Source organism: Lissotriton helveticus, chromosome 2_1, assembly GCF_964261635.1.
Source record: "Lissotriton helveticus chromosome 2_1, aLisHel1.1, whole genome shotgun sequence".
NCBI classification, from domain to species: Eukaryota; Metazoa; Chordata; class Amphibia; order Caudata; family Salamandridae; genus Lissotriton; species Lissotriton helveticus.
The window spans coordinates 1,274,637,539-1,275,790,971 of NC_136059.1; the positions used below are offsets into that span (position 1 = coordinate 1,274,637,539).

Sequence of the window (1,153,433 nt, forward strand, 5' to 3'; positions counted from 1 at the left end):
TTCACACGTGCAATCTTTCTTAGCCACAACTGGTGGTGATAATCGGCGCATCCTCTCTCGACCTGTCCCAGATCCTTTTGCCTGGTGAGTTAAGAAGACCTCTCCTTCACAAACTGTGAGGGGGGTGCACTTGGGTGGGAGCTGCTGATTCCATTCTTTCAGTGCCCATTTGTGATGGGCATGGCGGATGCTTGTGCCAATTAAGCTCATTGGGGGTGAGAATGAGCTAGTCTGGTACAAAGTGAGATTATCCACTTGATGATGTGTCTGACAGCCTCGCAAACTAGCTTTAGGTCCCAACTTTGTTTCAAACATCCTTTCATTGTAGTGCCAAGTGTACCCTGAAGAGGTTTTGGCTTGAATTTGTAACAGAATGAGGAAAGGGTGCGCTTATTAAAAGTGTCCCTCTACAAATGGCACACTGTTTGCTAAAATATGTGAAAGTGACTTACATGCCATGCAACTACCCCTGATCTCTTTCAAAGTAGAGCCTTTGTTTGTGGTTTCTTTTTCTCTACATGTTCGTGATGTCATAGGCAGAAAATGCAGCATGCGCAGTGTTTGTCTATGATGTCACAAACTGTCAAAGAAATGTAAACAAACTAGCTCACTCTTATGCCAAAAGTGAGAGCGGGTATTACTATATTTGGAAGAAGCGCGTTAAAGAGAACTGCATGTTAATATTTGGCGCAGCCAACTGCCACCGCCAAGTGCAAACGAAGCCATTCCTGAAGGAGCAATTCTCCCCCAAAGCAGATTCATGTCACTCTAGCCACATATACATTCCCATTCTTGTAAGTGTGCTGTTGTGGGAGGCTATGCTGAGGTCAGAGAGAAAATTGCTCCAGTTATGTGAGCACTTAATGCAAGCTTCAGGTTTTTTTGTATTAAGTGACCTGCTAACCACCTCCACTTCTTTTAGTCTATGTCAGAGGACAGCATGCTCCTGTTGCAAGGAACCAACTAAACAAACCACGTGCTAAATGCCTGACTGGTCAGGGGAGGATGGCCGGCTGGCAATTGGCACAATCGGTCTTGGACTCCGCTGGCGCCACAAAGTCAACCACCGTGCATAGACATAGCCGAAAAGCCGGCAAGAATTTAAAGTCAGCCACAAAGTGCCTTTTAGGCGTTGCCCTTTCAAACATGCCTCCGGAACGTACCAAGATGCGCATTATTTCCCACTTTATTGGATTTGTCCTTTTATATATGTACGCTAGTGGTACAGTTCCTTTTCTCTGCCTGGTTGGATGGGAAATTCTGCCTAGGAAAGTCTATATTAATATTAGGATTTCTTTTTATATAGAACTGTCTCCTTCATGTTGTGTCACCATCTACTCTGGGTGTCTTATGCATCTCAGGGGACAGGTGTAAATGTATATTTAGGAATATTTTCTTTATTTATTTTTAAAATCACACACCCACCGAGGTTGGCTCTCAGCCTCTTCTCACTCTGTTGACCATGCTTGGTGAATACATTCTAATTCCTGCTAAGCATTCCACCCTGCTACGCTGTATTTTTTTTAATGCTATGTCTGCAGAATTATATGTTGCCAACAGTATGATTTGTCTGTGTGGTTTTGCATACGCCTTTGTCCTATACAGCTGATATTTGCTTATATATTGTTTCTGTTAAAAATAATGTATTTATTAACTTTTATGCTTGATATGGAATGCTGTATACTTCTCATCATGACAGGGAGGGAAACAGCGAATTATGGACAGTTGAAAGCAAAGGCCATGTGGATTGTTGAGAGAATTTCACATGAAAGAAAGGGGTGTTGTATTTTAACCACAGATTGGAAATAGTGTCCGGTTCAACAATATTTTTTGAGGGTGCAGTTGTGAATTACAAGCAGTTATGAAAAGTATGCTGTTTCACATAGTACTATGTAGTTGACTTTTCGCTAAATGTCAAAATGAAATGTAAGCTTGTGCATAGGCCAGCAATTTCAAGCAGAGGGCAGCACTTTAAAATGTTCGAAGAATGGAAAATATATAACCTATGCCCCCACAATACCCTCCTCAGCCATCATTGGCTCGCCCACTTCCGGTTCACCAACATTTAGGGACACTTAGACCCGGATTGCAGTTCAGGAATGAATTCTGATCGGAATTACGAGTTGTATGATCATTATTAAACTCACACAATTTGCCCAAATTTTTTAAATCACCGGCAGGTCAAACATGTTGAAATTTATCGGGAGAAAGGCCTGTAAAAAACTTGCAAAGTCTGCGCGTTAAATGCGGATTCTGCATGTTACGCCTCATTTGGAAGTCAAAAAGTTGGAATAGAAAGGGGCTTATTTACATGCCCCATGCACCGCCAGAACAGCCCGTTCTCCCATATTAAAAGTGACGCACCAGCGGCTCAAGCGACATGTGGATACCTCACTTTAGGGTAATGCACCTCAAACCATGATGTTTGCAAAAACATCTCACTGTGAGTCTCATTTACTTTCCAAAGTTCTTAACTATTGATTACTAAGGCCACTGGAATTGTGCAATTCTGCAGCCACTGACATTTCCTGCATAGTTATGGATTTTCCACACTTACCACGTAATCCACCATTTTTTGTGTAATTTGCAGACTTCAACAAAAACATTGTTTCTAGCTAAAAAGGGATCAAAAGTAAAAAAATAAAAAAAATGTCACTCACAGGTCCGTCCCGTGGCAGATCACTTGCAAAGGTGAACTGGCCATCATTGAGTTGCAGCTTTCTGTATTAAGTGGTTAAGCTGTTACCAATTAGGTGACACTTTTACTAATACTTATAATATTAACAGTTTTTGCCCCGACAGTCTTAATGTGTGTTAATTGGAAAAAACAGAGAAATAATACTGCCACAGAAAGTGGTGCATTACAGCCCATAATTTGTCTTTTCTTGGCACAACATTTTGTCAACCCTGCACATATTTTGGTCCTCCTTTGCTTCATAATTCCAGTGGCTTGACTAGAACATATGTCTAAAATAGTTTGACACCTTTCTTTTGAAATGAGTGTGTATAGGCACACAAGTGTCTTTTCAAATGTTCATCCTAGCCTACTTGATAAACGGATTCATATGCAGTTGGAAAGATTGATGGCATATAGTGAAAAGCATGCATTTCAGTTCCTATAAAAAACATGACTTTCCATTTTAGCCAACTTCTTGGTTGGGGTAGATTGTCTTTTCAAATACTCAAAGGTAGTGAAAAACTAAGATCTTGAATGGTTATGCTATGCTCAGTTCGGTTTACTTTCTGCTGCTCACCCACCTGAGCAATCAATTTGTATTGTATGTCAGTTTGTTTAGGAATTCAGCCCCAACTTTCATGGCGTTCCCATTTTCAGTTGGCTAAATGGAAACAGAACCGGAATGTCAGCTGCGTGACCATGCGGGGGCTCTTTCCCCTGGCCCCCACATCTTTAAGACCCTAAGTTCCTGTTACAAAGTTAATTTATATAATAAAAATAATAAATAAAAAAGTAGGCTTGGCTAGCTCATTCGTTATGAGACAGTTAAGCCACTTCACCACTAGGTGGCAACAAATACTATATTTTACTTTTTCCAAAGAACTTTGGTTTCTTTTTACAAGGTAAAAGTCAGGGTAGAACCCCGCAGCACATTTTTCACCCTAGCAACGCAAAGGCTTCCGACAGGACTCTTCAGTTTATGAGGACTGATTTCCACGCAAATTCACCCACGATTAAGAGGGACCACGTTTCTGGTTTTCGGAGAAAGCCCTTGCCTGGTAGCACAGTGCTCGACTATTAACCAACAACCATTTTCTAGGCCCGAAACCTGGTATTTCAAAATAGCCCAGTGTTATGATGAGGGTGGCCATGGGCAGTTTCGTTTTCATGGCGGTAATGGAGGCTTAAAATAGCCATATTCCTTCGTCCCGACACTAGGCCTTGAAATTGTAAAAACGTGGAAGAGAACGTGATCCAGCCTTTCCTGGACACAAATCGATTTCTTTTTGCACACTGCCATCTAGTGCCAACTGAAGGGAATTGCCCCAAACTCCGTCTACTGGAAAGAAGGCACAATCCCAGAGACCTTAGCTTTGACCACCAAGCAAAGCAGTTGTGTAAATTGCAGCTTATGATGTTGTGCCTTTTCTTACAGGTACGAGATGACGTAATTCCGGTTAAACCCGTAGAGCGACGGAAGTCTGTATGGAAGTTTCTTGATTAGCAGGAAATGTCTTATCCAGTCGTTTGATCTGGCTTTCGTACTTTGCTGCTGTAGCTCCTTTGCTCGAAAGACCTTTCTTTTTATACGGGACCATAGACATTTCTGTATGTGTATATATTTTATATAAATACAGTATCTGAGAAATAATCTCTGCGTTCAAATGTCAAAGTATTTACAAAGTATTCAGCTTTCCTTTTAATTTATCGTGTTTGATAATTTGTGAAGGCTACCTGTATACATCTAGGAGATACGTTTTGATCTTTTCAATGTTTTTTAACAGTGAATACGCTGAACAATCACTGTTGCAAGACCAGATATTTTTGTTGTGTTTTTTGTGCAATCAATTTGTAGGCCATGGCCTGGTTTTACTCATTCTTGTGCACTTTTTTTACAGGACCCGTGGGTCTTTTTAATGGTAAGTAAATTGACTCAATGCTTTGCATCGTGTGGCGCCACACGATTGCCCATGCAAAATATTAGTAAATGAACTCGTCGGGTTCTGCATATACATGCATTTGATGGAAGAAGGCACAGTGATTGCAATCACGGCAAGGGGTGATGTTGCCACATATAGCCTGGAAAAGAAAAACGGCCGTATTATTGCTCAGCTGCATAGTCCATGATCAAGTTCTGCTCCCTAAGTAGGGGGACCAATGTGCAATTCTGCTAACCCCTCCCATCACTGCTGTGTTCTAAACATTGGCCTTGGTGCTCCTCAATTGAGGGAGCAAGCCATTTAGCCGTTTCGCTGCGGCCGGAATTCTCCCGCTGTGCGGGAGAATTCCACACCTGCTCGGTTCGGACGGCCCCCAGCCATCCTCCGCACACTCCCACCATGACGTCAGACGGCCAGGGACTGTTCGACACACCGAAGCGGATAAATAGAACTCAGAAACAATTTCATTTCAGCAGATCTGGAGTGGGGGTAATGGCTATACTTAGCCATATGCAAATCAGTCTTTGTCCTGCTCCAATAGGAACAGTCTGACCTGAATTACCAAGCCTGGTCCTCTCAGAACTGGAACACAAGCAACCCAGGACTTGTTTCGCCGTGATGGGGGCTTGTCACTCGGTTGGCTGGGTCTAATCTGAGGTGGCATGGCAGGAAACAGGACAATGGGTTGGAATGCTACCCGAGCCAGTTAGACAAATTGTGAGCATTCGTTCCATCCCATTTTTGTATGTTTAATTTCAAAGAAACACTGTCAGTAAGAGTCAAACTTGAAACAATACTACCAGTAGGAATTAATTATGATAAAGTAATAGCTCTAGAAAACTGCAGCAATTTGTTGCTTTTCATGACATTTCTCTGCCCAGCTGATGATTACTTTCCAATTTGCTGTCAGTAATGTGACTGTGGGTGCTGAGCAGGATTAGAAGGCTGATTTAAAAAAAAATAGGACTTCATAACATCATCGAAATGCTAGCCTACACACCTGTGTGGAGATGCGGACTGATTGAAACTGGAAAACTAGCCAGAGAATGTAAGGTTAAGCAGTGGCTTCACTACAGCTGTAGTTGCAGCATCCAGATTGAGGAAGATACATTTTTACAGTAGCAATAAGGCCTCTGAATCCACCAGCTGTATCTGATGACACCCTCTTGTAATTAAAAGCTGAACCACACGCGGGGCTATAAAATGACCAGCATGTTCTTTAGCAAGGAAATAAGAAGTACAACAAGTGGAAATGAATTGAAACATAACATGTAAATCATTTCTTGAGATTTTGCATGGCACGATGTTAGAATGCATTTATTTTTTTCATTGTTGGCGACAACTTTAAATTTACTGGCATAACATTTAGATGAGCTCTTCTCCAGTGGGCAGGTTCTCATATGCCTGGTGTTTGTGTCACTTAGGCACAGCTCAAACAAATATTTTTACTTGGGTTTTGGCAATTCAGATGTAGAAAACAATGGTTTTTACTTTTTATTTTCCTATCGCTGTATCTACTATGCAATTCCTTTTCTAAAGAAGTACCAATTGAGCCGTGTTAGCCGTTGCATTATTTGTATTCTTGTACAGTGGCAATGTGGTCTCATGTTCTGGCTACGCCTTTTCTTCTTTGCCTCCGTTCTCGTTTGTAAATGCCTGCATCAATTCAGTCACCCCAAACATGTACAAATTGTAATAAAGAATTTTTAAACAGGTAATAAATTATATTTATAAGCAACTGGATCCAATCTGTGTCTGATTGTTCTTGTTCTTAAGTGGATTCTGATTAGAGCTTCCCATTTCCTGTTAAATTAAATGTGCCATCTCTCCCAGGTGCAGACGTCACACCCCTTCTGAACACAAATCAAACTTGAAGGGGTAGCAGAAATGAACCCCCAGGCTAGCAGACACCTCAACCCATAAAAAATATTTTGAATTTGCCCGTTTAGGGGCATCTGGATGAAGCCCATTTCCCGTTCGCAAAAGAGGCCGATTCCCAGAATTGTCCCGTTTGCGAACAGGAAAAAGCCATTTGGGACGTATCATCCCAAAAGGCTCTCCAAAATAGGGAATCGCAAAATTTGTAATTCCTTATTTTGCGAAAGCATTTAAGAAATTGCAAATTGCGATTCCTTAAATGCGATGTTAAAAACACCCACGTTGTGAGATTTCTCCTTAAGAAATCGCAAATTATTACCAACATCAAGTTGGTAGTAATTTACACTTTCTTTGAAGAATGCACTTTTTTAGATTTTTCAAAGTGCCATGTGGCACACATACATGCCCTTAGGGCATGTATGTGTGCCACATGTGCACACATGCACATTTCAGGGGTGCAACAAGGTGTCCTTTTGACACCCTGGCACCCATGAAATTGCATTCTCTTTTTGTGATTCTCTAAACGAGAATCACAAATTGAGAATGTCTTCCCATTCATTCCTATGGGAATGAATGGGGAGGTATTCCTTAATTGCGAATCGCAATTTGTGATTCGCAATTAAGGAATGTGTAGGATTCGCAAAATTATTTGCGAATCCTACATACATAGCATTTTGCGATTCTCAAATAGCGATTTTCAAAAAATCGCTATTTGAGAATTGCAAATGTATCCTTTAATACATATGCCCCTTATTTTCCACAGCTAAGCATTACCTCAAACTCTGGCCAGTTTCTTTGTGTAGTTCAAGCTTCAAGTAGCCGTCTGAGGTATACCTGATAAAGCATCATCAAAGTCACTCATGTTGCTATTGAAGTTATTCCCCCCCTTATAATGATCTGCATATTCTCCTACCTTCAAAAAGGCCCCCAAGCACACCAGAATCTCAGTGTCAGGTTGGCCTAAAGTGCAACCAGGAAGTGCCCGATGGCCTGGTCCTCTGAGATCAATGTGTGGACTGGTTTTTAGCAGTTGTGGTTCTGTTTTATGGTTAAATGGGCAGGTTTTACTGTTGATTTCCCTTAACACAAACATTGCCTGCAGCAAACACAAATGCATGCAGGCTCACATACCTTGTAAAATACCCGTACATTGTGTCTTTACAAGTTCAAAACTGGCCTGATTTGCAAATATGGGCCACTTTTTAAAGTATCTGGTTCACTTATGAAAGCTACTTTTATTTTGGTTCACTGGCCGTATTTATGTCTCAGTCCGACCCTTCAGAATCTTCCCTCCTGCTGTGCTGTACCAAAGAGGATTTGCAAAAACACGGAGTTTGGTCCTGGGACAGGGGGTCAACTGGACCGTAATATAATAAAACAAAAACAATGTTGTCCCCCAGGATAATTTTCTCTCACAACTTTGAGACTACAAACAAGGGAAAAAAACCTATTGTTTGTATGGGTTATTTTATTCAAACCCTTTTAGAAATTTTTATTAAATCATTTTGAAAGGCATTTTTACGGTTGAGAAAAACACTACTTACAAACATTTACACTATTTACAACTATCATACAAACAATTCTAAACACAAAACAATAACTATGTACAAATGAATCCACAGTTATAAACAAGCTTCTTTTACAATAAGAAAAACAACAATTCTGTTCGCACAAATAATCAATCTTTGTGAAAAATACAACTTGTTAGAAAGCCCAACCAGGGTCAAAACAACAGGAAGAGGCAACAGAAAAATCACTTTGTACTCAACAATCAGTTACAGTTGACAAATGACTGTTAACTTTGCTCAATCAAAAGTGCCTATTCGCCGTTATGCCGACGCGTTTCAAATCTGGATGAAATCACAGATTCTCTTCAGGGCTCTGTCAGTGTGGTATTCTATAAAGATAAAGGAAGCTTGATTTAGCCACTATTTACAGAGATTGAGGACCTCCCCCTAGAACACAGGGACAGAAGTCGCAGGTTTTTTACCTTTTCATATGGATAACGCGATCCCGCGGTCCAATCATTCAGATAGAGAGGGGCCTTTTATTATGCAGAGGTTCTGTTAAAAAGATTATGAGAAAGGGATTTAATACCAAGCCTCTCAGAGACGTGCAGGTAGATGGTCCCACAATTTCAAAGCACACATTCCGTACCTTAAATTTGTTTAAAACGGGGGCACCACTAGTTATTTTCTCCAAACATGGTTCTTCCGCTGTGTACTCATTAACGCTGCCGCCTGAAAAGCAACAGACAGGATCCCAGTTCGAATGGGATGACGGCACCTCAGGAATCCTGCATTTCCCACTGCGCTGGTGCTAAATTTAGCTGCTAGCACCAACACAGACAACCTTACACCATAGTGCAAGGGTGCCTGCGTTGTGGGGAATGATTGTTTATGTGCAGGAAGGTGTCCCTTCCTGCACATGAACAATCTTAAATGGCGATTTGTAACTTCTATATGTGCTGCTTTGTGCAGCACACATAGAAGTTGCAACTCAACATTTTTAAAATTATTGTTTATGTGCAGGAAGGGACACCTTCCTGCACTTAAACAATCATGCATGGCGTTTTTGCTGTTTTTATAAGTGCTGCACAATATAGCACACATAAAAACAGAAAAAAGAATGCATTACTCCTCATTGTGACCTGTTTAGACCAGGTTTTCCCTGGTCTTAATTTTGGCGCTGCCCCATATGTAAGCCACCCTTGTAAATATGGGGCAGCGCCAAAATCAAGGGGTGTTGCAGCAGAACACCCCCGCAACACCCATTGCCCACCCTTTTCACGCTAAGTACAGCGTGAAAGAGGGCCTTATTGACAAGGCAGCGTTAAGCCACGTTAAGTGGCTTAACTCTGCTTTGTAAATAAGGTGAAGTACATATCGCCACAGGAGCTTAACTAGAAGCCACGTTAAGTGGCTTAACTCTGCTTTGTAAATAAGGTGAAGTACATATCGCCACAGGAGCTTAACTAAAAGTGACATTCCTGTGGCGATTGGGGCTTGTAAATATGCCCTAAGGTTGTGTGCGTTTGGATCCATAACACTAAAAGCAGTCAATTTAATACCATTATTAGCCTAATAAGTTGAAGGCAAATGGAATTAACTAAAATATTTCATCCAATACCTTCAAGGAACAACCACTGGCAAAACCAATAGGTCAGGAGTTGTCTGACAGGCTTTTGTTTTTGTCATTCTTGTTTTGTTTTTTCATAGTTTTTATTACATTTTTTGTTGACAGAGTTGCCAGGTCCTGTCTAATATACTAAAGAACAAAACATTGACTAGAAGCAAAAATATGTTTTGTTCTAAAAAAGCATCCATTTCCAGAGCTGTCCCTGTCACTGAATGGAACTGCTCTGTGTGGGGATGTGTTCCTTGTGAAATAGTATTATGCCATCACTCACGGTAATGTTATTCAGTTTCAGGAGTGGGCTAGTACTCCATGCTGCAAGCTGTAAGGGGTGGAAATAAAATGTGAATGACGTAAAAGTAAACCAATGGATGAAGAGAGCTTGGCTGAAAGCCCCTACATGTAAGTACATGCTAGTAAAATCAAAAGGTATTGGGTAACGCCAGACCTAAAAAGTGAAAGTAGGCAATAAAATTAATCTAAAGCAAACAAATTATACTTTAAATTGCTAGAAAGAACTGTTGGGCATAGAAGACAGCCAGAAGATAAATGGTCACAGGCTTCAATATGCACAGACAAATGACTACAGGCTTCAATGTGCATAGATATGTACTGGTAAAAATATCAGACCTGAGGTACAAGCCCATGTTTTCATCATGGCATTTGTTGGAACATCCATATTTAAGTAACTGCAATGCAAAATATAAAAAAATAAAGCGACAAAGGTGCTCCAAGGGCTTCCTGCTCAAAATTCTTCTAATTGTAATCAAATGGAGTTGCAAATACCAAAAATATGCTTTTTGCACTTATCCGTACCACAAATTTGGGCCTTCAGCTGCAACAGAGTTCACAGTAGGACAGATGGTCTCATAATGGCTAATCTGGGGGTGACTATAGCTCTCATTTCAAGCGGCCTTGTTTCATTGTGATTTGTGCTGTAGCTGAAATCACCACACATTTTGCAATTATGAGTTTTGTGATCAATATAAGCAGATGAAAACTACTGATATTTACTGTGGATAAAAATGCTCAGAATTTATCAAAACTTGTTGATTTTGGTGCAGAAAGCATCACACTGAATTGAAAGGTATTTATTGCAACCAATAAATTCAGACTGAGCGGAGTCGGAGTTTATCATGTGCAATAAATATCACAACAATTACCTGGCAACTCGCAATGAGGGCCTACGTGGTGGTGCCAGGTATGGCTCAATCACATCCAGTGCTTAACTTGTAAAAGAATGTGTGCCGAAACCCAGTGCTCTGCTCAGACGCCGGTGGCTAGTGCAATGAAATGTCTTGCCTGAACACCAAGGTTGTGTAGTCCAAACTCCACCTCATGCCTCTTTAATCCATTTCCAGACACTCCCAGCCCGTTTATCCCACCTGTTTACTGTAATAACCAAAAAGAGTCCATCTGTGCTTTTTGAACTATCTTTCCACTCTATTAAGGAAAACAAAAAGTTTTCTTAAAATAACCCTCACCCACCAAGATTTCCCTCGGTGGGATGCTTCATCATCGGGTTCTTCCCATCCCGCTGTGGAACGGGCGTGCTGCAACCAACAGAGACGCGGGAGCACTTTTAGTCAATACTATGAAGAGTTTAATGTTATTTTTGCCAACAATTTGCAGCTTTTTGGTGGGGGTATGCAGTGAGCTTCTCTCCAGCGGTTTCATAAAATGGAGTTGCCGTCGTGCTAGTGTCACAATGGGACACTATAAACACTTGAAAATGTTTAAAAAAGGTGAGAAAGGACTGGGATTATGCCTAAAAAAGTCATTGTTTCATCATCATAAACCATGGGCCAAGAAATGTCTTATCCCTACTCGTTGGTAATATGGTGTCAAAAGATTTTTGTCAAAAAATTTATAAAGAACAAACACATGCTTATATCCATAGGGCCGGTCAGCCAGTGAAAAGGTTTGTTTGATCACGGATTAATTTCAGACGATCCAGAAATATTCTTAAGGAGAGATGGCTCCAGGGTATGTTGTTGTTCAAACCATTGGTTGAACAACAATATATGACATCTATATAACAAGCATTTGCAATGCAATAGGTCTCGCATTATAAAAGTTTGAGTTGTTGGCATTGCTAATAATAATGCAACACTAGCAGCTCAAAGATTCAGTAATGTGAGACCTATTGCATTGCAATTGTTTGTTTGTTTTGGTTTTTAATATAGCACGAACTACATACACAACCACACACAGAATCACACCAATCATTGGCATAGCCAATAGTTCTCGCTTTTGGGACCTTCTAAGTATTCATGTATACAGCATATTATCCTTTGTGCAACCACATCAACTGTTGCATGGCTAAACACTTATAAGGTCCCAAAGGCGAGACCTATTGGGCATGCCAATGCTTGTTGTGGTTGTGTGTGTGGTTGTGTGTGGTTGTTGTGTGTGTGGGTGTGGTTGTGTGTGGTTGTAGTGTGTGTGGCTCTGTGTGGTGGGTGTGGTTGTGTGTGTGGTGTGTGTGTGGTGTATGTGTGGTTGTGTGTGTGGTTCTGTGTTGTTGTGTGTGGGTAAAATGTATATATTTTTTGTCTAATAAATAACTTGTTTAGAAATACCGCTTCAGAATGCATTTGTGTCGTTTGTACATGCTATAGAAATCCAGTATTACTATTAAATGATGTCATAGTATTCAGTTTATCCACCTTTAAAGTCTGACAGGCTGTCAGCATAGCAGAAATTCAAACCCTTGATCTGCACATCACAGCATATCACATCTCTAGTCCATTTCACTGATGTACACGTAGTACGAAGGTGCTGCTGTAACAATCATTTCCATCCTGCAGCACTTGTGCTGACCTCCAAGTTAGGGTCTTATAGATTGCGGTGAATCTGCATCATTAGTTCTCCTCATGCCACCAAATGGCCAACTCATTTAAAATGAAGCATAGCGAACCCCAGCGCTTAATGTGCCTATATTGTGTATAAGGGAGATTAGTGAAAAGACTATTTTGTGACACAAACAAAAATCACCCACTGGTATAGAAAAAAGATATACAAAGCAAGTAGAGGTAAGGACACATAATGACACAGCCTGTGCTCATCGTTTGTGTGACCTCATGTACAACTGCCACAGCAGCCACGTATGACAGGACTCTTAAGACTTCAGTATGAGGCACCTTGCGGTTTTACACTGAGATTAAATTATTGCCCGATTCAGAATTTTCGAGGTCAAAATGAGAGATATTTTGCCGAATCCAAGTGGAGTTGGAGGGTGGAGTTGGATATGAGGGTGGAGGGTGGAGTTGGATTTGAGGGTGGAGTTGGATTGGATGGTGGAGTTGGAGGGTGGAGTTGGAGGGTGGAGTTGGAGGGTGGAGTTGGAGTTGGAGGGTGGAGTTGGATTGGAGGGTGGAGTTGGAGTTGGAGGGTGGAGTTGGAGGGTGGAGTTGGAGGGTGGAGTTGGAGTTGGAGGGTGGAGTTGGATTGGAGGGTGGAGTTGGAGTTGGAGGGTGGAGTTGGAGGGTGGAGTTGGAGGGTGGAGTTGGATTGGAGGGTGGAGTTGGGTTGGAGGGTGGAGTTGGAGGGTGGAGTTTGAGTTGGAGGTTGGAGTTGGAGGGTGGAGTTGGAGGATGGAGTTGGAGTTGGAGGGAGGAGTTGGAGTTGGAGGGTGGAGTTGGATTGGAGGGTGGAGTTGGAGTTGGAGGGTGGAGTTGGAGGGTGGAGTTGGAGGGTGGAGTTGGAGGGTGGAGTTGGATTGGAGGGTGGAGTTGGGTTGGAGGGTGGAGTTGGGGGGTGGAGTTGGAGGGTGGAGTTGGAGTTGGAGGGTGGAGTTGGAGTTGGAGGGTGGAGTTGGAGGGTGGAGTTGGAGTTGGAGGGTGGAGTTGGAGGGTGGAGTTGGAGGGTGGAGTTGGAGTTGGAGGGTGGAGTTGGAGGGTGGAGTTGGAGTTGGAGGGTGGAGTTGGATTGGAGGGTGGAGTTGGATTGGAGGGTGGAGTTGGAGTTGGAGGGTGGAGTTGGAGTTGGATGGTGGAGTTGGAGTTGGAGGGTGGAGTTGGAGTTGGAGGGTGGAGCATCTTGGGAGAAAGATGTGTTGGATTTACAGAATCCAGATTGGAGAGGTGGGTGGCGAGCTAGCTGATGCAGTCTTATATTTAAGCCACAGCGAGGAAAAGCCTGGCTTTAATCCAGAATTTCATTGTTTTCTAATATGTGCAGCATGAGAGATGACTTGTTTACAAGCAGGGCCAGGCATTGTGCTGCTGGTTCTCTATACACGGGGCTGCTGTCAAAGTACAGTGCCCTGGGGTTGGCTTTCTCCATATCAATTTGCCGCTTGGTCTCCCATCTACTAAATAATTAGCACATTTGAACTGAAAACTGTTTGCATTGAAAATAGTCATAATTTAATAAAATCGCTGCACCCGGAGTGCTTTTGCAGAAGTTAAGTGGCCGCCATTGTGTTGTTGAAGGCTGTGTGTAAGCATTTCCAAGAACTGACTGACAGTTTTGCTTAGATAGTGTAACAGTCTTACTTGATTCACTGGGGAGGGCTCCTGCCTGCATCCAGATTAAAAAAACACAAACTCATGGAATGTGATCTAAATAGTGTAGAATAAAGAGTCTTTTGTATCATGACATGGCTTTCTTAGCGTGCGAGGTTTGTGTTTCTACTCTGTTTATTCCAAAAATAAATCAGCAAATGAAGAGTTGAAGGAGAGGCAGGTTCCAACCCTGAGAGGCAGGTGGGGCTCATCCTGATATTACGGGGTGCTCTTGTTGGGGCTGGCCAATGTCACACTGGGTGCTGTGCGTGGGGCAGGTGCCTTTGATGCTCCCAAGGGGCTTTGCTGTGGGTGAATCCCTTCTGGTTTTTGCTGGGGTCAGATCTCAGTGGTGTGCCTCGTGCCGGGTGTTTCTGTTGCCGTAATTGTAAGCTCAGGGTGTTGAATTGTGGTGGGTGAAAGTGGATTTCAAACATTGGGGTGCAGAATCAAGCGTAAAGCCACGAATCTGCACCTGTAAAAAGTTTAAGGACCGTTTGTGAATAGCCATTGCAAAGAACACATTCACCTGAAGCAGCCAGGGCCATTTTGCTGTGCCAGTGCTTCTTTTGGCACCAGGTGCCTCTGGATTTATTACTGTGGAGCTTCTGCTGCATCAGAATAAGAGGGCAGGGCACGTCTGTGATTATGGTACATGTTTGAGAGATGCTTTACTTCTCTGGAAGTTAGGCCTGTAGCGATAGCATGTGTGGATTCTGGTTTTGACCTTTGCTGCTATGGGGAACATTGAAGCTCAAAGGGCAGTATCCCCAGTGACGCCCACACGCCTCCTTGCGCCGTGATTCTGGGGACACATCATGCTAGAATACTTGGACAGTCAACGGAAGTGTGATTCTTTAGAAGTTAAGTGTAAACAAAAGGAAATGCTAAGTTGCTGTTACAGAATATATTAATGAGGAGCGCAAGGTCTTGGGGGCTGGTTGGAAAAGTGACTGCCTGAAGACGCAGCAGTCTGAAACAAGAAAACAAGGTTGTTAGTAGACAGAGAATAAATAAACTATCCCCTAAGGTACATTACATTTATATTGCATGTCATCTTGGAATTCCATTATTAAATCAATTAACTCCATTGTGAGCTGCCAGCCCTTATAATGAGACTCCTTACAAAAACAACCTTAGCTCAAAACGTGTTGCAGATACATTCTTGCCTTCTTGTAATGACCTCCAGCGCTGGTGCCCTCGGATGCCCTGGCTGTGCATCAGGATGATCTGCAGCATGTGGGGGGAAATTTAAGAGGCTAAGGAACGTGAATCGGACCTCCGCCTTGCACATCTGTGACTGATTGCCATGAGCTGGCACCGGCCCGCCGCTCTCTGCTGTCGAGAACCGTCGAGAGGATGTGAGAAGGTACATCGTGTTCTCTCTCCGGTGTCGGAGCGCGCAGTGTGCCACGGCACGGATGGGGGGCTTCGGGGGGTGGAGTTGAGGACCAAACGAAAAGGAATCACATGAGGGACATGGATACGAAACATATTAGAGAAAAAAAAACGGGGGGAGCACTGAAAGCGCAAGGGGGAAAGGAAAAGTGGGAATAGGAGAGTAAAAGAAGAGAGCCAAGGGAGAGTCGGATCAAGTGGAAACGGGAGAGTAGGGTGGAAGTAGGTGCGTGTATGCGGGGAAATGAGAAAGATAATGGGGAAAGAAGGGAGAAGTGAGTGATTGAAAAAGAGACTGGGACGAGAGGAATGTGGGACGAAATACAAGAGAAAAAGGCAGAGGAAACTGACGACATAGTTGTGAAGAAATATGGCAAGTAGAAATGGAGATGAGGTTTGAAGCTTAAGAAGGGAGTGAGAATTGAAAACAGACGAGAGATATAGGACAAAGACAGAGACAGTGTGAGCGGTACCAGCAAATGGAAGCTGGGACAGGTAGCGTAGTGTGAGTTGAGAAGGTGAATGTAAAAACAAGCGGCTCAGGGAAAGAAAGTGATTGACTGCAGCCTCGATTTTATGGCGCAAGTTCTATGAAGGACACAGACGAGAAAAGCGGCCGCAAAATGAAATTAAAAGCGGCCGCGAAATGAAACCTGGAACATTGGAAATAGTAGAGAGCTGGGCAAAGCTGCAATTGTTTTTTTTTACTAAAAGGTGGGGGTTGAATGCTGGTTGCGGGGAAGCGGAGTGCTGAAAGCATTGGCGGCCCCTTTGAAGTGAAGCTCACGGCCTCGCGGCCGTGAAAGTGAAAGCGGGATGTAATTAGGGGGGAGGAGAAGTGAGGCCGAGCGCGCACTGCACACGCTGGGGAGCAACAGATGCCTGTGGGAGGGAGGCTGATGGCTTTGATGTGGACGCCCTTTCCGCACGAGTGCACCACACGAACTGTCCGAAATCCGTGATGGTTTCAGACCTTGGTTTGCCCACTATACTCTCGTCTATTATCCCTTGCGGGATTAATAGGCGAGACCTAAAAAGGCACTCGCACAGCAACAAATGGGGCAAATATAGCATACTCAAATGCATAATGTAAAATGATGAAGACTCTCTGAAGTATAAGCAGGACCCCAAGAGATTCACACCACTTACTATATTGCTGCCACATCATAAGCATGTAACACACACCCACAAATTACACCCAGAGAAGTGTTATTGTGCTCCCCAACATATAGTTTGTTAATTGTAAGATAAAGAAAATAATTTGGAAAGGAAGTCAAGTCAAAGGAGATCATTGCATTGCAAAAGATAATTAAATCCCCTGCGATATTAAAGCAAGGTTACTAAAAATCCAGTAAGTAAAGCCGGCAACTACCAATTTGCAATTCCACACTCTTAAAAATATAGCTATTCATGACGAGTTTAAATTATTATTTCTTTTCAACATGCAAGAGTTTAATACAAAGCTTCGGGGATACCATTTTGTAGGCATAGATCAAACACATCCTTAGAGGTACGCATCCAGGGGCATATTTCTTAAATAGTGGTGCAGTGCAGTGCAGCAAATCACCCCGCAGCACTGCGTCAATGGGCTAGGGTAGGAATGAACTGCATTTAAGGCAAACATTGCAATCTAGCACCATTGCAGGCTACCTTGTACCATAGTCCAAGGGTGAATGTGTTGCATGCAGGATTGTTTTTGTGCAGGAAGGGGCACCTTTCTCGTACAAAAATAATCGGGAGAGGCATATCCTCTTTCTGTGTGTGCTGCAGAATGCAGCACACATAAAAAGAGGAAATAACGAGGAGAAATAAAAATATTTGTCCTTGTTACGCCTCTCCTGGGGAGGCATATCTATTTGGCGCATTCTTAGGCTTACAAGGTCTTGTAAATCTGTGAATGCATCGAAAACCTGGGAGTTGCGCGGAAACACCCATTAACACCCATGGAACTCCCTCCGAGTACAGAGTAACGTAACGCAGCAATTTGCGCTGCATTATGTTACTCCAGGTTTTTGGAGCCATTCAAAGCCACTCCTTTGCGTGGCTTCAAAAATCGGACTTAAGATTTGCGCCGCTCTTGCACCACATTGCGTGGTGCAAGAGAGACACAAATCTGGTCATAAATATGGACCCTAATATTTGCAAAGTTCCTTTCCTAGCCGGTACATTCTATCGGTTATAATGTTTTGCAAGTAGATATGGAATGTGATTAAGAGATCCCAACTTGTATGGAAACATTGGATCCGTAAAATTGTTTGACACCTATTACGACATTAAGACCACTTTAGATTAGACAGAGGTTGCTAGACCTCAGCCTTAATAAAAAATAATTACATTTAAAGCGCAGTAGGCCAATGAAATAGGTCAAAACTTAATTAAAGGAGAAATTAGGGCCAACACGTCCTATCTTCTGTGCGGTGTTGCACATAGGATTTTCACCCAAGAGATACTCTCTAATACAGTTCCTAAGCAGTCATAAATAGACAAGTCTTGTTAGTAGTTTATTTAAATGTGAACCACACGTGTAGCCCATAGGTGTCCTACACGAGTAACGGCTTACCCCCTCGTTTTCACCAGGTGTCACTTGGTGTTAGGTTTTGGTGCAAAGCCATATCATGCTATCTTAGTTGATCGAGCTTTGAGTCAAAACCATGGACTGTTTGTTGTTTTCCTCGCCAAACATGTCCCTATACTTAAATTACATTTTGGCCTAGGTGATGCAAAACTGTATTGGCATTTTAAAAGGGTCAACTATCTGCGCTAAAAACCTTTAGTGAAGGAATGTTGATTGTTGCTATTGTTTCAGCCAAATTGCTCTCCTTAGCCTCATGCCAGCCAAGGTGCTATTTGATAGTAAATATGTGCATGGAGTGACGAAAAGTAGGCCCAGGTACACCAAAAAAAGTTGCCCACATTTGCAAATTGCAACTTGGGCTAAGTTTTTGTGAGGTAAATTAAACTTTTTAATGTGTGTAAGGCCAATAACATTGGTCAAGACTGGAAACACTAGTGACTTGCCCTGAATTTCCCATGGTTATTTTTTATTTTTGACCACAACACACATGATAATATATACAATGAGGGCCTGAATGGCAATACATTGACAACTAGGGGCATATTTATCAAGGTTTTGTGTCGCCCTTGTGCCACGCAAGGTAACGCAAGGGCAACACAAAACCTAGATGAGAATTATCAAGCCACACAATACCACCTTGCGTGGCATGCGTGGCAGTGCCGTTTTTGATACAACACACGTAAAGCAAGGCAGCGCAAGCCGCAGGGAGGCATTCCATGGGTGGAGCATGGGTGTTCCCACATGTCCACGCCTGAATTTTGGTGCATTCCCAGATTTAACTTGAATGGTAGCCCTGAGAATACATGAAAATGCTATGCCTTCCCAGGGGAGGCATAATAACGAGAAATATCCTTATGTTCGAGGCATGTGAGCTGTAGATCACATGCTTTGCATAGCCCGCCATCTAGTGTTGGGTCCGGGTGTTTGCACTTTGTTTTTGTTGAAAGAAGTCTTTTCCAGTCACGAGGTAGGTGACTCCTTTTGGTGATAGTGCGCATGGGTATCGGCTCCATTGTTAGATTGTTTTTTTCTGCCATGGGGTTCGGATGTGAATTGCTGCCCTCCGGTTCGGCGTCGTTTCTCGGTTTCCCTTCAACCCGCAATCCACTACTCTCGACGGTATCGCTTCTCGATCGCGTTTCCCATTCTCCGTGTACCGGTTTGACTCAAAGATCTTAGATCGGAAAACTCGTGGAGGGCCGTTGGGCCTAACCGCACCGGACTCGCTTGTAGTCAATGAAACGGGCACCATTCAAGCTCTGTTCCGGGTGTCGCGCTAAGTTTCCGTGCACCAACCTGCATGAAGTGTGCAAAATCTATTTGTCCCCGGGACACGAACAGAAAGACTATGATGCGTGCCGATCGCTTTGATCGAAGAAGACGCTTTGTGACCGTCAGGCTCGACGTCACAAGATGCAACACCAAGACAGCTCCCTATCAAACATTTTCGGCGAAGATTCCCACCGAGAAAATACACAAGCTCAAGGAGCCGAGGAAGAAGAATACATCTCTGTGTCCGAGGCCGACCCCAACATGGAAGAAGAGGAGCAAGTTACACTTGTTCAGCATATCATGAGTACAGAAACCCCATTGCCCAACAACACAAGACAAAAAAGGCTCCGGTTCTTCCTGTGCTTACGGGCCAAGGTCGGCACCGAGAAAAAGTTTTGAGCACCCCGCCCGCGGGGTGCACAACTCTTTACAACTCTATTCATCCTCTCAGTGAGACCATTCGCTTCTGGAGAATAAAGAGCTGTTTTCTGGGGAATAATTCCAAGACCTCTAAGAAAGCTATCCATCTCATTGGAGGTGAATTGCACTCCATTATCAGTGAGCAAGTACTTAGGCACTCCTTCTGACACAAACACATCACTTAAGAACTCAATCACAGTTCTAGAATTCACAACACCCATACATTTCGAAACCACCCATTTAGAGGTGTAATCCACCAACAATACATCGAATCTCTCATGTGAGGGCATAAGCTCAAAAGGACCTGCAATATCCAACCCCAACTTAGTCCACACTGCAACAGGAACCTCAACAGGAGAAAGTGGAGACTGACTAGTGGTGTGTGATTTGTCGTTGACCGCACACAGATGACAATCTTTCACAACTGCTCTCACCATACGATCCATTCCAGGCCACCAATATCTTTCTCTAATCCGAGCCTTCGTGAGATTTCTTCCCAAATGCCCTTCATGAGCCAGGTTAATGACTCTCTCCCTTAAATCACCCGGAGGCACAACTCTGTCACCTCTCATCAAATTATCTTGGAAAAAAGTTAAATCATCCCTCACCGTCCACTAAGGCTTCAATTCACTCTCAAGTACATCATAATTTGGCCACCCATTTCTAACGACATTCCCTAACAATTGAAAAGTGACTTCATCCTTAACACACTGCAACCATTCTTCCTTGGATATGGTAGACTCCAATACCCAATTTATACATGCTCCAACTCCATCTGCAACACAATCTCTTTCGATTGGAAGACGTGATAAACAATCAGCAGGCTTATTGTTCTGTCCTGGAATATATTGTACTAGAAAGTTAAATTCTTGCAACCCTTCACTCTACCTTTTCAACCATGGCGTCATATGGTCACTCTGATGGCACGAGAAAATTTGAACAAGAGGGCGATGGTCAGATTTAACAACAAACGGAATGCCCCACAAATAAAATTTGAAGTGATGTACAGACCAAAATACTGCCAACGCCTCTCTTTCAATACAAGAATAATTCAACTCTGCTTCTTACAAAGCCCTTGAAACGAATGATACAACAACTTCTTCCCCATTCACAATTTGAGAAAGCACAGCACCAAGTCCCTTAAGACTGGCATCAGTTGTCAGAATGGTCTTAAGTTTGGAATCAAAATGACCCAAGGTTGGCATCTTACCAATCTCCGTCTTAACCGATTCAAAAGCTTTCTCACAATTATCAGACCAAGTAAACCGTACACCCTTTTTTAAAAGAGACCTTATGGGTTCAACAAGACTGGCAAAACCCTTGACAAACTTGGAATAAAATTCCGCCATTCCCAAAAATGACTTGACTTGGTCTTTATCTACTGGAGTCGGTGCCTTTACAATGCTCTCAGCCAATTCCAATTTGGGTTGTATTCCATTCCCAGAAATAACATGTCCTAAGTATGTGACAGACTCCAACCCAATCCGACGTTTCTCCTTTTTAACCGTGAGTCCACCTTCATTTAACTTGTCCAGAACTGATCTCAGCACCTTGTCGTGCTCACAAACATTCACACCATGAACTAAAATATCTTCCTGAAAAAACATCACATTGTGAAGACTGCCAAGGACCATTTTCATCACCCTTTGAAAACACGCAGCAGCCGAAGCCAGCCCAAATGGCATTCTTAGAAACTGATAAGCACCTAAAGGTGTAACGAAAGATGTTAAATGTTTGGAATCCTTATGTAACACAATTTGGTGATAAGCTGAAGAAAGATCGAGCACACTGAAAATTTTGGCTCCTTTCAAAATACTAATACTCTCAGCTATATTGGGCAATGGCTGTCGATCAACCCAGATCCATTCATTCAATCCGCGCAAATCCACACACATCCTAATCGATTTGCCACCATCCTTGGGTGCTAAAACCACTGGGCTCAACCATTCTGAAGATTCAATCTCTTCAATCACACCTAAATTCAATAACCTCTCAATATCATGTCTCAGTGGCTCAAGCATCATATTGGGCACTTTCCTGACTTTGTGCACACATGGTTTGGCAGATTTTTTAAGAATAATTCTGTGTTCAAATCCCTTTAAGCACCCCAAGGTATCAGAAAACACATTCGGATAATCTGCAAAATATTTGTCAGAACCACACACAAAATCAACCTTAACTGGAAGGAAACTGGACAGAAAATCCTCCATCAACATGACTTGGTTCTTAGGATTGTGGAAAAGTAAATTTTGCCATGTTCTGTGTCCCTACGTGTCCCCCATCTTATGTTATGTGTGCATGATTAATATGCATATGTATTCCCCATGATCGATTAAAGACGCAATTACAGTTGTGTCCATCCCTAGAATGCTAGTTTCCAGTTCTCGTGAATACTACGAATATCAGGCCTATGTAAAGTTACGTTGCCACGTTTCCCAGTGTGCACGTTATTTAATTGAAAAGTCCCCGTTTCTAGGCCTCAAAAGGGCCCGGACACCAGATTCAGCTCCTGTCTCCTGAACCCTCGCTGAGGAGCGATACAGCCCCCACCTGTATCCTTGACCCTTCACTTACTTCCTGCCTCACAGTGCCCGGCTCGGCCTGGCTCTGCCTGCTAGTCTGCCAAGAGTATGTTATGATTCTAGTTATCAGTTCAGCCCTCCTTCTCTGCATTCCTAAGCTACTGAATCGCATCAATAGTTTCTGTCATTGTCTAGCCTTTACGTCTCCATGTAAGGGAAATACTGTATTTAATGGTCATTTAATATTCCTCAGCACGCACTACATGTAGAATAATGCATACACCAGTCTTAGAGTCTGTTAGCCTCTCCCCTCCTGACTCTTAGTTTATATCAACATGTCCTCTAAACATTAGATACTAGATAGGGTTTAGGTACATGTCGCCCTGACTCTCCAGACTTCAGTCTCTACTCCTAGCACAGAGTTCATAGCCCCCAGCTTCTCCTAGTAACACGTCATTGTCAGTTTGCGCGCACCATTAGGTTAGAGGTCCCGGCTCCTTAGGTAGCCCCCTCCATGTTTCCGCCCTATTTATGACATATTCTGTTACGTTTACATCACATGTCTATGTATACGCCTCCTGTTACACCTACTTTCACCCTTATCTTTCGCGACTGCTATTGACCACACCCACTGCTCCGCCTATCGTATGTATTGTAATGCAACTGTTTTAGTATATATGCTTGTGTACTGTTATTAAAGTTAGCGCGCTCATTCCCTGTCCCCCCTGCAGGGCTCTGCCATCCTATTCCTGTGCAGGTTGTCTTGTTCCTGTCCTTTATGCTGAATTAAACCTGCAAACTCCTACTACCTCGAATCTTGACTCTTATTTATTGAGCTATCTGTTATTACTATGTCCAGTAAAACCTAGATCCGGTATTATTTATTTATATACCACATAATGGCGCCCGAACAGGCACTTGCCCTTTCCCCACGCGCCGGTGAAGCCACGCCGGCCCCCTGACCCTCTGCAGCCGTGACGGAACCATACCGTGCACGTGCAGATATTTCTGCTTCAAGTATCCCTCAGGCCCACGGAGGAGACGGAGGTGGCGGTCCAGCATCCAGACGAGGCGGTGGAGGAACGCGGCGAGTCCCGACCAGAGCCCAAGCAGAGAGTCCAAGGTCCGAGGTATCCGGAGGCCCACCCGTAACTGAAGTCCGAAGTTCGTCCGTCCGGCGTCGAAGCAGTCCCGTCCAGTCCGAGGCCTTCCGTTCTTGCTGCCCGGTGAGTACCGTTGCTGGGGAGTATCTAGACAGGGTCAATCTAATTGTCTCTGGTCCGTGGGGTTTGGTGGTACACAGATCCCAAAACGAAGTGTCCACTCCGGTGGATGCGGGTCCTGACGTGTCTCTTTATGAGACCGGTAAGTTTCGTACTGTTTCAGCAGTGCATCTAGTCTCTGTTCTAGTCAGTTCAGTTCTCAAGAAGATTCATGTATTCTGTTTTCCGTATTCCAGGTAGTATTCTGTCCGAACTGTTATTTTAAATGTTCTTCATGTATTTTAATGTCGTGGTATGAGAGCGGTGTAATTATCGTGTTTATTGTGTATTGTATTGTGTCCAGATTACAGTTCAGTCATGCCGTTATTTTCCAGACTACGTCAGTTAAGAACTAGAAAAGGTTTGTTAGAAGAAGCAGTTCCTGTCCCGCCTAGGGACAGTCCAGGTCATTTTATGTATCAGAAGCATGGCATAAGTGCCATATTATATCTAGATTTATGGGTAGAGTACACCAAAGAGTTAGAAGAAAAGTATAGATGGCCCGTATCGGGTACATGGGATGCCGAGTGCATCATGCGAGTAGAAGAAGCATTATGGAAAAAGAAAGCCAGACAGTCACAGAAGGATGCCATCGAGTTATGGCGCAAAGAATCTCATAAAAGAACCGAAAAAGAAATCAGAAGGTCAGAATTAAGTAGAGAATCCTTAGAACGAGCCCAAGAAAGGGAATTAATCGAGATAGGTGAACGAGTTAAAACCGAACAGTCAGATAGACAGAGGCATGCCCTCATTAAGGGTATGTATCCTCTTCTTGCCGAGGGCTTGCCAAAAGCAACCCCGGAGGCATCCAGTAATTTTCCGCCACCATTAGTTCTGACCAAGCCACGTCACAAACCGACCGCAGCTGATATTTTTATTTCGTCCTATTTGGACGACACGGTTCCAGAATATACAAATCCTGTTCCGCCAGCTCCTGTAAATAATGTAAATCCTGCTCCTCCAGTCACCGGAGTACCTGTTACGGTACCCCCGGTCCAGCCTACATTACAATTTCCCACTCTGCCAGCACGAAGAGTATCAGTCGACGATTCTAGTTTAGGGGCCGCAGGAGGAGGTCCTCCTGGTACCCCGCCACCACACCAACGTTTAACGTTAGTCGAGTTACATGAATGTGCGTTACAGCGTACGCCCAAATATAAGTCCGTTGCAGATATCCGACGAGCCCTTACTGAATGCCGCTATGATCCAGTTGCAGGTGATGATAGTACAGTTATATATTCCATCCGTGTAAGACGGGTGACCGGGTATTTGGATACCCTGCCGAATATGAAAGAAGATCTAGACAGAATATATCGTTTCATCCGTACAGGGGATGATCCAGAAAGTATTGGTGAAGCCATGTCTCAAAGGAAAGCTGAGATCCAGCTCATGCTATTAAAGTTTCTGATTAATTGTTTAATAAGAGAACAAGATTATCCGACCAAAGATCCGGCCGAAATGAGAATCCTGACAAGGTGGAGTGATAATATAGCCGAGGGTAAGCACAGAACCATCAGTAGTATAGAGAGTATGTACAAGAGAATCCGTAAAGAAATAATAAAGTTACATGAACAACGTAAAGCAGCACAAGTAAGCGAGAAAGAGAATGACTCTTCTACTGAAGAGGTAGACGACGAGAATCCCGCCAGAATAGCGTATGTAGGAAAATCTAGATTTCCAGACCGCCATTTATGCCTAGAACGCAAGAAAACTGTTCCTCATCCAGCACCAGAACAAGGTTCTCTAGAACAAGTATTTCAAGCTACCGATCACATTCTGAAATCACGAATCGGTTATAGTGAGTTAAGTACTATGCATGAACAAGAACTAGTCCGATCAGCAGTCCGATGGATTACTGATTCTACCACTTTTCCAGATGAAATAGTGGCACAAATGTTTCTGAAATTGCCCCCAGCCGAGCAGCGACTGGTGGGTATGTATATGATCCAGCACCTCATTACTCTGTATGAGGGTCAACATTCTGATCCAGGTCCGTTACACGATGTCCTGAACGAGTTACTCCAGTATAGATGGAAAGGTTTAGGTACCGATTTAATTAGTATCATTCTAGAACAGCGCCACAAATATAGAACGTTCCTGAACCCGCATTTTGTTCATGTCTCACCCCCAGAAAGTAAACCGTTTTACATAGACAGACAGAACCCGTTACGAGAAGTACACCCAGTCAGGACAACAGATGGTGAAATGCAACGAGTGTTTGTTTACACTCCGATTACAAAGATGGAACTCTTAGAGATGAAGAAATTAATTCCCTGTCACGACAAAGATCCAGCAGGGTTCCACCGATAATTAAAGGACATGCTCCGTATGGGAGAATACACGTATCCAGATATTATTAAAATGCTAAAAGTCCTATTGCCCGCAGGCATATATGAAAAACTCAAGGAAAAAGAATGGGAGGTGGGAGAGAAAAAGATCGATTGGGCAGTTCTAGAAGCTGAAGATAAGATACGAGTACCAGGTACCGGTCTTGGAGAGAAATGTAAAGAATTACCAGAACTGTTAATACAAGTTTTGCCCAGATTATTAGCCACTAAAAAGGAAGACTGGGATGCAATCTCAGCCTGTAAACAGAAACAAGATGAAGACACTAGTGATTTTTATTCTAGATTTGAGAAATGTTTTATTATAAACAGTGGCTTGAAGACGAGTAGCGAGTCATACCCTCATCTTTTTGTTACTAAATTAGTCGAGAATTCTAGTCCACAAGTTAAGAATCGAGTTTTGAAAGTCGAAAGTACCTGGCAAGCTAATACCCCGTCCCAGATGTTACAGATGCTCCAGTATCATCAGAATAGAATCAGAGAAGAGCAAGATCACGAGAGAAAACGTATGAAAGACACGAAAATGAAAGTACTAGTTGCACAATCTGTTCCTCAAGACAGTCAGAAGAGGGGTACGAATCAAGCCAGTCATCCTACAGTTCCCGTTAAAGGGAAATGCAATTATTGTAAACAGCCAGGTCATTTTATAAACGAGTGTGCAGTTCTGAAACATAATATAGCCACTGGTAAAACTAAAGAAAGACCACGTCCGCCTAGACAAGAACAAGTTTCATAGACTTCTCAGCCACAGAATGCACAACAGACAGTTCCAGCACCGCAGCCTATTGCTGCAACACAGCATGTTACACAGCAGATGTACCAGTATGCACAGTCTGAGTATCCAGAGTATCAGCCATATTCATGAAACAGCCTAGAGAGGGAGGTAGGCTTGCCTCTCATCGAGATTCCTGTAGATCAAGAAGGTCCCTATGTTCATAGTCAAGTACTAGGGAAAGACAGAAAGTTTCTGATTGATACAGGGGCAAGTAGGACCACCATTAGTCACGCCGAAGTTCCAGGGGCTCCGCTCTCAGGCTCTAGAAATGTTTCCCTTGGATTTTCAGGAAAGCCTATTGTAAACGAGATATCTAAGCCAGTTACTCTAGAAGTAGGTCCATTGTCCCGAACTACTGATCTGTTACTTACGAAGTCATGTCCAGAAAATCTGTTAGGTATTAAAACACTGAAAGAATTAGGTGCAGTTATTTGCTGCTCCCCAGAGGGAATACGCCTGTTTCTACGTGACTTCAAGGGTCACTATGTATTACGAGATTTTGATCCGAGATTGTCTAATGTTCCGCAGCATCTATGGGCGCAAGGTCCAACTGATGTAGGTTATATGCAAATCACACCCCATCGTGTGACTCTCAAGCCAGGTGTAGTGTTACCACGAATCAGACAGTACAGATTGCCACCTGAGGCTGTAGCAGCCTTATCCAAAATTATTGACGAGCTCATGGCTCAAGGAGTAGTTGTAGAAACTGACTCCAATGTATGTAATTCTCCGATCATTCCAGTCATGAAACGTACTGATCCAAATGCACCCCCAGTATATCGATTAGTGATTGACCTACGAGAACTTAATAAATGTATTATTCCCCAGTATCCAGTTGTTCCAGATATCTCTTCCCTATTGACAGCCATTGATTCCGAAGCCTCATTTTTTACAGTCATAGACCTCAAGAACGCGTTTTTCAGTGTCCCCATTCATCCAGACAGCCAGTTTCTTTTCGGATTTTGTTTAAATGGAAGGAGCTATATGTTCACACGAGCTCCTCAAGGTTTCACAGAAAGTCCTAGTATTTACAGTCAAGCACTTAAGAGACAACTAGACAATATTCACATGCCAACTGACACTGCCCTGCTCCAGTATGTCGATGATCTACTGATCACAGCCCGTTCTGAACGTGCTTGCGAGCGAGCATCACTTACAGTTTTGTATTTCCTTGCCGAGATGGGGCACAAGGTGTCCCCTTCGAAGCTTCAATTCTGTGTCCAGCAAGTGATCTATTTAGGCCACTTACTGTCCAAGTGGGGTAGGCAGTTGACACCAGACCGTATCCAGTTAATAGCGAGTCTTCCTCAGCCCAAGACACAGAAGGAGGTACGTGCTTTTATCGGCCTTACTTCTTATTGCAGACAAAGTGATTCCATAGTATTAGGACATTCCCTGACAGTACAAGTTCCACACTCCGTGGAAGTTCTTTTAAACCGTACACAGACTCAGCACTTGACAATTGCACGTTTAACAGGTTATGAATTGACACTGTTCCAGCCACACATAGAAATCAGACGCTGCAACGTTTTAAATCCTGCTACACTGTTACCGTCAGTTAATTCGAATCCTGCCACACACGACTGTGTGGAAGTAGTTAATACTATGACTAAGCCAAGACAAGATCTGACAGATATCCCATTACCAGATCCCGACCTGACACTTTATGTGGATGGTTCATGTATGAGAACAAGTACAGGAGAACTAGTAGCCGCGTATGCAGTGACTACTGACACTGAAGTTATAGAAACACACCGTATTGACACTCTGTCCGCTCAAGCAGCAGAGCTAGTTGCTCTGACACAAGCCTGCATACACGCCAAGAACCTGAAAGTCAATGTTTACACAGATTCACGTTACGCATTCGGAGTTGTACACGACTTCGGAGTGCTCTGGCAGGAGAGAGGTTTCATGACTTCTCATGGAACCAAGATTCAGCATGGTCTCCTTATTCAAGCTCTGTTAGATGCCATACATTTACCGACATCTATTGCTATCATGAAGTGCAAAGCACATACGAAAGTTACTGACATTATTTCTCAAGGTAATGATCTAGCAGATCGCACAGCCAAGCTTACAGCACAGACTCCAGACATTCCAGTTAATCCGACACAGACACATACTCCAGCTCCGACTACCTGTATGACAGTTAAGGACCCTACTCAAGATGTCATAGATATCCAGTTACATGCTACTCCCGATGAAATCAAGAAATGGTCCGAACAAGGAGGGGTCCAGACAGATCAGGGATGGGTAACGAAGGGTAGAGCCACATGGTTTCTCCCCGACTCTATGGTTCAAGTCATTATCAATACCGCACATAGTCCAGCACATTTAGGAGAAAAAGCTATGTTAGACAGTATCCAGAACATTTGGTTCAACAAGCATTTACGGGCTGCAGCCAAGCAGAAAGTCCGTACCTGTATGATATGTTGCCAGTTCAATCCAGGTAAAAGTGTCCCGGTGGAACAAGGTGGATTCCAGCCCCCTGACCACCCTTTTGAAGTCCTCCAGATGGATTATATTCAGATGGAGCGATGTCGAGGTTTCAAGTATGTCCTTGTAGTTGTATGCGCTTTGTCCAGGTGGACAGAAGCATATCCGGTCCCAGATTACACTGCCGCGACCACTGCCAAGCAGTTGGTTCGTGAATTCTTCCCCCGTTATGGACTCCCTAGGGTCGTATATTCTGACAACGGCCAGCCATTCTCATCTGAGCTTATGAAACATGTTTCCCTGTTGTTAGGGTACCAGTGGAAGTTCCATTGTGTACGCCATCCAGAAGCAGCCGGTCTCGTAGAGAGACATAACCAGACCCTGAAAATCCGCATTGCCAAAATATGTAAAGAGAAAGGTGTGGACTGGCTAGTAGCTCTGCCAGTCGCTTTGTTTTATATGCGCATGGTCGCACATTCCAGATCAGGTCTGTCCCCGTACGAGGTCGTATTCGGCCGCCCCCCTAATATGTGGGGTACACCTAGACCCCGAAGTATTACAGATGTTTCAAGTAATATGCTGACAGATTACCTAGCTTCCTTGATGTCTGCCCTACACTCTTGTCGTTCACAGGTTGCCACCGCATTTCCAGACAATACAGAGGTGGCACCGCATGAAATCGTTCCCGGATGTTTGGTTCTTGTCAGGAACTTTGATCGTTCAAGTCCGCTGGAGCCTCGCTGGAAGGAACCCCGACAGGTCCTCCTGGCCACCCGTACTGCCGTCAAGCTGGAAGGCAGGAAGGGCTGGGTCCACCTGTCACATGTGAAGAAATTTTATGGATTGAAGCCTGTTTCAAAGAACATTTCCCAGGATTTGAAAGACTGCCAAAGTATTATTCTTAAGGACTGTCCCGCAAAAGACAATGATACTGAACCCTCCCTGTTAGAGAAAACTCCGCAACAGGAGTATAAGAAGAAATTAAGGTCTAGTAAAATAAGTCAGCCAGTTTGATTGTCTAAGTCCTCCCCTAGGTGAAACGGTTAGACCGGTTTCTGACATGTATAAAATAGACCCCCATAGTGAGAGAGTTAGTCAAAACTCAATCCGATGTATCGTTTTTCTAAGTTTCATATTGTTTTTCAGCCTCATGATTACCTGCACAGGTTATGCATTTTATTTGTATTTTCCAGTTTCTCATGTAAATAAGTCTTCTATTGCTACAGTAGAGCACACGTTTAGTGATCTGCCTCCTCATGAACTCTCATATCGTCTTGCTATGCGTAATAATTCCTTTATCCGCATGTTACATTATTCACACCAGACCAGCAATGCCACTAATTGTTGGGTGTGTGGTCGACTCCCCCCTTTCCAGACACTGAAGGGAGTTCTGCCACTCTTTCCTTATCCATTTTCACATAATGGTTCGTGTGGAGCATGGTCCACGTTAACGTCATCCTCAACAGATATGTCTTTTCTTAACAGTACATGTTTTCCAGACAAGCAAGGTCTTCCCCACAGAACAGGGTTAGATCTAGAAAATGAAGTTTATAATTTAGGTAATTATTCTTCGAATTTCATGGTCCTGAATGTTCAGTCTGATACTACTCCAGACTTACCTGCTATGTCAGTACTACCAGTTAAAGGTGAATTATGTGTCAGAAAGAATGGTTCCGTACATGTAGGACATAGTGATTGTACTACTATTGTCAAGTATAGTGACAGTGGGAAATCTATTTTCAAAGCTTCACGTCATTCTTATTTTGTTTGTGGTCAGACCGCATATGTTCGTCTGCCCCTCGATTGGGAGGGAACCTGTTACATTGCCTTCCTACTGCCACCAGTTTTTCTAGCCCCACCTGACTATCATAGGAATTCCCACCTAGTACATACTAGACACAAAAGAGACCTCCCGATTGTCGATTATACTGAAACTGCTCTAGAACAATATATAGATATCAATAAAGGTGTCTTCCCCTATTTAGGTACTGTTGTGAATAGTAAACTGATACGTAGATTAACCAGAACCCTTGAAGCAGTAGTGATTGAGACTACCTCTGCTCTAGGTAACTTGACCGAAGAGCAATCCTTTATGAGAATTGTCGTGCTCCAGAATCGTCTCGTCCTTGACGTCATACTGGCCGATAGGGGCGGGGCATGTAGAGTCATCGGATCTAGTTGCTGCATTTTCATTCCAAATAACGCGCCGTCTGTTTATTCAGCTATAACCAGACTCCATAAAATTGCCCATATGTTACACCAAGATCCAGGCACCTGGACATGGTCCGGTTGGTTCTGGAATATAATTTCCGCCTGGGGATGGAAAGTATTGTCTTTTCTAGGTATTGCAGTAGCGATCATATTCAGTTGCTGCCTATGTATACAATGTGGCCCTGCGATTTGTGGCATTTGGGCTACCTCTTGTATTCCTAGTCCCAAGTCCCGTTCTAAATCCCGTTCCAAGAAAATTCGAGACGAACAAATGATACTGTATGAAATGATAGATGGTATCATGAATATTGATGTTTCCTGATGGAAACGTAGTGACAAGGAGGGAATGTGGAAAAGTAAATTTTGCCATGTTCTGTGTCCCTACGTGTCCCCCATCTTATGTTATGTGTGCATGATTAATATGCATATGTATTCCCCATGATCGATTAAAGACGCAATTACAGTTGTGTCCATCCCTAGTATGCTAGTTTCCAGTTCTCGTGAATACTACGAATATCAGGCCTATGTAAAGTTACGTTGCCACGTTTCCCAGTGTGCACGTTATTTCATTGAAAAGTCCCCGTTTCTAGGCCTCAAAAGGGCCCGGACACCAGATTCAGCTCCTGTCTCCTGAACCCTCGCTGAGGAGCGATACAGCCCCCACCTGTATCCTTGACCCTTCACTTACTTCCTGCCTCACAGTGCCCGGCTCGGCCTGGCTCTGCCTGCTAGTCTGCCAAGAGTATGTTATGATTCTAGTTATCAGTTCAGCCCTCCTTCTCTGCATTCCTAAGCTACTGAATCGCATCAATAGTTTCTGTCATTGTCTAGCCTTTACGTCTCCATGTAAGGGAAATACTGTATTTAATGGTCATTTAATATTCCTCAGCACGCACTACATGTAGAATAATGCATACACCAGTCTTAGAGTCTGTTAGCCTCTCCCCTCCTGACTCTTAGTTTATATCAACATGTCCTCTAAACATTAGATACTAGATAGGGTTTAGGTACATGTCGCCCTGACTCTCCAGACTTCAGTCTCTACTCCTAGCACAGAGTTCATAGCCCCCAGCTTCTCCTAGTAACACGTCATTGTCAGTTTGCGCGCACCATTAGGTTAGAGGTCCCGGCTCCTTAGGTAGCCCCCTCCATGTTTCCGCCCTATTTATGACATATTCTGTTACGTTTACATCACATGTCTATGTATACGCCTCCTGTTACACCTACTTTCACCCTTATCTTTCGCGACTGCTATTGACCACACCCACTGCTCCGCCTATCGTATGTATTGTAATGCAACTGTTTTAGTATATATGCTTGTGTACTGTTATTAAAGTTAGCGCGCTCATTCCCTGTCCCCCCTGCAGGGCTCTGCCATCCTATTCCTGTGCAGGTTGTCTTGTTCCTGTCCTTTATGCTGAATTAAACCTGCAAACTCCTACTACCTCGAATCTTGACTCTTATTTATTGAGCTATCTGTTATTACTATGTCCAGTAAAACCTAGATCCGGTATTATTTATTTATATACCACAGGATCTTTGGCCCCAGGATTAAGGATTATACCCAAATCATGCTGACGTCGCCATCCAAGAAGGTTGTGTCCTCTGACAGCAACATAAACCTTGCCAAAAATGTTCTTGCTCCTGAAAGTGATATTGGCCACTGTGTACCCCAGAATGTCTATTTTTGACCCAGCATAACTCACCGGAGCAATGTCAGGGGGTAAGAGTTGAACATTTTCTAGACCCACAACTTCATCCCAAATCTTGTTCCCAATTAAAGTGAAGGGAGACCCTGAGTCTGCCATGAGCTTAAATACAAATTTGTCAATTCCTATATCACAAAATGGCATAAAAATGTGTTCTGCATCAACCATTTCATCACTTTTAACATTGGATACAACAACCGTACGTACAATGTCAGAAGCAGATTCATTTCCTTCTCTTTTCTTACCAGACAAATGCTGTCTCTTGCAAAACAATTTGGTAAATTATAAGTGTGAGAGAAACTTCCACACCTAAAACAACGTATTCTCTGATTGCTAAATGGACGTTGTTGGCGAAAATCACGTTCTTTAGACAAAAGGGACTCTTTACTAAAAGAAGGACGACTTTCAAGAGTGCTCTTCTGAGAAGATGAGGTCTTTTGTATAGATTTGTTCTTTGAACCCACACCCACTTTAGCAACCTCTTCGTGACACTCTCCAACAAGATCATCTTCTTCCAACATGTGCACTGTGTCAAGAGTTTTCTTTTTATTATCACTTATGGTGCGACTTTCATCCTCTTGATTTTTCCTTATTTCTTTAACCCATGTAGAGGTATTCTCCATGCCCTCTACAATGGCTACAGCCTCCTTTAATGTAGGGTTCTTTGATAACAACTTCTCCTGAACCCTAGAACTATTTGTACATCGAACAAGTTAATCGCTCACAAGTGATTCAGATAACTCTCCAAAATCGCAAGTACGTGAAAGAGTTTTTAAAGCGGCAACATATGGTCCAACTCGTTCAACTGGACCTTGTACACGAGTGAAAAATCTATGGGGTAGATTTATGATGACTGGCGCATCCCCAGGGATGCGCCAGTCATCCTGCGCCGCTGCTCCGCCACCCATGGTGCGCCGCATTTATAATGCGGCGCACCATGGGGCAAAAACGGCACAGATGCGTGACGCATCTGTGCCGTAAAGGTGGCGCATTGCTGGAGCTGCATCGCAAGCGCGACGCAGCTCCAGCAAGGCTCGAGGGTGCCCCATCTCCACAATGCTGCGTCAAGACCTACGCCTGCTTCAAGCAGGCGCAGGGTTTTGACGCAGCATTGTCCTGAAAGTGACTGAGTGAAATCTCATAGATTTTACTCAGCCACTTTTAGGAGGCGTTCCTGCGCAGGAACGCCTCCTTATGGCGCAGGGCTTCACAACGTGACGCATCTCCTAGATGCGTCACGTTGTAAATAGGGCGCATTGTTTGCGCCGCCATTGCGTCAAATAAAGTGACGCACCGGCGGCGCAAGGCCTTCATAAATCTGCCCCTATGTCGTTCTAAAACAACATTAATTCTTGGGCCAAAATAACGTTCTAGCATAGTCATAGACAGTTCGAAAATGTCTGCAGGTTCACCATCAGCCCCACCAACAGGTATAGTGTCCATACTGTCATATGTATGTCTGCCCTCAACCCCTAAATTATGTAGTAAAATAGCTTGTTTCCTAAAAGCTGAAAACTTCTCTACTCCTATTGCTACTAAGTAAGAATCAAACAAATTCCTCCATCTCTTCCAAGGGAGTATAGGTTCACCCTCCTCTGAAAGAAATGGTGGTGGTTGTGACATGCTAGATGTGGTAGCCATATTGAAATAATAAATAAATAAATAAATACCAAAATCCAAACGTGTTTCTAGCTAACACGTAAAAATGAGACAATAAAATGTTAAAAATATATGTCTTCCCTTGAAAAGGTACTCAAAACACAGGTCAGAATAAATGTGCTGTCGTGCACATCAATGAGTGCTGATATCGCAAATCCGCTTTAAAATACCCAAATCCTCCAATGCACTGCCGTGCGCATCGGCGTTGAAGATAGCGATGAGTGTTACTATCACGAACAAACTTCTAAATAACAAAATTCACCGATGCACTGCCGTGCGCATCAGCGCTGAAACCGTTGTCATGGAAATACCAAAATGGCCGATTACGCGATGACGCGGGACGTTGCGTGGTGACGTGGACGTCAGGTCAGAGTTCTCAGTGTCGGACAGCGAAGAATGAAGTCACCGAATAAAGATCCCGGGCATGCAGGTTACACGCGATGTTCCACGCGAGGCAAATTCAAATCCAAACAAGGTCAGTAACAACTGCACACATCGGTGAATCCACCTCGAGATGAATCTAAAGTTAGGAAATTAAAACATACGATTTTCCTGATTTTCTACACACAGGCAGAAATTACTGGAACTTCTTCCAAAGTAAAAACGATATAATGATAGCAGGCAAATTCCAAAGCCATCGAAAAATGTAACAGCCATCAAAATTATGAAGTTCCAGAGGCTTCAAATTCAGGAAAACGTAGAAATATATCCAATAGAAATTGCCAGGGTAACTGTACAGTATCCAAGTACAGTAGTAAATCCAAAACGAGTAGTCCAAAACTGTCCAAAGTGAATAGTCCAAAACTGTTCAAAACAAATCCAATTCAGAATTCCAAATGTAGGGGAATTGATGGTTGTAAGTGCTTGTCCCCAATCAAGCCTTTACCCTCGTCGCCAGTGATAAAAGCACTCAATCAAGTAGATGTTGAAGAGCTCGCTTTAATGTACAACCATCAACAGCAAAAGATACAGCAACTGAACTCACAGCAATTGGAATGTAATCATTCCATTAATGATGTAATCAACAATGTGACTCTTAAAGTGACAGTAAACATAACAGTTTCATAGGATCTTTCTCAATATGTGTCATCACATTTACTCACAGAAAATGGATACAAACCCTTAATACATCAGCCCCCAGTTTCTAGTGAGTCAGTATTGATAGTAGGTGAATTGCCCACACCTCAGGCTTTAAACATTCAATACAAGGCTTAGTGACAAGTATATGTGAAAAGAGTGCTGTCACCAAGCATATGGGATAGTGGTTGTTAGATCGGGGGGTCTCTAGTTGGCAATGGTATTCACCTTTGTCCAAATAGGGACCCTTACTTCTAAGTCAAGATAAGGGGATTATACTCCTTAATAACCCCTGCTCACCCCCTTGGTAGCTTGGCACGAGCAGACAGGCTTATCTCAGAGGCAGTGTGTTAAGCATTTGTGAATATACACAGTAATACAGTGAAAGCACTACAGATGGACACAACACAGGTTTTATAAAAATAAGTATTCTTTATATAGACTTAATACAAGACCACAAACGACAAAAATCCACAATACGACACTTAGTCAAGTGGTTGGTAAATGCGACAAAGTTCTCAACAAAGTACCTGGATGCGTAATGCAAAGTGAACAAAAGGCTTGCAAAAGGACATATGCGTCGGTTCTGTGATCCGGGGGAATGGTTGGGTCCTGCCTCAATGCGTGCGCAGAGTAGGGGACTCGCTGTGAGCCTTACCGGAGCGAAGGTGATGTGTAGATTCTCGGCCTGCGGGCCCGTTGCGGTGCACAAGATGGCGCCTTGATGCGATGATCCGGTTGCGATGTGAGAAGATGGCGCCCTTGATGCGGCGATATGATGACGATGCGATGACGCCCTGGCAGCCTTGCGACGACTCTGTACTTTGGAGGCGCGACAGTCCCTGTGACGTGATTTTACGGTGATGCGATGGCGACTCTCTCAATGGCGTCACGTTTCTCCGGCGATTCGACGGCAGGCAGCTTCAATGAACACACGCTTCCAGGGAGATGAGGCGAAGGCTCGTTTCTTCGGCGTTGCAATGATTTCAGCTGCGGCGGCGATACGCTTCCTCTCAATGCGTTGTGCTTCCAGCTCCCAGCGGCACGCAAGTGACTGGAGTCGGAAATCCCAGCAAGGAAATTCAGGAGGGAGCTGGAGGTGAAGTCTTTTGTCCCTGAGACTTCTGCAGGGGGCAAGCACAGTTCAAGCCCTTGGAGAATATTCTGTAGATGAAAGTCCTTACAAAGTTCTTTCCCCTTTCCCTTGGCAATGAAGCAACCACTGCAGGCCAACCCAGCAAACAGCACACTGGCAGAGGGGCAGTACAATTCCTGCAGCTTCTTTGGTTCTTCTCCTTGGCAGAAAGGTTTCTTGTCCAGAAGTGATCTAATTTCTTGGGATCAAGGTCCCAATATTTATACCCCAAAATCCTTTGTTCTCTGAAGACAGAGAGGCCTCTGCCTAGTCCAAACCAGTTCCTGAGCACTTTGTTTTCATGACTCTTTTCTTCCTTTCACGGTGCAGGGCAGAGACATCAGCCGCAACACAGGAGGTGGAGCCAGCACAGGGTAGGGAAGATACAGCTCTGGAGCACTCTGTTGACATGATTCCTCCTCTCCTTTCACAGTGCAGGGCAGAGACATAAGACAAGCCAGGGGTGGAGCCAGCATTGTAGAGGGAAGGCCCAGCCCTATTCAGGTCCCAGGTGCCACTCCTCCCTCCCATCTAGATGCCGATCTCGCTATTCACCACCGGGCTGCCCCAGCCTGTCTCCTGGAATCCCCCAGCCCTGTCACTCACAAATTCAGACAAGGAATACACAACCCAGCAGAGGCAGCCTCATATGGTTAGGCAAGCAAATACCGGCTTTCTAAAAGTGGTATTTGCAAACACAGAATATTAAAATAAACTTTACTAAAAGGTGTATTTTATTATTCTGAGTTCAAGCATACTAAATTCGAATTTCTACCATGTTCCCTGAGTCAGTTAGAATTATAAGAATGTAATAATCTAACTGCCCATTCTGGCCTATGTGAACAGGTAGCCTTCAAAAGTGAAAAACGAAAATGGTTGTAATTCACTATTAGAACATGCTACACACACATCAGAGCATGTCCTATCTTATACTTACAATGCACCCTGACCTTGGGTCTACCATAGGGGTGTCTAATAGGAAGCAAAGGGAACGTTTAGGGACTGGTAAGTGGGTGCACTTGGCCAAGTCGACATGGCAGTGCTAGACTGCACTTAGGCCTTGCAATGGCTGGCCTGAGACACACTTTACAAGTTGCTTCTGTGGGTGCACAGCCAGTGCTGCAAGCCCACTAGCAGTATTTGATTTACAAGCCCTGGGTACTCAGGGTGCACTGTACTAGGGGCTGACAGATAAATCAAATAACCCAATCATGGAGTAACCAATTAGTACATCAATTTAACATAGGGAGCATTTGCACTGTGGCAATGATTAGCAGTGGCACAGTGCCCAAAGCATAAATCCAGCAAAGACATATGAAAACAGAGGAGGCAATCCGTCAAAAATGGAAGGGAGACTCACGCAAATGATGCCAGGTCTAACACGTGTCCCCTCCAGCTGAAATGTGGGGAGAACTACCCTTCCCCTTGGGAGTTCTCTTCACTAAGGTGGAAAAATCTGGACAGACCATCAGCGTTGGCGTGTTCTGTACCAGGGCGGTGTTCCACAATAAAGTCCATACCCTGTAGGGAAATGAACCACCTCAACAACTTTGGGTCCTCACCCCTCATCTGCATCAGCCATCTGAGGGGCCTGTGGTCGGTCTGAACTCGGAAGTGAGTCCCAAACAAGTATGGTCTCAACTTCTTCAGCGCCCAGGCCACAGCAAATGCCTCACGCTCAATTGCACTCCACCTCTGTTCCCGTGGAAGTAACCTCCTACTGATGAAGGCTACAGGCTGGTCTAGGCCCTCTTCCTTATTCTGTGATAGAACAGCCCCCACACCATGCTCTGAAGCGTCTGTCTGTACAATGAATTATTTTGAGAAGTTGTGCGCCTCAAGCATGGGTGCTGTGCACACGGCATTCTTAAGGGCATCAAAAGCCTCCTGACAGGTGTCAGTCCAGTTCACTTTCGTGGGCTGCTTCCTGGAAGTCAGCTCAGTCAAGGGTGCAACAATGTTGCTATACCCCTTGACAAACCTCCTGTAGTACCCCGTGAGTCCTAAAAAGGCTTTCACCTGTGTCTGAGTCTTAGGGAGTTCCCATGCCAGGATGGTATCAATCTTGGGTTATAGGGGCGCCACCTGGCCGCTCCCTACCTGGTGACCCAAGTACACCACGGAACCCTGCCCGATATGGCACTTACTTGCTTTGATAGTGAGGCCTGCCTTTCGCAGTGCCATCAACACTTCCCAGAGGTGGCGCAGATGTTCTTCCCAACTGGCGCTGAACACTGCAATGTCATCCAGGTAGGCGGCATTGAAATCCTCCAGTCCAGCCAACACCTAGTTTACCAACCTCTGAAAGGTGGCAGGGGCATTCTTCATCCCAAAGGGCATGACCCAGAATTGGTAGTGCCCATCTGGTGTGGAGAATGCTGACTTCTCTTTGGTCCCATCAGTTAAGGCGATCTGCCAGTACCCAGACGTCAAATCAAACGTGCTGAGGTACCGTGCAGCCCCTAACCGATCAATGAGCTCATCAGCTCTGGGGATGGGGTGCTCATCAGTCCTGGTGACTGAATTGAGTCCTCTGCAGTCCACACAGAACCGGAGTTCCGGTGTGGCACCAGGCGTGGCAGCCTTTGGGACCAAAACCACTGAGCTGGCCCAAGGACTGTTGGAGGACTCAATCACCCCTAAAGCAAACATTTTTTAGACTTCCTCCTTAATGTAAGCTCCGACCTTGTCAGTCACTCTGTAAGCCTTGTGCTTCGCAGGAGGACTGTCCCCAGTGTCCACATCATGGACGCACCACTCAGTGACACCAGGAACCAAGGAAAACAAATCAGAGAATTGTTCCAACAGTTGGCGACAATTGTGCTGCTGATCAGGGGTCAGGGTGGCAGAGAGGCTGACTCCATCCACTGACCCATTTGCTCTGTTGCAGACAGGAGATCAGGAAGAGGCTCGGTCTCCTCCTCCATTCCATCATCTGTCGCTAGGAGCATGCCCACTTCGAACCTTTCTAAGTGGGGCTTCAGGCGGTTAACATGTAGTGCAATTGAGCGTGAGGCATTTGCTGTGGTCTGGGCACTAAAGAAGTTGAGACCATACTTGTTTGGGACTCCCTTCCTGGTTCAGACCGACCACAGGCCCCTCAGATAATCCCACTGTACTTTTCCACTTTTGAGAGTTTGTAAGGTCCATGCAAACTGCATCACGGAACATAACTGATTTTGACCATGATACAAAACAGACACTTCATGTTGAACAATGTCAATGTCGGATGATACAATATTATCCAAAGTATATTTACACGAGAAGACAGTGTAGTAATGTTATTATCGACAACAGCAAGAACTTTTTCTAAATTAGCTTGGTCAGTTTGGCACAGGCGGAACACTGCTTCCATCTGCGACAGCTTCTAAAATTCATTAAAGGCTGTATAAACAAAACATTTAGTTTGAGGGGACTTTGGACCCAAAAGAAAATCAGTCAGATCAATATCACCTGATTATAAAGATAGATGTTGTTTCACAGATGACAGTGCAGAATGTTCCAACTATTGCTGACACAATTTACCTACAGAGTATGTGATAACTGTGTGGGAATGTGGGAAAAGTGGATCAGGTTTACTTTGGGTAATCTCCTGTGTGGTATTCAGAAAGCGTAATTTACATGCTTTGGAGTTAGTTGGCCACAATAACCAACCCAATGAGTCAATAGTGGAAGAATTAAGTGTGCCATTCTGAAACATGACAGCTAAGTCTTCAATTGTATATTTGGTATGTGTTTGCCATGTTTCATAAGGTTCCAATAACGGAATGGAGGGAATATTTAGATTTTTGCCCGTGGCTAAACCAAAACAAGTAGTCTGTTTTACTGTCTCATTTAAAAATATGAGCTGAGACGGTATTTGACATGCACGATGCAAAGACTCAGTGCCCTGCACTTGCCAATTTTTGGTACCCCAGATGGATTTTAAATCAATTGCATCCTTCCAATACTCATAACCTTTCATGGGCAAATCATTTATGGAGGACAAGGAGAATACTAATTTAATGTGGGTCAGCATAAATTTAGTGCGGTTGGGCATCTTCAATTCATAAAAATAGGAGTGAGGGTCAGAAAGATTGTAACCTGTAAAATACATTAATTTACTCAGTTGGGTCTTTGAACTACCCTGTAAGGGTGTTGGTCAATGCTCCCATTGGGTAAAATAAAAAATGGTCTCAGAGTGTTGGTCTTGTGTAAAAAATGATGGCCATAATGTTGATAACAGAACAAATCGGCAAAGTTTGCAGAATTTAAATACAAATCTTCAGTGTCAAATGCAGTATAATTGTTCAAGTCAGAGAACAATGAATGAACAGCATGAATATCCCAGTCATAAGAATGAATATCAGGCAAAATCACATCTCCTACAGTAACGCAGAAAAGGTATGGAATGTTTATAAGTTACGCCGGGCCATAGATATCATATGGTACTTTATCCCAAACAATGCCATCACCAACTGGGAATGCTGAAATATTAACTAGGGCCTGATCTTCTTTCATTTTATGGGAGGACATGTGAGGGGCTAGAACACTGTCAAAAAATTTCACATTTTCACAGCAGTGCGTTCAGGAAAGTAATGGCCATTAATCAAGAGGAAATACACAGTCACTAACCCAATCCACATGAAAAGGAACACCATCTTCAGCACCATCCAGACATATGTCCATGGAGGGACTAGGTAAGGCTTTTTGAACCAGGAGATGAAAAGGCTGGTTCGTGTAGGGGGTTCTGTGACAGATGATGATGACAAAGAAGATTCAGATGAAAAACTAGTGCAGTCCATGTAGAAACCACTGGACCCCGGAAGAAACAACGGTGGTTGTGATTCAGTAGAAGGTGAGTGGACTTTACTTTCAGGAATGTCAATTATAACCTAAACAGGAGGAGAAGCATATTCAATCGCCGGAGTTGTGGATGTAGTAGGTAAAACAGGCAATAAATCAATTAAAGTTTCCAACTCCCTTACCAATTGCTGGGTATTAGTTGACAAAATAAAAAAAGCCATCCGATTCAGAGAGAGAGATCCCTGCGTGCAATGCTTGGAGGCATACTATTCAGTATCGGCCATATATTGTAGCGTGGCTTGTTCGATGGAAATGTAACGATTCTCCTTGCGACCAGGTAGTGGAAGCAGAATCACAGTACGGGTGCCTTTCAAACCAAGGACTCTGACCGGTGCATGGTAGGAAGGACCAAATACTTTTTTGTTCTCCACCTTTTCACGGACCAGATATCCAACATTAGGAAGCCAGCCAGAAACAGGAATCAGCAGCGCTGCATCTGTGGAAGTGGACAAATGGGCTTTCGCTTGTGAGTCACAAGCTTTTTGTAGTTCCTGTAACATAGTACAATGGTAATCTACATCAAATGTTGTGGCAGCCATCACAACGTCTAGACCATCAAGGTCTTCCACAAACATTTTAATGCCAAAGAGCATTTTCTATGGGGTCCGTCCACCCAGAGATCTTCTTGGGAGATTATTAAGTTTACGCTGGACTCTGTAAATATGAGTCAGCCAGCCCTTGCCAGTACCTAAAACCCTTGCTGTTAAAGATTGCTTTAAGTCACGGTTCATCCGCTCCACAACAGAATTGCCCTCAGGCTGATATCGAGACAACAATTGTACCTGCACCCCCAGAGACTTCTTCGCATCCCAGTAAGCCGTAGAGGCAAACACTGGACCTTGCTCAGAATGAAGGTGCCACAGGCAAACGAACCGACAAAGACACACAAATCTTTTATAAGAGTTTAAGAGTCTGCACTGCGTTGTGGCCAAACCCAAAGGAATCTCATGCACGAATCCACTGCAACCAAGATGTGTTTCAAAGCAGTATCAGATGTCAAAGGACCACAGTGATCAAGATAAATACAACCAAAAGGTTGATTTGAAATGTAGAGTTGAGTATATGGCAGACGTGCAACAGTAGAAGGTTTAATTTGTTGACAAATGTCACAATAAAGAACATATGTACAAGCCTGTTGATATAAACCATGCCACCAAAAACATTGCTGTAAAAGTGAAATTGTCGCAGTTACTCTGGCATGTGCAGAAGCCACACCTTCATGAGTTCCAATGATCAAAGAAAGTCTGCGGTCCTCGTTGGGAATCAGCCAACCCCCAACAGATGGAATTGTTGCAAAGGGCAATTGATCAGAGACAAGTGATATGTGTAATGTGAAGGAAAACCTTGGGGGAACTCTGTCCCCTCTTTTGTCGCAGTGATAGCTGGCAAAATATCATCATCAATTTTAGTCAAAGACATAGTGAATGCTGCTACTGAACATGTGGCTACTGTAGATTTGGCTGCCTCATCAGCCATTGAATTACCAACAGCATGTGCTTCCACACATTGATGGCCTAAAGTATGGATAACATGTGTGAGTGGCAAACATTCCTTAAGAGCATCCACCCAAACCCAAAGCGTTTTATGCTTTATTCCGTTACCTTTAGAATCACAGAAATCATTCTGTGTCCAAAAGAACAAATTGTCATTAAAGGATTGTACACAGTAAAATGAATCATACACTATGAGTGTGGGGACTTCAGGATCAGCAAATTCAAGAGCCAAGCCCAAAGCATGTAACTCAGCCAAATGAGCCACACAGTCACCCAGAGATTGTGTGTGCACCAAGGAGGATGTAAAATCCCATCATCAATCGTACCTGCCACAATTACACAGGCTGCTGAATAAGCATGCTTAGAACCAACGGCAGGTTGAGCTGAACAGTTGGTGTAAATGATACATTTGTACTGATTAAGAGGAGGCAGAGACAATGGAGCAGGATGAACATGTTTATATTGTAAAAACTCCTGTGTTTGGAAAGAAGGATGAAAGAAAAAATGTACATCAGCCGATGCCAAAGTACTAGCCTATTGTATCCAGCAAGGATGAAAGGCTTTAGAATTCAGGACACTAGCCTTTCTAACTGCTTCTAAAGCAGGTACCGGCAAGACCATGACAATGCATTTCCCCTGTGCCAGAGAGCATTCCTTCAGGATCAACATTTGAACAGCAGTCAAAACAAATCAGTAGAGGAAAAATGAAACTCAGATGAAGTATACAAATGTGATTTGTAAGCAATGGGGACAGTGTTCCCGTCATTGATCATCAAGTAAGTAAAGCCTCACGCTCCAGGTACAATTCTTATTACCAACTTTGAAGAATTTTATTGTGTTAACAAGAAGTTGGTCGCAAGCAGTCAGACTGCAGAGATTGAAGAATTGCAGTATGTTTCGGAAGCCAACTGCAAGTCGAAAAAGAAGGTTGTATCGAACAGTAAAGAGGTTTGATACATTGGGCATATCCAGGAACGTATGTCCTCCCAAAATTAAATAACCCAGCAAAGATTGCAGTTTTTTAAGAGTAGATTGAGGTTGCAATTAAGCACATTTCTCCAGAAAGTGGAGGGCCAGGCCCCTACCTTCAATGTTGAGTTTGTAACTAACAAAAAGAACCACCAAGAAGGCGATGTGAGTCTTAGCAAAATTTAATTTGTAACCAACGTTTACAAAATATGCGGTCCACACGCAGGAGATGCGGCTGTAATTCATCATCCATCATGTATATGTCATCGACGTACGAGAAGGCATCGGGGTCGATCTCATGAAAAGGGGCACACCTGGGCTAGTCTCATATCCCATAGGCAATCTCGCATATCGGCGCTGCTTGCCTAGCACACTGAATACAGTCAAATCACGGCTCTCTGGAGCCAAGGATTGACTGGAAAATCTATTGGAAATATCCAAAGTGGTTTTGTACTTTTTTCGAACAATTTTATGCACTAAGGCAGAGCATTCTGAACCGCAAAGGTACGAACAAGACTGTTCAAATGTCTGTAGTGTAAAACTATACAATATGAACCGTCTGGTTTCAATATCGGAAAAAGAGGATTATTCATCGATAAAACACAGGGTTCAATCACACCCTGATATTTCACTTAGGGATGCTTTGGCATCCCATTTGATTGAATACTGTGGTTGGGGCTGAGGTGTGGAACGCAAAGGTATCACATGAACCGGGGAACCCTTGTCCCAACCTGCCTGATCACGATAGAACACCGGGGCCAATGATTAAGGCCACTAAGAGGCATAAGCCAATTTATCGTCATCAGAAACATATTGTGAAAAACTCAGTAGAATAACATCTTCTCTCTAGAGGAAGTTAGGAAAAAAGGGGGAAGTTAATCAACCTCTGCCAACAAAATATCATTAGAAGAAGTGAGATTTTCCCCAAAACTCCATTAATTGGTAATTTAATATCACCTTCAATTTCGAGGTCTATTTCATAAAGCCTATCGGGGGGCAACACGAGTGTCAGCTGTTTCTACTGTAATGAAAGTATCAGTTGCTGTCGGCTCCAGACGCTGGTGGAGTGTCTGCCGCACTATGGTAACCTTTGCTGTGCTGTCGAGGAGGGTTACCACCTGTCAGAACCACTCTGCCTCCTAATACTAAGGGTTACTCCATTGGTGTATTAAGTTAAGGGGTCCCACAAAATTGACCTATGGTTATTATTTACATAAGTTGAGAGTTCTGAGGAAATCCAAGATAGATGCCAAGGAGCGACCATTGGCTCAGCAGGCTAGTGTTCCTGTGCTTGGTGGCAATTTGGAATGCTCAGGTGAAGCTCCCACAGAATTGCGCACTTTACCTGAGGAGTTTGAGAAGGAGGAAGCTACAGAAGCTTTCAGCACGAAAGTCAGTCAGGGAAAACTTGTTGCGTCTGCACTCAACGTTTCTCCCGTCGTGTTCCAGAGTACTGTCATGAAGAGTAGCATTGCGGTTACGCGCAAGTCAGTAAGCTCTTAGTTTTGGTTTCAGCCTGGTTTTGGGAGGTTTCCAAGTTTTAGGAGGTAGTCGGGAAATACGGAATTGTGCATGCTCTTTCTCAAGTCAATTTCACACGGACTTGGAAAGAGTAGTGTTTGCGAAAGGTAGAGTCAGCACAAGGGCATTGAATTCAGTGGCAATACGGACCTGAGAGTGAAATGACTAGAGTTTAGTTTTGAGGTTATAAGAGAGCACAAATTGTAAATGCGACACAGTTTGCGGATTTATTTTTAAGAAGCATGGAGTTTATGATTGGGTAGAGTCAGCATTAGTATCGCTGATTTTCAAGTTGGGTAAAAGGCAACTGCAGAGAATTTCTTTAACCTTGTCGATATCATCCTCAGTAGAAAGGTTCATTTGGGAAAAGCTTTCCTGAATGATTCATACCTCATCATTACCCAGTAAAAGATTCATGTAGCAGACATAGAACACAACATTAAGGTAGGGTTACTACACATAAAAGACTACTACCAATATCAAGAGAAAAGATAAGACGAGAGACCTACCTGAGATGAAAATAGATCCTCATTTAAGGTAGCATCTGTACAATAAGAGGTGAGAGTCTGGAAGAGAGAAAGGAATAATTAAATATAGAAAAGCACAGCAGAAATACTAATAAAAAAGATGCATTGCAATTACAGTTACAGAGAAAGTAGAAAATATATAAAGAAGAAAAAAGAGAGGCAATGGTCACCAGAAAGTCGGGTAGGTGCAATTAAGTCAGCTTGATAAAGAAAAAGAAATAAGATAAGAAGAATGACAATGTTAAGGGAATAAAGGTGATCAGTTGTTAATAAAACATTTGTTGCAGTTCCATGTTGATAACACAATCTTGCAAGAAAAGAAGATAGCGTGAGAAGTGAAGATTCAGAAGTGGAACCAGAGTAAAGAAGTGTGGCTGTCTCTTCTCTGTCCCATCCCCTTTCCCCACTGTGGCTTCCGCAGTTATGCACGTTCTTGGCTAAACATGGTTGGGTGGGAAACTGTAGTGGGGGCATTGAGAACTGATGTTGCTCTGCTCCTTTGCATCTTGGGCAACATCCTTCCTGACAGAGTGAAGTGCCAAAACTGAGTTTGCACCTGAACAGAATGGCCAAAGGTATAGACCTAAAGAAGTTAGGAGAAGTTTTGGCAGGGATACCAATATAATTAATAGCAGTTAGGGAGGAAAATAGGGAACTTAGACAGGACCTGATAACATCTCGGACAGAAACTAAAGATTTAATGATTAAGATGAATAGGTTAGTATCTGAGACAAGTTTCAAGAACTCATCTACACATGAGGAATATTCTAGTGACCCAATAGTCCCTACGCCCAAGGTTACAGCCCAGGTCATTCATTCCTTATCCCCAGTTATTTCTTTGGCCCCTCCTGAGTGGTTTAATGGAGATCATCAAAGGGTACAAATGTTTTTGACACAATGCACCTTACATTTTATGTGCCGTTCTGCGGTTTTTCCTGACGTGCAGTCGTGAGTGGCATTCATACTATCTTATCTTAGTGGAGATGCAACGTCCTAGTTTATGCCTTTAGTGACCAGAAATGATCCAATTCTATATGATATAGATGAATTAAAAAAACAAATTTCTCAGGATCTTTGATCGGTGCAAAGCTTCACAAGCCACAGATAACCGAACTGTTGGAGAATAAACAGGGTAATCGGTATCTCATTGCATACTTGGCTCAGTTCAACAAACTAGTAGTGGAAATTGAATGGCCAGAGAATAAACGAGCAGCATTGTTCTGTAGTGGATTAAAAGATGAATTAAAGGATGCCTTAGCCCAAGTCCCAACAGACCCACAGTAATCTCAGCTCTAATTGATTTAGTTCTTGAAATTAATTTTCGACAGAACAAAAGAAGAGGAGAGCAGAGAGATTTTCTCTCAAGTAGACCTAGGTTTGATCGAGCAAAGGTAGAGAATGCAAAGGAAAATGATTCACAAGATGGTGTCGAACCCATACAAATAGGAACGGTATGTGGGCCACTATCTAAAGAAGAGAAGGAAAGATGGCGAGCGAATAAACAGTGCGTATATAGTGGTGAAACAAGCACCACTGGAAAACGCTCCACACCATCAGTAAAGAGAGTTGGACTGGTGGTTGCTGAATTAGAAACAACTCCGAAAGGCCATTCGCTGGCTAATACCTTACAGTCGTCTTCACTAGATTTCATCATGTTCAAGACCCTTCGGTTCCGATAAATCATCTTGAAACAAATCACTGTAATGGTGGATTCAGGAGCCATGGGCAACCTTTGCGATCTAAAGTTCGCTGAAAAGATTGGGTTAAAGGCAACAAGAAAAGAAAAAAGTGAACTGGTATGAGCTGTGGATGGGACGAATCTCTCTTCGGGACCCATTGTAAGCCACACCTAATTAGTTGAATTGGAATCTGAGGAAGGACATTGTGAACCGCTACAATTTAATTTGATAGATGCTTCTCAATTACAACAAATACTGGGGCTGCCATGGCTTACAGAGCATAATCCAACTATCGATTGGAGTGCACGATCCATTGTGCTGGACTCTGAGTTTTGCAAGGAGAATTGTATAAACATGACAAGAAGATGCATATGGAGACACCTGCGTTTCATCTGTGTGAAGGAGGAGCCATGATTTGCGTAAACCAAAGCATAGAATTGCCTCCCAAATACGCTGAGTTACAAGACGTTTTTAGTGAGACCGAAGCAGAGAAGCTTCCGCCACATAGAGAATTTGATTGAAAATTGAATTGGAACCCGGTTCCAATCTCCTTTGCAACAGAATCTATGCTTTAACAGAGAAAGAAGACCAGCATCTGAAAGAGTACCTTATAAAATACCTCAGTAATGGTTTCATCAGACCCTCGGAATCTCCAGTCTCTTTTCTTCATTCCCAAAAAGGATGGTGAGTTAAGAACTTACATTGATTATAGGGCAATAAATCGTATAACTATCAAGAACCACTATCCTTTGCCCTTAATCTCGGTACTTCTGGATCAAGTAAAGAGTGCGTGAATCTACACTATGTTAGACTTGAGAGGAGCGTACCATCTTGTCCAAGCCAAGAAAGGAGACAAATGGGAAAAGGCTTTCCGAACCAAACATGAGCTTTTTAAAGCTTGCATAGGATTTGTTGATATATATTGTTTTGGACCTCCTGGTCCCAGTTTGGGGATTTAAGGGGCTATTTTTACCCACCTTTAGCACCGCATTTATTTTGTGGTAAATGAATACTGATCACGCTATTTGGTCTAGCGCCATTGTAAACACATGTGAGAAGTAATAACCCCCCTCCTTTTCAGAGATTAAAATCAAGGCAATAACTGAGTGGGAATCTCCAAAGACTGTGAAAGAAGTCCAAAGTTTTATAGGCTTTGCCAACTTCTACAGGAGGTTCATCCAAGATTTTTCTAAGAAGTTAATTCCCTTAACAAGATTGTTAAGGAAGGGAGTTAATGAAGCTGAAGTAGCATTTATGAAACTAAAGAAAGATTTCACCACAGCTCCGATCTTGTTGCATCGAGATCCCGCCGAACCCTTTTATGTAGAAACCGACACATATAATCTGGCATTGGGAGGAGTTTTGTCTCAAAGACACAAAACCATGGGTCAATTACACTCGGTGGCCTTTCGGTCACGGAAGTTAACCTCCACCGAGATAAATTACACCATAATTGAGAAAGAGTTATTGGCTATAAAGATGCATTCAAGGAGTGGAGGCATTACTTGAGTACCTAAGTCATACCAGGACAATTTTTAACATCACTTTTTGCACCATTTACACATAAAAACAGCTCCACTGTAGTTCAGGTGTTGCAGAATACCCTGATGGCACTCGGCCGTCAGGGTGGACCCCAATGATGAAGCATGTCATCAACCAGGTTGGTGAGAGAGGGGTTTTTTATAAAAAGAAAAATATTTCTTTTTCATAGGCATCCCACTCAGAACCTTTGTCTAGGTCTTCGTGGTGATACTCCTCTTGTGTTATTTCGATATTAAGTCCAGGGGACTGGGAGTACTTTCCATTCACCAATGTGAATGAATCCATTACTCGCTCTTTTTGTTTATACATATCTTGGCAGCGCACAGCTGCGAGAGTTTTTGAGAGCTTCATTTTTCATTATTTACACACCTACACTCAAGGCTCACGATGGGGGAGAACCTAGGCTTGTCCTACTCAGCGAAGGAAGTAGATGCCATTATGGGCGATCTCTCCGTGTTTGCGGACGCAAGCATCGCCCAAACCCTCTCACAGACCACAGACTGGGAGAAACTCTCTGAAATGAAGAGAAACAGAATCAGAACAAGACTGCATGGAACTATATTGAAAGAATATGTGACAAATAACATGGCCCCAAAAGGACTTTTGGTCACTAATGCACCACGCATTTTTCTTGATGATCATGTCTTCAGAAAAGACTGGGCACTCATTGCATGGCATTGTACCCATGACTGGATCGTCCTGATCCTGAAGACAGCATTGCGACTATCAGAGGCCATTATGATTGAAATTCAGAAAACGGAAAACCATTTAAAAACCAGTATCACAGGCTACAAAAAGAAACTTGCTGAACTAAACAAAGAGATTAATGAGTATAGAGATAATCTGACACAACCAGGGCCGGACTGGGAACTGAAAGCAGCCCTGGCAAATTTAGCCGGACCAGCCCCTGTCCGGTGCGCAGCGAGCGAGCGGAGCGAGTGAGCTCGACCACTACTAAGAGGGTTTGGGGGGGTAGTCCTCCCAAGAAAATTTTGTTAAAGGAACACATTTTTCATTACATATTCAATTGTATTTACTTTCAAAGCACAGTAAATAGTAGATGATTGACCTTAAAGAGCACCAGGTTACCCAGGTCATATGTACCCATACACATTCTTACAGAGAGCACCAAAAATAGACATAAGAGTAGTGAATGAGAGAGCACAAAGTATAAGTGAGACCAGCTCCGATACTGTGTGTAGCGAGCAAACACAGTGGGTGAGCCTGACAACTACTAGGGGGGCGTTTGAGGGGTTCTCTCCCAAGGAAATTTTGGAGTCAGAAAGGCCAAACCGATGCATTTGTCAACACATTTTTCATTACATATGTAATTGTATTAACTTTTAAAGCATAGTAAATGGTGACCTTATGGTGTACTAGGATACCCAGTCATAAGCCACAGACATTCCTACAAATAACACCAAAGAAATGAAATGTCGAGCACGAAACATGAATTAAAATATAACAGATTTCTTCTTAATATAAAATTGTATAAAGAGATTTAAAACGCACTTAACCTCAAACAATTGGCTATGCGTTTTAGGCTTTTTTAAAAGACTGTCTCAATGCCATCACTTTATAGCATAATAACTAAATTCTGCTGTTCTTTTTTGTGTTTTCAATTGTCACTCACATTGTCAAACATTAAGCACTGAAATGTCACACATGAGCACCCAGGCCAGTTAGCATGGAAATGTCACACATCAGCACCCAAGTCACCGAGGCCAGAAACTGTGGAAATATCACCCATAAGCACACAGGCCACTGAGGCCAGAAACTGTGGGAATGTCACACCAGTCCAGAAAGCATGGAAATGTCACATATAAGCACCCAGGCCAGAAACTGTGGAAATGTCAAACAAGCACCCAGGCCACTGAGGCCATAAACTATGGAAATATCACGCATAAGCACCCAGTCCAGAAAGCATTGAAATGTCACAAAGAAGCACCTAGGCAGCCAGAAAGCATGGAAATGTCATACATAAGCACCCAGGCCAGAAAGCATGGAAACGTCACACATGGCCAGAAAGCATGAAAAGTTCACAAAAAGGTACCCAGGGCAGTGGTGCTGGAACACTTTTCAGAGTGTGGTTGCTGCATCAATGTTACATCACTGAAGTCATGAGATTGAGAAATATTCAAAAATCTCACAATGAACAAGGGTAACAAATGAGCCTTGCCTGTTCGGCGGAGGTGGTAAAGGTGGGGTTCAGAGTGGAAAAGGTTAAAATTTCATCTCAGCACATAACATCCCTTCAGAACAGATCAGGTACTTTGACCGATTCACCATCTTTAGGGGTCTCAGGGAACCTGAAGACCCTTTGTTTGGCAGAGCTGAGCATTCCCACACATCCATTCAACACCACTAAAAGAGAGATCACAGCATTTATCAAATTACACTATAGATGCCACTGTACCTCACAGTCAAATTTTAGAGTTCATATAGCAGGCACGGCACATGTAGTCTTAGCATTGTCAGACTAAGGAACAGACAATGCAAGAATGAGTACCAGAAGACAGGCCTTCCGCATCATTCATTTTAGTTTACAACAGCACCCTTTAGAAGACCTGACAACAGAGCTTTAAGTGGGCTGGGTCCTACTGGTGTCTGGCAGTTAAAAAAACAGCTGCTGAGTCTGGTCCCTATGGGGCTCTTCATTTTTGCCCTCAGGCCAGGTGAAAAATAAATCTGAACTCTGCAGCAGTACCACGCTTCCCTGACTTTGATGTTACTTTCAAAGAGACTTGGTATAGTTATTTCACTGTCTCATCATTTCACAACTGAGGCATTTTCAATATTAAATATAATGAAGCAGCAGTTGCCATTTTTTTCTTATGCAACTATCCATCATTGACAAAGCCAATAGCCCTGGCTTGTTTTTGTAGGTATAAAGTTACATGTTGCACTATACATATCTGGATAAAAAACCGAAACAGCAAAATACCAGTTGGATGGCACACTATGCTAAGCACAGATTTTTAGCTTTCGTGTTTTTAAGTCACGTCGTAAATTACATCGGCCACACTGCATTGATAGACCCCTTTTTTCATACCACTTAAAGCCCTGCCTCACAAGCATCATAACTATGACTCTTAGCTCGTCGATAGACCAGAGAGTGGCAGGAAATATTTCCTCCTCAAACCAGTCTCTCTATCCGATATCTTGGACTTGTAATGCAGTTATGTAATTTTGGAGCAATGTAATCCTTAAAAATCCGATTTCACACATGATATTTGCATCATATATGTATGAAAATAATTACCTCTCATATGCCCACCGTCCCAACTGGCACAATCCAACCCATGCAGTGTGGGTGCTTTCTGAGAAAATACACTTTTAAAAACTGATGCAAAGTATATTTGTGGTACTACCATTTATACAACATCTTAAATTTTCGAGATCTGCTGGGGAAATGTACAGGCGTCATGAATTCAGCCTAACAGAAAAATGCTTTCTAATGACTCTCACTTTGGTTTTCCCCTCCAGAAAAGACATCAGGTCGGACTGAAAGAAAATAAAAGGCAAATCCCTGCCAGCTCACAGGGAATGTCTTCTCTGGCGAAATTGCTGGGAGTTGTATTCTGTCACAGAAACAATTTAGCCAAACAAATTGATAAACACGTGCCCTTAGCTCGTGGTTAGCATGCAGGCCTGTTACCATCCGGCCATGGGACTCAACTCATGAGGATACTTTTCAAGTCGGTTTCAGTGGTAACAGTCCAACAAACCCAAAGACAATTCATTTTGAACCCGGAACCGTTCAGGGTGATTTTCAGCTGTAGAGGTCAAGGATGTTTGCTAAACCGTAGCCATATGAAAATATCTTTAGCTGCACTGTGAAGACGGAGCCTTTATTTTTTAGAACCAGCTTAATTATCGGCTGTGACAGGATAAAGGGCAGACATTCAGTCTCACGTGTACTTTCTTAAAAAAAGAAACACTGTGTTCATGTGTCACAGCTGCTCGGCTGCCTGTGTTGTGGAAGGCAAGGAAATTACCCCTTCGCTGCGGCGGCTATTCCGCCGCAGCGCTAAGGGGGAGGCGGGGCCGTGCGGCGGTCCCGTGCTCGTGACGGAACCGCTCCGTCACGGCCCTAAGGTGAGCTGTGCTTGTGACGGAACGGTTCCGTCACGGACCCGCCCGCCCATTAGAACGTCAGCGCAGGCGCGGAATTCACGCCGCGCAGGCGCGGAGAGCGGGCCGTGACGGAACCATTCCGTCACCAGCACAGCCCACCCGAGGCTCGTGACGGAACGGTTCCATCACGAGCATGGGAGGGGTTAAACCTGGATGTAAGTGGTGACTCTGCCTGCGGCACGCTGAGCATATTTTGAAAGTGGATGAAAATGGGTGAATACTCTGCCTTTTGCGCGTCCCATGCTCCTACGAAGCTTGTTCTTGGTAATCCTCCACACTAGGAGCGAACAAACACGGCAGAGAAAATGAAAACAGCATCATGGCACCTGCCAGCCTGTTTCTACATATTGTGAAAGAAACTTCATGCGAGATTGCGAGGAACTGGTGGTGCAGAGGGAAGGAGGCCGCCACTTACTTAGGTAAGACTGGGATTATGAAAAGATGCAGTAGTCACATGACTGGAGCTCCCTCAAGACAGGACCCCCTCTCAGAGAACACAGACCGGGTGCTCACTGGCTCCAAAGGACAAAGAGGAGGCTGTTGACTTTAGGGAAATACCTTTCTGTTTATGAGTACTCTGTGTACCTTCCGTTCATGTTAACCGTCGGTGAGGCCAACTGGCTAAACTGAAGAATCACGGCCTGGCTGACCTGCTCCGCTCGAGTTCTGCGTATTGACAATATGACCTGCTATTGTCTTGTTTGCTGTGTGTTATGTAAGGCTAGACGGGATGGCACATGTAACCTACACAGGGCAAGTGCAAGGGTTGCTACTAGACGGGTCGGATGGGACAATAGGGCCGGTTGCCTGCCTCTGTATATTTTATATATTTTTTTCCCCATATAATCGTGCAACATTTTTCAGGGTCACTTACTTTAAACAGGCCTTTGCAGACTACATTGCTGGCTGCTTCTACTCTGGTGCGTGTGTGTCAGTCTCAAACCCTAACTAACAGGACGTGCACACTAGTATGCTGAGACGCCAGCAGGCGTACTTAGGGAGGGGGCGCAGATCATTGGTCCAACTCACGCGCTGCGCAATGCGTGCAGCACGAGTCGGACCAATGATCAGCGCCCCCTCCCCACGTTCGCCCGGCCGATCCCTATTTTCGTGCTGTAATGAAACACATTACAAGCCCACTGCAAAAAACAATTTACTAAAATTCGAAAGTTTCCACCCACGCCCCCTCAGGGAAAACCTCCCCTACGGGCAATACCTGAGACTACGACGCAACTGCAGTAAGGTTAGTGACTACCGTAAACAAGCTGCGGACCTGACTGAGAAATTAGTGGCTAGAGGCTATCCAACGAAGATTGTCAATAAATGCCAGAAAAGAGCGAGAAACCAGCCAAGGGAAGTACTCCTGGAAAACAAAACGACCACTGAGAATACCATACCAATGACATGTGTTACAACCTTTAACGCCATCTCCAACCAAGTGAGTAGGAGTGTGAATAAACACTGGGCGATCCTGAATACTGGCAACCTACATTGGGAAAAACCTTTATTCTCTTTTGAAAAATGCCACAGCCTTAAGGACATGCTGGTCAACACCAGACCAAAAACGACGATTCAGAATGAAGATCAATCAATCACAAGAGCATGGGGACTACCAGAAATCACGGGGCACTTTCGCTGTGGAAATTGCAGTGTCTGCCATTTAACAAAGAACACGAAAACACTGGATCTGGAAGAAGGAAAGGCTTGGAAACAATTGTCACACACAAATTGCAACAGTAGCAATGTGATCTACCTAATCAAATGCACCTGCACAAAATTGTACGTTGTAATGACAACCAGGAAGGTGAAGCAACGCATTTGCGAACACCGTAGCACCATTCGCTGCAAGAAAAGCGCTACAAGACTCACTGACCATTTCCTTGAAGTACACCACACCCCTAATGATATGATGTGGACAATATTCGAACAGGTTAAAACAGTACCCAATCTACAAAAACGCCTGTATGAGAAAGAACAGCGATGGATTTATAGGTTATCCACGCATGTAACAGGACTCAATGACAATATACCCTGGGCAAGCATCCTGTAATCAGTGAGTCCTTATCCTGACCAATTCGATCACCATGTTGGCCTGAGTTATACCAATTTACGTTGATGGATAATACTGGCTCCTTCTCCTGTAGACATAAATACCCCTCTACTTCTACCTTTAGATCTAACCCACCAATCGAGCGTATACTTTAAGCCCCCTACGCTGAATACATTCCACAGCAGTGAACTCTTTGTTGGTTTGTTTTTTACCTTAACCCAGTATCTTTGGCAATTTAACCTCACCTTTAACATATTGGTTTTTAGACAACCCTTTACGGGCTCTGCACTCCCTATAAAAACTTCTCTCTCCCATGTCTGTCACCATCACCGATTTGCGAGCATGCTCTGCAATCGGATCCCCCTGTTTGTCCTCCTGAGACCACCATACCGGCGTCTCAGGCCGTTGCCTAGCAACGTGTCATCACACACGCGCACGTAACTCCTCCCACCCCGGAAGCCGGCAGACGCCTTAACTGTTTGCCGGCTTCACAATCTGTCTAGCGGGGACGGCATTGAGAGGCGCGTAGATGATCGGCCCACGATACTCAGCAAAACTGTAAATAACGAGCATCGGCTCCGGCAGCACCCGGTCATTCTAACTCATGCGGGCCCCCGAGCTCCACTACGCTAGCCACTGACAGCCGTGTTTGGGCGTCACCTTTATCACGTCCGTGATCACGCATTTTTTCTTCCACAGATTATGTACCTTTGCTGAGATAAGCCTTCCCTCTACCCCCGTGAAGCCTTAAGACCCACAACAGGAGTAAGCTCTCTGTTTGTGGTCCTTTTTTGTGTGTTTGTCTTGTGTGTTATAATTTGAAATGCATGGACATCGTTCAACTCACTCTAATGTATGTGAGTCATGTTGAGTCACTTTGACATCGTTCAACTCACGCTAATGTCTGTGAGTCATGTTGAGTCACGCACCCATAATTCTTGGTTTGTGAGTGACCGATATAATTACAATTATTTATCACCGAGCACACCTTTATTGATCTGTGTGCCTGAGTGAGCCAAAACGGGCTATGTCTTAGTATATGTTAGCCTGCCTTCCACAATAAACCAGTACCGCAATTACGGAATATTAGCATGGATTTGTTCCAGCACTTTGCGGGTTTATGTATGTTCAGACTGGGATGCACATGAAGTAAGTAGACACGTGAGAGTCGACACTACGTTACAGGCACGTAACTGGTTTGTTACTGCTTTCTTCTTTTCCTCCCACAAGTCTTTTTGTTTTTTCCTCTCCTAATTTAGGTCTGAGGGGGGGCAAGATGGCGGACACTCCGGTGTCTGAGTAAGGGAGGTCTCCAACGCTCGTTCTACCTACCACCTCCCTGATCCTCGCATGGCTGTCGAGAATACTTTGTCAGCCTTACCTGCTTCTTTGATCTAGACGGCAGACTTCTTAACTTGCATTGGAGAAGAGAAGAAGAGAAGTAACGCCCTCAGAGGTGTTCGTATGTGCCGCCGCTGTGCTGCTTGAAAATCTGCCTGCTCCAGGGGGCACCTCCTCCCTCCTTCCTGATCTTCGATCTCCGCTCTACTCTGGCTCTTGCTCCGGCGGGAAAAAAAAAGAGGTTTCAGCAGCTGTCTCCTTGGGGTCTCTGTCTGCCGCGATGTTGGTATGCTGAACTTTGTCTGCTTGGCCGATTTTGCTGCCCTGAGACGGCGGCAGCTCTCAATCATTGGATTTCGGCGGCTGCACTTCGGTGTCTCTTCACCCTCCGGTAGGTGCTGCGGGTGAGCGTCCTGTCTTTCCTGTCTCGCTTCAAGGGGTGTTGATTCAGGTGGTTTGGCTGAGGATCGACTGGCACCCCCGCACTGTAAACTGGGTATACCCGTTGTTTTTGATAAGTGTGTCAACATGAGGGAAGCAGCTCCTGGGACCAGTGTGCCCCTGGATTGTTCCCTGCAAAACCCGGAGCGGAGTGAAACAGTTGCAACGGATTGTGGTAAATAATTTAATATTACCTTATCTTAGAATTTCTATATTAGTGAATACTTTAAATTAAGTAAAGAGAGGAGTCCGTGGTATTCGAGTAAAGAAGGGTTTATTCAATAACTCGAGTTAAGGGAGAGCTCCAGCACCAAGCGGGTACAGGAGTGGTCTGATGTTTTATTCATACAGCAGGGTATTTATACAGTTCATGCAGTAGGCAGAAAGAAGAAGAAGAAGAAAAATAAGGAAGTGACAAACAGCAATTTCCAACCATATGTGTCAAGGTATGGGCGTATCTTGTGTCTCGTGAGAGTGCATGTGGTGTGTCGAAATGCTCCTTTCAGTTGAAGGTCCTTCCTTAATGTCGAAATGCTCCTTTCAGTTGAAGGCCCTTCCTTAGTGTGGAAAGGCTCCTTTCAGTTGAAGGCCCTTTCTCATCCGGGGGTTATTTCTGGCTTAGAGTCAAGAACAGGAACTGTCTCTTAAAACAGGAACTATCTCGTTGGTTCTCGGAATTGGCTGAGCCACAAGAATGTGTGGTCAATGAACGGAGGGGCCAGGTGAAGGGTGTCTTGCTCGTGGGTTTGGAGACAAAATGGATGACACACGTAAAATGGGTGCTGTCTGAATCAAAATGGCTGACAGGCGGAGAAGGGGAACGATGGGGCACAATTGCCAATAATATTTCCTCATTCCCTCCTTGCCCCAGAGTGTACCTGTATCTATATCTCAATTTGCATGAGATTGTCTATGCATTCCTGTAGCATAATTGTTTCGTTTTCTTTCTGCTGGATATGTGGTTTAGGAATGCAGATTGTAGCACATAGCCCGCACATGGCAGGGCCACATTGGATGCAAAGGCAGCATCCAGTTATAACCAGGAATATTATGCCTGCTGCTGACAGCAGTTTCCATCCCCAGGATGATATTATTGTCCAAAACCAGTCAGACAATGTCCACGTGCCAGGTTCTTGATGTAGGCTGGCGGCTATCTTGTGTAATTTTGTTATAGCCGTATATACAGACAGAGAGTTATCAGGGATGTAAATACAGCAGATAGAGCCGATAATTTTACAGGCTCTGCCTCTGTCAGCCAGGATGACGTCAAGGACAAGGCGGTTTTGGAGGGCAACCAATCTTATGGCAGACTGTTCCTGAGTCAAGTTCCCCAGGGCAGCCACCGTCTGATTTACCACAGCCTCCAAGGTCCTTGTCAACTTGCGTAGGAGCTTACTGTTCTGCACAGGGCCGATAAAGAAAAAGAATCCTTTGTTGAAGTCTGTATATTGTTCCAATGTAGTTTCCGTGTGATCAATCCCGGAGATATCGATCATTCTTTTATGTCTAACATGGGGCACTAGGAGGTCTCGGTGGTAAGTGGATGGGGCTACAAAGACAGGAGGTAGCAGAAATGCTATATAGCACATTCCCCCCCAGTTAAAGGGTAGCCGCACATAGGCTGTCTGCCCGCAGATGAAATAAGTTTGGCGGGATGCTAGAAATGATGATTTTCCCTTGTCTTCAAAACTCACAGTGGTATGGCAATCACTGTGTCCTAATGGGACAGAGCCATTTTTCCGGACACACAGGTGCCCTTTTACTGTTGAGACCGAGATAGAAGGGGGCCCAGCATTCTTTTTAGGTTTGGTATTTAATATCCTGTAGAACACGCTCATGTTCCCCTGCTTATATTCTTCACTTTCTAGGACCGTGCCTGTTGCCTGAGGATCTCCATCCTCATTCGGGTAGCAGACAGCATTAAGGACCTTATTTAAGTCCCCCCCAAGGCCACCCATTCTTGCATGACCTATTGCTATCAGGGCAGGAGGTACGGGTAGTCCTGTCGGCTGTTATTAGGGCGAACCAGGCCTCGCAAGTTCCATTATAAGAAAATGGAAAGGGGAAGAGAGGCATCCCTCCCTCCTTCTGATGTGGTGGGAGGCGGCCACATATCCAGCAATCTGTGATATTGCTGGCCTGATGCGTATAGTGTAGCATATGTATGAAGGTATTGTTTCGGAGAGCTAACCTATGGGCTTGCTCATGAGGAGGTAAGTCGTGGTGCGTGTGTTCTTGAGTGTTGTTAGGTGCAGGAGAGGAATGTGGTGCTGGCGGGAAAGCAATGTGGAGGGCCCAACCGAGACACGTCATGATTGTCATCAAAAAGAACAGTATGATCAAACATATGATAGCTCCGCTATGCAACTTCTTAACATTCTTCTTTAGGCGCCTCATTTTCTCTTTTTCCCACATAGTCAGAGTGTCTGAGTCTGCCCCCATGCTCCAACCGCTTCACCACGAGACCTGTGTCCGTGGGCTTAATCAGCCAGAACCCGGGTGGCGGACCTCAGTTTTGATTTATATTCTTGTTGTGCGGTCTGTTCCAAGGGCAATGAGGATTGTTCAGTCACAGTGTTACTGGATTTGGCGATATCGCTGGCGAAAGAGTCTATTTCTCCAAAGTATTTTTTGCAGTGGCTGGCATGTAGCCAGCCTTTTCGGCCCTCGATCTTGACGGCAGTCCGCGTAGTCGAAAGGACCAACTTCGGTTCCTTCCACCTGGGCTGGAGGGGATTTGTCCTGTCGAAGTTCCGGACTGAGACCCAGTCCCCGGGTCGGATGGTATGTTCTTCCAGGTTGGTTTTGTCTGGGAAGGCTGCAGCCACCTGTGAACGACAAGAGTGGAGTGCAGACATCAAGGAAGCCAGATAATCAGTTAATATTCTGCTGTCTACATCAGTAATAGATTTCGGTCTAGGGACTCCCCACATGTTTGGTGGCCTGCCAAAAACCATCTCGAATGGTGCTAATCCTATTCGGGAGTGTGGTACCATTCGCATATAGAACAGGGCTACTGGTAAGGCAGTCATCCAATCTACGCCCTTTTCTGCTGTAATTTTGGCTAACTTAGTTTTAAGGGTTTGATTGTGTCTTTCTACCAATCCTGCTGCCTGGGGGTGTCTCATGCCAGGAAATTTCCAAGTGTATCCTAATAGAAGGGAGACATGTTTCATTAGCTCGGAAGAGAAAGGTTGGCCATTGTCTGAATATATGACTCTTGGCAATCCACAACGGGGAAAGTACTCTCTTACTAGAACCTTAGCAGTCGTTGTGGCGGTATAGTCAGGGACGGGATAGGCTTCAGTCTACCTTGTTAATGCACACACCACCACCAGTACATACTTGTAACCTCTACATCTCTCCATCTGAATATAGTCCATCTGGAGAGCTTCAAATGGATGGTCAGGGGGTTGGAATCCACCCTGCTCCACCTTCGTGCCTTTACCTGGGTTGAACTGGTTACAAATCATGCATGTTTTTACTTTTTGTTTGGCTGCAGCTCTCAAATGTTTATTATGCCATATGTTCTGTATGCTATCTAACATTGCTTTTTCTCCCGGATGCGCTGGTCCATGTATGGTGTTTATTATAACTTGAACCATAGCATCCGGTAGTAGCCATACTGCTCTCTCAGGTGTCATCCAACCCTGGTCTGTAAGGACCCCTCCTTTTTCCTTCCATTCTAGCAGTTCCTGTGGTGTGGTGTGACTATGGACATCCTGGATGTCAAAAAAGGGGTCTCGTATTGCGTATTGGCGGTGTAGTGTATTCAATTCCGTGTTCGCCGCCAGTTTGGCTGCATTGTCTGCATTGTCTGCTAAATCATTTCCTTTCGATAATTCATCTGTTCCTTTTGTGTGTGCCTTACATTTCAGCACCGCTATTTTTGTTGGTAACTGACTAGCCTCCAAGAGGGCAGTGATGAGGGCAGCATGTTGTATTTTGGACCCATGTGATGTGAGAAATCCCCTCTCCCTCCATAATGTGCCGAAATTGTGTACAACCCCGAAAGCGTACTGAGAGTCAGTGTAGATGTTAACTGATTTTCCTTTTGCTAAGTGACATGCTCGTGTTAGTGCTACTAGTTCGGCTGCTTGTGCTGACAGTATCTCTATTTTGTGTACTTCCAAAGTCTTTATACCATTTGTGACGGCATAAGCTGCTGCCAATTCTCCAGTGGGGAGTCTCATGCAAGACCCATCAACAAAGAGTGTCCTCTCTGCCTCAGAAAGGGGTGTATCTTGTAAATCTGGTCTGGGTTTGGTCACTAAATCAATTGTATCAATACAATCGTGAAGTTGTTCAGCAGAAGAGGTAAGTGGCAACAGTGTTGCTGGGTTTAAAATGTTGCATAGTCGGATCTCAGTGTGTGGCTGAAAAAGTGTCATCTCGTATCCTGTGAGTCTGGCTATTGTTAGATGTTGTGTTTGCGTTCTGTTTAGGAGAAGTTCAACAGCATGTGGAACCTAAACTACCAGATGGTGTCCTAGTACGATAGTGTCACTTTGTCTAATGGCTTGTGCTGTGGCAGCCACTGATTTGAGGCATGCAGGGAGTGCTTGGGCCACCGGATCTAACGTGCTGGAAAAATAACCACATGGTCTATGCCTGTCTGCCTGAAGTTGGGTCAGGACCGACAGGGCTGTACCTGAGCTTTCTGTTACAAATAAGGTAAAATCTTTGGTGTAATCGGGTGTTGCCAACACTGGGGCTTGACACATAGCTTTTTTAAGAGACTGAAAAGCTTGTGTGTGTTCATCCGTCCAGGGTAATTTTGGGGTAGCGCCAGCTTCAAGTGTTGTCAGCTGCACTAATGGTTTAGCAATGAGGGCAAATTGTGGGATCCACTGTCTACAATATGAGGTAAGACCAACAAAAGCTCGGACTTGTTTCTGTGTTGTTGGCTGTGGCATTTGTTGTATAAGTTGGATGCATTCCTGTGTAAGCTGCCTACCCTCCTTTGACAGCAAGTGCCCTAAGTATGCCACTTGCTGCAAACCAAATTGGAGCTTACCAGGGGAAACTTTATGGCCATTCTCAGCTTAGAATTTTAGTACCAGCAATGATGCTTCAGCGCAGGCTGGGTCAGATCTGGCCGTAATGAGGATGTCATCAACATACTGCAACAATGCAGTGTCAGGAGGCATTTCAATAGTATCCAATTGTCTTTTTAACGCTTGGCTATATACACTTGGGCTTTTGGTGAAACCTTGGGGAGCTCTTGTAAATTGGAAGCTTCGTCCTTGTAGGGAGAAGCCGAAAAGGTATTGGCTGTCTGGGTGAATGGGTATACTGAAGAATGCGTTTTTTAAGTCAATTACAGTAAAGTGTGTCGCTTCTGCATCTATGGCTGTGAGTAACATGGAGATGTCTGGGACCACGGGGTGTTGGGGAATGACACATTTATTAAGTTCTCTCAAATCCACCACTAGTCTATATACAGGGGGTGTTCCCAGTTCCACTTTTTTATGAACTGCTAAAACTGGGGAATTACAAGTATTAGAAATTGTTTCTTTAACCACACCTGACCATATTAGATCCTGAATAATTAACATTAACGCCTGTTCAGCTTGAGGGGGAATTTTGTATTGTCTTATGCGTGGCAGTTGGGCTCCCTCTTTCAGTGTGACCTTGTGAGGTGTTATTTCCATACACCCTACTGTGGTGGAATCAGTGGCCCAAAGGGTGTGTGGCAAATCTTTCAAACGTTCGTCTAATTCTCTACTGGTGTAGTGGCCTTTAAAATCTCGTAGGAATAATGTAACATCCTTAGGTGAGCAAACAATAACAGCTCCCAATTCTTTCAAGGTCTTGATACCAAGCAAATTTTCTGGACACGATTTTGTCAATATAAGATCTGTAGTTGTCGTGAGGGGACCAACCTGTAAGGATAGTGGTTTTGACGTGACGTTTGTCACAGGCTGTCCGGAGAAACCCAGAGAAATACTTTTTGAACCCGAGAGAGGAGCCTCTGGGACCTCTTGATGGCTTATTGTGGTTTTTTACTGGCCCCAGTGTCTAGTAGAAACTTTCTATCCTCCCAAGAAGTCGGACCTCTACAAATGGACCTTTCTGATCTACTGGGATGGGGATTAGGGGCAGTTTGTCATCTTCTCTCCCTGGGCAACATCATGAAAAATCTGGGTAGTATTCAGTATAGCCATCATCTCCAATGCACATTTGGGTCATTTGTGTTGTCGGTGGGACTGGAGGTGCTGTAGTGCCTTGTGGGGCATTTTGTTTTGGCTGATATAGACGGGGCTGTGTCTTACCAGTGGCCAAATTGTGTTTTAAGACAGGACAGTCTTTAACGAAGTGTCCCGACTTTTTGCAATAGTTGCAAGTACTCTTCGCGTTTGTCTGGCTACCTAGTGTCTGTTGGCGCTGGGGTGTAGTCTGGGCCACTAATGCTTTCATCTTTGTGTCTTTCATGCGCTTCGTATCCTTTTCTTCTTCATCCCTAATGCGGTTTTGATGGTATTGTAGCATTTGTAACACCTGTGGCGGCGTATGGGCTTGCCAGGTACTTTCTACCTTCAGTACTCTTTCCCTTATAGCTGGCAAGGCGTTGTCTACTAATTTGGAAACAAATAGATGCGGGTAAGCTTCGCTTGTCGGTGTAAGACCGCTATTTACCGCAAAACACTTTTCAAGTCTCGTATAATAATCTCCTATGTCTTCACCATGTTTCTGTTTGCAGGAGGAAATGGCATCCCAGTCCTCCTTTTTCACTGTCAATAACTGTGGTAGCACCTTCAAAATAGTGCCAGGGAGTGCCTTGAGTTTGTCTCCTATACCTTGACCTGCTACCCTAGTATTTTCGTCATTCTGAAGTTCGGTCCATCTAATGTGCTCGCCCGCCACCTCCCAATCTTTTTCTCGTAGTTTGTCATATATACCCGAGGGCAACAATAATTTCAGAATTGCTGTGATATCAGAAAGAGTATATGTTCCCATCATTAATACGTCTCCTAATTCCTTGAAAAATCCAGCAGGGTCTTTTGAGTGAGGGGGAACCATCTCTTTCATTCTTAGTAATTCGAGTTTTGTCAAGGGTACATAAATGAAGACGCGTTGTAACGCGCCATTTGCATCAGCTCTGGGGTGAACCTCCCTCATGGGGAAGTGGCGTGTTTGAGGAAGCCTATTAACTGGTCCACAAGTATCAGTGAAAGATCTATATTCAACCGCTTTCTGATATTCCTGTCTAAAGTCTATAATCTGTTGAGAAAAACTGAACCATTGTGGAGGAATATGTTATCAGCGCAGTCAGCCAAAAAATCTTCTAGTCTTGGATCATGTTTTAATAAAGTGTCATTGAGAGTGATGAGATGCTGTACCATGTAGAGACTCGCTAATCCTTGATGTGGGCGTGGTAATGCTAGAAAAAGTTGGGCTATGAGATCATTGTCATATATCTTATATTGAGATAGGGTCGCAGTTCTGGCTATTTCCTCTTCCTCCGATGTAAGCGGGGGTTCCTGGTCTAGCCAGTTATCTAATGCTACTATCGTGGCTTGAAACAGGTCATCTGGAGACGGCCGCTCTGGATGGCCCTGGAGGAATGGGCGAGGTTTTGGTCGTGACATGGAAATGGAGTGTCTTACTTGTAGAGCCTTTTCAACCGGTGGTGTTATGTTTTCCTCACCTCTGTTCTCTTCTTCCTCGGCCTGTACATTTTGCCAAGTACGTGTCACCTTACGGGTGAACCTATCAAGTGCGTCATTTACCAAACCTACATCGGTATGGTCAGAAGTTGAGTCCAATAACTCATAAAATGACGTGGGTACATCTTTTCCTCCCACTTGTAGGTGTTTAATAAAACAACAAATAAGGAACCTATACATGTGTACCTTGATAGCGTAAAGTCTGCTTTTGGTTAATCTGTTAACAGCCTTAGAGCCTTCTCCGGTACGGAGAAACTCGGAAGCTGCCTCAAGGAGTGGGCTTATAGCAGGTAAACCCTTGATCTCTATCCATGAATCGTGAAGTATTTTTGTTATTCGGCCCGCCTCCCCAGTGGTACTTGGGGCCGGATCATAGGGGCACTCGGGAATCGTGTCCCCTTTGGCTAGTCCCTCTGCACCTTCGTTATTTCCAGGCCGTGGTTGGATTTGTTCGGCATTCAAGGGCTGTTGTGGAGGTGCCTGGACTATTGGGGTGTCATATGGGGGCGGGGTGTCCAAGAGAAAAGTGGTGAAAGTATCCTCTGGAAATGGAGCAGTGGGTTGTGTCTTAGGTGGGACGGTCTCCATTTGTGAGGAAGTATTGGGTAATTCAGGATAGAGACCGGTGGAAACGGCTAATTGTTCCCTATTATTCCTTTAATTTTCTAGTTCTCGTCCTATTTCTTGTAATCGTTCATTCTGGACCTGTTCTGACATTCTCTTACTCTTTTCGACTTTGTTCAATGCTTTCTCCTGCCTCCTATGGGCTTCTTTTCTCTACACTTCGACCGCGTCACTTTGTGACTGTCGGACCTTTCTTTTCCCCAACTGTTCTTCTAGTTTCAGTACACATTCCATGTCAAAAGTCCCTGTCTCGAGCCACCTATATTTACATTTGAAATCTTTAGTGTAATCTACCCATAAATCACAATAAACAATTGCACCAATGCCATGTTTTGTATACATAAAATGTCCTGGAGTATCCCGAGGAGGGAGGGGAATCTCCTTCTCGAGAATACTTTTTCTAGTTCCCATCTTACGTATTTTCGAAAAAATAGGCATGATGGCAGACTTTCTATTAAAAATAGAAATGAGAAACAATAAACATATATCTTTACCGTACCCACAAAGGTTGTGGGTCCGTCTTTATACTTTCAGCAGTACTCACTGAGAAGCAAACTAGGAGGCCTGTTGATCTTGAAATGCGCGCAGCTTCTGAAACGGGGCTCACAAGACCTCGGACTCGTCTTCTTCACGGGTTGGGCTCTGGGTCTGGATGTTCCGCGATCTTCCCCACCGCCTCGTGTGGATGACGGGCCGCAGTCGGTCCCCCCCTTCGTCTCGAGGGAGTTAGCAGGAATTCCCCGCGTCTGTGCACTTTGAAGTCTGTCGAAGGTCAGGAGGAGGCAGTACCGGGTCCGACATCGCCGGCGCGTGGGGGAGAGGGAACATCCCTGTTCAGGCGCCAGAAATGTGGTAAATAATTTAATATTACCTTATCTTAGAATTTCTGTATTAGTAAATACTTTAAATTAAGTAAAGAGAGGAGTCCGTGGTATTCAAGTAAAGAAGGGTTTATTCAATAACTCGAGTTAAGGGAGAGCTCCAGCACCAAGCGGGTACAGGAGTGGTCTGATGTTTTATTCATACAGCAGGGTATTTATACAGTTCAGGCAGTAGGCAGAAAGAAGAAGAAGAAAAATAAGGCAGTGACAAACAACAATTTCCAACCATATGTGTCAAGGTATGGGCGTCTCTTGTGTCTCGTGAGAGTGCATGTGGTGTGTCGAAGTGCTCCTTTCAGTTGAAGGTCCTTCCTTAGTGTCTAAATGCTCCTTTCAGTTGAAGGCCCTTCCTTAGTGTCGAAATGCTCCTTTCAGTTGAAGGCCCTTTCTCAACCGGGGGTTATTTCTGGCTTAGAGTCAAGAACAGGAACTGTCTCTTAAAACAGGAACTATCTCGTTGGTTCTCGGAATTGGCTGAGCCACAAGAATGTGTGGTCAATGAATGGAGGGGCCAGGTGCAGGGTGTCTTGCTCGTGGGTTTGGAGACAAAATGGATGACACACGTAAAATGGGTGCTGTCTGAATCAAAATGGCTGACAGGCGGAGAAGGGAAACGATGGGGCACAACTGCCAATAATATTTCCTCAGGATGAGGCCGAAGGCTACGAATGTTAATCCTAATTCTGGTGCTAAAGGTGTTAAAGGAGCAACCACGAGGGCGGCAGCGGCGGCTAATACCCCTGGGGGGTCAACACTAAGTACAGAGTCTGATCTCAGGGTCCAGAGGAGAACAGAGAGGGCGAAGGAAGGCGACTCCTGCACTGTTACTAGTGGGGAGGACGGGGCAAATCCAGATCCGACGAATACATCCACAATTCCTCTCGTCTCCTCAGCAGGGTCTGATGAGTCCTTACAAGGACCCAAATTTATAATCCCGTCGATCTTTAATAAAAACAAGAAACGGAATCAGCCAAAGGAAGATAAAGTAACAGACCAGCAAATACCAGAACAGCTGTCGGACGCTAGAGTGTCAGAAGTGAACTCCTCCCCCCCCACTGCCTTGGTCACTGCTCCATGTATGAAACAAAACGATCGGGGGGTCCGAGGGCTAGTTTAACGACCTCCACAAGGTACATGCCCCAATCCATGTAACTTATAACACCAAGAGTACCTGAAAGTCAAAATATATCTGTCACTCAACTGTTAGTCCGACACCAACACCCTACATGTGATAGTATAGTGGGCTCAAACAAAATGATATAGCTAGGTGAAAGAAAAAGCCCAAGAGCAGAGGGAAATATTCCCATCAGAGGCCACACTGTACCGCCCTATTTAGCATCATTTGGGTGCCCCTTTGATCACGAGGCAGAAAAAGTAGTCTCAGTAGTATCACTGTGACCAAATGTAAATGTGCTCAAGGTGCAGTAAGAAGGAAAGTTATCAAAAATAAGTGTGCCTACTGAAAAAGCAGTGTAAAAGTATATGAGAAGTGAAAAAAACTAAAATTGAATAAACTGAGTAGATATCAGTAATTTATTATTATCTCCCAGTTTCCAGAAACATTTGGTCACAGTGATACTACTGAGACTACTTTTTCTGCCTCGTGAGCAAAGGGGCACCCAAATGATGCTAAATAGGGTGGTACAGTGTGGCCTCTGATGGGAATATTTCCCTCTGCTCTTGGCCTTTTTCTTTCACCTAGCTATATCATTAGGTTTGTGCCCACTATACTATCACATGTAGGGTGTTGGTGTCGGACTAACAGTTGAGTGACAGATATATTTTGACTTTCAGGTACTCTTGGTGTTATAAGTCACTGCTCCATGTAGCCTTGACCCTGCCTTATCTACTGTCCATACTGATCCTATAATTGTCACTTTATCTCTGTTGCCAACTGGGCTCCCTTCTCACGAAAAAGAAAAAGAAACAACAAACGATTTGGACTCTTGTGATTCAGGGGGGAAATTCTATTCTATGTCTGATGTATCAGTGGTCTCTGAGGGGGAGGTAGCAAGGGGGTTTTTGGGTTGGGAGGGTGGGGTGGGGCTGGGGATAGAGGGGCAAGGAACAGCAGATGCAGAGGTAGTCTATTTTGGGGGGCATGGACAATACTTAAGGATTTGAGAATGCAAGCGGGGTGTTGCAATAATAACATTTCATTCGCTTTCTTTTCTCTTCTTTTCTTTGATAATGGCTAAGATATCTAAAAAAGGGGGCGTTATGGCATTGATCTTAAAAAATATGGAGGTGCAGCTATTATGTGTCTAGGAAACACATACGTTATGTTATGTTATGTTAATAACTATTTCTAGAGCGCACGTACACCCTTGGGTTTCATGGCGCTATTTGTTCAAGACACTAGGCACAGTTCTAAGCGTAAGCCTGTTGGAAAAGCCACGTTTTTAAAGGCTTTCGAAATGCCAGCAGATCATTGCTCTGTCCAATAGGAAGCGGAAGAGAGTTCCAAAGAGAGGCAGCCAGATGGTAAAAACAGCTGCCATCCTGGCGTTTCTTCTTAAATGAAGAGACAGTTGCAAGGCCTAGATGTGAAGAGCGTAAATTGCGCTGAGGCTTATAATTAGTGATAGACTTCCTAATGAATATAGGGCCATTGTCATGAAGCGCCCTGAAAGTGATGCATCCTGCTTTGAAAACAATTCGCTGGGCCACTGGCAACCAGTGGAGTTTTTCCAGCCCAGCCCTAATTGATTGCCACTTGGGTTGTTTCCAAATGAGCCTAGCCGCCTGGTTTTGGACCATCTGGAGACGTTTTAATAGGCCAGTTGGAAGGCCCAAATAGAGACCGTTAGAAAAATCCAGACGGGAGAGTACAAGGGCAATCACTACTTGAATGAGTGCTGAGTGTGTTAAAAGGTGGGCGATTTTCCTAATCTTTCTAAGTTGAAAGAAACTAGAAGAGACCACCATTCCTACCTGTCCTTTAAGGGATAGATCCTCGTTAAGAGTGATCTCATGACTTTTAACCGAGTGGGTCTTTGTTGGAGGGATTCCCATATCGGCTGGCAAAAGTGTCGACCCCAACTCAGTTCACTTTCCCCGGGCAAGATCAATTCTGTCTTGCCCGGGTTAAGTTTGAGATGATTTATGGTCATCCATCTCTGTATGTGTGACATAATGGCCAGGCATTCAGCAGCTGAATCCGGGGTGTTTAGGGGAATAATTAACTGAAGATCATCAGCATAGTTATAAAGGGTAATTTTATAGTTTTTTAGAGAGTAAATCAGTGGATGGAGATATAAATTAAATAGTAAAGGGGAGAGTGACGAACCTTGAGGAACCTCACAGGTAGATGTCATCCTGGAGGCTGTAAAAGACCCCAATCTCACTGACTGTGTGCGATTTGTAATAAAAGAGGCAATCCAGTTCAGCGCGGGGCCCCTGAGGCCGGCCTGCTCGACACGGCTGATCAGATTGTTATAGTCAACCGTGTCGAACGCGGCCGACAAATCAAGGAGCACCAGGGCCTGATGGACGCCCTTATCTGCATTAGATCTTAACGTATCCTGGACAGCCAAAATGACAGTTTCTGTTGAGTGAGATGGTGGAAAACCCGCTTGATTCGGTTCTAGGTCTTCCGAGCTTTCGATAAAGTTAGACATACAGCTGGATACATAAGCCTCAAGGAGTTTAGAGAAAAAAGGGAGAAGGGAAATAGGCCTATAATTGGCTGGATCCAGGGGGTCTGCTCCCGGTTTTTTCAGTAGTGGGATCACAGTGGCATTTTTAAACTTATCAGGGACCTTGCCCTGTATAAGTGATTCATTCAGAAGAGAGAGGATTCCTAATGGAATGGCTGAACACACCTCCTTTAAAATATGGGGTGGGCAGCTGTCGTAGGGCGAGCCAGATTTTACACGAGAAAGAAGTTCTGGAAAAATCTTTTCATCAATAGATGGGAATGCATCTAGAGTAGCTAGATTATAATGGATGTCTTCAATGGGATCCCCGCAGGGAAGACTTTGAATATTCTTTTTTATGGTGACAATTTTATCTATGAAAAAATCATTTAATGAGTTACAAAGTTCCTGCGAGGAAGCCAAGGGAAGCACAGTTCTTTCGCTATTGCACAGATCATTCACTATATTAAAGATGTCTTTAGATTTATTTTAAGAATTTAGAATTTTTCCAGGGAAATTATCAGTTTTACTTTGTAAAATAATCTTTAGATAATTTCTGCGAGCCGCAATATATTCCTCCTTGTCTTGGGGCTTATATTTTGCTCTCCACTTTCTTTCTTTCTGGCGCACCTCAAGTTTTAAATTCTTATGATCCGAGGTGAACCACTTATGAGCATCCATGGTACGTGCACAAGTGAATTTTACTAAAGGTGCGTGTGTGTCAGTAGCCTTTAGAAGCCATTGTGAGATCCCCTCCTACATAAGGTGTACCTCCTTACAGGGTGCTGGCAGCGTAGATGCCAGTGTTTTTATAAAGGCAGGTGTATTGATAGCTTTCCATTTCCTGGTTTCTCCACCCACCAAGGGCGGTGGTTTAGTGTACCCACTAATAGTTATCGTGAACTGAATTAAAAAGTGGTCAGACCAGATACAGGGCATAATGGAGAGTGATGAAAAAGAGAGATTAAGGGACCATATTTGGTCCAGAGTATGACCTTTTACATGAGTAGAAGAATGTATATGCTGAGTCAAATTGATGTCTGAGAGTAATTCTGAAAGTTCCATTGCCTGGGGATCGCCGGTAGTATTATCAAACCAGTAGTTTAAATCGCCAACCAGGAGTATTTTCGGATACTTAGTTACAAGATGAGCAATCTGCTCTGCCAGAGATATAGGAAAAGTAGTCATGGTTTGAGGAGGTCGGTAAAGCAGAACGAGTAATAAAGCCCCACCAGCCGTGTCATTTTTAATTACTATCGTGTGGAATAACAGGGACTGTCTGAGGGATTTAGGGCTTGAAGTTTTGGAGTGTACAAAGCAAGGCTCAACTACTAGAGGGGTTGGGTGGGGGAGTGTAAACGGGCTAAGGCAGACTCTTATGGAAGGTGGGCTATTATTGAATTGAAGGTCAACACTTCTGTTTACACTATTTGTTCAATATACGCTTCTAATTTTGATGACCCGGAAATGCTTAATGAGATCAGCATCGAGCTTGCTTCCTGGCCCGCTCCGTTCGTGGTCTGTGGAGATTTTAATCTCCATTTACCTTCAGATTTTGATATTCGTCACAATGGTGTCTACTCAGGTAGAAAGCATAAGGTGTTTAAAGCCACCAGGGGGATGGTCAAGGAGCTTGGCTTAGTTGATGTTTGGTCGCTGAAAAACTCTGGCATGCCTGGGTATACTTTCTATTCAGCTCCCCACCAAAAACATGTGCGAATTGATTATTTCTTTGCTGCCTCAGAACTACTAACTAATGCCAAAATCAACATCTATCCTAGGATAATTTCAGACCATAACCCGGTTATTCTTGAATTAGTGATTGATAATGGGTCATATTCTAATAAGAGATCATGGACCTTATATTGTCAGCTATTAGTTGACCAGACTTACGTACAACATATGGTCAAATGGATACCGGATTTTTTTTAGTTCAACTTAAATTCAGCTCCGATAGGCATTGTCTGGGATGCTTTTAAAGCCGGCGTGCGGGGGGAGACGTTAAGCTTCTCTATAAATAAACAACGCAGCATCAGGGTCAAACAAGCTACGGAATTGTCCAAATTACGCTCTTTAGAACTAGCTCTAGCCTGCATCCTTAATTCAAGCCCACTTTGTGAACAAAAATTGAAGGAGGTGGCAATCCAAAGAATTAAAATGTATGAAGTTCTAGCCGAGAAATTAGATGCACAAATAGCAATCCATCGCTCTGATATTTACGAGGTTGGCAAAAATTCAGGACGTCTATTGGCCAAACGGCTAAGACAGAAAGCTGTGGCTAGGAAGGTGGAGGCTATACAAGACTTTAGTGGTGTAACACATACTGAACCGGGAAAAATCTTAGATACGTTCAGAGAATTCTATAGTAACTTATACTCAAATGAAGACTCTTTACATACTGCAGAGGAGGTTGCCGAGTTTATTGGGGATTGCGAATTTTCGAAACTAACTAATTCCCAGAGGGAAATGTTAGAGGGGGAATTTACAGTGCAGGAACTTGTAGAGGCGATTTCTTCTTTGGCCGTGGGGAAAGCTGTGGGTCCCGATGGGATCCCCCTGGAATTTTTTCGTACATTTTTCTCAGTCTTGAAGGACTATATGTTGGAAGTTTTTACCACGGCACAAGAAGGCATATCTCCCGCCTCGTGGCAGAAATCTATAATCACGATTTTTTTAAAGAAAGATAAGTCTACGCTTTCTCCTTCTTCATATAGACCAATATCCTTGATAAACGCTGACAGCAAGCTATACTCTAAAATCATAGCTACTCGGCTTTCCGGTTTAATCTCTTCTTTAGTTTCCCAGTTGCAACATGGGTTTATTCCTGGCCGGGACACAACGGATCACGTGCGTCGTGTCATTGCCCTAATGGACTGGGCAGAGGTTACTAAAACAGCTATAGGAGTGACCCTGTTGGATGCCGAGAAGGCATTCGACAGGGTTGCCTAGCCTTATCTCTGGGAAGTCCTTCGTCTGAAGGGGTTCGGGCCTCGGTTCCTTCAGTCAGTACAGACTATGTATTCAGAGCCAATGGCAGCTATACTCCTTGCTTGGAACGAGTCAGCTTTTTTTCCGATTCTACGGGGCACTAGACAAGGTTGCCCATCTTCCCCTCTTTTATTTGCCCTATATATTGATTATTTTTTGGTTAAACTAACGGAATGCAGAGAAATTAAACCTATTACCATTGCTGAGGCTGAATATAGAGCATTAGCTTATGCTGATGACATTGTGGTAACAACTACTGATTTACAGTCTGCCTTATCAGCCGTGGAAGCGCTTGCAAGGCAATTTGGTAATTTTTCCGGCTATAAGTTGAATATGAATAAAACTCAAATTTTGTATGTGGGTGCTCATCCTCCGCCAGGTATAGTCCTTGCAAGAGAGGCTACTTATCTCGGTATTAAAATCTCCTCTCCAGTTAGTAATATTCCAGAAACCAATTTCCATCCAATCCTTCAAAAAGTCCAATCTTCTCTAGAGCGTCTCAATCACCTGCACCTATCACTACATGGAAGATCAAATGTGTTGAAAATGATGGTGCTACCGAAATTTCTTTACTTATTCAGAGCGATTCCATTAGAGTTCCCCACTGGCTGTTTTAAAAACTTGAAAACATCTCTTCAAGATTTATGTGGGGCTTTAAAAGGAACAGAAGGGCCTACAAAAAAATGGTACTCCCTAGATCTTCTAGGGGATGGGGCATCCCATACTTTCTATTTTATTATTGGGCATCAGCCTTGCAATTTATGTTCCCTTTAGTTGTTGGCAAAAAGTGTAGGCCCTTACCGTGTCATTATCCCTCTATATACAGATTCGCTATTGGAGAAGAGGCCGATGGGTGTCTTCTGAAAATACTTGAACCAAGTTACTACAAAAAAAACTAAGTTTAAGGTTCTTTTAGCAGCATTTTCAATTTGGAAGCAAATTAAGAGGTTTCTAGGCCTACCACAAATAAACGCTATACTCCTTTTGAGGCAGCTGGAATTTTAGCTACTATTTTTCGTGATGCTGTGACTAGAAACTAGTATCAGTTTGGGATCACTAGCCTGGGAGACATGTTTCATGATTGCCAACCATTGTCTTTTACAGAATTACAACATAAATTTGGCATACAAAAGAAGGATTTCTTTAAGTTCTTACAAATCCGCAGCTATTACGGACAATTGGGTCAATATGACACTCGGTTTAAGATATTTCCCTTGCTTGAAGGGTTGGGTATGGGGCTTTCAATTGGCTTCTTTTATTCTCACTGATTTCCCTACTCCCAGATGATCTGGAGCAACGTCAAGAGAAATGGAGAGTAAAACTCAATCTTCAGACAATCGATCTGCAGTCGTTGATTTCACTAGCCAACGATGTACTGATTTCGGGTAGGATGAGGGCTCAACATTACATGGTCCTTTACGATATGTACTACACACCGAGGAAAGTTTCTAAATGGAGCACTGGCACTGGTACTAGCTGTAGCAGATGTGGCTGTTTTGCAGCAGACACGCAACACATGTTCTTCTCATGTCCTCAGTTGGTAGGTTTATTAGCATCTATTCGAGAGTTTTTGAAAGAAATTTTTGATCCTTCAATTGTCCTGTCTGCGGAGGTCGTTTTATTTGGCACTGATCCCGAAGGTCTGTCTAGATCAAATGAACGCTCCGCCTTTTTATTTTTATGTATGGCGGTGTTCCGTGCTTGTATCACTAAAGAATGGCTATCTGCTGAACCTCCTCTATTTACTTCCTGGAGGGCACAGCTGTTATCTATGTATAATCTTGAAGTAGCTATATTTAAAACAAAGACTATTCGTAAAAGGGTTAGAGGGCTAAAAATTTGGGGCCCAATTACTGATTGGATTTAAAGTAATGAAAGTTGGCTGCCTTCTTTTCTTTCTTCATTTGCAGACTAGCACTCTTTTCTCCGGTGTGTCTATCTGTCTGACTCATATCACACATATATTCTTCTTTTTCTGTTTTTTCTTTTTTTCCTGAATAATTGACTGTATTATATATATATACTCTGTTTATGCCCAATCAACTGCGATCAATTGTGATGTATTGTATTGTGATGCACTGTTTTTTTGTCTTTTTTTTCTTTATTTTTTTTACTTCTCTGTATCTTGCTTGCTCCTTGCATAAAATTAATAAAATCACCGAAAAAAAATAATAATAATTTAGGTCTGAGGTACTACCTACTACAGATTTTTTGTCAGTAGGTTCTAGGAATCTAGGACTGGCTGCACGTTAGTGTGTGCAGACCACCCATTTTCCTTTTTTGTGGTCCTGACGAAAACCTGGAAATCACCACTCACAGGTTGAAACATGTAGACCAATCACATAGATGCATATGGTCATAAAAACCTTTTCGTATCTTCACACCTTTTTATTATTGTCCAGTAGCTTTTGAATAAAATAATTTTCACATAAGTCATACCAGGAGAGTTTTTAACATCACTTTTTGCACCATTTACACAAAAAAACAGCTCCACTGTAGTTCAGGTGTTGCAGCACACCCTGATGGCACTCCGCCGTCAGGGTGGACCCCAATGATGAAGCATGTCACCAACCAGGTTGGTGAGTGAGGGTTTTTTTATAAAAAGAAAAATATTTCTTTTTCATAGGCATCCCACTCAAAACCTTTGTCTAGGTCTTCGTGGTGATACTCCTCTTGTGTTATTTCGATATTAAGTCCAGGGGACAGGGAGTACTTTCCATTCACCAATGTGAATAAATCCCTTACTCTCTCTTTTTGTTTATACATTACTTGATGGGTGCCAGACATACTATCACAGTGTACACAGACCATCGGAATCTGAAATTTTTGAAGTCAGCAAGAACATTGACTCCAAGACAACTCTGCTGGTAATTATATTTTGCTGATAATGACTGTCATCACATATAGACCAGGAACTCAAAATGGTAAAGCAGATGCCTTATCCAGACTGGGCACAGAGAATATGCAAGAAGAGATTGAAAATCGAAGTATAATAGTAGAAAGGAGGGTCATGGGAGCAGTTCTGAAAGAATCCATGAAAGAATCGGCACAGGAATCGATGGGTTTAGAAGAAATGAAGAAAAGGGCAAATGAGAATTCCAGACTGGAAGTTCGCAGAAATTTACCTTATCATGCCGGAGCGCTCTATTTGCCGACCCAACAGTTACAACAAAAAGCATTAAACAAGTGTCACGATCACATATTAGCCGGTCGTAAAGGAATCCAGAAGACAGGAGATCTCTTGAAACGTCGCTTTTGATAACCCAATATGACAAAGGATATTCACCAGTATGTAGCCACGTGCAAAACTTGTGTGAGGGGTGAGGGGAAAACAGAAGAGACAAGCTCCAAAGGGTTTATTGCAACCCTTACCCACACCACCTTACCCCTGGTATACAGTGACATTGGATCTTATAGTAGAGTTACCATCCAACCAAGGGTTTGACACAATATTAGTTTGTTTAGATACATTTACAAAGATGGCCCATTGTGTCCCCTTAAAAGGAGTACCAACAGCTAGGAAACTAGCACACACCTTTAGCCAAACAATAGTGCGAGCTCATGGGAGTCCCATGGTACTAGTGTCTGACAGGGGGTCTCAATTTGTTTCTCATTTTTGGAGAGCATTCACAAAGAAATTAAACATAAAAACAAGGTACACAACTAGGTATCACCCAGAGTCAGATGGCCAAACTGAAAGAACAAATCAAGAGCTAGAACAATATCTCAGATTATGTATTTTAGATCAAGAGGGAGACTGGCTAGAATAACTTTGGGCTGCAGAGTTTGAGCAAAACAATGCAAAAAATGTGTCCACTGGGTATTCCCCATTTTATTTAAATTCAGGCAGACATCCAAACCAATCTATACATTTTTCAAGAAGTAGAAATTCCTGCAGTAAAAGACTTAGTTGAACATATGACTTAAGTACATAGTTTAGCAACTAAAATCTCACATGAGCTCAGGAAAGTTTTGGACTCAAAAGAAACTAAAGGTTAGATTTACTACTTACTAGATTAGAAATGTTATGGTCCAGAAGAAAGACCGTGGGAGTTAAGTTCAGATGAACATGCTACTTGATTAATTAGGGAGTTTCACAAGATATTTCCAGGCTACCCCAAGCCGGAGGGACCTACCTTGCGGTGTGTACTGTCAGAACCACTCTGCTTCCTAATACAAAGGGTTACTCCATTGGTGTAAATAAGTAAAGAGGTCCCACAAGATTGAAGTAAAGAGGTCCCACAAGATTGACTTATGGTTATTATTTGCATAAAATGAGAGTTCAGAGGAAATCCAAGATGGCCACCAAGGAGCGACCATTGGGTCAGCAGGCTAGTGTTCTGGTGCTTGGTGGCAATTTGGAATGTCTAGGTGAAGCTCCCACAGAAGTGCGCACTTCACTTGAGGAGTTCGAGAAGGAGGAGCTACAGAAGTTTGCGGCGCGAAAGTCAGGCAGGGAAAACTCGTCGCGCCTGCACTCGACGTTTCTCCTGTTGTGTTTCAGAGTACCTGTCATGAAGAGTAGCATTGTGGTTACGCGCAAGTCAGTAAGCTCTTAGTTTTGGTTTCTGCTTGTTTTGGGAGGTTTCTGAGTTTTAGGAGGTAGTGAGGAAATACGGAGTTGCGCATGCTATTTCTCGAGTCACTTCACATGAGACTTCGAAAGAGTAGTGTTTCGAAAGGTAGAGTCAGCACAAGTGCATTGAATTCAGTAGCAATACGGAGCTGAGAGTGAAATGACTAGAGTTTAGTTTTGAGGTTATAAGAGAGCACAAATTGTAAATGCGGCACAGTTTGCTGATTTATTTTTAAGAATCATGGAGTTTATGATTGGACGGAGTCAGCACTAGTATTGCTGATTTTCAATTTGGGTGTAAGACAACTGCAGAGAGTTTCTTTAACTTTGTCGATATCCTCAGTAGAAAGGTTAATTTGGGAAAAGCTTTCCTGAAGGATTCATACCTCATCATTACTAAGTAAAAGATTCATGTAGCAGATATAGAACACAACTTTAAGGTTGGGTTACTACACATAAAAGCCTACTACCAATATCAAGAGAAAAGATAAGAAGAGAGACTTACCTGAGATGAAAATAGATCCTCATTTAAGGTAGCATCTGTACAATAAGAGGTGAGAGTCTGGAAGAGAGAAAGGAATAATTAAATATATAACAGCACAGCAGAAATACTAATAAAAAATATGCATTGCAATTACAGTTAGAGAGAAAGTAGAAAATATATAAAAAAGAAAGAAGAGAGGCCTTGTTCACCAGAAACTCAGGTAGGTCAAATTAAGACAGCATAATGAAGAACAAGACATAAGATAAGAAGATTGACAATGTTAGGTGAATAAAGGTGATCAGTTGGTAATAAAACATTTGTTGCAGTTTCATGTTGATGACACAATCTTGCAAGAAAAGAAGATAGCAAGAGAAGTGAAGATTCAGAAGAGGAACCAGAGTAAAGAAATGTGTCTGCATCTTCTCTGTCCCATCCCTTTTCCCCTCTGTGGCTTCTGCAATTATTCACATTCTTGGCTAAACGTGGTTGGCTGGGAAACTGTAGTGGGGGCATTGGGAACTGACGTCGCTCTGCCCCTGTGCATCTTGGGCAACAGCCTTCCTGACACCACCCAACTTCTGTCGAGAGGCAGGGTTCTCACCGTCTGAGCCATACTTTGCTGTCCAAGCTGCAACTTTTTTCTTCTGAAGTGGGGCACGATACAGAGATGGTCCCTCCTTTAACGGTAACCTGGCACTGCTGGTCACGTCCGGACTGTGTTCTCTCGTCTTGTCTGCAATCCTGATGTCCCCCTCCACCAAACTGTTGATCTGATGATTCCTGAAAGGATAGAGGAGAACAAGGATCAGGGACCTGGATCCTCTCTGGTGTCTTAACTTTAGAGTGGTCGCGCAATTCATATTGATGTTCAGAAGTGTCAGGTGGAGGCGAACCTGCATGTGAACCAGGCTTCTGTTATTGCTGCTACTTGATCCAAGCCTTTTTAGGAATGACAGAACAACCCTCCTTTTCCGGAGGGAGCATAATTTGCGCATGAGCAAAAGGTCGAATTCCCAAGCTATTGCGTCTTAAAGATGTATACACATCTGCAATAATAGATGGCAACTGCCGTTGCCGATCCACGTCTGCCAGTGCGGCTAGGCACTGGCGCACTTGCAAGCAAACTGCCTCATCTTTAATGTTGGCTAGAATCATTTCGGAGACAATAGGAAACATGCCCACTAGCTTCATCCCCTAATCCAGGGCTGGACCAGCCCCGTGTTCATCCTGTACCTTCTTCATAACGTTCAGTAGAACACTGATGGAGGGGTGACAAAGCACAGTGTGTATACCATAGCAAACACAGTCCCCCAGTGGGTGCAATCGCCTAATGTGGGAATCAAACGACTTTGTAAACTCATTGTAAGGATCTTGTGTTTTTCACAGGGATAGTATGCGGAAAGACAACTTCAAGTTGTTCAAATTTTTGTGCAAGCCAAAATGGCAAGTCATTATGGTTTTGAAGACGTTTGCCCATCACTTAATTAATCATGACGGGACTAATAACAAGACCACCACAATGTCCTGGTGGCTGGGGAGTGGCTCCAGCCGGAGCCAATTGTATTGCATGTGACGTAAATTATATGACACTTCTGTGTATATGAATCAGCGTTGTATGTAATTGGCGTAGCACTGCATGTGTAACATTAATATAATTTGGATGGGTTTGTAAAATCCGCCAAAACGGGCCAAGTGGCCCCATCAACTGATAAGGGGTCTACACAGATCACAGAAACAGCACATTTAGGTACCGAAATAGTGACTGCCATAATATAAATGGAAAAGGATCAATCAGAAGAACGGTAGCACAAAATCAAGTTGAGAGAGAGAAACTAAATCTTTTAAACTTCAAGCTTGAAAAAACTATAAAACACAAAAATAGGCAGCTTAGCCCTCACACCACGGACGTCTTGGGAAATAGGTGAGGGGGTATTATGGACAAGCACAAGCGCGACTAAGGGGTCTCGTGAATAAGTACCAGACCAAACGTTGGTGGCGCCATGTTGCAGGGATTCTGAACAAACACAGAACTATGAGCAGGAATATGGGACCCTGGTGTATGGGGACTGAATCTTCCTACCACCTAAAAACCCACAAGCCCAGTACCAACTAGCTATAGTGTCTCACTTGTTCTACTACTCACTCACAGAGAAACAAGTGATTAGGCACCCCAGATCTCTCAGGAATTGCGGTAACAAGACACACCCTTTCACTCTCACCCTTGTACTTGTTCACAATAAGATCTGACAGAGACACAAAACAGTTTAAAATATTTATTTTAACTATTTATTTTAACATGCAGTATATGTGCCACAACAAGCAGAAATATGCAGAGTACAAACACAGTCAGAATAGCAGCTAGTCCATATATCATGAAGGGAAATGTCATTATAAAAAGACAATGGAGAAAGGACTATGGTGCCTAACCTCTCTCCCCTTGCTAAGAAGAAATATTATTATATAATAGAAGATCTCTGGGCTTTGTCAGCATACCCTATACCTTAGCCTATAGATGGTAGATCTACACCATAGGCGCTGTCTCACTCTTCTCCCTGGAAAGGTCCCTCTTCAAGTGTGTGCTACCTATTCGTGTATTCCACTGAAAACTAAAATACGTTGTCCAAACAACAGCTGCTGTATGTTTTTTGTTAAAAGGGCTCAGGCCTGGCCAGAACAAAATAACAAGGGGGATTGTTGTTCGACCTTGCACATAATATGTTCAGTCAAAATCCCATGAACATGCAGAGAGTGAACGCAGCGATGAGTGCTCATGTGAAAGCAGCCATCGAAAATATTGCAAAAATAAAGACGTGTAGTAACGTGCGCAAAGCAGCAGGCAAGTTGCAACATGCTCATGCTAACCTAGTGAAAATGACAATGTCCCTATGGGCCACGTGACATTTGCATGTCATAAGTATGACATGATAAATGACATAATCAATTATATGATTAAAGATATCACATCTGCCATCACCATCGGGTGTACAAAGTTGGGACTGGGCACTTTCCATGGATTAAGGCTCTACCAAGCCATACCCTTCATATTCCCTAAATCAGCTGCGCATTCATATGCAGCCGACTATGGAAACACCAGGCCCTGTCACCATAGAACCCGCTGTACAGAGCATTTGACTATGTATATCTGAGACTGGGTACAGCTGAGCCTGATAAAAGCATCTCACCTCAGTGATGCATCTAGCAGTGCTGCCATGTGCAGTATATTCTGGGTGCAGGGCCATGTGCCCCGTGTCTGCATCTAACTCAACTAGTCACATCTCACAATATGACACAGCAGACTTAAGGTGCAGGGTTTGGCCCTTTACCAGTGCTTAATTTGAGCCGGTGGTTAGCGGTGCTCAGCACTGGCACCTAATTGTCAACACCGGAGCATGTAATAGTTTGCCACATCGTGGAGCTGTCTGTCTAATTTAAAGATGGCACAGCAACAATTGTTTTAAAATCAATATATATTAAAAATGACTATTGCCTGAATCATCAGACTTGTATGAGTGTGATGGTTATTAGTTGTGTTGGCACTGCCATTGGCTGCGCTTGGAGGAGCAACGTGTGGTGCAAGCTGCTGTGGCTTCCTGACGAGAGCCCTGGCACTTATTCTTTTTACAAATTAAACACCGCCTTTCACTAGGCCCTGGTCCCAGCCTCCACTCTGCACACAGATGGGGATGGCACAGTATTTGGCCATGCACAGTGAGGACTGGGCACTGGATGTAGCCTCCAACCAGTCCCTGCATCCAGCCGCCTTGCACACCGAGCCAGCTGCACCTGGTCTTCAGTAAGCCAGACACTGTACCCAACCCTGTCTTCACATACACCAGTATGCTGTCTTTGGGTATGTATTGTGTGGCCAGTGGCATAACAAAAACTTGAAGGCCCCTTCCCCCTGTAAAGTACATGGAGGGACTCCATACTCAGTCAGGGGCTTGCATGCCAGGGGTCCCCTGCCAGTGCACAGTGCCCCTGGAGTTGGGGGACCACCGCACCGCGGGGGCATGGTGTCACGTCACTGCTCATGGCAAAGGAGATAGCACAGGGCGTGATATTTGGTTTAGATACATTACATCAAGTTATGCCATGGTCTGTGCCAAAACATGTGCTGCAAAACCAATGGCATTCTTGGTATAAATATTACCCTGATTAAATAGCCTTATTGTTACAGACTTGCAGTAAATGGGAAGTACTGTTATTACTGAATGTAATGAAACACTTTCTGAGACACTGAATAATTTGTCAAGATTGATTCACTCAAGTGTAATAATGGTGCATCAACACAGTAATACGCTGACAGATCACCTCTAACAAATCATGGTTGTAATACTCTGTGCATGACTAAGAAGAGACACAAAGTTTAATCAGAGCCGGACTGGGAACCCAAAGCAGCCCTGGCAATTTTGTTGGACTGCCCTCCCAGTGGGGGATGTGTGCAAGTGTGAAGCGCTGCTGTTTTTGTTACTGGGGGACAATATTGCAGCACCTGCAAAACTGGCCCTCAGTAACTAAACAGGCCCCCAGCACTAATGCTTTTGTTACTGGGAGCCGATATTGCAGTACCACAGCAAAATCAGGCCCCAGTAGAAAAACCGGCCTCCATTCTTCAAAACTGGCTCTCACCCATCCATCCTTCCGGGAAAACGCCTGACGCCCGCTACGGACAGTCTGACAATGATTGTAATAACCACACTTTATTCCCCACCAAATAGAGGAGTAATACTGCACCTGCTGATTGCATTTTCACATAATTTGTTCATCCGAATGTGCAGAGAAGTTTTAAGCTACGGGCAAAGTGGGATCAGGCCCAGGTTCTGAGCCTTTAAGGGGGCACCATATAGAGCCAGCTCAATTCCGCAGAGAGTCTTGAATAATTATAAAACAGATTTTCCTGAATATATTTTTAATGTGGGTGATGTGTGAGAGTCTGTAACAGACATTTTGCAGAGAAATGTGTTTTTTAGGTTTCATGCAACATCCATAAAAAAAAGTTTCTCTTAGATCAAAACAGGACCTCGCATGTGAGAAATAGAAGGATGTCACAGAGATTATTTGCAGTAATATTAGTGAGCGGCTGCTGTATTACAATATTAAAAGTTCACATCACTATCCCTAAAAATTAAATGTAAACACATTTTAGTATTTGGACGAGTGTGCTTGTGCACTGTCAGTGACCTGTCGAACGAGGGCATGAAAGAGCTGAAACTGGATAAATTCAAAGCTCTCCCGAAAAGGGGCCCCCAAAATAAGTGTGGCCTGGGACCGCCAAAGTCCACAAAAGGTCCCAACTAATGAGGTCCTTTGCCTATTTCATACTGAAGATATCAAATGTACCCTGTGATAGGTTTAAAGTTATTTGTTCTTACCCACTAACACAGGAAGTAAGGTATGCCCTTGGGGCTTAGAATCACTAATAGAGTTATTTGCACTCAGAACCCCACAATGTGGATTTCCATCAAATGCACTTTTGGTAGACTTGCACTAGCAGTGCTTAATTTGTAAAATAATAAGTGCCTGGGCTCTGACCAGGAGGCCATGGCAATTAACACCACCCATTGCTCCTGTCATCGCTGCCAAAACTACCACCTGGACTCTCTTCAGAACGGTCGCTCACCCTCGCTCCTCCTCACCTACAGCTGTATCACTCCACGCTATCGCGTTCCTGGTATCGTCTATTTCGTGCTCTGTGTAACTTTCATTTGCAGCGCTGTTTAGCATTCATTTGTAGCGCTGGGCAGCTTTCAATTGTAGCGCTGTGTAACTTTCATTTGTAGCGCTGTTTAGCATTCATTTGTAGCGCTGGGCAGCTTTCAATTGTAGCGCTGTGTATCTTTCATTTGTAGCGCTGTTTAGCATTCATTTGTAGCGCTGGGTAGCCTTCAATGTTAGCGCTGTGTAACATTCAATCGTAGCGCTGGGTAGCTTTCAATTATAGCGCCGCTGCTTTGACTGATTTCATTAGCGCGACCTCGCTCAGACTGCTGCGCTCATTTCTCCAGTGTTTAGGTACTGATTTCAGAGAACTGCTCACTCGACGCATTTGTGCATTTGTTGTCCCTGTCTAGCTTTCCCTTTGACCCTCCATTTTGTTGTTGGTATCCCCTGACCCGCCCCTCACCCACACTACCGCCTCCCTGCTGCCCCTCCCACCCACGTTTACCGAGCCTTCCATTCCCCCGGCCAAACTGTGACCACCTGGACTCTCTTCAGAACGGTCGCTCACCCTCGCTCCTCCTCACCTACAGCTGTATCACTCCACGCTATCGCGTTCCTGGTATCGTCTATTTCGTGCTCTGTTTAACTTTCATTTGCAGCGCTGTTTAGCATTCATTTGTAGCGCTGGGCAGCTTTCAATTGTAGCGCTGTGTAACTTTCATTTGTAGCGCTGTTTAGCATTCATTTGTAGCGCTGGGTAGCCTTCAACGTTAGCGCTGTGTAACATTCAATCGTAGCGCTGGGTAGCTTTCAATTATAGCGCCGCTGCTTTGACTGATTTCATTAGCGCGACCTCGCTCAGACTGCTGCGCTCATTTCTCCAGTGTTTAGGTACTGATTTCAGAGAACTGCTCACTCGACGCATTTGTGCATTTGTTGTCCCTGTCTAGCTTTCCCTTTGACCCTCCATTTTGTTGTTGGTATCCCCTGACCCGCCCCTCACCCACACTACCGCCTCCCTGCTGCCCCTCCCACGCTCCGCCCCTCCCACCATCCATTTATGGACAGATGTCCCAACGCGCAGCGTCCACGCGCTGCGGCCGCGCCGAAGGTGCGCCAAAGGTAAGCCCGTCTACGCCCGTCCGCGCCTGGACCGTGCCCAGCGCCAGTCCCCCTGGTCCTCGTAATGCCCTCCCCTCCCGCATTACTTACGCTGGCACCTCCCTCCTAGCCCTTAACCCCGGCCGTTCCCCCAACTGCGTCCAAGCCGCCCCAGGACACACCCATGGACCCTTTTCCTGCAACTCCTGCAAGTTCGACGGCACCAAAACCAACTCCTCATCCACCTCCACCAAACAGAGACCTGACACCAACCACCTAAAATGCATCCTGCTCAACACCCGCTCGGTCCACAGACACGCCATCGACCTCTGGAATCTACTAGACACCATCTCACCGGACGTCGCCTTCCTAACAGAAACATGGATGAACGCCGCATCAGCCCCAGACATCACCATTGCCATCCCGGAAGGCTATAAGATCATTCGCAAGGACCGTACCGGCCACACAGGAGGAGGCATCGCTATCGTCCATAAGAAACCCATCCACATCTCAACCAGCTCAGACGCCATTCTCGCCAACTCTGAACACCTTCACTTCCAGATCCACATCGACCCCAAGACCACACTCAGAGGCACCCTCCTTTACAGGCCACCTGGACCCCGCGCACAATTTAGTGAAGACATCACGGACTTCATCACCCCACACGCGCTCCCCTCCGAGGATTACATCCTTTTGGGAGACCTCAACTTTCACCTTGAAAAGAACAACGATTGCAACACCACCACCCTTTTGGACAACCTCGCCAACCTCGGACTTAAACAACTTGTCACTACCCCCACCCACATCGCAGGTCACACAGTCGACCCTATCTTCACCTCCAGCAAACATGTATCCTTCAGCCACACCACAGCTCTCCTTTGGACCGACCACAGCTGCGTTCACTTTACCTACAACAAGCCCACATCCAACAACCACCCCCAACCCACCCTGCAAAGAAACTGGAACAAAATCACCATCGACCAGATCTCCTCATCGCTTCTTCTAAACCCCCCAGCCCACTCCTCAAACCCCGACCAAGCAGCCACCAACCTCACCCAATGGCTATCCAACAGCGCCAACATCCTAGCACCACTGAAAAAACGACAAATCAAACTAAACAGCAAGAAGGCCTCCTGGTTCAACGATGATCTTAAGAAATCCAAGAAACTCTGTCGCTTCCTTGAGAAGGCCTGGAAAAAAGACCCAACCACCAGCACCAGAGACGCCTTCAAAAACGCCACCCGCATACACCACCAACTGATCCGGAAGGCCAAGAAAGCCGCTTTCAAGGACCGACTAGATAACAACGCCCACAACAGCAAGGAATTATTCAACATCGTCAAGGAATTTACCAACCCCTCAGCCAACTCCAACGACATCACCCCCTCTCAAGCCCTCTGCGACTCCCTAGCCTCTTTCTTCCACAACAAAATTGCAGACATCCACAACAGCTTCGACAACCGACCTGAAGACCAACCCACCCATCCCCCTACAGGACCCCCACCCCCCCTGAACATCCTCAATGACTGGAAGCCAATCTCCACTGAGGACACCATCCGTCTGATGAACTCTATCCACTCAGGATCCCCCACTGACCCTTGCCCTCACCACATCTTTAACAAAGCAGACTCCATTATAGCACCGCACCTCCGAGACGTCATCAACTGCTCCCTCAACTCCGCAACCTTCCCGGAAAGCTGGAAACATGCCGAACTCAGCGCCCTCCTTAAGAAACCCACAGCTGACCCCACCGAACTCAAAAACTACCGCCCTATCTCACTCCTTCCATTCCCTGCCAAAGTCATCGAGAAAGCGGTCAACAATCAGCTCGCCGCATTCCTCGAAACCAACAAATCCCTCGACTCCTCACAATCCGGCTTCCGAGCCAAGCACAGCACCGAAACCGCCCTCATCGCAGCAACAGACGACATTCGAACTCTACTGGACAATGGAGACACAGTCGCCCTCATCCTCCTCGACCTCTCCGCAGCCTTCGACACGGTCTGTCATAGCACCCTTTTACAACGCCTCAGAAACGTCGGAATCCAAGGAAAAGCACTGGAATGGATCACCTCGTTCCTCTCCGGAAGAACCCAGAGAGTCCGCCTTCCACCATTCAAGTCAGAGGCCACTGAAGTCATCTGCGGCGTACCACAAGGATCTTCACTCAGCCCCACCCTCTTCAACGTATACATGAGCCCCCTCGCGGTCATCGCACGCCAACACAACCTCAACATCATCTCCTACGCGGATGACACTCAACTGATCCTATCACTCACCAGAGACCCTAACACTGCCAAAACCAACCTGCATGAAGGAATGAAAGAAGTAGCCGAATGGATGAAGCTCAGCCGTCTGAAACTGAACTCAGACAAAACAGAAGTCCTCATCCTAGGCACCTCCCCCTCCGCCTGGGATGACTCTTGGTGGCCAGAGGCCCTTGGAAAAGCACCCATCCCGACGGACCACGCATGGAACCTGGGCGTCATCCTGGATTCCTCACTCTCGATGAACAGACAAGTCAACGCCGTTTCTTCATCTTGCTTCAACATTCTTCGCATGCTCAAAAAAACATTTCGCTGGATCCCCACCGAAACTAGAAAAACAGTCACCCATGCTCTGGTCACGAGCCGACTGGACTACGGAAACACCCTCTACGCCGGTACCACCGCAAAACTCCAGAAAAAACTCCAACGCATCCAGAACGCTTCAGCCAGACTCATATTAGACATCCCGCGTAGAGAACACATCTCTGGTCACCTGAAAGACCTCCACTGGCTCCCCGTCAATAAGAGGATTACTTTCCGGCTCCTAACCCACGCACACAAGGCGCTCTACGAAATCGGACCCGAATGCCTTAACACACGACTGTCCTTCTACACCCCCTCCCGCCAGCTACGATCCTCCAACCAAGCCCTTGCCACTGTACCTCGCATTAACAAGACCACCATGGGAGGTAGATCCTTCTCCTACCTGGCAGCTAAAACCTGGAACTCACTTCCCACTCACCTTCGCCTTAATCAGAACCACCTAGCATTCAGAAAGCAACTTAAAACGTGGATATTTGACAAATAATTCCCCACCCTTCTTCAAGCGCCTTGAGACCCTCTGGGTATGTAGCGCGCTATATAAATTTATTGACTTGACTTGACTTGACCCAGCTCTCTCGCCTGCAAGTGCGACAGTTCAGATTATTCCAGGTCCCCAAAGCTAAAGGAATGGCTGTAGAGGGAAGTATTAGCAATACCCGTTGTTCTGCTCATATCTAAATTAGATGAGCAGCACCACCATGTGGTAGACTGTGATAAGTGCAGTGTTGACAACTAAGTGCTGGTGCTGAGCACCGGAAACCAATTAAGTGGTGGCGTGGAGCCACAGAAACCACCGGCTCAAATTAAGCACTGGGTACAAGACCTTCCCATAATCTTTCTAAACTGTTATGTAACACTACTGCTGATCCCAAGGTGGTTTGCCAAGAGTGTCTACCATGACAAAGATTCTGAATACTTTCAAATGGGAGGCAGATGTGAATCGGCACCTCATAGGGATGTTAGGATGCGTACAAAGAAACTGCAAATAGTTGCAGATTACCAACCAGACACAAGGTATTATTCAGCCTTCTCAATCTCAACACAATGAATTAGCCTGCATGGCTCTTCACATTACAGAACTGCCCATTTAACTTTACCTTTCCTATATTTCAACAGGACTGGGGAGCATGAGGCCTGTAAAAAATATATGCAATAACATGGAAAAGGTTTGCACTATGCTGTCTACATAGGTATAAGTCACTGAATGAGAATGACAAAAAAGAGTTACTACTAGTTACACTTATTGAGTAAGGGGTACTCATACTCTTTGTTGGACCTGGCCCCTTATGCAGGGTTATCCCTAAACTTTTTGCCTTCCTCCTGTATTTTTTCTGACTTCATTTTTGCTGGTTTTAGGCCTCTGAGCACTTTACCACTGCGGACCAGTGCTAAAGTGCAAGCGCTCCATGTGTAAATTGTATTGGTGATTGGTTTATCAATGATTGGCATATGTGATTTACTAGTAAGTCCCTAGTAAAGAGCACCAGGTGTGCCCAGGCCCTGTGAATCAAATGCTACTTGTGAGCTTGCAGCACTGATTGTGCCAGCAACAAGAGTTGCCCTGTAAATGTGTCTCAGACCTGCCCTTGCAGTGTCTGCTCGCGAAGTTGTTAACTGCCATGTTGACCTGCCAAGTGCCCCCACTTGCCAGGCCCAAACCTTCGCTTTTATTACATGTAAAACACCCCAAAGGTAGGCCCAAGGTAGACCCATGGGCAGGGTGTGGTGTCTTTAAAAGGTAGGGCATGCACTTGTGTGTTTAACATGTCCTAATAGTGGAATACTGCTAATTTCATTTTTCACTATTACAAAGAATATCTCTTCCGTAGGGTACTTTGGGGATTGCCTCGAAATATCATTTACGTGTAATTTCCCATTGGGAGCAGATAGAGGGTTGGGGTCTCTGAATGCACAATTTACAAATACATCTTTTGTTGAAGTTGGTTTTTTAAATTACGTGTTTGAAAATGCCACAATTAGAAAGTACAAAAAGAACAGATGATGACATAGTGCTGAACAAATCAAACAACCCCCTCCCCCCCCCAGTCACAGATCTGGGTTGAATCCATCGTTATTTTGCATGACATGCCCTTCCACTTTAGACCCAGCCATATGAAAATCAGTCTTGACCCTGCACCCCATGGGAACAGTCCATCAGATCTGCCAGGCCAGGTCCTCCCTGGACCAGAAGCAAGCATGCTGGGAAAAGTTCCATAGCATTACCCCATATCAGCCAGTCTAGCTTGAATCCAGTGGCACAACGAGCAAGGGACCCACGTCTGGGCATACCGTTCCCACTTAGGGCAACAAATGCAAAAAAACAGATGATGGATGGAATGCTGAACAAATCTTTTAGAAAGTGGGCATTTTCTTGCTTAACCATTCTGTGTCTCTGCCTGTCTGCAGAATCCACATCTGGGCTGGCTGGGCTCTTGTGCATTCACTCTAGACAGTCCCACAAATGGTGTTTGGTATTTGCCTGATTTTCTCCTGCATGTCAGCCGACTAATTGTTATGGAACTCTTAGGTGTACTAGAATGCTTATGACAAAAGACTCTGTTGCCAAGTGTTGGGAGAGTCAGTTATCTCTGGCTTGCCCTGTGGATAGGATGTTGTTATATGAAGATCTCAATAAAGAAGACTAATTTACCTGCTCCTTGCCGTCGGCGTAGCTAGAGATTGTAGCGCCCGGGGCTATCCTTCAGATTGCCGCCCCCTGGCGGGTGCTGGGGAAAAAGGACGTCGAGCACCGGAAAGAGGTCTGAAAAACACATAGTATTGCCGCTGATAGTCAGGTGAAGCTCACAACTTCTCCTCCACAGGCAGCCCGCTGCTAAGCTGAGCTCTGGAATTAGGTGTGAAAGAACTTACGTAGGACGAAACAAGCAAAAACAAATCACTTCCTGTGCTCGTCCTTGAAAAATGTACAGTAGCTTGAGGCATGTTACCTACCTATACCTTCCAAAGCTAGAAATGTAAAAATTGAAGAGCAGGCACCCTGTACCAGAGTACCTGCCTATTTTTCAGAAGTGCCGGTACTCTGTAATTAAACGTACTAGTCACTCTATAAAAGTGCTGGTACTCTCCAATTACTCTCCAATTAAACGTATTGCACATAGCTGCCAAGGTTTCAGATTACTTATGTGTGACATTTTCAGAATTTCAATGTCATTATAAGTGACATTCAACGACTATGAGTGACACTTTCTCGCGAGCAAAATCAAGAAATGAAGACGAGGGAAACAATAATACAAGAAATTACACCCATTTGAGCAATGAGAAACTTTAATATTATCTTAAAACTGCTGCAGAGTACCAGAAATGGAAATGCAGTTCTCCTCAACAGGTGCCAAAAGCAACACAACACCCTTCTTCTGCTTTCTCCCATGCACATACTCCTTCAAAACACTTCTTCAAAAACGCTCTCACACTTGTGGAATCTCCTCTCATCCTACACTTTACACCTGCTTGCACCGCAGATAATTCACACCGCTCGCTCCTGTGTAAAATTGCCATTCCATGATATAAAACCTTACCAGAGTGATCATTAAATCCAAACTTCTTCATGTAAACTATTGCTTTAACTGAGCAGATGGTGTCTGGTACTGAGTACCTGCACTACTTTAATTTCAAAGAAGAGCTTCTGCACTTCTCAGCACTGCTGTAATACATTTAATGGGAGAGCAGCAGCACTTCGGAGGAGCGAATAGGTACTGTAGATAATAAGCAGCAGCACTTTCTCTATGTTTCCATTTAAAGTACTGCCTATAAAATGTCATAGGTATACGTCTGTCACCCCTCCAACTGCATACATCACTCTATCAGCACTGACAGTCTGCAGAATCCTCAGTCGCAGCTGCCACTTCAGGTAATTGACAAGTTACAGGCTCTGGCTTGTGCCTTTTGAAAATAGTACATACAGCACAGAGCTCGTCTGGATGAACACAAGGACCCCACCATTCCCGCATCACACAAGGAGCCAGGGCAGATGAAGAATGATTTATTTATTTACATCAAAGGCCCGCCCAGAGGGAAGCTCTGCCTCGGGGCCAGGGCGGGTGAGACAGCAGGCGGTACAGCAGGACTTCAAAACACTTCTGCCTGGTGCCAGTGTGAGCGCGAACTCTGGCAGCGCAAACACTGAGAGGTCGCGCATGGATTGGAGGCCATCAGTCAGAAGAACTCAAAATCCTCGGCGACTGTCCGGTCCTAGGGAGTCTACCTGCACCCTACCATATCCTGCCACTGCTGTCAACGAACGAGCCATATTGAAACTTGCCTGAACACACACATCATCACGGAGCGAGAAACCAGAATTTCGTCTCAAGATGACAGAGGAAAATCGTTTACTGAAAAAAATTGAGATCAGCGTTTCAGAAGCCGAAAAACGAACTGGGAGAAATGCCATGAATATGCTAGAAACGTACACTGCATACCTTGTTTGTGTGATTTTTAAAATCTTTACAATAAGTACAATTCCAAAATCAATCCTATAAAAATGGCAGTTAAAAAACAGTCATGTGCAAAAAGCTAGGAGCAGCAGTTGATACACTTCTTAAAATAAAATAGCCTGAATGGATTTAAAAAAAACGGAAAGCAGACCAGTGATAAAAAGTTTTTGTTCATAAGTTTCTTGGGTAAAATGACCAGGAGTGTAAACAAACCATGTGAAGTGCAGGTGGAAGTTTAAAGATTGTTATACTTCAGGAAAAAGCAGGTTGCTGGAAGGTAAAATTAGAGCAAAAATGGTATTCAAAATCTAAATTAAATCTGTAAATAAATCAATCAAGGGACATCGGAATGGAGCCTAACCCACCGTGGCACCACCCCCGAGCCTGGAGAGCAGTGAGCAGAGCTACAGGCTCGGTGTTTCTCAGGCTGTTAGTTTTAAAAATCTGATCTTTCTCCTCTAATTGTTTTGCTGTAACCACATTTTTAGGAGCCATGTGGAACATTAGAAGTATGTGTGAATGCTCGTCTCAATTGGATATAGTATAGACATGTATAGTTCTAGGGAGCTTGAATACCAACCAGAGAAGGGAGGGGCTTTGAGTCGATCATGTTTTTAATTGCTTTTAGCGTTTTTGTATTTTACTGTGATGAAATAGCCCAATGGACATGATGTAATTTTCGCTTTTTAATATGTTGAAATGAAATGAATTGTGTTAATTTTACTGTTGATTGTAATGTGATCTCTTTTATGACAATACTGTCGAAATAAAGATGATAAAGAAAAAAAGAAAAATATTTATTAATACCTCAGTGAGCAATGCAGCGGCCTCTCTGATGACAGTCTGTGACCTCTCTTCTCCAAACAGGTCCGGTCGCAGGGCAGCATGATTAGGCACCGTGACCAATTTGGCACCGGCAGCTCTGCGAGCAGTGAGAGGCTGCCACTTTAACTACAGAAACAAATCATAACTACAGTCCGCTGGCACTGGAGGAACAGAACTTCCTGTCACCCAACTCCCCCTCAATAAAACACACTCTTGCAGTCCTGATGCCATGTCACGTGAACGCAGCTAACACTCTGCTGCGCATAATGACTTCTGCGCAGTCAGTTCAGCCCATGGCCAAATAAATTATAAAGGCCAGTGCCACAGGGCCGCCGCCCTTAAAATCGGACCGCCCCCCCCGGCCCCCCTAGCTACGCCGCTGAAGGCAATCACTGCAAGCCAATCCCCCAAGCAGCACTTCAGCTTGGGAATAGTCTCTCCTCAGCTTCCTCAGGTTCGTATCCTCAGTAAAGGTTTCTTCTTGTAGTCCAAAGTGATCTAATTTCATGGGATCAGGGTCCCAATATTTATACCCCAAAATCCTTTTTTCCCCGAGGGGAGAGGGGCCTTTGCCCAGTCCAAACCAGTTCTGAAGCACTCTGTTTACCAAACTGCTCCTTTCCTTTCACAGTGCAGGGCATGCACATCAGACGCCCCACAGGAGGTGGAGCCAGCATTGTGGATGGCAAGTACAGTCCTGGAGCACTTTGTTTACAGGACTCCTTCTCTATTTTCAGCGTGCAGGGTAGAGACATCAGCTGCTCCCCAGGGGGTGAACCCTGCATTGTGAAAGGCAGGCACAGCCCTATTCAAGGTTCAGGTGCAACTCCTCCCTCCCATCTAGATGCAGATCTCTCTATTCAACACCGGGTGACTCAGCCTGTTTCCTGGAATTCCCCAGCCATGTCACTCACAAAACCAGACATAGGAATACACAACCTAGCAGAGGCAGGTTTGAATGGTTAGACAAACAAATGCCTACTTTCTAAAAGTGGTATTTGCAAACAGAATATTAAAACCAACTTTAAATTAAAAATTAAAAAGGGGAGAGGGGTTGGCCTAACGGCTAAGGCGCTCGACCTCGGACCTGGGGAACTCGGTTCGAGTCTCGGTAACGACGCCAAAAACCCCCTGTGATTCTGGGCAAATCACTTAATCTCTCCGTGCCCAAAATGAAAGTGTGTCCTCATGTAACGTAACTGGTGCTATGTAAAGCGCTCTGATAACTGATTCGGTTCGGTTCTAGTTCGCGCTATACAAAACTCTGCAAAAAAAAAAAACTTCACTACCCTCAAATCGTTCCAGGAGCTCAGTGCGGAGTTTCACATGCCCAAGACCCAATTTTTCCGATACCTTCAATTGCGCCATGCGTTAGCACCTAGTCTCACGAACCTGGAGTCGCTCCCGGAATTTAGCCCAATTGAAGCGAAGGTATTCATGGGAGACCTGGGAGATAAAAAGGTGTCCCGAATCTATCAAACACTGGTTACTCACTGCTCGACCACCCTACTTTCACTCAAGGAGGCCTGGGAAGACGATGTTGGTCCCCTAGATGACGATGATTGGAGGGAGGCCCTGGAGTCCCCGAGAGGGGCCGCCATCGCCATAAGGCTCAGGCTCATTCAGTTCAAGTACTTACACAGGGCATACTACACCCGAGAGAGGCTGTGGAAGGCGGGACTGATTGGGTCTCCGGAGTGTCTGCGCTGTGGGGCTGAGCTGGGTACGCTGCTGCATACAGTGTGGTTGTGTGCTGGCTTGGTCAGATTTTGGAGGGGTGTTTGGAGTTGCTTGTTAGAGGTGTTGGGATGGGATCTTCCCCGCACTCCTCGATTAGGGCTGCTCCATGTATTGGAGGGAGTCGGAGGAAATATATATAAACGCCACCTATTGTTGTTGGGGCTTGTGGTTGCCAAAAGGGACCTAGCGCGAGCATGGAAGGGAGAGCGAGCCCCCTCCCTGTGTGCGTGGAAGGCAGGATTGGATTACTTCATGGGACTGGAACGCCCGGTGTTCGAGGCGAGAGGATGTCCCAGGAAGCACTTTAAGATCTGGAAGCGATGGGCAGAGTATAGGGGATTGATATTGGACCCCCCAAGGGAACAAGAGGAGGACATACAGGTAGAAGATGTGGTACAGGCCTAGGCAGTGCCTCATACCTACCACAAAACGACCAAATACGGATTGTCTGGTATACTCACGTGTAAGGGGTTAGGGAGGGATAAGGGGTGGGTAGCAGGGGGGTTGGGTGGTTGAGGCTGGTGGGTGGAGGAGGGGGAGGGGGGGGTTCTTTTATTAGTCTTTTCTTGTATGGAGTATGCATTACGGATAAAAATGTGTCATGATGCTTGGTGGTGATCTCCTGACTGTGGGGAGCCACATGTTTCTTTTTGCTTATCTGCTCAATAAAAATTTTGTTCTGAAAAAAAAAAAACTTCACTAAAAGACGTCTTTTATTATTATGAGTTCAAGCATACTAAACTTGAATTTCTCCATGTTCTCTGAGACAGTGAGGATTATAAAATGTAATAAATCTAACAGCCCATTGTGGCCTATGGAAAACAGGTAGCCTTGCAATAGTGAAAAACGAAAAGGGCTGTAATTCACTATTAGGACATGCCACACACACCAGGGCTTGTCCTACCTTATACTTACAATGCACCCTGCCCTTGGGCCTACCATAGGGGTGACTGATATGAAGAAAAGGGAAGGTTTAGGGACTGGCAAGTGGGTGCACCTGCCCAGTCAGCATGACAGTACCAGACTGCACGCAGGCTCTGCAATGGCAGACCTTAGACACATTTTACCAGGCTGCTCCTGTGGGTGGCACGACCAGTGCTGCAGGCCCACCAGCAGCATTTGGATTTACACGCCATGGGCACACTCAGTGCACTAGACTAGGGTCTGACAAGTAAACCAAATAGCCAAACATGGAACCACTGATTAATACATCAATTTACCATAGGGAGCACTTGCACTGTGGCACTGAATAGCAGTGGCACAGTGCCCAAAGCATCTAACACCCGCAAAAATACATGAGGCAACAGCAAAAATGGAAGGGAGACCCACGCCATGGTTATCAGGTCTAACAGCTACCCTTTTCCCCGCTGTATTTAGCGTGAAAGGGGAGGGTAATGGGTGTTGAGGTGGGCATTCCACCCGCAACACATTGATTTTGACACTGCCCCTATTTACAAGGGTGGCGTAAACAGGAGGCAGTGTAAAAATTAAGACCAGGGGAAACCTGGTCTTAAACAGTTGAAACGAGGAGAAATGCTTTATTTGTCCTCGTTTTTGCTGTTTCCACGTGTGCTGCCTTTTGCAGCACACATAGAAACAGCAAATTGACTGTGATAGTTTATGTGCAGGGAGGCCCCCCTTCCTGCACATAAACAATCAAAAAAAGAAGTGACATTTTGAAACTTCTATGTGCGCTGCATTAAGCAGCACACATAAAAGTTACAAAACGTCATTTAAAGATTGTTTATGTGCAAGAATGAAGACCTTTGCACTTAAACAATATTAGCCTTAATGCAGACACCCTTGCACTATGGTGCAAGGGTGCCTGATTTGGGGCTAGGCTGCTATGTTTAGCGCCAGCACAGAGGAAAATGCAGGGCTGCGTTTCTGAAGTGGCAGACTGTGGCATTAAGCCAAGAAGGCTTACGGCATACTCCGTCACTTCACTGTAAATATGTCTCATTGTGTCTTCTGCTACATATATAATAGAACAGGTTCTGCCCATACTACAACATGGCCAATCACAGTTACGATCCTTTTTATTATTTTGCTAGACGCTACAATCATTGCACTCTGGTTACGTGCACTTTTTTATATTTTTTATATTTGCAGAGTTTTATATAGCGCGAACTAGACCCGAACCGAATCAGGTATCAGAGCGCTTTACATATTTTTCCAGTCACGTTACATTTTTTTTTTTTTTTTTACGTTACTTTCATTTTAGGCACGGGGAGATTAAGTGATTTGCCCAGAATCACAGGAGGTTTTGGCGTCGTTACCGAGACTCGAACCCAGTTCCTCCAGGTCCGAGGTCGAGCGCCCTAGCCGTTAGGCCAACTCCTCTCGCACTGGCGATATATTAACAGTACGTCAATGCTCTCTGCTTATAATTTAACAGGAAGGCAGACACCATGGCACAAAGAGATGCAAAATATACAATGCTGCACATTAAAAATTGGACTAATTACCTTTCACCGTGGCTGAGTCATTGTCCACAGAATGGTTAATTCATGTCCATATAACTTTGCCAGTAACAACATTCCAATATCAATATTGCTTAGAGTACCACCAAGTAGGAAGGTACGAAGCGTTGTGGAAGTAATACATCTATGAATCTTGGGACTTGCCATACATATTTAGATGAAGGAATGGGAACACTGAAGAATTTATAAGTGGTACAGACTGCAAGAATTTGTTAAGTGGATATCTAATTTGTCAAAGATATTATGCTTCACAGAGCTTACAACGCTTTGGTTGCAAACCTATCTTGTCACTTGAAAGTGTGCCCAGCTGCTGTGATTCATTCGGTGTACAAACTACACTCGAACAGGAGTTATTTGATGTTGAATGATCAAGGTTGTTGCAGGATGCTGCCAGGCATTGCATATCTGGTCACAGTTCCAGGGTTACTTGTTGTATGCAAGTATTGTTTCCACTGACCCACAGAGTCAGGGAGAGGCTGCTATGGCCTTCGTTGAATGTTTCCCTTATATGGTTTGATTCTCTGAGTAGACTGAAAGCCATACTTTTACAGAAGGAGGTGGCCTAAATCTCAGCTTGAGAGACTTTTGATCTCCAGGTTGCAAGGCCTTCTGCTGAGATACAGACCCTAGTATGAACTAACTTCCTGCTCCATTTCGCGGAAATGGTACATCATATCTTTAACATGACTGATATGAGTGGGAAAGTACACCTACTTAAGAACATAGGTTCTGGGCTGTTAAGCACCTTTCAGACGGTTTTCAAAGGTATTACATCTGTGAATCACTCCGTATTGGGTAGTGTTTTGGATTGCTTCCTCTGATCCTGCTACTTGTAGTGGGTATCCTGGTTTTAATTTTCCTGCTATGCAATGGACATCTCAAATCCCAAGGCGATGGAAAAAGCACTCTTGGAGCGACTTTGCCGTGAACACATGGTACTCCATATGGGCACATCTTAACTTCGGGAGCTAAGCGAGCAGTGGTTTCTGTCGTTCAGATCAGTCTGGGTCGACTGTGTCTTGCCTGTACTTCGCTGCTTATTCTGCAGACATAAATGCATGTTGGACAACTGTCTAACACTTCCATCGGTTGCGCCTACGGACATGGATGTACTGCTGGACCTGTTAAAGCCCATGTAGTGCAGTGTCCTCAGCATATTCCAATCCTGATATTGGTATTCTTAGAGCCACCACAGGATGCTTCAGCTCCTGTTGGAATGGACACCGTCTCTGTACCAGGCTTACAGGCATCAAGTGCTTCCTCAGCAATGGTTGCGTGAACCAGAGAAGATCACCTTTGCTCCATTGACCCGATTCAAGAGGTGTTACAGAGACCGTCGTCTGCGAAGGCAAGCAACAGTGATGTTGCATCTCCCACACAGGACACAACCATTTGGCTCTCTGTATGCTGGGAGTAATTTGGCCTTTTTCAAAAACAACTAACACTGTAATTCGAAAGCATAATTTTTGTTTTTATTTTTCCTCTTCTGAACACACTGAACACTATGGCTTTCGCGTTGCTCAGTTGGTATAACATTATATTGACTTTTCAGAGGACTTATAGAGGTTTTTCACGTCTACATAATTTTTTTTTAACAAATACCATGTTTTAAGATGTTTTTTAAACCCATATTTTAGCAATGTTTTATTGCTTTTAAAACAGGCATATTTTAGCATTTAGTACTATGTTGTGCAGTCGGATGAGGAGTGTGTGTTATGAACCCCAATGTACCCCAATATAGGCCTAGGTAGTTGCACAACCCTTAAACTACATTTGTCCTACCAATGTTCTACATAACGGGTCTGGCGCTGCCTTTTACCTAGTTAGGTACTTAATAAATGTGTGGTTTTCTCTGAAAATGTACTACGCATGAAGATTCTCAGTATCACAGCAAGATTACCATCTTCTTCCTAATAACTATGTGTAAGGGTCACCACTATCGTCATCCTTGGCCGACATGCCCATAGTACACATCCAGGTAGAAACCCTGAAGGTACCTTTATGGCAAACCAGAGGAAAAAAGACTTCCATGTTGACACGCTGACGCGAGATGATGAGGTCCGTGCATGCAGACACTCCAGCGCACAGTGGTCTGACATCCCTCAGGGGTGTCCATCTCCCAACCAAGACGGGGTCCTTCGCTCTCCCACATCATGTAATGGGGCTGACTCTATCTTAAGGAGATTATTGGCCATACACCTACATACATGCTAGGTACACTTAGGTACATCTAGTTAAGGTAAGCATCATAGGAGTATGCATTATTATTGTCATGTATCCATATACTCATTGTTTTAGCACTTTGGTAGAATTCTACCTTTTCTTTACTCCATTGGTGCTTATAACCGTATACATATGTTTCTGTCTCATGGATGTTGCAGCACACGTATTCTATACTAGTAGTACGCTGCTTCAAAGAATAGTTATTGAAAACGTCCCCACTGTTTTTTTCTGTATATCTCTAAGAGATAAAGTGAGCATGAGTGACTCAGTGAAAAGCACGGCACTGTTTCCACAATCATTGAGGGGGTCTGGGTTATCATGTTCGATAGTTGCCAGAAACTATTCGCTTCTTGGTAAGAGAGGGTCATAGTGGCACTGTGAGCTAGCTGGTCTTCAGACTAACATATCCTTCTGGGTTGTCTGGAAACAGTCTGTACACCAATCCCTTAGTTTATCTTGTCTAAACGCATAGATCCTATATAGATTTGTAGGAACTACACAACACCAGGTGAAGTAGAATTAGGGCAGAGGCCATGCCCTGATCAACTGCTGACCTGATATCGCCCAGTAGGGCTAAAAGAGTGGATCAGTGCTATTTTTGCTTGAAAGCCAAATCTGAGATGGGTCCAGCAGTTAGTTATTTTCTAAGAAGTTAGTTGGCCAGTCACAAATGTTTCCAATATTTTGAGCAGATACAGAAGCAAAGATATAGACTGGTAGTTGTGAAGAAAGGAGACCTCAATTCCAATTTTTTGGCTAGGGGTTAAAATAAAGCTTGTTTCCATGTGTGTAGGTAAGTTGCTACTGATAGGAATTAATAAAAAATGTGGGTAAAGTGAGGACTCAGAATGGTAGCTAATCAAGAGAATATGAAGTGTGGGCAGGGGTCAAGAGGATAGCTAGACTTAACCTCAACCATCAACTTCCCTACCCGTTCTCTGTCATTCTTTCGAAAGAACCTAAGTGGGTGGCAACACCCAGATGGGGGCTCATTAATTCTCATGTGATCATCCACAGAGGTTTGTATCTGAAATGGTATATACATTTTCTTTATTTGTCATTGAAGAAACTTCCAATTACCACTTCTGTGGTGAAAATTCTTTGGGAAAGGCAGGCTCGCTGGGCAAGCTCTTTCACAATTTTGAACAGTTCTTTTGAGGTACTGCTATTTTCTTTATTCTCATAATAAAATAGTCCTTCTTGGCTCTTCTCTGTTCCTCCTTATAGTTTTGATGATCTATTTTCTTTTTAGAGTGCCTGCAGGTGTGTTCAAGATTTTTTCATTTCCTTTTTGCTAGTCTTAAATCAGTAGAATACAATTTTTCTGCAAACTAGCCCCTGGTTGATTTATTTGCTTTCAGGGGAGTGCAGCTGTTTAAAGGATTTAGAATGACAGTGTTAAAGTATTCAATGTAACTAATGATGGGTTTATCTTGGTTGTTAGGCAGAGGAATTAAGTGTTTGGAGAATGTTTAATCATTTATATGACTCTGGGGTCTTTTAGGGGCTAAGGACTGGCCTGGAGGTATGTTTTTGTCACCTAGTAATATAACAGAAAAGGTGACTAAAGAATGGTCTTTCCAGTTTTATGGGGCAATGAGGAGGATTTTAGGGGCCTCAATATTTGAAAAAAGGAGGTCTAATGTGTGGCCAGCTCTGTCAGTAGAGCTAGTGATCCATTGTTTAAGTTGAAGCATTCTCATATATCGTTCTGCAACTGACTGAAAAGGGGGTCTTCAGTGTTTTCAAAACGTAAGTTGTAGTCTCCAATAACTAAGTAACGGGCGTGCCTAATGCTTAGTGGGGTTAGCCGTGAGAGGATGTTAGTGGTCATTTGGGGGTGATAAAAGGATTGCACCTCCAAATGGCTTCCGTTCTTTGCAACACAACTGAAAGGCTAACATTTCACAATCTGTTAAAGGGGAATTAAGTTCAGTGGAGCAAGTAAAAATATATTTGAAAATTATAGCTATGTTGCCTTCTGCATAGCCAATTCTGTCACATTTCAATATCTTGTAACATGATGGTATAGAAGCCGAGATTTTGGGTTAGGTGGAGTCTTTTAACCAGGTGGTTGTGATGAATACCAGATCCAGATTGGAGTCTGAGATAGTATCCCAGATCTCTAAATAGTCAAGTCAAGTCAAATAGGCTTTATTTCGACATAAAAAATACCTTAAAAAGCATACATACATAGTAAATTCAATTTTTAAAACATTGCTAAAAAAGCATAAAAAAACCCTTACTACTAGGTATAGACGTTTTTTCCTACAATTTCTGGGGGGGGGAATTTATATAAATTATCTAAAAGAGATAGGCCAAAAAAAAACTGACCATAAATTTAAAATCATGATTAAACAATTTGCCTAAGTCTTTTTGACCGAATCCGCCATGCCCACCCAAGATATTTCGAGGTGGCGCATGCAAAAAATGTGCGAGTGTCTGTAAGTAATATTCTTAGTGCCACAATACAATGTCTAGTGCCCAAGGTGAGACACATTGGTTTAATCCATTTCATACGAGGAACCTTGTAGGCAGGGCACTCGAATAGCAAATGAAGGACAGATTCACGGCGCTGAGGGCAGAAGGGGCACCATGGAGCAGTCTGATATGGAATTTTCCAGTGACATGTAAGCTCCATTACAGGGAGAAGACCTATTCTAAATTTAAAGTACAGGGATCTTTCCCATGGGGCGGAAATTATGTCCAAATACAGTTCTCTGATGGGGACATCTTTGAACTCCACAAAGTTTCTGGTCGATTTGCAGGTCGTTGTGGAAGAGTTTCTTTTGTTTACCACCCATGACCAATAAAGTTGTTTTAACGTAGCTTTGGGTGGGGCTGACTGTTGATGCCATGCTTCTTCCAGCCCCAGGTTGGCAAGAAGGGCCTTGATGTCCCTTAGCCATTTTATTTTTGACCAACCTGTGGAATTGATTATCTCCCGAAGGCCATCCGCATAACTTGAGAGCTCTGGCACTCTCCAGATGCGGGCCCACAGTAGCAGTGGGCGTAACTTCGCTTGGTCTTCAATCGCCCGACAGCCCATGTCCAGTTGCAGTGGTAAAATAGGGACAGATGGACCGAGAGACATTAGGCTTCTCAAGAAGGTGTTCTCAGCTCGAGTTAGCTCTTTCATGTTTGACATCCCCCAGAGCTCTGCCCCATAAAGTGCTGCACTTACTCCTCTGGCCGAGTAAATGTCCATTACCGCTGCTATTGGTTTTGTAGAAGCTGCTCTCTGCTCTTTCAACAGGACCCCAGTCACTCTTTTCAGGCTCAACAACATTTTGGTCAGGTGACAATCCCATTTCATAGAGTCCACCATCCGGATGCCCAGGTAGTCGAACATCTTGGTCCTTTCCAGTGCAACAGGCCCCAGTGTTGGAGGGGGGGCCGAGTTTTTGCGGGGGGTTCAAAATGAGATACTTTGTTTTATCTGTATTAATACAGAGACCTCTCTGCTTGCAAAAATCCTCAAAACCAGAGAGGAGCTTCTGGAGGCCCATTGGAGATTTTGACAGAAGTAAAGTGTCGTCAGCAAAGAGCAGGGTAGGGATTAGACGACCTGCCAGACGGGGCGCATCTGCTGGTAACTTGGTCAGGAAATCCACCACCCCATTAACATAGAGGGAGAATAGGGTTGGGGCAAGTACGCAACCTTGCCGCACACCTCTATTCACCTCTATTCTTGGAGTCTTTTGCCCATTTGGCCCCCAGCGTATTTGGGCGTAGTTATTTTCATGGAACCTCATGATCAAATAAAGCAAATAGGGTGGCATACCAAGGTCACACAGTACCTTCCATAGGTTGTTTCTGGGTACCAAATCAAAAGCCGTCCGAAGGTCGATGAAGGCCAGGTATAAGGTACCCTTCCCAATCGTGACGACCTTCCAATGGATCATGAGCAGCCTTAGCGATTGTTCTATTGTTCCTGTGCCAGCTCTGAACCCAGCCTGGAGGTCCGAGAGTATCTTATTTTCGTCTGCCCACTGCTGAATTCTAGATAAGAGGACCTTGCCCGCTACTTTTTGGGAACAATCTATTAGGCTGATTGGCCTATAATTAGCTGGATCATCTCTTGAGCCTTTTTTGTGCAGGGGAACCACCTCAGCGGCCATCCAAGAAGCAGGGAGGGGGGCCCCTGCCATAGCAGCGTTTAGTAGCGATGTAATTAGCATGCCCCAATCACCTGTGTCTGCGCGAAGGAGGTCGCGAGGAAGGCCATCAGGACCAGCTGCTTTGCAAGGAACCAGAGATTTTATAGCAGTTTCAACTTCTTTCCTGGTGAATAGACTTTCTTCATAGCTCTCATCACCTCGAGGAATCTGTGGTAATGGAAAGTCCATCGCTTCTGCTGTAGATGCTGTATACAGTTTTGAGAAGTGGGAATACCACAGATCTTCGGTGATATTGCATGTGATAACAGTGTCTATGGGTCTATTTTTCTTCCGCAATAGGTCCCAAAAACCTTTGGCATTTTTTTCTGCACTGGCGACACGGAGTTCCTGCCAAAAGGCATCTTCCCAATCTCTCCTTGCTGCCTTTAACACAGCTTTGTAGCACTTACGTTTGGTAGCTATTAATGATGCATCACCGCTCTTTACTGCCAGTATTAGAGCTCTCTTTCCAGCACGGCACTCCGACGAGTACCAGCCTGATTTCCTCTGTCGATTGTCATGGTTTTTATTTCCCTTTTTTAGTTTAACCATAAACAAGTCCCCAATCGTCGATGAAACCTCACTAAACATGGTTGCAATCTTGTGCGGGCTGGGAGGTTGACTTTCCAGGAATTCACAAGCAGCAGTAGTAACGGCTCTGATGCAGGATAGTTTTTCTTCATCGATAGCCACTTTGTCCCATTTTAAACGTCTAAGGCAGTTTGAGGGGACCACACCCACCGGTGACCTTATCTCGGATACGTCACGGGCTCCACAAGATGAGCCACTGTCCCTCCACCAGTAAATTAGGGATAAAGAGAGTGCATTGTGATCACTATCCAAGGAAGGTAAAACTATCATGTCCTTCATGTGGGCCCACAAAGGAAAGTTTAAAAGAATGTAATCTATCCTGGATGAGTGACCCACCCTATTGTACGTGTGTGCCCCCGCTAGATCTGACCGTGTTCTCCCATTGGCTGCTCTCAGGCCATACTCTAGTGTGAGGGAATTTAATTGAACAATTCTAGGAGTCCAACTTTTGACAATTGGAAGATCAAGGGACGGGACGCCTCTCCTTGAATCTTCGTCGTGCAGGTCCAAGGATTCGTCGGTCAACAGGGGCTCGAATGTGCAATTAAAATCCCCCATAACCAGGATTAGGGAGTCTCCACAGCACTCCCCTAATGCTGCCTCCAAAGCCATAAGGGTTGGTGACGAGGCCCTCCCTGAAACCCCGCGTGTATAAATATTAAAGATCTCTAGCTTTTCAGCTTTCCTAGGGCATATTACAGTGAGCCGCATCAGGTCTGGAGATTTTTGGGGATGATGGTGTACTCTCCAACCTAAAGATATGTCGACCCAGACTAGGAGGCCTCCAAATGGGCGCCCTCTTCCCGATGCTGGGATACCTGCCGGGACAGAGAAGGTGGCATAACCCACTCTGTGCCTTGGTTCCACACACCACGTTTCTTGGAATGCACAGACTGCGTGGGGCTCAGTGAGCGCCACCCAGTCCGGGGCATCCAACTTGTTATTTAAGCCTGCCACATTCCAGCTGATGGTTTTCAGGGTAGGACGATTCAAAAACTCAGTACATCCAGCTTCCCCACCCTGAACACCCAAAATTTGTACTCCATCCACGGACTCAGTAAACTCTGTCCGATAGCCTGTGGAAGAGGGGATGGGAGGGTTGGGCGCGGGTTGGGGCACAGGAAGGTTAACTGGTAACGGGAAAGCCCTCCCAGCTATGCATGGTGTAATAACCCTAGGTGGGGGGGCGATTATTGCCACTTTATCGCTAAGTCACCAGTCCCACCCCTGGGATGGGGCTGCTTGAGTCGGTGTCCATGCCCTTGCTCTAACGTCCAAAGTTGGAAAATGTGGGAACCATGTGCCTCTACCCCCATCCGGCAAAAACTTCTTGTGCCCCGATGAAGGGAGGGGACGATAAAAGTACCCCAAATCCCTAGTTTGAATGTCGCAGAAGTTATGATGCGACTGCTGGCTGCAGATCATACCTGCCGCTCTAGGATCGCTAAAATTTATCAGCACGCAGTCCCCAGTTAGGTCCTTGCGTCTATTGCCGATCCACCCCACACGACGAACATAGGCTATTCTGCCATCAATATGCCCTGGGAGGGGTCTATTTACTTTGAGCCAGGAGAGCGTCTTGTGTTTAAGATCAGTATACAACTCACAAGAACCCTCTTCAAGCTCCGGAACCCCCGTTAAAATTACCACATACGGTTTACAACCAGGGGGGAGGCTAGCATTGGGTGTGTACCTTTTTGCCCTGTCTGTTGGTGTTTTAGCCGGGGATTTAGCTAGGGGTTTGGCTAGGGGTTTAGGCGCAGCCTGGTTGCCAGGAGTGGAAGGGGATGGAGTTATATTTCCATTCCGCGAGGTCGGCAAATTTCCTACTGCTTTAGAGTTAGACGCTATAGGCTTAGGATTTGGAGCAAAGTTAACCTTAGGGGCCTTAGGAGCTTGGGTACAGGGTTTTTTCTTTTGGCAGCTCGAACTGGGCTCAAGAGTATGAGTTTGTGGGGCAGGGCTGGTTTCAGTGTTGGATTGGTGTAACTGAGTGGCCTCCCCCGGTACAGGCGTTTTTTGACGAGACATTGACTCAGAGGGCAATAAGGTGACAGCACCACTCCTTGACCCACCATTTTCTTCGCCCTGCGCCTTGGAGTGGAATTTAACCAGTGATTTCACAGCGTAAAAATTATCCAGCATTGACTGCTCGAGAGTAGCTAATTTACGTGTGAGACTGTCAATCTTGTCTACAAGGGGCATCACCACAGACCTGATTATGTTCTCAACATCTAGATCAGTATGCACAGCCTGGGGGAATATAGTGGTACCGAGAGAAGCTAACGGACCAGATATGCCCTCTGGTACAATATCTCTAGTCTGGATGGTAGGGGTTTTTGGGTGTGGGACATGGTTTATAGTGGTACCCCCTTTGGTCACATTGTGCCTACTTACTTTACTGTGCGGCTTTTGGGAGCCCCCCCTGCGAGGACTGACAGGACGCTTTCTCTTCTTGTGTGCAACTAGTCTTGGAGCTAGTTTCCCTAATGGGGTAGTATTTGAAACCGCTGCTAGGGGTGTGCTAACTTCAATAGGTACGACTGTGAGTGAAAGATTTGGGGCTTCGTTGTGCACCACAGAGGGGCTAGGGGCGATGTTGATCTCGGAGTCAAGATCATAATTAAGTGTCCCCAGCAAAGGGTCGGTAAGGTCGGGTAGATTAGGGTGTGTTGAGTCATTAGCCTTGACTGATGCAGTGGTAGTTACCCTTTCTAGGCTTGCCCTAATCCGACTCACCCTCTCATCAATGTCCGGAGTGTCAGTTACCACCAATGGTGTGGTTGGTGCATTTACAGGACTAGGGACTAGGGCAAGGGCGCCCAGGGATGAGCGCTTGTGTGATAGGCCCTCAGAGTCCCTGGAAAGTCTTCGTTCGGTTAGAATTATCTCCTTTTCTACAATGAAGACAGGCCGAGTTACAAATTGATCCATTGTACCTACAACTACGTCTCCCGCAGCTTTCCTAGAGTTGCTTGCTCTGGTACCTGAAAACACAACAATGATGGACAGAATGTGGATCAATGTCACACATTCACCCCAGTCCAAAGATCTGGGCCCAAATCCATCGTTTTTCCACTCCTGCTCTGGTACCTGAGGCCATGCTCCCGCTGCTCCCGTGACCGTTTAGTTGAGCCAAGAAATGTGGCCCGGCCCGGCCTCTTCTGGCCCCTGATGGCCAAAGATGGTCCCGCCCTTGTCCCGGGCTTCTCCCGCGATGCTCCCGCGTGCTCCCGCACAGCGGGGAAGGGGCGTCCCTTTATGGGGGCGTGAAGCGAGGGGTGGGAGGGGCAACAGGTCAGCAGGTGTGCCGGAAAGCAGGGGCTCCTGGTTAGGTGAGTCCCTGCAGCGGCGCTGATGGTATGAGCGTGGTCCCTGCTCCCTCGAGTCCTTCCTGAAAGCTGTGAGCAAACGTGCTCCCAACAGCCACACAAGCCCCCAACTGCGACGCGGCACCCGCGAAGCAGGTGCGGCTAGTTGTAGGCGAAAACAGCAGTGGCTACAGCAACCACAGGGAAACGCCGGTAAGCCCTCGGCGTGTGTGTGTCCCGCTGAGATGAGGAGTTCGAACGCTTTTCACCCTCTGAGCGAGGGATGGGAGGGGCAACAGGTCAGCAGGTGTGCCGGAAAGCAGGGGCTCCTGGTTAGGTGAGTCCCTGCAGCGGCGCTGATGGTATGAGCGTGGTCCCTGCTCCCTCGAGTCCTTCCTGAAAGCTGTGAGCAAACGTGCTCCCAACAGCCACACAAGCCCCCAACTGCGACGCGGCACCCGCGAAGCGGGTGCGGCTAGTTGTAGGCGAAAACAGCAGTGGCTACAGCAACCACAGGGAAACGCCGGTAAGCCCTCGGCGTGTGTGTGTCCCGCTGAGATGAGGAGTTCGAACGCTTTTCACCCTCTGAGCGAGGGATGGGAGGGGCAACAGGTCAGCAGGTGTGCCGGAAAGCAGGGGCTCCTGGTTAGGTGAGTCCCTGCAGCGGCGCTGATGGTATGAGCGTGGTCCCTGCTCCCTCGAGTCCTTCCTGAAAGCTGTGAGCAAACGTGCTCCCAACAGCCACACAAGCCCCCAACTGCGAGGCGGCACCCGCGAAGCGGGTGCGGCTAGTTGTAGGCGAAAACAGCAGTGGCTACAGCAACCACAGGGAAACGCCGGTAAGCCCTCGGCGTGTGTGTGTCCCGCTGAGATGAGGAGTTTGAACGCTTTTCACCCTCTGAGCGAGGGATGGGAGGGGCAACAGGTCAGCAGGTGTGCCGGAAAGCAGGGGCTCCTGGTTAGGTGAGTCCCTGCAGCGGCGCTGATGGTATGAGCGTGGTCCCTGCTCCCTCGAGTCCTTCCTGAAAGCTGTGAGCAAACGTGCTCCCAACAGCCACACAAGCCCCCAACTGCGACGCGGCACCCGCGAAGCGGGTGCGGCTAGTTGTAGGCAAAAACAGCAGTGGCTACAGCAACCACAGGGAAACGCCGGTAAGCCCTCGGCGTGTGTGTGTCCCGCTGAGATGAGGAGTTCGAACGCTTTTCACCCTCTGAGCGAGGGATGGGAGGGGCAACAGGTCAGCAGGTGTGCCGGAAAGCAGGGGCTCCTGGTTAGGTGAGTCCCTGCAGCGGCGCTGATGGTATGAGCGTGGTCCCTGCTCCCTCGAGTCCTTCCTGAAAGCTGTGAGCAAACGTGCTCCCAACAGCCACACAAGCCCCCAACTGCGACGCGGCACCCGCGAAGCGGGTGCGGCTAGTTGTAGGCGAAAACAGCAGTGGCTACAGCAACCACAGGGAAACGCCGGTAAGCCCTCGGCGTGTGTGTGTCCCGCTGAGATGAGGAGTTCGAACGCTTTTCACCCTCTGAGCGAGGGATGGGAGGGGCAACAGGTCAGCAGGTGTGCCGGAAAGCAGGGGCTCCTGGTTAGGTGAGTCCCTGCAGCGGCGCTGATGGTATGAGCGTGGTCCCTGCTCCCTCGAGTCCTTCCTGAAAGCTGTGAGCAAACGTGCTCCCAACAGCCACACAAGCCCCCAACTGCGACGCGGCACCCGCGAAGCGGGTGCGGCTAGTTGTAGGCAAAAACAGCAGTGGCTACAGCAACCACAGGGAAACGCCGGTAAGCCCTCGGCGTGTGTGTGTTTAGGCAAGTGCCTGCCATTAAAATACAAACATTTTAGTCTTAGCTCTGTATCATTATTTGGTATATGCACAAGAGGCTCCTTATCTGGCCAGCCAACTCATTTACAGTTTAAACAAGCGAATGGGCCTTCTAGGCGACCATGAGAGCCTTTCAAGCAAGGGGCTTTGCTATGGTTGAGAGGGATGCCTAGTGCTAGAAACGATTCATGAGAATAAGTGATTTTTACCTGCCTTTCTTTGCGAAAACCAACAGGGTCCCTGTCCTTGGTCCTGTTGAGGTGCGAATAGGCACAGCCGGGCTTCCCTTTGGCGCACCTGTCGCACGGCCATGGAGCTCCCTTGTTTTTAATCACCCCTTCTCATGGAATCTAGAGTGCGGACCTACAAAGATGGCATTCGGGTGATCAGCACTTCATGTTCGGCGTGGTTTGAGCCTACCACTGCCTCGAACAGTTAAAAATTAATACAATTCTTAAAATACAAATGCCCCCAACTTTTTTATGTCTATGCCCCCTAGTAAGCAATTCAAAAAGTGACAATGTTTGAAAAGTCAATTTAGCCTCACCAAAAACTAGATGATCATGAATAGCAGCAATAAAGAATGTGCAACACATGCAAATATCGTAAATTCAATTAGTCAATTGCAAAGTCCCTAGTGCTACAGTGAGTCTCACAGTTCAAAAACGAGAGGCAGCAATTCAAACAAGCCACACAGCACCCTCCTTTTTTTTGCCCCTTCCCATGGAATCCAGACCGCCGACTTACAATAAAGGCAGTTGGGTGATCAGCACAGCCCGTTCGGATGGTTTGAGCCTACCACTGCCTCGAAACAGTTAAAAATGGATAACATTCTTAAAATACAAATGTCCCCAACTTTTATGTATATGCCCCCTAGTAAGCAATTCAAAATGTGCCAATGTTTAAAAAGTAAATTTAGCTTCACCGACATATTTAGCTTCACCAAAAACTGGATGATCACGAATAGCAGCAAAAAAAGAATGTGCGACATATGCAAATATCGGAAATTTAATTAGTCAATTGCAAAGTGCCTAGTGCTACAGTGAGTCTCACAGTTCAAAAAACGAGAGGCAGCAATTCAAACAAGCAACGCAGCACCCTCGTTTTTTTCGCCCCTTCTCATGGAATTTAGACCGCTGACTTACAAAGATGGCGGTTGGGTGATCAGCACTCCTTGTTCGGCATGGTTTGAGCCTACCACTGCCTCGAAACAGTTAAAAATGGATCAAATTCTTAAAATACAAATGTCCCCGACTGTTATGTCTATGCTCTCTAGTAAGCAATTCAAAATGTGCCAATGTTTAAAAAGTACATTTAGCTTCACCAATAACTGGGTGATCAGGAGTAGCAGCAATAAAGAATGTGCAACATACACAAATATTAGCAATTCAAGTAGTCAATTAAAAAAGTGCCTAGTGCTACAGTCAGTTTCACAGTTCAAAAAACGAGTAGCAGCAATTCAAAGAAGCCGCAGAACACCCTTGTTTTCTTCACCCCTTCTCATGGAATTTAGACCACTGACCTACAAAGATGGCGGTGGAGTGATCAGCATTTCCTGTTCGGCGTGGTTTGAGCCTACCACTGCCTCAATCATATCATAGGAAATATTTACAGTGTTAGCATCTTAAATATTGTATCTCCTATTGTATGTCTCTTCTTCTTCACAAGTTGCCACTGCCAACATGGATGCTGTGATATTATTTGTGCAGCTTTAGTAATGGATTTTCTCTTGTGCCACAAACTAGTTATATAGTTAGGATATCCTGTTTTAGGTTTAAACCTTTAATAACTGATAAAACCCCAATGAAAGGGAAATAGCCCTCACCAGTGTAAACATATAAACACCAACAAACACCTGCACAACCACAAACTGCATTGTATGCACATTGTCTATATACCATACACTATTAATGCAGAAAGCAAGCAATAATAAAAGCAAACACCGGAGAAACACTATTTCTGTTGTTTTTAATGGCACAAAATGTGTAACCACCGATAACCACTGTGTTTTTCAGTTATTAAAATCATTGGAAAACACTGAAAACCCCACCAGAGTTTATCAAGAATAGAAACTGAAAACAGGAAAGCTTATATATACAGTGGTCATGACAAATATGTGACTCTTTATATGTAAGCACTTTTATGCTGCACAGGTACCATGTTTCTGAGAATATTGAACATTTTGAACGATTTTCCAAGCCCCCTCCACCCCCCACAAATGGGTCTCAAAAATATTAGTCTTTTAACCCAAGGAAGTTGGAGAACATGCTGTAAAATGTACAATTAGTAAATTGTTTGCAAAACAAAAATTGTTGAAGGCCTGGCCTACCACTCAAAACTGTGACTTAGAAGTAGTGTTTCACATTCTTACAAAAGTTTGCACACACAGTAAACACCCACTCTCCAGCCATGGAATGCCTTCCCAAGGCAGAGTACCGCAAGTTGCACTGCCTTGTCGTACTCCAGATTTCCTATAGCACTCAGAGCCATGCAAGGTGGCTCTGCGTGGTATAGTAAATACCACTTAAGGCCTTGGGTTGTACTTGCATCACCTGGCGTGACACAAGGGCAATGGAAGCCCTTAGTAGATCTGGGCCGGTGTGTGGAAGAAGAGTGGGAAAAAATCATGAGCATTTCAACTCTATACTGACAAGATGTGACCACAGTTTTGGCAACATTCTGTCCCCTACCATATGCTCTCTACAATATGTAGGGTACCATATCTAACACAATAATGGGAATGCAGAATGGAATGACTTTTGCTATGGGCCACAAATTCTGATGTTTTCTAACACATGGTGACATTCAATAAATCCACTCATACACTTAGATTAAGTGGAACTTAAGTAAAGGTGTAATAAAGAACACTTCATCCACCAAACAGGAACAACTGACCTTGAACACAGCTAGGAGCAACTGACATAGAACATCCTCCATTAATACATTCTAAGTTCTACTTCTACTCATGTGATACCAACTTGAAACTCACATGCTGACGACATCACATTCATCCCTACCTTGATAACAATACTGTAAATTAAACTAAAATGAATGCAATATACCTAACCTATAATACTAAGTATGCATAAATTCTAGCCTTAAATTAGTAAGAAAGCATAACCACAAATCATGACATTAATATACATTATATCCCAACAGTGTTTAGTAACATGGACATCAAGATAACGAGGACACCTACTCCTTCTATAGCTCACTCTAATACTATGTTTTTTTTACATCTGACATCTATTCCTGTTTTCCTTCTTTTACAAGACAATGTTGTCCGTTTGCAGACTTTCTTTATTTTCCAAGTAGCCTTTTTTGTCCATTCCTTCCATTAATTCTCATTAGAATTCATCAGAACTACTCTGTTCTTGCTCAAAATTCCTCCATCAGACGTTTTTAATGCATTACGGAATATCTTGATGATTTTGTATACCTTGCTGAACTTTGACCACATCGCACACCCCATTGGTGCTCTGAGCTTGACAGAATCACCTATTTTGATTTTCACATCTTTTACTTTCTTCTTCACTTTAAATTCTTTCTTCCACTGACTTAACTACTCCTCCTGAATTCTCCTGCAATTAATTCTATTAAATTGTCCCAATCCCTTCATCGCGGACACAACCTGGTGTTAGCTACTCTTCCTGTATATAATTCAAAAGGAGTTTTCCCAGTTGAAGAATTTGGAGACATACAATATGCTGTGACCCTAACTTTGACTCTACATAACTAACCTTTGCTAACCGTATGCTCTCTTTCACGTATTTGTTGAAGCGTTCAATAGCACCATTGGTTTCAGAATGATAAATGGCACATCTTTTGTGACAAATGCCACAAAATTCTAAGTAACTACTGATTTCCTATGAGGAAAATTATGGACCATTATCCGAACAAATATATTCTGGAAAACATTCTCGTTTAAATATACCCTTCAAGAACTTCATAATACTGGAAGACAATATATCTTTCACATTTGTGAGCTCCACCCACCTCGAATATGGGTCCAACAAAACGTTTACATAATGTATCTGGTTTTTCCCATGCACCAGACCCATCTATCGAAACGCCTTCCAATGGTTGACTTGGTAGTTTCTGCACACCACAGGTATCTGACAATTTCTTAAAATCTTGCCACTACACAAGCACTCTACACACTCTCTAAATGCCCTTTCTATTTCCACAAGGCTTACAGCACCCTCGGCCATCTGTACTGCAATTGAACTGCATGAATTTGCCATATTTGAACTGAAACTGTTTTAACTGTATTTGAATCTGTTTGAATCTGCTATTTACTCTCTGCACGTCGCACTTTATCTGTGAGTCATAGCGGACCCTTTTAATTTAAACTCTATTTTAAACCTTACCCCCAAACAATTTGGCTTGCATTGCTAAGGGGGGGCGGTAACTTTACTAGTGAAGTGAGGGCATATGCTTCCCTCCTCTTCCGGGCCGTTCTCGGGCGCCATCTTGGCAAATGAGCACTCTAGTTGTCCAACCCTTGTGCCTACAAAGGAAGCCAGAGTGCGGGCGGGTGTGCCGCTGGTGCACTAAAGGCAGGCCCGTTTGTGCCAGTCAGCATCCCAGAAGCATCCAGAGCCAGATACTATGCTAATTATTCTCCAGCAGACAACCTTCTGATCACCTTTGACAAGTCATCTTTGCTTCACTTAGGCCCCCTAAGGAAATGCTCATTAAACTGCTTCCATGTAAGCAAACTGAAGAATTTGTTTGTCCTAGCTGCGCATGGACTACCACTAGGTCTGAATGCAAAAGTGTTTCCCAGATAAGGCAGAAAAAATATAAAAACTGTTTCTGGCGGCCCTGACCTACATGAGATCTCTTCAGAAACATGAGCTTCAGGTCCTCGACCTACTAAATGATGAGAAAGTGGATGTCCTTTTTCTCACAGAAACTTGGCTCTCGGACACAGCCAATTACATGCTGGCCAACGCCGTCCCTCTTAAATACAGAATTCTGAGGAAGGAGGCAGGATTGCACTATTGTATACGAAGGAATATGAATGCTCAGCCTTCTCTCTTGAGGGGCGTAAGATAGCGGAGGCACTTGGCTTCTGTATGTCCCTGACCCGCAACCAGTCTCTGGCTGGGGCCCTTTTCTACCATCCCCTGGCCCTGCCAGTCCCTGTTTGAACTCGATAGGAAGTGCCCTGGTCCCATGGGCTAGGAGATATGCCCATTTTCTAACGCTGGGAGATTTTAATGTACACCTCGATAACCCCTTGAGGAATGAGGCTTCAGCACTCTTAGAAACCATGAGCTCACTCTCACTCAATCAGGTCTCTGGTCCCACTCACCAAGCAGTCCATACGCTAGACCAGGACTTCTCTAACAGGAAACAGGTGGTGCCTCAACCCTCCCCTCTTACATGGTCAGATTACTACCTTATTCCATACGCTTGGCCACAACTGGTAATAGGCTACCCTCTAATGAAAATAGCCAGACCTCCTACCATGCCTTCCACGAAATACAGCAAGACGACCTGTGCCAAGCTCTAACACTAAACACCCCAGCTTTGTCTGGCTGTGTGGAAGAGGACACCACATGCTTGGACAACTGGATGTGGGGAACCGTTAATGTGTTAGCCCCTATCATAAAAAGCCCACAATCAAGGTTGAAAACATCAGCTCCCTGGTTTAATGATGAGCTCAGAGCATGCAAGAAACTTTGTAAACACCTTGAAAGGGTATGGAGATGCAATTTCCATCCAGAAGATGAAGCAACTTATAAGCTCTCATTAAAAAGTTACCATGAAAAGCTGTCTCAAGCTAAAAAGACATTCTTTGAAATAAGGATCGAGGAGGCAGACAACAAAGCCAAGGACATCTTTAAAATTGACAATTTCTTTCTGCGTCCTGAAGTCATATCTAGAGTATGTACACTGACTGGTGAGTGGTGCAATGAATTAGACACGTTTTTCATGAAAAGATCATGATCATCCAGAGCAATTTCTTTAACAATGCACAAACCGAGCACAGGTGTCCCCTCCAAAGGACCCTTCCACCTCTCCACACCCTCCTACCGGGACAAGTTTGCTCCTCTTCCTCCCAAATTGTCACTATCAGCAATGGAAGGCCTGAAGTCCAGCTCTCCTTTAGACTCTTTCCCTTCTACCTTGCTAACTATGGCTGCCCAATCCATTAATCCTATAGTGAACAACATTCTTAACACCTCGCTGGCAACAGGTGTGGTACCAGCATGCTGGAAAAGGGCGAAAGTGATCCCTTTGTTTAAAAAACTGGCGGCTGACCCTAAGCAATTGGCAAACTATAGCCCCTTCTTCCTTCCTTCTCCAAAATTTTGTAAGATAATAAAATATTACACCCCAGCAAACCAGGTTTTCGACCCACTTCAGCACTGATAACATGCTTCTGGAAGTTGTTGAGCATGTTAGGAGCACTCTTTTTTTAACAATTCTTTGTATTAACAATCATCGACTTCAATTGTTAAATCAGGCACATTACAGTAATGTATACAGTTTAGTCAGGCACCAACAAAATAATTCACAACATTAGCACCGTACACAGCAAGGGGCAAATCAGGGAGAATTCATGTCATCAAGGGCTAGCTGCAACGCGGGGTACATTTGTTACCAATGTATCGATTCCAAGGTCACTAAACTCGGGACCATTTCCCAGGGCTGCCACAGCCACATATACAGTCTTTTCACGGAACATGCACCAGTCCATACTGGTCTTCCAGTCTTTCAGTGTTGGAGGGGCAGCCGCCCCCAGGCCTGGGCAATGTTCTAAAGCCCAGCGTGGACTACTGTGTTTGGTGTACATTCAGGCCAGCAGGCTCCCATATATTGAGCAAACATCTCCGCACCTCTGGGAGCAGGGGGATTCCCAAGACCGTCCCCAACACATCACAGATCTCCCTCCAATAGGACTGAACATGTGAGCATTCCCAGATGATATGTAGGAACGTGCCCAGTTGGCCACACCTCCTACGACAGTCCGTGTGGATGCCCTTCACAACAACACAAATCTAGGCCCTATCATGTATATTCTGTGTACAATTTTTAGTTGGACCAGTCGCAGTCGTGCAGGAATAGCCACTACTCTGGGAGATGATACGGCCTCCTGCCAGTCCTCGTCATCTAATTCAATACCATCTACTACCCATTTTTGCCAGAGCTGTGTGAGAGGGTCTTCCATGTTATATATCAGCTTATTGTAGATCAAGGAGATGGCCTTCTCGAGAAGGTGTCTATCCAGTATCCTATTTTTCAGTGGGGAGGACAGGAGGGGGGGGAGGGACTGGAGGGGGGGGAAGAGACCGGCGGGGAAAGCTGACGCAGGACATGCCGCACTTGTATGTAACAGAAGTGTTCTGAATCAGCCAAGTTGTGTTGTTCTTGCAGGGAAGCAAATGTTTTTATGTCACCTTTTTCCCACATGTCCTGGACGCAGGAAATGCCTATTAAGTCCCACTTATTAAATCCCTTCATCCTCCATAGGTTCCCTAGCTTCTCAGAGTCCCATAAGGGGGTGGCTAATGTCAGTTTGTCCTCCCATCCCAGAGATCTAGTGGCAGTATGCTAGATGGTTATAGAGTGTCCGGTGGGACCAGTTGGAGCAGGTCGAGCAGATTTAGAGTATAGTTTCCTATTATAGTTCCCTCCCGGGGGAGCCATCTGTCCATTTGATACCCAGGGTCATCTGGTGTTCCTTAAGTGCCATGGTTAATGGCAGCCAAATGGGCGGCCCAGCAATATTTCCTGATGTCAGGGAGGGCGATACCTCTGTCGTACCACTTCAGGGGCAGCTTAGTAAGAGCTATACGCGGCGGTCCATCCCACAGTAATTCCCTCTGTAGTCGTTCAATTTCTTTGAAATAAGCCAGGGGGGCTACATCTAATGAGTTTTGTAGGGCATAGAGAAAGCGGTGGAGGGACATAATTTTGAAAAGAGCGGCCCTCCCGAGAAGGGACAATGGGAGAGTTCTCCATTTGGCGATGTCTCTCTGCAAACGATGGAGAGGGGAAGGAGATTATTGTTATATCAGAGTGTAGGGTTCAGGGATATGAATATGCCCAAGTATTTAAAACCCAATGTACTGATTAGGATTGAGCAATTGGAGGGCAAAGTCGGTATTTCCCCGTAAAGTGGGTACAGATGAGACAGTCCAGTTAATACGGAAACCGTAGTATCTCCCAAAACTGCCAAGATGTCCAAAATGGCAATTAGTGATTTACGAGGGTTTGTTAGATAAAATAGGACATCATCCCCATATAGTGATATTCGATCTTGCCAGTCCACTGACCAACGGAGACCTCGGATCATTAGATCATGCCGGATCCAGGCCGCGAGTGGCTCTAGTGCCAAGGCAAATAAGAGGGGGGAGGGGGAGAGCGAGCAACCCTGACAGGTACATCGAGTCAGGGTGAAGGTGTCTGATTGCTTATTAATAACAACCTTGGCCAGTGGTGCCACGTAAAGGAGGCGGACCCAGCTAATGGATTCTGAACCAAATCCCAATTTCTGGAGTACTGCGAAAAGGTAAGGCCATTCAATCATATCAAACGCCATGGTGGCGTCAAGGGAAACCAGGACCGCTGGTTCGCGTATCTTATCCGCCCTACCAAGCACCCCGTGAACGCAGCAGAGATTTAGTGCCGTATTCCGGTGGGGGATAAAGCCAGATTGATCTGGATGTATGAGTGTGGATATGACTTTAACTAGGCGAGGGATTTTGCAAGAATTTTCGGGTCGGAATTGAGAAGAGAAATGGGCCGGTATGACGCGCAGTCCAATTACGGTGTGCCTTCCTTGTATATCACTACTATGTTAGCTATACATTCCCCTGATTCCGTACTGTCCTCAAACATGGCTTTGAGATGGGTTGATAATTTATCGGAACAGAGTTTGAATAATTCTATAACTATCACATTAGGACCAGAGGCCTTCCCGGATTGGAGCGATCTAATAGACTGGGCGATTTCATCTGCGGTCAGAGGACTATCCATAATTGTTTATTGGTCGAAGCCAGAGTGGGTAAGTTAATATCTTTCAACAGCGCAGCGGAATCTAACTCAGTATGGGGCGTCCCAGCTCTATAGACAGCCTTGAAATGTGTGGCAAATTGGGAGGCTATGTCTTGGGGTTCTTTTATTTCGGCTCCTGAGGCATCATGGATAACCGGGACCAGTCTACTCGCTCATTCTCGCTTATCCAGCCAAGCTATCAGCTTTCCTGCTTTGTCTCCCTGGTCGTAAACTCTTCCCAGCTATTCCGGACCAAGATTTCGAGCTGCATCAGTAACCAGAGCTTTAGATTTAGTCTGCTTGAACTGCAATAGGTGTAGCGCCTCGGGAGAGTTTCGATCCACTAATTCCCCTTCAAGCAGAAGGATATCGGCTTCTATATCGGACACCGCTTTCTGCTGTTCTCGTTTGTAGCCTGAGATTAAGGACAAGGCTTCCCCTCTAAATACCATTTTAAATGCTTCCCAGAGTGTCAGATTAGATTTCACGGTTCCCACATTTTCCGCAAAATAGTTATCCGTTGTGGTAAGGAGATCTTTGCGTATTTTAGGGATACAGAGGTGCCAGGGGTTGATAGGGGTGACACGACACACCCACGTGTGATCAAGTAGGAAGTGTGCCCAAAGCGGGGAGTGATTGGAGATACCTCTAGCTGAGTGTCTGACCTCCCGGATGTGTGAGGTTTGAGAGCCAGGTACCAAGACGGGAAAAACTGTGGTGGGCACCGTAATGGAATGTGTATTGCTTTATCTCGGGGTTGAACATACGCCAGGTATCTGTTAGTCCCATGGCCTCAAGGAGGTCTGGTAATCCACGGGACGAGGGCCCCAACTCACGAGGAGGGTACTGGTCCAAATCACCCGAGTACACCAAGTTAAAGTCGCCCACCAGCACCAACAAACCCTCAGCTAACAAGAGTAGAGTAGTACGGAGGTCTTGGGACGTGGCCATTTGAAGGCCTGGTGGGACATATATAGCGAACAGTGTGAGGATCCGCCCCTCTCAGGAACCAGAGATTCCAACATAACGTCCCCTGTCATCAGTCCAGGTGGAATCTACACAAAAAGGGAACGTGTTTCGTATCATTATGCGCACCCCTCTGGAACCTGTTGTGAATCCTGCATGGGCCACTAGTTTGTAGCCATATCTGTTCATTGCCCATAAGATGTGTCTCCTGAAGTAATACAATGTCAGGGCCCTGCTTTTTTATGTACTGCAGGACTACACTCTGCCTAATTTTTTCCCCAGCCCGTTGACATTCCAGCGTAATCGTTTAAAGCTTTTCCCCAGTGCATGTGCATTAAAACCATAGTAATTATTCTGTGCCTTAGCTGTGCCTGCAATCATATGTCGATGGAAAAAACAAACAATGATAAACATGCCATAACGTCCTGCAGTGTCAGGCCGGGGGTGGAATTTCAGATTCTTCTCCCACCCTGGGGGTCTGGTGCAAGTCTGTCGGTGAGCCCTTGGGTTGTGTGTACCGGTCAAGTTTATTGGACTGGACCGGTCTCGTGCCTTTGGGACCATTGGCGGGCCCTTTATCTACCTCCAGCCTGCCTGCCATTATTTTCCCGAATCCTGGACACTCTGGCCGTAACTGGGACGCGTCACCGGCAGTGGACGCGAGGAGGAACAACAATGAAGGCGGAAGAACCACTGTGTGGATGCCGTTTATGGATGGCGGACTTTAGAATCGAGTGCTGTGAATACAGGAGATACGTATCACCATACGCCTAAGCCTGGTCTGCGGGCCAAATCCTGTGCATCCCCAGCACCGAGGACCTCTGGTCAACTATGTCCACCTCTATGAGCAGGGTAATTGATGCCTGAGCCCAGGGAGGCAGTCTCTGTAGGTAGAAGATGATTATCAGTGGGTAGAGTGAAGCAATTATTTGTGCACCTCTGCCCCAATCCGCAATGCACCCTGGCAGCACGATCTGCGGTACTCTGTACTAGGCTACCACCCCACTGGATTCTGACCACCCGGAGGGTTCCTCAATGTCCGTTGTATATCGGCGCTCGGAGCAGCACCACGAGGCCAGCAGCTGGAAGGCCCACAGTTGCTCACAGGCAGAGATGTGCACCCCAGCCTCTAGGAACTCCCCATCTCCAGGCACAGCAGTTTCACCGGGGAGAGGCAAGGAGGCAGCCACCCCGGCACCGTGGGCAAATTAATATAGAGTCCGCACTTCGGGCCGCCGCCCCGGCGCAGCGGGAGCCCTCACCTTCACCCGTGATCTTCAATGGGGGAGGGAGAAACACCACCTCACCGCTAGCGCCGCAGTCGAGGTGCAGCCACCATGTAGAGCGAAGTGACCGGCGCCGCTGGTCCCGCGCTGACCGGCGACTTCCGGTTCAACCCGCCGACTTCCCCTCACTTCCCACCGGCAGTCGCACTACTCTAGTCCCCGGCTCACAGATATTGTGAAGGCCCAACAAGACAAGGCTCATATCTCCGGTTCCTAGTGCCGCACGAAGGTCGGAATTGCAAGCACCGGCACCGCTTGCCTTCAGCTACATGTAGGAACCTGAGGAGACAGGATAGTCAGGTTGGGGAGACAGTTGTGACGGAGCCGAGGTCTTAGGTGGCCATCTTGGTCTGACGCTCCAGGTTTCTCTTGACAATGGAGGCAAGGCCATTCTGATCCTCTTGGACCTAACTGCAGCTTTCGATACTGTGCCCCACTCTAAACTTCTCGAGCGCCTCAAGAGATAGGGAACAGAAATACAGCCTTGTTTTGGTTCATTTCTGAGTAATCGTACTCAAGAAGTATGGCTGCCCCTGTATGCCTCTCAAACCAGAACTCGGACTGTGGGTGTACCCCAGGGTTCTGCCCGTAGGCCCACCCTGTCTAACATCAACCCATGCCCTTGGCTATACTTGTAGAGTCATTGGGTGCTAAAGTAATTTCTTATGCTGTTGATATGTAGCTTCTATTCTCCTGTGGGACGGGAAGGGAATTGTATGGGGAGCTCATCTTTCAATGTCTCGCCAGGGTGTTTCAGTGGTTGGCCCTACACCAACTTAAGTGCAACCAGGACAAGCCTGAGAGTTTGGTCTTCATAGATGTCCCCCATAATCTATTGAGAACTTGCTGGCCAAACAATGCGCTTCAGCCTGGCCCCCTTCAAAACTCTGTAAAGAATATAGGTATACAAATGGACAGCATCCTCTCTTTACAACCACATATTCAGGCCTTAAATGGCTCTTGCTTCAGCACTCTCCGCATGCTAAAAAAATTCTACCTCTCCTGTCTGAGTCAGTAGGCAAAAAGGTCACTCAGGCTCCGATTATGACGAGGCTGGATTATGGCAATTCCCTCTACCTTGGACTCCCTGAGTTGCTTCTCAATAGCAGAATTTGGCAGCCAGACTGCTACTCAAACTCCCACCAAGATCCCACATGTCTTCATCTCAAGGCCCTCCATTAGCTTCCTATAAAAGGGAGGATACTTTTTTAAGGCCATGGGTTTAATGCATAAGGCCTTGCACTACGCTGGCGTGGCATAATTTAGAGAGAGAATTAATAAATACATCCCAGGGCGTACCCTGATACTCCTCCACTCACCTGGCAAGTGTGCCCGAATCAACCGACTTAGAGTGGGCGGGAGAGCCTTCTCCAAACTAGGGCTGCTCACTTGTATCAAACCTCCAAAGACCGCCACATGGTAAGCAATCTCGCTGCCTTCAAGAAGAAATGGAGGACGTGGCTTTTTACGCCGTCAATCTAGGTATCAAAGTTTCCTGCCCTTAGTCTGAGCACCGGGAGACTCGGCTGAGTAGCTGTGTGCTTATAAATCATGATAACATAACATCCATACCTGGTTTTATTAATCTGCCTCTTGGGATTTACCGAAACTTCATCTTTTAAGAGAGACCATCTTTTCTCCAGATTGTCAAACTTGCCATCCTGTATTGCTTTCATCACTCCCACCAATAGCAAATCTTTATTTGTTTCAATTCTTCCTCATTTATCACACTGAGGGTAATTTCACACACATCAACCTCTTCCCTCACCACTTCTTCCTGTTTCTAATCCTGAACACTGTCATCCACCAACCTAGAGAGACCGTCAGCTGTAACGTTGTTTACTCCTGGCATGCACTCTACAGTGAAATTAAATTCTTGTAAAGCAATTTACCCATCTTCTAATCCTTGAAGATATGAAATCCAACTCCTTTTTTCCTGAATACTTCTATTAAAGGTTTAGGATCTGTGTAAACACAGAATTCAGTGCCCCAAATATTTGTTTTTTTAAGTGCTCATAAAATCGTACGTGTCTCTTTTTATGACAGAAAAACTTTTCAGAAATATCCAACGACCTAGAGACACATGCAAAAAATCATGCCTGTACTCTCTTTTTTTTTTAATCAACACAGTCCCCAAAACTTTGGAGATGGCATCTGTAATGATAGAAGTCTCTTTTCAAGAAATAAAAGCTTGTAAGCATGGAACATATTTTAATTCATCTATTATAGAGTCGAATTCCCGTGGACAGTAATTATTCCACTCAAATTAGTTTCCTTTCTTTAACAGAGCTCTCAAATTTAATGGCTTATCTGCCAAGTTTCCTAATATAACATCCATAGTATTCTCCCATTCCTAGAAATTAAATGATTTCATCCTTGGATTACAGCACTTTTAATTTAACAATGGTGTCTACCAGTTCTTGTTTAGATCTAACGCCCTCACCTGATACCAAATGCCCAAGATAATCAACCTCAAGCATACCAAATTGACATTTACATTTTTTTTTAATGTCAGATCTGCCTCCATTAACCTCTCCAAAACCCCACGCACCCTAGTGTCATTCTCTTTAATAGCGTTACCAAAAGTGAAGACATCATTTTGTAAACACCCTACCCCCTTCATGTCATTTAACACCTTGCTCATTGACTGCTAAAGAACAGATGCGGTGGACACAAGTCCAAACGACATTCTTTCATACTTTAAAAGTTTCAATGGGTGTTACAAAATGCTGTAAGTTCTTGTGATGAGCTATCCAACTCTACCTGGTGGTAGGCTGAAGCTAAATTTGGCATAGTGAAAACCTTCACCCCTCCCAAAGTTGATATTATTTCTACTATGCTAGGAAGAGGAAAATAGTCAAATAACACCTTCCGATTAAGTACTCTAAGATCTACACATAATTTTATATCGCGTTATTTTTTTTTTTAACCACAACAATTGGAGCGAACCAATCCGTGGCTTCCACCGCCTCTGTGATGCCTGCATCTTCCAACCTTCTTACTCAGAGCTGACCGGTTCGTGCAAACCCAATGGAATTTGTCTTACTTTTGCCACAACAGGAACTGTATTTTTAAAAAAAATCTGATGTGCTGTTTACATTTTCTAAACACCCTAATGTTTCACTGAATAACTCTGGAACGTCTGAGGCAAAATCATACTTCCTTGGTTGAGCTTCCTATATTTGAACTTATGGTTTAGCATTCAGATTCAACACTACTCCAAACAGTCTTTGATGAGGCCAACTCAATAAATTATCTCCTTTATTGGATACATAGATCTTCCCCAATACATATCTTCCCCCAATTCTAGACAAGCATCTAAATTTCTCAAAATGTAATTGGCTGACGCCATTACCTCCTGGGACTACGTCCATGACACGTAATTTACTGTTTCCTAAAAAAGAATTATCATAAGTGCACTTATAAATAATCGCCAAATATGAACAGGAGTCAAATCTCATCAGACATTCACCCAATCAACCTTCACCAATTCACTGGGGTGTTCCTCCTTTTCCTTCAACTTTTCTACTTGAAATACTATCTCTTGTGAGACTTTTTTCACCTCTTTTCAAATTTTTTTACATCGGTTTCTTCAGAATTTAAAAAAATTACCTTTCTAGCCACATCCATTGCAATATACACCTAACGCCGGACATTCATTGGCATTGGCCTTGTGGCCACTTCTTCCACTCCTAAAACATTCGCCCGTAAACTTCATATGTGTATATTATTCACTTCCTTCTTTATCACTTCACATATCACTTTCTCCACTTTCACTGAAACTGTATATTTTTTATCCTTTGCCGAACTCAGTTCTGAGACACACTTGAGCATGTGTTCCACTCTTTTAGACACCAATATTACCTCTTCCAAAGGTGGCTCATCTTTTAACCATAACTCTTCCCTGATCTTATCACTCGCACATCTTAGAACAAATTGATCACAAATTTTATATTGCAGAGTGGCACCAAACTTACAAGTCGCAACCAACTTCCTGAGACTAGTGATGTACCCCTCTATGATCTCATCTTTACCTGGTTTCCTCTTTCCAAAATATCTCTCCATTATCGTGCTCACCCTCTGAAGAACATGACGATCCATTTTCATCAAACATATTTGCTAGAAATTAGGTTTTTAGTTGGCAGAGGTATGCATCCTGTGGGGGCCTCAATCCTAGTCAGTGTAAGCTAGTTACACACTACAAGATAATGTATGCTCACCCTCTGGTAGCTTGGCACAGGGGAGGCAGGCTTCTCTAAAGAGGCAAAGTGTAAACTATTTGTGTAAAACCCATATAAAAACGACACAAAAATACTCCACACAGATTTGGGAAAATAGAGTAAATCAAGACCAAAATGACAAAAATCCAATAAGTAGAACCAGAGTAAAGAATATTTTAATAAATCAAATTATTGTGCTTAAAGTCAAATAGCGCTTAAGGGTTACTTGAGGCCATGCTGCACCGAGTTAAATAAAAAATGTAGGCCGGTTGCAATAAAGGGCAGGCCAGCTACAGGACTCATGCAAGTCCTGCTGAAAAAGTACCTTGGTTGGAGCAAAGTGTCAAAGTTGAATTCTTGATGCATTGGTTCAGATCCAGCAGGCGATGAAGAACCCCTTTACAATGCAGGCACTCCGTCATCGTCGAGCGTGCTATGCACCTTTGTTGAGTCGCGGAGTCTGTCAAAGCAATGTCGGTGGTTGACTCCTGCGTCAGCGTCGAAGGGTAATGCATCCGTTCCGATTGGTGAAAAGTCATCAATGCATTGATTATGATGGCTCTGGCTAGAAGTAATCATCTTTCAAGGGCCCAGCACTAGATTGGCACCACTTGGCCGAGCTCAGATGGCCAGGTGCTGTTGCAGAGTTGAAGAAAGTCTTTGATGGAACTGAGACTTTAGAATAGGGGACAAGCCAGCAAGCCCTTGGAGTCACTCTGAGGTCAAGCGAGATGGGCCCAGCCCTTATTCTCAGCAGGACAGAGATCAGAAGGCAGCAGGGCAGCTCAGCAAAGCAGAATGCAGTTCCTTCAGATCAGCAGTCAGACAAAGGGGCAGGCCTTGTGGCACAGCAGTCTTTACTCCTGGCACAATTCTTCACAGGTCCGGCAGTGTACGTTCTTGGAAGATTCCGAGCCCTAGTATTTATACCCAAATGTGCTTTGAAGTGTGGAGGACTTAAAAGCAAGAATTTGAAGTGCACACATCCCCCACTCATCTCAGCCCTGGCTCCAGACTATCAGTAGGGAGTAATCAGCCTTTTGTGTGAGATACAGGAAGGAGTAGTTTCTTACCTGTAACTCCAGTTCTCTTGTAGGGGTATTTCCGTGATAGTGATAAACATACGACTAATCCTGCCCATGTGCGTGGACTCTGAGCACTGCTTGGAAAGATCTTCTTAAGTTGTCATCTTCTGCCTTTCTTCAGGAAGGCTTGTGAGGACACTTAAGAGATAAAAAGACAATAACGCAGCCTAAGCAACTTAGCTACACTAGCCATTACTTCATCTTGAAGTGAAAAAAGATAGCCAGTTTAACTTTAAATTTAGTAATTTGCAGAGTTTTACACGTGGAAAATACTCCTTCACAAAATTCCTTTTTTCATGATAGAGATGAAAAGGAATGAATAGAGAAGCCCCCATAGGCTGCCGGTATGTGTCTGCAAATGGGTACCGTGCCTTTAGAGTCTCCAGAGACCCCCGGTATCCCATGAGGCACAGCCAGAGGCATTTACTTTCAGTTTTTTGAAGGCATAAAGAAGCAGAGCCTGCTGCGTCTTGGGGACATCTGTGTCTGCCACAGGGGAGGAGGGTGGGTTGCTTATGACTATCACGGAAATACCCCTACAAGAGAACTGGAGTTACAGGTAAGAAACTACTCCTCTTGTAGGGGATTTCCGTGTATGGTCATAATAATGTGACTAGACTAGCAAGCCCATCCCCAAAACAACTCACCAGCGGAGGCAGAACAGAGAACAACCGCACTATTGTGCAAATAGATTTTGATCTAAAGCCTGCCCAACCTGAGCATTTGCCCTAGCATCAGTGTCTAGGCAGTAGTGCTTAGTAAATGTGTGGACTGACTTCCAAGTGGTAGCCTTACAGATTTCCGAAATAGGTACTCTATGAAGTAAAGCCGCAGTAGCTGCTTTACCTCTGTTAGAGTGAGCCCTAGGCTTACTAATCAAAGGCTTGTTAGCGATTTTGATAACAGCTGAATACATGAAACAATCCACCTAGAAATTAATTGTTTGGCGGTAGCTAGACCAGTTTGGACCAAGCCATAGTTTACAAATAGGTGGTCTGATCTACGGATATCCTTAGTCTTGTCCGAATAGAATTTCAAGACCCTCCTAACATCAAGAGAATGAAGCAACCTCTCTGCAGGAGAAGATGGATTCTGAAAAAATGTAGGCAGTGTAATTGTTTGGTTTACGTGAAACTCCGAAACAACTTTAGGAAGGAACTTCGGTTGCGTCCTCATATAGAAATGAAAAACTGTATAAGGTTCTTTACAACATAAAGCCTGAAGTTTGCTAACCCTGCGGGCATACGTAATGGCCACAAGGAAAGCCGTCTTCCAGGACAGATGCTGAAGAGAAGCCTTATGAATGGGTTCAAACGGTTCCTTCATCAGTCGTGAAAGGACTACATTCAGCTCCCATGGAGGCGAAGGACGCCTAATGAGAAGAAACACTTTCTTCAATCCTTCAAGAAAATCTCTGATGACTGGGATTTAAAAAAAGGAAGTTTGTGAAGGACATTTCCTATGAGCAGTCAAAACTGCCAGATGAACTTTGATCAAATGGAACTGAAGGCCAGATTGCGCCAAGTGTAATAAGTAAGGAAGGATGACATCTTCCTTACAGGAGGTAGAATCCAAGTCCTTAGAAGCCCACCAGATGCAAAATCTCTTCCACTTATACGCATAGGACGTGCGTGTAGATGGTCTTTTGGCCTCTTTCAATATCTCCATAAAGTCGTGAGGGAGATTCAAATGTCCGTACTGTAGTAGCCCCCAAATTCAAGGACGAGAGGCTGAGGTGCTCCATCTGGCCGCCGAACTTCGTCAGACGGGGGGGGCGTGGCCACGGAGGCGACCGAGATGGCTGCCTCCAAGTGAAGCTCCGCCGTCCAGGCTCCCAACATTGCGGATTAACATGTAATACGTCGACATTCTGCCTGCAACGCGACTCCATCGGATAGTGGTGACCTTCCCGCACCTCCTGGTGGTTCTGACCTCTGTGGGGACGGCATTTGTGGAGTGCTTGACGGAGGGGATCGAGAGCCTCCCTGCCCTCGGAGGCATCATCCCTAACTGCGCCCGGCCGCTGGGTGAGTGCTGTGCTTGGGGCACCCCTGCTTGCCTTGTGGGCTCCAGTAGCTCGCTCTCTGCCTGCCTCGCTTCCCCCGCTGCCTGCCTGGTTGGTGCCGCGGGGGCGTCGGGCTGCCGGGACGGGTTGTCGGCCTGCGGGCCTTTGGTGCGAGCCGGGGCCTCAGGTGGCGGGCCCGCCAGTAGGGCTTGTGGTTGGGGCGGGCGGGTTGTGGGCGGCGGGGGCATCTGGGGGAGATTTTGGGCGCTTCGGGTGGTGGCGCCCCCCCGCTGGTTGTGTGGCGGCCCCGTCTGTGCGCCGAGCGGTTTTTGCCTCGCCCCCCGTTGAAAATCTCAGCGGCGGCGCCGCTGCTGCGGGGGAGTCATCGAGCCTGGCCCTCCCTGGTGTGAATACGGTCTAGGGTGGATGCTGGCTGTGGCCGCAGCGGACGTGGTGTCAGCCGCACAAACCTGGAGTAAATAGGTTGCTGGTGCCTGCGGCGACCCTTTTTTTGCTGGTTCTGGATTAGGCCGCCGGGCCTGTACAGATTGCGGCCCCTCATGGGAGTAGTTGGTGGATCATTCCCCAGTGGGTGAATTCACGCTTTGCTTTCTCACAAGCGCCCCACGTCAGCATTATTATACCTGTTCTCTGCCGCGCTCCCGCTTGTGGCACACAGTACTTCATGCTTTGCGAATAACCACTTATTGGGGATTCCTGCCTCACTGCCCGGGCTGTGTTACCATTTCTTCACACTTCACTGTCGCCTTCGCTCTGATCATGGGGAAAAAAGATCCTAACCAGCGCAAACGTAGTTTTGACAAGTCCTTCCTCCTCACATCGGACGCTCCACCTGGCTCATCTGCGGGGGCTACTGGATCTACTGAGCGTGAAGACACAACTTCCTTAGTTACCGCCATGCTAGGCGAAATGCGTGCGGGTTGTAAATCACTCAACAGTCACTTCGATAGTCTCGAGCAAAAGCTGGCAGATATGGGAACCAAAGTCCAGGAACTGACAATGCGAATAGGCTGTTCCTTGAAGAAGAAAGAAGGAAGAGAAGGTGGTCACGGGAAGGGCAGGGGTAGTACTCAGTGGAGTGCTCCCCTGGGTATCCAATTTGTTGGATGTAATGGCCCCACACACCCTTGCGAGTGTCATGCTTCCTCATCGGCAATGCTCCTCGTCGGGCAGGCGGTGCAATGCCCAACGGGCTCACCTCAAAGAGGGGCTCTTTAGCGAAGATCTTTTATCCAACTGCCTATGAGTGACGTGGGGGTGAGGGGCCAGAAGGGAAGGGATAGTGTAAGTAAGTGAGTTTCAAATGTGGCACAAGGTACCGGAGATCAATTTATTCTGGTGGTCCCCTGCCACAAGTAAAAACAGTGGGTAGCCTGTGATCGCAGGAAATTAGGATTCCACGTCACGATCCAGGACTACATTGCATATCGTGAGGTCAACATGTTTCTCGCCTACGCACACTACTACAGTACGGACATTTGAATCTCCCTCACGACTTTATTCTTCAGGACCTAATTCGTTACTACTATCTCAAACATACATGACCTAATAAAGTATCAGTTAATTTTACAGTTGTACTACCTGTATGGTACTGCTCTTGCCTAATGGTCAAGGTGTTGGGTGTCAACAGTACCCGGTAGGTCTGACATCAAGGGGGAACCATAGGGGTTTAAGGTTCTCTCAGCCTCTGTCAGCGTACGTTATGCCTACCCATCGCTACCGGGTCCGGGTGGACCAAAGTCCAGGCCCATGATCGCCGCCTTGACGTGGTGGAGTCCAGAGTTTCGGATATTGCGGACAATGCCATGAAATCACTAAAACGATTAGAACGCGCCGAAAAGATACTTAAGGAGGTGGCCATAAAGAATGAAGATTTAGAAGCGCGTAGCCGACGCAACAACATTCTTATCATTGGCGTGGCGGAGACGACCGCAACGGATCGCATGGACACTTTTGTGGAGCAACTACTCATCGACTTGTTTGGCAGAGACGTGTTCACGCATGGCTTTGTGGTGGAACGCGCCCATAGGTCACTGGGGCCTCGGCCTCGCCCTGGGCAACCACCCCGCCCGATCATTGCCAGGCTCATGAACTTTCGCGACCGGGACGCTGCCCTGCGTGCAGCGCGTGAAAAGCGGGAGATTCATTGGCAGTGCAGCACCTTGTCCTTTTTTCCGGACTTCACGCTGATTGTTCAAGAGGCGCGGCACAAGTTTGCTAGAGTTAAGGCGACCCTTCGTAATCTGGGACTTAAATACGGCATGATGTATCAAGCGAGATTGCGAGTGGATGTGGCCGGTAGATTCCGCATTTTTGACACTGCCACGGAGGCTCAGGAGTTCTGCCAGAATTATAGAAGACAGGGGTCCCAATCGGCCACTGATACTGAGGCCCAGTCCCCATCGCACGGCGGTTCGCAGAACAGTGTTGATCTCTTTGTGGACCCGGGACCCGGATAATAACTCGTCACAACATATCCTTTTGTATTTCTCCTTGTGTTGTAGGACTTGATATTAGTTCTCTTGGATACTTCTGCTATGCATTGTTGGACCTTTGATGTTTGGGAAGTCTGCGCGGTGTGGCGTTGCTACCCCCCATGGCGTATGCCCTTGTGCCTTTATTCTTTTTTTTTTGATGGTCCATGGGTCAGTTTATTGGACAGTAGCATGGACATTCTTAAGCTCTAAAGTCCGTACATATGGGGTTTGCCTCTATGAGGATGTCAGGAGGCTGGGTGGGGGCGGGGTGTATTTTGTTTTTGTGTATATTTGATTGTTATGACACTTACGGTGCATCTGAGAGGGGGTGGAGTAGCGCACAGTTCAACTCAACTTTGATTTTGTTTGCCCTATGGCCAAAGTAGGCTTCCAGTCTGGACCTTCCAGACTATCACTGATGTCCTGGAACGTTCGGGGCTTAAACAATACTAGGAAACGCAGACAGGTTTTTAACCATGTCTCTCGCCATAATATTGACATTGTTTTTTTACAGGAAACACACTTGGCACATTCAGATTCAGCTTCTGTCGCTAAGAGTTGGGGGGGCCCACCGAGTTTTCTCGAATTTTAGTAGATATGCTAGGGGAGTTGCCATACTCGTTCATAAAAGGGTGCCCTTCGTGTTGTCCAGTAGCATCACGGACAGCGAGGGTAGATATTTGATTGTCACTGGCGTGCTTATGGGATACAAGATTACATTGGTGGGGGTTTATGGCCCCAATGTGGACACCCCTTCTTTTTTTCAGGAACTTCAGGTTAAGCTCCTCAAGATTGATGTTGACTTGTTGGTTCTTGGTGGGGACTTTAATTTATTGATGAACCCCGCTAGAGATAGCACCTCAACCTCCCCTGATATCAAAGCCCGTTCCCGTTCAGTGTTGTCTGATATATGTACTCATTTCTCCCTCATTGATATTGAAGCTAGACTCCATCCGCACTAGCCGGACTACACGCACCATTCTAGCTACCACAATACAAGGACTAGAATTGACTACTGGCTCCTTTCCCCTGGGGTTGCGGGTTGGGTCGAGGACCTCCTTACCTTGCCACGCACTCTGTCGGACCACTCCCCCATTGTACTCACGTTACAGATACCCAGACTGGGAGGTTTTGAGAGGCAGTGGCGGTTCCCTGGTAGGGCTTTGACTGACCCTGTATAACTAAGGAGATTCGATGTGCCATTGATGACTATTTTGACCTTAACACTGGGACGGTGGGGTCCTGGGCGACACTATGGGAGGGGTTCAAGGCCACTATTCGTGGTGTATGCATTGCTAAACACGTGGGAGCCTTACGTGACATTCGTTCCACCTTGGCTCGTGTTGAGGGAGATATCTTGACAATAGATAAAGAAATATTGGACAACCCGACAAAGGTTGAAGAGGCCAGACGCTTAGAGCTAATGCTGGAATTTCTGGAGGCTGCAGATAGAGAGCTGCGGTTTCTAAGCAAGCAATATACAGCGCGACAGTATGGAGAGGGTGATAGGCCGGGCAAATTACTAGCACAGATGCTCCGACCTCCACATCATGCATCATATATCACGGAAATTGTAGACTCACGGGGGGCGGTGCACCATTCTACCCCGGACATCTGCGACACTTTTCTGTCTTATTATAAAACCCTATATGCATCCACACTATCGGGAGACCGGAGAGACCCCGGGTCCTATTTAAATGAGATCGCCATGGTTTATCTTGAAAAGCATATGCAAGAATTCCTGGCCACTTCCATCACTCAGGATAGTATAGTCGAAGCCATAGATGCTTTAAGGGGCTCCTCGGCGCCAGGCCTCGATGGCTTTTCCGCTGATTTCTATAAAGCATATAAGGAAGAACTGGTCCCGAGGTTGGTGGAGGTATATGCAGAGGCATTGGAATCTGGCGTGTTACCGCCAACTCTCCGCGAGGCAGTTATTGTTCTTCTCCCAAAACCTGAAGACCCCACTTCTTGTAGCTCGTACAGACCCCTTTCCCTACTGAATCTTGATGACAAGATCCTGGCCACGGTTCTGGCCATCCGACTCTCGCTGTTGATGGAGTCCATCATTTCACCAGCACAGTCGGGATTTGTCCCACACCGCTCCACTTCCTTAAATTTGAGGACGCTGTTCGCTGTTTTACATAGAATAGACCCCTCTACCCCAGCTGTACTCGTAGACGCTGAAAAGGCATTTGACTCGTTGGAATGGCCTTTCTTTTTGTCCATTATGAGACGTATGGGTATGCCTGAGGTGTTTGTGTCCACAGTGGCCTTGTTATACACAGAGCCTAAGGCCTGGTTGCGTTTAAATGGCACTATTTCCGAGCAATTTTCACTGTCGAGCGGTACGCGCCAAGGATGTCCCCTTTCCCAGTTGCGGTTTATCCTTGCGATGGACCCTTTGGTTCGCTATTTTCAAGAGAGACACCTACACCACGGTCTCCAGTTCCACACGGGCCCGCTTTTAAAATCTTTGTATGCGGATGACACGATTTTATATGTTAGAATGCCTCAGGTTAACCTGGAGCCCTTAGTGCTTGAAATAATCCGCTTCGGGGAGTATTCTGGCCTTTGCATTAATTGACACAAGTCCGTCATCTTTCCACTCACCCCCGCCACTACGCGGTGGACTTGCACCTTTCCTCTGGAATGGAATACTGAATCGGTCAAATATTTAGGGGTGCATGTCCACCTGGACACGGTCTCCATAATCAGATTGAATTATGGTCGAGCTCTGGATTTTTTGGAAGACCATCTTGAGCTCTGGATTCGCCTCCCTCTATCCATGGCCGGTCGGATCGCCATAATAAAAATGGTGGTTCTCCCTCATTTTTTGTATCTTTTCAACAACATCCCGATTCCATTCACCAAGTTTTTTCCCCCCCAACTGCGCTCCTTATTGTTACGATTGGTTTGGGGAGACAGGGCTCCACGCGTGTCCTGGCGTGTCTTAAAACTCCCCTATGAAAGGGGCGGTTTTGGTGTCACGGACTTTTATCTCTATTTTTTGGTTGCACAATGTTCCTATGCGCATTCCTGGTTTCACCCTGACGCCCGGATTTTGTATTTGAAACCTGAGGCTGACCTGGTGCTTCCGGTGCCCCTTCTTAATGTCCTCCCCAAGGGTATTCCTCGTGATCCGCAAGACATACAGACAGTCTCGTCCATTTGTTGGGCTTGGGACAGAGTGCGCAGATTGCTCAGTCTGGACCGATTGTACTCTCCCGCCCTCCGTTTGCCCAATGCTCATTGGCTCCCTATTACCGGTGAACCTGTAGTCCAGTGAACACGGTCCAAATATCAAATCCATACCGTTGGCGACCTCTTCCCCGAGGGTCATGCCCTTTCAATATCAGAAGACCAACGTTTTGCTGACCGCTCATTCATGGATTCCTTTGTGTTGACTAGAGTGTGGTCCATGCTGCGAGCGGAGTTCCCCACATTTCCGGTTCCCCCTGATGACACCACACTGCTTACATTTATCATACAAATCCAGACAGGGTCGCATATGGTTTCTAAGTTGTATAAATTATGTGTAGCGTTTCTTCCCTCTTTGGACTCTAAAGTACGCGCTGCATGGGAGAGTGATTTGGGTAAGCCAATATCAGATGATCAATGGGCACTATCTTGTAGAGCCACAAGGGATGTGTCCATCAACAGCAGACACAAACTCATACACTTCAAGTTTCTGCGAAGGCTTTATCACACCCCAGCCCTCTCATATAAGATTGACCCCTGCAGGCCTCACTGTTGCCCCAAGTGTAGAGCTCCCCAGGCTGACTTCGCCCACCTTTCATGGTCCTGCCCTCTTCTCTAGGACTATTGGGTTCAGGTGCAACGCATTTTCTGTGACATATTCGGTATTATATTAATCCCTACCCCCGAAATAGCGCTGCTGGGCTATGTTGCCAACTTCCCACGCTCAGTCCGTAAGCTTGCTGCCCTGGGATTTTTGTTAGCAAAACACGAAGTCGCATTGCTCTGGTGTGCTAAATGTTCTCCAAGTGCACAATCTTGGCTCCGGAGCATGGCGTTCTGTAATGTTAACTGTGTGGAATATTCCACGCAAGTTCCTCTGGCTTCCCGCCCAGTTGATATTTGGGGCCCATACCGTTCATACATTGCTAAGATTACTGAGGAACAGCAGTCTCAGTCAATAAGCTCCATTGTTCCAGAAGGGGTAGGATAAACGTCAGTATACACCAGTTTCAATGCTTTCAACTATTTTTTATCCGATCACCTTATCTGATGTGTGAAAGTTTGTGAACAATTACTTTGATGATGTATTAGAATGCAGGACCTGAGGCATTGATTGTGTGTTTTTTTATTTTCACCATCAGTATTTTGTATTGTTCTGCATAGTTCTCATCGCAGTGTCATACCTAATTAATAATTATGTTTGATTGTATTCAGTGCCCGAACGACTGTTATGGTTGCGTGCTACGGTCCGCTCCTCCGCACCTATGTTAATGTCCACTTATTAGGATTTGTATTTTTGATGCATCCTTGTAACAATCGCTTGGATTTATTTTTCTTGCTTTTTCCTTTTGAAAATAATAAATAAAATTATTAAAAAAAACAAAAAAAACTTCGTCAGACGGTCCGGCCTGCACAGCAGACAGAGATGTGTCAGGAGAGACCGGTGGAGTAAGTCTGTGAACCACAACTGACGGGGCCACTCCGGAGCAATGATGATTGGGAGAGCTTGATCAGCACTGTCGGAATCAGGGGAATTGGCGGAAAAGCATAGAGAAAGTCGCATGACCAATTGTTCCATAGGGCATTCCCCAGAGTCCCTGGTTGGTAAAACCTAGAGGCAAATCGCCGCATTTGCGGTTTTCTGCGGTAGCGAACAGATCGACTTCTGGAGTACCTCATCTTTCGAGGATGTCTTGCACCACTTCTTCGTTACGACCCATTTGTGGTTTTCATGAATGAGTCTGCTGAGCGCGTCTGCTTGAGCATTCTGAACGCCGGGAAGGTGAGTTGCTGTGATGGTCAGGTTCCTGGCTAACAGCCAGTGCCAGATGGCCTGGGCTTCCTGAGACAACACTCGAGATCTGGAGCCCCCCTACTTGTTGAGGTAGAACATTGTTGTCGTATTGTCCGTCTGGACAAGCAGGGAGCGGATGTGAAATGATGGCTGGAATGCTTTCAGCGCCAAATGGACTGCTCAAAGCTCCAGGAAGTTGATGTGATACGTGGTCTCTTTTGGGGACCATGTGCCCTCTATTTGAAGGTGGTCGGAATGTGCACCCCATCTGTGGAGAGAAGCATCCGTCACTATTGTTTGCATGGGTATCTCTTTGTGGAAGGGAATCCCACGGAGGAGATTGCATGGAGAACACCACCAGCGGAAGGACTGGCGAGCCTGTTGTGACAGTTGAATCCTGTCTTCCCAATCCCCCAGTGGCTGGTCCCACTGATCCTCCAGACATTCCTGCAGGGGTCTCATATGGAGGCATGCATTCGGAGTGAGGAAGATGCAGGAAGTCATCGAGCCCAGGAGAGACGATACTTTCCTCACCGTTGGTGAGGGCATGATCATGAGAGCTTAAGCCTGCCGAAGGATTGATAAGAGTCTCTCCTTCGAAGGACACACGTTTGCTGTGCATGTGTCGATAGTAGCTCCAAGGTACTTAACACATTGTACAGGAGTCGAGACAGACTTAGTGAGGTTGATGTGTAGTCCCAAACGAAGTAAGAGATTGGAAGTACGATTGAAATGCAGTTGCGCATCCTGAAACGTAGCTTCCTTGATCAACCAGTCATCCAGATACGGGTAAACACACCAGAAAGAACCGTGGATACAGTCCTGTTCCTTTCTGTCCCAGAGGAACCGGTTCTATCGCCCTTTTCTGTAGGAGGGTGTTGGCCTCGTTCTGCAACTCACGTCGCATGTATCGTGATCGAGATGGAGGGATTGATGGAGGAGGGCTTGTAAAAAGTATCAAGTATCCACTGCGAACAATATTCAGCACCCAATTGTCCAGAGTTATTTTCTGCCACTCTACCAGATGTTCTTGGATACTCCCCCCCCCCCACCGGAGTGGACAACGGACGAGGGGGAAGAAACCCTTCAGGGCTTGGAACCAGCAGGAGCCTTGTTCCCCTGTCCAGACTGCTGGTTAGATCGTCCTCACTGTTGGCATTTCTGAAACAGCTGAAAGCCCACTGAAACTGCTGCTGTTGGTTGGACTGGCAACCTTGAGACCCTCGGAACCTCTGAGAGGAATAACGCCGCTGGAAAGGGCGAAAGGTCTTTCGTTGTTCTTTAGGTTTCTCCAAACCTACAGCCTTCAACGTCTCCATTTCGGTCTTCATACGGGCCATCTCGTCGTCCGCATGGGAGCAAAATAGAGTTGTGCCAGAGAATGGGAGATTAGAAATTTGTTGTTGCGCCTCAGGCTTCAGAGATGTGAGACGATGCCAAGCATGTTGCTGTGGAGAAATACCATGGCAATACCCGTGGGCTGCAAGGAGCGAAGTATCCGCTGCTGTGCGGACTACTTGATTAGAGACCATCAGGCCCTCATTCACAATCTCCTGGAAGTCTTCCCTCTTGTCTCTGGGTAGGAGATCCACAAATTGTTGAAGGGACTCCCACAATGTTTTATCGTAAAGGACCAGAAAGGCAGTAGAGCTGGCCGCCTTCATGGAAGTCGCAGCAGTGTTAAAGGTCTTTCTACCCACCGAATCCAGCTTACGGCTCTCCTTATCTGGTGGCACCGTGGAAATATGAGACGTAGCATGCTGTTTTCGTGCTGCCACCACTATGACAGAGTCCGGAGTGGGGTCCAGCGAGAGGAAGGCAGGGTTCGACTCCGGCGGACGATACTTCTTCTGTAAACTGGAAGGTGCAGATTTTATAGAAGATGGCGTCAAGAATAGTTCCATAGCCGGTTCCTCCAAACCCAGTACCAACGGAAGTGATGTTTGTCTCTTCTGTTGAGTTTCAAATATCGCAGAGGTCGACTGCACAGGAGTAGACAGGGGAATGTTCAGTTTCACCGCGCCTTGGTCCAGAACATCCTGGAAGGTGGAAATATCATCAACCGGTGAAACCCTCTGCGGGGGAAGAGTCCGTGAGAGTAAGAGTGTACCTCCCCGTACTCATGGAAGATGTATCCCTGGTATGCCGGGACCGAGACCTTTCGTAATGGTGACAATGTGATCCCGTGGAAGACCGGTGGTGTCTATGTGAACGATATCTCGAGCTAGACCGTGTTCTTGCTCGCCGAGATTCCACAGGGTGCGTAGGCTGAAGAGCCGCGGGCCCCGGCTGAGGATGAGGTGGTAGGGTTGGTGGAGGGATCGGTGGAGGAAGCGGAGGAGGAGGAGTAGCCGGAGAAGGCGGAGGAATCAGTGGCGGCTGAGGTATTCCTGGTGGGGCCACTGGTGGAGGAGCAGGAGGTGACCTAGATGGTGAGTAGGTACGCAAATACTCCAAACTTGGCGAAGAGACCACCCTCCTCCTTTTAGGAGTGGGGCGTTAGGAAGGGACCCTGGACTCCCCATCAGTCCCCCTCGATGTCAATCCACTGCTCAACGTAGACATCATCTGGAACGCGAAGTCCTTGTCAATGATTATAGGCTCACAACGGAGCGAGGTCCGGAACAGGACCTCGACGTCGAAATCAACCCCCTGATGTAGACCTTCTCTTCAATCCTCTCCTCGACGTCGACCGTCAGACGTCGATTTCCTCCTCAACGTCTTATCTTCGCATTGACGTCGATGGTGATTGGCAACAATGCTTCTGGAGCGACTGTAGCTTGAGTGACTCCGATTGACGCCGATGATGCCTCGACAGCGATGTTTGGTGCGTCGATGTCGAATGCGGGGAAACCCGCAACGGCGATCTCCCCATTCTTGTCCTCGACGTTGATCGTAGACGTTGCTTCGACCCAGAGCCCTGGGTCAATGGAGAGCATATCGTGGTCATACCGGCTCTCAACGTCGTCATCGCCGTCCTCGAAGTCGACCGGGACCGGCGTTGTTTTTCTGCTGGGGAGCCCCCCAGAGGTCGAAGCATGGGACTTGGTAGAGGACTTACCCTCTCCTTTCCAAGAGGCTGAAGAAGCTGCCTTCTGTCTCCTTTGCTCCATCCCTTGGAGCCGAATCTTCTCCCTGTCATGCAGGATGCGCCTGGAAAAAGTCTTGCAGATGGAACAGGTGTCAGGCACATGAGACGCAGGCAAACACAGAATACAGACTGAGTGAGAATCCGACTTGGCCTTCTTCCTACCGCAGTCAGGGCACTTGTCAAATAGAGATGGCATTTTGACAAGAAAACTGAAGCAATTCTGCCAAAAAACTGCAGCAGAAGTTAGATAAAGGATAAAGATGTCGAGTGAAACTGCAAAAATCCAAATATAATCACTAATTTTGAAGACATACCAAAAAAGGGTGAGCTCAATGCTCCAGGGTCCTGCTAGAAGGAGCCGGAAAAAAGAAATGAAAGTAAATGCCTCTGGCTGTGCCTCATGGGATACGGGGGGGTCTCTGGAGACTCTTAAAGGCAGGGTACCCATTGGAAGACACATAATGTCAGCCATGGGGGCTTCTCTATTCATTCCTTTTCATCTCGATCATGAAAAATTGAGTTTTGTGAAGGAGAGTTTTCCATGTGTGAAACTCAGCAAATTACTAAATTTAAAGTTAAACTGGCTATCTTTTTTCACTTCAAGATGAAGTAATGGCCAGTGTAGCCTAGTTGCTTAGGCTGCATTATTGTCTTTTTATCTCTTTAGTGTCCATACAGGCCTTCCTGAAGAAAGGCAAAAGATGACAACTTAAGAAGATCTATCTACTGAAGTGCTGCAGGGTCCACGCACATGGGCGGGACTATTCACATGATTATGACTATACACGGAAATCCCCTACAAGAGAAACTGTCTGCTCCCCCTCCCTTTTCCTGCCCAGGTAGAACAATCAGAATGTAGATGGTTGCAGTTGAGTTCTCCGTCACACCCACCCTTCCTGTATTTGTGGCTGTCTAGAGGGAATGCACGTGTAGCTGTCACCCATCCTAGACGTGTATTGGAGACAGGCTGGAAGGCACACAGAGCAGTCAAAGCAAAGAAATGTCCTCTTTCTAAAAGTGGCGTTTCTAAAACCGTAATGTTAAATCCAACTTTACCAGTAAAGAGGATTTTCATTACCATTCCAAAGAAATGATACATGATGCGGCTACTCCTTTACAATTAGGAATACAGCTTAAAATTGTTTTAAGTAATTCCCAATGCTAGCATATGAGGCCTCACTGTAGTGAAAAACGAATTTAGAGGTTTGTCACTACCAGGACATGTAAAATTCAAAACAATGCATCTTACCTTTTAGTTACACAGGCCTACCTTAGGGGTGACTTATGTGTAATAAAAGGGGAGTTTAAGGCTTGGCAAGTGCTTTTAAATGCCAAGTCGAAGTGGCAGTAAACTGCACACAAAGGCCTTGTAATGGCAGGCCTGAGACCGGTTTGAAAGACTACTTGTGTGGTTGGCAAAACTAGTGCTGCAGACCCACTAATAGAATTTAGATTACAGGCTCTGGGTATATGGTAAATATGCCAAACAGGTATAAACCAATTCTACCATGTTTAGAGGGGAGAAGACATGCACCTTAACACTGGTTGTCAGTGGTATAGTGCTCAGATAACTAAAGCTAACAAAATGGTCACAAAAAAGAGGAGGAAGGCAAAAGGTTTGGGATGAGCCTTCAGAGGGCCATTTTCTAATAGTTTTTATTTAAGTTTCTTTGTTCTTCTGCACTTAATTCTGGCAAGTTTTTCAAAATCTCTAGCCCTTCACCCCCTAAACAATGCACCAATAATGCATCGTTCCAGGACCGCAGAAACTAAATACCGGCCTTCTAGAGAATCAGGAATTCTACCTGCCCCCACACCTGATTTTTGCCTTGAAAAAGCCATGGCCAATAGGCCACTAGTGGTAAACACGTGTCGGCTGTCCTTTTTCCGCATATGTAACATGAAATAAAAAACACGCACGTAAAACTATCAAAGAACGTTTTAATTTCCTTTTTGGACTACTGTTGACAAACCGTGAGGGCACAATCCTCCATTTTCCTCTATACTTACCAACCTGTAGTGTGCCTGGCACTGAGGACAGGCTGACAATCAAAAATCTACAGATGAAATAATCGCAAACAGGTGTGCCTGTAAGCGAGAATCCCAAAGAGAGGCAAGATAGTTTACAATCTTTTTTTCCTCTCAACCGCTCTTTGCTCCAAGATAGCACAACTCGACGTGGACAGCAAGTATTGTCACACTCAAGATGACCACTCCCGGCATCCTAAGCGTCTTTTTCTACAGACAGTTTTGCTGGTTTCTTCTTACAGCACAATCAATGGACAGTGGGGCTTATTTCCTAAACCCGCTCCGTACTTTCTACAGTCAATCGCTTTGTTTTTTCAAATCGGCACGGCCTCCCCATTTCTACAGCGGGCTGAGCCTGTTTTATAAATGCGGGTGAAATGCAGATGCGTTCCAGCAACTTTGGTGAGGCCACAATAGACGACCAAGTTCTTCAAGTATGCTGCCTTTTCATTACCAGACAACCCACTCACCTCAGCGCAGTCTAGCTCACTGCTTGCCCCAGGTTAGTGTCCCGAGTATCATTGCTGTTCCATTGACATATATACTGACTTTGACAATAAGAGTTTCTACTCCCTCCACAGCAATGGCGATCTCCATGTTGAAGTGTTCTAATCGTGGGCTCGTTGTTGTGAAATTCAATAAAGCAACTAATGCACTTAGATTAAGTGGAACTTGAGTATAGGTTGAATAAAGAATACCTCATCCACCAGTCAGGAGCAACTGACTAAGAACACAAGTAGGAGCAACTGACCCAGAATACCCTACCTTCATCAATACATTCTAAGTTCTATTTCTAGGCATGCGATTCCAACTTGGAAATCACATGCTGAAGACATCACAATGGATATGAAGAAATTATGCTTTGATAGACATTACTGAATATGAAGATCTTACTCTACCTATCAGCGGTCTTCGATACGGTCTCACATAGCCGGCTAATTAACAAACGTTATGATATCTGCTTACATTCAAAGGCTCTCCAATGGTTCGGTTCCTCCTTAAAAAATAGATTGTATCACTGCAGTTCTGCACTTTCAGATCCCAAAGACTCTGGCGGCGCAGATATGCGCCTGAGGAGAAACTGAAGTACAGGGGCGCGATAAAATCTTATCACAGACAGATTGCCGAAGCTAAAAAGATCTACTTCGAGCATAGAATAGACCAGGCGGATAATACGAGCCGGGAACTATTCCGAATTGTGAAGGAATTCGTGGAGCCGGTGGCGGCCGCTAGAGTACACTCCCATACAGAGGAGTGGATCAAGCAGCTTGCTGACTTCTTTGTGGATAAGATCCGTAGGATTCAGGACTCATTCGATCGGGTGGGGTCCCCGGAAGTGGCTGCAGCTGTGGAAAGTGATCTGAAGGTCCTTCCACCTGCTGCAGCCGAGTTGACGCCCACGCTTTCGACGTTCCCCCCGCTATCCTGCGATTCCTCTCTGGAGCTGCTTTCCCGGTTGAAATCTGGATCCCCCTTGGATGCGTGTCCGGCGAAATGCCTGAGCTCGGTGGCGCCAGCTATTAACAACTTGCTGAACCCCCTGCTCAACATGTCTCTGAGTTCTGGAGTGGTCCCTAAAGAATGGAAGCATGCTCTTATTCTCCCGCTCATTAAGAAACCTCTGCTTGACCCTTTACAGTTGGCCAACTATAGACCAATCTCCCTCCTCCCTGCTCTGGTGAAGGTGGCGGAGAAACATGTTCAGCATACTCTTACCACCTTTATTGAGAATAACAAACTGCTGCATGACTCCCAATCTGGTTTCCGTGCCAATTACAGTACGGAGACAGCTCTTGTGGAGGTGACCGACGCCATCAGGGAAACGCTTGATCTTGGGGGAAAGGCTATGTTGGTCCTACTGGACCTGTCGGCGGCATTCGACACCGTCCCACACGCCGGCCTCCTCCTAAGACTCAGGGAGGTAGGACTGCGGGGGACGGTGTTGGACTGGTCTCAATCCTTCTTAGCCGACCGTCGACAGGTGATCTGGGCTCCACCGTTCTCCGCGGAAATGCCTTCGCTAGAGGTGGGGGTGCCTCAAGGATCTATCTTGAGCCCCACCATATTTAACATTTATATGGCCCTTTTGGCGAAGGTCGCGGAGGCATTTGGAGCCCGGGTCATCTCGTACGCTGATGACACCCAGCTCCTGTTTATTTGCAGGAAGGGAGAGGTTTTTAATGGCGACAGAATCAGAGACTGCCTGAGTGCTGTTTTTGCATGGTTTCAGCACCAGAACCTGAAATGTAACTCGGATAAGTCCGAGTTGCTCTTTTTTGGCTGCGCTGAGGACCCTGGCTGGAAATCGTGGTGGCCTTCCGACATGTTCCCCCCTGAGAAACCCTCTGCCCAAGTCAAAAATCTGGGTGTGGTGTTCGACGACAGTCTTTCTATTCGTCCCCACATCACGGGCTTGGCGGGGAAATGTTTCGGCATTTTGAAGATGGTGAGGAAATTTCTCCCACTGCTTTCCCTTCAATATCGCAAGAACATTGTGCAAGCACTCGTGGGTTCGCGTTTAGACTACGCTAACGCACTTTTCTCAGGTCTGCCTAAATATCTGGTATCCAGACTCCAAAACTCGGCAGCCAGAGCCATCTTTGGCCTTCCACGGAGAGCTAGTGCCTCTCTATTGCGCGGCAGGCTGCATTGGCTGTCTATCGCTTGCAGAATTAGGTTCAAGGTCCTCACGTTGGCATTTAAAGCCCTCCACTGTATTGGCCCAGCTTACCTTAGGAAGCGGATTGCTTTTTACGTTCCCCGGAGGAGTCTGAGATCTGCTGACCTGGCTAAAGTGGAGGTACCAGTGATCAAACGCGTGCGGATGGGTGGCCGGTCTTTCCAGTGCATGGCGGCTAGTTTGTGGAATGAGCTCCCTCTGTCACTCCGTAAGGCTAACAATCTCCTGGCCTTTAGAAAGGAGCTCAAGACGTTCCTCTTTTCCGCCTAACCAGTGGGTCTACAGTGTTTCTGCCTCTGGGTTTTTCTTGGTTGTGTTTAGGACTCTGCCAAAGCGCCGGGACACCCGTTCTGGGTAGCCGTGCGCTCAAGAAATATAGTTTTAACATAACATAACATAACATTCCCATAAATCGGTTTGTGGAGTCCCACAGGGCTCATCTTTGAGCCTGGCTTTAGTTAACATTTACATGGCTCCACTGGCAAACATCGTGAGGAAATGGGACTTTGATGACTACTCGGAAATGGGACTTTGATGACTACTCCTATGGTGATGATACCCAGCTGATTATATCACTGGGAAAGAAATTATAGGAAATTCATGGCAAGATGTGGGGGTGCCTCATCGAAAAAGTAGGATGGATGACCAGTCATTGTCTAAAGTTAAAAGCAGTGGAGACCGAAATCCTGCTATTTGGTGGTGGAGGAGCATCTATTCTGAGATGCCTTGTGGTGGCCCGATATGTTGGGGGCTATGCCCAACCTTAAGAAGTTCTCCAAAAAAGTTTGGGCGATTGTGGACAATTCTCTTTCAATGCTAGAACACATTAAGGCCACCTGTGGTAAATGCTTCTGCATCCTCAAATTACTGAGGCAGGTTTTTTGGATTCCAGTTGCTTGGCAGAAAACTATAGTCCAGGCTTTACGAGTAGGCTAGACTATGGAAATGCCCTCTTTATGGACATTACAGATTACCTTTTTTCAAGACTTCAAGTAATTCAAAATGCCACGACCAAGCTAGTTTGCAATATGAATAGATTTGGCTCGGCATCAACTTGTCTAGCAGCCTTACACTGGCTTACAGTTCAGAATAGAGCCAGCTTTAAACTCATGTGCCATGCTCACAAGTCTCTGTACAACACCGGCCCCGAGATCCTATGGACCAGAGTTGAATTTTATAGGCCGGCATAGAATCTGAGGTCTTGCAATTTGGCCCTAGCGAAGTCCTCAATAATAAGGAAAACAAGAACAGGTGAAAATTATTTCACACAATTGGCAGCAGCCCTATGAAACTCCCCAACCCTGGAACTTCGCCTTATGGACAACCATCTTCATTTCAGAAAGACATTTGAAAACTAGGCTGTTTTTGGGCTAGTGTTCTTGCAGCATTTAGAGAGGCTACTGTGAGTTTCTCGCCAAGATGAACGATAGGCATGACATAAACTTGGTCTGTGATTTTCAGGGTCCACTTGTTTGTTGTAATTGCTTGCCAAGCCTTTAAGTATCTCCCTCCGACAGGTGGCTTATGCTCCCTTGAGGGAAAACAAAATCGGTTTTGCAGGTGGAGCAGGAGCGGAGGAGGGGAAGGACGTGGTGAAGGAGAATGGTTAATGCTGACCTTGTGTGTTCTTGAATTCACCATGCTGCTTGAGAAATTATTTTGCCTGCTGTTGAACTGGTTGAGAGGCTTGATGCTAGCGAAAACATATACCTTTGGAGTAACTGCAAAACTTGCAATACTGACAGTGAAACTGGTGGGCAGGAAAAACCAATTCCAGAGAATCGTGGCCTGCCCCTGCCTAAAATGTTCAAGGACTGAATCAGATATTTTGTCAAATAGACAGGAGCCATCAAAGGGCAAATCCATCATATTTGCCTGGATATCCTTTAGAGTGGAGCCAGGCAAGACGTCAGATGGCTACTATGGAGCCCAATGACCTTGCCACCGAGTCCACAGTGTGTAGGTCTGTCCTCAGGATCTGTTTTACCGCATTCTGTCCATCTCAAACAACCTCAGCAAACTTATTACAAAAATGGTCCATGAGGGAACATGCCATCTCCTACAGTGTGTAGGAGTAGCTGACAAGAGGCGGGTCCCATTGGTGGACCTAAAAACCAGGCTTCTGGACTAAAAAAGTATTTTTAGACTTTGAATCAAAAGGTGCATTGAGGAATAATTCCTGGCTCTGTGTAGTGCAGGAGGACACCTGTGCCACTAGGCTTGCTGAGGCAGGGTGAGCCAAGAGAAAGCTGCAGATCCTTCCCTTCTGTGCAGCAGTAGCAAGCAATCTAGTGACTTACCATAAAGGATGAAGATGGCTTACTTCACACTGACAGAATAGGTGCAATCAGGGCCTCATTGAACACAAGCAAGGGCTCTGTAGATAATAATAATAATAATACTGAGTTTTGTATAGCGCGATCAGCTACCTCACAAGGAGGTGTCCCGGCGCTGTAAGAACAAGATGTCCTGACCGTAGAGGCAGGAGGAGGGTGGCAACTAGCGTGGCTGGGTGAACAGCCAGGTTTTCAGCAGATGCTTGAAACAGACTTCGGATGGGGCCTGTTGAAGAGCATGGGGGAGCGAGTTCCATAGTGTCGCCACGTTGGCCGAGAAGGTTCGTCCTCCCAGTCGGGCTCTTTTTGCTCTGGGAACTACAAGTCTAACATAGTTGTTGGATCTGAGGGAGCGAGACCGAGTGTACCTAGGTAGTCGATCTTTCAGGTAGTTTGGGCAGTTACCGTAAATAGATCTGAAAGCCAAAGTAAGTGCTTTGAATTTTATTCTGCTTGCAACTGGTAGCCAATGGAGGGAGAGGAGATATGGAGAGACTGAGTGTTTAAAAGGAATCCTCATTAAAAGTCTCGCAGCCGCATTTTGGACCAGTTGTAGTTGCTGTATAAGGCGCTTTGGTAGGCCCAGATACAGAGCGTTAGCGTAATCTAGCCTGGAAGTAACTGTGGCGTGGATTATAGTTTTGCGGCAGCTAGCTGGGAGAAGCCGAAGGATCTTGCGTAGATTCCTCAGCTTACTCATACAGCAGCCGGCAACTTGCTGGATGTGTGATACAAAGGACAACTTGTCATCCCACCGCACCCCTAGATTTTTTGCTGAATGGCTGGGCGAGGGGGCTTGTCCCATCTCTGCCGGCCACCACAAATCCGGTGGTGGAGGGGGGTTTTGCCGAAGAAGATCACCTCTGTCTTACTAGCATTCAGTTTTAATTTATTAGTGTTCATCCAGCAGGCCACGTCTTGAAGGCACCCCTTAAAGCTCAGAAAGGATGCCTCTGACACTTCTGAATATGGGAACACCAATTGGGTGTCGTCGGCGTATGAAATTGCCTTGATCCCCCAGTTGGCAATCAGCGTGAAGAGTGGAGCCAGGTAAACGTTAAATAGGAGTGGACTTAGGGCCGAGCCCTGTGGAACGCCACAGCTCAGGGTTTTAGGTGTAGAGGAGACGTTCCTTAGAGCCACCTTCTGAGTTCTCTGGGTCAGATACGACTGTAGCCACTCCAATGCCTGGTCCTGGATACCTATCTCCGCCAGTCGTGCCAGCAGTATAGCATGGTCGACTGTATCGAAGGCGGCCGACAGATCCAGGAGCACCAGCATCGCTGAGTCTCCCGAATCCATCGACCACCTCACTGACTCTGCCACCTCAATTAAAGCCGTCTCAGTGCTAAACCCGGGTCTAAAACCTGATTGTGTCTCGTGTAGAATTTTATTGTGCTCAATAAATTGATTCAGTTGACGCTGGATGGCTTTCTCAAGCATTTTGCCTGGTGCTGCAAGGAGAGAGATCGGACGGAGATTATTGAGATCCTTAGGGTCTCCATTAGGTTTTTTTTTAAGGGGAGGAGAGTGGCATGTTTCCAGATATTCGGGAACACCCCGAAGAAATGGACAGATTCCATATGTACTGAATGGTGGGGGCCACAAAGTCTGCTATGCAACTCCACAGTTTAGGGGGACAAGGGTCGTCCGGCGAGCCAGATTTGCACCGACTTAGTTCGCGCTTGACTGTGTTTAGGTCTATTAGGTCGAATTGTGTCAGAATAGCACGGTCCGATATTATACCTGCTAGATCGGATTTTACCGTGGTCTTCTCTGGGCCAAAGGACTCGTACACTTTCTTAATTTTTGAGTCAAAAAAGTCCGAGATGCTATTACAAAACGAGATTGACGGGGGAACTTCCCTCTCGATGCATATAGGTTTGAAAGATGAAGAAGCTGACTGAAGAATCCCTGTATTGAGATTGGATTTGTCATCAATCATAGAAAAAGGTAGTTTAAAGACATCTGCTGCCTTCTTAAGGACTGCTCTAAATTAACCATCTCTTCGAATAGTGGCCCCAAAGAGCATTCAAATTCCATCCCTGCCAAAGTATATAATCAACTGGTGTTTTGGAATGCTAGGTACTCTGCAGTACTGGTATTAATAGGAGGGAAAAAGTTAGCCATCTCATTACTTTCATGCCCAATGAGGTCTAGCATCTGGATGTGGTCTATGCCAATGAGATCATCCATTTGCTGATAGTAATCCTCACCCAACATCAAACCAGAGCATAGTGCCCCTTACTGCCACAGGAAAACTATTACTTAGAATCCAGTCAGGCACCGGGGAGATTCACAAGCTGAGGAATCTACAGGTAAAAAGTAAGTGACTTGATAGAGGACCAATACTTCTCTCTTTCCCAGTTACATAAGGCACTAAGGGCCAGATGTAGGTAGAATAGATTTACCGATTCTTAATTACCGAAAATTACTGAATTTTACCGATTCGGTAATTAAGAATCGGTAAATCTGAGGGGTGGATATGTAGGTATTCCAGATGTGCTGGAATAACGATTCGGAAATATTCGGTATTTACCGATTCGGTATGCCCATTCATTCCTATGGGCTTTTGAGCCCATAGGAATGAATGGGCATTACCGATTCAGTATTTACCGAATCGGTAAATACAGATTTTCACAAGGGTGCAGGGGGTGTCACTTTGACACCCTCTGCCCCCCCCCAAAACAGGCTCGGGTGCCATGTGGCAGGCATACATGCCCTAAGGGCAGGTCTGCCTGTCACATGGCATAGGTGTGCATGCACACATGTGCATGCACACCGGAATCGGTATGTTACCATCAAATTGGATTTGATGGTAAAATACCGATTCTGTAAGGCCTCTGGGACTCAGAAGAGTCCCACCTACATCTGGGTGCCTCAGATTCGGTAAATTTACCGAATCGGTAATTTTACCGAATCGGTAAAAAAATGCCCCCTACATACCTGTCACCCATTTACCGATCGGTAACGGCCAAAATCGGCCGTTACCGGTCAGTAAATGGCCTGAAACGGCCACCTACATCTGGCCCTAAAGCTTGTTAGAGGATGTTCAGTAGTGAATTTATAAAAATATGCTGGGAACACCACCCCATCACTAGCAGATCTGCCTATCATGGAGAGAGGCCAGGGGTGGCCACTTTGGACAGAAACAACATAGGCTGGTTGGGACCCAGTGCTAAGCTATATTGGAATCCCTTTAGTCAGTCAGAACATCTTAATGAATGGGATTGTTTAATCAATGCGTCTCTTTTAAATATGTCAATCCAGAGTCACTGGAATTATGTAATTCTGCGGCAGTGGCTTTTTTCGCATAATTGTGAATTTGCCACATAATCCATCATCTGCTGCATTATCAGCAGATTTTAACAAAAGAAATGCTGTTTCTAGCTCAAACGGATCAAAAGTTACTAAAAACTTTGCAACATAATGTGGAAATCCCTTGGCAAAGGTTAAATGGCCATATTCCATTTGCTTATTTCTATATTGAGTTGATAATCTGACACGAGTGAGGTGAAATTAATTATTTGCCCAGGCTGTATTACCATGTGCAAAAAATAACAAAATAATGAACATCATCAAAATTGGGTGGCAATATGCGGACTAATTTGCCTTTTCTTCAGCATAATTTGATGCTTCCCTGCCACATAATTCCAGTGGCCCAGGTGAAAATGATAGCAGTAATATTTACAAACTTTTTATTAACATACTCACCATTATTATCATTTGTTTGGGGGGAAATTGTATTATTGCTGAATAAGTGGGAAGTCAGATTACTCCATCCTACATTGTAAAGAAATTACATTGAAGCAACAGCACATGCTGCAGAGAGGTATTAAACGCATAGAAAATATTCAATGATATGGCAACATCAAGAAAGTGGTGGAACAGTGAGCATTTTTCTTAAGTATACACATTATAACAGAGTATTCCATCACAATGCACGTGTACAGCTGCGATACAAATAATGACAAAATATTCAGGGGAGAATGGAACCATTTATTCGGGGAATGTTTTACACAACAATCATATACGGTGTGCAACAAATACAATGTAACAGCTTGTTCCCTGGTCATTTATTGAAATTACAGTATTTACAGATTTGTTAAGGCACGGGTTTCCAGAAAAAAGAATCTTTTTTACCAACTCACTCCCTGGAAAAGTAACCACCCAGTTACAGTCTAACACATTATGCGCTACTGAAAGATTCCTGCTTTCATGCTGATCTTCGTACAGTTTTGCTGTTGTAACAGTAATAAGCTTGCACTGTGCAGCTTACAGTGCCAATTGCTGGACGTTTTGCTTAATATGAAACACCTGAGAAACCAAAAAAATAACATCTAGGTATAAACACCTCAGTACCTTCATGTGATCTTAACATAGAGATCATACAATTGAAAAACTGAGAGATTATTTCGAATTTGGCGGATGTGGGACATCAAACAAAATTGGTGGAATACGGGCCATATGGCAAAATTGGCAAATGTCTTATACACCATATTTAGAATGTATATAGAGTACATATTCTAAATATGCTGCAAAGGACATCTTACAATTTTCCGAATGCCTCGCGTCTGCCAAACTACTGCAGGTAGCCAGTGTCAAAAATCACTGTTCACAATTGCCAGGGTACATATGGCTGGAGAGGGAGTGTTAGGACATGACTGCCTTTCAACTTTGAACTCTTTGTACATCATAAGGTCCTTCTCTATCATGCGCGTTATACCATATTTATGAATGCTTAAAGTGAATGCAGCATTTCTGCTTCTGAGTTCTTTCTTGTCAAACATTACCAACACTCACTCTGTTAATCCTCTCTGCCTCAACTTGTGTTCCAAAAGATAATGAAGTGTACATTTTTAGAGCATTTACAACTGCGAAAAGATGATGTGTACAATTACACTTCCAACATGTGCCAAAAAAAGTACTTCCATCTCTTGGTGATGTCCTGGGCATCCTACAATGGGGTTTGTCCCTCAGTCAGCAGTAGATAATGTTTTAAAAAAGACTGCATCTTTACTGATCCTCCTTACCATGGAACTTCCATGACTTTATTAACAATATTATTACCAAATATACAGAAAACAATCACTGTTTAACTCCTCAACAGATTTGGTAGGGCAGTTGGTAAGCTAACCTTGAAAACCTCTTTATCACAGTGATTGTTCTGTCATAAAAATAAAGCTGTATTTGTTTAAAGAGATGCTACTAGTTTGATTACTGGATGCACCTGCCTACTTCAGCACCCCAGTAGTAAAGAACAAAAAATAGAATGTACATAAATAAAAATTCCTTCTGTCTTCCCACTTTGAAAACTTTTTATAAAGCTCTACAGGAACAGATAAATCAGGTTCGGTTTCACGCGGATTTCTGGAACATCTCATTCAAATTTCAATAGCTCTTCTAACTTTAGACAACTGTATAATGGGACATTTACAAATACCCCCCAGCCCCCAACATTTGAAAAATGTGGCTCTGACATCCATTATTTTCAAAGCCTGCACAAATTCTAAAATGTTAAACATGTTTTCAACATGAGGTTGAAGGTATGAAACAGTGCTTTGTACAGTGTGAATAAATTAAATCAACACTTCTGTTGTGGTCCATCATTACATGGTACCATGGAAAGGGTGTTGTGCACATTTTCTTTAAAAATAAAAAGCGCTAAACAAATTTTCGGGAAGCACAAAGCATTTCAGCTTTACTCCCTTAATCTCAACAGGCACAGGTTCGAAATAAGCATTTTCTTAAAAACAAGCCAAGGGCTGCTAGCTTAGTATCCCACCTGCATTCTAAAAATATTGAATCAAATGCAATGTATTTGAACACTGAATAAATACACAATATCGCTTATGACAAATGTTTTCCACGTGTTAGGCTATTCAGGCTTTATCTGCACCACTTTATTTTTAATAATGGCCTCAGTTCTGAGAAATGAACATTTCAGAGAAAAAAATTGAAAATAGGTTGTCTTTCAAAAATAATGGAATAATTGAAATAGAAAGAGCTTTAGTTGAAAAGCAAGCAATTTTTGAGTTGTCTGGAAAGAAATATTCGTAAAAAATTCAGAAAAAGTACAGTACATGGATTGGACTACATTTTTTTGTTCATAAAGTAGAACATTCTTGCAGTTAAATGAGAATGGCTCCTCAAAGCAACTGCCAAAGGAGACCGGAATGCAGATACATTTGTCAGTCAGTGTTACTGTGAGGGAACTACAGTAGTATAGGACTTTTTCTAACTGCAGACGATTCTCTTCTAAATTGTATGGTTGTTGCATGGTCGCAAAGAGGAAACTTCACACAAAATGTTTTATATTTTTTTTAGAAGAAAAAGAAAAAAAACAAGACTTTCAAGGCTCAAGTGGAGCCTGGTTTTCTCTGAACCAAGGTTTAGGTTTTGTTTCTATACCGGTGCTACATAATTTTTTGCCACCAGAGTACCTATCACATAACATTAAGTGTGTTTTTCCACATAATTTGACAAGTCAAACGAGCACAATATGGAAGAATGCAAAACTTGCTGCAAAAGGGGCAGGTGACTTCATGCAGCATGATGTCTCATGGCAACAAAAGAAAATAAGAATTCTGATGAACGTTTGCAATGAAAATAGATCACTGTTGCAAATGTAAATGACAATGAGCCACAAGTAGTGAAAGTTCTACTGCCATTTGCGGACACTAAGTAAATTAAAACCGTTTGTGGTAATTCTTCAGTAAGAGCACACAAATGAATTTGTACCCAATAACTTACGAAACCTAATATTTCAGTGGGTAATTTCACTTAAATTCCGCTTGGGAATAATTCCAATGTTCCAATCATCCTTTCTCTCAAACTGTGTATAATTAAGTTCCATTTCTTTGCCGTTTAATTTTCCTGTTCAGATGTCGAAAAATCAAATATGATCCATCTTAAAATGAATTCTATGCATCATAAACAAAGGGAGAGTACCACAAAATATAGAGGGAAGTGTAAAATTAAAATCTACAAATACTTCTGTGAAGTTCACAGTGTTAAGCCTAAACTAAAGTAGTTTTTGTAGTGCTTTCCTCCAGCAAAGAACTTATTTTAGAATATTTTTCATCACTTTTCAAACTCCACCAGTGTCACAAAATGTCTGAAGTTGGCACAGTTTTGACAGCTGCCTTGATTGACTAGAAGCAAAGTTAGCCACTCTCGTCCTCTACTCACGACTGAACCCAGAAGATCCTGCAAGAAAACAACATGGAGGAGCACCCTTGTCCACTAAAAGGACGCAGAGAGGTAACAGCCATGCTGTTTAACTCAGAGAAAATAGCTTTCTTTTTTAAACAGCACAGGCTTGGATTTTCCTAATCTGTTACACTATATGGATTTTCTGATTTACGAATCCCAAAACAATCTTTTTCAATATTTTTCCTTGTGAAGTGTGTAAAAAGCATAACCACAACTGAAATTAAAATGAATATCCAAGGTGCTGGCTAATTGTAGGTCTATGAAAAGCCCACATCCCTCCAAGTTAAAGTTTTTCCAAATCAGTTCGCCACAATAAAAAAGTATTGTAATCATTGTAAAATCTTTCACTACGTACAGCCACCACAAAAGTTTACAGAATAAATATTTCAAGCTATGGAGGGATTTAGCTAAGGAAATAGCGAGGTGGTGGATACACTTCCCACAGATGATCAGTCAGGAGATTAGGGCATGGCTACTTTGTGAAATACATTACAATACTATTCGACTCCACAGCTCTGGTTAACTACAATGTCACCTTACCATGAGCAAATACAAAGACAAAAATTGTAACCTCTCTGGATTGAAGTAGGAAAGAAATATTCTCTCCGATTATTGATATGATAAACGCCCAAATACATCCCTTGATCCAGTATCCAGGCACAGTTAGACGGATTGGCTAATACCTGGGTTCCTGCCACTGAACACAGATTGTGTGCATATGTGAAAAGGCACTTAGCTTGCATTAGTCCTAACATTTTCTAATGTTAATATTGGTGCTGGTGAAGTATGGCAGTTCAAATGACATCTAAAATCCTAGTTCAGGCAGCAAGGCTGCAAACGTCTATATGCTCCCCAATAACCGCACCTCCACAATGACCTGTCTATGGAGTTTCAGTTTAAAGTCTGCAGCATAAAAGATCACTTTCTGGTAGCCACGTAATGGCACAAACCCCTAGTGGCCAACACCGCAGTTGGAAAAGGAGAAAGCAACACTTATTTAAAAGAGTAAAAGGGGCCGTTCAGCCTTCAGAAAAATGAAAATCTTGTGCAAATGCTTTCGGCTACTGCCTCATATTTTGTACTAGAGAAAAGTTTTATTTAATTATGAACAAAAAGAAAACTTTTGCATATTCAATTTTCTTGAGTAGGCGCTTTGTGTGAACTTTTACAGAATATGCTGCATACAATTGACCAAATCAGTTTTCTCTTGCCTTCGTGGAATTTGAAACAAGACCTAATTTGTGGCATTGCTTTCTTTCACAACTTCCTAGTAACTACCAAACAGATACAAAAACAACTTCTTAATAGTGAAATAGAGTACGATTCTATTAAATGCATAACCATGGATGGTCCTTTAATGTGTGTGCCAGTTTCAGAAGAACTGGTCACCACCTTAAAGAATAGCTCACAGTGGTCACATAGATGACAACTGAAACCAAATATATGTGTCGCTGTAGAGCTGTATGGATTTCCTAGGAATGCTGGCTGCCATATTAGCAAATACTGCAATAGAAAGAAGAAAAGGGGAAATAGATTTGACAAGATTTTCACACCACTTAAAAAAAAAAAAAGGGGACTGGCCAATTGTTTACCCTCGTCTTTACTGTGAAAAGCATAGGTATCCTGTTAAGTCTATTCTTTTCTTCAGAGTGAGAAATGAAAATTAACACAGTACATTCAGCATATGTCTGTCCACTGCCAAAAAGTGTTTATGGACCGGGCCAGGGTGGCTGATAGTTTTTTCCCCTTGAGCTTCTTCTGGCGTTGGTAGAGTGCAACTGTTATTAAAACTAAAAACAAAATATAATTTTAGCGCTTTATCTCTAGACATAGTGCCTTCAGGTTCTGTATGAAACAATAGTTTAACTTCTACAATAAACATTTTTTTCATTATAAAATTAAAGCAGTATCCTTTCATTTTTTTTTTATTCTCAACCGTTATCGGCTTTCACAGAAAGCAAAAAAGGAAGTTCTGAACAAGTCACTGAAACCATGCTTTAGACTCAAAGCAGGCAGACCGAGGCAATTCCATGCTCGACAATGTTTCTATGTGGCGCAGAGTCTCCAGTTGTCCTTCTCGATCTGCAGGAACCGTGCCACGGCTCACTAGGGATTTTCAATATATATAAATATATATATTATTAAAATGGTCATTTCTTTTCTCCAGCCATGAAAGGCAAGTCCAATCCTCTAGGCATCCATTGGAGATGTTGTGCATGGATCAGAGCTTAATGTCTTGTGATTCTGACATTTTGGCAAGAGTTTTCTTAACTCGTAAAGCTGTAAGGCGAGAGGCCGGGTTCTGAGCCCAACATTCTGTCATAAGCTTTCCCATTTGCCTGAGGCACTGCAAAATACAAAAAACAAAAATGCATGAGAAATAGTGTGATAAAAAAGGGGGGGAAAAAACCACGGTTCAACAAAATAGATCAGCACAGTCATGCCAAATGGCCTCAAATATTTGTCTACACGATGTCACATTTGCCACTCAAATTTGTTGCAGTCTTTGGACAAAAAAGAGAAAAGGAACAAGCATTTGCAATACAATAGGTCTCGCATTTGCGGGAGTTTAAGCTATTGGCATTGTAAGTGACAATGCCTTTTATTTATCTGTTTTTATAATTAACACATAAAATAAAATGCATTGTCATTTACAATACCAATAGTTCCAACTCTTGTAAATGCGAGACCCATTTCATTTCAAAGAAGCATACGCCATTGTCTGGGGCTACTTGAAAGTGAAAGCACGCATGGCGCACTGAATGTTGTAGGAAGGCATGTCGTGCCTGCAGTAGCAGAAACTTATTAAAGAAAATAGTGCTTACAAACCAAATAAAACGTACTGTGTAACAACCAAAGTACAAAGACCAGTCCTCTGGGGAGGTTACAAATGAAGACAAGGTGGTACTAAGGAGGGACTAACGAGCATATTAACGAATCAGAAACCAGCATTTACGAAGGACAATGACGCAAGCGAATGACAAATGTGGGTGGAGTGTGGGCACGGCTTCAAGTCCATATCTGAATACAGTATGTCTCGCAGAGCAAAGCGTGCGCTGACCAGGCTCGACCTAAAAAACAAGCCCACAGTGGATGCTGCACAGAGAGGGTCAAGGCACAACAAGATACAGGGCTCCAAATTAATTACATTCAAAGAGGCAATTGTACACCATTGACATGTACAAATAACGAGATTTCACATAAAGGATGTGTGGCCTTGACTAGGGAGAGGGTTCATTCAAAATATTTTAAAGACAATTAATACATTTAGTTATTCAAGATTGACAGTGCAGTCATCAATAATGTCATTTCAGATGTCATCAGTGAAGTTATTTAAGGTTTATCCATTCGAAAGGACTTAATAATTGGTATATAAATCTGGTGCGTCTCAAGGCCTTACCTCATCACTAGTCCACCGGTTTGGGAAAGAGGGTCGGAGTCGCCTGATGCACACAATTTCTCGCATATCTTCATAGGAGGGGTCGCTGGGCACCATGTCATGATATGGCAGCTGATATTCCTCTACTATACCTGAAAGGAAAGGCTTGCAAGTTAATTTATGTACAAGAAGCACTCGTGCAAAACAAGTTTGGATTACTGAAACACTCTAGATACACATATGAACTGATCAGCCCAAACATTGTTTATAGGTATCTGCACAAACGGTGAAAAGGAAATTATGTCATAAGCAGTGCACGGCGAGGGTATGAGTCTTAGTGTTTTTTTTTTGTTTAAAATGGTAGGTTTAAAGTTTCTTTTTCAGCTAACGATATTATAACTTTTACTTTTGTTTCTTACAGTGACTGAGTTTTTTTAATGCCCTGTAAGAAATTATTGCAATTACCAACTATAAAGTCACTTTACCTTTGTTTATTTCTGGAAATTTCTATGGCTTATTTGATGTAAAGTAATATTTTATTCCCATATCTAACTATGCTACCCCCCCACCACTACGTCGAAGGACGTGTACAGTGTGGGGTTGGCCGTAAGTGGCCAAGTCCTGCCCCCAACCTACATGGGCATACAATACCCCGCAGGCAGCCAATCCCTTCCCGCCACTGCCATTGGCCGTGCCCAGTGTGAGGTTGACTGCAGGGATCAAGGCCCCCCCGCCCCCTTCGCCGAGGACAGCCAAACCCCTGCCGCACATGGCCTTTGGCTGTGTGCAGTCTGGGTTAGATGCAGGGGCAACCGCACATACAGAGCCAACACACCATAACACTCACACGCGCACCTTTTTTAATGGTTTTCCGATCTTGCAGGAGCAAGCACAGTACCTGTGCAGGATTGAGGCAATCCAAAAAACATTTTTTTTATTTGGCCCTGTGATGGTCCCTCTGCCTCCCCACCCACTACCCCCCTTCCCCCGCCCCCCTCAATATAGGTTCCAGGGGGTCAGGGTCCCCCTACTCTGGTCACTTTCATTTTCAGGACACGGGGTTCAGGACACGGGGATAAGTCCCCATGTCCTGAAATCGCAACCACAATATTTGTCCTCATGCTGCAGCCAGCCAATCAGAGTGCGAGCTCCTGCAAGACTCGCAGGATGGGAGGGACAGAACTGGCGGGAAGAGAGGTCCTCTTGGTCAGACTGCTCTATTATTTAATGCTGTGTGCTTGAGGAACTCTCGCAAGTGCCCCGCAAACCCAGCCATCCAGATATAAATACATTTTTTAACCTTAATTTCTAAAAAAAAAAAAAGCTACTGAATGGATTTACACCAAATGACAAAAAGCATGCTTTTCGGGTAAAGATCTATATTTCTGCCAAAAATAAGAGTTGTTCACAGTATTTTGTATGAGATGCGTGTGACCCTTGCTTATCTGAAATGAGATTTGTGCTGCTTCCTATAAAACCACTGAGCTGAGCGGATATGTTTTCCGAGCTCCCCCTTCCTTTACCTCCTGATACACATCTCCTCGCTATCTCCCACAGGATGAGTCCAAAGCTGTACATGTCCGCCATGATGTAGGATTGGAAATGGTTTCGGTTCAAGCTCTCATCCAGTACCTCTGGGGGCATGTAGCGTTTTGTGCCAACTCTCGTGTTTGGTGGTATGTCTACTTCATTTGTGTCGCTGAAAAAAAGGAGAAAGAAAGTAAAGCAAATGAAGTGATCAGCAAATGTTTGAAACAGTTAGCACGGATGATGTACCATGGTCTAAAAATAAATTAAAATCTCATCTATGTGTGCCATTTGAGGGGTATCTTTTTGTCTCTCTGGGCACAGGCTATGCTCTGCTTCAAGCATTTTTAAACGTTCCAATGGAATACTGTAAATAAATTCAGTTGGCTAGTCCCCGGAGATAGCAACTGGCATTTATTTCTCTAGCAACCTTTCCCAGATACACCACAGTGACAGCATCTTCGTACAAAAAGCGCCTTTCTGGAAAATATGTCATACCCTTGGCTAGGATTAGATATTTAGATAGGATCGGATTGAAAGTGGGGAAGGGCCACTAACAATTGCGGTTTATTTCATTTGCAGGATTCTGTGCAATAATGCCAGTGATAATGAAATAGTCATTAAATGTAGAAATAGCTTCCGCTCTTCCCCAGAGTCACTCAGTGCTTGGACTTGAAAACCACAGAGTGAACAAATTGCTAGGAAATTAGCCGTAAAGCCCTCTCTCTATAGTGCGAGCGAGACGGAGAGAGGGTAGCCGCGTTTGTGTACATGCACCCGTGATCGCTGCTAACAAAATTGTTCCAAATTGTAGGGCTCTTTTCCATAAAATCTCTGAAAGTGGGAAATATGAGGAGTCTCATTAGTGGGGTAGGAAGGAGGTTTGGGAAATGGGTTACAGTACTATATGCAGACATAAAAAAAAATCTTTAACATTGGCCTAAAACTTTATATCAAGGTGGGGAGCAGGCGTGAATCCGTAAGCAGGGCCACTGCAACTTCGCGGTAACGGAGGATCAAATTATGTGGCAGGGCTGACTAAATTATCGGGCAATTAAAGAAAAATTACACGCCTGCTTTTTCCTGTTTCACTTCCCTCATATTTCATCCTGCAAACATCCGTTTTTCACATCTAGTCCACTCCAACTTTCTCCAATGCTGATTATACTACGAATCTATGCTATTTAAAATCAATGCTAGAGTCAATACATACAAACTGTTCATTTTTGTTTCGAGGACTCAGTGCGTCAGTTCCGATTTACACAGTCAGGTCGATGAGTCGGAATAGAGCCTCTCAGTCGGTGTTGAATGGCCAGCGCTGTGTTGGATCGAGCCTGGGAGCGGCATCTTCGGATTGGTTCTGTGTCATCGTCAAACCTTGCAGTCGAGACCCACGTCGTCATCAAATCAGCACTGCGTCGGAAGGCACTGCATCAGTTATGATCGCTGCAAAGGGGTCACTGCATCAATGTTTGCAGAAAACTGCTGTAGAACCCACTTCTGAGGTGCAGGACAGGAGGGGGCACCTTAGGCAAGGGTAGAACCAGTAGTGTTGCAAGAAGTCTTTTGTGACCTCTATTGTGACCCTGACACTTCACAGAACAGGAGGTAAGGAAAAACTTGGGTTCAAGGATGTACAGAACAGGTCCGGTCATTCTCACTCCCAGACGAGAGGCAGCAGGCAGCAGGCCAACACAGCAATGCAGGTAGCAAAGTGGCAGTCCCTACTACAGCACCTTCTTCCAGGCAGAATGTCCTTGGTTAAGCAAAGTTTTGATCTGGTGTTGTCAGGGGTCCAGTACTTATACCCAAATGTGCCTTTGCAGTGGGGAGACATCAAACAGGTCTTTGGAGATCACAAGGTCCTTGCCTTTCCTGCCCTGGCTCCAAACTCACTACAGGGGGCTATGGAGCACTTTGTGTTTGGACAGCCCTTTTCAGGAGCAAGTGTCAGCTCCTCCCTCCCAATCTACCTCAGGAAGGCCCGTCAGCTTGGTGATAGGCCATCAGGATTCAAATGTCCAGAGGGAATGTCCAGAGGGAATGCACACAATCCAGCTGTCACCTACCCCAGAAGGGTATTCAGCGACAGCCAGAGGCACAGATTTGTTAAAGTAAGAAAATGGTAACTTTCTAAAAGTGGCATTTTCAGACTTACAATTTAAAGTCCAACTTCAACATATGTTGTGATTTTAAATTTTGAGTCCAGAGACACCACACTCCAAAGCTCTATCTTTTCAAAATTGGAAATTACACTTAAAAAATGTTTTAAGGCAATCCCAATGTTAACCTGTGGGAGAAATAGACCTTGCAGCAGTGAAAAGCAAATTTAGCAGTTCTTCATTACCAGGACATGTAAAACTAAAAAGTACATGTTCTACATTTTTAATACATTGCAGCCCACCCAAAGAGCTGCCTCGGGCTTACCTTAAGGGTGACATATGTAATAAAATGGACGGGTTGGGTCTGGCAAGTAGGTTAGCTTGCCAGGTCCAAATGGCAGTTTGAACTGCACACCCAGGATCTGCAGTGACAGGCCTGAGCCATGTTTAAAGAACTAATGAATGGGTGGCAGAATTGGTGCTGCAGGTCCATTAGTAGCATTTAATTTACAGGCCCTGGGCACATATAGTGTACTCTGCTAGGGACTTGTATGTAAATTAAATATGCCAATTGTGAATAAGCCAATGTTTCCTTGTTTTGTGTACAGAGCACATGCACTTTAGCACTGGAAAGCAGTGGTAAAGTGGCCAAAATCCTTAAGTCAGCAAAATGAAGTCCGCAAAAGAGTAGGTTAGAAGACAAAAAGTCAGGGGAACACGCCAAGGATGCCAGGTATAACAGAAATGAACAGAATAACGATTTTCTTGCAAACGAAGATTGAGAAATCCTCTCAGAAAAGGGCATTTTGTTCCAGATTAACACTCAAACTAGTGATTGCATTCTACAAGACAACATCAATTGGTGACACATTTTTCCAGTTCAAGACGCCAAGTAATGGAAATCACTTCCAGGAAGGATACAATCAATAATCATTTAAAAGTTAGGAGCATGGTGAAGATATGACTTTATGCAACTTGAATCTATAGTAAACCAGTATAACTCTGTTACTCCAGAGCAAGTGAGGAATAAAGGGATCATATTGAGGAGAAGCAAAAAATACCCATTGATAACAAAAGAGCTCACATTACATTGCATTAGCATCATACGGATAAAATGTAAGAGACTGCAAAAGCCTCAATTTCAATGACAAATTCAATCATTGAAGTATCAGTTGAAATAGATCCAGCTACACAACACTAGGCATAAGGAAACAACAAAAATGTCTCTTCAAATGTCGAGGTATATTACGTTTTCATTCTAAGATTTTTCAAAGCCATCTGAGAAATTGTGCAATCATTATTGCATAACTTTACACCATGCATGTCCCTTGCATGTCAGCTGAAAAAGAGGTCTGCTGGAATATGAATGCACTAAAAACATTTGCATGAATGATGCTTCCAGAATCTTGGTTTGCAGCACAATTAAGCGTGTGTCTATACTACAGCTTTAGTGTCTCTACTCAGTGTAAATGACCCTCCAAGTTGATCTTTATGACAAACTCGATCCCCACAAATAATGCCTTGAAAACTTTGTTCCAATAAAATGTCATCCAGACTAGAAACAACTTGATAATCTATGATCTGTACAGGTGACAATGTTACTAATAATGTGGAACAACCCACTTGCTCAAGGGCATGAAATTAGCATCACACATGGATCCGTCAAAATCCTATAATAATCTGAATTAGAAGAATATCACAAATCATCTGGCACAAAATGGAAATAACTCCGCTGGAATAGCATGCTACCAAACTGCAATGCGCTCTAGTCTTTAATCGTGTAAATACAAATATAAATTTAGTTTCAAATTAATTGAAAAGCAGAAGATTCTCAAGCTGTACTTTCCCACTCTGATAAATTCTTGCAAAACGTGCTCTTGTGCCTCTTGTAGCAAGGCGTGGCATGCTGTAGCATTCCAGATAACATGAAGATAGTGAAAATAAGATATCTGGGAAGAGCTACCACATGCAATAAGGTTTACAACCCTTAAACCAGAATAGCTGAGAGAGTATTCCATAATGTTTGTTAATGAAGGAAGGAGTCCAAACTTCTCAATATACCAAGAGGGCAGGGAAGCCTAGGTCTTCACAAAATCATATATATTCACGATATTGATCAAGATGTGTGACACAATATTCATAAGGACATGTTCATTACACATATAAAATCAGTTAGAATAACAGCAGAACAGTACATGTATTTTACTATCATCATAGCTAGCTTTGCGTGAAGAAAGATTAGAAGTAGAATTACGGAGGTTCAAACATGTACTGCTATTTATTGGGGGTAATAGGATTTAGAAATTTCCCAAAAAGTATCTGCAATGCTTCAATAATTTATTTAAATGAAGATGAGTGACAATACACTATTTGCGACCAAAGCCTTTGCAGCGGTTGATTCCAATAACAGTGACAGAAATATCGGATTAAGGACACAATAGTTAATCCAGATTTTCCCTTTGGCAAGGTTCTGCTATACTGAAAAGAATGAAGTGGACATACCATTCCAATTTTTCCCAGGTTTACTATAACCTATATTTCCTTGTGTTCAGCAGTTGCACAAAGATATTTCTTGAGGTAGAATGAAAAGACATCTAAGAGTCAATTTTGGTAAACTTTACTTTGTTATTTGTGGCACCTAATTACCAGAGAGAGCAACATAAGTAAGGCATGCAATTTACATTCATGATGCAGGGGATGAGGCCTATTGGAATGACCCCTGGATTTCTAATGTCTGAAGGTTTGTTTCATGCCTGTTCTAGCTGGTGGCTTAGTCCTACATCCTCATTTCAATGTCACTAACCTGATAAATTTGACAGCCAAGCCCAGATCTGCTATGCAGCAAGTCCCGTTCTTCTTCACCAAGAGGTTTTTACTTTTCAGATCACGGTGGGCAATAGCGGGTTTGCCTTTGGTGCCAAAGATTTCGGTGTGGAGATGACAAAGGCCACTGATGGAGGAGTACGCCAGCTTCAGCATGCCCTTGGTGTCCAGCGTAGTTGACTTCAGGTAATCATACAGTGAGCCATTCTCATGATAGTCTGTTATTAGGTACAGCTGGGTCCAGGATCCGGTGCCTTTGATGTCTGCTGCAATAAAGCCTTAAGAAAGAAAAGCATTACAATTAATTTAATGGTACGTAGCCTATGTACGTTTGTGTAGCTGTCTTCATATTACATATTTTATTACTGCTGAACATCCAGTTTACATTTCCACATGGATGGTCGACCAAGACCCACACTTCCCTCTCCTTGCACTTATGTACTGATACAGACCGACTCAGGAATAAAGGCATATTTTTTTCTATTTCAGAGGCACCTTTGACCAAGTGGAACTCTTCCTGGGTGCCCCTGTGGAGAATTCAGGTGCAATGGTTAGGAGGTGCCCACTGTCAGTCAGTCAGTCAAAATACTTTATTCGGTTCATAACAAAAACCACAAAAGTATACAGAGAACCACGAAGGGAAAAAACATTTAAAATTGCAGTAAGACTAGCTATTTACAACAACACAGCATCCAAAGAGAAAATGTAAGGTTGAAAAAACAATAAGAATATATAAATTTCATATCTAAATTTGCAAACGCCCAGTGATTTGCACATCTAATAATCAAAGAGCAGCCTGACATGTCTTGCTTTGATGAGCCATGAGCAAAGGGCCTGATTTATAGTTTAGCATTCAATCACGGTTGCATTATATCCGCCACCCTGATGTACCAAATGTAGTGATCCAACAAGCTCAGCCCTGATTTCGGAACCTGGATAGGAACTGCCATTGTGAAGTGTCATGTCAAGGTACAAAAAGTTTTGCAGACAGCCGCCATGGGTTTTGATGGCCAGTCACCTAACTTTACCAAAGATTTTTTTTTTTTAAACTTCCAAAGTTGGATTTTGTTACTGAAAAACATAACTAATGACCCACATTCCCAGGGAACTTTTTTCCTGAAAGTGTGAGTGTGTGTGTGTGTGGGGGGGTCATTATTTGTTCACAGACATCACACCGTCTGCCATAAATAGGGTGCGTGGTGTTATACCCTTCCTTCAATGGCCCCCTACCCTTCAAGCTGTCGGAGGAAGATTCCAATCAACCGAAAGCTATTGCATTCCACTCAACCATAATAAGGTGGTGGACAGTGGGTTTGGTGGACAGGGTACTCAGTCACAATTGTAACAGAGTACCACATCTTCTAAACTCCCAATCTGCCCCTTAAACAATAGTAAACAAAGGATGCAGGAGCATCTACTTTTTCCTTTAGGGTAATGGTGCTAACATTTTCGAAGTTGATACTTTCAAAGTCAGTTGCTGTTTAGAGTTAAGAAATTGGGATGAGGATAAGAATGCATGCAGGAATATCCCTGGCAAGCAATGCTTCCACACAGGAAAATGTGGAAAACTGCATGGAATATATAATCCTGATTCAGATCGCTCGATCAGAATAGTGACTGTATTCAGAGAGGTAAATGACTGGTACAGCACCCAGTTGAAAGTTTTTAATTCAAAACTATTTCCTTATAGATATTTTTGTAGCACCTCTTTGGCTGTCTCAAAGTAGCTTTCCTTAGCAAGGGTTCAGGTTCAACAACTGCAGGAGTGGTGATCTGGAACCTGAGGAACCCCCAGATGGTTTCTGTCTTACAGGAAAAATGAATAAGAGGCTAAAGTGGGCTAGAAACATTGTATTTCTGTTGCGATGAGCGAATTTGGCGGGTAACTGAACCTTGCAATTTAAAACTAACATATGCCCTAGAAACTCTTTAATTTTCCTAAATTGGAGTGCAAAATCTGGTTCATTGTTGTTTTCTGTGGCACAGAGTGCACCGACAGAGTTCTCCTACTCACTCAGCCATGCCTGTGAAACCCTGTATATACACATGGAAGGCCATCAAACCTTGTGCCCCTTACCACCACCAAGCCGTCAACACTGCATACGTGGAAAAAAAAGTTTCATTAAGGAACACAATTCTCTACAGAGTGAGAAACAACAGGATGAAGGAAACGTCCAGCACTGTTGCAAGAAATTCATTCTTTGACATGATCTCAGTGGGGATTTATTTGCAAATGATTGATAGGAATCCTTAGTCTGTCAAGTTCTGCAAAGAATTTTAAGGCTTGCTACAACATTGGATGATCCTGAAACCATCATCAGCCAGTCACCTGAATAGGTGTAAAGTTGCACCCGCTAAAGCCGAAGATAGACACCACCAATGGAGATCCTTTTGGTGAATAACTGGGTAAGACTTTTAAAGTGATCTATACCAATGTTGACCTTCTCAATGACTTCACAAACTTAGGCACCTGACATGCAACTTCGAGGCTACTCACAAGTTGAAGACGAATCAACCATTCTACCTTGCCCTTTCAGACCCACACTAATGCCCTATCAGGGCAAGCCTCGTTTTTAGAACCTCCTGCCTGAAGTATGTGTGTGTGTAATGGTCGTCAGTCCAATAAGTGGCTGCCAATGATTTTTCAGATGCTCTCTGTCCAGGCTCTTCACAGCCGAATGCCAGAACCTCATGCACATCCCGTGGCTCAGACACTCTGCAAGAGATAGATTACTTTTGATTCACTGTACAAGCCTCCGTTTTTTATAACAAACTACCTCTTGTCAAAAACGTATTCCTTCTCTTGCCTAGTAAATCTTCCTCATAAATCACCTTCTCTTCTTCAACATCAATCAATCAATCATGCCATTTGTATAGCGCACTACTCACCCGGGAGGGTCTCAAGGCGCTTGAGGGGAGGGGTATGCTACTGCTCGAACAGCCAGGTCTTGAGTTGTTTCCTGAAGGCGAGATGGTCCTGGGTCAGCCGAAGGTGGATGGGGAGGGAGTTCCAAGTCTTGGCAGCCAGGTAAGAGAAGGATCTTCCTCCGGCGGTGGCTCTTCGGATGCGTGGTACGGCTGCGAGGGCGAGGCTGGTGAACCGTAGCTGGCGGGTGGGCGTGAGGAAGGTCAGGCGGTCGTTGAGGTACTTGGGGCCCAGGCCGTGGAGAGACTTGTGTGCGTGGGTGAGGAGCCGGAACGTGATCCTCTTGTCGACGGGGAGCCAGTGCAGGTTCCTCAGGTGGCTGGAGATGTGGCTGCGTCGGGGGACATCCAGGATGAGTCGGACGGAGGCGTTCTGGATGCGCTGGAGTCTTTTCTGTAGCTTGGCTGTGGTTCCGGCGTAGAGGACGTTTCCGTAGTCCAGTCGGCTGGTGACGAGTGCCTGGGTGACAGTCTTCCTGGTCTCGGTCGGGATCCAGCGGAAGATCTTGCGAAGCATACGCAGGGTGTTGAAGCACGATGAGGAGACGGCGTTGACTTGTCTTGTCATCGAGAGGGAGGGGTCCAGGATGAAGCCCAGGTTGCGTGCGTGGTCGGTTGGCTTGGGTGCGGTGCCCAGGGCTGGGGGCCACCAGGAGTCGTCCCAGGCAGAGGGCGAAGATCCCAGGATGAGGACTTCCGTCTTGTCCGAGTTCAGTTTCAGGCGGCTGTCCTTCATCCACACGGCGACGTCTTTCATCCCTTCGTGTAGGCAGGTTCTGGCGGTGTCGGGGTCTCTGGTGAGGGAGAGGATCAGCTGGGTGTCGTCGGCGTAAGAGATGATGTTGAGGTTGTGCTGGCGTGCGATGGCTGCGAGAGGTTTCATGTAGATGTTGAAGAGGGTGGGGCTGAGTGAAGATCCTTGCGGGACGCCGCAGATGACTTCGGTGGCCTCGGAGCGAAACTGGGGAGGCGGACTCTTTGTGTTCTTCCGGCGAGGAACGAGATGATCCACTCCAGTGCCTTCTCTTGGATACCGATGTTGCTGAGGCGCTGGACTAGGGTGCGGTGGCAGACCGTGTCGAACGCAGCGGAGAGGTCCAGGAGGATGCGGGCCACTGATTCCCCCTTGTCGAGCAGGGTCCGGATGTCGTCGGTGGCTGCGATGAGGGCGGTCTCTGTGCTGTGGTTGGCTCTGAAGCCGGACTGCGAGTGGTCGAGGGATCCGTTCGTCTCGAGGAAGGCGGTCAGCTGTCTGTTGACGATCTTCTCGATGACTTTAGCAGGAAAAGGGAGGAGTGAGATGGGGGCGGAAGTTTTTGAGATCGGTGGGGTCTGCTGTAGGTTTCTTCAGGAGGGCGCTGATCTCGGCGTGCTTCCAGCTCTCCGGGAAGGTGGCGGTGTTGAAGGAGGCGTTGATGATGTTCCGGAGTTGGGGTGCGATGGTGGAGTCGGCCTTGTTGAAGACGTGGTGTGGGCAGGGGTCGGTCGGTGATCCGGAGTGGATGGTGTTCATCGTGCGGGCTGTGTCTTCGGTGGTCACCGTGGTCCAGGTGCGAAGGGTGGCGGTGGGGGGCATTGGTTCAACGGTTGGGTGCGTGGGTGGGGCGCCGAAGCTGTTGTGGATGTCGGCGATCTTGCGGTGGAAGAACGAGGCGAGGGAGTCGCAGAGGTCTTGTGACGGAGTGATGTCGTTGGTGCCGGTGCTGGGGTTGGAGAACTCCTTGACGATAGTGAAGAGCTCTTTGCTGTCGTGGGCGTTGTTGTCCAGTCGTTCCTTCAGGGATTTCTTCTTGGTGGTGCGGATGAGCTGGTGGTGCTTGCGGGTAGCGTGTTTGAGGGCGGTCATGTTGTCGGTGGTCCGGTCGAGGAGCCAGGCTTTCTCGAGGGTGCGGCAGGTCTTCTTGGAGTCCTTGAGGTCGTCGGTGAACCAGGATGCCTTCTTGCTTCTGGGTCTGCTGGGAGGGTTCTTTAGTGACGCGAGGTCGTCGGCGCAGGCGGTCAGCCACTGTGTGAAGTTGCGGGCTGCTTCGTTGGGGTCCGTTGTGTTGGCGGGTGGGCTCTGGCTGAGGGAGGTGGTGAGCTGGTCTGCGGTGATCTTGCTCCAATTCCTGTGAGGTACCTGTTGCGGGTGGTGGCGGGTCGTGGATCTTTTGAAGCTGAAGTGGACGCAGCTGTGGTCGGTCCAGTGGCGTGGCTGAAGGTGATGTACTTGCTGGAAGAGAAGACGGGAGCAAGCGTGTGGCCGGCGTAGTGGGTGGGGGTGTTGACCAGTTGCTTGAGTCCGAGGTTGGCGAGGTTTTCCAGCAGGGCGGTGGTGTTGCGGTCCTTGTTGTTCTCCAGGTGGAAGTTGAGGTCCCCGAGGAGGATGTAGTCAGTGGAGGGTAGGGCGTGCGGGCTGATGAAGTCTGTGATGTCTTCGCTGAATTGTGTGTGTGGTCCCGGGGGTCTGTAGACGAGGGTGCCTCTGAGGGTCGTCTTAGGGTCGGTGTGAATCTGGAAGTGGAGATGTTCGGCTGCGGCGAAGGAGTCGTTGGCGTTGGTCGTGATGTGGATGGTGTTCCTGTGGACGACGGCGATGCCACCTCCGGTCTGGTTGATGCGGTCCCTCCTGATGATCTTGTACCCGTCCGGGATGGCGATGGCGATGTCGGATGCAGAGGAGGCGTTCATCCAGGTTTCCGTGAGGAAGGCGACGTCCGGTGATGTAGCGTTGAGGAGGTTCCAGAGTTCCACGGCGTGTCTGTGGACGGAGCGGGTGTTGATCAGGATGCACTTGAGGTGGTTGCTGCTGGTGTTTGTCTTGGCGGGTGCGGGGCAGGTTCGGAGGCAGGTGAACTTGCAGGTGCAGCAGGTGAAGGGTCCGTGGGTGCGTCTCGGGGTGGCTCGGCAGCAGGAGTGGGTCCGGCCGGCATTGAGTGCGTTGAGAGTGGCGGCGTCGTAGGTCAGTCGGGTCGTCTTGCCTCGGCGGGGAGGGCCAGGGGTCCTGGCGCTGGGCGCGGGCCAGGCGCGGACGGGCTTACCTTTGGCGCACCTTCGGCGCTCAATCGGTGCTCCCGCTGCGCGCGTCCGCTGCGTGGTCGCTATGGGGGCGTCATAAGTAAGGAGCCGGAAGGGAGGAGCAGCTGGGTGGCGGGAGCGGGGCGGCGAATGGAATCACAGGGGGGCGGGGCCGCAGGGAGGCAGCGGCGGGAAATTCCAAGAAGCAGCGGGCAATTCCCAGGAGCAGCGGGAAATTCCCAGGAGCAGCAGGCAGCGAGCGAAGGAATCTGCAGGCAGGAGGCGGCAAAGGCAGGCAGGAGCGGCAGCAGTGAGTGGGGCGACCAAGCCCTGTGGAGGGCTGAGCGGTCATCACCAACACCACCACTTCCAGTAGCACCAAATTCCAAAATCCCCTTCTCAATGTGTTCCACCAATAAAAATGGCTTTTCTTCCCCTGAACCCTTTTGTCCAATCTGCATGATGAGGTGAATTACTTCAATATTCTTCATCGTCTGTATGATTCAGGCTCAGTTCAAAGTAAAGAACATTCTTAGGATCATTGAAGGTCCGTATAAATGGATTTGTATGAGCATTTTGCAGTCTGCATTGCAGTTCTTCCATTTTATATTTTTGTGAAACAGAGATTGTTTCTCAACTGTCCTGATGGTGGTATAGTGAACCAAAAAATGATGGATTTACCCCAGATCTGTGGCTGGGGGTGAATGTTTGACAATGTTCAGCATTCCCTCCATCATCTTTTTGTTTTGCTATAGTCGCCCTAAGTGCCCAGACGTGGGTCCAGTGCTCGCTATGCCACTGGATTCAAAGCTAGCATGGCTGATATGGGGTGATACCCCAAACTTGTCCCAGGATGCTTGTTCGGGCTGGACTGTTCCCATGGTGTGCAGGGTCAAGACTGGTTTGCATATGGCTGGGTCAAAACCGGGGTGGCATGGTGAGCAAAAAGGAAACAATGGATTTAACCCACAACTGTGACGGGTGGTGAACATTTGACAATGTTCAACATTACGTCCATCATCAAAACGTGGACATAATAATGTGTTGACTAACATTCGGGGTGTATTGTCCAAACTGTACTCCAGTCTTGAGTCTTTCTTTGATATGAAATGTTAGACTATTTAGTCAACATTGTTAACTGATTGTTGATTTTAAGTATCACTATCGCACCATTTTCACCAATCATTCTCACTGCTCCATACTTTAGAGCCCCTAATTTCAACATGCTTGTGTAACTTTGCATGTGTATACAGTGATACTGTTAAGCCACATACATTTGATTATTAGACTTGTTTTGATATAGAAACCTAGGAATAAAGGTTCTTCTGCAGTATCAGTTGTTGTCTCTTAAATATCTACCCAGATTTCCGAGGATATGGGGTTGTTCCTTAACATATTAATATCATTTCAATGCATAACCAATATAAATTTGATAGCTGTAAGAAAAGCAGGCTCTTGGACTTTGGAACGGATATATTGGGCTCCTATTATTTCAGATGCTTCCGCTTGATGGGAACGTTAAATTAAGCATCTAAAGGTGCTCTTATGTCATATATTTGTTTATCTGCATCACATTCAAAACTGGATTCAGGGTCACCCTTTGGAAGGACTCCGCAAAAGAAACCAAGAGCATAGGACACTGATCCAAAGGTGTTCCGATAACTCTGATGTTCTAAACAATGAATTACCTCGATTAGAAGCGTTGCCATCTTTTGCTTCCTGAAATCAAGTCCATCTCATTACTGGAAGACATTTTAGGAATCTCCTGTAAACGGTTAGGTGATCACTTTTTAAATTTAGGAGTCTTCAATTGTGGAACAGGTAGAAGGCATAGAGAATTTCCTTCTTGTGCATTTTTTAAATGATAGGATCCTGGTTGGTGAGTGTCCATTGATGCGAATAGGTTGAGGCTCTTTCCTCTTTCTGAGGATCCTGCTCCTTTACAAAAATAGCAACTTTCTGCGATGATTAAGAATTTCAAGTTGGTTCTACATGAATGAAATATGTTACAAATCTCTACTTTTTGTTGAAGCAAGCTTCTTTTCCCTCAGAATCAAGTACTGATTTGTAAGAGGTAACACCATTTGAAGGCTGGCTAGTTGCAGACTTCGAAGAAGATAAGGAAATGGCAGCCAAAGACTTTGCAGCACCAGCTCCTTACCAGAATTCCAATGACTCTTCCTGTGTGCACTGTGCAAAACAGATTAACTATCAAACAGTAAGGCAATACATTTCTCATGCATGTCAGGGTACAGATGAGAAATGGACATCCCTGCATACAGCCAGAAGAAATCATAGCCGTAGCTATGTCATCGGCTTGGTCCTTATCCTTTAGTTGATAGAAGGGTATTCCTTCCAATCTTAGATACAGAAATGATATTGTTTGTTACATCAGCCCAAAGTAATTCTTAAAATCAGTCTAAATAACTGCTGTTTTAAAGAAAATAAGATGCCATCTGAGATGCCACATTAAACTACCTGTAGGAAAGTAGGATCTGCGTTTATGGTTACCTTCACTTTTTGCTGGTGCTAAGCTGTTTCGGACTAGTCTGACTGGGATCCTGCTAATCAGGACCCCAGTCTCTGTGCTTTCTCCCCTAAATTGGTATGGTAAGTACTTGGGTACCTCCCAGATTGGACACTGGTGTACCCTTGTCAGTCCCTAGTATATGGTACTGAGGTACCCAGGGCATAGGTACACCATGGGACCCCATGGGCTGAAGCATGAATTACGCCACCCATTAGGGACCACTTAAACTGTAACTGCAGGCCTGCCATTGCAGCCTGTGTATGCTAGTGCTAGCACCACTTATGAAAGATATAGGTTTCCCTATATCTAAGTTCACGGCAATTAAAACTTTTAAGTCACCCCTAAAGCAGGCCTTTCAATACTAAAGGCAGGGTGCTCGGTTCTAAGAGTGAGGGTGCCCCTATATGAGCAGGACAACCTTCAGAATCCATTCTTCAGGGCTGTAAGTGCATCAGCCATTACGATATATAGAGTGGCCATGCATCATTACGCGATGACCATCGCTAAACTAGCTGTAACGAACCCCATCATGTTTGGTATCAAACATGTTTGAATCCTACCCCCACACCGTAAATGTAAAGCTCCTCTGGTAGGCCCTCAGTGCTACTGGTACCAGTCTTCTAGACACAGACAGCACATCATGGTTGCTGCCGACCAGAGACACAATTCTGCCCTCCAGCTGCTGAGCCAAGCTCGAGCAGGGGAAGGAAGAATAGGTATCCTATCCCAGGGAGGTGTGACCACCTCCCAGGCAGGGTTTAGTGTATTGGGGCTGGGTGGGAGCACTGGCAGGCGCCACTCAGTTGCTTGAAAGGCAAATTTGGTGCCCTTCTTGCACAGTCCAGTTCAAACCAGCTCAGGGAGCTGTTGGCTCCCGCTGTGGCGCGAAACTGGTCAAAGGACATGGGAGTATTTTTCCCCACTGTCCGACCCCTCCCCTACGAGGGAACCCTGAATCCTCCCAACCTTTTCCTTAGGGTACTTAAGGGTTTACCTGAGGGTGGGTCCCTAGATTTGTTGTGGGACAAGGTGTATTTCAAGACACCACTTCTACTCGTTTGGGCACTCTGGACTTCGCTGGATTTCACTCTGGGCATCAAGACTGCAACTGGGAAGACTCCTGCTGCTCCTGATCGCATTGCCCTGCTCATCTGCTGCAACGTCCATGCCTGTGCTTCATAGAGGAACCTTTCAAGGCCTGTGGGCATCTAAGACACCTCAAGGAATCTCCCTTGAAGTGAAGGAGTCACTTACCTGCATCTTCAGGCACCGCAACTAAGCTGACCTGTCTGTTGATCCTGGGCTCCGACAGACTCCAAAAGCGTCAGCAACACAGGTGGTAGTTCTTCACATCCCTCGAGGCCTGCCCTGTCCTCTCACCAAGTTTGAGGCCAGTATCCCTCATCAGATCAGGAACTGAACCCCTGTGAACCACATTGACTTGCTGTTGCAAAGGCTTGTTGGCTTTCTTCCATCAAGATCTTCAGGCTACAAGTAGACACCACCTCAAGCATCTCCTGTGACCAAGATCTTCATCCTCGCCACATCACTTGCACCGTGGGCCTGCATCTCGGGTGAGCTGCTCAAGGTCCTCTACCGACTCGAGTGCCTCCGGCCTGTGGGTCCTCTCGAGTGTCTTCTTTGATTTCTGTGGGCTCCTCGGATTGCTCGGGCCTGCCCTGACTTCCCTGCTTGTGGTGTATCACCTGAATCTTGCTGGTCCAGACACTGCACCTTCTTCACTTTCCACGTTGTTTGCAGTTCCAATGCTTGTTGGTGCTCTCGATGGACATTGACCCCCGCAATGCATGACATTTGACGTGGGAAAGCTTGTGAATGGCTCCTGGTCTTCCACAGCGTCGCCAGGTCCTCACAGCTGCAGCTCCAAGGTCACTGTCAACTCTCTTGCAACAGTGCCTCCTGGTCACTCGTGAGTGGCATAGACTCTGTCTCCTCTGCTTGCAGGTACTACTCAACCTGAATCCGCCTTTGGGTTCCACAGGACACCTTCACCTTCTCCAGCAGTGGCATCTTCCTGAAGACTCCCATGGAGTTTGATGGTGGATTCCGATGCCACTTCACACCTATGCACCTGGCTCCGCTGATGAAGATATTCTGATTCCTAGGGTATCAGTGGGTGGGGTGGCTCTCCAGCCTTCTGTCTTCCACGGGGTTTCCTCGGGGTCTACTCTGAATAGTCCTTCTTCAAAATTGCAACCGCGACTTACACATTGACTTACATTGATCCCACAGTCGTGCTCCATCTCTCTGCACATGGCCTCCGTGGGGCTTCTGGTTACTTACCCCAGATAGTTCCTTGGGTCCCCGGAACTTCTACGTTTTCTGGGTACAGTCTTGACTCGAGTCGTGGTTCGCATACCACTATTTATTACATGGTTTGGTCCCCCCCCTCCCCGGTGACCTCTGTGTATTAAGTGCTAATTATATGTTTCTATTGAGAAGTTTAGTGTGCATTGTGTATATCTCCAGCTAGGAGATATCTGTATGTGTTAGTGTGGGTCTTATAATAAATACATATTTTTATAAAATACACTGTGTGGTTCTTTTTCCCTTAATCTATACCTATAAGATTATGTTCTGGTAAAACAAGCTGCTTTACACTCCTTCTGGACTAAGCCTGAAGGCTGCTCTCCACAGCTACCACTTAGAGAGCTTACGAAGGTAGTTTAAGACCACTAAAATATCCATAAGGGTTGTCTGGATTGGTGCAGGGTGCCCACTTACATAAGTGTGCATCATATACCAAGCCAGCTTCTCACACTAAATTAATGCAGAGTAGTTAAACATGGTTTCATCTCACAGAATTCCCTAAATATCGATTACTCACAATACCATACAGAGGCATTTTATAAATGTTGGCATTTTGTATTCAGCAGCCAGTGCCTAGGAACTGCAGTATCCGAATAATGACCATTCACTGCAAACAAAAGACCAACCGACAACAAACACCCAAGATAAGAAAGTGAAGGTGGTAATAATGTGGAACACAGGAGGCAAGTTTGTTTTCTAGGAGGAACTGCACCCACAGTGAACATGTGCTTGTTCTTACTCATAGAAAAGTAGTTGTGTAAAGGCACATTTTACTTCTCTGAAACACAACCATCAGCATCAAACTTCACTCAGGGTAAGTGATGCAGTGTTAGCATCATCTTGAAGATGTGGGAGTTATTTACCCTCTTCTTGCTCTTTGGAAGCATCAGGTGCAGCTTGGTTATTTTTTGCTCTGGGCTGACCATTCAGATAAGCACCTGCCACAATTAATTCTTTGAAGCGTCCATGCCTTATTTTGCCATGATATACACAGAATATAACTGACTGGCCAGGAAATCTTTGTCTGATGAGGGAGAGGTACCCAATAGTAAGACCAGACAAATATGGCATACGATTAAGAGATGGATAAGGGTTTATGGTACTGAGAAACAGAATAAGTACAGCCAGTGGACATACCTCCTCAATTAAGATTAGCCTATCGTTTCAGTAGGAACGGAACCCAAATCGGAGTGGAAGAATTGTATGGCGTGTAATATAACTTCCTTCAGTAGTGCACCGGAAAACTCCTGAGAAGGGTAGGGCAATTGCAAGTTCTGCTTACATTATCAATCAGATGTTCAAATCAATTCAAACTAGATATTACTGAAATTTGACACAATCCAAGGCACTGGAGAAAACATACAGAAACTATTCTTTTTGGCTCATAGGCAAGGCTTTGCTGGGCCTGATACAAGTGCAGGTTTGTGATTCTTGTCCTCTAAGTACATACTTTAAAGAGGAAAACTTGTCCACTACCACTTTGCCATTCAGTGTTATCCTGGGTCAGAGGTCTAGTGGTGGCCTGGAGCCTGTGTGCATATGGAGTAAGACCCGAGCGTAGTCGACTGGTGGAGCATTTTCTATTGCAATAATCCTAAATTGCCCTACAGATTAGTTTGAGCAATGTATTTGTTGGATGCGGAGCTTCACGATGGCGGCAACGATAGGACTGTGTTCATTTTTGCTGTTCTTTGTGAAAATAAGATTTCAATTTGGTCTTTCTTGGGTGACTCTCAACACATGTACTTGATCCCTACAGAGGTTTATTTTTTTAATTTAGAGGGAACTCAACCCAAAGGTATCGGAGCGCTTAGTTGCGTTACAGATGGACACATTAATTTTTTTAAGTAGGGGGAGCTTAAGTGATTTGCCCAGAACCACAGGATGGTGAACGTCCCTGCCAAGACTCAAACCCAGTTCCCCAGCTTCATGGTCGACCACTCTAGCCGTTATGACACTGTTATGCACATTGGTTTCTAGTATACATTTCTTTCTTTTGATCATTTTGCTGGTGTTGGCACTGAACTGCTCCTGCCTATGATGGGGTTCCCATCTGCAAAGTTGGACCGTCATCAGAATTTTACACTCACCCAGTATGTTCTCATGCCTCATGAGCACTGTTTGATAGATTTCGGTCTCTCGGAACCAGCTGGCCTCTTCTGTTGTGAAGAAAACCTTGACGGCTACTTTCTCTCCGCGCCACCGCCCCATCCACACCTCTCCATACCGCCCTTTTCCAATCTGCTTCACCATCTGAATCTGCTTTGCTATCGTCCTTTGCACCTAAAACAACAGACAGAGTAAGGATTAGAATGTTGTCGGCCAGCATCTCAAAGCACAACTGGTGACATTTTAATAATAACTTTCTTTTTCATATAGCAATCCATACCACACGTCTGCCTTTTCTAAGCTGTGGAAAGAAGAGGCATTATCATACTCCCTAAAGGTATTCAGTTTACAAACCTCGAAAGGACGTGTTGAGTCTGCCTTGATGCAATTCAAACTAGCAAATCACTGTTTATGTCTGTGGTGGGCTTTGACCTACCTGAGCCATCCTACGTGCTAAATTGACTGGTTTGGAGTGGAAACTAAAGTATCTGTGTAGATAATAAATTTCCTGGTTTTTCTATTACAATTCATTCTATTTTAGCTGTAGGAATATTATTTGAAAAGGTTGATAAATTAGCATGCAGAACAAAACTAACTATGTTACCAAAGACTATTGACCATTGTTAATCCTTAGGCCGCATACAAACACTTCAAGGTGTATTCTGAAATAAAGCAAACCACACCCCCTTCTCTTGCATTTTTAGAACTTTGAACGGGGTATGATGTACCCTCTGTATTTCGCACGGCCAGTTCCAGCTAGAGAGCTCAGGGAATGCCTGTTCGAACAGCTTGATGGTAAATGCTCTAATGTCCGAGCCTTCGACCCCCTCTGGTATCCCTAGGACCCTAAGATTATTCCGCCTGAGTCTGTTCTCCATGTCCTCAAGTTTCCATTGGATGTCAACCACTTGAGAACAAGGAGCGTCAACTTTACTCGTGGCTGCTGCGGCTTCAGCATCTGTTGATACTATTCTTTCCTCCAAATTTAAGACTCTGTCGCCCAGGTTTGTGCAAGCCTTAGACAGTTTCCTCACAACCCCTTGCATTTTCCTCATCGCGGCTTGTGATTTCCTACTGTCTTGGGCAATGATTTCCTGATGTATCACCTCGAGAAGAGACATCTGGGAGGATTCAATAATGGGGCTTCCCTGTAATGGCATAGCCGATGAGTGATCCCAGCTTAGCGCACAATGATCTTGCCCCCTTGATATAGCTAAGGACCTGACTGCTGTGGCTGTGGGTTCATGTTCTATGTCGCTCTCAGAGTCTGGAATACTATCCTCCTGAAAGGAGCTATGTTCGTCCTCATCAGACCACTCTGCGTTCTCGGAAACCGATAAGAAGCATTCGCTAGGGACTTTCTCTTTCTCCAATAGGCTCCCGGAGGCTGTCTCTGAAGTGGCATTGCTGATAACTATAGCCGGGCTATCAGCATCTAGAGTCACACCCACCTCAGTCTGCTCACCCCCCTTTCCCTGAGGGGGACAGCTCACAGGCTGGCCTACCTGAATAGAGGCGCCCATCGCGACGTCCTGGATTTCTGGACCATCTCTTGTTCCTACTATTGCGGGATTCAGGCTTGTGGGGGTTACGGGGTGATTATCGTAATCGCTTTGCCCAGAGGCGGGTGGGATACCTTCAAGTGCTTGCAGACTAGGTAGCTCTTCACTGGTCAAGTGCGGGCTGCTATCTTTTTCGTTGCTCTCTTTTTCACACACATGTTGGGGGGGTTGGATGACTTGAGCCCCTGGTCCACGGAGTAACCCATCACCGCCTTGACATACGGCCTCCTCAGCACCTTTCTCCTTGCCGCTTTTCGAAAACATTTCGGCAATTGACGCGGTTGCCTGTCGTGTCTTAACCGTCAGCTGCTGTTTCCTTGCTGAGGGTGATTGAAATTTCAGCCGGGACTCTCCTTCCTCCAACACCATCGCTGCCGGCACCCCTTCAGCTCCACCTTTCCTCTTAAGTGTTGCCGCCTTAGAGTTGTGTATTTTCGGAGCCATTGCTCCTCTATGCCGTTTCCAGCCGCTTCTCCTTCCCCTCCTCAGCTCCCAGGACGTGTCTTCTCTTTGGCTACTACCGCCGATTCTGATTCCGTCTCCAAACTCCGGTCTCTTGCGGGGCTCCGCTCTGCTCCGCAGCCTTGCTCGCATGCCCCGCCCACCAGCGAACGTGAACACGGGCTGCCATCCGCAGGGAGAGAGAACAGCCGCGGCTATCGCCAGAGCCCGAAACAGATACCTTGCTGAGCCGCGATACGTAAGCGGGGATATCATTCTCCTTTGGTCATATTCTGTTCCTTATTTTATGCGTGGCCCAATCTCGGCTGCCAGATTCGAGATTTCACCGTTCTAGGGCTTCAACGCGTCCCCATTGCTCTGCTGCTGCTTACAGCCACTGCTAAGCGGCCGCCATCTTGCCATGAAAAGCGAAAAAATATATCTTTTTTTTTTTTGCTTCTGAACTCGTTTGGTTTTTCCTGAAAGACTTTGGAGAGGCCAGTTAGGAAGGTTCACTTTCTTAATTTATTTAACAACCAAAAGGTGAATCACTTGTTCAATGCAAACACATGTTCTCTTTCTGAGGAAACAGTAACTGCCTAGTACAAACTTAATCAATCTTTACTGCTTTGTTCCATTACCTCCTCGTCAGACCTCTCCATCACAGTCATTACCATATGAGCAATAGCTTCTCCCCAGAATTTCCAAGCAAAAACTCCCTAGCCCATCCCTACCCTCCAGGCCACTCCCACATCCTGTGGCATATAACCTTTGACCCATGTAAGTACATCCTGGTATTTTTTCTGCAAACTACTCCTTGCAAGACTCTGATTGGTTACAAGTGAGTGTGTGGCGGTCTGCTATAGTGACCGTTGTGTGGGTATTATGGGTCAAGTCCCTCATTTAGTGGAACTGTTGTCGTGTATTTCTATAGGTTCTGATTCGATCCCCCTATTCCTGACCCTATTCTGGTTAAACTTACTAGCTAGTTAACTAACAGTCAGCCCATGAGGCAAGAAATCCCCCATGATGCAGATACCGTTATCTGACGCAGTCACACTACGGCACAGGAACGTGTTATCTGATTAGGTCATAACGCTTGAGATCTAATTAGACAAGCGATATTCCTCCAGCCCCTGATAAGGCATACGACGTTCTCATAACAAATCAAACCTATGACAACCTGGATAATCCGTGCGGCCATTGTTTTGATTTCACAGAGAACTTTAGTAAAGAATGTGCTAATGAGCAAGTCGTATGACATCTTTATTGACGTACCTATGTCCATCCTTACGTCAATCTCGGCACCTTTAAGGTATAAATATTGCCGACCTTGCCCTATGCAAACACACGCGTGGTGACAAGACGGAGCAGCCATACTTGCCGAAGCCGAGAGCAGAAGCAGACCCCGCAGGCAGCAGCCCCGCCTTCCTGACGCGCTGAGAGACGCGCTGCTATCTCAAGCCGAGAGACCCAGCACCGGCGCTTCTGGGCAGCCCTCGCAGGCAGCCTGGAATATCGAGAGCAGAGAAAGAGATACCATTCCTCATTCATCCTAAATTCCAGGTACAGAACTGAATAACCCCTCCTAGAGAATTCTTTAGTTATTCACTTGGCAAAAACAAACTTAAACTAAACTGTAACTTTCTATTCCCGCCCACGCATTAGACTTAGGTCAGGTACACGGGGTAGGCGTATTTAGAAACACCAGTTGAGTACGTTTAGTCAAATGTATATGTGTATGTAAATATATTTTAATCATTTTAAACATCATATGGCTCAGAAACCATATCAATGTTTTTACAGTATTATTTTATACTATTGCTTCTAATGTATGCACTTTACTTAACTATAAGTATCGCAATAATATCGATCCATTTCTCTTGTACGAGAAAAGAGACTGATCAATAAATAACATCTTTTATTGAACACGCCCGTCTCTTCCTTTTCTCTACATTCTGATGAGACTAAGAATGCACGTACTGACTGAGTAAAATAATTGCCTTGTGCTCACACGACTCTCGAGATTGACTCTTGATTAGGGGAGAGCAAAGTTGTCATGTTCTATGGTTGTCAGAAACTAAATCCCTTCTTGTCTAATCAGGGGAGTTCATCCTTCCTTGAACATTCGAGAAAGTTTCTAGCGAACTCTGAGCTTAGCTGGCAAACCCAAAAATTAAGTCTAGTTTCGACAGTAGTAGACCTAGTTAACGTCTGGCCTAGGTCTTTACTGCTGTAGGTACTATTCCAATGCGCAGAGCCTATTGGGAAAATAGGAGCTACACTACACTGTGTGATCGTTTTTTTACGACTCGCAGCCTCTTGCCCTCATATTTCTTTTGGGGACTGATGTTTTTAAGAACTGCTGGTGCAAAGTCTGGCCTCTCTTCTAGGTTTGATCCCCTGCTGTAGCGGGGACCACCTGGGGGGTGTAAGGGATTAGTCGAGCATGTGGTGGCATGCTCACCGTTCACCTGGAGTGGGCGGGCTTTCATTGCAGAGCACGGGCCCCAGCAGAAGCGGGTTAGCATTGGCTCTGTGTTGTCAAGGATGGCTAACTGCTGGCGCCTGCACAGCACGGCAACAGCATGGGGCATACGGCTCCCTGACCACGAGGCTGGTGCACGGGAAGCAGTTAGTACTCACAGGGAGTACTTCTTCAAGCATTTCTGCATTTTCTGCTGACCTCAGCTGCGGGGGTGCATTTATTTAGGAGGTGTCCCGGGGGGCTCAGTGGTTATGGTCTCCGACAAGGCGGATTATGAGTTAATTTCCTGGTGTTAAAGACAGAGCCTAGTAGGTTTGTGCTTTCTGAGTTGTTACAAAATTGACATGAAGCATTTATACACTTGTCAAGCGCTTGTCCAGTACATGGGTGCTTCATCAGGCATACCAAAAGGGTTACTTATTGAGTTACGGGGTTAGATCCCTCTGAGGTTGCTCGGCATAGGGGTTGAATCTTGTGCTCTGGCTTGGACCATTAGAGCCTGCGCTGAGCCAGGGGTTTTATTTGATTTGGGAGGCCATGATTGCTATTGGTCTGGGTTGGCCTCCAGGCCTGGTGGTATTAGGGGATTGTCAAGCTGGGATATCGGTTCGAATTGGGGTTCCGCCAGTGGATGCGTATAGGGCTACCCCTGTGACAAGATCTCAGGTCAAGTGTCTGGCTCTGATTGAAGGGGTTCAGGACCTGGTTTCCAAAGGAGCTGATGTGAGGGTGCCTGTGAGTCAACAGAGTCGGGGGTTTACTCGATCCTGTTTCTGATCCAAAAACCAAATAGGGACTTCCGTCCTGTTCTGGATCTGAAGGAGGGGAATTTGTGCATCCCTCATTGGTCCTTCAAAATGGTATCGCTGCAGAGGATTCTGCCCTTCCTGTCAATGGGGGATTTCCTGGCTTCTCTGGATCTCAGGGACTCCTACTTTCATGTGTTGGTTCACATGGCTTCCCAGAGATTTCTACGGTTCTGTGTGGGCATCGATCATTACCAGTTCCAGGTATTGCCATTTGGGCTGTCTGCCTCTCCTAGGGTGTTTACTAAGGTGTTGGCACCCTTGGTGGGGTTGTTGAATGCTCGGGGGATCCAGGTGTTTACTTACTTGGATGACTGGGTGATCTCTTCCTCTTCTTTCCTTAATGTTATTATAACTGATATAGCACACGAGAGGTGTCTTGGTGCTGTACTGAACCGACCCTGCCGCTCCTGCATATCTTAATTCTGGAATTGCTGCGTCTTTAGCTTTTACCTAAAAGCGCCCAGGGTGTTGGGAGGTTCAAGCACATACATAGGAGGTTTGCCGACTCCTGCAGCAGTTTGGTTGGATTCTGAACTTGGAGAAATCCCATCTGTGCCCCACTCCGCAACTGCTGTTCATTGGGGGGTGTGGAGGGGGGTCTTCAACACCAAGATGGGGAAGGTTTTCCTGTCAGTGCCAAGCATTCTGACTCTGGTGCGCAGGTTTTCCTGTCAGTGCCCCGCATACCGACTCTGGCGTGCAAGCTCAGGAAGGTGTTGGTAGCCCAGTCTTCCATGGCTCGAGAGTGGTTACGGGTTCAGGGGTTTATGTCTGCTCGGGGAACGATTGTTCCTTGGGCCGTTTGCACTTGTACCCCCTGGTGAATCGTGTTCAGGGTCTCAGAATTACGAACAGTTGATTCCGGGGGATGTGGACATTGCCAGAGAATTATCCTGGTGGCTGGAGGATCAGAACTTCTTGCAGGGCTCTCCCTTTGTGTCCCAGGATAGGTTGGTGCTGACGACAGATGACAGTGAGCTGGAGTGGGGGGGGCAGCGTTGTTTCAGGAATCTGTGCAAGGAATTTGGTTAGTTCAGGAAGCAGAGCGGTCTTCGAATTGGAGGGAGTTGAAGGCGGTGCAGTGGTTATTGACTCATTTTCTTCCTTGGGTCCTGCAGAGGGATGTGCTGGTGCGGTCAGACAAAACGGTGGTGGTGTGTTATGTCAGCCGCCAGGGGTGTGCGAAAGAGTCTTCCCCCAACTTGGCGCAACAGATTTGCTAGTGGGCAGAGTTGAACTTGTTGTCTGAGAGCGTTGCATCTGCCAGGGGTTTTGCACTCGGAGGTGGATCGCCTGGGCAGGTTGTTTCCCTCCCTTTCCGACATAGGAGGTATTTGGGGGCTTGATGGAGAGGTTTGGGATCCCGGTGGTGGACCTGTTTGCGGCCCTGGGGAATGCCTGGTGGGAGAAGTTTTGTTCTCTGGTTCAGTCGGACTCTGTTTGGAGAGTGGATACGCTGTCCTTTCGATGGGAGGGGGACTGATGTATGCCTTTCCCCCCGATTGCCCTGATTCCGAGGGTCCTGCTCAAAGTCAAGTTGGATCGGGCCACAGTTGGCCTGGTGGCTCCTGCTTAGTCCCAGAGGCCTTGGTTCCCTCTGTTGCGGAGGTTGGCATTGGGACCTTGCTGGCAGTTTGCCAGTTGTTCCTTGTAACCTTTTGTTTCCCCTTCTGTCCCGGAATGGTCTTGTCCGCTTGCAGCTGGCGGTTGAGAGGTTGAACCTGGTGGCTTTGTGGTGCTCTCCTACTGTGGCTGAGTTTATAGAGCAGTCCAGGCGCCCTTCGACTCTCAAGTCCTCTGCTAGGCATTGGGTGTCTTTTCAGGGTTGAGGTACAGCTCGGGGTTGGTCTGCTTTGGAGGAGGAACCCATGCGTATCTTGGATTTCCTGAGAGATGGCTTCGACTTGGGACTGGCTGTATCCTCCTTGCGGGTTCAGTGGGCAGCTGTGAGGGCCTTTAGGGGTTCGGACTGTGAGCCTGTGGATCCGTTGGTGTACCGGTTACTACGGAGTTGTTTCCTCCAAAAGCCCATGGATAAATCCTTAGCGCCTAGTTGGGATCTTCCATTGGTCTTGAAGGCCTTGTAGGTGATTCTCTTTGAACCTCTGGGGTGAGGTGTGTCTGCTTTAGACGATCAAGGTGGTTTTTCTTGTCGCTATTACCTCGGCCCAAAGGGGTGGGGAGTTGGGCTCCTTGCTTTGTACAGAGCCCATTTTGAGTTTTTTTCCAGATTGGGTTGCTCTCCGGACTGATTCTTCCTTTGGTCCCATGGTCCCTTCCTCGTTTCACTGCTTGGAGGATCTGGTTTTGTCTGTGTTCTGTCCGGATCCTCTTTCAGAGGATAAAGTGTGGCTGCACTGTTTAACCACGTTATGTGGGCTCTTGGTGCATGCTAAGCCTTTTCGTAAGGTTGGTTCACTTTTTGTGACCTTTGGCCTGGCGGGTAAGGGTTTGAAGCCTTCTTGGGCTACTCTCAGTCGTTGGATGAGGTGGGCTGTGGGGGCGGCATATGATGTTTGTGGTGTACTGACGCCTGGGTCAGTGTAGGGGGATCGACTTGGGGTGTGGCTGCTTCCTGGGCATGTTTTCAGGGGGCATCTATGGCGGAGAACTGCCAGGTTGCTACTTGGAGTGCTCCTCCCACCTTTATGTCCCATTATCGTTTGGTGGTGGGTGGGACGGGTTCGCTGGCTTTGGGGATGCTGTGTTGTGTTCTGTTGAGGTGTTGGGACTTGCTGCTGGTGTTAATAAAAGCAGTTTCCTCTACTCTGTAGATGCAGAGTCTTACTTTATTATATGCTTGTATGGTAATGACTGTGATGGGGAGGTCTGACGAGGCAGTAATGACCGGATATTTACTGATAATATTCATTACTCCGAGTTGTAGACCTCCCCGTCACTGTCTGGGTTCCCATCCCTCCCTCACTGTTCAGATTCTTGTGCTTGGGGGCACAGGTAGTGCTTTCATGGGTCAACGGTTATATGCCACAGGATGTGGGAGCGGCCTGGAGGGTAGGGATGGGCTAGAGAGTTTTTGTTTGGAAATTCTGGGGAGGAGCTATTGCTCATATTTTAAGGACTGTGAAGGGTAGGTCTATGACTCGGAGTAGTGAATATTACGGGTAAGTAACTGGTCATTCTCAAATACTGGGAACTCACTCAGTGACAGAAATACTCATTAGTAATTTTCAAAACAATGACTCGTCTCCAGCAAGCCTAAGGAGCATCCCTAAAGGACACCAGGGCTTCAAACAAATGTATATTGTCCACAACTACCTTCCCTCCCTAGTTTCCCTCATTTTAGTCAGCAAATAGAAGTAATGAACTGTCTTTGGATGGCTTGGTAACTAAAAAGGACCTAAAGAACTAAAATTCCTAAAGCGGCAAGATATGTTTCAGGCAAAAGGTTCTGACATTAGAAGTTTCCATCAGAAAATGTTTTTGAAAACGTTGTACAGAGAATGCAAGCGAGCTACCTCAGTATCAGATGCACAGTATTTATTAGTCTGCTGGAAAAAAAATGCATAATGAATTATTTTAAATTATATATTTATGTTTGTAGTATAGCCACTCTAAGTGCAGGAGACTTCAGGTCAGTTAGGGACCCCCAGTTTAACAGTGGAGAGGAACTGAATTAAAGTGAGTTTTGGTGCCAGCAAATTGGAAAATGCCACGCAATCAACTTATAAAAAAAATCATATTTTCATCTACAATGAAAAAGTTTCTCAGAAACTATGCTTTTTTAATGAAAATACTGTCAAGTTCAACTATTAAGAATTCACAGTATGGATCAGATTTCTTTGTGCTCGTGTTATTTTCGTATTCTGAATATTTTAAAGAATTGTTTTGGGGAACGCAATATTTCGTCAAAAGTTGTATTTTACTGTTCAGTCATCCACATAAAAGGAGCAGCAGAAACGATGTGTGGTACTGTCAGTCATATTCAGCACCACTGGGCAGAATGAACAGCTTTCGCAGCTAGCACAAATGAAGCATAGTTTTTCTAGCCGAGAAAGAGTGGGGGGGGCTCGCAGCCTACCATTTTCCGTAAATGTACTTGTGTATGTCCCAGCAGGGATGAAATGATGTAGTGTGAATGAAATTCCAAATCACAGCAGGTCCCCGTGCCTAAACACTCCTTGACGTGCTTGTTGTCATTTTCTTTAAAAAGAAGTCAAAGCAGTTTTTCAGTTGGCCAGCAGATGGCAGGGCAACATAACAAGAAGCACAAGAGAACAATCAGGGCTGCAGAAATGTAACTGCCTTCTGAAATCTGAACTGTGTCTAAAAGTTTCGCTTGGTTCAATTTCGGGGGGAGTTTCGAGTCCAAATCCATTGCTCCTTGCAGAAAATAAGCACCTGTCTAGTAAAAAAAAAAAAGATCAAGAAAATTTGAAAATATGACACCTCTCGACTCACCAATAAAAATGAAGACAAAGATCACTGCTAGTTGGCCAGTGCCCCATTGGGAAATACCGCTATTTTAATGCAACAAATCCACTACCAATGAACGAGGGCACCAAAACTCGTTGGCTTTAAGTAACGGAAATGTTTAACTTTCTGGAGGAATAATTACATTTTCTGTAGCTAAACGTTTTTATGATTTGAGCACCATTTATCGAGAAAAAAAAATGAGACGTGAAATTAGAGGTTAAAATAAACACGGTCAACTACACATCTAGTACATAATTATTCCTTTACCACACAGTTAGTGTTGAGTGTTTTATTATGACTCAAGGTTATTAAGGGATAAAGTAACGACATACATTATAAGGATTTTCTAAGTCACCAAGGAAGAACGTGACCGTATTGAGGAACAAGGTCGAAGGCCAAATCCCTTTTTACGGTCATGGGAATCCAAGGCGACTTGCAATAGCCTTATAATGTATGGCAGGTGATGGTTTATTGCTTATAATCCATGGTCACATTATAATGCTTCCCACGAACCACTTATATATGTCCTTTATGTGGTGATATTTCATTTAAAAGAGACTGGCTATCTGTAAACACACGAGGAATAACATTATAGTTTGCAGTGCAAAAAGCAACTAGAAATGTGTTTCAAAAGATTTAAGAATCAGTTTAGTATCAGACGGATTTTGAATGTGTAGAAACATGCAGATAGATTCATCTAGAAAAACTGCAGAAGAAGCTAAGCCACAATTAGTTTTTGTTGTTTAAAAAGCAGCATTAACAATGCTCTGTGACCCGCCTTTCCCCTCAGCTGCAGGCTCTAGCAGCAGGCGTTGTAACTCAGAACTCAACTGTAATAAGTTATTAAAGTTGAGCAACAACATAATTATTTCATTACAGGAGACTAAGATCACAAGTCGCCTGTAGCAAGGAAATTAGAGACGCTTTTATATTGGGATGAAGGCTCTTAAGTATTATAAGGAAGCACACCCAAAGAGATATCCATAGTTTACAAACATTCGAATGTTATTCTCATATGATAATACAATTGTCCCAGGCTTTTCTTTTTATCACTGCCAGTGACTGCAAGAATGTTTTCTACATGCAGGCGCAGTTCACGTTTCTTACCAGCAGAGGGAGCCCGGAACCGCTGCCTGAGCTCTGCGACTGCTCGATCAGGTCGTTGAGGGACTCCCCGGGAGGAATATAGGTCTCGTCCTGCTCGAGCCCGATGCTGTAGCGCGCGCGGGACTCTTGTCTCTTGTACCTAAAGATGAAAGGAAAGAACATGGGTTAGAAGCCAAAAATAGACCGATTTCGAAGAAAATGCAGCTTTAAGTAAATCTGTCTCGCATGCAAGCATCACAAGATTGTCAGCCGTTGCTATAAAGAAAATGTTCCAGCGCATGTATTTAGGAAATCATTGTGCCAAAGCTGTTCGTGTGGCATCTCGTTTTCCATTGCCTTGTCTATTTTCGTTCTTATTTGATATCGGAGGTTGCCATGTGTACCATTCTTTTCTGCGAAGCGATGACACCACAAGAAATCAGCACATTATCTATGCGTCACAGCTGGGAGGAACCAATAACCAGGTAAGAACTGGCCTTTTGGGCAATCTGACAATGGCCAAATGGCTGGTGTGATAAGATAGCATGTGGGCCGCTTTTCTGGCTGTTTGTGGGCCAATTTTATGTAGGCCTGGGCAGTTTTGTGGCGTTCCATGAAGTGGCCAATAACAGCTGTGCTACACAGTATTCCGAAAGCAGCGGATCGTGTTAGTTTGCGCCGTTCACGATGATTTTTAGCGCCAGGTGTTTGTCCCGCACTGGAAAATCAACGTGAACGGTACCATGCGAAGTGCAAGAGGGCACAACTTTCTGCCGCTCGAGTAGATGTTCTACTCGAGCAGCAGCTTCAATGGGAACTGAAAGTTTCTCAATGCGAACAGTAGTGCCAGCCGCGAACGCCACTTTGAGAAATCTTGCGGGGGGGGGGGGGGGGGGGGGGGTGGTCTGGAGTAACATTTCTTCACTCCAGAGCGAGGAAATAACTTCGCACCTCGTTTTACGGAACTTCGCATACTCACGCGGAGCACAGAGTGGGAAAAACTATGCAGAATTTCAAAGCCTAGTTTTATGGCCTGGTGGGCCATTTTTTGTTTTCATTCTTCGATTTCCATGCTAGAACTACAAAAATTGCCTGCAGCAAGCACAAATGTTCCACACCTTACAAAAACGCCACACATCAACACATTCAAAACTGCTCCAATTTGCGAATGTGAGCCACTTTTGTTAGCTATTTTATTCACCAACAGCGGACAATTTTATTTTGGTGCCAGGCCTACCTTTATTCCCAGTACGACCCTGCTAAGGACCTGAAATAATCATACATCTCAACTCCATGCTAAAGAGATCAGCGCAATGTTCATGAGCTATTCAACAGTCCTAGACAGGAAACCACCACATGTCCTTTCTTGGCAAGCCCCTCACTTACCCCGAATCCTCAGTGCTTAATTTGAGCCAGTGGTTTCCAGTGCCTGGCAGCAGGACTTAATTGTCAACACCGGCACTTATGACACTCTGTCACATGGTGGCTCGGTTTGTCTGATTCAGAGAGAAGCACACACAGGTGTTTACTAATGCAATATACATAAAAAAGGAAAAAATGCAGATACCAGCTGCCCAAGTTATTCTTACAGCATTGGGGGAATGGAACAGTCCAGACTGTCACACTTCTCGAAGTGTGATGATTAGTAGCTGTGTTGGTCCTGTCATTGGCAGTGCTGGCAGGGGTAATGGGAGGTGCAAGCTGCAAAGTCCTCTTGACAATGCGCCTGGTACTTATTTTTTTTGTACAAATTAAGCACTGCAACCCCTGCATATGGCAAGTAAAAACGTACTTGGGAAAGAGAGAGCCAGGGGGAAAGCATTGTCCACAAAGACCAGAGGAGTCAACAATGACTGGCTCCAGGTAAGAGTCAATACAGAGTGCAATGTATAGGAATCGGCATAAATCATGCTCTAGCACCCAGAAACAGGAAATACATACGGACGGGACCAACCCCTTCCCGGATAGGGGAGGCGGAATCCAGTTAGTGTGGTCAAAAGAAACCCCAAGCAAGGCAATGGAGTGCGCCCCTCTCACCAAAGAAGATGGCTGACAGAGTAAGGAGCCGAAAGTGATACGGTTTGCTCCCAGAAGCCTGTTTGTTGCCTGGTGGGGGACCGGCACAAGGCTCTGTACCACGAGGTCCAGCACACCCTAAGGCGTGCTGACGACCAATGTCATTTCACCGCGCGTGGAGGCGCTATAAGGATCACAGAGGGCTCCCGCAGTGCGAGAAGACAGTTTGCTGTTTGGTACCGGATGGGGGACCGACCCAAGGCTCTGGACCACAAGTCCCAGCAACCCCTGCGGCGTACTGACGGCCGATGCCATTTCACCACGCCTGCAGGCACTATAAAGCCTGTTTGCAGTTTGTTGGGTGACCGTCCCAAGGCTCTGGACCATGACTCCCAGCACCTCCTGCGGCGTACTGATGACCGATGCCATTTCACAGTTCTTGGAGGTGGTATAAAGATCACAGAGAGCTCAAGCATTGCGGGAAACGCGCAGGTGTGCCCGGACCAAGGGTGGGTCCGTCCACACCCGTCGTAGCCTGGGCTGCGCCCCCCCCCCCTTGACATCTGGCATAAGTGAATTTTCCAAGAGGGTACAAAAGCCGCAAGTACAGAGAGGAAGAAAGCAACGCACACGCCGACACAGGAGGTAAACTTTACTTGCTTGGATAGCTTTTTAGCAAAAGCCTCTTCTGCAATAGCCCTAGACATTGACCAAGCTGGTTGTAGATAGTGCAACAAATAAGGATGTCCCATCTGGTTTCTCCCATGAGGGACAAACCCTGAACCTGTTGGAAAACCAACATAGGTGTGATAAGCCCTTCCACCACTCTTATTCCCACATCTGTGTAGAGCACTTCCACTCCTTTTATAGAGGCATTAACACCAGCGGATGCAGCACCAGTGCAAAAGAGGAAAAGGGGTCCCTCAAAAAACTCCACTAGAAATATTTCAAAGAGACCACAGAAGAGCACAAGTATACCAGAAAGTGTACCAGTCGGTAGTATGGAGAAACCCCTACAACAGTTGATAGTTGCCCCACCCAAGACCCTGAATATGGACATGGAAGTTTTTCTGGATACATTTAAGGATCTTTTAGCACCTATAACTCTACGCCTAGAATTAATTGAAAAGGCAACAAGGGAAACCGCATCATCAAGATACACGCAATATGGGGGGGGGGGGGGTGTGGCTACGGAAAATCATCCAGGACACTTGCTTAATCCCACAGAAGGCGTCAGTAGCGCAAAACTACCAGAAGTGATCCATCAAACCCTTGGTATGACCCCAGTAACCCGGGCTCAAATATGGGGTTATGTTGCTTGCCCTCTCCCGGTATCATCTGTAACTCAAAGTCAAGGACCAGACACAGTGCCTCATTCCCATTTGGGTCAAAGAAGCACAGATCAGGAGACTTTCTCTATAAGGAGGTGGGGGCTAATCTCCCACAAAATTGGGTTGAAGGATCTAGGTTAGATCTCCTCCCAGCTGCTTGTCCCAATGTAGTTATTTTGGCAAATATCCCAATTTAAAAAAAGACCAAATAGAAACCTCTACCCAGTTAATTCATAAAGCACGCCACTGGATTTATAAAACAGGGAATGGACAGGTTGAAGGTCATTGCAACATTTTAATGGTGCGCAGAGTTTCTTGGCTTGGGAAGCAAACTAAATCTATAACAGGGGATCGTGTGCTCCCAACCTTGAAATCCAAGGTCATGGCAAAAAAAGATATTACAACTATTACCTAATAACCCCTCAGAATCGACATAAATATTTGCTCTTCCCTTCGGTTTCTTTTATAAACCGTCAATGCATCACCAAGGTACAATCAGAAATAGGGCAGTACATTGGCACCTTTGATTTAATATGCCTGCAAGAGACCTGGGCAGTGGGTCCTATTAGCATAGATGGATACAGGTCGTATTACACCACCGCAATTGCCTCATCTGCTGGAAGGGCGGGGTTGTGACATTTCTAAAGAATACCCTGAGATTTGAAGTTTTATCATCTTATAATGAATGCCAATATTTTAATATGTTACATCTTAAAGGTCCAGAAGGTAACACTATATTACTGATGAACTTTTATAATAATCTATTTGGGGTTGAAATGCACAAAGTTGTTGCCACAGTGGAGGAAAATATGAACAGGATATATGGTTTATGTAGGGTAGATCTGACAGTGCTGTGGATAGGCGATTTTAATGCACACCCCTGCCCCCTTGCACTAACTCCAATCTGTGGGTTTATAGAGGAGGATGGAGGAAGTAATATTCACTTCATCCACAACCACTATGGGAAAGCCCAAAATAAACATATTTTTATCAAAGTTTTGGAGGTTATGAACCCCCGATCGGAATCCACTGGCCTCCCGCTAGAAACCTTTCATTCCTCCCCATACAGCTCCTCAATTGATTTTATAATAGCTTCAGCTAGATGAAGAGGAACGCTTAACAATAGCAAAGCTGAATTTCTGGGTTTCAGCGATCATGCAGCCGTAACCTGGCTTATGAACTGGTCGGGTATACATGGCCCTAATTTCTCACATATAAAACCCACTATAGCAAGAAAGAATGGGATAACTCGTAAGTGAGAAGGTATAGATAACAATGTTCTTATTCCCCAGGTAGTTACAAGCAGAAAGAATGAAATCGCAATATGCTTAGATCCAAATCAGGATCCACAGTCTACAACTGAGGCCTTCCAAGTCATTTTGCTTGAGGTAAAAAAGAATCGCTCGGAGTGGTGGGTCACATAAACCTAAGGGTCCAAAATGGTTAGATCATAACAGCACTAAAGCACTTTCTGACCTACACCGAACTCTCAAGTCTGTACCAAAAAATCCTCTACTTGTGAAACCGGCCAGTCTAAATTACTTTGTCGCCAGAAAGAATAGACTAAAGATATTGAAAAAAAAAGCCTGGGAAAAATTACTTATAGCATCTATTACAGATAACACAAGGGATTTCTGGTCAACGATTAATGCCCCATTTCTAAAATTGGACTCTGATCCCAATCTGGATATACACTTGGATGAGGAGCCATTGGTGGAGCATTTTAGCAAAATTTGTAACGTTTTGCGAGAGGTTTTCAGGGCAATGGATGAAGAGTCTTCTCTAGTCTCCAGCACCACCCTTACTTTTAATTATGCAGAGATAGGTGAACCTTTGGCACAATGCACCAGTAATAAGGCACCCGGTATAGATGATGCCCCAATAGATTCTTTCACAGATTCCCCTGAACTCTGGGGCCCCTTACTTACAAACACATTTAATGCCATAGTAAAAGAGGGACCTCCTGCTTCTTGGCTTTAAGCAGTTTTAGTACCGATTTACAAAAAAGGAGAAAAACAAGACCCCAGAAATTATAGACCAATTTTCCTCCTTGACAGCACGGCAAAACATATGGGCAGAGAATTATTAAATAGACTGGAGGAATGGGCACAGATAAAGAACATCCTGATCCCAGCGCAATATGGTTTCAGAAAATGTAGATGTACTCAAGATCAATGCTTAAACCTGAGTCTCCATATAGCTATGTACACCCATGCTAAGAATGTAAATTTATTTCTGGCCTTCATTGATCTTGGCGAAGCCTTTGTCTGCATCTCCCATTCCCATCTATGGAAGATCATGAGGAAAATGGGGGTAGACGAGGAAATAATTACCTTTGTAAGACAGTTGTACTCAACAGCTGAAGCATGTGTAAGGTACGGTCTACAGGATGAGTGTACCAGATGGTTTCCAGTTACTAGAGGAGTTCGCCAAGGGTGCTTCCTTGCACCCTTTCTGTTTTTGTTAAATACAAATGGGGTGGAGTCTAAACTGCTAGAATCAGCCATAGACGTTCCCAGAATAAACAAGCTGTCCATCCCGATTTTATTATATGCAGATGATGCAGTTTTAATTTAGCGAATGGGAAGGTCGCTCTAGAAATTGTTAAATAACTGTCGATTTTTTTAAAAATCTGGATCTTTATACAAATTAACCTAAATAATTAGTTTGAATTACAGGTCAAATGTTGAAAAATCCCCCGTACTTTTTTATTTCTAATCGCAAAGTGGTGCAGGCAGAGTTCTTCTCGTACCTAGGGGTAACCTTTGATTATTAGGCATCCTGGATGAGTATGGTAAAGAATCGTGGGGCCGTGCTTGAAAAGAGTATAAATGCCATTCGTTCATTTTCCAAAAAGTTAGGAACAAGAAACCCAGATATTTTAAGTAAGCTTTATGGGGGCAAATCCAGTGCAGTAGCAGCATATGGTGCGGGATTGTGGGGCCATGTAACTGTGAAGGGGATACAAACAATAGAGGATTTTTTGGGGAAATCAATGATGAGCCTCCCTATTAGTTGTTCCAACTTCAAATTACATCAAGAGTTAAGTATCCCCTCTATACCTGATTCAATAAACGTAGCACCCTTTCTCCTATGGCACTCTATATGGTGCAGAGATACAGTCTCCATTACCCAACAGATAATATTAGATTTTTATCTCTACAACATAAAGATGATATGGCTAAAGTATGTGAAAAACACTCAACATAACCTAGATCTAGGTAGCCTTTTTGAATTCCCAGGAACATTTACAACTGTGGCAAAAAAGTTAAAAAAAAACTTTTTTTAACCATTGCTAATTATGTAAACTGTAGTAACCCGAGTGTTTAGGAATATATTGAAGGCCCACCGCAGGTTGAGGGGATACCATCCTATTTGGAGTTCGTAACAATCCCTCGGCATAGATTTATTCTCCTAAGGTTTCGCCCTAATTACATCTACTTAATGCTGGGCCATCCTGCTGGTATTTACTCTACTAATGAACTCCGGTGCTGTCCATGTGATGATCTCTCACGCCAAACGGATTTGCACATTTTCTTCTTCTGTAAATTTTATTGCAATCATCAGAAAAGGTTTTTAACTCCCCTTTTGCGTACGATTAATTTTAGACAATGTCGCCCAGCCCTATTTTTCTTTCGTATGATGCCTGACCCTTTAACCTATTACAGTGTTGCTTCCTGTTTATGTATGTCTATGAAAACCAGGAAATCACTCACTTATTGTTAAGAATGAACTGCTCCTTTTTAAAAAAAGCTTTTATCTGTAATGTATCTTTGAACTTTTATGATTAATTTTGTATTAATCGAATAAAGTAATTCTGACTGACTGATGTAAGATTAACAAGTCAGAAACCCTTCTATCATCATTTAAAAAAATCTTTTCATCTATGGCCTTGCTTGCTCATTCTAGTCCCAGAGATCACAAAACGTTCACCGTCATTTCGTACCAGCGTGTAAAGCAGTTCACATTTCACTGGGAGAGTACTGATGCAGTCACCCTTCTATCTACTACGCACTACAGTTAAGACCTTCACTCCTGCACTACACCATGAGGTGAACCATCCCAGTTTTCCCCTCTGCACAGCCAATCCCATGATAATTCACAACGTGACCCCTACATTGCTTTCGTCACTCAACATAAAATAAACCTTTCCTCTTGATTTACTGTTTGAAACAATAGTTTGTCGACTGAACCTCCACAAACCAAACGCTCCAGTCTTCGAGCGGCAGTTACCCTATCTCTTGGACCCTGCACTGGTGCATTGTGGGACCATGGTTGGCATTTCTTTAAACCACAAAAATGCATATCATCCAGTGGGGATGAGCCACTGTCTGCCATAAGAGACTCCATCCCTTCCTTTGGCACTAGTTCATATGTCTTTGGTAATTAGTAATTTTCCATTAGGCTGCCTCAGAGTGCTATGAAGGATAGGAGTTACGAAAATTGCGATAGCATGTGCTCAGGGAAGCGCAGAGGACAAAAAAGAAGTCAGTAAATTCGGCTTGCTGTGCTAAAACAGCACAGCCTGTAGTAGAGGTGGTCTTATAGGCCATTGACTAATGCAGGTCAGATGGAATCTACTGAAATTAAATTCATCAACATTTTGGTGTGATTTGATGAGATCTCACACTTCTGGACCCGTACGACAAAGTGAGGATGCACTGTCCCTTTCTGTGCCACACAAAAAAGTGACTATCCTGGTTTGTGTCATTCCTTTAACTCAGTGTGGCAGACACAAACAAGGACAGTACACCTTATTACACATGAGCCTTCCGCGGGCATACCTGTACTTGCCCCTGCAGGGCGGGGCAGCTTGAAACAGCCCCCCTGCCTTACACTGTGAAGCACTTCTATGGGCTGAAAGTGATTGCCCCTGCAGCCAGATGCAGTGAATGACTACACTCACTGGCAGCAGGGTGCCTGGGGTGGAGTGTTCCATGGAACTCACTTTGCCTCGTCGAGACGGTACCTTCTGGGGCGCACTGAAAGTGCTTTACCTTTTTGAGGAGCACAATCTGTAAAACTCCTGAAGGCCTCTGCACCCATATCCATATATGGATGTACGCGTTCCACCCATTTGCATGACACCACTTCTCCATTCAAATAAAGGAACTCCTTCTTAAGCTGGCACCAGAGCTGTATAATCACTAGCGCTACCTCTACTACAGAAAAGGCCGCACAGGCATCCGTGGCTCCTTCAGAAGAACTACAGTGCCACAGGAATACAAAATATAGGTGCTCACCCCCAGGGCACTGGCTGCAATGCAGCCCCTAGTGGTTGGAGATTGGAGTTCAGATCTCCTTAACCAAATACTTGTACCGTCATGTACATTTTATTAAGTCTCAATAAACAGCTCAGATTTCTGCAAGATCTATTCAAGTCTTTAATGGGTGCAGAGTAGGCTTTGGCCAGAGGGTATTTCTCACTCACCTCATGCTGTTGTCTTTTATGGAGTGCTTTCACTGCAACGCATGAGGAATTATTTTACACTTCAAATGTATGGCTCATTGTACCTTTATACTACCTTTACAGGGTGTAGGACGCAGAGGTCATGTACTCGGACGCAGGGGCTGGGAATCCATCTAGTGCTCCTACCAAAGGAATTACTTTTTTACACCCCCAACTTGGACTGCAAGTAAGTGCCCCCCTTGCAACCTGAAACATGCACTTTTTAGATATGCTCAGCATGCCATGCATGTGAACATCACTGAATGTGAAGACTCCAGCTGCATAAAGCAGGACTGTGCTGAGTGGCACAGCTAAGCATCTGTAGCCCCAATCTCAACAGGAAAGCCACATGTGGTCTGGGCGGGTACTCCCCCATTTACAAGAACACTGCATCCTAGTGGAATCCTGTTTGGAGAACACTCTAGGACAACAACATTAGGATACGAATCAAGTACAATAAACCACTAGGTCCACTGTCCTGATCAGAGCCCCCACCTACCATACATGGGTTTACACTCAGCCTGCCCCTAGGACCCACAGTCTTTCTGGACCCACTTCGGGGGGATAATTATACGATGTAACCTTCATCTGATGTCTTGGAGGGGGGGGGGGGGGGGGGGTGCAAAAGCCTTCTAGGCCATTCACATGGGAAAAATATTTGTAAAATGTCCAAGATAGGCACTGGCCCGTCTTGGCACTGGGCTACCCCCTAACATCCCATGCTACAGACTTTCTGTGCCCCCCCTCACTCCCCACCCAGGAGCGAGGCAATCTTCCTGCTTCTGGACCACAGCTAACCAAACTGTGGGTTTGCGACCCACTGATGGGTCACCAGTCAATTATTGGTGGGTCGTGAAAGTCTGAAAAATAAGATGCCTTAAATTCTAGGTTTAACTTTCAAATTTGGTGCATCAAAGACAGAGGTCAAACGACAGGCTATATGTCTTCTGACAAACTACTGCTTATGGGATTAGTGTTTGCTTTTCTTTCTCGGACTGCAAAGTGAGAGGAGTTTTTAAACTGAATTATGTGACAATCTCCCTGGAGCACAGGAAGTTGTGTAGTGTGTTTTTTTATGTTGCAACAAACAACAAAATGTAGAAACCTTAAAATGAACTGTATTCGTTGAGCAGTTAGAAAAAGCAAAAATGTAAGTACTTTTTTTGTGATTCAGAAGTGTGCTGGAAACAGATTTAAATAGGAGCAAAACGAATCAATGCACTTTATTTGATGATGCACTAATGATCAATTTTCCCAGGAACCTGATTTACACACTTTGTCATTTGCGCGCTTACAGTTTCAGGAGTAAACTGTAGGTCTGTGCAAAGTTAGAGGCCACTAAATTAGAAAAGGTGTTAAATGTAAATGACAGGGCGCTACGACACAATGCTTCGGTTACGTAAAAAAAAAAAAGAAACGCCCCTCCTCGTGTCCATTAAATTTAGGTGGGGTGCGAAAGTTTGTCATTCTGAAAAGTTGGTTGTGGTTCTCAAAAAGTTTGCCCAACCACTATTTTGGACTATTAGGGTGAAAAAAAAACTCACTAGTATCAGGGATTTATTTTATAGATTTATGGGGTGGTTGGCCGGTCCCTTCTGTTAACAGGCAGCCACTGCAGTTACTCAGAACTTGTTCTGCCCCATCCGGGGCGATGGGGGCAGAACGAGAGAGGAAATACAGTGGGAGAGGGATGCAGATTTAAACATTTGCCACTAACATGCCAATCTCATGGGGACAGAAAGCCCTCCGGACCTCAAGGGGAAAAGTAATTAAAAGAAAGGTATGGATGATTTACCCTTACTGACACTGGGCTACTCTATCTTTCCCATGTATAACAGACAAATTATTTTTATTTTATTTATTTTATTTTAGTAGTTTTGTATAGCGCTAGCTGGACCAAAGGGTATCAGAGTGCTTCACAGCATATATAATAATGAACAGGGCAGGCGAGGGACTGGCATATGGCCACAGGGTAGACTAGCAGGGGGTAGGATCTGATATTCATCCATACATAATCGGTAATCGAAAAGTTTATACCCAAAAAGATGTCTTGAACTGCGTCAGAAGGTGGGATCTCATAATCAACCATACATACATAATCGGCAATCAAAATGTTTATACACAGGAGGATTTCTTGAGCTGCGACCATGTTATCAGTCTCGAGTATTAGTAAAGATGGAGTGTCGGTTGGGGGACTAACCAGGGTCTGTCAGTTCCTTTGAGGGCGGTCGAGGAAGAGGGCTTTGAGTAGGCTCTTGAATTTTGTTAACAAGGGGATTGTTCTGATGTGGGATGGGATGGAGTTCCGGATTTTAGGTGCGTTTCCAGCAAACGATTTGGCTGTGGTTCTGTGCTTGCGAGTTTTTGGCAGGTTGAGCAGTACAGAGCTGGAGCTCCTGAGGTTCCTGGACTGGCCTGCCCTTTTGAGTTTGGCCATTGAAAACAATGGGGTAAACCCAAGAAATCAATAGGACCTGGGTAACTGTATATATATAAAAAATATGGTCCTAGACACAATTTATAAACACGGCTAGTGATGTGAGTATTACTTCTTCACAGTCAACAAAAAATCAGACTTAATCTGAACCTACAAATACATGGAGATGTATTATTAGCTTAACTCAGCCAAAAATGCAACAAAAATGCAGTAAATGCAAAAAACCCAACACAATTATCACAATAAATCCTACTGCAGTTTATTTACAATTTCATAAAATTTCAGGTGAAGTAGAAAAGGAAAAGGAAAGAAATTTGGTGCTCAAGTAAAAGAAGGTGCGAGTATAGGTCTTAGAGTGATTCAGTGCAAAAAAAGAGAAATTATTTTACATTGCACATATTTAGCCTACCCATTCACAGTCTATATACAATTATTATACAGGGGGGCAGAAGGGGGGGGGGGTGGTTTGGGCAGGTGTAGGCTTTTGGTGGGGGGATCCCCAAAATAATTTCTCTTTTTTTGCACTGAATCACTCTAAGACCTATACTCGCACCTTCTTTTACTTGAGCACCAAATTTCTTTCCTTTTCCTTTTCTACTTCACCTGAAATTTTATGAAATTGTAAATAAACTGCAGTAGGATTTATTGTGATAATTGTGTTGGGTTTTTTGCATTTACTGCATTTTTGTTGCATTTTTGGCTGAGTTAAGCTAATAATACATCTCCATGTATTTGTAGGTTCAGATTAAGTCTGATTTTTTGTTGACTGTGAAGAAGTAATACTCACATCACTAGCCGTGTTTATAAATTGTGTCTAGGACCATACTTTTGAGTTTGGCAGCCAGATATTCTGGTTTACCTGTATGCAGGGGTTTGAGCATGAGTCAGGCTGTTCTAAAGCTGGCTCTTAACTCCACTGGGAGCCATCTGAGGTCTCGGAGGGCTGTAGAAATGTGCTCGGATTTCTTAGTTCCGGTGACCATTCTTGCTGCTGCATTGAGTGTAGTCTTCAAGGGGGCAAGGTAGGTTTTTGCTTTCCCCGTCAAGGTAGCGATCCCGTAGTCTATTCTGGAGAGGACCAATGCTTGGGTGGCTTGCTGGAGGTCCTTGGGTGGGAGGAAGGGTTTTATTTTGTATAGTAATTTTAGGTTGAGAAAGGCACTTTTTGCGGATCTTGCAATGTGTTTCTTCATGTCCAGTTTTGGGTCTAGGGTGATCCCTAGAGATTTCACCGAGTCTTTCAAGGAGAGGTTACCATTGAGGGCATCAATGGCTGTGACCCATTCTTCGATTTGGGGGTTGTCACCTTTGTTGGAAAGGAGTAGGATTTCTGTTTTTTCATGGTTCAGTTTAAAGTGATTGGTTGTGAGCCAGTGTTGGACCTCCTTGAGCGTGTTGTTTAGTCTCTAAATGTCATCAATTGAGGTGGTTTCCAGATAGAGCTGCGTGTAGTCAGCATATAGATGAAAGGAGATGTTGGATTTTTTGAGTAAAGAAGTGAGGGGTTCAATGTATATGTTGAAGAGCTGGGGAGGAGAGTACAGACCCTTGTGGAACACCTCTGATGACAGGGTGGAGGTCGGATTCGAAGTTTTTGATTTTTACTCTTTGTGATCGGTTGTGAAGAAAGGAAGAGAACCAGTGAAGGACCGTCTCTTGTAGACCAGCCCTTTCTTGAAGAACTCTTAAGAGCAGATTGTGGTTCACTGTATCAAATGCAGCCGATAAGTCTAGGAGGATGAGAAGGCAGCATTGATCCGAGTCGAGTGACTTGAGTAGGTTGTTTCTGCCTCTCTGGGTGGGAGGGGGCAGATTTGGGGTATCATCCAATCTGCCCACCTATGGTGCGGTCAGAAAACATGATAGAAACAGGGAATGGTGTTAAAAAAAAAAAAAAAGGAATAGGATGCGAGGATGGCCCATCCCAGCATTGGGCTGTACATGTGACCCCAGGAACCAGTCATGCTTCCCCAATGGGCTAAGTGGGGAGCTTTTCTTTCCTAGTCCTTATGCGAGTCAAGCTTTGGCCTCTCATGCTTTAGAAAATATTGCATAAAACGGGACCTCCCAAACGCCAAAACAATTTCCTTCATGAAGTTTACTTTTACTATCCCCAAACAGTAGAATACAGATAGCCCTCATAAAAAACACAGATATTACTGATGAATGTTAGATGCTCTTGCCACACAAAGTTTGAAGCAGCAGACTTATTATTTCCTGATTTTAGTATTACATTAAGGTACATGATGGAACGATGGGAGTTTTCGCTCTTACCATTAAGTAGCTCAGAGGGTTAATACAGCTACTGAAAAGAAAGGGTACTCTGCAGAGCATAGAACTGTATTGTATTTGCCTAGCTTAATGGATAACTGCATGTGACAGAGAGATCCTTGTGTTACCTTCTGCTCATACATCGCACTCCTAGTATAGCACAGAGACCTATGAGCTGTAATCCAAGAGATCTGATGCATGTAGAATGCATTATATAGGTTAGAATGTTATTTTTTTCTTTAGTCTTTCATTATACTAATGATGCTAAGGGTTAGTTTGGGTGGTATTAGTAAAACCAATCCCAGCCACTGTGGTACATTTTACATCCTGAGTTTGTGCTTTTCGAGATCAAACACTTAAATTATACTGCTTACTGGTAGGGATGACATGTGATCCCTACACAATGTAATCCCCATTGTTTTATGTAACATTTCCCATGTCGATGATTCGCACAGTTTTTGTATAATGTGGGTGTGTGAGTAAAGTGCTCTGAGACTCTTTACACTGGAATGAGTAGCACCATGCATGTAAGACCAGAGCTGTGGAGAGATGAGGGATCCTATTGGATGGTGGTAGCGAGGAAATCCGTGGAGAGGGAGGTTCCTAAAAGGCCTGTCGCACCTGGCACCATCCGTGCTAAAGCCGGCCCTGTAAATCGCAACCTACATTTGCGAATCGGGTGGTAAAATCATTATGGGACAGGGCCAGTCAACACTGCTACCATATAAAGTCAACATAGTATGAATGCGGCAATGATATTTTCACAGTTTGGGTCACATTGGTTAGGCCAATGTGCATAGCATTCAACAGGAAGGAACATCGAAATCCAGTACAACTAATGGCCAAATGGGAGGAAAATGAAACCACTACTAATGTTGCTTCTCAGATCTAACCCTTTGTTTATTACGTCTGCATACTACAACTGCCCCAGTGCAGCTACCCTGAGATGTTTTTTCAAATCGCTCAGATTAAAAGGGGAATTAAGGTCAAAGCAGCCCTGCAAAATGGGGAGTTAATTAAGGTGGGGGGCTGCCATTGGAGTTTAATCAAAAAAGGCAGAAAGATTCTAATTCATTATATCAAGATCAAAAAAGATTGCAAGAAACAGCCAAATGTCAAGAAATAACATTTCCAGTCGTAGTCAATCCTTTAACACCCTATTGCCTCCTTGGGGGGGGGGGGGGGGGTGTTATAATCTTAGTTTTAATCAATTTAACCAACTGGACTAACAGATATGAAAACAGTAATTAGGAAAAGGAACGGCTGGTACCAGGTGTTGACAATGCATCATTTGGCGAACTTATTCATTACCATTTAAGGGACGAGGCAAGCGTTTGTTGAGCAGAGAGCCTTAAGCATGGGCACGGCTTTCTGCTTACCTAAAATAACAGAAGATCAGAATCAGAGCCAGGATAGCGCTGCACACAGTGACGGAGATCAGCAGGGCCATGTTGTGAATGCTTTCGTCAACAAAATCTGTAATGAAAAAAAACAGAGGTCAGCAACTGTGCAAGGCAAATATCTTGGTGAGGCGGTGATCTATGCACTCCTTTATTGATACCATATAAAAATCAACTTTGAAATCTGCTTGTGTTTTTAAAAAGTATACGAAAAACGATTGCCATTGAAGTTTATCCGTATTGCCCCAGAACTTAAACACTCTGTGATCTATTAATAGACTGCATACAGAGTAGCAGCTTATTTCCTTTTCCTCTTTTGACCATGAAGGCCCAAAGGACACTTAGGGCCAGATGTACAATCGTTTTTTGCAGTTGCAAAAGTGAAATCAGCCTGTTTGCGACCGCAAAATTGATCTGCCCTATTTACAAACCCTATTTTGCGAATCTGTAACCTATTACCAACTCACAAAATAGGGTGTGTGACTCGCTATTAGGAAGGAGCGTGCCAAGGGCGTTCCTTCCTACTAGCGACTCGCACTTCAATGCAAGATTGTTTTGCTGCCCCAATTGCGGGTGCAAAACACTTACAGTTTACCACCCATTTCAAATGGGTGGTAAGCCACTCACAAACGGGAAGGGGTCACCAGGGGGCCCCTTCCCCTTTGTGACTGGAATTAAAAATATTTTTTTAAGAGCAGACAGTGGTCCCACGGACGACTGCCTACTCTTAAAAAAATGAAACTGTAAAGTTTTATAATAATTTTTAAAATGCATCCAGTTTTCCTTTTCCTGGGAGTGCTAGTCATTCCCATTAGAGTCTCAAATTACACCTGCCTCTGAATATTAATGAGGCAGGCAATTTACGACCCCAGTAGGAATTACAACCAGTGTCTGAGATGCAAAACGATGCAAATTGCGACTCGCAAATTGGAAGAGTTGTACATCTGGCCCATGAAGCTCTGCAGAGTGAATCTTTTAGAGGATATACCTTTTCTACATGGGAATTAATGCAATCAGAGTGGGCCACAGCATGTGCAGAGCCAACCTGGGGGGGCAGGGGGATGGACTTGAATGGGCGGTTTGAGAGAGTCCAAGGCAGGGCTCCTGTTTTACGTGGGATGAGAATATCAGAGGATCACTTGTTAACAAGTTAGTTGACATGAATCACTAAACAGCTTGTGTTCAGTTAGTACTCATGTTGGGGTACCACTAGTGAAGAAACAATTTGCCAACCTAGCCACTGTCTAATTTCAAAGGCAGTAAGGGAAAGCTATATACTGGCTTGTTTTATTCTACGGCTTTCTCTATATACGGAGGGCTTAAGCAAGGGTTTTCGTCATTTACGAGGAAATCTTTGGCAAGTGTCAACTCAAACAATTTGGCTTGGTAAGCACATGTAACAACAGTAGCGCAGCGCAAGTGTTTTGGGGAGAACGCCATCGCCTTGATATGTGCAAGGATATGCACAGTTCGAACCATCTACCAATGTCTTGTTTAAGAATGTTAATTATGTGGACAGTGGCCACTAGGCCCTTAAACAAATAAGATAGATATATATTTAACACTGTTGTTAATCTGACTAGGTCAGAGTTTGTCTGTCAAACTCTGGGGAGCAGCACATCCATAAAGGGCACAAATCTGTTAAAGTACAGATCCAACACAGCATTCATCAACGGATGCCAAGACAGTCTGCATAGTTGTGAAAGCACGTTGGACAAAAATCAAACCTGCATGGACTAAATTGAAAATTTGCTTTGATCTTTTTTGTGATCCAGTGTAGATGTCCGCCAATGCCACAAGAAAAGTACTTTATTTACATCTACCATTTTTGGTGTAGCGGTACTCACCATGCTCACCGAGCTGGTGGCTATTTCTCCTACGTTATAGTAGCCAGACATTCCGCTGAGGATGTGGTTTAATTTTTGCCCTTTTCTCCAAGACACGCTATATTGATCCATATGTTGGCCTGTATGCTCCCATCCATGCCAGTCAACTTATTGGCAAATGCCATCTGCCTGCTATGCCTTTACATTGTGTAGAATTGATGATTTTTCACTGGACAGAGAGCTTATCGAATAACCTTTTGTTGTTCTTATGAAACAGCAATGTTTTCCGAACCTTCCAGAATGTACACTCGGTCCTTTCTATGTGAACATTAATCAAATAAGATGTTACATCAATTTCAAATCTAGCACCGAGAGGCCATTTACCTGTATGTCATGCTCTGTCATAAACTAACATGATAAACAAGATAATCACCCCCAATTTCATTAGTACGGTGTAATGGAGATAAAGGCTGTATTTGCATTGAAGTTATTAAAATATTAACAAGAACATTTACGGTTTGGCAGCTTGACTATCAAAGTGGCGTTTTGGCAGAGCCAACACCTTCACAAGGGCTACAGCCGGCTGGCCAATTTGGGAGGTGTTCACCTCTGCAGGCTAGAGTTTGCCTTGGAGGTGCTTCCATATGGTTTTGCAACCGGATGATGAGACAATGGCTCTAACTAAACTCTGACAAAATGGAGGTAATGATCTTTAACGAGGATCTCAGGACAAGACTTTCTTGCAACAGAAGTTGGGAGTCTGATTCCACCCTATATGAAACAGAGGATGGTCTCAGATTTTTTAAAAGTCCGACTCGGTCTTTACTCTGTGCACATACCTCTGAATTGCTTCCTTCCTAGAGTCTAGCAAATTAAAGTACTGATTTGTCAACCTCAGGCACCACACTAATTGGCCACAGACTAGTATATATTCATTCCTTATACGTGGGCACCCGAAAATCCATTCTCTCTAGCGTTTGATCTGACCTGATGTTAAAGAGTTCCTACCCTCTTGTGTAGTAGAAGACTGTGGCCTACACGGGTATCAAGTGGTGGCCTTAGTGGCGAATCTACATTCATCTCACGATAATGGAGTAAAACTTATACAGAAAGGCTCATTAGGGGGAGCTCTCAGTTTTTCCTTAGCACAGGCATCTACTTTACTAGTCCAACCAATTACAACAAAGCCATAGATAGGACAAACACTAGTTTACATTTAGTGGGTTCCCCCAATCACATTGGATTACCTATTAAGGAGAGCGTTCTGTCCTACTGCCCATCCTGAGACAACCCCTAGGTGTGTTCCGCATTAAACCTGGTCCAGTGCCCAGAGATCTTCACATCAATCCATTTTGAGACTGTGTGGAAGAATATAATAAAATATACAGGAAGTGTCTCATGTACGCAACCAACCAGGAGCTAATTGACCACTTCTCACAAAATTGCTCACCTTTTGACCCTTGGCGACTTTTCTATCAAAAAAAACACGGAGGAACCAACATCCAGCCAAAATCAAAAGACTTCTCCTCCCTCCTCCCCCCTCCCCCCCGCCCTCCCGGCTACCCTAGGCCGGGCTGGAGTTGGTGCCTGCCTTCAAGTCAGTCACTACAAAGCTGTACACGGCGTTGACACATAGAATGAATGGGAACACTACGATTGGGAAACAAAGAGGAGTGAACATATTGGTGATTCATTTGGAGTGAAATACCAAAGGATTTGCGCTTATATTGCGACATCTCGATTCTTCAGAAACCCTGTGTGGGTCGGAATTAACACCGCATATACAAAGCTATACGTTCAGACACCATAGCCTTGAGGAAGTCGCGGTTTCACACCTGTATGCGACGAAACGCGTTGGCTGTTGCTGGAAAGAACTGATTAAAAGCGGGACAAAAGGAACCCCCTAAACAAAGAATTTGGTTTATGGTGTAATGTGTTATTGAATCACTGTATATATACTCATCACTAATAGGGAAACCGTTTTTACTTAAACGTGTGCTTGGGAGTAGAAATTGCAATTTTGAGAAATTTTCTCTAACCCTGTGGAGTTTGTGGTTCTTCATACCTTAAAGCACCGTGAACCTTAATCTCAATCAACCTTAATTTAATGCTAATCTTAATTTAGGCGCCTCAATTCCTATACGCATAACCACGTCGTTGTTACCTCTGTGTAAAGACAGATGTACCATCGTTCTTTCTCCTTTCAGATGCCTGCTTTTCACTCACTGCTCTGCATGACTGATGCTTATTGGGTCCAAGGAGGAGGTGTGAAAGTAGCAGCAGGGATCAAAGTTGCTGTTCTCAGATCTAGCCCATCCCCAAATAAACAGAGGTGCCCTGCAACATCTTTTAATTTATTAGTGGCTGGAGACCAATCATAAAGTGCATTGCAACGTGAGTAAAAAAACATATAGCATCATGTAAAAGCGGTTTCGAGTGCGATCTAAATGCAAAAAAATATTGTGAAAAATATTTATCTCGCTATAGATACCTTTCACATAGAGGTGGGCGAGCCTGTGCATGAGTCCAGCAATGAAAATGCTTTGCATTTCAATTGTGCAACAAAGCACAATAACGCTGCCCAAAATTAAAAAAAGATCAGTACTTTGAAATGCAGAAGTGTTTCACCTTAGTACATCATTACAAGATAGTTTTTATCATTAACATAGAAAACATTCATGCCCCTACACCCTTCCGGCAATGTTGTTAGTGAACAAAGGGGTTTATTTACGAGAGCCTTGCATCACCTTTGCACCAAAGAAAGTGGTACATGTGTGACACAGGGCTCTGATTTCTGTTTATAATGCCACACTAAGCCACCTTGCGTGGCTTTGAGTGGCCTCATTCTTCATTAGTAAGGTGACACAACGTAACTCACTGTGTTGCCTTACTCTGCACCCGGGAGGCTTTCCATGGGCTTTACAGTGGGTTCTCCCACCCAACACCCATGGATTTTGCCACTGCCCCAGAATTACAAAGTCATGTAGACCTAGGAAGGCGCCAAATCGTTATGCATCCCAAGGTGAGAAGTAACAAGGAGAAATATGTTAATCGCCTCGCTTTTTTCCACTTTCTATGTGTGCTGCATTTTGCAAAACACATAGAAAGAGGAAAACGCCTCTTAGAATTGTTTTTGTGCAGGAAAGTGTCCCTTCCTGCACAAAAACAATTCTGCATGCAACAGACGAACCCTTGCACCGTGGTGCAAGGGTGCCTGCGTTGGCCCTAGGAAGCAGAAAGCTGGTAAAAGCACCAAATCCGTATGCATTCCAAGGTGAGGCTTAACAAGGAGAACTATGTTCATTTCTCCTCATTTCTTTTTCCTCTTTCTATGTGTGCTGCCATATATCCTAGCTCTAGAGCACATAGACTATTGACTATCTATTGGTGACAACTCCCACCAAGTATTTTTTTATTTGAAATGCTGGAGCAGCCATTTAGAAAGAAACACGACCCATGTTTTGATAAGATTTGCTCTAATAACATACATTAAGGATAAAAACTGAGCAGACAGGTTTTTAGGTCTCGCCGACGCAGCGCGCATGCGCTGTATATGAGGACCTTTAGCCTTTGCTCTGCTCTTTTTGGAAGCACATACTCGTGCTTGTGGCAGCATCCACCTTGCGGAAGAGAGCAGGGGTGCGCCACAAGCTTGAGTATGTACTTCAAAAAAGAGCAGACTGCCCTCCCAAGAGCGCGCGTACTGGTCTTAAGCCCTTATATCCTCCTTTTCAGTCCTTCCCAATGTATTTTGCTCATTGCCCCTTCCTTTCTTACAGCTCCTCCTTTCTAGCCCCCGTCTTTGCGTTCTTATTTAACTTTATCCCGGATTTATTTTTCCTTGCTCCTTCACATTCTCATTTCTTTTGCTTCGGCAGCCATTGTTTCATTTATTTCTCTTTCCCAGTTATATTTTTGGCACTTGCCCCACCTTCCCAAATCCATGTTTCCTTGGTACTTTCTCCTCTGACTTAGTTTCCCTCTTTATTATTTCCGATTTCCCTCTCAGACGTCCCCCTACTTTTATTTATTTCCTAACCCTCGTTTCCCCCCCAACAATTCTCACATGGCTCACTTACTTTCCTCCCCGCCACTCCTGCCTTGTTCCTTCATCCATTCTCTTGGATTTCTTGTACATCCCTTTCATTCTCGGTTTCTCTCTCCTTCTGTTTTCTTGTGAGCTCATTCACATCCCACTCGGCCCTTTGCACTCAGTTTGCCCTTCTTTGCCTCCCTTCCTCCTTCAGATCTCGTAGATGTGACACTTACCATCTGGCACTAAAGGTAACAACCCTCCCCCTGTAATACGTCCCCCATTGAGTCCAAACTGGGCAGGGGGCGGGCCAGAGTGTAAGGGGGCCATGGAGTGCTGGAGCACGCATGGGGTGATGGACGAAGACTGCAACAGGAACCTACAGCTGGACAAAGCGCTGGAGACAGGTAAGGCGAGCACAGTACCGGGAACTTAACTGGAGACCAGGCTTCGCGCAGAATGGCACTGTATCACTTTAAATGATGAGATAACTCAGTGGGTTGAGTGCTGGCTGCGGATTTGTTTCTGTCCTTATAGGGGCGTCACAGGCGTTCATCCTTCCAAGGTTGACAAACTAACCTCTATGGAATTTCAGTACGAATATTACTATAGTTGCAGGACGCTCCTAGACTAAAAAGTTTTAGATAAAACACTTATAGCTGTTTGGAAGTGTGGGAATCTGCCCCTACTTTTCAGTTTGAGTGTTCTTTTCTTTGTGTTTGGCTGTGTGTGCTTGTGTCTAGTTCTTTAATTTCATCTTGTGGGTGGGGTCACAGCGCTGTTCCCTGATTATGCTTTGTAATGCGATTGTGTGCTATTGGTTGCACCAGTGGAGGTGACGGCTGTATCTGGGTTTTCTTTTTTTGTTGCCTTATGTGTTTTTTTTTTATTACAGGCAAAATATTTTTCTTTGTGGAGAAGAAACTCATTCCCTGTCATCCTTTTGGGGTGCACCATTCCCCTTCACACCATGGTAACAGGTTTAATCCTGCCTGTGTCAGCAGTAATTCCTTAACCATTTCCAGGGTGTTGACGGAATGGGGGAGTTTGTGAATGAGCACAAACTAATGGCTGTGTGATTAGGGCTTAAGAATGTTGTTACAGCTCCGAAACTTTATTGCCCCAACCATCATCAAACCACTATCCTGGCCTCCTGTAAATGTCCCAAATCACTAGGAAGACCCTCTGCTCTACCCACAAAAGCATCCCTGGTGGGGTCCCACAAAGACTCCACTAACAGTATATGTCACTGTCACTCGCCGCACCTCCTCGCCTGCGTGGGAAGTTAGAGTCTACAAACTGTATCACGTACCACCGTCCGGTAATGACAGCATACGTGTGCAGCTGCTGTAATGGATGGTTCTCATTTTTTAAGTGTGCTCGAATTCCCATCTTCAGTGTGCTGAAGTCCCATCTCTTCTTGCCTCGTGTTGCTTGGCTTGTCCATGTGCACAAGAATGACCATCCCTTATTCCTAAATTTTAGTTAGCAAGGAAAATATCTCCCACTCCATTTTTGCTATTAAGACAGACAAAATTGTGATGAGGTGGCCCCTCACAATGTACGCACAAATGCCACTGCATCTGGTGCAATAATGGCTCTTTAAAAAAAATAAAGCCCCATTATCTCCACACCATCCTCAAGGCATCTCTCACAGGACGCTGTATCTGTCATTTGTAAACTGAACAAGCATTGACATAGCCAATAGGTCTCGTCTCTGGGACCTTTTAAGTGTTTAACCATGCAACAGTTCATAATGTTGCACCAAGGATATTGTGCTGGATAACCAAACACTTATAAGGTCCCAAAGGTGAGACCTATTGGCTATGCCAATGCTTGTTTTACAATGATTCCACCCACATCACACATGGGTGTCAATCTGGGATTACCAAGGGTTAGAGAGGTTGACCTAGTTTTCCATTTGGTACTCATCGTACTGCACTCAGTACCCCTTGTCTCAGTGAAAGGATCAGAAAATAAACAAACAGAGCTTTAAAAGACTAATGTATTTTCTTTAAACTACATTCCACTCCCTAGTCACTGGCCAGCAAATAAGTAGCTGTTGTGGAGCTAAGCATGGGTCAAGGGATCAACCTCTGATGCCCCTTCAGCTACTGCTGCCATTTTAGTGAATAAATGCCATGTCAGGGCGGACATCCAAACCAGCAAAGTACCCCTGAATACAAATGGGAACAGATTATTAAATTGTAATAAATGTTTTTTTAAATAATTTGGAACACTATTTGAAGAATGAGAATATGTTTACTGATAATGTTTGCATATTTCTATTGAATTCTTGTGTGACGCAAAGGACGTATGAAATAAGAGTTCTTGGGATGGAAGCTTAGTAGCAGCATGATGAAGTAATCCCAGAACGAACTTTGGATGCATAAGACTATCTTCTAATAAGGATGATAAGGCAAAATCAGAACAAATGCAAAGCATTTTGGAATGATCATAGTGTGCGAAAATAACTGGGCTGCAGACAACTAATCTCCACTTTGTAGGCAGGAAATTAGGCACAATCGATAGGCCCTGCAAACCTAATGCCAACCTCGTTTGAGGTAACATATTGTCTCATCTGAGCAGGAAGCAATTACAGCAGGGGCAGAAAATACCATCACTTATTATTGTCCATTTTAAGCACTGTCCCTCCTGCCAACATAGCTTTGGCCCTATAAACTATTGCTGAAGACAAGACATCTCTAGCCATGCTGGCCTCAGTCCTTAAAGAAGTCATCTCTTTCTTCTACATTATCTCCTGCTGTCTCCTCAGCTAATTGTAACTTGTTAGACCTGTCTGACTTTTTGCGTAGTCCCTCCAATTTATTATTTATTTTGTCCCCTTTTTGCCCCTCATGCCTTTATTTATTTTTGTGTCCACTAGATTTTTATGGTGTTGGCCTGGGGGGATAGGTGCTCTTTTCCCCTCATAAACAGTCACCTCAGTTTAGGTGCCTTTCCTGTCAGGGATTTACTGAGTTTCACAAAATGGTGGCCACCAACTGTCCCCAACTGCCACATCCTAGACTGCCCCATAGGTTAACATTAGGCCTTCCAGAACTTTCTGGACCCTACTGGACCCTGTGTGGTTTGGCTATAAAAGGGCAAGGGTCAGGGAGCCATTTTGTGTAGTACAGGGAGTTGGAGGAGAGAGGCAGTGGTGTGAGGAGGACGACGCACTGGAAGCAGTTAGTTTGTCCGTGTGATAGACAACCACTTCAGGGAGACGTTCCCCCTCTGGCCCCTGACCAAACCCTCCCAACCGCCTTCTTCTTCTGTGAAATTGGCCCGGCTGTGGCGGAAGACCCCCCCCTTGAGCCCTTGGCCCCTCTTTCCCCCGTTGTCCTAGCTCCTGCTGGGGACCTTCTTCCTACATTCCCCTGGTAAACTTCACCTACCAGCGTTTTGGTGGAAGCGGATTGGAGCGAGGTGTGGCGCCCTGCGCCTCCAGGAAGCTGCAGTAGAGAGGCGAGTGACAGCGGAGCTTGTGCGGCATTGAGCACAGGAAGAAGTGAGCGTTCGACTCTGTGCAGTTCCAATAGTGCGGCAGGGTGAGGAGAGAGAGCGCAGGCCCAGAAGCGGTGTCAGGGCAGGCGAGCAAGCAAGTGAGGCGGCGCCAAGCGGGAACACTAATCACCCGCGCCTGCGCTGCCTCGCATCCTGACAGTGAGTAGTGCGTCTTGCCCGGGAGCCGGAAACCCCGATTTCCTCAGCCCAGACGCCGCCCCCTGCGAGCCCAGGCGTCTAGGGCGTGCTTCGTGAGCGGAGTAGCAGCGGAGGCGGGAGAGCTGAGGGGAACCGAGTCAGCGCCACCCTCCGCTCCATTATCAAGTAAGGTGGAGGTTTAAGGGAGGAGAACAGCTTGACTGAGGGGATCACACGAGAAGCGGAGGAGGAGTTCTCTTGAGCCCTTTATTGGAATCACCTGACAGAACCCTCCCTCATTACCCGCTATTTCCTGGGGATCTCCGTGTTGAGTCAGGAAGGGCCCGGGAGAGCCGGAGACAAGCCTACGTTTAACAAACTCAGAGGGAGGCATTTATGAAAAATCTCCACAGTACTGGGGGAGTGTCCTGCAATTGTGGAAAGTTATAAACTTGAATGCTGAAGTGTGAGATTCTTTTACAGAGGGGGAAGGGAAGAAGAAACGGTGACCTCATTTTATTTACCTATGTGCAAGTGATAATTGAGCGATAGAAACATTCCATTTGAAACTTGAAACTGTCATCTTGGGGTTACTGATCTCTTGCGAGGAGGGTGTTGCTCTGTCAAGGGGAGGTAACCTTCCAGGGTTCTAAGACCTGGACATTTCTAATGTGTTAAACTGAAGTGGAGGAAGTGTCAACGTTGTGGACGTTCTGGTGATATAATTAGAGAGCCTCCACTGGGGTGAGAAACCTAACACTGTAGAAGACCAACTTCTTTTGAACTGAATTCTACTGAGGTTATATGTCAACTGGAATCTTCTGACCAATTTGTACAGTATATTGAGATGTAAAATGACTGAAGAGTAGATAAAATATTTTTATAAAACAAGCTCTTATTTTTACACAAACATTGGTGTAGTGTCATTTTTGAGTGATATTGCATTAGATTACTGCTGGGTGGTTTGCAACCTTTACACATGTGCCTTTGTTGATATTGCCTTACCCTAGGCCAGGCTACCCTAGGTGACCTGACATATTTAGGTTCCAACAAGTTGGTGTCTAGCGGTGGGATCTTGACTGTGGTTGCAACTACTCTGTAGTAATTTAGTGTAATCCACTAGCCTACACCTGGAGTTTTCTCCTAGCGGCCCTCCTAATTTTTACTTTTGTTTTTCCAAATTTGTTCCTGGTAGTGGGGTGGAGGTAGCTTCAGGTTGCCCTTGCCACTCTATTCTTTTTGTGTGCTTAACCTTGTGTTGCCCTTTTGCAAAATGGAATTTGCACTGGAAAAACTGGACACATTCATTGGCCCAGCTAAAAGATTTCTGTCAACAATTGGAAGTGTTCTTTAAGCGTGGTGCCAAGAAGGGGGAACTCCAGACCAGTTTGAGGGCTTGGGTGGAAGCGCGCAATGAGGAGGGAACGGTGGAAGAGGAGGAATCGGACAGAGGTACTGTCATTGATAGGACTGCGGAATGTTCCCCGGGGGTGGGTGAGATGTCAATCAGCCCCAAGGCAACCTCACGGGAGGGCAGCAGTGTGTCATCGAGAGGGTTGTCAGAAACCGAGTTAGCTGACAGGAGAGAGGATAGACTGTTAAGGTGGGAAATAGCAAAAATGGAGTTGGAAGAAAAGAGGGAGGGGAGGAGGTTAGAACAGGAGAAGGAAGAGCGGAGAATGGCTCATGAATTCAAACTAAAAGAGTTAGAACTCCAGGCCCTGCAACGGGGACCCTTTCCAACTCCAAATGGTGGCAGCGAAACCAGAGAACCAACCCGGGAGTCCAGACCCTACCTGCCTAAGGATATAATTGCCAGCTATAGTCAGGGGGATGACATAGCCAAGTGGCTGGCAGCCTATGAGGTCTCCTTAAGAGCCCATGGGATCCAGGAGAAGCACTGGGGGGGTGGGTTGTACAAGTACATGCCTCCTACTGGTCGGGACACCTTGCTGGCCTTGGAATCAGAGGAGCAAACCAACTACCCCACCATGAAGTTAGCCTTGGTAAAGAAGTTTGGGCTTACCCCAGAAAGATATCGCCAGAAGTTCAGGGGGAGCCACAAGTTAAGCACCCAGAACTGGGTGGACTTCCTTGATTATGCAAGAAAGGCATTAGAGGGCTGGGTAAAGGGCAGTGAGGTGAAGGATTATGAGGGGTTGTATGATCTATTTTTGAAAGAGCACCTCCTCGAGAAATGCTTTCCCGAGCTGCGCCAACACCTGGTGGACAGCAAGCTGACCAATCCCCGGAAGCTTGCAGAGGAGGCGGACATCTGGGCAAGTACCCGGGTGTCCTCAAAGGGGACTGGAGGGGATTCCCAAAAGGCCGGACAGGGCGCCCCCCAGAAGAAGGAGGGGGGGGAGATAAAAAGCGAGAGTTCTCTAAAGGTCCCCAAAACAATTTCCAGGGAAAGGGAACAGGTTTCACCCCTAAGGCAAACCCGCCCAGAAACCCTAATCCTGGCCAAAGCCAGCAGCCAAGGGTTCTCCACTGCTTTGAGTGTGGTGGTATTGGACATTATAAGGGAGATGTCAGATGCCCAAAGAGACCACCCCCTCCCACCGGAGGAAAACCACCGGGAGTAGCTAGTGTAGCGCTCGGGGAGGAGTTGCCCTTAGATAAGGGGGGTGAGTGGGCGGGTGTCACCTTAGTGTCCCTGGGAGAACGGGAGATGGTTCCTAAGATCCAGGTGCCCCCAAATACTGTTAAGTATGGGCAATGGATCACCATCAATGGCCAGAGAGGGGAGGCTCTGAGAGATACAGGAGCCAGTATGACTATGGTGAGAAGTCAACTGGTGTCTCCAGAGCAGGTGGTTCCCAATGTACTCCACCCCGCCGCGATGGCTGACGGCAGAATGGGCCACTATCCCGTGGCTGAGGTTCCCTTTGAGTGGGAAGGGGTTGCAGGTTCACTTCGAGTTGCCGTAAGCCCTGCCGTGCCAGTTGATTGTCTGCTGGGGAATGATATGGAGCACAACGCTTGGAGAGAGGTGGAATACCGGACGCATTCTGCGATGCTGGGTACACCTGACTGGGCCTGTGTGAGCACAAGGTCTGCGACTACCCGGAGAGGGAGTTCGCCTGGGTTGGAGCCTGGAACAATGGCCCAACCCGCTGCCAAAAAGGGACAGACCCGAAGACAGGAAGAGCCTGCTTCGGCTTCCACACCCCATGTGACAGATCGGCCACCTGCGGTGGTGGACCAGGAGTCCGTGGAGGGGGAAGTAGTCTCGCTGGAGGACCTACCCATCCCTGCTGAGTGGCATGTGGAGGGAGGGCCTACCAGAGAGGAATTCTGTAAGGGGCAAAGGGAGTGCCCTACCCTTGAGGGACTGAGGCGACAGACTGAAGCCCAGGCAGCAGGTGATGTTACGGGACACTACCACATTTACTGGGAGAATGGACTCCTCTACAGTGTACCCTTACCTGGTTCATCAAGGGCCTTGGTAGTCCCGCAACAATACCGAGCCTTTCTGCTGGAATTGGCTCATGCCATACCCTTGGCAGGACACTTAGGTCAGGACAAGACCTTTGCTAGGCTTGTCCTCCACTTTTACTGGCCTCAGATGAAAGTGGCGTCCAACACCTACTGTCGGACATGTGTATCCTGCCAGGCCAGTGGGAAAACAGGGGTGAAGCTGAAAGCTCCCCCGGAACCACTTCCAGTCGTTAGCACCCCCTTTGAAAGGGTGGGCATCGACATTGTAGGGCCTTTAGATCCACCAACAACAGCTGGTCACAGGTTTATCCTGGTTCTGGTGGATCATGCCACACGGTACCCAGAGGCAATTCCTCTGAGGACAGTCACTGCACCTGTGGTGGCTAGGGCCCTAATGGGGATCTTTACCCGAGTGGGTTTCCCCAAAGAAGTTGTGTCTGACAGGGGGACCAACTTTATGTCAGCTTACATGCGGGCAATGTGGAAGGAGTGTGGAGTGACCTACCGGTTCACCACTCCTTATCACCCCCAGTCGAATGGACTGGTTGAGAGGTTCAACAAAACCTTGAAGGGCATAATCAGAAGTCTGCCCGAAAGCCTGCGGAGGAAATGGGACGTCCTCCTACCCTGTTTGCTAAACTCCTACAGGGAAGTGCCACAGAAGGGAGTGGGCTTTAGCCCCTTTGAACTTCTGTATGGGCACCCTGTACGCGGTCCTCTCAGCCTGGTGAAGGATGGTTGGGAAAAGTCTCCCAGGAACCCACCCCAGGATGTGGTGAGCTACATGCTGGCCTTCAGGAGCCAAATGGCGAAGTTGTGGAAGCAAGCTTCTGACAACTTGGAGGCCAGCCAGGCAGTCATGAAAGAGTGTATGACCACAATGCTCACCAGGTGGAATTGGAGCCTGGCCAGAAAGTGTGGGTGATGGAGCCTGGAGAGCTTAGTGCCCTTCAGGATCGCTGGACAGGCCCATTTGAAGTGTTGGAAAAGAAGGGTAAGGCCACATACCTGGTGGACCTTAAGACCCCTCGACAGCCCCTACGGGTGCTGCATGCCAACCGACTCAAACCCCACCATGAGAGGCCCGAGGTCATCTTAATGATGGTGACTGATGGGGGAGAGGAAGCGGAAAGCGAACCTCTCCCAGACTTGTTCTCGTGTCAAGAGAAGGATGGGTCAGTGGAGGGAGTGATTCTCTCTCCCGCTCTAACTCCTGAACAGCGGGAGGACTGCCGCCAGATACTGGAGCAGTACTCTACGTTGTTCTCCCTTGAGACTCACCTGTGTACCCATGATGTGGACACAGGGGACAGCCCACCAGTGAAGTCGAAGACCTACCGGCTGTCCGACAAGGGGAAGGCTAGCATCCATGGAGAGGTTGCCAAGATGCTAGAGCTAGGAGTTATAGAACCTTCCAACAGCCCTTGGTCCAGTCCGGTGGTGCTAGTGCCAAAAGCCGCTCCACCGGGCACCACGCCAGAACGGAGGTTCTGTGTGGATTACCGGGGACTGAACTCAGTTAAAAAGACTGATGCTCATCCGATCCCTAGGGCGGATGAATTAATTGACCGGCTAGGAGCTGCTCAATACCTAAGTACCTCTGACCTCACTTCAGGGTACTGGCAGATCTCCTTGACAGATGGAGCGAAGGAAAGGTCAGCCTTCTCCACGCCCGAGGGACACTTCCAATTTTGCGTGATGCCCTTTGGGCTCAAAAATGCCCCTGCCACATTTCAGCGGCTGGTGAATCAGGTCCTCTCTGGAATGGAGGGTTTCTCCGCTGCTTACCTGGATGACATTGCTGTCTTCAGTAGCAGTTGGGAGGACCATTTGCAACATTTGCAAGCAGTTCTCCAGGCCCTGAAACAAGCTGGATTGACAATCAAGGCCAGCAAATGCCAGATTGGGCAGGGGTCGGTTGTGTACCTTGGACACTTGGTGGGTAGGGGGACAGTGCAGCCCCTGCAGGCAAAGATTGAGGCAATCATGGCCTGGGAACCCCCCAAGACACAGACTGATGTCCGAGCTTTCCTGGGCCTCACAGGATACTACCGTCGCTTTGTGAAGGGGTATGGAACTATTGTAGCGCCCCTCACAGAGCTCACCTCCAAGAGACAACCTCGACGGGTAGTTTGGACGAAAGCTTGTCAGCAAGCTTTTGAAAAACTGAAGCAGGCAATGTGTGCAGCACCGGTCCTGAGGGCCCCAGACTTCTCCAAGGAGTTCATTGTCCAGACAGATGCATCAGAACATGGCATTGGGGCAGTGTTATCGCAACTGAATGAAGAGGGCCTGGATCAGCCTGTAGTCTTCTTATCCAGGAGACTGCTTCCCCGGGAACAGAAGTGGAGTGCAATTGAGAGGGAAGCTTTCGCGGTGGTGTGGGCTCTGAAGAAGCTGCGGCCATACCTGTTTGGCTCGCACTTCCTGGTTCAGACTGACCACCGACCCCTTCGTTGGCTAATGCAGATGAAGGGGGAGAATCCCAAGCTGTTGAGGTGGTCCATCTCCCTACAGGGAATGGACTTCCGGGTGGAACATCGGCCTGGGGTGGACCACGCCAATGCAGACGGTCTCTCTAGGTATTTCCGCCTTAGTGATGAGGACTCCCAAGGGGTTGGGTAGCTCTCCCCACTTTCAGCTGGGGGGGACACGTGTTAGACCTGTCTGACTTTTTGCGTAGTCCCTCCAATTTATTATTTATTTTGTCCCCTTTTTGCCCCTCATGCCTTTATTTATTTTTGTGTCCACTAGATTTTTATGGTGTTGGCCTGGGGGGATAGGTGCTCTTTTTCCCTCATAAACAGTCACCTCAGTTTAGGTGCCTTTCCTGTCAGGGATTTACTGAGTTTCACAAAATGGTGGCCACCAACTGTCCCCAACTGCCACATCCTAGACTGCCCCATAGGTTAACATTAGGCCTTCCAGAACTTTCTGGACCCTACTGGACCCTGTGTGGTTTGGCTATAATAGGGCAAGGGTCAGGGAGCCATTTTGTGTAGTACAGGGAGTTGGAGGAGAGAGGCAGTGGTGTGAGGAGGAGGACGCACTGGAAGCAGTTAGTTTGTCCGTGTGATAGACAACCACTTCAGGGAGACGTTCCCCCTCTGGCCCCTGACCAAACCCTCCCAACCGCCTTCTTTTTCTGTGAAATTGGCCCGGCTGTGGCGGAAGACCCCCCCCTTGAGCCCTTGGCCCCTCTTTCCCCTGTTGTCCTAGCTCCTGCTGGGGACGTTCTTCCTACATTCCCCTGGTAAACTTCACCTACCAGCGTTTTGGTGGAAGCGGATTGGAGCGAGGTGTGGCGCCTCGCGCCTCCAGGAAGCTGCAGTAGAGAGGCGAGTGACAGCGGAGCTTGTGCGGCATTGAGCACAGGAGGATGTGAGCGTTCGACTCTGTGCAGTTCCAATAGTGCGGCAGGGTGAGGAGAGAGAGCGCAGACCCAGAAGCGGTGTCAGGGCAGGCGAGCAAGCAAGTGAGGCGGCGCCAAGCGGGAACACTAATCACCCGCGCCTGCGCTGCCTCGCATCCTGACAGTGAGTAGTGCGTCTTGCCCAGGAGCCGGAAACCCCGATTGCCTCAGCCCAGACGCCGCCCCCTGCGAGCCCAGGCGTCTAGGGCGTGCTTCATGAGCGGAGTAGCAGCGGAAGCGGGAGAGCTGAGGGGAACCGAGTCAGCGCCACCCTCCGCTCCATTATCAAGTAAGGTGGAGGTTTAAGGGAGGAGAACAGCTTGACTGAGGGGATCACACGAGAAGCGGAGGAGGAGTTCTCTTGAGCCCTTTATTGGAATCTCCTGACAGAACCCTCCCTCATTACCCGCTATTTCCTGGGGATCTCCGTGTTGAGTCAGGAAGGGCCCGGGAGAGCCGGAGACAAGCCTACGTTTAACAAACTCAGAGGGAGGCATTTATGAAAAATCTCCACAGTACTGGGGGAGTGTCCTGCAATTGCGGAAAGTTATAAACTTGAATGCTGAAGTGTGAGATTCTTTTACAGAGGGGGAGGGGAAGAAGAAACGGTGACCTCATTTTATTTACCTATGTGCAAGTGATAATTGAGCTATAGAAACATTCCATTTGAAACTTGAAACTGTCATCTTGGGGTTACTGATCTCTTGCGAGGAGGGTGTTGCTCTGTCAAGGGGAGGTAACCTTCCAGGGTTCTAAGACCTGGACATTTCTAATGTGTTAAACTGAAGTGGAGGAAGTGTCAACGTTGTGGACGTTCTGGTGATATAATTAGAGAGCCTCCACTGGGGTGAGAAACCTAACACTGTAGAAGACCAACTTCTTTTGAACTGAATTCTACTGAGGTTATATGTCAACTGGAATCTTCTGACCAATTTGTACAGTATATTGAGATGTAAAATGACTGAAGAGTAGATAAAATATTTTTATAAAACAAGCTCGTATTTTTACACAAACATTGGTGTAGTGTCATTTTTGAGTGATATTGCATTAGATTACTGCTGGGTGGTTTGCAACCTTTACACATGTGCCTCTGTTGATATTGCCTTACCCTAGGCCAGGCTACCCTAGGTGACCTGACATATTTAGGTTCCAACATAACTGTTATGGAGTGCATCATAAGAGGTGTGCATTGAGGCCCTGTGAACAAGGTGGGCCGCTCCTGCTTCCAAAGGGGTCTTCTTAGCCTGCCCTACTATCCCTGCTCTCAAAATACTTGATCAGATGTTCCGTTTTCAAACCACTTTTCTGTATCAACAGGGGAATCTAAAGAAAGCTTCACTGATCCACACAGACTAGAACTCAAGCCTCAAAACTGGCTAAACTCACTCCTTGTAAAGATAAGAAACATCCAAAACCACCTCAGATTCAGGGATGCAGTGAAGACCTGGCTATTCTGTAAAAGGTGACACCCTTACTGCAGAGCAGTCCCAAATTCTAACAACCCCATACAATTGAGTGAATCGCCTAGGTACTGGTGGAAGGTATTTGAATCTCTCACTCCTCTTGGCTCCAATCAAAGCTTAAGTACATCTAACAATATTGCATACATATATTTCTCAAAAACACATTGAAAATTATGCTTACTAGGACTGCACGATTTTGTACTGTGCACTATGTAATTCTAATCAGCCCCAATTACAAATGCCCTGGAGGAGTGTGTGATATCTATTGCACACGTTAAATTAGATACTAAGGGTGGGGGTCTCAATATATTTGCTGTGATCAATAGCATCAATCATGAGTTTTGTTTGAAAATGATACACAAGATACAGATTTTAGAGTTCTCTGCACCAAAGCCTGCATGCTATGTTATTTACAAGGCACTTATCCCGCAGAAAGGTTTTTCCCAGGTACATTAAGGCAAGGGAAACCTGTTGAAATGTACCTGGGGAAATGTTGTGGGGTTTGCGATTTGGATATGTGCTGTAACAGTAGTTGCCATACATTTCAAAATTAACTAGGCCAAACATAATCAGGGGTTTTAACCACTTAAGTTCACATAACACCAAGGTTTAAGGATGGTACAAAGGTGGGCACTACAAACTACAACACCTAAAAAATATATCTCAAAGTTTTTCAAAAAGCATAATTGATGGTGCTTTTAAAGCAGTAACTAATTCTAAATGACAAACCATTACTCCACAGCCCGCAACATAATTCATATATCTGCAAGTACTGCGATTTTTTTTTTTTTAAAAGCAGCAGAACGGATGCCCTTCAGTACTATTGAGACTTTTATTCATAGGGGTTCTAGTATGCAACACATTGTAACCTTAGCATCGCTTGAAAACTGTTAAAGTTAGATATAATACATTTGTGTTCCGCATCACACATGCTAAGGGATATTTTATAGCTGCGCAGGATCGGGTTAGCTATTTCATCAATCCCAGAAGGATGACAGGGTAAGATGCCCTTATTGGAACTCAAATTCAAATCTATGTCCAACGGGCTGATGTTGTTTGAGAGACGGAAGGTTCAAGGCAAACCGCATCAAAGCTGTTTACTATCCCAACATCGTATTTGGAAAATAACATAAAAGTATTGTGTGCAGGTAAATGAATCATGAACAGAGCAATAACTAAATAAATGTGCTTAAACTGCTTTGTTTGGGTCCAATTTTCAAACCCTTCCTTTGGTGAAAGGATGCTCAAATATCTTGTAAAAGATGTTTTAAGATCAGTTAGGTTGACACAACTGGCCCAGAGTGTTTGGAGCGTACAATTTGCCAGAGATTGTTATGTAAAATAGAATCTGGGGTTTCCCATTGCACCAAGTTTACTGGCCTAATGTATATTAAAATAGAACATATGTCATTCACCATGCTAAAATTCCTTGAGAACCCCAAAATCATGTTATGCCGAGAATAATGTTACTGACTCTGTGTGCTTTAAAATGCAATATTTGCTATATGTAGTCTCCAAGAATAACAGTGTTTTATGCACTGCATCAGAAGAGCAAAGGGAGCCCCCAAAAAAGAATTTTAATCTGGATCTTATGTCTCCGCCTCACCTAATCCACGTTAGCCTCACCCCAACCCGCTGCTGTCAAACTTTGAGACTAGTTGCGTCCCTGCATAAACATGAGACAGGTCAGCATTTTCTTCCCTTTCCCTGAAGCAAACTGCTTGGTGAATTCTCTAAAATGTACATAGATTTTATTATGAAACTTGTATATTTAGAGGTCCATTTAATACAATGAAGTTGCACAGGGGCCAATAATGGCAGGAATAGGCCTTCCCGCTACATTATTCCAATATCTAGCTTTCAGTTTCTTCATGTTTAATTTAAGACATTCTAACCTTAGTGGGTGGAATGTTCCAATAGTATTATTGCCCTTCTGCCCTGTCTATAATGCCTTATCCCTGGTTGTTTTTAGTAACTTTTGTTCTGTTGGAGCTCAAAAATTAAATTTTTTGCTAAAAGCTGCAGATTATGTAGCAGATGATGAATTATGTATTATATTGCAGAATTTAAATAGTACTTATTACCCATGTGTGAGGCACCAAAACGCTAATCTACATGGGCAGCAGGCTATGCCATGTAGGGTGGTGTGGTGTGGTTGGACGAGTGTTGTCTTAGTATTGTGATCCTATGTGGAAAGTGTTTCTACAACGTGCATGATGACTGCCGAGGTGTGGTTATTGTGTGGTTATTGTGTTGCTGAATGCAGTGCATTGCAGTGATGTGGAAGATGACGTATGAGAGACAGACACACAGTTTATGTTTTTTGGTATGCTGGGAGCTTTGAACAGCTCTGCAGGTCCCACTGTGGTATTTCTTGCGGTTATACTGTGCTTAACTTGTACCTGCACTGGGTTGTCCAGCCTCAAGGTTTTTTTGCTGTTATGGTCCTGAGCTGGCAAGGTTAAAGGGAGAGAGTAGGGGAGAGCCCTGCTTGGATGGGCTTTGCTACTATCACCCCATATCTGAGTGTCATTGTGAGATGTAACGAAGTGGTCGTGGTGTATAGATATTTGGGACCGCAGTGGTGACTAGGTTAAAGTCCTCCAATTGGTCAATAAGGTGTTACAGGTCTCTTCAGTTATTCCTTGCCTGTTCATTTGGTGACTGCAGGTTTATTGGCTGCACAGTTCAAGTGATGGACTACCTCTGTAGCAGGTACGTTTTATGTGAATGTAAGAGGGGTAAGTTATAGTTTGGCTGCAAACCGTTGAATGATGTTTTATTAGTATTAGTGTGGGCCGGAATTGTTGTAAATAAAGTTACTCAACTATATAATAACCCAGCAAACCATGTGTCACCCTTTTTTAGGTTACCTACATATCAGAAGTAGTTTGCTGGTTGGGTCGTTTCCAATCTGTGGAGTTTAAAGCTTAAGATTGCACTTGAAGGTGTGCCTGTCTTTCCAAGTTCAGTCAGCAGTATGTGGGGTGGTGTAGTTATCTTGGACATAGCCATGTTTCAACAGCCTTCTTAAATGTAGATGATTTTGGAATGTTCAAATGCTTGCTAGTAGTGAGCCCTTGAGCGTTGTGGCTTGTTCTGAGAAAGCAGTGCCTTCTATGAATTTCTTATGGTAAGGTGGTATATTAAGTGGTACAAGCCTGGAGCAGTGTCCTATTTTGTTTGTATTGCTCGAGTTTAACCTGGACAATACAAAGTGCCTTGAACATTGCCCATCTAGCTACAGGTAGCCAACAGTGATTGCAAGAAGTCATGCATTCCCTTCGTGAATGCAGAGAAATCTAGCTGCAGCAATTTGAATGAGTTGTATTTTGCGTATGCTGAATGTAAGTGCACCAAGGTATAGGCTGTTGGCATTGTCAAGCTTGCAGATTACAACTGTGAGGATGGCTTGCAGTTTCTGGCTTTCAGTTTCTTTTGGTATGTGACTTAGTGGTTTCACTGTGTAGAATGCACTCTTTGTGACATTAATAACATGTTGTATAAAAAATAGGTGTGAATCCATTAGGATTCTGACTTGTCTTGCGGTTGTTGGAGAGTCCTCATGTTCCTAAGGCCGAATGGCAGTAGGCTGGTATTTTTGCCATAGTCATGATCTGCCTTTCTGGTAATGAGCTATAGATGGTTATTCATATTCCATGTGTTTATGGTATGAAGGCAGTCAATACGTTTTGAATTGTTGAGAACTTCTGGGCAATCCATTTTGAAAATGATTTGGGTGAATCTGCATCATTGTAACAGGTGAGAATTAATGATTTTATCAGGTTTGGTGTTGAATAATAGAGGGGATATGATGGAAACACCACAGCATTGTGTATGATGAGCTGATGTGAAAGCTGGCAGGTAAATTAAACTTCTGTTCCTGAGGTAAGGAGCAATCCTATTCAGAGCAATTTCACAGACTTCTAGATAATGATGTCTTTACAGTAGTGTGTGGGGGTGAACAGTGTCAAATGCAGCTGGTGAATCCCGAAGCAATAGTTCAGCCACTCCATTCTTGTCCACTGTGGGTTTTAGATTATCTCAAATGGATATGACGGACGACGCTGTGCCTCTGCATGGTCTCAAGCCAGGCTGTTGGGCTGACATTTAATCATTATCGTCTAAAAAGTTTGACAATTTAATAAACACTACTCTTTAAAATATTTTTACAAATAACAATCCATATAGGTCTGTAGTTTGATGGGGTGAATGGGTCAAGGTTTTTCTTATTGAGGAGTGGTTTAATGTGGGAGGTTTCCAGCTCCAGTGAAACAAACTAGTTCCAGTTACTTGTTGAGTGGGCATCTTGCTAGCTCCACTGCAAAGGTTATGTAAGGATATCCTTAAAGATTTGGGGGGTCGCTGGGTCTGAAGGTGATCCTGATAGTCTAATTGTAATGAAAATATTGAGGAAATCTTTCTGTGAGGGGATATTAAAAGTATTCATTGGTGGACGATTACTTTTGTCTGTACGTGCCAAGTAGGACATGTGTTGTGACATTGTCCACATTCTCCTTAAGGTAACTGAACTGTTTACATTATTTGGTCAATTCATTGGAGACTTTGTTACAGAAGTCTTTTGATTGTGGTGTTTGTGTTCTGGCACTTTGGATTGGGGAATTCTGCTAGAATCTTGTGAAGTTCTTTAGAAGTGCAGTCAGCTTCAGCTATGAATGTGCAGTAGAGGTGTCTTTTGTCGTTCTGATGGCTCTTCTGCAGGATCCATTATAGTGACATAGCGTGCTCCTTTTCATCCCTTGATTTTCTCTACTTGCGTTGTAGTATGTGGAGTTGTGGTTTCATTCTTTTGATGCCATTGATTCATGGGGTGCTCTTTTTGGAGTCAACACTGGATGTGAATTTTATTGGTCTGTTTGTCCAGTGGAGATACAGTTGTAGAAGGTGTGTAAGTCTTGCATGTTTATTGGTGTTCTTTCAAGATGGGAGTGGAGTTTGTTGATGTCTAGTTTCTTCATTTGTCTGCACAAGCGCTTTTTGTTGTTGGTTTTTGAGGCCTTAGGTGTCCTGGATATGAGTCTTTATCTTGAACATGAAGATACTGCTTACAGGGGAGTTTCTGTAACTGTGGCTTATCCGAAAGGTGCAAATATGACATCTAGAGTGTGTGCTTCTGAGTTACTAAGCCCAGAAACAATTTGTTGGATGATGAAGGCTTCAAGGTTGGTTGTAAAGGAAGTTATAGTTGGAGTGGAGTGACATCCTATCATCAAGGATTCACAGCTGGCCATGGTATGTACATTCAGTGTATAGTAATAGTAACTGACAATTATTTGTGACCTAAAAAAATAGTGCGGCAAATACGACAAATCCATAACTTTTCCAGAAAAGCTGAGGCTGCAAAATCGTATAATTCCAGTGGCCCTGCATATAATTTAAGTTCAGGGCATTTAACAGGTGATATTGCTTTGGACAGCAGATTTTAGAACTTAATTTACACAAAGGATGAAATGAGAATCTCCTCCAAGGCAAAGATGCTTGCTGTTGGGGCCTGCAGGGGTGAAAAGCTAAAGTGGAGTTACAAGCCCATGCACTAATGGTCCGGTAAACGGAACGTGCAGTTCACCAACACCAAACCGGCTGGATTTCTTTTGTCAATGTTTCTACTGAGGGCGAGTTGTTTAATGTCGCAAGCTGTAGGCAAATTAAAACTTCAAGGAAAGACAATAATGAGTCAGTTCTTTCATACCGTCCATTTCTACTACGAAATGTTTCTCTCATTGACCCCTTCATTTGCTGCACTGATGTGAATATCTTGGATCTCCCTTTTTATCAGGATCTTTCACTGAATTTATTTGACAAGGAGTTCACAGAAATGTTAAACTGTGGTGGGCATAGATTAGTGATATCAATACACCCCGCTTGGCAGACCTCGTTGCTAGGATTGCAGGCATTCAGCAGGCAAGATTAAACAGTTATTGAAGTTGTAAAAAAAAAAAGTGAAATCCAACCTGCTGTCTGAAATAGATACATTTGGCTTTATGGGGGGGAAAAATGCTGACTTATCCATCTGGCGCCTAATGCGACAAGGCCAAGCGGAATGCTCGCCGTGGAATACAAGCTTCTGACGCGCTTAAAGCTTTGAATTCTAATCCAGCCTCACAAAGTCCAGTTTAAACTCCCTTATGATTTTCTGTAGGTCGTGCAAAATAATGCAATGATCATCAGAGGATATATATATATCATTTTCATGATGTAAGTAGACTATAGTGCACACACCACGATTCCACATGCCTAGTCAGGGCTTTAATTGGGATAAAAAAAAACGGGTGGGGGTCTCAGAGGCGTGGCCGATGTAATTAAGGGCGTGATTTAAAAACAGTAAGCGAAAAATCTGTGCTTAGCATAGTGTGTCGCCTGACTGCTATTTAGCTTATTCTGTCATTGCATCCAGATATATAAGACAGCAAGTAACATTACACCTACAACAATCCAGCGCCATTAGCTTTGTCAATGGTTGTTAGTTGCATAAGCTAAATAAGCAACAACTATGGATGCGTTGTATAGAATACTGAAAATGCTTCAGTGCTGAAATGATGAGAATGTGAAAGAACTATAACGAGTCTCTTTGAAGTTACATTGAAGGCAGTAAAGGGTGGTACTGCTGCAGAGTTAAAATGGAATTCTAGCCTGATAAGGAGAGTAAAAAAATAGTTACCCAACACACAATCTTCATTCTGATCAAGAGAACTTTCTAAAAAACCTTGCGGCCCGGCGAGCCTGACACCCGCCATGCTAATGCGGAACACTCTCAAACTGTGAGAACCCTATCTTTATCGACGTGGACTAGGCACAGAACTACTGGGTTTCAGATTTACGAGGGTAATGAGACAAGAAGGTTCCCAGGGGACTCTTGTCTTACTATCTTGCATTTTTTCCCAACAAAGACTCCGTTTCCCGCTTCCTCTCCGCCTCACTGGTTCCTCCATGTGATCCCTTTCTGCCTTCTACCTTGAATCAGCGATATCCGAGGATATACCTTTTCTCCACGGCGGTCAGACTGGCATGTTTTCCTGTTCCCCTCCCTTGAAGCCGTAATAATGTAAACATTCAAAGAATGCCCGCGGGCCCCTGAAAGGTGACACGGACAGAGAAACACTGCAGCTCGTTATCCCGGCCCGGGCCGGGGACGGACCAGGGCTGTCCTGTCCCTCCGGGCGTGCGGGGATGAAACCGAGAGCCCGCAGGGGAGTGCTCCGAGAGGCGGCAGGCCACCAGGCGGAGGTGACAGGCGACCTGTCGCAGGCAATTAAAGGTGCTGGTGTTTTAAAGAGGGCACTCTGTGCAGTGTAAACAGTGTGGTTTGGAGCCGTTTGCAAAGCCAGCCTCTGTCAAGAAATCACTGGAAAGAGTGAACACATAAAATGCAGTGGAGGGCGCTCTAAAAACCGAACTCTTATTTTATGTGGGTGTAGCACAGCTGATTTTTGATTGAATGTACACTCAAGGGGGGCTTGGGGGGGGGCAGCCGACCGTAGGGAGGTCCCCACCCCCGGGCTGATTGGGAGGGGTTAGTGGGGGGGGGGTGTCATCAGAGGCCAGCCTTGGGCTGCATTTGGGCTTGTTTTGGGCTCCCTCGGTTACTACTGAGGGAGCCCAGTTATATATTCTTTGGGCTCCTCCTCCCGGCCACCATTTTAGGTTGAATGACCTGGTGGCCGGGAGCTCTTTAGATTATTCGAAAAATTTTCGAAAGTTTGTGGTGCTTTATTCTTAGATATGTCTGGTGAGGACTATCGTGTTCTTGAGGCGATCCGCCTTCTCAGTGAGGCTGTGCGCCTGGACTTGGTTTTAGGTGATGTGCCTGGAGCGGCGCGTCCTCGGCGGCAGGCCTCGGCGCGTGTTGCGGCGGTGGTCGCAGCGTGTGGTTCGCCGAAGAAGTCACGGAGGGAGGCGGTAAGTGAGAGGGGCCGCCCGCGCTCTAGGAGGGCGGCCCCTAGTGTTGTGGCGCATGCGGAAGGGGAAACTGTTCCGTCGCGCGAGGCGGGGTTGGGGGAGGGTGAGGCGTCTTTTCCCCTGGTGTCCGTGGGGCTGCCGGTGAGGTCGCTTTCTGTTCCCGCTATCAGAGGCAAGCGGGGCGGTAAGCGCGGAGGCAGGAAGCGCTCGGCTTCTGCCTCCGTGTCTCATGACGTAGAGCGGTTGAGTGAGGAGACGGCGGTTGGCGCGCATGCGCGTGTTGGAAGCTTCGAGCCTCGCGCTGGCGGTGTGGGTGTGTTGCCGGCTGTTGGGCCGGATGGACAATTTATTGATTTAACGGACCTGGGGGCTCGGGGAACTGAACAGGTTGTCACTCAAATGGCATGCGCAGGGGCTGGTGGTGATAGTTTTTCGACGCCGGCCCGTGTTTCTGGGAAGGTTTTACAGGCTAGTGATGTTGCCTGTGGTACAGTACAGTCTGCTTTTGTCCCATATAGCCCCTTGTTGTTTTCCCCCCCTGCCTCATCCCGGGGGGAGGTGCTTTCTGTGCACAGTGGTTCTGTGGGGGACGGTGAGTGGGCGCAGGTGGAGAGGAGGGCTGGGGCAGGTTTGCTGGGCCTGCAGTCTGGTCGTGTTCTGTTGTGTGATCCACAAGGTGTTTCTGGGTCTGGTGGGGGGTTCATGGAGCCTTCTGTGGGTGGTGCTGTTAGTTTTCCTCTGCAGGAGGGTGGTGACAGGCAAGTGGGTGCTAGATCTTGGGAGGGTCTAGATGTTTTTCCCTCATGGGCAGAAGGGGTCCGTGATGCGGGCAGGGCTACACCCATCCAAGGGACTGATATGCGGAGTGGTTTTGGGGGCACTTTGAGTTTTCCAGGTTTGCCTGTTGGGGGCAGATCGCTTGGGATGAGGGAGCAGCCCCGCTCTGATATCCAGCAGAAAGGGCAGGGTGGACTGGCATCGGGACCTGCGTCTCAGATGGTTCAGGAGTTGTTGAACTGGAGTAGTGGTGGTGAGGACGTGGAGCCTTCCCCTCCTCGGCGGGGGTTGTCGGTTCGATCTACGGGGTCTGTTTCTCAGGGGGCTGGTCCCGTGCAGTTTAAGGATTCTAGTTTTTGTATGGCTAGTGGTGTTGATAGTTTTGGCCGTTCTGGTAGTAGGGGTCCCGGCACATCAGTTCAGCCTTTTTCTTTGCAGGTCAGAGAGCGTCGTGGAGCGGCAGACTTGGTAGGGTGGAGTGCGGCCCAGTTACACCGAGGAGAAGGGAGGGTGGAACCTGGCGCGGCATACCCCGTACCGGCGAGGGACCCCGGCGCGGTCAACGTAAGCAGGTCAGGCGCGACCTCGTTGGCCCCAACGTCTTCCTTTCAGGATCTTGGCGCGGTCGGCAGAAGCAGGTCAGGCGCGTCCTCGCTGGCCCCAACTTCTCTTTCTACAGGTATCGGCGGGGTCGGCAGAAGCGGACCCGGCGCGTCCTCGCTGGCCCCATTGTCAGGTCCTCTGGATATCGGCGGGGTTGGCAGAAGCAGGACCGGCGCGTCCTCGCTGGCCCCACATGTTTCTTCTCATCAACAAAGGGATTCATCGTTGGTTAAGCTGTACAAATCTGGTCAACGTTTGGGGGAGTACAGACGGGCCAAGTCGGCTCCCCCGCCTACAATGTCAGTACGGGCTGGTAAGGCCCGGGTTGGTTTCAGAAGTCCGGCTAAGGTGTTGGATCCTCCTCGGTTGGAGGAATCTTTGGTTTTAGATTATGACGAGGAGAGCCCTGAGGAGGGCGAGATACGTGCTGAGGGTACAAGGGGGGGGGCTTTTTCACGCTTCTGATGATGTTTTACAGGCACCGGTGGTGGTGCGTCCGAGAGCTACAGTTTCCAGACCAACTCGAGAGAGCGGCCCCGTGGTGAGGGTTCCTCGGTCAGGCGTTGATGTTGAACAGATGGCATGGAGAGAGAGGCCGGCCCAACTGCCTTTATTGAATCCAGGTGAGCTTGCTGGGCCGCGGGACAAGCCATTGATGGTTTCTGTTGGAACGGGGGGGATCCTCCTTCAGAGGGTGTGGATCTTAAGCTCCACAAGGGTCGTTATGTTAAGGATCAAGGAGTGGGTACGAGTGACGGGGGGGTGGGTTCTAAGGTGGATTCCGGGACTGTTACGGAGCCCATGGAGGTAGGTAAGGACCCCCCACACAGCAAGGAGCTTAAAATAAAGAAATTGCCTTACATGGGCGTCACAAAACCTTTGGGCGCTCATTTAATGCTGTCTACTAAGGAAAGGATTTGGAAAGGGGAGTACGTTGAATTGTTGAAGCTTTTACATAGGGAGGTTAGGTCTAAGGAGGGGTCTAAGGAGGCAGAGTATGAGTTGGCCAAGCGCCCAAAGGTTCCTTTGACCATAGAAAACTGGACAGCGGCATTTCTTATATACGCTAGTGTGTATTGTGAGAAATTCCCTGAGCGCTGTGTGGCACTTTTTAAGTATATGGATGTGATCAGGAAAGCGCAGATTACTGGCAGTGGTTATGCCTGGTCACAGTACGATGAGGAATTCCGGGCTCGGATGGCTTGGGATCCTGAAGCGAAATGGGGGGAGTTGGATAATGACTTGTGGCAACACACTATGGGAGCCTCGGCAGGTGGTAAGACAATTTTCACAGCTAGTGGGTATCCATTACCTTCACGGCCCTTTCAGGGTAGGCCCACTCGGGGAGGGGTGGGTGCAGCTGCGTCAGTCCAATCTGCCAATGGGACATGTTGGGATTTTAACAGAGGATATTGCCCAAGAGAGTATTGCAAATTTCGACACGAGTGCTCCCAATGTGGTAAACCGCACCCACTGTCCAAGTGTTGGGGGCCTCGGGTTACAGGGGGAAGACAGTGGTCACAACAGACAACCAATGCCCCTGCCCCTGCACAGCAGCCTCAACCTTACAGGGGGGGGAAGAACACTTCTGGAACTGGGCCCAAAGGCTCATACGCCAGTTAATCCTTTTCACTTGGCCGTGGCTCTGAGGGGCTACGGGAATGTCGAGGCTGCTAAGTTATTGTTGGATGGTTTTCAGGAAGGTTTTCGTCTTGGTTACACAGGGCCGCGGTTGCGGCGGTGGTCAAAGAATCTATTGTCGGCCAATGAACATCCAGAGGTGGTGCAAGACAAATTGGACAAGGAAGTGCGGGAGGGGAGGATGGCGGGTCCTTTTGGTGACTGGCCCTTGGAAAATCTTATTGTCTCCCCAATTGGTGTGGTGCCTAAGAAAGAGCCTGGGCAATTTCGTTTGATTCAACATTTGTCATGGCCGGAGGGCTCATCAGTTAACGATTTCGTTGATGGTGAGGCTGCTTCAGTGTCTTATTCTTCAGTGGATGTGGCCATGGCCCTGGTTGTATCTGCCGGCACTGGTGCGGCGATGGCAAAATGTGACATCAAATCGGCATTCCGTTTATTGCCTGTGCATCCTGCAGATTGGGATCTTTTGGGGATTCAATTTCAGGGGAAGTGGTATGTGGATAAGGCTCTACCAATGGGTTGTTCCATATCCTGTGCGTTATTTGAGACCTTTAGCACATTTCTCCAATGGTTTTTCACCGACACATCAGGACATCAGCTTGTGACTCACTACCTGGATGATTTCTTTTTTGTTGGCGCTCCCAATTCCTCAGCATGCCAGAATGCTTTGCGAACATTCCAAACTCTGATGGAATTTTTAGGTGTGCCATTGGCACCGGAAAAGACAATGGGCCCCTGCGCGACCATGTCTTTTTTGGGGATCGAGATTGATTCTAATGTTATGGAGGCACGTTTACCAGTGGATAAAAAAGAAAAAATGTTGGACCTCTTACACGTTATGTTGAACAAGGCAAAGGTGACAGTGAAGGAAGTTCAGGTGCTGCTGGGCCATCTTAACTTTGCTTGTAGGGTGGTCAGGGCAGGTAGAACTTTTTGCAGGCGTTTGGGTAGAGCTTTGTCTGGTCAGTTTTTACCTCACCATCACGTTCGCCTGTCAGCAGGTGTTAAGGAGGATCTGCGGATGTGGGTAGCCTTTTTACACTCTTTCAATGGCATTCCTCTATACAGAGAAGAGAATTGGATCTGGGACGTTCAAATTTTTTCAGATGCGGCAGGCAGTGATGGTTTCGGTCTTTACTGGCAGGGCAGATGGTGCGCTGAACAGTGGCCTGCTGCGTGGAAGAACGGTGGCAGGAGTATTGCCTTCCTTGAGCTTTTCCCTGTAGTGGTGGCATTGACTTTGTGGGGGCAGGAGCTTGCTCACAAAAAAGTGCTGTTTCGAATTGATAATAAGGCTGTGGTGGACATTATCAATCGGCAGTCGGCCAGGGATGCTCACATCTTGAAGCTCTTGCGAGTCTTTGTGTTGGGGTGCTTGACATATGACATCAGTTTTAAGGCCTTACACATTCCTGGGGTGGACAATGACATTGCGGATGCTTTGTCTCGTTCACAGTGGGAGAGATTCCATGGGCTAGCCTCGGAGGCGGACAGGACGCCGACCCGCATGCCGGAACATCTGTGGACTGTAGGCGAGACAGGGTTTTGCAGTTGGTGGTAGGTTCGCTTGCAGTTTCCACTAGGGCAGCGTATGAATTGGCCTGGAAAGAGTTTTTGGAATCTGGGGCCGGCTGGCGCGCTCCGGGCTGGAGACGATCTGAAGATGTGGTACAGTTCATTCTTCACTTGATGGACAGGGGTTTGACACGTGTGACGATTACTGGAAAATTGGCTGGTATTGCTTTCATGGGCAAATTACTGTGGGGCTATTCTCCTTCAGCGGGGGAGGTGGGTAAGCGTATGCTTGAAGGTTGGGCTAGAGAGAGGGGTAGGGAACACATGGTTCGCCAACCTTTGTCTTGGCAGACATTGGCCCGAGTTTTGCAGGTTTTGCCCTCAGTTTGTTTGAATGAGTTTGAGGTTTGCCTGTTTTCCACTCTTATGGTTTGGATGTTTTTCGGTGCTTTCCGGGTTTCGGAGTTACTGGGGTCGAAAGTTGCGTTTGGGGTGGGATGGGGGAATGTTCGATTTTTGGAATCAGGGTTGCACGTCTGGTTGGCTCGGGCGAAAACTGATCAACACAGCAAGGGGAGGGGCATTTGGCTGGAAGCTTCTTCCCCTCCTGAGACGTGTCCTTTGAGGTGGGCCAGGCGTTTGCGGGACTGTTCGGGGGCCGCCTTTGAGGGCCCTGTTTTTCGACATATGGATGGTTCCAGGGTGACTGAGTATCAGCTGCGCATGGTTCTGCGTAAAGCGCTGCGCTTCATGGGCCTGGATGAGACACAGTATGGTACACATTCTTTCAGGATTGGGGCAGCAACAGAAGCTCATAACAGGGGTTGGTCGCAGCAGGACATTATGTCTCTAGGGCGTTGGTCTTCCAACTGTTTTAGGCGCTATGTGCGTACTGATCCTGTTTCGGCGCCTGCGGATGATAATTTTTCTTGAGTTTGATGCTGCTTTTCTCTTTCAGGTTCGGTGGCCGGCCCCCGTTCTTCTGTCATGACGATCTGGATAGTGGGACATTCCTTCATTAGGCGTGCAGAAGATCAAGCTATAAGAAGCTATTTTGGTCCCACGCTTGGTTTTAATTCTCGTTTGTTTCATGTTGTATGGAAGGGGAAGGGAGGTATGATCTGGAGGGAGCTTATTCCGGCCTTGAATTCTTGGTTGGTGGGAGGTATTTGTCCTGATGTACTGCTCTTGCACCTTGGTGAGAATGACCTTTGTGGGGTGAAAGGGGTGGTTTTATTGAGAGCCATGAAGAAAGATCTTTCCCTTATTCGTCAACAATGGGCGGGCTGCCATGTCTTATGGACAGAGTTGGTCCCTAGAAGAACCTGGAGGGGCGCGATCAAGCCTAGGGCGGTTGATAAGGCGCGCAGGAAGTTGAATTTGGAGGTTTCCCGTTTTTGTAGAGATCTGGGTTTTGGGCGGGTGTCCCACAAGGACATCCGTTATGACAATATGGAGTTTTTTCGCAGCGATGGTGTTCATTTGTCTCGTATAGGGATGGATTTATACTTACTGGAATTGCGAGAGGTACTCTCAAGGTGCTTGCAGATTCAACATTTTTTGGGTTGAGGTGTTTTGGTTCCTGGGTTGGTTAGTTTTGGGGGGCAGAAAGAGAGGAGGGTAATTCCTTCCCCCTCTTTTCTGGGTGGCGGAAATTGGGCGTTATTGGTCAGCAGGGACATGAAGGTTGTTGGGGTTTTTGCTAAAGTTGGGCTATGGCTGGAAAAGTTTAAATAGTTGTTTCGTGGGGTGGTTACAAAGTTTTGGGTAATGTAAATTGTTGGTGGGTATTTTTTGGAATGTGATGTTATGCGGTGGGTTGGGATGATATTTAAATGATTATCAGGTTATGGTATTGTTTGAATTGTAATTATGTTGTGCTGGGTGGGGGCGGGGTTTGTGACGTGTTAAGGGCGGGCCTGACGTTTGGGGTTGTAAGGTAACATCTTATTTAGTGAGGACTAGTTTTGTGAGGCGGTTTGCCAGGTTTGTATTGTTGTAAATATGCACCTGTTTCAATAAAGCGGCCTTTTGCACACTCTCAATTTGGTCTGGTGTCTGCTCACCCCCCCTCACCCCTCCCTCCCAATTGCTCGGCACTTTTAAAAAAGCAATATCAGAAACGGTTTCAATTGGTTAAGTTTGTTGCCTCAGAATTTTGAGGGAAACCATTTATTTCGATAGTTACGTATAAATTTATTATAGTTTATTGCGTACCGCTTTCCCATAATGTTAGGAATCCTCACATAATTTTCATGCTGTTAGCGTTATAGAAAAAAAATTAATAAAAATATGTGTGTGTGTGTGTGTATATATATATATATATATATATATATATATATATATATATATAATTTGTGTATATTAAACTTAACTTTGCGCTGGCAAACGGAGGGTCGGAGGTCACGAAATGTGTGGAATGAACACTTTGGAGGCGGATATAAGAAATACCTCAGGTGAAGAAGACCGCATACAGTTTTGCGTCATTTGTTTGTGTGTCTGGAGCTGCTGTTAATTTAAATGTGCCGCTGAATATTATGCGCCAGTGCGGTTCTGCTGCGGGCAGTGCGCAATTACTTAGAAATGATCTCACACGCCTTATAACAACATGTTTATTTTACCTGTAAAGTGTGGTATGCTTTCTGCATGCCTGGCTTGAGAAACATACCAGTAGTTCAGAGACTTCCTTGGGGAGACATGCAAAGTGCCTCTTGCGCGCCCCTGGCCTCCTCCGGTCCTCTAGTGACAGGGGTGGTTGTTTCCAGGGGCTTCCCTGCCCTAGCAAACATTTCCCGGACCACAGACATTCTGAGAAGTCCTGCGGCGTCGAGGGCGCCCACGGCGTGTTTTCTCTGAAACGGTGAACGAAACACACAGGTTCCTCATTAGCATTGCAAAGCGCCCCATTGCCCTTCGGCCAGTGTCGAGTAAATGCGTGCAGAAATAAATAAATAATGTTTTTCTAGTTTCCTAAACAACCACAATTGTATGTGTTGTCTGTTCAAAAAGTATTTGGGGATAAGAATGGCGCTTTGGATATCCCCCAAGGTGACCAGAAGCATGCCACAAAGCAGAATTCACAACTACCCGACCAGAGTCTCTAGATTTAGGCCTGAAGGTGGCATTACATTCTGAGGGAAGGGTAATGGCACAGGGTTCCCGAAAACCCAGGGTGGGTTTTATTTCATGATGCTGAGCTAAGCTCTGAATCCAAACCTATGAAATAAGTAAATGACAGACTTTCATTCGAACACAACTTTATCTGCTCCCCCATAGAGCGTGCACAGCATGAACAAACCACCACAAACAGCATCACCAATGTAACACTGATGACACAAAATAACATCACCAATTAGATCACTCATTACATCCTACACAAAATCGCTCTACTTCCATTCTTGGCACCTAGGTCTTCTCAAAGCATCAATTACACATGTTAATCTACCGCAGTGACTGCAGCTCGGAGCACTATACACACTACACACTTGGGCTCGTCCCACACGACTGCCCAGTGTCGTCCGCACACACCCAAGCATCCATGAGCACTACTCAGACACCCCTGCAACCCTTGCACTCAAGGTGTGTCTGCCATTTACGTGCCGTGCCCTCTGCAATCAAACTTGGCATAAGTGGACCTGTACACACTTGGTTTTTCTGCACCCCGTGCACTCTCCTCCTACAGATGTGCCCTCCATACACTCCTGGGCCCACTGTACCTTCTGCACATAATCTTGGCACCTCCGTTGTTTCCACTAAAGTCTTACTCCCAAAAAACATTACACAAACTACAGGTATTTATCTTGCTCCTACGCTTCAACAGATTCACCTTTGTCCATTTTACCTTGAGATGGACAAACAACTGGTTTCCACAATACAGATAAAACTAGCGTCTATTTAAATCCAAATAGTCTGTTAATTATTGTAGCACTGAGAAACATTCAAATATTTGTGGCAATTATTCACTTTTCAAAATGATATTCCCATAGCAACAAAAACTCTTGACACAAACGCCCTGTATACACAACTGTTGCATCGAGTCACAGAACATTAGCTCAAGTTTCACCTGCCAAGGCTAAAGGCTGGAAAGTCCACCTGAGAAACATGGAATGAGTTGTGACAGCTACCAAGGCATCCTCTCAGCAGCCGCCAGTTTGCGGTCTGTGGTTGGTCTAAATACACTCTCACCAGCAGCCATCAACGCCACCATTCATGGTACACAACAACCGTTCGATCATGGAAGAATTAGAAGCAGATACATCTGTACAAGGAGGCAGATCAGTGTTAACAGGTAGGTCGACCTATAAGATCCTGTAAGTGTACACCATCAACAGAAGGCAGGACCTGAAACAGACGTGCTGATGATCCAGAGTGGGCATGCTGTACCGAAACATGGAGGCCGATTCAGAAGAAAGGTCAAAGAGGGATGGTGAAGGAGTCACCTTGATAGCGAGTCAAGTGGCCTGCAATAGTAGGAAACTGGAATTTAAATGCACAGGGCAATATGTTTCATTGTACCCAACCGTGCATTTGTAAGTAGCCCTGAAGATAAAGAGGTCTGCAAAAGCAGCTCTTGATCACTACTGTAGAGTAACCTGGATTAAAGGTAGGTATCAAGCGGAGAGACACCGAAGGCCAATCTTGCTAATCTCAAGCCCTACAGAAAACGGTTACAATTGACAATACTCACTATCCCAGAAGAGTATGGCCAAGGAACAGCGCCCATAGGAAAACTCAGCAGGGAATAGGAGCGCAGATCCATGCACATGTTATTCATATTCTACTAGTCCTGGAAGGCATAAGTGATTTGTATATTTGTATGTTTTCCCCCATTTGGGATTTCCGCACAAGGTCAAAGCTACTATCTCCCTCGTTTTGTCCAAACTCGATTACGCCAATAGCCTCTACCACAAATCACCTTGAACAACTATGAAAATACTACAACGGATTCAGAACTCGGCTGCCAGACTACTGTTACATATCAATCCGCGAAACCACATCTCCTCTGCCTTGAAAGCCCTGCATTGGTTATCGGTTGTCAGAAGATTCACGTTCAAGCTGCTTTGAATCACCCACAAAGAAATACATGGAATGGGACCACTCTTCATCAGGAATAAAATCACCAAACACATTAATCAAAGGAACCTCCACTATAGAGCGGCACCTCGCCTCAAAATCCCAAGTCACATGAAAAAAACCATGGGGGGGCACATCCTTCTCTGTTCAAGCAGCCAAAATATGGAACTCTTTACCCCCAACACAAGTCCACCAACAACCACCTTTTCTTCAGAAAACAACTCAAGAATTGGCTCTTCCCCATATAAGCACCATACGCAAACAGAAATATACAGCATAGCTCGCATAGCTCTCTCTATATAAGCATTTATTATACTATAGATATGAACCTATATATGTGTATCGCTTTGCATAAACATGTAAAAAACTTATGTTAACATTTTTTTTAACTATAAGTACAACACTTGAAAACCAGAGTTTATCGAATGCATCTTTTCATCTACTTATACTTACTTCCTTTATGCATCTATATACCTTCCATGTACTTGGATCTATATATGTATTACTTTCCTCCCCCCAAAAAAGCATATTTAATGCACTAACCTATTTTTCACCCTATACCTCTATCAATATCTTTAATCTACAAATACTTACTTCCCTTATGCATCTATAAACCTTCCATGTACTTATGGATCTATATATTCATTACTTTCTTCTAATTCAGCATATCCAATGCACAAACCTATTTTCCACCCTATACCTCTATAAATATATCTTCTACCTCAACTCTCTGACTCATCTCACACCTCTTTCTACTACTCTTTCCAATGCACTGCCCTATTTCTCACCCTATACCTCTATCAATATATCCTCTACATCCACTCTCATTCATCTCAAACCCCATACCGCTATTATGACCCCCAAAATAACCCTTTCTAGATTCTCCCCTACTCGACCTCTCCTTGCACCATCTGACACCTCTTTTACTATACTGATCTTTCAAAACAAGCCTTTCTAAACTCTTCCCTCTGACTCTTCCCCTCCACATCCCTTTTTACTGATCCCAAGCCTCCTACTACTGGTATGGCCTCCAAAAAAAGTAGTTTAAATCCTTCACTCTTCTATCCCTCCACTACCCTTTTCAATCAAAATAACAGACTAATATGACCACTACTCAAATTTCATATTTCACTATACTAATTCACCACTAATCATTTATGGGTTCCAGAGTAGTGTGCAACTCACCGAAAAAAGCGCTTCAACAGCTCATCAGGGGTAGCAAGCACTACATGAATGCAAACCTTTTTTCCCCTCTGCTATCCTTCACAATTGTAATAACTGATTAATATATACCACTCAAATTACTTTCATTTTTCACTATACTAATTTTACACTAATCCTTTAATGGGCTACCCGTCAAAAAAGCGCTTCAACACCCCATCGGGGGTAACAAGCACTATATAAATGCAAACCTTTTTTCCCTATTCTATTCCTCCGCTATCTTTCTCAATCCAAATAACTGATCAATATCCACCACTCAAATTACTTTGATATTCACTATACTAATTCACCACTAATCCTTTATGGGTTCCGGAGTAGCGTGCTACTCGCAGAAAAAGTGCTTCCATGCCTCATCAGGGGTAGTAAGCACTATATAAATACAATTACAATATTAGCAATGCTCGTTGATGCTGCACATCACAGTTGTATCTTGTTGGTGTCTTGCTTTAGGGTAGAGGTGGCTATAGCGATTCAAGCTTGGCAATCCAAATAAAAATAAAAATGATGGACACTGGTATGATTGATGGCAGCAGAATGAATCAATGGAAGCAATTTTTAGGAAAAAAGAATACACATATATTTTTAGGAACCGAAATTGAATATGTTTTTAGTAATCGATTCATCATTATTTACACCCAGCCAGGTCACTAATAGAAATAACCTTTCACTTTATGGACATGTGCCAAACACCAATTGATATGCTCTCCAAATTTTTTTTGTCAATGAGTGTACTTCAACCATTTGACTCAACTGTATTTTAAGCAAGCATAAATTATATCTGTGCAATTGTCAAGTGCTCGGTGAATCATCACGGATGAGTAGCTAAACATGTATGTTGCACGCATAGCGAAGCCACAAACTTCAACTTCTGTACCTCCCGGTTTAGAGCGGGGCAAGGTTTAGCCTCACCATCTGGGGGCCTCTGTACTTGACATGTTCCCTTTAAATAAACTGAGGTCTAACCCACACTTTAGCTACTTCCCCAATGCCAAATTCATAATGATGCTGTCCTGTTGAAGGCCACATTGATGAAAGAATGTGCGCAACACTAATTCTGACACTTTGCTCGTCAGTATCTTGCTTATGGTGCAGGTGCCATGAGCTTGTCGAGAGCAACCAGGAAGCCCCAGGTTTTGGCGCAAATGTTTCATTTCTATAGATTACCGAAGGATGTTTTTCTTGCTGGACCAGACACCACAATGTTTTCTGTGCACATACCGTAACTTGGGTGTGCACATAAATACTTTTGCACGGACAAACATCGCAATCCTGATTCACAATATTAGTACAGGCAGAATTGAATCTATGCAAATTTGATCTCCCAACACAGATATTCCACAACTGTGGTAGAATTTCGGGATTTGCAGATTCCTGACTAGGAGTGGTTTAAAGGTGGTTCCAGGGAGCTACACTGTCCATTTCATAAAGAGAGGAGCAAGTTATTCAAAGCAGTAAAGCAAAGCAGATGATATGAACTGGGTAGGAAGCCAACCTTGTTTGTTTCCTTCGTACCGTGACCCGGGACCGGAGGCAGACAGGGGTGAACAAGCTGTGCCCATATGCAAAAACTGCCACATATTTTACGGATAAGAGCGGAAACAGAGTTTTGCCTGGGTTTTAAATCATGTGGATTTTGTGCTTTTCATCCATTATTCATACACAGAAGAAGGGCAAGGCATGCCTAACTCCGCCAGTAGTTAGTGTGCTGCAAACATGTGGTAGACCAATCTGCAATATTTTGCCCGAGTAACCAAGCAGTAAAACACACACTTAAATAAACGACATTTCAAATATAAGATTTATTTTTAATGCAATATGCAGATAGGCACTTCAGTATATGCGAATATATTTTCAATAGTATCCTGTTAAGGAAGGGAGACAAAAAGGCCTAAAATGCAAGAACTTTTTCATGAGAGGAGCTGCTTGCCTCAGTGCCCAAGTTAATTTGTAATCCAGCGACCTCTGACCTCCAGCTGGATGACCTCTGCTTCCCCAGAGGAATGGCCTTCCTTCCTCCCCCTTTCCTGAACAGAGTAAAATCCTCTCTTGACTTCCCGAAATGAAACATTCCAACAGCGTTGAGATTAATCCAGGAACTCTTCTTTAGCCGTAAGAACCCCCATGTCTAAGTTTCATATATTTATTCAAAATTAAATCTGACTGAGTGAAGAGTTTACAACATTAACTTGCCTCGTAGACCGATGACCAGGGCTATTTCCTCTTATAAGCCTTCGGAAAATGAAGGCGAATTTAATGCAGAGCAGTTTGTGGCTTAAATAAGAATTAAATGAGGAGTATTGCCTGTACTGTCCACAGGAGGGCGCCATAGTTCCCTTGTGCTGCAGAGCAAGGTTTCATCTCGTCGACCGTGACTGATGGAGCACAGAGCCACAGCCCTACCAGCATATCCAGGGCACGCGTCGGGGGTACACAGGTACAGGGCGGAGACCCATTCTTTTCACAGGGTGGACGCCGTCTCTCCTGCCAAGAAGTTGGGGCCCACAGAAAAATGCTGAACGTGTCCCGGTGTAATTTTCAGACACCAGACACTTTCAGCAGCACCTACACATAGTCTGCTTTGATTCCCAGCAGAAACGAGGGAGCTTTTTCTCACCTCCAGCTGGGCCAAAGTTAAGGGGCCATCAGGCTTGCTTTAGGTTGAATATCCAGACTGGAGGTCGTCTGGAACCTCAACCTAATGTAAATGCCAAAGAGGGTAAACAAAGGCACACAGCTTGCTATCTCTTCCCAAGTACTTAAGAGAAGACGCTTTTTGCCTTTGTTCAGTCATGGTATATAATAGATGCCTACACTGTAAGAATGTCAGATGTGTTTGTCTGTCCCAGTATTTACACAAATAACAAGCTTCTTTCTCCGCGTTGCCATTTTCTTTGTGGCAGGGTTTAAAAAAAGAAATGTATTAGTTAAGACCCAGATTTTGCATTGGGATTGCGCCAATTTTTTGGCACAACCCAGACGCCAAATCTCATTTGTTAAATCTCATAATATACTTAAAAGTACTACTGATATACCGGATAAACACATGAGTGAGGTCTTAATATCTAATGTCACTTCTTGTGATGTTACTTCCTGTGATGTCACATGCAATGTCACGCGTCGTGACATCATGCGGAGATGGCATGCGTCATGATTTCATTTGCATACTGAGCGATACAAAAGGGGATGATGGACGGAGCGTTTGAACAAATCAAACACTCACCCCCAGTCAACTGATCTGGGTTTAATCCATCACCATTCTTTAGTTCACTCAGCCACCCCAGTTCAGACATGGCTATATGCAAATCAGTCTGACCCTGTGCCTTATGGGAACAGTCCAGCCCGAACTGCCAAGCCATGTCTTCCCTGGACCGGAAACAAGCATCCTGGGACCGGTTTCGGATTCATAATCCTCATCAGCCAGGCTATCTTGAATCCAGTGGCCAAGTGAACAAGGGACTCACGTCTGAGTATACCCTGCCACACTTAGGGCGAACAAAGCGATACAAAAGGGGATGATGGACGGAGCGTTTGAACAAATCAAATACTCACCCCCAGTCAACTGATCTGGGTTTAATCCATCACCATTCTTTAGTTCACTCAGCCACCCCAATTCAGACATGGCTATATGCAAATCAGTCTGACCCTGTGCCTTATGGGAACAGTCCAGCCCGAACTGCCAAGCCATGTCTTCCCTGGACCGGAAACAAGCATCCTGGGACCGGTTTCGTATTCATAATCCTCATCAGCCAGGCTATCTTGAATCCAGTGGCCAAGTGAACAAGGGACTCACGTCTGAGTATACCCTGCCACACTTAGGGCGAACAAAGCGATACAAAAGGGGATGATGGACGGAGCGTTTGAACAAATCAAACACTCACCCCCAGTCAACTGATCTGAATTTAATCCATCGCCATTCTTTAGTTCACTCAGCCACCCCAGTTCAGACATGGCTATATGCAAATCAGTCTGACCCTGTGCCTGATCCGTCCATCATCCCCTTTTGTATCGCTTTGTTCGCCCTAAGTGTGGCAGGGTATGCTCAGACCTGAGTCCCTTGCTCACTTGGCCACTGGATTCAAGATAGCCTGGCTGATGAGGATTATGAATCCGAAACCGGTCCCAGGATGCTTGTTTCCGGTCCATGGAAGACATGGCTTGGCAGTTCGGGCTGGACTGTTCCCATGAGGCACAGGGTCAGACTGATTTGCATATAGCCATGTCTGAAATGGGGTGGCTGAGTGGGCTAAAGAATGGTGATGGATTAAACCCAGATCAGTTGACTGGGGGTGAGTGTTTGATTTGCTCAAACTCTCCGTCCATCATCCCCTTTTGTATCGCTTCATTTGCATACTGCCTAGCCTAGTTAATCCCCCCCACTTTTTTTTAGGACTTGTGCTGGGTATATCAAAGGGAGAGTTAGAATCCACAGAGGCGAGAAGAAGTGTTCATATAAAGCAGCCCACTGACTGGTGCTCAGGCGGATAGTGAAGTTCAGCTTTACAGGAAAACATTTTGATCATCCATACAAGTTGGTATTAGCCAAACATTTCATCTTCCTGGGCGCCGGAGCACACATCTATTTATTTTTTCTATACAGGGTGAGATGCCCTTAGCCTGGCCATGTCTCACGCTTTTTGCGTAGAAGTCGGGGCAGGAAACCCAGGAGAAAGCGGTGAAAATGGTGGGTGTGACATCAATTATAATATATTTGGTCATCATCTAGGGTGGGGGTCTGTTTTGGAATTTTTCCAATCAGATTCTCTGGGCAGGGACAGCAAGAGAGATTTCTATAGATCAGGTTCTTTATGAAAGTCGACTGGGAGTGTCCTAATAATAAAACTTGTACTACTTGAGATCAAACAGGAGATATCTTGAGAAACAAACACTCACGCTTACCTCATTCCGCCATCTCAGTGCTGTGTAGAGGACCACTCAGAAGCAATGGAAAACTGGGAGGAATCACAGCCTATGCCAAGCTGGAATTTTACTCTCCATGAAATACAATTTTCTGCCCATACAAGATCCTGGCCAGGCTCACAGGGAAGGGCAGGTGGAGTGGCTGGAACCTCGTTTCTCGAAGAGAACTGGGAGTGTATTTAGTAGCAGAGAGACTTTAGACTTATGGGAAGACTGAGGAAAATGATCAAGTGGCTTCCATTAGAAGGAAGATCCACATACAAAATTGCCTGCATCACTCACAAAGCTCTTCACCAAAACACCCCTTCCTACCTTGCAACAAAACTTCAGAAAGCAGGTTGTTCCAGATCCCTGAGAAGCACTAACTCACTTATCCTGATCCCACCCAGACTTAAACATCATAAGACCCAATCGTGTGCGTTCTCTGGTAACGCTCCCACAATCTGGAACTCCCTCCCAAAGGATATCCGCTGCAACCCTTCCTACCATCTCTTCAAAAAAGAACTTAAAATACTGCTTCTCAACAAATACTGGGGTATCTAATGTCACGGACACTTTACATGCCCAATGTATCGTGATACTTGTAGTATGACACCATCCCTGATAACTTCTCTCTCTCATACTATGCTCTCCCCTCCCTCCTCCGCTATACCCCGTCCCTCTCTATCTCACCCTCGCTTCACTTCCATCTCTCTCCTCCCTTCTTTATTTGTATACATTTCAATTTATATGTCCATACTCCTCTGACGCACTTGACTTGTTTGATCTCACTGTTCAATGTTTGTTTTTACCTTCCTTGTAAAGCGCTCTGATACTCTCGGGTCCAGCAGCGCTATATAAAACCTTTGAAATCAATAAATAAATAAATAAATAAATAAATAAATAATTGAAGGTGCTGCAGGGGGCTCAGGTAAAGTCCTGGTCAGGATTTTCTCAAGAACAGAGGCTACCGGCCACCAACCCAGTTACAGTTTCTTTATTAGGGTGGAGGAGCATCACCCCCCACCAGCTGCAAGTCAGGAGTAGAAAATGTGAAAAATAAAATGGCAATGAAATTATTTCATTGCCATTTTATTTTTTACTGGTACACAGCCACAGCCTTCCCCCAATCAGAGTGAAACACAGTACGTGTCTTCTGCTGCTGACTGACAGCATGGAGGGCCGGAGTAATGGCCAGACACACCAAAGTACGTGTGCCAGTTTGGTCAGCTGTCTTGCGACGGCCAGTCTGGCATGTGTACTTTGAAGCTCTCCAACTCGTGCTGTGTTAAATAGCTGTGTGGAGAGCAAGCACAGGCCTCCAGGGCTTCAAAGGAGTGTCTAACCAGTCTACTCCATCTAACACTGGTGCTTCTCTCGAGCTGGTTAATAGCATGAGAGCAGCGTCTGGATTGGTTAGGGAAGATAGCTCTTCGACTTGGAGCCACAGACTGCAGAAAAACACCAAGCAGGACACGCATCCCGTGGTTAAGTAACATTCCATTTTACTGTATTTATTTTCACATTTTAGCGTAATGCATGTCAGTGAAGTGACTTAGTTTGTGTTTGTTGCATGAAGCTTCTGGTTTTATTTTTGGCTTTTGCTTTATTTTTGGCTCAGTAGAGTTGTTTTATTTTTGGCTTTTGGGAAGCAGTGGGGAACTTCACTTGCCCCACCACTTTCATATTACCAGCAGCAACTGCTCCAACCACAACGTTACGCTGGCAGAGGCCCACTGAAACTGGGTCAACTCCAGTCAACGCTCAGCCAGAAGCAGCGTGTCCGCATTTGGGGATGGAGATTAGGCCTGGCAGGGTTTGCGGAGTTCCGCATCACAAAAAAACTCTGTGGAGTTCCGCAAGTGGCGGAGTTCAGTGCGTACCGTCATTTGTGCTGATCTTCCTGCAGCTTGAGTAGAAATTCTAGGATAAAATTCTGCTGCACTAAACTGATTGGAGTTTTCTGCACTCAGCGTAGTGCAGTGGAGTGCAGAAAACGCCACGAACGAAGCGGAGTTCACCGCCCAGGCCTAGTGGAGATTAGATTTGAGAATGCGGAGGCTATGAACATGCTTGAAACTGGATCTCGTTAGCACGGGGCACAAGTACAAATACAAATGGTGAAAGTGAGGCTCTTGTTAAAGGGGTGGGTAGTAAAATCAGAGAATTGATAAAAAGAGACAATGGAAATAAGAGGGATGAGAATCAGGGTAAAGACTTGAATATTTATGAAGGGCTAGATGGACTTAATGGTCTATTAATATATGAAGTGTACACACCTAAACATAAATCAGATTGTGTATTGATAATCAGACTGAATAATTAGCATTCACGAATAAAGACTAAATAATCCAAAGATGTAACATAAATTGGATCTATCAAACTGGATTAATCGTTGTGCTGTAAAGTGATTTTCTTCCATGTTCTTTGGGCTCAATTCCACTCATGGTAATTAATTCTGGGGCCTTTTCATACTTCTAAAAATCAGGAAATAATTGTGCAAGGAATATTTTGGTCTTGCTGTATGCCTTCCCACATCTGAAAAACAAGCATTGGCATAGCTAATAGGTCTCGCTTTTGGGACCTTTTAAGTGAATAGCCATGCAACACTTGATGTTGTCTAATTTAGGATACTGTGCTGGATAACTAAAAATGTATAATGTCCCAAAGGCGAGACCTATTGGCTATGCATTGGGGTGCCTATTAAGTGTTTAGGTAGAGCTATTGACTTTGGCAATGTTTCTAAGCTGTGCTGTAGAGAAGGGTGGCTGCTGTGGAGCATGCTGAGAAGTTGTAATTAAAAAGTGTAAGAAGCACTGAGTAATGCTGTGCTGTCCCTGAGTTATGCTGTGGTGGTGTTGAGTGATGCCGTGCTGGCCCCGAGTGATGCCGTGCTGGCCCCGAGTGATGCCGTGCTGGCCCCGAGTGATGCCGTGCTGGCCCCGAGTGATGCCGTGCTGGCCCCGAGTGATGCCGTGCTGGCCCCGAGTGATGCCGTGCTGGCCCCGAGTGATGCCGTGCTGGCCCCGAGTGATGCCGAGCTGGCCCCGAGTGATGCCGAGCTGGCCCCGAGTGATGCCGAGCTGGCCCCGAGTGATGCCGAGCTGGCCCCGAGTGATGCCGAGCTGGCCCCGAGTGATGCCGAGCTGGCCCCGAGTGATGCCGAGCTGGCCCCGAGTGATGCCGAGCTGGCCCCGAGTGATGCCGAGCTGGCCCCGAGTGATGCCGAGCTGGCCCCGAGTGATGCCGAGCTGGCCCCGAGTGATGCCGCGCTGGCCCAGAGTGATGCCGCGCTGGCCCAGAGTGATGCCGCGCTGGCCCAGAGTGATGCCGCGCTGGCCCAGAGTGATGCCGCGCTGGCCCAGAGTGATGCCGTGCTGGCCCAGAGTGATGCCGTGCTGGCCCAGAGTGATGCCGTGCTGGCTCCGAGTGATGCCGTGCTGGCTCAGAGTGATGCCGTGGTGGTGATGCCTGATGCTGTGGTGGTGATGCCTGATGCTGTGGTGGTGATGCCTGATGCTGTGGTGGTGATGCCTGATGCTGTTGTGATGCTGAGTGTTGCAGTAGTTGCACTGAGTGATGCTGTGGAGGTGCTGAATGATGTGGTGGCACTGAGTGATGTTGTGGTGGGTATACACCCGTTACAACGGATCTTTTACTCCGCAGACCCATTACAACGCGATCATTACTCCGCATACCATTACAACGCATTGCGCTGGGGGGCGCTCTAGGATAGGGAATAAGTATAATTTACTATCCAACACCTTCCCTAGGGTCCACGGGGACTGGAGTTAGAATAGTAAATTATACTTACCACTATCCAGCGCCCCAAGGCGCTATGCGTTGTAACGGTATGCGGTGTAAAAGTCGCGTTGTAATGGTCTGCGGAGTAAAAGTATGCGTTATAACGTCATACATCCGTTGTGGTGGCGCTGAGTGATGCTTTGGTGGCGCTGTGTGATGCTGTGGTAACGCATAGTGATGCTGTGGTGGTACTGAGTGAAGCAGTAGTGTTCTGGAGTGATGTGGTGGTGCCGAGTTATGCTGTGGTGAAGGTGAGTGATGCTGTGGTAGCCCTGAGTGATGCTGTGGTGGTGCTGAGTGATGATGTGGTGGTGCTGAGTGATGATGTGGTGGTGCTGAGTGATGATGTGGTGGTGCTGAGTGATGCAGTGGTGGATGTGAGTGAGGCAGTGGTGGATTTGAGTGAGGCAGTGGTGGATTTGAGTGAGGCAGTGGTGGATTTGAGTGAGGCAGTGGTGGTGCCGAGTGATGCAGTGGTGGTGCCGAGTGATGCAGTGGTGGTGCCGAGTGATGCAGTGGTGGTGCTGATTGATGCTCTATCACACAATACTGAGAAACAGGCCCAGCAAATTCATTACTCAACAAAAACAAACGTTTTCAGAGTTTTTTCAAAGCACAAGTAATGTGCAATGAGGTGAAGCGAGAAAGGTGGAGATTTCCATAACCTTGCTGCTGCAACAGGAAAAAACACAGCGCCTGATTCTGCATCATCTTCTTTATAAACGAGGTGCTGTTGCCATTTGCTTTATGACAGATACATTGGCTTTTCAATTAGATGCCTTTGTGAACAGGAAGCTAATGTAATTGATTCAAGTGGTCGGTGATAGGTGCCCATCTTGGTAAGCCAAGGAATACTCAGCGCACACTTAAAAAAAAAAAAAAAGAATAATTTGAAGCTTTTGAATTTGGTAGTTGTATAAAACCAGATACATAGGTTTCAGCAATCAAGACATAATCCCACAATTATGATGCGCGCCCTCATCAGTATCTATGTGCTCACAGTCACACATGGCAAGCGTAACAGAAGGAATAATCATTTTGCCGTAGTACATATGTGTATCAAACGGACTTTGGGAGCTACCCTTTTCAGATGGTGCACCAGAACGCAATGCAAACCGGAGCGCTTCATAAACTCGCTGGGTATATGAAGCGCTATATAAATAGTGCAATAGGACCATCCTAAAAGTGGTTTGGGCTTTCAAAGGGTAAGAAAGAGCTTTACAACTAGCAGTACAATACAATCATCAATTGCTGGAGACAGAGGCTCGTGTGCATTTTTTAAACGTCATTATTTACACGGCTGTGCTTGCTTTCTCATATTTTCACTGTAAGGCCTGCTTGTGGTAAGTGCAGTTGATGGTAGTGAATGAAACAGATACCACTTAATGAAACTAATAGCTGGGGTTGAAGCTAGCAGCACTGGATGCAGCTGATAGGATGGACTGCGTCTGATAGGACTGCGTCTGATAGGACTGGATGTAGGTGATGTCATTTGTGGCCGATAAGGTCTGCCATTTTAATGAATCAAACACTGTGCAGTGCAGGACAATATAAAAGACAGTCTAAAAGCCCACTTAGTGGTGGGGTGTGCCGTCTTTTCGCGGAAGCGATCCAAGTGGTGTTGTGTGCCGTCTTTTAGCGGAAGCGATCCTAGTGGTGGGGTGTATTGTCTTTTAGCGGAAGCGATCCTAGTGGTGGGGTGTGCCGTCTTTTAGGAGAAGCGATCCAACTCGGTTTGATTTGTAGTAGATGCTGAACCTCAGACTTGGAGCTGTCACTCTCTCATCATGTTGGGGCTCTAATATGAACTCTGGGGGCTCAGGGACGAAGCGTGGTGAGACTTACAGTGTTTGACTGTGTTTATGCTGTGAAATTCCGAGGGGGGACGTCAAACTAGACCCCATAAACCTTGCTGGCTGGCAAACACCTGGTGTGGATGATGTGGAGCAAAATGTTGAAAGGCAAGAAGGGTAATATCACCTCTTGGATGCAGAGGTCTAGCCACTGTTGCACTAGTGGGTGGCAGATGCTCAAGCACAGAGGAAGCAAGTGCCCGGCATGGGAAAATGTTAACAGAGGGCCACACTTCATGGGCCTGCATGACAAAAAAGTGAAAGTTAAAAAAACAAGCCCGGGAGTTGTGTGTGCACACGCGCTTAAAGAAAACAAGTGGTTTTCTGGTCTCATTCTTTGGGTCTCTTAAAATGCTTACCTACAACACATTCTCTTCAACGTCTACCTCTTCGCTGCTTCCTCAACTGTGTGCCTAACAACGTTTTTCTGCTTTATATTTCTGTAGGTTTTATTATAGCTGTTTATATGATGAATGTCAAAGCGTTCTGGTAAAAGATTAAGAAATTAAATTAAATTCTACTGATGGACTTTTAACATTTTCCATGCTGATGACGGAACCGCTCCGCCATCAGCAGCGGTGGCGCTGTGCTGATGACGGAGCGGTTCCGTCATGGCCCGCCCGACGCGCGGTGCTGATTTCGCGCCTGAGCGGCGCGTTCTATTGAGCGGGCGGGGCCATGACGGAACCGCTCAGTCATGAGCACAGCGCCACCGCGGCTGATGACGGAGCAGTTCCGTCATCAGTATGGGCGCACCGCGCGCCCCCCGCCCCCTTAGCGCAGCGGCGGAATAGCCGCCGCAGCGAAGGTGTTAAGAAGTTGATGGGGGATGTAGTTAAGAGGAAATGTTCTCACCTAGGAACAAAAATAAATATGGCCAAATTTTCTACATTTTCAACCGCAATCTGGATAAGAGAAGACAAGAGCTTGTATGGATGTGAATCCCACTCTAAGAAATGGGAAAACCTCTTGTCCGATGATCATGACAGATTGATACAGACCTTTAAACAGAGGTCCTCTTCAGCAGAGCACACTGAGCTGCTGATCAGTGCTGGTAGCAAGCCTGGACCAAGCAGAGAGGACCCAAACTGTGCCCAGTCGTTTCCAGCCCTTTCTGCAGAGAATGGCAGAGAACGCCTGTGTCGTGTCTTGATCATGGATTAAGTGAAAGTGAATGCCAATACAATTAGAACGACTAACACCACAATTTACTTCACACATGACACCAATACACCGCTTGCAGGCTTCATATTCTGATCATTGACACTCCGGGGTAGTCCAAGGGCTCAGCCGCTGCTCGACTTAAAACTCCTGCGGCAGTTGCGGATCATCTCAGATCTTAGATCTGAGCCCATTAAAATAGGATGAATCCACGGGAGCTTCTGTCTGCGATATGTGTTGATGTTCAGAGGCTGTACATAACTTTTTAAGATCTTTTTTTATTATTTTTGGAATTTTGATCGGCTGCTTGAAACACTGGCACACATTCAGATGAGGACTGTCTCTTCAACACCAGCACCTAGCATAGACAGCGTTAGGACTACTTAATTTGTGGATAGCCAGTGAGACTCAAAAGGACAAGCTCACCATGGCATGAACAGGTCATGGAGTCCAGCGTCCGCAGTGCCTGCTTGGTCTTTGCCTGGCTGTTGGCGACCATCACCGTGACACCGGCCTTTAACTTGGCCTCTTGCGACAAGCGCTGCAACAGTTTAGAAAGTAACCAATGTTTACACCAGACTCAAAGAGCGAAGACAATCAGTTCAGCTGTACATAGTGGAGGCTTCCAGGAGGATGTCGTGTAAATGATGCTGACGTTCCAACAGGGAAGGTTCTTGCATATTCCATTAGTGTTTGGGCAATGTAGTAGAACCAGGTGACCACTTCCAGGAGTGCAGTAGAAAGACTCAAGGAAGGCAGTGTCCCCTTCAAACATTCTTGCCCCACACTCTTTATTCTGAAGATTATCAAACATTCATCCACTTTAAACCAGGGAAGTTAGACTGTTCACAAGAAATGCTGAAGCGACGGTGAGAAGTCAAAAGTCAATCATGTGTCCAAATAAACACGCTCAGTGGTCCAAAGATGCAGGGTGAGGCCACAGCTCGGGAGCTGGAATATGGTGGACCGAGTGGGGTAAAGACAGCACTGGTACAATTAGAGTGATGCTGAGAAAATCAGTATACGTCATCAACAGGCAGCATGTAGACGCGAGTTACCTCAGCAAACTACAAAGAGACCTCACACGTAGGGACGAGACTTCCCCACCTAAACACCCTGCTGGTTACGGACTACACTTGCGCGCCATGCGGCACCCAGAGACTGTATTAACAAGGAGGCCTGACAGCCAGGGAGTGGAGCGCGGGGCGACTGCAGCCCGTGGAATGTGACTGCTCAGCGTGAGGAACTACACAGCTCGATGCAGAAGCATCTTACCTTCAGCACATTTCTCCCTCGGTGGAAAAACCAAGAAATTTCTTTCTGTAGCATCCAAGCTTGGTGAAGTGGGCAGCAGAGAAGGAAAGGCAAAAACGCATCCATCAACAGGCTGTCTACACTCGTAACGTTAACCATGCCAACAAGCGGGAGATGTGTGCGCGCTTGCCAAAAGAAAAAAAAAACGGACGCGAGTGGAGCGCGCGACTGTAAAAGTGAAAGCAGGCTGGCGAGTGGTGTGCGATGTGCGCACACCATGAAGAGAGAGGAAAGCCAGATGGCGCCCCTGCTCGTCATTGTGCGCCTAACCGGACGCTCTACGCCTGCCAAAAAGCTGTGGTTTGACTTTTAAAAGCCCACACACTAAATGTCTTGCAGAGCAGCGCATGCGCTGCCTCAGGCAAGACCTAAAAATATTGAGTGAATCTGTAACCCAGAGAATCGCTCCGCCTGAGGATACAGCTCCACCCACCTCTGAATTCTAAAGTCTTATTCAAGCTGGTGTCTGGCCTACTTTCGACTATGGGCGGGAAGCAACTCCTGCTTTTGGCGAGGGAATAATATGACTTTCCTCGGCCACCTTGCAGTGTGGTAAGCATGCAAACAAGAGAGGATTTTCATTGGCAGCTGACAATTCTTATGTAAAGTCACATTCTACGTTTGCTCACCTGTGTGCCTTGGTGGGGGCAACGTAGGGTTGAGGTAATCATTGCAATAGTGTCTGTCTCTGCAGCATTCAATAGCTCTCCTCTGGTGGGAGACTGGGGTGTCCTGCAATAGAAGCATTCACAATACAGCTTGTAATGATGGTACCCATGGCTGGCAAATTTTCACAGAGGGGATCAAGCGGGTTACTGGCAATAAGAACGCAACTGACAAGCAGATTATATACAACATAAAATATACATTTATTGTTAATACAACAAACTGCTCTGGCATTCACACAAAGGATGAAAATGAATCTACTACTGATGTGCTCAAGTACATTTTTTAAACCCAATTATGATGTTACTATACACTGCACTCATCTTTTTTGAATAGCATCCATTACCACGCACACCAAAACAAAGCGTGGCTTAACAACGGAGTCAATACCACGACTGTCATTACCATGAGTTCCATTCCAACCCAAGTCATAACAATGACTTGCTTTAGGGAAGCGCTGGACTTTGGAATAGTTTAAATTACTATTCCAATGAGAGTCAGTGGATCCGTAGGGAAGGTGTTAAGACTTAAATCCAACACCAGTCCAACACTGCATTCCCTAAAGCAAGTCATTGTAATGACTTGCGCTGTAATGGAACTCGTGGTAACGTCACAGTCGTGGTACTGACTGCATTGTAAATGGCACTATGATGAAACAACTGTATTGTAATATAAGTTTCCAATCTTTTTTCCATTGATCCTTTCCAGGTGCACTTTTCCTCACACCTCCCTTCTACAAATAATTTGAATCATTGTGCGTTTCTGAAAACATGGTGTAGATAAACTGCGCCCAGTGGGCAGAGAGCACATCTTAGTAAATGCCTTTCATAAAGAAGACACTATAAGAGAGGTTTTAAACATTGGCTTGTTAGTCATGGATAAGTTGCTGAATTAGTAATTATAGTCTTTGTATGTTAGTTAGGATTACTGCTCATCCAGTAATTGTTGCTGTGTTGCTCCTCCTCTTTGGCAGTCATGTTAGCACACAGAAACTGAGTGACCCAATTCGTAAGGACTGGCAGTGTGATCCAGCCTACTGATGCTTTCCATGCTAGTACCGCCCAAGAGCCGCTGGTCTTCAGAATCTCCCTCACTGGCTCGGCTGCAAATGTCCATTTGCTGCTTCAGCAAAGAACAATTTTCCATGTATTCACTTTCCTCTTAGCATAAAAATATGTTCTAATGTTCCTATAGTCCTACATATATAACAGACTTAAAATGCACGGTGACACACATGATGGATTTTTTCTATATGTAACTGTGTGGTTACAAAATCCACCACTATGCCTTTCAGGCAAATAGGATTGCTTTATTTGATACTTGCAAGGGCGCTCTTAAGGTTACCCAATTAGTGTTCCAGCAAGAGAAAACTTTGTGCCACTTTCAGGTGGACCAGAAACTGAGACATAACAATTGAGAAATTGGACTGTTGCTTCAAACAAACCCTTCAGTTCCTCATTTCATGACAGCCAATGTGATCGCCATTAGGATTATTCTGTGTCCGGTCCTCTTTCACGGAGGGATTCATTTCTGCTCACACTTCTCTACAGTACATGCGGCATAAGTGCTAGACAGAATGACTTGGTGTAAGGCAGTTCTATGGCCAAACATCAAAAGGAGGAGTGTTTAGGTCTTGGCAGAAAATCTCAGCACCTTAATAACTTTATATTGAAGGCTGTCATTGAGAAATGATCCTCAACCGAGTAGACGCTGTCACAAAAGTTTACCAAGAGAGGTCATACTGGCATGGTGGAGAATCAACTGTACCGAAGATAGATCGACTACTGGGCGAGCCTTTCTGGTCAGAAACGCAGCCACAACCCACACTGTTCCAGTCCTTCCCCATCAAGGGTATTTGCTCTTTCAACAATCTTCGTTTATATCAAGACGAAATGACCCAAATGGTCCACCACAAACATGAGCTCCCAATCAACCGGCCAGACAAAGACACATTAAGGAAACAAAGTGGATCAAATGTGGACAATTCCATCCAAAGAACTATTAACACTTATAAACTCTACGGCACCCAGATGCAAGTGAAGAGGGTAGGCAGGTTTGTACTCTGACATCCTCAATTTACTATTAATGGCCTAAGTCCTTACCAATAATTGGGAGGCACCATTGGAGTTCTACTAATAAGAAACTGATTCACTACACAGAAGGCCTTCACTGGTGTAACCCTCCTTTGAGAGATGGCTCAGTCCACTAGATGATCACTAGATATCCCATGTACCTCCACCTACGGTCACTGCACAGGTCTTCTTCCACAGTACTCAAAATTAGAGCAAAAGGCAGATTTCACAATTTGAAAACGAGACATTTGCATCCCCTAGATCAAGAAGGTGTGATAAGTTACAAAGTAATTTCCAAGGGCTTGATATAAAACTCCCATCCCTTCTTTCAATTTTACAGCAGGTTTGCAGATTAACTCTTCTGATTTTCACATTCTCCATCCACTCAGCTGGAATAATGTTTCTGAGAGGCTGGCCTTATTCCAACGTGAACAAGCAGCAAGTTGTAGATGCGAGAGGGGAGGGACCAGATGCAAACTGGACTGATGTGCTTTGCAAAGCATGGCCTCACAATTTTAGTGTATTACGGTACAGCTCATTTTCCTGCCCTGAGGTGGCACTATGTTCTCAAGTGCTGGTACCAGGAATGGCAGGAATCCTCAAGATAATTATTGTATCAAGTAGAGGAATGAGGAGCTCAATATTTAGAGAGGTCCTACACCTATGCTCCTCCTAGAAATTAATAGACTAACCATCAAGGCAAGAGTTGTTCCTCATAAGCAAGGTGGCGAAATCACAAAACGGTCCAGTTTGGTCACAGGAGGACCAGAAGGTCAGATCTTAATGCCCTCACACACTTAATGGGGTGTCATGCTTCATCATTGGGAGCTCCTCGTCTGGCCAGCACTGCAATGCCAGACGGGCCGGGGGGCTCTTTATCAGAGATCTTTTGATCTGTATGCGCCAGTTAGCTGAATGCATGAGAGGGGACTGAGCAAGTGTGTGTCTAAGTAAAGGGTGAAGTGTGTCTAAAATAGATTCAGGTACCCCCAACAATGTATTCATGGGGAAGGGGTACCAGGACTAAATAAAAACAGTGGTGCAAACCTTCAGTAACAATGCACCTGGACAGCTATAGATAAAGTGAGGTCGACATGTTTCTTGCCTAAATTGCCCTAAGGATCAGTCGGCATTTTATCAGGACCAAAATTAACAGTTAATTCTTGTCCCCTTTTTTGGGGGGCAGGGGACACCTTTACAAATAAAGGGTAGCCACTCAACAAGTACAATACTGCACCTGCATGGTTGCAGCCAAATGATTCCACCCAAAGGTGAGCAGGAAATGGCCCCTTAGGCATGGCGGAGGGTCCCGGGGAAACTACGGGACACTTCATTTGATGCAGTACATTGCCACTCAACCTACCCTCCTCCAGACTGCCTGTAGACCGTCATCAAGAAGCATTATAGTAATTAAAGTCAAGAAACAGTCTCACCACATGATGGAGAGCAAAGGATGTGGCCTGCCTAGAATTCAGTAAAGCCATTCATATCCCTCAAGACAGAACATTCACAGCTAAGCTAGAGAACAACATGTGGTGCATGGATCAAGTTCTGCTGCCACATCCTTAATCCATTATCATTTTCTTGACATTGTACAGTGCTCCGCTGTATTCACTCCATATAAATACCACATACCTACTTGCGTACCACACCATACCATTCATTATGTGCACTTTAAGGGCCCCTGGCAGCTGTATGGTGTATACTTTACAAATTCACAGAGTTCCAATCTTTATGCACATTCGTGCATGTACACTGGTGCCCTTTAAATGTGTATCATGTAAGTGTAAAGAGTATGTGCAATAAATGCACCATTTAGCAATACAAATATATGCACCAGAATTCTCTTAAGCGAAGAGACACATCAGCATCCAGGCTATTGCTTTGTTTGAAGAACTCAGCTGCATAGGAAAAGAATTAACCGGTGCATAGCTGTATAACAGAATTAGTAATCATTATTAACACAAACACACTCTCTCTCCTGCGCACATCACCAAGGATCACCTTTCCAAATTAAAAAAGAGCCCCAACATGTGGACGCACTCACTGCTACTGATAACTTCTACTTGAATGAATAAGTTTGGAGCAGACAGATAGGTCTTTGTTGCACGCCTCTCTCCTTACCCGGCACTGGAAGTCGGATCCTTCTAGTCCCAGACATCCAGAGGTGAGCAGAATTGCTCCAGACTCCTCCTCTTCTATTTTGGTGAAACAGTACCCTGTCGTGCTGAGGATAGGAAAGAGCAAATCAGATTGTGCGGTGGCAGAATAAGGGATGCGCAGGTGGAAGCACTTTGTCAATCCATATACAGACACTTCAGACAGTAGATGCAACCAGAGAGGCACAGATGCCACCATGGTATGTGTGCTTGGGTCGTGAGTGGAGGAAGTCAAGAAATGGAGCCTGTGATTTTACACATCAGAGTCACAAGGGACACTTACCTCACCATCAGCGTTATCTGTGGGCATCTCATCAAACCCAACCTGGTGAACCTGGAGGTTTGTGCTAGTGAGTTCCCTTTCTACTGTATGGTTTCTGAATTGCACTAGATTGACAATTGGAACCTGCCTGGGTAATACTCTTAAAAAATCTTAGTCATATACAATACAAATAAAATATTTTTTCTTACGTACAACAAAATACTATTTACTTTAAAAAAAGTACACCATGGATAATGTCGAGATAGTGACCTTTGTAAAAGCTTTCCCATTGCCTTCCAATGCCTGCACTTCAACAACAATATCTGCCTGATTGTTACCCCTCAACAAAGTCTATGGGCCAAATTGGTGTTTTTAATAGTTTAATGCAAATTAAATGTGCCGCTTGTACTGCTGTTCCTAGTTGGCACCTGATCTTCTGAGTTAAACTCTGGTACCAGTCTCTTTACTTGCAATACGCCTACACCCCGCCCCCCTCCCTACCTCCAACACCGACAGGTGGTGGGGCTTGATAAAAAGTCACAGGACAGAGTTAAAGTTATAATTTCATTCCTTAAAAGGTATGGACATGGATTTAGGTAAAGCCACCTTGCCAAAAGACAACACGGGAGTAGCAAGAGAATCATGGGCCAGAAATCAAACAAGGTAAAGAAACCCTGTTGCTAGGAGGGTAGTAAGCGAAAGTAATGACTGGGGAACAGTGGGTCCGTTACACCCCTGAGTCCCATTGTCCATGCACGTAGGTAGTAGCCACGTTCCTGGGCTGCAACAATCTATGATATTTTAAAGTGTAAAACCCAGATTACATTAACTCAATCGCTTTGCACCAATGATTAAACATGGCCACCATGTTTCTAAGTTCCCCTTAAGAAGCATCTCATTATATTGACACAGACAGGGTGCTAGACAGGGCTGCTGTGCCTAGGATCCAGCAATGCCAACTCGTGAATTGGAGGACTTTGGGGGAATTTCCAAATCACGAGGCTGGAGAGGAAGAAGGCTAAGAGAGTGGAGGGATTGATTACATTTGGAAGCAGTGCAAAACGGAGGTTAGAATTAGGAGAATCCCCTACCTGGTAGTTCAAAAGATTTATTTCCAATAATACAATCTTAATATTAAAAAAGGATCAATGCCACGCTGTTGTAGTTTTGTTTACATGAGCTCCACAGCTACGGTAGAAAATCCACCCGCTGAACCAGTCTCACTTTTTCCATAACCCCATTTTGACCATACCAAGGATTCTCGCCCAGTGAAAAGCTGCCAGAATCATCTTGTATTCTGTGAATATCAAACTATATTGCAAGCGTCTTTTGCACCTCTACGAATGGCATGGGGGCTTAGGAACCAACACTGCTACGAGATACAAGGCAGCGGCGATGTAGAGATGGTCACTGTAGTTCAAAACTAACAGTTTAAAATACATGCAAATGGTCCTACTGAAAAAAGAAAAACCACTCACAAAATAAAACCTCACCTTTAAATTATTTCAGGGTAAGAAAAACCACTCACAAAATAAAACCTCGCCTTTAAATTATTTCAGGGTGTCATTTACGCAACTATACCACGACAGTTAAATAAAACTGTAATGAAGTACTTCGAAAGTTCATAAACTGTAATACAATCATGTTTCAAAACGTCTACATTTCTGTGCAGTCTGCCACCATTGTATGCGCAGGGTGTATTTGATATTTGCTGGTGTAATTAGAACAGGAGGCCAGAATTGTTTTTTTCAGTGAAATTCCCAGAGAGAGAATGGGAGTCATTTTTTTTTAAACAAGGCTTCTTCCAACAGACACTTTTGTCTTTCTTTATTCAGGAAGCTTTTTCTTGGGGCCCGTCTATTGTTCTCCTGTCTTATTCCTAATTTTCTTGGATTATATAACATTCGTGGTAAAAAGCTTTGATCCTGTGGCACGTTACCTCTTCGAGACTGTTCCAATACGAGTCATTCCTTGGCAAACATGTCAAGAGCTTTTTTTCTAGGAAAGGATGGAAGGGTAGCCATAAGGCAAATGGTTTTCAATATGTTTTCGCGAGCAGAAATCAGGGCTGTGAACTTTGAATTCTAGCAAGGTGATACTTCAAAGAAATGCCATATAATGCAATATGGAATTTGGTACCTTTAAGGCAGATTCACAATTGGCCCTCCAGAGCTAGAAGCTCCATCAATCAAGGTTAGAGATTTCCCTATAAAATGCCAAGCTTCTGTCCATACTTCTAAACTTTTTCTTTCCCCTTACCAGCTAGTAACAGCGCTCACACGTCTATTGAATCCCTGAAGAAAAGGGTTGGGAGATTTGGTGACTCCTATCCCGCATCACAGTGACAAATGCAACAAATAACACCAGCTCAACCCAATAAATCTCCATGCCACAGTAGAGTATCCTAGAAGAAGACTGTGCTCAATCCCAGCCCCACTAGAAAAAGTCCCATAGAGACACCAATAAGGGGTGAACATTTTGCAAAATCTATAAAGTTTAAATGGCTCCTACATTAAACTGTTTTAAGGTAGGCCCCTAACCCATAACTCTGGTATAATGCGATAGCAAACACACACCATGATACCTTTGAAGTATAAACTTAATATATGTATACTACTTCTGTACCACTGTTCAGACATTAGTTTCTGTATCTGTTGACAGTGCTGCATTGAACATAGTGCTTAGTTTGAGCCAGTGGCCCAGATGGGGCCCATAGGCAATAATCGTTGGGCACCAGGACTTATTTTTTAACCTTTATACATTTTGACACAAAGCAATAGAGAGTAATGCAGGAAGGACTAGGACAAGAAATAAAGAACACTGACAAAGGGAGAAAGAATGGCTGAGAAGCCCCGACAGAGTAGGATAAAGGGGCAGGAAGTGTAGGGCGGTGGATGAAAGAGGCATGACGTGCAATCAAGACTGGACAGCCTTGATGTTCAGCACTCCTGACATTGGGTAGCACCTGAGGAAGGCTTCTGAGAAAAACGTTGTGCCCCGGTGCTTATTCTTTAAAACAGAAATGAAGCAGTGATGGCATCCTTTATACTGTACATCTGCAGGCACCTCAACAGAGAGCAAAGGCTGCAGCTGAGAATCTCTGGTGGGACGTCGAACACCGTGCGCAATGTTATAGGTAGGATTGGAGACTTGGATGACAGACTCTAAAAGTGAGAGCTTCCAGCACCAAAAGTAGAACATCAGTCTAAAAGATTAACACAAACTCCAGCCCATAGCGGCAGTGTTTCTTGGAGTACCCTAGTTTACTACATCAAATGCATCTGACAAAAGTGCTAGGGTAGCAGGCGGGGTACCACTCACCAAGGATATGTAAATTGTGAAAGTCCTACAGGTGCTGTCACAGTACTGCAATGAGTCATAATGTAAATTTCTAAGCCTCTAGGAGGGTGTTTGTCCATATGGAGGAGAGGGTGAAGAAAGACACGTTTTTCAATCAGTGCGCTTATGAAGTTTTGAAAACTATGGCTTCAGATTCCACTTCTAAATTAGAGGGGTAGTGGGTTATTGATCCATTGGTTTCAATAAGGTTGACTCTACAAAGTTGGTGTTGATAATTCAGGGAGGGTTTGGAGCCTCAGGATAAGAGCATTCCTTATTAAACTGGCTGGGATAGCATCATCGGTCTATCAGGAAGATGTAAGACAGGATAGTATCTTTGTAATTCAGTGTAGCTTTATTTTCTCCAAGAATGATTGAGTAGGCCTGTTTAGGAGGTGGTCTGGTGGGAGCTGTTGGAGATACCACACTTTACTTTTGGGTTTTCTCTGAAGACACAATGCGTGAGTTAAGGACGAGCACTGAATACAGGAGCAAGGATTAGCACAGAGTCTGATAACTGCACAGAATGCCCCAAATCTGCAGAGTTTATCAGGGGCTGGTAATATTGTGCTTTAGAGTTATGCATTTGGATCCGTGACATTTTCTTTCATATGTGAGCTCCTTGAGTGACTTCATTGTTAGAAGTTATCACAAGATGATTGAGATTTAGGCATGCTGTTGTTTGAAGGAGATTTACATTTATTTTTAAAAGTTTATAGAGTGCACAGCTACCCTGTGGTGGTATCCACGCTAGCGTCAGATGGGGATCTCCATAACAAGCAACTCAGAACAGCCATGTTTTTAGCTGGATCAAAAAACACTTTCACCATGCCCTGGTTGTAGCTCTGTAACTCTTACTCCTCCAACAACGTCTTCCGTGTTCTTATCCACACTGTGATAAGGCCATATACCAGCCAATAAGCACTAAATCAAAGGGTTCCAAATGTCCAGAAGTACAACATTGTCTTTACAAAGGGATGCTTCAAGATTATGGCAATTGTGTAAGCAGGATGTTTTACGCTTTGAGCAGTTTAAAAATGTGTTCTCCATCACAGATAGCAATGGTTATAGAAATATTAACCATAAAAAATGGTTATAGATATATTAACCATAAAAACGGATCTCACCACAGTGAAAGTTGTTACTATAGTTTCCAGGTTTTGAACACTCGATAAAGAGGCTAACAAAACACCAACCAGCAGACATACAAGTCAGAGAAGGAAGACAATCACGTCATTGCTTGAAAAGTGGGGAAAAGGACGCAAACAAGAAGATCCACCTATGTGAAAAAGGCACCACTGAAATAGAAACTTGAAACCCAATTTCAATTTTGAAGGACTGCACACCTCTAATTGTGCACAGTCACCTAAAAACTACTGGTCTATTCATAAGAAAGGAACCTACTAAGTGTACGAAACTATCTCATACAACAAAGTGCATAAACCTGCTTGACAAATAAATAAATGGCGACTCTGCGAGAGGTAAACAGCACAGTCCTCTAAAGGACACAAGTTTCGGGTTAATTAGAGCAACAAAAGGAAAAGAGCAAACCCAGGGAAGCATACTGAGGGATCCAGGACAGTGCTGCTTGCCATGACTAAAAACATTCAACATCATGGATGATTTAAGTAACTTGGTCAGTCCTTTCTATGTTTTAAGCCCCGCGTACAGACTATCATCAACATAGGTATGGTCATCACTAAACAACTTCAGAAGATCACACAGAGATGTGTCACAAAGGCTGACCAGAACTCAGGAAAGGAGCAAGTTGTAAGGAACAACTTGGGTTCATCTGCTTCAGAATTGTGTTTGCTCTTTAAAGTTTAACAGCTCAAAAGTGAGTAAATCTTAAGCACCCTCCAAATAGTTTTTAGTTACAAAAGCACTTCTGCAAAAGCCTTCCTTTGTCTAAAGACTAGGTGATGAGTGGTGGAGTCACTACGACATTTAAGTGCTGAGTTACACATAGTTGCCAGTTTCCAGATAGAAAAGATCCCTCAATTATTATTATTCAGATTTATAAAGCGCATGGCTACCCGGAGGCCTCCCAGCGCTAAGCACGAACACAGAAGCGAGAAAGAAGGAGGTTAGTTGCAATCATTAAACAACGTTTCTTCCTGATGGTGTATTCTGACCCCCCCCCCCAATCTGGCCCTTTTTTATTTTGGTAACGCTTAAACAATCTCTAAGAGCCTGACCTCAGTTTTCTCTTAGGGAGTTATAGGCCGACTACATTTCTAATCTTGCTGGGCCCTGTGTTGTTTATGGTTCTACATGTGGTACAAAGTACTTTAAATTTAATTCTCGCCTCACTGGGGAGACAATGTAGCTGTCTGCAATGCTTCTTCACTAATTCCTTCATTGGGCCCTGACAAAGAAGTCTAGCCGCTGCATTCTGAGCCAGCTGTAACTTATTCACGACATACTTCAGAGTGCCCAAAAGGAGCGCGTTGCCATCATCAAGGCGGACGTGACCAGGGAGTGTATCACCTTTTTCCTTAGCTGTAGGGGAATTTTCCTGAGCATTATTAGCAGCCCAAAGCAAGTACCTGCCACCTTGCTTGCTTGGATATTTATGGTGAGCTCTTTATCCATCTAGAAGCCGAGATTTTTGATAGCAGTACTCGGGACTGGAGCGCTCCCTAGGCAGCGTAGCCAGCTAGCCAGGGGCCAAGGTACCCCTGCATTGCCGAGGACCATCAGTTCGGTTTTTTCCCAGTTTACTTTAAGACAGCTCTCTGTCATCCATTTGACCACCCGTTCAAGACAGGGCTCCAACTGGCTTGATTCGCCATTGATCTTGGAGTCAAGAGACACCACCAACTGGGTGTCATCAGCGTATGAGATTACTGAGATGCAATATCCTTGAATTATGTCCGCCAGTGGGCACATATAGATATTAAACAACGTGGGGCTAAGCGATGAGCCCTGTGGCACCCCGCACATGAGTGGCTTACTATCAGAGAAGAGGCTACCTTCCATAACCTGAAGGACCTCCCTTAGAGGAAGGACCCCAACCAGTTCAGGGCATTCCCTTGAATACCGATTGCCCAGAGTCCGTTAGTCAGCAAGCCATAGTCGATAGTAGCCAATGCCGCACTTAGGTCCAGGAGCAGTATTGCATGTGCTCCTCCTTGATCCAGGGTCAATTTTAGTTCTTCGGACACCACTAACAGGGCGAATTCCATGCTGTGTAGGGGGTCACCGAAAATGATCTTCCAGGAATTGTGAGAGAGTTCTGTTAGCATGTTGCTCCACAATTTTACCAATAAATGGGAGAAGTGATATTGGCCGGAAGTCCTCTGGCCGGGCAGGCTCCAGACTAGGTTTTTTAAGCAGTGGTTTTATTATTGCCCGTTTCCATAGTGAGGGGACTGTGCCTGACTGCAGAGAGAGGATTGACAATAGATGGAAAAAGGGCCTCAATGGCCTTTACAAGGACGGGAGGGGGCGGGATCCAGAGAGGAGCCTGATCGAATCTCCCTCATGAGAGATTGGGCCGTCTCCTTATCTAATTTGGGAAACTGCATCAATGCAGGACTTACTCCAACCGCTTGATCTCTTTCATGGCCTCTGGAGGTGTTCGGTTCAACATGGAAGGAGCTATAAATGTCAATTAACTTTTTGTGAAATAATGTGGCCAGTGCATCTAATTTTTCCTTAGAGGCCTGCTGATGAGGGGCATTTGTGTAATCGTGGTCAGGGATTTCACCACTTTAAACAACTCTTCAGAAGAATTCTAAACCTGTGCAATCTTGTCCTTAAAAAACCCTGCCTGAACCTCTCTCATTTGGGTATCTTAGGTGCTAATCGTTGCCTTATATTTAGCTTTAAGTAGGGGGTCACAGGTCTTTTTCCAATCCATTTCCAGCTTTTTATGCCCTTTCTTTAATGCTGCTAGCGGAGAGTTAAAGCAAGGTGCATTTTTGAAAAGGTTGACTGGTTTAGGGTTAATTTTGGGTGCGGATTCCTCCAAAGACTGATGAATCCACCTTTTCCAGTTAGTGTATACTTCCTCAACGCTACCAGAGGTGCTGAAGCCAGAGGACAACAGGGAATCAACCCAGGTTTCTACATTAAGCTTAGCCCAGTTTCTCTCTTGGGGAGGGGGGGCAGTCTTCATAGGATGTAGTCTAGTCTTAGCTACCTCCCCTTCTCTAATACAAACAAAATTAAATGGTGTTCCGACCACGGTACTGGGGTGTGGGGGAGTATTGAGATGTTATGGTTATTGGTGATCACAGGGTATATGACCTTTGATGCGAGTAGCAGTTGTTATAAGTTGGGAAAGTGCTACTACTCTCTCCAATTCTTGCTCTGGCCACTTGACGTTGGGGATACTCTTATCTCCTAGGATGGTAATGTGGGTTTTCTTCAACAAAAGACTGGAGGCTAAGTCCAGAAAACCTTCTAAGAACTCTGCCTCAGGCCCAGGGGGTCTATAAATTAGCAGCCCTTAAAAGGTATGGGTAGGGGTGAAGGAAATGGTGAATTAACCTCATTCGCAGTCTGGGATGGGAAGGTGTTCGAGAGTACATTTAAACTCTTCTTTAGCCACAACTGCAATACCTCCTCCAATCTTCCCCATATGGTCAAGTCTATGAATGTGAAACCTAGGGGGCAGGGCCACTAGGATGTCTAGGGCAGAGTTTTTATTGAGTCAAGTTTCAGTAAAAAACAGAGCATCAAACCTGCCTTCCTCCAGAAGTAGATGAATTTGAATTTTATGTTTGGGTAGTCAGCGACAATTAATAAGCCCCATGGTCAGTGTGGTTTTGTCTGAATGGCATTTAGGTACATCTACATTAATTTGGCCCCACATCTTTACTGTGCAATTACAGTGCTCGCATACTTGTGGTCCCATTAACTGCCAGTCCAGTAACCCCACTCGTTCCCTGCATAGCATCGGAGTTCATCCAAGTGAGAGGAGTTGTTCCCTGGTGTATATTATCGGCAAACGGGCAGGGTCCCTGGGCCCGGTTGAGCGCAGACGGGCTTGCCTTTGGCACGCTGCGCGCGCGCCCGCTTTACAGCTGCCATTTTGAAGCTTCAGGAATCAGCGCACTAGCATGCTGACCTCCAGCGCAAACGTCAGGAAACTATGGTAGAAAGCGTTAACGCTACCTCTCTACCACGCTTCCTGTCTGGGCTCTATGCCTGCTGCAACCACAGTAGCGCGGACCTTCCTACCGAGTCTGATCTCCCTCAAGTCAAACCCACAATGATCTGCATTGCCGCAGTGCAGGAGCTGGTGGCATATTAGTGCTGTTCGTGTGACACCTTTCTTAAAGCCACCAACCAGCCTCCTTTGCCAAACTACAAATCATGCCACTGGAATTAACCGACAGGGTTGACTAAATCATGCGTCAAGAAAAAGGAAATGATTCTGCGTAATGCAACACATTTTGTGATAGTATTATTTAATTATTTTGTCATTTTTACACTGGTTACCATGGTCTAGGCATAAGTTGTACCTCATTACCACAATTTAACACCTAAATATAGCAATAAGCAGCAGAAAGGTGAGGAGTCAACCTTGGAAAAAGACCTTCTGCTGAGCGTCAAAACATGCTGCTGCGTTTCTAGAACCGTCTGAGCTACAAACAGCATTTTTTTCCCTCACCTGCCTCAAAACCAAGCAGAGACGGTGGAGTTGTCTTTAGACGAAACTACCACATCCTAACTAACCCTAAAAAGTGTGTCAATTAAGGACATTTCACTGAATCTTTGTGAAACTTACATTTTGCAGTAAAGTATCATGGTTCAATGGGACAATCAAGTGACATGAGAAACAAGCATTGGCATAGCCAATAGGTCTCGCTTTTGGGACCTTATAATTATTTAGTTTTGCAGCACAATATCCTTGATGCAACATCAGCTGTTGCATGGCTAAACCTTGTACCTTATACGTGTTTAGCCATGCAACAGTTGATGTTGTTGCACCAAGGATATTGTGCTGGATAACTAAACACTTATAAGATCCCAAAGGCGAGAACTATTGGCTATGCCAATGCTTGTTTAGCGATGTTGTGCAGCATGGATAAAGAGGCACCCCCCCATTAAAATAAAGATGCTAATATGCAGTCGCAGCAGCTGTGTAATTTTGTAGGTAAAAGCACAATACATGAACGCACCTACAGCGTGCGTGTGAAGTTTTCTTTTTTTTTTTCATTTACTGATCCAAGTTGTACTCGTAAATAAAGAAAAATAAAGCAGTGGCAAAGCTTTTTTTTAAGGCGGGTGGAGCGAAATAACGAAAGCTGAGCTCAGAAGTAACACGGAAAGTACTGGTGCGGGAAAGATCATAGAGGATGGCGGCTGGCAAGCAGGGAGAGAGAGAGCAACATGGAGCACGTGAGAACAGAAGCACACAGGAGAAAGAGAGCAACGCGGAACGGGTAGAAGCACACAGGGAAAAAAAGCAATGCGTGGGAGGTGAAGCACACAAGGGCAAGCACAACACTGAGGGAGTGGCGGAGCAACATGAAGCATGGTGGAGTGGCGATGGATAAAGAGGCAACCCCCCCCCCATTAAAAAAAAACAAGAGCGGCCGGGAAACTGAAAGTACGGCCGGCCAGCCATGAATAATTAGGGGAGGAGAAGCCGCAGAGCGCACGCTGGGAGAAGCCCTTTGATGTGGTGGCGGCCGTGAAAAAATGCAATTAGGAGGGAGGGAGGGAGGCTGATGCGCGTGCTTGTTTGGTCACGTGATTCACGTGAACTCGAAAAAAAACGCACAGAAAAAGCCATAGTTTGACGAGTATTTTGACCACTAGAACTCTCTCCTTTTCCATTCCTGCGGAATGGGAAAAGGCGAGACCTAAAAAGATTGTACCTCAAGAGGGGTTGTTCAGCAAGCCATTTACATTACTATTGTCAAACCAGCTCCATCTTCCCATAGGAGTTTGTTCAAAGGGAAATTATTCTCCCAGTGTTTACTGAATAGGTCAATGAACACTTTGTCTAGAATTGTGTCTAGAAGGGCAAACTACAGACTAGCCAGTAAGTTCTTAATTGCATATCAGTAGCTTTTTTGCATGAAATGTCAATTTAAGTGTATCATTAGTTTTTGTCATTGTTAGTTCTTATCTTAAACCTCGAGCCTCTAATCTCTGCATCCCTAAACATTGCCTTCCACCATGTGTATACCAAATAGGGGATCCTTCTTGGGTGCGCCTCTTACAGTAGTTAAGACAAAACATCTGCAAATGTCGCCCTAACAGAACTAGGGTTGTAGGGTTCCAAAAAGAATGCAGCACACATCAATTCCAACCTAAAAAGGTCTGGTCACATCTGTCCATCCACGAAATCCATGCAGCGGTTTTGACTGCTCAGGCCTTCATGCACCATGAATACTACACCGAGCTGCACACAATGCACAGTCCACGTTCACCCATCTCACTTGAGTTTCACTGCGAAACTGTTCGACAGTACATCTGTAGTCCGCTGTAAGTGTTACAGTCGCTGAGAATATACGATTTAAGCCTCTGCATGTGACCTAAATATTTGTACCCTAACTAGCTCCTGCTTCTTAATCAGCTATGATCACTCCTGAAATACATATACTCTACCTACCTTTCAAGTGTTAAGCTCTACTGAAGGTACCAACAATCAATTTGTCCGTGCAGGGTAGGAGCTTCTGCTCGGTGAAAGATCCTGTTACCTGGAATTCGTCCTAGTATTCTCCACCTCACTGAAAATCATCAGGAAGACTTTCTAATGTGTCTAGATGCCTTTAAAAACACCAGCATTAAGTGGTGCTTAATGGTAGTGTGGGCTTTATAAGCACTATCACCCAGTTCGTAGCATCAAGCCTGCACTCTTCAAGACACTCGATTTTCAAAACCTTTAAAAAAGGGTAAAACTCCCCTTTTACGCTCTTATCACTGACCACAACTAAGCTCCCTCTTCCAGTACACACTTCATGAACCACAACGCTTGCAAGGCAACCCTGCACACCAGGCATTTGGAACATCACTACAAGCTGGCCACAGAGTAGCACAAGAGTTGTACAAAACTAAATAAGTAACCCTTTGCTCAAAAAACTAATAAGAAAAGACCGCCATGACTGAATTACCCTCATCAATGAAAAGTATACAACAGTGAGAGTTGGAAGCGTATCGGAAGGAACAAAACTTCTGGCATGCTCTACATCATGCCTCCTCTTCAAAAGAACAGATCAAAGTAACAGGTGGAAACGAAAACTGCTGCAAATCTGTGTCAGGAGTCTGTAACCTTCCCTGGGTAACTCTAGGAGTTGACGGCAGCGGTACTCACGGGCAGGTATTGTTGACTGTACCCTCGGGGCAGGAATGGTAACAGCTACAGTTCAGAGTCGGTTCAGGCACAAGGGGCACGGCAGTCTCTCCGTCTTCTTTCCTGCTGTCTATGGTCTTCTGCACTGCATTCCGGAGGTACATTTTTTCTTGCAAGTGGGCTAGGAGAGAATGACAAACTGTTATTTTCACGGCAAACTACCAGACAGTTGCATAATTATTGAGCCAATTAGTGTGCGGGTACAATGTTTGAATATAATCGAGTGTGGACTGAAGATTTCTGGACTGTACGTCTAACTGGTTGAATTGTCCTACATGTTCTGATAAAGTAAGAGTTGAAGACAAATTAGTTTGGGTCATTGAATGAAACACAATTACACAGATCAGTGGCACTCGCCTACCTCTTGGAACACTGCTCCTCTCTGACCTTTGCACACAGTCCGAAGCTCGCGTTGTCTAATCTCTAAAGAACTGGGTGGACATTTCCAACCAGTAGTCCTCTTCAGTTTGCCTCAAACACCTTTTCCCTGCTGCCTGCCCCTTGACAGAGACTCTAATGTGCCAACTTTTGCACCTTGAGGATTGTGACCAGATCACGTCTGTGCTACAGGTCTACCGCTAAGAAGAAGGCTACTACAACTATCTTTGTCATGGTCCTAGAGAAGACCTCAACACATTGTTTAAGTAAGTTGGAAACAACAAAAATAATTTGACTGTTCACCACGCACAATTCAGAAACATAACATTCACATAATCACCGGTTTGTCTCTGAATGACAAATCAAATACAGCCAACAGCAGCAACATGCAATTTTCAAGAGCACTGCCCGGCATGTCACTATTCTTATGTAGTGCCCGATTTCTTTACTTTTCTTAAATGTGTTTTCTTGCTGGATTTTATTGAAACAGCAATTGTTCATTGATGAGCATACTGTGCATTAATTTGTGGTTGTGTTTTACATAACTGCAGGAATAACCAAAACTGTGCATAAAGAAGGAACCACTTTGATTAAAGTATGAGAAAAAAAGCTGCATAGTAATACTAAACTGTAAAAACTGAACAAAATCAAACAATCATCAGCAAAGAGATTACATAAATTAGAGACTGGAATTAAATCGGACTAGTTTATGTAGCTGGTCACCATCATACAAGCACATCAACTCGTTGCTTACTCAATAATTATAATTCTTCTTGTTAACAGGAATCTCTCTGACCTACACCGAAATGTACTGCCTCCAGTAGCAGGATCCCAGAGCCCATTGAAAAGATTAAACAAATGAGTGGGGTTTTGCCCATGCAATCGTGGTGCTAGGTTCTACTACAGTTAACAAGATACTCAAAATAATGGGACCACCGAAGAAGCCAATACAGCGGACAATGTAGAGCCTAGGGATGTCCTGTGGATGGATCCACTGAATGTATTCCTTGGTGAGAGAGCAAGAATGATTGCGCAAGCAACGAGCGGTCAGGAAGCCTGGAACTGAACCCGGGGATAGAATAGGCAGATCCTTGTCTCAAAGTACAAGTTTGTATCCGGGAGATTCCATCCAAGGACAGGTTGGTGGGCAGAACGAAGCACCAGCACCTCATTAGAGAAAAGAGAATAATCCGATATTACTGATTTGCTTTGGAATATGACATTCTTCCTCTTGAAGGTTGCAATCTTACGCCTCAAGGCGCACAATTTTTGGAAGAGTTCAGAGCTATGCATTCTGTCTGTTTGTAAGTAAGAGTAGGTGGTAGTGACGGAAGGGGTGGCTGTGCCCAGCTAAAGCTTGGAATGTCGCACAGAGATCGAGTAAAAGAAACACGTGTATGATGTTTTCAGGACAGACACATGTATGATTGTTTTCAGGACGTGATGTACCACATGGCAAACCAAATGGAAATACAAAACCATAGATGGTCATTCACAACTGAATTGAATCTGTACAGAGGAGTGATGCTCCACTTTGACACGTGATCAGAATTCTGGTCATCATTTTGCACGAGTTCTGCAGAAATGCTAATCTAGTTTTATACTCTGTGCAAGGATAGCTTTATCAAGAGGAAATATCAATTCTGCTGAGCTGCGGACATACGGATAGTAACGGGGTGCCGCTCGTGTGGAGTATTTGCCCTGCTGACCTGCTCGCCACTGTCCTGGCTGGGAGCCAACGTCTGCTTGCCTGGGGAGATACCGCCTGAGAGTCCGGCCGCAGTGGAGGTGAGAGGCGCAGGCGAGCGGGACTGCGAGGACCAGCATTCCATTGGTCATCGTCAGCTGGTTCCTCTTCCCGCCGCGCCGCGCCCCCTCCCAGTGCCGCGCCCCCCCGCCTGAGCCACTACTTAACTCCTCGCGGCCCCCGCTCCGCGGGTGCCGCTCGTGTGGAGTATTTGCCCTGCTGACCTGCTCGCCACTGTCCTGGCTGGGAGCCAACGTCTGCTTGCCTGGGGAGATACCGCCTGAGAGTCCGGCCGCAGTGGAGGTGAGAGGCGCAGGCGAGCGGGACTGCGAGGACCAGCATTCCATTGGTCATCGTCAGCTGGTTCCTCTTCCCGCCGCGCCGCGCCCCCTCCCAGTGCCACGCCCCCCTGTCATACTTAGGTGAACTCGCCCACGCGCATCGCGGGACGCGCGCGGGGCGGTCACCGGGGCGAAGACCGGGCAAAGAGCGGGCCGTTCTAGGCCGTTAGAGGCCGGCAGAGACCGGACCGGGCCACCCCTCTGACGCCCCGGGCTTTCTTTAGCTCCCCTTACATACTCCATCATGGCGACCAGAACCTCAAGAAGCAAGTCTGCCCAACAAGGTATAAGCACTTTGGATACATTTTTCCCAAAGACGAGTAACCTAGCTAGTATATGCTCGTCAATCCCTGAGGCCCACCTCGAGATGGGCCCGGAAAGTGTGTTTCTGGATCAGGGGGATACCTTTTCTACAGACGCGAGTACACCGATCACACTGGATGCCACCCACATGTCACTACTGGACAGCATTGACCAGACGATTGAGTCGGTCCTTCAGCAGTTAAGAACTCCCTTGACGCAGAGGGACAGGAACTCTTCCCGGCTATCTGGGATCTCTGACCATACTACCATTCCGGAAAGCAGGGGAACAGTCCTGCAAGATGCAGGTCAGGCCGACTTGCCCATAGATGATGTAGGCAGCCTAGTAGAACACCCCCCTAAAAGGAAAAGGTCCAGGAAAGCAAAGAAGGCAAAGAGGGCCAAAGTGGACACAGTAGAGCTAAACCAGTCCGACAGCATAGACATTTCTGCCTCTCCTGACCTCAACCTATCAGGGTCCAGGCCGATTCGCACGGGCTCTCCAGCTCCTGCTTCCCTACCCTTGCACACGGGCCCTTTTATTTTTGGTGGGGCAACTTCCACTTCTACTAGCACTGACTCATTAGTTAACACACTCACTGATATTATGAGGAACTTGTTAACCCCCATTGCAGCTAAACTGGACGCCATAGAGTCCAGATTGAAGGCCCTGGAAAGCAGTCATCTAAGGAAAAGCCCTGGGACAGACAGAAATGTGACTAACCCCCCTCCAGTCCCCCGGGCCTCCCTGGTGAATAGCCTGCGGTCCGTTACACCGTCACAGGGCGCTAATGCGGTGCTGCTAGGCACGGACGGTGCGCCTGTTCCTCAGTCGCCCCCTTTGTTGCCCTCGGCTCCCAGGCCCCCTGTTCCGGCCCCAAGGAGATCAAAGCAACTTCCAGCGCCACAGACTGGGGGAGCTGTGATCCCTACAAATGGCTCTACTGATGGTCCCGCTCCCCAAAGTGATAGGCGTAGGGTGGTCAACCTGCCTCCAGAAGCGGTCCCTTACACGGTAATCATGGTGGGAGTACCTGAGTTAATTGGTGATATGAGGGAGCCCCAAGACTCGTTACGCAACAAGGTGATAAGCTGGCTTAGCATCAACAGGCCGCTGCCCCCTAACCTGAAAGGCGAGGTCCTGATGGCTAGGAGGATCCCCTGGATTGGTCACACCCCAAAGAATAGGGCTGGGGATTGTATCATCATAAGTTTTAAAAGCCCCCACGTAGCCAACTATATTTCTAATTGGCTTGCTAGGCCTGACAAGTCCAACATAGAATTAGTCCCCCTCTCGTACTTCTACCCAAATGCAAGTAGTACAGAGGCAAGGGGGGAGAAGGGGTGGACTAGAGTGGGCTTTGCTGTGGATGGTTCACGATACAGACCAAGGCACCACCTTCCACATGCCCAGGCAAACTTTATTCATCACAATAGATTCTCCTGCCTAGACCAGGTCGACTGACTACAAATCAGTGACACCTCGTCTGGCTCAGGAAAGATGGTAGATGAGGTTCGCAGGGGGGTGGGAGAGAGCAGAGCCCCTGTATCTGAACCTGGTTCCCAGGTTAATGCTAAAGTTAAAGCGCAAAGTCGGGTGGGAATGACTGTAGCCCCCGTAATAGAATACGCCCCGCAGGTTAACGCTAGTGACCGACCACCTAACAGCGGTGACAGTCTGGGCTTACAGGGGACTTCTCACAACACCGGGGCTGGCCACATCCTGCAACCCGGGGGGGACGAGCTGGCTGGTCCACCTACCATCGTGCCAGGAATTCAGCCACCCACCGTCCCTATGCAATCCCTCACTGTAGGTCAAGGCGCTCTACCCATAGATCAGGGCCTGAGAATTGTTTCGTGGAATGTAGCGGGTATTGCAAACAAGGAAGGCACACCGGAGTGGGACCATTTACTGGCCAGTAGCGACATCCTCCTCCTTCAAGAAACGTGGGCGCGGGACACTGTAATCAGGAATGGGTTTGATGTATTTGAGATTCCTGCCAAATGGGGGGGGAGGGGGAGGCCGTCGGGCGGGCTGGCAATCTGGATTGCGAGTCACACCGGATGTCAGGCGGAACAGGTACTTACGTCCTCGCAGGACATCCAGTGTGTTCGGCTCACATGGCCTGGCAAACCATCATGGGCCATTGTGAATGTCTACTCTCGACCGGTTGCCGCGCCTGACGAATCCCCCACCCTAAACGACCTCTCCTCCTTCTTGGGGCAGCTGCCGGGAGACCTCAAGGTGGTGCTTGGAGGAGACTTCAACTGCCACTTTGAACCCCTTGAGGGCATGTCGGAGGGTGCCCTCACGGCTGAAGATGACCACTGGGGAGTCCCACCCTCGTCCTCCCCATATCCTAAAGCCTGGTCCCCCCTTGTAATACAACTTATGTCCCTTACCCTGAACTACGCACTGAGGGCTTGTAATGGGCGCACCATCTCCGATACTCCCTCAGTGTGCACTTTTAATAGGAGGGGTCATGAGTCGAGGCTAGATTACATCATGGTGGATATCTCACTCTGGCCTAAAGTCCACGATTTCAGGGTAATAAACAGGTCAGATAGCGATCATAATGCCCTGTGTTTAAATATCCAGCGGCCTCCCAATGTAGCGGGAACAGTGATAGAAAACTTAGGGGGAGAGGAGGGGGATTTGGTTCTTACAACCAGCAGGCGACGGGTTAAGTGGGGAAAACTTGTGAGCTCAGAAGAGGCCATTAGCAAACTATACGGGTTGGCAATCCCAAGGTTTATGGAGGTGGATGCACTGCTAAACGCACCAAGAACCCCGGAATACAATGAGAAACTGGGTGATATCCACCAGGGTCTTGTAAGAGATTTGGCTGAGGTATTCCACCCGCTGGTGCCAAATAGAAAGAAAAAGACCCATGTTCCCACCTGGTATACCTCCTCTTGTAGGGCAGCAAAGTCTGAGCTCATTGCTGCAATAAAAGAGGGGTCAAACAAGGCCAAGGTGCGTGCCCATAGGAAACAATATAAAACAGTGATGGCGTCTGCCAGGACCGAGTGGGACTGGAACCACTGGCATGATCTTTGTGATGCCCTAAAAGTTAGGGACTCCCGTAAATTCTGGGCCCTTGTTAATAATGGCACAGGGGAACTCAAAAATGCAGTAGAACCCAATATTGCCCCCGAGGTTTGGGAGGCCCATTTCGGGGAACTTTATCAAGATACCAATCCTTGTCCTGTCACAGCTCTGGATGCACCTTGTGGCATACAGGACCGTGAATTGGAACTATCCCTGGGGGAAGTGGAGGCAGCCCTGAAGCAACTATCAGCGGGGAAGGCGCCGGGCCTAGATAGGCTACCTGGGGATTTGTTTAGGCACCATCTGGACATCTGGGGCCCATACCTCCTTATTCTTTTTAATGCCATCTTAGGAGGTATGTCAATCCCCAAGTCGTGGCTGGGGGCAGAGATTGTTCCGATCCACAAGAAGGGATCTACTCTGCTCCCCGCCAACTACAGGCCCATTAGCCTAATAGATGTCCCCCAAAAGCTCTTTGCGTGCCTCATCCTTAATCACCTCCTGGACTGGGTGGAGGAAAATGACATCATGACCCCCCTTCAGGCTGGCTTCAGAAAGAACACGTCGACCATGGACCAGATCTTCCGCCTTCTTCTCCTATATTGGAAGACTGTCACCATAGAGGGTGGAAGACTGTACATGGTCTTCGTGGATCTGAGGTCAGCCTTTGACCTAGTCCCTAGAGGGAAACTTTGGGAGGTTTTGCAGAAGCTAGGAGTGCCCCCACACCTTCTTAGTACTATCATCAGGCTCCACGAGAACAACTATGCCCAAGTAAGGTGTGGGAGGGATGGTAAGCTCTCAGGCAAATTCCCTGTCCTTAGAGGAGTCAGACAGGGCTGTGTCCTGGCCCCAACCCTCTTCTGCCTCTTCATTAACAGTGTCATTCAACATCTTGACACTCTCGAGGACAATGACGCCCCGGTTTTGGCAGGCAGGAGGGTTCCGGCAATCATGTTTGCTGATGATACCCTCCTGCTTTCCAAATCCCCCATGGGGATCCAGAGGATTGTAAATGGTTTTGGCCTTTTCTGTCGGCAACACGGGTTGGAGGTCAACACAGAAAAAACTAAGTTTATGATCTTCAATCCCCCTGCCAGAACAAGACCCAACCCAAAACTGGGGGAAGTTAGTCTTGAGAGGGTCTCGACCTTTGTCTATCTGGGGGTAACATTACAAGAAAACCTGGCCTGGGACTGCCAGATAGCGAGATCAAGGCTGAAGCTATCCCAGCTATCGGGCGCACTCCTGAAGGTGGCAAATAAATCCACCTTTAAGCCTGTAAGCCCGGCCCTTGAAACCTATAGAACTCAAGCGAAGGCAGCAGCCATGTATGGCAGCGAGCTGTGGGGTTACAAAGCAGGGAAGGCATTGTTAGCGGTGGAAAATACATTCTTGAGACGCCTACTTGCTCTCCCGCAGGGAACGCCACTCCTCCCCCTAAGATTGGATTTGGGCCTACACTCCATCGCTGAAGATCTTTTATCCAAACCCGTGAAGTTCTGGCATCGGATATGGTCCACTGAGGAACTGTATCACTATAGACAGGACCTTATCCATGTACTGAGGCTGAATGTCAGTAACAAAATCCCCTGGCTGGCTTTTATTAAATCAGAATTGTCCAGTTTGAACTTGCCAGACCTCTGGGATGATCCAGTTCAGGGTTGTCAAAGGATCACACGCAAAACTCTTGCCCAGCTGTACAAAAACAAAAATTTGGCTGACATGGACAATGCTCATAGCACCGGCACCCTGACGAGTCGTTTTATGGAGTCCAAAAATTCTTACCTCTTTGAACCTTTTATGGATTTTATTTTTCCTCTTTTGGCGAGGAAATTGTTCCTGCAATGGAGGTTTGGCACACTCCCCACCAAAGTATTTACCCACAAATGGCTCACTGGGGGTGACAAATTCTGTCCTTGTTGTAAAACCAAGAACGAAGATGATCTGCACATAATGTTTGTTTGCCACGCATACCAGAATCCCAGGAAGCGTTGGATTGCACCGCTGTGCCGAAACCTGGGTTTTCGGGAATACCTACAAGCATACAGGGTTATGAAAACCAATACCCTGGGTCACATTGTCTTTGCGGTATCAAAATTCCTAATGGCAGCTTGGTTAATAAGGAAGAAAATGTCCCCCTGAACTGGTGCCACTGTGTTTCCTTACCTCATGCAGACCCTCTAGCCTTTTTATATGGAAATATTCTGTAATATATGCATTCCATTTTACTGTGTATTTATGTACTGTATTTTACTGCATCTTTTATGGCCCATGCGGCCGAAATAAAGAATTTTTGGAATTGGAATTGGATAGTAACGCCTGTTGACACCACTCATGCTGGAGTTCCTACACACAGAGGACACTGTAGGACTTGCGTACATTTCAGACCAGGTGCTACCTTTCGGCAATGCATATTAGAGAATAATGGAAATCTCTTATATTATGCATATTCTATGCAGAGCCATCACGAATGAGTTCAGCAGTCTTAGGTCTCTTAAGCCCCTAGGTACCCAAGGGACAGACATATACCTGGTACAAATGAGCACCAGAGTGAGACCATCCATCCAGGGGACACAAATGGGTTAACTTGCACAAAAGGTTGTCAAGTATTGATTGCACTGTAAATAGAGCATTGGCACAGGAGCTTACTCTCATCCCGGGACGCAAAGGGTTAACATTTGGGGTAGTACCTGTGGGTTCCGTCCTGTGCAGGATGTATCCAATAGGATCTGTGCCCCACAGAAGTGAGGCACTGCCACTGTAGGTTTCTAACAGCAGGGCGTTGGACCAGAAGCTTCAGTCACAGTACCTGGCATTGTCTCTCCTCTCAGTAGCAGCATCACCCACTATCCTATCACCTGGCAATGAAAAGGAGCAGTCTTCCATCCGAGAGGCTCAAGAACTAACTATAGGAAAGGAGGCGCTGCTGCGCGGTTTCAGTATACAAGGTCCCTTCTCTAGAACCAGTGTCACCAAATATGAGAACATCAGACCTCCGTTTAGCAGTGTCAATGGGGCACATGCCTGAAACTCGTCATGGTAGGAACATCATGAACTTTAACCAACTGTTTATAATGAAAAAGTAATCTTCCTTCACAAAGTTACCACAAAAGATAAAAATTACATGCTGAAAAAACAAACATCAGAAGAGCAAATGAGTCTGGCCTCATCAAACATGAAATTCTGTATTTGTTTTTGCAAACAAATGCAATAGGCATTATAACTTCAACATGCTGGTATCTAAAGGAGTGAGTGAAGGTTTGTAAAACAAAACAAATAAGTAAAAATAATCAGAAGAAAGCAGAAATGAAAGCAGAGATTGGCACGCCAGCATTGCCACTGAAATGGATGACCTTTTAGACAGTTGAGCACATATGAGCAAGCAAAATAGCACCAATAACAGCGTAGAGTACCAATGGCTAAAGTGGGCAGACCCATTGCTTCACATTGTGCTGGGTGGCAGCAAAATGTGAATGACACTTGTACTAGCTAATGGATGAAGCGGGGTGACAGTAAGCCATTGCATGTAGACCCAGGTCAACATAGTTTATTATCAATGTTTTGGGGAAATAAAAGGAGTATAGCAAAACTACTCTCTCTCTCTGGGCCAAACCTAAGAGGTGCTTCAAGAGCCGCGAAATTGGAACAGTTGCCCTATTATTCATATGAATATGTTAAGGCAAAGATTTGTGAAGCCGTGGTCATCCTAATGGGTAGATGGGCCATGCCCCCTCACCTTTTGACCACTATAAAGATTGCCTGTCAGGATGAGCAAAGGTCAACATGACATACACTATTTTCTGATCAGGCAGCCAGGAGCAAGACATGCACCAAATATATTTATTTTTTATTTTTTGCAGAGTTTTATATAGCGCGAACTAGACCCGAACCGAATCAGGTATCAGAGCGCTTTACATAGCACCAGTTACGTTACATGAGGACGGACACACATTCATTTTAGGCACGTGGAGATTAAGTGATTTGCCCAGAATCACAGGAGGTTTTGGTGTCATTACTGAGACTCGAACCCAGATCCCCAGGTCCGAGGTCGAGCGCCCTAGCCGTCAGGGCAACTCCTCTCCAAATGCTCAGGCTCCTGGCTGCCGGAGCTAAACTTTGCAAGGCTGAAGAAGTCACAGCTTTAGCAGCCATGACATCTTCAGCCTGGCAAATCCCATTAAGGCCTTCCCCCTGGTCTCGGATTACCTGGAACTTGGGCGCTTCATTTCTAAGCACTGAAGGGCACAACACCTCGTCACAGAGTGGGGCCGGGGCAGCAATCTCATTGATTCCATCCAGCTCAGATGAGTGAGGGACAGTTGTCTTCCCTTAGTGGCTGATCAAAGTCAGCCAATGAGGGAAGGCAGCATTCCCAACCCTTGCGGGATCTCCGAGGCAGAGGTGCACAGGGAAGTATGATTTTATTTTTTAATGTTTGGTGCGAGCATGGATATATATGGATGTGAGTATTGTGAATGGATGGGTGTGTTTGTGTGCATATGTAAATGCAGGAGTGTCAGTGTTTATCTATGCGTTTGTGCCCCAATCACCCCCTCTGTGCTAATAGTACAGGCCGCCACTGGATTTGTGACAGTAGCACTTCAATGCATCATTGCTGGACCCAGGTGTTGGAGGGAAAAAGTTACAGTGAAAAACATTGTCTAGGAGTCCATTTCTCTACCTCACTAACTGCGTGATCTGAAAGAATCGTCTATTTTGCTCATGTGCCAATGGCGTCACCCATTCTACTATCTGTACAGATGTCAGTTCACTGCATTTTATGAAAACCTTGAGAATAGGAAGGCCAGCGGAGGTAAAGAAATTAGGCAAAAAGGTAAAGTGCCTCTGAAAGTTTTACAATTTGTAACAAATTTCAACTAGTTCAGATATACTTTGGAGGTGCATGACTCCTTGCAAAGAAGAACTCATTTTACTGAGCACTGTTGTCCTTCTCCATCAGTCAAGATGCTGCAGAGAGGCCAGTCTGTAGTTAAGAGCCAAGGTAAAAGTACAAAGGACCAAATACATGACCATGACTTTCCTCAACGTCCTCAAAAGAAGAAAAGGTGCCTAAAGGAAATTGATGGAAAGTTCTCTATTGAAAGCACCCGAATAACCCATCATAAACAATGGAAGATCATCCCTCCAGACAGTAGCTTGAGAAGACCGCTATTGGGATATAGAAAGAAAATGATCCTAAACTATGAGACTAAATAGATGATCCACGAATGTGGTTAATTTCCTTTAAAACAACGACAACAAAATGTAAAATATAGCTAAGTATTAAGGGAGGTTTTACTGAATTGCACATTAGTCTGGATTAGAAAGCACAGCCCTTAGAAAACGTGGTGTACCGAGAACTTGAAACATGTACGATGAACGTGTGAAGGCCAGACACAGCATAACTTCTCAAGTGAAGCCCTGAGCTGGTGCCAGAGACCTACTTATATGCCACTTGGAGTGGCCAAAGAAGACTTCAGTTCGTTGCAGCAGGTTTCACCATCCCACTACAGCAAACCGACCACAAAACATTACAAAAAGGTTCCAGGGGGTCATTCAACACTTTAAAAGCTTTCACTTGGAGATTAACATATCCTCTGGCATCTTCCGTAATTGAGCCAAACAGCAGAGAACTATGTTTCAATTCATAGCTTGCCTTGGAAACTATTCTGAGACTTTGAACACAAGAGCGAGGAGTCTCTCAACTACTGGAGGGAAGCAAAGCGTACAGCATCTTTGGGGCTGTGGTTTCAGTGTTTACACCTGCAGCTCCGGCACAGAGCTGTCTGCGTAGACTGTCTGAAAGGGATCTCCAGCAATGAATGACTGCTTTAAATGGGATATGCCACAAAACCATAACCAGTCTAGGAGAAAATGAAAGGTGGGGGGGGATTGGGAAAGTGAGGTAATAAACCACCATCAGGTCAATGCTTCACTTCAGTCAACATCGCTCTAGTTCAACAAGCATAAATTCGCAATGTTAGACCTTTTTTCCCAAGGGTTTTATAGAGCTAGGTAGCCAGTTCAACAAGCATTGGCAAAGGCAGTAGATTTGACACTCTCACTCGACCTCTGAGAAAAGCAATAAAAAGATCTGCTACAAGTCAGATTAAAAAAGGGCAGCTCAGTGTGTACATGCTGGAATGAGATAAACAAACAAGTTCTGCTACGTTCCCAAAACCCTACAAATGCAAGTCAACAAACATGTAAAATGAAAATACAAAATAATTTGCTAAAACCGAAAACGAAGACCTTTTCATTTAAAAACTGGTTTAATCTCTCATATTTTGTGACTCGGCATGCATATGTACAATTACAAAATTACAGCAACTTTGTCCACACCTGAAGAAGAAATAATGCCCAGTCACTAAGTAACTGCAGTAGCATAACTTCAATGACGTAATTTTTGCGTCATCTGTGAAGATGTGTCTTTGTTCTTGGGCAGGGAGCTGGTAAGAAGAGACTATCTTATTTAATCTTAACTCAATGTCTCAATTTTTTTAATAAGAGGAACCTCCATGTTACAGCAATTATTCAAGTTTTTGCACGGCTGATGTATTCTGTTAAATTAGCCATAAGGCTGACAAATTTGAGGAATGTAGGAACATTCTACAAAATGTACATTTAAAAAAAATAATCTCTATTAGAGTGCCTAGGGATTTCGTCGTTTATCCGAATTGTTTACTTGCCTTAGAGTACATGTAGGCTTCCTGTAAATGTAGATTGAGAAATCACTGCATGCCTAGAGAAAAGTTAAGTAACTTTGTCAAATAAGAGATTTCTGTAATATGCCTTAACATGCTTCAATTTCTCTGATACTGAATAGCTGTGTAGCAAGCTACTATCAAATTGACAACATACAAAACAATATACGCAAAAACACCCAATTATATGAGATTTACGACCTATTGTCAAAACCAATAGCTCTGGCTTTGAACGACTCCTGACCTGGGAGTTTTTTTCCCCCTTTTTCATTGCACACATACTTAACAAAAAGAAAAAGGTATTAAAAAGTCCATCCCTTAAACATTGCCACAAAGTGCTTGAAACACAAACTTTAATTTAAAAAAACACCATTGCAACTGTTCTACTATTGGGTTTTTGAAATAACAAGCACTTCAGCTGTGCTATGCTTTTTATCATGGTTTCAAAGGAAACAAGAATATATCACCACCTAACCAAGCACTCAAATCGCAAAAGCTACAATGTCACTTAAGCTCTTTATAACAAAGTTTAAGAGGGAGTGTAGGAAAAATAAAAAGCCAGTTTTTAAAATGACTTTAAACAATAAATAAAATAAAAACCAACACTTAGAACCAGCTTTTTTACTGAAAACGAGCTACTTTTCAGAAGATATAAACCATGTGCACAGAATGTGTTGTAGGCATTCAAAGTGAAGGGACCCAATGGGTAAAGTGGGCGGACCTATAGCCCCAAGCTATATGCTGTGGTGGGCAGAAGCAAAAATGTAAATGACAATTTAAAAGACCAATGGAGGAAGCCAGCTCACTATACCTTTTTGTATGTATATTACACGTTTCGAATCTTTCGGAAAAAACAATAGTCTGGTCAAAAAACTAAAACTATCTCAAAGGTCAGACCTAAAGAAGCACATTTTGATCCACTCCCAAGTTAAAAGCGCTGGAGTGCAGTTTCCATGTCTCAAGCAGTTAAGGCATGGGATAGTTTGGCAACCTATTGCTGTGGACACTACCTTTTGAAATTCAAGCAGATGACAAAAAGGAGTAGTTTCTGTCCTGTAACTCCAGTTCTGTAGTAGGGGTATCTCTGTTATAGTCATAATCTAGTGAATAGTCCCGCCCATGTGCGTGGACCCCAGAGCAATCAAAAATAATCTCTTACAGTGTCAAAAAAAAAAATGCAGAAATGCATAGACACTTAAGAGAGAATTTAAAGACAGATAATGCAGCCAAAAAGGCTACACTGTCCAGTACTTCAACTAGAAATTCCACCATAAAATCCACAAAACAGCAAAGCCTGTACAGATTTCCCTTTGTTTAACAGCAAAGTCCCTCAGGAATGATAGAGAGAAGAACCTGGACAGACAAGCCCCATAGGCTGCCATTGTGTGGCTTAATTAGGATACTGTGCCTTTAAGGAACCTTCCGGAACCTTCTCCCAGTATCCCAGAATGCATAGCAGGTCCAACTTAGCCTCAGTTCTTTTTGAGGGCGTAAAAACGCCAGACCTGTAGCATTATGAACATGAACAACTCTCCACCGGGGAGGCGGGAGGGCGCTTATGACTATAACAGAGATACCCCTACTACAGAACTGGAGTTACAGGACAGAAACTACTCCTTCTGTAGTAGGGGATCTCTGTGTATAGTCATAATCTAGTGAATAGAATGGCAAGCCCATCCCCACACCAAGCGGCGGTGGAGAATAAAATAACGCCACTACTGTGCGAACAGATTCCGCAGCGAAGCCTGCCCAACCTGAGCGTCTGCCCTGGCATCAGTGTCCAGGCAGTAATGCTTAGCAAAGGTATGGACCGACTTCCAAGTGGCCGCCTTGCAGATCTCTGCAATGGGAACATTACGGAGCATAGCTGTCGTAGCAGCTTTGCCCCTGGTGGAATGAGCCTTAGGTTTACCCCCTAAGGTCTTATTAGCTTTGTAGTAACACAACTGTATGCAGGACACAATCCACCTCGAGATGGACTGTTTAGAGGTAGCAAGACCTGTCCTGACTGAGCCATAATTGATGAACAATTGGTCTGACCTACGAATATCTTTAGTCTTATCAAGATAAAACTTCAGCACCCTCCGCACATCCAGGGAATGCAAAGACCTTTCCGCTGGAGATGAGGGGTTCTGAAAGAACGTAGGCAAAGTGATAGTCTGGTTGATATGAAAATCAGAAACAACCTTGGGAAGAAACTTAGGGTGAGTACGCATAACAACCTTAGCATTATGAAACACAGTATAAGGTTCTTGGCAACACAATGCCTGAATCTCACTCACCCTGCGGGCCGATGTAATGGCCACTAGGAACGCCGCCTTCCAGGACAGGTGCTGCAATGAAGCCTTATGAATGGGTTCAAAAGGCTCCTTCATCAATCTGGACAGCACCACATTCAGGTCCCATGAAGGCGAAGGAAGCCTGACAGGAGGGAACACTTTCCTCAAGCCTTCCAAAAAATCTTTGATCACAGGGATCTGGAAAAAGGAAGTCTGTGAAGGGCCTTTCCTGTAGGCAGTCAAAGCAGCCAGATGAACCTTAATGGAATGAACATTAAGGCCCGACTGCGCCAGATGTAGCAGATATGGAAGGATGACATCTTCCTTGCATGCCGTAGGGTCATAGTTCTTAGACCTACACCAGATGCAAAACCTCTTCCACTTGTAAGCATAAGAAGTCCTAGTGGAAGGTCGCTTAGTCTCCTTCAGTATGTCCATACAATCCTCTGGGAGATTCAGATGGCCATATTGCACTATTTCAGGAGCCATGCCGCCAAACTCAAAGATGAGAGGCTGGGGTGCACCATCCGCCCCCCGAACTTCGTGAGAAGGTCCGGCCTGCACGGCAGCTTCATGTGAGGAAGGAGAGATCGGTGAAGCAGGTCCGTGAACCACCACTGCCTGGGCCATTCCGGGGCAATCAGAATCATCCTGGCCCTGGATTGGGACAGCTTGATGAGAACCGCCGGAATCAGGGGAATTGGTGGAAAAGCGTACAGAAAGCTGTTCGACCAGTTGATCCATAACGCGTTCCCCAGCGTCCCCGGCTGGTAGTACCTGGAGGCGAAGCCTTGGCATTTGCAGTTTTCGGCGGTGGCGAACAGATCTACGTCTGGAGTTCCCCACCTTGCGAAGACTTCTCCCAGTACTTCGTCGTTTATGACCCATTCGTGGTTTTCCTGAATCAGTCTGCTCAGCTCGTCTGCCTGAACATTCTGCACACCTGGCAGATGAGTGGCCGTTATCGAGAGTCCTCGAGCCAGAAGCCAGTGCCAGATCGCCTGCGCCTCCTGCGACAGAGTGCGCGATCTCGAGCCCCCCTGCTTGTTGAGGTAATACATCGTTGTCGTGTTGTCCGTCTGAACAAGCAGAGAGTTGGTCCGAAAGGACGGATGAAAGGCCTTCAGGGCCAAGTGAACAGCTCGCAGTTCCAGGAAATTGATGTGGTACGTGGACTCCGCCGGGGACCATGTCCCTTGAATTTGTAGGTCTTCGGAGTGCGCTCCCCAGCCTTGGAGAGACGCATCCGTCACAATGGTCTGTGTGGGAATGTCCTTGTGGAAGGGAATCCCTCTGAGGAGATTCTCCTTCGAGCACCACCACTTCAGAGACTGAAGAGCATGTAGAGACAGTCGTATCTTGTCGTACCAAGATCCTCTCCTCTGGTCCCACTGATCTTCCAAGCACTCCTGCAGCGGTCTCATGTGCAGCCGCGCATGTGGTGTCAGGAAGATGCAAGAGGCCATCGACCCCAGTAGAGAAGACACCGTCCTCACAGTCGTAGATGGAGTGTTCATGAGAGCCTGAGCCTTCCGAACGAGTGATAAACGTCGCTCTTCCGAAGGAGACACGCTTGCTGACAGCGTATTGATGGAGGCTCCCAAGTACTGGATGCACTGGACCGGAATCGGGACCGACTTGGACATGTTGATGTGCAACCCCAGCTTGTTCAAGAGAACGCACGTCTTCTGGAAGTGTGCTTGAGCTTCCGAGAAGGAGGAGGCCTTGATCAACCAATCGTCCAGGTACGGGTAGACAAACACCTTGTTCTTCCGCAGATGTGCTGCTACCACTGCCATACATTTCGAGAACGTCCTGGGTGCAGACTTCAGCCCGAAGGGTAGCACCGTGTACTGATAGTGATTGGTGCCGACTTGAAAACGCAGAAACTTCCTGTGTTTGCATGCAATGGGCACGTGGAAGTATGCGTCCTGTAGATCTATGGCACACATCCAATCCCCTCGTTGCAGCTGAGGGTAGATCTGATGCAACGACAGCATGCGAAACTTTTCTCTGCGAATCCACTTGTTTGCCTGTCGCAAATCCAGAATGGGCCTGAACTCGTTTTTGTCCTTCTTGCGGACAAGAAAGAACCGAGAGTAAAGACCTCTTCCTCTTTGAGACAGAGGTACGTCTTCGATCGCCCTTTTCCTTAGCAGAATGTCCGCCTCCGCCTGAAGCTCGCGCAGTTGATACTGCGAGCTGACGGGAGGAATCGATGGAGGAGGGCTGGTGAAACGTAGACTGTATCCATTGCAAATATTATTCAGCACCCCCTTGTCCTGAGTAATTTTTCTCCACTCTGCCAGAAAAAATTGAACGCTTCCCCCCACCGGAGCGGGTAACGGACGAGGGGGAAGTAACCGCTCAGGGTCGAGACCCGGCCGGGCCCTTGGTCGCGGTAGAGGACTGTTGTCTACCTCTACCCCCTTGGCGTTTCTGGAAGGGACGCCTGTACTGCTGCTGCTGCTGCTGCTGTTGATGTTGTCCAGCAGACTGTCCCCTTCCACGACCCTGCGACCCAAACCGACGTTGGAACTGTCGGAAGGGTTTCTTCTCCTTGGGCTTCTCCAAGCCCACCGCCGTCAGGGTCTCCGCCTCGGCCTTCATCCTGGCCATCTCGTCATCAGCGTGTTTTCTGAAGAGGGTATCTCCGGAAAACGGGAGATTCGCCACGCGTTGCTGTGCTTTCGGTTTCAGTGACGTCAACCTGAGCCAAGCATGGCGTCTCTGGTGAATTCCGTGGCAGTATCCGTGCGCTGACAGCAAGGAGATGTCCACTGCGGCGCCAATGGCCTGGTTAGAGACCAGCATCCCCTCCTGGACGATCTCCATGAAGTCCTCCTTGCGGTCTCGAGGGACAAGGTCCGCAAACTGCTCCATCGAGTCCCATAATGCCCGGTCGTAACGCCCCAGCAACGCCGAGTCACTGGCGGCCTTCATCGAAGAGGCGGACGTCCCACACGCCTTACGACCAGCAGAGTCGATCCAGCGGCTCTCCTTGTCAGGAGGCACCGTGGACGCAGGGGAGGTGGCATGAAGCTTTCTGGCAGCTGTCACGATCACGGAATCCGGTACCGGGTCCTTCCTCAAGAAGGCTGGGTCCGAGTCGGGAGCCCTGTACTTTTTTAGGATCCTGGAAGGCGCAGACTTCACCACTGCCGGCGTCAGGAACAGCTGTTCAGCGGGCTCAAGAAGCCCTGGCACCAGAGGTAACAGAGGGCGAGACAAGTGCCTTTTGTGTAATGTCTCAAAAATCACAGAAGTAGAAGCTGTTGGCGCTTCAACCTTGATTCCCAACTTCGCCGCTCCACGCAGGAGAACTTCCTGAAACGTGCCGATATCGTCTATAGGAGACACCCTAGTCTCCGGCGAATCAGACAACGTGGGCGAGTAGGAACGGGTCCCAGAGTCAGAACGCGACCTGGACCGACGTCTCTTATGGTGATGCCTGGATCTCGAGGAAGATCCACGTCCACTCCTCGATCTGTCCCGTCTCCCCGAGCGAGACCTCTACCTCTTGGGTCTCGGACGTTCCTTCGGCCTCCCAGGGTCAGGAGTCCTAGGTTTCTTAGGAGTCTTCTTCGGTGGCGTCGGAAACTTGGGTATCGACACCGCCCTCGGTGGGACCGGGGGTGGGGGAGTGACCGGACGCGGGGTCTGCGGAGCCGGCATCGGAGGTGGGGTCGGGGCCTTCGGAGGCGGACCCTTCGGCAAAGTAGGCCGCGAAGGAGGTGCAGAGGGCTTCATCGGAGTATCCACCCCGGAATGCGCCGTTCCCGGCGAGCCACCATCCCGTCCAGAGCGTGGGGAGCCCCCCACAGTCCTGGGCCTGTCCTTAGGGCCTCCAGACGTCGAAGAACGGTGCCCAGACGCCGACCGATGGTCCCTCGACGTCGAGCGGCCCTTCGGCGTCGACCTTTTCTCACTTCTCGACGTCGAACCGCGTCTGCGTCTCGACGTCGACCCCGACCAGATGGACGAACCCCGAAACCTCGACGGGCGATGGTGCCTCGACGGCGACCTCGACCTCTTCGCCTGCCTCGACGTCGACCTCTTGGATCGTCTCGACGTCGACCCTTTGGATCGTCTCGACGTCGACCTCTCGGACCTTCTCGACGTCGATCTCCTTGAGCGTCTCGACGTCGGTCTTTTCGAATGCTTCGACGTCGACCTCTTTGGCGCCGGAGACTCCTTCCGTCTCGACGGCGGCCTCGACGACGAGGATCCCCTCGACGACGATGTCCTCGACGGCGAACGGCGGTGTCGCCTCGACGGCGAGCGCCGACGCCGGGCCCTCCGATGTCGACCACTCTACGCCGACACCGACGACGAGGAGATCGACACCGGCTTCGACGGCGGCCGGAACACGTTCCTCGACGTCGACGGGCGACGTTTTCTCGACCCAGAGCCCTGGGGAGACCTGGAACTGGCCGTTGACCGTCCCCTTGACGTCGTGGTCAGTGCAACTGACCCAGACGGAGATCTTGGGCGAGGGCTGGTCTTCCTGCCCCTGGGGAGCCCCCCAGAGGCCTCAGCATGGGTAGAAGGAGCCCCTCCTGACCCACCTCGTGCCTTCAATCTTCTCTCTTCAAGTCCCTGAAGTCTGATCTTCTTCCTCTCCTTCAGGGTCCTTCCAGAGAAGCCTCTGCAGATCACACAGTCCTCAGGAATGTGGGAAGAGGGAAGGCAGAGAATACAGACCTCATGGGGGTCTGACTTGGCCTTCTTCCTTGAGCACTCAGGGCATTTGTCGAATAATGCAGGCATTATGGACAAAAAAGAGTGCAGAAACACAGAAAGAAAGTCACCAAAGTACTTTTAAAGCACCAAAAATCGAAATTAGTGTAAAACACTAACAAAACCCTTGAAAAGGGAGAGCTCAATGCTCCAGGGTCCTGCTTACAGGAGCCGGAAAAAAGAACTGAGGCTAAGTTGGACCTGCTATGCATTCTGTGATACTGGGAGAAGGTTCTGGAAGGTTCCTTAAAGGCACAGTATCCTAATTAAGCCACATAATGGCAGCCTATGGGGCTTGTCTGTCCAGGTTCTTCTCTCTATCATTCCTGAGGGACTTTGCTGTTAAACAAAGGGAAATCTGTACAGGCTTTGCTGTTTTGTGGATTTTATGGTGGAATTTCTAGTTGAAGTACTGGACAGTGTAGCCTTTTTGGCTGCATTATCTGTCTTTAAATTCTCTCTTAAGTGTCTATGCATTTCTGCATTTTTTTTTGACACTGTAAGAGATTATTTTTGATTGCTCCGGGGTCCACGCACATGGGCGGGACTATTCACTAGATTATGACTATACACAGAGATCCCCTACTACAGAACAATGATATATATACTCTAATCATCATGGTTTGCTCATTAATTGGATGCATTTTTTGAGATTTAGCATAATTGATGAAGGATATCCTTAAAGTGCATGGGCTGTTTTGAAAGAAAACATTTTTTTATTTTTTACACAAGCAAGGAACACGGTTAGTTAGGCTCCTGTATGAAGTCTCTGCACCTCAATTCACCTCCAATGTAACATGAAAGGCAAATTTCAGGTCGCAGGCTAAGTATGACTTTTCTTAAACTACACATTCTTTTTGTTTAAGCTCTCAAGTAAGGAGGAACCATTGGCAAAGACAATATGTTTGGTAGAGCTTTATTGTTGAGGAAGCTGCCGGGCCTTAGTCAATCAAATCAATTAAATAACTGACTAAAAGCAAAAATGTGTTTTGGTCTCAAAAATCACACATTGTCTTGATAGTCTCTGGTAGCACAGCGCCACGATAATGTCACTCTTGATGAAGTTCTAAAATGGGTTAATATTGCTGACTCACTGCCCCATGCATGGGTGGAAGAAAAATGTGAATTACACAATATCAGACCAATGGATGAAGAGTGAGAGAAAGTCCATATAGGTATATTATACAAATAATTTTAGCAGACTCAAAAGGTCTTGGCAAAACGCCAAACCTAAAAAAGAATTGTTGTCAGAGATCAAGTCCCAGGGATCCACAGATGATCAAAGACAACCTCTAATTTGACGGCCTTAGAGAACAGCACATGCTTACGAACAGTGTAAAAAAAAGAATTATTCCCCACAAAAGACCGAGTCTTTTGGAAATGTTATGTAACCAGGTTTTGGGTCTTTGAATTAACTGTGAACCTTCCAAAGGGTAGATAGATGTTGTCAAGGTAGTAATACAGAGAAATGTATTTTGAGAGGAGAACATTTACCCCGAAACTTTCTTCACGCAGGGAATCACAATGCAGTCGTTACCACGACCGCGTTGTGATTCCGCATACCATTACTCTGCAAGTCAGAACCACGACTTGCGGGGGGGAAAGGGGGTGCTGGATTTAAAGTCCAACACCTTCCCTATTGTCCGCACAGACTGGAGTTGGAATAGTAAATTATACTATTCCAAAATCCATCGCCCCCCCTCCGCAAGTCGTTGTTCCGACTTGCGGAGGAATGGTATGCGGAATCACAACGCAGTCTCGGTAACGACCGCGTTGCGATTCCCTGTGGGGAGAAAGACTGTGGAGTAAACATACATATTCATTTTGAGCCATAAGGATGAGTGGAGTAGTGTGGCTCACTGGCTAGAGGCGGCAGACCTAGGAGCAGAAGTCGGCCCGGGACCAGGGTTCAATTCCCGACGCGTTGTGATTCCCTGCGGGGAGAAAGACTGTGGAGTAAACGTACATATTCATTTTGAGCCAAAAGGATGAATGGAGTGGAGTAGTGTGGCTCACTGGTTAGAGGCGGCAGACCCGGGAGCAGAAGTCAGCCCGTGACAAGGGTTCAATTCCCGCCGCGGCAGGGTCGTGGACTTGGGTCAGCGGACTCGATAATTCTCGCTGCGGTGCTTACTCTAATCAGGGGTTCCACTCGGCAACTCTGGGCATTATCTTGCTTAATCTCCACAACGGCCCCATCAACTCCGGGGATGCCTGACTCCACCTTGGGGGCTCCCAGCAGGGACCATCCCACAGGGAAAGCCAGGACGGGTTCCCCAGAGTTATACAGCGCCAGGAAACCTACGGACGGGTAGCAGTGCGCTTTACAAGCTCAAATACATTTACATTTACATTACACTGCATCATTACATATGTAGAGAATGTATTTCAAATCTATATTAAGCCTATGCAAGCATGGGTCACTTGGTACAATACATAATTAGCCCCTCAGTATATTTAGCTACTCTATGGTCAATGTTTTCTAACACCCCTGATGTTTGCTGCACCAGCAAAATAACATGCTTAATCAATATCATATTGTGCAAGAATCTTGCCTGTAAGTCGCCGGAGACAAAGAAGTGGTGGGACGGTGTCTGTAGGTGGCAGTAGTTGTGGAGCGGAGTAGCACCTTGGTGGTCAGGTTGAGTACTGTATCCAAGAGAGGAAAAAGCAGATCAGGGGACTGCAGCATTCTACCTATTCTTGCTTGCACGGTAACTGGACAATGGCCATGCTTACAGAGGAATGGGTTGAGAAATAATGCACCAGAGTGACGGCAGATGTTCAAAAAATAAATAAAGAGCACATGTTCCTCTGGGAAGAGGCTGAGAAGAGCAGACAGTGGAAGAGCCATGACTGACCAAGTACAAAAGGGCAGTGGAAGATTTATTATCGGAGAGAGGAAGATGCACACTGTGAGGCTCTTTGATGAGAAGAAGGAAACTGAAGTCTTGAGCTGAGAGAGGACAATGAGTAATTACATTTGAAGTCTTTCATCCACCGCTGCCTCAAAATGGTAATGCATGTGAAGCAGAAGATAATCAGACAACCAACGCAAAGGGGCAAAACAACGAGAAGACACAATTATTGCAGCCAGGACTCAACCTCTATGTCCTGGACAGACAGTAGAATGGCAGTATGCAGTCTTGGCAGATCAGCCTGAATGGCATTTCCAGCAGACAGCCATGCCAAAGCAACATATACCGCTTTCTAAGTCCAATGCACTTGAATATTCTAAATGGTCATTCTATGTATAAAGCACACTAATGAAGCCTTCGTAATAGAGTAAATCAGTGTCAGTTCTTTAGGGTGACTATCACTGTCCATCAATGTGCAGTGTCTTCTCTGTTGTGTTGCAGCTGACAGACATTCTTACATGCTTTGCTGGGATAAGCACAATGTGTCATTCTGCAAGCAGAGCGAAGGTACAATATATAATAAAAGGAAAACATGTTTGTCTATTGCGACAATGACAAAACGCCCAAAAGAACCTTCACTGAGGATAAATTCTCGAAGTGTTATTCAAGAAAACTGGACGTGATGCCAATGAGAAAAGCTGAACGAGATGCCATTGAAGAATTCTGAAGGGAGGACAGAGCTCCCAGATACTCTGAGAAAAGGGAGACTGGCCAGCACGTGGCTGTGCAATGGTAGAAGCTGTAAAGCAGAATTAAAAGAAAAACAGCGGAGGGAGGTCTCGAAGCTATAAAAATGAATGAATGACTGAATGAGCTGTAACTTTCCCCCTTTTCAGTTTTTGTCCATTAACATTCAGCATTTGCATGTTCAGGGTCAAGGGATACAAGCATTTAAGTAGGTCCTCTTTCAGCAAGCAGCCACAGTGTGTGCTCTGTGACTGTAGAGGATTGTTAATTAAAGGGCTATGGGCGGACTCGTAAATCCGTTCCAGTGAGAGATTTTCAGACATCTGGTTCATGGGACAGCAGCAAAAAAATAATAAATAGCAGTACAGTGCTCCGTTTTCATCTGCCAAGATATTTTTGGGATGTCATTTAAAGGCCTTAAACTATTTCAAGAATAAGCCCTGCCTGTGGCTGTAAAGGAATGCCAAGTCGTAAAGTTTGAATCCCTAAAGTAAAGGCTGGGTATGCAAGTGATTTTATAGTGGTAAAGTCAAGATTATCTATCTAGGCCCCGGGCTTTCACTGGAGAGGCATATGCAGTTCTAAAACGTGGGTGTCTTCCTGACTTACAGCATTACCGAACACATTATTTTCAAGGCCCCGGCGTGGCTAGTGAATGAATTACAATGACTACCTTTCAATATAAAAATTAGACGGAGGTTATAAAATATCTGCTGGGTGTAGTTAGGCACACTTTTCCAAAGACATAAGGGCGCATGCCATCAATGTTGCTATTGCACCAGTGTTTACAAACATAGACATAAGCCTTTATACCCAAATAGGACTAGGGTAATGTTGAAGGTAAACTGAAAAAAAAGTGCAGGCGACGCAGTGCTCATGAAAGTGCAAATTGTTTTGAGCTTCGGATAAAATCACTACTGCATCAAAGGTTGTGCCTGCAGTTTATATTTGAATAGAAACCTATCTGTTCAGTTAAAGATGTCCGATGTAGTTAATCACACTACAACCTATCTAACATGTATCGCTGACTTTTCGACTGGGTCTTAACCACTGGTGTTGTCAGGGCAATCAATCAGCGATTTGTATAGCGCGCTAGTCACCCAGAGGGTCTCAAGGCGCTGGGGGGAGGGGTCCGTTACTGCTCGAAAAGCCAGGTCTTGAGTTGCTTCCTGAAGGAGAAGTGGTCCTGGGTCCGCCGTAGGTGGATGGGGAGGGAGTTCCATGTCTTGGCCACCAGGTAGGAGAAGGATCTTCCTCCAGCGGTGGCTCTGCGAATGCGTGGTACGGCGGCGAGGGCGAGGCTGGCCGATCGTAGCTGGCGGGTGGGTGTGTAGAGAGTGAGGCGGCTGTTGAGGTACTTCGGGCCCATGTCGTGGAGAGCCTTGTGTGTGTGGGTGAGGAGTCTGACGTGATCCTCTTGTTGACGTGGAGCCAGTGAAGCTCTCTCAGGTGGGTCGAGATGTGGCTGTGGCGAGGGATGTCCAGGATGAGTCGTGCGGAGGTGTTCTGTATGCGCTGGAGTCTTTTCTGTAGTTTGGCAGTGGTTCCCGCGTAGAGGGTGTTGCCGTAGTCCAGTCGGCTGGTGACGAGTGCCTGGGTGACTGTCTTCCTAGTTTCGGTGGGGATCCATCAGAAGATCTTACGGAGCATGCGCAGGGTGTTGAAGCACGATGATGATACGGCGTTGACTTGTCTGGTCATCGAGAGGGAGGAGTCCAGGATGAAGCCCAGGTTTCGTGCGTGGTCCGTTGGCTTGGGGGTGGTGCCCAGGGCAGGGGGCCACCAGGAGTCGTCCCAGGCGGCGGGCATGATCCCAGGATGAGGACTTCCGTCTTGTCTGAGATCAGTTTCAGGCGGCTCTTCTTCATCCACTTGGCGACGTCTTTCATCCCTCCGTGAAGGCTGGCTCTGGCGGTGGCAGGGTCGTTGGTGAGGCAGAGGATCAGCTGGGTGTCGTCGGCGTAGGAGATGATGTTGAGGTTGTGTTGGCGTGCGATGGCTGCGAGGGGGCTCATGTAGACGTTGAAGAGGGTGGGGCTGAGTGAGGATCCTTGTGGTACGCCGCAGATGACTTCGGTGGCCTCGGATCTGAACGGGGGGAGGCGGACTCTTTGGGTTCTTCCGGCGAGGAACAACATGATCCACTCCAGAGCCTTCCCTTGGATTCCGATGTTGCTAAGGCGTTGTACTAGGGTGCGGTGGCAGACAGTGTCGAACGCTGCAGATAGGTCCAGGAGGATGAGGGCCGCTGTTTCCCCGTTGTCGAGCAGGGATCTGATGTCGTCGGTGGCTGCGATGAGGGCGGTCTCGGTGCTGTGGTTGGCTCGGAAGCCGGACTGCGAAGGGTAGAGGGATCCGTTTGTCTCGAGGAAGGCGGCGAGCTGTCTGTTGACGATCTTCTCAATTACTTTGACAGGAAAAGGGAGGAGCGAGATGGGGCGGAAGTTCTTGAGGTCGGTGGGGTCCGCTGTTGGTTTCTTCAGGAGGGCGCTGAACTCGGCGTGCTTCCAGCTCTCCGGGAAGGTGGCAGTGTTGAAGGAGATGTTGATGATGTCCCGGAGTTGGGGTGCGATGATGGAGCCGGCTTTGTTGAAGATGTGGTGGGGGCAGGGGTCGGTTGGTGATCCGGAGTGGATGGTGTTCATCGTGCGGGTGGTGTCTTCAGTGCTGACCGGGGTCCAGTTGCATAGGGTGGTGGTGGGGGGCGTTGGTTCGGTGGTTGGGTGCGTGGTCTGTGTGCCGAAGCTGTTGTGTATGTCGGCGATCTTGCGGTGGAAGAAAGTGGTGAGTGAGTCGCAGAGGTCTTGCGAAGGTGTGATGTCGTTGTTTCCGGCATTGGGGTTGGAGAACTCTTTGATGATGCTGAAGAGTTCCTTGCTGTTGTGGGTGTTGTTGTCCAGTCATTCTTTGAATGTTGTCCTTTTGGTGGTGCGGATCAGCTGGTGGTGTTTGCGGGTGGCAATGCCAATGATCTCCAATATGCTCTAGTCTTATTCAATTTCCATCCGTGTTCAATTGATCTTCTCAGAGGAAATTGTGTCCTTTCTAGGTCGAGCCAGGGCAGCACATGCACTGATCTGCGAGGCATGCTGTATTGAGGTATGGAATAAAATCCCCGCCCTTTACCCTCCCATCTTTTCAATTGGCTGCTGTTACAGTCCTTCCTTTCAAAATTGTTGCTTTTCATTCGTGAATATGCTTACTAGTCCCTCCTTCGTACTGCCTTACCTGCATTTGTAACCTCACTTAAGGACTGGGCTTTTTACTTGTGTGTTACATTGTCTGCTTTATCTAGTCAGTAAGCACTATTTTCTTTAATGAGCTTCCCCTATTCCACACATGACGTCGTAGCACGCCACCAACTTTTATATTGTTATTATTAATGTATTTATTTTTTATTTATCAGCGCGGTCCGCTTTCACTTTAGCGGCCATGCTTACTTATTTAATTTGTGGCTAGCATCTACATTTAATTATTTTGGGAATAATCTATTTGAAGTTAGCCTTAAAAGGGAATCCCATGGAACATGTTAAATACTTGCTGCAATGTGCTTTAGCACATATTGTTCTAGCTGCCATCTGCTGATTTGAGATCTTTACAGAGTTCCTGTGACTGTGTGCCACTGTTCAATTCAATCTTTAATGGCTGGTTTAGAAGGTTCAACTTGTATGGCACAGGCGTCATTCATGGTAAACATACTGTATTCTGTCGAACAAACAAAAGCAGCCAGGGACTCAAAAGGCCGCACTACCTGGAGTAGTCACTTTTTCAAAAGCTCCCAAGCTGCCTGCCTCCAAGGGCCAGCTGCTTATGGACCATACATTAAACTGTTTATACAAAAAAAGAGGCAAAAAATGCAGTTGATTATGGAAAAGCAATAGACATACATCAAGACTTGTAGGTCCTCATCAATCTATCAATCAAAAGTTTGAAGTGCCCCTTGAACAAAGACTTTAGGGGGGTAAGTACAGGGGCTGTGACCCCCATGATTTTAGACACTGGGTGGGACTTGTAACCGGATGCTGCTGGCTCAACAGACTAAACATCTGGCAGAAGTGCTGCTGAGCTGTAAAGGGACTCACTGGATTGCTTTGCTGAGTATTGCCTTGCTGCTAGCCCGCTCATGGACTCTGGACTGCCTAGGCACTGCTGGACTGCCAGGAGGAACCATCGTTAAATGCCTCTAGGGTGCTGGCCAGTTTGGTTTCTGCTGCCTGCCATGTGTTCGCCCTACTAGTGGTCTCCCAGAGGGCCCAGCATGTGGGAGTGCTGGTTGCTGCCCCTGTAACCATAGCGCATGGAGAAGCGCTACATTGGGAAAATCAATGTCATTTTGCCTACAAAAACAGCTCATGGAGAGAGCTTGGACTCTTCACTTAGGTCGCCCAAGTTGTGTTCCTGGGGTAAGGGCAGTGCGTGGCAAGCACATTGCCCTGAACACTCCTACTAAAGCGGCTGTTGATGAGAGGTGGTGCAGGTGTGCCCCAAGTCCTCAAGGCCGAGGGACTGCTGCGAGGTTAGGGCACCACCACGCCAGAGCTTTGTCTGCACCTTGAGGGTCTAGTGAGAGCAGGTTCTTGTCAGGAGCAGCACAAAAGAACCTCCGGTTCTGGAGCCCAGCTTCGCCCATAGGCGGGGCCCCATCACCAGAAGAGATTCCACAAGAGAGTAGAGAGGTAAAGACTTTGTTCCATGCCTTCCCGGCCCAGAGAGGCCTCACTGGCATCCTACAGTGAGCCGCCAGCATTTTCGTCCTCCTCAGAGGACAGCAGACATGCCCGTGGAGACAGCAGCCATCTGGAGGCCAGGTTGAAAGTGCCTGACCTCTTTACTCAGCAGACCGGGAAGTCTTGAAGGGCTCTGGACCGACTGCAATGTTGGGGTAAGTATTCCTGCCAACCCACCTTGTTCAGCAGCTGCTTCGGAGAATCGCGGGCACCTGCCTTTGCTGTGGTATACATGGGGGTGGGGCAAGGTATCTTTGCAGTGCTGTACAGTAGGTGTGCCCCATCACTATAGTGTATGCAAAGAAACAACGGATGGACGGAATGCTGGACAATGCAAACACTCACCCCCAGTCACAAGGATCTGGGTTTAATTCACCATTCTTTTGTTCACCATGCCACCCCAGTTTGGACCCCGCCATATGCAAATAAGTCTTGACCCTGTTCCTCATGGGAACAGTCCAGCCCGAACTGCCAAGCCAGGTCCTCCCTTGACCGGAAACAAGCATCCTGGGACCGGTTTCACTGCATCACCCTTCATCAGCCAGGCTAGCTTGAATCCAGTGGTGTAGTGAGCACAGGTCTCACGTCTGGGCATACCCTTCCCACTTAGGGTGACATAGGCAAAAGAAACAGTGGTGTGCACATACCTTGGGGGCATTTTCTTGTTGGAAGTTAATCCCAGGGGGATCCTTGATGGAGGCCCCTGCTTCGCCTTGTAGGGAACTTTCTGTGGATTACTGTATGTCCCTTATAGGAGGGAAGGTGTTCCTGCACTCTGTTAGGAATCTAGGATTATTGTATCCCTACTGGTAGGCGCACAGTTGCTCCTGCAGCCTACATGCTACTCTTACAGCCAGGCTCTCCCTGTGTACCGTAATATATATATGTAGCGTGTGATCAAGCTCCGCCTGTGGAGCTAAACACGTCGAGGAGAGCACTTGCTCTGTAATTGCTTAATAAATAATCACCACTGCTGAGACGATTCATGGTGTGATGGCGCTTTATTTTTAAAGCTTTAATCAAATTTGAAGAGGAGAAGAGGTCTGCGCCTGTTTCAAACCGCGTTGACAGCGGTTAGGATTGTTACGATTATATATATATATATATATATATATATATATATATATATATATACGCTGGGGTTACTGTGACTTGTTGATCGTTTCTAGTGTGGTATGGTGATTAATGTACCATGATGTGTGGTAACCCTTGTGTTTTCTCTTCCTGCCCTACCTGCAGAATTTTGTTCCCGAATATGGATGTATGATGTTTTTGATGCCTTCTACTGACCAAAATAACGAGTATTATTTCAGAAATGCAGGATCTGTACAGTGATGGCATAAGGGGATGTTTTCATCATATGGTTTCAACATGTACAATCTATGAGTATTTACCTCAATGAACTCCCTATGCTGTTAGAACCATTGCCTAGAGGTAAAGTGATTTTATGATCTAAGTGAGGTCATGACAATCATCTGGTTGGCAAAGTGATTTATGTGATTGTGGTCTAATGCGTTTTTATGTATAATACAAAGGATATTTTTCCATAGCCTTGTGTGGAGTCTTTCTGTGGTGTGCCTAGTGCGTCACTGATGTGAGTTTCACTGATGTGAGTGTAAAGTGTGTGTTGCGTAAACACTTTACACATTGCTTCTGGGATAAGCCTGACTGCTCTGCCAAGCTACCAAGGGGGTGAAAAGAGGTTATCTGCATCTTTATCCTCCATATATTGTTTTTATTTATATTGTAACCATTTAATCGTTTCCGTTTTTTGCTTAATCTTTAGTCTTCTGCATGTTTAGTCACACTCTGTCTGTAAAGCGCTCTGATATCCGTAAGGATCTTGTTCGCTCTCTATAAAACTTTCAAAATAAATAAATAAATAAAATATGCAACTCCATTACCTTGACAAGAGTGGTGGGTTCTGCCTGATTTAGATGCATACCCCAGCCAATCAGAACCCCCATTTCTAACAATTTCCAACTAGAAGTCTTTTAAATATCTCCGTTTTTATTGACAAAATCAATGCTAGAATGTATGGATGCCTGTATACGTCTCCATACATCCATGTTCCCTTAATCGTAATCTATGGATTCCCTTAAAGACTAAGGAATCCACGCTGCACTATAACTTTCCAACTGATCCTTTCCTGTTTTAGCAATTATGCAATTGCAGCTACACTATTAAAAGAGTCACACAATTTCCCTGATCTAAACATTTTTTTTGTTAATAAAAACTTCAGGTATACTCTCAAAATCACTGTAAAAAGACTGATTGCACTATGTAATGTAGCAGATGTACTGCATAATCTCTCTCATGGTATGGCCTAAAGAGGGCATGGAAAACACTTTGTTGCGTTTCTGGGGTGACATTCTGCAAATGGAGGATGAATGGGAAAACAAACTTCTAGGTTTCATAGACCTCTCTCTAACTTCTGTCTCCACCAAATCCTGCTTGAGAATTTGTTCTTGGAAACTGGTTGCACCCTGCCACAATAAGAACAATCCATGCTCATACAGTGTTACGATACACTAAAGTCTATATCATATGAAACAAAGAGGAATATCTTCATTGCCATTCCACACTGTTTACTGAGATGACAACATGGATACTGCCTCTAGCTAACAAAACAAAAAGAAGCGGTATGAGACTGACAGCACTGACTGGGTCAAATTACTTTTGTTATAAGCCATGTTATGAGGGAAGTGCAGGGGAGAGGAACTGGTGGGGGTGCAATGGGGTAGGAAAAAAATAGTACCTCAATCACAGTGTGATCAGCGAACGGGCATTAATTACATTGAATCAATCTGTGCTTGGTCCATGCGCAATAAAAGGGAACGGAAGTGATGCTTTGTCTGCGCTGGCCAATTAGGAAGCAAAGAAGAGCGACACTGAAGCCAACAAATTGTAAGCAATAGGCGGCCTCTATTCCCTATATTGTAAACCATAATATTTTAAGGTCTGGCCTAGGGGCATCTTTGACTTTCTCGTCAGTCATATTTTATATTTAAAAAAAAAAAAAAAGATCATAATAAACATAAATGCACGTATACACAAACAGAGGGGCTTTGGTCTGCCCTCTTGAATCTTTGGTCTATCCAAGTGTTGTACACATTTGGCTTCTGCCCACTTGAACTACAGCATGAGGCAATGGGTCAGCCCACTTCAGCCATTGATTTTCTACTACTAGGAGTGATTTCATTTTGCTCTTGCACGTGTCCACATCGGTCTAGACAGTAATCCACTCATTTGAAAACCTGGTAAGCCAATCTTGGATTTTATTTCTGTATTCAGTTGTTTTTTGTAACTGATATTTTTTCCATTTACATTAATTCGAACATGCACACCACCTTTAGACATCAGCATTTTTACTTGTATTACTATCACACATTTAATGTCTACTGCATATGTTTGCAAAAACAAAATATGTAGATTACAGGATTGCCAAACCTTGTTTAAACGATGGGTGCATTGGTGTTTCAAGTCATTAATACCGTGGTCTTTTTTTTAAACAGCACTTTTGAATTTAGCGGTCTAAAGAGTTTGGCATTCATACATAGTTTTTCTAAGGAGTCAGCACCACACGCTGCTTAATTCTGGGCTTGGGAAATACAAATTCCAATGCTGCGATTTCTTACTTCCACCACCCTGAACTTACTTTCTCTTAGTGCCAATCTTACAGGTTCTTTTCATTCCGAGTTCATCCTTTTATCACTGTTTGACCATTTTGCTCTTCTCCTTATTTGTCCATTTCCTGTTTTCCTCTCTAATGCTCAGGGTCACAGTCTGATGATTAAACATATCCCTCAGTCCTCGACACTGGTGCAGATGCTCAACACTAGCCGTCAAGGCCTTAAATTAAAGACTGTATAGTATAAGGCTAGGGATGTCCCTTATGTCGATTGCCGCAACTTAAGATGCCACGCCAAAGGGCTCCACCAATTGCAGCTCTTGAACTGGCCCCAAATGTCAGTGATACCTCTCTGCTTAGGCTGTACTCCGTGTCCGAACCCGGAACAAGACTCATCACAACTCGGCCAGACAACGCGCTTCGAGGCATTTCCCAGCACCTGGGCAATAGAACGTTTGGGAGCTCACGGACTCCCTTACCTACACTGTCTTACAGACAAGACAACGATTTCCTAAAAACTAACCGGAGCATTATTCAATTGGAGAACACACCAACGACCTTATCGCCACAGATTTAATTTTGATGACCAACAACAAGATTCACTTTCAAGATTCGCGCGGACTTCTTACGGACCCACATCAACACACCTGGTCTCGAGCGGGGCCAGGTTGGAATGATCACCGGCCTAGCGACTTATGGTGCGCCAACCTGAACTCACAGCCCTGAGGAGTCGCGGAATTATCATATTTCCATGTGACGAAACACGTGTCGGCTGGCTCTTAAGAATATTAAATGAGGATTTAATCATAAAAGACATTGGTGTTCTCTCTGACAGCGACGATTCAACCATTAAGGTGTCCATCGTGGCACAAGCATCATTTGATGTGTGCAATATGCATTCTGTTGTCTTTGTTTAGCGTGTGGTCTTGACTACACACTTGTTATGGGGTTATAGGGCTCATCCCCTTGCCTTACTGCACCACCGTCTCAACCAATACTACACAATACCTACGCGTAGAATAGGAGCTGAGCGCCCAGTATTTCCCCCATCCTAAAAACCCTTCTCTTTAGTTAACCTCTCTGCTTAGGCTGTACTCCCTGTGAAAGTGCATAAATCCAGTTTGACCACTATTTGTGGAAATATTTGCATCAGATTATTTTCCCAATTTGTGTGGTCTTTCTTTGCTCAGTCGTATGTGAACCTCTCTGCACTCAATGTATTTGACCTTGCTCGATTGGGTAAGTTGTGTTTTAAATAAGTAAAAAACAAAAAAATTACAGCTTCACCAGTATTTTTATCTTTCATTATTTATTAGGTCGAGCCTGGGTAGCACAAGCGCTGCTGCGAGACATGCTGTATTGCGGTATGGCACACAAGCTCTGCCCCTTTCCCACCCATCTTTTAATTGGCTCCTGTTACTGTCCTAGCTAAATTGTTGCTTTCCATTTGTAAATAGGCTTGAGACCATTCTTGGTCCCGCCTGGTCTGCATTTGTAAACTCCCATAACAACTGGACCTTTTACTTGTCTTGTTACACGGTCTGCTTTTCAAGTTGGTTTGCACTATTTTGTTTAATGAATAAAGGGGACAATGGGGGCCTCTTCTTGTATGGAGCGCTATGTGTGTTTTAAATTTAAGTGGCTGCCCCGAACCCCCACACAGCGATTGCGGGACAATGGCAGCCACTTCTAGTATAGAGCACTATGCGCGCTTCGACTTTAAAAGTGGCTGCCTAACAAAGCACTCGCGGGACAATGGCTTGATTTTCTTTTTACTTTTAAGCTGAGTGTGGCGACCACGACCACTTCATGGACACAACGAAACAATGAAGGTTTTGGATCCTACGTCTACCCAGCCCGGATCTCAACCATAGGAAAAACAGAAAAAGTTGGCTGGACAGGAAAACTTCTCAAAGAAATTCTACAGTCACGCAGTCACACTGTACCACGTGACCAATGGATTATTATTCCAAACACATTTATTTTGTCGTATTTTAAGGGTTTTTTTACAATTCAAAACATAAGCACAAACAAAATGGCCATCAGAATAGTGGGTTCATGTACATAGTATCTACAAAAATTCAAATATACAATATTTACAACAGTCGAATCAAACGACACAGATAGTGACACACCAAAACAAATAAACATGTACTAATTCAAATAAATTGCAATTATATACAGTGCAGTAATATAACATAAAGCAAAAGGAAAAACCAGTCCTTAAAGTAATGAGACCAAGGGACAGGCGGGATTCAGATGGAGATAGATGCCTGCCTGTCTACCAAAGCCTGTGGTCAAGTCTTTCTTAGGGGTTGCACTGCTAGGGTCCGGAACACTCAAAATAGTTATATCCTAGCGGCACCCTTTAAGATTACCACAGGGTGGGAGTGTCGACGCGTTTCGAACCTAGATGTTGTAGGTTCTCTTCAGGACAGGGACTGGGGATAATGAATCTGAAATAATAAAAACATGAACCCACTATTCTGATGGCCATTTTGTTTGTGCTTATGTTTTGAATTGTAAAAAAACCCTTAAAATACGACAAAATAAATGTGTTTGGAATAATAATCCACTTCATGGACACGGCACTCCGTTTCAGCTTTTTTTTTTTTTTTTTTTTATTTCAATGCGGAGTGTGGTGCTCCCTTCAGGGACACATCGCTGTTTCAGATTATTTTTTTTTTACTTTAATGCGGAGCCCCGCGCCTACTTCAGGGACAACGCGCTCCCTGTAATGTAATAGGTCTCGCATTTTCCAAACTTTGACCTATTGGTACTCTAAATGGCAATGCCTTTTATTCCAGGTTTTTTTGAACCCATAAATAAAAGGCATTGTCATTTACAATGCCAATAACTCAAAATCTCGCTGTTGCGAGACCTTCTGCATTGCAAATGCTTGTTTTATTTCTTACCTGGCTTCAAAACAGTGCACTAAAAGCCCACTGTAGGGCACTCTCCTCTACAATACTACAACAGCTTTGATGAACCGACCCGCAGGGTGCTTTTAATCAATGGTGCATTGTCAGATACTATTAACATCCTCTCCACCGCTCCAGACAGCTAGACCAAACAAACACTGAGAGATCCTCTTGCTAGCCGCACTTTATACCCATCCAGGGCACGTCTGCTACTTGAGACCACATCACCCTGTCAAGATAAAGCGCCTATCGGTCGCCTCACGCTTACGCATGCCAAGGCGCGTTTGTGTTTCATGAGCCTCAGATTAGGATTAATAACGGAAAAGGCGACTGCTGCATTGGGAATTTTGTCCTGCTCTGATAGCCCAGAATCTCGGGGGTCAAAACCAGTGCTTTCTTTGAAAAAAATATAGTAAGTATTTCACTGCAGCTAGCACAACCCACAGCTGCTGCCAAATGGTAGTGCCAGCATTGCCTACTAACCTTCATACTGTAATTCTATTGCAGGCCACCCCAAACTGTAGGGATGGACTGGAAGTGCGGGTTGTATTATACACATAATTGCTAAACACTAGTGCTGGGCTAAAGGAAGAAAAAAAAAACAGTAGCCGAGAGCGCCACCATATGGTGGCCTCTCATAAACAAACGCTGGTGTTTAAAAATAAGTGCTGGTGCGGAGAACCCGAAAAACACTGGCACAAATGAAGCACTGACTGGTTGGCTACAGTACAACTGAAATCATGGTGGAAAACACCTGGTTGGATATGGCCCCTTTTTTCCTACCTTCTCTTATTTGTACCACCTTCAAGTCCAAATAAAAAAATTAAAAATAAACTAGTCCCGTTTTAAAGGCTGGCAAATGCAGGACATCGCCCACAAAACTGGTAGTGCCCTGTCCGCCGCCCTATTTTAATCCATAAATGTCATTTTAAACAGGCTGACAGGGACATACACTGCTTTATGTCTCACATCCGCCAAACTAAGCCAAACTAAGCCAAAGACCTGTTCTCTCGTGCTGCCCCTGTTGTCCCACCGCTTGCTTCCCACCCCCCTCCCTCAGTATATTACCATTATGTTCCACTACCTTGTTTAGTATACAGAAGGAGGCACGCCTGACAATCTTGCTCAATGGCTGCTGAAGCAGCACGTGGAGCAACACACAATCATCCACAAAATGCACTAGCTGCAGCACATACATACACTTAAAAGTATGATTAATACATGGCCACCTGTTTCTTCTCAATAGTTTGTAGATAAAACACAGTAATAGATGTTCAAACGCAGTAAACGTCTGGGCATCTGAGGAAACAAATACTGACATAAAATATCGGGTTTAATTAACACCGCGGATCAGTGCGAGAGAAAGGTTTTCCTTGTTTAAACACCCATACGGGGAAGATATTAATACACAGTCTGAGACTACCAGGAAGGATGATGTCATGCTCCCATGGTGCCTTGCGAGAAGAATAAGTTGCAGTTTGGCGTAGCAACGACTATATGAGCCCTGCACTGGAGAAAGGAGGCTATCCCCGAGCACTGTCCGCAGCCTCTCCTAGAGTTATTATGCATATGCGGGCCAAGCATAGCACTGTTAACGACTGCCACTATACTAAGCATGCAGCCATAGCAGTAACACCGGCCTCCCTTTGAGAAATGCATGCAGCTTAGTCTAGCGCCAAGTTATAAACACATGGGCCACACACTGCACTGTTCCAGGCTGCGGCTAAACAGTGCAGGGAGCCAGCACTTCCAGAGACTGCCACTGCATGGAGCCTCCCCTTCTGTTATGCATTCGTGGGTCATGCTTATTACTTATACAGACTGCCACTGTGCACTGCATAGCCTAGAGTTAGGCATGTGTGGATGACTCATAGCACATACATAGACTATACTTGTGCAGTGTTGCCTCGACTAATGCATATGCAAATAAATCACAGCGCTTGCACAAACCGTCACCGTGCTACTGTATACAACTCAGCATAGAGTCACACTTGCATCCCTCTTTACACTACTAACAGAACACCACACTAGGACTCTTTCTTGTGAAAATGCTGACAGGTGGCTGTCCCTAAATCAGTCAATTAAACCTACTGGGCATCAACTCAAAGAAATAACTAAAGCTAGTAGTAGGGCGTCTAAGCCAATAAAGTTATAATCAGGGCCACTGAAATTATGTGATTGTGCGGCTGTGGCAATGTGTGCATAATTATAAATTTGCCACATAATCCATCATCTGCTGCATAATCTGCAGACTTTAAGAAAAAGATTGTTTCTAGCTCAAACGGTTCAAAAGTTACTTAAAATGCGATGAAACGCGTTGCTGCGCCAGGTAAGGATCTTATTAAAGCTGTACTGCGCTCCTTTCTGTTGCTTATTGCTATATTTGAATGTTTAACTGGTACTAACGAGGAGCAACCAATGCCCAGAGAGTTACCACATTTAAAAATAATGAAATAAAGTTTACTATTACAGAATGTGCCGCATTTTGCCGCTCCATGTGCCTTTTCTTGCCGCATAATTTACTCAACCCTTCAGCATAATTTGGCCCTCTCCTATTGCATAATACCATTGGCCCAGGTTATAACTATACATCAAGCAGGCAGGAGCAAAGCCAACTGGTCTGGCTTTAGTGCATGAAAGCATGCAAACAGTATTTGTACATGCCTCTGTTGCATAATAAACCAGACCTACTGGTTTTGCCAATGTTATTTTATTAGTGTACATGGAGTGCCCCAGTGGGCAAAACATGAGTTCAACCTAAAATATCACAAAGCATTATTACTGCTGCAAAGAAAAAAACCAAGGATTGCTTTCTGTGCGCAATGAACGTATGGCGAAGAACTTAAGGAGTCCAGAGTTAGTGTTCTTTTAAGATGTAAAATAGTTCCTCATACATTGCAATGCAACTAGTCCATAGGAGGTAGAATGATAAACTGAACCGCCAACTGAATAAAGTGACAAACACTACCCTGTGCCACCTTAAAACCCACTCTATTCTTTAAATATTCGGCACAAATATGTATTTTAGGCAGCTGCACCGTGAACCAGTCCTAAGAAGGTCCATGTGCACATTCTGCACCAGTGCAAACTTTATTTTTGCCAACCAGCCTCTAGTAAGTCTTGGTAAGATACAACTAGAGCATCAATATTCCAAGCCAGTTCCTAGACAGCATAAATGGGTCTTGAGAGTTCTTATGCATTTTCTTGATCAGATGTCACTAACAACAGCATGCCACTACATTATCAGACAAAGTTATTTGCTCCCTAAATCATGATTTTCAACTTCCCTTAGGGTACGTTATAGGCATTTTTATTTGCAATATTTAAATCTAGGCCTCACACACATTACACACCACTCCTCATGCTTTGATAATCATATGTGTCACAGCTCCAACACTGGACCATACCTATAAGTCTAAGGACACACCTCAACCAAAAAACTCTTTTGGGCATGCACAACAAATGGAGTAGTAATCTACTTCACCCACATGAAGGCGCCCGAGGGCTTTTTCGGTGGAATGAAAGCACTCTGCAAATGGTACAATATGTTCAAATGTATTCAAGGCTACGTTCACCAGAAGCAGGGGCTTCTTTCTGTTAATGCAGTGGTGTGAATCAAATTTCAACAGAAGAGAATAGGAACTTTATAAGACTCTCTTGAACTTCTGGCCACTCTTCCAGGTCACTTTGCGAAGTGAACTCGCCTCCATCCATGTCAGTGACCATGCAATTGTCATGTTCCATCTCTGCTTTATTTTTGGACCGCTTCCAAGTACGACTCATGGCTTTATATTCTCTACTATCAATAACAGAATGGTGTTCACTGTGTAATACTGAGATTTTCCATTGTTGCTAGGATTTACAATCTCCCACCGTTTATCCCATCCTCACGTGTAATTAAAATAGATGCTTATATAGGTATGTAGCAGTGAGTTAGTGAAATTCCACAGCATTTATCTATGCATGCTTTAAGAGCCAAAGAAGAAGCTCTACTGGCACAGTTATATAAACGATGCAGGAAACGCAGTGTCTTAATCTCATCAACTTGAACTACACAGGCGGATCTTGGGCGGGACAATTAAGATTTAGGCCATCTGATCGGTTAAGTAGCTTCAGAGTACAATAATAGATCGTTTAATTGTAGATCATGATATCTGAAGTTCAAAAACGAGTCTTCTTCCTACAGTCCAGTATGGATTTTACAAAGTTGTCGAAAAGCAACTCAAAATCTCTTCAACTATCCGTATCAGTTTTGGCTTTCTGAATATCGAAAATTCAGTGAGCGCATAATTCCGAATCAGGGAATGAGTGCCTGAAATTAAACCTCCATGGCACAGTGGTGCTGAAGTGGAATTTTGGCACGAAAAAATAATTTGCTAAATATGCCTTTCAACATCTACACAGACAACAAGATTAAAAACTGTCTGGTAGTTTGCACCCAAGCTTCCACTGAACCACACACCTGCCTCATCAGCAGTCAATACTCAAGGAATGGACGCTGCCAAGAGGTGACGCAATGCTCTCCGCATGTATGGTAGGAGGGAAATGTTGCCTGCCCCTGAACCTCTTCCTGCAAGCCCATACTTGACCCACCTGTGTGTGAAGTCCGTAGTGGGTATCCAGGAGTCGAACATTCTCTGGCACTCATTGCCTCTGTGGCTCACTCTTGCACTTAATTTGTTAAAACAGTAATTGTAGTAGTAGTAGTAGTATTAATAATAATAACAATAAGAAGAAGAAGAAGTGGAGATGTTCAAAGTTTTTCGGAAGAGCCCTCCGCTGGTGCTGCTGAATGCCAGGGATGCCTTCGCTTGATACCTTCTTCTGCCTCTTTCTTCCACCACCCTGAACGTCCTGTCTCTTAAGCACACTCCTGTAGGTTCGTTTTAATTTCTGTTTCCCTTTTTCACTGTCTCCCTATCTTTTGCTTTCTCCTCCTTTCTTATTTTCTGACTTTCTGTCTCCTGTTCTAGGTCAAAGTCAGATGACAAAAAGTAAGGCAGATTCCAAAAACCAATCCTAGTGGGCTCCCCACCTGTACACAAAACAAAAATCAGAGTGTTTACACTTCAGATGAATGCTGTTTATGCTTCAGAACAATATTCATGCTCCTCCTTAGCCAGTACCAAATTCACCTTCCCATATTCATACACTCGTAATCTGTGGACCACCGCAAGAGATGGTTAGAACCAGAGGCAAATAACTGCTACAATGGAAACAGCAGATGTATTGGCGTGCAATAAAATGCCTCATTTTCTTCTTCCCTGTGTATGAAGCAACTTCCAAAACCTGCCAACATTGAGCGAAGAGGATAATGTCTCAGCTCGTTCATGAGGGCATGGCTGTAACAAGGATACATGTGATTCATATCATAGTCATAATAAAAAGCCTCACTTGCTTCCTCCTACCACTTCATTACTGGCTAATATTAACTGTGATTGCGCAATAACAATACGCTACTCTGTCGAACCACACTGCGGGTGTTGTAGACTTTATGTGCTCTCGGGACAGAGCCTGCAGATGCCGGCAGGCTTGTACAACTCCCTCACGCCTCTATGGGTGGAGGACACAACCATGCAGTTGACACATTGACAAACTGTCTCCAGAACCAGTTGGCTCTTTGCAAGAGGACATTTTCCATTGGCACCGCTTGAATTCAGTGTACCACAGAACATCAACATTTGGTTTCAATTGGGTACTTTTGAGCCAATGGATCGTACTCATGATCTCTCAAATTTTTGTGTGCAAATCTGTTTTAGCCAAATCCCTGGCTTACAAATCTGCATTTTAAAAACTCAACCCGGATACGTCGCCAGAGCCTCATGCATGCACACTTTACCAAGAAAAGCGATCACATGGCATTCCTCGGATACAACAAAATGGTAAAGTCCAAAATCACTCAGAGAGGGATGGGTAGTGGCCACTTTGACTATCTACGTAATTCTGAGGGAACTACTAAAGAAAGCAGCACGCCGAGTTGTATTCTGATTCATCCCTGTTTTTTATCCACAAATAAATATGTTACATCATATCAGATACATGCTGGTATGTATATGCTTATATTCCACTCATATGGCTGTGAAGCAGGAAAAACATTTATATAACCTTACAATGACAACCGGGAGTTTACAAATCACCTAAACTAATAAAGGCTTGTTCCCTCACTGTTAAAAAGAGCCACTTTAAACGTTTACCCCCATGCTGTTGAGAATGAATTAACTAGGGTTCATTTTTCTAGGTTTTTTTTTATCTTAAAAAAGGTACACTATTTAGACAGTGCTACTTGCATATTTAAGCACGTCTTGTTAACATTTTGCAGATATAACGATTCAATTTTCTTACATTTATTTGGAGGACTTGCAAAGCGCCACACGTGTCGCCTTATTGGCAGTCTCTGGGCAAGGGTGACCGGTTTTCTGACTGTCACCTTTCTGGCTGCAGAAGACATCAGCCAAAAGCGGACATTCACCATGGACCAGGCAGTTTTGTTTTTCCGTAGCCATCTCACGCAAACGTTCATTTATCAAGAGGGGTGCAGACCTGTGTACCTTCACTCGCAGGATTCAATAGCTTGGTACCCGATTCATACACGTGTCACCAACTGGTCAACTGAAGAGATGTATGAAATGTAAACAAAACAGCCACGCTATTTTCACTACAGACAAGCACCTGACCGTAATTGGAAATATTAAGATTTTTCATATCAATTAAAATACTATATAGGAACACCATTGCCCAAATAACAGTGTTTAACTAATTGGAAAAGGGATGAGCACCTTAAAAGAAGGTAACGTTCGAGGTGAGAGCCCCTTAGCATTACTGAATCTCTGACCTGAGACACTCCTACATCTCTGCAGTGGGTGCTCAGTTCATTGCATGACCTCATCAGCACAGCTATGTCTGGTTTCCAGAAAAACAAATGCCCGGGATTGTAGTCTCAGCACAGAGGCCAAGAGAAAATTACGTTGAGGGTCAGCTACCCACTGACCCAGAAATATTAGCATGGCCTGTGCCCATGGAATTATGCAGCAGGTGTGGACCAAATCATGGGGCAAGAAAAGGCAAAATATGTGGTGTAATGTGGCTCATTTTGTGATGGCATTACTACATTATGTTATCATTTTCTTCACACAAAGGGTATCGCAGTCTGGGCAAAAATGTTACCAGTTTACCAACCAAACACTGCTATAAACTGAAAGATGACAAGTCTATCTTAAGAAAGAGGCTTCCACTACGCAGGAACACGTGTTGCCATGTTTTGAGTTACTTTAGACCCGATTGAGCTAGAAGAACCTTTTTTCTTTTTAAAAATCTGCAGATTATGTAGCAGATGGTGGATTAAGCGGAAAATACGTAGTTATGTGGCAAAAACAGCGGCAGTAGAAGCGTATAATTTCTCTGGCCCTGCCTTTGCTCGACAGTCCTGTTGTGTTCCTTTGTTGTCACTGAAGTTTGCAGAATATGCCCTCCATCTGTTAACCGGTCATCGGAAACTGAATAAGGCTATAGAACCACAGTAGCATTGGAAAGCGCTAGAATATGAAATACAGACAGGCCGGTACTACACCTTCAAAAGTATCTCACCACTGCTGAGAAGTGTTGGTACTCTCCCTTTAAAAGTAAAGAACTGGCGATACTGGGTACCGGCCCATTTAAAGCACTCCCCCCGACAGTGCATACTCGCTTAAGTATAGAAACAGAATTCTGTTTAAAATCAGTGATCTGCAGAGCGCAGTTGACAACGGATTGCAATTGATGCAGCAGGGGTGTAACGTACACACAGACACAGAAGGGTGGGAAGGGGTACAACCCTCCAGGCGAGCCCCACTCAGCACCAGATCAACGAATATCAGTGAGATGGGGAAGTCTCGGGTGGCCTCGTCACATTCTGCAGGAGGCCACATCATTTTGCGTAACGCCACTGATGTGAAGAATACTGTCCTAGCGCTAAAAAGCTACACCAGTAAGACGCACGCTTTACAATGACCGCTAACGTTACATGTGTGCAGTTGAACATTAAATATTATAGAATGAAAGATATAAAATGAAGAGAAAACTGAGACTTTTTCAAAGGCACAAAAAGGAACATTATAACAGTCGTGTTTTGCTATGGAAAAAAATTCACACAGGAAAAATACGCTAGTATGTACCCATTACGTTAGCTCAGTAAATTGGGTGTCTGCCACAGCGATTTAGTTTTAGTTTGCAGGTCATGTCAACTCGGCTTTTCATCCTTCTTAGGTTGAAAACAGACGCAGCAGTGAATTGAATAATAGGAAAACCTATTATTAAGACGGGACTCAGAATTCAGTTTGTTATGCAATGTGTAAAGTGTTATCCTGGTGCAGCGTTGATCATGGGCAAGAAGAGTAAGCGTTGGGTGCTGAGGTCGGAGTTGCAGGACCTCCGAAGGATGAAGCTGCAGGTGGGCCCTTGGTGACATCTTCAACACTGCATTCATGCTTTTGAGTAATATATTAAAATAACTGAGTAATGCCTCAGCCTAAAATATTTTCAATGAAAAGTAAGCCTGGGAGTTAAGTAGAAGCAAAAGTTTGTAGTAAAAGGGAACATTAACTACAATAATGCCCAAAACTACCCGAAATCAGGGAAAGAAGGGAAACAAAATTACCAGTTATAGAACAATTCATTACGAATTAGAAAATGAATGCGCCAACCAAAACACAACAACCACACACCATCTAGATTCCAGCCACTGACAACCCCATAGCCAATTAAGTCGCCCACAAAGTACGAAAGCGCTACACGGCTTGAAAAGTCGTGCACGTATGCTAAACAGATACCATAGCTCAAAATAAAAGATGTGGAAAAGCAACAAGCAGAATGGTTGTACCCACAAATTAAAGTGCACAGCGGTTGTACAGTGCGCCACGAAAATCAATTAAGCAGGTACACGTGAGAATCATCCGCTTCTAATAGCCATTTCACTTAAAAGGACTTTTAAAAATGGAAGTACATCGGAGTCCACGAGGATAGTATCTAAAAATAAAGTCATTTTAAAACGCAACACACACAGATAATCAGCCACCCTTCCTGATCTGTGCCCAAGGAGGTGGTTTTGTTCTCGTGACTAGCTTGGATTCAGAAAGCATACCTTCCTTGGTTCTGTTCCAGACTGTCCTGCTCGATTATCTTGTATTTCCAAGCAGTCAACTTCTTCGAAACAAACACGTCCCCGCGTGGCGATGTATAAAACCCCGAACCTTTTTTGTTCAGCGCCCTGATCTGATTCCATTCACGGCGCAGCGCTATACAAGTTCCCTCACGGAGCGAGCCAACAGTCCCATCTTTATTTCCTCTCGCGTGGAAATCCCTCGCTCGGCAGGTCTGAAAGCGAGATGCGCACACCCGTCCTGTGGCTCGGCTGGAGACAAGCTTTACTCTCAGACTTCAGGGCAAGATCCCCCCCCAGAGACAGACAACAGCATCAACCGAGTGACGGCAGCGCACAATCTGCAAATGACGGTCCACACACTGTGCCCCTGGACAGCCCGCTGAAACTCTGCGCCTCGGTGCCCGGGCAGCCCTCTGTCCCTGCAGCCGCTCCAGATGTTTCCCCTCTTTCGTCTCCAGCCCCGAGAGCCCAATGCGCGCAGTTCAACTACTACAAGCCACACAACAAGAGGCGCTAAGTGCCGAGCGCGATAAGCGGCCCCTCCCCCGGTCTGCCCCCTGCCCGCCCTCGGCCCCGCGGCTGCGCTGCGCGCTCCCCCCGGGAGGAGTCATGTGAGGCGGCCCCGGGAGCCCCCTCGCTCCGCTCCCCTCCCCCCCTCGCACCAGCACGGGCTAATCCTGCACCTGTGATGCGTTATTCGGCAGTCCGCGCGGCCTAATGCGGCTCAGCTGTTTCCCCGCGCGCGGCCTTTGATGGTGAGCCGGACGGGGGTCCCGCAGCGCCCCGCACGGCGCAGGAAAGGAGAGAGAAGGAGGAAATCCCGGCGCTGAAGCGCGCGCGGACCCCCGGGGTATCCGTGACAGCGTCCAGATGGTCGGAGCTGCCGATGCTGTGAGATTGTGGGGTGGTATTGTTACCACAGGGGTGGACCCACGCACTCTACACAGGCGCCCCAGCTCAAATGGAAGCATAACAACTGCTAAGACATGGCAATAATGCAAGTGATTTTCGGCCGACACACTGCCCTCTGGAATGACTCCTAGTGGCCAGAAGAGTTCGGACCAATCCCCATGCCAAAAGACCACGCCTTTAACTTCGACTTTATCCTGGACAACAAACTCTCTATGAAACGTCAGGTCAACCCCGTTTCCTCAGCCTGCTTACACAGATCCGCATCCCCCGCAAAGACTTTAGATGGCTCCCCATCAGCACAAGCAAAACTGTGAGACAGGACTCATCACTTGCTGACTAGACTACGACAATGCACTTTATGCTGGCACCACCACCAAACTTGTGCAAAGACTCCAGGCAATCCAGAACCCAGCAGCCAAACAGATCCTCAATTTGCTCAAGAGGACACACATCACCCAACACCCGGAGGACCTCCACTGGCTCCCCGCCCAGAAGAGTTGCCATTTCAAGCTTCTGACCCATGCCTACAAAGCCCTCCCCAACCAAGGACCAGCCTACATGAACCACAGCCTGCTCTTCCACCAACCTACAAGAAAACTCAGCTCCGCACACATCACCCTCGCACAGGCACCACATATCCACCTTTGCTGTTCAGGAGGATGTTCTTTTTCCCACCTCCAAAGGCTGGAAAACCTTTCCCTTACACCTCCGCACTGCTACCTCGCTGTCCCACTTCAGGAAGGGACTCAAGACCTGGCTCTTCAACTGATACCTGCAGCACAGCGCCTGGAAACACTCTGTGGTTATTAGCCGCACTATACAAGTACGACTTGATTGATTGATATGGTGGTAGGTAGGCGCAGATATCACTAGTGCAGCAAGTGCTTTGGCGCCAGGTCCGAGGGGTCCTCTACAAGCCAAATATACATGCTTTTTACCATCAATGTATAGAAAAGGGAACTCCTATCTTCCTTGCTTGCATTGGGACACATGGCATCATTGTTACTTCGCTAGGCATGCATGGTTTATCTCACCAACAATCTGAGTATGGATGCAGTGTAACCATCACATACAGGTGCCTTTTTCATACATGGTTCCGAAGCATCTGTTTGTTTACACAACATTACTACAAAGAAAAAAGGCATTACATAATACCTTAAGCACATCTAATATGAAGTTCAATACAAAGACAGAAAAGTGAGACAAAGGAACTAAGCAGGGCAACTACATTACATTAAACGCTACACTGTGTTGTGTCGGTTGCACACCTATTTGTAGGGTCTTGTAGCTCCATGGTTGGTCACATATACATATGCAAAAATGCATGAGCAGTAAAGATGCTTATAGCATGGAATGTACAACCAAAAGCGGATCTCCACTAAAATCATTGCTAGGCCTCCAAACTTGCATTATGGCCCACCCCCTGAAATGTGTGTGCATGCCTCAGATGTTAAAAAATTAACGGGTGTCAAGAGGACACAACATTTCCAAATTCTAGGATTGCCTTTTATGAATCATTGTTTTTTAGCACAATTCTCCATTCTATAGGAAAGAAGGGCTGTTGCTATAACCCTAGTGTTCTTAAGAACACTATTTTACATTAAATAGGTGCTGATACAAGTTTATGGTTTTGGTTATGCATCTAATCTAGGTAACAAAAAAACCTTTAACCTAGTTAAACACAGCATTGAAGATAGAGATGCACAGACCAGTTGTTCAGGAACTACAATTGTTATAGTGCATACATCTTCATTTGGTGCATATCTGAATGAAAGCATAAAACGGATATGCTCAGTTCCAGTTGGATTCTATGGATTCTATTTATATAATTTACTAGTAATCATTAATCTTCTGTTTACAGATTCCCGTTCACGCTACATTACATGCATTGAATAATGTATCATTTATCATTATTGTTGTCCCTTTTTGATGTTTCTTGTTTGCCCATTTATTCATCTTTATTTACTTCCTAGAAAAAGCCCTAGGCGCCTTCATAAGGCGACATATGCATCAGTATACTGGAATCTGTAAACAGAAGATGAATGACTATTACTATTAAATGGTGTATATATAGAATTTAGGTTGTACTGTATATATTCATTTATGTTTTTATTCCAATGTGCACCAGATTAGGTTGTATGTAATATGACACTTGTAGGCTGCAAATAACTCTGGCTTGTGCAAGTTCTTAGCCTCCATTTTCCAATGTGTTAAACAGACCTACTCCAGGACTTCAAGTCCCAGCACTAACTGGTGATAAATGAAAGTCTATGACAGGAAGAAAGTGTCTCTGTGACAAGGACCTGCATCTTAACACTACACAATGTCAATTAAATAGTGATATTGCCAACCAGGAGAATGTGGTGGCCTAGGAGTATGTGCCACACGTTTATAACTTATAAGAACAGACACACCCAGCTGGCAAGATGTTCTTATGGCCCTGGGGCTCATCCACTTTACTAAAAGTGTACAGAGGACTTCCAAAAACAGCTGACCGATGTACGGAAGGCCGGCACACAAGACCAAGAGGAGCACTTGCAGTGTGACCTGGTGTGCCACTACGGGAATTCCTGGCCCCACATAATAAATAAAGTGTCTTGTGCACTTGCTCCTGCCACATTTGAGAATTTATTCCACTTCCTCACACCTTCCCCTCTTCCCTTCTAGGACTCCTTTACAAAATACCAGAACTATCAAAGCAGTAGATGAGCTGAACAGCGTAATCACTTTTTAATTCACACATATTTCTGAGAATGTCCCGCATTTTTAAAAAGAGCCCAGCTGGACTCTTTCCTCTCAAATACGTCCAAAATAATAAACATTCCACTGATATAAAGATCATTATTCTCACTGGACGGAAAATAAATAGCACAAAACAGAGATCAGATATTGGCCTAAGGCTTACCATTTGGGGCCATCAAACCGCTCCAACCTAGGGTAGCTTAAACTCCATTCCAATACTAGCTAAAGGTTCATGGCAGCCACATCACTGACTCAGTCACTCCAACCTTTATGTAAAAAACATTGATATTTATTTATAAAGTTTTATATAGGAGCTGTAGACGAAATGTCAGTGGGTTATGCCGAAACTGATTACAGAGCTATGTACAAGCTTCAAATACGCCTGGATTAAACTTAAATCACACCTGCATAATTTCAGGAATTTCGTGTTACGCGAAATTCCTCCACTTAACGCAATTATGTGCTATGCATGGTAAACATTTACTGCAAACACATATGAACAACAGAACACAAGCAGATGTTATTTGTGATGGCTTGTTTAATGAATCCTTACGCTGAATTCTACGCATAGCTCAAGCGGCACCTTCTTATTTTTAATGATTGTAGCAATTAGGAAGGCACAATTTCTGCCCCCCATTCATGAGAGCAGCCTCTGTTGAAGAAACAGAACCACGTGATCTACTGGATAACCTTTCTTACTACTCTGTGACTCTTAAAACGGCACCGTCTTGGTCTGTTGCCAGTCACTACTTAACAACCACAGTCAAGGGGACAGATATCTTAGTCCACGCTTGCTAGGGATTTCAAAATGAAGGCCTTCCATGCTCCTAAAATAGAAGATTCAAATTAGAGTAACACCCATGTTAAACTGGAGCTATAGAATCACGACTCAGGATGCCCAACCTCCGGCCCTTGGCCGCAAATCCCAGAAGACACTGAATACCTCATCACACAGATCTACATCTGTAGATTTTAAGGTACCTAGGGTGACCCCTTATTCTGACAGAGATTTCATTGTAACACTTAACCAGGAACCTCGAGCTCTCCTCTATAGGGCAGAATTAGGAAGTTCTCATTCAGCGTGAACCTAATTCCACACACCCAAAGAACTAGAGTCAAAACAATATGTGTGCTTCCACAACACACCTCACCCCAACACTCTCCAAAAACATGAATCCCCATGTTCCAAAGTCTTTCTTCATCACTTACCCCTCAACCTTCCAGCTAGTGCTACCAATAACTTCAAACAAACTGATCAAGCAACACCCACACACACTCATAGCTTATATTTATCACAACCCCTCCAAATGACAAGAGAAAACTGATCTCATAATCTACACAACCTGACCTACGAAATGGAGTACAATCCTAACAAACTACCTACATATAACTAAAACATCCAACATCCCTTACAGCAGAAAACTGATATCTAACCCACTCACTTTCAAAGCCAATGCCACCATAATTATCTACAGATACGGAAATGTCATGATCCAAGCCTATGACATCAACCTACATTCTTTTGAATCCATATTCCCCACCACTAAATAACGCCATCTCCCATTCGCCCAACTTTCCCTCCCTGTCCCAACCTCCTCCCCACACGTTCTAACACAGGAAGAAACGCTCATGAGACACACCAGAAGTTCTTACTCTATCTCCGCCTCCATCACACATTCCAACCACGCAACCTCTCTAACCAATCCTGCTATCGCTGTCCCACTTGACTACCTCACAACCCCTCACTCTCCTGCTGAGGAATGCTCAGTCAGAACTAATACAGCAACAAGACCAGCTCCTAGCAACAACGCCAGTCCAAGTCCTCAACTTACCAACTACCATGACACCTCTCCATGCATCACCAGGCAACCCATATGGCTGTCTAAGATACAGCCAAATAGCTGTCTCACAACTCCTCTCCACAACCAAGCTCACAGGCCAAAAAGAACGAGCTCCAAGATAACCCTGAGTGAGGCAACAGATAAAGCCAAAACACATAACCGGATGCAAACCCTGGCCAACCCCACTTGCAGCATCCAGGTAATCCCTGGAAACGGGAGATACCTCTCAATCCACCAAGAACTGCCAGGACATCAGTGCACCACATCAAAATTCCCATGGCACCTCCCTCTCAGGAGCAAAACAGCAGCAGAAATACTAACTGCATGCTCATAAACTGCAATTCAGCAACCAAGCATGCAGTAGGACTGGCTGAGGCCATCCTGAACCACAACATTGATATGGCGTTCATCACAGAAACCTGGCTAAATTAATTCTCATACTGATCCTTGATCTACTAGTTCCTCCTGGTTTTTCCATCATCAAGAAAGAGCGAGACGGCGGCCATGGTGGTGGCAATGCCATCATCCACAAGAACAACATCTCTATGGCAGAAACAGATACCTTCCCCTACAACAAATTTCAATATCTCAGTACTACCATAACAATGAAAGATAAAGTATAAAATGCCACCTTTTTTACCACCCACCAGGCAACACGCTGTCCAGCGGTGAACACCTATCGGATGTGATAACGCACTGTTCACTCTCCAGCACCAATAACCTGATCCTAGGTGACGTCAAACTCCATTGGAATGAAGAGAAAGACACACTAATACAATCCTTAAACAATATCTTACTAGGCAAAATCCATAATCAGCACTTCAAAGGCTGAAACAGAGGCTCAACCCTTGATGCTATTATAGACCACAGCAAAGCAGCAACCAACTATTGATAACTGCCTCCTAGTCGACTGGACAGATCACCACATCATTCTGTGCCACATTAACCAAGCGGAACCAGCCCCAAGCTGTACTCCGAAAACTCTCCAATGGTCTAGAAACATAAGTCAGATTTCCCTAGCCGATCTTGAAGAAAGAATTATGTCACTACTCCCCTCTACCACAATAGATAATCTATCACCGGATGAACTTACAACTCCCTATCATTCAACAAAGATTCCCAATCCTAGATCAATTAGCCCCTTTGAAACTAAGAAGGGTTAGAGATACTCCCCGATATCCTGGTTCAACAAATACCTCAACACTGAAGGAAGGCACTTCGGAGCTGCAGAAAGTCTTTGGAGAACTGTGGAAAAGTAAATTTTGCCATGTTCTGTGTCCCTACGTGTCATCCATCATATGTTATGTGTGCATGACCAATATGCATATGTTATTCCCCATGTCCGATTAAATGACGCAATTATAGTTGTGTCCACCTCTAGTATGCCAGTTTCCAGCCCTCGTGAATACTACGAATATCAGGCCTATGTAAAGTTATGTTGCCACGTTTCTCAGTGTGCACGTTATTCCATTATAAAGTCCCCGTTTCCAGGCCTCAAAAGGGCCTGGACATCAGATTCAGCTCCTGTCTCCTGAAGCCTCGCTGAGGAGCGATACAGCCCCCACCTGTATCCTCGACCTTTCACTTACTTCCTGCCTCGCAGTGCCCGGTGCAGCTTGGCTCTGCCTCTGAGTCTGCCAAGAGTATGTTATGATTCCAGCTATCAGTTTAGTCCTCCTTCTCTGCATTCCTAAGCTACTGAACTGCATCAATAGTTTCCGTCATTGTCTAGCCTTCTCGTCTCCACGTTAAAGAAATACTGCATTTAATGGTCATTTAATATTCTTCATCACGCACTACATGTAGAATAATGCATGGTCCAGTCTTAGAATCAAGTTAGCCTTTCCCCTCTTGACTTCTAGTTTATATCAACATGTTCCCTAAACATCAGATACTAGATAGGGTTTAGGTACATGTCGCTCCGACCCTCCAGACTTTAGTCTCTGCTCCTAGCACAGAGTTCATAGCCCCCAGCTTCTCCTCGTAACACGTCATTGCCAGTTTGCGCGCACCATCAGGTTAGAGGTCCCGGCTCCTTAGGTAGCCCCCTCCAATGTTTCCGCCCATTTCATGACATATTCTGTTACGTTTACACCACATGTCTATGTATACGCCCAGTTACACCTACTTTTACTCTTATCTTTCGCGACTGCTACGCGTCACGCTTTCTGCTCCACCCACTGCTACGCCTACTGCAATGTAATGCTATGTGTTCGCGCTATGTATATATGCTCGTGTATTGTTATCAAAAGTTAGCGCGCTCATCCCAGACCCAGCCCCAGCAGCTGCTGGGCCCCTGTTCCTATGCAGGTTGTCCTGTTCCTGTCCTTATGCCGTATTAAACCTGCAATACTCCTACTACCTCGAATCTTGACTCTTATTTATTGAGCTATCTGTTATGATATATGTCTAGTCAAAAATAGGGTATTATTTATTTATTTACCACATAATGGCGCCCGAACAGGGACTTGCCCTTTCCCCACGCGTCGGTGAAGCCACGCCGACCCCCTGACCCTCTGCAGTCGTGACGGAACTCTTCTGCGCAGTGGCAGATATTTCTGCTCAAGTATCCCTCAGGCCCACGGAGGAGGCGGTCCAGCATCCAAACGAGACGGTGGAGGAACGCGGCGAGTCCCGACCAGAGCCCAAGCCAAGAGTCCAAGGTCCGAGGTATCCGGAGGCCCACCCGTAACTGAAGTCCGAAGTTCGTCGTCCGTCGTCGTAGCAGTCCAGTCCAGTCCAAGGCCTTTCCGTTCTTGCTGCCCGGTGAGTACCATTGCTGGGGTAGTATCTAGACAGGGTCAATCTAAATTGACTCTGGTCCGTGGGTTGGTGGTACCCAGGCCCACTAACGAAGTGTTCACCTAGGTGGATACGGGTCTTGATGCGTCCCTTTATGGGACCGGTATGTTCCGTACTGTTTCAGCAGCGCATCCAGTAATTCTAGTCTGTTCCGTTCTCGAGAAATTCTTGTGTTTCTGTTCTCAGTATTCCAGGTAATATTTCTGTCCGAACTGTAATGTTATGATGTTGTTCAATGTATTTCCAATGTCGTGGTATGCCTGAATTGTTTTCCCAATTGTTATTGTTCCTCGTCTATTGTATTGTGTTCCGATTCAAGTTTACAATGTCTCTCTTTTCGAGACTACGTCAGTTAAAAACTAGAAAGGGTTTGTTAGAAGAAGCAGTTCCTGTCCCGCCCAGGGACAGTCCAGGTCATTTTATGTATCAGAAACATGGCATAAGCGCCATATTGTATCTAGATTTATGGGTAGATTATACCAAACAGTTAGAAGAAAAGTATAGATGGCCCGTATCGGGTACATGGGATGCCGAGTGCATCATGCGAGTAGAAGAAGCATTATGGAAAAAGAAAGCCAGACAGTCACAGAAAGATGCCATCGAGTTATGGCGCAAAGAAGCTCATAAAAGAACCGAAAAAGAAATCAGAAAGACAGAATTAAGTAGAGAATCCCAAGAACGAGCCCAAGAAAGAGAATTAATCGAGATAGGTGAACGAGTCAAAGCCGAACAGTCAGACAGACAGAGGCATGCCCTCATTAAGGGTATGTATCCTCTTCTTGCTGAGGGCTTGCCAAAAGCGACCCCAGAGGCATCCAGTAATTTCCCGCCACCATTAGTTCCGACCAAGCTACGTCACAAACCGACCGCAGCTGATATTTTTATTTCATCCTATCTGGACGACACAGTCCCCGAATATGCAAATCCTGTTCACGCTCCGCCAGTCCCTGTAAATCAGGTAATTCCTGCTCCTCCAGACACCGGGGTGCCCTTAACAGCCCCCCCGGGTCAGCCCGCCATACAAGTCCAGCCCACGTTACAATTACCGACCCTGCCAGGACGAAAAGCATCAGTTGATGATTCTAGTTTAGGGGCCGCAGGAGGAGGTCTTCCTCAAACCCCGCCGCCATACAAGCGTTTATCAGCACTCGAATTACATGCTCAAGCATCACAGCGTACTCCTAAAAGTAATAAGTCTGTTGCAGAAATCAGGCAAACCCTTGGCGAATGTGTCTATGACCCAGTTCCAGGCGAATTTAATATGGTTTTATATTCCGTACGCGTAAGGAGGGTGACCGAGTATCTAGTCACCTTGCCGAATATGAAAGAAGATCTAGACAGGATATATCGTTTCATCCGTACAGGGGATGACCCACAAAGTATTAGTGATGCCATGTCTCAAAGGAAAGCCGAGATTCAGCGCATGATATTAAAGTTCTTAATTAATTGTTTAATAAGAGAACAAGATTACCCGTCTAAAGATCCAGAAGAAATGAAAATCCTGACAAAATGGAGTGATAATATAGCCGAAGGAAAGCACAATACCATTGGTGCCATGGAAAGTATGTACAAGAAAATCCGTAGAGAGATAATAAAGATACACGAACAGCGTAAAGCAGCACAAGTAAGCGAGAAAGAAAGTACCTCCGATCCTGAAGAGGAAGACGACGAGAATACTGCCAGAATAGCCTAGATTTCCAGATCGCCATTTACGTCTAGAACACAAGTCAACTTTCCATCATCCAGCACCAGAACAAGGTTCCCTAGAACAAGTATTTCAAGCTACCGATCACATTCTGAAATCACGAATCGGTTACAGTGAGTTAAGTACTATGCATGAACAAGAACTAGTGCGATCAGCAGTCAGATGGATTACTGATTCTACCACTTTTCCAGACGAAATAGTGGCACAAATGTTTCTGAAAATGCCCCCAGCCGAGCAGCGACTGGTGGGTATGTATATGATTCAGCACCTCATTACGCTGTATGAGGGTCAACATTCTGATCCAGGTCCGTTACACGATATCCTGAATGAATTACTCCAGTACAGATGGAGAGGTCTAGGTACCGATTTAATTAGTGTCATTTTAGAACAGCGCCACAAATATAGAACATTCTTGAACCCGCATTTTGTCCATGTCTCACCCCCAGAAAGTAAATCATTCTACATAGACAGACAGAATCCGTTACGAGAAGTCCACCCAGTCAGAGGAACGGGTGGCGAAATGCAGCGAGTGTTTGTATACACTCCGATCACAAAGATGGAACTCCTTGAAATGAAGAAATTAATTCCCTGTCATGACAAAGATCCAGCAGGGTTCCATAGAGAATTAAAAGACATGCTCCGTATGGGAGAATACACTTACCCAGATATCATTAAAATGTTAAAAGTTCTGCTACCCGCAGGGGTGTATGAAAAGCTAAAGGAAAAAGAATGGGAGGTGGGAGAGAAAAAGATCGACTGGGCAGTTCTAGAAGCTGAAGACAAGGCACGAGTACCAGGTACCGGTCTTGGAGATAAATGTAAAGAATTACCAGAATTATTGATTCAAGTTTTACCCAGATTATTGACAACTAGAAAAGAAGACTGGGATGCAATCTCAGCCTGTAAACAGAAACAAGATGAAGATATTAGTGATTTTTATTCTAGATTTGAAAAATGTTTCAGTATCAACAGTGGCCTCAAGACAAGTAGTGAGTCATACCCTCACCTTTTTGTTACCAAATTAGTCGAGAATTCAAGTCCACCAATTAAAAACCGAGTTCTGAAAGTCGAAAGCACCTGGCAAGCAAATACTCCGTCCCAGATACTCCAGATGCTCCAGTATCACCAGAATAGAATCAGGGAAGAGCAAGAACACGAGAGAAAACGTATGAAAGACACGAAAATGAAAGTACTAGTTGCACAATCTGTTCCTCAAGACAGTCAGAAGAGGGGTCCGAACCAAGCCAGTCATCCTGCAGCTCCCGTTAAAGGGAACTGCAATTATTGTAAACAGCCAGGTCATTTTATAAATGAGTGTGCAGTTCTGAAACATAACATAGCTACTGGTAAGACAAAAGAAAGACCACGTCCGCCTAGACAAGAACAAGTTTCACAGACTCCTCAGTCACAGAATGCACCACAGACAGTTACAGCACCGCAGCCCATTGCTGCAACACAGCACGTTACATCGCAGATGTACCAGTATGCACAGTCTGAGTATCCAGAGTACCAGCCATATTCATGAAACAGCCTAGAGAGGGAGGTAGGCTTGCCTCTCATCGAGATACCTGTAGATCAAGAAGGTCCCTATGTTCACAGTCAAGTATTAGGGAAAGACAGAAAGTTTTTGATTGATACAGGGGCAAGTAGGACCACAATTAGTCATGCCGAAGTTCCAGGGGCTCCGCTCTCAGGCTCAAGAAATGTTTCCCTTGGATTTTCAGGAAAGCCTATCGTTAATGAGATTTCAAAGCCAGTTACTCTAGAAGTAGGTCCATTGTCCCGTACTACTGATCTGTTACTTACTAAGTCATGTCCAGAAAATCTGTTAGGTATTAAGACACTGAAAGAGTTAGGTGCAGTCATTTGTTGTTCCCCAGAGGGAATACGTCTGTTCCTACGTGACTTTAAGGGTCACTATGTATTACGAGATTTTGATTCCAGACTGTCTAATGTTCCGCAGCATTTATGGGCGCAAGGTCCAACTGATGTAGGTTACATGCAAATCACACCCCATCGTGTGACTCTCAAACCAGGTGTAGTGTTACCACGAATCAGGCAGTACAGATTGCCACCCGAGGCTGTAGCAGCCTTATCCAAAATTATTGACGAGCTCATCGCTCAAGGAGTAGTTGTAGAAACTGACTCCAATGTATGCAATTCTCCGATCATTCCAGTCATGAAACGTACTGATCCAAATGCACCCCCAGTATATCGATTAGTGATTGATTTACGAGAGCTTAATAAATGTATTATTCCTCAGTACCCAGTTGTCCCAGATATCTCTTCCCTGTTAACTGCTATTGATTCCGAAGCCACGTTCTTCACTGTAATCGACCTCAAGAATGCATTTTTTAGTGTTCCTATTCATCCAGACAGCCAGTTTCTTTTCGGATTTTGTTTAAATGGAAGGAGCTATATGTTCACACGCGCTCCTCAAGGTTTCACAGAAAGCCCTAGTATTTACAGTCAAGCACTTAAGAGGCAGCTAGACAACATTCACATGCCAACTGACACTGCCCTGCTCCAGTATGTCGATGATCTACTGATTACAGCCCGTTCTGAACGTGATTGCGAGCGTGCGTCACTGACGGTTCTGTATTTCCTAGCCGAGATGGGGCACAAGGTGTCACCTTCGAAGCTTCAATTCTGTGTCCAGCAAGTGGTATACTTAGGACACTTGCTGTCCAAGAGGGGTAGGCAGTTGACACCAGACCGTATCCAGTTAATAGCGAGTCTTCCCCAGCCCAGAACCCAGAAGGAGGTACGTGCCTTTATCGGCCTTACTTCTTATTGTAGACAATGGATTCCCCCGTATGCATTTCTAGCCAAACCACTGATACAGTTAACGACACAGGAGGCAGCCGTATCGACTGTTCTCCCTTGGACATCTGAACATACACTTAGTTTCAACGAGTTAAAGAAAGCCCTATGTCAAGCTCCAGTTCTAGCTACACCGAACTACAGTAAGCCTTTTACACTTTTCGTTACTGAACGTGAAGGTACAGCATTATCTGTTCTCACACAAGACCAAGCAGGACAATACAAGCCGTGTGCTTATTTTTCTAGCACACTAGATCCAGTCGCCCAGGCTTTGCCTGCGTGCCTCAAGTCAGTTGCAGCCACAGCACTAGCTATCAGACAAAGTGATTCCATAGTTTTAGGACATACCTTGACAGTACAAGTCCCACACTCCGTGGAAGTTCTTTTAAACCGAACACAAACACAGCACTTGACAATTGCACGTTTAACAGGTTATGAATTGACACTGTTCCAGCCACACATAGATATTAGACGCTGCAACATCCTGAATCCTGCTACACTGTTACCACCAGTTAATTCAAATCCTGACCCACATGACTGTGCGGAAGTAGTCAACATTACGACAAAGCCAAGACAAGACCTGACAGATATTCCGTTACCAGATCCTGACCTGACACTTTATGTGGATGGTTCATGTATGAGAACTAGTACAGGAGAACTAGTAGCCGCGTATGCAGTGACTACTGACACCGAAGTTATTGAAACACACCGTATTGATACTCTGTCCGCTCAAGCAGCAGAGCTAGTTGCTCTGACACAAGCCTGCATACACGCCAAGAACCTGAAAGTTAATGTTTACACAGATTCACGTTACGCATTTGGAGTTGTACACGACTTTGGAGTGCTCTGGCAGGAGAGAGGTTTCATGACCTCTCATGGAACCAAGATTCAGCATGGTTTCCTTATTCAAGCTCTGTTAGATGCCATACACTTACCGACATCTATCGCTATCATGAAATGCAAAGCACATACGAAAGTCACTGACACTATTTCTCAAGGTAACGATCTAGCAGATCGCACAGCCAAGCTTACAGCACAGACTCCAGGCATTCAAGTTAATCCGACACAGACACATACTCCAGATCCGACTACATGTATGACAGTTAAGGACCCTACACAAGATGTCATAGATATCCAGTTACATGCTACTCCCGAAGAAATCAAGAAATGGTCTGAACAAGGAGGGGTCCAGACAGATCAAGGATGGTTAACAAAGGGTAGAGCCACATGGTTTCTCCCCGACTCTATGGTTCAAGTCATTATTAATACCGCACATAGTCCAGCACATTTAGGAGAAAAAGCTATGTTAGACAGTATCCAGAACATTTGGTTCAACAAGCATTTACGAGCTGCAGCTAAGCAGAAAGTCCGTACCTGTATGATATGTTGTCAGTTTAATCCAGGTAAAAGTGTCCCGGTGGAACAAGGTGGTTTCCAGCCTCCTGACCACCCTTTTGAGGTCCTCCAGATGGATTATATTCAGATGGAGCGATGTCGAGGTTTCAAGTATGTCCTTGTAGTTGTATGCGCTTTGTCCAGATGGACAGAAGCATATCCAGTCCCAGATTATACAGCCGCGACCACTGCCAAGCAGTTGGTTCGTGAATTCTTCCCTCGATATGGACTCCCTAGAGTCGTATATTCTGATAACGGTCAGCCATTCTCATCTGAGTTGATGAAGCACGTTTCCCTGTTGTTAGGGTACCAGTGGAAGTTTCATTGTGTACGCCATCCTGAAGCAGCCGGTCTAGTCGAGAGACATAATCAGACTCTGAAAATCCGAATCGCCAAAGTATGTAAAGATAAGGGTGTGGACTGGCTAGTAGCTCTGCCAGTCGCTTTGTTTTATATGCGCATGGTCGCACATTCCAGATCAGGTCTGTCTCCGTATGAGGTCGTATTCGGCCGCCCCCCTAACATGTGGGGTACTCCTAGACCCCGAAGTATTACTGATGTTTCATGTAATATGCTGACAGATTACCTAGCTTCCTTGATGTCTGCCCTCAACTCATGTCGTTCACAGGTTGCTGCCGCATTTCCAGACAATACCGAGGTGGCACCGCATGAAATCGTTCCAGGTTCCATGGTGATGGTCCGTAACTTTGACAGATCAAGTCCGCTGGAGCCTCGATGGAAAGAGCCCCGTCAGGTCCTCCTCACCACCCGTACAGCCGTGAAGTTGGAAGGCCGAAAAGGATGGATACACCTTTCTCACGTTAAACTTTTAAAAGGACTGAAACCCGTCTTTAAGAACATTTCCCAGGATTTTAAGGACTGTCCCGCAAAAGACATTGATACAACCCCTCCCTTGGTAGAGAAAACTCCGCAGCAGGAGTATAAGCAAAAACTACGGTCTAGTAAATTGAGTCAGCCAGTTTGATTGTATAAGTCCTCCCCTAGGTGAAACGGTTAGACTGTTTCTGACATGTATAAAATAGACCCCCATAGTGAGAGAGTTAGTAAAAACTCAATTCAATGTATCGTTTTTCTAAGTTTCATATTATTCATCAGCATAATGATTTCCTGCACCAGTTATGCCTTTTTCCTATATTTCCCAGTTCCTCATGTAAATAAGCATTCTAATGTTACAGCAGAGCACACGTTTAGTGATCTGCCTCCTCACGAATATTCATATCGCCTCGCTATGCGTAATAACTCATTTATCCGCATGTTACATTATTCACACCAGACCAGCAATGCCACTAATTGTTGGGTGTGTGGTCGACTCCCCCCTTTCCAGACGTCGAAGGGAGTTCTGCCACTCTTTCCTTATCCTTTTTCACATAATGGTTCATGTGGAGCATGGTCCACGTTAACGTCATCCTCAACAGATATGTCTTTTCTTAACAGCACATGTTTCCCAGACAAGCAAGGTCTCCCCCACAGAACAGGTTTAGATCTAGAAAATGAAGTGTACAATTTAGGTAATTATTCGTCGAATTTTATGGTCCTTAATGTTCAGTCTGATACTACTCCAGACTCACCTGCTATTTCAGTACTACCAGTCAAAGGCGAATTATGTGTCCGAAATAATGGTTCTGTACACGTAGGACATAGTGATTGTATCACTATTATCAAGTATAGTGACAGTGGGAAATCTATTTTTAAAGCTTCACGTCATTCTTATTTTGTTTGTGGTCAAACTGCATATGTTCGTCTGCCCCTCGATTGGGAGGGAACCTGTTACATTGCCTTCCTACTGCCACCTGTTTTTCTAGCCCCACCTGACTACCATAGGAATTCCTTCCTAGTACATACCAGACACAAGAGAAATCTCCCGATTGTCGATTATACTGAAACTGCTGCAGAGCAATTCATTGATATTGATAAAGGTGTGTTCCTTTATTTAGGTACAGTTGTAAATAGTAAGCTAATTCGTAGGTTAACAAGAACCCTTGAAGCAGTAGTAGATGAGACTGCCTCCGCTCTAGGTAACTTAACCGAAGAGCAATCCTTTATGAGAATTGTCGTTTTACAGAATCGTCTCGTCCTTGACGTCATACTGGCCGATAGGGGCGGGGCCTGTAGAGTCCTCGGATCCAGTTGTTGCATTTTCATTCCAAATAACGCGCCGTCTGTTTATTCAGCTATAACCAGACTTCATAAAATTGCCCATCTGTTACACCAAGATCCAGGCACCTGGACATGGTCCGGTTGGTTCTGGAATATAATTTCCGCTTGGGGATGGAAAGTCCTGTCCTTTCTAGGTATTGCAGTAGCGATCATATTCAGCTGCTGCCTCTGTATACAATGTGGCCCTGCGATTTGCGGCATGTGTGCTACCTCTTGTATTCCTAGTCCCAAGCCCCGTTCTAAAACCCGTTCCAGGATAATTCGAGACGAGCAAATGGTACTGTATGAAATGATAGATGGTATCATGAAAATTGATGTTTCCTGATGGAAACGTAGTGACAAGGAGGGAATGTGGAAAAGTAAATTTTGCCATGTTCTGTGTCCCTACGTGTCATCCATCATATGTTATGTGTGCATGACCAATATGCATATGTTATTCCCCATGTCCGATTAAATGACGCAATTATAGTTGTGTCCACCTCTAGTATGCCAGTTTCCAGCCCTCGTGAATACTACGAATATCAGGCCTATGTAAAGTTATGTTGCCACGTTTCTCAGTGTGCACGTTATTCCATTATAAAGTCCCCGTTTCCAGGCCTCAAAAGGGCCTGGACATCAGATTCAGCTCCTGTCTCCTGAAGCCTCGCTGAGGAGCGATACAGCCCCCACCTGTATCCTCGACCTTTCACTTACTTCCTGCCTCGCAGTGCCCGGTGCAGCTTGGCTCTGCCTCTGAGTCTGCCAAGAGTATGTTATGATTCCAGCTATCAGTTTAGTCCTCCTTCTCTGCATTCCTAAGCTACTGAACTGCATCAATAGTTTCCGTCATTGTCTAGCCTTCTCGTCTCCACGTTAAAGAAATACTGCATTTAATGGTCATTTAATATTCTTCATCACGCACTACATGTAGAATAATGCATGGTCCAGTCTTAGAATCAAGTTAGCCTTTCCCCTCTTGACTTCTAGTTTATATCAACATGTTCCCTAAACATCAGATACTAGATAGGGTTTAGGTACATGTCGCTCCGACCCTCCAGACTTTAGTCTCTGCTCCTAGCACAGAGTTCATAGCCCCCAGCTTCTCCTCGTAACACGTCATTGCCAGTTTGCGCGCACCATCAGGTTAGAGGTCCCGGCTCCTTAGGTAGCCCCCTCCAATGTTTCCGCCCATTTCATGACATATTCTGTTACGTTTACACCACATGTCTATGTATACGCCCAGTTACACCTACTTTTACTCTTATCTTTCGCGACTGCTACGCGTCACGCTTTCTGCTCCACCCACTGCTACGCCTACTGCAATGTAATGCTATGTGTTCGCGCTATGTATATATGCTCGTGTATTGTTATCAAAAGTTAGCGCGCTCATCCCAGACCCAGCCCCAGCAGCTGCTGGGCCCCTGTTCCTATGCAGGTTGTCCTGTTCCTGTCCTTATGCCGTATTAAACCTGCAATACTCCTACTACCTCGAATCTTGACTCTTATTTATTGAGCTATCTGTTATGATATATGTCTAGTCAAAAATAGGGTATTATTTATTTATTTACCACAGAACAACACCATCCATAACCCACCTTTGCAATCTTAGAGCAGATCGCAGGAAATACAAAATTACATCATGATAGAGAAAGCCGCCTTCTTCAGCAGCATGTAGATAATGAAAACAAAGCCCCAAAGAGCTTTACAATATAATCCAAAAACAAACCTGCAAACCAGCAAAAAAAACCTCCATGTCTCCAAAGAATGCAGTGACGAATTTCATAAATTCTTCAATGATAACATTACGAATATCGAACCCCGCCTAGATTGCCATACTCAGACATCTACTGACTCACTCCCTATATCGGAGGGATCGACCCGCCTACACATTATTTGGACACCCAAGCAGTGGTTACTCACCCTGAGATCACCGCATGCAACCAAATTCCAGGTCCTCCACAACACCCAAGAGAAGGAAGGTGTTCAGCTCACTCACGGAGGTGGACATCTCTTAGATGATTGCGAAATCTAAGCCCTCCTCCCACCTCGCAGACCAGCTTCCCTGGTTAAAAGTCTCAATCATGTCTTAACCTCTCTGAACTAATATAATAAACAGCTCCCCGAGTACTGGGGTTATGCCTGACTGCCAAACTAGGTCAAGTCATCCCATTGCTAAAAAAAAAAAAGCGGGCACAGACTCCGATGACCACCATAACTTCAGGCCCATGAGGGGCGTGGTTTGGACGCCGACTGGGATGGCGGCGTGAGCCTACAGCTCCGCGCCTGATCCCGCAATTCATCCTGGAAAACCCGCCATCGGTGCTCCCTGAAGTGCAGACACCCGGTGCGAAGCGCTGGAGGAGCGGAAGAATGCAGTTGCGGGCCAGCGCGAGGCCAGCATAGCGCGGAGAACTGACTCCGGACTCGGAAGGAGCCGAGCCGCAGGGCGAAAGATGGCGGCGATCTGAGGCGACGGCGGCGGACCTGCGGGACGAGGCGACCTGCGGCTGGTGTGGAGCTGGAGCCGCGACCGGAGGGAGAGAGAGGTGCAGGGGCCAGGCAGTGCGGAACACCGCGAGCGGTACGGAGGTGGGGAGCGCTCCTCGCCATTGTGGAGCTCGGCGGTTGTGGCGCCCATCCCCCAACACCTGACGTGACGGGCGAGTGGAGCGGACCCCGCTCCACGGCTGCCCGCCTGGCTGTGTGACGGCTGGGCATCTGGCGCGATCGGGCAGCGGCCCCCCCAGAGAGCAGAGGACTCCATGAGCCGGAGCGGCTGCAGCAGTGAGCGGCCTGAACACTTGGAACCGGGACTATTTGCTGCCCTGAGTGGAGACCTGGCTGGCACGGGAATCCTGAGGCTGCAGGCCGGCGGAGGCGGTCCTCACCGTGTAATAAGGTGATCGGACCTGGCGGTGGCTGGCGGACAGGTGGAAGCAGGGACCTGGCGTCCAATACACAAGGCCACTTGGGAGAAGCGACCGCCTGCCTCGCTGGGTGCGCGCTGTGGGTTCCCCCGGGGGCCTTGACTTTGCGCAGGGGCGGTGGTGGCTCCCAGCTGGGGTCGGAGACAGAGTGCGCAGAAGGTCCCACTTGGTGGTCGAGGGCCCGCGGACGCGCGGAGTGGAACGAGGACCTGTGGGCGACCATTTTGAGCTGGGAGGAGAGGCCTCCGAGCCGGCAACGGTCAGGCCCGCGGAGGCAGGGACCACGGTTGGGGGAGAACGCTGAGGTCACCGAGTGGCGGAAGGCCAAGGAGGATTGCCCTCACCCAGCGGCTGGTACTTGGTACGGGAAGTTCCCCTAGAGGCGACCTCACGACGACGCACGAGGCAACCAAGATGGCCGCCACTGGCGGGGCTCGGACCCTGGAGCTGGACAGCAAACAGGCCGACATGCCGGTTGCGGAGAATGGAACCCGTACTGCCCCAGACACTTCTGCGCAGGAACAGAGGCTGAACTTGCGATTGGACAGCATACTGGAGGCGATAACAGCGACCAAGGAGTCTCTCCATCAGGATATAGCGCAGGTCGCGACGGGACTGGGTTTGCTGAAGGCGGACCATGCCAAACTTACTGATAGAGTGAAGGACAGCGAGGTGTTGCTCTCGGAGCTCAAGCCAGCGGTAGTAACTGTTGAACATAAACTGACCAATGTCCTGGATCGACTGGCGACACTGGAGAAGCGTGCGGATGATTCCGAAAGTCGCAATAGAAGGAACAACGTACGTGTGGTGGGCCTACCGGAAAAAGTGGAAGAGAATGATGCAGTGGCATATATGGAGAACTGGTTTCGAACGGTCGTGGCTCCGGAGGGTCTCTCTCCCTTCTTCTCCCTGGAGCGGGCGCACAGGGTCCCGGCCCGCCCACCCATGCAGGGCCGACCACCACGGCCGATGGTGGTTCGACTATTGCACTACAAGGACCGGGATCTATTAATACAGAGGGCACGCTCGGCAGGCCCCTTTCAGGTTGAGAACAGCTCGGTCACAGTCTTCCCGGACTACACTCAGGAGGTCCAGAGGAGCAGGGCGTCCTATCTGAATGTGAAGAAAGAACTGAGGGAAGAGGGGATACAATACTCATTACTGTTTCCAGCCAAGCTACGAGTGATCCTAGATGGGAAGACCCACTTCTTTCAGACCCCGGACGAAGTTTGGGCATGGCTTGAGTTATACCGTGCTGGTACGGACCGCAGGGGCAAGCACGAACGGGAGAGACAAAAGCCGGTCCAGGTGCGAAAATTGCAACGCATCCGCAAACGCGATAGACTCAAGAAGGCGATGCAGGACGGCCAGATGGCAGCGGACAGGAAGGGAGCGCTGGCTGCGACGGCGATTATCACAGGGTCACAACATGAGAAGGCACCGATGGGCTCGGAATCTGAGGAAGATGGAAGAAAATCTGGAGGTGACGTCTCAGAGGCTGACAGCTCGCCGGGACCGGCGGTCACCCCACAGACAGCGGATGGACTATTTAATGAGTGACGTTTACTTTGAGGCTTATACCTGTTGCCCAAATTGGAGCGGACTGTCCTGATGTTTGGCCAGTTAGCAGGTATGGTGTTGCGAAAGCAGTAAGGGATCTTGGGCGCGGGGCGGGGGGGCCCTGTCTGCCCTGGGTCGGCGCTGACCCACCCTCTTGTTGCCCTTAAGGCTTTCTGTGGTGGCGACCACAGACTAGTGAAATGTGTGCAGTGTTACAGGTTTGGATGGGGGCTGATGTTGTGTTATTGGGTCCTGTCCTGGGGAGAGGGGGTTGGGGTGTTTGTTGGGGTGTTCTGGGAAGGGGGGTGTACTGCAATGATGTGGGTAACAAGGTGTTGCTATTGGAAAGGTTGGGGAAAGGCTGCTATGGGGACGTTACCTAAGTTGAAATGCCTTACATGGAATGTCCGTGGACTGAGAACAATGTCGAGGAGACACAAGGTGCACGCCTACTTGGTGAGGCGAGGGGTCCAAATTGCACTGTTGCAGGAAACACACTTACCCAAGCAGGAATGCTCAGCATTGCAGAGGAGGTGGCGGGGTCAGGTGTTTGGAACCACGTATTCAGCATTTGCCAGGGGGGTGTTGATATGGGTGAGAGCGGGGGTCCCATTTCAAGCGACGAACCAGCTAGTAGACCCCGAGGGTCGATATGTGGTGGTGGAGGGGAGGCTCTATGGCCGGGAGGTGGTCTTATGTAGCGTTTACGCCCCCAATACGGACCAGGCCCGTTTTTTCAATGGCTTAACAGGTTCGTTGGCACACTTCCTGGCGGGCCCCATCATCCTGGGCGGGGACTTCAACTCGATCATTGATGTGGCGCTGGATAGGTCGCATCCCCCATTGGTCGACTCCCCAGTGCGGAGGCTAGCGGCGCACAGGAAGGATTGGCAGGAGAGGTGGGGACTGGTAGATGTTTGGAGGGTACAACATCCTGACACTAGGGATTATTCATTTTTTTCAGCACTACATGCACTGCATGTTAGAATAGACTCCGTCCTCTGTAGTGCCCTCCTGGCAGCAATGGTAACACATACGGAGTACCTAGCCAGGACCATTTCAGATCATAACCCCTTGCTAGTGGTAGTGCAGTGGCAACAGGCGAGATCTGCGATCCCAACATGGAGGCTGCGACCGGATACGTTAGAGGACCCGGTGTTCAGTGACACGGTCCTGCAGGGCATAGAGCGCTACTTTTTGGTGAATGAGGGTTCGGCTGCCACGAGATCGATAGAGTGGGATGCAATGAAGGTGGTTGTGCGAGGCGAGTGTATGGGCAGGTTTTCGAATGCAAGAACATCGGTGTTGGCCGATCTGGAGAAGGCGGAGGGAGTGTTGAGGGATCTAGAGCGGCGCAGACCAGAGCGCCCGGATTTGCAGGCGCAGTTACTAGAAGCAAAGGAGGTAGTAGCGACTGAAACGGAGAGGCTGAGATGCTATGACTACAAGCTATACACCACCAAGGTTCATGCGGAAGGGGATAAGGTGGGAACGCTACTTGCTAAGCTTGCCAATCCGGACCCTAGAGGTTGTTCGATAATGAGCATAAGAACGGAGGCGGGGGACATACAGCCTGATTCATGAAGCGAAATAGCGCCCGCAATGGCTGCGAAAACGCAATTGCGGGTGCAAAACACGGAATCGGCATTCAAGTACGAAATAGCGAATTCGCAAAAAATTAATAGCGATTGAAATAGCGATTACGCTATAATAGTCGCAGACTCCGGGAAGTCGAGCATTAGCGATACGGAAATAGCGACCAACCACGGAATCTGCGAAATGAATAGCGAAACGCAATATTGTCTCAATCGGCATTCATGAAATAAATACATTAGCGAAAAAGCGCTAATTCGCATGTTTGCGCGGCGCAATTTAAGGACAACTCAAAGCAGGTGGTAACCATAAAAGCCATGATTAAGTAAAATTTGAAAAACTGTTGGCCAATCACCAACAGGTCCTGGCCTGACCAATCACACATAAGGACATTCAGCAGCAGCATTAGGCGTTCCACAATGCCTGGGATGTACATGGTGGTGAGGCGGCGAAGGCTACAGCGAGCAGCACGGAGGAGACGCATGAGGCAGGCAAGGATTTACCGGCAGCGGGTCACCTTGCTGGGCCAAACCAGAGAACAGATTTATGCAAAATACAGGCTGAATGGGGAAATGATCACCTGGCTGATACAAGAACTCGACCCCATCATGCAGCACCCAACAAGGCGAAACAATTCTGTGCCCACACATGTGCAGGTATTGTGCAGCCTGCACCTCCTGGCCTCCGGCAGTTTCCAGGGCATAGTAGCCGCTGCTGGGGGGATATCCCAGCCCACCATGTCACGCTGCCTCCACACTTTTGTTGACGCCATGCTCAGCCAGCTCCACCGGCACATCACATTTCCCACGAGCCAACAGGAATTGGACCTGACAAAACTACAATTTTATAATGTCGCCCATTTTCCCCATGTCCTCGGCTGCATAGACTGTACCCACGTCGCCATCTGCCCACCAGCTGGCACGGAGTATATGTACCGCAACAGGAAGTCCTACCACTCCCTCAACATACAGATGGTCTGCAATGCCAAGACCATCATCACTGACATTGTGGCCCAGTACCCAGGGAGTACCCATGACTCCTTTATCTTCAGGCACAGCGGACTCCACACACGACTGATCAGGGGAGAGTTTGGGGAAGGACACCTACTTGGTAAGTACACTTTGTCGACAATGTCACATTGCTATGAAGTAACTGCGCTGCACAGGCAATCAACATCTGCTCCTCTCATTCAGGTGACAGTGGCTACGCCCTACGGGAATACCTCCTGACCCCTTACCTCAAACCTGCCACACCTCAGCAACGGCGCTACAATGTTGCGCACATCCGGACAAGGAACTGTATTGAAAGGACATTTGGCCTGCTCAAGAGCAGGTTCCGTATACTGCACAAGACAGGTGGGGCCATGTATTACAGTCCTGCAGCGTGCTGCCGCATTGTGGCTGTCTGTGCAATGCTTCATAACATTGCAACCAAGCGCCGGATACCAGTTGACATCTCAGGCAGTGAATCTGAGGGGGACGACCGGCCACCAGCACATGCGCACCATGCACGCGGGGAGAACCCAGCTGAAGGCCACAGACGTCGCAACCACATCACAGCTAACAATTTCTAGCCCACCCCCTTCCCCCACCCCACATATCACAATTGCATGCAAAATGTAATGATTACACAAGGCGAATGTGTGCAGCAAAATAAATGTATTTGTTTGATTCACAAGAAAAAAGGGTCATGGTATCAACTATTTACAAAATACAGTATTCCTGCATACTGCATGTGAAGGTTCATGGCAGGCTTAGCGTCAGCCTGCGCCAGTGTCCCTCACACAATGTCATTGGCGCCTCCGGCGCGTAATGCCCAGGCGCCTGTGAGGCTCTTCCTCATCCTGGGCAGCTGTACCAGGCGTAGCCCTGGTGCTGCGCCTAGGTGGCGGGACCTGCGTGGCAGAGTGGCTGCTCACGCTGGAGGCACCCTCACTCGCATCGTCTCCCCCTACAATGGCCGGTAGCACAGGTGTATGCAGTGCGGTCACGGCGGTGGTCAAGTGCTCCAGCACCCGGGTTATGTCCTCGCAGCACTGGACCAGTTGGTGCTGCTGGGTCAGAGAGCGCCGCGACAGCTGGGTGGTGGCATTTGCTGCCACATAATTTGACCTACTATAGGTCGACAGCCGGCTCAACAGCTGGTGGTGGCGCCTGCTTGCAACACTGCGGTGCTTCACGAGCGCTGCAGTATTGTCCTCCATTGCCGCCGTCATGCGGTCCATGGCCGCCGTCATGCGGTCCATCCGCTCGCCGACTCCCGCCACATTGCGGCCAATTTTATGCAGCTGGAGCTGGATGGCTCCTTGCTGCTGCGACTGGCGCTGGTGGATTCGGAGCATGCGCCGCTCCACGCTCATGCAGGCATGGAGATGCCCATTGCCCCTCCTGCTGTTTGGCCGCTGTGTTGCGGATGTGGCTGGCCCAGATGTGGTTGCACGAGCTGCAGGTGGTGTAGCAGCTGGTGTTGCTGGTGCGGCAGGCACTGGAGGCACATTGGTGGGGTGCCTGGCTCTGGCAGCCGGTTGGCCGGCAGATGTAGGAGCACGTACGGTGGGGGGCCTGTCCTTGGCAGCCGGTGGGCCGGCAGATGTAGCAGCAGGTACGGTGGGGGGCCTGGCCTTGGCAGCCGGTGGGCCGGCAGATGTAGCAGCAGGTACGGTGGGGGGCCTGGCTGCTGGTGTTGGTGCAGCGGCAGATGTAGCAGCAGGTACGGTGGGGGGCCTGGCTGCTGGTGTTGGTGCAGCGGCAGATGCAGGAGCAGGTACGGTGGGGGGCCTGGCTGCTGGTGTTGGTGCAGCGGCAGGGGCTGGTGGCTGGGTATCGGGTAGGGATTCCTCCTCCTGGGCCTCCTCATCAATCAGCAGCCTCTCGCTGTCACTGCTATCATCGCCACCTGTGAGGGTAAGTGGATACTCATTAGGTGCATGTGACTGTCAGACGTGCAGATGTTACATGCATGCTGGGTGTCATTCCCTGGATGGCTGTGGATTTGCGCACTTTGGAACCTTTCTGGCCGCATTGTGGTACTACTACATTGTGGACATACTACGTCTCCCACAATGCTTCAGGGCATTTCCTGATGCACAACATAGGCATGACTAAGGGCCAATGAGTGAGCCTATTTGGTCAGGGACGGTCATAGGGGACAGGGTCGCAGTCGCATGCCACTTACCTTGGGTGTCTTGGGTGGGGCGGGAGGAGTCCAGAGGGGTCACGCCAACACACGCCTCCCTCTCCAAGGTGTCCTCAACCTGGTCCTCCAGGGGTGTGTTGGGTGGGACAGTCGGTCCGCCACCTCCAGTGCCCGATGCCTCACCAAGGCGCTCCGCCACCCTCTCCTTGGCACGCCCTCGGAGGTCGTACCAGCGCTTCTTCAGCTCCTCCAACGACCTGTCCGCCACGCCCACAGAGTTGACGCTGGAGGCTATCCCCAGCCAGATCCTCCGCTTCTCCTGCTCTGGGACCCTCCTGGAGTTGGCACCAAAGAGCCGGTCGTGGTTGGCCACCACCCCTTCAATCAGGTTCTCCAGCTCCTGCTCGGAGAACTTGAGCTTGCGCTTGCGGCCAGCGCTGTTGCTGGGGCCAGGGACAGGTTCCTCGGACATGGCGGTCGCTATTTCTGCCGTATCGGGAGTCGCTAACGGTGGTTTAGCGTCTGCTTTCCCTCGTGCACACTCGAAGGATAGCGTCACTGTGGTGTTTGGGGGTGGGAACTGGCTGCTTCCTGGTTGTGATGTCATCACGGTGCTCGGAATGCGTCTTCCCGTTTTCCAGATCCCGCGAGAATGCGACTCGCATTCCCGATCGCACGGGATTGCGAGTCGCATTCCCGTGCGATCGGGATTGCGAGTCGCAATCCCGTGCGATCGGGATTGCGAGTCGCAATCCCGATCGCAGGTAGCAGGAAATAGCGATTTTTCTGCGTTTTTTGTAGGTCGCTAACGGCTTTAGCGCCCGCGTGCGAGTCGCTATTTTTTCCCCGAAAAGTACATGAATGCCGTTTTGCGTTTCCTCAATAGCGAGTCGCTATTAATCGCTATTAGGGACACGCAAAACGGCCCGTACATGAATCAGGCTGATAGTTTATTCGCAGCCAGCGGTCATGGAGCGCTTCCGGTCTTATTATGGGGAGCTGTACGAGAGTCAGTTGGGGGTGGAGGTTTCTGAGATAGAGGAATACCTGGAACCCATGCCTCTCCCGGTGCTGGATGGCGAGGCAGCGAAAGATATGGGCGGCCCCATCACGCTGCCAGAGATCCGGGCGGCCATTAAGCAGATGGCTAGAAATAAGACGCCGGGTGTGAATGGCTTGCCGATTGAATTTTACTCGAAATATATGGATATATTGGCGCCCAGATTGCTGGTGGTGTACTCGGAGGCGCTGATACTGGGGCGCCTGCCCGCATCAATGAGGGAAGCGCTAGTGGTGCAGTTACTGAAACCAGGAAGGGGAGCCCTAGATGTGGCATCGTATAGGCCCTTGTCAATGCTGACGACGGATTATAAGATCTTGAGCCGTATCTTGGCCACTAGACTGCTACCGCACATGACCATGTTGGTGCCCAGGGACCAAGCAGGGTTCATCCCTGTTAGAAACACATCCATGAACGTTCGCCGCTTGGTCCGAATATTGGACAGCGCTGTAGTCCCGGACCGGAAATCGGCAGTGTTGTCGGTTGACATCGAAAAAGCTTTCGATAGTCTTGAATGGAAATACTTAGATGAGGTGTTGGTGAAGTTCGGCCTTGGGGACGGGTTTGGAAGATGGACGAAAGTTCTCTACTCCTCTGCTACCGCAAGGGTACACCTGGGACCAGTTATATCCTCTGAATATCCGGTGCGCAGAGGGACGAGACAGGGTTGCTCGCTGTCTCCCCTGCTATTCGCCTTAGCGATGGAACCACTTGCAGCCCAGGCGAGGCTGGGCGCATTGTACAATGGGATCAGACATGGTGGGGACTTGCATTACATATCGCTCTATGCAGATGATCTATTGCTGTACCTGGAGGACACCGAAAAGGCTCTGAGAGGAGCTGTTGGGATGTTGTCCAGCTTCGGCCGACTGTCTGGCCTTAAGGTCAATTGGAACAAAACATGTGTTTTCCCGTTGCGACCGGACACGCCGTATCCTCCTCTCGAGGTGGATGTGGTGTGGGAACCCAAGTGTTTCACCTATCTGGGTGTCCGGGTTTACCACGGGGCGGAGAATTTGCTGGAGGGAAATATAGCAGAAAACTACAAGGGGGTGGCTCTAATCAGTATGGCTGAGCCGGTATCTATAACAACAAGAAGGGGATGCCAGTACTGATACAAGTAACCATTTAGCAATTTAAGACACTCAACCTGAAGTAAAATTCAAGGCTTGGAGCTGATCAGTAGCTTTTGTTATTTTGCTTAAAGTTATCAAAGAACAATTGGTTCAAAATTAAACAGTATTACATGCTAGGTACAAAAAATGTGGGAAGGAAAAATCTATCATTCTATCAGGCATGTCACAAGCTTACAACAATCAATCATACAGGGACAGTAGGGGACATGGAAACTCATATATTACAGTGAACAATATTTACAGTGAACAGACAAGCACAAGAATAGTGCAATAGGCCACAGTCTGCTAAATTTCTAAAAAGTTTAGTTATAGAATTATTTACATAAACTGTACATTCCTAACGCAAGTTTTAAATAATCACAATTTTTGATGCAGTCAACCAAAAAAATGAATAAGGTAATGTACAACTAAGGGTGAAAAAGTGGCAAAACAATTCAGGTCAACTTGTCACCCAGGCAGACTTAAAGGTGGTGGAAGGCCTACGCGTTTCGAATCCTACAGGTGTACGAGGATTCTCATCAGGGCCTTTGGTTCTGGAGAAAAAAAAAAGAAAAAGAGTGATAGTAAGATCAAAGGGTTTGACCTCAAGTGTATTTAAAACGGATCATCATTAGAATCTACACTCAGTCCACACCCTCTCCTATACAGCTTACCAAAACACGGTGTTATAACATCCGAATGTAGTTTTTCACAGCATATATACTGAAGGGGGTATTTTGTACCTGAAATGTCCGAAGCAGACTTGAATTACATAACGGACTTAGATGCGGTGGCAAAAAAAGAGGTTTAAGGGCTTTTAATATTTTAATATTACCTGCTACCGTGTTTACAGATGATGCTTTACCAGGTGCGGGGTCGCTTTGGAAAGGCTGAAGGGTTCCTAAAAGATGGTGAACATGCGAGATTTTAGGGAGGGTTTGCTACAATTGTCACACCAACAGGTTATCTACAGGTGGCACTTCGCCTTACCTAATATTTTAAAATCTCTATTCTTATTTATAACCGATGTCCCTGTCCTTAGGGTAGCTGTCGCTTTATTTGAGACACTGTCGCCGTGGGAGTAGAAGTGAAGTTGAATCAGAGGCCTGCGAAACAGGAGAGGCAATGTTTCATTATTATAAGCAATTGCTTCAGGGATTAAACAGGGTTGACAGCGGTGCTGAAGCCTAATTCGGCAATTTGAGTTTGTCAACTCAGAAGTTTAATGGACCTGTAAGAAAGCACACGCGGCGCTTGACATTGCGGTTATGAAGTAGAGACAGCCACTAGTTGCGAGCAGGAGGGAAAAGGGAGGACTCAGCAGCTTACCGTGTTTTAAATTACGGCGGGCGTGGTCCGCTAACCGTGGTTGCAAATGTTCAAACCATTCTACGATCCTGCAAAGATATAATAAAACAGCGTATCAGCGGGCTATTTCGCCCGGATTACAACACGCGGTTTATATGGGGAAAGCGGAAAAAAGAATTTACCGTCAACATTACACAGCACGCTGCAGAAAGGTGAATTATTCCTGCCAAGAAAGCAGAAGTTTCTAGATTAGTTAAGCAACATAGGGCTTTAACTGGCTCCTAACGTCAAGAGAGTTACTTCAAATACTCACTTTCAAAGGTTCAGGCTGGCGACCTTAGCGACGGCGAACGCGAACAAAGTGGTAACCTTCAGGCACGGGCGCCTAAGCAGACTGAGCTGCTGGGGAACACCCTTAAATGCAGGTAATTATCAAGGCCACACCCACCAGGTGTGCTGGCCGGTTTAGAAAAAAGAGTGGGGGCAAGAATGAAAACCCGGACCGGAGTGGCCAATCCTTAGTCACTTTCAGACCTTAGTAATATGCATAGAATCTGCAGTATAGAAAGAGGCAGGAGGAGAGAGTTAAAGCTTGAATATCTCACTTAACTCATTTAAACCAGACACCGCAGTGTCGAATTTCAGTATCAAAAGGGCTTCCCGTTTTGACAAGGCAAGGTTCTGGTCACCACCTCGCGGATTTTTTTCCACTTTGGAAATTACAGTCCACTTCAAGTCACTAACAGTATGTTGCATACGTGTCCAGTGGAGCACCAGGGGTGCATTCTCAACCCGCTTTTTGACTCTTGATTTGTGCTGCGAGATCCTTTGCCGGATCTCTTGGTTGGTTTTGCCTATATAAAGTAGGCGGCATGGGCATATGATACCGTAGACAACAAACTTGCTCTTGCAGTTACTGAATGATTCATGTTTCCAAAAAATTCCGTTGTGCTGGAACAATGAGCCCTCAATCGAGGATTCACAACAGAGGCAAGTGCCACACTTATGGTGTCCAAGAATCGGGGGCATCCCCATCATTTGGCGCAATGTAGTTGGTTTGGATGTAGGCATATCGGCCCGAACTACATAGTTGGCAATGTTGTTTTCCTTTTTAAAGGCAAATAAAGGGGTGTCTACTAAGCTGTTATCCAAGTCTTTCACTAAATGCCAGTTTTGTTTTATGACTTTCTTCAATTGGTTGGCATTCGGGCAGTATGTCGTAACACAAACCTGTCTTTTTAATTCAGGTTTGGTCTTGCGTACTAGAGTGGTCTCACGCGGTGTCCATTGTGCTCGCCTCATACAGCTCTTCACGAGTTTTTTGGGGTAACCTCTTTCGCATAATTTAGATGTTAATTTCTCTGAATGTTTTTGAAAATCCTCTTTGAATGTGCAATTCCTACGAACTCGCAGGAACTGCCCATATGGCAGGTTCTCTTTTAGGTTCCTCGGATGGTTACTAGAAAACATGAGTGATTTATTTCTATCCGTGGGCTTGCTGTATAGGGTCGTGGCCAATTTCCCTTCAGAAGGGAAGACTTCCACATCTAGAAACGCAATCCTTTTGGTTGAGCTGGAAATGCTGAATTTTATATCAGCAGTTCTATTATTCAACCACTGGTAGAACTGGTCGAGGGTGTTACTATCACCTGTCCATGTCATGAAGACGTCGTCAATAAACCGGAGCCAAGCTCCGATGTATTGAGTGAAAGGGTTGTTCTGGTAGATATATGCCTCCTCGTACATAGCCATAAATAATACCGCCAATTCGGGCGCAAAGGGGCAGCCCATGGCTACTCCCTTGGTTTGGTAGTAGTACTCGCCATTAAAGCAGAAATAATTCTTCTTTAAGGCGAAAGCTGCCAGGTCGACAATGAATTTGGTGGGCACCTGCATGGGTCTTAGTCTGGAGTCAAGGTAGTGTGTTAGAACTGCTATCGCCTCATCCTGAGGGATCTGGGTGTAAAGAGCAGTTACGTCCAACGTAACAAGTATGTCTCTGTCTTCGCGAAACTCAATGTTTTCGAGTTTGTTAATGAAGTCAGTTGTGTCCTGGAGGTAGGACTTCACGCTGGTCATGAATTCTTTTAAGAAACAGTCTACATATTTGGCTGCCGGTTCTAATAACGAACCGCACCCGGCGACAATAGGTCTGCCGGGGGGTTGATGTGGGTCCTTGTGTACCTTGGGCAGTACATAAAACAACGGCACCTTGGGATGTAAATTTTTAAGGTATTCAAGCTCTTTAGGTCCGACAAAGCCAAGATCGAAACCTTCTTGTATGATGGAAAAAAGTTGGTCTTGTAGTTCAGAGGTAGGATCTTTCTTTATTTTACGATAACAGCTGTTGTCAGCCAGCTGTCTCATAACTTCGGTAGTATAATCGTTGATGTCCCATACTACGATTGCTCCGCCTTTGTCGGCTTGTTTTATTATGACTGTACTGTCATTTTTAAGGTTGTTCAGAGCTGTCATTTGTGCCTTAGGGGTGTTAAATTTAACGTATTTTCTTTCTTTTTCCATAGCTGATATCGCTGACAATACGCTTTTTTCGAATGTCAGAAGGTTTTTTGGGACTTTACTTGCAGGAGGACAAAAGGAGGATTTATTCCTAAGACCAGTCACCTCTAAAGACTGTGAACTGGGGGAATCTTTGAAGAACAGAGTCAGTCTTAGTTTCCTGCAGAATTCAATAAATTCTGACTTCATTTTAACGAAGTCAGTTTTTTTGGAAGGGACAAATGATAGGCCTTTGGCCAACACGTTTTCCTCATCAGCTGTTAGAACTCTCTTAGATAGATTGAAAATAGGCGACATATCTAATTTTTGTAATGTTGTCGTCTGGTTTTCATTTCCCAAGGGGTGTTGATTCTCACTCGACCCCTGGGTAGGGATTGGCCTCTCCCTAAAAAATGAGGGTTAGAAGTTTGGTTTGATTGTTGTTGGTTGGTGTTCCAGTTGCGATTCCTATTTGGACGGTTGTAATTACTGGTTGAATCACTGTCCGTTCCTGATGATGAAGTATCACTGAAGGAGATAAACTGCTTACGTGATCTTCCTTGGTTCCCTTGAAGGAAACGTCTCGATTCTACCTTGGAATAGAAGTCGGCCTGCAAGTAGGGGTATATGTTGTCTAATGAAAAACCCTTTTTGTCCTTCTCAAATTGGTTTGATTTTTGAGTTATCGTATAATCTTTAAACTCTTGGACTTCTTTGTTAACTTTGTCCAGGAGAGCCTTAGCATCTGCTATGGTAGGATTAATACTTATGTCTGCCTCTAGTTTAGAGATTTCAGCCAATTCCTCTTTTGATATACGGACTGCTGTCTCGACTGTTAACATCATCAAATCTCTACTACATTTAGTTTCTATCATAGAGAAGCCTTTCTTGAATATCGGGTCTTCTGTAAAAATTACAGGTATGTTTTTAATTTGCAAACCGGCTGGAATGGTGCCTTCCCGGAGGTGTTGCAACAAGAAGTGACCATGAAGATCAGTCCTTATCTGCTTTTTCTTAAGACGGATTAGTTTATCCGATTCGTTGGATGTAGTGGCTGTTTCGCTTAGGGTAACTGAAGAGAAGACAGGCGGGTCACTGAGGAAGTTTCTAATGTGATCCTCCGTGTAGGCAAAGGTGTCTTTTTCTGCCATTACTCTGTGAAAACAGTGAAAAAGAAAAGGATTTAAAGACCTAAAGAAGGACAAAGTTGAAAAGTAGCATGTACATGAAACACAATTTCTCTACAAATGTGATGAGGGGATAGCCACAGGTCTATCCTGACTTCGAATCAGTGAACCGTTAAGCCTCGCGAGCCAGCGCCCGCTATTAACACCAGAAAACTACAAAGGGGTGGCTCTAATCAGTATGGCTGAGCCGGTATCTATAACAACAAGAAGGGGATGCCAGTACTGATACAAGTAACCATTTAGCAATTTAAGACACTCAACCTGAAGTAAAATTCAAGGCTTGGAGCTGATCAGTAGCTTTTGTTATTTTGCTTAAAGTTATCAAAGAACAATTGGTTCAAAATTAAACAGTATTACATGCTAGGTACAAAAAATGTGGGAAGGAAAAATCTATCATTCTATCAGGCATGTCACAAGCTTACAACAATCAATCATACAGGGACAGTAGGGGACATGGAAACTCATATATTACAGTGAACAATATTTACAGTGAACAGACAAGCACAAGAATAGTGCAATAGGCCACAGTCTGCTAAATTTCTAAAAAGTTTAGTTATAGAATTATTTACATAAACTGTACATTCCTAACGCAAGTTTTAAATAATCACAATTTTTGATGCAGTCAACCAAAAAAATGAATAAGGTAATGTACAACTAAGGGTGAAAAAGTGGCAAAACAATTCAGGTCAACTTGTCACCCAGGCAGACTTAAAGGTGGTGGAAGGCCTACGCGTTTCGAATCCTACAGGTGTACGAGGATTCTCATCAGGGCCTTTGGTTCTGGAGAAAAAAAAGAAAAAGAGTGATAGTAAGATCAAAGGGTTTGACCTCAAGTGTATTTAAAACGGATCATCATTAGAATCTACACTCAGTCCACACCCTCTCCTATACAGCTTACCAAAACACGGTGTTATAACATCCGAATGTAGTTTTTCACAGCATATATACTGAAGGGGGTATTTTGTACCTGAAATGTCCGAAGCAGACTTGAATTACATAACGGACTTAGATGCGGTGGCAAAAAAAGAGGTTTAAGGGCTTTTAATATTTTAATATTACCTGCTACCGTGTTTACAGATGATGCTTTACCAGGTGCGGGGTCGCTTTGGAAAGGCTGAAGGGTTCCTAAAAGATGGTGAACATGCGAGATTTTAGGGAGGGTTTGCTACAATTGTCACACCAACAGGTTATCTACAGGTGGCACTTCGCCTTACCTAATATTTTAAAATCTCTATTCTTATTTATAACCGATGTCCCTGTCCTTAGGGTAGCTGTCGCTTTATTTGAGACACTGTCGCCGTGGGAGTAGAAGTGAAGTTGAATCAGAGGCCTGCGAAACAGGAGAGGCAATGTTTCATTATTATAAGCAATTGCTTCAGGGATTAAACAGGGTTGACAGCGGTGCTGAAGCCTAATTCGGCAATTTGAGTTTGTCAACTCAGAAGTTTAATGGACCTGTAAGAAAGCACACGCGGCGCTTGACATTGCGGTTATGAAGTAGAGACAGCCACTAGTTGCGAGCAGGAGGGAAAAGGGAGGACTCAGCAGCTTACCGTGTTTTAAATTACGGCGGGCGTGGTCCGCTAACCGTGGTTGCAAATGTTCAAACCATTCTACGATCCTGCAAAGATATAATAAAACAGCGTATCAGCGGGCTATTTCGCCCGGATTACAACACGCGGTTTATATGGGGAAAGCGGAAAAAAGAATTTACCGTCAACATTACACAGCACGCTGCAGAAAGGTGAATTATTCCTGCCAAGAAAGCAGAAGTTTCTAGATTAGTTAAGCAACATAGGGCTTTAACTGGCTCCTAACGTCAAGAGAGTTACTTCAAATACTCACTTTCAAAGGTTCAGGCTGGCGACCTTAGCGACGGCGAACGCGAACAAAGTGGTAACCTTCAGGCACGGGCGCCTAAGCAGACTGAGCTGCTGGGGAACACCCTTAAATGCAGGTAATTATCAAGGCCACACCCACCAGGTGTGCTGGCCGGTTTAGAAAAAAGAGTGGGGGCAAGAATGAAAACCCGGACCGGAGTGGCCAATCCTTAGTCACTTTCAGACCTTAGTAATATGCATAGAATCTGCAGTATAGAAAGAGGCAGGAGGAGAGAGTTAAAGCTTGAATATCTCACTTAACTCATTTAAACCAGACACCGCAGTGTCGAATTTCAGTATCAAAAGGGCTTCCCGTTTTGACAAGGCAAGGTTCTGGTCACCACCTCGCGGATTTTTTTCCACTTTGGAAATTACAGTCCACTTCAAGTCACTAACAGTATGTTGCATACGTGTCCAGTGGAGCACCAGGGGTGCATTCTCAACCCGCTTTTTGACTCTTGATTTGTGCTGCGAGATCCTTTGCCGGATCTCTTGGTTGGTTTTGCCTATATAAAGTAGGCGGCATGGGCATATGATACCGTAGACAACAAACTTGCTCTTGCAGTTACTGAATGATTCATGTTTCCAAAAAATTCCGTTGTGCTGGAACAATGAGCCCTCAATCGAGGATTCACAACAGAGGCAAGTGCCACACTTATGGTGTCCAAGAATCGGGGGCATCCCCATCATTTGGCGCAATGTAGTTGGTTTGGATGTAGGCATATCGGCCCGAACTACATAGTTGGCAATGTTGTTTTCCTTTTTAAAGGCAAATAAAGGGGTGTCTACTAAGCTGTTATCCAAGTCTTTCACTAAATGCCAGTTTTGTTTTATGACTTTCTTCAATTGGTTGGCATTCGGGCAGTATGTCGTAACACAAACCTGTCTTTTTAATTCAGGTTTGGTCTTGCGTACTAGAGTGGTCTCACGCGGTGTCCATTGTGCTCGCCTCATACAGCTCTTCACGAGTTTTTTGGGGTAACCTCTTTCGCATAATTTAGATGTTAATTTCTCTGAATGTTTTTGAAAATCCTCTTTGAATGTGCAATTCCTACGAACTCGCAGGAACTGCCCATATGGCAGGTTCTCTTTTAGGTTCCTCGGATGGTTACTAGAAAACATGAGTGATTTATTTCTATCCGTGGGCTTGCTGTATAGGGTCGTGGCCAATTTCCCTTCAGAAGGGAAGACTTCCACATCTAGAAACGCAATCCTTTTGGTTGAGCTGGAAATGCTGAATTTTATATCAGCAGTTCTATTATTCAACCACTGGTAGAACTGGTCGAGGGTGTTACTATCACCTGTCCATGTCATGAAGACGTCGTCAATAAACCGGAGCCAAGCTCCGATGTATTGAGTGAAAGGGTTGTTCTGGTAGATATATGCCTCCTCGTACATAGCCATAAATAATACCGCCAATTCGGGCGCAAAGGGGCAGCCCATGGCTACTCCCTTGGTTTGGTAGTAGTACTCGCCATTAAAGCAGAAATAATTCTTCTTTAAGGCGAAAGCTGCCAGGTCGACAATGAATTTGGTGGGCACCTGCATGGGTCTTAGTCTGGAGTCAAGGTAGTGTGTTAGAACTGCTATCGCCTCATCCTGAGGGATCTGGGTGTAAAGAGCAGTTACGTCCAACGTAACAAGTATGTCTCTGTCTTCGCGAAACTCAATGTTTTCGAGTTTGTTAATGAAGTCAGTTGTGTCCTGGAGGTAGGACTTCACGCTGGTCATGAATTCTTTTAAGAAACAGTCTACATATTTGGCTGCCGGTTCTAATAACGAACCGCACCCGGCGACAATAGGTCTGCCGGGGGGTTGATGTGGGTCCTTGTGTACCTTGGGCAGTACATAAAACAACGGCACCTTGGGATGTAAATTTTTAAGGTATTCAAGCTCTTTAGGTCCGACAAAGCCAAGATCGAAACCTTCTTGTATGATGGAAAAAAGTTGGTCTTGTAGTTCAGAGGTAGGATCTTTCTTTATTTTACGATAACAGCTGTTGTCAGCCAGCTGTCTCATAACTTCGGTAGTATAATCGTTGATGTCCCATACTACGATTGCTCCGCCTTTGTCGGCTTGTTTTATTATGACTGTACTGTCATTTTTAAGGTTGTTCAGAGCTGTCATTTGTGCCTTAGGGGTGTTAAATTTAACGTATTTTCTTTCTTTTTCCATAGCTGATATCGCTGACAATACGCTTTTTTCGAATGTCAGAAGGTTTTTTGGGACTTTACTTGCAGGAGGACAAAAGGAGGATTTATTCCTAAGACCAGTCACCTCTAAAGACTGTGAACTGGGGGAATCTTTGAAGAACAGAGTCAGTCTTAGTTTCCTGCAGAATTCAATAAATTCTGACTTCATTTTAACGAAGTCAGTTTTTTTGGAAGGGACAAATGATAGGCCTTTGGCCAACACGTTTTCCTCATCAGCTGTTAGAACTCTCTTAGATAGATTGAAAATAGGCGACATATCTAATTTTTGTAATGTTGTCGTCTGGTTTTCATTTCCCAAGGGGTGTTGATTCTCACTCGACCCCTGGGTAGGGATTGGCCTCTCCCTAAAAAATGAGGGTTAGAAGTTTGGTTTGATTGTTGTTGGTTGGTGTTCCAGTTGCGATTCCTATTTGGACGGTTGTAATTACTGGTTGAATCACTGTCCGTTCCTGATGATGAAGTATCACTGAAGGAGATAAACTGCTTACGTGATCTTCCTTGGTTCCCTTGAAGGAAACGTCTCGATTCTACCTTGGAATAGAAGTCGGCCTGCAAGTAGGGGTATATGTTGTCTAATGAAAAACCCTTTTTGTCCTTCTCAAATTGGTTTGATTTTTGAGTTATCGTATAATCTTTAAACTCTTGGACTTCTTTGTTAACTTTGTCCAGGAGAGCCTTAGCATCTGCTATGGTAGGATTAATACTTATGTCTGCCTCTAGTTTAGAGATTTCAGCCAATTCCTCTTTTGATATACGGACTGCTGTCTCGACTGTTAACATCATCAAATCTCTACTACATTTAGTTTCTATCATAGAGAAGCCTTTCTTGAATATCGGGTCTTCTGTAAAAATTACAGGTATGTTTTTAATTTGCAAACCGGCTGGAATGGTGCCTTCCCGGAGGTGTTGCAACAAGAAGTGACCATGAAGATCAGTCCTTATCTGCTTTTTCTTAAGACGGATTAGTTTATCCGATTCGTTGGATGTAGTGGCTGTTTCGCTTAGGGTAACTGAAGAGAAGACAGGCGGGTCACTGAGGAAGTTTCTAATGTGATCCTCCGTGTAGGCAAAGGTGTCTTTTTCTGCCATTACTCTGTGAAAACAGTGAAAAAGAAAAGGATTTAAAGACCTAAAGAAGGACAAAGTTGAAAAGTAGCATGTACATGAAACACAATTTCTCTACAAATGTGATGAGGGGATAGCCACAGGTCTATCCTGACTTCGAATCAGTGAACCGTTAAGCCTCGCGAGCCAGCGCCCGCTATTAACACCAGAAAACTACAAAGGGGTGGCTCTAATCAGTATGGCTGAGCCGGTATCTATAACAACAAGAAGGGGATGCCAGTACTGATACAAGTAACCATTTAGCAATTTAAGACACTCAACCTGAAGTAAAATTCAAGGCTTGGAGCTGATCAGTAGCTTTTGTTATTTTGCTTAAAGTTATCAAAGAACAATTGGTTCAAAATTAAACAGTATTACATGCTAGGTACAAAAAATGTGGGAAGGAAAAATCTATCATTCTATCAGGCATGTCACAAGCTTACAACAATCAATCATACAGGGACAGTAGGGGACATGGAAACTCATATATTACAGTGAACAATATTTACAGTGAACAGACAAGCACAAGAATAGTATGGGACATCAACGATTATACTACCGAAGTTATGAGACAGCTGGCTGACAACAGCTGTTATCGTAAAATAAAGAAAGATCCTACCTCTGAACTACAAGACCAACTTTTTTCCATCATACAAGAAGGTTTCGATCTTGGCTTTGTCGGACCTAAAGAGCTTGAATACCTTAAAAATTTACATCCCAAGGTGCCGTTGTTTTATGTACTGCCCAAGGTACACAAGGACCCACATCAACCCCCCGGCAGACCTATTGTCGCCGGGTGCGGTTCGTTATTAGAACCGGCAGCCAAATATGTAGACTGTTTCTTAAAAGAATTCATGACCAGCGTGAAGTCCTACCTCCAGGACACAACTGACTTCATTAACAAACTCGAAAACATTGAGTTTCGCGAAGACAGAGACATACTTGTTACGTTGGACGTAACTGCTCTTTACACCCAGATCCCTCAGGATGAGGCGATAGCAGTTCTAACACACTACCTTGACTCCAGACTAAGACCCATGCAGGTGCCCACCAAATTCATTGTCGACCTGGCAGCTTTCGCCTTAAAGAAGAATTATTTCTGCTTTAATGGCGAGTACTACTACCAAACCAAGGGAGTAGCCATGGGCTGCCCCTTTGCGCCCGAATTGGCGGTATTATTTATGGCTATGTACGAGGAGGCATATATCTACCAGAACAACCCTTTCACTCAATACATCGGAGCTTGGCTCCGGTTTATTGACGACGTCTTCATGACATGGACAGGTGATAGTAACACCCTCGACCAGTTCTACCAGTGGTTGAATAATAGAACTGCTGATATAAAATTCAGCATTTCCAGCTCAACCAAAAGGATTGCGTTTCTAGATGTGGAAGTCTTCCCTTCTGAAGGGAAATTGGCCACGACCCTATACAGCAAGCCCACGGATAGAAATAAATCACTCATGTTTTCTAGTAACCATCCGAGGAACCTAAAAGAGAACCTGCCATATGGGCAGTTCCTGCGAGTTCGTAGGAATTGCACATTCAAAGAGGATTTTCAAAAACATTCAGAGAAATTAACATCTAAATTATGCGAAAGAGGTTACCCCAAAAAACTCGTGAAGAGCTGTATGAGGCGAGCACAATGGACACCGCGTGAGACCACTCTAGTACGCAAGACCAAACCTGAATTAAAAAGACAGGTTTGTGTTACGACATACTGCCCGAATGCCAACCAATTGAAGAAAGTCATAAAACAAAACTGGCATTTAGTGAAAGACTTGGATAACAGCTTAGTAGACACCCCTTTATTTGCCTTTAAAAAGGAAAACAACATTGCCAACTATGTAGTTCGGGCCGATATGCCTACATCCAAACCAACTACATTGCGCCAAATGATGGGGATGCCCCCGATTCTTGGACACCATAAGTGTGGCACTTGCCTCTGTTGTGAATCCTCGATTGAGGGCTCATTGTTCCAGCACAACGGAATTTTTTGGAAACATGAATCATTCAGTAACTGCAAGAGCAAGTTTGTTGTCTACGGTATCATATGCCCATGCCGCCTACTTTATATAGGCAAAACCAACCAAGAGATCCGGCAAAGGATCTCGCAGCACAAATCAAGAGTCAAAAAGCGGGTTGAGAATGCACCCCTGGTGCTCCACTGGACACGTATGCAACATACTGTTAGTGACTTGAAGTGGACTGTAATTTCCAAAGTGGAAAAAAATCCGCGAGGTGGTGACCAGAACCTTGCCTTGTCAAAACGGGAAGCCCTTTTGATACTGAAATTCGACACTGCGGTGTCTGGTTTAAATGAGTTAAGTGAGATATTCAAGCTTTAACTCTCTCCTCCTGCCTCTTTCTATACTGCAGATTCTATGCATATTACTAAGGTCTGAAAGTGACTAAGGATTGGCCACTCCGGTCCGGGTTTTCATTCTTGCCCCCACTCTTTTTTCTAAACCGGCCAGCACACCTGGTGGGTGTGGCCTTGATAATTACCTGCATTTAAGGGTGTTCCCCAGCAGCTCAGTCTGCTTAGGCGCCCGTGCCTGAAGGTTACCACTTTGTTCGCGTTCGCCGTCGCTAAGGTCGCCAGCCTGAACCTTTGAAAGTGAGTATTTGAAGTAACTCTCTTGACGTTAGGAGCCAGTTAAAGCCCTATGTTGCTTAACTAATCTAGAAACTTCTGCTTTCTTGGCAGGAATAATTCACCTTTCTGCAGCGTGCTGTGTAATGTTGACGGTAAATTCTTTTTTCCGCTTTCCCCATATAAACCGCGTGTTGTAATCCGGGCGAAATAGCCCGCTGATACGCTGTTTTATTATATCTTTGCAGGATCGTAGAATGGTTTGAACATTTGCAACCACGGTTAGCGGACCACGCCCGCCGTAATTTAAAACACGGTAAGCTGCTGAGTCCTCCCTTTTCCCTCCTGCTCGCAACTAGTGGCTGTCTCTACTTCATAACCGCAATGTCAAGCGCCGCGTGTGCTTTCTTACAGGTCCATTAAACTTCTGAGTTGACAAACTCAAATTGCCGAATTAGGCTTCAGCACCGCTGTCAACCCTGTTTAATCCCTGAAGCAATTGCTTATAATAATGAAACATTGCCTCTCCTGTTTCGCAGGCCTCTGATTCAACTTCACTTCTACTCCCACGGCGACAGTGTCTCAAATAAAGCGACAGCTACCCTAAGGACAGGGACATCGGTTATAAATAAGAATAGAGATTTTAAAATATTAGGTAAGGCGAAGTGCCACCTGTAGATAACCTGTTGGTGTGACAATTGTAGCAAACCCTCCCTAAAATCTCGCATGTTCACCATCTTTTAGGAACCCTTCAGCCTTTCCAAAGCGACCCCGCACCTGGTAAAGCATCATCTGTAAACACGGTAGCAGGTAATATTAAAATATTAAAAGCCCTTAAACCTCTTTTTTTGCCACCGCATCTAAGTCCGTTATGTAATTCAAGTCTGCTTCGGACATTTCAGGTACAAAATACCCCCTTCAGTATATATGCTGTGAAAAACTACATTCGGATGTTATAACACCGTGTTTTGGTAAGCTGTATAGGAGAGGGTGTGGACTGAGTGTAGATTCTAATGATGATCCGTTTTAAATACACTTGAGGTCAAACCCTTTGATCTTACTATCACTCTTTTTCTTTTTTTTCTCCAGAACCAAAGGCCCTGATGAGAATCCTCGTACACCTGTAGGATTCGAAACGCGTAGGCCTTCCACCACCTTTAAGTCTGCCTGGGTGACAAGTTGACCTGAATTGTTTTGCCACTTTTTCACCCTTAGTTGTACATTACCTTATTCATTTTTTTGGTTGACTGCATCAAAAATTGTGATTATTTAAAACTTGCGTTAGGAATGTACAGTTTATGTAAATAATTCTATAACTAAACTTTTTAGAAATTTAGCAGACTGTGGCCTATTGCACTATTCTTGTGCTTGTCTGTTCACTGTAAATATTGTTCACTGTAATATATGAGTTTCCATGTCCCCTACTGTCCCTGTATGATTGATTGTTGTAAGCTTGTGACATGCCTGATAGAATGATAGATTTTTCCTTCCCACATTTTTTGTACCTAGCATGTAATACTGTTTAATTTTGAACCAATTGTTCTTTGATAACTTTAAGCAAAATAACAAAAGCTACTGATCAGCTCCAAGGAGGGAAATATAGGGCGCTGCATAAGAGCGCTGAGGGGGAGCATGTCCTTCTGGGCCTCCCTCCCTCTATCGGTTTTGGGCCGAGTGGCATTGTTGAAAATGGTGGCTCTGCCGCGGTTACTCTATTACTTCCGTACCCTACCTATATGGATCCCTCAGCGGATCTTCAAAGACTTGAAGGCGATGCTTACTGGCTTCCTCTGGGGACATGGATGACGTAGGGTGGCACGGACTACTCTGCTCAGGCCCAAAATGGAGGGGGGGATGGCGGTCCCCGATTTTGAACTGTACTACCTAGCGGCTCAGCTGCAGATGTTGACGCAACATATTGCTAGAGAGTTTAGGGGCCCGGACCTGGATCGGGGGGCAGGTATACAGCGACATGTCTTGTCATATATCGTTATGCAGCAGAAGTTGGACCTGAGGGGTCTCACCTTGGAGGAAAAAACCCTCCGGATGTGCTGGCTTAGAAGTTTGAAGAGAGCGAAGATAGCCCAACCATACGCGCCGGAGATCCCCCTAGGGATGTTGACGGCGCTGCCACACGGGGGTGATTGGTCTCCGCTGTCGGAATGGGAAGAGCTGGGTCTACAGATGGTGGGGGACCTATATACTGATGGGAGGCTGGCCCCCTTTCGGGCGTTGCAGGAGCAATTTGGCCTCCCTGATGGGAGTTATCTCTTGCATGCAGCAGTGATAGCGGCGATGCAGAAGCACTGGAAGGGAGGCCTGGCGGAACCGGACACGAATATGGCCTGCCAATATGTGGTGATGGCTGCGGGCACCATTAATGCGGTGACCTGCCTCCACACTAGATTGTTGCATGAAGGACTGGAGCCGCTTCTTGCACTGAAGACGAAGTGGGAGGACAGTATAGGTAAGCCCATACCGGACACAGTCTGGGGTCATGTATTGACACGGACGTGGAAGGGTGTTAGAAATGCCCGCTTCCAACAGGTGCACTTCTTCATACTCCATAGGGCCTATCTGACCCCGGGGAGAATCAAACGATATTTTGGAGTGCAGGATGCAGTGTGCCCTAGGTGCGTGGAACCGGACGCGGAGCTGGACCACTTGCTATGGAGTTGCCAAAAATTGGGGGCGTACTGGCCGGCAGTGGGAGAACTTTTGAACGCGGTCACTGACAGGGAGGTGGAGTATGATATGGCGGCATGCCTGCTGCTTTGGTTCCCTCACACGAAAAAGACGAAAATCACGAGCAAATTTATAGATCTAGGGCTCATCTTGGCTCAGAGAGAGATTACTTGGCACTGGAAATCCAAGGAGGGCCCATCGGTGAGGAGATGGATGTATGAGTTGTTGAAATGGTCAAGGTGCGAGAGCGTGATTAGAATGCGACAGGCTGTCAGAACTGACAATGAAAAGAGCTTGGAGATGGCGAGGGCCTGGGAATCGGTAGTGCAAGCGTTGAGCGACTACATGGTGGGGGACGAGGAATAGGAACACCTGAAGACAGGGTTTCCATGGGGCTTGAACACATTAATGCAGTACCCGACAAGTAGCGTACTATTCCATCAGACCACACGAGTATGCCCACATCAGCAACAGTTTGTGGGGGGAAGGGATAGGTAGTGGGGAGTTATTAAGCACCATCTAGGGGGGTGTGAGTTTGTTGTGTATAAAAAAGCGGATACCAAAGAGTGTTGTTAACTGGCAACCAATGGGGGATGATTGCTGTGACATTTTCGTGGCAGGAACGATCTGATGCGCCGCCCAGCCTCCGGGATGTGGGCTGAATGTGTATGTCTCTATTGCCTTTCCTATGCTTCGAAATGTCAAGGTTGTACTGGTTGACCTAACCCGAGGTCTTATTGATAATTCTGCAATAAAAACAAATAAAAAAAAAATAATAATAACTTCAGGCCCATATCCAACCTTCCCATCCTGGCCAAAATTATTGAGAAATGTGTTCTCTCCCAACTTACCCAACACATTGACACCAACAATCTACTTGACTCACACCAATCGGGTTTCAAGAAGGGATGCAGCCCAAAAACAGCTATAATGAATATAGCAGATGATATACAAAAATCTCTGTAAGCAGACAGATGCTACCTGCTCATCCTCCTAGACTTATCAGCAGCTTTCGACATGGTCAACCCCAAGCTTCTTCTGAACTCCCTCTAACAATGGATTGGAGCAGAAGGCATGGTTCACATGATTTCTACATAACTGCTCCCTACCAAATGAAAATAAACAACCTGACTTCAGATACTCTGCTATAACTTAGGGTGTCCCCAAGGCTCAGTCCTCTCATCTACACTCTTAAATATCTACAGAGCCCCTCACTATCATAGTCAAACAAGCAAACATCCCCTACCACCTTTAGGTGGAGGACACCCAGCTACACCTGGAAATGTCCTCACTAGAGGACTTACACCGGCTAAATGCCACTCTCATAAAAGTCCAAAACTGTCTGTCACCCAACCACCTGAAACTCAACCAAGACAAGAAGGACATTCTTCCTCTGTCCTACAATGGACTGATCTCAGGTTCAAAAAAGGGCTAAATGCAATTGATGCTCTAAACTGCAAATTGTCTCTGGCTGACTGAACATTACGTCACACATAAAGAACACAGCAAGAGTGTCTTTTACAACCTAAAACTCCTGAACAAAATCAAGCCCTTGCCCCCACTGAATGAACTCAAAACAGCCACGCAAGCTCTGGTTCTGTCCAGAACAGATTACGGGAACGCTACTCTCACAGGCATTTTGAAGTCTCACTTAGCCCTTTGAGAGGCACACTAAATGCAGCAGCAAGGATAGTCACCGGAGTCCAAAGACACAATCACATCTCCCACTCCCGGAAAAATCTTAAGTGGCTCCCAATCGAAGCTTGTTGCTGCTTCAAAACTGCTTGTCTCACTCACAAAGACCTTTAAACCGGTAAACCAGCCTACCTCATGGCAAAACTCACAAAAGGTAGGCCAAACGAGAAATCTAAGAAGCGCCAACACTGCTTCTCACCTCCCTCCCCCTAAAAAAAAAAAAATCCTTGGCATGCTCTTTCTCTGCAATGCGCTCATAATCTGGAACTCCCTCCCAGTATAGATCAGGACTAACCCCTCTTTCATGAGCTTTAAGAGAACAAGCATTGGAAATGCAATAGGTCTCGCATTAGAAAAGTTGTAGTTATTGGTCTTGTAAATGACATATTTTATTTATTTGTTGGTTTTTAAAATTGCTAAATTGATGGCTTTGTCATTTACAATGCCAATAGTTATAACTTTCGCGAATGTGACACCTATAGCATTTGGAATGCAACATGTTTTGTATTTACGTCACTTAGATGGCAGCTCTGGTCGTTAGGCCACATCTCTAGAGAGCAGGAGAGTGCAGCAGGGGAGAGAAGCACAGCAATGCAATAGGTCTCGCATTAGGAAAGTTTGAGCTATTGGTATTGTAAAGGACACATTTTTTATTTATGTGCTTGTTTTGAAAATAGCGAAATTAATAGCTTTGTTATTTACAATGGCAATAGTTTTATCTTTCGCAAATGTGACACCTATTGTAACACAATATGTGTTGTGAGGGTGAGTGAGGGTGAGGGGTTGAGGGTGAGTGAGGGTGAGGGGTTGCGGGTGAGTGAGGGTGAGGGTGAGTGAGGGTGAGGGGTTGAGGGTGAGGGGTTGAGGGTGAGGGGTTGAGGGTGAGTGAGGGTGAGGGTGAGTGAGGGTGAGGGTGAGTGAGGGTGAGGGTGAGTGAGGGTGAGGGGTTGAGGGTGAGTGAGGGTGAGGGGTTGAGGGTGAGTGAGGGTGAGGGGTTGAGGGTGAGTGAGGGTGAGGGTGAGTGAGGGTGAGGGGTTGAGGGTGAGTGAGGGTGAGGGTGAGTGAGGGTGAGGGTGAGTGAGGGTGAGGGGTTGAGGGTGAGTGAGGGTGAGTGAGAGTGAGGGTGAGTGAGGGGTTGAGGGTGAGTGAGGGGTTGAGGGTGAGTGAGGGGTTGAGGGTGAGTGGGGGTTGAGGGTGAGTGGGGGTTGAGGGTGAGTGAGGGTGAGGGGTTGAGGGTGAGTGAGGGTGAGGGTGAGGGGTTGAGGGTGAGTGAGGGTGAGTGAGGGTGAGTGAGGGTGAGGGGTTGAGGGTGAGTGAGGGTGAGGGTGAGGGGTTGAGGGTGAGTGAGGGTGAGGGTGAGTGAGGGTGAGGGTGAGGGTGGGTGAGGGTGAGTGAGGGTGAGTGAGGGTGAGGGTGGGTGAGGGTGGGTGAGGGTGGGTGAGGGTGGGTGAGGGTGAGTGAGGGTGAGTGAGGGTGAGTGAGGGTGAGGGTGAGTGAGGGTGAGTGAGGGTGAGGGTGAGTGAGGGTGAGTGAGGGTGAGGGTGAGTGAGGGTGAGGGTGAGTGAGGGTGAGTGAGGGTGAGGGTGAGGGGTTGAGGGTGAGGGGTTGAGGGTGAGGGGTTGAGGGTGAGTGAGGGTGAGGGGTTGAGGGTGAGTGAGGGTGAGGGTGAGTGAGGGTGAGGGGTTGAGGGTGAGTGAGGGTGAGGGTGAGTGAGGGTGAGGGGTTGAGGGTGAGTGAGGGTGAGGGTGAGTGAGGGTGAGGGTGAGGGGTTGAGGGTGAGTGAGGGTGAGGGGTTGAGGGTGAGTGAGGGTGAGGGGTTGAGGGTGAGGGGTTGAGGGTGAGTGAGGGTGAGGGTGAGGGGTTGAGGGTGAGTGAGGGTGAGTAAGTGAGGGTGAGTGAGGGTGAGTAAGTGAGGGTGAGGGAGGGTGAGTGAGGGTGAGGGTGAGTGAGGGTGAGTGAGGGTGAGGGTGAGTGAGGGTGAGTGAGGGTGAGGGTGAGTGAGGGTGAGTGAGGGTGAGTGAGGGTGAGTGAGGGTGAGGGTGAGTGAGGGTGAGGGTGAGTGAGGGTGAGGGTGAGTGAGGGTGAGGGGTTGAGAGTGAGTGAGGGTGAGGGTGAGTGAGGGTGAGGGGTTGAGGGTGAGTGAGGGTGAGGGTGAGGGTGAGAGGGTGAGTGAGGGTGAGTGAGAGTGAGGGTGAGTGAGAGTGAGGGTGAGTGAGAGTGAGGGTGAGTGAGGGTGAGTGAGGGTGAGGGGTTGAGGGTGAGTGAGGGTGAGTGAGGGTGAGTGAGGGTGAGGGGTTGAGGGTGAGGGTGAGGGGTTGAGGGTGAGGGGTTGAGGGTGAGGGTGAGTGAGGGTGAGTGAGGGTGAGGGAGTGAGGGTGAGGGAGTGAGGGTGAGTGAGGGTGAGTGAGGGTGAGTGAGGGTGAGTGAGGGTGAGTGAGGGTGAGTGAGGGTGAGTGAGGGTGAGTGAGGGTGAGGGTGAGTGAGGGTGAGGGTGAGTGTGAGTGAGGGTGACTGAGGGTGAGTGAGGGTGAGGGTGAGTGAGGGTGAGTGAGGGTGGGTGAGTGAGGGTGGGTGAGGGTGAGTTAGGGTGAGGGTGAGTGAGGGTGAGTGAGGGTGAGTGAGGGTGAGGGGTTGAGGGTGAGTGAGGGTGAGGGGTTGAGGGTGAGTGAGGGTGAGGGGTTGAGGGTGGGTGAGGGTGAGGGGTTGAGGGTGAGTGAGGGTGAGGGTGAGTGAGGGTGAGGGGTTGAGGGTGAGTGAGGGTGAGGGGTTGAGGGTGAGTGAGGGTGAGGGGTTGAGGGTGAGTGAGGGTGAGTGAGGGTGAGGGTGAGTGAGGGTGAGGGGTTGAGGGTGAGTGAGGGTGAGGGTGGGTGAGGGTGAGTGAGGGTGAGGGGTTGAGGGTGAGTGAGGGTGAGTGAGGGTGAGGGGTTGAGGGTGAGGGTGAGTGAGGGTGAGGGGTTGAGGGTGAGGGTGAGTGAGGGTGAGGGGTTGAGGGTGAGTGAGGGTGAGGGGTTGAGGGTGAGGGGTTGAGGGTGAGGGGTTGAGGGTGAGGGGTTGAGGGTGAGTGAGGGTGAGGGTGAGTGAGGGTGAGGGGGTGAGGGTGGGTGAGGGGTTGAGGGAGGGTGAGGGTGAGGGGTTGAGGGTGAGTGAGGGTGAGTGGTTGAGGGTGGGTGAGGGTGAGGGGTTGCGGGTGAGTGAGAGTGAGGGTGAGTGAGAGGGTGAGGGGTTGAGGGTGAGTGAGGGTGAGGGGTTGAGGGTGAGTGAGAGGGTGAGGGGTTGAGGGTGAGTGAGGGTGAGTGAGGGTGAGGGTGAGGGGTTGAGGGTGAGTGAGGGTGAGGGGTTGAGGGTGGGTGAGGGTGAGTGAGGGTGAGTGAGGGTGAGGGGTTGAGGGTGAGTGAGGGTGGGGGTGAGTGAGGGTGAGGGGGTGAGGGTGAGTGAGGGTGAGTGAGGGTGAGGGCGAGTGAGGGTGAGGGTGAGTGAGGGTGAGGGGTTGAGGGTGAGTGAGGGTGAGGGTGAGTGAGGGTGAGGGGTTGAGGGTGAGGGTGAGTGAGGGTGAGTGAGGGTGAGGGTGAGTGAGGGTGAGTGAGGGTGAGTGAGGGTGAGTGAGGGTGAGTGAGGGTGAGTGAGGGTGAGGGGTTGAGGGTGAGTGAGGGTGAGTGAGGGTGAGGGGTTGAGGGTGAGGGTGAGGGGTTGAGGGTGAGTGAGGGTGAGTGAGGGTGAGGGAGTGAGGGTGAGGGAGTGAGGGTGAGTGAGGGTGAGTGAGGGTGAGTGAGGGTGAGTGAGGGTGAGGGGTTGAGGGTGAGTGAGGGTGAGGGGTTGAGGGTGAGTGAGGGTGAGGGGTTGAGGGTGAGGGGTTGAGGGTGAGTGAGGGTGAGGGTGAGGGGTTGAGGGTGAGTGAGGGTGAGGGTGAGGGGTTGAGGGTGAGTGAGGGTGAGTGAGGGTGAGGGGTTGAGGGTGAGTGAGGGTGAGGGGTTGAGGGTGAGTGAGGGTGAGGGGTTGAGGGTGAGTGAGGGTGAGTGAGGGTGAGTGAGGGTGAGGGGTTGAGGGTGAGTGAGGGTGAGGGTGGGTGAGGGTGAGTGAGGGTGAGTGAGGGTGAGGGGTTGAGGGGTTGAGGGTGAGTGAGGGTGAGTGAGGGTGAGGGGGTGAGGGTGAGTGAGGGTGAGGGGTTGAGGGTGAGTGAGGGTGAGGGTGAGTGAGGGTGAGTGAGGGTGAGGGGTTGAGGGTGAGTGAGGGTGAGGGGTTGAGGGTGAGGGGTTGAGGGTGAGGGGTTGAGGGTGAGTGAGGGTGAGGGTGAGTGAGGGTGAGGGGTTGAGGGTGAGGGGTTGAGGGAGGGTGAGGGTGAGGGGTTGAGGGTGAGTGAGGGTGAGTGGTTGAGGGTGGGTGAGGGTGAGGGGTTGCGGGTGAGTGAGAGTGAGGGTGAGTGAGAGGGTGAGGGGTTGAGGGTGAGTGAGGGTGAGGGGTTGAGGGTGAGTGAGAGGGTGAGGGGTTGAGGGTGAGTGAGGGTGAGTGAGGGTGAGGGTGAGGGGTTGAGGGTGAGTGAGGGTGAGGGGTTGAGGGTGGGTGAGGGGTTGAGGGTGAGTGAGGGTGAGGGTGAGTGAGGGTGAGTGAGGGTGAGGGGTTGAGGGTGAGTGAGGGTGAGTGAGGGTGAGGGGGTGAGGGTGAGTGAGGGTGAGTGAGGGTGAGTGAGGGTGAGTGAGGGTGAGTGAGGGTGAGGGTGAGTGAGGGTGAGGGTGAGTGAGGGTGAGGGGTTGAGGGTGAGTGAGGGTGAGGGTGAGTGAGGGTGAGGGTGAGGGTGAGTGAGGGTGAGTGAGGGTGAGTGAGGGTGAGTGAGGGTGAGTGAGGGTGAGTGAGGGTGAGTGAGGGTGAGTAAGGGTGAGGGGTTGAGGGTGAGTGAGGGTGAGGGGTTGAGGGTGGGTGAGGGTGGGTGAGGGTGAGTGAGGGTGAGGGTGAGGGTGAGTGAGGGTGAGGGTGAGTGAGGGTGAGGGTGAGTGAGGGTGAGGGTGAATGAGGGTGAGTGAGGGTGAGGGGTTGAGAGTGGGTGAGGGTGAGTGAGGGTGAGGGTGAGGGTGAGTGAGGGTGAGGGGTTGAGGGTGAGTGAGGGTGAGGGTGGGTGAGGGTGAGTGAAGGTGAGGGTGAGCGAGGGTGAGTGAGGGTGAGGGTGAGTGTGATGGGAGATGTATATGGGCATATAACGAGAAAGCGAAAGTGAAAGAACAGGTGATGTGGAGGACTCAGAGGTAATCAGAACGGGGCCGAACGCAGAGGAGATGGCTTCGAGCTCCAGTACACCACCCTGGCAGCAGGTGTAAGGTGGCTGAAGCAGACAATGCGCATCTTGACGACGGAGAAATCCCATTTAAAAAAGCATCCAGGGCCCTGCATTATAGCTTTGGGCTTTGCTGACAATCACTGATCAGGAAGTCCTTTGCTAACTGGTAACGACCTCTGCTACTGGACGCAGCCTGTGGTGGGCACATTGCTTGTACTGCAGAAAAGACAGAGTTTAAGCAGCACGTGAGAAGATACCTCGGGCTGCAGGTGGGAGCAAAGTACAGGCCCTGCACCCTCCTCAGTCTGCATGCATGCACGGAGCTTGAATTGCCGTGGCTCTGAGATTTTGGTGGCTTACTGCAAAGTTGCCAGGTTTTGCATGTATGTGCACTGAACACCAGGTTTGTAGAACTGAGCTTTGATTTAACAAACGAGTGTCTTCTGGGAGTTGTAGTTTTCGTGTGCCAATATGTAAAAAAAAATAGGCTAATCTCCATGCCCGATAACTATCTGTAGTAGAAAATATCAGGAGTAAGAGAGATGGTGATCGGCACAAATGAACGGCTGGTAACCTTATTTGTGGCACAGAACCGTTTGCAACCAAAAAGATTGGCTTTCTGGATAAGAAAGTAAGGTTAGCAATAGGCAAAGAAAAGAGACTGCTAGAGGCACACACAAAAGCCAGCTGCTGCTGTGTGTAGGACCACCGGTGAGCCCAGCCTGCCTTGAGCATGTAAACACACTCCATTCAGCGTCATCGGAGTGCAAAGTTCCCAGAGAAACAAGAAAGGAAACAAGACGGAGGGCATTGCTGTGGGGAGGGGGGGAGGAGAAATGCACACGGCGGGCAGGGGAGGGGGCGGAGCGGGGAGAGCGGCATGTGGGTGTGAAGCAGCCGGGGCCTTTGAAGTGAAGCTAAGCTTCACTTCAAAAGGTGTGGGAGGAATGCGGCTGAGGGAACAGACGGCGATTTGGTGATGTGCACGCGCATTTTAGGTCAATGCGCAAGCGCATTGACCTAAAAGCCACGGGCACAGCACCAAATCGCCGCAGTTAGGTAAACTTTGTTTAAAGCCCTATAGTCTCGCTCTGCTCAATGCGCATGCGCATTGACAGGCGAGACCTAAAAAGGATGTCCTCCTCAATCAGCACCTTAACTCTCTGGGCACTAATGCCTAGCCCAAAACTGGAATCTCTACATTTGTATGTATGTTTCTTTCAAGGTCAATCTATGGTTTGATGCTTGACACAGTTATATACTGTGATTATTGTTAACAGATACTGCCTTTGACAATGTTATAAATCACTCTGATGTTCTTGGGTCTCGAAAACGCTATATAAAACTCTTTAAATAAATACACTGTATGCTCAAATATAGCACAAAATGACAGATTTGCATTCTGCATAATTATGTATAATTTTGTGTTATTTTGCCAAAATGTTGCCAAACTCTTCCTGAACAAGCAAGGAGTAGAGTATTACTCAACACCTTAACTGGGGAAACAAGTTACTGGAAGTGTATCTGCCATTTTCTGGTCTCCTTCCCATATAATACCTTTTGTTTCTTGATACAGGATGGCCCAGACCAGACTGCATGAGACACCCAATGCAAACAGTAACAAGCATTGGCAAACTCAACATGTTTGCTTTTCTTAATGCTCGTTTTGTCAAAGTTTTTGCAAAGCATGTTTGTTGGGAAACTGCCGGGATCTTGCCAACATTATAATAAATAAATATTGTAGATGAAAACAAAAATAGTTTTCAGTCTCAAAAAGCATTCATTCTGTACTAGTTGCTGGCACTCATTGGAACTACAATGTGTGTGAATGTGTCCTTTGTGAGAGGGCAGAATTTCATCACTCACAGTTAAGCTTGCATATAGGTGGAGTGGGCATACTCATTGCCCCTTGCTGTACACTGTATGGGGTAGACGAAAATTGTAAATGACACAACAGGCCAATATAGGAGAGAAAGATTTAGTAAAATCAAAAGACCTTGGCTAATACAAAGTATTTCGCTCATTCGATCCTATATTTATTTTCAGGAATGGAATGCCAAATGGGTGGTGATTGTCCTACTCTATTCGAAAGACAATAACAACAAGGCTTTCATTTGTCATTTTTAGGTCTGGCTCAGTATCGCAGATGTTTGCAGACCTATTATTACCAATTTAGAATATACATCGAGTGGTGTTAAGCTTCGACCAAAGGAGGATGTTCTCGCTCACCTCATGCTAATGGCTCTTTTGTGTATTAATTCCGCCCCCTATGAAGTCTTGCATTCCAGGGCTGATCATTTTACATCTCAAAAGTGCTGTGAATCCGGACATATTCAATTGTCTCAAAAAACATCATATACAGAAACAATTGATTTTGTTTTTCACTGAGGCAGGCCTTTAAAAATATATTATTCAGGACTCAATGCATGCCAGAGCTACTGGCGTTGCTAATGTTTTGAAATGCCGGTTACTAATAGTTCTTGAAGAATTATTATTTGATTTTGAGGTATAACAAAATACTGAAGTGCACCAAAAAGGAAGGTGCCAGGAAGAGCGAAGAAATAAATGCAACAGAAATTATGAATATAGTGCCTTTAGATTCCTCCATTTTAACCAGTTCACGGACAACCTAAAAAAAACAGAGTAGGAGGGACATTTTACTTTTAAGTTAATATGCTGTCTTATTTACTAGGATCTTTTTAGCAGAGGTTCCTTTGTGAGAGCGGGGGAGCATCACCCCCCCCCCTCCTCCACCGCTACGAGCTGCGCTAAAGCAATGTGAACAATAAAATGGCAATGAGATTATTTAATTGCCATTTTATTTTTCACAAAGTGTGCTGCTGTTGTCAGCCTGCCCAGGAGCCAGGATAAAGGAGAGGTGTGTCCTCTGCTGCACAGAGGACTGGTGACGTAGCTGGCCAGACACTGCAAAAGTGCACAAGTCAGTTTGGCCGACTGTCTTGAGCCAGCCAAACTGACATGTGCACTTTGCAGGTCTCCACTCAGCTGTCTTAGACCAATCACAGGTCTACAGGGCCCAAGAGGAGCATGTAGCCAACCCACCTCACCCAATCCTGTTGCCGCTCTCATGCAGAATAGAAGCAGCATCTGAATTGGTTAGGGAAGCTACCTCCTCCACTGGTGCCTGATGAAGCAACGGATTGCAAGGACACAGAGGTCGCAGCCCAGGTAAGTGCATTTATTTTATTTTTAATATATTTGTAATGCATGCGAGTGCTTTCATTTTGTATTCTTGTTTTATGTAAATCTGTTTTGGGATGCGGTGGGGCATTTTAGCTCGCCCCACCACTATTATATGTAACCAGCCACTTCTGGGTCTTTTCCATGGCACCCCTCATCTGGCATCACTGCTAACTCCGGAGGACAGAGGGGACTTCAAGCAAACACATTCTTCATATAGAAACTCAAATCTGAAAATATCTCTTTCACTAAAACAATCATTTATTGGCGCTGCGAGCAGCTTCTGTAACTTCCCCCGCCCCTACTCAGGATACAACTACCCTTCCCACCTCCAGCAAATTGTTGAAAACTCACCTATTCAGACTACATCTCACCCAATCTTACAATCATGCCCTGGTTTTTGGACTCTTCCTACTTTATCAACAGTTGACTCTTATTTTTAGTTGAGTTTTCGTCTAGAGCAGACCATATTAAGTTGATGTCCACTCTTTACAGTGGAATCAGCCCTGATATGTCCAATTCCCTTTTAGTAAAACTGCAAACAGGGAACAGTTATTTCGATTTTTACTAGTCATATTTGAATATTCTCTGAAAATTCCCATTATCTTCCAATTTTAGATTTATTATTTATTTATTTATTTATAAAGTTTTATATAGCGCGAACTTGATCCCGAAGGATATCAGAGCGCTTTACAATTTGAGTACCCTTTAATTTCTTTGTTATGCAAAGGAAAGACTGGGGAAACAGAATACTTCTAAGAACCCAACTGTCGTATGCACTGCAATCACATTTAAAGTGAACGTAATGTATATACTAGTCATTGTAATGTTAATTTGCACAGCGTTCATAGTAGGGCGTGTGTGCCATTGTCCACATGTCTTGATCCCTTGTCTATGCAGTGTTGAGCTTTGGGTGGTTTACCGTCATGCATGGATCTACCCCACTGAGACAGTTTTGACTTGTAGAGGTCTTCTGTGCCATTCATTTTTCGAATGTTTTGCTTTCTCCCTCCTTAGCCGTACTATCTAAGATTCAAGGTTTGGATAAGGAAATTAGGTAGATGCAGAATAGGAGAGAAGAAAAGATTGATCCCTAAGGAGTGCCATAGGGTTTGGGTGAGAGGTATAGATGGAAGGTGGTAGATGATTTGGGTCACACTCAAAAAGGCACGTAAGAATACATAGAAGAGTACTACAGGGATAATATTTTTGCCTACTTCCAAATTCCTTTAGAAACAAGCCTCTCCTTAATAGTTTAATCGGAGAGACAGATGCATTTTATAAAGGAATCAATTGTGTTTTTCACCGGAGCAGGCCTTTATAATGTACCGCATGAAAGTAAGATGTGTTGGCTTTGTCCCTACTTGCTACTTGTGCAGGTTTCTGGAAGAGCTGCACAGCACAGTTAAAGGCTTTAATGCACAACAAAGTGTTTTGAACACAGTGCAACCAAAGCAGACCACTCAAGGCCGGGAGACTTGTTTTGGAGAAGATAATCGTAAGGTCACTTTCCCAGAGGCACACAGTGCCCAAAGAACAGACAACAAAACGCTTACAGATGTTTTTTATCAAAGGTTGCTTGTTTAATATCGCTCTTCCGGTGAACTAGTTCACTAGGTTAATATGCCTGCTGTGGAAATGTCTGCATTGCCTGCAGGTCACAGGTTCAAAGCTGGGTGGGTTGTCCAAGCCTCTACTTTTCCGCAGAACGAAAGAAAATAAGCATGAATGAATTGGGCAATAGCAACACCAGTTATTAACTGCCCTACAAAGCTGAAACGGCTGCAAGCACTATACATAAAACAAGCTGTTACTTGTCTGCGGAATTCAGGTTGCCATTATGTGCAAGCAATTTCACCACTCTTTGGAATTATATTTTCTCCAAAATGTAACTTCTCAAACATTCCAACGGCTCCTTCTGTGCGGCACTATTAGCAAAGGTGATTTATCGACAGTGCTTTTTATCATGCCCGTGACCTCGTAGCGCTGTTGACAAATTACCCAGTTCCGAGTGCAAATTTGTTCAGTCATTGGTGCAATGCAGTCAATCCGGCACCAAAAGTTACGCGACATTTCGTCACTTTGTAAGCAGCCGTATTTGGTATGCTACAAAATATCAATAAAATAACAGGAGACGTGTGAATTGCCACAGATAACTGCAGTGACATATCATGAATATACCATACAGTCCCTTACTATACAATGACACACCACACACACAGGGAACCACGCAAAGCCGTATTGCAACTCATCACAGTTTACCTGGACTTGCTTTGAAGTGCATTTCCACAATAAGGAAAAAAACTTTGAGCTGTAAGTAACAAACTCAGCCACAGCTTTATTTAGAAAACATCTACACCTCATTCCAATAAAATAAGTTAGGGAATCATATGGCGGAATGTCTGTTGAAACGTCATACATGCACCACCATACAAAGAATGATGGAACAGTACGTTTCAACGAAGGTATGAAGGTGAACAAATGTACAGCCCCCGGGCCCCCACTTCAGTGAGAACACGCATGATATGCGTTAAGAGGTTAACAAAATGGCATCACAAGTACTCCACTCCACCAATAAGAGATGTTTTTATAGTTGACAGGTGCAGCCGGCATGGATGCATTCTCAGCGAGGCCCCTTGCGGGTGGGCCTCACGTGCGTAATGACCAGACCACACACGTCACTAGGAGAGTGCAGTGTGCGGCCCAGGCCTTGTACCGGGCCCTCGCGCCATCCTGACAGAACAAACGGACTCATAGTACGTCACGCGTACAGCTGGCGTCGCGTCGCCGTTTTTAGACTCGAAACGTGCACCTCGGGCACAGGTCTGCCTGGGAAGCGCAGGTCAGAGCTCTCCTCTCCATTGGATAACCGAAACAAACTGCACGGACAAAGACTGACAGAAATTGGCCTGCTTTACCTGGACCAATACGTTTGTTCACGTGTGTCAGTAACTCAAGGGTACCGGAGACCCGACGCAACTGCGTAAACAGACCAGTGACGGTTCTGCCCTCAGTGCCTGCTTCACCCAGACACCTGGCACTTGTCCTCATGGGAACAGAATGTGAAGCCGGAGGTCGCGCCCACCATGTATGCTATGACTGAACTTTAACTGAGCAAGCGAAGCAGCTCAGCTGAATGACGAGGGCGGCGTCACGATCTTGGCTTTATAATATTTAGTGCTTAGGCAGGTGCGCAGAGTGGGTCATGCTGCGTAATATCACTGCTAAGTGTAGTGAGCGGCCTGAAAAGTGCTCAAGTATGCAATGGCAGTGAAGACTCAAAGGTAATTTGAAGAAGCTTTATTTTAAGCTTTTAGCAGAACACCACTGGAGTGCATCTATCCGCCTTGAAGTCCGAGTTGTCAATGTCAGTTACCGGCATTCGGACTCCAAAGAGAAATAGTATGCACAAGAATGCACATTCAATTGAATACAAGAATTACAAGAACATAGTGAGCGAATGTAATAACTGTTAGTAGTTTCAAAGATAAGTAATAAAGTGCATACAAGCACGTGATCAAAGAATAAACAAAAGTGACTGGACAGATGAGCTTTGAATACAAGAATTACAAGAACATAGTGAGCGAATGTAATAACTGTTAGTAGTTTCAAAGATAAGTAATAAAGTGCATACAAGCACGTGATCAAAGAATAAACAAAAGTGACTGGACAGATGAGCTTTTTCCTCATAGTTCAATCGGGTCCACAGACTCAAACCTGGGTCCACAAACCTAAGAGCTCTGATGGGCTGGCCACATAAATGAAAATGTTGTTGTTGCCATCAATAGTTTACGTTTTTCAAAATAAACAAAATACTAAAATCACTCTAGCTTTTTGCCAAATTTGGTGTAATTATTTTTATCAGTTTTGGCACTGTCGCGCTCCAATCAATTCTATGGAAAATGCATGGGGATTTTGCATTTTGTTCCCCCCACTTTTTTTGTCGCCCAGTTAATGGATCACCCTAAAACTTTCAAGAAAGAATCTAAGTAGAAAACAGCAATTTTTTGGAAAGTTTTGTGAAGATTTGAAGAAACGGCACAAAAGTTACTAGCAAACCAAAAAACCCATTTAATACAGAAACTATAACTACCTAGGGGCAACCCCTGGGATATAGATATATATATATTTTTTTATTTTTTTTACTGTAGAAAACAAAGTTTTCACCACATCCGCGCTAGCGGTTTTCCCGCTGTGCGCAGCGTTTTTTAAAAAGCCGCCTTACATGACGAGCTCAGCTCGTCCTGAGCGTACGAGCGTCGTAACTCATGACGAGCTGAGCTCGTCATGAGCGGGGAAGGGGTTAAAGTAACGTTCCAGTTAGGAATTGTAATAATACCTTTAATACCTTAGTTTACATTAAAAAAAAACGCTGAAATTCACTGAAAAAAACAAAGGTTTAAGGGGGTTACAGTTGAGGGAAAATGTCAGTTATAACATAACATTTTAAACTAACAAAACCACTGAAATCCACAAGTTATAGTTATCTCAATTAAATACAACTTATGCCCTGAAGGGACTATAACTTGTGCCCTCTCCTTGCACAATGTTCTTATCTATGATATAATTTCAGATGTCATTATGGATGTTCTCAATGAAGTCAGTGAATATGTCGTAAGTGAATTAATATGCAAGGCTAGAAGCAGTGCATGGCAAGGGCTGCTCATGCAGTACATTTTCCACATTTATACAATTCAAAATAATCCAATTTCATACTCCTGAAAACGTATGAAAGTCAGACTTCCTCGAGTATGCCTACAGCATCATACTTATCTATGCAGTTTATCTAATAAGCGGGAAGTGAACGGGAGTTACTAGTTTGCATTTTTATGACTATTGTTTTTTATACAAGGAAAATAAAATACTTTTTCTCTCCGGTAAAACCACTTTGTCTACATCCTAAATGTGTATGTTGGTGTTTCCCTACCTAACAACACTCTGAAAGAGCTTTTACTTCTGCATGTTGCATGCAAAGTTTTCAATGTGATTACTAGGAAAGGAACAGCTTATCAAACGTTTGTGAATACCACAATGTTAAGTCTCCGAGTGTCCATAACAGTTTGTATAGACACTATGTCCCTCCTCCATAACACACATTGTTTTTTCTTTTCCATCCCGTCATACACTTATTGATGCATAAAATCTACTAGGAAGGCAGACTGCTGTTTTTGCATGAGCAAGCGATTTTGGGCTCATAAAATCCTAAATTCCTCTCTGAATCAGATTTTTATTATATTAACACAAGTATAACTTTTTGGATCCCCAAGTCACGCGAAGGACCGCAGCATTTTAATAATTGGTTCCTAGATGTTCATATGGCAGGATAATTTAGAAGCTGTACAACTCTAATGCTTTTCTCTATTGTATTTATACTCGACGCATGTGACATGGCCCTGCGAGGACCTTTCTATGCCTCTCTGTGTATGAACGGCAGTTCGTTGACCACATTGATCGAGGACAGTTTTGTTTTAAAAACAACTAACAAACCTCTGGCCTGGTGGGCCCTTTTCCAGACAGATTATGCTCTAATCGTTCATGCTCCTTGTTCAATCCAAAGTTCAGTGTCTTCCTTGCTATATGGAGGCAAATGGATCCTTAATTATGGCTAATGAAGCCGACCAGATAACCTGGACTCCTTTGCTGAACTGCTAAGCTGTAAGCACTGTTCTAAAATCCTGTTATCAACATTTTGCTCACAGCATGAATAAACAGCTGCGCGACATAAGGACAGGAGGGCATTACTGTGCATAGGAGAATTTATTTCACGGCAGAGCCTGGTTCTCACCCAACCTGGGAAAACACTGGGATTCCCACATGCACTGTAGAGCAAGAGGTGAATTACATCTTGTTTGCAACTGAGGTCATGCAAAAGACTTCCCATTTCCTCTCAATGCAGAACTCATGGAGAAAGCGGTCTTCTTCTCCAGGCCATGGGGCAAACACACTACAGGCTAGATTATGAGTCTGGCAGTCCACGGACCACCAGACTTGAAGGGGAACGGCATTGGCGGTCTCCCGACCGCCTAATAATGACTTGGACGGTGGTACCGCCATGGGACCGCTGATGCTGCCAGGGAACCTCCGTTCCCCGGAGGTGGCGTGGCTGTCCGGAGGCTGCAATATGCTTGGCGGAACCGCCTCAGTCCCGCCAAGCATATTACGATTTCCTCTCTGCCAGGGTTTTAATGGCGTTTCCTCCTCCATTAAAATCCTTGTGGAGAGGAAACAAGGGGGTGCCTCATGTCCTGTGTGCATGCACACCAGTCCCTGCACGGAATGGGAGTTGGAGTCCATGCCGTGCAGGAACTGTTTTTAGTGTTCCTATTGTGGTCCTGTTTTTAAAGGCACTGCCGTGGGAACGCCAAAAAAGCCCGTCAGGAATGAGATTTAACTAGTAATCTAGCAGGTGGTCCAACCACAGGTTTGGCAGTGCGGCAGACCTGCTACCGCAACATTAAACTCATAATCGGGCCCTAAGAGGTGGAGGAACTACCAGGTCTCGGAGGCCTTGTAAGTGATACATCGAGGTCTACCACCAAATCTGTGCTGGGATGTCTCACTGCCATCAGCCTTCCCTGATTTCTTGACAAGAAGAAGGCAATTGCCCATGAGCAAGAAGGCAAGATCCTGGTGGTCTGGTTGTAGGGGCAGAAGAACAGATTCCACTGAAAGATTTTTTTTTTTTTTTTTTTTTTTTAAAACCTTTATTGAACAATGAAAGCTCACAAATACTGGCCTACAACCCCACGGGCCGGCCAGAACAGAATGGTCAAATAACCAGCATACAAAAGGAAGACCTGCACAGGATATAACATCAGGAGCACTGGTGAAGCAATAAAAACCATCGAGCGTTCAGCAAGAGCAGGATAATAAAGGTTAATTTTCTAGCACGGGGAGGGGACCAAAGGAATAACGGGCCGTATATGAGAGTACAAGGGAGGGACCGCGGCAAGCCGCCATTTTATAAACACAACGTAAGAAAATGAAGCCATATAATCAAATCTAGCAAAGGACAGAAACAGAATCAGACCATCAAATATCGACAGTGGCAACAGTCAATCGCGCTCACTCACCTCCGCCCCTACCCGAACAGAGAAGGCGTGGTCAAAAAGCCCCATCACAAAGACTACGCAATACGCACCCCAACGGAAAAGGGGGACCTCCATAAAGGAGGAAGGGAAAGAGGGAGAAAAAGACAACAAAAGGAACACCCGCCAGACCATGCACCCCCAGGGGGAAAAACAGGACAATAAAACCGGCATGCGATGGAACAGAAACATGATACCAGAATAGGCAGCGAACCACAATCAGCCACACACCGGAAGAAAAACAGAAAACCCCCGGGGGAGATACGAGGTGACAGAGTCCCGAAAAAGTGAATACACAAGAGCCCTAGAACAAAAAAGGGAAAAGAAGGGGGGAAAAAGACCCCCCGACACAAACAGACCCCCCCCACCCACCCCTAAGCCCACCCTGCACCCCTGCAGAAGGCTACGGCCTACCCCCCCCGCAGCGTGCCTGTCGCCCTAAGTAGAACCCGAAATATAGTGGAGCAAGAAAAGTTGGAGTTAAAAGACAAAAAAGGGGGGGAAGGAAGGGAAGGAAAGAAGGGAGTAAAGACATACAAACACACACACGGGGGAGGGCCAAAGATAGGAGGAAACGCACCCATCCACCCGCCCGGGAGAAAGGTCCAAGTCCTCGGGAAGCCAAAGAGTATCAGGCCAAAGTCCAGGAGCACTAACCAGTTACACAGAACCATGTCAGGACACAGAGATCATCCAAACCGTTCATGAGCTACTGCATACAAGAGTCAGTTTTCATCAGCCCTGACCCTTTTTATCCAAAGCAGTAAGGGTCCGATCCAACGAGGACCCTGCCAGAAAGAACAGAAGGCAGGCAGCAGGAGAGTCCAACGGCAGTCCAAAAAAGTCACAGGAAGAAAGGCACGGAAGATCCAGGAAAATCACAGAATGTAGCAAACGATGCAGGCACAGTTCCAAGGATATATCCATAAAAACCGACCCATCCGGGCCGGCACAGGAGACGTCATCGGGCAGTGGTGATTGAGAGGGACCAGGAGAATCATGAAAGTCCGGCAAAACAAAATCCAGCTCCCGGGCCAAAGGCAGAGGAGGCAGCACAGGAGGAGAAGGCGCCATCAGGTTGCGCACCTCCGGGGCGGCAGCCGGGGCCGAGTCCGCCAGGAGAGTACCAGCCACACCCCGCGATATCAAGGCCTCATCCGGTCGTGGGGGCCCGGGAGGCCCGCGGTGAGGAACCGTCTCCAGAGCCAGGAGTGGCGCGGCCACCGAGAGCCGCCAGGATAGCAGGATGTTTAAGATCCCCTTAAGTGCAGGAAAACCTTCACAGTATCCAACACCCGGGCCTTGCGGCGGGCCCCCAGTGCTCGTCCGGGCCCGGCCCAAACAAATGGGGTTGGTCGCCATCTTGAGAGCCCGAACAGGCCGCGCGGCCAACAACCTCCGCCGGGGCGGCAGTCAAGCAGATGAAGTCCCGCCGACAGGCAGAAGAACACCCCGGACAGGAAGGGGGGCCACCAGAAGAAGGGGATTCGCCGGCCCCCCAATGTCGCCAGTCCCGTTCTCCGAGTCCGGGCGGCAAAGAACAAAATGGCCGGACCGGAGAACAAAGGGGGAGGAAGCTGAACACACGAGGAACCCCAATAATGAAGGGCAGCGTCACCATCCAAGGCTGCCGCCACACAGGAGTCTCTCAGCCAGGAACCTCCGGCTCACACGAACAGCGGCCCTCCGATCACCTCCAGCGCGCCCCGAAGGGCAAGCCCGCAGGCTGCATCCGGCCCAGGAGCCGGGACGAAGAACCAGGCCAGTCCGCTCTCGAGTCCCGGGAATGGTCGGGGGCACTGCACCGGACCCACAGCAGCCAGGACAACCGGAACAAGTGGTAAGTGCCTGCAGTGCGTCGTAGTAGTACCACACAGCAAGGAGGGCTTCCCGGGGCAGGATAAATGCAGGATAAATGTGAAAAACACAGGCGGGCGAACGGAGCCGAGCTAAAGCGCGGCCATCTCGGTCGCGAGCTAGGCTCCTCCCCCCTCCACTGAAAGATTAATGAGGACCGTACCTCCATCACCACCTACGAATAAAGAGTGTGGCAGGATTTGGAAGAATGCGGCAATGGCCTGCCATGTCAAACTGTAAATTTAACGACACTGATTATTTATGAATAGTAAGGCTACAATCTGCATGGCATCAGAAATAAACTCCCCACCATTTCAGAAGTCATACTTAGGATGATTAGGCTGAGTGGGAATAATTGTGCTTTCAGAATACCAATTTGGCAAATTCTTTGCTTTTGTCTAGACTGAAGTACTTGAAAGCAGAACAGCTCTATGCAAATATTTAATTTCAACCCCATCTGAGCAACAAAGACTGCAAGTAAGGCAAAGGAAAGAACATTAAATCTGTACTGATCAAAAATCACTTGAGATGACACTGACAAAATGCATAAATGAACCAATGTGCTTTACTAAGAAATGTAATCTGTCGTGTTTATCACACATGGAAGACCAAATGACGGAAGCATAGTCACAGTGATGTACACACCAGCAAGTGTGATTCTGTTAATCATGTGGAAGCAAAAGTGGGATTCTGTAGAAAATCTAAACAATTGGCAGGCAGTAATTTGCATTAACACATAGCTCAATGCCATTAAATATTTATTTCCACCACTGCTGGTAACACCGGCAAAGCTATTGATCTATGTCCTTTCCAAATGGTACTGGGCAGAAATATTTACTCACGACTGAAGGGGCTGTGTGGAACTGATACTCTTAAGCACTCCAGAGAGTGCCTCTGGGTCAATGGTCATCAACAGGGAAGAGCCCATTGGGATCTTCCTCCACTTCCAAAGTCCTGCAGTTACCCTCCCTCCCCAAACCATAACAAATGATTCTAGCAACATGTTGGTCTTATTCTGAATAGAATGTGCTTTTCCACTTCTAGCGTGGTATTTGCGGCCGAAGTGAAAGGCGGAAGAATACATTTTCATTGGATGTTCCATTGCTGACAAAGTGTTTTTCCTGCCCGTTGCAACCAAGCAATTTCATTCACCAATGCTTCAAACTCGGCAGCATGTAACACTGCTCCGCTCTGGTAAGTTTCACACAATGGCATGCCTACAGGCCAGCTCCAGTCGTCTTGCCATAAACATATTGGCTACCATGTGAGAATACTTAAAGTACATCATACAGTCACTCTTGCTTTTCATACTGTACTTGTGCCTAAAATAGTTTCTCAAAGCTTAACGAAGTACATCTGATTGAATTGAAGTATAGCAACCCAGTGATTCATCCAAGATCATCAGTCAGGGACACATTGTTGGATTTAAGAGTATTACTAGACCTCAGTACATGAACCCCTTAATTTTTCTGCTGGGAGGTAGATAAATTCTGAGGGGTAAGGTATCGTGTAAATAGGAGGGTGTGTGTGTTCACTTTTGATACCTGCAAATTGTTGCTGCAGTTTTCCTAAACTGTCAACTTAGGAACACCTGTTAATAAAAAAAAAATCTGCTGGTTATTTTCTTTTTGTGTTTCATTAATCTCAAACATTTTGCATTGAAGTCAATTTAAAATGTCTTACTAGTAATGTTAGTTCTATAAGTGTTATTCACCTCGTTAGGTCTCGTTTTTGTTATGTTATTCTACTCGTTGTTTATGGCTCGACCCACCACTATATAACGCAGTATAGCACATTCTATGTCGGGAATCCTCATAGTGATGTTATGTCATTTCACCAGTGATGCCATAATGGCATTTTGAGGTCATAGAAAAATATGGAAAATATTACACGTCATGGGTCTCATCGTTATAATAACAGCCCCAAAACACTGCGTATCTCGACCATTCTACATTGTTCATTTAACATTGTATTCTCACATCTGCAGACGGAATGTGGTATTTAACCAACAAGGTGTGTTTGTTCAAAAACTTTACATTATTAACTAAATATAAATGTATCTTTGCTTATTTATCTTTTTTCCTCCGAAAAAAAACATTATAGGCTAGTTTTTTTTACCGTTTTCAATAAACAATCTGTTTGAACATAGAGACCTTTTTGTAACTAACCGTCCCGAAATAAACGTGTATTTAAAAAAAATACATAAACGGGTAACAGATTTAATATGTTCCTATACTGTCATCACAGGGCAGTTCATAACGTGTGTGGTCCCTATTTACCCACTCATAGGACCGTTTGTTCACTGTTCCAGAAAAAAAAATGCAGATTTACACCAATCCTCGCACGAAACTGGAACTTTACCCAGAATATGGACTATTTTGGTGTGATATAAATCCCTTAAGTATCTTTGAGATATCAGAGGTAAAAATGTGTTGGGCTTGCTTTGAAATATTAATCTGAGAAAGTATTTTACATAGCTCATTCATTCGTTTGCGAACAGGTCAAGAACTTGGAAAACAAGCATTGGCAGAGCCAATAGGTCTCGCCTTTGGGACCTTATGAGTGTTTAGCCATGCAACACTTGAGTAGAGAGAGGTGGGTAGAGAGAGGTGTGTAGAGAGAGATGTGTAGAAATCTTCTAAAATAAATGCATTTTAAAACATAGGAAACTTTAATCCTTTTTGTGCTAAAACAAATCGTGCTTTCTGTAATGTGTGCACAGTTCTAAAGCACAATTTTTCATGTTCTGAATGCATTTTACTGGAGGACAAAAACTACATAACATCAGACCCATTTTGACCCGTTCCGGTTTGCTAAGTAAGAAGACCCCCTGGTAAACTGAGCCGGATGCCACTCGTATATAATGTTTACAGTACTGGGTATTTCTTTTAAGAACTGCAGAATCTGCTCCTCTGGTCCACTGAATTAAGAGAAGCAACCCGCCAAAACTACAACTCACAGAGAGCACTAGTTAGAACCAAAACACAATGTTCAAGTGCCATGGTGCCTAACAGTCAGCAAAGCTGTGGCACAGAATGTAGTAACAGGGGAACTGGAGAACAAGCTGTCAAGGGCTTTAGCGCCTGTGTGAGGACTTACAGAAAACCTGGGTTTCAGCCGAAAGCACTAGGTAGGATGGGACTTGTAGTTTCACCTTTCTCACGAGTCCGAGTATGCTTACTTCTTTTTGCTGAAAAAAACAGGACTGGATGTAAATCACCGCCGTGACGGTGACCCAGTAGCAGTTGACAGCCATGTGAAGACGCGAGAGCAATAAACTTACATATCCGATTATTTGCGATTGGTCTCAGTCACACCGTTTCAAGATGCAGATTGAGGAGGTGATGGAGGTCCTTGAAGCCCCTTTCATCCATGCCTCCTTCAGATTGCAGTCAAAAGTCTTAGGGGTTCCTCTAGAGGGGGTTTACCTGACCTGCTTTTTTTGGCCTTCCTAATTCTGCTCACAGGATTTAACTGTGAAACATTGATCTCATAGAAGCATACAGGATGCGGGGGACAGTCTACCTGTTTCCCGAGCTGCCTTCAGTACACAAATACAGATATGGTCAACTGTTTTGGGTCTGTTGACATTATGAGCGGTATAGGTCTCATCCTTGTCAGATTCTCCGGCTGAAAGAACAATGATGCCAAACATGTGGTGCTGCTGCTTGGCGGCTGCAGAGCTTTGAGCGATAGTGCTGTGCAGTGAGAGCAGGAACAAGTTGACCCGAAGTCTTTCCACAATCCCCAAATCATTAGGAAAGTGTTATCTACCATGAGTATAAGTCAATAGTAAGTCGCTCCTCCTTACCACATAGCATGCTTGTGACATTATGCTCTCTGATAAGCAACCCCCATTTACTGGTTTCATATTACGTACTTGCCTTTCACAAAAAACAAACCTAGCCAGAGCAGCCTGGTATAATAGCCGGCGTAATACTGTCCATATCGCCATCTAGGCCTGCCCACAACACCAGCTGAGTACTTCACTGCTGACAAAATGGAAACACTGCCTAGTACTCGCTGCAACCTACCAAAGACACTGAATAAAGCCCTATCAAAGGGACAAAAATACTTTTTTTTTTTTACAGTTTCGTGTAGGGAGGGAATAAGAATGTTGGGACCCGAGTGAGCGAAGTGCCGGCTGGTATGCCCTGGGTAACTTCCGGCAGGCCGAGCCAGGTGACTATAGGGTGAGGGTAGGGAGGGGCGAAGCTAACAGGTTGAGCTATCGCTCAGCAGCTTGATGTCATTAGGCACATCCAGGGAGCGGCTGCAGCGATTTAGGAAAATTCGCTAGGCCCACCCACTCTCCCATTGTCTAATAAGGGTTTGGAAGGTTTGTAGCGCTTTAATTTTAAGTGAAGGAATTGCGCTGCAAAAGGTAATGGTTTGCCACGGCTGTTGTGGTTTGGAGAGTCGGGTGCAGGCGGTGGTGAAAGTTCTGGGGCGTCGGAACAACACTAGGGGAATTCGCTTGTGCAGGACTGCGGGGGATGTGATTGAGAGAGACTGGGGAGTGCAAGGAAAAGGCTGTGAATGGAGGAGGAAGGAAAGAGGTGGAAGAGTATGAGGTTTGCTGGTGCACTGTTAAAACAACAAATGAAATGTGTAGTCATCGCAAGAAGCAGCTTTCAAGGATGTTTGTGATCATATTAGTTGCAACCAGTAAGGAAATGTGAAAGTCTGCACCCTTTGCAGGGCACTTAATAAAACAAGCATTGGCCGCGCGGCGGTGAAAGTGATCGCTTGTGCACGGGATTGCTTAAAAAAACAAGAGCGCGCACCTCCTCACGCTGAAAGTTTAAAAAAAAGTGTGCGCACCTTGCGCTGAAAGTAAAAAATAAAAAAAAAGGAGGCATGTCTGGCGAGTGGTGTGCACGCACCATGATGAGAGAGGAAAGCCAGATGGCGCCTCTGCTCGTAGTTGTGCGCGTAACCGCACGCTCTAGGTCACACAAAAAGCTGTGGTCGGCTTTTTATAGCCCACTCACTAAATGTCTCCCCAGTGCAGCACATGCACTGGCTCAGGCGAGACCTAAAAATGGAAAAATAAATGTCCTGAGAATGTATTTTCTCCCATTGATCAGAAGGGATTTGTGGAACCACTCTGGTCCGCAGACTGACTGCTCGGATTGGCTGACAGGAACTTATACATATTTGTTGTGGTGGCATAAAATGGTGCAAGGCACCAAAGCCTGTATCAAGAAATAATCACAAGGGCTATAAGGTGGCAGGCAGAGTATTCCCTGACCCAGAAAGGATGGGGGTTAAAGAGAAATACTATCCCCTAAAATAAAACGCACCCATATTTGGATGAACTGGGCCTAGACAACAAGGACTGTTTAATGAGATGTTGGCTCACTGCACAAACACAACCTCCAACCCCCCATGTCCATGTGCTCTGGATAAGGAAAAATACCTATGTTTATAACTTCAAACATAAAATAACAGAACAGCATAAGGCATGAATGCAGATCTGCTAGGAATAATATGAGAATTGTTACCATTTTGAGGCATTGCATCAAGACCTCTTCAAGGCTCCACCCCTCGTGAGTCATGGCCCCACACCCAGCAGTGGTATGCATGTTGCACTCTGTACCCTTGCATATATTCTGGTTAGCCATGACAATAAAAAGAAATGTGTTCCAATAAAACATATTTGTAAGTTTATCATATAATAATTCACACATTTAATACTAAAGTGCAAGGTCAAATTCCATGTTATTAGCATTGTATAGTATAACTAACTTGAAGGCACGGCTTACTGCCTTGCAGATTCCATTACAAGAGCTTCACACAGGACATTCCTGGGTCCATAATGACAAGGTCTGCTTATTGAGATTTTAGCTCACTTCATGGATGAAATCCATTTCATGTGATTTTGTTCTGTGCAAATGTCTTTAAGTAGAACATCTACATATGAATAAACAGCACATCATACCCCAAATATCCAGATTTGCAGAGAGAAACATGCTATTAGTTACCAAAGTCTTCCCCGTTTGTTTTTGGCCGTGTAATTGCACAAAAACATTGGTATGAAAAGCCACACTTCACAGGGAAGGGTATGCCCAGACGTGGGTCCCGTGCACACTGCGACTGGATGCACGCAAGCCTGGCTGATGAGGGGTGAAAGGGTCCCAGGATACTTGTTTTGGACCAGGGAAGACCTGGCTTTGCAGCTCGGGCTGGACTGTTCCTATGGGGTGGCGTGGTGAGCAAAAAACGACGGATTAAACCCAGATCTGTGACTGGGGGTGAATGCTTGATCTGCTCAGGATTCCGTCCATCAACTTTTTGTGTTGCTATATTTGCCCCAAGTGGCACGGGTATGCCCACACTTAGGCCCCTTGCTCGCTGTGCCAATGAATTTCAGCTAGCCTGGCTGATATGGGATGGTACCCCGTAACTGATCCCAGGATTCTTCTTTCTGGTCTAGGGAGGACCTGGAATGGCAGTTCAGGCTGAACTCTTCCCACGGGGAGGAGGGTCAAGACTGATTTGCATATGGCTGGGTCCAAACTGGGGTGGCGTGGTGAGCAAATAAACCCATATCTGTGACTGGGGGTGAAGGCTTGATTTGCTCAGCATTCCGTCCATCATGTGTCCTGTGCACCCAATAAACATGACGCATATTTCACAGAAATGACAATTCCTTTAAATTAAGGATTTTGTCAGTCTGATACCCTTGAGGTAGTTTGGAGAGAGGAGTTGGCCTAAATGCTACAGTGGTCGACCTAAAATCTGGGGAACTGGTTTCGAGGAGTCTCAGCATTGACGTTGAACATCCTGTGATTCTTGGCAAATCACTTAATCTCCCCGTGCCTAACAAAAATAAATATGTGTCCTCATGTAATGTAACTGGTGCTATTTTAAAGCGCTCTGATACCCGATTTGGGTCAAGTTTGCGCTATATAAAACTCTATTTTAAAAAATTAACTTGTAAGTAGTGAATTCTAACAATGACAGCTTAAACTAAACGGAGAGAAGACTGAGGTGATGGTGTTCGGAGGGAAAGAGGACATCTGGTCATCGTGTTGGTGGCCAGATTCATTAGGTGTCTGTCCCACCCCTACCTCCTCCGCAAAAAATCTCGGAGTGGTGATTGACCCTTCCCTTGATATGGGCAAACAGGTTAGTCGTACCATCTCCTCCTGCTGGGGCATTATTCATGTCCTAAGGAAGATTAGGCACTATTTATCCTTGCAGGCGAGGAAACAACTTGCTGTTGCCCTTATTGGTTCCAGGATGGACTACTGTAATGCGCTGTATGCGGGCATAAATAAGGCCCTGCTGCAGCGCTTACAGGTGGTCCAAAATGCCGCTGCCAGATTTGTTCTAGATCTTCCGAGATGTACTTCAGTCACAGCGGCTAGAAAGCGGTTGCATTGGCTTCCTGTTGAGTCTCGCATCCACTTTAAGATTTTGAGTATGACCTACAGGGCTTTGGCTAGAAATAGTCGTACCGGTGTTGGATCTATCCTGTTTAGGTACATCCCTGTAAGGGACCTGCGGTCTTCGAGCAAACTCCTGCTATCTGTTCCCCGCTTCATGAAAGTGAAATGGGGAGGCAGGGCTTTTTCCACTCTTGCGCCGAAGTGTTGGAATGCCCTCCCTTTGGAAATAAGATCCCTGCCTACTCTCCAAACTTTTAAAAAGGCTCTAAAAACATACCTCTTTGTGCAAGCGTATCTGTAGTAAGTCACTGTTTTGATCAAGTTTGGTAGGCGCCTTGATGCCTTCGGGTTATTGTTTTGCGCGATATAAATTTTATTCAATTCAATTCAATTCACAGCCCCAACTCACTGTGCCAAGTTTTACAATTGTAATGTGTTTAAACATAATCCATTTAGTAAAAGGTACAAAAATAATAAAATCGTGGTCAATTGTTAGGTGCACCTTGCAGACAGTAGCTTCAAAAATCTCTGAATTCTTTTGAATGAGTTTTAATTTAACTAAGCAAAGGATGTTTTTTTCCTACAACACTCAATTTTAGCTAAATATTCTAATATGTTTGTCTTCTCTTTACTTGAAAAAACAAAACATTATAATCCCGTTTTCTATTTACTGTTCCAAATAAGCATTTCACTGAAATGAAAGCACCTTTTTAGGCAAACTGCATGAAAATAAACCTGTAATATAAAAAATACACAATGGGTAACGTGCAATACAGCCCTGTATTGACATCTCTGGGTTCTGCTGACATTTAAAAGACAGCTGGCCTTTCGCCTGTGTTTTAAAATGTTGCCGACAGCCCACTGTGTGTTTCATGTGCTCATAAAACAATTGTTTACTATTATTAGGTAATGGTCAAATGAAAACTAGCCTGCGACACTGGAGTACACTGCAGAAGATATGTGTAACGTACTACGACTTCTTTTGCATTAATAATCAAGCTTATTTTCCAAAAGGGCAACTAATCTTATGAAACAGAATATTAGGACATCGAGGAAAGAAAGATGGGTTGATGAGATGCAAGGTGTGCCACCACTAGAATCAGGACCATCATTTTACATTTGAGTAGAATAAGTTCTATTTCATATTAATCTGTAAGAAACTGAAGCAGAGAACACCAGTCTCGATTCCTGAGGCCGATAATATGAGGGTGGAGCAGAAAGAGGAAGAAGAGATAGAGAGGGGACTAGAGGGGGAGACAGAGTGAGAGGCATTAACTGAAAATGTGTAACAGAGAAACACTAGAAAGGATTAGAAACCTAAACATGTAAAAAGGTTTTTAAGCCAAATGGGTGTAGGGTCCTTAGGATTAGTATTAACAATAGAGGGATGAGTGCAGTGTAGGCCATGCAGGTAAAAAGCATGTTTTCCCACCTTTTGTAATCTCTTGCTCCCAGCTCCCCGGCGGAAAGTGGGCTCTGGGGGGACTTCTAGGAAGGTATTAAAGGCTCTCTTGTTTAACTATTTTTGAAGGGATTTATGTTTTCACCCTTGATTGCTACTGTTGTGCACCCACATTAAAGTCAGACTGTTAGGTGAAAATACAGAAATAAATAGCACAACTTTTTGGGTGTTTATAGCAAAGTCGATTTTAATCTATGACATCCCTACAATCCTTCAGTAGATAGGGGCGGCCCTTTCAACGGGGGACTTTCATGCAATTCTAACAACCCTTTACCTATGCACAGGATAGACTCAAACATGCAAATTGAGCACAGCTTTTGTAATGCAGCTTTTGGGTTTTTGGTTACCTCTCATTGTTACTCGTGCATAAATGCATATATACCAGCAAGTGCATGAACAAATCTAAGATTTTTACATACAGATTTGATTTACTCTTGGAGAGTGTGTATGTGAAATGTAAGTATGTACGGTTGGGAAAATTGTGAAATTGCTATTTTCATTTAAGACTCTGCTTACTCTCTGTGTGCGTGTGTGTCTGACGTACAGCGCACTTCTTCCAATACCGATATTGCAGAACTTTAAATACTGGTGCACTCCCCTTTCTTTTAGGCATAAATGCACCAGATCCAGTTGGAACAAACTTTAGCCCTCATGTGTGGAAAGTGAATATATTTGCGAATACCCAAAAATCTAAAACATGCGTTAACATCAAATTTGTGTTCCTGGCCACACCAACACTTCCCTAGGTGTGCCCAAGTTTGTAATCCTAGAGGAAATGTAAGTGTTTTAAAGTATGCATACCTTCCACGCTTTGTGTGGTAATATTATCACACTTGTGTATGCAACTATTTTGTGAACAATGTATGATTTATAGCACATAGGAAGGTGCACCAGGAAATATTCAAACTCCAATGTATATTCAAAATATATCCTTTATTCTGGTTTCTTCAAAAGGGTTAAATTCCAGCCAACGTAATTTGTTCCAAATACTCCTGGAACTTCATCAGGGCTCAAAGTTGTATCAAGCTGTTGTTTTGCTTAGATCTTATAAAACGTGGGTCAAACCACATAATATAGATTGAAAATCCTCCCCATGCGTTCATCAATCTGGTTAGTGATTTTCGGTTATTACTGAGGAAATTCATCAAACACTTTTTCGGATACCATAATAAGTATCTCGCGCACCCAACATTCGAGATCAGTGTATGATGTAATCTTAAATACCCACTTTTAAAGAAGTATAAATTCGTCTGGTTAAAAGTCCCCTTGTCTACACCACTTCCATCCTAAAACATAAAAAGTATACGGCTGCATGTATTGCTAGGGAGACCTTCAACGCAGACAACGGCCATCCTCACGTGCACAATTCCAGTGCTGCTGACACATTCCTAGCATGGCTGGAATCATGGCTGACTTGTTGGGCAAAAGAAAATATTGTGCCAAGACAGCCACCTTGGAAGTGAAAAACACACAGTGGTGTTTTGTCTTTTGGAGTCACCGTGCAGATCAAGACATGCCCTTGTCGCACATGCAGATGTCGGGGCTTCACACACGAGAGCAGAGGTCAGGCGGAAGAACGCGCAGGTGTGTATGTGTAAAGGTCAGGCGGGAACTTGATCCATTTTACACGCGCATTCTTGCAGGAATTACAAACACTCCCTGGAGGAATATTACGCTAATGCCGACTAATTTCCTGAAACATCCCCGAGAGCTCATTAAACCTTGGCTTCAAAGATATGTCTCAAAGCATCTTTAAACTTCTGACACGAATTTTGCTGTCGGAACAGTAGTTGTACACGTTCAAATATGTTCCCAGAAGCAGTCGCTCCAGTCTAGTGCAAAGCTTGACTAAAACTACCACAGACTTCATTTAAATTTCTCCACCAGGCTGCAGAAAATCGCCCGTTTAAAAATGCTCTGAAATTAGACAAGAATAGGCTAAAATATGTAACGATTGCGACTGCATAGGTTAGCATTTTTACTCCAGCAGATAATATAACATTGCATTTTTGGATCATTGTGGAGTTTAAATATGCATTCTACAAAATTCTACTATACGGACCCAAGACCACCGCCCCTAATTGCAACACCACCTGAACCCCTGGCTGAACGACGGCAAGAATACCATGCTCTGTAAATTTGTAATATATAATTGTCCAACCCTAATCGCTTTTTAAAATGTAACCTTGAGTGATTTGCAACTTGTATATATGTAATTCTAACCACTAGTATCTGTAGACGTATTTACTAACTACCTTTCTTATGTAAATGTAGAGTTTTTCTGTTTGTTTCTTCTTGAGTGAATCTTCATCTTGTATGCAACTCTAACCTCTAGTATCTGTAGTAGACATATGTACTTACTACTGTTCTTTTGCGAATTTAGAGTTGTTCTGTCTGTATCTTTTATGTAACTCATGTACTCCGAAGTCCTTAACCCCTTAGGCGCGGGCGCGGCCGCGATTCTGCGCGGCACATTTCGATCGCGGGTGCGTTCAGCACATGAGCATTGCACTGTGTGCCATGACGGCTCCCGGCCGTCATCAGCATAGAAGGGGTTAATGTAGTGTAACTGGTCCTTTTGTAAAGCCCTCTGACAACTTTGGGTAAATTACACGCTATATAAAATCGCCTTAAATAAAATAAATAAATAATTTCTATATGTAAATTTAGATATTGTGTGTAAGGATTACCTTGCTTGCGCAATTTAATCACGTTCCTGCATAGGTCAAGAGGGGGCATTAATAAAAAATGTACATACGAATTCCTCACAACCTTTATATCACGAACAAACTAGTCAAATATGACCTTTAATAGCGTGTTGTTTATGTCTGCCAGAGCCCTGCTCTTCACGTTCTATTAGCTCTTGATCGTCCTTAATAAGAAGGTGGTTCCAACCTCTGGCACAGGGACTGGTTTGTATTCATTAAAATTCAAATCTAGTGGGATGGCAGCTACTCAGGGCTGGGCCGTTTTGGGAGTGTCTGAAAAGATCAGTTTCCTCTGATCTCCAGCTTACTCTTTCCAGGTCCACCTAGGTAAAGATATGACCTACATAACATGTTAAGCCCATAGCAGTTAAAATTGCTCAATGCTGGACAGGATTTACAGACAACTTTACAGAGAGGTTGGCGGTTCTCCTCCAAGTCATTTCTGGAAACCCAATATCATTTGTTTTTATTCTAAAGTTGAAAGGCTAGTCCTTTCACAGGGTACCATTTTTGAGAACAATTAAAGTTAATGGAAAATTTACTAACAAGATTTGAGAAAGCAACAAAGGCAATAAGATGAACATAAAAAACAATTGAAAAGGGGTATAAATATTACGAGTCAAATAATATTTGCAACTGGTATACAAAAGCACCTTCTTCCTATAGCGGCTCCCATAAACCACGCCCGCGCCCACCAGTACTACCACGAATGAACATATGTGCCTGTTCTCGAATAACCCCACAAAACAGGGCTAATACCCTTCAATAACCCACAGGAGCACATAATACATACCCACTTAAACCAGTAAGTATAACATCCATATTTCAGCTCAGTTCCCAATAATTTACATTTTAGCACAATTCCTACATTGACGGATTAATGAACATCACTCCAAAGACTGGGTACTTTTGTCCAACAATGCACAAATTTGTCTACAATGACACAGAATTGCTCATATTGTCAGGTTTACACGATACCCAGGAAAAGGCCACTGTTAATCTGCAGATGCAAGCAGGCACTCAAGCAGCAGCCTAAGCACCAACACTGAGACATTGTGACAAAGATTACATACACATATACAGAATCACAGGCTGGCATAGAGACCCTGAGGTACACAGACAGGCGTGCAAATGCGTACACATCCACATGTGGACACAGGCACACACGCATGCACAGACACAAAAAGTCACAACATGGTCACATAAGCACCGAATCCCCACATACCTCAATCACAGCTCCTCATCCTTCATTCTATGGCCCATGCACAGTAGGCATCCCATTACATACGTTGAAGATGCTCTGTCAGTCAGGTGGTCAACAACACACAATAATGTCAATGTCATAACGCAAAAGCAATGTCCCTTCGATTGTCAACTGAGGCACATGTCTCAAAATTCATCTGCAATAAGAGGCATGTTAAACCTTGGCTTGAGCTTGTCAGCGTGGTGTACCTGACATGATTTCAAATTCGTAAAGTTGCAAAGCCCCCAAGGTATAACGATAACCCCTACTAATTATTCAGGTTCCACATCTGTGAATATTTAAGAGCCAGCGACAACTTCTCCTTCATATAAGTATATCGCAGTGAATGAAAATGTGGGATGGGGCACGGTTAGCTTGAATTGAGAAGTTGACTCTCCATTTCACTTCTATGACAACACTGGCAAACGTGTTCTCATTCTCTTATTCAGTGGTGGATCCTCCATGGGGGCGTTTGGGCGCCGCCCCACTGCTTTCTCGCCGTGCGAGAAGGCAGAAACAAATAGTAGAGAACTACCATTTGTTTCTGCTTTCTCGCACGGCGAGAAAGCAGAAGTTCCTTCCTGGTTGGGAGAGTGGGCGGCGTTACTCGAGGGCAGGGGGAGGGGCTTTCCCACTGTTGTTAATACTGTCTGGTTGGACAGCCTGAGAGGCTGTCCAAACAGACAGTATTAACTGTATTAAGAACAGTGGGCAAACCGCTCCCCCCTGCCCTCGAGTAACCCCTCCCACTCTCCCTGCTCTCTGTATGCTGCAGCATACAGAGAGAAATGACGTAGGTAGGGCATCCGGCCGAACCAATCACAGCGCTGTGCTGTGTGTGGTGGTGGAGGGGAGGGAGGCTGCCTGCGTGAGCGTGACGACGAGCACCATGGGAAATTCAAGAACAGGACGGCGGCGGGACTCTGGAGTCTGGAGTCGGAACTTGAAGGCGGGAAGGAAGGTAAGTTAAGTTTATTGACTTTACCCCTGCCTTTGAAAGGACTATGCCTACGTAACGCCCCCGATTGCTGACAGCTGAATCCTTTTCTGTTTCACTAAAAACATTTTTTTTTGTACACGAAACGGAGTATTGCATTTGTGTCGTGTGTGAGGCTTTTGTTAGAAGACATCCGATTTTATATTCTAAAGCATCACTATCTAGCTATAAAATTAAGCAAATTAAATGCGTTCTTGAAACAATTTGTGTGAATTTATAAAGACATCGGATCATTCCGTTACAGGTGGGAAACGTTGTATAATTGCGCACCAGAAAAGGAAGAGGCATAGATTTAGGACTCCTTCAGCTTGCTCGCCACAGTGCGCCGTCCACAACAATTGCGCACCAGAAATGGAAGAGGCATAGATTTAGAACTCTTTCAGCTTGCTCGCCACAGTGCGCCGTCCACAACTTTTACGCCCCGCCACTTTCAAATGTCACCAGCCGCTACTGCTGTTATTGGAGTTGAGGAAAGAGGATGGAAAATGGTCAATGAAAACCCAGTGTGAGGGATCATCCCAGGAGTACAATTCCACTTTCTTCTATCAAGTCAATTATCTACCTCTTCCACTAAAATACATTGCTAATTAATTGGCACACTTCCTTTCCTATTCTATTTCATTTCCAAAGTGCAATCTCCTTTTATCAACATCAAAAGCCACAGACAGCCACCCCACTGCGACCTTACATTCTTTATGGAAATAATTAAGTTTAGTTCAGTAATAATACAATGTACTGTGAGAAGAAACCCATTGATTATATTCAGCTCTGCAAAAATCTCACTACTAGTGGGGGCAGCTTTCAAACAACAGCATGTTACACACAAAGTACTTTGTAGGCAGGGGGTGATTTTACTCTTATTTTGTGAGGCCTGGAGTGTGCATGGGTCCAGCAGCAGCAATTGCCCACATGCATACTAGACTTTGACCTGGTGAAAGGTCAGCTCTAGATTAAAGATATCTGTTTTTTTCTGCATATGGTCATTAGCAGGGCACAAAACGACAGGCAAACGCCCTGAAGGTACCAATGGTGGTGGGGAGCCAGCATTACAAAAAAAAAAGCCCGAAATAAATTCAGCATGGGTGACAGTGTGAGCGTCGGCCATTTGCTTGGGTCACTCGAGGTGACCTCCAGACGCAGGTGCGTGGGCGATCTCAGATGAGAACAGAGGCAATGCGATGATCTTTAAATCATAAAACAGCAGTGGGTCTCTGGAAAACCCACTCCACTTCTAATCGCTTTCCCCTTCCACTCAGCCAAGAGATAGGATCCCTATTTTTTTAAATCACTATAAATAACTTAACGTCATTTTCTTTTTTATGCGAATGACGTTTTATAAGAAAAGGCACGATGACGTAATATTTGGCTACGTCTATCAAAGTACATTTCAAGGTGATTATCTCATGGTGGTGTGCCACACCAGCCGCGTTTACAGAGCGCTCGAGGTTTCCCCAAAATGTTTCACAGCACGGCTTCACATATGAAACACGTGGCAGGAGTACAAAGCACGCAAGTGCAAGAATTCTATAGCGAGCGCGACTACCCGGCACAAAATAAACAGTGCTTGCAAGAGCCTGGGTCAGCGCACACCTATGAGTCACCGAACAAAGGCTCCTTTCTTTCTCCGTGACCCGTGCCAAGCAGACCAGGATTGGACAGTACTTGGGGGAAATGCCAGATGCGCACCCCTAATGGTTTTTATTCTTGGCAGAGCCAAGCCAGCAGTTCGCTTCTGGCATTAAACCTACGGGCTGCGCTTGAATCGTGCAGTGTCTGTGCTCCAAGATTTTTTTTTTCATCCGCAGCATTTGAATTGCGGGCTCAGAGGCCTAAAGTGTAAACACAGACAACTTCTTTCAGCGGCGTCATGCCAGGCATGGATCAGGGATCTATGATGTTACAACGCGTTATTTTACAACGCGTTCTGTTACAACGCAGATTTTACAACGCGGGATCCATTACAACGGATGTCATTACAATGCATGGCATTACATCGCAGGTGCTATTACAACGCATGGCATTACATCGTAAATATAGGTAAGTTGACTTTTTTTTTAAATGTTATTTAGTTTATTGTAATTAAATTGTTTTAAATAATTTAATTAAAAGACATTTAAAAATTGTCATTAATTTAATTTAATAAAATAATATCTATTTAATAAATGTAAATATAATAAAAATTGTAATTAATTTAATTTAATTAAAAAATGTAATTAATGTAAAATAATTAATTTAATTTATTAAATATATTTCATTTAATTTAAAAATGGTAAATATAATTTAATTATCCCTAAAGCCAAACCCTGCCCTAAAACCTAAAAACACCCCTGTACCCCAAAACCCAAACCCTGCCCTGAAACCTAAAAACACCCCTGTACCCCAAAACCCAAACCCTGCCCTGAAACCTAAAAACACCCCTGTACCCCAAAACCCAAACCCTGCCCTGAAACCTAAAAACACCCCTGTACCCCAAAACCCAAACCCTGCCCTGAAACCTAAAAACACCCCTGTACCCCAAAACCCAAACCCTGCCCTGAAACCTAAAAACACCCCTGTACCCCAAAACCCAAACCCTGCCCTGAAACCTAAAAACACCCCTGTACCCCAAAACCCAAACCCTGCCCTGAAACCTAAAAACACCCCTGTATCCCAAAACCCAAACCCTACCCTGAAACCTAAAAACACCCCTGTACCCCAAAACCCAAACCCTACCTTGAAACCTAAAAACACCCTGTACCCCCAAACACCTATACATATACTCCTATACTCATATTTATTTAAAAAATTACTTAAAATAATAAATATTAATTTATAATACTTAAAATAATAAATATTATTTTATAATATTTAAAAACATAAATAAATATTTTTATTTATTTTTATTTATAATTAATATTAATTAAATCATTTATATAATATTAAATAAAATTAAAATAAATTATATACTTACCAATACTTACGATGTAATGGTATGCGTTGTAATAGTATCTGCGATGTAATGCCATGCGTTGTAATGCCATGCGTTGTAATGGATCCTGCGTTGTAATAGCTGCGTTGTAACAGCATTACGACGTAAAAGTTGCGTTGTAAGTGATACACACCATGGATCAGTGTGCGGTGTTATAAAATATCCATATAAAACCGTCCATGTTTAGGTCTCACCTACAACAGGTGTTAGCTGCTTGAAAAAACATACCAAAAGAATACAGTGGGTACAGAGCCCACCCTTTGATGACGATTGGTTGACTTTGCTGTCACTCTCATTTGCTTGATTCTTAGTTGATTGATTTTGTTCCTCTTTTTGTGCGGGTGCCTACTGTGGAACAGCCTCCTTATCTTTTCAACTGGATGACGTGTATCATTCCACTGCTCACATTCAGGAAACAACTTTGTTTTTTCAACACTGAACCAGAGTGCATGCAATTTCTTGGGCATCCCCCAAATACCCACCTACAAGTTCTGTGTTGCTCCCTCCTCCTCACCTGCTCATTCTATTGTCTGCTCCTTATCCTCTTCAAGACCCATCCCCACCCCACACACTCCAAGATGCATTCTCCACCACCAACATTGTTTTTAAAACATTTGGTTTATTTATTTACACCCCAATGACTCCCTCAATCAATCAATCAATCAATCAATCAGCATTTTTATAGCGCAGCACTGTCACCCTGGGGGCTTGGGGTGCCATGTCTCAGTCGAACAGCCAGGTCTTGAGTTTCTGAAGTCCGCCAGGGAGGGTCCTATTAGAGGTGGAGAGGCAGGTAATTCCAGGTCTTGGCAGTGATGTAGGAGAAGGATCATACCCACCAGTGGCTGCAACAGATACAGGGGATTTGTGCGAGAGAAAAGGAGTGCAGTTGTCTTGCGGGTAGATGAAAGTTGAGCCGATGATTTCTGTGGGATGATCCTTGATTGTGTAGAGCTTTGTAGACATGCGTGAGGATCTTGAACTAGCATCACTTCTGGATGGGGAGCCAGTGGAGGTTTCTGAGGTGGGGGTGATGTGGGTCCACTTGGGGGGGGTCTAGGATGAGTCTTGCTGCAGCATTCTGTATGGTATGGAGTCTTCTGAGGAGCTGCGAGGAAATTCTGGTGTAGAGAGCATTGCCGTAATCGAGTTGGCTGGTGACAATGGCCTGCATGACTTTCTTTCTGGTGTTGACTGAGATCCATCTGAAGATTCTGCAGAGCATGCAAAGGGTGTGGAAGCAGGTGGAGGCAACTGAGTTGACTTGTTTCATGGTCAGTTGGCGGTCAAGGATGATAGCAAGGTTGGGTGCGTGGTATGTTGATGTTGGACCAAGTTTTGCTGCCACCAGCTGTGGTCCCATATGGAGGTGTTCTTCCCGGAAGATCAGTACTTCCGTTTTGTCGGAGTTGAGTCTGAGGCAGTGGTCTCTCATCCATTTGCCTACATTGGTCATGGCGTTGCAGAAGTTGGTTTTGGCACTGGAAGGGTCTACTGTGAGTGAGAGAATTAGCAGAGTGTCATCTGCATAGGACATTATGTTGTGTCCGTGGGAACAGACAATATCAGCGAGGAGGATCATGCAGACGTTGAACAGGGTGGAGCTGAGGAAAGATCCTTGGGGTACACCTCAAATTATGTCCTTTGGGAGGGGGGGGGGGGGAGGCGAAGGGAGGGAGTAGGATGTTCTGTGAGCATCCGGTAAGAAAAGAGGCGACCCACCAGAGGGCATTTTGCTGTATGACGATGCTATGGAGTCTGTCGATGAGGGTGTGGTAGGAGACGGTGTTGAACGCAGCAGAGGTCAAGGAGGATCAGGCCACTGTTTCTCTGTGGTCAATTAGAGTTATGATGTCATCTGTGGCAGCAGTCAGCATAGTCTTATTGCTTTGGTTGGTATGGAATCCTGATTGTGAGGAGTCAAGTAGGTGGTTCTGTTCCAGGTGTTCATGAGTTATTGATTGATGGCTTTCTCGAGTACTTGGGCAGGGAGGAGAGCAGGGAGATTGGGCTGGAATTCTTGACATCGATTGGGTCTGGCGAAGGTTTCCTTAGGAGGAGTCTAATGTCTGCGTATTTCCATTTGCCCGGGAAGGTTGCTCTGGAGTTGGAGGTGTTGAGGAGGCTGGTGAGTACCATGCCAATTGGGTTGGTTCAGAGGTTGAAGAAATGGTTGAGACATGGGTCGGTGGGCGCCCCGGATTTGATGGACGACATGATGGCTGTGGTGGTCTGAGTGGTGAGTGGAGACCTTGTGGTGATTGTGGTAATCATTTGGCTGGTGTTTGTTGGACGGTTGAGGTTGTCGATGCTGAGAGTGGTTGGGGCCGAAATTGTTGTATGTGGTGGCAATCTTGCTGTGAAAGTAATCCAAGAGAGTGTCACAGAGGTCTTGGGAGGAGTGTATGGGGTACTCAGTGCAGAGTTTCTTCGTGAGGTTTGCCGCGGTATCGGTGTAGGCAGTAATGACTGCTCTCTTGGCTTTCTCGATGGGCAGGCGATCGTGTCTGTGGGCTGCTTTGAAAGTGGCTCTTTCGGAGGGGTCTTAGTGATGCGCCATCTCATCTTGAGTCAGTAGCAGTTACACTTGGTGGTTCTGAGCTCTGGGGTGTATAACCTGGCTTGTATAGAGTTTATGTTGGCTTTTGCTGGTCTCAGCGGGGTGACTCTGTCGGCGCATTCGGTGATCCGGGCAGAGACATTCTGGATGGCCTGGTCAAGTTCTGCTGAAGATTTGGGTTGGGTGGTGCGGAGGGCCTGTGTCTACTGAGTCCTGGTTACCTTGCTTTAGCTGCTGTGGGAGGAGCTGTGGTGGTTGATGGCGGTATGCTGGATATCAGATATATTGAAGTGAACAATGGTGTGGTCGATCCAGGTGAGTTCTTTGACGTGGCTGAATTTTAATATGTCGCTGTAGTAAAAAATGGAGTCAAATATGTGTCTGGCTTAGTGTGTGGGTTCAGTGACCAGTTGGGGTAGGCAAAGGTTAGTCAGGTTCTCCAGGAGGGTAATGGAGATGGTGATGTTGGGGTCGTCGACGTGGAAGTTGAGATCGCTGAGTATGACATAGTAGTGCCTGTTGCTCCCTCCCTCATCGACTCCACTAGCCCACTTCTGTATTACTCCTTTACCCCCCCTCCCCTTGTGCTCCACACAATAAAAAAGTTTAAACTTAGTTTTTTTGGGGGCCCTGCAACTTCTGGGTCACTCTGCTGTCAATAAATCGCTTGCATGCTTGGAAATTTAATTTTTCTTAATTATTATTCCAAGTGGCGCCCACCATCTTGGATTGGTAAACAAAAAACACAAATACAATGGTGGCCCACATCATTCCAGAGGCGGGTGCAAGCAGAGTGACACATGCTTGAGTGTAAGCCATCTTGCAGTACAAAAGTTGGGGGTACACGCGTGTAGAGGGCATCCATCCACCATCTTCACAGACGTTGGGCCCCACTGATATGACATGTCGCTTCTGCTAGTGGGCAGTATACTTTAAGAGTTGGTTTGGAGAAGCACAAACTCAGAATTTTCAATGTACCACAGTTATTAATTTTACTAATAATATATTTCTAACCAAATGCAACCATTTTAGCTACATTAGGATAATGTATGTACGGGGGCGAAAACATAACGTTCTAACCTATCCCAGTGCCACTGCCATTATGTGATTGTGCTGACACAACGTTTTTGGCATGATTACAGATTTATCTCCTCTGTAGTATAATCCATCATTTGATGCACAATCTGCAGATTTTAACTACAAGAAAAATAGTTTCTAGCTCAAACGGTTTAAAAATTACTAAGAAATGCAGCAACACAAGTCACATGTCCTTCATAGCTCCCTGTGCTATATTAGAAGGAATACACTTTATGAACTGCAGGTAACAAAAGATCTCTGTGTCAAAACTGGGACTAGACAAAACACAGATCTCTCCAGCAAATGCGTAATCCTCCAGGGTCATCTTACCATTATTACTGTTCCCTTAGGTTTATGAACCACACAAAGATATTAGAAGGAGGTGCCTTAACTCAATAATATATTTTTAAAATGCCGATTTTGCAACCAATTAAGAAGACCAGATTTACTTCCACACTTCTCCTTGTTGCCTATTAATTTCTGGCAGTTTTTAAATAATAAATGTTTAAGTTGAGGCCCAGATTTTGAGTCTGGGTTGCATTAATTTTTTTCACAACCCCAATGCACAATCTCGTTTGTTAATCTTATAATGAGCTCAAATGTACTCATGATAGACCCATTAAACATGTGTGAGGTGTTAAGATCTAATGTCACTGCTTTTGCTTTCAATTCCTCTGAGGTCAAGGGTTGTGATGCCATTTCTTGTGATGCTGTGCCGTGATATCACACGCCATGTGGTCACTTGCATACTGCCTAACTTTGTTCCCTCACGTTTTTTTAGGACTTGTGAGCTGCCATCACGCATGCTTAAGGAATTAAATGCCAGGAGCATCATGACAGCTACGTACTCATGTGCATATCACATAATGGCACCTTTTTCCTTTCCTCTTTCTGGCCACTGCTATACAGCATCAGCAAAAGCATTTTGCTTTTTGCTGATGCAGTATAGCACCAGCAAAAAACAAAGGCACAGCCAATAGGTCAAAAAGGCGATACCTATTAATTTTGGTAAATGCTTGTTTTTACAGTATCTTAGGATGATAACGTCTACGACAAAGTCTGCCTCAAAACATTACACATTTGCATCAATCTTGCTTTATATCGTATCTTAGTGGATGTACATGAACAGAGCTTCAACGTTCGATGTCACACAATAGTAAAATAGATTCATGTTATTTGGTGTCCAATTCTCTTTACTGCACTGTATTTAAATCCAAAGTACATGTTTATGTAATTTAGGAATGTGAAAGTACTTTGGCAAAGCTGTTTGAATTGCACCTTCCAATTGAATTTCGCCTTCAAATTGTAAGTATGGCAAATTTAAGTTGAGTTTTAAATTCCCCATCAATATTAATAATTAGAACGGTTATTTTTCTATACCAATAGGGATTTTTAATATGTGTTTTCCACAGTGCATTTATCAAATGTAGTGAAAAAGTGCAAAATGAAATCAAGAATCTATTTCTATACATTTCGGCCTGTTACCACAATAATCAAAGAAAGGCAAGACATGTTAGCAACATGAGACTCCACACAAGAAAAGCAAGCAACATTGAAACCGAAACTACCAAGGATGTGCACAGTGAAAGAAGGCCCGTATATTGGCCCAAGCTGAGCGGTCCTCACCAGGCTACCAACAAGATCTGACTGGAAGCCAAATAAGCCGCAACTGGGCCTGCTCCACAGCACAGAGGGGCGCTGGTGTGCAGTGCCGAGTATCTGTCAACCCATAGCTTCACCGACTGTACGACGAACTCCCGAGGCACCAAGTAAAGTTTATTTCTCGGCGGGCCTCAGTTTACCCAGCTGTAATTGGGTCGTTAGAAATGCCTGCTAGCTCCCCTTGGGTCAGTGTCCATATTACGTCATTTCTTGTTAAAACGTCAAGGCGAGATGGCTACCGATTTTTTTCTTTTTTTACAGCTACATTTATCAACACTAGCACCAAAAGAACAGCGCACAACATTTTAAGAAGGATCCGAGGACAATTGACGGAGGAAAAAGCGCATAAGGAAAGTTGTTCTTAATAGATATTGTCCTACATAAAATTGTGATCTGCATATAATCAGGAGACACAGCCACCATTAACCTAGCACATCTAAAAGATTAAAACATAAATGCTTGAGCAGTTAATATGTTTACATACCAGTCCATGTATCTTCATAAAACGCGCTACCATGCAAAAAGAAAAATCACACTAAGCTATCAACAAATGAGAAACGCTGCGTTAAATTTTTGACGAAAAAGGAGATTGGTGTATTGTTTGAATTAATCTCAATGACTCGTAATTATTTTGGACCGCAATCTAGTCCATTGTGTTTGCCCCCCATACCACCTTAAACAGGAACTAGACATAAGCAAATCAGTCTTGGCTCTGCTCCAATAGGAGCCGCCCAGCAGTGCTCAGGATATACCGATGACGTAAATTGAACTGCTCCTAGAAGAGAAGACCAGACAGATTGCCATAGAGCAGGTCTCCATTCAGTTTGGGATAAGGGACAAACACCGATAATCTGAAATGTGGCCTAAGCATTTGCCAGTGGCTCAGATTAATTCAAGCATTTCTTCAATCATCTTGTTGTTTGTCGTCATAGATGCCCTAAGTGTGAGGTAGTGCCCCAGATCAGGGGAGTAACACAGGCCCCGGCAGCCCCCGCGGGGAGGGTGGACCCCGAGCTGCAGGGGGCTCCCTTAGTACAGTACTCAGGCTTGATAACTCCGGATTAAATCCAGAGCGAGAGCCCCTCTGAGTACCTTGCAGAGGGGCCCATTAAACTTTTGTTACGCCACTGCCCCAGATGTTGGGCCCATAATTGCTGTTCCACAGCTACATCTCATTGACAAGACCTAAGTAGGTTGAACGGGACTTGGGTCACTTTTTTCCATTTGGAGGAGAAAGATTTAGCCGTTTATGCTGCATACCTATTACTGAAGCTGTGTTGCCTTAAGTTATTGACATTTTATCCAAAGCCTGCCACTGGTTTGGAGTAGTAGTGTTTTACGGAGCGGGGGGCCGACTTCTCAACTCCCATCCCAAAGAGGAGTCTTATTTTGGCTGGGATGAGGTGTAATATTTTGTGCCCCAGCACTAGTAAAATGATTGTACATCCATCAGTAGACACAGATCTAGTATTGTTGATTTACATGGTTCATGCAAACTTTTAACGTCAAATTTGCCCCTGCTGTTACAGCAACACTCAGCATAAGAAGTACCTTCATGGATCAAAATTAAGACCATCCAAGGACCTGTCATCCACAGATAACTGCACAGGCACAGAACGATATATTTTTGGGGCGGAAGGAGGTGGTCGTTGATAATTCTACAGAGTATTAGCAGCGTATTTGACCATCACTATTAAAGACTTAATAAAGGCTTGTTTCATGCCACCATGTCTAAAGAAGGATGTGCTTGCATTACAAATGTGCCATTTGACAATGGCCCTGCTGGGCAAAATGCTGCTGCTTCCCACTTTATGTAAAGGGCCACACAAATCAGTTCGCTTATCAGTAATCTGAGGAGATTATCTGTGGATTACATAAGGGAGGAGTTGATAGTCCAGGAATGAAAATGCCCATGTGGGTGGCTACAGCCAAAAACCTGTATCTGCACTGACTTATTTACTTATTAGCTGTGATCCTCACATAGAGGCTACCTAGTGGCTGCTACAAGATGGGTAAGGAGGATGACTTAATTACTCAAAAGGGTCCATGTGAAGAGATTTCGGACACCTAGAGGGTTTTACACTATGGGGAACCTCAAACCCCTTATAGTAAAGGGAAACTTTTAAAAAGTTCATTAAATGTAAGACAAATAAAATAAAACATTTAATTGTTAGATCATTTTGTTTTGTTTTTCTTTTAAATTATTTCTATTTATAGCTATTTCAAATCATTTAATGTAACATTCTTTGCTATGGTCTTTTACTTTACCCTACCTCCAATAGTTTGTATGGGAGGGTATTGCAGTACCAGCAGTTGGCCTTGTGTGGTACTGTACTTACTACTGCTCCTTTGGCAGTACTAACTTTACCCTTGTAAATGTGGGTTCACATCCTTTTTCAGGTTGTAGAGACATGTAAATCTGCACTTTTGATTACATTTACACTTGTAAATGGTGAATAGCCCTAAGAAGTAAAGTTAGTCATGAGTGTAAAAGTATTGGGTAGATTTACTCATGTGTAAGTTTGCCTTTGTTAATATGCCCCTCAGTCTACCCTGAGGAGAATATCATTTTTCCAGAACCAAAAAAAAATTCTAGACCAGTTCGCACTCTGTGTCAAATAAAACACAGTAACTCCCAGACTGGAATAGAGGTTTATTCATCTTTATCTAGTACCAAACATATAAATGCAATCTTTTAACGTATGGAAAGATGCCTCAAGATTTCAAACTAGGGTTAGGTTTCATGTCAAAATAGTCAGACAACCCATTAGATGGCCCAATAAATCAGGCAGGCGAGCGTCCCTGGAAAACAAACTTCTTTTTCTAGCCGCACATTCATGTATTATATTCTGGATGCCAATGGAAAACGCTTCAAATACGAAACAGTGCTTTTAGTTATCTGTTAATTGCCCACCGGTTTGCCTCTTCTAATGATCCCCTCACTTCCGCTACACTTCTCAAAAGTGTTTCACTGACAGCAAGATCCCCTGTACTACCCATTCAAATAGCACCCCATTTTCTCTGCAGAAAGGAAAATGTGTCCCCCTCTTGTCAGTTTGTTAAATATTGCCATGTGTATGTCCATCCTCACCAATTCTCTAGTGCCTTGCAAGAAAGGAAGGAATAAAAAAGAATTTAAATCGTCTTTTCAGCTCAACGCATTGGAAAATATGCAACGTAACACTTTCCAAATTGTAAACAGATGGCTTTATCAATACTTCATACTGAACTCAGGAAATGCCAAAGGAACCACAAACAGTACCTATTCATCATGCATTTGCAATCCCAAACATGTGGGAAAGGGAATAGCAAACAGCATTTCATAAAATTCCTAAGGGATTTGAGCAATGCCCAAGCATACAGCCGCAGAATAATCCAAGGGTAAGAAGAGTAATGCCCCTTTCTATTTTGATAGAGACTTACATCGTGCTCCTTTAATGTTGATTTCACACATAACAAAAATTGATATCTTGCGCCTCTATATTTTGAATTCAACTCCTCAAGTCTTTGTTATGATGTTAAGAATACTGTTGAGCAGGAGAGATCATCCGGAAAGTGTATGGGGAGGGAAAGTTCCAGAATGTACATATGAAAAAACGGATTGTTCTTATGTGAGCCATTGGGGACAGTTCGGTGTGGCCACTGAATGCTGGTGGGATTGGCCCTGTTACTGGTTCTTTTTTCTGAAGCTGCTCTTTGGAAATAAATTCTTGTATTAAAATCAATGATATGTGAGCAAGCTTCACCCGAACAGCCTCATTACAAAAGAGATCGTAACTGGATGGTTTATTCGTATCACGAAAGACATTGATGTGTCAACTCATGATTGAAGGAGCTAGAGTCCTTGATGTTCGAATGAGTCACTTCCACTGCTGAGAACAAAATGATTAAATCTCTTCAAGACTTTTGTTATCTTCTTAACTAGTTGATGGCTAAATCCATTGACAGGTCAGGCAACATTCTAATTTTTGAATGCACTTCATTGCCCTCAAAACATAAAGTGTATCTATGAGGCGATTCCCATGATACATGGGATGTATATTCTGTCTGTCTTCAAGTTTTTAAAAATGTGGTCAGATTGTTTGCATATCATCACATTTTTTAGCAGCCCTTATGAACAGTGCAAATGGCATAGCAAACAAGCTAAGTGGGACTGAAAATCCATGTTGTATCCCTCAACTTATTTCTGTCAATCCTAGTGGGGTCCTATCAGCGATTACATGAATATATACATCAGCTGCATTTCACGGGGCAGGATACAACCCTATCATGTTTCACCAGTCCTCCCGCAACTTAATTATGGTAAATGTAGTTCACCTTGTTCACATTTCAATAGTATTCATAATGCAGTACTTGCTCAGCCAAGGCTGAAAATCAGCACTACAAAGCAACATTTATTTATCCACATGAAGGAACTCTCTTTTCCCATGAGAAGAATCCTGAAACACGTGTCAGGAGATTACCAGTACTGGCTGAGCAAGGCCTTGATGTCTCCTTAGAGTCCCTTTCACCTCCTGTTTCAACCTGAACAAGGGCTTTACCTCCAATGCTGATTTGACATATGTGTGCAGTTAGGGAAGCAAGATGTCCAATCAGATTGTGAAGGCTATGTAAAATCCAACAGTTCCCAGGTAACATCTAAATGATTTGGTGGCAATTGAAGTACTTAAGAAAGAGTTATGCCATTCTGAGCTATCGTTTCTCATACCTCAATATAATCTTTTCCCTTTGAATCCAATAACTCAAAAATACATTCTTTGGTTTTCACCTTCTCTCTACAAACAGCCATTGTACTACCCTTGACATGGCTGCAGTTCTACTGTTTTCCCATCCCATGAATTATTAGATATTTTGATGCAAGTCACCAGAAAGTTGCCAAGAAATGGAGGATGCTTCAATTGAACTATTGTTCAAAGAACTGAGCCCAGGAGGTTTTCTAATAATTAATGAAGAGTTGTATAATGATCTCTCTTGGGACACTAAAGGTGGACATCCATAGCTAATTCCCTCAAGTGATCACTCCCTTAAACTCCCTGAAAATCTATTTTGCAGAAAGATACTGGCTCACATTCCGAATGCTTTGGTGAATAGTAAGTGAAGCGCAAACAATGCACGTGGCAGATATTCAATTCACAGTTGTGGAGGAATTGCACACTGAACTACGCTTTTTCCCTTCACAAATTCCTCCGGGTACTTCCCGTCGAAGAATTCATGGACGTGAAAACGTGGGATTTTTCATTGTGGGAAAACCAGCTCCACAAGTCACTCTTCAATCTGACCATGGAACTTAGAATGGAGACGTAAAACTACATAGAAGAAAAAACAAGGTGAGGCGTCTGTATTTTCCTCACCGAATTTACCTAGCAGTTCTATGGGACCCTGAATGAGGCATTGTGTTTTAGTTTTTACTGAGACCACTGATTCTGTTAAGAAACTGCAGACATGCACATAATATGGCGGCGGTCCTGCACTTCTTTTACTAAGTGAGCAGTAGAAGTTCACTTAAGCAAGATGCCAAGCTCCACAGAAATTTAATGCGACAGTCCTCAGCAGAGGGTTCCAACAGATGTTTTTAGATTAAATTGTCAGACAGTTGAAACACAAAGATTTTGAAAATTTGATTAGGAAATCAGCACTGTGGCAGCTCTGATGTCTCCTGTCCCTTGACCTACATGAACCCATATGTATTATACTATTTTATCTTTCCTAGCTTTTATTTTGATTAAACATCTGTCTGGTTTTGAAAGTTATCATTAGCAGAACATCCTGCCAGATGATCTTGGAGCAGTGCAAAGGAAAAATAATATGATTATGACAGAATTTTATTTTAGTGGAGATTGGAGCCAAGTTAGGATTCGTCATGGCTGGGCTCACTGCGTCAGAAGGAGTGGTAGTATAATGTACACCTTAATTGCGCATGACGGTTTGGCCGTCTGTCTTAGGCCAGCCAAACTGTCATGCATACTTAGCATGTTCTCCACCCAGCTGTATTGCTCAGTCTGGGTGAAGAATATATGCAAAGGCTCCAAGTCTCCGTCTTAACGCCGAACCACGGCACTCAGACCAATCACGACGCTGCTGTCATGCGCCTGACTCCGCAAACAAATGATGGACAGAATGGTGAATAAATCATAGATTCACACCCATTCAAAAGATCTGGGTTAAAGCCATCGTTCTTTTGCTCACCATGCCACCCCAGTTTAGACCCAATCATATGCAAATCAGTCTTCTGACCCGGTTCCTCATGGGAACAGTCCAGCCCAAATTGCCCGAAGATAGAACTGCAAGTAATGAACCTTTTGAATTCAGGGCTGTTATCAATCATTGCACAAATGTAAACCGACCTAGAAAAGGAAGGAAAGAATTGGCAACATTGATGGTATTGTAAAGAGAACATGGCACTGAGGAGTTATAATTATACACTACAAGGTAATCTACAATGCATTCTGGGAACGCAAGTTGGCTGTGAATGAATCAAAGTGGTAGTAAGCAATCATGGTTCTGTGATTGCTTTTAAATGGCATGTACAAGCAAGTGTGGTTAAACAGCAGTCTTTGGTATAAGAAAAGAGACTTTGGACGGGGGCATGTACCAAGAATCATCTTTAATGATGAGTTTGTGTTGTTGATTCAGAAAAGGGGGTGGTGATGAACAGAGTGCCTGAATTAAGCAGACCACTCTTACCCAGTCCAAAGATCAGGGCTTGATCCATCACCGTTTTTTAGCTCACTGCACCATCCCAGCTCAGAACTCAGACATGAGTCCCTTGCTCACTGCTCCATCAGGATTCAAGCAAGCCGGGCCGACGAGGCTGAAATGCCAGAAACCGGTCCCCGGTAGCTTGTCTCCTTTCTGGTGAAGAATTGGCTTGGTAGTTTGGTCTGCCCTGTTCCCATGATGCACTGGGCCAGGGACAGACTAATTTGCATATAGCCAGGTTCTGAGCTGGGATGGGGCAGTGAGCTAAATAACGGTGATGGATCAAGCCCTTATCTTTGGACTGGGTAAGAGTGGTCTGCTTAATTCAGACACTCTGTTCATCACCACCCCCTTTTCTGAATCGAGTTTGTGTTGTTGGCACCACCAGGCGTCAGTACATACTTTTGGATCCACTATAAGAACATCATGGGAGAGTTTGAAAAGAAATGTTGTTTTTTTTCATATTCGAAAGAACAAGAAATGTTTTGAGGCATGTAATATGCCACACATAGCTCCTAGAAGCACCGGCGTACTCTACTGGGAATGTTTTAATTGTAGTAGGGCCTTCCAGAAAAAGGGGTGTTGTGCACAGACTCATATGACGTGCGGGGTGAGTCTGAGAAGTGATTGCGATAACCAAAATGTGATGGAGGAGGAGAAATGAAACATGTAATAAGGACTGTTCACAATAAGGTAGATTTTTTTTGTTTACATACTGAAGTTAATGTTATTTGTAACCTGAAGCTCAAAGAGATTTGCCCAGAATTACACAATTTTTCAGTCAAATGTCGAGAATGTAATCTTCATTCTTGATATGCCTTGCAGCAAAATAGTCGCTAGAACGTCTTTATTCTGTATAAAATCAAGTTATTATCTTTGAGTAAACTAGTCAAATTTGATATAGACAGCTAATAAGAGGTCATACTTAGCTGTGAAATGTTAACAGTAACAGGCCCTTCATAAGAATCCTAGGCAGGTCACAATGAGTAAACTGGAAAATACAGCTTGCCCACTTGCTGGTGATCTGCTCAGAGGTGCCATTTATTACTGCACAGGATACTGGTAGGGTGAGTTCTATTGCATCGTTTCTTTTATGTGATAGTCACAGCGGTTCTTCAGCAGAGATCACAGCAAAAAAAGACTAGAAGAAGAAAATAGCACAAAGAGTATGTAACATTGTTCTATATAGCGCCTCTCTGAAAATAAGCATCCCTGGAACAGATTTGTAATTTAACACAGGAATTAGATCATTAAAATAGCAAAAAAATATAACTTTTCATGGGAAATTCTCTGGGTACGGTATTTTTTTAATTAAAGGGAAATTAAATAAATTCTAATTTCATTAGTCTTTTTATTGAAGAGTTCAATATTGTTAATGGTAATAGACATTGCCAGGCACACGTGAATATGAGTGGAAAAAGCAGGAAGGGGAAAGACAGAGGAAGAGAAAGGCAGAAAAATCATAACAAAGGAAGAAAGCAGGAACCTGCAAGAGTAAAAAATAAATTGTGCTTAACGCGACGTCTTTTCTTCGGACCTCTTCTTCATCCATGAACTGGAACCGGATGCTGGAACTCCCTGGCCGATCCTGGCCCATGCAGCAAGTGAGAAGTGCCCTTATTGGAGGGAGCAACCTCATTTGGTGCTCCACAGTGCGCTGGAGGCCTGCACTTACTCCCAACCCAGCTGTCTTAAGACAGCTGGGTTGAGAGGTTTAAAGTGCACGTGTGGCTGGCCATCGCAAGATGGCCGGCCAAAAAGTCATGCACACTTTTAACATTGCAATACCAGCTCACCCTCCTCCGGGCTGCTGTCAGACAGCAGCGGTCCAACCCCCGACCTGGGACAGGGAATGAAAAATAGAATGGTAATAAATTACCATTTTATTTTTTCAGCTTGGGGGAGTTGTGGGGTGGGGGTTTACATGACACGGCCTTGGTATTCGCCATGCCGGTGCCGGCCCGCGTTCTGGGCGCAGCTTTGGGCACCATTACTTATATCTTCTGAAAAAATAAGCGCTGGAGTACTGAGAGAATTACATTACAACATTACACAGAAAATGGGCCAGGGAGATGAAAAAAATCAACTGCTCTCACCAGGGACGGCTCGAGGATTTTGGGGGCCCTGGGCAGAAACGCAGTGTGCGTGGCCCCTCTAATTTGCAAACAACCTTACACATTCAGGGCTGTTTGCATTTCTGTAGATTACCCTGGTCCTGAGTTGCAGCCCCTCCCTCTCAGACACCTACACGCACCTCTTAGCAGCTCATAATGAGCTGAATGTAGAAAGTTGCTTTTTTATCAAAAATGCTTAAAACTGCTTCAGGACAATGGGCGTCCTATGGTGCCTCTGAATGAGCAGCAGGACAGGAGGCCTGATTACAGGACAAACGTGCAAAAGGTTTCGCCTTGCAACTGGGACAAGAGGAGGGCCCCCCTCCGCTACATCTAGCCTCACTATACCATGGCTGCGAGGCCTATGGGCGGGACCCCTCCTGTGGGCACAATTGCAAGGAGCTACCTTTCTCCCAAATTAGATGAGCAGGGGGTGAGCAGGGGGTCAGGAGAGGACCAGTGTGCCATGACACACTGATGTGGGGCCCTGTGTTCGTGGGCTGAGAGCGGGGCCCTGGGCAGCTGCCCACACTGCCCATGCATAGTGCCCATGACGCTCACAACCAGGAGCTTGCAGTGAGCACACAGCCACACCACCCACTCCTGTCTTAAATCTTTTCTTGCACAATTCTTTTATGTCATTAAGTATACACTATACTTCAATCACAATGAACTCTGTTTTGCTTTTCCTTCATACTCAAAGTAGCAGCTAGGACTTTCTTGACAGGCCACGAGTGTAGAGGGAACGGGAACTGGTGTCTCCCTTCAAATCACGGGGATGCACTGAAATAAAATATCTTCTATGTCTACACCGGAAGAAAGAATCTGTGGAGGTAGCTTAAAAATATAGAGATTAATTCTTAAAGAGCATCCATTAAAGTGTATCACCATTGTCATCCTTTTGTACAGCTTCACTGACTTAAACACAACCGATCATATAAACGTAGAAAAGGGCAGATACGACATGTGGGTCTGCTCTTTGACGCACAGCTGAACGTCTGACGGCCAACAGCGTACACTCGCAGCCGCCAGGGTGATAGAAAATGCACTCAGTGCTTTATTGGCCAGCTGCCATTTCTCTTAATGGCAGCGGCGTTGAAACCCGTGAGTGCATGGCTTAGCTCAGATGAAATATGTATCACGGTGTAGTAAACACTGTTTGAAGAGGACTTACTCACGGCTATAAGCGAGGTTCGAGGGGTGGGCGTATCATTCCTATGCGCAGGGCAGCGAATGCTGCTCAGGTGACGCTCACGGAATGCTGCATTTTCCCGCTTCGTTTGCTCTTTACTCTCAACTTTTCAGCCCTGAGACGTTGATATTCCATTACCTGAGAGTATTAAATATGCTTCCAAGTTGCATAGAAAATAACAAGCTGCAACTCAATTATTGAAAAATGTCCTACAGTTCATGGGACCCCCCCAACCCCTTTAGATGTGGTTGTTTAGATGCTTTTGTGAAAAAGACCACAGAGTAAGCTCTACATCCTAAAAGGCCTTATTTTCTTCAAGACTCCTTAATAGGTGGGGGGGGGGGGTCGGAGGGGGGACGACGGGACGGTCAGTGACTTGTTTGAAGTGAGTTTGGTCAGAGGATAAGTCTCAATTCCCTGCTTTCCCCGACAGCCATTAAGCCCAACAAACAGGAATAGTTGTATCTGTTAATTTAGTTATGTATTCATTTTTTATTTAATATGAAACAATAACACTTCTATCCGAACTATTTTAAGAAAGCAATAAAGGGTATGATAAACTGCTGGATAATATTGGGGAGGCCACATTCCCAGCCGCAGCCCGTGTAGGTAAGAGTGGTGGGGCTGGGTGAGGGTTGGATTCCACAAGCAATGACGAGGGGAAATTAAATAAATAAATATTTTCCCTCAGCATCCTCTGTAAAAATTCCCTCTCACTACGATGACAAGAGAAAATTAATAAATAATTCATTTTCTCTGGTCATCGTCCGTCGAAATCCCCCCTCACCCGGCCCCACCGCTCTCACCTGCATGGGCCAGGTCCGCATATTCCACTTCTCTGGGATAATTACACTTTTACAATCACTTAAGCTTACAGCCATGTGATAGACTGAATTTACCGCCGCATGGGGTATATAATTCACTAGATTTCTTCAATATGGAAAAGGTTACTTTCCAATGTACGTTTTGCTCTTACAGAGGAAGCCACGTGAATGCTGTGTGTTAGAAGTTCCAGCAGAAAGTTCCTCGGAGGCGGAAGGACAAGAACTCTGAAACACCGCTGGGTGGTTATGGTAGGTTGAGCTTGAGTTCGCAGTAGGGGTGTAGGAGATGTGACGTGAAAAAACGAGTTAGGGCCCACACAAGCTATTGTACTGAACGTGGTAATGGCATGAAGAAGTGAGAGCATGCCTTTAGTATATTGAACAAAGTTCAGGTGGGGAGGTTTAGGACCTTGAGAAAGGGTGAAAATAAGTAATAAAATATGCCTAGTAGTAAATGATTGCAGTAAAATTTGCGGAGTAGAAAAGAGTAGTAAAAAGGTAATGAGTATTTTGACTAAGTTGAATGTGATGTAAGGGTGGATCTTGAATATGCACATTAGTACATATTTTGCAGTTGTAGTGTTGGTTATATAGAATTCGGTTTTGATATGAGGTCTGAAAATAGCCTTAGTTTTTCTGGCTCAGGAGGAGGAATTCAGGGTATCACAGGAAAAGTGCATTGGGTTAGGGATGCAGGTGCTGTCGAGGAGGGCAAGTTTTTGAGGAGTAAATAATGAGACTGACAATAGAGCCATCCAGTGATAGTAGTGAGACAATCTGAAACAGGTGACTGCAGCTGGGAAGAGAATGCAGGAAATTAGAAAAAAATAGTGTGTGTCACCAGCATAGACTGGATATTACCCCTTCATCTGGAGTCTCATTCAAATAGCAATGATGGATAGAGAGAAAAGAAAAGAGCCTAGGAAACTTGTGGTATAACCACTGGAAGTGTTGTGGCTGTTGATTCCTTGGAGTCCGAGGTGACTGAAAAATAGAGCCCAGATAGGTATTAGGTGAATAATGTATTAGCTTAATGTACCCGATAATCTGCTCTCTGTCCTAAATTCACGCCTTCACCTTTCCTGCCCCCCCCCCATGCACAGTGAAATTGTCAATTAATGACAGATCCACTAAAGCTTGCCAATTTAATTTTGAAAGCTTGTTTGTCTCCAGCTCCAGAACAACTTTTAGAGCACCTGGGCTTAATTAAGGTGCTTGCATTCATAACTGCGATGATTACGCAGTGACCAGATAGATTTAGCAGGAAAGAGGGACTATTAATGTGCATCAGTACTAATTGTGCTCATATTTTTACTTCAAGAATGGCACTGCTAAAATGGTGAAGGTAGTAGCACCAGCACGAGGCCTCGTCTAAGGTGAGCCCCTTTCCCAAGTATCACAGGCTCATTTGAGCCAAGGCAGTCAGGCCGGTGTTACAGGCCGTGGCTTTTGCTGAACCATTCAGCAATGTGGGACCAGCTGGCTGGTCTAGCACTGGTAGGACCAAATTAGATTGAAACCAAAACAAACAGGAGCTTTCAAGGTGAACCATGGCATGTAAGACACCTATCCAGTCATGTTTTTTCCACTGAATTCTGTTACTTGTAGTTGGTTTGTATTATAAATCTGGGACTACAAAAAACTGAAAACAAAGAAAAACAGTACTGGTCAAAAGTCTCACATCAAACATGGGACAACTCAGAATCAACCCATCTTTGCACAAATGTTGAACACTGTTTAAGACAATTAGCAACATGTAATTTATGTAATGGGATTTCTATAGCTATGCACACATCTTTTCGCGAGATGAATGGACTGTGCTTTGAGCACAAAGGGGCACATAGCAAGCAACTAGCACACTAGCACAGCAAGATAAAGGGACAGAACAGTAACTTCATCGCTGTTGTAGGAAGCAGTGCCAGGGGTGGACTGCACAGGTGATGACATACTAACAAAACATCTTTGGACCCTAGCACTTTTTTGTTCAGATTTTTCACAGTTACCTCTGGTGACATCTCGAGGACAGATCACTACTACTCAGCAGCACTGGGCGCCTTTGCCTATTAGGGCTCTTGACTCTTAGCCCCTCTTGGCCTGCTCCCAACTCTCCCACATTCCCGACGTGCAGTCAAATGCTGGGATCTAAAATTGGCTAAAGCAACTTTATGGTTGGAATGCAAAACCTCAAACAGGCAAGCAATCATTGGATCTGCTCCTTAACTTGATTTCTACTCCCAATGTATTACTCAAAACACTCCACAAATAACAAGCATTGAAAATGCAATAGGTCTCGCAATAGAAGAGTTTGACCTTTTGGTTTTGCAAATGGATGAGTGGCGTTGCGTGGATGAGTGGCGTTGCGTGGATGAGTGGCGTTGCGTGGATGAGTGGCGTGTGTGAGTGGCGTTGCGTGTGTGAGTGGCGTTGCGTGTGTGAGTGGCGTTGCGTGGGTGAGTGGGGTTGCGTGGATGAGTGGGGTTGCGTGGATGAGTTGCGTGTGTGAGTGGCGTTGCGTGTGTGAGTGGCATTGGGTGTGTGAGTGACTGTGCTGCCTGTGGCGAGTGCAAACTACAATCAATTGGCACAGATTAAAATAATATTTTTAAAACATGATTTTATTATGCCAGTTTCAAAACAACTAGTAGTTTCACTTAACCTGCATTAACAGTAGCACTTGGAATATAGGTATTTAAACTCTTTGATGTCGCAGATACGGCATTGAGTTGGGAGATCAACAGCTGAGCTGTACATTTTCAGTTTTGCGTGTAATTGTGTTATATCTAGGGAGACGGACGGACGTGAAAGTGATCGGGGGAGGAGGGGGGTGGGGAGCACGTGAGTGGTGTATGTATGTGCCTAAGCGAGGTGCTTGGGAGAGCGAGGCTGTCCAGGAGGGAGGGGGAAAAGGGAGGGGTTATGGCAAGCAGGGGGCCTGATTATGGCCACAGCTTGAAGTCTTTGAAGTCTCCGCATGCTGGCAAATGGTGATGAGGCAGAGAGTCTTTGATTCAGAGTTGTACTTCTGGATTGCTTTACTTAGGGAGGAGCCAGACAAGCATGAGGGCCTTTGAAAGTCGGTAGTATAGACGATGTATGTGCCTAAGCGAGGTGCTTGGGAGAGCGAGGCTGTCCAGGAGGGAGGGGGAAAAGGGAGGGGTTATGGCAAGCAGGGGGCCTGTTTATGGCCACAGCTTGAAGTCTTTGAAGTCTCCGCATGCTGGCAAATGGTGATGAGGCAGAGAGTCTTTGATTCAGAGTTGTACTTCTGGGTTGCTTTACTTAGGGAGGAGCCAGACAAGCATGAGGGCCTTTGAAAGTCGGTAGTATAGACGGTATGTGAATGGCGACTTTGGGTGATGTTATCATACATGGTTCATGGCCCTGCACTGCAGAGCCGGCATAGCGGAAACGCTTTATTATTTACTGTCAACGAGAACTGAAGGCGAGGGTGCTAGGCAAAATGCAAATCTGGCGGGCGAGACAGTGCAGTGGCCCGAAGATGGGGGGTTGAGTAGTGTGGGGTAAACAAGAGCCACCCAGCAGCACGTGAGCGGGAGGCACCACTTGTAGGGGGTGGATGTGAAGAGGACTCGTCCCTGTGCACGCGAAAGTGAAAGCAGCGGCCGCATCAAAAGTGTGCAAATTTAAAATACAAACTGCAACGAAGTAGAGCATCAAAAAGAACCTGCTGTAGACTTACTGCAATTTGAGAGATGCTGTCGCGTGAAGGGACAAACTGAGTGTGTTACTGCAGTAGAAAGTGAAGAAAGGCAAACAAGATGAAAAAAAAGTTAAAACAAGAATAAGACCAAAAGAGACAAGACGGAGGGAAGGCAGAGAAGGGGAGGGGGGAGGAGAAATGCGACACGGCGGGCAGGGGAGGGGGCGGAGCGGGGAGAGGGTGTGAAAGCAGCAGGGGCCTGGAGTGCGGCTGAGGGAACTGAAGAAATGCGACACGGCAGGCAGGGGAGGGGGCGGAGCGGGGGTGTGGCAGGAGTGCGCCTGAGGGAAAAAACATGCAAGGCAGGCGGCTGGGGGCATGTGCACACGCTTTTAAGCTCAATGCGCATGCGCATTGAGCTTGAATTTCACGGGCACTGCAAGGAATCGCCACGATTCCTTGCAAGTTGGTTAAAGACTGTTTAAGCCCCCATAGTCTCGCAAGCTCGATGCGCATGCGCATCGACAGGCGAGACCTAAAAAGTGTAATTATTGACCCCTCCTATGCCGTAGTGATTGCCAGTGTTGAAGACATTTAGGACATAAAGAATGTATATCATAATATGTATGGCATCGCAGATGTTTCGAAACATGGGCTGTTTGAAATCAAAACCATGCATCGCAAAACACAAAACATGGGGGTACATTTACAAGGGCATTGGAGTGCCACTTTTTAAGATGCTCCGGTGGCGCAATCCCCTATTTACAAAGCGACATTAGGCCACTTTGCATGGATTAATGCTACTTTATAAATATTGTACCCTTTCAAGCAGGCATTTTCATGAAAGGGGTGTGCAATCGGTGTTGCTGTGGGTGTTCCAACGCAACACCCATTGCTTTTTGATGCTGCCCCAGATTTACAAGGACGTGCAAATCTGAGGCAGAGCCAAAAAATAACTTCAATGAATAGCAGGCGTTAGATTTGCTCAATGAAGAGACATACTTTTTTGCTCTTTCTATGTGTGCTGCAGAAAGTGGTTGCATTCTGCAGCACACATAGAAGGAGCAATTTGCCTTTAAAGATTGTTTATGTGCAGAAAGGTGTCCCATCCTGTACATAAAGATCATAACTGCAACACAGACACCCTTGTACCATAGTGAAATTGTACCATTTTCTGTATGAATCTTATGTGAAGTACAATTCTTTATCTTTTTACCATACTTCTTCCTGAAAGTGCTCTTGCACTCCCTCGGATAATAAATGAGCTCTGTAAAAAATTAAATAAGTAAATAAATAATGGGCCTATATTTCTCAAATTAATGGCTCCTGAAATGTTGTGGCTTGCAAAGTGCCATGTTGATCTGTCAGGAGATGCCATTTGTAGGTCTTGCCTACTAGACCACTTATGCACGTTCTGTTGCGAGACATAGCTTACTAAGACGGTATGGGGGCCTGGGGCCTGGAGCCTGCCCATTGCCTACCATTCGTTGTCTTGCCGGTCACTCTCATTTGTCAACAACTTCTTAGTCTCCCAGCTTGTCAGTCTTCTGTTTGTCCTTCCAGAGCATAGTTTCTTTAATATCTCTTTTGATTGGCTGGATTCTATGATTCCACTGCTTGCTTTTCATGCACTACTTTTTGCTTTAGAGTTAAGCACTCCGTTTTTATATAGCGCGGCCTTTTAAAAACTTTTTTTAATTGTGCTGTACCGCATGGCTAAAAATCAAATGCAAAGCCACCAAGTCCCAAAGGTGAGACTTATTGACTTTGCAAATGCCTGTTTCATTACTCAGGGACAAAAGCCCCTCTTTCTTTCACATCCTTTCTTGGATATGAGCGGGGGCAGGGGAATGCGTGGCTCCTTCTGACCTCCGAGCCCTGAAAGTGCAGCAGGAATTTCAACATAAGCAAAACACGGCAGCTTCCTGTCAGTGGGCTGGGAATGCAGAGTTCAGTAGTGCAGACAAAGCCCAGGTCTGTTGTCACATCCATCTTGTCAGAGGGCCCCAAACATCTGTATGGTTAAGATGTAGCATTTGTTCAGGTTCGAGGTTTCTCCTCAGCACCTGTGTGTGTTTCATGTGCTGGTGGTGCTCATCACCCTCTCCCTTCTCTACTACAACCATGAGTTCACCTCAAAACACATTCTTGAGATAGTCACTGAATCCTTCTTGCACATTCCTCAAGGAAAGCCAAGACTGTTTTTCAAAATATAAAACTCAATAACATTTATTTTCCTGCAAACTGCTTAGCACCTTAAAGTCAGCTTCTCAAAGGTTTTCTGAAATTCAGAGACACATGTTTTGAGCCCTCTTGTACAAACATTCAATTTAATAAATTCAAATAGCGACATAAAATAAATCACAATTTACCATTTCTTAGAAGGAATGTTCTAAGATGCTTTTGGAAGCCGTGGTATAAACGTGCACAACAACATCTATTGAATTCATTGGCAAATTGGGAACCGAACCTTTGTACTAGTCAGTTCACAAAATACAGTCATACTGGTTCGCATTTCTACCTACCCCATTAATAGGTAAAAGGAAGATCGCCAATTGTGACCTACTACGATTGGTCACATTCTTAAGCATTGTGGCCTGCTGAAGTCAGAAGACCACTATGTCTGTGATTGCTTTTAAATAAAACATTTTTTTTTAATGCAGCTCATTTTACTTAAAGAAAAAGGGGATTTGTTTAAAAAAAAAAGAAAAATTACACTAACCTTTTTAGGAGTAGGCAGTGGTCACTATGCCACTGGTAGTGCTATATATTAGACCTATAGCTTACAATATACACAGAGTGGGCTTTGAGTCGGCACCATTCAGCCACTGTATTTTTTTAGGTCACATCCCAACAACTTCTGCTTTGAAACAGCATCAACCACATCTTGGACCAGCCAAAAGGAGCGTGCATCTCCCTCATGATATTGGGTCTTTCCAATACCATATCATCTCCTAGGTAGTGGCTCCAATGTAATGCAAAAGGGATAATTTTATATCTGAAAACCATGCACTTACCACAGTTTATGTCACATGCAATTCTTATTTTATACATGGAATGTAAATAAAAAACAATACTTTTTGTTATCTTTTTCAAGGAAAGACATGTGGGTTCACTCTGCAGGAAAAAAAACGGAATCATTAAGGATGCCAAAGGATAATTTGCACTTTGGGGAAATAAGAACCGCCAGCAGCTTTTACATGCCACCTCTTAAACTGTTCACCTTCTGCACTCCTTTTTTATTTGGGTTACTTGACAAAATCGGTATATGGCTGATAACTCACAGCTAATCTTGGTCCTCCATGATTGACATTTACACTTTTCTAGTACTAAAAGCTGCACGTGTATGAACCTAAAGTCTCAGTGAAGTTCCGAACCAGGAGTCAAGTGTGCAGTCTGTTTTGCGATGTGCACAGCCAGCCCTGCATATGTCAGACTTACAACAATCATAGTAACATTGCCTGTCAAACAATAGGTAGCACAATAGTCTGCGACTCTTAAGAACCTGGATCAGGATCCTCCTTCAGACTAGCTTGTTCCAATGCTTAGAGACTGCTAGTGCAGAATTGTTTCAAAACCGAGGGCAAGCTTTGTACAAGTGTCAAGCAGTCACTTATGAAAAACACACTCGCCTTGACCACACAAGCCTAAACTGCTCCTGCGTCCCTTCGTCTACTCATTAGAAGAACTACAAAAATGCAATGGATGGAAAGATGGAAAGACTAGATCAGCAATTTCTAATGAGTGGAAACTGCTGTTGGTAGCAATCCATTCCAAAATTTGAGTTAATATGTATCATTATAAAGGGGATCAACCATGTGAAAATAGTGTAGACTATATTGGTAGGCAAAGAAGCGCCAACTACTCTGGTAAAAGCACCTTATATTGACCCAATAGAAGAGTTTAGACTACAGACATGTATTCCTTAGTAGGCTGCCTAAATGTTCAGTTTCCCAAAGATTTCCTCTGCTCTGCAGTCCAAATTGTCTCTAGTGCATTAACCTCTCAGTGTATGCACCAGTCCTTTTCTCAGTACGGTGGCTTACTATTGACCATCATTCTAACTGTAAGCCTGCTTGTAGCACATGCAAGACAAACATTTGAACAAACCTGAAAAGTTATCTAAAAAACGTCAGGTCTATGACAGAACCAGAAATTTAAGAATCCAAGCCCTGCTCAAGCTTGACACCCCAGATTCAAACAGTCTTCCACCATGAAACAATTCCTAAAAATATTTCATAATCTCTTCCATCCTGCTGTAATTGGCCTTCTAAAGTTCTCTACCACTAAGATAGCATCTTCTTTTTGAAGACTTAGATGTCATATTTTCTGACAATTTTTGTTTGTCTCACTATTATGTGCCTTGGTTTTGTAATGTGCTGTGTGATAGGTACACCTACTCTCAGCTATCCCCCTGACTTGGCCAAGCCCTTTAGAGGAAGTGCCAGCTTCTGAGCCCAAAGTGCATAATGTGGAGGATCATCAGCAACTAAAAACATTAATTTACAGAGGAGGCCTCCTAAGGAGACATACACTTTACAGTCAAATTTGAATTTGAAAACAGGAGCCAAGGTGCACATGTACTAAATTCTGAATTTGCTATTCCGAAATAGTGAATCCATAGAAATCGCTATTTTGGAATCACAAGACAGAATATATATAATCTGCAATTTCCTAGTAGCGATTCCTATAGAATTGCAAACTCTATTAGGAAATCGAAATTAGGAAATTGCTATACTGTGATTTCCTAATGGGAAATCGCACAATTCACAAATATGGGCCATAATGGTCACAGACTACTCTGAATAGCCAAGAAGCCAACATGTCACATAATTAGAGTCAGACTAGGATAAACAATAGCCTTAAACCAGTATAAACAAGCATTGGCATAGCCAATAGGTCTCGCCTTTGGAACCTTATGTGTTTAACCATTCAACAGTTAATGTTGTTGCACCAAGGATATTGTGCTGCATAACAATACTTATAAGGTCCCAAAAGCGAGACCTATTGGCTATGCCAATGCTTGTTAAAAATTGGAACAATAATACTGGTGGACCATGTGTTCGGTAATCGAACGTTAGTTAAATTATTGAAAACATTTAACAGTAGTGGGGCCCAGAAATCAGGTTTGTGTCTGATGAGATCAATGGGTGGCCCGGCTTACTCAACCTCTGTTAACAATATTGGTACCCTAGATGGAGTCCTATGCTTGAAGGGATTGGGTTCTAGTGCGTGTACTTGGTATTTCGTAGAAAAATGACTTTCCCAGGTTGCCCCTATTATGTTGCAGCTTATAGGGGTTAACGGCTGCCCCATTGTTCTTAGGTCTTTAATGCTAGTCCAAAATATATTGCTGGTTTTTTAGGCTGGCAGCATTAATAAGTGCATCCAAATGATCTTTGAATAGTTCTTCCTTTCTTTTAGCAGTAGCTGACTTATACTTCTGCCTTGACAGCTTGACCAGTAAATTACACCTCGGGCTATGTGACAGGGCCTTACGTAACTGCCTATTGGCCTCTGAACATTCATGGTTAAACCATCTGGGTTCACATTGCACTGTGGTGGTAGGTTTTGACAGCAGAGATTTAATGACTCCACAAAATGTGGTAAAAGGATTAATTACCTTTGGGTAAGGACCCAAAGGCAACATCCCCTGCACAAAGATGCTGTTGGTTCAGGCACTAGCTGATTCACTTTAAGTTATAATGGAGAGCATGCATGACCCCGGCGAAAATCAACTTCACTGACCGCAACCGACCACACATGTGCCCTAAGTGCTGAGTGCAACAAGCTGATTTTGCTCATATGACCTGGAATTGTGTAAAGATTGAGGGTTACTGGAGATCAATTTACACAATTGTATTCCGTATGATTCTCCTTGATATAGCCCCCTCACCCAAGATGGCCCAGCAGGGATACGTGTATATATTCCCTAAACAGCTGCACAAATGTATTTCCATTGTCCCATTACTTGCAAAAAGGGAGATAGCACTACACTGGGGCAGCAGAATCAACCCTAAAACAAAAGCTTGGATTATTAGCCTCATATATTGTAACACGAATTGCGAGCTGTGTGCAACAACTCAACCCTTGGCATCTAGACCCAAGGACATTTGGAGTCCTCTGAAGTGCTACTTGCTGGACATTGGTTCTGCCCCTACTTAACAGCAGCCTGCAGGGATAGAACCCACCAGGGTGGGTTAACCCTTCACTACCGAGCTTGATATAGACATATATCCTTTGCCGGGAGGAACGGGCAGTAAGCCTGAATGGATGGGATCGCTGCCAGGTTGATTAAATGTTGACAATGCCGTATATAATGCATATGTCGCTACAGTATCACAGTGCATTGTGTTTTAGATCATCCCTTCTCAGAACAATATTCTTTGTATTGCTGCAGTGGGTAACCAAGTAATGCTTGTTGTGTATCAATATGATGAAAGTGGTAAATAAAGTGTTTTTTTTAATCACATTTTGATCTGCAACTATGTCATATTGTAATTGGCTTGTGATATTGTACAACAGCTATAAACAAACTGATAAGCTATGATAAGTTGGAACCACACTGTTATGCCATGTTTCATAAATCATAATGAACTGGCAGCCTTCCCATGGGCACATAAATAAGGCTTTGTCTCACACGGGAATATTAAGTGAACAGAAAACTATTGCATCTAGTATGTTTCTAGCTCCAGGTGTCAATCATCTGCTTTAATTTGATAGTTCCATGTTTCAGAACGTCCCCACGACATGAGAGGGAGAGGTGACCTCCCTTCCTACCCAGCTATGGTTAAACAACATTTATCTAGCAATCATGAATAAGAACAGCGAGAAGCACCCCTGGAATATCTCTTTCAAAATAAATGAAACGTATCAATGTCCAAAGACCGCCACCTTTACGGATCCTGGTGTCTTAGAAAACGGAATTGGCAGGGTAACATGCAGGAGCAGATCATGATTTTTTTCCCCTGGGACCTTGGCGTGTTTGGTAGAAAAGTTTTTTATTTCAATTGGTGAACTTTATTTCAATTTCTTCTGGTTTTGAAAGGACAAAGATAAAATTAATAAAGAAAGAGAGCGAAAGAGAGAGAGAGTGTGTGTGGGGGGGGGTGTTTGTGCATGTGTGTGGTTTTTTGCATGTGTGTGGTTTTTTTGCACTCTAACGGTTATGCTTACAATAAACTGATGAATTGAAAATTAATATTATTGATTTTGGCATCAACAGCATGCATTATTTAGGCACAATTGGAATCTCAATTTGTAGTGAATACTATATACATGTCCAACATCGATGCCAAAGGGATTATAGAAGAAAGTGAACGCTTTCTACTTTCTAATAATCTCAGTACACAACATTGTACTGTGAGCACCCTCATACAACATTCGTCAGTGGCCCAAACTCCTGCGTGGCACCTTCCAACAGACTTGGTTTTGAAACGTTAAGTGATAAGTGAAACGATAAGTGTATGTTTGTGTTTTCCATTAGAGCTACGAGACTACAGGCCCCAGCATGCAAAGCGATGTTGGCTAAAAAGCCAGGGCTGGCTGACGGCATCACAAGTGACAAGGGCAATTGGTCAGCTGTTCACCAAGCCCATAATAAGTTGAGGGGGGCATTTTAAAACCAGGTCTGGAACCTAGTCTAAAACATTGGACTCAGTCACCGGACCGCTCCGACAAACCCAGATTTTTCGCTAATGCATCCACTATCAGCGAATCATATTATCCCCTTGTGAGTCACAACTTTGCATCAACTATTGTGTCATTGACAGGTGAGCTACATGGAAAATAAATACGTTGTGCTTTGGGGGGCTAGTTGTGAAGAGCCCATAGCGGTAAATGAGTGTGGTATGCTAATCAGCCAAATCTACCCAAATTCCAGACACACATCACAGCCCGCCGCGGCAGGGAGTTCACACCTTCGCAGTCAGCAATTACACTGTCAGGGGGAAGAGGCATCGGCGGGCGAGTATGATTTGTGGCAGCTTATTAATGTTTTATGGGCTTGTCTAGCGGATATATTTCCTCTCTGATTAAAGAGGTTTTGTAAGAACTTGGCCATAAAATGCAGGGAGTGATATTGGGGTGGGGGTAAAAAGCTATATGGGGCGGATTGGAGACATCACTTTTGAAAAGTTTGAATGCTGAGACAGCAAAAGGAGAGGTAAACTTTGTAGAATAAACTAAATGTGCATCGAGTTTCTAAAATCCTGAACCTCTCATGCGTTCACTGTGATATTTAATCATTGTGAGGGAGGGTTATTTTTTTAATGTGAAGTACCCCAGACTTGCCAACTAAAAAAAAAAAGCATTGGACACGGCCACAAAAGTTAAAGTGGCACAGTGAAAGAGCAAGCAGTGTTGAAATACAGACCTGCGGCCGCGAGACACACTCTGTGGAGGGGGAGGGGCATGCGCTGGCCTGGAGAGCAAGTGAGAGGAAAGCCAGATGGCGCCTCATCGCGAGGAAAGCCGGATGGCGGCTGTGCGCGTGTACGTAACAGCAAGCCTTCGGCCAAAAGCAAAAGCTTGTGGTCGCATTTCTAAAGCCCCCACTCTCTAAATGTCTTGACAGAGCAGCGCATGCGCTGCCTCAGGCGAGACCTAAAAAGGAACCCCCCCCTTAGCAAACTACATAGCTAAAATAGTGACCACCTTTACAAATCAGGACAGTTTGAACTTGTAAAGACACACTGTAAGGGTATCCTGCAAGGTGTGGGAGATTACACTCCTCTGTGTATGCTGCAGGCAATGCTTGTGGCAATATCATGGAACTCAACAGTAAAAACAAGGATTGCTAATGCAATAGGTCTAGCTTTGCAAGAATGTTGTATGGCAATGTAAAGCACTATAAATAAATACCATGGGAACAAGTATGTATTTTTGTGGAAGCAAAGAACTCTACAATAATACTGCTGTAGGTTAAACGATCAGTGCACAGGTGCCGAAGGCGCACTAAAGGCGAGCCTGCCTGCACCCATCCGCGCCTGGACCGTGTCCAGCGCCACCAACCCAGGCCATCAGACAGTGGCGGCTGGTGACATGTGAAAGTGGTGAGCGTAAAAGTTGGGTATGACTTTTAAATAGCGAGCAACACAAGCAAGTTTAAAGGACAAATGTGGGGTCTTGGGTGTGTCACCCTCCCGAGAAAAAATGACAAAAAAGAATGCCAATAGCGTATTTGAAGCAAATTAATTTCGTGCTTACACGTCACTGCTTCCAAACATACACCGCACTTACATTTAGGCAATGTATTTCCTCTTGCCTTGTAAAAGTTTGACATCTGTGTACCCCAATCACACATTTCCACAGAATTCCAGTTTCATCTGGTATACATAAACATTGTTCTGTGTGCTCTGGAGAAAGGCCAGTCCACTTCAGACACTTTGCCTTGTCTTCAGCCTCATCACCAGAGCTCTCAATCAAAGCCCCTCATAACCACCTGGCATGGCTCAGAGTATGCACAGAAAAAAATACAGATAAACAACATAACAACATTATAAAATAGCTAGAATTTGGGGAATTCAAGAAGAAGTAAAGCATGTGAAATAAGAGAGGAACTAAATCGCTGACATGCACTGCCTTAACGTTTTTACCATTCATGGGTTGTAAATAAATCTATGTTTTCAGTATTAATGTTAAGTTAGGAGGGCCCGTTGTTAAGTCATACCTCAGATGAATGTCTACTGTTAGCACGTTTCCCGCTGTATGATTGAGATTGATATTTGGATCATATTTTTTGGATGCACGTTTTATTTAGCGCAAACTCGACCCGAAGGTATTGCACTGCTTTACATGAACACCAGTTTCATTACACAAGGACACATTCATTTTTGGTAGGCCCGGGGAGATTAAGTGATTTACCCAGAATCACAGGTTGTTGAGCCAATGGCGAGACTCGAACATGGTTCCCTAAGGTCCCTAAGGTCAAAGTCTGTAGCTCTGGCCATTACACCACATCCTCTCACCAAACCATTGAAATTGTCAACAACTCTGTTGACTGACCCAACTATGACATCACCTGCTGATTTATCAATAACATCAGTAATCGGTTCACTCATGACCTCAAATGCACAATTATCAGCAGAATCGCTGGCTTAGTTCACAACACAAATGAACTCATTCACGATGACATAACTGATCACGTAACCTGCTGTGATGCAGTAACTTTAGCAGAGTAGGAATTGGGAAATGTCTTCCTGAGAGATTAGCATTTAGCACCTCACTACGAGATAGCACCATGAAGCTGGTGACAATTTGGTGCTGTGTGACTGAAGTGCACTGGCGCTTTTTATCTGCTGCGACAGTCACATTCCAGGTTGACATTGTGGTATCACCTCGAGTTTACATAGAGCAACGGCCTTCATTTCGTAGGAGACACAAGCAGGAGAAGGTGGCAATAGTGTTAGTAAAACTCAACCGAAATCAAGTTGAGTCCTGGGAATGTTTAAGGCAGGCCGTTCAGAAAGCTGCACACATCGTAGCAGTGCTTCAATGTAAAGAAGATAAAAGGCGATGGGTGCCATGCCATTGGTCAATACTAACAACAGGAGAGCAGTTTGTATGAATATCTCTGCTATTGCTATTATTAATTAGACACAACGTGCCTCTGAGGGTCAACAAAATAGTCGTTATTCACTAATTCCATAGATGTGTCTGAAGATGAAAGGCAAAATAAGTTACGAACATATCCGCACCCAGCCCTCAACCCACCGATTTTTCAATGTATGCTCCAGTGATGTGGCCTCCGGCCATTCTTGCAGAACAGCGTTCATCTGCGTGTGCAAGCTGCCTGACCGCTTCCAAGCGCCAAGGGTCAGGCTCGCACAACAGCGGTATAAAACAAACCAGTACAGCACTGCAGGCTGGTCTCAGGTCTGCATATACCATGGCAGGCAGCTGCTCCCTCGGGGTTTAACGTTATTTGGATGAATTTTGGGGGTAACAATAACAGCAGCTTCGCTAGTAAAGGGGCCAGCGACCTACAGCAATGGACTGGGGGAAAGGGGTCACAGTTGGGTAGGTAAACTTCTTTGCAAAGAAAGCGATTAACAACTAATAGCATGTCAGTAGTCATTGTAGTGCACACTAACCTGAAACATTTCCAGGCACTTTTTTTTAAACTGGCACGTATAAATTTGCTATCTTGGACGCCACTGGGGTTGTGATTGCTCGTAAGGTGTTGCCGAGCTCACTTCACAACCCCCGGGGTCTACAGCCGTTCTCACCTCAAAGCAGGCGACAGCCCTGGCCCCGTGCTTCGCTCTTCTTGCTCTGCTCAGCCTCCTATCCCGAGGTATGGGGGCCCTCGCTCCTTCATTATCCTTCGCTTGTCACGTGAGGTGCTGCCTTCCTCAGGCTAAATCCTACCCCCATCCCCGCCCTCTACCTCGCAACTAAAGCAGCGCAAAGATTGGCTAAGCGCTGGCAGCCCCTGACCCAGCCATTGGCTGGGTCAGGGGCTGCCAGTGCTCATTTGGAGCCTTGGGGGCTGCGGCAGCAATCACCCGGGCTCCTACATTGCAGACCCTGGCAAGGGCTGAAGTGTACATGTCTGGCACGGCGGAGCAAGGCTGGTGTCCAACCCAATATGTGTATTTCATTCCAAGGAGGCCCGGGCCGCACCTTTCAATCACGGAGTAAGTTTGGAGCCGAGGCTTTCCCCTCCTTCACGGTGAGGTTGATGCCGCGCAGCACGCAATGCAGTAAAAAAAAAAAAAAGACGGAATAGTACTGATTAAACAAATTTTTTTTTAAATATAGAAAAGAAACAGGGGGGCAACGCCCCCACGCCCATATGAAGAAACCGCCCCCGCCATCAGACCACCCACTGGTTAATCCAGATCCTGGATGCCGCAAAAACTACTTCCTTGCTTCTACTTGTACAATGGCAGGGCTTCCACCTACCACAACTGTCTTGTCACCTGCAACTCAGGACCTCCCACCTTTAAAGATACCAGTGCCACTCCCACTTAGACAACCGCAACCCAGATCCACCCAGAATGATGAAATAAATATGTTCTGCTATTTTGTTTGTGCATTGTTCCAGGTAAGTTACCATTCGCAGCACCATTTTATCTTTAACCGCCATTTTGAATCATGCCCTTAATTGCGCATTCCCTCCCCGAGAAGCAGGCTGTGGAAAGTTTCATTTCTCCAGGGTTGGGCCTTGCTCTGCTAATGAATACACTGTTCTTATTAGCGCATATCTTTCACACTAGATAGAGGTCTTCGCCCAACAGTCACAGACAGAATGGCCTTGGGTAAGAGATACTGTGTGCCCAGCCTCAGAATCGAAACACATCTTACTGTACTTCTTTCTGTTAGCTGTACTTGCTTGGAAAATTCCATTATTGGTGGGTCGTCTTCCTTGGTTCTGAAACATACATAATGTATTGTTAAGTTTGCTGAATCAGTCCTCTCTGCAGAACTACTAAGCGACTGGGCAGATGGGGCTCCACTCGAGTGTATCAGAATAAATATATACTTGGTTTGTATTCTCTACTGTCTGACCGACTCTTCATTTGTATGGAAGGCTGAAAGGTGGTTTTGAGTGACCCGGGTGGCCCTAATCGGGTCACTTCCTTCAGGAACCTCTCGAAAGCCTCCTGCTCATTGTCTAATCCCTCTGCAAACACGCCACTGAAGTCTGGGACACCATCACCACCATTGCCCCAACGCGACTTTCAACACAGAAGCCTGACTCAACCCCTCCTTTGTCCCCGACATCACCACCGCAATGCCCAATCGCACCAACAAACACGGATGAGGCATCGACATCATCCATAAAGAAACAATACAATATACCAGCATCGAGGACGACACCAAACCAACCATGGAACACTTTAATTTCCAAATCCACACCAACGACAGAACGACCATCTGAGTGGTTCCCAAGTTTAGGTGGAGAGCAGCTCTTGTATGGAGCATTCTACAACATAAGCGACTCTCAAAATTTGCTCACTTTAAATGTCTGCTTTTCTATGAAAGTTTTAAAGCAAACGATTACCACAATGCCTTCCATGCCAAGATAGAAAGGAACAAAGTGTGTATATATATATATATATATATTGCATGTGAACAAGGGCTTGTAGCCCGAAACGCATTATGCATTTCCTGCAAATTAACATCTAACCTGGATTAAAGAACTGTTATTCAATCTGGTGGTCCGTCTCCTGCTTAGCGCTTCGCCGATCTGTGTGGTTGGATGTGGCGTCTTTGGAGTTCTTCGTGAATATATATATATATATATATATATATTACCTACTGGCGATAGCCAGTAGGTATATATAGTTAGGATTTTTTTCCTATGGGATTTTTGAAAATTCTATGTCGAATAACTTTGGCATTTGAGGACAGAATTGGCTGAAATTTTCAGGAAAATTGAACATTTTGTTTCTGAACAGCCCCTGAAAATTTGGGGGGGTTTCGTCAAGGGGGGGCCGAGAAAAAAGGAGGGTCCCAAAACGTGTTTTTCCCATGCAATTTTCCATAGGGCGGTTGGCCTCACTTTTAGCCTGAACGGCTGAATGGATTTACACCAAACTTGGCAAAATTGTAGGGACTGGTAGCCCGATGTGCCTTTGCTATGTCTCAAGATATAGGCTCCAGTGGTTTTTACGAAAATTAACTTTGAAAAATATATATTGGGCTACATTGGGCTATATATATGTTGGAGCCCAAATGTAGCCCAATGTAGCCCAAAGATGGCCACCAGAGACAAAAAAAAACAAATGTAGCCCAAATATCAGCCAGATGTAGCCCAACTATAGCCCAATGGCAGAATGTCCCAGAGTGTTCTAAAGAACAACTAGAGTGCTGACAGTCCTACTTATTACAAAGGTATGGCACACCTGAAGCCATCTTGATTGGAATAAAGTGGTAACTCTTAAAACATTTAATTTAAAAAGGAACAAAATGAGGGGGTTCATTTTGCCATAGAAAGTATGATTAGCGAATATATGACGAAATCCCGCATACCATCAGTCCGCAAAAAAAATCCCGCATGTACTATTAGGCCGCAAATTAAAATAACGAAAACTTTTAGAACGAATATGCCTTTAGCATACACTAAACAACTAAACTACCCTAAACCCTAAAACACTACCCCCAGCATGACCCTACACTACACAAACAGTACAACACTACCCTAAACCCTAAAACACTACCCCCAGCATGACCCTACACTACACAAACACTACAACACTACCCTGAACCCTAAAACACTACCCCCAGCATGACCCTACACTACGCAAACACTACAACACTACCCTAAACCCTAAAACACTACCCCCAGCATGACCCTACACTACGCAAACACTACAACACTACCCTAATCCCTAAAACACTACCCCCAGCATGACCCTACACTACGCAAACACTACAACACTACCCTAAACCCTAAAACACTACCCCCAGCATGACCCTACACTATGCAAACACTACAACACTACCCTAAACCCTAAAACACTACCCCCAGCATGACCCTACACTACGCAAACACTACAACACTACCCAAAACCCTAAAACACTACCCCCAGCATGACCCTACACTACGCAAACACTACAACACTACCCAAAACCCTAAAACACTACCCCCCAGCATGACCCTACACTACGCAAACACTACAACTCTACCCAAAACCCTAAAACACTACCCCCAGCATGACCCTACACTACGCAAACACTACAACACTACCCAAAACCCTAAAACACTCCCCCCAGCATGACCCTACACTACGCAAACACTACAACACTACCCAAAACCCTAAAACACTACACCCCAGCATGACCCCACACTACGCAAACACTACAACACTACCCAAAACCCTAAAACACTACACCCCAGCATGACCCTACACTACGCAAACACTACAACACTACCCAAAACCCTAAAACACTACCCCCAGCATGACCCTACACTACGCAAACACTACAACACTACCCAAAACCCTAAAACACTACCCCCAGCATGACCCTACACTACGCAAACACTACAACACTACCCTAAACTCTAAAATACTACACCCCAGCATGACCCTACACTACGCAAACACTACAACACTACCCAAAACCCTAAAACACTACCCCCAGCATGACCCTACACTACGCAAACACTACAACACTATCCTAAACCCTAAAACACTACGCCCAGCATGACCCTACACTACGCAATCACTACAACACTACCCTAAACCCTAAAACACTAGCCCCAGCATGACCCTACACTACGCAAACACTACAACACAACCCTAAACCCTAAAACACTACCCCCAGCATGACCCTACACTACGCAAACACTACCCTAAACCCTAAAACACTACCCCCAGCATGACCCTACACTACGCAAACACTACAACACAACCCTAAACCCTAAAACACTACCCCCAGCATGACCCTACACTACGCAAACACTACAACACTACCCTAATCCCTAAAACACTACCCCCAGCATGACCCTACACTACGCAAACACTACCCTAAACCCTAAAACACTACCCCCAGCATGACCCTACACTATGCAAACACTACAACACTACCCTAAACCCTAAAACACTACCCCCAGCATGACCCTACACTACGCAAACACTACAACACTACCCAAAACCCTAAAACACTACCCCCAGCATGACCCTACACTACGCAAACACTACAACACTACCCAAAACCCTAAAACACTACCCCCCAGCATGACCCTACACTACGCAAACACTACAACTCTACCCAAAACCCTAAAACACTACCCCCAGCATGACCCTACACTACGCAAACACTACAACACTACCCAAAACCCTAAAACACTCCCCCCAGCATGACCCTACACTACGCAAACACTACAACACTACCCAAAACCCTAAAACACTACACCCCAGCATGACCCCACACTACGCAAACACTACAACACTACCCAAAACCCTAAAACACTACACCCCAGCATGACCCTACACTACGCAAACACTACAACACTACCCAAAACCCTAAAACACTACCCCCAGCATGACCCTACACTACGCAAACACTACAACACTACCCAAAACCCTAAAACACTACCCCCAGCATGACCCTACACTACGCAAACACTACAACACTACCCAAAACCCTAAAACACTACCCCCAGCATGACCCTACACTACGCAAACACTACAACACTATCCTAAACCCTAAAACACTACGCCCAGCATGACCCTACACTACGCAATCACTACAACACTACCCTAAACCCTAAAACACTAGCCCCAGCATGACCCTACACTACGCAAACACTACAACACAACCCTAAACCCTAAAACACTACCCCCAGCATGACCCTACACTACGCAAACACTACCCTAAACCCTAAAACACTACCCCCAGCATGACCCTACACTACGCAAACACTACAACACAACCCTAAACCCTAAAACACTACCCCCAGCATGACCCTACACTAAACAACCACCACAACTCTACACTACACTAACACAACACTACACTACACAACACTACACTACACTACACAATCACTAACCCACGAAAAAATTAACACAAACCCACTTACCTCTCTCGTCATCGTGGTTTTCACAACGCAAATGCATTTACCATACATGCCTTTAAAACGTAATTCTTTGTAAAGGCATGCGCGATAAATGCACATGCGTTTTGAAAAAATGCGGGATAATGGTATGCGAGGTCAATGACCTTGCGGGATAGTGGTATGCGGACTGAAAGTCTGCGGGATAAAAAATGCGGGAAAATGGCTGCAAACCATGATTAGCAGCAGACTTCCCTGGTGAGCACTAGCTTTACTACAGTGATCTAATGAGCAACTAGAGTGCTAACATTCAGAATTTATGGCAAATGTGTGACACATCTGAATGCCTTCTTGATAGAACCAAAGTAAATAAGCATTGAAAATGCAATAGATCTCGCCCTCGTTTAAGTTAAAGCCATTCTGTTTGTAATGAAGTGGCTTTTTAGCTTTGCTTTTATTAGTGTTTTTAAAACTTTCATGTAAATAACATGCATATGTATGCATATATGTATATGTATGCATGCATTTATATTTATATAGATATGCAGATTATATATGTTTATATATGTATATTACCTACTGGCGATAGCCAGTGGGTATATATAGTTAGGATTTTTTCTCTATGGGATTTCTGAAAATTCTATGTCTAATAACTTTGGCGTTTGTGGACGGAATTGGCTGAAATTTTCAGGAAAATGGCACATTTTGTTTCTGAGCAGCCCCTAAAAATTTGGGGGGGTTTCGTCAAGGGGGGGCCGAGAAAAAAGGGGGGTCCCAAAACGCGTTTTTCCCATTCATTTTTCCATAGGGCGGTTGGACTCACTTTTAGCTCGAACGGCTGAATAGATTTACATGAAACTTGGCAAAATTGTAGATATGGTTTGCCCGACGTGCCTTTGCTATGTCTCAATATATGTGCTCCAGTGGATTTTGAGAAATTAACGTTTAAAAAAATATATATATCTGTGACAGCGCTCCGGTTAGCGCCCCGGTTCGCGTACCTGAAGCGTAACGGAACTTCGCGAAGCGAAGCTGATTGGCTCTCCGGTGTCTGTCAACATTCTAAACAGTCCGGAGCGGCCGCCATCTTGTCTCTCGGTACGATCGAGAGACAAGATGTGGTGAAAAACGAAGGGGGAAATGAAGGAAAGGGGGCAAGGTAGACCACTCCTGACCCCCTAGGATTGATGAGGGGGATATTAAAGTGCCCCGCGGGGCAAAAAATAAAAAAAATATTTTTTTTGCGATTTTACGCCGTAGAGACGCGTCCCGGTACGCGAACCGGGCAGCTCACCGGGCAGCTCACCGGGCAGCTCACCGGGCAGCTCACCGGCAGCGTAGCTGTCAACATTGTAAACAGTCCGGAGCGGCCGCCATCTTGTCTCTCGGTAGGTTCGAGAGACAAGATGTGGTGAAAAAAGAAGGGGGAAATGAAGGAAAGGGGGCAAGGTAAACCCCTCCTGACCCCCTAGGATTGATGAGGGGGATATTAAAGTCCCCCGCGATTTTTCGCGGTAGAGGCGCTTCCCGGTACGCGATCCGGGCAGCTAACCGGCAGGGTAACGGGAGTCCGCCATCTTGTGTTTTTGGAGCGTCCGGTTCGCGTACCGGGTAGCGTCCCGGTAAGCGTAACAAGGGGAAAACCAAGAGAAACAGTAAAAAAAAAATTAAGGGAATAGATTTCCAGCAAACTTGGCAAAATTGTAGGGACTGTTTGTTTGATGTGCCTTTGCAAGGCCTCAAGATATGTGCACGTGTGGATTTTGTCTAATTAAGGTTAAAAAAAATATATATATCTGTAAGCGTGCTCCGGCACGCTTACGTTACGGGTTTTGTTTGCGCTGCAGAGCCGATACGTCACGGTTATGCGACGCGTCATGAGGCGTCTCATGTGGCTACGTGATACGTCACGTAATAAAGAATATATTTTACAGCTATAGATATTAGCTTTTAAAAAACCAATGAAATTCACTGAAAAAACCATAGGTTATAGACCATATATAGTTAGGAATTTGCATTTACAAAACCTTGAAAATTCACTGAAAAAACCATCGGTTATAGACCATATATAGTTAGCTGGACATTTTATTGACATAAAACCAATGAAATTCCATATATAGTTAGTTGCACTAACTATATATCGCGCACCCGCAATCCACTGCTGATGATGTCACATATTACATCATTCATGACATGGTCAGTGACATCACTGATGACATCACTGATGACATCTCAAATGACATCACTGATGACATCACTGATGACATCTCAAATGACATCACTGATGACATCATGACACACCAATACCAGTTACTACATACGCACTCACTGATTCCTACGTCTACACACACATTCACTCATTCACCCATACAATCACTCATACATACAGTCACTCATTATTACAACACTATCATATGCACTCATACACCTATGCAGACACTCACACACTGCCACTCATCCATGGAGTTACTCACACACCTAGTCAGTCCTGTAAAGAATCAATCACACTTCCATTTCCTCATCTATACAGTTAAACACAGAACACCATACTTCAGTGACATCACTGATGACATCACTGATGACATCTCAAATGACATCACTGATGACATCTCAAATGACATCACTGATGACATCATGACACACCAATACCAGTTACTACATACGCACTCACTGATTCCTACGTCTACACACACATTCACTCATTCACCCATACAATCACTCATACATACAGTCACTCATTATTACAACACTATCATATGCACTCATACACCTAGTCAGTCCTGTGAAGAATCAATCACACTTCGATTTCCTCATCTATACAGTTAAACACAGAACACCATACTTTTCACACATATACTAACACATACTTACTCTCTTATAAAATCACTGATACAAGTACACATTGATATGCACAGAGTCACACACCTCCCAGCCAGCCACACACACACTCAGTCTTCCATACATCCACTCATTCTTCAATATGTAAAACATATTTAAACTTTACAAAAACACACAGACACTAGATGATGTCATCAGTGATGTCATTTGAGATGTCATCAGTGATGTCATCAGTGATATCATTTGAGATGTCATCAGTGATGTCATCAGTGATGTCACTGACCATGTCATGAATGATGTAATATGTGACATCATCAGCAGTGGATTGCGGGTGCGCGATATATAGTTAGTGCAACTAACTATATATGGAATTTCATTGGTTTTATGTCAATAAAATGTCCAGCTAACTATATATGGTCTCTAACCTATGGTTTTTTCAGTGAATTTTCAAGGTTTTGTAAATGCAAATTCCTAACTATATATGGTCTATAACCTATGGTTTTTTCAGTGAATATATATATATGTGTGTGTACACATATATGTGTGTGTATGTACCACCTAAAATCCCAAGCCCAGCCTAAACCCTAAAAAATCCCTTGCCACTCAGAAACCCATACGCACCCTAAACCCTAAACACAGCCTTACCCTAACACACACACACGCACACACACAATATATATGTCCTACACTTACCTGCAAAATACTGATATTTTTTGTGGCAATGACGTGCGTTGTGAAAACAGGTCAACAGGTCATGGTAGAAATATGCATGGCAAAGGCATGCCTGGTGAAGACTGTGTTGTAATTGCGGTTTCCCTATGAAAACATGTATGTAGATGAAGCAGGTAATATTTCTCCTCCTCCTTCTCTGCCTCTCCACTAAATTCCTCATCCCCCCTTGCCGTGATAGCCATAGCCATCATTGGGAAGGATCCTCATGCATTTTGTATGCCTTTTTTAGTTTTGCACCTGGTTACCATCAGATCTAATTCAATGGTAATTGCAGTTCCTAAATGCTCTTTTTTGTAACTAGTCATAAGTAGGAAAAGCTATGTACATGCGGTTTCCCATTTGCAAATAGGAAATCCCTATTTGCCATTTTGCGAATCGCTAAATGTGATTCCTAAAAAGTAGAAATCGAATTTAGCACCACATTGTATACATGTCATAAATAGGAAAATGTCATTTAGCATTTCCGAACGGCCCAAAATAGCGGTTCAAACCGTTTTGAAATGCAAAATCCAGTTGTACATAGAGGCCCATGTGTTGCATGATAATATTAATCATTAGAAATGCACAGTGATGGCTTATCTTGTACAAAGAGAGCATGACAGCTGAGCTCCTCCTCCTGGCTACCAAGCCCGCTCCGAGGGGCAGATTTACAAGCCTTGTATGCCACATTTGCGCCGCCGTTGCGTCACTTTTGTGACGCAGCGGTGGAGCAAAGCCAGCGCCATGCTGCGGGGTATTTATAACATGACGTGTCTGGGAGATGCATCACGTTGTAAAGCTCTGCGCCACATGTGGGCGTTCCGGCGCAGAAACGCCTCCTAAAAGTGGCTGAGTGAAATCTACAAGATTTCACTCAGTCACTTTTAGGGCCATGCTGCGTCAAAACCCTGCGCCTGCTTGAAGCAGGTGTAAGGATTGACGCAGCATGTTAGGCATGGGGCACCCCGAGCCTTGCTGGAGCTGCATTGCGCTTGCGATGCAACTCCAGCAATGCGTCACCTTTCCGGCAGCAGATGCGTCACGCATCTGTCTATTCTTGCCCCATCGGCGCATCCATGGTGGCGCAAGAGGTATCTGCCATGACGCACAATAACTGGCGCATCCCTGCTGATACGCAGGGATGCGCCAGTTATTGTAAACCTGCCCCAAGTGTCTAAAAACTCAAGTGATCATCCAGACATAAACATTCAGCCTGATGTAGGGTTGCGTTTTGCTGGGCAGTAGCCTAATCACGCAGGGCGGCAGTGTTATCTGAAGTCCTCTCTCTGTGGCTCATGTGCTTTCAGATTTTAACCTTGGCCCTACTGAGAAACAAGAACTGTACGCACGAAAACAGCATATTGGGCAACCGGCTCTCCCGCCTAATCTTCACCAGCCCTGCTTAATATGGCTGCCTGGGTTGCAAATGGCTTGACAAATTAAATCGTATCGCAAGCAGTTTGGAGCTGTGTAAAAATTAGGCATCCGAACACAAAACTGCTTAAAAGCAGTAAATGAGGCCCAGCTGCCTAAATACAAAGCCAGATGTCTCTCACACAGGGCAGCTCTGATAGATTGAATTCGGCATCACAGGCATCAAATATTTATGAAAATTACATTTATGGGAGGCTAGGGAGTATTTGTGAAGGGGTTCGTCCGAATGAGGCGGTGAATGGCTTTATTTCTCTTTTCGAGACCGATATCTGAATCTGTATAATAATTTGGGGTTTATCACATCTTGCAATCCCCCAGCCGCCGCGTGCATCAGTCACTGAGCCTGCGCGAAGTTTGGTGTGTGCAGCTTTGGAAGCCTTTTCCAGGCCGAAGTCGTTTCCCTTCCTCGAGCCATTTGCCAGCATTGAAAACGGGGGGCGGGGGAGCTGTGGAATCACCCGTGATAATTATAGGGCAGTAGCAGGTTTCTGTCGTCAGGGGGCGGAAAGGCAGGAGCGCCTTCGGCACTAGCAATCTGCAAAATGAACTGCACTTGGACAAACGTGCGTGGCTAGAAAAAAACTCCCAGCGAGCATCCTGGCACGCAATATACCATCGTTTATCAAAGAGAATACAGTAGAACAGAGACGTTCATAAAACCCTCAACGATGCTCTGATTCTGGCACGCTGTGTGTGTGTTTTTTTTATAATTCAAATTACCCAAAGAATAAATGACAAACTGTAGTCCGGCGACTCATTTTGAAATCCCCTCCGACAGCCATTTGAATTCTTGCTGGCAATCCCTGGTCTGGAGAGCGGACAGACGCAGGCTGCGTACGACGTCACGCACTCTGATTGCAGGCGCGCGGACACCTGACGCAAGGTGCAAGCAATGCCGCACTGCTTCAACAACAACTTATCTGGGGCCTCATTTATGAAAAGTGACGCATCGCTGCGTGAAAACAGCGATGCGTCACTTTTCACTGCGCTCGCCCTGCGACATGATTGATGCGTCCTATTTATAATATGACGCATCATGTCGCAAGGAGTTACAGATATGTCAGTATTTCTGACGTATCTGTAGGCGCAAAAGTGACGCATTGCTGGAGTGTGTCACAAAAGTGACGCAACTCCAGTAATGTTTCCTTTCACATGGGGAAAGCCCCATGTGAAAGGGCTTGCGTCAGTCTTACGCCTGCTGTGAGGCAGGCGCAAGATTTTGACGCAACAGCGTCCTAAAAGTGACCCAGTGAAATCTCATAGATTTCACTGCGTCACTATTACGAGGCTTTTTGCGGGTAAACGCCCCCTCTGCATACATTATACCTGACGCAGGTATAATGTAGCGCAGGGGTTTACAAAGTGACGCATCTGCTTAGATGCATCACTTTGTAAATAGTGCGCATCAGGAGGCATGTTTTACGCCGCTGATGTGTCACAAAAAGTGACGCAACGGAAGCGCAAAACTCACGCAAGGCCTCATAAATGAGGACCCTGGTGTGCATCTCGTCCTAAGGAGTCCAAAAACTGTTTTTTTTCTCCACAAATGGGCTAGGGACATAGGGACGATAATTTATCGACATATCTCCGGAGATCCCTATAAGTAAATGCATTGTTTTACTTACAGGAGATTTAGTAGCCAAGCACGACCGACCTTGGGAATACAGGCGCATAATATCACTGTGGTTGCTCTCGGATAGTAAAGTGACATTGTTTCACCTGCGAACAAGAAGTTGTTTTTGCAACCTTTTAACAGTGCAACGGGTATGCTCACATTGTAGGATTACAATGTAATCTCATACAGAGTAGTGTCACAAAAAAGCTCACACTCCGAATTATGTTATGTGATTTTATTGGAATTTGTAGAGCACACAATCTGACCTTGGTACTTCATCACCGGTATGTACGCTGTGTAAGTCCCAGTGAGGCTGATGTAACCAGGCCCTTCTGTGCTTTGGCTGGGGTCGGTTGTGCCACCAGGAACACCTTTGAACTCCCCCCTTATTTGGATGGTGTCGCGCGCTGTTCACTCCTATTCACTCTTATGCACCCCACTGGCGTACGAAAAGCCTTCAGAGAAATCACTGATGTCTCCCTCTTTTCAAATATTTCCATCACCCTCCAAAAATGTTAATTCAGCATTAACTTTAATGGGATCGCTCTTTTAAAAATCTGAGACAATATCCTGATTCTGCTTTCTGCACTTCACCAGCCCAGAAGAGCTCTGTGCCGAAGTTTATGGCGTTGCGGGTGCCTACCTTATTTCAAAATATCTCCGGCTCGATGCTTCTTTTTCTAATGGAGGAGCTCAGTAACACAAAGAGGCAATTACTCCTCTATTTTTCCAAGCTCTGCTGTCAGAAAAACAATCATGATTAACTCCAAGATATTTTGAGTTAATACACGCGTTCATGACACCAAAGGGAAGTGCGCAGATCCCTTCGGCACAAGCACACCGAAGAAAATGGCATCATTTACGACCCCGGTGTTCACCATCTCTGGAGAGTCAGCAGGTGGACAGCTGCACATCTCAGAACAGGAACACCGAGGTAGCTAACAGACATTTCTAAAGTTTTAACCATTAGGGCCTCATTTCCTAGCCGCCACGGTTTTCATGGAGGAGGCACCGCCATGAAAACCATGGCGGAAAGGAAATTCGTAATATACTTGGCGGCACCACAGCAGTCCCGCCAAGCATATTGGGGCATCAATACCCCCGTACCACCACCAGGGGTTGCGGAAGTGCAATTGCGGTCTGTTGTAATTGGGCGGTCAGAAGACTGCCACCACTGCGCCAGACTCGTGATTAGGCCCATAGTGTTCCAGAGGTTGTAGATGCCAGACAATCCAAATTTTGGTATCGGGTATCACGGCCTAACGCAGGGCTGGGCTTCTTCCCAAGCATGGTTTGCGATATCCTGCATTTCCTATATATGCAACTACAAGGGGCAATGATGCTGCTTGTAAATGCTATATGGCCGTAGGAGTTCAAGGTCAATGCACTTTTCTGAGAGAAGAAATATTTTTTACTAGACCTATTCTAAATACATTTAACCCTTTCGGTCATGTGTCACGGGTGGCGCGGAGCCGTCATGCCGCTGCTGCTCTGCCCACGCAGCACTAATTCCCCGCCTGTGCGAGCAAATTAGTGAGTGGGTGGGGTCATGACGGCTCCACGCCATCATGGGCACACGCCGCCTGTGACTCATGACGGCGTGGAGCCATCATAAGTACCGGAGCGCCATCCCCACCCCTTAGCCTCTTTCCATGACGGAACTTTGTTGGTGCACTTCGTAACTTCCTTGCCGCCTATTTACCGGGGACCTGCTGACTTGTTGGGCGCTTGGCCTTTTGGAACGCTGTCACCTGGGCACCTGGTCCCCCCGCCGCCGCCTACCAATCGTGGCTGCTGAGCGGGGGAACTACAGCCCCCACAATCCCTCCTAGTCCCGCCCACCTACGTCATTGGACGCGCCCGGAGGCGCACAAAAACAACTGTGCTCCTCCCGCGTCGCGGGACGCGCGAGAGCAGGCCGGGTGAAGCCCGGGCAAAAGGCGTGCCGTCTGTGGCCGTCCGGGGCCGAGAGGGGCTGGGCTGGGCCATCCCCCTAACACTTACACCCCGGTGGCTTCGGGTTTGTGGACTGCCGACTCTTACTACTTTGTATAGCTCTACTGGTCGAGTTAGTATATATATCTATATTGTTTAGTAGGTTTTCTTCCACATGTCGATGTCAACACGCTCTGGTAAGAGTTTGAGGGGGGGAGGTGGATGTGCGAGTGGAACTATGGACCAGTTTATCACCCGCGCTTTCTCGATCGTTGAGAAAGAGATTGCCTTGACGGAACGTTGTCTCTCTCGTGAATCCCTTGCCTACAAACGATCTTCCTTGGGGCCTCTGGCTCTGGTCCCCTCCCCTGTGCATGCTGCTGATCCCCTGCTTAATGTTTCTACTGGCACTGGCACTGATCACCATCGGGAAAATGCCATTAGAGCTAGCTTGGAGAGGATTTATTCTATAGCTCAGGGTGGGGCCAGAACCAGTTTACCAGCTCCAGGGCTTGTTGAGCCTCCTGTTCCCTTAGACGCTTTGCCTTCCCCCCCTTAGCCACGAGTCTCACATTTCCCAGCCTGCGTTAGCATCACTGGTAGTAGATGGAGCTGTTCCTACTAAAAGGAAACGTATTGTTATTCCCCGTAAGGGTAGTTGTTCCAAACCCTATAAAATGTTGAGGAAGAATTGTAGCAGGGGGGGTGGGACTATGAAGGGCACGGGGGCTGGAGTTAAGCAGCCCCATGGATTTCTCGGAGGAGAGACGCCCGGTGTCTCGTGTGAGCAGTCTAATGTAGATCTGCAAACTGCTCCTACTGTAGGCCCCCTGATCCAAGTATAGGCCCACTGACTCGCTCATTACATGTAACATTTCTGAGGGGTCATGGTTTGAGCACTTCTCTAGCCTTTATACTACTACTGTGGAAGATGGGTTGGGCCCCTTTGAACTATCATCATTGGGGCCCCCCCAGGGTTGAGGGAGGGTATAGCATTTACTGCTAAGGAAGTGGAGGATGCTATCAAATCTCTTGTACCCAATAAAGCAGCAGGGCCGGATGGTCTACCGGGAGATCTGCTTCGCCTCAACTTGTCGAAATGGGGGATTCTTATTGCCTCATTGCTCAATGCAACCTATTATGGTGCCACTCTCCCAGATTCCTGGATGGGTGCTGAGGTCGTCCCTATTTTTAAACAAGCATTGAAAATGCAATAGGTCTCGCAATAGAAGAGTTTGACATTTTTCATTTTGCAAATGGATGAGTGACACCTATAGCATTTGGAATGCAACATGTTTTGTATTTACGTGACTTATATGGCAGCTCTGGTTGTTATGCTACATCTCTAGATAGTTTTATCTTTCGCAAATGTGACACCTATTGTAACACAATATGTGTTGTGAGGGTGAGTGAGGGTGAGGGGTTGAGGGTGAGGGGTTGAGGGTGAGTGAGGGTGAGGGGTTGAGGGTGAGGGGTTGAGGGTGAGTGAGGGTGAGGTGTTGAGGGTGAGAGAGGGTGAGGGGTTGAGGGTGAGTGAGGGTGAGGGGTTGAGGGTGGGTGAGGGTGAGTGAGGGTGAGGGTGAGGGGTTGAGGGTGAGTGAGGGTGAGGCTGAGGGGTTGAGGGTGAGTGAGGGTGAGTGAGGGTGAGTGAGAGTGAGGGTGAGTGAGGGGTTGAGGGTGAAGGGTTGAGGGTGGGTGAGGGTGAAGGGTTGAGGGTGGGTGAGGGGTTGAGGGTGAGTGAGGGTGAGGGTGAGTGTGGGTGAGGGTGAGTGAGGGTGAGGGTGAGTGAGGGTGAGTGAGGGTGAGTGAGTGAGGGTGAGTGAGGGTGAGAGGGTGAGTGAGGGTGGGTGAGGGGTTTAGGGTGAGTGAGGGTGAGTGAGGGTGAGTGAGGGTGAGGGGTTGAGGGTGAGTGAGGGTGAGGGGTTGAGGGTGAGTGAGGGTGAGGGTGAGGGGTTGAGGGTGAGTGAGGGTGAGGGTGGGTGGGTGAGGGTGGGTGAGGGTGAGGGGTTGAGGGTGAGTGAGGGTGAGTGAGTGTGAGGGGTTGAGGGTGAGTGAGGGTGAGGGTGAGTGAGGGTGAGGGGTTGAGGGTGAGGGTGAGGCTGAGGGGTTGAGGGTGAGTGAGGGTGAGTGTGGGTGAGTGAGAGGGTGAGTGAGGGGTTGAGGGTGAAGGGTTGAGGGTGGGTGAGGGTGAGGGGTTGAGGGTGAGTGAGGGTGAGGGGTTGAGGGGTTGAGGGTGAGTGAGGGTGAGGCATTGAGGGTGAGTGAGGGTGAGGCGTTGAGGGTGAGTGAGGGTGAGGGTGAGTGTGGGTGTGGGTGAGGGTGAGTGAGGGTGAGGGTGAGTGAGGGTGAGTGAGGGTGAGGGTGAGTGAGGGTGAGGGTGAGTGAGGGTGAGTGAGGGTGAGTGAGGGTGAGGGTGAGTGAGGGTGAGGGGTTGAGGGTGTACTCTAAACAGCAATACATTGATCAAATCGTGTGTTCGACTAGTGCATGGTTTATCCACAGGAAAACAGAGCAAATCTTTGTAAATTACCAATGTGATGCACTTCCTATCGGAACATGTTTTTAAGCTAAAGTAGATTCGAAGCTCGATTCGTTTTAGGGCATTTTTTTTCTACATTTGGTCACACATCGATTCACTTGAGCAAGACTATTTGCCACAAAGCAAGGAGGAGGCACTTCGTTCATAAAGAATGAATCTGGTTTTGAACCAACTTCGAGGTTTGAACTGTTTTTAGCAATGGAAGTTGCTTGAAGAATGGACCGCAAATGAATTTAACTCATTCCTCTAACGCCCTACATGTATCATTTTAGTCTAAATTCATCGCCCAATCATGAAAAACACATTTGAACATTCTTACTGTTATCAGAATACTAATGCAAGATTTATTAATTTAGTGCACGGTTTAGCATACACTGCTGTGATCGGCCAAGGATTTAGTTAGATTAGGCGACACGGCGGGCAGGGGAGGGGGCGGAGCGGGTAAAAAAAAAAAAACAAGACGGAGGGAAAGGCAGATAAGGGGAGGGGGGAGGAGAAATGCGACACGGCGGAATCTGTAAAGGGAGTTTCGCAAAGATCCACACCATGCTTTTACTGTGGCTTGATAAACGGGTGAATTTGAGAAAAGGCTTCAGGGAAAGGTGGTGTGCGCGCTGTGTAGAAGCATCGGGAACTTATCAGCTGTATTTACTGAATTGTTAACCCCTTCCAACCATTTTCCCATTTCATGCGAGCTATCGCTGTGGTTGTTTGCGGAGACACTGTGTGGAAAAAAAGACAATATTGGCTGTGAATTAAAGCCATTTCTGAGCGCTGTCGCAGCAGCTTCCAGCATGTGGAAAAAAAAGACAGGCGACTCACACGGTCATTTCAAATGTTATTGATTACAGCCTGTCGAAATGGCTGTAATTGGGAGGCTGGCAATGTCAGACAGCCCGGCAACCAAGCACAGAGACGAGCGCTTATAAAAAAGGCCTGCCTTCGCGCATGTATGCAGACTTGACTATGTCACGGTTTTCACGATGATGACAAAAAGACCTGCAAAAGGAATGTACTCTAAACAGCAATACATTGATCAAATCGTGTGTTCGACTAGTGCATGGTTTATCCACAGGAAAACAGAGCAAATCTTTGTAAATTACCAATGTGATGCACTTCCTATCGGAACATGTTTTTAAGCTAAAGTAGAGTCGCGGGTAAAAAAAACAAGACGGAGGGCATTGCTGTGGGGAGGGGGTGGAGGAGAAATGCACACGGCGGGCAGGGGAGGGGGCGGAGCGGGGAGAGCGGCATGTGGGTGTGAAGAAGCCGGGGCCTTTGAAGTGAAGCTAAGCTTCACTTCAAAAGGTGTCGGAGGAATGCGGCTGAGCGAACAGACGGCGATTGCGGCTGAGGGAACTGATGTGCACGCGCTTTTAAGCTCAATGCACATGCGCATTGAGCTTAAAAGTCACGGGCACTGCAAGGAATCGCCACGATTCCTTGCTTCTTAGTTAAAGGTTGTTTAAGCCGCAATAGGCTCGCAAGCTCGATGCGCATGCGCATCGACAGGCGAGACCTAAAAAGGGGGACGGAAGACCCAGCAAACTACCGGCCCATAAGCCTAATTGACTCGTCACAGAAAGTAGCTGGGAAGGTAGTTCTTGGGAGGGTGCTCCAGTGGGCGGAAGAAAATAGGATCCTGTCTGATTTCCAAGCAGGTTTTAGGTCAGGTGTGGGGACCATTGAGCAGTCGTTTCGACTGCTGATGTTATATTGGAAGGTGGTTGTACTGGGCGAAGGCAGTCTGTATCTCGCGTTTATCGATTTACAGACTGCCTTTGACCTAGTGCCCCGGGGACGCCTATGGAGGGTATTGTTTGATTTGGGAATGCCTCCGTATTTACTGTCACTAATAAGGAAGCTCCACGCCGAGAATTTTGCGCAGGTGCGGTGGGGCAATCAGGGCCAAAAGACCGCTCGAATAACAGTAAACAGAGGAGTCCGCCAGGGGTGCGTTCTTGCCCCCACTCTATGTGAACGGAGTGGTGGAGCATCTTTTAAAAAATCCTGCTGACGCACCATCCCTGGCAGGGAGGAGAATACCCACCCTATTATTTGCAGACGATACCCTTTTGATTTCTAAATCCCCGGTTGGTCTGCAGAGCCTCCTCGACAGTTTTCAATCATTTTGTGAAATTAGGGGCCTAAAGATCAATACTGAAAAAACAAAATATTTGGTCTTGAACCCTCCTAAAAAACTTGTCCGGCCACCAGCTTTGAATATGGTAACCCTGGATAGAGTCAAGGAGTTTGATTACCTAGGTATCCGCCTCTCAGACACCATGAGGTGGAATAGCCACCTCTATAAAATGTTATTAAGTCACAAAAGGGTGGTGGGGGCTCTTCTCAAGGAGCAGAGATCATCTACCCTCAAACCTATTGCCCCGGTGTTAGATATCTATATGGCAAGAGGCGTTAGTGCGGCGCTATACGGGGCAGAGCTTTGGGGAGCTCAGAACGTAGACCAGCTATCCTGTTCAGAAAACAAATGGATTTGATGCGTCTCCCCAATAGTACCCCCACCCTTCCACTGCTCCTGGACATGGGATGTCGTTCCATCAAAGACCAGGCCAGACTGAGACCACTTCTTCTCTGGGCACGCATATGGAGGGTCCCTGAACTCGGCAGTTATGCAGAGGGGTTAAAGGAAGTACTATCTATGTCTGGTTGGTCAAAAATAAGGTGGTTAATGGATGTGAAGCATTTGTTAGGTGAGTTGGGTCTTGGAGAGGCTTGGCACTCTAGGTCCGCCCCTCCCAAGTCAGTTCTGAAAAGAGTGTATTGGAATTGGGTAACGAGTAGGAGAAATACCGACCCCAATTTATGCAAATCCGCCAGAGAATTTTTAATAGTGAAGGATGTAGCCCTCCGGGAACCTTATCTTGACATCATTTTAATACCCAGAGACAGGGCTTTATATTTTAAAGTTAGAATAGGTATGCTTCCTGTGGGAGAACTGACTGCACGCTGGAAGATCCCGGTACAAACTGTATCTTCTTGCCCTTTTTGTCCTTCTAGGACTGAGTCGGTGCCCCACTTTTTGTTTGAATGCCCTGCCTATAAAGCTCCTCGCAACAGGTGGTTAAAACCCCTGTGCAAAGAGCTTGGTACCAGACATTGCAGTGTGGCCGTGCGAATATTAAAGTCTGATACACGGCCCCTGTTTGTTTGTGGTTTAGCGAAGTTCTTAAGCTGGGCATGGCTGATTAGGTCAAAAAGGCTTATGCATATTGTTTAATTTAGGTCAAATTGTCTGACCATCTTAGGTAATTTATTGCCGCCATTTGTATTGAATTCTGTATGATTGTATTTTATGGCTAGGCTTTTATCCTTTTATTCTTGTTGTAATTGTGTATGTACTGCTTTTTAAGATATTTTTATATCGAAATTAAGCCAATTTGACCTTAGCCCCCCCGCTCCGCGGCGGAATTCACGGCGCAGGGAAGAGGTTAACAAACACCATCGTGTGCAGTGAAACATGACTGATTTAAATTAATCTGTATGTCTAAAAGAAGATTTTTTTTTTTATTTGTATTTAACATTTCAGAAACTTTTTTAGCAACCTATTGGGGCTTTTAATTCCACCCTCACTCACCCTGCTGTTTACCAATGCAGGTCAATGTGTTTTGGTGAGAGCACTTAGCCTTTCGTCAAATTTCTTGAATCCCTGGTGACAGGGGGCACAGCTCTCAGAGACTGAAAAAAAGGCAATACAATTTCCATTTCAAACATATTCCTGCGATTTACACACATTTACACATTTTACGGGATACACATAATCCCCAGGAGCAAGCAAGGAAAACTCTGCAAGTACTAAATTTCCAAGTTTATTCATGCTAACTTACACTTAGTTTGAGAATTTCACACTACATGAACATTGCATATGTCAATTTTATTTTTCCCATCATTTTGTTCACAAAGGAGCTATGTTTCCCACCTATAAACAATATCGAATATTTACTGAAGAGGAGGAGCTTGGCGGGCATCCGTGATGGCCGCTTGAGCACAGCGCTCTCCGGACCTTCGCCGCTCCCGGCGATTTATCCTGACTAGATCCTGATTTCTTGTAAGAATTCAAGTAGAGGACGTTTGGCTGATTACCCTGGCACTTTTCGGAATTTGCTTTGGACCTCGTACTCCTGAGCTACGGTGGTCTGAACTTTTGGGCTCCGCCCCTGAGGTGCGCCCGGGACGGGGTGCAGATCTGAGGCCGTCCTGGAATTGAACAACAACGGCAGGAGATCTGGCCTTGTGAGACCCCCTTCCTGAGTTTCGGTTTCGATTCTGTCTCGACCTGTGCCACGAGTGTGCGTATCGCGCTTGGCTGAGACTTGGAGACAGTTCGGACACGGGGCTTTCCTCTTGTCTATTTGCTGGTTTGGTGGCCTCCTCCCGAGTTGAGCCCTTCTTTTGGGTGTACTTTTGATCCTGAGTTTTGGGTATTTGGCCCGTCGACCCTGGTGGCTTGTCCCGTGACGCATCTTTAAAATGGCGGGCAGAGGGGACAGAGAAACGCGCAAGACGAAAACACCTCTGCGCGGAGCGCCGGTTCAGACGAACGTCATGGACCGTTATACTCAATCTAAGGGGTCCCCCGGAGCTGCCCTACCTGGCCACAGTACGGCACCTGAACGAATTTTGGAAGAGTCGGCGGAGCCTTCCCTACAGGATATCATGGGTGCCATCTCGGGAGTGAGGGAATCCACCGGCCTTCAGTACGAGGCCTTGGCCCACAAACTTGACACCGTGGCCATCGAGGTGAACCTGATTCGTGCTGATCTCGGCAAGACGAATGAGAGGGTGCAGTCATTGGATATTAAATCGTCTAGCCTCACGAAGGACGTCTCGGAGCTCCAGACAGAGGTTGGGAATCTTCGTCGGGTGCACGACTTCATGACCCGACGCCTGGAGGATTTTGAAAACAGGGCACGTCGCTGCAATGTTCGCCTGGTTGGTGTACCGGAAAACCCTGAACCCCACTCTGTTGATCTCCTGGTTGAGGGTCTGATTTTAAACCATCTTGCCCCCTCCGGGCTTACCAAATTTTTCACGGTTGAACGTGCACATCGTGTCCCGGGGGGCAAAGTTAAACCGGGTGCTCCGCCAAGGCCTATTGTGGCTAAACTGTTTCATTATAGGGATCGGGACGCTATCCTGCAGGCCTCACGGGTGAAGGGCCCGGTGGCCTTCGAGAATGCCACAGTGAACTTCTACCCGGACTTCTCCCAACAGGTTCAAAGACAACGGATGGAGTTTCGTGGTGCTAAGAAACGTCTTCGAGATCGGGGTCTACGCTATGCTATGCTTTTCCCCACCAGACTTCGTGTCGAGTATAATGAGCGTACTCTGTTCTTTGATAGACCGGATGCTGTTAATGACTGGCTGGACTCCTTGCCTGACCGTCCTCCTGAGACTGAATCTGCCGCTCACCCTGGTGGTGCCGAAGGTGGTGTGGAGATCTGATTGTTTGACTCTGATGTCTCGTTTTGAATACGTTCCCAGGAGTGGTGGCCGGCGTACCTCTGCAATGTGATTATTTATTTTTTGTGTGTTGTTTCTTGCTCTTACTGTAGTCTGGGGGCGGGTGGAACGGAGACCTTTCCTCCTCCGGGGTCTTTGTGTGGACTAGGGGTTATGGGGCGACAGGCACACTGCAGGTTGGGGTGGCTCTTTAGCTTTTTGCAGGGGTGCAGGGTGGGGGGTGTTTCCTTTCAGCTTGGGGGAGGGGGGATGGGAAGTTCTTATTTTTTTATGTGTTGTTTTCAAGGCGAATTGCTTCTGTCTTTCCTGATGTTTCTGATGTCTAGCTCTTGGATGGGGGGTCCTGGCTCGGGTGGGTGGGATGGGGGGTAGGGGGTTGAAATTTGTTTCCTGGAACGTTAATGGCCTGGGAGATCGCATCAAGCGCAGTGTGGTGTTGAAATATATAAGACGTTTGTCACCGGACATTGTTTTCCTGCAAGAGACCCATTTGATTGGGAATGTATGTAATGCAATGAATAGATGGGGCTACAGCCTTGTGGCACACTCGGGGTTTACTTCAGGATCCAGGGGTGTGGGTATCCTTGTTCGTAACTCCCTCCCTCTGGCGATAGATGATGTGATTCGGGATGACCGTGGGAGATATACTGTTCTGGTGGGTAGATATGAGGGCCGCACCCTGTCCCTCTTTAATGTTTATGTCCCCCCAGGCTTGCAAACTGCTACTTTCACTGATTTAGGCCGTGTCTTGTTGGGCCTTCCTGATAGTGTACTCTTTCTTACCGGTGACTTTAATTCAGTGCTTTCTGGCCTTCACGATCGCCATCCCCCCAGGGATACCCCGCATGCCCAGCGTTGGTTGGGTGGGTTTTTGGATACTTTTGGCCTTGTGGACTGCTGGCGATTGTTACACCCTACTCAGCTTCAATACACTTTTCACTCTGGTGCCCATGGTAGCCTATCTCGGCTAGATTATTTCCTGATGCCCGCTGCCCAGTCGTCGGCGGTCCGTGAGATTCTACATTTGCCAAGGGGCATCTCTGACCACTCGCCGCTCTGGCTTCGTTTTGAGGTTGGGATAGAGGCAGTGGGCCGAGTGGCTCCCATTAACCCATGGTATCTCTCCTCCCCTGAGACTCGTGCCCTCTTGCTCAAGTCCATAGATGCTTATTTCCTGGAAAACGAGGGGTCGGTCCCTTCGGCGGTGTCCCTGTGGGAAGCCTTCAAAACTGTGATTCGTGGACAGGCCCTTTCTTTGATTGTTGAAGCTAAGAAAGCCGGGAAGAGGGAGGTAGTGGACCTCGAGGGGGAAATTTCTGCCTTGGAGGACGAGTTGGGATCTGGTGTCACGCCTGAGAAACTTCATGCCCTGGGTCTAAAACAGTTTGCATATAAATCCCTAGTTACTGACGCTGCAAAAGTGATCTTTCGTGAGCAACAAGGCAGATTATATGATGTTGGTGATAAGGCGGGTAAGCTCCTGGCGTGGTTGGACAAGAAAGAAAGAGCTAATCGTGTGGTGCCTGTGATTCAGTCTGCGAGTGGTGAAAATGTGATTGATCCGATCGCTATTGTAGATCGTTTTGCGGAACATTTCCGTATTGTGTATGCTCCTGTGTCTGTGAGGGATGTGGCTGACTCTCGCCTCCTTTTGCGTGATATTGCATTGCCCTGTGTCTCTGATTTGGACCGTATCGCTTTGGACTCCCCCTTTACGGTTGATGAAATAGCTAATGCCATTCGTTCGCTCCGTTCGGGCAAGGCGTTGGGTCCTAATGGTTTGCCTATTGAGTTGTACAAGTTGCGACCCGATAAAATGGCGCCATATCTCCGCGATATGTTTTTGGAATCACGTGAGCGTAACCTCCTTCCCTATGATCAGCGTTTGGCGACGATAGTCGTCATCCCTAAAGACGGTAAACCTCGCGACCTCTGTTCCTCATGTAGACCCATCTCCCTGTTAAATGTTGAACCCAAGGTTCTGGCGAAACTTTTGGCGACCCGACTCCTATCGGTTCTTGGGGACTTAGTTCATCCGGATCAATCTGGTTTTATCCCGCATCGCAACACTGCTTTGAATCTACGTCGTCTTCACGGCGTGATAGCGAGGGCGGGGCTACTGACTGAACCGGCCATTTTGGCGTCCTTGGATGCCTCCATGGCCTTTGATACTGTGGAGTGGCCTTATTTATGGGCGACTCTTGAGAAATTCGGTTTCGGGTGCGAGTTTATTAACTGGATTAAGTTATTGTATGCGGAACCTTTGGCGCAGGTTGTTGTGAATGGTAGGGTGTCTGCTCCCTTCCTCCTGGGCAGGGGCACCCGCCAAGGTTGCCCCTTGTCCCCGCTACTGTTTGCGCTCGCCCTTGAGCCGTTGGCGGCCTGGCTCCGCTGGGAACCGTCCCTTAAAGGGATCCGCTGGGCCCCGGACTTCGAGGACCGAGTCTCGCTCTATGCGGACGATATCCTCTTGTATCTTACCTCCCCTCGTAAGTCTTTATCTGTTTTATTTGACGTTCTTGTGTCCTTTGGTGCTAACTCGGGCCTCGTAATCAATTGGACCAAGTCCTGTGTGTATGTTTTGTCTGGTGTCTTGCCTCCATTACCGAGCAGGCTCCCTCTTCAGGTGGCCCGGGATGGTTTCAAATACTTGGGAGTTTTCGTTACTCTGGACTCGTCTCTTCGCTTTGATCGTAATCTCCTTCCTCCGTTGCTTCGACTGCGTTTGGACGTTGCTCGTTGGCGCAGGCTTCCCTTGTCTCCCCTTGGTCGGGCAGCCCTGTTTAAGATGATGTCGTTACCTAGGTTTCTTTACGCTCTCCAGAATTATTATGATCCTGTCCCTCAGTCCTATTTTCGGGAGATTGAGACCCTTCAGAGACAACTTGTCTGGGATGGACGCCCGCGTGTTGCTCTTGCTAAGCTTTCCATTCCTTGGTATGACGGTGGCATTGCACTCCCCGATATTAAGAGGTATTATTGGGCCTCACACTTGTCCGCTATCAACCACATCATGTTCTCGCCGGGTAGTAATCCGGCGTTTGAGATGGATAGGCTTCAGCTTCCGGGAGGTGACTTTAACAGAGTGCTTTACTCTCGCCCTGCTGGGCGCCATCTTGTGGGTCCTACGTCGATTGCTTTGGCGGTGTGGCGGGCCGCGACTCGGAGCCTGGGCTGGGAGGATCGCTTGACGTTAGCCACACCGCTTTATGCTTCCGAACGTCTGGGCGGTCTTTGGTCTACCAAGGGTTTCGATCGCTGGGACATGATTGGAATTTCTAAAGTGGGAGATGTGTATTCCAAGGGCTCTGTGCGAACATTTCAGGCCCTCCAGGCTGAATATGGCTTGAGTGGTCGGGAATTCTTTCGATACCTACAGGTTAGGCACGCCTTGACCGCGGTTTTTGCTCCTGGTGAGATTCCGCCTGATTCTTCCCCCCTTGAGGACCGTGTCCTTGACGGACATCTTCCTGACAGCACTATCTCCCTGATTTACAAGAAACTGATTTATAATCGGACTGATCTGTTGGTTCGACTCCGGGAGGCATGGGTTCGTGATGGTTTGGAGCTTGATGACGAGGATTGGCAGTCGGCCCTCTCTTCTCCTAAAGAGGTGGCTATCCCGGCTCGTCTCCGCTTGGTCCAATTGAAGATCCTTCATCGGGTGTATGTTACGGGACCTCGTTTGCTTGTGATGGGTTTTTCTTCCGATGGGTTGTGTAAGCGTGGATGTGGTTTGAGTGCGACTTTCCTACATATTCTTTGGGAATGCCCGATGGTGGTTGCTTACTGGACGGCTGTGCTTGAGGTTATGGCTGTGGTGACAGGGGTGTCCTTGTGTCCGGAACCTCGTCGTTGTCTTTTGAATGTTTGGGAGCCCACTGACTGCTCGGTGGCCCAGACTAGGTGGGCCACCCTGGGTTATATGGTTGCGAAGCGAGATATTGCTCAACTTTGGGGGGCCTCCAAGCCCCCTGAACTATCGAAATGGGAAGACGACATGGATTGGTCTATGTTCCGTGAGAAGACTGTCTACGTGGCTAGGGGCAGACCCAGGGCATGGACTAGGGTGTGGGGTCAATGGAATGAATATCGTGGTGCCATCTGCACTCCTCCCCTTGTGGATGATATTGAGCTTTCCCGGTCTCCTTAGGCGAGCGTTCTTGGAACCTTGCATATAGGGGTTGTGCTGGTTTTCCGGCTCCCCCCCCCCTTCTTTTTCTCCTTCGTGCCCCGTCCCCCCCCCCCATCCGGGCTCTTTGGAGCTTATAGCTTTGATTCCATTTTTGTTGCTGTTCCCTCCCGTCCTTTGGGCTGACCTTCAGTACTACACTTTCGCCTTTTTTGTGTGTCTGTTCTTTTTATAAAACAAAATCTGTTTTTGTTCTGTCTATTATATGGAGTATTGCATTGACGATTGATCGTTACCGCTACGGAAGTGTATATTGTGTATTTTCTCCTCTTTAGCGGCTGGCCCGTGTGGTTGTAGGCCCATCCTTGTATTTTATTGCATACTCAAATAAAGGTTTTTAAAAAAAAAAAAAAAAAAAAAAAAAAAAAAAAAAAAAAAAAAAGAATATTTACTGAAAATATCAGGGATTTTTTTTTAATCCAAACCGTGTTTGCGCATTTAGGCCATGCTTTTCAGCTGTATAGGCTTCAAAAGTTAACGGGACAGTTTGCAACTGCATACAAAGTCAAAACTTTGTCTGTCCCATTTTTACAGTGCTCTTCCCTGATGTAGGGGAACACCCATGCTCCCTCCATTCCCACACCTAACACGACTGCAGAAAATCAGCAAAGTGACATTTTCCTATTGTAGAATAATTTTCGGTGCCAATTCTGATTCAATCGGGATTTGGGAATATCAACCAGGGCCGGCTTTAGGGCAGTGCGACTGGTGCGGCCGCACTGGGCGCTGACCTTTGGAGGGGGCGCCGACCTCAAGGGGGGGCGCTATATTTAGCCATAGGCGATGATTGGAGAGATGAGGGACAATTTTGCCCGATGGTAGTGAGAGAATCCGAGGAGGTGGTCATGGGGTGTAGGGGCACCAAATATGATTGTTGCACCGGGCGCCACCAGTGCTAAAGCCGGCCCTGATATCAACTATAATTCCTACTTTCTATGGTCGTAATTTGCACTTATGACTTCAAAAGGTTCAAAAGTTGTTGTGACTTTGGTCTAAAAAGGTAGACTGTGTGGTGTTGAAGGAAAGAGAAACGAAGTGCCTTTTAATTTAAAGTTTATGTTGGCACAGCTGCCACAGAAAAAACACTTTAAAAGTAAATTTGAAACCTCATTTGTGCATACCAAATTCAAGTATGCACGGGTTGGTCATTAAGGGAGAGATTTCCTGGATGTTGTTCACTTTTAAAGTCAGGACTGGTGCTATATTCATGCCAGTGTACCCATCTGCCTTATGGCTCTTCCTCTTGTGACAAAAGGTCACAAGAGGATGCCAGATTGCACTAAATGTCTCCGAAAATGACCTTGCTCCAAGGAGCAACAGAACCTCCAAATATCAAAATGTATTTGCCGGAACTATGTATACCATGGCCTCTTAAAAGGCAACATTCATAGGGCAGAGCAAAGACTCGAAGTAATACCACACAGAAGAGAATAACCTTGCTGCTTTGTATTATATCCAGACTTGGACATTTGTCAAAATGCATGCGGGTTAATTTGCGGTAAAATGCTAGCGCAACAGTATCCACATGTATTTGTCTCTTCTATTCCACCAGTCTTATACAGGTGAGAAACATTCATGGTATTTCCATAAAGTGATGCAGGCGTACTGCAACACTATTACCTCGTCACTCGAAATTTGGTAAAGTAAAAAAATGCAAGGTTATCGGATTACCAGCCAATTTCCCTTATCAAACATTCCGCTGACCCTAAACGAATCCACCTCTGAATAGATGGAGGTGATTATAATGCTTATCGAACCAAATGATTCCAAAAACTTTGTGCTGCATTAAGACATAACTGACTTTGATAAGTTACATGGAACGTAGAAATCATTTTTTAGAGAGATCCACACAGTGCTCTGGTCCAAGCAGAAACCAGTGACAGCTGAACTATTCTAACCTCCCCAACTGATTTTTGACAACGATTGCTATGCCTGCAATTCAGTCACAACCCCCCCCACCCTCCCCCAGCTCTCCCTTCTCGAATCCCTAAATTGCATGTGTGATCTAAAAAAAAACTGACATAACGTGATATATATATTCGTTGTTTCTATAATACACATCATGGATTTCCTGATTCTTCACAACATTCCAGCTTGAGATAGTACTGCAACTTCTTTTTGAAACGCAGGATTAAACGTTCGTCCTGAAAGCCAAGAATGTAACACGTGCACTGCATCATTCTTGCATTGCTATTCCATCTATATTATATTTTTTACACTGCAGTATATCATGGCCAGGCCGACTTAAAATAACGCCTTGTTAGATTTTCTAACCACCCATCGCACTAAATTCTGCTTTGACAGAGTACTTTCAGTTCAAATACAACATTTTCAATGGACTTGAGAAGTCCTGCTATTAAAATGGGTTTAATTGGATTACCTGCTATTAACGTGGAACAATGTTCATGCTTGTCCATGTTAAAACACCTGCGCATCTCACGTGCATTAGTACGTCAGAACAGTCACTGAAGTTGCCCTGGGTTTGATATAATTTGATAGGCAAAGAGCAAGTCAGTTAAACAAAACATGGCCTCTCTAAATTCTAAAACATCTCTTTACTCGAAAATACACAATGGCCTGCTTTCCACTACTTTAGCATACTTTATTTTACAAAATATAACCTCTTAATACAGACAGGGCGATAAAGTGCATCAGTGTCGTTGTATAAAATGGTCGCCCGGTCTCTGATGCTCGCAACACCTGGTACCCGGCACTGTAATAAAGGTACAATCCTTGCTCTGTGAAAGGAAGGCTACGGGGATATTAATGTTTCTCTTATGTTGAAAGATATGGCAAGACCTCGAGGACAGGGATTAATTTTTTTTGTGCAGAGTCACTGTCAATTTATTTCGTTCTTAATCAATTTTTCCAATACATGGTATTTATATACGGATAGTACAAAAACGCTGTGTCAGCAATTCGTTAATTTAGCAAAGTGTTTTAGATGATAGTAAGTAGACAGATCAGCAGGCTCTAGAATTGAAAAATGTGCATATTTCTGCACCACACATACGAAGGTGACAGTACGCGTAATGGGAAAGAAGAGCATTCCAACACATGCAGAATCCTTCTGAGGAAAAAAAAATGCATTGGGGATGCTACTGGCACCTACATCTTTTATATGCCTCCATTTATTTCGATGGTTGGATCCCTGTAGCACAGATCTAGGCCAGAAGAATAGTGAGCACTTGATATTCAACCAAGAAGTACCCAGAATGCACAATGGCGTTCACATAGATGAGTACACATACCAGGAATTCAATAACATTTTGAGGGTGAGTTAGGTGAGCTGGGGCATAGGTCGAGTAAGTCAGAAATTGATCATAGTGGCTGGGGAACAGTCAATGAGTTGGTGGCAGGAGCATAGTGAAATGGTAGGTTTTGACTCTCTTCTTGAATTGTTGAAGAAAAGAGTTGGAGTCTGAGGTGCATGAGAAGTTTGTTCCACAGACTCAGTATAAGAACAGGAGTGGATTTGTACTATTCACCAGTATGTGCCGGTTAATGCTGTACACCAGTTGCGCTTTTGTTGAAAAGATAAATAAAGGTAATAACAAACAAAAAAAAAAAGAACAAGACTGGATTCCTTACTCTTTCCGTCTGAACCTTTTGCATCTCTGGTCTTGCAGTGCAAAGAACATCAGGTATTTTGGGTTGGTCAGCAAGAGAGTCAGCTTTTTCCTTATTGTACAATACAGGCACAAGTTGTACAACAACAAAGCTGTTGTCCATTTGCCCACTTGCATATTGAAGAGATTGGAAATCCTAATAATTGCACTTTGTTTAATTCATGTATGAATCACATATTTCAAATCCTTCTCTGCATGCAATTGGGAAACAATCCCGCAGGCTGGGACTACATCTGCCACACATTTGCACAGGCCAATTCTAGACTTTGGCTCCTGCTGCACTAACTATCATGCATAATTCAGTGCTTACCCTGTTTTGTGAACCTTAGTGCGAAATTCTCAAATAAGAGAATAACCTTAAATTATTGATGGATTTCTTTGAATTAATTTTATCTTGCACAATCATGTTGTGCTCCATAATTTACAGCGTTATGCCCCTATGTCGATTAGCAAACACAAGATGATGGACGGAGGGCTGAAGCCTTTCAACCGCTCACCCCCAGTCAAGAGATCTAGGTTTAATCCATCATTCTTTTGCTCACTATGTCACCCCAGTTTGGACCCAGCCATATGCAAATCAGTCTTGATCCTGATTCTCATGGGAACAGTCCAGCCCGAACTGCCCAGGTCCCAGGATGCTTGTTTCCTGTCCAGGGAGGGCCCAGCTTGACAGCTCAGGCTGGACTGTTCCCACGAGGATCAAGGTCAAGACTGATTTGATTATGGCTGGGCACAAACTGGGGTGGCGTAGTGAGCAAAAGAACTATGGATTTAAACCAGATCTCTTGACTGGGGGTGAATGTTTGATTCATCCAGCTTTTTGTACATCATTTGTGGCTGGAGCACTTTTTGCCCTAAGTGGGATGGGTTTGCAGACTCGAGGGCCCTTGCTCACTGTACCACTGAATTCAAGCTAGCCTGGCTGATGAGGGGTGTTTCCACAAAACTGGCCCCAGGATACTTGTTTCTGATCTAGAGAGGACCATGCTTGGCAGGTTGGCCTGGACTGTTCCCATGAGGAGGGTCAAGACTGATTTGCATATGGCTGGGTCCAAATTTGGGCGGCGTGGAGAGCAAAAGAACGATGTATATAACTAAGATTTCTTGACTGGGGGGTGAACGTTTGTTAATTCAGCATTCCATCCATCATTTGTTGCTGCAGCACCCTATGTCCATTAGGGCATCATACTGTGAATTCTATCTGAATATTAAATCAGGCTGTCATTGAGTACCTCTTGATTAAAATTCAAGTATAAAACATCAAGGCCTTTAACTAACACAATGTGGGGTCTTGTTCCTTACCAACAGTACCTTTGTTAATGTGTGGCTAGTGTCCTTACTATACAAATTGTTCTAGACCAATGGTTTACTTTATATTTTTATTTCCACACCTGAAGTGAGAGGATGTACATCAGTTTACTGCATTGGATGTTAAACATTTATTTCTGGATTGGATCTACTTTGTAATTCACAAATTTAGTTATGCAGGTTGAGTACACTACTTAGGCCAATTCCCAACACTGTGTACTCGGTAAACATGTTTTCTTCTTTTGCTCAAATAGCGTTGCAAATCACAAAGTTGGAAGTGAATTTGATGCACTCCACTCTAGGGAGCCATTAAAGCAGTCGCGAGGAGGGATGATGTTGTTCTCTTGTATTGGGAGCAGGCTGCTGTCTGCATGCTGAACAACTATGAATGAAACCAGTGTGGTCACTGGAAGAACAATAGATAACATATCAACCCCTAATTTGAGTAACACAATATGGGGATGGATGGTGGAATGCAAGAAGTAGGAGGCAAGTATGGATTAACCCTGAAGGAAGCTCCTCCGGTACCATGTTATCTTGTTACCAGACCTTAAGGAACTTAATGAACAATGATGTTTATGAGGAGGACAAGACTTCTGACACAGACTCTGCAGTAGAAACAGATGATTATAGGGGATGCTTGAAAACAGTCCAAGCCACTGGCAATCACTCTGGGTGGCATTCCAACCCATCGCTTTCCACCCACTGTGCCAGTCAAGAGAGGTGCCCTACCTTATGCAAATCAGTAATGACCCAGCTTCTTGTGGAAACAGCCCAACCCGCGATGCCCTTTCCAGAACGAAACAGAATTAACCCAAGACATGATCTAGCCTTATTAGGCCTCATTAGTAAGGTATAGATTTGATCATATTTGACAGAGGTATGCCCAGACATGGGTGCTACTATAGTATTTCTGGAAACATGCTATACACGGATAGGATAAACAGGCAGACTGTTGAAAGCAATTCATAATGTGTTCTGATTGGATGCAAATATTTGCAGAAGCTTGAAAGCAAGATTGATGATTCTTTGCTTTCTAAATAAAAAGTTCATTTAAAACATGCAAAAACATTTTGCTAAACTAGTTAACAAATGTAGGTAACATTTCTTTGCCGAATAGTAAAATGTGTTGATGTGTGCTAGTATTTCCCAAAAATATTCATAATGGAAAATCAGTGTCACCAGCTTTAAGTAAGATTATGAGAAACATGAAAAAAAAGCAAGCGTTGGTAAACCAAGTAGGTCTGCAATTTTGGGTCAGCCTCTTGGTTTTGTCAATGTGTGACTTGTTTTGTGATGGTTTTTGTAAAACTTTTTTGGTGTGGGAGCAGCCGGGCCCTTGCCATGATAACTAACACTGGAAAAAGCAAAAATGATTTTGGTCTCAAAAAGCACACATTGCACAGTAGTTCCTGGCACTGAACAAAATGACTGTGTTGATATGCTCTATGTGTAAGAACAGAATGCGGTCACTCACAGGGAAGCTGGGGGGGAGGAGGGGGGGAGAGGTGGAGAGGGGGGAGGGGAGAGAGAGAGAGAGAGAGAGAGAGAGAGAGAGAGAGTTATAATAAACACAAAAGATCAATTATTAAATAAAGTGCACTCATGTCCTTGCATTAAGTGCAGATATATTATACAACTTTTGTGAAATCACAAGACTTTACAGATGTAGGCCAAGGAATAGTACTCCTAGAAAATATTTGTGAACTGCATTTTAGCACGAACAAATATGCAGGTGTAGATTTGCCCATATGAAAATCTGAGTGTTTGCAAGTCCACTTTCTCTCCAACCACTTTTTTCCAAACCCTGGAAGAAGTTTATGTCTGCCATTGTCAGGAGTAAATATCCAACCTTTTTCAGTATAGAGAAAAGTTGGTGAAAAGCCTTAAAACATGCAAGTTAGTAGGTTTGCACAGACTCGGAAGGGCATTCCTACCTTCAGCTGCAGTATGTAGATCTGTGGAAACATGGCAACATAAGAGAATTGCTAGTATTCAAACCTTACTATGGAAGGAGCCCTGGCATAATCAGAGAGGCTATTTCAGAGCTCTTAAATATTGAGATTGTTGCCACATTACATGGCACAAAAGGGACAAGTGGATTTTGTTACAGGACAAGTAGATTTATGAAGCAACCTGCCCCACGGACAAGTAGATATTTTATTAATTTCCACAACCCTGTGATGTGCCCTACTATTTTTTTCCATTGAATATTGAAGTCTAGTGTTGCTGTCTGCACATCACCTACTTCACACTCCTGAGAGAGGAAAGCATTTTGATTAGCAAAAAGCACCATGTCTCCTGGGTTTGTAAGAAATCTCTTCTATTGGCAATGCAGAAACTGAACTCATTTTCAGATCACGGAAGGTAAACCTTTCCATAATGTAATATTTCTAGCTAAAGAACACGTTTCCTGATGTTTTCCACTAGCATGCTCTACACCAGCAGCTGCTGCCTATGTTCTGGGGTGCTGGCAAATCTATTTCTGGCACCTTGATGAAAGGTACTGCAACTATTCTTGAAGCGACATTAGATCAGAGAATTGGACTTGGAAGATACAGTCATTGTATAATCTAGAACCCTAGGAGAAGTGGATTATGTGAGCAGACCCTTACTACGAGTCATATGGAATCTGCGGATTAACAGATTATCTTCTCTCCTTGAGAACTGCACTGCGGACAATGCTTTAGAGTTGCTAATTACTATCAAAAGCATTTTGTGATGAATGAAATGGGAGTTCAGAGTCTGGCTCCATGCTTCTATCGGTAAATCCACTGGCCTGGTATTTGAATTGGTGTCAACTGGCCCACTTCTGTGGTTTGGCTCTGCACCCATTTTCGACGAGTCAATGAAATCCTAGTGTAGTTTCTCAACTGAGAGAAACTGCATGGTACAATGCTCCCGGCAGTATGAAAACTTCAGAGTGTGTGTCTTAGGCTGCTTCAGTACTAGCACCAGGCAGTAAGAAAGCTATAGAGAGGGCGCCTTCGCGCATTTTTCATCTGCTCTTTTTGAACACAGGAGTGGAAAAACTTTTAAGCAATCAGGCTAGTTGGTAATCAACTTTGAGGTAATATCATACTGAAGAGAAACTGGAGGCCTCTTTGAAACATTTTGTCTAGGTCTACATAACTTTGGGATGAATTGATACAAAGTATGCACCAGGACCTCGGTTCAAAAGGGTTTTCAGAAGCTGATTAAAGAGATGTGTTCAAATATTTTGAGATGCTCTCTCCTGCACACATTGGAGACACTTTCATGTATTTATGTGGACTTAAATGTCCTGTTGGCCAGTTTGTGTGATTGTTTTTGGATGGTGGTAGCATGATGAACCGATTTCTGAGAAAGTGCTACCCAAACAAAGAATACAACTACTTCCACACTTGCTTTACTTTCATTGATCCATGATGATGAATATCCCTGGTGTCAGTTAATTCCCTCGATTAATGACTTGCAATACCTAAACAGTAAGGGCCATGTCCCAGTGCAAAGACATGCAAGTTGGAGATGGCCTGTTGCAGGCTGCCAAACTTACTCAGATAACCACATTTTGTTTTCTGTTCTTGACCTTTACAATATAGTTTATCTTAAAAAAGCTTAGGGGCATATCTGCAGCCGATTAAAACACGTGAGCTTTGGCTTACTAAAGTAAATTATTCCATAAGAAAACCTTATGGAAGAATAATTCTTGACAAATATATCCAATTTCATCGCATCATCTTTAGAGTGTGGGGTGTCACCCAACTTTATTCATAGATTATCTAAGGACTGCATAAAGAGGTCATTCCCAGTGGAAACACTCTGCACCAACACAGCCTGAAACCTTGACATCACAGAAGTTCATGCATTGTCTCTAGACCTCAATGTTTTTTACGTAACTCTGGTTCTTTTCCAATTCAGAAACGAGATTCCGAGCCAAACTCAAGACTTATCTATACCCTGGCACCTAAATCCCCCTCCTTCCTTTTAACCGTTGCTTCCCTCTCCCTTGTTTTCTGTCCCTGAGATGTAGTAGCATTCTAGCGCGGGAACACACTATTTTTAGTGCAGCCAGGCGCTTTAAAAATGGCTTTATTATTATTATTATTATTAATTGGCACTGTACTTTGCAATGTCTGTGTTAAAGGGTAATTGGCAACATGGCTATGAAAACGAAAGTGAGCAACACATAGGTGTATTTTTAGATTGCAATAAGGAGTTATTTCAGTTCAAGTTCAAGTTCGGGCATTTGTATAGCGCACTACTCACCCATAGGGTCTCAAGGCGCTTGGGGAAGGTGTTCATTATTTGTCGAATAGCCAGGTTTTAAGTTCTTTTCTGAAGGAGATGTGGTTTTGAGTAAGGCGGAGGTGGGTGGGGAGTGAGTTCCAGGTCTTGGCAGCTAGGAAGGAGAAGGATCTGCCACCCATGGTGGATTTTCGGATGCGCGGGACTGCGGCGAGGGCTTGATTTGACGATCTTAGTTGGCGGGTGGGTGTGTAGAAGGACAGTCGAGTGTTGAGGCATTCGGGTCCTAGATTGTAGAGTGCCTTGTGTGCGTGGGTGAGAAGACGGAACGTAATTCTCTTGTTGACGGGAAGCCAGTGGAGGTCTTTTAGGTGTCCGGTGATGTGATCTTGGCGAGGGATGTCCAATATGAGTCTCGCTGATGAGTTTTGGATGGCGTTGGGAGTTTTTTCTGTAATTTTGCTGTGATTCCGGCGTATAGTGTGTTACCATAATCCAGTCGACTCGTGACCAGTGCGTGGGTGACAGTTTTTCTAGTCTCGAGGGGGATCCAGCGGAAGATCTTTTTGAGAATGCAAAGTACGTTGAAGCAGGAGGATGAGACTGCGTTGACTTGTCTGGACATCGAGAGAGAGGAGTCTAGGATGAAGCCAAGGTTACGTGCGTGGTCTGTGGGTGTGGGTGCTGTGCCCAGGGCGGAAGGCCACCAAGAGTCGTCCCAGGCAGAGGGGGAAGATCCTAGAATGAGCACCTCCGTTTTGTCTGAGTTGAGTTTTAGGCAGCTATGTTTCATCCATTCGGCTACTTCTTTTATGCCTTCGTGAAGATTGGTTTTGGCGGTGTTAAGGTCTTTGGTGAGGGAAAGGATTAACTGGGTGTCGTCTGCGTAAGAGATGATGTTGAGGTTGTGTTGGCGCGCGATGGATGCGAGTGGGCTCATGTAAACGTTGAAGAGGGTGGGACTGAGTGATGATCCTTGTGGTACTCCACAGATGACTTCAGTGGCCTCTGAGTTGAATGGGGGAAGTCGGACTCTTTGAGTTCTTCCGGCGAGGAATGAGATGATCCAGCTTAAGGCTTTTCCTTGTATGCCGATGTTGCTGAGGCGTTGTATAAGGGTGCTGTGGCAGACTGTGTCGAAAGCGGCGGAGAGGTCGAGTAGAATGAGGGCTGCTGTTTCTCTGTTATCCAGTAGTGTTCGGATGTCGTCTGTCGCTGCAATGAGGGCGGTTTCGGTGCTGTGTTTGGCTCGAAATCCGGATTGAGAGGGATCGAGGGAGTTGTTGGATTCAAGGAAGGCGGCGAGCTGGCTGTTGACGGCTTTCTCAATAACTTTGGAGGGGAAAGGGAGGAGGGATATGGGTCGGTAGTTTTCAAGTTCAGAGGGGTCTGCTGTGGGTTTTTTCAGGAGGGCGCTGAGTTCGGCGTGTTTCCAGCTTTCTGGGAAGGTGGCAGAGTTGAACGAACAGTTGATGACATCACGGAGATGGGGTGCGATGATGGAGTCAGCTTTGTTGAAGATGTGGTGGGGGCAGGGGTCGGTTGGTGAGCCAGAGTGGATTGAGTTCATTAGGCGGATGGTGTCTTCAGTAGTGATTGGGTTCCAGGCGCTGAGGTTGTTAGTTAGCGGTGTGGGATCTGAGGGGGGTGGGGAGGGTTGATCGCTGGGAGTGTTCTTGAAGCTGTTGTGAATGTCGGCAATTTTGTTGTAGAAGAAGGAGGATAACGCATCGCAGAGGTCTTGGGAGGGAGTGATGTCGTTTGATGCTGCGGTGGGGTTGGTGAATTCCTTGACGATGTTGAAAAGTTCCTTGCTGTTGTGGGTGTTGTTGTCTAGACGATCCTTGAATGCCGATTTCCTGGCGGATCGAATCAGTTGGTGGTGTTTGCGGGTGGCTGCCTTGAGGGTGGCCATGTTGTCGGTGGTTGGGTTTTTTCTCCATGTTTTCTCCAGGGTGCGGCATAGCTTCTTGGATTTTTTAAGGTCATCATTGAACCAGGGAGCCTTTTTGCTGCCTGATTTGATCCAGTGCTTTTTCAGGGGTGCTAATTCGTCAGCACTGTGGGTGATCCATTGCTTGAGATTGGTGGCCGCTTGATTTAGGGGAGAGGTGTGGCGCCGCGGCCAGGGCGACTGACGCTGGAATCTGGGGATCAGGGTTCGATCCCCGGCTCCGGCGGCAGGTTAGCCCAGCACCATGTGACTCTGGGCAATAGCTCACTTAATCTTCCCGACGGCCCCCAGCGCCTAGAGACCCTTACGGGTGTTTGTGCGCTTTACAAATGTGGATTATTATTATTATTATTATTTGATTTGGGTCAAATGAGGGGGTGGGAGGGTTTTGGTTGAGTGATGTGAGGAGTTGGTCGGAGGTGATTTTGTTCCAGTTTCTCCGAGGAATAGGTTGTGGGTGGTTGTGGGTCAAGGTGGTTTTGTAGCTGAAGTGAACACAACTGTGGTCCGTCCAATGGAGAGCTGTGGTGCGATTGAAGGAAATGTGCTTGCTGGAAGTGAAGATAGGGTCGAGCGTGTGTCCGGCTAAATGGGTGGGGGTGTTAACAAGTTGTTTGAGTCCGAGATTGGCCAGGTTGTCCAGAAGGGTGGTGGTGTTGCTGTTGTGTTTGTTTTCAAGGTGGTAGTTGAGGTCTCCTAAGAGAATGTAGTTCTCGGTAGCGAGGGCATGTGGGCTGACGAAGTCAGTGATGTCATCGCTGAATTGAGTGCGGGTTCCTGGAGGCCTGTAGATGAGGGTACCTCTAAGTGTGGTCCTAGGGTCGGTGTGGATCTGGAAGTGGAGATGTTCGGCGGTTGCAAGATTATCGTCGGAGCTTGTCGTTATTTTGATGGTGTTCCTATGGATGATGGCAATGCCTCCTCCTGTTTGATTGGTACGGTCTTTTCGGATAATCTTGTAAGCGTTCGGTATGGCTATGGCGATGTCGGGTGCTGATGATGTGTTCATCCATGTTTCTGTATGGAAGGCGATGTCGGGTGACGCAGTGTCGAGTAGGTTCCAGAGTTCAGTTGCGTGTCTGTGGACCGAGCGGGTGTTCAGCAGGAAGCACTTCAGGTGGTTAGAGTCGGAGCTGTGTATGGAGGAAGTTGATTTGGTGAGGGTCCTGAAGCAGTTGAACTTGCAGGAGAGGCAAGCGAATGGGCCGTGGGTACGTCCAGGGGTGGCCTCGCAGCATTGTGGTGTGCGTCCGGGGTTGAGGGCGAGGAGAGTTGCGGCATCATATGTGACTCTAGTGGGTTGGGAGTAGCGGGGAGTAGCGGGGACCAGGGGGACCGGCGCTGGGCGCGGTCCAGGCATGGACGGGCGTAGACGGGCTTACCTTTGGCGCACTTTCGGCGCGGCCGCAGCGCGTGGACGCTGCGCGTTGATTCATCTGACTAATATAGGGAGTGGAGGGGGCGGAGCGTGGGAGGGACAGCTGGGAGGCGGTAGCGGGGAGGCGGGCCAGGGGAATGCACAACAAGAAGTAAGATGGAGGTCGGAATAGAAAGCGAAACGGGGGCAGAGGCAACAAGAGTTACAAATAATCACAATAAATGCAGCAAATGAAACAGCACGCAGTTATACTAATCAAGTCAAAGCTACTAGTCAGAGCACGCAATTATACTAAGCAATGTCGCGCTACTAGTCAGAGCACAAGGCGAGGCTCTCCGATGCTCGGCGCTATATTCAGTTCAAAGCGCTAGTTCTGGAAGGCTACGATACCAGACCGGAGATCTGTGGTCAGGGAGCGTGGGGGAGCGACCGCTTTGGATCAGGTCCAGACGGTCACCAGGGACATCTGAGACACGCCCTCCGTTGGCAAATCCTTTCAATGGTTCTATCATCGTTCCTCTAACCATCCCTGTATATTCTCTAGGGGTCAGAGAGGACCGGTATGGAAATCTCCCTACTACAGAAATGGTTAAATGCTTTGCAGGAGAGAATTATGTGGCACTCAGTTTCTTGCCCGCACTTGGGATGAAAGGATTTGGGTGGTGTCGAAACCACCTTAACAAGCTAGGCTTAGGGTGGCTGACAAGATTCTGACAACTCCTGTTGTTAGCCTAAGGAGACTTGTTGGAACTCATAACTCCAACAGCGAAAATTCTTCATGGAGATTTGCAGTTCCACAGGACAGAAACATAGCAGCAGCGCTGGCCGACAACCAGGAACTCCTTGTCAGCTACAGGAGGATCTTCTGGTCAGCACCAGTGCCTGCACAGCGGCATCAGGCCTAGAGGGATGATATTATGTATGAGAACTACATTTTGGCTTCAGAACGGTACAGTGTCAATGGTGTATTGGTCAAAGAGAGATGGTCTCTGAGGTGTATTGAGGAATTAACAGTTCAAGTACTTGTTAAAAAAATCCCCTGGCACTAAATTCGCCTTTAACACATTTATTTTCCTTTCAGGAAAATTGGAACAGTACAGATTCTTTGTTTTTTTTATGCAGGAGGAAGCATTAAAAATACTTATTTTCAAGAGATGTGGCAAGGGTAAAGAAGACGTCACATGGAGTCCTGCCATTGGTGAATGGCCATACAGCATCCTTTGCTATCCAAGCTTCAGCTGAAGGGCAAACGTTAAGTGGAAATATTTCCCTCCTTAACGTGGTCTAAAGGACTTCAGGAGGAGTCCTAACAATTTGAGAACTAGGATCACAGATTTTGAATGGTTGAATGTATCAAAATAACTTAAGAGTTCTAATTTTATGTCTAACACTGCTGCATATTCCGGGTGAGTTTCAGTATTTTACTGTGATTTCAAGGTCTTTTGAACAAAACTGCCCTTGCTCTTAAGAGAACAATGTGTTCAGAACGTGGAGACTTTCTCTATAAAAGAGCTGTACAATTTGTACACTCTTATTAACAACTAGAGTTGTGCTTGAAGAAACGATTTCTACAGGCCGTTCATTCCTCGGGTGTTCTTGAGATTAATCGCATGCTCGACTTGGCCTAACTATCGCCTTTCCCCATTTCTCTGCTACTTCGTTTTAGTCATTAGGTATTTTCCATTTTATCACAGAAAATGAAAAGCGACGATATACTGCAGAAAAAAACATGTGCGCGAAATACATAAAACGTTGTAATATTTAACATTAAAAAGAGGTACAGGGCTACTCCACTGGGGGGGGGGGGGGGGGGGCACTACACTTAGGACTGTGGATACCTACTGAGAGAGAAATGTAAGCCAAATCACACAAGGGGTAAAACAAACGAACATTCGTGAATACAGGACTGGGCAAAGCGAACTCTTTGTCTACGTTGGATGGCCCATTAAAGAGTCCAGTTGTGCGCCTTCCACTCTAGAGTGTCAGGTCACTCCCCGCAATTACAGGGTGACATTAAAAAAAAGTAATTTCCAACCGAGATGTATTGAGCTATTTCCACAGTTCAAAGTACATTTGTATGCGGGTTTTATTTAAAGAAACAAGCTGGGCAAAAGTAGAAGAATTTTATCTCCGAAGCGGGGGCACATCAGCTTCCTGCTGCTATGGTCCCCCCTTGCCCTTCCCATCATTAAATATTTCCTCCAGATGTCTGATGCAATGAAAGTGAACCCATGACAGTATATGATTTTCAGACTACTTTTCATAGAAAAAGGAGTATTGTCTGGAAATAACAAAAATCTATAGGCTTAGTGATTTATATTGAACGTTTGATAATTTCGCCAGTCATTGAAGGTCGAGAAAACGAAAAGAGTGCCAACTGAACCTTTATTTCCATTGGACCAGGAGGCGTCAGTACTGTTTATCACTCGAAAAAAGCCCTGAAACCAAACAGATTTCTAATAGGAAATATCTACCTCAAGTGAGGAGGGGTTCATTTTCACTCATAGATTTAATTTGCTTATTCGATCTGAAAAAAGTATATACTGCACAGACGATGGCAACCTAGAAGGAGTGCTAAATATCCATCCATGTCTCGGGGAATGTCACTTTGATGGTGACATGTTAAAATATACCAAAATGGGGGTACATCTGTGTTCATATCAGAGTTCTCACCAGCGAGTATGGAACACAGCATACTGGAACACTGCAGTTCTACAGTCTCCCAGCATTCACCTTTATCAACCAACCAAAGACATACACAGTCTTGAAAACAAGATGTACCAAGCAATGCAACAGCCATCATGTTACCCTAAAAAAACAGTCCCTGCATTGCTAGGGTAGCTGGCCTAGTATATTGTTAATTACCCAAGAACATTATTTCACGGACATAATATTATCTCTAACCATTATGTAGACGTGCAGATTCCAAACACAAAAACAAGATTGACAGAACAGCACACACAATCACAAACAGTAAGAAAACCTCAATATTTCCGAACCATGATCCATTTCAAGAATTGTATACTTTTTTAGTTGCGTTACTAAGTAGTTACAGACAAATTATTAGACATTTTATATATAATGCATAGAAATCGCTTACTGGGGGCTTTTCCTAGAAAAATTCTCTCCGAGTTTCTTTCATATATTTGCAGGTTTGTGAACACTAAGGGCCATATATATCAACACCCTCATTTGCGATTCACAAATAGCGATTTTTTAGAAGTCGCTATTTGAGAATTGCAAAAAGGGATGTATGTAAAAAAAATTGCAATTTTTTAGCGATTTCTTAATATTCCTTAATTGCGATTAGCAAATTGCGAAATCGCCATTAAGGAATACTTTCCCATTCATTTCTATGGGCCAGGAGGCCCATAGGAATGAATGGGAAGTAATTCTTAATTTGCGATTCGCAATTTGAGAATCGCAAATTGAGAATAAGTTCAAGGGTGTCATAAGGACACCCTGATGCACCCCTGAAATTTACATGTGTGCGCATATGGCGCACATACATGCCCTAAGGGCATGTATGTGCGCCACATGGCACCTTCCCAAATGGCAAAAAGTGCATTTGCGAAAGAAATCGCAAATTACCACCAACTTGAAGTTGGTGATAATTTGCGATTTCTTAAGGAGAAATCGCAAAACTTCAGTGGTTGCTGTATAGCATTTAAGTAATTGCAATTTGCGATTCCTTAAATGCTTACGCAAAGTTAAGGAATCACAAATTTTGCAATTCCTTAAAATTGCATTGCGATTATCCTCATACATACCGTTTTCCTAATTTTGATTCGCAGACGCTGCTTTTTTGCGATTCACAGCGTTTGCGAATCAAAATTCGGTTGATACATATGGCCCCAATATACTACCACGTTTTAGATTCAGCACGAATTACTGACTTCTTTGAATAATAGAAGGCCATGGAGTAACAAATGTTGCAAGAAATCTAAAACAGTGTAGAGTGATATACTAATATGCTTTTTAGATTCTATACAGTTAGGCTCATCATTGTCCACCAAAAGTTCATGTCGTTTTATATTTTAAAATTGTTAAATTAGCTTTCAATTACCTTATATTCAGTCACTCACAAACAGTAAGAACACTTTTCCTACAATATCACACACACGCAAAGCAGTGCAATCAATCCACACAGCTATCTTCAAAATATTTCTAACACTCAAGTAATGTGCAATTTATCAACCTGCGATACGCATTGCTAACCTATAAAGCAAGCAGACCAAACTAAAATCATACACTGATAAATAATTGAATTAGACATTGCCACCCAACCTAGAACTCAGCACCTGAACATAGCCTTCAAAACAACCGCCAACCTAGAGCACAGCACCTGAACATAGCTTCACAAGACAACCGCCAACCTATAGCCCATCTCCTGAACATAGCATCACAAGACAACCGCCAACCTAAAGCACAGCACCTGAACATAGCATCACAAGACATCTGGCAACCTAGAGCACAGAAACCTGAAAATAGCATCACAAGACAACCGCCAACCTAGAGCTCTGCACCTGAATATAGCATCACAAGACAACTGACACCCTAGTATGTAATGGAAACCATAGAAACTTACAAAAGATACTTCAGACATCAAAAGAACTACAAGGCTATTTGTGTTGCAGTTTTTGTGCTATACAAATGCCATTAACTTAACGCCTACAATAACATATGAAAAAGAAAATGTTGCCTTGACAAATTGGACAGGATAGGGATCACACTATTGGTAGGTGTCTGGCGGGGTTCAGCCATGAAAACATTTCAAGAGCTCCATTCCTTTTCTCTCTTGCTCCCACCAAATTTCATAAATATCTACAACTGATACACACACTTTATCCCAACATCGAGGAGAAACCGACACCCTCCCAGATAATTAAAAACCTTGAAGCTAGGCTCCTCCAAGGAAAGGGGGATCTCTCCGATCTACAAAACACTTATACATAACTCCCCTTCTACATTTGACTTGCTTAAAATGGGACTCAGGGGTTGGCACCCTCGAGGAGGTAGACTGGAGAGAGATGCCCATATGGCCCCTCGTACCAAAGCCATCTCGGCCGGTCTATGGCAGATTCAACGGAATTATTTACATATAACGTGTACTACACCCAAGTGACTCTGGAGGGCTGGCCGACGCACCTGATCGGACTTGCCCCCGATGACTCTCCCTAGATGCAGACTTCTTCCATATAGTTTGGCCCTGCCCTGTAGACATGAAATATTGGAACAACGTAGAAACAATATTGACAGGTCTTGCACAAACCTCTGGTATACTAAACAACCACTGACCAGAGGGTGGGGATGCAGAATTGCCCCGTGTAACTGTGCTAAAGCAGGTGGGTGCATTAAAAGCAACTTAAGAAATCCATTGCAATGATGTGTGGTCATGGTGTATTTTCAAACGTAATAAACTTGGTTATGGAAAAAAAATGTCTGAAAATGTAAAACTAACGTATGCATTAAATCATTGGCCAAATGATGAAGCGTATCAAATTAACATGACAGACGTATCCAGTATATCATACTTACAGATCTGCCAACGTAAAAAATAATTGCACCATGTGAGAAAAGGAAGCAGGGGCTTAGACGGATGCATAATAAGCACTCTGCTCCCTCTCCCACCAACATCTCCCCTGTCCCAAAACAAACAAAGTTTGTTGAGACTGCCATTGATATCTGGTGGGTTTTAAAAACCAGCAGTGGGTAGCAGGTGTTCAGAGTCTCCAAAGACAATTTGAAAACCCATTCTTTGCAGAGGTTTACATCTCACCTTCCCTGTTAACGAGTTATTGGCTCTTCACTGTGGTGACCCTTACAAAGGAAGCCAATATTGTGAGAGATGCAGTGGCACCACAGATCGATTAGCCAGAGGTCTCCAACCTTTCTACGATAAGTGCTACTTATGTTCACTGAAAATCACCATGAGCTACTAATAATATTAGTGTCTTAATAGCAACCACATCAGACAAGGTTACATGAGTGGCCACGATACGCAAGATTACCAGCAGTGAACACCTTGGTGCAAGGGTTCCCAGTAGTAATCTAAAAAGGCTGTGTCAATTTGGAATTACTCTATGTGGGAAATACATAACAGCCATACCTTCAGAACCCTTAACAATACTAGTAATAAGTCTCCCTAAAAGCTCCTAGATATATTATTCAAAGATCAGCTTTAAATATTTTGGAAATTCAACAAGTTTTCTCCAAATATCAGGTCAAGAGTTTTGAAAATACACACATTTTAATCTCAAATACTGGCTTTTCAATTTTAGTATAAATATTTATATTAATTCAACCAAGCAAAAGTTTCTAAATTAGGAGACTAGGCTGCACAAGGAGAGCTACCTAAATGTACCTAAAAGTAGCTAGAGAGCTATGAGTAGCTCACCAGCTACTGGTTGGAGAAACATGGGTTAGACAAATTAAAGAGACACTAAAAGCATGCGTTAACAACATGGGAGTTCAATGAGCTATCAGCACAGCTCTATTCAGTGCTTAAAATAAGTGTCGGGCCCCAAAGCTTTGTTCTGAAGTTCAAGGTGCAGAATAAGAATGCGAAAATATTATCCGTTTGATAGAATGCTTTGGTCGGGTCAAAGTGCAGGAGATGATTTTGGATAGAAACTTCTTTACGACCTACACTCTGCATTGCAATAGATCTACTTATCAGTCGCAGTACAAAATTACCACTAGCAGGGAGTCATTAAAAACCCCGCTTCATTAATGCACGGGGCAGGATTGCTTTTGCGGCTCCTTGCGAATGGCTATGAATGAACAGAGGCCTGCGAAGTACAGCAGCCCCCATCCTTGCATCTGCAGTCCCATTCCAGCCCTCGCCCATTAAAGAAACAGGGGCTGGACTAAAACAGTCAAATAGACTTTCTGTGAAAGGCACTGGGCGAGTCTGCGGTGGATCCCCTAGACCACGGCCTGCTCCGCTGACGCCCCTAACTGTGATTTACAGAGTTGAGGTTCTTCATCATGGACAACTTCCACTTTGTGAATCAATAGAACCTCCTCTGAGAAGTCAGTAACTAGTCAAATGCTTGTGAGTGCAATTGTGGTCACAAACCAATAATACTGTGACTCAGAAGGAAGAACGGGGCACCCCTTTCATGCCCACTTCATTTTCCGATTCGCAGAGGGTCACAAATTCTGCTTTGCAAGTCGAAAAAACACATTTCTGGCACACAACATATCTTTTGTACATTGCAGCTTCCTGTTTTGCTGTCACAAAACCTGTTACTTCGTGACTCACGGGCTTTGAGACTGCGAAACAGTTTTGTTTATCAGGCTCTCAATTAGTACGGTATCCAAATCATTGTGACTAACAAGGAGTCATACTACCTGGCATTAAGGCAATACACAAATGTATTGTGCCCATTGTAGTACTAGCGCCGGTTTACACCACAGTGCAGTATGCTGGATGTGTGAAAAGGGCATGGAATATTCCTGCTCTGAACAGGTTAATATAGGATGGACGTTTGAGGAGACAAGGAAAAAGCTGAACCAAGTACTGGGACCAATTAGGACAATGGACCTCGAAGAAGCACACTTGGGAGTAGTAATTGAAGAAATTAATGCCCACAGTAAAGCACAATCCTGAAAAACACGCTGGGAATAGTAAGGGAGAGAGACTGACAAAATGGAGCTCAATTGACAACCGTAAAATGAGATAAGGACATTGTGAACATTCATTATTGCAGCGGGGTAGTAGAAAATGTTGAGAAAGGATGAGGGGAATGGAGCTGACTTAGCGAGGACAGTGAACAAAATGACTGCAATAGACTAAGTGGCAGAGGATTTAGAGACATGAATGCGGAAAATGGGACTGGAAATTCACATATTTATAAAATGGTTAAAAATGGTAACATATAGGGACGGCCCCTCAAGAAAGTCAAAAACATGACTGGTTTTAAACAATGGGACTGCATAGGCATAGATACCTCAGAAGTCCTAGAGAGAAAAGTACTGAAAACTTTTGAGACAGTACAGAAGGAATATGTACTGTCTCACATTCAACATTATAAAAATAAATAACTCACGCACTAGAAGATGTTGATTGGGAGGCAACCCTGATGCATCCTCATTAAGTGGCCATCAAAGCCAGACTACGGTTTATTCAGCTAAAAATACTACTTGGCATATATCACAAGCGTAGTAGACTGCATAAAATGGAAAGAGCGGTCCCCAACATCTTTGAATTGTCTAATTACATTCTTCCCCATGATTTGGGAATGTCCTAAAGTGACTTTTTATTGTACGAAGTGATACATGAGTTTGAAGCCATAATGGACAGCTGGTGATACTGGGCATTCCAGGAGATGCTGATCTTTCCATGGCTGCATTGTTGTTGTGTTTCCTGGGATTTGTGGTGGCTTGATGGATATGGCCTAGCTGTGGGGACAGCATCGAGTTTCCACTAAATCCATGAAGCAAGCAGGATTTATTATGTGTATGGAACTGGAGAGGCTGGCATTTGAGGGAAGGGGCTATTCCTGACAATTTGAGGTGATATCTGGAGTACATTGAGAAGTTATTATGAGGTTGTAGGAGAGGAGACGGTATCGAGCAGTGGAGACGCAACGCTTGACAGCCCCGTGGGGGACACATATTTAAATACATATTTGTACAAGGTCTGAAGACCAACAGAAATATTATTGATGGCGGGGTAGGTAGAGTAGGCAGTGATGGACCACTGCCTACTATTAAAAATGTTTTAGTCAACATTCACACAGGGAAAAGGGTCCCCTGAGCCTGAGGACCCCTTGTATTTTATGAATGGCTGGCTTACCACCTCCTTTGAGGAGGTGGTAAAAGATTAATATTTTGCAACCGTTATTCAGTCATAAAACATCACTACAAACCAGTACAATTTGCAGGGGTGTGGAATTTAATAAAATAACGACTTGTCCATGGGGCAGGTTGCTATTGCATAAATGGGGACCCCCTCCGAACAATTTACTTTCAGGCCAGGGAGAAGAGGGGGGGGGAAAAAACAAGATACACTAAGAATGCTCCCTCAAGGCCTATCTCTTAATTGAGGACTGAATCACTACTGGGCTAAATAATCAATTAGATCACATCAATAACATTTGACAATTACAATCCGATTCTCATTTTCTTTATTACGTCATTTCTTTATATGTTTTATACAATTTTCATTTTTTCCTTCTTTTTTCATTTTTAAAACTTTTTCTAGAAATGTATACATTACAATAAAAAACAATCCTATTATTCCAACAAATGTAAGAAAACGCATACATTGTATTCCTTGTCAAAGAAACCCCTGGAAAAAAACATATAAATATATCAATTTCACAAAACTCATTCAAACACATTCAAACTCATACAACCTACATCTGAACAAGGGGGAGAATATAGATAACAAAAATCTCAGCGACCAGATTGAAACAATATGTTCAAAAAGGGCCTGAACATAGGGTCTTCATAAATCTACTTGTCCTATAACAAAATCCACGTGTCCCTTTGGTGCCATGCAACAACAAATTATGGCAGCAATCTCATTATATGAGAGCTCTGATATAGTCTCTCAGATTATGTCAGGGCTCATACCATAGTAGTGTTTAAATACTTGCAATCCCTTATGTTGCCACGTTTCCGCAGATCGACATACTAGGGCTGAAGGTTGTGGTAAGCAAGAGTTCCAGTGTTAGAATGCCCATTGGCGTCTGTGCAAACCTACTAACTTGGATGTTTTAAGGGTTTTCAAACAACTCTTCTCTAATCTTTTCCCATACTTCTGACAATAGCAGACACAAACCTTCTTCCAGAGTTGGGGAAAAAAGTGGTTGGAGGGAAAGTGAACTTGCACTCAGATTTACGCATGAGCAAATCTCTCATGCGCATTTGCTCATGCTAAAATGCAGTTCACAAATATTTTCTAGGAGTACTATTTCTTGTCCAACTTCTGTAAATTCTTGGGAAATCATGAAAGCCGTATAACTGCACTTAATGCAACGACATATACGATGGGTGCACTTTTAAGACTTTCTTTGAATAATTTTGCCCCTTATTTGGTATGGGGTTGACCATTGACCATGACCTTTTGTGTTTATTAAAATTCCCTCTCTCTCTCCCTCTCTCTCTCTCTCTCTCTCTCTCTTTATCCCTGTATCAGCTGGCTTCACTGTGAGTGACAGCATTCTGCTCTTTCACAAGGAACATATCGGCACACAAAGTAGTTTTGTTCAGTGCCAGTAACTACTGTGGCAATGTGTGCTTTTTGAGACCAAAAACTATTTTTGGTTTTGCCATAGTTTGTTATAATAGTGAGGGGTCCGGCAGCTACCACACCAATAAGGTTTTTTCAAAAACCATGCCAGAACAAGTCACACATTGACAAAAATAAAAAGCTGACCACCAATTTCAGATCTACTAGCTTTGCAAATGCTCGTTTAATTTTGTTTCCCATCATCTTATTGAAACTGGTTACGCTGATCTTCCATTTTGAATATTTTGGGGAAATACCAGCTTGCATCCACACATGTTACTAAATGATGCTGCAAAGAAATGGTAACTGGAATGTTAAAGTAGTTTAGCTAAATGTTTTTTTTCCAGATTTGAACTGTGTCATAGTGTCACTGGAGCTACTGTAAGCAATTTTAATCTGTTTAAGTCTATCTGGCACTGGGTGCTGGAGGGGGAGACACTTTGTATAGCACACTGCTTTTGTGTTCTGAAAACAAAACTGTTGAGAATATTTTTTTTTGTGAAAATTAATATTAGAAAAAAGGAAATAACTTCACGTAAATTGTTACTCTCTAGCAAAACATCAATTAACCACTTAAGTCAGTGACTGGAGAGATGCAATTATAATACAATATCATAGACATAATTTTCATCCTGAAAAATTGACCCAGAGAAATAGTCTTAACACCAAAACAGCGTAGATGCTTTTTATTTTCTTGCATCTCACAAGCTTATTTTTAATGTGGATAATCCCAAAATCCATCACTTTAATCAATTCTGTTGAGGCCTTTTGAGACACTATAGAGGTATGAGAGGATACATATATATGAAACTTAGGATGCTAAAACAGTATTGGTATTGCCCTTTCTTTGTAAATTTATGCTAAAAAAAATGTGATTTATTGTTATTTGCAAAGATTTGTTCATTATATTTTGACTTCTTTGTGACTTGCTTGTGCATTTTTAGGTCTCGTGCGTAGCTTTGCAGTGCGCAGCTCTGATCGCGCAACACGAGACAATTAGTACCTGAAAAACAGGGCTTGGGTAGCTGGCCGAGGAATGGCACACGCTCGTGCATGTGCTTTTCCTTTTGTTGTACCCGATTGGCCTTTGCGTGCGTCTTTTTGTAAAAGACTGCACGCAATTGTCCAAAGGCGGGCGGGTTGCATCGCCCATGGCCTATTGGTGTCTATTTCGCGCTTGGTGCGCGTAATAGACACCAATAGGCCATGTGGTTTCAATTATTGTGCCCAGACACGTGTGTGATAATTGAAAGCACATGACTCGTAGTGGCATGCACGCGCAAACCACTCGCGGGCTTCTTTGTTTTTCAAGCGGAAGTGAAAGCGAACGCTTTCCCTCTCGCTTGTTCTCCATCTCACTGCCATTGTGTCTAGAAAGAACACCGGAAAATGTAAACACAGAAGAAAAACTGCAGTGCAGAAATTACATTGTATTACACCATTTATACAGAATTCCATACGTCTGATGCGGCAATGAAGCGCATTTGGCATGACTGGGTTCTACGAATGTGAAAACTATCTTGCTATGAGAATAACACAACTTTGCATAGCAGAGGAAACCCAAAAAGCAATGCAAAATTTGCAAAGGTCACAAATCTGACTCCTCGCAAAAATCCCCACGCGAAACAAATTCTTTGTATGCCACTAGACTTTGATTTGCCATTAAAGGTTACCCCCTTCTCCGATTATTGCGGTATTTTCACCTAAACAACAAATCTTGGATCACTTGCCCCGTTTCAATCTGCTATAAAGACTAGGTAGGTTTCAAAAGCATGTATTTAAATTAAACTGAGTTTTTTTTGTTTACCATTGCTGTTGACTCTTACCACAAATAATAAATATAAACAAAAGCGTAGATTTGCAAGGATGCCGATGATCCACTGTGTCCATTAGAATGAAAGCGTTCCATTTTCACAGTGCCAAACCATAATACACCCAATTCTTGACAGGGAAAAACGAGACTAAACAAACCACCCTCATGAAGCGTTTTTTCTGCCAGACTCCCCATACAGTAGTTCTGTCCAAACAAAATAATAAGTGCCTTTGCTGGGCTTTGATTGTTCCCATATGAACAAAGCGTTCAAGCTGAAGTCTGGCCCGTTTCGACAGCTTTTCACAGCATCTGAAGTGTGCCCTGTATGTGGAGACACCATGAGTAGCGCAAAGAGAGCCCGGACGTCCTCGGGCGCAGATTGTTTGCTCTTCCGCCCTGCAGCCCGCGTGCCCCCCAGCAGCCGATTTCCCACCATGCCGCGGGCTGGCTTCACTTGTGATTAATTGTCTCTTTTCACTTCACGGACCCAGCGCAACTGCAGGCAGATTTTTATTCGCACTAATAATGGTGGCTCCAGACATCCAAATAATTGTAATTACGTGGGTGTCTTCTTGGCGCACTTGTGGGCCGAGGATGGCAGCAGCGGGGCAGGGAAAGGGGGCTTCTTAAGGTAGGCATGACGGAAGGTCGAGCTGTCCGAGCAGCCGCAGAGGAGCACGCGGTATCCATGAAAAACACCCCGCTTGCATATTTAAATGTGTTTAGGGATTTCATGCGCCTGTTGGGTTGGTTATTAATCTTGAATTGCTTTCAGTCTTCAAATCCAATACTCATTCAGAACAGCTCCAGGTTTAGTATAGTTAATCAGCGGCCTATATTAGATGACAGAGTAAGTCGTCTTCACTTCCAATAGCTGTAAGAGAAGCAGAGTTGGGCATGTTGTAGTTCTGCATTCTAGACAGGAAGGCTGTATAGCTGAAACAACTTTACCAGTTATGAATGTAAATAGACAATAAATGTAAAGATCTTGCTTGGAGAGTAGATGTTTGTAGGGAGTGATTTCAATGGAGGGAGAGATTAAACAAGAAATTATGTGCAGGTCCCCGAGTGAGAAATTCTTTAACGCAAACTGTTAGTGACACAAGTGTGTGTGCAAGAAGTTGTTTCATGTGGGCTTCCTCTGTACTCTGAGTAAACCGTTTAGCCAACTCCTTGTGCCTCGTCGCCCCCCTCGCTCCCTCTAAACAGCCACCTCCAAGCTCCACCCATTGCCACTTTTTTATTGTCCCCAGAATGAGTGCCTTGCAAAATTGCTGGACTTGTTCCTTACATTGGGAGGGCAACACCTTTGGAACATTTACCTAAAGGCCTGCACATCCTGTATGTGCTGTGCCTGTTTTACGGTAGCTTGCACTACAGCTCCCAATCCGTCATGGTTTGTCAGTGAAGCATATAAAAGTTTTCATTATTCCCAAGCCCAACCGATTGTCTTTGTTACTGCTGGTTTGGCAAATCCTTCATGGTGCGATGCAGAATGTAGACGTTAGTGTTCAGTTCACTTTTAGTCTGGTTTACTTTTTAACAAAGTTCTGATCATGTCCTCAAAATAGCCGTTACTCAGCACTGGCTTTTCATCCAACAGCATAATTTGTCCTGAGAATATAAAGTGCAGTGTGCTGAAGATTGAGAACGTGGTGCTCTTAATGACAGTGGCCTCTCCATTGAAAAAACGGCCAGAGCTGCTGACTTTGAAACTGGGGAGCCAGGTTCGAGTCTCAGCGACAGCTCAACTTCCTGCGATTCTGGTCAAATCACTTAATCTCCCGGTGCCTACCAAAAATTGATATGTCCTTGTGTAATGTAAATTGTGCTCATGTAAAGTGCTCCAATACATTTTGGTCGAGTTTGCGCTATATACTACACAACACACAATTACACAACAAACAATTGCAATACAACCCACATAATTCTACTGCACACCATATTCATCCACTGCACTCCAAACATAACAGATAGCATTGCAAATGATAATTTTTTTATCCTAATAGCTCTAACTCACACAAATGCGAGACCTATTGCATTGCAAATGCTGATTGACAATTGTCATTAAAACAAAGAATAGAGACTATGATTTATGTGCTTCTAAAATTGCAATTTTTCATCCTCCGAGAAATAATGAGCATTATTACTTACGTTTCTAATAAAACAAACTGTGCAGATGATGTATGTGGATGAATGGTTATGAATTTTCTTTCCTCCTTCCTTATAATCTCCTCTATGGTCTGATTTGTATTAAGTAGGGAAAGGTACTTTGCCTGAGGTACGTATAAAGAACCACCCTATAATACACATTTTTCTTCGATGAGAAGAGCCAAAAAAGTCCAAATGTTCAAAAAGTCCCACTTCCGCTAATCAATGAAATAGCTTCTCATAAGATGCACGCATCAGCCTATAAGTATATTCTATTGCCTTTTCTGTTTCTCAATGTTTTATACTGCCACATGTGGCACTGAGCCTAGCCAACTGCCCACTAAAGTTTGGCCATATTGTTGATTGTCTAACTGGCATGTTGATTACCACTAATCCTGCTGATTTCTGTAAGGGAGCTATCTTAACTGTTACCTGTAGAAGGAATATTTCTGAAACTAATTAAACCCCTCCCTGCTGATGACGGAACCGCTCCGTCATCAGCCGCGGTCGCGCTGTGCTGATGACGGAGCGGTTCCGTCATGGCCCGCTCGGCAGGCCTGCGCGGCACTGAGCGTAATATTGAGCGGGGCGGGCCATGACGGAACCGCTCCGTCATAAGCACAGCGCAACCGACGCTGGTGACGGAGCGGTTCCGTCACAAGCATGCGCCCGCCGCTCTTCCGCCCCGCCCCCTTAGCACTGCGACGGAATAGCCGCCGCAGTGAAGGGGTTAAAGATGCTTAAACCTGCAACAACAACATCCCAACTCAAGAGGACTGTATGAAAGGAGAAGCAATGGAGAGACATCCAGAGATAGACGACCTGGAGCCTTAGAATTACAAATAACCAATTTCAGGTCGGTGCAGCAGAGGTATGTATGCTTACACAATAAATTAAGTATACGTTTGTTTTCTGTGAAATTATACCAGGAATAATAATGAACAAATAGGGGGTTAATCATAAATGTACGTATGCATATAATCTGTACAGTGCATGTTTTGACATCTCCACATATGCTCTTACTATACTGAGCATACACCGTGCCAAAGTAATATTAGGATGACAGGAGAATATCAGTTTTATTTACTGTACACAACAATCTCCCTTGCCACCCCTCTGACATTTGTAGATGTACTTTTGAATGTATCCTGTACACCATGCACTAGCTACAGTATGCCCTGATGGGTCTAGTTAGTGCACAAGACTAGACTGCACATTTGCAAAGCATGCATAACGAAAGAAGACCAGGTACCTTCAGATGTTTCCTGGGGGCAAATTACAGTCCAGGGAAAATATTAATGAAGTAGGACACATAGAATTATCATCATAAAGAATGCAATTTATAGCAATAGGTCTCCCTTGTGGCTTTCACTGAAGCCCCCTTTAGTTACATGAATGTCATTACGGTTTCTCACACATTTTGATACAACACATAGGTTGTGGTTCATTGGAGAAGACACGGCAGTAAGTGCATCACATTCATTTCTCTCCTGCAAAAACGCCATGGCAAAAACACAAATTTCATGTTATTTGACGCTTTTTCCTAAAAAAACAATACTACTGTAACTTTTACAGCATGTTGAAAAAGCCATGAACAAGCACAATAAAACTTTCACCCAATTTAACTGCATCTTTACAACAAAATGAAAAGAATTGAGTGGGTGGTCAAAGTGTAACTGACTTATCATACAACAGTAACTGATTCTGGCCTCATGTTGTGATGTGCTGTTATGTTTTGCTCTGTTTTGTTCTCCTTTCCAAACACTGAAACAGCCGTTTCAATAGTAGCAGCAACGCGCTGTATTCAAGCAATGGCAAAGTTATCCTCTTCTATGCTGCTATGTTGTGCTACGCTTCCTAGACTAGGCAAAAGAGTTTCAACATCACACTAACAGTAGCAATGTACTGCATACATGCCACCACAATGTCAGGTTATTGGTGTTTGTAGATCAATGTAAGAAAGGTATCCATTAGTCTGATAATTACCAGTAACGTGCAACTGGTTAGGTAATTAAAGGTTCACTGTCTAAAGCAGAAGATTGGAGTTCAGAATTGTTGATTTACTAATGCTAACTAATAACTGTGCCAGTGATCCGGAACACATCTCATCATAGTCTAAAAATAAACATCTTTTAAACTTCACCTCATGTTTGCCCAAATATTTTCCTAAAATGTAAAAGTTCCCAAGTGTGTCCTTTACCAATAATCAAAATCCTAGAAGGATTTTTCCCCCGGATCCCTAAATGTCAGTAACTCAAATATATATATATATATATATGTGCTCCTCGCTGCTATATTGCTCCAGTGCAACAATATCTTGATGCGGCATGTGTAGTAAGAGCGGGCAGTTAAAACAAAATTATTTCATACTTTAAAAATAGGAGTACAGATTTAACCTAAACTTGTAAACTACCAAATTGAAATTTCAAGTAATCAAAACAGACTACACCAATGTTAACATGCGCCCCTTCAATACTCAATGCCTTTAAAGTTGGCTCAAGGTCTCAGAGCTGTGTTTTAGCTAAAAGTGAACATAACTATAATCAAAATCACTGGAATATATTTACAACATTAAAACAATAGAACAGACTTGCACATCTTCCCAAAACCGTACATACTTAAGTGGAATAACAGAAACCACAAGACCAGTTTGTTCTGCAATTTACTGCCAAATGAATTATTAAGATCAACACAAACATACACCTTTGTCTATTAACTATTTTATGACTGGTGAGTGATTCCACTTCACTATGTATGACTCATATTAATTATATTTAATGTTCCCTCTAGTCAATTACCGTAGTTTATCTCTGCTTCCTGAAATATCCAACCACCCCTATGTTCATGAATTAGATCACATTTAATGTACTCTGTGTAAAATTCAATTTTCATGTTAAGTGGCTTAAAGGCTGAGGGACTGGGCAATGTCAAACGAATACTGGCCTCCAATGTTTGAGTCAACGCTTTCTGGCACTACATGAGATTCAACAAAATTTTTTCTTCATCTGCTACCCCTCCACAGATCCGAAAACGGCAGCTCACCTTGGGACCCATTACATTTAATTGAGTTTATTACTCTGCAAACATTGCCAGGGGGCTAGCTTCGAGGCACAACAAACAACAAAATATACAATGAATAATCCGATGGAACAACAAAACGATGGCTCGCAGGAATACTTGTTGGCAATTGCATGAATTATCTACAGTGGGGTGAATTTGGGGTGAGTAAGAAAGCAAACATAATTTTAAAGTAAAGAAACTTATTTACAGAGAAGTAAATTAGCCACTGCAACACCGAAGGAGAGAGGTAATAGGGAGTTTAAAAAAGACTTATAGACCGATTCACAAAATCATTCTTCTGCATAGAAGGAAGTATCACAGGAGTACTCTTTAGTGTACTATAACTTGCCTTTATGAATCAGCCCCAACTCCGTAATAGTATTTTTTTAAAAATGTTATTTATTTCTACCCAATACATGAGACAATCGGTATGAGTCATTATACAAGTATATATATCTAAAATTGCAATCATTCATTTCAATATACAGAGTCAATATCAGAGCCATCAGATAAAAAAAAAAATGACAAAGACTTTTATAATACATAGCGCTAACTATATGCTCTGACTAAGTGAAAAAAAAACATTATAAATTATAATTGTAACTGTCATGTGGAGCTGAAGAAGAAGAAGCATAGTCTTAAGAAGAAAAAGAAAAAAAAACCATAAGAAATGCAAACATTTTAGAATACATAGCTACAGACAATCAGAATTTAAATTTCAAGCTTCCAAGTGCCGTCTCACACATCCCCATATTTGTTCACCCAGCTTTCTCTTACGCTGACCCTTCAGGGCGTATAAACTATATTCCATGTTAAATATTGTGAAAAAACTTGCCCTCCACATTTCAAAGGAGGGGGGTTCCTGCTGCAGCCAGAAAGATGCAATACTCAGTCTATATACAGCAGTAGCCAAAAATATTAAATACACATGTTGTCTGGGTATAAGAGTCTCAACTGCTCCCATTTCTACCCCTAACAGAATTTGCGTGGCTGTCAATTGAAGTGGGCTATCAGTAATGTCTGATAAGCATTTCTCCACCTGCAGTAATAATGATGTTAACTTTGAACAGCTAAAAGAAACATGTAAATCATCTGCAGATGGATATCCACACCGAAAACATTTACCAATCGCATCTCCCGGCCATTTTGAGATTTTGTCAGGTGTGTAGTATAAATTAAAAAGGGATTTTAAATGCTGTGCGGATAACTTTGCAGAGAGGAACAAGTTTTCGGCCATTTCCAAAGAGGTTTCAATCTGAATATCCTGTCTGCCAAGTTTTGTCCCCCATTTAACATTTTGTTGCTCAATGTCATTCGCCTTCATACTTAACATATGACCATATAACACGCCCATCCTTGCATTTTTCCCAATGTCTTCTATCAAATTATTAGCTTGATAAATACCACCACACTTCTCCAAATATTTTCTGATTTGTAAATACTTAGCAAACTGGTCTCTAGGGAGTTGATATTGTTCCCTCAATTGTTCGAAAGATTTCAAACATCCATCACCATTTAAATCCCCCACCAACCTTATACCTTTTCCCCTCCAGTGGTAAACCACCCGATCCCATAAGTCCAGAGGCAGAAATATCGAGGAGACCAAGGGAGTGTACCACGAAATTTTCCCAAAACCAAACATAATCCGTACAACCCGCCAAATTTTATATACTGCTGCCAAAGTCTTAAATCTCGTGCGTTTGTAATAGCTCCACTCATAATGCAGGAACAAACAATTTCTCACATTCACCCCTAGAAGCATCTGATATATATCTGGGCATTCAACGATATCCAAAGGAGGAGCCCCTGTTAGCAAACCATTCATTCCTTGTAGCATACAAGCGTAGTAATATAACGTGAAGTCTGGTACAGACCAGCCACCTAATTTTCTTGATAGGATCATGTATCGTACCGCCCTGCGGGCCTTGCCACCAGCCCACATAAAACGCATACAAATAGTTTGGAGCTGTATCAAAGTTACCTTGGGGATTTCAAGAGGAACACATCTAAAAAAATAAAGTATTTTCGGGAGTATCATCATTTTTAAAAGATTGCATCGCCCCACCAAGGAGAGATGCAGACATTCTGCCTGATCTAGTCGTTTCTTCACCCCCGAAATAAGCCCCTCCCAATTGGATTTGACCAAGGCAGTTGTAGAGACCCTTAACTTAATTCCCAAATAGATAACCTCCTGGCATACTCTTGGGTCTCAGTACTTTGGCATATTAGCACATAACAATTGGGTCTTGGCAGCATTCAACTTATAACCAGAGACCAAACCAAAATTTAAGGCTAAATCTTCAATCTCCTGCATCGCTGTACTTGGGGACGAAGTAATGACGGCAACATCGTCCGCGTATGCGAGGACCTTAAATTGATAGGTTTGTATCGTAACTGGTTGAATCTTAGTACTAACTGTTAACATTCGTAAAAACGGCTCGATATATAAAGAAAATAAAAGAGGAGAGCAAGGGCAACCTTGCCTAGTTCCCCTTTGTTTTTGAACCACCTCTGACACGAGTCCCATGGTGATAATACGGGCGGTCGGTTGGCGATACAATGTTTGCAAAGATGTTATAAATTCTTGACCAAATCCACGTCGCCTCATAACCTCCCATAAAAAGCACCATGAGACCCGGTCAAAAGCCTTCTCTGCGTCCAACAAAATTAAACTTAATGGATCCCGGGTTACATTAACATAATCAAACATAGTTATCACACGTCGAACATGGTTCACCGTACCTCGATGTGGGATAAACCCGTGCTGTATAGTAGAAACTAACGGAGTGATAACAGATGATAACCTATTGGCTAAGATCTTAGAATAAATCTTCCCCTCCGCATTTAAAGGCGAAATGGGATGAAAAGAACCAGGCATATTCACCGGCTTACCTTTTTTATGAAATACAACTATACAAGCTTCACTCCAACTCTTAGGGGGGGGCCCTTTCTGGGCCATACGCGTTGTTATGAGGAGATCTTCCTTTAAAACAGAGAAAAAGATTTTGTATATTTCAACTGGAAGTTTATCGGGTCCTGCCGCTTTACCACTTGCCAATCCATGTACTGCTAATTCCAACTCTACTAAAGAAATAGGGGCTTCTAGAGCTGCTGACTCCTCTATAGACAGATCAGACCTGCAAAACTGATTGATCAGATTGGCGTCCGCCTCCCTATCACACTCATCCCTAGAGTATAATTTCTCATAGTATTGCCTGAATACCTCTAAAATGCCAGTACCATTTTCAACAGAGTTACCATTAGAATCCAGAATATTATCTATCCTTTAAGATACTTCCTTGACTCTTAACCTTTGGGCGAGGCATCTGCCACTTGCCTCGCCATATTCATAATGTAGTTGCTGTTTAATAAGAAACTTTTTTGCTGTTTCCTTAGACCAGTAGAGGTTTAATCTTGCTTTACACTGAGCCACCAACGTAATTGATTCAGTTATATCCTCACCAGTCTGAATTCCCTGAACGAGTAACTCCTCAGCCTTCATCAATCCTTGGTATAGCTCTTGGAACTTAGCTACCTGTTTTTTTTGGTTATATATACCGAAACTCAAAACTTCACCTCTAAACGCCGCCTTAAAACTGTCCCACACATATCCCACACTGCTAGTCCCACGATTTTCATTAAAAAAAATTAGTGATCCATTGCAGCAGGTTTTCAATAAATTGCTGCCCTAATAAAAGTTTGCGGTCAAAAGAAAAGCCTCTAGGCTTTATAGCTGGTGTTATGCCATGTATAGATAGGACTACCGGCCCATGATCAGATGTAATTCTTGGATACACCTGGATCCCTGCTTGATTTAATAAGGACTTTGCCACAAAAAAATAATCTAGCCGGACTAACTTACGATGTGGAAAGGAAAAAAAAAAGTATATCCTGGTACCGATCCTCTTAAATAAGCCCACACGTCCACCAATCCATGGGCTATCAATAGTGCCTGTACCGCCTTAAATACACGTGGTTTCCTACCGTTATATTTCGCCTTCTCATTGCATATAATATTGGGTGTCAAATTTATATTTAAATCCCCACATAGGATCACTGGTGTGGGCCAAGATGCTAATTCCAAATTTAGAAACTCTAAAGTATCTGCCTCATCTAAATTTGCCCCATATACTGAGCAGATCGTAAAAATTGTGTGACCTACAATGCATTCTATAATTACCCACCTGCCCAGTACATCAGTTAAAACTCTACCTGTGTTGCCTATATGCTGTTTACCCAAAATTGCAACTCCTCTAGCCAAGCCTGAAAATTTAGTAGAGGCTAAAAGATTAAATCCCAACTCCGTAAGCAGATGACGCTTCGCCCAAACCATAGGAGTCTCTTGGAGACAAATTATATCACAATATAAAGCACGCAATTCTAGCGCCACACTACGTCTTTTTTCCAATGAATTCAGCCCCCTCACATTCAATGTACCTATCCGAATACCCCTACCCGCCATGTACTTGCATCATATCTCAATCGTTCAACTCCACAATCTACCTGAAAAAAGACATAGCTTATCACAAAAAAACTAATTTCCCTATTGTACTCATGTATTATTTTCTGTTTTTTACCACACCTCCCACCCCACCCCGCACCCCATTCCAACCCGTCCCCCCACCACCCAAAACAAGGCTTAAGGAACATGTCCTCGTTGATGTAGAAGTGCTTTTTCCCACGTGCCCCCCAGTTGACTCCCCTGCCCCCACCCTTTATTTATCTCTCTCCCCATTAAATCATAGAGCCTATTTGACTTAGATATCAATTGACACTCTCCAGTTAATGGCAACTAGTGTAAGTATCTATGCTCCCTTGCACTAAAGTCCTGATTACAACTTTTTCAGTCAACTTTCAAAAGAGCATATATAAGTTGACCCCTATTACAAGGGGCTACCTAGAAATAAATCAACATCAACTGGAGCAAGGGACAAAAAAGAGAAAAAGAAAACACATAGAGACACATAATCAATCTGTATCTGTAGATAATGAATAGAGAACCACAATAACCTATAACGGTATAGACCAGAGTTACACATTTCACTCCTCGATGCAGCTGTTATACCTACTATTACTGTCACCACAAAAAAAAGAAGCTTATTAAACAGATGTAATAATATTAATGGTATTATTGTCATTTAGCGTTTCAGACTCTTATCCATGTCATTCATATATTCTTGCGCAGACATCGCTGACATGAAGTATCTTGTTTGGCCTCTAAAGATAATCTTTAATTTAGCAGGATTGAGCAAAAAGACTTGAGCCGCCTTAGCTTGGAGAGGGGTAATTAATTTCCTGAGTTGCCATCGTTAATGCACAGTTGCCGGACAAAAATCAGGGCGCACAAAAAACTCACACCCCATACTGGATCGCTTTTTCTCAGGACGTGCCAAAATCATACAGTGCTTCCCGGAGTAAGTAATTGTTCAAACAAATTAAGATTGCCCTGGGGTATGCGATGCATCAGCTTGTCTCTCCTTTCCACGTTGTCGTAGCACAAAAAGGAACCTATGTGCCCGGATCACTTCCGTTTCCCAATCCCAAGCACTAAGTTCTGGGAAGGCTTCCTTCAATAGCTGAACAATAAATTTCCGTGGGTCTGATCCTTCCTTTGTCTCAGCTATGCCTAACACGCGTAGATTATTACGGCGTGCGCGGTTTTGTAGATCCGTAAGATTCCACTCCACATCCGATTTAGATTTTTGTAAAGTTTCGATAGCCGTTTGTTGCTTAGCCAAACTGTCTTCAGCTGAGGAGACCCTCTCCTCTACCTCTACCACCCAGGTAGTAACTTCAGCGCATGTCTTGACCAATCGTCGTACTGTATTCTGGAGCTTCCTAACAGCCCCTTGTGTACGTAACCCTTCAGCCTTGGTCTCACTACGGTGTGCCATTATACTTTTATATATACAGCTGAGGGTGATTGAGTTCTCTTCCAGATCTTCCTCTAAATTGAGCTGAGTTAAAGGAAGAGTCCGATCATGCTCCAACCCTTCACACACCACCTTTCTTACGGTTTTATGAGGGGAAGATTGCTCATACTCCTCTCCTTCCTCATCGTCTGGTAAATCCCCCCTCACCAGGGTTGCTAGAGCTATCTTCATCAACATCATGTTCTTTATCTGATGCTACCGTTAAATCGGACATAGAGTAAAATTTACCATCCGAACTTGCATATTCTGACTCATTGCCTTTATCCATTAGTCCAGTAGTGATATCAGTAATAGTATCAGTGGTCAACTCCATGGTTGAACCTAGGCCAGGGCCAGGTAGCGACCTGGTATCTAATGTAGCAGACATTGTCGTTTCATTGTCATTCCTTGCAGGATTTGCTGGTAACAAAATTGGTGAAGCTCCAATAGAAGTACTCGTGGTTCCCACGGCCGACCGGAGCTCATGCTCATGCTGTGTACTGGGAACTGGACGATCGTCCCTCATAGTCCCAGAGTCCGCATTCACTCTTGCCTTTGCGCCCTGCATTTTGTTAAATATTGCGTGAACAGCTCGTGATTTAGCAGGAGTATCTTGATTTACACGCATTTTGTGAACATGAGAGCCACTTTGCTTCTTTGTAACCGCTGCTGGCCCATGCTGGTTGTTACTGGCCTCAAAATCCATAACAGAGCTGTTCCCATTACTGATAGCTTTATCCTTTGCCTGGTTGTTTATTTGGTTGCCTTTACTCAAACCTGTTCCACGAGTGCTTGACACAGTATTGGTATTGCTCACGCTTGCAACAGTTGCCACATTATTAGGCACTGTATCTATGTCGGAGATTATTGTAGTGACAGGCACCGCAGTTTCGGCTGACTCGTTTTTTCGATCCTCCTCTCCCCCTCGCCATTTCTGCAACTCTGTATCAGTCTTTTTTTTTTTTCCCCTTTTGCCTCTCACTACAGCCGCCCTGCCCCGAGTGCCAAAAAAAAAGTAGTCAAGCCTCTAATAGCTTCAAATGATAAGCCTTTGATTTAGCGGTTGACTTTAGGATGTAAGTTGCGAAAGCGTCAGAGACCGGGGGGGGGAGAAGTAAAGGGAGAACAGTCACTTGCCGTATCACGCTCTGTCCGTTCCTCACACCGACAGCAGCCAGCCGCCTACCTGCAAAAGTGCCTCCAGCTGCTGCAAATCCTAGACGCAGAAGCTTCTCCGAAGCGCAGCTCGTAACCAAGTCAAACAAACCCCAACAGCTCCACCGCGAGCGTCCGCCAAAAGGAACGTCCAGACGCCAGGACGCCGCGGGAGCAACTCGGTAAGTCTCCCACACACTGCACGGAGTGCAGAAATAACACAATTCCACTTTACTTTTACTCAGGCTCACGTCGGTATCTTCCCACACCGCTGCACCGCTGCGCCTGGAAGAGTCGGTAACTACCGGGGGTAGAGGAGAGTCACACAGGGCTTGTGGATAGAGCACTTCACACAGCCACACTAGCGGCCGCCATCTTGCCTTTCATCCAGGCCCCAACTCCGTAATAGTATTAGTGCTAAAGGGTACAGTCCTTTCCAATTGTACTAATTGTATATCAATATTCCCAGAATGTTCCACTTTTATTCCTATTTTCTAATCCTATTGTAAATGCTTTGGGGCCAATTCACAGAGGCATGTAAGAGTACATAAAAGAATGCTACAGGAGCACCATGTTCTGTGCCCCAACACGCCTTAGTGACAAGGCCCCTAAGTGTCTTTAGTCCAGTTTCAGTGGTAAATTGTTGTCATTCATGCTTGTATCTCAAGGAGGTGATGTCTAAGCTTCAACTTAAAGTTGATGACGTTGTTTCTAACCTTAGGTCTTAAGAAAGATTGCTCAGATGTTTTGATCCGGACACTCTAAAAATGTTGGATTGTCTGAGTTAAGGGTCTTGGGGAACAGCATATCGAGAAAATGCAAGACATTAAACCCAGGGTAGCTATTCTGTTGATAAAACTGTTTGTGTTTGCATTAGACATAAACTCATTCAGTTCTATAACTGTTGTGTTTTCTATACCTCGCCTAGAGGTGTGAGCCTAACACAGTGAATTAAAGTGGAGCAGCAGAAAAGAAAGGAACATACAAAAATCACTGATTGGAACATCTTTAATCGCACAGGACACAAACTCAGGAGCTCAACAATTATTGCTATCTTAACCTTGACTTTAAAGATCCCAAATCATGTGTGTGGTACCATGGTTACCATAGTGGCCCCATCACAGTTTAATCTGCTTTCCTGCCGCTCAATGACAGCAGCATATTTTGGGTATATAGGAGCTTAAGCCATATCAAGCTCAGCAAATATAGTCAGCTAGTAACTCCACACCAGGCATAACACCCAATTACTGCTGTGACATGAAGCAACATGGGCTACGTGACAATCAGCCCACTTGTTCCCTAGGGGAATTAGGAGATGGTACATTTCTTTCATCGTTCTAAGAAATCTTCAGCTTTAATTGTAAGCGCTGTTGGTTAGCAAGAGTCCATTTACTGACAGCCAGGGTATGTTTCCCAGACAGAGAGAGAAAACTGGTCCATATGATATACACTCACTTAGGGAAACAGGACAGGACTGGAGACATCACCAGGCACATGTTGCCTGTACTGGCTTCTGAAACAAATATTACTAAGGAATAAGGGTCTGTCACAATGTTATATTTTTTGTGATTAGCCAAATCTCCTTCAGCTCCATGTGATTCCATTTGAAACACAGATTTGCAATTTTATGTTTGTGCTGTGATGCAGGTCCCTCAGCAAGAACATGCAATTCAACTGTACTCAGTTCACAAATGCTCGTTCAGTAACAAGTTAATAACTCATACCATGTACCAGGGGCACTGCTGGCAGTGAGACATTCCTTGTAGCTAATCCGCATTATTGAAAGGTTATGATTGGGCTCACTGAGTTTCAATTTTATATCATGAAGCAGGGCAAGTCTACTTTTAGCCAACATTTATTTTTGCCAACCACATTTCAATATGGGCCCTCGAGGAGGCCATAAAACTATAGCAGTATTATTATCTAAATACTGTCTCTGATCCTATTCCTATGTTATTCAGTGGCATTCTATAAGAGTAATGTACTTGGATTCAACACTAATCAGGAATCTCACATCTTCCAGGCTTTCTCTATTGAGGCAACTAGAGCCCCAGGGAGACACAAAATACTACATGTTTAACATCCATACCCTACTCTGTTTACTCTTGGGAAAAACACAGTGTCCTCATTCTGTCCTTCCTTGTTACACTCGCAAACTGTTGGCCCCATGACTTGGCCACCTGATTCACATACTGCATACATGCTCACTTCACTGAATCTCCCTCATCCCCACAGGAATACAAACACTAGGAAACCCATACAAAGGCTCATTCATTTACCGTGATCTCTGCCACAGCTGTCTTCTGCCAAGGGTGGCCACCTCCCTCCATGTTGTCAGGATCCCTATTTCTAGTACTGCGTCTTGACCCAACAATCACTGCTATCAGATGTATTAGTCTAATTAGTTCAATGGAAACAAACTAAGACTACAACAGCAAGAATTTATTTGGGGTAAACTCTGTTCGGGAGGCCATGGGCCAAGCGGGGGATATTGGGCCACAGCCGTTGCGGCTGGGTTTGTTTGCCTCTGCTCTGCCTATCCTGCTAAAGGCTCAGCAAACTAGGCCTTTCACCATTTGCCTCTCAGTGGTAGTGATGACGAGTATTCACTGGCTTCTTGGGGAGGTTTGTTTGCGTTTACTTGGACTCATGCTCAACACCACCTCCAGCAGAGCAAAAAGATAGTTGTCAGGCCCAGTGATTTTCTTTAAAAAAAAACAAATACTTTATTATACAGCAAGGAAATTGCTACACACAACAATACTGGAATACCAGAGTTGCAGGAGTGATAATCTTATGATTCAAAGTGGGACCCGCCATCCCAGGCACTCTACTCAAACCTTCCTCTCTTTGTTTAAGGGTTAATATGGCAGTCTCAAGAACGGGTGCAGCAGTCTCCCCCAACTTATCTCATCATACTGTCTAAAGAGATCCAAGCCATTTTCAGTCTCTCACCCATTTTTGGTGGTGTGGCTCAGAGTAGCAATGAATCTTCCAGCAGCTGCAGGTTTCACCAGCTGTGAGCGGGCCTTCTACGAGCAGCATTGACACTGGCGGCAAGCAGTTGCCGGCCCCACAGAGAGTCTCAGAGACGCAATGGTAGGAACATAAGCTCCTGGCATAGGCCCTCTACGCGATTGTGATTATTACTCAGCGCAGAGGATTCAGCAAGTCAGGTCTGTCACTCTAGTTAAGACTTTGGTCAGTCACACTGGGGCTTTCCTTGGTGGAGATAGTTGGCAGTCCTTTTTTCCAGGTGTGAGATTTCGACATCAAGGTGATGCCCTGGGTCATGGAAGACCCTGATAATGAGTTAAGGTCTTTGGTGTCAAGGCTGCCAGACACTATCTGTGGCACATAGTGCCATGGGGCAAGGGCCTCGGAACTTCAAAGTAGGTATGTTTCCTGGGCATGTCTGGCCCAGTGCCAGGTTCTGTAAATATGTTGGGGTACCTGGGTCGGCACAGCTGGATTGCATTATTTACTTCTGTGGGGTGGTATGCATTGTACTGCACAAACTAGTGGTTCCACAGTCATAATAGGCTCGGTCACCTGCACAGAGGCAGAGACCTACCCCTGCCTAATCTGGCACACTAGATCCAGTGACTTAATGGCGATGATGGGGCATAGCATACTATACAGAGACTTCCCGGCATTTTGTAGTAGTGCCACAGTGCCCCAGATGGGGCGGCTTAGATCAACTGGCGCTCATAACTTTGTTGCTCACTTAGGTTGTGAGTCTCTTTTGGACAGACGCCTGCACTAAACTCAGTTGCTACAGCTCCTTCGAGCGGTCTGCTCCCCTTGCAAGGCTGGTGCTTTCCTTCCCTCTCACTCAAGCATGAGTCCTTGGGTCCCAGCACAAGACAGCAATTCTTTCCTCAGATCGGACTCCAGGTGATGTCTCCTCACCTCTGGGGTACTGGCTGTTTGGCAGACACTAGCCCTTGATACCCAGTGGCCCTCTGAGTACTATACAGAGTACCCCCTCCTCAGTTGAAGAGAACTTGGAAATGGAACAACCAGCGGGTCAGCTTTTCCCACCTGTATATAGAGTTGGCACCCAGGGTATGTGGCTTCCGACTTTGCCTTTTCAGAACAAATTTTAGTTAGTTCCCTTGCCATGTGTCCTACAGAAACTTCCCTCCTGACTCAGCCTTTGCCTTGAGTTGGGTGCCTCAGAGTGGGGTTATCTCCATGCTGGAGCACCTACAGGAGAAGCACAAAGATGTGCTTACGCTCTGCACCTTGACTATCATCAGCCACATCTGACAGTGATCAGGAAGACAAACAAAGGGTTACTTCCTTCTAAGCACCAGTCAATTCCTCACAACGGATGCTGTAGTCCCACCTTTTACTCTTTCCATCCATCAAATGCTAGCCCCAGAAAGGCTAATTGGCAACCCTCTGTATCACTAAGGACCTAATCAGGAATGTCTGCCAAACACTTCCACTGTTTGGGAAAACATCTTCACCTTGGGCATGTGTCCTAGAGGTTCTACAATGAAATCCATATGTCTCTGTCACTCTGGTTCACTCGCAGATCCATTTACTGTACAACACTCCGCTTAAACCCACAGGATCTTGGCGCTTAGATTCCAGGTTCACCGAGAGCAGCAGAATTTTGGGTGAGTGGGACACTAGGCTCCCACTCACACATCACAGGGCAAAGGGCCTGTTTAGACTACAAGCACTACAAAACTAGGTGTGCTTTAATCACAATGGTACACGCATGTTAATCAATGACAGTGACAGTAGTCTTGCTGTCACTAGGAGGGATTCACTTGGTGCACCACTCCATGTCCAGGACAAGGGCAGAACCTCTCGCAAGTCAAAAGAAGGTCTATTCCTCCGCACATAAACTAAATTATTGTGAGTTTGGGGCCAAAAAAAAAAAAAACAGGTTAAATGATACTAGCAGTTCAAACATGGAGATAGTGGACATGACTGCACCATGCAGGAAACGCCCCTGCCCCAGTAATTATGTTGTCAAATGAAAGGCTAGGAAAGGAATCTGTGTGCATTTGAGATGAAGTCACATGTCCACCCTAATACTGCCATGAAGACCCCACGCACAAAGCAAAAGAATTCCAGATCAGTAGTAGAGCACCAGAGAATGAACTACCTAAACTCAAGCCACACTCTCATCTTCATATCCATCACCAAAATGTTGGCTGCGTTTTTCTGTGAATTTCTGAATACTTGCATGTCACTGCTTGCCCTAATTTCACTTTTGTTTGTCACCCCTCAGTTCCGGGCATCACAGCTAAGGGCCTTGCGTATAAGCAGCTCAGTTCAAAGCACATGGTGACAAGCAAACAATATAACCCTAGTCAACTCAAGCATCAACTTGAATGAACTTGGGAAGAACATGGACTTTGGCTAAATACATTGTAGCTAACACGCTATCTCCTCTGTTTGTTTGAAAAAGACATATTGTGAGCTTACCAAGAACTCAGAGGGCCTTGCTGCCGGTCTATTGCATACCACTGGCAGGCAGGCTTTACTATAACTCATTTGCCTGCTTCTTATTCAATACCCTGCTTTACCCAGCTTGTGTTCTTCCACTGCTCATTTTTAGGGAACTCGTTTTTTCTTTTCTCTTAAGCACTCCACGAGAAGGCATGTGCTTTGCAGCCGTCTCCCTAGCGTGCTTCTTTTCCACTTCTGCTCTCCGTGTTGCTCTCTCTCTCCTGTGTGCTTTTTGCTGCCCCTTTCAGCGATGTCTATATGCTTTTTCACCCAATCCACGTTGCTCTCTCACAAGTTTGCTTACCTCCCCTCCATACTCCTTGTTGCTCTCCTTTTGTAGACAGGATGTTTTTCTCCACCCCCACCTTTTGTATTGATACCACCTAATTGTGCCCACCTTTGAGGGTTACCCACATGTTGCTTTCCCCTCTACACACGCCGCATGTTGCCACCTGCAACTCTTAAAATATGTGCTACTCCCATACATGCCTCATGTTGCTTGCGTCTCCTCGTGTTGCTTACACTCCCCTGTTGCTTTCTCTGCACCCACTTTGAAAAAGGGGGGCAAAATGATTTCACACTTTTTTATTTTTAGTTACCAATCAGATCTATAAATAAAAAGAAGAAAATAATTGCCTGCATCACGGTGTGCATGCCTACAAAATGACGCTAGTGGCCGCGACACAGGCTTTTATGTAACTCTTCTTTAGACGTGCTGCAGTATCGTAGATGCTATACAGCATGGCTAAAAACCATTGGCAAGGCTAATAGGTCCCAAATGCCAAACCTATTGACTTTGCCAACGCTTGTTGTAAGAGCAGGGTAAAACTGCGAAAATTACCCTTGAGAATAGAGTATTAATTAATAGAGACTTCTTGTTTTCCTACAGTATCCATTCAAGTAGCCTGTGAAAAAAGTAAATCGGCCCAGGACCTGTCTCTAAAGTATACAATCCTAGTTAAAGCAAAGTCACAGTCCAAGAAGCGATTGCAGGACATACATTGAAACGTTTACACCGGACAAAGGGGAAGCTCCCCTGATCTCACCCGATTTCAACCTGTTCAATCAAAGACTGTCACTGAACAACATCTGCGCTCTGTTTTTGCACACAGAAACATACTTACTGGTTCAAAATATCCCTTTTCCCAGACCACCCAATCTATTTTCATTCCATATGACGTCCAAGAGAGAACGAACTTCCCTCCAGCCTTTGTAACGCATATCAAATTAACAGGCAGCATCCGAGTTTGGTATTCTTTCTAACATTTTTTTATGCATATGGGCCAAAACCAAACGTAAATGTTATTTCGGCTCTGCTTTTTTAATCCACCACACAACCTTTAAGACATTCTTCCTTAATTTACCGTCAGAATCCAAAATTCAAGCCTCTCTGAGAGCACAAGCTTGAACCGCACTTTCACTTTGATAATTGCAAGATTATATATATATATGTATATATACACACACACGTATATGCATACACATTTCGTACATGTAATACTATGTAATAATAAATAATGCCCTTGCCCTTCAATAATATGATTAAATGATGGTGACCGGTCACAGAAAAAAAATGATAAAATTCCGAATTGTACTCCGTATGACATAAACGCACTGAACAATTCTATCCTAATATGCATTTACTTAAAATTGTATTATTTCTTGGAAACTCTCCATGTTTTGTGCTAGGTTGTTTCACTTAGAAGTAAGTTTATTCGTGGCTTCATCTTCACTCGGTGGCAACCAAGCCATCAAAGTAATTCATGTTTCGAGATTGCTTTTCCTGAAACCACCACCAGGTGACACTTGGGAAGCATAAGTAGGCATATGCACTCCAAGGAGCAGGCTGGCAAGATTGCACTGAGGTGTGCTCAGCTACTTATCCAAGCACAAAACTAGTTTTGGGGGAGCACAGTCAGCCTACAGCTACGCATTCCCAAGTGTACGCTGTAAATATACTACTCCATATTATTTGGGAAAAGTGAATTATATGTAAACGTACTCTCAAGGAACACGTTTGGTGTGAATGAAATAATGTACACACTGATTGCCTGAATCACGTCATGTTTTATGTCATTTAAGGCTTTCCCTAGAGGCGAAGTAGTGGAACGAGGGAAGTGAAATACACTGATTTTTAAACAAAAGGAAAAATAAGCATTTTTCGGATGAACGTTTTTATCGTTTAATCTTACTTTAAAATAGCTAACATTTCATCAGATAGGACCCTAAGTGGGCAAATTATTGAGAAACCATTCCTATACACAATGTTATACACAGCACGTGTTCTCGGTTTTGCAAAATATTGCATTATTATTTCTTTAGAATTGCACATTTGCGGAGAGCGGTAGCCCGGACATGAATTCTTGCAGACAATAAAATGGACTGAAACGGATTCTGAATCCCCCAAAATGCTCTTAAGTATATGAGGCTGCTGGTTGCAAAACCTAGAACAGGAGACCCAACCCCACCATGCACCACACGAGATATGACTCGGAAGCATTTATTTACTGCATCTCTCGACTGATGCCCAAGTCATTCTCTTGTAGCTAGGCATCTAAATGTTTATAGCGAGGTGTGCCTACAACAGTCGCTTGTTAACCCGTTGATGGCTGCCAATGTTAACTGATGTCCTACGTTTTGTCACCTGCAGACCGCCCCCTGCGGAGTGCGGCTCGTGCTGCTCGTTCACACCATGGTATTTGCCCTCCTTGACATTTCCCCCCGATTATTCTTACTTGCCCGTGTATACCAGAAGACTGCACGAGCCCAATGGTCTCCGAAGGTATATGCAAATATGTGAACTCGGTTTAAAGCAGAAACGTCAGGTGGGAACAGAGCTGTATTGAATTATACCAGGCTGTATATTGGGAGAACACTGGGTCTACTGAATATAAATCGGACCATCTACCAAACTGTATGCGTGAACCAGTTGTACAAAAACAGAAAAAAACAGCAATCACACAATTTAGGTTTATGCTTGGTTAACACTAACAAATGCCACCTTAGTTTACAGAGTTGCGCCAGATTTGTTGCTACTGTAAACTCTGAAAAGCTGCCTGCGTTCAAAGACAAAAACTAAAATCCGCATCACTGAAACAAACCACTGCCAGGAGTCGGGTGTATCAACTTTTCGGCAGGGGACGGCGCTTGCACCCGAATTAAAAGCAACTTTATAAACTGCTGGTTTCATGCGGACTCCCAGTGGACTCTGACTTCGGCCACCCCCGCGCCGGACGCGTCCACTGTGCGCCGCCGTTATTGGGAGCAAAGAGGCAGCAAGACAGACAGGCGCGGAGGCGGCAGCGCGACTTGTCACGAGAAGCCGGCGACGGTGGCGTTAGATAGTAACGGTCCTCTTACCCTTGGTGTGCAGGGACAGTAGCATCAGCAGGGACACATGCAGCTGCCAGCTGGGCTCCTCCAGCCAGCCCATCTCGCGGCGGCGGTGCAGTGCGGCGTCCCCGGGCTCGCCTGCTGCTGCTCCCGGCTCCTTCCCTCAGCCTCAGCCCTTCATGCGGCGGCGGGGCCTCGAGGCGCCTGCGAGGAGAAGGCAAAACACTCACACACACAGGGCTGTGACTGCGGGGCAGGGGACCCCGCCGGCGCACCTCGTGGGGAGGAGCAGCGCTCGGCTCCCGGGCTGGCTCGCCTCTGGAGGCAGCGCGCGGCTTTGTAAACACTTGGAAGCATTTACCCTCGCGCCGGCTCTTTAACCCCTTCCTGACTGCTGCGAGCGGCGCACGCACAGGCCGGGCAAGGGCGCGAGGCTCGGTGCTACACCCAGCACAAGGTGCACTCCACCACTACAACACACTGGAGGCACACTATGCATGCACTGCTGAATCACTGCATGCACACTACTTTTCAGTTCGATATACAAAAGAAATAAACACCGTGCACACCTAAAACAAAACATGCGTACTTTAATTTGCAAATGAAGCATGCCTTTTCAGTCACCAAACCCTACACACTAACAGGACAATCAGGATTGTAAGACAAGATAATTTGAAACTTTATTTGTAATGCTTTCTTTGCAGTTCTGCAGCGCCTGGGGGCTAATCAGCAGTGTTCCCACCATACTTGCCAGCCAGACCCCCAAGCTCGTCTCTCATGAGCCTGTTCTCCTTCCGTAAAACAGCACAGCACAGCACAATAAAGCAGCCACATTCTCACACTTCATTCCAGCTCTCCTCTGCCTGGAGCCAGGCTGCATGTACGTGAGACTTACAAGTGCACCTGTTCCCTCCTGGCTATGTTTTATATGAGAGCAGATCCAGAAAGGATATACAAAAAATCACCCATTGTTTGGGAATGCATACCCTAGCGCTTCGCTTATATTGAGGCTGACTCAGTGAGCACACACAGAATTTACTTAGATCGCTTTTAATCCATGATTCTGAGACGTAAACCCACCCGGAAAGGTGGTGGTATTTTATTTTTATAGTTACAAGCAGTATTTTTTAAATAGTTAGCCCGTTTCTTCTATTATGCCATAGAACAATAGGGTAATTATTTCACATGGCCGCCACTGATAATGAGAACATATGTCCCACAAAAGATGACTGACTGCCTGTGGAATATACCCCCCCCCCTCAATGGTGTTACTTTAGCCTGTGTCCTTTTCCTCCTTTCCTGTTTTCATGTCTTGCCAGGTCCATTTGTCTACTAGCAAGAGCGGGTATTTCAGGTCCGGAATCTCCCTTTGTGTCCTCTATGGGCCACCTTGTGTCATGCCTTCATATAATCTCCACATGTAAAACTTCCCATGTGCAAAATAAAATACATCCCTGCAAGGACAACCTCTTCTCTTTCCACTGTCTCATAAAGGCTTGCAACTCTCAACTCTTTACATCCATTCTAGCTCACATTTTAATCATTTTCTACTCCTCATCCTCGTATTGCCTCTTCACTCTTTCATTCACCTAGTTTAGGACACCCCCCGCGCCGCACGGCCACCAGCCGCTGCGTGTGCCTCTCCGCCTGCCTGCCTCGCTGCTCCGGCTGCCGCCGCGTGAACACGCCCCCTGCCATCGAGCGGCGTGGTCTGTGCTCGCCTGACCTGCTATCTTGCCTTGTACCCCTGTATTATTGTTTTGAATTGTAATTTTGTCTTCCTTTAGTGCCTGTTTGCCTGTTTTTTGGTTGCCCCTGTCTCATCCCTCCCCGCTCCCCGCTTCCCGCCACCGCCGCTAACCCCGCCCCTTTTTTCCTTCTGTACCCTCCCCGCTCCCGCCTCCCAGCTGCTCCGCCCTCCCTCGCACTTGGCCATATATGGCGACCGTGCGACGCAGGTGAGTGTGACCTAGTTTAGGACACCCCCCGCGCCGCACGGCCACCAGCCGCTGCGTGTGCCTTTCCGCCTGCCTGCCTCGCTGCTCCGGCTGCCGCCGCGTGACCACGCCCCCTGCCATCGAGCGGCGTGGTCTGTGCTCGCCTGACCTGCTATCTTGCCTTGTACCCCTGTATTATTGTTTTGAATTGTAATTTTGTCTTCCTTTAGTGCCTGTTTGCCTGTTTTTTGGTTGCCCCTGTCTCATCCCTCCCCGCTCCCCGCTTCCCGCCACCGCCGCTAACCCCGCCCTTTTTTCCTTCTGTACCCTCCCCGCTCCCGCCTCCCAGCTGCTCCGCCCTCCCTCGCACTTCGCCATATATGGCGACCGTGCGAACGCGCAGCGGGCGCGCCGATTGTGCGCCGAAGGCGCGCCAAAGGTAAGCCCGTCTGCGCCCGTCCGCGCCTGGACCGCTCCCAGTGCCAGGACCCCTGGACCCCACCGACGGAAGACGACCCGACTGTCCTACGACGCCGCAACACTCATCGCACTCAACACCGACGGAATCCCTGGATGCTACCAAGCCACCCCGGAGCACACCCACGGACCCTTCAGCTGCAACACCTGCAAGTTCACCTGCACCCGGACCTGCCCTACACCAGCACCCTCCAAGCCAATCACCAGCAACAGCCACCTCAAGTGCATCCTGATCAACACCCGCTCCGTACACAGGCACGCCATCGAACTCTGGAACCTCCTCGACACCACAGCTCCTGACGTCGCCTTCCTCACGGAAACCTGGATGAACGACTCCTCAGCGCCCGACATCGCCATCGCAATCCCAGAGGGCTACAAGATCACCCGGAGAGATCGCGTCAACCAGACTGGAGGAGGCATCGCCATCATCCACAGGGACACCATCCACATCACGACCAACACCGACGACACCCTGAAAACCGCCGAACACCTACACTTCCAAATCTACACCGACCCGAGGACCACCCTCAGAGGCACCATGATCTACCGACCCCCGGGACCACGCACACAATTCAGCGAGGACATTGCCGACTTCATCAGCCCGCATGCCCTCCCCTCCGTCGACTACATCCTCTTGGGGGATATCAACTTCCACCTGGAGAACAACAACGACCGCAACACCATCACCCTGCTCGACAACCTCGCCAACCTCGGACTCAAGCAGCTGGTATCCACCCCCACCCACCTCGCCGGACACACACTCGACGCCATCTTCTCCTCCAGCAAACACATCGCCTTCAGCCACGCCACTGGACTCCACTGGACGGACCACAGCTGCGTCCACTTCACCTTCAGAAAAACGACGATCCACCACCACCAGCAACCGGTTGCTCGAAGAAGCTGGAACAAGATCACAGCCGACCAGCTCGCCGCTTCCCTGAGCCAGCACCCCCCCCGCCAGCTCAGCAAACCCCAGCCAGGCCGCCGACAACCTCACGAAGTGGATCATCAACTGCGCAGACGAACTCGCCCCACTGAGGACCCCGCCTAGCAGACCCAGCAGCAAGAAGGCCCCTTGGTTCACCGACGAACTCAAGAGCTCCAAAAAGAACTGCCGAGCCCTCGAGAAAGCCTGGAGAAGGGAACCAACACCGGACAACATGACCGCCCTCAAGCTTGCCACCCGAATGCACCACCAACTCATCCGCGCCACTAAGAAAACTGCATTCAAGGATCGACTGGACAACAACGCACACAACAGCAAGGAACTCTTCAACATCGTGAAAGAGCTCTCCAACCCCAACGCCGGAAACAACGACATCACCCCATCACAAGACCTCTGCAACTCCCTCGCCTCCTACTTCCACAACAAGATCGCGGACATACACAACAGCTTCAGCACTCAACCGACGCACGCCACGACCAAACCACCGCCCCCCACCACCACCCTCCGCACCTGGACTCCGATCAGCACCGAAGACACCATCCAAATGATGAACTCCATCCACTCCGGATCTCCGACCGACCCCTGCCCACACCACATCTTCAACAAGGCCGACGCAGTCATCGCACCCCACCTGCGGGACATCATCAACACCTCCTTCGACACCGCCACCTTCCCGGAGAGCTGGAAGCACGCCGAACTCAGCGCCCTACTAAAGAAACCTACGGCGGACCCCACCGAACTCAAGAATTACCGCCCCATCTCGCTCCTCCCGTTCCCAGCCAAAGTCATCGAGAAGACCGTCAACAAGCAGCTGGCCACCCTCCTCGAGACGAATGGATCTCTGGACCCTTCACAGTCTGGCTTCCGAGCAAACCACAGCACCGAGACCGCCCTCATCGCTGCCACTGATGACATCAGAACCCTGATGGACAACGGAGAAACAGCGGCCCTCATCCTCCTAGACCTCTCCGTGGCTTTCGACACTGTCTGCCACCGCACCCTAGTGCAGCGCCTCAGCAACGCCGGAATTCAGGAGAGAGCACTGGAATGGATCATCTCCTTCCTCGACGGAAGAACACAGAGAGTCCGCCTACCACCGTACAAGTCAGAGGCCACCGAAGTCATCTGCGGCGTCCCTCAAGGATCATCGCTGAGCCCCACCCTCTTCAACGTCTACATGAGCCCCCTCGCAGCCATCGCACGCCAACACAACCTCAACATCATCTCCTACGCCGACGACACCCAGCTGATCCTCTCCCTGACCAACGACCCCGCCGCCGCCAGAGCCAACCTTCACGAAGGGATGAAAGACGTAGCCGAGTGGATGACGACCAGCCGCCTGAAACTGAACTCAGACAAGACGGAAGTCCTCATCCTGGGTTCCTCGCCGTCCGCCTGGGACGACTCCTGGTGGCCCCCCGCCCTGGGCAGCGCACCCAAACCGACAGACCACGCACGCAACCTGGGCTTCATCCTGGACTCCTCCCTCACCATGACCAGACAAGTCAACGCTGTCTCCTCGTCATGCTTCAACATCCTGCGCATGCTACGGAAGATCTTCCGGTGGATCCCCACCGAGACAAGGAAGACGGTCACCCAGGCACTCGTCACCAGCCGACTGGACTACGGCAACGCCCTCTACGCCGGAACCACCGCCAAGCTCCAGAAGAGACTCCAGCGGATCCAGAACGTCTCAGCCAGACTCATCCTCGACATCCCACGACACAGCCACATCTCCGGACATCTGAGAGACCTGCACTGGCTCCCCGTCAACAAAAGAATCACCTTCCGCCTCCTTACCCACGCACACAAAGCCCTACACGATCAAGGCCCCAGCTACCTCAACAACCGCATCAACTTCCACGTTCCCAAACGACATCTCCGATCAGCCAGCCACGCCCTCGCCACCGTCCCCCACATCCGGAGAACGACAGCGGGAGGAAGGTCCTTCTCCCACCTGGCCGCCAAGACTAGGAACTCCCTTCCGACCGACCTGCGCCTGACCCAAGACCACCTCTCCTTCAGGAAGAAGCTCAAGACCTGGCTGTTCGAGCAGTAGCAGCTCTCCCCCCCTCCCCTAGCGCCTTGAGACCCTCCGGGTAAGTAGTGCGCTATATAAATGTCTGTGATTGATTGATTGATTGATTCATTCACATGCGTCTCTTCTTATTTCTGGAACAATCTCCCAATTTCTATCGATTCACCCTCTTCTCTATCTGTCGTCAGAAAATTACTGAAGGGACATCTGCCAACTGCAGCAGATTGAGGGCAATCTTGTTGGACCTATGTAGAAACCTATTTTTCATTTTGAATTACACCGCTAGACCTTTCCCGCTTGCAACATACCTTGTATAAAGACGCTGTAACAAATCAATGCATAGTAGAGCTTTTATTGTCCTATTTTCCTTTCCGTTACAGTGGTCTTAAATGGCCGATGCAATGCTAAAAGTGCAATGTCATTAAAGGATTCCTTTTTTTACCACCTTGTCAACAAGAACACAAATTGCTTTTCAGGATTTCAAAATAGTACTTTATCTCCGACACAGAGCTCTGTCGAAACACAACTTCTCACAGCCTCAGCCTCATAGGACTTATACTATTACCAGCGTCATTTGGGAGAGGGGCCAGCTGTTTGCGTGCTCCCTGAGGCACCACACTCTAAAATTAGTGTTGGCATGTTCCACTCCCCATTCATTGTCAATGAGGAATCCAAAATCCCAGTGAATTACGCAGATATAATTTTTTTTGTTTTCTATTTAATGACAGATTCACGTATTTCGCATCATTTGACAGAAGAACCAGAAGAAAAAGAGTTAAAGAGAAAGAAAGTTTACAATATTGGGTTTTGGCAACGTTTATAACTTGGACGTATACGGGTAAACAAAACTGATTCCTGATAGTGGAAATGTTGGTTAAAAGCTTCAGATTTTTTTTTTTTTTTTTTTTTTTTTATAAAAACCTTTATTGAGAGACACGTATAAGTACAAGCGCTGGCCTACAACCACAGGGGCCGGCCGCAAAGTCAGGAGAATCGAAATAACAAAGCAATGTATACGATAGGGTAAATACAGGATGGATGCAAATAAAGTCGTTACATCGCCAGCGCCAGGATAAAAGAGGTTTCATTTTACATTATATAAAGGAGGCAGCAACCATATCTACCAGCGCGTCATGCAACATATACAGAAAAGAAGGGGGGGGGGCGGGAGGGAAATAGCCCCCCACGCAAGCAGACGACCACAGTAGGGCAAAGCCCAAAGACCTCACACGCCCATACCAGGTGCAGAATAGAGGAAGAATACCAGCATACAAATAAAGTGGACGCCACACGTACAGCCCACCCGCCCCGAAAAAGGAGAAAGTGCAGACGCTAGCGAAACAGAGGAGTAAACACCAAGGGACATAGCCCACCCCCTGGAAAAGGCAAAAAAGGGGCCATAGAATAAAACAAACTAAAATAACAAACACCCCCCCCCCCTACATCACTGTAATGGCTACGGCCTACCCCACTAAACAGCGTGCCTGTCGCCCAGAGTCACCCGAAATATAGAAAAAGAGAAAGGGAATTATAACGAAGAAAGAGAGGGGAATAAGAAAAGGAAGGAGAAGAAAAGGAAGAAAGAGAGAGGAGAGGAGCCAGCGACCGAGACATAAAACACTACCCCCCCGCAACAATAATGCACTAATCGAGGTCGAAAAGGAGAGTCAAGAAAAGCCTACACCAGGATGTAAACAGGAACCATCCAGAATAACGAGGCCCGGAGATGCCATGTAAAAAGGGTCCCACAGACATCCGGGCACGATCACCCCTGTCCACTTTTATGAAGAGTCGAGCTTCCCAACCCCGCCACAGCCAAAAAACAGCAGAACACAGTGGGTCCATACCAGTCAAGAAAAGCCGGTGGGATCTCCGCAAAACAACGTCCCGGCAAACTAGAAGCAACCAGGAGAACTCGGCAACAGTCAGAATGCAAAAGTTCCTCAAAGATCCACGTGGTCAAGCACAGTATCTGGGCCGTCCAGCACGAAGCAAAGAAAACAGGATGTGGAAAGCACTGCAGCATCGGCACCGGGTCCGCTAGATCCCATTGAATCGAGCACCCAGCCGGAGATCCCAGCACAGCGGCCGGCGAAGTTTCAGGCAGTACAATTCGGGGAGACGACACTTCGTCACAAAATGGCGGAGCCACCATGGCAGCTATCCGCAACTCCAAGGCTCGACCCTTCAAGGACAGGTCGATCCGCAGAGCAGACAGGGCAAACCAGATAGCACTCCGAGTAGGGGCCGCCCAAACCAAACGAGGGCTGGAGAAAGCAAATGCGGCAACCTCCCTGTCTCCAGGAGAAAGACACCCCGAGGGGCCATCCGCCATCTTAAGTACAGCACCCTCCGCCATCGCCGCAGGTTCTTCCAAGTCCATCAGGAGCACCGGCGGCCCCAGGGCTCACCGCCAAACCGCGGCGGATGGCGCTCGGCGGAGAAAGGAGAGTCACCAGAAGAACGGGCGTGCTCCCCACAGCACTCGGGGGGAGCCCAGCACCGGATCCCGGGCGGGACTAACAACAGGAGTGGGTTTCTCACTTGAGGGGTGCCGGACAGCGCGGCTTCTCTTCTTCGGGCCGGTAGGCGAACGGACATGCGGGGTGGCCCACCAGCGGGGGCGGGTCTGCCCCAGGGGTCCCGGCCCGCGGCTCTCAGGCTCCCACCATCGGGTCTCTCCACCGGTTCCGGACCGCCGGCACTCCGATCATCTCCGGGCAGGCACAGCACTCGAGGCCCCGGCGTCAGGGCCGGGAAGGCCAACAAAGTGACCAGGGCAGAACGCCGGAATCACTGCACGCCAGAGCCCCGGAAAAGGATGGTAAGTGAAGGCTCTTCCTCAGTGACCAAATTCGGAACACCCCGAGCAGGATCAAATACAGGATAGGTGGCGGGGAGGAAGAGATCACGGAGCGAGGCGGTTATGCGACCGTTCCGATCGCCATCTTGGCTCCTCCCCCCAAAAAAGCTTCAGATCTTAATCTAAGAAGTAGACCATATTTAGTGAAAACTTTAGTAAGTTATTGATGTATATGACCATTTGTTGTAAAGTGTTACAAATTCATATTTAACAGCACCCTGAAAGCCATCATATTGGTGCTCAAAGCAGCAGTGGTATTGCAAAAGTACCTTGGCCTATTCAGGGATTGCAAACAGTTCTACTGGAAAACACTAAAAAACCCTGAGACATCCAGCTCGTCACATCATATGATTGAGGGAGTCTCCGATGTCCCTTAGAGAAAACTCCTACTCACCCCCCAAAGAGACCATCTGCCTCACACCCCTGTCAGTGATCAGGAACGCAAAATCAAGTTGGGTTAGGGGTTGTAAAGCCCAGGCCATATTTATTGATACATATAGACTGGTTAAAAACATTTTGTAATTTGTATGCACAGTAACCTACAATTGTACATTTTTCCTTATGTAGTTAAAGTCCTAGCCTTAACAAAGACAATAATGCATGGGAGTTAGCTAGCTATAACTAAGCTTGTTCCTGTGCATCCATCACATAATATCTTCTCCGAGTGAGATCATGGCTGTTTCCAGCTCCGAGCCCCTTTCCGTAAGGCTCCTTGTCCAATCCTAAAATGAACAGAGATGGATCCCTCCTTTTGGGAGGATCCCATCCTCCGACCTCCCATACCGGGAGTGCCAGTGCAGGGGGCCCATCTGCCCGCAAGGATAGCTCCAGCGGGCACCCCTACACCTATCTTCCCCCTCCTAAGGGCGTGTGCTAGCTTGCGCCCACTGCGCATGCACGGGTGGGTGTGAGGTAAGGGCAGTATGTCAATTACTGGCCCCAACTCCCTGCGCCACAGCAACATTTTTTCGACTTTCTGCCAGCACCCCTTGGAGTGTCCAGTGATGCTGCAGTTTTTTTGGTGTAAAAGGATGCCTTACATGAACCCAAACTGTCCACCAATCATGACCTCACCCGAACCTACGTTATCTAGACTGCACACAGTGTTCTGCAGCATTCGCTTAGCTCACTGATCTACCACACAACCAACTCCTATAACACACTCCGGCCCTCCCCCTTATGAGATCCTTCCCCCTGCTGGCCAAACTAGAGATCAAGCGAAACAAATCATGGGAACATTTGGGAAGGCAGAAGGCCAAGCCCAGTCACAAAGACTCCCTCACCTCTATATCCGTCATGCACCCACTGGAGCTGCCACTGAGTGTAGGAAACCTAGCACACATTCTGGCCGGGTGAGAAAAACAGGCTCTCTTACCCATGCAGCTCTCGGGAACACCAATCGATGACGAGGGCTATGGTTGCAGAGTTCCAGCAGCGGATCATGCTGTTGCTGGAGACTGGCGGGGGAGTTACGAGGAGGCTTGCTCCAGCTGTGTTCAAAGCGGCGTGTGGGAAAGAGACCCACTGGCTGCCCACAGCACCTTTTAGAGGGGCAGGGCAAACGATATTGCTGGAAGGACCCCAGAAGCACTGGTGTGACATCCTTTACAATGTGTTCTTTACACCGCGCGACCTTTACGATGCAGCCATTACAACGCAAGTCATTACTACGACTTGCGATGGATGGCGCTCTTGGTTAAGGAATAGTTGGATTTTCTATTCCAACACCTTCCCTACTGTTACGTGGGCTGGAGTTGGAATAGAAAATTAAATTAATCCTCAATCCAGCGCCCTCCAACGCAAGTTGTTGTAACGACTTGCGCTGTGAAAACCGCGTTGTAAAGTACAGCGATCAAAAATATCACGTTGTACTGACATACATCCGCTTCTGGGTGCTGCGCACGGCCAACCAATCACACCCCGACACTGCCCAGAAGTAGCGGCGACCCACGGTGTGACCACAGTTCAGGCCCCGGCTCCCCCGCCATTGGTGCGGGTTTCCCAAGTTGGGAAAGCATCTGCCTGTACACTGTTTTAGCTGATGGTTCAGTAGTATAAAACAACGAAGACAAACCCAAAATCCAACAAACTTACAACACAAACGTTGTGCCAAAGTACAAGTGTTCCAAAAGGAAGTTTTAGATCACTACAGTGTGAAAAGCCACATCCAGCATCGTGGGAAAGTTCATCAAGAGTGTGACTACTATACCCATAGTTGTCACAACTCAATACTACTGGATCAAGCATTGTGGAAAGAGGAACATTCAGTATGAGGCAGGGGTGCATTGATTATGAGCAGCAAGAGGAATTAGAAGTTGCTAGCTAATCCAACCTGCAGTGAGCGTGGTCTGTCATGTTTTTCTCCTGTTGAGTTGTAGGCAAACATCCTCTTATTTCTTAATGAAGTGCTACATCTTGAGTAGAATTCCGCAATACAATTTACTCCACTGTGTCCCAATGGTGGAGGAAATTGCATCAGCAAAATCTCATCTCATGATAGCAATTCTACCAGAAATTGTTCGATTTTACTGTCTATTGCCATCTAACTTTGAATTAGGCCTTGAGTTTCTCCACGATAAAGCCGGTCAAAGTAATAGTCATCAAATGGGCAGAAAAATCAACGACTCAACAAAATAAGGAAAAATCATGCAAATGATTAATATTTGGCTAGTATTTAGTTGAAATAGATTCAATTTCTATATTTTCCATAAGGTCAATGCTTATTGGACATCCAAAGAGTTCCTTCTGTTCTGTCTTGCAGCCTTTTAACAATATGCACAAGAGTAGGTTGGGCAAACGTGTCCAGTGTTTATTTGCACAGCATTAACTTTAATTGATATCATGGGGGATGCATATGTCACAAGAGTATGTTTACGCGATGCTTAATGCTTTATTTATTCATACAGAATTAACATTGTGGACGAAAACAAATCTCAAAATCAAGTCGTTATGGTGTCTATTTATAATGTACATTAGACATCAGTCTCGCGTGTTTCACCCTATAAATTGGATTGCAGGTCTAGGGCTTTTTCAAGGCAAAGCAAATTAGTTATTCGAGTGTGACAGTTCTCACATGAAAGTTAGTGACTTGTTTGGTTCTCTTTCTTAAGGAAAGTTATCATCAATATTTCCATCACGGGGGTCACAAAAATGTGGTACCTGCTGTGTTTAAGTCCGGTATGGAAATGGTAACTGTGGTTGGATCAAATAGACATTCAGATACAAGGGTTAGTCATTTATCAGTTATTCTGGGTCATTTGTCAGACGTTTCGGCTGCAGGGGACTAGCTTAATATCTTTGGACGTTGTAGGTCAGGAAAAACGATTCACTATCTGTCAACGAACAAAACTGGAGCTATTGGATCAGATTTTAATAAATATCTTCGTACATATATTCGAAATATTTCATGAAGATTATCTTTGGAAAAATGAATGCAGCTATCAGATATAATACATTGTCAACTACTCAATCTAATACATGTAAATAAAAATATGGCACTGACCAGCCCCTCCTGGTAATACATCGGACAACACTTATATGATGTTGACAGTAGAAAAAAATATGTGCTAGAAAATTATATTGGGTATATTTCCCAAAATGTTTTAGTCCTCAATTCATATTTATTAAGGGGACCTATCAATTTATGTGGGCTGCTTATGATGCTCATGTATTATATGACCAGCTTGCCGATGAATAAACGTGACATGCGTTGGCTTGGCGTTTGATTGGCTTCTGTCCATTACTAAGCCATGCAAATGCATGTAAATGTGAGTGCACTTGTGGGTACACAACTGCAGGCAGACATCCGTAAATTGAAAAAATAAAAGCCCTAACTTCAGCTATCATGCATTTACTGGCAGGTCAATGCGTGGTAAGACGTGTAGAAAAAGGCGACTGCATATGACTGAAGGCCATGCTGTTACTTCTTGCACACAATATAATTCAATATGCTTTGAGAGGGTCTCATCTCTAAAAAATGAGCTGCTATATACAAGACAAGGAGAAGAAAATCCTAGATTTGGAAAAAAGCCAGTCCACACAAATTGGTGGTTAGAGCGATGGAGAAGGCAGATCAGAAATAAATCCTGTGTGCATTGAACATATGATGCATGCCAGCTACCATTAGACTAAGTCACATGGCCAGCTGAAGTCTAAATTAAACAAAGGTAGGTTGGGGTCTCAGGGATTATTTTTAATGACCACTCAACACTATACTCCCCGGAGGAAACTGAACAAAATACAAATAATAGTGGAGGGTCAAGACAACGAATTTCAAAGAGAACGACTATGTGAGAAAACTAGTGACCATTGTCCACTAGTCAGGGTACATCATTCGCGGTTGCTGAAAAATACCCATCAGTAGCTCTTCCTTGGCGCCCTTTTCATCATGTGGGTTCCTTCTAACCATGAAGGATGGTTTTTTGATATGGTCAAAATTGACAGCATGAGGACCAGTGATGGTATGACTGGGTCTCAAGGGGCTACTGAAAAGCAGTGCGAGGGAGTGTGGTAAAGTGCAAAAAGTGCAGGGTAGTGATGTATAAAATTAGATAACTTTGAGGAAAATATGTTTATTGCAGACCTCAGAGTTTCTAACGTTAAAAAGAGCGAGAATGGTAGTTTTACTTAATAGCTACCAACAGGTTGGTCGACATGTTTCAGCAGAATTTCGGATCCCAGAGGTATCCACTGCATTCCTCAGGACCTGTGTCGCTACTGCTAGTGTGGTGTTAAAAGAGTAAGGAAAAATTTCACCTGGTTTGATAGTGAAGAGTCATTCTCCTAGCTGAGAAGTCCAGTGGAGAACAAACATAGTCGAGAACAAAGAAAAAACATACAATTAGTATATCTACGGTATCCAAAACACTTTCATGGTGTACCATATCTATGAAGAGAACTTATAATGCAATACTCTTAGTAGTACTTTTATTCCTACATATAACCACAGTACCTTAATATGATATGTGGTAGGACTCTCACTTACCATGTTTTGCAGGAGAGTACTGCCTCACCTCACCTGGCTCACAGCGCAGGTAATTGAAGCACCGCTCTAATGTAAAAAGAAAGACAGACAAGGACACGTCAGCGACAGCTGACTTCACACTTAGACACGACTTTTACTGGTGTTTCATGTTATTTGGCTTGTCAATAGAAGGCACAATGCCGTAAGGCTTGGCAACATTTAGAGTGTGACCCTGGCACAGTTCTTCGTTTGCAGGGAATGGTGTATTATACCAGTTGTCATTAGGTAAAATAACAAATATATCTGAATCATTACAATAAGCATAAACGGCATCCGTGTTGACCCCGAACACCGCCTTGTAATTAGACTAGAGCATACCAAATCAAAGTTAAATTGGACCACAGTGAAAATCTCACAGGAAATCACAACTAAAATCACAGAGAGAAAAAACAGAGAGAAAATCCTGGTAAGTGTGCTCTCACGCTTGGACTACCAATCGATTGAACAGTAAGTAGTCACGCAGGATGAGCCACAGAGGGTCTGAACGTGATTAGGCATTGAGACACGCTGTCAAAACCCTCTGTGGCTCATCCTGCGTGACTACTTACTGTTCAATCGATTGGTAGTCCAAGCGTGAGAGCACACTTACCAGGATTTTCTCTCTGTGATTTTAGTTGTGATTTCCTGTGAGATTTTCACTGTGGTCCAATTTAACTTTGATTTGGTATGCTCTAGTCTAATTACAAGGCGGTGTTCGGGGTCAACACGGATGCCGTTTATGCTTATTGTAATGATTCAGATATATTTGTTATTTTACCTAATGACAACTGGTATAATACACCATTCCCTGCAAACGAAGAACTGTGCCAGGGTCACACTCTAAATGTTGCCAAGCCTTACGGCATTGTGCCTTCTATTGACAAGCCAAATAACATGAAACACCAGTAAAAGTCGTGTCTAAGTGTGAAGTCAGCTGTCGCTGACGTGTCCTTGTCTGTCTTTCTTTTTACATTAGAGCGGTGCTTCAATTACCTGCGCTGTGAGCCAGGTGAGGTGAGGCAGTACTCTCCTGCAAAACATGGTAAGTGAGAGTCCTACCACATATCATATTAAGGTACTGTGGTTATATGTAGGAATAAAAGTACTACTAAGAGTATTGCATTATAAGTTCTCTTCATAGATATGGTACACCATGAAAGTGTTTTGGATACCGTAGATATACTAATTGTATGTTTTTTCTTTGTTCTCGACTATGTTTGTTCTCCACTGGACTTCTCAGCTAGGAGAATGACTCTTCACTATCAAACCAGGTGAAATTTTTCCTTACTCTTTTAACACCACACTAGCAGTAGCGACACAGGTCCTGAGGAATGCAGTGGATACCTCTGGGATCCGAAATTCTGCTGAAACATGTCGACCAACCTGTTGGTAGCTATTAAGTAAAACTACCATTCTCGCTCTTTTTAACGTTAGAAACTCTGAGGTCTGCAATAAACATATTTTCCTCAAAGTTATCTAATTTTATACATCACTACCCTGCACTTTTTGCACTTTACCACACTCCCTCGCACTGCTTTTCAGTAGCCCCTTGAGACCCAGTCATACCATCACTGGTCCTCATGCTGTCAATTTTGACCATATCAAAAAACCATCCTTCATGGTTAGAAGGAACCCACATGATGAAAAGGGCGCCAAGGAAGAGCTACTGATGGGTATTTTTCAGCAACCGCGAATGATGTACCCTGACTAGTGGACAATGCTCAGCTGAAGTCTAATACAAATTAATTTGCACAAGCTAAAACTACAAGATTAATGTATTCATATTTGGTAGAGTGCATTTTTCTATCCTTACCGTCTGTCGGTAGCCTACCACCTTTTGTACAGCAAGAGGTAATATGTGTGAGTGTACCCAGTGCTTTATAAGCAAGATAAATGTATAAAATACAGTGATGAATTCGGCGGCTTTCAGATTTCAAAACACTAAAAGTTTCAAGTGATACTACTGCCCAAACTATTTGGATTCTGCCCACCAGAGAGGGGTGGAAGGGAGAGTGTGCTTACCAGGATTTGAATCGGTGACCTTGAGCGTTCCTAGGGATCACAGCAGCGACTGCTTAACTCCTTGAGATAAAGTGCATGCTTTTTGCTGCAACTTAGCTCACATAGGTGCCTTGCTTTCTATGATTACTTAACTGCTGAGCTATCTTATTTGCTTCTTTCAACTAGTTACCTCACTGCTTATCTCATTGAGCTATCTTACATGCTTTGTTCAACTACTTAACAGACTGACCTATCTTACTTGTGCACACAACTATTTAACTCAATGAGCTACACAACTTCCTTAACTTTCCTCAACTCACCAAGCTATCTAACAGTGCTTTCAATGATCAGTTAGTTCACATCGTTATCTAAATTGCTTTTAATGACCACGAAACTAGCAGGTCGTTTTCACTTGCTTTCTAGGGCTGTACATGGGTTGTGCTTACACAACTGCTTAATAAGTCTATCCAGATGTTTCTATCGGATGTCGTCCAATCAGTCTGCCAACCTCCCTAGCTACATCCTTTCATGAACATCAATTGGGAGTACTCAAGAGTAGCTGCTGTTTCCACTGCCCTGCCCTTTGATAACCCTGACACCACCCTTGTTGCCCTTGGTCTCAGAGAAAGAGAAGGTAGTGGCAGAAACAGAATATGTATAAGCTTCTAAACAACATTTAGGTCTTGTATTTAACAATTCTAGCCTTGCCCCCTAGAGATTGGACTGTAAATAACAAGCTGTTGATTGGTTAGTGCTGTACAAGGGTTCAATCCTGTGATGTTTTCAGTGATTGAGGGTGAGTGATGTCACTTTCGCTCTCCCTGCCTTTTGGTGAATCGATTTCCATATATCTATTTGAACTTAGACACTTTTTAGCTTCTCCTGGCCAGATATGTATGTATGTATACCAGTAGCGGTCAGTGGTGGGAGTAGCTGCTGGGCGGTGACGTGGGGAGGGGGAGGGGCAGTGTGAGGGGTAGTATTCTATGGATTACGGAGGATTACAGGTAAGTAAACATATGAATAAATAAAACAAATTTAGTTGTGTGCACTGCATTGCATTTGGGGATGCAGTGCGCGCAACAAAACTCGTTTTATTTATTTATATGTTTACTTACCTGTAATCCTCAGTAATCCATAGATTACTATCCCCCACCCTGCCCCTCCCCATGTCACCGCCCAGCAGCTACACCCACCACCGACCGCAACTGATGTATACATGTATAGAAGGGTAATTATAAAGAATATACTTAGCTAGAGAACAACAACGAACTGAACGTTGACAGGACCCCAGGGATACGATTTAGGATTGTTTACAAAGAGGCAGATTGTTTGTGAATGACAAATCCCATCATTTTGAAATGTAGAGATCTCTGAATAGGTGAGCCTGCATATTTTTGTTGTCCAGACTGCAGGAAGGTTGGACAGTTATAATCCTGATGGGAATGTTATTCCAGATCCTGTGGACGCAAATGAACAAGGCCAGTCTTCGGTTTTGTCTTTTTTCACAGTTTTGTTTGTTTCCAGTCTGTCAATGACTTGGATCTTCATAGAGTACTACCTGCTTGAGATCAGGGTCGGACTGGGGAACCAAAAGCAGTCCTGGCAAAAATGCTCAAACCAACCCTGCTCCCTTTGTCACCTCGCACTCTCTCTCTCTGTCCATCCATCCATCCATTCTCACTCTATCCCTTTTCTTCTCTCATCTCCCTCTACTCCCTGTCTGACTGCTTTCTCTCTCCCTGCCCACATCTCTCCTTTTCTTTCTCATTTGAAGCCTCCCTGTGCTGTCTTCAATTAACTTCGGAGAGCTGGGGAAAGCGACACAGACACCATAAGCGGCCCTTGGCTTTCAGAGCTGAAGTCCAAGGACTCCAGCCCACCAGGGAAATGCCAATGGAATAAAGGCCCCCCTGCTTGAGATGGTTATTTTTATTGCCCAGTATGAAGGAGTGTCATTTCTGGTGGTCTTGCATGAGATGCAACTGATTTTGAAAAACAAGCTTACATGAAGCCAATGTAGTTTCTTCAGGGTTGTGGTAATATTGTCGTACATTTGCAAGCCATTAATGAGGCCTGCTGTAGCACAGAGGACATCTTTTTCTGGGGCAAATGTGATACAGCGTAGACCATAAAATAGGGCACTGCCTCTGTCCATGTGAGAGAGGATTACCACTTTGATTTTTGTTCTGAATTCTATTTCTGGAATTAAGGTTTTACCGTCTACAATATTGAGATTTGGTAAACTGCTGTCTTGCTTTTTAGGCAATGTAGTCTTTAAAAAGAAGGTCAGAGCTAACAGAGAATGCAAGTACTTTGGCGCTGTATGTCAGATGAGAGAGACAACATTCAGGTTCATTTTGAAGAGTGAGGCATACATTTGTATTTTTTGGGTGAGGGGGGTAATTGGATTTCTATTTTGGCCAGGTTCAGTTTTATGCAGGTACTGTAATCCAGTTCGAATGTGGTTGATGCATGTATTATGTTAATGTGATGAACAGTGGAGATTTTCACCTATAGTTGCTTGTCATCAGCTTATTGGGGGGTGTTGATGCTGGCATTGGTAGCAGCATTCCATCGCAGTGGCATAAGGCAAAATGCTGTATCCGCTTACAGCACAGGCCAATCTCCCACCTCCCACTTCCGGCTAAGATGTTAGAAAAAACGTTATGGTCTTTCTAGAAACCACCAACAGGCTTGATTCATCACAGCATGGGTTTAGACCCAATCACTGTATAGCATAAGCCCATGTGTAAGCTACAGAAGAAATCAGAGCTATTGTTGATTAAGTGGCAAAGCAGCCTTGACCCTGCATGATCTTTCGGCCGCTTTCGAAATGGTCAATGTCTCTCTTCTGTATCACCGGCTTGATTGTATTTGAATTAGTGGTCCAGCACTAGAACTACTCACCGCCTTTTTATCCAATTGTAAGTAAGTTGTAGCCTTGGAAAACTTTACCTCAAATCCCTTTATATTTCTTTGCGGGGTCCCTCAAAGATCCTCCCTTAGTCTTACCCTTTTTAATATGTACATTGCTCTTTTAATTTAACCTATTCGATCACGCGGCTTCTCTGTACTTTCCTATGCTGATGACACCCAGATAGTGGTTTCAGTCTCCTCTAATCCAGATAAAGTGGCCAAACAATTTAACATCTTGATGCAGAACTTTGTTGTCTAGATGCAGAAATATTGCTTGAAATTAAACTCCGAAAAGACTGAGGTGCTGTTGTTTGGCAAGAACACCTCTTTCTGGAATGTTGATTTGTGGCCTCACAATTTAGGATCACTTCCATTGCCGGTTTAAAAACCAAAGAATCTAGGGGTTACAGTTGATGTTAAACTCATATTTACCAATCACATTAATCAGGTAATATCTTCTGTTTTTTTGACACTAATAATCTTGAAGAAGATTCTTCCATTTCTTCCAGCAGCGATGCAGAAAACAGTTATACTGGCTTTGGTAATCCTGAAATTAGATTACTGTGGAATCTTGTGTGTAGGCATCGAACAGCAGCGCCTTCAAAACAAACGGCAGACTCCTCAAAATGCAGCAGCCCGTGTGTTGATGAAACTTCCCAAATTTTGTTCGGTTTCACAAACTATCTTTGATTTACATCAGCTACCAGTCAGGGAAAGGTAAAGTTTAGAGCCTTGTGCTGGGCCTACAAAGCCCTACACAAGGTTGGCCCTCTTTATTTACCAACATTTTTTAAATGGTACGTACCCAGCCGTAACCTGCGGACTACAACGGAAAGAAGGATAGTTATTACCAGAATAAAGAAGGCTTACTTGGGAGGAATAAGCTTCTCTTATACCACATGTACATGGTGGAATTCATTACCTGACCATCTCAGATTTTTGTCAAACCTTTTCGGCATTTAGGAAACAACTCAAAACCTGGCTTTTCCCTTTCACTGATAATTAGGTCTCATTATTCTTTTTTTCTAGTATCCTGTGTGGACATTTGGAGCCAAGATGCCAACTGGTATTTGTGCGCTCTATAAGTTAGTAACATAACATAACACATGGTGAGGGGCCATTAACTCCTCTGCATCTCAGAGATAATTGTAGGTTTTAGGCTGCATAATGTGAACCCCTGAAGGGTGCCCCCCTGCACCACAACGACTGCAGGGGCCTGCATTACATCCCTCCCTCAAGAGGATACTTTTAAAGCTTGTAGCTAGGGGACAGGGTAAAGCTCTGAAGTACTCCGCAGGAGAAAGGACGTTTCTGGGATCTTTTGGTTCCCATCTTGATGAAGTAATGTCCTTTGGAGAGGCAGAGGTGCAGAACTACATCTCCTCTCTTCTTTGCTTCCCTCTTTGTTTTATATATTTTTTGCATAAACCTCTCTGCTCCATTGTTATGATGTTTACCAATAAAATAAAATAACTTTTTTTACAAGATCAAACAGCAGAACTAATGCACAGAAAACTGGATTGAAGTATTTCAACAAGGATTACTTCCAATCTTTATACAAAATGCGAAATACTGATCAAAGGTGTGCAGGCAGGTGGTTTATGACCCTGGATTCACTATTGAGGGATTTAATGTGGGATGGTCAGCACAACAGGGTCTCTTTGCAGACGCTGCAAATGCCCCTGGCGGGAGGCGTGCTGGGAGCCCCAGATCTTGAGGCTTACTATTTGGCATCGCAGCTTGAGTGGCTAGCCAGATGGATAGATGGAAGGGGGCTAGAGACGTTAACTCTGCCGGCTCGGACCTCCCGGGGAACCTTGCTTGCCAGAATGCTCAACCCCTGCCACAAGATCAACAAGCATTTGCAATGCAATAGGTCTCGCATTAGGAAAGTTTGAGCTATTGGTATTGTAAATTACACATTTTTTATTTATGTGTTGGTTTTAAAAATAGCGAAATTAATAGCTTTGTCATTTACAATGCCAATAGTTTCAACTTTTGCAAATGTGACACCTGTAGCATTTGTAATGCAATATGTGTTGTATTTACGTGACTTAGATGTATTGATATTACAAATAACAATGGCTTTTAATTTTCTTAAATAATTAATACTTAAAAGTTATTGTAATTTATAATGGCAATAGCTTAAACGTTTGTAAATAACTTTTGTAAAGATTATGTTCAGTGTATTTTATTGTGACGAAAATCCAAGAACAGAAGTGAAATATTAACATCTTTTTGTGACATTTGTAATAAAGCTTGACACATTGAGAGGACATATTTAAACCAGTTGTTGTTCAATGGTTGCACAGATTGATGATGTGGTGGCGCGGAGTGATGTTGTGGTTGCGACGAGTGATGCTGTGGCGTTCAGTGATGCTGTGGTAGCGCATAGTGATGTTGTGGTGCCCCTGAGTGGTGATGCTGTGGTGGGGCTGAGTGATGCTGTGGTGATGCGATAGATTGACAGAGTGAGTGCGATAGATAGACAGCGGGAGGCCGATAGATAGATAGATAGAGTGAGGGTGATAGATAGGTAGATAGATAGATAGATAGATAGATAGATAGATAGATAGATAGATAGATAGATAGATAGATAGATAGATAGATAGATAGATAGATAGATAGATAGATAGATGGCGACAGTAAACATCCCGTATTCGAGGAATTTACTGTGTGCAATTTTAATTTTGATTCAAAGTTTCAATGCGCCCCCTCGAGCGCCTGTGTTATGCTACTAATATAAATGAATTTGCAGATGTTAATCACTGTAACCAAACAAAAGGAGGCGGACATGTGGCCTCTGGCTTCAAAGGCACAAAACCTGAGTTCAGATCTTAGTTCCTGCACACAGGCAAAGCGTCTTATCTGACAGTTTTGTGCTTTCTGAGCAGGCGGGCACAGTGAGTGCTGAGAAGCCGGACTACCAGTGTGCTCATTGTTTTGACTGCCTCCTTACAGTTTTTTTTCTATCCAGCCATGAAGTGAAGGCACCTCAGCAAGTTAACTACACCACATATTTCTGCGTGCAAAAAGAAGGGTCTGATTCCAGTCGGGGCGAGTTAGACATTTATCCTTTTTTGACCAACAAAGTCAGTTTGAAATGGACAGTAAAATAAATAAAGCACGCCTTCTGCTGTGTGCTCAGAGACGAGAATGGACAGGGAAGGAAGGCCCGGAAAAAGAGCTGTTATGTCTGATGCTTGTGGATGGCTGACGCTTGTGGATGTCTGATGCTTGATGTTTGTGGAAGTCTGACGCTTGTGGATGGCTGCCGCTTGTGGATGCCTGACGCTTGTGGATGGCTGACGCTTGTGGATGGCTGACGCTTGTTGATGCATGAAGCTTGTGAATGCCTGATGCTTGTGCATGCCTGATGCTTGTGCATGCCTGACGCTTGTGGATGTCTGATGGGTGATGCTTGGCTGATGCTTGTGGATGTCTGATGCTTGTGGATGTCTGATGCTTGTGGATGCCTGATGCTTGTGGACACATGATGCTTGTGGATGTCTGATGCTCCTGGTTGTCTGATGCTCCTGGTTGTCTGATGTCTGATGCTTGTGGATGTCTGATGCTTTTGGATGCCTGACGCTTGTGGATCTCTGTTGCTTGTGGATGTTTGATGCTTGTGGATGCCTGACGCTTGTGGATGCCTGATGCTTGTGGATGTCTGTTGCTTGTGGATGTCTGATGCTTGTGGATGTCTGATGCTTGTGGATGTCTGATGCTTGTGGATGTCTGATGCTTGTGGATGCCTGATGCTTGTGGACGCATGATGCTTGTGGATGTCTGATGCTCCTGGTTGTCTGATGCTCCTGGTTGTCTGATGTTTGATGCTTGTGGATGCCTGATGCTTGTGTATGTCTGATGCTTGTGGACGTCTGATGCTTCTGGATGTTTGTGGATGTCTGATGCTTCTGGATGTCTGATGCCTGATGCTTGTGGATGTCTGATGCTTGTGGATGTCTGATGCTTGTGGATGTCTGTTGCTTGTAGATGTCTGTTGCTTGTGGATGTATGTTGTAGGGAGTTAGAGAATGAGGCAGGAGGAAGAGAACAGCAGATCAGCATGGGAGAAGAGAACAGTGAGTTAGAGAAGGAGGCGGGTGAAAAGGGAACAGCAGATCAGCACAGGAGAAGAGGGCAGGGAGTTAGAACAGCAGGCTGGGAGGGAGAAGGCTGCAGATTAGCAATTGTTGCCAATTTAGCTCTGTCACTTAAAAGATTGGTTTGCACCTCTGCCATGATGTGCAGCCAGTAGTTTGTTTTCCTGCTGGGCTGTGTCTTCCATCCTTCCGAGGTTGGTATTTGAAGTATGATTAAAAGCTGGTAATAGCCCTTACAATCTGCAAAAAAGTGGTACGTTCAGCTTTAAAAGAAGTTAGTGGCGAAACCGTCCAGATATAAAATCTGTATTTGAATTTTGTTTGCTATGTTGTGACCTATGCCTGTTGGTGTAGGCAGGTATGAATTTGTTGACAGTTCAGTCCATAGTAGGGATGACATTCATTATAGACACTAAAAGCAACAAGAGAGACGTACTGCCAGGAGCAATGAGGACCAAGCACTCAGAAGGTGTGGGAGGGAGATACGACGCAGGAATTCACAGTGGGGGGAGGAAGCGCTGTGCAGTTCCTCTGAGTGCTAAATGTCAAATTCTGTGCGTGATGATTGCATTCCACAGAGGCAAAATCGCCCCTCATGCACAATAGGGCAAAGACAGGGGGTGGGAGGCAACCACAGGAGGGTGGAATAGGTGGTAGCAACAAGGAGCTGACATACAGGTGAAAAGGTGGTGGTGGAAGAATACACTCAGATGTGGACACACGAAGAGCTGTCACCCCCATTGAGCGCTAAAAGCCAAATGCTATGTGGGATGGGAGTGTACGCCTTGGAGGTAAAATCGACCCTCGATCATTACAATAGAGGTAAACACAATGTGGCACAACAGGGAAAAGAAGTAGGGGTGGGAGGACTTACCAAATGGAGCGACGGTCAGATGAGGAGCTGCCACCCAGGTGAAAAGGAAGGGAGGGAGAAATTGGATGCAAACGAGCGAAAAATGAAAGGGCAATGTGGGTTCCACTGAGTGCAAAAAGGCAATCAACACGCAACAAGGACAAGGAGGCAATCAACACATGCCATGTAATGAAGGGAAAACAAGGCGTAGGTGTCCCCGACACAGCACACATCTACAAAGCAGAGATTTGACACAGAGCAACACACATTATTGGAGCCACAAACATTACTTCTCTCGTTATGATAAAATTAATCTGGTGTTAACATCGCATTTTCCCCCAGCTTGTATCACAAAGCCTTCCATGAAACACGAGGCTGGCTCGAGAGCAGCTCTCGTAGCTTTGCAGCCAACAGACAAAAAAAATAATAGACTACAAACAAACGCACACCAAAGGGAGTGGCTTCGCACAGCGGAGTCCTTGGTGCCGATGAGCAGCTGTAGGCCGGAGAGACGAGACAGGATAAGGAAGGGAGGCCCGGCGGGGGAGCTGGCAAGAGCTGTGCTGATGAAAAAAAAAGCATGCCCACCATGGTAAAAGATGACGAGTGGCCAGTTGATCAAAGGAAATATACTGCAAGCCTCCCAAAGCGGCCGGCATGCTGCCCCCGTGCTTTTAACCAAATCGACAAAAACATGTGTTGACATTTACAAATAAAGTTACTGAACACCGAACAAATAACACCTAACAACAATGGCCGGATGAGAACTGCAAAAGTGAAATCAGATTCACATATCGGATTACATGGTGTTTGCTGGCAAAGCTGCCCCGCTTACAGACATGTAAATGAGCACAATAGCATCTTCGTACACAAACATACTACCAGGACGAGTCACAAAAGTCACTTACGATTGTGAATAAGTTACACATGTAAGTTTACTCTCACGTGAGAGGCTCTGATGGTGGTGAAGAAAAGCACGAGGGGAGGAGAAAAGCGCGAGAGGAAGAGAGCCCAGGAAAGAGGAGCGCAGCGAGGCACAAAAGTGTGTAAGCATTCCTTTGAAGAGTGAAGCAGGGGGCGGGGGAGCGGATCCCTTTGAAGCACTGCCTCGCGGCCGTGAAAGTGAAAGTGAAACAGCAGGAGCAGGGATGTAATTAGGGGGGAGGAGAAGTGAGGCCGAGTGCACGCTGGGGAAGCTTCAGATGCCTGTGGGAGGGAGGCAAGTTGCAGAATCAAAGGAGGTTTAGCGACATTACCGAGACTCGAACCGGGTGACGAGTTTAAATGAATGTAAACACGAGAGAAAGTAAGTATCTGTCAATGCGCAACATGGTGAAATACATGTAATCGATAAACAAATGTAATACATGTAAACGCGCTAAAATTACAATGTATCTAAATGCGCGAGAAAGGAAATATATGTCAATGCGCAACACGGAAAAAAAAATTTAAAAGCACTACAAAGGGAATTCATGTAAATGCGCGGACATTACTGAGACTCGAACAGAGTTACGAGTTAAAATGTATGCAAAGCGCAACACGGAAAGCATCTTTGAAAGCACTACAAAGGGAATACATGTAAATGCGCGGACATTACCAAGACTCGAAAAGGGTTACAAGTTAAAATGTATGCAAAGCGCAACCCGGAAAAATATCTTTGCAAGCAGTGCAAAGGGAATTTATGTAAATGCGCGGACATTACCGAGACTCGAACCGAGTTACGAGTTAAAATGTATGCAAAGCACAACACGGAAAAATATCTTTAAAACGCTACAAAGGGAATTCATGTAAATGCGCGGACATTACCGAGACTCGAACAGAGTTACGAGTCAAAATGTATGTATAAACGCAATAGAAAGTAAATGCGCGACGACTTAAAATGGATCTAAACGCGATAGGAAATAAATATCAGTCAAAGCGCACACAGTGAAAGAAATCTAAACGTGCTACAAATTTAATTCATGCAAAGACGCTAGTACTTGAAATGTATCGTATCGACACACGCTACAAGTTAAAAACAAATATATGAACAAACGAAGGACAGCAAATAACACGACACGGCAGAGCACGGCCTCGTGGCCGTGAAAGTGGAACAGCAGGGATGTAATTAGAGGGGGGAGAAGTGAGGCCGAGCGCGCGCTGGGGTGAATGCCTGAGGCCGCTGGGGAAGCTTCAAATGCCTGTGGGAGGGAGGCTGATGGGTTTGATGTGGACGCGCTTTCCGCACGAGTGCACCACACGAACTGTAGGAAATCTGCGATGGTTTCAGACCTTGGTTTGCCCTCTATACTCTCGTCTATTATCCCTTGCGAGATTAATAGGCGAGACCTAAAAACCTGGGTGTTCTGCCTGGGGTGGCAATAGCGTGCTGAGAGAGATGCACCAAAAGGGCTCTGGGTGTGTTGTGATATGCACCAAGCCTATCCCTTACGGGAATTCCACAGATGGAATGGGACCTCCCCTCTCACAGAAACAGTTGCGGGCTGGGAAGAGGCAGAGGTTTGATTGGTTGGGATTGTTATCGGGATGGTGAGTTGCTCCCACTCGAGGATTTTTTAGAGTATCATGATTTACCCCCGGGCAGTTTTTAAACTACCATAAAATACGAGGGGCGATAGCTGAACTATGGGGTAATGACACAGGAGAGCCTGCCACCAATGGGGCCCTCCGGGTGATGGTGGCACTGGAGTCTGCATGACACTTGGTGAAATGGCTCTTCCTGGCAATAATGGAGAAGTCGCAGAATCATCTCCTCCGCAAACAGGAGAACTGGGAAAGCTCGCTGGGTAGGCAGCTATCGGAGAGAGAATGGAGGAAGTTCCTGGGGAGCCTAAAAAAGGTGTCAAGGAATACGGCTTTTAAGCTCATACAATTTAATACCTTACATAGAACATACCTTACATCTCATCTATTAAACTTAGTTTACAAGAGAGATGGCCTGACCTGTGCCAGGTGTCGAACGTTAGATGCTAACTTCGATCATATGATGTGGGCCTGCCCGGAACTACAGCAATTTTGGACCACGGTAGTAGAGACAGTGAATAGGGTCCTAGCTCCTGATATGGCATGTTGTCCTGAAGTCTGCTTACTGGGACTCTTCCCGAGGCCCAAATCCAAATAGATGGGGCACAGATTTGTGGATCTGGCTTTCCTGCTGGCGAAGCGGAGAATAGCCATATGATGGAGGGCAGCGAAGAGCCCACTGATAGCTGACTGGGAGAAAGATGTTGAATGTTGGGCTGGAGTGGAGGAGAGAACTTTGATCTGGGGAGACAAGGTCACGACACAGCGTAAACCTTTGGCAGAACCATGGCCAGAAATACTGGGGGTGTGGGATACTCGTAACAAGACTGACCGAGATTCACATACGGACAGCTCAGACTCTGAGGGGGTGTGAGGGGCCAAGGCTAGTACTGTTTAGGCTTAGAGACTATCTGGTGTTTATGGGCTTGAGGGGTCACGCTGAGGAGACAGACCTAGGTGCTTCACAATGTAGGGATGCCACAGGAGGCCTATTCCCCATTTTGCTTCTTTTGTTTCTTCTCTCTTTCGCACCACTGTTCTCGTCGCCCTTCCCTCCCCCCTAGGGACCTCCCCTTCACTGTTCATCCCTCTGGAATCCCCCGGCTTGCCGGGGGGACCCACCCCCAAAAGCAGAAAAGGAAATGCAATGATTTACTTTATAAGTAGAGGACCCCGGGTGGATTTAGTCACATTTAAGTTTGGATCGGTGTCTATTGTTTCACAGACGCCTTTAAGTTGGGGTTTCCTTTTTATCGTCTCTCGGTTCAGTATAATAACATACATACCGACTCATAAAGTGCATGAATGTGCGAGAATGAAGCACAGACAGTGGACACAACTACTCCCCGTAAGATATCTTGACGCATCAAGATCTTAACGTCTGGATCTACAGATAAGAGGTTGCTGCATCCTAGGGAATGAGACTTACCTGGGAAATGACTTCTGTGATGGATCTGCTGTTATTTAATACTGGAGACTATTTCATAGGTTGTCAAAGGACTCCAATATCTGGAATATGTACCTACTGTCGATGTTGCGGAGATACCTGGTTTGTATTGTACTAAATATCATAAATGCCAATAAAGATGATTTACTAAAAAATAAAGGTGTGCAGGCGATAAGGATACTCACACAGGAAATGGATTTGATTGACACTTTGGGCCCCTTCCCTCTTCCAGGAGAGCCTGCTAAATGGCCTGAACCAGAGCATAGTACTCCTAGAAGGATAGTATTGCATGACTTGATGCTAAACTATCTCAAGTTGTACCTCCTTTCACCCTAGGAATAAACAAGGCCGGAGGGGTGAATCAAAAGCAGCCCTGGCAAAAATGCTCAGCCCCTCTCCCTTCATCTCCTCAGGCAATAGCTCTTTCCATCCATCCATTCTCTTTCTTCCCCTCTTTCTTTTCTCTCTGATCGCTTTCTCTGTATTTTCCCTCTCTTTTTCTCCATCCCTCCATTTGGGGAAGGTGACAGAGGCACCAGGAGTGTCCCTGGCTTTTCAAAACCGGCCTCTAAGGGTTCCAGCCCACTGGGGAAATGCCCAGTGGAACAAAAGGCCTGTCCGGCCCTGAGCATAAAATGCATCTATAACGTCTAGTGACAGAGGCAGTGTATTTATTCCATTACTCATCATGCAAGGCACCAGAACACTTCCCCAGTAACCCTCGCTGGAACGCTACACTTTCCTCATCACGTCTACCCTACTGTGTAGCATGCAGTAACAGAGAGGATGTGGTGTAAGGGTCAGAACTGTCGACTTTGGATTTAAACCGAGTTCGAGTAGAGCGTTGGCTCAAAATCCTGTGATTCTGGGCAAATTATTTAATCTCCTTTGTAATGTCCGCAGCGGTCTAGTCGCTGCACGCACACACGCATCCCCACATCCGCAGGCCAGGCGTGGCCTGCGGGGTTGAATAAAAGGATGACGTCCGCTCGTGGACGTCACTTCCGACTAGCACACTGTGTCGGCGTGGTTTGCTGGCTAGCGGGCAACCTCCCCCCACGCTGCGCCACAGGCCAGAGCAAGGCCCAATTCACCCTACCAGCGCAGGGCACAACATCCTTGTGCCTACAAAAAATGTGTGTGTCCTTGTGTAATGTAACTGGTGCTCGTGCAAAGCGCTCCAATACCTTCCGTTCGACTTCACGATATACAAAACTGCAAAAATACTTGTGTTACCAGTCCTCTTCCGCTAATCGGCGTCAGTAGAAGGAAAACCGCTTTTGTGGTAGTAAAATACACCATTATCAGGGGTCATTGGCCCTTTCAGGATCTCGTCAGGTGGATAAAGCGCTATATAAGTGCAACCCAGTACAAAGCAAAACACTGTATACCGCGCTTTGTGTGGAAGGGCCTTCCTTTCAAGTCACTCCACACTAGGCCTTGAAAGCTCCTTTTTGTGCCTAAGAGTATCAAAAAAGCTTAAGAACGTGTGAAAGTTCAGCGGGAAATGTCATTTCTCTGACAGGCCCCGCTCAACAGTGGCCCGAGTGCCTCCCTTCCCACTCCATCCCCGACTTGCAGCATTCCGCATCGCTGAGCGCCAACAACCCACGAAAGAGAGAGAGAGAGCGGCTCACTTCAGCAGTCTATGAAAATACCATCACTCTGTGACAAATAAACAGTGCACGTTCGCCCCCTCCCCTCGCTGCCCCCAGCTCCTGCTCCCCCCATACCACCAACACCCGATTGAGCCGCCGTGCAGCATTCAAAGCACGTATTTTCTTCAGCAGCGAAGCCATGGGCTTTCTGCTTTATTCTTGTTGTTCCCCTGGAACAGAAGGGGGTGAGTCCCCCCCACCCCTCTGAACTTGTCTAGTGCCCGCAGAGGGTGATTTGCGTTCTCACTTATGGGGTATAACTGTCACCGCTGATCTGCTCCGGGGCCCAGATTACACGTGATGAGGTCTGACCCCTCTTTGAGTGCTCGCACTTTCTGCACTCACTGCCGGGCGTGCGGCGCACAAAAGTCCCTCAGATGTCTCGGCCATCAATCTCGCGCCCAGCATGGGAGCTGCCAAGCCGGGCTCCCGTTGACATTTAAGGAGGGGAGAGGAGCACGGGCCAGTGTTGGGGTTTAAAACAGCCCTGAAATCTATTCAGAGCCCCATTGTTTCCTGCAAGCTCGCTCGCCAATGCATTCCTGTCGGTAACTTGTAGCAACTCAAGATCTTTATAATTTTCTCAACGATTTTCATTTAAAAAATAATAATTATTATTATTTTATTCAACAAATACATACAGCGAAGTCAGGGATTTTCATATTTTAGTCAGTAGACAACAGTCATACAATAGCAAAAACTCTTTACTTATCAAATATATAATGTCATGACCTCAATGTCCCTTAGACGTCACGTGACTAAGTCGTTTACTAGCATGTCGGCAAGGTGAAGATGGAAAGAGGAATAATTGAGGATTAAAAAAAAAGAGGATAAAAAAATGACGCCGAGATATACTGAAGCACTTGACTGCATTAGCGCCACTGCCATACGGCTTGCACATGGCATACGAAGCGCTTTACAAAAATACGTAACATATAAAAACTTCAAGACAGAGTGGAAATGTCAGTCTGCATGTGAAAACGTCACCGACGGATATCCCAAGTGACCTGATAACAAATGTTTTGTACATTTCAGGTGCATACAGTTTAGATGGGGGACCATATAAGTCAAATTGAACAAGTAAATGGAATAATATTTAAGCCATCCTATATAAAAAATCACTTCTAAGATTCAGCTCGAGTTTTCTAGAGAGCCTTTCCTTTTATGTCTATCGGGTCCAGTGCAAGCCATTTGTCACTGGCCGCCTAGCACTTTTTCCAGCAGTGTCACCAATGCACAGAATATTCACATATCAAAGGAACGAAAATTAACCTTTAGCAGCTGTAACACTTTTGAGGAGTACGAATTATTCATCGCTGTGATTTGCACTCAGAGCAGCTACTTGGGGTTGGCAAGTCATATTCCTTTCACAATAAAACATTTTTTTCGCTAACAGTACAGTTAATTGTTCAACAGTCTGGGAAAGAAATGCTTTGCTCGTTTTTCCTTAAATAAAGTTTTATCACTGCCCGGAGAGTTACAAAATGCGTGGTTGGCTGCAGACACTAGCAAAGCATGGGCACTGAGCAGCCACACAGCACACCACAGACTCTTTGAATTAACACTGGTTCATAGCGGTTTATGGAGTTATTATGCATTACTATTACCGTTTTTATAATTATTATTAAAGGTCATAGGGTCTTTCAGACGAGGGGGCATATGTCAAACACCAGACCTGACTTAGGCACAAAGGTCGTGCTCATCCGCCCCTCCCCCAACGCAGTGATTCCAGATGCTTGTCTGTCAGTGGGGGTGAACCGAAGAGCAACCTAACATAATAAAGGGAAGGCGGCTTCAGCATCATAATGAGCGTTCAGAGGGAACCTTTCTGTGTGCCCTGGGCTTATCTTGGCAAACCCATAGTTCACAAAAAAGGACTATTTGTTTGGTAGAAAAACACAAACCATATACATCCAGGGCTTCATTCGTGCCAGTGGTGGCAGGAGGTGGACCCAACACTTATTTTTGGGAACCTGGATTTATTTTCCATCATCAGACTTCGACACAGAGTGATGCAGATAAGGGAAAAAAAGGGAGAACTAAATAGGAAGAGAAAGATAGTAAGAGAAGTTCAATGGGATAAAAGAGTCATGAAAAGAAACTGCATGATTGAAATATGCAAACATGAAGTGTAGGGTATTGAAGAAAATCTATGAGGCGGAATCATAACTCAGTAGCCTTGATATTTGGCACTCCCGCTTTCAACAGGCTCCTAAGAAAAACTTTAGGCCCCTTCGCTGATTTATTCTTCATTGAGAAAGTAATCCCTTTTTATTTTCTGCCTCCCTACAACTATCTGGCCCAACTTTATGATTATATATCGGTACAATCTGATCTGCTGTTCAGGAATTTGTACAGTTGGAATGTTTCATGGCTTGGCTCTGAGAATCAAATATCCAGATTTGTAAGAGTACAAGTCAATTCTCTCAGGAGCTACCACATCTGCACATAATGTTCGAAAACATCGCAGTAGAGTTGGTTTAGGTTGTTCTCGGCAACTTTCCATAAGGCCTAGTGTTCTATGTTAGCAACTTGAAAAAGCCACCGGATACATGTTTACACATTTAAGACTCTATAGATGCCATACACAATGTGAACCTCCCGATGAATAAAACTGAAATCTTCTGAATCACAGCACACCCTGTTTCTTTAGAGTGAATTTGTGTGGATGCCTTGTCCACTTAGAAGGCAACGGTGTAACTTTATTGTTCAGATAGCCCGCTCAGTACTTCTGACAAGACTGGTGTCCAAATATTTCTTCTGCTGCTTTAATTATTAACAATTGCAACATAAGACAATTTACGCACAAAGAACCATTGTTTGCAGTCTTCACTAGATAATAATTGAATGCAGAAGCAGTTAGACATCATAAGTCAATGGCATAGTCTCAGTCAGGTTCCAAGCAGGGCTTCTAATTTAATGTTCAATGTCACCTCCATAGCCTTAGCTGTGGTAGATTGGATTGCAAACGCGTTTATATAGTACTACCCCATACAAGGTGTTGAATTGATTTACGGCAAGTAGAACTCTGCTCTGGAACCCAATATTAGTGGTTAATCCAATGGTCATTGGTTATTGTTGGGTATTGAGATTAGTTTTGTGCTCTAAAGGACATAATTTCATTAATTTACTCCAGTTTCCTTGTGATACATGTGGCATATTACACCTTTTTGTCATTGAAGTTGAAGCCCAGTCTGTGAGTTTTCAACAGTGAATGTGGCATCTCCGTACTTAATTTGAGCCAGTGGCTTCTGGTGCTTGGCACCAGCACTTAATTGTCAGCACTTGCTCTAATGACACTTCACCAGATGGTGGCGCTGTCTGTCTAATTTTGAGATGAGCACGACCAACAGTCTTTAATAAGTCAAAATACAGTAAAAAAAAAAAGAACAATACCCTCTACTCACGCCATTATTATGGCTTTGGGTGGCCTAAAATAGTCTGAATTGTCAGACTTGTAGGAGTGGAATTGTTAGTAGTTGTGCTGATATGGTCATTGGCAGTGCTAACAGAGGCAATGGATGGTGCAGGCTGCAGTGGCTGCCTGATGAGGGCCCTGGCGCTGACTTTTTTTCCAAATTAAGCACTGGACATCTCCCAACATTCACATCACTTTCCATTGAAAGCCTCGGTGCCACTCTTTTGTCCCACCTGATTCCTCCTTCGATCCAATATTTGTTTATCGAAGTATCTCTTCCATTCTTGCCTGCAGCAACTACTCGGACATATAGACATACATTATTTGCTCAAAAGCCTTTTCAGCTTGTCTCTATCTCTAAGCTCTGTTATTTGTCAGGATACATTTTTGTCTCTGTAAAGACTTTGTTAAACTATCACTGGCAAATCCAATAGGTCTGTCTAGCATTTTGTTCCCTGGGTGAAATATTTAGAATGAGTCAAAAAACAATGGTGCTCTCAGAGTAAATATTTAGATATGTTACTTAAGCACACGAGTAAAGCAGAAACATGCGTTGGATAAAGAGTCGTTTAATCATTGTTATGAGGATGTTATTCAAATTTATGCTCAAAGTAGTAGGAGTTCAGATAACACATGTGAATACATGTGTGTGAGTGTATTATCAAAATGTAAAGCTTTCAATCCTGAGCTATAATTAGAGTTTGTTTATTGCGTATTGTAGTTGCTCTACAATCAACATTTGTTTTTTTTTAATAATCTAGGAAAGTAGGATCCCGCTTCTTATGGTTACCCCCACTTTTTGCTGATGTTTCAAGGCCATTTAAAATGACACAACAGGTCTGCTACAGCAGCCTATGTAAGATGGTGCTTGCACCAGTTACTTAGATATGGCCATACTATATCTATCTAAATCACTACACTTAAAAACCTATCAGTCACACCTATGGCAGGCCTTATCAATCCTGAATGCAGGGTGCTGGGTTTTACATGAGAGGGCGTCCCTGCACGAGTAGGGCCCCTCTGCAGCCTTCAGAGACAATTCTCCGGGGTTATCTGTGATGCAGCCAGACATATAGGTCTAAGTGCATTATAACCTCGCGGTAAATGCTAACTTTAAAACAGCTGCTGAGAAACACGTCGTATTTGGTGTCAAACACCTTGGAATCATACTTCCACACCAGGAACTGGTGGAGGAGGGATGATTCCACCCTTCTAGAACCACTACTGTGGGTCACCGGTCTACCCTGTACCAGCTTTCTCAACCGGGGCAGCACAAAATGGACGCTGCCAGCCACAGACACGATTCTGCTCTCCTGCTGCTGAGCCAAGCTTGCGCAGAGGAAGGCATGACAATAGACATACTGTCACAGGGAGGTGTAACCACCTTCCAGACAGGGTTTAGTGTATTGGGGCTGGGTGGGTGCACTCTGAGTGTGCCAGAGAGTCTGTCCTGGGGGTACATGTGGTGTACCTGTGCATAGTCAGGTCAAACTGATATCTAAAGAAGAAGGGGCATTCCTATTTTCCTAGTCGCAAACTCAGACTGCCATCAAGCGCATTCAGCAAATCTCCCTTCATTCAGAGTAAGTGTTTTTTCCTCCATTTTCGACAGTTTTTTACAGGTGAAAAAATACCTCACTTAATCATTGCTTCAGCACCTTCTGAAAACAACCTACCCAATAAGGATTCTAAGAGGTTCCACAACACCGGAGATATTGAATTCTGCAAGGGAACATGACGTCCAGAAGCTGACGGTCGTGACGGAGCTCCCCCCCTGTGTGCGGCGCCTGAGCTATCGCTAGCGGCTGACGGCGGCTGTATTTTCCGCTTCTCTATCCCTCGCGAAAATGCCCATATGATCCCCGGGCATAATTAAAAAACATTAACCAGCGTTGATATCTCCGCCCTGTTTGCTTTGCGGGAGTCCTTTGTTGTCTCCTGCTTGTTCGTGGCCAGCGCGTACCGGATGGTCTACGGCGCTGGGGGCGGAGCGGTGACGGAGCCTTCTTGGTTCCGTTAGTTGGGTGCGGCCAGAGAGTGGCGGAAGAATCCGAGGAGATTACCCCAGCGCCCCGGTACCGGTATTTGAAGTGCACTTTTCTGGTGGAGCGGTAGGATCAGTTTCTTGCCAAGTAAGTCTCGTGGGAGCCTCTGGGCAGGGAGGTAAGTTCTGGTACTTCAATGAGCGGAGATGTGCTGTAATTTAACCCCCCTGATATTGCGATCAAGATGAGGCAGTTCCATGTGGTTCTGATTTTGTTCTGGGCGGTCACCTCCATTTGAGGTCCCTAGGGCCACAGGAACTGGCGGTATTTGCTGGAAGCAGAGCCCCGATAAACTTTGTAGGGTCTTTAAATTTTTCTTTGGATGCTGCCCGGGGCCCTTTAAGCGAAACTCGAGGGTCCTTTATGGAGAGGCGAGGGCAAAGTGCCGCCAGCATTCATCCCAGTAGCAATCCCAGTATTTTGGGCTGTCCCACGATAGTACCTTCGTCCGAGGCGGGGGTAAGCCGCTATACCTTACGCAATAGGACAGCCAGCATTTCACCTGCCTCGGTAAAATCATCTGTTTCACCTGCAATTATTGAAATCAAGGCTACCTCCAGACAAGGGAAGTAGAGTCACATATTGCGAAAACACACCCCCAGGTAAAGGAAAGGGCAGGAAAAAAGCGAGAGGGGGTCCCTCTGCTGGGCCCAAAATTATGCCATAGTTGAAGTCCTATTACAGTGTCCTCTCCTCAACTACCTCTCACCGGGGGAAAGATACATTTGGCAGTATGGCCTCCACTACGGCTATCGCTACTGCTACGGCCCTTGATTCCTCTACTGCTCCCCCTAATGCCCCTATAGCTAGCGTCTCTCAGCCTTCTCCTGTGGTGTGCACCCCTCATAATAAAGTCTCGGGAGGTAGGGGCGCTACAAAAAATAACCAACAAATTACTGTTCACCCATCCCTGTAGTTATCTAATAGTTTTTCAGTGTTGGATAACCAAGGTATAGAACAGGGAGAATGGGGAGATCCCTGCATAAGTACTCCGGAAGAAGAGCCCCCCTCGCCCTCTGCTCCTGTGCCTATGGTAACTGCTCCACAGCTATCGTCGGAGCCGGGGACTTTGGCCGATATCCTGCTGAGCCTGAAGGAGGACATTGGTAGGAGATTGTCAATTTCAGATGCGAACCAGGTCGCTATTCAATCATCTTGCGAGATACTGGCCCAGAAAGTTGAGGAGGTCTCGCAAAGGACGGATGCTCTTGAGGCAGAGATTCCTCAGATCAAGGACGCTTTAAGTTTGTCATCCGCAGCAATGGACAAGCTGGTCCAGCAGAACCGTGAGATGAAGGATGATATCGCGGGGCCAAAAATCACTCCAAGTAACACAATCTAAAAATGTTGAATGTCCCCGAAGATCTTGAAGGAGGGGACATAAAGTCTTTTGTGGTTTCGCTCTTAAAAGTAACAATCCTGAAGGACTCTCCTGATGTAGATCTGGATCTAATGGGAGACATCCAAAGGGTACATCGTGACCCATACAGGAGAAACCTCGGGAAATAGCGCTTTAGAAAAATCCTGGTGAACTTCCTTACGTATGCCATCAAGGAGAGAATTCTGTCTTTGGGTTTAAAAGCAGGGCCCATAAAGTGTACTTCCTTTTCTAGCCCCTTCTCTTTCTCTATTCGCTCAGATGTCTCCCATATTACCGCTATGAAACAATGGGAGCTGGGCAAGAGATTGGCAACTTTGAATTCCTTAGGGGCCCGGGCCCAGTTAATATTTCCTGGTTCGCTCCGGGTAATGTGGGACAACCACATGTACAAATTACGCCACCCAGAGGAAGTTGATAACTTAATTGATAAGATCAGAAAAGGAAGCAGAGGTGGTAGTGAGGCTGGGGTATAGTTAATTGGGATTTATCTGACGTTTGGTCACTATGGAGCACGAGCACTATATCAAGTAAAAAAAAAAGGGATGGATAATATATTATAAACCTGCATATAATAAGAATACACAATCACTCGGAGAGAGTATTGACTGTCACAAATTGCTGCAGCCATTAGGATAGGGTCTTACTATATATAATTATTTACATGCTATCAGTCACACATGGGGGGTGGGGGGGCCGTCCAAGAGCATATGCTCAGAGAAGAAGGGAGGGTTCCCCGGGGAGGAGAGGGATGTTCAGGGTCACGGGGGGAGGTGGGGGTGGGAAGGGGGGCACGGGTGGGTTTGCATTGGGTAAAAATATAAAAATGAGTCCTCATTTTCCATTTTTTTTCTCTTTGTTTTCAGTCGAGTGAGTGGGCTTTGGGGCACCTAGTTAAAGGGAGGGTGGTAGATGAGCCTTAATCAATGACGACTACTAGGATTAGGTTTATCTCATGGAATGTAAACGGGTTTCGTTGCCCACGAAGACAGAGGCTTATAATGAAATACTTAGAACAATCTCCAGCCCAAGTCTTCCTCCTTCAAGAGACTCACCTAAGCTCAATCGAGAGTAAGGTTGTTTTGGGAAAATACAGATGGGTGAGATCGTTCTGTTGCTCTGATCAGACAGTTCCTAATAAGGGGGTCGCAGTCTTAATTAAAACTGGAACTGGCGGCTCCATAAAGTCAATGTCTGCGGACCCCACGGGTAGGTGGATTATGGTACAGGCAGACTTCGGAGGGAGGGAGCTAGCCATTATATCCTATTATGGCCCTAACATCGACGATCCTGCCTGTTTATTCAGAGTACAGACTAAGTTGGTGGAGGTCCCCTCCCCGGTGGTCGTAGGGGGTGATTTTAACATCCTTCTCGATCCCCGTCAAGACCGGTCAAACCATAGTCAGCATATTGCTGCTCATCGTTCTCGACGGGCCATGATTAATATGATTCATGAGCTTGGCTTAGTTGATGTCTGGAAGGCTAAGATGGGGGCAGTCCCGGATTTTTCATTATTTAGTAAAAAAACATGGGCATGCTTCAAGAATAGATTATATTCTCATGGATAGAACAGGCTTAGAGATTTTAAACGATATTACTATACTCCCAAGAATCTTATCTGGCCACGCCCCTATCTCATTTTCTCACTCATGATGGTTAGACTAAAGTTTAACTCAGCACCCAGATGGGCCCTGAAAAGGGCAATGTTACATAATCAGGATATAGATACTGCTGTTAGAACTTCCATTGTCAACTACTTCTCTGAAAATATAGGTTCAACATCGCCTGATTATGTCTGGGACGCGTTTAAGGCCCATACTCGTGTTTTTTTGCATAGCCTGATCTGCGCCAAGAATAGGGAGGATACAGTATCCCAAAAGGTATGATTCAAAAGGCAATTTGTATTGTATGCACAAGGCATTACACAGGTCAACAAAAAAGGAGACACATTATTCAGATAATTTAATGTAAAAGTTAATTTCTGCATTTATGATATTCAAACAGGGAAAGGAAATTCATATTAGAACAGTTCTATACAGCACAAAGTTTAGACAGTTCAAATGATAACCGATAAGACTTGGTGCACAATATATACAAGTGATGCGTGGCAACGCAAGTGTGACAGTGAACAGCGATTCACACGCTAGGCGCTGGCAATCTGACCCTCGGCTGATGTGCCTAGTACGATTGATTCCTACTCCAGTTCCTGAATAACCCATGTCCCCGTCTGCCGGATCTCCATTTTCGTGATCTCACTGTGACACCCCCTCCGGCCCGCCGGACGATTGAGTCCCCGGGCGGCAAGACGTACCTCGCCAGACCATCCGGACAGGTCCGAGACTTCGCCGAACTACAGCACTGGAAACGAGATAACCATGTCCTGAAGATGGTCCACATTGATTAAGGACCGAAACGTCGTCGACTCCACAGCGCAATTATAGGCGCATCTTTTTGTTGTGGCTCCATTGAAATTGTGAATTGAAAAAAATGTCACTAATTCTTTATCACATGTTAAGCCACTCACTGTAAATATTTCACCTTGCTCACTTTGCGCTGTCTATCGCTGTTCACTTTCACACTTGCGTTGCTACGCATCACTTGTATATATTGTGCACCAAGTCTTATCGGTTATCATTTGAACTGTCTAAACTTTGGTCTGTATAGAACTGTTCTAATATGAATTTCCCTTCCCTGTTTGAATATCATAAATGCAGAAATTAACTTTTTTTACGTTAAATTATCTGAATAATGTGTCTCCTTTTTTGTTGACCTGTGTAATGCCTTGTGCCTGCAATACAATTTGCCTTTTGAATCATACCTTTTGGGATACTGTATCCCAAAAGGATAATCTGCCACAAATTCTTGATGATCTGGAAGGTTTACGACTGGAGTATAGGGGCTTGTTAGATCAGAAGGTCAAGGCACAATGGGCTGTCCATGGCATGGAAAATTATGAATATGGGGGAAAAGCTGGAGCCATCTTAGCCCGGAAAAGAAAAGCGGACCGCGTAAGGAACAATATTAATAATTTAATAATTGACGACTCAGAGACTACCTCTTGTGATCAGGAGGATATGCAGAGGTGTCTGCTTACTTTGTTCTCTAAACTTTATGAGGAAGAGGCTACTCTAAGCATTAATAACATTAAAAAATGGCTGAAAAGTAAGGCCTTACCAAGCCTGTCAGACGAGGGTCGAGACATGTTGAATAGCGGCTTTACGGAGGATGAAATCAGGCTTTATATAAAGAAAATAAAGAATAATAAAGCTGCAGGTACCAATGCCCTTCCAGGTGAAGTATACAAAGTCTTTCAGGAGGTTTTAGTTCCAAGGCTATGTGAACTTTTTAACTACATGTACAGTTCAGAGGGGAGGGTCCCTCCATCGTGGAAGGAGGCCATTATAGTACTTATTTTAAAGCCAGGGAAAGATCCCCTCAAAGCTGACTCCTATAGGCCTATCTACCTGCTTAATGCAGATTATAAGATCTTCACCAGCATTTTGGCAGGGAGATTGGCTAAGATGGCCCCACAATTGATCAATGCTGACCAAAAGGGTTTCATCCTAGGTAGATATATCCAAGAGCAAACTCTGCAACTAATAGGCAGTATTGACCTAGCGCTGGCACGGTCGGAGCCCCTGGCAGTGGCTGCGTATGACGCAGCCAAGGCTTTTGACCGTGTCAACTGGGGGGTTTTATGGGAAGTTTTTAAAATGATGGGATTTGGCTCAACATTTATACAAACACCTATTAGGTGTTATGAGGGCACTTCTGCTGTTATTCTCTTAAATGGTCTCCTGACACGAGCTTTAGTATAAAAAGGGGAAAACGACAGGGGTGCCCCATCTCTCCCCTTTTGTTCGATATTTATATTGAACCCCTCGCGCAGGCATTGAGGATGGACGTTATGATCACCCCCTTTAAAGTTTCAGAATACTGCTGTAAATTAGCTCTGTATGCTGATGATTTCCTGGTTTATACCAGTGACGCAGCGGGGGGGCTCCCTAAGGTGGAGGCTGCCTGGACTGAATTTGGTCTGTACTCTGGCTACTCGATTAACAACACCAAGACCGAGGTAATGTGTTGGGGGGTTGACAATTGGCCAGGCACTCGCAGTAGCGAGTTTAAATATCTGGGAATAAGTATAGTACAGGACCTAAATAGTATCAACCAGTTAAATCTGAAGAAGGTGGCCAAGGAGATCGACCATCTGTTTGCTAGATGGCAAAATCTTCCTCTTACAATATATGGCCGTGTTAATCTAGTCAAGATGGTCATCTTCCCCAAACTGACGTATTTATTCAGCACTATACCCCTAGTCTTTCCAGATAAGCTTCTGGGGAAAATCCAGGGTAAAATAGGCAGCTTAATATGGGCAAATAATAATTCCAGGTTGTCCTGGAAAAAGTTAAAACGAAAACTCTTAAAGGGAGGCCTAGTGCTGTCGGATGTGCTCTGGTATTAATTCTCTTTCCAGTTAAAAAAATATATGCTGTCTGCTCTCTAGTCCCGACGATTACAACTGGGGCCGGATCATGACTACAATGGTTAATCTTGAGGGAGGGGATACTGGGTTCTTGTATAAGTTTGGTGCGCCAAAGTTTTTCAAGAAGGTTCGACTGAAGGTTTTAAAATTAGCACTTTTAGTTTGGTACAGAGTTAAAGGGTGATGGGGTACAAGATACTATTCTGATTTTGCCCCAATTTGGGACTCCCCGGGATCGCCCGAGTGCCTCAGAGATGGTCTAGAGTCCCCCCATTAAGAGTGCAGGGATTAAGATATGGTCTGACCTAGTAACATCTGAGGGGGTTCTCCCCTGGGAAGTTTTGAGATTAAAGATAGGGGATTCCTTTTCCAGATTTAAATACTTGCAACTTAGTTCCTGGTTTTTAGCAGAGAAGGAGAATATAGGTGGAAATTGGGAGATTGAGAATGCCCTTCAAAGTCCGAATCCCAGGAAAAAAGAGGTGGGATTGTGGTATAGAAGCCTGTTAGACGCAGAGGATACACAGTTTCCCCCATCGCATCTTGTATAGATTTCCTCCACCCTGGAAGAGGCTTCAGCTAGTCTCCATGCTTTATCCCTCCAAATTTTATATAAGTTCGTCAGGCCAGCTTCTCTTAAAAAAACAACATTTCTATGTTATTAATAGGTTGTATTATACGCCCCAAAAAATTAGCGAAATTTGTTGTTTGTCCTCTCCCTAAGTGCCCTAGATGTTGGTTATTTCTATCATAGTTTATTCCTTAACCACTATTAATCCACCAAGCTGGGGATTGATGGCATAGGAAATCCCAAAATGATGTAAATTGCCTAAAGATACTGCACTAAATCAGTTTCCCAAAAATATGAATCTGGCCACAAAAAGATTTAAATATAACCCAGAAATAACTGTGTCTGAACAAAAAATGGCAAAGATTTGCCTCTCAAAGCGATGTAAATGACTAACCATAAACGTAGTAAATCACCTCCTACAGCTTATAAGATTAACATGATAAATACGATGCAAATGTGGCATGGAGCCTGTATGGGTCAAATATTTTGAAGAAACTTTTATAAACAATGTCCTCTCATTTAACGCCCACTACCTGTTGTCAAATATAAGTTTGCCTACTTTACTCTAGCCCAATACATAGAGCAACAATACCTGGTTTATCATGTTTTGCTCTTCCAGTCCAATCCTGTGATCCCATTTCCCACCCATTCAGTAGCAATCCATTTGTCCTACAGACATCCGAACTTTTAATACCTAGCTTCCCCTGTAAATCCTTCCTTTTCTATTGTGTAATGCCTTAATTCTCCTGTTCACATTCTGTCATATTGCACAATGGCTCTCCTGCTTTCCTGTTTCTTCCTGTTATTACTCCTCTCACCTTGCAATGTGTGGATTCTGTAAGCCATACATTAATATTGTAAGATTAAGTGTTCTACCGCTCTTTCCCTCTTCATATGGTTCTTCTTCCTCTGTCCTGTAATTACAAGATCCTCCTCTCTTCATAATAGCTACTTTCTCTGCCCTCCGTACCTTTCTAACTTTACTTCGCCATTGCACTCAATATGTCTGAACTTTCCCTATAGGCAACAGAGAGCACTGGTTTGCATCCTTCCCTGGTGGAAGAATTGAGTTTGGAGGTAGTGTAAGTGCATAGTTCATCTAGAGTTGTTGATGCAGAATGTTGTGGCATTTTGAAAATAGCCCAGTACAATCTTCTGCCAGCTATCCGATTTAATTAATATTTCAAAACACCTTAGAATGGTTTGCAGAATATTCACGACACAGAATTGCCAGTTGCTAGCACTCATGTATCTTGTGTGACCCATGCATAAATTCATATGGCCCTATGATTGTTTGAGCATTACAATAACACAACAAAGGTGTGTAGCACAGTAGTGTAGCAAGAATGCCATGGGCCCTTGTGCAAGCAAAGAAAATAGTCTCTTTGGCTGTTGTTGTGGATAGTAAAATAGAGCAAATAAACAGGGATTGATGGACCCTTCAGGACCCTAGGCCCAAGTGCCACAGTGCCTGCTGCACTAAAGGTAGCTACTCACCTGGTGCTAAGTCAAGTTTAAGATGCACATCTGAAAAAGCAAGATTTACTCTACACATAGACATTTGTAGTGCCTCCCTCTGTTATGGGCCCAGTGGCGTCTGGCATCTATGGGGGGAAGGGGTGGGCACGATAAAATAATATATATTTGTTTTAAACTTACCTGGTGACAAACAACAGTGTCCTCCAGTGCGGATGATTTCTTACATCCACAGCAGCCCGGTCACAAGGAAACTCCCTTGCCCAGTCACGGCACTGCTCACATGAAGCATGTGAGCAGCACCCTGTTTGGAGGCAGCGGCCACACTCGGCGCACAACAGGGCTCAGGAGGCCTGCACTTACTCTCAACCCAGCTGTCTTAGGACAGCTGGGTTGAGAGTTTTAAAGTGCACATGTGTGGCTGGCCTTCGCAAGATGGCCAGCCAAAAAGACATGCGCCCTTTAAACAAGTGCAAAAGGCAGCCTACTCTCCTCCCTGCTGCTGTCACTCTGCAGCAGCCCTGACCCCATCCTATCACTCTGTTCGGGACGGGGATGGAAAATAAAATAGTAATGAATTACCATTTTATTTTTCATCTCTGGGGCTTTGGGGATAATATTGGTGGCGACGCTCCTCCGCTTCAACAGAGGAGCCACTCCTGTCTGGGCCATATAGTAGCAACATGCTTTCCTCTTATAAGCTAGGCATATAAATGCCATGGAATGCTCTCGGTATTTTTGAAATATGGGTTCATTTCTACGGGATGCTTTCTTTATAACAGAATGGGCCTTACGCATCTATAGCACTGCATACTGTTTCCTTGGTGGTAACATAGTAATTGTATTTGCACTGTAGACCATAAACCAGGGATACTCAAAGTATGGCCAGGACTGCTTGCAGCACTCCTGAACTCTACATACCTCCCTATTGTGAACAGCAGCAGTGGGCTGCCGTTTACTTCACTGAGCACTACGGGCGAAAACGTATTTACAATTTAACTGAAGTAAAGGAAAAGAAGGAAACAAAATGTCCTGCAACACTTATCTTTAGGAACACCTTCATTTTTAAGCAGGTTGTTCTACAAACATGTAAAAATATATATGTAAAAGCTTCTTCAGAATTCAAAAAAAGCGTTTTTCATGAACATGCAGAAGTGTTTCCCTTTAGTACACTAGATTATATCACTGTGTTAAGAGGCATTTATTAAGTGATAGTTCTCAAACATGAATTTAAAAGCATTCAAACCTATACCAGCCCTGACAGCAATGCCATTAGTGAAGCAATAGGCAAGTCATTTGTCATGTATACCCTCAGGGTGGCCTAGGTTGTTGTAATATATGGAAGAACATTATAGTTTATTAAATAAAACAGATGAGAAGGTTTTGTACAGAGCACATTCTGATCTCATGTATTTCAAGGTGCTCTCTAAATCTACAATGAAGAAAAAGCAGGCAATGTTAATAAAAACAATTGCATAGGGATCCCACAATTTGGTCAAGCAGGGCAGCTAGGATTGAGTCCAGGTTTTCTAGTTTTCAAGAAAATGCTTGTGAGTACCCATGCCATACACGATTGATTCGGAGAGAGTGTGGCAATACGGTGGTGGTTGTCATGTGCTGGTATTTTGTGAAAGTACAATGCAAAATGTTTTCTACAACCATATACGGCTTTACAAACCATGGGCTCAATGCAGTGTAAAAAATGCATTTGATGCTCACATGTGTTCCGGACACAGCTTCCTAAAGCGTGACAACCAGTGCTTTAAATGGGCCGGTACTGTCCGTACTGAGTACCGGCACTTTTTTATTTTGAGAGGGAGAGTACTGGAACTTCTCAAGAAAAACATAATACTTTTAATTGGAGAGTACTGGCACTTATAAGAAACAAGCTAATCCGGTACAGAATACCTGCACTTCTGTTTTTCCATTTCAAGCACTGGTGACAACTGTCATTCTGTTTCTCCAGAACAAAAATTTGAATTCAGTATCTGTTTTTGGTAGAGTTTTGCCCCGCCGCTTAATACTACAGTCGGTCGTCCACATAAACACACGCACATGCCATGCCAAGCAGCCAAACCCTGCGACAACTGCAAAGGCAATCCATCACACCGCAATACGATTATCATCGCAAACCCCAAGCCACAAAATGGCAGGGTCATATTACTCTGCACAGCAATCATCAGATAAACATGACATTGCATCTGATAGCATTTTGCCAAGCACAGGGCTCCGTTTCACGAGTCACAAAGGAGAACAAAGCTTTCGAGAAACCTTCTTTTTTTGGCCAAGACAAGGTGCACGATAAGGAGGATCTAACCGACACTTTTGTTTTATAATACTTAGAAAAAAGATTTCTGTGTTCGTTGGTTGAACGCTGAACTCTATGTGATTTCTTTCGAAGAACATGTCATTATTCCATTAACACAGTTAGTTCTAGACCTACCCTCCCAGTACAGGGCGCGTGGAAAAGCGAAATGGCCTCCTGTTCTTTGGTAAGGAGACGCTGTTAAGTGGTTAACAAGCAAATTTCGTCATCCTTATATCTCGTATATCTAAATGCCGAGAACACCCAGGAACTGAATGTTGGCCTATGAAATTCACCACAAATAACTGGAACTTTTACATTTAGATCGCTCTGGGATAGCGAACAGTGCCTATAACAAACATCAACTTGAAAATTCGTCTGAGCAACTGATAGTTTTCGAACTTTCACTAGTTAAGATTTGATTTAATATAGTTAACTTAAACTATTAGTTTGTATTACAAATAATTGCCTATTACTTTTATAAGAACTCTTTAATTACCTCGCCAGAGGCAAACCGACAATGTTTTTTAACCTAGACCACAGCCCTGCCTCCTTCAAATGTCTTCACAGGTCTTCTTTCACAGGGCACGCAGCTGAAGGGATTAACAGAGAGCAAGAGGGCATGCGCGCGCTGCCGTGCGCACGTTCTTGTGATATGCACGTGCGTGAAACAAAATAGTCCGTAATCTTTATTTGATCAAACGCTCTTCGTTTCTTGCAGGGTAGCGTCTGTTAGGGCTTTCAATTGGCCGAGCAAACGATCTTCTTGCAGAGAATTAAAAACACGACCCTCTATTCTCAGACAAGCCACAGCAGTGATTGACAGGTGCAGAGGAAACAGCTTTCAGCTTGGAGTGTGAAACTAAAGCAAACACCCAGATGGCAGTCTCTCACACTGATGTAAGTGTATTTTTGGAAAAGCAAATAACATGTGTAGTGCAGACCCTTTGCCAGGCCTAGGAATTCCACTTCATAGCAGATTGAGGAGTGAAGTTTCATTGATATCTTTTGCTTAAAGAGATTCCAAATGTAATGCTCATGTCGTGTGTACAACTGTGACAACCCCCTGGAGCAGTGATACTCAAACTACGGTGCGGGGGCCGCATGCGTCCCTCCTGACATTTACATGCCCCCCCTGGTCCACAGCAGTACGGGGCTGCTATTTACTCCACTCTGACCCCCACCACGACAACAATGCCAGTAGTGAACTGTGAGGCAAGTCAGTTGCTCTGTGCACTCTTTGGGTGACCTCTGTTCGTATGATACATGAACAACATCATGGTTTATTAAATCAAACACAGGAGAAGTTTTTGCACAGTGCACATGCAGAAGTCTTGCTTTTCGAGATCCTCCTTCGTGTGATAATGAAGATAAAAGAGGGAAAGTGAAATAAAACAATTGTCTAGGATCACACAATTTTGTAATCTGGGGAATAACCCCAGGTTTTCAGGGTTCACATTGTGAAGTTCAGCGGCTAGATGTGTATGCTTTGCTTCTCCTATAACCACCTAACCAACAACCCCCCTCCGCCCAATTACCCCCTACCCCTGTGCTGACCATCAACCTGACCTTGGTCACATCCACGGCTTGATTTGGGGTACCACGCGGGTGGATGGCGTCCCCCCACTTATTTTACCGGGTGGACGCCGTCCCCCCTGCAAAGATGCGCTTGCTGAGGAATAACGTGCGTATTCTTGCCATTAAGTGAATGCAGACGGTGCACAGAAGATGAGTGCACGCTACTCCTACCTCTGCAACAGAGACTGCCTTTCGAACGGGAAAGCTGTACACAATGGTCACACTGAAATGGCATGATACATGATTCAGGCGCAGTGTCACATAGACGGTGATAACATAATACAGAGAATAAAATCTCTCGAGTGTGAGCACAGGTGGGTGCAAGAGGCACCTTGTATCCTTTTTGACTCGCATCAGTGAGCTGTCAAGGTGGGTTGACGTCCTAATATTTGCTGGCTCCCTTGTGGTTGCCATATGGATACTCGAAAGCCATAAAGTATCTCCTGTCCTGATGCTGACCCCATCATTATTAATATGGGGTCGAAATGTCAACATCATACTGATAACTGGCTTGGAATTCTATGTAGACATCGATAAATATAATGAAGAGATTTTTAATCGTGACATTTAATGATATGAGACTCTTATATTTCCCTTTTTGAGGTCCAGCGTCTCCGGTCAAATGTTTTTACCTTTCGTGAGGTCACTTCCTGTCGTGACGTCACTTCCTGTCTTTGAGCGTCCCCCCACTGCTTTATTTAGGACTTGTGCCCTGGTCACATCACATCACAGACCAGACAGACAGACCCCTCAGAAAATGTTTGCGAGTGCCCCTAGAGTATTATTGGTCTGTCAAAACTGATGAGTGGTTATGCGCAGATTTATTTTTCATATCACTTTGTGCCATTAATTATTAAGCAAATTATGGGTGTCATTGCAGGTCTTTTAGTAGTGTCGAAGCTGAGGCTGAACATGTTCCCTACGGACCAGGATACAGGATACACAGTCTGCAATGTAAAGCTGGTCCTCCAAAACCTTACTGACTTCCAGTGTTCACTTGAATGAGCTCCTAATGCTTATCTTAAGCAAGTTGTTGTGATAGTTTAGACTGGATGCAGTATAACATGTTCACCCCAAGACAATAAAGACTAAGGGGCCGATTAGGATGGCGGACGGATTGCCCCCGCTGGGCTGGCGGTAGCCACCGCCGGCCCGGCGGGGACAATCCGTCCGCCATTCTCACAGAAATGACCCCCCGCCACATAATGATGGCGGGGGAGTCCGCGGCGGACGGCAAGACCGTCTGCCGCCGGTCGCCTTCGCGACCGGCGGAAAAAAGTACTTACATGTGGTGGTGGTGTCTGTGAGACACCGCCAAACATATTACGATGCCGGCGGACCTGTGCCTTTCCACTGCGGCATTGCCACCGTGGAAAGGCATACGGTCTTTGCTTTGGGGACCCGTGGCGGGCCCCCAGGGTGAAGGGGGGGTTGGGGGTGCACATGGGGGGTACCTATGGTACCCCCCTGCGTTTCAAAGTACAACATGGCAGGCACCGCGTGGTGCCTGTCATGTTGTGCTTTGAAACGCACAACATGCATTTTTAGCATTGCGGCGGACGGTGCTTTCAGCACCGCCCGCCGCAATATTAAAAATGCGGGATGCACCCGCCACTGTAGTGGGTGCATCCTAATTTGATGCACTAGACCTCTGCCCCTGTGGCAGACGGTCCCTTCCTACAACGTTTGTCCGTCCGCCAGCCTAATCAGCCCCTAAGTGTCAAAACACGTTGAAAAATAATTAGCATGTTAATAACACCTTAGTGATACCTGAAAATAGCCAGAAAGATAACAATGGACTAAATATGAAATAAAGTACCCTTGCTTATTATAAGGAAATTGCAAGTCACTGGGGAGTGCCATGACAAGAGGAACAAGCACTGGCATAGCCAATAGGTCTCGCCTTTGGGACATTGTAAGTGTGTAGCCATGCAACAGTTGATGTTGCACCAAGGATATTGTGCTGCATAATTAAATACTTATAAGGTCCCAAAGGCGAGACCTATTGGCTATGCCAATGCTTGTTAATACATGTAATGTTTGCACTTTTTCATCACTTAGCACTTTAGACACTTAGCACTTTAGTCTATTTAGAAGGTGCGATGCCCTAGATGGGGATCGGGCACTGGCCGTTTATCACAAGGAGTGGAAGAAATAATTGAGCTTAATTGTGACATTGTACAATATTGCTCAAGTGGTCCAGTGAGAGTGAGACCCCTCCCCTAAATGTTAGGGATGAAATATATTCACTATGAGAATAAAATAGTGACGAAGAATATGCGTATTGCACGGATCACTTTGTGTTGGTTTTAACAACACTGCATAGTAGTAACCTGAATAGGATTGATTTTAGTGAGTGTAGGAGGGTCATCATGAAATCTGACAATTATTGCACTATAACAAAGTACTTTAATGTATATACCTTACAAGATATTAACAAGGGAATCAGAGGATTCTGGGATGTTAAGTCCAGACCGTGTAGGAGATAATTCATACTGAGAGTTGTGCACTCACAGCAATATTATGGGGCATAAGGCTAGAGAAGGTTACACACACAGTGTCGTTTGAACAGCGATGGAACATTGACTATATGGTTGCATTGCACTGTGTATTGAACACATCATAGATCTGAGTGTCAGGAACAGTCTGTGGAGTTGGGGACAGAGGGTGCGCAGATGTTGATGAGTCAGGCACTTAGCAAGAGTTATAAAATGAAAGGATGTGATTTTAATACTCTCATTTTGGTGATGTTATATACTATTCCTTTTGAAAAGTCCATGGGAATTGACGTTGACCGTTATAAATGTAAATGTCATGGTACTTATAGAGCGCACTGTCACCAGACGGTCACCTTGCGGAGCCGCCTATTCGGTTTCCTGGTGCTGATACTCATACCGCTGTGGAACCCCTCCTGGCTTTCCCTGTGAAGTGTCCAGTCCTGGGCACCCCCAGAGTGAAGCCAGGCATCCTTAGCGCTGTTGGGGCCGGTGTGGAGGCTAAGCAAGCTATACCACTCTGAAAATATATTTTTTAACTAATTTGTACACTTTTGTTGGATTTTACCACTGCAATATGTACATTGAGTTAATGAAATGATATATTGGCTCTACCTCGTGAATGCCACTGTGTGTAAAAGATGCATTGTCACATTTTTTTTGTGTTGTTGGAACCTTACTCACTCATGCACTGTCACTTTAAATTTAAGAAAGGTATAAATAAGTGAAAAAATGGCAATGCAACAGGTTTGACAAAGACTGCTTGTGCAGTCGAAACGCGTTACCTGAAACACCGTGGCTCGACAATAAAATCCTGTTGAAGCAATCCCGAGCGCGCTGGAGTTTGTTCCAGATTTGGGAACAGTCGTGTTTTGGTTTTTTAAACATATTTTAGTGAATTTTACTTCAGCAATCAGGAAGTCATTGGTACATGTTATACATACTCCTCCCCCCCCTGCCGATAGCATGCAGTTCCAACTCTCCAATGCAGTCCCTGTGATCAGGAGTTTTGGGAACAGTCGTGTTGATCATTTTGAGTTTGTCATCCTGTGCCGAATTCCAGGAGCACCCGAGGAATGGAGAAATTGTGAAACGCTGTACAAGGATACACAGCGCAGAGACCCCCTGGTGTCGACAGGCTATTGCGGAGCAGCTGTTGGAGGCCACCTGAGAGCCGCGTTCGCAGGACTGTGTCAGGAACAAGCGGTAAGACGGTGGCCGGGATAGTGAAACTGACACCAGGAAGAGAAAAAAGCAACATTTGTTTGCGTAGCGGAACGCTTAATTAAGAAGGAATTGGTGAAGAGCCACAATACGGAAATATGGAGTGGCTTAAAGAAAGGGAAACTGCAGCTGAACAATTATTCAGCGATGCAGAGATAATTGAAGAGAATGTAGAACAAGCACAAGCGCGCGTGGCCGCAGCGGGAGGGGGGAGAGAGGAGGGTGCGTACACGATTCCCTTGCGGGAGCGAGCAGCAAGGCACAATGATTGCTACATTATGGCACCGCTCGCTCACGCAAGGGAATCGCCAGACTTGCACGCGTTGCCATTGGAAGTAATGCAACTCGTGCACGTTTTTGCCAGCAAAGCTGTGCCGATGGCTAAAGGTCTTTTTCGCAGGACCTAAAAAGGCAAAAGGCAAACATCCTCATGTATTAAACAATTTTACGGTCAGCTAGGCTCTGAATTTGTAAAATCAGAGCCTTGCAGACCGCAAAATATCTTTTTTCAATTCATCAAACCCAAAAAGAGATTCAGTAACATGTTACCAAATCTTGCTGAATCGCTAATTGGGTGTGGGAATAGACACGGGTTTGGAATTTGGAAGGGGCATGTTAAGGGCGCCCCTTAATGATACAGAATCTTTAAACTATGTATTAATGTTCTGTTAACAAAATCCGATCTCAAAACATTAATATTTTACCACTTCCTCAAAGGAGGTAGGTAGTAAGCCATCCGCAAATGGGACAGGGTCCCAATGGGACCCCTTTGTGAATGTTCACATAAACGGTTTTGTGAGCAGGCAGTGGTCCATGAGATCACTGCCTCCTCATAAAAAAGGTTTGAGTAATTTTTCATTTTCTTTTTTAAATGCATCCTGTTTTCCTTTAATTTGTAAAAAAAAAAGATTGCTTTAGTCAAAAGCAAACACAGACAAGATGGTCTGCTGATCCCAGCAGGTCACCATTCTTGTCTTGCAGCCAATCAAAGTGGGTCAAAAGTGCCTACTTGCATATTGAAGAGGTAGGCCGAATTGTGACCCACTACGAATTGGTATTTTGAAAACCAACCTATTAATACTAGGTCAGTTCGCAAAATACCAATGGATTCTTTAGAAGTCAGTGCGCAAATTGCAACCACTTCTAACAAATCCAGTTTTTGTACTTTCCTATTACTATTTGTCGCAATGTATGATTCACTAAATGGAATCTTTGTACATGACGACTTGAGTTCCTTTATAAAGGGATGGAACTCTGCTGTGACTTGAAATATCCTTTCAATATAGGACAGGAAACGAACTGACCACAGATTTTAATAAATCATCTTGCTTTTGAACTACACTTTATTAATGTTGATGCCCTTCATATTGGCACTTCACTGTCCTGTTCCGTTGCAGGAGCAAATAAACAGCTGCACTATGCCTCACCCCCCTTTCTCACCACAGTCTTCACCTTTATGCTATTTTTCTATTGGCATTTGTGTAGCACTTTGCTACCTAATCGTATGATAGCACATTCTCTGGATGAAAATGTCTTTATGCATACCTGTAAATGCCATTAGATGATTATGTCACTTGTTTGTTGGTGTGTGGTTGTGTGCAGTTAGTATAGGAAGTAATGCCACACCTCATGAGCAGGAGGACTGTGATGATATGATGAAAGGTGAAAATCAGCATAATGAATGTTGCTGATCAATTCCTGGACAGGCATCACATTTCCACAGACTTCCAGTGTTCCTTTTGGGGTACATCCTACATAAAGGCTATGATGCATCCTCTTTAAAGCTATCCACCTTGCCAAAAGCTCTTAACTGAAAGAAAACAAATCTGAATTGCTGGCTGGTCTTGAATCTCAAAGATCCAGCCACACCACACCTTTGATACTCCTCACACAGAGTAAAACACGTTTCTTAAATATACCTTTTCATTTGATCCTCAAACTATCTACCAAAAGACAATCCATGTATTAGTCAACCTAATATCCCTTTGGAAAAATGTAATAAATCATCTCTTCAGCACCCATTTTATGAACAATGTATCCCTGCCTGTCAGTCCTGATATGCACTACCACCTATTCTTATTTCTTGTTCTGGCAGGGGACTATTCACTGTTTATGATCTTCTGAATTGATGTCAAGTCCTACATTATTACAACGAAAAATTACGTTGGTGTTTCTGCGACAAGTAAGTAAGTATATTTATAGTACAGTAAATTAAAACCATTACAAGCATTCGTCAATTTGCACAGTTTCATAATAAAAAACATGTCAGGATACATTACCAATGTGGCAGTTCAAGAATAAAAGAAAACACATGAGGATATGAAAGATACAAACTAATAAAATATGGTTAATGGTTCATGGGAATAAAATTAGCCTAACACTGACCCAGTCCCCTTTTGTGAGAGCGAAAATCGCATCAGGGTATCTTAGGCCGGCAGAAAGCAAGAAAGTAAAGTGCCATATGCACTAGTGGCTTGAAGCCAGGGAAAGGCAACCAGGGAAAGCAAGGTGAACAGTTTTTTTATGAAGAGCGCATGTAGTGTTGTGCTGTCCTTAGGAACAAGTAACCGGATCTGTATGCACAGAGTTGCCTCAAGGACAATAGTCAATAGAGCCAATGGAGCCATTAAAATTTGGATTTGGCAATTACCGTGAAGTGCATGGTGTACTTAGTGTGCAAATATTTGTCGAGGATAATGTTTGTGGCAAGTTAGGCCTAATATAAGTTAAAGGTAATGACTGGCAGCTATTGCAGGCCTGTGATTTGCGACATGGCTTGGCCAATCAGCCTCTTGATCGTATGCTTAGCCACGGTCTTGTTCTGACAGCCGGTAACAGTGTACAGGCATACCAGAATAAGTGCTTGGTGCAAGAGAAGCATTGAGAGTGCCTGGTTGCTGTGTGCAGATGTGCCGGGAAAGTGCTTAGTGCAAGAGCGGCATCAAGGGTAGATGCAGGACATTTGGAATTGGCCTGCCTCATGGTCTTAAGCTAACTTGTTCTCCATTTCAGTTCAACAAATGATTAAAACCTGTAATACAAAAGGACACGCAGTAGACCAGAAAAATTCCAAAAAAGAGCCTTTAGAGGAATCGCATAGCCAATTCTTCAGGATGCGGGAGTTTCGGAGCAGCAGCTAAACCATGCCAGATTGTTTGTGAAATCGCTGTCGCAAGGCTTTGAGACTTTGGACCAGTGATTAACAGTGGGGACCGACTTCCAGACTGGACCCTCATTCCCTCCAAATTACTTTGTCCTCTTAAAGAGCAGGAAGTGCGCAGGTTGCTGTCGCTGTGCTTCTTGTTGCGACAATGGTGCGAGCGTAAGACTTCTCAGAGAGGATCATGGTGCTATGTTCCGCACTGCACCCAGAATGCTATTAACTGGTGTACTTTCTTTCTGTTTGTTGAGGTGGACTTCTGTGGCTACAAGGAATTTTACCAAAGGGTATCTCAGTTGGACATCGTTGCCAAGGAAGCTTGCCAGCAACGTGTTTCTGCGACAAGGGTTGTGCTACATAAATACCGGGGATGCATAGATAAAAAGTAAGTATAGGCAGTTTGAGTGGTAAAGCTCTCTTTATATATACATAACTTATAATGGAATGTAGATTTGAGGTGATCAGCAATGTGGCCAAACAAGTTAGAGGTGACTTGCCAGCTCTTGCATTTACAAAAAAAGGCAAATATTTCAAGGCAGCGTCCAAGATTTAACAAGCTATCACCCGTGTGCAAAAGTCTGAGAATATACTGTTTTCAGTGGTGTGCTGTCAAGCTATACAACTGATACACTTTCAGAGGTATCAAAAACAAATAGTTCCAAAAACAGAAGAATTTTGGAGAAGGCCATTGTGACAGCTGGTGGATTTGCTGGTTCAGCATTTAGAAACAGTAGCATCACGAAAGAGAAAGACATATTCCATAAGTATATAGGGGAATTCAGGCCACTCTCCAAGGGAAAATCTCACACAAAAGAAATCTTCCCAGAAAAATTATACTACATATTGCAGAGGTCTACACAACCTATCTCTTTGTTATGCCCAAAAAGATGCTCCACAAGTTACTATACACCAGTATTTTTCTTCTTAGGCCTACAAGTGTTCTATCCGTGTCAGATTTTCAAGTTTTTCCGAAGAGATAAATTTACATGCAAATAATCTAGATGGGAATCTTCTACCAAACTTTTGTTTCGAAATCTCCATGCCTCTGGCCTTCTTGACTTGTGGTGAGCAACCCTGCCCTTCAAAGCCACAAGGAATATGATTATTGAAGACATTTACACAGTTTTAATCTATAGCTATGCAATTAATAATCAAAACTCAACAAGACTAGTGAACCATACAAATGACGAATCTCAAAAAGATTAGGGTAGTCTGATGTAAGAAACTGTGCTTTTCGTTATCCAAAGAATTGTATGCTACAATGAGAGATTCCGCCATTAATTCTGAATATTTGCACACCTAAGAAATGTCCATGTTCACTCTGTTCATATCCAATGCTGAAATGGTGAGGGAGGAAAACGGAAATTATTCTGAAGGAACCTTCAATGGAATGAGTGTTATGATTAGAAAGTGACACTTGTCAATAAAAATAGTTACACACAAGACAGAATGGAAATAAAGCAAGAATAAAATAGATGCCAATATATTGATAGTGTGTGGCATTTGTGTAACATAGTATAACCAGTTCCGCAGAACATTAAACACCTTGCATTTGTACAGGAAAGAAGATAATGAATATATAAATAATTAAAAAAATGTTGTCTTTATTCTAGTGCAGTGCAGCTATATCCCAGAAAAATGTTTTGAATAGTTACAGCAAATTGTATGCTCCTAAAATAAAAGTCAATAAACCGATCAATTTCATCTTAAAAAACAAGAATATAAAGAATATTCATGGGAAGAAGCAAAAACCCGACTGACAGCTACGCTCCATACCATATACGAAGTAGGAGATAAAGCCGTCAGGCTTCTGGTATGGTTTGATAAACGGGAGCGAGCAAGTCGCTGGGTGGCAGAACTTCAACGCACCACAGGTGAAATAGTAACAGACCACCAAACCATAGCAGACACACTGACGCTTCACTACGCCAAGGTATATACCCCAGCGGCCACAGTACAGCAGGACAAAGCAGAAGCATTCCTCCGAGATAACCAGCTCTCTAGAGTTACAGAAGAGGACACAATATTACAGGAGTCAGGAATTACTGCAGAAGAATTAACAATAGCGATAGGACATATACAGTCGGGGAAAGCACTGGGGCCGAATGGCATCCCTAATGAATTATGTAAAAAAGTGTACCCGTAATCACCCCACACCTATTGAAAATGTACAACGCAAGCATAGAAATAGGAGAGCTCCCTAAAAACCAGAGGATAGCAACGGTGGTTGCCATACACAAACCAGGGAAGCCACCCCGAGAATGCGCCTCCTACAAGCCCATCTCCCTAATTAACACCGAAGCCAAGGTCCTGGCCAAAGTGCTGGCAAATAGAATGACATCTCACCTAGCTAAATTAATATACCCGGACCAGTCTGGGTTCATGCCAGGCAGAAACACAGCCCTAAATCTAAGGCGACAACAGAATGTACTAGGACTTAAATACACAATACAGGAAGAGGCAATAACACTGTCTCTTGATGCCCGTATGGCCATTGATACAGTCAAGTGGCCATTCCTCTTTGCTTTTCTCGCATGGCTGGGATTCGGACCTAAGTTTTGCTCATGGGTAAGACTGCTGTACATGAAACCCCTTACACACATAGTGGCGAATGGGCATAAATCCAAAGAATTCCTGCTAGGACGAGGCACAAGACAAGGCTGTCCACTATCACCGCTGCTTTTTGCCCAAGTGCTAGAACCCCTAGCGGCATGGATAAGACAGGATCTGATTATTCGCGGGCTCCGTTGGACAGAGGGCTGGGAGAATCGCATATCTCTGTATGCAGATGATGCTATATATGGGCTCCCCCAACCGCTCATTGCTTAGAATCCTGAATATATGTGACGCTTATGGGAAACGCTCAGGGTACACGATCAATTGGAGCAAATCAATATTGTACGTTCTGCTGGGTCCGCCGCTGAAGCTACCTAAAGGGTGCGCAGTAAAGATAGTGGAGGATAGTTTCAAATATTTGGGGATTCATATCACTTCAGATTCAGAGGATTTAATGACCCTCAATCTGCTGGAACCCCTAAAGAGATTACGTAGAGACACTAAACATTGGCAATCCCTACCATTAACACTACTAGGAAGAGCGGTGCTCTTCAATATTATGGCAGTCCCCTGATTTCTTTATGCTTTACAGAATACCCCATTCTTGGTCCACCCGTCCTACTTCCAAGCAATAGAGGCAGAAGTGACCAAACTTCTGTGGAATGGAAAACCAGCTTGGATAGCAATGATCAAACTGGTTAGAACCTGGTACGACGGTGGCATTGCGCTTTCAAATATACAAAAGTCATATTGGCCGTCCCAACTGACCGTAATAAATCCATGGATCCATGTCTTCCATACTGACCCGGCCTACCGCCTCAAGAGACTTGTTCTAGTTACAGGAGGGCTAAACCAAGCACTGTATAACACTAACCATAAGATGGCTTTATTAGGACCGACAAAACATACGATTCATCTTTGGCCTACAGTGCTCAAAAACCTAGGATGGAATAAGAAGATCACGCAGGCAACACTCCTCTGGGATACCGGCAAGCTAGGCACATTACATAATAGCAAAGGGTTCAGGCAGTGGGACACCATAGGAATATCGCGGGTGGGAGATCTTTGGGCATAGGGAAAAGTAATTCCGTTCACTCAACTCCAAGACCAATACGAGATGGCACCTACAGAAAGGTTTCGTTATCAAATTAAGCACGCACTAGAGGCGGTCATCCTACCTGACACCGACCTCCCTGAGGCTTCCCCCTTAGTAGACAGACTACTGACAGAACACATGAACAAAAAAGCCACATCTTTAACATAACGCAAACTTGTCAATAAACATCCTGACCTCACACAGTCTCTCTGGGATAAATGACAGAAAGATGTGGGAGAACTAGATGAAACTGACTGGCAAGAGGCACTAGAATCACAGAGGGAGGTGGCAATCTCCTCGTAACTGCTTCTAGTCCAAATTAAAGTGCTACATCGGATCTACTATACTAGGGGGACACTATGCAAAATAGGAAAGACTGACAATCAACTTTGCCTGCAGCAGTGTGGAGCAATAGACATATTTCATCTTACATTGTGGGAGTGTCCATAAATAGCGACATACTGGGAGGCAGTTAAGTCCACAATAACAAGAGTAAGTGAGGCCCCTGTACCACCAGAACCTAGGCGATGTCTATTGAATATATGGGAAGCCACAGACTATAATATCACAGCACAGACCTTGGCAACATTGGGTATGACCATAGCTAAAAGAAACATTGCCAGACAATTGGGGCACGAAACAGTCCCGCTGTAAGGGACTGTAGCAATGACATGGATATGGCTATGGTGGCCGAAAGGGTGGTGTACATGCATAGGGAATGCCCCAAAAATGGGAACGACTGTGGGGTAAGTGGAATACTTTCAGAGGTGGCATATGTGCTATACCGGCTGGGGAGTCATTAGTGGAGGACAGTTAATGACCATGAAGCGGAGAATGATTCTGACTGTAAATGACCTCATGTACTCATAATGCACTCTTTATATTGTAACGGAATGATAGAATAGAAATGTGTAATGTATAACGGTCTCAATGACTACTGAAGATAATAATGTAAGTTATGTACCAAATAAAAAGAGTTTAAAAAAAAACGGATCAATTCTTAGTAATGTGGTCTGAACTATTGATGAAGGTGCCATGATAACAAATATTGAAAAGATCATGACTGAAGTCACACAGAAGAACCCACCTTTTCTTTGGTGTCCCTGACTTAAGCGAGCATGCGAGCACACTCAATAGGGGCCCAAACTGAATACATTTTCTAGTCAAATTCTACCACAGAGGAGACAGAGCAACAGCTCAATTGTGCAGGCATACTAGGGATTGAGCTTTGAGCATCAACAATATTGAGAAACATTTTGAAAGTTTGTAATTTCAGACATCGGATACATCTCCTGACCTTTGTTGGCAATATCTGTAATTTACATGTTTACAACTACCCAACATAACAAATATTTCTCATAAAAGAATGCCTTATGTTTTGGAGATTATTAGTTATATTGTGTTGACAAATAGTCTAGGGTCTAGATTACAAGATCTATTGATTTGTGTAAAATTGGGCAAATCCTATTGAGACAATTTTAGCTGTTTGCATTTAAAGGAACACCGAATTTGCTCAAGACAATCTGCTTCCCTTGTTCAGCTTTGCCAAATCTAGATCTACATGTTTTTTTAAACGTTAAAACACTGCTATTTTTGCAATAGCTTCAGTAACATCTAGAAAGACATAGGATTTTCAAAGCACTGACCTGGTGATACCTGTTGATATCCTTATTGTATCTTTACTTTACTTACTTATCTCTCACTTCTGGATTGCGAACATTGTCTTAAGAGGTGAGACATATTGGTTTTACTCGAAACAAGACACTTTCTTGTGGTTTTACTGACAATCTATGTAATATTAAGAGAATCTCTGAAGTTTCATCTGCACGTTTGAAAGCAAATACATAAATACATCAATCCCTAATGAGAAACACATGGTTTCCGTGTATGATGGTGTACCCCACTAGTCAATGAAATTGATCTTTGCATTTTTGAAAAAAGTCAGTGACTTGTGTTTGCTGAAACCGTGACAGACTACCATCTGCCAAATTTAGAGATAACTGTCGGCCCAGTGTTCATATTTGTACATTGAAAGAAACCACTCTCATGTCAGTTTCTTTCAATGTACAAATAAGTTGGTGTATGGCCACCATTTGTTCTGACAGCAGTTCACCAAACTTTTTCAATTTTGTTTTGGTTTGGTTTTCAGAAAAAACTCCCAAAGTGCAAGTTTGTTTCAGAAAAAAACCTCATGGTCCCCTCACTACAGAAGTTTTCTTTCAGGGTGTGCAAGAGATTTTTTGTTCCCGTCTCTCATCGCCATGTTTCTCCTGTTATGGATGGGGGAAAAAGACATTCTTGTCTACCATAAATAGGGAGGGTAATGTAATGGTTTTCTTTTGATGACTCCTACTCAGCCAAGCCATTAGAGGACGTTTGTATCAATTGAGTAAACAGGGGTTCCATTGACAGAAAACGTAAGGTCTGCCCTGAATGAGATGGGCGGATCTACGGTTTAGTGGACAGGGTCCTGTGATGCTTTTATGTTAGAGTACCTTGTCCATCAAACTCTAATTTATGGTATACAAATTGAAAATAACTTAAAAAGAGTGAGAAAACAAATAGTAAATAGAAGAAGGATGAACAGAGCAAAGAATTATAGATGACATTTTGGTCACTGCTACTTTATATCGATAATGGGAGAATAAAAAGAGGCACCATTTTCGTGGCTGCATTCATCCGTGAGTAGTCCTGCAATAATGGACTGCCATTGCCCCGACAAAGACAATTCCTAGGCTGCTAATAAAAAGTACGTTTACACGGGGTCTCTGATTGTCAGGGATAAATACGTTTTAAATTGTTGAGGGAAACCCATTTTAAATGTATGACAAGCAGTGATAATATTTTATAGATCTAAATGTGGATAGGTCCCACATTCTCGGTATTGTAATATTTGAACTGGGCTGCTCTGAACATCAGGATATTATAGAATGAAGGCAAATGAAGTCATCAATTTAGACTGGCTGGAGAAGTTGTAAGATCCTTCTGCCATTACACTGAGACCTCTCATGTTAGCTGTGGCAATAAAGTACAGCCTCTCTGTAAAACCCTTCCTCTACCAATCCTACACAACACAAAATCTGCAATCTCTGAATTTGGTGTCAGAACACTGATACCCTATTTGTATGTGGGTGAAGGGGGTTTGCTGGTGTTGGTAAGCAGAATATCCTGTTCATCACCCTAATGATGTTTGACATCCTCATCTGGCCCCCCCATAGGACTGTAATATCTCAGAGTTTCTGAGCCTTAGTGGTGCCAATAATACAACAGCACCAGGCACAGCTTGCTGGACTTCCTTCAGAGAGAGTCATGCAATGTTTTTAAAGGTCACTATTTCCTTAATGCATAATGATTAGTCACTCACTATTGAACTGCAGCTCGAGGGGGAAATGCCCATGCTTTAGTTTTTTTCCCTCCATGAAGAAAATGTTTTCCCTATGGAGTGCCCATTTCTGTAACACCAAGCTGGAAGATGATCCATTCCTATGCCCACTTGACAGGGGAGTTACCTCAACCCTTTGATAAGGAAATATCCAACCCTATCGGCGGAAGTGAAATGAATGAAATGAAATTAAATGAAATGAAAAGGGGATTTGTAGAGCCCGGTTGCTGCCCTAGGGCGTCCAAGCGCTACAGAAAAGAAATGGTGGTACCTGCCAAGCACAGTCGTCACAGAGAGTCAGTTATGTATATTAAAAAGAAAACTCTTGAGTTGCTTACGGAAAGAAAGCAGATTGGGGTTGGACCTAAGTTGAAGTGGAAGCGAGTTCCACAGCTTAGCTGCATTGTAAGAAAACGACCTACCACCTGCTCTGGTTCTCCTGACTCGGGTAACTGTGGCCAGAAAGGCGTGACTTGAGCAAAGATGTTTACTGGGGTGATATGGCGTAATCAACGCATGGCTAATCGCCGGGCCCGTCTGCCAATAGGCTTGGTGGGGGATGCACATCACTTTAAAAGTGATTCTTTCCCTCACCGGGAGCCAATGTAGGCTCCTAAGCCCGGGTTTTGCTGACATCCTGCGGGGTAACTGAAGCAAAGTCCGTGCGGCGCAGTTCAGAATGATCTGCAATTTCTGCAGTTTATAGTCGGGTGCACCTAGGTACAGGGCATTACTAAAGTCCAATCGAGACTGAATCAGGCTCTGGACGACTATCTGTTTAGCTTCCACAGGAAGAAGTGGGAGAACTTTTTTCAGAAGCCTCAGAAGACAAAAGCAAATTGCCGATATCTTGGTTGCCTGGGTGCTAAAAGTCAAAGATTTATCCAACCATACACCCAGGCTTTTTATATTATCCTTAGGTGTAGGTGGCATGCCCAAGCTGGAGGGCCAAAGGGAGTCAATAGTGAACAGGGCAGGAGGACCAAGGAGCATCAGCTCAGTTTTATCTCCATTGAGCTTAAGGCAGGATGTCGTCATCCAACTTTTGACTTCCTCCAAACAATTCATCAGACCGCTCCGTGCTAACTGGCCATTTTCCTGCGCAAGGGAGACCACTAGCTGCGTGTCGTCGTACCCCGCAGTTCAGAGGTTTACTGGAGGAAACAATGTCTCCCTCAAAGACCTGAAAGGTCCTGTTGCTTAGAAAAGATCTGAGCCAAGTTATTGCCATCCCTGAAATTCCCAAGCTAAGGAGACGACGCAGTAGCATATTGTGATTAACCGTGTCGAATGCTGCGCTCAGATCGAGGAGGACCACTGCCACTGATCCCCATCGATCCAGAATCACTCTGGTTTCCTCGGTGACTGCCAGTAGAGTGGTCTCCGTCCCATGTTTAGGGCGGAAGCCCGTCTGGGTGGCATCAAGCAGTTGGTTACTCTCGAGAAAGTTCGTTAGATGTATATTAATATGTTTTTCGAGATTTTGCTCACCCAGGGTAACAGAGAGGTAGGGCGATAGTTGTTAAAATTGCTGGGATCTGAGTACGGCTTCTTTAAAAGTGCACGCACCATGGCTTGTTTCCAGATGGACGGAACTATACCAGAAGACAGGGAGGCATTGAGTAGGCTCAGAATGATGGGGAGAACAACATGGATGGCCGAAACCAGTATGTCCGGGGAAGCTGGGTCACATGGGGAGCCTGAGTTTACTTGACGCATCAATGATTCAAGGGTCTCCTTATCCAATAGAGGAAACTGATCCAAAGTGAATAAGGGCTGATGGACAGCTTCTAACGGCAATAGCCGTTCTTGGGCAAAGAAACCTGGATCGGCATCTGTGAATGATACAAAATTTTATGTACTTTTTGATAAAAGAATTCTGCTAAATCATTGCAGTGAACCACTGTATTGCAGTTGGAAACAGAAGAAGGAGTAAGCTTGGTAAGACACTTTACTATGCGATAGATTTCTTTCGGTTTTGATTTGGCCAACGTGATTTTTCCTGTGAAATAAACAGATTGCCCCAGATTGAAGGGGGTTTAGTGTTAGTTAGGAGTTTGTGAATATTCATAAACCTAGGTTCATAGCTGCAAATGGCTCTGTGAGCCCCATACCTTATACCATATTCCTATTCCTAATGTCTTTCACACCCCATACCTTAAACTCTTTAAAAACCCTTCCTCCAGAAGGCAAACCGGGTAGAACAATACATAGGAAAATGTAAAATTTCTTTTCAAATGGTACCTATGGCTCACTTGATGGAGAACAATTTAACCCATTTACTCCCCACTGCGACTGGATCAGATTGAAAGAACCTTCCATCTAATTGCATTTTTTAATTCATGTTATCCCTATGGTGCCTTTTATGGAGTGCAGAATTTCATGCCTTGAGATGTAACACGCTGATTACTGGATAGTAAATGTAAACAAGCATTTACAATGCAACGGTTTCGCCTTTGCAAAAGTTAGAGCTATTGGCATTGTAAATGACAAATTTTTTATTTATGTGTTGGTTTTGAAAACAGATAAATAAATGCATTGTCATTTACATTTCCAATAGCTTAATCTCTCGCAAATGTGAGACCTATTGTACCCTACTGGACGAGCTCAGCAGACAGCAATTACTACCACACACACACACACACACACAGAGCCACCGACCCAGGTGAGGAGCCGAATAAAACAGATAGTGAGAAAATACAATAGTGCAACATGCAGCGCACACACGCCCAGTGGATCCTTTTTCTGCCGCCCTCAGCTCCCAGGCAGACCTGGACAACTTCACAGAAGGCAGATGGAGACAAATGAATGGCCGCCCTGCGCCAGACGTGGGCAGTGCCCAGGCTCGCGCTGGAATGCAGCGAATGACACAGGGGGGTGTTACTTCACAGTATTCAAGTAGACGGCCGCCAAGTGCCCGTTGCCTCTTCCCTGGGGGCCGACAGGAGTTTGGAGATGGGCTTCAGTCGGCTGAGCCCTGGCATTTTCATTTAACTTTTGATCACAGACAGTGAAGAATGTGACATATATATCAACAGACTTATCACAAGACCAAATAAAGTTTCTGTAGCACCACAGGTTGTAAATAGGCACTTTTCTTCTTAGTTGCAGTTCAAAAATAGTTTGTTTACTTTACTTCAGTAAATAGTTCTTTGCGTGTTATTTCCTACACAGTTCCCTCAGTTCCAGTTACTTTAAAAAGACAGGATAATGCCCCAGTTCTTTGTTGGCAAGGTTGGAAGTCCACTAAAAATACTTGTGGGGCGGTTTCTAGGACTTCAGGCCAGTCTTAGGCCTTCTGGGTGCTTCATAGCGCTTCTGTGCGCTCTAAACGGGAGAAATCGCGGCACCCTACCAAATCTCACGCATCTCGCGTGAGTCGCGTACCTACGGCCCTACCAACTCTCATGCATCACGCGTGAGTACGGGTACGCGACGTACTGAAGGAACGAAGCGTACTGTTCAGAGGGGTACGCAGCGTATCTTGCAAGGCGCACAGTCCACCCAATGTGAAGCGTACAGTTCAGGTGAGTACGCAGCGGACCTTACAATTAATCTGCAGGTGGGAGGAAACAGAACGCCCAGTACGTGGAGTACAATTCTAAAAGCGCTCAGTTGATTTAACGCTTTATGGGCAATGCGAGGCGTACTCTGGTCACCAGCACTACGGAGCGCCCTCGGCTGCTCAAGCAACGCGCAGCTCGATCACTCATCTGAGTTTGAGCCACTCTATTACCACAGCCTCGAGGCAAGGAATGCACATCCATCATCCTAACTCAGAAACTCGGGATAATTATAAACATGGAGAGTTTTGCTAACCCACCCAGGTGATGAGCCGAATAAACAAGCACTCACCCGAGGCGGCAGTCGAAGAGCTGGGGGGCGTGTTTTTCGTGCTCTCCCCTTCCCATTGGCTGGAAGGTAAAATTCCAGCCAATGGGAAGAGGAGAGGGCGGAACTTAAAAAAAGAGTCAGAAACGCCCACGATTCGCGTTCTGACCGGGAAAAAGTCATTGACAGCCTCTGTCTCCCAATGGCTAGCCTCCATTTATTGAGCTAGCCAATGAGAGACAGAGGCGGGTCATCGATCCGATATGGAACTCAAGAGGTTTTTTAGCGCATGCGCACTACGTGCGCACTTGCAGGCAAAACCTAAAAAGCCATCATGGATACACCTTTATTGTGTAATTTATGTGCATCCTATGATTCATTAAAAGATTACTGTTTACCAATGTAACATTCTGTTTCTTGAAGAAGCCAGTAAGGAAGATAATTGAAGACAGATATGAACCGTATATTGGAAAAGATGTTTCTTTATAAAAGATCTAAGGGGCTAATTCAGATTAAGAATTCATCCTAGTGGTTCATCATTGTTAGTTTAATCATATGTATGCATTCTCAACTACACGAATGCGAACTCCAGAAGAAAAAGAACCACATTAATATAAAATGTCCTCCTACTGCAGACAGACATCATCCCACTGTGACATTAGCCTCGTAAAATGAACCTAATAATTGTGTAACAAGCAATAACAATCAGAAGTAAACGCACTACAGATATCAAGAGGAAGCAGCATTCTTCATTAAGAAAATAAAGTACTTTTAGGAAACAAATTTAAAATGAGTAATAAGCGATTAGAGAATTACAATAAACAGTTGTTTTCCTTTAATGCAGATTATTATTCATGCTTGTGCTGGTAAGTATATTTCACTAAAGTGCAGCTCCTGTTCTTTTGTCTTTGCTTTTATCAACTTATGTGTATTTGCTACATTACCAGACAGAAAAATGGAATGACACTGCTGAAAAATAAGGCAGCATATTCGTTGGAGGACAATGGCACTTTTTAATTAAATTGAATCAGCAGTAGTGCTATACATAAAGATGTTACCTACAGATGTATGTTGTTTTAACCAAAGGGAAGTCATCTTCCAATGAAAATGTTTAACGTGACAAGAGATACAGACTGCAGGTGCATATATTGTACTCATTTTCTTAACTAATTTTGATACATTGAATCAATTTGGATGCAAATATATGTATGTCTCGGACCCAGGGAATTACAGGCCAATTAGTCTGATTGACTGTATACAGAAGGTGGTAGCAAGACTTGTACTGCAGCGAATCCAGGGTTGGATCGAGGAGGAAGAAGTTCTTTCCCCTCTCCAAGCTGGGTTCCGCAGCCACACAAGTACGGTCGATCAAGTTTTTAGATTTGCTTTAATTTATTGGCGGATGGTTTTGCTTGGGGGGGTACACTTTTTGCGGCTTTTGTCGACCTCAAATCTGCGTTTGAGTTAGTGCCATGTGTGAAAAATGTGGGCAGCTTTTGAAGCTCAGGGCATGCCTTTAGATATCTTGTCCTTTTTAATTAAACTTCACCAGCACAATTTTTGCCCAAGTCCACTGGAACCAGCAGGGGAGTGTAACTGATAAATTCCCAATCGCTAGGGGAGTACGCCAAGGGTGCCTCCTGGCACCGACCCTCTTTTCACTCTACATCAACAGGTTATATTAACTTTTTTTAAAGGAATTTGTATAATGAATTTTATGTGTATATATAGGATTCAGGAATAGTAGATATAATTTACATGCTACAACTCATCAAATTTACTTAATTTATTGTTTTATTGTTGGTTGGATGGATGACATAGATAGTGTTTTTATCTATATATGATACTTCTTTGTGTCTGATATGTTAATGGGTCATTTTAAAATATGTAAAAATCTAGTTGTTCTTGTCTTTTATGATTTTGAAATCGAAATAAAGACTTATGAAATTGAAATTGTATGTCTCTCTGCAAATCCCTAAAATTTATTCACAACAAGATTTGGACAAGGTTTTGCAGGTAGTCCGTGGTGCTACAGACAGAAATTTTGAAGCACCCTGCAGTTGTGCCTGCTAGTTTGCCACAAACACAGCGCTGCTCATAAGGTCACTGATAGGTTCGCAGATTTGGCACTAATCCTCACTCGTAGATAGTTGACGATGAGCTGGAAATCGGTGTGGGCCCAGATCTGTACAGGTGGTGGAAGGAAGTGATTAAGTGGGCGAACATTGAGAGAGAGGCGATCCGGAGGGAGCAGGATGGAGGGGTACGTAGAAGGCCAATCCTGCCGACATGGGATGCAGTATTACTGGCCTGCCTTAAATTGGATCTCCAGGGGACGATCTGTGCTTTTGAACATATAAGAATGTTCCCAGGCCCTAAGGCCATAAAAAGAGAATCAACCACACCTGGGTGGTGTCCCATGGGGAGAGCTGACCCCCTATGTAGTGAAAATCCACATGGGGGTTCTTCCCTACCTGGGCAGCGAACACACAGGTGTCCTACCTATCCACACACCTACCCCGAGCTTCAGCCCTCAGGACATACCCTAGGACCCCTCTGGTGGTAGTGCAAGGCCCCCTCAGGATTGGCTAATGTTTGAGAAAGGCCAACCTGAATATGATACATGTTTGATAGTCCTAAGGTTAAGAAAAGAGAGTCGGAAAACCCAGGAGGACAAAAAGCAAAACGTTTTAGGGATATCCCCCTAAGAAAGGCTATGTCCAACACTGATCTAGCACCAACTGGAGCACACATTTTTATACAATCTCTAAGCTCAATATGTATCATTTTCACAGCCTGTCTGTCTTCAAAGTTTATTTTCCTCTCCACCATTCTATATTGTTCTCTCTTACTCCACTCATCCTCAAAAGACACATTGACCCAAAATTTGTTCATACCATCTACCCGGATACTGAACATTTTACAATTCTTTCTTCCAATCCAAACAACTATTTTTGCCAACAGCATACCCTCTGTGAAAGTCCTATTGAATATCTCCACCATATAATTTGTTTCTGGGTGGTATATGACCAATTTCTTATGCTCAATACCCAATTTCTTAAGGGAATCCTTGAATTCCTTCAAACAAAACTGTATGCCAATGTCAATTAATATACTTCTGGAAACTCCTTCTCTTCTGAAAGGCGCTCATAGAATCTAACGGCAGCCCCTATTGTTATATCTCAAACACCGAAAACCTCAAGCGACCGACAAAGCATGTCTACCACTACTAATAGATAAGGGGTGTGTCTTTCCCCTTTTAATGAACCAACCAAGTCCATTGCCATCTCCTGCCAAGGCCCATTGGTTAATTCTTCACATACCATGTACACCTGTCTCACTTATGGATTTTAGCCCTCTCTGTGCATTCACAACACTCCCTTATTTTCCTTTCATTGTCCAAATACAAACCTGGCCACCAAAAGTAAGTCCTTATTCTTTCCTTGGTTTTATCTATCCCCAAATGTCCTTCATATTCCATATCAATGATCCTGCCTCTCACTTTACTTGAAACCACCAATCGGTCTCCTTTGAAAATCAGATTATCATGACTTGTTAACTCCTCCTTAATCATCAAGAATGGCTAAGCCACCTCATTCAGGCCATTCTTTCCCAGCCAGCACCTCTAAATGAATGTAGTTACCCTTCTAATGGCTTCTTCAGCATTTATCTAAGATTTCCACTCTTCTTCTGAGATTGCACCTTAAGTAACTACACACACTCCTTCGTTTGACCATTCCAAATCATCTGAGATTTTCTCCACCTCCTCACTTACAGGAAGCAGCCGAGATAGACAGTCAGCACTATAGTTCTGTACCCCAAGAATGTATTCCACAGCAAACGTGAATCTTGTAATTCAACCACCCACTTGTGTAACCTCACTGATACACTGTCCAAACCTTTTTTCATAAAAATTAAGGACTTTTGGTCAGTTTCCACCATGAAATGTCTGCCCCAGAGAAAATGCTTGAACTTCTTCATAGCCCAACACACTGCTAAGGCTTCCCTTTCAATTACAGAATAACTATATTCCGCTCTCCTCAAAGCTCTTGACGCACAAGCAACAATGTATCTGGTTCCGCCCATTATCTGTAATAGTACAGCGCCCACACCCTTACTGCTTGCATCCGTAATTACTTTAGTCCGTCTGTCTGCAGCAAACGCTTTAAGAGCAGGTGCTTGTCTTGAATCCTGTTGCATACATTTAAATTCCTGCTTACATTCAGGACTCCATACAAATTCTACTCCTCCTTTGCACAACTTGCTCGTTTCTTGGGGCAATCTCAGAAGAAGAGTGGAAATCTGAGGTAAAAGCTGACGAAGCCCTTAGAAAAGTATCTTCATTCATTCAGAGGGGCTGGCCAGGGAAGAATGGCCTTAATGAGGTGGTTCAGTCTCCTTGGATGGTTGAGTTAGCAAGTTGTGACAATTAGATTTTCAGAGGAGACTAATTAGTCTCCTAGACTAATAGTTCCTAGTAAAGAGCAGGCCTGGGTGTAGTTCGTGGAGTTTCGCTATGCGGTGCTCCACAAAGTGACAAAAAAACTCGGCGGAGTTCCGCAAGTGGTGGAGTATAGTGCAAACAGCCAATCGCGCTGGTCTTCCTGCCACTTGGGCAGAAATTCTCCTCGAGCGGGAGCTCGTGCTCGCGAACTTACTGTTCGCTGGTGGGGAAAAACTCTGCTTCATTACGCAGAGCAGAGTTTTCTGCACTGCACAAGCTCCATGGAGCACGAAGTTCAGAAATCTCCGCAAAGTCTGTGAACAGAGCAGAGTTCACCGCCCAGTCCTAGTAAAGAGAGAGGCTGGATCACTGACACACAAAGGACACTTGGGGATAGTTAAAACCAAATAATAATAAGGATTGACTTTTGGTGGCCAGGTTTCGATTTGTTTACAACAAGGGGTGGTGAGGGACAGAGTCTCTGAATTAAGCAGAATACTCTCACCCAGTCAAGAGATCAGGGCTAGATCCAACACCGTTTTTTAGCTCATTGCACCATCCCAGTTTCAGAACCTGGCTGTATGCAAATTAGTCTGTTCCTGTCCCAGTGCATGATGGGAACAGGGCAAACCAAACTACAAAAGCCAATTCTTACACTGGGAAGGAAACAAGCTTCCGGGGACCGGTTTCTGGCATTACAGCCGTCTTCGGCCCGGCTTGCTTGAATCCTGATGGTGCAATGAGCAAGGGACTCATGTCTGAGTATACCCTTCCACGCTTAGGGTGGACAAAATTATTTACAACAAGGGGTGGTGAGGGACAGAGTCTCTGAATTAAGCAGAATACTCTCACCCAGTCAAGAGATCAGGGCTAGATCCAACACCGTTTTTTAGCTCATTGCACCATCCCAGTTTCAGAACCTGGCTGTATGCAAATTAGTCTGTTCCTGTCCCAGTGCATGATGGGAACAGGGCAAACCAAACTACAAAAGCCAATTCTTACACTGGGAAGGAAACAAGCTTCCGGGGACCGGTTTCTGGCATTACAGCCGTCTTCGGCCCGGCTTGCTTGAATCCTGGTTTCGATTTGGACATTGAAAGGAAGTTAAGAGAGTGTTGTGAATGCAGAGAGAACGATGCAATCCATAAGGTGAGACAGGTTCCCATGGTATGATATGTAGAGAATTACCCAATGAGCCTTGGCAGGAGATAATTCATCATTCATCTTAATTGATTCAGTTTGCAAGGGGTTGATTTGCACACTTTCTCTATACGAGTTAGGTCCGGCAAGTATTTACAAAGAAACCAACTCCCATGAAGATTTTGAACAGCACAGTCACTTATCATACACTATAGTACATGGCAGTGACTACATGGCTTCATACGATTTGATTGAGGACTCAACATTCGGTTGTCTTGGTGGTCTATAGCTCAGATTACCTCACTATGGGAGCATATCCATGAAAGACACCTCATAAATAATCCACATTGTATATGACACAAAAGGGAGTGTGCAGGCTCCATAGATACTAATGGAGCTATGTGCTTCTACAATAACGATTAACTGTGTTTGCATAGTCATTCGCATCATAAAATACACAAATCTTGTCCCTAACTGTTGAGAAGATGATGTCACGGAATATGGATGTATAGGCACAGCACGAGTCTTATTACATTTTCTCTAGGATCTCTGTTTTGTGATTTTTCTTCATACCAAGTTTTTACATTTTTCCAAAACAATGTTTTGCTAACAGCACATGATACGCTTTTGAAGCAAGGCCCAGAAAAGAAGAACAAACCCCAATCACCCCTGCTTCCAAACGTACAAAGGCATTAACAGTTCCAGGATCCTGAAGTGCGGCGCAAAGATGTGATTTGGAAGTAAGCATTGGAACTGGGAGACAAGAGATCTACTCCTACCTACTTCAGTTGACTCTATTTGAGAGATTACGGACAAGTTACTTAATTTCACTCGGTATCAGTTTTCCAACCCATAAATCAGTGAACAACTAAGCACTGTATTAAAAAAAAGTGCTCATTTATTACACCCCAAATTATTTATGGGTCCAGTTACAGAACTGGATCGAAGAACCCAGATACAGGGATATTGGAGAGCGGAAAAAGCTTTCATCATATACAAACGCCACCTACGGTGTTTTCTTCACTGGATTTTGTTTTCCAGTACTAAACCTTTAGCTGTTGACTAATATTCCCAAAGCAAGGTACAAGGAAGCCGTCAGAACAATCATTCTAGGGACAATTTTTATGATTATTAGAAAATGTGTTCATCAGAATATTGTACTTGCTCAATATTTTGTAATAGTGTTTAAAATGAATGAGTTATAATATGTGTGTGTGTAACGTAACATCGCACAACTTTGGGGAGCCAACCAGGTGCCTCAGCTGAGGAAATGGATGGAAGATTTAGATTGGTGCATGTTTAGAGAGAGGTCAGTGTATGTAGCCAGGGGTCGCCCCAGAAAATGGGGGAAAATCTGGGGTGCGTGGAACTCCTATAGGGGAGATATATGTACTCCTCCATCTGTCGTCGAAGATGCTGTGGTAATGGAGCCTCCGGACCCATGAGTGAAATCCTTGATAATATTGTAAGATATGGAAACGTATGCAGGATTGTTGCGCTGGATTGTCCGTCACCTGATGCCTTTTATTTTATTTGGTTGTATATGCTAATAAAAAGATTTATAACAAAAAAAATATGTGTGTGTGTTCTTGTTTGTGTGTCTATTTTAGTTACCCTCTGAATAATTCCTTACCATGGTTCTTGTGAGAACTACATTGGGTTGTCAATTAATTCTTAAGAATTTCTAACTTAGATCTGTTAATAACCACATACAAAAAATTATATGTGTAGAAAACATTGATTAATAAGCAACAAAATTCAATAAGTTTAACAGAATGTTTGGATACAAAACAACATTAATTACATTAACTATGCAGCAAATGATGAGTGAAAAAGAAAACAACAAAATAGTAGGAAGTGAAAGTCTAATTCCTCTCAGCATGACATAGAACATTCAGTGAAGCAAGACATGTTCTGTACAATAAAACAATGTGATATGTTTTACCCAAGGGTAATAAGAAATATTAATATTATTGTACAATCATTTTCTGTTGCAAATGGTAAAAAGATGTTTATTTGTTTAACCAACACCAATTTCACAATCTACTTTGTGCATTTGATTTACTAAATCCAAAGTTTATTACACACCACTTTGCAATAAATAATATCTTAAAAATCTTTATTGTCAAAAATTTGATGGCAATGTTGAGGTACTATTTATGTGTATGTTGGTTTATACACCAGCACAAATGAATTTTAACAATCTGTATTGAACATTCATTCCAATATACTGATAGTGTCAAACCTAATTACCTCAAATGACTGATATGGTATCTTTAATTAAAAAATTTATTCAATTTCAATTTGTTTTGAGGTCTGATGCAGTTTGAAGTAAATGTCCATGTGTACTTATTTCACGTTGGAATAGAGAAGTAAAGCAGCAATAAAAATCCTATTAAGTCCGGGAGGAGCCACGCGCGGGACCAAGATGGCCACGTGAACGCTTGGCTCCTAAGACCCCGGCCACCTCCAGTACTATCCTGAAACTCATCCTGTGTACTGAGCTTGTCACCCGATGGCGGAACTGGAGCGACGCTCCCTGCGGCGTTTCTCGGCCGTCTCCGAGGTCGGGGCCCTGAGATATGCCGCTTGAAAGCCCGTGGCCTTCTTGTCTTTCAAGCCGGGAGCTAGAGTTAAAGCCCAGCCCGGCCGCAAGTTGATCAATAGCGGGGCCGGAAACCGGAAATCGCTGGTCCGGCCTCGTGACTGTTCCAGAGTATACGGTGATCGGAGGAACTGCCCGGCCCCACGGAGATTCCTAATCGAGCGGCGGAACTGTTTGGCCACAACTGGCGCAGGTGCCCGCAGATGAGACGCTGCCCGAGGCACTTGCGGGACCAGTGTACCGCGCCACGGTAATTTGTGGCGGAAGGATTGCCAGCTACTGGGACCCCAGGGGGCCGGGAGATGTGGGCAGAGACCCTTGAGTCCGGGAGGTCGTGTTTGGATAGATCTGCCTGGGCGAGGGCCCCTAGAACAGCCAGCAGGACGTCGAGGGGAGGTGTCGTCACAGCAATAGACACCGGCATAGTCGCCTGGCCCCCATTGAGACTGTGGTGAGATGCGCATCGTTGGGGCCGAGTATGGAGGCAGGCCCGGTGCGCCTGATAACGGCGGGGGAAGCGGGAAGGCACGACTCACTCACTGACAGGAGCGGCTGCTGGAGAGAACTTATAGGGTCCCATATTGGAGCGGGGGGCTGAACATCTGATTTTCATGCACCACTCCCCATATTCTGGCGAGAGAGTCGACGGGCACCAGAGTGGGGCTGTCCTTTGCTGCATGCTGAGTGCGGGACCCAGTGGAGATCACATCCCATGCCCTCCTCCCCCCACATAGCGGACTGCCACATGAAACTGAAGAGAACTGGACAGTTAATACACATCCTCGTTGGGGCAAGACGGCCCTCACCTGGTGGGGGGCCCTGCATGGGTGCAGCTGTCCTGGGGGAAAGATCTAGAACCCGGCTCGCTGACTGAGATGCGGAGAAGTACAAGGACCTCATTTATACACCGAGTCGCAGTGAATCACTTGTGATCCTGGATCTTAGGTGGGCTGTTGAGATCAGCAACGCAAAGCGTAAAGTGGCGACTGCAGAGATGGCAACGAAGCCAGACGCAGACAAGGCCCTGCCCAGGTCCTCGAAAGGATCGAAACACGTTCAATCTAACAAATTAGACCCCTACACGATGCCTAAAGTGCCCCCAGTTGAATCTAGGAAGACCCTCTCATCGGGAGGAGACTCGCAAGGCTCCCCCACAGAACCAAAGCTAACAGATGTCATGGCAGCGATAAACGGAGTCCTATCTTCACTGGGGGAAAATATGGAATCCTTGGATAATAAGCTAGACACAGTCACGATAGAGGTCAACCTGATACATGCAGATCTTACAAAGGCCAACGAGAAAGTTAAATCGCTTGACATTAAGACTGCAAGTTTGATCGACGATATGGCGCTATTGCAACAGGAGGTACATGGCCTCAAGACTTCCCGGGATGCCAAGTACCGAAAGCTTGGTGAATACGAGGGGAGAGCCAGGCACAACAACATACATATCCTTGGGGTCCCCGAGAGATCAGAGGGTCCGGCGCCGGATATGTTTGTAGAAAATATTGTCCTCAATTATCTCAAGCCGAAGGGTCTCAGTAACGTTCTTACAATAGAGTGGGCCCACAGAGTGCCGGGGGGAGACCCAGGCCTGGGGCGCCCCCTCGCCCGATGATTGCCAAAGTGCTAAATTTCCGTGGTAGAGATGCGATCCTGCAGGCAGCGCGGGCTGGGGCTCCCCTGCGATTCGAAAATGCTACGCTCTCTTTCTTCCCGGACTTCACTCAGATAATGCAGAAACAAAGGCAAAGCTTCCTCCCAGTGAAGAAGAAACTCAGGGAGAAGGGAATTAAATATGCTATGATGTTCCTTGGTCGGCTGCGGGTGGAATCGAGGGGAAGGCCTGGTTCTTTGATAACCCGGAAGTGGCATCGGACTGGATAGATAGCAGGACCCCGATCGAGTCGGAAGAGCAAGAGCGTGGTGGAGGGGAGGAACGACTGGAACAGTAACTACGCAGGCCGCCGGAACCTATACACTGTCTTGGAGAGTCGGGGGATGGGGCGGTTCTACAGCTAATTCTAGAACCAGTGGACTGTAATATGGCGGAGAGCTGTCCCAGGGCTCAGGACAACGCTTTCGGGGCTGGGGGGAGGGGCAGGGCTATGGTTACCTCCACGTTACTACCTTTAGTTAGTTGTATAGGTGGGGTATTGGGCGACAGGCACACTGCGAGATGGGGATGGGCGTTAGCCATATGCAGGGGTGCAGGGAGGGGGTATGGGGTGGGGGGTGAAATGGAGAGGTTTGGTTTTGTGACCGTATTCTATGCAGTATCGTTTGCATTGTGGTTTTCTTTATTTTTTTCTTTTTATGCATCAGGTGACAATGTAGCGATTGGACAGTACTCATATAGGTTAAATGTCGAGCGTTAGTCTGGGATCGGGGATAAAGGTGCTAAGTTGGAATGTAAATGGCCTGGGGGACAGGATCAAGAGAGGAATGGTTTCTCAATTGGTTAGACGGCACTCCCCAGACGTAGTACTATTGCAGGAGACTCATCAGGTTGTCAACCACTGCATGGCTCTCCATCATAGAGGGGGTTATAAATTGGTGGCACATGCTGGGTTTACTATGGGGTCCAGGGGGGTTAGAATCCTGATGAAGAACTCCTTTCCCTTGACAATCCAGGCTACATGGTCTGATCAGAGGGGTCGTTATATTGGTGTTTTCGGGGATGTGGGAGGGGAGGACGGTTACCTTTTTGTCAATTTATGTCCTGCCTGGCCTCCAATCCGACAATTTCCGCGATTTGGCAACTGTCTTTCTCACCCTGCCTCTGGGCCTACTGGTGTTAGGAGGCGACTTTAATGCAGTACTGGATGGGGACACAGACAGGCTCCCAGCAAGAATACTTAGACCGGCGCATAGATGGCTCCCCGACTTCCTTGAAACAACGGGGCTTGTGGATGGTTGGCGGTTACGAAATTCGATGCAGATGCACTACACCCATGTGTCAGCCGCGCACCACAGCATGTCCAAACTAGATTACATATTGATACCGGCGGCCCTGGCAGGCGTGGTTAGAGAGGCACGGTACCTTGGAAGGGGGATATCTGACCACTCTCCCATGTGGTTATGGGTGTAGATTGGTCAGCCGGCAGTAGGTAGGGTAGCTCCTATTAATGCGTGGCACTTGAAAGACCCTGCTACGAAGAAAGAGGTCACCAAGATTGCAGATAGGTACTTCCAGGAAAATGTTAGTACCGTTGACTCGGCGCAGTCCCTGTGGGAAGATATAAGAAGGCAATTCAAGGGGAGGTCCTGTCATTGTTGGCGGGGAAGAAAAAGAAGCATCAGGCAGAGATTGAGAGGGTGGAAGCAGATGTGACAAGGTTGGAAGAGGAGGTGTCTAGGGCAGCCACACCAAAGGGCATGCACCTTTTAAAACTGCAACAAGATGAATACAAAAGTCTCGCCAGAGACAAGGCCGTAGCTCAAAATAAAGACACCCAAAGTCGAATTTATGAACATGGAGGCAAGGCTGGCAAATTGATTGCGTGGCTTGAGAGGGGGGAATGGGCATCGAGGCTGGTGCCAGAATTACAAGGAGCAGATTCTATCACAGTCACAGACCCACAAGCAGTGGCGGATGAATTCTCCGGATATTAGAAAGAGGTATACACCGCGGTCGGAGGATATACAGAGGAGGATAACAGTGCCATGATTAGGGACATCCTTATGCCGGCGCTGTCGGGGGAAGATAGGGAGTACTTGAACTCCCTCCTTACTGACGACAAGGTGGCACAGGCGATTAGAGGGGTACGATGCGGGAAGGCTACAGGCCCAATCGGTATCCCTATAGAGCTGTATAAATTTAATGCTCACAAGCTTGCCCCCTATGTCCGATCCATGTTCATAGAGAGCAGAGAGATAGGCCAGCTCCCATATGACCAGCGAGTGGCAAATATTGTGGTTATTCATAAGGCAGGTAAACCCAAGACGCTCTTCTCCTCCTACAGACCAATCTCGCTGCTCAATGCGGAGCCTAAAATCCTGGCAAAGCTACTTGCTACCAGATTGGTCAAAGTAACCACCACCTTGATACACCCGGATCAGTCCGGTTTGATGCCGCGCCAGAATACGGCCCTCAACTTGTTCAGGTTGCACGGGATATTGGGTAAATCCCCGACGATTCAGGAGCCGACGGTACTAGTGTCCTTGACGCCACTATGGCGTTCAATAGGGTTGAGTGGTCTTTCCTGTTCGTAGTGTTTGAGAAGATGGGCTTTGGACCGGAGTTTGTAGGTTGTGTACGTCTGCTATATATGAATCCCTTGGCCAGAGTCATTGTAAATAATCACAAGTCTGCCGATTTTCCGCTTGGAAGGGGCACGAGGCAATGGTGTCCCTTGTCCCTGCTTCTCTTCGCTCTTGCCCTAGAGCCTCTGGCGGCGTGGGCTAGGTGGGACCGGTCAATACGGGGCCTGCGGTGGACCTCAGAGTGGGAGGATTAAATTTCATTGTATGCCAACGATATTCTGCTTTACCTTACCAACCCTAGGATATCTTTGATCTGTTTTCTGGATGTACTAGCTATATTCGGAACATTTTCCGGATTCGCAATTAACTGGGCAAAATCGGTGCTTTTCTTCCCCAGGGGCGAGCCGCCAGTGATCCTGCAGTCGTGCCCAATACAAATTGGGCCGGTACGGTTTAAATACCTAGGTATTTATGTTACGCTTGACCCGAAGCTACGGTACACCAACAATTTGAATCCCCCGTTAACTCGGTTTAAAAGGGACGTGGAGCGCTGGAAGGCTCTTCCACTCTCCCTGTTGGGTAGTGCAGTTCTATTCAAAATGATGGCCCTTCCTTGATTTTTATATGTACTCCAGAATACAACGGACCCGGTACCGGCATCCTATTTCAAAGAAATAGAGGCCCTCCAGAGGAGGCTTCTCTGGGACAGGAGACCCCACATAGCATTCTCCAAACGTACTCTTCCCTGGTACGCTGGAGGGATTGGACTGCCAGATTTGCAGAAATACTATTGGGCTTCTCAGCTTGCGGCGGTGAACCATGTTGTGTACGGATCCTTATTTAAAAAAGAAAAAAAAATGGTATTAAGTCTTGCATGAAATAGTGTGTAATGAGGGAAAATATACAGGAGTATTGTAGACCCTGGCTATATCTTTCAGTCTATCTGTGGCCATTTGGTGTTAGACATATTTTTAGTACAAGAAATTTAACTACAAGCTGCATAACTGAGCTACAAATGTCAGGCACAGCACTGCCATTTCCCCACATTATAATAAGGTTGTGAAGCACTTAAAATGGAGGAGATGTACTTTTAAGCACTCTTCTTTTTGTCTGTTGCTCCAAGCATCCATGCCGTATACCTCACTATTAGTCAGTTTAATAGTGATTAGGTTTAGAGTACATATGTATGTACACTGTCCAGGTATCGTGCTATATGATCTTATTAGGTTAGCTATTATGATGTGTGTGCCATTCTACAACTACATTTATGTAGAATCACTACTGTTGTTAAATTATCAATTATTGAAGATTGACAGGAAAGCCCGAGTCCAGAGTGAAGTTTATCATAGATAGACCCAGGAAGACTAGAGCAATAAATAGCTTTACTCCTTTAAGACAAGGTTCTACTTAGAAGAGCAAAACAAGCAAAATTAAACTGAGCTACAGAAGTAGCCCCAAATTTGAGGAAAACTGTGTGCAAGCTTAATGATTATTCAAATTTTGGGGTTTAGGTGCTTGGGTCAGCTAAGAATGGGATGAGAGAAATTAATTGGTGGAAGTCCTATGATTAAGTTACATTTTGAAAGCAGGAGGTAAGGTGAAATTTGACAATCTGAACGGAAACCACTATAAAAAAATAGAATTCCAAGCATGTGCCCCTGTCTACATAAGATTGGACTATAGAAACATAAGCACCTTTTGATATATTTGTTCCAGACATCCCAAGTAATGTAGTAATGTATGCAATTCAAACAAAAAATAAATTATTCAAACACCAAAGCTGGACCTTTCAATATGTCTGCAAATGTAAGGTAGTTGGATGTGGTGCAGTACATGTTATGGGGGTATAATAATGATGAGGAGAAGCCATATTTGATAATAACATTTCGCCACAGGCTGCCAAGAAATCATTAGCAGTAGAAAACAGAATGCAAAATTCCTTTTTTATCTTGATGTGATACTATTTGCCAAGTAATGTAATCAGTTTTTACGTATGTACACTTTTATGGTTGTTTTATACATACTGAGTAAAGCTTTTGAATCAAATCAAATGCAGAAGTACCTTTTTTAATGGCCATTTTACCCAATACAAATGTTTTCACAGTGATATGGTATCCTTTTTTTCCTAATAGTTTTACTTAACCAATGGCACCTAGTAATCACAACTAAAACTTTCTAAAGGATCCAATCTGAGAGCTTTAAGCATGAACATATTAAACCAGATGGAATACAATGTAGAGAACAACAAACAGGCAAGTGAGACAGGGACAGAACGATAGAAGGACAGTTATAAAAAAGAGATTCAAGCTGGAGATTTCACAGAATGCTAGAGTTATAGACAATATAGTCTAATGTCAGCCATGAGGGCCACAAGCACACAGGAATTTTAAACTATACATAGGAGGTACATATATATACCATTACTCAAAATGGTAATCATCTAGTCAGTAGTATCCTAAAAATCTAACCTGACTCTAGATTTTCATTTGAAACTTTTGGTTTAAGTAGCACCAATATTTTCTAGGTTAGATATACTGCATGCCTCTTTTAAACCAATAGCACCTGCAGAAGTATAGCTTTATGCCACCCTCTGACGCTGTGCAAAGAAAATTTGAGGTATTTTAAAAGAAGATAATTCTAACACATAAAGACATTCTCTCTTTCTTTCCCTAGTGCAACATCACTGCATAGCTTACTAAATTGTAAATTAATAGTGAGACGGCCGATCAACTGAGGAAAATGGAAAATTCTTATGGAGCTTGACACAAGTTAATTTTCAGAAGGACATTCTTATGGAGCCAGACACAAGTTAATTGTCAGAAGGACAACCAATGGGCAGACATTAATTAATACTCATGATGGTTTTCCTGTTTATTACCTTACAAATCTGCATTTAGTCCCCTGAATGCCTATGTATACACTGAGGATAACACATGCTGAAAATGTGTCTTGTTATGCTATAAAATACTTACACTGAACAGACATGTTCTGTTGTGTAGAACCATAGTCATATATTTACGAGACATTGTGAGTGAGACACAATAATCAGCTTTATTCAAAGGGATATTCTAAATAAATAATTATATTAAGGAAAGAATATGTTATCCTTTGACTTTCTGTGAGTAATTCTTCTACAAATGAAGACACGTTTTGCATAAGAGTATTGTAGGAGACCTCAGATGAATCTTACATTGAATATAAGTGAATCGTTAACTAGTCAAAGACTTTAGAAGTTAATGCACTTTGTCATGATTATTAAGTATCTGCCACAGTAGAAAGTTAGTGTCTTTATTCCCTGTGATTAGTCACGCTGGGATCATTACACATTTTAAAGGAATTAACCAAATAACTATTATGGGCTTTTTGCCGTTATGGAATTTGCCCAAATAATGGTTGATTTTTTTCTTACATAATTGTTCAATTGTAGTTCCTTCATCAAACGTGAGATGAGGCCTTGTAGAGTTGAAGAGAGTATTTATTTATTAGTTGTCCGGGAAAGACAGCCGAGCCACCCAACAGGCTCTGACCCCAGCTGATCTTCAATCTCCTCATAACATTCCACAACCCAGCAAGGACTGGCCAACAATTCTAGAAATCACACATTTAGGGGTCGATTAGGATCGCGGACGGACTTGAGTCCGTCCGCGACCCCTGAGGAGGAGGGAACGTCCGCATGGGCTGCGGCGTTCCCTCCGATCTGATTAGGATGTGACCGCCAGGGTGGCGGTCACATCCTCTATCTCTAACATTGCGGCGGGTGCAGCTTCAAGCTGCACCCGCCCCAATGTAAAAAATGCATGCACAGCATTTCCGTGCACAAAGCGGCAGGCACCGCGCGGTGCCTGCTGCATTGTGCACGCAAATGCAGGGGGGTACCATAGGTACCCCCCATGTGCACTCACCACCACCCCTTCACCCAGGGGGCCCGCAACGGGCCCCCGAAGTGAAGGTCCGTATGCTTTTCCATGGCGGCAATGCCGCCGTGGAAAAGCATATTTACACACACATCATAATATGGCGGACGGTGTCTCATAGACACCGCCTGCCATGTTATGGCTTTTCCGCCGCGGTCGGCTCCGACCGCGGCGGAAAAGCGGCGGACGGAATTCCAGACCCACCAGCCATCCTAATTTGGCGGTGGGTCTTTGGAGTCTCCGCCGCGGTTTTTCCGCATCCTCCAGGCCGGCGGACACTTCCGCCGGCCCGGAGGATGCGGAAAAACCGCCATCCTAATCGGCCCCTTAATGTGGAGAACAACTAGAGCAGAAGCACATTAAAACAATATTAATATCTGAGCATTTCATACTTGCATTCATACATGTTTCCAGTTTCTCTGGGCCTGTAGGTGTTGGTCCTCAAATATTTGACCCAATCATTACAGGCCTGGAGACACTGGACCCGGACCTATCTGCAGAACCATCTGATTCATTCAACCTGGGGGGAGCGGAAGAAGATACCCAGATGAAGAAAATACATCTTTCCCTCCTATGAACCCCTGTCCCCATATATCCACCTTGCCGCAAAAGAAAAAGCCCCCAAACATGTACAATTTGCTCCAAAAGGGTGGCAAATATTTGCAAATTTTGGCTCGCTATTTCCACAGAAGGGGGGAAAAATGTACCTGGTACTACCGGATCTGCATATTACAACCCACCTGGGCGAAGTAACCTGTCATCCCTGTGAACATACCGCCTGTTGTAATTAATTCTCACCTCATTAACCCTCCTCAGAGATAATGGGGAACTTGTAATAGGGCCCATGGAGTCTATTTGAATCTAGGTCTCTCTTTTAAAAAGGCATACTCCGAGTTAGCTATTGTAAAACATATTCCAGCTACAGGTCATTCGACAATTTTAAAGTATTTTCCGATGTCATCGTGTTCATTGCGTAGCATATTATGACTTATGATATCAAGTTTCTGATACATCTCTGTGTACATTCCAACATACTACAAAATATAAAAAGTAAAGGACTCAAAAGATCAGATCAGAATATGCTTTATTCGATTTAAAAAAAAATATTAAACCATAAAAGCACAGTACATGTTAAAAAGATGTAAATTACATCAAGATCATTTAGATAAATTAAAAAGAAATTCAGACAGTTTGAAAAAGAGTTGGACTATCCATTGTTATCCGGTGTCTAACCACCCCTTTCAAATATTTGGCAATATAATCAGTTACAGGTCCATCATTCAAATATAGCAGCTTTAGAAAGGCGGGTCGACATTGTCTCAGGCCATACCTCTTTAAAAGAAGTAAAATCCATTTTTTCCTGGGCATGGAGTAAAATTTACAGAAAAATATAACATGAATTGTCGACTATGCAGAGATGTTATCACACAGACATAGACATAAAGAACGAGACCAGTTTACCTTTGGAAAAGTGACCCTGATGTGAAAAATATGAAGGCATAAACGGGTCATTAACAACCTGTCATAAGCTCCTATCATATTTAATAGGTATGGTTGTATTCCTGGTTGAGTCAAAAGTTGTTGGTGTGCTCTCACTGACGGTTATGCAGTGTTACTAGACTCCAAATAATCAAAACATGATGATTTTCAATTATTTCTAGTAACATTATTCATACTGTCAGGGTTGGAGAAGTACTCGGGTTTCCTAAATCCTCTAAGAAGTTTTTAACCTAGGTCAACCAGGGAATGCGGTCTGCTCCATCTAGAGACAGGCAATCATTAATCAAATCCCTATTCAGGCCAGTAGAAGTGCCAGTCCAGGCCTTATGCCACAGCAGGATATGCAAAAACAACAGGTGATGGACAGAATGCAGAACATTGTCATACATTCACCCCAGTACAGAGATCTGGGCCTAAATCCATCGTTTTTGTGCACTCCACACCACCCCAGGTCAGACATGGCCATATGCAAATCAGCCTTGACCCTGTGCCTCATGGGGACAGTCCAGCCCGAACTGCCAAGCCATGTCTTTCCTGGACCGGAATCAAGCATCCAAGGACCAGTTTCTGGCTATCAGCCTTCATCAGCCTGGATAGCTTGATTCCAGTGGTGTGGAGAGCATGGGACTCACGTCTGAGCATACCCATCCCACTCGGGGCGACAAAGGCAAAAACAACAGGTGATGGACAGAATGCAGAACATTGTCATACATTCACCCCAGTACAGAGATCTGGGCCTAAATCCATCGTTTTTTTGCACTCCACACCACCCCAGGTCAGACATGGCCATATGCAAATCAGCCTTGACCCTGTGCCTCATGGGAACAGTCCAGCCCGAATTGCCAAGCCATGTCTTTCCTGGACCGGAATCAAGCATCCAAGGACCGGTTTCTGGCTATCAGCCTTTATCAGCTTGGAGTCAAGCTATCCAGGCTGATGAAGGGGTGAATGTATGACATTGTTCTGCATTCTGTCCATCAATTGTTGTTTTTACAGCAGGATAGGCGGCAATTTTATCAGATCCGAAAGATAAGGCAGGCCTAGCTCAGCGTGGCATATAGATACGGATGTACTATTGGGGACCGCTAGGAGACATTTTAAAAACCTATTTTCAACTAGCTGCAGGCACTCAATGTTAGCATAGCCCCAAATGCCTGCACCGTACATGGCAACGGGTATGCATTTAGCTTTGTAGATTGTTAATAGATCAGCAATTGCGCGCCTCCCAAACCTCCTGGCAAAGTCAATCAATGCACCAGTTGCTTTACAAAATAGTAATTTTCTAGATTCTATAGCTTTAGCCCATAGACCCCTTTTTTCAAATACAATGCCCAGGTATGAGAAGTGAGCTGTAAATTCGAGTTTCCTGTTGTCAATAAAGAATTCTCAACACTTAATGCTGGGCTTTCAGCATTTCATTGTAAATGTCTTGTTTATATTTACATGGAGGTCAAGATCTAACACATAGGCAGAAAATCTAGCGATCAGATTTTGTAGGCCAAGGGGGTATGGGCCAATAGGACAGCATTGTCCGCATATAACAATGCTCCTAATGGTCGTCTGTTTATACATGGTAAATCCTGGCCGTCACTACTTAATTTTGCTCCTAGGCTATTAATATAGAGAGTGAACAGGAGGGGCGCTAACATGCACCCCTGCCTCACCCCGTTCTTTACAGGTAAGCTCTGACTGAGCTCGCCACCTCTTCCATAGCGCACCCAGGCCATAGCGTCTAGGTAGGATTGTTTTAAAAAATTTAGGATAAGTGGATCGACCCCCATGGCCTCTAAAATGCGGAATAGCTTCTGGTGATTGACACAGTCAAAAGCTGAACTCAAATCAACAAAACACAAAAATAAACTTCCCCTTTTGGCCTGTTGGTATTTTCCTAGCAGCAAATTCAGGTTCAAACTTTGTTCGATGGTTCCCACGCCTTGACGGAAACCGTACTGTAATTCTGAAATGATGTCCTTTTCCTCCGCCCAGAGCTGGAGGCGATTTAAGACAACGCGCCAGGCCACCTTTGCAAATGAGTCCAATAATGATATTGGTCTGTAACAGTTAGGGTCGTTACGATTACCTTTCTTATAGATAGGGACAAGTATCGACTCCGTCCAGGTAGCTGTGAATCCCAGGGTAAAGCAGGCCTTTAAGACCAGGGCTTACAAGGGTCCCCAGAGCGCTGGGTTTGATTTAAATAAATCCACTGGTATGCTATCTGGGCCCGGGGCCTTACCGCCTGCGCTTTCATTTATGGCTAAAATCACCTCAGGTGCATCAAAATCAATTTAAATCGGAAGATAGTTTGGGAAATTTATGCTTAAGGCCTCTTCATGTTGAGGATCCACCGGATTGTTATAAAGGCCAGAAAAGTGAGACACCCATTTGTCCTCCCCTATTGTAATTTCGATGCTGGACGAATTACCTGAGGCAAAAAAAGGGGCGCTCCCTGCCTTCCAAAAGCCTTTCGTATCTTTCAAAACTGATGCTCGTATTAGGAATTAGGAATTGCCATAATTTAAGCTTTATGGCTGATTTACGTTCCTTAAGGGACGTCTTGTAAGCTAATCTAGCCCTTTTTATAGCGCCTCGATCTTTTATAGGCTTGTGTAGGGCAGTTAACAAGGCTGCATGAGCATGTGAGCATTTAGAATCAAACCAACCACTTCTCTTATCAGCCCGTTTGTCTATTTTGTATGGACTGGATTATATTTTTAAAGGAGCTAAGAACGTCAGATTTGTTAGCAGTTTCATCAAGGCAGATCATAACACCATCTTTACAAGTGGTTAGAATGTGCCTGCCTAATTCAGGTGAATTTACACCTTCCCATTTGACTCTATAGCCATTTTGTCCATTAATGACAATATCTTCCGCCGGGTGTATTGCCATTGCTTTACTAGTTAACACCTTTGCGGGAAGACCTAGGAGAACGCTAATGGGACAGTGATCACTAAAAGCGACAGGGTGTACTTTAAAATAATGTATTCTGTCTACGTATCTATTTGATACTAATATGTGGTCTATAACTGAAGACAGGCCACTTCCATTAAAAGTGCTACTAAAAGCAATTGGGGGCGAGCACACATTATTAGGAAATCCTAGATCCAGAGTACATTTAACAAGTTAAATAGATCACCGGGAGCAGAATGTAAAAAGTGAGACGAATCATTAACATCATCTAGTTCTATACCACATCTCCTATGGTATGTGGGCAGAGTCCACAATTGAAATCCCCTTCCCAGATTATGCAATAGTCTTTGCCAGTACTTCTTTGGGTCTTGTCTAGATCTCTCTGCAGGTGCGTTAAAATTTGTTGGGTATCCGCAGCGGGTATGTTATTATAAAAATGTATGAAAACTAAATAATGGAAGTTATCTAGGTTCATTTTAAGCACCTGATAATAGATCTCGGACTCCGAGAGGTCTATCTTGCGTACATTTAACCTGTAGGACACAAATACAAAGGCCACCCTTATTTCTCCCCTGGCTTGAAGGAACCGCTGGGCTGAAAATTGTTTTGTAACCATTAATATGTAAAATATTATCAGTCCAGGTTTCTTGGGTGCGTATAATGTCGAATTTATAAATAAATTCCAGCCAGGCGGGATTAGTCAATTTGGCTTCAAGACATGCCACGTTCCACAACAGAATTTCCATTTCTTTAGTTCTAAGCCCAGGCTGAGATGTGGAATTTGTGGGGGCAGGGGCGGCATAGAGGCCATCACGGCTGTTTGGTATTTCACTATGGGTGATGCTTATGGTAGATTGAGTTATTCCATTCTGGATGTTGCAATTATTAGCTGTATCTCTTGCCTCGGTATCGGCTTGCTCTACATTTACTGTGGGAGCTATACGTGGCAATGATATTCCCATGGTTAGACATTGGACCGCATTATTGCTACTTTTCTTGAGTCAATCGATGTCTTCAAAGGAAGAAAGAACCTCAACTCTATTAAGCAGGGGTAAGCTAGGTTGAGAATAATACAAGTGATTCATGGGATGTGCCAAAGCCTGTATCTGCTGTCCTACAGAAGGAGGGTAGTTGGTGGGAGGATAGAAATAGCTCAGAGGCAGTATATTTATGCCATCATTAGTCACGAGTGGAGCCCTGTCGTGCAGGATTTCTTGTGTTAGGTTTGGTGTTCTAAATGTGAGGACAATACAGTCACCTGGGATCCTCTTATCTCTTTTACCCACACATCCTACTCTCCTTATCATTTTAAATTCCCTAAATAGGACATCAGTTAGGCCGGTTTTAGATCCGAGCCAGCAAAGAGTCTTATTACGTAAGGACTCCCAAGATTCAGTTGATTTAGAGGTAGGTTGTGGTACATTTGCCAATATTATAGTGTAAGGTGTGGTTTCTGGTGGTAATTTTTAAAATCACCCCCTATTCGTTTGCCCTTTCCCTAGGAGTAGCACCTGAATTAAGCATTCTTTGAGAGGTGCTGGGTGCTATTTGCGGTGGCACTTTATTATGGTTTAAATTAGGATGACTCTTGAGGCCAACACTTCCCCCTGGGGCTGGTTGTAGGGTATCTGCCAAAGGAGGATTGGCTACTCCTCCATCATTTGGTGTGCTCCCTGGGCAACTATGCAGTGTATTATTTAAGCCTACGCCCTGTACTTTACTCAGCAGGTCCTCAATGACAGATGTCATGGCCAACAATTTCTCTAGTGGAACCAGAGCAGAGTTTTGATGGTCTAAAGCATTTCCAGAGCTCTGTGCCTCCATCGACACCTGGGGGTTCACAGGGGTGGAACACAACTCTAAGCGCCCAGACAAGTTAGTCAATGTACCATTGAGATGCTCTAAACGACCAGCCAATAAGAAAAAATGTCTGTCTATGGATTCCCTAATCCATTCAAGAGCGGTGTTCAGAGCGGCCGCACTGGCAGCATTGGTGGCGGTGTCATCCTCCAAGGGGCAGGGTTGCGTGAACGATGTAGCACCGTTGGACTGAGTATTGCTCTGGGGCTCTTTTTGATGTTTTTGTTTTAGAGGGCCCGCACCCTTCTTACGGATCGCGGGTGCCTTTGCCTTTGTCTTAGACCTTGTACTCTCTATAGGGAAATGGGAAGTTGTGTCCTAAAGGCTATGCCGGGCCCATTAGAGGTATCCTTATGTAGTGATGACAAGTCATCATGTGCAAGGGCCGGAGAATCCAGGACGGCTGACGCTGCCAGCGGATTAAGTGGTGATGAGCGAGAAATAATTAGGTTTGAATTTTGAGGAGAGCCAGCTGAATTATTTGTTCCTAATGAGGATCATCACAAGAGAGATAGATGATCTAAATACAGCCTCCTCTCTGTTAGTTCTATTTCGTGGCATAGCAATGATTCTGCCCTCATTATAAAAGCGTCCAGAGTCCCCTTGACCCCCTTGCTCTTGATCACTGCAGGATTACTCATTTTATTAACGTCAAATTAATCACTCCCCCACAACAGTAAGTACCAGTCACACTACACATAGGACGCGGGGCAAAAAAAAATGTATTTGAAGAAAGTACCTGGCAATCGATGTGAGATTGGTGGAAAAGGATGAAGGGCCTGTTGTTAGAGGTGGGGGGGGGCAGCCCAGTCTCCTCCGGGCGTGGACAGGCCTGCACGCGTCCCACGCCCCAGGAGCCCAGGAGCACTTTTAAAGCGCCTCCAGGCGCTGAAGTCTTGCGTAGGCGGCGGGGGCCGCGTGAGAGTCTGGGGTTGTAGTCTTCCTCCCCCTTTGTTGTGCGGTGATGGCAAGGCAGCAGGCAGGAAGAAATAACATAAGGACGTGTGTCCCGAGCCACGGGAGCCCAGGAGCACTTTTAAAGCACCTCCAGGTGCTGAAGTCTTGCGTAGGCGACGAGGGCCGCGGGAGAGGCTGGGGGTTGTAGTCTTCCTCCCCCTTTGTTGCGCGGTGATGGCAAGGCAGCAGGCAGAATAAACACTATCTGTCCCTGCAAGCCCGCAAGCAAATTGTGGTCGCATTAATAGCTTCTCGGCTCGATTACTGTAATGCTTTAGACGCAGGAATAAACAAGGGCCTCTTACAGCGACTACAAATTGTGCAGAACGCTGCGGCTAAGTTTGTGCTGGACATGCCTAGGCGCTCGTCAGCCACTGCCGCTAGGAAATCCCTGCACTGGCTTCTGATTGAAGCCAGGATCTCCTTTAAGGTTCTCTGTTTGATTTACGGGGCCTTGACCAGAAAGGAGATCGGAGGAATAAAAGACCTGCTGGTTCCGTACGCTCCCCCGAGAAACCTTCGTTCCTCCAAAAAGCTCTTGTTATCCGTCCCCCGCGTTCGAAGAGCTAAGTGGGGAGGCAGGGCTTTTTCCAGTCTTGCTCGGAGATGGTGGAGTACCCTGCCCTGTGCAATTAAGTCCCTGCCATCAATGCAAGCCTTTAGAAGGGCCCTGAAGACATGGCTTTTTGCCAAAGTTTACCCTTAGCTTTTTGGGATATGCCTTTTATGATTCTTTTTTGATAGGCGCCTTGATGCCTCCGGGCTAAGTTGCGCTATATAAGTTTTTATTCATTTCATTTCATTTAATTTCAGGCAGGCAGCAATAACAAAAGAATGGGCATCCCGCGCCGTGTGAGCCCAGGAACACTTTCAAAGCACCTCCAGGCGCTGAAGTCTTTCGTAGGCGGCGAGGGCCGCGTGAGAGGCTGGGGTTGTAGTCTTCCTCCCCCTTTGTTGCGCGGTGATGGCAAGGCTGCAGGCAGGCAGCAATAACAAAAGAACGGACTCATTTGCCCAATCATTCCAAACTAAATGCAAGAATATTCTTTCAAAAGAAGAAAAGAGAAATCAATGAGGCCAATCAATGTCAATAGGCATCTGTTGTTCATGGTGATATTTCCTAGGACAATGAAGTCTAGCCTTTTGCCTAAACTGTTGGTGCGATATTTTCTGCATCGTCTGATGTTATGCAATTTCAGCAGCTCTTTTTGAGCATTGTGACACAACCACAGTTCAAATTAAAGTCTCCAAGAAATAAGCTGACTTTGATCCAATGGTGGCCTTTAGAAGGTACTTGGTGTTGTAAGATCACTCACCAATTAGCTACATTAATCAACCAATTAACTAAATGTCAAATATAAGAACAGTATGAGGCTACAAGCACATTATTCAAGCTATGGGAAAACCAGTGTAGATCTAGAAAAGAAGGATATGCAGGTTCGTGAGGCCATGGGAAAATTCTATGGCTGCAGTGGCCATAGCTCTTTTCGCTCATGATCCCGAATAGGTCTTGGGTATTCTGGAAGCTCTACAAAAGCACAAAGTTCCATATATAGTATTCTGACTGTTTTACTACCCAATTATTAACTCACTTTTCTGCTTACATTTCCTCATTCAGTAGTTTCACAACCTAATGCTTTGGAACCAGGTACTAGAGCGGTTAATTACTTCAATACGCAGCCATGTTGAAATCTGTTCACCAGAGCAAGTTTTACTCGAATTGCCTAAATATATATGAATCCGTACTCCACTGTGGTCATCTCCTCCATCAGTGCTGTGTGTTATCTCTCCAGCCTCCAGCTGCATTAAAATGTGGTTCCTTTCCTCCAGATCTTTTTGTCGCCACCATACTGGCCCTGCCCAAGGCCAGCCAACCTGTGGACCATTGCTCATCATACCGCCCAATCTCCCTCATCAATGTCTATATCAAGCTCATTGAAAAGGTGTTGGCTACCAGGATAAGCTGTACCCTCCTGTATCTGGTGCATCCAGACCAATGTAGCTTTATGCCCAGCAGGAGCACTCGTCATTGTATTTGAAGAGTGCAACAGGCACTTTCTAGACTAGAGCATCTCACATAGGAGGAGAAGCTGTCCCTCCTCCTGTTGACTTCCAAAAGGCCTTTGATATGGTCTCTTGGTCTTTGTTTGGAGGTGTGCTTCAGCGTGCAAGATTTGGCCCAGCTTTGTGTAAGCTGGTGAATTTTTGTATTGTACCTCCTAGGTGCAGGTCCAATCTAATGGAGTTTTCTCTCCACGATTCCCGATTCATAAGGGCATGCGTCAGGGATGCCCCTTGTCCCTGTTACTCTTCACTCTTGTGATACATGTAGGAGAGTAGGGTCTGCTTACTGCATCAATTATGCCGATGACACTCAGCTTATTTTTTCCATCGAGGGCAGGGATGCGGTCCCCCTGGAATCCTTCCACCAATGCATGTCGGCAGCTGCGGGTTGGTTGCGTCAGAACTCGTTACAGTTTAACGGGGCAAAAACTGAAGTTCTCTACTGCTCGGCAGATCGCGTGCCTCGCCCTCTGCCAGAGGGACTCTGGCCTTCTTCTACCTTGGGCCCTGTCGCAGCGGCAGACTCAGTCCGTAACCTAGGTGTCGTGCTCGGGCCTGGTCTCCAGCTGGATGCCTTCGTTAATAAAACCACGGCGACCTGTATGCTGCTGCTGCGCATGCTGCGGAAGATTCTTCCGCTTCTCCCTCATTCAGCGAGGACGGAAGCAGTGCGCAGTATCATTCTCAGAAGGTTAGACTACTGTAACGCACTGCTTCTGGGAGCTCCCAATACCCTAATTTTGAAGTTACAGCGGGTACAGAACATGGCGGCTAAATTGGCGCTCTCGCGGCCATGGTTTGCCTCGTCCTCTCTTGCCCTTTCGGACCTACACTGGCTTCCGGTGCAAAAACGGATCTGTTTTAAATCAGCTTGCTTGGTCTTTAGAGCCTTGCATGGGTTGGGTCCAGTGGTGTTGCGAGGTCTTTTTTCCTGGTACTCTGCTGCCAGACTCTTGAGATCCTCCTCGGCCTTCCTGGTGACTGTGCCCAAGATAAAAAGGGTGAGGATGGGCGGCCGTTCATTCAGCTTCGCGGCCGCCAAGCTTTGGAACTCCCTACCTCTGGCCCTAAGGTGCAAGCAGGATCTTTTGTCGTTTAGAAAGGATCTTAAAACCTACCTTTTTCCTAAGGCAGTGTAATTGTCATCTGTAAGAATGTCTGTGGTCAAAGCGCCAGGATGCCCTTTGGGTGACAGATGCGCTCTATAAGTATGCCTACATACATACATACATACTATGGTTACCCCCACTTTTTGCTGGTATTTCACTGTTTTTCAACTTTAGTCTGGCTGGGGCCCTGCTAACCAGGACCCCAGCCTAGCTGTTCCTCCTTAAATTGATTGCATGTACATTAGGTACACTCCAGATTAGTTACTGGGTTACCCTTGTGAGTCCCTAGTAAATTGTGACCTTGGGTACTAAGGTCAAAGGTACCCCAGAGGCCTACCAGGGGATGAAGCATGTATTATGTCACCCCGGGAAGACTTCCAAAATGGCACCACAGGTCTGCTACTGCAGCCTGGGTAAGGTGGTGCATGCACCCCTTACTGAGATATAGGTTACCAATATCTACCTTATATCACTGACACCTATAAACCTATAAGTCACTCTTTGGCAGGCCTTAACAATCCTGAAGGCAGAGTGCTTGGTTTTATGTGAGAGGGTGCCCATGCATGAGCAGGACCCCTCTGCAGCTTTCGAAATCACTTCTCTGTAGCTGTTCTGTGATGCAGCCAGACCATATACTCTTAAGTGCATTATAACCTCGCTGTTACTGCTAACTTTGGAAGGGCTGCATGGAAACATGTCCTGTTTAGTGTCAACAGTTCTGGTGGTGGGGGTAGAATTCCACCCTTCTAGAGGAAGAAGACATGTACACACTTACCTAACCGGTAATAGTTTAAAAGAGCCCCAGCATCCCAAAATGGATGCTGCAGCCACAGACGCAAGTCTGACCTCCTGCTGCTGGACGAAACTCAATCAGGGGAGGCCTGGACAATAGGTTTTATGTCACAGGGAAATGTAACCACCTCACAGACAGGCTTTAGTGTATTGAGGCTGGGTGGGTGCATTAAGAGAATGCTTTTCAGACAGTGCTGGGGCACACTTGGTATCCCTGTGCATACCCCAGTTCAAACCGGTTGCAGGGGCAGTCAGCCCCAGCTCTGGCGCGAAACTGGACAAAGGGAAAAGGGTGTAACCACCCCCCTCCCTGGATCCACCCATAGGTGGGTCCCTAGAGTAAGTCCAACCCCTAAACGTAGTATAAGTATAGTAACCCAGTCCTTAGGACTTCAGATTACCCTGGACGAAACTCTGCAACATATATCCTGGAACTTCGACATTCTGTATCGACTAGAAGACGGAAGAATCTCCCTTGGGGTCAAGGAGTGACTCCCCTGTTCAAATAGGCACCAAAGAAGAATCTTGCCAGTCTGCATTTCCAAGGCTCCAGCTGGATCCCAACGGATTTGCGACTCAGGACATGGACTTCCAGACTTCGCAGAGGCTGACACGAGATCCCAGCAAAGCTGAGACCCGCTGCCCTCACGAGTGACATGGGACCAGAACTCCTGGACACCGTGCAAATTTTCAAGTGCATCAACTTTCTGAACTTTCCAGAAGTTGTGTATTGGGCTACTTGTAGTCCAAGCCCCGGGCACCATTTGCACCGAAGATTGTGGGCCTACACTCCACGAGTGTTCCGTTGGCCCGCTTCTAGCCTTTCCACTTGAGGCTCCTTCACGATCCCTGGTCCGTCAACTGGTGGGTTCCCACGAAGGTAACTATTCTGTTTCTTGGGCTTTCCTGGTTACTCCAGGCGTGCCCTGACTTCCCTCCAAAGGGTAAGTCTCTCAGACCTTGCTGGTCTGCACCGAAGCCAATCTTTGCTTTCTGCGTGGGTTGCTGTTGCCAAGGCTTGTTGGGCCCAATCTGGAAACCGATACCGCAGCACTCGACATCCTTTATGGGACAGCTCGAATCCAGCTCCTGTTTGTCCTCGACGCCTCCTGGTCCTCGTGGCTGAATGGTCAACCTTTACCTTCTTCACCTGAAATCACCGGACATCGGTTAGCATCTTCTCCTCGCCTTCCTAGTCACTGGCTAGTGACCCAGACTCTGCCTCCTCTGCTTTCAGGTTCTTCAGATCTTCGATCCACCCTTGGATTCACCCGGACACGTTTGACTTGGTCGCCAGGAGCACTTGCAGCAGATCGCCATTGAAAACGACGACGAAACCAGACACCAAAGGACACCTATGCCCCTGGCTTCCCTGGGTGAGGTAATTCGAGTACTCCTGTGCTCCCGTGAGTATTGGCTCCAGAACTGCCTAGTTCTAAAGGAGTTTGCTCCAAGTCCTCTTCTAAGTGTCCTTTATCTGTAATTTTCCAACTGCGACTTTCCGCATAGAAGTTAATGGTGATTGATGGTTGTGTTTAGACACAGCACGCGTCCCCCGTGGGTCCCATGTGTCACTACCTTGGGTGGTTCCTGGTGGCCCCAGCAGTTCTAAAGGCTGTAGGCCTTGTATCTATGTCAGTCGTAATTCTTATACCACTTTCTTAGTATATGGTTTGTGACGCCCCTAGGGCTAATCATATATTGTGCTAATTTACTGTGTGCTAAATAAGTTTACTTTGTGTACTTTTGCCTCTAGCCTCATAAAGAGAGTAGAGGGATGTGTTTAGAATAAATACATATATTTTATATATATACCTGGTGTGCATCTCCTTTCATTTGGTCATTCATGAGATTATAGACTGGTAAAACAAGCTGCTTTACATTCCTTCAAGACTTAGCCTGAAGGCTGCTCTCCACAGCTACCACTAGGATAGCTTTCTATATAGGTTGTCTTTAAACCTACCATCAATAAGGGTCGTTTGGACTGGGGCAAGGTGCCCACTCGAGTAGTGGACAGCATATGCCAGGTCAACTTCTCACAATAGAGCCTCAGGCCTGCTTGATGTGCTGTGATGCACAGGTTCAGGGCTGGTGCTGGGAGGGAGGTGTGGAAGACCGCATTGCTTTATATGCGGACAATGTCCTGCCCTAGGAGCCTTGAGATCCTTCAACTGTATGCTGAGGTGCCTGGACTATGGGTAAACGCTTCCAAATCTGTCTTGGTCTTGGTGATGCAATGGGGCGACTCTGGTGCTCCCATATTTTAGTTAGACAACGTTTCTTCATGCACCTTTAGGTCCATATCCTGTGCCTTCCGGACCATGTCTGGTCTCTCAAAAAATTCCATCCTCTTCAATCGACGCTGGACTGCGACTTGCGCACTTGGAGACGTATTCCGCTTAATTCAATGGAGCATATTGCTTTATTTAAAATGATGTGCCTACCTCAATGTCTGCACGTCCTAATGCACTATCCCTATCCAATTCCCCTTACATGGTTCCACTCCCTTACTTCGAAATTGATCACGTTCGTTTCGGCGGGTGGGCATCACCCTGGGACATCTGCATCAACCTGGAAATCGCCATTTGATAGAGGCCGTGGCGCTCCTGATCTTTATGCCTATTATCTCACTGCTCACCAGGTCCCGGGTGGATGGGATGACCCTGCATACCGTCTTGGCACCTTCTGGGATTCGATAGACTATTAGATCTACTTTAAGGTGCCCCTTTGCCCTCCATGATTCCATCCTGTTCCTAGGTGACAGTGTTCTGTTGGAGAGCGGCCTTGTACCTCATTCGCTGGACATGCCACCTCACAGACCTGACCCCCTGTGGCGGGGCACCTGGCTGGACCAGGTGGCTGGCTTTATGGGGTTCTCTCAATGGGACTGCATTGGCATTATGTATTTGGTTGACATTCGTAAGGGGGGCTTTTAATGTCCTTTCAAGAACTGCAAGACCAATAAAAACTATCACATACACAATTCTTTTGTAACCTACAATTGAGGCATGCCCTCTTAATTCATGTCCTGACAGACACGCAAATCCCTAAATGCAGCCCACTTGAGATGAAACTCCTAACGGGCCACCTGGGTATGGGTGCGGTTTCTGCGATTTATCGTTCCCTGATTGTCAATGCCCCAGACCTCTTCCCACAACTGTACTGTAAATGGAAAAGCTGGGTGCGAGAGTTGGATGATGACGACTGGAGCAATGCCTTTCTGACCCCTAGGGAACTTCCTATTTCCTCTAGTTTGCAGATAATCCAGGTCAACTATCTTCATGCCACATACCTAGCCCCATGGTGACTCCATCGGGAGGGGGCTAACTACCTGTGTATGATGCCAAACCTCAGATGCCGATTTCTTTGATGTACCATTGTCCTGCCCACACCTGACATCCTTCTGATGTGGAGTAAGCCAAGAGGTTTCTGCTGTTCTGGGTCATCTTATTGAAATGGGTCTCCGGGAGGCATTACTGGCGTTATTGAAGGGGATTGGTGAATCCCATGGGGAAAGAATATACATCAAGGTACCATTCTTGGTGGAGTAGGAGGGACATTGCTCCCTGCTGGAGGCACCCGGAGGCTCCCTCCCTTTAGGAGTGGCGTAAAGACGTTGACTAGTGTGCCCACCAGGAACAAGCAATTTATATGGCCCATGGCTGCCCTTGGAAACATGAGAAAATTTGGGAGGGGAGGGGTGGTGCTGCCATCTTGGATGGCCTCTGTGAAGATGTATTGTGGTTCAAAGATTGTCAGTGCTCATTACCTGAATCCATATTCATTGCGTGTACTTATGTGTGGATGATGTTGTGTACTAAACTTAACCTTAATAAAATGTGGTTGTTAAAAAAATAATAATAATACAAATTACCTGGGCATTATTCTGAAAATGTAACTAAAGAAGATCTGAAAATTGCACTTATGGGATAGCATCTTGTTTGTAGCACAATTTATACTATTAAAAAATATTTTGCAGGTAATTTCCCACACTGAAAGCACATGAAAAAGTAAAGTGTGTTTCCAGGTTGTGAATAGTAAGCAGTAATCGCAAACATGTTTTAGTGTAGCGCAAAGGATTTCTCCATGGAGGAACACTTTTTCTCTCTTGGGAAACTACAAAATAAATCAATTTGTAAAAGAAAAGGAGGGTCACGAGGGAACAGAAGCCCCATTCTCCAGTGTGCCAGGGAGACACTTCCGTAGAGAGCTATATAGAGCATTGTCATCTCTTGCAGCTTGAGAAGGAGAACTGTGCCACAGGGCCCAGTATGGATCACCAGCCCCATACTCCAGTGCACCACAGAGGTGTATAGCGTATTGTCAGCTCCCACAGAGTGTGACGCGCCTGGGTGAAGACCATGCCAAGAGCGGGTCGGTCTTCACCTGTCATCCCCTAGAACAGGGTGGGTTGGGCCATCCCTCTGACATCTGCGGGCTCGGAAGGTACAAGTATCATTTAGTTTACATTCCGCACGTTTCCGACCATTTATTGTAAGCATTAACTCAGAGGCCTACTCACCTTCACTGACTGTATCTTGGTGTACTAGTATGGGGGAAGGAAAGGTGCTGGAGACCTCCATGGGGGCTTCCTCATCAAAGAAAATGATTAGCCTAACAAACAACAGTAACACCTTGACCGCAATAGATACTCCGATTAAAGAGGTGGATTCAATGTTAAAGCATAAACTCTCGCCCGCCTCCCTCCCCTTTTCTTCATATGGTACTAAGGGGAATGGAAAACCAGTGGCAAAAATCTTTACCAAGTAATCAGGGAAAAGGGAAAAGATACTGGAGCCCAGCCTTGTAAGCAGCCTGTAATCAGAAATGGCTGTGTATGGCTTAACCTTTACAAATCACGCCTGTTCTAGAGTCCTCGTCTAAGTGTCTCCTTGAAAAAATTAACATTCCTTGTCAAAATCGATAATCTGCACTTGTTTACTGTGAGTCTGTTTCTTTGAGTGGCTTATTTTATAACTTTACAAAAGCTAGCAATCCATCCTGATACAGGACCTGATAAAGACAGTTGACGATCTTAAGGAGGAATTATTGATTTAAGATTGCATTTAAATTATAACAGATCATCATCTAATAATTATTGCATTACTTCAGCAGCTGGCCTCTTTCAGCTCTCAATCAATGTGTACGGACTGCTGGATACCTCACCATGATTCCTCTTCTCCACAGGGTTATTGCAATGCTCATTTTCAATCGAGTTGTATTGTCTATATATTTCGATCTCTTCAAATGTGGTCTTCCCTGGTGGACATGATGGTTATTGAACATTATGACAGCGACCACAATGCACTTAAACTAATTTTAAATAGGCATGAAACACAGCATATCTTGTGTGGTGACTCAATGCTCCCAGGAGACCTATGTCTTTCATTTCATTTATTTATTTCGGCCGAATGGCCATAAAAGACACACGTATATACATACATAGAACAGAAAATCGTAACAGTATACATGCATCAATTCATTTAAAACAGCCAATTCTATAATAAAGTGCGGAGTTAAGTTTCATCAATCAATTTAAAACATCATTCATTTAGCAGCAAGGTTCAGTCTTTAGAATTAGTCCAACTTAAAGCATCTGTCCCAATCTCCTTCGGACAATGTACACAGAGTAGAGGAACCTACTAATGCTCAATACAATAGACTGAGCAGTATTAGTTTTTAAGATCCTGTATGCTGTTAAACAGGATCTGGTTCCTAAAAGTACACACATGGGTTTAAGCCATCTTTTTCGAGCTTTCAGATACGCTTTACATATAAACAACATGTGGACCTCATTCTCCTTACATAAGTCTGAGCACATAGGACATCTCTCACTTGTACTATTCAGATAATCCGGTTTATTCTTTGACCAACGCTCTATGTTGGAATTCAGCATGAGGTTCCCATACCTAAATTTCAAGAAGAGAGTCTTAGCAACAGGGGGCTCTATTTCGTCCAAGAAGGATTCAAAACAAGGTTCGTCTTTGAAGAATAAAAAATGTTGGGTTAGAGTGCCAATTCTGCTTTCATGAGCATGCCTATTATTCATAAAGGACCAGTAGGCTCTTTTTACCATGGGTCTAGCAAAGGAAGGTAGGTTCTCTGGGTTTTCCCAGAACGAATGCAAGCCCAGAATTACGAACCATTTTTTAATATGCCCGAACCACCGTAGGGAATTAAAAGAATCTAAGTTCATTACTTCTCTGAGACCATTCCTGTAGTCTATCAATTCTGGGGTGGACCAAATCCTTATCCAGAACATTAACGGTCTTAAAGTAGTTAGATGGTCGGTTCGTTTAAAATTCAAATCGAGCTGGAGGGGAATTAGTGGTGTACTAGTTGGGACCCTTACAATTGTTCTCATAAATTTATTATCTAGGCCTTGAAAAATCTCCCTGGCCCAGGGTCCCCATATCTCAGCCCCGTATAGGGCAGCAGATTGAATTTTAAATTTAAAAAGTTCAAGTACAGGTGTTACACTTTTACTTGTACTAGCATTCAATCTACAGATTATTGGTTTGGTATTATGAGCATATGACACCTTACTTTTCTCGATTTGGGCCTTCCATGTTAACTTAGAGTCAAGTACTACCCCCAAATAGGTGAAGTTTTCCACGGTACCTAGAATTTCCCCGTTCAAGATCAGGTTCCCTCTGTCCGGCCTACTAGGATTCAAAGCCATACATTTGGTTTTATCAACGTTTATTTCTAGCCCTTTGGTCACACAGTAGCTACTAAAGGAGTTTAAGAGTGCCTGGAGGCCCTTCTTGGTTTGGGATATTAAGATGGTATCATCCGCGAAGAGCAACGCAGGCACCCTCTCTCCATTGAGCTGGGGTGAATCGTTGCTACAAGCATTAAGGTAATCAGGGACATCGTTGACAAAAATAGAGAACAAGGTGGGGGCCAGGACGCATCCCTGTCGGACACCACGCTTAATCGGGATGTCACGCGTCAGTTCGCCATTCGGACCCCATCTGATGTTAGCATGATTTCTAGCGTGTAGCTCAATTATGTGGACCAAGAGGCTTCCTGGCAGGCCGGCTTTATTTAAGGATCTCCAAAGCAAGTTGCGAGGAACAAGGTCAAATGCCGCTCTCAAATCAATGAAGGCTACATACAAATGACCTTTCCTAATGTGAACATACTTCCAATACAGACAACAAAATCTGAAGACCTGGTCTATGGTGCTAATCTTAGACCTAAAGCCTGCCTGAAATTTGGAAAGTATAGATGACTCCTCCAACCAATCATTTATCCTAAATAGCAAGTGTTTGGCATAGAGTTTTTGCAGAATGTCCATTAAACTAATAGGTCTATAGTTTGAGGGGACGGATCTATTCCCCTTTTTGAAAATTGGGACAACTTCTGCTGCACGCCAACTATCAGGGAATTTGCAACTTATGGACAGAGCATTAAACAGACGATTAATATAGGGGGCCCAGACTTCAGGTTCATGTTTATAGAGATCACCCGGTATTTTATCCGGGCCGGGAGCTTTGTTATTTTTTAATTCATTGATTGCCCTATTTGTTTCGTCCAGGGTAAAATCAAGGCATACAGGTAGTGGAAGTGAACATGGGAACTCCTCATCACCACTGTCATATTGTTTATACAAATTGGTAAAATGTGTCACCCATGTCATTTCATCAATAAACGTGTCCTTCACAGGTCTTCCTGCATGCCCCCCATTTGCAACCAACCTCCAAAAGCCAACATTATCATTTTGTTTTGCAGCAGTCAACATGTCAGCCCAAATTAACTCTTCCCATGTTTTTTTCGAAACTTTTTGAACATGCTTATACTCATCCCTAGCGAGTCCAACGTCATCTTGGGATTTGTTTTTAATAGCATTTAAGAGCTTCCTCTTGGCCATTTTACATGTATGATCGTACCAAATTTTCCCATGGCATCCCACTCGTACATTTTGCTGTTTCTTCCTTGGCATTTTGGACATGTAGATTCTTAGTTCATTAAAAAAAACCTTGTGTAGCTCAACAAAGTGATCGCAGCTATCAGTTAACAAAGGTTGTCCTACTAAAGGTGCAAAAATCTTATCAAACAGTGAGTAGACTGCTGCTAAGGTCTTACCTTCAGTTAAAAGATGCGGCCATTTTAGAGCACGTCTGTTATTATTAATTATATGTGCATGTTCGCATAAATCATCAGTAACTATCTCACTTGACGTAGGGGCGGGGATATCTCTAATCATGTGTACGTCAATATAAAGTTCCAGAGGATAATGATCACTCTCGGCCCTTGTTGATACTTTAAAATCGATCATGAAATGCCAAATATTTAGTGAAACAAAAATAAAATCTAGCCTACTTTTTGATTTCCCAAAGGTTGGTTGTTTGGTTAGGTCTGAAGGGAAACGACCATTACATGCTCTAAGACCGTGGTCAACTGTTAACCTCAATAGTTGGACCGCCAAAGTGGTACACGGGACATAGTTCGAAGTTTCAAGCTGAGGAATATTATAAGCTTGATCTTCGTCTTGGAAAACATCAGTAATCCCGAGGATCGGTTCGAAATTGCAATTCAAGTCACCTCCCAATATCACAGGGACTTTGCCCACCACCCTTTTCAAAAAAGAGTCCAGGATTTCCAAAGTGGGCGAGACCCTGGAATGCCCTGTGGGTCTGTTGTAGACATTAACAATGTAGTATTCACCACCTTTTGCAGATGCGATTTTTAAAGCCAAAATATCAGGGGTTCCTGTATCTATGGGTTCAACCTTTATAGCTAGGGTAATTTTAAGCCATATGATCAGTCCCCCGGATGGCCTTCCCCTATCAGACTGGATGGCCTCGATGCCGAAAGTTTTATATCCCATCCTATGTGGAATATCCATTGCCCAGGTTTCTTGTAGTAGGCAGAGATCACTGGAATCTACATAATCTGCCCATTCTGGATCTTTCAGATTTTTGCCTACCCCTGCAATATTCCATGACAGGAAGAACAACTGTGGGGTTGGCCCACTACCAGAAGAATCACATTCGGCAGTAGGCGACACTGGTGCCAAGGGGGGAACTACTCTATCTTGGTATGGGTCATCTATTTTGATCTCTTCACCAGTTATCAGAGCACCTGTAGAAGTACTGATTTTTCCACCAGTACAATCCTCAACTGTGTCCATACATACTAATGTCAAAACTGAATGACTTTCCATATGTCCGAGACTATAATTAGACGCTACGGAGAGACTATCAGTAAGCCCTGCAATCTGGGGTAAGGTAGCCGTTGCCACTACGTCAACAATAGGTTGCCTTGCAAGTCAGTCTACCTCCTCAAGGCTACCAAACCTATTCAGGGTAGATAGACCATTCCAGCACACAAAAGGATCTTGGTAATTGGAGGAATGAGTCCTCCATGCATGCCGCTGTACCAGGGACCAATTGTCTTCCCGTGGCTTTTTGGGAGGTGGCGGATAGAAGAAAGGCAAAAGTCTAGGAATGACACGAGAGCCTTCACCGGTGGGGCAAGAGCAGATGTGACGTGCTGTATGTGGGTCCTCGAAGGTCACCACTATACAGTCCCCAACCGTGGTTTTCTTTGTGGGACCCACCCAGGGGACACGACGCACCATCAGGACTCTGCTTTTCCGACCATTGGGGATTGGACGGTTCACATTAAGCCAATGCATTGTCTTGTTCTTCAAAGACCAGTGGTTCTCATAATGGCCGTCTTCAATCTGAGAAACACCCGTTAGAACAACCACATAATCATTGGCCTCTGGGGGAAGATCGATGTAACCCCCTCTAAAGTTATTCTTAGCAAAAGTGCCCTGGGAGTATTGCTGACGAGATTCACTGGGGGGAGGTTTGACAGGAGGGCCTGTAATAGGCTTTGGAGAAGGTAGGGGAAAAGAACGGGTGGGGACCTCAGATTTAGAGGTAGCAGTGATTTGGTTCACACCCAGGGTTCGCGGCTTGGGAACCGGGCGTTTAGGTGGTGGTACAGGGGGAGGAAGATGTAATGCTTGTGAAATTGGGTCCTCTACCCCAAGGACCTGGTTTTCTAGACTTCTCAAGCCCAGAGTGGCCAAAGCAATAATGCTTTTCTCCATCTCCAGCAAGCTGTTTTCAATGCATGAGAGTCTTAGAGCAAGGGGGGAAAGAAGTTTCTTGAGTGTTTCCCAAACTATACCTATGAATTCCCCATCCTTCCCTTCCCGACCCTCAACATGTGAGCCCCCCTCCTGTACTATGGTGGTGGTAGAAACAGGATCTGTCCCCTCAGAAACCCCCTCTCGATATGGCTGATCCCTAGGGATAGTCCCTTCTGTTATATTGGGTGGTGGAACACTGGACAATTTCGGTTTCTGTGCCACCGCAACTCTTGCCTTCTTGCGGTAATAAGTATACCGGGAAGTCTTTTTCCTTTTGGGTAAATTACTCAGATTTGTATTAATCCTAGATGAATTAAAAATTACTGGGGCGGGGAAATTAGAGCTGGGATCCTGCTTACCAGTGAGTGATTTTAGAATTACTGGGGTAGAAAAGTTAAAACTGGCATTCTTCGTGGGAGACAACACAGGCAGGATCAAGTCACCTGCATCGGCAGCTGGCCCTGGGGCTGGAGAGGGGGGTTGTAAAATCGGGACCTGGTGGACTTCTGCCTGCAAGACTAAGGAACTAGGATTGGCAGGTCGCTCCGGGGTAACAGCAGTAGCTATATGCCCCAGTGAAGATTTTTTGGAGACTGCAATTACCTCCGATAATCTTCTAGCGGCAGCCAATTCAAGAGAGACGCGAGTCTGCAGTTTGGAAATTTCCTGGTCAATCGCAAGATTAGTACGAGTGATAAAATCATCCATTGGACCACTAGTTGATGTGCCTCCCTTACCGGCCTTGCTACGAGTTAACCTGGTGGACATAGTTAAACAAGAACAAGAGCCCGGGTAATGCCACCTAGGGAATGTGAGAGATTACAACATCAACCCCAATTAGTCAATAGTGGGAAATGGGCGAAAGAGAGTAGGCCAGTTCAGTCCTCTCAGACCTCGAACGGCCTCAAACGGCCCAGTCTTTGCCCAGTCTTTGCCCGGGCTGCGTCCCGCGCTGCGGGAGGCGGAAGTTGTAATATAGGGGGTGTGGGGGGCGGGCCAGCAGGGAGAGCGGACCGGAAGCTATTCCTCGGTCTTGCAGGGACTTCTGGGAATTGAAGTCCCCGCACGCTCGCAGCCCCGCTGTCGCCTCGCGCCCACAGCCGCCTTACCGCCACAAACAATGCCCCAATGTCCGCTACACAGGTCGAAGCGGCACCCGCGGAGCGGGTGCGGCGAGGAGTGGGCCGGTGGGCCGGTGCGCTGGAATGCTGATTAAAATAATGCTGCCTCGAAGGTTGGAGCCAGGAACCGCCGCTAAAAGAAGTGAGTGTCTATAGCATGATTGCAGATACCACGGAGGATATGAAATTCACTGAGGCCAATGCCTTAGACCCCATGCAGATACTCGATCAACTTACAGGGCTGCTTAACAAGCTACAGCTATTTTAACTAAGGGTGTCAGTAAGCCATGCAAATCTGCCCACAACATTCCTGGTTCAACACCCAATATAGACTCGCTAAGACAGATCTAATTAAACTAATTAAAGCTGGAAATCGAGTAGAAATGTCTTTGTACAGAAAAAACTACAATGATACCCTGAAAAGGGCCAAAATTAACTTGGTAAATGGGGTATGTAATCATTTGGTGGAAGCAGCCAGGGCAGGAGATAACAAATTATTTTGGGGGATAGTTGCACATGGAAGCCGACAAGCTGTATCCCGCATAGACTAATTTGCAACCGGAGTTGTGGGTGGAGCACATTAAGAGACTGTCTGCAGATAAGAGAGTTTCCCAGGTCAAAGTTTTAACCTCAGGGCTTATACCGGCCATTACAATAGATAATCCTGTGGATCTTTCGCTTAAATATATCCTTGAGGTACTGAAGGAGATAGTCCCAGGGAAGGCACCTGGTCCTGAATGCGTCCCTGAGGATCTGTAAGCAGCAGAACTTCTAAAATGGGGGCAGTACTTTTACCTGGTATTCTGTTCCATTCTGGAAGGTGGCCCCATAGGCACATATTGGCAGGATGCTGAGATTGTCCCAGTATTTAAGAAGTGCTGTTGGGATGATCCTTGTAATTTCAGATCCATCAGTTTGATCGATAGTTTGCAGAAATTATTCTGTCACCTAGTGTTGGGGACATTGTCGGAGTGGGCTCATGAGAACCGTATACTTTCAGATCTGCATGCAGGTTTCCGAAAAAAGATTAGTACAGTGGACCAAATATTTTATTTTTGGACTATCTATTGGAAAAATGTAGTATTGGATAAGGGCTACATGTTTGTGGTTTTTGATGATTTGAGATTAGCTTTTAACTCGATTCCCAGGGCAACTCTTTGGGACATGTTAAGGCAAATGGGAAACTGAGACATTGTTCTTTTGGTTTTAATAAGATTGCATGCATCTAGATATGCCTGTGTTAGATATGTAAATACAGGCGAGCTAACGGTTGTATGGCATTACAATGCGGGATTTTACCACGCGTGCCATTACAACGCTGTTTTTACAACGCAAGCCGTTAATACGACTTGCGCTGTAAGCGCTGGATAGTGGAATAATTTAATTTTCTATTCCAACTCCAGCCCACGTTACAGTAGAGAAGGTATTGGAATAGAAAAATAAACTATTCCCTATCCAACAGCGCCCTCCAGCGCAAGTCATTGTAACGACTTGCGTTGTAATAGCAGCGTTGTAATGGTAGCGCGTGGTAATACCCGCGTTGTAAAGGCTGTTCCCCGAGCTAACTGACTGCTTTAGGATTGAGATGGGAGTTCTTCAGGGATGTGTTCTGGCTCCGACCTTATTTACGCTGTATATAAATGACTTAGTAAAGTTCTCATATTTCCTTGGTAACAATGTCCTGAAACTGGGAATTCACAAAATTCCGACTTTCCTCTTTGCAGATGACATGCTCTTAATATCCAAAAGCCTGTGCAATCTGAAGGCCATAGCAGATCGCTATTTAACATTTTGTAGTGATAGGGGGCCGGAACTAAATATTAGCCAGACCAGGCTCATGGCTTTCAATCCCTATAAAGCTGTGAGGTGGCATATCATGATGCAGGGTATACCCAATGAACAAGTCCAAGATTGTATTAATCTGGGTGTCAGTCTGTCAAATAAACTTAACTGGTGCTTGCAAATCAGCAAGACCACTTTAATACTTCAGCAAGAGTCAGGAGCTGTGACTAAGGTGTTGAAGAAAAGCCAGGCGAGAACACTAGACCCATCGTTAGAGATCTATAGCTTTAAATTTAAAGGCTCTGCCTTGTATGCGTCGGAGCTGTGGGGATATTGGAAGTTTGATGAACGGGTTAGGGCTGAAAACAGGTTAATTAGGACATTACTTAATCTCCCACAGAGCGCACCATGACTGCCTCAAATCATACTCTGATGCTGAGACTGTTACTATACTGGCATAAGCTTTGGTCTATAGAGGAGTTTGAGGCGTATACGTTATCCGTAGGGGAACTTCTATGGTCCAATGGTCATGTGAAGATCCCCTGGCAAACCTTCATCAAAACTGTGCTCTATGAAATTGGCTTGCCCTCCCTTTCGGAATCTTCTGATGTAGCTAGCCTAGTCTCATGAACATTAATTGAAGAGCAACTTAAAGCATACCTATAGGTGGAGGAATTAACTAGAGTTAAGTCAGGCAGCTTGACTGACACCTTTTTAGACTATAAACGATTTCCTGCATGTGAACCATTTCTATACACGATTCCTGGTCTACTAACCAAGCAACTTTATCTTAAATGTAGGTATGGCATTTTACCCTTAAACAGTTTTCGCATAAAATGGGGCTAGAAGAGCAGTAGCAACAGCATACGTCCTTGATGTAAAGTAGAGGTTAAAGCACAGCATCACTTTGTAGTCATTTGTAGTACCTACTCACGCCTGCATGGGAAATTGTTAAAACTAGCGTGCAAACTTCTGGGCTTTAGGCAATATGGAACTGTCTTTTGCTCTGACTCAAGTGAAGTGGTTGTTATTGCTGTTGCGTAAATTCTCCATGCAGCTTGGCTTATTTGTATTCGTAATGGACGTTTACTGAGTCAGAAGAGGGATTTTGCGACTGTATCTTGATTGTGACTCGGTTGTAACTTGCACTTACAAGCGTCATTTGTAATGGTGCCTTGAATACATCAGAGACTTTGCATAGATTCAAGTTCAGTTGAGTATGGTGATTGTATAGATACTGCACGATGTCCGTTTTCCTCTTACTGGACACTGTAAATTCGTAGTCCTGTAAGTGTACTTTTATATTGGGTGAAATGTTTCTTTATCTTCTGGGGATAAATGCACAAACACACTTTACAGCATCTTACAGCAGGTATCTATTTTAATCTATTTTATATGCTCTTTTTCATTTTTTTATATGGATCCCAGCTGATAGCTGGCAAATGTATTGCACTGTTTTTATTATTGTTTTATGGATTTTGTATCCGAAATAAAGAGAATCTACAACAACAATGTGTAAAAGCAGATTTTCCATTTAGTTGAGATTCATTCTGTGTAAATGTTATGCGTGTGAGTGCTTCTAAAAAACTACATTTGTTGAATATCCAAAGATTTACACGTTTGCGGGTCGTCAACAACCTTTTAAAAGTGGACGCACCCAGATTCGCCCACAAACTTGTCGTACTCAAATTTCTGAGTTGACTAATACACATGGAAATTCTTATAGACCTGATTTGGTGAATAAGGAATGACACATTCCAAATGCAAAATTGATGTTTTGCACCACTAAGTTGAATTTTGGTGCACAGAATGATTTATGAATTTGGCACATTGTTATTGTGTTGGATATAGGGTCAGTTCAGTTAATTTCATTAAAATGGAGATTTAGTCAATGGCCAATATTTGAAAATGCAAGTTACAGCGTGTGTATTATTTGGAGAGTAAATACTGGAATATTTGCAAGACAGGTTCATCATTTATACTTTGACATGTGTTTTTGTCCTCTGAATTAAAACAAAATCCGCCTTCTTTTTAAATTAATGCAGAATCAAAAAGGATGCAGACTGTCTGAAAATGGTGGTAAATAAATCCTACACATTTTCCACGAAAAGCCATGTGGTACGGATTCAGTGTAAAAGAAATTAGTTTCACTAAACTATCTCCATTTTTGGAAATTGCTTAAAACTCTACTTTTAAATTAATTACTTGCACCATGACTCTCGTTACATGTTTGAATCAAACAAGGGTCGAAGATGGTTCTTGCTTTACCTTGTTGAACTGTAACAACACACAATATGTCACACGCTACTGCTTTGTTTTTCTGTTCTTCCTATGTGCAGCTCAGCTCTTTGAAGTGATCCCAAAATATAAATCTACGCTTTAGAAAATATCAAAATGAATCAATGAAGAAACACAACTTTTAGGACCATAAATTATATAGTATTTTATGGAAAAAAATACACTTTTGGTAGCGACTGAAGGCGCATTGGTGCCTTGAACCCTGGTTTTACAGGTTTATGTCTTTGAATGATGCCATAATGTGCAAGCACCTAGGTGCGTTCAGAGAGTACTGGAGCTTGCAAGGGCTTTTGTTTCACCAGATGTGTTCAAGCTCTGAAAGGAAGAAGGCCTGACAGCTGCCCATCCTATTTCCCTTAATCCCTTAACTTCCTTCTTCCATGTTTGTAGCTGAATAGGAATCCCAGCAGCATTTCCATAATGTTCCTCAAAACAGAAGAGTCTTACAGGGTTTTGTGTTTCGTCCAGCTAGAAATAATGAAGTCTGGAGAAAATATGATATTTGCTGACAATCTTAAGGGTGAGTGCAGAGTCTGATCATTTTACAGAAAAGCGGGAAATTATATCGACTCTAGCCACCACCACTCATGTGCAAGGTGATATTGTGGTTTCCTGGTCTTCCAGGAAAAGATGTATTGGAGATATTCTGTCATGTTGAGCCTAGGCTCAACATGACAGTGATCTTCAAACTATTGGCCTGAAGTACAAAATTAGTTAACAGTTGCAATCCCTCCAATTCGCTAATTGAGACGATTTGCAACCATTTAAAAATATTTTTGTATTTTGTAAACACATTTACTGATTTGAAAAAGGGTTTCTGAATTGCACTGCAAATTACTGTTTGGAAGGGTCTTATTGTGGGAAATCCTTCCGAATTGTGATTCATACCCTGATGTATCAATCATGTGCGACCATAATTCCAGTTGCAGACCATCGATTTGTTACAGAGTTCCCAGTTAGGGTTTTAACAGATTGGCAAATGGGATAGGATCCTCTTCGGACCCCTTCCCCTTGGGGAATGTTAAAAGAAAGTTTCAGGGAGAGTAGGTAGTTATCCATGGGACCACTTCAAACTCTCTGTGAAATAAAAATAAAAGACAAAACTTTTTTTTTTTTAAATGCAGACATATTTCCTTTAAGGAAAATTAGATGCATTTAAAACATGTTTTTTCCTTATTTAAACACAATCACAGATATGGTGGTCTGCTGATCCTTTCAGGCCACCATCCTTTTGATCGAGGTCAATCGCCAGGGATCGTAAATTGCAACCTGCCTAATACATATTAGGCAAGTCATTCTATGATCCCATGCAATTTGATATTTTGTGGACAGACCTATTTGTACATAGGTCAGTTAACAAAATAAGATTGCATTCACAAATTGTCAGTGCACAATATGCAATTTAGGGGAGAGTATGTGGCCTTACGGCTAGAGCAGTCATCCTCAACACTGGGGGTTTGAGTCTCGGCAATGACGCTCAACATCCTGTGATTCTGGGCAAATCACTTAATCTCCCCGTCACTAACAAAAATTAATGTGTCCTTGTGTAACGTAAACGGTGCTCATGTAAAGCGCTTTGATACCTGAAACCTTTGGGACAAGTTTGCGCTATATAAAACTCCAGGGGAAAAAACTATTTTTTGAGAAAGTAATATTGAGTCTACATGCAGTCTTGAAACCATTGAAAACTATTTGCGAATATGACCAAACGTTATTTTGCTCCAAGATGGTCTCTTCAAGCAGAAAGTCCTTCCTCAAATTATAGAAGATACCCTAGCAATACCAGTGTCATTTTACAAGCATTTGTAAAGCGAATAGTAGCAAACAACAAGTATTGCTACAACAATAGCAGTAGGATTTGTCGGTGTTTGTTGTTATTTTTTCACTGCAAGACACTTGGCATCAAAAACAATTTCATTGCTAGAGATTCCTGAGAGCTATTCCTCTAACGGCTCCATAACAAAAAGCACCCCTAACAATCACATTCATCCCAAGGCTGCTATTAAAACTAAGTATGCCTGGCAGCTCCCCCTCTTCTACTACAAGGCTGCTGCTTAAATTCAAATTAAGTGGCTGCTTAAATTCAAATTAAGTGCACTCAAAAACATTTAGCAAAGTCAATAGGTCTGGCTTGTTACTGAAAATGAAAATGCAGATTGGACCTATCAGATTTTTCAATGCTTGTTTTAACCCTTTGAGTGCTCATGACGACACCACGCCGTCATTAGTCATGGGCGGTGTGTGCTCATGATGGCATGGTGCCATCATGCCTCTGTCGCTCCGCCCACGCATGACGAATTCCCCACCTGTGCGGGCGAATTAATGAGAGGGCGGAGTCATGAGGTCACCACGCTGTCATGAGCACACGCTGCCCGTGACTCATGACGGCGTGGTGCCGTCATAAGCACCGAAGCGCCGTGCCCGCCCCCCCTAGCCCCCCCAACCCCCCGCACCACGGCAGAATTTGCACCGCGGCGAAGGGGTTAAATTACACCCTTGTCCTAGTTCCTCAGTGTAAGAATAAACTTGTTAGATTTTGACAATTAAATTGTATTTGCCTTTCATTGATCAAGGCAACAAAGGATGCAATTGATCTCTCAGAGCTAGTGTAATTTGTTTTTGAGAGTAGGATTGTCTTCAATAAGATAAAGGATAAGTTACTTATGTAGAATACATCATCTTTTTTTCTATATTTATGGTACAATCTTAACCCACCAATACACTCTTCAGATTCCCACCTGCATTACAACCACCAACCACTTCATACTTCGAACCCTATTGACTGTACACTGTAGTTCTTAAAAGAGATAAGTACTGTCAGACTCTTACAGTAGCACATTTTTTATTTTAAAGAGAGAGTACCGGAACTTCTCACCAAGGTGATACCTTAATTGGTAGTAGAATGCCAGCACTTAGCAGGGGTGCAATACTTCGACAAGAGAGCGACAGCACTTTTTATCAGTTGCACAATATATATACTATTGAAGGGTACTGGTTTTTCCCAGCAGATGCTCAATCTTTTCCACAAGATCGGAATCTTGTATCAAGGAAATAATACTTCTAATAGGAAAATACAGGCATTTAACATCAGTGATGCAAATTTTCAACATCAGCGCAATGACATCAGTAGGAAAGTCCCAGTTGAGGGTGGTACAAGAACATCATGGGCTAAATATCTTCTGATAAATACATATTATAGCCTAAATATCGGTTCCAAAATGATCACCCTCCACTAGAGTCGATAATATAAAAACGAATCTTTGATATTTTTGTAAATGATATGAATACATGATATTTATGTCAGGTTATATTTTTGTTGCCAATATTTTGACATACAACCCGCAGTTGTGACTCAGTACGTTGGTGAGTCCCAGAACCTTTATTTTCCATTCTGAGAAGTAGCTCAGGTGATAACCATTTGTTCATTGGGCAAAAGCAGAAATATTTTATAGACGTGAAAAACAGGAAAAGGCATTTCCATTTTTGGTCTCTTGGTTTTATTGCCTTCTTATGTCAATAGCTAAGAAATACACTTTTTATAGTCGCCCTTCTCTTATGAATTACTCACTTGATGTCATTAAGCTCGTTCAGTAAAGTGGGTCGCCTTTCACAGCCACCAGAGAGCCTTAATCCAGAAACAAATTGCGTTTAATGGAAGTACAACAGTTTACAAACACAAAGGCCCAGGTATTTTTTCGCTTTTCACAAGAGTCGTAAAAGGTTTTAGAGTGCTACTATATGTGAAATCAATGCTTTCTAAACCAACATAGTTTTCCAAACTTTGTTGTCCCCATCCCACTGCACTAAACAGTTTTTTTATTACACGTTGTTCCACAAGTACAACATTGGATTTGACACCTAGAAACAGGTCTTTACTTTCAATTAGGTCCCTAAATATTGTGTAAGACTTCCGCTGAAAACTTAACTCTCTCTTCTTATATTCAACAGATATCAACCCTTCCTTTTCTTATGCACTTTGACACATTTTTCTCTTTCCATTACCCAGATTTACATCTTCAAGAGATTTGGCTTGCTTTATTGAGGCCGCCTGTCACGAGTCTTCCTTGAAGACAATTAAGCGTCCCAGCTTTTGGTCCCCTTTTTTTTTGCAGTCCAATTAATAATCCAATTTTGAACAATGTACTTGCCATTAGGGAACAACACTTAGGGTGTCTGCTCCAAGGGAGCGCCGCGCCAGCAAAAAATGTTTTACATTTTGTGGTGCATTAATGAGCCAGGAAGTGGGGGCACCCACCGATTTGAAACAAAATAACTTATGTTGAGAGTTATAATTGCAGAGTTGGCTGGCCGTGACCGGTGAACTTCCACCAGAACAAAACTGTCGAAAGTTCATGCACCCATATAACACATAATTAAACAAAGAGATTATACTGGCCTGCTAACAAAGACTATCAACATAGAATGGCGCCACCTGCCCTTGTAACCCCATTAATTAGTGCAGAATCTGAGGTGCCAATTAACAGAGTAAAAAGACGGGGAAAGAAAGAGAGGGGTGTTTTGTGTGCGTGTGTGCGGGAGAGAGAGAGCAACAAATCTAGGGCGAGTGTGAAAGATCGCACAAGAGAGAGAGAGAAGGGGACGACGGACAAGTCAGCAAAGGTCAGCATAGGTCAGCAAAGGCATTTCCTGGAAAACCTGGCAGTGACGCAACGTGTTAAACCCGGGCCATGTGTGGAAAACGGATTTGCAGCAGCATTGACGACAACTGCTAGCGGCACGGATTCTGTGAATTTGCTAATACTCACCTCAATATCTGACAAACCTTGAAACCCTCCAAATCGGCGTGAACGACGCTTCAAAGGCTGTCGGGCTTCCTGGGATAACGTGGTAAACGCTGTTCACGGAGTTAAACGCAGGCACGTGCATACATCATAGTTCAAGGAATTATGAATGGGCGAGGAGCGCATGTGCTAGCTGTTCTACGTTAGAACTGTTCCCACATTTGATTAAAAACAAACGTATTTTTATTGCTTTCCAACGGATTTGCAGCTCATGCAAACACCACACCAACTGCCTCAATATAACCCTCAGACCCCCAATCTGTTTGTGTCTCCCTAGTCAAGTGCCTAGGTTTCCTCCACCAGTACCTCTGTCTTTAATCTCACCGCCTATTTCCACATCCATGTTGTCCCCCTCCCTTACCCAGATTCTTTGTTCCTCCACCCCAGTGCCCAGGTTTCCTTCTCCGAGTCTCTGTGACTCCCTGCCCATGAGCCTGTTTCTTCATGCTCCCAAGTCTTCGTGTCCTGGATCACTGTGTCCATCCTGGTGCCAAATCAGGTTCCTGGTTTGCAAACCTCTTTTCCTAAATGTCTAGAGCTTAGTTACCTCGGAAGGCTTCGAGATGGGCCATAAGTGTTGTATCGCTCCCACAGGCAAAAGAGACCATTTTAACAAATGGTGAGAGCGAGGTAGTGCGGAGGGGTAATAAGTACATAGATAGATTGACATATTTGCACCACCTTTATTGTAAGTATTCACATGGCTAATACGTGCTGTTTGGCATCGAAGAGCCAGCAGTGAAAAGATATTACTCTGCTGTTGTAAGGATTATGAAGTGCTTTGTAAAGTCATGTCACGTTATATTAGTTGCATTTGTAAAGTCTGTGACTACCACACATGTTAATGCTTTCAATAATTAGTCATATTTGCAAGGCCTTTCAGATCCTCAGATATTCCAGATATGTTTGAACTAACGGTAGACTGCATCAGAGAAAGGCACCGCCTTTGCCCACAAAAGCAGCTACCAAGCTTTGCAAGTTTAGGTAGCAATGTAACCTGTAAATACCAGGTTGATGCCTTGAGAAGCAATGAAAAGAATGTTTCTAAACTTTGGACTCAAGCAATTCCAGTTTCAGTTGATGCCATGTGTTTACATCGAGGTTTGTTGAGTAGTGAAGTTTAAGAATCTAAGATCTAAAGGGAAGGACAACCATAGGTGGCTTTGATGTAGCACAATAAAAGGGAGCTGGGAAGGTTTTTTGTTTTTTTTAATGAAAGGAAACATACAGTTCTGCCTTTCAAAATACACTTTACCTAGATGTGTGCCTCTACAGTTCTTTTGTAGTAATACTATCTTGAAATATGGCAACGACTGTAATGGATTCCTGATTCAGGCATTCTTTAAAAGGGCACAATCCCTTTATGTCCTCAGTGATGAGAGCAGTTCCATAATTACCAAATTTCCATCCCACAAATTCTTAATTATATTTTAGTAAAGTAAAAAAATCAATAAACATGTGTGGTATTATCAATCTGACACACTATTAACGTGTAGAGGACCAGGATTGGACGTACAAATCTAACTTTGCTAAGAAAAGAATACATCTATAATCAGTGGATGACCCGGACAAGCAACTTGTTTGTCAGTTAAGTGAAACCGCTATGATGAAAAATGGTACCTAGCTTGAGTGAGGGGTCAGCATCCCCATGTCGGGACTGGAGCGGTTGGGGGCTGTTGTCAAAAATAAAAGCACTTATAAGTTTACTGACATTATAGCATGCCCAACCTGATGTCACTGTTTGTTTGGACTGAGGGATGAGTGGTGAAGCAAACATAATAAACCAGTCCTGGGACAAGCTGAAGATTGTGGTGTGACCCATTGTGTCACGTACTTTTTAAAACTTCTCCAGTGCAATTTTCTGCCTTTGGAAAGGCTACCAAGCGTTGGGAATTAAATGGAGCAATTTCCACCATTGACAAGACTTGCACAATATTTTCAGAATGGAAAAACAACAAGATGTAAAAAGATATTTAGGTAACTTTCTAATATTTATAGTGTTGGAATTAGAATATCTGTTAAATGCATCCAAGACATGCTGATATGTAGAAAAGTGAAAACATGACCAAGCTATGATAAAGAGTATGAGCCAGAGATAATATTCTAACAAATTAGATTTACAGTGGGGACTGCATCTCTAAATCAGCAAACGAGTAGTTTCACTGACTAGGATCCTGTATCAAGAATATGGATGATTTAGCCCAATGTCCTGTTGAAGGAAGTTTATAGGTTTTTCAGCTAGAGGCAGATTTCCATGTGTTGGGAACCAACATTTCTTTGGGTACTGTAGGAAGCTGCCTCTTTATATGATATACTAAAATGAGGTATATTGTGCAAAGGGTTATGGGGTCCCTTACTAGTGGACAGGGCTTGCTCTTGCAATCCCAAGGAGCTCTACTAGGGGTAATGCGTTTGAGCAGCCTTAGGCTTATCAGAGAGGAGTGTTAGACATCTGCAAATACACACAATAGTCAAAACATTTTGCACAGGACTCAATAAGGAGACCCACACCAATGCATAAAAAATTTCTATTTTTATATTTCTAGGCACCAGAAATAATATGATCTGCTAATCACGTTTTGCAAGAAAAATACTTTTACGTTTAAAAAGTCAACACTTAATGGTGTGTGGAGCTGCCTGTCGGAGGTTCTGGGATGGGATCTTCCCCGCACCCCTCGCTTGGGCCTTCTCCATGTGCTGGAGGGTGTGGGCGGGAATATCTACAAACGTCACCTTTTGTTACTGGGTCTGGTTGTGGCCAAGCGGGACTTGGCACGTGCATGGAAGGATGAGCGAGCCCCCCCACTGTGTGCTTGGAAGGCTGGCCTGGACTATTTCATGGGGTTAGAGCGCCCAGGGTTTGAAGCCAGGGGATGCCCCCGCAAACATTACAAAATTTGGAAAAGGTGGGCCGAATATAGGGATTTGGTTCTGGAGCCCCCGGCAGTGCCTGATGATGATCCGGTCTTGGACAATGAATAACAGGCCTGGGGAGGCGCATGGCGCCTGGAATGACATCAACGGTGGCTGGAGGCTTATTGTGATCACGTGCACTGGGTTAGGGAGGGATAAGGGGTGGGTAGATGGGTTGTTGGGTGGCTGTGGGTGGTGGGGGTAGTTGGGGGGTTGTTCTTTTTTCTTGATTGGGTATACAAGATGCTGAACCATGTCTTGCTTTTTGGCAGTGATCTCCTGACTGTGGAGAGCTGTGCTATGCCTTGACCTGATCAATCAATAAAATCTGTTTTGAAAAAAAAAGTCAACACTTAGTGCGTTTTCCAGATGCTACAATTTTATCCTGTGGGAGGAAAACAGGTACAGCATTTAGGTAGAGTACAGCAACTTACAAGGCCAATTTCCTGGACTCAAAGTGAGTATGGGGCAAGGCCCAAGGCAGCACCTGCAGGTCACTCTTGTGGCTTAAATTGTTACTATGCATCCTTTCCCTTAGTTACCTGTTCTCTGCTGCCCTGCCTATATGGATGTGATGTTGTGTAATGCTGGACCGCTTGGTGAGGTAATGGAATGCTGGAGTGCCTGGTGTGGTTGAGGGAGTGTCAGTTGGAGTGTGTGGGCTGACAAGCAGGGAGGCTGCTCCTGGTGGGAGTGAACTTCCTACCTACTATTTGCCATCTGAATATCCTGTAACTTAATAAACCTACTCATATAACCTACTCTATGACTACATTTGGACCTCACTTGTTTTACAACAATGAAGACGATTTGAAGTAAGAACCTACGTGCTGTGGAAGATAGACTGTATTTTAACCTACTGAATAAACTGGAACTAAAGAATGTTATGCTTGAAGGAAAAGGAACACCCACCCTAGTTAGCCCCAACAGTGTCCCTCATCACCTGGACAGCCTTCAGTATAGGGCGTTTCACTTTCTTGCAATAAACTTTATACACTGATGTCAACTAGCCTACTTGCCTGCTTACCATAAAATGCTGAAATAGATTTCAACACGTGGTGGAAGGCCTTGAAGTTGCTGCAAGTGTACACAGATCCTGCTTACTGAGGTAATTGGGAAAAGCAGCTGAACGTTGTTGGAGGAAATCGGCAGCGCTTATTTTAAAGGAACCAGCAGTGTTGTGTTTACTTGGCGTTTTGTCTGGCAAAACATGGCAGCTTTTTAACAGCTTTAGATGTTTGGCATCAAGAAGTAAACGTTATTATGTAATGTAGTAGGAGTAATGAATTTATGTTCACATAATGTGTTGTGGTATACAGAGGAGTTATAGCAATATGCTTTGCTTTACAGATTTCCCCTATGAAGGCCTAGAGCCGAAATGCATTGAAAGGAGTGTTGTGATCAATTCACTATGGAGAAATGTATACCTATGAATATATGAACAAGTATTAATCCATATGGAAGTATGAATAAAATACTCTGGATATATACATTAAGTGGTTTCAACGAACTATTTCATTTCTAAATATTTGCTGGAGCTTCCAGCTCTTCAATCAGTGCCCTAAGAGACACCCACACAGCTTGTGTTGGTGCTATCTTTGTTGTTTCAGTCCATACTCCCGAGCGGGGAGTAATCCTAGGAGCACGAGAAAACGTTATATATTATTGAATTAACCCAGCAGTGCACAGCTACTTACCTAAAGCTTTTTAACTAAGACATTTGCATGCCTTTTTGGTGGTGCACAGTGTGTGCCTTTGTACCATTACCAGGAGGTGATGCAGCATTTAATAGTGCTCACACAGGCTGCCCTGCGTCACGGCTGTGTTCTCTCTAGCTGCCATCCCGAGTCTTTGCTGCGAGCACTGTGACGCACCCTGCGGGCGACAGCAATAAGTGTCACTTGGCATGAGCGCTGGGAGGCCAACTAGATCCCAGATTGGTCCACGCACTGCTGCTACTAAGGAAACATGAAGTGGTGTGTGGCCTGCATCGAAAGCTTGAGGGGGACCACATTTTTGGTGTTTTGTTGCCTTCATTTCATCCGATATGGGAGATAATGATTTGGAAGCTTAAACATGCGCTTCAGCTCAACAAGGGATTAACATACGGTGAGGTACAGACTTGAGCAAGGACCAGGGGTGAAGGGAACATTGACGGTCCTGTACAATAGGTGCTACTGCTGGGATAGGCTGTGAGATTGGCTGTGCAGAGGGGTGAATATCTGTTTGGGTAAAAGATTGCTCGCCGAGGGGAACTTGGAACAATTTTGTGATCTTTATCACTTTCCATCTTAAGTTTGCTAGTGATTCTCTAGTACATATGCTTCATATTATCTTGTTATTCTGCTGTCATGTTTAATTGGTGTCATATTCAGTTTATTCTTATGTTTGATTTCTTGTGTTACATGCTTTTGCTGGAGTTAAATATAGAGTTGAATATATTGTATATGTTGTATGTCTTATTGCATGCAGAGTGCTTGTTTATTGTTGCTTACATGATTTCTTGCCTAAATGTATTATGCCATGCTAGTGTGGGAGTCTACTGTTTTTATCCTAGGTCTTGTAAGGCATGTGAAAGTTAAATGACTGTTGTCTGTAATAGGGTTGCATACCCAAATGCCGTGTTGTAGGGTTGTGTACCCTAGTACTGTGTTGAAGGGTCGTTGACCCTAGTACTCTGTTGTTGGGTCATGTACCCTAGTGCTGTGTTGTAGGGTTGTGTGCATCGGTGCTGTGTTGTAGGGTCGTGTACACCTTCATACTGTGTTGTTGAGTAATGTACCCTAGTGCTGGGTTGTAGGTTGTGTACCCTAGTGGTTGTGTACCCTAGTGTTGTGTTGTAGGGTTGTGTACCCTAGTGCTGTGTTGAAAGGTTGTGTGCCATGGATGATATGTACGTAATAGCCTCTGTTGTGTACAGAACGGGGTGAATGAGAGTGTTTCATCACATAGTACTACATTGTAATTGTAATCTTATAGGACTGCCTCTTTATTCTTTTAGTCCTGTTTTCTACTACATTGATGTAATTGTTATCTTGGAGGACTTGTTCTTTATTCTCCTAGTCCTGCATAGTACACCATTCATGTAATTGCAATGTATCTAATATCAAGGGATTGTATATTGTTTTATATTATTAATTGTTTTCCCTAAGGGAAGGAGATGTGTTGTGGCTTAAATTGTTATTTTGCATCCTTTGCCTTAGTTACCTGTTCCCTGCTACTCAGCCAGTATGGATATAATGTTGTGTAATACTTGGTGAGGTAGTGGAGTGCTGGAGTGCCTGGTGTGGTTGGGAGAGTGTCAGCTGGAGTGTGTGGGCTGACCAGCAGGGAGGCTGCTCCTGGTGGGGATGTACTTCCTATCTACAATTTACCATCTGAACATCCTGTAACTAAAAGACTCACTAAACCTACTCATGTAACCTACTCTACGACTACATTTGGACCTCGTTTGTTTTACAACAGTCACCTTTAGTGGTACTAGGGTGGCTGGGTGCAGGGGTGCAGTACAGCGTCAGGTACCCAGTGTTAGTCAATGGAGATCTGTCTGTGGGAAAAGAAGCTACTGGTTTTGACTGCGAGTCCAATCAGGTTGAACCAATAGGAGGGTTCAAGTCTAGCGATGTTAGAGGATGTGGGGACGCTGGTGGTCCATCTCACCTCAGGCTGCAGTGGCCAGGTGCACAGGAACTTTCAGGGGTCGGGTTTCTTCGTCCGTCAGCACTCGCAGTTGAGGGGGCCTGAAACCAGAGGCTGCAGGTGACCTCTGGGAGTTCGAAAGGGGTGGACCCAAAGTGGACTCTCTATCTTGAGGGCTTGGGGACCACACTGACACCAATGGCCCACTTCAACTCGGGTTGGTGGAATGGGATGCAGTGGTGCTTGGTGCATTGGGTTTTGGCAGTTCCAGAGTCCTTGTGGTTCTTTTTGGGGTGCCTGCAGGATGCAGGGGAGCGGTTCTGATGCTCCATGGGAGTTTTTGAGTCTTTATTGAAAGCAGGCCTTCCTCCCAGGCTCTGGAGGCACAACAGTTGCAGGACGAGACGTCTTTGGTGCAGGTTCGATGGAGAACATCAGACAGGCCAGCAGGGCTGGTGCCAAGTCAGTTCCTCTTCTTCAGTCTACTCCTTTTGTGACTCTAGTGTCCTTCTCCATCGTAGGTCATCAGGATCTAATTTTCTGGTGCCAGATCTCCCCTAAAGACTGAATTTAGAGGTGTTAGGGAAGTACACCCCCCTATATGACCACTTCCTGTTGGGAGTGGGCATTACCCTGTTCCAGAATTCCTAAGTTTACCATCACCAAAATGGCTAGCTATGAAAAGTCTACTCGCTCTTCAAGTAGCCCAACTTAACGATGGTGGACATGTCTGTCTGACTAGGTAATTTTCCCATCTTACCAGGTGCTAAATGGCTCTGGACAAAGGGGGTCAGCTTCATTTATTTATTTATTTATTTATTTATTTATTTGCAGAGTTTTATATAGCGCGAACTAGAACCGAAACGAATCAGTTATCAGAGCGCTTTACATAGCACCAGTTAGCTATGAGTCTCCTTGTTGCCAATTTCTTTGTGGCAGGGTTATAAAAAATAAAGAATTGTGAGGCTCTTCTAACAAGATGCAATCCTACATCTCCTGGGAGCGAAGCCCAATTCGCATACAAAAGTCGGGGCACTTGGATGCTCCCCTGCCTTGGAAGCTAATCTGCAGGTCATCCTGTGGGAGGTGGTGTAAAACACCATCATCCAGAGCAGGCTTCGTTTCTGGACTCCTGAGAGCAAAGGCCCTCACCCTTGAGGACCAGAAACATGTCTCTTGTGGCAGGATGGTGAAAACCAGTCAGTCAGTACACCAGTAGCTGTTAGGATTTCTGGGGACACCTCTAAGGTGCCCTCTGTGTGCATGTATTAATAAATCCAACACTGACATCAGTGGGGGTTTATTTCTACAAGATATTTGATACCAAAAATCCCTATTTTCAGTGAAGCCATCATGTAGCTGGCGAATTCGTTTTCGCCAGTGTCCAGCACATGTGCTCAAAATGGCTTCCCTGTTCACTTGTACTGGCAGCAATAGTGTTAACCAGAACAGGGGCATATCTGCTCATGCAGATAGGTCCTCACATGTAGTATAGTGCACCCTGCCTTAGAGATGTATGGCCTGCTGTAGGGGTCTTACCTATGCTGCATGCAGTGTTTGTGGGCATGGCACTCAGGAATGTGTTCAATGTCATGTTTTGCACTTTGGTCAACACCAGGACACGCACCCTGTATTGGCAGTTTGTATGTATTTGCTGAGGGGTCCATTAGGGTGGCACAATTAGTGATGCAGCCCTTAAGTACCCTCTTTATCCTCCTTGCACTAGGCACCAGGAGTAGCACATACTAGGGACTTTCAGGGAGTGCCAGAGGTACTGCCGATTGTGGTACAATCGCAGTTTTATGAAAGAGGTCTGGCACTGGGGACCTCGTTAGCAGGAACCCAGTGCACTTCCAGTCGAAATCACATCAAATACCAGGCAAATTGTTGGGGTGACCATGTCAAAAAGGGACACTTTCCTTCAGGTATCTATAAAGTAGCCCCATTTCTAACATTGAAGCCCAAGTGCACAAGATTAATCAAGTTTTAAAAACCTGCTAGAGAAAAAAATTGCAACACCAGCAGGTAGTTTTTCTTGAGTTGAGATTATAATTTGTTAGATCTAAACAAATAAGAACGATTTTATAAATATATCCTAGCTAACTCTGCCACAAAGGATCAATCTATTAATTAATACAATAATGTGGGGAACGTTACATTTTCAGATTTTGGCTACAGACAGGTTCAGCTGTCTATAGACAGACCTATTTTTTCAATACGTTATGTGGAAGAGTTGTGGCGCAGCGGCCAGGGCGACTGACGTGTGAATCTGGGGCTCACGGTTCGATCACCGGTGGCAGGTCAGCCTAGCATCATGTGACTCTGGGCAATAGCTCGGTTAATCTTCCCAAGGGCCCCCAGCGCCGGGACACCACTTCGGAGGTAGCTGCGCGCTTTACAAATACTGGTATTTCATTTCATGTCTGTTTTGAGCTTTAGGTCAGCCCGTTGAACATTATTGGATGACTTAGCATTATATTGTTTTGCAGCATTTAAATATTGCTTACTACCTCTAAGTGAGGGGGCTGAAGCTCTTACATAAATGAGTAGAATGCTACATCGTGGAGGGTGTGTGAGTGAAAGGGTATTGTCTTTGTTTTGGTCCAATGGAGGAAATGTTTCCATGTTGTGCGTGATGTCCACTGAGGTGTGGTTATTGCATAGACAAACACACCGTTTTATGCTTTTCAGTATGCTGGTAGCTTTGAACAATTCTGCAGGTCACTTTATGGTATTTCATATGATATAGTCACTTAGCTGGTTACTGCACTGGGTTGTCCAATCTGAGATCATCTCATTTGAGTGTTCTTGTGAGAAGTAAATAAGCAGTTAAATTGTATAGATATTTGGGACCTGAGGGGGGGAAATATATTAAACTCCTCCAAATTGTCCTGCAATGTGTGACATATCTCTTCAGTTAGTCTTCAGTCAGTCCATGCCTTTGTTGTCTATCTCAGTTGAGTGCTTTTGATTTGATGACTTTCCTCCCTAATTTGCTGTTTATCTGGCATAGGAGATCTCCAGCCTCCTAATGTCCTGACTGGATGATTTGTATCTGTTCATAGCATACAATATGGGAATCTTTTTTCATTTGTTATTGAGCACTACATAAATGTGCATATGCTTCCCCTCCTTTTGTTCCCTTTCTTCAAGATTGCTCGCAACATCTGCCTATGGATCTTAATGCAAGAATTCACATCAGTGCCAAAACACTGGCTTGTGTAAGTGGCTCTGCCTTTTTAAAGCCAAAACTTATTGCCTTTGTCATTGCTTATTATACAAGGAGAATGGAAAAAGGAGTGTTGAATGACAGCAGTAGACTGCAAACAGAACCTGCCCTGTAGATTTGTAAACAGATATATGGTTACTCCACAGAGCCCGCTACATAATCTGTTTGCAGCAAGAATTAATTTACATGAGTTATATCAGTTTAATCAATACTTTTTGTTCTGCAAACGTTATTACATTTTTGATTTCATGACTTTCCTCCCTAATTTGCTGTTTATCCTGCATAGGAGATCTTCAGCCTCATAATGTCCTGACTGGATGATTTGTATCTGTTCATAGCATACAATATGGGACTCTTTTTTCATTTGTTATTGAGCACTACATAAAAGTGCATGTTTCCCCTCCTTTTGTTCCCTTTTTCCAATATTGCAGGCAACATCTGCCTATGGATCTTAATGCAAGAATTCACGTCAGTGCCAAAACACTGGCTTTTAAGTGGCTTTGCCTTTTTAAAGCCAAAACGTATTGCCTTTGCCATTCCTTATTATACAAGGAGAATGGAAAAAGGAATGTTGAATGACAGCAGTAGACTGCAAGCAGAACCGGCCCTGTAGATTCGTAAACAGATATATGGTTACTCCACAGAGCCCGCTACATAATCTGTTTGCATCAAGAATGAACTTACATGAGTTATATCAGTTTAATCAATACTTTTTGTTCTGCATACGTTATTACATTTTTTGAAGCACAGATAAGATATATTATGAGACTTAGTGAGAATATGTTGGTTTCTTCCATGATTTAGGGCAAACTGGTTCAATTGGCTTCAAGAGTACAATAATATTTAAGAGCACAGCATATTTGTTGATCAGCAAGGTACGCATTCTTGGTTTTTCACTTCTCAGAAGCATTATCAGATTAACTAGTGGACACCTTAAGTGAGGAATGCCATCTGGTTGCCCACGGTAGGTCATTCTACTAGAATAAAGAGTCAAGGCATTGCAATCGTAACAATGTATGAGAAGTTCTGTCAGGATCCGCTTTTAGGATGGGATGCAAATGGGGAAAGGTACTATCAAGGACTGGAGGGTGTTGTTTTTCACTGACGAAGCCCCATACCGAGGTTAGGGCCCTCCCACTGGAAAACTTCTATCCCTTCTGTCCAGACAGGATCGCCCTCACCCTAGATCCTAGTAGGGGGCCACTGGAACACCAGAATACTGACTTTAGGTATCCCTTTCTCAGACCTTCGCCTTATAACATACCTATAATAAACAGATTCGGTGTTCTAGAAGAAGTGGACTGACTAACAGTGACCTCAGGAATAGATTGGGGGAACAAGAACCTCGTGGTACTATGGTGCACTAGAGGAGCTTGGTTGCGACCAACCAAGCCAATCCACCATCCCGGGGGTTGGGGCAAACACAACGAATCTGGACATATTAACACAACAGGTAATGAGTAGTGTAGTGGGACCGGATCACTGACATAATATCGACGGACATAATATCGACTATCAAAAATATCGGCGTCAAAATATTGACAGACAAAATATCGAGTTTCTATCTACAAACAGGTAAGTACTAAAATATCGAGTCAAAAATATCGTTAAAAAAATATAGTTTGTAAAAATATCAAATTTCTTAAAAACAATGTTAAATTAAAAAAATATTAAAAATTAATAACTAAAATACACTTAAAAATACTTAAATTACATTAAACGTATTAAATAATTAATTAAAGTTATAAAAAAATTACAATCATATTTATTAAAACATATATATATAGTAACATAATATAAATATAAAATATGCAATATTATTACCGTAGGATAGCGGAAGTGTAAAAATTACTATTCCCACTCCAGAGAGTGCAACAGTAGGGAAGGCGTTGGGTAGCGTAGAGGTAAAAATTACTATTCCCACTCCAGAGAGTGCAACAGTAGGGAAAGCGTTGGATAGCGTAGGGGTAAAAATTACTATTCCCACTCCAGAGACTGCAACAGTAGGGAAAGCGTTGGATAGCGTAGAGGTAAAAATGACTATTCCCACTCCAATGAGTGCAACAGTAGGGAAAGCGTTGGATAGCGTAGGGGTAAAAATTACTATTCCCACTCCAGAGAGTGCAACAGTAGGGAAAGCGTTGGATAGCGTAGGGGGAAAAATTACTATTCCCACTCCAGAGAGTGCAACAGTAGGGAAAGCGTTGGATAGCGTAGGGGGAAAAATTACTATTCCCACTCCAAAGAGTGCAACAGTAGGGAAAGGGTTGGATAGCGTAGGGGTAAAAATTACTATTCCCACTCCAATGAGTGCAACAGTAGGGAAAGTGTTGGATAGCGTAGGGGTAAAAATTACTATTCCCACTCCAAAGAGTGCAACAGTAGGGAAAGGGTTGGATAGCGTAGGGGTAAAAATGACTTTTCCCACTCCAATGAGTGCAACAGTAGGGAAAGGGTTGGATAGCGTAGGGGTAAAAATTACTATTCCCACTCCAATGAGTGCAACAGTAGGGAAAGTGTTGGATAGCGTAGGGGTAAAAATTACTATTCCCACTCCAGAGAGTGCAACAGTAGAGAAAGCGTTGGATAGCGTAGGGGTAAAAATGACTATTCCCACTCCAGTGAGTGCAACAGTAGGGAAAGTAAATACTTCATATATTATTTAAAAAAATAGATATATTAATATCTATAAAAAATAGTGGGACCGGATCACTGACATAATATCGACGGACATAATATCGACTACCAAAAATATCGGCGTCAAAATATTGACAGACAAATATCGAGTTTCTATCTACAAACAGGTAAGTACTAAAATATCGAGTCAAAAATATCGTAAAAAAATATAGTTTGTAAAAATATCAAATTTCTTAAAAACAATGTTAAATAAAAAAAATATTAAAAATTAATAACTAAAATGCACTTAAAAATACTTAAATTACATTAAACGTATTAAATAATTAATTAAAGTTATAAAAAAATTACAATCATATTTATTAAAACATATATATATAGTAACATAATATAAAAAAAAAATATGCAATATTATTACCGTAGGATAGCGGAGGTGTAAAAATTACTATTCCCACTCCAGAGAGTGCAACAGTAGGGAAGGCGTTGGGTAGCGTAGAGGTAAAAATGACTATTCCCACTCCAATGAGTGCAACAGTAGGGAAAGCGTTGGATAGCGTAGGGGTAAAAATTACTATTCCACTCCAGAGAGTGCAACAGTAGGGAAAGCGTTGGATAGCGTAGGGGTAAAAATTACTATTCCCACTCCAGAGAGTGCAACAGTAGGGAAAGCGTTGGATAGCGTAGGGGTCAAAATTACTATTCCCACTCCAATGAGTGCAACAGTAGGGAAAGTGTTGGATAGCGTAGGGGTAAAAATTACTATTCCCACTCCAAAGAGTGCAACAGTAGGGAAAGGGTTGGATAGCGTAGGGGTAAAAATGACTATTCCCACTCCAATGAGTGCAACAGTAGGGAAAGGGTTGGATAGCGTAGGGGTAAAAATTACTATTCCCACTCCAATGAGTGCAACAGTAGGGAAAGTGTTGGATAGCGTAGGGGTAAAAATTACTATTCCCACTCCAGAGAGTGCAACAGTAGGGAAAGCGTTGGATAGCCTAGGGGTAAAAATGACTATTCCCACTCCAGTGAGTGCAACAGTAGGGAAAGTAAATACTTCATATATTATTTAAAAAAATAGATATATTAATATCTATTAAAAATTAATTAAAAGTAATTACCAATTTAATATAATATAATAATTAATCAATTAAAAATACAAATTAAAATAAATTATTACAATTAGTTACCTATTATTACAAATTAATTACAAATTAACAATTAATTAATTAGCAATTAAAAATTAATTAACAATTAATTCAAAATAAATACCAATAAATACATTTACATATTTAATTAATTATAATTAAATTACTTCCCACCTTATTCCCCTATAAACCCACAACCCGCTACAGAAACTAAATTAGTAAAATTAACATAATTATCAATTAATCAATTAAATCAAATGAATTGGCAATTAAAATTTAATTAATTACCAAATAAAAATTAATTAACAATTAATTCAAAATAAATACAAATAAATTGACATATTTAATTAATTATAATTAAATTACTTCCCAACCTATTCCCCTATAAACCCACAACCCGCTACAGAATTAAATTACGCAAAAATTAAATAACATAAAATTCATTAATTAAAAATTATAGCATAAATACACACTTTTCACACATATAATAACATAAAAAACACTATAAAAAATTCAATAATATAAAAAATTTGATATTTTTAATAACCTATATTATATACTTCGATATTTTGACTTTCTATATTTTTAAAATTCGATATTACATTACTTACCTTAAAAACGATATTTTTGATGACTATATTCTGTCAATTCGATATTTTGCCCATTCTATATTTTGAAGTCGATATTTTGTCCATTCGATATTTTGAAATCGATATTTTGTCTGTTTACCAGTGGGACCACGGGAAGAGCTCCTCGGAGCAGCAGCCTCGATAGTTCTTGACCCCCCAAATACCACTGACATGAGGGTATAACTACATATTAGCTCACTTGGTATCCCCCCCCCTCCCCATGGCACTAATGCTCCCGAAGTTCTTATTAACAACCACAATATAAGGAGCAAGCTGATGGTCCTATCCTGGAACATTGGTGGCCTCAAAAGCAAATTGTCCTGCTCAGATTGGGGGCTTTTTGTGGGCCAATTTGACATCTGCATGTTCCAGGAAACATGGGCACAGGAAGACCATGCAAGGGTGGTGTTCACGTAATTCAGTATACCACCTATCTCAAGGGGCAGAGGCAGACCGCCCGGGTGTCTATGTATATGGGTTGGTTCACACCTGGGTTGCCAAGTTAACCAGCTAAGTTCCTCATCCGACGATATCCTATGCGTAGCACTTAGGTTTTCCACCACGCTGAATCTGGCTCTTATTAATATTTACTCTCGACCTACAGGCCTGAATAAGGAATCCCCGATTTTTGATCTACTAGATCTCTTTATTTTTACTCTCCGTCCGACCATGTTGCTGATCATGGGGGGAGATTATAATTGTAATTTCGAGCCCCTCCACAATTTCACTGATACAATTTCTAGTGAGGAGGATGCGAGTTGGCAAATTCCTGATCCACAAATCCCACCTATCAAGGCCTGGTCCCTGCTCGAACTCCAGATTAATGTGATTACATTGAACCATTCCCTGAGAGTCGTACAGCTTTGGATACATCGGGTAACCCAACATTTAACAGAATAGGGCAAGCCTCTCTTCTGGACTACATTCTAGTGGAGACTAGGATGTCGACAGGGTCTCCGATTTCGCTATTCATCAGCAGCATGATAGAGATCATAACGCCTTGTCCATGGAATTGAAGATGCTGGACCTTGGAACTGCCCCGGTCAGCATTATCCCCCCGACAATAATTTAATACTCGCCAATGACAGGAGAAGAATAAAATGGGGGGCAATCCAACAGTCACCCGAAAAGCTGAGTGAACTATACTCAGCAATTGCCTCAGTCTTACTAGAAATGGGCGAAGTGGCCGCAGAGAGGGGCAACCTAGTATCCATCAATAAAGTTGCAGATTTGCATGCAGGACTGGTTTCTCAATTGGTTGATATATTCTTCCCAAAGACACAGTTTAAGCCAAAAACACAAAACACGGATCACTCGATCGTGGTTTAGTGACAAATGTCGCAAGTCAAAACGGGCTCTGTTAGAGGTCATTAAAGCCAAAGACAAACCACTAACTAAACACATGTAGAGGATGTACAAATAATCCACCCGATTAGCAAAACAGACCTGGGAACTGAATAGATGGGATGCATTAAAAACCGCCCTATCTAATAAAGATATGAGGGAATTCTGGCCCATAGTAAGCACGGGCAGTAGCGAAGGCAATTTGGCAATAGTTCCAAATATAGCAGCAGAATCCTGGGAAGCACACTTCCAGGCTCTATATACCACGAAGGAAGTACCTGCCCTTTGTGATGATGTACTGATGACTCCACCAAGAGCCAATCATGAAGAAGTTGCAGAGATTAGCCTGCTTGAAGTTCTAAATGCAATCAACAAGCTCCCCTCTGGAAATGCTCCGGGATTAGATAAACTTCCGGAAGACCTTTTCAGGGAAGAACCGAAAATGTGGGGATCCTACCTATAGGCCCTATTCAATGCTATCATAAAAGGCATGCTGATCCCCGAAACCTGGGAAGGGGCTGAAATTGTCCCAGTCTTTAAAAAGGGCTCACCACTCCTGCCTGCAAACTACAGACCGATCAGTTTGATCGATGTCACACAAAAACTGTTAGCACGGATACTTCTAGACCGCCACCAGGAGTGGAAGGAAGAAGTGGAAATACTCAGCCCATATTAAGCTGGATTCAGAAAGAACACTTCCACCGTCGACCAAATATATAGTCTTCAACTCATATTTTGGAAAACGGTGAGGCTGGATGGTGGCAGCTCCTATTTGATTTTTGTGGATCTGAAGACGGCTTTTTATTCTGGTGCCCAGAGCTAAACTATGGGGGGTACTTAGAGACATGGGGATCCCCTGCCATCTTCTGAGCATGCTTATTAGATTGCACAAAAGGAATTTTGCCAAGTAAGATGTGGGAAAGGAGGTGAACTGACTGCTCGTTTCCCAGTTCACAGGGGAGTAAGGCCGGGGTGTGTGCTTGCACCTACCCTGTTTAACCTCTTTGTCAACGAATTGGTTGCCCAACTCACCGAGGTAAAAGACAATGATGCCCCCAAACTAGCAGGAACTAAGGTACCATCAATGATATTTGCGGATGACACCCTCCTAATGTCAAAATCGCCTATGGGCATCCAGAGGGTTTTGGATAGTTTGTCACCTTTTGTAACAACATGGGGCTGGAGATCAACACCCAGAAGACCAAGTTTATGCTCTTCAACCTAGCCAAGACATCACGCCCCAACCACTGCCTGGATGGCACTATGTTGGAGAGGGTATCAGTATTTAACTACTTGGGTGTCACCCTGACTGAAAATATGGAGCGGGGGTCACAAATAGCCAAAGCTGAGCTTAAGTTAGCCCAGACTACAGGTGGTATTACAAAATTACTAAGAAACTCCTCCACTAAACCCGCTGGGCCTATAGTAGAGATTTACAAGGTGCAAGCTAGGGGTGCAATAATTTATGGGGCGGAATTATGGGGCCACTGCTCTTGTACCAACGTGAGTAAAATAGAGAATAGTTTTATGAGGCTGATCCTAAATCTCCCCTTAAGCATCCCCCAAATTCCTCTACGTTTGGACCTAGGAATCAGGCCTATAGGGGATGAGATTGGCCTCAGACCCCTAATCTTTTGGCGTAGACTGTGGGTGACACCGGAGTTGGCAGCCTATCAATCAGAATGAAAGGAGCTACTGAGTTTCCCGGGCGTGGATAAAATTCCTTGGTTTACATATATCAAAGAAGAATGTTGTAGGTTGGGAAAGCCTAGTCTTTGGAGTAACCCAGAGAAAGCGTGTTTTGCAATCTCTCGCTCTGAAGTGGTAAAAATCTACCAAATGTCCAAACTTGTAACTATTGGAAGGAGCTCAACTGTAGGACAGCTGACTGCCGATTTCCTGTTAATGAAAGAGGAATATCTAATAGAGCCCTTTCCGGATAATATCCAACTTCTCCTGGCAATGAAATGTTATCTCCAGTTCAGACATGGTACCCTGCAGCTTTTGCGCTTTTCATGCAAATGGTCAAAGACAGCCTTGTGCGGGTGCCCTGCCTGTAACTGTGAGGAAGAGTCAGAGCTCCATGTTTTTTTTATTCTGCCCTGGCTATAAGTTTATTAGGCAGCGTTGGCTCATCCAGTTGTGCAGGAATCTATGGTTTGAGCATTGTGATGAGACATTTAGAGTCCTGAAAACTGACACACACACGTCCATTGTATTCATTGTATCCCGATTTTTAAATTCAGTGTGGCGTAGACGTTGGACCATTTCAAAGTTGTTACCAAAGCCGTGAGTGTACATACATTCTTCAAAATGCAATAATGTCTAAATCTGCTCATGGCTTAACCCCAATTTTAAGGTTTTATCTTTTTATTTTTGTTTTAAACTCCAATCTTTGTGATACACCAAGTCCCTACTATGTTTTGTACGTGTATTCTCTAAAACTCAAGGTGGCTTGGGAGACGATTTCCCTGGATTCAACATTTTATGATTTTAGCAAAGCATTTTTAATGTTGTCCAACACCAACTGTATTTTTAAAGCCACAAATGAGAAGTTGTACTTCATGTTTGCCTGCTCTTTGTAACTCTTGTCTGTAATTGCACATCTTTTGCACATGCACTTTATTGAGGCTAACAGCTCCAGATATGTGTCACTGTAGACTGTTTTATGAAATACTAAGATGATGCACATCCCTCTGTGTAAGATGAATGACTTCCTTCTCATTATCTCATCTTTTTTAATGTGATGTATCGTATTGTATATATACTTTTATGGTCTTGTCGACCGAAATAAAGTTTTTCTGAACTGAACTGAGTAAAAAATAAATAAATAGGTTAGCAATAATACCTGAAAAGCGTATGCAACCTTTTCAGAACATTTCGACTAAAGCAGAGACATCCTTTCAAAACTTCAGATGAAAAAACCCAGTGAGATGTAATGCAAGACAACGCATATAAAGAATATTATTTTTAAATAATGTTATATTTGAATTATGGACAGCTGTGTCTCTGCTTAGGACACGGTGTCATCTGTGCAAGGGGATGTCCATGTTTGCAGAGAAACAGTTTGCATGGCTTGCATTGGATGAGATAATAGGTGTTAGAGCAGTGGTCTTAAATTACGTTATGCTGTCCCCCACCCCTTTGTGAAAAAAAGTTTTCATTAGGGCCCTCCAGAATGACAAGCATTTTTCACAAGTATTCTATAAAACTGACAGCTCTAAACATACTTAACAATTCAGAAATAGAAGCTATAAACAGGTATATCTTTTAGAAATGCTATCAAATACATGAGTGCCACCATGTTATAGAGAGCCTAATCTCCCTACAATAATCATATTCACATTGTGCCCCTTTATCACGAATGGGGGAGGGGGAAGGGAGTCTTTAGAGGGTTACTTTGAGCCTATTCCCCTTTGACACCTACTCCAGCCAGGACATGAGTGAAAAAAGATGTTACTAATGGCCCATTATAGAGTGCGCTACTCACCCGTGAGGGTCTCAAGGCGCCGGTGGGGGGGGGGGGGTGTCGCTACTGCTCGAAAAGCCAGGTCTTGAGGTGTTTCCTGAAGGTGAGGTGGTCCTCGGTCAGTCGTAGGTGTGTGGGGAGGGAGTTCCATGTTTTGGCAGCCAGGTAGGAGAACGATCTTCTTCCGGTGGTGGTTCTGCGGATCCGTGGGACGGTTGCGAGGGTGAGGCTGGCAGAGCGTAGCTGGCGAGTAGGGGTGTAGAACAAGAGGCGGTTGTTGAGGTATTCTGGGCCATTGTCGTGGAGTGCGTTGTGTGCGTGGGTGAGGAGCCTAACGAAACATTATTGTTTACAGTATGATGCTCCTCCTTGCCAGCATGTGACACTCCTCACACATGAGATACATTTTCCACCCCTTGGGGGACGTGCCCTCCTGTTGGCAGACCTCTGCCCCAGAAGCTGAGATGGTCCTCTGAAGTCCACCTGAAAGCGAAGAGTTTCTCAAGCAGTTCCCGGCTTGGGCACTACTCTTTGGCTGTGGGACTTGCTAAAATGTCTTGTGATTCTATTGAAATCACCTTAAGGAGGTGTGCCTGGTATATGTGTGCGTATATATGTATATTGTTAGACATTCTCGTGACCCAGTTACAAATTTCTGTCTTCTCTGGCACATCATCGATTCTGTGATATGGTCCTGCACGCAATCCATGCACAGCTCCCCTTGTTGGTGAAGCGCCCAGCTTAATTTGCGCTATATATAAAAATGTCTATTATAAAAATAAATGTTTAAAGTAGCCTCAGATGCTTGAAATATCTTTATGAAGATCTGCAGCACTAAGTTACGAGGAGAAAGCAGAAGAACCATCGGCATTGTGCCTGGGCTATGCACTTTGGGGGTTATTTACTAAGGGTTTGCACAGCTACCTATGTGGTGCAAAGCACTGCGTTGATGATTTACCACAATGGGGTGCAAAATTGTGTGGCAACATTCAAACCTTAGCCAATCTAGTGCTTCTAATGTGCTCCAGCAGTTGATTAATCTTTCTGACCTCCACATACCTGTGGGGTGTGAAAAGGTCGGCACAGTTCTTTCCGCCAACCAGCCTGGAACTCATTCTATCAAACAGGCCTTTGAATGCATTGTCAAGTAATTCACCAACCGAAAACCTTTGACCGTTTTCCACTTCGCTTGCTCCAGAAGCAGCTCTGTGATGTCAACAGTTCCAAATATTTAATTAGGTGCACTTTTTTATGCTCTACTGATTATAAAACACTGTGCCCATCACATTTCTTCCCATTGAAAAGAACCTTCCGCAGCTGTTAAAACTTTAATTGGGTGAATGCTTCCACAATGGGCCTCGGGATGGTGCCAATATCTTTTTTCCCCAAAACGTTGCATGAATTCGCCTAATATTAAAGAAATGTTTACAATCTGTACATTAATAGAAAATCACAAAAGGTAAGGGTTGCAAATAAAAGGGGCGTACCACTTGAAGAAGCCTGGTTGTATCTGAAAACTTTGTAAACTTTGTAAAGTTATGTTGTTAATGAACAGATTCCTTTCATGTGAAAACGGATTAGATATGGGTCTTTGGCTAAACACATTGCCCTCTTATGCGTTTTTTTGGAAAGACCCGAATATTATTTGCAAAATCGTGGGCTTTGCAGGACAGCTGAGCTTTGTTCAACAGCGGATTAAAAAAGATTGCTCTGAGGATGACTCATTAAAAATCCAAACAGAAAACAAAAACTGCTACATATATACATATATATATATATATATACATATATATATATATATATATATATATATATACACACACACACACACACTCCACTTCACAAGTGCTTCGCTGCACCAAACAGGACCACGGACACGGTAATGGTTGCTTGCCAGATTTTTTATTTACTGTGCAGGAAAACGTGCATGCATCAGACGCGTTTCGGACACTAGGCTGTGTCCTTGCTCACTACAAACAAACGGGCAATAAGGCATACTTTTTAAAACCACAAAGGGCGCCAAACAGTTACGTCACTGTGCAAATAGCAGACATGGAAGAAATACTTGTAAAAATGTTTTGTAGTTCATTGCCTTCAAATTGCCTATAAATATAGTACCTCTTCACAAAAAAGTTTATAAATAGTTCGTTTTTCTGGCATTATTACGTTAAACATAAAACGAAATTCTTATATATGTGTACAGATAATACAAATTGTGCATAATACATAGTAGGTTAGTATATTAAAAACATCCATCTATCTCCATATTCATGTCGTTTCAGTTAGACATAAAGTGCTCAATGTAAGTCAATCTATGGTTAAATCCTTTCAACTAATCATATTTTATACTGCATTTTAATTTCGATGATAACTCTCCAAGTGCTGTAGCTAACGGACATTCGTATCAGATAATGGAAATCGTGCTAATGGCAATATTACATCCATGTACATGTATCTAATGTTAAACCAGTAAAAATATTGCATATGTGATATTAACCCTGATGTGGGATTGAGATACAACATTCCGGATGCACAAGATTATTACATCGTTATGGTCTCCATCAATTGCTCTAATACAAGAGGTGAGCGAATAATATCCTTGCCAGGGTTAGAAGCCTTGAAATCCCGCCAAATACGGGTAAATGTTACAGCTCTATCTATAGTTTAACCTGTTATTTAGAAAACCCCAGAAAAGTAGCCAAAAGGCTACGAAAAGCATATTCAGATTCACCTAACTGTGGAACTAGAGGGTCTATGTGTATATCTATGTGCCAGCTTCTGTCATATGGGCAGGCATCATATGGTACCCATGTCTATACAAAAGAAGGCGCCCCTACTGTGTTCCTCTACTGTGTAAATAAAGTGCTTAACGAGTGTCAAACTGATATATAAAAATGAAAAGAGTTAAAAACTATCTTTCTTACGGGAATATAGAATATGATATATCATACTAGTGTAGCAGCAAGGCCTATAAGCAATAAAAAATATTAAGACCGCTGGCTTATAAGTTATACTATTTTCACTTATAAATGGGGAAGAGGGTAATAGATCATTACTGGGTCAATCCATGTGTGAAACTTAATAACAGAGTACAAAAAAATGTGTGAGGCTGAGGATCAACAGGGCATCATACGATGCTAACTGTATGCTGTGCGGAAGCAAATAGTCTAATAAACTATAATCAAGTAAAAAATACTGTGTCTTCTGGAGAAGATGCTGTTGCTACCCATCAGATTATCATATGTGAATATATAGATAAAAAAATAGAAATCGAAAATTCATAAAATAGTATACATAACATCCAATGCAGATTAGAACAGAAAACAACGGGGTACTAAAAAAGTACCTAGTTGTGTCTATAAAAAGTTGTACATATCTTCCCCTAGGTTCAGCCCCATTGGGGACTTACTATCCAGCTTGATTATATATTTTGACTCTTAATTGCCATAAGGTCTTTTCTCTATTGCCTCCCCTATTGTTGGGTGCCACAGCATCAATGACAAAATATTGTAAACAATTGAGATTATTGTCATGGAAAGCTTTAAAGTGGCGAGCCACAGGGTAAGCTTGGTCAGAATTTACAATCGCTCTAAGGTGTTGTAGCACCCGTACGTGGGCTTGTAATTTGGTGCTACCCACTTAATAAAGATTGCAGCTGCATTTTAGAATGTATACTGCAAAGTCAGTACGGCAGGTATAATGGGCTTTCAAAGCAATAGTTTTATCAGAAAAAGGGGTAGTGTACATAGTGGTATTAATTCCGAATTTCCACGCCCGGCAGGAACTGCACTTAAAAAAACCTTTGCATGGTGCTAGCCAATTTTCGGTTTTGGCAGACTCTGGGCTGTTTTTGACCAACTCATTGCGCATGGAATATGCGCGTCTAAAGGTGATAGTAGGAATGGCAGGAATAACCTCTTTTAGAATGGGATCTGTGAGAATAATGGGCCATTCGTTTTTGATAATGTTTTTGATCAGGTTGGCCTATTTACTATACCCTGGTATTAACCTGATCGCTTCTTTACTCTCTGTGTCTTTATGTTCATCAATGGCATCTCCTTGCCTAATTTTCCTATTAGGGTCTAGAAGATCACTACGGTCCAGGGTATTGGCTTGTCTCATAGCTGCATCCAATTTGTTAGGTGCATATCCTAACAAATTGGAGCATATCCTCTGCTTTCCAATCTTTTAAAGGCCTCTAACTGATGATATTGCTGGATTCTACAGTGCTGCATGCTCTATGGATTCTTAAGAATTCACCATAGGGAATACTAGCGATGGTATGGCTAGGATGGAAGCTGTCTGCATGAAGAATAGTATTCCCAGACGTAGGCTTTCTATATAAGCAGGTTTAAAATTTATCATCTTGTATCTGCACTTGAATATCTAAAAAGTTGGTAGTCTGGCAGTCTATATGGGCTGTGAATTTTAGGTTTAATTTGTTCATATTGATGTTCTTAAGGAAATTCTCAGCCTGGACCTTAGTGCCTCGCCATATAATGAATATGTCATCTGTATAGTGCCAATACATGGTGATATGTTCAGACCAAATCTTAACATGCTGTACCTTGAGGACATGCTCCTCCCACCAGCCAACGTGGAGCCCCGCATAGCTGGGGGAGAAGCATGCCCCCATAGCCACTCCCCTCAATTGTTTAAACACAGTGTTCTCAAACATGAAAATATTATTATGAAGGCACCATTCGATCATTTTGATAAGCATTACATTGTGGCGGTACATCCCTATAGGTCTCTTATTCAAATAGTAGTTGACTGCTCTTATCCCATCTGAATGGGAGATGCTGGTATAAAGAGTGGATATGTCCATAGTAAGCAAGAGATATTCACTAGACCAGTCACAATTACTGAGTTGGTACAAAAAATCAGTTGTGTCCTTAATGTAAGCCGGTAAATGAATAACAAACTCCTGAAGAAAAAAGTCAATATATTTTGAGGCGTTTTCAAAAGTACTGTTGATGGAGGCTACGATGGGTCTCCCAGAACCCGGTGTTTCATTCTTATGTACTTTAGGTACAAAATAATTGTTAGGTATCGTGGGGAAGTCTTTGTTTAAAAAATTGAATTCGTCCTTAGAAATGAGGCCATCTCTCTTCCATTGGTGAAGATCATCTTTATAATTCTTCTGGATAGTTCTCACTGATGCCATGTTGGTTTTAGAGTAACATTCTGTATCATGTAGGTGACGGTAGGCTTCTTTGATATAATCTTTTTTGTCCCAAAGCACCACGTTGCCCCCTTTATCTGACTTGTTTATCACAATGGTGTTATCACTTTTCAGGTTCTTTATTAGGGCAAAGTATTGTTTCATTTTATTTTTGGGTGGATTGTATTGGGATTGAGTTTTGTGTTCTAGTTTCTTCAATTCTTCCGTCACCCGATCATGATCAATGTTGATGGTATATATATATATATATATATATATATATATATATATATATATATATATATATATATATATATATATATATATTCATTGAAAAAACCATAGGTTATAGACCATATATAGTTAGGAATTTGCATTTACAAAACCTTGAAAATTCACTGAAAAAACCATAGGTTATACACCATATATAGTTAGGAATTAGCATTTAAAAAACCTTATTTTACTCACACAAAACCAATGAAATTCCATATATAGTTAGTTGTACTAACTATATATCACGCACCCGCAATCCACTGCTGATCATGTCACATATGACATCATTCATGACATGGTCAGTGACATCACTAATGACATCACTGATGACATCTCAAATGACATCACTGATGACATCACTGATGACATCTCAAATGACATCACTGATGACATCACTGATAAAATCTCATTTGACATTAATGATCACATCACTGATGACATCATTCATGTGATAATACGATGAACCTCTTCAGACTCTAATATAACCTTAGATACACTCAGTGTAAACAGACACTCACAGACTGTCACTCATCCATGGAGTTACTTACACACCTAGTCAGTCATGCAAAGAATCAATCACAGCTCCATTTTCACAACTATACAGTTATACACACCTTACTTATTCAAACATATACTAAAACATATTTACTCACTTATACAATCCTGGATACAAGAGCACAATGATCCATACAGCCACTCACACATTCACTGGCTCTTATGCACAGTTATTTATATATGTCAACTCTCACATGTACTGTATTTTACATATGTACTTACTTTGACATGTAGCACTGAGATATCTATTCACTCACCAATACAGTCATGCACACAGTCAACCACCCATACAGCTGTTTCCACATGCACTTTTGAACCCATACATCTATGCACAGAGTCATACACCTCCCAGCCACCCACACACACTCTCAGTCTCCCATACAAATGCTTGGGCAACCAATCAATAACCCATATAGTTACTCATATAGCTACTGATCAACACATGCAGCAGTTTACAGAACAACAGACATAATGATGCACAAATTAAGACAGTTTAGTCACTAACCCATGCACTCAGTGAGACACATTTAACCACTCACTCATACAGTCAGTCATGCACCTACTAAATCCTTCATCCAGACACTTATACATCCACTCATTCTTAAATATGTAAGACATATTTTAACTTTACAGAAAAATACAGTCACTGGATGTTGTCATCAGTGATGTCATCAGTGATGTCATTTGAGATGTCATCAGTGATGTCATCAGTGATGTCATTTGAGATGTCATCAGTGATGTCATCAGTGATGTCACTGACCATGTCATGAATGATGTCATATGTGACATGATCAGCAGTGGATTGCGGGTGCGTGATATATAGTTAGTACAACTAACTATATATGGAATTTCATTGGTTTTGTGTGAGTAAAATAAGGTTTTTTAAATGCTAATTCCTAACTATATATGGTGTATAACCTATGGTTTTTTCAGTGAATTTTCAAGGTTTTGTAAATGCAAATTCCTAACTATATATGGTCTATAACCTATGGTTTTTTCAATGAATTTCATTGGTTTTTTAAAAGCTAATATCTATAGCTGTAAAATGTATTCTTCTTTAAATACAAAAATATATTTTATATGTTTACTAATAATTTTTTTAAAATATTTTTTTTGTTTCGCTCCCGGTCCGCGAACCGGGAAGCTTTCCGTTAGCTCAAATAGATGCCGCGACCCGGTCCGCGAACCGATAAGAAATCAACATAGTGACGGTATCGCGTTGCCGCGTAATGCGTCTTATGACGTACTGCGTTAGCGCACCCGGAAGTGTCTCGGGGCGCGGACCGGGGCGCAAAGCTTAGCGACCCGGAAGCTAACCGGGGCGCGTTCCGCAGCGCGTAACATGAGCGTGAGAGGTCATGTGACTTGGTAATAAAACTTTTCATTGGTTCATTTCACTTTTGGTTTCATAATGATGGAAGGCTAGGTCAGGTGACCTAAAAATAACACTTTTCATTGGTTGAGAACTTTTGCTTTTCCCAAATGATGAAAACCCCTCCTTCTTTCCTCACTCTGACTTTCATCTTGGTGAGAGAAAGACCCTTTTACATTCTAGAGAAATGGCTTCCATTGTTGCTTCAGCTAGTGTTCCCCCACCACCACCCCCACCTTCTCAAGGGAAGAAAGGACCACCTGCTCAAGCAATCATAGAAGAAGAGGAAGATCAAGAAGAGGAGCAAGAGGAGGAAGAGCCTGAGTTTTTGCGAGAGGAGCCCAGAAGATACAATAGAAAAGAAAACTACATCTGGCAATTTTTTAAATTTCCAGCAGGGCAAAAAAAAGTCAATGCCAGATATGTGTTTTGCCGTATTTGCGACGAACGACTTTCAAGGGGCACTGACAAGAAATACAGCTTCGGAAATTATACGATGCACAGGCATATGAGTAGGTGGCACCCAAATAATTATAGTGCTGCCCAGCTTCGTGATGAACAGCAAAATCCCCCGGCAATGGCGAGAAGATCTGTTGTCAAAGAAGTATCGGGACCAGAGGCGAGGGAGGTGATCCCGAACATTCAAATGGACATGGGGGAAGTAAAGCAAGTGTGCGTGTGGTGCAACCAAACACTTTGCTACCGAGAAAGTAGCATTACTCTTATAATGAGAGCTATCAAAAATCATGTTTGCCCGAAACGCCCCAAAAAATAAATTCTTCTTTTTTTCGTTGCTCCTGTTGAGCCCTTTTCAATGAATCATTTTTGTTTCCCCCCTCCCCCCAAAAAACAAAAAAATTACAAAATGTTCAGAAAAAACAAAAAAAATATAAAAAATGTTCAGAAAAATAATTAAAAAAATGTAAAACAACAAAAACCAAAAAAAAAAGTTCTTTTCAGAACTACCTCCCCATTATAAAAAAAATTGGTAGAATTTTTGAAACTCTGCCAACCTCTATTTCTTTTAGTTCGCTTCCAGTTCGCACTCCGGTACGCGAACCAGGAGCGAACCAAAAAAAAAAAAAAAAAAAAAGAACAGTAAGTATAAGGGAAGGAAACAGACAGTTATGTTACAAGAAAGACAGCTACAGGGAGTAAAGAAAACATACTGTTACCCGCAATCCACTTCTGATCATGTCACATATTATATCATTCTTGACATGGTCAGTGACATCATCAGCAGTGGATTGCGAGTAACAGTATCTTTTGTTTACTTCCTATAGCTGTCTTTCTTGTAACATAAATGTCTGTTTCCTATCCTTATACTTACTGTTCTTGTTTTAAAATTTTTTTGAGATCATTCAGAAACAGTAACATTAATAGAGACAGAATGAGTGAATAATAATGAAGAAGTATGAGAAGAGAGGGACTGAGAAAAATATTGGAAGGAGTAGAATAATTAAGTAATAGAGAAAGGAATGAGAGAAGTAGCAAACGCAGCAAAGTAAGGATTAAAGAAATGAAGCAGTAGAACTAATAGATGTTAAATGTGATAGATTAAATGATTGATTCAGGATGACGATAAGGTGTGTCCTCTCCAAAAGTTTGTTTAAGATGAGGCCTACTCAGGGTTGCATATCAAATTTATGCTTGTTGAAGAATACAGAGGAGATAATACATGTGAAGGCCTACCATTGAAGTAAAACATGTCCACTTCACTCTTGAACAACGGCCAGACCTCTTCTGTGTCCATAGACAGACCTAAAGTTCATCTGCACAATGTCATCCGTAAAATTAGAAAACACAAGTAATGTAATTGAAAAACGTGGAGTTTCTTTTGCTCATTTCACAATCACATCACCTGTGTTGCCTTTGCTTAGGTATCTCATAGTGCAGATGTAGTTCAGCATATGAAACAGTACGCAGAAGTGCAGCAGTGTATGCACTAATACATGTGAAGGCCTACCAATGAAGTAAGTCATGTCCACTTATTACATCATTCATGACATAGTCAGTGACATCATCAGCAGTGGATTGCGGGTTAAAAGAGTAGAAAACATTTACCTTATAATTCTTGTTAACTTTTTCAAATATTTTTTCATACTTTCAATCTGTAAAAGAGAGAAGAAACATTTCAAAAATATTAAAACATGTATTTAAAATTTTGAAAAGACAAGGGAAAAGGTTCAAGAAGAAACAGTTTTTCAAAAACTTTGAGATTTACAGAAGCCTCTGCTGCTATACGTCCCCTACACAATCCTAAAGATATATATTATAAACAAACAGTATCTTGATGCTGATGAAGTGAGGCCTATTTTGGAACATGGTGCATCTTTTGCACTGCTGATGTCTCACAATAGTGATGCAATAGCAGCGCAAAAAAGATGTAAAGCCATCATAAAATTGTGTCTAACATTTTAAATGATTCTTTCAGGATACAAATAAGATGTGTCCTTTCAAGAGGTTTCTTTAAGGTGAGGCCTATTCAGTTTTAAAAAAAAAACAGTACCCAGAAGTGCAGCACTGTAAGCATTAACTTTGACACTTACAGAAGCCTCAGTTTCTCCATATCTACCTCACATTTCTAAATGTATATCATAAGTACAAAAAGTAGAACATTAATTATACATGTTAAATGGTTTATTTTTGCTGTTCTCAGAATGTATCAAATTTCACTTAAATCAGTGACTTGAAGGTATTCATCATGTAACAGCGGGGAAAAAAAAACACAATCAAAATGATTGTGTTTAAAAAACCCATACAACATAAGAAATCAGAATTCAGAACTCCTTAAAGTTAACTTACTTTCCATGACGTCAAAGGATGTCCTATGAACAGCTTACACTCTTTTGTGCTGTTATTACTTTCAGCCCGCCACTTTCTGAAAGAAAATCTCCATCGTTTTTAAAAACACGTTACATGCAATAAATGACTTCTTGCTCTCTACCACAAGTTTCCACAAGGCCAAATCTTTTCAGAGCCATTTATAACTCTTGGATTTCTTGTAAGCCAATCCCGTCATTTGGCATTTCCGCAACTTTCAGAATTAAAATGTTGAAGATCATTTTCACAATCCTGGAATAGTAATATCTTCCCCTTCTTGCTCAGTCATGTTCTACATTTCCTATGACACTGATACTGCTTACTATGAAGCAGACTTACACTACCTCTATGACTACTACAATTATTTAATTCTCTACATCACTTTTAATCACAAAGCAATGTAAAACAGTAGACAGCATTGCAGACTTACATTCCCTCTACTCCATGTTTTGATTGGCTGCTTCAATTAGCTTATAAAAAGAAACAGTTTTTCTGAACTCATTCAAAGTGCACGTATTTCTCCATGACGTCCAGTCTTATGGTTAGAAGTTATGTCTCTGAACTACACTTATCCTCAAGGCCAAATTGTGTAGGAGCCATTAGAACTTCTTGAAATTCCACAGAGCACATCCTGAGATTATTTCCCTAAAATTTTGGTTTTAAAAACACCAGGTAAGAGTTTTTAAGGTCATACGGCAATTTTTTTTTGAAAATTAAAACAGAATCATTGCAGAATGACCAGCCATTTCTAGACTTTAAATAAGCTGTGTAATGTCCTGATGTTATTGAAGGGCCGTCATGATATATAATTGCTGCAGTTACAAAAGTCCTTCCTGATATTGACAACTGCGAAGCTACAACATTTTTAATTAAAGTTGTCAATTTTGTTCCATCAGGCCTACATCGTTGGAACATTAAAATTACATACTGGCCATATGTTCGTATAAATAATGTGGACATCATTTCAGATTTACATTGGCTACACTCCATGTTGTGATCAGCTGCTTTTACTAGCTTATTAAAAGAGACTGATTTACTGTCTGGCAAAGTTAAATATATAAATCTTTCTGAGTCTACACTAGTAGTACTTGATACCATACAGTTCTCGCAGTCATGCTGCCATTGATAAGAAAGCCCAAACAGCTGATCTACATCTACACCTTCAGCATGTAATACATCAAGCATATACATTAAAAACTCCTGACAATCTTGCTGAATATTTTGAGAGAATTGTGTTTGCCCTGAACATCTGTCTAACAGATTTCGAATTTCAGACACACTTTCTATGTTTCTTCTATCAGTGCTACATTTCTCTAACACAGAATTTAACAAACTGCAAAATCTTTGATCAGAATTGACCACAATCTCTTCTTTTACATTTTCTAGAGAAAACAAAACATTAACCACTACATTAGCATAGCAGTTGACACCAGAACTGTTTTCAAACTGAAAACCAACAACATCTTCAACAGAATCCTTTTTGTTTCTGCTTGTAATTTTAGGTTCATTGACTTTTTGTCTTTTTGCTACAACCTCCCCAGTATTGGTCACATTTCTTCGTTTCCGGCCTACCACACGTTTCTCAAACAAAGGATACTGAGGCAAATGTGGCGCATACTCTCTTCTTAACCTATTGTATTCCTTAACACAATCTAGATCCGCACAAATGTTTGTGACATCACACTCAATCAAGTACAATCCCGATAAAGTTCTAACTCGTGACAATGCCACATATGCCATACCCTCCTTGAACACAGAACTGCCAATATTCACCAATGCACTGTCTACACTTAAACCTTGCGATTTATGAATTGTCACCGCATATGCCAAGCAAACAGGAAACTGCTTACGGCGAACATATAAGTCTTTTACAAGCAAAAATCTAGCAGAACAACGACCAATTAGCTGTACTTCCTCAATGCCATCAAATTTAATTTTTAAAAATTCAATTCCATCTCTATTTCTGTATTTCACAAAATCAACAACATTACCCATTGATCCATTTACCAGACCTCTTTCAACATGTAAATTCCTTCTTAAAATTATACGGCAGTTCAAGCACACATTCAGAGTCTTTTCAAAACCTGCAGTTTTAGATATACTCTTCTCTAATGAATCCAATTTTGTTTTCAGATTCTCAGACAAAATAATTGTTGATCCCATATGCTCTACTCTATCAATAGCTTCCAGTTTCACAATCTCTTGCTTTTCTAAATGCAACATTTTGTTGTTAAATTTGGCACATTCTGCAAGAGTTGGCATCAAACATATTCCAGATTTCTTCTCAGTAATTTTCTGAAAAATATTCTCAGGCACAACATCTTGTTCTGGATATAAATTTGACAGTAATCGTGCATGTAAAGCTTCTTTCCCATGCTCGGTCACTTTTCCAATTCTAACATCTTGTAGAATAGTCTTGTAAACTTCATCCTTCGCCTGACGCATATTTTCATGCAGTTCAGCATAATTGAAGTTTAACCATATATTGACGTTGCCAATGCTGCCTAGGCACTTCCTGGTATCTTCATGCGTGAGCATTTTGAACACAGGTTGCCCTTTCACTGGTGTCAGCTGCAGAAGATCTCCGAAAACAATGATGTGTTTGCCACCAAATAACACATCATACTCTGTTTTGAGAACTTCTTGCATCCTCAAATGCACAAAGGCAAGCATGACATTGGAAACCATGCTTACTTCGTCAATGATAAGAAGTTTCATTTTCCTCAAGATTCTTGAAACTTCAAAACAAGCATCTCCAGATAGCTTGTGATATTGTAATTTGTTGTCATGCTCCACTGGCAGCATCAGTAGACGATGCAAAGTAATACCTTTAATATTATGTGCTGCCAGTCCAGTTGGAGCAGTGACAACACAAGACAGCGATGACTCTGTCCTTTCCTGCAAATAGCATGAAATTGCTTTAATGAGGAAACTTTTTCCAGTTCCCGCTTCTCCACTCACGTACAGTCGGACAGGCTTCAACGACGTACATGAGCACTCTTTCTTATCATGACTTAATCCATGATCAATTTGCATGGTAACTTCGTCATATATTTTCCTCTGCTCAACGTTGAGTTGTCTTTCCAACTCTTCTAAGTTAACCGCATCCTCTTGAGCATGTGCCATGGCTCTTTCCACTTCATTCATAGCAGTGGCAGCTTCATTTTCAATAACAGGTCCTCCTAGTGGATCCTGACTCAATGAAGCAGAACTCTGACTGTCCTGAGAACTGTCTCTGGCAATCTCGGCTGCAATCGTTGCTTCCTGCTCAATTTCCGCATTTAACATTTCTACATATTTGGGAAAAGCAGGACATTCTATGGTCTCCTTGGCGGCATTGAAAGAGTCTTCGTAACAGAGGAAATCTCCAAGCAGTTCCTCTTCTGCACGCCAAGGCTTGAAAAGTTGCAAAAGTGCTAAATAGAAAAACTCCTTTTTTTCAGGAGATTCGCCACTCAATTTTCGATGGTTTACCAAGTGGCATTTTCTTTGCTTGACCAGACATCCCTCACTTCCTATTACAGCATACACTCCTTTCTCAGTATCTTCTTTGATGTTCCTCTTGAATATGTAATTTTGAAGAACCTCATACAGACAAACATTCTCGAGGTGAATGCTTCGATTTGGATAATATGTATCCAACATGTTGGTCTTCAAAATGTCGGTACTGTTTGGCTCCTTTTCCGCCAAATACTCAATTTCCCGCACAGGTTTGAGAACTCGATTACGCGTTGCAGCAAGACCAAGACTCGCCCAAACGATACTCCTGGACTTGGCATAGAGACTTGCTGAAGACAACCGGTCAGAACATTCGTACGCTCCGATTTCTCGATGCGACAACATCTTCAGACTGAAACTGTACAACTTCTTGCTGAGGCTCTTTTCATGGGAAATGTCCTCCCACATATCCTTCAATTCTGTCTTCTCTTTTTTGGTGATGTAAGACGTCACATACCGAGCCACAGCCATACAGTTATCAGCCACAAACTGTATATCCATGTTAGCATTCCACATGGACAAAATCACCGGGTTGTAGTCGTTGATGTACTTGGACTCTTCGTTCCTCTTCAAATTGTAAGTGTTTTTAGGTGATTTCTTCATGACATTGTGTCGCAGCGAAGACATCAAACTGTTTACTCTTCCTTTAGAAATCACCGGTCGTGGAAAGCCGAAACGACATTTAGTGTAGAACTTGTCCTTGTTTCGGAATTTACGACGGCAGTACTTTCCACATCGATGGCTTTGGAAACGCAGAACTTTTTCTCTTAGGCTTTTCTTCTCCTTTGCGTTTGGAACAGCACACGTAGAATACTGTTGGATGAAACTCATCACTGAGTCTTCTGGATCCGTTCCAAATTTAGATGCATCCTTGATCCACAGCAACATATGTATATGAGGAGCACCTCTTGCTTGGTACTCCTTTCTCCAGAAGAAATCCAACACCTCTCCAAGAGGTGGATTCTTCTTATTCATGATGAAAGACATCATAGCTTCAAATCTATGATTGAAGTACCTACATACATTGACTGGATCCAAAGAGCACAGTTCTCCGGGTGTCTTGAATTCGATGTTATCTACGTTAGCATTTGCCTCTCGTAGAAATTCAAGTAAGTCTTCCCAGCCATACTCGGCACAGCTCAGAGTGAGGAACCATGTGGGAGTACCTAAGTTCCTCAGCATACATTTTAAATCACCATGACGACGGTACCAGTACTCATTAGTACCACGCTGACACGCCATGAGATTAATCAAGTGAGAATCCAAAATACTGTCTTGGACATTGACTTTATCCATAAAGTCACTTGCCGAGATGTTTTGCATGTGTATACCACTTTTCAAGATGTGGTTCACTGCATATGACAGTCCAGACAGATCGCTTTCAAACAGGAGATGAAACAAATAAGGAATGCATTGTCGAAACCTAGCATCTCCTGCATACAATCGCAAAGTCCGGTATTCAGAAGCAGGAATTTGATGAGGTCGCTCATCATATCTTCCTCCCTGACCTGTTGGAAAAAGCTGTGGGAAACACCGAGCTTCCAAACTTTCCTCCCAAACACTAATGGGACTCCCTTTGGCTTGTTTCATTTGAAACAACTCAATAGCATTCCCCATGACTTCCTTGGAATGCAAAGGATGAACACTATAATGTTCATATATTTCTTCACTAGTAGAGGGTTCTACTTTCTCAATTTGACCAGCACACAAATCGCTATCCTCTTCCTCACTTACTTCCTCTTCTGCAACATATACATTCTTATAGTATTTATTATTTTTTTTCAAATACAATGTTGCCTTTTTAACTTTCCTAACATCTACTAAATCTTGCCATATTTTCTTATTCTTTGTCGGAACCCCATTAACTAAGATAACCAGAGGTTCCTCTTCCACTTTTTCTACTCCAATTGTGTTAATGTTTTTCTTCAAATCTAGAGGCAAATAAACAACTCTTCCCTTTAATCCTCTCTGTAAATCTGATGGAGGCAATTTCCCTGTCTTTGGCTCCATTCTTACAATAGCCTGAAAGGGATGGATACTTTGAATCAAAATAGATTCATAAGTATTTAAATCCTTCAATTCAGAAGGAATCTCAACCAATTCCAGATTATTATGAACTGCTCTAGCAGGCATCTGGTTTTGATTTAATTTGCAACAACAATAACTACACACACGTTGATCCAATCCCAAATCAAAACAATTTTCTACCATCAAGTATGTTGCGAAATCCTTCCATTCACTATTATTTTCCCTTTCACTTTTTGCATATAAATCCACTAACTTAGTCTGATTCTTATAATAAGTGCGTCGACAACACACACAAGTGAAATTAGGCCTCTCACTTGATTTCACCTCAAACGTCGCAATTTCCCTCTGGAAATTATCTGTACTGGAAACCTGTACACTATCTTCCACATGACCCTCTTCTTCTTGCTCAATTTCAACATTCTCCTCTTTACTTCCAAAGTAACAAAACTCAATTTCTTCACATATATTCTTCACATCTATTTCAGAACCATGCAAAAGAGCAGCGCATAATTGTTTAAGCATAATTGCTGGACTCTTAGCATAATACAACATTCTAACTAATTTCCTCACTTTATTATGATGCACTGCTAGCATCCTGAAATGATGAAAAACACTCTGGCATACTCTCCTGGAAAGACAAGCCAGTGAATGACCATGCAAACCTGTCACTTCTCTTACTCTGCAAGGATCTAATTCTTGCAACAACCTTATTTTCTGCTTCAAACTTTTCTTATTAAATGACCGTACAAAATCACAAAGCAAATTGATGGAATCCTGTCGCACACTGCAAATACTACTACACTTCCAGGTGTACACAGGACCCTTAGCACGTCTTCCTAAAACCTCATTACCTAACACCTCTTCTGCCTCTGTTGTCACAAGTTTTTCTTTTTCAACTGGACAACCATCTTTCACTTCATAAGCACGACCACTGGTGTCAACTGCATGCACCAAATCATTATCCTGGAAATAACTCTCCTCATTAAAAAATGCCTCACAGCTTGAACTATGCATCCATTCTCCAGAAAAAACTTCACAAAAATTACTACGATTAACTATTCTCTTCCATCTACTATTTCTTTTGAAATCATAAATTGCCTTGTTTAGCTTCCTAATTCTATTGATTATCAAAATAAATAACTTACGTTTAATTTCAAATGCCTGATCAATAACTTTCTCAACTTTTTTTTTTCTCTTATAAAAAACCAGTTTATTTTTTAACAAATTGCCAATTATCCTGTTGCGGAACATTCGTTTACGAATCTCCCTAAACTGTTGTTTCCTTCTACTATCATGCACAGAGTTATCTCTTGCTCTAGCAGTAACATTTTTGATTGGCCTTTCCTTTCCATTTGAATTCCTTCTCGTTTTATGGACTGAAACATTTTCTGTAGTAATATTTTTTTTACTACACATATTTCTTATGAAATATTTTGTGCTCTTACCCGGTGCTTTCTTCGTGACTTGACAAATCTTTTTGTTAGAGGACTGCTGCTTATTTTCTTTCACCTGCTGTCTTTGACGTTTTGCAGCCTTTCTCTGTCTTTCTATTGTTGGCATGGTGAAATCTTGAAATGATCTGCAGTTGAATCTGTGGTAAAATATAATAAAAAATGTTATTAACCATTATTACCAAACAGTAAAACAATAACAGTGATCAAAAACTTAACACACTACTTGACATTTTAAATAGAAGATTTTTTAGTCCTTGCAAATTTACAATACAGAAATAGCAGAAAAGAAATGACATTTATATTTATGTTACCTGTGCTATTTTATATGTGAATCTGATCTAATTTTATGAGCATATTTTAATATTTTATTGAAGACACTACACATAACCTGCTTTTGAAGGTGTCTTTATTTTTAAATTAAACGGTTTACCTTTTTACTTTTTATTAATTATAAATTTTAAAAATAAATGTTTATATTTCCATAGGCTCAAGCAGGTCAGCTTCCCATCCTATGTCATATAATTCGGACAAATCTGCATCCTCATCACGCTCTTCTTCATCCTCAGGATTTAAATCATCCAAGGGATCAACATCCACTGATGTTTCAATTACAAGTTCAATGATGAGGTCAAAATCAACTGATTGCAGATTGTCGCTCATGTTGAGGTTGTCTTTATCTTTAAAGAAAGATAACAACAATGAGATGTTGCAGAGTAAGAGACAAATCTCAGAGATTATAATAGTAAAATTGTTTAACAAGAGTAATATTTTGCAGCTATTATTTAGCCATGTCCAGCAATGCTGAGCAGGTGAAGACTATGTCTAAATTTTCAGTGAACAGGACTCATCTCTTCTTAACCTTGGATAAGCCTCACCGACTCTGTGTGTCCTGCACATACTTAAATGTAAAGGGGCAGATTTATGTTAAATGGCACATCCCCAGGCATGCACCAGTTAACGTGCACCACTACTCTGCCACCCATGGTGTGCCGTATTTACAATCAGATAGGAAAAAAGCTTCGTCAAAACCCTGCGCCTGCTTTAAGCAGGCATAGGTCTTGACGCAACATTGTGGAGATGGGGCACCCCTGAGCCTTGCTTGAGCTGCATCGCACTTGCGATACAACTCCAGCAATCACTACCTTTACAGCACAGATACGTCACGCATCTGTGCCATTTTTGCCCCATGATGCCCCGCATTCTAAATGCAGCACACCATGGGTGGCGGAACAGCGGCGCAGGATGACTGACACATCCCTGGTGATGCACCAGTCATCATAAATCTATCCCTAAGCTTCTTATCTTGTTACAGATGAACCGCCATATGTAGCATGAAACTATTTTGCATTTCCTAAATAGCGAATTTTAAGGAATAAATAGCAATTCTTTACCATTCCTAATTTGCAATGAGCACATTGCTAATTGCAAGTTACCCATTCATTTCCATGGGCTAGGAGGCTCATAGGAATGAAGGTTTAATTTGCGATTAGCAATTTGCTCATCACAAATTAGGAATTTTTCCAAGGGTGCAGGGGTGTCTCAAGAACACCCTGCTGCACCCCTGAAAAAGAAATTTGGGGGCATATGGCACACATACATGCCCTAAGGGCATGTGTTGGCGTCATATGGGACCTTTTGTTTTTTTTAAAAAAAGCTTTTTGAAAAGAATTCACAAATTACCACCAATTTACCACAATAGTTTCCAAATCCTTAATGTCGTTTTTTACATATTTTTTGTTTGATACATTGCATTTAAGTAGTCACAAAATTTGCAAATCCTTCAGTGCAATTGCAAAATAAGGAATAGCAAATTTTGCTACTCCTTATTTTGCATCAAACTTGTTTGATACATACCATTTGTCTAATTAACATTCGCAAAGGCCGAAATTCGTAGAATTTTGATCTTTGCGAATGCTAATTAGCTTGATACATATGGCCCCAAGTGAGGCCTGTCTTGCGACATGGTGCATCTTTTGCATCACTGCTGCATCGGTTTCATGTGGTACGTTTTTTTTACACCATGACATATCTGCCTAAATGCATCAATTTGTAATGTTGTCGCCTCATAGCAAATCTTTTGCACCGCCGCTGCATCATAAAAGTGACGCACAGTGGCACAAAAGAGGCATACACCTATCATAAATCTGTCCCTAGCATTTTAAATGTTTAATCCAGGATGACGATAAGGTGTGGCCTATCCAGAGGTTTGTTTAAGGTGAGGCCTACTCAGGATTGCAGATTAAAGTTACGCTTGATGAAGAATACAGAGGAGATAATACATGTAAAGGCCTACCAATGAAGTAAGTAATGTGCACTTTATTGCGCCAGTCATCATAAATGTATCCCTAAGCTTCTTATCTTGTTACAGATGAACCACCATATGTACCATCAAACTATTTTGCATTTCCTAAATAGCGAATTTTAAGGAATAAATAGCAATTCTTTACCATTCCTAATTTGCAATGAGCAAATTGCTAATTGCAAGTTACCCATTCATTTCCATGGGCTAGGAGGCTCATAGGAATGAAGGTTTAATTTGCGATTAGCAATTTGCTCATCACAAATTAGGAATTTTTCCAAGGGTGCAGGGGTGTCTCAAGAACACCCTGCTGCACCCCTGAAAAAGAAATTTGGGGGCATATGGCACACATACATGCCCTAAGGGCATGTGTTGGCGTCATATGGGACCTTTTGTTTTTTTGAAAAAAAGGTTTTTGAAAAGAATTCACAAATTACCACCAATTTACCACAATAGTTTCCAAATCCTTAATGTCGTTTTTTACATATTTTTTGTTTGATACATTGCATTTAAGTAGTCACAAAATTTGCAAATCCTTCAGTGCAATTGCAAAATAAGGAATAGCAAATTTTGCTACTCCTTATTTTGCATCAAACTTGTTTGATACATACCATTTGTCTAATTAACATTCGCAAAGGCCGAAATTCGTAGAATTTTGATCTTTGCGAATGCTAATTAGCTTGATACATATGGCCCCAAGTGAGGCCTGTCTTGCGACATGGTGCATCTTTTGCATCACTGCTGCATCGGTTTCATGTGGTACATTTTTTTTACACCATAACATATCTGCCTAAATGCATCAATTTGTAATGTTGTCGCCTCATAGCAAATCTTTTGCACCGCCGCTGCATCATAAAAGTGACGCACAGTGGCACAAAAGAGGCATACACCTATCATAAATCTGTCCCTAGCATTTTAAATGATTAATCCAGGATGACGATAAGGTGTGGCCTATCCAGAGGTTTGTTTAAGGTGAGGCCTACTCAGGATTGCAGATTAAAGTTACGCTTGATGAAGAATACAGAGGAGATAATACATGTAAAGGCCTACCAATGAAGTAAGTAATGTGCACTTTATTGCGCCAGTCATCATAAATGTATCCCTAAGCTTCTTATCTTGTTACAGATGAACCACCATATGTACCATCAAACTATTTTGCATTTCCTAAATAGCAAATTTTAAGGAATAAATAGCAATTCTTTACCATTCCTATTTGCAATGAGCAAATTGCTAATTGCAAATTAGCACCGCCGCTGCATCATAAAAGTGGCGCACAGTGGCACAAAAGAGGCATACACCTATCATAAATCTGTCCCTAGCATTTTAAATGATTAATCCAGGATGACAATAAGGTGTGGCCTATCCAAAGGTTTGTTTAAGGTGAGGCCTACTCAGGATTGCAGATTAAAGTTACGCTTGATGAAGAATACAGAGGAGATAATACATGTAAAGGCCTACCAATGAAGTAAGTAATGTCCACTTTATTGCGCCAGTCATCATAAATGTATCCCTAAGCTTCTTATCTTGTTACAGATGAACCACCATATGTACCATCAAACTATTTTGCATTTCCTAAATAGCAAATTTTAAGGAATAAATAGCAATTCTTTACCATTCCTAATTTGCAATGAGCAAATTGCTAATTGCAAGTTACCCATTCACTTCCATGGGCTAGGAGGCTCATAGGAATGAAGGTTGCAATTTGCGATTAGCAATTAGCTCATCACAAAATAGGAATTTTTTCAAGCGTGCAGGGGTATCTCAAGAACACCCTGCTACACCCCTGAAAAAGAAATTTGGGGGCATATGGCACACATACATGCCCTAAGGACATGTATAGGCGTCATATGGCACCTTTTGTTTTTTGGAAAAAAATGCTTTTTGAAAAGAATTCGCAAATTACCACAAACTAGAAGTTGGTGGTAGTTTCCAAATCCTTAATATCATTTTTTACATATTTTTTGTTTGATACATTGCATTTAAGGAATCGCAAAATTTGCAAATCCTTCAGTGCAATCGCAAAATAAGGAATAGCAAATTTTGAATTAAGGACATTTTAAGTAATTTCCACATGTGCAGTGTTTTCAAATTATGATTTGAAAATCGTTTTTGGGGAAAAGTAATGGTTTGCAAATTTATGACAAGGACATAATGGTGTATGCTTCTCTATAAGGCATTTCAGTGTCTCTGATGTCATTTTTCCCATATTACATTATAAGACCTTTCCCCATAGAGCACATTCCTTGTAAATATGCTCCCACCTGTGCATGGTGAATTTAGATTTTGACTGTTTGAATCACATAGCCATGTTAAAAGTCACCCCAAAAAATTGCAAACGCTTTAAAAAAACACATTCATGTGTCTTAAGGACATTTTAATTCATTTCCCCGTGGACAGTGTTTTGTAAGTGGCGCAAAAGAGGCATACACCTATCATAAATCTGTCCCTAGCATTTTAAATGATTAATTCAGGATGACGATAGGGTGTGGCCTACCCAGAGGTTTGTTTAAGGTGAGGCCTACTCAGGATTGCAGATTAAAGTTACACTTGATGAAGAATACAGAGGACATAATACATGTAAAGCTCTACCAATGAAGTAAGTGATGTCCACTTCATTGCGCCAGTCATCATAAATGTATCCCTAAGCTTCTTATCTTGTTAGACATCAACCGCCATATGTATCATATAACTATTTTGCATTTCCAAAATAGCGAATTTTAAGGAATAAATAACGATTCTTTACCATTCCTAATTTGCGATGAGCAAATTGCTAATTGCAAATTACCCATTCATTTCCATGGAGCAGGAGGCCCATAGGAATGAAGGTGCAATTTGCGATTAGCAATTAGCTCATCGCAAATTAGGAATTTTTCCAAAGGTGCAGGGGTGTCTCAAGAACACCCTCCTGCACCCCTGAAAACGAAATTTGTGGGCATATGGCGCACATAAATTTTAACAACATTCCTTTACCTCAAAAACGATTTTCAATTCATAATTTGAAAACACTGCCCACAGGGAAATTACTTAAAATGTCCTTAAGACACATGAAAGTGTTTTTTTATTGCCTTTCCAGCATGGTTGGGTCACTTTTAACATGGCTATGTAACACAAACATTTAAAATCTAAATTTCCCATGCACAGGTCGGAGCATATTTACAAGCAACTTGCGCCACAGAGAAAGGTCTTACATTAAAATGGGAAAAATAACATCAGGGACAGTCAATTGCCGTATAAAGAAGCATACACCATTATGTCCTTGTCATAAATTTAAAAACAATTCCTTTTCCCCAAAAACGATTTTCAAATCATAATTTCAAAACACTGCACATGGGAAAATTACTTAAAATGTCCTTAAGACACATAAAAGCGTTTTTTGATTGCCTTTGCAGCATGTTTGTATCACTTTTAACATGGCTATGTAACACAAACATTCAAAATCTAAATTTTCCATGCACATGTGGGAGCATATTTACAAGCAATTTGCGCCACATAATTCATAATTTTCTCCTTAAAGCACACTATTCTCTATCTAAATTAAATAAATATTTTCTCACCTTAGCAAATACTTTGAGTTTGAAAACAGTCTCAGAAACACACCAATTTGTCTTCAGCAGAGCAAAAGGTATGCACTCCAGAGTCTGCAGCTATCAAAAGCACAGAAATGCTGTAATTCTTCACACATATCTCTCATGTCACCCAATCAAAACTCTTCCCTCACTTTTTTTCAAATGAAAACCCTTCCCCCCTCTGCCCTTTCTGCCTTTTCTGCATGGCAACCACCTCTTGGAAGACTTCTGGTGTTTGCAAGTTCACACAACTTTGTTGCAATTGAACTCTGAACTCTCAGTGCACCTGCATATCCAGTGCATTCTTTCATTTAATGATTTTTTATTGACCATTCAAAATACATCTTTCAAAGAACACATCCGTGCACCCTAACTTTCTGTTTTCAGCAATCAAAATCCACCAATCACTGTTACTGCTTCATGAACACAGAAACTCCACAGTTTTTTTCATTTTAAACTCTCATTTTTTCAACTGCCATTTCATTGCCACACTTCATCTGACTGCAGGAGAACCTTCTCTCACCATGTTTTCTGTCTGGATTGTTGGACATAGTTATATTCACTGGGCTCAAAGGTACGTTGAAAACAGGAAATTACCTAACCTCAATTTACAAGATGTGGAAATTAAGTGGTTTGGCCACAGAGGATTAAAATGTCACCAATTGATACCATTGGTGAAAACCTTTATGCATTTGCCCAAACCTGACCTGTTAATTGTGCACTGTGGAGGTAATGACTTGGGCACTTTGACTGGTGTAGGTCTTGAAATGCTTTTAAAGGACACCTTTGAGCAATTAATGGCACTTTTTCCTCAGACTGCCTTGGTATATTCAAATATATGCCAAAGACAGAAATGGAGGTGGTCAAACCAATTTTGTCCACAAATTGAGAAGTCGAGGAAGCATGTAAACAAATCTGTTTCAGCTTACATGAGAGACCATGGAATGGGCTCCCTGTACAACAATAACTTGCGTTACTACATGCAAGATATCTACAGAGGAGATGGAGTTCACTTCTCAGATGAGGGCAACAGAATTTTCACTCTGAATTTAAGAATGTGCATTGGTACCTACTTATAAGTACCTAAATGTACCATAAACCCAAAAGCTCTTCTCAGAGCTACCCTACATCTGATCACTCACAATTATTATTTTACTCTAACATTTTTCACTAATTTTCAACAAAGTACGCTCCCTGGGGCGCTACCCGGTACGCGAACCGGGAGCTAACCTCGCGAAATTTTTTTAAAAAATGTTTTTGTTTCGCACATATAAGCCTCCTCAGCCACCCTCAGAAAACCTAGGGGGTCAAGATAACTCTACCGTGCCCCCTTCTACCCATTCTGAACATTATTTGCCCTCCATCTTGTATCTTAATTCGACCGAAACACAAAATGGTGGACTCCCGGAACGCTTAAGGTTCGCGAACCGGGGCGCTCAGCGGTTCGCGTACCGGGTCGCTCCCTGGGAAGCGCACCATCAAAAAAGGTGGGAAAGTAGTTCACAGAAAAGCCACTGGAGACAATTTCACCAAATATAGACTAGCTCATACTACATACCAATCCCTACCATTTTCACAAATTTGATTGGAATTCCATTTAGCCATTTAGCCTGTAGACCTCTCTAAATACCGTGAGGTAAATTACTTCACAAAACACATCTGAAGTGTTGGAATTGACAACCAATTAAAATGTTACTTTCATTTTCTACTTTTTTTACCTGACATTTGATTGGTTATATACCTGAATATATATAAAGGAAGAGAAGAAAACACAGCCATTTTGACTACTACTTCTTGCTGTACATTTCAATAGTATTTTCACTAATTCCTTCAACTTCTTTCTAAAGGTAAGTTTTTATTTTTAAAACTGAAGTATATTGTGCACTATAAGTTAATATGGTAAACTTTTTCTGATAGATATATACTATCCCTCTGTAGTAGTTATAGATTTAGAGAGACTTCTCTGTTATAGTTATGGATGGAGTTAGGCTTCTCTTGTATAATTATGAATTTACTTACGTTAAATCACATACACTTTTTTATATTCCTACTTCCACTCTGATACTATACACTGCCCAAAGATAAATTCACTGATAAAAAATGCCTATCTAAAATTATTCCCAACATTGCCCTATCTCTACTAATATATATTTTTTTAATCCAAATTTCAGGCAAAATGGAAGGCGAAAACCAAGTTTCTTTTGAAATGGACCTGCAAGAGAGCAGCCAAGAATTGATTGATACAATTGATCAAATTGACATTGAATTTTTCGATGAAACTTGGGACAATGAACTACTGCAATGTGTACAAGCAGTAGATAACCTCCTTGCAAATGAGGACATTTTACACCCTCAGAGACTACAATGTATATTCCATGATAATTATGAAATTTCTGACAATGAAATGTTAGAAAGTTTAATAAATTATGAAACACAATCACAATAAAAAAAAATGCTTAAAAAATAAAGAAAATAAAAAATAATCAACAAAACCAACAATCAATTAACATACTGCATTTGAAAAGTCTCTCATTCTTTTTTCATTGTAGTACGCTGCCCAGAACGCTTCCCGGTTCGCGGACCGGGCGCTACCCACGCAAAAAAACTAAAAAAAAATATTTTCTTTTTTGCCCCGCGGGGCCCTTTTAAAGCCTCCACATTAAACCTAGGGGGTCAGGGAGGATCTACTAGGCCCCCTTATGGTTATTTCCACCTTTGTTTTGGCCTCCTCTTGTCTCTCAATCCTACCGAGAGACAAGATGGCGGCCGCTCCGGACTGTTTAGAATGTTTACAGACGCCGGAGAACCAATCAGCTTCGCTTCACAAAGCTCCGTTGCGCGAAAAGTACGCGAACCGGAGCGCTGCCCGGTCCGCTGTTACAGATATATATCTTTTTTTAAACGTTAATTTCTCAAAATCCACTGGAGCACATACATTGAGACCTACAAAAGGCACATCGGGCTACCAGTCCATACAATTTTGCCAAGTTTCGTGCAAATCCATTCAGCCGTTCGGGCTAAAAGTGAGGCCAACCGCCCTATGGAAAACTCAATGTTAAAAACACGTTTTGGGACCCCCCTTTTTTCTCGGCCCCCCCTTGACGAACACCCCCCAAATTTTCAAGGGCTGCTCAGAAACAAAATGTTCCATTTTCCAGAAAATTTCAGCCAATTCCGTCCACAAACGCCAAAGTTATTAGACATAGAATTTTCAAAAATCCCATAGGGAAAAAATCCTAACTATATATACCTACTGGCGACCGCCAGTAGGTAATATATATATATATATACATATATATATATATATATATATATATATATATATATATATATATATCTTAAACAAATTTATTCCAGCTCACTACGTGCTCACAGCTGTGCAGGCAGCAACGGAGGGAATCAGATCTGTATTATTATTTTACAAACAAAAGGATGCTGGACTCCAAGGTATCGCAGTTTCCAAGATTTTATTCACACACCACTAACACCAACGCGTTTCGACACAAGGTCTTGATCACGGTTGGGTAAATCCTTCAATACTTTCATTTTAGAATGATATCCCATGTTGCCCATAATGAGACATTATGGTTGTTGTAGTTCATATTTACAATATTTACATATCATATTTAAGCAATCAGGTCAAAATACATGGTTTGTTTGTTGAACAAAAAATTGCATGTGTGAGGCATATTGCCTACACACCCCAAACTTCAATTTGCATACAGTGGCCCATATATTGTTGAATATGGTTACCATGTCTGAGCCACCGGCATCAGCAATCCTTATGTTAATAAATACGTTTTTATACATTCCTGTGAATTTATATAAATGTACATATACTTAAGGCTGCATGCCTGTATGAGCTTAAATAATTGCATGCTCTGGAGTGTTTAAATCCTCATCTTGGGCTAAGTTTCCCTAAATTCAAGGATGCTGATTGTATTTCGTCCATTGTCAATCTGCATTTTAGTGTATATCCATCTGCATTCATGAAGCATCCCTTACCCATTCAAACGTAGCAAAATGTCATGAATCATTACATCTGTCAATTACAGGTGGACAAAGATTTCCTCATCAGCGTTCAGACCTGTTGGCTGCTTCGTTCTATAATGTATAATCATTCATGATTCAAGACGTCTCAATTTAAGTGTCCTGTCTCCACCTCTTTCACGTTGAGGGATATGTGCAATACCACAGTAATTCATCTGTTGCCAAGTGAAACCATTGTGTGTGTCGCTAGGTGTTTAGCCATCGCATAATTTGTATCATGGTTTTGAACTGCCCTAATGTGTTCTAAGATTCTCTTCTTGAACAGGCAGATGGTACTTCCGATGTATTGCAGGCCACATTTACATGTTATCATATAAACTACATATGTCATTTCACATGTGATCTTATGAGTGAACTTTAATTGTTTCCCTTTGAAATCTGTGAGATGTATAGCATTCTTGCTGATTTTGCAGACCTTGCACTTCTCACATTTTGTGAATCCTTTTTGGTGATCTTTCATCTTTCCTTGATCTTGTAAAATTACACCTGATTAGTTTGTCTCTTAGAGATGGTGCTCAACAAAAAGAGATGTCGATGTATTCTTCGTTGCCTTCTACCCAAGCTATAGTTTTCTCCCACCAACCCATCATCAGGATCGCGTAGCTTGGAGAGAAGGAAACTCCCATGGCAGTAGCACAGATCTGCAGGTAAAGTTGACGATCAAAGAGAAAGATGTTGTTCTGTAAGCACAACTCGATCCTTTTGTGTAAGAATCTGAATGTTTTAAATACGGGATGTTTTTTTGTGTCAAAAAAATTGTAGTTGCTCTGAGGCCCACTTTGTGGCATATGGAGGTATACAGTGAAACGACATCTGTGGTCACCAGCAAGAGGCTGGTTTGCCATTCTGCACCAGCAAGAAGTCTAAGAAAGTCTCTTGTATGTTTGAGGTAAGAGTTCAATGTAGCAACTATAGGAGCTAGAAACTGAGCTACATACAGCACGATTTTTAGGTTTCGACCTGGGGAGGGCACGAAGTGCCCCTCCCAGATCGAAAACTTTTGTCAAGAGTATGGATGTCGGCACTGCCTCTGTCTCTCATTGGCTAGCTCCATAAATGGAGGCTAGCCATTGGGAGACAGAGGCTGTCAATCGCGCTTTCTCGAGAAAACGCGATTCGGGGGCGTTTCTCGGGCTTTTTTTAAGCCCCACCCCTTTGTCCCGGGCCGCGCTGTCATTGGCTACCGGCCCGGGACACCCCCGTGACGTCATTTCCCGGGCCGCGCTGTGATTGGCTGCCGGCCCGGGACACCCCCGTGACGTCATTCCCCGGCCGCGCCGTGATTGGCTGCCAGCCCGGGACCTGACTTGTTTGATACAGTTGTGCCGCACTAGTGTGACGTTTACTCGTTCTGAAACTCTATTTCTTGACAACAAGCCCACACACGGGAAGTAATCCTTTAAATTTCTTTTTTTTTAATAGATCCTGGTTGTAACGACATATTTGACTATTACTCTCCAGGCCAACACAGGAGTAAGATTCGGGGGCCCAGCTTTGCTGGGGAGTGGAGAATAGAGCACATCTATCTGGGCATCACTACTCCAGAACTGACGGCTGTACTGGGGGCACGCAAAAGGAAGTGTTGTTTCGGGGATATGCCTACCTCCTCCCCCCCCCTACACACACATGTCACACACAAAATCACCTCATGTTACCCTGAGTTCATTCCGTGAGTGAGTATCAGGGTTTCCACCTGGATTACGCCGCCCTCACTCGACAAGGAGCCGCGATCCCTGCCCCGGAGCTGCTGACTGAGGGTCGCAGGCGCCTCCCTGCGCAGGCGTGGGTGGACGGGGCGCTGACGGGACCCCACGGGTGGAAGGGCGCAGCTCCCTGGGGTTTGTGGCAATCAGTGCAAAAAAAAAAAAACACACAGACGCCCCCGGCACAGGCAGGTAAAATAAACCAGGACGGAACACCAATATTATGAGCTTTCATTCTTGGGCAAAATGAAAGAATGAGGGAACCTAGTGTGCCCAACGAAGTGGGCGTGCTGTGCCCAGGTTATGCCCGCACATGTTTAACATGTGCTGATATCTCCGCACTGCAAAGATTAATCCATGCAGAGCAAAGTATGCAAGGTGCAGCGCAGCACAACATGCACATGCTTAGCAGAACCATTACCAAGCACGCAAATGAAATGTCCAGATTAAGCCTCGGAGACAAACATGTGACTGTTCTTCCTCCGGGTCCAGTAATGCCAAGGAAGGGTTCCCGTGGCACGAAGTAAAATCAAAGGAAGGCTTCAATAGAACATAAAGATTGCAATTTGGACTATAAAATAGAGGCCAATCTTTTTGTACTTTTTATATGAAACGATAAATGCAATGCCCGTCTTCCTATTGGTTGGAAATGTCAGTGACGTAATTCTGGTGACAAATTGAAATGTATCAAAGGACGCAATCTCGCTCCCGTGAATTATGTTTTATTGGCCAGCTCACTAATGTTGTGGGACACCAGTAGGAAAACATGGCAAGCGTGTACGTCAGACACATGCTTATGTGATATACATGTACTAACTAGTGCAAAGGAACCACATTAGGCCCCTGTTTCGGCTACACTCGCCTGCGGGTCCTTTTGAATGATACAGGCACTGATTCACGTAAGAACCTGACCACATATAAGAAATATAGTTGTGCACATTGAGTGCAAATTCAACTTTGTTATCCACAGTATATACATTTGCACTTGTTAATGGGTTTACTTTCTCATAAGAAGCTGAACTCCTGCAAAAATGCAAGTTTATGGGTGTAAACAAAACATTTGCTTTCCCACCTTAACGTCGTCCGAGATGTTCTTATTATTTTACAAAAGGAGGAAATCCATTTTCAAAGTCCGAAATTCGTGGTAATGCCCACGAAATGTGTGGGCTATATTAATTTGAGAGGGATTTCACCACAGGAAAACTGTTTGCCAGATTCGGTACGGGGTTCAAAAAAAGATTTCTCTCCCTGAAAATTGGCAGATACCTACTATTCCGTTTTGCCCACCTCTCCCACTGTAAGACCACCTAATGGGGTGGCAGCTTTGAAACATGCCTAAAACCCTTATCAGACTCAGGATCATAGAACCTCTCTCACATCCTCCGCTCACCTCTTTCCTTTCTTTCTATCAACCTTTTGCCTAATTTCCCAGCAAGTCGATGTAAGAGGGGTTTACCTAAAACAGATATCTTACCGTAATAGTACATGTAACCACTGTATGCATTGTATACGGACTATTTTGGCTTACCCAGTGACAAGAATGCTATTGTATTTGTTTGAATAATAATCCAATAAATACTTTGAAATACAAAAAAAAGAAAATTCCATACGCAGCTGTTAAAAGCAGGGCAAAATAAGTTTCGGTTGTTAGTAATGCTGCAGCGTTTTGATGATTTGCGTGCAATTTGGTCACATTTGCAACTGTAATCGCATTTCGTGCATCTTAAGCTTCGTGCAAAAATATCAAAGATGGGCAAAGTAAACTATGACAGCCAGATGTCTTTGACAAATAGTTCTGACAATGTTTCATGAATCTGTGCGAAATGCAAAACACTAGACCGGGGATTATACGATGGTTGACAGACTCCATTCAGATTTGTCAAATGGCTGCAAAATTGTTACCAAATAAGACACTCTCCTTACGATGCTTCATTTGTCCATGGCCTGCGTTAGATGCTGCCACATTGAAGTGCCATGTGGTTCCCTGGGCCTCGTGTTTTCTGCCAATCTGCCCTCCGTTACAATCGTCCCCCCCCTCGTTTTTGTGTCCTCCTTCCCTCTGTCTGCCTGGTGTTTTGTGCCGTTCTGCCCTCTGTTACAATCATCCCCCCCTCGTTTTTGTGTCCTTCTGCCCTGTCTGCCTCGTGATTTTTGCCATTCTGCCCTCCGTTACAATCATCCCCACCTCGTTTTTAGGTTTCGACCTGGCGAAAGGAGCACGAAGTGCTGCTCCCAGGCCGAAAACTTTTGTAAACAGTATGGATGTTCGGCACCGCCTCTGTTTGCCATTGGCTAGCTCCATAAATGGACGCTAGCCATTGGCAAACAGAGGCGTCCGTCAAATCCCGAGGCGACTGGTGGGCGTTTTGGCAATGTTTTTCCCTCTCCACCCTTTTCGCATCGTCATTGGGCGGTGGGCGGAGTTTTTTTTTTTTTTTCGGCGCCATGTTGCTCTCATTCTGCGGCCGACCGTTGGAGGAAGTCCAGGTGGGTGAGTGCTTGTTTTTCCTTTTCCTTGCCTTCCCGCCCCCCCCTCCCGCTGACCGTGCCTTTCCCGCCCCCCCCTTCAGTTAAGTAGATTTGGACCCGTTTGGCAGTATGCTGCCCCCCGCTGCGATCTCGCCCTCCGTCTGCCCCGCCCGGGGGCAGTTAAGTCCCGGCTACCAGTATGGGCAGGGCCTGGCGGCGCTCTACAGCCCTTACCCTGGGATGGGCGGCAGCGCAGGCGGCCTGGGAGGCTCCGGCCAGGGCCTGCGGGCTCAGGTCTTCCTCTGTAACCGGCCCCTCTGGCTGAAGTTTCACCGGCACCAGACGGAGATGATAGTTACCAAGCAGGGCAGGTAAGGAGCCGGTCTCATTTTGAGGGGGGCAGAATTTTGAATGCAAGGATTAAATTTGGTGTTTAGCTGTCAAAAATGAGTGTTCAAACTTTTGTTCTGCGCCTTAAGCCATTTAAAAGTACCCTTCAATTGAACTAAACGAGCGGGCCGTTATGTGTTAACGCACGTGCAGATGGTTATTGACACTTATTTTAAAATTAACCTGCCTATGATAGAGCATCTTAGTGACACCGGGTAGCCGCGTTATTTGGTTTTCATGACCCACCCGCGTACTCTACAACCTATTAATCTATCATGTTCATGGGTCTCTCGGGGCCTCTCTTGCCTGGTATGCCAGCTGGTCTTTATTGCTTAACAGCGATATGTACACAAAAATAACTCCATTAAGGCCTCCAAATGTTGACAGCTAGCAGTCCGTTATTTCGTGTTAATGCCCTCGTGTCACATAGCAACTACATGACCAGCAGACAAACCCCCATGGATGACTAATACCAGAGTACGTTTGTTTGCGTCTACTGCATGGCAAGTGCTTTTCCGTGACACTAGTGGGACGTTATGAGCTAATAGTGCCTCGAATACGAAAGAACCACTTCGTGGTCTGGAGCGCTATAAATCGATGTTAAAATAACCCTACTTATTGACGGGTGCCTTTATCGTTAGTGGAGAGCGTTAATGCCACACGTTATATGTAAACGTCCGTCTCTTCCCTGACGAACCATAATAAACAGTAACTGCCACTTAACCCCAGAGGTCCGTTAGTGTTTAATTATGCCAGCGATGAGGTCACTAATTAATAAACCAATTCAGTTGCAAAAGAAGTTTTAAATGTAGTTTGAAATCTAAAATAGCTTAAAAACGAATTCAAACTAGATTATAAACGAACATATTTAAAGTGATCACTATATCATATCTGTAGGGATATTTTGTGTTGATGTTTTTTTCTCTTTGTATCCTATCTGCATATCATTTTAATAAACTTCTATTTCCTAAACTTAAAAAAATGATACCTGTCAAAATGTTGCATATGCTGAACCATTATACGGGGCACAGTAACTTTAGAAGGTAATACTGGCAAATGATACATTTCCCAAACGCCATTTCGTTTACCTTTATAAGATGTCTTATTTGCCCCCTCGCAAGTTGTTTAATTGTTCAGTTTGCAGGCAACACCATTCCGATTTTATGTATCTTGTGGCGCGAACGTGCTCGGGGTGTCTGAACCCCGCTCTTTCATGGGCGGTTTCCTGTTTGTTCGTTGTTTTTGCTGCTCATGTTTGACAAACCATGTGTGACAAATAGTTTTGTTCAAACACGAGCCCCGCCTTATTTATTCGTTGTGATATAAATTGTCGGATGTGAACGTGTTCTCGTCCCTGACCAAGAAAACCACTCTTACAGCCTTTAAGGTTGTTTTGTTTAAATACCGCCTTTTAAGTTGTTTTTTCGTTGCAAACTTCGCATGCCCCTTTAGTTTTATAAACCACCACAAAACTGGGGCTCCGACCCAGCTCAGCCATGTACCGAGCTCTTTGATTGGTCACCCCGCCGGGCTTAGATCTCGAAATCTTTTGCGATACTCGGAGCATTCATCGAATATATTTAGCACTGAAAATATATCAAGTGTCTGGGCGCTTCAATGTGATTTCTACAACTAGCTATTCACATGACTCGAGTTGAATTCCTTCGTCTTTTTTATTTATCTATCAGAATCGCTAATGTGAAACAGGCTTTTAAACTTCTATGGGAAAAACAAAACTGCAAAAGTGTTGTTTTCTAGTTGCAATTTATAAACTGATTATAGGACTAAAATTTCACTGTCCATATTTAAGCACATCACCTGTCACTTTAAAATGGCAACGGGGGGTTAAAAAACGGAATAATTGGACTAAAAAACAAACATATCTGCGCCAGCGAGATGCCCGCTGGGCGACGCATGCTGCTAACCAGCGCCCGCTGTGAGCCAATCACAGAGCGGCGTTCTGAGGCAAGTATTCCTTGTGTGCTTGAATGGTTGCCCTGAGATTCCCAGGGGGTCTACCTTTCTGGCTGCACCCCGTTGAGGCGTGTGTGTGGGTGGGGCTCTGTGTGGGTGTGGGGGGGGCTCTGTGTGGGTGTGGGTGGGGCTCTGTGTGGGGGGGCTCTGTGTGGGTGTGTGGCATTTGCGAGAGATTAAGTTATTGGCATTGTAAATGACAATGCCATTTATTTATCTGTTTTCAAAACCAATACATAAATAAAAATGTTGTCATTTACAATGCCAATAGCTCTAACTTTTGCAAAGGCGAAACCGTTGCATTGTAAATGCTTGTTTCATATAGTGATCCACAACTTGATATTATCGGTCTTCCTGGCGGATTTACAAGGGTTTTCTGGATCGTGGTAAGAAAATATATGGTAGGAATTTCATTGTTGAAGAAGTCAGCTTCTTCTCTTATTATTCCTTCTTCGGTCCATCTTTTAATTTTTTCGTTGAGCGATATGGTGAGTTCATTTGTCGGATTACCTTTCAATTTTTTGTAGTTCTTAGTATCACTCAGTTGTCTTCTTGCTTCTCTTACATATTATGATTTCTCCATGATCACCACGTTTCCTCCCTTGTCCGCATTCAGAGTTATTTCTAGTAACTCACCCTTTTGGTAAAAAGCTAAACTGACAGGGTCCCCTTAGAAGACTGGTGGTGGTTAAAGCCACATCTACATGTTAGGTCCAGTCACCAGCAACGCAACATATATATGCATTTATTGCAGTTTTATATAGTTTGAATGGGAGGGGGGTGGCCGCACACTGCCTCACACTCCAGCACTCAAGTCTTCTCAGGTCTCAGTACCAGTCGCTGGGCGCAGGTGCATCAACCAGAGCTCGTCGGCTTGTTAGCTCAAGGGAGTCTTTTCAAATAGGAGGGGGGTGGGCGCCCACTGCCTCACACTCCAGCCCGATGCATCATAATAAATGCAGTGCATGATAACACATTCTTCAGTGTCAGGCTTTAGTTTTTCACACTTGTTGGTGCAGCCAGTGCTGTGTATCTCTAGACACGTGTTTCAGGATAATTGTCCTTCTTCAGTAGAGAGCAACACTTTTTTGGGGGTGCTGGAGATGCTGCCCAAAGTTTTCTCAGGTCTCAGTACCACTCGCTGGGCGCAGGTGCATCAACCAGAGCTTGTCAGCTTGTTAGCTCAAGGGAGCCTTTTCAAATAGGAGGGGGTGGGCGCACACTGCCTCACACTCCAGCACTCAGTTTGCCCGATGCATCATAATAAATGCAGTGCATGATAACACATTCTTCAGAGTCAGGCTTTAGTTTTTCACCCTTGTTGGTGCAGCCAGTGCTGTGTATGATGCATAGGGGCTAACGGAGTGCTGGAGTGTGAGCCAGTGTGCGCCACCCCCTACCTGTTTGAAAAGGCTCCCTTGAGCTAAGGAGCTGACGAGCTCTGGTTGATGCAACTGCGCCCAGCGAGTGGTACTGAGACCTGAGAAGACTTTGGGCTGTATCTCCAGCACCTCCCAAAAAAGTGTTGCTCTCTACTGAAGAAGGACAATTATCCTGCAACACGTGTCTAGAGATACACAGCACTGGCTGCACCAACAACGGTGAAAAACTAAAGTCTGACACCGAAGAAAGTGTTATCATGAACTGCATTTATTATGATGCATCAGGGCGAACTGAGTGCTGGAGTGTGAGGCAGTGGGCGCCCACCTCCCTCCTATTTGAAAAGGCTCCCTTGAGCTAACGAGCTGACGAGCTCTGGTTGAGGCACCTGCGCCCAGCGACTGGTACTGAGACCTGAGAAGACTTTGGGCAGCATCTCCAGCACCCCCAAAAAATGTTTTGTTCTCTACTGAAGAAGGAAAATTATCCTGAAACAGGTGTCTAGAGATACACAGCACTAAACACAGTAAAACCTAGAAATTACTTCAGAACTGCCGTTCAAGCCACCATAGGCATCTGTCTGGTGAAAGTGCCCTTCTCCACAGGCTTCGAGACTCCACTCTGCCGCCCACCCAGCTAAGGGCATCATATGTGCTGCATCATGCCTCAAGAATCTGATCACATCGCTCTCCCCCTTGAGGAAATCCACTGGCCCCCTTTGCCGGTCCGCACCATTTTCAAAACCAGCTGCCTGATTCACAAAGTCATTACGACCGACACTCCTACCTACCTGGTGGCTCTCGGACAGTAGCAAGCAGGACACCATCATACTGGATAAGGAGAGGTGCAAAATGGAAAAATATGAGGCAACAGGTCTTCTTCATGTTTGGAACCAGGATCTGGGAATTTTATCCATGTATCAATCAGGATGGCCTCAACCATCCTCCAATTTAGGAAAGAACCAAAGAAATACCTTTTTCAAGAACACTATATCATGATTTTCTAACAGTCTCTTTCGTTCTAAGACACCAACCACCTCTCTTATCACAGGCTGACTCTTTGCCTTTGACCCTTCGCAGCACTATGCAGCCTTTTGACAAAGTCCGCGCTCCATACTTTCTACATACATCCTCTAAAGCACAATGAACATGCCAATTCAAAATCATGTTATGTTATGTTATGTTATTTATTGATTTCTATAGCGCACGGCTACTCAAAAAGAGTGTCCCGGCGCTTTAATGGAGAAAGAAACAATGCTGCCACATAAAAAACATAACACCAAGATAAAAACTAACAGAAGAATAGGCCTGAAGTTAGCGGGAGACCGGCTACTGAGTAAACAGCCACGTTTTGAGGCCCTTCCTGAAGGCCAGTAGGCTGGTCGCTCCCCGTAGGGCCAGTGGTAAAGAGTTCCAGAGCTGAGATGCCAGCAGTCCGAAAGAGCGGCCTCCAAGGCGCGCTTTCTTTACCCGGGGAACAACTGCAAGGTGCAAGGCTTCCGACCTTAGAGACCTGGTCGGATGATAAAAGACCAGTCTCTTTTGGAGGTACTTGGCTCCCTCCTTGTGAAGGGCTTTATAGGCCAAGGTCAGCGCCTTAAAGGCAATCCTCTTGCGGATAGGAAGCCAGTGTAACGTTGCCAACAAGCCCGAGGCCCTGGAACGCCTGCTAAGGCCAAAGACTGCCCTGGCAGCGGCATTCTGTGCCACTTGTAGCCGCTGCAACAAGTACTCTGGGAGGCCCAGGTAAAGAACGTTGGAATAATCCAACCTGGACCCGATCAGAGCCTGGACAGTCAGCGTCCTATGTTCCACGGATAACAGAGGAAGAAACCTCCGCAACATCCTGAGGATGCCAAAGCACATGCCCGACACCCCCAGGATCTGGGATTTTAAGGAAAGCCTGTTATCCATCTTCACCCCCAGATTCTTAGCGACCTGAGAGGAGCAGGACGGAGGGAACATATCCCGTGGCCACCAGGTCTGCCAGTCTGGTTCTGTATCGCACCCAAAGAAAAGAACTTCGGACTTGTCGGAATTGCACTTAAGGCTGTTTAGATGGAACCAGTGAAAAACAGCCCCAAGGCAATCCCGAATGCTCTCCCCATCAAAGTCGCCTCCTCTCTTACAAGAGAAGAGGAGCTGGGTGTCATCCGCATAGGATACGATCTGGGCACCATGCGACTCCACCAGCGCCGCCAATGGGGTCATAATGATGTTAAAGAGGGTCGGGCTCAAAATAGAACCCTGAGGGACCCCGACTCCCAGAGGCGGCATCGCGGCGGAATCCGGCGGGGCCCAGATCGACTGCCGGCGGCCGGCTAGGAAAGAAGAAAACCAGTCGAGCACCGTCCCCCGTAGGCCAATCTCGAAAAGTCTGGCGAGAAGACCATCATGGGGAACGGTGTCGAACGCCGCCGACAGATCTAACATCACCAGCATGACTTTGCCCCCCGAGTCCAGAACCCCTTTAATGGTTTCCGAGACCTCCAGGAGCGCTGTCTCAGTACTGAGATGGGGACGAAAGCCCGATTGGGTGGCGTGCAGAATCTCATGAGATTCAAGAAAGTTGGAGAGCACGCCTTGGACGTGCTTTTCCAGAATCTTCGTGAGGGCCGGCAGCAAAGAAATGGGCCTATAATTAACCGGGGCCTTCGGATCTAGGCCAGATTTTTTAAGCAATGGAATCACCATCGCCTGCTTCCAGGCCTGCGGAACCACGCCGAGCCTCAGCGAAAGATTTAAAAGCGGATTAGCCAACGGGTTGATCACCTCCGCGACTTTCGCCAGAAATTTGGCAGGGCATGGGTCAAGAGGAGAGCCCGATTTTAAATTGCCCATAAGAGCCAGAGAGTCCGGAGCAGAGATAGAAGGAAACACACTCAACGTCGCCCCTGGCCCAGCCTGTGGCAGTGTGGTAATGTCGGGTTCAGTCTGGCCCGCAGACACTGGTGCCAGGAATGACTCCTGAATGCGTTGGATCTTGCTTGTAAAAAAAACAGCAAGGTCCGTGGCCCAGGAGCTAGATGGTTTTTGGTTCGAGGTGTTGGACCAAGGTGTGGTGAATTCTCTTACAATGGAGAAAATCTCCTTGCAAGAGTTGGACGCAGCATCAATCCTCCTTGCTAGATAGGCTCTTTTTTCCAAACGGATATCCCGGTGATAAGCCTTAACCACCGTTTTGTATGTCAACTTGGCGCCAGTGTCATATTGCGCCCGCCAGGCTCTTTCGGCTACCTTGCACTGCTGCCGCGTAGCCGACAGTGCAGCGGTAAACCAAGGTGCAGAGACCCGTTTCGGTGTCGGGCGAGATGTTACTTCCGGGGCAAGATCGTTTAGCCTATCCAATAGCCAGTCTTGCATGGTCTGTAGATCCCTGTCTAGATCACCCACAAGAAGGCAGGGATGGGCCTCAGCTGCCTGGGCCAACATCTCCGGGGTAACACGATGGAAAGCCCTGTGGACACGACCCTGTTGGTGTACCGGGAAAGGCACAGATTTAACTATGCCCTTGATGACAAATTTTGCGAGAAAGTGGTCCGACCACAGGACAGGAGTGATCTCTATATCCTCAAGGGGAACAGACGAGAAGACCTGGTCAAGGGTATGCCCCTTCTCATGCGTAGGCTCCTGAAAATAGGGGGTGAGCCCCAGCGGGGTCAGCGCCTCCGAAAGTTTAGCGGCTGCCGGATCGGATGAAACATCCATCCGGAAGTTAAAATCGCCAGCTAGGATGAAATGTTCGGCTTTCAGGGCCAGCTCCACCAGTACCATATCCAGGTCTTCAAAGAAGGTGCCGGGAGAACCAGGTGGCCTGTATACAAGCAATCCCTTAAAGGATTGATGGGGCGACAGAGTGATGGAAAAGGCTAGGGTTTCTGAGCCTCGGATGTCAAAGGCTGGAAGGATCTCACAAGGGGTTCCCTTCCGTACCACTAGCGCTACTCCACCTCCCCTTCCGTTGGTTCTGTCCTTTCTAAAGATGTTGTAATCGGGCGGGATTGCCAGGGCGACGTCAGTATTAGAGAAGTCACCCCACCAAGTCTCGGTGAGCATAAGGCATAGTGGTTTATCTACATCTAGAAGCTCATAGATGTCCTGCGCATGTTTGCAGGCAGACCTGGTGTTCAAAAGCATGCACCCAAAGCCCATTCTAGAGACGTTGTTGCTGGGCCGTGAGAAGAGCGAGCGGGTCGGGCGGGTTTGAGGGTTAGCAATCACAATTGTATGTAGATAACACCGCCAGTACATTTAGTCAGGGTTTTGTAGAGTAAAAATAGTGTATAATTAAACTTTATAATCAACGGTTCAAGCATGTTCTCTCCGACACTGCTGGGACACTTTTATTCTCTTAGAGGGGTCAGTGGAAATGTTTGAATAGTATTTCCCCTGATTTTGGTGAAGTTATGGAAATATATAACCCTTTTCTGCCTACAGTCCACATTATTAGAAAATCAAGATGAAAAGAGCAGCCAAACTGCAGGCATTGACTGTAAATGACCTACCACCTGCAGGTGTTTATGTCTTTTATTTGTCAACTTCGTTATTGTGGTTTATATGCAATGTATAAAACTGCGATATTTTTTCCGGCAGATCGTACTGCAAGAGGAATTAACGCATGGAACCATATTCTGTCAATGATAGTGTCAACGTTGGAGCTTGTGGTATATTTTCGCACTTCTTCGCACTTACACTTTTCTAATCTTCGTTCTACAATTTAGGCCCAAATTCGACTGAGGCGGTAAGCAGGCAGCCCTGCCCTCCTAGTGATTTTGAAATAACCCCAGAAGTGTTACATCCAATGGTAAGGCGTCATTCCCCCTGATTTGTTCTCTCTTCTGACAGATGGGGAAAAATGCAGTCCAAGTGCAAACAGGAATTAACAGGGGTTGGAAATCACAATTTCGCAGTAAGCACTCCACCCCCAAATGTTTTCAATAACAAATTTCGACTTGTTAAGCCTGCCTAAATTTATTGGTGGAACAGAGCTGGGAAAAAAGCAAAACGTGTATAATTTTGAGGGATTCTGTGTGTTACATCACGTTTTCCCCAGAGAAACTTAAACTTGGTGGTCTTTACTGTATGTGAACGTTTTACCTGGGGTGGGGGTAACGATATTGACCTGAGAGGGTCCAAACAATCCCTATTCCAATCCACTCAGAATTGAGGCCTTAAAGGGACAGTAACTGAACAATCAATCCATAAAGCTCTTTATCAGCAGATGTGACTTACTATAGGAAATTCACGAGTCAGTCACACACACCTACTCAAAGAAAAATATTTGTGGTTTGAATCCCAAGAGATTTTGTCATACAAGTGAAGCATGACAGAGAGCGAAATAAACATGCAGCACAGAACTACCAGATCACGTAGCACAAAACTACCAGATCACACAGCAACGCTCTTATGTAATTTTGATTTCAGTTGCATACAAATTATGCACATACAGAGGAAGCTATTTATTTAAGACTAGTGAAAGACAAAGGCACGGAAAATATTAGGGGGTGGGGACGTATTTATCACGCATGGAACGTAAACAAAATGGTGATTATGAAAAGTTGTTCCCAGTTTTGAAAATAGTCACTGGTCGTTTTGCCATTTACCCGGAACTTGTAGCTCGCTTCTTAGAAAGTCTGACGCCTGGTAGTTTCAGCTCGCAGGTAGCCACACACACATTGTTCCGCCCAGAAAATAACTCTGTGTGAGAACGCGTCGTCCCTGCGTGTTTACCGCTCTCCACTGACTGCCATCGACTTGTTTGTTCTCCCAGCAGGTCAAGCCACTCAAACCATTCATCCACGTAAAACGAGGTCCCTCGTATTCCTATTAATGTACTACAGAAACGCACACCTTCGCGGTCACTGAGATGTGCAGCGCAGCAGTTTTTTTTCAAAAACCACGTATAACTTTTGTCACTAGCAAAGTTCAACTCCCAGAAGAAACGACTTAAAATTCATGTAACCAGGAACAGGCAGACGGGCGGATTGATACAACTTTCTGCACACCGCCATTGCACCTGAGCAAAGAGTGCCGTGTCACACAGCAAACGAGAACTCCTGATCCACAAAATCAGAATGGCGGCCATGTAAGTCTGGCAGGTGTAAAGTATGGCTGTGGAAAATCTACAGGCGTGGCAGTTCCATGGTCGTGGGTTCAAGGTTAAAAGGTCTTGAACATCCAAAAAGTCATTATTGCGAGTAATCACAAACCTTTGCAATGTTTTTTTTACATCTAATTTGTGCAACAGCAAAGGTCTACCACACCAGAAATACGTCATCTGCTACTTTAAACAACAGTCAAACCTCTTCACCAGGGGAAAAAAGATCACGTTTCGTGTGAAAATGCTCTTACCAACAGGGATGCCTGGTCAATGGACTCCAGTCATTTTTTACCATGAGCAGGGCAACTGTTGTGGACGCAGGAGAAGCCCTTTTTCCCCAAACATAAGGGGTGATTTGTACAGTCAGATGTAAATGACGTCATGTTCTGGGATGTCCGTCCAGAGAAAGCAAACATCTATTCTCCTTGGGAATGCTACCTTTCCAAGGTTTACTTCGAATGGATTACTGCTATAATCATATACCAGTGTCGAACTTGGACAGAAAATAAGCCAGGGTACCACATTTAAAGTGCCCCCCATTAGTGAATCAGATTGGTAAAAAAATGTGCCCACATTGTTCTGCATTCTGTCCATCAATTGTTGTTTTGCATCTGTTTCCCCGAGTGGGACGGGTATGCTCAGACGTGAGTCCCGTGCTCTCCATGCCACTGGAATCAAGCTATCCTGACTGATGAGGGCTGAAAGCCCGAAACCGGTCCTAGGATGCTTGTTCCCAGTCCAGGGAGGACCTGGCTTGGCAGTTCGGGCTGGAGTTCCCATGGGGCACAGGGTCAAGACTGATTTGCATATAGCTGGGTCTAAACTGGAATGGCATGGTGAGCAGAAAAACGACGGATTTAAGCCCAGATCTCTGTACTGGGGTAAATGTATGACGTCGTTCTGCATTCTGTCCATCAGTTGTTGTTTTCACATTTGCAAGTCAGGGCAGTTTTGAGCTTGTAAACATACGCTGTATAATTCTTTTGCAAAAATATGTGAAACTGCATGCATGTGTGCTTGATGCAGGCAAGGCTTGTGGTAATATCAAGGAATTCAAAGTACAAAAACGGTCCAGCAGATTATAAAACAGGGCGACAAATAGCCCCAAAAACAGCCCATACACTGATCTGTCCGACCAGGCCTTCTTGCTCCTCCAGATTGCCTACAGGCTACTCTCACCCTGTGATATACCTGTGTGCCCATTAGATCCTTCAAATTGCACAGGAGAGGTCTCTGCACAGACATCCTCCATTAGCGGATTGCTCACCTTTTGTTTCAGTGTTTATTTTCAAGCAGGGTGCCTTAATGCAGGCTGTTTTGTGGGGGTTCTTGTTTTCACCAATCATGCTTAAAAGGACACTCTAGTAAATTAACAGGATCAATTTTCAATTATATTTATTGATTGAAGTGCTATTTAAAGGCAGCCTGCTTACGTCTGAGCAAGCAACCCTCCTAGGTGCGCAATGACTCTTTGGTCAGCCCTCTCAGACCGCCCATGCACACTTTACCTGTTCTCCGTGCAGGCTCCATTACAGCCTGCATGGAGAACATGCCCACCCCTACAGCTCCAGGTTGATCACTGTGTCATGGCGCTCCGATCAATCACAACGCTGCATCGCAGTGTTGTGATTGGCTGCGGGGAGCGTGGGAGCCCTGGTGCTTCCTGCTTCTCACAAGAAGCCAGGAAGAGGACGCAGGTGAGGCGGCGGCGGCCCACTGGTCAGACGACCGACAGGTGAAGGATTTTTTTAAAAGTGATCCCAAACACCACCCTTGCCCCTTCTCCCCCACCCGCCCCACTGCTGCTACCAGGCAGCAGCCGCGACTGGTGTATTATCCATAGATTATGCCTTGGTTGTTTGTCCTCGATAAATATGGTGTCATAATGTTAGTTGTTCTGTGGATTGCCCATTGATCAAAACAATATGCCATTATTAGGCTGAACAGATGGAAACTACTTCAGTAACCGAAGTAGCCTCTGTCTGTACAGTGTTTATTAGCTTGGCTACTGCTGCATTTCAGGAAGGCCTACAAACCTGGAGAAATTTGATAGTAGAGTTGGTCTTTGTTTAGCAAGATAATATTTGGATGGTCCAGATGGGAAGTTGTTCCACTTAAGAGACTCTAACCCACAAGTCGGCAGAGGATGGATGTGTATTCTGTCGCATCAGGTTGACTGTGTCACATTGAGACGAATGCACTGAACACAGTTTCTACATGATGCACAGATGTGTGTCATCATTCTGAGCAAAGATGTGTACTTGAATGTCAAGTGCACACTGCATGTAGACCATAGTCCGCATACCTGTAGAGTTTTCACATTTGTGTAGCCAACACAACTTGCAGTGTAGCACCCATTGAGTACATTTAGTTAACTGGATTAACGAGTACGATATTGAATCAGAGTGCGCCTCTATTCCCCTTCTTTTTGTTACTTGAATGTCAAACCATGTGGCATGTTTGAAGTACCTGGTCTATTTATGGGCTTGTAATGCACACTCAAGTACTGTCAAGATAACTAGCATGATGTATTACTTGTCAGGAGTGCGGTGCATGAAAGCCGTTGACAGTCTCTCTTGTGAGACTCTGCATTGTCTAGCAAATTGTTAACTTTAGTTCATACAAAAAAGTTTGCCTCATCATTAAATAATGAGGTGGTCCTTCGCAGGCACTTGATACTCATGTCCTTTGAACCCATACTTGCTTAATTATGATAGACATACTTTATTTTACATTGCATGTGTAAAAAGGTCCTAAGTATAAAGTTATGGGGTTCACATTTCTTGGCAATATTCAGATTAATTCATGTGGTTGCAAAAGATGTGGTCACTAAACTAGAATACTTTATGATACATAAGATTTATGTAGTGTTGTACATGTGTGCATGACTGGTTTGGGTGTCCTCAGAGGTCCGACCTAACCAGTCATGCTCACTCAGGACACCTCTCCTCCCCTGCCCAGCCCTGCTCGTAGAGCAGCACCCCCCCCCCCCCCGCCCACCCGCAACCAAACACTTCTGCTTTCTCACAGTGCGAGAAGCAGAAACATAAAATGGTAGTTTTACCATTTTATGTTTTTGCTTCTAACACTGCGAGAAAGTAGTGGGGTGACGCTCCTCCACCCTAGTGGAGGCGCAGCCCCTGCAGTGTCATCCCCAAACATTTTGCCTTCCCCCTCCTGTTTTCTGACCCGGTTTTTGTTGCCATAGAGAACTCTGCACACTTAACCACAGCCAAGCAGTGCTAAAGTGCTTGTGCCTTCTCCTTTAAACATGGCAACATAGCCTTACACCTAACTGGCACAATTAATTTACTTATAAGTCCCAAGAAAAGTTGCACTACAGGGCCTGTAAATTAAATGCTACTAGTGGTCCTGCAACACTCATTGTGCCACCAATTTGAGAAACATGTCTCAGGCCTGCCATTGCAGCCTGTGTGTACAGTTTAAAATGACATTTCAATCTGGCAAAATAAACTGTTTGCCAGGCCTAAACCTCCCTTTTTAATACATATAAGTCAACCCTGGTATAAGCGGTAGACACCCCAAAGGGCAGGATGCAGTGTATTAAAAAAGTTGTACTTGTACATTTCAGGTTTAAATGTACTAGAAGTTAAAAACCCTTCGTTTTTCACTACTGCAAGGCCTGCCTCTCTAATAGGAAAACATTGGGTTAACTTATTACATTTAATAAGTGATAACGTTCATTTGAGAGCAGCTTGGAATGTCGAATTTGGTACTTAATGGATTGTAGTTTAATGCTAAAGTCGGATTTTAAGTCACAATTCTAAAAATGCCACTTTTAGCCAGTTAATTTTTTTTCTCCAAGCCATTTGGTGTGTGCAGCATGTACCCTGGGTCATATGACTAGGTGTAGCTGGATGTTGGTCTTTGTGTATTGTTCCCAGACACTGGGACAAAGAGGAATAGTAGCTGGCAGGATGGGTCATCTCTGACTCGATGAGGGGGGAACGGTCACCTACTACACTTACACATCAAAAAGGCTGTGCCCAGCACACTCACAAAGGGTTTTGACACTAGCCTTTTGTAACCCAAGACAAGCTGAGACAAGCTGAGGCCAGGGCAGTGAAGCAGGTAATTCCAAGCACCTCTGGGGGTGAAAACCTCCAGAACTTTCTCCTACTTGAAAATGGGCACCAGGTATAAATAATGAACCCTCAGACCCAACTCTTCAGTACACTTCTGAACCTGTGGATACTATAGAGGATGGACTGCTGTACTGCTTTGCTGCCAGAGGACTGCCACTGTGCCACCCTACTACTCTGCTGCTCTGCTGTCTACTGACCTGCTTACTGAGAAGGAAGACTGGACCTGTACTCTTCATCCCAAGATGAAGTGACTCCAAGGGTCAGGGTCCAGTTGACCTCCTGGTTTGAGCTACAGGGGCATAACAAGCTCCAGAGGCACCCTGCAATTGTCCAGCTGACCTGCTGCCTGGATCTGCAACAGGGCCTGCTTTAGCCCTGCAGGCCTCTGCTGGAGTGAATTCCTGATCCCAAGCACTTCCGCTCAGGTGCTGGACGCTTCGTGTGACGTCAGTTGAGCTTACTCTTCGACAAAAGGAGAAATCCTGAAGTTTTGGGCTCTTCACAAACAGAATGAGCTTGCTCGCACCAAAATCTTGTCACCTGCCAATGCCAGCCTCCGGTGAACACAAGTATTTACACCACATCAACTGATAGTGATGATTGGTAATGCGAGATCAGCACTTTGTGCTACAGCATCTACAGCTTTGGGTGACCACCAACTCAAAGCTCCAGTAATGAGATGTCCAACAGGATCTTCGTGCTACAGCAGTGACTGTTCACAAAGCCATTCATGATGCTCTCTCTGCTCCTCACGGCCCTTTCTGCCGCAAACGGAACTCCGCACACCAGATTTTGAAGGTTACTCTTTCAGCTGGACTAATCTGGTCTCTGTGTCTAGCCTGCGCTCCATCGTGGTTGGCCTGAACTTGTGACTTTCAACCAGATAACCACGAGTGGCACATTGTGCTTTCAGGCACTATACTTACCAAAAACCTTTAAAATGACGTATCTCCAGTTCTACTGATTGTTTTTTCTAATGGTTTGGTGTCAAATAAGTTATTACATTTTATGTGGTATTTTTATTGGGTTGTGTTTTCCAGACCTACCAACTCATAAGGTGCCACCATGTGTTACACAATATCAACCGATATCACAAAGTGGCAGGAAAGAGTGGCTGAGAACCATTACCCACAGTTGTTTCCCAGCTTGTTTTTGGAGGTCCTAGGCTGTTGGTGTCCATTAAGGGTTTTGAAAACAACCCAGAACGTCGGCGGCAGCCTCAGCAATTTTGTGCTTATTTGGGGGGGTAAGGGGTGTTGGTGAGGGATAGGAGTAGAGTGCCTGTTAAACAGCTCTTGGCATGAGGTCCCATCCCCTCAGGCTTCACATAATGGCATTGTTTTGTAAGTAGGCAGGTCTGGTTTTCACTTTACTACTGTTTGAAGTGCTGCATAATTACTTTACACATTGCCTCTAAGGTACGCCTGCCTGCATGTGCCAAGCTACTAGAGTGTTAAGCACAACTTAATTTGCGGTCTGCTTGTGACTATAACCTAACAGAAATTGTGGTTGCTACTTGAGAAGAGATTCCCCCCGCCGCTCCCTCAACAAGTAACCCAATTTCCAACATGTGGGTTATCCTGTTTTTGGATTAAACCTTATAATAACTGATTAAACTCCACCAATAGGGAAACAGCTCTGATCAGTGTAAACATAAAACCACTGATAAACACTTGCATAACCACAAGGACCAACACAATGTAAATTTGTCATACAAGGTAGAAGCAAGGAAGAGTGGTCTAAGATAATTCTGCTTGAGTTTTGTTTTCTTGTGATGTCACTAACCTATTGTTTCTTCTTCCATTTGCTTCCTCCGGTTTTGTGTGCTTGGATTAATGATGCAGGTCTTAGAAGCATGTTTTTGGTCTGATCAAATTATTTTATACACTGTAGATAATATGGGAATATTAAAATCATATTGTTTCAATGATTGGTGAACTGGCTGGCTCATAAGAATCTTAGCCAATATGTACTATCATGTTTACCCACAGGCACAGAATGGATAAACCCCTTTGATATTTTAGACCCCTTTTCTAACAAGTCAGTAATAATAGCAGGTCACCTGCCAAACACTCCAGGCTATAAACATTCAATGGAAGGTGTAGTGACAAATACCTATGAAATGAGTGCCGACACCATGCACTTGTTTTAGTGGTGAAAACATGACACAAGACTTTCCAGATAGCAACAAAATTCCTAGCTACAAGATGTCCCATTGTTATGTGAGATACCTTCAGCTAATTCAGGCTTTTTACCCAACTCCACATTACTGCTGGGGGTTTTGAGCATACAGTTACAATGTTAACAGCACAATTGCAAGTCCCATAACACAATGTGATGTCTGTTAAAAGGTCAGGACTGACTTTAAGTTAGATATTTGGCATGGGGACATTTGGGAGCTATAAATGCCCCCACAACAACCACCTTAATGTAGTCAGGCAAAGAATGCAGAAAAGCAGTGGAAAACCTGCTTAAAGCATCAAGTTTTAGGTGCCTTAAATTCAGGGCTACAAATTAAACTGGTGTAATTCAACATTTTGGCAGGGTTTACATCGCTACAATATTTGGTAAGGAGCAGCTGAATGACTCCCAACTTTGTCCAGGTATTTGTTTATTAAAACATTTGAATATAGCACTCTTGCTTTTTTAATCCATTGATAGTCCTGTAAACAAGACAGAGTCCTGACACAGTGAATGTGAGACGTAATGCGATGTTAGAGAGGGTATTGAGATGTGAGTGTGAGTGAAAGTGCAATATACAGATGTTCCACATAGAGAATAACATGCTCCACTGGACACACTGCCAATGGGAAAACACAACCTACCCTGCATTACTTACCCTTTAAATTAAATATGTGATACAGAACAAATACTACAAAAAACAATTTTAACACTGGGAAATAGTTTTTGTCTGTTTTTGGAATCAGGCAGCTAAATAACCACTGGTAAGCAATGATTTCAAAACGTTTGTAAAATACTGATAAAGCACCACTGAAATCCTCAAAACATAAACAGTGAAAATAGGACAGCCTAGATGTATTTAACCCTTGGATAATGATGCATCAGGTCTACATTTATCTGACATCTTTGTGAGCTAGTCTCTATGAATAACCCTTCTTCTTTTGTTCTGGGTAACATCTGCTAAGACACACCAAATGATATCACCTAGAGCAGGTATTTCCAACCAGCCAATGGCATCTACCAGTAGCTCAGAAACCTTCAGAGTAGCTCCCAGCCTTGAATTCATTTTTAACTAAAAACTGTAATAAATAAGTGTTGAGGTTAAGTTAAGGAAAGGCTATTTGTATTTTACATTATCAGGCTGCAGATAGCAGAGCCTGATAATGAGCAGTGCTTAGTCAGATTTATGACTCAAGTGGGTCACAGAGGTTCAGAACGAATATATGACGTAATGCCGCATACCATCAGTCCGCAAAAAAAATCCCGCATGTACTATTAGTCCGCAAATTAAAATAACGAAAACTTTTAGAACGAATATGCCTTTAGCACGCATGCCTTTACAATGTAAAGGCATGCATGTTAAAGGTATACTCGTTGTAAAAGTTGTAAAGGTAAGTAAAAGTACACTACCCTACCCTACACTCTAATGTAATACCAGCACGACCCCCAACACTACCATAAAGCACTTTACTACCCTACACAAACACTACAACAGTACCTTAATACACTACCCCCAGCATGACCCTACACAAACACTACAATACTACACTAAACCACTACACCCCCTAAACCCTAAAACACTACCCCCAGCATGACCCTACACTACAACACTACCCAAACCCTAAACCACTACATCCCAGCATGACCCTACACTACACAAACACTACAACACTACCCTAAACCCTAAACCACTACACCCCAGCATGACCCTACACTACACAACCACTACAACACTACCCTAAACCCTAAAACACTACCCCTGCATGACCCTACACTACAACACTACCTAAAACCCTAAAACACTACACCCCAGCATGACCCTACACTACGCAAACACTACACACTACCCTAAACCCTAAAACACTACCCCCAGCATGACCCTACACTACGCAAACACTACTACACTACACAAAACCCTAAAACACTACACCCCAGCATGACCCTACACTACGCTAACACTACAACACTACCCTAAACCCTAAAACACTACCCCCAGCATGACCCTACACTACGCAAACACTACAACACTACCCTAAACCCTAAAACATTACCCCCAGCATGACCCTACACTACGCAAACACTACAACACTACCCAAAACCCTAAAACACTACACCCGAGCATGACCCTACACTACGCAAACACTACAACACTACCCAAAACCCTAAAACACTACCCCCAGCATGACCCTACACTACGCAAACACTACAACACTACCCTAAACCCTAAAACACTACCCCCAGCATGACCCTACACTACACAAACACTACAACACAACCCTAAACCCTAAAACACTACCCCCAGCATGTCCCTACACTACGCAAACACTACAACACTACCCTAAACCCTAAAACACTACCCCCAGCATGACCCTACACTACGCAAGCACTACAACACTACCCTAAACCCTAAAACACTACCCCCAGCATGACCCTACACTATGCAAGCACTACAACACTACCCTAAAACACTACCCCCAGCATGACCCTACACTACACAAACACTACAACACAACCCTAAACCCTAAAACACTACCCCCAGCATGACCCTACACTAAACAACCACCACAACTCTACACTACACTAACACAACACTACACAACACTACACTACACAATCAGTAACCCACGAAAAAATGAACACAAACCCACTTACCTCTCTCGTCATCGTGGTTTTCACAACGCAAATGCATTTACCATACATGCCTTTAAAACGTAATTCGTTGTAAAGGCATGCGTGATAAATGCACATGCGTTTTGAAAAAATGCGGGATAATGGTATGCGAGGTCAATGACCTTGCGGGATAATAGTATGCGGACTGAAAGTCCGCGGGATAAAAAATGCGGGAAAATGGCTCCAAACCGTTCAGAACTGAAGCACTGAGGTATTTAACTCTTAAATAAAAGTGCTTCTAAACATAATATTGGAGCACAAGAACAAAATTATATTTCCTAATGCTTTTAAAGGAGAGAACATTAAAATGAAGAGCTAACTTAAGATTTCTCCCTTTTCAAAGTATCACATTTACAAACATCAGCCATCTTGCTCCTTTTGGCTGGTAGACACAGTGGCAAGTTGTAACTGAAAAATACAGTCAATTTCCTTTAAATGGGAGAAATTTAAAATGAAGAATAAATTTTTTATGAAACATTGTCTGAGGGCCTTATTAAAAGTCTGGTGGTCCTCCTGCAGCACTGCCACCTCTGGGTTGGCAAGAGGACTGCCAATCCCATGGTGAGCCCAATGGTCAGATCTTGCGTTGAATCCAGGGTGGAGGGGTGGTGCTGCGGTGGTCTCACTGAGACAGCTGTGTTATGCTCATAGGATAGCCTTAACATCAGACTGCCGCCATAACAGCACCTGCAGCACGTTCCTGCAGTTTGTGGCATGCACCCTGCCATGCATGCCGCACCGTGCAGGAATGGGGTGCAATTCCAGGGAGACAAAACATGTGCCCCCCGCAGGCACCCCAAGGCCCAGAAGTGGCAGGGGCCCTGTTAGTTGCATCTCCACCACTCTTTTCATGGCGGGCTAAACAGCCATGAAGGGGCAGTGGAATGCAACTCTGAATATGCTCTGCGGTGCCGCAGCGACACCACCAGCACATTCCTGCCCCTTTCTTCTGCGCCTCGTCCGCGGGATCCTGGATCCTGGTGGAGGCTGCGGTCCTGTGGCGATCCAACCATCTCACTCGTAATATGGCAGGCGGACCCGCAGTGGTGGCCCATCAGGATAAAGGAGCCTGTACCAGTAGGTGACAAACAAGGAACACACCTTGTGTATGTGAGAATACAAGGGTTCCTAAGGCCTTCCTCCATTGGGCCCAGATGACCCGTAATTAGGCTACCAAGGGACCTAAGAACATAAGTTGGCGACAAAGGTCAGACCACCAAAACAGTGGCATGTACATTGTTCATGTGCCACAAAAGGGAACCATGTTCTGTCTGACAAATGTTTTTGAGCCCACAGGCAGAAACATGTTGACGGTTTGAGTGGTGATGGAGTACTAGTTCCCCACGCTGTATTTTGAATATGAAGTGGTACCCCACTTAGTACAAATGTCAGGTTGGTGTACCACATTGGGATTTTGTGTATAACGAGGAGCAGGCTGATGTAAAATGAGCATATTGCATAATGTGTGAGATTAAATAAAAATCTCAAAAGATTCACTCCGGTGGCTTGAATGTGTACAGCAATTTGTGGCTGGAGGCCAGCCCACCCTTGAGCCCCCTGCGCCTGGTTTTCCTACTAATATTTTCAATGGTTTATGTGCATTGAGATATGTGGGTCTGGCACAAAAATCTTGCCACATTTCCAACAGGATTTCAAACCTGAGCTCTTAGGAGGAGATAATCGACAAGCCGAGGAGTTTCATCAGTGACGTATCGAGTGAGCACCTGACCTGCATCAATGAATCATGGAAAACAGGAGTGGACACAAAAGCACTGGTTGGCACTTAATATACGTCTATATTGTCCCACTGGGCGGGCAGAATCACGGCTCAAGCTGAGAGAGTTATTGTTGCGGAAATATTTTAATGGCCTCAGTCTGACACCTGTAGGATAGTTATAAGGCAAGCAATCTACAGGAAGACTATGGGGCCCATTAGGATGTCGGGCGGATTGCCCCTGGAAAGACCGTCCGCCACTTTTCCACCCTGGTCGCCTTGCGGCCGGGGCGAAAAGGATTAATATGGTGGCGGTGTCTATTAGACCGCCAGCCATATTACAATGGGCTTAGGGAGATGCCTTTCCGTGGCGGCGATGCTGCCACGGAAAGGCATGCGGTCTTCACTCTGGTGGCCCCCTGCGGGCCCCCAGAGTGAAGGAGAGGTGGGGGGTGCACACGGGGGTACCTGTGGTACCCCCCCTGCATTTGCATAAACAAAGCGGCAGGCACCGCGCGGTGCCTGCCGCTTTGTTTATGCAAATGTAAAAGTGCATTTTTAGCATTGTGGCGGGCGGTGCTGAGAGCACCGCCCGCCACAAAGCTAAAAATACAGGATGTGCCCGCCACAGTGGCGGGCGCATCCTAATACCCCCGCGGGACTCCCGCCCTTATGGCGGGTGGTCCCGATTACCGATGGGATGGCGGGCGGACATCCTAATGGACCCCTAAGTATCCACCAGAAATATATTTAGGAAGGAAATTAACTTTTTTCTTCTATAGCGTAGGCTGCAATAAAAATAGGAATAAGATATGATTCACTGAGCAAATTCCGTACGTTTGCATATTATCCCTAAAGATGACCACAAACAACTCCCTTCTCGCACTCCCTGTCCTTCAATAGTGTTAAAAACACACTTCAAACCCAATAATAACAAAAATGCGTCTTTTTTTTAACAGACTTCATTGAGTGCGCAGGGATGCATGCTATGTCTACGTCACTATCTCTGTAACTGCCTGCATTAAGGGTCCATGGCCAGATCTTCCATTTCAGCTAGTTCGGAGCCATATCAAAAGCTTAATTTAAAACAAATCTGAGAGGGCTACTTACTCTCGCGCTGTGCGCCGTGCATAATCATTAAGGTTCCCTGTTTTCCGTTTTTACAGATTTTTACAGATAAATACAGAAAGAAAACTTTTATTTTCTTGTCTGTATTTACTTTTAAATGTGGATTAAAACGGAAATTGGGCTGCTATTTGAGTAAATCTAAATACTGTCTGTTACAACGGCAATGCAAATAGCTGTGCGGATTGAATTTTAGAACAAGGCTTTAGATATGCACAAAGTTGGTACTCAAATGTGCTTATTTTCTTATAAGTGTATTGCTTTATCTTCTGTGGGTGTTTACAGCACTGAAACCTGGTAGGTATTCAAGCTTTAATGCATATTTACGGGTTAAATAAATATGGAACTATACTAGTTTTAGGTACATTGTTCCATAAATCCCAAAATAAATATGGATAAATACAGACGGAAAGGTCAAAAAAATAAATACCATGCAACCGGGAGCCCTAATAATCATCCAAGCGGGGACAGGATGCTGTGGCTGTATCACACGTGGCCGCTAGAGGGAGCACGCAGTACCTTTTCACAAATTCCTGAAATGTCCTGAAAATAGCTTCAAGGGTGTATGCTCCCTGAATTATGCCCGGGGCCTAGAAGTTTAAGCACCTAGATTTGTGGCATAATGGACATCATTTGGTATATTTTCCTTCATATTTAAAAGAATGTAGAAAAAAAATCCTCGCACTGTCCAGAAAGCAGCTCACTCACCTTGGTGTTAAAATAAGTTCCATGAGTGAGGCAATAATTGGTTAGAATTATGAATGAATCCTGCAGGAACAGTTACACAGATTACCGCTAAAACTAGTGGGGAGATACAATAATATAAACACACTGTCTACATTTTTATACCTATTTTGATCAATTCCTTTATCGTTTCCAAACCCTTTTTTTTTTTAAAAAAAAAGAGAAAGAAAAATAAAGTTCCAAACCGCTTTAAAAAAACAAAAAACAAAAAAAAACTACACTCTACAATTGTACATTTTCTATAAAAAGAATTCAGTGTTACATTTATAAAAAAACGAAAGAAATACTCGGAAACTAGATGTTACTCGTAGAGCCCTCTCATTCACACATATAGGTGTAATTAATTCACCATAAATATAGTGCACCTTGTTTTCCGGCTGCCAAGCACTTTATTTTAAATACTTTCTCTTCTAGAAGAGGTCTCCGACCTCGCCTCGATTTGTTGGGGGAAATTATGATTTAAATCACAAAAGAATAAACAGTGATGTTTGAGATATTCGAAGGCTGGAATAGCAGTAGCCTTCAGCAGGACTCGGTGTCCCCGGTCACGGTGCCTTCTTTCTTATTGTCAAGCTTAATTTAGCAGCACCTTCTCAGTGAACACACAGTTAAATTTCAAGACACACTGGCACAGTGTGTTACCAGGAGAGGTGATTTATCAACCTGGACCGGCAGCACTGCTGCCAGCTCACCCAGGCCACCAGGCCCTCACGGTGCCAAACCTCTTCTAACTGGACATTAAACCTTGGCATCGAAGCAAAAATGCATAGTTACTCAGTGTGATCTTATGCCGATGTGCCCTGGGAGGCCTTTGTGCACCGACAAGTCTATACATTTTTGACAAGAGTAAGATTAAAATACTGAGGGATTGGTACCTACAAAATAATGGCCAATATACCCCTCTTAATGTTTTATGATAAATAAAATGGTTATTATTAGTAGAACTGGTAGCTAAAATAATTCTCATTATTGCTCAGAGTAATGTATGGTAATAAGACTGATAAGAATTGGAACGACAATATTAATAACAATAACACAACAAAACGTCCACACTAACCCCTGGATCCTCCCCTGCCTTCCGCGGGAGCCCTAGTTGTAGCGCTTTGATTTTAAAAACCTTTTTTGCTCAATTTGTGTTTGCTTTTTAATCACAAGACCTACCTCCTTCAGCTTGCAAGCACTTTGCCTGCCTAGTCCCCTCCGCGCAGTCGAGGTAGTCGCTGCAGCGGGTTGAGGCTCTGCTGTTCGCCGTCATCGGCGTCCCGCCCACACGAGCCACGCCCACTCACATCTGGCCACGCCCCCTCCGGGCATACAAGTAGGAGCTGACTGCTAGCTCGTCCCTGGATCCTCCCCTGCCTTCCGCGGGAGCCCTAGTTGTAGCGCTTTGATCTTAAAAACCTTTTTTGCTCAATTTGTGTTTGCTTTTTAATCACAAGACCTACCTCCTTCAGCTTGCAAGCACTTTTCCTGCCTAGTCCCCTCCGCGCAGTCGAGGTAGTCGCTGCAGCGGGTTGAGGCTCTGCTGTTCGCCGTCATCGGCGTCCCGCCCACACGAGCCACGCCCACTCACATCTGGCCACGCCCCCTCCGGGCATAAAAGTAGGAGCTGACTGCTAGCTCGTCCCTGGATCCTCCCCTGCCTTCCGCGGGAGCCCTAGTTGTAGCGCTTTGATTTTAAAAACCTTTTTTGCTCAATTTGTGTTTGCTTTTTAATCACAAGACCTACCTCCTTCAGCTTGCAAGCACTTTGCCTGCCTAGTCCCCTCCGCGCAGTCGAGGTAGTCGCTGCAGCGGGTTGAGGCTCTGCTGTTCGCCGTCATCGGCGTCCCGCCCACACGAGCCAAGCCCACTCACATCTGGCCACGCCCCCTCCGGGCATAAAAGTAGGAGCTGACTGCTAGCTCGTCCCTGGATCCTCCCCTGCCTTCCGCGGGAGCCCTAGTTGTAGCGCTTTGATCTTAAAAACCTTTTTTGCTCAATTTGTGTTTGCTTTTTAATCACAAGACCTACCTCCTTCAGCTTGCAAGCACTTTGCCTGCCTAGTCCCCTCCGCGCAGTCGAGGTAGTCGCTGCAGCGGGTTGAGGCTCTGCTGTTCGCCGTCATCGGCGTCCCGCCCACACGAGCCACGCCCACTCACATCTGGCCACGCCCCCTCCGGGCATAAAAGTAGGAGCTGACTGCTAGCTCGTCCCTGGATCCTCCCCTGCCTTCCGCGGGAGCCCTAGTTGTAGCGCTTTGATTTTAAAAACCTTTTTTGCTCAATTTGTGTTTGCTTTTTAATCACAAGACCTACCTCCTTCAGCTTGCAAGCACTTTGCCTGCCTAGTCCCCTCCGCGCAGTCGAGGTAGTCGCTGCAGCGGGTTGAGGCTCTGCTGTTCGCCGTCATCGGCGTCCCGCCCACACGAGCCACGCCCACTCACATCTGGCCACGCCCCGAATGCCCCATAAATCATGTGCGTTCCTCGTACGCGCAGCGGACGGGTGCAGCGGGCGCGCCATTTGCGCGCCGAAGGCGCGCCTAAGGCAAGCCCGTCTGCGCCCGTCCGCGACGGGCCGGGACCAGGGCCCAGAGATGCTGCCCCTCTGATCACCTACACCCCTGCCTTACTTAGAAGCCTCCAGTGTCCCTCGTGCGCTCTCCCATCGACGACTTAGGACCGTTTGGTCTTTCTTGGTATCTCGGCCGACCTGCCTTTTCCTACACTTATCCAGGCGCCAACGCCGGCCCCTATTCTGCCTGAGTCCTGCATTCGCATCCTGTATCTTAATACGCGGTCCCTCCCACAGCACCATGCCGACATTTTTCTCTTACTAACAGCAGAGAGCCCAGATATCCTGCTGCTCACGGAGACCTGGCTATCTGACTCTTCCCTCCCCGATATTCTGGCTGCCCTACCCCCCAATTATTACATGCTGAACGCCAACCGGCCCAACGGCAGGCGCGGCGGTGGGGTGGCGGCAGTCATACGTAAAGACCTGCCTGTTATTACGTCCTCCTCTCTATGCCTTCCTGAGGCCGAGAATCTCGTCATCAGCCTTGCAACTGAGGTCGGCGCTTTGTCCCTTATCGTCCTGTACCGCCCCCCTACCCCTATGCCCCTGTTTTCCGCTGCCCTCCGGCCGCATCGTTATGTTCGGAGACTTTAATTACTGGTACAACGATGTTAACGCGGGCCCCCATGCCACTGAACTGTTCGATACACTCCTCAGTCTAAACCTGACTCAGCATGTCACCTCCCCCACCCACATCGGAGGCCATATTCTCGATCACATCTGGACACAGGGGGTGACGCTCTCCTGTCCGACCGTCTCCCCCTGTGTCTGGTCGGACCATCTACTGATCGAGTCCTCCATCGTTGTAAAAGGATCAGTCAGATCTCCTCCCTTAGCAGGAGGAACTGCCCGGAAATGGAAGCTTCTTGATTCACCTGCCTTCCTTTCCTCTCTCGCTGATACTCAGCCATCAATCATTGACATCTCAGACGTTAACACTCTTGATGCTAACATCTCTCATTGGCTCATGACGGCCAGTGACTTATTTGCACCTCTGTCTTGCTTCCCCACGAACACGCCTCAATAAGTCTCACAACTGGTTTAACTCGACCTTAAAACAACAACATCTAGAGCTACGCCAATTGGAGCGTAGATGGAGGCGCAACTATCTTAGTGCCGATAGGGAAGCGTACGTGGTCGCACGGAAAATCTACAAACAAACCATCATATCCACCAAGTCTGCTTTTATCTCTGAGAGAATCCTAACAGCTTCTAACAAATCTAAAGAGATTTTCAAAGTCCTTGGCGAACTAACATCCGACGTCAGGACACTTCCCAACCTGCCTCCCTCCGCTGAGTCATGCAACGCACTAAACTCTTTCTTCATCGAAAAGATCACCACAATTAAAAATTCCATATCCCATTCCCCCCGTTAACTACAGCAACACCTCCCCCTATCAATCCATTCACTCTGGATCGATTTCCTACACTCGATTCTGATTCCCTTGCCAAGCTGTCCTCGCGAGTAAAATCTGGCTCCCCGAAGGACTGCTGTCCCCCGTCCGTGCTTCGTGACATCTGTCACTCCCTCCCCCATTGTATCCTTCCCTTACTTAACTCTTCCCTCAGTACTGGCATAGTCCCCAGGTCATTCAAGGAGGCCGTATTGGTGCCCCTGCTAAAGAAACCTGGCGCGGACCCAGCGGTCTTTGTGAACTATCGGCCCATCTCCCTCTTGCCTTTTCTGTCTAAGGTTTTGGAGGCACATGTCACTACTTGCCTATCACATTTCATCAAGGAGTCCAACTTCCTGGCTTTCAACCAGGCCGGCTTTCGACCAGCCCATTCCACAGAGGCTGTGATCCTCGCCGTACTGGACAACCTTAGAAGTAAGGCGGGTAGAGGACTACCCCAGGCATTAGTCCTTCTTGACTTATCGGCGGCATTCGACACGGTGGACCATAACATCTTACTCCACCGTGTCGAGTCCGCCGGAGTCCGTGGGCCTGCTTTGTCCTGGGTCAAGTCCTTCTTAGAGGGGAGATCTCAGGCAGTCAGGCTGGGCCCTTTCAGCGCCACCAGTGCTGCGTCATCTTGCGGGGTCCCTCAGGGCTCCTCCCTGTCCCCCCTCCTCTTTAATTTATATCTTCTACCCCTCCTTCACTCTCTAAGCAGGTGGGACGTTACCGTGTTCAATTACGTGGACGACCTGCAGATCATCTTTCCCCTCACCTCCCCTGACGCTGTGTCCAACTTCCAGTCGGCTATGACACACATTCAGCATTGGATGTGCCAAAACCAACTAAAGATCAATCCGGGCAAGACTGAGCTCCTCCTTCCCGGGAGTAGTGCTACCTATTGGGGCCCTCAGTTCTGGCCTAGTGAGCTTGGTACTCCTCCCTCTCCCGCTGACCGTGTGAAGAGCCTCGGGGTCATTATTGACTCCGGCCTCACTCTTAAGGCCCAGGTGAGTGCAGTAACATCTTCCTGTATGTTCCAGCTATACAGGATTCGGAAGGTCGCCCACTTCCTAACCCCTGAAGCACTGCTACAAGTCATCATAGCCTTGGTGATGTCCCGCCTGGACTTTTCAAACTCGATCTATCATGGCCTCCCCAACTCCTTGTTATCTAGGTTACAACTCATCCAGAACCAGGCTGCCAGACTTGCGCTCAACCTCTCCAGATGGCAGTCGGCTCGACCTTTACTGTATCAACTTCACTGGCTCCCAGTCAGTGAAAGAATAGCTTTCAAGGTCCACTGCCTGGTCTTTAAAGCACTTACTGGTCCATCTCCTGTCTTCCTCACGTCCCTGATCACTCCTTACTGTCCCTCCCGCGCCCTCAGGTCCACCAATCTTCATCTCTTAGTTGTCCCCCATGTCAAACTCACCAGATCCGGTGGCCGCACTTTTTCTTACTTGGCCCCTAAGCTATGGAACTCTCTTCCTCTCCCCCTCAAGACCTCTGGTTCCCTTCTTGCCTTCAGGAAATCTTTAAAAACCCTGCTTTTCTCCCATTGTCATTAAATTCCTCTGTTATAGTTTTAGGATCCTTGGAGCGCCAGGAAACTCACGGTGACAGTGCGCTTAATAAATATCATATAACATAACATAACTCTAGTAGTGATAATGGCAGAAATAGTAATAAAATCATTATCAATCAATCATTATAAAATGTGACAGCTACTCTCGAAGAATGTCCCAGCACTGAAAATCGCAACACCTCACTCCACCACAGAGAGGTCCTACTCAGAAAGCTAGATCGAATAGCCAGGTCTTCACAGATTTTCTGAAAAGTTTCTCAGACCTAATCCTGCGACAATGTAACAGTAGCTGATACCAAGCTTGGGTCGCAAGGTAAGAGAATGACGCCGCTCCCCTTGCGTCTGATCCGAGGGGCCTGTAGTAGACTGACATCTGGTGAACGAAGAATTCGAATTGGTTGGTAGTGCCGTAGTCTCAAAAGAAAGATAGCGTGGGCCCATGCCATAGAAAGCTATCTGAGGGGGACTTGGGGACAAGTCCGAGAGCTCCCAGCACCGGTCTCAGTTCGTGAGGGCCCTGGGAGCAAGGAAGCAACATCGGTTCTTGAAAACCTGGGCTGGGGAGCTTGGGTGCTGAGTGGTTAGGTCAGCTGCACTTGTGCATCACAGGCACTCATGGTTGTCGGTCTTGAGGGGACAAAAGCACGGCAACTGGGCCACTCTTGAAGTCGGTCTCTGTGGTGCTGACGTCCCTCAATAGCAGCTCGGTCTTGGAGTTGTTGGAGGCTGGATTGGCCTCAAACAGTCTTTGGTTGCTGCAAGGGGTACGTTACCCCGGGTATTGGTGATGTGCGGTTTTGGTTGGTCCTGGTGTCTTCTTACTTGGTGGGGCGATGGATCTGTTTTCCTGGAAGGATGGTGGATCAGACTTTGCTGTTTCATGCCTGCAAGCTTCAGGGGAGTAGCTCCTCTACTCTAAGGGCGATTGCTGGCAAATTGCAATGGGCTCTCAGCACACCAGGGTTCTTGGCAGATGTACAGCTGCAGGATGAGTTGGGTTGTCGCGACTGTCGGGACAGGTGCAGGCAGGCAGGCAGGGATTGGCACCAAAAAGTCCACAGCTGGACTTCAGTTCTCTCATTCTTCACTCTTCTTTGTACTCCTTTTCTTCTGTCCATCACGTCTTTCTCTTTACTCTCATTGCTAGCAAAATATGTATGTCTATTGATAATGATTTTAAGCCAATAAGGTTCCTGCATATACACTGTAGCACCAAGTTCTAGTAAAGTATTTATATATTTCTGGAGTTGCTGTCTTTCAATGGTTTGATTAAAAAAATCGGATCTCACAAAGAAAGATGCTATCAACTGTAACAAGGGAGTTGGGTTTAGCTTTCAAGTAAATATCTTGTCTCAAGACGAAATTCCTGACACCAAATTAATATTGCCCTGGGTTCAAAATCCTTTTGCCTCTTGGCTCTTTTCTGTAGGGGATACCTACATCCCTGCTGTATTTATGAGTCAAAGTCCAAATCTTTTAGCTCAAGGTATGCTTTTCTAAATTGTTGAATGGCAAAGCTCCGCCATCTTTTCCCTTTATACGTTCTTGTACACCAAGGATCCACAAACTGTTGCTTCTATGTTGATTCACTAAATCTTCAGTCTTGCCTTTAAATTCTTGCAACATTGTCCCCAGTTCCATGACCACATCCTGTGTTTGGGTATCCTTTTCTTCTCTTCTGTTTCCACAGTGCACTGTTCTAACTGTGTAATAAGCCCATGTACCTTCTTGATCTGTCCATGACTCCTGGCCTCGCCTCCAAAAACGCTTAGAGACCTGTCGGTGATTAGCGCTATACAAATACAAATACACCCCCAATCTTCTCACATATACCTTGTTCGCATATCTGCATCTTGAGTTGTTCTTGTTTGACTTCTATGTATTTAGTCTAAGTCTCTTCACAATGTCTCTGACTCAGCAAAAATATTTCAGTCAAGGTCGGCTTGTGCGGATTTACACCCACCAATGTAGTCATTTTGCAACTGTGTTGTGTCTCCATAGTATAATTTACTCCACTATTCCTGACTTTATAAAGTTATCTTTTTGTTTCTGATTATGCTGCTGAGCCTTGAAAATAGCAAGAAGTAAGTAATTAGACTGCATTGTAGATTTTATTTGAAATAGCTTTTTTGAGCCATTATAACTACACAGAGACCATTCTTCCTGTAATGAACCAGTAATGGTCATGAGAGTATTAGCAGAGACTTCCAGTATCCACGTATACCACTGCTTGTATTACCTTTGGAATCTTTCAGGGGGCAGAGAGAACCACAAGAGTCATTCCCATTATTAGTTTCAAAATGTCCCACATTCAGAATTGTGTTTGTTGCTGCCCATGTGTTTGGATTAGTTATTTTCTCCCCTGTGGCATCCCTCTCTATATTTGCCACCTCATTATCAATATTAAATGTAGATTTAGCCATTGATACAAGTAAGTTATCAGCATTAATATCATCATCATTATTATGAACATTTGTCTGTGGACCTCATGTCCATTTTCTTATATCAGAGATACAGATAGTAGCACTGTTTATCTCCTGAGCCTCCTCTTGCATTTCCCTTTGTGCAACGTTGTGGTGAGCCTTTTCCCATTTAGAGACATGCCCACTCTTTGCTGGAGTCTTGCTGCCATCAGGACCATTGTTGCTGCCAGTGCTGTCTCTGCCCCATCCAACAGCGGAAGAAGCTCTGGAGCTCAAACTCCACTCACCTGACTCTTCCGATGCTGTAAGTTGATGCGGCACCAATAGGCCGATGGATGAATTGGGCTTGGTAAAGCCCCTATTAGCAAGTATATTATATATACAATTTTAGTAACATCAAGGGTCTTGGTTAACAACAGACCTAAAACATTAAGAAACATAACAGCTAGAAACAAAATGTGAAAAAATATTAACTGTAATCACAGTGTTTTCACCTACCAACTAAATGCAACTACTAAGTAAGACCCTAACACTAATTTTACCCTAACTGATAAGCTACAAGCGATCTGAGCCCCTAATCCTAGTTTGCAGGCATTCGTTTCCTCTTTCAAAAGTGCTATAGCTATAACTAAAACTACCTCTAACCCTAACCTCAAGTTTTTCCCATGCACTCTTCCTTGACATCTGGTTGGCAACCACTGTACCTAATCCATTCACTTTCCCTAAATCCTAATGCTATCCCTAAAACTTGTTCTCAATTTTTTCTCACTTTTGACATCAAAGAGTCAGAATACTACCAGCTGAGAGCACACATTCAAGAGGTGAAATTCTGAAGCTGCCTAAATAGGTCTTTAATTTTGTGGCGGTAAAGATAGGTGAAGGATAGCTAGCATGAAGTGCGAGACCCCCTGATGCCGTACTACCCAATTTGTTTTGTGGCTGCATTTTATGCTGCATAGTTGTTGCAGTACAGCAAGAGTGGATTCTTTTTTTTTTTTCCGCAACAGGTCTTTTATTTGAATTGTGACTTATTTTTTTTTTTATAAACTTTTATTGAACAGTAACAAACAACAAACAATACTTCACAAGGCAGAAAATATATACAGAGCAATATCATGGATTCATGTGGGCAGAGCTCAAGATAAAATCAACACATGGCAATCAGTTAAAATAGGGGTAGGGGCAAGCGAGGAGACAAGCAACAAATGCATAAGTGATAACGAATGAACGCCAATTAGGGGGACAGGGACACATCAGCAGACAAATCGTGGGGGGGGGGTGCATACATTACCCCGATATGTGTTCCATTGGGACCAGACATGACCCCATTGCTTGGGACGTCCCCGGGAAAGGTACACAGTCTTTTCTCGGAACATGCACCAATCCATGTTGTCTTTCCAGGCGGACAGGGTAGGTGGCCTATGCGAACCCCAAAGCTGGGCAATGTCCCTTTTAGCAACCATATTACCAAGGGTCGCCCAGATCATTTGTGCGGAGTTGTAATCATTAGGCTCCCAAACATTAAGCAGGCAACGCCTGGCTTCGGGCAGCAGAGAAACACCCGTAACAATCCTCATAACATCGTGCACTCGGGCCCAGAATCGTACCATCTCCGAGCACTCCCACAATATGTGAAGAAAGGTACCAGTCATACCACAGCCACGCTTGCATGACCCATCCATGGAAAACCCCATCCGAACCAAACAAGGCCCAGTGACATACACCCTGTGTAGTATCTTCAATTTGACAAACCTCAAACGGGCAGTGATAGCGGCCTCCTTAGGCAAAGACAAAGCCGATTGCCAATCCTCGTCGTCTAACTCCAGGCCGTCAGAGCACCATACTTCTCTAAGGCGAATCAGTAAATCCGCTCTGTTGTTAATGAGCTTTTTGTAAATTAAGGAGATCGTACTATAAGGCACATGTCCATCCAGAATGCAGTCCTCCAAAGGGGACGATTCAGGAATATCAGTACCCACAGGGAACACAGACAACAAAGCGTGACGGACCTGAGCGTATCGAAAGAATTCAGTGCCGCCCAGGTCATACTCCAGACGCAGTGCATCAAAGGACTTGACCGTCCCCTTCGACCACAAGTCACCTACTCTACAGATGCCAATCATGTCCCATTTGTCAAAGCCTTTCGTCCGCCACAAAGAACCCAAACATTCCGAGTCACACAGGGGGGTGGCCCGAGTGAATCTACCACTCCAGCCCAGGGCCGCAGTCGCATCACGCCACACTCTCACAGCAATCTTAGTGGGACCGGTCAGCGCTCCACGGCGACCACCGGAGTACAGCGTTCTACTAAAAGACCCTCCCGGGAGGAGAAGCCTATCCATTGAAAAAGCCGGAGATGGGCCCGGAGCGTAAGTTGCGTGGTTAATTGCGCTGAGTTGGGACGCCCAGTAATAACGTCTAATGTCCGGGAGGGCTATACCGCCATCGTACCACAGAAGTGTGAGCTTGGATAGGGCGATACGGGCACGTCCGTACCAGAGAAGTTGCCTCTGCAGATTTTCCACTTCACGAAAGTAGCTGGAGGCAATCGGGTCAAAGGAGTTCTGTAGCGCGTACAAGAAACGGGGCAAAGACATCATTTTAAAGAGCGCCGCTCTGCCGAGGGGCGACAGTGGCAACTTACGCCAGCGAGCTACATCAAGTTTGAGCCGCTGGAGGGGGGGCAACAGATTGAGGTCATAGCGCAGAATGGGATCTAGGGAAATATAGATCCCCAAGTACTTAAAACCGGTCCTCGCCACCTGGATTGGAAATCTACGGGGCAAAGGAGGGAGATCTCCTGCCAAAACGTAGACGCAGGATTTAGCCCAATTGATAACGAGACCGGAGTTCTTGCCAAAGGAAACAAGCGCATCGAAAAGTACATTAAGGGATTTCCGAGGCGAGGTAAGATATAGGAGGATATCGTCTGCATATAGAGAGACTCGATCCTCGAAATCAGGGGACCATCGAATGCCCCGCATGGACGGTACCCAACGGAGCCATTCCGCCAGCGGTTCAAGAGCGAGAGCAAAGAGCAGTGGAGACAACGGACAGCCCTGCCGGGTACCCCGTCCTAGCTCAAAGATGCCAGAAACTCGTCCGTTAACAACCACCTGGGCCAGGGGACGTTCGTAAAGAAGTTTCACCCAGGCTATAAAGCCTGGCCCAAACCCGAATTTCAGGAGGGCCGCCCATAGGTAGGGCCATTCGATTGTGTCGAAGGCCATGGTAGCGTCGAGAGAGACCAAAATGCCGGTTCCGTAAGCGTCCCAGCTCTCGCGAGAACCCCATGGAGTCTACGCAGGTTCAAGACAGTGTTGCGGTGCGGGATAAAACCGGACTGATCCAGATGGATCAGGTCTCCGATCACAGTGACCAATCGATTAGCCAGAGTTTTCGCCAATATCTTGGGTTCGGCGTTGAGCAAAGAGATAGGCCTGTAGGAGGTACAACGGTCTCGAGGCTTACCCTCTTTAGGAATAACGACAATAGTGGCAAGTCGCTGGTCCACGGGGAGGGAGCCCGACTCCAGGGCCTCGAGAAACATGTCTCGTAAATAAGGCGCCATGTTGTCGGGCCGCAGTTTATAAAGCTCAATAGGTAAACCATTGGGGCCCAACGCCTTACCCGAGCGGAGCGATCGGATCGCCTCCGCGATTTCATCCACCGTTAGCGGAGCATCCAAAAGATCCCTATCTGAGTCAGAAAGGCAAGGCAGAGCTAAGTCCCGCAGCAGTAAACGAGAGTCTTCCTCGTCTCGAGCACAGACTGAGGTGTACACAGTCTCAAAGTGATCCGCGAAGCACTGAACGATCCCAACGGGGTCTGTGACACACTCACCGTCAAGCTTCTCAACCACTGGGACCACGCGATTCACTCGCTCCTTCTTATCCAACCACGCCAACAACTTGCCCGCTTTATCACCCACGTCATACAATCGTCCCTGCTGCTCCCTGTACATCACTTTCGCTGCATCCGTAACCAGAGCCTTATAGTCCGCCTGTTTCAAAGCAAGAGTGTGAAGCTTTACGCTAGATACATCACGACTAAGATCCTCCTCCAAAGCAGCAATCTCAGATTCTATCCGAACAACCTCAACAGTGGCGGCCTTTTTCGCTGCGGTAATCATGGACAAGGACTGACCACGTATCACAGTTTTAAACGCTTCCCACAACGAAACAGATGAAGAGACCGACCCCACATTTTCATCAAAATAGTTCTCGATGGCTTTAACAAGGCTGGAGCGGGTCCGGGGATCATGAAAGTACCACGGGTTAATCGGGGCCACTCTACCCTCGACTCCCACACCAACCTCGCAACGGAGCCATAATGGGGAATGGTCCGAGATACCCCTGGGGAGCTGACGAATTTCCCTGATAGAAGTAGACTGAACGGCGGGCAATAAAAAGTAGTCCAGTCCGGACAAACTGCCATGGGCCCCAGAGTGGAACGTGTACTGCAACTGTGTAGGGTGTAGCAGCCTCCAAGCATCGACAAGCCCAAAAGTCTCCAGGAAGTCGGTAAGCCACCTGTGCGCCCTAGGCAGGTCCCTGGGTGGATGTCGGTCAGAAGCGCCAGATAAAACAGAGTTAAAGTCCCCACCTAGGATCAGAAGCCCTTCCGGTAAACCCAAAAGGACACCACACAAGTCCGCGAAGGTTAAGGTCTGCAAGCCCGGGGGAACATAAACCGAGAGAATGGACAAGGTCCTCCCCTCCCATCTACCAGTGAGCACAGCATAGCGCCCCCTGTCATCAAGTGTGACGTCATCAACTGCAAAGGGAAGGGAGGACCGAAGAAGGATGCCAGTTCCCCTAGACCCAGAGGTAAACCCCGCGTGGGCCACTAGGTGGTAACCACGTCGATTAAGAGCCTGACAAGCGTTCCCCATTAAATGAGTCTCTTGCAAAAGGACAATATCGGGGGAGTGCCGCTTAAGGTATCTCAAGACAATACCCCGCTTAATCCTGTCTCCCAAACCATTGACGTTCCAGGATAAGAGTCTCAACTCACCGCCTCCATCCCCAATGCATGAGAGAAGCAGAACCCACATAGAACACCACAATCAATACGATGCCTCGTGAAGAAACAAAAACACACAAACTTACCCATGGCACTCCCCCACCCTGCACCCCTGCGTAAGACTAAAAAGCCACCCCAACTTGCAGTGTGCCTGTCGCCCCATATCTAAACTAACTACGCTAAGAACCCAGGAGGAGGAAGAGTCCCCGTTTACCCCCCGCCACCCCCGGGCTAAACAGGGTCTAAAAGGTCCCAAGGACAAACTCAGCTGACAATAAGTCCAGATGTCGGGATCCACCGGCAAAGTCCTCACTCGGCCACACCCCCGTCGGCGCCGCCAGGGTGTCCGGAACGATCCTGTCCCTCAGGGAGTGTATCAAGCCAGTCACTGACATTATCAGGGCGGTCAAAAAAGAATGTACGTTCCCGATACTCAATCCTCAGTCTGGTGGGGAACAATAAGGAGTATTTCAAACCCAAGTCTCGCAGGCGCCTCTTGACCCCCTGAAATCCAAGTCTCTGCTTCTGAACAAGCGGCGAATAGTCAGGATAAAAGGAAATAGAGGCATTTTCAAATTTCACCGGTCCTTTGTCTCGCGAAGCCTGCAGCACAGCGTCCCGATCTCGAAAATGGAACAGCCTGGCAATGATGGGTCTCGGAGGAGCACCCAGCTTGGCCTTCCCGCCGGGAACACGATGGGCCCGTTCCACCGCAAAAAATTTACTAAGTCCCGCAGGAGCCAAATGGTTGGAAATCAGGTCTTCAACCAGGAGATCAGCCCCCTCGGTCTCAGAATCCTCCGGAACGCCAATAAGACGTACGTTGTTGCGGCGGGCCCTATTTTCGTAATCCTCAAGACGGCGGGCCAGTTGGTCATGGGAGGATCGGAGATTACCAAGTTCCGCTTGGGCGTCCGAGACATCAGTGACCAAACTGGAGGTCTTCAAGCCCAACGATTCCACTCTCTCGTTGGTTTTCGAAAGATCCACTCTGATCAGCGTGATATCGATGGCCACTGTGTCGATCTTGGTCGCCAAGGCCTCATATTGTTGCCCCATAGAGGCCTGCATGGCGGCAATGGCTCCCATAACGTCCTTCAAGGACGGCTCAGAAGTCTCCGGAAAGAGGGTCTTAGAGGCGTCCGAAACACGGCTCACGGCGCCGGGCGAACCCTTGGCCTGTGCATAGTGGTCCATGGTGTTGGTCTGATGTTGGCCGCCACGCAGAGGCGCCTTGGTCTTCCGCTTCTCGAGAGGCTGACCGGTAGCCATCTTGGAAAAGGGACCCCGGAGGGGTCCCTGCGACCTGGTGAAAATGGCCGGGAGCAAGCGTCCAAACAATCAATAAGACCAAGTCCAAGACTTTGCGGACCAAAGTAAATTAAGCCGTGGGCAGGTAGCCAGGGAGCCCCACACAGGAGAGAAGGCAACGGGACGAGTGAAGCCAGCGAAAGGCTGCACCCCTACCAGTGGAGTTGGGGAATCGAAACTGAAAGTCAGGAGGGGTCGACCCGGCGGGGACCCTCGCAGCCGTTGTTGATCAACTGCTCCTCGGCTCGCTCCAAAACCGAACCCCCGGTCCGCCTCAGGGTGGGCCTCAGAATGTAGAAACAGCGTAAAAGTGGACCCCGACGTCCAATTTCGATGTTTCAAAGTGTCGGATGATCAGCAAGGATATGCGAACAAAAGCCCGTCGATGAAATCAGGATGTTGCCAGGATAATCGTAGGAGGTGGCACAGGTCCGGGGAGCCCTGTGCTCACGCGTCCATCTTGGATGCCCGCGTAGCTCCTCCTAAGAGTGGATTCTTGACTTGTCTGCCTCCATGTCTGTGGCGAATCTACACTACAGTGCAATGCTAACTGGCTAATTAACCAGGGCAAATAACACCTCATTGGGAGGTTTCGTGTTGTACCACCTTCTCTTAAATACTTCCACTTCCATCAAACACTAGAAAGTGAATGCCCAAATCTCAGAAAACTTTGGCGACAGGATAGTTGCTTACTACTGGTCCCAGCTCCAAGATGGATCTCTCACTCTAAGATTTTCACATCGGTCTATCATACACACAGTGGACATCTCAGGCCAACAGAAGAAGGCTCCAGATTCAAATCCAATGATTGGCCTCACCCAAAGCACATACAAAGAAACTGACAGATGGCAGGAAGCACTTCACTAAATATAAATATGATAAAAAAGGAAATAAATAATTATCATGCACCATTCTAAACAAGGCTGTTACTCTATGCTGGTCTAGATTCTTAAACGCAACTATTATATGACACAATAATATCTAGGTGTTGGGTCCTGTCTGAATGCTGCTTGAAAGATGGCCCAAAGATTCTCTATCTGGTACAGATTACACACAAACACTAGAGGTTCACACACTTTAAAAACATATCAGTCCTTTTGTCAAAAAGGGTCGAGAGATTAATTGTCTGCCTTGACCCCATCCATGAACAACCAAAACAATTGCCAATACTGCTTTTTGTTTGTGACTTAGTCCTGTATGAAAAATGTGCGGATGTACCGTCGAACCATTTTAAGCTTATTAATTTCTTTTATTTGAATTGATTTGAAAAGAACATTTTTAATACATTAGAACAAATGACTAGTACAAATTTGTATCTCTATACACCATGCATATATACAATTTTTATGAAACACACTGGATTTACACGCCACACAACATTCGAATCAACAACTTTACAAAGAAAAAGAAAAACTTGAACACCTTTCATTCACACACATCCTCATCATACCAAACAAAATTGCACTTAAAACACATAATTGCATTCTATATACATTTCTTTTTTTGTCTATCCTATTTAACACATTTGCTTTTTTTCAATAACGTCAATTTAGTTCTTTCAAAACCAGTTGTTGTGAGCAATTTGTTTGGTATTCCACAGTCTACGAGTTTCGAACCCTTTGACTCCAGGTTCTCATCAGGACCAACCTCACTTTCTGATAAGTAAGCCTTTCATCAAATATTTTCTGTTCTATTGGTAACCAGACCGATATTCAAGAAGCTTGTCACAGCTTTAACCCAGTGGCCTCCTTCCTTTGTAGCCTGCCAATGCGTTGTATCTATTGGTGTCCTCCCACTTTATTTGCTCGATCCGCGTGGGGGCCAGACTTCGTGTTTTTAATCCACCGAAAGCCTGTCGCTGGGATTCTGGAGTGAAGAACGACTGTCTCTGTGCGCACAGAGACGATCGTTCTTCACTCTAGAAACCCCGTGACGCCTCAAATGACTGAAACATGCCGCTTCATCTCCTTAACAGTAATAGAGAGGGAATCAACTTGTGACGTTTGCTTCGATGCCTAAATGAGACAGCTATCTTAACCTGAGTTAGCATTTACATAATGTTTTGATAAAATTGGCATTCTGTGAATGGCATTAGTAGAAGAATGCAGAGGTCTCCTTGAGTGGTATATGCTCCCCCAAAGCCTGAACCACATTCACAAAGTAGAAGTTGTCTCGACTGCTTCCACTTTGCGAACACTGTGCCCGATTCACAAAGGTAAACTGAGATGGACGTCTAACTTTACGACTTTCGGAATTCAAAAAGAGCATTTACGAGTAGTAAAGTTACACTTTTGTCTTCGTTTAACTTAAGTTTTGTTCTTAAGTCTAATATAGACCAAAACTTAAGTTAAACTGCGACAAAAGTCTAATTTTGGTACGTAGATGCCCTTTGTGTATACCGAAAGTCGTAAAGTTAGACTTTTGTCTCAGTTTAACTTAAGTTTGAGTCTTAAGTCAAACTGAGACCAAAGCTTTAGTTAAACTGAGACAAAAGTCCACTTTACTACTCATAAAGGCCGTTTGTGAATACCGAAAGTCGTAAACTTAGACTTTTGTCTCAGTTTACCTTTGTGTATCGGCCCACCTCCTTTATTGTGGAGGTGAAATGGCATCAATATTGTGTGACTGGACTTACAGTTACAAAGCCACAGTACGTCACAGTGATTTGTAAGGGCGGAGTAAGCCCCTTTTATGCCCCCATCTTTTTCCAAAACTTAAAGGGTCACAAAGTTGAGATTGTGAGCCAGAAAGCTATTTCGGATTTTATTTGGTGCCCTGCGATTTTGTGGTTTTATGGTTGCAAAGCCTGTGATTTTGTGAATGGTATGCTTTGTGACTCCAAAACAAATTAGTACTGTGAGAAGTTGGCCTGATATATAATGTTCACTATTCTAGTGAGCACTTTGTATCAGTCCAAACAACCCTTATTGATGATTGGTTGTAAGTCAACCTTATAGACCAGCTATCCTAGTAGCATGGATACGAGCAGTCTAAGGCTAAGACTCTAGAGGGCGTGTTAAGCCAGCTGTTTTACCATCACATTACCCCTTGAACACCAAGTGAAAGGACACCACACAAGTTGTTATCAAAAATAAAGTATATTTATTTATAACAAGTCTACCCTGGCTCTTTATGAGACAGGGAGCTAAGCACAAAACAAAACTCTTAAGAAAATACTAAAAGTCGCACAATTTACACAAGTGCCCGAGGGGCACGAAAAACCATATACACAAAAAGTGGAATGCGAATTACTAGCAGGTAAGTAACTATTCTCATAGACTTCAGAAACGCTAGGCCTACAATGCTAAACACTTAGATTAGGAGCAGGAGGCCTGTGGACGTCGTGTGCAGAGTGGGAACTCTCACGCGTAAGGCGGGAAAAAGTCTATGGAGGCTAGCAAAGACAAAGTTACTGTTCTCGGGCGAACCCGACTAGGTGGGTCGAAAACAAGAGTGGATCTGAACACTTAGGGTGTTGGACTATGCTGGAGCACCGGAGTACTCGGTTTACCTAGCCCAGGGGCTGCGGCTGCATAGGGTTCAAGTTGCGTCGGAAACCCTCGTTGAAGAACCAGGAGCCTGAAGAAAGAAGTTGCTGGCAGGCGGCCAGTGAAGGAGTTCGTGGTGATCCAAGCCTGGATCAGGGAAGAAGAAGACCTGAAAGCAGAGGGGACCAAGTTCTGAATCACTAGCCAGTGATTTAGGTGGGCACCAGGGTGGCACCGGACGAAGTCACCTCGACCAGGTGAGTGGGCGCTGCTGGGCTCTGCAGTCTCTCGGACCAGGAGGCGTTGTCGGCGACCAGGATGGAGGTGCGAGCTGTCCCACGAAGGTTTCTGCTGTCGACGTCTTTGGACCCAGGATTGGGGCAACAAGTCTTGGCAAATGCAAGGCCCACGCGGTGGACCTAAAATGGCGTCTGGAGTGGACCAGGAGGGTCCAGGGTGCTTCTCTGATGGAGGGAAGCAAGGGCCAGTCTGGAGCAACCAGACCAGCGGGGTTTGTCGTCGTGGAGCGTCGTAAGAGGGTCACTAGCCAACGGGCAAGTGACCTGGACGACGCGGTGAGCAGCAAAGAGCAGAAGGGCCCCACGCAGATCTCGTGGATGCAGGGGGGCTGAACTTCGGTGCTGGAGCTGCTCAGGGTCGGGGCTTCTCTTACCCCAAAGCACTCAGTTGAGGGTCACTCGGTGGTCGTGCTGGACAAGCGTCGTGCAGTCTTCAAAGATGGCCGGTCCCTCGAGGTCTCGTCACACCCACGGATCACAGCTGGGCTGATGATGTAGGTTGAGGTCAGAGGTGCCAGGGAAGCCGGTTCTCGTCATGCTGGGCAGTCTTGATCCGGAGGAGAGACTTACAGCAGACCGCGATGCTTGGTTGGTGCCTGCTGCTGCAGGGTGACTACTCCTTAGTCACAAGGGAGAAATCTTAGGAAGAGTCTTGAGTTCCTCTCGTAGAAAGTCGGTTCAGGATTCAAAGATTGATCTAATTTGGAAGGGGGCCTGCTCCTACCTTTATACTGCAAAAGGGGGCTGGCACGCGACTAAGTCCTGCCCTATGGGTGGGACTAGGAGGGGGTGGTTACACCCCTCTCCTTTGGCGGGCTTTCCCCAGATCAGGGGCTGGAGTGCCCCTGGAACTGGTTCAAGCCGGCCTATGCACAGTGAGCACCGGGGTGCCACTTGCAGTCACCTTCCTCTAAAGCCCTGCCTACCTAGAATACACAAAACCCTGTCTGGGACGGTGCTGGCACCGCCCCTGGCAGGAAACCCTTTGTCCTTGCCTCCTGTGCTGGGAGGACTCCCAGCAGCAGGAGGGCAGACTTGTGTCTCGGTGGCAGCATCCATCTTGTGGAGCTGAGGCTATGTCTGACTTTAACCGGGGTTACAGGTTACATACATGTCGTGTCCCTCTAGAAGGGTGGAATGCTAACCCCGTCGCCAGAATTGGCGAGGGGTTAGTATTCCAATTCGTATGACACCTTACTCGACATGTTTTGATAAAGCGATACCAGAGTTGGCATATAACCGCGAGGATTATAATGCACTTAAGAGTATATGGTATGCGTTATCATGGAACAGCTATTAGGACTTGGTTCCGCAAGCTGCAAACGGCCTGCCATAGGAGTGACTGATAGGAATATAGGTGTCCATTGTAGGTTTAGATATAGGAATACTATATCTAAAGCAAAGGGTGATTACACCACCTTGCCCCAGCTGTCGTGCAGCCAGTTGTGTCAGATTTAGTTAGTCAACCCAGGGGTGGCATAATACATGCTGCAGCCCCTGGGAGACTTCTGGGTACACCTCTGCCCTGGGTACAGGGACTTGGAGAGGGCCCAGTGCCAATTCAGTACCTGGGTACAATTTGGAAGAGAGAACAGCTAGGCTGTGGGTCTGATTAGCAGGCCCACAGCCAGGGAAAGTTGTAAACCAGTGAAGCAAAAAGCAAAAATCTGGGTGATCATAGGATTGCAGACCCTACTCTCCTACAAGTACATCAATATAAAATGTCTATAAGTGGAAGCAAAAGTGCACTATTGGATTAAGCTAGGTATGCAGAGCCTTATGCCTCCATGCAGACTCTCAAATGAGACTAAATTCTCCTTTGACATAACCTGTATATATATGAGGTAGTGCTTGGCCAATTGGCTTCTAAATCTAGTTTTCATAATCAGTGTAAGAGTTTTTGGAACCCTATGACAAGAGATATTTTTCCCTAGCCCTACTACTCTTCACAGGGACTCATTTTGGGTCTAGTGTCAAATTGGCATTCGCTGCTGAAGGCTCCATAGCCAGTGGCAGCCGAGCCTTGCCTTATTATGGAGCTGACCCTGCTAATGCTGCTAAACAGGAGTAGGCTGGAGGCATTAGAGATGACATGGGTGAAAATGAAACAGGATGTCAGTTGGTAACATGGGCCTATCAGACTTTTCTAGCTGCTTGCATCTCCTTTTTAACGCCATATAGTCTCCATACTGTCTCGCTGTCTAAGAAGTTCATTTAAAATTTGGGTTGGAATCAATCAATAAATGAAAAGGACATAACTAGAGTTTATAAATTGTTTTACATTAGACTATGATCTGCTCTCACACCATCCCACACAGAAATAAGTAATGGTTTGTGGAGCAGGTGGACCGTGGGCACTAAGAGACAACAATCTCCCGAGGGGCGCTGCCCCATGACACATGCATTTGATGGAACAAAACATTAGAGTGGCGGTACTTCCATAAAGTGTTAAAATAACACTGTGTTTGGAACAATGAATGGTTACTGCGACACTGAGATGAAGGCTCTGGTTTATGTCAGAAATAAAGAGCAATAGTATCACATGTTGTAAGAGAGGGGAATTGTGGATGTCAATACTAGAAATAGTTTTTCTAAGAAAATGTCTTCTTATCAGGACCTGATTTGTGCAGGTGGCTGAAGGAGGTGGTCACTCATAATCATTTTTGGGTTTCGCCTGCCGAAAGGCTGCGCTCTGCGCAGCTTTTCAGCGCAGGTGAAATCCTATGTCGACACTAAGCACTTCTGGAACGTCCCCCGGCTCTCATTGGCTAGCTCCATAAATGGAGGCTAGCCATTGGGTGCCGGATCTGTCCGTCAAGGCCGGACCAGATTCGGGGGCGTTCCGGAGATTTTTTCCCTGGGCGGAGTTACGTTTTTTACCGTTCCCTCCCCTTTCACTGATGCGCTGTCCATTCCCGCCCCCTCCGTGTGCCTTTCCGCCCTACCCTCGCTTTCCGTCCTCTCCCGCCCCCTCCCGCCGTCCGTGTCCTCTCCCGCCCCCTCCCGCCGTCCGTGTCCTCTCCCGCCCCCCTCCCGCCGTCCGTGTCCTCTCCCGCCCCCCTCCCGCCGTTCGTGTCCTCTCCCGCCCCCCTCCCGCTTTTTTAATGTGTGACGTCACCTGCCGCCTGCCCCCTCCCCACATGGTAAACATTACAGCTCTCCAGTTCTTTCGTTAGTACTGTGTGAAGATGTTGCCATTGGAATCTGATGGCAACATGTGCCTCCTAAATGTGCCTCCTCGTGATTCGCTATCATGCACACAATTACTAATGTCTCCCCATGCGCATCGAGCTCGTGCGTCATGGCGCTTCCCCTGAGTGAACGTTTGACGCATTGCTGAAAGTGTTATACACTATATCTTGTTGTTTTCCGCTATCACGAGCTATCTATCATTAGCCAATTGGGGGACTGTTGATGTTCTGAAGGAAAGTGTGTGGCAGGGGCGGAGTCTGAAGGGTGCGGTGAGTTTGGGCATTCCCTGCCCATCCTGTGAAAAGGAGAGCCATTTCTAAAATATTAAGAGGGCCGTGTACATTTTACGTACGAGTGGTGGACGCCCGCCTGATTCTTTCTATTCACCAATGCGTACTCCATTTATAAATACACCTGTCCGTGTATGCGTGAAACTGGCAAGGCAGGAACCCAGCGCAGCACTTAAGGGCTGAGGTGGAGGCCAGGATGGCGGTGCAGAAACAGAGTCAAGAATCGTGTACATCACTTGAGGAACTACACATCTCTACTGCATTCTATTTCACATATTTGCATTGCATCATAGTTCTCATAATTTCAATTGCCCTGTTTCCCTTCCGCGTCTCCACAGCCCCTGAAAGCCCTGCAGCGCACAGTTGACCTCACCCCTGTATTCACGAGGCGCTATGGCATGCACAGACCAGTTAGACGCTACAAGTGCCCCGTTTGTGTTTCCTTAGAAATAGATACTTTCTGAATTCTGCATATGACCGAATTACTGTTATAAATAGTACTATGGCAGGCAGGCTAACCCTTTGGTATCCACAGAAGTCCGTCTAACAAAATCGTATCGGCCAATCACGTGGCGCTCAGCAGAGACTGGATTGTTTCTTGGGCTAGACATGTGATGTGTAACTGCAAACCAAAAATATACCAACGTTATCAGTCGTGGAATGATGACGAACAACTGCGGCAGTCCCGGTGGGTTTGAATCAGCAAGTTAACAAATACATCCATGTCTGCAGTTCTCATGTATTAATCTTGACTTTTTGAAACAATGAAAAGGATTGCAGCTGAGCATACATTTCCCTTTGTTCTTATAGGGAGCGACATTTTCGTTCGGTTGCGTTTCAGAAATGCACCAATGTTGTTTATCTTGCCCTTGTTTCTGGTGACGATGTAATTTTCGTTCCGGAACTCCCCTTTTCGGCGGCTCTGAAAGGGCCGCTGTGTGTCGAAATGGTTTGGAGCCGGCTCCACCGGGGAGAAACGGGGGAGGCCGTGTTTATTCTGAACCAAAGGCCAATCAAGTCCAGGGCTGGCAGCGCGGCACTTAGGAACATGTGCATTAATACAAATTGTAATTAAATGGATTCCCGCGGCACCAGTAATGATGCTTTAATGAAGTCTTCTGCAAGAGCAATCGGTTTGAAAGGCCGGCTGCAGATGAAGAAGAAATGATAACATTTTGGATACGCGGCGCTCGGAGGTTGAAGGATGGGTTCCGCTGCCAGGCAGCGGTGCCCCTCTGCGAGGATTTACTGCGGCTGAACCAGAAGTATGCTTGCAGTGCTGGCATTGAATATGTGTTGCATTGCATGTCGAAGAGGGCCAGGCCATTTCGAATCATGCAAGGGTTAACATATGTATGCAAAGGATGTACACACGATTCTGTAGAGACCGCGGTTCCATGTGAATCATTAGATAAAATACCAACGTATAAAGTACAAATACTATCATAAGTGATTAAAAAAGAAGACAAAAGGGAGAAATCGGGAAATCATGGTGACCTTCAAAAACAAAATGCAATGAAAAAATGTCACGATGTTGTACAAGCGTGTGTGCCCCCAAATTGACATTGTCATTGGCCGATGTGGACGATATATGGGGACTTTCAAGGGTGGTGAATTATCTCATTCAGTTTTGAAACACCAGTCCATATGAGGACACTTTTGCGTGAATGACAGTGAATCCCACCCTTGGCCAATGGCCTCTGTGATTGGGCGGCGGTTGCTGCCCCCTGTCCAGGGAGCAGCAGCGCGTGCATTGAATAATTGAATGAAGTGTTGATTTAGGAGGGCAGAGGACGGGACGCCCTTGGCACGGCCGCTATCCCCGGAGGCTGCAGGGTTGCGGGCGTTGTGCTGGCAGGAGTGTTACCTACACAGGCTATGCTGAGCTGTGGTGAGAGAAGGGGCGTTAGATCGCTACTGAGGCCTTTTCACCAGTCTTGGGGTTTGCAGAGGAAGGGCACGTAAAGGTATAATGCCATCACTGCTGCGATGAGGGAGTGGTCATTGCGCGCTGGGGCTCTCCCGAAGCCTGCTGGATGAGAGGGCAACGTCGGAGCGCGAAGGCCTAGTATCTTTCTGTGCACACATTGGTGCTGCTGCCCCCACAAGGAGGGGGAGGAGAGGGCCGGTGGTCGTGGTGAAGGCGTTGCACCTCGTGTCTGCGGAGGAGGTCCACCTATTGGGTTTCGCCTGCCCCCTTAATAGCCATTCGGTAAGTGGCCGTTGGACTACTTAATATAATAAAGATCACATGGCCTAATTCCAGGCATTTTAACAATTCTGAATGTGTTTGTTTTTCTTCACTTCCTCCATGAGAGTAAGCACTGGAGCCGCATTGCCTATTCTGCTGAGCTGTGTTTTAACTCCGTGGAGTTTGGCGAAGAAAAGTGATTTCTGCCTGTTAATATAAAGGATCTTAATTCAGGATTGACCAGATGAATTTATACAGCTGCCTAAGTCTGTAATTGCAGTGCAGAGTGCAAAGTGAGTGTGCAGAGTAGTGAGTGCAGAGTGAGTGAGCAGAGTAGTGAGTGCTGAGTGTGAGTGCTGAGTGTGAGTGCTGAGTGTGAGTGCAGAGTGCTAGGGAGTGCAGAGTGCTAGGGAGTGCAGAGTGCTAGGGAGTGCAGAGTGCTAGGGAGTGCAGAGTGCTAGGGAGTGCAGAGTGCTAGGGAGTGCAGAGTGCTAGGGAGTGCAAGGGAGTGCAGAGCGCAAGGGAGTGCAGAGCGCTAGGGAGTGCAGAGCGCTAGGGAGTGCAGAGCGCTAGGGAGCGCAGAGCGCTAGGGAGCGCAGAGTGCTAAGGAGTACAAGGGAGTGCCGAGTGCTAGGGAGTGCCGAGTGCTAGGGAGTGCAGAGTGCTAGGGAGTACAAGGGAGTGCAGAGTGCTAGGGAGTGCAGAGTGCTAGGGAGTGCAGAGTGCTAGGGAGTGAGAGGGAGTACAAGGGAGTGCAGAGTGCTAGTGAGTGCGGAGTGCAGAGTGCTAGGGAGTGCTAGGGAGTGCAGAGTGCTAGGGAGTGCAGAGTGCTAGGGAGTGCAGGGTGCTAGGGAGTACAAGGGAGTGCAGGGTGCTAGGGAGTGCAGGGTGCTAGGGAGTGCAGGGTGCTAGGGAGTGCAGGGTGCTAGGGAGTGCAGGGTGCTAGGGAGTGCAGGGTGCTAGGGAGTGCAAGGGAGTGCAGAGTGCTAGGGAGTGCAGAGTACAGAGTGCTAGGGAGTACAAGGGAGTGCAGAGTGCTAGGGAGTGCAGAGTGCTAGGGAGTGCAGAGTGACTAGGGAGGGCTAGGGAGTGCAGAGTGACTAGGGAGGGCTAGGGAGTGCAGAGTGACTAGGGAGTGCTAGGGAGTGCAGAGTGACTGCAGAGATTAAGCTAATAGCAAAGTAAATGACAATGCCATTTATTTATCTGTTTTCAAAAGCAAAACATAAATACAAATTTTGTCATTTTCAATGCCAATAGGTCTAACTTTTCCAAAGGCGAAACCATTGCATTGTAAATGCTTGTTAGTGAGTGGGACATATATTTCACTATTTGATTTCGACCTAGAGCAAAAAAGAGAAAAGGAGAAAAGGGAGAACAAGCATTTACAATGCAACGGTTTCGCCTTTGAAAAAGTTAGAGCTATTGGCATTGTAAATGACAACATTTTTATTTATGTGTTGGTTTTCAAAACAGATAAATAAATGGCACTGTCATTTACAATGCCAATAGCTTAATCTCTCGCAAATGCCACACACAAACACACAGACCCACAGAGTCACACACACATACATACCTGCAGAGCCACACGCAGAGCCACACACACACACACAGAGCCACACACACACTTACACGGAGCCACAGACACACACAGCCCCCCCCCCGTTGGGACGCACCCTCCAGGGCCAGCATGGACGGGAAGTCCTTGCAGTTTGCATAAAATCGAAAAACGGTGATGTTTCAATTTTGCTAAAAGCAGTGCAATTACCACTCTTTCACCCACACACTGTGTTCCTCTGGCTGGAATTATGCCCGAAAAGCATATTATCGATCAGTTATCTTACAATCACTTTTCATTTGTAGGGATCGTTTTAAGCATGTTCTTATGTGAGGGCGTTGGTTATTGTGAGCATCATACTTTGAAGCCTTTAATTTGCATCACAAATATTGCAGAGACCCCAGTTTCATTTGTACAAATAAAAGTCCTTGGGCCAGAGGTCTGCCACTGCAGCTGGCATTAACCACAGATCCTCCAAATGCCAGTGTCTGTATTACTGTGGCAGCATTACTTACAGAAGCTGACATTTTGCACAATTCCAGGTCGCCCGAGCTTTAGGAAAGGCCCCAAAGTGCTATTTCTATTTACTATAGTACATTGCATTGGTTTGCTAAAAAATAGAGAGACAGCGTCGCCTTGTGGTTTACTGTTCTAAATAATTGTCGGTGTTTAGAAACAAGCAACGGTGCCGATCATTGGCAAACACTGGCACTAATTAACCAATGGCAGTGGCTCAAAACACGTCAGAGGATCCTAGAGCAACCTGTTGCATCCACCGCCACCAGTCGCTACTACCTCCAGTCTAAAGGACTGCTGCTGCTGGAGCAACTCCCTGCTGCTGCCATCCCCAGCCAAATGCTACAGGTGGAGCTACCCACAGAGATCAACAGCAGTGTCATAGCGTCATAGTAATCAGACGAAGATGTGAACCTGTTACACACAAATAAATCATGCACATATCATCAACCAATAAACAACAAAAGACACAAATGAATTTGCTATTGGCTTGGAAAGTGATTTTTAGCCACATGAAGCAGTGTGGGTGCTGTGCAGCATGTGTGAAAATTTGGAGAAAGAAATGTTATGACACAGCCAGCACTGGCTGCATCATATTGTTTTGTTTCTGGTGGGAAGGGAGGGGACAAATAACAGAGCAGCACAAGCAACAATGCTATAGGGAGCATGAGGGACGAGGGCTAGTAACAAGGTGAGTAATGTAATGATGGGCATGGGAACGCAACAGGGTGTCTGTGGGGAAGATGGACAGGAAAGCCACAACAACAGGGGAGGGGTCGAAGTTACAAGGCAAGCAACAATAACGAACAGGGAGGCGGGAGGAGTAGGGAAAAGCAGCAACAATAGCAAAATGGAAAGGGAGAGGGATGGGAGAAAGCAATAAAAACGCAGGAGGGGCATGGTAGGAATGGGGGCAGGAGTCTAAACTTTCAGTATTGAAGACAACTTGGACAGGTCGCAGTGCCGCAATATCATGAGACAGAAATTTTAATAAAAAGTTGAAATTACCTCAATAAACAAAGAATAAGCTTAAAGATACCGGAAGAATCCACACTGTCCCTAAACAGAAAGGTTAACCACCAGTAGGAAATCAGATCGGCAAGCAACAACTATGCAGGAGGAGGGTGGACGGGCAAAGAAAGCAACAATGTGGGAGGAGTACGGGACGGACTGGGCAAGCAAGCAACAATGCAGGGGGGAGGGATCGTGCAACAATGTGTGGAGGGGGCAAGTACCAGGACTGGATGGGGAAAGCAATTGGATGGGAAAGGCAGGGGTGTGGCTTGGTCAGTAAGATTGCGGGGTGTGTCAGATTTCTCAACAATCACACTGACACTGGCTGTGCTGACCTGCATGAGAACTGGTGTGATGGCGAGAAGCTGCTGCCCTTAGGCTAGCGTGAGAGGTGACAAGTTACCAAAGAAGCCGATGACTGGAAGGAAAGCCCATGTTGAGATATCGTAAAGGTGGAAGAGGTGGGAAGTAGGACCTCATAGACAATGTAAACATGCAAAGCACTGACAAACTGCAAATTCTCACCAATGGTAAAGTACCGACAGAAGCCTCTTCCTGAGGGTGTCCAGAGCTCTTGACAGTCTGTGGTGGCTCCACACTGGAAAACTTAGTGATTTCACGATATCAAGCACACATTGTGCCTGCACTTTCCTAGTGAGGCTTTTCTTCCTTTTACGTGCAGACAAATTGGTCCCCAGATCTTTTCAGCTTATCCTCCTGTCCCTTGGAGGCTTCGCGCTACGAGCAAAACAGGTGAGGGGAGATCTCCACACTCCTGTTTGTTCACTGTGGTGCTTGGCAAGCGGCTTCGCTTCCGGAGACGGTGTGCTCTGAACTACGCTCAGAAGAAGGATCTACGCTGAGGAGATGGCTTGTCTTCCGGAGGCAGTGTGCGCTGAGCCATGCTGCCGTGTCTCTCCGGACACGGCAGCTTCCAGAGGAGGCGGGGTGGGCTCCCGGCCTCTTCCTGTGGTCCCGCAGTCCCGCCCTCGGCCTGCCTGACTTCCAGTTCGGGCGCTGGGGTTAATCTCGGTTAAACGAGGGGTAGGCACCCTCTCTAATTTAAATATAAAGCACTCGCTCGGGCAATAAACAATAAAGAAGAAATCTCCGCAAGGTCCCTGGTGGGGTGGGCACTCCCCAGGGATTCAAAACTTGGCAATAAACGAGGAAAATGTCGGCGCTAAAGGCACAAAACGGGCACACGGACAGCGGGAGGGGGGCGGGAATGGGCACACGGACAGCGGGAGGGGGGCGGGTACTGGCACACGCTGGTTCAAGACGGCACTGCGGAGCTTCTGAAGTAAGCTACCGCCCGGCCGCCATCTTAGGAGAAATGATTAAAACAAACCTAAAAAAATAAAATAAATAAACCACCGCCCACCACCGCAATGACGTTCTAAAAGGGGCGGGATGAGTAAAAATCGCCGGAACGCCCACGAATCTGCTCGGGCAATGACTGACGCATCTCTGTTCCAATGGCTAGCCTCCATTTATGGAGCTAGCCAATGGAACAGAGAGGCGGGACTAAGCCCCATACTGCTTATCAAAAGATTTCGCCTGCGCGAACGCTGCTGCGCAGCGGACGCCAGGCGAAACCTAAAAAAGAAGGAGAGGAAAACGGGAGAAATCGGGAATCAAAAGAACCTGCAAAAGTAAGATAAAGAGACAGGAAGTGGTAGGTGGTGGAAGAAAGAAGCAGTAGGTGGAATCAAAACTTGGCAGCCTTGGTGTTTGGCATCCCCGGTATTTGGCAGCACCAGTGGCCTTGTTTCTGCATTTATTTATTTATTTTTACAAAAAAATCTCTGCTTTTCTATCGGTAGAGCATAGCTACACACAAATACCTTATTTTCAATGTTTGTATCATATTAAATAAACAGACCTTTCAATTATATGTGATAGTGATGGCTTTCGAATACGTAAATGTGACCAACATTTTGTGAGTTCTTCTAGTTCGTATTATAATGGAAAGTCCCCTCAGATGGAAAGTGTGTTAAAGTTTGAAAGTAAAGTTCTTTTTGAGTGGCTACAGACTGTTCACTGTGGACTGTAATTAGCAAATTGTGTTGGTAATTGTCGAACACATCTAAACTCTGTCCTGAGAAAGCATAAAAATGCTATTTTGTAACAACAGCCTGAAGAAGGGGTCTACAACAACCTGAACACTTACAAATCATTATAAGCAGAGCCCAGTAAAGGTATTGTGTTCTTACATGACATACGATGTGATCCCTTTCTTTGAAAAGAAAAAATTGCCCATCATACTTCTAAAAAATACACAATAAACTAACTTTGCTCTATAGTTCAATATCAGGCTACAGATCAGAGTAAGGCAGAAGGCTTTAGCAATGATGCAAAAGCGATCTCCACACTAGACTGTCAGGATCTGAAGACCTTTGAGGGACCATCAATTGAGGGGAGCAGAGGAGGGTTTGGAGGTGATACAATGCAGACCATGTCAGCTCACCTCGTATCTTTAAAACCCAGCCTTTACTAAGCAAGACTGCCATCTGACTAGGTGCTTGTCTCTCTGTTCCAAATTCACTCGATATGAGCAATTCTAGATGTATCCATAAGCATGACCGAAAACCAAAACCAGCCTTGGGGAAAAATAGTCAAACCTGTCCTACACTGTATCTGGCCGTGAATATAATGAAGCAATGGGGGCTTTTCTAGCGGTTCCACAGCAGCCTAACCAGTACTGAAAGCAGCTCCCAGCATGCCTCCTGCCAGGAAATTCCACAGTGCCAGCATGGCCCATCTGACGCGGCCCATTTTGTAACCCAAGTACATCAAGGTGGGCTGGCACTGGTCTTAGACACTTCGATGCCCTGTGTTGCCCCCTGATATAGAGCCGTGGTGGATACAAGAGCTTTGTGTAATGCTCACATTTTAAGCCCTGAACTACTGACCCAGACAACTGGTGTTCAAGATCCAGGCAGCACCACATATTGCCAGTGATTCTGCACCATGAAAAAGGCCCATGTGAAAGAAAATTTCCATCACACTTATCTGCAGCCAACCACTACCACTAATATTACAAAACCCATAACGAAAATGGCCCTGGGTACAAAGGTGAATTCACATCACTGGTGCAGATAGCACCTGAGGCCTGATTCATCAAATGTCAATGCCTAACAGAAGAGACCACAATATAAGTCCAGGAGGTCTGGGTCCATCCCAGGTTTTCAAGATATCCTTCTAAGGTAAACGTAAAAACAGTAAATCCCTAATTTGTCATGCAGTGATAAAGGCATAAATGCAGAGTTGTCACACAGTTGCTTATTGAAGATGGCAATACTTGCACACGTAATTCGCATTTTAGAACGTATGTAATCAATATGTCCTTGGTTTGCTGATTTAGTATAGCCTTAATATCTCATAGTTTTTTCTGGATGTATGTGTTGAGTGGTTGGGGAGCTATCGTTGGAGTACCTCCGTCATTTTGGGGAAGACCCTTGGAATATTTTTAAGCTGTTTTCGGCCAACCAGAAATTGAATTTGTTAAAGTATATATAGAGGTGTATCACCTGTGCTTTTACACTGCAGTTAATTATTATTTGGCAAAATGCAAAGGCTTCATTAATTGATTCCACTATTTTCTGCATGGATATATAGGTTTTTTTGTTGCCCCTCCTAATATATCTCAGTCAGATGTGTTTGGATAAAGAGTCAGTCCATCTTGGCCATTCCAGAAGGAAGGTTTGTAATAGTGTGTGAAAGGTAACCTGGTATAAGTGGGCCCGATTCACAGAATGAACTTAAGACTAAATCCTAAACTTACTACTATTTGGTATTCACAGAATGCACTTACTACTTTGGGGATTCACAGAGTGAACTTACTACTTTCGGGATTCACAGAATAAACTTACTACTTTCGGTATTCACAGAATAGATTTAAGACTACTAACTCTAAGTCCGAAATCGGGGAGTAAATTCCGGCCCGGAGGCGGAGCTTACGGCCCGGAGGCGGAGCTTTGGGCCCTAAGGCGGAGCTTACGGCCCGGAGGCGGAGCTTCCGGCTCGGAGGTGGGGATTTTTGCCATGCTGAAATCTCCAACTCTGGGCCGCAAGCTCCGACTCCGGGCCATAAGCTCCGCCTCCGGGCCGTAAGCTCCGCCTTCGGGCTGTAAGCTCCGCCTTCGGGCCGTAAGCTCCGCCCCCGGGCCGGAATTTACTCCCCGATTTCGGACTTAGAGTTAGTAGTCTTAAATCTATTCTGTGAATACCGAAAGTAGTAAGTTTATTCTGTGAATCCCGAAAGTAGTAAGTTCACTATGTGAATCCCCAAAGTAGTAAGTGCATTCTGTGAATACCAAATAGTAGTAAGTTTAGGATTTAGTCTTAAGTTCATTCTGTGAATCGGGCCCAGTATTTTTATTAGTCTAAAGCTTCCGTTATCCTGCTCACTTAGAGGGCATATTTACTACAAAATGACACAGCGCGGCGCTGCAAGCCATCTTGCTGCGATGAGCTGCATCATTAGGAAAGTGCAGGGATGCGTCTTATTTACAGTAATACGACACACGCATCCTTGTGCTTTCCTCTGCACTGGCACACAATTAGCGCCAACGCAGGCACTCTTCCACCTTGGTGCAAGGGTGTCTGTGTTGCAAGGATTTTTAATTTTTTTTAAACATATTTTATTGAAGGTTTATCATCATACAGCAGTATTACGAACTCAACACCCTCAATCGCTAAACATCTCTTCATTTATATCCCAACATATTCAAATACTGACCCCCCTCCCTTCCCCAAATGGTGTGGGCGTGTGACTTCAAGAGAATGCATCATGTGTTGTGTAGCTCTCAGCGAAGGGTACTCAACCGAACGGAAACTCTAGATGTCATTTGTGCATTCCTAGTGCTCTAGCTCTCCTCCTCTGTCTGTAGGTCTGACAAGGCCTGTACTAACGCTTCCCATGCTCTTGCGTGCTCCAAGGCCTTTTCCTGACCGGAGGGCTGGGCCTGCCTCAGCCGGACAGTGCTCTCGCTCCTTGCCCATTTGCTAAATTCCGCCCTCCAGCGCCTATAGGATGGTCCTTCCTTTGACTTCCAATGTAGAGTGATTTCCCTCTTTGCCAGTATGAGCCCCAAATCTATAAACGTACTCGTTATTTTCATCTTGGGTGTGTGGGGGAACCAAAGCAACACACATGTGGCCATGTCATGGGTCAGATCCCTGCTCGTGACTTCATTTAAAAGTGCTCGAACTTCTATCCAATAGTTCCCTATTCTTGGGCAGTCCCAGAGCATGTGTTCTAATTCTACTCCCCCCTCCAAACATCTGGGGCATGCTGCATCCTGCACCTGGAAGTATCTCTGAATCTTCCCCGGCATCAGATAGGCTCGGTGTATCACGAAGAACTGTATCAGTTGAAGCCTCGCATTTCGTGTGCCCTTCCACGCCCTTTTGATGATATGCCCCCATGTCGTGTCCGGTATTGGTCTACCTATCCCTGCCTCCCATTTCGATTTCAAATCAGCCAGCGGTTGTATCCCTTCGTGTAACATCCTGGAGTGGAGGCACGTAACTGCCTTAAAGGTCCCTGATGCCATTACCACGTATTGGTATGCCATTGTTGTCTTCGGTTCTGCTTGCCCCTCCCTCCAATGCCCCCGAATCGCCGCTACCACCGCAGCATGGATCAGGAAATCACCTGTTGGAAGGCCATATCTCTCTTGTAATGCCTTAAAGGACAGAAGCTCTCCTTCTTCGTGTAGGTATAGGTCCCCTACCATCTGAATTCCCAATTGCTCCCAGTCCTCGAGAGCAGACCAGTCACTTCCATGAGGAAGTGCTGTCAGCATCCCCAACGGGATCTTCGGGGCGTACGGATGGAGGACTCCCGCTTTACGCTGGCTACGATTCCAACATGACCTCAGTGTACTCTCTTCTAGGGACAAGTCCCTGGGGCGAAGCGCTTGTTGTAGAACTATATATGATAGGATATGCCTTTGCATCCCTGTACCTCTCATGTGGTCAGGGCCCCGGAACTCCATTGCAATCGCCTGTGTGAGACCCTGTAGCTGCGCCGCTAAGTAGTAAAGTTCGAAGTCCGGGGCTGCCAGACCCCCCTCCAGCTTCGGGCGCATCAGCTTGTCCAGTGCTATCCGCTTCCTGCCAGTTCCCCATAAAAAATCTATAACCATTGTTCTCAGCTCCCTAAACATCACCGGCGGGATCCAAACGGGGAGCGTCCGGAAGTAATAAAGTAGCCTCGGTAACGCCACCATTTTAAGTAAGGCTATCCTCCCCATTACTGATAACGGGAGCGTGGACCAGAATGCCATGTTCCCCTTCAAGGCCCGTATACAACGCCCTATGTTCCCCTCCAGGATGTCTGCGGCGTGGTGATAGATCCTGACCCCGAGATAAGTGAGGCATCTTGGTTCCCATTTTATCTCCTGGGGAAGGGTCGGGACCACCGCTCTTGGCCGCACCGGAAGTAGGCTCGTCTTACTCCAGTTCACTTTAAGCCCAGTAAAGTCTCCAAACTGAGTCAGCATAGTGATCGCCCCCGTAACGCCTTCCCCGTGTTTTCCAGGTATAAGAGTAGGTCATCTGCATACAACGAGATACGATGCGGTATCGCATTCTGCCATAGTTCGTCAAAGCTCAGTCCTAGTCTCGCCTGCACTGCTAGGGGCTCTACTGCCAGAGTAAACATCAGCGGGGATAGTTAACACCCCTGTCGTGTTCCCCTCAGGACCGGATACTGGTCAGATATCAGTTTTCCCAGCTCCACCCTTGCCACTGCCGAAGAATAGAGAACTTTGACCCAAGTCCCGAACAACGCACCCAGACAAAACCGTCCCAGTACTTTATGAAGGTATGTCCATTCTAGGCTATCAAAAGCTTTTTCTATGTCCACCGAAAGCACCGCCGGTGTATCCAGATCACTGTGGTCAGTGCCCATTATCCTCATGAGCCGGCGTATATTCATGGAAGTGTTCCTAGTTGGAATAAATCCAGCCTGATCTGGGTGCACGAGAGTGGTCATGTGCGGTAAGAGCCTAGTTGCTAGTATCCTACTCAGTATCTTATAATCCGTCGTCAACATAGATAACGGCCTATATGATGTTACGTCCTCCCCGTTCCTGCCTGGTTTCAAGAGGGGAATAATCAACGCCTCGCGCATTGGAGGACGGCAGCTGACCCAACTCCCTAGCTTCCTTATATACTTCTAGGAGACGAGGGGTGAGCAGATCAATATACTGTACATAGAATTCCACTGACAGTCCGTCCAATCCCGGAGTTTTGTTCTGAGCCATGTGCTTAATCGCACTGCGGATCTCGTCTAACGTGACATCCTGTCCCAGTAGCTTAGCCTATTCCTCTTCTAGGTGTGGGAGCTGGAATTCCTACAAATAGTCAGCTATTGCTTCCCCCTCCACTCATAAGCTGCTCTTATACAGTACCTCATAGTAGCCCAAGAACCGTGCCATGATATCATGCTGGGTGTACACTACAGTGCCTGTTACTGTTTCCACAGCCAGTATTGGGCACCCCCTCGGTGTCGGATCAGCCAGCCATGCCAACAACGATCCGGCTTTATCCCCCTCCGCATGTACCCTTGATATATACTTCTTATAGTCGAAACTGCGCAATCTCTCTACTTCTGCTGCTGCCTGTTCCTTTGCTTCGAGCAGTTGTGGGTGTAATGGTGGCTGCTCTGGTCGCTGTTGTTCCAGTGCCCTCAGTTTCCCCTTGGCTTTGTCTACATCATTTAGCAACACTTTTCTCTTCCCTGCGTATTTGCTGATACATAGCCCTCGAACCACCACCTTGAAGGCGTCCCACTCTACTGCTCTAGAAGATGCCGTTCCCTCATTTTCTGCAAAATAGTGTCATATGCCTTCCCCTATCGCTGCCTGGTATGCCTGATCTTCTAGGGTTTCCGGGCGTAAGCGCCATGTAGGGATGGACGACCTCTCCATCTCCCAATTAAGAGACATCAACAAAGGGTTGTGATCGGATACGGTCCTGGCTAGATATTCTGATCGTCCCACCATGGAGGCCATCGGTCCTGAGCACAGAATCGCATCCATGCGAACGTGGAGCTCATGTAGGGCTGAAAAAAAGGAGTAGTCCCTATCCCTTGGGTGCTGATTACGCCAGATATCCACCAAACCCCACCTTTCCTGCCAGTTTAATCTACTCTGTGTGAGCCGGCGCACCGGTGAGTCCGCCAACGGCGGGTGAGACCTATCTAGTTCGACATCCGTAAGTGAATTGAAATCCCCTCCTGCCAATATCGGGTTGGTCAAATAATGTGCCAGGGCGCCCGACAGGTGCTCGAAGAAGTGTGCCTGATCTGTGTTTGGTGCATATATACTGCAGAGTGTGATGTCTCTCCCATGCAATCGGCCCTCTACTGCCACATATCTGCCCCCTGGGTCCACAACATGTCGTGTAGCTTGAAAAGGAACCCCAGCTTGCACCCAAATTAAGGCTCCTCTCGCAAACGCTGAGTACGACGTCCAGAAAACCTGACCCCTCCATCTACGCTGTAATGCTTGTCCCTCCGCTTTAGTGAGATGAGTTTCCTGGAGGAAGGCTATCTGGACTCCCCTCCTGACTAAATACGCATGGACTTTGTGACGTCTTGTCATTGTGTGTAAGCCTCGCACGTTCCAGGAAATGCAAATCAATTCAGGTAATGTCCCCATCGCTGATGCGCCAGCTCCCCCTGATTGTGTCCATGCATCTGCCCACACCAAGCATGCCCGTCCTCCAAACAACATCCCCAACTGTCTTCCCCTCCCACCCCCCAATATCAAGTTATCAGCCCCCATCCAAACGCAAAGGAACAACCCAAACACTCAACTATATCCCGCAGTACTCGCTGTGGATTTGCCTTATGGGCTAGTGGGGTGCTACTCCAGCCCAACAGGCAGCTACGCCAGCCCACAGCCCCCGCCGCCACGACCCCATGGTGGAAGACCTCGACCTTAGGTCCCTTCCGCCGGTAAGCATAAGGCCTTCATCTCTCTATTCGAGAAACTTCAGTGTTCCGTCGACCCATGCATCCCCCCCGCCTCATGCATCTAGTACTCCGTCAGCCGTCCGTGGCGTTATCTTCGGGCCCTGGATGCTGTCCGTGTCTGATAATTCAGTTTCCGAGCATGTTTTATGCCCTTCCGATTCAGTTCCCTGCGTCGATTGAGTTTTTTGCGGTCCAGAGAGTGCCAACACTGCCTGCAATGCTGCCTGCCTTTCCTCGCCTGTCTGGGATGACGATGGTTTCTGTGATCCCTGATGTCGCCGACGTATTCTCTGCGATTTGCGCACCTTTGGGGCCCTCTGAAGTACTTGCTCGCGGCTCTCCATGCGGTCTGTTCCCGCTTTATAGGTTTCCAACCATGTCCATGTCTCTTCAAGCCTGTTAAAGAAGTGTGTTGTGCCGTCCACTATGATCCTCAGCTTTGCTGGAAAAAGCAAGGAGTATTGAATTCCTTCGGCCCTGAGTTCCCGCTTGACTGATAGAAAAGACGCTCGGAGCCTCTGTGTCTCATACGTGTAATCCGGGAATAAAGTCACCTTGCTATTGTCTATTGGGAAAGGCCCATCCCTGCGTGCTTTTTGGAGCAACAGATCCCTGTCTTTATAATGGAGTAACCTTGTAACCACAGGTCTTGGTGGGCGGCCCGGTTGTGGAGGCCGTGCAGGGACACGGTGCGCTCGTTCGAGCGTGAAGAAAGTGGATAGGCCCTCAGGGGCCACTGTTGTTTGTAGGCAGGACTCCAGATATCCAATCATGTCTTTCCCTTCAACTTTTTCTGGCAGACCCACGACGCGTATATTATTGCGCCTGTTCCTGCCTTCAGAGTCCTCGGCTCTCTTTTCCAGGGCTTGTATACGTTCCAAAGCATTCGCCATTTTGCCCTCAAGGGCCGCATGGGCCGGAGTCAGGTCTTGGAGTGTGTCTTCGGTTGTCTTCACTCTGTCCGTCAGTTTGGAGTGATCTGCACGTAGTAGTCCCAGCCCCGTCGCCACCTGGGCAATATCTTGCCGTAGGGTCTCCCGCGTTGCCGCAATAGCCTCCAAAATGCGGTCCAACTGTTGTTGCAGGTCTGCAGGACCTTGCGTTGTCTGGCCTTGCGCATCCGAGTCCATGGCGCCTTCTGTTTTCCCCTTGGGTTTAACCATATTCAAGGTCCTGCTACTAGGCCTCGGTCAGCGTAGTAAGTTCCCGGAGAGGTAGTTGCGTGCTGTGCACGTCCTGTTATACTGGTCGTCTGCAGTAGGTCCGCAAATCATATATCAATGTGCGTCAAGGAAGTAAGTCACTGTCACCAGTAAGGCTCACCCACCGCAGTCGCCTTAACCTCGGTTAATAGCTACATTCGCTTGACCGTTTGGCCGCTGACCAGCTCCGCTGCTCAGTAGTGTGAACTCCGGCCTTCTCCGTTCGGCACACCCCTGTTCCGTGGACACCCAGAGCCCTGGGAAGTTCAGAGCAACCCTGTTGCAGCTCTTCCTGCTCTCCCTGTCGCCTGCACCAGCCCGGTCCTATCAGCAGTATTGCGCAAGCCCCCTCTGTGCAAGTACACCTCTAGAGTGTTAGTACCATGTACCGCTCCGTGTTCAGCAGCTTGCTCCAACTCTGGGTCAATCCGGCCACACACGGTGTTTTGCGTCCTCCGGCTTCGCAGTATTAGGCCTCCGTCCCAGTGCGCACTGCCGCTGGTATACTCATGACGGTAATCGCTGCCCCAGACGTGTCCTGCTGGTGCTAAGCTCCGCTATTTCTCCCGTCAGTTGTGCCTCACCCCCAGCTACCAGCAATCACGTTGCTCTTTTACAGGCCTTCATACGGCGTCTGCCAGCAGTTCCTCACTCTGCCGGCGGCCCCAGCAATAGTTATATCGCCTCCCGGATGCCGGTTAGGTTCATCACTGGCTAGCTTGCCTCGCCGTCCCTGGCTCGCAGGACGCGGCCTGCCCGCGCCCCGCTACCACCACCACAGTGCGGGGCCCCAGGCTCGCCGCGCCCGCCCCACTCACCTGGGTCTCCACTGTCGGGTAATTCAGCAGTCGCTGCCACCTCCGCCTCGTCCGCAGCGCCTCAGCTGTGTTCCGGATTCCGGGGGCCTCCCGGTAGCATTAAAAGCGCTCTGCCTCTTGCCGCTAGTTCCCCTGCTCTGTTCACTCTGGGTTACGGCTCTCTTGCTCCTTCTGTTCAGGCTGCGGTTCCCAGTGGTAGACGACGCGCATTCCCCTCCCGGACGAACACTCTTCCCCGCACAAGGCCATTTCTCTCTCCTCCTACCGTCCGCTCTCACTTTGGGGTCGCCGCCATTTTGGTGCCGCAGCTCCCGGTGCTGTTCAGCGATACCGGGCCCAGCAGGGGCTGCCCTTCCCACCGCAGCCACAGCGGTCCTGGCTGGCCACACCCGTCCTCCGCTGCTGTTCCGTTTGGCTGGCTGCTGCCTTCACGATGCCTCCGTCTGCTACGCTCGACTCCGCCTGTGCCAAGAGCCAAGGGTGGTCGCCATTTTAACTCGCCCCTGCATCGGAGTTTCGTTGTGCCGTTTATGTCATTTGCACAGCGTTGGGAGGGTCCACGGCCGTTCTCAGGTCCACCGCCTATTTACCCTACTGTTCCGACCTCTTTTTGGTCGAGTCGTCGGGTCTAATCGGTAATATTAGCAGGATAAATGTGGGATCGGGCGCGGAGCTCCGAGCTCACGCCGCCATTCCCATCGGCGCCCAAGCCACGCCCCCTGTCTGTGTTGCAGGGATGATTCTTTTTCTGCCGGAAGGGACACCTTCCTGCACAAAAATAATAATTGATGGCTTTTTCCTCTTGGGAAGAGTGAAAAACAAAGAGAAATAAGGCTATTGTTGCACCACTTTAACACCTCCCCTGGGGAGGCATTAGAATCTGATGCATTCCCAGGTTTATGAAACCTTGTAAATCTGGGAATGCGTCAGAATCTATGGGTATTGCATAGAAATACCCACAGCAACACCCATAGATCGCCCTTTTCACACAGAATAATGTCTGAAAGGGGGTCATATTTACAAGGCAATGAAAAACCATTCAGGTTGGCTTTGTGTGGCTTTGTAAATATGGCTCAGCATTGTGCGCCACCGCAGCATTAAAAAGTGATGCTCCAGTGGCGCAGATACCTTATAAATATGCCCCTAAATTTGAAAAGTCCTGTGAATCCAGTCAGACCACCTAGAATCACATTTTATACCAATTAATAAGATTGCTATATGGCTAAATTAGAGCTTATTCTGCCTCAAAATCTGCATGTCTAACACAGTACATAACAAAAAAACACGCATTTTGTAACATTTAAACTTAAATACTTGAAAAAACAGATTTAGGGTCCAAACGCTAGAACAGAAAAACACAAACTGAGAGTTTATTGAAGCTAGTATTTCCCTAAATGTGGGAGTATGGAGTTCGACTTGGTTGTCTTAGTGCAGTCTCTATAACTGCTACCATCAGTAAGTTTCTGCCTTTGACACCAATAACAAAGCCATCACACACCCTACAGCCTGAAGACTGATAAAGATGTGTTCGATGTTAGTAGAATTCTAAAGCTGAAGAAATAATTGTGAAGTGTGCATGGTTTATTTAACCAAACAAAATCCACGTGATTTACTGCCAATGTGGACCTGTAATTCTGCCTTGAATGGCGCTTCAGTCAAAGGGAAAAAATAGTATATAGTGTAGCATGGTACAAGGAGGAACCCAGTTCCACTGAGCAGCGAGTCAGTCTGCAGGCACCACATGTGATGTACTGAGATCCATGTGGTGCAGGAGGTTTTGTTGAAACTAGATGACAGGAGGCAGGATGTGACGTGGAAGTGGAGACTCGTGGGTGGGACACTACCAGACAGTCCCTGTAGAGTTCCTTTCCATAGTGAGACCATATTTGCTTCTGATTGTATATATTTACAATTTGAGGCACGTAGGGGTAAAACAATGTGCCAAGAATCACACAATGTTTGGTCTATTCCTGTTCAAATCTCCTAGATATACTGTATGCAACTATACCCTCAGTCTGATTAATACAGGTATGCTCAATGCAGATCCAGGAAGACCGGATCCAGACCAGATTTTCAAGATAACCACTGGCATTGTAAATTAATACGATTAAGCGTAAATTCACCCTACTAGGTTATTCTGAAATCTAGCATATATCTGGTCCTACATTAGACACTACTAGCTTAATATTCCCCATTGGATCTACCAAGAATGTGGTCCTTAGAACCACAGCCTGAGAGCACGGAACCAGAATGTAAAGAAAGGCGTTACCTGCCTTAAAACTGAATGTCACTCAAGTTAAGGTATTCATTCAGAACTTTACCGCTTTCTTAAATTGGCGAACAAAGCGGTACAAAAGGGGGTGGTGATGGACAGAGCACCTGAACCAATCAAACACTCACACCCAGTCAACAGATCTGGGTTTAATCCATCACTGTTCTTTAGCCCACTCTGCCACCCCAGTTCAGACATGGCCATATGCAAATCATTCTGACCCTGTGCTTCATGGGAACAGTCCAGCCCGAACTGCCAAGCCATGCCTTCCCTGGACCGGAAACAAGCTTCCTAGGACCGGTTTCTGGTATTTCAGCCGTCTTCAGCCAGGCTTGCTTGAATCCAGTGGCAAAGTGAGCAAGGGACTCACATCTGAGCATACCCTGCCAACTTATCGCGAACAAAGCGGTACAAAAGGGGGTGGTGATGGACGGAGCATCTGAACCAATCAAACACTCATACCCAGTCAACAGATCTGGGTTTAATCCATCACCGTTCTTTAGCCCACTCTGCCACCCCAGTTCAGACATGGCCATATGCAAATCAGTCAGACCCTGTGCTTCATGGGAACAGTCCAGCCCGAACTGCCAAGCCATGCCTTCCCTGGACCGAAAACAAGCTTCCTAGGACCGGTTTCTGGCATTTCAGCCGTCTTCAGCCAGGCTTGCTTGAATCCAGTGGCAAAGTGAGCAAGGTTCTCACGTCTGAGCATACCCTGCCAACTTATCGCGAACAAAGCGGTACAAAAGGGGGTGGTGATGGACGGAGCATCTGAACCAATCAAACACTCATACCCAGTCAACAGATCTGGGTTTAATCCATCACCGTTCTTTAGCCCACTCTGCCACCCCAGTTCAGACACGGCCATATGCAAATCAGTCTGATCCTTTACCGCTTTCTTAAATTGGTGGCAGTTTAATACAAATAAAATTCGCCTGGTGGAACACGGTGTTAATCGTTGCAATAAACTGCTACTGTCTTACATCCAAACTTGTTGTTGCGTTCTACACAAAGCATAATTCCTCAAACCATAGCCTATGCATCCCCCCCAGCTGTGATCGAACCCCAAGCCTTTAAACTGTGCTCGAGACGCGTCCATTTCATTCCATAACATTCCAGATTACATCTGCAGTTACATGGGAGATGGGAATAGCTTAACGCACAAGCCATAGGCATAGCGCTTAGTTAGTCATAAATTCCAGCAGGCGGCTCTGTTACGTTTAAGTGTTTATGCTTATTAAAATATGCATTAAACCTTTGCTGCTGTTTCAAACAGCTCCCATGCTGTATTGTCATTTTGTAGGCAGACACGTACACAATTAGCCATCATTGTTAGTTCACTCTGCTTTCATGCCAGCACGAATCGCAGCATAAAGCATAGCTTTCAAGCAGTGCCAGCGGAATTAAAGGAGTCCGTGGCAGCTGCCTTTTCTGCAGAATTATGGGTTTTATACATGTGCAACATAATACACCATAATTTAGAGCTTTCCACAGAAGTGTTTCTAGCTCATACAGACAAAAAGTCACCTTTTAGTTGCTTATTACAGTATTTAGATGTAAAATAGGGTTACAAATCGGCTTAAAATGCGTGTTAAAATGACAATATAGAAAAATAATTCTGCCACAGATTGTGACATTCCGCTAATTCATTTATAATTTAGTGGTGCACAATTTAGTCTTCCCTGCCACATAATTTTGTCCTCAATTGCTGCATAATGCCAGTGGTCCTTTTCTCAAGCAATTAATGTTTCCCATAAGTGAAATAACTGCATAGGAGCGTGCGTGGTCAGAATGTAACATGTTCTTTGTTGCTTTATGGTGAATGTGGGTAGACTGTAGGAAGTGGGTGCCAGCTTGCCTGAAAGGAGCAACAATGCCACCCTACTCGATAACAGTAACCTCCAGATGAACAGCTAGAGGAGAGGGTGATGGGCAACAATGCGTGCTTATGTCGCATGACTGCACTCTTATCGAAACTGTGCATCTGCAGAGGTGTCTTGTGCAGACCTGTGCATGCAAAAAAACAGCTGCAGCGCTGGGGAGAGGAGGTGGCCTAACGGCTAGGGCGCTCTATCTCGGACCTGGAGATCTGGGTTCGAGTCTCGGTAACGACGCCAAAACCTCCTGTGATTCTGGGCAAATCACTTAATCTCCCCGTGCCTAAAATGAAAGTGTGTCCTCATGTAACGTAACTGGAAAATGTGTAAAGCGCTCTGATACCTGATTCGGTTCGGGTCTAGTTCGCGATATATATAAAAAAAAAAAATCTACAAAATGCATGTTATGTTATTCAGATTTCTAGTGTGCCCTGTCACCAGGGAGGTTATCCTGGCACTGCGCAAGTGTGAGTCTACTGAACACCTAGGACCTAGTGAGACCACTTGAGAATCAAGGTCTTCAGCTTCTTGCGTAATTCAAGAAGAGAGGAGGCGCTCTTATGTGAAGTGGCAGGTCGTTCCGTGCTTTAGGAGCGATGTGAGAGAAGGCTCCGCTGTCAGATCTGGTTTTCCGTATGCGTGAGATTTGTGCAGGTAGGAGTCCAGTCGGCAGGGCCGGACTGAGAACACAAATCAGCCTTGGCAATTTTATTGGTCCGGCCTCAGGGGGAGGTAGTAGGGGATAGTCGAGGGTGCAAGTGTGAAGCACTGCTGCTTAACTAAACCTGCCACCAGCACTGCTGCTTGTTACCGAGGGCAGCTACTGCAGCAATGCTGCAAAACCAACCACAAGTAACAAAACTGGCCCCCGCCGCTGCAAAAACGGACCCCTACCCTTCCAGGCTCCCGGGGAAATGCCTGATGCCCGCAACGGCCAGTCCTGCCCTGCTCAATGGTGTTTGTCCCATCGGGTATCAAGATCAGGGCTGGACTGGGAACCAAACCGGCCCTGGCAAAGTGCTTGGCCTCCCTGCGGGGGGTTGGGGGTGCCGCCGGGCTCTTTGCCAGGGGCGGTTTTCTGCAGCCGCAGCCGGCAGTGGGAGTACCTGCAGGGCGGTGATGTGGGGAAGGGGAGGGGCAGGGTGGGGGGTAGTAATGTATGGATTATGGAGCTTCCTAGGTAAGTAAACATTTAAATAAATAAAACGAATTTTGTTGAGTGCACTGCATCCCCAAATGCGATGCAGTGAGCGCAACGAAATTTGTTGTATTTATTTAAATGTTTACTTACCTGTAAAACTCCGTAATCCATACATTACTTCCCCTCACCCTGCCCCTCACCCTCCCCCTCCCCACGTCACCGCCCTGCAGGTACTCCCACTGCCGGCCGTGGCTGGTTTTCTGCCGATTTTGTTACAGGGACGATTTTGCAGCTATGCTGCAAAAACGGCCCTGTAACAAAAACGGCCCCCAGGGGCCTAAAATCGGCTCCCACCCGTGCAGCGCGCCGGGGGATTGCCCGGTGCCCACTACGGCCAGTCTGGACCTGCCAGTCGAGCGGCAGTGTCTGGACAGTTTGCGGAAGCACATACGATTGTTGAGGTGTGCTGGGCCAGTATTATGTAGTGCCTTGAAAGCAGGCGCGCAACACCCATTGGGCTCACTGGGCTTCAGCCCTCCCCCTAACGTGTGTGTCAGCCCGGGCTGAGACAGCTTCGCCGGCTGGTGACCCTCTAATTGCAGCCGCACCCGAGTACTTCACAGGTCTTTAAAAGACCATTTACTTGCTAACGAGGCTTTGTTGTGTTTTCACACCTTATTAGAGCCACTCTGCCTATGGCTGGAAGAATTAGCCCCCCCAAAATCTTTTTCACCCCCCCCCCGAAATTTTGGCTCTAGTTGCCCGCCTGCTTGAAAGTGTGTGTGAGGATCTGAATGATGCTGGTTTGAGAATGAGGCTAGTGGAGTTCCTCCGGGTGTGGTATGATGTGAGTGTGGAGTGGAAGGTTGAGGGTGATACTGATTGCATGGGTTCAGCTCCATCTGTTTTGTGATAGGACTCTGAGCCCAGATCCTAAAAGGTGCATTTTCAAAAACATAAACACGAGGCTCAAGCAGTTCTACAAACTGAAGAGAGGTTAATTTGTGGGTGTTAGGTAGCACGAGCACCTCCCACAGGCGTTTCTGAGAAACTGACGAGTAAACCATAAGAAAACACATTGTTCCAAAATAAATAATAATGATGTGTTCAAAGAAAAACGCACCACAAATCATTCTGAACTACAGCCACGCCACTTTCTAACACTTATCTGAAAAATATCTTACATGATTAGGTATAATCCGTCCGAACGCACACCACAGTGCAGAGTTGTCGTTACCAGACCCACACAGAAACTGCACAGTGTGTGTGCGCCTGACACCCTCAGGCAGTGTGGGCAGCAGCAAGAAAGAAAAGCTCTGTGGAGTGCCAAAGTCCATATTTTCTTAACTTAAAAGAAGTAATGTCAGGCCTGTCAACTGATATATTTCATTTAGTAAATGTGCTGTTGCTGGGGCAGCCATACATTAATCTTCTTGAGAGACGCTGGGTAAATATACATTGAAGGGACAGATTTCTTGTGTCAAGCCTGCCAGGAGCGGCCTGCAGGAGAATCGCCCCTTCTCCCCTGAAACCCAACATTCATATTACGGCATCGGTGGAAATATGCCGAAACCCAGAAGACTGATGATGCCTGGAGCACCAGCCGCACTGGACGCGGCTTAAAAACCTCGAGTGTAATGGAATAAAAAACCAGGAGGGTTTGTTTTCCCCCGATTTTGCCTCAAAACCGCTTACTTAGGAAGATGACCCTCACCCCACCACTACCCAACCCCTTTACATATATGATATTGCACTCTTAATATTACGATCATTGTATAGTTATTACTTGCAGGTCTCGGCGCTGCGAGGTGAATCCTGCTCTTTATATAGCGCCTAAGCACTCCGATGTTGTCAGACAGGAGGATCGAAGACTCGTGGTGACGTGGTATGCCCAGACCTCATTATTGTCCAAGGCAGGGTGACCCAGGAGCGTGCAGTGTGCTAGTTAGGCATGCACCTATCACCCTAAGGGGCAGGGTCTGAGCATCCCCTGAAGCGCGTCACGCCCGGGACAAAAAGCACCTGCGAACGCGTGACTGAAAGAGGTTGAATGGAATAAACGTGTCTGCAGGCAGCCCGCTGGAGAAGGTTACCTACTCACTGGTGTAATCGGAGAGACTGAAAACTCTCCAAAACTCCCTGACGCCGGGCACTCACGACAGAAACACTCACCAGTCCTTATCGCGCCCGCCACTTACGACTTTTATCTGGGAACTGATTGTTTAACGATATCTCACTTTCATGATGGATAGGGGAGTAAAAGCAGAGAACAACGCGTAGGGGCTAAAACTTGGCTGGGCAGAGCTACCAACTGTGCAGCAGGTGCAGTGGCACCGGCAGCCAGCTGCCTTTTACAACTCGAGGTCGTCGGAGCGGAGATGTTTCATGTGCACACGTTAGCAGCCTGAGGGAACCCTTGACACCCCTCTGCTCCCTTGGGGACTGTGGTACCCCACGCCATGTCAGGTGCGCGCTCCGCAGCCCACCCAATCCTGTGTTCCTCACTTACTCCTTCTTTCCCTGCGTTTTTTTTTTAAAGAAAAAAGCAAAACTGCAAACAACAAAAAAGGCAATACCAGACGCATGTGATCTCGGGTTTTTTTTTCTCCGCAGCCTCAACCACCTGTTGCACCGCTGCATCCACATACACATCTGGCCACACAGCGCCTATACACTGCAGACACCCAGCGCTGACGCATGCGCAGACCACGTAAGAAGGCGACACTCAGTCACTTACCCAGAGCTCCCAGTGAGTGTCGCTTCCACTGCGCCGGCCCTTCGGTGGTCGATCCCCGGCGGCAGGAAGCGAGATGGCAGAGGGTTCCCCGCCTTCACCCTGGTCTCCTTCGCCTGCTAAGCAGCACCTCTCTCTCTCTCCTCTTCCCAGTGCTGTGCACTGCACACCCGCTCGCACACTTGTGGGCTGGTTCTTCAGCCTGCGATCACTGCCTGCCTGGAAACACCACTCAGTTGCCAGCTCTACAGATGCCGGGCGCCCTTTTCTCGAGGCCCAGGCAGGCACAGAAGGGCAATTATGATGCTTTCCGAGAGCAGTCCAGATTTTTTCCCCAAAGGCAGGTGGAAAAAGTGGGGGGCCGCGGCGACACCTACGTTTTGGCTTCGGGCTGTAATCTCCAGCCCCCTTTACAGTGCTACCTGGCATTCAGTCAGGGGCACGGCATTTTAAAGCCAAACAATGTGCACGTCGAAAATGCGCTGTAAATGTTTGCTAAAAAAACACATTTGGAAACAGACTTTTAATTGTTCAGAATTCGAACCAGACATAAGGCAAAGTAAACATTAAATGGAGTTACACTCAAACAAGGTTCTTTTCTGTGTCCAGTCTACCTGCACACATACATCTCAATGCTCAAAAGTGCTTTGTGGGTCGGAATTACAAAAAACACATTGCGACCCGCGTGAAAAGTGGCGTAGCATCCATTGTTGCGACAGGTGCAGTGCACCGGGACGCCGAGGCGCCCACGGAGCCATGATTATTACTGTGCTTTATATTTCAAATAGCAGCCAAGGCTTTAAGTGGGCCGGGTCTTGCCTGTGCTCAGCACCAGCAGTTCTAAAGCAGGTGCTGATACCCAATCGGGCTCTTCATTTTTACCCTCACCCTCAGGTTGACAAGAATAAATCGTAACTCTGCATCAGTACCACTCTTCACTGCTTTAAATGTTACTCAAAGAGACTCGTTATAGTTCTTTTACAGTTTCAGCGTTTTAGAACCGAAGCATTTTCAATATGCTATACAACAAAGCCATTAGTTGTTGCTTATTTATCTTATGCTAATTGAGAAAGGCGCCCCCCTCTAAGAATAAGTCTACAGGTCTGGGAGTAAGGGGAAAACAACAATTACATAATAGAAAGACTCCCACTAGACCTCTATTTCTTCGTTAGTAGCTGATGTCAGCTTTACTGGGTCATCTTCTGTTACACCAACATTTCCAAACCTTGATTATTTTTTAAACTGAATTAATTTTCTTTATCCATTTGGTATTAAACAAGTCAGCATTTTTTCATTGCAATACATAGTTTAGACAATAATCATTATTTACACAACATTATATACAAAGAATTAGCATAATTCTCTCATTTGGCAAAGGCCATGAGTGCACTTTATGTAGCTCCTGAACACAATTCAAATTGTGCCCTATAGGACTGAAATCCACTCTCATCATAATACAACCCCATACTCACAGTACATTTACATACTCATCAATCGTATCACTGACACACACTACATCCAGTCATACACCCCAGTACAATACTACATGCACTGATGGAATCAAAGGGGTGAATCATCAACCCTCAGTGGCTGTGCTGATAACTGGGATGAAAAGTGTTAAGTAAACAAATGATGGACGGAATGCTGAATAAATCATACATTCACCCCCAGTCAAGAGATCTGGGTTAAAGTCCATCAATTGTTCTTTTTGCATTTATAACTGGAATGTCACACCATCCGGTCGACGTACGTTTCAATGGAAATCACTGATAATCTCCATCTTCTTCAGGACCAATGAGTCGTAACTTAATACAAGTGGGGGGTAAGGGATCTAAGAACACAAAGTAACAGAAGAAATTGATTCAAATGACCCTAAGAGCTATCTCTCATTGCTCTATATATGTCTACATAAACATTATGTAATTATTTATCTATCTAACAGCCATTGACAAAGCCAATAGTCTTGACCTGTTGTAGGTGTAAAATTACTGGTTGTATTATGTATCTGGGTGCAATGACGGAAGCAACTATGGTAAGCATAGATCTTCAGCTTTTGTGTTTTTCGCAGAGGCCGCCCCTTCAGGGGACCTCATGGGCCAGCGCCATAACGATCGCCGGAGACCCAGAAAAAACAGTTTTGGCCGACGCGGCACGCCCAATGACAAAAGGGGGGCTCTCCCCACACCCACCCCCAAGGATAATGGGTGCCAAAAGCGGTGCAATAATATCTGGTCAATGGGGGGGCCAGGTGAGATTTTGACCCCCCAATGGGGCACGCTGCCGCCGACCGGAAGGGACAGCTGGGGGGAGGGGTAATAAGGGCACTGCTCCCCAAGGACAGCTCACTTTTTGGAGCTGGGGGGCGGTGCACAGTACAATTTGGAGACCCACCCACCCATACCTAACAACAGCATTGTCGCAGGGATAGATGGCCCGCTAGGCGAATAAGAAGGGGTACATTTGTTGGTTATGGACGCACACCAGCAGAGCGGTGTGTAGGAGGAAGGTCAATCACCTGGGGATGCCTTACGGCAGGGTGAGTAGGCCGAAAAGGGCGTAGCATACGGAGACGGCACTCACAGCCCAGACCTGCCGGATGGCGGGTTACAAAATGGACAAACAAGATAGCGAGTTGGGGCCTAACTCCAGGGAGAGGCTACACCCTGAGCAATTGGCGTGAAAACCAACAAGAAACTTTATGACCCCGAAAACTGGGCAAAAATCATTTATGACTACCAAAGGGACTGAGTAATGAACTGTCATGTGGATGATTTATGAACCTGTAAGATGAGCAAAATTATTTATGGCAGTGATTAATGACAGCCCGTGGCGTTGATTTATGTCCTGGTCATAGCGGTATGACCATGGCACTGTACAGTAAGAGCTATTTCCTACATGTCATGCAAATAAAACTGCGGCCAACATCGACCACAATGTAACAAGATACGACATGTGTTGGCAACTTCATTGTATGTATGTACTGAATGATTTGTATGACAGATTGGAGTGGTCACAGTGCGGGGGTTATAAGCCATGCCCTTAATTACATCTGCCATGCCCTTTTGAGAGACCCTCCAGTTTTTTCACCCAGTTAAAGCCCCGACAGCAGCCAAGAGGGCATTTTTTTCCTTGAGTTAGGCTCATGACACACTGGCTCCGTTGGTGCATGCAAACCAGAAAGGAAAAGTGGAAGAAAAGGGGCCTCTTATTGTAATTCACATAGATATGCACAAGTGCTTTCCAACCATTTTGCAGTCGAAAAGCATGCAATTGTCCGTACCTGCTGAGGGCATGAGCTAAGCCTTTGCAAAGTGTAAGTAGACAAATATGTGCACTCTAATTGTGCAGGCCCTGGACGTGAGGAGCCGACATTGTGAAATTTGATGACCGAACCACAGTGTGTACCTTGTAGCATTGTGAATCCTGCACCTTCTGGGATTACAATGCTGGCGCATTTCTATTTCAATTGCTGGGATGGAGGTCTGAGTACACCTGCAGGCCTGCATTTCAGCATTCAAATCTTTTCTCTCAGCTTCACTAGAAAATTGCTACTTCATTACTATTCACGAGGCAGAAGGTTTGCAACTCATAGCGATAAGACCCTTCATGGTGAGAGAGTTTTGGGCATCCCTGGCACTGCAAAAGGAGAGACTGGTCACATTGCAATGTGTCAAACGGGCTGTAACCAGCCTCTTATGAGAACCAAGCTCACAGTTTTTAACTACAGATGGCTTTGCATCTTGTATACAATCTACAAACTGCTGGGAACGCCAAACATATGTATTTTGAATCAAGTTTGGGATTTTTAATTCAGATCAGTGTTAGGACCAGCTGTCATAAAGACCGCAAGGCCGGACTCCGTTTTGAGGCCATTGAGTTAGCCCGTCTCTCTTTGATGATATGTCCCATGTCGTTATCTTTTATGCAACTGGTGAAAGTGTCAAATCATCCAAACAATGACCTTGATAAACACCTAATGCGACATAAGTTTGATGCCAGTTCCAGATTATCTATGTTTCAAAGTCAGACAGTTAATGCACAAAGTAAACAAGTAATCTGAATTGACATACTTTTGTCATTGTGATTAATACGTGTTATGTCCTGAACTGTCATACTGGTTCATATCGGTTAGGTCCTGAACTAGGCAGAAAGTCCAGAATGTAGGGTTAAAGTTCAGTGATCAATCCTATAAAAACATCATGAAGTGACCACAGATTCTGAGAGGTCTTCACCCCAGGTTATTTCACAAGATCATGCCAGACAGTTGCACTGCTGCAGCATCCATTCCTATGCTGAAAGCTGTTACAGAGAGGAGAGGCACTGAGCCCAGTTGATGTGTGTTGTCCACTAGAGAGAACACTCTCTCACAGCCAGAGATGATAACCACAGCCTCTCTGCTGTGAACAAGTATGCCGTGTGCTAAATCCCAAGAAACTCTAAAGGCAAGTTAGCTACTCCATGCTCTTATAGTGTAGTGCACAGATGTAGTCTCTAGGGTGTTAAGTTGCCAAGGACATTCCAACCATGTTAGAAATGTTCATGTTATTCTTGCTGTTAGTGATATGGGTTAGTGTTGTTTTGATTACATTTGTTGTGGTTATTAATCATGTACTAAATAACTGTATTAAACTATTGAAATAAACAATTTTAAATATATAGTGTCTTTTCTTATTGCAGTACTGTGTGTGATATTGTAAAGAACACACTTGGGTCTGAATTACCGCCGCATCCCTGAACCCTTTCTGGGGCTGTTAGTAACCCAGAAAACACAGACACCACATCAACAAGAATGATAAGGGGGTTTGTGTGGGGCTACAACAACCTTGATTTTCACACCTAAGCGTTGGTGCACTGAACTAAGTTTAGGCACCCGAGGCCGGGAAAGCCAAACCTTGTTGAACTAGCCCAGAGCCGTATCTCATACAACATGGTGCCCAATGCGTGTCATTCAGACTTTTTGGTCCCTTGAGTATTTGTTTAATATACTCACACAAAAGAACCATCATTTTAGATACATAGAGACATTCGTAGTAATCATGGTTTTCTCCTACAGGGAATACAGAGTCACCTATTACTGTAGGCTTGCAAAGCTTGACTCTTAAAAGTTTATTCCCCATCTGTGGTTTTCTGTGTGTTTTGAATCTTATGTTTTTTTAATTCATTCAATTAAAATGATAGCGATAGGAGTAAATTACAGATAGGTGGTCACAACATTTCTCAGGAATAGATGTTTTCTGATGTCCGGGCATTTACATTTGTAATAGCTTCACATGCAGCACATGCCGTTGAAACATTTTATTCATGGTATAGTTCGAGGGTATAGATGCTGCCTCAGGGCAGTTTCAGGTTTACAAACCAGCGGCACCACCAGCATTAAAGGGCATACCAGTATCTGGAAAACTCTTTAACTTTTCAGGAATACCAACATTGGTTTGTTGGTGAGTTGCCAAACACACTCACAGGAATGTTATTTTTTTTAAAAGCATCTTTTTATTGTTTTTCAAGATAAGATAACACTTCTATATCAGCATCTTACAATTTTTCTTGACACAGATCAGGTTCATTGCGATATTACACACACTTCTCTTTGTTACAGGCAGTTTACATTGGCGGTGCAACATTATTGAAAGGACAGTGCACATCGTAAGGTATGTGGGCATCCAATCGCTTCATCTGTTTAATGTCTTTTCCTAGTACTTCACACATATCAAGAACATGTTTGATTTTTTATTTGTACCTATTTTATCTGAAGTAGTACTTCTTTCAATCCACCTTCATTCCCATCCTATCCTCAAATTGGTATATTCTTCCTCCTTCACCACATTACATGTTTAGGAGCAACTTCCCATCACACTTCTCCCCTCAATACTCTTTCTTCAATTAACCCTCTTCCAGCGGGTGAGCTAACAAATAGCACTGCAGTGTCAGTCAGTCAAAATACACTTTATTCGATTTTTGTTAAAATCATAAAAGGCAAAACATACATATATTTAAAAAAGACATTTTAAAAATACCCACAATTCATTTTGTTTTTACATAGTGTCCAAAAAAGAATCACTTAATTAGTCACCATAATACATACAATAAAGTAACAGTTAATATATTGGTTTTTAGTTTTTAAACAGTACGGTTCTAGGGATCCTTTTGTTTCTACCTCTATATGCGGCTGTTAAAAAACTCGCTACACAAAAAGTGACATGTGCGTCCGGCAATCTTTGGAGATAAAGCAAGGCAGGTCTCACTTGTATAAAGCCCAGTGTTTTCAGGAGGGGAATTAGATATTTTCTCCTCTCAGTATTGTAAAATGCACAGAAAAACAGGAAATGGAGAGTGTCCTGATCAGAGAACTGGTCACACTCACAGGGTGGTGCATGTTCCGGTTTACCCCACACAGGGAAGATGCCTAGTGAATAGTGGATTAAATTCATTCTGAGTCTGGTTAACAAAAATCTATGCAGGGGATTGGAGACATATTGCAGGTAAGGTTCCATCGAGGGGGAAGAGGACAAAACCAGGTGTGCTCTTACTAGCGGTTTATTAACTTCAGACTCCTCTCTCTCTAAACGTGCCCTCCCCTGGAATTCCTTCTTGATCCATGCAATGTCCGCTTTCCTGATTTTTGACGGAGTTGTATATAGATCAGGTCTCCCGAGGGCAGTGAATGATGACTTTATGTATCTTAGCCAGGCTATTTTCATTGCCCCCTCCCTTGCAGTCACGTCTTTAAGAATTGTGTGGTTTAAAGACAACTCAGTATTTATCCAGGTATTGGCCCAAAAAAGTAAGGGTGCCATTTTCAATCCATCTATAATATAGGGTAGGCCAGCTTCCTCATGTATGGAGTAGGTAGGTGTGGAGTTTGGAACCGACAAAATTCGTCTAATAAGTTTATTCTCTACTATCTGCATACTATCCAGATTAGTATAACCCCACAATGCTGCACCGTATGAGGCTATCGAAATGCATTTACTTTTATAAACTTTTAACACAGCATCCATTGGTTTAGCCCCTAGTCTTTTGGTAAAATCCAACAGAGCTGCTGTGGACCGGGCTAAAGAAATATGTTTGGCCTTAATTTGCGGGGCCCAGGAGCCCTTCTCATCAAACAGGACCCCTAAGTAAGGAAAAACCGGGACCCTGGAGAGAACCTCGCCATTGCAAAAAAAAGTTTTAGTATGTGATTTATTTTTTTGTGGACCCACAATCATTGTGTGCGATTTAGTCACATTAATTTTTAGATCCAGTTTGGCCATAAAGGAGCCAAAAAGTTCCAAAAGGGTCTGTAGCCCAATGCCCGTACGGGCGATGAGAACAGCGTCGTCCGCATATAAAAGAGCCGGAATCTGCTTCCCACCTACCCGCGGGACATCGGCGTTGCCTGCTAACAAGGACTTCCCTAGATTGTTAATGTAAATGGTGAATAAAAGTGGGGCTAAAATACAGCCTTGACGGACACCCTTATTTGACCTAAAGCTGTCAGAGCATCGCCCTTCCCTGGTTACCCGGACCTTCGCAGTAAGTCCTTGGTGCAGACTTGCAATGAGGGCCACCAAAGGGTCCTCAATACCAAGCTCGCGCAGTATAGCCCAGAGCTTGGCCCTATTAACCAAGTCGAAGGCCGAGGAGAGGTCCATAAAGGCCAAATATAATGAACCCTCCCCGGCCACCGTGTACTTCGATATTAGAAGGTGTAAATTTGAGCATTGCTCTAAGGTTCCCCGTTTTTCCCTGAAGCCATATTGAATCTCTGCGAGATCCCCACAAATCTCCAGGTTTGTTCTCAACTTCGTCAGTAGTACTCTGCCCAGGATCTTAAAGGCAGAGTCTATCAAAGAAATTGGGCGGTAACATCCCGGGTTCTCCCTGTCTCCTTTTTTAAAAATTGGTACTATGACAGATGTGTTCCAGGTTTCTGGAAAACATCCATCATTTGTTGCCCTAAAGACGTTTGTAAGGACTTTAGACCAGGTGGTTGGGGCGTATATGAAGAAGTCTACCGGGACTCCATCCGGGCCCGGAGCCTTATTTTTCGTGGAGTCCATTATAGCTTTATATACCTCCTCCTCGTTAAATTCTACTGCCACTAAACCCCTGGTCAGTCCTGTCTCATTTCCATTCACAGGGTCATTACCGCCATATATATTTTTAAAGTGATCAACCCATTTCTCATCACTGATAATACAGTCGGAGATTGTGTTGATCTCCCCAGAGAAGAATTGGTTGTTTATGATGTCCCAGAATCTTTTACTATTCCGTAGTATATCCACGTCAAGCAAATCATTCCAGGCATTCTTTTTAATTATATTTTTTCTATTTTTAACAACCAGTTTATACTCTCGCCTTAATTTAGAGATTAAAGTTTTATCCCTCGGCTTTATTTTAAGGGCATTTTTCAGTTCTTTATGGGCTTTAGAGCAGTTTCTGTCAAACCATTTAAATGGCTTGGGTGGCAGATTGGAATTGGGAACTGTTAGTTCTTCAGCCGTTTGTGAGCAGATTAAATTAAAAGCTGAAACAATCTCTTCGTTGGAGGCATTTTGGTCTAAACAAATACGCATGGGTTCCTCTATCTTTGGGCACAGGGAAGCCATAAAGGTTTCCTGAACCACCTTACCCCACTTGAGCCGTCTGCCCTGGTCACTGGGCACCGTCGATGTGCAAGCCCTGGGAAGACCCAGGTGTTTGCTCCATAAGTCACTCCAATGAACCTGTACAGAGACTGGGTTGTGATCACTATGTGGAGAGGCAGTTACCTCGTAAATCCCCATCTTAGAGGTTAAGCCCTGAGAAACGAAAATAAAATCTATCACAGACCCACTTTCAGACCCTTTGTAAGTGGGAGGTGATTCGTCACTACCAGTGCTAAGGGGTTCAGACATATTAAGGCTAGCAAGGAGAAATTCCAGCGCCTCCCCCGCTTTGGTGTGAGCAAAGTGCAAATTGCCATTTTCCGTTTGACCATCTAAGTTGCCTAAATTGCATTTTAAAACACATTTTTGAATGTTAAAATCACCTAGGATTAAAAAATCGAAATTAGTGCAAGATTTGTGACTATAATCAATAAGAACATTTTCCAGATGATCCACATGGGCTGTATCTGTTAGTCTAGCCCAGGAATTATAAAAATTTGAAACCACTAAGACCCGCCCTGGTGAGATAGTCCATTCTACCATTAAGATATTTGGGGACCCAGACTCTAATTGTTTAAACGTCCCTGCCAGTTTAAGCGAGAAGAGGAGCACTAGTCCACCCTTAGCTCTTCCTGCGCTACTTGGAGTTGCTGGGATAGTAAAACTTGTGAACCCATCCAGCCAGAAAGTTGGTGCGGTGTCCCATGTTTCTTGTAGGGCAATTACGTGGTTACTGGCTATGAAGTCTATCCATGTGGGATCTAGTCTTTTGGCTCTAGTCCCTGCCACGTTCCAGCTAAGAAACCGACATGGAGTCTGTTCCACCTCCCCTAATGGAGCTACAGATGGTATCTGAGTATGTATTAGTTCTTCGTTGATTACAGACATAGAATCCTCCGCCCTACCTGGTTGGGTTTGCAGGGCCAAGTGTCTTTGCACCACTAATGTTTCTGGTTGGGTGCCCTTTTCTGCGGACTCCTTAGGGGCCTTATCTATTTGTCAATCCACCCCCTCTAGACTATTTAAGCAATTAAACCGGTTGTGAATTGGGAGGAATGATGCCGTTCTACCCAAAAGTGGCCAGGGATGAGAAGCCTGATGGCGCCCTCTACTTCCCACTCTCTCCCATCCATCATGTCGTTGGGGTGGATGTTGTAGGCCTGGGGTACTTGGGAAGAAGAAAGACACACGGAGGGTATGGATGGTAGATTCCCTTGATATGTTTCCCCCTTGACAAATGTGCGACACCGTGCCCTTGTCCCTAAAGCTTACCAAAATACAGTCCCCCGTGATCGATTTCTGCCTTCTCCCCACCCATGGGACCCTTCTTACCATTATAATCTCATTGTTAAGATGTCTCGGGAGAGGTCTGTTTCTGTTTAACCACTTAATGACCCTAGTTTTTAAAGTACAAAAATCCTCTGTTTCCCCTTCATCAAGTTGAGGGACCCCTGCCATAACTACTGTAAAGTCGTTAGTCTCAGGTGGTAGGTTAGGACGACGAGGTCTTACCGGGGGCATTTTTTGGTTGACCGGGATGTTATTTTCTGTCGTGTGTGCCTGAGATACTAATACAGGGGGAGGTTTAGGTGTGTTGGCATAGAGTGCATTGGTGGTTACAGGGTTTGGGTTTAGTGGATTTTGGGGGACTACCCCGTTTGCGTCCTGAGATGGAATTGGCGTTGGATTAACCGCCCTGTGTTTTAACCCTTGCGAGGCTACAGGGCTAGTGATGGCTGTTAAGTCACTATCCTGTCGACCACTGCGGTTTTTCAGGCTTCCCAATGTGGCCTCCAGTATGGTTAATCTAATCTCGATCTTTTTTACGCTTTCGCTGATCGGGAGTAACAGAGACCTTAAGAGAAATTCCAAGTTTCCCAGTGGTACAACAGAGAGGGGGACTATATCACTACTAGCTCCTACATCTATACTCAAGGCGGGAGCTATAACTTCCTGCGCATTGGGTTTAGAATGTGACTCTACCAATGGTTTTACTGTGGGTACCTGATGTTTTAAGGATTTCCCGAAGTCTGAGTGTAGAATCTTGGGTTTACTACCACCCTGTGCTCCCTTAGCCCTTCTCCTACGTTTTTTGGGGGGGGGTCCTGGGATTGCTTGTGTGGTGGCTGCTTTCAATTTGGAATGTCTGTCGTTACGGGTTGTGGGCGATTGTGGCATTAAAACTGTAACCCCCCTAACGGGACTAATACTATTAGGTGGAGCACTGCTAGTGATTTCAATTGGGGAGGTGTTCGTCCCTTCCCTTAACAAGAGTGGAACATCCTCAATACGAGTTGACTCCTCCCTTAAAGTAATGGATAGATCTCCCATGGGGGTGTTTTTCAAATTGTCCACTGATCGTCTCCGTTCCGCCCTTAGCCTTGACAAATTTCCCTCTTTATCCACCTCCCCCACAGCCCGGGTAAAGTAATTTTCAAGAGTCCCATTTTTCACTCCACCCGGCTTCTGAGGGGTACTCTCCTTTGTTGGTGAAGGCATGGTTAAACTCCAGGAGGGTCAGTCAGTAATGACACCAAAAACGAGTGTAACAAAATTATATAACCTGTAAGTACCTGTACAATATGGAACACCAAGAGGGTAGGCCCAGCCCGGCCTGTGACGGCCTGTGACGGCCTTGGACGGTCCCGCCCTTGTCCCGGGCTTCTCCCGGTCGCTCCCGCGCGCTCCCGCGCAGCGGGGGTGCCAGGTGCCTTAAATGGAGTTCAACTACGTAGGTCAAGTGGTGGGAGGGGTCGGGGAGAGCGGCCCAGGTGTGGCGAGTCAGGCAGGCGGGCGCTCCTGGGATATGCAGTCCCAGTGGAGCACACACGCACGCTCGCAGCCCCGAAGGTTCAGCCTCCCACGTAGATTCCGCTGGTTCAGACTGCAGGCGGCACTCCTGGCGCAGCGGGACCCGCGGAGCGGGTTCCGCAAGAAGTAGATGCAAAAAAGGAACTCCCGGTGGGTCCAAAGCAAGCGGTTCAGCAGAGCGTCCCGCTCGCCTGTACTGCGAGCTCTGTGGTTAAGGGCTCGGTCAAGTGGTGGGAGGGGTCGGGGAGAGCGGCCCAGGTGTGGCGAGTCAGGCAGGCGGGCGCTCCTGGGATATGCAGTCCCAGTGGAGCACACACGCACGCTCGCAGCCCCGAAGGTTCAGCCTCCCACGTAGATTCCGCTGGTTCAGACTGCAGGCGGCACTCCTGGCGCAGCGGGACCCGCGGAGCGGGTTCCGCAAGAAGTAGATGCAAAAAAGGAACTCCCGGTGGGTCCAAAGCAAGCGGTTCAGCAGAGCGTCCCGCTCGCCTGTACTGCGAGCTCTGTGGTTAAGGGCTCGGTCAAGTGGTGGGAGGGGTCGGGGAGAGCGGCCCAGGTGTGGCGAGTCAGGCAGGCGGGCGCTCCTGGGATATGCAGTCCCAGTGGAGCACACACGCACGCTCGCAGCCCCGAAGGTTCAGCCTCCCACGTAGATTCCGCTGGTTCAGACTGCAGGCGGCACTCCTGGCGCAGCGGGACCCGCGGAGCGGGTTCCGCAAGAAGTAGATGCAAAAAAGGAACTCCCGGTGGGTCCAAAGCAAGCGGTTCAGCAGAGCGTCCCGCTCGCCTGTACTGCGAGCTCTGTGGTTAAGGGCTCGGTCAAGTGGTGGGAGGGGTCGGGGAGAGCGGCCCAGGTGTGGCGAGTCAGGCAGGCGGGCGCTCCTGGGATATGCAGTCCCAGTGGAGCACACACGCACGCTCGCAGCCCCGAAGGTTCAGCCTCCCACGTAGATTCCGCTGGTTCAGACTGCAGGCGGCACTCCTGGCGCAGCGGGACCCGCGGAGCGGGTTCCGCAAGAAGTAGATGCAGATGTAGATGTAGATGTACATCTGCATCTGCTAGATGTAGAAGTAGATGCAAAAAAGGAACTCCCGGTGGGTCCAAAGCAAGCGGTTCAGCACTGCAGTGGTTCCCATACATCCCTTGGCCTGGAGGCTATAGGAAGTAGTTCCGCATAGTCCGAGTGCTGCTCCTGGCACATTATTAAGTCAGATAGTCATTCCTTGAACTTGGGCGCCTGTCCCCTGCCCCATCGGCAAGCCACCCTTCTCTTGGCCATGAGGAGAGCCAGCGCAGTTAATTTACGGTGTTCAGCCCTTAGTGGTTTGACATATTCTAATAATGCCATCAATGGCATGGCTTCTACAGGCGTATCTATCATTTCTCGCAATGCATGAAACACTTGATCCCAGTATTCTTTTACCGCAGGGCACCCCCATGCTTGATGTAGAAAGTCTGCCCCGCCGTGCGACATCTATCACATCTATCATCGTCTCCCAACTTGAATCTGTACATCTTGGCTGCTGTATGATACATCCTGTTTAAATTTTTTTAATGAATTAACCGAAGCCTGCTGCTGCCCAATACTCTGCGGACAGCAGTCCTCCCACTGTTTGTCTGTCAGATCTTGGCCCATTTCCACTTCCCATTTCTTGCGCGCCCGTGGGGGCGGAGATGCCATTTGTGTATGCACCATGTTATATGTTATTGAAATCAGCCTTTTAGCTGTATCTCTCTCTAAGATGTGCTGCTGTGGGGCAAGCACTTGCGGTTCCGCTGGGAACTCAGGAGTAAGTGCTCTTATCCTTTGTTTCAGTCGAATATATACAAAGACATCCAGTGGCGTCTTCTGTGCAGTTTGGAACATGTGGTCAATATTGCGGAATTGGCCTTCGTAGTATAGGTCCCCCCCAGGTGTGGGCATGAGTCTGCTGTTGGAAACTTTAAAAAAAACCCTCTTGTAGCAACGGCATAGCAGGGTGGTAGGCGAGGGGTAGCAAAGGCGAATAAAGCATAGGGACATCTAGCATACGTCTTATGCGCTGCCATGCTGCTATCGTACACTTGAGGGCATTGGATGTTCTGTCTCCGTTTGTTACAGTGACATATAGTGCTCCCTCTAGTGGCGTGGGATGCGAAAGCCAGTGTTCCACTGCGATTTGGGGCATCTATTTCAGCTGCTTCACCCAGAACCAGGTGTAGTGGGCCTGTGCACTCAAACAATAAAGCTCAAAATTCGGTATACCAAACCCTCCCTGCGTGTAGGGCCTTGTCATCACCTCCCATTGCATTCTGGGTTGCTTGCCTCCCCACACCAGTCGTATCATCTCCGTTTTAGGTGATTTAAAGAAGTGCGCTCCTGGATAAAAAGGGATATTTAGAAAAAGATATAGCAGCAGGGGGAGTATCACAATTTTAATCAAGGACACGCGACCCGCCATGAGAGGGGTAGCGCCACCCAGCTCATGACACAGTCCGCTATTCTAGTCATGGCCGTTCCATAGTTCATTCTCATAAGTTCTTCTTTCTTTCTGGTGACTCTGATACCTAAATACTTCAGTTCCTCCTCACACCACTCCAGTGGGTAATCCAGCGAGAAGCGCATAGTGGCTGCTGTCAGCGGAAAAATACATGATTTCCCCCAGTTTATCTGGACCCCCGAGAGCCGCCCAAAAACTATGAATTCCCTTTGAATCGGATTTAGGTTTTGCTGTGGGACGCGCACATATAAAGTGATGTGGTCTGCGTTTAGTGAGACAAGTATCTGGCGCAGATTACAGCGGAGGGCCTTATCATTGTGGCGTTGTCGTAGTGTCGCTGCAAGCGGCTCTAATGCTATTGCAAAGAGCAATGGGGAAAGGGGACACCCCTGCCGTGTCCCCCTAGTGATGCTAAAAGTCTGAGAAGTATGACCGTTTATGAGGACCTTGGCTACTGGCATGCAATATAGCAGCTTAATCCATGACAAAAACAGCGGGGGAAACGCATGCGCAACATTACTCCAAAAATATAGTCCCATTCTATAGAGTCAAACGCTTTGGTGGCGTCTAAAACAATGGCCGCCATTGGGAGATCTGGTGAAACGTTATTTAGAACGGCAAACAGCGTTCTCAAATTATGGGATGTAGCCGTGCCGGGCACAAAGCCCAATTGATCGGGCAAGATCAAGTTTTCCATAAGCAAGCTCAGGCGTGTCGCAATCAATTTGGCCAAAATTATCGCATCGCAATTAAGGAGCGATAGCGGTCCATATGAGTCACATTGTTCTGGTGCTTTCCCTGGCTTCAACAGCGACAGTATGAACGCTTCCCTCATTGAGGACGGCAGATATCCCACTTCCAGTGCATCCTCATACATTTCTCTGAGTATAGGGGCCATCAGATCTACATACGTTTTGTAAAATTCTACTGGGATGCCGTCTGTCCCAGTGGCCTTCCCAGACTGTAGTCCCATTATAGCATCCCGCACCTCATCCAGTTTAAACGGCGCACATAAAAAGGTCCTCTGTATGTCGCTGAGCCAGCCCAGCGCTACATTACCCAGAAATCCATCTAAAGCAAGGGCATTCGCTCTAGTTGTGGTATAGAGTTGTTTGTAATGCCTCAAGAAGGCGTTAAGTATGTTAGTTGTATCCCGGCATGACCTCCCATCTATATCGTCCAACTTCCATTACATAGTTATTACAGCGAGGCTGCTTCACTTTCTGCACCAATGCCTTCCCAGGCCTATCCCCTTCTCCGTATTGCTAGGCTACCCAGTGTTTACCCCGAAATCGCGCCTCTCTACGGGCCTCTTCCATATATTCTGTAAGTCTATCTCTAAAAGCTGCTTGTGCGGTGCCCTTCAGTTCCTTTGCAAGTTCCGCTTCCAGTTTTTTAAGTTTAGTTTCTAGCGTCTGCAGGGTGTGAAGTATATCCCTAAGGACCCCGGACCCTTTAGCTATGCAGTACCCCCTGATTGTTACTTCAAATGTTTCCCAAATAATCTCAACACTATTCACCGAGTCTTCATTGCGCTTAAAAAAATCAGTTATCTCCTCCTGCAGCTCTTCCTGGAACACGGTGTCAAGTTAGATAGGGGCATGGAGTCGCCATGAGCTGCGTGGTGTATTGAAATCAGCAGAAGAGAGCACTAATATCACCAGTGCATGGTCCGAGTATGTTCTAGCTAGATGCCTCACTGCTGTTATCGCAGGGGCCATCTGTGACGGGCGCAAGAGGAATGGGCAACCAGCGGGTCTTTGTTAACGTAGGGTTTATTGATTTATACAGCATGTCAGTACACGTTTTTCTCCTTGGTAAAGTCCGACGCGGTGAACGGCTCCTATCGGACCTTCGAGGGCAGGGCTTCGTAGGCTCAGCTCGACGAGTTCTTTCTCGGATCCGTCGGGAAGTACTTCGGTCGGCTCCGTCTTGACTCTCGAAACAAACAGGACAAGACAACACTTTGTGAGTGAACTATTCGGTGAGTTGTACCGTAATCAGGGAAAAAGGAGTGAGGACAAACGCAACCCGTGCACTTGCTTATGTACAGTGGCCAAGTGATGGATAGTGCTCAGGGTAAGGGAACACCGGGATAGGGGGATACCAAGATCATATACTGGGACCGCCCTTACGCCCGTCCCAACCCCTGATTTTGTTCCGTACCTGGGTGAGCCACACACCTCCCCTGGGTGTATGGCTGGGCGACTCGTGAAGTCGTTGGCCTCCTGGCTTCTCCTCTGAGGTACACGCTGGTCTTCCTCCGGTCTCACCTTCGTCGTGGTTTCCGGAAATCTCTTCCTCCGTAACGCTCTTCCTCTCCTCACCGCTCCACTCGTCAACTCTCTCCCTCCGGGTGAACAAGCACAGTTCCGATTGGCGGTTGCCCGTATAAGACGTTTCTACGTCTTGGTGTAGGCCCGCCCACTCTTCAGCCGTCTCACAGTTAAAGGGCCAGTTTATCGTATCGGTCTCTTGATCTTGGAACTCAACATTGACGTTCTGTAGGGAGCAGAAAGAAGGGGAGGGGGTAGGTGAGAGTTGATGAACTGTCTCTGGGTCGTGAATAGGAGTATACGGCAGACCCACGCCATTACACCATCCCTCTGGACACTAAGTAGTAGTCTAATCGTGCCCATGTCTGCGCCTGTGCCATAAAATGCGTGCCCTCCTGTGCATTTGGATGTATATGTCGCCAGGCATCGGCCAACTGGTAGGCAGAGATGATGTCTCTCAGTACTGCCTGCGCCTTAGTGTAATGGTGCAGTGCGGGGTGCGATCTGTCTAATCTGGGACAATAAGTCACATTAAAGTCACCTCCCCAAACAACGTGTGTGGAGTCTACCTCAAATATCTTAGCCCACAGTGTATCAAAAAACCCAGGCATGTCTGTGTTCGGCCCATAACAGCATGCCAGCGTGACGGTTATAGTGCTCAATCGGCCCCACGCCAGACAATACCTGCCCTCCGAGTCCCATGAGGCTCCCTCCAACCGGAAGGGGACCTGTTTTTTTATCAGTATCGCTGTTCCTAGTGCATACGTGGAGTAAGTGGAGAAGATTTAATATTCCGCCCATCTGGAGGCGAAAGTGTGTAATTTCTGGCGATCGAAATGAGTTTCCTGCAACATAGCGATATGCACATTGTGTCTATCTAGGTTTGAAAGTATGTGCCTCCTCTTCCTGGGATCGCCGAACCCTCGTACGTTCCATGTAATAATGTTAAGTGTACCTACGGTTGCCTCAGCCATATTCTCTAATCAATGTCTGCATCTTGGCTGCGAACCAGGCAGTACTTCCCCAATCTGGTATCTGCCCGCATACATTTAAAGTGTCGCATTTCTGATGCTGTACTCCGCCATCACCTTCTGGCGGTTCACCCCTGAAGGGGGTGGTCTTAAACACCACAGTACTCACAAACCAAACCTCCCAACTGTGTCCCCCTCCGCCCCCGCCCACTGAAGCAACCCAATTTTGCCAGAATCCAAATCCCACCCCCCCTCTCTGGTTCCCAACTTAATCAAACATCTATTCACGTTCCCCGCACAAATTATGCAATGTTTATCCTTAGGGGAATGCCCGTTGGGGGACATGTCTAGACAGCAACGCAGTCACTCCGCTCCCCTCGAGCCCTCCTGGGATGAAGTGTCAGGGCTCAGTGGGGGGAGTGGAGCCTGGAACTCAGTATCAGTAGGTCAAAAGAGTCGATTGGAAATGTCTCACCTCTGTTTAGCCATTATGATCGCCATTACACATTAATCCGCTTACCATCACATTGTGGTGTACAATGGCGTCTTTGGGAGAGGTTCATTGTGAGTCGTCGTTATTTCCATCGGAGTTGGATTGTTGGGAGGTCTCTTTGTTTCCCCCACCCTAAGTCGCACGCCTCACTGACCGAAGGAAGTCCTCCACTTGTTGCGGGTTGGTAAAAAATCTCTGTTTCCCCAGATGCGTTACCCTGAGTTTCGCTGGGTACAATAGCGCATAATCTATTTGTGCCGCACACAACTTCTTTTTAACGTCTATAAACTTGCACCTCTCCTCCTGTACAATAGGCGTGAAGTCCGGGTATATCGAGAAAGTGTTGCCATCATATGTGAGCGTCTGCTTATTTCGTGCTGCTCGAAGAGCCACGTCCCTATAATTCAGCAGTCTCGCGATGATGGGTCGCGGGGGGTTACCTGGCGTCGGTCTCGGCCCTAGTGATCTGTGAGCCAGTTCAACTATAAACTGCGTGGAGAACGCTTCCTTACCGATAGCTGTCTGCAGCATTTTCTCAACATAGTCTTCCATTCTGCCATTTTGGTTGATTCTGGAACCCCCTATTACGCGGATGTTATTGCGCCTACTGTGGGCATCCAAATCCTCATTCTTGGCCGCAATTATTCGTAATAGCTTGTCCATTCTTGTGATTTGTGTTGTGTGGCTGGCGGTGATATCGTTGTTATCAGATATGCGTCTTTCCGCCTCTTTGATGTGTTCTTCATGACCGTCGAGCTTGTGTGCTATGGCGTCCATCCTTGACGACATACGATCCACTTTGTCTACCACCGTCGCAAACCCCTGCCACACTTCTTGCAAAATACTGTTTATATCCGATGTCTGCGATGTAGCCCCTCCGATGGTGAGATCCGTAGTTTCCGATTCTCGATCATCTTGCATGGGCCTGTTCCCTTTCTTCGTCATTTCGAAGGTCAATTTAGGTTGTCTGGTGTCAGGTTTCCCCATGTCGTCCACAGTGCACAGGTGCAATTCTATGCCGCAGTTGTTCTTCAGTAGCTTACCGCCTTACCCATCAAGCAGTGTGGGGCCGGGTGCAAGTATGTAAGGGCACTTCAGTGTAGCCGCATCCCTTCCTTCAGGAAATGTGAGTCCCAGCCCTTGTCTGCCTTTCTTTCCCGCCGTCTGGCGCTGTCTGCTATCATCTGCCTTGGACCTCCGCCTTTGCTGCTCGAATGAGTCCTCTCTCTTCAGCCATCGAAACGCACTATTGGCGTTAATGATATCTGGGGGATCGAGTTTGGTATCGTGGGGTCGCCTTACGCACCCCCCCGGCATTTTGAATGGGTGCGCCTTCTTCAGGGTCCTCTGGGCGCATCTGCTGCAGACAACTGGGAGAGTTTCCAGCTCCCCGGGCCGGCACTGATGCCACCCAGGGAGGTACACTCTCAGAAGCAGTCCACCCTCGCACCAACAACCCCACTTCACCGCACCTGGCCTGTAGGGGGGGTCTTCTCCTCTCTTCTCCCGTATAGGCCAATGTCATGCAAATTTCTCCCTTGGGCCTCCGTGGATACTGTGCCCAGTCTCTTACTCTATGTGTCCCAGTGTGTAACGCCTGTGCTCCCACTGTCAGCCGCCCGGTCTGTGCGCAGCAACGTTATGGGCTACTTTTCCCGTCCTTTCACTGCGGGGGGTCCCGACACCAGGTCCGCTCCGGTCTTGCTGTTCCCCGCCGTAACTGTGGCCTCGCCCTTACTCTGCTCACCTCCTTCATGTTGTGCCGCCGGGCGCCAGCCCCTGGCAGTCAATGCTACTGGTCCCGTGTGCTACGTCTCGTTTCGGGGGGCCTCTGCAGCGGGTCCGTGGCAATCTCGCCCTTCACCTCCGATTTTATGGCTTCGCTCCTTCACCAGCCGCTCCGTCTCACAGCACACCAAGCAGCAGACCCGAGCGCCGCACTGCCTCGAATCTCCGCTCGACACCTTCTCTCTCTGATTGCAGGTTTCCAGCTGGCGTCCGCCTCACACTTGTCTAGCGCGCTCGCTTTATGCTGCTCACAGGCCGCGCGGCCCAGCACCCACGTGTGAGGCCTCGGTCTTTCCTGTACGCGGCCGCAGCCTCGCGACCTCTCTCCGCTCCAGCAGCTAGCGCGGTCACTCCTCTCGTCGCCTGTTGCTCCGGCTGACAGCCTTCAAACTTTCCGATTTTCACACAGAGTGGAGAGGCAGGTTAGTTCTGTAGCTTGTCCAAATTTCGGCAATTTGTATGTTGATTTGTTCCAGGATAATTGAAGGATTTGTGCTCCAGGCAGCAGGAACCTCACATCGGTGCGGCCATTCTGCTTGCGCGCTCTCTAGCGCCCCACACTCACAGGAATGTTAGATTGGGTCTCCTGCGTAATGAAAGGATAACATGGCCAATATTAGCTGAATCTACATCCTTTCCACGTCTTGAGAACCTACCAGAAGCTGACTTTGTAGGGATCTTGAATTATACAGTTTCCTATTACAGGAAACTCATTCAATATGTGCTACAAACCATGAACACTAGGCCAGCTCTAAACAGGACCAGTAGTACAGGTGAAGGGTGTCATACAAGTAATCAGTCCACAGATGCTAAATGCTTTCATGGGAAAAATGCCCAAGAAGCATGATGAAATCGCCTTCCGTTTACTTCTAAGACCGACCAGGTGAAAGCGGTTTACCCACATATAATAACTCAAGGCAAGCATAGATTACTGATTATGTGTCTTCCCATTGGAAGGGTGTCAGAGGAGAGCAACAACTGGGGATGTATTTTGCATGCATTTACACTAACACGCGGCACATCTTCACTAGCATTCTATTTGAGGTATTAAAGCAAGTACAAAATAAGCACAGGCTGCAGTGGCTCTGGACTTAGGTAAGGAGTTAATGGGAAAATTCTCTACCGGTTCCTCAATTTTCCTAAGCAACATTAAAGGAGAAGCGTCGGCTCTGGCCATACGCCTGAGGCTTGCAGTAGCTCCAAGTTCAAGTTTGTGAATAGGAATTACCGAGAATAATTTCAGAAGTTTACACTTCTATGCACCGTGATACTTTGAGTACACTAGCTATTAAACTGCATTTAAAACCTTTTGTTTAACAGGACTTGGGCGAGAGCGCTTCTAGCGTCGTACTGTTCGTACTACTTCACTAACACTGTGCGTTTGAGCAACATAAGGGTCAAAACTATGCAGGACTCAGTCTGTGCATACCATCAGAATATGTTGACCTGAATCATGGATAGCACATAGTGGGCCATCTGGACCACTAAACCTTATAGGATGCCGGATGGTGTCTGCATCCTCAGACCATGATAACCATGACTCCCCAAAGGAGAATCTGGAAACATATTCTACCCTTTTGTTAATAACTCAGGCACGTCCAAAAGGAGACACAAGAAGTAGTCAAATTGGCATGTTAGGCATTTATTGAGGATATGTGTCATCTGGGAGCCTTTCTTGGTGCATAGAAGGCCACCATCCTTCTCTGGATGGTACCGGAATTCAGCGGGGCTGGAATTGCGGCATGGTGTAACCTCGACAGTGCCAGCAAAATGTTCCTCTCCCGAAACAAAGGGATGGGAGAGATTTTATAATAAACTTCACCCATACTCTCTATGCCAGAGTTCTATTCTGGCTGCTATCATTTATTCCACTCTTACAGAGCTGTCACCGAACAGATAAGAACAAACAATGACATTTTGCTCAGTGGACTGATAATATGGCTTTGAGAAAGTGAAAGTGTAAGCAAACCAATTTCTGGGAACATTATCCCATATGGGTGCGCAAAAAAATCTGTGTTAAAAGTCATCATCCAAAAAGATGTCAAATTTAAGCATGAGCATGTAAAATGGCTGTGTTCTGTGCCTGGGGCCTTTGTAACCACACAATATTAGACAGTGCAGCAGAAGTAACAATAGGGCATCAGACTCCTCAGAGGTTTCTGGTGGTGAGTCCAACTGATTAGTTCATACAGGTTGACACTCCAGATAAACATATAAATTCTCCCGAAAGCGTTTATAACTTAGATATACAAGTTGGGTGGATTTACTGCTGTGGGAGCAAAATGGAGTACCCCATAATTTACCTGAAGCAGATTTCCCACATTTCTCTGGTTCAGATACAGTCGTAAACCTTAATTTCACGAGGCAGTGTGTCCCTGCTTTTAGACACCTCCCAAAGCATCAAAATGAGGAATACAACTAATTAATGAATTCAGATTGATCAACTGGACCCACTCAATAATTCAGTTCTAGATCAATGAAAATATAAAGGGTTCTAAAAACTAACTGGTACATAGTCAATGCCACGAAGCCTCTTAAATGTAGAGTTCAAAAATCTGAAAATTATTTTAACTCCCAAAAGGGCAGCAAAAGAAATAAATAAATGGAAAGTATCCCTAGAAGCATTTAGGAAAGCTATAGCTCACCCCAAATTTAAGGATTTTTTTAATCCATTGTTTTCGTATATAAAATTACAGAGACCACAAACTCACTGTGGTGTGAGCAAATGTATCATTTCATCAGCAAATCAGAGCACTTGAAATATAATCATCACACCTAAGCACTAACCCACTACATCAATAATTATTAATCACAACCTTTATGCTAATATCATCTAGAGATGCTAAAACATATGTAAATACATGAAGAATAATATATTATGTGAATGAATGGAGGATAGTAAATTAACGGAAGGACCTTGTAAATCTTTCAAATCATGGCAGAACAGGGCAACGTTTATTGAGAGCAAAATAACAATACCAGTGGAAATAAACCATTACATCTCAGCTTCTCTTTGCGCTGCAGAGTTTGCAAGAAGAGTAGATGGGAAGAGGGAAAGCAGGATGAGTGACAGAGATGACTTTCATCTTGAACAAGATAGGGTGTGCAATAAAATGTGGCCTATTTAACTAACATCAGAAAACGCAATTCTACACAGCATAGAAAACTTGTTTCAAAAGTATTAATACTACAGTAGTGTATACATGTAAAATGGAGCATGGAGGCACATTCTGCACATTGTTAATAATGCACATAAATATAGATTCATAAAAATCTCTTACAATTCCCCTCGATTGTTTTTTCATCACTGAAAACACAATTAAATAAATGTAAACTATTTAGGAAATACAAAACAATCTGCATCATTTTCTGTTTCCTTCTGATTGACTCCTCCATCAGCTTCTGCTGGTTGTAAACACACTATTTAACATTTTCCATTTCAATTTCTTCTGATCTCTTTTGCTTTAATGATTTTCTTTCACACCTACACCCACAATTTTTAAACAATTTTTAAACATACACCTAGAAAATGTAAACAAAAGAAATTTTACAATTGCACAAATCATATTTATTACAGGGGTGAGGACTACTCTCAATGTTTCAGCTACCTGATTATCAGTCCATTCGCCAGCCTTGCTAAAACCTTTACATAGCTAACTGACCCCTAAACATACTATTTCCCACACGCCATGCTCTTCTAAAGCTTGAACTTCATGAGAAACTTTATTTATGTTCTGTACATATGCATTAATACAACTACTGTTATCAGGTAGGAAGGTGCAGCACTCCTTCACATCCATGTCCTTGCAAAGAAGGAGGATGTCCAGCGCTAAGCATCTTTGGATAATCGTAGCCTGCATTGCACTTAGTTCAGAGTTAATTTGATACAAAGCTACAGCTGTGTTAGAAGCGAGCCAATTAACAAGCATAGATAAACATTACATTTTTACATCATTTATAGCCACACCTACAGGTGGAATAATGGCTCCTAATGTAACTAATACTATATGTTCAAATCCATGCTTCACTCTCTTCAAACCAACTACATTTTCTACTCTACGCCTCATGACCACAACCCAAAACATCAATTTTCACTCCACCATACAGTACCGGGTTAATGCCAGATCAAAGTAGATCAATTTTATCCATGCTAAATATCTTGTCCCAATTTCTGTCATCAACCATGGTTTATGGTGGTCCAGAATCAGCTAATACAGATACTCCTTTTCTACCCACCATACCTTCACACTCTGGCTTTAGCCAGGGGATCTCCTTCCACCAGTTCATCATCCCTCACACCCAACACAAACTTCCTCTCCTCTTGAAAACAATGTACACCCTGTGCATTGGTTCCCCTACACACACACGGGCATGGTGCCCTTCTTTCCACTTGCTTTGCATGTGGCAAACCTGGAGAAACATCTTGAACTGTTTGAAAGATGCCCTCCACTTCCACACCTGAGACATTTCATGTCACCATTCTTACTAACATTGCTACCTTCATTGTATATCATTTATTTTGTAAGCCTCACCACTTAAAGACTTCTTCAGGCCCACACTTTTATCAGCATCCTTCTTTATCCTCATGTACAATGCTCTCCCCTTCAAGGTTGTCTCTGCCTTTGTTATTCCTCATCTCATGCACCCACATGTTAGTGTTCTCCACGCCTTCCACAGTAGCGACAGTCTCTTTCAAATATTTTTTTTTATTGAAAGGTTTTCTTGCACCTTCACATTATTGATACATCTGACAATCTGATTTCTAACAAGAGAATCAGTAGGATCTCCAAACTCACAATTATGTGCTAATGTTTTTAACTACCAATCTTCTCTTGTTTCCCTTGCGTTCTTGTAAAGAACTTATGTCTTTCTAGGACAATGTTGATCTGGAAACCAAAATGATTTTCTAACATCATTACTGACATACCATACAAATTGTCCAGTTCATCCTCACCATGCTCAATGGTGATCTCGGATAAAATCTCATAGACATTTCTACCCTCAATTCCCAAATTGTGTAAAAATATTGCTTGTTTTCTCATTGCAGAAAATCTCTACCCACCTATCGAAAGCAGGTATGAATTAAAAATCTGTTTCCACCTCTTCCAGGGTAAAACCAGTTCACTTTTGTCTGTCAGAAATTGCGGAGTATGGGACATATTTGCTGCAGTCATGTCTGCTGTTAATGATGTGGGAAGTGAATGATGTGGAGTACCAACAGGATTATAAACTTCAGCACAAACAGAATTGCAAAGTAAACACCAAAAGCTCTCCTCCCAATTAGTCCCACCAGTAAAGTTTAAAGTGGCAAAGCTAGTACAATGATTTAGATAGCCACCAAATACATCACAACAATATATACCAAACAAAATTCCTGTGAGCCAGCCACAACATGGTCAATCTGCAAAGGAAATGATATTAGGTGTGTTCATCAGCTTGCATACTTGAATTAGCTAACCAAAGTGTCATACACACTCTTGCCAAATCCCCAAATGTAAATATCATTCCACTCAGGTAATTTTCACAAACTGGGATACTCGTCTTCATAAATTCTCAGTCTACGTGAACAGTCAGTTAATTTTGTTGCATGGAGAAAAATGACCACAAAATACTGCTTAAACCCGGCTCTACAGAGCACAGGCACTTCATTATTTTAACCGCCCACCTCAGCATGATCCAGGCACTTGATGGAAACTCCCACAAATGCCTACACACTGCTAATTTCTGCAAACACATTTCACAATTTAGATCACTCTCCTCAGCGCGATCCAGACACCTACTGATAACTCCCTCAAATGCCGTCACAATACTGCCAAATGATGCCGATGCAAGATGGCGGCCACATAGGTAACATATGTCCTACGGCTCCCAAAATGCTCCTGATACCTTCTGATGCAATGCGCTTGCGGCACATGTGTGACATGCAGCTAACAGCTTCAGCAGCTGAACTACAGAGCCGCATTCCAACGTGGTAGAATTTCCATTTCCAGTGCAGCATTCTCTGGGAACAAAAGGATGGCTCCATTGTCCTACGTCACCAGTAGGGAGTTAGCTTTGCTGTGAGCACTGCTCCAACTGCCGCACACCCAGACCAAGTCACGTTGCAGGCACTGGCTGCAACAGATGACCAGCTCAACTTTACCTTGTCGCTGCAATAAACTGGTAAGCTCCACTGTAGTTTGATTTGTAAAAGTGTGGTAGCCACTTCTTTCCTGCTCAACGACCACCAACTGATATCTAGATAAAAATTAATCCAACAGAGCTGTGGTTGGGGAAGTTGGTGGTCGCACGCCTGTCCTCAGCAGGCGCTCGTTACCAATATTACGTTCTGCTCTGTAATTACCACACTTAAGATGATTTTGAAGATTCTTTATTCATAGTAGAGTTCCAGACCACCAACCAAACTGGCAACTAGTAATTGAATAACTCTAACTGCATCAGATGATGACAAGCGAGGCTCTATGTGGTCAACAGGTAACATGTTAAGTAACTAGGCAATATATGTCCTAGTATACATTCTAAAAACAGAATGCTGCAACCTCAACTTTAACTACTAAATCACAACAGTTATTCTGAAGGTTGCTTGATAGCTTACTGATTCAAATTCTTCATCATACCCAGAAACCAAGTCTAAAAGTATGATTGTTCAGCCAAGATTCCATTGATATGCTTGAAATGGTAGAGTCCTGGCTTCAAAATGGAGCCATTGCAGAAGTGACAGTGCCCAACAAAGACATGTGGGGCAAACAGATCTCTTTGTAATCCCTTAGAAAATGACACATTGAGACCAGTTCTGGACCTGTGCCCTTCAAGTTCAACTGACTGCTCTCCAAGATGTTATACTTTTACTGGAGTATGGTTACTTTCAGATGACAGTAGAATCACAGGATGTATATTTTCACACCCAGGTACTTCCAAAGTGCAGCAAATGCCTGTGCTGTAGGTAGCAGACCTTACAATTTGTCATAAAGTCTACACGTGTGCCTGAATGACTTATTGGTAAAAGGAGATTTGTATTAAAAAATGCTAGAGACGCATCAACATTGAAATCAAACCACTGTACTGCTAGGCCTCACAGTCAATTTTAAGAAATTGCTTCCAACTGCCAAGCAACACTAGCCATTTTTTGGTGTTTATAATTAAATGCTGGCAACCCTAATAGTTAAGTGATTTATGGCATTTCTGAACAGTTTCGCTTTAACAGACATCTGGGACTCTCAGGACTGTGTAATGAGAATTGAGGATCTGGTTATTACGAGTTACCCATGCATGCCTACATATAAGGTCGTTACAGGAATTTCTCATAAGTTAATAATCTTAGGCTTTGAGGAACTGAGCGAATCTAGCAGTCGTGTCAGAAAAGGTAAAGCCAATGCTAATAGACACCACAAAACTTGTGCAGGCAGACATTTTGCATATGCAATCCCTACTGTGAACATTACTACAAATGCCTCACAAACAGGTTGGTGTGATGTGTAGCCTGAGAGTCAAAGGACATTGTCTCAGATCAAGCAACATGTCAATGCCTTAAAGCTCGAAACAGCTGTATCCAGTTACTTTCCAACTTAAAGGCAGAGAAGGTGCAGATGCCGAAGGACAACAGTGCATTACATCAAACTGGAAGGTTTTCAGACTATCTCACTGTTTAGTTTCCTAGAGTGTTTGGGACTGGAAATTGCTGTTTCAAAATACAGTTGCTAGCCAGGTACTTACCATGGAATTGCAAAGCCTAATTCTTCATCTGGATCATTTCAGACTAGAAAGTTAAAAATGAAGATATGCAAGAATCTGCTCAGCATGATGGCTTTGTGCAATTGTTGTAGTATTGTTTACTTGATTATCTCCCTGCACAAAATGCCTAGATGACCATTAAGGTCAAGCTTTAAGCACACTGATAAGGTAAGGTGTTAGCAACACAACAGTTGGCCCCTGCAGTGATTAAATAAATCAGATAACGTACTCAAATTCATCAGGAATAAAATCACCAAATACATTCAAAAAAGGAACCTCCACTCCAGATTGGCACCTCGCCTCAAAATACCACTATACAAAAGAAAAAACATAGGTAGGACATCTTTCTATGTTCCATGCAGCCATACTATGGAATGTATTACCCCAAAACATAAGGTCTACAGATAACTATCCAATTTTCAGAAGACTACTTGGCTCTTTCGTACATAACCACCATATTCAAACACAAATGTACAGCATACCCCTTTGTATAAACATTGAATTTGATTATATGTATGTATAGGTTACAATGTAACTACAGCGGTATGTCTCAGAAAAATGCCATTTGCATTGTTTGTCTTAATTAGGTTCCTAGCTTTATGAGCCCTCTGAACGTCTGGGGTAGTAGTAATTGCCAAATCTGCAATGAACTCAATCGGAGTTCTCCCCCTCGTTACCCAGGCGCAGGCTCCGCAGGCACATATATAGACATTATTTTCACTTTTGTAAATACATACCATTGTTTTTACATTTGAAATACGTGAGTAAGGTGGGGAAGTTGTGCACCCTGTCCTGAAGAAGGAGCCCAGCCTCCGAAACATGTCGACGCACACAAGAGGTTCTGTCCATAATTAAGGCAATATACCTCGCACTTCACTTCTTTTATTAGTACCAGCCCGGGGACCCAATTAAAGTTTTTTAGAGTCCCACGAGCCAGGCAATTTTTAAATCTCACCCATCCCACCACTCACTCACTGCACTGTATAAATACCCTCACATGCACCATACATAGTCTACCACTATAAGTGCTCCCGCGTAGTCGTAGGTCGTAGCACGCCGCATCCCGTAGAGGGGTGCGAAGACCCCAATGATGAAGCATGACACCAAGGGTCCTTTTGGTGTGTGAGGGGTATTTTAAAGAACACTACGTGCTCCACACCACTGTGTGAACACTTCTCCTTTAGGGTGGATTCTTGTTGTTTGAACAAAATCGGACGAGGGAGTACGAATCCATCAGTGAAACTCTCTTTCCCTCCCCCTGTTCTTCATACTATTGCTATACTACATGTGCATATTCTACAGCACGTTTTCAAGCAGTTTCTTTTCGGTCTTCCATTAACAGTACGATCAGCTATTTCTGATTAAGGAGATTTAACCCCTCTTTGTAGCTTCAACACAGACTTTTACCCTGTCAAATTTTCAAGTGGGTCTCACTTCTCCGTCATTCTGATCAGCAATCAATTCGTCATCACTTTCATCACTTATTTCTAGATTTTCAAAATCTTCAAGAACAACGTAAGTCCATTCAGGGCCTCTGAATTAATTATTCAGCCTTTTCAGTCGTGGACTTCTCCTTCTTGGTTGTATTTCACACTATTCAGTTTGACTTGTTATTTCATTTACTTGCTCAGGTTCTTCATTTATGGTCTTTAGACGGAATTTCAGTCTTTTGACAAACCTAGGCCATTTGTCTCCTTTTCTGAGTCTTTTAGCTGGCACTGTGCTCTGGCCTTCTGCCAATGCTCTCTTATTTTCATTCAGTTGTGGCACATCTATTTCAATGCTGTCTTCTGTATCCCTCTCTATCTGACTAGATCCAGGTCTTATTTCTGTTTCTTCTGCCTTGTTACTAATCTGGCCTTGTTCAGGTATCTGTTGATTTTGACTTTGATTCGGTTCACCTTCTTCTTCCTGAACACATTTTTCTACTCCTATCTGATCCTGCTCAAGCTCTTCGAACCTTGATTTCCTTCTGCCTGAGCTCTCGCCCTATTACCTATCTGTCCCTCCTCAGACTTTGGAGCTGTGACAGGTATTTGGAATGTCTGAGTATATCGATTTTCCCTTATCTGATTTTCCTCAAAATTACCATTGGCTTGGTTTTCTGTAATCTGAGTACGTTCTTCTAGACCTATCTCATCCTCACTATCACTCTGACTGTCTAGATAAGTTTGACTTCTGGTTCTCACTTATTCTGCAGGTATCTCAACTACTGGAATCCAATCATCTTGGCTGGTACTTGGTTGTTCTTCTTCAGCTACTTCAGGATCGACATCTCGAGACCCCTCAGCTTCACAACCTTCAGCTTCAGTTTCATCAAGTTCAGTCACTCTTTTTGTATGACTGGCATGGATCCAGTGTGGAACTCCTTTCGCACTTTACAGCTGTGGTGGTAACCAAAATTACTTGTCGTGGTTTTCCCCACCTCGGTGCAAGGCAAGATTTTCGAGTGTGTTTCTTTAGCACTACCCAGTCACCTGGGTTCATGTCATGTGCTGGAGTGGCTTGTTTGGCGACAGCGTCTTCCCCAACCTGGTGAGAGATAGAACGCACTTGGTCAGCTAGTTCTTTGCAGTACTCCAGTACCAAAAAACATCAGATATATTTATCAACTTGTGTCCTGTCACCCATGCTTGCCTCATTGCTCTTCCCATAGTATTTCATGAGGACGTAAGCCTGTGTTCCGGTCTGGAATTCTTCTGAGTCCCTTCAGAACAAGAGGTAAAGCATCTGGCCACTCTAGTCGGGTAGAGTCATACATCTTTCCCAATCTTGACTTGATTGTGCCATTCAGTTGTTCTACCACTCCAGAAGCCTCTGGGCGGTATGAACAGTGCAGTTTTTGTTTAACATTGAATGCTTCACAGATTAGGCCAATTATTTTATTATTAAAATGGCAGCCTCGGTCTGATTCAATTGTTACTGGAAAACCAAACCTCGGGATGAGTTCTCTGAGTAGGAGTTTGGCTACAGTGATGCTATCATTCCTACGTTTGGGGTAAGCTTCCACCCATTTTGAAAACAGGCAGACAATGACAAGAATGTATTTTAGTCCTCGGCAAGGGGGTAACTGAATGAAATCAATCTGCAATCGTATGAAGGGACCTTCCCACTCTTTCCTGGTAGCACTACAGTTTTCTTTCCAGGATTCATCTGTGGGCAAACCAAACACCTCTGGCAAAGACTCCCTGCTACATTCCTCAACCTCACATTGAACCAACTCTGTCTGAACAACCTAATCATGGCATCTCTCCCTAGGTGGGAATCTCTGTGGAACATCCTAGCCATAGGAGCAAGCATACAGTCTGGTAACACAGGCCTACCATCAAGGTAAACAATGACATCATCTTCAACCCTTCTCTGACAACCTATCTTTCTCCACTCTTCCCTTTCCTTTGGTTCTGCTTTATTTTGCAAGTCTCTCACTTCTTCCCACGTTCTCACACCTTCAAGCAACATAAGTTGGCAGCTGTTTTCACCTACTTCAATTTTCTTGTTTACAGCCATTTTAAATTTGGCACAATGTTGGGCTAACTGGTCAGCATATCTGTTACCAGCTGTCACTTTGTCATTTCCAGATTTGTGAGCAGCACACTTGACCACAGCCACTTCTTTTGGCAATTGAATTGCTTCAAGCAAATCTTTTACATAATGACCATTTTTGATTGGAGTACCTGAAGAAGTCAGAAACTCCCTTCGCATCCAGAGCTGGCCATAGTCATGCACAACCCTGTAACCATACTGGCTATCAGTGTATATGGTTACTTTCCAATTTTTCCCAAATTTGCAAGCTTTTGTCAATGCAATCAATTCGGATACTTGTGCAGACTTGACTCCCGGTAAATAGGATGCTTTAATTGGACCCCCCAACGTACACACTGCATAGGAAGCACTTAAACCTCCTTCCTCATGTCTCATGCATGAGCCATCTACAAATAGTTCATATTCAGAATCAGTTAGTGGCTCTTCTCTTATGTCAGGACGTGGTTTTGTACTGTATTCAGTCAAGTCGATACAATCATGTTCGACTTCTTCCTTTACTTCAGCAAAGTGTGAATTAGGTAGCAATGTTGCTGGGTTCAAAATATTACAACTAGCAATGGTTACATTTCCTGCACCTACAAGAATACGCTCGTATTTAGTCAGCCGACTAGGAGTCAAGTATTGGGTTTTTGTTCTGGTCAGTAATATCACAACTGCATGTGGAACATACACCGTTACAGGATGTCCCATAATAATGGACTCACTTTGTTCGAGACTCATGCAAGTTGCAGCTACTGCTTTCAGACATCCGGGCAATGCAGATGCCACTGGATCTAGTGTGGAAGAAAAATATGCCCAGGACGTCTCATCAGACCATGAGTTTGTGTCAAAACTGAAAGTGCACAATTATCTCGTGTGTCACAGAATAGTGCAAAATCTTTTGAGTAGTCAGGCATCCCTAATGCTGGAGCTGTACACAGACATTCTCGTAGTTTCAAGAAAGCAGTCATGCTTTCATCATCCCATTCCACCGGGTCTTTTGCTCCTTTCTTTGTCATTTGTATCAATGGTTTTGCTAGGACTGCAAATCCCACAATCCATCTCCTGCAGTAACCTACATCTCCAAGAAACATTCTGATCTCTTTCTGAGTTTGAGGTAAATTCATGTTTTTGAATATTCTGATTCTTTCCAAGGTAACCCTTCTGACACCTCTTTCTATCTGGTGCCCCAGATATTTCACTGATGTGGTACAAAACTGTAAATTTTCAGGTGGCACTTTATGCCCTCCTTCACCTAAATGATTCAGTAAAGCAATGGTATCAACAACACAGTCACTCCGAGTTTTAGACGCCAATAATAGGTCGTCTATATACTGGACTAGGACTGACTGTTCTGACAGCACCAAAGACTCAAGGCACTTTTTCAGAATCTGATTAAAAATCGATGGACTCTGTGTACCCCTGAGGGACGCGGTGCCAGACGTACACATGACTGTCGAATTCAAAAGAAAAAAGACATTTTCTATCTGGATGCAATGGAATCGAGGAAAATGCATGACACAAATCTATTACAGTGAACCATCCAGCCTCCCACGGTATCTGATACAGAATCACTGCAGGATTTGGCATAACTGGACAACATGGGACAACAATATTATTAATCTTGCGGAGGTCTTGTACGACCCTGTACTTGCCACTTGGTTTCTTTATTCCAATTAAGGGCGAATTACATGGACTGCTCATTATTTCTTGTAAAATGCCTGTTTCAACCAAACGTTTTATTTCTGCTGCAAAACCTGTTTTTATTTCTGGGCTCATTTTGACCGGTTGAGTATTTGGGTAAACTACACTTTCCTTCACTGTCACTTTTATCAGATCAACATCTGCCATTAATCCTACATCTTTTCCAGTAAAATCCCACACTTTAGGATCTACAGTCTGTCGTTATTCTTCTGGTAAGTCTTCTATAGTTAACTTTGTATTTTCAGTTTCCTGTTTCGCTAACATTAATTTATAAACTCCGTCTTCGTCTGGGGTTTGAATTTCGACACCACTTGGAGTGCAAAAGATGGTGCAATTCATTTTGCACAACAAGTCTCGGCCTAACAAATTTACTGGACTGGAATCACATACAACAAATCTATGCATTTCTTTAAAATTGCCTATTCTAACTTCCATTGGTTCTGTAACTGGTGTACTAATTTGTTTATTAGAAACACCCACTACTTGGATCTCTTCTCCCGAGAGAGGTAGGTTTGGAATGTCTGCTGTTCTCACAGTAGAACGGGTAGCACCAGTGTCCAATAGAAAGTTGATATAATTTCCTTCAGCCTTTTCTTCAATGTATGGACCTGACAGATCTACCGGTAAGGAGGCGCCAAGTACCCACTCCTCGTCATCCCCTCTCAGGCACCGTCAGTAGGTGTCTTCACTGAAAAACGTATCACTCAAAAGAAATTGTGATGTTGCTGTCTTTCTCTTTTCACTTCCCTCCCAATTTGTGGTGTCCACACTCTGTTATGCTTCGCTCCTATAATTTGGCATAGGTGCTAGGGCTAACTGGTTTTGTATTACCTGCTGCTGTTGCTTCCGTGGTGCCTCATTCTGCATCTGTGGATTCAAATCATTAGTTTGCATATTACCATTTTGCATAGCCTTACCCTCGTTCTTTCAGTGCCCCAACTTGCCACACCTGTGACAAGGGAACTTCTTTTTTGCTTCTTCTCTATTGAATTTTCCCCTTGGCTTACCCCCATTTCCATCATTATTGATTCTGATTATTGTTTATTTGACTCAATTCAAGCTCTTGTTGCTCTGCTAATTTCACTTGTGCCCACATTACCTTTTCCTTTAACTCTTTTCGTTTATTGTCAAGTTCGTCCTCACAATACTTTGCGTATTTGAAGATTTCATCAATCGGTTTGGCCTGCCAACAAATTATGGTCCTTTATCCATTGCGAGATTTCTGGCCTTAATCCTGACACAAACCGATAAATGAAATGCGTCATATCCTTCATATCAATGTTGTCCAAACCGCTGTACTGTTTAAAGACCTGTAACAGACGTTCATAATACGCATGCACATATTCATCTTTATTCTGAGTTGTTCTATCTATTCTAGCCCAATCAGTCTCCTTTACAGGCACCTTCCCCTTGAGGTAGAGTATTACCTGATGGTACTTCTTCATTACTTCGTCAGAAGGTGCCCCTGTCTTGGGTCTCTAGGGTACTCATCACTAGGCCAATCAATAGCTATTTTACATTCTGTCCACAGATCTACAGGTACAACAATGTCAAATAATCCATACAAATCTTTCAAAAGACATTTTGAAACTTTCACAAATATCTCGACTTGTCTGTACCATTCTACAGGTTTTTCTCGAAGTTTTGGGAAATCATTTCTAAATGACAAAATATCCTGTCGAGACCATGGGACATGTACATAACCTCCAACTGGTACTTCTCTCATAGGACACAACCTTTCTACCTTTTCTGTTTCCCTAAAACATATTCAGATGCAATTTTTGATTGAGCCTCTTCGTTTTTCTTTGCCCATCTAGTTCTCCATTTTTCTATATCACCCCATTTTTGCAATAATGTCAAAAGCTCCCTAATGTGTACTTTTCTTCCTGACACATTCATATTTTTCAAATCTTTGTCAGAAAATTCAGCTCGATATGGTTTCTGCAACACTTTAGGCTTGCCAATGTCAACTCCCATATTAGCAGCCATATCTGTTCGTTTTTCATGCACCACTCTGGTGTTTCTAGTAATGCTTTTACATATGAATAATAATTCATCTTCACTGTGTGTATTTAACCTGTCCAATCCCACATTCCCAGCCATCAATTCTTCTAATTCGACTCTTAATTTTTATATATCTAATACTTTTGGCTGTGACTTGGGTTTCTCTATTTCTCGTGACCATCTCTCTATTTCCTTTGGAGTTACTACTGTGGCACTTCTTGTACCTGAAGATGTCTCAATCTGGATTCTCTAGAATTTGTAGGAGTGGTTTTCCTAATCGAGTCACTAGCTGGTTCTCTTATTGGTAAATCCATCAGGGAAATCACTGATTCACATTCACTTGCTTGATCATCGACTATTAAAGGTTCTTTTCTTGGCTGAACTACAGGTGTAGTCATAACGGGAGTTTTAGGACTAGCTTGCTTATCTCTGTACAAAGGAACAACTGGGCCAATAGTTACCGGAATTGTTAGGGCTTCAGGACTTGTATTTAATTGGGAAATTTTCTGTATCAACTCAGTTCTTTGTTTATTTAATACTTCTCTTTCCCTGTCTTGAAGTACTTTTTCTAACAAAGTCTCATGTACCACTTGCGGAATCAGAGGTGGTTTCAGAAACGGAGCACTAGGATTACTCGTGCTTGGCTCATTATACGGTGGTGGATTTTTCATTAACAAATCCTCCAAATAATCATCTTCCGGATTATCACTAATCATTAGATTTCCTTTCTTGTCTGTGCTTTTACTTCCTGACGGATTTTCTTGTGTAAATACAGGATACAACCCTTCCACCATCATGGACTGTCTCCATTGTTTCATTTGTTTATCTCTAGTTTCTTGTGGAACCTAAGGGTAGAACTTACTCAACCCTTTGTCACTTCTGGGTCTGTCTCGTTCAAAAGCTTCAATCTCCTACTCTTCTAGTGCCTCATACTGCGTTAGTCTAGGTCTGGGATTTAAGTCATTCATACGTGTCCTTAAATTAAATAAAACTCTGCCATTGAAAGTAGCATATTCAGGAAATGCCAAAACTCCGTCATCTTTAGTGTATTCCACCCAATTTTCTAACCATACACAAGTGTGGTAGCCCCTGTCAAGCATCATGTATGATGCGGGCGTCTTTGGTGGTGGAATAATAATTCCTTCTCTGGTTTTAATCGGTTTATCTTTCCTAAATACATTTTTAACTCTCTGAACAAATGACATTTTTCTTTCACCTCCGTACATGATATAAGGTCTGCCCCTTATCATCTGTTCCTTAGAAAATCCTAAGTATCTTCTATCAGGTCTATTTCCTATGAGTGGACCTATATGCCACATATATCTTAAACGCAACTCTTTAGGATGTTCTCAAATGTGTTTTCAAAAATTACTTACAATACCAGTGCGTCTTTTATTTTTCAGTGACCAATCGAAATTTAGAATTCAAAATAATCCGACCAATAGTTGCGCGGCTTCTCCCGTGAGACTAGTTCTCACACTCCTGTACTCACCCCTCCTTTACAATTATTACCTCAGCTACACGCCCGCTGTCTCATCCAATACTAGCGGGCTTTGAGTGACGTCAGCGCAGTTCTGCGACTGACTCCCTCCTGTGCAAGGTAATACGAAAACTTAATTCCTTTCACTTTTAATGCAAATTTTATTATTCAACAACGTAAAAACATTCGCCACTGTACCTGAGTGACAAATAATAAAAAAAAATATATTTTTATTAAAAGGAAACAAAAGAAACATTAGCATCAGGTGAACAACTTTGACGTTGTTGAGGGGTTTGATTGTCATTCACTCAGAATCATAAATTACAAAATGCATAGACCTTGGGATCACGGAGATTCCTGTGTTTCTGCTTCCTTTTCTCGAATCAGGGGTGTACACAATTCACCACAATGACTATTCCAAGCCCCCAGATCTTGCCCCACTTCTCCGGACAACCCCTAGCTACATATACTGCCCGCTCTCTAAACATACACCAGTCTAGATCCTGGGCCCATTTACTAGTCCGGGGTGACTGGCTGGCTTCCCATAGCAGAGCAATATTACGCTTCGCCACCATACATGCCAATGTCACCCACTGTTTCTGATACCCATTCAAATCCGTGGGTTCCCATACATTCCATATACATCTCCGGGGTTCCAGTCGTACCTCCTCCCCCAGTACTTTTTTAATTACATCATGCACCTTTACCCAGAAATTTTGTATCTCTTCACAATGCCAAAGGATATGTATGAAGGTGCCAAGTTCTCCACAACCTCTCCTACAGTCTCCGCTCACCGCACGCCCCATGTTTACTAGTCTTGGCCCTGTGATATATGATCTATGTAAAATCTTAAGTTGCACCAATCTGAGCCTCATCTAAACTGCAACTACTTTAGGGGAGGAGACAGCCTCTACCCAGTCCTCGTCGTCTAACTCCAATCCATCTGCCCCCCACGCTGCTCTTATAATCCCCAATGGGTCATCCATAATATTTACGAGCTTCCTTTATATTAAGGAGATAATCTTTTCCGAGATGTGACCCTCCAGCACTCGGTCTTCAAGAGGAGAAGCCTCCGGAAGCTCAACGCCTCTAGGTATGTGGGCAAGAAGGGCATGTCTAATCTGTCGGTACCGAAAGTGTTCATTATCATTCAGACTGTACTGTTTTTTGAGAGATTCGAAAGTCTGCACACTGCCCCTCTCCCACACATCCCCAATCTGACTCATTCCAATAAGATCCCACTTATCGAACCCTTTAGATCTCCACAAGCTCTCAAGCTTTTCCAAGCTGGACAGGGGGGTGGCTAAAGTCAGTTTTCCCTCCCCACCTAAACTTCTGGTGGCCGCATGCCAAACATGCACGGCGTGTGCCGTCGGGCCGGCCAACATGAACCTCCCGGGCCTGGCATACAAGGCTTTGACAATATCTACCCCTGGTGTCTGCCCACGATCCATAGCATAGCCTGGGTCACCAGGGGGCCCATAAATCATGTGATTCACCGCAGCCAGATGGGAGGCCCAGTAATATTTCTTCAAATCTGGGAGACCGATGCCTCCGTCATACCACGGGAGAGTCAGCTTGATAAAAGCTATGCGGGGCCTGACGTCCCAAAGGAGCTACCGCTGAAGTGTCTCGATCTCCCTGAAGTAAGAAATCGGCACCGGATCCATTGTGTTCTGGAGCATATAACTGAGGCAAGGCCATCATCTTAAATAACACCGCCCTCCCAAGTAATGATAGGGGGAGAGCTTTCCAGCGTTCCACATCTTTTTTGAACCGACTTAAGGGGGTTCCGAGATTATTAGCATATCTCATCTTCGGGTCCAATGTTATATATATATACCCAAATACTTAAATCCCGCCTGTTCGATCTTTATAGGGCATGACTGCGGGATCACTGGCAGCTCACCCGATATAACAAACAATACCGACTTTGACCAGTTTATAGCAAACCCGGAGTATCTACCAAATATGGCCAGGACAGCCCAAAAACTTACTCAAGGACGCCCTGGGGTTTGTGACGTATAGAAGAATATCATCCGCGTAAAGGGAAATTTTATCCTCCCACTCCGCTGTCCACCCCAGGCCACGTATCGACCGGTCCCATCTGACCCATGCCGCCAGAGGCTCCAACGCAAGTGCGAAGAGAAGTGGAGACAGTGGGCATCCCTGTCTCGTGCCCCTCCAGAGGGAGAAATCAGCTGATTTACAATTATTTACAATCACTCTGTCCAGGGGGTGGCATACAATAGTCGAACCCACCTGATAAATTCCGGGCCAAAGCCCATCTTCGTCAAAGCCGCAAATAAGTAGACCCATTCGACCCTATCAAATGCCATTGTGGCATCCAAGGACACCAAAAGCGCCGGCTTCAGTTTCCTATAGGAGCCACCCAGGATCCCATGAAGTCTCCGCAAGTTCAGGGCTGTGTTACGATGCGGCATGAAGCCAGATTGATCGGGGTGTATCAGGGTTGTAATGACCTTGACCAATCTGGTGGCGAGCAATTTCGCCAAAATCTTGGGCTCAGCATTAAGAAGCGAGATAGGCCTATATGAGGAAGGGAATGTCTTGGTCTTGCCTGTCTTATGGATAACCACAATATTTGCCACCCGCTGATCGTATGGTAGTTGTCCCGCATCCCTACTTTCCAAAACCATGGCCCTGATATGTGGAGCGATTTTATGGGCGTTCAATTTATATAATTCTATTGGTATCCCGTTTGGACCTGTTGCCTTCCCAGATTTTATGCCTCGAATCGCCTGTGCGATTTCGTCATCTGTGATGGAGGAGTCTAAATATTTTCTATTGTCCTCGGATAGACTCGGCATGCAGATATCTCTGATCATCTCGCCATTCTCAATCTCTGTAAAACCACCCACTGAGGCATATACTTCTTTATAATACTCAGAGAATGCGTCTGCCACTGCCTGCGGATCAGTAATTCTATCAGGTCCCGACCCTTCCAGCTCAGGCACTAACCGAGAGGCCCGCTCTCCACGCTCTAACCAAGCGATCAGCTTACCGGCCCTATCTCCATGCTCATATATTCGACTTTGTACAACATTGTTATGGTAAATTGCTCTTTCCCTGGAGAGGCTCCTGTACTCATCTTGTATTAACTTCAGTAGATGCAGGTCTCCCTGCGCTGCAGTCTCCGCAGTCCGTTCCTCTAATCCTACAACTTCCGCCTCCACCCTGGTAACCTCCGCCTGGTGTTCCTTCTTCTTACCTGCAATCAAGGAGAGAACCTCGCCCCTCAGCACTACCTTATATGCCTCCCACAGAGACTGCACCGAGTCGACAGTGCCCACATTCTCATGAAAATAACGTTCTGAAACTTGGACTATCTCCTTTTTAGTGGCTGGGTCCTTCAAGTGCCATGCATTAATCGGAGCTACCCTGCCAACTGCTGGTTGCCCAATCTCGATCTGTAACCACATCGGGGAATGATCGGAATTGCACCTCCCAAGGTATCTTGCTTCTCTAATTGTGCCCCCCATAACCGCCGGTATTAATATGTAATCTAATCTGGACATACTATTGTGCGCGGCGGATACAGGAGTTAAGTGTCTCTGGGTCAGATTAAGTACCCTCCAACTATCAACCAAACCCAGCTTTTCAAGGAAGCCAGGGAGCCACATCTGCGATGGTGTATGCGTGTGTGCCGGGAATCTATCTATTTCCCCATCGAGTACTGCATTGAAATCTCCCCCCAGCACCAGGAGACCCAGGGGCAGGGTAAAAAAAAGGTACTCAAATCTTTAAAAGTATCCGACTGAAGGCCCGGAGGTACATATATTGACAAGAAGGTAACCGTCCTACCTCCCAACTGCCCCGAGACACCAACATATCGGCCCCTCTGGTCTGACCACGTAGCCTGTATTTCAAACGGAAAGGAATTCTTTGTTAGGATACCGACTCCCCTAGACCCCGATGTAAACCCAGCATGTGCCACAAGTTTATATCCCCCTTTATGGAGGGCCATGCACCGGTTCCCGACAAGGTGCGTCTCCTGCAATAATGCAACTTCTGTGGAGTGTCTTATGATTAGTTGATTCACCATCCCTCTCTTTATCTTGTCACCCAGACCATTGACATTCCAGCTCAACACCCTTATACACAATCCCAGACTAGCGCGAGACATTTACCCCACACCACTAGCATTTAGTTCCAAGACTGTCACCTGATGCAAAAAGAAAAAACATACCGCCAATAATACTACACAAATTATATTTTTAGTCTCAACCCCCCTCAACACTTGACCCCCCACACTCCACCCTGCACCCCTGCATGTAGCTTGCGCTCATACCCAACTAGCAGTGTGCCTGTCACCCCAACACTAATCTACAACTAACTAAAAGTAGTAAATGGAGGGAGGCCCAAAAGACCCGCCCGCCTCCCCCCCAATCTCGCCATTACTTCTTCACTCCGGACTGGCCCAGAACAATTCCTAATATAAGATAACAAATCCGGAGAGTCATTTTGGACCCGCCCCAACTCCCGCTAATACCATATAAGAAATGAAGTCCTGCAGTCTTCATTGTGAGTTTGCTCATTGTTCATCTGCTTCCTCCCGACCTCGACTCTCCGCCTCTGTTGAGTGTACTCTCTCCAACGAGTCCGACGCCACCCCAGGATTGTTAAAAAAACAGGTCTTCCCGCCGAGTTCCACCCGGAGGCGGGCCGGAAACATCAGGGCGTATTTCAGCCCCTTGTCTCTCATCTTCTTCTTCACCGATAAGAAGGTCAGCCGTTGTCTCTGTACCACTTGAGTGAAGTCCAGAAAGAAGGAAAGGGTCGCATTTTCATATTACAGGGGGGCCCGCAAGCGCCGTCTGTAGGATCGCATCCCTATCACGGAAATTCAGGACCCTTGCAATCATGGGACGGGGCGGTGCCTCAACTCGCGGCCTCCCCTCGGGCACCCTGTGTGCACGCTCAACCGTAAAGAAATTGCTTAGTCCTTTAGGCTTCAGGTGGTTAAGAACAAGATCCTCAATGAACAGGTCCAGAGCCTGGCCTTCTGATTTCTCGGGCACTCCAAGAATATGGACATTATTACGCCTGGCTCTCCCCTCATAGTCATCCAGCTTTTGATCTGTAAGGGCTCTTGAAGCTTTGAGGTCCCGTACCTCTTATTGCAGCAGGGACACGTCGTTGATCAGGCTGGCCGTCTTAACCTCTAGTGTCTTCACTTTCTCACTAGCCTTTGTAAGATCTGCCCGTATCAGCCCCACCTCAACCGTTACTATATCACGCTTATTATCTAGCGCCTCCATCTTCTGGCCCAGGGAGGTACGAACCCCATTGATGGCCGCCATTAGATCTGTTAAAGTTGGCTCAGTGGGATTAAGCGCGTCTTCTTCTCCTCCCACCTAGGTCTTTTTCACTTCCATCGGGGACCCCTTGGGCAGGGTATATCGGTCCAACTTGTTAGATTGGACGGCTCGGGAGCCCTTGGAGGATCTGGGCAGAGATCTATCCGTGTCAGTCTTAGTCGCCATCTTACTCCCTTGGGTCTCGGTGCCAGGCACGTATCGGAGCCACACCAGGCAATCGAGTCACCGTGCGTCTGCACCCTTGACCCACCTCAACATAACACCATACATGCACCTCCAGGGCCACAGCCCGTTCACCTCATATCCTCCCGCGGACGACGGGCCAGATGGGTTCCAGCACTACAAAAGTTATAACTCACCCGGGCAATAGGTGGGTGTTTACTGAGGTCAGTCGCACCTCCAGAGGAACGAGGCTCAGCCAGTCCAAATGTGAGCAGTACACACCGCAGCTCTACTCCGCCGCTCTCACCCCGCTTGTTCAGCCACCTTGGCCTCAGGCGCAGCGCTTATAGTTAGTCCGGAGAGTGCCACTTGCCAAATGGGCCTCCATCCGGTGTGCCATACTGTGCGTCTTTAGTGTTCACCCCTCGCCGCCTCCAGCCCGGTGAGTTTGGCAGGCACAATGCGCACCCCGCCACGATCAGCTCCGATGTTCCCAGCAGTCGGACAAGGGGCCCGTCTTCGACCCACTCCGCCGCAGCACCGATATCCAATGTCTTTGGGGGCGTATGGCCTTTGCTGTTTATCTGCGCTGGTTTTTTGGCCCCTCAGAGCCCCCGGGGCTACCACCACAAGACCCACGGGTCCAGAGCGGGCAAGACCGCTATACCCCACCCCCGCTTCACTCCCACGCGGGGGCGCCAAATAGATCTGGGGGCACTCCGGGTGAAGATCGGGCCGGACCGGGGACTTCCGGTCTCCGGCCCCCGTTGTTCACGCACTCAGGTCAGGCCCAATATAAATCGAGGTCCCGGCTTCACCGGACCTCCTGGCCTCAAAGTCTCGGATGACACAGCGTCGTCCCCAGCCACAGAGACAGCTCAAAACAACCGCTGCAGGCGCCGCTTACTATCGTGGAGGCGGGAGCGGGGCGCAATCACAGGATGAGTGGCAGGATAGTGTGGCAAGGTAGGGGGACCGGCGGAGCCGATCTCCTACACAGCCCTCATGGTCGCTCGCTAGGCTCCTCCCTCCCTGAGTGACTAATTTAAAGAAAAGATATATTTCATTCACTATGAGTAAATCCCTTCTGCTTACTCTTTATATACTACGAGTAGATCCCTTCCGTCTACCCTTCTCGCAAGCATTAGAGAACCTGCTACTCCTTTAGACTTATCCCTTCTGGGATGTACTAAGGCCAAAGTTTCACCAGCGAACCCCTTTGCTATCAATCAAGCTCGGACAAACCTGCTACTCCTTCCGTGTGACCCTTTCTAGGTGATATCACCAAAAGTTTTGCTAGCGAACTCTTTGCTATCATTTATTCACACATTTATACAGAAAATCCCTAAATAGTGCTTCCGGTTTTACCGAACCATGCACTTATTTCCTACAGGTAAGTGACCTCACTGCAGTGTGGCTTCCATTTACCAACCGCTATTCTGCCCCCGGGGATTCCAGACAAAACATATAACAGGTACAAACAATTTTGGTTAATACATAATATCAATACAATCAATAATATATTTCAAATATGCAAAAAATATTTTTTCCTTAACCAACTAACTAACTACCTATTTTAACTAAGCCCTAACCATAACTCTGCTACCAAAAGAATATACTGATAGAGCGCGCAGGTCACCCGACTATATATTTACCATTCTCACCTGGGCCCATATACAATAACATATATAACTTAATCAGGTAACCTTTGCTCTAGTACCAGATATTTTTCTCTACTAAGACTTGTACCATTAACTTACCAACCCTTGTCGCTGGTACCTGTAAACCTATTGGATCAGGGTTAGTTTGAATATAGGCAGCGAAAATTAACATTGCACTCATATGAAATGAAATGAAATGAAAAACAACTTATATTGCGCAACTAAAACCCGGAGGCATCAAGGCGCCTAACAGACAAAAGTCTTCCAAAAAAGGCAAGAACAAAACTACAAGTAGGCTTTGGCAAAAAGACGAGTCTTCAAGGCCTTTTTGAAGGCTTGCATAGTGGGCAGAGACTTAATTTCTTCCGGTAGAGTGTTCCACCATTTTGGCGCAAGACTCGAGAAAGCTCTGCCCCCCACTTAGCTCTACGAATGCGGGGTACTCGTAGCAGGGACTTCTTAGCCGAACGTAAATTTCTGGAAGGGCTATAAGGGACCAAAAGGTAACCACAGACCCGGGAAAGTTTAAACTCGTTATCTAAGTTTCTCACATGGTCATGATCCAAAGATTAAACACCAAAAGACTTTCATTTATGAAGATCAAAATCAAAATATAACTATGCAAAAGATGTATTAAACTGATTTCAATCATTTAGCAATAGGGAGGATAAAGAAAAGGAACATGAAATACAATCAAAAAATGTTTAGGTATTTAACAAAAGGGAGGGTAAAAAGGGAACATATGTCAAACTTTAACAATAGGAAGGGTAAAGAGAAGAATCATGATATGCAAACATACAGGAATTAAAACATGTAACAATTAGAAAGGGTAAGAGAAGGAACAAATCAATGACAAAATCACACATAGATTTTATATTTACCTAGAATGGTGTGAAGAACTAACCCTGGCCATGGGTCAGTTTAAAGGATAGAACCCCAAAAGTTGCAGTCGCCAGTAGGCTAGCAGGTGCAGATCAGAATCAAGACAGGTAAAGCCAAATTGGATCAGGACAGGACCACCAAAGGTTAAGACCGGCACCCGCTACTCCCTCTCTGAAGCTAACAGCCAGAACCCCGATTGGGTTATCAATTTCCCCGACAAAGTGCTTCGAGAGCACTTCAGCTTGCAAACCCCGATCTGGGTTTCGAACCTTCTGACAGAGGGCTCTGCCAGCACCTCTGCTCCCGATCACCTATTGAGTGCGTTGGGTCAGTGACAGGTCACCTATTTGGACAAGTTGGACAAATCAACTAGCTAAACCTACCCTAGATATACTATTTTCCAGGTCAGTGTACCACCCCCCCAATGTTGCAAGTGTAAGGATCCCCAATTTTGATTGGACAAGGAATGAGGAGAGGTCATCACACCATACTAAAATGAAACTTTTCTTTTGAATATTCTATTAACGTTCCCGCCCATCAAATTTTATTTTCCCATGTATATTTTATTCCACCCGGCAGTGAATGTATCAATAATGATTACAATGTCGTTTAGCTTCCTTCACAGGGGTCAGAAGTTGACTTTCCCAGGAACATCTTCTAGCAAGTCATGACTTGGCCGGGTTTCAATGCCAGTGCTTCAGGGTTTGTGTTTCTTCTGCACAGACGCAGTTTCTTCCAATATGGAGTTCAGCAACAGGCATCAGGCCTAAATTGATTTACATGTAAGAATAAAAAAATGAAACAGTTTGAGAACACAGAATAAAAGAATGCACTGTATACCACCTATCTCTACTCTATTCTTATTACTTTATATTTAACTATTGCGTTAAGTTTAAGCAGAACGAACAGCTTAGCAAAAGCAGCCGTGCAAGCTTCATGCATGCTGTAACATAGATCAGCCATTTTTAGTGCGCAGAAGCAAAAGTTTCCCTCCAAGCAAAGAGTACGTCATGTCACGTGAGTATGACAGACGCATGCGCAATAGAACATCCCGCGTAGCAGCAGACATTTTAATTCAAGCGGATTATCGTTAGTAAAAGCACATATGCAAGCTTCACTTAGAAGTCATGTAATGCAATATTAATAGGACAAACATGTTGATTAGTATATTAACATTATGTCGAGAGGACTGAATACAAGCAAGTCGCATTACGTGCGAACCCTTGCTCCATCAGTGCCATGTGTACAATACTGAGCAATTCAAATATAATCCTCTCTTTGATAGGCAGCCAATGAAGATCTCTCAGGGCATTTGTGGCAGAGGAGTATCGAGGTCTGTTTAATGTTAACTCTGCTGTGATTATCTGGATTCGTTCCAAATTCTTTAACAGAAAACTGGGAGCTCCTAATAACAGGGTATTGCAGTAGTCTAGCCTGCTTAATATTACACCTCTAGAGGTCAGTGATCTGGCTGGAAGGTCAAGCAGTGGGTATAACATCCTGAGGGCGCGAATCAATGCGAAGAAAGTCTCAGTGATTCCATTAACTTGTTTTTCCATAGAGAGATCTTCATCTATAACTACCCCTAGGTTTTGTACTGCAGTTGAATTGCCCAACGGGGTATCCATAGGCAAAGGCCAGAAGTTAGGAAATAAGGATACAGGAATTTTATAGGACGGGCACCAAAGGAGCTCAGTTTTACTTCCATTCATCTTCAGTGAATTTGCATTCATCCAATTAGATATGTCCAGGATACATGCCTGAAAGTTGCACTGAGTGTCATTCTGATCTTTATTCAATGATAAAATCAGATGGGTATCGTCCGCATAGTAAATCAGCGTCATCTTGTGGGACTTAAGAGAGATCAGCGGTTTGATATAAATGTTGAATAAAATTGGGCTAAGGGAACAGCCCTGGGGGATGCCATTGGAAGTCATTCTAAATTTAGATAGAAATGGGGGAACAGATACAGCTTGACAGCGGCCAAGCAGATAGGATGTAGCCAGTTTAACACAGGACATCGACCCCCACTGACTATCAGTAATTGAAACAAATGTAGCTAAACAATTAAATGTCAATCTCATTGTTCTACCCATTAGTACTTCATGGGGTGAGAGGCCAGTTTGTTTTACCCATGGTACTTCTGATGCTCATCCAAACAGAGAGGAAGAATATCTGGTCATTTCCAACCAGTGGAAGCACATGTTTTAGCCAGTTTGTTTTTAATTGTTCCATCCATTATTTTAACTAGTTCAGAAGTTTAAGGATGATTACTACAATGGAAACTCTGGTCAATTTGGAGAGCACTACAAATTAATTTCCAAAATCATATTTTTAAAATGGGAGCCACGATCTGTCTTTATAGAAGTTTGCAGGCCAATTGTTGGTATTAACTCCCTGAAAAAAAAGTATATCAACTCTCAGTCTGTCTGAATTCTGAGTGGGAAAGGCCTCAACTCATTTATAAAACAAGCTGACTATCACAAAAATGTATTTAAGGCCATTGTAAACTGGCATTTCAACAAAATCCTCTTCGAGTCTTGTGAATGGGTACTCTGATTTGCCAAAACCTCTCAATAAAATGTTTCTCTTTCAACCTTGATTATTCTTTTGGCATATTACACAACATGTGCACAGACCTTCTGCATCATTACTTGAATTTGTGATGTCCCGTAACTTTAAAAAAGTTCTTACCATAGTATCTCTCCCTGTGTGTGACTGGTTATGTAAATAATGGGCCAATCGAATGTAAGATTGTGTTGGGCTGTACATACGTACATTTAGGTATAACACACGGATCCTGATAATTTCTTTTTTACCTCATTTACTCCCATTTTTCTTTCCCATCTTTTGGTGCTTCATCAGGGAGATCTCTTAATTTACTCAAAGAAGTCTAAACTGAACTTAATAGGAAACAGATCACATCTTCTGTGTTTACTTCAAAGTTTTCTCTAGTATCATCTGTATATTCATCTGTTCCTTGAATCACTGTCTCATTCTCAGGTGTACAGTATTTAACCACTTGATCAGCATATCTATTTCCAAGGGTGACCATGTCTTTTCCAAACTTGCGGGCAGCACATTTGACCACAGTCATCTCCCTTGGCTGTTGTATTGCTTTCAACTCATCAAGTTTATAGAGAGTATTCCTGATAGGAGCTCCTCCAGAATATGTAATAAATCTCTCTGTGACCATAGTTGCGCAAAATCATGGACCATTCCAACAACATACTGGCTGCCTGTATAGATTGTCACATTAGTTTTTCTGATGCGCAGCAAGCTTTTGTCAATGCAACCATCTCTGCCACTTGGTCTGAAGTTACAGCCAGCAGAAATAATGCTTCAAGGATTTTTTTAATGGAAAGAACTGTTTGACAGCCTTCAGTGCTCCATAGTGGTCTCTTAGGCAAGAAACATCAACAAATTGAGTCATATCAGCCATTTTTAGGGGAATTTCATTAACACTTTCGGTACTCATGACGTAATGGTTCCGTCATGAGCACCAGTGCTCCTGTGCTCATGACGGAACCATTCTGTCATGTGCACAGGAGCACTAAATCCCTCTGCTACAAACAGCAGTGGGATTCCCTTTTTTTTCTGAGGCCCCGGGATGTGGGGAAGAGCTTCCCCAACCTCCCGAGGCCCATTTCGGAATTTCAATGGAATGACGATAGCGCGCATGGCGCGCTGTCATGATTACATTGAAAACTAAACTGAAACGTAGTTTCAGTTTCACTGTTTTAGTGCTCGTGGGGCTATCTCAGCCCACCGAGCACAGAAACACTTGGGAAAGGTATCATTGGAAAGTCGGTTGTTGGCTCACGCCCAACTGAAATGCAACGAAGACAAGTCCGAGTTCCTTTTATATGGTCAGTTCCCACCCGCCTTTAGAGAGTCTTTATGGCCTTCAGACTCGCTCCATGGTGGTCTGTTAGGCAAGAAACATCAACAAATCATATCTGCCATTTCTAGAGGAATTTCATTAACACTTTTAGTACTCATGACGGAATGGCTCCGTCATGAGCACCAGTGCTCCTGTGCTCATGAAGGAACCATTCTGTCAAATTCTCCAAATTGACCAGAGTTTCCATTGTAGTAATCATCCTTAAACTTCTGAACTAGTTGAAATAATGGATGGAACAATTATAAAACAAACTGGCTAAAACATGTTCTTCCAAAACATGTGCTTCCACTGATTGGAAAAATGACCAGATGCCTTTAGAGAGTCTTTATGGCCTTCAGACTCTCTCTGCCCTAACTCTGAGGGCGCTCCAGAAAAAAACTTGGGGGTCTTGTTCGAAGAGGACCTGTGGTTTGCGGTGCAAATTAAGAAACTCACTGGTGTCTGTTTTGGCACCCTTGTCACTAGAAGGTTCTTCCCTTTGCTTCCAAGGTCGGCCAAGGAAATGGTCGTGCGGGCTCTTATTCTCTCCCGCATCGATTATGCCAATGCTCTGTATGTAGGAATTCCTGGATACCTGCAGAATAAACTTCAGACCATACAGAATGCCGCGGCTAGACTGCTGTTTAACATCTCAAGCAGATCTAGCGTAAAACAGCACTCATGCAAGCTGCTTTGGCTGCCCGTGGCCCAGAGAGTGCAATTTAAGGTCCTTACTTTGGCACATAGAGCTCTGCACGATCTCGGACCTCTGTACATTCAGTAGCGTTTTGCTTTCTATTTTCCCAACAGACCGCTGAATTCTTGAGCACCTTTCCTTTTGCACGTTCCTTTGAGCTTCCTCTCTGTGTACCTAAAGTTATTAGAATTGATTTTCGAAAAAAGATAAAAAGCATACTGGAAGTGGGTTGAATAACATTGTTTATTCTCCACTACGACAATCTGGGTTGTTGCATTTTTAGTTTAAATGTTTATATTGAATACTTTGAGCAAGTAAGGTTAGCTCACATCTAGGAACTCATAAATTTCAGCTTGATTGAATCATATAACCATCTCTGGTCAGGGACCATTGTTTTTGATACCGTACTATACCCAGGTCCAGGACTACTTTGGGTCACCCCATTTTTTTTTTTTTAAAACCTTTATTTTCAGTTGCAGTATTACATTTGCGGGCCTACAACCACAGGGGCCGGCCGTCGCTAAAACGAAACAGAAACTTAGTATTTCACATATACACAGCTGTTCATCCGACAGCCCGGGGGCCCGGCAGCGATTCAGCATACTGTTCTTACGGTTCATATGTTGTAGTGTAGGATAAGGTCAAGGTTTTACTATTTAGAGACCTATAAACGAACAATAAAACAACCAAAACTAACTAAACAAAGAGGCAATGTAGTATGTGTCCGTTCCATGGGGGAGAGCCGTGTCAGCCACTGTGTGTTGTAACAATAATGGAAGGAAAGGTGGGATGGGGGGGGGCAGGGAAAAATTATCATGTTTCTGCAAAAATCTGTACCGTACAAGGAACGTCAGGCTATGGGGACTGCGGTATCTCCGGGACATCTACAAACGGAGGGGTACAAATCTCCCCACGGTATGAATTCCATTGGTTCCAGATTCTGCCCCACTTCTTAGGCTTGCCACGTGCAACATATAGAGTTTTTTCCCTGAACATGCACCAGTCCATGTTTTTTCCCCAAGCTGAAATCGTAGGTGCTCTTTGGGACCCCCACAATTGTGCTATGTCCCTTTTAGCCACCATGTTCCCAAGGGTAGCCCATTGCGTCTGTTCCACCGAATAGTCATTCTGCTCCCACACATTCAGTAAACAGCGTCTGGCTTCAGGCAGCAACAAGACTCCCGTGACCTCTTCCATGACCACATGCACACGGTTCCAGAACACAGCCACCGCAGGACACTCCCATATAATATGAAGGAAGGTACCAAGCAAACCACAGCCACGCTTACACAAACCATCTACAGAAAAACCCATACGCATCAGACGGGGACCCGTTATATAAATACGATGTAAAATCTTTAGTTGCACCAGCCGGAGACGGGCCGGAATCGCAACCTCTTTGGGAGAGGATATCGCAGCCTGCCAGTCTTCATCATCCAACTCCAGTCCATCACCGGTCCAAGCCTCCCCGAGCTGCAGTAGTAAATCCGTTCGATCGTTAATCAGCTTTTTATATATAAAAGATATAGTGCTATCCGGAACATGGCCATCAAGCACCCTATCTTCAAGGGGAGAGGATTCCGGGATAACGGGTCCGGCCGGGAAGACCGAGTGAAGTGCGTGACGGATCTGCATATAATGGAAATGCTCCCTATCACTAAGCGCATATTCCAACTGCAGCTCTTCAAAGGTCTTTATCCTATCTTTGACCCAAAGATCCCCTACCCTACTGATGCCAATGAGGTCCCACTTCTCGAAGCCTTTCGTTGTCCATAGGCTTCCCAATCTCTTGGCTGCGTAGAGCGGGGTCGCTCTGGTCAATCTGTCCGACCACCCCATGGCGGCGTTCACGCTACCCCATACCTGTACCGCCACCCCGGTGGGCCCCGGTAGACCCCTGCTAGTCGATTTGGAGTATAACGCCCTGTTATAGTTCCCTCCCGGCAACTGCCATTTGTCCATTTCAAATGCGGGATTTGGCGTTGGGTCATACATGGCATGATTAATTGCACTCAATTGGGACGCCCAATAGTAGCGCTTGATATCCGGCAGCGCGATGCCCCCGTCGTACCAGGGCAGAGTTAGTTTCGCTAATGCGAAGCGAGGACGCCCGCCCCATACTAACTGTCTCTGCAGGCTCTCTATCTCACGAAAGTATCTGGCTGGTACGAGATCGAGCGTATTCTGAAGGGCGTACAGGAATCGGGGTAGGGACATCATCTTGAAAAGAGCCGCCTTCCCAATCGGGGACAACGGCAGGCCACCCCAGGCCGCTACGTCAGATTTAAGTCGAAGAAGTGGAGGGAGCAGGTTGCGTTCATATCGCACAGTGGGGTCTAATGATATAAAAATCCCCAGATATTTGTTATGTTATGTTATGTTATGTTATTTGTTTTTTGTACCGCGCACAGCTGCCCCAGCAAAGGGGCGTCCTGGCGCGCTGAGAAGGTAAATCCAATCTGCGATATCTGTATCGGGCATATGCGCGGTAAGGTGGGTACGTCACCAGTAAGAGCATAGACACTGGATTTAGCCCAATTGATTACTAGACCGGAGTTTTTCACAAACGAGCTAAGAACATCAAATAACACTCCCAGCGACTTCTGTGGGGAAGTGAGGTACAGCAGGATATCATCTGCATATAACGATATGCGGTCTTCAAAGTCGGGGGTCCACCTGATACCCTTAAGCGATGGTTCCCATCGCAGCCAAGCAGCCAGGGGTTCTAAAGCAAGTGCGAAAAGCAGAGGAGATAAAGGGCATCCCTGTCGCGTACCCCTCCCGAGAACAAAGGACTTCGAGACCCTGCCATTAACCACCACTTGGGCCAGCGGCTCCTCATAAAGGAGTTTAACCCAACCGATGAATCCAGGGCCAACGCCAAACTTCACGAGGGCAGCCCACAAATATGGCCATTCCACCGTATCGAAAGCCATCGTGGCATCCAAGGACACCAAGATGGCCGGTTCACGTAAGGACTCCGCCCTCGCCAAGACGCCATGAAGACGACGCAGGTTGAGCGTGGTGTTGCGGTGAGGAATAAACTCAGACTGATCCGGGTGTATCAGGTCGCTGATCACCTTTTTCAGTCGGTTCGCCAGTAGTTTTGCCAAGATTTTGGGCGCGGCGTTTAAAAGTGATATCGGTCTGTAAGATGTACATAGATCCCGGGGTTTCCCCTCCTTATGGATCACAACAATGGACGCAAGCCGCTGATCTCGGGGAAGTGATCCGACATCAAGCGACTCCAGGAACATCTCACGGAGATATGGCGCCATTTTGTCCGGACGTAACTTATACAGCTCAATGAGGATACCATTTGGTCCTCCGGCCTTTCCCGAGCGGATGGAGCGGATAGCGAGCGCTACTTCATCGTCGGAAAATTCCGACTCCATAAGCTCTTTGTCCGAATCCGACAAACAAGGCAGAGCAATATCTCTAAGCAACAGATGCGAGTCCTCCTCCGGTCTGTCTGAGACTGGCGCATAAACTTTTTGGAAATGACACGCGAAACCCTCCACTATCTCCACCGGGTCCACCACTCGCATTCCATCAGCATTCTCTATCACAGGCAGAACACAATTCGATCTTTCCTTCTTATCTAACCAGGCAATCAACTTCCCCGCTTTATCTCCCACATCATACAGCCGCCCCTGCTGCTCACGAATCATAGCCTTGGCAGCGTCTGTCACTAAAGCTCGGTAATCCGACTGCTTGAGGTTCAGAGCATGTCGTCTATCCTGTGTGGCACCAGACTCCAACTCTCTCTCCAATTCAATGATTTCAGCCTCCAGCCGTATCACCTCCTCAGTCTTCCGCTTCTTTGCATCAGCAATCAACGACAAAGCTTGACCACGGACCACAGTCTTGAAGGCCTCCCATAACGAAATGGAGGAGGATACTGACCCCACATTCTCCGTGAAGTAATGATTAATAGACTTAACCGCACCCGCCTGGGTTTTAGGATTGCGAAGGTGCCAGGGATTAATCGGGGCCACTCGACCCTCCGCCCCCAGCTGAATATCAATGGAGAGCCACAGTGGGGAGTGATCCGAAATACCCCTGGCTAGGTGTTTAACCTCCCTCACCGAGACGGCCTGTGCCGCCGGCATAAGAACATAATCAAGCCTAGCGAGGCTCCCGTGTGCACCCGAGTGAAAGGTGTATTGTGCCTGTCCAGGGTGCATCATCCTCCAACAATCCACAAGACCCAGTGTCTCCAGGAAGTTACCCAGCCAAGACTGCGATCTCGAAAGGTCTCTAGGGGGGTTACGGTCCTCTCTACCACAGACCACCGAGTTGAAGTCTCCACCCATAACTAAAATACCCTCGGGGAGTCCCAGTACTACCTCCCCCAGGTCAGCAAATGTCGTAGTTTGTAAGCCGGGCGGGACATACACAGAAAGTATGGAAATCGTCTTCCCCTCCCATCTGCCCGTGATAGCTGCATACTGTCCCCTGTCGTCCAGAGTCGTTCCATCTATTTCCAACGGGAGGGAGTTCCTAACTAGAATCCCCGCCCCCCTCGACCCAGTAGTGAATCTAGAGTGCGCAACCAGACGATACCCTCGTCGATTCATTGCGTGGAATGTGTTCCCTATCAGATGCGTTTCCTGCAATAACACTACATCAGGGGAGAGACGTTTCAAAAACTGCAACACTATACCCCGTTTTATCCTGTCCCCCAGACCATTGACATTCCAACTTAATACCCTCAACCCCCTACCCCCATCCCGAAAGTTGAAGGCGGTCTCCCTGCCCCCCCCCCCCAGCGAACCGGACACCAAGATCAGAATATGTCGTAAAACATTGCCTCTAAACCAAACAAGAGCAAACAAAGTTCCCCTCTCCACCCCCAGGAAAGCCCTTCGAACACATCCCCCCACCCTGCACCCCTGCGTTAGACCAAATAGCCACCCCAACTTGCAGTGTGCCCGTCGCCCTATCATGAAACTAGTCTACAAAAAGAAAGAAAACCCCTGAAGGAGGGAGAGTCCCGTCTCCCCTGCCGCCTCTGAGTATAGCAAATATATGCACAAACATAAAAAGTCATCAAACCACTGCAGCGAAGTCCATATACTGCATGTGCCGGTCGTCACTCCTCACTCCTGTTCCTGCGGGCCACCTTCTGCGATCAGGTCGGTCAAAGAAGAGCGTCTGTTCGTTGTATTCGATGCGAAGTCGAGCAGGAAAGTGCATTGAATATTTCACTCCAATATCTCGCATTCTCCGCTTGACCCCCATAAATCCCATCCTCTGCTTCTGCACGGCTTGAGTAAAGTCTGGGTAAAAGCCAATCGTAGCGTTCTCAAATTTCGTGGGGCCAGTAGTTCGCGATGCCTGCAGGATAGCGTCTCTTTCCCTAAAATTGAAAATTCTGGCTATTATGGGTCGTGGCGGAGCGTCAGGCTTATGTTCCCCACCCGGAACTCTGTGGGCGCGTTCGACCGCAAAAATGTTACTGAGGCCCTTGGGGGCCAGATGATTCAATATCAGGTCCTCCACGAGGAGATCTGTAGTCATCTCAGAGGACTTCTCCGGAACCCCGATGATACGGACGTTGTTGCGCCTTGCCCGACTCTCGGAGTCTTCCAGCCGGCGGGCGAACAAGTCGTTAGAGGAGCGTAGATTACGAACCTCGGTTTGGAGATCGGACATATCAGTCGTAAGACTGGCGGTTTTGATGTCCAAAGACTTGACCCGGTCATTGGTCTTCGCCAGGTCGGTCCTGATCAAGTTAACATCGATAGCCACTGTGTCCAGCTTCAAAGCCAATGTCTCATATTGCTGGCCCATGGAAGTCTTCACCCCCGCAATGGCGCTCATGACGTCTCGTAAGGTCAACTCCTCCGTCGTCGCGGAGCCATCGCCGGTCTCGTACGGTGTTTTGCCAGCACCACTGGGGGAACCTTTAGGGCGAGTGTAACGGTCCATAATATTTGATTGAATGGCGCCTCCACGGTGCGTAACTTTGGTCGTCAGTTTCTCACTTTCAGGCTTGCCCGCCATACTGAGCGACGCGCCCCTGAGGGCCCCCTGAGACCTGGTATGAATGGCTTCTCACAAGTCAGTCTCAAGAGAGTCTAAACACGGGGCGCACTGGGCAAGCGTATGAGCCAGGAGCGGACCATGGGCCACCGAAGTCAGATGAAAACTGGTTTCAGTAGAGAAGGTCCAAAAACGAAACCGAAAGTACTTCGAGGACACAAGACAACCTCCACTGGCCGTTGTTATTCGATTACCACCCGGGTACCTCGGGGACTTGAGTCCCAGGTTGCTCCTCGGTGTAGGCCGTCAACTTTCAGAGCGGAGTGAGTCCGGTTCCCGGCATCCAAATCGAATTCCGAAAAGAGCTTTTATGTCAGCAGGGTCGTGTCCTTAATAACCCGTCATCTGTAACAGGATTAGTGACAGGATATATGCGGGAGGCGGCGAGGGTCTCGGGAGCCCTGTGCTCACGCGACCATCTTGGATGCGCGCTAAGCTCCTATATCCGGTCACCCCATTTTTGATAATGTTTAACATCTTTGGCTGATCTAGCGTAAAACAGCATTCATGCGAGCAGCTTTGACTGCCCGTGGCCCAGAGAGTGCAATTTAAGGTCCTTACTTTGGCACATAGAGCTCTGCACGATCTCGGACCTCTGTACATTCGGTAGCCTTTTGCTTTCTATGTTCCCAACAGACCGCTGCATTCAGCCACCCTTCAACGGATGGCGATCCCACGTTTCCGCAGAATGTGGCTGGGGTGCCAGTCTCTGTCCGTCAAAGCAGCTATTACATGGAATTTCCTGCCCCTGGAACTTCGGTACATTCAGGACCTAAGACTTTTTAAAAAGCAACTGAAAACCTTCCTTTTCAAGCAGTCATGCTAAAGCTCTCATTCCACAGGGTCACTGTCATTTTGCGCGCCAGGACACTCATGAGTATTTGTACGCGGTATAAATCCATTATAACATAACATAACAAAGTGGAGTATCTCCCCTTTCCAATGGCACCCTTCCCTAGTGGATCCCTGCTTGTGGATCGTGCCAGGAGGGCGATTCCCAAGCAGGGATCCACCCACTAGCCACCAGGTAAGGGGAAGCGGCCACTTGGGCAAGGGGCTTTGCCACAGACAGTCTTTCTGCCCCCCTGGGGGGCAGAAAGCACCCTAGATGCCAGGGATAATTTCTTTATTGGACGGCGGTGGGGGCTGCCCAGAATGGGCAACCCCGGGCCCTCACCCTACCCCCAAAGAACGGAAAATATTTTCTGCCCCCCCCCCCCAGGAGGCATGATGGGGGCAATAGCCCCTGATCAGCTCCCGGGGGGGGGCAGAAAGCCCACAAGGCACTCGTTTTTTAAAAATCTATGTTGGGATGGGAGCTGCCCAGAATTGGCATGCCAATGCCCCACCTAAAAAAATGTTAGTCTTTCTGACCCCCCCCCCCCCGAGGCAAATGGGGCAATAGCGCACTAGGCACCAGGGATTTGTTTTTTAAAAGTTCAGGGTGGGGGCATGCCAATACCCCCCTAAATATTCCACAGTCTCTCTGCACCCCTCCCCAGGAGGCAGATGGGGCAGTAGCCCCTGATCTGTCCCCTAGGGGCAGAAAGCCCACAAGGCACCACATATATTTTTTTATATATATGTAAGGGTGGGGAGGCCCATAATGAGCATGCCAATGCCCCGACCCCCCAAACAATTCTACAGTCTTTCTACCCCCCTGGGTGGCAAATGGGGCAATAGCCAAGCCCACTAGGCATCAGGGATTCTTTTTTCTCCCAAAGTACGGGGTCCAGGCTGCTCAGAATGGGTATGCCAATGACCCCATCCCCCCAAAAAATGCCTTGGTCTTTCCACCCCCCCAGGAGGCAGATAGAGGCAATAGCCCCCTTATATTCCCCCCGGGGGGGGGGGGGCAGAGAGCCCACTAGGTGCTAACAATTCTTCCGGCTTTTTTATACGTAGGGGTGGGGGCTGCCCAGAATGGGCATCCCAATGTCACCACCTCCCAAACAAATAGCCACAGTCTTTCTGCCCCGCTTGGGGGCATATCGGGGCACTAGCCCCCAATTCCCACCAACCCAGGGCGGTAAAAATCCCACTAGGCACTGACTATTGTTTCTGAATGTGCCTACCTGTGGATTTTGGGTCCTAGCTCCTATCAAACCCACACATTACTGAAACCTAGACACCTGAGGAAGTCAAGGGAGGTATGGCTTGCATGGATCCTTCCTTGTTTCCCTACCCAGAATCCCCTGCAAACCTCAAATTTTGCAGAAAAAAATCAAATTTTTCTCAAATTTCTGTGTGGGAAAGTTGTATGATCACCGGGCTGAGACAAATTTCCTACCAGCTAGCGTTCCCCCAGGTTCCCCCATAAAAATGGTACCTCACTTGTGTGGGTAGGTATAGTGGCTGCATAAGGAAGTTGCCCAAATCGTACTGTGGAGACTTCAAACTTTTACCTGTCACAAAACTACCTGGTTTTGCAGGGGGCACCTGTTTTTTTAGTCCCGGGCTCGCGGCCTTCCTTGGAAAACTACCAACCCCACACATTTCTGAAAACTAGACACCCTGGGGATTCCGATGTGGTAGGGCTTGCATGGATCCCCCAACGTTTCCCTACCCAGAATCCCCTGCAAACCTCAAATTTTGCTAAAACAATTCACTATTTCCATATATTTTTGTGTGATATCACCATGCCAGCACAAATGTCCAACCACCAAGCATTCCCCTTGTTCTCCCGAGTAAAATGATACCTCACTTGTGTGGGTGGGCCAGAAGCCTGTGATTGGGAAGAGCCAAAAACATAGGGATTACAGGTATAGCACCGCATGTTCTAAGTGCTACATAAAAAAAAATGTTTTAGCTGATTCTGCATTGGATAGCTGCACAAGTGAGGTATTATTTTACTCGGGAGATCAAGGGTAGCGCTGGTGGTAGGATATTTGTGCCGACACAGTAATCGCACAGAAAAGTGTGGCTCCAACATACCTGATAGAAAAGCCATAGGTCTCATGATTCCTCAGTGTTTTATGTCAGAATAGCAAGGACACACCAATTCACTTAATGACAGAAAAGATAAAATTCTAAATTATAGTCAGACATTCCAAGAGCAGGTACATTACACAAACTTTCTCTTAATACCCAGATGACCTCTAAGCATCCTTCGTCAAATACTACCGGATCCTAAATGTTACTTTGGGTCAACTTTCCTAAAAGTTTTACAGTCAAGGAACAATTTGGAATCCGCTGATGACAGTAGCCAACAATTTCCAATATCACACTCACCTCCCTCTGGGTGATAGGAGTATTCATTTTCAGAATTGCAGAAACTCATTCTTTAGAGACTTTTCTTCTTCGTTTTTCAATGTGATGACTAAGATGAATCACTTTCCTTTTTTTACAGTACTGCATTTTTGGAACCTTGTGGCCACTGGCAGCCAAATGATTCAACAAGGCAGTGGTTTCAAGTTTACAGTCTTCTTTTGTCTTGGCTTCAACCAGTCCGTGATCAATGTACTGCACCAAGACTGAATTACAGTGCAACCTCCAACCTTCTAGATCTTTCTTTCAGATTCAGCTAAAATAGTATACCCATGTGGGATCCTACACAAAACAAGAACTTTATTTTTAAATTGAAATTAAAAAATTAGTTATCCCCATGGGAGGAATGGCGAAGAATGCTAGGTACAAGTCAATAACTGTATACCATCTTGCTCGTGTGGATTTTGGAACAGGATTACTCCTGGTAGTGAGTGTCTGCACTTTAATTTGAAATAGAGAGTACCTGCACTTCTCAGCACTGCTGCAGTACATTTAATGGAAGAGTACCATCACGTTTCAGCAGGCAACAAGCACTCTAAATAGTGAGTACCTGCAGTTGTATATTTCAATTTAAAGCACAATACCATAAGACAACATGTAATCACAATTTTATTTATTTTTCTTAAATCTTGAGCTATACTCCATTTATCACTCAGTTTTGGAAAACATCTATTACAACACAGGCATTACAACGTAGTGCCTTTACAACGAAAGTCAGTATCTTGACTGTGACGTTGCCACATGTTCCATTACAAGGCAAGTCGTTACAATGACTTGCTTTAGGGAATGCAGTGTTGGATTTTAAGTCCAACACCTTCCCTACTGATACACTGACTGGAGTTGGAATAGTAATTTAAACTATTTCAAAGTCAAGTGCTTCCCTAAAGTAAGTTGTTGTAATGACTTGCGCTGTAATGGAAGTCGTGCTAATGACACAGTTGTGGTATTGACTGCGTTGTTAAGCCAGGCGTTGTTTTGGCATGGGTGATAACAGATGCTGTTCCTCAATTTCCTTATTCTAATCACAGGAAAGTTGCAAGGACTACCAAGCACTTCCCAAAGAATTCCCTGCTCAATAATTTTTTCAATGACCGGTTTTATTTCTTCTTGTACTTCTCTTGAAAGTTTGTATTGAGTTCTGCGGAAAACGGCATTGTGTTTTACATTGATCTTTACGGGCCTGGTACTTTTTATTAATCCTTTCTCATTACAAGAGAAATCCCAAACCTCTTCTTTGACAAAATGCCCTAGATCCAAAGTTAAATCCTCCTTAGTCAAGACTGGGAACAGCTAAACTCTTGAATCATGTGATGAAATTTTAAACACAGAATCATCATCTTGAGTTTCAATTGCAACATCATGCGGGGTGCAATAAACCACGCAGTTCATCTTGCACAACACGTCTCTGCCCAACAAATTTCCGGAGCTTGAATGACACAGAATGAACTGATGATTATTTTTCATTGGCCAGTTTTAACAGTGAAATCTGCTATGACCTGATTAACAATCTGTTTATCACTGATTCCTATAACTTGGACTTCTCATCCAGAGCAACCGAAATGTGGCCCTTTACGAATAGGGGAATTGGTCGCCAAAAGGCCATCTGTGATCTGAGAGATTACAGCGCTGTTGTTAGATTACTGTTGAGCAAGTCTGGCACAAAGGGGTATATGCAGATGGCAGATATCGTAAACAGGCTGGTTCCCATAGAACTGGGCCTCCACGAGGTCCAGATTCCTTCGGCTCTGCTCTAGCTGTCGGGGAAGATGCAGGTTTTATATCAACTCACATGTAGTCCACAGACTAGACTAAAGTCTGGAAGAAAGTTGGCAATGGGGGGGTGATCTGACGACATTTCTTCAGGTACAGCAAAACTTTATCAGCATATAATGAAATTGAGAGGAAGCTATCAGGGAGCAGTACAGTCTACTACATGTCACCTAGTCAGGCATGAACCGTGAGTGGTTCCATTGCTAGAGTGAATATGAGTGGCAAGAGGGGGCAACCCTGCGTTATACGCTTACCAACCAGAATGGTTTCAGAGAGACTCTACCCATAGCAAATGTGGACCATGAGGACTGTAGAAAGTAGATAGATTAATTTGATAATATAGTCATCAAGTCAAATTTTGATAGTAGGCTGAACAAGTACTCTCAACTAAGGGTCTTCAAGGCGTTTTGTATATAGAGCACTAGGTTGACAGCATATGCCCATTTCCCCCAGATGGCTTCCTTGATACAATAGAAACAGTGGCTGTTCAGGGAAGTGTTCCTTCCTGGTATGAACCTGTTTTGGGGACTAAGTGTGGAGTACTTGTTGGATGCGGTTGGCCAGAATCTAACTGAGGAATTTGCAGTCCATGTCTAGTATAGCTGTGGGTTAGCATGTGGTGAGGTCCAAAGGTTCTTTACCTGATGTTAGAAGGGAGAAAAACAAGGCCTCACAGAGAGTGGCAGAGAGGCACCCAGCCTCAAATGCTGTTACAAATAGCTTAAGCAACCTGGGAGCAAGAGAGCCTACAAACATTCAGCTGGGACGCCGTTTCTCCTGGGTTTTCTGGACACCCATGCCTTCACATGCTGAACCTCGCTGTCCTCCAGAGATAGTCTGGGGAGAGGGGCTGCCACTAGGAAGGTCTGGCAGGATGCACATGTGGGGCAGTAGAGAACTCTATAGTAGGCGGCAAAAACTTTAGGTATAGCCTGTTTTGAGTGGAGGAATGTGCCATCCAGTCTGAGAATAGAGACTACTGGTGGCTGTTTAGCACCCCTGTTGGTTATCCATGTCAAAAGGACTTGTCATCCTTGAAATGTGTTTGGATCGTGTAAGAAGCAAAATCTAAGCTGCAAATTCACTCAGTTAGATGGACCTCGGCCTTGCGAAGCTGAGCCACTGAAGGTCGGAGCAAAGGGTCCTCGACCGCTCTCCTCTCTGAGGCTGTATATTCTTGTTTGGTGGCATCTAGTTCTCGTAAGATCTTCATTCATACCCCAGAGTCCGTATGGATGCAAACACCCAAAATAGCATCCTTGCTACCCTCCTATTAAATAGTGGTAGAGTAAGCAGAGCCATTCTTGTGCTAGCAATATTCAAGAACGTTTTCTAAGAGAGGTGTCCCTAAATGATGAATCCTCAAGAGTGGAGGCTTGTAGATGTCAAGTGGGAATAGGAGAGAGGGTTCTGACCCATCCCAGGCTTAGAAGTAGGGTGTAGTGGAGTGAGACTGTGCACTAGGACCCTGGTGATTCTGGGCGGACTCAACAGAGGAATCATGTATCTTACTGGGATGTGTTAAGGTGTGGGTATTAATGGTTATGATGTTATGATGGTGCAGTGTATGATTGTATCCTGAAAAATAAAGGCGTTTGAGTACAGAGCTCTGTGTGTGGCATATTCAGTTGCATGCTCCCGGGCTGGGGGAGAACGCTATATCTGACAACAAAGGTGGAGTACATACCTCGATGAAAAGAGACTGCTCTCCCTGAGAGTTTGCAACCGTATGGTAGCCCTGCTTGCCATGTGCTCCCCATGTCGATGCAAAGTAGTCTGAAGTTGGGGTATGTGAAGACGAAGCTCGACTCCAGTCCAGGCATGGCTGATGAAAAAGTTGAAGGCCCATAGAGGAGCACATTCGAAAAGCCTACCAGAATCCATTGGTAAGGCTGAAAGAAGAAATACTGCATTGCACCATAACGCCATCATCAATTCAAGGCAAAAGCTAAAGACAGTGAAACCAGGTACGGAAGCAAAAACATACTTTCCAGCATGAACGAGGGAAATTCCACATGACCTCAAATTGGGTGTGATGAACCAAGCCCAGATGAGAGGCCGATCTGTGCACAGCTGCATGTGTGTAATCGAGGGCAACAGAAGCGATCGGAATAATGAAATATTTCAATGGCTGCAAAAGGTAGCATGAAGTATGTTGCAGGGGTGTTCCTAAAACTGCCACCGCCTTTTGACACCATCAAGTGGCAGAATGTTGGCGCCAGGCGGACTGCATGGATGATGATGTTCGATGATTTCATAGACGTGCTGGAATAAGCAGACAATAAGAAAATCATTAATTATTTAATAAACCCTGCCAGTGATGAAGTGAAAGAAGTGATAAAGAAATTATCACAAGCTGATGCAATATCGTACTGTCAAATTAAGGAAGTATTGGAAGCCATGTTCAAACCGATGCCTGATTGTCCACTATGAATGTTACATTTCAATCAAGCGAGACAGCCAGCTGGTGAAACAAACTTTGTAACGGTCTGAAAAACAAAACAGAAACCAAATGAGTCACAGAGAGAAGAGAAAATGGGCGCCAGAAGATTACAGTCTCATCACACCCACAAGGCCAGAAAGCAACATCAGTTATGACAAGTCCAACCAGACAACATTGATTGTTGTCAAGTTCATCTGACAAAGATTCTTCAACATCATTATCAAGTGCCAGTGAAGAAGATGGATGTGAGATGATCATACGGATCAAGAAACAATAGACACATGTAGGTTTGGCTGCTTTCAAGGAAGAACAAAAGACAAAGGCTAATCACCAAACGAAACAATTGAATTAATTTGGACACTGCCCAAAGATTACAGTAGAATTCAACAGTTGCCCCACAACCTTTATCTTAGACAGTATTATGTCAATTGACATCATGTCAATTTAGAATTTCAATAGCATGTCTCCTGTGCCATGCCTCAGTCTGTCAAACACAAAGGTATACACATGGGCTGCTTCTAAACTGTTGCAGATTCAAGGGTCATTCCCTCGACAATGTAACATAAAGTAGTATCAGTGCAATTGTCAATCCATGTTCTTCAAGGTACTTCACACAGCACCTGCCTACTTAGTTTTGCTACAGCGGCTGACATGAGAATGATATCTCTCAATTACAACCTCCACATTCAATCTGAAATTGTGCATTAGTTCCTGTTGATGTTTCATGGCCTAGGAAAGCTCAAGACAATGAAAGTGCAATTTCATATTAATTAGAACATTCGCACTGTTGCCCAATGGCACTGCAGTGTCACTTTTCACTTTCAAGAAGCTGTTGAGAAAGAACTAGAAATGCTGTTGAAGCATGACATCGTTGAGCACTCCACCGGTCCTACACTATGGGGTTTGCCAGTAGTGGTGGTGCCAAAAAAGAACAATAGAGGTGTAGTGCACATTTGTGTTGACATGCGCCAAGCCAACAAAGCAATCGAGAGGGAAATTCATCCTGGTCCACACATAGCGGACATGATCATGTAATTGAATGGTGCCAAAGTCTTCTGTCTTGACCTGAACAAGGGATATCATCAATTCAAGTTTGATGAGGAAATGTAGGTACATCATTACTTTTCCAACTCATGTTCGTTTGTTCAGATAACAAAGGCAGAGTTTTGGAGTGTTGTCAGCTGCAGCAATATTTCAGGAAGTTATATATCGAATAATTCAACCTGTCATGTATGCTTTTAATTACAGGGATGGCATACTGGTATTTGTGACAATGCAAAAGGAGAATGACAAGGCTGTTACACAAGTATTACACTTCCTTGCTAAAGCAGGTCTTATTCTGAATGCAGCAAGTTGTGAGTTTCACATGACCAAACTCAAATTCTTTTTGCACATTTTCTCTGATGGGGGAATGACTCCTGACCCAGCTAAGGTGCAAGCACTGTCAGCTGCTTGACCCCCACAAGAGGTTACCTTGCTACGATCCTTCTTAGGCGTGGCCAGTTATTGCTCAAGGTGCACTCGTGACTTTGCTACTTTGAGTGCCCCATTAAGAGACTTGACAAAGCGATGGTTGGCTGATTGTGATAAAAGCTACAAAAGAATAAACATTTGATTGAGAATGCAACCAAGATAGCCTATTTTGACCCAAAGTTACAAACTGAGGCCACAGCAGATGTGAAACCGGTGATGCTGGGGGGGAATCATTGCTCAACATAATGTTCATTCGAATGCTCAGAGACACATTGTGACCTATGCTAGTTGGAGCCTATCTGACACAGAAAGTGCCTATTCTCAGCCAGCAAAGGAGAGTCTGGCTGTAGTATGGACCTGCAAAAATGTTCATGTGTTTCCATACGGAATACATTTCACAATCATTACAGACCTTCACGCGCTGCTCACCATGTATGGAAACCCTAAAGCCAAGATGCTCGCTCACATTGAGAGTGGGGAGTTAGGACTACAGGAGTACGACTATGCAATTGCACACAAGTCGGGCAAATATCAGATTCCTGCTGATTACCTTTTACGACTATCACTACATCATTACAGTCCAACATCCAAAAGGGCTGAAGAGTATATTAACTTAATTGTGAAGTACAGCACACCAACAGTCCTAGCTATTGAACAGATTATTGCTGCTACTAATGCGATAAGAACATGCTTATCCTCAAAGACATAATTACAACTCAATTGTGGAAGAAAAATGCTCAACCTTTTGCTGACGATGTTAAATTTCACGTATTTCAAAATGTACAGAATGAACTGTGTGTTAGCAGGAAAGCTGTTGTATTGAGAGGCTTGAGAATCATCATACCTGAGAGCTTGAGACAGCAAGTCATTGAACTAGCCCATGAAGGAGACTGTGGCATTGTAGCCACCAAAAGAACGCTAAAAGACCGAGTGTGGTTCCCGTGCCTAGATGAGTGAGTGGAGCGGGAACTAAAGGAGCGGCATCTTTGCAACTGCCTTTCCCCCAAAGTGATGCAATATCTATTGACAATGTGCAGCTTCCTGCACATGCTTGATAAAGAGTTGCAGTTGATTTGGTTGGGCCTTTAGGAAACGGACATCTTCTCATGGTAGTTATTGGTGAGTATTCAAGCTTTCCTTTAGTAGAGGAGTCATCATCAGCAACCCATGACAAGGTAATCGAGCAGCTGGATGACATCTTTGAAGTGTGGGGTATCCCTGTCATTCTCAAATCTGACAATGATCCACCGTTCCAGGCAAAGAATACAAGGAGTTTCTAGTCAGACAAAATATCAAGCATCATAAGAGAACACATCTGTGGCCCCAAGCCAATGGTTTTGTGGAACAATTCATGGGTACCCTCAAAAGGGTAATTCAACGGATGTCGATGGAGGGAATCGAGTTAAACCAGGTCCTCTGTGTGTATCATTCAACTCCTCACTCCTCCACTGGTGACAGTCATGCCACCTTGGTGTTTGGGAAGGCCATAGGAGCCAAACTGTCACAGTGGACAGTAGACCGATCCTTGAGTGCTGATAAGGTTCGTGTCACAGACACTTCTCCAAAGTGTAAGATGAAAAAATAATCCGAGAGGTGCTGACGGTCTCAGGTAACAGTCTTTGGTGATGCTCGCTGGGCCCTGTTCAAGCAGAAACGAAAGTGGAAAACAGACTTTCCATTTGCTGTTGATCCTATGAGGTTTATAATGTGCAAAGGACTCACGGTGATAGCACATCGTCCCAGAAAGTCTGTCACACAGAACTCATCCCACTTTAAGCACCTATCTCAACATCTGTCAACTCCTGCAATCATGCATAAAGTCACCCCACCAAACTGTCCAGATTAAGCACCAGAACCTGTGCCATTGATGCATAATGAGAGTGTGTCTGACCCGTCTCACCACTCGATCTGGCTGACTAGTGATAGCGCCTAGACGACTTATTGAGGAAATGTAATGTGACTGTTGTTTTTACTTTTTATGTAACAAAGGGGGAGATGTAGTGTTGTGAGACTGTGCACTAGGACCTTTGTGGTTCTGGGTGGACTAAACAGAGGACTTTTGCAATTAGCTGGGAGGTGTTAAGGTGTGTTATTAAAGGCTATGGCATAATGAGAGTGCAGTGTGTGATCATATGGTGAGGAATAAAGGTGTCTATTGCAGAGCTCTGTGTGTGGTGTATTCATTTGCATGCTCCCATACTGCGAGGATGCCAGCTCTGCTTTACACCGTCCTTGCGGCTCCAGCCTTGCTGCCTGATTCCACTCTGTTCTGTACCTCCCATTCCCTCACCAGTCAGCCTTTCTTTCTGTGTTATTTAGGTGTAACCCCCGCTAGTCAGCTTATTCTTTTTGTATAATTTAGTTGTCCCCCTTCTCCTCTAGTCAACCTTTCTCTTTTTGTATTATTTAGTTGTGTTCCTTTCCCCCACTAGTCAGCCTTTCCTTTTTGTATTATTTTGATGTGCCCCCCCTGCCCAGCTAGTCAGCCACCGTTCTACGAGTTTGTTTGCCACCGTTTCTCCAGTTTTCCCACCTCCTCCCCCTTGCTTCCCAGCGCCCCTCCCACTCCAGGACCTACTTAACGGAGGACACAGCATGTCCGCACAGCCGACATGCGCAGTGGGCGAACCACTGGCATGCTGAAGGTGAGCAAAGGCAAGCCTGTCTGTGCCCATTTGCGTCTGGACATCGTCCAGCTCCAGAATCCCTGTCCCTCCCTCCCTTCACGGGTACATATTTGACAAACCTCAGTCCCTCAACCCCAGGAGAGACACCAACTGCTGCATCACCTTGCCCAGAATAACAGAACGCCCCTTCACCTGCCAGAACTGCCACTTCACCTGCAATACCAATGCTCCAACGACGCCTTTCCCACCAAAACTCGACCCAAAGCTCCGCTGTGCTCTACTCAACATCCAATCCCTTGGCAAGCACGCCACTGAAGTTTGGGACACCATAACCACCCTTGCCCCAGACGTCATGTTCATCACTATAACCTGGGTCAGCCCCTCATTGGTGCCTGGCAAAGCCACCGCGGCACCCCCGGCTTCAAACTTCTACACCACGCTGATCGTCAACAAAGACACACTCCAATGCACCGCCTCAGACAATGACATCACGTCGATCATGGAACACCTCAACTTTCATATCAGACTCGAGGCAAAAACCACCATCATAGGAAGACTCATCTATAGAGCCCCGGGCCCCTGTCCAAGCTTCGGCAATACCATCTCCGACTTCATCACCCGGTGGCAATCGACTCCGAACACTACATCTTCCTGGGAGACCTGAACTTCCACCTTGAAGACCCCAATGACACCAACACCACCACCTTCCTGGAGAATATGAGCAACCTCAGCCTCTCTCAGCTGGTCTTTACCCCCACACACATCGCAGGGCATATACTGGACCCTATCTTCTCCTACAGTAACAGAATCAAGCTCTCATACACAACTAACCTGGATGGACCACAGCATTGTCCACTTCACCCTCACTGGATCTCCAGTACTCCACCAGACCACCCACTGACCCTTCCAGTCCTCTGTCCTCAAAGCAACCAGGCTCGACTCCTCCGACAACCTCGAATGCAAAGTTCAGAACTTCTGAAAGTGTATATCCTGAGCTGTGAAAAAAATATCCCCCCTATGAAAAGCACCCTTTGGCAACAGATATACAAAATGTGCCAGCTGGTTTACCCCCACACTACAGACCCTCAAATGCAATTGCAAGAAACTAGAAAGACATTGCCACTACAAAAGGAACCCCTCTGATCTCAGGTCCTTCAGATCAGCCCTCAACAACTACCACTGCCATCTCAAGGAAGCCAAGAAGGATGCCTTCACCAACCGCATCGAGGCAAGCGCCAACCACGCCAAAGAGCTCTTCACCGTCATAAGAGATCTCCAGCCAAGCTGCAACAGAAAACATGATTCATCCCTCCCAAGATCTCTGCGACACCCTCGCTGACTACTAACATCGAAAGACCCCAGACATCTACAGCAACTTTGATACCCAACCCACCAACCTCAACCACCTCTACACACACACCGATGCCACCAACACCCGCTGACTATCCAACTGGAAAGAGTTCTCAATCCAAGACACCACTACCATCATGAACTCAATGCACTCTGGTGCACACTCGTACTCCTGCCCCTCCACATCTACAGCCTAGGGAGAGAAGAGATCAGCATCATCCTCACAGAGATCCTCAACACATCCCCCTGCATGGAAGCATGCAGTGGTCAAGCCTCTCCTGAAAAAACCCTCCGCTGACCAAGGCAAACTCAAGAATTACTGACCCATCTCGCTACTCCCCTTCCCTGCCAAGGTCTTGGAGAAGGCTATCAACTGCCAGCTCACAGAATACCTCAAGCAGAACAACCTCCCCTCCTGGACACCTCACAATCAGGATTCGGGGCCAACCACAGCACAGAGGCCACCCTAATCGCAGCTCCAGATTACAGCAGACGCATCCCCGACCAGGGGAAATTGCAGCTCTCATCCTCCTAAACTTCTCTGCAGCTTCCGACAGTCTCCCATCTCACCCTCATTGCCAGATTCCACCACCTAGGCATCCAACACAATATCCTCAACTGGATCGCCTCCTTTCTCTCCGGCCAAACACAAAGGATCCTCCTACCTCCTTTCTCCTCCGAATCCAAGTACATCATCTGCAGCTTTCCCCAGTGCTCCTCCCTCAGCCCCTCCCTCTTCAACACCTATGTGACACCTCTCGCAGACTTTGCCTGCACCCATGGACTCAACATAATGCAGACAACGCACAACTCCTCCTCTCCCTCACAGTCGACACCGACATCACCAGAGCCAACTTCCAGAGCACCCTGTCCGACGTTGCCAACTGGATTAGGGCCAACTGTCTAAAACTCAACTCGGAAAAGACAGAGGTATTCATCTTCGGAAAACCCCCTCTCCCCCTGGAACCACTTTGAGTGACCCACCACTCTCAGCTCTGCACCTGCTCACTCCAACCACTCGCGCAATCTAGGAATTGTCCTGGACAGCCAACTAACCATGACAAACCAAGTCGATGCTGCCTCCTCCTCCTGCTTCCACACCCTCCGCATGCTCTTGCAAGATCTTCCCATGAATGCCCACCTCCACCAGGAAAACAGTTACCCAAGCCCTCATTGCCAGCTGTCTCAACTACAGCAATGGACTCTACACCAGAACAACCAAGCATTTACTCAACTGCCTCTAGACCATCAATAACACTGAAGCAAGATTAATCCTCAACCTCCCCAGGAGAACCAGCACCACCTCCCACTTAAGAGCCCTTCACTGGCTCCCCATTCAGAAAAGATGCCTCTTCAAGCTCCTTACTCACACCTACAAGGCCCTCCACAACCTTGGCCCCTCCAACTTAAACCACATCCTGACATTCCATCGTACCACCAAGGAACTTTGCTCTTCCTCCCTTGCCCTGGCTCACATTCCCCACATCTGCCGGAGCCCCTGCAGAGACTGTTCCTTCTCCTACCTTGCCGCCAAGTCCTGAAATGACCTCCCCCTTCATCTGTGCACCTGCTCTTCATTTGTGGAATTCAGGGAAAAAGCTCAAGAAATGGCTCTTTAATCAAGGACGTTAGGACCTAGCGCCTGGTCACTACCTGGGGTGACCAATCACACTTTACAAGAACCCTCGGATTAATTGATTGATGTTCCCTCCTAAGGTAATTGGAAGTGGAAATAAACTTGATAGTGGGGATGAGCAGCCTAACCTATCTAAGCATGCATACACATTTTGCACTGGGGAGTAGAAGGATGAAAGTTTAATTCCAGAGTTGTGGTGTTGTCAGGCACCCCTCAAGAACTAGCCACATTGCTAGGTTCTGAGTGTTGGACACCAAAGGGTATTAGAGAGTGGGGGATTAGAGCAGTCTATAGTCGGGTCCAGTACACAATTAAAGTATCCCCCTCCCCAGTAACCAGTGGATATGTGACCACTTAGGCAGGTGGGATGATAGTCGATGGAAGAGCTTGGGTTGTTCTGAATTTGAGGCTGCCTATAAAAAAAGATAAAGATAAAATATATGTGTAAACCCCTCGATTGCCGCTGCGTCTTGGCGCTAGTGAACGTGTGATAGGAAGCTGCTCTGTTTGATCCTGCACCTAGTTAAAGGGAAACAAACAGGATTTTAGCATTTTCCTAAAAATCTGCCTGTTTGACTTGAACCTCATAGTCACTGGCATCTTATTCCGCCGCTGCACACCTTTTGATTCACTGTGTCAAATGCTTTTGATAGGTCCAATAGGATAAGGACGGCCCTGCCCCCCCATCCACCTGTCTAAGAATCTCCTCCGTAGCCATTATCAGAGCCTGTCGACTCTGTCGAATGATTTTTTTTTTTTTTATATATTTTTATTGCAGAATCAAAAAGAAAACCATTCAATAGGCCAACCTACACACTTATGGCCTTCCGACAGTTAACATCACAGTATTAAGTACACAGCCCTTTAGCCCACATCCCGGAGGCTGGGCGGCGCTTCAAAGTCTCATTCTTCGGGAAATGCCTCAGTGCGTGCCCTGTCCGGGCTGCAGGTCAGTTATGTCATGTACATCTGCTTTTCTCCCGCAACACCCCTCCCCCCCGCACCGCCAGACCCCAGGCTGCCCATACGGTCGCTCCCTTCAGGACTAATCTATCCCTACTCTGGGCCCTTCAGGTTGATGTGTTGCAGCACGGTACTAACCTACCCACTCCAAGAACACCCCCGCTCCACCCCCCCTCCCCCCACAGCTGCTGCTAATGCGGGCTCCCATAATCAACTACAGCTCCGAGGCACGTCATCCATCAGGATATTCAGACAATCATGCACCTCACATGGAATCTCCGACCATCTCTAGTCTTCCTCTGCATCATCTGTGGCATAGTCCCGTAACGCCTGTACCACCAACTCCCAGGACCGTGCCCTTTCCAGACTTTTCTCGTTTCCAGTTCTAGTTGCCTGACGCATCTGAAGCACACTCTCGCAGCCCGACCACCTCAACAGCTCATTCTTCCATCTCCTCACCGATGGGCCTTCCCTAGACTTCCAATGCCAGGTTATTTCACGCTGCGCCAGTATGACCCCCAAATCAATGAATTTGCTCGTCACTTTAGTCTTCTTGGTATGCGGGAACCAGAGGAGCATGCACGCAGCCATATCAAAGTCTATCTCTCTGTCCGTAACAGCATTCAGAAGTTCACGACTTCCAGCCAGTAGTCCCCCAATTTCGGGCATCCCCACAACATGTGATCAAGATCTACCTCCGGCTCCAAGCACCGTGAACATATGGCATCAAGTACCTGGAAATGCCGCTTTAATCTCTCCGGAGTCAAGTATGCCCTATGGACAATGAAAAAATGCACCTGCTGAAACCGCGCATTTCTCGTCCCTTTCCAGGTCCTATGCAACACCTGGCCCCAGACCGCCTCTGGTATTTGTTTACCTATGCTGACCTCCCATCGCGATTTCAGCGCCAGCAAGGGTGCCAGCCCCTCATTCAGCATTCTGGTATGGAGGCATGTCACAGCCTTAACGGTGCCCGCCGCCATTACCACATATTGGCATGCCATGGTCACCTCCGGCTCCGCCAGCCCTCCCCCCAGTATCTCTGCATCGCCGTCACCACCGCTGCATGTAGTAAGAAGGTTCCGTCCGGTAAGCCAAATTGTTCCTGTAAAGTCTGATATGGAACCAGTGTCCCGTCCATATAGAGGTCACCTACCATCTGTAAGCCCAGCTCTTCCCACGTCAACAACCTGGACCAATCACCCCCATGCGGTAGCACGGTCAGCATTCCCAGCGGTATCTCCGGTGCATATGGCCGGGTTTTCTTAGCCCTTTTAAGGCTCCTGTTCCAACACAGTTTGAGCATCTTTTCCTCTATAGCTAGATCCCTCACGCCCAGTTTCTGTTGCATGACTATGGACGATAAGACATGCCTCTGAATGCCAGTCCCCCTATCACGATCCGGACCCCTGAATTCCCTGGCCACGTTCTGCGTCAAGACCTGAAGTTGCGCCGCCAGATAATATAACTTGAAGTCAGGAACGTCCATACCCCCCTCGCTTTTGGGCCGAGTCAGAGTAGTCAGTGCTACCCTCCGTCGGCCGTGACCCCAGAGGAAGCCGGTCACCAATATCTTCAATTCTCTAAAAATTCTTTGTGGGATCCACACTGGCAGTGTCCGGAAATAATAAAGTAGCCTCGGGAGTGCCACCATTTTCAGCAGTGCTACCCGACCCAACACCGACAATGGGAGAGACGCCCAGAACTCCATGCAACCCTTTAGTGCTCGAATACAGCGCTCCACGTTCCCCTCTAAGAGGTCCACAGCGTCGTGGTAGATGCGCACCCCCAGGTACACAAAGCAGGAGGGCTCCCATACCACCGGCCTCGTGAGCTGCGGGCAGGGCGTAGCCTTCCGCAAGGGGAACACACATGTCTTGGTCCAGTTCACCTTGAGACCTGATAGCCTCCCGAACCTGCCCAGCATGTCTACCGCACCTTCCAGAGCACTCCCAGGATCCGCCAAGTACAATAACAGATCATCAGCGTATAATGATATGTAGTGCGAATCAGGCCCCTGCGCTATCCCATCATATACAGTTCCTGATCGTGCCTGCGCCGCTAGTGGCTCCATCGCCAAGGCGAATAACAAAGGAGACAGCGAACAACCTTGCCGCGTGCCTCTACACACCGAATAAGCTGAAGAAACTATGGGCCCAAGCCGCACTCGCGCCTTCGCTGACGAATAAAGCACTCTCGTCCAACTCCGAAACCCCTCCCCTATTCCAAACTTCTGTAACACACCATCCAGGTACTCCCATTCTAAGCTATCGAATGCCTTTTCGATATCAACCGCTAATACCACTGGATCCCACTCCGCTGTTGCGGCAACGTCGATGACTCTGACCAGTCTACGAATATTCATCGATGTGCTCCTGGTCGGGATGAATCCTGCCTGATCCCCATGCACTAAGGTGGCCATCCGTGGAAGGAGCCTGGAAGCCAGAATGCGACTCAGGACCTTATAGTCCACCGTCAACATAGACAATGGACGATAAGAGGTCACGTCTAACGCGTCCTTGCCGGGCTTCAACAACGGCACCACCAGCGCTTCCCTCATGGAGTCCGGCAGCCGCCCCAACCGTTTCGCCTCCGCGTAAACATCCAGCAGTCTGGGCGCCAAGATATCCACAAACCTGGCGTAGAATTCAATCGGGAACCCATCCACCCCTGGGGTTTTATTCCGCGCCATCTGTTGAATCGCCCCTCGTATCTCCGCTAAAGTGATGGGGTCCCCCAGGTCCTTCGCCTCCTCTGCATCCAACAACGGTAAAGGGATCGGAGCCAGGTAGTCACCTATCTCCGAAGCCCCTGCCACCAGGTGGCTCGAGTACAGTCCCCTATAGTAGGATGTGAACCGCTCCAAGACCGCCGATTGAGAATAAACCACTTCCCCATTGTCGCGTCTTATACTCAAGATCGGACACCCCCTAGGCACCGGATCGGCCAGCTTGGCAAGAAGTGTGCCCACTTTGTCCCGTTCGTCATGCACTTTAACAACATACGACTTATAGTCATAACTACGCAGTCTTACCGTCTCCTTCGCCACCGCCTCTTTAGCCTGCAACAATTGGTCCTGCAATTCTGGCCTCTCGGGTCTTCGCTGTTCTAGCCCTCTCAGCACCTCCTCCGCTTTCGCAAGGTCATTCAGCACCGTACCTCTCACACTCAGAAACCTACTCATGCATACCCCTCTCATCACCACCTTCATCGCGTCCCACTCAATCGACCTCGTGGCTGCTGTGCCTGCATTGTCTGTAAAGTAGCTATCAAGGCCCTGGCGGATCGAGTCGCTGAACACCGGATCTTCCAGTGTATCAGGACGCAAACGCCACGATGGAACTGCCGATCTCGTCAGTTGCCACTGCATTGAGATCAACAGGGGATTATGGTCCGAAATGGTCCTGGACAGATATTCAGAATGAGTCACCACATTTGCTAAGGAGCTGCTACACAGCACTGAGTCCAGTCGTACATGTAGTTCGTGAAATACAGAGAAATAAGAGTAATCCCTGGTTTCAGGATGGTGTGCCCTCCAGATATCCAACAATCCCCACCTGTCTTGCCAATCCCGCCTGTGGGTCGCTAGCCGGCGAACCGGGGAGTCTACTAGTGGTGGGTGCGACCTATCCAACAGCACATCAGAGATGGAATTAAAATCCCCCGCCAGTAAAATAGGGCCTGCTAAATAATACGCCAGGGAGCGCGATAAATCCTCGAAAAAACGAGCTTGATCAGAGTTGGGGGCATATATGTTACACAGTACCACCTCCCTACCACAGAGACGCCCCTCGACCACTACATACCTTCCCTCCGGATCTATTCTCTGGCTCGTGACCTGAAATGGCGTACCCGCCCTTATCCATATCAATACCCCTCTGGCGAAGGCCGAGTATGTCGTGCCAAATACCTGGCCTCGCCATCTCCTCTGTAATGCCCCGCACTCCTTCTTGGTCAGGTGAGTTTCCTGAAGCATTGCGATCTGAACTCCCCTTCTTATCAAGTAGGCATGCACCTTATGTCGTTTTACCATCGTACGAATACCACGGACATTCCATGTGATACATTTCAAGTTAGGTAACGTCCCCATAAAGTGTTGTTCCACACAGTGGCGCTAGCCAATAAATGAGTCCCGCATTGCAGCAATAGTAAAACCCCTTCAAAACAGTTCCCAAAACTCCCTCCACCCCCCTCCCCAGGACAGGACTTAATAACCCAGCTTCGGCCCCGTTCCAAACCTTAAACACCCCACACATCACACTAACCTGTGGTCGTCACCACAGAAGACCTTAAGGGTCTGAGGAGGACAATGGAGCCCGAACCAGAACGGCAGAGCTACCACCCCGCGCCCGCAGTCCCAAACTGCTTACGCAGCCCCATACCTGGCAGTCCAATATAAGACAGGAGAGTCCAGACCGATAAGCACCCCGGAATCAAACAATAGTCACGGCCCTCACTCGTTAAATATGCCATCCGAAGTTTGTGGGGTAACCTCTGGTCCCCGCGCGCCTCCTACATCCGAGTTGTCGTCTCCGGTTTTCCCTTCTTCCTCCTCCGATGCCGAGCACTCAGATGGTTTCTCCTGCTGTGACCCCGTGATGATCGCTGTTCCGAGAGCGGATGCGCTGGGATTTCCTGAGTTTGACCGGTTGTTGCCGTTCCTTGTTGAGTCTGTGCCCACGATCCGTCCCGTCCGGTACAGTTCAAGCCAGGACCATGCTTCATCGGGTGTCTGAAAAAAGTGAGTCCTGTCATCAACGACCACTCGAAGCTTGGCGGGAAAAAGCAAGGAGTATTGGATCCCCTCCTCTCGCAGCTCCTTTTTCACTGATAGGAAGGATGCCCGGCTCCGCTGCACCTCCTGCGTGTAGTCCGGGAAGATCGTGACCTTGCTATTATCCACCTGGAAGGGGCCCTGGGGTCTCGCCCTCTGTATTAACAGGTCCCGATCCTTATAGTGCAGCAATCTGACCACCATCGGCCGAGGGGGTCGGCCCTCTAGGGGTGGTTTGGCAGGCACCCTATGCGCCCTCTCCAGGGAGAAGAAGGGGGACAGACCCTCCGGCGCCACCACCGTGCGGAACCAGTCCTCCATGTATGCCACCGCATCATCTTTCTCAATTTTCTCCGGAAGCCCCACTACCCTCACGTTGTTCCTCCGGTTACGTCCTTCCGCGTCCTCCGCTCGTCGTTCTAGGAGTGCCAGCCGGCTAACAATGTCTGTCAGTTGATGTTCCGCAGTGACCACCGCCGGTTTCAGCTCTTGAAGGAGTTGTTCGTTCGATTTCACTCTATCAGAGAGCTTGGCGTGGTCTGCCCTTAGTAGGCCCAGCCCCGTCGCCACCTGTGCAATATCCTGGTGCAGCGCGTCCTTTGTAGCTGTGATCGCGTCCAGAATAGCGTCCAGGCGTTGGTTCAGCCTCTGTTCCTGTTGTGAGGTCTCCACCGGGGCCGTGGCCCCACCATCTTGGGGCAAGGCATTCCTGTCCTCCTGCATTGGCGGCGCGCCGAGGCCCGCACCCAGCTCGGCCATCTTGGCTGCAAGAGACGCGCCACCCGGTCCACCGCTACTGATCACAGCTCACCTTGGCACTTCCACTGGCCGCACCGTGCTCGGTCCCCCCCAACACCGCTCAAGGGCAGGTAATGAAACGTTCAGCACCCTCTGCCCAAGCACCAGCCTGATTAGTCGGGATAAGTGGGCCCCCCTCTACGTGCAGCTGCCAGCCGCCAAATTAGAAGTGCGCACTGCGCAGTGCCATCCATACGTTCAGCGCCTTTGGTATCCACAATGGGTGGGTAGGGAGCCCAGCGCGCCCTTCCAGGAAGATCCGACGGGCGTGGTTCCGGGCAGACTGGGCACACCACTCATATCTGCATCCCAGCACGCGGGCTCTTACATGCACCAGTGCCCAGCCACTGACCCAACAGCTCCGCACCTCTCCGCGTGCAGACCCCTCTTCTGGTGGCAAGGCCCCCGGCCGCATCCAGGTTCCACTTCTCCCCCGGGCACACAGGAACCGCTGGGGGTCGGGTCCCAGCCCAACCCCAGGGGCAGTCCGCTACTTGCCGCTACCTCGGCGCTGTCTTCAGTTGAGCGCCTGGGCCCCCAATCAATGCTGCCCCCGTACACCTGGGCTCATCAGCAGCTGTCTCGTCCGCTGGGGACCTGCTCAGGCCAACAGCATCGCCTCCAGGCTAAAGGAAGGCCGACCCCTCCAGCCAGGGACCGGAGAGCAGGAGGGGGGAGGGGCACCGCTCTCGCCGGGTTTCCGCTGTGGACCGCAGCGCTGCCCAGGATCCACTGTCGCTTTCCTCTCCGATACCTTCCGTAGCACTAGCGCCGCCCGGCAGTCTTCAGCGCGCTTAGTGCTCCGCGAAGCCGGGACTCCAGCGCTCCCGATCCGGCCGCGCCGCCATCTTGCCTTTGTTCTACAGCGCGGCCGACCGGGCTCTCAACTCCGTTCGCTTGTGTGTCTCGGGGCTCCGCGAGGGTCCAGACCCTCCGCTCTGGGTCAGTGACCCTTCCGGACCACGTTCGAAGCTGCCACGGGTAGCCAGGGCAGGTCGGACAGGATAAAAGCGGAACTCGGCGCGGAGCAACTCGCTCACGCTGCCATCCCGTTCGGCGCTGAAACCACGCCCCCCTAGACTCTGTCGAATGATGTGGTTGAAAGCCATGCTGACTGAAATCTAGCAAGTTGTTGGAATCCAGATGTTGAGCTAGCTCACTATTTACTGTTTTTCCAAGAATGTTGGCTGCTATTGGCAGAAAAGATATTGGTCTATAATTTTTGACCTCAGTCGGGTCCTGTACGGGCTTTTTCAGAATCGGCCTGAAACAGGATTTTTTCCAAGCACAGGGAAAAATTCCTGTTTTACCTAAATTGTTTAGGAGAGGAGTTAAGTGGGAGCTAATCTTTTCTGATACCAGATGTAAAATGGCAGGGGGGACAGGGATCGTTTGGAGATCCAGATTTTGTTGTTAGAAGAAGGTTATTCACTTTCGCTTGTGTGAGAGTCATGAAGCTGTTTAGTTCTGAATAACGTTCTCCTCTAAAGGTGGCCTGTTAGATTTAACAACGTCGGGCTGTCTTCAGTAGGCCGTCAAAAATAAGTTGAGTCATTCAGTCTAGTTTCAAGGAGAATGAATCATCTGTCTGGGTCTTATTCATGGAACAGAAATCCCTGCTTTCACCCAGATTAAAATGTCCCTCCTGCAAGCAAAGAAGTTGGTTACATAGACACAACCTCTCCACCTCTTTTGGTGTTGAGCCTCTTTGGCTTGTATGATGTGGGATTCCTGAAGCAGTGGAATTTGTACAAGTTTGCATTTGAGATATGTATGTATACGACAATGCTTGGGTGGTATTTGCTTTCCCCAGATATTCAAGAATAGTACATAATTGGCCTCTGCAGTCATCATTCTAGGAGATTACCTCCTCTCACCTGTTCCCAGATGGAGGTGAGTGCATGAACATCCCAGGGCCATCAGAGGACTCCTGTGGAATCTGGGTGCGGAAAGGAATAGGGTTCAAGATCATAATACTGAAACAACTGAAAGTTGACCATTTGAACTACAAGCAAGAAGAAAATGAATACTGTGGGTAGAAGGCCAACTGCCAACTGTTCAGACTGGATAAACAACTATCCATAGAAGGAAATGGACTAGTGGGGAGATGTTGTGGTGAAGCATGAGGCTGGGCTTGTAGGGGGAAGGATGTATGGGAGGTGACCCCTATAAGTACAGGAGGGGTTTGGGGGACCCTGCAGGGAGCTGAGGGACAAGGAGGGCCACGTTTGTCAAGCCACTACTGGAAAAAGAGCTCAAAGTCAGGCAAGGCCTGGTTTCTGTGGCTCGAGGACAATCAGTCATGAGAGGCGGGAAAGCCCTCGGTGAAGAGGTCAAGAGCCCATCTCAGATCAACATGATCCAAGGGAGCAACCAATTTCCGCCCATTGGAGCACTGGAGGGCCCCCAGGATCCCCAGACCGGATCTAGAAGAGAGCCTGTGAAGTGGGTTAACAAGTTACAAGATTTTGTCTGCCGTCTGAGGGGGTCACATGGGGAGAGGACCCTTGATCAAAGTTCGGGGTATAGAATGTCTCCCTCTTCTGATTCCTCTGAGAGTGTACTGAAGAGGTCCCTCTGTGGATCTGAGAAGGCTGCCTCACCATCCATGACAGACCGGTGTCCACTCTGGACCTATTCCTGTGATGGAGCAACAGTGGTCCCAGAATGATGGTGCCGATGGTCATCTGCCAGAGTGACCTCTACAAAGGTGCAGCCACTTGCACCGAGAATCCGTGGGCCTCGGAGGGGTCTAGGAAGGAATGTGCTTTGTTATCCAGAATGAACATCAGTTAATCTGGGAAAAATAAGGGTGTATCTCATCCCAGTATCTCACAGTTTGAACTTGACAGTGAGGATGAGTCTCTTTGGCATTGGGCAGACAGCGTATAGCCAAGAAAGATGAGTATCGCTTTCCTGGGCATCGTGTCTTAGTTTTTGGAGTGCAGGATTATTGCTACTATAGATCTCAGAGGTGCCCCTGCTGGAGGGCACATGGTGGAGACTCAATGTGTCCTCTTGATGGAGAAAAAGGTGCAAGGTCCAGTGGGGTCAGGAGTTCCTTGAACCATGTCTCTAGCTAGTCAATATTGTTGGAATCCTTGCTGCCCTCAGGGAAGCCTGCAGTGAATATCTTGCTGTGCTGGGATTGTCCTTCTGCGTCCTCTGCCATGACGTCTAGAAAATTGACCTGCTCTGTTAAGTCCCATACTTGTTTCTGTAGGCCCATCATATAAGGTTGTAGGTCAGCTAGCGTTTTCCTGGATTGGTTGACTCACTCTTAGAGTTTCCTGTGATCATCCTGCAGGAGGTTAATGTCCTCTGCTACCGCATCCCCCTTTGCCCCTAGGTGCACTTGAGAGGCCTCAATCGCCAGAAGGATAGCATCCAATTTGTACAGGTATTTTGATAAGATGTATTTTCATTTCACAAACTTTATTCGACAATTAAGTCATAAAAGTATGCACACATATATAACACAAATGTAGATTAAAAGACGTTAAAAGCCATACAATAAATATTAAAAAAAGTATTAAACTAAAGTAGACTATGGCGAATTACAGTTTAAGAGGGGGATAAAAGCAATTTCATAAACATACATTAATCCAGGGGAATATTGCACAACGATTCGCATGGGTTAGCCCAAAGATGCAAGGACAAGCACAAGTTAATCTTCACATTTTTACCGCTAGTTGTTTTGTGCGGATTACCCAAGCCCATTTCAAGAATTTAGCCACGGCAACTGCAATTGTAGGTGTCGGGTCTGTAGTCAAAATTCTCAGAGCTTCAGCATGTCTGTGTAACCCTATCAGTTTACATAAAGGCGTGATCCACATCAATCTGGGGGCATTATACAGAGGACAAAAAAAAAAAATCGCTAATTGTCTCTTGTTCCTCCCCGCAATTGGGACATCTGTCGATTCCACTTTTATCTGCCCATTTAACCGTAAAAGATCTTACTGGGAGTGATCCTACCCTAAGCTGGAAATAGAGCTTACGATCCTGTTGTTTGCAATAATATCCCAATATTGTTCCAGTTTCTGTAGGGCTTTAATATCCATGAAACGACTAGTTAGATGTGCGGAGAGACCCACTGACCTTGCTTCGGAGATCACCATCTCCCAATATTTTTCTTTTAATAGTTTTTTAGAGGGAAAATTAGCGTTTTCCGGGTCCTCCCATAAGTCAGTCATTCCTAGTTTGGAGAGTATCGCCTTGATGTTCTTAAGCCAATGAATTCTTTGGGACGTGTCCTTAACCATTATCTCTTTTAAGCCGTGGGCATAGTGCTGTAGTTCTTCAGTTGTCCATAAGATGTCAGATGGGGGATTGATTGAAGGGGATGGTGGAGGTAGAACAACTGCCTTGAGTGGTTTTGTTTGCCCAGTCATAATAGCCCTTGCTGGATAGACATAAATGTCAGTAGAGAAGAGGCTGGGTCCACTTGACTCTGCTGCGGATGAGTTCCTAGATGGCGAGGCAGCACGAGCAGCTCAGCCTCGTCAGTCCCCCAGGTGGTCCCAGGCGCGAATTTCCCATAATTTCCAATGTCTGTTTACAATGACTAATCTCTATGAGTCTTTTTCTAAATTGGTTTCTTCTTCTGGAAAAACATGTTTTCCCCTTTTGCCTCCTGTCTAATTTTGGTTTTGGATAGACCATTTTCTTTCTAAATTCTTCTTCTTCTTTCTTCCAAACATTTTTCAAAATGTCTTCCCCTTTGTTTTTGCTACGTATATTGTGTTCCCTTCTTTCCTCTTATGCCATAATACATATCTTCTCTACGGGTCTCATTAAACAAGTCAAATTATTTTCATATGCATTGACAGTGTCTATATGTCTATATGTATGGTCTAATATAATACCAAGTTGTGTCCATTCCTTTTGCTTGTGGGTGAAGGTTCATGCTCTTCTGCCACAGAACGTTTGAAAGAATCATCTCGAAATTTGAGTATATTCAAAGTGTTCTTGCCTATATTCTAAGCTAAGAAAAATACTACATGTGAGTGATTGCATGTGTTAAGGGTATGTGATGGTATATCACTTCCTCTGGAGCTGTTGAAGGTAAGTGTGCACAGACATAACAATCCTTTGCAATAGGTGCCTCAGAATATTTTTGAACCAACCTAGAATAAATGTTAGTTGAAAATTACTGTTTTGAATAATCTTAATATCAAGCATTGAATTTGGTTTCATCTATTGTGTGTGCAGATGTTGTAGTTTCAGGTGTTGGTGTAGGCTTCTCTGTCTCAGGTGTGACATAAATCCCTAGTAATATTGTTAGAACTACTAACACTACTACTAAGAATGTGTCTTACATCTATTTTTGTTTAGGAAACACATGTTTTTCTGCAGTCAGATCGTTAAAAAAGAATATAGCAGCAAAAAGTCAGCAGTTTGTTTTCTGCTCCTTTTTTCCTTAATTCAGCTTCTTTGATTTTCTTATGCATTTCGTTCTTTTCAGCTTTATTTACAGTAATCTTCATGTAGTCATCCCTATCCTTACTCCATCTTCTAAAGGTTTAATCCCTACTATTCTACTTTAGCCTTGGGCCTAGGGAAATCTTCTTAACTATTTTAAAACAAAATCAAATATTTCAGTCTTTTGTACTCTCTCATTTAATAACATCTCTCAAACTTTTGTTTCTTTTCAGAAATATTCTTCCAACAAATGTATCCAAATTTGTTCTTAGTGTGATGTCACGAAGGCTCAAACACTTCTGATCTCAGGTCAATCAAATCCTCCACTGATTCTTTAAACACTTGATGTGTGTACTAAGTCCATTCAGGTGCAGAATACCTTTGACAAGGCACTCTAGCTCTTTTTGACCTTCTTAGTGTCTGTTGATGTTCTGTGTCACTTACCCTGCTTGACTCTTTCTCTTCAGCAATAGTCGGAGGTACGCATTCAAACTTGATCTCAATTTCTTTCAAGCATAGTTTTGAGGCTATTCAGCATCATGTGTGAGCCCTCTTGATACAGTACTTGTTCCTTCACCTAGATCATTGGTCTGTACTTTTGTTGTCTCAAATCCTGCATTGCATTGAGCTCTTGTCTCTTCTTCTTCTTTGGGAGCGTCCACTCTACTTTGTGATGCATAAGGAACTTGGATTGGTGCGACAGTTTGAGATTCTTTGTCTCTCTCTGTTCTATGTGCTGGTGCTCTTTGCAGTGCTGCTGTCACAGGTGACCTTTGTTTTGGTTAATTGAACATGATTTCTTCTTAAGGACACTTCTTTCTGTGTATGCTAGGCATGCACCCAGTTCAGCACTGCTGCTCATTTAACAACAGTGTTCTTAATTAAGATAACTTAGAATGGGTCCCTCCAACATGGTTCCAGGCAGAACTTTTACACCTGCTACTTTATCACAACCAGTCACCAGGACTAAGGTCATGGCACTGTTCCTGATGCTGATTGGAAGCAGCAGCTTCAACCTGGTGAGAAACAGAACACACCACAACAGCCACTCCTTTGTAGTAATTGAGTATCTTGAAATCTATGAAGTTCAAGAGTACATTCTCAGGTATAGTAGGCAGTCTCATTGCACGCCCCATTAAGATCTCATGTGGGGACAGGCAGACCTGTCCACCTATCAGCAGTACGTTGGATGCTCATCAACACCAAAAGCAAAGCATCGGGACATTTCAGTGATGTGGAATCACAAATATTGGCTAATCACGACTTTATAGTTCCATTAGGCTGTTCAACAATTCCAGAAGACTCTGGACGATAACTACAGTGTAATCTCTATTCCATCTGTGGAGCTGCACAACGCATTCTATGGACTTCAGTATTGAAATGAGTCCTGCGATCTGACTACAGATAAACTGGGAATCCGAACTTGGGTATCATCTCTTGTGACAACAATTTTGCTACAATGAGGCGTACATTCCTACGTGTTGGGTAGGCTTCCACTGATCAAGACACAATACACACTATAACCAGGACATATCTCAGCCCGTTAAAAGTAGGCCTCTAAATAAAGTCCATATGCATTCTGTTGAAGGGACCACCAGATCTCCCTATGTGACTTAATGTTACTGTGAATGATACAGTGGTTCAGGTTCCTCATTCAAAAATAAAACATTTACGCATCTTAAACAATTATTATCAAAGATTATATTTTGCATGAATAAAAATTATATAGAAAAATATAGAAGGTGCTCAAAAGGTTAAACAAACATATGGCAATAATAGAGGACAAACTAAAGTGTAAACATAAATAGTAATGAAGGCAAAAAAGGAAAAATGTACAAAAACAGGTTTGAACCTTTACAAAAATAAACAACACTCAATGCTTATTCTTATTTTTTGCCAAGAAAGGTGTTGACGGCGTTTCGACCATATTCAATTAACTGGTCATCATCAGGACACAACCGTTTAAGGAGCAACCATCAGTTGTGCAAACAGGGCTGGTCCATCCCAAACAGCGGGAAAATACAATTAATGTACTCCAAGTCAATCAGATTATAGGTCATATAAGTACAGAAGAAATGTGACATTGCTGGGGGAATCTTAAGGTATAAGGTTAAATAGTCCCTCCAAGATCCAATCCCTGTCAGTTACTTAGGAAAGAGTATCCACTGTTTAAGTCAGTGCATTTCAAGATTGAAAATTCAATGGCACCGTTCTTCTACAATCATCCTAAATCTGTGAGTAAACCAATTCTGCATGAATAATCTCATGGTTGCAAATCTTCCTAAATTTGTGGGACCATGAAATTATTGTTTCATGGGGAGCAATAAACTGTCTGGCAACACTGGTTTTCCATCTGGTGAAATCCAAATGTCATCTTCACTATTGCCACATCCTGTTATAATACAACCCTGCTGTTCTTCCTCTGGAACTTCTTCTTGTACACTTTTTAATTCTTCCCAGGTATCAGCCACTGACAACAACATTGAAAAAGAAGTGTGTTCTTCATATTATTGCTGTAAGTTCCATTAAATGTACAAGTATCAATGGCACAATATTGTGCAACTTCACGAGCAAATATGTTTCCAGTTGTTGTAACATAATCATTGCCACTCCAGTGAGCAGCACATTTAACCACAGCAACCTCTGTGGGCATTTATATGGTATCTAGAAATCTTTTAACACGATTGCCATTTCTTATAGATGAACCAGATGAGGTCAGGAAACCTCTCTATGGGCCATATGTATCATCATCACCATTTGCGATTTCTAAATAGCGATTTTTAAGGAATCGCTATTTAGAAATCGCAAAATGGTATGTATTTAGAAAATCGCTTTTTTTTAGCAATTTCCAATTATTCCTTATTTGCGAATTCGCAATTTGCGAATTCGCAAATAAGGAATAAGTACCCATTCATTCCTATGGGCCAGGAGGCCCATAGGAATGAATGTGAATTGCATTTCATTTTGCAAATCGCAATTTGTGAATTCGCAGAATGAGATTGATTTCAAGGGTGCAGGGGTTTCTCAAGGACACCCTGCTGCACCCCTGAAATCAGCATGTGTGTGCATATGGCGCACATACATGCCCTATGGGCATGTATGTGCGTCACATGCCACATTTAAAAATGCCAATTTGTGCATTTTTATGAGAAATCGCAATTTACCACCAATTGAAAGTTGGTGGTCAATTGCGATTTCTTCAGCTAAAATCGCTATTGAAAATTGCATCATACATAGCATTTAAGGAATCGCGAAATTGCTATTCCTTAAATGCTATAGCAAAATAAGGAATCGCACATTTTTGCGATTCCTTATGATGTGATTTTTACATACATAGCAAAAAATGCTAAACAGCCTTTTGCGATTCGCAAAGGCCGGAGTTCGACGAATTCCGGCCTTTGCGAATCCAAAAAGGCTTGATACATATGGCCCTATGACCATAACTATCCACCATCATGGACCACACCAAAGCCATACTGACTATCTGTAAATATAGTTACTCTTAATTGTGCTTATAGATTACAAGCTCTTGTCAGGGCAATCAATTCTGCATCTTGTACTGAGGTAACACCACAAAGTAATGAAGCGTCCACTACTTCTTGAATCATACAGACAATATAAGCTGCTCTCAGGGAACCTTAATTGTTTCTCAGGCATGAGCCATCCACAAAACGTACAAAATAAGGCTCTTCCAAAGGTTCATCTTTCATATCTGACCTTAGCTTGGTGCATAAATCTGTGACTTCTAGACAATCATTTTCAATTTCGTCATTACTAAAACTCTCCTTTACAAGTAATAACGTGGATGGATTTAAAATTTGACCTCTTCTGAGAGTGATCGCCTCAGTCACAAGAATTTGTTGCTTGTACTTTGTAAGTCTGCTGTTTGTGATCTACTGAGTGTTTGCTCTAGTGAGCAATACCTCCACGGAGTGAGGGACCATAGCAGTTAAAGGATGTCCCATCACTATGTTTTCACATCTCTCAATACTGACACCAACCGTGGCAACTGCTTTAAGGCAGCTGGACAGTCCTGAAGCTATTGGGTCTAGAGTAGTCAAACAATGTGCCACAGGTCTTTGTGAATTTCCATGCAATTGAGTAAGCACTGAGAGAGCGCAGCCCTCCCTCTCACTGCAAAACAATGTGAACATCTTACAGTAATCCAGCATTCCTTGTGATAGGGCACGACAGAGACCTTCTGTTAGCTCTAGGAAAGCCTTCAAGCAATCATTGTCCCTTGGAAACGGATTAGATACATCTTTGTGTGTCTAACGCAGTAAAGGCTTGGCCACAAGCGGTAAAGTTTGGTATCCACTATCTACAGTAGCAACCCATTCTCAAAAACATCCTGACTTTTCTCTTTGTTCTTGATAGATTCATCTTAAGGATAGTTTCCACTCTTTTTGGTGACACCTTTCTTGTTCCCTTCTTAATTGCATGTTCCAAATTCTGAAGATCTTTTTGACAGTATTGCAGTTTTCTCGGGACAACTTATGTGCACTTTCTGCTAGATGATTTAACAATGAAATTCTATCCTGTATGCAAGCTTCTCGTGTATGTGATGACACAAGCAGGTTATCAATATACTGTACATGAACTGATCTGTAAGGCATCTGCAGAGATTCAAGATTCTTTTTCAAGATCTGATTAAAAATAGATGGACTGTCTGTGTGTCACTATATAACTCAGCACCATGCCAAAACTCTCTCTCGGAACACAAATAAGAACAAGAACTGAGTGTCCTCGTGCAATCGGATAGAAATAAAGGCCTGACAGAGATCCCCAAGGTAAAACTATTCTGCAGTGCACAGAAGTGGAAACAGTATGGTAGCTAGATCTGGTTCCACAGGACAACATGGAACAACAATGCTGTTAATCTTTTGAAGGTCTTGCACAATCTGGTACTTACCATTAGGTTGCTGTAAACCCATGATCCCTGACTTTCAAGGGTTCTAACAATTTATTTTGGAATCCCTTTTCTCAACATGTTTTCAGTTATAGGCATAATTCCTACAACTGGCTCTGGGGTCAAATTATATGGTGGTGTTCTTGGATATAAAGTATTAGGTTTTTCTATGATTCAGGCTAGTTCTACTCCTTTAGTTAGTCCAATATCTTTCCCTGTAAAATCCCATTCTTCCAGGTTCACAGTTTCTTTTAAATCAGGAGGTAAGTCATTTACTTTTCTTACCGGATACAATCCTACAGCTGTTTTTGTCATGCCATTTTAAATTCAACATCTTCATCATGTGTTTGGAATTTGACACCTTCTGGTGTACACTAAATAATGCACTTTAACTTGCACAATAAATCTCTCCCTTTTCCCAACAGATTTACAGGACTAGAAACAGACAATGAATTGATGGTTTTCCTGGAAGGAATCTGTTTTTACAGAGACCTTTTCTGAAACTGGTATGGTTATCTGTTTATTAGCAACTCCTACTAACTGGAACTTCTTTCCTGAGATGGGTAGGTCTTGGACTTCCACAGTTCTAACAGTGGAACGGGTAGTTCTGGTGTCGATTTAAAATGACATTTGGTGGCTATTAACTTCTCCTTCTACAAATAGTGCACTCTGTCGTACCTCCAAGACTTTGCCAAGTAAGCAATCTTCCTCCTCCCTCGAGCACCATCATTGGGAATTGTCGAAGCCAAAACTGTCATTATCTAGCATAGGGTACTGTTGAAATAGGTTCTGGTTCTGATTTTGAAATGTAACTAGATTTGCTCCCGACATTTGATTAATATTAAATCTAGGCGTTCCCATATTCTGTTGGACCATCGGGCTTGTGGAACCTGCATCATTGGAACCTGTGTCTGCAATAGCACTTGCATTTTCTGAACTGATACATTCTGCGTTTGAACTTGATTTCCTCCTTGCATTTGGCTATCTCCACTCCACACACTCTAATTAGGTTCAGGCTACACTCTCTCTCCCAATTCCCAATTTTGTTACAAAGATGAAAAGGAGTCAACCTCTTCAGTGTCGCAATATCTATACCAAAATTTGGATCAATTGGAACACCTCTGCCCCATGAAACGCCAATGCCTTGAACACCTTGAGCTCCTGTTTGCAAACCAATACCTTGCATCCCACTCTGGCTTCCTGCAAATGACTGATTCTGAAACCCTTTCTGAGTCCACCTCGTCTGGGCAAGGATGAACTTTTCTTTGAGCTTTTTCTATATAATTTCTTGTTCATCGCTACAATACTTTGCATAACTCAGGATCTCCTCTATGGGTTTTGTCTGCCAACAGATCACATTCTTCCACATTTGCTTACTAATCTCTGGTCTCAAGACCAGAATAAACTGTGACACAAAGTGTCAGGACCCAAATCCTTGGTTCCATTCTTTCCTGTCCAACGACGGTGCATTCTGGATTACCACCTATTAAGAACACTTGAGGTCTGGTAGGGTACAGTCGTGGAGACTTAAGATGGCCGCCGTCAACGCCAGAGCAGAGGGCAGTAGACGTTCCAGTCTTTCTATCCGTCACCACTGAGAATGCGATGTGGAGCGCGAGAGCCCGGGGAACTGCGCACTTCACTGAAGACCCTGGCCTGAGGTGTTCGTCTTTTCCCGCTTGTTCGTAATCTTGCTGTGACGGCATTAATCTCGGAAACTCGGCGCACGAAGTCAAGCGCGAGTACCCTGTTAACCTTGCCGTCATTCTAAAGACTTTATCGTCGGAAGTGGGAGTCAGTGCAGAGGAGCAATAAAAATCCACAGAGAGGAGGTTGAAGAGGAGGAGTCCAAAAAGATGAGATCTGAGGAGATTCGCTAGCGCTGGAACACAGACATTAAGAAAACCAAAGCTAACTGAACATTCCCAGTACTGAATGAAAGTTTCATAATTACTTACCTGTCCTGAAGGGAACATCTTGAGTGTTGAATCCTGTAACAGAGAATAGAGAGGTTAAAGGTCGTCTAGGGACTACAGTAGGAAAATTCTCAGTCATTCAATGAAATAAATAAACACGAAGTACAAGAGTAATATTTACCACGGAAGCGTCTAAAAAGTGGAAGGTTCATCAGCCTGCAAAAGACAAGGAAAGGCCTGAATGTCCCCCCCAAGAACTGATTGAAAGTACAGATAATAACAGAAGCCCAATTAAAAGCAGTCACCCTAATTAGTGAAGTAAGTGCATTTTCGAATCCATAGATAAATCAGCCCTTAGCTCATTAGAAAAGAAATTAATAATTCTGTTATCTCTTTATACAGTAACAACTAATTAGAGGTGAAGAGAGTCATAACCCAAAACCAGAAGAGGAGCTCAGGTCCAGCAGCGCATGGGTGGGTGAGAGTAGACGGAATAAAATGGTAGAATAAACTAAGATAGTTAACAGTAGGGCAAACTGTAATGCTGTGTTGTTGTTTTAGGTTTCCATAAACCAGTTCACCCAAGAGCAGCGGACTGAAGGAAGCAGCGCTGGACAAGTCTCTTCTCTGTTTATTTTTTATTTTATCCAATTCCCCCGTCCCTTCAAGTAATGATGGGAGGATCTGAATAAAGACCTACCAGCATTGCTGAGAGGGATTTGGGTTCAAGCATCTCTGCTCCTGTGCAAGAGTCAGCAAGTCTATCAGGTATTTGTGTTCTGACACAAAGACCCCATATCACTTTTCTCAAGATTTTCTTGTTCACTGTGTTGTTTAAACACCTATAGTAAATGCTCATGACAAGCATACACTGACTCATTACTTCTTGAGAAGTTCAATTTACCTTCAACCAATCGATAACTTTAGCTGGAACTTTTCCCTTCAGATAATTAATCACCTCATCACTACAGGAGATGGTGCATGTGTACGTGCATGTCTCAGAGGATTAGCATTTGGCCAATATACAGCTACTTCACAATCCACCCACAAATCACTAGGTACCACAACTTCAAAGAAGGTATTCAAATACGTTCACAGCACCTTTGACATTTTCACAAACCTGTTAACTTGTGTGTATCATTGCATGGAATTTTCTCATACTTAGGAAAATTACTCGTTAATGTTACTAGATCTCCTGTATTCCATGGTATATGCACCTACCCGCCACCCGGTATATCTCTCATCAGGAAAGTTAAAGCATCTTCTTCATTAGGGGAATCTGGCAGTGGCTTACTATTTGCTTTAAAGCAAACACAAGGAGATATTGGACGGAGCGCTGAAACTTTTCAGACACTCACCCCCAGTCATAGGTCTGGGTTGAATCCATCATCGTTCTTTAGCTCACTCCGCCACCTCAGTTCAGGCCTAGCTATATGCAAATCAGTCTTGACCCAGTGCCTCATGTTAACAGTCCAGCCCGAACTGCCAAGCCATGTCTTCCCTGATCCGGAAACAAACATCTTGGGACCGGTTTTGGGCTAACGCCCCTCATCAGCCAGGATAGCTGGAATCCAGTGACAAAGTGAGCAAGGGAACACACAGTCTGGGCATATCCTGCCAATTTAGGGCGAACAGAGGAAACACAAGAAGATGATGGACGGAGCGCCTTTTCATGGTTGGGTGGCTGTTTCCTATCCCCCATTGTAGACATAGTATAAAGACTACCTCCTCCTATATCTCTGAAATTCAGGTATCAGACAGCTATTAATAGGGGTCTAACAAGGTGGGTAAGCATTCTATATTGCATACATTTCTTAATCATTTACAGCTTTATTTTACGGCTTTACATTAAATCCTTTAGTTCATTAGAAGTCAGTGGAATGGCTTCATGGTGACTTTATGCGATCACTTAGTTCGGATTTGTTGGGTACTTTTTTGTGACTTTGTTGTGTTGATATTTGGGATACGATTTAAGCCTCCAAAAGTTTTCAAGCCACGCTATAAAGACATGTTTCCTTCAGTACTATTACTGCTCTGGGAGATGAGTGACATTAAGCATGAATGAATACATTAATTAACACAGATAATGTTTAAAAAATGTTTATCAGTCAGTCAAAGAAAGCTTTATTTCGGCTGTATGGCCATAAAAGCCTAATACAAATAATACAAATACATTTTATACATTAATATAAGAACAGATGTTAGAATAAAATGTCATCCTAGATCTAAGAGTGCAAGTACACTTGTGCAAGGTTTTCCGGCTCAGCATTGACTGCGCTCCCTCTTGACAGTTCTAGGACCAATATAGTGCAGGCAATATTCAACGGTGGATGTGTATTCTACATCTCAACAAGAGAAGATGCAATATCCCATGTTATTCGTGATTGACATTGTATTAATATCTATAAAACTCAAATCAATTAATACATAATACAATTTCTAGCTTTAACTGATAGCCCAACGGCATATATTAAAAAACACGTTAAAAACAATTAAAATATAAAACGTTTAGAAAAGAAAGTAACCCAAAAGAGAAAAATTCACGGGACAATATTCGAGCTGTAAAAATGTGCAGGCATAACATATTTAATGGGCAATGGGAGCTAAGGATTTTCTAAATTCTTTTTCTTTAAAATTGCCCCTGCGAATGCAGAACATCACATAGAGAAACCTGGAAATAGTAAACACAAATAGTGAGAAGATGTTTATAATAAAGCACAATGAAACCTAGTTGCTCTGATGCTGAAGGAAGACAGCAATATCATTCCAACTCTTCTGCACCAGATAAGTAAAGGTATGACCACAAATCCTCATCGAGTAAAATCTAGGGACGTATGAAAAACCCAGCAGATTGCCGCAAACTCAAAGAAGAGACCTCTCCCAGTGAAGAATGGCCTCTTTCCATGGATGTATTGGGGGCGGAGGCAAATTACTTTTAATGCAACATGCTCCTCAACAGAAAGCCTGTTACGCTTAACTGTGTGCGTCGATGTGGTCATCCTCTCCCAAATTAACAAACCAGTTTCTGACAGTATCGAAGATATCTAGACCGAACTTTGAGGACCAAAGAGCACTGTAGAGGAAAGGAGTTATTGTAGACAACTAGAAAGCAACCCACATTTTGGGAATTTGATGTGAATGTTTTTTTAATTGGCCAAGAATAAAGACATTTTTATGCAAGTCCCCATGAAACGGTTAACGAATTACATGGGTGCTTGGTCCTCCTGCAGATATCTCCTGAAGATCAAGTTTTTAGCACTGGCCTACACACAAGGAGAGAGTGTGCATGTCAGAGTGGAATGCAAGGGAGTATGGTACCCGATTACAGAGTTTAATATATCTACATGCAAAAATATCTAGACCAGAATATAAACTACAGTAACTGGAGGGAAACAGAGTCTTGTGTAGGGTTAGAAATGACCTCAAATGTATTGGAGGATCAATCCCTCAGGTCCCGTATTAGGTTTTTTTGCTATATGATTTTTGGAATATTACGAAAAACCTGTTTTTAGAAAAAGACATCAGTGCTTTTCTTGCATTAATGATACTAGGAATATGTAACTGTGAACTGGCCTGAAAAAGCAATGTGTGTGTCGTGAAACACGTTTGGACTTTCAGGTTTATTTAATATATTTAAGAATAATTAAAGTTAATTTAAATCTTTACTAAGACTCATCAGTCGAGTTTCATTGACTAAGACCTAAAAATTGACTCTATTTTTTTATAAACTACAGTAACATCATGAATGAAAATATGTATAGGTAAATGTAAGTTTACAATACCGAACTCCATATCTAAGTTCCTTTACAATCTCACCAGCGTACATAGTTGTGGAGTTACCAATACATTCTTCTCTTCACAATGTTCTGTTGATATACTGGCCACAATAATTTTACTTGGCGATATTTTGTTTTCTGACATATAAACTCCAGAGGGTGAAAGAGTATGTCTCAGTTTGGTTGGCTGATTTTAAGGGCCATGCATTTAGTACTGTTTTTCTTTTCGCCAGGTGATTACTATGAGTCTAGGCTGGCCCTTTGATCCTGTCTTTCTAGACTCTGATCATGTACATACATTGCACCTCAGGCGGTAAACACCAACATTAGATAGTAACTCCAATAAAAATAAAAAATGACATACCGAGGGACTGATTCACTAAGCTAAACATACCCTTTTGTGTAAATTTACAATTGTTTGCTTTTCACAAAGGTATTTTACTAATGGTATCTTTACGGCTGCTGAGTCTTCACCTTTAAAAAGGTAGGACAGTCTTGTCTTTTGCATGTTTTTGAATCAGGATATATATATATATCCCTAGAAGAAATAGACATAATAATACAATGAGATATTGGATGTCATTAAGAAGGTTGACATATGCAAGAATTAAACATGAAAAGCTCTAACTAAAGGTCATGAATAGTTAGTTTTTGTACAAATTAGTCTATATTAAATTATGAAATAAATTGTAACTGATAATACACGTTTACTTATACATTGAATTGATATTGTGGATTATAATATTAATTTTAAATGGAGTAGGTGGTGATGCTCCCCGGAGATTGTTATCTGTATATTATACCATTTGGTAATAAATTAGAATGAAAAATGATTTTTAATCCTGCAGATTGTCATTTGTTTGAGCTGTAATCAGATAAGAAATACATTTGATACTGATAGGTGGTTACATTTAATATTTACCGCCCTGATAGATTGGTCTTTTCTGCGAAACACGTGTCGGCTGTGATACCAGGAATAACTTAAGGTGACTGTAAAAATGATGAATGAAGTATAAGGATTCATTTTGAGAAGAGTTGTTTAGAAACCGGTCATGGAAATACTAAAAAATGGTAAATGGTATCCTCTTCTCTTGAACAGGAAGAATAAACTGGGAGTTACATGGGCTTTAATTTTAAACGTGATGTAATAAACTGTGGTACCTCCTGCCACGTGATATAACTAATTTAAAAAGCATCAACAAAGAAGCTTATGTAGGAGGTGGAGCTCTGAGTGCACTTCTCTTATATGCATATGTGTTGCACTTGCTGAAGGTTATTGTTATCCAACTCAATGCCACACGTGATATCTTTCTGAGAAGGATGAATGGCTGAATGGCTGAATCCAACTGAGGGGGTTCGAGCCTACAACTACAAGGCCATTAATAGAGCTCTAAAGTGGATGTATTTGGCCAGTGAGTTATCCGACCCAAAATATGTGACACTAATATGGCTCAGGAGTTTGAAAATGTAATTTGTGTTGTATAACAGGCCTACCCAAGATTTGGGGTGTTTGTGAACTTTACTGCTTTAACATTATCACCCATCAGTCTACCATCGAAGGTCACCATTGCAGATGTAACCGATCATTGGCTATAAATAGTATGGTTTGTACATTTGGAAAAACCATGACCGCACCAATTCCCACAGGCTGTGTTTTAATACGATCTTTTTTATTACAAAATTCTTGACTCATTTTGAGCTAAATAAAGTTTATTGTTATCTGGAGAAAAGGCTAAGAATTTGCAATGTCCACGAGCATAGTTTATTTCTGGTAAACACGCCAGACAGCCCTCCATATCCACGTGGAAAGCCCATAACTATTTTCATTTTTGTGAGCACCTGCTTGGAGTGCTCATTAAAATAAATTGAAGTCCCGAAGAGCCCTATTTAATTTACAGTGCAGTCATAAAGATTTAGCCGTAGCACTTCCTCTGCGAATTGTTTTCTAAATGTCATTGGAAAGACTGCTATTTCTTTACCCAACAATTGCCATTTTAGAAAAATTTCGGAATGCTAGCTTTATTTATATAAGTGGTTAGAAAACTGGTAAAATAATTATGCAATTATCACCTTCAAATGCTGAAATTCCTTTTTAACCCCATCTAACTTGAAGCACTTAAAATATAAATGTTAACAGCAATATCTAGTTATTGTTCTTTGGCACAATTTGTGTATATCTGGCCTAGAAACAGCTGTAGTGTGTCACCTAACTCATGTAAAGAATATGGAATCAATAAAAAAGACATACACATATACTTTTATATAGTAGTACAGCCTTCCATTAGGAAGTGCAATGCCTTCTGTATAAACGGTTCTATAGAGCGTGGCAAGTACTAGCTATCTCAGGGGACTGCCTTAGCACAGTAGGGAAAACATTTCTGCATCTACTTTTTTTGAAGGAATCCAAGACCATATAGGGAATGTTTTGCAAGACATATAACAAATTAGGTAGGTTTTTTTTAGTGTACACCGGTATGCAAACAGCTTGGAACGCGTATCAATTTTACTTCTCTGCGCATCCTTGGGTCAGACCTCCAATCTCTGTTTGCCTGTGCAGTTGCCAAGTTCCTTGGGGATATGTGGCTGTTGAGTGTGTCTGTCTTCTCAGCAGACTCAAGGGGCCTCTGACTGATTGTATGGATGTTTAGATCCTGTTCTGTTCCTATATTTATGGCACCTTCATTGTTTATGCTTTTCCTCTTTTTTATATGAATCTATACAATTGTATCTATTTCTTCTGTTTAAATGTGTGTAGCAGGGCTAGACTGGCAGTAGCAGGAACCGGGCGTTTTACCGGTGGGCCAGAAGGGTGGAGGCCAATTTTTGAGTGGCAGCGGTCTTTTTTGTTACTGGGGGCCAGTTTTGCAGCAGTGCTGAAATATCGCCCCCCTGCAACAAAAGCGGAAGCAGTGTTTCCCACCAGCACCCCCTTCACACTCCCCGGAGCTGGTCTGACTTAATTGCCAGGGCTGGGTTGCTCTCTCAGTCAGGTCGTGGTGTGTAGTGTACTTTTATGACCATAGCGGCTGAAATAAAGTCACTTTTGACTTTGACTACCTTAGGTAGTGTAGGCATTTTAAATATGGCGGCCCTCAGTAAAAGTGAAATTGGCATGTTCCACCATTGTTTCGGGTCTAGCTTAATGTTAGATAATTCCACAGCTTGAGAAAGTATCTTTGTCTGTGATCGCCTCTATCCTGAGACATTTGAGTCAGTCTCTGTTTGCTGCTCTAATGCCTGTATGCACTGCTCTCCAGAGTTCCATTCAAGCTCGGTGTACTCACAAACATCTAAAAATATTATGCAAGTCAGACTTTTTCTGGAGGGGCTCTGTGCCACAATGGTTGTTGGCGCCCCCTCAATGACCCACTGTCTCTTAGATTCATTTACTTTTATAGCGCCACTCATACCAGTTTAAGGTGTCAGAACACTTTTCATCACAAATACGTTGCACAGTGACAATCATACATGTGTAAATTAGCATATAGGACATTTTGCATAAGACAGAGGCCTAGAAGGTGTAGGAATTACATGTTATCCATACTGGTAGGCAGTATAGTTTAAGAGTCCTTGGTCTGGAAAAGCACAAATCCAGAATTTAAAATGTAACACCATTGTTACGGGTTTTCTTTAATAATAAGAATTCATTTCTACCCAAAAGAACCCTTTTTGCAATATTAGGGTAAGGAAAGACTGGGCAAAGAAACTGTAATTTATTCCTTGCAGTTTGCCTGCAGCTCTTTGACAACAACTAATAGCTCACTGCTCTATATAAGGATTTTAACTTTTAAACTGCAAGTAACAAAATGATCTCTCTGACAAAGTGACAACCCATTGACCTATTTATAATGTATTCACTTTTTGATCGATCTGAATTGGACACGTTCTTTGCAGCAGGCATATTAACCTTCTGCACTATGATGAGTCAAAACTTCCTCTACCAGACAAAGCTCCAGTCTCTCTCCAGGAAGAACATTGATCACTGGAGTTACCATGACATTTTTATTGAGGCTTGGAAATTGCTGAGACAAGGAATGTGTCATCTAGTGATTTTAAAACAATAAACATGGCGCCCCCACCCCAAGCCAGCGCCCAGTGCGGTGTCACCGTTCGCACTGCCCTAGAGCCGACTCTGCTGAGAGGTGTCGCAAGGTTATCATCAGTATAAAGCAGGATTAAGAGGAGCAGACCTAATCTAATAGGTCAGGGTCTAAATGGATAGCATGAATAGAAGTGGGCAGAGAGAGCACCCTTGTCTTGTGTCTCTCCCCAATTTAAATGTGGAGGAGAGTACTCTGTTTACCATCGCTGCTGCTGTTGGCGTTGTGTATTAGGGCTTCACCGAGCATCTCAAGCTTGGACTACATCTAAAGTGTTTTAAGACTAAGGACAGGTATGGCAGTCACTGGAATCACATACTTTTTCACCATCAAATAGGAGGATGCTAATGGCTCTATAAAGACTACAAATGTTTAGTCGTTATTGACATGGACATCGCAGGTATAAGCCAGTTTAATTCAGGTGGATCAGGTATGATAAACCTTTCAGAAACCTGTTTGCTTTTGCTTTAGTGAGTATCTTTATTTCTACGTTGAGAAGCAAAATTGGGCAATATGAGGCATGATGCAAGATGCAATATAAATTGACAATTAAAATGGTGACATTTTTCCTACCCCGACATCTGTAAACTTCCAGATAGCACCCATTTGTGTCTGTCCATGTTGTCTTGATCACAGAAAGCAGTGTCTTCTTGGTCACTATCCCGACCCCTCTTGAACCATAAGTAAATCACTCAAGTATTGGGGATATATTTTGCTCTTCCCAGTAACCTTTACACCACGCCTATTAAATGGGTCTCTTGCAGAAATACCAAGTCTGGCCACTGGTGCAAGTCAACTCCGTCTCCTCGGCGTGCTTCAACATCCTACGCATGCTACGGAAGATCTTCTGGTGGATCCCCACCGAGACCAGGAAGACCGTCACCCAGGCCCTCGTCACCAGTCGACTGGACTACGGCAACGCCCTCTACGCCGGTACCACCGCCAAGCTCCAGAAAAGACTCCAGCGGATCCAGAACGCCTCAGCCAGACTCATCCTCGACATCCCACGAACCAGCCACATCTCCGGACATCTCAGAGACCTGCATTGGCTCCCCGTCAACAAAAGAATCACCTTCCGCCTCCTCACCCACGCACACAAAGCCCTACACGACCAAGGCCCGAGCTACCTCAACAACCGAATCAACTTCTACGCTCCCAAACGCCACTTCCGTTCAGCCAACCACGCCCTCGCCGCCGTCCCCCGCATCCGAAGAGCGACAACAGGAGGAAGGTCCTTCTCCTACCTGGCCGCCAAGACCTGGAACTCCCTCCCTACCGATCTGCGCCTGACCCAAGACCACCTCTCCTTCAGGAAGAAGCTGAAGACCTGGCTGTTCGAGCAGTAACGGCACCCCCCTACCCCCAGCGCCTTGAGACCCCACGGGTAGGTAGTGCGCTCTATAAATGTCTTTGATTGATTGATTGATTGGTGCTTCAGATTTTGGGCCACTACTCCCCTTTCTATTTTGTCGCCCAACCCATTAACGTTTCAAAATATTATATCCTCCAGATGTGTCTTCCAAGGTCTTCTTTGTGTGTAAAAAAACCTTTATCATAGGTTTCTTTGCTTGTTGTGCTTCAAACTTATTGCATTAATTACTTGAACAACTATATATTGATAAGTTCTCACATCACCCGCCCACTCTTCCGTACGCTGTATTCCAAACTACATGCCACCCCAATGAAGGAAAGGTCTGTAGCCAGTCCCTTTATTTTCATAAGCTGCCAATAAGGATCTACCACTCTATCTACACTCACTACTTCACACTTACACCAACCCAATTTTCAGTGAGGCAACTTACCTTCTGCTTGCCCCATACTTGCTTCTAGTTACCTCTCGCATCTTTTTATCCTGCCATGTCACCACTCTCAGCACAAGTCTCCCACTCTTGCTCTGCTTGTGGCTCTTGTTCTACCAATGTCCCTTCTTCGTCCACCATTATTTGCCACTACTTTGTTTGTTGATGCATGGTAGTTGCCTCCCTTGTGTGTTTTTGTGAGGATAGATTAGCTTATTCTGTATTGGCTTGTAATATTCCATAGCTCCTTCACCTTGTCATATAGCTCCACCCACTCTCTGACCTAATCGTCCATAGAGAATGTCAGTTGCCTTCATGTCACTTGGCTGGGTGGAGCAATATATATGTTACCTTCAATGCTCGAAGCTTTTATGGGTCCAAAGCATTGGCAGAGCCATTGGACTTTTGGCATGTAGTCTGAAAAAATTAAGAATGCGTGACTCTTGGGCGTGAAGTGCCCACCTTTCTGATGTGTTGTAGAGCAGTGTCCTTAATTCAGGAACAATGCGATTACGGCTCTCTGCTGCTCTCCAGGTGAGCAGGGGCGTAGTTTTAGGGAGGGTGTTTGGGGTGTTGAGACCCTCCCCTAATAAATGTATTTTATGATTAATAGTTGGGTACAGGTGCTTTCATTCGGGTATGTTGAGGTTTCTGTCGGATTTCACCAGAAATTTGTACACACACACACAGAATAACACAAACACACTCTCTCTCTCTGTTTGGAAACAGTTAAAACATGTTGGTTACTTCACAAAATAAAGTGCTTTCTCTCAATTTGTATGTCTACCAATACCCACTCCTCTCCCTTTCTGTTGCTCTTTAAGCCCCTCTCGTGTGCCCTGCTCGTCATATAATCAGGGCAGTGACTGGCCGCAGCTGGCACCGAGCGTTTTCCCAGTGGGCTGGAAGGGTGGGGGCTGGTTGTGTTACTAGGCGACGGTTTTGCAGCAGTTCTGCAATATTGGCCACCTGTAACAAAAGTGTCAGCCGGAGTGGTGGTTCTCACTCTCCCCGCTCAGGGGGCCCATCAAGCTGATTGCCAGGGCTGGTTTCAGTTCCCAGTTTGGCTGTGCATATAAAGTATTTTAACCTTATTTGCCAGGGTGATTGTTGGGAAATCTGAAGCCCACACCCCCTAGTCTTACTGACCAAGATACGCCCCTGCAGGTGAGGGCATCTCCATCAAAAACTCCTCCAAACCACCTCTATCTCTAAACTTCGGAGTGTGGCAATTTTCAGGGCCGGACTGGGACCAAAACCGGCCCTGGCAAAGTGCTTGGCCGTCCCCACTCCCCCAGGGGGGGGTTGGGGATGCGACCGCGCTCTTTGCCAGGGCCGGTTTTCGGCCGATTTTGTTACAGGGCCGTTTTTGCAGCAAAGCCGGTCTCTATCGGCCCAAAACCGGCCCCCACCCTTGTGGCGCACCGGGGGATTGCCCGGTGCCCGCAACGGCCAGTCCGGGCCTGACAATTTTACCACACAGGTGGAACTGAGCTATTCAAAACTACACTTTCAAAATGTAAAGTTTCTCAAAACCTGATTACTGAATCAGGATTGAGAATTTACATTGGCAAATGTTTTTTTGTGCACCTATGATGAGTTGAGGTGGCTCAAATATTTTCAGTTTGGGACTGACCTACAGGGCAACCATGCAGTTCCTGGCAGGCTGGTCTGAAACGTCATTGTGTGTACCGTCTTTTGTCTGTTTGTGGTCTGCTTTATGTCTTCTGTGGCAATTTTTACTGTTGGTTTGCTTAATATTAAAGCGAACATTACCTGCAGCAAGCTTAAACGTATGCAGTCTCCCATACTCTGCAAAACACGTATAAAGCATGTTTACAAGTTCAAAAATGCCCCAATTTGCAACGGTCGGCCACTCTTTTAGCTATCGAATTCGGAAATGGGGATGACTTTCATTTTGGTGCCCAGGACTATTTTCTGTCCCATCCAACCCAGAATATTTAGCGAATAACCATATATTGCCGGAACTCAAACAATGCAATGTTCTTACAATTCCGAATGGTGTATGTAGTAGCCATGTTTAAGCTTGTGGGCACTTCTTCACTGGCTTCTAGCAAACTCGCTGGTCTTTCATAAGTTCGACATTTTGCTTTTGAAGGTTCAATCACCATAGTCAGGCTCGTTGGATGTGAGCGTCCCTATGATGTAACACGCTGTGCATTTCACTCCCGGCGCCAGCTGGAGCAATTATGCAGCCATACGTTTCGTGTCAACGCATTTTCTTTGTAAAGCGGTGTAAAGTGCTCTCTCGAGCATCTACGGGACCCCCCAGGCTGGTGAAATCGGCATATATGCCAAGTATGATTCCATATTTTAGCCTGCATCCATAAACCACTACAGTGTAAGCATGAGCAAGATTATTTGGCACCAGTGCAGCTCGGTAAACAAACGGATGTGTTTTTATAATTCAAATGCATTGTTTATCTCTTAAGTATGGAGATATAGTATCAGCAGATATGCTAGAATTACAGTACTAGTGCGTTTGCAGGACATTGTAGGAGAGAAAATTATCAATTTAAGTTGCAATTTCATTTTCTTTAAAAAAAAAACAAAAAACAGCGTGACAGCTAGACCTGGAATCCTTGGCGAGGTTTCCCCTAACTTTTTGCCTTCAGACCTGTTTTTGTTGACTTTCTGCCAAATTGCTGGTGCTCTCTCCCTAATTGTGGTAACATTGGCTTATCCACAATTAGAAAATTTAATGTACATACAAATCCATAGTAATGTGCAATACCTGTGCACAGGGCCTGTAAATTAAATGCTACGAGAGGGTCTGCAGCACTTATTGTGCCACCCACTTAAGTAGCCCTTTGAACATGTCTCAGGCTTCCCATTATAGAGCCAGTGTGTGCAGTTTTAAACTCCTACGTCAACCTGGCAAGTTAAACCGCTTGCTAGACCCAAACCTTCATTTTTAATACATATATGTCACCCCTAACGTAGACCATGGCAAGCCCAGAGGGCAGGGTGCAACATAGTAAAAAAGAGACACCTGTATTTTTTCTTTTTACATGTACTGTTAGTGAGAAACCTATAAATTAATTTTTCACTACTGCAAGGCTTATATCTCCTATAAAATAACATTCTAATTATCTTATGACATTTTGTAAGGGTAAATAACTGGTTCATATTTTGCGTCTCTGGAATCCTAATTTAACATCCTAATTTATGGTGAAGTTGGATTATAAAGTGCAATTCTGAAAATGCCACTTTTGCAAATTTGGCATTTTCTTGCCCTCGCTATTTGACGTCTGCAGCCTGCCCCATGTCAGATGACAAGTTGAAGTTGGCAGTTGGACTTTCTGTATTCCACCTAGACAGCTACACACAATGGTTGCTTAGGTAGGACAGAGTGGCTATCGTGACAGGATGGGAGGGAGGAGCTGGGCCCAGCCTCACTTTCACCTGAATAGGGTGTGTCCTATCTTCAAACAAAGGGTTGCCTACCCACTTCAAAGGGACAACTCTGTATAAAAGGAGGACCTCAGACCACTCCAGTAAACTTCTGGACCTGTAGATATTTTTGTGGTGCTGCTGAAAGGGCTGAAATGATTGCTGGTTTGCTAGATTGCTACTTGGCTGGACTCCTGCTTTGCTGAGCTGACCTGCTGCCAGCTGTCCTCCTGCCTGAGTGAAAAGTACTGGACCTGCATCTCTTGAACCCAAAACCGAGAGTGACTCCAAGGGCTAGTTGACTGGCCTCATGATCTGTAGCCTTAAGCAAAAAAACAGGCTTCAAACAACCTTGCATCTGACCTGGACTCTACCAATGAGAGTCTACCCTGCAAAGTAGTGCCACCCATGCCCTGGAACCTTGGAAGAGGGCCTAAGGTGCTTACAAGCAGAACCAACGTATCTTCTCTGCTGAGTGGCACATCCTCTAGCTGAACCGATGCATTTCCTTCGCAGAACCACTGCATTGCCCCTGCTGCAGGGATCGGGCCCAGCACAGCAGGTCCCCATCACCCTCGCAGTCTGCAGAACTAATGCTCAATTACTAAGGGTGACCTGATTAGGGCGATGGCGCTCACTGGAAATAGTTATTATCCTACTGAGGGAGCCAGCACTGCTTTTGGACAGAGGGAGCTGAAAACATGCAGCTCCCTCTGCCCAAAAGCAGCTCTGTCCACTTTATGGAAAAGAGAGCATTTTCAGTGCTCTCGCTTCCATAATGCGGACCAGAGTTTGTGGTGCTCCCGCCATGCCATAGAAAACTGCAATATCCTGGGACTGGGCACCCCTGGTCATTGCTGGAACCATCCCTAGGGGGTGGTGGTCCCCAGGGACATGCAAGGGTCCTGAATCCATAGAGCCTCCCTCACATTAAAAAATAAAATACAGTGTTCCCTGAGGAGGTGGTGGTCCGCGGGGGCTGCGGACGCCTAGCAGACCTCTTGCATTTCCATTTCTACAGCCTCGGGGCGGTAACTGTACCTGGGCCTTCTAATAAGCCCAAGAGGGGGGCCTCAAGAGCCCCCTCCTTCATGCCTCCAGGATTTGGCCCACCTGGGGGTTTTAAAGAGAGAGGTTCAGGAGACTGCACATGTTTTTATTTTTATTTTGCAGCAGATTTGCGGATCCACAGCGAATCCGCAGCAAAATAAATGCTTTTAAAACGTGGCAGGGTCTCTGTGGGACACCCCCAACATATCTGGCGGTCAGGGTATTCCTACCCTGCCCTCTTTTATTTATTTTTTACTTTTTGTCTGGGACTTGGCTTCAAACCGAGTCCCATAATGGCTGCCAACACTTCATGGTTGAAGTATTGGCAGCCAATCAGAACAGTGCTTTTCCCTGCACGAGTTTGTCTTTGTTCACAAATGCTTCACAACTAGAGATATCACTATAATTTTAAACTAGCATTTCTCACAAACTACTTAATGGATTTACACCAAATATTCAAAAGGCACTTCCTTGAACCGCATCTACCTCCTTGCCAAATTTGGTGTAAGTCCGTTCAGCAGTTCGGGCAGTAGAGGTGGCTAAAGTTCCTATGGGAAGTAACATTACAAATGCAACCTTATTTCGTGCCCCAAATTCTCGGTGCCCACTGCACGGATCACCCCCAAACTTTACCAATCGATAGTATCCGCGTGAAATGTTTTTGGCAACATTTCATGCAGATTTGTCAAACTATGCCAAAGTTATAGCCAAGTAAAAAATGCTTTTTCTATGGAATCTAGGTCCTAACTATAACCTTCTACTGGTGACTGCCAGTAGGTAATATATTCACAAAAAAAACAAAGATTACAAGGATTTTATAGTTAGGTTCAGATTTTACACGCACAAAACCATAGAAATTCAGCAGTTATATTTACCTAAGGTAACTATAACTTGTGCCCCCACCATGAACAGTTTTCTCATCAATAATTTTATTGCAAATGTTGCAGTGATATTTTCAATGATGTCACTGAAGATACCATGGCTGGTGTAACTATAACTGTTGATTTTCTATGTTTTTTTGTGTGTAAAACTGAACCTAACCATAACGTCCCTGTAGACTTTGTCTTTTTCTGTGAATTTATGAGGTTCTTTAAAATTCAACTTCCTAACTATAATGTCCTTGTAACCTCTGTCTTTTCCAGTGAATGTCTGTGTTTTTTTAATGTAAAGTAATATTTAATTACACTACATTCATCCAACCGCTGCCACGCATGTCCTTCTCCCCCATTGTTAATTGGATTGGCCCGAGGAATGGCATCCCTTGGCTGATATTGGTCCAGGGAGGGAGGCTGGGTGCCACCCTCCCTATTTAAAAAGATAGAGGGCCCCGGGGTTGGAGGCACCAGGTCCAAATTGGCCTGGGGAGGAAGGTTACATGCCCCCCCCCCCTTTATAATATGGCAGAGTTTCGGGGGATGGAGTTCCGGATTCTGAAATTGGCTCCCCTTTTATGACATAGCCAGGGACCAGGGAATTGGGTCCCCGGGGCCAAAGTTGGTCTATGAAGGGGTGCTTATTCCAAATTAACTGACTCTGCTCCGGGGATTGGGGTCCCTGCGGCCAAAAGCGACAAGGGTAGGGGGACCGCATGCGCCCGTCTCCCCAATATAAATGAATAACACATTCCCTCTTGGACCCGGACCACACAAAGAGCTAGTAAAACAAGCACAGGAAACAAGGCTTGTTTTATTTTTTTTTAATTTTCATGCAGATCTGTGGGAAAATAAAAAAAACATTTTTGGCCACCAAGCAAAAACATGTTGGCCAGGGTATTGCTGCTCTGACTCTTATGTTTTTTTTCAGTTTTTTCTTGGAAGTCAGTTGAGTCCAAGTCCGAAGATGGTTGCCACTACTTCCTGGATGAAGTTGTGGCAGCCAATCAGATCCCCTATTGAGATCTGTCTGATTTGCAGACCTTCCACTTCTCTAGATATACATACATTTTTTGTCTTTAATAATTCCAAATCTACAGATTTATACCAAACTACAAAAACAAGAAACACTTTTTCTGGACAAAATCTAGCTTTCTGCCAAATTTGATTTGATTCCGTTCGGATATTCGGGCTGTAGTCGTGTTCAAAATCCCTGTGGGAAATTACGGGAAATTACGTTAGTAAAATACATTTTAGGACTCCCCCTTTTCCTCAGCCCCTGATTGACAAATCACCCCGAAATTTCCAAACAGTAGCTGAAGTGAGAGGTAAACTAGATATGAAATGTTGTGAAGATTCGTCAAACGATGATGCCAAAGTTATTATCAAAATATAAAACACTTTTTTTATGGAAACTAAGTCCTAACTATAACTACCTACTGCAGACAGCCAGTAGGTAAGATAATTCACTGAAAAAAACAGTTACGCTGACATTTCACTTGTACAAACTCAGAGAAATTCAGTAGTTGTAGTTAGCTGAGCTAACAATAACTTATGCCACCGCAATGAACTGCTTATGACCTCACATATTACATCACTCATGAAATGGTCATTGACATCACTGATGATATCTCAAATGACATCAATGATGAAATCCTCCAGTGACTCTGAGTGTTTTTGAAACATTTATGAGTGTTAAATATATAGATACCAAGGTGTATTTGTGAATCAGAGGGTGTATAAGAGCCTGTAAGGATGTTTCAGTGGGTGCGTGACTGACTGAATAATAAGAGTGATTAGGTGTTTCAGTGAATGCATGGGTGAGTGACTAGGTTGTGCAAATTTCTGTATCAGTCTTTCAGTTGGTGTTTAAGTGGCTGCATGGGTTAGTGAGTGGGTACGTGGGTACGTGGGTGGCTGTATGGGTGATTGGTTGTCTGAGTACCTTCATGAGTGTCTGTGTGGGTAGGTGAGGGGGTGTGTGACTGCCTGCATGGATGAGTGAGTGGGTGAGTCAGTGACTGTATGGGTTAGTGAGTGTGGCTGTGATGGGCTTTATGGTTGACTGAGTGTGTGTTTGCATGTGTTGGTGAGTGAATGGATGTGTCAGGGGTATATGAGTGAGACACTGCATATGTGAAAGACACTATAGGTGAGTGTCGGAGTATATGAGTGACTGCAAGTGTACCTGAGTGATTGCAAAAGTGGCTGTATGGGTGAGTGTGTGCTTGTGTCAGTGACTGTATAGGTAAGTGTGAATGTGTTAGTATCTGTATGAATATGTGAGTGTGTGTATAACTGTATAGGTGAGTAAAGAGCTGTGTATTTGACTTTATGGGTGAGTGACTAGGTGTGTGAATAGCTCTATGGGTGACTGACAATGTGTGAGTGGGTGTATGAGTGTATACAGGTGGCTGTTTTGGTCAGTTAGTTGGTTATAAGTGGCTGTATAGGTGAGTGTGTGCTTGTGTCAGTGACTCTTTTGGGGAGTATGTGTTAGTATCTGTATGGATAAGTGAGTGGGTGTGTGCATAACTGTATAGGTGAGTATGTGGCTCTGTGATCAACTTTATCGGTGAGTGAGTAGGTGTGTGAGTAGCTCTATGGGTGACTGACAGTATGTGAGTGGCTGTATGGGTGTATGAGCGGATATATCAGTGGCTGTAATAGTGAGTGAGTTTGTGTATGTGTGGCTGTATGGGTGACTATGTGTATATTTGTGTAATCCTATGAATCAGTGAGTGGGTGTATAAGTATGGGTATGCTTGTGTCAATGGTTTTGAGAATGGTAGTGTGGAAGTTGGAGTGGGTGTATGAAAGGTTATATTGGGGTGTAAGTGGATGCATCAGAGGTTCTGTTGATGTAATCAGTGATGTCATTTGAGATGTCATCAGTGATGTCATTAGTGATGTCAGTCACCATCTCATGAGTGATGTAATATGTGAGGTCATGAGCAGTGTATGGTGAGGCACAAGTTATAATTAGCTCATCTAACTATAACTGGTGAATTCCTCTGGTTTTTTTATCAGTGAAATGTCAGCCTAGCTATAACATCCCTGTAACCTTTGGATTTTTCAATGAATTTCTATGTTTTTTTATTATAACATTTCCTAACTATAACATCCCTGTAACCTTTGTGTTTATCAGTGAATTTCTAAGGTTTTTTAATGCTAATTCCTAACTATAATTTCCCTGTAACATTTGGGTTTCAGTGAATTTCTCTGGTTTTTAAAGTAGTAGTCACATTTACAGAATGGTGGCGAATGGGGGCGGGGCATCTGATCAGCTCTCATGAATTCAACTGTGTAGGACTTACCGGAGGTACCAGGAAGGCTTCTTGGTCCCCAAGGTCCCGAAGGAGTAAAGTGGTCTTCATTTCCCAACCAATAGTGTACCACTGAGAGACTCATGCACCCAGTCACAGACACACACGTACCCACTCACAGACTCACTCAGAGACTCATGCAGCCACTCACAGACCCACTCAGACATTCACACACCCACCCACAAACCCACACAGAGACTCATGCAGCAATTCACAGACACTCATGCACTCACTCACAGATCTGCTCAGAGACTCACACATCCAGTCACAGACCCACTAAGACATTCACCACCTCACTCACAGACCCACTCATAGCCCCACTCATATACTCACACATCCACTCACAGCCACTCACAGACCAATTCAGACACACATCCACTCACAGACCCACTGAGAGACTCATGCACCCAGTCACAGACACACACATACCCACTCACAGACTCACTCAGAGACTCATGCACCCACTCACAGACCCACCCAGACACTCATGCAGCAATTCAGAGACCCACTTAGACACTCATGTATTCACCCACAGACCCACTCAGAGACTCTTGCACCCACTCAGAGACTCACACATACAGTCACAGACCCACTCAGACATTCACCCCCTCACTCACAGACCCAGTAACAGACAAACTCATCCACTTATGCAGCCTCTCATAGACCCACTCAGAGACTGACTCACACACCCACTCACAGATCTACTCAGATATGTATCACCCACTCACAGATCCACTCAGAGACCCATGCACCCACTCACTCTCACACTAAGACACTCATGAACTCACTCACTGACTCACCGACACTGATGCACCAACTCACTCAGAAACTCATGCACACAGTCACTGACACATTCAAAGACTCAGGTACCCAGTCACAGACCCATTCAGACACTTATGCACCTACTCACAGACCCACTCAGATACTGACACACTCAGTCACTGACCAAGTCAGACAGTCATAGAGCCACTCACAGACTCATGTACTGACTCACAGACCCATTCATACAATCACACATCCACTCATAGATCCACTCAGAGACTCATGCACCCAGTCACAGACCCAATCATATATTCATGCACCCCCTCAGAAACCCACTCAGATGCTTAAGCCCCCAGTCAGACACTTATGCACCCAGTCACAGTCCCACTCGGACCCTCACACACCCAGTCACAGACTGAGTCAGACACCCATAGATCCACTCACAGACTCATGCACTCATGCATTCACTCACAGACCCATTCAGACACTCACACACCCAGTCACAGACCAAGCCAGACACTCACGGTGCCACTCAGAGACTTTTGCCCCAACTCATAGACCCATTCATACACTCACACATCGAATCACAGCCACTCACAGACCCACTGAGACACTCATGCACCCGGTCTCAGACCCACTGAGACACACATGCACCCATTCACTCACCCACTCAGAAGCTCAACCACCTACTCACAGACCTACTCGTACACTTATACACACAGTCACAGACCCACTCAGACACACATGCACCCACTCCCAGACCCACTCAAGACTCATGCACCCGGTCACCGATCCATTCAGACACTCACACACGTATCCACAGATCCACTTCACAGACTCATGCACCCAATCACAGACCCACTCAGAAGTTTAGCCACTCACTCACAGACCCATTCAGAGACTCACACACCCAGACTCAAACCTACTCAGATACATACACAGCCACTCACAGACCTTCTCAGAGACTCGGATGCCCACTCACAGATCCACTCAGAGGCTCATGCACCCACTCACATACCCACTCATACATTCACCCACTCATCTACAAATCTACTCAAAGACTCGTGCCCCCAGTCACAGAACCATCAGACACTTATGAAGCAAATCGCAGACCCACTCAGAGACTCACACACACCCAATCACAGATCTACTCAGACACTAATGCACCCACTCAGAGATTCATGCACCCATTCACATACCCAGTCAGACTCATCCACCCATGCACCCACCTACTTAGAAGCTCAAGTGCCCAGCCACAGACCCTCTCAGGCACTTATGCACCCATTCACAGACCCACTCAGACACTCAAACACCCAGTCACAGATTGAGTCAGACACTCATGGAGCCACTCACACACCCACTCAGTGACTCATGCACCCACTCACAAATCCCCTCATACACTCATGCATCCACTCACACACCCACTCAGATACTCATGCACCTATTCACAGACCCACTCAGAAACCCATGCACCCAGTCACAGACCCATGAAGACACTCATTCACCCACTCACTCATCCACTCAGAAGCTCAAGCACCAACTCAAGACCCACTCAGACATGTATGTCCCCACTCACATACCCACTCAAACACCCAGTCATGGACCGAGTGAGACACTTATGAAACCACTCACAGACCCACTCAGAGACTGATACACCCACCCATAGACCCACTCATAGACTCATGCATCCACTCACAGACTCACTTAGACACATACATGCCCTATCACAGACCGAGTCAGACACTCATGGAGCTGGGCACAGACCCACTCAGAAAATCACACACCTAGTCACAAACCCACTCAGAGACTCATGCATCCAGTCACAAACTCACTGAGACACTTTCACAGCCACTCACAGACCCACTGAGACTCTCATGCAACCATTTATTCACCCAGTCAGAAGCTCAACCACCAACTCAGATGCACTGAGACACTTATGCACCAGCTCACAGACCCACTCAGACACTCACAAACCCAGTCACAGACTAAATCAGACACTCACAAACCCAGTCACCGACTGAGTAAGACACTCATGCACCCACTCACAGACCTATTAAGAGACTCATACTCCCAGTACGAGACCCACTCATACTCTCACACATAGACTCAAAGACCCAGTCAGACACTCATGCACACACACACACATAAACGCCCAGACACTCATCCGCTAACTCTCAGACCCAGTCAGACACACATGGACCCACTCCTAGATCCACTCAAAGACTCATGCACCCACTGAGAGTCCCGCTCAGACACTCAGGATGCTGCCAATATGCAATACTGTCAATCAAAGGTAGCAATTGCTGCAACTTTAACCCTCTCTGGTTAATCCAAGTAATGTCCTCATTAGGCAAACCCAGGTTTCTGTCAATGCCACTCTGTCTAGCAGCTTCTCTGTCCCAAAAAATATAGCTGTGACCCACAATTCATACTGTAACAAATTTGAAAGAAGGAGCAGGAGCACACAGGAGAAGACTGCAGTTGAATGTGACAGTTGGTATAATGAAATAAGCCATAGCATTTTAACAGTATCACTTTATAAATGTTTACCAACTGTCCATGGCATGTGATACCCCTTTCACGAATGATAATTGAAAATTGGTTTAACAGCCTGTGTGAATTCTATTGCCACATCTAAGATGGCAAGGAACTTCTCTTTCCGCCCTTACCTATGTGAAATGTAAATGATTTACAATGCTTGCACTGTAATTCGTAACGTTCATTATGAATCACAATACATTGCATTGCGAATTACACTGGTTTTGCAAATACGCATTATTCTGTGCATCAGAACGAAGATGTGATTGCAAGTGAATTATCCCTCCATGTCCACTTAGCAACTGCAAGGTACATGTCATCATTTGTGCATCCGCCACAGTGCATGGGACCATGGACCCAATCACCACCTTTCTGCTCCACACACGGAATGGAGAATGGGGAAGAAAATGGTGTCTTCATTGAAGAGTACATGCTGGGGAGGAAGAGTGGTATCTATTTCATAAGGAGTGTGTAAAACCTCCGAAATTTGGGTTAACAGCAGACATATGCAAAACAAACTGTATCAGCAGTGAAAACATAAAAATATGAAAGTGGAGAAAATAAATTTTGAATACAATGTGCACACGAAACACAGTATAAAATGAATGCAACATGTGTCATTGATTTCCTCTCTGTGTGACTAATGAACTGATCACCACTGCTATATTTTATAAGGATGTCTTAATTGTTTTCCACATTTGGTATGCCCCAGCCATCTCCTCTCTTTGTGCATTTTTCAATTAAAGTGGAGACTTTACGTACACTTCAGTTGACATTAATGACATTTTCTCATCTAATCTCCAAATACAAAAGCAGAACAGCATAATTGTGTTTCCCATTTCCAGTTCAGTGGCATTACCTTAAGGATTCTAATAGCCAAGGGACTTAGAGGACAAGCATGTGCACATTAGTCTCAAATGTGCTTGCAGATGCAACGATGAAATGTGGCATGTCATGGTACTTCAGTTATTACCACAACATGCCTATCTCTTTTACCGCCCTACACTTCCTGTCTTTTTAGCTCACTTTTGCATGTTCTTTTTCGCCTCCTCTTTCTACCATTCTCACAATTTTTCTATCTTTCTCTCATTTCTTCCATTCTCTCTCTTGCTCTGATTCAGAGTCTCCTGATGTTATTATTATTATTATTATTATTAAATTTTTATAAAGCGCGTAGTCACCCGTGAGTATCCCAGCTGATGTAAAACATATCCTGTTCTACAGAAAAGAATGGCACTGCCCACCACGTGTAACCACTGCACCTCTAACCAGAAAAAAACCCAAAAGCATTACAGATAAAGGTGAGACTAGATATCTAATGAATGCAACAACAACAACAACTGACAAGCGCAAGGCTGGACGAAGCGCGCCCTTAGGACCCGGGCCCCCCGGCCACGCCCCCCAGTCTCGTGGTCAATGGCAGCCAGTTCGCCCAATAGGCGCCCGGCCGCCAATCTCTTCCGGGGCACCGTGACGTGTTTCCGGAGTGGTGGGGGGTGGGGACCTTTGGCCTATTTAGGGTCAGGTCCCCGTGGCCTCTGTCTCTTTGCCCTCTGCCACTCCGGCTGGACGTCTCGCCGTGCCTATCTCCCCCCTCCTAGATTCTTTTTTAAAGTTCATTACTCCTGTGAGCTTTCTCGTGGACCCGTGGTGGCTGCACTCGCATCTCCCGTTGGATTGTCGAGGGAGAGCGGTGTTCGAGGTCGGGGATCCGGAGCCGGCGGTGAGGCACAGCGTCCAGGAGGAGAGACGGCGAAGACTTGCGCGAGAGCCGCCCATTAGCCAGGTAAGGAGTCGGGTGCCCGGGGGTGCCTACTTGCAACCGTTGATTGCGGGAGGGGGTCTGAGGGATACTAAGGTGCGGGTCTGCCTCGGTGGTCGGCGGCTGCCGGTGGGGCTCCGGGGTGCAGGCTCCTTTGTCGGCGACGTGGGCGGTTCTGCTGGGGTGGCGGGCGTAGGGATTTCTGGACCGCGCGGTCAGGGGCGGTATATTTAGCGCGATAGGAAGGCGCGAAGATCCTTGGTAACGTTATTGTCCACATTGGCGCGTGAATCGAGGCATCGCAGAGCGGCGCGGCGCACCGAGGACAGGGCGTACAGTGAAGAATCTGATTGTGCAGTCGCTAGGCAACCAGGGAAACACTCGCAGAGACAGGCGGAGGGGCATAGACGCGCGGCTGGCTGTATTCAGAAGCCGTGGGGAGTACGAAAGTGCGAGTTGATTAGCGAGGCAGGCGATTTTTAAAGCACAAACAGGGGAGAGAATAAGCAATGGCCCCTAAGAAAGTCATTTACAACAAGGGGTGGTGAGGGACAGAGTCTCTGAATTAAGCAGAATACTCTCACCCAGTCAAGAGATCAGGGCTAGATCCAACACCGTTTTTTAGCTCATTGCACCATCCCAGTTTCAGAACCTGGCTGTATGCAAATTAGTCTGTTCCTGTCCCAGTGCATGATGGGAACAGGGCAAACCAAACTACAAAAGCCAATTCTTACACTGGGAAGGAAACAAGCTTCCGGGGACCGGTTTCTGGCATTACAGCCGTCTTCGGCCCGGCTTGCTTGAATCCTGATGGTGCAATGAGCAAGGGACTCATGTCTGAGTATACCCTTCCACGCTTAGGGTGGACAAAATAATTTACAACAAGGGGTGGTGAGGGACAGAGTCTCTGAATTAAGCAGAATACTCTCACCCAGTCAAGAGATCAGGGCTAGATCCAACACCGTTTTTTAGCTCATTGCACCATCCCAGTTTCAGAACCTGGCTGTATGCAAATTAGTCTGTTCCTGTCCCAGTGCATGATGGGAACAGGGCAAACCAAACTACAAAAGCCAATTCTTACACTGGGAAGGAAACAAGCTTCCGGGGACCGGTTTCTGGCATTACAGCCGTCTTCGGCCCGGCTTGCTTGAATCCTGATGGTGCAATGAGCAAGGGACTCATGTCTGAGTATACCCTTCCACGCTTAGGGTGGACAAAATAATTTACAACAAGGGGTGGTGAGGGACAGAGTCTCTGAATTAAGCAGAATACTCTCACCCAGTCAAGAGATCAGGGCTAGATCCAACACCGTTTTTTAGCTCATTGCACCATCCCAGTTTCAGAACCTGGCTGTATGCAAATTAGTCTGTTCCTGTCCCAGTGCATGATGGGAACAGGGCAAACCAAACTACAAAAGCCAATTCTTACACTGGGAAGGAAACAAGCTTCCGGGGACCGGTTTCTGGCATTACAGCCGTCTTCGGCCCGGCTTGCTTGAATCCTGATGGTGCAATGAGCAAGGGACTCATGTCTGAGTATACCCTTCCACGCTTAGGGTGGACAAAATAATTTACAACAAGGGGTGGTATCTAAGAAAGTCAGCCACAAAAGGAAGGGGAAAGACCCCGAAATTGCTCAATTAATGAAATTAGTACTGGCAAAATTAGGTAATGACCAGGCAGAGAGCAGCTCTGACAGTGATGCTTCACAGGAAGAACAGGGGCAAGGGGGCATAAGCGAGCGCCCGCGTAGAGAAGGGGTGCCACCCAGGGCTGCCTTCCCCCCATTGGTCAAGAAGCCCAGAGCGCAACAGAAAAGAAAAGGGGGGGCAAGGCAGAAGAGAAGGAGAGATGACCAGGAGGTTGAGGACGTGAGATCAGTAGGTCCCGTCCCCCGTCCAGGGGAGGATGTGGTAGCCCCCCCACTCTTACCGGGGTTACCACAGGCAGGCACGCAAGGCATAGATTCGCCAGTAGGGACAGAATCAGCTAGTGAGGCGCCCGCGCCAGCGGATCCAATGGGATCTGTACTGGCAGAGATCAGAGAAGCTCTAAAGGCGTTGGCACCTGCGAATGGGCCGCACGCAGTACTTGACATACCACCCCCCCCTCCGCCGCAACCAGTGGTTGCAGCAGGGGATGCGCGGGATCCTATGACTGGCTTGTTGGCATCAGTGGCTACCCTGATAGGGCAATTGGCCCCCCCAGCGGTGGGCGAGAAACCCAGTACCTTAGCAACGGCTCCGTGGGTACCGGCGCAGACAGTAGAGCAGGGGGCGCTTATTGAGATTCAGAAACAGTTGGCGCTCCTGTTAGAAACCCGGAGTGCGAAACCCAGTGGGGCACCAGGAGCGAACCTCCCCGTGCCGGCAGTAGCGACAGTACCTATAGGAGGTAAGGCATGCGATGCAGCAACCAAGGGGGTGGAGCTTGGATTGGCGCCAAGTGGTGGGCACGGAAATGTGTTATCTCAGGCAGGAATGTTAGCCACGCCTGTTACCCTTGAGGTAAAGGAAAAAATATGGAAGGGGGCTTATGTAGACATATTTTCGCTCATTAGGCCCAAGAGGAGGGATGTGGAATACAAAGAGAAGGAGGGAAAGGAGGGTTCCTTCAGAGACAGGAAGCCGAGAGTTGAGGAATCTTTGACTAATTGGCAGTTTGGTTTTCATGTTTACTCTACGGTATTGTTGGAAAAGAAGCCAGAGTTGGCAATATCATTGTTGTTCTACACGAATAAGATTGTGAAGGCTCATGCGACACATGGGGGGACAGCTTGGTTAGACTGTGATAGGGATTTCCGATGGGCAAAGGAGGAGAATCCGAACATTGGGTGGGACCAGGTGGAAATAAATGTGTGGTTGGAGAATGTTAATAGCAGGGAGCATCACTCTAAGCAGCCTTTTCGGACCTCACAAGGAGGCCCAGGGGAGAAGAAAGGATCATGCTGGGCGTTTAATAAAAAGGCATGCACTTGGCCCACTGGACAGTGCAGATTCAGGCATGCATGCTCATTCTGTGGCCACACCTCTCATCCTGAGTTCGAATGTAATAAGAAAGCCAAAGAGCGTGGGGGACCAGGAGGCAGGGATAACAAACCAGCACAGCCATAAGCTGCCCACGCCGGTAGATATAGGGATACAAAAGGGGGTGGTGATGGACGGAGCATCTGAACCAATCAAACACTCACACCCAGTCAAAAGATCTGGGTTTAATCCATCACCGTTCTTTAGCCCACTCTGCCACCCCAGTTCAGATATAGGGAGACTGATTTTTTGGCTCAATCAGTATCCTGACAGAGCGGCGGCCAAAGTTCTATGTGAGGGTTTTTCTGTTGGTTTTCGCATTCCTGCACTAGGCGTTCCTCCCATTGATGTGTGCAACAACCTCCTTTCAGCCAGGATGCACCCCGCAGTAGTGGCGACTAAGGTAGAGAAGGAACGGGTTTTGGGTCGAGTTGCAGGGCCTTTCCCGTCGCCCCCGTTGGCAGGTTTTGTTTGTTCCCCGCTGGGTGTGGTCCCAAAGAAGGAACCTGGGCAGTTCAAGATGATACATAACCTCTCAGCCCCGAGGGGGGCATCTGTTAACGATTCAATTGATCCGGCATTATGCTCCGTGACGTACTCTTCTTTTGATAATGCAGTGCAAATAGTGAGGGACCTGGGGCGGGGAGCCATGATTGCCAGAACGGATATTGAGTCAGCCTTTCGTTTGTTACCAGTGCACCCTGATGATTATCACCTTCTGGGCTTCCAGCTTCATCACCAGTTCTACTTTGATAAATGTATGCCTATGGGATGCGCAGTATCTTGCAAGTATTTTGAGACATTTAGTTCCATGCTACAGTGGGCTTTTTCACACAGGACTGGATATAAGGAGGTGGTGCATTATTTGGATGACTTCATGGTGATGGGGCCTGCGGCTTCTGGGGCGTGCGCTCAGGCCCTCAGTGACCTGGTGGCTTTGTTTCAGGAATTTGGAGTGCCACTGGCACCAGGCAAGACAGTGGGGCCGGATACATGCATGTCTTTTCTGGGCATTGAAATTGACACAGTGGCCGGGGAGTGTAGGCTGCCTCAGGACAAGGTGCAGGCTTTTTCTCATGCAATTGACGTGACACTGGCTGGGCCTAAGGTCACCCTGCACCAATTACAAGTGCTAGTGGACCAGCTCAACTTCGCCCTTAGAATCATCCCCATGGGGCGCCCGTTTTCCCGGTCCATAGCCAGGGCAATGGTGGGCCTGACCCACAAGCACCACCGCGTGCGCTTGAGGGCAGAAGTGAAGGATGACATTAGAATATGGCGCAGCTTCCTGAGCGATTTTAATGGAAGGGTGGTGTGGCCAGCGCCACCTGTGTCTAGCAAGGAACTTGGCCTGTTTACTGATTCGGCGGGCAGCATAGGTTTTGGCGCAATCTTGGGCCCGTCCTGGTGTGGGGCAGAATGGCCAGCTGAGTGGCACGAATCTGGTTTGACAAAAAACATAGCGTTCTTGGAACTCTTTCCCATCGTAGTGGCGGTCACAGTCTGGGCCGACCGCTTCAAAGACAGGGCGGTGGTCTTTTGGTCTGACAACATGGCGGTGGTGGAGGCAATTAACAGGCAGGGAGCCACTTGCAGGCAGGTGTTGAGGTTGTTGAAGCATTTAGTGCTGGCATGCTTGAGACTGAACTTAACATTCAAGGCAGCACATATACCAAGGGTTGATAACCACGCTGCTGATGCTTTGTCTCGTTCCAAGTTGCAGGATTTCCGGAGGTTCCACCCGCAGGCAGAGGAGGGGATGACAGTGTTCCCTACATCATTGTGGATAATTGGAGCACCGCGCTAGCCGGGCTGGTAGGTGCCTCTCTGAGCGACCGCACCAGAAGATCATACCAACAGCAATTTAATTCCTACAGGTCCTTTGTGGAGGAGGCTGGGATAGCTCAGTTGTTTTCACCTAAAGCAATATATGGTTTCTTACAGGCATTAAAGGATCAGGGCAGGGCAGTTTCCTATGCTAGGGCACACTTGTCAGCGATAGGTTTCTTCGCGAAGCTGGCAGGCGAGCGGGACCCGGGTTCCTCCTTCGTGGTCAAGAAGGCACTGGCGGGGTGGGCCAAGTTAGAAGGACCTAGGCTGGACCAACGGAGGCCGTTAGACATTTCCATCTTAATTAACATTGTAGAGTCCTTGCCCTCGGTCTGTTGTTCACCTTTTGAAGGGGCCTTGCTGGGAGCAGCTTTTGCTCTAACCTTCTACGGGGCCTTCCGACTGGGTGAGGTGGTGGGGGCCTCCAGATCTGACCATGAGGGTGGCATTCAATTCCGGGACACACACTTAACCCCGGGGGACTGGAAGTGTTGCTAAGGAGGTCCAAGACTGATCAGAGGGGTAAAGGGGCCACTATCCATCTTCGACCAGCGCCCGGGGTGGCGGCCTGCCCGGTAACCCGGAAGCGGGCGTACTTGGACCTGCGCCCAGCTTGGGCGGGCAGGCCCTGTTCATACACGAGAATGGGGACTGTCTATCTCTGTTCCAGTTTAATGCTGTCTTTGGGTGGGCACTGGCTGGTCTGGGGTTAGGGGCGGCAGGGTACTCTTCACATTCATTTAGAATTGGTGCGGCCACCCTGGCTGCAAAGGCTGGCCTCCGAGGCAGCACAGTGAAAAGTGTGGGGCGCTGGACCTCTGACTGCTACAAGAGATACGTGAGGCCAGAATTGCTATGACAAACTGTTGGTAACCTGTGGTGAATTGTGCCTGACTTTTTTCCATTTCTCTCCTCTTGACTAGTATGCCCGCGAAGGTGGTGTGGGTATTGGGGCACTCGTTCGTGCGTCGCGCTGCGGTGCGCTTGCAGCAACGGCGAGTGGTGAAGGCTTGAGCGGAACGGAATTCTTCTGGCCCGGCGTCGGGGGCATGCGAATCCGGCACCTGCGGCGGCTCGTGGAGGAGATAAAGGAGCGGGAGGGGCGTAAGTCGCTGGATTCGATTATCCTGCACCTGGGAGGCAACGACATGGTTGACCTTGGACGCCTAGCAGTGAAGGAAGCTTTGCTTACGGAATTCGCATGGTTAGGGCGAGTTTTTCCATTGGCCAGGATTGCATGGTCGGCCATGATATCGCGCAGGACATGGGGCCCGGGAGTTCGGGCGTGGTCCTTGAATGTGTCTGTCAGGCGACTTAATGGGGAATTGGCAAAAGTTGTGCTCAGTGAAGGGCCGCCTATGTCATATCCCGCACAGGACAATTTCAGGAGACGCCATGTATCACCAGGATGGAGTACATTTGTCAGACTTGGGCACAGACACTTGGATCAGGGGACTGTGGTCCTTTGTGCAGAACGCAAGTGGGGAGGGTGTCAGACCTGGGGGCCTTGGCCACCCTTGTGGCGGTAAAGAGACCTGCGATCAGTGACATTTGACTAACACAATGGACGGGAGTCCGCCTTGCGTACTCCCTAGGCCAGCACTGAGGGGGGAAACGGTAAGCTCTCCGCTGGGAAGAAGTGACCACCGGCTGGGGAGGCTAGGGTGTCAGATTACGAGCCTCCTGGGTCCCTGGGCAGCCTGGTGGTCGGGGGGGTGGGCCCTAGAAATGGCGGACAAGGATCACAGGTTGGGGCCCACCTATCTTGGGCGCAGGTGCGCTGCACCTTGCGTGGGAGGCTCAGTGCGAGATGCGAGCCAGAGGGCCCCCTTGGTGCTGGGGGCGATGATAATATCTTGCATTTATGAATGTCAATACTAAGTGTGTGGTGAATATTAATTATGCATGTTATTTGCTTTTTTGTCATGTTTATGAAATGTTGTGATTAAACATGGCCGTTTTCATACCCACTCAAATCTTTGGTGATTCAATAGTGGGGTTTGTCAGCTTGGGGGAAGCGGGGCTTTACTGGGGGGATCCGGGTCCTAAACAATGTGAAGGCAGATAAGGTTTAATAACCCTAATCAATTACAATGTTTATGGTTGACCTTCTTGAACTCCTCTGTTCAGTTCTCCTGCCCTCCGTTAGTGTTGTGGACACCTCTGTAAAAAAATTGTTTATTTTGTTATATAAAGTCAGACATAATCAATCATGAAAGAATTTGACCAACCAACAAGTGCATATAATGGGTTAACCCAAACTTTGAACACATATTCTTTACATCTAAAGGGACAGGATGGTGAAAAAATAACAGTAACAAAGATATCAAGAAACAATCTGAGACTGTATCAGGATCTTAGATGAACCCACGCTATTTGGCCTATGGATCAATCAGATTGATTTGCAGTACAATATTTAACATTAATATGTGTATCCCAGCTGAATCTAGCCACATACGGTCAAATTGTTTAATAGACCGAGGTTCCCTTGGTTTAGCCAGTGCCAGTTCAAGCTCATATATTTGCTGCATAATAGCCTACCATTAACCTATTCTAGGAGGCGATGGAGAGATTCAAGCTCTGGAAATACAAAGCCTGTTCGACACAATGATTATATTACATTTCCTTCGCCCCAAGAGCGGCTTCCATTGTATAACCTAACATGATCTCTTTATAAGTAAACTGTATGTCATAGCCGATAAAAGATGTTGAGAGCTGAGTAACACCTATCCAAAATTACCGCAGCATAGGGCACCCAGCAAACATATGCCAAATATCTGCCAATAAACAGCCACATTTAGGGCAATTGGTCTTCTCGAACATGCAGTTCCCGGCCCAGTTTTTAATTCTATCAGGCGTGTAGTATAGAATGCATATAGTTTTGAATTAAGAAAAACACCAAAGGGCCTTGACTCGGACCCAGTAAGGCTGAGTCAATTTAACATATAGTTTTGAATTGGCACAATTTGAAGTTAATCAGATATACCAAGCAGTCAATAATCTCCAAAGCAGCAAGATTTTTTGAGAGTAGAATTTCATCAGACAGAGCCTTGCTCCACTTAGCAGCAAGATTAGGGCTACCATTAGACCTGTCTTGGCAAAGGCTTTGATAGGTTATGCAAATTAATGACTTCTTAGGTGTCATATGTAGACAGGTGAGTATATTGGAGCCTACCACAGGTGTTGTAAACTGGCAGCCAATCACAAAAAAGTCCCTAATCTGCAAGTATTTATAAAAGAAGCAATGGAGGAGATTGATAGAGGTCTGAAGCCCAGAAAATGAGCTGAACCCTTCAAGATCGGAAAGATTTCTTAAAAGCTCAACCCCATTGTGGGACCAGGCTCTGCCCATTTCGTCATGGAATATAGCTGTAAACATTGGATTGTCCCATAGAGGTGTATCTTGGCTCATAAGCGAGAAAGTATATTTGATGTTGATCTACCACCATATAACTACTATGTACTTAATGAACTTGAATCTGACATGCTTAAAATACTTGGGATCCCAGCGTCTGTATGAAAACAGTCTGCAGTCAGGTCCTAGAGCGAAGCGATAGCAGAAGGACGTAGAGTCTTGATTACCAACTGTCAGAAGATTTCGAACATGTCAGACATACGCCACCCAAAAATAAAACTTGAAGTCAGGGAGCTGAAGCTCCCCGGCTGTAAGGAAATTTGATAAACCATATCACACGTCTAGCCGCCTGAACCCCAAAATAAAACTGCCAATGGCATCTTCAGGCTGTTTAAAAAAAAAAAAGAGTTTGGGACCCGAAGTGGGATTGTCCGAAATAAATATAAGAATTTGGGTAGAACTTTCATTTTAATAATATTGCATTGGCCAATGATGCTGATGGGAAGCTTGTTCCAAAGCCTTAGTTGCTTTATGACAGATAGTTGAAGGGGCTTATAATTTACCTGAACAATTCGTGCCACCTGTGAGAGCAGCTAAATGCCTAGATATGTGGCCAACAGACGTACCCCAGGCATCAGAGCTTCTGGTTTGACGTTAAGAAGAACTTGAGTTTTAGCTATATTGCGTTTATAGCCAGAGGATGTTTCAAATTTGTTAGCTTCATTAATAATAGAATCAAGGGCCCTTTGATGGATTTGAAGAGTAGATCACAACATTGTCAGCATACACAGTGATTTTAAGTCCACAATTGTCAGAGATTATAAATGAATATGACTATTCAAATGCAGGGAGTGCAGATATGGCTTTATGTATAGAGCCAATAGAGGAGATAAAGGAGACTGCTAGGTGTGGCAATAGATCGCAAAAGCTATAGAGGATGTACCCGCATAAGCTAATTGAGCTATAGGATTTCTCTATAATGACTCTAGCCATTTACAGAGCAATCACAAATGTCGAAGGCAGCTATCCTTGCCCAAAGACATTCCCAAACTACATGATCAAACACTTTCTCAGCGTTTAAAAGTATTATACCTCTACTCAAACCAGAATTCTCTGCTATATCAAATGCAGTGACGCAGTGTTGACATGACAGGTAGTATCCAGCCCGGGTATAAAACCATGCTCCTGATGCGAAACAAGATCAGACATAAGAGGAGCGAGACGCTAAGCTCTTTGAAAATACCTTTTTTGTTGATAAGGGATATAGGACGATATGACACCAGAGTCCATTTGTTTTCAATGTAGGACTATTAGAGCCATCTCCATATAAGATTTGCAGTATAATCATTAAATAAGTAAATTATTTTATACAGATTAGTTGAATGCAAATGTATCCAAGGTGCATATCCGAAAAGTCTCCCATATAGCAGGACTTCCTGGATCTGTGTTGTATGTTGTAAAACCCTGCCACAGTTGATGCTCACCAAATAAGCAAACTCACACATCGGGATGGTTGCACTTCTTTATCTGTCACCCCAAACTTAATAATCATACAAAAGACATTTTATTTTGCTCAAACAATGTGCCACAAAATGATATTTGAATTGTCTTGTGTGAGCATGTAACTGGTATTATCAAATGCAGAGAGAGGCCTTTTTTATTCGTATTTGGAGCACTCACTGGGGCTTATTTACAAAAGTCCCAGCTGAAAATCTAGAAGTGACACTGGTAGATTTACACCTACAATTTTTTTTATTTTTTTTAATTAAACTTTATTGTCAAGAAGGCAAAGAAGACATTAACATCAACATCATTGATCAGCATTTACTTATCACTACTGAGATTAATCGGAGATTTGGATAAGTCTCAGCATGCTCCGACGTTAGTGACAATTATACAAGTATAGACGAGAGGGAAATAAATGCTATCTAGTTGCATACATTCTTACTTGGCAACATTTCACTCCCCGTTCCAATTCGCAATTTGCCCACTTTAGGATAGAGCAATTAATGATTAGCAAGGTCAACTAAGAGAACAAAAATCACAACTAATAAAACCTAACTGATGTCATCATCACAATAGAACTTTGTATCTACACATAGACAATTCTTCATCTACTGCACACAGTCCGTACATTCGTTCAAATGTTACCTCGCGGTCCCACTCCATCCCACCACAACTCAGAGTTCCACTTACTAGGTCCTCCCTCCTAATCTTCTTCTTCTTCCGACTCCAAATCGTCGTCCTCCGGCAAGGGTGCACACGGTTCCCCCCTGTATTTATTCCAAGGCAACCATACTTTATTCCATTTACGGGGACAGGCCCGCAGCACATACACTGCCCTCTCTTTTACCATTAGAAGGTCCATATTTCTAATCCAGCCATGCACCGTAGGCACTTCTGGGGCACCCCATTTCTGTGCAATGTCTCTTTTGGCTACTGTCACAGCCAACGTGACCCACAACTGTCCATACCTGTTCAGGTCAGTAGGGTCCCAAATGTTCAATAGGCATTTACGGGGTTCAGGGAGAAGTGTTACCCCAAGGACTTGGGATACTGTGCGCATAATTTGTCTCCAGACTTCCTGGATCAACGGGCAATCCCAGAGTGTGTGGAGCAAAGTACCCTCCTCCCCACAGCCTCTCAGACAGAAGGGGTGCGGTGCCCTCTGTATCCTGTGTAAAAGTGTCCTGGTGTAATAGGTGCGGTGTAGGATCTTGAGCTGGACTAACCTGAACCTAGCCGAGATGCCCACCTCCCTCGGTGATGCCAGCGCCTCATTCCACTCAGTGTCATCCATGTCTCCTACATCCCCAACCCACCTCTCTCTAAGTTTCTGCGTGGGGATTGTCAGGTTGTTAACCAATTTCTTGTATGTAAGAGAGGTCGCCTTTTGTTCCATAAATTCCGTCAACAACCTGTCTTCCAGTGGCGACGATTCCGGGAGTGTGGTGTCAGGTGGAATGGCTTGTAGTAGAGCGTGACGAATTTGCACATACCGGAAAGTTTCTGTGGGGCCCATATCATACTGCTGCTGTAGCTGCGAGAATGCAATTACTGAGCCCTGATCCCAGAGGTCCCCCACCACCGAAATCCCAATTTGATCCCAGCGTGCGAAGCCCTTACTGGACCTCAAGTTCCCCAATGACTTCGCGTCCCACAACGGCGTCATTCTAGTGATCTTCCCCTTCCATCCCAGTCGAGCTTGCGCTGTATGCCATAAGGTAGCCGTATGCAACGTTGGGCCAAGCAATGTACGAACTTGTGAGTGGTTGTACAATACTGATAGCATGCCGTCCGTCCCCAACTGCGACCAGTCCGCCTTATAAGCGGGGTCATCCCGCGGGACATGGATCCAGCAATTAATTACCTTAAGTTGGGATGCCCAATAATACAGTTGAAGGTTGGGAAGTGCGATCCCTCCGTCGTACCAGCTTTGAACGAGTTTGGCATGTGCTATACGGGCTGGGCCGTTGCCCCATAACAGAGCAGATACCTGCGCAGCGACCTGTTGGAAGTAACGTGGAGCCACTACGTGTGGGGTGTTCTCCAACACATAGAGAAACCTAGGGAGAGCCATCATTTTAAATAACGCTGCCCGCCCAAGGAGGGTCAGCGGAAGGGTAGCCCAATATTTAACGTCCGCACGTAAACGTGTCAGAGGTGGCACCAGGTTCGCAGTGTAGAAGTCCGCCGCATTAGTGGTGATGAAAATACCTAGGTATTTAAATGAGCCGGTCGCTAATTGCAGGGGGCAGTCATTCCGCAATAACGGCTCCTGGCCCTTAAGGACGAATATTACGGATTTGGACCAATTTAGGGTGTAGCCGGACGCTTTCCCGTGCTCATCGCACAGAGCCAACAGGGCAGGAATACCCTCATTGGGATTGGTCATGTAGATCAGCATGTCATCTGCATATAAGGATACCTTATCCTCCCACCCGTCCTCCCAGGTGATGCCCCGAAACAGTGGCGTTGTTCTGAGCAGAATAGCTAGTGGCTCCAGCACCAGCGCAAAGAGTAGGGGGGACAGTGGGCACCCCTGCCGGGTCCCTCGCCCCAGGGGGAAGGTCTGCGAAATGTGGCCATTCGCCACCACCTGTGCCATGGGTGACCTATAAAGTAGCCGTATCCATGCTATAAATTTCGGGCCGAAGCCCATACGAGCAAGGACCGCAAAGAGATACTCCCATTCCACCAGATCGAAGGCCATTTTGGCGTCTAGAGACAATATGACTACCTGGTCCGAGAGGAGATGTGCTCGCGCCAGGACTCCATGGACTCTCCGCAAATTCAGTGCCGTACTTCTGTGCGGCAGGAAACCTGATTGATCGGGGTGTATTAGGGTCTGCAGATGCTTAATCAGGCGACTAGCCAGGAGTTTCGCTAGGATCTTCGCTTCCACGTTGAGCAAGGAGATAGGACGGTACGACGAGCAGGCCGTCTGCGGCCTGTCAGGCTTAGGAATGGCTACTATCGTGGCTATGCTTTGGTCCAGAGGGAGTTCAGCCCTGTCTAAACTCTCTACATACATATCTAGCAGGGGTTTGCTCAACAGGGGAGCCGATGCTTTGTACCATTCCACGGGTATCCCGTTAGGACCCAGCACCTTCCCGGATCGTAACGACTGTATTGCCAATTGGATTTCATCTTTGGTTAAGTCAGTGTCCAGTTCCCGTTGTGCGTCCTGCGAAAGCTCGGGGACCGCTATGTTATTAAGTGACGCTAACGCCTCCCGTTCCGTGACCTCCCGAACCGGTGTGTATATTTCTTGATAATGTCGTGCCAGGGTGCGAACTATCTGCTCAGGGTGTGTCTGCAGCTGGCCATTCTGTGTGTATAGCCTCTGAATACCTTTGTTACAGCCACTCTTTTTATCTAACCACGCCAGCATCTTCCCGGCTTTATCGCCCAGGTCATATATCCTGTGAGCTGTGTTCGCCAAGTGTCCCTTGGTAACTGTTGTAAGATGAGACAAGTGCTGTTGTTGACTGAGGTGTAGCGCATGTGCAGTGGCAGGGGTGGGATCGGCCATGTGCGCTGCGTTTGCGGCATGTAGTGCCAATTCTAATTGTGCGAGGTCACGTCTGGAGTCTCGTTTATGCCCTGTGATGGCCGCTATCGCTGCGCCGCGCAAGACTGTTTTGTACGCCTCCCAAAGTACCGAGGGTGAGGAAACTGTGCCCATATTTTCTGTAAAATAGTGTGATGTGGCCAATTTAAGCTTTTTCCTAACACCAGGGATTTGTAAGTAATTGGGGTAGATTGGATAGATCCTGGCGCGCCTCTTCTCTTTAGTCGTAATGTGGAGGGACATTGGGGAGTGATCAGATACACCTCTAGGCAGGATCTCTAATTTGTCCACCGATCCCAGCCCCATCCCTAAAAAGAAAAGGTAATCAATACGTGAGAGGCTGTTGTGTGTAGCTGAGTAGTGCGTGTACTGAGTCGCCGTGGGGTTCAATTGACGCCAAGCATCAGTAAGGCCTAGCGCCGTCAGAAAACCAGGAAGCGTGGCTGTCCCTCTCGGACGTTCTCGTATGGGAAAGGTGTCCAACTGCGGGTCAGTTATGGCATTGAAGTCCCCCCCAATGATCATGTCACCCTCTGGGAGGTCAAGTAGAAATTGACCCAGCGCCGGCAGGTACACCTACAATTTTATATATGTTCAACTATCCTGGAATTCACAAATAATTCCAGGAATATTGCTGTGAACATACAGCTGAAACAGATTCCAGGATGTACTCCAAGATGTATTCAAGTATCAACATTTTCAGTTCAGCATTGGTCCTTTTAAACTTCATGTTGAAAATATTTTTCCATGTGGAGGAAACACTTTCCATCCATGTTATCCCTCCTCGATCACTTGTCATATGCTTCCCTCCCTCCCTTCCTTCCTCCCCCCCGCATTGGATTACATTTGTTTCCTACTTAGTGTTTGCAATTTTAATTGTGTATAGCATTTCATTATTGTTATTTTTCCATTTCTCTTCATTTTGCCTTTTGTGGGCTTTTGTTTTTAGATTATGCCTATCTACACAGTATATGTCTATGATTTTCAATTGTTACTTTTAATTTTGAAAATGTATTTGATTTCTTTTTCCATCTCACTGCGAGAAATTAACAAATGGTACGTTTGGGAGGAAGGTGTGGTGCAAACTGTTATGTGAACAGTGGCGGCTCACATAGGGTGTACTACGGGGCGGTGAGGAGGGGCAGGGGAGGGGTGGGGGGTAGTAAACTCGGACATACGACAGAACGGAGGAACGTTACGTTCCTCAGTTCCGTCGTATGTCCATGTTTACTGCTCCCCACCCTGCCCCTCCCCTATCCCGCCTCACTGCAGCACGCTTTATGCGAGCCGCCACTGTATGTGAAGACCTCGGTGAGTTAGAGTGTGTGTTGACGTAAACACGGTCCTTCCTTTCCCTGTCTTGTAAATTCCTGCAGTACCTTCAATGTTCACAGTTTGTGAGCACTGGCACAGACCAGGAAAAAAGATAAGAGGATTGATTTTGCATGCATGAAAGTTAGTGAGGTCCTGGCTGGACAGCCATACTAAAGAGATGAGTCATAAACCAAACATGGAAACCAAGGTTGTTGCTGATAAAGAGTGGTGAGCTGGTGTACAGAATCTGAACCAAAGTGCAAAGGAGATAAAGGCCACTCAAAACATTTATGGATACCCCTCCAAATGGGAGGTTACTTCAAGGAAAACACCTCCTGCTGAGACAAAACACAGTCAGTCTCCAGAGACTCTTGCTTCTTTAACCCCTTGGCCGCGGCGGTAATTCCGCCTCGGTGCTAGGGGGGGAGGTGGGGCCGCGCGGCACCGCCATGCTCGTGACGGATCCACTCCGTCACGAGCCATGGTGGCGCTGTGCCTGTGACGGAATGGTTCCATCACGGCCCCGCCCGCTCAATAGAATGCGCCACGCAGGCGCGAAATCACTGCAGCGCAGGCGCGGCTGCCGGGCCGTGACGGAACCATTCCGTCACCAGCACAGCTCCACCGTGGCTTGTGACGGAATGGTTCCGTCACGAGCATGCAAGGGGTTAAGAACTATCTTGTCTGCATCGAATCGCTGGCACTGCACAACTGTGACTCAGTGGTTCTGGAACAAATTTGAGTACAGTGTGGTGGTCAGTGCCCACACCTCATCAAAATCAAAGGGATTGTTAAAATCCGGGTGCTACCTTACATTGGATGTGTAGCAAATGAGTCAAGCATTTTCTACCAGAGGGTGTGGTAATGGGTGGGTATTTGCATCCCTGGCCAAGATAAATTTTTTAATCGTAGTATCCAGGTATGCTTTTACAGCACATCTCTCAATTATGTTTAATACAATGTTGTGGGGTAGGGTATTACTATACGTAGAGACCATTTTCCCCTCAAAATAATCGTTTTATGTACTAAATCCCCAGCAATAACATTATAGATTCATGGAATGTTGGTGCCTCAAGACAAATTGTCTTCATGTTGCAAGCCATTCACCCCTAGGTAAAGAGAATCAAGTCCAATCTATGCCACAAATATATGTTATATTTTTATTGTCTGAGCTAAGCTCCTGGTGGCTCTGATACACCAGTTTACCAGTTTGTGAATTATTACATTATAAAATACAAAAACACATCATCAACTCAGCACATCTGGATACTGAATTGTGGTGTGCCTCAATGGAGAGGAAAAGGTATACTCAGCCGTGATAGGGTAGTTTGCACATCTGTGGAACTGTTCATTCCACCGTCTTTCAAGTCCTTTATGTATGGAAATAAATGGAAATCCATCACCACCAGGAATGTTGGGAATGTTTGCTTAATTCCATTTCCGAGATGTGTAACAGTTCCAAATTCTCACAATCGAGCATCTCTTCTGTGTGCACAAAAAAGTTCATGCAAACTCTCAAAATGTAAAAATCACATTTGATAGCGACCACATAAATTTCATCCAATACTTAGTAATTTTTAACAGTCTTAAAAGTATCACTCCTCCAAATTTTTAAAGCTGGTGTAATGGTCATGTCAACATAATGGTGAGTGTAATGATCTTCCAATGTATTGCGTTTATATCACACACTTCCTTAGAAATCTGCTCTTAACCATACCTGCTCCGATTATGTGTATATTTATTAATACACAGTCACATAAAGTTCTTCTCTTGAAACAACCACCCTTCGGGAAAGCAGGATTTCAGTACCCTCACACTCCGGGATTGCATCAGACTTGTAGGATGGTGGAGTTAACGGCTTATCTCCATCCTGAGTGTATTTAGCAACCACAGTGTTCCGGTCTTTCAAGCCTGCCAGACCATCTCTCTTTGATTTAGATCCCAGTGGCACTTTTGGAGCTGCCAATGTCTCTAAAGGAGACACTGTATACATCTGAGGGTGATCACAGCCAAACTCTACAGCCCAAAGGGAAAGACGCTGAGCACTCCCTGGGTGTAAATTAGAAGAATCCTGGGGGTGGGTGGTAAGATGCAATAGGATGTGTGATGAGAATATTACACTAAGCCTTGAGTGTATGAGTGTTAACTTGCAGCACAAGGAGCAGCTGAGCCACTAACTTGACTTAGACACAGGCCGCATGTTTCACTTTATTTCACAGCTACCTTTTCAGAAGTGTTTTCTGTTCATTCTTACCAAGATGAGCATTTTATCTGTTCAATTTGCTCAGACACATGCAGAAGATAGAGAGTGGGAGCTGAGTAATAGGATGTAGTGCATCAGGTCTGAGGGTGTCTCAGTGAAGATTAGTTTCTCAGTCCCCCTTAGGGGAATTTTGAGGAATTGTTGGAGAAAATCATGAAGTGAGCAGTAGTTTTATTGTGATTTGGTAATCTGTTTAGAAATTCAGATCGAGTTTTACAGACAACATATGTTGTGGTGCTTGGTGCAAGCTTAGCTATAAACAATCCTCAAGAATATAGGTAAAAGGATCACAGGAGTTATCAAGTCAAGAGTTAGAAAGGTTAAGGAGAGATGGGAGTTTGTGGTACGTAATGGGTCGGTTGAGGAAAATGGGTTAGGCAGGACTAGGCGGCTGCCTAGGGCGGCAAAAGGGGGAGGGCGGCAAAAAACATTAGTTTGGGAATACCCTTAGTGGAATCGCACACCTGACCTGGAACAACGAGCTCCCTGTGCTCATCGCCCACACATGTAGTGGTGAAGAGCATGCCCTGAATAAACTTTTGCCTTACACTGTTTAGCCCGCTTGCATCTTTTCCGGAGGCCTGCGTCTTTTGGGCATTTTTGTCAGAGGTGGTGGCACCTGCCTTTGCAGCCGGACTGGGCAGGTCTCGGATAGAGAAGGGAAGGGAGGCGGAGGGGCGGCTCTTTCCTGCCTCAAAAGCTTGTGACAAACCCTCCCTGACACGGTGCTTTTTTCACCCTTTCCAGCTTATTCAGAACTTTATGGAGACTCCCCGGGCCTGCCCGAGGACTCCTTGCTCCGGTAAGAAGCCTCTCTGTTCATGTGCATCATCCTGCCGTGTTACATCTTCCCCAGAAGACTCACAGCACAGGCCTCGTGTGTTATTCTCCTGCTGTGCTAGCCCTCGCCTCAAGGGTGCCTTCAGGCTATCATCAGGACTGGTGCTTTATTCCACACTACAATCTCTCGCTCTCCTGGTACCCTAGCACTGACCTCAGGGGTGCCTTATCCTTCGTGCTACACCCTCCCTCCCCCAGAAGACTCACAGCACTGGTCTCAGGTGCATTATCCTGCCATGCTACGTCTCCCCAGAAGACTCACAGCACAGGCCTCAGGTGCATTAGCCTTCCATGCTCCTCCACCCCCTCTTCCCCAGAAGGCTTGCAACACATCACAGGCCTCAGGTGCCTTAGCCTTCCATGCTACACCCTCCCTCCCCCAGAAGACTCACAGCACAGGCCTCAGGTGCCTTATACTTCTGTGCTACACCCCTTTCCCCCAGAAGACTCCCAGCACAGGCCTCAGGTGTCTTATCCTTCCATGCTACACGCCCCTCCCCCGGAAGACTCACAGCACAGGCCTCGGGTGCATTATCCTGCCGTGCTACATCGCCCCAGAGACTCACAGCACAGGTCTCAGGTGCATTATCCTGCCGTGCTACATCTGCCCCCAGAAGACTCACAGCACAGGCCTCAGGTGCACTATCCTGCGGTGCTACATCTCCCCCAGAAGACACAGCTCAAGTCTCGAGTACATTATCCTGCAGTATTACATCTCCCCAGAAGACTCACAGGACAGGCCTTGGGTGCATTATCCTGCTGTGCTACATCTCACCAGAAGACTCACAGCACAGGCCTCGGGCCAGTTTCAGGTTGGCAGCTGGGCTGAAGTTCCCCACGAGGGGGTGCAGGGAGGTGTAGGGGTGCAGAAAGATTGTCCAGAAGGGGTGCAGGAGTGTGGTGGGGGAGGGAATGTGAGGGGTGTGGGAGAGAGTGTGTGGACAGGTGAGGGGTGCTGACAGGATGTGGATGAGCCGAAGTGGGGTGCAGGGAGGGGTCTAGGAGGCTAGCTGTGAGCGCTTAGAGAACCCAGAAGGGTGGTGGATCAGCAAGGCGCTAAAGGGAGATGTGAAGAGTGAAAACCTGAAGTGTGAGCATATAGGGGGTGGTGGTGAGGGTCCTCTAGGGGACTTGGGGTGCTGAGTGTGACTTGGGTAATGTGCGAGAGTGCCGTGATGGGTTAGGAGAGTATGTGGGAGGAAGTGAGTGTTTAGGGGACAGGTTGGAATACAGTGACAAACTTTTTTTGAGGGCAGCTCTGAATCTCGGTGTCTCTTGTTTACAAGTGTCATGCTGAAGTCTAGATGCCCCCTTCTCATCCATAGCCAAGCTATGCATACTTGGCAGACACCCTGCAAAAGTATGAAACTAGTTTCCCACACTGCAGAATAGAAAACTGTACCATTTGGTATCAGACCCCCTATCGCGTGGAATTGAACTGACAAGATATTTCCGTGAGACAATGTGTCTAGAAGGAAGTGGTTTTCAAGGGTTTGAGCTTAATACATTTTCACTAAAGTAAGATAAGAGAAACCTATGAAATGCCCTACTCCAATATTGTTATTGTGAGTGTTGTATAGCACTGCGTTCAGCACAGGGCTGCTTCCGGGCGCTTGGACTTCTTGGCTTTGATATTGATGCAATGTTTGGCTCAGTGTCTGTGTATGAAACCTTTCAACTTAACACCTCCAATGTTTAGACAGCTAAAAAAAAGGGCCGCCTAGTGTGGACTGGACAGCTCAGTGGATTAGTGTACCTGCGGCAGAGATCTGCGTGTAAAATTTACAGTTTTTGTTTGTGCTATGTTAGGAGGCGATTATTGTTTTGTTACTAGGGATCGTGATTGGGAATCAAATTGTACTTTCTTAAGAAAGAAGCATCGAGCCAAGTAGCTTACTGAAAAGATAGCAGTATCATTTGCATATCAATCAATCAATCAATTATGCCATTTGTATAGCGCACTACTCACCCGGGAGGGTCTCAAGGCGCTTGGGGGGAGGGGTATGCTACTGCTCGAACAGCCAGGTCTTGAGTTGTTTCCTGAAGGCGAGATGGTCCTGGGTCAGCCGAAGGTGGATGGGGAGGGAGTTCCAAGTCTTGGCAGCCAGGTAAGAGAAGGATCTTCCTCCGGCGGTGGCTCTTCGGATGCGTGGTACGGCTGCGAGGGCGAGGCTGGTGGACCGTAGCTGGCGGGTGGGCGTGTAGAAGGTCAGGCGGTCGTTGAGGTACTTGGGGCCCAGGTCGTGGAGAGACTTGTGTGCCAGGGTGAGGAGCGGGAACGTGATCCTCTTGTCGACGGGGAGCCAGTGCAGGTTCCTCAGGTGGCTGGAGATGTGGCTGCGTCGGGGGACATCCAGGATGAGTCGGGCGGAGGTGTTCTGGATGCGCTGGAGTCTTTTCTGTAGCTTGGCTGTGGTTCCGGCATAGAGGGCGTTTCCGTAGTCCAGTCGGCTGGTGACGAGTGCCTGGGTGACAGTCTTCCTGGTCTCGGTCGGGATCCAGCGGAAGATCTTGCAAAGCATACTAAGGGTGTTGAAGCACGATGAGGAGACGGCGTTGACTTGTCTGGTCATCGAGAGGGAGGGGTCCAGGATGAAGCCCAGGTTGCGTGCGTGGTCGGTTGGCTTGGGTGCGGTGCCCAGGGCTGGGGGCCACCAGGAGTCGTCCCAGGCGGAGGGCGAAGATCCCAGGATGAGGACTTCCGTCTTGTCCGAGTTCAGTTTCAGGCGGCTGTCCTTCATCCACTCGGCGACGTCTTTCATCCCTTCGTGTAGGCAGGTTCTGCCAGTGTCGGGGTCTCTGGTGAGGGAGAGGATCAGCTGGGTGTCGTCGGCGTAAGTGATGATGTTGAGGTTGTGCTGGCGTGCGATGGCTGTGAGAGGTTTCATGTAGATTTTGAAGAGGGTGGGGCTGAGTGAAATGAAAAATGAAGCGGGGGGGGTTGTGTGTCAGTATCATGACAGATCCTTGTATAGCTGAATCTTTCCAGAGGGTGTATACATCTCTGGTGCCATAGGGTTGCAATACCCCTCCTGTCTTTCACTGGTATTGTATCAGCAAGAGGACCCCACGACACTCCAGTCCCGAAATTGAAATGAGGGACAGAGTAAAGACATTTCCCTGGAGGCCGCTCCTTGCCTGCAGTCCATTGATATGGGCGGCCTGCATTTCTTTAAGAATGGGCCACGAGGGAAGGAGAGACGAGGGCATTAGTGGGGCCAGAGAGGGAGTCTGTCTGCTCGCTGTTACCTCAGCCTGCTCGGATGCTTCTGAATAATACGTGCATGAGCGTCTATATAGTACTTTATAGCTGGGCAGGGCGCTCTCAGTTTTGGAGCCTAGACTGTTTTATAGCATAGACAGCTGGTGGCTTCTTAAGACAGGGGGACAGAGTGATGGTAGTAAAAGGGAGGGGGGCATTTTTCAATTCTCGCCTAGGGTGGCAAAACACCTAGAAACGGCCCTGGAAAAAGATAAATAGTAAAAGGAGTTTATGATAGCTACAGAGGTGTCAGGGAAGGCTGCCTGCCCATACTGCTTAACCTTTGTATTGAAATACTAGCTAATACATTTAGGCAGGCGCAACGGATTGCACCCTTCAACTGTGATAGCTGTGAAAAGAAGCTGGTTCTTTATGATCTTGTAGTGTTTGTGTTTCAACCGGAGGATGGTATAGCATGTTTTAGAGAAAGTAATATCGAAATTCAGAACTATATCAGGAAATGTGACTAAGGTCCTTATTTAGAGTTTGGTGGACATCCGCCCTGTACACTTTAAACAGGGTTGATGGGATTGCTGCTGCTTTTTGTTGTGATGCAATGTTAGAAAAAAGTTGGGTATTTCCTTCTCTGAGTAATAGCAACATCTTTGGGAGTCCTCGGTATGTTAGATGCCTCTAGTATTTGTCTATTAAATGCTTGCAAGCCCGTGATTTTAAGGCAGAAGGGGACCTGATATATGACATGGGAATTTTCTCTTTGGATGATATGTATATTCATTCCAGAGACAGACTTTTAAGACTTAAATACTAACAGTTTAGAAATGGTTTAAGTATGCTTATAACCAGCCTGCCTTTGTTCACATAGTAACATTGGAGGAAGCATTTGACACACGAGTGCAGCTCCCAAAACTGCTGTCTAAGCTGTAGTGTCAGGTGTGTTTGTAAAAACACAACCCTTTTGCCAATGAGATAGGGAATAAGTAGACTGGAGATGGACAAAGTTCTCCCAGAGAGTTTTCTGTGGTCAAGCAAACTGCTCATGCATGCCACGTGTGCCTCCTTCAAAGAGCGGAATCGACATTTGGCCTATGTGGAGTCAAAGGGCAGCCCCAGTCCTTGTAAAACATTTGAAGATAGAGAAAGCTTCACTGAGAAGTCTGCACATCATTGGCCGAGAACCTGCTGGGAAGGAAGTAAAGAGAGGTACTGCGCTACTACACAACATAAAGCTATACATCATATCGAGTGATATCATTGTGAGCAGAAGCACTGCAAGATAGAGATCAACCAGGTGTCAGACAATACAAAGAGACCCTTACAAGCAACAAAATTAAATAGAAAAAAGGTCATCTGCTTACCAGAACTGAGCAACGAGAATAATTGTGCCACATCGCAGGCGGAGCGACCCCAGAGGAAGCACATGGGGTTGTGTTTGCAGAGCTGTCAATACCCAAAGTGGCACACCACCAAGGCTGGTGGGTGGTGAGTCAGAACAACTCCAACGGTCTCCTGAAGGAAAATGGCTCCCATTGAGTCCAAGAGGGGGTCAAGGTTCCACAGACTGTCCAGGATTACCCAGAGGCAGCACAGTACATGGCCTTAGAGATGGTATGTATGAAGCATGTCCTAGCGAACAGCAGCTGGTGTTGGAGAGAACTCCACACTCAGTGTCAGCTAATCTTGTATATGGTTACAATGCAGCTGCCTTCTTGAAACCATCACCTCCATTCAATACCCCTAAAAAGCTGAATTTTGGTGATAGATGGACTGCCTGGATAGAGACAATTGATGATTCCATTGATGTGATAGAAGAAACAGATAACAAGAAGATTATCAAGTACCATAAGAATCATGCTGGTGAAGGTGTTAAAGAAGTCATAAAGAAAATGCAGCGAGCTGACGAAAGTACATATAGTAACATCAAAGTCGCCTTGAATATCAAGTTCAATCCAAGGTCAAATGTAGTTTATGAAAGGTATATCTTCAATCAGGAATGACAAAAAGCCGATGAGACTATCAACAAATATGTCAAGAGACTAGATATGTGCATCAAACACTGTAAGTTCAATTAATTTAATGATGAGGAAGCTTTATGCCTCAGAGTGATTGACTGATGTGTGTCAGATTAATGCAGACTACTAATGCTGAGAGAAACTTTTACTCTGGAGCGAGTTCTCATGGCTCCCAGAGCTGAAGAGCATGCCGATAAACAAACTGCTGACATGGAGGCCGGAGGTGCCCCGAGTGAGTCAATCATGGATTTAAAATGTAAGCCAAGGCAGAGGGACGGATAGGGATTTCTCAGAAAAAAATAAGTTGTGTTTCAGGTGTGGCTTTTCGTTTCCACATAGAAGTTACATTTCAAGCCATTGGGTAAATCAGCTAAGGATGTGGAAAGGAGAACCATTTTGTAATGGTTTGCAAGGTGAAGGATAAAGGAAGTGCGTCACATCGCAAAGACAAAATGTGTTCCTGAACATTCCAGAAGCAACGTTTGATGCACGCCCATAAGGTTCAGCAACTACGTCAGCTGAGGCAAACTGACAGCAAAAAAAATTGATAGCCATTTAAGTCTTCGTCAAACAGTGACTCAGTGTCAACATCAAGTGAAAGTGAAGACAATGGTTGTGCCATGTCAAGGTTTACCTCAGAGAAACATGCGCATGTTGGACTGTGAGGAAAAATACCGGTCCAAGAAAAGTCGACACAACAAAGGACCAAAGTCATTCAAACATTCTCCGAAAGTCACACTGAAAGTCAACCGTTGTTCAATACCTTCCATTAGTGATTGTGGTGCGTCAATAAATATTATGCCTGAGGAGAAATATAATGAACTGTCTCCATTGCCCCAACACACGCCATTGACAACTAAAGTATATACATGGGCTACATCAATCCCATGAAAAAGTAAAGGTTCATTTGTAGCAATGATGAAACACAAGAAAATAAAAGTACAAGCATCCAGTCATATCCTTCAAGGTATGGTGTCAAGTGTCTGTTTATTCAGCTTTGGCAAAGCTGCTGATATCGGACTGATATCTGTTAATTATAACATGAATACTCATTGTGAAATAGTAAGTCAAATTCCTTTGTTGTTTCATGGATTTGGATAACTCAAGACTATGAAAGTCCAATTACACATTAGTGAGGACGACCGTCCTATTCCTTAAAGACACAATGAATTGCCTTTCGCTAACAGGAAGCTGTTGAAAAAGAACTTGAATCCTTACTCAAACACAATATCATTGAGAATTCCTCTGGTCCAATCCATGGATTTCTCCTATAGTAGTAGTACCCAAAACGGACAGTGAAGGAGCTGTATGCATCTGAGTGGATATGCGTCAAGCAAACAAAGCAATTGAAAGAGAATGACATCCAGGTCCGCACATTACTGAAATGATAAAACAATTGAATGGTGCGAAGGTATTCTCATGCCTTGATCTGAATAAAGGATATCATCAGTTCTGACTTCAGTACAATCATAGGTACTACAACCTTTTCTACACGTGCTGGACTGTTCTGTTACAAAAGGCTGGTGTGTTATGCACTGCAGATCTATTTCAAGATGTCATTCAACATATCAGACAGCCTGTCATGAATGCTTTCAATTATAGTGATGACATATTTGTTTTCGGAGCCTCACAGAAGGAGCATGACAAAGTTTGAATGCAAGTGTGTCATTTGTTCACCAAAGCCATTTTCATTTTGCTGAGAAATGTGAGTTTCATAATCAAAAGTTAAAATTGTTTGGCCATATCTTTTCTAATGGGGGCATGACACCCAATCCTGCTAAAGTAGCAGAGTCGTCAACTGCTAGTTCCCCACAAGATGTTTCCATGTTACGTTCATTCCTTGACATGACTAGCTATTGCTCTAGATACCTACAAGACTTTGCCACTGTCAGTGCGCCATTAAGAGACTTGACGAAAAAGAATGTTTCTTTCTTTGGTCACAAGAATGCAAGCAAAGCTTCCAGAAAATCAAACAAGCTATTGAGTACTCTAATGAAATGGCATACTGTGATCCAAAGCTTCATACTGAGGTTGTTGTTGATGCTAGCCTTTTTGGTTTAGGCACTATCCTTGCACAGCACAATGGACAGCAAAATGCTGGAAGGCATTTTATGGCATATGTAAGTCGAAGCTTGTCCTTAAACAAATGTGCTTATTCGTAATATGAGTAAGAAAGCTTAGCATTGGTGTGGGCTTGTGAACATGTCCACGTATTCGTGTATAGGAAGCCCTTCACGCTTGTGACATATTATCAAGCATTGGTGACTATCTTTGGAAATCCAAAAACAAAAAATGCCTCCTCACATTGAACATTTGGGTCTGCAATTACACGAATACAACTACACCATTGTACATCTTCCAGAGAAAGAACAGAACCATGCTGACTACTTCTCACGAGTGCCTCTATAGTGCCTTGGCACCAATTTTAAGATGGCTGAAGTCTACATAAATTTCATAGTGAAATCAAGCACCCCAGCTGCCACTTCTTTGGAACAAATTGTCACGGTCACGCGTCAAGATAGTGACATGCTAAAATTGAAAGCAAATATTGCACATCAGTCTTGGTACCAGCACCCTCGACCTCTTACCAGTGACAGTGAACACCAGAAATATTTAAATGTCAAGGATGAAATGTCAGTTACTCAGGAATGTACTATTCTAAGAGGTTCAAAAATTGGCATTCTGGAGAGTCTGTAACAACAGATGATTGAAATGGCGCATAAGGGACATCATGGAATTTTTGCCACCAAACGTGCTCTCTGAGTGTGGTTTCCACATCTCAACAACAGAGTTGAAAGAGAATTGAAGGCCTGTCATCTGTGCAACTGCCTGTCATTAAAAACCACCCAACACACCTTAAACATGTCAGAGTTGCCAACACATGCATGGGAAAGAATTGCTGGGGATTTCTTTAGCCCTCTTGACAGCGGACATCACCTGATATTGATTGCTGATGAATTCTTCCGTTTTTCATTGATGGAAGATCCCTCAATTATCACTCAAGAGAAAGTCATTGAGATATTAGACAACATTCTCTAGAGGAGATTAAGTGCTTGTTCGGCAGCAAAGAAAACGAATGTCTGATGCTCCTTTTGAAGCAGAACCATTTTGTGTTGTGACCAGCAAAGGATACGTGGTGACTACCCAACATCTTGGGAAGTCCATGAGCTGAGATTCCTCATATTTCTGACATTTTGGTTTTCTCTAATAAGCTTTATTAATTTTGGGCAATGTCACATAATCCGCATAATGTAGGAGTATCAGTTTAGTACCTAATATTAATTTCCACTGCTCAGTTTCTATGAACTCACTTTTCCAACATGTGGCTCATCACTCATGAGGCATTGATGTCAATGTAGAGACTGGGTCTGAAAGGACACATGAAGATCCCTTGACTGCTGCTGTTTCTACATCCCGAACACTTCAACTGCCTGTCCCCAGTGTCCGAAGACACGGTTGGGACAAGTGATCGAAGCGCCATGAAAGCTCATTGAAGAGCTACGATTGCATAGTGAAGTGAATGCAGGTTTAGAATGATGAGTTTGCGGTTACATGCAGAAGAATAAGGACGCAATTACCCTGGCTGGAGAGCATGCTACATAAGTGGTGCAAAGGGATCCAAGTTTTGGAGGAAGAGAAGATACTGCAGCTGTACAAGATCTAAGAAGAACACTTGTCAATGATAGAAGTTTGTGAAATATGCTGCATTACTTTAGAATCCTTTATTCACAGCATCCAGACTTTACCGTACCCTTCGGAAACTAACAAGAATGAACCACGCCTCTCCTGTGAATCGCACGAAGTTTGCGTTCATTGAAACTGACAAGTTCTGCATGTGAGCGAGTGAGTGAGTGAGAGAGTGAGTGAGTGAGTGAGTTGGCTATCAGGATGTTTGACTGGATATAGGATGGCTGGATATAGGATAGTTGGATGTATAGATGGATGGATGGCTTGATTATGTACTGCACCGTATGACCAGGATATTGTTCAACCACTTGCTATTTTACCCTGGGAGGTTTCGATGGAGAGCAGTGAACAGCTTAGCTTCTGAGAAAAGAGAAGGGCCTGTTTTAGAGTTTGGAGGATGGGTACTCCATCACAAGCAAGATGGATATCCCATCCTCTTATTACAAGTGCATTAAAGTCCACCCGTCCATATTTAAAGTTGGGACGACAGTCAGCTTTCCGTCAATGGAGCCAACCGGAGTTCCATCCATGGAAAGCTTTCTCCAATGGCCGATGCAGCAGGGACCATTGGAGTAAGGGCATTACACTGCCCGTCCTACATGGGTGGATGGAATGATGTCCATTTTTTCTATTCATGCTGATGGACAGAACAAAAACAAATGACACCCCCCCTCCCCCACTGCCAGGGAAAAAAACTCCCTAGGTGATGGGTCATTAGTTTCTTGTTTTCCAACTACAATCTCTCATGTCTGGGAGATTGTTTTTGAACACCAAAAAGTTTGTAAATGTTTGTTAGACAAGTGTCAAAACTGACAACAGGCACCCATCAAACAAACCTTTGTTCCTTGACAGGAAACACTGTGATGGAGGTTGCTCTCGAGGTACAGAGATCGCCGCCCGGCCAGTGGTGATCTCTATATTTGGCAGAAGTTAGTCCCTCTGGGTGATGGAAGTAATATTCTCCTCCACCTTGATTGATGGAGTACCGTCTGCCACAATCTAGATCTGACCCTAAGTCAATAAACATGATCTGAATTTCATATTGGCAATGGCACTTATGCAATATAATATGGTCGCGTATGAGGCTTAGAAGGCTATGTCCACCTGTAGAAAAATGGCATTCTCAATTAATAGAAAGAAACAGGTGGCATATTATCAAGAACGGCGTTAAAAATTATCACCGGTTTAGTGGCAGGAAACTGCCGCTAAAGCGGCGATAATGGGCTTGATAATATGCCCTTGAGAATTCCAATAGAAGTCCATGTTCTGGTGTGAACATGAGCTTCTATTGGAATTCTCCAGGGCATATTATCAAGCCCATTATCGCTACTTTAGCGGCAGTTTTCTGTCGCTAAACCGGCGATAATTTTAACACAGTCCTTGATAATATGCCCCCAAATTTGGTCCTGTGTAAAAGCTGCCACTCACAGATACAAGTAGATTGAAGAGCTACACGTTACCTTCTGCCATCTTCTTTCATATTAATATCTTGCTGTTTATTGAGTGCTTAATAACGCAGGTTTTTACCATTTCTATGTACTGAAATTGGCAGCACCGCCAATAGCCAAATGTAAGGATGCTCAAGTTATTGACGCCAGAGGATGATAAGATGAATTGGCCCTGCCACTATTCAAACGGAGGAAGCGGAGACCACTCCAGCAGCAAGTGCCTAACTCGCATATTTATCTTGCTGACTTTTTTGTTTCCTCCACTGGTGTGCTAGAGTATCTGAAAAAAGCACGCGCTGCAAAGTAAGTTTGCCGCGTTACACCAAAGCCTTGGGTCCCTCAAAACGATTAATAAATAATTCAGCCATTACAGAGCTGTATTCATTTGAGTATCTTTTACAAGCCTGGAAATGACCCTGCCCAAAACGCACATACCAAACTCGGTGAAGTGGGACATGTGCATTTATGTCTACAACATCTAACATCTTCTGTTTCCAAAACGTTTTTTTTTCTGTATTTTAGGTTTCATTGAAGCCAAGGTGCTCATTAAAGAGAAAATGATGCACGGATTTACAATGCCACTGGGATTCCTGGATTGCAGCTTTAAATAGACTGAGCTCTAATGGGATAAAGTGGCTGGTTGATGGTAAATGAGGTTAAATAAAATGTCCCGGATATAGCTGCTCCTCACTGTTAACTGTTTTTGCCCACAACCCACTTAATGGCTGCCGCGCTGGACTCTCAGTTCGTGTTTCTTTGGTTTCCATGAATGAAGACATCAGGCTCCAGGGACAGCACAGGAAGACTGTGACTGCTTCCCAGCTGACAAGTATTGTTAGTTTTATTCATTATTAGTGGAGCTCCACTGGATACACAGATTATCAATAGGTTGTGTGTTTTTTGCCACTGGAGCGTTACTGCCCTGTCAGGAGCAAACTAATGCGACATGAAAGGCCTTTGTCAAGCCTTGATTATGAGTGCCTCAAAAAACCCTGTTTGCACCAGTGTCGCTAAAGCGATTTTTCCGACTTTTCTGAATTTTCCGCAGGTAAATACCTGCCCAAGTTTACTGGGGAAAAAAAGAGCGAGGAGAATACTGAAACGTGCAGATTGTAGGGCAGTAAGCGCCACAACCCAGACGTTATTCTCCATTTCAATGAGGGAACTCGTACTTGACGTGAATTATCGCATCCGATAAAAGACCATTAAGGGGTATTGTCCGGACTTTAAGTGGGCCAGGACCCTCCGGGTACCAGACCCGGCAGTAATTATGCAAACCAGGCCCCATATTCATGCCCTTTATTGTAAAGGCAAACACTGATCGGTTTCTGAACAATGAAGGAAAAAACCTTATGGTAATCCATGCCAGCTATTTGGTTCTTGGTTATTATTCACATGAAATAGTTAATCCTCCATTCCTTAAGAGTATTAGCTATTTCCAGGATGTTGTGTGTCTGCATTGATTTCCTGTAGCATATTACTCTTGTATGTCGTATATTTTCAACTGAGTTGCTACCACATGTTTGTAATGGCCTCAACTGAGCGCTCTGGAGTTGCCCACACCTGTTTGTAACTGTCGCGATCGCCCAATTAGACACAGGAGCCAGGAGAGTGGTCAAACACGTCTTTATTCTTGCGTGTTCACTCTCGGACTGCCTAGTTTCCCCTTCCTGCTTCCCCACGCCCCTTCCTCTGCCGCCTGGCCTGTCGCAGACAGAGTCAGGCGGATCACGTTACGACATCTCCCCCCTTTGTATAAAGTCTTACTTGCACGTGGCCTCAGATTATCTCGATGAGACGCTCAGGTCGTCGGGTTGTTCGCCGAGGTCGATCAGCTCGGCCTGACGTGTCGCTTCGAGACGGCGCAGGGTCATTTTGTCTCGTTGGACTGTGCTGACTGTGGTCACTGCTCCCATCTCGGTCTCCTGAGTCGGTGGAGGATTCTTGATATTGACTGTCGTGTTCTCCATGGGGTTTGCATCGTTTGAAGTGTGAGATGTTTCGGGTGATTCGTTTGTGATCACCTTGTGCTGTAATCATGGTTCCTTTCCGTCGGCTGACCTTTAGGGGTTGTGCGAGGTAGCGGCTGTCCGCTTTCGTTCGTCGGTCGCGTCGGACCATTACCCAGTCTCCTTCTCGGATGTCCGTGGGCTTTGCGTGTCTCTTCTGGTCAGCGTACGTCTTCATCTTCAATTTCTTGTCCTGATCTATGTTTACTAGTGTCTCATGGTCGACGTTCGGAGCTCTAGCTTGGACTGTGTCGCTCAGAGCAGGCAGTCGAGTGCGCGGGATTCTTCCTAGCATCAGAGTAGCCGGCCTGTTGGATGTCTCGGCGGGCTAATTCCGCTTGCTGCACTGCTTTCTTTAGAGTCCCCATAAATCGTTCCACCATGCCATTGGCCTGAGGCCATAGTGGAGTGATCTTTAGGTGTTTAAAATTAAGATGTTTGGCGAAGTCTGTGAATTCATGGCCATTGAATGGGGGTCCGTTGTCTGACTTGACTCGTAGCGGGATGCCCCAGGCCGCGAAGATCTCGTCAAGTATTGGAATCACCGCAGTTGCTTTGGTAGATGGTATTAGATGAGCAAACGGGAAACGGGAGTATTCGTCCATAAGGACGACGATGTATTGGCTTGACTTTAAGGGTCCGAAGAAGTCGATAGCAACTTGTTGCCACACGCCATCAGGTAGTTCCGACATCTGTAGTGGAGCCGGTGGTTCATCGCGGCTCACTAGTTGGCAGGAGATGCAGTCTTTGAGGGTGGTCTCAACCATGTGGTCCAGTGTCGGGAACCACACACGTTCTCGAAGCGCTTTCTTGGTGGCGCTTATGCCTCGATGTCCCTCGTGAGCGAGGTTGATCACTCCTTGTCTCAGCCTTGTGGGAATAACGATCCTTCCCCCTCTCAGGATGAGGCCGTCTTTGCTGATGGACAGTTCGTCATGAACATGCTTGAATGTCATGAGTTCTGGGGAATTCGGGTGGGAGTCGTCTGTCACGTGCCGCCAGGAGTTGGTGCGGATTCGTTCTGTGACGTTCTGGAGGACTTGATCTTGCATAGATGCTTCTTGGATGGCGTCCAGGGGTACCGTGGGAGGACATGCAGAGTCAATGACAAAGTGCAGGTAGTCTTCAGCCACCGAGTGCAGTTCTTTGGTGGATGTCTTGGGATGTCGTGACATATAGTCGGCTGGATTGTCCGATTTCCCCGATTTGTGGACGATAGTGTATATATAGTCTTGGAGGCGGAGGCCCCAGCGTTCAATGCGCGGGGGCATCTTGGCCTTTGGATTGCCAAAGATCGTGATGAGTGCCTGGTGGTCGGTGGTGATGGTGAAATGTTTCCCGTACACAAACAGGTGAAAATGTTCGCAGGCCTAGACCACGGCCAGGCTTTCCTTCTCGGGCTGCGAGTACCGCGACTCGGTATCGGTGAGACTGCGACTGGCATACGCGATGATGTGGCACTGATCCTAGTCCTCCCGGTATTGAGCCAGGATGGCGCCAAGACCTACAGGGCTGGCGTCAACAGTGATTTCTGTGCGTTTGTTGGCATCAAAGTATGACAGGTTGATGGCGGAGCTGACAGCATGTTTGATCTTGCGGAAAGAGCGGTTGCAGGCCTCAGTCCATACAAATGGTTGACTTTGACGAGTTAGTTCTCGAAGCGGATGACTGATCGTGGCAAAGTCTTGAATGTAACGGGCGCAGTAACTCGCCATGCCGAGGAAAGAGCGAAGGTCACTCACATCTTGCGGCGTTGGAGTGTCAGCGAGGGCAGAGACTTTGTCGGGGTCAGGTGTCATGCCGTCCTTCGAGAAGATGTGACCGTAGAATTTTAATGTCGATCTGTGAAACTCAAATTTTTCTGCATTTAGAGTCAGGTTGGCGTTGATCAGGGCGTGGCAGACTCTGTCAAGGGCCGTGTCGTGCTCGGTTTGATCTTTCCCGAACAGCAGCAGGTCGTCGCTGTAATTAAATGCGTTCGGGATGCCTTGGATTATCCGTCTGATAGCTTCTTGAAAAATTTCAGCTGCAGATGATATGCCGAAGTTTAGACGCTTATACCGGAAAAGTCCTTGGTGGGTCGTGAAGGTGGTGATATATCGGGATTTTTCATGAAGCTCAAGCTGGTGGTAACCTTTGTTAAGGTCGAGTTTCGAGAAGACTGTAGCGCCGTTGAGACGAGCGATCATGTCGCTAATGTGCGGTCCAGGGTGTCGCTCCCTTTCAATTGCTACGTTGGGTGCGCTCATGTCGACACATAGGCGCACCTTGTTATTTAGTCCCTTTTTCGGTACGACCACCACAGGCGACACCCATGGGGTTGGGCCCGACGTGCGCTCGATGATATCAGTGCGGAGCAGCTCTTGGAGTTCATCGTCAACAGCTTGCTGCAGGTGAAATGGTACCTCCCTATGATGTTGCGCCACCGGGGAGACACGCTCGTCTATGTGTAGTTTGACCTTGAAGTGGTTTAGCTTCCCGAGACCCTTGAAAAGATTTGGGAATTTTGCAATTATGTCTGGGGCGTCTTCCGTCATGTAGATGAGTTCTACAAGCCTCAATCTTTCAGCCGTTGGTAGGCTCAAGAGACAGTCAGCTACATCCGGACCTTCGACAACGTGAATGTATGCAGGAATTTGGCGGTCTTTGTACGACAATGTAGTGCTGAACCGGCCTAAGCATGGCAGAGGTTTTCTGGACATCCATGTGAATATCCTCACCGCAGCTGGTTCCAGTTTAGGGCGTGGTTTCATGCTCTGGTATTCTAATGCACAAATGTAATTTAGGGAGGCTCCAGAGTCTAGGACAAATTTCGCTGGGTGTTCCCCGATCCGGATGTCCCGCTTTGGATATTTCTTTAAACGGTCTGGGTCAGAGACCATGCAAATGTACTCGTCACTATCTTGTGACACTGGTGTGCGTGACGGGGATTCGCTGGATGTGGATTTTCTTGATCGATGCGAGCTGAAAGATCGAGTGCTCGATCTAGATGAGCTGGATGAGTGTCTCTCACACCCTGTCACAGCACGGGCGTGATGCTGTTTGGAGGGTCGGGTTTTGGATGATCTGCGTCCCGAACGTTGAGTTTGGCAGACGGTCTCAAAATGATTGTCCCTGCCACAGCGATGGCACCGTTGTCCGATGGCAGGGCATTGTCCTGAGTGTGGGTAGTCTTGACCGCATCTGTAGCATGCGGGTGCTGCCTTGGCGTGCTTGGCGTGTCGCGATTCACGCGAGTCATACCAGGTTGTTGGTTTCCGCCGTGAGGAGGTGGAGTGTGCGGACTTGTTGGATCTGTGGCGATCCGTCTGATGTCTTTTCTCATGATGTGTTTGCATCCTGAATGCCTGTTCTTTCTTGTCGGTTCTGTTGACTTCCATTTTCTTCGCATGGTCTTCTGCTTGGTCATTTATGCGCGTCATTTCCTCAATTTCTTCCAGGGTGTAATGTTTCTTCAGTAGCTGTCGCCATAGCGATTCGGAGTGGCACCCCTCAATTATGCGGAGTCGCAGTGCGTCTTCTGTATTGAAGTCGTCGAAGTTGCAGTGACGAGCCAGTCGTCTGATGCGCACAATGAAGTCACACATTTTCTCGTCCTTCTCTTGGGTGGCTAGGCCGAATGTGTAGCGCTCGTAATCGAGGTTGTGCTTATGCAGAAATCTCCGGTCGAGGGCTCCTTTGACGTCCCCATATGGTGCGGTGGCCGCATCGGGCAGTTCCTTGATGACTTGCGCAATGTCTTTCCCTACTAGATTGCGTAGGGCTATCAGCTTTTGTTTGGGGTCTTGTATTTGCAGTCCGGCCATGTAGTCTTCGAAATCTTCGGACCAACTTTTCCATTTGGGCCCCATGCTGCTGCCTGATGTCAAATCAAGGGGTTCTGGAGGTCTCAGATATGGCACTCCCATAACTGTGGCATGTGTCAGGGCCGCTACTGGTGGATTTCCTGGAGCAGGTGGATTTTCTGGGGGTGCTGCCGCATCTCCCGTGCCACTGGTTGAGCTGATGACTGACAATTTGGCTTGTAGGCTGGTGCAAACTGGCTCCACTTGTAAATTGTCTCTTATTCTTGAGAAATGCCTGACCTCAAAATGGCCGACATGATTTTTGTTATGGTGAGTCTATGAGGGCTGCCTGACCTCAAGATGGCCGCCGCTCAGGACACGTGGCCTTGGTTGGGGGCCTGTGTATTTCTTAGTATTGCAAGTACCCAACAGGTGAGTAGCGCGTTATTGGCTCTAGGGACTCACCCCTTTCGTCGGCGGTTGCTGCAGATCAGCTGCTGGGCGCTCCGTGTTTTCGCGCCATGTTGCTTCTTCTTTTTTTTCTTTTTTTTTTTTTCTTTTGGGGATTAATTTATTTCAGGCTTGTTTGTCCCCGCTGCGCCTCGCGCTGGTCTCGCGCTGTCCTCGCGCTTGTGTGTGTCCCTCAGCAGCTGCTGATGCGTGGTGGCAGAGTCTGGCAGCGACGGGGTGCCGGGCGCCGGTTTGCTTCGTGCTCTCGCGCTGTCCCGTCGAAGGCTGCAGGCTCTCTGTCGTCTCGGCCGCTCACATGGGGCAGAGCGTCACGCGGTGTGTGGGAAAGGGATTTTGACATCCCACCCTCGTCGCCAGTGTCGCGATCGCCCAATTAGACACAGGAGCCGGGAGAGTGGTCAAACACGTCTTTATTCTTGCGTGTTCACTCTCGGACTGCCTAGTTTCCCCTTCCTGCTTCCCCACGCCCCTTCCTCTGCCGCCTGGCCTGTCGCAGACAGAGTCAGGCGGATCACGTTACGACAGTAACGCCCCCAACTGAGCACTCTGGAGTTGCCCACACCTGTTTGTAACGCCCCCAACTGAGCACTCTGGAGTTGAGGCGGAATGCAGAAAGAAGTTCTCGCCATGCCTGTCAGCAGGTCAAAAAGGTGTTCAGAATTCATGGTCATCCAATCTATGTCCTCTCTGCAGAACACACAGAGCAATGATCATGTATTCCAGTTGCAATTGTGATTCTGTGTAAATGTTACAGTCTATGGCGCTTATTACCCCAGATGAGACGTTGAAGCGCTTTTCGGCAAGTAGCACGCTACTCCGGAACCCAAAAATCATTAGTGGTGGATTAGTATAGGAAGATATGTGTTAATATGAGCAATCAACACATGCGTCTGTTAGTAGGATTGAATAGGATAATGGAGGGATAGTAGAGGGAAGAATCAATAAAGTATTATTTGCGAGATCATAATAGTAAGATGAGGCTTGGGATGAGTAAAAGGAGAGATGGACGATGGAAGAGGGATTAGGGAAATCATAGCAGTACAATAAGGTTTGGAATGAGTCAAAGGAGGGATACATGAGGGTAGAATTTAGAAAAATGAGGTTTCGGGTGAGCCAAGGAGGGATGGGCTGGGGAGAGTCTAGAAAGGTTTATGTTGGAGATCATAGTAGTAGAATGAGGTTTGGGAGGATTCAGAGAGTGGAGGTAGAGGATATATTGAGAGAGGTATAGGGTGAGACAGTAGTGTATTGGGGCGAGTCAACATTGTATTTTTTCTATTCTTCTACAGTAGGTGTAAAATAACAAATATATGCATAACTACAAAGAAAGGGTATATATGTATAAGGAAGATAATATATCGAAATTTAAAGTTGTATTTTTTTTTATTAAAAATTAATTTTTTGTCCTCATCTCACCAATAAGCATTAGCAGAGGAGGTCGTCATACCATACTGTGCGCCCTGCAGCCACTACCTTCACTTAGGTCTAACCAGACCAGCCCCGTTGATGTAGGCTTGGTGTATTCATAGGACCAAGGGGGGTACCAGGTACAAATTATACCAGTCTCAAGTTCAGGCTTCGTTGTATTGTACAAACTCAGACGTTCAAGTGCTACTGTACTTGAAGCTAATTTATTTGTTTTTTTAAAAACTATTTTTCCTTTATCTTTTCATCACTATTTCAATAGTGACGATTTAAAGCTTGTTTGCCTGGGATGAGGTTTTCTTCCAATACCAATTCTTGTACTTTTCAAGGATACTTCCAGTAAAGATCATCCCTGCTGATTTTTATAAAGCAATCTTTCTAGTTTTGTGAGCCCTTTCTTTTTTTTTTTTTTTTTTTTTTTTTTTAAAAACCTTTATTTGAGCAAGCAAGAAGGTACAAGGATGGGCCTACAACCACACGGGCCAGCCGCTAAAAAGGAGTAGACACATATCATATATGCCCGCAGAGGTAATAGTCAATCAACAATGCAATACTCCACATTATATACAGGACTAAAACAGGTTTCATATATATAAAAGAACAAACATACAAAAAGGCGAGAGTGTATCACTGAAGGTGTATCACTGAAGGTCAGCCCAAGGGACGCAAGGGGGGGACAGCAACGGAAGTGCAGTAGCAAAATTCTAAGCACTAAGGAGTTCGGAGGGGGGGGGGGGAGGGGCGCAGAGATCAGGAAGAAGGGGGGGGGGGAGAGCCGGAAATACCAGCTCAGTCCCTATATGAAGATTCTGAGAACGCTAGCCTAAGGAGACAGGGTAATCTCGATAGTGTCCACAAGGGGAGGAGTACAAATGTCGCCACGGTATTCATTCCATTGACCCCACACCTTCACCCATGCCCTGGGTCTGCCCCTGGCCACATAGACAGTTTTCTCACGGAACATGGACCAATCCATGTTATCCTCCCATTGCGAGAGGGCAGGGGGCCTGGAGGCCCCCCAGAGTTGCGCAATATCTCGCTTCGCAATCATATAGCCCAGGGTGGCCCATCTAGTCTGTGCCACCGAATAGTCAGTGGGCTCCCAAACATTCAAAAGACAGCGACGAGGTTCCGGACGCAAGGACATCCCTGTCACCACAGTCATCAGATCAAGCACAGCCACCCAATAAGCAGCCACCATCGGGCACTCCCAAAGAATATGCAGGAAAGTAGCACGCAAACCACATCCACGCTTACACAATCCATCGGAGGAGAAGCCCATCACCATCAGTCGCGGTCCCGTCACGTACACCCGATGAAGGATCTTCAATTGGACCAGACGGAGTCGAGCCGGTATAGCCACCTCCTTCGGAGAGGAGAGGGCCGATTGCCAATCCTCATCATCAAGTTCCAACCCATCTCCCACCCACTGTTCCCGAAGTCGGGCCAATAAGTCAGTCCGATTGTTAATCAACTTTTTATAGATCAGGGAGATAGTGCTATCAGGAAGATGTCCGTCAAGGATACGGTCTTCAAGTGGGGAAGAGTCAGGCGGAATCTCACCAGGAGCAAATACCGAAACCAAAGCGTGCCTGACCTGTAAATAACGAAAGAATTCCCGACTACTCAGGCCGTAGTCAGCCTGGAGGGCCTGAAACGGGCGCACAGAACCCTTAGAGTATACATCCCCCACTTTAGAGATACCAATCAAGTCCCAACGGTCAAAACCCTTGGAAGACCAAAGACCGCCCAGACGTTCTGAAGCATAAAGCGGCGTCGCCAACGTCAAGCGATCCTCCCAGCCCAGGCTCACATTCGCGGCACGCCACACCGTCAAAGCAGTCAAAGTAGGTCCCACAAGATGGCGCCCAGCGGAGCGAGAATAGAGCACTCTGTTAAAGTCACCTCCCGGAAGCTGAAGTTTATCCATCTCAAACGCCGGATTACGACCTGGCGAGAACATAGCGTGATTAATAGCGGACAGATGGGAAGCCCAGTAGTATCTCTTAATATCGGGGAGCGCCATGCCCCCATCATACCACGGGATGGAAAGTTTCGCGAGAGCAATGCGTGGTCGCCCATCCCAAATAAGTTGCCTCTGAAGGCTCTCAATCTCCCGAAAATAGGTCTTAGGGATAGGATCATAATAATTCTGGAGAGCGTAGAGAAACCGCGGTAGTGACATCATCTTAAACAGGGCCGCCCGACCCAGTGGAGACAAGGGAAGTTTGCGCCAACGGGCAACGTCCAAACGGAGCCTAAGCAACGGGGGAAGGAGATTACGATCAAAACGAAGGGACGGGTCCAAGGTAACAAAAACCCCCAAGTATTTGAAGCCATCCCGGACCACCTGAAGAGGAAGTCTACTCGGCAACGGAGGCAAGATACCAGATAAAACGTATACACAGGACTTAGACCAGTTGATGACGAGGCCTGAGTTAGCGCCAAAGGACGCAAGAACGTCAAATAAAACAGATAAAGACTTGCGAGGGGAAGTAAGATACAAGAGGATGTCGTCCGCATAAAGCGAGACGCAGTCTTCGAAATCCGGGGCCCAACGAATCCCTTTAAGGGACGGTTCCCAACGGAGCCAGGCCGCCAACGGTTCAAGAGCGAGCGCAAACAACAGAGGGGACAAGGGGCAACCCTGACGGGTACCCCTGCCCAAGGAGAAGGGAGCCGACACTCTACCGTTCACTACAACTTGCGCCAGAGGTTCCGCGTACAACAGTCTAACCCAGCTAATAAACTCGCACCCGAATCCGAATTTCTCAAGAGTCGCCCATAAATAGGGCCACTCGACAGTGTCAAAGGCCATGGAGGCATCCAGGGACGCCAAAATGGCCGGTTCAGTCAAAAGCCCCGCCCTCGCCAGCGCGCCGTGGAGGCGACGTAAATTCAGAGCAGTGTTGCGATGCGGGATAAAGCCAGATTGATCCGGATGGACCAAATCCCCGAGAACCGAAAGGAGACGGGTCGCCAAAAGTTTAGCCAATACCTTAGGTTCAACATTTAATAGGGATATGGGCCTATACGAGGAACAGAGGTCACGCGGTTTACCCTCTTTGGGAATGACGACGATTGTCGCCAGACGCTGATCATAAGGAAGTATGTTCCGCTCACGAGATTCTAGAAACATGGCGCGAAGATACGGCGCCACCTTATCGGGGCGTAACTTGTACAACTCAATAGGCAAACCGTTCGGGCCCAATGCTTTGCCCGAACGGAGCGAACGAACTGCATTGGCTATCTCATCATTCGTAAAAGGGGAGTCCAAAGCAATACGGTCCAAGTCGGTGACACAGGGCAAAGTGATATCACGCAGAAGAAGGCGGGAGTCGGTAACATCCCTAACAGACACGGGAGCATATACCACACGGAAATATTCCGCAAAACGATCAACAATGGCGGTCGGATCAATCACATTCTCACCACTCGCAGACTGAATCACGGGCACCACACGATTAACTCTTTCTTTCTTGTCCAACCACGCTAGGAGTTTGCCCGCGTTGTCACCCACATCGTACAATCTGCCCTGTTGCTCACGAAACATCACCTTTGCAGCGTCAGTGACCAGAGATTTATATGCAAACTGTTTTAGACCCAGGGCATGGAGTTTCTCAGGTGTGACACCAGATTCCAACTCGTCCTCCAAAGCAGAGATCTCCCCCTCAAGGTCCACCACCTCCCTCCTCCCAGCCCTCTTAGCTTCAACAATCAAGGAAAGGGCCTGTCCACGAATCACAGTTTTAAAGGCTTCCCACAGGGACACAGCCGAAGAGACCGACCCCTCGTTTTCCAGGAAATATGCATCCATGGACTTGAGCAAGAGGGTACGAGTCTCAGGGGAGGAAAGATACCAAGGGTTAATGGGAGCCACTCGGCCCGCCGCCTCTACCCCAACCTCGAAACGAAGCCAGAGCGGCGAGTGATCAGAAATACCCCTTGGCAAATGTAAAATCTCACGAACCGCCGACGATTGGGCTGCGGGCATCAGGAAATAATCCAGCCGAGACAGACTGCCATGAGCCCCAGAATGGAAGGTGTATTGGAGCTGAGTAGGATGCAACAGTCGCCAGCAGTCCACAAGGCCAAAGGTATCTAAAAACCCACCCAACCACTGCTGAGCCTGCGGGGTATCTCTAGGGGGATGGCGATCGTGAAGGCCGGAAAGCACCGAATTAAAATCACCGGCCAGAAAGAGAGTACTATCAGGGAGATCTAACAAAACACGGCCCAAATCAGTAAAAGTAGAGGCCTGCAAACCCGGGGGAACATAAACATTGAAGAGAGATAGGGTGCGGCCTTCATACCTACCCACCAGGACAGTATATCTCCCACGGTCATCATGAATCACCTCATCGATCGCCAGGGGGAGGGAGGTTCGAACAAGAATACCCACACCCCTAGATCCGGAGGTAAACCCCGAGTGCGCCACAAGGCGGTAGCCCCATCTATTCATTGCATAACAAACATTACCAATCAAATGGGTTTCTTGCATGAAAACAATGTCCGGTGACAAACGTCGTATACATTTTAAGACCACACTGCGCTTAATACGATCTCCCAGGCCATTAACGTTCCAGGAAAGAAATTTCAACCCTCTACCCCCCATCCCAGCCGCCCGAGCCAAGACCCCTCGTCCATGAGCTAGACATCAGAAACAGCAGCAAACACAGGAGCAACTCGCCTTGAAAACAACACACAGAAAAGAAAAAACTTCCCAACCCCCCTCCCCCAAACTGAAGAGAAACACCCCCCACCCTGCACCCCTGCAAAAAGCTAAAGAGCCACCCCAACCTGCAGTGTGCCTGTCGCCCAAGAACCCCTATTCTACACAAAGACCCCGGAGGAGGAAAGGTCTCCGTTCCACCCTCCCCCCGACCTCAGCAAGAACAAAAATAACAAACGAAAGACAGAATGATCACAATGTAGAGGGACGCCGGCCAACACTCCTGATAACGTATTCAAAATAAGACATAAGAGCCGAACAGTTAGATCTCCACACCACCTTCGGCACCACCAGGGTGAGCGGCGGAGTCAGTCTCAGGAGGACGGTCAGGCAATGAGTCCAGCCAGTCATTAACAGCATCTGGCCGATCAAAGAAAAGGGTACGCTCATTGTATTCGACCCGAAGTCTGGTGGGAAAGAGCATGGCGTAACGTAGGCCCCGATCCCGAAGACGTTTCTTGGCACCACGAAACTCCATACGTTGTCTCTGAACCTGTTGGGAAAAGTCCGGGTAAAAGTTCACCGTAGCATTCTCAAAGGCCACCGGGCCCTTCAACCGCGAGGCCTGCAGGATAGCGTCCCGGTCTCTATAATGAAAAAGCTTCGCTACAATGGGTCTCGGCGGGGCTCCCGGCTTGACTTTGCCCCCTGGAACACGATGTGCGCGTTCCACCGTGAAAAATTTTGTGAGACCAGAAGGGGCCAGATGGTTCAAGACCAGATCCTCAACCAGGAGATCCACCGAGTGGGGTTCAGGGTTCTCCGGTACACCAACCAGGCGAACATTGCAGCGACGCGCCCTATTTTCAAAATCCTCCAGGCGACGGGTCATGAAGTCGTTCCCCCGACGGAGATTTCCGATCTCTGTCTGGAGCTCCGAGACGTCCTTCGTAAGGCTAGACGATTTAATATCCAATGATTGTACCCTCTCATTCGTCTTGCCGAGATCAGCACGAATCAGATTCACCTCAATAGCCACGGTGTCAAGTTTATGGGCCAAGGCCTCGTACTGTAGGCCGATGGATTCCCTCACACCCGAGATGGCGCCCATGATATCCTGTAGGGAGGGCTCCGCCGACTCTTCCAAAACTCGTTCGGACGCTATACTGGAACCAGGCAGGGCAGCTCCGGGGGACCCCTTAGAATGGGTATAACGGTCCATGACATTTGATTGAACTGGAGCTCCGCGCAGAGGTGTTTTCGTCTTGCGCGTCTCTCTGTCCCCTCTGCCCGCCATTTTGGAGATGCGTCACAGGACAAGCCACCAGGTTCGACGGGCCCGACACCCAAAGTACAGGATCAAAAGTACACTAAAAAGGGGGCACAACTCGGGTAGAGGTCGCCAAGCCAGCAAATAGGTCACATGAAAGCCCAACAGCCGATCTGCCTCCAAGTCTCAGTCGCAACACGACATCCACACCCGTGGCCCAAGTCGGAACGGAATCGAAACCGAAACTTAGGAAGGGGGGACCCACAAGGCCAGATCTCCTGCCGTTGTTGTTCAATTGCAGGACGGCTACAGAACCGCACCCCGTCCCGGGCGCACCTCAAGGGCGGAGCCCAAAAGTTCAGAGCACCATATCTCAGGAATACGAGATCCAAATCAATTTCTGAAAAGTGCCAGGGTAATCAGCCAAACGTCCCCCACACGAATTCTTGCAAGAAATCAGGATTCAGCCAGGATAAAATGCCGGGAGCGGCGAGGGTCCGGAGAGCGCTGTGCTCAAGCGGCCATCTCGGATGCCCGCCAAGCTCCTCCCCCCTGTGAGCCCTTTCTTGACCCTTTTTTGTGGAGCAGGGGGATTACATTTACAGTCCAGGATTTTGGAATGGTTCCAGTTTTTTAACAAGAAATACAATTAGAAGATATCTGTGTATAAGGCAAAAGTAAAATAAAGTGCAGTGCTTGAAGGGGAATGGGTGTGTTATATGCTTGAACTAGTGAAGTGAAGGTGAACAGAGGAAGTGCGTTCAGGAGAGAGTAAAAAGAGGGTTCTGAAAAGGAAGGAAATGAGGTTTAAGATATGCAAATAGACGAGATGTGGAGAGAAAAAGGCAGTGCATGTCTAACATAAAGTGAACATAACAACAGTGATTAAGACACCCTGGAAGCCATTGCCCCTTCCAAAGGCCTAAGGCAAGTTTTTATTTTTGATAAACCAGTTTTATTGATATTTCGACAGGTAACAAGACACAACAAACATACAGAGCTACAGCTTTTGTAATCATCCCACAGCCTCCGCGTGTCATAATCAAAAAATTATTGATTCCACCCACCGAAACCATGGTAGTCCCAACATTTTCACCATATCCTCCCATGCTTTTGTGGGCATCCTTGGGCCTCTTAGACAGGCTTTTCCTGTTGGAAGCACAATTCCACACGCACCTGGCATTTGGCCATCATAGAGGGTGCCACGGGGTTCCACTTTCTTGCAATGTCCCTCTTAGTGACCAATGTTGCGATCCCAATAAACAAGCATACCACCCTTGGCCCACCCAAGTCCTCCAGCAGATCCAGTAGGGCTACCTTGGCTGTATGAACCTGATGTTGGTTCAGGATGGAGGAGAGTTCTCGCCCTATCCTTCGCCAGTGGTGGGCTATCGTAGGGGAAGACCGCACCACATGAAAGAAGTCTGCATCTGGTAAGGGGCAGCGGAAGCAGGTTGCCTGGGAAACCATGACCTGCTTTACTAGGAATAAGGAGTAACAATGCAACTGGGAAAACAATTCCTCTGTTACCTGTCGGTACCTGTTACCTGTCTGTTACCTGCCGGACGTTAAAGCACCAAGATAACAGACTAGTCAGAGTGAAAGTCTTTATATATTTATAAATATGTAAGTATACATTCTCTGATTATGCTTGTAACAAGAATATTATGGTAAGAGCAAAGCAAGCAGCAATCTTGAAAGTTCACTTTGAAGGTAGAAGACAACATTTATTGAAAGCCTTTATCTTAAGTGATGACTTCACATCCAATGCATATGGGCATTGGGCGTTGCATTAACGGCTATGCAACTGCAAAGCCCTTTTATGCTGCACGTTTTAAATCATCTACAGCCATGCATGAATCACAAAAAAATTAATGCGCTTGATTCGCAAGAGTAGCTTACACCTATGAGGAAGAGGACACTTTGGAGTAAGTTTACTTTTCGGTTGTCACAAACTCTGAATGTAAGTTCCTACAAAAAAAATAAACAGTAGTAAGTCCAGCACTACACATAGCCAACTGCTGGTACTGTAACACACTCCCTTAGAAAATAATGGAGATGGGGGCTTAAAATAAAACCCCATAGGAAATAATGTTAAGTTAAATTATTTAAAATAGATACAAATATATATAAATGTAAAATAATTTTTACAAATATATACAAAAATAGAATATATTTGGAAATATTTTATTAACTTAGTTAGAATTTAAATACTACTGTACCAATTTTTTCTTAATTTATTTTTTATACATTTAAAATAAATAAATTGACATTAATCTTTAACATAAAAATATTTTTATAATTTTTTTATGTTTAACTATTTTAAGTAATTTCATTTAATTTAACATTGTTTCCTATGGGGTTTTATTTTAAGACCCTACTTCCATTATTTTCTAAGGGAGGGTGTTGCTAGTCATATGTAGAACTGGACTTACCGCAAAAGTGTACATTACTACAAAAGTGTAAATTATTACAAAAGTGCAAGCTTTGTAGTTTGTGAATCAGGCCCAAAATTACAGAGCCTTAAACCACTGCCTATTAATATGAAGAGAAACATATTCCCGGGCACACATTATTGGGTAGGTTTACTTCCGAAACAGAGGAGGACCAGTGCCTGTGTTCAACATCAGCTTACACGCTGAAGATTGTGAGTGACGGCGCACCCGCCGCATAATCGCTCGCCCAGCTGCACGTTAAGAAATCCGAATTGCCGGTAACTTCTGATGGCACACTCACCAATTAACACTCCACTGGAACTTTCACCACAGGATCTCCACACGGGATGTTCGTCAGCTTCAACCCATACAACTGATATCCTTTCTTCGATTACCTTACCCAGACCAGCCGGGTCTGAATAATCACCGGCGAGGCGACTTCATGACAACAACTCACGTGTTCTGTTAACAGCCCTGAAGAAGTCACGGGATACCTCCCTTTGTGACGAAACACGTGTTGGCTGGTTGTGTCTGCCAATGTTAAATATTAAATGAATTGAAGAATTCCCAAGAATCCTGAATGGACCATTTATGAGAATAATTGTAATAGCAAAGACTTTGCGTAATAGCATACCTACCCAATAACGTGTGCCCAGGGATTTGTTTCTCTCATTTTGTGCGGGTTTCGCTAACACAGACATAGGGGTTATAGGGTATCTCCCCTATCCTGGCTGCACTGTGCTACATACTTAGTTACACACACAACGCAAACAGAAAAAGGTGCCTCACTTCCTGGCATATCGAAAACCCTATCTCGCAGTCAACACTGCCTAATAATATTCTAGGATTTCTCCTTTCTACAGTTGTTTATTTCCAAAAATCAACAAAAATGATGGCTTTTTCACAGGTAAAAAAAAATGCATATAGTGAGCAGAAATATATATTTGCATATTTCACCGTTCCACAGTTCCCTTGATTTTTTCAAAATGAAAACATTTTCCTTGTGGCTGTATACTTTCGCGTATATGCTAAAACTATGATATGGCTAAAAATGAGTACTTACTCCAACTTTATTTGAGAATTCATTTTAGGAATGCATTTTGATTGGGCATTGTTTTGGGGGATGTTTGTAAGCACATTTTGGAGGCCCATTTCACAAAAGTAAATAGGCACAAGTTTACTCACATACAGGTGTACTGCTACACCTACGTGTAACTCAACAGTTCTTTGCTGTTCACCGTTTCCAAGAGTTGATTTACACCTAGTTGTTGATTTACATTTCTCCACACCTCCCTATCAGGCGTGGAGCATTTTACTTACTAGTTGAATGATACTACCAATAGCCTTGCGCACATAAGTGGCGATCTTTATCACTGTGATAGAGGTCTCCTTATAAGAAACTATAGGCTATGTCATTAAAGAAATATAACAAATATATTCTCATTTAATCTAAATATAAATTAATTTCAAATATTTTATATTAAATTAGAATTTATAAAATAAAAATGATACATCACAGTAACACTTCAAATTAATTGTATATTAAATAATTCATTAATTAACACCTTGTGTGCTTGCCAGATTTTTCCCCTGTGCTGGACCTTAATGTAAATGGGTGTGGTCATGACGAGCTCAGCTCGTCATGAGCACCCTAGAGGTATACCTCATGACGAGCTGAGCTCGTCATGAGCATCGAAGGGGTTAAATATATTAATAAACAAACAATTTCTTTAAACAATAATTAAAAAATCCACCCTCAGTTACATTGATATTTTTAATGTGTAGTACATTTTATTTAAAGTTATTAGTTAAATAAGTTTCATTATTTAAAAATTTTAAATACCAGTTTAAAAGTGTATTTTATTTTTTGGTATGTTATCAAAGTTTAACATACTATAAAATAATTAATCAAGCCCCATTATGTAGCAAGCCCCTACTATGCATAGCTTCCACCTTGCTCACAGCTGTTCACAGAGAGCCCACCTTTTCTACTTATCCAAGCCCTATAAGGTGGCAAAGACACAGCTATGCACAGTCTTCTCTCTACACACAGCACTTCAAGAAGAGGTCACTCCTTCCTGATATCCAAGCCCCTGCTCCACACAGGCTTCACTTTATGCACATTTCTTCGCAGATAGTTCACTCTCTTTGCCCAACCAAGCCGAATTAGAAGGTCAATCTCCTACTATGCACACCCTTTTTGCCCGGTGCAGAACTGTTCACATAGAGGCCACTCCCTCCAGACACCCAAGCCACATTACATGGCCAGCACCCAAATACATATACCTTTCTTCCTGTACATAGCTCTTCACAGAAAGCCCACTCACTCTAGCCACCCAAACCACACTTGGTGGCAAAGCCCCAAAATGCATAGGCTTTGTCTTGTACATATCTCTTCACAGGTAACTTATTCCCACTAAACACATAAATCCCCCTAGCTTGTGATACTCCTGCTATGGAAATTCTTCAATAGGCCTGTCCCTCCAGACACACAAGCACCATAAGGTGGCTAGTGCTAAGCAAACAAATGATGGACGGAATGCTGAATAAATCATACATTCACCCCCCATAAAGAGATCTGAGTTAAATCCATTGTTCTTTTGCTCACCATGCCACCCTAGTTTAGACTCAGCCATATGCAAACCAGTCTTGACCCTGTGCCTATGGGAACAGTCCAGACCGAACTGCCAAGCCAGGTCCTCCCTGGACCAGAACAAGCATTCTGGGACCGGTTTCTGGGTATTACCCTTCATCAGCCAGGCTAGCTTGAATCCAGTGGCACAGTGAGCAAGGGAGCCACGTCTGGGCATACCCATCCCACTTAGGGTGAAAAGTGCTACGCAAACAAATTATGGACGGAATGCTGAATAAATCATACATTCCCCCCCAGTCAAGGGATCTGGGTTAAATCAATCAATCTTTTGCTCACCATGCCACCCCAGTTTAGGGGGCTAAGCACAACATTCACCCTGTGTACAGCTCTTCAATGACAGTCAACACCCTCTGGACACTCAAGACTCTCCAAGTGCACACTCATGTTGCAAAAATGTACACTTATTAGCAGGACTATAGATATAGAAAATGTGCTGAAGATGTAGTTTACTAAATGCCTAATAGTCTGATAAGTGTATAACAAACTCCTACACTCATTGGATGATGACATTGTAATCAGTGATGTCATCAGTAATGTAATTGAAGATTTAATTAGTGATGTAATATGTGAGGTCATAAGCAGTGCATGGCAGGGGCGCACGTTATAGTTAGCTCAATAAACTTAACTAGATGGTTTTTCGGGTTTAAAACATCACATTTTGAGAGCCAATTTTACCTAACTGTAATGTCCCTTTAACCTTTGCTTTTTAAATGCATTTCTAGGGTTGTTTTTTTAAACATAAGTTAAGGTCTTTTTTATATACCTAATTATAACCTCACATTATCCTTTGTTTATGTCAGTGAATTTGCAATTTGTTTTAACATAAAGTAAGATGTTATTACCAGATGTAACTATAACTACAATTTAACCTTTGTTTTTTCAGTGATTTTCTGGGACTTTTGTTTAATGTAAAGTAATATGGTATTAGCATAGTTAGGTATACCCTCAATGTTATCTTCGGGTTTTCCTTTAAATTTCAGTTCCATGATTTCATTTTACATCTTAATGCCTATCATTATTCACAGGTCACTCAATACTCCTGCAGGACTGTCGAACCAATGGGAGGGTCCCGCTTGAGTTCCGTAGTGGTTTTACTTCCTGGTACTGGCACTGGTACTGGTAGGAGGACATTGAGACCGGAATTTGTTTTTTAAAAGATATGTTTGGAATGAAAGAGTGATTCCTATTTAATCTTAAACCTGGAGTTAAAAAACTAATTGGGTCAGTTAATGAGTTTAGTGAAAGTATTACATTTTTGGGTATCATGGTCCTGTTGGAGTAGAGCGAGAGTACTGCAAGGCTTATGAGACACACACTAAAAGAAATTGATTGGTTGAAATCCATGTCTATTTCATTTTCAGGAAGTTTTCATCCTTTAAACCCCATTTGGGATTAGCACTTTGGTGTTATAGCATTTTGTGGTGTGTCCTTCACTTTCTAGTGTATTTTGAACTTTTTGGTGGGTTCATTATGGCATCTTGAGATACGAGGGAGCAAGATAAAGAGGAGGAGCAGTAGAACACCCACTGACCCACTAAGAAGTCCTTGGTGTGACAATTTGTTTGTCATTCTGCAGGTGCCAAAAAAATGTCCTCTAGGTTTGTTGCCCGTAACATCCACAGTTACCAGTTCTGTAGGAGGACTGAAAAAAGTATAGTTGTAGGACCTCTGTCATTTGGAAGCACATGCGCACCATCTATCCCATACGCCCTATGCATGCAGAACAACAACAGGATGTGGAGGAGGCGTGCATCTCAAGATCTGGAGCTTACATCGGGCCAGGAGATACAGTGCCTACTGAAGTGTGGCAGGGCCACTCAGACCTCAATCCTGCATATCAGGACATGATAAAACACTTCAGGAGGTGCAGTGAACTTGTTTATAGTGGAGAGTAAAGCACTTAATTGAGGGACAAGTTAGTGTTGGAGCCTAAGGGGCACATTAGGATGGATGGCAGACTTTGTCCGCCCACCACCCTAACGGAGAACGGGACCGCCCGCCATAAGGGCGGGGGTCCCGTAGGGGGAATTAGGATGTGCCCGCCACAGTGGCGGGCACATCCTACATGTTTTGCATTGTGCCTGCCGCTTTGCATATGCAAATGTGGGGGGGTACCATAGGTACCCCCCCGTCCTCCCCCTGAGCTGGCCTCACCTGGGGGCCCCGCAGGGTGCCCCCGCAGCAAACACCGCCTGCCTTTCCGTGGCAAAAAACACAGTTGATGGACAGAATGTAGAACAATGTCATACATTCACCCCAGTACAAGGATCTGGGCCTAAATCCATCGTTTTTTTGCACTCCACACCACCCTGGGTTAGACACTGGCTATATGCAAATCAGCTCTGACCCTGTGCCTCATGGGAACAGTACAGTCCGAACTACCAAGCCATGTCTTTCCCAGACCGGAATCAAGCATCCAAGGACCGGTTTCTGGCTATCAGCCTTCATCAGCCTGGATAGCTTGACTCCAGTGGTGTGGAGAGCCTGGGACTCACGTCTGAGCATACCCAGCCCACTCGGGGTGAAAATTGCAAAAAACACAGTTGATGGACAGAATGTAGAATAATGACATACATTCACCCCAGTACAAGGATCTGGGCCTAAAGACGGGCTGAAGACGGCAGGAATGCCAGAAACCGGTCCTCGGAAGCTTGTTTCCGGTCCAGGGAAGGCATGGCTTGGCAGTTCGGGCTGCACTGTTCCCATGAGGCACAGGGTCAGACTGATTTGCATATAGCCATGTCTGAACTGGGGTGGCAGAGTGGGCTAAAGAACGGTGATGAATCAAACCCAGATCTTTTGACTGGGTGTGAGTGTTTGATTGGTTCAGATGCTCCGTCCATCACCACCCCCTTTTGTACTGCCTTTCCGTGGCGGCATTGCTGCCGCGGAAAGGCCCCTGTCAGTCGCCATCGTAATATGGCTGGCGGTGTCCATTGGACACCGCCACCATATTATTCCATTACCGCCGCGGTCGCAAGGCGACCGCGGCGGTAAAGCGGCGGACGGTCTTTCCGTCTGCCGCGCTCCCCCCATCCTGATGCGGCGGGGAGGAATCTGGGCATAGGTGTCGGGCGGGTTGCCTCCGCCAGGCCGACGGTGGCTACCGCCTGCCTGGCGGTGGCAATCCGCCCGACATCATAATGGGCCCCTAAGTGTCCAAAGAAGTACTTGATTTTTTCTCACTCCAAGTTGACATGCCCTGTTTTTGTTTTTTAAGTGGAGGCTTGGCCACCTAAATATCCTTTGGTGTTTGGGAGGAGTGGGCTCTCATTCAGGGCTTCTGCAAAAGGTGTATGTAGTAGGAGCTTGGCCACTTAATGGGGTTCAGGTGTTTTGAGGGAGTGGAATCTCTGTAAAGACTTCCGTAGAAGGTGAAGGATCTGTATACTAGGAGTTTGGCCACCTAACGGGACTTGGGTGTCTGGAGAGAGAGGGCTCTCAATAAAGGCTGTGGCAGAATGCAAAACCTGTGCCCAATAGGGGCTTGGCCACCTAAGAAGGTTCGGGTATCTGCAGGGAGTGAGCTCTCTGTGAAGACTTCACTAGAAGGCAATAGGTGGGCATTGCAGTGGCTTGCCCAGTGGCGTCTGTTGATTGCCTCTGAGAGGTTGCACTCTCTCAAAGGGTCTGTTACATCCAAAGGGTGTGCATAGTTAGGGCTTGGCCATTGAAGGGGAAGGGGGGTATGGAGAAAGATGGCTCTCTGTGATGACATCTGTGCAACTAATTGTGCCTGGATGTGTGGAGGGTGTGGGCACTCTGCAAAGACTTGTGTACAAAGTGATGGGCTGCGTAGTAGGGGCTTGGCCACCTACTTGGGATAGAGTGTCATTAGAGAATGGGCTCTCTGTGAAGAATTCTGTGCAAGCTGAAGAGTGTGCATAGAATGGGCTTGAGACTAGCATTTACTGTGCCAAAGAGATCTCCTACCATGGTCTGGGACAGGGTGAAGGGTGTGCAGAGTAGAGGCATGGCCACTTAAGCGGGCATGGAAGTCAGGAGTGTGTGGGCACTCCATTAGCACTTATGTACAAGTGAAGAATGTGCGCAGTGGTGGCTTGGCCATCTAAGGATTTTTTTTGTTTTTCATTTATTTACATCGATTCTGGAGTACTCCCATTAGAGCCAGCGTGGAACCCCTTGTGTTCTTGCAGGAGTCCACGCCGGGGTTCGTGCTGGCTCCTGTGAGAGTATTGCAAAAGTGGCAGGCCAAAACTTTATTTTTTCACTCTAGGGGTTCCCTCTGTGATGTCCCAATAACTGTAAGGGGGTCAGGGTACACCTACCCTGTCCCTTTACATATTGTTTTTTAGAATTTCAGGTTACAATGACTGAGTCCCCATGACCTGTAAGGGCAGCAGCAACATCTTTGTTTGGGTTATAGTCAGCTAATCAGTTTGCTCAATCCCTTTTCGCCTTCCTGGTCCAGTGGTACCTGGATGGCCAACAGGAAAAACGCCTTCTTGTGCCATCAGACTGCATTTTTTTTTTTAAGTTGTGGTCCCGCTGGACTGCTTTTTCAAAACAATTGAATGGATCTACACCAAATCAAAGAAGCCCACTTTCTGAGATCTAGCTTTCTGGCAAATCTGATTTAATTCTGTTCAGTTGTTTCTCCGTGTAGTTATCTAAAACTGCATTGTTCGTGTTTTGTGACCTCCCTCCCTTTTTCTTGCCCCCTGCTTGACAGATCAACCCCAAACTCTCCAGAAAGGAGCTGATGTGGATGAAAAATATTTGGGGAATTTTTTGTGAAGATTTGTCAAATGGCACCAACTTTATTAGAGAAACAGGAATTCTCATTCTATGGAAACTCTGACCCAACTGTAAGTACACAGAGGTACTAAAAAAAAAACCATGCCAGTTTCTTTAATTAAGGGGAGGAAAGCCATCTGGCCCCCCTGCCTGTGCCTTTAAAGCTCCCTGGGATCCCACCCCCTGGGACCAACTCACTTGCTGTGTTCCAGAAGCCCCCGGGATATAGAGGTTTTCCTACCCGCACCGGTGATGTCCTCAGAGCCTAATGAGGCTCAGGGAGGGGGCCCCACTCCCCATTTACTATAGATACGGCCCTGGGGGATGGGTCCCAGGGCCAAATGAGGCTCAGGGAGGGGAGCCACGCGACCCCTTTCCCCTAAAGAAATGATGGTCCTTGAGGAATGGGATCCTCAGGGCTATATGAGGATTTTTAAAATAAATACAGCCCCAGGGGAGGAGGTGCCCATGGTCTACTGAGGCCTGGGGAGGGGGGCCATATGCCCACTCTCTACTTTAAAAATAATATACATCCTCCATTTGACTGGGTCCCCCGGGATTAATAAGGCTCAGGGAGGAAGCCCACACAGCACCCCTTTTTAGGCCGAGCCTGCGATTGCAGGGGCGAAAGCCCCTGCTGTCGCAAAGCGATCTTTTGTAATCATTTCAGTCCTTTTCCCTTTCAAGGACTAGGCAGAGGAGACAACAGACTGTCACGCGCACGCAGCCGGCCGGAATCGGATCAGGTCACGCGCTCCGATCCCGGGCGGCTGTTCACAACACATGCACACGCAGGCAGGCACACGCAGGCACAGGCAGCCACACATGCAGGCACAGGCAGGCACACACGCAGGCACACACAACACACACACACACAGACAGACGCACGCACACACATCCACCCCCCCCAAACTCACCGGTAGAAGCGTAAGCACTCACAACACGGTAAAGGAAGCACTAAAAACCGGAACATGCAATTATTTCTACAGCTACAGGGGCGCCAGGATTGCCCAAGCTTACCTTCAGAATTATTCATGTGATGCGGAGCTGCTTTGTCTAATTTGAAACCATCATTTTGTAATTCTGGCTCCATGAATAACAAACGTCTCCCCGTTGCAGAAGTGAAACTTACTTCCCGATGCGGTGATGCGTCGAAGCTTCCCATTGGTCATTGAGCGTAGCTGTCCAATTGGCTGTTAACTTCTTGCTCCTAAAGCTCCGCATGATTGTTTGTATTGGAGCAATCCAGCATTTTTGCTTATGAATATGTCCTGGTGTCAGAAAATTACATAAGGACAAACTCGGCATGTTTCTCTGGGGAAATAGGTGTTGGAACCGGGATCCGACGGGTTCCCCCTACTTTCTTGCACTGTTTGTAAACCCAACCACCTATGCTCCTAATAAATCTATGGCAAAGTTCAGGCACGTGGAGGGGGCTTTTTGAGTTCTTGACGTACTACCTGCCAACACCCTTTGATTTCGGTATTCAACCACATGCCAAAACCCCTTTGGTGAGTATTAATCGTTCAGGAGAAAGGCTCATTCTATTCTATTAACCCCTTCGATGCTGATGACGGAGCGGTTCTGTCATCAGCATCGGTTGGGCTGTGCTTATGACGGAACCGCTCCGTCATCAGTACAGCCCTGGGGGAGAGCGCTGGCGCTCCCCCCCCTGTGCGGCGATCTTTTTTTTTTTGCAGGGGTGGCAGCGGAAGACTTTCCGCTGCCACCCCCTGGCCCCCCCACGCTTCCTGGTGACGTCAGCGCGCACAGCGCGCGCCGACGTCATCAGGAAGCGCTGGACGCGCTGGAAGCCATTTGCTTCCAGCGCGTCCAGGAACAAGGTTGGTGTTTGCTGCTGCGGTGGGGCGGGGGGGGGGCGTTTTTCGGTGCCTTGAGGCATCGGGGGGGAGGAAACTGTGTTTCCTCTCCCCTGATGTCCCAATGCACGGCATTCCTGGTGCACGATCGCGCACAGCGTCGCGATCGTGCACCAGGAGTGCCCCACTAGACACCAGGGATGTGTTTGGGGGCAATAACGTTGTGCAGGAAGCGACCCCTTGGGCAAGGGTCGCTTCCTTTTTGGCCCAGATTATTTTTTAGACTTTTCTGCCCCCCCTGGGGCAGATCGGCCGTTTTGTTGGGCCGATCTGCACCCAGGGGGGGCAGAAAAGCCCACTAGACACCAGGGATTGCTTGTGTTTGTTTTTTGTGTAAAGGAAGCGACCCCTTGGGCAAGGGTCGCTTCCTTAGGGGGCCTAATAATGTTTTAGACTTTTCTGCCCCCCCTGGGGCAGATCGGCCGTTTTGTTTGGCCGATCTGCACCCAGGGGGGGCAGAAAAGCCCACTAGACACCAGGGATTGCTTGTGTTTGTTTTTTTTGTGTGCAGGAAGCGACCCCTTGGGCAAGGGTCGCTTCCTTAGGGGGTCAAATAATGTTTTAGAATTTTCTGCCCCCCCTGGGGCAGATCGGCCGTTTTGTTTGGCCGATCTGCACCCAGGGGGGGCAGAAAAGCCCACTAGACACCAGGGATTGTTTTTTATTTATAAAGGAAGCGACCCCTTGGGCAAGGGTCGCTTCCTTAGGGGGATAAAATATTTTTCAGACTTTTCTGCCCCCCCTGGGGCAGATCGGCCGTTTTTTCGGCCAGTCTGCACCCAGGGGGATCAGAAAAAATCACTAGACACCAGGGATTGTTTTTTATTTATAAAGGAAGCGACCCCTTGGGCAAGGGTCGCTTCCTTAGGGGGATAAAATATTTTTCAGACTTTTCTGCACCCCCTGGGGCAGATCGGCCGTTTTTTCAGCCGATCTGCACCCAGGGGGAGCAGAAAAGCCCACTAGTCACCAGGGATTTGTTTTTTATTTGAAAAGGAAGCGACCCCTTGGGGAAGGGTCACTTCCTAGTGGCCCTAATATTTTTTTAGACTTTTCTGCCCCAGGGGGGGGAGGGGGGGAATAGAAAAGCCCACTAGACTCCAGTTTTATTTTTTTTATAGGGAGCGACCCCTTGGCCAAGGGTTGCTTCCTTGGGCCCATTTGTTTTCAGTATGTTCTGCCGTGTCTTTATTTGGCCTCTCTGCCCTCCGTAGGGTTGCTTCCAGGGGGCCCACGTTTATAATGATTTATAATCTTCCCCCGTTGGGGACAGACACCCCATTTGTGACATACCCTGTGACATAGCCTGTTGTAATGTGTGTTGTTTTTGTTTCTTCTAATGTGTATTGTTTTTTTTTCTCTTTAGATTGTTGCAGTGTGCAGTTCTGTTACTGGTGGTTCTGTTGTTCTGCTGTTTCTGTAGTTGCATGGGTTTGGTAAGAGACCTTTTTTTGTTCAATTGTAATGTAATTGTTTATTTTGCAAAGTGTGTAGTAATACGAGTATGTGTTGTTGCTGTTTGTTGTGATTGTAAAACATGTTTTGCATTTGTTTTTGATGTGTCCTTCTGTAGATGTAAGTTTTTTTTTTTCTTCTTTCTAGTGGGATATCGTTGCCTATTTGCTGTGTCTTTGCAGAGTAGGTGCTGGTGAGTGTAGTTGTGTCTTGTAAGTGAATTGTATATTTTTTCTAAATCTATTTTTGGGTGAAAAAGTCTTACATTTTTATCTTACTTTGCGCAGTGTTGGGGTTGTTGAGTTGTTTGTGCAGACTCCTTTATTTGTAAGGATAATGGCTAGCCGCCGGATTACTGCTCAGCAAGTTGTTGGAATGCTTTTTGATTCTTCCTCTGACCATGGTCCAGAGTCTGACTCTGATTCTGAGCCAGAGGTGGGAGGTGAAGATTCAGGTAGTGAGTTTTCTCTACACATGGCTTCATCTGATGATGAAGACACTTTGAGTGCTGATGAAGCTACTTTTGGTGTGGATGATGTGCCTGTGGTTTGGGAGGACATTGCTGTGTTTACGGTTTTGGAGGACATGGTTGTGCCTGTGGTTGCGGAGGACAGTGATGTGCCAATTGTGCGGCAAGAGACATCTGGGCTGCAGCCTGGGGCTGCTAGACTTCCAGTTGGTGTTGTGAGACAAGAGTTAGCTGGGCGGCGGCCTGCGGCTGCAAGACTTGACGATGAAAGTTCTGACCTCTGGGTTGCACCAGGCATGGTGCAGCCGGCATTGCCTGAATTTACTGGTGTTCCAGGGTGTAGGGTGAACACTGAAAACTTTTTGCCTATTGATTTTTTCAAGTTGTTTATGGATGATGTGTTTTTGGCAGAGATTGTAGAGCAGACTAATTTGTATGCTGAAATTTTTTTGAGGGTGAACAGTGCCAGCCTTAAGCCCCACGCTAGAGCTACCCGGTGGACTCCCACCAATTTGGAGGAGATGAAAAAGTTTTTGGGTTTAACTCTTTTGATGGGCTTGCTTAGGAAACCATCAATGGCTTCATATTGGTCTACTAGTCCCTTGATGGCAACAGCTATATTTCCGGCAGTCATGACTCGTGATAGGTATTTGCTTCTGCTGCGGATGATGCATTTTGTTGACAATAGTCTTGCTTTGCCACGAGATCACCCTGATTGTGACCGTCTTTTCAAGATTCGGCCTGTCATTGATCATTTGGTTGATCGATTTTCTGATATCTTTTATCCTGGGAAAGAAATTGCAGTGGATGAGTCTTTGCTGTTGTTCAAGGGCCGCTTGGTATTTCGGCAATACATTCCTAGTAAGAGGGCACGCTATGGAATCAAACTGTATATGCTGTGTGACAGTGAGACTGGATATGTCTCTAATTTCAGGGTGTACACTGGTAAGGAATCCAGGATTAACCCCCCTGGTTGTCCGTCGACTTTTGGAGTGACTGAGAAAATTGTGTGGGAACTTGGTCGTGGATTTTTTAACAAAGGCCATCATTTGTATGTCGATAACTTCTACACTGGTGTGCGGTTGTTCAGGGAATTGGCCAAAGTGGACACTGTTGCTTGTGGCACAATCCGCACAAACCGTAAAGGTTTCCCAAAAGAACTTGTTTGTCGAAAGCTTGCTCGGGGACAGTGCAGTGCTTTGCGTTGTGAGGAGCTTCTAGCTGTGAAGTTTACAGACAGGAGAGATGTCTACATGTTGACTAAAATACATGATGAAAGCACTGAACCGCGGAATGTTTGGGGTCAGGTTGCAGAAGTGCGCAAACCTGTGTGCATACTGGACTACAATAAGTACATGGGTGGTGTTGACAGAGTTGATCAGAGCTTGGAACCGTATGCTGCTCTTCGTAAGGCTTACATTTGGTACAAGAAGTTGGCTATCCATCTTTTCCACTTGGCAACCTTTAATGCTTTTATTGTGTTCCAGAAATCTTGTCCCCAGTCAAAGTTGACTTTTGTAAAGTTTCAGGAGTCTGTAAGAGGCAGCCTTGTTTTAGTGGAACAGGCAAGTGTTCCTAGAGTTGGAGTGGTGGAGGATGTTGCCAGATTGAAAGATCGCCACTTTCCTGATACAATTCCTCCTACAACCTCAAAAGACTTTCCCAGTCGGAGATGTAGAGTCTGTTGGCGAAGAGGTTTGCGGAAGGAGGTTTGCATGTACTGCCCCGACTGCCCTTCAAACCCCGGGCTGTGTGTACCTGCTTGTTTTAGATTGTACCACACGCAAAATAATTTTTGGGAGTATCAATGAGTGGTAAAGTGAACTGGTTGGTCTTTATTCTGTAATAGTTATTGTTCAGTTTCAAAGTTTGTATTTGTGTAGTCTTTTTAGATTTAGTTGTCGAGTTAGTAGATTTGTATCAATTTGCAATTTGTTTTTGTTTCTCTTTTATTTTCAAAAAAACCAAAAGTATGATGTTGGTTTGCGTGTAGTGTCCATTGTCTGACTGTGTGCATGGTTTGGCGCTTGACTGCCGGTGTCTGTGGACTGGTGCTTGTCTGGCGGTGTCTGCGGACTGGTGCTTGACTGGCGCTGTGCGTGGTCTGGTGTTTGGTTGGCGGTGTGCGTGCTCTTGCGCTTGCCTGGTGTTGTGTTTGGATTTGTCTTTGGCTGGTGGTGTTCGTGGAGTGGTGCTTGACTGGTGGTGTGTGTGGAGGGGCGCTTGGCTGGTGGTGTGCATGGAGTGGTACTTGGCTGTCTGTGCACGGAGTGGTGCTTGGCTGGCGGTGTGTGTGGAGTGGTGCTTGGCTGGCGGTGTGTGTGGAGTGGCGCTTGGCTGGACGGTGTGCGTGGAGTGGTACTTGGCTGTCTGTGCATGGAGTGGTGCTTGGCTGGCGGTGTGTGTGGAGTGGTGCTTGGCTGGCGGTGTGTGTGGAGTGGCGCTTGGCTGGACAGTGTGCGTGGAGTGGTACTTGGCTGTCTCTGCACGGAGTGGTGCTTGGCTGGCGGTGTGTGTGGAGTGGCGCTTGGCTGGTGGTGTGCGTGGAGTGATGCTTGGCTGGTGGTGTGTGTGGAGTGGTACTTGGCTGTCGGTGTGCGCTGAGTGGTGTTTGGCTGGCGGTGTGCATGGTCTGGTGCTTGGATGGTGGTGTGGGTGGACTGGCGCTCGGCAGGCGGTGTGTGAGTAGTTACTTTCTGTTGGTCACTACACACACTGCTAGTTGAGTGACACTCCACACAGTCCATCATTTTGTGTAGTTGCAGTGTCCGAAATGTGGGCGTGTGAAAGTGATGGGCCCTTGAATGGCGCTGTTTGCTGGTGTGAGTGTTGGAATGTGATGGGTCCGCGGCTGGCGGTGTGAATGTTTTGTATGTGTCACACGTACGAAAGGTGTATGAATGGCCTGTAAAGAGGTTGGTGCCTTGACGTGGCTTTACAGCTCACGAGCTGAGAGTCAGTGGTTCAGTTTATCATACTTTCAATTATACACAGTGTATTTAATTTTTGTGAAATTACTTGCGTATACAATTGTATGTACTGAATCATCACTCACCCTCATGCCAAATCCAACCAGTATGTGTGTGTGCTTGCGGATTAGATGGGTGTGCAGTAATAATTGTTTTTTTTCTCTTTCTGCAGTAGGGTGTACCTTGCCCCTTATTGTGATTGTTGTTATGTGTTGCTTTTCCATTCGGATGGTGTCAATGGTCTGGTTTGTATCAGGTATGAAAGGTGCGTGAATGGCCTGTAAAACGGTTGGTGCCTTGTCGTGGCTTTACAGCTCACGAGTTGCGAGTCACTGGTTCAGTTTTTATGCATTTATTTATTGACAGAGCATTTCATTTTTTTGAAATATCTTGTTAATAAAATTTTATGTACTGAACCATCACTCGCCCTCGTGCCAAATCCAACCTGTATGTGTGTGTCTTTGAGGAATAGATAGCCGTGCTTGAATGTTTGACTTTTGAGTAACTCTGTTAAGGTGTGGTATCTTTTTACTTGGGAGAACAAGGGGAACGCAGGGTGGTAGGACTTTTTTGCCGGCACGGCGATCCCACGCCAAAAAGTTTGGAAAACTGCTATTTTTACCTATTTTTAAGGTTTGCAAGGGATTCTGGGTAAAGGAACGTTGGAGGATCCACGCAAGCCATACCTCCTTGGAAGCCCCCGGGTGTCTACTTTTCAGAAATGTGTGGGTTTGGTAGGTTTCCATAGATGGCTGTCTCGTACGGGGCCAGAAACCCAGGTAACCGCTCTTGCAAAAGCTGGTGAATTTAACAATGGTGAAAATGTTAAGTCCACCAGCTTTTGCAAGAGGGGTTACCTGGGTTTTTGGCCCGTGCGAGACAGCCATCTAGGGAAACCTACCAATCCCACACATTTCTGAAAAGTAGACACCCGGGGGCTTCCAAGGAGGTATGGCTTGCGTGGATCCTCCAACGTTCCTTTACCCAGAATCCCTTGCAAACCTCATTTTTTGCTTGGAAAAAATCAGTTTTTTCACACGTTTTAGTGTGGGAAAGCGTGGAATCACTGGGCTCACACAAATTACCTCCCACCCAGCGTTCCCCAAGGTCTCCCGATAAAAATGGTACCTCACTTGCGTGGGTAGGCATAGCGGCTGCTTTAGGAAAAGGCCCAATTCATACTGTGGAGACCAAAACATTACCTTTAGCCAAATAATCTTATTTTTTGAGGGGGTCACCTGAGCTTTTGGCCCGGGGCTTGGCAGGCATCTTTGGAAACTACCAAACCCAAACAGTTCTGAGAACTAGACACCCGGGGGAGTCCAGGGAGGTATGGCATGCGTGGGTCCCCCAATGTTTTCCTACCCAGAAACCCCTGAAACCTGAAATTTTGGTCAAAAAACCCACTTTTCCATACTTTTCTGGGTGGGATCTCGCTGCCGGAACAAATGTCCTACCACCCAGCGTTTCCCTTGTTCTCCCGAGTAAAATGATACCTCACTTGTGTGGGTAGGCCAAAGGCATGTGACTCAGGCTGGGGTGCTTAATTTGTAAAACTTAAATATGACTAAAAACTACTTTTTTCAAAATTCATTTTTGGCGTGTTCTGCTTTGGGGCACCCACACAAGTGAGGTATCCTTTTACTCGGGAGAACAAGGGGAACGCAGGGTGGTAGGACTTTTTTGCCGGCACGGCGATCCCACGCCAAAATGTTTGGAAAAGTGCTATTTTTACCTATTTTTAAGGTTTGCAAGGAGTTCTGGGTAGGAAACATTGAGGGACCCACACATGCCATACCTCCCTGGACTCTCCCGGGTGTCTAGTTTTCAGAACTGTTTGGGTTTGCTACTTTCCAAAGAATACCACTCAGCCCCGGGCCAAAAACTCAGGTGCCCCCCCCCCCAAAATCAAAGTTATATTGCTTCAGGGTATTTTATATTCACCACCGTTAGATTTGGACCTTTTCCTGTTGCAGCCACTATGGCTACCCACGCAAGTGAGGTACCGTTTTTATCGGGAGACCTGGGGGAAAGCTGGGTGGGAGTTAATTTGTGTGAGACCAGTGATGGCAAGCTTTCCCAGACTACAACGTGTGAAAAAAAAAATGTTTCTGCTAAAATTGAGGTTTGCAAGGGATTCTGGGTAAAGGAACGTTGGAGGATCCACGCAAGCCATACCTCCTTGGAAGCCCCCGGGTGTCTACTTTTCAGAAATGTGTGGGTTTGGTAGGTTTCCATAGATGGCTGTCTCGCACGGGGCCAGAAACCCAGGTAACCGCTCTTGCAAAAGCTGGTAAATTTAACAATGGTGAAAATGTTAAGTCCACCAGCTTTTGCAAGAGGGGTTACCTGGGTTTTTGGCCCCGTGCGAGACAGCCATCTAGGGAAACCTACCAATCCCACACATTTCTGAAAAGTAGACACCCGGGGGCTTCCAAGGAGGTATGGCTTGCGTGGATCCTCCAACGTTCCTTTACCCAGAATCCCTTGCAAACCTCATTTTTTGCTTGGAAAAAATCAGTTTTTTCACACGTTTTAGTGTGGGAAAGCGTGGCATCACTGGGCTCACACAAATTACCTCCCACCGAGCGTTTCCCAAGGTCTCCCGATAAAAATGGTACCTCACTTGCGTGGGTAGGCATAGCGGCTGCTTTAGGAAAAGGCCCAATTCATACTGTGGAGACCAAAACATTACCTTTAGCCAAATAATCTTATTTTTTGAGGGGGTCACCTGAGCTTTTGGCCCGGGGCTTGGCAGGCATCTTTGGAAACTACCAAACCCAAACAGTTCTGAGAACTAGACACCCGGGGGAGTCCAGGGAGGTATGGCATGCGTGGGTCCCCCAATGTTTTCCTACCCAGAAACCCCTGCAAACCTGAAATTTTGGTCAAAAAACCCACTTTTCCATACTTTTTTGGGTGGGATCTCGCTGCCGGAACAAATGTCCTACCACCCAGCGTTTCCCTTGTTCTCCCGAGGAAAATGATACCTCACTTGTGTGGGTGGGCCAAAGGCATGTGACTCAGGCTGGGGTGCTTAATTTGTAAAACTTAAATATGACTAAAAACTACTTTTTTCAAAATTCATTTTTGGCGTGTTCTGCTTTGGGGCACCCACACAAGTGAGGTATCCTTTTACTCTGGAGAACAAGGGGAACGCAGGGTGGTAGGACTTTTTTGCCGGCACGGCGATCCCACGCCAAAATGTTTGGAAAAGTGCTATTTTTACCTATTTTTAAGGTTTGCAAGGAGTTCTGGGTAGGAAAACATTGGGGGACCCACGCATGCCATACCTCCCTGGACTCCCCCGGGTGTCTAGTTTTCAGAACTGTTTGGGTTTGCTACTTTGCAAAGAATACCACCGAGCCCCGGGCCACAAACTCAGATCCCCCCCCCCAAAATCAAGGTAGTTTTGCAATAAGGTAATGTAAATTCACCACTGTACGATTTGAACCGTTTCCTGTTGCAGCCACTATGTCTATCCACGCAAGTGAGGTACCATTTTTTTCAGGAGACCTGGGGGCACGTTGGGTGGGTGGAAATTTGTTGATCCACGCAGATTCCAGAACTTTCCACCACAGAAATGTGAGGAAAATGTGTTTATTTGGTCAAATTTTTATGTTTGCAAGGGATTCTGGGTAACAACACCTGGGGGTAGGCAGACGAGTCACGCCATCCTGAATTGCCCTGGGTGTCTAGTTCTCTAAAATGTATAGGGTTGCTAGATTTCCCTAGGTGCTGGCAGAGCTACGGCGCAAAAACAAAAGGTAGTCTTTTTGTCCGAATCGTGCTAAATTTCACTGGGAAATTGAGGTGCGACCATGCTGCGTTTTGCGCTGTTTCATGTCGCAGCCACTATGCCTACCCACGCAAGTGAGGTACCATTTTTTTCGGGAGACCTGGGGGCACGCTGGGTGGGTGGAAATTTGTTGATCCACGCAGATTCCAGAACTTTCCACCACAGAAATGTGAGGAAAATTTGTTTATTTGTTACAATTTTTATGTTTGCAAGGGATTCTGGGTAACAAAACCTGGGGGTAGGCAGATGAGTCACCCCATCCTGAATTGCCCTGGGTGTCTAGTTTTCAAAAAGGTATAGGTTTGCTAGGTTTCCCTAGGTGCTGGCAGAGCTACGGCGCAAAAACAAAAGGTAGTCTTTTTGTCCGAATCGTGCTAAATTTCACTGGGAAATTGAGGTGCGACCATGCTGCGTTTTGCGCTGTTTCATGTCGCAGCCACTATGCCTACCCACGCAAGTGAGGTACCATTTTTTTCAGGAGACCTGGGGGCACGCTGGGTGGGTGGAAATTTGTTGATCCACGCAGATTCCAGAACTTTCCACTACAGAAATGTGAGGAAAATGTGTTTGTTTGGTCAAATTTTTATGTTTGCAAGGGATTCTGGGTAACAAAACCTGGGGGTAGGCAGACGAGTCACCCCATCCTAAATTTCCCTGGGTGTCTAGTTTTCAAAAATGTATAGGTTTGCTAGGTTTCCCTAGGTGCTGGCAGAGCTACGGCGCAAAAACAAAAGGTAGTCTTTTTGTCCGAATCGTGCTAAATTTCACTGGGAAATTGAGGTGCGACCATGCTGCGTTTTGCGCTGTTTCATGTCGCAGCCACTATGCCTACCCACGCAAGTGAGGTACCATTTTTTTCGGGAGACCTGGGGGCACGCTGGGTGGGTGGAAATTTGTTGATCCACGCTGATTCCAGAACTTTCCACCACAGAAATGTGAGGAAAATGTGTTTTTTTGGTCATATTTTTATGTTTGCAAGGGATTCTGGGTAACAAAACCTGGGGGTAGGCAGACGAGTCAACCCATCCTGAATTGCCCTGGGTGTCTAGTTTTCAAAAATGTATAGGTTTGCTAGGTTTCCCTAGGTGCTGGCAGAGCTACGGCGCAAAAACAAAAGGTAGTCTTTTTGTCCGAATCGTGCTAAATTTCACTGGGAAATTGAGGTGCGACCATGCTGCGTTTTGCGCTGTTTCATGTCGCAGCCACTATGCCTACCCACGCAAGTGAGGTACCATTTTTTTCGGGAGACCTGGGGGCACGCTGGGTGGGTGGAAATTTGTTGATCTACGCAGATTCCAGAACTTTCCACCACAGAAATGTGAGGAAAATGTGTTTTTTTGGTCAAATTGTTATGTTTGCAAGGGATTCTGGGTAACAAAACCTGGGGGTAGAAAGACGAGTCACCCCATCCTGATTTGCCCTGGGTGTCTAGTTTTCAAAAATGTATAGGTTTGCTAGGTTTCCCTAGGTGCTGGCAGAGCTACGGCGTAAAATCAAAAGTTAGTCTTTTTGTCCGAATCGTGCTAAATTTCACTGGGAAATTGAGGTGCGACCATGCTGCGTTTTGCGCTGTTTCATGTCGCAGCCACTATGCCTACCCACGCAAGTGAGGTACCATTTTTTTTGGGAGACCTGGGGGCACGCTGGGTGGGTGGAAATTTGTTGATCCACGCAGATTCCAGAACTTTCCACCACAGAAATGTGAGGAAAATGTGTTTTTTTGGTCACATTTTTATGTTTGCAAGGGATTCTGGGTAACAAAACCTGGGGGTAGGCAGACGAGTTACCCCATCCTGAATTGCCCTGGGTGTCTAGTTTTCTAAAATGTATAGGGTTGCTAGATTTCCCTGGGTGCTGGCAGAGCTACGGCGCAAAAACAAAAGTTAGTATTTTTGTCTGAATCGTGCTAAATTTCACTGTGAAATTGAGGTGCGACCATGCTGCGTTTTGCGCTGTTTCATGTCGCAGCCACTATGCCTACCCACGCAAGTGAGGTACCATTTTTTTCGGGAGACCTGGGGGCACGCTGGGTGGGTGGAAATGTGTTGATCCACGCTGATTCCAGAACTTTCCACCACAGAAATGTGAGGAAAATGTGTTTTTTTGGTCATATTTTTATGTTTGCAAGGGATTCTGGGTAACAAAACCTGGGGGTAGGCAGACGAGTCAACCCATCCTGAATTGCCCTGGGTGTCTAGTTTTCAAAAATGTATAGGTTTGCTAGGTTTCCCTAGGTGCTGGCAGAGCTACGGCGCAAAAACAAAAGGTAGTCTTTTTGTCCGAATCGTGCTAAATTTCACTGGGAAATTGAGGTGCGACCATGCTGCGTTTTGCGCTGTTTCATGTCGCAGCCACTATGCCTACCCACGCAAGTGAGGTACCATTTTTTTCGGGAGACCTGGGGGCACGCTGGGTGGGTGGAAATTTGTTGATCTACGCAGATTCCAGAACTTTCCACCACAGAAATGTGAGGAAAATGTGTTTTTTTGGTCAAATTGTTATGTTTGCAAGGGATTCTGGGTAACAAAACCTGGGGGTAGAAAGACGAGTCACCCCATCCTGATTTGCCCTGGGTGTCTAGTTTTCAAAAATGTATAGGTTTGCTAGGTTTCCCTAGGTGCTGGCAGAGCTACGGCGTAAAATCAAAAGTTAGTCTTTTTGTCCGAATCGTGCTAAATTTCACTGGGAAATTGAGGTGCGACCATGCTGCGTTTTGCGCTGTTTCATGTCGCAGCCACTATGCCTACCCACGCAAGTGAGGTACCATTTTTTTTGGGAGACCTGGGGGCACGCTGGGTGGGTGGAAATTTGTTGATCCACGCAGATTCCAGAACTTTCCACCACAGAAATGTGAGGAAAATGTGTTTTTTTGGTCACATTTTTATGTTTGCAAGGGATTCTGGGTAACAAAACCTGGGGGTAGGCAGACGAGTTACCCCATCCTGAATTGCCCTGGGTGTCTAGTTTTCTAAAATGTATAGGGTTGCTAGATTTCCCTGGGTGCTGGCAGAGCTACGGCGCAAAAACAAAAGTTAGTATTTTTGTCTGAATCGTGCTAAATTTCACTGTGAAATTGAGGTGCGACCATGCTGCGTTTTGCGCTGTTTCATGTCGCAGCCACTATGCCTACCCACGCAAGTGAGGTACCATTTTTTTCGGGAGACCTGGGGGCACGCTGGGTGGGTGGAAATTTGTTGATCCACGCAGATTCCAGAACTTTCCACCACAGAAATGTGAGGAAAATGTGTTTTTTTGGTCAAATGTTTATGTTTGCAAGGGATTCTGGGTAACAAAACCTGGGGGTAGGCAGACGAGTCACCCCATCCTGAATTGCCCTAGGTGTCTAGTTTTCAAATATGTATAGGTTTGCTAGGTTTCCCTAGGTGCTGGCAGAGCTATGGCGCAAAAACAAAAGGTAGTCTTTTTGTCCAAAACGTGCTAAATTTCACTGGGAAATTGAGGTGCGACCATGCTGCGTTTTGCGCTGTTTCATGTCGCAGCCACTATGCCTACCCACGCAAGTGAGGTAAAAAATTTTTCGGGAGACCTGGGGGCACGCTGGGTGGGTGGAAATTTGTTGATCCACGCAGATTCCAGAACTTTCCACCACAGAAATGTGAGGAAAATGTGTTTTTTTGGTCAAATGTTTATGTTTGCAAGGGATTCTGGGTAACAAAACCTGGGGGTAGGCAGACGAGTCACCCCATCCTGAATTGCCCTAGGTGTCTAGTTTTCAAATATGTATAGGTTTGCTAGGTTTCCCTAGGTGCTGGCAGAGCTATGGCGCAAAAACAAAAGGTAGTCTTTTTGTCCAAAACGTGCTAAATTTCACTGGGAAATTGAGGTGCGACCATGCTGCGTTTTGCGCTGTTTCATGTCGCAGCCACTATGCCTACCCAGTGTACCCACGCAAGTGAGGTACCATTTTTTTTGGGAGACCTGGGGGCACGCTGGGTGGGTGGAAAATTGTTGATCCACGCAGATTCCAGAACTTTCCACCACAGAAATGTGAGGAAAATGTGTTTTTTTGGTCAAATTTTTATGTTTGCAGGGGATTCTGGGTAACAAAACCTGGGGGTAGGCAGACGAGTCACCCCATCCTGAATTTCCCTGGGTGTCTAGTTTTCTAAAATGTATATGGTTGCTAGATTTCCCTAGGTGCTGGCAGAGCTACGGCGCAAAAACAAAAGGTAGTCTTTTTGTCCGAATCGTGCTAAATTTCACTGGGAAATTGAGGTGCGACCATGCTGCGTTTTGCGCTGTTTCATGTCGCAGCCACTATGCCTACCCACGCAGGTGAGGTACCATTTTTTTTGGGAGACCTGGGGGCACGCTGGGTAGGTGGAAATTTGTTGATCCACGCAGATTCCAGAACTTTCCACCACAGAAATGTGAGGAAAATGTGTTTTTTTGGTCAAATATTTATGTTTGCAAGGGATTCTGGGTAACAAAACCTGGGGGTAGGCAGAAGAGTCACCCCATCCTGAATTGCCCTGGGTGTCTAGCTTTCAAAAATGTATAGGTTTGCTAGGTTTCCCTAGGTGCTGGCTGAGCTACGGCTCAAAAACAAAAGGTAGTCTCTTTGTCCAAAGAACGTAAAATTTCACTGGGAAATTGAGGTGCGACCACGTTGCATTTTGTGCCGTTTCCTGTCGTAGGCACAAGGCCGACCCATACAAGTGAGGTACTGTTTTTATCGAGAGACCTGGGGGAACGCTGGGTGGGTGGAAATTTGTTGATCCACGCAGATTCCAGAACTTTCCACCACAGAAATGTGAGGAAAATGTGTTTATTTTGTCAAAATCTTAGCTTTGCAAGGGATTCTGGGTAACAAAACCTGGTGGTAGGCAGTCGAGTCACCCCATCCTGAATTCCCCTGGGTGTCTACTTTTCAAAAATGTATAGGTTTGCTAGGTTTCCCTAGGTGCCGGCAGAGCTAGGATGCAAAAACTACAGGTAGGCACTTTGCCAAAAAAGGGTCAATTTGTAACTGCAAAATTTAGGTGTGACCACGTTGCATTTTGCGCCGTTTCCTGTCGCAGGCACAATGCCGACCCACACAAGTGAGGTACCGTTTTTATCGGGACACTTGGGGTAATTCAGATTTGTAAATCAACTGTTATTACCAATTGAGCTTTCATGCATTTCTCCCTTTCAATGAAAGACATTGTGTAAAAAAAAAATCTTTATGAAAAATGACCAATAATTCTCATGCTAGTATGAGTATTCCCAACTTTGAAAATGTGCAATTAATTACTGTTTATGAACTCTATAGTTTGTACCCAATTCAGAAATACATAGGTGTCTTTCATGCAGATTATTCCATGTATACATTTTCCAAGACAAAGTGCACTATACCCAGTAAATGAAAAAATACCATTGCAAGTTGCTGCTCAGTTTTTGGATCTGGGTTCGTCGGGTTCTTGGTGAAACTACAAGTCCCATATATCCCCACAACCAGGAAGGTCTAACAAATGTAACGGTATATTGCTTTCCAAGAGCTGTCAAAAGTAGAAAAAGTTATAGGTGAAAACGTTGAGACAAAAGGCTGTTTTTTTCAACAAAACTTCAAATATTCCAATATCTAACTGTTAGTTTCTATAACGAAAACTTCATAGATTTAGACAAATTACCCCTTACTGAATTCAGAATTTTGTCTACTTTTCGAAAATGTAAAGCATTCCAGGATCCATTATTGCTTTCAAACTCATTTCTACCATTAACTGGAAGGAGGTGGAAAGCTCTAAAAATAGCAAAAATAGGCTATGTCCCAGAAAAATGCCAAAACTGAGTGAAAAATGTCGGTTCTCTGACAAAAGACTTTCATTCCCTGAAAGCTGAGAAAATGGAGATTTCAGCCCCACAAACCCTTTTGTGATACAATTTTCAGGGAAAAACCCAGAGGCTTTCATTTGCAGCCCGTTTTTCCCATTTTTCTGAAAAAAACAAAAAAATCACTATATTTTGGTTAATTTCTGGGACCCCTCCAAGGGAATCCACAAACCCTGGGCGCCTTTAGAATCCCCATGATGTTGGAAGAAAAGGACGCAAATTTGGCGCGGATACCTTATCTGGTCAAAAAGTTACAAGGGCCTAAGCGCACACTACTCCAAAACGCCAAAAAAGGCTTAGCACAGGAGGGGAAAAGGCCTAGCAGCGAAGGGGTTAATAAATATATAGCTATATAGAGCGTTTAAGTAGAATGTTCTTTATGGCAAATATGTGTTCAGGCACTTAAGAACCAATCTAAGCTGGTACTGGGTTCTCTATCAAATCTTCGGAAATGTGTCGACGAAAAATTCTTCGGAGGCAAAACTTTCAAATTCGGTGCGGGTAAATAAAGCATGCGACGCCTCTCTGCATGCGGTAAATACTCACGAGACTTGTGTTTCGAGTGTTTGTTTTATTTTTGGATTTATACTTAAAACGGATGGACACGAGAAGAACTATGTTTTCTATGTCTTCTATACCTTGCTGGGCATGTACTTTCTATTGAGATTGTTACCTTGAGAAAGGCTCAATCGTTCCGAAAAGCGCTGGGAAGCTGCTTTGCTGCCATGAGCTCTAATTCAACGCCGCTCTTGAGAGCCCATTGTGAATACTTTTTTTAATATGGATGTTCAGTTGTTCATAATGATTTCTTGATCATATATATGGTAACAAAAATGCTTGTAGCACTTCTTTATTTCAATTTTGTTTTGGCACAAGCCGGAAAAGGAGTTGTGTTTTGTAAGGGATGATTTGAAAACAAATCAGCTAGTGCTTCTGCTGTGCATATGTTTTTTTAAAGAAAGGAAACGGGCGTTTTAGAACACATGTATTTATTTTTCACTTTTTAAAGTACCTTTTGTTACGTATTTGCTCGCTGTGTCCGAATGTTTGCTGGATAGGTTGTAGCACAGCTGAAGCAGAACCAGGTTCAAGACTGGCGAGAGGTTCAACTCTCCCGTGATTCTGGGAAGATCACTTAATCTCTCCTTCCCGTGCCTAAAAAATTGAATGTGCCCGTCTACAAAGCAGCTGGTGCCCATGTAAAGCGCGCTGATACATTCGGGTCGACTCTACGCTATATAAAACAAAAAGTGAAAAATATTTCGTCGTCCACGGTTGGAACAGGCCACGTTTTTTAAATGTATTTATTTAAGGGTATTATGAAAAGGAATAGCAATGTCGAGGTTTCTTATTTTTTTCTCCACAACTTTTGATCGGTTTTGCTAAAGGAAAGAATTCGAATTGGTGTTGAGACTGTTTGCGTGGAAACCTAAGTAATAACACCAAAAGATACTTGAATGAATATCTAGCAGGAATGAGTGACTCGTACAAATGCTATCTTTAAAATTTTGGTCGGGTGGGGGTAGATTCAGAAATGTTTATGCAAAGTGTTTGAGTTTTACTATAAAAACAAGCATTGGCATGGCCAATAGGTCTCGTTTTTGGGACCTTATAAGTATTTAGTTGTGCAGCACAATATCCTTGGTGCAACAACATCAACTGTTGCATGGATAAACACTTATAAGGTCCCAAAGGCGAGACCTATTGGCTATGCCAATGCTTGTTTCAGAGGGGGCCGGGCCCCCATACCCAAGCCATTATAACTTCTGGGAACCCACTCACGCTGCTGAAACTTACAAAAAAGGGGAGGAGGGCCGCCTCCTTGAGTCTCCTTAGGGCGTGGGGACTCCAGGGCTATTTTTTAGTAAAGGGAATGGGGGCCCACCCAAGCTGTTTTTAGCCCTGGGGACTGATTTCCTGAGAGCCCGCATTAATTAAAGGTGGGTGCCCCTGTGCCTACCCTGGGCACCCACCATCCACAACATTGGGGACCACAGGGGGAGCCCCAGGGCCTGTTTTGCCCTTGACAGCTCCCCAAATGCAGCAGGATCTGGCATTGCTCCAGTCTGTAGGGAGCAGCTATTTCTGCTGCTCCCTCCGGGTGAGAGCAATCACTTGATCTGTTTCACTGTCTGCATCAGTGCGGTGAAGGGAAACAGATCAGAAGTCTGCTCCCAGCTGGAGGAAGCATTTTCAAAGCTCCCATCTGCTAGGAGCAGACCTTGTGTTTACTCTTGCATGGTGGGAGATTAAAAAATGCTCCCCCCAGGCAGGAGCAAACACAAGTTTCCATGCCCACACCAGAGTGGGCACGGAAACTGTTGTGGCCCGGAGGTGGAATCCGTGGGGCCAATAAAGGCCCTTTTTGAGAAATGTTGGCACCTGCGTTGGTCTACCCAGAGCCTGCGATGGCTCGGGGAGAAGGGCTGTGTGGTCTTGAACCTCTTATTGAATCATTTTGGCCTCAGGCTCCTCACAAAATGAGGAACTGAGGCCAAGGCTAGGGAGACGATGTAGCATCCTCTTGGGAGAGAATGTGGCGTAAGGGTCAGAGCGGCTGACTATGGAGCTGGGAAACCAGGTTTGAGTTTCAGTGTTGGTGTTACATCCTTATCACTTAATCTCACTGTGCCTGCAAAAATGAATGTGTCCTTGTGTAAAGTAACTAGTGCTAATTTATAGCACTCTAATACCATTGGGTGGTATTAGGCGTTACGTAAAACTGCACAAACAAAATGTGAAAAGCAGAGTGGGGGTGGAGGGAATCTGCGAGAAGAGGCCATCTGTGAAATGGGAGTTCAGCATGGGCAAGCAGTGAGGGGCGGGAGGTTGACGGGCAACCAACAGCAAATGCGGGCTGCCACTGGGGAAAGAAGTGATTTGCCTAAGTTCGCTGTGTCCTTGTGAAAAGTAACTGGTGTTAATGTAAAGAACTCTAATACCTTCGGGTGGTGTTGGTACTATAAAAAACTGAACAAAAAAAGTAATTGCTACTAATGTAAAGCGCTCCACTACCTTCGGCTCACAGTGTTCGGCTGGTTTACAGTCATGAACATGAGGAAATACATTGCCTCAGCAACCACATTAAAAACACAACTTTTTCCATTGACACTGAGGGACAGGCAGACCTTGATGACATCAAGATTCAGCCTTGCTCCTTTGAAAAGAATTAAAGTTAAGCAACAAAGGCGCCCGGAAACACTTCACCGGTGAAAGCAGAAAAAGCCAGAAAGTGTCCCGATGGGAGGAATCCCCAATGAAATGAAAAGCATCAAGGTGAGACACAAACAGTTCAATCATTTTGCATAAGAGAAACGTGGCTATGCAATTACAGCAGAAGACACAGGTACTTTAGAAACTCCGACATCCCCTGTAGTAACGAGTACTGGGCCTGGTGGCTTAGTGGACTAATGCATCCACTGAAGGGGTCTGCGTTTAACCTCATGTTCACAGGTTCAAATCCCAGTGGGCCACTCAGCCTTTCATCCTTCTGAGGTAGATAAAATGAGTACTATTGAGTTGGGTAACAATAAACATTGGTTATTCAGTGCCAAGATACCCTTTGTGCACTTTACAAATACCATGTTATGTTACACCTGAGGTCTGATTTTCTAGCTAGAAACATCATTGCCAAATGACGCAATATAGTGTAAACGTACACACACCTAGTACCCACACACACGAAAAATAAACAGAGACTACACGTGTACCAAGTAATAGCAGCCATGCACACATGCCGCAATCAGAACGTCAGCTATACACTAACAGGACATTAAAAGGCAGAACACCACCACTCACTAGAATGAAACAAACAACAGTGGTGGTTTAAATCAGTGACGGGGTCAGGGTAGGGAGTGATTTGTGGATGGGGCAAGTACCCGGGGTTACAAGGGAGCAAGCAGAGATGGGAGGGAGGAGGTGGGGTAAACGGAAAGCTGCAACAAAGGGAAAAGCAGTGACACCGTATGGGTGATCGGTGGATGGGGCACGATCGCGGGTGGGAGGAGACAGAGCTGATAAAAGCACGAGCACTGTGTAGAGTGCTGAAAAAGAAAGAAAAAGTAGGGATATTTACAAGTACTTGGTCCATGCTCTTGGGGAGGGCTAAACACAAAAATATGCACGACCATGCATGCCAGGGACAAATAGCGACAAAGGATATGAGACACACGATGGAGCAAGCAAATGGGAAACCTGTGGGTGGGTGAAGCCCACAGATTAAACACAACATGTCTTTTCGAGACAGCACATGCGCTGTGTAGCTCCGACCTGAAAATGATCTGAAATACTTGATGGAGGTGAATGCATTGTTGATCTATCGGAACGCAATCTGTAGTGACTGTGATGAGTGAGTTCTTTCTTGGCATCTCCTGGTGAGTCCATGGTTCTCTTTTTAAATTGCTCAGAGTATGTAAATGTGCAAAATCACCTGTAGGTTCCACTCTATTTTGGCCCCACCCCATCCACCTTTGTAGTATGCAAAGGTCTTCCGGCCTTTACCCAGGTCGATGGACAGCTTACAAAAAGGCCCCAAGCTTGTTTCCCCTGATTTTGGTGGCACGTTTTAGATGCCAAAGAATATGAGGTCATCTCCACCAAACAATGAAGCGCATACTTCATATCGTTAAGAGGAAGTACCATTGCTTGGTGGAGATTCATCTCTTCATAGCCTTTTCATCTTGTCTACATGAGGATTCATATTAGCACAGATTTCTGGAAGAAGAAGCTCAAGGAGCAATCCCATTTCTGTAATTAAATACAAACATTTAATTACATGGTCCATTATTCAGCTGTAGTGTAGAATACGGGCTAGACATTTCCCCAATGAGATAGCACTTACTAATTAATCAGCCGAATGTACGGCAGTTGAGTAGACATTTTGTGCAAAACTGTGGACTCCTGTTTGATAAACTGGAAGGTGAGGTTCTGTTCTGGCCCTGATTCTCATTTCACAAAAATTAAACTCAACAGGAAACACTTACAAATATAAACATAGCAGGTGCCCCAGTCGAAGCACCACTTCTGTAAAGATCAAATTATACTAACTTCTTTGGCTTGGCAAACTTGACAAAAGCAAAGCAAGTGTGTTTTCTTGGCAATTCAACATTGAAAAAGGATCTGAAATCTTTGATGGAGGTACAAGCATTGTTGATCTATCAGAGCGTAATCAGTAGTGACTATGACGATTGGGTTCTTTCTTGTCATTTCCTGGTGAGAGCAGAGTCCATGGTTCTCCCTTTAAATTATTTCAAGTATCAAAATGTGCAAAATCTCTTGCAAGCTCCGCCCATTTGGCTCCGTACAATCCTGCTTAGTAGTCGACAAAGGTCTTTCCACCTTTTCCCATGTTGATGAGCAGCATACCAAAAGGCCCCCGAGTGCATTCCCGCTGATTTTGGTGACGCGCTCTCTATGCAGAGGAGTATGAGGACATATCCTACAAACAAAGAAGCACTTACTTCATATAGTTAAGAGGATGTACCTTTGTTTGATCGAGATTCACCTCTTTGTAGTCTTGTTGTCTTCTCTATAGGAGGATACACAGATTTCTGGAAGAAGGTGCTTGAGGGACAATCACATCGCCAAAATTAAATGCACACAAGGTCCTTGGAAACAGCTGTAGTCTAGAATATGCATTAGACATTTATCCAACGAGTTAGCACTTGCCAATTAACCAGTAGAAATAACTTTAGTTGGGTAAACATGTTGTGCAAAACTGGGAACTCTTATTGGATACAGGGGCAGGTGAGGTTATTTTCTGGCCCACTCAGTCACACAGATACTGACACACTGACACAGCCACTCAGGCACCCAGTCACATACCCATACAGCCACTCTCATATCCACTCACACACCCATAAACACACTCATACACCCACTCAGAGACCCATACAGCCACTTACACACCTGCTTACAGGCCCATATAGCCACTCACACCCACACAAAGACCCATACAACCACTCACACACCCACAAAAATACTCACACCCCCACTCACCGACCCATACAGCTACTTACACACTTGCTTGCAGACCAATAAAGCCGCTCACACACCCACTTAATGACCCATACAGCCACTCACAAACCCATACAGCCATTCACACACCCACTCACATGTTCATACAGCCACTCGTAAACCCACTTACATACCCACACAGTTACTTACACACCCACTAAAAGACTCATACAGCTGCTCATCCAACCCATTCAATGACCCACAAAACCACCCACAAACCCTCAAAAGTACTCACAGACCCACTCATAAACCCATGCAGATACTCATACACCTGATCACAGACCCATACAGCCACTCTCACACCCAGTAACTGACCCATATATCTTCTCACCCAGCTACTCACAGACCCATACAGACACTCACACATCCACTCACAGACCCATACAGCCACTCACATGCCAACTCACAGACCCATACACCCACTCACTGACCCATACAGCCACTCACACACCCACAAAACCACTCACACATCTACCCACAGACCCATACAGCCACTTACACACCCACTCTCAAAGGTTACAGGTTACAGTTAGGAAATACAATTTAAAAAAATGTAGAAATTCACAAAAAAAGGTTACAAAGAAGTTGTAGTTAGGAATTAACATTTAAAAACTGTAGAAATTAATTGAAAAAAACAAATGTTACAGGGACGGAATAGTCAGGAATTAGAATTAACAAAACCTTAGAAATTCACTGAAACAAACAAAGGTTACAGGGACGTTATAGTTAGATTCACATTTCACATAACCATAAAATTCCGCAGTTAAAGTTAGAGTTATCTTAAGTAACTGTAACCCGTGACCTAAGGTATCTATACCTTGATGCCGGTTATGCAATTTTCTCATTAATAATTTTACAGCAAATGTTGGACTTACATTATCAAGGGTGTCATAGAAGATGTCATAAGTGATGAAATATGTAGGGAATTTACGGTGCATGGCAGGGTGCGGGTTATAGTTACCTTAGGGCACACAAGCTCCCCCCCCCCCGGGTGAATTTGGGCCCAGGGGACCTCATTCCTCGTGGCTTGACACCCTTTGAAGGGGAGAGGGGTATGTGGACTACGCTATTCAGGTAAAGAGAAAAAAGAGTTGGTGCCAGCACACACCCTTGATAATCTCCCCTACTGACATTGATTGAGTCAGTAAGTTGGCCTTGGTTGCCCCTCCACACTCTAGTATAGTTAGACTCAGGGAGGTGAATGTCTAAGGATAAAATCTCATTAGACATCCCCATTTCATTTAGAACATTCCATAGCTTACTTCTTCAGACTAGGTCTTCAAATCAATAAAAGCAATATATTCCCTGGCTAATGACCACTTTTTCCATTAATAAAAGAAGAACAGGAAGCACCTGGTCAATTGTCCCCATCCTCTGTCTAATACCAGCTTGATAGGATGTTAAAATATTATTGTCGCTTGTCCACTCCTGGATATTGATGTATTTAACATAGTGCAAAGTACCTCAAAAGATTGTTGGAGCTGTAAGTAACTCAAATTTATTGTCCCCTTGTGTCACTGAAGATCATAAATAATTATTTTCAGGAACATAAAATGGTGGTCTACTCAGGTATCCAGAGTTTTCTAAATCAAAAGAAAGCAGATATTAAATGGTCCAAAAATTACATTGCTGTGATGCAGGAACAAGACACAGGAGCCTGCTGTGAATGAATATCTCAACATCTGGTAAAAAGAAGTCTGATTTCAGCAAGAAGGCTTTGTGGTTTCAAGGAGCTCACCAAGTTGCAGCCCTCTTGTGCGCCATTCAACCACACTCCCGGTTTCAGATGAATTTAGGAGTTTAAGTAAATTAGTGTATGTGCTTTCATTCAAATTGATTAATATTTAAAAATTGAAATTGGATTGTAATTTACACAAAATCTGTATTTTGAAAATACATGAAGGGCCTTATGTAATAGCAGACAAATGGAATTCTAATTCCTCTAATTCCAATTTCATATTATATGCATTAACATCACTCTGCCCCGGTTTGAAATCCAGCCTGATAAGTATATTTGTACGAACAACATTTGTTTGTGAGTTCAAAATGTATAGATCCACATATACAGTTCAGTATGAACTTAGCATATCCCTTCATAGTTTGGTGAGTTTGTTTCTTTCACAATCTAAAATAACTATTAAGTGCATATAGCTATGTGTAGTGTCATTATTATTTGCAGATTACAATTTATATTCCTATATTTTTGGGCCATGCACTAAATGACCAGCCTCTAAAATATAAAACAAACAATTAATATTCCAAGCAACCTCTTTATAATGCTTTTTTTTAGATTTCTTCCAGCCTTTCTGGTTCTCAGAAAGAAGCACATTTTCCAACTCACTCATCCATTTAATGCCCGTATTACTTCACACTCCTCCTTTCATTTCTTTTCAGCCATTCATTTTTATGTAATCCCTTTTATCAATTCTGAAATGAGTAGCAAAGCCTTAAATCCCAAAGCTAAAATGTACAGATTATTTACTATAGCGACCATTACACTTACCGTCAATTGCCAACCTCATTACCTTCTGCATATGGGACGCCCACGGGCTGTATCCATAGGAACTGCATGCCTAAAAGCATTTGAATGGATATTATTGCGAACACTAATTCAAAATATGAAATACAAGCAGTCATCTAATTGGTGACAGCAGTTGTAAAAATAGAATCCACACAATCTGTAAATAATAAAAAAAATTATGTGTCATATTAGTATAACCTTAGGGGCGTTCATTTGTAAAACTTATTTGGGTTTGAAGTAGGTCCATAATAATATTAAAAGAGGAAGGAAATTTACTGATTGATGTTGAAAACAGGGGGAACTTTGGTCAGTGTCAGCGCAAAGCTTTATTTGTGGAAAAAGGTCAAACTCCTCACAGCAGCAAGAGATTGATGCTGACCTACATGTTCAGCAGAAGTGATGAAACTACGAATATTCCTTGTCACAGGTTTCCTGCCACCGGAGGCCATTGGTTGAAATTCATTACGACAAATTATGAAGGCAACATTTAAACCCCTAACTGAATATGACTAACTAACTGGTGGGCCCATGTAAAGGATCTCATCAAAATGATTAAAAACCTTACTTTTGAAACAACAAATATTCCATCTCAAATACTATTTGGATGTCATTTTATGCCATCCAGGAACTCCAGGATCTCACCCTAAATACCCCAAAAGGCTAAGTATTGTGACCAAGTTGATACTCCCCTGACCACCCTAACAGTGATGTTTTGAGAATCAGCTAACTGGCCTTACCTTAGTGTTATACAAATTGATTTCAATTCAGCAGTTGTGGTCCGAGCGTCACCCCCCCCACCCCTCCCTTTTGGGGTGAGAGTCTCCCCTCCAAATATTCGAAGAATCAAACCAACATCATGTGACATTTGTGGTCATTTTGTAAGATGAGGAGCACAGGGAATAGGGAAAGAATGAACAAAAAGGCTCTTACGTCATCCAGGCCACAATGATCATGCATTTTGAGTTTGTACTTAGGCTAAACAGATCTATCACTGGGTGCAGGAAAAGTCTAATAGACCTTTCCCATTTTTCTGCATTGGTTTGACAGCAGGTGAAGCAAATACATCCAAGAAAGAAATGCCTCAGCTGCCCAGTGAGGAGGAGTTGGAGGATGGACAAAAGAACATGACAAAATGGCCAAGACTGGTTTTTCCTCTTTGTTCTATCTTTCTGTACATCTTGTTTTGATGTCATGGTATTAGGTAATCTTTTTCTACCTGTAGATATATAAAGCAATACCGTCTATTGCACAAAGTTTCTATTTAATATATCCTTGATAAGAAAGAAAGCTTGGTTAAAGCTCTAGAGTTAAATAATCTACTCGCTTTGAATCCGAATACTAGGCTGAAGAGATAATGCACTAGCACTTTCCAACTGAGCTGAATTCCCGTGATTATTTTCTCATCTCCTTCTGGGATTTTTCTTTTATATAGTGTATACATTTTATAATGATAATATGCCAAGCTTTTAAATGTTTTTTAATGTGTATTTATGAATTTAGAGTTTAGTAGCCGATTAGATAAATTGTATATCAATTTTTGTCACTTTCCCTTCTTGGTACCCCAACTTGTGGATTAATTGTAATTGGAAAAATAATTGTTGAATTTTTAATGTGTCTTTTATGGTTGTAATTGACCGAAATAAAGATGAAATGAAATGATATTAATGAATTAGGAAGGAAAAATCTACCACATTGCATATATTTTCATCTGATCGTTTGCACTTGTAAAATGAATAAAACGGTTATTAAAAGAGAGGTTTATAAGCCACTACTCATTGTTTGCATTTGATAAGAACTTGATTTGCGCTCAGCTCAGAGTGTGTCCTCAGGCTTTCCAGGAGGGGCCTGCTTTGCAGAGGCAACACCGGTCGGTACTGGCTGAATTCATCAGGGCACACAACCAGGCATCTTCCCCTGGTGGTCTGGCGGTGCTTCAGAAACATGTCATCCCCTCACTCTCCCCCTCCCTGCGGCTACATCAGCGGTCACAGCAGCTAGAGTGAGGCATAGAGAGGCAGCCAGAAATATCAGTTTTTTTTAATGTGCACAGCTAACCTCCGTGACTCGCCAGGGTAAGATTGGTACAGTAAACACTCACTCACATTGGGCTTCTGTTTGTATACCGATGGGCAAAATTCATGCTTATTTTCTGTTCATGGTGCACACATACAGGCACATGCATTAAAGGATTTTGCGATCGCAAACGGTGCGAATCGCAAAAATCGGCCGTTTGCGATCGCAAAATCCTCTTTTGGAATGCATGAAGGTTCAAGGCCCTTGCAATTTAAGAATTCGCAAATATTTGCGAATTCCCAAATTGCGATTGCATTTAAGGAATCGCATTTTGCGATTCCTTAAATGCAATGCATGAAACATTTAAAAATTGCGAATTCGCAATTAAGGGGAGCAAATTACCATGAGGTTGAACCTCATGGTAATTTGCGAAAACGTTGAAAAATGCACTTTTGTGCATTTTTCAAAGTTTCTTGTTGTGCCCACACATGCCCTAAGGGCATGTGTGGGCACAACATATGTGCTCAGATTGATTTCAGGGGTGTAACAGGGTGTCCTTTGGACACCCCTGCACCCTTGAAATCGCATTTTCAATTTGCGATTCGCTAATTGCTAATCGCAAATTGAGAATTTCTACCCATTCATTCCTATGGGCCTCTAGGCCCATAGGAATGAATTGGGAGGTATTCCTTAATTGCGAGTCGCAATTAAGGAATAATAAGAAATCGCAAATTTTAATGCAATTTCTTGATGCATTGCATTTTGCAATTCCTTAATTGCGATTCCTTATTTTTCGCAATTAAGGAATCGCAAAATGCAATAATGATGCATGTGCCTGTTTATGCGTAAGAGAATAAAAATAGGAAATAAGATTCGCCAGAGCAGATGATTTTGTATAGATCAAGGGTGGTAAAGCGCGAGTAGTGTGGATTAAGGCCATGCATAAATATTTTAATATTATCATTGTAAACAGTCAGGCAACAGTGTGAGCCAAAACAAAGTTGGAGACTTAGTAGCATAAGTGGTGACGGAGACATGGGCAGACTAAACGGCCTGGGTCCCTCTTCTGCAATCATTATGTATGTGAATCTTTCGCATGCCAGCATTCCCCCTGTAAAAGCCAGAGGCATTCATATTTCTTGAGAACAAGTTCGAAATATCTCTTTCACTTTTTCCTTACGTCTGCATGGCAGAGATCCCACATCAGCCAATAACATTATTGCTTTTCAATATGGGGCAGATTTATATAACTTCAAATCCATCTTGCTGTGCTGCCCTGCTGGAAAGGGAGAGGGCAGGAATGCACCGTATTTGACATAACATGGCGCAATCCTGCTCCCGTCCTGCGCTGGCGCACAATTTACTGCCTGGCGCCAATGTAGGCACCCTTGCACCATGGTGCAAAGGGGCCTGCATTGTAATTAGAATTGTTTCTGTGCAGGACGGAACACCTTCCTGAACAAAAATAATCCTCAGAGGAAACATCCTCTTTCTGCATGGTCTGCAGAATGCAGCCCATGCAGAAAGAGGAAAAAACAAGGAGAAATAAAGATATTTCTCCTCTTTGTGCCTCTGTTGGGGCGGCGTACAATTCAGACGCATTCCCAGGTCTACCAGTGTTGGTATGACTGGGAATATGTCACAATTCATGGGTAGATGCGTGGAAACCTCCACACATGACATGCATCCCTGCCTCTTCTGTAAACTAATGGAAGTAAGATACTACATGAAGTAGCATGTGGTTGTATGATACTTCTTCTGTAGGAGAAGTTGGTAACTGTGCACAGATATAGCAATCATTTGCGTCCATAGCATTAGTGTATTTTTGGACTAACCTTGAGTAAACATTAGTAGAGAAATTATCTTTCACATAACTTGTAAAAGGATAGCTTAATTGATCCTCCTTGCTAATGTATGTATGTATGTTGTTTAGTCAAATTGTTTGCTTTGGTCTCCTGACTCTGGTGTTAAGTAAAATCCTATTAACACCATTGTAATAACTTTTGCTGTTATTACGAAAATCGAACACATAATATATTTACACTTATTTGTAATGCAACCCATTTCTCTTGAGTCAGACTCAGTGAAATTTGAATTTATAAGCTCTTTTGCCGGTTATAGCAGTTGTCTTGACAATGTTAATTCTTAAGCAGTTCAATTACTAATTACACAATCCTTAAATATATTCAGTGTTCTTCTAAAATGTTATGCCTACTCTTCTACAACTCACTCGCGTCTAGGTTGATCTTCTGTAAAACAAAGAACTGATATAATAACAGTCTAACAGCGCAGTTAATTTTTTTCTCTTTCAATTCAGATAATTTTCATGGAGGTTCAAAAAGTTCAGGATTCAAATCACACAAATCCTCCAAGGTGACATTCAGTGCTTTGTCCAAGTAATATGACTATTCAGGTGCTGAGTATCTTCAACAAGGTACTCTTTCTCTTTTTGATCTTCTCAGAGACTGCAGATTTTGTTCTATATTACCTTAATTTTAGGATTCAATTTCTTCAGCTAAAGGCTATTGAAAAGCTTCTTCTTAATTTTCCTTGTTTATAGACTTCGGTGGCCATTCAGCTTTGTGATTTATTCTTCTCGATCCAGTACTTGTTCCTTCACCTTGATCTTCTTGCTGTGCTGATACAATTTTGGTTGCACTTCCGTTTTGCTGTTCAGTCTTTGCTTCTCTTTCATTAGAGTATTCAATACCGCTTTGTGTAACTTCAGGCACTTGAATTTGTCCTTCAGTTGGCTGATCTTCACCCCCTCTCCGTATTGCTTTTGTACCAAGAATGGCACTACTGGTCTAGGTGGTTGTTCAGGTGGTGGTGCAGTCACCAACGTTTTTCTTTCAGGATCATAGACCACAATCGGTTCTTCTGGATTTCTCACTTTCTTTGTGTGAGAGGCATGAATCCAGTTTGGAATTCCAGCACACTTAACAGCAGAATTTGTCGTCAAGATTATCAGGAAGGGGCCTTTCCATCTGGGTTCTAGGCAAGTCTTCTGAACGGGCTTCTTGATCATAACCAAATCACCAGGACTGAGGTTGTGGCACTGTTCTTGATGTGTATCTTGTATTGCAGCTGAAACTTGTTTAGAGATTGAATGGATTACATCAACCAATCCCTTCAATAATCCAAAATAATGTCATCAAAAGAGTGTTTGCAGGCACAGCTGGAAAATCCCATCACCCTCCTCATCAATATCTCATGGGGTGACAACCCAGTCTTCCTGCCTGTAGTACTTTGAATGCTCATCAGCATCAAAGGCTGTGCATCTGCCCATTCCAAAGATGTTGAAGCACAAAACTTTTGCAAATCGAGACTTGATGATTCCATTGACCTGTTCCACAATTCCAGAATCTTCAGGTCTGTAACTGCAATATAGTCTTTGCTCAATATGTAGTTCTGTACAGATCCTTTTCAGAACCTCATTATTGAAGTGAATTCTTCTATCTGGCTCAAAAGAAATTGGCATTCCCTACCATGGGATTAACTCTCTCAAAAACATTTTTTCTACGGTGAGGCAGTCATTTCTTCAGGTTGGGTAGTCTTCCACCCATCTCGAGAAGACACACACTATTACCTGGAGATATCTCAGCCCATTATAAGCAAGCATCTCGATAAAGTCCATCTGCATTCTGTTCAAAGGCCCACTTAACGTCCCTACGTGTGTCATTGTAATATACGTTTTCTTTCCTGCATTCAGTTGTTCGAATATCACTCACCTATGCCAAATTTCTTCAGCTGTTATTCGAAATATAGGGCTGTACCATCCTTCTCTGAAAAGTCTCACCATGGCACCCCACCTAAGTGTGTGTATTAATGATAATACTGTGTCATTGGAAATTACAAACTTTCTGGAAACACTGGTCTCCCATCAGCTGACATCCAAATGTCGTTTGCATTTTTCTCACAACCTGCCTTTAGCCAGCTGCTTTGTTCTGCTTCTGAAACATTCTCCTGCACCCTCTTAAATTCATCCCAAGTGTCAGTGACATTTATCAACATGGTAAATGAAGTTTTTCTCTTTGGACTCACATGTGAAATTTCCATTAAATGTACAGGCCAACAAAACACAATACCTTGAGACTGAAGTCACATATCTGCTACCCATGGCACCATAACCATTACCGCTCTGATGAACTGCAAATTTAATCACTGCCATCTCTCCAGGCAATTATAAAGCTTCCGTAGGTCCTTGATGTACATTCCATTTTGAATCGGAGTACCTGAGGAAGTAAAAAATCCTCTCTGTTACCACAATTGCCCAAAATCATGGACAACACCAAACCCTTACTGGCTGTCTCGAAAAATTGTGACTTTCAAGTGAGCAGTTAAACTGCATCCTCTGGTAAGGGCAATCAATCCAGCAACTTAAAGCTCCTTTCCGGACTAGTGCTCACCATGGCAACTGCTGTAAAGCAGCTGGAAAGAACCTGCGGCTACAGGATCAAGTGAAGGAGAGAAGTTAGCAACAGGTTTTCAAGCATCTCCATCCTTCTGTGTCTGCACTGAGAAAGTGCACCCTTACTTTCCACTACAAAATAGTGTGAATTCTTTTGAATAATTTGGCAAGCCTAGTGCCAGGGCACAACACCATTTTTCTTTCAATTCCATAAATTGTGCAACCATTGTCCCATGGAATTTGATCTGACACATCTCTGTGTAGTAATGTTAGTAAAAACGTTACCATTCAGGAAAAGTTTAGTATCCACCATCTAGTAGCCAATCGTTCCCAAAAACATCCTGACTTTCTTTTGAGTTTGTGTTTGGCTCCTCTGTAAAATCTCTTCCACTCTTTCTGGTGCGAACTTTCTAGCTCACTTCACAATGATGTGTCCCAGATATTGAACTTCTTTCAGACAGTACTGCATTATCCTCAAATCTTGCACTATTCTGTATTTTCCATTGTGCTTCTACAGTTCCATAATTGGAGAGTTACATGGGCTTCCAATTAATTCTCTTAAAATTCAATTTTTGCAACATGTCTTCAATTATTGGTGTTATTCCTAGAATAGTTTCTGGGGTCACATGATATGGGGGTATTCTGGGAAATACTGCATTCGTCTTTACAGTGACTCAGACTGGTTTTACACCTTTATTAAGTCCAATATATTTTCCAATGAAATCCCACATTTCTGCATTTACACTGTCTTTTAAATCAGCAGGCAATTCTTCAACCATTAGTAAGGAAAATATTTATGTGTTTGCCTGTTGGCTAATCATTTTAAAATCCACATCCTCATCATGCATTTGAAATGTGACACCATCTGGTGTCTAGTAAATGGTGCAGTATAACTTGCACAGCAAATCTCTCCCTCGTAGATTGACAGGACGTGAATCATAAACAACATCTTGATGTTTTTCTTCCAATGAACCTATTTTAAAGGGCACTTTTTCTGAAATGTGATTTATAAACTTTTTATTGGTAACCCCTCCAACTTGGATATTTTTCCCTGAGAGAGGGAAGTCTGGGACTTCTGCTGTTCTAACAGTGGGTCGGGTAGGTCCTGCACCAATCAAAAATTTTACTGGATGACCATATACTTCAGAATCTACATATGGGCTACCATGGTCTACCTCTGAGACTGCATCAAATACGCAGTCTTCTTCCCCTCTCAGACACCGTCATTGAGAAGCATCTGTACCTAAACCATCATTTTCAAAAAAAGGGTATTGTTACAAGACATTCTGATTTGTACTTTGGAAGTGTGAAATGGAATCTTGAAAAGATTTTGTGTTCATTTTTGCCATTTGATTTAAATGTAATCTAAGGTTTGCCTCATTCTGTGAGTTCATTTGAGCTGGTGGAACGGGCATCATAGGGACCCATCCTTGCATAGGCATTTGCATCTGTTGCTCACACACGTTTTGCATTTGCACCTCTCTCGATATTTGTACATTTCCACTAGAATTTTCAGGATTATATCTACACTCCCTCTCCAATGTCCAACTCTATGGCAGATGTGATAGGGAGTAATCTTCTTCATAGCAGCAATATCCGTTCCAGAACTTGTACCCACAGGAACACCTTTACATTTACCTTGAGGCACATTCAATTCTACTTGATTTCCGTGAAAGCCAGTTTGTGGAATTGCAAAAGCCTGCATGCCTTCTTGATTCCCAGCAGAAGAAGGATTCTGAAAACCTTTCTGAGCCAGCTTAGTTTGTGCCAACGTAAATTTCTCTTTAATCTTCTTCTGAATCATTTCTAGATCATCACTGCAATACTTTGAATGTCTCAGAATTTCATCAAGCAATTTGTTTTGCCAGCAGATCACGCTTTGTGTTATTTGTGAACAGATCTCTGGTTTCATCCCTAGCACAAATCATGACATAAACACGCCATATCCTTTTTCACAGGATATTTTCGCACACTGTGCTGCTGTAACACCTGTAACAATCTTTCATAGTATTTATGAAGTGTTTCTTTCGGTTCTTGGGTATGTCTTTTAATTTTAACCCAATCCATATCTTTTAGAGGTCGCCTACCCTTCAGGAAAGCAATCACTGCCTCATATTTCTCCATCACTACAGGAGATGGAGAATTTGTCTTAATATTCCTCACTGGTTCCTCTTTCAGTCTTTATTATATCACAGACATTCAGCCCATAGATCAGCAGGTACAGCAGCATGACAAAGAACCCATTCAAATCCGTCCACAACACCTTTGAAATCTTTATAAACTGTTCTACTTGTGCATATTACTGCACTGGTTTGTCTTTCAGTTTTGTAAAATTGTTTGTAAATGCTGCCAAATCACCTTGACTCCAAGGAACATGTGCATATATTCCTCCTTCCTGCTATTTCTCTAAGTGGATAGGCTGTTGCCTCTGCCTCATTCTCCCCATATTGCTGTCCTGTTATTGCAGCTTCTCTCTTTTTCTTTTCTTGCTTCCTTGCCTATTTAATTTCTAACTTTTCAGTCTCACTTCAATTCAATTCATATTCAAATGATCTTTATTCGGATAAGAATATCCATAAAAGTACAATTCATCACCAACAAACAGAATACAATAAATATTTAAAAAATGTTGTAAATATACATTTCCATCCAATGCAAATACAAATACAAAACATCATAAAATAGCGAAAAGGGAGGTTGGATCGGTCTGGGGGCTAGCAGCTTAAATGTCATTGTGCAAAATGGATCAGACAACATGTGCAAATCTCGCAAAGTTTCTGGTAAAGTGCAAAGTTATACAATCTAGCAGCTTGAGTATCATTTATGCAGAATAAGTCAGGGCAAAATGTGCAAATCTCGCAAAGTTTCCAATAAGGTGCAAAGTTGTACAATCGAACATTGTAAGGTGCAAAAAAGTTTTTTTACTTAAGACTGTGCAAGGGCTGCGATAATTTACATAACAATGTTAATAATCCGTCAGTCCAAAAAGTCTTCTAAGATAGAATCCGAAAATATTGTACACTGGGATGCCCTGCACAAAGTTAAAACAATAATTAAAAGAATAGTGGGTACGTACAGCATTAGAATTCATCCATTGAAGCACGAGAACGTACTGCAGCTTGAAGGAATGTGCTAACTCGAAAGATCAAATCATCGTTACCTAGTTTTAATATCTCGAGATATGCGGTCTCGAAGTCAATGATGGCCCATGCTTTAAAGTATGGGGCGAGGTACCATTTAGTGTATTTTACATAAAATTTACAAAAAGTAGCAGAGTTTGTTTGCCCCCAGAGCCACAGGGGCAATTAAGTTGCTCTAGATCTTTGTTAAAACCTAGTGGAAAGCAGAGTGAGTATTTAATACTTCCGTCCCTGAGGCGGTAGAGTAGACTCCTTTTCCATCTCCCCGTGCTCTTTCTGAGATATTGCTGTGGCATAAGATGTTGGGTACTTATTGTCTCAAAGAGGGACATGTATTTGGCAATAGATGGTTTAGGATGCTCAACATCTTGTCTCTCTTTACAATACAAGTTGTAAAGTGCCCCCCTTACTGATCTTATATTTATTCCTTCCGCTCCTGTGGGACATAGAAAAAAGTGTTCCATATCTACGCTGGCTAAGCAATTTTTTACTGCTGCTAGCCAGGGTATACAGCCACCTTTATCGCATTTAAGGCAGTCTAAAATAATTTCTCTGGTTAGAGCTGCCGCAGGGTTCTGCCATATTTTCATCCAGAATAACGCTGGGTGTGACCTAATGAAATCCTCCACATATTGAAGATTTAATTCATTATGGCATAAATAATTTGGCGATGAAATTAGTGCACCAAGGATTTTCCTACAGAATCTGTTCTCTTCGGTTTGAATCCCACTACAATTCGCATACCCCCAGACTTCGGCTCCGTAGGTAGCCGTTGGTACACATAGCGATTTATATATCTGTATCAATGGCACCACTACCTCAGATTCCCTGGGTTGCCGAAAGCTAATGATGGAATTTACCGCTTTGGAAAGTTTACTTCTTCCATGTGCCGTGTGGGCTTTCCATGAACCTGATTCTGAGAAAACTAAGCCCAGGTAGGGGAAAGTGCTAGTGCTTGTCAGAAGTTCGCTGCCCGATGAAATTGATTTAATACAGTGTTTTTTCGGCCCACAACTCATTATAAAAGATTTTTTTAAATTAGTGCAGAGATAAAGATCTGCCATAAAGGACACAAATCCTGAGACTAAAGTGCAAAGTGCATTGGGCGTGTGGCCCATTAGGACCGCATCATCTGCGTATAGGAGCACGGGCAGTAATTTTCCGTTGATTTTGGGTATATCACTAGTCATTTTCCCCAGGGTATTATGTAGTTCATTTATATAAATAATAAAAAGCAGAGGGACCAGAACACAACCTTGTCTGACCCCTCGACCAATGTTGATATCCCTGGAGACTTCCCCGTCATTACTTATCCTCACCCGTGCCTTCAGGTCCCTGTGCAAATACGCCAAAAAACTAACCGGTGCCTCATCCAACCCATAATTTAAAAGATTTTCCTATAACCGTGATCTATTAACGAAATCAAATGCTGAGGATAAATCCATAAAACCAAGGTACAATGGGGCTTTTTGTGCAACCGTGTATTTCCCCAGGATAAGATTCAAATTTAAACATTGTTCCACGGTTCCAACATTGCTCCTAAAACCCAGTTGACAACAATTTAAAATATGATTGTCTTCCGCCCAGTCCCTAATTTTGTTAAAAACCACCCTGCCCAGAATTTTTAGGGTGTTATCAATTAACAAGATGGGGCGGTAGCAGCTGGGGTTGGATCGGTCCCCTTTTTAAAAATGGGGACGATAATGCTGGTTGACCAGATGCTGGGGATGGTTGCATTAGTCAAGTTATTGAAAACATTGCATAGGAGGGGGGCCCAAAAATCTGGTGCATGTTTTATAAGGTCAACGGATAGCCCATCTGGGCCTGGTGCTTTATTTTCCAAGCTTTGTTGTATGGCCTCTTCAACTTCAGATATTGTAATGATTATCTTTAAGACTTGGGAACAAATCACATTACTGTTAGATGACGAAGCAGTATAAATCCCAGCAAAGTGTTCCTCCCATAGTTCACTAGAAATGTTACAACTTATGGGTGTGATATTTGTGTCCATCGACCTCATACTTTTTACTTCTTTCCAAAATCCGGTTGTGTCTTTTAAAGAAGCAGCCTTGTCTAGATCATCCCAATGTGGTTTTACTATCTCATCGGAGCATGTCTTGGTGGCTTTTTTGTAATGGGCTCTTAATGATCTAACTAGAGTTATATCTCTGGGTGAAGCCGCTAATGCGTCACGCAGATCTCTATTAGCCCGTGAACAGGAGCCATCAAACCACCTGGGTTTTCTGCTTATTTGGGTTGCGGGTTTGGAAATTAAATGTTTGATACCAGAACATAGACCACCAAAGGCTTCAATAATCACCCCGCCTGGAGAGCTGCTTGATAGACATATATCAACAAGCTCTGGGTACGTTTGTATCATACGTGCAAGGAGGGCTTTGTTGTCTATCCCCCTCCATATCAATCTGAGCTTGTCGGTAGATGCCTCCAAGTTTTTTGCCCCTATTTCCCTAGGTAGATTAAATTTAGAATACAGTCTAATAGTTGTTAAAATGGGATTATGATCACCTTGGCTTGTACATAAAACCTCAGCTTTTACCAGGAAATTCTCCAAAGTGGATGATATAAAAACATAATCTATGACTGAGGAGCAGCCGCGGCCTCTATAAGTGGGCAGTGGCCCCTCAGCTTGGTGTACACCAACCTTTTCCATTACGTTAATCAGATTACGGGGTGATACAAGGTTGTAAAGTTCCTCCCCTCTTCTGCATGAAGTCACGCCCAATTGGGTAATGGTATTATTATCGGTGGTGCTTGATAGTCGGGCATTAAAGTCCCCTGCTAATATTATACCATCTATTTTACCATTCTTGTGTTCAATATTTAGTTCGTCAATAAATTCAAACAATCTAATAAAATTTCTGTTTGGTAGTGACATAAAATCATTATTATAAAAATTAATTAAACATATCAAGGCCCCCCGGGTATAAATAATGGCTTGAAAGTTTAAGTTATCCATAGGTATGGGTTTAATACTGCCCTCGGCTGCTATTTTTACCCATATGGATAACCCCCCGCATGGTCGACCTGTTTTTGGTCTATTTACAATTTTGTTATGACACACGAATCCCTCAAGGAACAATTCGTTTATACACCATGTCTCCTGGAACATTAAGATATCATAGGTGCTAACCAGGTCAACCCACTCTACAGAATCCAGCTTAGATCTTAATCCTGCTATGTTCCAGCTTAGAACGTTTATATTTGGATCTACATTTTTTAATTCGCTGGGGCCTGTACTTGTTGTGGGAAGGTCTGTTATCTCAGATACAGTAAAGGATTGGGGGTTCGGTAGTCAATCCTGACTCTCCAAGCAAGACAGAGCGGAAAACCGGTTCTGTAAGTTCCATGGTAGCATAAAGGGATTACGCAAGCCCTCTGAACAAAACAAAGCTCTAGAGCGGTTCTGGGTGTTCCAAATTGGTGTAGGGGGAATAAAAATATCCAAATGGGGGTTTGTAAAAGAAGCCCAATGGTAGATATTGTATGTTAGTTGGGGTTGGATGATGGTTAACTTGTGCTTGTAATAGCCATTTAACCAAAGGGGGGCGACTAAAATTTATGATTATACAATCACCTTGAATATTATTTTCTGAAGACCCCACCCAGCCTACACGTCGCACCATAAGAATGTAATTGGCGGGCTCCATCCCTAAACCTTTATGTTTTATTAGCCAATCGGTACTCTTGTTTTTGAGTTGATCCCATGACTCCGATTGGTCTTTTTTCAGGGGGGGGGACGCCGGCTAGGATTACAACGTATGGGAAGGCTTCAGGGGGTAAATTAAGAACATCTTTAGAAGCATTAAAACCATCTTTCAGAGCAGTTGCTCCGCCTGAGAACCCTGGCGTCGATAATGCAGGGGAGGCTGATGCTGGTAACCTTGGCTGGCTATTGCTAATAGACCCATTGGTAACTGCTACTGAGTTAGGTAAAAGTATCGTAGTGGGGGTTGATTTAGGGAGTTGGCTGTCTTTAGAGGTGCCCTGCTCATCGCGAGCAACATTAATATTTGAGGATGAGCATATGCCACTAGCTTTCAACGTGCTCTGAACTGTTACTCCCATATGTTTGTTACCACCAACATTTTCGTCAACAACAACATTATTTTTCTTAGACTCAGGTTTTTTAACCAAATTTTCTAATCTATCCAATCGTTTAAATAGGGCGTTAAATTGTTTATCAAATTGGTGTTTTTAAGCGATCATAAACTGAGTCTGTTAAAATGTCTATTGAAAAGTCCCCCAGTTTACCCTGTGTACCATATGTTATCATATGATCAGTTTGTGTATGGGCGGAGTGGATATCTTCTACAACTGGCGTCAAATCCACAATATCAGTCAGTATAGGGTCTGTGGGACCCTTCGGGGCGGCGGTCGGACCTCGCTTCCACATGCTTTGTGGAGTGGGTTGAGTTTTTGAACGAGCCGGCTGTTTCCTTTTACTTAGCGTTGGTTTGGTTACTCCTCTCTTCCTTTTTCCACCCACTATATTGACAGCCGTAATATCTGTGGGCAAGTTTCCACTATTGACATCAATTTGTGACACTATATTAACTCTATCGACATCAGCATCAACAGATTCAGACTCTGATTCCAGACCCTTAGTTGACATATCACGCTGGCTAGGAGTAATGATCAGAACCTCTGGCGACAATGGGGTCTGGATTGATAAATTACCCTGTTCTACTCCACCCAGTGAAAGCCGGGGGGGGGGGGGGGTGCAGGTAGGCTCATAGAGAGTCTTCTCTCGGTTATTTCAATCTCATTCGAGACCATGTTGACCGCTTCTACCAGCATGCTTTCGATAGCAGTCACAGTCGAAGGCTTAGCGCCAGTTATAGCTGAACGTTTCCCCATAATATAATAGTTGCACTCACTTTTCCTCCGGCGGTGCTTAGAGGGGTGGCCCAGCCCTGCCTTGGTCTGCCCCAGACGGCCACAGATGGCCCGCCCTTTGCCCGAGCTTAGCCCGGCACCGCCCACGCGCGATCCCGTGACACGGGGGCTCGGCTCTGCTTTATGCGCCTCCGGGCGTGCTGAGGGATGGTGGCGGCTTCCGCCGCAAGGGTTTTCTGGGCTCGAAGTCCCCCCGCTCCTCGCTGGCCGCGCTGCGTTGGTATGGGCAGCGGCGGCGGGGAGGGGGAACCACGGTGACCAGCGGCGGCAGGGAGAAGGTGGGCTTGCTCCAGTAAGTGCCCCTGCAATGCTTTCAATGAGCCCTCTCACTTAATTTACAAATACATTTGACAATTCCATAACATGTATAAGCATTCCTGAAAGTCACATGTTCTCTATTGCTGGATCATCTAAATGGACCCTATAGCTTCTCTACAAGTGCACATTTTTAAAAAGATCAACTTCATATTTCTGGGCTATCTCAGTCAATTTGTCGTGTAGCATAGCTGCTCTTCCTGTGCTAGCCTTACACAAATAGATTAATTATTTCCTCCGATATTGTTCTATATGTTAGAATTCTAAACATCACCTTATTATTTCCTCCAATTCCACCATCAATTTAGAAATATTAAAAGGCTTTCCTTTCTCAATATCTGACCTCTTTTTCATTTCTGCACCTTCCATCTTTCTAATTCCCGCTGCTTCTTCTAACCAATCAGAAATATATCCCTCCTCAGTAGAGCTTAAGTCACCAGTAGTAATGAGGGTTGTAAAAAACGATTCATAAAGGGGGTGGTGATGGACAGAGTATCTGAATTAAGCAGAAACACTCCTACCCAGTCAAAAGATCAGGGCTTGATCCATCACCGTTTTTTAGCTCACTGCACCATCCCAGTTCAAAACCTGGCTACATGCAAATTAGTCTGGCCCTGGCCCAGTGCATAATGGGAACAGGGCAGACCAAACTACCAAGCCAATTCTTTACTGGAAAGGAAACAAGCTTCCAGAAACCGGTTTCTGGCATTACAGCCGTCTTCGGCCCGGCTTGCTTGAATCCTGATGGTGCAGTGAGCAAGGGACTCACATCTGAGTATACCCTTCCACACTTGTGGTGGCCAAAACGATTCATAAAGGGGGTGGTGATGGACAGAGTATCTGAATTAAGCAGAACACTCCTACCCAGTCAAAAGATCAGGGCTTGATCCATCACCGTTTTTTAGCTCACTGCACCATCCCAGTTCAGAACCTGGCTACATGCAAATTAGTCTGGCCCTGGCCCAGTGCATCATGGGAACAGGGCAGACCAAACTACCAAGCCAATTCTTTACTGGAAAGGAAACAAGCTTCCGGGGACCGGTTTTCTGGCATTGCAGCCGTCTTCGGCCCGGCTTACTTGAATCCTGATGGTGCAGTGAGCAAGGGACTCACATCTGAGTATACCCTTCCACACTTGTGGTGGCCAAAACGATTCATAAAGGGGGTGGTGATGGACAGAGTATCTGAATTAAGCAGAACACTCCTACCCAGTCAAAAGATCAGGGCTTGATCCATCACCGTTTTTTAGCTCACTGCACCATCCCAGTTCAGAACCTGGCTACATGCAAATTAGTCTGGCCCTGGCCCAGTGCATCATGGGAACAGGGCAGACCAAACTACCAAGCCAATTCTTTACTGGAAAGGAAACAAGCTTCCGGGGACCGGTTTCTGGCAATGCAGCCGTCTTCGGCCTGGGTTGATACAGTGAGCTAAAAAACGGTGATGGATCAAGCCCTGATCTTTTGACTGGGTATGAGTGTTCTGTTTAACTCAGATACTCTGTCCATCACCACCCCCTTACATGAATCGTTTTGGCCACTATAGGAGTGGCAGGGTATGCTCAGACATGAGTCCCTTGCTCACTGCACCACTAGGATTCAAGCAAGCCGGGCCGACGACGGCTTAAATGCCAGAAACCGGTCCCCGGAAGCTTGTTTCCTTTCCAGTAAAGAATTGGCTTGGTAGTTTGGTCTGCCCTGATCCCATGATGCACTGGGCCAGGGCCAGACTAATTTGCATATAGCCAGGTTCTGAACTGGGGTGATGCAGTGAGCTAAAAAACGGTGATGGATCAAGCCCTGATCTTTTGACTGGGTATGAGTGTTCTGTTTAACTCAGATACTCTGTCCATCACCACCCCCTTACATGAATCGTTTTGGCCACTATAGGAGTGGCAGGGTATGCTCAGACATGAGTCCCTTGCTCACTGCACCACTAGGATTCAAGCAAGCCGGGCCGACGACGGCTTAAATGCCAGAAACCGGTCCCCGGAAGCTTGTTTCCTTTCCAGTAAAGAATTGGCTTGGTAGTTTGATCTGCCCTGTTCCCGTGATGCACTGGGCCAGGGCCAGACTAATTTGCATATAGCCAGGTTCTGAACTGGGGTGATGCAGTAAGCTAAAAAACAGTGATGGATCAAGCCCTGATCTTTTGACTGGGTATGAGTGTTCTGTTTAACTCAGATACTCTGTCCATCACCACCCCCTTACATGAATGGTTGTAAAAAACAACGCCCCTCCATTTATTAATGCTTGTATTGCTTGTGTCGGTTTCCATACAGCAACCTGAGAATTCTGTGAAGTTGGAACAACACCTGTTCAAGGAGTACCTCAAGAGTTTTGTTGAATTTCTGGTCCTAAATCCATATTTGGAGGAGCACTTTCAATGACTCTGGCTACTGTCTGGGTATTTACAGAAGTTATCGAGGCTGTGCTACAAAGTGCAGTTGTTTGTGTCACGATAGGAGCTGCAAACTGGTCGAGACAGAACTGGTGGATTAATTTGGAGTATTTGTATGGATCATTCAATCTATGCTACACCTGAATCTACAGGGGCAGTAGCCACCAGTTCTTGGTTCACCTTGATCAATTGGGGTTGCATTTGGTGGGGGTCTTGAAGCTAACATTTGCTCTAAAATCTCATCTCTAGAGTCAGTATCCATCACATCCTAATCGTTCTCTTTGGAATCTCTCTCACTTCCCTTCTTAGTTGCTCCTGCAGTATTAGCTGGTTATAATCTAGTTCCCGCCTTTCTCTATCTACACAGTCCTTCATCCCATTTTGCATTTGCATAATTCAGCACTGCTCTTTATGTCCTCTGGTATTTCTCCTTCTCTTTATCCCATGCAACCTTCTCCAATATACTCAGTGCTTCATACTGTGTAGGTCTAGGTGGTGGCTTCATCTCGTACACTTTTTTTTTCAAATTTTCAAGAATTCTGGTACTAAAAGTTCTATATCTAGGAAAGATCAATTCACCTTCTTTTTCAATGATCTTACACCATTGGTGAAGGCAAGAACAAGTATGTAGCCCATGCTCAGTTGTCACAATGTATGCAGGCATTGTATTGCAGATGGTCATTCATAGGAACGCTTCTTACTGAAACCCTGTTGTAATCTTCAAAAAGTTCTATTTGTTAGGTCCTTGTAAAAAAAAATCATCCTTTATTTTGTATTTGAGGAAGAAAATAATCACACAGCTAAGGAAATTACTGCAGAGGGTTAATAAAAGACACTGTTGTGAATACACAGAGATTAGCCAGAGTAAGCAACTGAACAACACGTTATAGCCTCTCACTTAAATTACAGGCTTTTAATGTTTTGAACTTTAATTTATTAATTATTTTGGATAAATGCACTAGCCTCATTTAAGTCGAGGAAAATGACATGTTGTATTCTTACTAAAATATAAAATTGAATGCACAGATTATGGTGGCACTAGAATTATGTCCGTGTACAGTCGAGAATTAAATAGTATTGTGCTGTTATTTGATATTGTTTTGTATTGCTAACAATTAAATACCACTATTGTTGCCTGAAAAGTGTTTTATTCGTTTTCAAATGTGCAGGTTTATTTAGTTAAGAAGATGAGGCTGTTTCATTTTTGCACAAATTGTTGAAGAAATTCTAAGTATTTGGTAGCTGACACTTATGGAATAAGTGATTTGGTTTCTTCAGAGTCTTTCAGGGAGAGGCTGTAAGCTGATCCTTTTTCAAATACACTTCAGTATTAAAATCTTATTTGAGCACAATCTTTCAAATCTAAAGTGAACTCACTGGTGAGGTACTCGTAAAAGTATTACATCTGTCATTCTGTTTTTAACTTGAGAGCATGTTACACATTTTTATAACTTTCTGATCATATTGAAGACTTTCTTGCAAGATTTTATATCTCAGACGTGGTACATTCATTGATTTTGTTAGCTGGGTGTATCACTGAAAAATATCCTAAACCATGATCTGTAAAATAATGAAGAGGTTACACAAAGATAACCAGCTCCAAAAGTTGAGTCAAAATCCTTTATTTAATTTGATATGTTATGGAGTGGCCTTTCCTCAATGTTTCATGGAAAACTCATGATCTGTAAGTCGATCAATCAATCAAATTAACTTTATTTGGATTCAAGAGAACCATAAAAGTACACACATAATAGAAACAATAAAGAAATAAAAACATAGAATCATAAAACACGTAACAGGCATTAAAATATCAACAGTAGATGGTATCCCTTTAATCTTTCTGCATATTCCTAGTGTACATAATAGATTTAAAAAAGTAACATTAAAATCACAAATTCATCAGTCAGCAACTGCAGAAATACTAGCACAATATGAACTTGAGAGAAACGCTTCCTCTTCAAAAGTGGAATAATAAAAGTTATTTCAGGATAACAAAGTATTTACAAACCATAACAAAATGAAGAGTGTCCTGTGGAGATACATTGTCACAGCCACAGGCATCCATAGAACCCAGTTCACATCATCCTTTGGGAGAAGTTAAAAGTAAATGCAAAAGATTAAATCTGAATTTAGTGAGCAAATAACGATCTCTTGTTATCTTTAACAAAGATAAGATATTGCTCTATCATCTGTGTTGCTGTCAGCAACACATACCTCTGATCCATAGGCTTCTGGAAGCCTACCTCCTCTCTTTCTAGAGCTCTTCTTTTTAAGAAGTTAGTTTTCATCCAAGACCTGTACGCTTTACAATTATGCTTTGGTTTAGAAAATAGCTCACCCCCTCCCCAAATGCACAAAAGAGTTCTTAATATATTTAATCCAAGGGATTCTTTAGGCCCCATTAAGCGATAAGCAGTCCTTTAAGATGGACCTACTCAGACCAAGGGCTTCACTGGTCCATAATCTAATCCAGTCCAACAAAGGTCTCAAAGTGAGAGAAGGTTGCTCAGAAAACCAGCCTCCAGTTCGTCATGGAGAAACAATGAGGGTGTACTCTGGGGAACACAGAGTAACTGTTGCAAAAGTGTGTTCTCTGTGCCCTGAAAATTATTAAAAACTGTGTACCACTAGATCTCACTTCCATATGAGGCATCTGAAATACATGTAGCCTGGTATATCTTCATAGGGGCCTTAAGGGGTCTACTGCCCAGCCTAGAGGCAAACTGGAGAACCTCAGCCATAGATCTAGAAAGCTCATCAGTCTTGGCACCCTCCAGAGGTTTCCATGGCATCTTATAATTGAACAAAACTCCTAAATATGAAAAAGCCTTTACTTTAACAATTGCAGGGTAACGGATTAAAAAAGATTGCATTCTGGCTGAACCGGGGCCCACCACCATCACAAAAGATTTTGAAAGATTAACTGCCACGTCTTACTTTTCCATAAAAGTAACAAAGGAATTAAAAATAAAATGCAATTCCCTCGCAGATCAAACCATTAGAACCGTGTTGTTCGAGGATAAGAAAACAGGGAGTGGACTATACCAATACTGCGACAATCAGCTTGTGACTCCAACAGAGCCTGCTCAAGGCTGTTGATAAAAAGTGCAAATAAAAAAAGAGGCCAAAATGCACTCTTGCCTAATGCCTCTTTCAGTTTCAAAACAATCTGTGCGAGCTGCCAGAATAGAGTACCTGACTGACGCAGTAGTGTGGGTGTGAAAATCCCACAAATAGTATACTGTATTAGGGTCAGCCTCCATCTCCAACAGAATACCCCAAAGTTTGTCCCGACTGACCCTGTCGAAGGCCGATGTGAGGTCCATAAATGCCAAGTAAAGGGATTCAGAACTGCAGGGATCGAATTTACAATAAACATATTATTGGCCTAATATATCCAATATCTATCATGTGAACATATACTCGATTAATTAGAATAAAGCGCATACATCTTGTTCTTCTATTCACTTATACTAGGGTAGTACTATTGACACGGCTAAAGCCATTTTGTTTAGTTTCTCTGATGTGCAAAGCAGTTTCTCTGAAAGCACGTGACTATCTTTCTTCCCTGTTTCTTGGCGTCAGCCAAACTATGGTCGATGCCTTCTAAGCGGTGGCTCAAGGGAAACTCAAGGTCGCACCTGCCTTCCTTGCGGGATGCGTACTTTCTCACAAAGCCCGTTCTTGTACTCCCTGTCTCTGGATAGACTGGGAGGCACCCGGCTGACCTGCCCCCGGAATAGCTGAAGCCTAGAATACTAGCACTCAATTGTGCCTTATATGGGTATTCCTCTTGGCCTGTTGACAAACTGTGTTTTTCCTTGTAGGGTTTAATTCGTGATGTGTGAAACTTATATATGCTTTGTACTTTGAACATGTAACCAGTCTCCTCTGCGCACCTCCGAGGTTGTGTAGACCGGGGCTCCCCTGTCAGGGTTTTGCATTTGATTAATACAACGATTGAACCTTCTCCATTGCCGACTGAATTACTATTAGTATTTTATGAATATATGGGTCATTGGTAAGTGTGACCCATTAAGATAAATTTTGATTCCTTCAGCTGGCGACTTCGCCGGGACTCCGCGATAGGGTCGTCCCCTCCTGTAAACAGGAGTAACGGGACAAGGAGGAGTTCTGGCCGAGTGGGTGGACAGAAAAAGGATCCTGATTTGAGATACCCGTTTGTGGCATGAATACAAGCCGTTCCCCTCTCGAGCCCAGCACCCCTCCCAGCTGTTGAAGACCCTACGCCGGAGTCCTACGGGCTTAACCCGAGAGAAGAGCAGACTGTGTCGGTCTGTTTAGGTGTTGGCAGTGGAGAATTCGCAATCGACCTGAGTGCACCAGGTGAGTGATCTTTGAAATCGAAATAGGATAAGACTCACTTCGAGGAAGTGTTTCTTTTTGGATTTACGGTTAACCGTTTTGTTTGAAGGTGGCCGGGGAAGCCGGACCACGAGGGAATCGGGTAATCTATCGTGGTGGCGAAGGGGCTGCACGAGTAGAGACCTCATGGACTTGTTTTTGATTAATTGAGACCATCTCTGATGCCTTAGCGGAGTACGGCGTTGCTCGCTCGGCTGGATTCTCTCTGGGTCAGCTCTGGGAGCAACTGGGTAAGCTAGGGGTCTGGAGACGTGTCCAGATACCCGGCCCAACCAGAACAGGACCATGGGGTGCCCTGTGAGAGAATTCGAGGTTTACCTATCTGAGGGTCTTGGAGCACTCTAAGCGATTGGCTCTTTGTGAATCTGTTGGTCTAGAATTCTTTTGAATCGATTCCCCGAACAGGAGTCGACGGGCTCTGTTCGTATTTGTAGACGTCATTTGCATTTGAATAGGTTTTGAGAATTAATTGCCTTGCACTGCTTTGCAGCACTTTATTGTAATGAATGAATGAGTGAAGTATTATGAAAGGACGCGTCCGAATGAGTGCGTGTGATTATATGTGAAAAGAGCGAGTTGATTAAAATGATGCCGTGTTTCAGTAAAATGTGTTTTGGGTGCTGTTGTCGGAGAGGTACACGGCTCGAAGAAAGACAGCCTGCCCCTCCCGAAGGCAGCCCAAGTTTCGATATGTATACAAAACATGGATTACAGCCAATTTTGTTTAATACTTTGTGGAATAAGTATACTAGGGACAATTCGGATTTGCAATGGCCTCTTACGGGGTCTTTTGATGAGAAAAAGATAAATTATATACATAATAAATTGTTTATGAAAAAGAGTCGACAGTCAATGTTTGACTCCTTGAACTTATGGTTAAAGGAGGCAAAGAGACGACGAATCAGGGAAGAGAAGTTGGGGAAGATGAAGTCAGGTCAAACTGTTACACAGAAAGCGTTAGCATATGATAAAGATAAAGTAGAGAAGAATATCGAACGAATGGATAGGCAGTTTAGGCTAGAGACTGATAAAAGCTATGTAGCTAGACCAGAGACAGGAGATGAATGGGAAGAATTATTGGAAACCCGACCGCCTCCCCCTTATGCTCCGCAAGGTCTGTATCCAGCCGTGCCTGTGGTACGAGGTGACCAGGCGAGTGCCGGTGCAGCTGCCCGGCCATTACTGGGTATGATTGCCACGGCTCCCGTCAGCGGGGCTGGATCGGACATTCCGGTTTCCCCTCCTTCTCTTCGATTAACTATCTCACCCTTAGTATCCCTTCGGCCGGACGCGGCTGTCCCTTCTCATTTGCATCCTGTATTTCTTTCTCCTCCCACTCAGACCTCGTTAGATCTTCGAAAAATGGTTGGCCCCGGTGCCACACTTAAGCGGCCGATGTCTGATTCGAGTGATTAACGAGCTTTCACTCGGTCGCTGTTAGGAGCAGAAATGAGAAGGGTTATTATACTTCAAGCTTCCCAGTGGATGCGAAATTCTATTTATACTTTAAAAGACATCTGGAGTACTATGAAAGATTTTGAACCGGTTGCACAACAACTGGCTCTAGAGAGCATGGCGATCCGATTGATCTCACTATGGGAACAGTGTTTTGAGGAAGGATTGCCTCCTCAGATACTGCGTGACATCAGGGACCATGCTCATAAATTCCATCTTCAAATTGAGGAGGTATATCAGAATGTTAATACTCTTTTGAGTTATAGGGACAGGGTGCACCGAAAAAGCGCTGAATGGGGGTCGCAGCACCCCATGAGAGAGGTGCATCCCCTCTTTTTCCCTGAAGTACCTGAAATAAAAGATGCCAACAATGTGATAACTAGGGCCAGGGAGGACGCCAAGCTTCAGGAACAATGGGTTTATACCCCTTGGAAACGGAGTGAATTGCTTACATTAAAAGCCCAGTTACCAGATCCTCGTAAAAATTCAACAGCTTATTACAAAGAATTGACCGAAGCTGCCAATTCTGCTATCATGACTATAGCTGATATCGAGCTATTTTTTGGTCTTCTAATTCCAGTCGATATTAGGAGGCAGATTCATGATACTAAACATATCCCCGAGTTAGGAGGGACATGGAATCAATTAAAGGATTGGGACAAGGAACGAAAACCAGGAGAGAAGCCCCGGGACGAAGTATTAGCCGTGCCCGAAAAAATTGTTACGTTCATGAAAACGCTTTTGCCCCCTAGGAAGGTAGATTGGGATAAATTAACAGCATGTAGACAGAAGAAGGATGAAAGTGTATCCGACTTCTTTACTCGATTCGAGAAGGTGTTTATAGATTTCAGTGGACAGGACCTTTCTACGGAAGGGGGAATCCGACTATTTGTCAATAGGTTTGTTACTAATCTACTCCCAGAGGTAATGTCTCGCCTTCAGTCGTCTGAAAGTACATGGACTACAGCTGCACCGTCTGCCATTCTTAGTATGGCCCAATATTATGAACACCGAGAGAACGAGAGCAAGGACAGATTGGAAAAGAAAACTAAAGATTTAAAAACAAGGGTGTTATTGCAACAAGTTAGTAGAGGTCAAACTACAGGAAGGGGAGTGCGAGGCTCGTATCAAAGGGGCCAGTCAGCGGGGAGAGGCAGAGGGGGCCCGCCAAATATTGGGATAAACCAATGTTCCTATTGCAAAGAGGAGGGACATTGGAGAATGGATTGCCCTCTGTTACAAGGTCGACATGGACCCGGTGGGGGTCGAGGAAGAGGCCGGGGAAATATAGATCGAAATAGCATGAGGAGAGAGGAAGCACAGCATGAGGGTTCTTGTAAAAATCATTTTGACAACCCCCAGAATAGACAATATTACAATGAAAGCTATCAGGATGACAGATACGAAGACCAGGAGTATGCATGAGACAGCCAAGGACAGAGCGGGGGCCGTATTACAGTACCAGTGGACCAAGAGGGACCTTATGTGAAAGGAGAACAATTGGGCACATCAGGGAAGGTTTTAGTAGATACTGGGGCGATGAGTAGTTCAGTCACCCAGGTTCTGGTCCCAGGGGCAGCTCTGTCTGGCCAAAATAATGTATCAGTCGGATTCTCTGGAATACCGGTAGTCAGCCCCGTTTCAAAACCTCTGCCTTTTACGATTGGTCCCATTTCTATGCACACCCTTTTCCTTCTTACTTCTAACTGTGGAGAGAATTTGTTAGGTTTGGATATTTTAAAGAAGCTCCATGCACGAATTTATTGCTCACCCGATGGTGTTTTTCTGACCATGCAAAAGCCCCTTAAAGGAATGACTCAGTATTTTGCTAAAAACGAACCCTTGCCTCCTGAATTTGCTACTATCCCTCCGACCTTGTGGGCGAAAGGGGATACCGACGTGGGTCTGTTAAGAATAGACCCTGTGTCAATCACCATAAAACCAAACGCAAAGATGCCCCGCATTCCGCAGTATAAGATATCACCGGAGGGTGAACAAGCATTGCTCCAGATCATTCGTGACCTAGTTGACAAAGGAGTAGTGGAAGAAACTGCGGCAAATATCTGTGACAGTCCTATTCTGCCGATTTTGAAAAAGACTCCAATTGATGGTACCCCGGATTATAAGTCCGCGTATCATTTTGTGATTTACCTTAGAGCGGTCAATAAAATAGTGGTCCCACAATATCCAGTGGTACCAGATATCACTACGATCCTTACCATGATTCCTCCTACTGCCCGATATTTTTCTGTTATCGATTTGAAGAATGCCTTCTTTAGCATTCCTATTCATCCTGATAGCAGACATATCTTCAGATTCTCATTAGGAGGTCGAAGTTTTAGATTTACGCGCGCACCCCAGGGCTATACAGAAAGTCCGAGTATATATAGCCAGGCCTTGAAAGCAGTATTGGATGAATTAATTTTACCCACCGGCAATGCAATCATTCAATATGTAGACGACATTTTGGTGGCCTCTGATACGGAGGATGGGTGCAGAAAGGCTACCGTGACATTGTTACACCATTTGGCTAAAAAAGGAAATAAGGTCTCCCTTTCTAAATTCCAATATTGTCGACAGGAAGTGACCTACCTTGGTCACTTACTGTCGAAAGCGGGGAGACGACTAACACCAGAACGAATATCTGTGATTACTAATATGTCTGTACCTCGTACTCAACGTGATGTTCGTGCTTTTCTTGGCATAACCTCTTACTGTCGCCAGTGGATCCCTAACTATTCCCTCATCTCTAAACCCTTGCTGTACTTGACTACCAAAGATGTGCATGAACCCCTACCCTGGACGAATGAATGTCAAGAAGCCTTTGACTCTTTGAAATCTGCTTTATGTTCTGCACCAGTCCTGGGTACCCCTGATTACCGGAAGCCTTTTTCACTCTACGTGCACGAGGTGGACGTTGTTCCCTTTCAGTATTAACTCAGGATTTTGGAGGAAAACAAAGGCCCTGTGCCTTCTTTTCATCAGTATTGGACATAGTAGCACAAGCCCTTCCCAGTTGACTGAGGGCCACTGCGGCAGTAGCGGTGGCCATCCGACAATCAGAGGGAATAGTACTAAACACTGACCTCACAGTATTGGTACCGCATGCTGTGGATGTCCTGCTAAATAAAACCAAAACTCAGCATCTTACAAGTGCTCGTTTGACAGATTATGAGCTGACACTGTTTGCACCCCATATTACGATTAAGAGATGTGCCACCCTGAATCCAGCAACACTTTTACCTCTCCCTTCTAATGATAGAAAGGATGATGTACATGATTGTATATTTAGAACTGAGGAAGAGACAAAACGCCGTGTAGATCTTACAGACATTCCTTTACCAGAGCCCCAAGGAGAATTGTATGTTGATGGTTCCTGTTTTAGATTACCAGATGGAACGGCCACAGCTGCATATGCAATTACAACTTTGAAGACGGTAGTAGAAACTGCTAGAATTTCACACCATTCAGCCCAGGCAGCTGAATTAATAGCTTTGTTACGAGCATGCGAAATTAGCAAAGGATTGAAAGTAAACATCTACACGGATAGCCAGTATGCCTTTGGTGTTGCCCATAGTTTTGGGAGATTGTGGAGGGAGCGGGGTTTCTTCACTACGCATGGCCAAAAGATTCAGCATGGTCCTTTAATCGATCGTTTGTTGTCAGCTTTGACGTTACCAGACAAGGTGGCCATCATTAAATGTAGCACCCATCAGAAAATAGTAGATTCCATAGGAAAGGGAAATGCCTATGCTGACTCAGTAGCGAAGGAAACGGCCCATACTAAAATGACTCCCGTGTTCCCCAGTACTTCGGCTTGGTGGGTGGCGGAAATGTCAGTATTTGATAATACCATAGAAAGTGTAAGAGAATTGCAGAAGGAGGCCACCATAGATGAGATCCAGAAATGGGAGAAAGAAATAGGGAAACTAGACAAGGACGAATGTTGGATAGATCGGACAGAAAGGCAGCGTTGGTTACTCCCTAATGCTCTGGTATATGCTGTAGTGACTATGGCCCATGGATCAGCACACATAGGAGCGAAGGGTATTTGTGCTGTGTTAGACCCTGTTTGGAACAACCCAAATATTCCCAAAACAGCCATGCATGTGGTCGAATATTGTTCGGTGTGTCTACGCTATAACCCAGGAGGCAGAGAGCCTGCCTTGAGTGGCAATTTTGCCCCACCATCTTTGCCATTCGAAGTTATACAGATTGATTACATTCAAATGGAGAGAGTAAATAACTTAAAGTATGTGTTAGTGGTGGGTTGAAGCCTACCCTACTAAAGAAGCCACTGCAACAGCAACTGCAAAAGCTTTAATTAAAGAATATTTCCCTAGATTTTGCTTGCCTCGAATTATCTGGTCAGATAATGGAACACATTTCAACTCTGCACTAGTATAGAGTGTATGTGATGGCCTGCAGATTAGGCAGAAATTTCATGCAGCGAGACACCCCCAGTCTGCAGGATTAGTGGAAAAACATAATGGGATCCTGAAATTGAAAATAGCCAAGATTTGTGCTGATTCAGGAATAAAATGGCCTGATGCACTTCCTTTGGCGTTATTATCTTTAAGAACAACACCACACACTAGAACCGGGTTATCTCCACATGAATTCATTTTTGGAAGACCTGCCAACGTGTGGGGAGTCCCTAGACCGAGGTCCTTTAGAGACATTGATTATCCTCTAATGACAGACTACCTGTATGCTTTAACTAAAGATCTGCGTTCTATTCATCAACAGGTATCCGATACATTGCAGCCGCTACCAGAGGGTCCTGGACATCGGCTGGAACCCGGCCAATGGATTCTGGTGAAGAATTTTCAGAGGAAATCAAGTTTGGAGCCGAGATGGTCTGAGCCCTACCAGATCATTCTCGTTACCAGGTCGGCTGTGAAGGTCCATGGGCGAAAACACTGGATTCATGCAACACATTTGAAGAGGCTTCCTCTACCTTTGCCCTTTGATTTGAAAAATCGCAAAGGAATTCCAAGCCAAGAAGGAGAATCACCTTCGAGCTTTGTGCCTTTTTCGCAAGCCCAGGAAAAGGGGCAGCCCAGTGAAATTGTGCCCCCAGTTGACAAAGTGGTGACCCAAACAACGGAGACCAGTGTTGAGGGTGCATCACAGAGTTCGGATGTATTTGATGCCCGTGCCACAGAATTGTTTCCTGATCAAGAGCGACCTGGTCACTCTAAATACGACCTGCGGCCCCGAAAACAGCGCGGTACTCCAGATCTTCATGATAGGTAATAGGGAAAGACTTGAGTTTAGAAACATCGGATAGAGTTGCTGGGGTACTGAGCGAGACACTGGACTGAACGCGTTGAGAGCCTGGAACACTGTGCTAAATGGCCCTGTTCAGCAAGAAAGACTAAGTTAGGGGCTGCGGTCGTTCTACAAGGTAAAGATTGTTTTGCTGTTTTGTTTATGAAGAAAAACAACAAGAGTCTGCCTGTAAGACTCGGAACGGACACAGGGAGAAGGACCCCTCTGGTGGCGTGCGTGCTTTGTGGATATAGGTAGTTTTTGGACTTATAGAGAGGGACAGAGTTATATCTGAACTTTTAGCAAGCATGTTTCCCTTTGCTCGATTTGCAATGGAGGATGAGAGACCACTAGCCCCTCGGCGATATATGGATAATATGCATTTGTTTTCCGGATGGTTCACCAGAGAGAAGGTGGCATTCGTTGTTTTTATCATTGTTATCACAATTATTATGATGAGTGTGTTTATATATTTAGAATTTCAGCATCCTATACAGAAATTATTAGGCACCACTCTTGCCCCAGAAGAACATCTCTTTTACTCTTTACCCCCTCATAAGGCTAGACACAGAGAGACTTATATGAAAAATGCTTTTATAGAAATGTTGCATCAGACCCACTCCACTACAAATAAGACAAACTGTTGGGTGTGCGGACTACTCCCTTCAGTTATGCATCAACACGAACTGTTTATTTCTCTACCCATGTCCTATTTAGCTGTGAAGCATGGTTTCAATTGTTATCCTTGATGTATTCGCATTATGTAGCTGAACCAAAGATGTATACTGAAAAAGATTATGAAGCTATCTTAAAATACATAGAGAAACATCAGGGATTTGATGCAGCTGGAAATGAAGGAGAGGGCTCCTTGGACCCTAATGCATGCATGAATCTATATACTGATTTTAAAAATGTTACTTGGTTAGTGGAAGAAATGCAGGATTTTGAACTCTTTAATGATACAATGTACTTTAAGCATTTTAAGGACCGAAATATTACAAATGACAAGGCCTTACCCATCCCTATCATTAATACTACCTCCCCATTCTGCATACAGGGTAGAGGCCATGTTAAGGTAGGCAGGAGTAGATGTAATTACACCTATACTCTACAAGTCTATAGTACACCACCTATGATTACCCCGCCTGATGTTTATTTTGTGTGTGGTGAAAATGCCTATACCTGGCTTCCCCGAGGATGGGCAGGAAGTTGTTACCTTTCGTTTCTTTACCCTCCTGTATATATTGCCCCTCCTGACTATCATTGAACTCATCAATTAATACAGAGAGAGGAAGTGGTGAGCCGAAATATTAGGAGTTATGATCTTGATGCCACAGATCAAACAGATACGTCCTTGCAACAATTTGAAGACTTTGCGAAGGGACTTACCCCCTTTTGGGGGCCCATATTCAATAGTCGTAGTATAAGACGCTTGTCGAGGATAGTTGAGAATGTGGTCCAAACCACTACTGGAATACTCACGAATATCACAGTAGAACTTGCTGCGACAAGGCTTGTTTCGCTCCAGAACCTGAAGGTTCTTGACGTCATCCTCGCAGATAGGGGAAGAGCCTGTCGTGGGATCGGCAGTTCTTGCTGTGTGTTTATTCCAGATTCAGCCCCCACTATCCATTTGGCGATACAGAAACTACATCGATTGGCTAGTGAAGCCCATGTTGAAAATGGCACCTGGTCCCTTAGTAGTTGGTTTTGGGGTCTCTTGGCTACCTGGGGTTGGAAGATATTTTTGATACTGGCAGGGGCATTTGGAGTAATCTTTACATGCTGCTTGTGTCTCCAATACGGCCCTGCCTGTTGCTCATTCTGTGCCACCAGGATCACGTCAGCCTTGCAATTTTCCCGACAGATCAAGGTAGAAAAGCAAATGATCCAGAAGGAAGTCAACGACCTTATGCAAATAGACGAGGGGGTATTCGTAGAATAGAAGCGTGTGTATTGGCCATATAAGGCCAAAAGGGCCGTCTGAAGGGATCGAATTTACGATAAACATATTATTGGCCTAATATATCCAATATCTATCATGTGAACATATACTCGATTAATTAGAATAAAGCGCATACATCTTGTTCTTCTATTCACTTATACTAGGGTAGTACTATTGACACGGCTAAAGCCAATTTGTTTCGTTTCTCTGATGTGCAAAGCAGTTTCTCTGAAAGCACATGACTATCTTTCTTCCCTGTTTCGTGGCGTCAGCCAAACTATGGTCGATGCCTTCTAAGCGGTGGCTCAAGGGAAACTCAAGGTCGCACCTGCCTTCCTTGCGGGATGCGTACTTTCTCACAAAGCCCGTTCTTGTACTCCCCGTCTCTGGATAGACTGGGAGGCACCCGGCTGACCTGCCCCCGGAATAGCTGAAGCCTAGAATACTAGCAATCAATTGTGCCTTATATGGGTATTCCTCTTGGCCTGTTGACAAACTGTGTTTTTCCTTGTAGGGTTTAATTTGTGATGTGTGAAACGTATATATGCTTTGTACTTTGAACATGTAACCAGTCTCCTTTGCGCAACTCCGAGGTTGTGTAGACCGGGGCTCCCCTGTCAGGGTTTTGCATTTGATGAATAAAACGATTGAACCTTCTCCATTGCCGACTGAATTACTATTAGTATTTTATGAATATATGGGTCATTGGTAAGTGTGGCCCATTAAGATAAATTTTGATTCCTTCAGAACGGGTGAGAGTGTATTTATTAGCCATTAAATAAAGGTTCAGGCACTGGTCAATAATGGACTTCCCTTGCCTGAAACCATCTTGTAAATCCAAAATAATCTAGTTCTCCTCCATTCAGTTTGTTAATCTGGACAACCGGACCAGCCGCATGACCTTTCTGACAGAGATGATGAGGTATATAGCTCAATAACATTGAGGTTATCTTTGGCTCCCTTTTTAAAAACTGGTACTATTACTGAGGAAGACCATGAGAGGGGCAAACCCTCTCTCACAGAGGCATTTAAAATCAGGGTTAGGGTTTGGCCCCAAACTACCACATCACTAAGGAACAGATCAGGTGGAATACCGTCTGGGCCAGGGGCCTTGTTCCTTGTTAAACCTTGAATTCCACGGGTCACATCCTGTAAATTAAATAGTAACTTTTATCTACCATTGGGAGGCAGCACGGTAGCGGCTGCCAGAGCTGCAGACAAATTGTAACTATTTATGCATTTAAAAATGAGTCACCCATTGACTAGCATCAATATGATGGCAGAGCGCCACCTCATTACCCTGGGCAAAGCATGGTTGATTGACTATGCACCAGAAAGATAAACTATTTCTCCAAGTACATGCCTTGGCTAAATCATCCCAAGCTTGAGCTCTCGATTCCTCTTTATGCCTCTTTAATTCAAGATTATAGTTTTTGCGAGAGGCTGAGACTAATTTTTTGTTTCTAGGCCTAGTTTTTAGAGCCAACATGAAAGTCCTTAGAGCCTTTGAGCAATCTGACTCAAACCATCTAGGGACAGGAGGAATAAAATGAGTGACTTGGATGGTTAACGCTGCTGTTTTTTGGAAATATCCCCAAAGTCTCTAATATTGGTGACCCAGTGGCAGTGGGATCTAAACAGTTAGCGAAGTCCAACACACAACTGTAATATAAAGATCATAAAAAATGTTCAGGCTCGACCATTACCCATCTAATGCCCCTTCCATGGTCAGAAAGGGAATAAGCTCCACAAGACTTCACTGTATGAGGTACAATAGACTGTTGCTAGCTTAAAAGGATGGAAATCGAGTTATGTTCCCTAAAAACACTGTTAAGAATTATATATTAGTAGAAAAAGAGGGGCTACACCAAAAATCTATAATGGAAGAGCAACCCCTAACAGTAAAAGTGGGGAAAAGATGCAGACTAGAAGCCTGAATCAATTTATCCAGAGTGTAAATAATGTTGTTTCCATTTAAAATGCTGTTTAGCTCGGTACCTTTCCTTCTGTGTTCCATGTGTAACCCCTCCTGGATCCTACATCGTGGCGTAATCCTTCGGTTATCAAGAGGAACTCAGACAAGTAAGTGAACATTAAAATCCCCTGCAATAATTAGATTAGGTGAGCCACCCTCATTATCCACTACAGAGTCAATGAAAGAACACAGTAGGGATATATTGGGTGAGCTAGAAGACCCTGAAGTAGCATTATAAAAATTCAATTAAGTAAAAAGTAGTAGAGCCCAACTTTGTCAACCTTAATGCCTGTAATATAAAAGAGACAGAAGGTACTACATTAACTCGAGCATTGACTTCCAAGGCAATATAAACAATAAGACCCCCTTTGGCCCTGTCGGAGACTGAAATCTCTCTAAAAAATATCAGTTTGAGACCTCCCAGGTTTCCTGTAAACAAATAACATTACAATTCCTAATCAATTATAGACAATTAGGATCACTGAATTTGATGACAAGTCGAACAATGTTCCAGCTTACTAAATTCGAGTTATTATGTTGCCACAAAGCAGAACCCGCCCCAGGGAGGATGGGAGAACTACTGCCAGAGGGGCTGGTAAAAGGCACAGAGTGAGCTTGAGGTACCAGTCAATCACAGGAATACAGGGCACCCAAAAGAACAACGATTCACAGACTCAAGGGATGGAATTACAGGATTGATCACAGGGGGACAATAGTCCTGACGACCTACATGTAACCATGAAGCTCTACCTACAACACCCAGCCTGTAAAATTAGACCTGTAGGAATGCTTCAATAGAAGAGGGGATACTACATCTCCGAAAGCTAATTGCTGCCAGGGCTTGTGCAGCAACCAAGGGACGATCAAAGTTCACCACTACCGTATTACCCTCATAAGCTTTAGCATCTGTCCTTAACCAACTAATCCATATTAATCAGTATGTGGATGCAGGACCCAGGTTCGAATTAAGGCAATCCAGTGAGTCACCTTCTTTTTCATCTGGTCAAAGGATTCACTAGCCACCACTAGCAAATGGGGAACATTCCCCAATGCCACACCATAAGGGGTGGCGGCGGGGGCAAATCAATGACCACCTTGCTCTTGATAACTGAGGGTCTAACATGATGAACATAGACTTGGTCATCACATTAGGACAAAGGCATCGCATTCAGATAAGCAGGCCCCCTTGTGTCCAGTTCCGCTAAGCAGGGCCATGAGGAGCTTGATCCGAGAGGATGTGCCAATAAATTAGCTGCGGATCTACTTGGCAAAGGAAGTTTAGAAACTGAGGAAATAGATTGTGGTCCTTGTAGTGATGTATGTGGTGTTTAGTATGTGGCATGTAGTCATGACCACATATAGAATGCTAGGATTTGAAATAAGCTGAGTTAGACAACTGAAGCTCAGGAGCAGAGCAGGAGTTGCTCCAGTGTGTTAATAAACCGATTTTGAAGCATAAATCTGGCTCTGCGTTGTCACAGATCTGTTGTTACAGTAGCCACATGTACTAAATCAGTAGAAGGAGGCTTGAGGAGGCCATGATTGCACTTAAAAAGTTTACTGACTTCATCAGCAAATTTATCAAGTCTCTCCGTAATTGGGGCAAGGCACTCATTTAAAACAACCGTACTATTGGACAGGAGAGGAACCCAGACCAAAGCAAAGTTGAGAACCAGTAAATGTTCTATTAGAAGGAGGGTAGTACCAGAACTAACATCATGCGAAACATCTGGTCTAGAAGTCAGATAACTGGACTTGCGCTTGCGTTTCACAGCAGGAATGTGATTGCATGGGGACTGCTGAGCCAGTGCTTCTGCAGGAAAACCACTGGCAGTAGTGATTACAACAACCTTCTCTTTATCCAAAGGGCCAACGTGATCCTTCACAGCCTCAATGCTGGCATCAATGGGCAGTATGTAAGTAATGAGGAACATGTGTGGTCCAAGGGCAAGCAGCACTCTGCCAAGACAATCTCCTTGGAAATTACTCCAACAGTTCTAGCTAAAAGGCATCTATAGTCATGCCATTGGTGCCTGAGATAGGTTTGGGGTTAGCTACCTTCCTCTTCCCCATTGCAACATCACAAGCGCACAACAGCACTCTAATTCAATATAAGTAGGAGAACCCATGTACAGCTGATTCCAAATAATGATGGGCACTTATAAACAAATGAATGTAGTCAGAAAAGACAACAGTCTCTCACTGCCTTAGTGGCATTGACAAACCACAATCAAGTGTCTCCCTTGAGGGGGTGTTGAGCAGCCAAGAGACAGGGCCCAGCCACGACCGGCTGCGGATGGACGCGGACGGGCCTGCTCTTGGCCAGGGCATGTCCTGTGCTGTGGGATCCAGAAATGTGCTTTACAGCACTTGTGACAAGTGGCAGCGGGTAAAGAATGAAGGAAAGGCAGTCTCCACGACCCAAAGAGCCTCCTGGGACTCAAAGTCCAGCTGAAGACACTACATTACTGCACTGCAGGATCCAGTAATGACCTTTATAGCGCTGCTGATAAGTGCAAGCAGGTGTGGCAAGCAAATAATGCAGGAGAGACCTCCTCCAGGACCGAAACAGCCGACCTGGGACTCGAAAGTCCCACTGAAAAAGCTTACGTTTTCTATGAACCGCTGAGAAATGGCCGTCCCAAGCTTAACCATGCTATGTTGGTGGGAAGGTGAAAGATCTTTAAATATGGTACATACATACCAACATTTTAAAACATGAAAGCAGGAGATTTTCCAAAAGAAATCAGGGCAGTGTATTTTCATCATTGACTTCTATAGAAGTAGAGGCAATTTCAGGCGAGAGGCAGCTAAAATAAGTCTACTTTGGCTTCCAAAATTGTGAGTCACCCGCCTGTCTCTGATCAGTTGGCATGTATTCTGTTATGACTCAAGGAACGGACAATATGCAACAAGATTAAACAAACTGAAGAAAATACAATGTGGCATATTTACAACAATAGTGGTGGAGTGCAGGTTAGCTCCAAAATAGCTAACGCTGCACTTCATCACTGCAGAAACACAGGGATGGGCCGTATTTACAATAATACGGCACAGCCTGTGTTTCTCCCTGCGCTGGTGCTAAATTCAGTTGACCAGCCCCAACACAGGCACCCTTGCACCATAGTGCAAGGGAGCCTGCGTTGAGGGAATGATTGCTTATGTGCAGGAAGGAACACCTTCCTGCACATAAACAAGCATTAATGGTGCTTTAGTGCTTCTATGTGTGCTGCAGAAAGCAGCACACATAGAAACAGCAAAAACTAGGAGAAATTGAAAATTTCTCCTTGTTTCGCCATGTTAAGACCATGTTTTCCCTGGTCTTAATTTTGGTGCCACCCCTTGTAAATATGTGGTAGCGTTAAAATCAATGGATGTTGCAGCGAAACGCCCACTGTTACAACGATTGCCCACCCCTTTATGCTAAGCATAGTGTGAAACGGTGCCTTATTTACAAGATGGCGTCACTATCGCCACAGGAACGTCTTTAAAAGTGACATTCCTGTGGCCAAAGGGGCTTGTAAATATGCCCCATGTTTTTGCTTTAATTTGTTGAACTGAAATTGTCTGGAAGCCTTTCATGATTTTGTTGCTAAGACTATGTTGTTAATGGCTTTTAGTATCCACTCACTTTGCAGGCACTATTGGTTAAAGTGATTTCCTGTGGTATTCAGCTATAGGTGTTGAACATACGATTGTCCTGACTCCATTTTACAACATCAAGTAATGTTTGGAATATTGGATCCCTATGTTACACCAAAAATTCCATTACATTATTTTTAAACATTTGTGTAAACTTTATCAACGGTTGATTGACCAAAACTGCCCAAGCTTGGAAATGTGGTAAAATGAATTTAGGAATCGCACTGCTGCTGAATGTTCCATCATTTGGTAAAATGAGCACTTGGAAAAACTTGAAATGCAGTCAACAGGAGCAACCTGTGTTTTTTTTATATTACTCAACTTTTGAGGGATTCGGACTTGCTTTCCCCCTGTTAGAAAAAGGGTGGGATCAGTGTTCATTCAGCCATAAAGGGAGGGGAAGCGTTGTTTTTAAATGTCAATATCAGGGGCAGTAAAGTTGGAGCTGTGCCACACAAGAGTAGAGCTGCTTTACTTTTTCACCGTGACAGATTCACCCCGACCAAAATCACCGAGAGGCAAATAAAATCAGAGAAAAAACGTACTGCATGGGTGGTGGGCTGATTCTGATGCCAATAGCATAGTCTGCGCCACCACACTTAATACACATCGGTGGCAGCCACAGAATACTCCCTCTGTGGGTTTGTAATGGCAGGTATATCTACTAGGGAGAACTTTGATTGGCTGGTTACCTCCAAAATTCCATCCAGGGTTTTGTATCAGTTTATCAGTCTGTGTTATCCAGCTTTCTATATATATTTGATTTCTTTTTTCATATTTCCTTTCTACTTAAAAACACAAACTCAGATATTAAATAGGAAGCAATGCAGATGTTAGGTTGTTTTAAAGTCGAATTTTACTTTTAATTTCTTGAAGAACTTGTGCAAAATAGCACATAAACAGTATTAGAGAAATGGAGAAGGGCACCAGTTGAAGGTTGAGCATGTGAAAGGGGTGGGGAAGACAAACTAACGAATTAAATATGGGCAGAGACACAAGCACCTGGCCGAAATATAAAGATGGTGAAATAAATGAAATAAAAAAACATAAAAAAATAAGGTATACGAGATAAACGAGTCTTAGAAAATAGCTCATGCCAGTGATAAGAAATTGATGTTTTTATACAACAGAATACTTGCAGACTCGTGAAAACCCATGCTGAATGGGTAACTGCAACTGATATCACTGCTACTAAAGATATCCGCGTTGCAACTGCATTTGTGGTTGCACAGCAGAACGCTTTGCACTCCTTCATAGAGCAATCAGGATGATGGAATGGAAAAAGGTCGGTGTGGTCCCTAACTGCAACCATTTTTGCATGACCTCTTAGATGATTGGTTCCGAGATCCCCTCCACGGGTGCTGGCTATGTATATCTTGCTTTGTTAACTAGCTCTGCAGCAGAGAATCTCTGATCCAACTCTTAAGTTGTGGAATATGGCAATAGGGTCGCCTGTGCTGGGTGATGTGCATAAGGATCCGCCTCGATATCTCTCAAGGTTATTGGTAAAGCTAAACGTGTTTTTTATAGGGCACAAAATGCATGCCTTTTGCTGCTTCAATGCACCTAGAGCTGGCTATGGGTGGGGTGCAATATGTACCCTGCTTCTTGGGTTGCCTACACTTTCCATCTCTCTCTTGTTGAAGGTTTGCATGTCATCTGCTGCATCATGAGAAAGTGCAATGCTCTGAATGGGATCTCTGTTTTTTACGGGGTGCGCTCTCATGCAAAGCAGGTAGATACCCATTTTGAACTTGTGGTTGTTGAATGAGCAGCAAATTGTATCCCCTAATAGAGCACCCACATGAGAGAACTACAGATGAAGCAAAATTAAGTGGATATAAACCCAGCAAGAATATGTCTTACTGAGGTTTTTGTGGCAAGAAGTACAAAATATAAGATGAAAGAAAACATGCCTCCTTACCACAAGAAATGAAGAACAGAATACTGAGACGGGTGTAAGCGGTGAATATGTGCTAATGCGCTACACAGTTGTGGCAGTTGCGCCTGTAGAGGAGGGTCATATCGCAGGACATTTTACAGGAACAATTCAAATGTTCACACAAAAACAAAAAAAATGCAAAACAAAACTAGAGAACAAAGAGGGGAGTTTTGCAAAAAAAGCTCATAAATATTGTGTAGCTTTGATTTTTATGAGGTTTTAGATTTGGTTCCCAGTAGTCTCAACTGGAACTTTCTGATCAACCATGATTTATTTTGTTAATTTTGAAAATCCATATATTTTTCAAAAACCTTCTGTGGCAGGCAGAGGCACTAATAAAAGCAAAGTGGGACTCCAGCGTGCCGTGAGGTGGTTAAAAACAATGTCAATCTCTCGTAAGTGAACCACCCAATCGTGCAACGGGGAGACCCTTTAGTTCCAACTAAGTTTAGCTGTAGCTCAAGGCTTAAACTATTTGCAAATGAAAGCCAAATTGTAAGTCTCCTGGATCTTGGCTTAGAAGTTCATCCTTTAGTGTATACTCCAGCTCAGACTCCAGTACATTGGCTCACGCAGTAAATCAGTTCCCTGCAGCTTGGCGAGAAAGGTCTGTTTTCATTGCTTGAACAGTTTTCCATAACATGGCAGTAAAAAGGCATACTTTAGATAAATATTTTGTCCTTGTTGTGCATTTAAGTGCAATCTGCCAAACATTTAGACAATAGCTTGTATTTCAGTTACCCAACGCATACTTGTTTTAATTAGGGATTTAGAAGCATACATGTGCCTCTAGTGCTAAGAGGTGCTACTGTGCTTTACATCAGTGAAGTAAATAGCATCATGAAAGTGTTAAACTCTTGCAATCAAGAAGCTAAAAAGTGATGGATGGAAATGCGTTAATCTTTCTTATCCACTGATAATTCGTCTAGGGTCATTCTGTTCGATCACACTTTTGAGTTCTGACAAGGACCAAACAGATGCAGTCTTAGGTGAACTGCATAAGAGACAGTCCAGCTTGAACTGCTATGGCATGACCTATCTGAAAAGAAAACAAAAGCAGCCCCAGACATGTTTCATATTTGTTGTGCCTCATTGATGATAAGTGGCGTGAAACTCAATAGTGAGCCATGTCTGGGATGGGTACAAATAAAAACATGGAATTGCGGTAGTGCCTGGAAGCTTTGTGACAACTGATGCGATTGTTGAGGTATGCTGGGCCAGTGTTATGGATTGCCTTGAAAGTGTGGTTAAGGAGTTTGAATTGGGCTTTTTTGTGGATGTAGAGCCAGTGGATCTCCTTCAGATGTGGTGTGATGTGAGTCCTACATGGGCGGCCGAGAGTGATTCTGGCCACTGAGTTCTTAATGGTCTGCAGCCTCCTGGTGAGTTTTTTGTTGATCATGGCATAGTGGGTGTTCTCTTAGTCGAACTTGCTTGTGACAAGGGTGTGCAAAGTGGTTTTCCGGTTGCAGATTTTGACCCAGGTTAAATTCTTCCTAGACATGTTCAGGGTATGGAAGCATGAGGCGGTGACAGCGTGAACTTGGGTAGTCATCTTTAGTTTGCCATTGATGATGATCTTGGCATAGGTGGTAGGGATGGGTGGCTACTAGATGGAGTGCCACTGTGAAGTGCTCTTCTGGAAGATCATGATTTTGGTCTTGTCAGTGTCCAGCTTCAGACAGTTGGTCTTCATCCAGTGGGCAATGTCAGTCATGCAGGCATTGAACTTAGTCCGGGCACTGGGCATCTTGTCCGTCAGGGAGAGAATAAGTTGAGTGTCTTTGCTGTAGCAGAGAACGATAATATTGTGAGTGCATATGATGCTGGCTAGAGGTAACATGTATGCATTGAAGAGGGACAGGCTCAGGGTGCAACCGTGATGAGGATGGGATGGCAAACCATGTCAAATGCTGTGGAAATGTCCAGGAGGATGAGGGCCGCCATGTCTCCTCAGTACAGAGTCCTGCGGATGTCATCAGTGGCTGCAATGAGGGCAATTTCTGTACTGTGGTTGGGTCTGAAACCAGACTGAGTGATGTTGAAGAGTTGGTGGTCATTGAGGTATTCAGTGAGGTGTCAGTTGCTGATTTTCTTCAAGACCTTGGCCGGAAATGGTAGCACAGTGATCGGTCTGTAGTTGGGAAGTGTTAAAAGGTCCACAGAGGGTTTCTTAAAAAATGGGAGGTCAGTTGCATTTCCAAGTAATGGAAAGTTCTCAGATGTGGGTGAGGTGTTTAGAATGGGTGTAAGCATGGTGATGATCGGTTGCTGCCCTCTGGAATATGTGTGGTGGTGGCAGGGGTCCAGTAGGGCCCTGAGCAGATGGACTTCACGTTGGCAGCCGTTTCTTCTGGGGTGAGGACAGGCCATCTAGTTAGCATGTGTTGTTGGGATAAGTTCGAGAGGCATTTGGTGAGATCTCTCGGGTTTGGTTGCAGGTTGAAGTTGCTGTAAATTGTGGTGAATTTGTTGCTGAAGAAGTGAGAGAAAATGTTGCAGAGGTCTTGCGAGATGTAACTGAATTGGAGACAGCCACTGGTGAGGTGAAATCCTTCACAATGACAAAGATTTCTGCTGAAGCTGTCATCAATGTGGTCTGCCAGAGCATTTTGTGGTCCAGATCATTTGGAGTTAGCGTCAAAGGGTGGATTTTAATGTATTCCATTCTGCATTGTTCTGTCTCATTCTCCATTTTCACTTTAGATGTTTGCAAGGCATTTAATCAGCCTGAGTTCCTCCATGTGCTGATTAGCCTCCTGTCTAGATCTTATTGTATTACTGTGTTTGATGGTACAGGAGGTGATTCAATTGTTTAAATTCTTGATGACTTTGGGTCGGCTGTTCCTGGGTTTGGGTCGGTGGGTGTTGAGAGCTGTGTTCCAATCCTCATAAGTGATGCTATCTCAGTTTCGACAGGCTGGTCTGGACGTCATGCTTTTGCATTGGACTGGGAAAGGGATACTGAAGTTGACAAGTGTGTTGTTTGTCCAGGAAGGTAGGGAAATAGGGTCCAGAAGGAGTACCACTACATGGGTAAGTCCTTTCACTCATTGGGGGAGGCCTAGGCTATTAAGGTCATCAATGAGTGATTTTGAGTTGGGGTCAGCTTGGTCTTCCAGAAGAAGTTTAGGTCTCTGAGTGTGATGCAATTGCTAGTGACAAAGTCCATGATGGTGTCAGTCAGGTTGGTGTGATGTCTTGGTGGTCTTTAGATGAGAGTGCAGCTTTGGGTGAAGTTAGCCATGACTTGGAGCTTGAACAACAAGGGTTCTATGTTGGAGGATAACATGTCCATGGAGGTGGTACAGCTGATGTCATTCTTGTGGATAAGGATGATTCTGCCTCCAGGCTTGTGAAGTCTGCAGTGCTTGACTATCTTGTAGCTGGAAGGATGGCTGTGGTGATGTCAGATGATAATGCTGGGTCCAGCCAGGTTTCCGTTAGGAAAAGCAGGTCCCAGATCTTGGTGGTATGTTTGGTGTGTAAGTGGGTGTTGAGGAACATGCATGCGCGGGTGGTTGCTGATCGCGTGAGTGTGAGAGAGTGGGGTTTTGGGTGCTGTTGGTGCGGATGTGGTGAGTATTGGGTGTAGGAGCATTGAAATTTGCAGGAAGCGCAGGACAACTTTTCTTCGGTGGTATGCAGTGTCATGTGGAGTGGCTGCCTGGGTTGGGGGCACAGAGGCTTAAAGAGGGCAGTGGATGGCATGGGGAGGATCAGGATTCCTTGCACTGGGAGCGGTCCTGGCATGGACAGGTGCAGACTGACTTGTCTTCGGTGTGCCTCTGCTGTGCCAATGGCGTGTCAATGCTGGAGTCTTCATTAGTATATTCTAGGAGTGGGGAGGAGTTATGTAGCTTCCTGTGCAGATAGATGGTGGAAAGTCCAGTATTGTCACTTACTCTGCAGATGCATGATGGTAAATCCAGTGATGTCATGTCCTGAGCATAACAATTATGGGAAATCCAGTGATGTCACTTCCTGTGCAATTGGATGATGGGAAATCTATGTTACAACCTCCATTCTACACTCTATTGATGCTAGCTGGGATCTTTTTCATACACACCTTGCGTCATTCTGACAACACAATAAAACAAAATACACAATAACAGAAAATAACAAACATGTATTTAACTTTGAAGAAACAGACACATCAAAAGAAATCTAGAATAAATTGGGAACCTATTATGTGTAATCCATGATATATTTGGGTCTATTATAAATCCTCTTCTGTTTACATTCCTCCATTCTTGACCTCCAACTGAACTCTTTCAGTTCTGCATGTTTCTTGCCCCAGTGGGCACCATCCTCCATTCTTCATGGCATAATTCTTGCCACTCTAATCACATTTGAAGTATGATTGTCTTCTCTTTTTACACCATTGTTGAATACATTATTATTTCCAGTGGGTATGTAAACTTCAACAGCTTTTTGTTAAGAAAAGGAACCCTAATCCTAATAATGGTTCCTATATTTAACTTTCTATCTTTGATCACTTTCATTTTTTCTTTGCAAATCTTCATGATTAATTAGGGAACCTTGCCCTTTCAAATGTTTATTCAAAAAATTCAATGATGATAGATCCAACAATGTCAAGCATTGTCCCTCCTTTACTCCTGAAACTGATTGTGATTCCTATTCATTGTTTCCCTAGTAACTCCCTCTCTTCCATAAGCTGTACCCTTGTTTTTTAACTTTATCACATAGACTCCATTCAACGTAGTTTCTCACTCTGTGTATGTCAAGACATGGCCACCAATAGTTTTGTCTGAACCTTTACTCAGTTCTGCTGCTCCTGAAAAAGTCCCTCATGGATAAATTTGCCTATTTCTCATGTAAACATTCAGATGAAACCAGCCATGTCCCTCTGAAAACTTTACAGCCATCCACTCATAGTTAATCTTGGACCCATTAAAATGTCTTGTCTTCTACACTACACTCCTTCTTATCTTTCTTCTTCATTTCATTTATTTTCTCCATCACCTCCTGCAGTACTATATCTTCAACCACCCCTTGTTTCCATTCTTGCTCTATAGTCCTCTTCTTTTGTAATGTGACTACTTTAGTTTCATAATCTTTTATTCAGTTACCACTTGTTTTGCAACCATAAAAAGTACATAAAAATGACAATAAATTAAAAGAAAATTTCGACAAAAGAATCCAACAACAAAAAAAAATATGACTGCCCATTACGTAACAAATCTAAAATAATATATGTGGACATAAAAAGAATTAACCAAGAACATGACAAATCTTAATACAAGCTTTTAAAAAGGTAGCTATGCACTTTGCAGAATATTCTGAGTCCAAGAGCTGTAGAGACAAAAATGCTGGGTAGCACGACCTTAGACCATTTAAACGAAGAAGTGGTAAAATCCAAGTCTTTCGGGGTAACTTATAAAATTTACAGAAAAAGATAATGTGAATTGTTGACTGGATAGATAGACCATCACACGGACAATTCGAGATGGCATTTGACCAGCACTGTGTTTGGGGAAAAGAAACTAAGCGAAAAAAAGAATAAAAACGAAATCTAGTCAGGAGGTATTTCTCATGGTTGGACAAATAAAACGATAAGTACTGTTGCATGCCCTTGACAGACTGAACTGTACAAATTTGAGAATTGGAGGGTTTTAAAATCTCGGTTGAGCCACGAAGGTCTCTCAGGTGATCTATACACATCCTCTTTAGCTCTTTTCTCGAGATATCCTCCATACTAGGTGGGTCCTCAAAGAAGGAGGAGCGACCGAGGTCTTTAAAGAAATTACCCACATAAGCTAGCCATGGAATCCTTTTCCAGTTTGTTAAATCCATACAGTCCATGATCAGGGAACGTGTTAGGTGGCACTCATCTTTTGTCCATATACGGTGCCATAGAAGAATTGGTAGGGTACGAATGGTATCGATGACATAGTCTATACCTAACTCATTATGGGATGCGTATGTCGGGGCGCTTTGTGGAAGCACCAACAAATGCTTGACAAACCCGTTCTCGATCGTCTGTATAGGATCGATTGGACCATAACCCCAAACTCCCGCGCCGTAAGTGGCTACGCTGTGGCACTTTGCATAGTAGATTTTAAGCAGTTCCGTAGGAGCTGGTTTCCCAAGTTTCCTGGAAAAGGAGACCAGGGCCGTTGTTGCTCGCTGAAAGAGAAGTTTTCTGCTAGCTGTGGCCTGTCGCCAGCTTAGGGTGTCATCCATCAGTATGCCTAGGTACGGGTAGACAGATGTTTTTTCCAGCCTTGTTTTTTCAACAAAAATTGGTTTAGGGTTCTTGACCCTGGGGCCGATATGCATAATAAAAGTCTTTTTTATGTTGACTTTTAAGCCAAGAGATCCCATAAAAGAGCAGTATTTGGTAAGTTGTTTTTGAAGTTGGTTCAGCGTTCTAGCAAGAATGACCGAGTCGTCTGCATATAGCAGTGTTGGTATTGGGCGGCAATTGGATGATGGGAAATCTATGTTACAACCTCCATTCTACACTCTATTGATGCTAGCTGGGATCTTTTTCATACACACCTTGCGTCATTCTGACAACACAATAAAACAAAATACACAATAACAGAAAATAACAAAAATGTATTTAACTTTGAAGAAACAGACACATCAAAAGTAATCTAGAATAAATTGGGAACCTATTATGTGTAATCCATGATATATTTGGGTCTATTATAAATCCTCTTCTGTTTACATTCCTCCATTCTTGACCTCCAACTGAACTCTTCCAGTTCTGCATGTTTCTTGCCCCAGTGGGCACCATCCTCCATTCTTCATGGTATACTTCTTGCCACTCTAATCACATTTGAAGTATGATTGTCTTCTCTTTTTACACCATTGTTGAATACATTATTATTTCCAGTGGGTATGTAAACTTCAACAGCTTTTTGTTAAGTAAAGGAACCCTAATCCTAATAATGGTTCCTATATTTACCTTTCTATCTTTGATCACTTTCATTTTTTCTTTGCAAATCTTCATGATTAATTAGGGAACCTTGCCCTTTCAAATGTTTATTTAAAAAATTCAATGATGATAGATCCAACAATGTCAAGCATTGTCCCTCCTTTACTCCTGAAACTGATTGTGATTCCTATTCATTGTTTCCCTAGTAACTCCCTCTCTTCCATAAGTTGTACCCTTGTTTTTTAACTTTATCACATAGACTCCATTCAACGTAGTTTCTCACTCTGTGTATGTCAAGACCTGGCCACCAATAGTTTTGTCTGAACCTTTACTCAGTTCTGCTGCTCCTGAAAAAGTCCCTCATGGATAAATTTGCCTATTTCTCATGTAAACATTCAGATGAAACCAGCCATGTCCCTCTGAAAACTTTACAGCCATCCACTCATAGTTAATCTTGGACCCATTAAAATGTCTTGTCTTCTACACTACACTCCTTATCTTTCTTCTTCATTTCATTTATTTTCTCCATCACCTCCTGCAGTACTATATCTTCAACCACCCCTTGTTTCCATTCTTGCTCTATAGTCCTCTTCTTTTGTAATGTGACTACTTTAACGTGATCATTACATTCAGTTTATTCCTCTCCTTCCTTGTTACTCTCTGATGTAGCAGCCTAGACAGACAGTGATCTATCTTATTGTTCGCTCATAGGATGTATTTGACTTCACATTTGTACCTATGCAATACAATGCATTTTGTCATGAAGATTTCTCTTAATGTTATGTGATCAGTTCCACCAAAAGCATGCTACTCAATGCAACATTCCTTTATGCTTTGATTTCCCAATACCACTTTGTAGCTACTGAATAGTTTACCTCATCTTCCTTTAAACCCCCCCTTCTTTCAACAAAGGGATGGCAACTTTTACAATGAGTGGCGTAAATATAAATCTAGCCTATTTATAACCACATTTTTTAATAGTACTCCAGAAGTACTGCTTCTCATAATCACAACTGCTGTCACAAATCTCAGGCCGGAGACTGTTGCCTCTGGCTTTCCTATGTGTTTTGAATGGAGACCCCTTCCATGAGCCGGATATCTTCGTACGTAGAGGTATAAATGTTGGTAGAAAAGTGGAAGGGACAAGGGTGAGTGGTTGGAAAATGGAGAATGTTTCTACTAAATGGGTGGAGTTTATAATAATCAAAATAGGGGGTTAGAAAGGGACAACAAAATAGTAATAACACACCCAGAAAAGAGTAATGTATATGCTATTCACAAAAGTTAGGCCAATATCTATTACAATAGCTTTACTGCTGATATAGGATCTACTTCATTCAAGCCGTGGAGAAGGTCACACCCCACACATGTACTGCTACTCACTCATAGAAATCAATGGAGGCAATTAAAAACACTAACAACACACAGAGAAACATAGAAAAAGAAAAACAAAAATTGTTTTAAATGTTAATTTATTTAATAATATATTTCTAGAATTGTTATATAATTCTAAAAATGTAAACTACATTGTTTAGGTACAAGCAATATAAAGTCAACAAGGGTTGAAACACATGCAACAAATGCAATACACCTGCTACTACAAGGGGGTAGGCGAGTGAAGAGTCAGGACTCTATTACATCCATCAACAGTTGAAACTCATTTCAACTTCGACCCATAACACAAGGCCTGCCTACATAAGAACGGAAGTCATACATTGAACACATTTGTTTCACTTTGTTGGTGAAAATCTTTGTTGCTTTGCCCCTCATTTAGCGGAAAACATATTTGAGGAGGAGAAAGAGGGAAGAGAAAGAGAATATACTATTATGTGTGTTACTAATTATGTTGGGTAGAAGTAGTTTAAGCACTTTGAAATGCAGTGTGTTGTTAGTGTAATGTGTTGTTAGATAGGTGGACATGTGAACGGCTTGGGAGACAACAGAGTGATATAAGTGGTGAAATCAGAACTAGGTGCGAGAAAGGGTTGTTGCATTTTTATCTAACTTTATATTGGAAATAACTGGAACCGGAACACCATGTAGCTGCTCAGGGTGCTTAGGGTGCATGGTGTTGAGGATACACTCCTTGTGGTGGATGAGATGAAGAAGCCTTCAGAAAGAGAATTTTCCTCCTGAATCTGTTTTCCTCCTCTCACCGACCACTTTTTGTTTAGCTCCTTGCTGGAATTGCCCATTTTTGGTGTAGTGTACTTTCAATGGTTTTGCTGGCTGTAGAACTTTCTGCTCTTTACCCCTGCTAACCAGTGAAAATTACTTTTGTTCCCCCATTAAACTTGGTCAAACTGGCATATTCCTAATAGCTATATTCAATTTACCTATAAGTCCCTAGTATATGCAACCCCAAATGTACCCTGGGCATGTAAGTTAAAAATCATCAGTAGCATACTCACTGTGTCGCCCCCTGCAGTGATAGAACAAACATGAATGCAATCCTGCCATGTGTATCACAGCTATGCAGATTTTAACTGCATATTTGACCTGTCAAAATGACCACACGTGATAGGCTTAAACTCTCCTTTAAAATATCTATAAGTCACACCTAAGTAGGCTTTCTTGCCCACAACGCAGGGTGTATGATATTTAAAAGCAGTACATGGAAGTGTTTAATGATAAAAATGTCCTTAAAGTGAAAAAGCCCAAAATAACATTTTCACTGTAACATGATTGGCTGTTCCATAGGAAAAAATTGAAATACAATAATATTTATTACAAGCCCAACTCAATGATAAAGTCGGATTTGTAATATTTTTTCAAAAACAGGTACTGTTAAAAGATACCTGTTACCTGCCCAAAGCCTTAAGATCCCATTTACATGAGCTTCCAGCTATCACCCAGAAGTTGAATAACCCTTTTTCCTACTAGGTATGCAGGGTGGACTCACTGCGTTTGCAACTAGCAGCTCAAGGTCCTAGGAGCTGGTTTCCAAGAGTTGCTATGCCCTTATGACCCATGTAAATGGTGCAATGTTGATGTTAATGTGGCCCACGTTGATAATTCAATGTAAATATTTACAGTGGGCACCACCTGTTACCAGGGATTTTGTTCATATTGAATTGAACATAGGACCTCTGGAACTTTCTGCCATCCTACTTCCTGGAAGGTAATATACTGCTCCCTTTGCCCCCAAGAGGGCTTCCCAGTGCTAGTCACAAGCATGATGACTGCAGTACATAAGAGAGCAGGCAGGGCTTGGAGGAAAAACAACCAGGTCATCAGTTGCTTTCGGAAGCTTAAAGAGTTCCAATGGGTGGGGACTAGGACACTTGGAAAGACAAATGAGCTTTCTATTTATCGGGGTCTCAGGCGTGAACTCAAAGACGTCTTAGCACAAGTGGTCAATCTCCCAGATAACAGTGAGGAGTTAATAGAGTTAACAGTACAACTAGATCACAGGTTGGAGGAACAAAAAGTGGACAAGAACCAAACAGATCCAAAACAAATAGTGGTTCATTCAAGTTAAACAATTTCAGATAAGGGAGCTCGAACCACGAATGGAATGGAACCTCTGCAAGTCAATGGAATACCAGGTTCTCCCCTTCGGACTCTGCAATGCTCCAGAGGCATTCCAGTATGTTATGGATAATGTCCTTTGTGGATACTTAGACATATTTTCTTTCATCTACATAGATGGAATACTGATATATTCAGAGTCTGAGCAATACCGCATAAGCCATGTAAAAGTGGTATTAGAACAACTGAAAATTCTCACTACTTACTGACTCTCACTCTCTCTCTCTCACTGACTGACTGACACTCTCACTGACTGACTCACTGACTGAACGACTCTCTCACTAGCTGACCCACTGACTCTCTCACGCTCTCTCTCACTGACTGACTGACTCACTAACTGGTTGACTCTCTGACTCTCTCACTGACTAACTCTCTCTCTCTCACTGACTGACTCTCACTATTTACTACTGACTGACTCTCTCTCTCACTGACTCACTCGGTCTCACTAACTGACTGACTCTCACTGACTGACTGACTCTCTTTCACTGACTGACTCTCTATCAATCTCTTTCTCACTAACTGACTGACTCTCTCTCACTGACTGACTCTCAATCTCTCTCACTGACCGACTGACTCTCTCAATCTCTCTCACTGACTGACTCTCTCACTGACTGACTGACTTACTGACTATTTCTCTCTCTCTCTCTCTCACTGACTGACTTTCTCTTTCACTGACTGACTGACTGACTCTCACTGACTGACTCTGTCTCGCTGGCTTACTCTCTCTCTCACTGACTTACTCTCACTCTCACTGACTAACTCCCTCTCTCACTGACTCTCTCACTCTGTCTCACTGACTGACTGACTCTCTCACTGACTGACTGCCTCTCTCTCTCACACTGTCTGCCTAACTCACTCTCTCAATCTCTTTCCCACTGACTGACTGACTCTCTCCCTCTCACTAACTGACTTACTTTCTCTCACTGATTGACTGACTCTCACCCACTGACTCTCTCACTGACTGACTGACTGTTATTTATGCCCACCCCATAAGAAGAAAAACCCATTACAAGCAACCATTGGGACAGGCAGATAGAAGATGTAAGCATTGAAAAGACAAAAAATACTCAAGACATTATTTATTGTTAATACTTTTATAATATGGTCGTTCAGTTGTACATGATGCTTTCTTGGGTACATATATGGTAACAAAAATGCTTCTGACACTTCTTTATTATAACTTTTCAGCATGCTGCAGACTTCTGTACAGCACACCTTAAAGACATAGGCACAGTCAATATCTCTGGCTAAACACTTATAATTTCTCAAAGGCAAGACCTATTGGCTATGCCAATGCTTTTTTTTTGGTGTTTCATTAAATAAATGTCAGCAATAGTGCATGCGATTACACAGTTCCTAAGATGGGAAGTTTCATTTGTAAGGACGGAATAGTCAGAAACAGCCTTTCAGCTGTTGACAAAACAGTTTATTAAGGTACTTGTCCTAAGACACACAGATGTAAACCAACCTTTCACACTTGAGGCAGATGCATCGTATTTTTCAATGGGAGTGGTTTTCTCTCAACAACTCCCAGAAACCGGTCATCTGCATCCGGTAGACTTTTACTTTTGAAAAATCACACCAGGTGAAGAGAACTATAGTATTACAGACAAGGAATTATTGGCTATTGGGTGTGCGTTTGAGGAATGGCCCCACCATACTAGTGACCCCTTTCAACAAGTAGCTATCCTGGTACCTGAAGACCACAATATAGCACCACTGTTGTACTTAGTCCTGGTACCCTTTTGTCATAATTTTTTTGAGGTTACCAGAGCCTATTTTAGTCACTACACATTTGCTAAACTCCCTCCTCTTTCTCACCTGCATTCATCTTTACGGCATCTCCAGATCAAAAGATCTCTGATAAAGCAGCCACACGCCTGTCAGGCATTGCAGCACTGGCTAGAGGAGGAGTGCCCAATGATGAAGCACGACACCCTAACAGGTGTGTGAGGGCACCAAGATCTGATTTTCAGACCTTCCAGCGACAAGTACCTTAGCCAACTAGCTCAACTGTTTGTGCCCACTTGACAGAGGAGGATATACCCCGATGTTGATAATAAATGTACTGTTTCCCGGAAGGAGCTAGGGTGTAGGACCTCAATAAAATTACTCGCTCTTCCGTCTCCATTGATTTAGATACGTTTGAGGAATGGCACCATTACTTAACTGGGGCCAGACACACAATCGATATTTTTTCTGACCATCGCAACTTGCAGTTTCTGAAGGCAGCCAGGGCTCTCACCCCTCAGCAACTTCATTGGTCGTTATGTTTTCAGGCTTCGATATTGGCACTAAATATCACCCTGGTCTTTTAAAGGGAAAGGCAGATTCCCTTTCCTGATCCCTAATCCCAGAGTAAGGCAAAATAAATGACCAAACTGGTGATGGTGACAATCCATTGTTTCTGCCCAAAGCTGCTACAAAAATAGTTGGGTTCTTCTTGCTACCTCAAAATATTTTCTGGCCAACCTGCAAATGCAAGGCATAGACAAAGAAGCCTGGGTATAAGAAGATCCAAACAATAGAAGCAAAAAGGGGGGGTCTCTTATACAATCAAAAGGCCTTGTAAGTTCCAAGCAATATTTTGCAACAACAACTTTTAACATTAGCACATGACTTTGAATTAGGCAGTCATGTGGGATACAAATACTACAGTAGCTGTCAAGGACACATCTGATGGCTCGGTTAATAGCAAAATGTAAAACAGCATGTAATTACATGTGCTATGTGCGCCCAGGGAAAAGCAGAACACAAGAAACTAGCTGACCTGTTATGACCCATTTCAATTCCTCAGAGTCTGTGGCACACTGTTTGGATGGATTTTATCATTGAAATGTTAACTAGTGAGGGAATTTCTGTAATTCTCGTAATAGTAGACCATCTGACCAAAATGGGGCACTTTATAACTTTAGCAAACCTACCAACAACTGCATACATAGCACACATATTTTCCCTTCACATCCTTAGATGAAATTACATTCCTAGTGTTGTTATCACAGATCAAAGGTCTCAATTTACCTCATGTATCAGGTAGAAAGTAGGTGAATCTATGAAAATAGATGCTAGGATGCCAATCACTTACCAACCATATACGAAGAGAAAAACAGAACTTCTCAATCAAATGTTAGAACAGTATCTCAGGTATTTGGCGATCCAACAAGGGGAAGATTGGAGCAAGCATTTGGCTGAGTTTGTGTAGAACAATTCGGATCACACTACATTGGGATATGCTCTGTTCTATTGATTAAACAGTTTTCATCCTAACATTCTCCATTTTGAATAGCCAGTGATATCCTCACATTCTTCATTTCAATATCCTCATGAAAACCTCCTTGTCATTTTGCATTCTGCTAAACGACAATTGGAACAAGCCCAACGCAAGAGCAAAGTCTATGCTGATGAAAGTCACTCCACAGAGCCCTTTTACAAGGTGGAAGCCAAGTGTGGTTATCCAACAAATACTTAGCATTGAGGGGAAATCAAAAGCTGAAACCTAAATTCATAGTGTCCTATCCTATTCCAAAGATAATAATCCCAGTAGAAATGCAATTACACCCCGTCTCTGCAAATACATTCAGTACTTCACTTCTTGATACTAAAATCCTGCCATTGAGAATTATGTTTAGTTTAACCACCAGCTCCAGAAGAAATAGGCAACAAACTAGAATATGAAGTCAAGCAAATATTCAGTACTAAACTATTATAAGGTCAAGTGTATGACCTCATAGAGTGGAAAAGATTTGGACCAGAAGAAAGGTCTTGAGAACCATGTGCTAATCTTCGAGCCCCCAGACTCTTATGCTGGTTTCACGACCAACATCCCTCTAAACATTTTTCCCACTAGAAATGCAGGTTTGATTTCCTCCGTATGCAACTGGCTGCTCAAGCTCCTAGAAGCTGGTTCACAAGAGTTGGTATGATCATATGATTCAAGTTAGCAGTGCATTGTTGATATTAAAGTAGGCCTGGGGTTTTGCTCATATTAAATTGAACATGGGCTTCTGGAACTTTCTGAAACTCTCTGTAACTTTATGAAACTCTGGAACTTTACAGAACTGTCTGGAACCTTCCTGAAACATTCAAGAACATCGGCAGCCATCTTAGGCCCTGGAGGGTATAAAGACTGCTCCCTCTATACCATGCTCCTGCTGGGAAACTTGCCTGCTAGAGATGACGGTTCTTCTCTCTGTGAACTTATATGAACTGCAGAGCTCCTGCTGGGCTGGAATCAAAGGTTAGTCAGATCTGACACCAGTACAAAGAAGTGGACTCCAGGGGAAATAAGGCTGACCTCCTGTTTGGGCTTAGGTGACACAACAACCTCAAAGAGGCCTTTTCGTGCATTACCAGCTAACCCCTCACCCCCTTACCCTAAGACCTGGTATGGGAAAAGTACCAACCTGCCAAGCTAATCCGCCGAAGTACATTGCGCTGAGCCCAAGATTCAGGTAGCCTCCTCTACTTTTTCCTCTGCAGCAGCAAAGCTGTTTTAGAGAGACCTCTTAGAGAAGGTATCTGGCCTTGGGGACCCCGCTTTGGCACCAGCCTCCAGCCTTGTGCTTCTGAAAAAATCAGAGCTCCAAAAAAGCGACTAAGCTCAAAGGTAGAAGCACTCACCGGGGGAAGGCGTGAAAAGTATCCTCCCAGCGAGAGATAATTTCTGGGTACACAATTCCAATTTCTCCCGCTCATCGCATTCCCACCAAAACTCAACAGCTTCACCAAGACATCATCCAGTGGCTATCAGACGACATGGAGGACTCTTTGGCCACAGCCTACTGCCTTGCCCCGTTGAGGATTTTTTACTTCCAATTTGGACAATAAGTCCGATGGCAAACATTTTTTTCTGGGACGAACCAGTCCCTGTATCCAACCCATGCTCCATTGCAGTCGCCCGGAAACCTTACCCTTGTTCTTGTCAAACAAAACTAGATATTGCAGTTCGCATATACTGCTCGTTGGCGCTATTTTGAGCCTTAGAATTTTCAAATTTATATCTCTGGTTCCACAAATTGTTTTTTTGTCATTCTTTTGTAATTGTATTTATTTAAATGTACTCTATTTTTCTAAATTGGTTAGGGATTTTCTTGTGATGTTTTTTGACTTAATAACTATTTACACATTATCTATAAGTTAGCCGGTATGCTCTGTGCCATAGCTACTAAGGGGTTATGCTTAGGTTAATTTGGTGACATTAAGACTTTAAGGGTTCACCCTGACAAGGACTCTGGCTATTATTTGAGGTGGGTATTCACCCCCCTCAACTAATAACCCAATGCTTCACAGTCCCAAAAAGTGTGAGACCCTCAAAACAAATGCATTGACATAGTCTGTTAACTCTTGCCATGTGGTCCCCTTCCCAACTCCACTGAAGCTGTATGGAGGCATACAATGTTGTTTCTTGTAATAATCCTCTTCATTGAAGTTCCTCTTCTTAAATGGGTCTACATGCATCCTGGAAAATATGGGTGTTGTGTGGTGTTCTCCTGTTAGTTATACAGTCCAAGAAGAGCGGACAGAGTTGAAGGGGTAGGTATTATTTATGTGTTTGGAGCATTGATGTATGTCAGGTGTTTGTGATTTGGATCATCTGTATGGTGTTTGTCTTATTGCCTCCCTTTTTGAGTTTAGTGGCGGAGCGTTCCATTCTATTGGCAGAAAACTCTCCCAACAAGCATATAGCACAAACCCGATGGTAAATTGACTTCACAGTCATAATTTCAATCATAGGAGGCTTCATCCCCATGACTAAGTAGCGGGATTGAAACGCCGTCGACCTTATATGTACCTTATTCACAAAGTATATTATGTGACATGTATATGTAAAGGTGCATTTTTATCTATCCGGTTTATACTGCTACTACAGAACCTTGAAGCTTTTGCCTAAAAAACCCTGTTTGTGTTCACTGTTTTCCTACTGTACTAATTTGTATGTGTTTAAGTAGGGTACAGGCTTGTGCCCCACAGAGTTGAATTGTCGAAGGAAATCCTTTGTCTATTTCTCCTGAAATTAATACATTGAGACCTCTGTCCGGCTGGACAAGTCTAACCAATATAGTTGCCATTGTGTCTATATTTATTGGTCTTGTATTTTCCTTTGCATAGGACCACTGTTGTTTTAAAAAAAAAAAATAAGAGTGAGGTGCCATGGTTTTAAAGAGTTACGGAGCAAAAGGTGAGAGTTTTGTCCAGAGATCGATAAGGGGAGAATTCCTAAGCTTCGAGGCAGCAACAGAAAAAGCTCTTCCCTCCCACCTGGTTTTCCTGAACCTGTGAACTAGCAACACGTTTTTGTTGGCAGACTGCAGCTGTTTGGTAGGGACATACCGTAAGAAGAACCGTTTGATACCTTTAGGGCCCGTGTTGTGAAGAGCCTTAAGGACAAGGCAGAGGGCCTTGAACAGAAATCTCTTTCCTAAGTGAAGCCAGTGCAGCTTACGAATGTATGTCGAAACAGGGTGGAATTTAAAAAGATGCAAAACCAAAGGTTTGTCACCCCGAGTGGGATGGTATGCTCAGACGTGAGTCCCATGCTCTCCATGCCACTGGAGTCAATCTATCTTGGCTGACAGCCCTAAACCGGTCCTAGGATCCTTGTTTCCTGTCCAGGGAGGACCTGGCCTGGAAGTTTGGGTTGGACTGTTCCAATTGGGCGCTGGGTCAATACTGATTTGCATATGGCTGGGTCCAAAGTGAATGGCATGGTGAGCAAAAAAACAATGGATTTAGGCCCAGATCTCTGTACTGTGGTGAATGTATGACATTGTTCTGCATTCTGTCCGTCAATTGTTCTTTTTGCATTTGTCACCTCGAGTGGGACTGGTATGCTCAGACGTGAGTCCCGTGCTCTCCATGCCACTGGAGTCAAGCTGTCCTGGCTGATGAGTGTGTTATAGAGGAACAGGGTTATACCCACTAGAGTCAAAGGGACCTGGGTAGGTATCAGTATAAAAGGAAGGGGTCCCAGACAAAGAACAAATGATTCAAAATATACCTTGGTTTGAAAAGATAACAATTATTTCAAAAAGCAATGGCCCCGTGTATGTGGCAGAGCTTGGAACACGTCCAGTTACGGGATTGATTCCGGTTTAAACACAACTTTTGAAGGAAGATGTGCTGAATGCATAGGATCCAATTTTCCTCCTCATAATTGTGCATTGGAGGTAGAAGCTTTAATGAAATAAAAGAATATCTACCTGTGCGACGCCTCGAGAACTCTCCTTATTTCAGAGGCGTATTTCGAATCAAATACTACAATTTGATAACACGAACTATCTCAGCACCTGAAGGTGTGCTGAATATATAGGATCCACCCTGTCCACAACCGAATTGAGCAATAGAGGCGGCAGGAATAAGAATTTAACGAATATCTATCGGCGAGACGCCTCGAGAACCCTACTGAGTTCAGAGGCGTTTTTTAATCAGGAATCAACCACCGTCAACTTGAGTATATGGACTTACTGAACACCAGAAGTTGAAAATCATAACGTGGCCCGGGAGATCTCAGCCCCTGGTGACTCTGTCCCTCTCGCCCTCCACGATAGGAGGTCGCCCACCCACAACTCCTTTGTCCTGAAGAAGACCCGTTCTGTAAGGACCACTTTCCTACTTATAATCTGGGTCGAAACGTAGACTACACAACAATCACCAACTCCTACCCCAAACAAGACCTTAGCGGCTGAAGTGGAGTTTGGCTGTCTGCATCAGTTGTTTTTTGGACTCTCTATGAGCCTTATGTTGTGGCCTTTGACTAAAGGAACCACATGTACTCATTTCTTGAATTGAGAGTAATACCTGTCACTGAATGAATCAGACTATTCCTATACCCTATCCTATCCTTGACACTTCCCTCACTTCACCCCCTCCCCGTTGTGAATGTGGGCACATTTAAATAAAATTTGTCATTTATATATAAAAAAATGTATTATGTGTTCTAACCAATGAAAGGTAACATATGCAAATCTGAATTAAACTTTTTTGCATTCAATAGCTGGCTGATGAGGGCTGATAGCCCAAAACCGGGGTGGCATGGTGAGCAAAAGAATGATGGATTTAACCCAGATCTCTTGACTGGGTGTGAATGTATGATTTATTCAGCATTCCGTCCATCATTTGTTTGCGTAGCACTTTTCCTCCCAAGTGGGATTGGTATGCCCAGACGTGGGTCCCTTGCTCACTGTGCCACTGGATTCAAGCTAGCCTGGCTAATGAAGGTTAATACCCAGAAATCGGTCCCAGAATGCTTGTTTCTGGTCCAGGGAGGAACTGGACTGGCAGTTCGGGATGGACTTTTCCCATTGGGCGCAGGGTCAAGACTGATTTGCATATGGCTGGGTCCAAACTGGAATGGCATGGTGAGCAAAAAAACGATGAATTTATGCCCAGATCTCTGTACTGGGGTGAATGTATGACATTGTTCTGCATTCTGTCCATAAATTGTTCTTTTGGAATTTAAAAATATCCATTGCGAGTCTATTCTGTACAAGCTGTAGTTTGTGGAAGGACCCTTTATTGATGTCCAGGTAGAGCGCATTACAATAATCCAATCTGGACAGAACCAGGGCCACTGCTGCCTGCTTTCGGGTGGAAAAGGAGAGACAATGAAAGATCTTCCTCAAGATCCTAATGATGCCAACACAGGTGGAGACCGTTCTGTTGATCTGTGGGTTAACCCCTTCGTTGCTCATGACGGGCTCAGCTCGTCATAAGGCACAGTGCTCGTGTGCTCATGACGAGCTCAGCTCGTCATGACCACACCCATTTCTATTATGGTCCAGCACAGTAGGGACATATCTCAAGCAGCCAAGGTGTTAAAGGAGAGAGAGCTGTCAACAATGACACCAAGATTTTTCACAACCTTCTACACATATTGTTGTTAAACGTTAACATATTAGAACCAGCAAAGACAATTTATCAATAGGGTTAGCAACTTCCCCAAGCCAGTTCAATGACCCAAGCCGGCTTTCAAGACCAGGCTGGAAACCAAATCCAGCCCTGGCAAAAATATCGAAACCAGCCACACACTGCAGGGGGACCCTGATTAGAAAGGGGCTACAGGGTCATGGTTGGGTCATGACAGACCATCCTGCTCTGGAAACAGCCCTTTAGCCTGTAGTCAGGGCTTCAAGTGGGATGAAAAAACTGGGGAGTCTCTCAAAGGGGCATGGCCAATGTACTTAAGGGCGTGGCTAAAAAACACATAAGCTAAAAATCTGTGCTTAGCATAGTGTTCCGTCCAGCTTGTGTTTTGCTGTTTCTGTCCTTGCATCCAGAAATATATGATACAACAAGTCAGGACTATTGGCTTTGTGAATGGTTGATAGTTGCATAAGATAAATAAGCAGCAACTATGGCTTGTATATAATATTGGAAAAGCTTCCACCTAAAGCCTTGGTGACACCAGGACAATGTTGCTGTTCCTGAGTTTCAAAAACAGAAGAGAAATGCAGATAGATAATTACTCTCTTTAAAGGATTTCCTTTACCCTACAACGCTCACCTGGCATGACCTCATGCCGCAACTTCTCCACTCGTGAGACGTGAGCAGAGTGAGCAGCACACAGCCATGTGCCTGCTGTCACTGCTAGGGCACAAAACAGAGCCTGATAGAGACCCGTTTCGAGGCCCTCGTTAAAAAAATGCCGGTGCTCAGCATCGGTGAGACCCGACCCACTTAAAGCCCTGCCTGTAGTTCACCGCCAAAATGGCTATATCTGGCCCTGGATCAACTTTTTTCGCTTTTGCTCTTAAACCTCAAAGCATTTCATTGTGCTCCACCTCCTCCAGTTCATCTATTGTTGACATTATGTGTGAACATGTGAATTCTTCCTTTTCATGTATATTATTTTTAGACATTTGAAGATTATATTATGACTACACTGTGGTATTTTTCTGACATCAGCCCCTCATAAAATACAAAATTAAAAAGCGTTTCGTTCCTTTTTTGCCTCGTTTTGTGTGCAGTTTTTTTTCTTTAGCAAATCACATAACTGTAGTCATTCCGGAGCTCTGCTTTTTAATGTGTGTTGATTTTAAAATGCCTCTTTGTATTTCTTGTTTGGCCTAACCAGCCAACTGTGGCCAGTGAACATTACGTTTCTCAAATGCGTGCAGTATGTCAGGGCAACATCACAAACACCAGCAAGTATAAACACTAAATAAAATAAGGGAGAAATTGACATTGAAATCCGGAATTAGTTCTTGTTTTACCTTTAGAAAGCTATGGTCAGCTGAGATTTAACCTCATTAAAATGCTCCAGGTCTGTACACATTGGGAAGTGCATCCTGTTCAGAACAAAGCATTTCTGTTTTCTGACCCAAGAAGCTTGGGTGACTATTACCTACGCTGTTGTAATCTGCGACAGAACAGACCACAAAACATAGCATGCCCGAGTTACACTGCAAACAAGCACTGGCAAAGACAGGCAGTGAGGCATTGAACTCTAGACTTTTGATTTTACTAAACGACACAATGCTCCATGGGTAAAGAAGATTAGTTAGTTAAAAGGATTTTTCAATGCAAAAATTAAATACATCATGAAAATCAATGTTGAGGAGAGAGTATATTTGAAAAATTCTTAACTTTTTATTACAAAATGATGAGCCATAAGCATTGCCTATACATTCTGCCAACTTGTTCTTTACCCCACCCTTCAACCCTACCAGACACTAAATCAAACAACATACATCAAATACATATACAAAACACAAACAGGGAAGAAGCATTTACATCGAGAGGAACAAACAGTAATGTTTTCCACAGAGTATTCAATGGGAAAACATGGGAATAATATTTCCAAAACCATTCGACCTCTCCGATGTGCAGTATTGTCTACGTGTTGATCCCTTTTACAAGCTATATAGGACCACCATCAGGGCTAGGCAAGGGTCGTTGCTGCAGTTGCCATTCATTCATACTACGACAAGCGTTCCAGAGAGTCGCCCCTTGATTCAAGTATCAACAAGGTGCAGTCCAGCCCAAGATACCAGTGAGGTGTGATCATTTTGCTGTCTATAGCTTCTAATGGCGGCATCAGTTATTTCTTTGGGACCAATGAATGGGCCTAAAAAAACAATTACCAGCCCCTCCATCATTCAAATGCTGGAGCCTATCTTTTAACTCCTTCCGTGCTCCTATTGGCCGTTGGCCGACGGGAGCACTCCCTCCCCAGTGCTGCAGTCGGCCAATGGCCGACGAAGCCCCGCCCACTCTTTAGAATGCCCGCACCGCGGCGGAAAAACCGCTGCGGTTAAGGCGTTAACTGAGTGACTGAATGAGCATAATCTCTCACTTGTGGGCGGAGTCTCGAGCCAGCTGCCACCTTCCAAAAACATAGACTTGGTTTTCTCAATGCTTGATTTGTTTTGCCATGGGTTTTATAAAACAGTGTTCTTGGAGCTGTTGTGCTTTCAACAATATTTAAAAACATTGAACAAAGCAAAAATATTTGTTTGGTTACCAATAGTGCACATTGCCATAGCAATAGCTGGACCTGAAGGGAGCTACTTTATGAATGGAGGTGCTCCCTGTTAAAAAGTTGAATGCTGTCACTCATAGTGAAGTTAGCCCATGGCGGAAGTGGGCTGATCCATTGCCCCATGCTGTATGGTGTAGTGGGTGGAAGAAAAATCTGAATGACACAACAATAGACCAATGGATGAAGAGGGCTAGCTAAAAGCCCCTACGAGGAAATATATATAATATTTTTGTAAAATCAAAAGTTATTGGCTTATACCCGACCTAATAAAATCCAGGAACATGGATTCCTCGGCATGCAAAAGAATCTCTGCAGATGTTTTTACACGAACTATAAGTTAACAGGGCAAGAGATAGATGAGCTCTGCTGTAGTTGTTGTAAGGGATACAAGCTGCATATGCAATGCACATACTAACAGTGAATAATGTAGCTTGATCGACTGTGTGGACGTTGCTAAATTCACTGTGTACATCAGGTGTCTCCACACAGTCGATCGCAAGCTACCAGTAGCTCTCAGAAACCTTCAGAGTAGCTCCAAGCCTTGAGTTCTTTTTTAACCAAAAACTGCAATAAATATGTGTTGTGTTTTCCTTTTAAAGTTAAAGAAAGGCTATTTTTATTTTATATTATTATAAGGCTGCAGATAGCAGAGCCTGATAATGAGCAGTGATCTGTCAGATTTTTGACCCATGTGGGCCACAGAGGTACAGAACTGAATCACTGAGGTATTTAACTCTTACATAAAAGTTATTAAAAACGAAACATTGGATGGAGCATGAGAATACAAGGATATTTCTGAATGCTTTTAAATGAGTGAAAATTAAAAGAATGAGTTAACTTATGTTTTCTCCTTTTTCAAAGTATCACATTTGCACACAGCAGCCCCCCTGTTTCTAGTGGCTGGAAGACACAATGCCATGTTTGAAACTGAAAAATACTGTAATTTTCATTTAAATGGGAGAAATGTAAAATTAAAAAAAATGTTTTTATGAAACATTGTCTTAATGTTTTTCTCTACTTTAAATTAAGACAATTAAGTCCTTGTTTTATGAAGCATGTTTCTTCACTTTACATACCTCAGATTTAAAAACATGCCTGTATTCTCCTGTTATAAATGTGGTACCATGTACACAGGCCACTGGGATTAATATGCCTGCTGTTTGTAAAGACACTTTGACATGGGAGAAAACTAAAATGATGAGGTTAATGTAATGCATATAAACATAAAGTTAACTCTTCAGTTGAATGTTCTCCGATTTCAAAGTGTCACATTTAAACACAGCAGGCATATTGCTCCCAGTGGCTGTTAGACACCCTGCAATATTTATAAGTGAAAAATACAGTAATTTTTTGAAATGGGAGAAATTTAAAGTGCAGAACATCTTTCCATCAAGTGCAGAAATGTTTTCTTTATTATGAACATTTCTCCAGAACACTTTTCTGCACTTTAAAATGTTCCCATTTTAAAGAAAATGGTTGTATGTTTGTGTTCTACATGTAACTGTGACACATATGGTTTAAGGTATTCCCTGTGCCACAAGAACATACAGCACAGGCTCTCAGGCATCCATACACATATATCCTATTCTTTCACACACATGTTCATATAACCCCCTTTTGTACCGCATATATCCCCATAGGCCATGCACTCACTGACACATATGGCTGCCCTACCATAGATCCCCTAGTCACAGTATTTTGTTCAAACCATAGTATCGGGCTCCATGGATATTAGGTTTAAAGTCATTGAAGATGGGCACGGGGGTGTCTGGTAACAATGTGTGAGTTACATGGTCTTCAGTAGCTAACAACAATTTTCTCTGACCAGAAGTAGCTCTAGTTACAGAAAAGGTTGGAGACCAATGGTGTACATGCTATGCAACAGTGCTATTCATGCATCAACATCAAACAGGCCCGGACCAGTTCTACCTCTATCGGTGGTCATGAGTACGAATGGCAGGAATATAAGGATGTATTTTTAAACTTGAAACACAGAGCTGGGATATGTAGCAGGTTTGTTAGGAAGGAAAAAAGGAATAAGTGAAAGGTTAAAGCCTTGATTGCAGCCACTCTCTGTATTATTGGCGAGTGCTCTGGGATTTCCACACTCAATAGTACTCAAGTAAGTTAATTCCATGCACTCAATACACTCGGTTTCTATTTCTTTTTCTAAGGGTGATCATCACATATTCCACAATGTTGGAGCAAGCAATGATACCAAGCAGGTCTCAAAAGCCCCAACATCAATGAAATACATAGCATTGTATAGATAAGACCATCTCCTCACTCATATTTTGGAGCGAGTCAACAAACCCACATGTGAATCACTGGGGGCTATCACTTGTTACTCTTGGTGAAGTGACCCCCACAGGATGTTACCATCTTGAGATATCTATTTTTTTACTTATTTGAAGTTTTAAATAGCGCAGACATGACCATGGGGCCTTGGAACACTTTACATGAAAAGGACTATTAAAAACAATAGACAAGAACAAGCATGTAAGCAAAACAATGAAAAGGTGTTAAAGCCAACAGGCACTAGTCCAAGAGGCAAGCACAATGCAATGGCAGATGTAATCTTAGCAAAAGTGTCTTTAGAAAAGAAGGATTTTGAGCTCTTTTCTAATGGTGGTGACACAGGGGTTCAATTAACTTATTGTTGTAAGCACAAAGAAGCCGCTGTAAGTGACCAGATATATATTTTTTAAAAGAGCTCAAAGGAGGACATCAAAGTTGTCTATCGGGGACTTTACAAATGCATCTGCTACGACTCAGTGATGGTACATTAGAATAAAAAATCCTTTTCTCTTCTGTTTGCTGATCTGGTAATAACTGGATTTTAATATTTGAATAATGTGTCACTTATTGTAAGCCCATTGGAGGCCACAAGCAGGGTAAATAGTGGGATGAATGACACTTTAGGAGAAAACTCAAAAGGAAGTGGGTTAGAAAGAAGACATCCAGTATTTATTAGTTGAAAAATAGTTTTCACTTTTTGGAAATCTCTCGGCTGAAGCAGGTGGGCAGGGAGGCTTAAAGCAAACATTATCAAACTTTTCTTAACACGTAAGAAAATATGAAAAGATGCTTGGTAAACCAAATGATATGATTTTTAAGGCCAGGGTAGATTACAAATAGGGGCAGTGTTAGCAGTGTTAGCACTTATCTTCATGGTGGTTTAGAAGTCTCTCCACATAATATGGTTTGAGGGCAAGACCAAACTGGGAACCAGAGGCAGCTATGGAAAAATGTTTCAAACAAGCTCCGTAAAGTAGCACATGAGTTAGCAAAGGAAGATTATTCCAATGTTTCAATTCCAGCATCAAGGTGTCAATGGTTGCCTCACATTTGTTCTTTGGACAAACATTGAAATATCTGCATACAAATACTAAGTTCCATCATACCTAAAAAAATATAAATGTTCCGATTGTCCTTCTAATTTAGTCACCCAACACAACTAAAGCTCACTGCATGCACTAGGAGCCACAGACCTCTCCTTTAAAACTGATTAAACATAATACTTAAACACATTGAGCCCTATCCACAAACTGCATTTTGTGGTAGCTTTATTAGTACTACAATCATACTACTAAAGCACTACAAAATGCTGTTCACAAAATCTCACCATCAACTCTACTATCTTCTCTAGAGGGAGATAATCTACGACATAGTAGTGAATGTGGAGGGTAGGAGGGACCGTTGGGTGAAGGGGTACTCAAAAATGGAGAGTCCTTGCTACAAAACAGGTGCTATTTAGGGAGGACTAAGAAGGGGTTAAGGGAGGGTTAAGGTGGGGTATGGGGAGGGACAGACACCCACCCTCAAAAGAGTAAGCCCATTGCTATTCATAAACTGTACTTCTAAATCTACTACAGTTAATATGTCTGAAAAACAATATTACATGTCCCCAGCTCATACTTGGAGTAAGTCCAGCAACCCACGTAGCCAACCACAGGTGCTGCATAACCCTCCCATAGAAATCAACAGGGGTAGGAAGGTAGAGACTCAAAATAAAAACCCAAAGGAAATAATAAAAGTATTTCCTTTGGGTATGTATATAGAGTTAAGAATTAAGGGCAAGCGTGCTGCTATATATATCTATATATATATTCACTGAAAAAACCATAGGTTATAGACCATATATAGTTAGGAATTAGCATTTACAAAACCTTGAAAATTCACTGAAAAAACCATAGGTTATAGACCATATATAGTTAGGAATTAGCATTTACAAAACCTTATTTTACTCACACAAACCATTGAAATTCCATATATAGTTAGTTGCACTAACTATATATCGCGCACCCGCAATCCACTGCTGATGATGTCACATATTACATCATTCATGACATGGTCAGTGACATCACTGATGACATCTCAAATGACATCACTGATGACATCACTGATGACATCACTGAAAAAAACATCCAGTAATTTTATGTTTCTGTAAAGTTTAAATATGTCTTACATATTTAAGATTGAGTGGATGTGTAAGTGTCTGGACGAAGGATTTAGTAGGTGCATGACTAACTGTATGAGTGAGTGATTAAATGTGTCTCACTGAGTGCATGGGTTAGTGACTAAACTGTCTTAATTTGTGCATCATTATGTCTGTTGTTCTGTAAACTGCTGCATGTGTTGATCAGTAGCTGTATGAGTAACTATATGGGTTATTGATTGATTGCCCAAGTATTTGTATGGGAGACTGAGTGTGTGTGTGGCTGGCTGGGAGGTGTGTGACTCTGTGCAGATCAATGTGTACTTGTATCAATGATTGTATAAGAGAATAAGTATGTGTTAGTATATGTTTGAAAATGTAAGGTGCTCTATGTTTAACTGTATAGACAAGAAAATGGAAGTGTCATTGATTCTTTACATGACTGACTAGGTGAGTGAGTAACTCCATGGATGAGTGGCAGACTGTGACTGTCTGTATAGGTGTATGAGTGCATATGATAGTGTTGTAAAGATGAGTGATTGTATGTATGAATGATTGTATGGGTGAATGAGTGAAGGTGTGTGTAGACGTAGGAATCAGTGAGTGCGTATGTAGTAACTAGTATTGGTGTGTCAATGGTTTCAAAAATTATACTCTGTATTTAACACTGGGTGAAACAGAGGTTATATTAAAATGTGAGGAGATGCATTGTATTGTCACATGAATGATATCATCAGTGATGTGGTCATTGATGTCAAATGAGATGTCATCAGTGATGTCATCAGTGATGTCATTTGAGATGTCATCAGTGATGTCATCAGTGATGTCACTGACCATGTCATGAATGATGTAATATGTGACATCATCAGCAGTGGATTGCGGGTGCGCGATATATAGTTAGTGCAACTAACTATATATGGAATTTCAATGGTTTTGTGTGAGTAAAATAAGGTTTTGTAAATGCTAATTCCTAACTATATATGGTCTATAACCTAAGGTTTTTTCAGTGAATTTTCAAGGTTTTGTAAATGCTAATTCCTAACTATATATGGTCTATAACCTATGGTTTTTTCAGTGAATTTCATTGGTTTTTTAACAGCTAATATCTGTAGCTGTAAAATGTATTCTTCTTTAAATCCAAAAATATATTTTATATGTTTATGAATAATTTTTTTTTTAAATATTTTTTTTTCTTCGTTCCCGCTTCGCGAATCGGGAAGCTTCCCGTTAGCTGACCTTGATGCCGCGAAATAGACCGCGAGCCGGTAAACGTTTCTTTACCGCAACTGCCGCGTTAGAAAACAACATCGTGACGCCTCCCGTCCGCATGACGTTTCGCGTTGTCGCGTGATACGTCATATGACGTGCTACGTTAGCGAACTGGTACGCGAAGCGAGTCGCAAAGCGCAGGTTTCTGGAAGCAAACCGGGAGGCCCTGCAAAGCGCTTAACGTAAACACAGCAGGTCATGTGACTTGGTAATAACACTTTTCATTGGTTCATTTCACTTTTGGTTTCCTAATGATGTAAGACTAGGTCATATAATCTAAAATGAACACTTTTCATTGGTTGAGAACTCTTGTTTTTCCCAAATGATGAAAATCCCTCCTTCTTTCCTCACTCTGACTTTCATCATTGTGAGAGAAAGACCCTTTGTGATCACTGAGCAATGGCTTCTTTAGTAGCTTCAGCTGGTGCTTCCCCACCACCTCCACCACATCCAAGGAAGAGTGGACCACCTGCTCAAGTTATAATTCAACAAGAAGAGGAAGAAGAGGAACAGGACGACGAGCACGAAGAGAGGCAGTTTTTGCCTGAGCAGCCCAGGACGTCTCACCGGAAAGAAAACTTCATTTGGCAATTTTTTAAAATTCCCAAAGGTCAGAAAAAAGTAAATGCAAGATACGTAACTTGCCTTATATGTCAAGATAGACTGTCCAGAGGAACCGAGAAAAAATACAGTTTCGGAAACTACACAATGCATCGCCATATGACTAGGTGGCATCCTAACAACTACAGTGCTGCACAGTTTCGGAACGACCTAGATAATCTCCCTATTATGGCCAGAAGATCTGTTGTACCGGAAGTAACGGGACCAGAGGGCAGGGAGATGGTGCCAAATATACAAATGAAATTTGGTGAAGTAAAACACATCTGCGTATTTTGCGATGGATTCATTTCCTACGGAGAAAGAAGCATCACTCTGATCAACAGAGCTATTGACTATCATATACAAGTTTGTACAAAACGCCCAAAATAATAAATACTTCTTTTTTTGTTTTGTTGCTCCTGTTGAGCCCTTTACAATGAATCGTTTTCATTGCCCCCTCCAAGAAAAACCCAAAAAAATATAAAACTGTTCAGAAAAATTCACAAAAAGTAAAAAAATGTTCCGAAAAATAATAAAAAAAATATAAAACAACAAAAACAATTAAAAAAAAAGTTCTTTTCAGAACTACCTCCCCGTTATTAAAAAATTGGTACAATATTTGGAACTGTGCCAACCTCTATTTCTCTTAGTTCGCTTCCCAGTTCGCTCGCCGGTACGCGAACCGGAAGCGAACCAAAAACAGTAAGTATAAGGGAAGGAAACAGACACTTATGTTAAAAGAAAGACAGCTATAGGGGAGTAAACTAGAGATACTATTACCCGTAATCCACTGCTGATGATGTCACATGTTACATCATTCATGACATGCTCAGTGACATCATCAGCAGAGGATTGCGGGTTTTTTGGCAACGTGCCTTATCCACGGTTTAATAACGCTGCCTTTTGCTTTATATAAGTTTTCAAATTGTATGAAATATATACCAATAGGTCGTTATGAACCTTTAGGTAGTGCTTTTCTTCATGAGGTCTGGTCGCTTCCATACACATACAGATGTTTCAAAGATGATCAAGAAGTTTATCTGAATGGAGAGGAATGCACTGAGACGCCAGATCATTCACTAATGTGTAGGCACATACAGTTACACGGTTCATGCAACAAACACCGACCAAATATGGCTTGCGTGTTGCAAGGCACGCCAGTTCCTGCTATCATCCCCACGTTCAAGTTGTTGGAAAATGGTAGTTATTTGATGCTCAATAATGAAGATTGTTCTGGGTTAATTAAAAGTATTCCTTTTATCGTAACAGTAAGTGAACGGGTTATTTGCTGCAGAAATGTTCTATTTCCTCCCACACATGAACATAGGGAGTTTTCAATCTCGCCACAAATACCAACCTTGGGAGCAGATTTCAACGGCATGGCAAGAATAAGAGCTCTTTTGTCTCAGAGAGAGGTGGCCTTGAGTTCGGCCCGTGAAACTTTCGTGCTTCACATAGCGAACACCCGTACAGAGGTGCAGACCCTTTTCAATTCAGATTTGCCTTTCCATTTCAGCAAGATGGTTCGGACTATCTCTAACGCATCCTCCACAAAGGCCCTGGCGCACTTTTTTAAAGTTGTTACCAGTGGTCTCGTGACTTCATTTGAGAAAATCTTTGGAGTCATCCCTGCTTTCTTTCCTTCGATTTTTTCCACTCTGCTTCGTGGATTGCCATTTTTACTTGCATTACCAGCGGACGCTCTTGTGCTTTTTTACATTTTTAAATATGGATGTCCCTCCTATGCAACCTCCCGCCCTGCAGCTGCTGACACTGTTCCGCAATCGCATGCTAGAATATTATGGCACAATGCCGTTGGCGATATTAAGCACGGCATATGGATTATCTTTTCGATTCTCCTACTTCACTTGTGTCCAGCCTGTATTTCACTGCCTGACCTGTGATTTCGATTGGGCCATTGATTTGTGTCTCTGCGGACCGGTTTCTCCTGACGTCGACTTTAATCAGCTGATGACTCCTATCATTACTCACGAGTTGGTTTGTCCTGGCGAAAGGATTATGGCTGTGGCATTGATGCATGGACTAATTGGTCCCTGGAATTTACTGGCGGCAACACAGTCTTTCTTGGAACAGAGCTTTCTTGAAAACCCACCGAGCTGTCCTCTGATGGTGATAGAGGATCCGGTGCTGGGAGAGCACGTATGTTCTTTTCCGCTTTTAAATTGGATGGCTGAACTGTTTTCGGATGAACACGGTGACTTCCTATTGGAGGCTGTTGCAGCTTATTTTGCATACACAGTTATGTCATAGACCTTTTTCATGTTTGATATGCTGAGTACTAGCATTTCATTGACAATTCATTGACTTATTTGTCAAGTTTTTATTATTTACCTTGCCTATTGGCTTAAGACTCGATAAAGTACTTGGCTGTTTTATTTTTCTTTAGCATTAAATTTTCCTAGTTTTTAATGCTTTACCTTGCGGACCGTCCACATATAAACTTGCAATCTGCTCTCATGAGATGGCACTTCTATTATCTTATTCAGTTCGTTTCCGGATCATGGGGAGGTGTCATCTACGTCCTGGATATCTTTACACCGTGTTAAGTTAGCATGGGCTCATTACCGGTTTAAACGCCATTTTTCCTTTTTTGCAACTTCTGCACACGACACTTAGTTGTTGCTTTAGCTTTCAACCTAGTAGTTCATCGTGGTTTACATGAGAATAATATGTTATTGCTCTACTATCTGCTTTGCTTGTTAAACTATATCTGTACAGCGAGTGCTAAAGTTTCAAGAACAACACGATACAGAATTGTTATGAGGTCTGATCTCCACGACTTCATACTCATAACATAAGTGCAACTTCTGCCAATTCTGGGCATGAGGCGGGTTTTATATTGCTTTGACGAACACACATACACAACACTTGATGCGGTTCACATGAAGAGAGAGCTGGTGTATGCTGATGTGATTCCTTCAAATCTAAGACACTAAAGTATGGGCACGCCCTAAACCAACACAAAGAGACCTTCTTAGCAAATAATATAATATGTGTATTAGGGAGGGTGAGATATAAGCAGCCGCGGGCCGTGGAGGGAGTTACGGTGAGGCAGGGAGGCGGGGAGGGGGAGAAGCAGGGTGGAGCCCTCTCCACCCTGCCCCTCCCCCTCCCCGCCTCCCTGCCCCACCGTAACTCCCTCCACGGCCCGCGGCTGCTTATAAGTGTTGCTAACTCTTATTCATTTACAGCATGTTAACATACTGTCACCATTCGCTTTTTATGTACTAGTAACTATGCTGGTAATTTTGCTACTGATAATATGTGTACTTGTATTATCTAAGATACTACGCCTGAGAAGACGGCATTAGTAAATAAACATTTCAAATACACATGTGTTCTTCTTAACTCCATGTTCTGGTTTCTAAGAAATATATAACGACCGACTGTTCATGAGTTCCACGTATCCTGAGGTACTATAAGTTCATATTCTGGATTGTCTAAACATTGAGAGTTTGTTATATCCAATGTGACACTGTACCTAGCTTGCTAAGGGGTTTTTGATTACTAAGGTGAGTTTTGGGACACCCTAATTCGCCGAGGTTCCAATCCTCTGTCCACAGTTTTGTGTGAGAACAGAAACCCTGCGACAGGGGCACCCCCGACCCTTGCTGGAGCTTCATCACACTTGCGATACAACTCCAGCAATGCGCCACCTTTACGGCACAGATACATCACGCATCTGTGCTGTTTTTGCCCCATGATGCGCCGCATTGTAAATGCAGCACACCATAGGTGACGGAACAGCGGCACAGAATGACTAACACATCCCTGGTGATGCGCCAGTCATCATAAATCTATCCCTATGCTTCTTATCTTGTTAGAGATGAACCGCCATATGTATCATCAAAGTTTTTTGCATTTCCTAAATAGCGAACTTTAAGGAATAAATAGCGATTCTTTACCATTCCTAGTTTGCGATGAGCTATTTGCTAATTACAAATTACCCATTCATTTCCTTCATTTCCATAGGGGCGGTTGGACTCACTTTTAGCTCGAACGGCTGAATGGATTTGCACGAAACTTGGCAAAATTGTAGGGACTGGTAGCCCGATGTGCCTTTGCTATGTCTCAAGATATATGCTCCAGTGGTTTTTACGAAAATTAACTTTGAAAAATATATATTGGGCTACATTGGCCTATATATATGTTGGAACCCAAATGTAGCCCAATGTAGCCCAATGAAGCCCAATGTAGCCCAATGTAGCCCAAAGATGGCCGCCAGAGACGAAAAAAAACAAATGTAGCCCAAATATCAGCCAGATGTAGCCCAACTATAGCCCAGTGACAGAATGACCAATCAGCGTCGCAAACCTCCGTTACGCGAAGCGGAGCGCTGTTACAGATATATATCTTTTTTTGAACGTTAATTTCTCAAAATCCACTGGAGCACATATATTGAGACCTAGCAAAGGCACATCGGGCTACCAGTCCCTAATATTTTACCAAGTTTCGTGCAAATCCATTCAGCCGTTCGATTATTATTATTATTATTTTTTTTGCCCCGCGGGGCCCTTTTAAAACCTCCACATCAAACCTAGGGGGTCAGCGAGGATCTACTATTCCCCCTTATGGTCATTTGCCCCTTCGCTTTCGCCTCCTCTTGTCTCTCGATCCTACCGAGAGACAAGATGGCGGCCGCTACGGACTGTTTGGAATGTTGACAGACGCCGGAGAACCAATCAGCTTCGCTTCACAAAGCTCCGTTGCGCGAAAAGTACGCGTCCTGGAGCGCTGCCCGGTCCGCTGTTACAGATATATATCTTTTTTTAAACGTTAATTTCTCAAAATCCACTGTAGCACATATATTGAGACCTACAAAAGGCACATCGGGCTACCAGTCCCTACAATTTTGCCAAGTTTCATGCAAATCCATTCAGCCGTTCGGGCTAAAAGTGAGGCCAACCGCCCTATGGAAAACTCAATGTTAAAAACACGTTTTGGGACCCCCCTTTTTTCTCGGCCCCCCCTTGACGAACCCCCCCCAAATTTTCAAGGGCTGCTCAGAAATAAAATGTGCCATTTTCCTGAAAATTTCAGCCAATTCCGTCCACAAACGCCAAAGTTATTAGACATAGAATTTTCAAAAATCCCATAGAGAAAAAATCCTAACTATATATACCTACTGGCGACCGCCAGTAGGTAATATATATGACTTCATGCTGGGCTTGGTATGAGTCCCATCCTTGCCCCTGCCTAGATGACACCAGGACTTGGGAGGTCGAAACGGTTCGGGGACTGGAGGAGACGGCGGATTCCTGTGTCATCGGGTTTTGGAGGGTTCCCTAGCAGCACAGCTTTGTTCCACCCCGGGCAGCATCCATCAGGCAAGACTCAAAACATTGCATCCTGGTATTGGTAGTTGCCGTGCATTAAGCGACTAGCCAAGGATAGCTGCTATTGGTACTTACCTGTAGGGACGGAGCGGAGTTCAATCCTATTAGGAGGGGCGTGATATCACACGAGTGAGAAGTGCCGCTTCCTTACCTGCACACACCCGTGGCGCTGAGGAAGGCTTGAGAGGAGCTGAAATGCATTCGCCGGATTACGGATGTTGTGAACTTTCCTTACCTGCTCCATAGGAATAAAAGTTGTTTTTTCCTACTCCCCTGGTGTGGCCTCTTCACTCTCGTCGTTTGAGGAGGTGATTTATACGTACAATACAACGCGGAATCCAGTTCCGCATTAAAGAGGCCCCCGTTTCTTCAAGCTGGCTCTGGTTCGACTGGCTGCTACTTCGGTGGTTTTCTGTTTAGATCCGGGTTACCGGAATTGCCAGAGCCCACCTTCCATCCTGGCAAAATTGCGATGGTATTGGGGTCACATGACTTCATGCTGGGCTTGGTATGAGTCCCATCCTTGCCCCTGCCTAGATGACACCAGGACTTGGGAGGTCGAAACGGTTCGGGACTGGAGGAGACGGCGGATTCCTGTGTCATTGGGTTTTGGATGGTTCCCTAGCAGCACAGCTTTGTTCCACCCCGGGCAGCATCCATCAGGCAAGACTCAAAACATTGCATCCTAGTATTGGTAGTTGCCGTGCATTAAGCGACTAGCCAAGGATAGCTGCTATTGGTACTTACCTGTAGGGGTGGAGCGGAGTTCAATCCTAGTAGGAGGGGCGTGATATCACACAAGTGAGAAGTGCCGCTTCCTTACCTGCACACACCCGTGGCGCTGAGGAAGGCTTGAGAGGAGCTGAAATGCATACGCCGGATTACGGATGTTGTGAACTTTCCTTACCTGCTCCATAGGAATAAAAGTTGTTTTCTCCTACTCCCCTGGTGTGGCCTCTTCACTCTCGTCGTTTGAGGAGGTGATTTATACGTAATATATATACATATTATATATATATTTTTTTGACACTGACGAAGCCTAAACGGTGAAACGCGTCTGTCGAGGGGGCAGGGGGGTCTGCCAATAAATCTTTTGCTGTGAACACTGACTTGGAGTGCCGTCTAATTTCACTTGGAGATCACTTGGAGATCACGAGTGTGTGGCAATCATATATATATATATATATATATATATATATATATATATATATATATATATATATTACCTACCGGCGGTCGCCAGTAGGAATATATAGTTAGGACCTAGTTTCCATAGGAAATCCGCAACATTCTATTGGGAATAACTTTGGCGCCGGTTGATGAATCTCCGTGAATTTCTCAAAGAAGATGGCCCGCTCCGCTCCTTCCCTGAAAGTTTTGGGGGGATTCGTCAAGTGGGAGCTGAGAAAAAAGGGGGGTCCCAAAACGTGTTTTCCCCATGTTATTTTCCATAGGACGATTAGACACGGCTCCAGCCCGAACCGCTGAACGGAATTACACCAAAATTGGCAAAATGGTAGGGACTGGTACGCAGTACGGCCTTTTGTTTAAATGGTGTAAATCCCTCAAGTAGTTGTTGAGAAAATTGAATTTGAAAAAATGTATATATCTATATAAGCTTACTGTACTCTGTACCTTCCCGAGTACGAGCTGCATTCTGATTGGCTGCCAATGTCTGTCAACACTCCAAAACAGAAATTGTTGGGAGCCATCTTGTACCTCGGTAGACTGAGGCACAGGAAAGCATAAAAACAAACGTGTTGAACTCAAAAAGGGGGCAGGGTAGAAGCACCCTGACCCCTAGGCATGCTCAGGGGGTCCCACAAGGACCCCCCAGTCCCCCCATTTTTTTTTTTTTTTTAAATCGCGGGGTACGCGTGAGATCTGATTGGCTGTCAGCACTTCATCCAAGAAATGTTGGCAGCCATCTTGGGACCAATATACATGATAGCACCTCATTAAAAAGCGTTGTAGTTAATAGAAGGTTTTAGGACTTTAGTTACATTATAAATCATTTGTTGATGGTACCATACTCATTTTAGGAATTGTGGTGTGTTCTAAGGTGATTTTACCATGTGAAAAAGCCTTCTGCTGGGATATCATGAATCATGTTTGAAAGAAAACTATTATCTCATGCTTTTTCCACAGTGGTTTGGAAGGGGATCTATAACCTAAACTGAAAGCATATTTTCGGTAAATTCACATTATCTTTCTCAGTCATTGAGAATGAAGTCTGACATTCTCAGTAAAACATGTACATCCAACAAGGACAGAGACTGTCAGTTGATTCCTTTGTGTTCTACTGCAGCCTCCTAGAGTGTTCTAAAGAACAACTAGAGTGCTACCAGTCCTACTTATTACAAAGGTATGGCACACCTAAAGCCATCTTGATTGGAATAAAGTGGTAACTCTTAAAACATTTAATTTAAAAAGGAACAAAATGAGGGGGTATATTTTGCCATAGAAATTATGATTAGTGCTGCAGAAAGAAAAATTAGGGCACATTTTGAGTGACTTCTCAAATCCTCTTCTATTTCATAAAAAAATTCTGACATGCAGTCTCCCAAGATGGCCACCAGAGACAAAAGAGCCCAAATGTAGCCCAAATATCACCCAGATGTAGCCCAAGTATAGCCCAATGACAGAATGTCCCAGAGTGTTCTAAAGAACAACTAGAGCGCTAACAGTCTTACTTATGACAAAAGTATGGCACACCAGAAGCCATCTTGATTGGAATGAAGTGGTAAGTCTGAAAACATTTAATTTAAAAAGGAACAAAATGAGGGGGTTCATTTTGCCATAGAAAGTATGATTAGTGCTTCAGAAAGAAAAATTAGGGCACATTTTGAGTGACTTCTCAAATCCTCCTTTCATTAAACAAATTCTGACATGCAGACTGAAACATGCACTTTGAATACCTGCAGCATACTTCCCTGGTGAGCAGTAGCTTTACTACAGTGATCTAATGAGCAACTAGAGTGCTAACATTCAGAATTCATGGCAAATGTGTGACACATCTGAATGCCTTCTTGATGGAACCAAAGTAAACAAGCATTGAAAATGCAATAGATCTCGCCCTCGTTTAAGATAAAGCCATTCTGTTTGTATTGAGGTGGCTTTTTAGCTTTGCTTTTATTAGTGTTTGTAAAACTTTCATGTAAATAACATTCATATGTATGCATATATGTATATGTATGCATGCATTTATATTTGTATTTAAATGCATATATATGCATATATATATGTGTATATGTGTGCATGTAGAGAGAGGTAGAGAGGTAGAGGTGTAGAGGTAGAGAGGTAGAGGTAGAGAGGGAGAGATAGAGACTAGTAGAGAGAGAAGTAGAGAGAGGTGGAGAGGTAGAGAGTAGAGAGTGAGTAATAGAGAGTAGAGAGTGAGTAGTAGAGAGTAGTAGAGAGCAGTAGAGAGAGTAGCAGAGAGTGAGTAGTAGAGAGTAGTAGAGTGAATTGTAGAGTGAGTAGTAGAGAGTAGTAGAGAGTGAGTAGTAGAGAGTGAGTAGTAGAGAGTAGTAGAGAGTAAGTAGTAGAGTGAGTAGTATAGAGCAGTAGAGAGTGAGTAGTAGAGAGTAGTAAAGAGTGAGTAGTAGAGAGTAGTAGAGAGTGAGTAGTAGAGAGTAGTAGAGAGTGAGTGGTAGAGAGTGAGTAGCAGAGAGAGAGAGTAGTAGAGAGTAGAAGAGAGTGAATAGCAGAGTGAGTAGTAAAGAGAGAGTAGTGGAGAGTGAGTAGTAGTGAGTAGTAGAGTGAGTAGTAGAGAGTAGTAGAGAGAGAGTAGTAGAGAGTGAGTAGTAGAGAGTAGTAGAGAGTGAGAAGTAGAGAGTGAGTAGTAGAGAGTAGTAGAGAGTGAGTGGTAGAGAGTGAGTAGCAGAGAGAGAGAATCGTAGAGAGTAGAAGAGAGTGAGTAGTAGAGTGAGTAGTAGACAGTGAGTAGTAGAGAGTAGTAGAGAGAGAGTAGTAGAGAGTGAGTAGTAGAGAGTAGTAGAGAGTGAGAAGTAGAGAGTGAGTAGTAGAGAGTAGTAGAGAGTGAGTAGTAAAGAGTGAGTAGTAGAGAGTGAGTAGTAGAGAGTAGAGAGTAGTAGAGAGTGAGTAGTAGAGAGTAGTAGATAGTGAGTAGTAGGGAGTGAGTAGTAGAGAGAGAGTAGTAGAGAGTAGTAGAGTAGTAGAGAATGTGTAGTAGAGAGTGAGTATTAGAGAGTAGTGAAGTAGTAGAGAGTAAGTAGTAGAGAGTAGTGGAGAATATTCCAAAGTTTGGCACAGCACCACTTGCACAATAAGTCCAATCAAATCATATCACTTAGAGTCCTTATTGAAGCGCTGAATCTTGGTGTATATTCAAATGCTTTTATTTTCCTTAAGTTTATGTACCACAGCCAGCCGAAGCGTTTCGTTCTGTACAACAGAACATCTTCAGGGCGTTCTTATTTCCTTCAAGTTATGTCGGTATCCTGTTGTCATATAACTAGATATTTCTTCCAAATGTTAGACGAGACGTAAGTACATTCTTATTCAAAGTGACCAGGTATCAATTTTACCCACACAATTCGGGCAGACTTGAGTAATTCATAGCATCCTCAAAGTCAGTCTTTCAAAAATTCCAAAGTATAGGACATGATAATCCAAACCAAATGTTTCTCAAGAAAAGTCATTTTCAATCGTTCGGAATATCGGCGTTTGGGCAGATATGACCCAGGGACCCCAGTATGCAAGGGGAATTAGCCCCCCTCTGCAAACGCGCCAGTGGGCTGCGTTGCAGAGAGGTGTAAAAAGAGGCATAGCCTCATTACACCTCTGTGCAATGCAGCCCCCTGGCGCATACTGGAGGTTCCAGGTGGGCTAGTTGGCCCCCAGGGACCCCCAGTATGCAAGGGGAATTAGTTCCCCCTCTTCAAACATGCACTTGGGCTGCGTTGCAGAGAGGTGTAAAAAAGGGTGTGGCCTCATTACACCTCTCTGCAATGCAGCCCCCTGGCGCATACTGGAGGCTCCTGGTGGGCTAGTTGGCCCCGGGGACCCCCAGTATGCAAGGGGAATTAGTTCCCCCTCCGCCAACGCGCCAGGGGGCTGCGTTGCAGAGAGGTGTAACAAGGGGCATAGCCTCATTACACCTCTGCAATGCAGCTCCCTGGTGCATACTGGAGGTTCTAGGTGGGCTAGTTGGCCCCAGGGGCCCCCAGTATGCAAGGGGAATTAGTTCCCCCTCTTCAAACATGCACGGGGGCTGCGTTGCATAGAGGTGTAAAAAAGGGTGTGGCCTCATACACCTCTCTGCAATGCAGCTCCCGGGCGCATACTGCAGGTTCAAGGTGGGCTAGTTGGCCCCCAGGGACCCCCAGTATGCAGGGGGAATTAGTTCCTCCTCTGCAAACATGCCCAGGGGCTGTGTTGCAGAGAGGTGTAAAAAGGGGCGTGGCTTCATTACACCTCTCTGCAATGCAGTCCCCTGGCGCATACTGGAGATTCCTGGTGGGCTTTCAGGTCTTATAAAGTTAGGAATTAGCATTAAAAAATCTTTGAAATTCACTGAAAAAAACATAGGTTTCAGGCCTTATATAGTTAGGAATTAGCATTTAAAAAACCTTACAAATTCACTGAAAAAACCCATAGGTTTCAGGCCTTATATAGTTAGGAATTAGCAATTAAAAAACCTTTGAAATTCACTGAAAAAAACATAGGTTTCAGGCCTTATATAGTTAGGAATTAGCATTTAAAAAACCTTTAAAATTCACTCAAAAAACTAAGTTTTAGGGGTGTTATAGTTAGCTGGACATTTCACTCATACAAAACCATTGAAATTGCTCCTATATAATTAGTTGTACTAACTATATTTCGCGCACCCGCAATCCACTGCTGATGATGTCACATATTACATCCTTCATGACATGGTCAGTGGCATCACTGATGACATCTCAAATGACATCACTGATGACATCACCCCGACTAAAAATAACATCCTTCGATAACGATACAAAATAAGTCAGAAAAACACCAAATTGCCGCCATTATAGAGACAGCATTGTTGGTCACAAACGGATACACATTAACTGAATAGTTCCTGCCATCCCATTATGTCGGGTTACCGGCAGAAGGTTTGCAACATGTAAGCTAAAAGCTCTAAGGCATTAGTCAGATATATGAATATATTAACAAAAATCACCTAATATCTGTCATAAGTTAGATCGGATAATTAGCCGACCAAGCGGCCAGAGTAAAACCTTTATACTAGTAAGATATCTCACCAGGTCCCGGAGAGTACTCCCGCCATCGTCAACGCCATCAATAAGGAAACCGAGCCTACGGTATCACTGGTTTAAGTAATGGGAGCACCGCCATCGGTGTCCGGTACAAAACATCGAAAACGGACTCTCTCATTATTGCGTCCATCAAAAGCGGCGACATCTTGGAACAGTATAGCAATCGTAAATACAATATAATACTATAAAGTCCAGGTGCCTACAAGGCCACAGTTAAACCGATTACGCAAGCGGTATAGTCTACACAAAGCTTGTTTCCGAGGCACGAGATAATTTAATCGCAGCGCATATCTCAAAGCGAACTTACCGAGCGGCGCCATCTTAAAACTGTCTATCGTTCATCATGGACCCAATGATTATTAACGGGAACCCAATACCATTTATGTTTGAAACTATCATAGAGTTCTAATAATTCATATTTTACGATTTATAAGACGTAAATTAAATTCTTAGTATTTCAAGCATATTCTAAATAGGCAATATTCAGAGGTCACACCATAAAGTGAGCTAAGTAAAGTATGGTAAAGGAACTCCAAAGGAAGAAATTGAAAGGAAGAGAAAAATACAGGTAATCTTATCAGAATAAAGGCCCAATCTTCCATGACAATATCATCATAGTAGTATCACGGAAAAGAACATATATAAACACACATTTGTCACATTGTGTATTCCTATTACAGATTTTGTGCAATCTTGATAAGTTTGGACGTAAGTATAAACATTTGCGAAACATTGTGTAACAGACAGATAAGAACGGAATATACTTCACCTATTAGGTATAATTATAAAACTCTATTTGTCATAATTTGTTCATTAATTGAGGGAGTGATATTATGATCACCCTCATGGTCTGGATTTAATGTGGAAAACGTATAAGGTTTAGGTGCGGTATTTTTGTATGTGGATTATAAATCTATATATATTTTAATAGAATAGAGAGTTGATGTCTTTCTCGAGCTAAAATCTAAACTAACCAAAAATGTTTGTCCCGTGCTGTCTCTGTTATGTCCCTCTTGTTCCCCATTTTTTCTCCTCTTTTCAGACCATTATTACATGGGACCGCACACAGGTTTACCTGTACTGTGGTGATGAGATTACTAAAGAACTGCTTATGGTGAGTTCTGTACGGTTCACGAACGATTGTTTGCTCTTTGGATCACTTTGTCACCGGTATCGAATGATTCCTAGTAGAATGCTGTTGTATACAACCTTTGTCGAGTTGTAGGATTAGCCTCGGTACACTATCACACTGGGACCTATGATTTGGAACCTTGCCGGTATTTTTTCTGATCACATTCTCTTTTCTTTTCAATTTGGCGACCTTCTGGCTTTCTTATACTACTTTCACACTTCTTTTCTTCTCTTTTTTGCTCATATCATGGATATGATGTGTGCACACTGGGTGTTCCTCAGACATATAAGGATTCTATCCTCCATTTCTCCTATGGCTTATTGTGATGGTTTTGGTTGATGATAACCTGACTGTAATATTTAGTACAAATATGTGTGCTTTTCTTATATATATTTTTTTTAACAATTCTTTATTGATGGTTTTTGACCGTTCTTTCCCACCCATCCCACCCTATTATAATAACAACCCCACCCATACAGGCAATGAATATAAACAGAAAGAAATATTTTAAATAAGGAGTTATTATTATTATTATTATTAAAAAACTTTTATAGCACGCTCTATTACCACGGGGTATCCTGGTATAAGCGAGAAACACAATGAATGAGTGCAAATCCATACAAAGAAAATCCTTTCATATAAAAGCAATTAATCATCATTACAAATCTGATCTCTCGATCCATTGTGTAACGGGATGCCATATTTCTAGCCCTTTTTTTTCCTTCTAAGACCCTTATGTTTGTATATGGCTATTTCCAAGCTATAGGTAGCAAGGAATGTAGGCGGGTACGAGTCCAACCATGCAGATATAAGCAGATTCTAAGTACCGCCATAGAGATAAACAATAATCCCTGCATGCTGGTGGATCTAACGTTCCTATCAACCCCCAGTATTATTTCAGCAGTGGTGATCTCAATATTGCTCTCAAATATTCCTGACAAAAATGTTGATATATCTTGTCTGATAGTATTTAGAGTTTGACATGTGGCCAACATGTGTACCAAATCTGCTTCGGGCTTCGCACATCTAGGACATAATATACCTTTGCCGGTACTCCATTTAGATATTCTAGCTGGTGTATAATAAAGTTGAAAAAACATCTTGTAAAATTGGGCTTGAAGTTTGTTGACATTAACAAGCAATTTGAGATTTCTAATGCTTTTCGCGTAAGAGGTTCTGTTAATTCTAATTTGTTTTGCCAATAACGGATATGCTTGTCTACATCATCTGGGAGACTTACGACTAAATCTTTATAAATTTCGCCAATTCTGACACTATTATTAGTGCGCACCACTGTTTCGATTGCTGGAATTTTATTCATGGCCCTACTGCCACCCCCCTTTTTAGTAATAAAGTCCCTAACTTGCAAATATTTAAAAAAAGTCACGCGATTCTAGCCCAAATTTAGTTTTTAGGGATTCGAATGAGCGAAAGCCCGTACAGTCATATAGCGAGCCAATCTGTGTGATTCCCGATCTTACCCATCGTGTCATACAATAATCTGTAAAGATCTCGGGGAGATTAGAATTTCTGACTAGAGTGGTATAGTGGGAGAACCTACCGAGCCCCAAGAGTTTTCGCACATTATTCCAAACGATATAGATACCTTTAAGTGTTTTAAAGCGGACCTTTTTGAAATGACAGTCATATGTTAACCTCCACAAATGATCACTTGTCTCTTTGCCTAGAATGAGTTCCTGTGGGGTTGGGACTAACATATCTGGATTGGACTCTTGCCTGGGGGTTAAGAGAGCTCTACTGTATTTAAGGATGGTTGCCCACCAATAGATTTTAAAGTTGGGAAGCGCCAGACCCCCTCTTTCCCTTGGTAGGATAATACATTTTTGAGCTCTACGAGTTCTTCCATATGCCCAGATAAAGCGAGAGAAAATATTATCCATATCTTTAAATATAGATGGGTCGAAATTTAGACAGATGGACCGAAAAAAATATAGAAATTTCGGAAAGAACAACATTTTAATAAGATTACATCTTCCTATAATAGTTAACTGCAAGTTATGCAGGCTGTTTAAGCTTTTCTCAGTCTTTCTAAGAAGTGGGTTCAAATTGAGGTTTACTAAATTGTTTAGATTGGAGGTGATATTGACGCCAAGATATAGTGCATTCTCCGCCACCCTGTCATCAGAAAAATTGATTTGACTATTGGTGACAATCTGGGTTTTGGTTTCGTTCAATTTATACCCTGATATAACGCCAAACTTTATTGCTTCTTCTTCCATTTGTTTAACTGTTTCCTCTGGATCGGCAGTAACTATTGCAATGTCATCTGCAAAAGCCAAGGTCTTTGTTTCACCATTGGCTGTTTTCCTGGGTTGTATTAAGTGGTTTGATTCTAACCTTGAAATAAATGGATCAATAAAAATGGCAAATAATAATGGGGAGCAGGGCCAGCCCTGCCTCGTACCTCTAGTCACGTTAAAGGTGTCTGATAAATCCCCATTAACCATTACCACTGCCTCGGGAGTAGTATACATCGCCTGAACAGCTTTGATAAACTGGTCGCCAATCCCACTTTTCGACATGGCTGTCCATAGATACTGCCAGGAGACCCTATCGAATGCTTTTTCGGCAACTAGCAATATCAAGGCCATAGTGTCTCCTGCCACTTCTGCCATGTCGAAAAGCGTGATCACCCTCTGAATATGATCTGTGGTTGATCTCCCTGGGACAAATCCATGTTGTCTGGCCCATACAATTTTATGGATTAAGGGTGACAATCTACACGCTAATAATTTAGAGTATATTTTAGAATCGTTGTTGATTAATGTGATTGGTCGATATGCACCAAGTTCCGTAGGATCCTTATTTTTTTTGGCAAAGACAATAATTTTCGCCCTGGCCCAGGATGCCGGAGGGCGTCCACCTTGAAAGATATGAATCATTAAGTTAGTAAGAATATCTTTCAGTTTGTTGCTAAATCTAGCATAAAATTCGATAGGTATTCCATCGAGGCCTGCTGCTTTGCCTGACGGAAGACTATTTATTAAGAGTAGAATTTCTATCCAATCTGGAGTAACCGTGAGAATATCTTGATCCGATTGAGATAAACGGGGGCGTGTAGTTAATTCTAGATATTCATCAATATTAACCTGGCTATTACCTATCTCAGTATAAAGATCCCAGTAATACCACTTAAAAGCGTCTCTGATTTCTTTGGGATCATGAGTTAATCCATGGACAGGATCTCTAATTGCTTTAATCATATTTTCTGAGTTCTGTTGTCTAATACGAATAGCTAATTGATGACCCACCCGCTCACTCAGTTCATAGGTTTTTTCCCTGTTCACTACCGCTTTATTTATTGCTTTGGTGGTAAATATTTCAGATATTGAATTCCTGCCAATCGCTACCTCTCGAACCGCCCTTTCTACATTGACTCCACATTGCACCGCTGTAGCGAGGGCTTCTTCCCTTCTTATTAGGTTTTCCTGTAAGTTTAGCAGCTTTTGTTTTTCTTCTTTATTATTGTTGATGGGAAATCTAAGAGTTTCGCCCCTTACACCTGCTTTCAATGCGTCCCAGACCACATCCAAAGGGGCACTACCCAAATTAAACTTTAAAAATTTTGGGATCCAATTCTCCATATGTAAACAGTATTTTTCGTTATGCAATAATGCTCTTTTAAAGGTCCACAGGCTACGATCTGATTGTATCGTCCCCATATTCATGCACATAAGTAAAGGATTGTGGTCAGAAAGAACCCTGGGTAACCGATCTATTGAGCAGCTAGATACAATGGTGTGTGAAACAAAAAAGTAATCCAGTCTGGCTAGTTTTTGATGAGGATGAGAAAAGAAAGTATAGCCTGGGTTATAAGGGTGTTTTACCTCCCAGCAATCTGCTAACCCGTGAGTATTGCATAATGATTCCAAGGCTTTGAAAGTTTTAGGTTTCCCGCCTTGATAGTTAAAGTTATGACCAAAGGACCATTTTGTTGGGAGGTTAAGATTAAAATCACCACAAATAACCATGGGTACCGCCCAATGCGCTAATTCATTAGATAAAAACAGTAATAATTCAGGGTCATCAAAAACACTGCCATAAACTGAACAAATTGTGATCTTTTTCCCTGCAGCACATAGGCCCTCAGTAATTGCCCATCTGCCACAAGAATCTGCAGCAGATCTTGTAAAACGTACTCCACCACCCCGTGCCAAAATAGCCACCCCGTGTTTTATTTACCTGAGTTGTAGCAACAACTAGTCTATAACCCGAATTTTTTAATAGGTGTCTTTGGGACCCCTCAATATGGGTCTCCTGCAGACAAACAATATCTGCCTTGATTGATTGGAGGCCGATTGCTATTTTTTGTCGCATCCTAAGATCATTAAGCCCACATATATTGATAGTCAAGATTTTTAGTTTAGCCATTTATAGGTATTAGAGAATTTTTTTGTATATATTGGTATTTGCACTTTTTACTAGTGAGCAATGCCCATTTTTTTCCCCAATTTTTTTCTCGCAGCTATGTCAGTCATAAATTCTGAGCTGGTTTGTTGCCTGTTTGGTTGCCCCCACCCCCTCCCCCTAAAACCCATCTAGATTTACCCCCCCACACACACCCCGCCACCCCCCTTACATTAAGCTATCCTGAGGCAAGATGGCGTCGGTGTGATCAGAGGCAGTAAGCAGAGCTCCGCAGCGTCCAGACCCCTGTAGAGTTAGGAAGCAATGCTCAGGGGGTCAGCCAAGCTGAATCCGCATGAAAATGCCCATGGATTTTAAGACATCTTTAACCTGACAAAAATTCGGTGAAGAAGAAAAGACAAAGGGCAGAGTGCATTCCGGACGGCAACGGTGCATGGTGAGAAGGCGATGCAGTAGCGATACTGTAACAGAGGAAAACTATCAACGGTGGTAGAGTAAAAGGAGAGAGAAGGAGAGAGAACAGATCTACCGGAGCAGCACTGAGCCGGGCGAAGTGTGACAAACAATCTTTTTAAAAAAACATTTCAAAACAATCGTACCTGTATTTCACTTGCTACTCGGTACTCGGTACTTGGGAGAGGTTCTGCGGCTTCGGTTCTACGGTGCAGCGGTTCAGCGGTTCCAAAAACTCGCCGATGTGGTTTCAAAGCTGATTTCCAGCCCGGCCGTGTATGGCTAAGCAGCCAAGAGGGCTCCCGGTCATCTTTGGTCATCGCCCACCATTGCGGCAGATACGGGTGGCTATGTGCGTAGCCCCCCGCTGTTTGGGGTTTCAGACTGCCCGGCTCTTGCCATGACTCATTCAAACTTCAAAACCCTCGAGGTAGACTGAGGCAGACTGACAGCTCGACGGCTGCATAGACTCGACGCTCCACTGTTCTCCTGTTTCCAGGGAGACACTGCTAGACACTACAAGGCCCGACCGGTGCTCAATGCAGAGCACACACAAAGGGAATTCTCGAACAGGGACCGGAATAGGCTCTGGCTCTGGTCTTGGCTTGGGCTCAAGGCAGCTCCACTCAGGCTGCGCTCCCGGCGGCTTGAATCACCAGGTAGTAGCGCTCCTGAGGTTTGTGTCTCGCCTGGGGAATGGAGGCCCTTTGAAACGGCTTTTCTAAGGGTGCTTCTTTTGGAGCTCACCGAGGTCAAGTGAAATCAGGCGGATACCGAGAACTGCCGGGAGAACGGTTTGCTCCTGCCCCTGCTCCTGTTCTAGCCGGTATACTGTTGCCCTGGAGAGACTACAGCAGGGCCAGCAGGGCCTGAGATCAACAGTGGAAGAGGTGGCCGACATGACAGAAGCGGAGGGGTCCAGCCCCGGGTATGTACTGCGCGAACAAAGCATCGAGAGCGCTCTGGGCGCAATAACTATAACTGACACACAGGGGGGTGGAAAGTGTCTTGAGGATGCAAGTATTAGGGCTCGATTAATCCAGTGAGGCGGCCAGAGACAAGGGGGCCTAAAAATAAAGACAAAGACAAAGAGGAGAGATGAAAAATCACCGACAAAGAAAGGGATAAAGTTAAACAGAAGGAGCAGAGAGATAAGGAGAAGGATAAGGAGAAAGACCCAGTTAAGGACAAGGCTAAAGACAAATTCAAAGATAAGGAGCATGATACATACATTGGTTTTGATAATTTACAGACAGTGGCCAAGATGGAATTATTGGCGAAAAAAGCCAATCGGCTACAGACTATAAAAAATCTAAAATCTGCCGCCAGAACTAGTGGCCAGGCTAGTGATGCTCAACCCTGGATCTCGACCATATTTGCTCCAGCAACCAAAGGGCAATCCGACCAGGGGAAGTTAACAGAAATTGACAGCAACTCAAGTAATCCGTCTAAAATACCCGGCAATCGGAGCAAATACTCTGTAGCCACTAGTGAAAAAGCCACGACAGGACCAACAACCAAGGTATGCAGTTCGACTGAACTTAAAGGACCACCAGAGGGCCTGACAGCCATGTCACCAGTAGAACTCGCACAGACTACCAGCCTAGTCCCTCCAAGCTCCTTATCATCATTGCCCTCAAGCTCGACCAGCGCAGTCCCGGAAAAAAACGAGCATTCTCAAAGTCTCTATTTAAAATTTGATACTACGGCTCCATTCCTAGACAACCCGGGATCTGAGTCAGAACTAGAATCAGAGACAGAGTCCGGACTATATGAGACGGGAATGTCTACCTCACGTGAACCTTATGGACTGAGACAAGAACAGATACATTTTGAAAGCCCCGAGCCCTCTGATTCCAACTCCAAAACTAATTTTAAAGAGACGAATGACTCTCCTAAAGAAAATAGCGCAAGGAAAAAGCAAGATAAAAAGAAAAGAAGACAAAGGAGACATCATTATCTAATAGATGAGGATACTACCGATCAAGGCAATAATACAGATCGGATCGACTTTCGCCATAGGAATCTATCAACACAAGGACAATCAACGTCCGATCCAAAATATAATTCAAAATACAATTCGCAAAGAGATGTAAATATGATTGCACACAAAACATCTGACGAAGGGGACGGTCACAGTGAACATTCTCTGGGCGATGTATTTAACTCAATTAAGAAATTTCAAATATTGTCGAATCTGACAATAAGAAGCTCCAAGGCTCCATCAACAAGGTGGGACAAACTTGCCTAGAAATTTCAGGAAGAATGGCATCTGTGGAGCTCAGGACAGAGAATCTTGAAAAGGATGTTTCTGTCCTCCAGAAACAAGGGAAAGAACACAAAGGAATTGTGCGAGATTTAATGATGAAAGTGGAGGACCATGAAAACAGAGCCCGGAGGAACAACCTACGCCTCTTGGGAATCCCGGAGGGAGCAGAGGGGAACGACCCCAGGGGCTATATGATCTCTCTATTTAAAGAATCTTTCCCGGAATTAACTGCCTGGGACTGGGATAAAGAGGTTCAGCGGGCACATCGTTTCCCCTTTTCTTTAAATAAACGATCTCACTCAACAGAGAAATACCCAAGAGCATTCTTGGTTTATTTTGGCAACTTTCTTCTACGAGAAGCAGTATTTGATCTGGCTCGCCCTACACACAAAAGAGAACATAAAGGGTATAAGTTCTTCAGTCGACCTGACTTTGCCCATGCAACGGTTGAAAGAAGTTGGCGGTTGCATCAACTTTTTACCCCTTTTGAACAGCTGGGAGCCATGGTATATCTACAGAATCCTGCCAGACTGAAGGTCATTTACAATGGAAGCACCAGAACCTTTATTAGCGAAATCCAGGCGCAAACCTATCTAGAGGAACTCACAAGAAACAGCGATGGCAAAGAAAAACTTAAAAAAGGGGTGAAAAAACATAACACTTAGTGTGTAACTTTATGTTAATCAACAGCGCACCCGCGGCAAGCAGAGGCGAAAAAGATATATTAGAGAAAGAGAGAGGGTGGTGGGCAAAATAGTTAGCATAGACAGATGTTATGTTTGTGCCAAATGATGACAAGAAAATGCATTGCTTAAAAAGAACATTTAATCTTTCACTCTCAATAGTAATAGGGGTTAGGACGCGGAGAGACGCCAGCTGCATCGAATCACATGATGCCCACAACCTGGTTCCGACGGAACCCGGTTGCCTCACAAACAGATGTGTGCTTTTCTATTGCTGTAGCCCGGATGAAGTCGTTGGGTGATCTATCCCCAAGACGAAACACATGCCGGCTGCTTGGCTACATCTGATAATATCAACTACACAGGATCTTCATTTGAGAATATGTTGCTTCAAATCTCTACATAAGAAAATGAAGAAACTATTTTGTCAATAGCTAAATCTGGAGGATTATTTGGACTGAAAAAAACTGATATGATTGTTTCTGAATACTAGGCTTTGGCTGCTCGGGGACAAAATATTGTGTATATATATATATATATACTCTCCACTCCTGAATTGTCCCATATGAAACAGGCACTGACACCGTGGACTCAGGAACAAGTTTATTTAGCCAAGTGAAAAAGTTGACGCGTTTCGACGGTTATACCGTCTTGATCACAACAAAGAAATAGAGTAAGTGGTAATGCTTTTAAACATTGTCAGTGCTCATTGGTCTGTGTGACTACATCAGTGTCGTCATAGCGACCATTACTTCATGGCCACTGAAAAGTTACAATGAATTTTTCAACAAACATTTTACGCTGCTCAATATATTCACTTTGGCATATTTCAAACAATTTAAATTAAACTAAATTTGATTACAATTCTAAAATCATTGTATCATTGCAGAGTTACATATCTTTTGTTTGTAGGCACTCGTGAATAGATATATCTTGCTAATTGTTTAATCAGCGTTTTGTTGTGGCATTTTAAATAATACTAACATGTTTACATTTTAACCTTCGTAAACAAATTTCTAATGCATTTTGCTTATATTGTAATTTGTAATAAGAAGCGATCATGAATATAGGGTCTAGTGCCCTTATTTACAATACTAACACTCTAGTGGTGCTGATCTCTTCTTAACCTGCTACAAATTTCAGTTTGCTTTCAAATATGGCCCTTGTGGGCAAGTATTCATAGCAATCTGAACTAAGGTGCGTCAATCTGTTGAAACTGTCTCACCTTTGGCAAAATGTTAATTACATTTAATGTCATTTCAATAGTAATTACATATTTTCTATTTACATTGCCTCTTATCTAGTGCCTGTTCATATACACTCTACTCTGAAACATCCAGCGTTTGCTGAAAAATAATAGTGAAGCTACTATACTCTTTACTAGCTGAAGAGTGGGTTCCAAGTGCGCACGGGCTGCTACTTATACTGTTTTTTAAATTGCGGACTATAAATGCACACTAAGGGCCTCATCTGCGTTTAATCCCTGCGGGGCCTTTGTGTCCAATAGGATAATGTATCGAGATTCTAGTCTCCGGAGGACCAACTGTCTGTTCCCCCCTCTGATGTTCTTCTTCACATGGTCGATTACAAAATATTTAATACTTTCTGTTTTACCTCCATGTTCAGAGTTAACGTGCCTTGCCACTGGATATGAAGGGTCATTGTTTGTAACTGCCCTAAGGTGGTGTAAAATTCTTACATGGGCAGGATGGATAGTACTACCCACGTATTTTTTGTTACAAATACATTGCAAGACGTAGACTGCGAAGTCTGTCTTGCATGTATAATTTTCACTTATCTCCAAGGGTTTTCTCCTATTTGGCACATCAACCTTCGTAACATTTATTCCATATTGGCATGCCTTGCATTTTGTGCATTTATAGAAACCTTTTTTCGATTTTAACCACAAAGGTTCTTTTTTCTTTAGGACAGGGTCATTTACTACTAACTCTTCCTTCATGCTCTTGGTTTTTCGAAAAGTGAGTTGAGGAATTTTGTTACAGTCTTTCCCTATCACTGGGTCATTCCTGACTATGGGCCAATGCCGATAGATGATGTTTCTGAGCTGCTTGTGATAGGCATTGTACCCTGTGATTAGTCGTGGGGTCCCTGTGCTGGCTTTGGATTTATTAGCGACAGGTTTGTTAGAGAAAAGCAAGTCTTTTCTGTCTTTCTCATTGCATTTCTGTTCTGCAGATTTTAGTGTCTGTTCCGAATATCCTCTAAGGCGCAATCTGCCAAACAAACTAGCTTTTGATTCTTTATAGCTATAGTCAGTGCTGCAGTTGCGCCGCATTCTTAGACATTCTGCATACGGGATGCTATTTATTAGGTTGGGTGGGTGGTAACTTGTAGCGTGGAGGATAGTGTTTCCAGAGGTTGGCTTACGATAGGCGCTTGATTGAATTTTCCCATCCGCCACATACAGCTCTAAATCTAGAAAATTAATCTTACTCTTGCTGGTTTCACAGGTGAATTTAAGATTTAGGCTGTTCTCATTTAACTGATCTGCAAATTCCCTTGCACTTACTTCACTCCATTTCCAAATTGTGAAAATGTCGTCAATATAGCGACTGTAATGTGCCATATTTTCTGACATCTCTTCAGTGTGTGTCTTCATGAGTACTTGCTCCTCCCACCAGCCCATATGCAAATTAGCATAGCTGGGGGCGAAGCAAGTACCCATGGCCGTCCCCTGTACCTGCTTATACAGTAGTTTATTAAAAGAGAAGGTATTATTCTCTAAACACCACTCAGTCATTTGGAGTAGCATCTGTGTATGTTTGGTACAAATTACTACTTCTTCCACCCAAAAAGTGCTTAATTGCGTTCAAACCGTCTTTATGCCTTATGCTTGTGTAGGAATTATCATTTAAAAAACCTTTAAAATTCACTAAAAAAATTATAAGTTTTAGGGGTGTTATAGTTAGCTGGACATTTTACTCATACAAAACCATTGAAATTGCTCCTATTTAGTTAGTTGTACTAACTATATTTCGCGCACCTGAAATCCTCTGCTGATGATGTCACATATTACATCATTCATGACATGGTCAGTGACATCACTGATGACATCTCAAATGACATCACTGATGACATCACTGATGACATCATCCAGTGAATGTGGTTTGCTTCATTATTTAAATATGCTTTATATATATAGCAATTTGCATTGAAGAATGAGTGGATATATAAAAATAAATATTTGGATGGAGGATTTAGTAGCAGTGTAATTGACTGTTTACTTGACCAATTTATAGTGTCTCACTAAATATAGTGGATAGTGACTAAACTGTTTGAATATCTGTATGACTTTGTCAGTTGTTGTGTAAACTGGTTCTCCAGTTGGTTACTAGCTATGTGAAAGTCTGTATTAGTTATTGATTAGTTAACTGAGTATTTGTATGGGAGAGTGAATGTGTGTGTGGTTCGGTGGGGGGGGTGTGTGACTGCCCAAAGATGTGTGAATAGTTGATTCATTAGATATATGAAGTTAAAACTACATGTTCTAACAGTTGTTTGGGTGAGTGAATATCTTTATGGGTGTGGTGATGAGCAAATATATTTCTCAATGGTACATGTCCAACAAACTAGAAAAATAAAAGGCAGTGTATGTGTCAGTTGTTGTATATTAATAAGTATACATAAGACTCAATGATTGTGTGAGTGACTGTATGGATAACTTTATACTTGTAATAATGATTTTATAATTCACTAAGTATGACTTACTATCTAAATGAATAGATGAAGTTGTGTTTGTATAAGTGTGTAGCTAAGTAAATATGTAAGTATGATACATTGTTTGCATAAGTGAGTAGGATGACTTCATATGTGAATAGGATGTGTGCTGGTGTGTAATGTCGATTTAGGTGTTTAAGTATTTTTGATAGTGTTCTATTGTTCATTGACAGCATGTATGAGTGAATCTACAGGTAAGTGATTATGTGTGTATACATCTATGAATCACTGAGTGGGTTTTTAGATACTTGTATTGCTGTAACAATGGATTCAAATATGATACTCTGTATTTTACAAAGAGTGATGAAAGATTTTACTAGTGTATGAAAAGGTGTATGTGATTGTCACGTGGATGATGTCATCAGTGATGTCATTTGAGATGTCATCAGTGATGTCACTGACCATGTCATGAATGATGTAATATGTGACATCATCAGCAGTGGATTGCGGGTGCGCGAAATATAGTTAGTACAACTAACTATATAGGAGCAATTTTAATGGTTTTGTATGAGTAAAATGTCCAGCTAACTATAACACCCCTAAAACTTATAGTTTTTTGAGTGAATTTTAAAGGTTTTTTAAATGCTAATTCCTAACTATATAAGGCCTGAAACCTATGTTTTTTTCAGTGAATTTCAAAGGTTTTTTAAATGCTAATTCCTAACTATATAAGGCCTGAAACCTATGGTTTTTTCAGTGAATTTGCAAGGTTTTTTAAATGCTAATTCCTAACTATATAAGGCCTGAAACCTATGATTTTTACAGTGAATTTCAAAGTTTTTTTAATGCTAATTCCTAACTATATAAGACCTGAAAGCCCACCAGGACTCTCCAGTATGCGCCAGGGGACTGCATTGCAGAGAGGTGTAATGAAGCATGCCCCTTTGTACACCTCTCTGCAACGCAGCCCCCGTGCATGTTTGAAGAGGGGGAACTAATTCCCCTTGCATACTGGGGGCCCCTGGGGGCCAACTAGCCCACCTTGAACCTCCAGTATGCGCCAGGGGGCTGCATTGCAGAGGTGTAATGAGGCTATGCCCCTTGTTACACCTCTCTGCAACGCAACCCCCTGGCGCGTTTGCAGAGGGGGAACTAATTCCCCTTGCATACTGGGGGTCCCTGGGGGCCAACTAGCCCACCAGGAGCCTCCAGTATGCGCCAGGGGGCTGCATTGCAGAGAGGTGTAATGAGGCCACACCCTTTTTACACCTCTCTGCAACGCAGCCCCCGTGCATGTTTGAAGAGGGGGAACTAATTCCCCTTGCATACTGGGGGTCCCTGGGGGCCAACTAGCCCACCTGGAACCTCCAGTATGCGCCAGGGGGCTGCATTGCACAGAGGTGTTATGAGGCTATGCCTCTTTTTACACCTCTCTGCAACGCAGGCCACTAGCGCGTTTGCAGAGGGGGGACTAATTCCCCTTGCATACTGGGGGTCCCTGGGTCATATCTGCCCAAACGCCGAAATTCCGAACAATTGAAAATTACTTTTCTTGAGAAACATTTGGATTTGGATTATCATGTCCTATACTTTGGAATTTTTGAAAGACTGACTTTGAGGATGCTATAAACTACTCAAGTCTACCCGAATTGTGTGGGTAAAATTGATACCCAGTCACTTTGAATAAGAATGTACTTACGTCTCCTCTAACATTTGGAAGAAATATTTAGTTATATGACAACAGTATACCGACATAACTTGAAGGAAATAAGAACGCCCTGAAGAAGTTCTGTTGTACAGAACGAAACGCGTCAGCTGGCTGTGGTACATAAACTTAAGGAAAATAAAAGAATTTGAATATACACCAAGATTTAGCGCTTCAATAAGGACTCTAAGTGATATGATTTGATTGGACTTATTGTGCAAGTGGTGCTGTGCCAAACTTTGGTATATTCTCCACTACTCTCTACTACTTACTCTCTACTACTCCACTACTCTCTAATACTCACTCTCTACTACTCATTCTCTACTACTCTACTACTCTCTACTACTCTCTCTCTACTACTCACTCCCTACTACTCACTATCTACTACTCTCTACTACTCACTCTCTACTACTCTCTACTCTCTACTACTCTCTCTACTACTCACTCTTTACTACTCACTATCTACTACTCTCTACTATGCACTCTCTACTTCTCACTCTCTACTACTCTCTACTACTCACTCTCTACTACTCTCTCTCTACTAATCTCTACTACTCACTCTCTACTACTCACTCTCTACTACTCTCTACTACTCACTCTCTACTACTCTATTTACTACTCTCTACTACTCACTTCACTACTAACTCTCTACTACTCTCTACTATTCTCTCTCTCTGCTACTCACTCTCTACTACTCTCTACTACTCACTCTTTACTACTCTCTACTACTCACTCTCTACTGCTCTCTACTACTCACTCTACTACTTACTCTCTACTACTCACTCTCTACTACTCACTCTCTACTACTCTCTACTACTCACTCCACTATTCACTCTACTACTCTCTACTACTAACTCTCTGCTACTCTCTCTACTGCTCTCTACTACTCTCTACTACTCACTCTCTACTCTATTACTGACTCTCTTCTCTCTACCTCTCTACCTCTCTCTACTTCTTTCTATACTAGTCTCTACCTCTCTACCTCTACCTCTCTACCTCTACCTCTCTACCTCTACACCTCTACCTCTCTACCTCTCTCTACACGCACACATATACACATATATATATGCATATATATGCATATGCATTTATGTATGTGAATATTACCTACTGGCGGTCGCCAGTAGGTATATATAGTTAGGATTTTTTCCCTATGGGATTTTTGAAAATTCTATGTCTAATAACTTTGGCGTTTGTGGACGGAATTGGCTGAAATTTTCTGGAAAATGGAACATTTTGTTTCTGAGCAGCCCCTGAAAATTTGGGGGGGTTCGTCCAGGGGGGGCCGAGAAAAAAGGGGGGTCCCAAAACGTGTTTTTAACATTGATTTTTCCATAGGGCGGTTAGCCTCATTTTTAGCCCGAACGGCTGAATGGATTTGCACGAAACTTGGCAAAATTGTAGGGACTGGTAGCCCGATGTGCCTTTTGTAGGTCTCAATATATGTGCTCCAGTGGATTTTGAGAAATTACCGTTTAAAAAAAGATATATATCTGTAACAGCGGACCGGGCAGCTCCCCGGTTCGCGGACCGGGGAGCGTACCAGAACTTCGCGTAGCGAAGCTGATTGGCTTTCCGGTGTCTGTCAACATTCTAAACAGTCCGGAGCGGCCGCCATCTTGTCTCTCGGTAGGATTGAGAGACAAGAGGAGGCCAAAACAAAGGGGGAAATAACCATAAGGGGGCATAGTAGATCCTCCGTGACCCCCTAGGTTTAATGTGGAGGCTTTAAAAGGGCCCCGCGGGGCAAAAAAAATATAATATTTTTTGTTTTTTTTCGTGGGTAGCGCCCGGTCCGCGAACCGGGAAGCGTTCTGGGCAGCGTACTGCAATGAAAAATGAATGAGAGACTTTTCAAATGCAGTATGTTAATTGATTGTTGGTTTTGTTGATTATTTTTTATTTTTTTAACTTTTTTAAGCAATTATTTATTATTGTGATTGTGGTTGAAAATTTAATAACATTTCTAACATTTAACTAGTTTATTAATTACATATAAAAATGATTAAAGACTCAAACAATTTTTTAATATTACATACAATTTTATTTTTCGGATTGTTTTTCAAAATTTATTAGTACGTCTAGCATTTGACTGTCCGATATGTCCTCTTGTTGAGTGAACATAAGTTCCCACATTTGACCGTCATCATAATGAAGTAAATGATCCACAGATTCTACACATTGAACTAATTCATGGTCCCGTGATTCATCCATGAAATCAGAGTCATCATTGTCCTCAATATCTTTTTCTGTGTTGTTCTCCAGAACAATTTCAAAGGAAACATTCTGCTCACCTTCCATTTTCTTGCTGTAATTTGCATAAAAAATAAATATATCAGTAGAGATAGGGCACTGTTGGGTTTAAGTTCAGACAGGTACTTGTGAGTTTATAACAGAGAAGTAATCTATGGGCACTGTATGGTTTCAGGCGTGAAGTAGTACTATTAAAAAGTGCCTGTGAAGAAGCCTAAGTAAATTCATAATTATACCACAGAAACCTAAATCAATCCATAATTATAATAAAGAAGCCTTTCTCAATGTCTAACTCTTACAGAGGGATAGTATATAACTATCTGAAAATGTTTTCAAATTTATAAACTAATATCTCACCTTCTAAAATCAAGTTTAAGTTGTGGGTGAAAATGATCTTGCAATGTAGTTCAGGAAGTAGTAGTCAAAAATGGCTGTGTTTCTCTCTCTTCCTTTATATATATTCAGGTACATAACCAATCAAATGTCAGGTAAAAAAAGTAGAAAATGAAAGTAACATTTTCATTGGTTGTCAATTCCAACACTTCAGATGTGTTTTGTGAAGTAATTTACCTCAGGGTATTTAGAGAGGTCTACAGGCTAAATGGCTAAATGGAATTCCAATCAAATTTGTGAAAATGGTAGGGATTGGTATGTAGTATGAGCTAATCTATATTTGGTGAAATTGTCTCCAGTGGCTTTTCTGTGAACTACTTTCCCACCTTTTTTGATGGTGCGCTTCCCAGGGAGCGACCCGGTACGCGAACCGTTGAGCGCCCCGGTTCGCGAACCTTAAGCGTTCCGGGAGTCCACCATTTTGTGTTTCGGTCGAATTAAGATACAAGATGGAGGGCAAATAATGTTCAGAATGGGTAGAAGGGGGCACGGTAGAGTTATCTTGACCCCCTAGGTTTTCTGAGGGTGGCTGAGGAGGCTTATATGTGCGAAAAAAAAACATTTAAAAAAAAAAATTCGCGAGGTTAGCTCCCGGTTCGCGTACCGGGTAGCGGCCCCGGTAGCGTACTTTGTTGAAAATTAGTGAAAAATGTTAGAGTTAAATAATAATTGTGAGTGATCAGATGTAGGGTAGCTCTGAGAAGAGCTTTTGGGTTTATGGTACATTTAGGTACTTATAAGTAGGTACCAATGCACATTCTTAAATTCAGAGTGAAAATTCTGTTGCCCTCATCTGAGAAGTGAACTCCATCTCCTCTGTAGATATCTTGCATGTAGTAACGCAAGTTATTGTTGTACAGGGAGCCCATTCCATGGTCTCTCATGTAAGCTGAAACAGATTTGTTTACATGCTTCCTCGACTTCTCAATTTGTGCACAAAATTGGTTTGACCACCTCCATTTCTGTCTTTGGCATATATTTGAATATACCAAGGCAGTCTGAGGAAAAAGTGCCATTAATTGCTCAAAGGTGTCCTTTAAAAGCATTTCCAGACCTACACCAGTCAAAGTGCCCAAGTCATTACCTCCTCAGTGCACAATTAACAGGTCAGGTTTTGGCAAATGCATAAAGGTTTTCACCAATGGTATCAATTGGTGACATTTTAATCCTCTGTGGCCAAACCACTTAATTTCCACATCTTGTAAATTGAGGTTAGGTAAATTCCTGCTTTCAACGTACCTTTGAGCCCAGTGAATATAACTATGTCCAACAATCCAGACAGAAAACATGGTGAGAGAAGGTTCTCCTGCAGTCAGATGAAGTGTGGCAATGAAATGGCAGTTGAAAAAATGAGAGTGTAAAATGAAAAAAAAAACTGTGGAGTTTCTGTGTTCATGAAGCAGTAACAGTGATTGGTGGATTTTGATTGATGAAAACAGAAAGTTAGGGTGCACGGATGTGTTCTTTGAAAGATGTATTTTGAATGGTCAATAAAAAATCATTAAATGAAAGAATGCACTGGATATGCAGGTGCACTGAGAGTTCAGAGTTCAATTGCAACAAAGTTGTGTGAACTTGCAAACACCAGAAGTCTTCCAAGAGGTGGTTGCTATGCAAAATAGGCAGAAAGGGCAGAGGGGGGAAGGGTTTTCATTTGAAAAAAAGTGAGGGAAGAGTTTTGATTGGGTGACATGAGAAATATGTGTGAAGAATTACAGCATTTCTGTGCTTTTGATAGCTGCAGACTCTGGAGTGCATACCTTTTGCTCTGCTGAAGACAAATTGGTGTGTTTCTGAGACTGTTTTCAAACTCAAAGTATTTGCTAAGGTGAGAAAATATTTCTTTAATTTAGATAGAGAATAGTGTGCTTTAAGGAGAAAATTATGAATTATGTGGCGCAAATTGCTTGTAAATATGCTCCCACATGTGCATGGAAAATTTTGATTTTGAATGTTTGTGTTACATAGCCATGTTAAAAGTGACCCAACCATGCTGGAAAGGCAATCAAAAAATGCTTTCATGTGTTTTAATGACATTTTAAGTCATTTTCCCATGTGCAGTGTTTTGAAATTATGATTTGAAAATCGTTTTTGGGGAAAAGGAATTGTTTTTAAATTCATGACAAGGACATAATGGTGTATGCTTCTTTATAAGGCAATTGACTGTCCCTGATGTTATTTTTCTCATTTTAGTGTAAGACCTTTCTCTGTGGCGCAAATTGCTTGTAAATATGCTCCCACATGTGCATGGAAAATTTTGATTTTGAATGTTTGTGTTACATAGCCATGTTAAAAGTGACCCAACCATGCTGGAAAGGCAATCAAAAAACGCTTTCATGTGTTTTAATGACATTTTAAGTCATTTTCCCATGTGCAGTGTTTTGAAATTATGATTTGAAAATCGTTTTTGGGGAAAAGGAATTGTTTTTAAATTCATGACAAGGACATAATGGTGTATGCTTCTTTATAAGGCAATTGACTGTCCCTGATGTTATTTTTCTCATTTTAGTGTAAGACCTTTCTCTGTGGCGCAAATTGCTTGTAAATATGCTCCCACATGTGCATGGAAAATTTTGTTTTTGAATGTTTGTGTTACATAGCCATGTTAAAAGTGACCCTACCATGCAGGAAAGCCAATCAAAAAACGCTTTTATGTGTCTTAAGGACATTTTAAGTAATTTTCCCATGTGTAGTGTTTTGAAGTTATGATTTGAAAATCGTTTTTGAGGTAAAGGAATGTTGTTAAAAATTATGTGCGCCATATGCCCCCAAATTTCTTTTTTAGGGGTGCAGCAGGGTGTTCTTGAGACACCCCTGCACCTTTGGAAAAAATTCCTAATTTGTGATGAGCAAATTGTTAATCGCAAATTGCACCTTCATTTATATGAGCCTCCTAGCCCATGGAAATGAATGGGTAATTTGCAATTAGCAATTTTCTCATCGCAAATTTGGAATGGTAAAGAATCGCTATTTATTCCTTAAAATTCGCTTTTTTGGAAATGCAAAATAGTTATATGATACATATGGCGGTTGATGTCTAACAAGATAAGAAGCTTATGGATTCATTTATGCTGACTGGCGCAATGAAGTAGACATCACTTACTTCATTGGTAGAGCTTTACATGTATTATCTCCTCTGTATTCTTCATCAAGCGTAACTTTAATCTGCAATCCTGAGTAGGCCTCACCTTAAACAAACCTTTGGATAGGCCACACCTTATTGTCATCCTGGATTAATCATTTAAAATGCTAGGGACAGATTTATGATAGGTGTATGCCTCTTTTGTGCCACTGTGCGTCACTTTTATGATGCAGCGGTGGTGCAAAAGATTTGCTATGAGGCGACAACATTACAAATTGATGCATTTAGGCAGATATGTCATGGTGTAAAAAAAACGTACCACATGAAACCGATGCAGCAGTGATGCAAAAGATGCACCATGTCGCAAGACAGGCCTCACTTGGGGCCATATGTATCAAGCTAATTAGCATTCGCAAAGATCAAAATTCTACGAATTTTGGCCTTTGCGAATGTTAATTAGACAAATGGTATGTATCAAACAAGTTTGATGCAAAATAAGGAGTAGCAAAATTTGCTATTCCTTATTTTGCAATTGCACTGAAGGATTTGCAAATTTTGTGACTACTTAAATGCAATGTATCAAACAAAAACTATGTAAAAAATGACATTAAGGATTTGGAAACTATTGTGGTAAATTGGTGGTAATTTGTGAATTCTTTTCAAAACGCTTTTTTTCAAAAAAACAAAAGGTGCCATATGACGCCAACACATGCCCTTAGGGCATGTATGTGTGCCATATGCCCCCAAATTTCTTTTTCAGGGGTGCAGCAGGGTGTTCTTGAGACACCCCTGCACCCTTGGAAAAATTCCTAATTTGTGATGAGCAAATTGCTAATCGCAAATTAAACCTTCATTCCTATGAGCCTCCTAGCCCATGGAAATGAATGGGTAACTTGCAATTAGCAATTTGCTCATCGCAAATTAGGAATGGTAAAGAATCGCTATTTATTCCTTAAAATTCGCTATTTAGGAAATGCAAAATAGTTTGATGATACATATGGCAGTTCATCTCTAACAAGATAAGAAGCTTAGGGATAGATTTATGATGACTGGCGCATCACCAGGGATGTGCCAGTCATCCTGCGCCGCTGTTCCGCCACCCATGGTGTGCTGCATTTACAATGCGGCGCAGCATGGGGCAAAAACGGCACAGATGTGTGACGCATCTGTGCCGTAAAGGTGGCGCATTGCTGGAGTTGTATCGCAAGTGCGATGCAGCTCCAGCAAGGCTCAGGGGTGCCCCATCTCCACAATGCTGCGTCAAGACCTATGCCAGCTTCAAGCAGGCGCAGGGTTTTGAAGCAGCTTTCTCCTATCTGATTGTAAATGCGGCACACCATGGGTGGCAGAGCAGTGGTGCACGTTAACTGGTGCATGCCTGGGGATGTGCTATTTAACATAAATCTGCCCCTTTACATTTAAGTATGTGCAGGGGACACAGAGTCGGTGAGGCTTATCCAAGGTTAAGAAGAGATGAGTCCTGTTCAGTGAAAAATTAGACATAGGCTTCACCTGCTCAGCATCGCTGGACATGGCTAAATAATAGCTGCAAAATGTTAATCTTGTTAAACAATTTTACTATTATAATCTCTGAGATTTGTCTCTTACCTTGCAACATCTCATTGTTTTGTTATCTTTCTTTAAAGATAAAGACAACCTCAACATGAGCGACAATCTGCAATCAGTTGATTTTGACCTCATCATTGAACTTGTAATTGAAACATCAGTGGATGTTGATCCTTTGGATGATTTAAATCCTGAGGATGAAGAAGAGCGTGATGAGGATGCAGATTTGTCCGAACTATATGATATAGGATGGGAAGCTGACCTGCTTGAGCCTTTGGAAATATAAACATTTATTTTTAAAATTTATAATTAATAAAAAGTAAAAAGGTAAACTGTTTAATTTAAAAATAAAGACACCTTCAAAAACAGGTTATGTGTAGTGTCTTCAATAAAATATTAAAATATGCTCATAAAATTAGATCAGATTCACATATAAAATAGCATAGGTAACATAAATATAAATGTCATTTCTTTTCTGGTATTTCTGTATTGTAAATTTGCCAACGACTAAAAAATCTTCTAATTAAAATGTCAAGTAGTGTGTTAAGTTTTTGATCACTGTTACTGATTTACTGTTTGGTAATAATGGTTAATAACATTTTTTATTATATTTTTCCACAGATTCAACTGCAGATCATTTCAAGATTTCACCATGCCTACAATAGAAAGACAGATAAAGGCTGCAAAACGTCAAAGACAGCAGGTGAAAAAAAAAACGCAGCAGTCCTCTAACAAAAAGATTTCTCAAGCCACGAAGAAAGCACCGGGTAAGAGCTCTAAATATTTCATAAGAAATATTTGTAGTAAAAAAAATATTACTACAGAAAATGTTTCAGTCCATAAAACGAGAAGGAAATCAAATGGAAAGGAAAGGACAATGAAAAATGTTACTGCTAGAGCAAGAGATAAATCTGTGCATGATAGTAGAAGGAAACAACAGTTTAGGGAGATTCGTAAACGAATGTTCCGGAACAGGATAATTGGCAATTTGTTAAAAAATATTAAGAAAGGTCAACAGAAACTAGTTTTTTATAAGAGAAAAAAAAATTTTGAGAAAGTTATTGATCAGGCATTTGAAATTAAACGTAAGTTATTTATTTTGATAATCAATAGAATTAGGAAGCTAAACAAGGCAATTTTTGATTTCAAAAGAAATAGTAGATGGAAGAGAATAGTTAATCGTAGTAATTTTTGTGAAGTTTTTTCTGGAGAATGGATGCATAGTTCAAGCTGTGAGGCATTTTTTAATGAGGAGAGTTATTTCCAGGATAATGATTTGGTGCATGCAGTTGACACCAGTGGTCGTGCTTATGAAGTGAAAGATGGTTGTCCAGTTGAAAAAGAAAAACTTGTGACAACAGAGGCAGAAGAGGTGTTAGGTAATGAGGTTTTAGGAAGACGTGGTAAGGGTCCTGTGTACACCTGGAAGTGTAGTAGTATTTGCAGTGTGCGACAGGATTCCATCAATTTGCTTTGTGATTTTGTACTGTCATTTAATAAAAAAAGTTTGAAGCAGAAAATGATGTTGTTGCAAGAATTAGATCCTTGCAGAGTAAGAGAAGTGACAGGTTTGCATGGTCATTCACTGGCTTGTCTTTCCAGGAGAGTATGCCAGAGTGTTTTTCATCATTTCAGGATGCTAGCAGTGCATCATAACAAAGTGAGGAAATTAGTTAGAATGTTGTATTATGCTAAGAGTCCAGCAATTATGCTGAAACAATTATGCGCTGCTCTTTTGCATGGTTCTGAAATAGATGTGAAGAATATATGCGAAGAAATTGAGTTTTGTTACTTTGGAAGTAAAGAGGAGAATGTTGAAATTGAGCAAGAAGAAGAGGGTCATGTGGAAGATAGTGTACAGGTTTCCAGTACAGATAATTTCCAGAGGGAAATTGCGACGTTTGAGGTGAAATCAAGTGAGAGGCCTAATTTCACTTGTGTGTGTTGTCGACGCACTTATTATAAGAATCAGACTAAGTTAGTGGATTTATATGCAAAAAGTGAAAGGGAAAATAATAGTGAATGGAAGGATTTTGCAACATACTTGATGGTAGAAAATTGTTTTGATTTGGGATTGGATCAACGTGTGTGTACTTATTGTTGTTGCAAATTAAATCAAAACCAGATGCCTGCTAGAGCAGTTCATAATAATCTGGAATTGGTTGAGATTCCTTCTGAATTGAAGGATTTAAATACTTATGAATCTATTTTGATTCAAAGTATCCATCCCTTTCAGGCTATTGTAAGAATGGAGCCAAAGACAGGGAAATTGCCTCCATCAGATTTACAGAGAGGATTAAAGGGAAGAGTTGTTTATTTGCCTCTAGATTTGAAGAAAAACATTAACACAATTGGAGTAGAAAAAGTGGAAGAGGAACCTCTGGTTATCTTAGTTAATGGGGTTCCGACAAAGAATAAGAAAATATGGCAAGATTTAGTAGATGTTAGGAAAGTCAAAAAGGCAACATTGTATTTGAAAAAAAATAATAAATACTATAAGAATGTATATGTTGCAGAAGAGGAAGTAAGTGAGGAAGAGGATAGCGATTTGTGTGCTGGTCAAATTGAGAAAGTAGAACCCTCTACTAGTGAAGAAATATATGAACATTATAGTGTTCATCCTTTACATTCCAAGGAAGTCATGGGGAATGCTATTGAGTTGTTTCAAATGAAACAAGCCAAAGGGAGTCCCATTAGTGTTTGGGAGGAAAGTTTGGAAGCTCGGTGTTTCCCACAGCTTTTTCCAACAGGTCAGGGAGGAAGATATGATGAGCGACCTCATCAAATTCCTGCTTCTGAATACCGGACTTTGCGATTGTATGCAGGAGATGCTAGGTTTCGACAACGCATTCCTTATTTGTTTCATCTCCTGTTTGAAAGCGATCTGTCTGGACTGTCATATGCAGTGAACCACATCTTGAAAAGTGGTATACACATGCAAAACATCTCGGCAAGTGACTTTATGGATAAAGTCAATGTCCAAGATAGTATTTTGGATTCTCACCTGATTAATCTCATGGCGTGTCAGCGTGGTACTAATGAGTACTGGTACCGTCGTCATGGTGATTTAAAATGTATGCTGAGGAACTTAGGTACTCCCACATGGTTCCTCACTCTGAGCTGTGCCGAGTATGGCTGGGAAGACTTACTTGAATTTCTACGAGAGGCAAATGCTAACGTAGATAACATCGAATTCAAGACACCCGGAGAACTGTGCTCTTTGGATCCAGTCAATGTATGTAGGTACTTCAATCATAGATTTGAAGCTATGATGTCTTTCATCATGAATAAGAAGAATCCACCTCTTGGAGAGGTGTTGGATTTCTTCTGGAGAAAGGAGTACCAAGCAAGAGGTGCTCCTCATATACATATGTTGCTGTGGATCAAGGATGCACCTAAATTTGGAACGGATCCAGAAGACTCAGTGATGAGTTTCATCCAACAGTATTCTACGTGTGCTGTTCCAAACGCAAAGGAGAAGAAAAGCCTAAGAGAAAAAGTTCTGCGTTTCCAAAGCCATCGATGTGGAAAGTACTGCCGTCGTAAATTCCGAAACAAAGACAAGTTCTACACTAAATGTCGTTTCGGCTTTCCACGACCGGTGATTTCTAAAGGAAGAGTAAACAGTTTGATGTCTTCGCTGCGACACAATGTCATGAAGAAATCACCTAAAAACACTTACAATTTGAAGAGGAACGAAGAGTCCAAGTACATCAACGACTACAACCCGGTGATTTTGTCCATGTGGAATGCTAACATGGATATACAGTTTGTGGCTGATAACTGTATGGCTGTGGCTCGGTATGTGACGTCTTACATCACCAAAAAAGAGAAGACAGAATTGAAGGATATGTGGGAGGACATTTCCCATGAAAAGAGCCTCAGCAAGAAGTTGTACAGTTTCAGTCTGAAGATGTTGTCGCATCGAGAAATCGGAGCGTACGAATGTTCTGACCGGTTGTCTTCAGCAAGTCTCTATGCCAAGTCCAGGAGTATCGTTTGGGCGAGTCTTGGTCTTGCTGCAACGCGCAATCGAGTTCTCAAACCTGTGCGGGAAATTGAGTATTTGGCGGAAAAGGAGCCAAACAGTACCGACATTTTGAAGACAAACATGTTGGATACATATTATCCAAATCGAAGCAGTCACCTCGAGAATGTTTGTCTGTATGAGGTTCTGCAAAATTACATATTCAAGAGGAACATCAAAGAAGATACTGAGAAAGGAGTGTATGCTGTAATAGGAAGTGAGGGATGTCTGGTCAAGCAAAGAAAATGCCACTTGGTAAACCATCGAAAATTGAGTGGCGAATCTCCTGAAAAAAAGGAGTTTTTCTATTTAGCACTTTTGCAACTTTTCAAGCCTTGGCGTGCAGAAGAGGAACTGCTTGGAGATTTCCTCTGTTACGAAGACTCTTTCAATGCCGCCAAGGAGACCATAGAATGTCCTGCTTTTCCCAAATATGTAGAAATGTTGAATGCGGAAATTGAGCAGGAAGCAACGATTGCAGCCGAGATTGCCAGAGACAGTTCTCAGGACAGTCAGAGTTCTGCTTCATTGAGTCAGGATCCACTAGGAGGACCTGTTATCGAAAATGAAGCTGCCACTGCTATGAATGAAGTGGAAAGAGCCATGGCACATGCTCAAGAGGATGCGGTTAACTTAGAAGAGTTGGAAAGACAACTCAACGTTGAGCAGAGGAAAATATATGACGAAGTTACCATGCAAATTGATCATGGATTAAGTCATGATAAGAAAGAGTGCTCATGTACGTCGTTGAAGCCTGTCCGACTGTACGTGAGTGGAGAAGCGGGAACTGGAAAAAGTTTCCTCATTAAAGCAATTTCATGCTATTTACAGGAAAGGACAGAGTCATCGCTGTCTTGTGTTGTCACTGCTCCAACTGGACTGGCAGCACATAATATTAAAGGGATTACTTTACATCGTTTACTGATGCTGCCAGTGGAGCATGACAACAAATTACAATATCACAAGCTATCTGGAGATGCTTGTTTTGAAGTTTCAAGAATCTTGAGGAAAATGAAACTTCTTATCATTGACGAAGTAAGCATGGTTTCCAATGTCATGCTTGCCTTTGTGCATTTGAGAATGCAAGAAGTTCTCAAAACAGAGTATGATGTGTTATTTGGTGGCAAACACATCATTGTTTTCGGAGATCTTCTGCAGCTGACACCAGTGAAAGGGCAACCTGTGTTCAAAATGCTCACGCATGAAGATACCAGGAAGTGCCTAGGCAGCATTGGCAACGTCAATATATGGTTAAACTTCAATTATGCTGAACTGCATGAAAATATGCGTCAGGCGAAGGATGAAGTTTACAAGACTATTCTACAAGATGTTAGAATTGGAAAAGTGACCGAGCATGGGAAAGAAGCTTTACATGCACGATTACTGTCAAATTTATATCCAGAACAAGATGTTGTGCCTGAGAATATTTTTCAGAAAATTACTGAGAAGAAATCTGGAATATGTTTGATGCCAACTCTTGCAGAATGTGCCAAATTTAACAACAAAATGTTGCATTTAGAAAAGCAAGAGATTGTGAAACTGGAAGCTATTGATAGAGTAGAGGATATGGGATCAACAATTATTTTGTCTGAGAATCTGAAAACAAAATTGGATTCATTAGAGAAGAGTATATCTAAAACTGCAGGTTTTGAAAAGACTCTGAATGTGTGCTTGAACTGCCGTATAATTTTAAGAAGGAATTTACATGTTGAAAGAGGTCTGGTAAATGGATCAATGGGTAATGTTGTTGATTTTGTAAAATACAGAAATAGAGATGGAATTGAATTTTTAAAAATTAAATTTGATGGCATTGAGGAAGTACAGCTAATTGCTCGTTGTTCTGCTAGATTTTTGCTTGTAAAAGACTTATATGTTCGCCGTAAGCAGTTTCCTGTTTGCTTGGCATATGCAGTGACAATCCATAAATCGCAAGGTTTAAGTGTAGACAGTGCATTGGTGAATATTGGCAGTTCTGTGTTCAAGGAGGGTATGGCATATGTGGCATTGTCACGAGTTAGAACTTTATCGGGTTTGTACTTGATTGAGTGTGATGTCACAAACATTTGTGCGGATCTAGATTGTGTTAAGGAATACAATAGGTTAAGAAGAGAGTATGCGCCACATTTGCCTCAGTATCCTTTGTTTGAGAAACGTGTGGTAGGCCGGAAACGAAGAAATGAGAACAATACTGGGGAGGTTGTAGCAAAAAGACAAAAAGTCAATGAACCTAAAATTACAAGCAGAAACAAAAAGGATTCTGTTGAAGATGTTGTTGGTTTTCAGTTTGAAAACAGTTCTGGTGTCAACTGCTATGCTAATGTAGTGATTAATGTTTTGTTTTCTCTAAAAAATGTAAAAGAAGAGATTGTGGTCAATTCTGATCAAAGATTTTGCAGTTTGTTAAATTCTGTGTTAGAGAAATGTACCACTGATAGAAGAAACATAGAAAGTGTGTCTGAAATTCGAAATCTGTTAGACAGATGTTCAGGCCAAACACAATTCTCTCAAAATATTCAGCAAGATTGTCAGGAGTTTTTAATGTATATGCTTGATGTATTACATGCTGAAGGTGTAGATGTAGATCAGCTGTTTGGGCTTTCTTATCAATGGCAGCATGACTGCGAGAACTGTATGGTATCAAGTACTACTAGTGTAGACTCAGAAAGATTTATATATTTAACTTTGCCAGACAGTAAATCAGTCTCCTTTAATAAGCTAGTAAAAGCAGCTGATCACAACATGGAGTGTAGCCAATGTAAATCTGAAATGACGTCCACATTATTTATACGAACATATGGCCAGTACGTCATTTTAATGTTCCAACGATGTAGGCCTGATGGAACAAAATTGACAACTTTAATAAAAAATTTTGTAGCTTCGCAGTTGTCAATATCAGGAAGGACTTTTGTAACTGCAGCAATTATATATCATGACGGCCCTTCAATAACATCAGGACATTACACAGCTTATTTAAAGTCTAGAAATGGCTGGTCATTCTGCAATGATTCTGTTTTAATTTTCAAAAAAAAATTGCCGTATGACCTTAAAAACTCTTACCTGGTGTTTTTAAAACCAAAATTTTAGGGAAATAATCTCGGGATGTGCTCTGTGGAATTTCAAGAAGTTCTAATGGCTCCTTCACTATTTGGCCTTGAGGATAAGTGTAGTTCAGAGACATAACTTCTAACCATAAGACTGGACATCATGGAGAAATAAGTGCACTTTGAATGAGTTCAGAAAAACTGTTTCTTTTTATAAGCTAATTGAAGCAGCCAATCAAAACATGGAGTAGAGGGAATGTAAGTCTGCAATGCTGTCTACTGTTTTACATTGCTTTGTGATTAAAAGTGATGTAGAGAATTAAATAATTGTAGTAGTCATAGAGGTAGTGTAAGTCTGCTTGTAGCAGTGTCATAGGAAAAGTAGAACATGACTGAGCAAGAAGGGGAAGATATTACTATTCCAGGATTGTGAAAATGATCTTCAACATTTTAATTCTGAAAGTTGCGGAAATGCGAAAAGACGGGATTGGCTAACAAGAAATCCAAGAGTTATACATGGCTCTGACAAGATTTGGCCTTGTGGAATCTTGTGGTAGAGAGCAAGAAGTCATTTATTGTATGTAACATGTTTTTAAAAACGATGGAGATTTTCTTTCAGAAAGTGGCGGGCTGAAAGTAATAACAGCACAAAAGAGTGTAAGCTGTTCATAGGACATCCTTGGACGTCATGGAAAGTAAGTTAACTTTAAGGAGTTCTGAATTTTGATTTCTGATGTTGTATGGGTTTTTTAAACACAATCATTTTGATTGTGTTTTTTTTCCCCGCTGTTACATGATGAATACCTTCAAGTCACTGTTTTTAGTGAATTTTGATACATTCTGAGAACAGCAAAAATAAACCATTTAACATGTATAATTAATTCTGTACTGTTTGCATTTATGATGTATATGTAGAACTGTGTAGGAGGCATGGAGAAGGTGAGGCTTCTGTAAGTGTCAAAGTTGTTGCATGCAGTGCTGCACTTCTGCGTATTCTTTCATATGCTAGACTACATCTGCACAATGAGATACCTAAGCAAAGGAAACACAAGTGATGTGATTGTGAAATGAGCAAAATAAATTGCATGTATTTCAATTACATCACCTGTGTTTCCTATCATTACGAATCACATTGTGCAGATCAAGTTTAGGTCTGTCCAGGGAAACATAGGAGGTTTGGACTTTGTTGAAGATTGCAGTGGACATGACTCACTTCATTGGTAGACCTTCACATGTATTATGTCCTCTATTCTCTTCAACAACTCGAAATTTCATCTGCAACCCTGAGTAGGCCTCACCTGAAACAAAACTCTGGATAGTAGACATCTTATTGGCATCCTGAAGCAATTATTTAAAATTTTAGTGTCTTGCAACACTTTTCTGAAACAACAGCAATGCAAAATATGCACCATGTTTTAAGATAGGCCTCACTTCATCTGCATCAAGATAGTGTTAGTTTAAAATGTATATCTTTAGGACTGTGTAGCTTTTGTAAGTGTCAAAGTTGTTGAAAAACTGTTTGTCCTTCAATCTTTGCCCTTGTCTTTTGTAATTTTTTAATACATGTTTTTATATTTTTCAAATGTTTGTTCTCTCTTTCACAGATTGAAAGTATAAAAACAAAAAGCGAGTAATTTAACGACAATTATAAGGTAAATATTTTGTACTCTTTTCGTTACATTTCTATCACATTGAACTACTATTAGTTCCACTGCTTCATTTCTTTAATCCTCAGTTTCCTGCCTTTGCTACTTCCCTCATTCCTTTCTCTATTACCTACTTACTCAACTCCTTCCACTCTTTTTCTCAGTCCCTCTCTTCTCATAGTTCCTCACTCTTGTTCACTCACTCCGTCTCTATTACTCTTAGTGTCTTTGACTGATCACTGTATCACTATTTGTTCATAATGCTTTCTCTGTGTAGTTGAAGCACACTAAGTGGCATATTATGAATACAGCCAATAACATTATTGCTCTTTTTATTGGCAGAAAACTGGTGCAAAAGCGGCTTTAGCGGCAGTTTTCTGCCGCAAAAGCAGCTTTAGCGACACATTTCTGCCGATAAAAGCTGCAAAACTTTTATTGCCTATGTTGATAATATGCCCCTATGTTATTTACATTAGGGCTATATTGTCCAGTATAACAATCAAAATTGCTCTCCAAAGACACCAGGCAAAGCAGACGCTCCCTCAAACAGATCACCAAGCGCAATTTACCCTACTTACAGCCTAGCCTGTTCTCTGTCGAGACTTTAGCAATCTTTAGAGCACAAGATAAGATCTTTTCACATGGAAGAGTCAGACGTATTGCAATTCTACTTAAGAAACAAGCATTGGCATAGACAATAGGTCTTGCCTTTGGGACCTTATACGTGTTTAGCCATGCAACAGTTGATGTTGCTGCACCAAGGATATTATGCTGCATAACTAAATACTTAGAAGGTCCCAAAGGCGAGACCTATTGGCTATGCCAATGCTTGTTTTTCTTTCACTTCGTTATCTATTTTGTTTTTCACAATTATACCCTCTTCTGTCTTTTCTTCGGTAAATAGATCTATTAAACAGTATCTCTTCTTTACTCCCTATAGCTGTCTTTCTTTTAACATCACTCTCTGTTTACTTTCCTTATACTTACACTTTTTTTTATTTTTTTTAAATTTTTTGGGTTAGCTCCCGGTCCGCGTACCGGGAAGCTAACCCGGGAGCGAACCAAAAGAAATAGAGCTTGCCAGAGTGCTAAACATTGTAGCAATTTTTTTTGAAAGGGAAGGTAGTTCTGAAAAGAACTTTTTTTTTTATATTTTTGTTGTTTTATATTTTTTTTGTATTTTTTGAACATTTTTTGTTTTTTTTGTATTTTTTGAACGATTTTATATTTTTTTGGGTTTTTTTTGGGGGGGGGGAAACAACAAAAAACAGGCGTTGAAAAGGGCTCAACAGGAGCAAAAAAAAAATTACTGGGGGCGGTTAGGGCAATCATGGTGTTCATATGCAAGGTTGAGTGCATTGATGCTCATGTTGCCACAAGCTAATAATGCACGACAGTGCATACATAAATGTATCATATGCCCAAAATTTGGTTGGATATTTGGCACAGTTTCCCGTGCCTCCTCTGGTGTTAAAGAAACCGATGTTGTTGGTCTCGCCACAGGAGTTGGTCTAGGATTGTTCATCATATCCCTTAATTCCGCCCGGCTGTAATTTAGGGGATGTTTCCTCGTCATGTGCCTATGCATGGTGTGATTACCATAACTGTATTTTTTGTCCGTCCCTCTGGACAATTGTTCCTTGCATATGAGGCATGTTGCGTACCTGGCATTGACCTTTTTTTGGCCAGGAGGGATGGAAAAAAACTGCCAGATGAAACTGGCTTTCTTTCTTGAAACCCGGGGCAACTCTTCCAGGACTTGTGGTTGTTCTCCCTCCTCATCCATTTCTTCATCTTCCTCCTCAGTGTTGGTAACCACCTGGGGAGGTGGTCCTCTCTTCCCATGAGGAGGTGGAGGTGGTGGTGGGGGTGCACCAGCTGCAGCAATCAATGAAGCCATTTTCACACAAGCAAAATAGGTCTTCCAAGAAGCAAAATAGGTCTTCCTCTCACAATAATGAAAGTCAGAGTGAGGAAAGAAGGAGTGGTTTTCATCATTTGGAAAAAACAATACTTCTCAACCAATGAAAAGTGTTATTTTTAGGTCACCTGACCTAGCCTTCCATAATTATGAAACTAAAAGTGAAATGAACCAATGAAAAGTTTTATTAACAAGTCACATGACCTCTAACGCTCATGTTACGCGCTGCGGAACGCTCCCCGGTTAGCTTCCGGTTCGCTGCGCTTCGCGCCTCGGTCCGCGCCCCGGGACACTTCCGGGTGCGCTAACGCGATACGTCACAAGACGCATTTCGCGGCAACGCGATACGTCGCGCTTTCGCGCCGCGGATCGCTTCGGGGGAGTTGCGTTTCGCGCCTCGGTCCGCGCCCCGGGGCACTTCCGGGTGCGCTAACGCAGTACGTCATAAGACGCATTACGCGGCAACGCGATACCGTCACTATGTTGATTTCTTACCGGTTCGCGGACCGGATCGCGGAATCAAATTGAGCTAACGGGAAGCTTCCCGGTTCGCGGACCGGGAGCGAAACAAAAAAAATATTAAAAAAAAATTATTAATAAACATAAAATATATTTTTGGATTTAAAGAAGAATAAATTTTACAGCTATAGATATTAGCTTTTAAAAAACCAATGAAATTCATTGAAAAAACCATAGGTTATAGACCATATATAGTTAGGAATTAGCATTTACAAAACCTTGAAAATTCACTGAAAAAACCATAGGTCATACACCATATATAGTTAGGAATTAGCATTTAAAAAACCTTATTTTACTCACACAAAACCATTGAAATTCCATATATAGTTAGTTGTACTAACTATATATCGCGCACCCGCAATCCACTGCTGATCATGTCACATATTACATCATTCATGACATGGTCAGTGACATCACTGATGACATCACTGATGACATCTCAAATGACATCACTGATGACATCACTGATGACATCTCAAATGACATCACTGATGACATCACTGATGACATCTCATTTGACATTACTGATCACATCACTGATGACATCATTCATGTGATAATACGATGAAGCTCTTCAGACTCTAATATAACCTTAGATACAGTAAGTGTAAACAGACACTCACAGACTGTCACTCATCCATAGAGTTACACACACACCTAGTCAGTCATGCAAAGAATCAATCACACCTCCATTTTCTCAACTATACAGTTATACACACCTTACTTATTCAAACATATACTAACACATATTTACTCTCTTATACAATCCCTGATACAAGTTCACAATGATCCATACAGCCACTCACACATTCACTGGCTCTTATGCACAGTTATTTATATATGTCAACTCTCACATGTACTGTGTTTTACATATGTACTTACTTTGACATGTAGCACTGAGATATCCATTCACTCAGCAATACACTCATGCACACAGTCAACCGCCCATACAGCTGTTTCCACATGCACTTTTGAACCCATACATCTAGTGAATCAACTGCTCACACATCTATGCACAGAGTCATACACCTCCCAGCCACCCACACACACACTCAGTCTCCCATACAAATACTTGGGCAACCAATCAATAACCCATGTAGTTAATCATATTGCTAATGATTAACACATGCTGCAGTTTACAGAACAACAGACATAATGATGCACAAATTAAGACAGTTTAGTCACTAACCCATGCACTCAGTGAGACACATTTAATCACTCACTCATACAGTCAGTCATGCACCTACTAAATCCTTCATCCAGACATTTATACATCCACTCATTCTTAAATATGTAAGACATATTTTAACTTTACAGAAAAATACAGTCACTGGATGTTGTCATCAGTGATGTCATTTGAGATGTCATCAGTGATGTCATCAGTGATGTCATTTGAGATGTCATCAGTGATGTCATCAGTGATGTCATTTGAGATGTCATCAGTGATGTCATCAGTGATGTCACTGACCATGTCATGAATGATGTAATATGTGACATGATCAGCAGTGGATTGCGGGTGCGCGATATATAGTTAGTACAACTAACTATATATGGAATTTCAATGGTTTTGTGTGAGTAAAATAAGGTTTTTTAAATGCTAATTCCTAACTATATATGGTGTATAACCTATGTTTTTTTCAGTGAATATATATATATATACATACATATATAAACGTATAATCTGCATATCTATATAAATACAAATATAAATGCATGCATACATATACATATATGCATACATATGCATGTTATTTACATGAAAGTTTTAAAAACACTAATAAAAGCAAAGCTAAAAAGCTACCTCATTACAAACAGAATGGCTTTAACTTAAACGAGGGCGAGATCTATTGCATTTTCAATGCTTGTTTACTTTGGTTCCATCAAGAAGGCATTCAGATGTGTCACATATTTGCCATAAATTCTGAATGTTAGCACTCTAGTTGCTCATTACATCACTGTAGTAAAGCTACTGCTCACCAGGGAAGTCTGCTGCTATTCATACTTTCTATTTCTAAGGCAAAATGAACCCCCTCATTTTGTTCCTTTTTAAATTAAATGTTTTCAGACTTACCACTTTATTCCAATCAAGATGGCTTCAGGTGTGCCATACCTTTGTAATAAGTAGGACTGTTAGCACTCTAGTTGTTCTTTAGAACACTCTAGGAGGCTGCAGTAGAACACAAAGGAATCAACTGACAGTCTCTGTCCTTGTTGGATGTGCATGTTTTACTGAGAATGTCAGACTTCATTCCCACATGACTGAGAAAGATAATGTGAGTTTACAGAAAATATGCTTTCAGTTTAGCTTATAGATCCCCTTCCAAACCACTGTGGGAAAAGCATGAGATGATAGTTTTCTTTCAAACATGATTCATGATATCCCAGCAGAAGGCTTTTTCACATGGTAAAATCACCTTAGAACACACCACAATTCCTAAAATGAGTATGGTACCATCAACAATTGATTTATAATGTAACTAAAGTCCTAAAACCCTCTATTAACTACAATGCTTTTTAATGAGGTGCTATCATGTATATTGGTCCCAAGATGGCTGCCAACACTTCTTGGATGAAGTGCTGACAGCCAAGCAGATCTCACGATGAGATGTATGGTTAGGCTCCGCCCAGATATATATGTGTTTTTGAAGTTCATTTTCATAAAAACCACTGGAGCAATTTTCACCAAATATAGCAAAGGCACTTCTGCGTACCAGTCCCTACAATTTTGCCAAGTTTAGTGTAATTCCGTTCAGCGGTTCGGGCTGTAGCCTTGTCAGAACGTCCTATGGAAATTAACATGGGGAAAACACGTTTTGGGACCCCCCTTTTTTCTCAGCCCCCACTTCACGAATCTCCCCGCAACTTTCTGGGAAGGAGCGCAGCGGAGCTGGACAAAATTTTGGAAAATTACACGCAAATTCCTCAACCGGCACCAAAGTTATTCCCAATAGAATGTTGCGGATTTCCTATGGTAGCTAGGTCCTAACTATATATACCTACTGGCTATCGCCAGTAGGTTATATATATATATATATATATATATTCCAAGGAGATAGAGCCCCACTCCGACTGCCATGCAAAACACGACACTGGAATATGTCTGAGACAGCATTTTATTTACTCAGGTCCTGACCGGTTTCGGCGTTTGCCACGCCTTGTTCACAGGTGAGTAACATAATATCCATGTGGTCACGAGGTCGTAGGTACTACTACACACCCCAGCATGAATCATTGTTGCAACCTATTCATGCGGCATTGTAAATAGTCATAATTTGCACAATAGCGTTTTTTAAACAATGTCCCAGCAACAATCCAAATGAAAATGCATACACGTTTCTTGTTTTCTAGCAAGTGCACTTTCATGCTGCCTTTATCCTTGATAAGAGTCTGCAATGCGGAGCTTGCAAGAGGAGAGACTCCCCTGTTCCCTTTCTCTCTGCTGCGCTGTCCGTACCTGTGGCAATGCATCAGTTGGTGCGCAAGAGCGTGTCATGCCCCCTCAGTAAAGTACAACACACAATCCTCCGTTTTGCCGGGGGCCACCGACTCTGCAGGGCGGGCTCAGAAATGACAGGAACGGAGATCCTGTCTGTTTAAAGTTCCAAGGAGATAGAGCCCCACTCCGACTTCCATGCAAAACACGACACTGGAATATGTCTGAGACAGCATTTTATTTACTCAGGTCCTGACCGGTTTCGGCGTTTGCCACGCCTTGTTCACAGGTGAGTAACATAATATCCATGTGGTCACGAGGTCGTAGGTACTACTACACACCCCAGCATGCATCATTGTTGCAACCTATTCATGCGGCATTGTAAATAGTCATATTTTGCACAATAGCGTTTTTTAAACAATGTCCCAGCAACAATCCAAATGAAACTGCATACACGTTTCTTGTTTTCTAGCAAGTGCACTTTCATGCTGCCTTTATCCTTGATAAGAGTCTGCAATGCGGAGCTTGCAAGAGGAGAGACTCCCCTGTTCCCTTTCTCTCTGCTGCGCTGTCCGTACCTGTGGCAATGCATCAGTTGGTGCGCAAGAGCGTGTCATGCCCCCTCAGTAAAGTACAACACACAATCCTCCGTTTTGCCGGTGGCCCCCGGCAAAACGGAGGATTGTGTGTTGTACTTTACTGAGGGGGCATGACACGCTCTTGCGCACCAACTGATGCATTGCCACAGGTACGGACAGCGCAGTAGAGAGAAAGGGAACAGGGGAGTCTCTCCTCTTGCAAGCTCCGCATTGCAGACTCTTATCAAGGATAAAGGCAGCATGAAAGTGCAATTGCTAGAAAACAAGAAACGTGTATGCAGTTTCATTTGGATTGTTGCTGGGACATTGTTTAAAAAACGCTATTGTGCAAAATATGACTATTTACAATGCTGCATGAATAGGTTGCAACAATAATGCATGCTGGGGTGTGTAGTAGTACCTACGACCTCGTGACCACATGGAAATTATGTTACTCACCTGTGAACAAGGCGTGGCAAACGCCGAAACCGGTCAGGACCTGAGTAAATAAAATGCTGTCTCAGACATATTCTAGTGTCGTGTTTTGCATGGAAGTCGGAGTGGGGCTCTATCTCCTTGGAACTTTAAACAGACAGGATCTCCGTTCCTGTCATTTCTGAGCCCGCCCTGCAGAGTCGGTGGCCCCCGGCAAAACGGAGGATTGTGTGATATATATATATATATATATATATATATATATATATATATATATATATATATATATATATATATATATATATATTTATTTATTTATATATATATATACATAGCTAACCCATTAATCGTCTGTGCCCTGTGTATATGTTGGAAGGATGGTCAGATTATTTGAGGACATCAACACAACATAACATTAAGAATGAGTGGAATGTGAGTAACGTGGATGTTATTCATCCCAGCGTTTGGAGTGAGTATAATTTTTGATTTAATATTACTCAGAACCCTTGATGAGTAACAACTCCATTATTAACAGTTATGCATCTATTATTCTATATATCTTTAACTGATTAACTGCAAGTTAAAAAAGTGGATAAATATGCATTTGCAGGAAAGTGTTTTGTGCCTTCTGTGCACATAGTCTGTCCTCAAGATCACAATGGGAATCCACACGCAATGTGCACTGCATTGAACTCCACAAGAGTAGTTACCTTTCACTTTTATTAATTGAGGAATTAGTAGGCTGTGCAATTATTACATGTAGACTTTGCAGGGTATGAATATAGGCGCTGTTGGCTTGAGGTGAGCCAAAAGCACAGGAAAAGGTGATGTTAAATACTCTATTGGTGAATGAGCCAACACAGAGGTTACACCATACTATCTAAAGTTTGACATTTCTGTGGAAATAGTTTTCATTCGCAGTCATGTGCAGTACTGTGTGGTCTCTTACCCTATTGTAACTAGACTTCAAGTTATCTTTTAGGAAAGTAAAAAAAGTTTATTTATTTTTATAATTCATAGTACTATAGTAAACATCCTTGTGAATCTTTATGGGCATGGTCGATGATGTTCTGGGTGGAAGTTCATAAGATCTGGTTTGAGAATAATCCTGGGTGGGAAAAGGGCAGCAAATGGATGAAGAGAAAGACATGTTGAAAAAGGAGATAGGTGGCATGCTACTTCCTAGCCCATTGTTTCTTGCATGCTGCACCATTCCAGACAACCACACAAAATCAATCTTGGTCTTGATGCGGTGGGAACAGTCTAGCCCTAGTGGCCAGACCACATTCCCTCAGAATATGAATACAAGCACAGACAGTTTAGTTTCAGTCTTACTGGTCTCCATTAGTCAGGAGCAGCTTGGATCCTTTGGCACAAGAAACAGGGGAACCATGTTAGAGGGGACCTATCACATTTTGTTTGTCACATAAAATCAACACAAAGTGATGTATGGAATTCTTCTAAAAGTCCTAGTCAGAAGCAACCATCATGGGTCACCTTTCTTTCTTCTCACTGTACCACTCTAGATGGGAGCAACCATGAGCAAATCAGTCAGGGCCCTGCTCCAAGTGGGACAGTCCTGATCGGACTAGTGGGACCCAGTCTGATTTGCATAAGGTTGGTCTCTATCTAGAGTGGCACAGTATGTAAAAAAGATGAGGGACTGGATCTCGACCTATTGTGACTGCCAGCAGCGGAGGCTTTTGGAAAGATTCCACCATTTACTGTTGTACTTTAAACGGGCTATCCAGTGAATAATACCACAATATATCTCAAAGCCCCAGATGAAATCATCAAATCAACATTCTAGGATGGCTATTGTTGGTGATTCCTAAAGATGCAGGACTAGGAGAAAAAATGCCCTTTCCTTTTTCTAAATCGGAAGGCCTTTTTTAGGTGGAATAACCTAAGTGCCTTAGGAATGTTCAGACCTGAGCTCTGTGTTAATTTTTTGACTTGATTACAGTTATGCCTCACTTCCTGGGGTTATTGCTTGGTCCACGAGTGAGGTGGGGCAAAGTCCTCTCCCACCCAGCAGAAGTCCAGTTACAACTTGGCTATCAGTCGCTGGATACAGCAGGTACAGCTGTATCCTTTGTAAAGGCTAGTGTTGGCTTGGGCAACCAATTTGCACTATGATGACGTTCCCTGGTCAGTCGGACTCGGCTGAAACTTTTGAGTGTTGAGAAGTGGTCTTCTTGGCTGCAAGTTGGCGGTTAGTCGCAATTCAGTCAAGTGGTTTCCAACCAGCCAGAATGGGATATTACAGCTTTTGGAGTTCACCTTTTCTGTCTGGGGATCTGGAGGGACTTTTCCATGAACCAGACACCGTCCTCTCTTTATAAGCCCAAGTTGCAGCGGGTGCAGTCCAATAGTTGGTGTATCCTTTCTAGCCAGGCTTCAGGGTTAGCAGGGTAGTCCTTCTTCTATCCTTTCTATGGGCCAGATGTGATATGAGGTTCTGGGTGCCAGGTCTGCCATATTTATGCCCAGAAAGTGCCATCAGAGTGATGATGGATCACTAGCTAATGTGCTACCAGAATCCCTCCTGCCTTATGACAACTTCCAGCCATGTGTGTCTCAACAACCATTTCAAAACCCTACAACCCACACCTATACACCCTTCTACCCCAATGTCCACACAATGGCTGCTACACTCTTACACAAAACTCCACTCTGTCCTATACCCCTATCAAATTCACACATCACCAACACAACACAAGCCTGCATTATACTTAACCTTAATCCCTACAAACACATATTTACTGGTCATACAAAACACCAATCCTACTCTCTTCTTACTCCTAACAGACTCCTTTACATCACAACAAAACCTATACTCAACCCTCTCTTATATCAACCACCAAAACACCTTCCTCCTCTTTCTACCAAAACACACAACCAAACAATCCTTACACTCCACTCCACCATATATAATACCTCTTCATGCTACCAAATCTCACACAAACACTCATAACCCCTGTCCATTCCCTCTCAAACCCAACATACACTCTCCTCCAACACATTTCACCACCCCCTTTACCACAATTTTCAAGCACAAACATTACTTTACATTAATATTATTTACAGAAATTCACCACATCAATATCTCATCTCACTACTCCACTAAAACAAAACATAACACACACACAAGCACATCAACATCTCAAACACACACAACTTCATACTATGTTCTTTCATAAAATAGGAACCAACACCCACTCCCTCCCTCATGATTACACAAATAATACAGATACTGAGCCATCTTTACTTATAAATCCTCTTTCTTCACCAACACCTACCACAAGCACCCCAGCACCACAATATTCATTCACCCGCCTCTCATCCATTGCACAACTTAGAGCCTTAAAACATGACCCACATGCTTCACTACCACCCTAACCCATATACCTTCCACCCTGAACAGATGCAAACACAATATGCCTTTCTTCACAACGTCGCATCTCCATGTCTATTGCACAACAAGTTTACTCTGCAAAAACAAAACACCTCAACAACTCACTCTCAATTAGGGGTGGGTGCCAAATTCTGCCCACCGACAGAGTTTCTGGAGTTTTTTCCACTCCGCGCCAAATCTCAGGGAAAAGACAGAGCAGAGTTTTTTTCAGTCGTGTGGCTAGCCAACATTAATTTGGCATGTGCAATAGAGAGAAATCGTGCTCTAGACCACCTCCCGGCAACATTTCTGAGAGGGGACAATCATGGAAAGTCACCACCACTCACGTTGAGGAAGCTGCCGCTCGAGTAGAAAATCTTCTTGAGCGACAGAAAGAAGAAGCACCCTCTGGTTCTCCATGTAAAGCAGTTCACACTGATTTTACAGCACAGGAGAAGCTCTTGATGCTAAAAATCACTGTGAACAGCGCAACATACCATACTCGGCTGCTCGTCAAACTCTGCATAGTACTGCTGAGTTTTTTGGGCACTTTGCAGAGCTCCGCATAGCTTGACTCCACAAACTCCACCCATGCCTACTCTCGAACACCATCTCCACCGCCAACACACTCACAGACCTCACACAATGCCTTGTTAGCCTGCTGGACGAGGATTATAATATAGACAAACAACACTATTGCTATCTAAATCCAGTTAATACCAGCACTAAATAATACACCTGCTATAAGTCCAAAGAGAACTGCCCACTCCTCTAGCAAACATACTCACACCACCACCAAAACACAAACTCTAGACTGCCTACTAATAAATGCTTGATCACTCTCTAAAAGCAAACACCATATCTCAGACCTACTCACTGACACACACTCTGACTTACTCTTCATAACTGACTCATGGTTGGGAGATAACATGGCTCCAGTGTTGCATGTAACAATTCCTCTAGGCTCTCAAACTGTCACGCAAAATCGCATTGGCAAAAGCTGAGGAGGACTAGCTGTTATTTTTAAGTTAAAACAATACATCTTACAGAAGCTGACAACGTTTCCATACAAGGTTGTGAGGTCCTCATGACCAGATGCGACCCTACACCAACTTCCTCCTGTAACTTCCTCCTTCTTTACAGACCACCACCTAGCAATGCAACATTCCCAGAACTGTTTCTAGACACAGTTTCAAACCTTATAAAACTACACTCCAACATATCTATCCTTGGTAACTTAAACATATAGTTTGAGAAACTCACTATGCTCTATCCAAGAACTATCATCACTGGCCTAGACACACTGAACCTACATAGGATCGTGCACAAACCCACACACATTGCTGGACACATCCTAGATCTCATTTCGTCAAATCAAGAATTGTTACCTTTTCAAGAATTGCTCCAGTCTCATGGTCAGACCCCCATCTGCTGGCAAAAGCAGATGACAAGAAATAACCACCTGGTCACAGGAACTGTGTAGGACCTCTGTCCTCTTGGTCGGGGAATCTGCTCTTCCCTTGTGCGGCTCTGTTGTTAAGGTACTGCCCCCGGCACCTTTCTGGTTCCCAGGTAGGTGTTAGAGGCCCTCCTCCACCCGCAGGCTCCTGCCTGTGCCTCATCCATGGTGGACCAGTGGACGAGCCTGCTCTTCTGCTGGTCCACTCCATATCTGTCATCCTTTTTCTGTTCCTTTTTTCTGTTTGCCTGTCTTTTCTGTCTTTCTCTTCCTTGCCTTTTTGTTATTCTACCTATTGTTCCCTTTTTCACTGTTTGCCTCTGTTCTCGCTGTTTTCTGCCCCTCCAGCCCCCACAGCCCCCGTGTGTTCCCGCCTCCCAGCTGCTCTCCCTCCCCGACCCCTACTTAATGGCGGCCGCAGCGCGACAGGGCAAGCAAAACCTCTGACCTCCTGATCAGGGAAACTGCCCTCCCCTCGTGCAGCTCCATCATTAACCCTTTAACCGCAGCGGAAATTCAGCCGCGGTGCGGGCGAAATAAAAGGTGGGCGTGGTTCAGACGGCCCCCGGCCATCCTCCGCACACGCCCACCGTAACGTCGGACGGCCCCCGGCCGTCCAAGGCATCCAAAGGGTTAAGGCGCTTCCTCAAGCCCCTTTCTTGTTCCCAGGTAGGTGTTCAAGGCCCTCCTCCACCTGCAGGCTCCTGCCTGCGCCTCATCCCTGGTGGTCCAGTGGAAGAGCCTGCTCTTCTGCTGGTCCGCTCCGTGTCTGACAGCCTTTTTCTGTTTGCCTGTCTTTTCTGTCTTATTCTGTCTTTCTCATTCTTGCCTTTTTGTGATTCTGCCATTCATTCCCTTTTTCTCTGTTGACCTCTGTTCTCGCTATTTCCCTCTACTGCTGCACACACGGTCCCTCCCCCCCGCTCCTAGCCGCTCTCTCTCCCCGACCCGTACATAATGGCAGCCACGCGCAGCGGGCGTGCTGCTGACGCGGCAGAGGCAAACCCATCTGCGCCCGTCCATGACTCGACCGTGACCAGCACTAGGGACCCTGGTCCTCCGACCCCTGCCACTATGACTCCAGCACTCTCCACGCACAAAACCCTGGACACAACCACAACTGCCACCTCTCGATGCTGAGAATATCCCATGGCCCGTTCTCCTGCCGACACTGCCGCCGCACCTTCACCCACCTCCAGACCCAGACAGTTACCGCCAACCCACCAGACGCCAGCGCACCCAAACCCCTGAGCTGCATCCTCCTCAACGTATACTCCCTGCACAGTCACGTAGTAGAGGTTTGGGTTCTTCTCAACACCCTCTCGCACGATGTTGCCTTCCTCACAGAGACCTGGAACAACACCAGCTCTGCTCCCAACATCGCAACACTGACGGATGCAAGATCCTGAGGAAAGACTGCCCCAACCGCACCAGGAGGAGGCCTTGCCATCATCCACAAAAGCTCCCTCTCACTGACAACCTCCACCTCAAACGAGGCCTCGCCCGCGGAACACATCCACTTCCAAATCCAGCCCAATCCCAGAACGACACTCCGCAGAACACTCGCCTACAGACCACCTGGACCCCGCTCCCCATTCACCAATACCATCACAGATTACATTGCGCCCCAAGCCCTCGCCTCCATGGACTACGTACTGCTCGGAGATCTGAATTTCCACCTAGACAACCTCAGCGATGCCAACTCCACCGCCCTCCTAGAGAACCTCCCCAACATTGGACTGAAGCAACTCATCTCCACCCCTACACACATGGCAGAACATACCCTCGACCCCATCTTCACCGGAGGAAACAACATTCGCTTCAGTCACACCACGGAACCTCTATGGACAGACCACCATTGGGTCCACTTCTCCTTCTTGAAACCCACCGCACACAAGCCTATGCTATGCCTCCCATGCAGAAGCAAGCTGGAGCAAGATCTCCAAAGAGCACCTCACCCCCACCCTCAGCCGCACTCCTCCCCCTACCATGACAGACTTAAACACTGCCACCAACAACCTCCCCCAATGGATCGCCAACTGCACCAACACTCTGGACCCCCTCCAGAACTCTGACAGACAACACAAAACGAAAGCCACCTGGTTCACCATGGTCCTCCGAGAATCCAAGCGCTCATACTGATGACTGGAGAAAGCATGGAGAAACAGCAAAACCGCGTAAGCACGCACTGCCTACAGGGCCGCCATCACAGCACACTACCAACTCATCAGATCAACAAAGAGAAACTTAATTCAGGACAGAAACCTCTCCAACTCCCACAACTTCAAAGAACTCTTCACCATCATACAAGAACTCACCAGACTCCACAGCGAAACTACAGACGTCCCTCCCTCCCAGGACCTCTGCAACAAACTCAGCTCCTTCTTCCACCACAAGATTAGGACACTCTTCGACAACTTCAATGACCAAGACCAAGGTACTCACCCAACACCATCCACCAGCTACACCACCCATCTAACCCACTTCACCTGGACCCCTGTCACTACAGAAGACACTGCAAACACTATGAAGAGCATCCACTCCGGACCACCTGCTGACCACTGCCTGCCGCACATACTCCACATGCCCACCTCCGCCATCGCACCAGAACTACGACAGACAATCAACTGCGCACTCGAAACAGGCACGTTCCCCAAAGACTGGAATCACCCCAAAGTCAAACCCCTCCTCAAGAAGTCCACCGCAGACCCGACGGTACTCAAGAACTACAACCCATCTCTCTCTTCTCCTTCGCCACCAAAGATATTGAGAAAATCATCAACACACAGCTAACGTGCTTCATAGAAACAAACAACTCATCTCAATCCGGATTCCGCAGCAACCACAGCACCAAAACTGCCCTGTTAGCTGCTACTGATGACATCTGCACCCTCCTCGATCAAGGCCACACTGCAGCCCTCATTCTACTAGATCTATCAGAAGCCTTCGACACCGTCTCCCACCGCACACAAATTGCCAGACTCCACGACGCCGGTATACAGGGAACTGCCTTAGACTGGATTCGCTATATCCTCTCTGGCAGAACACAAAGAATAAGATTCCTACCCTTCCTCTCTGAACATACGGAGATCAGATGCAGAGTACCCCAAGGATCCTCCCTCATCCCGACGCTCTTCAACATCTACATGACTCCCCTTGCAACCATCATCATAAAACAGGGCCTCAGCATAGTATCCTATGCCGACAACACCCAGCTCATCCTCTCCCTCACCAATGAACCCGACACAGCTCACCAAGGAACCTGACACAGCCCGACAAGCACAGTTTTCAGGAAGGAATGAAGGACGCTGCATCCTGGATGAGCAGCAGCTGCCTGAAGCTCAACTCAGAGAAAATGGTAGACCTTGTCCTGGAATCTACCCCCACTGCATGGGATGACACCTGGTGGCCCCCTGTCCTCTGAAACCCTCCCACCCCCACGGACCACACCCGCAACCTCTGCATTCTACTCGACTCCTCACTCACCATGAAGCTACAGGTCAAAGCTGTGTCCTCCACATTCTTCAACACCCTCCACATACTCTGCAAAGACCTTCAAATGGATCCCTCCCGACTCCTGGAAGACCGTCACCCACGCACTTATCACCAGCAGACTGGACTATGGAAATGCTCTCTCCGCTGGAATCAACAAATCACTCCTTCACAAACTCCAGACCGAACACCGCAGCCAGACTTGTCCTCAGCATCCCACGACACGACCACATTACCCAGCACCTCTGCAACCTCCACTGGCTCCCAATCGAAAAGAGGGTCACCTTCAAGCTGCTCACACATGCCGACAAAGCCCTCCCCAACACCAGACCCCAGTAGCTCATTTAAAGAATCTCCTTCCATGCCCCCAAGCGAAACCTGCGCTCTACCGACCTAGCCCTTGCCGAAATCCCCCGTATCCAGAGAGCCAGAACGGGGATCAGATCCATCTCCTACATCGCGTCCAAGACCAGGAACAAACTCCCCCTCAGCATCAGACGAAGCCCTACACTGCAAGTCTTCAGAAAGGACCTCAAGACCTGGCTCTTCGGAAGACCTCAGCACTGCCCGAACCCCCCCAGCGCCTTGAGACCCTTACAGGTGAGTAGTGCACTATAAGTTCCTCATTGATTGATTGATCTAGCAGTTTTCAAAACACCACAAATAAACATACCTAATCCACCATGCGTGCATTCACCTATTGACCGTGAAACAAACAAAAGTTTGAATAAATAATTAACTTCCAACCCAGATCTAGATACAACGAATTCCATTCAAAAACGTTATGGGTGGCTCCCAGAAGTGTTTGATATCCTAATGCTACTAAGAATATCAAAACAAGACAAAAGAAAACAAGCACCTTGGAGGAATGCATAACTAATACAGATAAAACAACAAATTGCAAAGCTGCAACAACCCTGGCTCACACATATGATAATCAAGACAAATGTCCCCTACCCACACTTAACAGAATATACAAGTCAAAACACAAAAAAGGTTTAAAAAAAATGCACAGATGTTCGTTAACCGAAATGTACAGGGGGGACTTGTCCCATGGCTCAATCATTTTCTAAAAAACTGGCACATTATTACACAATCAAAGCAAAAATGTTGGGCTCCTTTCTAAAACAAAGGAAAAACCATTAGTACCAACCCATTTCCAACAAGCCCTTCCAAAGGTAGGCTATCCCTGGCGCTGCATTCCTTCCAACACCTATCATAAAGTAAATTTATGGATCTGGTCAAAGCAAGCAGGCCAGCCAGCTGCCCTTCCTACCCTTATCCACCACACATGTTCAAGAACATTCTTTTAACTACCACTGCTGCCAAACCAGTAAGAAAAATCATCAATAATTCTTTAACTACAGGAATCTTTCCAGCTGACTTATAAAAGGCGTACATATGCCTATTATTAAAGAAAACAAACCTGGACCACATGACCCAAACAACTGCAGCACAATTACAAATAGACCTACCTCTTAAACTGATAGAAAGAGTGTAGTGGGGCTGAGCCTTGCATTTCTACAGTGTTAAGTTAGCATGAGCTTATTAGAAGTTTAAACGCCATTTTACCTTTTGCTTTTTCACGTTAGGCTGCGAGTTTTGCTTCACATGAGAATAACTTGTTTTTCCACATTGCTAGACTTGCTTTGTAAGCATAGTCTGAACAGTGAGTGCCGAGGCCTTCAAGGTTATATCAACACTGTTGCTTTTGTTCGAACTGATCAGCGCACTTTCTAGACATAACATATATGCAGCTGTGGACAGGTCAGATACTGGTGCCTTTAATAATACACGGTGTAGGCATGATGGAACACACTTGGAGAACTTTCGTATGCTGAGAGCTTGTGTAGAACTTGATGTGATTCACTCCTGCTAAACTCTGAGGTATTGGGTCGCCTATGCAAGCCTAAGAGACCTTCTTTAGTTATAAAATACCCTACTTGCAAGGGCGGCTGAAATATAGGTATATAGTTAACCTGTTTCCATTTAGCATTATAACATGCTTTCTCCCTTTGTATTTTAGGGAATAGTAACTATGCTGACAATCTTATTTCTTCTCATATGTCTGCTTTTATTAGTTAGGATGCTGCACTTGAGATCACGGCGTTAAAATAAACATTTTAAACTTGCTCGTGTCTCCCTTTACTCCCTGTTCTGGACTGGTATGAGAGTATAACAAAAGAGTGTTCATGTTTCCCACCTTACCTGAGGTATCCTAAGTTGCATGTTCTGGGTTGTCTAATCATTGGTGACTTTGATATAGGAGGAAGAGCTAATGAGACACTGAGGCTAGTCTGGTAGGGGATTTTGGGTACTAAGGTAAGTTTTGGTACACCCTAATTCACTGTGGTACTGAGTCTCTGTGCACAGTTCTGTGACTGAGCAGAATCCCTGCAACAAGAGCAGCATTCACCCAGATGTCACAATTCATTAAAGATAGCGCCATACTTTCCTACTTACAAACAGAATTTTGTCAAGGAAGAGGCACAGAATCTGCCCTCATCACAATCTTGGATGACATTAAAAACACAGTAGACTGGAATGGGGCTTGCTTCAATACTTCTCTTGGACCTTTCAGCTGCCTTCGATACAGTTGGTCATGACACTCTAATTCAAAGAATCTATGAGGCCAGCATAGAGGGGACTGCTCTCGACTGGATCACATTCTACCTTCATAACAGGAAAACGCAATCTATACATACCCTTTCTCATCCAAACCATACTTCACAAAAGCAGGGGCCCTTTAAGGTTGTACTAGAGCGAGAAAACCTGCCCCCATAGTCCACTCTAAAATATACATGTGTACTGGTTTCAGAACATTTTTCTATTATTTTTACACTAAAATATTTATTTTTCAGATTATCTTGTTTTCTCAATTGGCCTGTCCACATATATATTTAGTCAAGCACTGGAACATACCATTCATACCTAATCATTCTTACCATCAAGTTAAAACATACATTTCTTTAGACAGAACATCCTACAATCAATGATCTCAATTGAAAAAACACAGAAATCAACTTGTCAATGCATTATCAAAATGCCTCTATAATATATCTCACATAACACGTTTTACAATATTTATATATTTTTCACTTTTCCTTCTTTTCACATACATATAGTAGGTATCTGGGATTGCTTAAATTCTTGGTAGGTGCCCCCAGGCCTAGGTGCTGGTGCTGATGTGCATTTTGGTGTTAGTGATCGTAAGATCACACACCTTCTTCAAGGCATACCCAGATGTAGTATGTAGACCACCCAATAGAATAAGTAAGGAGGGGGAGTATAGCAAAGTGGCCCTGATTGGGATTAAAATCCTATGAGGGCAGCAAGTGTGAAATGGGGACAGAAAATAACGGAGTCCTGAAGTCACTCAGGAAAATTGACAACATCACTCCATGTCTTATGGAGGAAATCCAAGGTAGATGGAAACATTAACCCTTATAATCCAGATACTTATGGGACTATTACGATTCTGGTGGCCCGAGGACTGCTAGACTCGTGGTGGCGCAGCAGTGGTGGTCTTGTGACTGCTCCATTCTGGCCCTGGTGGGAACGCTGCCCTGAGACCGCTGATTCCACCAGGGAACTGCTGTTTCCTGGCACTGGTGTAGTGGTCCACAGGCACCTACATGCTTGGTGGGACAGCTGCGGTTCTTCCAAGCATATTACGACTTTCATCACTGCCACTATTTTCATGGAAGTCGTCCCTTCATGAAAACAGTAGCAATGAGGAAAGAAAGGCCTCCCGCCTTGTGAATGCACACAGGGCGCACACCATGTACCCCTCTGTGTGCATGGACAGAAGTTCCAGCATGGCATGGACTTTCCAGTCTATGCCGTGCTGGAACTTCCTTTGATGTTCCCAATGCGGTGCCTATAGACACCGCCATGGGAACACCAAAGGAAAAGCCCGCCAATGGCTTAAAATGTCAGAATTGGGTGGGCGGTCTCCACACTCGTAATAGGGCCCTCAGTGTGGAAGAGGTAAGAATCCAATCAAGAGAGGATATCGGAGATAGCCCTCTCTACTCCTAGGGCCACAAGGTCTCAAAAGACAGGGATTCATGGGAAGGGCAAGCGCAGACCAATTAAGATCAACAGGACTCCCTATTGGTCCCAGTTACGCCTCTGGTTGGTGGACGCTTTTGCCACAATCAGCAAACTAGAGTGGATGTATCATCTCACCCATGCCTTTCAACATCTACATGAAGTCATTACCAGCAATAATCAATGAATTTCAGCTCACATGCTATAACTATGCAGGTGACTCTCAAATACTTCTTTTTTTTTTTTACATTTCTTTTTATTAACACAAGGCTTTCAAAAAAGTGCATAGAACAGAGGTCAGACATTCCACATATCGTTACAACAGATCATATATACTTGGGGGGATAAGAAGGGAAAGAAAGAAAGGGGGGGAGAATAGACACTGTAACAGGCATTGGTCACGGGGAAGCGAGTATATCTAGAAGAGGGTCAATTGGTGGTACACAGATTTCACCCCTGTATCGATTCCACAACCCCCAAACAGTCACCCACTTACAGGGTCGGCCCCTGGCCAAGTACACGGTCTTTTCACGGAACTTACACCAGTCCATGCTCTCTTTCCATTCCTCAAGCGTAGGCGATCTGCCGGAGCCCCATTTCTGTGCTATATTCCTTTTTGCTATCATTGCCCCCAGTGTGGCCCATTTGGTCTGCGCTGTGTTTAGATCTGTGGGTCCCCAGATATTAAGGATACATCTCCTCGCCTCTGATGAGATTGGCACCTCCAATACCCCTCGCATAACCTGATGTATCGCACTCCAGTAATCTACCATATAGCGGCATTCCCAGATGATATGAAGGAACGTGCCCACCTGCCCACATCCTCGCCTGCACAGATCATCATTCGAAAGCCCCATCCGGACCAAGCGTGGACCTGTGACATACACTCTGTGTAAAATCTTCAACTGTACCAATTTCAAACGTGCCGGAATTGCTACCTCCCTCGGGGACGAGATGGCTGTTTGCCAGTCCTCACTGTCAAGTTCAATACCATCTCCCATCCATTTACCCCTCAACTCTGTAAGGAAATCCACTCTGTGATTGACCAATTTGTTATAGATGAGGCAGATAGTTCTATCCGGTAAATGCACATCCAGTATCCTATGTTCTAACGGTGAGGACTCGGGCAGTTCCTTCCCTGTCGATACTGCCGCCCGTAGCGCATGCCGTACTTGTGCATAGCGGAAATACTCCGCTCCATTCAATTCGAACTCAGTTTGCAATTCAGCAAACGTCTTAATCCTGTTCTTGGTCCAAATATCCCCAATTGTAGTGATCCCTGTCATGTCCCACTTATGAAAACCCTTCGTATTCCAGAGCTTCCGGAGTCTATCCGAGTCAAACAGTGGAGTAGCCAGCGTTAGGCGGCCTTTCCATCCCAAAGAACTAGTGGCATCATGCCATATTCGCATAGCCACCTTCGTAGGTCCCGTCAAATTTTTCTCTGCCGATTTGACATATAAAGCCCTACTGTAATTTCCACCCGGGAGCAGCCATCTGTCCATAGCGTAACCGGGGTACGGGCCCAGTCCATAAGTACCTTGATTTATAGCTGCCAATTGAGAGGCCCATTAATCCCTTCTAATGTCAGGGAGGGCGATACCACCATCATACCAGGGTAAAGTCAACTTGGCCAGAGCAATACGAGGCCTACTCTCCCACAATAAACTACACTGTATCCCCTCCACCTCTCGGAAATAACTGGTAGGTACCAAGTCTGACGTGTTCTGAAGGGCGTAGAGGAAACGGGGCAGGGACATAATTTTAAAAAGGGCCGCCCTCCCCAGTAAGGAGAGAGGAAGCTTTCTCCAGTTATTCGCATCAGTTTTCAATCTAACCAGAGGGGGGAGGAGGTTTCTCTCGTATCGGACTACGGGATCCAATAAAATAAAGATTCCCAGATATGTAAACCCTTCAGCAGCGACTTGAATTGGGCAGTTTCGTGGAAGAATCGGGGCATCGCCGCTAAGCAAAAACAGATAGGATTTACCCCAATTTATGGCAAGCCCTGAATTCCTACCATATGAGGCCAAAACATCACAGACTACATTCAAAGATTTTCTGGGTGAAGTTAAATAAAGCAGAATGTCATCCGCATACAAAGAGATCCTATCTTCAACCTGAGGTGACCATCGAATACCTCGAATAGACGGCTGCCAGCGGATCCAGGCCGCTAACGGTTCAAGTGCCAATGAAAATAAAAGAGGAGAGAGCGGACACCCCTGCCGGGTGCCCCGCCCCAAACAAAACGTTGCCGAGACAAGGTTGTTCACAACTACCTGAGCGAGAGGATCAGTATACAACAGACGCACCCACCCAATAAACTCCGGTCCAAATCCAAACTTAGGGGCCCATTATGATTGCGGATACTCCGCATCCTCCGGGCCGGCGGAAGCCACCGCCGGGCCGGAGGATGCGGATTATCCGCTGCGGACTGAAGAAATACCCCCCGTCAGATTAGGATGGCGGGGGGATATTTTTTCAGTCCGCAGCTTTTCGGCCACGGTCGCCTTCTGACCGCGGCGGAAAAGCTCTAACATGTCTGGCGGTGTCTATCAGACACCGCCAGGCATATTAGGATGTCTGCGGTACTATGCCTTTCCACGGCGGCATTTCCGCCGTGGAAAGGCATATGGTCTTTTGTTTGGGGCCCGTTTCGGCCCCCAGGGGTGAAGGGGGGGTGGGGGTTGCACATGGGGGGTACCTATGGTACCCCCCTGCCTTTGCGTGCACGAAGCGGCAGGCTCCACGCGGTGACTGCCGCTTCGTGCATGCAAAGTTAAACATGCATTTTTTAACCTTGCGGCGGGTGCTGCTTGAAGCAGCATCCGCCGCAATGTTAAAGGTAGGGGATGTGACCGCCAGGGTGGCGGTCACATCCTAATTGCCATGGAGCGACCGCCGCTGCCCATGCGGATGGTCCCCATCGTAATAGGGCCCTTAGTCAACTGCCCACAGATATTGCCATTCTAATGTGTCGAAAGCCATAGTTGCGTCTAGCTACGCAACTACAGCCTGTTCCCTTAAGGTATGGGCTCTGGCCAAAACTCCATGCAATCTGCGAAGATTTAAAGTCGTGTTTCTATGGGGAATAAAACCCGATTGGTCAGGATGTACCAGACCGCTAATAACCTTCACAAGCCTGTTGGATAAGAGCTTAGCAAGAATCTTAGGCTCCGCATTCAGTAAGGAAATAGGCCTATAAGAAGCACATTTGGTCTTCGATTTCCCCTCCTTATGAATAGTTACAATAGATGCCACCCTCTGATCATAAGGCAGCACTCCCTTTTCCCGTGCCTCCACAAATATACCTCGAAGATAAGGGGCGATCCTATCGGGCCTAAATTTATACAGTTCAATTGGAAGCCCATTGGGACCCGAAGCCTTACCAGAATTCAAGGAGCGTACTGCAAGGGCCACCTCGTCCACGGTGAAAGCACCATCCATAAATTTACGGTCTTCCTTAGTCGAGCCCGGAAGGCGGATATTTCGCAACAATAAGTGAGAGTCCTCTTCCGGCTGCCTAGCAACTGAGGTATACACTATACGAAAGTATTCTGCAAAAGTATCTACAACGCCTTGGGGATCCGTTACCAGCGTTCCCTCAGCTACCTCTAATTCCGGAACGACTCGACTGGCCCTGTCTTTCTTATCTAGCCATGCAATAAGTTTCCCGGCTTTATCTCCGACATCATATAACCGACCCTGCTGCTCCCTGCTCAGCGCCTTGGCATTTTCAGTAACCAGCGCTTTATATTCAAACTGCCTAAGATTAAGGTCATGGAGTTTAGTAAGAGTCACCTCCCGCTCCAGATCTGCCTCAATACGGGCTATATCAGATTCTATGTCACAAGTTCTACGTTACGATCCCTCCTGGTCCCTGCAATCAATGACAGAGCCTGGCCTCTTATGACCACCTTAAAGGCCTCCCACAGCGAAATAGGGGATGACACTGATCCCTCATTTTCCTGAAAATAATGGTCCAATGCCTTCAGCAATTCTTTACGGATTTTAGGATTGCGTAGGTACCAGGGATTAATGGGGGCTATCCTACCGCTCGACCCGGAGGACACCTCAAATCTGATCCAAAGCGGCAAATGATCTGATATACCTCTCGCTAGGTGTGTAGCCTCTGCGACATGATCTGCCTGGGCCGCAGGAACCAAGCAGTGATCAATACGTGACAGACTACCATGTGCACCAGAGTGAAAGGTGAACTGTCGTTGATCAGGATGAAGCAATCTCCAACAGTCAATCAGACCCATTGCTTCTATGAGCTCAGGAAGCCGTCTTTGCGCCCGCCCCATGTCTCTAGGGGGGTGTCTATCCATAGCACCAGAGACCACAGCATTAAAATCCCCTCCCATAACCAGAATGCCTCTCGGGAGATCCAATAGTAGTTTACCCAGATCCACAAATGTGGTAGCCTGCATACCTGGGGGGACATACACTGACAGCAAGCAGAGGGTATGCCCTTCCCATCGACCCGACACCCCTACATATCTGCCTCTAGCATCTTCAATACTAGAGTCAATCACTATAGGGAGTGCCTTCCTGAGCAAAATCCCCACCCCCCTGGATCCTGATGTGAATCCCGCATGCGCCACCAGATGGTATCCCATTCGGTGCATTGCTCTACAAGAGTTCCCCACTAAGTGTGTTTCCTGTAGCAGTGCAACATCCGGGGCCTGACGCTTAAGGAACTGAAGAACCACACTGTGTTTGATTTTGTCCCCCAACCCATTGACATTCCAACTTAAGGCAGTCAGCCCCCTACCCCCCATCATAAAACATGTAGTGGATCAGTCTCCCCTCCAGTTCCTGCACAAAAAACACGTCACAATTCTGAAAAAAGCCTTGAAAAATGACATACATTACTACCCCCAAACAGACCCCGTACACCACCCCCCTTCCCGCACCCCTGCTTACGGTGTCCTTCCGCCCCCAACTTGCAGTGTGCCTGTTGCCCCACAGTCAAACAACTAAACTACCGAAAAGTAACCCTGAGGAGGAGTGTGACTCCCGAATTCCCGCCCTTCCCCATATCTTTCATAAGACCATGACAAAAAGCGAATTTGGCTGCCTCATCAGCGTACTCTGTATATATCGTCCCCTTCTCTCAACACAGTCCGACATATGAGCAATGTCGCTAGTTCTTATTCTTGCTCTTGCGCACCATCCTCTTTGTCTTCACTCATCCGCCGCTGACCAGTCTGAGATGAGATGGTCTCCAACCAGTCCGAGGCAATTTCGGGATTGTCAAAGAACATTGCCCCGCCCGCATATTCAACTCTCAACTAGGCAGGAAACAGCATTGCATATTTGATTCCTTTGTCGCGGAGCTTCCGCTTGACGCCCATGAAGGTCTGCTTTTGTTTCTGCACCGCCTGCGTAAAGTCCGGATAGAAACTCAGGGTCAAGTTTTCATACTGGAGAGGGCCTCCGGTCCTGGAGGCTTGCAGGATTGCGTCTCTATCCCTAAAGTTGAGTACCCTCGCAATCATTGGTCGGGGAGGCGCACCAGGTTGCGTTCTCCCCCCTGGTATCCTATGCGCTCTTTCAATCGGGAAAAACTTTCCCAGGCCCTTGGGCTTCAAGTGATTGAGGATGATGCCTTCGATGAATAGGCCCGCAGCTTGCCCCTCCGCCTTTTCAGGCACTCCAATAATACGCACGTTATTTCTTCGGACCCTCCCCTAATATTCATCCACATATGATTAGCAGCCTCACTGGAAGTTTTGAGTTCACGAATGTCCTGCTGCAGAAGAGTTACATCATCGGTAAGACTGGAAGTTTTGATGTCTAGCGATTTAACTTTTTCACTGGTCTTTGTGAGGTCCGCCCGAAGCGGATTAACTTCTATAGTCACCGTATCAAGTTGGTGATCTAGGGTTTCCATCTTTTCGACGAAGGAGGTTTGCACCCTATCTATCGCCGCCATTACATCTTGTAGCGTGGGCTCCGCTGCTGAAGCCGAGTCCCCAACATGGCTATCCTGCGACTTCCCGAAGCCGGTTGGCGACCCTCTGGGTTGCGTATAGCGATCCAACTTATTAGTTTGGGTACATTTAGCTCCCCTGGTTGCCCTGGACTGCATCCTTTCGGCTTCAGTTTTAGTCGCCATGACGCGGAGATGAGGGGTGGAGAGAAGACGCAGCAGTGCTCTCACAATAATGCATCAGCTACTGTGCTCAGCCACGCCAGTCACTTAATAACTTATCTGGGCTATTCAAATTTGTCTTTCAACTACAGCTCACACCCAGTCTCTGGGGTAGGGGGGGGGCCGGTGACCAACTCAGTCCCACCATCCATTGAGCTCAGGTATATCGCCTCGATCTGTGAGGCTCAGTAAAAGCACACCACATAGAGCGAACTCTCTTCCTGGATGCACTGCAATTGGTACCCGCTAATATCAATGTAGGGTATTCTCCACCTTCTCAGGACCGGCCACAACTATAATGCAGCCCCAGTCTATTGTGTTACAAACCAAGCATGCAGTCCGCCTTGATCACAGCGGGTCCCCCCGGTTGCCAGCAAGCTTTTTACCAGAGGATCTTGGCATTGATTATGAAATGAAGCACTTGTGGCAGGGCGAGTCAATTGGCCCACAATCATATGGCAGCTACCAGCAGTTCTCCACTGTGTTCCCGCCGGGTCAGAAGCCCCAAAGCACCCAAAATGCGTGGTTGTCTGCTTCTATTTGTGGAGCCATACAGCTCTGCGGGTCCAGCAGGGGGGAGGGGGGTGAGGGGGACACAGTCAAGCAAGCGCCACCGGCGAAATCAGGGCTGCCACGGGGCCCGCTCGGGACCTTCTGGCGTGGGCCCCGTTGTTGTTGAACTGTGGCTCGGATATATTCATCACCAGTGGCCCCGGCTTTTGGGCCTACAGGACGGAGCACGCAAAGCACCGTTTCTCCGCTTCTGGTGGGCAGAAAAAGACGCGGTTTGCTGGATTCGGCGCCGCTTACATTCCGACGGCGATTCCGATTGTCGTAGGGCAGGGTTGGATACAGGATATGTCCCGGGAGGCCTTTACTCAGGTGTCTCGGGAGCCCTTTACTCAGGCGGCCATTTTGGTCACCCTCGAAGCTCCTCCTCCCACAAATACTTCTTAAACTGGAAATCCCCAAAGACATTGGAAGCTCAAAAATCTTCAGTTGCCTCAGAGCCGGTGATTAGTGGATGACACGGAGCCACCTCAAATCGAATGCTTCCCAAAAATAAATACTCGCATATGGTGATTGGAAAATTTAAGACCCATTCTGCACCTGGCCTGATGATCTGGGACCACCTCCTACGTATCTAAAGAACTAAGAAACCCTGGAATTACCATGGACTCCAAATTATCAATGAAGCCCAAATGGTCAAGTTAACGAGATCAAACTTCATTATGACAACTCTGCAATGCATCTTCTTCACCCAGGATTTCCACACAAGGTCCAAGCTGATATATCTCTTGTAATGTCTAAATTTAATTAAGCGGATGACCTCTACCATGGATCATTTCTATCAACTATGAAAAAACAAAATCAAAACTCTGTTGACAGACTACAACAACAAGTAAAGCCACATGCCCACATCTCCCCTGCCTTGAAGGCCCGACATTGGTTACCGGTTGCCAGGAGATCCCCTTCAAGCTGCTTTGTATCACCCACAAAGCATGGGACAGGACCATTATCAGGAATACAAGCACCATATACATATAACAAATGAACCTTTGATCAAGAATGGCACCTCCTCTCAAAACCCCAGCATACAAGAAAAAAACATGAGTCATACATCTTTCTCTGTTCAAGTAGGCAAACTATAGAATTTATTACCGTCAAACATAAGAACCACCAATAACTGTATTAACTTCAGAAAACTATTCAAGAGCTGGCTTTTTCCTACATGACCAACACACTCAAACACAAATGTACCGCATATGCCGGTGCATATACATATGCAAGTATTTTGATATGTGCATTTCTTTGTACAAAAATATATACTACTTATGGTTTTAAAGTATATAGCTATTCTTTAGGTACACTTAACAAATGTATATATTACTTATGATTAAATATATATATATATTTATACATTAGTTTATACATGTACGTAGGTCACTGCATAGTTTTCATATATATTAATTGATTAGGTGACTGTTTATTTTATTTATCCACCACATTATGTAAATATGATCATGATAAGTGTATCTATAAGTGCTTCACTATTGAAATTTTGAGGAAAACATACACATAAAATAAATATAAAATAATTATAAACATACTCAAATAAAATAGCTTTTACGTACAGCAACACCTGAAAGTCTGAATTTCTAACTATCTATCCATAGATGCATGTGGAATTTTATGCAATAGAATTGTATATTTCTTTATTATTTTCCTTATACATGTATACCCTTTCTATGTAGTTATGCGTATGTATATATATATATATATATATATATATATATATATATATATATATATATATATATATATATATATATATATATATATATATATATATATATATATATATATATATATATATATATATATATATATATATATATTTTACTTTACTCCAATTGAAGAAAGAAAGATAGAAAGAAAGAAAGAAAGTCACCAACTCCCTCCAACGCACTACTCTATGTCTCATACTCTACCTCTCTCAATATGGGCTCTGCCTCCACTCTCTGACTCATTCCTTTCTTGAATCGTCCCTTCTCTTTCCCTTCTTGACTCATCCCGAACCTCATTCTACTACTATGATCTCCCATTGAACCCTTTCTAGACTCTTTCCACCTCTATCCTTCTTTGACTCACCTCAATCCTCATTTTACTACTATTATCTTCCTAATATCCCTTTCTAGACTCTTCTCTCCTGTATCCCTCTTTTGACTCATCCCAAACCTCATCTAACTTTTATGAACTCCCAAATAACACTATCTAGACTCTTCCCTCCTCAATCCCTCCTTTATCCTATTCAGTTGAACTTACAGACTGACATGTCCACCATTCAAATTAACAACTTATATTACTCTACACTAAGCCGTCGGCTTCCAGAGTACCATGCTCCTCACTGAAAAATGGTTCAATGCCTCATCATGCGTAGTAAGAATTGTATAAATACGATTACACTTACAATTACATGTGGCATCCTAGCAATGCAAAAGTGCACTATTCTGTCCACTCTTAAGATGTCTGAATCCCTCTCTTGGTGTAGTGAGTTGGTAGCTGTAGGAGAGTAGGGTCTGCTTCCTATGGTTACCCCCACTTTTTGCTGTAATTCTCTGGTTTTTCGACTCTAGTGTGGCTGTGGTCCTGCTAATCGGGCCCACAGTCCTGCTGTTCTCTCTCTAAATTGATACCATGTACTTTAGGTACATACCGGATTGGTTACTGGGTCACCCTTGTGAGACCCTGTATAGTGTACCATAGGTACCCAGGGAATAGGTGCACCCAAGGCCTACCAGGGGCTGCAGCATGTATTGTGCCACCCCTGGTTAGCCTTCCAAACTGACACCACAGGTCTGTTCTTACAGCCTGGGTAAGGTGGTGTAATCACCCCTTACTTAGATATAGTATACCTATATCTATATACATATATAGACACATATGAACCTATAAACCACTCCTATGGTAGAGCTCGACAATCCTGGAGGTAGAGTGCTTGGTTTTATGTGAGAGGGTGCCCTAGCATGAGCTGAGCCCCTCTGCAGCTTTCGGAATCATCTCCTTATAGCTGTTCTATGATATAGCCATACCATATACTCTTAAGTGCATTATAATCCTCGCGGTTAATGCTAACTTTAGTTTGGCTTTATCAAAACATGTTGTGTAAGGTGTTAAACACTTTGGAATACTACCCCCCGCCAGTTCTGGCGGTGGGAGTAGCATTCCACCCTTCTAGAGGGAGAAGACATGTAGCTACTGGTAAACTCGGTTAAAGTTAAACAGAGCCCCAGCATCACAAAATGGATGCTGCTGCCACAGACACAAGTCTGCCCTCCTGCTGCTGGACGAAACTCCGGCAGGGGAGACTTGGATAATAGGTTTCCTGTCCAGGGAGGTGCTGGCACCTCCCCAGACAGGCTTTAGTGTATTGGGGCAGGGAGGGCTGCATTCAGTGAATGCTTTCCAGACACTGCCTGGGACACACAAGGTGCTCCATGCATTTCCCAGTTCAAACCGGTTGCTGGGGCACTCAGCCCCAGCTCTGTCGTGAAACTGGACAAAGGGGAAGGGGTGTAACCACCCCCTCCCCAGGTCCACCCATAGGAGGGACCTTAGAGTTAGTCCAACCCCTAACCTTACTATAAGTATAGAACCCCAGTCCCTAGGACTTTAGACTACCCTGGATGAAACTCTGCAACATATATCCTGGACCTTCGACATTCCGTTTTGACTGGAAGATGGAAGAAATCTCCCTTGTGGACAAGGAGTGACCACCCTGTCCAAACAGGCACCAACAGCATCTTTACCGGTCTTCATTTTCGAGGCTCCCGCCGGATCTCGAGGAATCTGTGACACAGGACATGGACTTCCGGACATCGCTGACGCTGACCTGCGCTCCTAGCAAAGCTGAGACCTGTGGCAGACACGAGAGACGTGGGACCAGAACTCTTGGATATCCTGCATTTTGATACCTGCACCAACTTCCTGAGGTATTCCAAAGTTGTGCTTTGGGGTGCTTGAAGCCCCAGCCCCAAGCACCTTTTGCACCAAAGCTCAGAGGCCCATACTCCACGAGTGTCCCGTGGGCCTGATTTGTGCATTTCAGCTTGATGCATCTACGAAGTTCCTAGTGTGTTGGCTAGTGAGCCCCCAATAAGACCAATCTTTGATTTAACTTGCTTTCCTGGTTGCTCCAGGCTTGCTCCAACTTCCCTGTGAAGAAGACGTTCCTCAGACCTTGCTGGTCTGCATCGAAGCCAATCTTGACATCCTGCGTGGGTTGCGTTTGCCAAGGCTTATTGGGTCCAATACGGATACAGACACCGCAGTCAGCTAGATCCTTTGTGGGCAGCTCGAATCCCGCTCCTGATTGTCGTTGACACCTCCTGGATTTCGTGGCTGAAGAGACAAACTTCACCTTTTCACCTGAAATCACCCAACATCGGGTGGCATCTTTCTATCGCCGCCCTGGTCACTGGCTAGTGGCCCAGACTCTGTCTCCTCTGCTTTCAGGTTCTTCACTTCTCTGATCCACCCTTGGAACCACCCGGACACTTTTCCTCTGGTCGCCTGCAGCACTCCTTTGCAGCTCTCTATTGGAATCAACGACGAAACCCGACACAAAAAGACACCTATGCACCCTGCTTCCCTGGGTGAGGTAACACGAGTACTCCGGTGCTCCCGTGGGTATTGACTCTCCAAGTGTCATAGTCTAAAAGGGTTCCATCACAGTTCACCTCCTTGTACCCTTAATCTTCAAAATTGTAACTTGTTTGTTTCCTATAGAAAGTCAATTTTCAATTTCAATTTCAAAAGCTTTTATTCGATTTGATACACACAAATCATACAAGCAAAATAAGATACATAGTTAAAATATGAAGATCGCCATATGAACAACAATAAGAAAGGAGGTAGGAAGATGTGCAAAGGCTAGTGTGCAACAATTAAAAAGTAATCTTGCATTTTTAAGTCAACAGGCTGATACAAAAAATACAAGACATTCATATATGAACAGACAGGTAATCAATAGGGTTTACTTGATAGAGATTTCCTGGCAGCTGTACATTTCAATTTAAATAATCATAACATACTGTGGACATCAACAAGTAAAAATAATACCTTAGTTACTAAAATTGGCATAAAACTTGACAACATATATATACAGACAGGAATGTAAAGGTAATAGCAGCATAATACAATTCCTGGCAGCTGTATAACATAGGTACAGACAGGTAAGTATAAAAGATATTACAGTACAATACTTTTCCTGGCAGCTGTACACTTCAAAATAAAAGTAGCCAGAAAAAAGCAAATCTCCTCATTCTCTAATGAGGATAAAAATATCAATGCATTTTCTGTAGTACAAATATTATACTTTATAAAAATCGGTTTAAGGTATTTTAACCTAAGAAAATGAAAAAATTTACAAAAAAGTAGAAAATGGCAACTACTCTGGCGGGAAGTACTGTCACACGGGCAGGGTGTCTCTGATCTGGCTCTCGTGTTTGGAAATGCAACCAAATGGTGAACGATACCCAATCTGACACGTGTTAAAACATACTGATGAGAGGGCCGGGTCACATACACAAGGTAGGGTTGGAGCCCCGAAACTAGATTCAAGTCTTTATAAAATTTCACGGTAATAAGATTACCAGAGATTTTATCTCGCTCTGCCTTTTGAAAATTTAGAAACGTTGTCTTAATTTCTTTTTTTGAAATAAAAACAACCTCTTCTGGCTCACGGAACACATCAATATTAAAAAGAAGGAGATACCAACGATGAATGTATCTCAACCACTGTATGCGTGAAGAATGGTGCAAACCTATACAGTCAAGAATAATATCTTGAGTGAATCGAGTCTCTGGCTTAGCCCAAATAGAACGCCACAATAAAAGTGGCCGAACTGCTGCTAAGTCAGAAATAAACTCGACCCCGACCTCATCGTGGATCAATTGAACAGAGGCAGAAGGGGGAACACATAACACCCTCCTAAGAAACTTATTTTCCTCCTTCTGCAGGGATGTACCCTCGCTGTGGCCCCATACACCTGCCCCATACAGTGCAGAAGAGACACAACAAACATTGTATATGTTCATCATGTCTGGAATGCTTCGTGAACCCAACTTGGAGGCAAATCGAAAGATACTACTAATGGACCGCAGCATTTTTAATCTAATAGAATCAAATTCCGAGGTCCAGGTCCCACTATTATTATATGTGATTCCCAGATAGCAAAAGGATTTGACATGAGTCAATTTTTCTTTATCCAGGAAAAAGGTATGCTTTGACTGCTTTGCTGCCTGACCGCAAGACATAACATACGTCTTGGTTTTGTTCACTCGGAGCCTCCTAACTTGAATAAACTGCATAAAATTATCAATTAAGCGCTGGAGGCCAATCTGTGTTCGAGATAAAAGAACAGCGTCATCCGCATAAAGTAACAGCGGGACCGGTTTACCACCAATCAGGGGAGCGTCTGCTGGGATGTCAACCAAGGAACGGTCGACATCATTGATAAAAAGAGAAAATAAAAGCGGGGCCAGAACACATCCCTGGCGTATGCCCCGTGACACTTTGAAAAACGGGGTGCATTCACCTAGGGTACCATAGCGGACCTTACAGGAGAGTTTTTCATAAAGTCTTGCTAAAAAATGAACGATTTCCCTCGGTGCCCCTGCATCAAGCAAAACCTCCCAAAGAATAGCGTGGTTAACCAAATCAAAAGCGCTACTCAAATCAGCAAAACATAAAAAGAGGTTGCCATTTTTGGCCACAGTATATTTGTTAATTAAAAGGTCCAAATTTACACATTGATCCAATGTGCCCAAACCTTTTCGGAAGCCGTATTGGACTCTAGTTAAAATATTTGATTCAGTTGCCCAATTTTCTAGCCTTTTGAGCAAAATCCTACTCATTATTTTTACAGAGGCATCCAACAAAGAAATAGGCCGATAATTGGAGGCCTCTGACTTATTACCTTTCTTGTGTAAGGGGATAATAACCGATTGACCCCAGGTAGAAGGGAAATTAATTTCTGCCGCACTGTTAAATATCCTCACCAGGATGGGAGCCCACAAAGCTGGTTCATCTTTGTATAAATCCAGCGGGACCCCATCAGGGCCAGGGGCCTTACCTCCTTTACTAATAGAAATTCCTTCATGGCTTTCTTCTAATGTTATTCCCAACGGGAGGGGTAACCAAGGGGTAGACTCAGGTGACAGTGACACAAGGGGTAACCCTTCCGGATTAAAATTTTTTGAAAAGTGACTGACCCAATCGCTGCATGCCACATATGATGTTAGTTCTGGAACATCTTCTTTATTGAGAAAAGGACTGTTAATTGTTTCCCAATAAAGTTTGCAGTTTTTGGTCTCAGCTGCTTCCTTCAACTTATCCCACGCCTCAATCTGTAATACCCTTTTCCTATTATTAATTGCAATTTTATATCTGGCCCTAAGATATTGTATATCCTCCTTAACACGTGGTTTGATACCTAAAGCTTTCTTTAATTCCCGGAGGGCGACTATACAGGTCTTATCAAACCACCCCTGCTTCGGACCACTATTGGATGACGGGGCCTTAGTAAAAATACCATCAATAATACTATTCATGGAGACAAAGTCGACTAATAAGCGACCGGGGTCACAGTCACTATCTAGACAGGAACTAATTTGGTTCTTACAGCTAGTGAGAACCTCCTTCTGCTTAGCCTTGGAATTAAATCCAGTCCATTTAATCCTTTGACCCTTCGGTCTTATAGGTGCTAGGTCAGTAGAGCATTTTTCCCCTGAAACTGTCGAGGTACCATGCCCTAGGAGGGTAACACGGATGCTGTTATGGTCACTGAGACTTTCTTCATTTACGAACAAATTGGTAAAATCACCACTGCTAGACAAAAGAATATGATCTATAAAAGATCCTGCGTCTCTTCCTGTAAATGTGGGGCATGTTATTGCCTGATTATTTATATTACAGTTTAACAGGGTCAAGTCTAGTGTAAATAGCATATTGTTTAGTGTAGAACCATAACTACAGTGTTGGAAGTGAGGAAAATCCTCCCTCACACCCGTACCCCCCCAGTGACTACTCATAGCCACTCCAAAGCCACAGATATTCCCATTAGACAAATGGCAGGGCTGCAAATTAAAATCCCCTGCCCAAACAACCTCAGCCTTTCTTTTCGAAATGCCCAAGGCCTTGGCAATTTCCCTTTCCAGAGGCGGTAGAATATCTCCTCTAGTGGCATCAAAAATATTGTTGTAGAAATTTACTACAACTAAATCGATACTCTTCCTACACTCCACTCTTATAACTTGACTATGGGTCCCAACTGTCGTACTGCTTTTAACAGTACAATCACACAGCTTAGTGGACAAAAGCATCAAAAGGCCTCCCTTGGCCCTGCCCGAGCTAGATTTGGTGGCTTTAAGGCAGTGGGATGCATACCCATCGATGTTAATAAGGTCCAGACACCACGTTTCCTGCAAAAGGATTAGGTCCAATCCCTCCCCTATAAATCTGGTCCAGAAAGGTGTACCTATTTTGCTGGCAAGGCCAGCAATATTCCAGGAAATAAGGGAGAGTCCTGCTGGCTTACTAGTGTCGCCAATGATGGTCGGCTCTGGCTGGATTACACATGATGGGAAAGAACCAACTTCCTGGGGATTAGTATCTAGGCCTAATGCGGGGGCAACGGTAGATGTACATGCGTCAAGGCTATCCCTATTTTCTATATGCGAGAGGGATATTAGCGATGGCACTACAGGGAATTCAGAATGTGTCGGGGAAAGTATAACTAGAGGAACACTCTCCATATCTAATTTAGGCGTAGAGATGTTTAAATCTAAACTAAGTCAATCTACCTCGTCTAACACAGCATATCTGTTAGGATGGACAAATTGTGAATACGAGGGATCTTGGGAAGAAGGCAAGTCCTGCCATGTTTGTTGCCACTGGGGTTTAGCTGGTTGTAGGGGCTGAAAAGGTTGCTGCCACTGATGAGCAAGCTGATATGGAGGTGGTGGATAATGGGGAGGTTGTTGCCATTGAGGACTAACATGGTGTGGGGGAAAAGATAAGGAATGTGATGGCTGCTGCTGAAAACTAGCATAATGTGGAAAAAAAGAAGAAGGGTGTGGTGGTTGCTGCCAAGGTTTAGTGATATGTTGCGGGGGAAACACAGGTCCTCTATTACTTGAAAAAGTAGAACAAGGGAGATTTGGCCTTGATGGCATAGGAAGAAAATAGGACAAGGGAAGTGGATTGATTTGAGTAGCAGGGCCATTGTTGGGTGCATTACATATGTAACTGGCTGCCCCTATATCCCTAAAATTAACTGTAATTACATCCCCTACTATTGTTTTCTTACTTCTGCCCACCCAGTCCCCTCTACGCACAGTAAGAATTTCACCGTTCATATTATTAGGTAGAGGTTTATGTAAGTGGAGCCACTGAGCGCATTTATTTCTTAACTCAACAAAAGTTTCTTTTGCTCCCTCCTTCAGTGGGGGAACTGCTGTCAACACGACCACAAAGGGGGAGACTTCTGGTGGCAGATTAATTGACTTGAAACGCGCCTGCTTTGGCTTAAGACCTTCAGTCTTATTTGCAGCGTTTGTAGGGGGAAGTACTAAAGGGGTACTAGACTTTCCTACAACATCTTTTACTTGAGGAGTAGTGACTTTGTTACCAGCGACAGAGTGTTGATGAGTCGGAATAGAACCCACCGCCTTCGAAGTGGATAAAGCTATGGATTGAACAGAGTTATTCCCTGATTGGGACTGATGTGATAAGGCTGAATTCCCAGGGACTATAGTTACATGTGCATTATTTAATACATCTTTAGGAAGCTGGACACAGGATGAGCATTTAGGGGCTACTTCTGTGATCCCTTGTGGCTGGACAGGCCCTGGCCCGTTCGTCTTATTTGGCCATTTCGAGTGCATTAAAGAAGTGAGCCTGTCTAGTTTGGAAATTAAAGGCTTAATTTGTGCTGCTATTGTAGCCTCAAGGTCCAATTTAAGATCTGTAACCATATTTTGCACCCAGCACGGTATACCTGGTGCCAGTTGCGGGGTAGGTGATATCAAATTGTGGTTCCTTGCTGCAATTTTTTCTTTGTTTTTACTCTTGGATGTAACTTTTGGTGGAATGATAACCCTCCCCCCAGAATCTGTAGGTACAGGAGCTGTTTCCACATCAGTTAACCCACCCAGACTCGGCTCCGCTTTGCCAGGTGACTGACAGGCTTCTAGATCTGGGGTGGCCTCTAGATCGACAAAAGACGGATCCGAGTCTGATAGGGCGACCGATAAATCAACAGCATTCGGTACAGTCAGTGCGCTAGTAGTAGGCAGGGTTAATGGTAAAGAACAATTATTCAGTAACTGCTGGGCGGGTGATTTGGCATTTGCAAGAGAACCTAAAGACGAACGTTTTGCGTTCGCAAGATCCATGGAGACTCTTTTTTCCAATAAAACAATACTTTGGTCAATAGTCTCATTCACCCGTGAAATAAAAAGATCTATTGGTCCAGTTACCTGTGCTACCGCCGTAGCTTTTTTTGTACAACTTCTAGTTCTGTTACGCATGGCCGACATCTATGGCGCAGAGACAATAGAAGATAATAGTACAGCTAAAAGGCGGCCGCAGATGTTTCAGGACACAAATAGAAGGCACAGGTCCGTCTACCTTAGCAATTGGTTGATTGGGGGCAATAAGGCAGGGGTTCAGGGCCAGGGCCGTCCTTTGCCGTCCTTGAACGGCCTTAAACGGCCCGCTCTTTGCCCGGTCTTCGCCCCGGCCGTTGCCCCGCGCGCGTCCCGCGTGCGCGTTGTTGCCGCAGGATATATAGGAAGGTCAAGTGAAGGGGCGGGAAGAGGACCAGCTGCGGCCGATCAGCGCCGCGCTGCACGCTGGTCCTCGCAGTCCCGCCTCACGCCTTAGGGTGCAGATACCGGCTCAACAATGCCGCGTTGGTGCTCCTATGCACTCAGGGGGGTCCAGCAACCGAAAAACTGCCAAAGTTCCTTGCCTGCGAGCGGCACCCACGGAGCGGGGGCCGCGAGGCGTAGGTTCAGCAAACAGGGAAATAAAGGCGAAGGGAGCTGTACTCGCTGCACGTCAGCTCAGAAGAAAATCCCAGAAAGTCAACGGTAACCCCCGGCTGTGTTTAGACACTGCGCGCGTCTCCCGTTGGGCCTCCTACATCCTAAACTTTGGTTGGTCCTAGAAGCCCCAGCGATTCCACAGGCCCCAGGCCTGCTTTCTAACTCTCACGTGGTTCTTATACCACTATTTTAGTATATGGTTTGTGAGGCCCCTCGGGCAAAACGTATTCTGTGCAACTTATCGTATGCTAATTAAGTTCCTTGTATTGTACTTTTACCTCTGACCTCATAAAGAGTGCATAGGGGTTGTGTTTAGAATAAATACATATATCTTTGATATATACCTTGTGTGATGTGCTTTCATTCGGTACTCAAGAGATTATAAATGGTATAACAACTTGCTTAATTGCTCTCCAATTCTTAGCCTGAAGGCTGCTCTCCACAGCTACCACTAGGATAGCTTTCTATAAGGTTGACTTTATAACCTACCATCAATAAGGGTCGATTAGACTGGTGCAAGGTGCCCACTAGAATAGTGGACATCATATACCCGGCTGACTTCTCACAGTAGCCCCCACTAGAGGCATGGATACATGTGGGCTACATGCCCACCGAAGAAATGGTTTGGCAACTGGATTCCCCTTCTGTTGCTGCCATCAGCATGTCTACCTGAACAAAAGTTCAGCTGCTCTTGAGTGTGGCTTCCATTTGACCATCAAAGACGGCTTCTCCTTTGAAGCTCATTTTTTGGGCCAACACCCTATGTGGCCCAATGCGAGGGGGTTGTGACACCTCCCTCTGTGGCAGGCATCTATTGTTCTCGGACAGGGTAGTCATTCACAGGACTCCACAGGAGGGCAGAAGTCTGTCTGGTAGCCAGCAACTGTGAATGGCCACTTGCTAAATTAAGCCACAGAGTGGCAACTTTCTAAAAGTTGCTTTACGTTAAAAGTGACATTGAATCCCAATTCGGCTACAAGTTGGCTTTAATGCCACAATAAATTTGATACCTTGAAGCACCAATTTAACCGTCCCACTTAGATGTTCAGAGTACTGAGGTGTCAAGAAGGAACTTGGCACTGGCCAGTAAAAACAACAGTTAGGGTTTTTTTACCTTTAGGACATAAGTAAATATATGTCCCACTTAATAATATAGCACCCTGCCGTAGGCTCGATAGTCCTTGCTTAGGTGAGACCTACATATATTGTTATGGGAAGTGTGGACTTTGCCATTGGTTTACATGGCAAAGTTAAATTCGCATTTGATAACTACTTTTCCAAGCTGCAGATGCATGCTAGGAGCCATTTACTAGTTTGTCACACTCAGGGTGGCACAATGAGTGTTGCTGCTCTGGGTGAACACTTTTACTTGCAGGCCCTGGGTGCCTGTGGTTTGATCTATTAGTGACTTATAAGTAAGTTAACGTATGCCAATTGAGGGTAGACAATTCAACTTACATTTTGTAAAGGATTAGAACACTGGCACTGAGGTTTGGTTAGCAGGCCTCAGTGCACTATCGAAGTTGAAAAACCAGCAGCAGTAGTACAAAACTTTGGGAATGTTCATGCAAAAAGAAGGATTTTCTTACAATGTATCACTTTCCACGGAGTCCATTCATGACTCACCTAAATGAGCAATGCCCTACTTATGAGAAAAAACCTTCTCTTGGTGCATTCTTACCTGTTAGGTTTGCCAAATCTCCCTTTTACCTGCTTCTTTAGAATGTATTCAATGTCTGGCTCATAATCAATGTTTTCATTACATTGACCCTGAAGGTCTTTTGTTTCATCTTTAATTTGTCTTCTATCTGACTGACAACACATGAACAGATCATCCTTTCATCACTAACTCTCACTTCTTCTTGCCACAATAATCTGCCATCATTATGCCTGCCAATGACAATTTACAAGAGTAAAATAATTAATTCTGCAAAACAATAAAAATGCACAAATGGGGGCATGGCCACCCAAGATGGCGAAGAAGACATAGTCTGTTTCGGCTCCGCTGCCACCAAGAAAAAACTCGCAGAAACTGAGCGGAAGTAGGCTGAATTTAGTGATGCCCAGCACAGCGCCGGAGTCAGGAGACCCATCTCAATCTGAGGGGAGAAACAATGCCGGTAAACAGCTGTTCGGAGAGGGGACTCAAGAAGCAGAAGATGGTGTGGAGTGGGGGGAAGAGCCGATAGCGGGGATTCTCACTGAGTCGCAACCGAGCACAAAGTGATGTCTGACTGCACTGAAACGGCCCAATGACATCAGAGCTACCCAGAGGGGTGGGGGGTGGGGGCGGAGTCCCAGTATAGAGTTGTGAGCTGCCCGGGAAATAAAACGCAGCGGGAATGAGAACCACTCCTAACACCGGTGCGCAGGAGAAAGGTAGCGCGCACTAGGCAGCTCACAAACTGTGAGGGAATGGAGGAGAGGGCGATGACCTCTATGACATAGTTGTCCTGCAGGACACGCACCTTAAACGCACAGAGGCTCACAGAGTCAAGCATAAAAGCTACCCCCAAAGATTTCAGTCATCCAACACCTCCAAGCACAATGGGGTTGCTATAATGTTTAACTCATCCCTGAAATTCCAAGTACAGGGTCAAAAAACAGACAAATAAGGCAGAATTGTGATGGTAAAGGGCTGCCCATGCGGGAAATTGTGCACGGTGGTGTCAATTTACACTCCAAACACCAATCAACTTCCCTTCATCTTGAAGACACTAACCATGTTGGGAGATTTCGCAGGGGGAGAGGTGATGCTTATGAGAGACTTTAATTTAACTTGGCACTCAGGGATAGAGAGCACCCACATAGGGCCCAGACAAGCAGTTTGTCAAATACAGTTAAAAATGCAATGCAAGATATGGGCTGAGTAGACATATGGAGGGCGTTACACCCTGCAGAAAAACACTGTACCTTTTTTTCACACATCCACCGCAGGTACTCGAGACTTGACCATATCTTCTTAAGCTGAACATTAAAAGGGGAAACACAATCCACAAATATCAAACCTATTGGCATATCGGATCATGCGCCGGTAACATGCTTCCTCAAAGGGAGAGCATGCACGCCTAAATATGTCCGCTGGTTTTTCCCACAGGCGCTGCTATGGGATAGACTAGTGCAGGAGCAGGATGAACTCTGTAAAAGTACTAAAGACTACTTTCATCACAATCTCCCCCAGGATACCTCCCCAGCCAATAACATGGGACGCCTTCAAAGTAGTCCTGGGAGGACATTGTATCGCAGCAATAACAGAACTAAATAGAGAGAGGGGCCTGGAAAGACCCCCCTAGAAGCCAAGCTTTAGGCTCTTGAAAAATAAATTAGTCTGCACCCAATTTGCCTCTACAGTGCAAAGTCCTGGCAGCCAGGGGTAAATTGGCTGCAATTTATGCAAACCGAGCTGAAATGACTCTACTTAGGCTGAAACAAACAGCATACGCGCAGGGCAACAAGGTAGGAACAAATCTGCTAAGACAGTTCAGAGACAAAAGAGGCAAAGAATATAATAATGAGATACGGAATTTAGCGGGGTCCTTAGAGTCTGAGGAGCATTGTAAAGTGGAGGCTTTCGGGGAATTCTATTAATCCCTATACAAAGCAGAACACGCAGATCCTCACTCCCAGTTAAGTTACCTAGACAACATAGTCCTACCAAAGTGATGCAGGCACGCAATGGGTTGGCAGAACCAGTTAGATGAGTTCCAAAAGTCAATTGGCGCCCAAAAAACTCTTCAAGTAGCCCAGGCCGGATGGTCTAACAGTTCGCTTCTACAAGGCATTCAGTGTGGAATTGGTTCAGCATCTGACAGCTCTATTTAATCACATCGCTGACACAGGAATGGTCACCCCCTCCATGAGGGCAGCACTGACAATAGTAATACCTAAGGCAGGGAAGGACCCACAGATTATGTGGCTCCTACCGACCTATTGCACTCCTAAATCTTGATGACACAATATATTCGAAAATACTGGAGACGAACCTGGAAGACTTAATGCCTGAACTCATCCATCCTGACCAATCAGGGTTTATAAAGGGGCGACAAACATACAACAATGTTAGACGAGTGATCCATCTCATTGAAAAAGTGACCAAAAAAGGAATACCAGCAGTGCTATTGGGATTGGACATGTAAAAAGCATTTGACCAAGTTCATTGGGCTTTTCTCTGTGATAATCTCAGGCACTTTGGCTTTGATGACAAATTTGTCACCATGATCCAAGCAAATTATGCAGCCCCATCCACCAGAGTCCTTGTGAATGGCACTGCCGCAAAGGCATTTCATTTGGAGGTAGGGATGTCTGCTCTCACCTCTCCTTTTTGCTCTGAGCATCGAACCCCCCTGGGCAGCAGTTGGAGCCAACCCGGAGATCAAGGGGATCACCTTTGGTTGAGAGGAGCATAACATCTCGTTAAACCTATTAAACCTATTAATCCTATTCGAACAAGTGGCAGGCTATCGTATTAATCTCTCCAAATCTTCCCTATTAGATCTGACTCTCTCAGACAGAGAGATGGAGGCACTAAGTGGCTCCTCCCCTTCCAATGGGAAAGGAAAGCCCTCACATGTCTAGATATTAAATTAACCCCCAAAATTTCACAACTATTTTAGGCCAACTACCCACAATTACTGCAAAAACTGGTAGTAGACTTAAAGAGATGGGCCCCATATATATCTCTTGGCTGGGGAGAATACACACATTCAAAATGCTAGTGCTTCCCCAATTCCCCCACCTATTCCAGAGCCTGTCCATTGAACTTGAAACGGGGTACTTGGATAAACTTAAAACCTTGCTCAACAAATTTATATGGCAGAATAAATGGGCATGGTTACCCTTCAAATTACTTCGGAGACTCCAGTCGGAGGGGCGTTGGGGCACCCTGATTTTGGCCTATACTATAAGGCCGAAGAGCTGCAAGTCATTATCAAGTGGTCACAAAGGGAATATGATAAGCATTTTCTGCATATGGACAGAGCAATAGCAGGCAGAGTCATATGGGACTTTCTGTGGAAACACAAAATAGACCGCCCTGCTAAAGCCTATATAAGTTTGCCAACGAGAACAGTCCTGAGGGTTTGGGATGAGGTGCTTAAGAAATCACCCTGGACGTTGTTCCCTTCCCCCTCTACCCCCGATACATTTTAATCCAATGTTTCCATCAAGTTTTCATCCGGGACCCTTCAACGCTTGGAGGGAGGGGGGTGCCTGACACGGTCCCACATTTCACAATTCAGATTTGAACATTGTCAACAAGACTTTAACTTAACCAAAGAGGACTTTTTCCACTATCAACAACTTAGACACTGGGCCCTACAGCCAGAGACAATAGAAGCAGGCACGAGGGACCTCACCCCTCTTGAAGTATTTGTGAAAAAGACGCAAGGCACCAAAGGCATCATATCCTTCCTGTACTCTCAACTGCCTCGCTCCACACAGGGATCACCGCCAAAACCGGTCCCAGGATGCTTGTATCCAGCGAGGGAAGACATGGCTTGGCTGTTCGGGCTGGGCTGTTCACATGAGTCAAGACTGATTTGCACATAGCTGTGTCTGAACTAGGGTGGCGAAGTGAGCTAAAGAATGGTGATTGATTCAACCCAGATCTGTGACTTGGAATGAGTGTCTGAAACGTGTCAGCGCTCCGTCCATCATCTCCTTGTGTTTGCTTAGTTCGCCCTAAGTTGGCAGGGTATGCCCAGACGTTGGTCCCTTTCTCACTTTGCCTCTGGATTCAAGCTAGCCTAGCTGATGAGGGCTGTTAGCCCGAAACCAGTCCCAGGATGCTTGTTTCCGGTCCAGGGAAGACATGACTTGGCAGTTCGCCTGGACTGTTCTCATGAGGCACAGGGTCAAGACTGATTTGCATATAGCCGTGTCTGAACTGGGGTGGCGAAGTGAGCTAAAGAAGATGACAGATTCAACCCAGATCTGTGACCGGGGGTGAGTGTCTGAAAGATGATGGATTCAACCCAGATCTGTGACTGGGGGTGAGTGTCTGAAACATTTCAGTTTTCTGTCCATCATCTCCTTGTGTTTGTTCACTTTCACTCCCCCAGACTTCTTTTTTATTTCAAAACTATTTTTATTGATTTTACACATATAGACATAATCGCTTTGTCATTACAGGGTGACAGCCACACTGGCTGTTTTGTCTTGAGTTCGGTTACACAGTGTATAAGCTTGGCTGTCCCCCCTCTAAATGAAGGGTTGTACCTGGGCAGTTGTTCTACTGAGGAAAATCACTTGTTTATTTTTAATACTTCCAGTTGTTTCACTTTGTATTTTTGTATGCTCTATTGAAATGAATTATTTGCAGAGTTACTCTGAAAAGCAGAACTTCCATTTTTTATTTAAAAAAAATTCACTTAAAATAATTTTAACAATCATCAGCACTACTTGAGCACATTTCCAACTGTGAAACTAAACAATGTAATCATAGAATCATAGTGGTTAACTACTTTACCCTGTACTCAAAACCCTGAACCCCTAACATACTAGCCTTAAACATTTACTTTTAACCCCTCACATTATAATTTAACTCATTCACCATTCATACCACTGCCACTTATCCTCATATCTATATCCAAAACAAATAAACCTATACCCGACCCTTAACTCCATGCGTGCTCATGACGAGCTCAGCTCGTCATGAGGCACGGTGGCCGTGTGCTGATGACGAGCTGAGCTCGTCATGACACGCGCGGTGCTCACATGCGGGGCTAATTCCCCCGCGGTGCTGAGCGTTTTAAAAAACGGGCGTGGTCATGACGAGCTCAGCTCGTCCTCAGCACAGCGCCACCGTGCCAAGCTGAGCTCATGACAAGCAACGTGGCGCTGCTCGCGCCCCCCCTCCGCGCCGTGGGGAAATTAGCCCCACGGCGAAGGGGTTAACCATTTACCATTCACCCTACACCAAATCCCATTAATTTTAAAATAAGCAAAAGCCTATACCCTAAAAACTTAACAATAAACATGTAACTCTGTATTTCAACACCACACCACTAACCCCTATATTACATACACTTGACCTCATTATTTAAGCCTTTCACCCTTCGCCCTACACCCCAACTGCTAACTCTTTAAAATAAAACCTTAACCAGTAACTCTTAACTCTAGACCCGAGCCCCAAACCCTTAAATGTTAATGCCTTGCCCATTAGCCCTGTACAGTATCCACTATGCCACAAAAACCTTAACTGTTAACTGTAGGAAGGTGGATATCTGACTATATGGTTACCCCCACTTTTTGCCTAGTGTTTTGCTGGTTTTCGACTTAATTGGCCTGGGATACTGCTATTCAGGGCCCCAGGCTATCTGCTCTCCCTATAAAATGGACTCCATGTACTTTAGGTACATACCAGATTGGGTATTGGGTCGCCATTGTGAGCCCCTTTATAGTGTACCATAGGTACCCAGGGCATAGGTGCATCCAAGGCCTACCAGGGGCTGCAGCATGTATTATGCCACCCCTGGCTGGCCCTCCAAACTGACACCACAGGCTGATCACTCAGCTTGGGTAAGGTGGTGTAATCACCCCTTACTTAGATATAGTATACCTATATCTACCTTATATATAGACACATATGCACCTATAAGTCACTCCTATGGTAGGCCTCGACAATCCTGGAGGCAGAGTGCTTTGTTTTATATGAGAGGGTGCCCTAGCATGAGCTGAGCCCCTCTGCAGCTTTCGGAACCATCTCCTTATAGCTGTTCTATGATATAGCCATACCATATACTCTAAAGTGCATTATAATCCTCGCGGTTAATACTAACTTTGGTTTGGCTTTATCAAAACATGTTGTGTAAGGTGTCAAACACTTTGGAATACTACCCCCCATCCCCCCCCCCCCCCCCCCCAGCCAATTCTGGTGGCGGGGGTAGCATTCCACCCTTCTAGAGGGAAAAGACATGGATGTTACTGCTTTACCTGGTTAAAGTTAAACAGAGCCCCAGCATCACAAAATGGATGCTGCTGCCACAGACACAAGTCTGGCCTCCTGCTGCTGGATGAAACTCCGGCAGGGGAGGCCTGGATAATAGGTTTCCTGTCCAGGGAGGTGCCAGCACCTCCCCAGACAGGCAGATGTGTATTGGGACAGGGAGGGCTGCATCAGCAGATGCTTTTTGAGACACTGCCTGGGGCACACAAGGTGCTCCATGCATAGCCCGGTTCAAACCAGTTGCTGGGGCACTCCAGCCCCAGCTCTGGTGTGAAACTGGACAAAGGGAAAGGGGTGTAACCACCCCCTTCCCAGGTCCACCATTGGAGGGACCTAGGCAGGTAATCCAGCCCTTAGTGTAAGTATAGGAGCTGTCTCCCCAGGACATTAGATTATCCTGGAAAGAAACTTTGATACAGAACTCTTGGACCTTCGACATTCTATTCTGACTAGAAGATGGAAGACATCTCCCTTGTGGTCAAGGAGTGACCACCCTGTGCAAACACGCACCACCAGTAACTTGCCGGTCTGCATTGTTGATGCTCCCACCGAAACCCGAAGGCTAAGCGACACAGGAACTGGGCTCTCAGACTTCTCTAACTCCAACCCACATCCACAGCAAATATGAGACCCATGGTGGACACGAGAAACGTGGGACTGGACACCCTTGACATCCTGCATTTTGCTAACTGCTCAACTACTGAGGTACCCTCTTAGTTGTACATTGGAGTTTGAGAAGCCCCAGACCCGAGCACCATTTACACTGGAACTCAGCCCTCCGCACTCCACGAGTGCCGCGTGGGGCCCGCTCTTGCATTTCAGCTTCATGTGTCTTCTCAGTTCCTTGCCCATTGGATAGTGAGCCCCCTGAAGACTTTTCTTTTGAACTAAACTGCTTTCCTGGTTGCGCCAGGCTTGCTTCAGCTTTCCTTCAAAGGAGAAGCACCACAGACCTTGCTGGTCTGCAACAGATCCAATCTCAACATCCTGCGTTGGTTGCGGTTGCCAAGGCTTGTTGGGTCCAATCCGGATACCGACACCGCTGTCAACTAGACCTCATAGCTGAAGAGACAAGCTCACCTTCTTCACCTTCAAGCACGCGACATCGCCTGGTTCCTTCCTGGTCACTGGCTAGTGACCCAGACTCTGTCCCCTCTGCTTTCAGGTTCTTCACATCGTTGATCCACCCTTGGATCCACCCGGACACTTTTCCTCTGGTCGCCTGCAGCACTTCTTTGCAGATCTCCGGAGAAAATGACGAGGATACCCGACACGAAAAGACACCTATGCACCCGGCTTCCCTGGGTGAGGTAATATTAGTACTCCGGTGCTCCAGTGGGTCTTGACTCTCGAAGTGTCCTAGTTTAAAAGGGTTCCATCCTAGTCCATCCGGAAGTGTCCTTAAACAGTAACTTTGTAACTTCTTCATTTCCCATTATGTCAATGGTAACTCGCAACTGTGTTTAGACACTGCACGCGTCTCCCGTGGGCCTCCTACTTCCTAACCTTTGGTTTTTTAGTGTAGTCCCAATGATTCTACAGGCCTAGGCCTGCGGTCTAACTCTTACGTGGTTCTTATACCACTCCCTTAGTATATGGTTTGTGAGGCCCCTAGGGCATAACTGTATTTGTGCAACTTATCGAATGCTAATTGAGTAACTTGTGATGTACTTTGACCTCTGACCTCTGACCTCATAAAGAGTGCAGAGGGGTTGTGTTTAGAATAAATCCATATATATTTGACATATACCTTGTGTGGTGTCCTTTCATTTGGTATTCAAGGGATTATAATTGGTAAAACAGCTTGCGTCACATGCTCTCTGAAGTCTTAGCCTATGACTGCTGGTCCATGCTACCACTAGGATAGCTTGTCTATAAGGTTGACTTTACAACCACCATCAATAAGGGTCGATTAGACCGGTGCAAGGTGCCCACTAGAATAGTGGACATCATATGCCAGGCTAACTTCTCACATTAACCTCAAATCCCACACCCTAACGCCCATACCCATAACTCTATACCTGAAACTCATAAATTTTTGCCAAGATTTTGGCCTCACGTCTTGAGAAAGTTATTTCTCTCCTCGTCCACCCAGATCAAGCTGGTTTTGTTAAAGGACGTTTAGCCTCTGATAATGCTAGAATGTTTGCCAATATTCTCACCCTTAGTAAAAAAAATATCCCTCTCTCCTAGCTGCTTTATCTTTAGATGCTGAAAAAGCTTTTGATCGAGTCAATTCGGATTTTATGTTACATACATTAGACTGGTTTGGATTCGGTCCAAGGTTTATTTCATATATTAAATTGCTATACACAAATCCAAAAGCATGTGTTTTTGTCAATGGTCTTTTTCCCCCATATTTTTCATTACAGAGAGGTACACGTCAAGGATGCCCACTTTCCCCTTTACTTTTCTTATTATGCTTGGAACCTTTCCTTGAGCGTATGAGAAATAATCCTCTTATTACTGGTTTTACTTTGAAATCACACCAAATAAAACTTTCTGCAAATGCAGATGATGTTTTAATTTACATGTCCAACCCAGTTACTTCTTTACCTAACTTTTTACAGGAAATCACATCATTTTCTAATATCTCAGGTTATAAACTCAATTTCCCTGTGACTGAAATTCTACCTTTGAACTCTTCATGTTACAGTCACATGTTTGACTCCACTAATTTTTCATGGTGTCCTCAAAAAATTCAATATTTAGGCACATGGTTCTCCTCCAATATTCGTGAGACCCTATCACACAATTTGTCTGCACTAAAAGTTAAAATCACCAATTTGCTGACTTCTTGGTCACCTTTATTTTTGTCTTGGTGGGGCCGACTTGATACAATTAAAATGATGATTGTTCCCCAGATATTATTCACTCTATCAATGTTACCCTTCAAAATCCCCAACTATTATTTTACCCAACATAACTCTATATGTACTAAGTTTTTTTGGAATAATAAGCATTCACGCATTGCCCTATCTAAACTAATTTGTCCCAAAACTGAAGGGGGGGTCAGATTTCCTGAATTCAACTCATACCATAATGCTTTTTGATCCGTTAATTTTATGCTATGTCTAAGGATTATCAAGGTTCTCCTAGACCCTCTTGGGTTGCTGCTGAATGTTTTTTACTAAATTACTTCTCATTACCCGATATTGTTTTTATGACCAACTGTACTTTTATTTCCAAGTATCCAATTTTAAAATACTCTCAATACCTTTTACATACACTTTTCTTTAAGAATTTTGACAGTTATCAGTTTTTTCTTGCCTTATCACTATGGTATAACAAACACATCAAATTCCGTCACAAATCATTTTACTACAAACATTGGAAAGAAAAGGGTATTTTTTATGGTAACAAGACAAAATATCGAATTCAAAATATAGAATTACCAAAATATCGGATTCAAAATATAGAATGGACAAAATATCGAATGGACAGAATATAGTGGTGAAAAATATCGAATTGAAGGTAAGTAATTTAATATCGAATGGTAATTTTTATCCCTACGCTATCCAACGCTTTCCCTACTGTTGCACTCTCTGGAGTGGGAATAGTAATTTTTACCCCTACGCTATCCAACGCTTTCCCTACTGTTGCACTCTCTGGAGTGGGAATAGTAATTTCTACCCCTATGCTACCCAACGCTTTCCCTACTGTTGCACTCACTGGAGTGGTAATAGTAAATGTTATATTTATTATTTCATTAAATTTAAATTACTTTTAAGACATTTAAAAAAAATTGATATTTTGACTAACTATATTTTTTAAAACTATATTTTTGATTCAATATTTTTGTACTTACCTGTTTGTAGATAGGAATTCGATATTTTTGCATTCTATATTTGTTCTTCGATATTTTGGTAATTCTATTTTTGTGAATTCGATATTATGTCAGTGATCCATTTTTTATGTCTATCAATTGACTGTCGATAATAAGATTTTGCCTTTCAATCAATTGCAAGAAACTTTTAACTTACCTGATTCATGTATTCTGCAATATAACATTTTAGCACCAATTCTCCAGAGTATTTTACAACAGTTCATTTCATTGTCAAGCCCATTTTCTTTCACACCTGATACACCTTTATATCAAATCTCCTCTGATACTCTTCCTAGTGCCTCTTTTATTTATAAAACCCTATCTACATATAATGGCACACAGAATAAAACAGCTGTTGAGCTAGATTGGGAACAGGACTTATCCATAACACTATCTATTCTCCAATGGGATAGGTTTTGGCAAAAACTCTTCAAAACTTCCAAAGCTGCTAATATCACACAAACCTTATATTTTATTTTCAATAGAGTTGTCATTACTCCCTTACTTTTACACACATTTAACCAGTCCGCCTCATCATCGTGTTGGTCATGTTCTACTGCTGAAAGTTCTTTAACACATTTACTTTATTACTGTCCCAAAACTTATGATTTTTGGAAATCTGTCTGGTCAAAGTGCCTATTGATTTTTTCTTATAAGATTCAATTTAACATACACAATGAATTTTTAGGTACGATGTCTCCTGATTTTTTATCAAATTACCTCTAAATCAATTTTATTTTATTTATTTATTGCTGTAGCTTTTAAGGTTATTTTAACATGTTGGAAAGATAACTCTAAATTATCCTTTTTGCTTTGGTGGAATCTGATATGTGATGAACATAAAATTGCATCGGTGCCTACTAATTCAATGCATGTACAAATCAAAACTGATCTATTATGGCTACCGTTCGCTACTTATCTGTCTTCGAACTCTCCTACATAACTTATATCTTTTTCTTTTTCATTATCTCTTTCTCTCTCTTTCTTTCTTTTTCTCATTGGTCTTTTCCTTTTCAACCTCTCTTTTTTTTCCTTTTCCTTCTTTCTTTTTTAAACATTCTTTCTTTCTGGTGTAATATGCCCTCTCATATTTTTTCACAGGTTAATAATATGCCAGTATGTAGTTCAGTTCTTTTTCTATTATGTGGTTTTTTATTGGTTACCTTTTTAGGAATATTTATACAAATGTTCTGCAGTATACTGATTCTATATTTTATATCTCAATTATTTTATAGATGTTATTAATGTATAACTATATATTTACTTATTTTGATGAACGAAATATCATATCTGTATTCCTGTGTTCTTTATCTTCAATAAAAATGATTTAACTAAAAAAATAAAATAAAACCATCAAGCCTAAACCTTTAGCCCCATATGCCTCCACTGGACTCTAACTCCATAACCTCATCCCCTATACCTTATACCCTTAACCCTTAACCCCTAACCCTTAAACCCTTGACCACTTTATCCGTTTCCCACCATCTTTACTTCAGTATATTTTGGGAACAAACACTTTGGAAAGTGTTGCCTTTTTAAAATGTTGATTTTTAGAAATGACAAATGGGAAGTGTTTTTTATCAAAATAATTTTTATTGCATTTTTGTCAAAGAAAAAATCAGACTCAAGGCACAATCCGCCAACATGCCCTCACAGGGGTATCCATTAAGCAAAGCTTGCAGCTCATATCCATTGGCACACCCCGCGTACGGTCCTGACATATCCCAATATACCCCAGCTCCATCTGTGGCCATAAGTACCATGAGTACAGTCTCGAGAAGGCCGAGGAGTAGTTTCCGAGTCCGCTGCGGGTCGTGAGCACCCGGGCCGGCGTTCCTTTACCAGTGTCACTGCGTTGCACGAATCTCATAAGCCCCTTTCCCCAATCAAGCGTCAGTGTATGCCATCCGTAGGCGGACCCCCGTGGGGCTCCGAGACTCCAAGCTGTGCAGTGTACCAAGAGTCAACCCAGAAACATGAAGTAAGCCCCAACTACCCCCCCTCCCCCCCAACTCCCACTTCCCTCCCCCCCACCCTCCCCAGTGTTGTTGTTGCACTCCAGTAGGATCTTGACCACATAAAGTACCTCAAAGTTGGAACAAATGCATGGCCCTAACCGTGGGTGGGCAGACTGCGGAGGGCAAACCCTTCGAAAGGAAGGAGACAAGGGGTCCCCATCGGAATGCAAAGTTCTTAAAGTCTTCTCGGGATATATCAGACATGCGCTCTAAACTCAACAGGTGCCACAGCCGAGAGTGCCAAAGGGACATAGCCGGTGCCACCTTTTGCTTCCAAGCTGCCGCAATAGCTAGTTTAGCAGCCCCCAGGCAGAGCCACATAATTCTCTTGTCGGCCCTGGTTTGATGTTCCAGTAGGGGGTCCCTAACGCCCAGTAGGGCCTCAGTCATAGAGATCGGGACGGGGTATCCCAGGATGGTCTTAATCTGTGCCAGGATCTCTTCCCAAAAGGGCCGAATGGAGGGGCAGTCCCACCAGCTGTGTTGGAAGTCCCCCAGGAGACCACATCCCCTCCAGCAGCGATCAGAAGTCCCGGGGAAGATTCTAGCCAGCTTAGATGGGTACAGGTACCAGTCTGACATCACTTTCAAGTGGGCTTCCCTAAGAGCAGTGGAGCGATTGAATTTAAAGATGTCGGACCATAGGTGAGTCCAGTCTGTCTCGGAAATGTCGCGCTGGGCCATCCCCTCCCACCAAGCCATGTAGCGGGGGCGCGGTGCAACTTCTGTGGATAGGAGGAGCTTGTATATGGCTGAAATAGCCCCCTTCATGGATTTTGTTTTGATGAGAAGTGATTCAAATGCAGTGAGCGGCCTGGTGGCACCCTCTCTAACCCGCGGGTCAAGAGCCCAGTGCAACAGCTGTGTGTGGTGGAACCTCTCCTGGCTTCCCACTCCGTAGTCTCTCGTGCAGTTCTCGAAGGTAAGGGGGTCATAGTTATGAAATAAGTGTGTCAATGCGAGGCAACCCCCCTCCCTCTAAGCGGTAAAGGGTCCTTCTCGGAGCGCCGGTGGGAATAGGGAGGAGAAGTGGATGGGGGTGAATGGCGATGGGAAGGATGTCCACCCCTCCCGTGTTGCTACTGAGTCCCATACCTTAAGAGTAGTGCGAGTCGGGGTACTAAGGTATGCATTGGGGGGCCTGTCCTTTTTCTCGCGCCATATTAGGTCCCATATTGTACGACCCGCTATGCTACGATCCATATGGAGCCAGTGCTTCTCCGATTCCTTCTGAGACCATTCGACCAAGATACGAAGCTGGGCCGCCTTATAATAGAGCTTAATGTCAGGGAGACCAGCTCCCCCCTCTCTTTGCGGCCGCCGAAGCATGGAAAAAGCGAATCAAGCCCGCCCTCCTTGCCAAACAAAGCGCAGGATCATGGATTTTGCTCGTGTGAAGAAATCCTCTCCTAGTTCTATGGGGAGGGCCTGAAATAGATACAGCAGCTTGGGGAGTAGTGTCATATTAACAGCGTGTATGCGCCCCAGCCAGGAGACAAAGAGCGGTTTCCATCTTGTTAGGTCCGCCTGGATGCGGGAGAGTAGTGGGGGAAAGTTAGCTGCAAACAGTTTCTCCAGGGACGGCGTCAGTTGCACCCCCAGGTAAGATATGGAAGAGGTCGCCCACGCAAAAGGCTTTAGGGATCGGAGTCTCACGGAGTCCGCGTGGGAGAGGGTCAGATTAAGGATATGGGACTTAGTCAGGTTAATCTTAAAGCCCGCCGCCCTCTCAAAGGAGTTAAGTACTTCCTGCAGGATCGGGAGTGAAGCCGCTGGGTTAGCTAAGGAGAGGAGGACATCGTCCGCAAAGAGGGAGATCTTATGGGACTCCCCGGTGAATGGCAGACCCTTGATCCCCCGATGTTCCCTTATTGCTATAGCCAGGGGTTCAATGCTAAGGGCAAACAATAGGGGGATAGGGGGCAACCCTGTCTGGTCCCCCTGCAGTGGCAAAATGAGGCAGACTGAACTCCGTTCACGGAGACTTTGGACGCTGGATGTCTGTAATTGGCCTGAAGCATTCGTATGAATGTGGTGGAAAAGCCAAACGCCTCTAGTGTGGTCCACAGGAAATTCCAATCCACCCGATCGAACGCCTTCTCGGCGTCTGGCCGACCAGGACCGCCGGAATATTAAACTTCTTGGCCTTCTCGATCAGGTGGACGATGCGCCGGGTATTATCATGCGTTTGGCGCCCCTGTATGAAGCCAGACTGGTCTGGATGAATAATGAGCGGCATGAGGTCAGCCATGCGCTTGGCCAGAATGGAGGAGTAGAGCTTCGTGTCGATGTTCAGGAGAGCAATGGGCCGATAGGAGGAGCAGCAAGTGGCGTCCTTACCAGGTTTGGGTATTACTGAGATTACCGCTTCCGCCATTGAGGCAGGAGTGTCACCCTCCGAGGCCATCTTATTAAAGAGTCGGACAAGGTGATGACCAATGTCCGCCAAGAACGTCTTATAAAAGACAGCGGTATACCCGTCTACACCAGGTGCCTTATGAGGTTTTAGTGTCTTAACGGCTAATTGCACCTCCTCCAGAGTGATAGGCGCAACTAGGGTTGCATTCCACTCCTGGGAGATCTGAGGAATCGGTAGATCCTTGAGGAAGGCCTGCTGGTGGGTCGAGGAAAGGGCGTCCGCCGTGTACAGTGCGCCGTAAAAGGCTCCAAAGAGTCCCGCCTTGTCTTCATCTTTGTGGAGTAGCTGCCCCGTCCTGTCCTGAATACCCCCAATGTATTCCCTCTCCCTCTTGTCCTTCAGTTGTCTAGCTAGATGCTTTCCGACTTTGTTGCCCTGAGTGTAGGAGAGGTTGCGCAGTTTGAGAAGGGTGAATTCAGCCCTATTGTTATATATGGCTCGCAATTTGCCCCTGAGTGCTGTTAGAGCGCGAAGTGTCTGCCTTGTGGGTGTAAGTTTATGGAGCCGTTCAGTGGCCTCTAATTCCTCCTCCAAGCTTTCCCTTTCCTTCGCCCTCTGTTTGTTTAGAGCTGAGTTAAGCGCTATGCATTTGCCTCGTAACACCGCCTTGAAGGCGTCCCATGTATTGAACTCAGAGGTCTCTTCTGGGCTATTCAGGGAGAAGAATTCCCTGATAGCGCCCCTTAGCTGCGTAACCGAGTCCCTATCCCTCGTCAGAGCCTCAGGGAAGTACCAACGGCCCGGTCGAGGAGTCCGACCCAACCACGAAAGGCAGATAGTGTACATACCATGGTCAGAGACAGAAATGGGCAAAATCTTGGCATCCTGGAGGACACCCTGCAGGGACTGACTCAAAAAGATGTAATCCAGCCGTGAATACGACCTGTGCACATGCGAATAGAAGGAGTAATCGCATGTGTGGGGGTATAAAGCGCGCCAAGTGTCCAAGAGGCCCATATCCCCCATTTGTGTCTGGATGGACTCAGGAAAGGTACCCATGTCGGAACGACGTGTGTGTGTGCTATCAAGTGTTGGATGCCAGACCAGGTTAAAATCCCCCAGAAGGAATAGAGGGCCCTCCGCAAAGTCGGTTACCCTCCCCAGCAGCGAAGTCAAGAAAGCTTTTTGCCCAGTATTGGGAGCATAAATCGCTACAAAGGTGCACATCCTACCCCTCAGGTGGCCCTTAAGCATCAGCCATCTCCCCTCCCTATCTCCGAGTGAGGCAGTGGGTTGGAATTGGGCACTGGAGCTGAAAACTAGAGCTACGCCTTTCTGCTTAGTGGAGGGCGAGGCCTTATAAATGAGTGGGTATTTTTGTGTTTAAGACGATGGTACTCAGTTTTCAATAGGTGGGTTTCCTGCAGAGCCATTATATCTAAATGATGGTCTAGAATGTACTTCCAGATCTTTTGGCGTTTCTGCGGTGAGTTAAGGCCTTTGACATTCCAGGTTCCTATAGTCAGTGGCATGGTAGAGCAATTCCTGGTCTACCCGCTGTAGAGGCTAATCCCCGCTCCGAGCTGCCCCGTCATGTAGTCTCATCTCTCTGCCCCTCCCGCGGTGGCCGCCCGTTACCTGCAGCGATGACAAGACTCCCTCCCCCCCGTACCGCAGTATCAAAACCTAGCCGCCCCATCTCCCTCCCCGCAGACCACCACCCTCCCCACAAGGAGCCTACTGTGAGAGGTAAAACATTGTGCACAACACCCCACCCTCCCTCCCCAAGAACACCCCTCAGAAACAACAAAAAAGAACTATGGAGCAGAAAGCCCCAACTCGTAGACATGTTCCCAGGCCTATGTAAAGTTTGTCCAGGCCCGCAGAACAGGAAAGAATGGGCGGGTTGTGTGGCAGTGGCGGCTCGACGGCTCGAGACACCCCGCCCCGTCCCCAAATCGCAGCGCCATACTTAGCTGAACATGACCTTCATTCCAGGCAATCAAGAGTCAGCACCAGTGTCCTTGGAAACTTCATGAATCCCGGCAGCCTTTTCCTGTGCCACAGTTTCTGGATTTGGCTTGAGGTTTTTCCTGGAGGGGCGTCCTCTGCGCACTTTCTGCCAGCCGTCGCTGGTCGCATGCTGGGACCTGGACAGGGCCCCCGACGTCTGCACCTCCCCCTCCTTGACTTGCTGGGCTTCCTCGAGAGGAAGGCCCAGGAGGGCACAAGTGTCCTGCAGGGATCGCAGCTGGTGGAGGGCCCCATTCCACCTAAAGATCAATCGAAAGGGATGCCCCCATGAGTATTGAACCCCCTCCTTGCGCAGGAAAGCGGTGGCCAGTCGGAAGGACCGTCGCTTTTGCAGGGTGATAGCGGAAAGTTCCTGAAAGAGTTCTACCTCGAGGCCTTTAAATTGAAGGGGTTGTTTAAGGCGGGCTGCTTTTAGAATGCGTTCTTTAAGGGGGAAATCCGGCAGGGAAGCCAAAATGTCCAGAGGGGGGCCACGAGCTCGACGAGCCGGACCTACCCGGTGGGCCCTATCGATGCGTACTTCAAAGTCTTCATCTTCGTCGAGCACTGTGCGGAACAGGGCCTGCAGATACCCCGTCATATCATCCCCTTCTGCTGTCGGTGGTACATTGCGGACCCGGATGTTATTCCATCTCGAGCGGTTTTCGAGGTCCTCAGTGTGGGCCTGAAGCTCAGTCTGTTGTTCGTTGAGCCGGATAATTTCCTGTCTCAGGTGTTCCACTTCTTCACTTCTGGCCTGCCCCTCAAGTTCAGCAGAGGCCACCCTCTCCCCGAGGTCGTCGACATCACGCCTCAGTTCTTTGTAATCCCCCGCCATTTCCTGTCTGAGGGCTTGAATATCTTCTTTAAGGGATGCGAAGAGGGTCTCCATGAACGCCTTGGTCGCCGGGGCCTCCCTCTCATCGTGGTCTTTCCCCTTGGCAGGGGGTGCCTGCGTCAGCTTGTCAGGGCTTTTGTCGTTTTTAACGGGACCCTTGGCCATCATGTCGGGTATGGTGCGGTTCCCCTTGCGATTGGAGGACGCCATCTTGTCCTCATTGATGCGACCCAACGCGACGCGGATCCGGCCGAGGGACGGCAATCACGCCCCGGTCACGGGCCTTGTGTCTCTCGCTTGACTCTCGCTTGGGGCCCCCGCAGTGGAGCAAGGCTCTGTTCAGTGCAGTTCCGGGGAGGCCAAGCACCCCTCCAATGGCCGCTCCTCGCCAGGGTCCCCTCCAGCGCCTTCCGCTCCCCTGGTCACGCGCTATGGGTCCTCCCGGCCTTCCCCGGTCCGTTGCTCCTCCCGTTACCCGGGTCTCCCCCGGGGGCTCGATAGCCGCCCCCCGAACACTCCCGCAGTCCTCGGGTCACCGCTGGCGCTGCAGCCCGGCCCGGCCAAGAAGCCTCCCCTGCCGGCCTCAGAGCGGCGCCGGCGCCTGCGCGACACTCGCAGCAACCGCCAGGCCCCCAGACGTTGGGGGCTCGAGATTCGCCCCCCGATGGTCTGCTCAGCACCTGCCTGCAGTCGCTTTCGGTCGTGTCCCCGATCTCGGGACGCTGCCCTTGGTCGGCTCGTCGTCGCCGCGTAGGCCCAAGCCGGGGCCTCGCGTACTGCTCCCAGCCGCCTCCGTAGGGGCCTACTTCCACTGACCGCCTCGCTGGTCTCCACGGTCAAACAGCAGGGGCCGCTTCCTCCGGACCCGCACCACAGTCAGCGGGGCCCTCAGTGCCGCAATCGGGGCTCGTGGACGCGGGGGAGGGCTGCTTTCACCTCGTCCCCACGAGAGCTCCCCCGCGGCTCCTCTGCACCTCGCTCGGCCTCTGCCCACTCCGCCGCCTCGGCGGCCACTTCGCCGTCCTCCGGGCGGTCGCAGGATCTCTAGCCGCTCCCGGGGTGCCCAGGCAGCTTCCAGGCACTGACGCTGTCGATATCAGGGAAATCGGGCCGCTTATAGGGACGATTCAGGGATCGAGGTCGGGGAGCCTCCGGAGATCGCGTCCAGCTAAGCCGCCATCTTAGCCACGCCCCGGGAAGTGTTTTTTAGAGGTGGTATTTTTTAAGTTTTAAGACAATCGGCAAGGATGTGTAACTGTCCCTGACAAAAAATGAGGTGGTTTCCTATTTACTACTGCAAGTGTAACTTCTCCACGTTAAAATATCTTGAGTGCTCCATATACTCCAACTTACATTGTAGTTCTCTTTCTAGAACTTTTCTGATGCACGTGACGTATGGGATAGGCCAATGGTTGCTTAACAACATAATACCCTCAGTATGTTTCTTCAGTAGGGGAACGGAGCATTGCTATGTTTTAGGGTAACAGGGACAATGACCTACATGAAATGGAGTCATGGGTTTTATAAAGGAAGCAACTGACAGGAAGTTCTTGATGCATGATTCTTAGTCGTCAAATTACATATATGAAAAATGCAATCTCGATCGGCAACACAGACTCCAAAGGTGCTCTTAAAAGGTAAGTTTACTTCCTAGCTTTCATTAACAATCAGCAGGGCGGCCAGGGGAAAAGCAACTGCCCACAATTTGAAAACAAAGCATTCCACATTCTTACATCCTGAAGTTGTGGGCACTCCACATTCCCTGGCATCACACAAAGTGTGCAGCAATTATAGTAAACATGGGGAAAAAGGAATAAGGAAATGAAACCATCGAAAAGTGTTAATACTGTTGTAAATGTGTTTGATATGGGTAATCAAACTGATTCGGATGAAGGCAGCGTGGTGTTCATGGTGGGGGGAGAGCAACAGTGTGTGAATGCACCCACAAAGGAAGGTGGAGAAGCCTCACTGGTAAGTGGGACCATCATTAATAAGCCATAGTGCAATGTAGATGTGAATGGTATGAGCGTCAACACGATGGCAGATTTTGGGTCATTATTCACGTTTATTGGTGTGAAAGAATGGAAGAAATTGGGGAAGGTAGATTTAAGGAAGTCTAAGGTGAAGCATATTGAAGTCAAATCCATTGAGATGATCGGCGAATTTGATGCTCAACTGAACCTTAAAGGGAGTGAGCTGGAAGGCACAATGTATTTGACTGCGGGAAGGCTCATGTTTGTTGGATACATTAGCTCAGAGAAACCTGGGAATCATGTTGGATCCCATTCTCGTCACCACTGAAATGCGCAATATTTATGGACAAAGCAGTCTCCAATAATGTTTTTAAAAGGTAAGTTTACTTCTTAGCTTTCAGTGACAACTGCCAGCCCAGCCAGGGGAAAGCACCTGCCCACAATTTCAAAACAAAGCATTGAACATTCCTACAAGTCGTGAGCACTCCACATTACCTACTACATTCTTTATTCCATCCCAAGCCTCCAGGGCAAACCCCAACATTTTATCTGTGATCCCTGGTTTTGGATGCTTAACACTGAGAAGTAAACTCTTTTGAGCGTTTTCAAACTCAGTGGAGGGCATCCATGGTTGCTGGTTCATGAAAAGGCCTAGGTAGCAGAAGTGATAGCACGTGCCCTTTGACCCTGATGACATCAAAAATAACTGATGTCATATGAGCTTTGATCGAGGTGGCATTAACTAAAGTGAAATAAAAAAAACTACTATAAATATCTATTGTACATTCATCTATTCAGTCAAAATTGTAAAATTACTGATGGCCCTGAAACTGAAATACTGAGAAAACATCAAGGGGCAGCTTTACTAACGTTTCATGCAGCACAGAAACCAAGGGGCATATTATCAACGGCCAGCGATATTTATTGCTGGCCGTGCTCAGCGATAATTTTGTTATCGCAGGCTATCTCTGGAATGTATCTCCCTGGTAGCGTGTTATTAACAATGCGTTTCTCCAGGGCGATAAAAATTCCAGAGATAGCGAGGTTATCGCCGTTTTGTAGAGAACATTGCTGGTTTTCCAGCTATTATCCCTGCAAAACGGATATAACCTTGATGATACGACCCACAGGATCGTATCAGAATAATCCACCCCAATATTAGGGATAGGTAAGTCTGCATTTTTGCAGACGTTAGTTTTTGGAGAAAACATAACGTGTGCTAAAATGCTGGGGCAGCCTTGTAAATATGGCGATATGAACATCAGCGATATTTGCAAGGTAGTCCATCCGGGGTACACCCAGTGAAGCCCACTTTGCATCTCATTAGAGATGCAAAGGTAGGCGTTGGGAAAAAGGGTGCGATTATGCATGTTAGCACCCTCTTGTAAATAGGGCGATAGTTTTATCTCCGCTTTTTTGGCTTTTTAAGCCACAAAAGCAGAGATAAAGCGGGAAACATCCTTTACGACGCAACTTTTACCACGCAGTGCCTTTACAACGCAGGTTTTTCAACGCAAGTCATTACAACGAATTGCGCGGGGGGGCGCTCAAGGATAGGTAATAGTTTAATTTACTATCCAACACCTTCCCTACTATCCACGGGGACTGAAGTTGGAATAGTAAATTAAACTATTCACTATCCAGCACCCCCCAAAGCAAGTCGTTGTAACGACTTGCGTTGAAAAACCTGCGTTGTAAAAGCATGCGTGGTAAAAGCATGCGTTGTAACAACGTACATCCAGATAAAGCCCTTGTAAATATGCCACCAAATGTTACTCTGCTGTCTTGCATGAAAGAGAGAGAGCAGGACACCACCGTATCTACTAAGTAATGGTGCTGTTTTCCTACCTACTTGTGCAGCCGCACTTTAGGCTGGAATGCACCAATGCGCACCCCGTGGTACAAGGGTGTGTGAGTTTCTTCAAGCATAGATTTTGTACTGGAAGGGAACCCTTCTAGTATAAAAATTATGCTTTCATATTTTTTTAACACTTTGTATTTCGGGTGCACATGCAGAGGTGGAAGAATCTGGACAGTAGTTGCATGGGAACACCCATGTACCACTTATGGTACTACCCTTTGATACAATACTGTGCAAATAATTTCAAAGCAGTGCACAGAGCTACCTATTTTTCCTTACTTTAATCAATTTCACGGATGGGCTGTAGTCCTGCTAGGCAGATGCAGTAGAGTACTCTATCCCCCTGGTGGAGGGACAGCCACATTTATAAATGACAGTCATGCTGGTGGTCATTTATAAGGTATTGGTCAGAAGTAAAGATGGCAAGGTGAGCATCGGGAATAGGTGTATTTCTTGAGGAGCGGTCGAATGTTTTGATACATTTGAGAATTGATTGTTTGTGATATGAATTGGCATACTGATCAGGCTAGAAACCAATACAGAGCCTTGCAGCACTGCTAAGAGTTAAGGTCCGTTTTTTAGTATAAGTCGCTAAATAAACTACCCGTTTATGACCATGTCAGTTACCTTATGTCTGTAGGTTGTATAAACAGTTTATTTCAATCGATTAGATTCTAGTACCTGTTTTTATAGATGGACAGTCTTTCTTCATATTACGGAGATTTTTCAGGTAGTAATTACCGTTAGCATGAGACCATATGAGACGTGAATGGTCTTTAAAGAATAGACTCTGGTCTCCATATGGTTTGGCAGCATTTGAATATCGTGGGTTACCAATATGTAGACAAGGCAGCAAATATAGGGGCATATTATCAACACAGGCGATAAAATTATCGCTGCTTTTATCGGCAGAAAACTGCCGCAAAAGCGGCTTTAGCGGCAGTTTTCTGCCGATAAAAGCAGCGATAATTTTATCGCCTGTGTTGATAATATGCCCCATAGTTCGGTATTATAAGAAAATATAGATGATGTGTCGTAGGATAGAGGAAAGCTTTGTCTTATATATATAGGGGACCCTATATACCTCTAATACAATCACTTATATTGACTAAGCATATGAGCAAACAATAATGATTAACGAACTAAAGTCAAGGTGTGTCCTTTTCAAAATTTGCAGGCTGTAGGAGTGATCTGAATAAAAAGAGATGCTACCTGCCAGTTATTAAACAAAATTACCCAAAATTTGGTGAAGGAAGAATAAGGTCAGTGTTTAATAACAAGGGACATTGATAGTCTTGATTTTCACATCAGTAAACTTATGGTTGCTTTTGTTCTCTTTATATATCATTCTGTACAGGAACTGTAATAGTGAGACACCATTCCACTATTTTTTATTGTTATGAGACTTACCCATTAAGAATGCGAGGACACTAATACTAAGGATACCTCTGTGTGGCAATAATTAAGAAAATAAAAGGTAAGTTTCCTAGAAATGTAAATAACATCAAGCAGAATGCAATAGTAGAGTTTCTTGTGACCCTCTTGATCTCACATTTCTTAGGAATTGAAATTTTTTGATGGACACTGAGACCATTGTAACTCTCAATACGGTCTACTGAATTTCCAAAGAAATCTGTAAGGCACATGCCTTAAGAAAGAATAGTAAGTTGTACTGTCTGGTATTCTGATATTGAGGCATGCCACTTTGGCTGTTACCTTTGGGGCATTAAGTTCTTCCCTTGCATATTAAATCCCCTCCTTGGAATCGTTCAAAATAATAGTTGCTGGTAACTCCTTCTGACACTTCTGGTGTTTATATCTCTTCTATTTTTATAGATTGGTCTATTTATTCACTGGTTGTTGTTTTTTTTTAACTCTGAACCCTAACCTTCTTTGAACCTTTGAGCGTATTGATCAAATGTAGTTTCTTGTAATTTGGCGACCCATGCATAGATGTGAGGCCATGAGTAAACTCAAACGTTAATGAGTGTTTAATGTTCCTTGTAAATAATGTTTTTTTTTTATACATGCACACCCAAAAAATGTTTTTGTTTCTGATTTCAGATCCCCTTGTTTCTGTTGTGTAAGGAATGTTTTTATCTGCATAGGTCCTGAGGAAGGTGGTATAGAACCCACCGAAACGCGCGTCGACCTTGCGTGGAACCCATACTTTACACCTTATGGTCATAATTGTAGGCAGAAATAATTCCAATTCTGCTTATTTATGTTTAGATTTGTTCAGATACTGCATTGTGTATAGAATGTGTGTATAGTAATAGGATTGGAATGCATGTGAGTGTATGAGTGGTGTTGTATTTATTGTGTTTGCATAATCCAGGGTTTTTCTCTTTTGTTCTCTTTTTGTAATTATTTTGTTGATATTTGATATAATATGTATTTTTCATGAAATGATATACACCTAAAAAAAGATAAAAAATACTTTTAAGAACTGAAAATGAATAAACAAAGAATGATGAGTTCACAAGAAAAACAAATGAATGATAAAATAAAAAACTAAAATGAAACTCATTAGTTCTTATTGTTGCTGTTGTGCATGAACAAAGTACCTATATGTAAACTATGTTTATAATGAAAAGTATATAGGTCTTGAGGGAATCTTTTCAATATTGTTTATTTTCTTCTCCCCTCTTTTCCCTGACCTTAAAGTAACGTTAGAGGGGTCCCCTCAAATATGTATTTAAGGTATTGGTCAGATCCGCCATCCTCATCGCTGTTTGGTGCAAGACCCCTGCTACATGACAGAGCCCTAACCCAACAGTTTTCTTTTTCATTTCAAAATAAAAATCCAGAGGGAGGCATTATTCCTATTTTACTGTCCCTTACTACCAGGGTTTGCCTGCAAGTGATGGGCAGTGAAGAAATGACTATACGTCCACCTACCCTAATTTTTTTTTTTTTTATAAATCTTTTTATTATTATAACACAAGAGGAATAACATACATAGATATGTCGGGTGTCAATAAACTAATTTCAGCACAGTCGTGGACGGGCAAATTAAGGTATGAAATAATGTACAATCATAAGCAACAGAAAATCAAATGCAGCGCGAACCAGAAGCAGGCAATTGGACAGCACTGACAGCTATCACCCATCAACAACACCCGCCCACCCGAAGTACAGGATATACGGAGCAAACATGGGACACCCGAATACACTTTAGGGAAGAATCAGGAGAATACGCACACAGCTCTTGTGAAGAAGGAAAAGGGGAAATAGAACGGTCATAGAAAATAACAAAGGAAAAATAAACCCCCGCCCACCCTACACCCCTGCCGATGGCTACGACCTAACCCCACTAGCAGCGTGCCTGTCGCCCCCTAAACTACACCCCAAGGAAGGGAAAAAAGATGGTGGAGGAGAATGTAACAAATCAATACGAGCTCCCTGACTCCCATCCCCCGGCAAAGAGCAAACACCCCGTGCCGAAACGTTAGGCAAGTTATAGCAAATCAAGAAACATTTCGTAGGGGAGTAGCAATCAGAAAAAGGAACATCCCGCCCGATTCCCGGCACCCCAGAAGCATCAAGCCCATCCCGCAGACAGCAGACAAAGAAAGCAAACACTCAGAACCACGTCTGGCTCTCGCCCCCATAGATATTACCCAACAAAGACAAAAGAAACATTGCTTCAATGTCCAATCCAGTGCAGCTCAAACCCTCACCCTCCATCACGAAGACCCCTTCAAATACTAATGAGTTGTCGCGAGTTTCACACGGTTCAATCCTGGGAATAGTAAACAATTAACATACAGTAATGCAGGGCATACAGTGCCACATGACACTAGACGTGATACCAGTTGAAGCGTGTCCCACATTGTCACCGGCCAAACAAACACCAGAAGGCACCAAAGCACCCTTAGCCCTGGCCCGCACGATCAATTGAAGATACAAAGTTCAGCTGGCCATCCGCCATTTTGGGCATTTCGGGAGACCAGGGCGACCAGGATGATCCGTTGGGCTGCCTACGACAGTCGGTCGGGAACAAGAATGTGAAGTCAAAGTCAGTGTGAAAAAGCACCCTGCACGACTGTAAGTCCCCAGTGCGTGATATCTGGCTCAATAGTACCAAGTCCGGGAGAAGAGGGAGAGGCATCCCATCAATCCACTGTTGAAATGGCGGAAGCAGCATCCGGAGCCGAGTCCCCACCCAGGGTGCAGAGCCAAAACCCCGGGGTCCCTCCTTACCGGCAGCAGACGGCCCAGAGGGTATTGTGTGATCCCGGTACTTCAGTATCACCATGTCCGCTGGAGCAAACAGTATATTCCGCCCGGGTGCAAGATGTGGCCCAGTGCCCCGCACACGAGAACAATCCTGCACAGCGTGTCTCGCAGCGGAAGTCATGGCGTCCAGCCTTCTCCCCAGGTCACGGGCGATGCAATCAAGGGCGACATGCAGGGCACCAAGCGCCGCCATAACATCCCCGATCCCTGGCGGCACCACGCAGCCATGAGCCGCAGCACTCCTCCTCACAGGTAGCTCCCCGATCGGCTGAGATGCAGCAAGCAGGACGTTGCGCTCTAGGGCGTTCAGCCCGTCTCCATCCCGTCGCCCACATAAGCACGGTCGAGCCGTGTCCAAAGGAGCGGCAGACTCCATGGCGCAATATACGTGAGCGTGGAAGCAGACTCAGCAGACGCCAGGACGGCTATCACACACCAGAGTTCTCAATACCCAGGCCCAGCGTACCTGACGCCCAAGACGCCGCCCAAAACAACACCGGGGGGAGGAAGAAGAGTGTCCGAGCGGCACACGGGCAGGAAAAGATGAAATATGAACACCTGGGTCAATGGTGTAACGCAAGCACTCAGTCCACTCGGTGAGCCGGATAGCTGCGGCGAAGGTGTTTTCAAGTAAGTCGACTCATTCCGGCAGGCCGACTCCGCCCCGCAGCAGATGGCCACCGTGGCTGCGTCAGGGGCCGGCCATCATGCTCACCCGAAGCCCCGGCTCCATGTCTGTTCGGGGCCGGAGACCGAGCGAGGGCATTTCTCCGGGTCTACAGCTGGTAGAAAGCACGGGAGCACACCACCGGGGGCAGCGTCAGTTCCCCTTAGCAAAATTGTGGCACGGGTTCAGGATAAATTACAGGATGAGCGTGAAGGATAAGACGGTCGGCGGAGCTGAGATCCTAGGCGGCCATCACGGTCGCCGGCTTGGCTCCTCCCCCTACCTACCCTAATTGAGTGGGTGGACATACAGCCATCTCTCCAAGAGCCCTTACTCCTTCGGGCTGTGGGAGAGGTTTGTCTGTGGTAGTGAAGGAGTAGTCACCACATTAGCCAAACCTACTGTCTCGAACATCTAGATCGGGTGGGTAGACCATTATCTTATCAGTAAGCACACTTTGCCACCAATGTGATGGAGTATGGTTACCACCAACATATAGACCGGGCACCTAATTCTGCCATTGCTGATGGTGGTCTGATTAACCTGGCTACTACCTGGATTTGTTAACCACAATCTACATACACCTGTCCCATTGCCGGAATTAAAAGCAAACTCCTTTTTTCATTTTGTGTAGCAGATTGTCTTCATAGTTCATAAATGCCTGTGATAAAACTATATATAATGAACTGTTGGACAATTCTAGACCACACAATGAAATTAGCAACAGAGATAAAAAATAATACCTCTCTTGGTGGTAAGAAAACACATCAATATCTAGGGGTGTAGGGGGAAAGTACCTGGTAGAGCCGCCCCCCACTCACTCAACTCTCAATCACAAAGAGCCCTACCAAGTCAAAACGCATCAAAATCCTAGACCAATGGCGGGGTCTGATATATCATCAACGATCTAGATACCCTTAATGTGTAACTTAACACTATATCCAAGGTCAAGATGCATAAACCTCTAAACAAAAATATATACACAGGCCACTCTTCACTTGCACCAAATTGAAAGGATTGAGGTGAAAACAGAGAGAGTGCCTCACGGTCGTATCACCCGAGGGGGTTCCCGGTTAACAATCACCGGTTTACCCACTTCTCATCATTGGTCACTCTCTCTGGGTGAAGAAAAGGAAAGTACACAAAGACATTTACATGTGCACAGATGAGAATAGTGACATATAAACCAACAGTGGACAAATACCAACACTTATTGTGCAATTACATGTAGTAATACCATAACCCCAAAAGAAATGTACCATGAAGATAGGTTCCAAAAAAAGGATACCATTATGGTGAGGTTTGCTAGCTATCTATCTTTTATTCTGGTGCTGCAAAACCCTCCAGTTAAAAATGGTTAATTGTATACCATCATTGTTTGTTTAAAGCCAACATGTTTCGTTGCACCAAATTCAGCAACTTCATCAGGGCAAAAGATGGGGTGCACTATTCTCAATCTTCACACCTTATCACTTTAAAGGACCTTATGATCGCCCGGACTTCACATACCAGCAATCATGTAGCGGACCCCATGTCAAATGATCACGTGTCCTTCCAGTGCTCACAATGTATCGAGTCACTGCTTCCGCGTCCCTCCGGCGCTTCCGACGACAATCTGTTCAATTTGGTGCAAGTGAAGAGTGGCCTGTGTATATATTTTTGTTTAGAAGTTTATGCATCTTGACCTTGGATATAGTGTTAAGTTACACATTAAGGGTATCTAGATCATTGATGATATATCAGATCCCCCCATTGGTCTAGGATTTTGATGCGTTTTGACTTGGTAGGGCTCTTTGTGATTGAGAGGTAAGAAAACACAGCCAACCCAATTAACAAAGAAATTCTCGCAGATGGCTTGCTGTAAGTGGACATTCATGCTTTGTATTGGGAAAATTTGTTTTTACATTCATAAAGCGATATCCTCCCACATTTTATTGCACCAGAAAGTGTATCTGCTCACACCGGTGGGGATGGACATTTCAGTCAGAGAATACCATGCAAAATAGGTGAACAACCAAAAGCCGTGCATGTTTGTCGGCATGCAAAACTTTTGTAAGGCCCATTGCCCTGGGAATGGTAACAGGTGCACTACTGTTAAAGAAAGAGGTAATCTGTATCTGTCATGGAAAAGGAAAGGGAAACAACTAAGCTGAAACTGGTTTATTGTTGCTTGCGTTGCCTTTCTGAGGGAAGCTGGCCTAAGAGTTTAGGATGGACTTTATAAACTGGAGCTTAACTAAGACTGATATGCAGAAAGCCAACCTGATATGAAGTGCTGGTATTAGTTAAAAACATCATGGGCTGATATGCAGCCCTAAGTGAGTGAGACTGGGTCAGTATTTTACAAGCATTTCCTCCCAACAACTTTTGTTGGTTCACTGGAATGGGAAAATAAACAGTGCCAGAATGTTTGGAGATGTTTAAAAAACAGTTTTCCAAAGGAGAAAAAATTCTACTTGCAATTACAAGTTTTTTACACATGATCAAATGTACACCTTTTACATATGCATAAGCGTTAATACCTATGCGTGAGTCTGGAATTCATAAAGGAATTCAAGAACTACTCCTAGAAAACTGTGACTTGTGCAGCTCACCAGGAGTACTGCTAAAATACTCTGTTTTTTTCAGTTCAATAAAAGTTTATTAAGCATAATACAAAAGGTATCATTACATAATACAGCAAAAGAATTATGGGGAAAGGTGGGGAAGAAGGGGGCACAAGGAAAGAAAAATCAGAAGAAATATTATAATTGAAGGAAAGACAGCAAACTTATCATGGGCAACAATAAGCAAAAAGAAGGAACATAATAAACCTGTTGTAACTGTCATTCCCTCCTGAGGCGTGAGCCGGGAGGTTGCTGTATTTAGTGTCTGTTAAAAATGTAATCTGCACGCTCTTATCAGCTGTTCTTGCAGCTTTTTAATGTCACTTACTTTGCTGAATACGAAGCGCAGGTGCACTTAGCTTGAAAACGAAGCTTAGCAGCACTTACATGCTATCCCCTCCGCTTGATTAGAAAAGCGGTGGTGTTATTTTCTTCCCGCTCCCCTCCTGCTCGCTGGTCAGAAAGTTGCTTCCCCGTCACCAAGACCCTCACTCACCTCAGCCGATTGGAACGCTGTTTTGGGTGATCGGATCTACTCCGGTGGCCATCTTAGAGATCCAAAGGCACCCGATTGGCCACTATAAAAACGGAAGACCATGCCTCCGCGCAGCGGACGCGGTCAGCGGACGCGCCGGACCTGCGCCGGAGTCGTGCCAGAGTCCTGCCCATCTGCGCCCGTCCGCGACCAGGATGCGGCCGCAGACGCAGGTACTGTTATGCTCGGCATCCCCCCTCCTTTGACCCATGATAGCGCTAGGCTTAAATCTCTGCAGCCTCTGCATTGTATTTTACCATCTATTTCTTGCACACCTGTCAACCCCCTCTTTCCTCTTACGAAATGCTTCCTAGATCAACCCGGCGATGGAAAGCATGACTGTCTTTTCCAGCAGAAAACCCCGTCTCAGGTACATTTAAAAGCTGGCCTGTTAAACTGTCGGTCTTTAGTAAAACATTCTCTGGACGTATTTCATACCCTGGAAGAGGATAAATGGGACCTATTGTTTCTCACCGAGATGATACTAATCCCGCTATACACTTAGCAATCCCTTCGGGCTACAGTATATTGTGCACCAACAGACAGAGCCCTCACCCTGGGGGCGGAGTGGCCATTATATATAGATCCCACTGGACCATTTCATCCTTTCCCTACACCCAACTAGAACGCATCGAAGCGCTCCCTTTTTGTATTAAAATCTCTCCTAATTTTACCTTCTCTGGTCTTTTGGCCTATCGACCACCCAATTCTAAACTAGCCCATCTCCCAGCTTTTTTAGACCACATCCTACAAGCTTCACTGCGATATGCCAATTTCACTCTTCTTGGGGATTTTAATCTCCATGTTGATAATCCTGAGGATACTACCTCTATTAATTTTCTCTCCACTTTGGCAGATGGCGGACTGAATCAACTTAGCTGCTGCCCTACTCACAAAGCGGGCCATACTCTCGATTTAATCTGTACCAATCTAGAAGGCTTAGAGGTCCTTGATCCAGTCCCAATAGTTTGGTCAGATCATCTGCTTCTCCCTTTCACATTTCCCTGTCAATGCATAAATCGACACATCCGCCCGGTTAAACAACAGGGCAGAAACTGGAGCAAGATTTCTTCCGAGAGCCTAGCTCCTCGTCTTCTGTCGGTCGATTTCTCAGACACGAGTCTAGATCTTGACACACGACTGACTAACTTTAACGATCGGATTACCTCGGTAATCGACCTCATTGCCCCAGTCAGGCCCATAAAAACTTATCGCTCAGCTCCTTCGGCCCCATGGTATTCGAACGATCTCCGAGAGCTTAAATCGGAATGTAAACGTCTTGAGAGACGCTGGAGAATTACCTTCTCACCCGACCGTAAAACTCTATACAAAGCCGCTTTAAAAAACTATAGGAGAAAAATCATCGAACACAAAAGAATATTTCTAGAAGAAAAAATCAATCGTTCCAAGGGTCATCTAGGGAAATATTCGAGACAGTGAGATCTTTTACGGATCCCTTAGCTCTAAAACGACCTCCAGTGGTATCACAGACTCTATGTGACAACCTTTCCGTTTTCTTCGAGAATAAAATAGCTACTATCTATGACTCATTTCCCCAGCAATATTCAGGCAACAAACAGTTCCATTTCTTCCCCTCTCACTGGCCCAGAGTCCGTGTTCTCTGACTTTGCAGAGATCACCTTGGAACAATCTCTGGCGGAACTTCTTAAAACCAAATCTGGCTCTCCGCTAGACCCATGGCCCGCTAAACAATACAAGTCTTTAGCCCCCGTTCTCAACCATTCCCTGAATGGGATCTGGAATGACTCCTTTAAGCTGGGAATCTTCCCAGATACCTGGAAACAAGCACGACTAGTTCCTATAATCCAGAAGACCAACGCTGACCCTAGTGAGCCCGCTAATTACAGGCCAATCTCGTTGCTACCAGCCCCTGCTAAAGTACTCGAAAGACTCGCTCAACAACAACTAGCGGGCTTTCTTGAAACTTCAGGTGCGTTCCATGACTCTCAGCACGGCTTCAGGCCAGGATATAGTACAGAGTCGGCACTCATTGAGATGTCATATGTTGTAAGATGGAGACTGGATGAGGGATCAAGAGCGGTGTTAGTGCTGCTGGATTTGTCAGCAGCATTCGACACCGTCTCCCACCCCCTCCTCCTTGAACGCCTGCATTCGAAGGGCATTCGGGGTACAGCCTTGGGATGGATTTCATCCTTTCTGTCCAACCGTACCCAGACGGTGTTTACCCCCCCTTTCACCTCAGAAAGCCGCCCGCTTCGGTGGGGAGTCCCTCAGGGCTCCTCGCTGAGTCCGCTCTTATTTAATGTTTATTTCTCCCCTCTTTTCGATATCATTACCCAAAGTGGTATAAAAGTTACTTCCTATGCTGATGATATCCAGCTTTTGTTTTCATTTAATAGCATTACCCCTACTACTTTTGATCCCTTAAAAAACTGCCTGCGTACGATTGCCCAGTGGATGGACAACAACTTCCTAAGGCTGAATGCAGGGAAAACGCAGGTTCTCTTTTTCCACCAGCCAACTCCACTAGACCCCAACATCTGGTGGCCTCTTGATTTAAGTGCCCCTCCTCTCCCAAAAGACTCTGTGAAAAATCTAGGAGTTAGATGGGACTCTAACCTCACATTCCACCATCAAGTTCATACAGTCTCCGCTGCATGTCTGGCTAAGATCAGAATGATAAAGAAGTTCATTCATTTTTTGCCCAGTAACACCAGGAAGATCGTAGTACAGGCGTTAATTACTTCACACCTGGACTACGCCAATGGTCTGTATACTGGCTTGTCTGTGGGGCTCTGTCATCGCCTACAGACGGTCCAGAATGCTGCGGTGCGACTGGTTGGCGGTATCCCCTTACGTGAGCATATATCCCCTCACCGTCGTGAACTTCACTGGCTACCGGTGCATAAACGGGCAGAATTCAAAGCTCTGGTATTAGCTCACCGGGCCTTGCGAGGCAAGGGCTCTGCCTACCTTTCCACATGCCTGATTCCTTACAACAACACCAGGACCCTACGCTCCTCCTCAAAAAATCTCCTTACTGTCCCCAGATTCAGGAAAACTCGTTCTGGTGGGAAAGCTTTCCCAGTATTGACTGCGGCTCTCTAGAATAAACTACCTAATGCCATATGGTTGATCAAGGATGAACAACCTTTCCGGAGAGCCCTAAAAACCTACCTGTTCTGTTGATCGTCATTCTTTTAATTACCACCTTATGCAGTATGAAGTTACACAGAAGCGCCGGGACACCCCGTTGGGGTAGCTGTGCGCGATATCAAAATACACTAAATAAATAAAAATAAATAATAATTATACATCAAAGCAAATGCAAATATGAATATGCAGGTAATAATGTTAAAAAAAGGAAAGGAATAACAAGGGCATCAAGGAGGTTTTGAAACCTCCTGCTGAGCAGGTTGTGGACAAAATGAACGAGTTGTACATGTATCTAAAAACAGTATAACAGGAAGCCATAAATCTACACGTTTAGCTGCCATCTGGGCAGGAAATACAAAAGCAGTATCCAGCCTGTGATTGTGACATACATTATTCCACCATGCTTTGAAAGAAACGGTAGAGGCAGACTTCCAGTTAATAGTAATCTGTTGAAACGCAACAGCCAATAACAAATCAACAATACGGACATTAAGATCCAGGCCGCCCCAACAAGTGGAAAGGCTCCCCAAAAAGAGATGAGTGGGAGACAAGGGAATAGAGGTACGAAAAATAACATTAATTTGAGCCCAGACCTGCAACCAAAAGGCATGTACATTCTGGCAGAGAAATAACATATGAAACAGGGTGGCATTGGGCAGGGAACAAGACCAGCAAACATCTGGAGTGGAAGAGAATCGCTAGCTGAGGGTAGAGGGGGTATGGAGCGTTCTATTGTAAATGAAAAATAGTGATTGCGTCAAAGATGCTGCCCTGGAAGATTTACGCACCTTTGTCCAGATCTTGTCCCAAAAAGTGACCGGCCAAGATACGGAGAGGTCATGTTCCCACTGCTCCTCCACTTTAGATTTGGGCCTGGGAATTGTATGTGCATGAAGGTGTTTGTATAAAGCAGAGGCGGTAGGTGTAGCTCGCAAGGCGGAATGAAGCTGAAGTGAAGGGTCTGGAGGAATAGGGGGAAGTGAAGATGATGCCTGCGTGAGTGTTGTGTAGACCTCCATGACTGCTGCTTTGAGTAAGAGATATTTAGGAGCAAAAGACAATGGTAAAGCAAAGGTGGAACGTAAGGTATGAAAAGGCAAAAAGGTTGAATGTGAGAAGAGTTGTGAAATCCAAATCACACCTTTGGACCTCCAGGATTTCCAATAAAAGGGTTTACCACGAATTAAAAGATATTTATTATGCCAGACAGTGGATGAGAGAATGGCAGCAACAGTCGTAGGAGGTGGAGGACAAGAGGATAAGTGGAGTTTGACACTAAATTTATGAATGGGAGTAGGAATCGAGGAGGGTTTGCGGGAGAAAGAGATGTACTCAGCGAAGGAGAAAGGGGAAAGGAAGAGGCGCCCAACCTTAGTCCACAAGGGGCAGGGTGAAGTAGGGTCCTGCAGCCAAAAGGAGGCTTTACGTAGCAAAAACACTTTCTGATAAACTGGGAAATCCGGAAAATTAACCCCACCCTCTGAAGCTGGGCGAATGAGCCTAGCAAGGGAAATTCTAGGTCTCTTGTTCTGCCATAAAAAGGAGGAAAGGACAGAATTAATTTTCTTTAAAAATTTGGCAGGGATAGGGACAGGGATATTAGAGATTGTATAGAGAATAATGGGGGACAACATCATCTTAATGGTGTCTAAACGGCCCCACCAAGACAGGTAGAGAGGATGCCACCTGGATGTGAGATCAGAGACTTTCTGAGTGCATTTAGTCAAACATAAAGAGACGGTTTCAGGAATGGAAGGAGTAATATGCAAACCTAAATACTTAATGTGTGAGGGACTCCAGGTGAAGTTGGAGGCGGTAAAATCAGGTTTAAAGGTAAACTTCATCAGGGGCAGAATTTTGCATTTATCGTTGTTGAGCTTATAGCCAGAAATTGAGGAATAGTTCCGCACTTCCTCTAAAAAAGCAGGGATGGAAACAACGGGATTTGAGATGAAGAGCAAAATATCATCTGCGTAGGCAGCAAGTTTAATAGAAGACTCCGCAGTCTGATATCCGTGAATGTTGGGGTTCTGGCGAAGCTTGGACAGGAAAGGTTCTAGGGCGAGATTGAAAAGAAATGGGGAAAGGGGACATCCTTGGCGAACTCCCCTACCGAGGTCAAAGTAGGGAGAAATTTGACCGTTCGCATAAACAGCGGCTCGAGGGTGAGAATACAACAAGGAGACTAGAGAGACAAATTTAGGGCCAAAACCAAACCAATCGAGAGTATGGAAGAGATAAGGCCACTCGACCCTATCAAATGCCTTCTCGCCATCCAGGGCTATCGCTGCAAGGGAGTGTTGGAAATGGGGAGATTTCGACAAAATATTAAATAAAAGTCTGGTATTTTCAGTGATATAGCGACCTTTAACAAAACCAGATTGTTCTTCGCCTAAAAGATCAGGAAGAAAATGATCTAGCCTGATCGCCAATGACTTAGCGAAGAGTTTGTAATCAATGTTGACAAGGGAAATGGGCCTGTAATTTTTGCAATACTGCACATCTTTCCCGGGTTTGGGTATTAAACAAATATGTGCGTCAGAAAAGGTCCCTGATGAGGCACCAAGTGCAGTAAAAGTGTTGAGGAGGGAATGTAATTTGGGAATCAATATCTTAGAGAAATGAAGGTAGAACTCAACGGTAAACCCGTCTGGTCCAGGGGCTTTGTTGAGTTTGAGACGCTGGAGCGCGGTAAACAACTCTTTCTGTGAAAGGTCAGCCTCTAAAGAGGAAAGATCAAAAGGAAAGTGTGCGGGCTTTTGGATAGTCGAGAAAAAATGTGTAAGAGGGTGAAGGGAAGGTTGGGTATCAGAGGTGTATAGAGTTTGGTAGAAGCGGGAAAATATAGCAAGGATATCGGCATCTTTGTGTTGCAATTGAGCATTAGTGTCAAAAACAGACTCAATATTCACCTTATTATGCTGTACCTTTAAATAATTGGCAAGGATTTTCCCAGCTCTATTCCTACCACCGTAAAACTTAGCACTTGATTTAAGCAAATAAAGGGAAGCATCTTCCGTGGACTTTGCATTGTATTTGATTTTAGCAGAAACCAAAGCTGTCAGACTATCTTGGGAATGAGAAGTGAAATAGGCGTGTTCCAATCGTTTAATGTCACTAAGGAGACTCTTAGTGATTTGGCGAGCAGCCCTGCATTTTTTTGCAACATAGCCAATAATGAAATCACGCGCAGCTGCCTTGAAAGCGTCCCAAACCATGTGTTTTGAAATGGGCGGGATATCATTTAACAGAAAAAAATCACAAAAAAGGCAATGAAGGAGGTAGAAAATTTGGGATCCAAGAGAAGGGTATTATTAAAACTCCATCTCCTAGGTCCATCAACCCTAGGGAGCACGTCAAGGCTAACTACAACAGGGGCATGATCCGAAAGTAAAATGGGACCAATTTCAGCTGCAGTAAGCGTTTGTGCAAGGTTGTGAGAAACAAATATGTAGTCTATACGCGATTGAGATCGATGTAAAGGAGAGTAAAAGGTAAACTCCCTTAGGGTCGGATTACAAATTCTCCAGGAGTCAACAAGTTTATGTTGGGAAATGGCTTGGGCGAAAAGTTTGTGCGATTTAGTGGGGACATAGGTGGCGCCAGAGTTTCTGTCCAGAAACGGATGTAGGGGTTGATTGCAATCCCCAGCGAGGATAAAATTATCATCCATAAATTGGGTGATATGTGGAGAAAACTCAGCCCAAAAAAGGGGTTCGCCAGTAGTGGGTCCATAGACATTAAGAAGAGAGATTGGAACACCTCTAAGAGATAGTCTGACATGTGTCCATCTGCCATTGGTATCAGATTCGTGGGATAGGACTGTAAAAGGAAGAGATCTACGGCATAAAATCGCAACAACATTTCGCTTACCATCACCTTGCGAATAGAAGGCTTCACCCACCCATCCCCTCTTAAGCTTCACTGACTCTACATCAGAAAGATGAGTTTCCTGAAGAAAAGCAATATCGACATTCAATTTGGCAAGGTGTGACAAAATGCGTTGACGCTTGATTGGGGAATTTATACCCTTGACATTCCATGAAACTATATTTAGGGACATAACATATACAGTAAATCAATAAATAAAGTGTAAATGGAGCAAAAGTAACAACCCATGAATAAGAACAGGGAGAGAAAAGAGAAATACTGAATGAAAAGTAAGAAAAGAGAAAGAAGGAAGAGATGAACAAGAATGAAAAAAGGTGCGGAAGGAAAGAGTGATGTATAAATTCGAGGAAAATTCAGGAGAATCAGAATAAGAAGAAAAAGGAGAGAAAGGTATACACAACCTGAAGAAAACATATGAGAAAGGAAGAGGAGAAAAAAACAAAGGAAGAAACGAGGGAGAAAGGGGACAAAAACCGTGTAAGCAGAGATTTCAGCCATGAACAAACAGAGGAAAAAAGATACAAGGGAAAAAAACAAGTCAGAACAGAAAACTGAGGGATGAAGCATGCAAATAACATACCTACAAAAGGAGAAAACGAGAAGGAAACGGGGAGGGTTAGGGCCACACGGGTGAGGCGACACATCCAGGGGCAACTCAGCGGGGAGTCAGGGAAACATCTTTGAGTAGGGCAAAAAACATCCTGCAAGGTAAAAAAGAGAGAACAAGAGGATGAATCATGAACAAAGGTAGGAACTAAAATAGAACATTAGTAAACAACAGTGCATTTAGAACGGGAACAGAGCGAGAACAAGAGCTTGTCAAAGTGAAGATAGACATTGTGCAACCATAATACGAAAAAACATGTGAGAGGACAGCCAACAAGAAAACAATTCAACCAGGAGCAGAGGAAGAGGACCCAGAAGCATCCATGGCAGAAGTCTTGTGAGCGTTAATAAAGCTTTGCAGACGTACTGGATCTTCATAGGTAGTAGTTTTGTTGTTAAAGGTGACTTTAAACAAACAGGGATGATAAAGGCCATATCTTGCGCCCATTGAACGTAAGTCATCTCTCAAGTTCAAGAAGGCCTTTCGGCGGTTTGCGGTGGCCTTTGCGTAATCCTGAGCAAAAAATAAGGTGGAACCGGACCATGACAACTTGGAGGCCGCTTTGGCAGCCGCCAGAACCTTCAAAAGATCTGTATACTCCAGGAAATAGTAAAATTTTTATTGTATATGGTTGATAAAAACCTTTACAAAAGGAGAGAATTTCAAAGAATTTATTCCAATAAAATGATTAAGAATACATCTGCTGGCATGTGACCATTTCAGAGTAAAAAAAGTCTATCTTTCATTATCTGGCTTCAAAGTCTTTTGTTTCAGTGAGACTTTGTATTTTGTCCCATTGGTTGCCTCTCCAGGAAATAAAGAATGACACCCCTCGGTCTTTGTGAGGAGGAGGCCGTCGAGGGCAAACGCCCTAGCCGGTGAGCACGTTGTATATTAAGGGCTGTTCCATCTGGAAGACGAAGTAATTTAGGTAGGAAGGAGGTAAAGAAAGTAATTGGATCTGAACCTTCAAGTCCTTCCACCAGGCCGTAGATGCAAAGGTTATTGCGTCGATTCCTGTTTTCTAACTCCTCCACCTGTCTCTGAAGATTGGACACTTGAGAGTTCAGATTGGTTACTGTGGAGCAGGTCTCTTGGAGAGATGTAACAGAACGTTCAACAGAGGAGACCCTTGTGTCAATCTGTGACCAGTTATCAGTAAGCGCCTGGAGTTTGACATTGGTTTCTTCCATAAAGGGACGCAAGGTTCTAATTTCTTCCAAGAAAGGCCGGAAAGATCTTATCTCATCCAACAAGAGTTCCATGGAAACACCGGAGGGTTGTTTAGGTGGTGAGGGGGGATCCTTTTTGAGCCTTTTGATGTTGGTTTTCACTGGAGCCGGTTGTGAAGATTGTGAAGATTCCATTACTGTGTCAGAGCCAGAGGAGGCAAGAGAATCCTCCAATTTGGAGAAGTCCGAAAAAGCTTTAGAGTTTTTCACAAAAGCAGCCTTAGATGTGGAGGGCATGCGTAATGAGGGCTTGAGCCTGCCCATAAAGGGGGCAACAGAACAAAACAGTCACCAAGGAAAGATAAGTGCCAAAAAGACACTAAAGAAAAAAAAAAAAAAAAAACTTCATGGAGAGTGGAATCCACTTATTGTCGAAAGCAGCCCAGTAGAAGAAGTGCCTTGCGCATGTAAACGTTTGTTAACTGAGGAAAAAAGGGTAGAGTGGCCGGAATGCACCACGAGAAGGTGACGGCACAAACCTGGGCCCAGCGAAGGCGAGCGCAAATGCAGAATTAGGCGTAAATAGAAAGCAACATGTGATGGTACAAACGTGATGCTGAAATGTGTCCAATAACCCAAAAAAGTGAAGAGGCACAAAAGACAGTTGCAACAAGGCTGGAGACAAAAGAGGTCCTAGGTGAGAAGCAGTGGCAACCAGCTCAAATGAAGAAAACAGAAGGATGACCATCAGGAGCGTAAAGCTGAGCCCTCCACTTCAAATGAAATTAGGTGCAGCACTTTTTATTGGTAACAGGAGCACAGGCTGTTCCAGCTGTAATAGAACAAATATTGAGGTGTTCCACATAATAATAGCCACAAAACGCCGCCCAAAATGCAAAAGGAAAGGTGAGCAGCCTCACAAAATGGCGGCATAAATTATCTGTGAGGTGACATGAAGTGAGCAGCTAGAAGGTAGGCACGAGTAGATAATGCTCCTATTTGCATGTGAAACAGTCAAAGTTAAATGCGGGCAAAATTGAAAAGGAAAGAAGGCACATTACCGGCAAGGCATTCAGATACCGGCATTAGGGAGAAGGACTGAGAAGCGCTCCGGTGGACAAAATGGCGGCCGCGACATCAGCTGAAATCCTGAGGCGCGTTATTGAAGATTCCTCCGTCGCAAAATCACGGAAGGAATGTCGGAGCAGCGCCGCGATGTCCAGAAGTGTTCCGGTGCAGAGCCATGCCACTGGAGCAGGAGAAGGTAGGCAGAAAGCGGTGCGTTTCCCAAAACGCCGCGGAGCTTCACCCGTGCGCCGCCATCCCCGACGAGCGCTAAGCCACGCCCCCCCTAAAATACTCTGTAAATCTCTGAGAAGTTGGATATTTACTCCAAAGATACATGTTAAATTGCAGGAGTAAATGTCAGGCTGGTTTTAGGAATTGGTTTCAAGGTGTTGATGAATCCGCTGATAAAAGAGTGACAGGAGTTTGTAATCAAAAAGGAGTTTAGTTTTATGGTGCAGGGTTAGTCTGTAGACCACAATTTCCAATCCCCGATTTAAAATCTGTTGTCCCCCTGGTTGAAGCACACATGGTAGTGATTGAACAGCACATTCAAATAATACTGATTTCTTTCCTTCAATACATGTAGCATCCACCCTTCTAATATGGATGATGTAACCTATAGGTAGAATACAAACTAACCTTCCGATGCATAATCATATTTGTAACTCTCCCATGGTGTAAGATGAAAGCAGTTCTACATCTGTCTGTGCATATGTCAGGGCTACACTGGAGTCAAGAGGTGGCTAAGGCATTCCAGAAATCCCCTCTTTTGTTTATGTGACAAAATTCTCTTATCATGTGGGCCTAAAAATAGTATGATGTACAGTGTGACAACGCCATTGCCTAAAAATGAATGTGATGAAAAGTATGTTTAACTAATTATGATTTAGGACATCAGATGGTTTTCCAAATGAGACTGAACATTTGAAAACATTTTTCAAAGACGGAATTGCTTTGTTAAAAAATGGCACTACTGCTGTAGATAAGACATAATAAATGAGGAAAATGTCTGTAGATGATCATCTAATACGTTTACACATATTTATTACTAAGCAAAACATACATTTAAGTAAAAGGACAGTACATCGACTAACAAAGCTACCATCAGTCTACAAAAGGGGCCTGATTCAGATGCCAGTAGCACAAATAAGCTGTTCTTTCACTTATCAGAAGTTAACTTTCCTGGGTCATTTAAGCAGACAAGCGCTTATTGCAGCAAATAAACAATGCCTTGTCTCAAGAGATTGCCTGAGGAAGTATTTTGATCCTCTCGTCAGTCATGGACCAGAATAGATGTAGGGCGGTCATTCAATCACATGCTTTGATCTTTTCATTTAAGGAACCCAACAAAATAATCAGTAGTCTTGTTCTTAGAATCTCCTGGCATTACATAATAGTGTCTTCTGATGTATCTGGTCCTTTTGATGTACTAAAGCAGATCAAACCTGAATTTAATGCTGAGGCCGACAAGGACTTATCAGCAGTCAGTATGAACAATATGTATCTAAGAAACAATTCACAAGGGCGGCCCATGGAAGACTAGTGCTACAGCTCACCATCCTTGCAGGGCATCTACCCATGAAGGCCCAGAATCATTATTTTGAATGTTTAACACAGGAGAGAGTTTACAGATGCATATTCTTTAATACTTTCATAAGTGTATGGATAGTGTATCACTTTTCACTGTCACACTTTTCTGAGCATAGCTATTTCCACTGGGATTAAGAGTGCTAGCCCCGCTGGCACGGGCCCCATTGCTCCACACCTTAATGGGCTGATTTATTATTGCCTGTAACTCCATCTAGCAGTGTTCTGCTAAAACTTGTGTTTAGATCTTGACAAGGTATCAAAGGCCGAGATGTGCACCCGTTTGCTCTTTACCTCTTTCTCCACTCTATAGTTCACATATTTACAATAATATAGTTGAAACTAAGCACCTGTCTTGGTGGAGAATTGACAATCATAACATGATTCCTAAGCACCCTACTGTGGCCACTTGTTATCAAATATAGCTTTCCAACAATCAAAGTGACCTCTTCACTCTACAACATGTGTGAAGTTGTCACTACAAGCCGCTTTTATAAAATCACCACACTGGTCCTGTTAACGCATACTAGGATAAAGTAAACATTGCATGGTCACTAACACCCATCTTGTGTACACTTTTAAAGAGGTCAATTTATTCTGTCAGTTCCCTAATGGTTTTGGGCACTATTTTCTTCATGAAGTAGTGGCCGAACTTTAAAATATAGTTCCCATATTGCCACGCCATGCAGCGCCTCCTAGAGTAGATGCAAATATCATGGCACTGACGGGGATATATAACACCATTTATGAGGACCACATGCTCAACGATGAATAAGATATTATAGTACACCGCCCCAGCACCAGGTCACAAGCCTGTTTGTACTAAATGTATCAGGTTCGGCTTGCTGTCATACTAGGTCTCTGTAATGCGGATCAGTGATGAGTGGGAAAACGTGGTCAAATGCATATGCAAAATTGAGACTAAAGAAGCGCACAATCTGGGAAGAAGAGGAAGTCCAATGCTGACATAAAAAAAAGAATCATTAAGTGACTTGAAAAATATTGATAGAGCTGCTGCACTAAGATCTAAAAATTAACACGACTGAGCATGCCGACTAATTGTTCTAATAAGATGAAGATATGATGATGTTTTGTGACTTGGGCTTTTCAGTATTAAACCATGCAGATTTAGGATGTTTTCTAATCAAAATGGTTTCATATATATGTCTTCTATATATGTGTTATAGGAGATTTACTAAAACCATGTGCTCAGCTCCAAGTTCTATACCATTTAAGTTAAATTTGAGTGGGCCTACTTGCAACTTAAAGCATACGTTGTATAAGCAAACAACTAAAATTCTCATTTTGGGGAACTCCCTTCTGAGACTCCTTGTTGGCAACCAGATCCTGGGCACTGGAAATTAATCACAATACGGCATTAGAGCACTCTTCCATTTTATTTAGTAGGGCATGACATGATGAAGTCCATGGCCTATAAAGCCCTCTACATGGATATTAAATAACTGATTGCATGGAAAGGATCGCCTTTATACAGAACCAGCAGCTACTCCTCACCTAACGTTTGCACAACTGTGGAAGATCAAAGTACCCCTAGTACAGAATATCAAAATAATTGAGTATTTGAATGTGGCAGTGGCACTATAACAATCCTCTTTTCCATTTTCTTCCTTGACAACACCCCCTCTTTTTCATTGGAGATCCATCTGTGCAGAAGTGACATTTGCGATATTAGATGGTGAGGCAGGTGGAGAATGGGAAACAACCATCACAATGAAACTGGGACAATGCATGCCATTACAACGCATGCCATCACAGCGCAGCTACCATCACACCATGGCATTACAACGCATATGCCTTTAATTTCGTTGTAATTGCATGAATGGTAAAGGCATATGTGTTTTACATATAAATATATGGTAAGTATAGGGTTTAGGGTGGATTTTTGTTTTTGGGGTGTAGGGGTAATTTTAGGGTTCATGGTGAGTTTCTGTTTTGGGGTGTTAGGGTAATTTTATGGTTCAGGGTAAAACCCCGGTTTTGGGGTGCCAAGTATAATTTTAGGGTTCAGGTGTGAATGGGTTTTGGGGTGCCAAGGGTAATTTCAGGGTTCAGGTTGAGTATGGGTTTTGGGGTGCCAAGGGTAATTTTAGGGTTCAGGGTGGGAATGGGTTTTGGGGTGCTATGGGTAGTTTTAAGGTTCAATATGGGAATGACTTTTGGGTTGCTAAGGGTCTTTTAAGGGTTAAGGGTGGGTTTGGGATTTGGGGTGTCAAGGGGTAATTTTGGGGTTTAGGGTGGGTTTGGGGTGTCCAGTGTAATTACAGGGTTTATGGGGTATGGGTATTGGTGGTGGTACAGGTAATTTTAGAATGTTAGGAGGGTATGGTTATTGGGGTACCAAGGGTAATTCTGGGGTTCTAGAGGTATAAAAAAATAATACATGGTGGGGTGATGAGGTCCCTTTGTGTCCTGAGGACCTCAGGACTAAACTGGGCTTCATCCTCCAAACAGCAGTGCACTAGGAGCAGCATTTGCAGAGTGGTGTAAAAAGGGCATGGCCTCTGACCACTCTTAGCAGTCCAGCTGTGTGGGGCTTACTAGAGGTAATAGAAAGGCTAGTTGTCACCCAGGGACCCACATGAGGCAAGGGGATTTCATCCCCCAACCAAGAGTGTGCTAGGAGGTGCATTTTCAGAGTGGTGGAGAAAGGGGGCATGGCCTGTGTCCACCTCTCAGAAATTCCACTGTGTGGGGCTTACTGGAGGTAACAGGTAGGCTAGTTGGCTCTTAAGGACCCCCAGCAGCGAAGGGGACTTCAATCCCCATCCAAGAGCACCTCAGGGAGCGTGTTTGCAGAGTGGTGGGCAAAATGGACGAGGCCTGCTATGAGAACTTAGCAATCCTGCTGTGTGAGACTTACTGTAGGTAATAGGATGAGTAGGTGGTGCCGAAGGACGTCCATGGGGGTCAACTACCTCTCCTGTTACCTCCAGTAAGTCCCACATAGTGGGATTGCTAAGAAGTCTTCGGAGGCCACGCCCCCCTTTCTCCACCACTCTGCAAAGGTGCCTCCTGGCACACTACTGGCTGGGGGATGAAGTCCACTTTACTCCTTAGGAACTTTGGGGTTGAAGAAGCCCTCCTGATACCTCCTGTAAATCCTATGCAGTGGAATTCCTATGTGCTGTTGGAAGCCCAGCCACCTTTCTCCACCACTCTGCAAATGCGACTACTAGTTAAACAAGCATTTGCAATGCAATAGGTCTCGCATTTGCGAGAGTTAGAGCTATTGGTGTAAATGTAAACGTTTTTTACTAATGTTTTTTGAAGTAGAGTGGATGTACGTTGTGTGTATATGTGGTATGTTGTGCAGTGAAATTATGTGGATGTGAAAGTGAAAGTAAGTGGTATCTTGTGCAGTGAAAGTATGTGGTATTTAGTGTATAGGAATTATGTGGTGATGGATTATGTGTTATGGAGAGTAATTATGTGGTAAGGTCGTCTATGTTGTGGAGTGGTAACCTCAGCTTTAGTCTTTGTCGTTTCCATAGAAGTTAAACTATTAATTCACAAGGACAGAAAAAAAGAAGCAACCACAGAGGAGCACTTGTGGACCTAGTCAGAGGTATGAAGGGGCCACTGGAATTATGCAACAGTTCGGCCGCTCCGATTTTCACATAATTATACATTTTCTGCATTTGCCACATAATCCATCATCTGCCAGTATAATCTGCAGATTTGAACACCAAAAACGCTTGTTTCTAGTTGAAACTTCTTAAATGTTACCAAAAATGCAGCAACACGTGTTACAGTTTGGTGGAAGGACCTTCGCAAAGCTGGAAGGGTCATGTGTTACTTAATTGCTAAATGTGGGTGTTAAAGTGGTACCAATCGTGCGCAAACCTCTCTTGCCTCTTTCTGCACGTCTGTTGCCTCTTTCTGCACCTCTGTTGCTTCTTTCTGCACCTCTGTTGCTTCTTTCTGCACTTCTCTTGCTGCTTTCCTCGCCCCTTTTGCTTCTTTCTGCACCCCCTTGCCTCTTTCTGCACCCACATCCCTCTTCCCTCTTTCTGCACCTCTGTTGCCTGTTTCTGCACCTCTCTTGCCTCTTTCAACACTTCTCTTGCCTCTTTCTTCACTTCTCTTGCCTCTTTCTGGACCTCTGTTGCTCATTTCTACACTTCTCCTGCTGCTTTCCTTACCCCTTTTGCTTCTTTCAGCACCCATCGTGCCTCTTTCTGCACCTCTGTTGCCTTTTCTGCAATTCTCTTGCCTCTTTCTGCACCTCTGTTGCTGCTTTCCACACTCCTCTTGCCTCTTTCTGCACCCCCTGCCTCTTTCTGCACCCCTCTTCTTGCTTTCTGCATCCCTGTTGCTTCTTTCTGTACCCATCTTACCTCTTTCTGCACCCCTTTTCCCTCTTACTGCACCTATCTTGCCTCTTTCTTCACCCCTGTTCCCTTTTTCTGTACCTCTCTTTTCTGTTTCTGCAACTCTTTTGCCTCTTTTTGCAGTTCTCTTGCCTCCTTCTGCTTCCCTCTTGCCTCTTTCTGCACCTCTGTTGGTTCTTTCTACACTGCTCTTGCTTCTTTCTGCACATCTGCTGCCTGTTTCTGCACCACTCTTGTCTCTTTCAACACTTCTCTTGCCTCTTTCTGCACTTATCTTGCATCTTTCAGCATTTCTGTTGCTTTCTTGTGCACCCCTCTTGCCTCTTTGAGCACCCTTCTTGCTTCTTTCTGTACCCTTCTTCCCTCTTTGTGCACCCCTCATCCCTCTTTCTGTACCTCTGTTGCCTGTTTCTGTACCTCTCTTGCCTCTTTCAACACTTTTCTTGCCTAATTCTGCACTTCTCTTGCCTCTTTCTACATTTCTGTTGCTTTCTTGCTAACTCCTCTTGCCTCTTTCTGCACTCCTCTTGCCTCTTTCTGTACTTATGTTGCTTCTTTCTGCACTTCTCCTGCTTCTTTCTTCACGTCTTTTGCTTCTTTCTCTACCCCTCTTGCCTCTTTCTACACCCCACTTCTCTCATTCTGTACCTTTGTTGCTTCCTTCTGTACCTCTCTTCTCTCTTTCTGCACCCCCTTGCCTCTTTTTGAACCTCTCTTCACCCCTGTCTGTTCGGCATTTCTGTTGCTTTTTTGTGCACTCCTCTTGCCACTTTCTGCACCCTTCTTGCTTCTTTCTGCATCCCTCTTCCCTCTTTGTGCACCCCTCATCCTTCTTTCTGCACCTCTGTTGCCTGGTTCTGTACCTCTCTTGCCTCTTTCAATACTTCTCTTGCCTCTTTCTGAACTTTTCTTGCCACTTTCTGCATTTCTGTTGCTTTTTTTTGCACTCCTCTTCTCTCTTTCTGCATCTCTGTTGCTTCTTTCTGCACTGCTCCTGCTTCTTTCTTCACCTATTTTGCTTCTGTCTGCCCCATCTTGCCTCTTTCTGCACCCCACATTCTGTACATCTGTTGCCTCTTTCTGTAGTTCTCTTGCCTCTTTCTGCACCTCAGTTGCTTCTTTCTGTACTTCTCTTGCCTCTTTATGCACCCCTTGCATCTTTCTGCACCCCTCTTGCCTCTTTCTTCACCCCTCTTGCCTCTTTTTGCATATCTTATGATTCTTTCTGTCTTCCTTTGCCTTTTTCTGCACCCCTCGTATCTCTGCACCTCTGTTGCTTCTTTCTGCACTTCTCTTGCTTCTGTCTGCACCTCTCTTGTAAATTTCTGCACCCTTCTTGACTCTTTCTGCACCCCTCCCCCTCTTTCTGTACCCCTGCTGCCTCTTTCTGCACATCTTTTGCTTCACTCTGCATTTTCCTGCCTCTTTCTGCATCCCTCTAGCTTCTTCCTGCACCCCTCTTGCTCGTTCTGCACTTCTCTTGCCTCTTTCTGCACCTTTCTTGCTTATTTCTGCTCCTCTTTTGCTTCTTTCTGCACTTCTCTTGCCTCTTTCTTGCTTCTTTCTGCACCTCTGTTAGTTCCTTCCGCACTGCCCTTGCTTCTTTCTGCATCTCTCTTACAAATGGTTCCACCCCTCTTGCCTCTTTCTGTACTACTCTTCCCTCTTTCTGCATCTCCCTTGCCTCTGTCTTCACCCCTCTTGCCACTTTCTGCACATCTTTTGCTTCTTTCTTCACTTCTCTTGCCTCTTTCTGCACACCTCTTGCCTCTTTCTGTACTACTCTTCCCTCTTTCTGCATCTCTCTTGCAAATGTTTTCACCCCTCTTGCCTCTTTCTGTACTACTCTTCCGTCTTTCTGCATCTCTCGTGCCTCTATCTGCACCCCTCTTGCTGCTTTCTGCACATCTTTTGCTTGTTTCTTCACTTCTCTTGCTTCTTTCTGCCCCCCTCTTGCCTCTCTCTGCACCTCTGTTGCTTGTTTATGCACTTCTCTTGCTTCTGTCTGCACATCTCTTGCAAATATCTGCACACCTCTTGCCTCTGTCTACACCTGTTCCCTCTTTCTGTACCTCTGCCACTTCCTTCTGCATGTCTCTCTCCTATTTCGGTAGCCCTCTTGCCTCTTTCTGCACCTCTGTTGCTTCATTCTGTACTTCTCTTGCTTCATTCTGCACTTCTCCTGCTTCTCTCTGCACCCCTCTTGCCTCTTTCTGCACCCTTCTTTACTATTTGAGCACTTCTCTTGCCGCTATCTGTACCTCTCTTGCCTCTTTCTGCACCCCTCTTGCCTGTTCCTGCAATTCTCTAGCTTGATTCTGTACCTCTCTTGCTTCTTTCTGTACTTCTCCTGCCTCTTTCTGCACTCTGTTGCTTATTTTTGCACCTCTTTTGCTTATTTCTGCACTTCTCTAGCCTTTTTCTGTACCCCTCATGCCTCTTTCTGCACCTCTGTTAGTTCTTTCTGCACTGTTCATGTTTCTTTCTGTACCTCTCTTGCAAAGTTTTGCACCCCCTTGCCTCTTTCTGCACCCCTCTTCCCTCTTTCTGTACCTCTCTTACTTCTGTCTGCATACCTCTTGCCTCTTTCTGCACATCCTTTGCTTCCTTCTTCACTTATCTTGCCTCTTTCTGCACCCCTCTTGCCTCTCTCTGCACCTCTGTTGCTTGTTTCTGTACTTGTCTTGCTTCTGTCTGCACCTCTCTTGCAAATCTCTACACCCCTCTTGTCTATTTCTGCATCCCTGTTCCCTCTTTCTGCACCTCTGTTGCTTACTTCTGCACATCTCTTTCTTCTTTCTGCAGCACTCTTGCCTCTTTCTGCACTTCTCTTGCTTCTTTTTGCACATCTCTTACTTCTTTCTGCATCCCTCCTACCACTTTCTGCACATCTTTTGCTTAGTTCTTCCCTTCTCTTGCCTCTTTCTGCACCTCTGTTGCATGTTTCTATACCTCTCTGGCCTCTTTCTACACCCCTCTTGCCTCTTTCTGCTCCTCTGTTGGTTTATTCTGTACTTATATTGCTTCTGTCTGCACCTCTCTTGCAAATATCTGCACCCCTCTTGCCTCTGGCTGCACCCCTGTTCTCTCTTTCTGCACCTCTGTTGCTTCCTTGTGCATGTCTCTTTCCTCTTTCTGCAGCCCTCTTGCCTCTTTCTATACCTCTGTTGCTTCGTTCAGCACTGCTTTCTTCTCTCTGTGCCTCTCTTGCTTCTTTCTGCACCTTTCTTGCCCCTTTCTGCACCCTTCTTTCCTCTTTGTGTACCTCTCTTGCCTCTTTGTGCACCTCTCTTGCCTCTTTCTGCACCCCTCTTGCCTCTTTCTGCACCTCTGTTGGTTCTTTCTACACTGCTCTTGCTTCTTTCGGTACCTTGTTTGCCTGGTTCTGCAACTCTCTTGCTACCTTTTGCAACTCTCTTGCCTCTTTCTGCACCCCTGTTCCCCTTTCTGCACCTTTCTTGCCTGTTTCTGCAATTCTCTTGCTTCTTTCTGCAGTTCTGTTGCCTCCTTCTACACCTTTGTTGCTTCTTTCTGCAGTTCTCTTGCCTCTTTCTGCACCCCTGTTGCTTCTTTCTGCACTGCTCTTGCTTCATTCTGTACCTCTTGTGCAAATTTCTTCAACCCTCTTGCAAATTATAGCACCCCTCTTGCAAATTTCTGCACCCCTCTTGCAAATTTCTGCACCCCTCTTCTTTCTTTCTGCACCTCTCTTGCCTCTGTCTGTGTGGAACCTGAAATAAGAATAAGAAATAATACCACAGATATGGTTCTCTGTCAGCACAGAAGATAGCAGAATGTATTGGAGATGAACAAACAATGCAGATATGTGCAGAACGGAGACAAACAGCATAGTCACTGAGTGTCCAAAGATGTAACATTTCTGACAGCTTTTTAGGGCCAAACCACAAGAGGATGCAGCATCATGACATATGTAGCTAGCACAAATTAAGCATGGGCCACTAGACCAATTAGCAAAGGCCTAGTTGGTGCCATACCATTTATGGTCCGAAATATACTGTTGCTGACCAGGTGTCCCAAGTAGGCACCTTCTGGGATTTTTCCACTGTAATGCAATTAGCCATGTACCAGAAACATTTCGAAATGTGATTTGTTGAAATGTTTGTGTCTAAGCATGCACCTTCCTCTGTTCCTGTATCTTTCTTGAGCAAGCCTTGCATTACAATAGCAGTTTACTGAGGCAAACTGGAAAAGTACAGGCATGTTGGGCAGTGAGTTTTATATATCAACTTAACAGGGCCTAAAGCTTCAAGCATTTGGTTTCATATACGAAAGATGGCTTCAACATCTACACCCCTGTCCCCTCTTTCTGTACCTCTTTTGCCTTTTTCTGCAACTCTCTTGACTCTTTCTGCACTTCTCTTTCCTCTTTCTGTACCTTTGTTGCTTCTTTCTGCACTTCTCTTGCCTCTTTCTGTATCACTCTTGCCTCTTTCTGCACCACAGTTGCTTACTTCTATACTTCTCTTGCTTTTTTCTACACCTCTCTTGCTTCTTTCTGCACTCCTCTTGCTTCTTTCTGCACCCTTCTTCCCACTTTGTGCACCTCTCTTGCCTCTTTCTGCACCTCTCTTGCTTCTTTCTGCTCCCCTCTTGCCTCTTTCTGTACCCCTGTTCCTTCTTTCTGTACTTCTTTTGCCTCTTTCTGCACCCGTCTTGCCTCTTTCTGCAACTCTGTTGCTTCTTTCTGCACTCCTTTTGCTTCTTTCTGCACCTCTCTTGCTTCTTTCTGTGGGAAACATCCTTAACAACGAAGTTTGAATAATAAACAACCTGAACCATGAATCCCACATAATGACCAATCAGTTAACCAAAACATCCTTAACAATGACTTTCATAAACTGTGAGAACCACGTCCGCAACACCTCTGACACGACTCACTCGGCACAGGGCAGGTGGGCTCTGATGATTGGATAAAAGATGTTAACCCTGTAAACGCAAGGACATATCAGTTTTAAAACCCAGACACATGTAAAACTCTTTCCTGCATATCTGAAGAGATCACACTTATGGTCCTATTAACAAGAGGGTTGTTTTTATTTTGCCTGCTTTTTTGTAATGTAAAAGGACATACTTTTCATGGTTTCATTTTTTTTGCAAATTATTCCTAAGAGCAGCCCAGAGGATATATTATTGTCAACAGATAGCTGATTTATTGCATTGTCATGAATATTACAGCATCTCCTGGAATGAAAGGAGACCGAGAGGTACGGAGGTTTGGCACCATGTTCGAAAGCTTATCAGCTCAATGTCACCCACTGCATGCTCAAATCCAGCTCTGCGGAGCGGGTGACTGAATGCTGTTGCTGCGGCTGCTGCTGCCTCTGCTATTTCTCAGTCAAGGCCTCATAGCCTTTTGCTTGATTTTAGCCGGTGATTTAAGGTGCTAGGCACTGCACTTAATCTCGTCCACAGCATGGGGGAGGGCAGCAGCAATGGCATCAGAGCCACTTTAATAAATAATAAAAACATGCTCTCTCAGATACAGCACACGTTTCCACAGCCCTGCAGCAGAGAGAGACGCCTAAAAGCAAGTAAGTGCACAGACATGTTTCACATACAGAAGGTTGTGCCTCAAAGGCCATTCCTAGGTTTGGAAGTAACCTGGGAACATAAGCCCTGGGGTCACAGAGAATGGCTGTGCATCTCACAAACATGCAGATTTTTAAGAATAATTGGTGTAAATGGGTATTGAGCAATTTGATTATTTTTTTCGTTGTTTAGGTACTCGTTGCAAACAATGTAATGCTTTGGCATTGCTTGTTGTTTACCCTTTGTGGTTACCGAATTCGTAGTTTAGGCAGTACTTGTTTAATCATTTATCCTATTTTTTCATCTCTCATGCCTCTTTCTGCTCCTCTGTTGCTTCTTTCTGCACTCTCTTGCCTCTTTCTGCACCTCTCTTGCCTCGTTCTGCACCACTCTTACCTTTTTCTGCACCTTTGTTCCTTCTTTCTGTTCTTCTTTTGCCTCTTTCTCCACCCCTCTTGCCTGGACCTCTGTTGCTTCTTTCTGCACTTCTTTTGCTTCTTTCTGCACCTCTCTTGCTTCTTTCTGCGGGAAACATCCTTAATAACGAAGTTTGAATAACGAACAACCTGAACCATGAATCCCAAACAATGACCAATCAGTTAACCACAACACCCTTAACAATGACTTTCATAAACTATGAAAATCACGTCCACAACACCTCTGGCATGACTCACTCGGCACAGAGTAGGTTGGCTCTGATGATTGGATAAAGGATGTTAACCCTGTAAACGCAAGGACAAATCAATTTTAAAACCCGGACACATGTAACACTCTTTCCTGCATATCTGAAGAGATCACACTTATGGTCCCAGAGAACCAAGAGGGTTGTTTTTATTTTGCCTGCTTTTTTGTAATGTAAAAGGTCATACTTTTCATGATTTCATTTATTTGCAAATTATTCCTAAGAGCAGCCCAGAGGATATATTATTGTCAATAGATAGCTGATTTATGTTATCGTCATGAATATTACAGCATCTCCTGGAATGAAAGGCGACAGAGAGGTTTGGAGGTTTGGCACCATGTTAGAAAGCTTATCAGCTCAAGGTCACCCACTGCATGCTCGAATCCAGCTCTGCAAGCGGATGACTGAATGCTGTTGCTGCGGAGGCTGCTGCCTCTGCTATTTCTCAGTCAAGGCCTCATAGCCTTTTGCTTGATTTGAGCTGGTGGTTTAAGGTGCTAGGCAAATCACTTAATCCCGTCCACAGCATGGGGGAGGGCAGTAGCACTGGCATCAGATCCAGCTTTAATAAATAATAAAAACATGCTCTCTCAGATACAGCGTACATTTCCACAGCCCTGCAGCAGAGAGAGATACCTGAAAGAAAGTGCACAGACGTGTTTCACATACAGAAGGTTGTGCCTCAAAGGCCATTCCTAGGTTTGGAAATAACCTGGGAACATAAGCCCTGAGGTCACGGAGAATGGTTGTGCGTCTCAAAAACATGCGGATTTTAAAGAACATATTGGTGTAAATGGGTAATGAGCAATTTGAATATTTTTTCGTTGATTAGGTACTCGTTGTAAACAATGTAGTGGTTTGGCATTGCTCGTTGTTTACCCTTCGTGGTTAATGAATTCGTAGTTTAGGCAGTAGTTCTTCCTGCACTTCTCTTGCCTGTTTCTGTACCCATCTTGCCTTTTTCCGCACCTCTGTTTATTCTTTCTGCACTGCTCTTGGTTCTTTCTGCACCTCTCTTGCAAATTTCTGCACCCCACTTGGCTCTTTCTGCACTCCTCTGCCCTATTTCTTTACCTCTCTTGCCTCTACCTGCATCTCTGTTCCTTTTTTTCCATACCTCTCTTGCCTGTTTCTACAACTCTCTTGCCTCTTTCTACAACTCTCTTGCCTCTTTTTACATCTCTGTTGCTTCTCTCTGCACTTCTCTTGCTTTATTCTGTACCCCTCTTGGCAGTTTCTGCACCTCTGTTGGTTCTTTCTGCACTGCACTTGCTTCTTTCTGGACCTTTCTTTCAAATTTCTGTACCTCTCTTGCCTCTTTCTACACCCCTCTTGCCTCCTTTTGCACCTCTGTTGGTTCTTTCTGCATTGTTCTTGCTTCTTTCTGCACCGCTTTTACTAGTTTCTGCAACTTCCTTGTCTCTCTCTGCCCTTCTCTTATCTCCTTGTGCACCTCTGTTGCATCTTTCTGTATTTCTCATGCCTTTTTCTGCACCCCTCTTTCAGCATCTCTGTTGCTTTGTTCTGCTCCTCTTTTGGTTCTTTATGCACCTCTCTTGCTTCTTTCTTCACCCCTCTTGCCTCTTTCTGTACCCTTATTCCCTCTTTCTGTACCTCTCCTGCTTCTTTCTCTATCCCTCTTGCCTCTTTCTGCACCTCTGTTGGTCTTTCTGCACCACTTTTCCTTTTTTCTGCATCTCTTTTGCCTGTTCCTACAACTCTCTTGCCTCTTTCTGCACTTCTCTAGCCTCCTTCTATACCTCTGTTTCTTCTTTCAGCACTTCTCTTGCATCTTTCTGCATCCCTCTTGCCTCTTTCTGCACCCCTTTTATTTTTTCTGCACCTCCCTTGCTTTTTTCTCCACCTCTTTTGCTTCTTTCTGCGCCCCTCTTGCCTCTTTCTGCACCCCTTTTATTTTTCTGCACCTCTCTTGCCTGTTTCTGCAACTCTCTTGCCTCTTTCTGCAGTTCTCTTGCCTCCTTCAGTACCTCTGTTGCTTCTTCATGAACTTCTCTTTCCTCTTTTTGCACCCCTCTTGCCTCTTTCTGCACCTCTGTTGGTTCTTGCTGCACATCTCTTGCTTCTTTCTCTACATCTTTTGCTTCTTTCTGCACCTCAATTGCCTCTTTCTGCACCCCTGTTATTTTCCTGTACCTCTCTTGCCTGTTTCTGCAACTCGCTTGCCTCTTTTTACAGTTCTCTTGCCCCTTTCTGCACCCCTCTTCCCTCTTTCTCTACTTCTTCCTTCTGGTTGTACCCCTCCTACCTCTTTCTCCACCTTTTACATCTTTCTGCACTTCTCTTGCCTCTTTCTGCACCCCTTTTGCCTCTTTCTGCACCTCTGTTGGTTCTTTCTGCACTGCTCTTGCTATTTACTGCACCTCTCTTGCAAACGTCTGCACCCCTATTGCCTCTTTCTGTACCCTCTTCCCTCTTTTTGTACCTCTGTTGCCTCTGTCTGTACCCCTATTCCCTCCTTCTGTACCTCTTTTGCCTCTTTCTGCAACTCGCTTGCTTCTTTCTGAACTTCTCTTGCCTCTTTCTGTACTCAAATGGGAAGTGCAGGGTGTCAAATTTAAAGGTCTGCATGCTCTCGTGACTGAGGTATATGTCTACTTGTACATGTATTCCTACATGTGTTATGAATCTGAAGATGGTTGCTTAAAAAGCAGATAACTTCTCTTATAGGTGGTCAAACCTTTTCAATTCGGCTCTGTTATTCGGTTTTACAGGCAGACGTGTCTAATGTATATAGGTGTTATAGAGCCCCTCAGATATCTATTGAATACCCATGTGCCCTGTATTATGAGCAGAAATTAGTACATAGACCTTCTTGCACACAAATGTACAGAGTATGCTGTTTGAAACAAAGGTATTCAAGTATTTGTATGTTTATTTTTATGTAACATGTCACTAGGTAGATGCAGAGACACACGCATACATACCTTCTCAAACTTGGTCAGACTTACAACAGTGATATGTTTAGTGTTGCTGTTTTACATTTGTTAGGCCTAACATTTTGAGCAGTCGGTTAATAGTGAACCTTCAAGAGAAAAGTGAGGTTTAAGACATCTTGGGAGAAGGATTAGTGATTAGGCTACTTTCTATGAGTCTGTGGAAAGGTACAGTCAAAGTAGGCCTCTTTCTCAACCTCTGTTGCTTCTTTCTGCACTTATCTTGCTTTTTTCTTCACTTTTCTACCTCTTTCCAGACTTCTGTTGACTCTTTCTGCATTTTTCCTGCTTCTTTCTGCATATTTCTTCCTCTTTCTGCGCCTCTCCTCCCTCTTTCTGCACTTCTCTTACTTCTTTCTGCGCCTTTCTTCCTCTCTGCACATGTCCTACCTATGTAAACATAGTAAGAAATTAGCATTGAAAAAACTTTAGAAATTCACTGAAATAGTACAGGCTTTAGGGGCGTTATAGTAAGGGATTAGCATTTTAAAAAACTTAGAAATTCACTGATAAAAACAGGTTTCAGGGACGTTATAGTTAGGGATTAGCATCTAAAAACCTTAGAAATTCACTGAAAAGAACAAAGGTTTCATTGACGTTATAGTTAGGAATTAGCATTTAAAAAACCTTAGAAATTCACTGACAAAAACCACAGGTTTCAGGGATGTTATAGTTAGGGATTAGCATTTAAATACCCTTAAACATTCATTTGATAAAAACATATGTTTCAGGGACGCTATAGTTAGGCTGACATTTCACTTGTACAAAAACAGAGAAATTCAGCTGTTATAGTTAGCTGAGCCAACTATAACTCGCGCCCATGCTGATGACATCACATATTACATCACTCATGACATGGTCAGTGACATCACTGATGACATCACCGATGACATCATCCAGTGACTGAAGTTTTCTAAAAAGTTGAAGAATTATATATATATATATATATTCACTGAAAAAACCATAGGTTATAGACCATATATAGTTAGGAATTAGCATTTACAAAACCTTGAAAATTCACTGAAAAAACCTTAGGTTATAGACCAATATCGTTAGGAATTAGCATTTAAAAAACCTTATTTTACCCACACAAAACCATTGAAATTCCATATATAGTTAGTTGCACTAACTATATATCGCGCACCCGCAATCCACTGCTGATGATGTCACATATTACATCATTCATGACATGGTCAGTGACATCACTGATGACATCACTGATGACATCTCAAATGACATCACTGATGACATAACTGATAACAACATCCAGTGATTTTTTGTTTCTGTAAAGTTTAAATATGTCTTACATATTGAAGAATGAGTGGATGTGTAAGTGTCTGGACGAAGGATTTAGTAGGTGCATGACTGACTGTATGACTGAGTGATTAAATGTGTCTCACTGAGTGCATGGGTTAGTGACTAAACTGTCTTAATTTGTGCATCATTATGTCTGTTGTTCTATAAACTGCTGCATGTGTTGATCAGTAGCTATATGAGTAACTATATGGGTTATTGATTGATTGCCCAAGTATTTGTATGAGAGACTGAGTGTGTGTGTGGCTGGCTGGGAGGTGTATGACTCTGTGCAGATCAATGTGTACTTGTATCAATGATTGTATAAGAAGGTAAGTATGTGTTAGTATATGTTTGAAAATGTAAGGTGCTCTATGTTTGACTGTATAGACAAGAAAATGGAAGTGTCATTGATTCTTTACAGGACTGACTAGGTGTGTGAGTAACTCCATGGATGAGTGGCAGACTGTGAGTGTCTGTATAGGTGTATGAGTGCATATGATAGTGTTGTAAAGATGAGTGATTGTATGTATGAATGATTGTATGGGTGAATGAGTGAAGGTGTGTGTAGACGTAGGAATCAGTGAGTGCGTATGTAGTAACTAGTATTGGTGTGTCAATGGTTTCAAAAATTATACTCTGTATTTAACACTGGGTAACACAGAGGTTATATTAAAATGTGAGGAGATGCATTGTATTGTCACATGAATGATATCATCAGTGATGTGGTCATTGATGTCAAATGAGATGTCATCAGTGATGTCATCAGTGATGTCATTTGAGATGTCATCAGTGATGTCATCAGTGATGTCACTGACCATGTCATGAATGATGTAATATGTGACATCATCAGCAGTGGATTGCGGGTGCGCGATCTATAGTTAGTGCAACTAACTATATATGGAATTTCAATGGTTTTGTGTGGGTAAAATAAGGTTTTTTAAATGCTAATTCCTAACGATATATGGTCTATAACCTATGGTTTTTTCAGTGAATTTTCAAGGTTTTGTAAATGCTAATTCCTAACTATATATGGTCTATAACCTATGGTTTTTTCAGTGAATTTTCAAGGTTTTGTAAATGCTAATTCCTAACTATATATGGTCTATAACCTATGTTTTTTTCAGTGAATTTCAATGGTTTTTTAATAGCAAATATCATAAGCTGTCGAATGTCAAGTACGTGGTAAGTAAAAACATTTTCGTGTTTATGCACACTGATCTGCTTTGAATGCTGCCCCCCCCTCATTTCTATTAGGAGTACTCTCTCTTTGCAGATAGTGAAAGGTAGTTAACGCAGGCCTTTGCCCCCGTTGTAATACGTCGTGCCTGCTTCTCTCTCCATTTGATTGATTGTTATCCAAGCATTTACTGTTTTAGAATTGGTTCTCTTTGGTTCATTCTCTATTTACAAACAAACACAGAGTCGCAATACTCTGTTTAGTCTTTGCAGATAACGAAAAATCGTGTAAAAAAACAAAAGGAATCGAGCAAAATCAGTAGGCCACTAATGGGATCTCTTTTTGACCTCGCTAAAATAGAAACATTAAGAACAACCCCTCATGACAAATACGAAACTAGTGAGATGAACTGAACTCCACACCATGATGGCTGCAATACAGCTCGGCTCCGCCACCCACCCCGCCCAAAATAACGATAAAGAGCGGCTGCCATGATTGCTCGCGGAATGGCCATGACAGAGCTACGAAATGGTGGTGCTCTCATGCTAACGCCAGCTTCAGTCTGAAACATCCAGAAACACTGTAGACTACCAATTCGATCAGTTCCGGTAGCGCCCCAATGTAACCCGGTAGAGAAGAACTAGCCCTCCCCTCTTTGACTGATGGTTCTTGTTGCCTGTCCCTTCTGTTGTCATTTAACAGAACTATTTAGCCTGCTGAAAGGGGTTGTGTTCCGACCGCTGGTTGGTGGAGACATTTTGACTATATTCTGGACCTGCGTTGTCGCGTAATGCGTCATATGACGCGCCGCGTTAGCGCATCCGGAAGTCATCCGGGGCGCGACGCGCAGCGCGTAACGTAAGCATAACAGGTCATGTGACTTGTTAATAAAACTTTTCATTGGTTCATTTTACTTTTCTTATTCTAATGATGAAAGGCTTGGTCATATGACCTAAAAATTACGCTTTTTATTACTTCCGAACATTATTTTTTCTTAAATATATGTTATAATGTTCCAGGCTAATGTACTTTCCCGGAAAATTTACAACTGTCCTGCAAGTAAAATATATTCTTTTTTCGAGAAAAAGGGCGTTTCTTCGTCCCATGACGGAGCCGTTGAGCAAAAGAGGGTCGACCTGCTGTCTTAGTCGCCGATACGCCTGAATATGAGATTCTTATCGATCACTTTATGTTGCAGGAGTAGAAAACACAACAGCCCTTGACCATTTATCTTTACTGCGTTCCTGCGTATTATACCTTTTACCCTTCATGTAATTGGTCTGCTTTATTTCACTTGCCTTTTAATGATTCTAAAACAGTGACTATTATTAAAAACTTTACCAATGTATATACTACTACCATGTTTTCTTTTAAAAACCTTTATTGTGAAAATTTCATTATACAAATACGAGCCTATAACCACGTGGGCCGGCCACGGAGCAAACTGTAATCGTATATGATGAGTAGACATTTACACTGTAGAGGAACGTAGCGGGCGGGCCATTAGGTTGCAAGAACTAAGGTGTCTAACAGTTGCGGAATCGGTGGACGTACATTTTATAATTAAAATACGACAGGGCCAGTTACAATAAAATTATCTAGATATACACTTGCGGGCAAGTACCATGCGTGACGTTAATTCGAACTTTCAATAGTACAGTAATCAATAACACATCAGAACTTAATATCAATAGGGATGTCGAAATACTCAATCAATTCTCGTCCCCGCCCGCCATGTGCTTCAAAACTGCATACGTATCTCGTGATTTCAAGGTTCTGCAACCAGTACACAACAAGGAGTTACGAGTCCCATTTATTCCGGCGCCATTTTGGGCGAGGACGGGCAGGTCCAGGATATAGTCAAAATGTCTCTACCAACCATCGACTATGATGATGTTCATATGCTGTATTTATAGAGTAACACTCATCTGTCCGCATGAAATTAATTTGCCACAATCTAAACATGTCATTTTAATCTTTCCAAAGTTCTTCTAAATATTTGGGACCGTTTCCCTTGCCTCTGATGCTGTCAGTGCCACTTCTTTGATGAATGTACTGGCAGGTCGGGGGTTCTCCTCCAAATCTCTCTTTTATGCAGCACTATAATTAATTGGTGCCACCTCTCCATATGACGATGCATGGTATAGTTACCATAACTATATTTTTTTTCGGTTCCTCTGGAGAGTACATCGTGGCAGATGAAGCGTATAACGTACCGGGCATTTACCTTTTTTTGCATGTAGAGGAAAGGAAAAAAAAATCGAGCGTCCGAGTTCTAAGGTATCCCAGGGCCATTTTAGTGGACCAGGCCCAAATCCAAAGAACAGGCCGCCATTTTGAGAGTCCTGTTGCAGCCGCCTGTCGCTGTAGCATCAAGAGCGGCCAAAACTCAGCTGAATGGCAACTGAAACGGTAAAGGGGCGCCCCACTACAGCAGACGAGCCTCCACCTAGGAAGGCCCGTTCACGCCGCCTCCCCCCCCCCCTTCGGGCACCCCACGCCGTTATTCGGAGCAGTATTGTAGGATGGCCACACCAGTGCAGCAACTTGCTAGACACCACCTCGGTGGTAACCGAATCTCAGCGCCTTGTGGTGTCTTCTATTCAGAAAACATTGTTGTGCTGCCTTCGACCTATTCGCCGCAAGTGCGCACGCAACTCAGCTGCATAGCTTGCTAGACACCACCTCGGTGCTAACCGAATCTCAGCGCCTTGTGGTGTCTTCTATTCCAAAAATATTGTTGCGCTGCCTTTGGCCCCATTCGCACATCGGTCCGCTACTGCCGCCATCTCACAGGCCAACGGGGCGCCCCACGCCGACTTTCAGCATTGTAGGATGGCCACACCAGTGCACCTTACTAGACACCACCTCGGTGCCATCCGGATCTTGGCATCTCAGCGCCTTGTGGTGTCTTCTATTCAGAAAATATTGTTGCGCTGCCTTTGGCCCCATTCGCACATCGGTCCGCTACTGACGCCATCTCACAGGCTAATGGGGCGCCCCACGCCGAGTTTCAGCATTGTAGGATGGCCACACCAGTACAGCAACTTGCTAGACATCACCTCGGTGCCATCCGGATCTTGGCATCTCAGCGCCTTGTGGTGTCTTCTAGTCAGAAAATATTGTTGCGCTGCCTTTGGCCCCATTCGCACATCGGTCCGCTACTGACACCATCTCACAGGCCAACAGGGCGCCCCACGCCGACTTTTACCATTGTAGGATGGCCACACCAGTGCCACAACTTGCTAGACACCACCTCGGTGCCATCCGGATGTTGGCATCTCAGCGCCTTGTGGTGTCTTCTATTCCGAAAATATTGTTGCGCTGCCTTTGGCCCCATTCGCACATCGGTCCGCTACTGACGCCATCTCACAGGCCAACGGGGCGCCCCACGCCGACTTTCAACATTGTAGGATGGCCACACCAGTGCGGCAACTTACTAGACACCACCTCGGTGCCATCCGGATCTTGGCGCGTTGTGCTGCCTTCGGCCTATTCGCACATCGGTCCGCTACTGACGCGAACTCACAGGCCAACGGGGCGCCCCACGCCGACTTTCAGCATTGTAGGATGGCCACACCAGTGCTGCAACTTGCTGGACACCACCTCGGTGCCATCCGGATCTTGGCGCGTTGTGTTGCCTTCGGCCTATTCGCACATCGGTCCGCTACTGACGCCGCCTCACGTGCCAACGTATTTTCTCCGCATTTTATACCCTATGCCGCATAACAGGTCATGTGACTTGTTTATAAAACTTTTCATTGGTTCATTTTACTTTTGGTTTCCTAATGATGGAAGGCTTGATCATATGACCTAAAAATAACACTTTTCATTGGATGAAAACTTTTTTTTTTCCCAAACGATGAAAGCCCCACCTTGTTTCTGGATGTTTCAGACTGAAGCTGGCATCAGCATGAAAGCACCACCATCTCGTGGCTCCGTCGTGGTCATTCCGCGAGCAATCATGGCAGCCGCTCCCCACCAGAAGCCTGCAGGAGTCGGGGGCCCCCAAAACTTTTGTTGAATCCTCAAGGCGGAGGGGACGCTTTCGAGAATGGGGTCCAAGACCTAGCAGACAAGCGTCCGATTTCCAAGGTGTCCCAGGGCCATTTCAGTGGACCAGGCCCAAAAAGAAAAGAGCCTGCCGCCATTTTGAGAGTCCTGTGGCAGCCGCCTATTGCTGCACCGCAAGAGTGGGCGCAACTCAGCTGAATTGCGGCTTTTGACACAGTGGACCAAAAGCGGACGGAATGGCAACTGAAACGGTAAAGGGGCGCCCCACTACAACAGACGAGACTCCACCTGGAGAGGCCCGTTCACGCCGCCTCCCCCCCCCCCCCCCGGGGCGCCCCACGCCGTTATTCGGAGCAGCATTGTAGGATACCAAAACCAGTGCGGCAACTTACTGGACATCACCTTGGTGCCATCGTTCTGCTGCCTTGGAACTATTCGCACAACAGTTTGCTACTGATGACCCACCCCCCGCGACGCCCCACGCTGGATGCCGAAATCAGTGCGGCACCCAGGCAACATCACCTGGGTGCCGTCCAGAAATCTGGACGTTGTGCTGCGCTGGGACTATTCGCACAGCCGACCGCTACTTCGTTGTTTTTCCCTAAAAATGTTTATATGTTTTTACTGTTTTTGTTTTGTTGTATATATTTATAAGTTATTAAAGTTTTATAATCTTACTACTTTGTTGGAGTGCTATATATTTTTAATGTGACACATAATTGTAAAAACTTTGATGTACAAAGAGTCATCCCTGGAATCTTCCGCTTCAGGCTCGGTCCCCTCCCCAATCACAATACAGGATGGTTTTCAGATAGTAGGAACGCGTGTGCTGTGACGGATCTCATCGAGTGTGGGCCTTGATCTACTATAACTCCTTTGAAGAGGGGTGATTCTTTACAGCTGGGGCCATAAACTACATCTGCAGGGCTAGCTGATAGCCTAGGACCGGCCTGGACAATCGGACACAGAGGAAAAGGAGTGTCAGAGGGTGCGGTAGTGAATAGGGCGAAAGGGAGGTGTCGGGCGGGCACAGGGTGTGATTCTCAGGGAAGAGCAGCGCAGATGGGGGGAGGTTTATTACCCATGCATAAGACAGAGAACGAGGGTGACCAGTGCCTGGGGGAGATGCTTGCGAGGGTGGGGAGCCATGCTAAGGATCGACAGCGTGCAGAGAGTGGGTCTGGTCAAGGCATCTAAAATGACTGCCGTGCACGACAAAAGTGTGGCATTTGAAAAAAGGCAAGATGGCGCAGACAATGTTTTTCAACACTTCCTGATTTCCTTCGAATCGAACGTTAACAGACGTTGGGGCATATTACCAAAGTTAAGCGATATTTATCCCTAACGATGCTTAGCAACGAATTTTTTACCGCTAAGCATCGTCAGAAATTATCGCAGATAAACCTTGCTATTATCAAGGTTTATCCCAAATGCCATAAAAAACGACCGCAATGCATTAATATCGCTGAAAACTCAGCGATATTCATGCATTACCGAGCTAATGCTCTTAGCCATGTTATCCACCTCCCATTGGATAACATGGCTAAGAACTGCTCAGGGCAGGTGGTAGCTTTTGGAGATATTCGCGCTTAGCGCGAATATCTCCAAAAGTTGGTAATAGGAGATAGCGATGTTAGCGACTGTTTCAAGTCGCTAACATCTTGGCATGCCCACTTTGCATGTCATTAGTGATAAATATCACTGACATGCAAAGTGGGGCCCAAGATGGTCGCTATCTCCTACTAGCGGTCGCTAACTGATGTTAGCAACAGCTAGGTAATACAGAGATAATTTTATCTCCGCGAAGCGGAGCGCTGTTACAGATATATATCTTTTTTTGAACGTTAATTTCTCAAAATCCACTGAAGCACATATATTGAGACCTAGCAAAGGCACATCGAGCTACCAGTCCCTACAATTTTGCCAAGTTTCGTGCAAATCCATTCAGCCGTTCGATTATTATTATTATTATTTTTTTTGCCCCGCGGGGCCCTTTTAAAACCTCGACATCAAACCTAGGGGGTCAGGGAGGATCTACTATGCCCCCTTATGGTAATTTGCCCCTTCGCTTTGGCCTCCTCTTGTCTCTCGATCCTACCGAGAGACAAGATGGCGGCCGCTACGGACTGTTTGGAATGTTTACAGACGCCGGAGAACCAATCAGCTTCGCAAAGCTCCGTTACGCAAAAAGTACGCGAAGCGGAGCGCTGTTACAGATATATATCTTTTTTTGAACGTTAATTTCTCAAAATCCACTGGAGCACATATATTGAGACCTAGCAAAGGCACATCGGGCTACCAGTCCCTACAATTTTGCCAAGTTTCGTGCAAATCCATTCAGCCGTTCGATTATTATTATTTTTATTTTTTTTTGCCCCGCGGGGCCCTTTTAAAACCTCCACATCAAACCTAGAGGGTCAGGGAGGATCTACTATGCCCCCTTATGGTCATTTGCCCCTTCGCTTTGGCCTCCTCTTGTCTCTCGATCCTACCGAGAGACAAGATGGCGGCCGCTACGGACTGTTTGGAATGTTTACAGACGCCGGAGAACCAATCAGCTTCGCTTCACAAAGCTCCGTAACGCGTAAAGTCCGCGAACCGGAGCGCTGCCTGGTCCGCTGTTACAGATATATATCTTTTTTTGAACGTTAATTTCTCAAAATCCACTGGAGCACATATATTGAGACCTAGCAAAGGCACATCGGGCTACCAGTCCCTACAATTTTGCCAAGTTTCGTGCAAATCCATTCAGCCGTTCGGGCTAAAAGTGAGACCAACCGCCCTATGGAAAACTCAATGTTAAAAACACGTTTTGGGACCCCCCTTTTTTCTCGGCCCCCCCTTGACGAACCCCCCCCCAAATTTTCAGGGGCTGCTCAGAAACAAAATGTTCCATTTTCCTGAAAATTTCAGCCAATTCCGTCCACATACGCCAAAGTTATTAGACATAGAATTTTCAAAAATCCCATAGAGAAAAAATCCTAACTATATATACCTACTGGCGACCGCCAGTAGGTAATATATATATATATATATATATATTTCCAAACGAAAAACCTCCAGTCCTGGGTTTCAAATACAAATGAGAGCACTCCAAGCCATATATCGCGTAGGTTCATTCATGCATTTTATTCTCCGTGAAACCTCAGCAAATTCAATCCACAAACGCGTTTCGGCGTTTCCCGCCTTCGTCAGTGAAAAAAAAAAAAAATATATATATATATATATATATATATATCACAAAATCCAACAACTCCCCAACCTCCTGACGGCGATGGAAAGACACACGAACACCACTTCCTCTGATTCCAGGTTATTCTTTATTTTTCATTTCTGTATGCAATGCTCCTGCTACCTGTCATTGCGCGTTTCGGCCAGCCAAGCTGGCCTTGATCACATGTAAGCCACTCAACGCGAGAACAGATATATAAATATACACCCCACTAGTGTCACATGGTTTTTACATATGGACATATAAAAATACTGCATATGATGTGCATATACCATTACCATGAAAAAAGGCTGCGTAGCTTAAAACTTCATTTCATGGCTGGCATTACATATAAATATGCTGTGTGTCAAAAATAACTAAAACATACTAATTAGCAGTTTTGATTACATACAATATATCCAGTACAAAATACTGCAATTATGCCAAAGGCTTGATATCGGTCAGACTCCAGGTGACCCAATAATTACAAAGCTTATATCCTGTGTGCAAATCTAGCAAAACTGCAAAATACGCAAACAAAGTGCTTAACGTTGTAATCTAACACTTGCTTACATAGCTGAATGTTGGCTTATATATATTTGTATATATACATACACACAAAGGTTTATTCAAAGAATGAGTGGGTGTATGAGTGTCTATATGGATGATTTAGTGGGTGAGTGAGTGACAGTATAAGTGAGTGATTAAATGTGTTTTAGTGAATGCATGGGTGAATGACTAATCTGTGTGAATGTCTGTACCAGTGTGTCAGTTGGTGTGTAAGTGGCTGCATGGGTTGGTGAATAGCTACATGAGTGTCTATATGAGTTAATGATTGGTTGTCTGAGTACCTGTATGGGTGCCTGACTGACTGTGGGGGTGGGTGAGGGATGTGACTCCCTGCATGGATGTATGAGTGGGTGATATACTGGGTGTATGGGTTCATGAGTGCACCTGCAAGAGGCTGTATGGGTGAGTGAGTGTGCATATGGCTGTGTTGGTGAGTATATGAATATTTCAGTGGTATATGGGTGGGTAACTGCATATGAGAAAGGCAATACATGTGAGTGTTGGAGTATATAAGGGACTGTATGTGTGAGTGGGTGATTGTGAGAGAGGCTGTATAGATGAGTGTGTGCTTGTGTCAGTGATTGTAGAAGAGAGTAATTATGTATTAGTATCTGTATGAATAATTGAGGTGATGTATTATAACTGTATAGATGAGTAAAGGGCAGTGTGATTGATTCTTTGGGTGACTGACTAGGTGGGTGAGTAACTCTATGGGTGAGTGGCGGTGTGTGAGTGTCTGTATCAGTGTATGAGTACGTATAACAGTGGCTGTATTGATGAGTAACTGCGTGTATAAGTAACTATATGGGTGATTGAGTAGATGTGTGTGTAGACCTATGAATCAGTGAGTGGGTATGTACTAGCTGTTATTGGTGTGTCTATGGTTTTGAGAATGGTAGTCTATATTTTAGAGTGGGTGTATCAAAGGTTATATTAGGGTGTGAAGAGGTGCGTCAGATATTAAGTTGATGATGTCATCAGTGATGTCATCAATGATGCCCTTTGAGATGTCATCAGTGATGTTACTGACCATGTCATGAGTGATGCAATATGTGATGTCATCAGGAGTGCATTGCGGGGACATAAGTTATAGTTAGCTCAGCTAACTATAACTGCCCAATTTCTCTGTTTTTGTATGAGTAAAATGTCTGCCTAACTGTAACGTCCCTGAAACCTGTGTTTTTTTCAAGGATGTATATATATATCTGTGTTGTGCTGGCTGTAGCGGTTCAAAGGGGACCAATGACTACGGCTGGTGACTTTTTCTCACTTCGAGGCATTGAACCTATCACCACCTACCTGTCAGCCAGCCGGGACCTACTGTCTGCCTCACTCCCCCACGCCATCGACCCAATCGTGCCGGTACAGTGCCTTCTGGGAGTTGGAGTCCAGCATTGAAACGGACTCTAACAGGATGTGTCGACCACATTAGGGGGAGGAGCGCCAGGTGCTGGAACATTTATTTGAACAGGAAGGAACATTTTGTGACAGGACATGCTGCTTTGTTGGGCGCTGAAGAAGGCTACAAATGCCGAAATGCATTCGCCGCCATTGCTGAAATGAGAAATAAACGAGCTGTTTGACCTGAAATCCCCTTGGCCTCCGCGTTCTTCTTCGAGGGATGTTTTGTGCTATATATATATATATATATATATATATATATATATAACTCAATGTTTATTAGGCGCATGATGTGTGGACAAGGCAGTATGCCGAAACGCGTTACATCGTAGTTAAAGAATATGTGCGGAAAATCAGTGGAGTGTCTCACCTTGTGTTGGTATCCGAGTCTATTTGGATGTTGGAACTGTATATATATATATATATATATATATATATATATATATATATATATATATATATATATATATATATATATATTCTATTACTTACTTTAACCACTTTTAACAAGTGTATGCCTTTACCACGCATGCCTTTGCATTGTAATGGCATGCGTGGTAAAGGCTTGTGTGTGGTAAAAGTATATGTTGTAATGGTAACGCGTTGTAACAGCACTTGCGTTGTTACAACCGCATTGTAATGGCATGCATTGTGTTGGCATGCGATGTAACATTATATGTTCATGGAGAATGCTTAGCTAGTTTGAAATGGGATACAACTCTTCAAAAATGACCTCCTCCATTGTATTTTGCCATTAATAGGTGATTAAGGGATTAAGTAGCAGGTTGGCTGATGAGAACACATTAAACTATTTATTTTATCTGGTTCATTATCATATGACTTGCTATCAGCATATGGTCTCCCTTTTTTGCATTTCGCATTACCTAGTAGCTGGAGACCAGATGCATGTGAGACTTTAAAACCATGATCTTTTTTGGCCCTCACAAATCCCAAAAACTATGCATCCTGAGCACTGCTCAACAACAATTTGCCTTTTTATGAAGGACAAATCAACAACATTAGTGACTAGCTTTTTTGAGTGGACCTACAACATAAAGAAAAGAAGGTATAAAAGGAAGATTTGCTAACCAAATGTCTTAAGTTTCTCTTTATCAGTTGAAGCATTATGTGCATCAAGAGGTAGAAAGTTGCCTGTTGAGCATGCCTGCTTAAACACAAACATATGGATTTTCCTCAGATGACATATCAACATATGTTCCAGGGTGGTGGTGATGATTACAGCCCTGAAGTTTGGGTGACAGTTGCCAAGGCAAATCTGTACTAGGTGTTTGGTTACTATATAGTATCTGGTTCAGTTGCTAGCACAGTCCCATGCGTTGAAGCTCTGTTGCCCGGCCTTAATGCTTTATAACAGGAACATATGATAAAAAGAACAATCAATGCCTCAATCAACAATCTCACAGAATCTTATCAAATTAAGTCATAAAAATAATACTGTTTTAATTCCCTAAGATATCAACATTAAATATGTGACCCTTGAGTCAGGTGATGGCAACAAGTAGTACTACACATGTCATAGATATCCTGCTGAGTAACCACTCCCACCACATAAAAGACATTAGACATTAGACAATAGACATTAAGAGGCACAGTAGATGCCTATAGTAAATGTTCTGTTGGAGATGCTAAACTCAAAGCAAAACATGATTTTTGACATACATCACCGACCGTCAAATCCAAGTCTATCAGGTCCAGGCTCTTCAAATGTGCTGTCAGTTCCAATTTCAATAGCACTTCTGAACAATTATCTCAGTAGCAAGCCTAGACCTATGCTTCTGAACTGTTTTGGGCACTTTAGGACTAGCATGACGTAAAGCAACCACTTCCAAAGTTGGAGATCCTAAGGACAGCCTCATCCTCCTCACTGAAGGTACTTCAGTGTGATATAGTATTGAGAAGATTGATGGCCTGCATCGACCTACTCAACCAAGATGCCATGCAAAGGGGCTCACACAATAAAATGATTTCTGCCAACATAGTTTAAAGTGATCTTTGCCTCTCTCTTTGTAATGTTCCTCTCTCCTTCTTATGTGAATGTTTTTAATATTAGCAGAAAATGAAAGGAAGAGTGTGATTCATTGCTAAAGTACTTGCTCCATCAACATTTGTTTGATTACAAGAAGGTGCTAAAGATGGAACATTAGGCGGGTCATCTTTAAAGCTGAAAAATATGAGTGAGATATTTACAGGGAATATGGAGTTGTTATTGTGAGATAATTTATGGTTTAAATCTCTTTATCAGTATGTTTTGTAAGTATAACAATAGCTACCACTTACATCCACAGGCCGGTAGGGAGGTCAATATGGTGATTGTTACTCCAAGGGAGAGTGAAGAATAGTAGGAAGAAAGAAGAAAGTAAAGTCGGGGGAGGGGACTTGGTAGCTAACGGCTGCTTTTGTTTCAGTGAGGGAGACCTGTTCCTTCAAAGAGAGTACGCTTATTTCTTAGAGATATGTTCATCTGCTATGGAGTGTGAGCTGGTAAGTTGAAGTACCCGGAGATATCTCGGGAAGGTAAGTTCTGTGAATTCCTCCACTAAAAAGACTATAGTGGGCCCCCAAGTTTTGTCAAAGTGGGGGAGTATATGCATGAGGCTTGCCGTTATTTTCTCCATGTCAACCACCTTCCATTATTTATGTAGCCAATCAACCCTGGTGGGGACATCCTCAGTGCCCCACCTCGAGAGCAAGACCTGCTTGGCAGCCCCCAGCGTTAATGTAATGACCCTTCCCCGGCATGATTTGAGGTTAGTTTAAGGGGTTGGGAAGGCCCAAAATTATGTAGCTAGGGAATCTGGGTATATCTGTGTGATAAGTAGCATTAATATCAGGCAGTGTTGAGTCCCAAAATCGTTGTATTTTCAGGCAGTGCCATAACACGTCTGTAAGAGTACCAACTTGTCAGCACCGGCCCCAGCAAAGGTTAGCTCCACCCAGTTTCCAAAATCCTACCTTAGCTAGGGTGTAGTACCAGTAATGCCCTATTTTGAGGAACATCTCCTTCCCAGCAGTGCTGAAGGAGGAGGCCCTTGCTCTATGAATTATACCCTGCCATTCTTTGGGGGAGAATTCGGACTCCCAACAGCATTGTGCAGGGGACTTAACTCGATGAGTGGGTGAGAGAAGGAAGAAATATATGTCTGAGAGCAGACTCTTGTCCGACCCCAAGTTATGTACCATTTCTCAAACTTTGTTAGTGGGCGACTCGCATTTGGGCTCATGTATGTTTGTAAAACCCAATGTCCTAAAGCAAGGTATTGCCAGTATGCTTCTCTGGGTAAGCCAAAATCAGACACAAGCTGGGAACATTCCATTATCCTTTCTGCGTCTAAGAGATCACCAATTCTCTTGCAATCGGCCTCCTGCCATTTGATGTAGTTATTGCCTTCTCTGGCCGGAGGGAACTCAGGGTGGCCTATGAAGGGGGTCAGTGGAGATGTGGGGATTGAAACACCTCAAGACTCCTGCAACTTGTCCCAAGCATTGAGGGTGGCCCTCAAAATTGTGGAGATATATACTCCAGCCGGGCGATATCGCTTGGGTAGCCAAGGTATCTTCCAGTCATGTATGCCCCCTATTGCGCGATCTATATAGCACCAGTGTTTCTCTGATTCAGACCTGTACCATTCAATCATATAGCATAGCTGAACTGAAAGTAGGGTTCCAGGTGTGGAACACCCAGTCCACCGTCTTCCTGTTTCAAATATGTCTGGCGGCATGCCATACGAGCTCCCTTCCTGCCCCAGATGAAGCCCTCTATGACATGTTACAGTTTGGCCACGATCAGGAGCGGGGGTTACAGCGGCAGAGTCTGCATTACAACAGGATGCGGGCAGTAGAGTAATTGTAATGGCAGCCAGTCTCCCCAGCCATGACAATGGGAGTCTCTTCCAGATCAGGAGTTCCCGTTGCAAGTTAGATAAAAGGGTTGCATAGTTCTCTCGGGCTGTCCTATCCACTGTGGCAAACATTTGCAGCCCCAAGTAGGAAACCCCCTCGGATGCTTATTAGAATGGGAGTTGAGTTATCAGGCACATCTGGTCCATCTTGGGAATAGTTAAGCTACGGGCTTGTGTCTTTTGAATATTAATTTTGAAGCCAGAGACTTGGCTTAAGTCTTCTATTTCCCCGAAGAAGGGGCGGCACAGAGGTAAACGACTGTGTGAGGAAAAGCAGGACATCGTCAGCATAAAGTGAAATCTTATGTAGAAAAGGACGGTGCACCAAAAAGCAAAGTACAAAAGAGCTTCAAATTTGTCCAAAATTCTTTATTCTCCTCAATCTCTTAAAACCTCAGCCAACGCGTTTCGTTCGTTTGAACTTCGCCAGGGATCATTAGTCACTTGTAGGTCCAAAAGATGCTTCTAGAGAGTATTGTCTGAATTACGCCTCGTTCTCTTCAACACGCATATTGTGGCGCGTTGTTGGAAAAATTACTCAGAAAGTCATTGGTGGTGTTACGATAGGCCAAAGTCTTGGCATAAGTATCTTGAATTCTAAGTCGCAACCAAACAGGTCATTCAATTTCAAAGTGAAAAACAACCATTTTGCACATTCTTGCCTGTTCGCCTCTCAGGGGCACTTACGATTTACCTTCTTCACTGCCTCTCTACGCTTCCCAGGTCTGATGCGGCGTTTCGCCGATTGTTTGGAGGGAAGCAGACACACCCCCCTACCTGGCCGGCCTGACTTCCGGCCTGCTAGACTTCCGGCGAGGAGGTCGGAGCCTAGGAGATTCCAGCGCCCGGCTAGCTATTTAATCTTATGCTGGGTCAGACGCGCGCAGTGGGCGCGCCCCCGGAGCGCCAAAGGTGCGCCAAAGGCAAGCCTGTCTGCGCCCGTCCGCGCCAAGGCTGTGACAAGGGCAGGAAATGCTTCCCAAAACCACCCAGAAATTGTTTATACAGCTGAGGCATAGAAACATCTCAATAGTAGGGGACACTGTAAGTGTCAGATCTCACGTGACAAAAGAATGGGGGCCTTCTGCTATCATTGTAGAATGGATCTTCCCATCTCAGTCAATAGCCTTAGTTCAGCCAGAGCAACTCCCAATGCCCAACTTAAAGGGGGATTAATCAATGCCAGATCACTAAGTAAGCACTGCCAAAATGTGAGAGATCTAATTATAGATCAACAGCTAGAGTTTCTATTTATTACGGAGACATGGCTGAAAGATTGGTGTAACCCCGACATTGCTGTTGCTCTCCCACCCAACTATACGATTTACAGGAAAGATAGAAGGGATGGCAGAGGAGGGTGCCTGGCCATTATCTTACGTGACACGCTACACTGTACTAATTTTGACCTTGACACAATCAGGGGAGAGGAAAGCCTTGGCTTTTGCAACTCCGTAAATGCCTCCATGTCCTTCTCTGGAGCTCTGATCTATCGTCCACCTGGTCAGAGCACCACCTTCATAGACGCACTAGGAGATACCCTAAGCCATCACCTGCTCAGATACGCCAACTTCACTTTGTTAGGAGATTTTAACCTCCACTTAGAAAGCAGAACTGTGCCAGGAGTAGACAACTTCCTTCAAATTACAGAACTATTTACATTGCACCAGCTGGTGGAGGCCCCAACACACTTTGGATGGTGTCTGCTCCAACTTTGCCTCGTTATCGATCAATACCCCCACCCCTCAGATATGGTCAGACCACCACTTTGTCCCCCTTTCACTTAAGGTTCCACATATGAGCCTCCCTGATAAGTCATCCCAGACCTCCAACACAGGCGCAAATGGGCACAATTAGCAGACAACCCTAAGCTAGCAACCTCTGGCAAAGCTCAAACCCTCGTCTTAACAGGGAACACAGGGGTGGATTCATGCCTCTTCAACTCCTGGCTAACCACTGTATGCAATGAACTCACCCCACCAGAGAGACCTGATAAGGACAAGAAACCAAAAATTCAGTGAGCCCCTTGGTTTACGCCTGCTCTTGCACAAACACATCTTAAATGTAACCAACATGAGTAGAAGTGGAGAAGATCGTACAATGCCGGAGAAAAAATAGCTCATAAAAATAGCAGAAAGCTCTATCACCATCAGATCAAACTCGCCAAAAAAGAGTACTATTCAAGGAAAATACAGGAGGCCAACCAAGACCAAAAAGTAATTTTTTCAGTCATAAAGTCCTTCACCAACCCTATAGCGCTACAGAAAGAATTACCCCCTTTGCAAAAACTGTGTGATACTATTTCAGTTTTCTCCGAAGGAAAAATTTCATAAAATCCAAATGGACTTTTTAACGGTTCCCGTCCCAGACCGGGACGTCACCCTCGAGCACCTCACCATTATCACTGCTCATTGTATCCGAACTTTTAAACGAGTATCACTAGAACAGACTTGCGATGCCATAGGAGCATGCAAATGAGGTTCTCCCTCGGATGCCTGTCCCCCAATGACCCTCCACAAAATCATAGATACGATCAATCCAATCATAAATCAGATAGTTAATTCCTCTCTAAGCTTAGGTACAGTCCTGGAAGAATGGAAGTTTGCACTGGTAAAACCAATGAAAAAGAAACAAAACATCGACCCCTCGGTGCTCTCAAACCTCCGTCCCATTTCACTGCTTCCCCTGCTAGGCAAAATCACAGAAAAAGTTGTACACAAAGAACTAACCAAATTCATTGAGGCCACTAATATCCTCCACCCTCAGCAATCTGGCTTTCGCCCCAAGCACTCCTAGAAATAACGGACACCCTAAAAACTATAGCCGACAAAGGCAGGAAAGCGGTTCTGATCTTACTCGACTTGTCTGCCGCGTTCGATACCATCTCGCATAGTACCGTCCTGATGAGACTCAAACTCTGCGGCATCTCAGGCTCCGCTCTGGAATTGATTAAAATCATTACTCACTAACCGCAGACAAGCTGTGACCCATGGCACTTTCCTTTCTGTGGAACCCAACATAACAACAGAAGTCCCACAGGGCTCGTCTCTGAGCCCACTGTTGTTCAACATTTATATGACCCCGCTCATCTCCCTGATTGCATCCTTTGGGATTGAAGTTACGTCCTATGCAGACGATACGCAAGGGATCCTTTCTCTAGACAACAATTCTATAGATACCGAACATAACTTTAAACACTGCCTAGCTGAAGTCATCCAGTGGATAAAGGCCGACCACCTTAGATGTAACACCGACAAGACCGAAATCCTTTCCATAGGGAAAGATGTCTCATTCCAGCCTTGTAAATGGTGGCCAGAGTGAACAACACCTCCACCTGACATGGGCAAGGTAGTCAAAAATTAAGGAGCACAGTTCGATACTGTGCTTTCCTACCTCCCACATGCTACGGCTAGATATGCTAGACAACAATTCTATAGACACCGAACTTAACTTTAAACGCTGCCTAGCTGAAGTCATCCAGTGGATAAAGGACGACCACCTTAGATGTAACACCGACAAGACCGAAATCCTTTCCATAGGGAAAGATGTCTCATTTCAGCCTTGCAAATGGTGGCCAGAGGGATCAACACCTCCACCTGACATGGTCAAGGTAGTAGAAAATTAAGGAGTGCAGTTCGATACTGTGCTTTCCTTCCTCCCACATGCTACGGCTGTAGCAGGGACCTTCTTTAGCCTCATCAAAACGCTAAAAAAACAAATTCTTTGATCTAATTCCACTTGCCGCAAGGAAATCAGTGGCAGTGGCCCTGATTCTCTTGCACCCGGACTACTGCAACTGCCTTCTCTCAGGAGCCAACAAATCAACACTTAAAAAAAACCTCCAAGTTGTCCAACACGAGGCGGCGCGTTTAGTTCTCAAACTCCCACGAAGGTCCTCAGCATCAGCGGCCTTAAAAGTCCTTCATTGGCTTCCACTGCACAAGAGACTACTCTTTAAAATCCTCCTAATCACCTTTAGAGCCATGCTTAAATTAGGACCAAAGTGCCTTTCAGCACGGTTCACTCCCAACATCACAACCAGGGCCCTTAGGCCCTCGTCAGCCAACCTCCTTAAACCATCCATTTTCAGATGTAAAACAAACAGAGGAAAAACAGTGTCTGCCTTGGGGACCAAAGACTGGAACCTTATGCTAACTCATCTAAGATTGCTAAAAACAGAAACCCAATTCAGCAAGGCACTGAAGACTTGGGTATTTAGCGCCTCAGACGAATTCTGCCTTTCACTTATTTAGGACACTTCGGGTCCCCTCTCACCTCCAACCAGCGCCAGGATGTTCCTTTCAGAGTGGCAGTCAGCGCTATACATACACCGCTTTACATTACATTACATTACATCTGGATGTCATGGCACAAAACATAGTCACATAAAGCATTTACCTCAGTATCTTAAGGCTGCTTGTGCTCCAAAGGATCATTTTTGCTCTGGTTAAATTTTGCCAGACTGGTTTAGCTGACTTCATTAATTGCTTGACCTGGCATATGGTATTTAAATGTAAAATTATCAGGTAGATCTTGCTCACTACAGAGACTACTATTTAAGAAAGGTGTGATATTCAATCTCCTCAAGTTATCCTGTCTTCATTGCTTGTTACCCAGTGCTTCTATTTAGGATCATTATGACAAGAGGGTCCTTGTTAGATGCTTTAACTGGGCTGGCTGTGAAGAATTTCAACAAGTGTGCTAGAAACATGGGCAGTGCTGAGCAATGAAGTGACAGAGCAGGCAACTATTCCTATCAGAAAGCTTCTCACAAAAATGATACATGGTTAAAACGAAATACATAAGGAAAAGCACCCAGTTGAAAGAACTGACTGCTAACCCTCTGAAGTTAAGTGGTTGTCAGAGCTATTAAAATCATGTTTTCCCAGACTAATACCCAACCTCTGAGCCCGAGTCTTGGTTTGACTTAGCCCTAATACCAGCCAAAGTATTCATTCATGGTAAAGTTAGCATTTTTAATTAAATTTAGGGCTTGTGTATACGTTTTTAGGGGGCATGTCTTTTGCATTAGTTGAGATGAATGTGTGTTAAGTTTTTAATGTGGCTTTAAAATTAAAAGTAGCAACTGCATATTGTCATTCCCACTACGGAGCCCTTTGACAGACACATTAGGGCTCACAACATTCCAAATAAACAGGCCCAAGAAACGGCGTCCCTTCTTTGACTTTACTGACACAGTCATGAACCTTTCTTGAGATTCAAATTCCTCAAATAAATTAATGTCAATCAAAATCAACTAGTCCTGCATAAAAAAATAACAGCTGAGTTCTTTGTCATTATGTGGCTTGGCTGTGGGGTTAACTTTAAATATACAGAATTAAGGCAAATGCTCTCCTTCCAGTCATACTGGTGTACTATTTTCCTTATTAACATTCCTCGGTTTGCCAAGAATTGTGATCATTGGTTGCATACGTATCACTCGTAACGTAGGAACCTCCTCAAATATGCAGTTGGCACAAACAGAGGGTTGAAGAGTGAAATAATAATTCTGTCTAGCTTACAACACCCTGGTTGACATTATGTTCACTTGGAACATGTACAACTACCTGGTAAAGGGTTATCGCACTGAATACCACATTAAAATGACTTGACAAACACACCATCTTAATAAGGCAGTGTATGTCTTTTTTTAAAAGGAAAATACATGGTGCCACGCATTCTTGAAGTTATTCCTGGAAAAGAGTAGGATTTTAGAATCCTTGGATGTCTTGAATCCATATTCCAGACTATTTTGCCTTACCGTAGGCCACTTTTAAATAATTACCCATATCAGTGTGTTAGCTAGGCCCTTACCCGACCTATCTAACAAAAAATATATTGACTAATAACTTCTTTTGTCACAATAAATTTGAAAACTACTCATAGGCGCTTTGTTGAAATGGACATTGTTCCATCATGTATATGATTGTGCATTTTGGAACAGTAAGCACAGTCAAACACTGTGCATATCAGGGGTTGGCTACAGCGTAGCTACCTTACACTTTCTAGTGCACTCTTTAAAAATGATTCGATTTTCGTCCTGGTTAATAACTTTCCTTGTACAGGAATGCAGCTGTTCTTGATGGAGTTTCACTTATCCAATTGGGGGGTGTTTAAAAAATATATTTAGCAAAAGCAGGTATTTTTCCTCTTATATGGTGATAAACCAACTACAGGTTGGAAAAATCAGTCAATTGAAACCAATGCAATGGGAATCTATTAAGTTGCTGAGATTCTCTGCAGAGGAGAATTACAAGCCCTCCAAACAAGGAATTGTGTCTACTACTAAAGATAGGCCATGTTTGTCAAGCATAGGTCGATGTTTCACCGAGACTGTCACTAACTTGTCATGAGATTTCTTTAGATATCAAAGATAAATGAAATTGTGGCAGAGCAAGGGTAGATGTGCAAAAGATGCCCTTTGCCTAACTGCTCTGTGCTTCCAGGTTTCCATGTAAAGGAGACCTATGTGAGCAAAATAAGACATTCCACAAATCCACTGGTAAGCATAACATGGCTGCTTCTTTTGTTTGGCCCTGGCTCAGCATTTGCACACGTTTTCTTTATTTTCAGGCTAAGCATTTCTTGAAGATATGTCTGTGAGGCGCAAGTCATCAATACTATACCAGCATATCAACATGTGAATGAGACATGATTGTTTCCGTTTCTCTCACGTGCATGGTATACTCCTGAAAGACGATAATCTCGAAAACTGCTTTTTAGGACGTAAGAGGCCTGAAAGATGCACAGTTCCTCACCCATTTATTGTAAATAAGCTACAGGCAACAACCTTATAATAGGAATGTGTCTGGAGCTAAACGTATCAATATCTTTGATAATTGTCTACACACCAATACAACTTGTGGCTCTGATGCTTTTCTTAAGTGTGTATGATCATCTGTGCTACCTTTTACCATGTAATGAGGTAAATAGAGGTGGCGGTCCTTACACCTTCTTCCAACATTTATACTGAAATAAACAAAAATATAATGTTATAACTTAGATATTGTAGAGTAATTACTTCAATGTGAAATGTGTATATTGGCCATTGAAATTATCATGCAGCTGAAAAATGCACAATCGAGCACAATGTCAAAACTGGCTATTTGCCAATTTGTACATACCTATTAATGCAACATTTTTTGGTATATCTCTGGAAAATAGATTTGAACAGAGCGCTGCAATTCCACAGTCTGGCTCAGTTACCTCTTTCTAACCCCTACCAATAACAACCCAACCAAAACAAGAAATAACATATATGTTCCACATGATATAACACCCTGCAGGGTTTGACACAGCCTTTCTTGAACACTTCAACAAAGGCAGCACTTTAATGAACAACTATTTATCTACATAATCCCACATGCTGAACACTTTCAGGACTTTCTTTCGCAGGTTTGACCTTTGTGAGATTTAAAGCCCTTCATGACACAGGCTCCATCCACCATCCTCTGTCCACTAACGCGGATGAACCTAAGCCAGCAAACATTTTAGAATCCTGCATACAGGACATGGCCCCTGCCCTGTCACATACACTAACCCCTAACTTACACGGGGTCTTTTCCTCCTCTCTAGAAATTGGACAGATCATACTCATTCTGAAACAGCCTAACATGGACCCAAAACCTTAGATCATTTCCAAACTACTCTTTCTTGGAAAACCCCTCGTAAAAACCATCTACATTCAAGTTCTCTTCCACATCTTAAAGAATAAACTCTTTTATTCGTACCAATCAGGATTCTGCCTTAAATACAGTACAGACACTGTATTTTTTTCAAATTGTTGATGATACCCTATCACTGATTTGCTGAACTAATGCTTGTCTCCTAGTGCTTTTGTACCCTAATTATGAGAGGTCTGGACATTTCACTTATATGTGGTAACTTCTGCTACAACTCACATCAGAATAATTTTGTAGGTTTCATTTCACCCGGTACATACTGGGTGTGAAAGAATCACATCCCATTTAATTTCAGCAGGTCAAACCTTTAAAGGGAGAAAAGATTTTGATATGAAGGTGTGCCCCATTTAGGGGAAACGTTGGAATAGGAGCCATTTATCACACCTAATAAATAATGCAACCCACACAAAGGTCATTCATATGGTGCAATACATGTTCCACCTAAAACTGAGCCACTTGTGCCTTTGTCTTGTCAATAACATTCAACACCATAGGCCATAAAATCCTCCTGAAAGTGCTTCTGCTTCAAATAAGAAAGGAAATGTAAGGAACGTTTCTGGTATGGTTCCAACCCTTCGTCATATCTAGATCACAATTTGTCAAAACTCATAATTCAAGCTCACAATCTCAACAATTATGCTTTGGCATACCTCAAGACTGTTACACTTTTCCCTATTTGATTCAAATTTTACATGTAGCCTTTTGGTCCAATGCCAAAAAAGTAATAATAATAATATACAAGTACAGTGAACATACCAACATTTATATTAAGGTATCAACCCTATCTGCCATCGCCTCCCTAAAATCCACCACAGAAAATCTTTTAAAATACATTCAACCTCAAACCTAAACTAACCAAAGCAGAATTCCTCCTCCACTCACAAATCCACCCACTTCCATTCCAAAGCTGTCTTCTATGCCTAACTGACTCAGCCTTCACTAACTCCTTGGTCCCATGAGCAACATCCACAGGATTCACAATAGTTCAAAATATTTACTTGATAGTCATATCTCAAACTAACTAAACGGCCTCATTCAAACTCCACTTTATTAAAAATATATGAAGTTTTCTTTTGAAAAGGTGTCACACACTCCAGACATTGGGGTGTCTTACTCCTTGATGTCAGAGAATAATTAATATCTCCTCACGTAAAAGAAGCTTTGGAAACTGGGCTGTTAACTACCAAATCTTTGAAAAGTTGATGCAATGCATAAACTCATAAAGGGTTTATGTAAATAAGTCATAATGTGTAGTTTTCATAGAACTCTGTAGTGATATTGGTGAAATGTAATCATTTTCATATAAACTACTAACAAAATGTATTGAGGAACCCAAAGATACAACTTTCTACAATACATATGTATGTCCTACATCCACGTCAGTCGCTGGGTTTGCACTTACTTGGGCTGGGGGAGTTGGGAGTCAAAAAGCAGAATTTCTATTGTACACATCCCCAGCACTGTTGTCTTCCCCTTCTTTAATTTTTTACAGTTGCCTCAGATTCTCTGCAGGTCAACCTTCTGAACAGTCTTTGAAACCCATCAGGCATGGTGGAACAGGGGGTTGTATGCTCCTCCTGCTCATCTTCCAGGTCATCATTACCACATCTGCATCCCGTCACCTCTTCATTTTATATCTCCCCGTGCAGTGTTGTGTGATTATGTGCAGTAGAACCCTCAGTTGGGAGGTATCTGGGTGTGGTCAATAAAGTTTATGACATAGTGTGTTCAGTTAATGGTTGCATGCCAAAGAATAAAGACGTGTTACGGAGCTCTGTGTGTGTCGTGGTCATTTGCATGCTCCAGAGCTGGAGAGGATGCAACACTGAGCAGCAGAGAATTTTCTTACTTGTGCTTTTCTAATAGGATTTGGGCCTCATAATATGTTTGGCGGAGTGGGAGCTGGGTGGTTCACCACAGCCTCGCACGCCAAACACGAGCGCTGCACACTTGCCAGATTATGTTACAAATCACTGTGTGATAGTAGTAAATATGCTAAATGAGCCTTTAATTCTGCCCCTCTGTGGGACACCACAGCACGGCATGAACTTTAAAGTCCATGCTGTGCAGGAACTGGGGGGGTGCACACAGGGGGGCACCTACCCTCATGGGGCAAAGGGGGGCCCTTTGTTTCCCCACCGCCAGCGGTGCTGACCGCCATGTAAGGCTGGCGGTCAGCAAACTCAAAATATGCATGGGGTGCCGCAGCAGCACTGCCAGCATATTCTGAGCCTGTGACTACCGCACCACCCCCTTCACCAGGAAACAGGGGTCCCTGGCAGTTGCAGCGGTCAAATGGTGGTCTGACCGCCAAACTTATAATACGGTGGTTGGAACACTGGTGCGGCGGGGACTGGACCGCCACCACCATGGCGCCGTGAGTCTGGCAGTGTACAGACCGACAGATTCGTAGTAAGGCCCTTCGCTAAAATAGTGTCGAACAACTTGTCAGCTGTATGCAGGAGTGTCTTCAAGACAAATATATATGGAGGAGGTGGTTGGATTTTTGCTCATTCTGTTGTCTACCTTCTGCAAGAGCTGCCTTTGGTAAGGTGAGCTGTGAACTTTTTACTGTCAGTGACCATACAATAAACTGTCATTTTTATCTGAATTATGATAATTGGATTATCATAAAGAATAGTAACTATGCTAGAATGATAATACAGTATTCTGACTTCAAGACTGCCATACAATGGTGTTTTTGTTGAGGTTCTACGTCACGTCCTCTTTAACAGTCTGATATCTTTCTTCATTTTTTTATTGTTCCGAAATACTTTTTCAGCCTTTTCCAGAGCTATTAAAATCGCAGCATTTCATCGTCCACTTCAATGTTCATAATTTTAAATACCTATTTTCAGAGCAGGAAGGCCACACAAAAACATGCATTCAGATCTGAGGTATTGGGTCACCTCATAGTCACAAGATATTGAGTCTTAGCCAACAAATGAATGAGTTTAATTTCATTGCATTCAAAGACACTAATAAGATGCAAAAACTGAAAACTCCCCAAAATTCATGTCTAAAATAGACAAAGATCTCTACGAGCATATGCCTTGTCAAAACGATTTTCAAAAGGAAATAGATCTTCATGCTAGTAAATATCCAGTCATTTAGAGCCGTATTTTCAAAGCTATATCCATGAGTGATTCAAATTTATGCACCCCATTGAGCTTTCTGTGAATGATAAATCCCATTTTCTATTCTCGAATGTTGATTTTGGAATTGCAAAATGATTTACTAACATGAGCAGATGGTTAATTTTGTGTGAATAAAGTCATTAGAAGGGGTTAGTGGCTGGCTTGAACTGGTACAAACACGGCAGGAATGCTCTCTAGCTCTGTAAAAACTCACAACTATACAAGTTAGTAGGTATTCACAAGCTCCTCTCTGACCCCTTCCCACCCTGGAAAATGTTAGAGATCTTTACACTGTCAAGGGCAGGAGTAAATCACTTAGCTGGGTGAGAGAGAGTGGAGTACACCTCCGTAAAACAAATGTTTTCTCCATGAATTTACAAGCATGAACACAATTTGTGGCAAGGAAAATATGCACAAGTGTATTATTGCATGAGAAAATGAAATTCACTAATGTTTTCAAGGAATATGAAATGTTTTGTGCTTCTAGCATACTTCTGGAAAACTTTGTGAATTTCCTGCTGGCCTAAATCTACACACTCAGGTGAGCCCCGTCAGTTGGACTGATACATTTGTACTCTTTTTCTAGAAAGTATATTACCTTAATATAAGTGTTGTCCATTTTATTGAATTATGGCTCCAAAAGAGATCTTGAAGAGAGGAGAAGTGTGGGAATCAGTATAATATAATACTACACGATTTATAGAGCTTCAGCTTATCTCATTATGCACTATCTGAAGTGTCAATGCCTTAGAACAACTCTGAACTGAAGGAGAATTTTAGCATTTATTTTCACAGCGGGCATTCTCTTTGCTTTAGTTTCAGAATAAGTATCTATGGACCTAATGTATTAGGAAACAGGTTGCAAATGTTTTCACATTTTCTGCACCGACTTTTGTGACCTCTGTCTGATTTGGCAATGCAAACTATGGGGCCTATTAGAAAGATATAGCGATATTTATCGCTAAACGTGGTTAGTGACTTTTTTTTATCGCTTCCTATCGCCGGATATTATCGCAGAGAAAACATGCTATTAGCAACGTTTATCTCCAATGCGATAAAATATCCAGAAATACCTGCTCAATGCGAGAATATCGCTGTAAATCCAGCGATATTCTCTCATTAACGCCAATGGGGGCTTAATCTGATAATCCACCCCCATCTATACTACTATTATAAAGAGAGAACAGAAACCTTTTGGCAAGGTAAACTCGGGAACCACAGCTCCAATCCACACACCCAATACATTGTTGTAATCCTCAGGGTGTGTAGATGGACATAGGCTGCATAAAATAAAAAAAAAACGTAAATTAAAAAATTAAACTTTAAAAACAAAGTAGTCCCCTAGAAGTAGCGCCGGCCGCGACGTAGCGTTGGCCGCGACCTAGCGATGTCCGCAACGTGCGTGATGACGACAGGCGGGGAGGAGCGGTGACGAGCAGCGAGGAATGGCGGTGAAGTCCGGAGCGCGGGGAAGAGCGGCGGCTCAGGTAAGGCAAAGGCAAAGGCGAGGCGGGAGGCGGAGGCGGGAGGTGGGAGGCGGTCTGGGCAATGTCGGGGCGGGCGGGGGCCAGGGCGGGAGTGCACCCAAGCCTGAAATGTTGCCCCCAGCCCCCTCTGCCCCGGGCAACGCTGCCGCAATCCGGAAATGCTGCCCCCAGCCCCCTTCTGCCCCAGGCAACGCTGGGGCGGGCTGCTAGTTGACTATAAAGGTAGGTCAACTTTTTAGCAGGTATTAGATTATAGCGATAATCGCGCTTAGCGCAATTTTTTTATCACTTCTTCTGCGTTGCTAGTAGGCGATAGCTGTGTTAGCGACTGTTTTCAGTCGCTATCAGTTTTGGTATGCTCACTTTGCATGTCATTAGCGATAAATATCGCTGACATACAAAGCGGGCCCCAGACCTGTAGTTATCGCCTAAAAGCTGTCACTAACTGCTGTTAGCAACAGCTTGCTAATAGGGCGATAAAAATATAGCCGCTTTCGCGGGAAATAGTCCCGCTAAAACCCTTGCTAATATGCCCCTATGTACGAATAGTTTGCAGCGCAAAATCTTCAGTCACAAGGAATCACAAAATGACCTTCTCAATCAATAGTCATTAGGCAATTCTCTATTTGCCACCCCATGTGATTGGCTTTAGACAGTGATGGTAGCCAGGGGGAACCTGCAAATGATCCGTAAAGTAACTAGTGCTGCTGTAAAAGAACTGCTTGGGTGCACATTGGAAGGAACAGGTAATGGTCCCCATGATGACTGTCTCCTCCCCCACCGTCACCCAACAGGATTCACAAAGGAGAAGATGGCTCATGGTGACACCTTCTACTTTGTGTATCAGTTACCGTCTTGTTTTCAGATGTTGGTAACTAATCAATGGCTTGCAACCCAGCTGCAGTCGCAAACCATTGATACATATCATTTCAACTCGCAGTCAGTCTGGAACACCCCTCCTTCCTTTCACACACCATCCTAATTGTGAATCAGAATGAGTGTAGTAAATAAAAATATGGCACTTTACAGTCACAAACTTTGTGAACTTGCAAATCTCATGAATTGCAAGTCAAAAATGGCTTTGCATCCATATGTCCTAAAATAATTTATAATAGGGCTAATGAAGTTGCCTAACCTCAATTGATTTCATTGAGTTTGTTTCTGACTCTTCTAAATTGCAGTAACTTATTTATGACTTTAGCGTTACAGTAAGAATAACTCTGAATGACCCATACAGGTTCAGGCATTAGTACATTCATCTGTGACATAATGAGCAGTGTTGATGAGTTTCCAATTAAGGTGGCTGTGGAACATGCTAGTCCAAGTCATTGGAAGATCCTGTGTACATTCTCCATATTGTTTGGTGCCGTTGTGGAGCAACTAAAGAGATGGTGCAGTGTCTGCTAATCCGGTATTCAATGTGATGGACAAATGGCCTTGTGACAGTGGTCAGCACAAGGCCAATGAGGGCTACCCTCATCGGCATGCCAGTCAGTGCTAAATGAATACAGTTTGGTATATCGGTACATAGCAGACAATTTTGCTCACGAGAGGGCCTCAACAATGTCCTGGATTCCAGACGTGGGTGTAACACTGGAGGGTAGTGAGCACCTGCAGACGTCTTGAGAAAGCAGGGAGAAACAGTGAAACCCCAGAAGCTCGGACCACCAACAAGAACGCCATAAAGAAATACCACCAACGCATCAAATGCACCAAAAGGACCTTCATCCAGGACAACATCCTCACCAACTACAGCAAAACTCAAAGGAAGTCATCAGCATCATACAGCAATTCATCAAACCCCCCAGCGAAACCTCAGACGTCACACCTACCCAGGACCTCTGCAACAAACTCGGCTTCTACTTCCATCTCAAGATTTATTTATTTTAAAGGTTTTGTATAGCGCTGGCTGGACCTGGGGGTATCAGAGCGCTTTACATAAGTGTAGATAGTGCAGGCATAATACAGTTATACAAATCGTAGAGGTCACATAGGTCGGGTTATGAAGAACAGTAGCATAATAACAATTAGCAAATGTCAAACCAAAAGAGAAAGAAACATAAATAAAATGGATACATGTAATCGAATTATTATATATTGGCGTGAGATGGAGGGAGGCTAGGTGGTAGGAGGGTGGAGGTAGGAGAGGTGTGAATGGGGTGGAGAGAAATTAGACAAAAATAGGGGAGGCAGTAATTATGAGGAGGGTAATAAGGAATGAAGAGGGTAAGATGAGGGGAAGGCGGGGAGGGAAAAGGGAGAGAGAAGGGAAAAGTATGGAAAGGAAATGATTATGGACCCCAGTATTTCTTGAGCAAGTGTAGTTTGAGGTATTTTTTAAAGCTGATGTAGGAGGGGTTACAGCGCATGTCTTTAGGGAGGGCGTTCCAGATGCTGGGGGCAAATCCAGAGAAAGAGCGAGATTGTGTGGATTTCTTTTTTGTCAGGGGAGTGACAAGGAGGAGGGCGATGGTGCTTCTTAATGGTTGTGCGCAGCCTGCTTTGTTGAGTTTATCAGTGAGATATAGCGGCCCTTTAGGTGAAAGGCTTTGTGAGTAATGTATGCCATCTGGTAGGTGGATCTGCCTTTGATGGGCAGCCATTTAACCCATTCCATGCTTATGACTAGCCCAGCTCATCATGAGGCACAATGGAGCTGTGCTCATGACGAGCTGGGCTCGTCATAACGGCCGTGGCACTCCCACGCGCAATTGATTCCCCACCTGTGCAGGAGAATCAATCAGAGGGCGGAGCCATGACGAGCCCAGCTCATCATGAGCACAGCACCACTGTGCCTCATGACGAGATGGGCTCATCACGAGCACCGCGGCGCCGCACCCCCGCGCCGTGGGGGAATTACCCCCGCGGCAAAGGGGTTAAGGGCCTTAAGGGCTGGGAAGATGTGGTCAAAGCGTTTGCAGTCAGTGATTAGCACAGATTTGAATGGAGTAAGGTGAACTTTTGGGGTTCCGGAGAGTATAGCATTACCATAGTCAATTTTCGAGAGGACAAGTGATTGGACGACCGATTTAAAGTTGTCAGCTGGGATAAAGGGTTTGAGTTTCTTGAGATGGTGTAGAGTGAAGAGTGCTCCTTTGGCTGAGTATTTTATGTGGGCCTGGAGGGTTAGGCTGTTGTCAATGGTGATGCCAAGTAATTTTACTGAGTTTGATAAGGTGAGCCTACAGTTGAGGGCATTTAGGTCAGTGATCCATGTTCGGATAGGAAGAGGGTTGCTTTTTGGAGAGAAGAGAATGATTTCCATTTTTTTAGGGTTGAGTTTGAGGTGGTTGGAGTAGAACCAGGATTGGATTTTAGTCAGGGTGTTGTTAAGGTGTAGAACATTGGCGTGGGATCTGATCTTATAATACAGTTGGGTGTCGTCAGTGTAGAGGTGCTAGTTGATTCCAGCTTGTTTTAGAATGAGGGTAAGGGGTTCCATAAATAGGTTAAAGAGAGAGGGGTAGAGAATAGAGCCATGGGGGATGCTGAAGGAGACAGGAGTGGAGATAGAGAGGCAGTTGTGGATTTTCATTTGTTGTTCTGTGTTGGAGGAAGGAGCCCCGTCAGTTGGACTGATACATTTGTACTCTTTTTCTAGAAAGTATATTACCTTAATATAAGTGTTGTCCATTTTATTGAATTATGGCTCCAAAAGAGATCTTGAAGAGAGGAGAAGTGTGGGAATCAGTATAATATAATACTACACGATTTATAGAGCTTCAGCTTATCTCATTATGCACTATCTGAAGTGTCAATGCCTTAGAACAACTCTGAACTGAAGGAGAATTTTAGCATTTATTTTCACAGCGGGCATTCTCTTTGCTTTAGTTTCAGAATAAGTATCTATGGACCTAATGTATTAGGAAACAGGTTGCAAATGTTTTCACATTTTCTGCACCGACTTTTGTGACCTCTGTCTGATTTGGCAATGCAAACTATGGGGCCTATTAGAAAGATATAGCGATATTTATCGCTAAACGTGGTTAGTGACTTTTTTTTATCGCTTCCTATCGCCGGATATTATCGCAGAGAAAACATGCTATTAGCAACGTTTATCTCCAATGCGATAAAATATCCAGAAATACCTGCTCAATGCGAGAATATCGCTGTAAATCCAGCGATATTCTCTCATTAACGCCAATGGGGGCTTAATCTGATAATCCACCCCCATCTATACTACTATTATAAAGAGAGAACAGAAACCTTTTGGCAAGGTAAACTCGGGAACCACAGCTCCAATCCACACACCCAATACATTGTTGTAATCCTCAGGGTGTGTAGATGGACATAGGCTGCATAAAATAAAAAAAAAACGTAAATTAAAAAATTAAACTTTAAAAACAAAGTAGTCCCCTAGAAGTAGCGCCGGCCGCGACGTAGCGTTGGCCGCGACCTAGCGATGTCCGCAACGTGCGTGATGACGACAGGCGGGGAGGAGCGGTGACGAGCAGCGAGGAATGGCGGTGAAGTCCGGAGCGCGGGGAAGAGCGGCGGCTCAGGTAAGGCAAAGGCAAAGGCGAGGCGGGAGGCGGAGGCGGGAGGTGGGAGGCGGTCTGGGCAATGTCGGGGCGGGCGGGGGCCAGGGCGGGAGTGCACCCAAGCCTGAAATGTTGCCCCCAGCCCCCTCTGCCCCGGGCAACGCTGCCGCAATCCGGAAATGCTGCCCCCAGCCCCCTTCTGCCCCAGGCAACGCTGGGGCGGGCTGCTAGTTGACTATAAAGGTAGGTCAACTTTTTAGCAGGTATTAGATTATAGCGATAATCGCGCTTAGCGCAATTTTTTTATCACTTCTTCTGCGTTGCTAGTAGGCGATAGCTGTGTTAGCGACTGTTTTCAGTCGCTATCAGTTTTGGTATGCTCACTTTGCATGTCATTAGCGATAAATATTGCTGACATACAAAGCGGGCCCCAGACCTGTAGTTATCGCCTAAAAGCTGTCACTAACTGCTGTTAGCAACAGCTTGCTAATAGGGCGATAAAAATATAGCCGCTTTCGCGGGAAATAGTCCCGCTAAAACCCTTGCTAATATGCCCCTATGTACGAATAGTTTGCAGCGCAAAATCTTCAGTCACAAGGAATCACAAAATGACCTTCTCAATCAATAGTCATTAGGCAATTCTCTATTTGCCACCCCATGTGATTGGCTTTAGACAGTGATGGTAGCCAGGGGGAACCTGCAAATGATCCGTAAAGTAACTAGTGCTGCTGTAAAAGAACTGCTTGGGTGCACATTGGAAGGAACAGGTAATGGTCCCCATGATGACTGTCTCCTCCCCCACCGTCACCCAACAGGATTCACAAAGGAGAAGATGGCTCATGGTGACACCTTCTACTTTGTGTATCAGTTACCGTCTTGTTTTCAGATGTTGGTAACTAATCAATGGCTTGCAACCCAGCTGCAGTCGCAAACCATTGATACATATCATTTCAACTCGCAGTCAGTCTGGAACACCCCTCCTTCCTTTCACACACCATCCTAATTGTGAATCAGAATGAGTGTAGTAAATAAAAATATGGCACTTTACAGTCACAAACTTTGTGAACTTGCAAATCTCATGAATTGCAAGTCAAAAATGGCTTTGCATCCATATGTCCTAAAATAATTTATAATAGGGCTAATGAAGTTGCCTAACCTCAATTGATTTCATTGAGTTTGTTTCTGACTCTTCTAAATTGCAGTAACTTATTTATGACTTTAGCGTTACAGTAAGAATAACTCTGAATGACCCATACAGGTTCAGGCATTAGTACATTCATCTGTGACATAATGAGCAGTGTTGATGAGTTTCCAATTAAGGTGGCTGTGGAACATGCTAGTCCAAGTCATTGGAAGATCCTGTGTACATTCTCCATATTGTTTGGTGCCGTTGTGGAGCAACTAAAGAGATGGTGCAGTGTCTGCTAATCCGGTATTCAATGTGATGGACAAATGGCCTTGTGACAGTGGTCAGCACAAGGCCAATGAGGGCTACCCTCATCGGCATGCCAGTCAGTGCTAAATGAATACAGTTTGGTATATCGGTACATAGCAGACAATTTTGCTCACGAGAGGGCCTCAACAATGTCCTGGATTCCAGACGTGGGTGTAACACTGGAGGGTAGTGAGCACCTGCAGACGTCTTGAGAAAGCAGGGAGAAACAGTGAAACCCCAGAAGCTCGGACCACCAACAAGAACGCCATAAAGAAATACCACCAACGCATCAAATGCACCAAAAGGACCTTCATCCAGGACAACATCCTCACCAACTACAGCAAAACTCAAAGGAAGTCATCAGCATCATACAGCAATTCATCAAACCCCCCAGCGAAACCTCAGACGTCACACCTACCCAGGACCTCTGCAACAAACTCGGCTTCTACTTCCATCTCAAGATTTATTTATTTTAAAGGTTTTGTATAGCGCTGGCTGGACCTGGGGGTATCAGAGCGCTTTACATAAGTGTAGATAGTGCAGGCATAATACAGTTATACAAATCGTAGAGGTCACATAGGTCGGGTTATGAAGAACAGTAGCATAATAACAATTAGCAAATGTCAAACCAAAAGAGAAAGAAACATAAATAAAATGGATACATGTAATCGAATTATTATATATTGGCGTGAGATGGAGGGAGGCTAGGTGGTAGGAGGGTGGAGGTAGGAGAGGTGTGAATGGGGTGGAGAGAAATTAGACAAAAATAGGGGAGGCAGTAATTATGAGGAGGGTAATAAGGAATGAAGAGGGTAAGATGAGGGGAAGGCGGGGAGGGAAAAGGGAGAGAGAAGGGAAAAGTATGGAAAGGAAATGATTATGGACCCCAGTATTTCTTGAGCAAGTGTAGTTTGAGGTATTTTTTAAAGCTGATGTAGGAGGGGTTACAGCGCATGTCTTTAGGGAGGGCGTTCCAGATGCTGGGGGCAAATCCAGAGAAAGAGCGAGATTGTGTGGATTTCTTTTTTGTCAGGGGAGTGACAAGGAGGAGGGCGATGGTGCTTCTTAATGGTTGTGCGCAGCCTGCTTTGTTGAGTTTATCAGTGAGATATAGCGGCCCTTTAGGTGAAAGGCTTTGTGAGTAATGTATGCCATCTGGTAGGTGGATCTGCCTTTGATGGGCAGCCATTTAACCCATTCCATGCTTATGACTAGCCCAGCTCATCATGAGGCACAATGGAGCTGTGCTCATGACGAGCTGGGCTCGTCATAACGGCCGTGGCACTCCCACGCGCAATTGATTCCCCACCTGTGCAGGAGAATCAATCAGAGGGCGGAGCCATGACGAGCCCAGCTCATCATGAGCACAGCACCACTGTGCCTCATGACGAGATGGGCTCATCACGAGCACCGCGGCGCCGCACCCCCGCGCCGTGGGGGAATTACCCCCGCGGCAAAGGGGTTAAGGGCCTTAAGGGCTGGGAAGATGTGGTCAAAGCGTTTGCAGTCAGTGATTAGCACAGATTTGAATGGAGTAAGGTGAACTTTTGGGGTTCCGGAGAGTATAGCATTACCATAGTCAATTTTCGAGAGGACAAGTGATTGGACGACCGATTTAAAGTTGTCAGCTGGGATAAAGGGTTTGAGTTTCTTGAGATGGTGTAGAGTGAAGAGTGCTCCTTTGGCTGAGTATTTTATGTGGGCCTGGAGGGTTAGGCTGTTGTCAATGGTGATGCCAAGTAATTTTACTGAGTTTGATAAGGTGAGCCTACAGTTGAGGGCATTTAGGTCAGTGATCCATGTTCGGATAGGAAGAGGGTTGCTTTTTGGAGAGAAGAGAATGATTTCCATTTTTTTAGGGTTGAGTTTGAGGTGGTTGGAGTAGAACCAGGATTGGATTTTAGTCAGGGTGTTGTTAAGGTGTAGAACATTGGCGTGGGATCTGATCTTATAATACAGTTGGGTGTCGTCAGTGTAGAGGTGCTAGTTGATTCCAGCTTGTTTTAGAATGAGGGTAAGGGGTTCCATAAATAGGTTAAAGAGAGAGGGGTAGAGAATAGAGCCATGGGGGATGCTGAAGGAGACAGGAGTGGAGATAGAGAGGCAGTTGTGGATTTTCATTTGTTGTTCTGTGTTGGAGGAAGGAGGAGAACCATTTAAGTACCAGGCCATTATGGCCAAATCGAACTTTGAGCGCATTAAGCAAGGCGGGGTGGTTAACAGTATTGAATGCAGCAGAGAGGTCAAGGAGAATGAGTAGGCAGGTCTCGATGAGTGATGGATGTCATCTACAATATTTAGTATGACAGTTTCTGTACTGCAACCTTTTCGGAAGCCGGATTGTAAGGACTCAAGTAGGTTAACGGTGTCAATATGTTTCTCCAGTTGAAGAAGGGCACATTTTTCAAAAGCTTTGGAAAGGAGGGGAGGTTAGAGATGGGGCGGAAATTATTAAGGTCATTATAGTCAGCATTGGGATTTTTAAGAATGGGAGTGATTTGTCCAAGTTGGAGGGAGGGGGAACACAACCCGAGGAAAGGGCGGAGATAATGATGAAGGTCCAATTAGGAGCAATGATATGTTTAAGCTCCAGAACAAGGTTAGCAGGGAGAGGGTCCTGTGTGTGTGAGGACGGTTTAAGTGTGGAGATGATGTTAGAGACTTCAAGCTCAGTTACAAGGTGGGAATTGTGCCAGAAGGGTGTGAGTTAGAAGGGCTGGTACCAGGAGGGGAAATGGTAGGAAGGGGGGTTGAGGAGTCAGGGGTGTTAATAGAGAGGGGGTTGAGAGGTAGAGTCAGCGATAGATAGGGGATAAGGAGGGATCTGAGATGCTAGGAAGGATTGGTCTATTATGGCTATTTTTTTTGGAGAAGAAGTTAGCAATTTCGTTGCATCTGTCAGTTGTGGCCATCAGGGTTGGAGGGGTAGAGGAAGTTTGGTTTCGAACTATGTTGAACAGCTCTCTGGGTCTGTTCTTCGCAAGGTCGAGTTGAGTACGGAAGAAGGAGGCCTTTTCCATGAAGATGTGTTTCTTGTACGTGGCTCTGGCAGATCTGAGGAGAGCAAGATGGGTGGGGGACGGGTGTTGTCTCCATGTTCTTTCTGTAAGTCTAAGAGCATGTCTTCCGTCATTGAGGTTGGAATTGAACTATGATTTAGACGGAATGTTTCTTAGAGTTTTCAGTTTGGATGGGGCAATTTGATCTAAGACATCGGTGACCATATTGTTAAAATGTTCAGTGAGTTCATTAGCATTTAGGGAGAGAGGGGTAAGAAGTTGTCCTTGGAGTTTGGACTCAAATTCACGAGGGTGGATGCGATTCAGATTTCTGGTTCATTTAGAGGTCTTAATGTTATTGGTGTGGGGGAGTGGAGCCGAGGTTGCGATGGAGAACAGAATGAGGTGATGGTCACCCCAGTCGATGGGGATGATGTTGGAGAGGGAAGCCAAGTCGTTGTTGGCAATGATGGCATCAAGCGTGACCCCTGTGGAGTGGGTGGGAGAGTGGCAGAGTTGTTTGAGTTCATTTATCTCAAGAAGATTGGTGAGGAGGTTGACTGAGGGGGTCATCCGTCACATTCCAATGGAGATTGAAATCTCCAAGGAAGAGATTTTTTGAGTTGGAGAGAGACGATTGAGTAAGAAGCTTGGATAGTTCCTCCACAAAGGGAAGTGGGTCACCAGGAGGGCGGTAGATATTATGAAGACGAATCGGGGGAGAACCTTGAGACTTAAGTTCAGCTTCGATGTATTACAAAGATGGTGTAGTAGGGGTTTTTGACAAGGGACAGTTGAAGTTCATTTTTAAAGATGATTGCTAATACACCCCTACTCTGTCATTTCTGTCTTTTCTGATGATAGAGTAACCCGGGGGGGAGACAGTAAGTCAAGGCTAGAAGTAGAGCGGTCATTGAGCCAGGTTTCTGTGAGGTAGGTGATATCGATGGCTTCGCAAAGGATAGTTTCTGATATTTTGATTGCATGCAGAATAGTCGAAAGGCAGTTAACAAACATGCAGGAGAGGAGTTTATGGAAGTCTTTGGGGGGAGAACGTGAGAGGATGGTGGTACTTTGGGCTGGGGGTCGGGGAGATGGGAGAGGAGATCTGTTGGCCCCCACAATACCGAGTATGTTGGAGCTAGGGAGACTGTAGGTGAGGAGTTTGGGGAAGTCTGTGGGTGGGGAGCGTGAATGGATGGTGGTACGTTGGGGTGGGGATCTGGGGGGAGTCTGCAGGTCCCCACAATAACGAGGATGTTGAAGTGAGGGGGGAGGGACATTAATTGAGGAAATAGGAAGGTAGGAGTTGCAGAGGTCATGGAGGTCGGAAGAGGTGAGATGACTCAATGTTCGGAGGGGCCTAGGTGTACGGCATCCAAAGGGTGTAGTGTTCCAAGGTTTGGGATTAGACAATCGCTCATTGTCAGGGAGGACGGGGTTAGGGCTATTAAACAGGGACTTGGAGTAGAGGAAGTTTATATCTTCTCTCAGCCGTGTGAGTTCAGTCATCAAGGTTAAGAGGTTGCGTTCAATGTTGGACAGAGTCAGGAATAAAGGAATAGGGGCAAGTGCGGTTGGGGAAGAGGTGGGCGAAAGATGGGTTCATTGTTGTTCGGTGGATGGAGACAGTTCGGAGGGGATAACAGGAGTGCATGGTTTGAAGGATGCACAGGGGCCAATGAGAAGGACTGGGCTTTCCTAGAGTCAGGAGATGTGGTATGGGATGATAAGAGGCTGTGAGGGGGGTGGGAATGGGCAGCAGGTGATGTAGGGGAGGGACTGCAGTTCTGAGAGAGTGAGGAAGGGGTCGGGGCTGAGTGGGGGGAGTGAGGGGGTTTCATGGGGGTGGGTAAGGTGGCAGGAGTGTGGCCTGGGGTAGCATTAGGGGTTTGAGGAAAGAGGTCTTTGGAGAGCGTGTGAGTTTAGGAGACGGATGGTATTGTTTGGAAGCCAGGAGGGGAAGGTCTCAGGAAGGACTGAGTGGTAAGAGTTCGAGAATTGAGGTACAGCATTAGCAGTAGAGATGTCTAAGAAAGGGGGTATAAGAGTCGAGGGAGATGGTGAGAGCCAAAGGGCGACTAGGGGTTGGGTAGACGGGGGTCAGGTGAAAGTTTGGATAGAAGGAAGGACAGAGTCTGGAAAAGGTGTTCAAAGAATGAGAGATGGTGTTCAGAAGATTGTATGAGGATATTACCTGTTTTAAATAAGGAGATGTCAATATCTCCGGGAAAAGCTGGGGATGGGGTAGTGGATAGTTTAAATCCATAAGGAATTTTGATAGATTTGGATACTGGGAGGTGTTGAAGGAAGATGCTTTCCCATTTGGATGAGCGTTTGGAGTAGAAGATGTAATTTGTTTTTATAGGGGGGAAAGGTTGAGGTAGTTGTCAACAATTAGTGTTTCAGGATGTCAAATTAGTAGTTTATGTTTAAAAAATTTCTTGGCATTTTTTGAGAGATTAGGAGGGTAAGTAATGGTCCATGAGTTGGGGCCATGTCTGATGAGGTTTGAGTCTGGGGGGGTGAGGGTGTGGTTGTGGGGGTGCATGATGGGGCACCGAGGTGGGGTGGTGGGGGAAAAGAGGGAGAGGGGGAGGGATGGGTAAAGAGTAGTAAGGCCGGTGCAGAATTGGGGGAACAGATGGTGAACGAAGGAGGATCGAGTTATGTAGGGTGAAGAAGTGAGCAAAAGCAAGGGGCAAGCAGCAGTTAGGGGGAAGAGTGAGCAGGGGAGGTCTGTAGGACACAGAAGAGTGTATGTCCGAATTAGGGTATACCAAGGAGGGTAGATTATCCTGAGTGGCGAATTACAAAAATAGTCGAACCAAGACAGGCTTAGACACAGTTAGTTGAGGAGAGTTTGCGGAACCAAGGTGATAGTAACAATAGTAGAAACCCAGTAGTGCTTATATCTGGAACAGCAACGAAGATATGGAATTGAAACATCAACACTCAAATTAAACAATAGATTACATTTGTTATAGAGCAATCACATCAACAAAGATATAAAAAACAGGTTGAAACACTTCTAGTGGTTGCATATCATCAAGAAGGTTTGTGACGTCATGTTCTGAGTACAAGAGTTAGTAGTGGAATCATATCAGGATTATGGGACAGCTCAGGTGGAGTACAAAGGTTGGAAGTGGGACTATATCAGGATCAGCCCCATGGTTAAGGGGGGGGGCAGTAGCTGGGGTCATCACAGGCGCGGGCATCTTCGCTGTAGGGATGTATATCAGGACACAGATCCTGACCTGGAACAAAACTCTGGGCTAAGGCAGCTCTCCGGGTAGGCAGCGTGTAGCAAGAGATAGGGAACATCAAGCGGGCCAATGCCTCAGGTCAAACGCAACCCCAGACCTCAAGTAAGATTATGGCCTGTGCAGATGCGGGCGAAATCCAGAGTGGGAGGGGGCGTCACGGCAGAGGACTAAATGCGCCACAGCCTCTGGAACATCGACGGTAGGGCAATCAGGGCAGCCAGAAGAACAATGAGGCAAAGGGCTGTACTGGGGTGAGGTGAGGCGTAGTACTGGCCTCAGAGCACCAGCAACCCCTTTCTACAGTTCAGGAGAAAGCAGAAAGGCGGAAAAGACCAACAGCAAGCGTTGGGCTGTGGTCTCGCTGGGGAGACACGTCTCATCTGCTTTGGGGTGAACTCGGCAGGGGGAACGATGGATTGCCACCTTGGTGGGAGGAACTACAATCGGGCAACTCTACACGGTGATCGTCGGGTAGATGACACTGACCACACTCACTGGGGTCTTCATGTAGGGTCTTTCGCCATCTTGTGAGGCAGGATCATGAGGATAGTAGTCATCTTGAGGAGAAAATAGAGATGAGACCTCAAAATGAGCCAATGATGCAGCTCTGACAGATGAAACAGAGATCACTCACTGTGGTCTCAATGTAGGGTCATTCGCCATCTTGTGGGGCAGGATCGTGAGGATAGTCTCCATCAATTGAGGAGAAAATAAAGATGGGACTACAAATAGGCAAATGGGGCAACCTGAAAGGCTGTGGGTTGAGTGGTAAACAGGGCACAGATCAGTTTCGGCTACAGGTCGGGAGAGGGGTGTTCCAAAAGCCACAAGCCAACATTTAAAAAGGGCAGCTCCCATGAACATCGATATTATAGACTCACTATCGCATGAAAGTCTCATAGGTAATTCATCAGGGTTGTTCACGCTTCGAGGAATGATGCGAGGTGAGAGTCAGGCTCCGTCATAGAGTATACAAGGCCACGGAGTACGCTGGGCAATGAGGGCATCTCCGGGCTCAGATCACTCCAGGGGCAAAGCGTGGATGGAGGCAACAATCCGGGAAACCTCTGAAACTAGAAGGACCTTGAGAGGCTCCCGGACCACGAAGAGAGCACTGTCGTTGTAAGGCAGAGCCCAGCAGTCCACCCGTTTGCAGCGTTCCAGCGGGGCCAGGGACGGCACAAAGCAGCAGGTGTGTCTGGGACCTAAAACCTCTTCCTGAGGCCTGCCGCCGTGTCTGGCTGCAGACCAGGCCCCAGGCCAAGGAGGCGAAGGGCCTTCGCGTTGGAGACGGGGGCTCTCACAATGAGCAACAGTAGGCCAAGTGCGTCCGCTCTACTGCTTGACCTCCGGCAGGTCGGCAGCGCTCAGTGCAGCAATCGGGGTTGGACCCAGCCCAGTCCCCGGTCCATTGGCAGAGGACACCAGGTGATGGAGGCCACACTGGAGGCCCAGCGTCTCCCTGGCTCCGTTATCGTTGGGGACATCGGGTCACTGAGTCGAATCCCGACCGTCGGCGAGAGCAATCAGCCTCAGGAGTCCTCGCCGAGGCAGCAACCGGAGGCTCTGTGTCTCCCTGGTTCCGTTGTTGCTGAGGACGTCCGGTCCGGAATTGAGATTGAACCGCTGGAGAAAGAAAGCAGCCCCAGGAGTTCACGCTGAGGCAGCCCGCCGGTGAAGGCCGAGACCGCTACCGATCGGAGGCAGGGGCTGCAACTCGAATCCTTTACGTAGGGGGTCTGGCAAATCTGGAATGAGGGTAAGTTGCAATATAAAA

At 44.9% G+C, this 1,153,433-nt stretch overlaps 1 protein-coding gene and 1 pseudogene across 4 annotated transcripts; both read right to left on the reverse strand.

Moving 5' to 3' along the window:
* Positions 1 to 58,363: 58,363 nt before the first annotated feature.
* On the reverse strand, positions 58,364 to 59,921 carry LOC144820235 (endogenous retrovirus group V member 1 Env polyprotein-like; annotated as a pseudogene).
* Positions 59,922 to 149,477: 89,556 nt separating this feature from the next.
* On the reverse strand, positions 149,478 to 722,883 carry BMPR1B (bone morphogenetic protein receptor type 1B). Of its 4 annotated transcripts, none has more exons than XM_078676220.1 (11): positions 722,863 to 722,883; positions 267,542 to 267,701; positions 255,628 to 255,730; positions 251,395 to 251,497; positions 201,141 to 201,237; positions 186,279 to 186,417; positions 175,419 to 175,611; positions 162,526 to 162,823; positions 157,617 to 157,792; positions 156,115 to 156,245; positions 149,478 to 155,061 (listed from the first exon to the last, which is right to left on the reverse strand). In XM_078676220.1, the coding sequence occupies exons 2-11, from the start codon at positions 267,682 to 267,684 to the stop codon at positions 154,936 to 154,938; spliced, it is 1,509 nt and encodes a 502-aa protein (XP_078532346.1). In that variant the 5' UTR covers positions 267,685 to 267,701; positions 722,863 to 722,883; the 3' UTR covers positions 149,478 to 154,935. The 4 variants fall into 4 exon arrangements, with proteins under 4 accessions (XP_078532346.1, XP_078532344.1, XP_078532347.1 ...); XM_078676218.1 differs by lacking the exon at positions 722,863 to 722,883 and adding an exon at positions 492,975 to 493,279; XM_078676221.1 differs by lacking the exon at positions 722,863 to 722,883 and adding an exon at positions 311,828 to 311,847.
* Between the last annotated feature and the right edge of the window lie 430,550 nt (positions 722,884 to 1,153,433).

What these genes read in the sequence shown, in the direction of transcription:
- BMPR1B (XM_078676218.1), bottom strand. Translation starts at nt 493,047, where the DNA reads ATGGGCTGGCTGGAGGAGCCCAGCTGGCAGCTGCATGTGTCCCTGCTG. An exon ending in GTTCCGGGCTCCCTCTGCTG is followed by an intron (nt 175,612 to 186,278) that starts GTAAGAAACGTG and finishes CTGTTGTTTTAG; the next exon opens with GTGCAAAGGACGATAGCAAA. An exon ending in ACCGGTGGACTAGTGATGAG is followed by an intron (nt 155,062 to 156,114) that starts GTAAGGCCTTGA and finishes TGTATTTTGCAG; the next exon opens with TGCCTCAGGCAAATGGGAAA.